This window comes from Geotrypetes seraphini, chromosome 7 (genome assembly GCF_902459505.1).
Source record: "Geotrypetes seraphini chromosome 7, aGeoSer1.1, whole genome shotgun sequence".
NCBI classification, from domain to species: domain Eukaryota; kingdom Metazoa; phylum Chordata; class Amphibia; order Gymnophiona; family Dermophiidae; genus Geotrypetes; species Geotrypetes seraphini.
The window spans coordinates 73,786,600-74,808,743 of record NC_047090.1 but is presented as its reverse complement, the minus strand read 5'-3'; the positions used below and the strand labels follow the sequence as shown (position 1 = coordinate 74,808,743).

Here is a 1,022,144-nt window from a genome sequence, read left to right as displayed (position 1 = left end):
ATTTCCTGAAAACCTGACTGGTAAAGGGGTACTCCAGGACTGAGTTGAGAAACATTGATGTAGATAACATGAGGAAGGATCTAGCAAAGCTAGATGATGGTCTGAAATTTGACAGCTAAAATTTAATGTTATGAAATGCAAGATCATGCATTTGGGCTGCAAACACCCGAGGGAACGGTACAGTTTAGGGGGTGAAGAACTTTTGTGCACGGAGCTTGGGTGTGATAGTATGTGATGGTCTAAAGGTAGACAAACAAGTTGAAAAGGTGACGGCAAAAGCTAGAAGGATGTTTGGATGCATAGGGAGAGGTATAGCCAGTAGGAAAAAGGAGGTATTGATGCCCCTGTATAAGACTCTGGTGAGACTTCATTTAGAATATTGTGTACAATTCTGAAGACCGCATCTTCAAAAAGATATAAACAGGATGGAATCGGTCCAGAGGAAGGCTATTAAAATGGTCAATGGTCTTCAACATAAGGTGTAAGGGGATAGACTTAAAGATCTCAATATGTATTCTTTGGAGGAAAGGTGTGAGAGGGGAGACATTGAAATACCTATGTGGCATAAATAGGTATGAAACCAGTCTTTCAATTTAAAGGAAGCTCCAGGGTGAGAGAGTGTAACAGCTTGAGCAGGGTTTAGTTTCAGGCCATTGCCCACACAGCCAGATCCAGATACAAGCAGTAAAGAAAAACTCTTCATTGGTCAAAAGAAAGAAAATCATGCACCCTGTTACTTCACAGGGATAGGTATATAAGTAACAATCTCTTTGTTCAAGAATCAAAAGTCCTGGTATTTCTTAGGGCTTCTGACTGCCAAACCCTAAACACAGTCTGCAACAGTCTTTCTTGAGACAGGTAAGAAATGCTGGACCCAGCTAGACCTCAGAATGAAAATCGTACATAATTCAGCAAAAAAAAAGGTTAGCTTACCTCAGCCAAGCAGAGTCTCTCAGGTTTGTAGTCAAATCACATACAGGAATCACCTCTTCCTTCTTCTTCCATGGGCCTTCTCTAGCTAGTTCTGGTCTGACCTCTTAAACATCCTAGTTCCTGCTCCCTGACTCCTCCTTCCCGTGTCACTTCCCCCTGAGGAGCTACATATTTTAAGGTAGCTCTGACATTGTGAGGGAGTATTTAGCAGGGGGAATGGTAGTGTCCTACTGACTCCCTCACAGAGGGCATGGGATGAAGTGAAGAGGTGATAGGCTTAGGTGTAATCTAAAGAAATACATTTTTACAGAAAGAGTGATAGATGCATGGAATATTCTCCTGGAAGAGGTGGTGGAGACAAAGATTGTGTCTGAATTCAAGAATGTGTGGGACAGGCACATGGGATCTCTTATGGAGGGAAGATAGTGGATACTGCAGATGGGTTGGCTGATTGGGCCATCATGTTTCTAACTCATTCTCACTTTGCGACTCACTGAGGGAATGGTATATAAAGTCATACCATATAACCTCCCTATTTATCTATGATCGGGTAGAGTCACTATCACCCCAATCACCGCTGAGAGAAAGTTGCATGGAGAAACCCTATGATAAAATCTACTGGGTATAGGCTCTTCCCAGCAGGACAAAGCAAATCATTTGCATGTTGAGTCAAGTTGGAACAGATCTCACCCCGAGAGAAACAGGAGCTATTAGACAATACCCAGAGCCAAAAAAGACAAATAAGGGAGAGTTCCTGGCAACAGGAAGTCCTAAGAGCTACTCTTGATGAGATGCATGCTGGCACCTGCTTAACCCCCAGTAAGCTCAAACCCAAATTGACCGGCAACCAGTGGGTCAACAGGGACCAAGATACTGGGAGAGCTGAATTGACAGGTGACCAGCGAGTCTGTGGAGACCAAGGAACCAGGAGACCCGAGTGATCAAAGTGAACAGAAGAGATCCAAGTGACCAGAAGTAACCAGTGATGACCAGAAGAGACCCAAGTGACCAGTAGTGACCAGATGAGAGATCAGAGACACCTGAGTGACCAGTTGGCAGTCTCTGCCAACATTAACAAAGTGACCTCTCAACACTATCCCTAACACTCATCCTAACTTATATGCCCCTCTATCCACCATCCTTCCCCTACCAAACCCATGGTACTTTTAGGGGCATTTTCAAAACACTATTTCTAAAAAAAATGGCATAAATCGGCACTTGAATGCCCTAATCGTCAGGGCATTCAAGTGCCAATTTTGGAAAGCATCTTTCTGGACATTAAACAAGGCATCCCAGCTGCTGTGTGTCCAAAACTAAAGGGGGCATATTGAAGGCATGTTTTGGACAGGCTATAGGTGGGCTTAGACTTGGATGTCTTGAGGTAATAAGAACATAAGCAGTGCCTCCGCCGGGTCAGACCATAGGTCCATCCTGCCCAGCAGTCCGCTCCCGCGGCGGCCCAAACAGGTCACGACCTGTCCAAATCACCAGAAGGGGCCCCCATGCCACCTTGGTTTCCTATTGAGTCCTATCTTACCATCAAAGTCCTAGCCCTCCGGTCTTGCACATGCACGACCTGGTCGGGTTTCTATACTTATTTTCTGGTTAGCTTTCTCAGTATCCCACGATCCCTTTATCCCTCAGGAATCCGTCCAGTCTCTGTTTGAATCCTTGTATCGTACTCTGCCCAATCACGTCCTCCGGTAGCGCATTCCAAGTGTCCACGACCCTTTGGGTGAAAAAAAAACTTCCTTGCATTCGTTTTGAACCTATCTCCCTTCAGTTTCTCTGAATGCCCCCTCGTACCTGTTGTCCCCTTCAGCCTGAAGAATCTGTCCCTATCCACCCTCTCTATGCCCCTCATGATCTTGAAGGTCTCTATCATATCACCCCTGAGCCTCCTTTTTTCCAGAGAGAAGAGCCCCAGCCTATCCAACCTCTCGGCATATGGGCAGTGTTCCAGCCCTCTTACCAGTTTCGTTGCTCTCCTTTGGACTCTCTCGAGTACCGCCATGTCCTTCTTGAGGTACGGCGACCAATATTGAACGCAATATTCCAGATGCGGACGCACCATCGCTCGATACAGTGGCAAGATGACTTCCCTCGTCCTGGTTGTTATGCCCCTTTTTATGATGCCCAGCATCCTGTTTGCTTTTTTTGAGGCCGCTGCGCACTGTGCAGATGGCTTCAGTGATGCATCCACCAGCACTCCCAAGTCTCTCTCAAGACTGCTTTCTCCCAACAATGCCCCCCCCAATTTGTAGTTGAACAACGGGTTTTTTTTCCCTATATGCATGACCTTGCATTTTTCCACGTTAAAGCGCATTTGCCATTTGTTCGCCCAGTCTTCCAGCTTGTCTAGGTCCCTTTGCAGGTCCTCACACTCCTCCCTGGAGCTAACTCTGCCGCACAGTTTGGTATCGTCTGCAAATTTTATAACCTCGCACTTTGCCTCCTTTTCCAGGTCATTGATAAATATGTTGAAGAGTAACGGCCCCAGCACCGATCCCTGCGGCACACCGCTCGTGACTCCCCGCCAGTCAGAATATTGGCCCTTTACTCCGACCCTCTGCAGTCTACCCGACAACCAGTGCTCTATCCATCGGTGCACATCCCCTCCCACCCCGTGGTTCCACAGCTTCCTAAGCAGCCTTTCATGTGGCACCTTGTCGAAAGCCTTTTGAAAATCGAGGTAAATGATGTCGATGGGTTCCCCATTGTCCACCCGACTGCTTATTCCCTCAAAGAAGTACAGAAGGTTCGTTAAGCATGACCTTCCCTTACAGAATCCGTGCTGGCTTGTTCTCAGTAGGCCATTTCTCTCAATGTGCTCGCAAATGCCGTCCTTTATCATAGCTTCCACTATCTTCCCTATAATTGAAGTCAGGCTTACCGGCCTGTAGTTCCCGGGGTCACCCCTCGATCCCTTTTTGAAGATAGGTGTGACATTCGCCAATTTCCAGTCCTCTGGTACCTCTCCAGTTTTCAAGGATAGGTTACAAACATGCTGGATTGTGCCCGCTATTTCTTGTCTTAGCTCCTTCAGAACCCTCGGGTGGATCCCGTCCGGACCCGGTGATTTGCCGCATTTTAACCTGTCTATCTGTTTGAGGACATCCTCCTTACTTACCTCTATGTGCTCCAATTTCTCAGCCTGTTCCCCACTCATGAGCTCCTCCTTTCCCAAGACCCTCTGGACTGAACTTAAGACATTGAGCTAGACCTGTTTTAAAAGCATCTTTTTTTTTTTTTTTTTAAGTTCAATAAATTTTTATTGAGTATTTTGAAAAATACAAGGAGCAATTCAAATACATAAGAATAAGATAACATTTTGTATATATATAATCTATAAATATAAAATTAATTATAAAGGACCATAGTATTAAGAAAAGCTCAGAGTAATGGAGTTGTTTGTGAAGACTGTATGAGAAAAAGATGAAAGAAGATAGAGTAAAAATAAAAAGAGAAAGGAAAGAAAGAGGAAAGGTGGAGAAAAGGAAGGGAAGACAAGACAGGAGTGTCTACAAAGCAGAGCGTACATATGAATCTAAAAATGACCAGGGTGATTTCTTGCTTTTTAAATTCATGGAGATTCGGAGTGTGATTTTACTCTCATATGCATATGATTCAAGTCTATGATACATACATAGTGAGTTCCACCAAAACGTATAATCTAATAACGAAAATGATTTCCAATTTTTCAGAATGTGCATGAGAGCAGTCATAATCATGGTATCAATGAGTTTAGAAGGACATTTTGATTGCGCGAAGCAGGGATGTTGAGATCGAAGGATTATAATGTCCATATAAATTTCTTCTGAGCAGTTAGTGATAGATTGTATGGTATTCCAAATTTGGGTCCAAAAAGAGCGGACTAAAGTACAATGAAAAAACATATGATCAAGAGTTCCCTCCTCTTTCAAGCAGTTCCAGCAAATAGAGTCAAGTTTTAAGTTGGCTTTCCACATGCGAAATGGGGTCCATATTGCATTCCACATAATAAAGAACATTGATTGTGAAACTCTAGAAGATAGAAGTGGGCGGTTTGTTGAAGACCAAAAGAGTTCCCAATCAATGTCAGATAGCGGAATGGTGAGTATATTATCCCAGTGTTTCATAGATTGATATGAAAAAGTGAATAAATGATCTCTCAGAATATTATAGAAAAAAGATATAGCTTTTCCTTTTGATAGAGACCATAAAGACCAATGGTAGATAGTGTTTTTGGAAGACACTTGAAATGGTATAACTTTGGCTCATTTTTCACGAAATGGATAGAAACATTATATCACTGTCCCACCGCTCGTATTCTAATTAACAATTCTCTATCCAATAAATTTCCCCTTCACAGAGGCACTAGACAGGGATGTCCTCTCTCACCACTACTGTTCAATTTAGTGTTGGAGCCTCTTCTCTCTGCTATTCGACAAAATCCCTTAATTAACGGTATTCCCTCCTCTGATCGAAACTTTAAATTAGCAGCCTATGCTGATGATGTCTTAATTTTTCTTAGGAACCCTCAATCTTCTCTTCCTCATCTTATACATATCATCAAACAATACTCCCGACTTTCCGGATATTCTGTCAATTGGGAGAAATCAGAAATCTTTCCTCTGAATAATAACATTCTTCAATCAGATTTGGCTAACTTTCCATTCACATGGTCTACTGAAGCTGTGAAATACTTGGGGATTTTAATACACAAGGATCCGGTCCTCGCTCAAGATCTTAATATATCTAAAATCAAAAATTTAATTCTTAACACTACATCTCGGTGGTCTCCACTTTATTTGTCTTGGTGGGGTAGAACAGCATCCATCAAAATGACCCTAGCACCTCAAATTAATTACATTCTCTCTATGCTTCCTCTTTTATGCCAGAAATCATTTTTCCATTGGCTAAATAGGAAGCTATCTGAATTTATATGGAACAAGAAAAAACCTCGAATTGCTCTAGCCAAGCTGAAGGCCTCTAAAATGAACGGTGGTCTTAACTTCCCGGATTTCTATCATTATTATATTGCTTCATTAGCTAAATATGGAGCCTACTGGGTTAATGACTCCTTTTCTCAAGACCCTCCTACTTGGTTTGAAATGGAGTGTTTTCTATGCAAACCTCTACACATCTCCTGCTTACTAACGATATCAATACCTAGAAATTTGAGAAAGTATTCTCTGTTGAATTCAACGCAGCATGCTCTCCATCATTTAGATAATATAGCTGAGATCTCAATTAGTGTAAGCCCACTCATGTCTCTTTGGAATAATCCCAAAATCCAAAATCATGGCAAATCCCTTTCATGGAAACGGTGGCAGCGAGCAGGTATATGGTTTGCTCATCAATTGTCTACTCTCACTACGTCAATTCCTTTTGATATACTCTGCTCCACATACCTGTTGCCTTCCTCTGCCTATTCACAGTGGATCTCACTTATTGTTTTAAAAGCATCTAAGTGCCAAAAGGGTACCCAAACTAATCTAATCTAGTATTTGTGAGTTGCGCAAACCTATACAAGCTCTAGGCGACTTGAGGAAAGGAAGGGGAAAAGGAAGGGGTCACGGTAGAAGGAAGGAGAGGAGGGACAGGAAACTTAAAACTTAGGTGAGTTAAATAGGGTCAGGAGAAATGTTGGACATAGGGTAGAGGACAGGGAGAGATGATTCATGGAGAGGCAGAAATGTTGTTCATGATTATGGAGGGGAGGAAGGAAAAGATGCTGCATAGAAATGAGTAGAGAGGTTTGATCCAGAGTACAAGGCAGGGAGAGAGAGAGAGCGATGGCATACAGTGGGAATGAAACAGAAATGTTGGATATGGCAGTGGAAGGGACGGTACAGAGATGGAAGATGGACAGTGAGCAAGGAGAAAGAAGAAAATGTCAAATGGGCAGGAGACTCTGGCGAGTTAACAGAAGACAAACAGCAACCAGAGTCTGGGACCAACATGATTTGAATAATAAAATGATCAGACAACAAAATGTAGAAAAATAATTTTATTTTCTATTTTGTGATTACAATATGTCAGATTTGAAATGTGTATCCTGCCAGAGCTGGTGTTACACAGCGAGTGAGCTAGGAGCTAACAGAGAGAGAGAGAAAGTCTTTTTGTGTTTATTTTGTTTACATTACAGCGCCGGCATGGAGCTGTAGAAGGCAAAGATGGCTGGGGTGGGAGAAGACGCTATAAAATAAACCTGCCAGGATGTTTTGAAAAAAAAACAAAAAACAATGCCCTGTTAGGCGGGAAAAGTGAATCGAATTGAAAATCAATTCAAGAGGCCAAATCAAAATGTTTGCCCTGAATCGGGCAGAAACCTTTAAAACTAGCTTTTTAAGAACCACCTCCTCCCCCCCCAAAAAAAAAATAAATTTCTCATAGGCTGTATCCTACCCCCTCAATGAACTGCCTGGGATGGAGGGAGAGAGAGAAGGGGGCAGATGATGGAAGTGGGGAGAACTTGTGCCTTCAGCATCAAGCACATGATGGAAAGCAGCAGCAGCGGTGAGGAGGTGAGGAGCTAGAGGCTATCTTTCTCTCATTCATCTCCTTGCCATCCCTGTGCCTTAGTCTTTCCCACAATTTCCAGCATATCCCCTCCCTCCATTCTTGTAGCCCAGCATCTCCTCTCCATCTCTGATGGCCTGACATTTCCCTATCATTTTTCCTTCACTATCTTCCTATCCCATCTCTCCTCCCTCCCCCCATAATCAATCATCTCACCACCTCTCTCTTCCCTCCCCCTCAGGGTCCAAGACTGCTTCCGCTCTCTTTCCAGCTGTTCTCTCCCCCTGTCACCCTATGATCCAGCCCCCCTCCCACCCTTGTCCAACATTTCCCCTTCTTTCCCTCCTTCTCATTCCCTGCTCCAACATACCGCATTTCTTGTTCTTCCTGACTGCCCTTCCATCTAGCATCTTCACCTCCCCAGGCCTGCCTTCAACTCATTTACTGCTCTGTGCTCTCTCTCCCTCTCTCCTGCCGCTGCCGAAGCCTGTAAACAAATTTAACACAAGCCGCGGGGCTCAAACAGTGAGTGTGCTGCTGACTGCTTTCCTCCTCCTTTCTCTCCCTGACATAACTTCCCATTTCGTTTATGGAGGAGGAGAGAATCCGGCAGCATCACGCGCACTGTTAGAGCTCCGTGGCATGTGTTAAATTTGTTTACAGACTTCGGCAGCGGCGGGAGAGAGAGAGAGCAGTTGCAGGCCCTGTTTCTGTCACTGGGGGGGCCTGGTGTTGCCGATCGAGGGGAGGGGGGTCTGGTGTTGCCGATTGAGGGGGGGCCCGGTGTTGCCAATCGATGCTGGGTGGGGGCCCGTCACCGTTTAAATAAAATTTTTTTCAGTGTTCTCCTTCAGCGGGCCCCCCTGACCATTTTGGGCCCTAGGCATGTGCCTACTGGGCCTATTCATTAATCCGGCCCGGGATGGGGCGAGAACCGAATTCGCAGGGACAGGGACAAAATTTTTTCCCTGTGCCATTCTCTAGAACAGAGGTGCCCAACACGTCGATCGCAATCGACTGGTAGCTCAGGAAGGCAACGTGAGTCGATCGCAGAGCCCATCCCGGGCTCCGTGATAGACTCGTGTTGCCATCCCGATCTACCGGGCCTATCAGCCTTCCTCTCCCCGACGTCAAAGACGCCGATGCCGGGTATTAGGCTGTTTTTGTCATTTCGGGGGGAGGGGGGTGGCAGCGGCAGCAGCAGCCTGAAAAAGAAATCATCCCGGCCAGGGTCGGTGTCATGCTCCGGAGCTTCTACAGCCTTCCTATCTCCCTCTCCCTTCTTCCGGCCACACCCCCTGCTCCGCGGCTCTCTTCGGCAACTCAGCGATCGACACAAGCTTCTGACGTCGGGGCCTACCCTCTGCGAGTTCCGCTTGTTTCAACTTCTTTTTTCCACAAAGGCGGGACTCGTAGAGGGAAGGCCTCGATGTCGGCAACTTGTCTTGATCACCGCTGCTGACGAGTTGCTGAAGAGAGCCACGGAGCAGGGGGGTGTTGCCAGGTGCAGGTAGAAGGGAGAGGGCCAGATGCAGGACTCGTGGGTGAGGGAGGAGAAGAGAGAGAGAAAGAGAGAGGGGAGGGAAACAAAAGGAAATATTTCATACTGGGCTGGGCCGGCGTGGAGGGAGGGTGGAAAGATTCTGGCTACCGGGTGCAGTAACAAAGGAAAAGGGGGGAAAGCTGAAAATGGAGATAGTGACACAAAGAAGAGAAAGGGTAAGCAGGACCTACTGAATAAGGATAGAGATACAGAGGGGACATGAAGAGGAGGTGAAATAGAGACATAGAAGTAATGCTGAAAAAGGGGGGGGGAGATAAAGACATTGAAAGGGCAAATGGTGAACATGGGCTAAAGACAAGGACAGAGACAAATGAAGATTCTGAAAAAGTGGTGAGATAGGGATATAGGTGAGATGGACACAAAGAAGGGTGATGCTGGAAAATAGGTGGAATGGTAATTCTGACAGACACAGAAGGGAAATGCTGGATCAAGGAGAGATGGGGGCTCAGGCTGGATGGAATGAGGAGAAATGCCTTGTTGGCCCGGAACTTCCTCTCCTACGTCAGAATTGACGTCAGGGAGCGGAATGCTGGTCAGCGCGACGCTTCTGCAGGGAAAGCTTGGGACGGCGGTGGCTTGGGGGCTGTTCCCCGATGGCGGTGGCAGCAAATCGAGTGGCTTGGGGGAGGGCACGGAGAAAGAAAGAAAGGGGGCAGACAGGGAGACAGAAAGAAGGGGGAACAGGGAGACAGAAAGAAAAAGTTGGGGGAGAGAATGAGGTCTGGAGGACAGGAAACATACAGGAGGCTGAAAGAAAGGAAAAAAGATTGGATGCACAGTCAGAAGAAGAAAGTGCAACCAGAGACTCATGAAATCACCAAACAGCAAAGGTAGGAAAAATGATTTTATTTTCAATTTAGTGATCAAAATGTGTCTGTTTTGAGAATTTATATCTGCTGTCTATATTTTGCACTATGGCTCCCTTTTACTAAACCGCAATATCGTTTTTTAGCGCAGGGAGCCTATGAGCATTGAGAGCAGCGCGAGGCATTCAGCGTAACTCCCTGTGCTAAAACCTACTATTGTGGTTTAGTAAAAAGGGAGGGGGTGTATTTGTCTATTTTTGTATTTTGTTACTGAGGTGACATTGCATAGTCATCTGCCGTGACCTGTTTGAAAAAACCCGGAATATGAATAATTAACATTTTCTCTGCCTTTCAGTGTGCTTTGTGTTTTTTTTTAAATTTTATTGTTGGTAGATCATTTTGACTTAGTCATTATAAAAGTAGCTCGCAAGCCCATAAAGTGTGGGCACCCCTGCTCTAGAAGATAGCAATGTTGCTTTAGGGTCCCAGGCATACGAGTGGCTTTAAAAGGCTGTCACTGCCCATTGTGCTCTGCTGAAAGTCCCATTCCTCACTATTGACAGCTGACTACCACTGTTTCAGTGATGCTGCAATGCCTTTCTGGCTTCCAGTGCAGACATAGCAGTAGCTTTGGAGGACTGGCAATAGCCACAGCACTCTTGACTTCATAGTCATTAATTAGCGGTATAAAAGCTTTAAATAAACAATAAACTCTCAAGGGGATTCCCTCGGGATGATACTCAGGGACACTACATTTTTAAGAGTATAGGCTGCTCATAGTACTACTGTATAGACGACTACTACTATCACTCGTATTTATTTCCATAGCGCTAACAGCTACACTCACTCCCCCTCCCCCCAACAAAACACTATTATTAATGCACTACCACTGATCAAGAATGCACTTTTCCTTATCATTTGCAAACACCAGAATTTGATTATAATCAGATGGCTTTGATCTATGCCTACAATAAAACATCAAGGTGTTTATGGCGATGCTTAATCTTCAAACCACAACAAAAGAAGTATGGGAGTGGGGGGACGGGCAGCCACCTTCCAATCCGTTACAGTGAGGAAAAGGAAACAAGCAAGGTTTGGGGTCGTGACCAAAGGTTCCAGGTCAGTAACCTGGCATGATTCTGCACAAAACTTACCACTTCTTTCTGATTTCCTTCTGTTCTCTGCTGGTTTATGCTTGAATAAACCAGTGTGTAGGAAATATTAAATAAATACACAGGGTATAAATGTAACAAAATAATTTACACCTGTAAGAAATATATCCTGCACAGTTCTTTTTATGAGACAAGTAGTGTTTTTCAGTGGGATTAATGCAGGCATTCCAGCAAATCTGTTCATAAAAGCGCATAGGAAAGCAGGAGTGAACAACCACATTAGCAGAACAGCCGACTGGGCAATCCCAACATAGCACGCGTCATCCGTAAAAGAGCGATAAACTGCATGCAAACATCACCCCCACCCGCTCTCTACACCCCACCCCAACGTGCACACAGACGACTGCTCTGACGCCCGAAAGGCGAAACAGCCTCAGTCGTTGCCTAGCAATAAGGTGGGACTGGCTGACGGGGAAGAGCACGCTCTAGCCGGCTGGGAGGGTTCAAAGGACAGAGCACGCGTGCGAGGTCAACGGTGGGAGGGCTCACGTGGGCGCACACATGCTGGTTTGGCACGCTGCAGGCCACGTGAGGGTAAGCTGCTCCCAGGCTCGGGGGAACGCTGCGGGCGCGTGACTGACGGATGTCTGCTTTGCCGGGCATTAGGTAATCACGCCGCAGCTGCAAGAGCAATACAGACAGCCTACACCGTCCCCTTGTGGGCTGTTAGGGTTTATCGCCCTTCTTAAATCGATGGTAAAACTTTGCAGTGTTTTCTTTTTCATATTCTTAGGTTTACTGTATAAATACAAGATTAGTATTATTTTGGTTTCCGTACCCTTCATTTGTAAGTACTTTTTTAAAATTAACTGTGGCATCTTAATCAGAGTTTGGTTACTTCATTCATCTCAAAATGTTTTGCTTGTCTTGCAAAACACTTGCATACCAAGTTACTTGCAATCCAAGGTTTTACTGTATGTGTGTGTGTGTGTGTGTGTGTGTGTGTGTGTATGTATATATATATACATACACACACACAGTAAGTTACATGCAATCCAAGGTTTTACTGTATGTGTGTGTGTGTGTGTGTATGTATATATATATGTACATATATATACAGTGGTGCCTCACACAACGAACTTAATTGGTTCCAGGAGCAAGTTTGTTATGCGAAACGTTCGTTATGTGAAACGCGTTTTCCCATAAGAATACATGTAAAAAAAAAAAATTCGTTCTGCAGCATAAAATATGCTAAGATGACATAAAAAAAGATAAATTTTTGGTTATTATTTTTATTTAGATACATCTAAAAACATAATTGTTTTTTAAAACAACACACATTTTTTAAATTTAAAGACAGACTAAGTAGAGTCTAATTTTACAGTGAGAGAGGGCAGAGTCTCAGCGGCAAAAACTGGGACTTAACTGTTCATTTTTTTTTTTTTTTCTACCGTGTTTCCCCGATGATAAGGCAGGGCCATCAAATAAGACAGCCCCCCCTTTTTAGAAAAAAATGTAAAATAAGGCACCCCCCCGCAAATAAGCCACTCACCGATACCTGCGCTTACCCGAATCGGGTGGTACGGTGGGTGACTCCGTGTGGTCCCTGGCACCCCCGACACGATCGGGGCAAGAGGGAGCTCAAGCCCTCTTGCCCCCCCGACTCCCCGACACGATCGGGGCAAGAGGGAGCCCAAGCCCTCTTGCCCCCCGACTCCCCGACACGATCGGGGCAAGAGGGAGCCCAAGCCCTCTTGCCCCCCCCGACTCCCCGACACGATCGGGGCAAGAGGGAGCCCAAGCCCTCTTGCCCCCCGACTCCCTGACACGATCGGGGCAAGAGGGAGCCCAAGCCCTCTTCCCCCCCCGACTCCCCGACACGATCGGGGCAAGAGGGAGCCCAAGCCCTCTTGCCCCCCCGACTCCCCGACACGATCGGGGCAAGAGGGAGCCCAAGCCCTCTTGCCCCCCCCGACTCCCCGACATGATCGGGGCAAGAGGGAGCCCAAGCCCTCTTGCCCCCCCCCGACTCCCCGACACGATCGGGGCAAGAGGGAGCCCAAGCCCTCTTGCCCCCCGACTCCCTGACACGATCGGGGCAAGAGGGAGCCCAAGCCCTCTTGCCCCCCCGACTCCCCGACACGATCGGGGCAAGAGGGAGCCCAAGCCCTCTTGCCCCCCCGACTCCCCGACACGATCGGGGCAAGAGGGAGCCCAAGCCCTCTTGCCCCCCCCGACTCCCCGATACGATCGGGGCAAGAGGGAGCCCAAGCCCTCTTAACCCCCCCCCCGACTCCCCGACACGATCGGGGCAAGAGGGAGCCCAAGCCCTCTTGCCCCGCCGATTCCCCAACTCCCCGACACGATCGGGCCAGGAGGGAGCCCAAGTCCTCCTGGCCACGGCGACCCCCTAACCCCACCCTGCACTACATTACGGGCAGGAGGGATCCCAGGCCCTCCTGCCCTCGACGCAAACCCCCCCTCCCCCCAACGACCGCCCCCCCAAGAACCTCCGACCGCCCCCCCAGCCGACCCGCGACCCCCCTGGCCGACCCCCACGACACCCCCAACCCCCTTCCCCGTACCTTTCTGTAGTTGGCCGGACAGACGGGAGCCAAACCCGCCTGTCCGGCAGGCAGCCAACGACGGAATGAGGCCGGATTGGCCCATCCGTCCCAAAGCTCCGCCTACTGGTGGGGCCTAAGGCGCCTGGGCCAATCAGAATAGGCCCGGGAGCCTTAGGTCCCTCCTGGGGGCAGGGCCTGAGGCACATGGTCGGGTTGGGCCCATGTGCCTCAGGCCCCGCCCCCAGGAGGGACCTAAGGCTCCCGGGCCTATTCTGATTGGCCCAGGCGCCTTAGGCCCCATCAGTAGGCGGAGCTTTGGGACGGATGGGCCAATCCGGCCTCATTCCGTCGTTGGCTGCCTGCCGGACAGGCGGGTTTGGCTCCTGTCTGTCCGGCCAACTACAGAAAGGTACGGGGAAGGGGGTTGGGGGTGTCGTGGGGGTCGGCCAGGGGGGTCGCGGGTCGGCTGGGGGGCGGTCGGAGGTTCTTGGGGGGGGGCGGTCGTTGGGGGGAGGGGGGGTTTGCGTCGAGGGCAGGAGGGCCTGGGATCCCTCCTGCCCGTAATGTAGTGCAGGGTGGGGTTAGGGGGTCGCCGTGGCCAGGAGGACTTGGGCTCCCTCCTGGCCCGATCGTGTCGGGGAGTCGGGGGGGCAAGAGGGCTTGGGCTCCCTCTTGCCCCGATCGTGTCGGGGAGTCGGGGGGGCAAGAGGGCTTGAGCTCCCTCTTGCCCCGATCGTGTCGGGGAGTCGGGGGGGCAAGAGGGCTTGGGCTCCCTCTTGCCCCGATCGTGTCGGGGAGTCGGGGGGGCAAGAGGGCTTGAGCTCCCTCTTGCCCCGATCGTGTCGGGGAGTCGGGGGGGCAAGAGGGCTTGGGCTCCCTCTTGCCCCGATCGTGTCGGGGAGTCGGGGGGGCAAGAGGGCTTGAGCTCCCTCTTGCCCCGATCGTGTCGGGGAGTCGGGGGGGCAAGAGGGAGCCAGGCGGAGAGAGGGCAGTTAAGCGCAGTGCCTGCGCGGAAGGATGCAGCTCGGGCGACTTCGTTGTGTGAAACGAAGTTCGTTGTACGAATCAAGACATAAAGTTCGTTGTGCGCAGCGTTCGCTGTGCGAGGCGTCCGTTATGCGAGGCACCACTGTATATACATACACACACACACACACACACACATACAGTAAAACCTTGGATTGCAAGTACTGTAACTTGGTATGCAAGTGTTTTGCAAGACAAGCAAAACATTTTGAGATGAATGAAGTAACCAAACTCTGATTAAGATGCCACAGTTAATTTTAAAAAAGTACTTACAAATGAAGGGTACGGAAACCAAAATAATACTAATAATACATACACACACATACATACTGTATGTGTGTGTATGTATGTATGTATGCATATGTATATATATATATGTATATATATATATACACATACACATACATATATACATGTGTGTGTGTGTGTATGTATGTATGTATATATATGTATATGTGTATATATATATATATACATGTATATATGTATGTATATGTGTATATATATATATATATATATATATACATATATATATATACATATGCATACATACATACACATACAGTAAAACCTTGGATTGCAAATAACTTGATATGCAAGTGTTTTGCAAGACAAGCAAAACATTTTAGTAAATTTTAACTTGATATACAAGCTACACACACATCACAACATCAGAACTGAGCTGATGGTTATTCTCTCTCTGACACTTCAAGAGTGTAGTGACTGTTGCAATACAAACATAGGTGAGAATTTGCGGGAGCCGGTCAAGCCGCTGAACGCTGAGCAAGAACATCAAAGCGCATTCCCGCTCATTGCTGTTTAGCGGCAGAAGAAACCAACTGCGACCGGCCGGTTAGCAGCGAGAAAGGAGCAGGAAAGCTTGCTCCTGCCCGCTGCATCTCTGGACCACCAGGCCAGAGGAAGTAGGAGGATGGGGCAGGGTGCAGAGGGAGGGAGGGGGTGGCAGAGTCTGACAGAGAGGGGAGGGAAGGGTGCTGGGTGCAGAGTCTTACAAGGGGGGGGGGAGGCTGGATGCAGAGCCTGGCAGGGAGAGGCTGGGTGCAGGGGGTAGGGAGTTGGGAAGGCAGGGAGGACAGATGCTCAGGGGATTGGGAAAGACAGATGCTGCAGTACTGGGATAGGGTTGGGAAGGACAAATGAACAGACGGTGGGGGGGCGGGGAGGGTTAGGAAAGGAGGAAAAGAGAGATGCTGCACAGGTGGAGTAGTGGAAGAAAGAAATGCTGCTGGTGGGGGAGGGAAAAGGAACGGAGAATTGTTGGACATAGGTGTGTGGCGTGAGAGGCAAAGAGAGATGATGTATATGGGGAAAGGAAGAAAGAGGAAGAATTGTTGGACATGATAGTGGTGGAGAAGAGGAAGGGAGAAATGTTACATTGGGAGGGATGAGAGATAACCCAAAGAAGGGAGAGATGTCAGACCACTGGAATGAGAAGGAGAGAGAGAGATGCCAGACCACGGAAGCAGTGGCGTACCAAGGGAGGGGCGGGAGGGGCGGTCCGCCCCGGCTGCCAGCCCTGAGGGGGTGCTCCCGGCCTTGCCATTCAGTCCCCCCCCACCCCTGAAGGACCGCTCGCCCCACTGACCTTCCTGCACCACCTGTGAAGCAGCCCGCAGCAGGATCGCGACGTCAGCGATCCCTGAGCTGCTTGGGCGCTGCTTCCTGCGCCGCGGTCCCGCCCCTCCTCTGACGTCAGAAGAGGGGCGGATCGCGGCGCAGGAAGCAGCGCCTAAGCAGCGCAGGGATCGCTGACGTCGCGATCCTGCTGCAGCTGCTTCATAGGTGGTGCAGGAAGGTCAGTGGGGCGAGCGGTCCTTCGGGGGTGGTGGGGGGGGACTGAATAGCAAGGCCGGGAGCATAGGTAGTGCTGCTTCATTGGTGGTGCGGGGAGGCCAGGGGGGCGAGCGGTCCTTCGGGGTGGGGCGGGCGGGCAGGCAGGCAGGCTTTCAAGGGGGAGGGGGGTGACAGGCAGGCAGGCAGGCCTTCAAGGGGGACAGGCCTTCAAGGGGGAGGGACAGGCAGTCCTTAAAGGGGGGAGGCAGACCTTCAAGGGGGGGGGACAGGCCTTCGGGGGTGTGTGCAGATCTTCAAGGGGGAGGGACAGGCCTTCAAGGGGGGGGCAGGCAGACCTTCAAGGGGGGCAGGCAGGCCTTCAAGGGGTGGACAGGTCTACAAGGGGGTGGGACAGGCCTACAAGGGGGTGGGACAGGCCTTCAAGGGGGGGACCGGCCTTCGGGGGGGGTGCAGGCTTTTGGGGGGGCTGCAGGACTTCGGGGGGGGTGCAGGCCTTCAAGGGGAGGGACAGGCCTTCAAGGGGGGGACAGGCCTTCAAGGGGGGACAGGCAGGCAGGCCTTCAAGGGGGGGACAGGCCTACAAGGGTGGGACAGGCCTACAATGGGGTGGGACAGGCCTTCGGGGGGGGGTGCAGACCTTCAAGGGGGTGCAGACCTTCAAGGGGGGGGACAGGCCTTTGGGGGGTGCAGGCCTTCGGGGGGTGCAGGCCTTTGGGGGGGTGCAGACCTTCAAGGGGGTGCAGGCCTTCAAGGGGGGGGGGACAGGCCTTCAAGGGGGGGACAGGACAAACTTTTGTTTGTATATATTACTACTTTTACTTTGTGGTCCTGTATTTGCATAGGGCTTATCTGCATTTGTGACCAAGGCCAGGTGTTCTGGTAGGAATGAATGTTGAGAAACATGTATGTTTGCGTAGTTTAATTTTGTGGTTAACCATTATATATTGTTAATAAGATTATATAAGAAGTTGCCTCCGCTGGGTCAGACCAGAGGTCCATCGCGCCCAGCAGTCCGCTCCCCCGGCAGCCCATCAGGTCCATGACCTGTAAGGTGATCCTTGTCTAAATTATTTAATCCCCCTTGTCCTTCTATCTATACCCTATCATAACCTATCTCTACCTCTATCTATATCCCTCAATCTTTCAGGAATTTATCTAATCCTTCTTTGAAACCTGGTAGTGTACTCTGTCCTATCACATTCTCCGGAAGCGCATTCCAGATGTCCACCATCCTCTGAGTGAAAAAAAATTTCCTATCATTGGTTCTAAACCTGTCCCCTTTCAATTTCTCTGAGTGTCCCCTTGTTCTAGTGGTTCCCAGTAGGCTAAAGAATCTGTCCCTTTCTACCTTCTCTATGCCCTTCATGATCTTGAAGGTCTCTATCATGTCTCCTCTGAGTCTCTGCTTTTCCAGGGAGAAGAGCCCCAGCCTTTCTAACTTGTCTCCGTATGAAAGGTTTTCCATACCTTTTATCATTTTTGTCGCTCTTCTTTGAACCCTTTCAGTATTGCCATGTCCTTCTTGAGGTACGGTGACCAACATTGGACATTTATCATGTTCTAATTCCACTTGGTCCCGTATTGATTACATTCTTGTTTCGCAATTGCTGTTCTTTCGAGTTCTTTCTTCTACTATTGGACTGCAAGCACTTTTGGATCATGCTTCGGTGCTTGTAGATGTTGGGTTAGGGTCTTGTCGAGGGAGTGGATGGTGTTTTCCTGCATATCTTTATGAGGATCCACATTTTCAACAATATCTTTGAGGAGATGTCATTGCTTATGACGCTTCGTGGAACCGTATTGCTGCTTTTTCAACTCCAGATGCGGTCGCACCATTGCGCGATATAGCGGCATGATGACTTCCTTCGTCCTTGTTGTAATACCCTTCTTAATAATACCCAACATTCAGTTTGCTTTCTTTGAGGCTGCTGCACATTGTGCCGTTGATTTCATTGTTGTGTCCACCAGCACACCCAAGTCTTTTTCAAGGGTACTCTCCCCTAGCACTGTTCCCCCCATTTTGTAGCTGAACATCGGGTTCTTTTTCCCTGTATGCATGACCTTGCATTTCTTTATATTGAAGTTCATTTGCCATTTTTTTGCCCACTCTTCCAGTTTGTTTAGGTCCCTTTGTAGGTCTTCACAATCTTCCGCGGTTCTAACCCTGCTACAGAGTTTGGTGTCATCCGCAAATTTTATAACTTCACACTTCGTCCCCGTTTCCAGGTCATTTATAAATACATTGAACAGCAGCGGTCCGAGCACCGACCCCTGCGGAACACCACTCGTGACCCTCCTCCAGTCCAAGTAGTGGCCCTTCACACCAACCCTTTGCTTTCTGCCTGCCAACCAGTGTTTAATCCATCTTCATACGTCCCCTTCCACCCCGTGGTTCCACAGCTTCCTAAGTAGCCGCTCATGAGGTACCTTGTCAAAGTCTTTTTGGAAGTCGAGATAAATGATGTCTATGGGTTCCCCTTTGTCCATCTGGTTGTTTATCCCTTCAAAGAAGTGCAGTAAGTTCTTTTGGCATGATTTTCCCTTGCAGAAGCCATGCTGGCTCACTTTCAGTTGTCCATTTTTTTTCTATGTGCTCACAGATGCTGTCTTTTATCAGTGCTTCTACAATCTTGCCTGGAACTGAAGTCAAGCTTACCGGCCTGTAGTTCCCCGGGTCGCCCCTCGATCACTTTTTGAAGATAGGTGTGGTATTTGCTATTTTCCAGTCCTCCGGGATCTCCCCGGTTTTCAAGGATAGGTTACAAATTTGTATGTATATATTAAAATGAATGTGAAAAAATGGTATTACAATTAGTACTATTTTGGGGACGGGGTCTGGGGCGGAGCTTGTTCGCCCCCTCCAACAAAAATGCATTCCGTTGCCTATGAATACATCATCACAACTGAGCCGATGGTTCTCTCTCTGACGCTGTGGGAGTGTAGTGACTGTTCTAAACAAGCGAGGTCTTGCAATGCAAGTTTCTTACAGTATTTTGTATTAAAGTTTTGGAGTTGTGGAACAAATCATCTGAGTTTCCATTATTTCTTATAGGGAAATTTGCTTTGATATATGAGTGTTTTGGATTACAAGCATGTTTTCAGAACTAATTATAGTAGACCCCCGCAAATTTGCGGCTCGCAGACTCAGTCATTCGTGGTATTTTCTGACTGCCTCTTTCGGACAGAAAATACCGCAAATGACTGACCAAGGAAAAGCAACTTTCCCCCTTCTTTGCCTGCTCAAGAAAAGAATGGCTAACCCTCTCCCGCTCTTCCATTTTGACCCCTTTTGTTGCAGCTGCTGTCTGGTGTCCTGCTTACAGGCTGCCTTTTCAACAACAAAACGAGATGGAGGATTTGTGCAGCCGGGGGGGATTCTACCACGGTGCTGAGTGTTCTTTCCAGTTTATGGTGAGCATGAGAAAGGAAGGGAAAGACAGTGCTGGGAACCGAGGGACCCATGAGGCAGGTGGATAGAGACTCTGACTGAGATGGGTGTGAAGAACTCACCGTTGCCCCTGCAGCCCTCTCCCACCTCCGATCTGTTCCTAAACCGCATTTGCGGTTTTTTGAAATTCACGGTTGCTCCTGGAATGGAAACCCCGTGAATTTCGTAAACCAAGGTTATACAGTATATATATATATATATATATATATATATATACATACAGTAAAACCTTGGTTTATATACAGGTATATAAATTGAGAAAGCCACTTTTTTAAAGTTTCTTTTAAGGACGGTGTTGATCTAAATTATCCCAGCCTAGAATCTTAATTGATGTTATTTAGCCAAGGCCCTCTTTTAATAAGCCGGTAGAGGTTTCTATGGTAGCTTTGGGCGTTAAATGCTCCGACGCTGCTCCAACGCTCATAAACTTCAGAAATAGTTATTTCATTTAATTATGCTACTGAATTAAAGGCTCTTGTAGAAACCCATTTACAAATAAGCAAAGAGACTTTTTTAATTTGGAAATATTAATTGGGAAGAATACATACTTTGTAAACGGGTTTCTACCAGAGCCTCTAATGTAAATATAAAATATAAATACTCAGCTGATGAGAACCCCCCAAGCTGTCAGCTGAGGACTTCCTTTGTAGTTGGCCAGGGGTCTCTTTTGCCAAGTTTGGCAGGTAGCAGTAGTGTCCCTGAATCACAGATGCTGGCACCTCAGTGGCTCATGGATGTTGCCAGCGACTGCTGTGCTTGGTGGAGGGGAGTTCTGGTCGTCTCTAGAGGAGGTCCTCTGCTGGCGGTGCTTGAGGATCCCCACCAGTCACACAAGGGTCAGAAAGTACTTCAACACTATAGAAATAAAACCAGAAATGCATTTCCTTTTCTTTTGAACACAAAACAAAGACATCTGCCATATACATTTCCCAAAGCTAACATATTTTAGTCAATAAATTCCGTTTTTTACCTTTGTTGTCTGGAGACTTATTTTTCCATAAAGTTGGTGCAGACTTCATTCCCTCCCCCAACTTTTTCTTTCTTTCACCCTGCCCCTTTCTTTTCTCTCTCCCTGCCTCCATTTCTTTCTTTCTCCTTGCCCTCCTCCAAGACACCGCCATTGGGGAACAGGCTGCCACTGCCAGGGAACAGACTGCCACTGCTGCTGCAATCGGGGAACAGGCTGCGGCCAAGTTCTGAGCTCTCCCTGCTTCCCTTCCCCGTAAAGAGGATACTGAAACGCCGGGCCGACCAACCTTCCCATCACAGCACAGAAACCATTATAGCCTCCTTACTTGACCACTTGCAAACACTCTTCAGTCAGGGCACCAGTGCCCTGATCTTGCAATTTGACCTGAGCAGCGCGTTTGATCTGGTCGACCACACCATTCTCCTGGAATGCCTGGCCCACAATGGCATCTCCGACCAGGTCCTCAACTGGTTCCAAGGTTTCCTACAAAACAGATCCTACAAGGTATGCAAAAATGATTCTCTCTCTTACAGCCGGGATAATCCCTGCGGCGTTCCGCAGGGCTCCCCCCTGTCCCCCACCCTGTTCAATATCTACCTCGCCTCCCTCAGTAACCACCTACTCAAACTCAAGCTCAAATTTTTCATCACAATAGTCATCCCTCTAACCAGTCTAGCCCAGGAACTTCTTGCCTACATCACAAGCATACTCATTCAGATAGAACTCTGGATGCTTTCCTTCAGACTAAAACTAAACCCGGACAAAACAAAATTCTTCCTGGCCACCCCCAAAGATAAAATCAAAGATACCACAATCCAAGTGAAAGGATTGGTTTTCCCACTCGAACAAACACTAAAAATACTGGGAGTCACGCTAGACAAACACCTATCCCTAGAAAATCACACCGATCTCACTGTCAAGAAAAGTCTCTCGGTGCTATGGAAACTTCGCACCATAAAAAATACTTTGATGACACCGCTTTTCGCCTACTAGTACAATCCTCTATTCTTAGCTTTCTGGATTATTGCAATATCATTTACCTGAGCTCCACAAAGAAAAGCACCAGAAGACTAAAATTGATTCAAAACACAGCCGTCCGTCTTATTTTCGGCCTGAACAAACGGGAACACATCACTCCTTTCTACCACCAATTACATTGGCTACCATTCGAATCCAGAGTCCTTTTCAAGTTCGCCTGCTTCTGTTACAAAACAGTATTTGGATTATCACCAAAATACCTCTCTCCCCACTTCGCTATGATTTGCACCAATAAGAAATCCCGCAGAATTCAGCTGTTCGCCTTCCCCTCCATAAAACTATGTCAGCTCAAAAGATTCCTCGACAAAACCTTCGCCTTCCAGGCTGCTAAGCTGAACCCTTGGTTAGCCCAATTGATTCTCGAGGCCTCAACCTACCTCGACTTTAGAAAACTCCTCAAAACATACCTTTTCCGCGAACAGGACCCTTAACCCTCACTCCCCTGCAATAAGCCAACTCCCGCTCTCCCCCCTCACTCTCCTCCCCCACTGTGCTTCTCTCTCCCTCCCTCTTCCCGGCCAATCCAACCTGTCGCTGCCTGTAACTCGGATAAATTTCTGCTAAAATGTACCAACATTTCCTTCCTCGTTGCTTGTAACTCCAACAAAATGTTGTAAATCCGTGTGCAGATCGGATCCTAATTAATTGATGTGAACCGCCTAGAACTCACTGGGTATGGCGGTATACAAGAACATAATAATAATAATAATCTCCACCCCAGACCCCACCTCCATAATAGTACTAATTGTAACACCATTTTTTTCCATCCATTTTTCATATATAAACACATACAATATAATCATATTAATAACACATAATGGTTAACCACAAAATTAAAATACAGAAAGCACTGTATGCTTTTCAACATTCATTTCTACCAGAAAACAGATAACCCCATGCAAATGCAGGACCAAAAACTAAAAGTACTAATATTCAAACAAACCCTAAGATGCAAGACTCTTCAAGCAGTACAACCCCCAGAGAAAACCAAACAAATGCATTTCTTCCTGAACAGACAGCAGATGCAAAATCACTAAATAAAAGCATTTCCTCTACCGTTGTTGTCTCTCTCCCTCCATGTGTCTTGCTTTCTGGCCTGCCCCCCGGTGTTAGCTTCAGGCTGGTCCATGGTGCGATCAATGCAGGGTCTTCGGGCTGGCTCCCTGAGTGCTGCATTGCACAAAGCTGTGGGAAGCAGCTCCTCACGCGCATCCCACACCTCATCTGGAAGCCTTCCCTCTGAGTTTGCGACGTCAGAGAGAAGGCTTCTGGGTCAGGCGCAGGCCGTGGGTAGAAGCCTTTTCCCATGGCTTTGTGCACTGCAGCACTCAGGGAGCCAGCCCAAAGATGCCGCATTGATTGCACCGAAGACTGGCGGCTACTGAACAATCTCTTGGGCCTGATGGAGGTGTTGGCCCTGTGGACCAGCAGAAAATTTCTGCAGACTGGCGGTTGAAGCTGAGCCGCGAGCCGCACTCAAGTGGATAAAGAGCCACATGCGTTTCGCGAGCCGTGGTTTGACGACCACTGATGTAGAGTAAACGGCAATCTCTTATGCATTAAGATGGCAACACCCCTTTGCCTCCCACTGAAGGTAGAAGAGTAGATTTCCCCCACCCAACCCCTCAGTAGCTTGGCATGCTCGATTTGAGAAAGGTGGGTCTCTTACAAATATGCTATATCAGTACCCAGCTTCCTGAGATGAGTCAATATCCGTGAACGCTTAATGGGAGACTTGACTCCATCCACATTAAGCGTAGTCACTTTCAAATCAGCCATAACCATAGACTATCTGGATGCCCAGCTAAACTCCGCTGCAGATTGAGTATGTGCTACCAACCACAATGCCCTCAGTACCTCATCCCACTCCTACACACACCCTCCCCACACACCCCACAAACAAACACAGGCATACCCCCCCCACACACCAGACATACCATAGCCATCCAGAACACCCTTTTCAGAAACAACTATTTCTCATAACCAATCCGCAGATGCTATAATAACTGTCTATTTAGAATTAACTACCTTAGTTTCTTATTTAAAAAAAAAAAAAATTTACTTTGAGTTTGGAGCATTGGTTTCTTATTTTAAAGCATGCACACTATATATTTATGGCCCCAGTAAACCAGTTTAACTCTGAAAATACTCTGCACGCATCTGCTTCCCTGGCTGCAAACGATCCCTAGCATCTGAAATAAGAGAAATGTTGTCTATTCCAAGTAAGAGAACTCTGTCCCCTTCTTCTATCTTGCCTTTGCTTCCCTCGAAGGTGGATTACTTTTTGCGATCACCTCTCCCCTGGCTCCCCTTTTCCTATTTACTAATAAGGAAGAATCAAAGAGAGAGAGAGAGAAAAAATAAAAAGTCAAGCAGCCCCTGTTTTTTGGAAAGCTTGGTTGGTCTTCTTTTCCCTACCTGCCCTGCCGCAGCACACAGCCGACCGGAAGTCTTCCCGATGTCAGCGCTGATGTCGGAGGGAGGGAGGCTTTGCTTAAGCCGCTCCCTCCGACGTCAGCGCTGACATCGTGGAAGACTTCCGGTCGGCTGTGTGCTGTGGCAGGGCAGGTAGGGAAAAGAAGACGAGCCTCGCGGCTCGAATGCATTGGAACCCCTAGGAGGCGTCCCCACAGGATCCCCGTGACCCTAGGGGGTGTCCCCATGGGATCCTTCGTGACCTGAAGGGGGAACCTGCGGGATCCCCACGGGTCCCGCGGGATTCCCGTCGTCCCCGTTCCCGTGCAGCTTTCTAGTCCCCACCCGTCCCCATTAGGATTCTCTCCGTCCCCACCCAACCCCACAAGGAATTACCTCCATCCCCGCCCATCCCCATAAAAAGCAGCAATTACTTCTGACAGGATCATCAATTCCACAGTTTCTTTTGTGTTTGCGCTGCTGTTTTCCTTGTGGAATCTCTTTGGTGGAACCCTTTTTTTGTTTTCTGTTCAGGTAATTAACTTATAAACCCCCTCTTTTACTAAGGCTGATGTGTCCATTATATTATATGGACGAATCCTGCTTCCAAAGCCTTCCATCCCCGTGGGAGTCCCGTTGGCTACAGGGGTGTCCCCGTGGGAGTCCCGTGGGCCAGAGGGGGGTCCCCGTGGGTGTCCCGTGGGTTAGGGGGGATTCCTGCGGGACCCCCACGATCCCTGTTCCCGTGCCGACCTCTATTACACAGGCTGTTAGGCATAAGTAACATAACATAGTAACATAGCCCCTGTGAGGCAGCAGGCAAGTAATTGTAAAAGGAGAATGGATCCCGAGTTCCAAAGAGTTTCTGCAGGCTGTCCAACAGGTACCACAGAGGGACTGGTCTGTCAGCTGCAGATCTCAGTCTGCTTTTCCTCCACGCATGCAGAGCTGAACTTTAGTGAAGGGGGCTCTTAAGTCGACAAAAATTTGTGAAAAGAACCAAAAAATTACATATACAGATCAGATCAGAAAGACTCCTCCTGGCTCATCTTCAGAAGGAAAAACCGAAGTGGGCAGCACAGCTCTTTAGTGAAGGAAGAAGGATTTAAAAGCTGAAGTGGCTCACAAGCATGGGGTCATTACCCATCCATCCAGAATGACACACATCATGTACTAGAAGAAAAGCTATTATTTCTCTGTCCCTACTGGGCTCACAATCTGTTACGCATCATTTATAGAATCGTGCCTAGCGGCATCTAAAGTAAACTGGTGTTGGTAGGTATCTGAAACTTAAACACGCCCTATTTATTCCAGGGTGTTTTTTAACCTAAATACTGGCGCCTACCTCCAAAACATGCTCATAATCCACCCATGATCCGCTCTTAATACCTGAAAGTGATAAGAACATAAGGATAGCCTTATTGGGTCAGACCAATGGTCCATCTAGCCCGGTAGTCCATCCTCATGGTGGCCAATCCAGGGCAAAACCCCAAATAGAAGCAACATTCAATGCTACCAATCCAGGGCAAGCAATGGCTTCCCCCATGTCTGTTTCAACAGCAGTTTATGGACTTTTCAGAAAATTGTTCAAACCTTTCTTAAAACCAGCTACGTTAACCACTCTTATTGCAACCTCTGGCAATGCGTTCCAGAGCTTTATTCTCCTCAGTGAAAAAATATTTCCTCCTATTGGTTTTAAAGGTATTTCCCTATAACTTCATCAAGTGTCCCCCAGTCTTTGTAATTTTTGACGGAGTTAAAAAAATTTCAATCCATTTATACCCGTTCTACACCCCTCATATTTTGTACCAATTGTACACCATTCAAAGCTGTTAGCTACAGACCTACCATCTTAGGATGGTAGATTTGGGCTTTGTTCTACAACTGGCTGCTAGTAGGATTCTGAATTATAGTTAATCTTCCAGAAGTTGCTGCTGGCAGCTATCAGAGCTATGGCATCAATAACAGAAACATAGAAAGATGACGGCAGAAAAGGGCTATAGCCCATCAAGTCTGCCCACTCTACTGACCCACCCTGATAAGTCTAGATGCATAGAAACATAGAAAGATGACGGCAGAAAAGGGCTATAGCCCATCAAGTCTACCCACTCTACTGACCCACCCTGATAAGTCTAGATGCATAGAAAGATGACGGCAGAAAAGGGCTTCAATCATATCTCCGCTCCAATGGCTTCAATCATATCTCCCCTCATCCAACTCTTTTCCAAGGTGAAGAGCCCTAACCTTTTTAGTCTTTTCTCTTACGAGAGAAACTCCATCGCTTTTATCATATTGGTCACTCTTCTTTGAACCTTTTCTAGTTCTGCCATATCTTTCTTGAGATAAGGTGACATGAACTGAGCACAATACTCCAGGTGAGGTCATACCATGGAGCCCCTACCATCTAATTAATTTTAAGTCAGTTATGAGCAATTAATCTAATTGCTTGTTATTGGCAGAGATTAAGCTTTCAAAATAATTAAGATAGGCACTTAGATCGGCTAGGCATACCAAGCTAGACGCCTAACTTTAGGTGTCGTTTATAGAATCCACCAGTAAGTGCCTGACTTCCCTGAAGTGCAGCTGCAAAGGGGGTGTAGCCCCCCAGTATTTAGATGTAATGTTCTAGAATAATGTCATTTCCACACCTAAATTAGGCTCCAGCGTTACACCAGATTTTAGAAAGCACAAAATTTAGATCCCCAAAGTTAGGATCAAGAATGTGCTGCATAGAGAAAAGGACCTTGGGGTGATTGTGTCTGAGGATCTAAAGGCATCTAAACAGTGTGATAAGGCGGTGGCTGTAGCCAGAAGGATGCTAGGCTGCACAGAAAGAGGAATAACTAGCAGAATAAGGGAGGTGTTGATGCCCCTATATAGGTCATTGGTGAGGTCACACTTGGAGTATTGTGTTCAGTTTTGGATGCCTTATCTGGTGAAGGATATAAAAAGACTAGAAGCGGTCCAGAGGAAGGTGATGAAAATGGTAAGGGGTTTAGACCAAAAGAAGTATGAGAAGAGACTGGAAGATCTAAATATGTTTACTCTGGAGGAGAGGGACAGGGGAGATGTGATACAGACATTTAAAAACTTGAAAGGTATCAATATAGAACCAAATCTTTTCCAAAGAAGAGAAAATGGTAAAACTAGAGGGCATAATTTGAGGTTGCAGGGAGGAAGACTCAGGAGCAATGTTAGGAAATTATTTTTCATGGAGAGGGTGGTAGATGCCTGCAATGCCTTCCCGAGGGAAGTGGTGAAGAGGAAAACGGTGATGGAATTTAAAAAAGCATGGAATAAATATAGAGGATCCCTAATTAGAAAACGAAGAATGTAAATTAAAGAGCTAAGGCCAGTACTGGATAGACTTGCACAGTCTGTGTCCCATATGTGGTGATTTGGTGTAAGATGGGCTGGGGAGGGTATTAATGGGAACTCCACTAACTTGGAACATGAGGATGTTACTGGTCAGACTTTATGGTAGATATCCTGAAAACAGGATGGTTGGATAGACTGGAGTGAGCTTGGATGGCAACTTCAACATATAGAATCTAGGACCATAGGCAGCGAAATGCTTTTTTGTTTGGGAGGGGGGACCCGCTGTGCTGCGCGTCTCTTTTTTTTTTTTAAAAAAAACACTGTTATTTTTTTCTCTGTTGGTATTCATCCGGCAGGACTTGGGCTTAGGCCCTGCCGCCGGCCCTCGTTCAGCTGCGGCTGTATTTTTCTTCTATGTCCTGGCCTCTACGAGACCTCCTTCCAAGCGTGCCTCCAAACATAGGGAATTCTCATCTTCGAGGTTGCCCTCAATGGAGCACACTGCTGCACCTTCAAGACTAGATCCATTGGTCTCGGTGCCTGTCGTTGAGTACATGCTGAAAGCCATATTAATCACACAGATTACCTCGGTCGAGGCCCAGCTTGCTTCTGCCTCGTCCCTGCTTACTGCGAGCCAGCCTAAGCATTCTATCGAGGCATCCCGAGACAAACCTCGTCGGTCTCAACCATTGTCCTCCAGTGATTCCTTGCCTCGTCCTTCCAGGTCCGAGTCTCCAGCTACTCATCCTGATCGAGAGGTGGTGGACAAGCCTCGTTCGAGGCCTCACTCCAAGCACTCCTAGTCCTCTAGGTACTTTGCTTCAAAGAAGAATAAAGCGTCTCGGAAGAGTACAGAGTCTCCTATGCCCCTTCCAAGCCCAGGCATAGGTCATGAACCCCGAAGCCTTCCACACCTCATGCTTCTCCACATTTTCCGCTTTGTCAAACTAAGCTGTGCCGGATGATTTGGGGGTCACAGCGCAGTCCAGCCCTTCCTGAAGAAGGGGGTGTTCACCCCCGAAATGGAGTCCCGTCGGACGAACTTGTCATCTGCTGGCTGTCTTTTCCACGGAGAAGCTAAATACTTCCAGTTGGTTTTTGCTTTGTTGGATTTGGACGTTTAATATTTATACATTGGCCCCCTGGATAAGGGGTAGAGACACTTTTATTGAATTTTAGAGTGTGTTTTTTGATTTATTATATATTTTTTTCACACTCAGCACTTTTGCGTGCACTTTCATTACTTAATTCACACGGAGAGAGCCCGGGGATGTTTCATAGTTAACACCCTTCTGGGTGTAAGCCAGTGACAGCCATTACTTCTGGGAGTTTCCAGTGGGAGGCTGTGTGACTGAGGGCTCTCCCAATCACCGAAAATCTATTATTTGATTGTGCTTAGAGCAGATTTACTATTCTTGGACTTGTCTCTCCCCCTTATCCAGTTCTATTTCTTGGGGTTTGGGAGCTCTTGTTTTTCCTGTGATTTTTCATCTCCCATTCACTTTCGGGTTTTGCTATTTTTCTCCACATCGAGTCACATCCAGGGCCCAGACTCCTCTCTCGAGACCATCTCCGAGGGATCCTCCTTTGCCTCTCTATACAAGGCATGAGTCGAGGCTCTCAATTCCTTGTACTTCTGGGACTTCTCTATTGAGGCTTCTGAAATGTAAGCACTCTCTGACTCCGCCTATATCACACAGCGGAGCTTCTTCTGTCACTCTTACTTTGGATACAGACATGCCTCCTCAATGCTCCAGAGAGGCTTCTCCATCTTACTCAGCGGCGCCTAGGTCTCTCTCCACTTCGCCTCCTGAGGAGTCTTTGGCTTCAAAATCAACATTTTTTTCAAGATTCATCTTTGATATGAGTAAGGCTCTTCAGATTGATCTTCGCCTATTTTGCAATTGCCCAAAAGAATATGCGACGATTACAACTGGTGCAAAATGCAGCGATTAAACTGATTTTCGGACTGAAGAAGTCCGATTACTACCGACTACTGCATTGTAGGGATGGAACACAACAAACACACACACAGGATGCGAGTCGGGAATGAGGCGCTGTCAGTGGCTAGCTCCTAGATCCTTTTATTATGCTTCTAGGCTAATGACATCATAGTAACTCCCCTAAGTACATCTCTAATGATTGGTTGAGACAAAGGTACATGCTTTTACATCATGTCACCCTAAACTCTGCACATAGGCATATCCTGATTAGCACTTAGACAAAACTTGATTCTCTGCACTATGCAATGCCTGTCTGATGTCCTTTACAACTAAGGACTAATCAAATTAAGATAAGGGTTAATTTGTGCCAGGTAAGGGGCAGAGAGGGAAGGAGTCTGCATTCTTTCACAGGGTCTTAGGAAATCAGTGTGCCGATCTTGCCCTGTTTTAGAATGGCATCCCTTCACTGCGTTGGCTGCTGATGGAGGCGTGTGTGAAGTTTAAGTTCGATTGTTTTTGCTTTAAGGCACTATTCAGTCTAATTGACCTTTTCTCTTTCTCAGCCAACAGACATAAGAGAAGCTCACACTTGAACTTTGTTTCCCCTCCAGTTAGAGGATGTAAACTTAAAAGACATTAACACCTTTTCTCACATCAGGCAGCATTATGGGGTAAAGATCTAGATCAATTGCTTACGCCTACTACATATGGGGAATTTAGGAAATGCCTAGAAACATATCTGTTCCTGAAATATTTAGGCAGGTGACCTGTACAATTCTTACTCCAAAATAACTGTTAATCAATACCTGTTAATCACTAGCTCTTAACTCTGTTTATTCCACTCAAGTTGTACCATCTTTTAATCATTGTAAACCGCATAGAACTTCACGGTCCTGCGGTATATAAACTGTTATTATTAAACTGTTATTATTAGTATTAAACAATTGTCTTGGTGCAGGAAGAATGCTCAATTTCTTGGTTGGGGAATCTCTATTTCCTTATGTAGCTTAAGGGATCATCTAATATTTTGGACTAATCATTTTCAGTGCAGAACTGAGAGATTTACCTGGTTTGCATCAATTTGCCTTCTTCAGCCCTGAAAACTTTGGCAATCGGCTCTATTTCATTTCCCCATTTGATCTTCCTGATGCTTGGTCAGATCAGCTGTTGGCTGCATTAGGGCTGGTCATTGACTTTCTAGGGCTGTCAAGGTGTTGCAGGCCAAAAAATAAATTTCTGGCCAAGGTTAAGCATTTTTGCATGGATATCTATCTTACCTCATTCTAGTAGTGAAACTTGTCCTCTGAAGAGCTGGGATGTATGCGCTAACTATGGGTGAATCTGGTCAGGGCAATGCTGTTTACTTGTCTCTCAGCTTGGCTATGTATCATGACTCAATATTGCACAGTTACCAGAGTTGGCCAAGTACCTCACTTGCATTACCCAGCTGTTTGAGCAGAGTAGCATTCTGGTTGCATCCCCACAGTCAAAGGATTGAGATTTAACTCTAAACCTTTTCTCCATAAGCCGGTTCTTGTGGTAATCAGCTCTGTGGCATACCTGCATCGGTCTTCCATTTAGCATAGTTACTGAGGCTAGCTGTCTGATCCTTGCTTACATGTATGAGTCTCCTGACCTTTCTTACTGCAACACCCAACTGTATTGCATCCAAGCGCCAGCCAGACGTTCAGCAAGCTATATAGCATATCTGCAACCACTGTCTGTCTGCAGGGCTCTAGCTGTTGGTTACATCACCCAGCCAGCAGCCTGCCATCCTCGGTTGCAGAGCATGGCTCTCTTGCTTGACTGCATCGGCTGCCTGGGAGATATTTTGGTTCAGCTCCTTGAATGACAAGCAGCAGCAGCTGCCTGGGAAACATTTCAACTCAGCTTCTTGACTCTCAAGCAGCAGTGGCCTCCTGGAAGACATATTGACTCAGCTTCTTGAGTGATGAGTTGTGGTGGCCGCCTGGGAGGTGTAATGGCTCAGCTTGGGTAACAAGCAGCACTAGCTGCCTGTATGACACAGGGAATTTGGCCTCTTGATTTTTGCAAATGCCTGCAATTGGCTGGTGCTTCACCTATGGTCAACTTGTCACAGCTACAGTGAGCAATGGTATGTCATACCTGATGCAGCTTTCTATAAGAGGTGTGAAACGTGCACTGATGACAAACTGGTCTCTTTCCTGACAAAAGTGTGTCGGGGGCTGAGTCTGTGTCAGGATATAGACTGGGCCTGTGAATGGTATACCAAGATGGCTAAGATGCTACAGAAGAGAATGCAACACTGCTTTGTGGATAATGTGAAGAGGAGGATGCATGCTCTGGAGCAAATCTTCAGCGCTCCAACAGTAAATGGGAAAATACAGCTTACCTTGGATACTTAAACTAGAATGACAAAATTGAACTTAGCTCTCAGGCACAGCTGAAACATAGAGCAGGTTCCAGGAATGCCAAGGTTGTCCAGAACTACTGCTTGATTATTATACTTGTTATAATTCAAAATGAAATAAATATCCAGAACAGGTGTGGGCATCTACCAAAAAAAAAAAAAGAATTTTCACCTCAACTGCACAGCTTCCTCAGCTATGGGAATATGCTACACGGGCTGGTCCTTGATTCACTGGCAATCTATTTGAGTAATGCACTGTTATTAGTAGCTCTATTTTGCAGCATAACTCATGTAGCTTTATTTTTGTGCCTCTCATCTACATTAGCCCTGGATGGAAAGCAGTTTCTTTGGTCTCCATTTCTTGGCAAGATGCGTAGTGGAGTTGCAAACACTGTCTTGCAGGAATCCTTACTGGGGGCATTTCCATCAAAACAACCCCGTCCTTCCTTTCATTTCAATCAGCCAATTTCTCTTCCTTCTATTCGTAGGGAGGATTATCTGGTTGAGTCTCATTCATTTCAGTGTTTGGATATCCATTAGATTCTGATGAATTTCTTGGAGAACACCAGTGAGTTAAGGATTTCTGTTTATCTCTTTGTGTAGGTTGCTTGTCCCAGGATTGGCGACTAGACTACTATTTCTAGGTGGCTAATTGACACCTTTTCTTTGGTGTACGTCTTAGTTAGTAGAAGCACACTGTAGGCATGCTCCATGAAGTCTTGGGCTACTTCCTTTACCGAGTTGCCATTTCTATCTGTTGCTGATTTTGTGCCACTCAGACCCCGATGCTCAAAAAGCTTTCTATTGCAGTAAGATTCATTAAAGCACTCTTACTGGAATGGAAAGCTGCTCTGCCGATGCACAAAAGGATTCTCCATGGCTGCTACTGATCATCGAAGCAGCCAACGAGAATCCTATGCTAATAAGTTATTTCAAGGAGTTCATTAGTATTCTAATAAGCACTCTGTGTAATGCACAGCAAGGAACACTCTGTTTTACTGTGCAAATCTTTACAGCAGGGTCTATCATAGCCTTACTTTCCTGTTGGTGCCTGAGCACTGATTGGCTCAAGCACTGACAGGAACATAAGGCTAGAGCAGACCCCGCTGCAAATGTTTCATCCTCCCGCCGAGCTCCACCATTAAAAAAAAAAAAAAGAACAGTCCATGGATAGTCCCCGCTCTCTTCCCCCCTGATGATCGCCGGGGGTCTAGTGGTCTGGGGCCAGGACACCTGTTCGACAACCCCCTGACCCCCCCCCCCCCCGTACCTTTAGATTGAAGATAGACAGCCCTGATAACACCCCCCTTGTACATTAAAATTGAAGCTAGGCAGGAGGAATACCCACTCTCTCCTGTCAGCAGGCCCGCCTCTTCAAAATAGCAGGACTTCTTTCTGGTGTATCCTGGGAGGGGCCGCAGCTTCGCGGATTCCCCTGCCAGCTCAGCTAATTGGGTATTCCCTTGCCACAATCAGCTGAATTGGCAGGCAGGGAGAGCAGGGGTTGCCTTTTTTAGGCAGTTCGGGCAGGCAGGAGGAAGAGCTGTGCTAGCGATTGCTCTTCTGTACGAGCACTAGGTATAGTTCATCCCCCCTTTTACTGGTGATGTTCTGTACAAATATCAAGAACCAAGGACATCGGGGACAAAATTGAAATGATCCTGGAAGGGGCGGAGACAGAAGAGACCGCTGTAGTGATCCACATCGGGACGAACGATGTCAGCAGGAGAGACTACAAAAGAAGCACGCTGTTAGAACAATTCAAGATTCTGGGAAGGAAGCTGAAGATGAGAACCCAGAAGATAGTGTTCTCTGAGATCCTACCAGTACCGAGGGCAGATGTGAAAAGGCAGGAGGAACTACAATCAATAAATACGTGGATGAGGAGATGGTGTGAGGAAGAAGGATTCCACTTCGTGAGGAACTGGATGGCGTTCTGGGGCAAGAGCAAGCTATACAGGAAAGATGGACTGCACCTGAGCGCAGCAGGAACTAGACTCCTAGCAAACAATGTCAAGAGAGGAATAGAACAGGCTTTAAACTAAGAAGAAGGGGAAAGCCGACAGTTGACAAAGGGTCGACGATTCGGAAGACGGTATCCTGTGAAGATACCGAGGGGAAAAATGGCTGGGAAGGAACAAGGGACAAACTACAGGAGTCGACTAACCCAGAAGAAGTGGTTACAATGTCTGCAGCAAAAGAGAAGAAAATATGGACCGAAGCACAGGGAAAGGAAAGGAGGACAGCAAAATACCAGGATCTAAAGTGCATATATGCTAATGCAAGGAGCCTAAGAAACAAAATGGGGGAACTAGAAGCCTTGGCCAACGCAGAAGACATCGACATCATTGGAATCTCTGAAACATGGTGGAATGAGGAAAGCAAATGGGATACAGCACTACCGGGATACAAGCTCTATCGCCAGGACAGAACAGGACAAAAAGGAGGTGGAATAGCCCTATACATAAAAGAAGGCATACAATCCACACAAATGGACACAGCAGAGACGGCCAGCAAGCCAGAATCTCTATGGGTTAAAATACCGGGAAGGAAAGGGCCTGAAATAAAGATGGGCCTGTTTTATCGCCCACCGGGGCAAACCAGAGATATCGATGAGGAAATGGAAGCCGAGATGAAGCGTGAATGCAAAAGCGGCAACACGGTTATTATGGGAGACTTCAACTACCCTGGGATAGACTGGAGGCTTGGAAGCTCGAAATGCGCTAGGGAAACAAAATTCCTGGAAGCTACACAGGATTGTTTCATGGAACAGCTTGTTAGAGAACCGACGAGAGGAAATGCCACTCTGGATCTAATCCTAAATGGGTTAAGGGGACCTGCAAAGGAAGTAGAAGTAGTGGGACCATTGGGAAACAGCGATCATAATATGATCAAGTTCAAGGTTGAGGTAGGAGTGTCAAAAGGCAAGAGATCCATTGCGACAACGTTTAACTTCAGGAAAGGAAACTACGAAGCAATGAGGGAATTGGTAAGGAAGAAACTTAGGAACACTTCCAAAACATGGCTAACGGTAAATCATGCCTGGTCCTTCTTCAGGGACATGGTGAGCGAGGCGCAAAATCTGTATATCCCCAGATTCAGGAAGGGGTGTAAAAAGAATCGAACAAAAGACCCGGCGTGGATAACCAAAACAGTGAAGGAAGCGATAGGCAATAAGAAAAAATCATTCAAGAAATGGAAAAAGGACAAAACTGAGGGGAGCTGGAAAGAGCACAAGAAGCATCAAAAAGAATGTCACCGTGAGGTTCGGAAAGCCAAAAGAGAGTATGAAGAGAGGCTAGCCAGGGAAGCAAGAAATTTCAAACCATTCTTCAGATATGTTAAAGGGAAGCAGCCGGCTAGAGAGGAAGTGGGACCGCTGGACGACGGAGACAGGAAGGGAGTGGTGAAGGAGGAGAAGGTAGTGGCAGAAAGACTTAACATGTTCTTCTCGTCTGTATTTACAAACGAAAACACGTCCAACATACCGGAACCTGAGCAATTCTTCAACGGAAGTCAGGCAGAAAAATTAACATCCATAGAAGTGAGCCTTGAGGACGTTCGTAGGCAGATAGAAAAACTAAAAACTGACAAATCCCCGGGTCCGGATGGCATACATCCAAGGGTTCTGAAGAAATTAAAGGAGGAGATAGCGGAACTACTGCAGCAAATTTGCAACTTATCCCTGAAAACAGGCGAGATCCCGGAAGATTGGAAGATAGCCAACGTTACGCCCATCTTTAAAAAGGGATCAAGAGGTGACCCGGGAAACTACAGGCCGGTGAGCCTGACTTCGGTTCCAGGGAAAATGGCAGAAGCACTGATAAAAGAAAACATCGATCAACATTTTGAAAAAAATGAACTTCTGATAACCAGCCAGCATGGTTTCTGCAAGGGAAGATCGTGCCTAACGAATTTATTGCACTTCTTCGAAGGGATCAACAAACGGATGGACATAGGAGACCCCCATAGACATCATATATCTAGATTTCCAAAAAGCCTTTGACAAGGTGCCCCATGAACGTCTACTCCGGAAACTGAAGAACCATGGGGTGGAAGGAGACGTACATAGATGGATCAGAAACTGGTTGGAGGGTAGAAAACAAAGGGTAGGAGTGAAGGGTCACTACTCCGACTGGAGGAGGGTCACGAGTGGTGTCCCGCAGGGCTCGGTGCTCGGGCCGCTGCTATTTAATATCTTCATAAATGATCTAGAAACAGGAACGAAGTGCGAGATAATAAAATTTGCGGACGACACCAAACTATTTAATGGAGCTCGGACTACAGAGGACTGCGAAAAGTTGCAAAGGGACTTGAACAAATTAGAAGAATGGGCGGCGAAATGGCAGATGAAGTTCAACATTGAAAAATGTAAAGTATTACATGTGGGGAGCAGAAACTCGAGGTACAACTATACAATGGGAGGGATGTTATTGAATAAGAGTACCCAGGAAAGGGACTTGGGGGTAATGGTGGACATGACAATGAAGCCGTCGGTACAGTGTGCAGCGGCTGCTAAGAGAGCGAATAGAATGCTTGGTATAATCAAAAAGGGTATTACAGCCAGAACGAAAGAAGTTATCCTGCCGTTGTATCGGGCGATGGTGCGCCCGCATTTGGAGTACTGCGTCCAATATTGGTCGCCGTATCTTAAGAAGGATATGGCATTAGTCGAGAGGGTTCAAAGGAGAGCAACACGTCTGATAATAGGTATGGAAAACCTGTCATATTCTGAGAGATTGGAGAAGCTGGGTCTCTTTTCCCTGGAGAAGAGGAGACTTAGAGGGGATATGATAGAGACTTATAAGATCATGAAGGGCATAGAGAGAGTAGAGAGGGACAGATTCTTCGAACTTTCGAAAAATAAGAGAACAAGAGGGCATTCGGAAAAGTTGAAAGGGGACAGATTCAAAACAAATGCTAGGAAGTTCTTCTTTACCCAACGTGTGGTGGACACCTGGAATGCGCTTCCAGAGGACGTTATAAGGCAGAGTACGGTACTGGGGTTCAAGAAAGGATTGGACAAATTTCTACTGGAAATGGGGATAGAGGGGTATAGATAGAAGATTACTGCACAGGTCCTGGACCTGTTGGGCCGCCGCGTGAGCGGACTGCTGGGCAAGATGGACCTCGGGTCTGACCCAGCAGAGGCATTTCTTATGTTCTTATGTTCTTATGTTCTAATTTGCATCTATTGTGCTGATAATCACCAGTAACAAAAAAGAAACAATCGCTCCCACAATGGCATTTTTTATCGTAGTGTCAGTTTGTGCATCCAGGCCTCTGTCTTGATTTTCTGCTCTCACTTCTCTGAAGCATCCCCATTTAGGATGTTATTGGCCAGGAGAGATGCAACCTATGGGGCAGTAGTCCTTGGCTACAGGGATTGTTATGTCTCACCACCACTAGTGGACTGCTTTGATATGTCCTGCAATCTCTGAATTGATCTGTATGATATAATGGAAAGAAAAATTAGCTACCTAATAATTTTATGTAGCCTCAACAGATAATCCAGAGCCCTTGGGTTCCATGGCTGCATGCTGTTGTATATATGCTGTTCTCCTGTCTGAGTTTTTAGATCTATTTGCTTGCAGATCCTGTTTTCAAGGAAATGAAAAACTGTAACAAGAGAACAGATGGTTTGTCCTATTCATTTGCCACAGTTTCCGTTGGCTCTTCCTTTTTGTTTTAGAAGTAGATTTCTGCATTGTTCCATTGTGTCTTTACTGCTTTGGGTTTTTTTTTGTTTTTTAAAAAAATCTTTATTAATTTTTCAAAACTAATACAAAGTGCCAGGAATTATACAGACATTAATAACCAAAACAAGCACTTATATTCAATCAATAACAATGCAGAAGAAAAATATCCCTCCCCTCCCATCCAATACATTTAATCAAAGAATAAACCAACAAGATATCCCCCCACCCTGTCCTGGATGTGTATGGAAATAAACAAAAATTAAAAACAAAAGAAACTTATAATGAAGTTACAAAGGATGTCAACGAGCCCCAAACCAGATTGAATAAATTGCTATGCCCCATACTTTACTGCTTTGTTATCGAAAATATTGGAAGTGAGACTGCTGTGCAGTAAGTATCCTGTATGGCAGATCTCTGATATTCTTTTAATCTCCACCTGCTGGTAGATGGACATAACCTACATATCTCTGGATTGATCTCTTGAGACTAAAGGAAAGAAAATTATCAGATAAAAGCTAAATTTTCCTTTGCCCCTGTTCATACTATGGATGTTCTGGTTTGTAAAATGGCTGTTCATGATGGATACCTCCAGCACATGGACATCCATCTCAAATATTTTTGAACAAAAAATCTTACTGTGTTTGGGACATTCTAACGTGGATGCCCCTTAGCAGTCCTATGGAAAATGCCCCTCTACGTCTTGATTATCCTCTTGAGTCTACTTTATACCATTTTATTCTTTTTTTTTTTAAATTCTTTATTGATTTTTAATCAAAAACAGTGTCATACAAATGAAAGAACAAAAGATATTCCACATATTCCACTATTATCAATACAGGTAACATAAATATCATTCAATAATTTCATTTTCCTGCATATAATAATATCATAATATATCCTAATATACAATACAAATAAAGAACAAAGTTACCCAAATATCACTATCAATATTTATTTCCCTCCCTTCAACCCCCCACCCCCCTGGATGTGTAAAGATAAATAAACCAAAGAAAAGAAGAGATATGATGAAAAATACATTATTATGTTTTTACAAATTTAGTCAATGGGCTCCAAATTTTATTAAATACCTCACTAAAACCCCTACATTCTGCATTAATTTGTTCGTATCTGTATGTAGTACACACATTCATCCACCAAAATGTATAATTAATTCTCTCATGGTTTTTCCAATTACTTGTAATCAATTGAATGGCTATACCTGTTAGGATCATAAATAGATGACACTTATATTTATCTAGAGTGGGTCTCACATGTAGCCTCATATGACATTGGAACATTTGATTCTAGTACTAAATTTATTTGTCCCCAAATTGACTTCCAATATATTAATATAAATGGACAAAAATACAACAGATGATCCAAAGTCCCTATACCAGTATGACAATGCCAGCATCTATTAGACTTAGAACTATCTAGTTTATTTAATCGAACTGGGGTCCAGAAAATCCTATGTAACAAAAATAACCGTGTTTGTCTCATAGATGCTGACGCTGTACATTTGAATCTCCAAGTCCAAATTCATGGCCAACGAGACACAGAAATATAGTGTTTTATCTTGATGCTCCAGATTTTATTCTTATGTTATGACTCCCTTGTTCCAGAGTAGAATGGACCATAATGTGCGTTATCTGTGACTCATGGATCCAATTGGGACAGTAGAAATTCTCGGTTGTTCAACCACCTTAAAAGATGTATTCTAAAAGGAGGCCAACCTCAAATTTGCTGATGCCATTTTTGATTTTGTCACCAGTGGGTAAAAGTGACTGGTGACTTCGCCTACCCTGTTTGGATTTACAGATGGATAAAATGCTAGGTAGCATTTGGAATGAAGGAGGTATATATAAGAGAAGTGAGGAAGGGGGGTGTCCCTAAAACTTTTAAATCACAGGCTTAGTTGGAAGAAAAGAGACCAAATAAAACAAAATGTTCATTAAAAAATATACATAAATAGCCATTCTGGGACATATGAATGGTCTATCTAACCTGTCTCCTATTTCCAACAGTGGCCAATCCAGGTCAGTATCTAGCAGAAACCCAAATAGTAGAAACATTCCATGCTACTGATCCAGGGCAAATGGAAAAGTCACTATATCACAATTGCATTAGTATTGCTGTATTACTCATATAATATTCAGTAGAACTCTGCTCAGAGACATGAAGGCAATTTGTTCCGCCTCACCACCCAATCATTGCAGTGTTCAAGAAATGTATGTATATAGTCTTGCTTTCTTGTATATTGCTAGCTATAACAGCTATCTAAGCTTTCCATCCAAGTAATAAACTTTTAAAAAGTGATTTGAAAAACTTAACTTTAGCGTGTGGCTGGTTCCGACGTGCCACGTTTCGACCATGCATCAGGGAACCGGCAGTGGAAATAATTACAATGGAGGTGAAAGCTCTGAAAAGAAACGACATAAATTAAAACCTATAACCTTTAATCCTGTCATATCTAAAAATATATAAATATATGTCTTTCAAATCTTAATAACATATGAATGAAACATCCAAAGGAAGGTGCTCACCATGAAAAAACCTGCGTATTGCGCTGAAATTTACTGTACTTTAAAGTGCTGTATCTCTAAAAGTATAAGCAGACGCCAGCACACCAGATGGGAGATTTAAAGATTGGTACACGTCGGCAAAACCCCGACATAACTGCGTAAAAATTACGTGAAACCTCTGACCCTCTCGACCTAATACGTCAAATGATGACGTCAAAGTAAATAAAATAAAATGAAAAATAAAAAGTGAAATAGTAAACATGAAAAATTGATATTGCTACATTGAAGCCACGAACCCAGCATTCAATGTGCAGTTGTTAAAGAAAATACAGTACAAAAACAGAAATCTACAAGAAAGCCCTCCACTCCAACTCGCTATTTAATCCATGAGGGGCTAGGGTGCCTAGAGTGTAAATCCACCTCTGCTCCGATGTATGTAGCCTAGCTTGCAAATCCCCTCCTCTGGGTAAGATAGGAGCGTCAAGAACGGAGAAACGCAGTGAGGATATGGGGTGAGCGGCAGAGAGCCAGTGATTGGTAAGGGGAGCTTCTAATACCTCCTTACCTAATCTATTAATGTGTTCCCCTATTCTGATCTTTATATTTCTGATAGTATGGCCCACATATAACAGCTGGCATGGGCACTCAACCACATACACCACCCCCTTAGTTTGACAATTGGTGGATCTTACAACACGCTTTTTAACCCATTCAGGGACATGAATCTCTGTTAACCTCACACTATATTGACATATAGTGCAAGAGGAGCATGGGGAATGCCCTCCCTAGGGAATGGACCCTAAAGCATTAGAATGATATTGAGCTTTGGTGAGGTGTTGTTTTAAATTCCACCCTCGAGAATATGCAAATTTAGGAGAGTTTTCAAAAATTGTGTGATATTGCAAAATATTCCAATGTTGATTGATAATTTTTTTGATTTTAAAGGCATGGTGAGAATAAGGGAGGACACACACTAGGTCTGTGTCATCTTGTTTCTGGCTAGATGTCAACAAATTCGCTCTATTCGACCAAAGTGCTCTTTTATAAGCTTTTTTAATGATGGAAGAGGGATATCCCCTTTCTTTAAATCTAACTGTCATCTCTTCAGCTTTTGCCACAAAATCATCTTTTGAGGAACACAGACGTCGTAGGCGTAAAAATTGCCCCGTAGGAATGTTATTGCGGAGATGTTTAGGATGGTAACTTTCATATCTCAATAAATTATTACGGTCTGTGGATTTCCTGTAAATGGTGGTATGCAGCTTTCCCTCACTCAAAAAAATGTTAATGTCTAAAAAAGTTACAGAATGGGTGTTACACTGGGCTGAAAATTGCAAATTACAATCTTCTTGATTGAGCCAAGTCAAAAAAATTTCCAATTCTTGCTTTGTACCTAACCAGATGGCGAATATATCATCTATATATCGTTTCCATAAAAGCAATTTGGAAAAATGCACTGAGGGATATAGATGTTGCTCTTCAGCATTTTCAGATTGGGATCAAGTGGAAGCTACTCATAAGCGTATCATACGAGCAGAATTACATGCAGCTACTCTGGCAGAGTACTGCAGAGTTAAACGCATACCTGGAGGTTTACGTATGAGAACTGAACCTCGTCTATTTTTGGATAATAGTCTTTTTCTACAGAAGTGGAATGCAATTCTTAATAAATGCTCTTACAACCTTATGCTTCTTATCATTGAGACTACTAAAGTGGAGATAGACCAGTACAAGATTGATTTGCAAACGTACACAGATTATCTGAAAACTACGGTTCAAACTGATGTTTATGATACACAGTTACAGGATTTAACTAAAAAATTGGAAGATTTTAGAGCTGAATTAAAAGGCTCTAAAATTAAAAAACTGAGACGAGATGAATTGGATTATCAAAGGGGTTTTGTGTATAGTTGGATGGAAAAATCACGCTGCAGACCTAGTATGCGTCCAACATATGCCCAAACTTCAAGTGATACGTCAGAAGATGACTCTCATCAAGCATCTAAGAATGTATCTCTAACTACCAACACTACTGGGGCAGTACAAAAGAAACCTTTTTTGTCCACGACCACAAGAGGAACCAATCAGAGGTCGACCAGACAAAAGAACCCAGACAATAACAGTTATTCTAACGTCTTTAATTTGTCCAGCAAAGTATTTACGAATATTGAATTAGATCTTTTAAACAAAGATCTGGCGTTTGTTCCAGTTGCCAAATATAATCCTTTAGATACACGCATAGGATTATTTAAGTTTATTCGTAAACTACAGTTGAAACATTTTTTCAGTTCTCAATCGGAATCATCAGTCCCTCAAGAGGAAGACATAAGGAACCAATTAACATCTAGAAGACTTAGGTCCAAATGGTGTCCCCCGGGTCCTGTAGATCCTCATATAAAAGCATTTGAACAGCTGGTTGAGAGAGATATTACCAGATTGGAAGAACAACACTCTTTCATTAAAGATAACTTAACCAGAGCACAAAGAGTTGCTCTCAGATCTTTAACAACAGATTCCAGCATTGTAATCCGTCCAGCAGACAAAGGCGGTGGAGTGGTGATCTTAGATGCAGTCTCTTATGAACAAGAAGCCTGGAGACAGTTATCAGACAGTACATATTATCAACCTATTAATAAAGATCCAACTGAAGAATTACAAGCAGGTATATCCAGTGGCGTACCTAGGGGGGGGCGGGGGGGGGCGGGCCGCCCCGGGTACCAGCCCTAAGGGGGTGTTCCCGGCCTTGCCGTTCAGTCCCCCGCCACCCCCGAAGGACCGCTCGCCCCCCTGGCCTCCCCGCACCACCTATGAACAGCCGCAGCAGGATCGCGAAGTCAGCGTCAGCATCCCTGCGCTGCTTCCTACGACGCGATCCCGCCCCTCCTCTGACGTCAGAGGAGGGGCGGGACCGTGGCGCAGGAAGCAGCAGGGATCGCTGACGCTGACTTCGCGATCCTGCTGCGGCTGTTCATAGGTGGTGCGGGGAGGCCAGGGGGGCGAGCGGTCCTTCGGGGGTGGCGGGGGACTGAACGGCAAGGCCGGGAACACCCCCTTAGGGCTGGTACCCGACGCTGACTTCGCGATCCTGCTGCGGCTGTTCATAGGTGGTGCGGGGAGGCCAGGGGGGCGAGCGGTCCTTCGGGGTGGGTCGGGGCATCAGGCCTTCAGGGTGCGGCGGGCGGGCAGGCAAGCAGGCTTTCAAGGGGGAGGGGGTGACAGGCAGGCAGGCAGGCCTTCAAGGGGGGACAGGCCTTCGGGGGGGGGGGGTGCAGACATTCAAGGGGTGCAGGCCTTCAAGGGGGGCAGGCAGGCCTTCAGGGGGGGGCAGACCTTCTGGGGGGGGGGGAGGCCTTTGGGGGGGTGCAGACCTTCAAGGGGTGCAGGCCTTCAAGGGGGGCAGGCAGGCCTTCAGGGGGGTGCAGACCTTCGGGGGGGGTGTAGGCCTTTGGGGGGGTGCAGACCTTCAAGGGGGTGCAGGCCTTCAAGGGGGGAAAGGCAGGCAGGCCTTCAAGGGGGGACAGGCCTACAAGGGGGGGGGGGACAGGCCTACAAGGGGGGGGACAGGCCTACAAGGGGGGGGGCAGGCCTTCAGGGGGGGGGGGCAGGCCTTCAAGGGGGGGTGCAGGCCTTCAAGGGGGGTGCAGGCCTTCAAGGGGGGAAAGGCAGGCAGGCCTTCAAGGGGGGGACAGGCCTACAAGGGGGGGGACAGGCCTACAAGGGGGGGACAGGCCTTCAAGGGGGGGTGCAGGCCTTCAAGGGGGGGTGCAGGCCTTCAAGGGGGGGGCAGGCCTTCAAGGGGGAGACAGGCCTTCAAGGGGGGGAAAGGCAGGCAGGCAGGCCTTAAAGGGGGGACAGGCCTACAAGGGGGTGGGACAGGCCTTCAAGGGGGGGACAGGCCTTCGGGGGGGTGCAGACCTTCAAGGGAGTGCAGGCCTTCGGGGGGGGGTGCAGTCCTTCAGGGGTGGGGTTTAGGCCTTCAGAGGGGGACAGACCTTCGGGTGGGAGGTAAAGTCCTTCGGGGGGTGCAGGTCTTCAGGGGTGGGGTGTAGCCCTTCGGAGGGGGGACAGACCTTCGGGGGAGGGGGGTCCTGGTGTAAAAGTACACAGAGGGAGAGAGGGAAGGGGGGGTTCAAAGATACATGCATATGCCAGACTTTGGGGGTTAGAAATAATGGGTCTAAAAACAGAGGAGTGGGAGAGAGATGGTGCATAATGGGATTTAGGGAGGGAAGGAACAGAAAGGGAGAGAACTTGGAAACAGGGGATGGTGTGGAGGGGGGATAGAGATACTGGATAGGAGGATAGTTGGGAACAGAAAGGGAGAGATGGTGGATCCTGGGGTGGTGGGGAGTTGAGAAAAGGTGAATCTGTGGATGGAGACAAAAAAAAGGAAAGATGCCAGATCTCCGGGAGAGGGAAGGGAAACGGAAGGGGAGAACAGAGATGGCAGACGGATGGTTAGCACGGAGAAAGGAGACCCTGGCAAGCAAGACAACAAGAGCCTGGGACCAACAAGATTTGAATATTGATCAGAGAACAAAAGGTAGAAAAAATAATTTTATTTTCTGTTTTGTGATTACAATATGTTAGATTTGAAAAGTGTACATGAGACAGCTTGAAATGGGAACTTTTCTATTTTTGTGAATGGCAAGGCTGAGTTCAGTTAAAATATATGCTTTATAAGAAAATATAATAATGTGTTTTATAAAGTTTATAAGCATTGCTGGCATACTCGGTGAGGTGTTCCTAGTGTTGGTGGTGGTGGTAGCATGTCAGTGTGTTGAGAGGAAGAGGTAGTCTGGGAAATTCTGCTGAGCAAACTCTGGGCCCATTTCCACCCCCAGTTAGTCCACTCCACTCAACTGGTTCACACACTGAGTGGGTCTTTGGGTGTTATTTCTGGGTAGTTGTTTTAGAATCTCTTCCAGTGGTTTGTCAGTATCTCCTTCTGGTCCAAGGAAGGAAACTTTGTCAACCTTAGCATTGACCTTCAGAATATGTTTGTAACAGCGCTGCTTGTGTGGCATTAGGCTATGTAGTGATCGAAAGAAAAAAACAGACCTTTGCACATTTTTGCACTATATGGTGGGTGTATGAGGAGATTCATTTCCTGCACAGTTAAGTCCATTTTTTCTACTGAATAATAGTATAGGTACAATGAAAGTAAATAGCAAAAATGTTTGAGTAGATAATTAAGGAAATCTTTTTCATATTGCTTGCTTATGGACTGGGAAAAAAGACTGTTCAAGCAAATGTCTCCAGAACTGCTTTAATGGAAAAATGTGATTTTTTTTTTTTTAAGTACTTTGTGAAATTTATTGTTGTTGTGAAATTTATTGTTATACTTTGTTTAAACTTAAAAAGCGGTGTCATTAACAGTGAATCTAATCGAAAAATCGATTCAACAGGGTGAATCGGATCGAATGAAATATTTTTCTCTGAATCGGGCAGCACTATTGGCTACCATGAGAATGGGCTACTGGGCATGATGGACCATTGGTGTGACCCAGTTAGGCTATTCTTATGTTATGTTCTCATCTGTAGGGGCCTTTGTTTTCACTTCTTATTTTAATGTATTTTTTTCCTGGGAACTTATCAGTGTTTTTTTATAATGGGAACAAAAATGGAAGAGAATTAATGTGTGTGGAATGGGGGGGGGTAACTAATTTCTTCAGCTAAATAATTCAATCCACTTCAAACAGACATAGGAGAACTCACGCACCATTCACACACCCTCCAACCAAAAACGTCAAAAGAAAAAAACTGTTCGACAACCTCCTAGCCATTCGAGCTGCAACACTTGACCCCCAACTCTACAACCTATTGACCTCGACCACAAACTACAAAACCTTAAAAAAAGAAATAAAAACCCTTCTATTAAAAAAACACATAAAACCAAACTAACATAATCAGAACTGTCCCAAGCATCACCTGCAACTACTCCATATGTACTTCTGATGTCATGACAATTCAGACATAATTTATGTTATGTTATGTTTGGAATAATGGTTACATAAATGAGGTTCAATAAAAGAAAATTTTCTGTGGGAGCATTTGTTGGAACTTCTGTTATCCTGATTTCTTCTATCTGTGGGCTTTCTTTAGCTAACCTACTTATCTGGGGCTTTCCACTTCTGCAGCTGCCCTTTTCACGGTCCACTTTGCGCTTGCACTCTCTGGGGAGGGGGGGTTGGGTCTGGGCTTGGTGGGGTAGGTGTGTCTGGTAGTTTTGTCTGGGTGGTGGCTGGGTGTTTCTTGGGTGCTTGTTGTGCGGATTGGTGTGTCTGGTGAGCGGTCTGGGTGTTGTTGCTTGTGGGGGTTTTTTTCATTATAAAATATGGCTGAGGGTCTAGTCCGGCTTATTATTCTTGTGGGTTCTGGGGTGGGATTTGTTTGCTTGCCCCAAGTTTTGGCCTTTTGTTGTGTATTGCTATGCCTCTCATTGGCAATTTTCTCTTGGGAGAGGCTTGTTCATGCTTGTTGTTGCTGTTACTCTCATTCTGTGTTCTTTTTGATAATGTATAAGTTTCTGTACAGACCATGGTTGCTTGTCTGGACCTTTTGCCATTCTCAATAAAAATACTTTGGAAAAAAAAAAAAAAAAAAAAAAAAAATTTTCACTACCTGTTTCTATTCTGACCATTTATTCCATTTCATGGTTATTGCAAAAAAAAAAAAAAAAAAAATTTTACATGAGGGGGGGGGGGGTGTCAAAAAATGATGGGCCCCGGGTGCCACATACCCTAGGTACGCCACTGGGTATATCTCATGTATTGCTACAAGCTTTTGAATCCGGTATTATCACTGAAGGTGAATATAAATTTTTGAAATGTCAAAATCCTATCACCCCAGTAATATACTTCGTACCAAAGATTCACAAATCATTGGATGCTCCCCAGGGTCGACCCATAGTAGCAGGAATTGGGTCTATTCTTGAACCCCTTTCGGAATTTGTGGACCTAAAATTGAAGAATGAAGTTCCTTTATGTCCCTCTTATGTAAAAGAAACAGGGTCTATGATCAGTCTTCTGAATACCTACCAAGACATTCCAGAAAATGTCACACTATTGACTCTCGACATTACTGCTCTTTACACCAATATCCCACAGGAAGCAGCCATCATGATTATACAGCACCATTTACATAAAATGGCACTATCGACTAAACGCATTGACTTTCTGGTGACCATAGCTCGCATTGCTTTAAGCAAGAACTATTTTGAATTTGACCATCAGTTCTTTCTACAAATTCGAGGCACAGCCATGGGAGCCAAGATGGCCCCCACGGTAGCATGCCTTTATGTTGCCTTTTTTGAAGAGCAACATCTATATCCCTCAGTGCATTTTTCCAAATTGCTTTTATGGAAACGATATATAGATGATATATTCGCCATCTGGTTAGGTACAAAGCAAGAATTGGAAATTTTTTTGACTTGGCTCAATCAAGAAGATTGTAATTTGCAATTTTCAGCCCAGTGTAACACCCATTCTGTAACTTTTTTAGACATTAACATTTTTTTGAGTGAGGGAAAGCTGCATACCACCATTTACAGGAAATCCACAGACCGTAATAATTTATTGAGATATGAAAGTTACCATCCTAAACATCTCCGCAATAACATTCCTACGGGGCAATTTTTACGCCTACGACGTCTGTGTTCCTCAAAAGATGATTTTGTGGCAAAAGCTGAAGAGATGACAGTTAGATTTAAAGAAAGGGGATATCCCTCTTCCATCATTAAAAAAGCTTATAAAAGAGCACTTTGGTCGAATAGAGCGAATTTGTTGACATCTAGCCAGAAACAAGATGACACAGACCTAGTGTGTGTCCTCCCTTATTCTCACCATGCCTTTAAAATCAAAAAAATTATCAATCAACATTGAAATATTTTGCAATATCACACAATTTTTGAAAACTCTCCTAAATTTGCATATTCTCGAGGGTGGAATTTAAAACAACACCTCACCAAAGCTCAATATCATTCTAATGCTTTAGGGTCCATTCCCTAGGGAGGGCATTCCCCATGCTCCTCTTGCACTATATATCAATATAGTGTGAGGTTAACAGAGATTCATGTCCCTGAATGGGTTAAAAAACGTGTTGTAAGATCCACCAATTGTCAAACTAAGGGGGTGGTGTATGTGGTTGAGTGCCCATGCCAGCTGTTATATGTGGGCCATACTATCAGAAGTATAAAGATCAGAATAGGGGAACACATTAATAGATTAGGTAAGGAGGTATTAGAAGCTCCCCTTACCAATCACTGGCTCTCTGCCGCTCACCCCGTATCCTCACTGCGTTTCTCCGTTCATGATGCTCCTATCTTACCCAGAGGAGGGGATTTGCAAGCTAGGCTACATACATCGGAGCAGAGGTGGATTTACACTCTAGGCACCCTAGCCCCTCATGGATTAAATAGCGAGTTGGAGTGGAGGGCTTTCTTGTAGATTTCTGTTTTTGTACTGTATTTTCTTTAACAACTGCACATTGAATGCTGGGTTCGTGGCTTCAATGTAGCAATATCAATTTTTCATGTTTACTATTTCACTTTTTATTTTTCATTTTATTTTATTTACTTTGACGTCATCATTTGACGTATTAGGTCGAGAGGGTCAGAGGTTTCACGTAATTTTTACGCAGTTACGTCGGGGTTTTGCCGACGTGTACCAATCTTTAAATCTCCCATCTGGTGTGCTGGCGTCTGCTTATACTTTTAGAGATACAGCACTTTAAAGTACAGTAAATTTCAGCGCAATACGCGGGTTTTTTCATGGTGAGCACCTTCCTTTGGATGTTTCATTCATATGTTATTAAGATTTGAAAGACATATATTTATATATTTTTAGATATGACAGGATTAAAGGTTATAGGTTTTAATTTATGTCGTTTCTTTTCAGAGCTTTTACCTCCATTGTAATTATTTCCACTGCCGGTTCCCTGATGCAGGGTCGAAACGTGGCACATCGGAACCAGCCACACGCTAAAGTTAAGTTTTTCAAATCACTTTTTCAAACGTTTATTACTTGGATGGAAAGCTTAGCATAGCTGTTATAGCTAGCAATATACAAGAAAGCAAGACTATATACATACATTTCTTGAACACTGCAATGATTGGGTGGTGAGGCGGAACAAATTGCCTTCATGTCTCTGAGCAGAGTTCTACTGAATGTTATATGAGTAATACAGCAATACTAATACAATTGTGATATAGTGACTTTTCCATTTGTACAAGACTTCTTTAGTCACTATCCTTTAAGTATTTTTTGCTTAAAGTGTTTGCCCCCTCTATATATATTTTGACTGATCCAGGGCAAGCAGTGGCTTTAATGTCTGTCTCAATAGCAGGTGCGGACCTTTTCTTCTTAAACCCAGCTGTGCTACCTGCTGTAACCACATCCTCTGGCAACGAGTAAGATTGAATCGATTTTTTACCCTTTCAAAATTTCAGAGTGTCCCCTAGTTTTTGTACACCACTTCATTCTACAACATATCCATACTACCCCCTTCTCTGCCCTGTTTTGCACAGTATCTTAACATTTTACAAGTTGAAATTGGTTTTTTTCTTGACACTGTGCCCAACAACATTACTGATCTGTGCTGATAAATTATTTTATATGCTTTTATCTCTGACTGCATGTGCATTATGTAACTAAAAGTGTTTTATCAAACACAGCAGTCCCTCCTACTCACTGCCAATTTAAATTAAATGCTACATATTAAATAGGAAACTAAATGTAGCATAAATAGAAGAAAATGTTTTTACCAGGTTGTTTAAAAAATACAGTAAATATAGAATGTTATATTTAAACTCCATGGCTAATTTGTAGATTCTCAGGCAGAGGTATTGATACCTTCACAACACTCTGCATGGAGATGGATGAGGGCAATGCTGAGGATGGGGGATGTTCTCTCTAATGATGCAGCCATGAGGAAATCCCTGTTTTATGATACAGCCAGCCAAAAAAAAAACAGAGAAACACCTCTATGAAATATCACACTCAATCAATAAACAAACATCAGACTCAACACAGCCTGTGTTTCCGTGCCATCCTCAGGAGTCACTGTTGATATATTATGTTTGAAGAATGACACTTCATATAATGGTACACAAAAAAGTCCAAACACTGCAATATCAATCCACAGTCACTTAAATACAGAAATGAGTCAAGAGATTGTTATGTCCAAATGAATCAAGCTCCCAGGAAGCATAATGCTCATTGTGAATTTATCAACAGTTTGACTGTTGAGGAAGGCACTAAGGTGTTGTGTCTGATGTTTTAGTGCAATAAAGTCCCAGTTGAAGCATCTCTTTCATCTCTACTTTTGTTGATGATGACACAGCCTCCAGCAGTCCCCTTTAGGCCGCACAAAAGCAGCTGCACAAGAATTGAGTTCTACTGCCAGTTTTCTGATGCCCTCTGTGTATACTGTACCCATTGAACTGCCTGCTCATTTTCAATAGGAACCACCATGTAGATGTTTGTGTGCATTTGCACTTGCTTTAAACCAGAAATGTACATCTGAAGCCTCAAGCATATTTCCCCTTCCTTCCAGACCTAATTCTACCTTCTGCATTTTTTACCTGCAATAAAGTGGGAAAATATTCACTCTGCATTTCTATGGAAATTACTTTGCATATTGCCCACATATAAACATACTGTAAGTTTCCAAAAAAATGTTTAGCATCTAAGAAAATGCTATCAACCTGCCTTGATACCTCTCAGCCCCATGGAAAAGGTTCTTAAGCATTGTTAACAATAATATATGTATAGAACACTTGAAGAACATAAAAATAGCCATGATATCCTGTTTCCAAAAGTGGCCAATCTAGGTCACAAGTACCTGGCAGAAACCAAAATAGCAATATTTCATGCCAGGACAAGCAGTGGCTTCCCCCATGTCTATTCCAATAGCAGACTAGGTGTGTGTGTTGGGGAGGGGGATTCTATAAATGGTGTCTAGGTTAGGTGCCCATAGGTGCCATAATCACGGACACCTAGCAAACCTAACTAAAATTTGCTTACAGTTTTTTTAAAATTGGCTTAATTGGTGTGATAATTGATCACGCTATTAAAAACATTTTTAAAATGAGTTAATTAGGGTTACATGCAGAATATCACATGGTGCCTAGTGATGCCTAAGTTGAGGTGCCTACCTGAAAAATAGGCATCACTAGACATCTGTATTAGGTGCCAGTAAATTAGGCCAGGAAAACACTGGCTTAATATATCGTCACCTAGCAATGCCTAAGCACGCCTAGGTGCTGTTAAGCATGAATCTATAAGTGGGGCCTAGTGGTTGATTGACAGCTACACCAACCGGTGCCTACAAGTTAGGCCTGGTTAGGTGCTCATTAGTATCAGGCCCGAGGAGCCCATAAATGCCCAACACTGATGTCCCAACATTTTTAAATCGATTCAGCTGTTCTTCTTGACCTTTGGATCCATATCCTGCTACTGTTTTTCAGAATTTTACCTATAAAGGCTGCACATTGGTTAACATCATTAATGAATCAGTTTTTAGATCATGGATTTCTTTCCTTAACTATAGGTCAGATAGTGCTTACCCCACTAATCATATCTATTACATTAGACCCTTTAGTATCTGCAAGTTATCGTCCAATAGCTGACATCCCTATACTGACCAAATTATTGGAATCAATAGTTTCAAAACAGCTTTCAGACTTTTTAAATATTACATGGATTTCATCCATGTTATAGCACTAAGACGTTATTACTCATCTCTCAGATTCAAAAAATATTAAGTAAAAAACATTTTGTGATTCTTTTACAATTTGATTTATTGGCTGCATTTGATGTAGTTGATCACAAAGTTTTAACATTCCTTCTTGCACAAATAGGTGGAGGTAATGTTTTGAAATGGCTTAGGGGTTTTCTGTCTTTAAGATCCTATGTTGTACAAACTAGTGGAAGAAAATCCAGAGCCTGGTTTACTGACTCTGGTATGCTTCAGGGATCTCTGCTGTTCCCCATCCTTTTCAATGTTTACATGACATCATTAAGTGTTCTCTCTTTATGTCCAGGTGCATTTTTTTTTTTTTTTACATATTCAGATATTTTTATACTACAATAAGTTGGTCCAGCTTTAAATAACTTTGCCTCTAGTATTTGTTCTTGTATTACCAGATTGTTAGTGTGGTCAACTTTCACCATGATGCATTTAAACCCTGTGAAGACTAAATTATTGTGGTTCAGGCATGATTGCTTGAAACTTCCTAATAATTTCCACCCCCCTTATGAAGCTGCGTTAGGGTTTTTTAAATCTCCGACTGCGGTAAAAGCTCCGATGCTCATAGAATTCCTATGACCAATGGAGCTTTTACCACTGCAGCAAGCAATAAAAATACCCTAACACGGCTTCATTAAAAAAATGGAAACAGAATTTTTTAGACTCTGGAGAAGCCTTGTCTTTTGAAAACCCATCAAGAATATTGGGTATTACACTAGCTTCTACATTATCTTTTCACCAACAGATAAAATAATCTAGTTAGAAAATGTTCTATGTTTACATCACCTAAAATCTGTATGAGCATTTTTTATCAATATTATTTTGCCAAGATTGTTCAGTTGACTGTATTAGCTTAGTTGGACTATTGTAATTCAATTTATTGTAGTATTAGTAAAGGTAATTTAAGACATCTACAATAGAGGTCTGCACAAGAACGGGGATCGTGGGAATCCCCCCTAACCCACGGGACTCCCACGGGGACCCCCTCTGGCCCACGGGACTCCCACGGGGATGGAAGGCTTTGGATGCAGGGTTCGTCCATATAATATAATGGATACGTCAGCCTTAGTAAAAGTTAATTACCTGAACAGAAAACAAAAAAAGGGTTCCACCAAAGAGATTCCACAAGGAAAATAGCAGCGCAAACACAAAAGAAACTGTGGAATTGATGATCCTGTCAGAAGTAATTGCTGCTTTTTATGGGGACGGGCGGGGATGGAGGTAATTCCTTGCGGGGACGGGTGGGGACAGAGAGGATCCTGATGGGGATGGGTGGGGACGGAGAGGATCCTGGCGGGGACGGAGAGGATCCTGGCGAGGACAGGCGGGGATGGGTGGGATTTCTGTCCCCGTGCAACTCTCTAATCTACAACTGATACAGAATACTGCAGCTCGACTGATTTTTAACAAAATTAAATTTGAACATTATCACGCTCCTCTTGAGATCACTACATTGGCTTCCTATTCAGTCAAAAGTCAAGTTCAAATGTGCCTACTCAGTTGTACCATTGCCTTTAGGTTTGCCACGACAAAGTGGCCGCAGATCTTCAACTGCTTATAAGCTGTCTTTTCCATCGTTTAAAGGTGTTCAGTCAAGTCTTCCATTCTTGCTCTTTTCTATTTACTTTATGGAATAAATCACTCATCAATCTGCAGTCATGGACTATCTTTCAAATTTTTTCAAAAAGACTTGTTTCCTGCTATTTCAGATTAGGTTGGGTTTGGGTTTTTTTTTGTTTGTTTCTGAGTAATAAGTGTTCTAGTGCAATAGGTGTATCATTCTGGACAGTAGGGTATTCATCCCATTTTGTATACAGAATAACAATAGTAAAAAGACCAAATCTAAACATAAATACAATGAATGAGGTAGGGTGAAAATCAGTAAATTGAAAGTTAATAATAGGACTATCATGAAATAGTTTCAAAAATATACTTATTAACAGCAGTGAAATTCAAATAAGATAGATAAAATACACACTATAAAGAAGACATAATACTTATGAAGCATCTAATAAGCACAAATCAGAACATTTAAATAACAGAGATATGACCTTAATATGTTTCTATAATACAGCTTATCCTTTAGCCAAGGGGGTCAAATGCAGATATTAGATGGGTACAAGATGGGTGGTACAGAGTGCTTTGGGATAAATAGATGGGAGGCTAAACTCAAGGCAAATTGTATATAAGTTAAAATATATGGAACTGCTGTACCCCTCCCTCTCCCCCCTCCCCCCCTTTTATCAAAATGCACTGCCAAGCCACTTATTCTAATCCTATGGATGACTTGGCATTTAGTTCACACTGCTTGGCAGTGTGGCTTGATAAAATTGGGGGTGGCGGGGGAGGTTACTTAGTATGTGTGGTAACCTAGTCCTGGTGCAGGAGTTTACACTTCCGCCTCTGAATCTGCGGTTTCAGCATCCGCGGATTCGGTTATTCGCGATTTTAAAACAAAAAACCATTTTAATTTTGGGGGCTATTTTAAGCCCTTAAAGCCCCCCTCCCTTAAGCCTTACCTGGTGGTCTAGCGGGTTTTTGAGGCAGGAACAATCTTCCCATGTTCCTGCCCCATGCAGATCACTCATAGGAAATGGCTGCCTTGAGCTCCCATAGTAGTCTTGAGAGACTACAGGAGCTCAAGGGGCTTAGAGCTTAAAATAGCTGGGGGAAAGCGGGGGTTAGGGGCAGAATCGGCCCAAATATTATTTGCTGTTTTTTAATATTCGCGGGCCGGCTCTGCCCCTAACCCCCGTGGATACGGAGGGAGAAGTGTATAGTCAAATTACCTTATGTATGTATTAAAGGCTTGGGTGAGGAGCCAAGCTTTCACCTGCTTCCTGAAGTAGAGGTAGTCTGGAGATAGATGAAGCCCCTTTGGGAGTAAATTCCAGAGCTTGGGGGCCACTCCTGAGAAGGCTCACTGGCGGATAAGACATCATACAATTTCTTTTGATGAGGGTACAGATAGTGATGCTCCTTGAGAGGACCTCTGAGGTCATGATGATATATAAAGGGCTAGCCTGTTCTTTAAGTATTCTGGCCCATTTTGTCTGAGGTCCTTGAAAACCAAACATAGGGGCAGATTCTCAAAACTAAAATCTGTCTTTAACGTGCTCGATAAACCGGTTCCAGCTGTTTTAGTGTGCATGTATTTTAGTGGCAGATTATTATCGAAACGACTTACCAATGACTTTTCTGAGTTTTCGAGCAGTTTCCGATACTGCAATGCAAATGTAGAACAGCAAGGTCATTAATATTAAAATGATCACTCTGAGCGATTCTCTATAATCACAGAGTGATTCTCTAACCTTATTGTGTCACATTTGCAGCCAAAATTTGCCAACAGGTCTGATCTGTTCTTGCCTTATTTTCTGATCAGTGCCTGAGCACCGATTGGCTCAGGCACTGACAGGAAAGTAAGGTTTGACAGCTCAACCCCCCTTCCCCCCCACAAATTAAAGGAGGGCCTTAAACAACCTAGGCCAATCAGCCTTAGGCCCCTCCCTAATTCATCTGGGGAGGGGCCTAAGGCTATGATTGGCACAGATGCCTAAGGCCTCTCCCATAGGATTGGCCTTAAATAACCTGGGCCAATCAGAGCTTCAGGATCGGGGATGGGAAGGCCTTCCATTTTGAAGAGGCAAACCTGCTGGCTGGAAGAAGCCAGCCATTGTAAGTAAGGTGAGGGGAAGGGGTGGGGGTTGTTTGAGGCACTGGGGGGTTGTGTGGCAGCAGGAGGGAGTGGGCATCTCTTTCACTACCGGGGGTGTCGGGTGTGTTGTTTGGTGGTGGGAGGGAGTAGGTATCTCTCAAGCTGCCGGTGGGGGGAAGGGTGTGTCAGGCTACGGGGAGGGAGGTTGTTGGGAGGTGCGCTGCTTGGCAGCTGGAGAGAGTGGGCATCTCTCCTGCTGCCTGATGGGGTGTCAGGGGGACGTTGCATGGGAGCGAGAGGGACTAGTTCGTGTGTGTGGGGGGGGGGGGGTGTCATTGGGGAGGGCCATCAGCACAGGAGGGCTTTTTCCTTTTTTTAATGGGGCAGATCATGCATATGTAACACATGCACAACATCTGTGTAACAGCAGTTACAGGAGGCTTCTTCCCCTGTCACTGCTGTTAGGGCTCTGCACATGTGTCAATCGCTCACTGAGCGATTGATCTGTCAGGTTTGCATGGAAATGATTTGCACCAAACTTGGTAGTGCATCAATCGCTGGTCCACAATCGGCCAAGAATGCTGAAGTTGGTATTACTGACTTTAGTACATCTAGCCCATAGTCCTTGAGTGTGTCCAGGGAGAGCTAATTTCCATTGGGTTTAGCATCCCCAACAATGCTGAAAAGTTGGCTCTTGTGATCATAGTTATTTCTCTGTCTCTGCAGTAGGCCCCATTTTGCCGATTGCTGCAGGAGTTAAAACTAGAAATCTGATGCTGGGCCATGTCCGAGTACCACCATTGAATTTCTGGATTTGTGGAGTCACTTAACATATAGCCAATTAAATGCAATATTCAGTAATTATTTGGCTATGGGTTACCACATAAAGATAGGGCATTTAGGTGGTTAACCTGATTGGTTAAATGCTGAATAGCAGCACCTGGCCAAGAGGTGACTCTTTGCCGCTGAAATTAGTGAATAGCCCTGAACAGGAGCCATTTCTGGCTAGTTAGATTACTTTGAATATTGACCTACACATGCCAATATTTTCTGCTTCACTACATATTGAAAGGACCAAATCCTGTTGCCTTTGGTTCAGTATTCAGTTTTCTGGTAATCTTTAAATAAGACATATCAATTTATGAATTCTGTATTTACAAAACTATCCCAGTGGATGTCTACTCATAAATTAAAACTAATACTGAAAAGATATTACTTTGGGTTGGTGGGAAGAAGTTCTCATGCCCAACTTCAAACCTGCTTTTAGAAGGTAAGTAACACCATTCCTTTGCAAACCAAGGTTTGCAAACAGTCTAGTTAGGTTTGTGGTTAGATTCAACCTTAGGTGGCTCTCAAGTGAATCATCTGATGAGTTTGGTGTTTGTACATTTACATTTTTTATGTCAGATTCATTCCTTGCTCTCAGATAACTTTACAGAAACTTGTCTATTCTAGATTGGATTTCCTTGATCCCTAGCACCCTCTAGTGATACTGCATACACTTACAATTTAAGTGATGATCATGCAACCTTCTTAAGGGTGGAAAATCTGAATGCTTGAGTTGTTTGCAACTTGTCAAAAGAAGTACAACAGTGGTCTCAAACTCGCGGTCCAGGGGCCACATGCGGCCCGCCAGGTACTATTTTGAGGCCCTCAGTATGTTTATCACAATCACAATGTAAAATAAAAGTTTCTTGATCATATGTCTGTTTAGCTATAAATTCCAATATTAGCCAAAAGGAAAGATTTATAAACTATAGAGTTTTATCTCATGCAGAATTGTCATTTCTTTAATAAGACATTAACTATTTTTTTCCTGAGGCCCTCTAAATACCTATAAATCCAAAATGTGGCCCTTGCAAAGGGTTTGAGTTTGAGACCACTGATATACAATAACCTTTATACGACTAAGTTATGATTGAGTAAAAAGAGGTACAGAGAGATAAAGTGATGTGGTCCATGTTTACAATGGGAGTCCACAATTTCTTTTGATGAGGATATAGAGAGTGATGCTCCTTGAGAGGACCTCAGAGGTCATGATGGTATATAAAGGGCTAGCCTGTTCTTTAAGTATTCTGGCCCATTTTGTCTGAGGTCCTTGAAAATCAAACATAGGGGCAGATTCTCAAAAGTAAAATCTGCCTAACCAGTTCCAGCTGTTTTAGTGTGCATGTATTTTAGTGGCAGATTATTATCGAAACGACTTACCAATGTCTTTTCTGAGTTTTCTAGCACTCTCCGATACTGCAATGCAAATGTAGTACAGCAAGGTCATTAATATTAAAATGATCACTCTGAGCGATTCTCTATAATCACAGAGTGATTCTCTAACCTCATTGTATCACATTTGTGGCAGGTCTGATCTTTAGCAGCAATCCTAACCAGATTTGGTCTTTCGCTGCTGGGCTTGTGGTATGAAATAGTCACTCTGTAGAGTCAAAATGAAGTAACCTAAATATGGTATATATCAGCTCCTAATTGAACTCTGCTCAGAGACATGAAGGCAGATACCACCGCCTCACCACCCAATCATTGCAGTGTTCAATATGAGTTACTACTAGTGCTGGTGGTAATTAATTACATTTTCACAAGCCACACGGGCTATAGAATATACATCTTATATTGATGACTTTAAGATGTACTAAAGTTTATGAGACTTAGCTTTTAAGTTCACTGGTTCCGACATGCCACATTTCGGTACTGCTTCAGGGAACCGACACTAAACTTCAACTTAGTTTCAAACACTGGGTGTAGTCTCAAATACTATGCACGAGTTGACATTTTCACCTCAAGTTTGCTTTCTTTTTAATGCTTTAATGCTCCAGTGAACTTAAAAGCTTAGTCTCATAAACTTTAGTACATCTTAAAGTCATCAATATAAGATGTATATTCTATAGCCCGTGTGGCTTGTGAAAATGTAATTAATTACCACCAGCACTAGTAGTAACTCATATTGAACACTGCAATGATTGGGTGGTGAGGCGGTGGTATCTGCCTTCATGTCTCTGAGCAGAGTTCAATTAGGAGCTGATATATACCATATTTAGGTTACTTCATTTTGACTCTACAGAGTGACTATTTCGTTAAATTTGCATCATACATGTTTGATCACTCAACAGCCTAGAGAGTTGAGTTTATTTTGCCCTTTATTGTTTATTGACTGGGGCTTGTGGTATGAGCAAGATGACTACACACTCTGGGAATAAAGCAGTAACCTTGCATTAGAGGTGTGCACTCTAGTACAAAATTTTCTAATGCAAATACATAGAAAAAAAAAATGTGCTGCTCAGTGCAGTAACCAAGTAGTATGTAAATAAGCTGTGTGGCAAAAATATGCACTAACACAGAGCATGCTGGAAGCATGCATATGGTCTGCACTAGAAGCAGCTGCGTTTTCCTCAGAAATAAATTGTATCGGCACTAGAGTTTTATGTGCTTGGGACAGAATGCTAGTCTGTGTGTAAATATTGTTGGTATTGGAAAAACTGTAGTTGTGCATGGGATTTTGGGATGTAATTCCCTAAACTTGCACCTAGATATATGCACCACTTATGTGCAACATAGTGCTAACTGGTTGTAACACATGACTATGCTCTGGATGCTGTTCTATATGGGCAGGCCACGATTTTGGCATCAATTCTATAATATTCCATCCAAAAAATAGGCTGATGCTAAACCCAAAAGCCCATACACTAGATTCAAATTAAATTGAAATAATGACTAGGGATCTCAAGCGTTCGCGGTTATAAGCTTTTTAGAACTAGCCTTGGCTCATAACTGTTTTGCGAGCTATCATCGGTCCTTACGTCTTTTTATTATTCAATTTAATATGCAAATTTTCTGTTTCATTTACTTTATATACTATTTACGTATTATATCATTCTAATATGATTCAGCTTCTTGCATTCATATTTATCCTTATTTCAACTTTATAATGTAACCCTGATAATACTTAGCTCGGGTATGTGTTTTTTGTACCCGGACCTCTGGACAAAACAACGACGGAAGAACTCCGTTTCACTCTCATTTACAATAGGAGAGCTTCATCAGGACCAGAGTGGTTAATACTTGTTATCACTTTGTTGTCTGGTGATTAAGGTTTTCAAATCATCTTTCCCAGTTTTTGTCTGTGCTCTTAACTGTGTATCCAGGGCACCTTATCCATTTGCTGTTTTTCTCTCCTTCACTTTCTGCCCTACATCCATCTTTGTTTCCTCCTCTGGCTTAGTGGTCCAGAGGTGCAGCGGGAGGAGCGAAGTCTCAGCAGCTGAAGAAACCGGCCGCGAGACTTTGCTCCTCCTGCTGCGCCTCTGGACCACCCGGCCAGAGAAGGAAACAAAGATGGATGTAGGGCAGAAAGTGAAGGAGAGAAAAACAGCAAATGGATAAGGTGCCCTGGATTCACAGTTAAGAGCACAGACAAACTGGGAAAGATGATTTGAAAACCTTAATCACCAGACAACAAAGTGATAACAAGTATTAACCACTCTGGTCCTGATGAAGCTCTCCTATTGTAAATGAGAGCGACACGGAGTTCTTCCGTTGTTGTTTTGTCCAGAGGGCCGGGTACAAAAAACACATACCCGAGCTAAGTATTATCAAGGTTACATTATAAAGTTGAAATAAGGATAAATATGAATTCAAGAAGCTGAATCATATTAGAATGATATAATACGTAAATAGTATATAAAGTAAATGAAACAGAAAATTTGCATATTAAATTGAATAATAAAAAGACGTAAGGACCGATGATAGCTCGCAAAACAGTTATGAGCCAAGCTTATAACCGCGAGTGCTTGAGATCCCTAGTCATTATTTCAATTTAATTTGAATCTAGTGTATGGGCTTTTGGGTTTAGCATCAGCCTATTTTTTGGATGGAATAGTGTGTTTCACAATTTTTCGGAGTGACGTTGAATCAATTCTATAATGACACCTGTGCACCTATATGCTGCCATCAACACACCTAGAGGGTTCCAGTTCATAGAATTGCCTCCTCAATGTGCATATATTATGCGCACATCTTGATAAATTCCCCCCAGATGCTCTTTGGCATCTTGGGATGGGTAGTAAGACTGATGTAGAACAGTGTTTCCCATAGTGTTCACTCTTACTGCAGCAGTCATGAGCACACCAAATTAAATGTCTGAGGTTTAAGTAGGGCAAACCTCCTTCAAAATGCTGAGTAACAATGTTCTAATCACATGCACCTGATGTGATACACCTGTGTATGATTTGTGCCACTTTAAGTGGGAGGATATGTGGGGGGTGTCCTAATTTATTCCTCAGTTAAAATACACATTTTTGTGGATATCTTTTGTTTCATGAACAAATCAAATAACATTTTTGTTGTTAACCTGCAATTGCATCACTTTCTTTTCCAGAGATAAAAAAAAGAAAAGATTTCTTAAGAAAGAACTGAATATTTCATGGGGTGTCCTAATTTTTTCACATGACTGTACATATCATCCAATGTAAACAAATACATTTTCAATTTCTTTCTGAACCGAATATAAGAGTTGATTTGTCTAATTCGCAAATGTAGATTGTTCCAGACAAAAGCTGCCAGTTACAGAAATGTAGATTCATGAAAATTTTTTCGGCAGACATTTTGCACTGATGAAAATTTTAAGTTTAAAACGATACATACTACAAGAAGTAAAGAATGATTTAGCTATGTTCAACACATAAACCATATAAAAACTTTAAGACAAGCCATCTTAAACTTCATTCTTGCTCTGTTTGGCAGCCAATGTTATGATTGTTTTTGAAATGTATTATTTTGTGACTAATACAATGTAACTTGTATATACTGAATAGTATTAAGTGAGATTTACTGTCTCACTTTGATGCACATGGGAAAGATAGATTACCAAATATGAATACCTGTAAAATACCTTATTACCACAATTTTTAAAGTGGAACTGGATGTCTGTTCTGGATAAAGATTCTGTCTGATATATAGAAATTTTATATACAATAATATGGCAGTTCATTTGAAAGTCTAATGCCCAGTGTTGGGTATCTTCTCCTCCCCCCTCCTTCCCCCCCCCACAAATCGACAAGTACAAGTGATTGAGGATGTTTATTGTACAGGATATATTACATAAGCATTGAAATAGTTAAATATATTTCATAACAATGTGTAACAATTTAAGGAAATATATATATAGATACTATATACGTATGTTCTTGAACTATGACATTGAAAGATAAAATATAATTACATATAATACAAAAAAATTCTTACACTTAAGCTGTGATAGTGAAAGCTTATTTCTGTGTTCACAGTTATGCATTGAGGCATGTTCATGTGTAAGCTGCAACCATGCACTGAGTTAAGAATCTAAAGCAGAAAGGTGGAACTGACCTGCCTGGGTTATTTTCTAATCCTATGGGAAAAGGGATTTCAGATACTGCCTTTCTGTGGCACAACCAAAGTGGTTTATATTTATTATAAGCAAATACTTTTTTTGCCCCTAGTGGGCTCGCATTCTAGGTTTTTGTACCTGGAGCAATGGAGGGTTAAGTGACTTGCCCACAGTTACAAGGAGCTGCAGTGGAAATCAAACTCGGTTCCCCAGATTTTCAGCTGGCTGCACTAACTATTTGCCTATCCACTTCTGCCATCTCTCTCCAGGTATTTCATTACTGACATTAACCTACTTCCATCTCAAGAAGTGACAACCCATCTGTTTCACAATACACAAAGGCCCCTATTTACTAATTTGTACTAGATGTTAATGTGGCAATTAATGCACACTAGCAATTAACATGGGTGCCATATTAACAGTTAGCATGACACCGTAGCAGTTAGCCTGTGTAAATTTTGCATTCACCATCTCACATGGAAGGGGGCACAGAATGGGAGTGAATTGTGTAAGATAGCACACCCAGTGTTACCAGAACAGATAATGCCCCTCAAATAACACAGTACATAACTGCATGGCATGGTCCTCCCTTCCCTCGGTGATTACCGTGCCATAGTGGCAAATCCTTCAGAGATTAGTAAACAGTGAACAAAATGGGAGCAGAGAGCCACTGCAGCTTGAAGGGACTGTTAATTCTAAAAATGCAAGACTGAAAAAGCAGGCAGAATTGTTCTGACGCACAGCACACCCAGATGGCAATACGCAAAAGGATTTTCCATAGTGAAACATGTAAAAATGGGGTATAATTATTGCTCTTCGTAAATTTGTCTAAAAGTGTGTAGGGTGATGGCATTCATACTTCTCAATATACCAAAAGATGGTGGTGTGATATGAAAATTTCAAATTTTTATTGCTCCTCCTACAACTTTCAGCATGTATGTTTCTACCTATTTCAAAGTTAGGCTTGGCCCAATCACTAGGCAAACTAGATAGCTGACTAGGGCAATATAATTTAGGATCAGCAGCTGTGCAATCAATATGCTTTTCAGAAGGGTCTAAGGAAAGGTTATTGTAGCTGATTCACCAAGATGAATTTGATTCTCTTCCCTGCCCTCCCCATCACAGCCTCACCAGTACATCCCTCCCGGTTGTATGGGGGGAGGGAGATGCTCTCCCCCAAGATCCCCTCCGCATCCCCACCAGCAGCCTAACCGGTGTTGCTGCAGCAAGATGGCCGCCTCCCTGCAAGAAAAAATAGCCCCCCTTCCTGGTCTGATGAGCAGCAGCAGTGGGATGGCCTTCTCCCTGCCTTCCCCACTCTGATGAGGAGCAGCCCATGTCCCATGATGAACTCTGCAGGAGTGGGCTGAAGATGGATGATGGCTGCAACAGGATGGGATGATTCATCATGGTTGCGATGAATTGTCCCATTCCGTGTTCAGAATCCCCTGTCCTCCAAGCTGTTCAACACCTTCCATTCTCTTCCTTACCATCTCTGCAGCAGCACCAGCATGTCAGTCAGAATGCTAACACCCATTGTACCTAGTGTGAGGCCTTCCATATCTGTGCATGCTCAAAGCTTGATAGGTCCTACCTCCTCCAAACTTCCAGGGGCAGAATCCAGCAGGCCTTAACCATGTGCAACTCAAGGCCCCATATTGGATGCAGTAAGGGTTGGCAGGCTGACTGGCATGCCAGTGTCAGTGGGCAGTTCTAGACACCATAGCGATGGAATAGGGAATGAAAGAAATACTGGGCATCCCACGGATTGGGGATGAGTAGGAAAGAAGAGAGATATTGGACATCATGGAATAGGGAATAGGGAAGTAAGGAGATGCTAGACATCATGGGGTGGGGGAGGGGGGAAGGTGAAAAGCTAGATGTGAGAAAGTGAGCCTTGAGCATCTTTCGGGTGGCTGAAGGTTTGCCTAGGCTAGGGTGTGGTCCTATTTGAAGCAGATGCATAACTACATGAAAACAAAGTACCCACAGCTGATCTCACCTAAATTTCAACAGGAAACCCTGTCCTCTTAAATATTTTGCTTAGTAAAGAAATGTATATGTTTTGATGTGCTCATTGGTTATTATGGACTTTTATGCATATGAAAATAGATCCCTGTTTGGTGTGAGGCCTTTAAACATTTGTTTTGTTTTTGATAGAGTTGGCATTTATTTATTTAAAAAATTTATATTCCGCTCTATCAACATTTCTAGGTAGATTCCAACAAGCATACATAATTTATAACAAATACATTAAAACAGCAATTATCTCATGAACTTAAAAATACTTAATAAAAAAATGATATGACAATTTCCTTTTGAGGAATTCATTCTGCATGAAAACACCTTATATCCTGGTCACTTCTATCAGTCTTTATATGTGAGCCACTTGATTGCAGTATTCTGCACTGTGCTATTTAGGGGAACTGTGACAAGAAGGACTGCAGCTAGTGGCAGGGAGCTATTGCTCTTTTACAGGCACCTACATAAACTGGATGAGAAGGTGCTAGAGCAGGGGTGGGCAACTCCGGTCCTCGAGAGCCAGAATCCAGTCGGGTTTTCAGGATTTCCCCAATGAATATGCATTGAAAGCAGTGCATGCAAATAGATCTCATGCATATTCATTGAGGAAATCTTGAAAACCCGGCTGGATTCCGGCCCTCGAGGACCGGAGTTGCCCACCCCTGTGCTAGAGGATACTGTAAAAGGGAAAAGTTAGTACCAGCACCCAGAGCTCTTGAGTGGGAGTTACCAGTAGAGGGCTCTATGGGCGGGGAACAGCTACTAATAGCAACTGGAATTATGGAGTTCTCGGCCACACAGAAGTAGCTGGTCTGGAAGGGGAAGCTATAAGGGCAAAGAATACCAGTTTTATCTGTACATCCCTTGAGTGTATAGGACTACCAACTTGTCTTCCTTTGTTTGTGGTATATTCTCAAGGAAATACACTTCCCCCTCCTCATTCGCGGTTTCCCTACTCGCAATTTCGCATAATCGTGATTTTTTTTGGGGGGGAGGGAAAACCCCACCCATATTTTTGTCTCCCCCCCAGCATCCTGGCCTTACCTGGTGGTCTAGCTGGTTTTCGGGGCAGGAGCGATCTTCCTACGCTCCTGCCCCATGCAGATAGCCATTAGGAAATGGCTGTGGGGAGTTCCCGTAGTCTCTCGAGAGACTACAGGAACTCCCCACAGCCATTTCTTAATGGCTATCTGCACGGGGCAGGAGCGTAGGAAGATCGCTCCTGCCCCAAAAACCAGCTAGACCACCAGGTAAGGCCGGGATGCCAGGGGAAGACGGAAGGGAGGCGGGGGTGGGTCAGAGCCGGATATTCGCAGGTTTTTGCCATTCAAGGTCCGACTCTGCCCCTATCCCCCACGAATAACGAGGGAGAAGTGTATTGGTGTTTAAAAGAATGTGAAAGTCTGATCTACGTAAATGCAACATAAACATATGAAGGCCAGATGCAGGGAAAAAGAATTAATAACTGACATGGTGATTACAATATACTGCATGTGTCTTAAGTTCCTGAGGAATCACTGGGAAAAACTCTAGCAATTACGCAAGTAAAAATTATGGTTTTTTTTTTGTTTTTCCAGTCAGAAATAAAATGCCAATATCTTAGCAAGTGGTAGGGCATGATTAGTTGGTGCCATGCTAGGCTACCATGTGTCCAAATGGAAAAAAATATCAACCTTTCCCTATCTAAACAATTTTTATTATGTATCTTTCAAGCACAGACGTTTTCACCATGAAGGAAAAGTATTCGGAAGACTTTCATTTACAAACATGCGGCCCCCCCAGTCCTTAAATTCCTGTCACAGTTTCCCAAACTTGCAACCTCCTTCCAAAGCAAGGCTAAGGGCAATGGCTCTCCATCCATCATCACATTATTTACCTATCCTGCATCCTCAGCAGTTATGTCATAAGAAGGTTCTGGCTTTACCAATAGCACATGAGCAAGCACCCTGTTTACCTTCTGCAATACAATCTGTCTCTTGTGAATGAAAGGGCAATTTTTACCCCCCCTACCCCCCACACACACAGACCCCCAACCCTTGCAGGAATGCCAAAAGAGAACTCATGCTACTTCAGAGGAATGTTGTAAGAACAGCAGTTAACGTAGATGGGTTTAAAAAAGGTTTGGACAAGGTCGTGGAGGACAAACCATAGTCTGCTGTTGAGAAAAGACATGGGGGAAGCCACTGCTTGCCTGGGATTAGTAATATAGAATGTTGCTACCATTTGGGTTTCTGACCTGGATTGGCCACCATTGAAAATAGGAAACTGGGCTAGATGGACCACTGGTCTGACCCAGTATGGCTAACATGTTCTGTTGGTACCTTTTAGGTTGCAATACTCTGCATCGCTCTTCTTCTCACTGCTCTGAACAGGGTACATAGCTGGAGGTCAAAAAATGCCTGTTGCCACTCATCTTTATCTCTTTAAAAGCCTGTTATTTATAGTGATCAAGAGTACATGATAACTCTCCGCTGTGCCTAGGCAGAAAAAACTGAAATGGGCCCATTATATACTACTAATGCGCCTCTTAAGACTTTGACCTGATAAGTTCAGTACATTTTCAGCCATGGGAGTCTAGGATTTTAGTTGAAAATGAGCTTGACGTAGGAGACTATCTAAACCACAGGTGTCAAAGTCGGTCCTCGAGGGCCAGAATCCAGTCGGGTTTTCAGGATTTCCCCAATGAATCTGCATGAGATCTATTTGCATGCACTGCTTTCAATGCATATTCATTGGGGAAATCCAGAAAACCCGACTGGATTCCGGCCCTCGAGGAGGGACTTTGACACCCCTGATCTAAACTTAGGAGATATTCTAAAGCACTTAGTAAGTGGCAGAGTCGACTGCTTTATCCATCCAAAAAGAGGGCATGATGTAGGGTGTTAGGGGGAAGTTAACCTGGGCTACTGTTAAGATGGGTTACTTTACCTCTAACTTGTGTTATTTTAGAACAGGGATCTCAAAGTCCCTCCTTGAAGGCTGCAATCCAGTCGGGTTTTCAGGATTTCCCCAATGAACATGCATGAGATCTATGTGCATGCGCTGCTTTCAATGCATATTCATTGGGGAAATCCTGAAAACCCGACAGGATTGCGGCACTCAAGGAGGGACTTTGAGATCCCTGTTTTAGAACATGACTTATTTTCTGCAATCAGACCACAGTAAAATAGCCTGCCTTAATGCTAACGGTGCTTTACACTGCCTAACGTCACATCTGTTAACCACACACATAGTGGTGTTAGGCGCTGTAAAGCACCTACAGAGGCACGATTCCGGCACCTTTAATTTATGCCATTTCTAACGGCGTTTTTCAATTACTGTAAGAACTTTTGGAATCACACTGGTATTCACATCTTCCCCTTAATGCAATAGTGGCCCAAGGATGTCTAAACATTGCTGAATCTTGCTGAAAATTTGCTGTCCTCTCAAGGTCTTCCCAAACCACAGCCTAGAGCGCTAGCATCGCTGTGGACCAAAAAGCATGTTTAAGAAAATTTAATTTGGACTTCCCCTTTGAAAATCTCAGACTAGGTGGAAATGTAAGAACTTTGGGAACCACATAGTGGTTTTCACATTTATTCCTCAAGGTCTGCCAGACTATCCTAATGAATATGTATGAGAGAGATTTGCATACAATAGATGACTAGGGGTGAACATTACTAACATAGGGGCTGATGCAGAAAGCAGTGTGTTAGAGTAGCTAACCACATGTGGCATTCCCACATAAAAACGTGCCTTGGTTTGCATATCAATGAGCATGCAAATTACTGCTGTGTTAAAATGGTTCAAGCACGGACAGAAAGGTGCCTACGGTCTGCACTGATCCCGATCTAGCTCCCTTCCTGCCTGACTTGCTGCATTTGATCTTTCAAGGGCCACCACACATCATTGACGAGACAGGGACTATCCAGCCTTCTCTCCCCCACAACCCCTTCCAACTTCCTGATAAAAACTATGTTTCCCTTATTGGCACCCTTTCCCACCCAACCAAAAAAAAAAAATGTCCCTAGTGTCTAGTGGCACCCATCTCACTCTAGTCCCAATTCCCTTTCCAAGTCCTCCTGGATCCAAATACCTGGGATGCTCTGCATAGGGCAGAGGCTGCCATTTTGGAGATGATGGCCCTAGAGGCAGCAGTGCGTAGGCATCACTCTGTTTCCTTCAAGGTACTTGAATCCAGGGGGGCATGGAAATGGGGTTGGGTTGAGGCGAGTGTCACAAGATACCAGGGACTTTTTTTTTTTATTAAGTTTTGGTTGGACTCTGGGGAAGAGGGATAACACTAGATACCAGGAAACCAGTTTTTATTGGAAGGAAAAAAAGGGGAAGTCATGTCGGGGGATGGGGGGGTGAAGAGACAGAACCAGCTTGGATAATTTCAGCTTAGATATTGTAGACACAGAATGGGACAGGAGTAAGGCTGATGCCGACCATGGGGGCTCTATGCCAGCCTCAGACCTGACGGTAGGCTTTTGGATTTGAGCCCTTGCAGTAGACAGCGCTCAGTCCTGTATGCTGCAGGGCAGTTTAATCAGCTATTTAGCATGCAATTTTTAATATGCTGTGCACTGATGTCTACTGCAGCAACCCAGAAGCCTTTCAGCAAACAGCGGTCATCAACGAGTAGGTAAACTACTTATTACAGTGTGTTATAGCCTGCAATAACTTTCTGCTTCGGTCCTATAGTTCTGAAGCAGCTGCAGAGTAAATACTGTAAAGAATGGAGTCCCATCCTCAACGCTGCCCTTTTACCACTTTCACAAGGGCAATATTCAAAATAGCACAGTTACTTACCGTAACAGGTGTTATCCAGGGACAGCAGGCAGATATTCTTAACACATGGGTGACGTCACCGACGGAGCCCTCGGTACGGACCTTTTTAACTAGAAGTTTCTAGTTGGCCGCACCGCGCGTGCGCGAGTGCCTTCCCGCCCGACGGAGGAGTACGTGGTCCCCAGTTAGGATAAGCCAGCTAAGAAGCCAACCCGGGGAGGTGGGTGGGACGTAAGAATATCTGCCTGCTGTCCCTGGATAACACCTGTTACGGTAAGTAACTGTGCTTTATCCCAGGACAAGCAGGCAGCATATTCTTAACACATGGGTGACCTCCAAGCTAACAAAGAGGGAGGGGGGATGGTTGGCCATCATGAAAATAAATTTTGTAACACAGATTGGCCGAAGTGCCCATCCCGTCTGGAGAAAGCATCCAGACAGTAGTGAGTAGTGAACGTGTGAACTGAGGACCAAGTGGCCGCCTTGCAAATTTCCTCGATGGGCGTGGAACGGAGGAAAGCTACAGAAGCAGCCATAGCTCGGACTCTGTGGGCCGTGACAGCTCCTTCCAGTGAGAGACCGGCCCGAGCGTAGCAGAATGCAATACAGGCAGCAAGCCAATTAGAAAGCGTCCGTTTGGAGACAGGACGACCCAAACGGTTAGGGTCGAAAGACAGAAAGAGCTGGGGGGATGTTCGGTGAGCTCTAGTACGGTCAAGGTAGTAAGCAAGGGCACGCTTACAATCCAGCGTGTGCAACGTCTGTTCCCCAGGATGCGAGTGAGGTTTAGGGAAGAAGACGGGCAACACAATGGACTGGTTGAGGTGAAAAGCTGAGACCACCTTGGGAAGGAATTTAGGGTGGGTACGCAGGACAACCTTGTCATGGTGAAAAACAGTGAACGGCGGATCAGCCACCAGTGCATGCAGTTCACTAACCCTCCTGGCAGAGGTGATGGCAATTAGGAAAAGCACCTTCCAGGTAAGAAGCCTGAGCGAAGTTGTGGCAAGAGGCTCAAACGGAGGTTTCATGAGTGCTGAGAGAACCACATTCAGGTCCCAGACGACAGGAGGCGGCTTGAGAGGCGGCTTGATATTGAAGAGACCTCTCATAAACCTGGAAACCAGAGGATGAGCCGTGAGGGGTTTTCCGAGAATAGGCTCATGGAACGCAGTGATGGCACTGAGGTGGACTCTGATGGAGGTAGACTTGAGTCCAGCATTGGACAGTGAGAGCAGATAATCCAATACTAGTTCCACCGCCAGAGAGGTGGGTTCATGATGGTGCCGTAGACACCAGGAAGAGAACCGGGTCCACTTCTGATGGTAACATTGGAGGGTGGCCGGTTTCCTGGAGGCGTCCAAAATGAGACGGACAGGCTGAGATAGATTCTCCGGAGAGGTCAGCCCGAGAGAAACCAAGCTGTCAGGTGGAGCGAAGACAGATTGGGATGTAGTAGAGACTGATGTTGCTGTGTAAGCAGAGTAGGAAACACAGGAAGAGGAATGGGCTCCCTGGAACTGAGTTGAAGCAGGAGGGAGAACCAGTGTTGACGAGGCCACCGAGGGGCGATGAGAATCATGGTGGCATTGTCCTTGCGGAGTTTGGACAAGGTCCGCAGCATCAGAGGGAGTGGAGGGAAGGCATACAGGAACCGATCCCTCCAATCGAGCAGGAATGCATCCGGAGCCAGACGGTGAGGAGAGAAGAGTCTGGAACAGAATTGGGGCAGCTGATGATTGTGAGGTGCTGCAAAGAGGTCGACCTGCGGAGTGCCCCATCGAGCAAAGATGGAGAGTAGAGTCGGAGGGTCCAACGTCCACTCGTGAGGTTGAAGGATGCGGCTGAGATTGTCGGCCAGAGAGTTCTGTTCGCCCTGGATATAGACCGCTCTGAGAAAGAGATTGCGGTCCGTGGCCCAGGTCCAGATTCGCAGAGCCTCCAAGCAAAGGGGGCGAGATCCGGTGCCGCCCTGCTTGTTTATGTAGTACATGGCGACCTGATTGTCTGTGCACAGGAGGAGGACTTGAGGACAGAGAAGGTGTTGGAAAGCCTTGAGGGCGTAGAACATGGCTCTGAGTTCCAGGAAATTGATGTGATGGCGACGCTCCTGCGGGGTCCAAAGTCCCTGGGTGCGTAGATCTCCGAGGTGAGCTCCCCACGCGTAGGGGGACGCATCTGTGGTGATGATCATGGAGTGGGGGGGCAGATGACAGAGAAGACCCCTGGAAAGATTTGAGGAGTTCAACCACCATTGGAGAGATTGCTGAAGAGATGATGTCACAGAGATGGGATGAGAAAGAAGATCTGTAGTCTGTGACCATTGGTTGGCGAGAGTCCACTGAGGCGTACGAAGGTGGAGTCGTGCCAGAGGAAGGACATGCACCGTTGAGGCCATGTGACCCAGAAGGACCATCATTTGTCGGGCAGGAATGGAGGGATGCAGGAGCACCTGACGGCAGAGATGGAGCAGGTTCCGCTGGCGATCGGAGGGGAGAAAGGCCCTCATGAGCGTGGTGTCCAGAACTGCTCCAATGAATTGAAGTCGCTGGGAGGGAAGCAGATGCGACTTGGGGTAGTTGATCTCGAACCCCAGGAGGTGGAGAAGAGAGATGGTGTGATGGGTAGCTTGTAGCACGAGTTGAGGTGAAGGTGCTTTCACCAACCAATCGTCCAAGTAGGGGAACACCTGGAGGTTGTGAGACCTGAGAAAGGCCGCAACCACTATAAGGCACTTGGTGAAGACCCTGGGGGAGGAAGCGAGGCCGAACGGTAGCACCTTGTACTGATAGTGGTGGTGCAGCACCTGGAACCGCAGGTAGCGGCGAGAGTTCTGATTGATGGAGATGTGAGTGTAGGCCTCTTTGAGGTCCAGGGAACATAGCCAGTCGTTTTGAGAAAGAAGAGGGTAAAGCGTGGCAAGTGAGAGCATCCTGAACTTCTCCCTGACCAGACACTTGTTGAGGTCCCTGAGATCGAGAATGGGACGGAGGTCTCCCGTCTTTTTGGGGACCAGGAAGTAGCGGGAGTAGAATCCCTGACCCCTTTGATCTGGAGGCACTTCTTCGATGGCATTGAGAAGGAGGAGGGATTGAACCTCCCTCAGGAGGAGGGGGGTTTGGGATGAGTGTGAAGCAGACTCTACGGGAAGGTTGTCCGGTGGAAGAGTCTGGAAGTTGAGAGAGTAGCCGTGGCGGATGATGTTGAGGACCCACTGGTCCGACGTGATGACTTCCCAACGGCTGGAGAAAACGGTGAGACGACCTCCGATAGGCTGTGGAAGAGGCAGCGAGGGAGGATGACTGGCTATGCCCTGGAGAGAAGAGTCAAAAGGGCTGTTGTTTAGTAGGCTGAGGAGGCTTGGAGGGTTGAGTGGCCTGAGATCGAGCCTGGGCATGGTGCTGCTGTTGGCGGGGTCGCCGAGACTGTTGGGGAGGCGGATTGAGTGGCCTGGCTGAGAACCTCCGCTGGTAGGATGATTGAGGCCGATAGGGTCGGGTAGGCGGAGCCTTCTTTTTCGGCTTGATCAGGGTGTCCCACCTGGTCTCATGGGCCGAGAGTTTTTGGGTGGTGGAATCCAGGGATTCTCCAAAGAGTTCATCCCCGAGACAGGGGGCGTTGGCCAAACGATCCTGGTGGTTGATGTCCAGGTCGGAGACTCTGAGCCAGGCTAAGCGACGCATGGCTACGGCCATGGCAGAGGCCCGAGAGGTGAGCTCGAAGTAGTCGTATATTGAGCGGACCATATATTTGCGCATCTGGAGAAGACCAGAGATGTGTTGTTGGAACAGCGGGACCTTGCGCTCAGGAAGGTACTTCTGGAGGGCAGACAGTTGTTGGACCAAGTGTTTCAGATAGAAAGAAAAATGGAAGGAATAGTTGTTTGCCCTGTTGGCAAGCATGGCATTCTGGTAAAGCCTCTTGCCAAACTTGTCCATGGTCTTACCCTCTCTGCCAGGAGGGGTAGAGGCATAGACACTGGAGCCCTGAGTCTTTTTTAAGGTGGATTCCACCAGAAGGGACTCATGGGGCAATTGAGATTTGTCGAATCCCGGAATAGGGATGACACGGTAAAGGTTGTCCAGTTTACGGGGGGCTCCCGGTACCGTGAGGGGATTTTCCAAATTTTTGTAGAACGTTTCCCGTAGGATGTCATGCACGGGAAGCTTGAGGAACTCTTTAGGAGGTTGCTCAAAGTCTAAAGCCTCTAGAAAGGCTTGAGACTTCTTTGAGTCAGACTCTAGGGGAAGAGACAGGGCAGCAGACATTTCTCTGAGAAATTTAGAAAACGAGGACTGCTCTGGTTTAGAGGTGGCATCGGGTGCCGATGGTTCCTCATCAGATGAGGAGGGATCCTCCTCGGTACCGAGAGGAGTTTCCTCCCATAAGTCAGGGTCCCTGACCTCTGGTGCATGTCGAGACACCGGGGTGGAGGGTGCTGTATGGTGAGTCTTGGACAAAGACTTTCCCGAGCGCACCGAAACGGTACCAGGAGAGGGGGACCGGCGACTATCTCGGTCCCGAGAAGAATGCCGTACCGCCTGGTGCCGAGGAGGATCCACTGTGGTCTGAGACTGAATCACCGGATCGCCATGAAGTTGTTGGGCCGAAAGGATCGGCATGGAGGTGTTCACCGGTACCGAAGGGGTGGACACCGGGGGCTCGGTGCGGGGCTCGGGCCGGTCCGGAACCGGAAGGAGCGGTGCCAGGATAGTGGGCAGCAGTTGTTCAAGCTGTTTCTTCAACTGCTCCTGGAGTTGAGCCTTTAAGATGGCCGAGATACGGTCATCTAGGGGTGGCATCGGAACCGCTTTCTTTTTCTTCGGTTCCTTAGATGCCGCTCCACGCCCCGGCGATGAGGAGGCCGATGACGAGGCACTCACCGAGATCGGGGCGGAGCGTTTGCGGGACCGGTGCGATGCCGGTAGGGACGGTGTCGCCACCGTAGCTGGAGGGCGCTCGAGGGAAGAGGAAGGCTTCTTAGCCGGCTTACCTGGCGCCAGCGGTGCCGATGCGGGGTCGGTCGGTGTCGAGGTCGACGGTGCCGATTTTTGGGGTACCGCCGTTGAAGGTGAAGAGTCCATTGCTGACTCGGTGCCGAAGAGAAGAGTTTGTTGAATTCTTCGGTTTTTAAGAGTTCTCTTTTGGAGAGTGGCACAGCGGGTGCAGGAGTCCGCCCGATGCTCCGGACCCAGACACTGCAAACACCAATTGTGTGGGTCAGTTATGGAGATCGGGCGTGCACACCGCTGGCACTTCTTAAAACCGACCTGCGGGGGCATGAAGGGGAAGATAGCCTCCGCAAAATCGAATCCCGAGGCCTGGATAATGGCAACAGGTCCCGCCGGGGCAAAACGAAAAAAGATAGAAAAAATCAAAGTTTTTTTTTTTTTGCAAACTAAAAGAAAAAGAAACCCGAAGGTGAATACAAAGAAAATAAGAAAAAATTCGCGAGCGGGAAGGCAAAAAAGTGAGTTCAACGGCCGTTGAAAAACACACGCGTCTTCTTCGCTCCGCGGAAACGAAGAAACTGGGGACCACGCACTCCTCCGTCGGGCGGGAAGGCACTCGCGCACGCGCGGTGCGGCCAACTAGAAACTTCTAGTTAAAAAGGTCCGTACCGAGGGCTCCGTCGGTGACGTCACCCATGTGTTAAGAATATGCTGCCTGCTTGTCCTGGGATAAACTGTTTTACACAGGAAAATATGTTTAACCACATAAAGGTTTTGAAAACCGTCCTCCCTATATTACAAAAAATATGTTGGGTTCAGCTACAAACATGTTGGCTTGTGCATGTATAACCACAGGCAGACCTAACCACAACCATGACATTTCTGTAACCACATTTATAAATTGCTAGCAGCTGATATAAACACAGGCAGGATTTGAATTGAAAGGAGGCACGTTCATACTTTGTCAGCTTAATTGCAGGAAACTAGTATTTACCATTTCTAATGATGTTTCTCAGATCCAGTGATTGTTACCCATAGGACAAAAGATGCATGGATGATGCTGTAGAATATTTTACCCTTGCCAGTGGCCACACATAACTTCCGCAGCACTAACGGGGTGAGTAACAGGGGATTTTGAGATCTCTGTGTCTACAATATCTAAGGCATGGACCTACTACTGAGTGGTTTCTGTGGAAACAGTGCACTGACACTCCATATTAGGTCCTGGCTCATTCTGATGCGATTACATTCTACCTGGTAAGAAAGAAACAAGGGTCTCCATGGAACTACAGGTTCCTTTTTTAAAGGAAACTCTTGATGGGATTTCCCTTTACTTCTACTAATCATTTCTACAGTGCTGCCAGACGTACACAGCGATGTCTATTAGATGTGTACAAGACAATCCCTGCTCAATAGAGCTTAAAATCTAATCAAAACAGAACAAATAGGAGTTAGGAAATTTCTCTTAGACATAGGAGTTGAAAATCTTTAGCAACTGGCAGGCATGGGTATTTTGGTACACTTTTGCATTAATACAGTAATTTTCAAATGGCCTTTTTATGCATGTAAACACATTTATCTGTGCAAAGGTTTTTAAGTATTGCCCCCGGTATGAATGCATAAACCAAAAAGGAACACATGGCAAGAATTATTGGTTATTTCAATTGGGTGATAATTGCAGAATAAGCATCAAAAATGGTTACTTCAAATTGATAAAGAGCTCTCTGAACTTAATAGACACAGTAATTACTTTTATTTTGGCCCTTATTTAAATCCTCAACATAGTAATAGCATGCCACCAAATGTAAAAATACAATACTTTAAAAAAAAAAAAAATCTTATTGCTAAAATATCTGGCATGTTTCACTATTGAGAGACATTAAAATCCAGGTGGCCTAATAATCAGTGGCTTTTATCCGAGTAATGTGTCTTGGTCAGCAGCCCTTATCCAGGTAGCAGCTCATAGATATGCAGCTGAAAATCTCCGCAGACTGTTCCAGTGTTTTCTGGATAGCAGTGAGGAGGTCCAGGGATACAACCTGTGCAGAGCTGGGAGTATCTGAAGACTGACAATATTACCTTGTTACCAGATAAAAGGTGGCAGCTGACATTTAAACCAAACACTGACTGTCTGTCATGAAAGATTCATTCTGCAAGTTTTCTAATATTCAGCCACCAGCGGAGAGTGCTTTGCTCACCGCCAATGGTGTGATTCCTACATATTCAAAGCCAGGACTGGGCTTCATCTTTGGATATCTGGTTATTTTTAAGCCAGTTAACACACAGCCATTTAAGTCCATTTTCAGCACTTAAGTGACCATGGGTTACTGCATAAAAATAGAACAGATGTTTATGCGGTCCCATTTATACACTAGCCATAGCCAGTTAAGTGTTGAATATCAGCATTTAAGCGGCCAAGTGTTGACTCCACCCTCAGAACGCCTCCCAAGATAGCTGGCTTTGTGTTCAGTGTGAGCCAAGATATTCAGCGCAGTGGTGAAGTAAAAGGGGGAGACCACTCGGGGCGCAGGCACCCATCCTCCTCTCCACCCCCTCCCCCATACCTCTGTAACGTTCGTGGCGCAAGCAGCAACCCCCAAGCTACTGTCGCACCAGTATCGACTCTTCCTTTGATGTTACTTTCTGGACCTGCACCTAGGAAGTGACATCAGAAGAAGAGCCGACGCTAGCACGACAGCACCTTGGGGGGGTTGCTGCTCACGCCACTAATGTTACAGAGGTATGGGGGAAGGGAAGCAGCGGGCACGGTGGCAGGATGGGGCAGGGAAGAAGCGTACCGAGGTGGAGGTTGCAGAGAAGAGGGCGGGGCAGGGGGCACCTTTCACTCTCGCTACGCCACTGATTCAGCAGCACAGTGCTCAGCAGCTGGCTAAACTGTTTTGAACACTGGGCTGTAAATTTCTTAAGATATACACATCAACAATTGTTCAGGCTGATCTCAGAGCACGTCAAGAGGGCTTCTTCCCCCTTCCCAGCCCTGGATAATTGCATAAAGCAGTCCTTTTCCTCCTACTGTATCAGTGAGCCAGAGATGAAAACACATTGCAACAGGCACTGAAGAATGAATTGCTGGAAATGATGCAGAGAGGAGAGTATGCACACTGCAATCCTGGCATCCATTCTAGTGGACCAACAGGAAAAAGGTAAGACGTTGCCATAGGAAGTTGATTGTTCTGTAAGCTGGGTACCACATCTGTAAATTTCATGTAAGGCAATACAATACAGTCAGCATGTCATCACTCATATGTTAGATTCTTTGCAGGCTGTCACACCTTTCATTAGGCAAATAACAAAAAGCTATTCTGCATAAGTGGATAATTTGTGTGCTGATCCAATAAAATATATCTCTGCCTGCAAAGAATCCCGTTTTCTCCAGGTCTAATATGGGTCTTTGGAAACTATTTCTCCAAATATACATAAGTAGTGGATGTGGCAAATGTATCTTAATTCATTAGTGGTTATGTTAAAAACAAAGCTTAAGTTCCAGCCACATTCCTACTGAAATACTGGACATTCATAGCAATGTAATAAAACATTATCCTTTTAGATCAAGAATGTAAAGCAATCACAAATGTAAAAAAAAACATCCAAAATGGAATTTAAAAAAATACATGTATGATGTCAGCAATCATTCTCCCAATAAATAAGCTCATGAGAAACATGTTGTTCATGTCTTAGGTTTGTTCTTTGCTTTCAAATACTACAGGGGTCCCAAAACCAAGTGTCTACATCTCACCAGTAACTTTCAGAAAACCAAAAGGTGGGTTTCAAGAAGAGTTTTCACTGGTGATACTCAGAACAGAAAACATTATGCAAAATAATTTAAAGTTAAATCATTAATAGTTGCAGCATTACAGCTGCAAACACCCTCCTCCATAAAACACTGTCTTGTAAGCTTGGTGCTTCTCTTTTTTGCTCTTGCCAGCATGCAGAACGCAAAAGTTTGGAAACCAAACAATAATACTTTTCAATACATTTCTAGTAGCAATAATGCAAATATGTGATCTCTTGCACTACCGTTAACTGCTTAGTGATGCAAAATTGCTTCTTTATGGCAGCATACTTCCTAGAGGTTTTTCTTCAGCTTCAGTGCAGTTGGTATGGCTCCATGTGATGTAGGATGAGGCTGGAGACTCTCCAAGTAGAAACACGTCTACACAATGTTCCACATTGGCAAAATAGAAGTGAAAGAAGCTCCTAGCATCCTTGGTACCTTCACAGGGTATCTCTGACAGAGGTACATTGTTACACATAGATACCTTCAGGGTTAAATCCAGAAGACAGTGCATTCTGAAGGATCCGCAGATTACTAGGCAGTTGTCTGGCCGTACCAGGCCGTTTCAAGGATCCAGACTGAAATGTCTCTAAATAAGAAAGGAGATCAAGATATGTGGGTGGGATATTTTTTTACATATATATAAAACTGTATTGTTACTTTTATTATTTACGATTGATCATGAATCTGAATTCTACTCCCAGTTCAGAGCCTGGTCTGATTTTGTTAATCCAGCTCTGAGCTAGGTCACATCAAGAACCAAGTTCACTGCTCCTGACTGATTTATGGACAGCGAGTCATTCCAAGCAGAGTGTAGCAAAGCTTTGCACAATGAAATAATAAGTAATAAGAGATTAAAGTTATATCAAAGTATGCAAAGTTCACTAAAGTGATTGATTTTTCATTTTGTTTTCTAAAATACATGAAGGAGGTACCACATGAATTAGCATGTACTGTTAGCGGTAACCATTACTGCTTTGGCATAACGACATGCACTAATTCACATGCTAACTGCATAGCCTGTCACATGGTGAGAAATGGGCATGGGATGACCATAGACTGTACATTGCACTTCAGTAAAACAGGTTATAAGAGTGACTTGCTCACTAATCTGGTTACCATATATACTCAAATATAAACCAAAACATTTGGGCCAAAAATGGGGGTCTCGGTTTATATGCGGGTCAGCGCTGACCTGCCCCCACCTGAACCTGTTGTGGGCCTCTGCCGAACCTGCCGTGAGACCTGGTAGTTCAGCGGTGGGCCAGTACAGGAGAGATCCCTTTGGTCTCCTGTCCCGGCTAACTTTAATAACTTTTACCTTTCTCCCCCCTCCCAAATGTACCTTTTAAATCCCTGGTGGTCCAGCAGTGGGCCGGGACACCAGGGATCTCTCCTGCCAACAGGGATCTCTCTTGCCTGGAGGTCAAGCAGTGGACCGGGACAGAAGGCCACCTACTATCCTAGCCAAATCTAAGAATTTTTACCTCCTTCTCGCCTCCCCCACATACCTTTAGAATCCCTGGTGGTCCAGTGGTGAACCGCAGCAGGAGTGACCTTCCTACACTCTTTCCCATGCACAGACACACACACACCTGGACTACTACTGAAAACAGGTGTGACCCAAATTCAAATAAATACATATGTACTGTCCAAAGGAGAAGAATCAAGGTGAGGTTTGTGTGTGGGTGCTATAGCTATGAGGCTAGACAGCTCTGTGTAGAATGGAGGCAAACTGTACCTTTCTCACTCTCGGCCTGCGACACTTCCACTTCGCTCAGTTCTGCTGGCAGCACTGTAACCTTTGTTCCCGTTTGTTGGATGAACTGTTGAAGATTGACCTGACGCAGCTCCTTAGTCAGCTGTTCCAGTTCTTGTTCTCGCTCCTAGAGATCGAACAGGTTTTCCCAACATTACAGAGGAAGCAGGAAAATACTCACTCCCTTATACATATCTAAATTTTAAATTACAGTCCCCCCCCCCACCCGATATAATACAAACCCTGTCTGCCAACGAAGACTGTGGTGCTTGTCAATAAGTGTAGACAAAATAGAATGGGGCTGGTATTCAACTGGGATGCTCATGGTCCTGATGTTCCAGGCCACAGTAGAAACCTCTACCATGGCTTATTAAAACAGGGGGTAAGTTAAGTAGCCAAAGTGGAATACATAAGACACAGTCCTATCTTTACATGGTGTTGCTTAGGCGGTTAAGTGATGAATATCAACCTTAATGTTATAGCCTAGCATTGAATATCTGGGAATAATGCCAGTGGTAGCTAAAAAGCATTCACTGCTGCCGGTTGAATAAGAACATAATAGCCTTACTGGGTCAGACCGATGGTCCATCAAGGCCAGTAGCCCATTCTCACGGTGGCCAATCCCGACCCCTAGTACCTGGCCAAAACCCAAAAGTAGCAACATTCCATGCTACCGATCCAGGGCAAGCAGTGGCTTCCCCCATGTCTTTCTCAATAACAGACTATGGACTTTTCCTCCAGGAAATTGTCCAAACCTTTCTTAAAACCAGCTATGCTATCCGCTCTTACCACAACTTCTGGCAATGTGTTCCAGAGCTTAACTATTCTCTGAGTGAAAAAATATTTCCTCCTATTGGATTTAAAAGTATTTCCCTGTAACTTCATTGAGTATCCCCTAGTCTTTGTATTTTCTAACGCAATGAAAAATCAATCCACTTGTACCCGTTCTACTCCACTCAGGATTTTGTAGACTTTAATCATATCTCCCCCTTAGCAGTCTCTTTTCCAAGCTGAAGAGCCCTAACCGTTTTAGTCTTTCCTCATACCAGAAGAGTTCCATCCACTTTATCATATTGGTCGCTCTTCTTTGAACCTTTTCTAGTGCTGCTATATCTTTCTTGAGATAAGGAGACCAGAACTGAATGCAGTACTCCAGTTGAGGTCGCAGAATGTTTAGCTATGGCACAACAGCATTTTGATTTAAAACTGTCAACTACTAGGATAATTTTTTTACTTTGTATTCCCTTTTTCGCTTGAGATAGGTATGTCACTGTTGTTTGATGACTCTGGCAGCCATCCACAGAAATATCTAATGGCTCAAATTATCCTTAACCATGTATATCATTTATACGTCAACTGGTGTCTTTGGGGCTTAAGAAGAATTTTTAAACTTAAAAATAATTCTTTGTATCATCAAATTCAAGGCTCTTTGATAGAGACTACAGACACAAATAAGCTGTATGCATCAATTTGTGCGCTCAACTTAAGGTGCTTTATACAGAACTAGCTGATCTTCCGGCGTTGCCGGGATATAAATTCCCTTGGATTTTGGTTTACATTCACTTAAGGAACATTCACTTGAGGATCAACATCACACAAATTTTCAGTTTTCACTTTCTGTTTAGGCTTCATCACACCACACCACATCTGCACTTCCTTATATACTGTTAAATGACTGTGTGACATCATTCCCAAAGCTTCACACAATTGGTCAAAGCAGTTCCATCTATATATATAAATTCGGATGTATCTGTGTGTGTGACCCCCCTTCCCACCCCCCACAGTATTTTTTTCTCAGATAGTAAGTGATATGTATACCAAGTTTGGTTGAAATCTCTCCATGCGTTCCAGAGTTATGCTGGAACATACATATATACACACATACACAGATACGTCCGATTTTATATATATATAGATTTAGGGATTAGCGTGCACTAATGTGAAAGTGCTAGCTGGGTAATGCAGGAACATCCATTTTGTGCCCATGACACGCCCCCAGTAAAGAAACGAGTCAATATTCAGCTGTGAGCAGTGAGCGTTTTGCTCATTGCCGACAGCATTATTCCTGGATATTTAAAGCCGGACTTATGAGGGCTTTGAATATCCAGTTAGGAGATTGTGGCATAGTGGTTAGAGCTACAGCCTCAGTACCCTGAGTTGTGGGTTCAAACCCCATATTGCTCCCTGTTACCCTGGGCAAGTCACTTAATTCTCCACTGCCCCAGCACATTAGATAGATTGTGAGCCCACTGGGACAGAAAAGGAAAATGCTTGAAGTACCTGTATGTAAAGCACTTTGAGTGTAGTTGTAAAACCAAAAAGGCAGTATACAAGTTCCAGTCCCCCCCCCCCCCTTTTCCCTTTTACGCTGGCTAATACGTAGCTGCTTAAGTCAATATTTGTCACTTAAGTGGCCTTGGGTTAGCGCATGACAGCGTAGGACAGACATTTATGCAGTCTCATTCATGCACTAATCCTGGCCACTTAAGTGATGACTCTGCCTCTGGAACACCCCCAAGATAGCTGGCATTGTGTGTTCAGCACTAACCATGATATTCAGCGGCACTTAGCTGGTTAAACGGTTAACTGCTGCTGAATATTAACAGCTAGTGCTAAGCAAGCAATTTAACCGGTCAGCTGCAGGCTAAATCACTTTGAATATCGGGCAGTATAATTTTGGAAAGTAGTTAACGCATGCACAAAAGGCGGAATACCGCAAAATGTTTTAAAGTGCTTTGCGATAGTCTGATTTTCCTGTGCTAAGGGTGTTGGGGCTTAACACTCTTTAGTATCATCCAGAACATTTCTGTGGAACATTTTTTACTCTTGTGATGTTTGTGTATTACAAAAAAAAGAGAGTTTAAACTACAAAACTGTAGCAGCGAGTCCCAGCATGACAAATGCGATGCAGCCCTTAGGAACTGAATGGGCTGTGTTACATTTACTGCACGAGATTTGCTATGGCGACTTTTTTTTTTTCTAAATTCTTTATTCATTTTTTCATCTTACAACAATATTAAATCATTTCAAACTTTTACACATCACTTGAATTTCTTTCTATTGTCATCTTAAATACATACATTTATTCCTTCCCCACCCACCCTTCCCTCAAATATTTCAATCAAAACTATCATATAAATATTATATTCTTAATTATTAACCTTTAAATAGAACTTTTATATATATATATATACTGTATATATATACTTTCAATGCAACTTTGTAAAAGGGACACTATGTACTTCACTGGTTTCAATGTTATTTGTTGCAGGTGATAAAAATGAATTAAAAGGCAATGAACATCCATTGTGATCTTTTGTTAAGACTATAAAATAAAACAGAGCATGGCCCAACAAACACTGTACTGCCTTATTCATTGCAAGCTTGTATGGTTAAGAATAGAGTCGATTATTGTAATGCATTATACCTGGGTATCAATAAGATTAAATACAGAGCTTTGCAATTATCAATTAATACTGGGGTTCGTAAGTCAGCACATATAACTCCCATCCTAAAGTAGTTACATTGGCTGCTGGTATTATTCAAAGTTATATATACAGTCATCAATTATCTTATACCTTCATGAGTTGGATCCGTTTTTACTAATAATCATGCTATGATTGGATGAAAAACTCTTATCCCAAGAGGGGGGTAACCTCCCCCTCTTCAGAGTTATATATCTCTGAGCTAAGTTAAAGTATAGCGGGTCCTTCTCGTATGTTGGTTCAATTTACCTGAGTCAGTCTCTTAATTACAGCCAAGTTTCTTTTCTGACTCTTTTTGTTACATTGTCCCTGCTTTATTGGAAACATAGGTATTACAGAGAATACAGTACAAAGTGATGTTGATTATCCACCAAGCAATGTACCATCTCGCTCTGGTATACTTTCAGCAGGTGTTGGAAATGCATCGCCCAGGGAGAAGTTTGAGGTCAAGAAATGGAATGCTGTTATCAATAAAGCAGTCATGTGAAATCACACTCCGCTGAGGCAAGGACTTCAAGGTTTTCTGCTGCGGGTATAAGTCTTTGGAATGCCCTTCCGAGTCAAATACATTTATGTGAGGAGCGGAGTAATTTCAAGAAAATATTGAAAACTCAGCTATTTGTAACAGAATTTATATGAATTATTTGGATGGTAGATAGACTTATTTTAAGTGAAGTAGTGTTTTATGTATGGCAGAATTTTAAAAGGTCTGTTTTTATGTTATGCATGTTTGTATGGCAACCGCCTTGGTTCTAGGCAGTGTATAAATTTTTAAAATAAATAAATAAATCATTTTACAGTAGTGGAATAATTTAAGCATTTATTCAATGTTTCCTAGCCTACTGAAGGTTTGGATTTCAACAAAGGAGAAACTTGTCCATCAATCTTAACACAATTGGCTCAATGATGGGGCTAAATAGGAACATTTCAAACGGGGTACCCAAATTTGGGTACGCTGCTGAGATGTGTGCACATATTGGTTAACGAGCTCTGAACCATCAATAATGGGATGCTAACGACCAATTATTGATGTTAACTGGCGCCCATTAAAAATGTGCACACATCTGGCTATGTGCTATTCTAGAAGGCAGGAACCTAACTGCTGTAGCACATCTCTCTAAAGGGAGCTTGGCTATGGAAGGGTCATGGGTGTGTCAGGAGTGTTTTGAAAACTTACATGCGTATTTATATAAGCGCGCCTAACTTGGGTGCCAGCATTTACACTAGGGTTCAGCAGGTCTGGTGTCTAAAGTTAGTCATGGGAATTGGTGTTACATACTTTTCTATAAAAGGCATATAAAAGTATATTATATGGTACTAGTCTTTAAGCCCGTTACATTAACGGGTGCTAGAATAGATGTGTCTGTCTGTGTTTCTTTATCTCTCTCTCCTTGGCCGCTGTCTGTATCCTTCTGTCTCCCTCTCCCCCCTGAGCAAAGCTGTCTGCCCCCAGCACCCACCTCCCCCCAAATGTCTCTCCATGGCCTTCTTCTGTCTTCCCCCCCAGAGCAAAGCTGTCTGTCCCCAGCACACCTCCCTCCAAAGCAGCCCCCTTTCCCTATCTCTCCATGGCCCCTTCTGTCTCCCCCCAGCACACCCCTCCCCCCAAAGCAGCCCCCTTTCCCTCTCCCGCTGACACTCTCTCTGGCCCCCTTTCTCTGTCTGTCTTTCTGTCCCTCTCCCTACCCCTGTGTCTTTCTTTCTTTCTGTCTCCCTCCCTCCCGCTGTCTGTCATTTTCCCCATTTCCCTGTGCAGCAGCATTTCCATCCCACTTCCCTATGTAGCAGCAACAGCATTTCCCTCCTATCCCCCCCTTTCCTGTGTAGAAGCAGTAGCAGCATTTTCCCCCACTCCCCCTTTCCCTTCTCTTACCTTCTCTTCCCTGCTCCGTTCGGCCCCTCCCCCTTCTTTTACTGCCGTTGTCGATCCGGCCTGCTCCTGACCCTCCCACCGCCGACAAACCTCGGGGCTCCAGCCGCGTAGGCAGCACTTTAAACACGCTGCTTCGCGGCCTTCTACTGGCAATTTCCTCTGCCGCGTCTGTCTCCGATGATGTCATCAGAGACGCGGCAGAGGAAATCGGCAGAGAAGGGCGCGAAGCAGCGTGTTTATAGTGCTGCCTACGCCGCTGGAGCCAGGAGGCGACGGAGAGGGCAGGGGGTGCTAGCGGTCGGCAGCCGCCGCTCCGCAGGTGGAGAGCAGGGAAGGGCGCGCATGCGCTCTTGTCTTGCCTCGCGTGAGGCCAGACCGTAAGCTGCGCATGCGCACTTCCTATGGGTTGCTACAGCTCAAGGAAAACCGGCGCACGCATAGGAAGTGCGCATGCGCGGCTTACCGTTTTATTATATTAGATAATATAATATATACAGCATATTATATCACATATATTATACCGTATAATATATACAGTATAAAATATATGGTATTTTATTATATTATAATATATACGGTATAATATAATAGTGCGCCATAGCAAGATTCCGGGTGTGCTGCAGCAAGGCAAAAGCCTGACACTGCTGGCATAGGTGCCGGATCCTCTCCTCCTCTCTGCTCCCCCCTCCCCCCCCCACAGCAATGGAGGGACAATCATTATGCCAGATGATTTTTGGGTTAAATCAGTGGAAAATGCAGGAATAGAAACACCAACATGGTCAGATCACATTTCAGTATGGGGTGTATTCTTCCTAGGGATGAGTCGGAGGGAGGGGCGGAGAGACAGTGCAGTGCAGTGCATACAAGTCCTATCTCTCGCGGCACACCCGGAATCTCACCATGGCACACTATTGAGCCGCTGCACACATTTTGTGATACACTGCTCTAAGCTATGATGCACTATTGCTGGGGAAAATCTGCACTAAAACTTTAAAATTTTGCATGTTTGAGTAAGAGCTTAGAAGTTTATTATTCAGAGACAGGTGGTTATACAGTATTATTTTGATAAGTATAGAGAAAAATATTCTGCAAGTGGCAGTCAACGACCTTTTTTTTTTTAACCACTGCCAGCTTTCGGTCTGGATTTTTAATGCTGGGCCATGTCCAGGCGTCCAAGTTTTGAATATCCGAGTATGTGTGGATGGCTAGTAAACAACTGGCTAAATGCTGACATAAATTGTCCAAAGATAAGACTGCTATTTATGCAGTTCTATGTGGCTGACTAACTTAAGAAGTTAAGTGCCAACCCTGCCTCTGGACTGCCCAGTACTGATATTCAGTGGCACTAACTAGTTAATTTCTGCTGACTGTGTGTGGATAGCCCACACAGGCAATTTAACTAGGCAATCGCCTCTCCTACCCGGTCAAATTGTTTTGAATACTGGCCCCATTGTATCTTGCAGATTTTTAAAATATTGTATGCAGAATTCTTAATTTTTTTTTGTACAGAATTCACCCAGAAGTAAATCAGGGCTTAAATAAACTTGCCTTTTGCATATGAAGGGGTTGATATTAGGCTGGTGATGGTCAGCAATTTGCTGACTCCCACTGGAAATTCAATGCTGGGTCATATCTGGGCTCTGGAATTGAATTTCCAGGTTTATGGAGCTAGTGAAACTATAACTGGTTCAGTGAAGTATTTCGCATTTAACCATCTATGGGGCACTACATACAGGACTGATGTTTTTGCGGCCACCTTGGTTGGTTAAGTGCTGAGTATTGGCAGACTCTAACCCCCCAAACAGTTGTTTTTGATTTGGGTGCTAACCAAACATTTTCAGTGGTATTAACCAGTTATTTGCTATGGAATATGACCACTTAACCCCTAACAGGTGATTTAACTGGCCAGAAGCCATTTCTAACTGGTTTCTAACCTCTATATGTACCTATCTATCTGTATAGCTGACTATACCTAATGGCTGTCTGCTGTTATTTCTGGCCGTGTGCAAGATGCTTCTTACCTGCAGTCGCTTTGCTGCCTGCCCCAAAGACTTTTCCACAGCTCTTGTGCCATTCTCTAGCCTCAGAGTCTGTTGGCCTTGAACATCAATCTCTCCCTGGAGCTTCTCAATCTTTCCTTTCATCTCTTTCTCATCCAACTTTGGCCCCTCCACTTCCTGCTGCAGTTTCTCACCTTCGATGCCACGTCCTATGCTGTGGAGCTGGGCCAGGCAGTCTTTGAGCTTGTGCTCACAGTCCGTCATCCTCTGCCTCATCTCCTGCAGCTGCTCCTTCAGCTGCTTCTCATTTTCTTGTTCTATCTGCAGCTCATTCTCCCAGAATTCCTCCTCCTCAATTTCTACTTCATTTTTTTTGATCGTCTGCTCTAGCCGAACAAGTTCCTCCTCCAAGCTGGAGTTGTACTTCTGCTCCCAGTACTGGGTTTCAGCTTCGCTGGAGTCCAGCTGTTTCTCCAGAGACTGAAGTTTCTCTGTCTGCAGATGGATCAGTTTTTTAAACTCCTCGGCTGTAGTTTTACAGTTCTTGAGCACTTTTTGTTTGAACTCCGATTCTTTACCTTTACCAAAAATGTCCATTAGTCCTTTGGCACCACCAGTGAACGTCAAAGATTTCCTTTTTGGCTCCCGCCTTTTGATTGCTTTGTCATTCTGAGGTCTTAGCTTAGCTAAGGGAGGCAAGCTTTGCCTATACAAAGTTCTTTCAGGAATTCGAGCCACAATATCTGATGTGGGTCTCTCACTGAGGGATGGCCCAGTGCGCCGTAATATTAGCTGCACATCGCTTGCATATTGTCCCCATTTGTTCAGTGAAATGATGGGGTTTTCATGTGGTGCCAAATGTCTTTCTGTATCCCTCCACTTTTCTATCAAGGTGTACCTTCCAGTGCGACCTAACAGAGAAAAACAGAGTTAGCTGTACTGGAAGTACTCAGTGTAATACAGCAGAGGGTGCTCTTTGTTAACACAATAAACCAGGCAAGTCTAAGAGCATAACAAGTCATTCAAATAGACCAGGTCAATTTTTTCAATATCCACCTCAGGAGCCTTCAGGAAATCAGCCGTGTGTATCGCATTCACAGTGCATTTCTGCATGTCTAATAACATTACCACTCTTAAGATATTTTAGGGATTATTTACTAATGGTTAGTACATGCAATATCAGGGGGTGGGCAACCTCAGTCCTTGAGGGCCACAACCCAGTTGGGTTTTCAGAATTTCCTCAATGAATAGGCTTCCTCTTCAAAGTTATTTCCAACTTTCCCTTACGGTACTTGTCTGCCATCGGTCTCATGTCGGTATTTAGCCTTAGATGGAGTTTTCCATCCGCTTTGGGCTGCTGGACCCGGCGTGCTGGAGGCTGCTACCAGCCTAACACCATCCGCGGGCACTCTTGAACTCTTCTCTCTGAATGAATATGCTTGCGATCTATTTGTGCACAATGGAGGCAGTGCAAGCAAAGAGATCTCCTGCATATTTATTGGGGAAATCCTGAAAATCCAACTGGGTTGTTTGTGGTCCTCGAGGTTCACCCTTGTGCTATATGCTGCAGGTTTCTTAGGCATAAAATGGGCCTTGCAGGAGCCTGTGCATTCTACTGTCTTTAGTGTGTGGCAATTGTAGGAAATAATCCTTTTATATCTGCTTCATTGCTTTTTGAAGCAGATAAAAAATGTACATGCACTTTATTAGGCTTGATTTTATGACAGGACACCTAAAAGAAAAATCCAAAAAAGAAGTCAATGTGTGTGTATTCTGAACGCATAAACACATTATTGTATGAACTCTATGCATACTTTGCAAATCCACTTGTGCTCTGCTCAAACTATAACCCCCCTGGAAATGCTTACGCAAAGATTGTGTGAAAAGTAGGTGCACATTTTCCATGCATTTAATTTTCATGTGCTTATGCAATCGCACAATTTTTTTAAAAGCTCTTTCCCATGAGTAAAACAAGGATTATGGGGTAGAATACTCTTTATAAAATTCCCCCCCCCCTAAACATCAAGAGGTTGAGATTCAGCCAATGGTGCTCAGCATTTTGCTGACTGCTGCTGGCATTAAGCCTGGAAGTTTAATGCTTTGGCATTGACTTTCTTGGTTTGCACAGCCAAGTACAATATTCAGCACTTAACCGGCCAAGGGCTGCCACCACTATTCCCTTTAAGGTGCATGACTGTGCACCTTCTCTTAAGAAGCTGTGGAGCAGTTCTGCCCTCCAGTGCAGCAGGCACACTGAAAACTGAGACCTGCCCCACCTTCCTCCATCCCTTCAAATCTGCAGCAATAGCAGCAAAGCGTAGCCATCACAGGGCTGACTCTGCATACTCATAGCAGCTAATCCCATCCCCTCTGACATGCCCTTCTTGTTCTGGGGCAGAGCCTACAGCTGTAAGTATGCAGACTTGGTCTGCAATGGCTGTGCTTTATTTTGCTGTTGCTGATCTGGAGAGGGAGAAGCAGCAGCAGTGGCATAGTTGAGGGGGGGGCAGACACTAAATGAAAGAATCAGATAGAAGGGGTGTATGCTGGATGGAAGAGAGAGGGGACAGTTGCTGGATGAAAGGATCAGAGAGAAGGGGTACAGACTGGATAGAAGGGAGGAGAGGGAGCAGACAGAAACTGCATGGAAGAGGGGGAAGGGGGCAGACACTGGATGGAAGTGTCAGAGAGAAGGGGTACAGGCTGGCTGGATGAAAGAGAAGAGAGTGAACAAAGGGGGCAGACACTGAACAGAAGGGTCAGAGCCTTGATGGAAGTGGGGAGAAAAGACAGACGCTGGATGAAAAGGGCAGAGAGAAAGAGGAAGACGATGGATATGTGCAAATTTATGTATGTATCTGTAAAAAGTGCTCACAAGGTAATGTAATGGGAATTTTTGCTCACGTCTTTTCAGTCCTTAGAGAGAACAATGTTTGCTGCATAAATATAGGACTGACTTTTATATGGCTCTATTTATGCGGCTATCTTGGCTGGATAAGTGCGGAATATTGGCACTGAACTGACCCCCAAAGCTAGTTTTGAGATAAGTGCTAACCAGACATTTTTCAGCTGTACTAACTGGTTATGTGCCATTGATAACGACTAATTAGCCCCGAACAAGCAATTTAACTAGCTAAGAGCCATTTTTGGCTGGTTAAATTGCTTTGAACATTGACCTGCAAGTGTTCAGTTTAACATTTTCCTCACATTTGTAGAAGCTGAACTTACATGATCAAGGGTGGAGAGAAAATTATGTAATGTTCATATTAAAATATTCCATAACTTCACAGCACAAAACTTCTGCAAAAGCAATATACAATGGCCAGTTCCATCTAATGGTGAAACGATGGTTTAATGAAATCCCATGTGGCTCTCCCCAGTAGCAGTGGCCTGTGAAGGCCTAAATTTGCTAGATCTTGAAAGCTAAGCAGGATCTGGTGGGTGAACCAGAGCAGAAGGCAAAAAGCAGTCTTCCACAGTACAAGCAACCGGTACCATAGTGGGGCTGTGATCCCCAGCCTTTGTCACCTACAAACGGGTAGGAAAAAAATCAACAATGGCACCTAAAAATACTGTTCAGAATCCAGTTCACAATTTATAACAGGTCTGAGATCTCCTGTTTTTTTGGGGACTAGAAAATAACGGGAGTAGAATCCCTGTCCCTGCTGATCTAGAGGAACTTCCTCTATGGCGTTCAGAAGGAGGAGGGATTGAACCTCTTGAAGAAGGAGGAAAGACTGCGGAGTGTTCAAAGCAGACTCTTTTGGCAGACTTTGGGTAGGAAGAGTCTGAAAGTTGAGAGAATAGACGTGGCGGATGATGTTGAGGACCCACTGATCCGAGGTGATGATTTCCCAACGGCTTATGTAAAGAGCAAGGCGTCCTCCTATGGGTTGTGGAAGATGGGCAGATGGTATAATACTGGCTATGTCCTGGAGAACCAAGTCAAAAGGGTTGGGAAGACTTTTGTGGAGGAGGAGGCTTCACCTGTTGTTGTTGTTGTGCTGGTCTAGGGTTTTGCCTCTGTTGTTGTCGCTGACGCCTAGATTATTGAGGGGCCGGTGGCAAAGGACGAGCCACATAGCGGCGTTGGTAGGCCGATTGCTGCCGAAAAGGCCTGGTAAGTGGGGTCTTCTTTTTTGTTTTGAGGAGAGTATCCGACCTAGTCTCATGAGCTGAGAGCTTTTGGGTAGTGGAGTCCATGGATTCTCCAAAGAGCTCATCACCTAGGCAAGGCGCATTAGCCAGTCGATCTTGATGGTTGACATCAAGTTCTGAAACCCTGAGCCATGCCAGACGACGCATGGCTACCAACATGGCCGTGGCTCGAGAGGTCAGCTCAAATGTGTCATAGATTGACCGGACCATGAATTTGCGAAGTTGTAAAAGTGATGAAGAAGTTTGGCGAAAGGCAGATCTTTTGCAGTCAGGGAGGTACTTTTCAAAAGCAGTCAGATTTTGAATGAGATGCTTTAGATAGAATGAGAAATGAAAAGCGTAATTCCCTGATCTATTAGCTAGCATCGCATTCTGATACAACCTTTTGCCAAATTTATCCATGGCCTTACCTTCTCTGCCAGGAGGGACCGAGGCGTACACACTAGCTCCCGTGGATTTCTTTAAAGTGGATTCCACCAAGAGAGACTCATGTGGAAGTTGTGGTTTGTCAAAGCCAGGAATGGGGATGACCTTGTATAAGGAGTCCAGTTTGCGAGGGGCTCCTAGGATGGTTAAAGGCGTCTCCAGATTTTTGTAAAAAGTCTCTCTTAATATATCATGGAGAGGCAATTTCAGAAATTCCCTTGGAGGCTGGTCAAAATCCAGTGCATCAAGAAACGCCTTGGATTTTTTGGACTCAGCCTCCAAGGGAATAGAGAGAGAGTCACACATCTCTTTCAGAAATGAGGTGAAAGAGGTTGCATCAGGCTTAGAGGACGGATCTAAAACAGAAGGATCCTCGTCAGCCAATGAACATTCCCCCTCAGAGAGAAGAGGCTCTTCGGAGTCACCCCACAGATCAGGGTCCCTCACTTGGAAGCTGCGATCCCGGGACTCCGGTGTGGAAGGGTCCAGGTGTCGAGTTTTGCGTGTCGACTTACCCGACCTTAGAGAAGCGGTACCGGGAGATGTTAAGGGCTGTGTCGGTGCCGAAGTTTGCACAGCCTGGTGTAAGGACCTCGGTTCCGGCGCTAAGATCGGCATGGATACCGATGAAGCAGAATATACCGGTACCGACAGAGTGGATGCAGATAAAAGAGGCTGCTCCACTGTCGGTACCGGTGGCTCAGACCGGACCAGGACTGGAAGGTTCGGTTTCAAGAGAGCAGGAAGGAGCTGCTGCAATTGCTCCTTGAGCTGCACCTGCAGGATGGCGGCAATTTGCTCGTCCAGCGAAGACACCGGTACCGCTTTTTTCTTCTGCGGTACCTTCGGTGCCGCTCGACACTCCGAAGAGGAGGAACCTGAGGTCGAGGGGCTCACCTCAATCGGTGCGGAGCGCTTCTGCGGGCTCCTCGAGGTCGGCAGGACTGGGCTCGCTGCTACTGAGACCGGAGGACGCTCCAGCGGGGAAGGCTTCTTAGCCGGCTTACCTGGAGGATGCGACGCCGGCGCGGTGTCGACGAGGTAGGTGCCGACTGAGACGAGGCTGATGTCGGGGCCGGTGCCGCAGAATCCGACATATCGGTACCAAACAATAACCGTTGCTGGATCTGACGGTTTTTTAAGGTTCTCTTTTTTAAAGTGGCACAGCGGGTGCAGGTGGACGCCCGATGGTCAGGACCCAGGCACTGTAAGCACCAGTTATGCGGGTCGGTGAGAGAAATGGGCCGTGCGCACCGCTGGCACTTCTTAAACCCGGGTTGGGGGGGCATGAACGTAAAAACGGCTTCTGCCAAATCGAAGGCTGAGGCCTCGATGGTGGCAGCAGGCTCCGCCGAGGCAAAACCGAAAAAAGAAAGAAAAAAGAAATTCTTTTTTTTTTTTTTTTTAAAATAAGTAAAATAATAAAAGAAAAAAGGAAATACAATTTCCGTAGAGGTTTTCGCGAGCGGGAAGGCGTATGAGGAAAAAAGTTTTCAACAGCCATTGAAAAGTGCGTCTTCTTAGCTCCGCGGAAACTAAAAAACTGGGGACCGCGCACCTCTGTCGGGCGGGAAGGCGCGTGCGCGGTGCGGCCTACTAGAACTTTCCAAGTTCTTAGAGTGCAATCACTCTAAAATTGTCCGTACCGGGGCTCCGTCGGTACCGTCACCCATCAGTCAAGAATATGCTGCCTGCTTGTCCTGGGATAAAAGTTATTATTATTATTAAATATTGCTTGGAAACATTCTTTAAATGAGTTTGGAAATGAAGCACTGCAGTGGCCTGCATTGAATGGCACTTGAGCCCAAAACAACATTGAAATTACTGGACTTCCAAAAAGAGAGTAGTATAATCTGCACAGTGCTGAACAGATGGGCTATTTGGGCCTTTATCCACCGGCCTCTACTATGTTACTAAAGGGGTATGATATGGGTCCTCCATTCTTCCGGTTGGCTCTGGATTTTGGAAAGGCAGCATTCAAAGCCTTTGGGAAAGAGTCAATGTGACATCCAGTAGCTCCGTTCAGGAACCATGACCAGACTAGATATGTTTTCAAAGCCAGGGAGAATATCACATAAAGGAAATCTCTAGTTCTGGTTCTGACTGAGCTGAAAGTAAAATGAAGAGGATATTACTGGGTCAAATAAAAAGAAAGAAAGAGAAAAAAAAAAAGTATGAACTGTGAGAAGCTCTAGTGTTTTCACCTTTCAGAGTATTTATTTGGCTTTTAGACTGTAAGCCGCTCAGGAGGCTATGACCCTTGGTGCAGGATAGAAAATTTTAATAAGCTTGGAGACTTCATTGCATGTTTTGTTCCTTGCTGCAAAGTACAGGGCTCCAGGTGCTTGGACTGGCAATATAACGGGTTCTGCCAGGGGTAACATTACTGCCTGCAGCATTATGTACACTTCAGTTTTTCCTTATAAGACTCAGCAGATGAGACAGACAAAATGTATTAGTGAAGAAAGATATGTTTAACAGATACAGTGTAGGAATGCCAGTCCAAATTCAGACAGTGCAAACCATTGTAAAACTGGCCAAGTCAAGTCTGGCTTTTCCTAAGAGTTTATGTCAGTTAGGATGACTTTTTAAAACATCACATCTTTGAAAAGGAGGCTGATTTCTGTTGCACATAAAAATCTATTTTCAAACAGTACATGTATTTTTACTAATATTTCATAAAACTGAAAGCCCATTTGGTTGCAAAGAATGGTCTATACATACTAGATTTCTGCCATGTGAAGATATGCTTTTGAGAAGATAGATAATTTTTTAATATCAATTATTTTATTGGCCATATTATAAAAACATACTACATTTCAGTGAGTTCTTTAAAGCAACTGATGAGGAAACAGATCATCAGCTTAGGGATCAATTTTTAAAAACCCACTGAGCAGATGAAGTAATTGTGTGATTTTTACCTGGCTAAGTAAGGAAGGCTTATTTAGCTGAGACATGACCTGTGCTAGGTCCATTTCCAATCAAATGTGTTTTCTTCTAAATCTAGAGTGCCTTGGGTTCATTGTTTATGAAGTGTCATCCTTTATATTACGGAAATGAGTAGTTTTAATAAACTCTTGTTTACTTTCATTCTGTCACATCTGCTTTGATCATTCCTATTGGTTTTCATTGGGGTTTTGCGAGACTGTTTTTCTTCTCTCTTTTGGGTTGAATATCCCTCTGCAACCAGTGAGCTAATTCTTCAGATATCTTGCTGCACTTACTGCTCAAAATCAGAATGGCTATTTTTTAGCTTGCCACAAAACAGCATGCGTATACACATGTAAAAAGCACTGTAAGATGACAACACAGCATGCTCCATTTGTCCTTATACATTTTTTTTAAAATTAAAATAATTATATATTTAAAAAACCTTATTTATGTAAGCAATCTAATAAAATAGAAACATAGAAAATGGCGGCAGAAAAGGGCTATAGCCCACGAAGTCTGCCCATTCCAAGTATCCGCCCCCCTGAATTCACTCCCTTAAAAATCCCACGTGAGCATCCCATTTTCTCTTAAAATCCGTCACGCTGCTGGCCTCAATCACCTGCAGTGGGAGTCTGTTCCAATGATCCACCACTCTTTCGGTGAAGAAGTCAGCCTTTATATATTGAGATGGAATTGAGCAGTAATTTTTCTGTTTTACTTTATGGCTTGATATATTACAGTCTTATTTTTGGTTTACTGTTATAAAATTATCCTATGATATATACTGTAGGTACATTTAGGTGAATGCAGCCTGCAAGTTTGTGTCTCCACACCACAGGCAGTGAAATAAAGTAAAATGTGAACTTCCTCTCAGAAGCAGTGATGGAAGAAAATTACTTTAAATACAATTTGGAGCAAGACAAGGCCAAGAGGAAGGATCAGGTTGATGTGAAAGTGTTGCAGCTGAGCTGCCCAGGAACCCTTGCCAGGAGCCGTGCTGGAAATGACAGGATTGAGAAGCAGCATCGGAAAAAGAATTGAGACTTACAATACAAGGAGAAGAAATGGAATAAGAAATTAAATTCCAGGATAAACCAGATAGGAGAGCACAACCCATGTTTCCAGTGTTAAAAGCAGAGCAAAAAATGATTTTGGATCAAGCTGGAAAGTATATAAGAGCTTAAAAGACAACCCCTCCCTTTTATAAAAAACTACGCTAGCATTTTTAAAATTGCTGATCGTGGCGGTAACAGCTTCAATGCTCATCGTATTCCTATGAGCCTCAGAGCTGTTACCGCCATGGCTGGCACTAAAAAACGCTAGTGCAGTTTTGTTAAAAAAAAAAAAAAAAAGGCGGGAGGTGGCTATGATTAACTCTTGCTGAATGAAGGGAATAAATAGCAAGTTAATGAGATAAAAAGGCTTTGAAAATAGCTTTATGAGATCCAGAAGGAAAACGGTCATTACAAGCTAATATATAACAAGCCTGAGCAGATGCATTCTCCTGAGCAAGGCTGCCGAGGGAAGATCTTGCTTGACGAACTTGCTGCACTTCTTCGAGGGAGTAAACAGGCAGATAGACAAGGGTGACCCGGTTGACATTATATATCTGGATTTTCAGTAGGCATTCGACAGGGTTCCGCATGAATGACTACTTCAAAAGATTTCAAGCCATGGAATCGAGGGTAAAATATTCACATGGATTAAAAAATGGCTGGCGGATAGGAAACAGAGAGTGGGGGTAAATGGACAATACTCGGACTGGAAAAGCGTCATGAGTGGAGTACCGCAGGGTTTGGTGCTCGAACCCATGTTCTTCAACATATTTATAAACGACCTGGAAATTGGTATGACAAGTGAAGTGATTAAATTTGCAGACAGTACAAAGTTGTTCAGAGTAGTGAAAACGCGGGAGGATTGCGAAGACCTGCAACGTAACATAAACACGCTCGAGAAATGGGCCGCGACATGGCAAATGAGGTTTAATGTGGATAAGTGTAAGATGATGCATGTCGGTAACAAAAATCTTATACACGAATACAAGATGTCTGGTGCAGTACTTGGAGAAAACCCCCAGGAAAGAGACTTGGGAGTACTGGTTGACAAGTCAATGAAGCTGTCCATACAATGTGCGGCGGTGGCAAAAAGGGCAAACAGAATGCTGGGAATGATTAAGAATGGGATCACGAACAGATCGGAGAGGGTTATCATGCCGCTGTACCGGGCCATGGTACGCCCTCACCTGGAGTACTGCATTCAGCACTGGTTGCCGTATATGAGGAAGGAAACGGTACTACTTGAAAGGGTCCTGAGAAGAGCGACCAAAATGGTTAAGGGGCTGGAGGAGTTGCCATATAGTAAAAGGTTAGAGAAACTGGGCCTCTTCTCCCTTGAGAAGAGGAGACTGAGAGGGGACATGATCGAAACATTCAAGATACTGAAGGGAATAGACTTAGTAGATAAAGACAGATTGTTCACCCTCTCCAAAGTGGAGAAAACAAGAGAGCACTCTCTAAAATTAAAAGGGGATAGATTCCGTACAAAGGTAAGGAAGTTCTTCTTCACCCAGAGAGTGGTAGAAAACTGGAATACTCTTCTGGAGGCTGTTATAGGGGAAAACACCCTCCAGGGATTCAAGACAAAGTTAGATAAATTCCTGCTGAACCAGAACGTAAGCAGGTAAGGCTAGACTCAGGGCACTGGTCTTTGACCTACGGGCCACGAGAGTGGGCACGATGGACCACTTGTCTGATCCAGCAGTGGCAATTTTTATGTTCTTATTTTTGCTTAGGCCAGGGGTAGGCAATTCCGGTCCTCGAGAGCCGGAGCCAGGTCAGGTTTTCAGGATCTCCACAATAAATATGCATGAGATAGATTTGCATCTCAAGGCGGCAGTGCATGCAAATTCATCTCATACATATTCATTGTGGAGATCCTGAAAACCTGACCTGGCTCCGTCTCTCGAGGACCGGAATTGCCTACCCCTGGCTTAGGCGAATATTTCTCAAAATATGCAAACATGGCTCAAAGATTAACCCAGAGTATTTATGTCCAGTAAAGAGCAGATACAAATGTAAATGCAGAAATTCTTTGGGAGAGTTTGGCGCAGGGAGAGTGTGGCGCAGTGGTCAAAGTTACAGCCTCAACACCCTGAGGTTGTGGGTTCAAACCCACGCTGCTCCTTATGACCCTAGGCAAGTCACTTAATCCCCCCGTTGCCCCAGGTACATTAGATAGATTGTGAGCCCACCAGGACAGACAGGGAAAAATGCTCAAGTACCTGAATAAATTCATGTAAACCGTTCTGAGCTCCCCTGAGAGAATGATATAGAAAACTGAATGAATGAATAATTTTCAAAGCAGCAGTACGCACATACTTTTGATTTCAAACATTTGCTAAAGTGTGCAAAAAAACATCTGCTCATACTTCATGGAGTTCTTAAATTATTGCCTAGTGTTAAGATGATGAATAATTGTACAAGGGGGTGCTGAAAAGTTCTCGGCCCAACCAAGAAGAGAATGAGGTGAATATGGTTCAATCAATGATCTGAAACAATGTCAAAACATAGAATTTTGTTTCTGCAAATTGGCATTTAACTAAATAAGATAACATTCTTTTCAGTTACAGTGGCAAAATAATGCTCAGAATTTAGGAAGCTGGTTGGTTGGTTGGGTTCAAAACCTTTCAGCACCTCCTCATACTAAATGCCTCAGGAATGCCTCCAACTTAGCTTCCTTTTTGGCTCAGCTAAATTTGTACGGCTTGCAAAATTTGGACACAAAATTTAGCTGGTCAGAATGGAGGGGAAGAATTTTAGCCACTTAAATCTTTGACAATGCCAAAATGTAACACATAAAAGCAATGATGGGTTTATGAGAGTGGTTTGAAAAGTCTGGTAATATAGCAAGTTAAACAATGTAGTGCTGACCGATTCAGGGGAAAAAAATTTTCGATTCGATTTTCTTGCCCAATCGGGCATTTTTTTCCAAATGTCCTGGTGGGTGTATTTTGTAGCCTTTCCACCCACCCCACCCCTTTTTCCCTCTCTAACCCCACGCCGGTGCTGTGGTGTAAACAAAACAAGCAAAAAAGACTTTTCCTCTCTCTGTTAGGTCCTAGTTCACGCTTTCTGTCTAACACCAGCTCTGACAGGAAGGATACACATTTCAAATCTTGGCACCTCCCGCTCTTTGGTACCCTGTCCCTCTTTATCTTCCTAGCTCCTTTCCTATAACCCTTCATTGTAGCTCCTTTTCAACCTAACCCTGTAAACCGTGCCGAGCTCTACGCTTGTGGAGATGGCGCGGTATACAAACCTAAGGTTTAGTTTAGTTTAGACATATTGTAATCACAAAATAGAAAAATAAAATTATTTTTTTCTACCTTCCACTGTCATATCCACTGTCTACCATCTCTCTCTCTCTCCCTGCCTTGTGCCCTAGGTCAAACCTCTTTATTCCCCTCCTTGCAGCATCTTTCCCTTCCTCCCCTACTTTATGATATGCAACATTTCTTTCTCTCTTTCCATGCACCATCTATCCTCGCCCTCCACCCTATGTCCAACATTTATCCCTCTCTCTTCTCCATACATGTCTACTTCCCCTCCACCATATGCAGGATTTATCCTTCTCATCCCTTTCTACCTTTTCTCTCCCTTGCTCTCCTGCACCCCAATTCTTCCTCTCTCCTCCCATGTGCAGCATTTTCCCTCCCCTACCATCCCCCTGTGCAGTAGTTTTCCTTCCCTCCCTCCTATATCCCTGTGCAGCAGCACCCCACCAACTATCCCACCCTGAGACCTGACACACCTCCAAGGCCTCCTATAGCTGCAATGGTGGTGGCAGTGGAGGTCAGCAATGGCATCGCTCTGAACAGGCTAATCGCAGCCTGCCCCACTAGGGCTTCCCTCTGCCACGACATCAGTGACGTGGCAGAAGGAAAGCTCCAGCAGCGCAGGCCATGAGCAGCCCATTTAGATGCCACTGCTGACCATCTACTGTCACCACTACGGCCTCAGAGGTATGTCAGGTCTCATAAGGGAGGGAGGGGTATTGGTCTCTGAAACGGTAAGTTCAATTTTCTCAGACAATGAATCAATTCATGGAAGTGAATCGGTGAATCGATTCAAATCAGGCAGCACTACCGCGTAGTCTCTATCGAAGGCCATACACTTGTTTTTTCGTAAGCTATTTTCCTACGATGGAGACTAAGGCCACCTTTTATCAAGCTGTGTTAGGGTTGTTTTTTTTAATCGCAGGCTGCTGCAGTAAAAGCTCCAACGTTCACAGAATTCCTATGAGCATTGGAGCTTTTACTGCAGCAACCCACGATAAAAATAACCTTTCAAACCATCCTCATACACTGCTAAAACAAAACAAAAAAAAAGCCTTTCAGTTTCAAAGAACAGATGGAATTTAGATATATGTCAAATGTCCAGAGCAGGGATCTCAAAGTCCCTCCTTGAGGGCCGCATTCCAGTCGGGATTTCAGGATTTCCCCAATGAATATGCATTGAAAGTAATGCATGCACATGGATCTCATGCATATTAATATTGGGGAAATCCTGAAAACCCGACTGGAATGCGGCCCTCAAGGAGGGACTTTGAGACCCCTGGTCTAGAGGGAAGATCTGTGTGATAACATTGTTTATTGGACATATGTGCATTACTGCTTTATCTGGGATTATGTAAAAAATAATAAAATAGAAAATAGGAACATCATTATAAAATAGACAGAACAGTGAAACATCCACACTTTAGAACAGTGGACTCAAACCCTTTGCAGGGCCACATTTTGGATTTGTAGGTACTTAGAGGGCCTCAGAAAAAAATAAAGAAATGACAATTTTGAATGAGGTAAAACTCTTTACAGTTTATAAATTTTTCCTTTTGGCTAAGTCTTAATAATAATATTGCAATTTATAGCTCGAGATATATGATCAAGAAACTGTTGTATTTTACTTTTGTGATTATGATAAACATACCGATGGCCTTAAGTTTGAAACCACTGCTTTAGATCAACTAGGCTAAAAAGACAAGAGGAAGAGGGATGGGGACAGGAAGGGAAGGCAAAAGGAAAAGGGTAGAACAGAGAAGGAAACTGCTTAGATCATTATTATTTCTGAAAATTTTGGGTATCAAGAACATGATATTCAATAAGCTAATTCAAAATAAAAATGTGTTTAGTTTTATTTTATTTTATTTTACATACACAATTCAAGCAGCATAAGCTTGATATATAAATATTGGAGATTATAAGAAAAATTTAAAAAACATGATCAAAACTAGCCCAAGTGGCATTTAAGTAACAACCGGTACCAATCCACAATTAAATGAGGATCAAGAGATTATTTGTTCATTAGAAAATAAGATATTTTTTCAAAAATTATTTAATCACAAAAAAATAAAGAGGGGGAATTTCAAACTAACATGTGGGATATAGTCAGAATATCAGTCAAGATTCCTTCTGTCCGTCAGATACACTTTGAGTCAGAGACACCATTTTGTTACTCAGGAACATGGTCAATTAAGAGGAATCACTAATAATAAAACCCTAAGCGTGCATGTGCACTCCTACCTGCGTGTTCCGGGATCCATAACTCCGTGGCTGGCAGAATGTTAGAGTGCGGCACATGGACATTCGGGACATGTGCGCGTGGATGTTTGGAGCTGACATCGTGGAGAGGAGGCGGCGGCGGTGACCGAGCTAAGGAGCTAGGGGAGGGAATGCCACAACCACTGCCACTCCTTGGTCGCAAGGCCTTCTCCTCTGCCTTCACTCTCCCCCTCTGGGTCAGAGCACCGTTGCAGCTCACAGGAGCCGTGCTCTCTGCCCGCCCTGTGGCGAACCAACACCTCTTACCTCTGAATTGCCGCAGAGGGTGGTGGGGTGGGGGCGGCCAAAGGAAGGTGGGCGGGGCGCAGGTGGGGAATGGTAGGGAGGGGAAGAGAGACAGACAGCGGCCAAGGAGAGAGAGAGAGAGTAAGAGACAGAAAGACAGAGGCCAACAAGAGAGAGAAAAACAGACAGACAGCGGCCAAGGAGAGAGAGAGAGAGAGAGAGAGAGAGAGAGAAAGACAGACAGACAGACAGCGGCCAATGAGAGAGTGAGAGACAGAGACAGAAAGCGGCCAAGGAGAGAGAGAGAGAGAGAGAGAGAGACAGAAAGACACACAGACAGCGGCCAAGGAGAGAGAGAAAGAGAGACAGAAAGTGGCCAAGGAGAGAGAGAGACAGAGACAGAAAGACGGAGAGAGAGAGAGACAGAAAGACACACAGACAGCGGCCAAGGAGAGACAGAGACACAGACAGACAGCGGCCAAGGAGAGAGAGAGAGACAGAGACACAGACAGACAGCGGCCAAGGAGAGAGAGAGAGACAGAGAGACAGACAGCGGCCAAGGAGAGAGAGAGAGACAGAGACACAGACAGAGAGCGGCCAAGGAGAGAGAAAAACAGAGACACAGACAGACAGCGGCCAAGGAGAGAGAGAAAGACAGAGACACAGACAGACAGCGGCCAAGGAGAGAGAAAGACAGACAGACAGAAAGACACACAGACAGCAGCCAAGGAGAGAGAGAGAGACAGAAAGACAGACAGACACATAGACAGCGGCCAAGGAGAGAGAGAGAAAGAGAGAGAGACAGAAAGACAGACAGTGGCCAAGGAGAGCGTGAAAGAAAGAAAGAGATAAAGACAGACAGCGGCCAAGGAGAGAGAGAGAGACAGACAGACAGACATCTATTCTAGCACCCGTTAATGTAACGGGCTTAAAGACTAGTCAGAGAAATAATATAGTTGAGCTTGACAAATTACCAAATATTTACATGGGAATTTCAGGAAAAACAAGCCACCTAGGGCTAAAACTCTGGGCCACAATAAAAATAGCTTTATATAAGAACATAAGACTTGCCATACTGGGAAATACCAAAGGTCCATGAAGTCCAGTTTCCAACAGTGGCAAGCCCAGGTCCCAAGTACCTAACTAGACCCCTTATTCCTTAGATAAGCAGCCTAAAATCTGTTTTTCTACTAAAACAGATTTTGTGCTGCTTATCCAAGGAATAAGCAGTGGATTTCCCCAAACCATCTAAATAATGGTTAAGTTAACTGATTTCATCACATTCTCTGGCAACAAATTCCAGAGCTTAATTATATATTGTGTGAAGAAATTTTTTCTCAGGTTTGCTTTAAATCTACTACTTAGTAGTTTCATCACATGACCCCTAGTGCTAGTATTTTTGGAAAGAGTAAACAAGTGATTCAAATCTACCCTTTCCACTTCACTCAGTATTTTATAGACCTCTATCATATCACCCTTGAGCTGTCTCTTCAAGCTGAAGAGCCCTAACTGCTTTAGTTTTTCCTCATGGTGAAGTCATCCCATACCTTTTATAATTTGTTGCCCTTCTCTGTACCTTTTCTAATTCTGCTACAAGTTTTTTGAGATACAGAGTATCTGCACGCAGTATTCGAGGAGTGATACAAGGGCATAACATTGTCACCTTTGTTTTCCATTCCTTTCCTGATAATTCCTAAAATTCTATTTGCTTTCTTAGCCACTGCTGCTCATTGAGCTGAGGGTTTCAACGTATCCTCAATGATGACACCTAGATTCTATTGCTAGGCAGTGACTCAGCGTGGAATCCTGCATCATGGAGCTATATTTTGGGTTCCTCTTTCCCACTTCCATCGCTTTGCACTTGCTCACATTAAACATCATCTGCCATTTTGATGGCTTCTGTGTTTTTGTCTGTCTTTAGCAGCATCAGGAAACATCTAAACTTTCAAAGAGGAAAAAGGTAAAAGCCCTACAATTAAAATATAATTTCAATATCCAATCCCTATCATAGTCCAGTGCCAAAGAATCTAAAAGAGTGGATGGATTTGCTACTCCTCCTTTTGATGATTTCAAAAATGCTGTTAAATCTAGACTGCTCTGAGAAATAGGAGACAAAATGTCCACTCATTCTGAAATGGTTTTCTTACTGGACACAGAAGGGAATGATTGAACTGGTAATCTTGAGATGTTCCAACAAACATTTTGAACATCTCTTGTGGAGAAATTCTTGTAATCTTGGGAAAATTGATCAAATGCAAATTTCGTCTTACAATATCTTCCAAATCCTCATATTTATTTTCAACTGTGGTGGTCAGCGGTTATTAAACTGCTTTCAGCTGCAGACTAGATTAACTCTGGGCCATGTTTGGGCTCTGGTATTGAATATCTGGGTGTTTGCAGTTACCTGGAAATTAACTGGGCACGGCCAATACTCAAAGTGATTCCTGGTCAATTCACTGAATAAAGTTAGGACAGGCTTTTTGTGTTGAAACTGCGATACATGGTTGGCATGCTAGCTTTTTTCCTACCGCTGTCCCACCTTGGTGTTATTAATTTTCTCATAACTACATGGCTATGAGAAAGTACTTATTATCCCTTTCTTTCTTTCTTTCTTTCTTTTTTTTTTTTAATACCTTTATTCATTTTTAAGCCATACATAAGTGCAACATATTATATAATCATATTACACTATAAAAGCATGGTTTGAAGCTAAGGGGGGACAAGTCCAGGACAAATGTCAGGAAGTTCTGCTTTACACAGCGAGTGGTAGACGCCTGGAATGCTCTCCCAGAGGAGGTTATTAAGGAATCCACTGTGCTAGGATTCAAAGGCAAATTAGATGCACATCTCCTTACAAGAGGCACAGAGGGATATGGGTGACTAAAACTACATCAGGTGTATACCCGACTGGGCCTCTGCGTGTGCGGATCGCCGGACTCGATGGACCATGGATCTGATCCGGAGATGGCAGTTCTTATGTTCTTATGTAATCTATGACACATAAATATATATCACCCTCCCCCCCATACTCGTATTCAAAAATTGCACTCAAATTAAAGAATTAAAAAAATATTTTCCAACCCTCCCTCCCACCCACCCACCCTGGACGTGCATGACCAAAGGGCAAAATCAACAGTCACTCTTTACAAAATTTTGTCGATGGCTCCCAAATCCTCAGAAACTTTTTGTAATGTCCCTGTTGTAAAGCCATAGTACGTTCCATTTTAAAAATGTGACACAGAGACTCCCACCAAAAGGTATAGTTCATTCTATCCCAGTTTTTCCCAATTCCTTAAAATAATTATTATCCCTTTCATTTAAAGAATTCCTATGTACCTAATTTCTTCCCGAATTAAATAACAGCTGTAAATTATTTGATGCACCATCAACTTAAGCAGTTACCCTAAACCCCTGTGCAGACGGCAGGGCACATTTAAAAAAATTTTCATGCTCTGCTCAGCACTGTTTTCTTAAATTAGGTGATGAACACGAGCCAAGTGGTACAGACCAAGCTCAGTGGTAGGAAACAATTCTGTCTGAAACAGGTTGCAATGATGTAATGTTTTCACATTATAATCTAAGCTAGTAAATGATATGTTTAGGGAACAGCTTTTACTAACATGCTTTCAATTTTCATGAGACATACAGTGAGAAAATTACAGTCAATCAAGCGAAATAAAATGCTTTCATAGACTATGCAAACAGACAGCTGTGGTTTCATGTGAGGAGCCATGTTTTGCTGATACCAGAGCTAGAAAGTCCAATTTTAAGCAATTTGGTCATCTTTTTAATGTTCCACAGAAATGTGTGGCCAGGACATAGTATACAAAAAAGGGCTTCGATTATGGGTTTATATCCAACATTCTGGAGTCTGAGGGCCGGATTCTGTATAGGACGCCCGGTCTCAGAAGCCACCTAAGCGGATTTTGAGAATCACATACGGGCATCCTCTATAGAATCGCATCTTTCTTCATGGACAGATGCCTAAGCCTGCCTAACCACCACAATTCTCTAACTGGCGACTACGTCACAGGCGCCGGTTAGAGAATTGTGTTACCGCTGAGTTGATCACGGCAAGAGAATCTCCCTGATGTGATCAGTTTAGTGGCTGTGGCAGGAAAACCATCCCCTCTCGTGACATACCCTTGTAGGAGAGATGCCCAGTTTCTCCTGCTGGAACCCCTGAAGCTGCCCCCTCCCCCCGCCCTCTACCGGAAGACCAGTGGCGTAGTAAGGGTGAGCGGCGCCCGGGGCAGTGGTGTCCCTTCCCTGCACCTTTTTAACTTCTTCGGTGTGAGCAGCATGCCCATATCGGTATCCACTCACCCTTTGACGTCAATTCCTAGGCGCAGGTCCAAGAAGTGATTGATGTCAGAGATAGCGCCGATGCCCACATGGACAACCTCACGCAGGAGAGGTAAAAAAGGTACGGGGAAGGCAAGGAGCACATGGAAAGGAGAGAAGCTGGGGGGGGGGGGATGGGCCAAAAGGAAGATGGGTGCCACGCCCTTAGGAAGACCATGCCCGGGATGGACCGCACCCCTCTTACTATACCACTGTGGAAGACTACTTAGATTACTCCTGAGCATATCACTCTTAACTTCATCCTATGCCCTCTTATTCTGGAGCTTCCTTTCAAATGAAAGATATTTGCCTCATGCACATTTATGCCACATAGATATTTAAACATCTCTATCATATCTCTCCTCTCTCGCCTTTCCTCCAAAGTATACATATTGAGATCTTTAAGTCTGTCCCCATATGCCTTATGACAAAGACCACCGACCGTTTTAGTAACTTTCCTCTGGACTGACTCTTCCTGTTTATATCTTTTTGAAGGTGTGGCCTCCAGAATTGTATACAATATTCTAAATGAGGTCTCACCAGAGTATTATACAGGGGCATCAGAAATCTCTTTTTTCCTACTAGCCATCTCTCTTTCTATGCAGACGACACAAAGCTATGCTAAGCAATCAGATCGCAGGAGGATAGCGAGGAACTCCAGAGCGACTTGTATCAGTTAGAGAAATGGGCGGAGAAATGGCAGATGAAGTTCAATGTGGAGAAATGCAAAGTAATGCATTTAGGCATTAAGAATAAGGAACACGAGTATAGAATGTCAGGTGTAACTCTGGGTAAAAGCGAACAAGAAAAGCACCTGGGTGTATTGATAGATAGGACCCTGAAACCGTCAGCACAATGTGCAGCTGCGGCAAAGAAAGCAAATAGAATGTTGGGCATGATAAAGAAAGGAATCACAAGTAGATCGGAGAGGGTCATAATGCCGCTTTATAGAGCAATGGTCAGACCCCACTTGGAATACTGCGTCCAACTTTGGTCTCCCAACCTAAAGAAGGATATAAAACTGCTGGAGAGGGTGCAGAGACGAGCAACGAAGCTAGTAAGGGGTATGGAGAAACTGGAATATGAGGATCGACTCAAGAGACTGGGATTGTTCTCCCTTGAGAAAAGGAGACTACGAGGGGATATGATCGAGACCTTCAAAATACTGAAAGGAATCGACAAAATAGAGCAGAAAAAATTATTTACATTGTCCAATTTGACACGAACAAGAGGACACAATGAAGCTTAGGGGGGACAAGTTCAGGACAAATATCAGGAAATTCTGCTTCACGCAGAGAGTGGTTGACACCTGGAATGCTCTCCCAGAGGAGGTTACTGCGGAATCGACCGTCCTAGGATTCAAAAGCAAACTAGATGCACATCTTCTTACGAGAGGCATAGAGGGATATGGGTGACTAAATTACGCCAGGCGTACACTGGCAGGGCCTCCACGTGGACCGAAGGTCTGATCCCGGAGATGGCGCTTCTTATGTTCTTAAAAGAGGCCATTAATGGTACAAAAATGCTTTTTTACACTGTGGAAATTAAGAACCATATTTTGATTCTTTATCGTTCAGACTATTGGTGCAGGCATTAGTTTTATCTATTTTAGACTATTGTAACATTATCTATTTAGGAGCACCCAAAAAAATTCTAAAGAAATTAAGGATAATTCAGAATACAGCTGTTCGATTCATTTTTGGTTTTAAAAAGAATGATCATATTAGTCCATATTATCGTTTACTTCATTGGCTGCCTTTGGAGGCTAGAGTATTATTCAAATTTTCTGCTTTAAGCTGATATTGGGATTGTCTCCAGCTTACCTTTTTTCTCATTTCGTGTTGCATAGACCATAAGAGAAACTAGAAACTTATACTTATTTGCTTATCCAAAAATTAATGGGTGTAGATATAAGAACTTCTTAGATAGGACCCTAGCATTTCAAGCTGGTAGGCAACAATCTTGGTTAGGTAAATGTATTCAGCAAGCTATGTTATCCTATTGCTGTTTTCGGAAATTTATTACTTAACGAGAGTTTTATTATTGAAATTCTATTTTACAAATATTTGTATTTTTTACTATATTATTGTATTTCGCTGATTGTCCAGCTCTTTTTAGTGTAAACCGCCTAGAACTTTTGGTTATGGCGGTATAAAAGAATAAAGCTATTATTATTATTATATAACAGCACTGCACTTCCTAATCCTGACACCACAGAGAAGGAGCCAGGAGCACAAAGGGAAAGGCTGACACTGGCGGTAGGTGGTAGCAAGAGGGGAGAACTGGATCACTTGAGAGGAGGCAGGCGGGGAATGTAAAACTGCACTATAGCACCTCTGTCATCATTGCTAAAATCAGGGACACATGGTTGGCAAACAAAGATGAATCGGGAACAGGGGTCTGAAAATGGGGGCAGTCCCCCCAAATTAGGGACATCTGGTAAACTATTACTACCCATTTCTGTAGTGCTGCCAGATGTACGCATTGCTCTGCATTAAACTTGTAAGAGACAATCCTTGTTCAACAGAGCTTACAATCTAATCAAAACGGTTCATAGACAACAGCGCGAAAGACAAAAGCGCGCGCCGACTATTGAGCGCAGCGCGGAGGCGCGCGCCGCACAAAATTACAGTTTTTAGGGGCTCCGACAGGGGGTTTTGTTGGGGAACCCCCCCCAGTTTACTTAATAGACATCGCGCCGGCGTTATGGGGGGTTTGGGGGGTTGTAACCCTCCACATTTTACTGTAAACTGAACTTTTTCCCTAAAAACAGGGAAAAAGTTAAGTTTTCAGTAAAATGTGGGGGGTTACAACCCCCCACAACGCAGCGCGATGTCTATTAAGTAAAGTGGGAGGGTCCCCCCCCCGTCGGAGCCCTAAAAACAGTAATTTAGAGCGGTCCGCGCCTCCGCGCTGCGCTCAATTGTCTGGGCGCGCCTTTGACCTGACACCAATCAAAACAGATATACAGGACAAATAGAGGTTAGGGAATTGCTTACGGTGGGAATAATTAAAACAGATATGGACTTCACAAGAAGTTAAGAGCTAAAAGCAGTCTGAAAAAAGTCAGCTTTTAGACTAGATTTAAAAACAGCCAGAGACGGAGCTTGATGTACAGACTCAGGAGGTCTATTCTAGGCATACAGTGCAACAAAATAGAAGGGACGGAGTCTGAAGTTTGCAGTAGAGGAGAAGGGTACAGATAAAAGACTTGATGAACAGAATTCTCGGGGAGAAGTGTAGGGAGAGATCAGAGATACTGAGGAGCTGCACAGTGAACGCACTTGTAAGTCAAAAAGAGGAGCATGAACTGTATACAGAAATGGATAGAAAGTCAATGAAGTGACTTGAGGAGAAGACTAGTGTGAGTGTAGCAACACTGGTGGAATATAAATTGTGCAGTAGAATTTTGAATGGTTTGAAGGGGAGAGTTATGGTTAAGTGGAAGACCTGTGAGAAGCAGGTTGCAGTAATCTAGGCATGAGGTGATAAGAATGTGGATAAGGGTTTTGGTAGTGCACTCAGAAAGGAAAGCTCGGATTTTGGCTTTAGCTGTCTGTTAGATTTGTACAGGGAAAGAGAGAGGAGTCAAAGATGACCCCAAGGCTGTGAGCTGATGAGACAGAGGATGAGAGTGCTATCCACAGAAACAGAGAATGGAGGAAGAGGAGAGGTGGCTCATTCTTGGCCATGTTCAGTTTTAAATGGCGGTGAGACATCCAGTTGAGACTTGGGCCTGGATTCCTACTGAAATTTCTGGTGTGGAGAGGTAGATTTTGGGATTCATCAGGATAAAGATGATACTGAAAACCATGGGAGGAAATATGGTGTAGATGGAAAAAAGAGGTTCCAAGACAGAGACCTGAGGCACATCAATTGATAGTGGGATAACAGTGAAGGATGATCCACCACCTCATACACTAAAAATGTGATGGGAGAGATAAAGGAAAACCAGGAAAGAACAAAGCCCTGAAATCCAAGTGAGGACAACGTATTAAGAAGTAAGTGGTGATCAATAGTTTGAGAAGGGCTGTTTCAGTTGCATACAGACAGCGGAAGCCTGAATGAAGTGGGCCAAGAATAACTTGAGATGAAAGAAAGTCAAGACAACGGTGGTGAACAGTGCATTCAAGAAGCTTGGATAAGAAAAGGAGGAGGGAGATTGGGCATTAGTCAGAAGGGCAGGTTGGGGCCAGTGAAGGTTTTTTGAGAAGTGATATAACTGCAGCATGTTTGAAGGCATCAGAAACAGTTGCTGTGGAAAGTGAAAGGTTGACGATACGACAGAAGAGATGACAGAAGGAGAGATAGTGCTGAGTAAATGAGTGGGAAAAGAATCAGAGGAACAGGTAGTGAGTTTGGAGGAGGAAAGGACATGTGCAATTTCCTCTTTGGTAATTTCAGAAAAGAAAGAAAAGGTAGCTAGGGTTGAAGGAAGGCTGAAAGAATGGACTGGAGGAAGGAGAGGTGGAGGTGACTTGGTTGAGAGCTTCTTTCCTGACCATCCAACCCCACTGCTAGACTCCCTTGTTCCTCTCTTACATACATACATAAATGCACATATTTACTAACTGCCTTCTCTCCTGCCTCAGTTTTATTTTTGGTGCCTGTGGATGGACTCCATCAGCTGCATCTAATGGCAATGATGGACTCCATTGGCTGTCCACCTCAGTATCTCCCTCCTCTTTGGGAGATCATAGGTAGACTCTGTCAACTGCCCAAATCTCACTCAGGGTCCTCTGAGCGCTCTAATAGCCCTAGTTCTGCCTCTCATGAGGATTTCCTAGGGAATGGGAAGCCAGTGTGGAAGTGGAAGTGTGTGTCTGCGTGTGGGAGGAGGGGAAGTCATTGAATGTCTGAGAACACATGGGGGCTCAGAGGTTCTTGGGTTCAATTTTCCCTTTCATCAGTTGCTATCATGGATTCCACGATGCAGTCAACAGAGGGTCAGTCTTGATTTTAACAAGCCTGATTATACCGGGGTCTTCTGCATGAGCACAGTTTGCACACCCCTAGGTCTGGCACTGATAGCCAGGGACCTCCTACAAAGAAATTGCCAGCAACCAGTCCAAAAAACTTCAATTCAGATTCAAAAGTTTCAAAACAAACAAAGCTCCTGCCAAGAAACTGCTAGGCAGCAGGCCCAAATTAATTTAGATGCAAACTAATTTTAAAGCAAATGTCAGCAGATGAACAGTGCAAAAACAGGTTTAAGCAATATGATTCTTTTCAGACCTATTACTTATCAAACAACAAAAAAATAGGGAGTTTAGTCCACTCCAGGAGGAAGGCAAAAGTTCTCTTGCAATCCACACTGTACTGGACTTGTCCTGATACGCCTTCCCTTGCTTATTAGGCACGTGCCTTACACAACTGGAAGCTATCTTGCTTTCTCAAGAAGTGAACGCTTTCATTCATGCATCTGAGCCTCAGTGTTACTGATCTGATCCAGACTAGTGCTCATAAGAATGACTCTTTACCCCTTTAATAGCTGAAAAGGAGAAAAGCCAGCTGCCCCCACCAGCAGGTTGCAATTTCTCTCCAGTAGTCGATTTGTCCTCTTAGTTCCTGAGAACCAATCAGGCCTTAAGGTTAGAATTAAGGAGCCCTGTTGCTTCAAAATGTTTTCTAAAAGCACAAGAGGAAAAATTGAGCAGGAGAAGAAAAAGGGAAAAGATATTCTGTCTTGAAATTTATTTATATACACATGGTTTTTATATATTTTATATCCAATATATTTTATTGTTCTGTCTAGTTCTGTATGTACCTGGGTACATTATGTACTGAATTATATGACTAGTTCTATTTTTAAAAAGTTTTCCTAATTTGATCCCTTTTAGTGGTTCACATCACCTGAGGAAGGATGCCGAAACTGGAATCCTAGTTGGGATTCCAACTTGGGACACTACTTTTTATCAAGATGTACATTTGATTTCTAGATTTCTTATGGTTCAAAGATTTACATTATTTATTATTAAAGCATCTGTTTGGTTGAACTTTTGACATATCATTTGCCTCCTATTTGGTTGTTCTGCTACTTTTTGAGGCAAATTTCTTCTTTCCCCCCTTTCGTTTGTTTATTGCTCTGTATTGAAGTCAGAAAAGCAAGTACAAAGAAATCCAACAGAACTGCAGTAATGTGTCAAACAGCAAACAAGGAAGAGAACTGCAGAGATGATGTACAAAATGCAAAGTCTTTAATAAATAAAAAAATGGAAAAACAGTTTGCATCCAAATGGTCCACAAAGAGTTATAACCCAGGACCCGACATGATCCGTGTTTCGAAAAAACACTCCTTAATCAGAGGTCTTAAAGGTATTAAAACCACATTCTAGGGATTCATTTGGTATACACATAGATAAAAGTATGCAAATTAGTAGATAAAAACAAAACCGGTAAACTCCTCCGCCCGCTTGAAACCATTCATATACAATGCCACCTATACCATAGTGAGCCATCAGATTTAGCAAAATCTTGTGATCTACCAAATCAAAGGCAGCAGACCAGATCAAACTTCCATCTGTGTGTGCATGCATTTGTGCAGCTGTCTGCCTGTGTCTATTTCCATTTGTTTCTACCTCTCCATCAATGTCACTATTCTACTTAAGTGTTCCCGTCCCTACTAGGGTCTTTATCTGCCTGAGTCTCTTCATCTGTGCATCACCCCCTCTGTTGGCGTCTATCTCAAATTGCACATCTCTCTTCCTGAATCTGCATGTGTCTATGGGTGTGAATGTGTAGCTCTGTTGTGTGTGTGTGTGTGAATGTGTAGCTCTGTTGTGTGTGTGTGTCTGTGTGTGTGTGTGTGAATGTGTAGCTCTGTTATGTCTGTGTGTGTGTGTTGTGTGTCTCTGTGTGTGTTTCTCTGTCTTTCTTCGGCAGAGACTGTGTGATAAAAGACTCCTTTGAAAATCTAGACCAGTGAATTCCACAGGCACAAAAGCATCTCTAGACATTGCATCTGTTATACAGCAGGTGAGACGTATGTACAGTAAAGTACAAGCAGCAATTTCAGAATCAAAATCGTCATGCATCTTTTGTCTCCCTTGTCCCCCCCACCCTCTGCCCCAAATCTAAGAGCAACATAATTTCTGGGCAAGTTTTTATTAAGCTCTTTCCAACTATAGATACTGGAAGAGATGCATTCAAGAGGAGATATCCACTAATGGATGAAGAAGGCATCCAGAAATAGAAGGTTGGCATCTATCCTGCTCTCAGTGGTTGAGAAAAGATCTCTCTTTTTCAGATGTACTTCACATGATAATTATCTCATTCACTACACTACCCATTCATGTCACCCCTCTCCTTAAGTCACTTCACAGGCTCCCTATCTGCCATCACATACAATTCAAGATCTTATTGCTGACCTACAAGTGTGTTCATTCGGCTGCCCCTCAATATCTCTCCTCGCTTCTCTCTCCTTATACACCTCCCAGAGAACTCCGTTCCTCAGATAAGTCACTCTTAGCATTACCCTTCTCCTCCACTACCAATTCCAGACTTCGTTCCTTTCATCTAGCTGCTCCCTATGCCTGGAATAAATTACCCGAGTTTGTCATAGAAACATAGAAAGATGACGGTAGAAAAGGGCTATAGCCCATCAAGTCTGCCCACTCTACTGACCCATCCTCTGAAGTCTATACCTAGTGACCAATTCTTCAGATCGACCCTCGTAGGGATCCCACATAGGCATCCCATTTATTCTTAAAATCCAACACGCTGCTGGCCTGGATCACCTGCACCGGAAGCTTATTCCAACGGTCAACCACTCTTTCTGTGAAGAAATACTTCCTGATGTCGCCATGAAATTTCCCGCCCCTGAGTTTGAGCGGATGCCCTCTTGTGGCCGAGGGTCCTTTGAGAAGGCCCCTTCCCTTGTTTAAAAGCAGACTGAAAACCTACCTTTTTAATATAACTTTCTATTCTTAACCCTACTCCTCTGCCCTCCAACCCTGCCAGCTGATTAACCGCTCCCTTTAACTGTATCCATGACATCCTCTGTCTTGCCTGTTTAGAGTGTAAGCTCTTTCGAGCAGGGACTGTTTTCTTATTCTTTGTGACTCTGTACAGCGCTGCGTGCGTATGGTAGCGCTATAGAAATAATTAATAGTAGTAGTACTACACTGTGATCCAGGATCCATTCACGGAATCTAGAACTGACTGAGACAGGATGTTCTCTGTGACTGTCGAATATGGTCATCTGAGAAATGGCGAAGCTCCACACCCTGACAGTTTCCTCACAGAGGCGTGATCTTGTTATTCCTTTCTTTTATCAGGCAGAACATGGGGCTAGATTCACTAAAGTCCACAAATCGATCCGATTCGTGTCCTATCCGTTTCCAAGTCATTCTGGCTGATCGATTCAGTAAAGCTTGTCCATGCAAATGATCAAATCGTAAACACGCCCCCCCATTCGCGCACATGTCTCTCTGTAACATTGATCGACACCAACCTTGTTGGTTTTGAAGCACATAACGCATGCTCTAGCTCTTTATGACTTCACTGCGTAAAAATGGGGCAGGGTTTAATCACGGTTGTCATTGGCGGGCTCCGAATGTGCCTACCGCAAAGCATTGTCGTAAAAAAATGTGCTCACCTTCTTGTTTCTCTAGCTGTAGCCTCATCTTCCTCGGCATACTTGTGTTCCAAAAGAAGGAGATAGCGTAGCTGACAAGCGCCGTCGATTTCTCTCAGGAAAAGAACTAAGTTGCTAGAAGGCACAACAGTTAACAGCAGTTGAATGCGCTGGGATCACGCGCTGTTATATACAGCCTATGAATCCCAGGAGGCTGTGCGGCTCTTTCTGCCGTGAAGCACGAAGCAACCAAAGGCGACCCCGTGACGTCGCAACAATAAAGCTGGAAGGAAGGGGGGAGGGATAGCTGGCCCTTAAAAGTTATTTTTGATTTTTTTTAAATTTGGCATTGATATATGAAATGTACAATGCACAAGGAGAGCAAGGGGTTAATCTGCTATTTTCTCGCCATGCGCATTACAAATCTGAGATTCACTCCCGCGCTCGCAAGGCGCATTCCCAAAAAAATCAAAAAAATATTTATAACGCTTATGTACATGAAAGTTTACATACATTTAAAGTTTAGATATAATTTGGAGTTTTTGCTGGGTAGATATATATTTTTAATGGGGTTCTTAACATGCAGTTGCTAGTCAGGAATAATCGGCGAGGATGTAAAGTGACTGGTCCCCAGCAGTCGAAACTTTTTGGATCGGAAAGGCCAGTCAGTTTGGACAAAATGATTACATGAATCGATGCCTTAAGAAATTTACATGCCTTTTTACTAATTTGCATGCACAGATCGGATCGGGTGCGGATGGGGTCTGGAGGAAGGTTAGTGAATCAAGCCGTAGTTGGAAAGCGATCGCAAACCGACTGGTACACGATCGGTTTGCTTAGTGAATCTAGCCCATGGTCATCTGTTTGCATCACTGCAATTCTGCTGGCCCTCTAAAAGCCTTTGAAGCTTAAAGAGAGGATTCAAATAGGAAGATATGACCAAATGCCACTGTGGAAAACAGCAGAATGCAAGATGGTCATCTGTACAGGAAATGGTTTATGGTTGGAAGACATGTCCAAGCCTTTCAGAATACTGTAGGACATGCACTCCACTGGCACCCTGAAATGAACTCATCTGTATGTGTCTGGTCATCCTGCTTGTGCTCAGAAAATAAATTCATTTTCCAAAGCCTGTTATTTATCTTGTCAGTGTGACTTTACATTTTAAAAAAGTTCAGTGACACAATGTCTGGCAGAGCATGCAATGTAGTTTCTTTCAAGCATGGAAAAAGGCTGTCAAATTATTACCTTTGAGTCTCTGTCTTGATACTTCTTTCACATGCTGTGTGGACAGAATATGAAAAGTGAAAGGACAGAATACGGCATAGTCCAGCTCCTATAGTTTCTCAGGAACAGAAACTTAAAGGTGGCAGTTATTTTCCAGCAAAATCTGAGGTGCTTTTTACCTGTACACTTTAGATTGAGTTTCAAAGGGAAAGTCCGAGTGCGTCTTCCCTGTCAAAATTCTTGCAAATCTTTGCCATGAGCTTTTGTACCTGCTCAGGGCCATGTTAACTACTGCACCAGGTGAAGTATTGGTTCAGAATGCCAGTGATAAAGGGTGAAAAAATCTCCAACCTCTGACGTCACCTGGTCTAATGGTTAAGCACTCTCTTCCCCTTCCCTCCTCTCTCTCTCTCCCCCTTCGTCAGTCCAGTATCTCTCCCCACTCTCTCCCCCCCTCCATACCCCCTTCCCATGGCTCGGTCATTACTCCTTCTCCTTTCTCCCATGCAGTCCTGTAAACTATGTGCGAGCTGCACAGTACTGTAGGCTAAATGAAGTGTAGTCTTGGCAGCCTTTTTTTATGTACAAATTTGTAATATTGACCTCTGATGCAGGCACCTTGCTGAAACATGGCCCATATTGGGTCCTTTAATAAACTTTAGATGCCAATCCATTCTTGGAGGCCCACTGTGCTTTTCACTCTTGGCTTGCTTTCTTGTGCTTTTGACTCCTTCTATCCTGTTCAACATAAATTTAGGCCTGCCCTTTCATTTGCCTAGCTCCCCCCCCTACTTTTACAAAGCCATGCTAGTGGTTGCCACTGCGATAACTGCCCCGAAGCCCATAGAGATTTAAAGGGCTTCGGGGCTTTTGCCGTATGGTTTTGTAAAAGGGGGGGAGGGGAGGGTAGATAAGCCTTACTTATGAACCTAGTATTGAAAATCAGTTCTAAATTCCCAATTTTCACCCCTCCCCAAACTGTCCTACTTTTTGTTTCTAAATTCAGGAGTTTAGTGAGATTGCACTCAGCCCTAGTAAGAGGAGCATAAATTTTGTTAATACCGGGCTCACATTTTATAAATAAAGGAAACCCAGCTGGACTGTTGATGTGGTATTTCCCCATTCCAACATGCATCTGTGTGGATGGCACACTGCGTACAGCAGAGGTGTCAAAGTCCCTCCTCGAGGGCCGCAATCCAGTCAGCTTTTTAGGATTTCTCCAATGTATATGCATGAGATCTATTTGCATGCACTGCTTTCATTGTATGGAAATAGATCTCATGCATAGTCATTAGGGAAATCCTGAAAATCCAACTGGATTGCGGCCCTCGAGGAGGGATTTTGACACCCTTGGCGTACAGGGTTAGGTGGTTTGTCACTGCCACTGAGCTGTGTTGTAGAAGTTGAGAAGTAAGCCTGTGCTCTTGAAGACCACAGAATGGACAACACAGTTCAAAGCATAAAGCGGCCTGGCAAGTGACAGATGTAATGGTGCAAGTAAGGAAGAGAGAGGAGCACAGTTCAGACCTCTGCATACACATGGGGAGGCCATTTCAGACTGTCATATTTGATGGACTTAACCTCTGCAGCAAAAAAGAGGCACAGCCACACGTCTGCCCTAGTCAAGACTAAATACCTACAGAAATCCTACATAAACATTCGTGTAGACCAGTGAATGGTAATGAAGGGTCTATGATGGTTCCACCCCCTGCTGTCCCCGAGTAACTTTATTCACATTATGTTGAGTATCTTTGTTAGTCCTGAATGTCTTCAAAACAGGCCCTTTTATGACAATAGCTGGAAATTGTCTCTCAGCAGTCAGTTTATCTCCACAGTTTTTACAGTACTTCTATGTGTCTTCATCATCGCGATTTCTATAGCCAACAGCATGTCTAATCATCCTTCTATAGTTGAATTTACCCTCTGTGATAAACTTAAGACACTGTGCCTGAACGTCTGTCACTGCTGTAAGTTTGCACAGGCTGCAACATGTGGCTTGAATATGCTTCTGCTGAAATTCTGGCACTGCACCAATTCTAGGACACTGCTGAACTATATTATTATTTTTACGGTTCTCTGATGTAGAAGAAATCTGATCTATGTTTATTTAATGTCCTGAAATGCACAGACTTACAGATATCTTTCTTTCAAATAAACAGTATATAAAGACAGAGAGATCCTGCAGTAAGAAATTTAATCATATAACTTTTCCGCTTAAATCATGATTTTTTGGCTCAATGTAACATCCTGGGGGGGGGGGGGGGGGAGGGATTCTGCCCTCTAAGAAACTTGCAGGGCTTGGCTGCTGAGGGGATTGCTGGCTCAGCAGTTAAGACAGCTTTTGCTATAATACTGGCTGCCTGATGCTAGATTTCCCATATGGCTATGTGTTAAGAGCCAGTGACAGCAGTGGTAGAATAGGATAATTCTCAATGATACTCAGAGAACAGTACTTATATGAGTCTTGGCTGCGGAGGCTTCATGCTTTCTAAAATTTCTTTGCAAGTATCTGGTAACCCTTCGGGGGATTAGCAATGTTTTTTTTTTTTGGGGGGGGAGGGGGAAGTTTTTTGATAGATAAGAAAGTTTGTTTATGATGTGCTTAAAGGTATTATTACATTTTGGACAACTGTGCATTTATACATTATTAGGATGTGATCCTCTTTTCTTAGTTGTAAGTTTTAATCTCTCTCTCCGTGTTTCTTCTTTAAACATCTTTCTATGCTGGTAGTCTGTTTTTCAAAACAATATTCCTGCCCTGGAGATGCATCAGACTATAAATGGTCTCATTTTTGTCAAGTGGACTTAGAATCTGTTAACAACGTGTTTCTGGCATTAAATGTGGAAAGGGTACCTCATCTCTGGTGACTTCATTAGGCAGCTTTTACCCCAAGCCTCACAGAATTTTAATTTTTCTCAGGATCCTCTTCCCTCTAACTCATACATGCACACACTTCTCCAAAGAACTTGGCTCTCTCAAGAGGGAAGGGACTTCTCTTCAAGACCAGGCATAGATTCCAAACTTTACCACAAATATTCAAAGACTGGACGGGGGTGCTTCCATTAACTTTACTAAAGGTTTGTACAAAACATTTAGAGGGGCATAATAAAAAAAAAAGTCTAAGTCTTTTGGCCTAAGTCGGTAGACGCTGAAGTTGGCAGCAGGGAAATGTCCATTCTAAATAAAACCCCCAAAACATCCAAATTGAGGTTTTTTTTTAAATAACGGCCTACCTGCACGTTCAGCAATCTACTCACCCAGACTGCGTCTATCCTTACACCATATTCCTGACCAAAAAAAATCAACCAAGTCCCAAATGCCCAAACCCATACCTTTTAGGCAAAGGAGGGGCCAGTCCTTTGCCTAAAAGCAGGATTCTGTAACCGGTGTCTGTCAAAAAACAATGCCGGTTACAGAATTCTGCAACTGCCCCCACAATCTCGCGATCTGCCTCCCGAACTGCCGCAAACCTGCAGGAGAGATGCTCAATCTCTCCTGCTGGCACTCCTGACAAAACAGCATTCGCCAGCAGGATAGATGCCCAAGCCCTCCTGCCAACATCCCCCCCTGCGAATACTGGCAGGAGGGATTCCAAGCCCTCCTACCGGCACCCCCCCCCCGAAGATGGTCCACCGACACCCCCCTCACCCCTGACAATACCGGCAGGAGGGATCCCAAGCCCTACTGCCGAAGATGGCCTCTCACCCCCTGCGAACCCCTGAACACAATCCCCACTAAACCCCCACGACCCTGGAACCCCCCTCAATTAACCTTTCAGTTGGCCAGCCGGATGGTTCCCTGATCCGGCTGGCAGGCCCACCATCCTCAGAATGGCAGGTCTGCCCATTCCTGGTGCATTGTGTGATGCACCGGGTAGGGGCCTAGGGCCTGATTGTCCAGGCGCCTAAGACCTGCCCATAGGAGGGGCCTTAGGCAACTGGGCCAACCCATCCTATGTGCCTAAGGCCCCTCCCTGGAGCATCCCACAATGCACAAGGGGAAGGCCCACCATTCTGAGGATAATGAGCCTGCCGGCCGGACCAGGGACCCATCCGGCCAGCCAACTAAAAGGTTAGTGTGTGTGTGTGTGTGTGTGTGTGGGGGGGGCATTCGGGGGTTCGCGGGGTGCCGAGGGGGGGTGTGTGTGCTGTCTTCAGCAGGAGGGCTTGGGATCCCGCCTGCTGGTATTGTCGGGGGTGGGGAGTTGGCAGGAGGGCTTGGGCTCCTTCCTGCAATGATTACGGGTTTATTAGGGCGGGTGCTGGCAGGAGGGCTTGGGCTCCCTCCTGCCGTGATCGTGAGTTCAGGAGGGGGTGCCAGCAGGAGGTGTTTGGGATCCCTCCTGTCAGTTTGGGGTTTTGTCTGGGGGGGTGGGGGGGGGCGATCGCGATTGCAGCAGGAGAAATTAAGCATCTCTTCTGCCGCAATCGTTGCGGTAGGGGTGGGCAGGTTAGGTTGCCGGGGCTGCTGAGCTGATCGCGGCAGCCGTAAATCAGTCCATTCGGAACTTATACCTGTAATGACTTGGTCTACGTCAAAACGTATAAGTTCCGACTGGGCGATCTCCTAGAATTTTGGTTATACTTGCAGTAAGACTAAGTCTAGGTCGGCCCACCTCCCGCCCTTTCCTCTCCTCTAAAAATGCTTCTCTTCACTTTAGGCGTTCAGAGGCATGGTAAAGGCCTAAACTGGTTTTAGGTATGTCTAAAACCAGCTTTGATTATCGGTACTTGGACGATCTGTCTTTTTGATCGTCCAAGTACCGATTTAGGCCATTTTTTGAATGTTTAAAAAAAAATTATTATGAGCCCCTCACTCCTTTGAGGTAATCTTTCTTTCCAGAGGCTGCATAACATTAAGTACACATTGGGGTCCTTTTACTAAGGCGCGCTAGCCGATTTAGTGAGCGCTAAATGCTAACGCGTCCATTATATTCTATGGCTGTGTTAGAATTTAACGCGCGCTAAATCGGCTAGTGTGCCTTAGTAAAAGAGGGGGATTGTTCTGTACAGCTACACATCTCCATCGATGTCTCCGATTCCTTTCATTGTCTGCCACATCTGTAATGCTAGTCAATAGTGTAGTGAGGGAAGCTTGGGCCTAGGACAGACATGCCCGCTATAGCTGCGCCATGCGCCTTCTCCCAGCATCACCGCCCCATGCATCCTTCCCCTCCAGCTCTTCACTGGCTATGAGCAGCATCTCTTACCCGCTGATGGACTTTTCTTTAAGAACATGTCCAAACTTTTTTAATACCCTACTACACTAATGGAATGCGCCAAATTTTCTGGTGCAATTAATTCCAGAGCTTAATTACAAATTGATTGAAGCCGTTTTTCTCCAATTTGTTTTAAATGAAGTACTTAATAGCTTCGCTGTGCGTCCTCTAGTCCTAATACAGTAAAACCTTGGTTTGCAAGCAGAATTCGTTCAGAAAACATGCTTGGAATCCAAAACACCCGTATATCAAAGCAAATTTCCACATAAGAAATAATAGAAACTCCACAACCCAAATACTTCAATACAAAATACTGTATGTACTCGTATTGCAAGACCTTGCTTGTTTAGAACAGTCACTACACTCCTGGAGAGAGAGAGAGAGAGAGAGAGAGAGAGAGAGAGAGAGAGAAAGAGACAGAGAGAAAGAGACAAGAGAGAGAGAGAGACAGAGAGGCAAAGAGAAAGAGACAGAGAGAGACAGAGAGAAAGAGAAGAGAGAGACAGAGAGGCAAAGAGAGAGAGAGAGAGACAGAGAGAAAGAAAAAGAAAAAGAGAGAGAGACAGAGAGAGAGAAAAAGAGACAGACAGAAACCATCGGCTCAGTTGTAGTGATGTGATGTGTATGTACTTAGACCTTGCTTGTATATCAAGTTAAAAATTTAATAAAATGTTTTGCTTGTCTTGTAAAACATTTGCATGCCAAGTTACTTGCAATTCAAGGGTTTTACTGTACTTTTAAAGAAGCTATTCATATCTCCACATTACCCTTCACTTAGGATTTTGTAGACCTCTATCATATCAATATGAGTTTCAGAAGATGCCTGACAAACTCTACTGACTGTTTGATGCAGAGATGACCCTAAGACCTCTGCTTTATTCTTTTTTGATGATATTGCATTCACTTTTTACACCATGGTACTTGCAATTTTATTAACTCTCTTAAGGACAACGGGAATAGAACATCCAGTTTAGAGAAATGGTTTAAGTTGTAGGATGCATTTGAGTAATTGTAGGCTGTCAACTATCTTGAGTGGCAAGCAATCAAATCTGGGATCCCACAGGGCTCTGCTATTTCATCATTCCTTTTTGATATTTTTCTTGCCCCTTTATGCTCAGTTTTTAAGAGTACATTATTGCTTTTTTGCTGATGAATGTATGCTGTCTGTCCACTTTCAGACTGATTTGGGCCATGATTGCTCTGTAGAGTAAGGTAAAATATTGACCACACTAATTCTACAATAAGGAATACAGAAGATTTCTTTTGATTATGTTTGCTGGTTAGTATACAGTAGCATACTAAAGTAACAAATTTGCGACCCAGTCAACCAATTAACATGCTTAATTCCCAGTCTAGTTTATCAAATCGACAGCGGAGACCCGGTGGATATAATATACTTGGACTTCCAGAAGGCATTCGACAAGGTTCCACACGCTAGGCTCCTAAGGAAACTACAAAGCCATGGAATTGAAGGGGATATACTAAGATGGATCGGCAATTGGCTGGAGAACAGATTGCAGAGGGTAGGCATAAATGGGAAGTTCTCAGACTGGGAAAAGGTGACAAGCGGTGTGCCCCAGGGCTCGGTTCTTGGGCCAATCTTATTCAATATATTCATAAATGACCTGGAAGAGGAAACGACGAGTAATATAATCAAGTTCGCAGATGACACAAAACTATGTTGGTCAGTGGGGTCACAAATGGACAGCGAAGAACTCCAAAGAGATTTGAACCGGCTAGAGAAGTGGGCAGAAAAGTGGCAGATGAAGTTTAACGTAGACAAATGTAAAATGATGCACCTGGGCACAAAGAACAGGGAATATGAATATAAAATGTTAGGTGTGACGTTGGGCAAGAGCAAACAAGAAAGAGGCCTGGGGGTACTGATAGACAGGACCCTGAAGCCGTTGGCACAATGTGCATCGGCGGCAAAGGAAAGCCAACAGGATGTTGGGCATGATAAAGAAGGGTATCTCGAGTAGATCGGCGGATGTCATAATGCCGCTTTACAGAGCAATGGTCAGACCACACCTGGAGTACTGTGTCCAACACTGGTCTCCTCACCTAAAGAAGGATATAACCCTGCTGGAGAGGGTGCAGAGGCGAGCCACGAAGCAAGTAAAAGGTATGGGAAATCTGAGCTACAAAGAACGCCTTGGAAAATTAAGCTTGTTCACCCTTGAGAAGAGAAGACTGCGAGGGGATATGATAGAGACTTTCAAAATACTAAAAGGACTCGACAAAATAGAGCAAGAAGCATCGTTATTCACGTTGTCAAATGAGACTCGGACAAGAGGGCACGGGCTGAAATTGAGGGGCAACAGGCCCAGGACGAATGTCAGGAAGTTCTGTTTCACATAGCGAGTGGTGGATGTTTGGAATGCTCTCCCGGAAGAGGTTGTGATGGAAACCTCCATTATGGGATTCAAGTGCAAGTTGGATGCACACCTCCTTGCAAATCACATTGAGGGATACGGCTAAATATGGTCATCATAAGGGAACACCTAGGTCTCCATCAAGGAACACCTAGATTGGCCTCCGCATGTGCGGGTCACCGGACTGGATGGACCAAAGGTCTGATTCAGTGAGGGCATTTCTTATGTTCTTAGTATCTATGGCATGCTGCCACTGCTGAAATCTTTCTATTATTATCCCTATGCAATTGTAATTTCTGTCTCAATGTATGAATTGCCTAAGAATACAATGAAAGCTTTTAATACCAACTAATCTGAAGGCCTATCCAACAAACTTGAGTAACTTTCTTATTGAAATCTTAAATGGGAATTCACTAACATTCTGTGAATTAGGACAGTACAGTACATAGATAACTTAACTGTATGCAATTAAACTAAATATATTACTATACCTTCCAAATCACCAATCTGACGGCATCCCTAGACTACAAAACTTTTAGAAAAGAAATAAAGACCATACTCTTCAAGAAATCCCTGGAAAAGAAATAACTGTGCAAGTGTCAAATATCGCCTCTCACTAAAGCCACCTAACCAAAACATCTATCTTTTTGGTAAGATCTTTTTGTAACACATCCTTGATAATTCTTTTGTAATCCGCCTTGAACCGCAAGATAACGGCAGAATAGAAATCCCTAATGTAATATAATGTAATGTAAAATAAACTTCAATAGACTTTGGTTCTATCCCAACAGCTGCTATGCATTTAAACAAAATTTCAAGGCTGTTTTATTTCCTTAAATATCCATATACTGTGCTATCACAAAGTTTTAAGCCATCCACAATAAACCTAAGCAATACTTCAATATTCAAAGGAACATTAAAACAACATTTTATAAAATATCAATTATTAAAACCCTGCAAAACGACAGCAACATTTTTTTGCAAAAAACTTTGATAAGTCTAAATTAAAGTAGAGACACATTTATTATAGAATGTCTAAGTCCAACTTTGGATGTTTCCTGCAAGGCATTCAAGTCTGAGGCAGAGAAACAGCAATTTTCAAAAACTGGCAACACCGCAAAACATTCACTTTTTTTTATTTTTATTACCTACTTAGACAACTTGGCCACCAGGACATCTACTCTTAGGATGTCCAACCATAGGACTTTCAACTTTATTTGCCATTTTCAACCACAAGACCGTCCAAATTCAAAATGTTCAAATCCAGATCATTTGGACTTGGGAGGGAGCAACCTTGTAATGGACTGGCCACAAAGACATACCAATAGAACAATAGGGCACCTTGGCATTGTTTTGAACTTCACATAACAGGTGCCAGAAGTACATCTCATCATAATCCCCTTATAATGTATATTGAGCCCTCCAAATCTCCACCAAAACCTATTATACCCACCTGTCTACCACTCCAATAGACCTTATGGCTGCAGGTGGCACCTATAAGAACATAAGAACATAAGAAGTTGCCTCCGCTGAGGCAGACCATGGCAGAACAGTAAGATTTTAGTGGGCTCACACTTTCCACCAAAAAGCACAGTTACTTACCGTAACAGGTGTTATCCAGGGACAGCAGGCAGATATTCTTAACGTATGGGTGACGTCACCGACGGAGCACCGGTACGGACCTTTTTAACTAGAAAGTTCTAGTTGGCCGCACCGCGCATGCGCAAGTGCCTTCCCGCCCGACGGAGGAGTGCGTGGTCCCCAGTTAAGATAAGCCAGCTAAGAAGCCAACCCGGGGAGGAGGGTGGGACGTAAGAATATCTGCCTGCTGTCCCTGGATAACACCTGTTATGGTAAGTAACTGTGCTTTATCCCAGGACAAGCAGGCAGCATATTCTTAACGTATGGGTGACCTCCAAGCTAACAGAGAGGGAGGAGGGATGGTTGGCCATTAGGAAAATAAATTTTGTAACACAGATTGGCCGAAGTGTCCATCCCGTCTGGAGAAGGCATCCAGACAGTAGTGAGTAGTGAACGTGTGAACTGAGGACCAAGTGGCAGCCTTGCAGATTTCCTCGATAGGTGTGGAGCGGAGGAAAGCCACAGAAGCAGCCATAGCTCTGACCCTGTGGGCCGTGACAGCACCTTCCAGTGAGAGACCGGCCCGAGCATAACAGAACGCAATGCAGGCAGCAAGCCAGTTGGAAAGCGTCCGTTTAGAGACAGGACGACCTAGACGGTTAGGATCGAAGGTCAGAAAGAGCTGAGGAGACGAGCGGTGAGCCCTGGTACGATCAAGGTAGTATGCAAGGGCACGCTTACAATCCAGCGAGTGTAACGCCTGTTCCCCAGGATGGGAATGGGGCTTAGGGAAGAAAACAGGCAATACAATGGACTGGTTGAGGTGGAAGTCCGAGACCACCCTAGGCAGAAATTTAGGATGGGTACGCAGAACCACCTTGTCATGGTGAAAAACAGTGAAATGTGGGTCGGCAACCAGTGCATGCAGCTCACTAACCCTCCTGGCAGAGGTGATGGCAATGAGGAAAAGCACCTTCCACGTAAGAAATTTGAGTGAAGTTGTGGCAAGAGGCTCAAACGGAGGTTTCATGAGGGCTGATAGAACCACATTCAGGTCCCAGACGACTGGAGGAGGCTTCAGAGGTGGTTTGACATTGAAGAGGCCTCTCATGAACCGGGAAACCAGGGGATGAGCCGTAAGAGGTTTTCAGAGGATAGGCTCATGAAACGCAGTGATGGCACTGAGGTGGACTCTGATTGAGGTCGACTTGAGGCCAGCGTCGGAGAGAGAGAGCAAATAGTCCAGTACAGTTTCCACCGCCAATGAGGTGGGAAGGAGACACCAAGAGGAGAACCGGGTCCACTTCTGATAGTAACATTGGAGGGTGGCCGGTTTCCTGGAAGCATCTAAAATACGACAGACAGGCTGAGACAGATTCTCTAGAGAGGTCAGCCCGAGAGAAACCAAGCTGTCAGGTGGAGCGAGGACAGATTGGGATGTAGTAGAGACTGATGCTGCTGAGTAAGTAGAGTAGGAAACACAGGAAGAGGAATGGGCTCCCTGGAGTTGAGCTGAAGCAGGAGGGAGAACCAGTGTTGGCGAGGCCACCGAGGGGCGATGAGAATCATGGTGGCTCTGTCCCTGCGGAGTTTGAAGAGCGTCCGCAACATCAGAGGCAGTGGAGGAAAGGCATAGAGGAACCGATCCGTCCAGTCGAGCAGGAATGCATCCGGGGCCAGACGATGAGGAGAAAAGAGTCTGGAACAGAACTGGGGCAGCTGATGGTTGTGAGGAGCTGCAAAGAGGTCCACCTGAGGAGTGCCCCAGCGAGCAAAGATGGAGCGGAGTGTGGGAGGATCCAGAGTCCACTCGTGAGGTTGAAGGATGCGGCTGAGATTGTCGGCCAGGGAGTTCTGTTCGCCCTGGATATAGACAGCCTTGAGGAAGAGACTGTGGGTCGTGGCCCAGGTCCAGATGCGGATGGCCTCCTGACAGAGGAGGGGAGATCCGGTGCCGCCTTGTTTGTTTATGTAGTACATGGCGACTTGGTTGTCTGTGCACAGGAGCAGAACCTGAGGGTAGAGAAGGTGCTGGAAGGCCTTGAGAGCATAGAACATGGCCCTGAGTTCCAGGAAATTGATGTGATGTTGACGCTCCTGAGGGGTCCAGAGTCCCTGGGTGCGAAGATCTCCCAGGTGAGCTCCCCATGCATAAGGGGATGCATCTGTGGTTATGATCATGGAGTGAGGGGGTAGATGAAAGAGTAGACCCCTGGAAAGATTGGAGGAGTTCAACCACCATTGAAGAGATTGCTGAAGAGACGATGTCACAGAGATGGGATGAGAAAGAGGATCGGAGGTCTGTGACCATTGGTTGGCAAGAGTCCACTGAGGTGTCCTGAGGTGGAGTCGCGCCAGAGGAAGTACATGGACCGTCGAGGCCATGTGGCCCAGGAGGATCATCATCTGCCGAGCTGGAATGGAGTGATGAAGGAGCACCTGACGGCAGAGGTGGAGCAGAGTTCGATTGCGGTCAGAGGGGAGAAATGCCCTCATTAGAGTGGTGTCGAGAACTGCTCCAATGAACTGAAGTCGCTGTGTGGGAAGCAGATGCGACTTGGGGTAGTTGATCTCGAAACCCAAGAGATGGAGGAACGAGATGGTGTGATGAGTGGCTTGTAGTACAAGCGGAGACGTAGGTGCTTTCACCAGCCAATCGTCCAAGTAGGGGAACACCTGAAGGTCGTGAGACCTGAGGAAGGCCGCCACCACAATAAGGCACTTGGTGAACACTCTGGGCGATGATGCGAGGCCAAAGGGTAGCACTTTGTACTGATAGTGATGGTGCTGTATCTGGAACCGTAGGTAACGACGTGAAGTCGGATGGATTGGGATGTGAGTGTAGGCCTCCTTGAGGTGTAGGGAGCATAGCCAGTCGTGGTGGGAGAGAAGAGGGTAAAGCGTGGCTAGGGAGAGCATTCTGAACTTCTCTTTGACTAGACACTTGTTGAGGTCCCTGAGATCGAGGATGGGACGAAGGTCTCCTGTTTTTTTGGGGACCAGGAAGTAGCGGGAGTAGAATCCCTGACCCCTTTGGTCCGGAGGTACCTCTTCGATGGCATTGAGGAGAAGGAGGGATTGGACCTCCCTCAGGAGGAGGGGGGTTTGGGAGGAGTGAGAAGCAGACTCTACGGGAGGATGGTCTGGTGGAAGAGTCTGGAAGTTGAGAGAGTAGCCGTGGCGAATGATGTTGAGGACCCACTGGTCCGAAGTGATGACCTCCCAACGGCTGAGGAAAAGCTGAAGACGTCCTCCGATAGGTTGAGGGAGAGGCAGCGATGGTGGGAGAATGGCCATGCTCTGGAGAAAAGAGTCAAAAGGGTTGAGACGGCTTAGATGAAGGAGGAGGCTTGGCAGGTTGAGTCTGTGGGCGAGTCTGAGTCTGATGTTGGTGGCGAGGACGGCGAGACTGTTGTTGAGGAGGGTTGAGAGGTCTGGCCGAGAACCTACGCTGGTAAGAAGACTGTTGTCTGTAGGGACGAGCAGGTGGAGTCTTCTTTTTAGGTTTGATCAGAGTGTCCCACCTGGTCTCATGTGCTGAGAGTTTCTGGGTTGTTGAGTCCAGGGACTCTCCAAAGAGTTCATCGCCCAGACAAGGTGCGTTAGCCAAGCGGTCCTGGTGGTTAATGTCTAGGTCAGAGACTCTCAGCCATGCCAAACGGCGCATGGCCACCGCCATGGCAGAGGCGCGAGAGGTCAGCTCGAATGAATCGTAGATGGAGCGAACCATAAATTTCCTGAGTTGGAGGAGGCTGGAAATTTGTTGCTGGAACAGAGGGACCTTACGTTCAGGAAGATATTTCTGTAAGGAACAGAGCTGTTGCACCAGATGCTTCATGTAGAAGGAGAAGTGGAAGGTGTAGTTGTTGGCTCTATTGGCTAGCATGGAATTTTGGAAAAGGCGCTTACCAAATTTATCCATGGTTTTTCCCTCTCTGCCAGGAGGGGTGGAGGCATATACACTGGAACCCTGAGATTTTTTCAAAGTATTTGTGACTGGGGTTGAGGGTGAAGGAAATAAGTTGCAGGAGGGATGAGAGTGGTGAGAAAGGGAGAAATGGACATAAGAGTGGAGGGGAAGAACAAATGGTACATGGGGAGAGAGGGAGATATGGATATAGGGGTGGAGGGAAGGGAGAGATGGTGCATGAGGAGAGGGGGAGATATAGATATATGGATGGAGGGGAGGGACAGATGATGCATGGGAAGAGAGAGAGAAATGGACATGAAACAACTCTGTGAGGAAATACAGTGTCAAAAGTCTCATCAAATTGTTTTTCTTTATTTTCTGTAAGTACTTGAAGTTTTGTTTTTGGGTTAAATGCATATATTCCCCTTATCACATTAAAATCGTACCTCAAACCCCCTTCTCTATCCATTGTGGTTCTTTGTAAATCTTGGGTCAAACATCTATATATATATAAAATCAGAGGTATGTATGTATGTATGTATGTATGTATGTATGTGTGTGTGTATGTGCCGCGATCACGCAAAAACGGCTTGACCGATTTGAACGAAACTTGGTATGCGGATCCCTCACTACCTGGGATGATATGTTCTGGGGGTCTCACGGCCCACCTGCACACGTGGGCGGAGCTACAAACATAAAATCAGATTTCACCCATTCATGTCAATGGAAAAAATGTAAAAAGCTGCCATTCTCACAGTAATTCACAAACGGCTTGACCGATTTGAACGAAACTTGGTATGCAGATCCCTCACTACCTGGGATGATATGTTCTGGGGGTCTCGCGGCCCACCTGCACATGTGGGCAGAGCTACAAACAGAAAATCATATTTCACCCATTCATGTCAATGGAAAAAATATAAAAAGCTGCCATTCTCACTGTAATTCAAAAACGGCTTGACCGATTTGGACGAAACTTGGTATGCAGATCCCTCACTACCTGGGGTGATATGTTCTGGGGGTCTCGCGGCCCATCTGCACACATGGGCGGAGCTACAAACAGAAAATCAGATTTCACCCATTCATGTCAATGGAAAATATGTAAAAAGCTGCCATTCTCACATTAATTCAAAAACGGCTTCACCGATTTGAACGAAACTTGGTATGCTGATCCCTCACTACCTGGGTTGATATGTTCTGGGGGTCTCGCGGCCCACAACTCTATATTGCTTGCTCAAGGGTGGGTTCACACAAGAATTTATATGTTCTTGCTCCAGGAGGTGAAACTAAAATTGTTGTTTATAATCACGTTTTGCGTTAGTTGTATTGTATTCATTTTGTCAAATATTTCACATTATTATTTGAATATTGTACTTTTTATTAAGCTGTAAAAAAATACTTTCATTCACCACTATAAAGTATCTTTATTTGAATCCATTTACAGTGTTATTGCTAAAATTAAATACCCGTGCAACGCCGGGGCATCAGCTAGTGTTAGAATAAAATGGCTCTTTGCTTTGAAAAGGTTGCTGACCCCAGACCTACAGCAAATCATTTGCACTATAACACTACAGCAAATGAAAGCAGTTTGTACTGATTAGCTAAACCCAATGGGTATGGAAGTGTAATGTACTATAACTGTGTATGATGTTGGATAGCATGGAGGTGCTATACTGAAGCTGGCCAAATTGCTTCTCCCTCTTACCTTAGCCATAAGTTGTGAACCCAATCAAGTAAGGAAATAACTCATGTAATTTATCATGTATTTAACACTGAACACTTCATCAAAGGCGTCACAAAACGTGGCCTGCATGCAAGCTTGCAAAAGGGAGACTGTCAGAAATGGCTATTATAACACCAACAAACATACCGATCTATACCCTGAAGTGGCTTAAACATTAACAATAATAATTTGTAACTACGGCAATCTAGTACAGTACAATTTTACCAAGCAATAATGCTGTGGCTTTCTTCAGGGTATCCTGTGAATTCTACAATTTGTCTTTATATATAGTGGGTCCTCAAACTTCATTGGCTGAGGCTTGAGGTGACTGAGGCAGGAGAGTCCACCAGTCACAAATTCTGTGACTGATGGACTTTCCTGCTTCAATCACCTCAAGCTTCAGCCAGATCTCACATCACATCCTGAAGAATGCCCAAGCATGATGGCTGAAATGTCGGTTCTACCTACCCAGACATGGCAAGTCCTGACAACTACAACAATCAAAAGGCTGCTTTCAAATATTGTTTATTAACATTATTCATCAATAAACTTTTTTTTTTTAAGTTTAATATTTTTTATTGATTTTCAAAATATGTAAAAAAACAAACCATAAAAACATATACAACCACACTGACAGCAATTCAGTTAAACTATTGATAGTATAGCATATGTGCTTGTTCTAAAGCAGATATTTTTACCAAAAATACTGAGCAGTATATTCCAAAATAAAACAACAATTGCAAAGAGTATGACCAAATGGAGAAAAATAACTGTTCCTGTACAAAGTGGCTTTGGTTTTTGAAGTCATCTTATTGATTCACTCATCGTTAAATCAGATATTGTTTGTATATTATAAGAGGGCAATTACAAACAGCATTTTACATTAAGGAAAAGACCCCTGAAGAAGGCCTCACAGCCAAAACACGTACGTGTTGGGTCTTAAGTGAATAAAAAGATTGAGCACCACAGGTGTCCCCTTTTGTTTTCCTTGTTCTAAAGCAGACATTTTAAACAAAAATACTGAGCAGTATATTTCAAAATAAAACAACTGTACAGAGTATGACTGGAGTCTCATTTCTCACAGAAACATGACGGCAGATAAAGGCCAAATGGCCCATCTAGTCTTCCCATCCACAGTAAACATACAGAAACATAGAAACATGACGGCAGATAAAGACCAAATGGCCCATCTAGTCTTCCCATCCACAGTAACCATACAGAAACATAGAAACATGATGGCAGATAAAGGCCAAATCAAGCTTCTCAAGCTTACTGTGTTGTCCTTATTCAGCATCAATCTAAAAAGAAGAATAAAACTCACTGTGAAGAAGAATCTTACCAAGCAGTGCCCTGATAGAAAAAGCAGGGTCTAAGGTTACACAGTGCTGTCTCAAAATCAGGAAGTAACTTCAGAGGGGGCAGGATTGAGACCGGCAGAGCCTACAGCAATTTAGAAAGAGGGAAGGCCCCTGCAGTGTCTGGCTTCGTTACAGCCAGCTGATTTAGTGGGACCAGGACAGGACCAAAGGCAGGGCTACTCACAATCCGGATGTGCCACAGATTCCTGACTCCCCCTCCTCCTGGCAAACAGCATGGAGGACCACTGCGGCTGCCAGCGGGAGGAATCGGCTGCCTGCCTCACATGTCAGGCCTGCCCCTGACCCGCAACTCCATTCCCCACAGCCTGGTAGGCTTAAATTTTTATATTTTTAAAAACTACAGTATTAAACTCAAATATAAACCGAGACTCCCATTTTTTTGGCCCCAAAATCTCAGTTTATATTCGAGTATATATGGTACCTTAGTAAAGGAACCCTATTATTTAGAAATAAAATATGATCTCTCTCAAGCTGCATGAAATAGCATATTTTACTGTTCAGCTAAATACAAATATCAAATATGAATAATGGGCTTTAAGCTTTAAAATAACAAATAATAAAAAAGAAGCAATATGAAATCAGTGATCAAGCTTTTATTTCAGCAGGATTTAGCACAGCAGAACAATGGACTATTTATATTCAAATTTAAAGCACTATTTGACCATATACAAATAATATATTTGGGGACAAAGCGAATCAAATGTGAATACAGTATTTGGAACAGCCCTAAAAATATAACTTGGACAATTATTACCCAACAGAACAGCATCAGCACTTTTTGCACAGTGATTCATTGCCACATACCTATAGCCTGCGCTAAGGCTATCACCACCTCTTGGCATGTTGTGACTTCCGTGACCCCACAAACAATTCTCTGGACGCCATCTACCCATACTTTGAGTTCCATGGTGCGCACCAGGAGATCATTCGCACGTCATAAGTTCAGGTCATTAAGATGTCAGTTCATGTTTTCTATTATGAACAATGAGGACTGCAAGATTTTTCAGCTCTCAGCTAGAAAAAAAAAAATGAATAATAATCATAAATTAACACGTTTTTAACATTATTAGCAGGTGTTTGATGTACAGCTCTTTTTTCCTTGCTACAGTATAAAATGATGATTTGTCTTAAACATTTTTCACCATCAATAATTGGGCACTAACAACCAATTATTGATGTAACACCCATTAAAATTGCTCATACATGTGATTCATAGCTATCTTTTGAGCCTCAGGTTTTCTCCCTATGTAAGTCTTGGGTTGGTTTTTTTTTTTGGGGGGGGGGTTTACTTTTAGACAGCTTATTCAGCTACGCAAGTTAAGAATATAAGAACAAAAGAAGTTGCCTCCGCTGAGGCAGACCAGAGGTCCATCTCGCCCAGCGGTCCGCTCCCGCGGTGGCCCATCAGGCCCATTGCCTGAGCAATGGTCCCAGACTATCCCTATAACCTACCGCTACTCCTATCCATACCCCTCAATTCCTTTATCCTCTAGGAACCTATCCAAACCTTCTTTGAAGCCTTGTAACGTGCTCCGGCCTATGTTCAATATCAATTATTTTCACACACTTATTCTTTCCCTTTTTATGACCTGACTGGATTTTTGTAACACCGTTTATTCAGGTATTTCTCAGGGCCTGACCCATAAACCACAGACTATACAAAACTGTGCCTTTTATTTACTCTGTTGTGTGAATAGATTTATTCACGTTTTACCATTGTTGAAAGAACACTACTGGCTTCAAACTGAACCGAGAATTAAAATTTAAGATCCTTTTTCTAGCATTCACGGCTCTGCACTTTGGCTTCACTCCTTAACTATCCCATATACTCCACTCCATTCAATACGCATATTTGGGTTGGTGGTGGAGGAGTCCATCAACAGACACTAACTGTGTTAGCATATGCTAATGATCAGCGTGTGCTAAACGCTAAAGATATGAATTATGTTCCTATGGGTGTCTGTAACATTGCGCGCATGCTAATACAGTAGCATCCATAGATAAATTCTTCCTTTAAGAGTTCACACAAAACTGCGCCTTTTTCTTCACAGCACTATGGAATTCACAAGCATTATCTATTCGTAGTGAGGTAGAGGGGAGATATAATAGAGATGTTCAAATAGATAAATAACTGCAGCATTCGTTGGTGAAACAAGTGCCTTGTTGGATTTGGACATCGGTTCCTTGTCTTCACTTCAATGCCAGAAATGTGACTGTAGGAAGATCGTTGCGTTTTTGGATCGCGGTCCTGGCTTACATCAACAGCTGTGAAGACAAGTGTAACCTTCCTGAAGGTTCTTTTTCCTGTTCCCTGTGCACAGTGGTGAACTATTTTCCTATTTTGAAAGATTACATTTAGAGAAGTAGTGGAGTTTTATTTGCCTATGATACAGATTAAGAACGGCTAAAAAAACTCATTGGGTTGCCGTCTGCATATAAAACTAGTTGAGGCTTTTTTCTCCACTTTACTTAAATGGTTTTTCAAAGGATATTTCCATCACTTGGCTTATAACATTTTTGCAACATTTTTTGCTGCAGTTATTTATCTATTTAGATTGTTATTGCTAGTATTGTTTTAGAGATGTTTAAATACCTACATTCAAGATCTCTATGTGTGCACAGATATTTCAAATATATTGTAGCATCAAAACTCTATTAGCCACCAATATACTTATAATTTTTCACACTATGTTCCTCAGAATGCCACACAGTAAAATCGTGTGGTAGCCGTCCTCATAGGAACTTTGTATCGTGTGATTCCTCTAATTAAATATTCTTTTCATTTATATTCATGATGATTTATAAAGTGCTAGTGCTCATTTGAAAGAACTAACTTAACTATCAAAAAGCAAGTGCCTGAATCCCCACCGACGCGTTTCATTATTTCATTAGGGTCGGGGATGGAGAAAGCGATATCAAGGACTTTAAACCAGATCTCAACAGAGGAACCTTCAGCCATAGTCAACATATCTGGTGTTAGAATTACCCAGGACCAACAATCTATTTTGGAGTTGGGCCTGGGTTTTGTTCCATCTACTTCTTATGATGCCTTTGAAACTCGGTTGGCCATCTACAAGTTTCTACACAAACTGCATATTCAATTATATTTTATGGACAAGAGTCCAGCTGTCGAATCCTCTCTTATTTTCAGGAGATCTGGATGGTGTCCACCGCTACCCCTTCATCCAATCTAAGTACGTTTTTAGATCTGGTGCTCCATGACGTGGAAGAACTTGAAAAGAAATATAGCCCCCCCCCCCCTGATAATCTCTCTAGGGCTCAAAGAAGATCCTTGCGTGAACTAAGGAGAAATCAGGCTGTGATAATATCTCGAGCAGACATTGTAATTCAGTCTTACCAGGCCTATTCAGCAGAGGCTGCCAAACAAGTTGAAGACATTCGTTTCTAAAGCAGGTTGACTGATGATCCGGCCATGGAACTTAAGGTGGAGATATCCCAAATTGTCTCTCGTGCTTTTAAGACTAAATTAGTCACAGCCAAAGAAGCAGCCTTTCTATGCCCCCCGTTTCATAACACCCCGAGAATCCAGTTTTTGCCTAAAATTCATAAATCTTTGGAAAATCCCCCGGACGGCCCATTGTGTCAATGAACAATTCGGTGTTGGAACCCCTTTCAAAATTTTTGGATTTATTCTTACAACAAGAGGTTCTCAACGTCAAATCCCGTGTGAAGGACAGTACGCACATGATTAACATCTTGAGGGTACTATCTGAGGTCCAAGTTGATTGGTTGTTAATGACCTTAAATGTAAAGGCGTTATACACCATGATACCAACTCAAGGTGCTTTGAATATGTTGAAGAATATATTTGAACATCAAACATATTGTAAAAGGATACCTGCTGCGTTTTTGATGGAATTAGCAACGTTAGTTCTCACCAGGAGTTACTTCTGGTGTAATGGTGTGTTTTACCAACAAACACACGGTATCACCATGTGAGCCTCGCTAGCGCCGGCTGTGGCCACTTTATATATGGCAAGATTGGAGGAACAATATTTATATCCCTCCCAATGGTTTCAACATATTTCTGTGTGGAAGCGCTATTTGGATGACGTCTTCTGCATCTGGAAGTCTGATATCAATACTTTCAACACATTCCTCATTTGGCTAAATCAGGTAGACCCTAATATCCAGTTTTCAGCTACTGTCAATCAACAGGAAATATCTTTTTTGGATTTAAAAATTTTTAAATCGCATGGGACATTATTGACAACCATATAAGAACATAAGCATCGCCTCCGCTGAGTCAGACCATAGGTCCATCATGCCCAGCAGTCCGCTCCCGCGGCGGCCCCCCAGGTCGATGACCTGTAAGTGATCTATTACTCTAAAGCATTTGTACTGAATAGTACCCCTCTAATTGTACCCTTCAATCCCCTTTTCCTTCAGGAATTTATCCAGTCCCATTTTGAAACCCAAAATCGTACTCTGCTTTACCACCTCCTCTGGAAGTGCATTCCAGGTATCAACCATCCTTTGAGTGAAGAAGAACTTCCTGGCATTTGTTCTGAATCTGTCTCCCTTGAATTTTTCCGAATGCCCTCTAGTTATTGTTGCCCCCACCAGTCTGAAGAATCTGTCCCTCTCTACCTTCTCTATACCTTTCATGATCTTGTAAGTTTCTATCATATCCCCTCTAAGTGTCCGCTTTTCGAGGGAAAAGAGCCCCAGCTTCTCCAACCTCTCAGCATACGAAAGGTTCTCCATGCCCTTTATCATTTTTGTTGCACTTCTCTGGACCCTCTCCAGTATCGCCATATCCTTCTTAAGGTATGGCGACCAGTATTGAACGCAGTACTCCAGATGCGGTCGCACCATCGCCCTATACAGCGGGAGGATAACCTCCTTGCTTCTGGTAGCGATACCTTTCTGTTCGCCTTATTCGAGGCCGCGGCGCATTGTGCCGCCGGTTTCATTGTTTTATCCACCATAACCCCCAAGTCTCTTTCTAGGTTGCCTTCCCCAATAATACCCCCCCATCGTGTAATTGTACATCGGGTTTCCCTTCCCCCATGTGCATAACTTTACATTTCTCCACATTGAAGCTAATCTGCCATTTAATTGCCCACTCACTAAGTTTGTTCAGGTCCCTTTGGAGTTCTCTACATTCTTCAACTGTACTAACCTTATCGGAGAGTTTTGTGTCGTCCGCAAATTTTATAATTTCGCACTTCGTCCCTGCTTCCAGGTCATTAATAAATATATTGAACAGGAGCGGTCCCAGCACTGACCCCTGCGGGACACCACTCGTGACCTCTTTCCAGTCAGAATAGTGACCTTTCACTCCTACTCTCTGTTTCCTATTTGCCAGCCAGTTTCTGATCCATCTGTGTATGTCCCCTTCCATTCCGTGGTTCCACAGTTTCCTTAGTAGGTGTTCATGAGGCACCTTGTCGAAGGCTTTTTGGAAGTCCAGGTACACTACGTCTATGGGGTCACCTTTGTCCAATTTTTCGCTTATCCCCTCAAAGAAGTGTAGTAGGTTTGTCTGGCATGATCTACCATTACAGAAACTATGCTGGCTTGTTCTCATCGTAAACCAACAGATAGGAACAGGTTGCTCCGCTATCATAGCTTCCATCCCCGTCAACTTAAGGACAGCTTGCCTCACAGCCAATTTCTGCGCCTTCGCAGGATTTGTCACTCTGTTGAGGAATACAAGATCCAAGCCCATAGTTTAAAAAGTCGATTCAAACAGAGGGGATACCCTAAACAAATAGTAAAGCAAGCATACGTTAGAGCTAGGTATGCCCATAGACGGTTACTTCTTCAAGATAAACAACATTCAAAAGAGGAAAAAGCCATTGTATGTGTTAAACAGTTCTCTCCCTTAGCCAATAGCATTAAGAAAATAACCCTTAAAACACTGGCACGTAGCTCAATTGACCTTAGGTTCAGATTGCAACCCCCCCTCCCTCCCGATTTTTGCCTACAAAAGAGCTAGAAATCTGGGGGAACTTTTAAGACCTTATAGAGAACAAACCACTTATATACATAAAGGCCATTATGCTTGCGGACAGTGTCAGTGGTGTGAATTCGCCCTGACAGGGGAAAGTTGGGAACATCCTCAGACAGGTAAAATCTATCTGGCTAAATCTAGAACTGACTGTAAATCAAACCATGTCATATATATGATTATATACCCCTGTCCGAAAATATATATAGGGTGCACCACCAGGTCTATGAATGTCAGACTTAACGAGCACAAGTCCCGGGTCAACACGGGAGCAGAAACGGCTCCTCTGGTCCGCCACTGGTCTCTATTTAAGCACAAGATCACTGACTTAAGGTGGCGGATTATTGATACAGTTCACATTGGGTGGGAGGGAGGTAACGTTGAGCACAATTTAAACATCAAAGAGCTCTGTTGGATGTTTAAACTCAACACTATGAATCCTCATGGATTCAATCTTATGAGTGACTGGATGACTTCTGCAATATGATAACATTTGAGCTGTATTTTTTACTAACTAATTCCTGTTTGTTAGCTCATTGGCCGGTTTGGTCACATGATTGGGGAGTTGGCTTATTAGTTCCACCTAGCATGCCGCGGCCATAATGCAGCCCCGGCGATTAATATAGGGATTTAGCGTTTTGCTAAAATTCTGAACCGTTCTGGTAAGGTTTCTTACTATTTTATTGTTTCTTTGTCTTAATATCCAGGTACTCGGGTTATTAACCTATTTTATTTTGTTATAGCTTTCTCCGTCCCCAACCCTGATGAAATAATGAAACGCGTCGTGGGGATTGAGGCAGACACGTTCTTAAGCTAAGTAACAATTTTGCACTTGCTTTTTGATAGTTAAGTTAGTTCTTTCAATGAGCACTAGCACTTTATAAATCATCATGAATATAAATGAAAAGAATATTTAATTAGAGGAATCACACGATACAAAGTTCCTATGAGGATGGCTACCACACGATTTTACTGTGTGGCATTCTGAGTAACATAGTGTGAAAAATTATAAGTATATTGGTGGCTAATAGAGTTTTAATGCTAAATACCTACATGACATAAATGCACATGAGGTGAGTTTCTTTCAATTGAGAGGATGTTCTGTGATGAGGGGGCATAGGATAGAGGGGAAAGATTCAGAAGTAACTTCAGAAAATACTTTTTCATGGAAAGGATGGTGAATGCTTGGAATAGCCTGCCAGTGGAGACAAAGAGTGTAACTGTATTCAAGACAGCATGGGATAAGTACGATGGATCTCTAAGGGAGAGGAGGGGATAGTAGATGGCCTGGTTGGGCAGACTAGATAGGCCACATGGTCTTTATCTGCCTTCATTTTTCCATGTTTCTATGTTAAGAAATTTAAAAATGGCAGTTAAAACTTGATTTGAACTAGCTTTTTTGCACTTATAAGATGGTCCTGCAGGCTTTGTCCACCACCAGTCCTTGAACCTTTGTTTCTTTCCTTCCTCTTGCCCTGTTATCTATTTTGTTTGTCTGTATGCTGAACTAATACTGTGGTTGAAATTGTCCTAACTGAAAATTGTAGTTCCTTTCACATATTGAACAGGTAGTTTGTATATCACCTTACTCTGCTATTTCAGTTAAAAGCGGTATAGTAAATCAGAATTTTTTTTTTTTTTTTTTTGCTACATTAGGTGTAGCTTAGTAAAAGTACCCCTTGGGGACTTCTGGTGATGTCACTAACCTCAATGGCGGGTTGAGGAGGGACCGCTGACCTCGGCGTTTCCGAACCCCCCTCTATGTGAAGCTTAAGTGATACAGAAAATTTAAAAAAGAAAAAAAGAAAAGCAGTATTTGAAGATTCTTTAGAGAACTGTGAGAAAAAAATGCTGGCAAAAAACAAAACAAAACTGAGGAGAGTTGCCCCCGGGAAGGAGGGCAGGAGATAGGTGGCCTCCGGCGTGGACCGGGAGCTACCCATGAAACACCATGTGAGTCGAGAGAGAGTGTGTCAGAGGAGGAGCGAAGATGATTTAGTGGTTTCGGCCATAAAGGAAGAACTTCAGCAGTAGGCCCTGGAAATAAAGAGCAAAGTTGCTGTGGTGAAAGGGAAAATTAAAGACGCTGTAAAAGAAATAAGGCAAGATTTGGCGAACCTATTGGGGCAAGTGGAGGAAACTGAGTGGCAAGTTGGTGAGCAAGAAATATTGTTGAAAACCATAGGTGGCCAGGTGGTGGGACACCCAAAAACAACTGAAAGACTGTGTAAATTGTATAGAAGATTTAGAGAATAGATCCTGGCAGCAGAATCTGAGAATATGAGGGGTCCCTGACACTGAGATATATAAAGACGCTGCGAAAGTGGCACAGGAATTATTTGCCTTTATGTTAACATCTGAGAGTGCAGAAGAAATTTTCCTAGCCACAGTGAAAATAGACAGGGCCCACAGGATGGCAGGTTCCAGAATGTCTGAAAAACCTCGGGATATAATTGTATGCTTGCATATTTGTCTGGATAAAGAGCAATTGATCCATAAGGCCAGAGAACTCGGTATGGTAACCTGGCAGACTTACCCTACAAAAGAGGAGGGAATTTTGCCCAATTCTTACAGTTTTGAAACAGAAGAATTTACATTATAAATGGCTGTTCCCATTTGGCCTTTTGATCACAATTAATGGTATTCATAAGAAAGTTGTTACTGTGACTGAAGCAGAGGACTATTTAAATAAAGAGGGTTTGATGGAATCAACTAGGCCGGATACTTGCTCAACAGCATTACGAAAATTGGAAAGGTATCATTGGCAGGAGACTACCGCTGGATCCAAGGAAGGCAACAGGAGGTACAGCAATTGGAGCTGGGGCAGGAATCCAAGAGTTCTTTGGCTCCTGTTTGATGGTCAGATTGGTGCAGGACTGAAGACTATGATACAAGGCATTTGACTGAAATTAAGGAGATAAGTTCTTTATTTGAGTAGTTTGGAAGAAGTAATGAATGTGATTGGATATGAATGTGAAGAGGAAGATTGGGATGGGTGAATGTTGAGTGAGGGGGATGAAGCTTGAAGTTTGATAAGATATATTGATCTGGGTGAGAGAATCACACGAAGTCTTGGAGTAAGGGATGGAAGGAGGAAGGGAAAGTGTGGGGGGGGGAAGGGGAGAGTGGATGGGATTGGGGGGAGCTGAGGGGTTGGGGAATCAAGGAGACCTGGGAAAAAAATTGTAAGATCTATAAGAATAGGGAAACTAAGAGAATAAAATAAAATGAAAAGGCCACTGAAGGAATGAATGGAAATAAGATAAGATTGGGAAGTTTAAATGTGAACAGTCTTAATACACCTCGAAAACGCCAATTGTTTTTAAAGGAGATGAAAAGGCTGAATTATGCATTTGTTATGTACAAGAAACACATTTACAAAAAATGGGAGAAAAGATAATTCATTTTAAAGACTATCCGGTGTGAATTTGGGCCTCTAAGAAGGAGAACAAGAAAGCAGGGGGTGGAGATATTATTTGATAAAAAATTGGAAGTCCTTACAAAGGCTGAATAAAAGGATGTTGAAGGGAGATGGATTATATGGGTGGGGGAGTTGAATGGGGAAAAGGTGACATTACCTTGGTGAATTTGTATGCTCCTAATATTAACCAAGGGAAATTCTTTGAAAAAACTCTTGAGCATAATTTTGAAAAATCAAGAAGGATTATTATTGGTGGGAGGGGATTTTAATTTGGTTTTGGATCCTTGTTGGGATTCTACGAGTAATAAAGGTGATAGAACTAAAAAAGATAGGGAACAACTAAAAAAAAATCTTGAAGTATTAAATTTATTAGATGGATGTCGGATATTACATACATTAGGAAAAGATTATACTTATTACTCTTCTCCTCATAAAGTTTATTCCCATATTGGGATAAAGTTTGGATAAAGTGTTGGGGGATAAACTAATAGATGCTAAAATAGAGGAAACCAGCTGGGCAGATCATGCCCCAATATGGGTGGATTTAACATAGGGATACGGTATTGGAAATTAAATGATAATCTATTAAAAGACCCTAAAGGTAGTTCAGAAGATAGAATCAGAAATTTTTTGGATAATAATAGTATCACCTATTACGATTTGGGAATCCCTAAAAACTGTTTTAAGGGGAGAATTAATTTCTATAGCCTCATATAAGAAAAAGACCCGAGAAAGGGGAAAAAAAATTGAGAGAGAAATTGGTGGGGGTGGGGAACAGCTTAGGACCCAAATAAAAGAGATTTGTATGGTCTTGGGAAAATGGAAGACGAAGCTATTCAATTAGACTTAAACATTATGAATCTGGGAACCGGGCAGGGAAATTACTAGTACATCATAATAAGGTATAATATATGCAAGGTAATATTATGAGTATACGATCTAAAAAAGGAGATATTCTGACAAAAGAGAAGGATATTTATGATAGGTTTTTGGAATTTTATAAGGAATTATATACATCAGAATACCAGGGAAAGGAAGCTTCTCTGTAACATTACTTGTCTCAAATAAAATTGAAGAAGTTGCAAGAATCAGAGACCCAAGGATTGGATGAGAATATAACAGAGGATGAGATACGAGGAGTAATACAGCGTATTAAGACAGGTAAATCATCAGGAATGGATGGATTTACGGGATTGTTTTATAAAAAGTTCATATCCTTTGCAACTCCTCTTTTGGCGAGATTGTTTAATAATCTAAAAGATAGGGAACAATTACCATATTTTACGAAACTAGCAGGAATTACAATTCTACCTAAATCAGGGAAAGATAATTCACTCTGTGCCAGTTATAGACCTATCTCCTTATTGGGAATAGATACAAAAATCATGGCTAGAATCCTTGCTGCTAGATTGTCACCATACATGCCAACACTTATTCACCCAGACCAAGTGGGGTTTATTGGTGGGAGGCAGGCGGCTGATGGGATTAGGAAGGTATTAGATCTGGTTTGGAGGGCGGAAAAAGCATTCGACCAAGTTGAATGGAAATTAATTTATGGAAGCAGTGTTGGGATATATGGGTTTTGGGAAAAGGTTTATAGATTGGATATTCACACTATATAATAGTCCATTAGCATGTGTTAAAATAAATGGGCTCTATTCCCCTACATTTGAACTTCAGAGAGGGACAAGGCAGGGGTGCCCGTTGTCCCCCATGATTTTTGCATTAATTGAGCCTTTGGCACAGACAATTAGATAATCCCAACAGATAAAAGGACTGAGGGTGGAGGTGAAGAACAAAAGTTGTCCCTGTTTGCTGATGATATATTGGCTATTGCTGAGGCTTGGGAGTTGTCCTTGACTGCTCTTAAAGATATTATGGGTGAATATGGTCAATTGTCAGGATTTAAAGCTAATCTATCTAAGACGGAAGTGATGAACATATCAGCATCTATGGAGAAGATTAAGGAATTACAGAAATCAGTGCCTTTGAGATGGGTAAAGGGACCTATTCGCTATTTAGGAATAATTATGGGAGCAGACTAGACACTCTTGTTTCAGCAGAATTATATACCATTGTTAACGGATATTCAGAAAGATTTAGAAAGGTGGAATAAGATGTTTATTTCATGGCTAGGATGTATGGAAGTGGTAAAGGTGATGATTCTAGGTTTTTGTATTTATTTCAAGTACTACCGATAGAAATTCCAAAACTGTATTTCCAAAAATGGAATAATATGATAATGAGATTTATTTGGGGAGGAAAGAGTCCAAGGGTTGGAAGATATGCAAAGTTTTAAGTCTAAGGTGGAAGGAGGATTAGGTTTACCTTCTTTAGAGAATTACTATAGAGCTGCTCAATTGAGAGCGCTAGTTGAATGGCATTTGAATCCACTTAAATGATGGGTAAGGGTAGAACAAGAAATGTTAGAAGGGATAGAAGGTATTAGGGCTTTGAAATATTTACCATGGGTGGGGAGGGAAAAAGAACTAATGAATATAAGTAATCCTTTTAGTAGATGTTCTATGGGAATATGGAAAAGAGTGGGGAAAAAACTTCTGGGAAAAGAAAAAAAGCACAGTTACTTACCGTAACAGGTGTTATCCAGGGACAGCAGGCATATATTCTCACATGTGGGTGACGTCATCTACGGAGCCCCGGCGCGGACAGCTTTTCAAGCAAACTTGATTGAAGTTTCAAGTTTGCACACTGCACCACGCATGTGCGTGCCTTCTCGCCCACTAGAGGGCGCATACCACCTCGTGGTCCTCAGTTCCATAACTAGCAAGGAAGCCATCCCCGGGGAGGCGGGCGGGTTGTGAGAATATATGCCTGCTGTCCCTGGATAACACCTGTTACGGTAAGTAACTGTGCTTTATCCCAGGACAAGCAGGCATGATATTCTCACATGTGGGTGACCTCCAAGCCAACCAAAGAAGGGCAGGTGGGAGGATGGCAATTTAGGAAAACAGATTTCGCAAAACTGACTGGCCAAACCGGCCGTCACTCCTGGATAGGGTGTCCAGACAGTAATGAGAGGTGAATGTATGAACCGAAGACCAAGTGGCAGCCTTACATATGTCCTCCATCGGAGTGGATCGGAGGAAGGCTATCGAGGCTGCCATTGCTCGGACCTTGTGCCCCGTGACTCGACCCGGGGGAGGAAGGCCAGCCTGAGCGTAGCAAAAGGAAATGCAAGCGGCCAACCAGTTGGACAGAGTGCGCTTGGAAACTGGGTGCCCTAATCGATTGGGATCGAAGGACAAAAATAATTGAGGAACCTTCCGATGAGACCTGGTGCGTTGAAGGTAAAATGCCAACGCCCTCTTACAGTCGAGCGTGTGAAGCGCCGTCTCGCCAGGGTGGGAGTGGGGCTTCGGGAAGAACACAGGAAGGACAATGGACTGATTGAGGTGGAAGTCAGAAACAACTTTAGGTAAAAACTTAGGGTGGGTGCGGAGAACCACCTTGTCGTGATGAAAGACTGTGAAAGGAGGGTCCGCAACCAAGGCTTGCAGCTCCCCAATCCGCCTGGCGGAGGTGAGGGCGATCAGAAACACCGCCTTCCAAGTCAGAAATTTCAAGAGGGACTTGTTGAGTGGCTCAAAAGGGGGTTTCATCAGTTGAGCCAGGACCACATTCAAATTCCATACGACAGACGGAGGCTTAAGAGGGGGACAAACCCTGAGTAACCCTTTCATGAAGCGTGTCACCAAGGGATGGAGGGACAGAGGGCGTCCATCCAGAGGTTGGTGGAAGGCAGAAATCGCACTGAGATGAACCCGCACCGAAGTGGTTTTCAAGCCCGAGCGTGACAGATGGAATAAATAGTCCAACACCGAGGATATCGGAGCTGATATCGGATCCAGGTGAAGGGACGTACACCAGGTGGAGAACCTGGTCCATTTCTGCGCATAGCAAAGCCTCGTCGAGATCTTGCGGGAGGCTTCCAACACCTCCCTCACCGATTGAGACAGGTCCGGAGGAGTCAGGGCACAAGAAACCAAGCTGTCAGGTGCAATGACTGTAGGTTGGGATGTAACATGGATCCTTGACTCTGAGATAGCAGAGAAGGAGAGACAGGCAGGGGAAGAGGTTCTCTGGCACTGAGCTGGAGCAGCAGGGAGAACCAGTGCTGACGCGGCCACCGAGGCGCTATGAGAATCATCGTGGCCGTGGACGATTTTAGGTGTACTAACGTTCGCATGATCAGAGGGAACGGAGGGAATGCATACAGGAACCTCCCTTCCCAATCGAGGAGGAAGGCATCCGCTTCCAGACGGTCCCGCGAGTACATTCGAGAACAATATAGTGGTAGTTTGTGTGTCTCCGGAGAGGCAAACAGATCCACCTGTGGCGTTCCCCAGCGAGCGAAGACCTCGCGCAGAACTGCTGAGTGTAGGGTCCACTCGTGCGGTTGCAGGAGTCGACTGAGTTTGTCCGCCAGGCAATTCCGTTCTCCTTGGATGTAGACCGCCCTGAGGAAGATGTTCCGGGAGGCCGCCCACTCCCAAAGGCGAAGAGCCTCGGAACAGAGGGGCCAAGACCCCGTTCCCCCCTGCTTGTTCACATAGTACATTGCCACCTGATTGTCCGTACGGACGAGGACCACCTGGTCCTGCAATATGTGAACGAAGGCTCGAAGTGCTAGGAAGATGGCCCGCAGTTCTAGCACGTTGATGTGACACCGACGGTCTTCTGCCGACCACAGGCCCTGCGTGCGGAGACCGTCGAGATGGGCTCCCCACGCGTACTCCGAGGAGTCCGTGGTCAGGACCTTGCGGGAGGGCGGAGTGCGAAACAGTAGCCCCCTGGACAGATTTGAAGAGTCTGTCCACCAAAGTAGCGATTTCCGCAAAGGCGGAGTCACTGAAATGAGGCGAGACACCGGGTCGCACTCCTGACGCCACTGGGACGCGAGGGTCCACTGAGGGATCCTCAGATGTAGCCTCGCAAGCGGCGTGACATGTACCGTCGAGGCCATATGGCCCAGTAGCATCATCATGTGCTTGGCCGACACTCTCGATAGTTGAGAGACCTGGCGGCTCATCCGTACCAAGGCTTCCAGCCGCTGGGTCGGCAGGTAGGAGCGCAGGCGCACCGTGTCCAGCACCGCACCTATGAATTGAAGAGACTGAGACGGTCTCAACTGAGACTTTGGAAAGTTTATCTCGAACCCGAGGGTTTGCAGGAAGGCAATCGACTGTCGGGTCGCTGAGATAACCCCCTCCCTGGTCGGGGCTTTGATGAGCCAATCGTCCAGGTAAGGGAACACATGCAGTCCACGTGACCTCAGGGCTGCCGCAACCACCACCATGCACTTCGTGAATACTCGTGGGGACGCGGCCAGGCCGAAGGGCAGTACCCTGTACTGGAGGTGAAGGTCCCCCACCTGGAATCGTAAGAATCTTCGGCAGGTGGGGTGCACCGGAACGTGGGTGTATGCTTCCTTCAGGTCGAGGGAGCACATCCAGTCCCCTTCCTCCAAGAGAGGATACAAAACCGGGAGAGATAGCATTCGAAACTTCTCCCGGGCCAGGAATTTGTTGAGCTTCCTGAGGTCCAGTATGGGGCGCAGGTCCCCGGTCTTTTTTGGGACCAGAAAGTAGCGGGAGTAAAACCCCGTACCTCGCTGGTCCTTGGGGACCGGCTCGACCGCCCGAAGCTTCAAGAGGGCTTTGGCTTCGGTTATAAGGGCCGGTAACTGCGAACGGTTGCAGGGGACTAAACTTGGGGGACTGTCCGGCGGCGAGGACACAAAGTTGAGCGAGTAGCCCTCGGAGACGATCCGGAGCACCCAAGCGTCTGAGGTAATCCCGGTCCATGCCTCCCGGAAGGACCGAAGACGGCCCCCGATAGGAAGGGGTTCCTGTGAGAGTGCGGAGGGGAACCCGCCCCGTCCGCTCAGCCCGTCAAAAGGAAGGCGCGGGCTTAGAAGGGCCCTGCGCCGGGGTTTGGGTTTGTCCCCCTCTGCCCCGCTGAGACGGACGTCTCGGAGGCGGTCTCGAGAAAGCCGGGGTCGATTTCTGAGGGTATCGGCGCGGCGGAGGCCGGAAAGGTTTCTGCGGCGGGGGCCTAGGTTTGGGGCGGACCAGGGATGCTAGAGAGCGCTCCTGCTCCGACAACCGCTTGGTCGCCGCATCCAATGACTCGTCAAATAACTCGGACCCCACACAAGGCAAGTCTGCAAGACGTTCCTGCAGGTTTGGGTCCATGTCGAGGGTGCGAAGCCAGGCCAAGCGGCGCATGGCCACTGCGAGGGCCGACACCCTCGAAACCAGCTCAAAGGTGTCGTACACTGCATGGAAAAGGTACAACCGCAATTGAGACAGGTTGGACATAAACTTATCGAATCCTGCTCTTTGGGAGTCCGGTAACGAGTTTCGATATTGAGGAAGATCCTTCACCATACCCCGCAAATAGGAGGAAAAGGTGAAGGCGTAATTTAGAACCCTGGTGGCCATCAGGGAATTTGAATAGAGGCGACGGCCAAACTTGTCCAGGGTCCGCCCTTCCCTGCCTGGTGGAACCGTCGCAGAAACCCGTGAGGGCTGTGATTTTTTAAGAGCTGACTCCACCAGAAGGGACTGGTGTGAGAGCTGCGCCTTATCGAACCCTTTAGGAGGAATCGTTCTATACTTCGATTCCATTTTTGAAGGTACAGACGTGACTGTAAGAGGGTTTGACAAGTTCTTCAGCCAGGTCTGCAGAAGGACGCTGTTGAGAGGGAGTCTAGGCACCTCTCTAGGAGGAGTGGGGAGGTCCTGTTCCTCCAAAAATTCTTTGGAATACCGAGAACATACGATCTGGTCAATCCCCAGGGCTTGGGCCATGTCCTGAACGAAGGATGAAAATGAGGACGGCCTAGCCTGGGGAGACGGGGTTCTCGACCGCCCCACCGAGGAGAGAGGGGAGGCCTCATGGGAATAATGAGGATCCCTAACAGATCCCGAATCCCAGGATCCCCTCTCGAGGGCCCTCGAGGGGGAAGGGGAAGTTGTCCTCCTCGCAGAACCCTTGGGTGAGGACCCCGGGGTTCGTGGGACACTTTCCCGTTTCCTCGGCGAGGCGGCCCGGGAAGACTTCCCACGAGGTGAGCGGAGGAGCCTCGGATTGTCGAGGCGCAACTCCGACACCTGCAGCGCCTCGCCCCCGAACGACGAGGAGCGGTCGCGCCGAGGCGAGCCTCGAGGTCGCTTAGACTTCCTCGATCGACGCCCCGTTCGAGGTCGCGTCGAGGGCGAGGCGTGTCTGGAAGACCCGGAGGAAGAGGAGGAAAGACGGCGCACTCTGCGCGACTTTTCTTTGGGCCTTACACTCCGCTCAGGGGGTTCCCCCGAGGTCGAGGTCCGGGGCGGGGCCGAGACCGAGGTGAACGGGGTCACTGTACCCGAGACCGAGGTCGCCGAGGCCGGGGCTCCCGCGGTCGAGGGGGCCGAGGCCGGGGCCTCCGAGACCGAAGGCGCCCCGGCCGAGGTCGAGGCCGTCGGGACCGCAGCACGCTGCAACACTTCCAGGGCTCCCGATAGCTCCGATGAGATCAGAGCTCGGAGGAGATCCTGGAAGGCCGGAATCCCCACGAAGGTGGGGAGTTCCGAGTCCGGGGCACACTCCCTGGAGGGCGACCTCGGTCTCGAGTATTCCCTCGGGGTGTGCGGAGTCGAGGTCCGATGCGGGGCCGGGGTCGACCCACCCGCCTTGGCCTGACTCGAGGATGGCTTCTTTGCTGAAGGGGATGGAACAGAGGACTTACCCGAAGCTTGCTTCACTGACGACGCCTTCGAGGATGAGGGTCGGGGCGAGGCCGAGGCCCCTGAGGACGCCGAGGCCGAGGTCAAGGCCGGGGCCGAAGCCGGGGCCGACGTCGAGGCCTTAGGCGGTGCGTCGACGGCGAACAATTCCGCCATTCTGGCCTTGCGGCGACGTAGGGCCCTGTTTTGGAAGGTAGAGCAGCGATCACACGACTCTGTCGGATGTTCGGGCCCAAGACAGACAATGCACCACCGGTGAGGGTCAGTGATGGAAAGCAACCTCTCGCACCGGCTGCACTTTTTGAATCCCGTAACAGGACGGGACATCCACGAAGAAAAAGAAGAAGGCCGGGAACGTACCGACGTCCCCGGCCACGGCTTCCGGGAGCCCCCGGAGCCAGACGAAAACGAAATACTTTTTTTTTTTTTTGAAAAGAACCGAAAAGAAAAACAGCACCGCGAACTAATTCGATGGAAAAACAAACTAAACGCGGCAGCTAGAAGGCAAAAACACTGGAGCTCAGATCCACAGGGCTTCTTGCTCCGCGGAAAAATTTGAACTGAGGACCACGAGGTGGTATGCGCCCTCTAGTGGGCGAGAAGGCACGCACATGCGTGGTGCAGTGTGCAAACTTGAAACTTCAATCAAGTTTGCTTGAAAAGCTGTCCGCGCCGGGGCTCCGTAGATGACGTCACCCACATGTGAGAATATCATGCCTGCTTGTCCTGGGATAAGTATCTATTTTTCTCCTATATTATATGTGCAAGATTTTATACCAGGTAGGGAGGGGGGAATTTTTAAGAAGTGGGAGGTAAAAGGGATGAGGTGTTCTGGTCAACTTATTGAGGAAAGGGAGGTCAAAGCATTTGCAGAACTTCAGGATCAATATCAACTGGAAGCAAGAGACCTTTTCCCCTATTTATAGGTGAAAAACTATATTATGACATGTAAGGGGATGAGAAAAGAAGTTTTAAAGAAATCTGAATTTGAAAAGGGGTTAAGGAATCCAGTTGCTAAAGGGCGTATTTCTTGGCTTTATAAAATTTTACATGATAAGAATATGAAAACATCTTATATGAAAGCGTGTGAAAAAGATTTGGGGAAGGAATGGTCAATTGATGAGTGGGGGGTGATTGTATCACATCTTTTCCACATAGCAAGAGCAGCCACTTTGGTGGAAAATGCTATTTAAACTTTTAGTACGATGGTATATTACTCCTGTTTCTAATTAGTAAATGTACTAAGGAGAAAAATGATTCTTGTTGAAAAGGATGTGGGGAAAGAGGTACATTCTATCATATGTGGTGGGAATGTCAAAAGGTCCAGAAATATTGGGAGCAAGTATTTCATTATATGAGTAAATTAATCCAAATCCCTCTTGATATGAGTGCTGAAAGGCACTGTTGGGTATTGGAGTAGAAGGTTTATCATCTGCTCAACTTAAACTTATGGAGTTGGCATTTATAGCTGCTCGATTAATATTGGCTCAGCAATGGCATACCCCAAATATACCTACTATAAGAGATATGAGAGATCATTTAGGAATGGTGTGTGAAAAATATAGATTGTCAGCCTTTTTAACAAATCAATGGGCAAAGTTTAAAGATATGTTTAATTGGAAAAAGAAGATTTTTGAAAGATCTAAATTGTATTTTATCCTATCCTTATGAAAAGAGAGTCCAGGACTCCTGGGGGGGGAGGGGAGGCAGAGGGAGGAGTGGCATTGTTTTAATTGTTTCTATGACCATACGTATTATTTTATTATTTATTGAGGCTATGAATCATGTCGAAATGTAATTTATGTCTTGTATTGAGATTATTGCAATTTATATTCTTTTTGTAAAATCATTAAAAAAAGAAGAAGTAAAAGTACCCCTTAATTTGAAAGAGTCAGATCATGCATAATGATAATCAGCTAAAAAAATAAAACAAACATGTATCAGTGCAGAAGTCACAGATATGAATGTGCACATACAAAGCACAATATTGTGGGAAAGATCTTGGGTTAAGAAAGGAAAAGGAATGAAACAGCAGAGAAAAACATGCCATTCAATTTCCTGCTTCAATCCAGCAGGTATGAGACTGTGTCCATCTTCAAAAAGCAATGCTGTACCATTTGAGACACAAGCTTGATCGATCACAGAACAACTGAGATCATTCTCAAATGAAGCTTCTCAGTGCAATTTTGAACAAGGGGAGCTTCAATATTTAGTGAATGCCAACAACTCTCCTTTGTCCTCGAACAGGGATTTATTGTTAATGAAGATCAATCTCCTCTAATACATGGTCATTCATAATATATGTGCGACAGCTGCACTGGTAATTTTTTTATTCTTTTAAAACAGGTTCCTAGTAATATTTATGACCTCCTCCTTTTTAACTAAAACACTTTTCCTTGTAATTTATTTTTTTTCAATTGGTTTTTATACAGCCAAATGAAATAATTTGTGGCAATTTAATTGAATATGTGTGTTTAATATCTGTATAATCTTGAAAATATATCACTAATAGGAGGAAATTTTTTTCACTCAGAGAATAGTTAAGCTCTGGAGCGCGTTGCCAAAGGATGTGGTAAGAGCAGATAGTGTAGCTGGTTTTAAGAAAGGTTTGGACAAGTTCCTGGAGGAAAAGTCCATAGTCTGTTATTGACAAAGACATGGGGAAAGCCACTGCTTGCTCTGGATCGGTAGCATAGAATATTGCTACTCTTTGGGGTTTGGCCAGATACTAGTGACCTGGATTGGCCACCATGAGAACAGGCTACTGGGCTTGATGGACCATTGGTCTGACCCAGTAAGGCTATTCTTATGTTCGAATTTAAAAACCACCTGCAAAATCGATTCAGTGCATTTGATACTAATCACAGAGAGCTAAAAGCCTGCCTCACCTGCTCCCTTGCAACAACCAAAACCTCCATGCCTGGTCTGGAAAGCTCCCTTTCTCTCAGGCCACCCTTTCCCAGGTCTACCTTTAAATATGTCTGTCTTTCCTTAAACACTGGCAGTGTTTCACCTAATGTTTCCACATCTCTCCTCCGATGCACCTATGTAGAAACATGAAGTTACGTCAAAGCAGGGTGGAGTGCGGTGGAGGGAAGATGCAGGAGTTGGTGTGGGTAGCATTAGGTGTAATGCTGCTGGTGCTTGAGAGAGGACAACCACATATTAAGGTAGACCATGGGAGGGAGGGATGAGAGACAGAGAGAGAGAGAGAGAGAGAGAAAGAGAATGGGGGGGGGGGGGGGACTCTGTGTTAGCATGGCTAGCAGCTAGCATGAGGAAGCTCACACACAGATTGTCAATAAAAGTCAAAATATTTTTATATATGAACATACAAGGAGAATAATCAGCCCTGTTTCTCATATACAGTCAGAATTCCAGTAGCCTGCCCTTGCCTCGGCTACACTCTTCAATATGCAATAACTTCCTTTCATACATCAGACTTATTTTGATCAAGTCTGATGTAATATGGTGAAGAGCTAATAATGGAGTGAAAAGACAAGAAAAGTGAAGTTGGCACAGTGATGAAGATTTCGTATGATCTGCTAATTGGACAGTATTGGGATAAATAGGGTAGACTGGGAAGGCTTCATGTGTATTATTATGGTGTGAATGAATTGTATGAAATATGTTATTTAATTGATTTTTAAAAGTACATGGTGCAATAAAAAATGATTTCATAAAATATAAAGATTTATTATAATATGTAATGGTTTAAAGGTATAGCTCTTTTTTGTATTGAATTAATGAATATGCATGAGGGAGATTGCATACCTGCCACTTCCATTATATACAAATCTCTCTCATGCATATTCATTAGGTATATCTTGAAAATCGGACTGGCTGGGCCCCCCAGGACACGGTTGGGAACCACTGATCTAGATAATGAAACAAAAACCCCAAAAACAAACCTGAGAAAAATAAAAATTTAAGCATGTTTACCTCTTCTCATGGCAATTCTCACAGCAGCTCAGCCTGCCAGTGCCTGACTCCACCAAAGGCTCTTTCCGCTCAAGCAGTGGGTTGTATGCTAGGATATAAAGAACAGTGGTTAAGTACACAAGTATATCCTGAAAAGTAAGTGTCAAAGGAATTGGTGCTGGCAACCCTGTTTTTTTCTTAAAATATTTTTATTAAATATATTGCAACAATACAGAATATAGTATCACAGTACAATACATCCCCCTTAAAAACCATAAATAACGGCTGAGTCTCCACTTAAATATTAAATGTTTTTTTCTATTGTTCTTCAATGATTTGGCGGTAAATAAACTGATTTTTATAGGTCATGTGCTATTTTGATAAACTGGGGAAAAGGTCATGGTAAATGTGATTCAAAGTAACAAAATATGGGATTGATATTCAACCAGTGGGGTGAGCATCTTCTAACCACCGCAGACGTTATTCCTGAATATTAAATGCCAAGTCATATTACATTACATTAATATTTATGCATCGCTAATGTGCTCCTGAAGAAGTTCAATGTGATTTATAATTTAGAAGAGACTGGCCATATCCAGGAATTACAGACTTTTCTTAGGGTACATGATATACAGTGGTACCTTGGTTTATGAGCATAATTCGTTCCAGAAGCATGCTCGTAAACCAAAATACTCGTATATCAAAGCGAGTTTCCCCATAGGAAATAATGGAAACTCGCTTTGATACGTTCCCACCCCCCGAGGCCAGCGGCGATGCTCTATCCCCCCCCCCCCCCGAGAACCGGCATTGCTCCCCCCGAAGGCCCCCCCGCGATCCGGCACCCTCCCCCCCGTGATCCGGCACCCCCCTGTCGCGATCCAGCACCCCCCCCCCTGCCGCGACCTGAAGTCCCCCAGACCCACCTAAACCTGCTTCTTACTTTCAGCTCGGCCTCGGCTCCGGCACCGGCATGTCCTATGCGTTGGTGCTGGTGCCCTAAGATCGGCCTCCTCTTCTGTGCTGGGCCTTGAGCATCTGCGCATGCTCAAGGCCTGCGAGTTCATGTTCTCTCCGAGATTTTCAGGGGAAGTACTGTATATTCATATTTACAAGCGCAATTTTGAGTGCCATAGAATTAGGCAATGTGTATATTTCCATACAGTTTAGAACATATTAAAGGGGGAAGGGATTGGAACTTATATACCGCCATTTTGTAGTTTTACAACCACATTCAAAGCAGTTTATATACAGGTACTTCAAGCATTTTCCCTATCTGTCCTGGTAGGCTCACAATCTATCTAATGCACCTGGGTCAGTAGAGGATTAAGTGACTTGCCCAGGGTCACAAGGAGCAGCATGGGGTTTGAACCCACAACCTCAGGGTGCTGAGGCTCTAGCTCTAAACACTACACCACACATTAGCCAAAATTGCATTACGAGGGGGGTGCTAAAAATTTCTCACCTTAGAGAAGGAAAATAAATGCTGTATCGATGCCATTGTCACTCTTGGGGCCCTTTTTATTTCACTAGACAATAAGCTGCTTCAAACTTTGAGGAAAGGTTCCTTCTTTACTGAAGCTGGGTTTAACAAAGCACGGAGCGGTGGACACGGATTTAAATTCCCATTCCCTCTAGGACAAAATGAAATGCTGCAGTGTACAGCAAGCCCTAATGCTCCACATGGCTGAAATGACATTGCTTGTTTACATGACCTCCCTGTCTCCTTGCCAGGGACTGCAGCTACTCAACTTTTCTTTACCAAGAAACTGGGAGAAGAAAATGTTCTTAGAACCTCAAGGTTGAAAAAATATTATCTTGAAACATAACAGAAAATATTAACTGCTTCAACCCTTAAAGTAAATCCTATATTATTCCATAGTGAGCAAAGGGGTCTATTTATTAAAGGTTGCATTTTTCTGTCACATGCAGAGAATGGAATAAACCCCCCCCCCACTCTTTTTATAAAGCAAGCTCAAAGTGAAAGAATTCCCATGCATCTTGAAGAATGATTTACTGCTTATCTGTTAGTATTTTGCCACCTTATTAGAAAAAGTTTCAATTAGTTAAGAAAAGGCAGTTATTTTTTTTTTTTAATATAATTTTTATTGGAAAAGCAGTCAAATACACACAACCGTGGTCTGGCATACGACCACATAACAGGTATAACAACAAAGCACAACAGTAGGAAATACAGATGCTTCATAACAGAGGAGGTGTATTCATAACATCCGTCAGGACGGAACACACAATCGATGGAATGAAAAGGAAAAATCTCGCCAAAGATGAGTCTCAAAAGGCATCCCCGAAAGCACCCTCCTCAAGATAAGAAAGACTGCAAAAACATTTTTGTCATTAGGAGAAACCCCTCACCCTTCAATCACCCACCCATCCAACAGACATAACTATCCAGCACAAACAATCCACACAGTTCACAACAGCCACCTACCTAGCACTCCACAAACATACCACAATCAACCGAGCTCGAGAGTCGCCGGTCATGAAGGACGGAGGAAGCTCCAAACAAGGAGCCGCCCATAACTAAAATGGGATCAAATTTAAGGCTGGGCTCTGGGAGCTGCCGAGTCAGCCGCAACTTGAAATGCTCTCCACAGGGAAACATATACCACCCTTTCACTTCCAGTAGATGCCGCATGGGATTGAAGCTCAAAAGCAGCTAGCTCCCGCATGTGGTGAAGCCATTGAGTGAAGGATGCGGACTCAGGCCCCACCCAATGTAAAAGCAACAGCTTCTTCACCATTAAGAGTGCAGTGTACAAAAACTTCTGATACGGTTTGGTAAAGCCTGCGGTGGATACTTCCCCCACGTCACCCAGCAATAAGAGGCCATAAGACCGGGGTATGGTCCGGCCAAGGAGGCCCTCAAGAAAAGGGAGAACCTGGAGCCATAGAGCCGTATGGGGGCACTCCAAAAACATGTGCATTAGGGTGCCCCTCGCTCTCCGACAATGAGAGCAAATGTCATCATCCCATAGACCCATGGCATGTCCCCGAGCCCTAGAGATGTAAGTCCGATGTAATATCTTAAATTGCATTTCCCTAAGGTCCATTGATCCCGTGAATTGAGTAAGGTTAGTAAAAAATTCCAGAAATTGGGTTTCGTTGAAATCAAGAGCTAAATCTCGAGACCACTGGGCCACAATCCTAGGCAGATAAGAGGGGGGAAGCGCATTTTTGAGTAGCCTATACCAAGTGGATAAGGTATTCGCTGAAAAGGTAAGAGTGCCAAGTAAGAGTCCAATTTCCCCAGTGCCCAGGTCTCTCCCCACTGTCAATTAAGGGAAAAATAGTAATGTCTGGCTTGCAAATAGGCCCAGAAATGTGAAGCCGGGAGATCCCATCGGGCCTGGAGGTTGGAAAACGTGGGGAAAGTCCCCGATGTCTCATCAGAGAGATGTCGCAAGCTGACACAGCCCCGGGAGTCCCACAATTGAAACCCCGTGGTACCCATCCCCGGGAGGAAGTCTACATTACCCACCAGGGGCAAGAAAGGGGAAGCCTGTGGAGCCCACCCTGCTCCTTCCGCCACCACCACCACGCCCGGCGTAGCGGTTTCAGGAGAGGAAATCGGGAATCCACCCCTGGAAAAGACCGGGGGGACAAATGCAATAAAGATACAAAGGAATGAGGAGCGCACCACGCCTGGATCCATCCCGATGGTGAATACCTATAGTGGCCAGAGATACCCTCATGGACAAAGCGCATCAGGGAAGCAACTTTGTACCTGCGAATATCAGGAAGATTTAGGCCTCCTTGCCCAGAGTCTAGGGATAAAGTAGCAAAACTGATGCGAGCCCGTTGTTTGCGCCACAGGAACGAAAGAAGAATAGACCGAAAGATTTGGACATCCTTATTCAGGATCCAAAGCGGAATCATTTGAAGCGGATATAAAAGCTTCGGCAGGAGTACCATTTTGAATAACGCCGCGCGGCCCCATAGGGAGAGGGGTAAATCCTTCCACTTCTCGCATAGAGCAAGGATAGCCTCAATATGATGGAGAACATTGTACTGATAAAGGAGATGAGATTGGGTGCTCAAATAAACGCCAAGGTATCGCATGGGTTTCTGAACCGGCGGAATCGGTAGAGCATCATGCCATCGCTCATGTCTATGAGAAGCCAGAGGCAAGAGTTCCGATTTGGCGCAATTAACCCTAAGTCCCGAGACTTTCCCAAAATCTTGAACAAGAGAAAGAGCCTCCAGTAAGTGTAAGGGAGCGTTTTCCAAATATAACAGAATATCGTCCGCAAATAGATTGATGCGACTCTCCTTGGCTCCAACCTTAATACCGAGAAGAGAAGGATGAGATCGAATTTTAACCGCTAAGGGTTCAATAGCCAGAAGAAAAAGTAGCGGGGACAAAGGGCACCCCTGGCGAGTACCTCGTGCAAGCGGAAAGGAGGAAGTAAGTTGTCCATTAATAAAAAGCTTAGCTTGAGGCAAAAAATAAAGACCACGCACCCAGTCCACAAACGTGCCTTCCAACCCATAGTGTCCCATAACCCAGAAGAGGTAGGACCAAGATATGCTATCAAACGCCTTCTCCATATCAAGGCCCACTATAGCCGCCTGGTTATTTCCCCCTCTGCGAGAATAAATAGCCATCAAAGCTCTCGTGAGATTCATGGAGGCATATCTGCCAGGCATGAAGCCAACCTGATCTTCATGGATAAGGAGATGGAGATAGACGTTCAGGCGTTTAGCAAGTAACGCAGCAAGCAGTTTTGCGTCTTGATTAAGTAGCGATATGGGCCTATAAGAGCCCACCTGGGACGGGTCCTTACCCGGCTTGGGTAACAAAACTACATGTGCCAGATTGTAGCAGTCCACACCTTTTCGGGAGTGCAATGAATTAAAAGCAGCCGCCAGAGGGTCGGATATAACGTCAGACAAAATCTTGTAGTATTCCGGTCCGTAACCATCCGGCCCAGGAGATTTAGTCAATTTAAGGTCTTTAATACCCAATTCCACCTCAAGACGAGTTATGGGAGCATTCAGAGCCTGAACTTGAGTCGGTTGGAGCCGTGGAAGGACGATATCACTGAAAAAGCGGTCTCTATCCGTGTCCGTCGAGGGCCGCTCAGCATACAGATCCTTGTAATACGACACAAATTGATGATCTATGTGTGCTTCAGTCGTATATATGTGACCCTGCGTGTCGGTAATAGCTGTGATGACTTGTCGCTTACGATAGGGGCGGACCAAGCGCGCCATCAGCCTCCCAGCTCTCCCCCCCCACCGATGTAAATTATAACGACGAAAATACAGATCCCTCTCCGCTCGCTTTGAGAGAATCGTATCTATCTGCTATCTAAGTGTACGTAAGCGGATACGATCAGCCTCCTGCAGGGTCCCCTGGTGGCGCCTCCGCATCTGTTGGAACTCGCCCGACAGCAACAGCAATTCCGCTTCCAATTTCTTTTTCTTCCCTGCGGCATACGCGATAACGAAACCCCGTAATACTGCCTTGGAAGCTTCCCAGAACAGCCCAGGATCTATGTCAGGAGCAGAATTGGTATTGTAGTAATCCAGCCATTTTTCCCTAAGGTATCTACGAAAACCAAGATCTTTAAAGAGGTATCCCGGGAAACGCCACGTCCGAGTCGAAGAGTCAGCTGTAATTTGAAGGGATAGCGTCACAGGGGAGTGATCGGAAAGAGGAACGTCCTCTATCTCCACAGCACAAACAATGGGCAGCAGCGCGGGAGAGATCAAGAAGTAGTCAAGACGAGTGTAAAGATTGTGAGGATTGGAGTAAAACGTGTAAGTACGCTCCGTGGGATGGAAGAGGCGCCAAATATCTAATAGTCCTAACTGCGTGGTCAAAAAGTTGACTCCTTTTCCCATGTGGTCCTTAGGGAAGCGTTTAGCTGGCGCACAATCTTGGGAATGATCCGCCGTTATGTTAAAGTCGCCCCCCATGAGGATTTGGTAACCCGGGTATTGTGCCAGCCGCGACATCAACCCCGAGAAGAAACAGTGATTATATATGTTAGGGGCATATACATTACAAAATAAGTATTGCCTTCCCCAGAGCTCTCCCAGCACTATAACATATTGGCCCTCTTTGTCCTGGATAACCTTATGCAATTGAAACGGGAGTTGTTTATGGACCAAAATGGCTACCCCCCTCTGACGAGTGTTGTAAGAAGAGTAGTACACCTCACCCACCCAATCCCTCCTAAGTTTTTCGTGTTCTACATTTGTGAGATGGGTCTCTTGTAGGAAAGCAATATCGATACGTTCCCTGCGGAACCAGGAAAGCACTTTCTTCCGTTTGACTGGGGAGTGGATCCCATCTACATTAAGGGATGAAAATTTTAGATTAATCATTGTCCACCCGGCCTGGAACGACAGAAGCAGAAAAGACAGTCAGATAGTGATAGAGGTAGGAGAGCCCCCCAGCAAGGCCCTCCCCCTGCACAACATCAAAGGGATCATGTATTGGCAAATGAAGGAAATACATAAATATCCGCGCTCTCGAGACTCCACACATACATCCCCAATCATACCCCCCCGAAACACTCCCCCCACCCCCCCACCTCCCAGCCACCCCCCCTCCAAACTGACCCACCTTCCTTCACTCTACCCATCTCAGAACCCCCTTTCCCCCAAAAAACAAAGTGCAGCATGATATCCATATAGTCAGCACAAAAACAACAAAAACAAACAAACACGCTCTTCAAATGTGGCTACAAACAGACAGAACGCCCACCTCAGACTTCACAGCAGGCTGCAGAGGAAGAGAGTCATACCCCCTGCACAGCAAAATAGGCCCGGATCCCACGTAAGGGGCTCAACGGGTACAGGTGGCAGGCAAATGGCCATGGGGTGTGTGAGTCCAGGAGCCACAGTCCAGAGGCCGCCAGCGTCCATCGCTCTGCAGGCTCCGGCCAAAGGATACCATCCCTGCCCCGGCAGCAGGGAGAGAGCCCGCTACCTCCCTGGTGGGCAAAACGATATGTCAATCAGGCCAGCACCAACTGCAGATCCCTCAAGGAGCCGGCAGTCCCTCCAGGTATGAGCGAAGCGCTGCTGGAGTATCCATCATGACCACGCCGGTGTTGGTTTGAATGCGCACCTTAGCAGGATATTGAAGGGTGAATTTAATCCCTCTGGCATGAAGCTGCGTGCAGTAGGGCGCCAAAGCCCTTCGTTTCTCCGAGAGCCTGATGATAAAGTCCTGAAAGAGCAGAAGCTTGGTGCCGTTGCAATCCAGGGAGCGGGCTTGTTTGTATGCCTCCAAGATGCGGGCCTTAATCGCATAGTTGAGAAATCGGGCTATAACAGGACGTGGTCTGGCTCCCTTAGCACGTGGCGCTCCTATGCGGTGTACCCGTTCCACATGCACCGGGCCCAGGGAAGCTGTGAGTCCCAGGGCTTGAGGCAACCACGTGGCCACCAGGTCTCCTAGCTCAGTGTCCCGGACCGACTCTGGCACCCCTATGAGCCGTAAGTTATTTCGACGGCTGCGGTTTTCAGCCTCCTCAGCCCGATCATCCAGCTGCTGGAGTTTAGCTTCCAGGGCCGCCAACCGCCCATCCGCTGTGTCTGCCCGATCTTCCTGTACCGAGATTCGCTCCTCAGCCTGCTGGAGGCGTGCAGCGTGACCTGCAATGCTGTCTTTTACTTCTTCCAGCACAGCATGCAGTTTAGATAGCTTTTCATCCAGCAGTTTAGAAAGATGGCAGACTGAGACTTGCATGTCTGCCTCGTGCTGGGACGCTGCTGCCGAGATCGGGCTGGGAGTCGCCATTTTTTCGGGCTTAACTTATCGCTCTTTACCAGGCCTCGGGGTCCGTATCGGCATGCCTGCCGATCGCAGCTGATCTGCGCGCCGCCGAGGCGCTCACACGGAAGCAGGAGGGAGCCCGGAGTAAACAGGAGAAATTCAGCGCGGTACGTGCCGACTAGCTGCCGGTTGTGCGGCGGTTTCTGGGGGAAGGAGCGGAGCCCGATCTACCCGCGTCCGTTCAGTGCGCTAGCGTCCAAGAAAAGGCAGTTAAAAAGCTTGTTTGTATTTTATCCCTGGTGCACCATTCTTTTATCGACCTGATGAAGAAAGAATAATTCTCATGAAGTTTTTCAGATATAGGGATTTTTTTTTTTTTTTTACAAAGGTGCATGAAAAAGTGGCCTTAGTGCAAGTCTTTCCTATGGGCTAAGACGATTTGTTTCTGCATCCAGAAAATGGCCGCTTTCCAATTCCTGGCATTAGTGGCCTTACGTGGTTACTGAAAAAGAATAAGGTGTGAGCCCTTATGGCCACCTATTTTGTAAGGCGTAAGGGCTTTCATACTAACGAGTTAGTGCATCGGCTATGCCAACATTCTAGCTAAATGGTATAGAAACATAAATTCTCCGGGTCTAGACACGCACACCTTCCAGGAAAAAAAATTGATTTTTTTTTTTTTTTTTTTTAGCATATACAAGTTTTTCGTAGTTTGTGTGCACAGATTGCAAAATTACTGCGAGACACATCAGCATGATCCATGGTAAGCCCTTTCAAGCTATGGTAAGTGACAGCGCTTACTCCAGCTTGGTGAAAGGACCCTATACTAAGTTAGTCCAATAATTAAATATCGCTAGGGCTTCTGATTTAGGGGGAAATTCATCGACAGGGGCTACTGCATTAGCGCACTCTAAACGCTAAAGATGCCCATAGGCATTTAATGCGTGCTAATCATTAGCATACCCTTCCCAGCACCCAGTAGCTCGGGAGATACTATCGAGCTACTAATGACCAGACAAAAACATGGGCGGGGAAAAAAGCTGCCCTTGAGGACCCTGAAAGGAGCTGAGTCCTCCAAGGTCCTGGCTTTATAACGTCATCCAGCACTCTCATACCCAATCCCCTTACAGCCTTTCGGCGTGAACATCCCCTGCTCTCACTTCCTAACCTAACGCTCTCCAGAAACACTCCCCCTCCTCCCAACTTGTCTCAACAGGTGACACACGGGCCTTCCAGCCCCGTGTTACCTACACCCAGTGGCGTACCTAGGGTATGTGGCACCCGGGGCCCATCATTTTTTGACACCCCCCCCCCCCCCCTCATGGAAAAATTTTTTTTTTTTTTTTTTTTTTTTGCAATAACCATGAAATGGAATAAATGGTCAGAATAGAAACAGGCAGTGAAAATTTTCTTTTATTGAACCTCATTTATGTAACCATTATTCCAAACATAACATAACATAAATTATGTCTGAATTGTCATGACATCAGAAGTACATACGGAGTAGTTGCAGGTGATGCTTGGGACAGTTCTGATTATGTTAGTTTGGTTTTATGTGTTTTTTGAATAGAAGGGTTTTTATTTCTTTTTTTAAGGTTTTGTAGTTTGTGGTCGAGGTCAATAGGTTGTAGAGTTGGGGGTCAAGTGTTGCAGCTCGAATGGCTAGGAGGTTGTCGAACAGTTTTTTTCTTTTGACGTTTTTGGTTGGAGGGTGTGTGAATGGTGCGTGAGTTCTCCTATGTCTGTTTGAAGTGGATTGAATTATTTAGCTGAAGAAATTAGTTACCCCCCCCATTCCACACACATTAATTCTCTTCCATTTTTGTTCCCATTATAAAAAAACACTGATAAGTTCCCAGGAAAAAAATACATTAAAATAAGAAGTGAAAACAAAGGCCCCTACAGATGAGAACATAACATAAGAATAGCCTAACTGGGTCACACCAATGGTCCATCATGCCCAGTAGCTCATTCTCATGGTAGCCAATAGTGCTGCCCGATTCAGAGAAAAATATTTCATTCGATTCACCCTGTTGAATCGATTTTTCGATTAGATTCACTGTTAATGACACCGCTTTTTAAGTTTAAACAAAGTATAACAATAAATTTCACAACAACAATAAATTTCACAAAGTACTTAAAAAAAAAAAAATCACATTTTTCCATTAAAGCAGTTCTGGAGACATTTGCTTGAACAGTCTTTTTTCCCAGTCCATAAGCAAGCAATATGAAAAAGATTTCCTTAATTATCTACTCAAACATTTTTGCTATTTACTTTCATTGTACCTAGACTATTATTCAGTAGAAAAAATTTAGTTTGTTCAATCAAGCAGAACATTCACTCATAGAAGTCCAATGTCCACACAGGATTTGATTGAACAAACCATATTTTTTCTACTGAATAATAGTTTAGGTATACTGAATAGCAAAAATGTTAAAGCCACACAGAAAAGCAGTAAAAGTCAATAGGTTCTCCAAGTGGGAACAACCTGATGTCTCAGCACTTGAGGAAAAGACCACGTAATAATGTTTATAAGATAAATCATATAAATGATTATACTGAAGCAGGGTGTCCTCAGCGTGAGAGGTAAGCGAGAGGAGAGAATTCTCCAGTGCTTTACACAATAAGGCTCCTCTGCCTGCAGTGCACACCATCATAGGACACCTCAGGTGTGCTCAAATTAATCAATGTGATAAATTAAACAGTGATAAACAATTGGTCAATCACAAGAGTGCAAGATCAAACAGGTTGTTCCCACTCAGAGAACCTATTGACTTTACTGCTTTTCTGTGTGAGTAGATAATTAAGCAAATTTCTGATAGCCTACAGAACTGATTCTCACCTTCCATCCCCAGCCCCCAAGACTTACCAGACCCCCCCTGCCGATGCATTTACTTACTGCCTGAACTGGATATTAAATCGTGGGGAAGAGAGGAGAAATGCGGGGAAAGAGCCAGCCAAAACTAGTATTTGTTGCTACTGAGTGCACCAATCCAGGGCAAGCAGACGCTTCCCCCATGTCTTAATAACAGACAATGGACTTTTCCTCCAGGAATTTGTCCAAACCTTTCTTAAAACCAGCTACGCTATCTACTTTTAACATAACTTCTGGCCACTTCATTTTTAAGCTTAGATCTTTCCTTCCAAACAGAGACCTTGCTAGATGTCAAATACAGCACAAGGTAACTTCACATGGACTTAACTGTGCAGGAAATGAATCTCCTCATACACCCACCATATAGTGCAAAAATGTGCAAAGGTCTGTTTTTTTCTTTCGATCACTACATAGCCTAATGCCACACAAGCAGCGCTGTTACAAACATATTCTGAAGGTCAATGCTAAGGTTGACAAAGTTTCCTTCCTTGGACCAGAAGGAGATACTGACAAACCACTGGAAGAGATTCTAAAACAACTACCCAGAAATAACACCCAAAGACCCACTCAGTGTGTGAACCAGTTGAGTGGAGTGGACTAACTGGGGGTGGAAATGGGCCCAGAGTTTGCTCAGCAGAATTTCCCAGACTACCTCTTCCTCTCAACACACTGACATGCTACCACCACCACCAACACTAGGAACACCTCACCGAGTATGCCAGCAATGCTTATAAACTTTATAAAACACATTATTATATTTTCTTATAAAGCATATATTTTAACTGAACTCAGCCTTGCCATTCACAAAAATAGAAAAGTTCCCATTTCAAGCTGTCTCATGTACACTTTTCAAATCTAACATATTGTAATCACAAAACAGAAAATAAAATTATTTTTTCTACCTTTTGTTCTCTGATCAATATTCAAATCTTGTTGGTCCCAGGCTCTTGTTGTCTTGCTTGCCAGGGTCTCCTTTCTCCGTGCTAACCATCCGTCTGCCATCTCTGTTCTCCCCTTCCGTTTCCCTTCCCTCTCCCGGAGATCTGGCATCTTTCCTTTTTTTTGTCTCCATCCACAGATTCACCTTTTCTCAACTCCCCACCACCCCAGGATCCACCATCTCTCCCTTTCTGTTCCCAACTATCCTCCTATCCAGTATCTCTATCCCCCCTCCACACCATCCCCTGTTTCCAAGTTCTCTCCCTTTCTGTTCCTTCCCTCCCTAAATCCCATTATGCACCATCTCTCTCCCACTCCTCTGTTTTTAGACCCATTATTTCTAACCCCCAAAGTCTGGCATATGCACGTATCTTTGAACCCCCCCTTCCCTCTCTCCCTCTGTGTACTTTTACACCAGGACCCCCCTCCCCCGAAGGTCTGTCCCCCCTCAGAAGGGCTACACCCCACCCCTGAAGACCTGCACCCCCCGAAGGACTTTACCTCCCACCCGAAGGTCTGTCCCCCTCTGAAGGCCTAAACCCCACCCCTGAAGGCCTGCACCCTCCCCGAAGGATTGTACCCCCCCCCCGAAGGTCTGTCCCCCCCTGAAGGCCTGCACCCATCCCGAAGGCCTGCACCCACCCCGAATGCCTGCACCCACCCCGAAGGCCTGCACCCACCCCGAAGGCCTGCACCCCCGAAGGCCTGTCCCCCCCCTTGAAGGCCTGACCCCCCCTTGAAGGCCTGCCTGCTTGTCCCCCCTTGAAGGCCTATCCCCCCTTAAAGGTCTGCCTGTCCCACCCCCTTGTAGGCCTGTCCCCCCTTAAAGGTCTGCCTGTCCCCCCCCCTTGTAGGCCTGTCCCCCCCTTGAAGGCCTGACCCCCCCTTGAAGGCCTGCCTGCTTGTCCCCCCTTGAAGGCCTGTCCCCCCCCTTGAAGGTTGGCACCCCCCCAAAGGCCTGCACCCCCTTGAAGGCCTGTCCCACCCCCTTGTAGGCCTGTCCCCCCCTTGAAGGCCTGCCTGCTTGTCCCCCCTTGAAGGCCTGTCCCCCCCCTTGAAGGCCTGCACCCCCCCTTGAAGGTTGGCACCCCCCCAAAGGCCTGCACCCCCTTGAAGGCCTGTCCCACCCCCTTGTAGGCCTGTCCCCCCCTTGAAGGCCTGCCTGCCTGTCCCCCCCTTGAAGGCCTGCACCCCCTTGAAGGTCTGCACCCCCCCCGAAGGCCTGCACCCCCCCGAAGGCCTGTCCCCCCACTTGAAGGCCTGCCTGCCTGTCCCCCCCTTGAAGGCCTGCACCCCCCCCCTTGTAGGCCTGCACCCCCTTGAAGGCCTGCACCCCCCCCTTGTAGGCCTGTCCCCCCCTTGAAGGCCTGCCTGCCTGTCCCCCCCTTGAAGGCCTGCACCCCCTTGAAGGTCTGCACCCCCCCCGAAGACCTGCACCCCCCCTTGAAGGCCTGCCTGCCTGCCTGTCACCCCCCTCCCCCTTGAAAGTCTGCCTGCCCGCCCGCCCCACCCTGAAGGCCTGATGCCCCGACCCACCCCGAAGGACCATTCGCCCCCCTGGCCTCCCCGCACTACCTATGAAGCAGCCGCAGCAGGATCGCGACGTCAGCTATCTTTGCGCTGCTTAGGAGCTGCTTCCTGCGCCGCGGTCCCGCCCCCTCCTCTGACGTCAGAGGAGGGACGGGACCGCGGCGCAGGAAGCAGCGCCCAAGCAGCTGAGGGATTGCTGACGTCGCGATCCTGCTGCGGGCTGCTTCATAGGTGTGCTGGAAGGTCAGTGGGGCGAGCGGTCCTTCGGGCGTGGGGGGGGACTGAGCGGCAAGGCCGGGAACACCCCCTCAGGGCTGGTACCCGGGGCGGCCCGCCCCCCCCCGCCTCCCCCCTAGGTACGCCACTGCCTACACCCATCGAGACAAGCTCTCGGGCTACACTTTAAAGAAATGACAACTTTGCATGAGGTAAAACTCGTGGTTTATAAATCTTTCCTTAATTGCTTCTGATAATTTCAGCTATACACAGCTGAAAGCAGTGCAACACGCAAAAAGATGCAGGAAAGCGCTTACGTGAGGTTACAGCAGTGAGGCGGACAACGTTCCAGAACAATGGTAACATTGTACCTGGCGGGCCGTGAGTTTGAGACCACCGAGTCAAACAGTGAAGGCCTCAGCATCAACCGGTATTTCCTTTTGAAGACTTTTGATTGGCAGTAGTTTTTTTAGTGTTTTAGAACAGTACATATGGATGTGGTGAGGAGGAGGTACTCACAATATGTTTAAAAACAGAAGTCGTTGTCAACAGTTTTGCATTAAATAAAGATCAGCTGCAATTTACATTTATAGTGTCTTGAAACCAGTAATGTGAACTCCCTGTATTTAGTGCCATTTTATTTTTTCCAACCCAACAGATGTTGGAAGGAATTATACAAATGGTGTCTCGCTGTCTGGAAAGAAAAATTACTCTCCAAAAATTTAATGAAATGGGATGAAACTTGACATAAGAGGGGGAAGACAGTAAAAAAATATATATATATAAGAGCTCAAAAATGGGCCAGCTTAGAATGGAGGATCCTGCAAAATAAGCCCCCTCCCCCCCAAAAAAAATGGTCCAACTCATACCTATGGGAGAAGGAATGTCAGCTTCAATAGCACAGAAATAGACACATAGAGAAACATAATAGTTATAGAATTTCTCTTTTCAAACTGCTTTTCCATGTACTTTACCTCTAAAACTGATAGTGCCCTGCCAACTGCCACAACCCCCAAATCTACCCCTTGCAATTGCTTCAACACCTCACATACTGCTTCCCCCTCTGAAAACTACCCCTACAACTTTCCCACCACCCTGCAAATTGTTTCTTCTCCCCAAACTATCCCAACTGCCTAACCACCCTGAAAATGGCCCCCAAACTACCCTTTATAACTGTCTCACTGCCCCACAAACTGCTCCTACCCAACAAAAACTACCTTCCACCACTGCGCCAACACAATAAAAACACCCAGAGGGATTAAAAAGAATTCCATGAGCCATGCTCTGCATGCTATCCCTGCTTCTACTTATTAAACCTTCACATATATTCAAAACAACGACAAAAATATTGAGAGAGAGGGAAGGGAGGGGGGGGGGGAATCATTTGAACCTATGTAAATAAGATCTTACTTAAAAAAAAAAGTTCAATTTGTTAGAAACTTTGGCTGCACTTTTGAGAGATCTGTGGCAACCAGCACTGTTCTGCATGTCACAACAGAACACCAGCTGGAAAAACAGTTCATATACCTTAGGCTGAATCAACAATCAAAGCTCTAGTATTTCAGTCACTACTCATCAACAGAGAATGAAGGAGAAAGAGGCATAGGCTGGGAAGAGTGTTCAATCAGACTGTGTGTTGTCATAGTAGAGGTGAATGACCATTATAATACAACATAACATACAATGCTGCTCCTTGTGACCCTGGGCAAATCACTTATCCCCCATTGCCCCAGGTACATTAGAGTGCGAGTCTACCAGGATAGATAAGGAAAAATGCTTGAGTACCTGAATGTAAACCACTTAGGCTATAAGTGGTATAAAAATACTAAAAATAAATAAATACCTTGTGGTTCAATGTGGGGTACAAAAGAATAAAACTGAACAACAGTGAATTACATTTAGATCAATTACAGCAAGCATGTCAAACTCGCGACCCACAGCAAGCATCTTTGCGGCCCAGCCAATGCAATCCAATAAGTCATAACTAGAGTCGCAAAATTTCTCCCGCAATCCATCGGCGCCGAGCAGTCGCCTATCTAAGCCAGTCGAAAACAATAATACAACGTACAAGTATAACCAGTTGCTTATTCTTATTAAGTACTACGATGAGGACGCCTTTGGTACCCGAGACAAGTTCGCACCTCTAGTCATAATGTACCATTTCCCCCCACTAATCTTAGCAGTGAATTAGATGATGATAATACCTACCAAGCCATTAGTCTTGTATTGACTTGCTTGGTGCACCTAACAGGAAATATTTTACCTTCGGAGTACAATAAAAATACAAGTATAGGTTTATTTACGTGCGCTACCCAAAAAACTACCGCCTGCTCAAGAGGAGGCGGTAGCAGCTAGCACATGGGCTAAAATCACTAGCACGCCTTTGTAAAAGGAGCCCTAAGTTTCTATGAAAAATGACATTTTTGCGTTTTTGCGGCCCACGTAAACTTTAAACCTTATTTGGCCTGTGTCAGCCTTTGAGTTTGACATGCTTGAATTGCAGTAACACAGCATAATCTACAAATAATAAATAAATAAGTTTTTAAAAGTTTTCTAAAATGCATATGTCACAGACTGTCTAATCAGCGGCCCAGATTCAGAATCCCAGTGAGCAGCTTGGTACGATAGATAGTTGTTGATTTATAAATCTTGCTCGTGGTTCAAATTTGGGCATGGTTCTCAGATCCATGTGAAAACTAATTAGCTAATGAGCTGTTAACAATCATTGATGCTAATTGGCACTAATTAGGATTTGCATGCATATGTCTGCGCTCTCTTCTATAACACTGCATGCCTCAATTGTCTTACATAAAACTCAGAAGGGGGTGTGGCCATGGGAGGAGCATGGGCTGGTCAGGGGCATCCCAAAATTTAGATGCAATGTAATAGAAGATTGGGAAGGATTATGCACCCAAATTGCGTACTAGGATTTACACCAGGTTTCTACAGGTATAAGTTCTCACACCCAAAGTTGCATGCAGGAATCTGAGCTAAGTGCTATTTTATTAAGGGCTCAGCCTGGAATGCCCTTTATAAGCAGTGTCTCACAATCTTTTTTTCACTGTGACACACTGAGCATGTGCAGACGTCGACTGATGATGTCGCACACATATGCATGACATCATCACATTGACATCCGCACATGCTCAGAAGCCCTTCAGATGTGGTCCTGAGCTCGGGGGCCTTCCGAAACCCGTACAAACTGCTGAGTTTTGGCAATCCGTCCATCGCTGGGGGGGGGGGAAAGAGAGGAGGTGAGGTGCTGGTGCCTGTGCCAGCAGTAACAGGTTTGTATCTCGCCATGGCATACCCAGGAATCTTGCAGTGGCACACAGATTCACTGCTTTATAGAATAGTGCTTATTGCAAATTCATCACACCTCACTTGGTTGCCTTTTACTGAATCTGGCCTATGTCTGTAGAGCATCTTCATGTGCTCAAGAAATTGGAAAATTCTACAGATGAGGACAGTGGAAAAAAAAGATGAGGATTTTCGCTAGCTTTTACAAAACCGCGGTACAGTTTTCTATTGCAGGCCAGCGAGGTAATTGCTTCAATACTCATAGAATTCCTATGAGCGTCGGAGCATTTACCTCACCGGCCTGCATTAGAAACTTCTAATGCGGCTTTATAAAAGGAGCCTAAAGTGAATAAGTGTGCATTGCACCATCAGCACGAGGGTTAAGAAAATACCAAGTGTATGAGAATGTTGCAAAAGAATTGCTTAAGAAATATGAATAAATAGGTTATAGTTCTTTCCATAATGCTTGCAAACTGTAATGTATGCAGTTTGGGAGATTTCAGTTTATTTTCAAAAGATTAAAGAGCATCTCATTCCGTGCGTCTCAGTCCCTAATAATTGCTTTGGCCAATATTCAAAGCTAATCATTTGATTTGATTTTTGATTTATTAACTTTATATATAGAAACATAGAAAACATAGAAAGATGACGGCAGAAAAGGGCCACAGCCCATCAAGTCTGCCCACTCTATTGACCCACCCCATTAAGTCTGAGTGCTAGTGACCTGGTTCCTTAACTCGACCCTCGAAGGGATCCCACGTGGGTGTCCCATTTTTTCTTAAAGTCGAGCACGCTGGTGCAGCCAAGATTTTAAACCGGTTTACAGTATAAAAATACATAATTTATAAAATATCATACAATGCAAATATTCATTAAGCTAGCAGTTCCCAAACCTGATCCTGACCAGTCAGGATATCCAAAATGAATATGCATGGAAGAGATTTGCATGCATTGCCTCCACTGCATGCCAATCTCTCTCATGAATATTCATTGTAGATATCCTGAAAAACTGACTGGCTGGGATGACTCCAGGGCCGAGTTTGGGAGACACTGCATTAAGTTAAGACAATTTTCTTCTAGCATATAGCCCTTAACCAGTGGCATACCAAGGGGGGGGGGGGGGGCGGTTCGCCCCGGGTGCAAGCCATGAAGGGGGTGCTCCCAGCCTTGGAGTCATTGGCATCTGGTTCTCCCCCCCCCCCCGGCATCTCTCTTCCCCCATGGCCTCCCCGCACCATTTACCGTATAAAAGCAGCCTGCAGCAAGACTGCAATGCCAGCGATCTTTGCGCTGCTTCGGTGCTGTTTCCTCCGCTGCGGTCCCACCCCTCCTCTGATGTCAAATAAGGGGCGGGACCATGGTGGAGGAAACAGCACCGAAGCAGCGCAAAGATCGCTGGCATCGCGATCTTGCTGCAGGCTGCTTATATATGGTAAATGGTGCAGGGAGGCCAGAGGGGTGAGCAGTCCTTTGGGGTGGGGGGTGGGGCTAGCAGGCCTTCAGGGTGGGTCGGGCAGGCAGGCCTTCGGGGGGGAGACAGGCCTTCAGGGGTGGGATGCAGACTTTTAAGGGGGGACAGGCCTTCAGGGGAGGGGGGGCCCTGGTGTAGAAGTACACGGAGGGAAGGGGGGGTTCAAAGAGATGTGCATGTGCCAGACTTTGAGGGGAGGAAGAAATAATGGGTCTGAAAATAGAAGAGAGGGAAAGAGATGATGGACCATGGGATTTAGGGAGGGAAGGAACAGAAAGGGAGAGAAAATGGACACAAGGGATGGTGTGGAGGGGGATAGAGATACTGGATAGGAGGGTAGTTGGGAAAAGAAAGGGAGAGATGGTGGACCCTGGGGTGGTGGGGAAGGAGGGAGAGATGCTAGATGAAAGGATAGTTAAGAAAAGGTGGATCTGTGGAGGGAGATGAATAAAAGGAAAGATGCCAGACCTCCTGGGGAGGGAAGGGAAACGGAAGGGGGGGGGGAACAGAGATGGCAGATGGATGGTTAGCATGCAGAAAGACTAGACATATCCACAATCTATACTTGAGATTCTTAATGCAGACCAAGAGGTTGAAATGTGGCTGTGTCAAGTACTACTACAAGAATTTCATTAAAAGACTGCTATTGCATCTTGTAGTCATTCATCTTCACTGTGTTTTTATTTTTGCTTTATTTTGTGGAGTTTGTTCTTCTGTTTTTGCTTACTGCAGGGCATGATCAGATTAGAAAGCTACGTAGGAATGGGGATTGTGGGAATCTCATGGAACCCACAGGATTCATGGAAGAAGTTTCCACTGGATTCCCATGGGGATGTTAGAAGTTACTATGGGAGTTCTGCGAAGATGGAAGAAGTTGCTGTGGGATTCCTGTGGGGGTGATGTCAAAATATATAATGACGCCAGAATGAGGCTTGGAATGCACAGAGAGGTAACTGGAGCACCTGAATGAGGCTTGGAATGTATGGAGAGAGGCAGTTGGAGCACTAGAATGAAGTTTAGAATACCCAGAGATGCCAACAATCAAACCTATTTTTTTGAAATATCTAGGGCCTTTTTAAAGCCTCTGAATGCCGTTGTGTGCCCAGAGCTGAAAGGGGCATTTTTGGAGTGGGATGTGGGCCAATCTAGAATTAGTTGTCTTGCAGGGATAATCAAATGTTTTACTAGACTTCCTGGATGGAACTTATTCATTGTGAGTTAGACGATGTAAGAACAGGTATAAGTGCCAGAAAGGTATCCAAAGTGACCAGGTAACCACTGCAGAGACAAAGTAAAACCCCACACACACTCCCCCAGTGTTCACTGACTCCCTCATCCCCCCCCCCCCCCACACACACACACACAAAGATCGGAATAAAAATGTACATACCTCTCTCCAGAATATCCGCACCTAGTATGGGAAAGCCCAGTTGAGCTAGCCTGGGGGGTGGGCTAGTCAACCATAGAGAGGAGCACCCAGGCCCATAAGCCACTCTAACCACTACATGTGGGTGGAAACATGTACACCCACCAAAACTCAACTATACTGCCATATAGGTGTCACTTGCAGCCATAAGGGCTACTGGGGTTGTAGACAGGTGGGTATAGTGGGTTTTGTGGGACTCAACATTACCTATAAGGGAGTTCTGGTAAGATAATTATGTGGCACCCTTCTTGTGATGTTCACAGCAGTGTTCTGTAAGGTACCCCACTGCTCTGCTGCCATGTCTGGGTGGCCAGTCCATCACAATACTGGCCCCTTCCACATCTCTAGAAGATCTTATTCTGGGCGTTTGTGACTTGGATGAGATTTTGGTCGAGAATGTGGTATAAAGATAGACAACCTAGTGGTCTGAATGAAAAATAGCCTGGATGTCCAGATAGACGATTCTCGGAAAAATAAAATTTTTATATGTATTTTTCGAGAATGGACATTTTCCTGCTGCCGACTTTGGGCATCTAGCACCATACGCCTGAATCAGACTTAGAAGTATCTTTTGATTTTGCCCCTCCACATGTTTATTTAATTTCATTTATTTCTTGCCTCTAAAGAGGTATTCCAGAAATGTTACAATGACTAATTATTATATATCAAAATTAAATCAAACACAGAAGCAAACATTTGCCACAAACAATAGTGAATATAAAAACCAAAGCATAACCAACCACAAAGGTCAACTCAGCCAATTTTTGCCTTTACCAAATAACCAAAAATGCCACAACTGTTCGCCATAGTAAATTATATTTGCACAGCAGGGACAATCCCTAAAAATAAATAAACCTGAATTTCCTGCAGAAGCTAATTTAAGAACTTCCATTAGTCAACTGCTTTTTGCTGCCTATATTTAGAACAATTTCCATCCAGTTTATCCTGTTTTCCAATGTGGCTAAACATGAAAAATAAATCCAAGTGTGTTTCATGCATTAAACACCTGGGAAGACCTTGAATTTAAAATACTGTACTAGGCTGCAGATGGTGTGATGTATCATCCGTACCTACTCCATCTCCCTTCCCCAACTCTCATCCTTCCTTCTGCTTCCCCCCCCCTCTTCTCTTTCACCATTTCTTCTACAACTTCTATCTCCCTCCCTACTAACACTCTATTTCTCTCCCTTGAGTATCTTTCCATTCTCCATAATTCATCTTTATTTTTGTTCCACTCCCCAGGAGAGAGATGAGGAAGAAAAAGTTAAGGGAAAGAGGTGAGGGTATGTGATAGGAGCAGAGGCACAGCAATATGTGAGAGGTGGGGAAGGGTAAGTGCTGAATAAGGAGGAATGACCGAGAAGAGAGAGTTGGACATTTTGAGGGAAGGTCCACAGAACTGAAGCAGCAGGAGAGGACACCTGCTGGATGATTAGATGACAGGCCCTGCAGGAGGAGAGTCAGCAGGCTCGGGACCCACCCTCACTCTCTTCCTGTAGGAGGCTGAAGGAGGACAATTGCTGAAAGGTAAGAATGCCTGAAATTCTCAACTGCAGTGCTTCTAAACCAAGACCTCAGGACACACCCATCCAGTCATGTTCTCAGGATATCCATAATGAATGAGATATACAGTATATGCATGCACTATCTCCTTGGGATGCCTACCTACCTCATGCATATTCATTGTGGATATCCTGAAAACCTAATTGATTGGGTATGCCCTAAGGACTAGGCTGAAGACCACAGCTCTACTGGGTGGTTTTGAACTGGTGGGGATGAATGTTTACCAACTGACCTCAGGTCACCCCAATAGGGGATCAGTTTTGGTTTTGCTATAATGCATACATACACAGCTAAAATTTCATGAACTCTATATGGCAAAACCAGAAGTAGATCATTCTGGAGTGACCTCTCATCCTTGGGATTGGGAGTAGGGGATTCTGGATGATGTTTCTGTGTACGAAAACATGGATGACAGCAATTTCTGTGGCAGGTCCACAGTTATGAAATGCTCTGAATGGTACATTATGGTTGTGTCAAAATCTGAAGTCTTTTTTTTTTTAAAAAAAACAACCTTTGAATACTCATTTGTTTGTTAGAACATTCCTATAGATTTGTCAGACTTTCTATTTTTCCCAGTCACTTATGATTGTATATTTGGAAAGAATTGTATGTTCATGATGCAATGATGTAGTAATAATTGGAATTATATATGTAAATGCTATAATCTGCTTAGGTTATAAGCGGAATACAAATTTTAAAAATCCTATATAATAAAAGGCTAACTCGCGCATGCGCACTCCTATTTGCGTGCTTCCATGATCTGTAGTTCCGTGGCCGCATGAGTGTGCATGCATGAGTCCCCAGCCTTCTTCCCAGCCTACCTTGGCCGTCAGCAGCGGCGGCTCATCTCCTGTGGGGACCTGATGTGTGCTGTGTCCGTCCGTGGCCGCGGCTTGAGGCGTATGCGCCAGTTAGGTGCATCGGGCAATAGGAGCGGCGCTGGCGGGAGAAGGGCTCATGGTCCTGCCGCCGCTGCCGCTCCTGTTCACAGCACGTCACCGACTCCCTCCCTTCCCGCAACAACCGCTACCGCTCCTGTTCAAAGCGGCCTGCTGAGGTTCGCGGCCGGCTGTAACGAACCTCGCAGGCCGCTCTCCACATGGTAGCACGTTCCCTCTGACGCGATCGCGTCAGAGGGAACATGCTACCGAGTTGGAGAGCGGCCTGCGAGGTTCATTACAGCCGGCCACGAACCTCAGCAGGCCGCTTTGAACAGGAGGATCAGCCACCACGAGGATCGTGAGAAGAGCCGCCGAAGAAAAACCTTCAGCCGCAGCAGGCCAGCACGCGGGAAGGGAAGGGGGAAGGGCCGAACGGAGCAGGGCAGTTCACGGTAAGAGAAGGGAATGGGGGTGGGGGAAAATGCTTCTACTGCTTTAGCAGAGATCTGGAGGGGAAGGGAAATATCACTGCTGCTTCTGCAAAGGAAAGTGGTGGGGGAGGGGAGAGAAGGGAATGGGGGGTGGGTGGGGGAAAATGCTGCTACTACTTCACAGGGATCTGGAGGGGAAGGGAAATATCACTGCTGCTTCTGCAAAGGAAAGTGTGTGGGGGGGGAGAGACAGAAAGAAATACAGACAGACAAAGGAGGCTAGGGAGAGAGACAGACAGAAATAAAGACAGACAGGGGACCAGAGAGAGACAGAAAGAAAGACAGACAGACAAAGGGTGCCAGGGAGAGAGAGAGAAAAATTGCATGAGGGAGAGAGACAGAAAGAAAGGAAGAAAGAGACAGGAGCAGGGAGAGAGACATAAATAAAGACAGACAGACAGCCATATATTCTAGCACCCGTTAATGTAACGGGCTTAAACACTAGTAAATAAGCAAAATACTGAGCAAGATAAGCAAGATACTGAGCCCATGGTTTCTTATGCTTCAGTTCAAAATTGTTCCTGTCTATTGTGTTTCCAGAGGAAAATCGCCTTGAAAAGTCATATACTGTATTTGCTGCAGGATTTGAGAAGCTGCTTCAATGTTTCTATCACATAGCGATGCCGACTTCCGAGTCTGCAAGGATGATGAGACACATTAACCTGAAAAAGGGCAGCAAATTCATCACACCCAGCTCCTGCCTTATCCAAGGACTGCTAGTTTTGTCTCTTGTACATCTAGCAGTGCTATAGAAATGATCAGTACAGGCAGTCCCCGAGTTTCAGATGCCCGACTTAAGTAGGACTTGTACTTAAGAACGCGGTTGCGGCTTCATTTGATTTCACTGAGCAGTATTTCCAGTGGCATAGACTCCTATATGTCCCCTGCAGCAGATTCAGGAATGATGCATGGCCACATTAAGAGCACAGTGTGTGGTTGTGCATGCTGTACCTTAGAGGGAACATTTAACCCTTTTGTTAGCTGGGAGTAGAGGTAAGCAGCAAGAATCTTAAAATCTACAAGTTCTGAGTTACATACAAATCTGACTTAAGAACAGCTTTAAAAACGTAGCTCGTACTTTTTTAAAAATATCTTTATTCATTTTAAAGCTAACAGCAAGTGCAACATATTATACAGACATTTTACACTTTAAACAGCACTTAAATTCAATCAAATTATATTTCATAACAAATACATGTCTCTTCCTCCCCTTTTATACCCACAAAAATTGCAATAAATTAAAGGTATTTCCCCACCCTGGATGTGTATAACCAAAGGGCAAAATCAATAATCATTCCTTACAGAATTTTGTCAATGGTTCCCAAACATCCTTAAATTTCCTATAATGTCCCAGTTGTACGGCAATCATACGTTCCAGTTTAAAAGTGTGGCATAAAGATTCCCACCAGAAATGATAATGTAACCGGTCCTAGTTTTTCCAGTTCTTAAAAATAAGTTATATGGCAACTCCTGTCATGATAAAGAGAAGTTTGTTGTTATGGGAAGTTATTGGGCTTTTAGCCATCAATACCGTGCCAAATAGCATCGCATCATATAAACATTCTTAACCCATCAGGGACTGATTGTAGTAGGTTTGTTACAGATGTGAATCTTGTCCTTCTTTTATAAACTAAGGATTTACAGTCTGGTCACTATTTAAAAGCAGTTAAACTGTCACTGGTCAGTGCTGGACATATAATAATAATAATTTTATTCTTATATACCGCCATACCCAGCGAGTTCTAGGCGGTTTACATCAATTAGATTAGGATCCGCATTGACATGCAGATTTACAACAAATTTATCAGATTTACAACAAATTTAGCCAAACTTGGCCGATGAAGAAGGAAGAGGGTAGAAGAAGGGGAAGATAGAAGCTGTCATGAAGGAGGAGATGAGCCGAGCGAGGGGCCCAGAGATTACCAGAAGGGTCGGTTAAGGGTCTTGTTTGCTGAATAAGGGCTATGCTTTAAAAATACTGTCACCAACAGACAGTAGAATTTGTTTATATAATTTGATATATGACCAAACTGTTTCTGCATAATTTGAAGATGGGCTAAGGGCCATGATCCAAATAGCTGTAACTACAAAAAGACCACATAAACAGCAGTCCTAATATTCATTTGCTAAGTGATAAATTATATCAGATTAAAGTTAAGACTGCATATTTATTTGCCCATTTAATACAGATAGGCTAGCATGAAATCTGCATAAAGATATGATAATTTATCTTTATGAGACAAGTCACCCACTGAAAACTGCTCCCGGTATTTTTAATTTATCAACTGAGTCTTTTTCTAGTCAGGGATTTTCACTGCCTATAAATGAATATTTAAACTAATTCTGTCTAAAGCTGCAATCTGCACAGCCATTTATGTTTCCCAGCTCAAGTGCACAGGGTTGTTTCAGCACAATTTATAATTCCTATTAAAAATGCAGATGCTATCCTACAAAGCCTGAGAAGAACTGACTTAGAGAACAAACAATACCATGGAAATTGCCTAATGCCGGAAAATTCTCAGAATGTGCAAGCTACTGACATGCAACACAACACTTTTTAACCGTGAAATTATTTCTGCCTTGTAACTATTTCACCAGATATTCTAATAATCTAAATAGCAACGAGTTCCAAGAGTTTTCCAAACCTCTTTTCTTTCGAAAATAGGAGTCTTATGGAAAAAAAACCTAGAGATTCTGTGCAATGAAGTTTTTCCTATACATCAAAGGATATTTTTTTTTGCACACTAACCCCCCCCCCCCACCCCTTTTACTAAGCTGTGATAGCGGTTATTAGCGCAGGAAGCCGCGTTGAATGCTCCGCGCTGCTTCCGATGCTCACAGTTCTTATGAGCGTCGGTAGCAGCACGGATCCCATGCTAATATCGCGGTTTAGTAAAAAAAAGGGGGAGGGTAAAATAGCCTTGTGGGGATAATTCTTGAGATCACCTAAAGTTAGGCACTGGAAAGATGCACGCTAAGCTAGAATTGAGTGCGCAATTACTGTTTTAGAATACTAGCATAAGTTCGCATTTAGGCGCAATCACCTGTGCCAGCTCAATGGCTGGTGTAAATGCTTGCACCTAAATGTCCAACTGCTAGGCATGCCCCGATCCACCCAAAACCCTCTCAGCTCCATGCCCCCCTTTGCAGTTGTGCCCTATGAATATTGCACAAGCACTTTGTAGAATCCCGACTAGGAGCAATTATACGTGTAATCGCAAATTAGCCCCAATTCTAGCTAATAATTGATAGTCAACACTTATTAGCATCTAATTATCATATTAAATTACAAGCACAATTGACACTAGTCTATAATTTGCCCTCAGAACTTTGCACGCTAAGGAGTAAATTCTATGTATGTCACCTAAAAAATTAGAACTGAAAATATCGGTGCTTAGCGCTATTCTATAAACCACCTCCAGAGTTAGGTGCAGTTTATAAAATCACAAGTAGCGTCTGTCCGTGCGACTATCATTTAGGCGCAGGAATTTTATGCTAATGAAAACCAGGCCTAAATGCCTGAGCCTAAGTTGTGCATGGATAGGGCATATTCTATTAGAGTGCACCTGACTTTTAGGAATCCCCATGACCTGCCCATGCTCCTCCCCTGGTCACACCCCCTTTTGAGATCTGAGCACTAGAATTTATGTGCATTACTTCTAGAATATGCTTAGAAAGTTACATATGTGAATTCTAATTGGTGGCAATAGTTGCTTGTTAATTGGCAATTATCAGCGCTGATTGGTCTGTTAAACAATTAGGTTGCGCATGCAAATCGGCAATGTGCATAGATTTGCATGCACAACTTTGGTTGACGTATATATAATCTGGGGGTAAGTGTAAAATTGTGCATACAAGTTTATAGAATGAGAGGATTTATGCACATTAACATGATCTCTCATCACACTAACATGTATTAGCTAAAATTAGTACGGTAATTTTCATACAGAAATTAGAAAGCATCATATGCAAATGAGATTTTACTAGGCCCTCATGAAGCAAGTGGTATGTTCTCTTTACCTACTATTTCCCATGGGCTCTGTAAAGTCCAAAAATTTAACATCTTCCTATGTCAAGGAACTTATTTAGGATTTCTTTTTTCTGTTCTTTCAAATAAATTCACCCAAAGTGGCGTACAGCAACAATAGACCCAACACAGGCAACAGAAAAAGCAGTAAAAATATTCAAACAATACACATTATTGCATAGTATGTTGCTTACAATGGGGAGTCTATATTATTAAGGGAGCTTTTTTCGATTACGAATATTGTCTAAGAGTAAAATGTTTGATGGCAATGACTGATTTCCGGACAGTGGTACAGAGTTTGCTAATTATGAAATTAGATTTTTTTTAATGTACTGTTCCTAGGTATTGTAAAATCTAAAGTGAAACCCTGTAGATGGTGCGAAATACAGCGGCAAGAATGATCACTGTGGTATCTTGGTAATTTATTTATTTTATTCAATGTTCTATACCGTTCTCTCAAGGGAGTTCAGAATGGTTTACATTAATTTATTCAGGTACTCAAGCATTTTTCCTTGTCTGTCCCAGTGGGCTTACAATCTATCTAATGTACCTGGGGCAATAGGGGGATTAAGTGAATTGCCCAGGGTCACAAGAAGCAGCGTGGGTTTTAACCCACAACCTCAGGATGCCACTGCGTCACACTCTCCCACTAAGTGCATATTTCGCTGGTGCTAAAGCAACTACATTGATTACCAATTAAGTTTAGAATCCTATATAATAAAAGGTTAGTGGCGCGTGCGCTTATAAAAAAGCGTGATTACTGCGGCCGTGGTGTGTGATCCTTGGCTGTGTTCCATTTTAGAACCCGGCCAATGATCACTCTGGCCACTCCCCTCCTCCCGCCCTCACCAACCCGAAGCAAGCTGGACCATACCTCCCGCCCTCGCTCACCGCAACTGTCGCCGCTGCCGCTGATCCTCCTCTTCGGGGCAGCCTGTGATCGTGGCCGGCTTTGGCGGGCCTCACGGGCCGCTTTCCAGCCTCAGTGGCACGTTCCCTCTGACGCATGGGATCGCGTCGGGGGGGGGGGGAGCGTGCTTCCGGGTTGGGGAGCGGCCTGCGAAGTTCGCTGGGGCCGGCCACCACGATCGCGGCCTGCTTTGAAGAGGAGCAGGCCAGAAGACGCCGGGATGGAGGGAGGGTAAGCAGGGGGATTAATTCAGGGGGCTGCTTTGGGGGGGAGGTGTGCTGGGGACAGACAGTTTTACTCTGGGGGGAAGACAGAAGGGGCCATGGAGAGACAGGGAGAAGGAAAGGGAGCTACTTTGGGGGAGGGGTGTGCTGGGGGGAGACAGAAGGGGCCATGGAGAGATAGGGAGAGGGAAAAGGGGCTGCTTTGGGTGGGAGGTGTGTGCTGGGGGCAGACAGCTTTGCTCAGCGGGGGGGAGACAGAGGGACACAGACAGCGGCCAAGGAGAGAGAGATAAAGAAACAGACAGACAGACACTCTATTCTAACACCCGTTAATGTAACGGGCTTAAAGACTATATTCAACTAGTTCTGACAATTGTTTATCAGGTAATCTATGGGGTGGCACCTTGGTATTTGGCGCATGCACTGAGGAGGTATATGCTGCTATGTTCACCGAGATCAGAGGCAGCAATGAGATTGTCAATCGAGTCAGTAGGGGAAACACACTACAAAAGAACTGTGTACAGTAATTGTTTGCCAGGTTGCTTGAGATTGTCTAAGGATTTGAGGTCTTTTAAGAAAGAATTGAAAACGTATTTATTTGTGCACACACTTTGTTGGAGCGAAATGTTTTTATATGAAATCTTTGTAATCAGATAATTGAAAATAGGAGAAAAATGAAGAGATAGTTGATGTGCTGTCCTTATTGTTATGAAGTGTGTATGTAGTAGTTTATGTCTTTCTCCTGTAATCTGCTTAGGCTTTAAGCAGAATAGAAATTTTAAAATAAATAAATAAAATATATAGGTTGTCCAAAGTTGGGCGTGGGGACTAGACTATTGGCATTAATTATTGGCATTAAGTAGAGCTAACGAACTAGTTTGTATTTATACACATCTGCCTATGTGCTATGCTATAACATTTGCACCCCCAAAGTGTCTGGTATGGAACCCAAAAAGGGGGCATGGCCATGGAGTGGCTTGGGCGGGTCAGGATTATTACAAATATTCAGGCACACTGTTATAGAATTCCAGGGATCTGCACCCAACTTGCTACAGTTGTATCTCGTCATGCCCAAAGTTTGGCGTGGAAATCTGTGTTATCTGCTATTCTATAAAGGGCAAACAGCCCAGAGCGCTGGTGAACCAAAATTTAAAGGCAATTGTTAAATTACGCGATAACCAGAACAGAGCTAGTGAAATGCAACATATGTACTCGTACATTGCTTGTTGGATAGTTCGTCCACACACAGCGCAGTCTTTAGTTGTGTAGAAGCCACGAGGTCAGAAACATGTAAGATTGTACCATCGAAGAATAATGTGCAGTTGTGCGCTTTCTTTGGGCAGAGGGAGTGAAACCTGTGGAAATTCACCATCGGATATTAACTCAATATGGACATAACACCATGACACAATGAAAGGTTTATAAATGGACAAACAGGTTTAAAGCAGGAAGAACAGATGTAACTGACGAAGGTCGTTCTGGTCACCCATCAATATCACACACACAAGAGCACAATTGATTTGATTAGAGAAAACCAACAAATAACGGTGTCTCAGTTGGCTGCAAATTTGGATATCAGCTATGGAGCTGCATTTGTCAAAATGCATGATGACTTGGTATACAGGAAAGTCTGCGCATGATGGGTTCCCAAACCGCTTACTGATCTGCACAAGCAACAGCATGTGGAGGCTGCAACCCAATTTACTGAGAAGGTATGAAGAAGATCCGAGTATTCTGGAAAAAAATTGTCACTGGCAATGAGACACTGTGACCTGGAGAGCAAAAGACAAAGCAGCCAAAAAACTTCTTCTCTGCAGGAATGCATCGTTTTGCATGGGGACTATATAGAAAAGTGATACGTTCTGTTGCTCACAGTTACTTCTATTAAAGCCGTGAAATGCATTTTGTCTTTTTTTTTTTTACCCTTGTAGAATACTGCTTGATACAGATTTTTCCTGCACCTCTTTCTGACCACGATTTATGGAATTCCCTCTACAATATCTTAATAGGTAGTATAAGGTATAAGCAGAGGTGAAACATATAAACAGATAAGAATAACAAGATTTAGAAAGAAAAATAAGGGAAAATGTCAGGAAAAATTGCACCTGAAGTCAGAAAATGTGCAGGAAAATGACTTCAGTTAGAGTAGGAGAGGACAAGCACTGTGATATAACATTTATCAAAATTTTACAGCAGCCTGATGAAAAAGACATCTATTACAACTTCATCTAAGGGCTAGTTTTTTTAGACAGGATGCTTGGATTTCAAGCAAGTAAACAACAGTCCTGGTTGGGCAACTGTATTAGTGGAGCCATATTGTTTTACGGCACCTTCTGAAAAAAAATTAAGACAGTACTATTTGATAAATTTATCTCTTAATTTGATGTTCTATTCTCAACATAATAATTTTACTGCATTAACTAAAATTTTTTATTGTCTTTTTAGTTAATTTGCTGTATTCTTAATATTAATATTTTGTATTTCAATGATTGTCCAGTTTTTCTCTTCTGTGTAAACCGCCTAGAATTCTTTTGATTGAGGCGGTATAGAAAAATAAAGTTATGTTATGTTACTTTAGTTTTCTACAGGGGTTAGCCATCTGATATTCAAAAGAGCTTAACTGGGCAGATGAGGCTCCTGCTCAGTTAAACTCTACTGAGTGACCTGGCACCCAATATTCAGTTGCGCTTAACCAGTTAGTGGCACTGAATATTGCTTCTAATTGACCTTGTCCTAAATGGTTTATGTAAACCCCCAAACTCCTATAGGCTAACTTATTGACTTACATGTACAATATCAAAACACTATTACATTCAAAACCAGTCAGTCTACAGAAGAAACAAGTGATGCAAATTCACTCAGAAACCATAATACATTTTCTTGGATCCTCAGACTGCTGTCAGTGTCAGGTCTATGCATCCCAGTTTAATTGTGCATATTTGGTATTTACTGTATTGGGCTTACTCTGGGTTTGAAAGGAATGAGGATCATGGATTTGATATACCGCTTTTCTGTAGGTACATATATTATATGCAGGTACTTTTTTTTTTCTGTCCCTAGTGGGCTCACAATCTAAATTCTGTACCCAGAGCAACAAAGGGTTTTAAACTTAAAAGTGACTTGTCCAGGGTCACAAGGAGCTGCAGTAGGAATCAAACCAGGTTCTCAGCCCCACTGCACTAACCATTAGGCAGGACCTTTGGAAAGTGAAAAGCAGCAGAAGTCCTTACATTGGTTGCCGATACAGGCCTGTTCATTATTTACATTGTGCTCACCGGTTTCCAGAATTTTCCGTGGCATGGCTCAATTATATTTAACATCTTTAGATCTGCTAGGACCCACCGCACTGTTAATTACTTAACTCTATGCTTTCCCTCTGTACTAAAAAGTATAAATGAGTTCACTCTAATTTACTCTCCAGTCATGTAGCTAAGATCTAGAATATCTGGCCGATCACATTGTAAACTACAATGAATCATTTTTTTGGCTGTCAGAGGTATAAGTTACTATATTGTATTGTATTGCATTTGTTAGGGATGCACAAATGAGAGAGAAAGAGATAGATGAAAACTGAAACAATAATTTTCTGCGTGCACAGCTCTTATTTCTACAGAATTGACAAAGAACTGAGACAGTGAAGAGCCGCAGAAGTATATCTAAGAAAAGAACATGGATTAATCAATCTAATGTCTGTATGTACTTCAGAGTTAAACCCAATTCAATAGTTGTGGTATATTTGGGGACCTATGTGAGGATAAAAATGCATTACATGTGTGTTAATGGATATAGTATTTTTGTAAATGTGCTATCTCTGCAGGTTGGCTTAATGAAGTCTATTTTGTCTATTGACAAGCATATGGGATATTTAGGTTATTTCCTGCCTAAATTGAGAAATTCACATTATTGAACTGTTTCAGCTGTCCCATGTCCAGATATTATGCATTTGGAATAAATTAGTATGTAGTAGAGGGCGCCATCTTGGTGGGGGCGCCAGCGCCTCTCTTCCTCTTTGCCCTCCCCAGCGTACATCATGAAATGTTCACCGAAGCGAGCAGCATATTCCACCTCCTGCTCGTGATGGCCTCAGCTCCCTTCTGATGTCACTTCCTGGTCCTGCGACCAGGAAGTGATATCAGAAGGGAGCCAGGGTTGGCGTGAGCAGGAGGTAGAAGATGCTGCTCGCGCTGGTGAACATTTCAAGAGTTATGCTGGGGGATAGCGCAGAGGAGGAGAGATGCCGGCTCCACACAAAGGATCTTTATATATCTAGCTGCAGTTAGAATTGCTGTTCTAGTGATAATTTTGTTTCCTTTGGCTGAGGAACTGTGAGAATGATCAATACTGACCATTTTTTTTAGCTTGTGATTGTGATTGGCAGGCACAAAGACTGTAATTATTCTTTGTCCTTGCTTTTAATTTGGGAAGTAAACAGATACCTTTGAAACCTCAACCTTGGTATGATAATGATGAATCTCTTTTGAAAAACAGACATTTGAACTGTAGTGCCCTCACCAACAGGGCATGCAAATATGTTTCCCCGACGGAATAGAATCGTTTGGTACCTGAGCAGGGTGGATTTGATTTAAATCACGATTTCAATCACTAGGAGAAAGACTTGATTTAATCATTAACATCGATTTACAAAGGAACAATGGGGCTAAGGTCTTTTTCTCAACTCTGTTTATTTTATAACATTTTTGCTGTGAAGAAGAACATTATCTCTGCAGACACACATTCACAGTTTTGAGAAATGCAAAACCAAGCATCTGTGATAATATCTTTTAGATAGAAAGATTGCCTGTGACATTATGAATGGATTAATGGAATCCATTTACCAAAAATTTTAAACACTGCATGAATATGCAGCCTCATGCTACATAATTAAAATCTAATCCTTAATACATAAGAACATAAGTAGTATAACTTAATATCTGAATTTTTGAATAAGAAACCTAAAACTACTCTTAAAGACATTTGGAGCATTGAGATAAAAGCAGCAGATTTCTGCGTCTCAATGGCCACGTATTTGGACTTGGAGGATGAGATGTACAGCGTCAGCATCTATGAGACAGACATGGTTGTTTTTGGTTTTTTTTTGTTAAATAGAAGTTTTTTGACCCCTGTTAGATTACAAAAATTAGACAGTTCCAAGTCTAATAGATGCTGGCACGGTCACCTTGAAGCAGGGACATTAGATCACTTGTTATTCTATTGTCCCTTAATACTTAAATTCTGGAGATCTATATGGGAGTCAAATAAATGCGATATTAGAAACCTTGCTGTCATTATCATATGATCTAGTGTTGGTTGGAACTCTTTTATCATCCAAGAGTCCAATCGATATACATAAGAATAAATTATTCCTTACCATGCCAGGAGTTGCAATGCAACTTAGCACGAAAAATTGGAAGAACTGGGATAGGCTAAATTACAATTTCTGGTGAGAATCTTTATGCCAAGTTTATAAATTTGAACGTACACATGCAACACAATTGGAACACTACAGTAATTTAAAAAATATTTGGGATCATTAACAAAATTTTGTTTGACTTGATCATTAGTATTACCCTTTAGTTTCTCTATGAGTGTTGAACACATCCAGGAAAGGGGGGGAGGGAGGGGGTGGTAATATATACTTATTATTATATTTGAATGTAATGAGTGCTGTTTATTTAAATATTTGTTCATTATCTATTGCACTTTATGTTGGCTTGAAAAGGAATAAAGAATATATATTAAAAAAAAAACCAAACCTTAATACATAAGAATAGCCAAACTGGGTCAGACTAATGGTCTATCTAGACCAGTATCCTGTTTCCAACAGTGGCCAATCCAGGTCACAAGTACCTGACAGAAAGCTTCACTAGTACCAACCAATGACTTGGCTTCGAGCCGGCTTTCTCAGGAAAGAAAGGGAGAAAGGAGGGCTCGTCTGGGAGTTGAACCCAGGACTTCTCACACCCTAAGCGAAAATCATACCCTATACCAATGAGCCACTAAAAGAGCTGAACTGGGATTTGAACCTAGGTTCCTTGGTTTACTGTCCATTGCACTATTAGGTTACTCCTCAGTAAGTTGGTAAGAAATGCATCTATAGTTAAGCACGCCCACTTTCACCTGGTTTCTGGCAAATGTAATGGGGTGCGCCTGAGTGCAGCCGATTTATGTGTAAGTTACACTATTTGGTAAGTTGTGCGTGTAAAGGTCTTCCCTGCCCTTTGAATTTACAAACTAAAACATTTGTGTACATATCTTCTAGAACAGGGGTAGGGAACTCCGGTCCTCGAGAGCCATATGCCAGTCGGATTTTCAGGATTTCCCCAATGAATATGCATTGAAAGCAGTGCATGCAAATAGATCTCATGCATATTCATTGGGGAAATCCTGAAAACCCGAATGGAATATGGCTCTCGAGGACCGGAGTTCCCTACCCCTGTTCTAGAATATGACTTGTATGTACAGCTAATACTTATGTGTGCAAGTGAGACATTTGTGTTTGTGTGATATGTTCTATAAATGGCACACTATATAGAATCAGGGGAATAGTGTCTTTGAGTATTGGCAGCTTCAAGTATTATACTCTTACTAGGGTCACTAAACATATACTGCCCAATATTCAGCCCACAGTGGTATGCAGCATCCGAGCCACACACAGCTGGAGGCTGAACTGATCCCGGATATTCCATGTTGGGGCATATGCGGCTCCTACATTGAATATCCGGGTTTTAGCGGTCATCTGGAAGTTAACTGGACACCAGTCAATATTCAGATCGGTGCCTGGTTAACTTTAACACATAACTCTCCCCCCCTTTTTTTTTTTTTTACTAAACCATAGCAGAGGTTTCTAGTACTGCGGCCCAGAGCGCTAAATGCTCTGACACTGCTCCAAGTCTCATAGAATTCCTCTGAGCGTCGGAGCATTTAGCATTCGGGCTGCGGCTTAGTAAAAGAGGACCAAAGTTAGGACGACCCCTTTTTGCTATCCTAATTTTGCACAGTTGCTCAACCATTTAGCAAACTAAAATTTGCTGATAACCAGCCAAATAGGTGGTGCTCCATCCCTGGCCTGCCCATAACCATTTAGAAACTATCATTCATTTCTTGGATCCTCAGACTGCTGTCAGAGTTTACAACTCCTGCTGTACCAGCCCTTATCTTTGTCGGTCTATTTTTCTTATAACTTAACCCTTTTTACTTGATTTCATTATTTATTTTTTCTTTTTACATAAAAATTAAAACTATATATATAAATATGCATGAGATCTATGTGCATGCACTGCTTTCAATGCATATTTATTGGGGAAATCCTGAAAACCCGACTGGATTGCGGCCCTGAAGGAGGGACTTTGAGATCCCTGGTGTGGAGTGTTTCATGGGGAGATAGATGGAAGAGTTTCAGGGAAGACATATAGATGTTGAAGAGAACAGAGGAAAGAGGTGATCCCTGCGGAACTCCGTAAATCGGTTTCAAGAAGAGGACGTGGTGCCATTTGTGTTAACAGTGTAGGAGCGGTATCGTAAGAATTTTGAGAACCACTCTAAAACTATGGAGTCAATGCCTATTTCGGAGAGTTGATAAATTAGAATATTGTGATGGACAACATCAAAAGCTATTCAGCACCCAAAGGGATTGGTGGATTTCAGATAACTGTTTTTCTGGTTAATTGAGAATGTATTGGAAACCTTCCCTAACACAGTCTCATTTCCCCACCCCCTTCCTTCCTACCCCAAAGCAGAAGTTTGGTTGCGGTCCTGAGCTGCAAAGCCCTCCTCTCTCCCTCAAGCCCTTTATAGCAGAAGCAGGCAGCGTCCTGAGCCACAAACCCCTTTGGTCCCTCCCTCTCTCCCTTCCTTACCCAAGAACAGCCAGACAACAGGAGGTAGTCTCAAAACAGGCTTCTCATGGCCAGCTCCAGTAAGGCCTTTCCTTTAATGCGCCAGAAGTTAGCAGCCTGTTTTGAAGTTGCTTCCTGCTGACCAGATGCACAGGTAAGGAAGGGAGAGAGGGAGGGAGCGAGGGGGGTAAATGGCTCAGGACCGCCGCCTGCTTCTGCCACTAAGGGACTTGAGGGAGGGAGGAGAGCTTTGTAGCTAAGAACCACTGCAGCACTGGTGCTTCGGGGCAGGAGGGAAGGGGGTTCCTCTCTCAGCGGCTTGGTGGCTTGAGGGAGGTGGGGTTCGGGGTTCGGGGCTCAGGACTGCGCCACTTGTAGTTCTTCGGAGCTTGAGGGAGGGAGGGGGATTTGCGGCTCAGGACCACAGTCACTGGTGCTTCAAGGGTCATTTTTCTCCTTATTCCCATAACCAAAAATCAATCAGACACAATATAGAAAAAAATCCAAAATTGGGCAACAACCAACAAACTGAAGCTAAACACAACTAAAACCAAAGTTCTATACTTCTACACGGCACAAACGGCACCTACAAGCATCACCTTTTGATCAGGCAAAATCCTCTCCATAGATGAGTCCTCCAAAATCCTAGGTTGCATACTGGACTCCACTCTAACCATGGAACCCCAAATATCTAGTCTCCGAAAGAAATCCCTCTAAGCCCTGAGACAATTAAGACTAATCAGACCTTACTTTCACCAATACCACTTTGCCTTAATCGTACAACTGATGATCCTACCACAATTGGACTACTGTAACTCCATCTACATGGGAATCAACACTGCTCTAATTCACAAACTGCAACTCATCCAAAACACTGCCATAAGACTTATCTTCAACCTGAGAAAATAGAACTCAGTCACAACCTTCATCAAACAAATGCACTGGCTACCCATTTCATCACAAATAACATTCAAAATATCTCGCATCATTCACCGCATACTTTATGGAAACTCTGCGGCCCCATTCATTCAACTCTTATCAATAGTATGGTCTACTTCCCGCAGAATCCTCAACTGGATGCTACTAAATCTCCCATCCACTAAAGATCTTCACTTTAAACAAGTTTTCCACTCCATGCTTACCTTCCTAGGAGTCAAAACTTGGAATGGCCTTACAGAAAGGACCAGAACTAAACCTTGCCACATCATCTTCCGGAGAAAACTGAAAACTCATCTGTTCGATACTTAATCTCCTTTACCCTCTCTTCTCTCCCTTTCCCTTCCTCCCTAACTCCTCTCTCCACTCTTTTTCTCTCTCTTACCAATCCACCTCCTCTCTCTCCCTCCTCTTACCTCTCTTTACAGTCACCTTGAGCCTATATAGGTATAAGTGACGCACAAATAGATTAGATTCAATTTTTTTTTCACTGGCAATTTTTTTTGCTGGTTGGTTGAGAGTGCCATTTAATCGAGACCTGGTTAACTGAGATTCTACTGCATCAGTTATCTGCAGAACTGACATTCCTTACAGCATCAGTTATCTTCAGAACCCAAGGAAATATTTTGAGAATGCCTTCAAGAAACATTTGATTGGCCTACAGTCTTATAGTTAATGGAGGCATGGTATACTGTCTAAGAGTTGCTTCTCCGTCACTGTGCAACTCAGCAAGAATGTTCTAATGAAAAAAGTTCCAAGAGGCTTCACTTTATTAAAATCTAACTTCAGGAGCTGCTGAAACAATTAAGCCTCCCAGATCACTCATACTGACATGACACCAAATATTGTTAACATTTATTATTTCTAACTTCTATTTTTTCTGATGAGCTTGCAGTATTGTACTAATAAAGCTCATCTTTCTCGCAAAGAAATGTACTACAATCTGTACATAGCTTGTCTTACAATAATACTTATATGACATTTTCAGAGGCTTTGCCAGAGGTCAATCCAGGGCTGAATGTAAGAGAGAACACTGGCATGCAGCTCTGAAACACACCCTTGAGAATCTGATCTTACGCTAGCTTTAACTCGGAGGACGCTATTGTTTGAAATGCTTCTGCAAAGAGCTCCCTGATGTTCAAAGATCAGCGGCGAAGCAAGGACATTCTTGTGCACACTTCAAAGTACACGTGTTTGTGTCTCCAAGACCATGTAGTAGTCTTGTAAGTTATACAATTAAAAAACACCAAACACAACATTGACATTTACAGTATAAAAAAATTCCCCAGCAAGGTGCCAATTCATGCTGTTCTTGTTTTCTGGTGACATTGTCCTTATGACTGCAAATAAGTCTTTAAAGATGGCCCTGGATTTGTATGACAGGCTTCGAGCAGGAATGAAAGGTAAGCTGAATTATCTAGTTACATTGGTTTTTGTAAATAAGATTGTTTAAGGCTGCCTAGAAATGGCAAAATGAAGGATTCAAAAGGTGGGTTAGGGGTGGATTAAGCATGGATAAGGGTAATTTGTCTGAGTGTTAGGATGGATGTTTTATTATCCCCTCTCCCCCACACACACTTTTACAAAACCGCACGGCAAAAGCCCCAAAGCCCTTTAAATCTCTATGGGCTTTGGAGAAGTTACCACAGCAGCAGCTGCTAGCGTGAATTTGTGAAGGGGGAAGGGGGTTATTATTAAGGACTGTTTTTAAATCTGTGATCCACTTTGGAGAGGTGGAATATAAAATTGTAAATTAAATCTAATGACCTAACTTAGGGGGTCCTTTAAGTACGCTGCAGCAAAAGGTGACCTTAGCACCCTCTTGCCCGGGTCTTTTGTATGCTAAGACCACTCTTTTGCCATGGCTGATTTTCCATTTTCCAACTTAATGACCACAAGTTAATGTTGTCATTAGCGAGTGGCTATTAACAAAAATTAGTACGCGAGTCCTTACCGCCACCTATTTTGTGGATGATAGGGGCTCAGACACTAATCCTGCACTAGTGCTGCCCGATTCACAATTCGAATCGGTTCACCGATTCACTTCGGGTAAAACTATTTGAATCGATTTAACTCAACAAAAAATCGGCTTCCCGATTCAGCTGACCCTCCCCCTCGCCCCCTAAAGAAGGAGCGGCAGCACTGGTCTTGCTGGCTGGCCGCTGCCGCACCTGCTTTAGAGGGCGAAGGGTGAGGATCAGTCAGGAAGTGCTGCTATCTGGCCCCCCCCCCCGGCATCTGTTTCCCTCCCCTGGCGTTCGGCTTCCCACTCCTGGCCTCCCCCCCCCCCCCAGGCCTCCACACACCATTTACCGTTGAGGAACAACCTGCAGATAAGGGGGGAGGGACAGGCCTTCAGGGGGGATAGACCTTCAGGGGAGGGGGGCCCTGGTGTAGAAGTACACAAAGGAAGGGAGGGAGGAAAGGGGGGTTTCAAAGAGACATGCATATGCCAGACTTGGGGGGGAAAGAAATGGGTCTAAAAATAGAGGAGAGGGAGAGAGATGACACAAGGGATGGAGGGGGGATAGAGATACTGGATAGAAGGGTAGTTAGGAAGAGAAAGGGAGAGATGGTGGACCATGGGGTGTGGAGAAGGAGGGAGAGATGCTGGATGAAGAGGTAGTTGAGAAAAAGTGAATCTTTGGAAGGAGACGAAAAAAGGAAAGATGCCAGACCTCCGGGAGAGAGAAGGGGAGGACAGAGATGGCAGATGGATGGTTAGCACGGAGAAAGAAGAAAGTAGGAGACCCTGGCAAGCAAATTATCAGAAGACAACCAGAGCCTTGGACCAACAAGATTTGAAAAATAACCAGACAACAAAAGGTAGAAAAACTAATTTTATTTTCTGTTTTGTGATTACAATATGTCAGATTTGAAAAGTGTATCCTGCCAGAGCTGGTGTTAGACCGCAAACGTGGCTAGGATTTAACAGAGAGAGGAAAAGCCCTTTTTGTTTTTTTTATTTTGTTTAGACCACAGCGCCAGTGTGGTTAGGAGAAGCCAAAGGGGGTGAAGAAGCTATAAAATAAACCCACCAGGATGTTTGAAAAAAAAACACCCAATTGGGCAGGAAAATCGAATTGAATCGAAAAACAAATTCAATAGGCTGAATCGAATCAAAAAATTTTTTCCTGAATTGGGCAGCACTATCCTGCACTGATCACTTAGTATACGGTAATATAGCTGCGCTTATCGATTAATGCAGGCATGTCCACTTCCCGCCCTCAGAAATGCTCCCTCAGTGAAAAAAAAATTAATTTTATTTGCTGGTGGTCAGTAGCACATGTCAAAAGTACAGTGGGATGTCGTGTCCCGTGGATGCCATTTTAAGCTGCAGTAAGCTTAGTAAAAGGGCCACTTAATGAGTAACCACTGTAAAAGTGTCCTGGGTGGCTGCTGTATTTGCCGTGTTGACAAAGCAGCATCTGTCTGGCCCAGTTCTGTTGTTCAGTGTTAGAACTGGGTGTGTACAGAAGAAATCCTTAAAGTAAAGGAAATAACTCATAACTCTTCCAGTACATGCAAGGACATTTTACTTGCGCTCACTGTGCAGCACAGTGAGTGCAAAGCAGATGTGCCAACAGAGTGAGCCCTCTGCCCTGATGCAGCCCTTCGCTATTGTCAGCAGTAGACCGGGATACAGCAGAGGCAGCACGCGGTACTGTTCAACTGAGAAGTGAACAACTTTATTTAAGCAAGATAAGTTTTGTTTCTTTGTTATCTTATTAAGTTTGGAGGTTAAGAAGATAAAATCAGAACGAAGTGCAAATTAAGCTGACCTTGATATACAAGTGACCTCAAGGAAATAAGAGACAGCATAATAAAGGATTTAAGGAGGACAGCTATAAATTGGGGACGCTGTGGAGGTTGTGTTCATAGCCCCTGGTGGTGGCGAGTTGTGCTCAATAAATAAGAACATAAGAACATAAGCAGTGCCTCCGCCGGGTCAGACCATAGGTCCATCCTGCCCGGCAGTCCGCTCGCGCGGCGGCCCAAACAGGTCACGCCTGTCTGCATCACCAGAAGGGGCTCACTTGCCACCTTGTTTTCTCATTTAAGTCCTATCTTCCCATCGTAGTCCTAACCCTCCGGTCTTGCACATGCACGACCTATTGGGTTACTATACTTATTACCTGGTTAGCTTTCTATACCTGTGTTACATCCCAGCATCTCTCTCAGTATCCCACGATCCCTTTATCCCTCAGGAATCCGTCCAATCCCTGTTTGAATCCCTGTACCGTACTCTGCCTGATCACTTCTTCCGGTAGCGCATTCCATGTGTCCACGACCCTTTGGGTGAAAAAAAACTTCCTTGCATTTGTTTTGAACCTATCTCCCTTCAGTTTCTCTGAATGCCCCCTCGTACTTGTTGTCCCCTTCAGTCTGAAGAATCTGTCCCTATCCACCCTCTCTATGCCCCTCATGATCTTGAAGGTCTCTATCATATCTCCCCTGAGTCTCCTTTTTTCCAGAGAGAAGAGCCCCAGCCTATCTAATCTCTCGGTGTATGGGCAGTGTTCCAGCCCCTTTACCAGTTTCGTTGCTCTCCTTTGGACTCTCTCAAGTACCGCCATGTCCTTCTTGAGGTGCGGCGACCAATACTGAACGCAGTATTCCAGATGTGGACGCACCATCGCTCGATACAATGGCATGATGACTTCCCGCGTCCTGGTTGTTATGCCCCTCTTTATGATGCCCAGCATCCTGTTGGCTTTTTTCGAGGCTGCTGCGCACTGTGCAGATGGCTTCAGTGATGCATCCACCAGCACACCCAAGTCTCTCTCAAGTCTGCTGTCTCCCAACAATGCCCCCCCAATTTGTAGTTGAACAACGGGTTCTTTTTCCCTATATGCATGACCTTGCATTTTTCCACGTTAAAGCGCATTTGCCATTTGTTTGCCCAGTCTTCCAGCTTGTCCAGGTCCCTTTGCAGGTCCTCACACTCCTCCCTGGACCTAACTCTACCGCACAGTTTGGTATCGTCTGCAAATTTTATAACCTCGCACTTTGCCTCCTTTTCCAGGTCATTGATAAATATGTTGAAGAGTAACGGCCCCAGCACCGATCCCTGTGGCACACCGCTCGTGACTCCCTGCCAGTCAGAATATTGGCCCTTCACTCCGACCCTTTGCAGTCTACCCGACAACCAGTGCTCGATCCATCTGTGCACATCCCCTCCCACCCCGTGGTTCCACAGCTTCCTAAGCAGCCTTTCGTGTGGCACCTTGTCGAAAGCCTTCTGAAAATCGAGGTAAATGATGTCTATAGGTTCCCCATTGTCCACCCGACTGCTTATTCCCTCGAAGAAGTACAGAAGGTTCGTTAAGCATGACCTTCCCTTACAGAATCCATGCTGGCTTGTTCTCAGTAGGCCATTTCTCTCGATGTGCTCGCAAATACTGTCCTTGATCATAGCTTCCACCATCTTCCCTGTAATTGAAGTCAGGCTCACCGGCCTGTAGTTCCCGGGGTCACCCCTCGATCCCTTCTTGAAGATAGGTGTGACATTCGCCAATTTCCAGTCCTCTGGTACCTCTCCAGTTTTCAAGGATAGGTTGCAAACATGCTGGATTGTGCCCGCTATTTCTTGTCTTAGTTCCTTCAGAACCCTTGGGTGGATCCCGTCCGGGCCTGGCGATTTGCCGCATTTTAACCTGTCTATCTGTTTGAGGACATCCTCCTTACTTACCTCTATGTGTTCCAATTTTTCAGCCTGTTCCCCGCTCATGAGTTCCTCTGAGTCCGGTATATTAGATGTGTCTTCTCTCGTGAAAACCGACGAGAAGAATGTGTTCAACCTCTCAGCTACCTGTTTATCCTCCTTAATCACTCCCTTCCTATCCCCATCGTCCAACGGCCCCACCTCCTCTCTCGCTGGTCGCTTCCCCTTTACGTAACTGAAGAATGCCTTGAAGTTTTTCGCCTCCCTGGCCAGCCCCTCTTCATATTTCCCTTTTGCTTTTCTAACCTCTCGGTGGCATTCCTTTTGGCATTTCCTGTGCGCCTGGTGATTTTCCTCCGTTGGGTCCTTTTTCCATCGCCGGAAGGATACTTTTTTGTCATTTATTGCCCTCTTTACTTCTGTTGAGATCCAAACCGGGTCCTTTGACCGCTTGTTCTTACCGCCTTTTCTGAAACTGGGGATGTACTTTCTTTGTGCTTCCTGCAGGGTATCCCTGAATAGGGTCCAGGCGCTTCCTACAGTCTCCATCCTAAGGATGTTTCTGAGCTTCCTCCCCACCATTTCCCTCATAGCAACATAGTTCCCTTTCCTGAAATTGAGCGCAGTCGTTGCGGTCCTCCTTCCTGTGGGTGTCCCCCTTTCTAATGTGAATCTGATCGTGTTGTGGTCACTGTTGCCTAGTGGTCCTCCCACTTCTACCCCTCTTGCAGGCCCCCCTAATCCGTTTAGGATGAGGTCAAGAGTAGCACTCCCTCGCGTCGGTTCCCTGACTAGTTGCTCCATGAAGCAGTCCCTCACAGCTTCTACAAATCCTGTTTCCCTAGTGCAGTTGGAGTGACCCATACTCCAGTCAATCCCCGGGTAGTTGAAGTCCCCCATCACTGTTACACTTCCAGTCCTGCATTCTTGTCTCAGTTCAGCTTCCAAGTCGTGTCCGACTCCTTCCGGTGTACCAGGTGGGCGATAGTATAGCCCTAGTTTTATGACTGCACCCTTGTTTCCCGGCAATTTGACCCATAGCGATTCCAGCCCCTCTGCCTTTTTTGCCATATCCATCCCGACCGAGTAGATAGAGTCCTTTATATATATTGCTATGCCTCCCCCCTTCTTGTGTGTCCTGTCCCTCCTGTAGAGCTTGTACCCCGGCAGTGCCACATCCCATTGATTCTCCTCTGTCCACCATGTTTCTGTAATTCCAATTATATCCAGGTCTTCCCCCTTGGCCACGACCTCTAGTTCACCCATCTTGGCCATGAGGCTTCTTGCATTTGCGTACAAGCACCGCAGGTCCCGTCGTTTTTCCTCCACCTCTGTATTTACCTGGGCCGCCTCCCCTTGAACTTCGGTCAGTTCTCCTGTTCCCTGTGCTTCTGCTTTGCTCTCAGCCTTTACCCTCGTAGCTTTCGGTTTCCCCACATTCCCTCCACCCCACTTCCCCGCTTTTCCTCTGAGTTTTCTAGCCCTATCGGCCTCCTCCTGGGCTATCATCCCTTGAGCCTCCGTCTGATCCCCTTCGCCTTGTGGCACCCCTATATTGCCCTCAGCTTCAGCCCTCGTGCCACCCAGTCCCCTTGTGTCTCCATGCCCCTTAGTCTCCTCCCAGCAATCTCCCTTTACCTGATGTTTCCCTCGCTGTCTGATCATAAGATCCGCCGGTCTCTTTACTTCCTCCTTGCAGTCAGCCCGTTCAGCATCTGTTCTGGATACTGTTGTCCGAAGCGTCAACCTCAGGTCAGCTGTCGGCTTTCCCCCTCTCCTCAGTTTAAAGCCCTCTCGATCTCCTTCCTCACATTGGCTGCCAGTAGCCTAGTTCCTGCTGTGCTCAGGTGCAGGCCGTCCCGCCGGTAGAGCTTACTCTTTCCCCAGAACGACGTCCAGTTCCTCACAAAGTGAAAGCCCTCCTCCTGGCACCATCTCCTCAACCATGCATTCACAGCCTGGAGGTCTGCCTGCCTCTTTGCATCTGCTCTCGGTACAGGCAGGATCTCTGAGAATGCTATCCTCCGGGTACTCCGCTTCAGCTTTCGTCCCAGGACCCTGAACTGGTCAGTCAGTGTGGCCATGCTGAAGTTCCTCCGACTTACATCATTTGTTCCGACGTGGATTATCACCGCAGTCTCCTCTGTCTCTGCTCCGTCCAGGATCCTCTCGATCCTATCAGTGACGTCTCGTGTCTTGGCCCCTGGGAGACAAGTCACCAGCCGGTCCTCCCTTCCTCCAGCTACGTGACTGTCAACCTCTCTCAAGATCGAGTCTCCCACTACAATAGCAGACTTCCCTTTCCTCAGCAACCTCCTCTGTCTCAGGTCCGTGTCCTCGGTGTAGTGCGGTGTCTCTCCCTCGGGGTCCCGGTGAGTAACGGTCTCCTCCTCTTGCGCGGTTCCTCCGCTAGGTCCTTCCCCGGTGTCGCCTTGTGGATCCTGGGTCTCGTCTGCCGACATCCGTCTGTGCAGCTGCTGGTCCTGTTCCTCCACCTTCCTCCTATAGGCCTCCTCGATGAATCTCTCGAGGTCCCTCACCTGGTCCACAATGGGGCCTTCTCCGTCTATGTCCTTGGTTGACCAGCTCGTTTCCTCCTTGTTGCGCAGTTCCTCCAGTCCCTCCAGTTCCTGGACCCTGACCCTCAATCTGCCGACCTCCATCCTCAGGCTTTCCAGTTCCTGACACCGACTGCATATGTACTCCCGCCTTCCCAAGGGGAGGTAGTCGTACATATTACACTCTGTGCAGTATACCGGAAAGTACCTCTGGGATCCTGGGTCCTCCATCGCTCTCTTGAGGTGCTGGTTTGCTCCTGCTGTGGTAAGAGAGAGAGAAAAGAGAAAAGAAAGTAGATTACTTGGTTCTGGTTCCCTCGCAAGGCTCCTTCGCAAAGGCGCTCTCGCTAAGGCGAGCGCCTTTGCCGCTCGCCTTCGCCGCGCGCCGAACGGCTGGGCGCCGTTGGCTCCCTTCTTCTTAAAGGGGAGCCCGGGCGCCGATGCGACCTATGACGCGGTGAGGGGGCGGAGCTATCTCTCGCCGGTCCTCCTGCCTGCTCTGGCTTCCTCTCCTGCCCTCTCCGGCCCTGCAAAGAAAAAAAACAGAAACGGAAGAGTAAAGGCAGAAACCGCCGAGGTCTGCCTCGTGCCCTGGCTTCCCTTCTTCTTAAAGGGGAGCCCGGGCGCCGATGCGACCTATGACGCGGTGAGGGGGCGGAGCTATCTCTCGCCGGTCCTCCTGCCTGCTCTGGCTTCCTCTCCTGCCCTCTCCGGCCCTGCAAAGAAAAAAAACAGAAACGGAAGAGTAAAGGCAGAAACCGCCGAGGTCTGCCTCGTGCCCTGGCTTCCCTTCTTCTTAAAGGGGAGCCCGGGCGCCGATGCGACCTATGACGCGGTGAGGGGGCGGAGCTATCTCTCGCCGGTCCTCCTGCCTGCTCTGGCTTCCTCTCCTGCCCTCTCCGGCCCTGCAAAGAAAAAAAACAGAAACGGAAGAGTAAAGGCAGAAACCGCCGAGGTCTGCCTCGTGCCCTGGCTTCCCTTCTTCTTAAAGGGGAGCCCGGGCGCCGATGCGACCTATGACGCGGTGAGGGGGCGGAGCTATCTCTCGCCGGTCCTCCTGCCTGCTCTGGCTTCCTCTCCTGCCCTCTCCGGCCCTGCAAAGAAAAAAAACAGAAACGGAAGAGTAAAGGCAGAAACCGCATCAGGGCATCAGGGCTCATAGTTTTAAGATTTGAAAGGGAGCAAGGCTACAAGCTTGCAAGGGTTGTGGGTTCAAACCCCGCGCTTCTCCTTGTGACCCTGGGCAAATCAGTCAGTCCTCCATAGGCCCTGGTGCGTTAGATAGATTGTGAGAGGGAAAAATACTCGAGTACCTGATTGTAAAACCGCTTAGACAACCTTGATAGGCGGTATATAAAAAAACCTAATAAACTTGAAACTTGCAGCTCAGAATGGTCACTCCATTGACTCAACTGAGTACATTCAAGAGAAGGTGAACTATAAACTAGGTGGAATAATCCCCAGGCACAATGAATGAAGTTTCAAGTTTATAAAAAATTTGTTGTACACGCAATGTCAAATACTTCAATGACAATTTAAAATTAGGAAACAAACAATAAAACAACTTTATAGAAATAAACATACAGTGTATACGTACAAATAATTACCAGTACAAAAGGAAAGGAGGGTGAACTACAATCGCTAAAGAAAATAGAGATACAGTTATGGAAAAAAACAACTGGAGGGTAATAAAAATAATCTTGAAAACATGGCTAAGCCTAGAGGAGAAGGTAAAGAAGATTGCGACCTTTACGTAAAGTCTGATTAAAATTAGGTATTAGAGCATATGCATTAATGATAGATGAATTATGCTATCTACCGTATTTTCGCGGATATAACGCGCACCCGTGTAAAACGCGCACACGGGTATAGCGCGCAGAAATCACGATGATATGTACAAAAACTTTTGTATACCGCGCTCACGGGTATACCGCGCATGATGCCCGACGCTCCTTTCGCCCGCCCTGACTTTCCGTGCGCTGTCCCGACTCTCCGTTCACCCCCCCTGACTTCCGTGCACTGCCCTGACTTTCCGTGCGCTGTCCCGACTCTCCATTCACCCCCCCTGACTTCCGTGCACTGCCCTGACTTTCCGTGCGCTGTCCCGACTCTCCGTTCACCCCCCCTGACTTTCCGTGCACTGTCCCCCCTTGAAGTCCTGTCCCCCCTTGAAGGTCTGTCCCCATCCTGAAAGGCTGATGCCCCCCCCCCGACGTCCGATACATCCCCCCCCCCGGCAGGACCACTCGCACCCCCACCCCGAAGGACCGCCGACTCCCCAACAATATCGGGCCAGGAGGGAGCCCAAACCCTCCTGGCCACGGCGACCCCCTAACCCCACCCCGCACTACATTACGGGCAGGAGGGATCCCAGGCCCTCCTGCCCTCGACGCAAACCCCCTCCCCCCAACGACCGCCCCCCCCCCAAGAACCTCCGCCCGTCCCCCAGCCGACCCGCGACCCCCCTGGCCGACCCCCACGACACCCCCACCCGCCTTCCCCGTACCTTTGTGTAGTTGGGCCAGAAGGGAGCCCAAACCCTCCTGGCCACGGCGACCCCCTAACCCCACCCCGCACTACATTACGGGCAGGAGGGATCCCAGGCCCTCCTGCCCTCGACGCAAACCCCCCTCCCCCCCCAACGACCGCCCCCCCCAAGAACCTCCGACCGCCCCCCCAGCCGACCCGCGCCCCCCCTGGCCGACCCCCACGACCCCCCACCCCCCTTCCCCGTACCTTTGGTAGTTGGCCGGACAGACGGGAGCCAAACCCGCCTGTCCGGCAGGCAGCCAACGAAGGAATGAGGCCGGATTGGCCCATCCGTCCTAAAGCTCCGCCTACTGGTGGGGCCTAAGGCGCGTGGGCCAATCAGAATAGGCCCTGGAGCCTTAGGTCCCACCTGGGGGCGCGGCCTGAGGCACATGGTCGGGTTGGGCCCATGTGCCTCAGGCCGCGCCCCCAGGTGGGACCTAAGGCTCCAAGGCCTATTCTGATTGGCCCACGCGCCTTAGGCCCCACCAGTAGGCGGAGCTTTAGGACGCATGGGCCAATCCGGCCTCATTCCTTCGTTGGCTGCCTGCCGGACAGGCGGGTTTGGCTCCCGTCTGTCCGGCCAACTACCAAAGGTACGGGGAAGGGGGGTGGGGGGGGTCGTGGGGGTCGGCCAGGGGGGTCGCGGGTCGGCTGGGGGGGCGGTCGGAGGTTCTTGGGGGGGGCGGTCGTTGGGGGGGAGGGGGGTTTGCGTCGAGGGCAGGAGGGCCTGGGATCCCTCCTGCCCGTAATGTAGTGCGGGGTGGGGTTAGGGGGTCGCCGTGGCCAGGAGGGTTTGGGCTCCCTTCTGGCCCGATATTGTCGGGAAGTCGGCGGTCCTTCGGGGTGGGGGTGCGAGTGGTCCTGCCGGGAGGGGGATGTATCGGACGTCGGGGAGTCGGCCGGACAAGAGGGCTTGGGCTCCCTCTTGCTCCGATCGTGGATGCGGGTGCGGGTGGGAGCGCGTGCGAGCAGTCGTTCGGGGTGGGGGTGCGAGCGGTCCTGCTGGGGGGGTGAATCGGGCGTCGGGCGGGGTGGGAACTATGTTTAAAAACTTTTGTATACCGCGCTCACGCATATAACGCGCGAGGGGTATGCGCGGTACGTAAAAACGCGTATAACGCGTGCGTTATATCCGCGAAAATACGGTATGTCTCAAATGCATCCTTATACAAGTAACTTTTTAAAGAGCTTTCCAATTTTTCTAGTGAGGATTCACCACGTAAGTAAATTGGTAAGTTGTTCCAGATCTGGGGTGCTATAACCAAAAAAATAGTAGATCTCCTAGTACCTATTACTTGTAACAAATAGGTGGTCTCTGAAACACCAATCACAGACTGACATAAGTGCAGGTTTGTAAATGCAGCAGGAACACGCACAACTTACGGAAGTCTGTAGTTATATAAGTGGGAGCCCTGTCTATTCTCTGTCCTCATCTTTATGCTCCACGCCACTCACACACATTAACATTTGCATACTGCATTACCCGTCAGATCTAAGCAGTTTAACAAAAGTAAAATACTGCTACATCATTTTTAATCTTTGAAAAATTTCCTAAATAAATAAGTCTTTAATAGTTTCCTAAAATTTTGATATGACATAGATGTAAAGAATAATTGACAAAAATCAGTGTCCCAAGTAGCTGCTTGAAATAACAGGAATCGATTATAATATCTTTTATAGCAGCAACCTTTGGGCGACGAAAAATCAAAAAGGGAAGCTATCAGAGTAGAATGACTATGATGAAAAAAAAATAAAAAATGAATTGATCAACTGAATAGGCTGAAGCCGTACCAGATATTACTTTGTAACACAGGCACCAAATTTAAACTGCACTCTAGCTTCCATAGGGAACCAACGCATGCTCCCTGTAATAAGGCACCCTGCTATTACTTCTGCGGGTTAGTGCACACATCCAAGTCTCCCACCATGTTATTCGCGGTTTCACCATATTCACGATGGTTTTTAATAGAAAACGGCAAATAACATATGAAAAAGTTATTTGCGGTTTTCTGTATTCGCGGGTCTATTAATCCCCTATCACAACGAATACGGAGGGAGAAATGTACATGTGACAGGGTTCTATAAATTTATGTGCGCAAGGGACGCCTACATGCAAACGCCCAGTTGCAGAATTGCCATGTCATTACTGACCTTCCAAAGAACAGTGAAGGCCTTTCTCTTCAACGAAAGGTCCAACCACAAACAGTTCCCTCTGATCTCTCTCCCGCCAACCCAATCCCCCGATCCAATCTTTTGTAATGCCCCTATGAATGTGCTTAAGTTACTGTACTACCCAGTCTTGCCCATTTGTGACTACTGTATAGTATTGTATCGCCAAATGTACTGTCCAATGTAACTTCTGTGAATGTTGGCCTGTAACCCGTTCTGAGCTCCCGGGAGGACGGGACAGAAATCAAATCAAATCAAAAAAATAAAATAATGCACCCTTTCTCTGTAGACTGAAGACACCAGAAAATATCACTTGCAATGTGAGCCAAAACAAGCAAACAAACAAAAAAAAGGCCCTGATAGATGATAGACAGACATCACCTATAGAGCTAATAAAAGATAGGATGCATTGTCTAATGGAAGACGGCAGCGCCAAGCAAACATCAGTGGAGCAGATGGCACATCTGGATATACATGAAGATTGCCAGAAGAGGATGCTGTGTTTATTTCTGTGCTAACAGCTTTGGATGAGAGAGCACCCAACTGCACAGAGCGGAACATGACTCCTTGTTTCAAGGGCTGTGTCCTGCTGTTAGTAACCTGTTACTTGAAAACCAAAAACCAGTAACAACAAAAAAGGGGATATGCAGGTGGAAGCAGATAAAAGAAAAGTGCTAACATTAAAATTTAAAGTGCAGTCTTTGAAACAGGACATGTTTATTTAACAAAAGGGTTTCAAAGAGCTTTTCATATTGCAGCAGGATATAAACACACCAAGGAAAATGACTCATTGCCAAAACTCTTCCTATGATGGATTTTTGAAAAATTTATTGTCTACTTTGCAATGCTCAAATTAATTTGATTAAAAAGGTTTAGAAGTCTGAGGAAAGCGAAATTACAGCACAGCCTATGCGGCAAACAATGAAAAAGAAATGGAAGAAAGTATAGTTTCCTTTTGAATTACAAAACTATTGGTAATGCTAATCATTATAAGGAAATAGGAAACAAAATTCTCTTACTATCAAAAATATTTGTTTCTCTGAAGTAAGACACTTTCGAGTTTAAGGGAGTATAAGCATGGCACAGTGGTTAAAGCTACAACCTCTGCACCCTGAGGTTGTAGATTTAAACTCACACTGTTCCCTGTGACCCTGGGCAAGTCAACCAATCCCCCCATTGCCCCAGGTTATGAGCTCACCAGGACTGAAAGGGAAAAATGCTCGAGTACTAATTTTTCCGTTGTAGCTCCAACTTTATGGAACGCCATGCCACCTCAACTCCGCTTCGAAAACTCCCTCGACAAATTCAAGACTAAACTAAAAACATTCTTATTCCAAGACACATACCATAGCGTCTAAATATTTCTTTTCCAACAGCATAGCAGTATATTACACAAACCGCTTTAAGAAGCGATCCCCACTCCTGGTGTTTTACCCCCCCCTCTTCCCTTTAATTAATTTGTTTTTAATGATGTAATTATTAACTCCCCCCTTTACCCTAAAACTCATGTTTGTATTTGTAATTTGTCTATTACTGTTCACATTTCCCCCTCCTACTCCCCTAAAAAAATTTATTTTAACCTTGGCTGCTGTTCCTCATTCAGCCTACTCCACATACTCTGGGATTACCAAATGTTTGTTTGCTTGTTTTTAAGTGAGGAGGGAGTAAGAAGTGCTAGAAGACAGGCAGGGAACTGGCACCGACAGCTATACCCTAGAAAAGGCACCCAGGCAGCCTAGTCTTCTCGCTCAACCGAGATAGCGTAGCTAAAACAGGAGCCCAGGCATGTTACACTAGCAACTGCTAGCAGGAGTCAAAGATGAGACCAGGCGCAGAGAAGAGACCACCCATCTGACTATGGAGATAGAGAATACTGAAGTCATTGTATATAAGACTGAGCTCAGCTTTGTGCTGGTAGGTGGACTTAACCCATTCGTCTCTGAATTCATCTGCTGCTGATGACAAGAAATCTTCTTTAACTGACAGTGCCTGGGTTCCCACAAGCCCAGTAGCTTACTGCTCAAGCATGGGGGTTCTCTTCCATCTACTGATATCTCTTGCTTGGACAGACTCAGGCAGCAGTGTGATGGAACCAGAAAATGGGCTTCCATCCTTATGTGTGGCAAGCATGTGTGTTTGACTAAGGATATACATACACACATTTGATTGACTAAGGGTGCACACACATAAACAAACGTACAACAATATGCAAGTAGATGGAAAGACAAAGTAACAAGCAGCCAGACAGACCTTTAACAGGCATTATTGGTGGAGGGAAGCATATATCTTAACAACTACTTTTATGTGAATTCAAATACAGTAAAACCTTGGTTTACGAGCATAATTTGTTCCAAAAACATGCTTGTAATCCAAAACACTCGTATATCATAAGAAATAATGGAAATTGCAGTGTCAGAGAGAGAAGAACCATCAGCTCAGTTGTGATGCGTGTATACTGTATGAACTTGTATTGCAAGACATTGCTTGTATATCAAGTAAAATTTAATCAAGTGTTTTGCTTGTCTTGCAAAACACTTGCAAACCAAGTTACTTGCAATCCAAGGTTTTACATATTTTAATTAAATGACAAGTGGGGAAACCATATAGAGCATGATTCATGAAATTTTGTTTCTAACATTTTTGCATATCTCTGTGGGTGAGTTTATATCTATGTTGTCTCTGCATGTACCTGACATGGAGAGGAGGAAAGACAATCTGAATGGAGTAACTGTTAAATGTTCTGTTGGTTTGGACAGAACTCGTAACCATGTGAGTTTGACAGTTAAAATCTGATGCTAAAGAAATGCAAGATCATCTCTCAAGAGAGAGGTACAGTTAGGGGGGTGAAGGAATTCTGTGCATGAAAGAAAAGCTGGTCATAGGGCTGATTCTAATTGATCTTAAGGTGGCCAAATAGGTAGAAAAGGCAAAAAGCCAGAAGGATGCTTGGGTGCATAGGGAGAGGACTGGCTAGCAGGAAAAGGAATTCATTTGCGTGCCAAGTACAATTCTGAAGTCCAAAGAGATAAATTAGATGGAATCAGTCCAGAGGATAGTCTTTGACATAATGCATATGATGACAGATTAAAAAATCTAAACTTGTATACCCTGGAGGAGAGACAGAAAGAGGAGATATGACAGATACTTTTAACTACCTCCAGGGTATAAATACAAGGAAGTCAGAACACTTTCAGTAGGAAGAGGACTCTAGAATAAGAGAGGAAATAAAAGGAGGCAGACTCAGAGGCAATCTGAGTAAATATTTCTACAGTGGACAGCCTTCCAGTGGAGGTGGTAGAGACAAGGAATATCAGAATCCAAGAAAACAGGGGATAAGCAACCAGGATCTCTGAGAGAGAAGAGGAGGGGAACTGGTTTGGATGGGCAAATTGCAAAGGACATATGGTCTTTTTTGTGCTATCATTTTTCAGTGTATAATGCGCTGGTTCATTTTTGGGAGGAATGGAACCCCCAATCCGGTTAACGTAGCTGGAGGAAAAGTCCTTAAGAGCTAGATTCACTAAGCCCACTGATCAAGTCCCGACCACTCAGCGACCCTCTTTACGGCCCGATTTTCCTTGGACCCGATTCACTAATTTCTATCCTGATCATCCTCTGATCCAATCCACGCATGCAAATGAAGGGGAACGGCATGCAACTATAGGCAGGCAGCAATTCACTAAAAAAAATGAGGCATACCGACTGGGCTGGCCGATCCCAAAACAAGCAACTGCTGGGGATCAGTCGCTCACGTCTTTCCGACTGCATCTCCTGCTTTCTGCCCCAACTCTCCTGCTCTCTCCCCCGACTTTCCAGCTCTCTGTCTACCATGATTCTCCTGCTCTTCCCCCAACCCCACCCCCCGATCGCCGCCCTGCTTCTGCCCTGACTCCCCAGCTCTCTGTCTGCCCCGACTTTCCTGCTCTCTCCCCCCGACTTTGCAGCTCTCTGTCTTCCCCGACTCTTCTTGCCTTCTCCACAGTGCGAGCCCGTGGTTTTAACCCGCAGGTTTAAAGTGGGTTAAAACTACGGGGTCACGAAAAAGTAAAAAAACAAACAAGAGGTTTTTTTCCTCTGCTGGACACAGAAGGCCATCGCATGCGAAGACCATCTACAGATGGTCTGTGCATGCGTCGGGATCGCTGGAGCACGATCCGGGCAGTCAGTTGGGGCATGATTCCGAATGCCCTCATTTGCAAGAGGGTGCTTTGTGAATCAGCCCCGCCCCCCCAGGCCATGGATTGGATCGCTCACGGATCAGATCTGATTCATGGCCTTAGTGAATGTAGCCCTAAGTCTGTTATTGAGAAAAACATGGAGGAAGCCACTGCTTGCCCTGGATCGGTAGCATGGAATGTTGTTACTATTTGGGATTTTGCCAGGTACTAGTGACCTAGATTGGTCACTGTTGGAAACAGGATACTAGGATACATTGGTCTGACCCAATATGGCTATTCTTATGTTCTTACGACCCATTTTTAAGAACATAAGAATTGCCATACTGGGACAGACCAAAGGTCCATCACACCCAGTATCCTGTTTCGAACAGTGGCCAACCCAGGTCTCAAGTACCTAGTTAAATCCTAGGTAGTACAACAGATTTTATGCTACTTATCCTAGGAATAAGCAGTGGATTTCCCCAAGCCATCTCAATAATGGACTATTTACTTCTCGTTCCATTAGTCCCCATCCCCCTCCACAACATACAAAAATTATTCCCATATTTTGGAGCATGACACAGGTCTTTCTGTAATCACGACTAGGGCACTGGTCTTTGACCTAAGGGCTGCCGCGGGAGCGGACTGCTGGGCACGATGGACCACTGGTCTGACCTAGCAGCGGCAATTCTTATGTTCTTATGTTGTAGCTTAATGTCATAGAGAAACAATGAGAGCACTTTCCATTTTGAAACTGCCCACAAGACGATGTAGAAGGGCATTTTCAATAACATCTAAATCCAACTAGAATAAGGGACGTTTTGAAAAAAACGTCCAAAAGTCCAGGAGAGAAAAAGTTTGTGGGGTTTTTGAACCTTTAAAAAAAAATCCAAATGAAAAAAACACACAAAAACCAACCACTGGGATGTAGAAGGGCCAGCATTCACTTCGACAAGATTAGCAACCCTCTGACCTCTGACATTCTAACTCATATTTCAGATTTAATTCTCTCTCTCCTCTCATTTCAGAGCCAACATACACAGATGGGCACACCCTTGACATGGTCTTCTTTGCAAATATCCTGAAACAAGATATATTTTTATCTGAGATTCTTTAGCTTCCTAGTTCTATTCCTTTCACTAGTTTCTCAAATACCCAGACAAGTTTTAGAGACTTTACTAAAATAAATCAAGGGTCCATTGTAGATTCTTTTGATCTCAATATAACAAAATTCCAAACTTTATCAAACAGATAGAAATATGGACAAATGCATCTCAAAAACTTTTAGATAACTTGCCCCCATTCAATATTAAAACTCTTCCTATAAAACATTGAAAAAAGAGCCTTGGTTCACACCAGAAATCATTTTATTAAGACGCCAAGTTCATACACTCAAAAGATATTGGCACCGTCATCGTACCCCCAGTTTACTTTGCCATTATTTAGACAAAGCCACTTTTACAAGAAACAGATTCAGGAAAAAAAAAATAATAATAACTTACTATAACAAAAAAAATTGCAGCAGCAATAAACTCTTCAGCCTTGTATGCTATAGTGAAATCACTTACGATGAAAGGAAATAGATAAAACAATGCACACCATCAATAACTCAGGAGGAATTCTAGGGCACTCTCTACCACCTTTCCTAATTAAAAAATATTTTTCTATCTTTGGCCCATTCATTCAATCCATGATTGGCAATAGTTTCTCACCATGCAGACTCACTGGAAATTAGCAAAAATAAGACCCATTCCCAAACTTACTTCTGGAGAAATGATGATTGTAATAACTATTGCCCTAGAGCTAATATTCCCTATCTTGCCAACCTAACAGAAAAGATTATCTTTAAATCAATTAACACCATTTCTTGAGCAAACAAATGTACTCCATCCCAACCAAACAGGATTTAGACCACATTACTCAACAGAGCTATCTCTTTTGGGCTTAGTCACAGCGATCAAAGTATTTGGATCAAAGAAAATTGGTTCTCCTGATTTCACTTGATTTAAAGGCAGCCTTCAACACAATAAATAATAATAATTTTATTTTTTACATACCACCCAACCAAAAATGGTTCTAGGCGGTTTACAACAAATAAGCACAAGTCATACAGTGAAGAGTACAATTTAAAAGGAAAGCACAATTCTAAACAATGTACAATAAATAGGAACTAATCCTACAGTGAAGAATATGATTTTTAAAAAGTACAATTTTAAAGAATGGTTCTGAGCAATTTACAACAAATAAGAACTGAACACACAGTAAAAAAGCAATTTAAAAGGTAATACATTACATAACAGAAGCATAAAATTATTAAATGAGAAAACCAGTTAGGATACAAATTTTTCAAATAGTTGGGTCTTCAATAATTTTCTAAAATCAAGATAATTTTACTGAACCAACCATTCAATTTGGCAGCTTGAAAAGAGAGTTCTCTCAAGAAATCTTTTGTAACAACATAATTTAACTGAAGGAAATGTAAACAAACAGACTCTGCGTGTAACCTTATTTGGGTGATTCAAAGAAAAATGGGAGACAAGGTATTCAGGTGACGAGCCAAAAATTGATTTGTAACAGATACAAGCAAACTTAAACAAAACTCTGGCCTCAATCGGCAGCCAGTGAAGTTTCAAATAATATGGTGTAATATGCTCCAATTTTTTTCAATCCAAAGATCAATCGAACTGCGGTGTTTTGAACCACTCTCAATTTTCTTAAAATTTTCTTAAAAGCCCCCAAATAGATACCATTAGAATAATCAGGAATACTTAAAATGGATGACTGCACTAACAAACGGAATGAAGCTTCATCAAAGTATTTCTTAATAGTGCAAAATTTCCAGAGCACAGCAAAGCATTTCTTCAATAATAGATCAGTATGATGTTCAAAAGTGAGATATTTATCTATAGTCACTCCCAATATTTTTATAGACTGTTCTATAATATAGTCGAGGCCATTCAAGTGTATCGATGTTTCTTTAATCTTATCATTGGGTATTGCAAAAAAAAAAAAAAAAATTAGTTTTTTCTGGACTTAGTTTCAATTTAAAAGCAATCATCCAACATTCAATCTGATTTAGGATGGTCGCTAAAAATTTGTGATCAGAAAGGAAATAAAAACTATACTCTTCAAGAAATCCCTTAATAAAGTTTAATACCATGAATACCAGGATAAAGCTTAATACCATGATAAAGCTTAACCCCCTCTTAACATCCCCTAACTAACCCCAGATCCTACTTTTCCCTCTCTTGGAAACCTTCTCTGATCTAACGTTGTAAACCTCACCCATAACTCTTTTTGTAATCCGCTTTGAACCGAAAGGTAATGGCGGAATAGAAATCTGCAATGTAATGTAATGTAATGGACTGTCAGACAAGTTAGCGGTATAATTATTGTAATGTCATCCGCATAAATGTAAAATTTAAGATTTAAATTATACAAAAGGTTTCCCAGTGAAGCCAAATAGATAGTAAACAAAGTGGGGGATAAAGGCAAACCTTGTGGAACCCCCACATTGATTTTTCCAACAATAAGAAAGACTTTCGTCCTTAAACATCTGGTATGATCTGTTACCCAAAAATCCTCAAAACCAGTTTAAGACCTTTCCCAAGATACCAATGGATTCCAAGCAGTCAATAAGAAAAGTATGATCCACCAGATCAAAAGCACTGCTCAGATCTAACTGCAAAATTAAAGCACTTGTACCTTGACTGAACAACAAATGAAGAGTATCCAGCAGAGAGGCCATGACAGTTTCAGTACTGAAACCTGACCGAAACCCAGACTGGCTATCTTGTAATATATTGAACTTATCCAAGTAAATAGTTAGTTCTGAGTTAACCAGACCCTCCAACAATTTAGTAAACAAAGGGATACTAGCAATAGGTCTGTAGTTGGAAGGTAAGGTAGTAGATTCTTTAGAATTTTTAATAATTGGTGTGATCAGAATCTGACCCAATTCCTCTGGGAAAATCCCATTAGATAATAACAAGTTAGCCCAATTAAACAATTTGGCTTAAAAGTAACAGGAGCAACTTTCATGACATTCGGAGGACAACTGTCAAGCCTACAGTAGGAGTTGACATACTTAGTATAGAACTTACAGAAGGTTTGCCAGTTGAAGGCTGTTGTATTGTTCCAATACATGTCAACTCTAGAGTCCACTAAAACACTGAAGGACTGGAAAATACGAATGATTGTTAACATTGAAAAAATCAGGCAGAACATCAGCAGAAAGGGAAAGTTCTTCCGTGGAACCAGTACCGTATTTTCACGTAGATAACACACACTCGTGTAAAACGCGCACACGGGTATAGCGCGCAAAAAACACAAATTTATGTACAGAAATTTTTATATACCGCGCACACCCGTATACCGCGCATGCTGCCCGACTCTCCTTTCGCCCGCCCTGACTCTCCTCTGGCCACCCCGACTCTCCTTTCCCCCGCCCTGATTCTCCTCTCCCCCTTGAAGTCCTGTCCCCACCCTGAAAGCCTGATGCCCCCCCCGACATCCGATTCACCCCCCCCCCCGCAGGACCGCTCGCACCCCCACCCCGAAGGACCGCTCGCACGCACTCACACCCGCACCCCCACCCTGAAGGACCGCTCGCACCCCCACAGCCTCCCGACCCCCCCCATCATGTACAAGCTCCTACCGGTGTCCTGCTGCTTCCTCTTGGCGGTCCCGACTCCCTGACACGAGACACGATCGGGGCAAGAGGGAGCTCAAGCCCTCTTGCCCCAGCCAACCACGGCACCCCCGACACGATCGGGGCAAGAGGGAGCTCAAGCCCTCTTGCCCCCCTGACTCCCCGACACGATCGGGGCAAGAGGGAACTCAAGCCCTCTTGCCCCAGCCAACCGCGGCACCCCCGACACGATTGGGGCAAGAGGGAGCTCAAGCCCTCTTGTCCCCCCGACTCCCCGACACGATCGGGGCAAGAGGGAGCTCAAGCCCTCTTGCCCCAGCCAACCGTGGCACCCCCAACACGATCGGGGCAAGAGGGAGCTCAAGCCCTCTTGTCCCCCCGACTCCCCGACACGATCGGGGCAAAAGGGAGCCCAAGCCCTCTTGCCCCGCCGACTCCCCAACTCCCCGACAATATCGGGCCAGGAGGGAGCCCAAGTCCTTCTGGCCCTGGCGACCCACCCCCCCCCCGCTAGTTGTTCGGGCCAGGAGGGAGCCCAAACCCTCCTGGCCACGGCGACCCCCTACCACCACCCCGCACTACATTACAGGCAGGAGGGTTCCCAGGCCCTCCTGCCCTCGAAGCAAACCCCCCTCCCCCCCAATGACCGCCCCCCCAAGAACCTCCGACCATCCCCCCAGCCGACCCGCGACCCCCCTGGCCGACCCCCACGACACCCCCACCCCCCTTCCCCGTACCTTTCTGTAGTTGGCCAGACAGACGGGAGCCAAACCCGCCTGTCCGGCAGGCAGCCAACGACGGAATGAGGCCGGATTGGCCCATCTGTCCCAAAGCTCCACCTACTGGTGGGGCCTAAGGCGCCAGGGCCAATCAGAATAGGCCCGGGAGCCTTAGGTCCCTCCTGGGGGCGGGGCCTTGGGCATATGGTCGGGTTGGGCCCATGTGCCTCAGGCCCCGCCCCCAGGTGGGACCTAAGGCTCCCGGGCCTATTCTGATTGGCCCAGGCACCTTAGGCCCCACCAGTAGGCGGAGCTTTGGGACGGATGGGCCAATCCGGCCTCATTCCGTCGTTGGCTGCCTGCCGGATAGGCGAGTTTGACTCCCGTCTGTCCGGCCAACTACAGAAAGGTACAGGGAAGGGGGGTGGGGGTGTTGTGGGGTCGGCCAGGGGGGTCGCGGGTCGGCTGGGGGGCAATCGGAGGTTCTTGGGGGGGCGGTCGTTGGGGGGAGGGGGGTTTGCATCGAGGGTAGGAGAGCCTGGGATCCCTCCTGCCTGTAATGTAGTGCAGGGTGGGGGTAGGGGGTCGCCGTGGCCAGGAGGGTTTGGGCTCCCTCCTGGCCCGAACAACTAGCGGGGGGGGGGGGGGTCGCCAGGGCCTGGAGGACTTGAGCTCCCTCCTGGCCCGATATTGTCGGGGAGTTGGGGAGTCGGTGGGGCAAGAGGGCTTGGGCTCCCTTTTGCCCTGATCGTGTCGGGGAGTCGGGGGGGCAAGAGGGCTTGAGCTCTCTCTTGCCCCGATCGTGTCAGGGGTGCCGCGGTTGGCTGGGGCAAGAGGGCTTGAGCTCCCTCTTGCCCCGATCGTGTCGGGGAGTCGGGGGGCAAGAGGGCTTGAGCTCCCTCTTGCCCCGATCGTGTCGGGGGTGCCGCGGTTGGCTGGGGCAAGAGGGCTTGAGCTCCCTCTTGCCCCGATCGGGTGTCGGGACCGCCAAGAGGAAGCAGCAGGACACCGGTAGGAGCTTCTACATGATGGGGGGGGGGTCGGGAGGCTGTGGGGGTGCGAGCGGTCCTTCAGGGTGGGGGTGCGGGTGGGAGTGCGTGCGAGCGGTCCTTCGGGGTGGGGATGCGGGTGCGGGTGTGTGCGAGCGGTCCTTCGGGGTGGGGGTGCAAGCGGTCCTGCGGGGGGGTGAATCGGACGTCGGGGGGGAACTATGTAAAAAAAAATTTGTATAACGCGCAAGGGTATGCGTGGTATGTAAAAACCACGTATAACGCACGCGTTATATGCGAAAAAATACGGTAAACGCCTCTATATCATAGAGGTCGTTAACCAGATTAAAAAGAGCACTACTATTAGTAGAGGAATTGCCGATTTTTTGAGCATAGAAAGGTGGTACATTTCTCTTTAATCAAATTTTTATATTCTTTTAATTTTGTCTTCCAGGTTAATCTATGTTCCCGATTTTGATCACTGCCTTTCCAATTGTCTGAGTTCCCTTTTTAACAATATGAAGTCTAAATCATACTACCCATCCAGATTTCTGTGTCTCTTTCTTCTCAATTTAATAGGGACCATTTCATTTAAAATATGGGTACTAATATCAGACCAGGAATTCACATCGTCAATATCGCTATCTTGATTTGGAAGTGCATCAAAGCGAGACCAAAATTCAACCGGCTAGCTTGAAATTTCTTAATTCTTTTAACTTTTGATTGGGTGTTTATTTGCCAGTCAAATTCAAAATCCATAGTCGGTGGTCTGACCACAACGAGTCAGACCATTTAGCTTGCTTCCAGCAAATCTTAGGATTGACTGAAACTTGATCATACACTTCTCTTAAATCATGTTGAAACACTAGGAATCTCTGGAGTCACTCTTAAATGGTTCAACTCTTACTTCTCTGACAGACAATATCAAGTCCACTTTCAAAACTCTTCTTCAAAGCCATATTCCCAAGATTCAGGGGTACCACAAGGGCCCATTCTCTCGTCCATGTTATTTAACTTGTTTCTTGCACCACTGTTAACTGTTGCCCAATCTGTAGGATTCATAGTTTACGCCTACGCAGATGACATTCAATTAATCCACCCAATCCAGAATTACAACCATGCTGAAATCCTGACTATTAATCAAAAATTAAATCCTGTGTCTGACTGGCTCTGTCAAAATCTTCTTTCTCTTAATATACCAAAAACCAAATGTATGCTTTTTTCCCCAGGAACAATATGAAACCCTTGATTCCACAATATGTATCTCTTCAATACCAATTGAATTTGTACCAAACATTAAAATTCTAGGAGTGATCCTGGACAACACGCTATCTTTTAAATCAGCTGTGTGGTACAAAAATATTGCTTCAAACTAAAAATGATCAGATCTCTCAAATCACTACTTAATCCAAATTCAATCAATATTCTTATCCATTCTTTAGTAATTTCAACTTTAGATTACTGTAACTCACTTTACCAGGGCATCACTCAAAAAGAGATCAGGAGATTTACAAGTCATTCAGAACACTGCTGTAAAAATTATTTTTAACGCTAAAAAATTCGACCACGTAACACCATTCCTCAGAAAAGCTCACTGGCTACCCATTTCATATAGGATTACTTTTAAAATACTACTTCTTACTTTTAAAGTTCAATCTAATCACATTCCATCCTTTATAGATAGGATGTTAATCCATATGATCCATATAGGACACTGCACTCTTCCCAACAATATCTTTTAGCGGTCCCTTGAGTCCGCCAATTGTTCTATGATACAACACATAAAACAATTTTCTCTGTAACCTCTCCTACACTGTGGAATGCTTTACCTCTGACCTTGAGACAAGAAAAGAATCTCAATAATTTTAAATCTAATCTTAAAACATTTCTTTTCAGAGATGCTTTTGAGATTTATACTTAATTTTTTTTATTCACCACCTCAGACGCCAGGCCTTACATTAAAGATTCCCTTTTTTCCTTTTGGTTTTTACCTCCCCTTTCTTTTATTTTATGCAATGTATCCTCCCCATTTGCCCACATGTATCATGTCTGTGTCTGTATTGTAAGTATGAATCTGTTCCCTTTATTTTATATTTTAAACTTTTTAATACTTTATATAAATTGGAAACCGTTTTGACTATAAAAGCGGTATATCAAGATTCAAATAAACTTGAAACTTCTTAACAAACTGGCCACACAGACATCCCAGCAGAGCAATGGGCATCCTAAGGGGTACTGCAGCAAACTTCACATAAAGGGTTCCAGGTACACGTCTCACCATATTCCCCTTATATTGTTTGGTGAGCCTCCAAAACTCACCCTAAACCTACTGTACCCAACTGTATACCTCTCCAATAGTCCTTATGCCTGCAGGTGTCACTTACTATATAAAGTAGTCCAGTAGAGGCTTGGTGGGCTCACATTTTCTATCCTAAGTGTACTAGTTAGAGTTGTATATTGGCCTGGGTCCTTTTCTCTGGAATCCACTGCACCCACCACCAGGCTACTCCAGTGACCCGCTTGCTGCTCTAATAGGACTGGCCACACCATCTGAAGCTGTCATACAGGCAGTTGTCATCTGATCAGTTTGGCCACCTTTTTGTCACTTTTGTTATTCAAACATCCACATTTTGCCCTGGATGTTTTCTGCAATGTTCCATTATTATGCTGGCAAATACATGTGTATTTTATGGCATCCTTCTATATATTTTACAAAAAGGTTTTTATTTGTCAGGCTTTTATTTAAAATACAGAGGGGGGACTAAGCACGACCTGATCTGGACATCTCAATTCCCCTGGCCTACAACAATCTATGAAAATGGACTTCAAGTCATTTTGAAAAGAGCCTCTCACCCAGGCATTCATATCCTCTGTTTATACATCATCACTAGCCTCCTATCACATCCAGTTTAAAATCTGCTCTCTGGTTTAAAAGGCTTTATATTGAGACTGTCTCCCCTATTTGATCTCTCTCTTCTGATTCCATTTGCAACTCCTCACTTTCTATGTTCCTCTACTGGGAGATGCCTGTTTCGATAGGTCATTTAGAGCCCATCAGAAATAAAGTTTTTTTTATTTTTTGGGCCCTTTCCTCTAGAATTTGCTAACCCCAGGATTATAACTTGAGTCCTCCTTCCCTAAATTTAAAAATGTGCTAAAGACTCATTTATTTAATATGGCATGGAGTCGGAGTTTGAGTCTACTTGTCAGCCCATGCACAGTAATTACTCTTTCTTTCATCTATTCTGTTTTTCTATACTGCGAGTAATCAGGTTTGATAAGCATCCAAAGATCAAATGGCTTTTAATTAGGCCATTAGTCCTATGTAAACTGCCTGACAACTGGCCTATGGTATTGTAACTATATGCATAGCAAATGATTTCCATTTCTTACAACAAAGCAAAAGTTTAAGGAAACCGGTCAATCTGCCCCTGCAGTTTTCAGTTTTGGGCAATGGCAGAACATATTTGGATTAACCCAGCAATTGACATAAAGGATCTAGTTATCAGATAATCGTGACTCAACAAAAAGTTCTTTATAGTGGCTTTCAAAAAGATATTTGGGGAGAATGAAAGTATACCATGACCTTTCTGCTCTGCTTTGAATCTGCCCAAAATAGAGATTTTATCTCCTCCTAAAGACATCCACACAAATATATTTATGCTGATATGGCAAGAGGAAGCCTAGCTGTGACTTCTTTCACTGGTATTTTACAGTCTGTTACTTGGACAACCTGACCTGTCTGATAACTGCTCTCCCCAGTGTGAGCTTCACATATGTTTGAACTGTAGTTAAAGGGACCACTCTTTTGGGTATTATGATGTTATGGGACTAAAACAGTAGGTCTAACTGGAATTTTTATAATTATGCACTCTATTTGGCCTCTATCTAACCCCCCCCCCCCAATGTTTCTAGTTAACATAAACCAGGGGGTCCAACCTGCGGCCTGAGGGCTGCATGCGGCCCCGTGAAGTATTTTGTGCAGCCCCGGTCGGGCAGTGTTTTCTTCTGCTGTCCCTGGGTATTTACCGTCTTGCTGGCTCCCTCCTCTATCTTGCTGCAGCGTTTGCGCGCCCCCCAGAAAATTTTTTTTAGGCCAATGCAGCCCAGGGAAGCCAAAAGGTTGGACACCCCTGACATAAACATTGTGCAAAGTAAGGGCATGTAATGAAAGCCCAAGTATTTTCAAATATGCAGGCTAACCAAAATTGACCTCATTACCTTTAGGGAAGAAATTGTGCTCAAACTGTTTTCTTTTCCTTCCCCGGGAAAGCAATGGAGTCAGGCCATATTACCATCTTTTTTTTTTTTTTTAATTCTTTATTCATTTTCAAATTTACAATAAGTGTAACAATATATCCAAACAAATTAATAATAAATATAACACTTAATAATCATCAATGGTACAAATAATATGCTCTTATCTCCAACCCTTTCTTATCATATAATCAATACCTTATACAATATGTAATAATAAATTTACCCTCCCCTTCCCCCCCTCACAATCGAACTTGTAAATTTAAGGGGAAAAAAAATGTCATCTAATCGGTACAATACTTTGTAAATGGCTCCCACACATCCTGAAATTTCCTGGAAAAACCATGCTGTATTGCAATAAATCTTTCCATTTTATAAACATGACATAAGGAATTCCACCAGAAATTATAATTTAATCTACTCCAATTTTTCCAATTATATGTAATTTGTTGAATGACAACCCCAGTCATTATAAGTAATAATTTGTTATTATTTGTAGAAATCTGACTTTTTGCTCTCATTGCCATACCAAATAGCACAGTATCATATGATAATGCCACTGGGTTATCTAATAAACAATTAATTTGGTCCCAAATTGATTTCCAGAAATTCATAATAAATGGACAATAGAATAATAAATGATCTAAAGTCTCTTCTTCGAGATGACAGTGCCAACATTTATTAGACTTAGAGCTATCCAATTTTTGTAATCGAACAGGGGTCCATAATGCTCTATGTAACAGAAAAAAACAAGTTTGTCTCACAGATGCCGACACTGTACATCTCATCCTCCAAGTCCAAATTCATGGCCATTGAGACGCAGTAATTTGGTGCTTAATCTCAATACTCCAAATGTCTCTCAGACCAGTGTTTAGTTTCTTTTTAATAAATCCAGTCAGCAATTTATACCACTGGGCGACCTGGTGAACCAAGAAGTCCACCTGAAAGCATAAGAACTCCATACTAAAATGATTACTAAGGTTTTTCCATTCAGGGAACCCCGCCTGAATGGCTTGCTTCAGTTGCAACCATCTAAAACATTCTGATTTATTAAGACCATATTTATGTTGCAACTGTGAAAATTCAAAAATTTTACCATTAGAGATAACATCATTTAATAAATGTATTCTTGCTATCATCCAATGCTTCCAGGCGAGCCTTTCTCCGCCAATTTGAATCTTGGAGTTCAGCCATATAGATTGATTTGTAGATTTGTGAATTGGAATTATTGTTAAATTACTTACATAATGCAATGTTTTCCATGTATCAGCTAATATTCTGTTATCTTTACTGTAACTAGGCATTTTGATACTGAGCACATGACAAAGGAGCAAAGGAGACATGAGTTGCCATTCAAGCTACAACCAATCTGGGAGTTTTTCCATGAGCTCTGGGAGGACCCAATACATACCCTGGCGCAAAATATAGGCTTGATGATACCTATAAAAATTGGGAAAATTTACCCCTCCCTCTGAAATTGGCCTTTGTAAAGATACCAAGGCTACTCTGGGAGTTTTACCCAGCCAAATAAATTTTATAGAATACTATTTAATTGTTTATAAAAGGACCCTTGAAAATAAACCGGCAACATACCCATCTGATAACAAACCATAGGCAAGATCATCATTTTAATAGTTTGGACTCTCCCCCACCATGAAAGATGTAAAGGATTCTATTGCTCACACATTTCTGTGACTTACTGTAATAACGATTTTTCATTTATTTTTATTGTTTCTGCCATTGTATTTTTAATCCAAATACCTAAATATTTTATTCCATCTTCCCTCCATAGATAGGGAAATGAATCAAACAAACCTTTTGTACAATGGACATTGAGTGGAAGAATTTCTGTTTTACTCCAATTTATCTTGTAACCTGAAAATTTTCCAAATTTCTCAATCATTTCAAGTAAGCAAGGAATGGTTGTCTCAGGATTTCTCAAATAGAGCAATATATTATCTGCGTAAGCCGAGACCTTATATTCCCGATCTCTACGAGGAATACCCTGAATCTAATCTGCTTGCTGAATAGCTAGTAACAGGGGTTCCAATACAATATCAAAACGCAGAGGAGATAAAGGACAGCCTTGTCTAACCCCCCTCTACAACCTAAAGCCATCTGAGAAATTATTATTAGTATACAATTTAGCAACAGGGGAGCTATACAATTAACCATTTGTATAAATCCTGAACCAATACCAAACAATTCCAACGCTTGATATATGAAGGTCCATTCAACACGATCAAAGACCTTCTCTGCATCAAGTGATACAGAAAAAGCCGGATCATTTAAGGCTTTTGATAAATTCAACATATGCAAGGCAAGCCTAGTGTTATTAGAAGAATGTCTTTGAGCAACGAATCCAGTTTGGTGCATTCCAATAATAAAAGGGAGAGCTTTACCCAAACGTATTGCTAAAGTTTTACTAAAAGTTTTCCATCAACATTAATTAAAGAAATAGGTCTGTAATTTGAAACCAGAGTGGGATCTTTATTTGGCTTCGGCGAGACTATAGTTAATGATTCCGCCATGTACCTGTAATACAACCATTAGTTAGTTGATTCTGATATAAATTTAGTAAATATGGTAATAGAGTAATTTGGAATGATTTATAAAACTCTACAGTAAAAACATCTCCACCTGGAGCGGATCCAACTCTAAGGGACTTCAATGCTGCTTGCAATTCCTTAATTGATATTGGTTTTTCTAAACTTTCTTTTATATGCTCAGGAACTTTCGACCCCTTGATTAAATTTAAAAATTCCAATACATCTTTATCTAAATAAGGCTCAGAAGAATACAGATCTTTATAAAATTGTAAAAATTGTTTTAAAATAGAATCAATTTGTGTACAAGAATTTCCTTTTTCATCTTTTATCACCACTACATTTGTTTTTTGTTTTTTTTTGCTTTTAAATAATTTGCCAGTAATCTTCCCGCCTTATTTAATACAATGCTTGTTGAGAAAATAAATCTTTCCTTATCATTTTAGAAGAAATCTCATTATATTTCCCTTTAGCTTTCAAAAGATCTTGTATAGTAGAATATTCCCATTTATCCTTTAATTTTGATTCCAATATCTTAATTTCTTATATTATCTTCTGTCTTTTCACTCTTTCAGACTGCATTCAGATTCAGAAGGAATGTGAAAAAAAATTTTAGGAGCCAGATTATCGATTTGGCATCATTTAGCACTCCTTTTTAACAAACGTTGCAGATTTTTTTGCCACTAATCCCAGTATTTGGTTGTTGGGTTTTGGGTTTTTTTTTCCATTGGTCAGTTTCTTCCTGCTTTTTTAAACTTCCAGCTCATCGGGATAATGGTTTGGATTCGATGCTGTAATCTTCATTGGCAGCTCCTGTAGGCATTTTCCCCATATTTCATATTCTTTCTCAGCTTACTGCATGAACCCCAAGAACCTGATCAATAGTGATGGTAGAAGGTACTCAGTGTGTCAAATTTATTTTCAGTGCCTAAAGGTGCTCCCCTTTTCACAGGGAGTTCTTCCAAGAAGAACTATATTCAGTGGCGGAGGAGAAATGAACATCTGTGGCCGAGGATGGATATAGATTGTCAGATGTTATAGATCAAATGCATCTTTGAAAAGAAGACTTTAGATTTGATTTAAATCTTTCGAGGTTGGATTCTTCTCGAAGGTGATTATCTACTATAATAAAATGCTAAGCGCGCATGCGCACTCCTACCTGCGTGATCCTTGATCCATAGGTCCGTGGCTGGCAGGAGTATGCATGTGCGCTTAGCTGTGCCAGTGGCCGACAGAGAAATTGAAAAGCACTGGCCTCCCTGCTCTCCACCTCCTCAAGCCATTGAAGCGGTAGTCCTCCATCCAGGAAATACAGCCCTACCGGCCAAAGTTTATTTTTAAGTTAAAAGCTGCAGCGGCGGCTCCTCTCACAAGCTGCACCTGCGTCAGAGAAGGCTTCCGACACAGGCGGGGATGGTGAGAGGAGCCGCTGTGGCACCTTTAAACTTAAAAATAAACTCCGGCAAGGGACTAAGGGAGCTGGCCAGACCGCGGGAAGGGAAGGCGGGGGTAGGGGGAAATGATGCTGCTGATGCATAGGGATGTGGAGGGAAATACCACTGCTGCACAGAGAAGTGGAGGGGGAGAGAAATACTGCTGCTGCACAGGGAAGTGGGGTGGGGGAGGGAAATGCTGCTGCACAGAGAAATGGAGGGGGAGGGAATGCTGCTGCGGTTGCTGCACAGGGAAGTGGGGTGGGGGAAATGCTGCTGCTGCACAGGGAAATGGAGGGGGAGGGAATTCTGCTGTGGCTGCTTTATAGGGAAGTGGGGGGGAGTGAAATGCTGCTGCTGCATAGGGGGCAGGGAGAGAGACCGATAGAAAGAAAGACAGACAGACAGCGGGAGGGAGGGAGAAAGAAAGGAAGAAAGACACAGGGGCAGGGAGCGAGACAGAAAGAGACAGACAGACAAAGGGGGCCAGGGAGAGAGACAGACAGATAGAAAGACAGCGGGAGGGAGGGAGACAGAAAGAAAACAGACAGATATATATATTCTAGCACCCGTTAATGTAACGGGCTTAAACACTAGTATATATTTTATTATATTTGGATGTCCATCAGTTCGCTTTCAAAAGTGGCCATTTCTGTTCCTTCAACTCTGGACATCCAGCTAGAAATGTCCCAGTTGGACTTAGTTTTTTTTTCCAAAATGCCCCTCCACTCTTCTCTTAATCAAGGAGTGTGAGGCTCCAACCCTCAATACTGGAAATCAAAACTCAGTCCTTCTGCACAAACAGTGCATAGCAAGCCCAACATTCAAACTTTCAAAAGTGATCTGGAAGATTACACCTATCATATACATTCCTGTCCCTTACTTCACTCCTCAACCACACACCCTCTCACTCCTGACAGCTGGGTATTAGTCACCCATTGCCCAGCTCTCCTATTTTAACCTTCAGTCCTTTCTACAGTCATGAAACTTGCCAGTGAATCTTTAACAGATGTTATAGATATGTGTACTTCTTGGTCATCCAAGGGGATAACTATTTGTAATTTTTAACTGATTTCCCTTTTTCTCTGATGCTCAGATGGTTAGGAGACGTTACCATCTCCAGGACGCTCAGCATAACAGATTTGAAAAAAACTGGATGTGTTTTTTAACAACAATATACAGTATGCTGCTTTGTGAAATATTGTAAAAGCAAGGCCCCCAGCTTTCCACGACGCCACAGCAAACTCCAGTTCTGAACTCTGAATATTCTAATTCAGTGGTTTCCAACCTGTCCTAGAGGACCCCAAGTCAAGTAAGCTTTCAAGATATCTACAATGAATATGCATGAGATATATTTGCATGTACTACTTCTTCTGCATGCAATTTTATCAGAAGCATATTCTCTGCAAATGTCCTGAAAGCCCAATAGACAGATGTGATTAGACAGACATGTGTTATTCTTGGCAATCTAACTCAGTGTCTCGCAATCTTTCTCGAGCCGGGGCAGATTAAACCTAGTGGCCCCGGCTCGAGGCACTCGGAAGTGTGTGAAGTTGCTGTGATGACATCACGCGTGATGTCATCACATCAACATCTGTGAATGTTCAAAGACCCTTCAAACGGGCTCGGTGCAGGCAGTGGGGGGTACCTTCAAGGAAAAGGGCCAGCTGGAGAGAAGGAGAGGCACTGGCACGGGCTGATTCCCTACAGGACGTGCCTCTCTTTGTGAGAGGCACATCCTGTAGATAGTCAGCTTGTTTGGCGCCTCTCCTCCTCCCCAGTATGCCACGGCATACCTGAAATCTCAGGAGGCACACAGTTTGCGATACACTGATCAAACTGCTGTTGATGCAGTTAGATTTATCTGAAGCATTCGATTTGGTCAATCTTGATCTGCTTCTGGCTTTATTGCATGGGATGAGTGTAGGAGGAATGTATGGAAATAGATGGAAGGCTTTCTTAAGAGAAAATGTCTACGGGTTAGTTGGCAGGGAGCTTTTTCAAAACAGTAGCAGATGACTCATGGTGTCCCCCCAAAGTTCCCCCTCTCCCCTATTCTTTTTATTTTATATTTGAGAGACTGACAAATTCACAGGTCACACTCATGAATTTGTGACACCAGGCTGCCTATCTTCCCAATATGAGCTCGCTTTATTTCCTATAGTATCGCAGTTTTCAGCTTCTTAATAATAAAAGGAAAGATCTGCAAATGTACAATGAATAACATCACTGAACTAGGTTAGTTCTCTGGGGACATGAATTCAGCATCCTCTTCCGTTTATGTTTTATTAAAACTTGATATATCGCTTAGCTTTGACAGATCACAGTGGTTTCATTTTCATAGATGAAGCTTGATACTGGTATATTATTTAGATACTTCATTTGCAAATTCAAGTGCATACTTCACCACGGGTTTCTAACTAGCAACTTTCACAACAATAATACAGTCCCTTTCAACGCTTAATCCAAAGCACAACTTCAAACAGGCAACATACATTCCCCTAATCACAGCCATTCTGACCCTCCACAAAATAAACTACAGCCTAAGGGCTTTTTCTGCCAATTGCTGACTGTAGCTCTGAGCTTGTCTGTCTCTGCATATCACTCACCTTAGCCTCTTGATGTTAATCTATCAAGCGGTTTTTCCTTGGGTCCCTAGTCAGTAACTTTCCCAAGCAACATACAGCCCTGTGGTGCAACTTTAAGCCAGGGTGTATTTCTAAAAACAAAGAGGTTACCTAGCCCAGCTTATCCCCTAGCCCAGACTACTTTCAAAGGTATTTAAAGTACTATAATAATAACACCTTTATTCATATCTCGTCGTACCTTTTCAGTTCAAGACGGTGTACAATAATAGAGGAGTACATTGAGATTATAGTGAAAATTGGTATGCAGAGAGATTACAAGATTAGAGCAGAAGGGTGGCGTGTTGCATAGGTAATGGGATATGATAGGGGAGGTGTAAGAGATGGAGATAGTCGGGCTTTGGCGATTAAATAAATTTGTCAAATAAGTGGGATTTTAGTGCTTTTCTAAATGATTGGTAGTTGAATGCTTGCCAACTTGTGAGCTTTCCAAAACACTGACGGTTCCTTAATAAAATCTGCAACAACATTATAAAACAAGTTTCCACTTCACCAAAGCATTTTTTAAAAATCTTGCCACATCTCTTCTCTGTACGCAGTCTGGGCTTTTTGTTCCATTCACCAACAGAATCATAATAGATTACAGGTGTTTCGTTTCCTTTACCTGTATTCTGAACCCCTGATGCTCCCTTCCTACCTTCCCCAGGCTGCCTCTCTAGTATGATCTCACTTTGTGTCAGTTCAGGGCTTTCAAGGACTGCTTCCCCCTTAATTATCATGAGCTCACTTCTTCTCAGAGATCCAAGTTCTCTTGAGTGCCTTCTAGTACCAAACTCCTTTGAAAGCGGTGGCACACTGCCCCTGTGTGTCACACTGAATATAAAAATCTTTACCAGCAGTGGGATGAGTGCAAAGAAGGGGTTCTTAAACAATTATTTTGGAAAAAGCACATAAGAGACGGGAGATCCAACTCAAAAGACCTTAGAGCGGCTGAAAATGGGCCTCCTCCGTTGTTGTCTCCCCTGCACTATAGGGTCTACTCACATGAAATGTATGCCTCTGCTTAGCAGTTATTTAGGGGTTAATTCTATAAGTAGCTGCCTAGATTTAGGAAACAAGAACATGTGCAAATGTCGGTATTCAAGTCACATACATCCATATGTTGACACATTCACAAGTAAATGACCACATTCCAGATAGGAACTCTATGAGCCTTAAGAGCAGGGCAGAGCATTCAACGTGCTGGCCTGCGCTAAAAATCACTTTTGCGGTGTTGTAAAAGAGGGGAGGGGAATAGACCTAGAGTAAATGCTTGCACTTAGATTGTTAATGAACATACTCGTACTTCAGTATTTATAATAAATATATACCTACCCATGCTATGCCCAATTCCACTATTACATTTTGGCGTGTTTTTACAGATCAGTGCATATCTGGAATGTGGTCATTTTATGTGTGAATGTGTCAACATATGGGTGTACGTGATTTGAATACCGGCGTTTACCGGATGGTAGTCCACGGGACTGGTGGGGTTATTTAGGAGGGTGGCAGGGAAGTTCAAGGGTAGTTTTGGGGACTGGTGGGAGAAACTGACAGGTTAGTTTTGGGGGGTTGGGCATTTGTCAATGGGAATAAAATTTTTTTTGGGGGGGGTGGTAAGTGTTGTAGAGGATAGTTTTGGGGGGTAGGGCAATTGTGTGGATATATTTGAAGGTTGAGGCAGTTTGGGTAGGAAAAGATAAAATGAAAACAAAGTAGATAACTCTAGAAGAAAACCTGGGAAGTATAAAATTGTAGACACACAAATTTGAAAAGATATCTGAATATTTCAGAAACTGCAAAACATTCTAAAGGCTCATAAAAACATAAGAATAGCTTTACTGGTCCATCAAGCTGAGTAGCCCGTTCGCACAGTGGCTAATCTAGGTCACTAGTATCTGGCAAAAACCCAAAGAGTAGCTTTTCTAGCTGTGCTTTCTAAAGGCTCTTAAGATTTGTCTCTTATCAAGATGTCACAAAGCAGGGGTGGGCAACCATGGTCCTTGAAGACCACAAACCAGCTGGGCTTTCAAGCTTTTCACAATGAATATACATGAGACTGATCTGCATGCATTACTTCCATTGTATGTAATTAGAACACATATATATATGGTGTCAGGTCAAAAGCGCGCCGGGACAAAGGTGCGCCCAGACAATTGAGCGCAGCGCGCACCGCTGCGCCGCTCTAAATTACTGTTTTTAGCGCTCCGACGGGGGGGCGTGGGGGGAAACCCCCCACTTTACTTAATAGACATCGCGCCGCGTTGTGGGGGGTTGTAACCCCCCACATTTTACTGAAAACTTCACTTTTTCCCTGTTTTTAGGGAAAAAGTTAAGTTTACAGTAAAATGTGGAGGGTTACAACCCCCCAAACCCCCCATAACGCCGGCGCGATGTCTATTAAGTAAACTGGGGGGGTTCCCCAACAAAACCCCCCGTCGGAGCCCCTAAAAACTGTAATTTAGAGCGGCGCGGCGGAGCGCGCTGCGCTCAATTGTCGGCGCGCGCTTTTGTCTTTCGCGCCGTTGTCTATGAACCATATATATTCATTGTAGAAATCTTGAAAACCTGAAAGGATTGTGGCCCTTGAAGACCATGGCTGCCCAGCCCTGTTGTGAAATTTTACATTATGTGCTGTATCAGTCTACCAAGTTCTACTTATAAGCATAAGATTTGAGGGGCATTTTTGATGCAATGTCTAAATCCAAGTTTAAACATGTTGCGTAACACGCACAAAAAAATCCATTACCAAATATATCCATTTTCAAAACTGAAAAACATCTATTTTGTTTTTTACAAAAATGGATGTGTTGGTGCTCAGTGTGTCTATCTTTGTGAACCATTTTTTTAAAAACACATCCAAAACAAAAAAAAAAAACCACACAGTGCAAGTCATTGGGATGTAGGAGTGTCTAGCATTTATAGTAGACTGGCCACACAGACATCTTGGCACTGCAGTGAACTTTACATAAAAAGTCCCAGGTATATATCTCACCAAAGCCCCTTTATATTTTATGGTGAGCCCCCCCAAAACCCAATGTACCCAACTGTTCACCACACCAATAGCCCTTATACTTTGCAGGTAACAACTATGTAGGATTAGAATGGGGTTTGGAAGGCTCACAAATTCCACCGTAAGTGTAGTGCTTAGAGTGGAGTATGGGCCTAAGTCCCCATTAGAGAATGACACGGTGACAAAATTCATCACCATTCCCGTCCCCGCGGATAACCGCGGGAAATAATCCCATGTCATTTTCTAGTGTCTATTTCAACCTCAGTCCTTCTACACCAGCATTCTTCAGAGCAAAGCTTGTGGGTCAGTGGTTGTGGCCATTCATACTCTGATTCTTATGTGAGCCAAGGATAATGAAGCCATTGTGCTATCACTGATGTGATTAGGCACTGGTGGAATGAGGCATTATGATATCACAATATCTGCTCTGGGTACCAGAGACTGTCATTCTGTAGTGTCTGTTTCAACCTCAGTCCTTCTACACAAGCATTCTTCAAAGCAAAGCTTGTGGGTCAGTGGTTGTGGCCATTCATACTCTTATTCTTCCCTCTCTCTTTAAAGAATGACATGAAGATGGTTATCCGCGGGGACGGGAACGGTGATGAATTTTGTCACCATGTCATTCTCTAGTCCCCATCTCTATGGTTGACTACATCACCCACTAGGCTACTCCAGGAACCAGCTTGCTGCTTTATTAGGTCTGACCATAATATCTGATGCTGTCATACAGGTAGGCATGTACTGTTTCATTCACATCTTTGGGGGTCATTGATCACTGGGGGAGGGGGAAGTCATCTGATCAGTTTGGGCACCTTTTTTGGCACTTATTCATTGTTAGGGTCTAGCCCCAGACATCCAAACCATACCTTGGACATATTCTTAAATGTTCGATTATGGCAGAAAAATGTTCAAATCGTAAGCCCAAACCACGCTTCTAACACACACCCTCGCGATTTAGACAAACTGAGGTTTAACAGCATAGAACAGTGTTCTTCAACCACCGGTCCGTGGACCGGTGCCGGTCCACAGAAATTTCCTGCCGGTCCACAGGGCCAGCACGTGCATCAGGCCCAAGACAGTGTTCTTCAACCGCCGGTCCACAGTGCGATCGATGCGGCGTTATCTTTGAACCAGCTCCTTCTTCCTCACTGATTCAGTGCACAAAGCCACGGGCAGTGGCTCCTATGCGCATCCTGCGCCTGAACCGGAAGCCTTCTCTCTGACGTTGCAATGTCAGAGGGAAGGCTTCCAAATGAGGCACGGGACGCGCAAGGAGCCACTGCCTGCAGCTTTGTGCACTGCATCAGTGAGGAAGAGGGAGCCGGCCTTAAGATAACACCGGGGGCGGCATAAAATGGCCAGGCGGGAGCAGGCCAGAAGATAAGGAATAGCATGGATGGAGGGAGACAACAAAGGTAGGGGGGGAATGATTTTATTTTTGAATTTAGTGATTTTGAGAATTTACATGTGCTGTCGGTGTGCTTTGTGTAGTTTAATTTTGTGGTTAACCATTATGTGTTGTTAATAAGATTATATTGTGTATCTGTGAAAAATGAATGGAAAAAATAATGTTACAATTAGTACTATTATGGGGGCGGGGTCTGGGGTGGAGATTGGGTAGAGATGGGTGGGGTCTGACCCATGACTTAGCCCAGTGTTTTCAACTGCCGGTCCACGGACCAATGCCAGTCCACAGAATAATTCTTTTATTTCTGCCGGTCCATAGATGTAAAAAGGTTGAAAAACACTGGTCTAGAATACAGGTTTTGAAAATAGCGAATTGAAAGGGTTTGCTGAGAAAAAAAAATGTTCATGTGCCCCTTTAGGCTACTTTTTGGACGTTTGTCTTTTTTGAAAATGAGCCTCAATATGTTACAAATTCAGCTAACTGTGCAAAAGCCTTCAGTGTTTGGTAAATGCTCACTTCAGTCATATCTCAGTTCAAGATCCAGATAGACTAAACAGGCAGAGAAGGATAACAAATTATCTTTGAGACCAGTACTTTTCAGAGTGGAAATTTCATTGGAGCACAAAATGACTTCATGTTTTTGATTTAAGAATAAGTACGACACAGTGTAATAATAAACAGTTATTCAATAAGTAAACATAAGTCAGATAAAGAAGAAAATGTATAAATATGCATAAATTGTCCAGAAACTGAAAAACAGATGAATAATTCAGAGGCTAAGTCAATATTTGGGCAGATAACTGCAAAGCTCCAGACCAGACAGGCATACTAATGGTTTTATAAGAGTTATACATGGCTTTTATATAGGTCTATGTTACTTCAAACAAGGTCCTACACAAATGCTCTGATGCTCAATTAGCAAATTATTTGCAAAAGGGAAGTAGCATAGACCTATATAAAACCCATGCATAATCTTTCTGGCTTCCGGGTCAGCTGCGGGCCATGTGCAGGACCCGCAGGCCCGGATTTGAGAAGAGAAGTATGGCAGGGAGGAGGGAACTGGCTAGAGGAGGATGAGGAAGGAGGCAAGTGAGGAGGACAAGGGGCGCATTGGAACAGGAAGGGAAGGCTTCCAAGTCAGCTGCGGGCCACGTGCAAGAACCACGTCCGCGGCTTTGAGAAGTACAGTGGGAAGAAGAGAACTGGCCAGAGGAGGTAACACCCATGGGAGGGAGGCAAGTGAGAAGAAGGACAAGGGGCATGTTAGGACACAGAAGGGAGAAAGAGGGGCGCATTGGGACAGGAAGGGAGGTAGAGGGGCGCATTGGCATATGAAGGGAGAAGCAGGACTCCGGTTCGTATGTACGAGTTTGACTTCCTTAAACCGGGGACTGCCTATATTGAAGGACAACAACCACTAGCAGCAATGCAGTTGGAAGATTACAGCTCAGATTAGAGGGAACAGTCGCACTGGAAAGTAATGTATAATAGGGCACCTAGACAGGAAGTATTCATAGGTCAATATGTTGTTCCTATTTTTTTGGAGATAATGTGTGTCCAATACTCCATAAAAATTAGATCCACACATTTATATCTGCTTGGAGACATGTAATTTTGCAGACTAATGTGCAAGTAAGAACAGATGCATATCAAATATTCTATACTGTATGGCCCTTATTCTATAAAGTCCACCTAAAGTTAGGCACAGATATAGGTGTCAACTTTAATTGAGCAATAGGCTTAATTAATGGTACTCAACGTCCCACAATCAGCTTTAATTAGACAATTGAAAGTTAGGTGCCTAACTCAAAAAACTCAATTCTATAAAAAAATGTAGGGGCCCAGCCCAAAGCCCCTAAACTAAAAGTGGGTATAGTTAGGGATGGATCATGGGAATGTTTTTTGAGTTAGGCACCTCTTTGTGAGTCAGGTGTCATTAGGTTCTGATACTGGTGCCTAACTTTAGGCCTAGAAAACCCTGGCATAAATTGGGGACACCTAAATGTTAGGATGCTGAGCGCCAGCTTAGCCTACTTAGGCTATGCTAAGTGTGATTCTATAATGGGCACCTAAGTTTTATAGAATCTGTGCCTATATCAGTGCCCAACTTTAGGCAGACTTCATAGAATTTATTTATTGAAAAAAATTTTAAACCACTTAAAATCAAAGCGATGTACAAATAACATGCATATTATAAAGACAAACCAAATGTACATCGAACAAAATTAACATATCAATCTTTATCAAGCTGGAGTTCTTACCCATTGCAACGCCAGATTTATTCAGCGTTCAGTCTATACATATTACATAAATACATCAACAAACAGTTGAGTTTTCAATGATTTCCTGAAACACGTACTATCTTTAAACAGTACCCCTGATGCAGGCGTTCCTCAGATGCCGAAACACAGTGCTGTGTCACGTCCACAGCTTCTGCTTGCGTCATTTTCTGAAATAAACAAGTTGGTTTTACATCAGTTTTCTTCGGTGGAGTGCTCATAGTCCGTTCTCACTTCCTTCTGTACTGTTTTATACCCGTGGGTTCTCTGTCCTGTTGGACTTTTTTGGTGTTTACGATCTTTAAACAGTCTCATAACTCCAGGAAGTGAGTTCCAGAGCTGTACTCCCACTACTGAAAACATCAACGCTCTTATTTTCTTGTGATAGATCATTTGAGGGAGACTCACCATGTCCAACCCTGCTTTGCCCTTCTCTGCCCAAGTGTACCAGATTTGCAACCCTAAAAATCTGGTGACCTTATCATAAAATAGACCACTACTTTAGCTGCTAATTCTGAGCCATACCTTGACCCTTCCATTTCCTATAGAAGAGACTTAATCTCTAATGCAAATAGCATTCAACACAAATTAAATCCAATCAAATCTGACTTCTTTTGTTTATCTGAAGACAATACAAGGATATGCAGTTAGCTCAGAAAGATATCCAAATAAACCTCAGCTGCAAGAATAAAAACCATTTTAGTCCGCTTGAGACCCTCTCAGTGCCTATCTATCACAGGATAAATGCAAACAATTACTTCCTTTCTAAAACTGCACTGAACCTTGCCTTGAGCTAAGTTTGCATCTAATGCGACGGTGCCCAGTGCCAGCTAAACATAAAATAATGGTAACAGGACGAACATTACTATAATTAGGCAGAAATTCAAAGCTGACACATTCACCAAAATACCAGATCATTCATATTCTAGTCTGAACAGATTGAATTCTTCTTTGGAGAATAAAGTGCTGACAGAAACTAGCTGTAATGGTAGCAAGGATGTAAATATTTTGGAATACTTTACTGGAAGACTCGCATCACTGAGTTTTTTTTGGCTCAGATTTCAATACAGGGTGAACTTTAAACCCCGAAGAGCTGTTTAGGAGTGCCGTGCACTCTTTCTGTGTTCACAAGCATGGCAGCTGAATAAACTGTTAAGCAGGAGCGAGCTAATAGTTAGAGCAATCAAATGTGGTACAAATTCAGCTTGCCCCACCTTGTCGTCTTGGGCAAGTAAGTCACTATGGGGGCGATTCTATACAGGGAAAATCTTCATTTAGATCAAGGGTGTCCAACCTGCGGCCCCGTGAAGTATTTTGTGTGGCCCTGGTCGAGGGCGATGCAGTGTTTTCCTCTGCTGCCTCTGGGTGTTTACCGTCTTGCCGGCTCCCTCCTCTGTCTTGCTGCAGCGTTTGCGCATTTGTGCAGCCCCAGAAACATTTTTTTTTCAGCCAATGAGGCCCAGGGAAGCCAAAAGGTTGGACACCCCTGATTTAGATGCTCTGAAGCCATGCAGTGATGGCCAGATTCCATTGTAGAATACTAGTGTAACCTGGTATCAGCCCATTTATATTTATATTCCACTCAAAAAAAAAAAAAAAAAAATGGCTCAATGGAATCACACTGGCCTAAGAATATACAAATTCTCACAGCAATATCAAAATTTCCCCCTACATAATCAATAACATTACAAACATGTCAATACAAAATCTTATTCCATATATTTCTCAAATAAAAAGGTTTTCAGCTGCTTTCTAAATTATATACAACTTGTTTATACACATAATTGAAAGGGAAGTGAATTCAACAGCACTGAGCCAGTACAAATTATGAGTCTCTTATATCAAGCTTTTAATCTAAAAGATTTAGCAGAAGGTATCTTTCACCTTCTGATGTTAAACTTCTAGTTGGAACATACCATATCACCCTGTTCTTCATGTGCTTTGGGACCAACCATACAACATTTTGAACGTAAATAGAAGCACCTTAAAATTTATTCTTGCCCCTTACGGGTAACCAATAAGGTTTCATCCAATACAGAGATGCCCTCTCCTGATTTGGTCTACCAAAAATGATCTGTGCCGCTACCTTTTGTAATATTTGTAAGTGTGAAAGCAGATAATTTGGTAATTCGAGAACTCCATCACAGTAATCAAATCTTGTCAATATAAAAACTTGCAAATTGCCCAAGTGCTAGTATTCTATAAATCAGACATGCACGGGTCCTCAAGGGCCACAACCCAGTTGGGTTTTCAGAATTTCGACAATGAATATACATGAAATCTTTTTGCATACAATAGAGGGAGTGTACGTAACTAGATCTCTTGCATATTCACTGGGGACATCCTGAAAACCTGACTGAGTTGCAGTCCTCCAGGCCTGACTTTGAACACCCCTGCTATACATATACGCTTGCTTGAGGGTTTTTAAATGTGAGCACCATTGTTCCCTCTACACCAGTGGTCTCAAACTGGTGTAGATGATTTATTTTTATTTTTTTCTTTCTTCCTTTCCTTATTTATAAGATCTTCCTTACCATAACAATGGACCCGAGACCTTTCAGTGCGGTTCATAATACATGAATGAATCATCACCTCTAATCTCTGCTCGTAATTTTTCATTTGGCAATAATGGGACTGGAAGTTTCATGGCGACACCAGGAAGTACTTCTTCGCCGAAAGAGTGGATGACAATTGGAATGGGCTTCCAGTGGAGGTGATCGAGGCCAGCAGCGTGCCAGATTTTAAGCATAGATGGGATGCTTATGTCGGATCTCTAAGAGGGTAGAGTTAAGGGGATGGGTCATCAGAGTGTGATCTCTCAAAGGGTAACTAGGGGGGAGGGTCAATAGAGTGGGCAGACTTGATGGGCTTTGGCCCTTTTCTGCCATCACTTTTCTATGTTTCTATTTCTGCACAGAACGCTCCAAATAAAATACTGAAATGTAGCTATTTTTTATGAAAACTGATCGCTCAATTCTTATGGAAACTGGCATGCAAAAATGTGTTAACAATACAGAGCTACTTTATGCGTTTTGGCATCACAGCAGGTCAAGATTTATGAATTTAAATAAACTTGCATGCACAGTAGACTATGGATAAAAGATTACTATGAAGCTAGATCCAAAGAAATAATTTTTTTTCACAAACAAAAAATTTGTATTAAAAAAAAAAAAAACCCTCCCCCGAGGGGTTGATAATTCAAAGAGATTTAAACAGTTTGAAATGGCCCCCAACCATTTAAATGGTTTGTCCAGGGTTAACTGCAGATATACAGTGGCACTTTACAGGATAGTGTCACTGAATATAACAAGTTAATGCTTAATCCATAACTAGCTATTGTGTGGACAGTCTGAGGACAGAATCAGCACTTATGTGATTAAGTGCTGAAATTTAGGACTCAACCAAACAAGGTAACCACATAAAAAAAAAAAAAAAAAACACAGTCCTATCTTAACTAGTTAAATGCTGAATACCACACTTAACCAGATACATATTATATGGCCTTGTATGCCAGGATATTCAATGACAGTGCCCGGACATGGTCCAGCATTGAATATCGGGCGATAAAACCAGCAACAGCCAGCAAACCCTGGCCAGGTGAATATCGGGCCCTGAAATTTCAGCATTTTTAGACCTTTCTGGGCAATCTGAAAGTTTTTTTCAAGCGTACATCAGCCTCAACAAAAGCAAACACATCTGTGTAGTTCTGCTATAGACCTTGGGATGAATGTAGTGACTGTGGGACTCATTTTCAAAATAGAAAGAGGTCCAAAAAATGATTCCCTCACGCAAATTTCTGTGGAATAATAGAAAGCCCCGCATGACGCTTACTCAATTGTCTCTCCCTGTTGGGCGTGGGGGACTGGCACTACCGGACCTGCGGAGATACAACATAGCTTGCCTTCTCCGACACCTGGTAGACTGGATAAAGAACACTCAACATTATACTCCTGTCACCCTTGAGCAACTACCCACTTGTAGTATTATCTTCATGCGAAGTGCCCTCATCGGATTTTTCCTATTCAGAGTCATCCTTTGTTGCGATCCATGCGACAATGTTGGCAATTGTTGGCAGTGTTTGTTCAAGAGTATGCATCTGCTTTTTACCTCCACGGTTCTGCTGCCCCTCTGGGGTAACCGAGATCTGGATCCTGATGCCTCTAAATGGTATTTACAGCAATGGAGTGCTCAGGGACTTTGTTATGTGCGTGATGTGATGACGGAGAAGGGAGTGCCTCGTTCTTTTCAGGACTTGCAAGTGGCTGGTTTCCTGGAGGCCACTGACAGGATTTACTATTGTCACGTGTCTCAATACCTACTTTCTTTGGATGCTGCTACTTTGAATGAGGATATGGCGGATATGGTGAGCGAGACCCTGACTCTGTCCCACCTGACCAGGATTAGTTTGTCTTTTCATCAAATCGGTTTGGGGAGTTTTAGTACTCCTTGGAATTCTGAGGTCGTGGCAGCAGTGTGGAACCAGGATTTGTCTCTCTCTGAGCAAGTCACAGGGGCTGGCCTTCACCTGCTTATGAAACATCTACCTCGGCTGAGTTCTGCAGGAACAGCAGTTCAAGTTTCTTCTGCGGTTGTATGTATCTCCCTACCGGGCCTATGTTTCTGGATTTGCTCAATGTCCCAAGTGCCAGTCCACCCCGGCAGGTTTAATTCATATGTTTTGGTCTTCTGACCGACTTCAGACTTTTTGGTCCTTTGTTGCTCTGTATTTACAAACTATATTGAGTAAGCCAGGGGTATCAAAGTCCCTCCTTGAGAGCCGCAATCCAGTCGGGTTTTCAGGATCTCCCTAATGAATATGCATGAGATCTATTAGCATACAATGAAAGCAGTGCATGCAAATAGATCTCATGCATACTCATTGGGGAAATCCTGAAAACCTGACTGGATTGCGGCCCTCGAGGAGGAATTGACACCCCTGGAGTAAGCCGATCCCCCTGCGGGCAGATATTCTGCTTTTTTCCCAAGTTACTACATTGAGTTTGTCTAGAGGGAGTAATTTGCTGTTACACAAAGCATCATTATTGGTCAGAAAATATATCCTTGTACTGTGGTGCCAACCTGAGGTGCCTACGGTCACGATGTGGAGAAATGAACTGTTTACATTATTAAAATTTGAATATTTGGATATACTTAGGGGTGGCCCTGGTCTCTGGTATAAATTCAAGAAAATTTGGGCCCTGGTTTGGGAGGGTCTGTCCCATAGAGCTAGAAGTTCTCCTCTGAACGTTTGACACTGGAGTGCAGGGGTGGGGGGGCGGTGGTGGGGGTTTGGGACAGGTGGGTCTTCGTGAAGGATTAACACGGAGGGCCTTGCGTTGTCTACTGTTGAATTTAGTTTTGTTGTACTGTTTGGTGTGTGAGTTTGTTATATGAAAACTTTCAATAAAAAAGAAATTAAATAATGATTCCCTCATACCACTCAAAGAAGTTAAAGAAACAGTACATACCTTTATTTTATTTATTTATTTATTTGTTCACTAATTTTGCCCGTCCTCCCTAAAAAGCTCAGAACGGGTTACAAAGGTACATTCACAATATGGCCGAGATATGACATACATGACATAATTGACAATATAGACATGACAAAATATAAACATATTTCACTATGCAGCATCCGGGTGACACAGTTGAACTAGGTAGTGGAGGTGCTAGGTTTCTGGGTGCATGTCATTAAGGTGCTGGGTTTGTAAAGAGAAAGGTTTTCACGGCCTTCCTGAAGCTCCATAATCCATGTAGAGTGAATCGAGGCCCTTCCTACTTTGCATGCACGGATCGGATCAGGTGCGGATATGCTCGGGAGGAAGGTTAGTGAACTGGGTTGCAAAGGGACATGATCAGTGGGCTTAGTGAATCTAGCCCTAAGCCACTGGAAGTATTGCTCAGTGAAATCAAATGAAGCCGCAACCGTGTTCTTAAGTATGAGTCGTACTTAAGTTGGGCGTCTATAACTCGGGGACTGCCTGTGTATATATATATATATATATATATATATATATATATATATATATATATATATATATATATATATATATATATATATATCAGTTTATGTATATCACTTTATTTACTGTAAATATCATTGGTGTTTACAGTAAATATCAATGATATTTACAGTAAATAAAGTGATATACATAAACTGTTCTGTGCGGATCTCAAAAGGCGGTGTGGCAAGGGGAGGAGCAAAGGTGGGTCATGGACATTCCTAAAGAATACGCCCGAGTATAACAGCTACCACACAAGCAAGCCAACTGTTACCACAGTGAGTTTTAGTTTGTGTGCGCTAATTTATGTATTATCCCCCAAATTCTATAAATGGTACCCAAAGTTAATCATGCAGTCATGCGTACAGTTATAGAATAGGGTCGGTTGTGCATAACTAATTTGCACAAAATTGGCGATAAATACCAATAGATGGCATCAAAATGCTATAGTCTGGTTGATGACGGGAACATTGGGATCTACGCATATAACTCTGGGTCAAAACTGGCTGCTGCTGTCAGTGTTTAACAACAAAACAGAACTCCTGCCAGAAAGATGACGACATAACAACTAGGGATAGGGAAGGCAAAAACTGCCACATCCAACAGTTTATCCTTTTATACTTAAACAGTTTCTACATGGGCCTAAGAGATGTACTGTACAAACATATGGGGAATGGACCTGCATGGCTACTTTCACCAAGCAAAAAGTGGTACATAGGCTGGATGGGGGAGGGGGAGTTGAAGGGGGAAAGGAAAATTAAAGGGTGGAAGATAAAAGGGCAGGTAGGAGGGCTGGCATCTAAGAGTATTTTTTGCTACAATATGCTATCTACTCTATCGTATTCCTGCAGCTCTCTTCCCAACCATGAAAGTATGATTAGACATAATATAAAGAGTTGAGAAAATGTCTCATTTAAGTTACTGCTTATATTACTACTCAGTGACATGCAGTCAGGGCTTTCAGGGGATTCACCCCACCCCCTAATGGCCCTGACAGCACTGCTCTGAATTTAATTGGTTGAGCAGATAAGAGGCAGATGCTGCTTAGCCAATCAAATTCAGATCAGTATTGTCAGGGTCTTCAGGGAGTTTGGAGAATCCCCAGCCAAGGAGCCCTGCTTTTGGGAGGAGTTTTGTTTACTTTTTGTTTGATGCAGTTTGACTGTTTGAAAAGGCTGCCTACTGCATCAAGCAAAAAAGTGAACAACCCCCCCCCCCCAAAAAAAAAAAAAAATAAAAAACACACAAAAACCAGGACTATAGAGCTGGGGATTCACAGAATCCCCTGAAAGCCCTCACCGCACGCCAATGCTACTACTGTATCCATTTTGAAGAGGCTGACTTCCCCTGACCATAGGTTACTGTTAGATGAAAATTCTAATCATGGAAATGTATCCAAGTACGAGTGTAGCCATCACCCACAATAAAAAGTAAAATGTTTAAGGATAGTTAAACAGTAATGGATCAGGTGATTTGTTTAAATGTTATTGTACTGTCTTTTATAAGTTTTATGCCAAAAAAACATGTAAACCCACATAAAAGAAATATCTTTAAACAAAATAGTTTGAAACTGAGTCATTTTGCTAAAAGGGAACCAGTAGAAAGGAAATGAGGAGGGAGGGATACATTTTGGGAAGGTGGGGCAAGAATAACAGCAAGTGGGCAGCTCCGAGCTCCCCGGTGCGTGCCTGGGTTGTAGCTTTGAGTCTAATACATCAAGACAAATATAAGGGACCCCCCTTGGCACATCTCTTATGCATTATCATAAGGCTCACATTAGTTTTCAATCTTTCATACTATGAGAATATTATAAATGGGCCATTGTTCCTCATGGCATCTCTCCAGTTTTCCGCTGTTTCCATTACCTCCTAAATCATACTGCCTGCATGTCCCCCAAAGCACTGATGATAATTGACTGTCCTTAACGAAGTCGTGGTATGCAAGGAGAGCTTTTCCAGTCTAGATGACATTAAGTCATTCTAATCACTGCTAAGAGAGAAATCTGTTGGACTATCAAAGAATTTCTCAGGCTTCCCAACAGGTAACACAAGTTACCCATTTCAAGATTTTACATTTTCTTACACCAGGGATTCCCAAACCTGTCCTGGGGGAAACCCAGCCATTCAGGTTTTCCACAATGAATATTTATGAGATCAATTTGCACGCACTGCCTCCTTGTTATTCAAATCTATCTCATGTACAAAATATTCATTGTGGATATCCTGAAAACCTGACATGCTGGGAAGGTTTGGGAATCACTGTCTTACACCAATAAATGTACAAAACCTAGTGTCTTCCAGTGCAAAGCTGTCAAGTTACCCAATTCCAGAAGGAACAGATTTTAAACTTCCATCTCCGCTCTTTTAAACTCTTTGGCTCCATATGCTTGGAAATGTATTTGAAAAATTAAATAAAGAATTAAAACAAATAAACCCCAAACAAACTCTTTGCCTCCAATCTCAACTTTTACACTTTTCTCCACGCAAACTGAAAAATCCCTGGTACACATCCAGACTGTCCCTAATTAAAAAACAACTACGCTCTCTCGAAAGGAAATGTCTACATGATAAAACTAACAAATCGTAATAAATTCAAGGAACATGCTAACTACTACAAATTTGAAATAAATAAAAGTAAAAAGGAATATTACTCCAGGCAAATAATAAAAGCTAAAAACACTTCTGCTCTATATACAATCACGAAATCGTTAACATTAACAAAAAAGGAAGCAAATATGCTGGGAGAAATACCTTCTGCTCAGTCTATACTATAGCAACACACCTCATCAATAAAATTCAAAAAATTAGAGAAACTATTTTACAGAGAAATTCTAATACCACTCACAATCCTTTACCTGCTACTGATAGTAATATGTTAAAGAGCCTTCCATTCTCAGAATGCTCAAAATTATCTTTGCCTACCCTTCAAGACATTCATAGATGCCTGGACTCATTAAATACTAAGGGTACCAAGGCTGAAATAATTATCCTTTTCCTCTTGAGACTTTTTTTTGCTACTTTTGATCTAGCCTAGCCTCTAGATCACTGCCTCATGATTGGAAAAAATCCATCATCTAGCCAATAATCAAAGATCATAAAACCAGTGCTCAAGAGGTTTCTAATTACCGGCCTATAACTAATGTTCCTTTCTTATCTAAGCTTACCGAAAAAATGGTCTTTAAGCAAGTTACAGACTTTATTGAAAAGACTAACATGTTACACCCAAACCAAACAGGGTTCCGTCAACACCATTCCACTGAACTCTGGCTCATAGGTCTGACTACAAAAATTCTATATCATCTTGATCACCATCAATTTGTATTACTCATTTCTTTAGATCTGTCCTCGGCCTTTGACACGATTGATCATAAACTTCTCTTGGAACGCCTCCTCCAAGACATTGGTATCACCGATCAAGTATTGGATTGGTTTACATCTTTCTTCTCAGAACGCACCTCAAAAGTAATCTTTAATACTGCACCTTCTGAATCTTTTTAAAAACAAGCACGGCATCCCTCAGGGTTCAATATTATCTCTTTTACTCTTTAATATTTTTATGGCACCCCTCTTGACCTGTAAGTTTTACGATGTTCGCCTAAGCTGATGATGTACAGCTTATTCATCCTATAGATCTGAACAATCCCGGTGAGGTAGCTACAATTAATGAAAAACTTGAGAAAATAAACTCTGGTAGGATTTAAACTTGTTATCCTTAAATGTTGATAAGTCTAAAGTCATGACCTTTCCATTCAAAGAAGGATAATTCATACAGGCCCCTTTGAAATTTGATTCTTCACCTATCAAATCTGTACCTTCATTAAAATTGTTAGGGATCACTTTTAGACAGCAAATTCTCCTATCATCTTCATATTAAGTACAGTTATCCAGCGATGTTTTCATCGGCTAAGAATGATTAGATCGATTTCTAAATTTTTGGATATTGCATCTTTGAACATCCTAATCCATTCCCTTGTTATTTCATGTATAGATTATTGCAATGCCCTCTTTAAAGGAATAACAAAAAAAGAACTTAGGCGACTTCAGATTGCGCAGAATACAGCAGTAAAAATCATTTATAATGCAAAGAAATATGACCACGTTTCCCCCTTCTGCAAAAGGCACATTTGCTACCTATCGAGCACCGAATTAGTTACAAAATTCTCCTATTAACCTTCAAAACCCGATTATATAATCAGCTGAAATTTATTGATAAACTACTTATTCCATATAGCCCATCCAGATCTCTCCGTTCTGCTGCTCACAATCTCCTTAACATTCCATCTTTAAAAAATATTACCACTTTAAGATCCAATAATTTTGCAGGTATAGCACCTTCCCTTTGGAATTCCATTCCCAATTATATAAGGGAAGAAATTTCCGTAAACCCTTTCAAGATTAAGTTGAAGACTTTCCTATTCATAGATGCTTGTGATACATAACTGCCCTCGTTAGGGCAACAATCTCATTGTTGTTTTTCAGGTCTACCTTCTCCTTATTGTTCTTCCCTTTACTGACTGTAGTTCTCCCCTTTTTCCTCTTGTTTTACTTCTGTTTGTCTGGTTTATGTATTTTTGTTTTTACTGACAAATCCCCTGTAATGATATGTTCTGTTTTTAATCACTTGTTTTTGTGCCATTGTATGCTGATAATGAATTTTATTGTACACCGCTCTGAATTTTAGATTAAGCTGTATAACGAATTTTTAATAAACCTTGAATCTGTACATCTGATTCTATCCATGATGGAAATCGGTGCAGCAGGCTCTTTTATACATCAGAATGAGATGGTCAGAAATTTAGGATTGGTTATCATCTCACGCCTGGTCCTGGAAAACTTGGCAGCTTCGCTGGCCCCACATATGCTCGATCATATAGTCATTCGGTTTATGCTGAGTGGCCTACCATCCAAATGACAAATCTAAGGTCAACACTATGCTACATTTTTGTTTTTTTTAAGTTATGTAAGATTGATTATACTGAGAAACTGAAAGTGTGTTATGTTAATTTTTGATCGTTAGAGCTCGTTTGTGTAATTTTATTAGGAATGTTATTCTTTGTAACCTGTATAGATTTTGGATATGTGGGATATAAATGTTTTAAATAAAATAGATAGCTAAACTAAAAATGAAAAAAAGGTTAAATTGGGGTGGGGGCAGGGGAGAAGATCTCTGAAATAGGAGGAAGGGGTCAGCTATTTATGGATGGGATATTGCAAATGTTTACAGAGCCCACAGTGTAACAAGGAGGGTCTCCTGCCTATCCTCACTGCATTTCTGTTGGCTGTGAGCTGATGGTAGCCCCAGGTACATTAGATAGATTGTGAGCCCACCGGGACAGATAGGGAAAATGCTTGAGTACCTGATTGTAAAACCGCTTAGATAACCTTGATAGGCAGTATATAAAATCCTAATAAATGGTGTTTAAGGAAGCTTCAAAACAGAATTTAGTTAAGTGACAGTTGAAATGAAAAGTGAAGATTAGAATTTTTGATGCCTTCTCTTTTCATGCCAATCTGTAGCACTTCCAAATTTTATTTTAAAGAAAGCATGAAAAACTGTCTGCTGTGTTCTAAATAAAAGCTGCAGTTCAGCTTGACTTAAACCAGTTTTTAGTTGAATTGAATTTGGTTAGCCCAGGTGGAAAGTTCAAACTCTCTGTGCCAAGGAAAGCTGAGTCACCATGCTAATAAGATTAGGAAATGTAGTACACAAGATTAATGTTGGATGGTGATTCTAGTTATGTCCCAAAAGTACATAGACACAAAATACAGATATAGTAGAAACACAATTGTAATGGAGAAACACTTCTACGATGGTCGGATATAAGTTGTCTACAGATGGAATGAAGACAAGTGCAGGTTCATGTAGATATCAACGGAGGAAAAAGCCTCAGACAAGGGCCCTCCCACCTCCACAATGGTGGAGTAGCGGTGGTAAGGCGTTCACCTCATTGGCTCAAAAAACCTCAAAAGCTTTTTGGGTGCCTGAGGCGCTTTTGCGTCCGTTTCTAAGTTGTTGTTTTTTTAGTTCAATCATCTTTATTATTTTTGAAATATATAATCCAAGGACAAGGATATCATATGTTGGATACAACAATGGAATTATACATAAAATGGACATCCATGCCCCAGTACATAGCAAAAGAGAATAGTATTACAAAAACAGAACTCAGAACTATAACCAGAAAACCTGGCCAGACGTGAGAACATCGTCGCAAAAATATTGGTTATAATAAGTTCGACTTGTATTTGAATATAACTAAGTATAATGAAGTCTTAACTTTAAATAATGTTATAGTTAAATCATATTGATTATTGATACATCAATAGTACAGTTTTGATCGGAGACGTTACACCCTGAGGTAGCTATAAAGTGAAACGCTGGCCACCGTCGGTGTACCGATCATTTAAAGCTAAGTAGTGATAAGATATTTTTTTAATCTATCATTCAGTATTTCCATTTAAGAATTTTTTAATAGTGCAGAGTTCTTGTTAGTTTAGGAGGTTTTTTGAGCCAATGAGGTGAACGCCTTACCACCGCTACTCCACCATTGTGGAGGTGGGAGGGCCCTTGTCTGAGGCTTTTTCCTCAGTTGATATCTACATTGAACCAGCACTTGTCTTCATTCCATCTGTAGACAACTTATATCCGACCATCGTAGAAGTGTTTCTCCATTCCAAAAGTACATAGAGCCATTCTGTGTACCATCAACGGCACCCATGTAGCTGTGGCTATGTAGAAAGCTGGACAGATGTGTGACCCTCCAGGACAGGAAGGATCTACATATGGCTATATACGTATAGTAATTCATTACAAGAATGTGGAATATACTGTGCAACTCTTCTCTATAGCAAATTATACAATCTTTCTCTATAGTTCTTAATAAATTATCTTCTGTTGAACAATATATTCTTGGTTGTCTTCTACCAGATACAGTCAGGCCAATTTTCATCGGTAGCAGTAATCACTTTATTTACTGTAAATATCATTGGTGTTAAAAAAAAAAAAAAAAAAAAATATATATATATATATACACACACACACACACACACACACACACACACACACACACACACACACACACACACAGTGGAACCTTGGTTTACAAGCATAATTCGTTCCAGAAGCATGCTCATAAATCAAGTTACTCGTATATCAAAGCGAGTTTCCCCTTAGGAATGAATGGAAACTCGCTTTGATTTGTTCCACCAACCCCCCCCCTCTCTAACCGAGGCTACCGGCACTGCTCCATCACCCCCTCCTCCCTGCTCTAATCAACATCGCACCCCCCCCCCCAGGAATGCCCCCTCCTGCGAGAACCGCATCGCACCCCTGTGCTGAAAGCGGCATCCGCCCGCTCTTCCTCTCAAACACGCTCCTTACCCCTTCTGCTGGTTGTGAGAGTGAAAGCAAGCTCCCGCCTCTTGCCTGGGCCGGGCCTTGAGCATCTGCACATGCTCAAGGCCCGGCCCAGGCAAGAGCTTCCTTTCACATTCATATACAATGGAACCTCGGTTTGCGAGTAACCCGGTTTGCGAGTGTTTTTTCAAGACGAGCAAAACACTCAGCAAACTTTGTGTATATATGAAGCCGCAACCGTGTTCTTAAGTATGAATCGTACTTAAGTCGGGCATCTGTAACTTGGGGACTGCCTATATATATATATATATAGGCAGTCCCCAAGTTACAGATGCCCGACTTAAGAACACGGTTGCGGCTTCATTTTATTTCACTGAGCAATACTTCCAGTGGCTTAGGGCTAGATTCACTAAGCCCACGATCATATCCTGACCCGATTCACTAACCTTCCTCCCGAGCATATCCGTGCATGCAAATGAGGGGTAACGGCATGCAAAGTAGGAAAGGCCTCGATGCACTAAACAAATGCAGGTAAACTGACTGGGCTGGCCGATCCAAAAACAAGCGACTGCTGAGGACCAGTCGCTTGTGCAAAAACCCTGCTCTCTGCCCCGACTCTCCTGCTCTTGCCACCCTGACTCCATGATTTTAACCCACGGGTTTAAAGCGGGGCTGCACTATGGCGTGCTCTGTTACATTTCAGAACATGCCGTAGTGCAGCCCCGCTTTAAACTTGCAGGCTTGCAAAAGTAAAAAGTTTCCAGCTCTGTAGTAAAAAAAAAGTTTTCAGCTCTTCCTTGCGTGGAGAGCATGCGCAGACCATCTACAGGCAAAGAAGATGGTCTGCGCATGCGTCATGATCACTCTCCAGCGATCCGTGCAGGGCGTGCTGCCAATCGTCCCCATTTGCACGAGGACGTGTTGTGGATCAGTTGGCCTGCCACGGATCGCCCATGGATTGGAAAGGCTCAGGAAGGTTAGTGAATCTAGGCCAAAGACTCCCACACGTCTCCTGCGGCAGATTCAGGAATAATGCATAGCCACATTAAGAACAGTGTGTGGTTGTGTATGCTGTACCTTGGAGCAGTGTATCACAAACCGTGTGCCTCCCGAGTTTTCAGCTGTGCTGTGGCACACTGGAGAGGAAGAGAGATGCCAGCGCTGGCTGACTGTCTACAGGACGTGTCTCTCGCAGCAAGAGGCACGTCCTGAAGGCAATCAGCTGGTGCTAGCGTCTCTCCTCTCCAGCCCTCTTCCCTAATGGCACCCTCCCCCCCCCCCCCACTGGCGTCTCAGAGTCCGTCCGAAGGGCCTTTGTGCATGCGCAGACATCAATGTGATGATGTCACACACATCACAGTGACGCCCGTGCACTTCCGGGTGCCTCGAGCTGCGGCCACTACCTTTAAATGTGCCGCAGCTCGAGAAAGTTTGTGGGACACAGCCTCAGAGGAAACATTGGTAGGGACAACTGACCCTTTTGACAGCTGGGAACAGAGGTAAGCAGCAAGAATCTTAAAACCTACATGTTCTGAGTTACATACAAATCTGGCTTAAGACCAGCTTTAAAAACGTAACTCTTTCTTACCCTGGGGACTGCCTGTATAGCACATTATATCCACACAGGTATTACTCACATACGTAACTTCCATGTGTTATATGTATAACAATATGTGCCTTGTGAATGTCAACTTTGCAAATATCTTCACCTGTGAACAAAGTAGACATTTGGAACTACCAGCACTGTTCTTAGTCTATAAGGTTTTCTTTCTGATTGGATCCATCAGTCCATAAGAAAGTAATTTTATAAATCACTTTCATGTGTAAAATATAGATCTATAAATGAAAAAGGGTAAATATGCATAGTGCAGGTCAGTGTGCACTTAGGGGCAGAGTCTAAGTGGGGCATAGGCAGAGTCACGATTTAAGTATTATTCACAGATTCTATAAACTTGTGTGCCCTACTTTACACTTAGTGATGAAAGTTGCAAGCCCAAGTTACAGAATAAGGTCAGTTGTGCGCGTCAGTTAATTTAGCAGTGAGCTAATAGTTGGTGTAAATTAGTAAAGTAGGCTACAGCTGGAGCTAACTGGCACAAATTAGCAATCACATGTACAACAACCCTTAGTTCATATGCTATAACGAGCACAAATTTATTGCACACATCTGCTACGGGGTGTGGCCATGTGAAGAGCATGGGTCAGGGTCAAGCCTAGCAGTTAGGCACGTATGTTGTTATGGTATTTCTCAGTGAAGCAAGTAAGAATGCACATTAAAGAGCTACGGCCGGTACTGGACAGACTTGCACGGTCTGTGTCCCATATGTGGTGATTTGGCATCAATGGGGACTCCACTAACTTGGAACATGAGGATGTTACTGGCCAGACTTTATGGGAGATATCCTTCAAACAGGATGGTTGGATAAGCTGGAGTGAGCTTGGACGGCAACTTCAGCATTTGGAACCTAGGACAATACCAGGTGGACTTGACAGTCTATGATCCAGAAATATCAAAGAAGAGTCAAGTTAATCATGTATTTTTAATGGATATAACTAATGGGCAGACAGGATGGACCGTTCAGGTCTTTATCTGCCGTCATTTACTATGTTACTATGTGTACAGTGAAATAGCAGCAACAACTTATCCTCTTCAGGCTTATTTGTATGTATGGATACATTGTTTAATGTGTGGGATTACTTGAGCTTTATCTTTTTGGAACTGTGACATTTCGTTGTTACTGCAATCTGGACCACATGGATACTTTTACTTCTCAAATGCACAATATAAAATTCTTATATTAAATTACCACTGGAGTAAGGAGTCCAAATTGCAGAAACAGAGGATTTCAGAGCCCAATGACTGAAGCCCCTAACATCCTAAGCAAATAAAGTAGAAAGCTTTAACCCAGTAAACATGCGAGCTACGGATGATCAAACCTTTTGCTGCAACTTTTTACAGTAATTTACTACCTAGAAAAGTTCAGACAAATAGAAACCTAGATTACAGTGGCCGATAAAGAGCAGGGGCCTGATTTATTAAGGCTTTTTCGCTATTCTGTGTCAAGGCAAAAAAAAAAACCCTCGTAATTCTGCCTGTTTTTCATTGCTGCTACGACAGCACAGAAACTAATCTTGTCTCCAACTTTGCCATCATTCCACACAGGCAAAGCTCCATTCCCCTTATCTAGAGGTCCTTTTACTGAGCTACATTAGGCACTAACACATAGCAAAAATGTCCTCACGTTGAACACAACGCCAACAAATGGGTTTCTTAAATTGTTTTGAGGGAGCAGGGGAGGAGAGTGGGTGCTACAACCACGCAGGGGTCCTTTTTACTAAAGCTGTGGCAAAAATGGCCTTAGCATGCCCATTACGAAGGCTATTAGGATAGCCACTGTTTATCTCTGGGGGAAAGCAGTGTGGAATCCAGTTACATTTTAGGCTTATAGCCTGAATTTTATCTCCTCTAGAAATGACCAGATATCTTCTTCTTGTAATACGTTTTTTGTAATTCTTTTGTAATCTGCCTTGAACCGCAAGGCAATGGCGGAATAGAAATCTCTAATGTAATTATTGGAAACTGGATTCTGGGCTTGATGGAATTTTGATCTGACACTGTTTGGTAGTTCTTACATCTTTTTGTTACCCAATTTTCCGAGTATTCCTTTCAGATATGGATAAGGAAATTTTCCATCCATCATTCATACAACTTTGTCTGCAGTACATCAAATTTTCACTCAGGTTCACGCTTTTCCCTGTCTCTCTTTGGTTTCTCCCACTATTCACTTCCCATTGACTCTCTCTATCCCTCCTGTTTTGAGGTGCTCAAGTTATGACACTGGAGCGATGCTACTTGATTATCAGAGGGCAGGAGGCCAATGAGAAATGCTTTTTTTTTTTTTTTTTTTAAATGATTGCGCTCCTGCTTCCTTTGATGGTCTACTGGTTGCAAGTATTCAACAGATAATCAACAGACCATAGGAAAATGCATGAGTAATACACTAACCCACTTCCTGTTATACACATATGGCTGAGGTGTCTAAAGTCTTGGAGGACACTTTTCAGAGCTATTTCCATAGGCAAAAAGACTGTGATCCCTTCCACAATTTTTAAATTTAATTTAATCTGAAATTTATATTATTAATGCTGCAACATATCCATTATGTGCATTCTACCAGGTAATTTTATCAAGTACTCTATGGGGCTCATTTTCCCCGCTGCCGAACCTAGGCTCATTCCAATTATTCCGAAAGCATTGGAAAACCTGGCTTTTCTCTAAAACGTAAAGCTATCTATTTAAAATGTAAAGCTAGCTATCCTCTTCATAACCTCTAATTTCTTATTATGTCCTTCCCTCATTTATTGAATTACCTGTAAACCGTGTCGAGCTCTATCTTTATGGAGATGATGCGATATACAAACTTAAAGTTTAGTTTAGTTTTCAAAAAAACAAAAACACATCCCAAAAAATGGCATAAACTGAAACTCCCACTAGACAGCAAGTGCAGTTTAAAGTGGACTATGTTTGTCACATGTCGACACAGCATTGCGTTCTAACAGACTTTGGAACTTTTTGAAGACTTGGAGCCCCTACATACAATGGTGCACCCATTTGGGTTGAGTTTGTAGTGTGTTACTATATGAAAATACCCTCATCGTTGCTCTTTAAATTGCTGATGGCAGGGGAGAGGGGGGATTGTTGGCTGATGTACTTATTGAATCTGCGAGAGCACTGTAAGAAATAAGAGTACAGCTGTATAGCGAGATATCATGCTGGCAATTCTGTAAACAATGTAAAGAAATATTTTCAGTTGATATAATGTTGTTTAACCTTTTAAAATAAAGAGAATAATTTTTTTAAAAAAGCAGAGTAGCAGAAAAAAGATTCTCACTAGTATATACTGTACATAGATAGAGATACTCCTGCCTTATATCAAGCTCAATTGTACAGGCCAATGCGGTAAATACACCTAAGCCAATAGGGATTTGGTATATTTATCGCAGCACCATCGTTCCCACAGCTTTATAAAAGAGTCCCTTAGAACATAAGAACATAAGCAATGCCTCCGCTGGGTCAGACCTGAGGTCCATCGTGCCCAGCAGTCCGCTCATGCAGCGGCCCAACAGGTCCAGGACCTGTGCAGTAATCCTCTTTCTATACCCCTCTATCCCCTTTTTCCAGCAGGAAATTGTCCAATCCTTTCTTGAACCCCAGTACCGTACTCTGCCCTATTACGCCCTCTGGAAGCACATTCCAGGTGTCCACCACACGTTGGGTAAAGAAGAACTTCCTAACATTCGTTTTGAATCTGTCCCCTTTCATCTTTTCCGAATGCCTTCTTGTTCTTTTATTTTCCGAAAGTTTAAAGAATCTGTCCCTCTCTACTCTCTCTATGCCCTTCATGATCTTCTAAGTCTCTATCATATCCCCTCTAAGTCTCTTCTTCTCCAGGGAAAAGAGTCCCAGTTTCTCCAATCTCTCAGCATATGAAAGGTTTTCCATACCTTTTATCAGACGTGTCGCTCTCCTCTGAACCCTCTCGAGTAACGCCATATCCTTCTTAAGGTATGGCGACCAATATTGGACACAGTACTCCAGATGCGGACGCACCATCGCCCAATACAACAGCAGGATAACTTCTTTCGTTCTGGATGTTATACCCTTCTTGATTATACCTAGCATTCTATTCGCTCTCTTAGCGGCCGCTGCGCATTGTGCCGTCGGCTTCATTGTCATGTCCACCATTACCCCCAAGTCCCTTTCTTGGGTACTCTCATTCAATAACATCCCTCCTATCGTATAGTTGTACCTCGGGTTTCTGCTTCCCACATGTAATACTTTACATTTCTCAACACTGAACTTCCATCTGCCATCTCGTCGCCCATTCCCCTAGTTTGTTCAAGTCCCTTTGCAATTCTTTGCAGTCCTCTTTGGGGATTTATCTTTGCAACAGCTTTCAGAAGGACAAATTTTGGGAAGGCACATCAGGTACAATTGTTGCTGCTCATGGGAGATAATGTATAAAGCTTTTTCTGTGTGTGAAGCATATTATACATGCAGAAATGGCTAATAGAAAATCGTGCGGGGGAATTCATGCAAAAAAGCAGTACGATGAAAAGTTGTGCCTAGTTTTATGCCATCTGCATTCCCAGAGCCATCACTTGAGCACAGTTGCAATGTACACACACATCTGCCCTGTCTTTGGAGCAGGTGTAAATTTGTGTGAGGACATTTGTGCACTACTGGGGGTCATTACAGGAGTGCTGCATATGCCTTCCAGCAATATAGAAATGATAAACAGTAGTAATATTACAGAAAGGTGCATAGACACTTATGCCTAGGCATTAAATAGGCACATGTTGAGAATTTTCATGAGTGTCTTTCTATAAAATTACCCCCAGCATAAAAATCTAATAATAAACTACCACCAGAGAGGGGTGTAATCATACACCAAGAAATACTAGTCTTTCCATGCTTAATAAGCATGTCAGCATATTTTCCTGTGCAGAATGGGCCAGATTGCTGATGTAAAAGAAAGATTAGGTTCTTGCCTCAATACTCTTTTTCTCTAGTGCAATGTATCTAGTGTTCCTGAACGCTAGGGCCATACCAAACCAGTCCCCAGAGTCTAAATGGAAGACCTGAAAGCGGCATCATTCCTAGCTGCTACATTCACCCTATAGAACCTGGTAAAGGTATGAAGGGTGGACCATGTAACTGTTCTACAGATTTTCTCAGGCAAAACCATCTGAGTTTCTGCCCATGAGGCAGCAACTCCTCTAGTGGAGTGTGCTTTCAATGTGATTGGTGGCTGCTTTTCACAGCCCACATACATAGAGGAAATGGCTATTTTAATCCATTTGGAAATTGAGGCTTTAGACGCCGGCCTCCCTTTCTTGGCATGACTGGTCAGAACAAAAAGGTGATCCGATACACAAAACTCAATGGTAACTTCCAGCAAATGCAATGTTTTACCTTTGTTCTAAGACCCCGTAGGGTGAAAGTGGGCAAACAGACTTCCTGATTGACTTGGAAGGCCGAGACTACCGTATTTTCATGCATATAACGCGTGCGTTATACACGATTTTACAAACCGAGCATAACCATGCGCGTTATATGCGTGAGCGCGTTTTACAATTTTTTTTTACATTGCTGGTTTCCCTCCCCCCGACGTCTGATTCAGCCCTGAAAGCGGATGCCCCACCCTGAAGGACCGTTGGCCCCCCCACCCTGAAGGACCGCTCGCAGCCCCCCGATGTCCGATTCATCCCCCAGCCCCCCCGCACTGTTTGCGGTGGAGAAGCAGCCTACCATGGGTTTGCGATGCCAGTGAGCCCTGCTGCTTCCTCTGCTGGCGGTCCCGCCCCTTCTCTGAGCCCTGCGCTGCTTCCTCTGCCACGGTCTCGCCCTTTCTCTGAGGTTAGAGAAGGGGCGGGACCGTGGCAGAGGAAGCAGCGCAGGGCTCAGAGAAGGGGCGGGACTGCGGCAGAGGAAGCAGCGCAGGGCTCAGAGAAGGGGCGGGACTGCCGGCAGAGGAAGCAGCAGGGCTCACTGGCATTGCGAACCCACGGTAGGCTGATTCTCCACCGCAAACGGTGCGGGGGGGGGGGCTGGGGGATGAATCGGATGTCTGGGGGGTGCGAGTGGTCCTTCAGGGTGGGGGTGCAAGCAGTCCTTCAGGGTGGGGGGACCAGCGGTCCTTCGGGGTGGGGTATCAGGCTTTCAGGGTGGGGACAGGACTTCAAGGGGAGACAGGACTTCAAGGGGGGCAGAAGGAGATTTTAATTCAATGAGCAGCATGCGTGGTATACGCGTGTGCGCGCTATATATTAATTTATTTACTTAAATTTCTTTTTCCTGCGTGCTATACCCGTGTGCGCGTTTTACACAGGTGCGCGTTATACGTGTGAAAATATGGTACTTTTGGTAAGAAGGATGGAACTATGCATAAGGAGAGCCCTGCTTTTGTAATCTTAAGGAATGGTACCTTGCAGGACAAAGCTTGTAACTCGGAAACTTGTCTCGCCAACATAATCGCCACCAGAAACAACGTCTTGACTATAAGATCCAGAAGTGAAGTCTCCCGTGAGGGATCATATGGAGCTCTACTAAGACCGTGTAATAAGGTGTTAAGATTCCAAGAAGGGAAAGGGAGATGCAACAGCCTCTTTAATGAACCAGGCGACATCTGGGTGAGAGGCCAGAGAGCCTCTTTCCCCTCAAGCTTAGAAATAGGAAAGGCCTACTATCTGCACTTTCAGCAATCCAACCGACAGACCCTTCTGAAGACCCTTTGCAAAAAGTCCAGGGCTATCAAAATCAGAGCTCATAAGGGTTCTACATCATTCATAGCACACCAGTGCTTCTTAGCTCTAAGCAGAGTGGAGATGACCACGTCGGAGTAAACCTTGCTTGTCAGGGCCACCTGCTCAAGAACCTTTCAGTAAGCCCAAAGTATTCCAGATTCTCGATAAGGACAACCTGTACTCAAGCTACTGATAGAAACATAGAAACATAGAAACATAGAAATAGACGGCAGATAAGGGCCACAGCCCATCTAGTCTGCCCACCCTAATGACCCTCCCCTACCTTTCTCTGTGAATAGATCCCACGTGTCTATCCCATTTGGCCTTAAAATCAGGCACGCTGCTGGCCTCAATCACCTGTAGTGGAAGATGTGAGCAGCCACACAGGAGATGGCCCCTGAGCTCAAAAAGGTCTAACTGAGCATGTGTGGGAGAGTGGGAATTAGTGGCCATAACACACCTGAGTGAAATGTACTGCTGTAGGCAGGAGATGTGTTCTGCTGGCAGAGCTCAGCATTCCTGCCGGTAAAGGTAATATTGTGGTAATACTGGGAAAGAATATCAGGATCCTCCAGTCCATTATTGGGAACCTCTAAAAATAGACTTCTGGCTATACCCTGCTCTGTGCCTGTGATGAAGTATTGTTAAACAACTATACTTTAGCACCCATTTTCACTAGTTCCTTAAATTTAGGTTCTAAAAACTGGATTGGGTCAAATTGGGGAAGTAATTTTAAGGGCCTGGTACTCATAAAATAGGCCCTTTGGTAGATAACATACAATCAGAACATCAACATGTGCTCTTAGTAAATTTAAAGCTGTACGCATATATTCAGTGAAAATGCTTATCCATTTACTGCTCAGGAATAAACATATAATTTTACCTTATCGTTTAAAGTGATACGGTTGGCCTACCATTGAATACTGGCACCGATGTGTTTAATCTTTGTTTTAATATCACCAAATCAATAATGCTAATCTTTTCAAAATCCTATCTCCATGCGATTCCTATAATTGCCACAGTAAAATAGCATGATGGGAAAATTTCTCATAAACAAAATGTCACAAAGCAGCCATTTCAAATGAAATTATGGTGAACCCATTAGAAATGATAGGAATGGAAGAAATACTACAGGCCGAGGCTGAAGAAATGTTTCCTGATGTTCATTTGTCACTGAATGAGGGTTAGTCACGAATGGCAAAGCCACAAGTACAAAGACAGATGAAAGCCTTCCCTCACACTGACCCCATCATATGTCACGCTGGTGTTGGAATTGTACTTTCATAAACAAAAGTAAAACTAAGCAGCATAGTAGGAAAATCTGAGGGAAAACTGCAACAGAATCCTCAGTATTGCAAGGCAGAAATAGTTATCTGAAGCTTGGCAGCTACAATAGAGCAGAGCATAAGCAATTTATATCAAAGCTGAATATAAAAATTATGTATTTTAAGAACAAAAGCAATGCCTCTGCTGGATCAGACCTGAGATCCATCGTGCCCAGCAGTCCGCTCATGCGGCAGCCCAAAAGGTCCAGGACCTGTGCAGTAATCCTCTATGCCCCTCTATCCCCTTTTCCAGCAGGAAATTGTCCAGTCCTTTCTTGAACCCCAGTACTGTACTCTGCCTATTATGCTCTCTGGAAGCGCATTCCAGGTGTCCACCACACGTTGGGTAAAGAAGAACTTCCTAGCATTCGTTTTGAATCTGTCCCCTTTCAAATTTTCTGAATGCCCTCTTATTCTTTTATTATTCGAAATTTCGAAGAATCTGTCCCTCTCTACTCTCTCTATGCCCCTCATGTAATGTAATGTAATTTATTTCTTATATACCGCTACATCCGTTAGGTTCTAAGCGGTTTGAAGAAAATATACATTAAGATTATAAATGAGAAGTAAGAAGGTACTTAAAAAATTCCCTTACTGTCCCGATCTTATAAGTCTCTATCATATCCCCTCTAAGTCTCCTTTTCTCCAGGGAAAAGAGACCCAGTTTCTCCAATCTCTCAGCGTATGAAAGGTTTTCCATCCCCTTTATCAGACGCGTCGCTCTCCTCTGAACCCTCTCGAGTAACGCCATGTCCTTCTTAAGGTATGGCGACCAATATTGGACACAGTACTCCGGATGCGGACGCACCATTGCCTGATACAATGGCAGGATAACTTCTTTCGTTCTGGTTGCAATACCCTTCTTGATTATACCTAGCATTCTGTTTGCCTTCTTAGCAGCCGCTGCGCACTGTGCCGTCGGCTTCATTGTCATGTCCACCATTACCCCCAAGTCCCTTTCTTGGGTACTCTCATTCAATAACATCCCTCCCATCGTATAGTTGTACCTCGGGTTTCTGTTTCCCACATGTAATACTTTACATTTCTCAACGTTGAACTTCATCTGATATCTCGTCGCCCATTCCCCTAGTTTGTTCATTTGAGAGAAACAAGGCGACACACCCACCCATCTTTGGAGTTCTATTACAAAACTGTGGTAAAAGTGGCCTGAGTGCATCTTTATGTAGGTTTTTTCCCGTATCCTAAGGCTATTTGTACCATAGCAGTAAAATGGCCAATTTTCTAGTTTTTGTATTAACGACCATGTTCTAATGTCACCATTAAAAAAAAATTACTATGTGAGTTTTTAACCACCACTCATTTTGTAGATGTTAAGAACTCAGATGACAATAGCTTTCTTAGTTTTCAAAGTACTATTGTTCAATACGCCACTATTCATATCTAGAATGATAACCCCTTATTGTACAACTCGACTCCTTCAATCTTCCCAGCAAGACTTATTATTAGTCCCTTCACTAAAAATTGTTGGAACAAGGAGAAATGATATGTTCTCTGTATTAGCTCCCCAACTCTGGAATACCCTGCCGCTTTTTATCAGAAAGGAAAAAGATCTTATTTCTTTTAAAAAATTGTTGAAAACTTTTTTATTTAACGATGCTTTTAACGATTAATTTTCTTTCTTTTTTTCCCTCCTTTTACATTGTCTTTCCCTTCCATATGTTCTTTCCCTCTATTATGAGAAATATTGTAACTTTTTCCCTCCTTTCCTCCCTGTCATGTTTTGTTAAATTTTAGGTAAGGAGAAATCTTCTTTATTTTATTTAATTAATTAATTAATAATTACTTGTGCTGATGTTTTGGTTGTTTTGTAATACTAATATGATATTATGTATTTTATAACCTGTATTTTATTGTACATCGCTTAGAAAGTTTTATATAGGCGATTAATCAAAATAAATCTGAACTTGAACTTGAACAATTCTATGTTAATCAGTTAGCAGGCGGTAATGTAGATGCGCTAACTAATTAGCACAGATGAGCCCATTCTCCAGTCTCAAGCACATACCCTCAACCAACAAATAAAAAAATATTTTTTAATGCACGAGTAGCGTGAACAAATTTGGAACTTACCACAGGACACCCGAGCGCTTCTTGTGGTAAGCCATTTTAAGCTTTGGCAAGCAAGTGTTAGCGTTTACCACAGCTTAGCAAAATGATACCTTTATTTCCTATATAAGTCTTTATATTTTTTTTATTTCGGCACATTTTATTAATTAAAAAAAAAAAAAATCAACCAATACAAATTCAACAGGACAATGCTAGCAAACAGAATAACAGCAGCACAATAGCAATGAGAACAGTAACAGTCTTAAAGCAGAACCTTAAGAACATAAGAACATAAGAACTGCCATCTCCGGATCAGACCTTCGGTCCATCAAGTCCGGCGATCCGCACACGCGGAGGCCCCGCCAGGTGTACACCTGGCGTAATTTATAGTCCACCATATCTTTATATGCCTCTCTTAAGGAGATATGCATCTAGTTTGCTCTTGAAGCCTAGGACGGTCGATTCCGCAATAATCTCCTCTGGGAGGGCATTCCAGGTGTCAACCACTCTCTGAGTGAAGCAGAACTTCCTGACATTAGTCCTGAACCTGTCCCCCCTTAGCTTCATTCCATGTCCTCTAGTCCGTGTCAAATTGGACAGTGTAAATAATCTTCTCTGCTCTATTTTGTCGATTCCTTTCAGTATTTTGAAGGTCTCGATCATATCCCCACGCATTCTCCTTTTCTCAAGGGAGAACAATCCTAGTGTTATAAGTCTATCCTCATATTCCAGTCTCTCCATACCCTTCACCAGTTTTGTTGCTCGTCTCTGCACCCTCTCCAGCAGTTTTATATCCTTCTTTAGGTAGGGAGACCAATGTTGGACGCAGTATTCCAAGTGTGGTCTGACCATTGCCCTATAAAGCGGCATTATAACTTTCTCCGATCTACTCGAGATTCCTTTCTTTATCATGCCCAACATTCTATTTGCCTTCTTTGCCGCTGCCGCGCATTGTGCCGACGGCTTCAGGGTCCTATCTATCAGTACACCCAGGTCCCTTTCTTGTTCACTCTTCCCCAGAGTTGCACCTGACATTGTATACTCGTATAAATAAATAAAGTAATAATAATGTTAAACATCCATAAGACATACAAATCCCCAGTTCCCTATCTGGATATCTGCATCGCTGGCACTTGCCAACAGATCTTTTTAAAAGTGCAGCCTGTATTTACAAAAATCCGCTGACCTGGGTACAAAAAATTAACCCACCAGCTAACAGAACCCCCAATGAAAATAATCAGGACCTTTGCTAAATAACATAATTTTGGCATGTTGGTGCTTAACACACCTTTATGAATAAGGTCTAAATGAACTAACAAAAGCTATATTCTTCTACCAAAGACAAAGGAACTTTCAGAACTCACTCAGGACTTATTGCATCAACAGCAATGTATCGGACACCAAGAAACCATGGACACTCTCTCATCAGCTAGCCTAGTTCACATGTCGGTACCAAGTACGGCTTCCCACATTTGTCCTGGAGACCCCGCAGTCAGGTTCATAAATATCTACAATAAATATGCATGAGAAATTTGCATGCCTTGTCTGTGTATTCTATGCACATTCACTATGAATATTCTGAAAACGGATCTTTTCCAGATAAGCCCCGCCAAAAAGTTAACCCCCGCCACCCAAAAAAAATTATAAAAAAGAGGCGCGATCTGTAGAAAGTAAAGTGGGGGGGGGGTTTCCCCCCTCACGCCCCCCCCCCCCCCCCGTCGGAGCCCTTAAAAAAATGGTCGACAGTTTATCCTATTTTTTGATAACGTTAAGTTTCATATCCTCTTTTTTATAATCTTTTTTGGGTGCTCCAATGGGGGTGTGGGGGGGAACCCCCCCCCCCCACTTTACTTTATACACATCACGCCGCGTTGTAGGGCCGCTGTGCTGAGAACTTCACTGGTTAAGGTTGCATGCGCTGGCAAAAGGTGGCGGGGCTTAACTTTCGGCGCGTCCACTTTTTGCATTAGTGGTGGGACTTGTCTGGAAAAGATCCCTGAAAACTTGTTCGGCTGCGGGATCTCTAGCACACACTGAAAAGCATCAGCACAAGGTCTTTCACATCAACACTGGCATTTAAATGTTAAGTAATACTAAAAAAAATTAGATACCAAAATCTTTCTTTTTTTTTTTTTACCTTGGATCTCTTTTAGTAGAGATAATACTGTCTCGGTGAACTGTGTCACGGAATGAATGCTCTCAAATCCAGCTGAGTGAAAAATTTGCAGCCTCACAAGTCACCTGAAATAGAAGAACATTTGAAACGTTCAAGGATACTGATTGAAGACTTAGGCCTCCTTTTACTCTCTCCACCCCCTAAACTTGCCTACTTTGGTCTTAGGCACCATGTGATAGGTGCCACTGCCTATCTTTTGAAGAATTGCACCTATCTACTGCTTAAGTTTCTTTTTCAATTATGGTATGACATAGTGAAAGAAAGCATGAAACACTTGCATTCAAAGAACTGTGAAAATCACAACAAAGTTTTACTAATATACAGAAAAGTGCGTGATGAAAAGAACCAGAATGTTCAATGATGTATTTAACTAGTATAAGCTTAAATGTGTAAGTTTGAAATCTTTTGGTGATCCTCAGAGCTTTCTTGTATTCATGTTGCGGTCTTTTACATGAAAAAAGTTGGAGATCACTGACTCTTAAGTAATAACCAGCTACTTTATCGGTGGTTGAAGGTTAAGTTAAGTGCCGACACTGGCTCAGACCAATTATCCTTCTAGCTCAGTAGCCTGTCTTCAGAATGGCCAATCCACCCAAATAGTAGCAACATTCCATGCTACCGATTAGAGAATGACACGGTGACAAAATTCATCACCGTTCCCGTCCCCGCGGGAAATAATCCCATGTTATTTTCTAGTGTCTAATTCAACCTCAGTCCTTCTACACCAGCATTCTTCAAAGCAAAGCTTGTAGGTCAGTGGTTGTGGCCATTCATATTCTGATTCTTCCCTCTCTCCTTAAAGAATGACACGAAGATGGTTTCCCAATGTTATCCGCGGGGACGGGAACGGTGATAAATTTTGTCACCGTATCATTCTCTACTATCGATCCAGGACAAGCAGTGGCATCCCCCTTGTTTGTCTCAATAGCAGAGTATGAATTTTTCCTCCAGGAAATTGTCCAAACCTTTCTTAAAACCAGCTATGTTAACCGCTCTTACCACAACCTCTGGCAACACGTTCCAGAGCTTCAACTATTCTCTAAGTGAAACAATATTTCCTTCTATTGGTTTCAAAAGTATTTCCCTGTAACTTCATTGAGTATCCCCTAGTCTTTGCAATTTTTGATGGAGTAAAAAAAAACAAAAACAACCCAACAATCCATTTGTACTCATGATTGAAGCCTACGAAATCCTGAATGGTGTAGAATATCTCCCATCAGCCCTCTCTTTCCAAGCTGAAAAGCCCTAACCTTTTTAGTCTTTCCTCCTACGAGAGAAGTTACATCCCCTTCATCATCGTGGCCACTCTTCTTTGAACCTTTTCTAGTTCCGCTATATCTTTCTTGAGATTAAGGGCTCCTTTTACTAAGGTGCACTAGCGTTTTTAGCGCACACAGGAAATTACCGCACGCTACGCGTCTAGAACTAACGCCCGCTCAATGCTGGCGTTGAGGTCTAGCGCGCGCCATTCCGCACTTTAAAGCCCTAACACAGCTTAGTAAAAGGAGCCCTAAGTGTTGAATATCACACTTAACTAGATGTGTTTTATCTGGCCTGGCGTTGAGTATCTAAGCATAAAGCCAGCAGAAGTCAGCAAAATGCTACAGGTTGAATACTGACCCCATGTAATGGTTAAGCTGGTCACTACAAATATCTAGTATACAGATAACTTGATACATTATGTGGTTTAATTTATTCAAGCATATTCAACAGCACTTCTTGAGACGAAGGTCAGATCACAGCAACAATGGGCAGCAATTAAATCTTACAGCTTAACAACCAGTTTTTTGCCTGAGATTTAAAGAAATTTCCAGAGATCATAATTTGGCATCCACTGAAACACACAGCACTACTCATATTCAAAACCATCTCTGGACTGAAGCAAAAGCCATCTATAAAAAATTATTGGTAAATGGAGGCTAAAATAAAGCAGACTTTAGTGCACACTTGGATATTGATCACGCAAGCTCCTACAGAATATTGTGTCCCTTTATTGGATTTTGATAAGCAAAATTCTAAAGCAGATATTAAAAGTTTGAAAACAAGCTGGCTTTCTTATTTAATGTATCTCTTAAAATATAACCAGAACCACAATCTGCTGTGCTGAAATTCTCCCTTACAGATCTGTACAGCACACCCGGAAAAGCTATGGAAAACCTATTTTCCACCAGGTTGCTCTCTGCAGTGGGATACCGCCTTCTGCTAACACCACAGGAAGAAACCTGCCGCTGGCAGATAGGCCATGTAGAGGTCACAGGACATCTGGCGGCAAAATATTGGAAGACTCCCACAAATGTGTAGGAAATTCTTTTAAACGTTTTCTTTTCCTTTACAGTTTACATATGGCTATAAAAATAAGAAAGTAAAAGCTCACAGGGGAGTCCTTAATCAAACTACTCATGTTAGCTGTTAAATGCAATTACATTTTCAAAATGACTTTAAGGTATGTTGTTTTCCAACCAACTCTAAGTCCACAGTCTTCACATATGGTTAACAACCCATTATCTCCTCCACATTATTCTTGGTCTTTACTACTACCACCGTGTTTCCCCGAAAATAAGCCCTAGTCCCTGGCTTTGCCAGCAGCAGCACATCCCCCCTCCCTCCACCCCCGCTGCACAGCTGAACCTCCGTTGACTCTCTCATCTTTCCATCTCTCCCTCCCATCCGAACCCCGCCAACCACGAGACCTACTACCTCCCTCCACAGAGCAGCGTCGTCAGCACTCTAAACAGGCTTCTTCGCGGCCTTCTCCCACCAGGGCATGCCCTCTGCCGCATCACTGATGATGTCATCAGCAATGCGGCGCATGGAAGGCCCCGGCAGAAGAAGGCTGTGAAGCAGCCTGTTTAGAGTGCTGCCAACGCTGCTCTGTGGAGGGAGGAGGTATGTAGGTCTCGCAGTCGGTGGGGTTCGGATGGGAGGGAGATGGAAGGATGGGATGGTCAGTGGGGTTTGGTTGTGTGGTGGGGGAGGCTGCTAAAGGGTTCTGCTGCAGCTGCACAGATGAGATATAGAAGCTGGGCAAGGGTTCTGCTTCATGAGGGATGGGAGGAAGGGAGGGATAGAAAAATGCTGCAGAGGGAAGGCACAAGGGGATGGGTGAGAGGGGAGGAAAGATGCTGCACATGTGGGGGAGAGAAAGAAAAGAGGAAGAATTGGGGTGGAGGAGAGGAAGGGAGAGATGATCATTGTACATGAAAAAAATAAGACCTAGTGTGTTTTTGGGACCCAAAATTAATATGACACTGTCTTATTTTTGGGGAAACACGGTAGTACTTCTACTACTACTACTACTACTTGATATTTCTATAGTACTACCATATGCACAAAGCGCTGCATATTAACACACAGGAAACAGTCCCTGCTCAATAGAGCTTACAATCTAATTGTGACAAACAGAACAAAAGGATGAATCTATACATATTGCTCAGGAAGGGAATTCGAGAGGGAATGATAAGGCAGATATGGTAGGGAACTATAGATGGAATGACAAACAGATAAGAACATAAGCATAGCCTTACTGGGTCATACTAATGCTCCATCAAGCCCAGTAGTCCATTCTCACTGTGGCCAATCCAGGTCACTAGTACCTGGCCAAAACCCAAGGTGCAGCAATATTCCATGCTACCAATACAGGACAAGCAGTGGCTTCCCCTGTGTCTTTCTCAATAACAGACTATGGAATTTTCCTCCAGGAACTTCTCCAAACCTTTCTTAAAACCAGCTACGCTATCCGCTCTTACCACATTCTCTAGCAACATGTTCCAGAGCTTAACTATTCTCTGAATGAAAAAAAATTTCCTCCTATTGGTTTTAAAAGTATTTCTCTGTAACTTCATCGAGCGTCCCCGTGTCTTTGTAATTTTTAACGGAGTGAAAAATCGATCCACTTCTATCCGTTCTACTCCACTTAGGATTTTGTACACTTCAATCATATCTCCCCTCACCTGTCTCTTTTCCAAGCTGAAGAGCCCTAACCGTTTTAGTCTTTCCTCATCCCCTTTACCATCTCGGTCGCTCTTTGAAACTTATCTAGTGCCACTATATCTTTCTTGAGATAAGGAGACCAGAATTGAACATAATACTCCAGATGAGGTCGCACCATGGAGCGATACAGGAGCATTATGACATTCTTAGTCTTGTTAACCATCCCTTTTTTAATAATTCCCAGCATCCTGTTTGCTTTTTTGGCCACCGCCGCCGCACATTGGGCGGAAGGTTTCATTGTATTGTCTACAATGATACTTAGATCCTTTTCTTGGGTGCTAACCCCCAAGGTGAACCCTAGCATCCGGTAACTGCGATTCATGTTATTCTTCCCAATGTGCATTACTTTGCATTTGTCCACATTAAATTTCATCTGCCACTTGGACACCCAGTCTTCCAATTTCCTAAGGTCCGCTTGCAATTTTTCACAATCCACATGCGTTTTAACAACTTTGAACAGTTTAGTGTCATCTGCAAATTTAATCATCTCACTTGTAGTTCCAATTTCCAGATCATTTATAAATAAGTTAAATAGCACCAGTCCCAGTACAGACTCCTGTGGCACTCCACTGTTTACTCTCTTTCATTGAGAAAAATGACCATTTAACCTTACCCTCTGTTTTCTATCTGACTTGCTTCGGGCCGAGTCGGGGAGGTAGCAGGCACAAGCAGGCACCAGGAGAGAGCTTGGAGGAGACTTAGGAGAGAGCGAGGAGGACACGAGGGAGGAACAGCAGGCGAAGGCAGGCAGAGTGGGGTAGCGGCGAGAGAAAGCTCCGCCCACCCCCCACGAGTCACCAGTAGCGTCGGAGCGCCCGGACTCCCCCTTAAAAGGAGGAGAACCGCGGCGCCAGGGCACTTGCTTCGGGCCGAGTCGGGGAGGTAGCAGGCACAAGCAGGCACCAGGAGAGAGCTTGGAGGAGGCTTAGGAGAGAGCGAGGAGGACACGAGGGAGGAACAGCAGGCGAAGGCAGGCAGAGTGGGGTAGCGGCGAGAGAAAGCTCCGCCCACTCCCCACGAGTCACCAGTAGCGTCGGAGCGCCCGGACTCCCCCTTAAAAGGAGGAGAACCGCGGCGCCAGGGCACTTGCTTCGGGCCGAGTCGGGGAGGTAGCAGGCACAAGCAGGCACCAGGAGAGAGCTTGGAGGAGGCTTAGGAGAGAGCGAGGAGGACACGAGGGAGGAACAGCAGGCGAAGGCAGGCAGAGTGGGGTAGCGGCGAGAGAAAGCTCCGCCCACCCCCCACGAGTCACCAGTAGCGTCGGAGCGCCCGGACTCCCCCTTAAAAGGAGGAGAACCGCGGCGCCAGGGCACTTGCTTCGGGCCGAGTCGGGGAGGTAGCAGGCACAAGCAGGCACCAGGAGAGAGCTTGGAGGAGGCTTAGGAGAGAGCGAGGAGGACACGAGGGAGGAACAGCAGGCGAAGGCAGGCAGAGTGGGGTAGCGGCGAGAGAAAGCTCCGCCCACCCCCCACGAGTCACCAGTAGCGTCGGAGCGCCCGGACTCCCCCTTAAAAGGGGGGGAGCCAACGGCGCGCAGCCGTTCGGCGCGCAGCGAAGGCGAGCAGCAAAGGCGCTCGCCTTAGCGAGAGCGCCTTTGCGAAGGAGCCTTGTGAAGGAGCCAGGCGCCCAGCAGCTACATCTAAACCACAAACTGTAGGTATTTTCTTCTCTTACTCATTCTCTTTCTCTTCTTTTTCAGGTAGCTGCACGCCAGGCACCACTTTTACACCTCACACACACTGAGAGACTAAAGAAAGGAGAAGAAGAAATGGAGGCAGCAGGCACCCAGCGGAGCTTCCCAGTCTACTGCACAGAGTGTCATATGTATGACTACCTCCCCTCCGGGAGGCAGGCGTACATATGCAGTCGGTGTCAGGAACTGGAAAGCCTGAAGAATGAGGTCGGGAGACTGCAGGTCAAGGTCCAGGAGCTGGAGGGGCTCCGTACTTTAGAAGAACCGTGCTGGGCAACTGAGGACCCCACCAGAGACAGCCACATTGGGGAGCAAGTTAGGGATCTCGAGAAATTCATCGAGGAGGCCTGCAGGATGGTGGGGGTACAGGATCACCAGCAAGTCGGACAGGACCCAACTGATGAAAGACAGAATCCACCAGATGGAGGACGGAATCCACCAGACGCCGGGGGAGAAGGACTTTGTGGAATATCCGAGCAGAGAGAGGAGGCCAAGACCCACCAGAACTCTGAGGGAGAAGTAGAGGACCACACCAAAGATACAGACTTAAGACCAAAAAGGAAACTGAAGAAGGGGAAATCTGCAGTCATAGTGGGTGACTCAATCCTGAGAGAAGTTGACAGTCACGTAGCAGGAGGGAGAGAGGACCGGCTAGTGACATGTCTCCCAGGGGCAAGAACGAAGGACATCACCGACAGAATCGAGAGGATCCTGGAAGGAGCGGAGACAGAGGAGACAGCGGTGATAATCCACGTTGGAACAAACGACGTCAGCAGAAGAAATTACAGCAGGACTACACTAACCGAGCAGTTCCAGACCCTGGGAAGGAAGTTGAAGCTGAGGACACGGAAGATAGCTTTCTCAGAGATCCTGCCAGTACCGAGGGCAGATGTAAGGAGGCAGACCGAGCTGCAAGCTATAAACGCATGGCTGAGGAGATGGTGCGAAGAGGAAGGCTTCCACTTTGTAAGGAACTGGTCAACTTTTTGGGGTAAGAACAAGCTCTACAGGAGGGACGGACTGCACCTGAGCACGACAGGAACAAGAATGCTGGCAAATAACGTCAAGAGCACAATAGACAAGGCTTTAAACTGAGGAGAGGGGGAAAGCTGACAGTCGATCTGGTGTCGACGCTTCGGGAAGGAATATCAAGGGAAGACACTGAAAGGGAAAAATGCAAAGTAGGCCTCCAAGGCAAGCGGGAAAATTGCGAAAAAGAACTCAAAGATGACCTACAGGAGTTCAAGGAACAAGTGAAATTAGAGAGCGAAAAGAAGGAAAAACAGCAGGAACTAAAAGGACATGCAGAAATGAGGAAGACAGCTGAGGACAAAGAAATCACACCATGGGAAGGAGACGAACAAAATGGGACACAGGGGCTGGCACCCCAAGAAGGGGACGACAAGAGAATCAACCCACAAGGAAGAACAACAGGGAAAGTAAAAAACCAAAACTTAAATTGCTTGTACGCCAATGCAAGGAGTCTACGGACCAAAATGGGAGAGCTGGAAGTCATGGCCAACAAAGAGGACCTAGACATAATTGGAATCACAGAAACATGGTGGTCTGAGGACAACAAATGGGACGTAGTACTACCAGGTTACAAACTCTATAGGAAAGACAGGACATGTAAGAAGGGAGGAGGAATAGCGCTATACATAAAGGACTCCATTCACTCGACCAGGATGGATACGGCAACAAGGGCAGAAGGTTTGGAATCGCTATGGGTTAAGTTACCAGGAAGAAAGGGAACCGACACAAAATTGGGACTTTATTATCGCCCACCTGGACAGCCAGAAACAAGTGACAATGACCTAGAAGCAGAATTGAGGCAGGAATGCAAAAGCGGAAGGGTGACGGTTATGGGAGACTTCAACCACCCTGGGATAGACTGGAGCATTGGACACTCCAGCAGCGCGAGGGAAACAAAGTTCCTGGAGGCTGTGAGGGATTGCTTCTTGGAGCAGCTGGTCCAGGAACCGACACGAGGAGATACCACACTTGACCTAATCCTCAACGGTCTAGGGGGCCCCGCAAAGGAGGTGGTAGTAGTAGGGCCACTAGGAAACAGTGATCACAACATGATCCAGTACAAACTAGAAATGGGAACATCAAAAGTGAAGAGAACCACAGCGATGGCACTCAACTTCAGAAAAGGGAACTACGAAGCTATGAGGAAAATGGTGAGACATAAACTCAGAAACAGCTCACGGAAGATGGAGACCGTAGAGAAAGCCTGGTCCCTACTCAAGAACACGGTGCAAAAAGCACAAAACATGTACATCCCCAGGTTTAGGAAAGGGCGCAAACAGAACCAAACAAAAAACAAGGTGTGGATAACAAAGGAAGTGAAGAAGGCGATAAGCGACAAGAGATCATCATTCAGAAAATGGAAAAAGGACCAAACAGAGGAAAACCGGAAGGAACACAAAAAACACCAGAAAGAGTGCCACCGAGTGGTTAGGGAAGCAAAAAGAGAATACGAAGAGAAGCTGGCTGGGGAGGCGAAAAACTTCAAACCGTTCTTTAGGTACGTGAAGGGGAGGCAACCGGCAAGGGAGGAAGTGGGACCATTGGATGATGGAACCAGAAAGGGAGTGGTAAGAGAGGAAAAAGAGGTAGCAGACAGGTTAAACAAGTTTTTCTCGTCGGTCTTCACGAGCGAGGACACATCCAATGTACCAGAACCTGAGGAGATTATAAGTGGGGATCTAGATGAAAAGCTGGAGCAAATAGAAGTAAGCCATGAGGACGTCCTACGACAGATAGATAGATTAAAAAGCGACAAATCACCGGGCCCGGATGGAATCCACCCAAGGGTACTAAAAGAACTGAGAAAGGAAATAGCGGAAACACTCCAGCAAATATGTAATCTATCATTGAAAACTGGGGAGATCCCGGAGGACTGGAAAATAGCAAATGTCACGCCTATCTTTAAGAAAGGATCAAGAGGAGACCCGGGAAACTACAGGCCGGTGAGCTTGACTTCGGTTCCGGGTAAGATGATGGAAGCACTTATTAAGGACAGCATCTGCGAGCACATGGAAAAAAATGGGCAGCTGAGGGAGAGCCAACATGGCTTCTGCAAGGGAAGGTCTTGCCTCACAAACTTACTACATTTCTTTGAGGGAATAAACAGCCAGATAGACAAAGGGGAACCCATAGACATAATTTACCTCGACTTCCAAAAAGCTTTCGACAAGGTACCCCACGAACGACTGCTTAGGAAGCTGTGGAACCACGGAGTGGAGGGGGATGTATACCGATGGATTAAACACTGGTTGGTGGGCAGAAAACAGAGGGTTGGAGTGAAGGGCCAATACTCAGACTGGCAACGGGTCACGAGCGGAGTTCCGCAGGGGTCGGTGTTGGGACCGCTCCTGTTCAATATATTTATAGACGATCTGGAGACAGGGACGAAATGTGAGGTTATCAAATTTGCAGATGACACCAAACTCTGCAGCAGGGTTAGAACCACGGAAGACTGTGAAAACCTGCAAAGGGACCTAACGAAGCTGGAAGAGTGGGCCAAAAAGTGGCAGATGCGTTTTAATATAGAGAAATGCAAGGTCATGCATGTTGGGAAAAAGAACCCGATGTTCAGCTATACAATGGGGGGAACATTGCTAGATGTGAGTACCCTTGAAAGAGACCTGGGTGTGCTGGTGGATACAACAATGAAAGCATCAGCACAATGCGCGACAGCCTCAAAGAAAGCAAACAGAATGCTGGGTATCATCAAGAAGGGTATCACGACCAGGACAAAGGAAGTCATCATGCCACTGTACCGTGCAATGGTGCGCCCGCATTTGGAGTACTGTGTCCAGTATTGGTCGCCGTACCTCAAGAAGGACATGGCATTGCTTGAGGGGGTCCAGAGAAGAGCGACGAAAATGGTAAGAGGTATGGAAAACCTTTCATATGCCGACAGGCTAGAACAGCTGGGGCTGTTCTCCCTGGAAAAGAGGAGACTTAGAGGAGACATGATACAAACTTTCAAGATCCTGAAAGGCATAGATAAGGTAGACAGGGACAGATTCTTCAGACTGTGGGGAACAACAAGTACAAGGGGGCACTCGGAGAAACTGAAAGGGGATAGGTTTAGAACCAATGCCAGGAAGTTCTTCTTCACCCAGAGAGTGGTGGACACATGGAACGCACTCCCGGAGGTAGTGGTGGGGCAGAAGACACTACAGGGATTCAAAGAAGGTTTGGATAAATTCTTGAAGGAAAAGGGGATTGAGGGATACAGATAGAAGTAAGGATAGGTTTTTTTTTTTTTTTTTTTTTTTTTTAGGGCAGGGAACACTTGACAGGTCATGGACCTGATGGGCCGCCGCGGGTGCGGACCGCTGGGTGCGATGGACCTCTGGTCTGATCCCGGTGGAGGCAACTTCTTATGTTCTTATGTTCTTATGATAACCAATTCCTAATCCACAACTGAACTTTGCCACCTATTCCATGACTCTTTAATTTTCTAAGGAGCCTCTCGTGAGGAACTTTATCAAAAGCTTTCTGAAAATCTAAATACACTATATCAGCCAGCTCACCTTTATCCACATGTTTATTCACACCTTCAAAGAAGTCAAGCAAATTTGTGAGGTAAGATCTCCCTCAGCTGAACCCATGCTGACTCCGTCTCATTAAATTATGTTTGTCTACATGTTCCGCTGATTTGCCTACTTCTGGGGAGATATACAATATTATTCTGTGATGATTAATATATCTCTACTTATTACTATCACAGCTCTTGTAAATAAATACTAATAAATATAATATTATTTTTATAGTGAAGTGTTCAGACCAATACCCTTGAATTCTGTGATCTCACCGAACTGGGGTACTTTGGGACCATCATAACACTTCTCTTGTCCCTTTGCCAGCCTCCTTTATATATATATATATATTTCTTTCAATGGATCTTATAGTGTATACTTATATAGAACATCAAAGTACACTTATCTTGATGATTACTTCTTAAGGTCTGGCCTCTTTCTCCTTAGTATCCAGCTTCGGTGAGGTTAAAGTGCTTGATTCTTAAAGTGCTTGTGCTAATAGTGCTTAAAATTGAACTAAAGCCCGGCCGGCTGTGCAGTGGCAATTAATGCTGCCCGATTCAGGAAAAAAAATTTCGATTTGATTCGATTCAGCCTATTGAAATCGATTTTTCAATTCGATTTTCCTGCCCAATTGGGTGTTTTTTGTTTTGTTTTTTTTAAACATCCTGGTGGGTTTATTTTATAACCTCTTCACCCTTTTTATAGCCTCTTCATCCCCTTTGCCTTCTCCTAACCACACTGGCACTTTGGTGTAAACAAACAAAAAAGACTTTTCCTCTCTCTGTTAAATCCTCTCTCTATTCTGTTGACAACCACATGTGACTAAATCTTTTCGTAAAGAAATCAAAACTCGTTATTCAAAGAAACTATCCTGTCCGCTTATCCCCCTCCTCCGTAACAACCCCCTCCCTGCATACTCTACCATGTAACCAACCCTAATCTCCTCCCTCCCTACAAGTTTCCTCAACTTTCTCCCCTTCCTTAAATCTACCCTCTTAGCCTCCACTATGTACCTAACCCTATCTCTTATCCTAGCCTCTCTATGTATCTTTCCCTAAAATTTGTAACTTCCTGGAAATGTCTAGCCATCTTCAATTGTAATCTGCTTAGAACTGCAAGGTACAGGCGGAATAGAAGTCTCTAATGTAATGTAATGTAATGTAATGTAACACCAGCTCTGGCAGGATACACGTTTCAAATCTGACATATTGTAATCACAAAACAGAAAATAAAATGATTTTTTTCTACCTTTTGTTGTCTAGTCCTTATTCAAATCTTGTTGGTCCCAGGCTCTGGTTGTCTTCTGATAACTTGCTTTCCAGGATCTCCTTCTTTCTTCGTGCTAACCATCCATCTTCTATCTCTGTCCTCCTCTTCTATTTCCCTTCCCTCCCCCAGAGGTCTGGCATCTTTCCTTTCTTTCATCTCCATCCACAGATCCACCTTTTCTCAACTACCCTTTCATCCAGCATCTCTCCCTCCTTCCCTACCACTCCAGAGTCCACCATCTCTCCCTTTCTTTTCCCAACTACCCTCCTATCCGGTATCTCTACCCCCCCTCCACACCATCCCTTGTGTCCAACTTCTCTCCCTTCCCTCCCTAAATCCCATTGCCCATCATCTCTCTCCCTTTCCTCTATTTTTAGACCCATTATTTCTTCCCCCCCCAAGTCCGGCATATGCACGTCTCTTTGAACACCCCCTTCCCTCCCTCCCTCCGTGTACTTCTACACCAGGGCCCATTCCCCTGAAGGTCTGTCCCCCCCTGAAGTTCTGCCTGCCCCCCCAAAGGCCTGCACCCAAGGCTTTCCTATCCTCCCTGAAGGCCTGCACCCCACCCCTGAAAGCCTGCACCCAAGGCTTGCCTATCCCCCCTGAAGGCCTGCACCCCACCCCTGAAGGCCTGCACCCAAGGCTTGCCTGTCCCCCCTGAAGGACTGCCTGTCCCGTCCCCCCCTGAAGGCCTGCATCCAAGGCCTGCCTGTCCCCACTGAAGGCCTGCTTCCAAGGCCTGCCTGTCCCCCCCGAAGGCCAGCATCCAAGGCCTGCCTGTCCCCACTGAAGGCTTGTACAACCCCCCCCCCCCCCCAGAAGGCCTGCATGTTCCCCCTGGCCTCAATTTATCTCAGTTCATCAGTCTGCATAAGATCGCTAGTGTTAGCGATCTTTGCAAGCTGCCATCGTGTCTTCGAGCTGCCTTCTCTGCCTCAGTCCCGTCCCTCCTCTGACATCAGAGGAGGGGCGGGACCGAGGCAGAGAAGGCAGCTCGAAGACCCGATGGCAAGATTGCTAACACTAGCGATCTTATGCAGGCTGATGAACTGAGGTAAATTGATGCCGGGAGGCCAGGGGGGGAAGCCAGACAGAAGCACCAACGCTCCCACTCGCCCTCTAAAGCAGGAGCGGCAGCAGCTGGCCAGCAAGAGGCAGCGCTGCCGATCCTGCTTTAGGGGGTGAGGGGGAGGGTCAGTGCCGAATCGGGAGGCCAATTTTTTTTGTTTTTGAATTGATTCGAACCGATTCATCTGAAATGAATCGGTGAATCGATTCGAATCGTGAATCAGGCAGCACTAATGGCAATACTTCAGCATGGTCCCTTGGGGATGCTTAGTCAACCTAGTGAGAACATGTGGTACAAACCATGCATAACTCAAACGTATAGCTATTTAAAGCCAGATTACAGAGCCAGTCACAATATATAGGTATAGGAGTGGGAACATAAATAGCATAGAGGTTTTGGGAACAGCATTAGAGTAATGTAGGAGCAGGACATAACTCCATTAACCCCTGGCACCTGCAGCTCCAATTTCCTTCCCCCTAAATACACTGGCTTCTTTCTCCTTGCTCGGCACAGCTCTTTAACCACTGATGACTTGGCTGGAAAGTGTCAAGTGGATTTGTGGAGATGTTTCCCACACAGCTAACCAGTGGCTAATTGTCTGTTCCTAGAAAGCTAATGGTTTTCTTCCCTCTATTTGCTGTTGCACTCTTTCATTGCCCCCCTTGAACCTCCACCCACCTAGACTCATCTCCAGTACTTTTTCTCCTAGGGAAAAAGTTGCTAGCACTCATGCAGAGCCTATTTTACAGAGTGGGGTAACCAGGGCTATTTTTCATCTGGTGTGGTGTATGCAGTCATGCAGAAAGGCATTCCCTAGAAGGCAGGTGCCTCTGAATTTAAGGGTTATAGGTTTGAGGCTGGTGCACCAAGGGGGGGTAGGGGAACAAGCAGGGGGATTTGAGTGAGCAACGTAGATAGGACACTTTGGAAGGCAGGGAAAAATGTGCCAGTTGAAAAAGCCCGGCATATCTCTTACCTTACTCTGCACCCCCTCCCAGCCTACAAATTCATACCTGTTTCAACTTACCCTCACTTCATCTCTATGTCACCTCCATGTGACTCCAGGACAAATTTAATTTATCTGTCAAAGCAGATAAATCTACATACTATCAGCTGTCTATTCCAGTGATGCATGTATTGTTTGTTTCTACTAATCCTTTCACTTCTATCTGACAAAATGGATATCTTACTTCAACAATAAAAGAGCAACCAGACAGATTAAACAGAACTATGAAATATTAACATAACTCAGAGTGCTATTTAGAAAGTACACATATGACAGCAAATTTTTTGAACACTGTAAACTACCTGAGCAAGTCTCAACTGGTCTGTACAATGAGTTTATTTAGTAGAGCTTTAAAAAAGAAGACTTGAATGATTGGTTAGAGAGCCGCAAACAAAGGTTTTAGAAGCTCTAAAGAAAATAATTTGGTTGCTCTCTGATATCATGAAATCTACTAAGTTGGCACAGAGTGAAGAGTCAACAACAGTTCCCTTGTCTGTTCCCCTATGATAAGGAACATTTTACTCACCATTTTTTTTTCTTGGCTCAGTTTCTTCATGCTTCTTTGGTAGTGTGACCATATGGCTCCAGAAAAAAGGGGACGGATTGAGACATCCGGGTTTTACTTCCATTGAAAGCAACCAAGATGTCTCAATCTGTTCTCCTTACTTCCATTGCTTTCAATGGAAGTAAAACCCAGATGTCTCAATCCATCCCCTTTTTTCTGGAGCAATATGGTCACACTATTCTTTGGACCCGAGAGCTGAGGCTAAGGTTTATGTGGCATGAGGTTTCATTCGTGATTACCTGAGATCATTCTCTTATTTTAAATTATTTCATTGTGTCACTGCAACGTTTTTCCCAGGACATAGGGGTATCCAACCTCGGCCCTTGCCAAGTTGGGTTTTCAGGATTTCCACAATGAATATGCATGAAATCTATTTGCATGCAATGGAGGTAATGCATGCAAATAGATCTCACTCCAGTATAGCTGGTATGTATGCACTAATAATCAAAACCACGCAAGTATAATAAGAAAAATATATAAATAAATACTAACACTCAAAATCTTACGGCACAGCAAACATACATTCCAAGAGAGATGCACAGAGCCCCTTAAGAAGCACAATTAAATATTCATGGGGTTATTCAAAATACCTAGGTCCAGTATGTTTATCGGCTTTCCCTTGAAAAAAATTACCTCAAGATAGGAAAAAGCCTCAGAGCCCCTCATCTACCAACCAACAATACAGTTAATGAAAAAGTGGAGACTATCATGGGGTAAAGTTAAATTATTGGCATAAAAAAACCTCCTCGATTGATATTTTACTAGGAAAAAGTCTTGTGCAAACCTTTGGGTACTGAATAAAGCCACCATGAAAAAATTTTTCTTTTAACAAAAAATTTCTTGTAACTGCAATGGGAGTGGAGAGAGAGAGACAGAAAAGGACCTTCAGGAGGGGCAGGAAAACAGACTTGAAGACAGGGCAGATGCTGGACTAGAGGAGGTAGAGAGGAACAATCTGGAACAAAGGTGGTGGTAGGTAGGAGGACTCAAAATGTTATCAGAAGGAAGATAGAGAGAGGGAGAAACCTGAAACAAAGGGGAGGCAGAAGAGAGGGGGGGGGCAGATGTTGGACTTGGGGGTGTATAAATTTTTTAATAAATAAATAGAGGGAAGAGAGAGAAAGAGACTGCAGAGAGGTGGAAAGATTCTGGACCAGGGAGGGAGGGAGGAAGGAAGGAGAGAGAGAGAGGCAGAGAAAGACCTGGAAGAAAAGAGAACAAATGCTGGACATGAAGAAAGACAGAGAGAGTGAGAGGCCTGGACCAAAGGGGAAAGACAAGAGGCAGATGCTGGACTATGGGAGGTGCAGACAGAGGCGGGAAAGACCCTGAGGAAGAACAGAGAGATGGAAGATCAAAACAGAGGACAGAGTGAGAGGGAGACCTGGAACAAAGGTGGTGGTAGGTACTGGGGAGGGTAAGCAGAGGGAAAAGAGATAAAGACCTGGACCCAAAGGGAATGGAGCTGGATTGTGAAAGAAATATTAGATGCACACTCAGAAGGAAGTCCAACCAGAAACTAATTAAATCACCAGACAACAAAGGTAGGAAAAATTATTTTATTTTCAATTTAGTGATCGAAATGTATCAGTTTAAATAATTTATATCTGCCCCATTAAAAAAACAGAAAAAAGCCCTCCCTGGCATTCCGGCATCGGGAACCAACCATCCCCCACTCCCCAACAGAAGTGAAAATGGCAGGTGGGATTCTCACTCCCTCCTGACAACAGAGCCCCCCCACCCAAACCATTCCCTACCCTCCCATCTGAGCCAATCAGAGCCTTAGGCTCCTCCCCGTGCATCACATGGTGCACCGGGGAGGGGAAGGCCCGTCATTTTCAACTGACAGGCCTCAGAGCTGGAGGGACCGTGCTTCCCTCCAGCTCCCAATGTCTACAAAAGATATTGGGGGGGGAGTTCAGGGGAGCATCCGGAGACAGGAGGGAGTGGGCATCCATCCTGCCTTTTTTTTTTCGGAAGGAGGGAGGGTAAGGGATTGTTCGGGGGGGGGCCTCTGTTGGCAGGAGGAAGTGGGCATTCCTCCTGCCAGTTTTCTCTCATGGGGGGGTTGGCATGGTAGGAGGGATTGGGTATCTCTCCTGCCAGTTTTATCTCATGGTTGTGGGGATTCCTGGTGCCCCATTCATTGGAGGTTGTTGGAGCAGGCCGCCATCGGCAGTGGAGGACGTTTTTCTTTTTCTTTGGACAGATATTTTACATGTGTAAATACACGCAAAATATCTGTGCCGCTGAAAAAAAAAAAAAAAGAAAGAAGAAAAAAAACCAGGCAGATCTGTCAGTTTTTCTGATCGCTAAATCCTCTGGGTTTTTTTGCATAGCCAAGCAATGTTAGTGCATCAATCGCTTGCCTACTTTGTATGGGTTTGGAAAATGGGTGATTGAGGGGAAAAACACGCAGTGAGCCGTTTTATGAATCGGGTCGGTAAAAGCAATCATCGCTAAAGCTATCAAAACAGGTTTAGCGATGATCGCTGACTTTAGTGCATCTAACTGTTAATTGGCAAACAAGCCATTAACGAGCAAGCATTAGATGCTAGCAGCCAATTATTGTGCACTCACACTAAAGATGGCACTATTTAAATCTGTTTCATTTATGGTTGGGAATCATATAACACAACTCTCCAATACTAGTTTCCCCTTTTGAGTTGTACGCTATGGGATTTGGGTGCCTGATGTTGCAAGATAGCAAGCAGCCAAATGCATGCGCAAATCCCAATTGGTGCCAATCAATGTTAATAATTGGCTGCTCTCCAATACTTTACCCAACCTCAAAAATATCCAGCATTCCCCTCCGTAGAATTACAAATTGTTAAACATACTCTCATGTATTTCAAATGTAACAAAATGTGGCCTCAGGTACACCTCCTCCACCCTTAGTAGTGTTCAATCTAGGTGGGAATACCGGTGTTTTCATTCCTTATTGGCTCACATTCTTTTTTTGCAATTATTTAAGTAAACTTTTTAAAAAACGTTTTAACTTTTTTATCCACCGTGCTCTTTTTAGAAGTTTCCTTGAGATTATTCTATTTAAAAATGTTCAAATAAGTTGTATACTTAGCTTATCATGCTACTGGGTTACATGATCCTTTGCACTGGCGGAGCCAGTGGGACTACAGGGCGGGTGCTCTGACTGCTGAGCCACAACGGTGGATAAAAAAGTTAAAAAGTTTTTTAAAAAGTTTACTTAAATAATTGCAAAAAAAGAATGTGAGCCAATGAGGAATGAAAACACCGGTATTCCCACCGAGATTGAACACTACTAAGGGTGGAGGAAGTGTACCTGAGATTACATTTGAAATACACTCCCAACTTTGGTACCAGAGTTTACTCCAGGTTTCAGCAGGCAAACGTCTAGTGTCCAAAGTCAGGGCACAGGAATCGGTGCTAAGTAATATATTGTAAAGGGTGAGCACCCTTTATAGAATCTCACTTAGCACAAGTTTTTTCTAGTGACCATTCCGAGTGTCATTTACAGAATACAACCCCTCTATGTCTACACTTGCTGAGGTGCTCACAACGCAGCTGCAAGATCGAATAGAGCAAGGTTGGAAGGGCCTGTGAATGATTTAACATCCCTGTGATAATTATCAGTATTGATCCGAAGGGAAATCTTTCAGCATTGAGGTGCACAGCCATCAATTACATGAGGAGGGTGGCAGGAATGAGATACCTCCCCAAAAAGTGTATAAGGCCTCTAAAACTTAAGTATGAAAGAAAAATCAAGGCTTCTTCTGTAACCACAAGGAACTTGTGCAGTATTAAAGCAATAAAGGACAATTAGGACTTGCCCACACTTAAGAGCTCAAACTGGACATAATCACCCTGTTTTGCCTGACTGACTAGTCACATGACATTCTATGACACACCCTCTTACTTCTCCCACCCCAACCATTTCCCGCAAAACTATGGAAGTGCAGAAACATTTTGAAGAACCCTTGTACACTTGGAAAATGAGGCATTTATAACCTATAAATACATTTCAAAGGCATGTTTTTTTTAAATAAAACTTATAAGTATTTCATAAAACAAAATATACAATAATTTAAGAATAGTAGCAATATATAATACCCCATAGCACAACTGGAACTCACATTCCACTCTCAGTAAGGAGAAAGGCTAATAGTAACAGTATACTAAAATAACCTACTATATTACATTTCCTACAGAAAAATATAGCCTGTTCCTATGCCACTATGCATGAAAAAGTCTTTTATTTTTATGCTTAATGACAGAGACAGATCTGGGAATACAGTACATAATTCATTGGCAGCTCCATCTCTAGAGACTTACACCATAGTTTCCTAGGGAGCAATAAAGATAAAAAGGTTATTTTCTCACCAGTCAACTACAGGATGGAAAATATGGCAGCCACACCAAGGAATTATGTAATAAACCACAAATAGAATGCTTGTGTGACGTACTTGGCATCACAACCTCTAGACGGAAATTAGTTTTCTAAAATGTGCCAGCACTGCAAAATTTGAAACTGTACAAAAAAGTATTTGTAATGAGCCAGTGTCATTAGGAACTCACATGGGACCTTTCAACAACCCCTGTTAGCTGCTGTCAGTTTTAAAAAAGAGGAGGCACTCTCTGGACCTGCCATTTGGACAGGTTGTTGAGAGGGGGTAAATAGCACACATTTGAAAATGCATGCCGTTTTACTCACCTGAGCCAAACATTCACAAAGGAAAACCTCTTTTTAAACCAGCTAAATGTATGCAAACTCTACCAGGAAAAGAAAGTCAACCCTTAACTCAGCTGTTTTACCCAGGCATTTACCCAGGTAAATGGCATTAAATTTGAATTGCCCACTAGATAAATGAAAGCATATAGACGTCAGAGAAAGGGCAGGACCACCGGAAGAGGAAGCAGCGCAGGCACAGGGCTCACAGAAGGGCCGGGACCGCCAAGAGGAAGCAGCAGGACACCGGTAGGAGCGTCTACATGATTGGGGGGGGGGGGGTCGGGAGGCTGTGGGGGTGCGAGCGGTCCTTCAGGGTGGGAGTGCGGGTGGGAGTGCGTGCGAGCGGTCCTTCGGGGTGGGGGTGCGGGTGCGTGCGAGCGGTCCTTCGGGGTGGGGGTGTGAGCGGTCCTGTGGGGAGGGTGAATCGGACGTCGGGGAGGGGGGGAACTATGTAAAAAAAAATTTGTACAACGCGCTCACGCGTATAACGCGCAAGGTTATGCACGGTTTGTAAAATCGTGTATAACGTGCGCGTTATATGCGTGAAAATACGGTAATCTTATTAATACATAATGGTAACCACAAAATTTTTTAAAAACCACAACACTGTACACAGAGAAAATGTTAATTATCATTTATATTCGGGGTTTTTCAAAGAAGTCAAGGCAGATGACTTTAAAATATGCAATGTCACCTCAGTAACAACTTGTGATCACTAAATTGAAAATAAAATCATTTTTCCCCTTCAATCTATCCCTCTGTTCCCTCTCCACCAACATATCCAACATTTCTTCCTCTCATTCTTCTAGTTCCCTTACATTTCTACCTCACTCATTTCTATGCCCAATATTCCTCTTCCTTTCCCCATGTGCACCATCTCTTCCCCTCTCACTCACACACTCAGGCCCAACAATTGTCCTTTTCTATTCCCTCCCTCCTATGTCCCAAGTTAGTGCCCCTTCTTCCCTCCCTTGTGTCCAATTTCATGCCCCTTCCCTTCCTTCTATGTCCCAAGTTCGTGCCCCCTCCCCCTCACTGCCTTCCAGCCTTTGTCCCACCCCTTTCCTCCCTCCCCCAAAACCAACACACGCCAAAGCTTGCCTGCCTCCAGCTGAAGCTGCCACTGCTGATTTCTCCTTGCCACGACACACTACATCCACACACAGCCTGGTCCACCGCCGCCCCCCGACAGCTCCATTCAATTATTCCCCGCCGCAACTCCAGGCAAGGAAGGGCCAGGCATGTGCATGCCGCCAGCCCACAAGCCTTCCCCTCCCCCCCCCCCCCGATGTCAATTCTGATATTGGAGAGAAGTTCTGGGCCAGCCAAGCAGCGATTGGATGAATTTAATCAAAAAGTTTCAAGTTTATTAGTGTTTTTGATTAATCACTTAATCATACTTCAAAACGATGAACTTAAATAAAAAACATTAAAAATTACAATATTAAAAAGTAATACAATATTTAACATAAACATAATAATAAACCAGACTATATACAAACTTCACAAACAAGATAAAAGGGAGAAAGGGATTCGAACTACAAATTATTATAGAGAGAATAGTCAGGGAAAAACACAAGGTAGGGGATATAAGATACATAGTCAAATTCAACATAATTAATAAATCCAAGGTTAAGAATTATTATTCAAAAGCATCTTTGAAAAGGAATGTTTTTAAATTAGTCTTAAATTTATCAATATTGTGTTCTTCTCTCAAATAAATTGGAAGAGAGTTCCAGACTTGAGGGGCCGTAACGGAAAAAATAAATTGTCGTCTAGTGTTGATGATCTTGAGAGAGGTAATTGTCAATAAATGTTGTTCGTTTGACCGTAATATTCTATTTGAGGAGTAAGGAATTAATGATTTAAAAATAAATGCAGGTGTTTTAAAGAGTAATGATTTGAAAGTGAGTAAGCATAATTTGTAAGTTATTCTATGAGAGACCGGAAGCCAATGAGCATTCTTAAGAAGTGGTGTTACATGATCAAATTTTTTTGTTTTTGTTATAAGTTTGATGGAAGTATTTTGTATAATTTGTGCAATTCCTTTAAAAAGGGCGTTACAGTAATCGATTTTAGAAATTACTAAGGAGTGGATAAGAATATTAAGTGATTTAGAGCAGAGATATTGTGAGAGGGAACGAATTTGACGAAGTCTATAGAAAGATGATTTGATGATATACAAATCTAAATAAATACTATAGCCTAGAAATGCTTTTCAACTTTTGCCTCACAATTTGGCGGGCTATTTCTAAAGTTTCTACCTTAACCAAACACAAGTTAAGATACACAGTTATGAAGATATACTTCTAAGTTAGGCTGACTGACAGATATGCTGAACATGTTTCTAAAATGGCCTTAGCTGAATTTCACCAAGGACTTTTCATTTCTCATTTTCCAATCTGTTATTGAGATTTCCCCTCACCAATACCACCACTGCCTCCTTAAAATATGTTAGCAGCACTATTGTTTATTGAAAGCTTCTATACCACTACTAATGATTGGGAAGTCAATCCAGAACGGTTTACATGAGCTTCTGTAGTGGTATTACAATACTTGAGCTTCTGTAAAGGTTGTTATAGATCTGAGTTAGCATTTTCTGGGATGGTTTACTATAGTTAAACCATAATCAATGCACAAGCTTCTGTAAAGATGTTACAATTTCAGAGATAGCATTTTCTGAGATGGTTTACAATACAGTCATAGTTAAACCATAATCAATCTACCTGCTAATATATATTCACATAATATATACACTTATGTACATATATATATATATTAGTATGTGTACTGTGTTCATATTACTCCTATTTCTTTACATACATAGTGTCTATGTCGAACTCTATGTTTATCTTGGACATACTAACTTCCTGAAAATTTAGTTATCTGTGCTAAGTCTCTCATATCCTCTATAAATTCTGAGTTGTATTATTGGCTAAAGTGGTATGTAAAGAGGATGTTCTTTATCCCTTTCTTGAACTTTCCAGTATCCTTTTCTAGTTTTAGTTCCTTTGAAAGAGCATGCCACCATCTTGGAGTCATCACTACGTCAAGAGCAGTCACTTTCCCGGCCAGAAAAATTTCTGCCTTTCCCCTTTAGTCAAATGATTCATGCAAAGGTGTTGCTTTCTGATTCTGAACAGAATTATAGCTCCCTGTCTGCTTAAAAGATGGCAAGTCTCACCAAACTAGTGCACATGGTCCATTTCCATGCACAACCTGGCTAGGGGAAATGACACATGCCTCTATCTTGGCGTTGTATACAGACCTCCAAGACAACAGGACAACATAGACAAAGAATTAATTGAAGACATTGAGACCATCACTCTGCGTGGAGCCATTGTACTGCTGAGGGACTTCAATATGCCTGATGTAGACTGGAACAAACTTTCCGCTACAACCAGCGGCAGCAGAAGGTTACTAAACTCCATATGGGGAGCACGACTCAAACAGATGGTATTGGAGCCCACCAGGGATCAGGCGATCCTGGACCTGATACTCACCAATGGAGATAGTGTCACAGAGGTATCGGTAGGTGATGCGTTGGCCTCCAGTGACCACAACATGGTGTGGTTTCACCTCAGGAAGGGATTCACTAAGTCAAACACATCAACAAAGGTCCTCAACTTTAAGGGCACTAACTTCACGAGCATGGGAGATTTTGTCTATGAGGCGCTGCAAAACCAGGACACGACAGATAGTGTGGAGGTACTGTGGTCAGCTCTGAAATCTACCCTACAGGAAGCAACCAACCTCTATATAAAGACCGTGAGTAAATGGAGGAGAAATGATAAACCCCAGTGGTTCTCTGCAGAGATCTCGGAACTCGTAAAACAGAAGAAAAAAGCATTCGTATCCTACAAACAATCACAACGACTAGAAGCTAAGGAAACCTATCTGGTGAAATATAGGACTGTTAAAGCAGCAGTCAGATATGCCAAACTCCGGATGGAAGAAAATTTGGCTAATAATATTAAAAAAAAAAGGGGATAAATCCTTCTTCAGGTATGTTAGCAACAGAAAAAAGAACACAGACGGAATAGTGCGCCTAAGGAACCCTGACGGTAACTATGTAGAATCGGACTCCAATAAAGCCAAACTACTGAATGAATACTTCTGCTCGGTCTTTACCTGTGAGGCACTAGGTTCCGGTCCACAGCTGCAGACAAGGGAAAGCTCAGAAGACCCGTTCCGGGACTTTGAATTTACCGCCAGCAGCCAGCACTATCAAGGCTCAAGGTGAACAAAGCCATGGGACAGGATAAACTACACCCCAGAGTGCTTAGGGAATTGAAAGATGTCCTGGCGGAGCCGTTAGCTGCGATCTTCAATCTTTCCCTAAGCACGGGAAAAGTCCCACTGGAGTGGAAAACAGCCGACGTCATTCCGCTCCACAAAAAGGGTTGCAGACCCTTTACAGACCGGTCAGTCTCACATCAATAGTGTGTAAACTTATGGAAACATTGATTAAACACAAATTAGATACGATTTTAAACGACGGGGGACTGAGGGATCTCCACCAGCACGGATTTACAAAGGGAAGATTCTGCCAGTCCAATCTAATTTGCTTCTTTGACTGGGTAACGAAAAAGCTAGATAAGGGAGAGTCCCTGGATGTCGTGTATTTGGACCAGTAAGGCTTTTGATAGTGTCCCACACTGTAGGTTATTGAACAAGATGAGTTCATTGGAATTAGGAGAAACATTAACTGCATGGGTTAAAGACTGGCTCAGTGGCAGACTTCAAAGGGTTGTGGTAAATGTTACTCCCTCTGAAACGTTGAATGTGATCAGTGGAGTGCCGCAGGGCTCGGTCTTGGGTCCAATCCTATTTAATATCTTTGGACCTGCCTCAGGGACTTCGAGGCAAAATTGCGTTATTTGTCGATGATGCTAAACTGTGCAACGTAGTGGGCAGAGTAACTGTGCCTGACACTATGACGCAGGACCTACTTTTACTGGAAAAATGGTCTAATATTTAGCAACTAAGTTTTAATGCCAAAAAGTGCAAGATTATGCACCTTGGTAGTGGAAACCCATGCCGAACTTACACCCTAAATGGTGAGACCTTAGCATGAACTGTTGCAGAACGGGACCTGGGAGTAATCATTAGTGAAGATATGAAGACTGCCAATCAAGTGGAGAAAGCTTCATCCAAGGCTAGACAAATGCTGGGATGCATCCAAAGAAGTTTTGTCAGCCGAAAGCCTGAAGTTATAATGCCGCTGTACAGGTCCATGGTGAGACCCCATCTGGAATATTGTGTTCAATTTTGGAGGCCACACTATCGAAAGGATGTGATGAGAATGGAATTGGTTCAGCGAATGGCCACTAGGATGGTCTCAGGACTCAAGGATCTCCCATATGAAGAACGCCTAGGTAAGTTGCAGCTATACACTCTCGAGGAACGCAGAGAGAGGGGTGACATTATAGACGTTCAAATATGTTACTGGCCATATTGAGGTAGAAGAAGACCTCTTTTTCCTCACAGGACCTAAGACTACAAGAGGGCATCCTTTAAAAATCAAGGGTGGGAGATTTCATGGTGACATCAGAAAGTATTTCTTCACCGAAAGGGTGGTTGATCGCTGGAATGATCTACCACTTTAGGTAGATGAGGCCAACAACATGCTCGATTTTAAGAAAAAATGAGACAAACATGTGGGGTCACTTTGAGGGAGTGTTTAGGGGGGAGGGTTATTTGAGTGGGCAGACTTGTTGGGCCGATGGCCCTTTTCTGTCGTCATACTCTATGTTTCTAACCTAATTGGTTAATAAGCCTAATTGGCACCAATAATTGGCTATTAGCATCTCATAATTCGCATTAACTAAAAATTATGTACACAACTTGGAAAGCGCAATTTTATAAAAGGTATGCACTAGTTCTAGCAAGAATCTGAAAAGGGGGCAAAGGCGGATCGCAAGTATTCCTAAAAATTAAGTGCATTGTTATAGATTATGCCCAATGCATGCACAAGTTAAGCACAGGGATTTAGGATAGGTTTTCCTTGGCTTAAATGGGTATGCCTAAAAGTTATGCAACGCACAGGCACTTAGGCCCTGATTCTCCAAAAGTGCGTCCCGATTTTAGGCAGCTGTAGGCGTCCTACAGCTGTCTAATCAGCCAATCGGGATGCACGTTTTTTAAACAAATGCTCCCCAGGCAGGCCGCCTTTATTGAAGGCGAGGCCCGCAAGACACCTAAGCTCGCCTAAGGGCCTTAGGCGAACCTAGGCGGCCCTACGCGTCTCCCTAGTAGAGGAAGAGACGCTTACAATGTAGGCCAACAAAATGCTGGTCTACATTGTAAGTAGACGTGGCCGCTATACTTATTGCGGCAAGGGATCTCTCTGCTGCTATAAGTATAGCGGGCTGCGGCCGCCTGTCCAATTGCTGGCTGGAGGGTGCCCAAACCCTCCTGCCAGAAGATGGCCCCCCCCGACACTACCGACCGCCCCCCCCCCGACACTACCGATCGCTGGCAGGAGGGTGCCCAATCCCTCGCTAACCCCCACGCTAACAGCCTTCAAAACCTCCCCCCAACCAAACTAACCTTTCCTTGTTGGCCAGACGGGACTTGCCCGTCCAGCCGGTAGGCCAGTCTCGTCGAAATGAGGCAGGCCCGCCCCTTCCCGGCCCATTCTTCCGAAGCCTAAGGCCTGATTGGCCCAGGCTCTAGAAGCCTGGACCAATCAGGCCTTAGGCATAGCGGGTCCGCCCATCCCCACTTAATCTAAGGTTTGATTGGCCAGGCTCTAGGCGCCTGGGCCAATCAGGCCTTAGACTTAGTGGGGATGGGCGGACCCGCTATGCCTAAGGCCTGATTGGTCCAGGCTTCTAGAGCCTGGGCCAATCAGGCCTTAGGCTTCGGAAGGATGGGCCGGGAAGGGGCGGGCCCGCCTCATTTTGACGAGACTGGCCTGCCGGCTGGACAGGCAAATCCCGTCTGGCCAACAAGGAAAGGTTAGTTTGGTTGGGGGGAGGTTTGAGGGCTGTTAGCGCGGGGGGGGGGGGTGGAGGGGGTGCGTCTTCCGGCAGGAGGGATTGGGCACCCTCCTGCCAGCGATCGGTAGTGTCGGGGGGGGGGGGCGGTCGGGCCTCGCCTTCAATATAGGCGGCCTGCCTGGGGAGCATTTTTTTAAAAAACGTGCATCCTGATTGGCTGATTAGACAGCTGTAGGACGTCTACAGCTGCCTAAAATCGGGATGCACTTTTGGAGAATCAGGGCCTTAGAGCAATTCTATAAAATGTATGCGAATCTTGCAGAATCACGCTAAATGCCATTCTAGTCAACACCAATTTTTTGGGTTATATATATATATATATATATATATATATATATATATAGAATCAGACCCCTCCTGTGTTAAAACCAAGGCTTATATTCACAATGTACATAGAGGGAGGTGATATGCTCCCTCTTCTTTACACCCTCTTACAATCTAATTCCTGAATTATTTATTCATAATATGTAATTGCTCATATCATTGAGCATATTTGATGCAAGGTACAAAATAAAAAATCCAACAAAAGAATACAATAATAAAAATAAAATCCCATAAAATCTTTCCTTCCCCTCCCCCATACCATATCAGAAAATCTCCCCAATGCATCATCCATCAACATCCAGCAAAATAAGTTTAAAAGCCACTACATTCTCCTCCTATGTAACCATAAACCTGTCCAGAAAAACCAATCAGGTTGACATTCAGTGGAATTTATACAGGTAAGAGCAGATCATTCTATGCTACCTTTTTCATTTGCAAAGAAATTACAACATATAAATCTTTCCAAATTTATACTCTGAAGACACCATCCACATCTCGCTCTTTGGCCTTCAAAAGGCATTCAGCCTTGAGCACCCTTTATATTCAAACAATTTGGGGGGAATTCAAGCATTGAAAAACAACCCCCCTCCCTTTTTCTTTTTTTACTAAGCCACAGTAGGCCTGGAGTCTGTTCCAACGCTGATAGAATTCCTATGGGTGTTGGAGCAGTGTTAGAGCATTTAGCACCCCAGACCGCAGTAGAAACTTCTACTGGGGCTTAGTAAAAGAGGGCCATAGTGTTAAAACAGTAAACTAGACAAGACTGAATCCTAGCATTGTTGCTTTGTCATGCTTATATAAATTGATGTGGTGATCCCAGATGATAGGAATACACTTTGGGGCAAATTCTATAAATGGTGTCCCAATTGTAGGAAGCAGTAGGCATCCTGCCACTGTCTAATCCAGTGGTTCCCAACCCTGTCCTGGAGGAACACCAGGCCAATCGGGTTTTCAGGCTAGCCCTAATGAATATGCATGAAGCAAATTTGCATGCCTATCACTTCCATCATATGCAAATCTCTCTCATGCATATTCATTAGGGCTAGCCTGAAAACCCGATTGGCCTGGTGTTCCTCCAGGACAGGGTTGGGAATCACTGGTCTAATCAATCAATCGGGATGCAAGCAAAAAACAAACAAACCAAAAATCGAGGCAGGCTGCCTAAACTATAAGCATATGTCGCGGGTGCAGGGAGGTGCCTAAGGACGCTTAAGCTTGCCTAAGACTGAGTGTGGTTTCATCTGGGAGTGTCCTTGGGCGAGCTTAAGAAGCCCTAGGCATCTCCCTAGGGCCACAATAGACGCCTAAAATGTAGACCATTAAAATGCTGGCTTACATTTCAAATAGAAGCAGCCATTAAGCTGACCACGGCAAGGAAATCTCCCTGCCATGAACAGCTGAGCAGCTGTGGAATGGAACCCCTGAACCCCACTGCAAGTCAGCGGGCAGGAGGGATGTCCGCTCTCTCTCCTGCCACCACCCCTGAACCCCCACAACACTGTCCATGGCAGGAGGGATGTCCGCTCTCTCTCCTGCCACCACCCCTGAACCCCCACCACACTGTCCATGGCAGGAGGGATGCCCACTCTTTCCTGCCAGAACCACCAAACACCCTCCACCCACGATAGGCAGGAGGAACGCCCACTCCCTCCTGCCAGCAGCTCCCCTCCCCGAACCCATGACACCATCACCCCCAGATCCCTTGCCGCGATCAGCTGATGGGAAGGGATTCAGCGCAATTCTCTAACCAGCACCTGTGACATGGTTGGGTGTCTGTCCCTTAGGGCAGACACGATTCTGTATAGGACGCCAGTGTGCAATTCTCAGCCAGTTCTTAGGCGGCTGCAGAAAGCGGCATACTATACAGAATTTTCCCTTTTAAGTCTCAGAGTTATAATATCATTGGCAAGAGGGCATTAGTTCTTAGAGCACTCTGTATATATGGAAATATGTGTAAAGAAAAACTTATTCTTGAAAAATTGCATTAAACAAAACAGATAAACAGCCTGAACAGCTACCCCCCCCCCCCCACACACACACACACAAAAGATAGTCATCCATAATCCATGTTCCACCCACCTCCCTACTCCAACCCCTCCCCATTCAGCCCAGAGCTCCCTTTAAATATGGTTGATGCATATTTTCCCAGCATCAAATTTTGAGTGCCATTTACTGAAATGTGGCAACTACAGAAAGCAGAGCTGTTTGGACTTGCCCAAATCCTGTGCCAATAGTTCTCAATTTCCTAGGTTCTTGGGAAGGACTTGATATTTAGAGTATCAAATCCAGCCAAGAGTACCTGGCAGACTGCAAAAAACCACAATAATAGTAATAATAATAATAATAACAATAACAGCAATAAGCACCTCATTTCCTGCTGCTGGGCTGAAGTGTTACGATAGCTGCAAAATCACGTGTTTGCTATGGCAAAAGAATTACTGCAGCCAAAAACTCTTCAGCATTATATGCGATAGTGAAATCACTTACTACAAAAAGAAACAGCAACTCTTCCCTGTCCTCCACTAACCTTTCAACGCAGGCTCTAGCAAACTATTTCTCAAATAAAATTACTGCCATAAGTAACACCATAATCACTACGAATTCAGAGTCTTCTACCATATCATAAGATAACTCCCATTCCATCTCTTTCAGCACATTTTCTAACTTTAATATACCATCTTTGCTGGAAATAGAAAAAACCATGTACTCCATCAATAACTCAAGAATCTTAGGACATTCTTTACCCCCCTTCCTAATTAGTAAATACTTCTCCACTTTTGGTCCTTTCATTCAATCCATGATTGGTAAAAGCCTTTCTTCAGATATCATGCCAAGTCACTGGAAATTAGCAAGAATAAGACCCATTCCCAAACTTTCTTCTGGAAATATTGACGATTGTAACAACTACCGCCCTATCGTCAATATCCCTTATCTCGCCAAATTTACAGAAAAGATTATTTTTAATCAACACCATTACTCGAGCAAACAAATGCATTGCATCCCAACCAAACACACTACTCAACGGAGCCCTTTTAGGCTCAGTCACAACAATCAGAAATTATTTGGATCAAAGAAAAATCGGTTCTCCTGATTTCACTTGATTTAAAGGCAGCCTTCGATACAATTGATCATACAATCCTCCTAAATCGCCTCGAGACACTCAGGGCTCCTTTTACGAAGGTGCGCTAGCGTTTTTAGCGCACGCAGGAAATTACCACGAGCTACGCTTCTAGAACTAACGCCAGCTCAATGTAGCGTGCGCTATTCTGTGCGTTAAAGCCCTAATGCGGTTTAGTAAAAGGAGCCCTAAGAGTTTCCAGAGTCGCTCTTAAATAGTTTGTTTCTTACTTTTCCGACAGACAATATCAAGTTCATTTTCACAACTCTTCTTCATAGCCATATTTTCAAGACTCAGGGGTTCCTCAAGGGTCCATTCTCTCGCCCATGTTATTTAACGTGTTTCTTGCACCATTGTTAACCATTGCCCAATCGGTTGGATTCACAGTTTATGCCTATGCGGATGACATCCTACTAATCCACCCAGTCCAGAACCACAATCAAGCTGAAATCATGGATATTAATCAAAAATTGCATCTTGTGTATGACTGTCTCTGCCAAAATCTTCTTTCTCTTACTACATCAAAAGCCAAATATATGTTTCCTTTTTTTTTGCAAGATCAAAATGAAACCCTTGCATCCCCAATATTCATTTTGTAGCAAATATTAAAATTCTAGGAATGATCCTTGATAACATATTATCCTTTAAATCTCAGATCAGCTCAGTGGTACAAAAATGTTTCTTTAAACTAAAAATGATTACGGTAGATCCCTCAGGTTACCCTAATTAAATCAACCCTAATTAAATCAACATTCTTATCCATTCGTTAGCAATCTCAACCTTGGATTATTGCAACTCACTTTACCAAGGCATCACTTAAAGAGATCAGGAGATTATAAATTATTCAAAACACTGCTGTAAAATTCATCTTTAATGCTAAGAAATTCGAACATGTTACCCCTCTCCTCAGAAAAGCTCACTGGTTACCTATTTCACATAGGATTACTTTCAAAATATTACTTCTTGCTTTCAAAGTCCAATCTAATCATATTCCCTCATTCATTGACAGATTGCTGATCCCTTACGATTCGCATAGGACACTGCGTTCTTCCCAACAATATCTTTTAGCAGTCTCCTTGGTTCGTCAGTTATTTTATGACACAACACTAAAACAATCTTTTCGGTAATTGCACCCACACTGTGGTATGCCCTACCACTGACCCTGAGACAAGAAAAGAACCTTAACAACTTTAAATCTAATCTCAAAACATTTCTTTTTAGAGATGCTTTTGAGATTTAGACTTAGCTTTCCTCATTCAAAAACTCAGACATTAGGCCTTATTTTAAAGATCCCCTTTACTCCTTTTGTATCCTGCCTCCCCTTTCTTTTATTTTAAGCAATGTTTCCTCCCCATCTGTCCATACGTATCATGTTATGTCTGTACTGTAATTGTGAATTTGTTCCCTCTATTTTATATTTTTTAAAATAAACTTTTAAATAATTTGTATAAATTGGAAACCGCTTTGTTTATAAAAGCGGTATATCAAGACCTAAATAAACTTGAAACTTAAACTAGACTGTAGCCTGACGGCAACACTTAAAACACTTCTCCAGCTGCCAAGGCAGGGTGGGATTGACCAATTTTATTTGAAAGTGCTAACAAAAGATGGCATAATAACTTTGTTAAAAATAAGTAGTTTTTATAATACACGGTCTCCCTTGAGCAGTGCAGGGGCCACTGGACTCCCTTTCCCATACTCCAGGGGATGCTTAGGTAAAGGTTTTGCCACCGACTTTCCCTATACTGGGTTTTACTTTTTCTCTGTACGATGAAAACAATAGTATCTTTTTCTCCTCCAATGTAAGCTCACTCATGATTAGGTGAACAAACAGGTTGCTCACTGGCTTCCAACCAAGAAAAAGGTGTACAATACCTGATGTTAACTGTATTGGAGATGAACTGGATACAACTGCCTGCGATAATTCTACTCTTTACAACCAAAGAAGGCTAAGAGAAGTAGTACTGTATATCCAATACAGACTATGAGGTTGGGAATGCATCAGTTTTCGAAAATACCGTCTGGTTTATTTCAGTACAAAAAAAGTGATACTTTATATAATCAAAAAAACAACTGGGCCGATTTTCAAAGGGAATCGTGTGTTGGACAGCTGGGTGGCCAATTTATAGCTCTCTTGTCTGTAGAATTTCAAAACCTGTAAATATTGTGTCACGCTGCTTAAGTTGATAAATGGTCCAATACTACCTATATAATTCTTCAGTGGATTAGGGAAATAGCAACACAGTGCAAATTATCTGGTTAGAAACAATATTTAGGGGTTCTTTTTCTAAGCTTCTGTAAGCACTAACATGTGCTCACTACAGGTTAAAATAGCGTTCCGCAATGCATGCTGAGGCATCCCGGAAAAGTTGCAAATGTGTGCATGCTACCCACACACTAAAAAATATTTTTTTAGCTGAAGCGGCATGTCTGAGGACAGAGAGTGGGCATTTCTGTGCTAATATGTTAATGCGTTGGCACTGCTGGGCATTAAGGCGCTGATTCTATAAAAAGCGCCTAAATTTAATTAGTTTTAAAAAATTTAATTGGGCAATAGGCACCTGTCCGATTCTATAAAATATAGGTGTCCATTGTGCTGCATTTAGTGGCACTTAACGCCTAGGTGGGCGTTTCTATGGGTGGAGCACGAGTTAAGCACCGCTAAATGCGATTCTCCAAAAACTTGAGCGACTGAAATGTAGGCCTTTAAAACCCCTGCCTACATTTCAGGTGCCTAAGTCTTTACAGAGGCACCGCTAGCCACGAAGCTGTATATGGCGCCAAGGGTGATCGACATCCAGCCGTCACCTTTTTTTAGGCACTGGCTGATTTAGCTGCTGTTTATAGAACCAGCCCCTAACTGATTAGCGCAGGGTCAGCACATGAGCCCTTACCACCTAAAAAATAGGTGACAGTAAGGGCTTATGCACTGTTAATGGCCATCTGACAGTAGATCGGAAAATGGAAAAATCGGCCATTGTTTGGCTGCAGTAGAAATGGCCTTAGCACGAGGAAAAGATTTGCATAAGAGTGCACTAAAGCCAGATTTTTTGCCACGGCTTTGTTAAAGGGCACTTAGGGCTCCTTTTACGAAGCCGCGTTAGCGGTTTAGCACGCGTAATAGTGCGCGCTAATTTTCCGGCCGCGCTAGCCGCTACCGCCTCCTCTTGAGCAGGCGGTAGTTTTTCAGCTAGCGCGGGGGTTAGCGCGTTATAAAAAGTCGCATTCGATAAAGCCGCTAACGCGGCTTCGTAAAAGGAGCCCTTAGTCACTAACCACCAAATCAATTGGGCATAAATATCAATAATATTAGTGCTAATAAGCCATTGCGCATAGAGCAGACTTATGCTCCTATTCTATAAGCAGCGCACCTATCTTCTCTCATGTGCAAATGCAAAGGGGCATTAAGGTGAGAGGGGCTTGGGTATGCCAGTGGCATTCCAACAATTCTTGCATGCACTTTCTAGAACAGTTGCATAAACCCAAATGAGCTATTTAAGCGCCACTATTTACATCAGCCATGCATATTAACATCTAAAGTTTGGCATCTGACTGCAGACTTACACTAGTATTCTAAAACAGATTTGGGTACAACTCTGCCATTATAAAATACTAGCCTAGCACACAATTTTGGCACATAACATTTAGCGACCTATGTAATATTTACTAGAGAATGACACGGGGACAAATTTTTCCCCATCCCCACAGGAACTAATTTTCCTGTCCCATCCCCATGAGTTCTTTTCCTGTCCCTGCCCCATTCCTGCAAGCTCCATTCATCTGCACAAGCCTCAAACACTTTAAAATCATAAGTGTTCAAAGTTTGTGAGATTAAGGCAGAGCCCCCCTTTTTAAGGTGAAAAATGGTAACTCGAATATAAACCGAGGTTTTATATTCTACCATTCCTCTCTTGTGATGCACTACCACCCTCCCTCCTAAGAACATAAGAATTGCCACCGCTAGGTCAGACCAGTGGTCCATCATGCCCAGCAGTCCACTCACGCGGCGGCCCTCTGATCAACAATCAGTGCCCTGAGACTAGCCCTACCTGAGCACATTCCGGTTCAGCAGGAACTTGTCTAACTTTGTCTTGAATCCCTGGAGGGTGTTTTCCCCTATGATAGACTCCGGAAGAGCGTTCCAGTTTTCTACTACTCTCTGGGTGAAGAAGAACTTCTTTACGTTCGTACGGAATCTATCCCCTTTCAATTTTAGAGAGTGCCCTCTCATTCTCTCTGCCTTGAAGAGGGTGAACAACCCGTCCTTATCTACTAAGTCTATTCCCTTCAGTACCTTGAATGTTTCAATCATGTTCCTTCTCAGTCTCCTCTGTTCGAGGGAGAAAAGGCCCAGTTTCTCTAATCTTTCACTGTACGGCAACTCCTCCAGCCCCTTAACCATCTTAGTCGCTCTTCTCTGGACCCTTTCGAGTAGTACCGTGTCCTTCTGCATATACGGCAACCAGTGCTGTACGCAGTACTCCAGGTGTGGGCGCACCATGGCCCGGTACAGCGGCATGATAACCTTCTCCGATCTGTTCGTGATCCCCTTCTTTATCATTCCTAGCATTCTGTTTGTCCTTTTCGCCGCCGCTGCACATTGTGTGGACAGCTTCATTGACTTGTCGATCATAACTCCCAAGTCTCTTTCCTGGGAGGTCTCCCCAAGTACCACCCCAGACATCCTGTATTTACGTATGAGATTTTTGTTACCTACATGCATCACCGCTACTGCAAGCCTCCCCAAAACCGGCAGACTTTTGCTGCTGAAATCAGGGTATACCTGCACCCCGCCCATGCCCGAACCCCACCGGAATGTCAGCTAGTGCTCCCTCCCTTCTTCCCTCCCAAGCAAAACACCTGTACCTGCAACCCTGCCTGCACCCAACTGGAATGTCAGCTAGTGCTCCTTCCCTACCTCCCAAGCAAGAGCAACACCTACAACACCACCCATGTCCCAACTCCCACCGGAAAATCAGCTAATGCTTCCTCCTTCATTCCCAAGCAAGAGAACACCCATACCCAAACCACCAGAACACCAGCTAGCGCTCCTTCCCTCTCTAGCAAGTGAGACCAACATCCTCTCCAGATCTACCATGATCTCCTGGTGGTCTAACGGCACTTTTGGGCAGAAGTGATTCCCACTTGCTCCGGCACAATCTTCCTCCCCAATAAAAATGGGCACCGGGACTTCCAGCAGCAATCTCGCTAGGGAGGGAAGGAGCGCTAGCTGATGTCCTGGTGGTGCGCAGATGGGGATGCGGGTGGAAGGGAGCAGTAGCTGATGTTCTGGTGGGGGTAGGGGTGCGACCATTACTCTTGCTTGGGAGCACTAGCTGACATTCCGGTGGGGGCCTGGGCGGTAGTGTGGGCATGCGCTGATCACGGCAGCAAAAGTCTGCCTGTTCAGAGTGGTTGCTGCAGTGGTGGAGAGGAAGCCTCAAATATAAACTGGGACCCCCCAATTTTTGGACCATTTTTTGGTCCAAAAATCTCAGTTTATATTTGAGTATATACAATACATACCACATATTTGCTGGGGGAAGGGGAGGATATCCACAAGAGTGAAGCATGTTAAGGATGTTGATGCCACACTTAGGCACTTTCACATATACTATCTCTATGGCCAACGTAAGTGATTGTGCCTAATTGCTAGGCGCATAAATACCAGGTTACGCTCGTATACTATAAAGGAACAAAGATGAGCCATTCTAGCTAATGCAATGCAATATAAACGATGACGGGACTAAATCGCGTGAGACAACGGCGCACCGACAACTGAGTGCAAGGTTGAAGGCGCGCCAAAGAAAAGCACTATTTTAAAGGGCTCCGACAGGGGTGTGGGGGGGGGAACCCCCCCACTTTACTTAAAATACATTGCGCTGGCATTGTGGGGGGTTTGGGGGGATGTAACCCCCCACATTATACTTAAAACTGAACTTTTTCCCTAAAAAACAGGCAAAAAGTTTGGTTTCAAGTATAATGAGGGGGGTTACAATCCCCCAAACCCCCCACAACGCCAGCGTGATGTCTGTTAACTAAAATAGGGGGGTTCCCCACCAACACCCCCCGTCGGAACCCTTTAAAATAGTGCTTTTCTTTGGCGTGCCGTCAACCTTGCGCTCAGTTGTCGGCGCCCCGTTGTCTCGCGCGATTTTGTCTATGAACCATATAAACAGAATAAAGAATCATTCATCATGCACAAAATCACAGACTACAATATATTGCCCATCACTGTACCATAAAATACATACAAAGGCCCGGATTCTCTAAATGGCATCATTATTGGCGGCCGCCAATCTCATGTCAGTCACTTGATGGCGCCATTTGAGAATCACACCCCCCTGGCAAAGGTAGGTGCCGGAAATGTAGGCCAGGGGTATCAAGGCTTACATTTCTGGTGCACAACTTTGATGTGAATCACGCCTAACATCACTTCCGGCATTAGCCACGCCTACAGTGGCATCAGGTGCCAATAGGCACCTCTGGAAGTACAATTCCAGCACTATTTGTTTAGGTACCAGTAGGCACCTTGAAATTTTATTTCAGCAGCATTTGAAACAGCGTTTCCTCTTACTTAGGCGCCTAAGTTTAAGCACCTTTTACAGAATTTCCCCCAAAATCTACTTTAAAAAAGGACTACCAAATGAAATAATATTCTCATAAAGTGGAACCTACATATTATTCTTACAATTAAATATGCTAAGGGGCACTGGAATATAATTATAGAGCAGGCTATAACATCTAAAATGGTGGTGCTGAAAAGGCATTTGGACTATTCTGCAAACTGATATTAGCTGCAACATTCACAGCACTTAAAAATCTTTATTTTGCCTCTAAATAGAAACACCCCAGATGCCTTTTTCTCTTTTCCTTCTCTCCTTCATAGCTGAATTAACACAAGTTTTAAACTTGGGAATGGTTAACGTCAAAGGTCAAGGCCTCAACTTTAGCTACAGGAGCAAGAGTTGAATCCTCTAAGATTCTAACTTGTCTTAACTCAACCATTTTTTCTATATGTTACACCATATGGCCAACATATGTGCGTGTAGCCTCCCACATAACCCTGTGCACTGTAATTCACTTTTCTCTCAAGATTCCAGAATTAGTAACCAGACAGTGTCTTGCTCTCTTTATCCAAAACAGGTTCTTTTATTTAGTTATTTAATTATTGCTGTTTGACTTTTTGCTTTTAATTACAAAAACTTCAAAGTAAGTTATACCGAGCCATCATAAAACAGTATGCTACAGTACACAATAAAAGGAAAAAGACTGGCTGTGAGAATCTCAAAACAGTGAAATTAAACACAGCCGAGACAGGGAAGGAGTCTGAGATTTCTGCTATTTTTAAAGTGTTCTAGAACAGCGGTCTCACACTCAAACCCTTTGCAGGGCCACATTTTGGATTTGTAGGTACTTGGAGAGTCTCAATTAAAAGAAATGACAATTTTGCATGAGGTAAAACTCTTTATAGTTTATAAATCTTTCCTTTTGGCTAAGTCTTAATAATAATAATATTGGAATTTATAGCTAAAGAGACATATGATCAAGAAACTGTTTTATTTTACTTTTGTGATTATGATAAACATACCGAGGGCCTCAAAATAGTACCTGGCAGGGCCACATGTGACCCCCGGGCCACGAGTTTGAGACCACTGTTTTAGAATGACGGCACTTTACAAGATATTTAGGATCCTCAACTTTACATAAAAATGAGGTAAATTTCCTCTTACATTATTGTACCTTTCAGTAAACACTATAACCAGGGGTCTCAAGCTCTGGTTCCCAAGAGCCAGGTTTTTAGAATATCCCTAATGAATACACATTTCAGAGACATATGCATGCCCACTGCCTCTCTGGATGCAAACCCCTCTCTCCTACGTATTCATTATGGATAGGGCTGGATTCAATAAATGGCACCCAAATTTGAACATCGGACAAAATGAGCACCAAGCGCTATTCTAAACATGGCATTCCCGAGTTGGGCGCCGTTTACAGTCTAGCACTTGGCACTGGGATCCACACCCAATTTTGGGCACAAGGTTAGAGGACATGTGATGAAGTTACAGGGAGATACTTTTAAAACCAATAGGAGGAAATATTTTATAATTCAGAGAATAGTTAAGCTCCGGAACGCATTGCCAGAGGAAGTGGTAAGAGCAATTAACATAGCCGATTTAAAAAAAAAAAAAGGTTTGGACAAGTTCCTGGAGGAAAAGTCCATAGTCTGCTATTGATACAGACATGAGAGAACCCACTGCTTGCCCTGGATCGGTAGCATGGAATGTTGCTACTATTTGGGATTTTGTCAGGTACTTGTGACCTAGAGAGGCCACTGTGAGAACGGGCACTGGGCTTGATGGACCATTGGTCTGACCCAGTAAGGCTATTCTTATGTAAATTCTCTTTCCTAAATTAAGTGCATCTCTCCCATATAACACTGGGCACATCTTAAGTGAACACCCTTGACCCACCTGTGCCCTTCTCAAGGCCATGCCCCCTTTTCAGTACACCGACAAATTTACACGCGCAGCTTTCTAAAATAGTGCCTAGCAAGATGCACACAAATTCAAATTTTTCGCACTCAATTATTGGCGCTAATAAGCTCATTAATTAATTAAATTGCGTGCAAATATTGGGAATGCACCCAAGTTTGAGCATGCAAGTTTGGTTTACCAGTTGCACAGACAAGACCAAATAACGTAGGGATAATAGTCGGAGGAGTAGCATGACCTGATAACGAGCAAGCTGTGGTCGTCCGCCACGTTGCCATTATCTGCAAAAAAGAAAGTACTAATTCCTGAAGATTGTATTTGTGAAAGCAAGAGGATGCAGAAACAGATCGAAAAGAGCAGGTATTCTGGTCTTCTTACTTTATGCACCATGTTATAGAATGAGGGGATAAGTGCCCCTGTTTTATAAGGTGTTATGTCATTCATTTTCCCCATATACTCACTAGTTCAGGAAATCTGAGGAACATTTGAGAAACAGCTCTTATTTGCGTGTCCTGCTCCCTGAATTTTCATGAACGTGCCTTCTTTCTCACAGCACTTTTCATATAGTTGACAGCAAATCCCTAAATACATAACAGACCTTTTCTCTTTCTCAACCAACAGACACAAGCAAAGCTCACATCTGAACTTCGTTTCTCCACCGGTTAGAGGTTGTAAATTTAAAAGTCATCATCAATATCTTCTCGCACATCAAGCAGCATTATGGGGTAAAGACCTTGAACAATTGCTTGTGCCTACTACCTATGGAGAATTCAGGAAACGCCAGAAAACACATCTATTCCTGAAATACTTAGGAAACCAACCTATTCAATCTTAGTCCTTAACAACCGAGCGCAAGAACCACCTGTCACTAAATCTGTACTTTGTTTATTCATTCAATCTGTAACTTTGTTTATTCACTCAATCTGTAACATTTCTAATCATTGTAAACCGCATAGAACTTCACGGTCCTGTGGTATATAAACTGTTGTTATTATTATTATTAATTTGCATTTCATAAGAGTATATGGCGCAGTGGTTAGAGCTATAGCCTCAGTTGTGGGTTCAAATCCCATGCTGCTCCTTGTGACCCTGGGCAGTCACTTAATCCCCCATTGCCCCAGGTATGTTAGATAAGAGTGTGAGCCCACTGGGACAGATAGGGAAAAATGCTTGAGTACCTGAATGTAAACCACTTAGGCTATAAGTGGTATATAAATACTAGAATAAATAAAGAAAATCTCATGCTTTATTCTTTTCTAGGGGTTGACTGATCCTTAGTTGCTTCTCCTGCTAGTTACAGCTCAGCCAGCTCTGTTTCTCTAAGAGCCCCTTTTACAAAGCCGTCACAGCAAATGCAACACAGCCTATAGGAATTGGATGGGCTGCGTTGTATTTGGGAATTGCTACCACGACTTTGTAAAAGGGGCCCTATGTATCCCCATTCAGCAGCATTCTTCTCTTTCAGGCTTAGAGCAGAGATTAGGCTTGACGCCGCCCCCCCCCCCCCCCCACACACACAAAAAAAAACACAAAACATTTGGGAGTCCTTTTACAAAGCTGCAGTAAGCACCAACACGTGTTTACCGCAGCAAAAAAAATGGCATACTGCAAGGCATAAGTGTCTTGCAATAATTTTGCCATTTGTGTGCCTGCGCTTAACCCCTGCTTAACAGTAGACAAGACCACTTCAGGGACAGCCCTGAGCTCCAAAGAAAACTATGCAGGCTGACTAACAGGCACCCACTGAGATTGGTCGGTCAGTTCTCAAAGAAGGCAGAGCTGAAAAATGCTCAGAGCACCAGAAACCCTGAGAAAGGGATGAAAAATACACTGAATAAAATATTAAAATGTGGAGAGCAGAAGAAACAGTCCTGTAGGCACGCATGCAGAAGAGAAGAAATGCAAGTGGAGCTAAGAAGCCCAGTGAAATACAGCAGAGACAAAAGGAAAACTCCGGAGTGTATTCCTTCTGCAGATGGCACGCAGCCATGGGAGACACTACCCATCTGTCTAGAAGAGTGTTTCTCAACTCGATCCTGGAGTGCCCCCTTATCAGTCAGGTTTCAGGTCTCACCTATAGCATTAGAAAAGTGTCTCACAGTAATTTTGCCATTTTTTGTGCTCTATCCACACTCTAAAAAATATATATTTTCTGGCACAAGATCATGTAAGGGCTCATGTACTAATCTGATTTAATAGCCATGTACTAATTGCAAAATTAGCACATGGTCATTAATACCAGAAATAGGAATTTTGGCCATTTTACTCCAGCAGTTAAAAAAAATGGCCTTAACAAGTGAAATGACCCACATAAAGATTTGTTAAGTCCACTTTTTAATGCTGTTTGGTTAAAGGGCACTACCATTCTCCCTGCTGGATACTCCCTCACAGTGTCAGAGCCACCTTAAGTTCTCTAGTTCCTCCAAGGGGGAAATGCCATGGGAGGGGTAGAGCCAGGAAATCAGTTGCCAGGAAGTATAAGAGACAGGTCCAGAGTTATATTAAGGAGGTCCATAAAAGGAAGAAGTGATCCCCAACATGTGCCTTGACTATATGCATCCAGATACTCTGCTTGGCTGAGGTAAGCCATGCTTTTTATTGAATTCGTATGAGCCCTGTTCTGAGGTCCGGCTGATGGCCAGACCTTGCAACCCAGAGAGACTTTGCAGACTTTGTGTTTGGTGTGTGGCAGTCACAGGCCACAGATGGTGACTTGGCCGACATCCACAAGCCCACCTCAAGGCTTTTTTTGCCTGTGAATTAAGAGATTGTTTTCCTTTTGGGCCTGACCCAGAATAACAGGACTCTCTGATTTCCGAGTTAATAAAAAGTGCCTAGTTTAACCTTTTACAACCTTGTCTGGCTGCGTCATTGAAAGCCTGCCCTCAACTCTTGCTCGCAGTCCCACAGGGCCCATGAGTAAATGTTGCTACCCACGTGATCAATCATAATGCCAAGTAGGAGATGGACACCCCTTCATTGGTCATGCACTGGTTCTCAAAACACAGGACGGCATTTAAAACTTTACGGAGGAAGTTATTACATTACAATTTACTTATATACCGCAATACTGTGAAGTTCTATGCCGTTTACAAAAGAAATTGAACAACGAGATGGATTAACTTAATTACCTAAGTATTTGATGAACAAATAAGTTTTCAGATGCCTCCTAAAATCTAAGTGTTTGAAGTCATGATTAAAGTATTTAAATCTTTGTCCCAGGATGCTGCCTGATAAGACAAAAGACGATGGGGCTATCGTTAAGTCAGGTTATTTTACTGTTACCCCAGTTATTAGTAACTAGTTCTCACTGCATAAAATACAGGTTGTGGTAAAATAACTGCCCACATTGATAACTTCCTCCCTAACTATGCCCCTATATATCAATCACACTGTGTACCCTTCACAGATAAGGTCCAGCCTATATAGGATTAGATTCAGAAAACGCAATCCAGTTCGGATACTATGCTCCAATTCAGAAATGGCTTAGCTTTATCTGGTTATAGATATCAAGATTTTGATCTGAATGCACTATTGCCGGTAGCCAGATAAGGGCCGGCAGCCACACTAAGCCTGGATATACAGTACAGAATGACACAGTGACAAAATTCATCACCGTTCCCATCCCCACGGATAACCGCGGGAAACCATCTTCATTTCATTCTTTAAGGAGAGAGGGAAGAATCAGAGTATAATTGGGCACAACCACTGACCCACAAGCTTTGCATTGAAGAATGCTGGTGTAGAAGGATTGAGGTTGAAATAGACACTAGAAAATGACATGGGATTATTTCCCGCGGTTATCCGCGGGGACGGGGACGGTGATGAATTTTGTCACTGTGTCATGCTCTAAATTATACAACATGAATATGCAGGTCCAGCCAGTACTGAGTATCCAGTTATAAAAAGTCTGTGGTGGCCAGCACTTAAAACAAATCTGTTGCGGGTGGAATAGCAGGAAGACGGAGAGCAGGTTCGGTATCCATCTGGAAGGCTAACTCCACAAACCAGGTGCGTCAGCAATGCATTACCATTAACTAAAGCATTCACAAACTTATCTACGTTCAAAGCCTCCCCGTTGTTTCACTGGAGTGTAAGCTATTCTTGATAACTTTATACTTTCTAAATCTCAACTACCGGTAAATAATTTTTAAATACAAGCAAATACTATTTCTACCTTGAGAGAGTTAATTAGCTTCAAATTTGTTGTTCTCAACCCTATTTTTCAAATTTTCAACATGCTTAGACAAAGCCACACTACCCTCACCCAAACAGCTATATTAAACTTTGTGCCTCACAGATATTTTTTCTCCACAACACTCACTCTGAATTCTGTAGTCTAACCACAGGCTCTTGGGCAGACAAATTTGTATTCTAAGTTCAAGTATCTTGGTTAAAAATTTATACTCAGCCAATAAACCTTTTGCAATACGTGATACAAACTGCTACAATTTTTCCACAGCAATTTCCTTAGGAAGTTGATTTATCAGACACAATCCCTGAGAGATCAACTGCAAATAAATCCAACTGGTGAAGAACATAAGAACATAAGAAGTTGCCTCCACTGGGTCAGACCAGAGGTCCATCTCGCCCAGCGGTCCGCTCCCGCGGTGGCCCATCAGGTCCGCGACCTGTGAAATGGTTTCTGACCACTTCTATAACCTACCTCAAAAGTTCTATCTGTACCCCTCTATCCCCTTATCCTCCAGGAACCTATCCAAACCTTCCTTGAACCCCTGTACCGAGTTCTGGCCTATCACTTCCTCCGGAAGTGCGTTCCATGTGTCCACCACCCTCTGGGTAAAAAAGAACTTCCTAGCATTTGTTCTAAACCTCTCCCCTTTCAATTTCTCTGAGTGCCCCCTAGTGCTTGTGGCTCCCCACAGTTTGAAGAATCTGTCCTTATTTACTTTCTCTATGCCCTTTAGGATTTTGAAGGTTTCTATCATGTCCCCTCTAAGTCTCCTCTTCTCCAGGGAGAACAGCCCCAGCATTTTTAACCTGTCAGCGTATGAAAAATTTTCCATACCTTTTATCAGTTTAGTCGCCCTCCTCTGCACTCCCTCGAGTACCGCCATGTCCTTCTTGAGGTATGGCGACCAGTATTGAACACAGTACTCCAGGTGCGGGCACACCATTGCGCGATACAGCGGCATGATGACCTCCTTCGTCCTGGTCATGATACCTTTTTTGATGATGCCCAGCATTCTGTTTGCTTTCTTTGAAGCTGTCGCACACTGCGTCGATGGTTTCAGTGATGTGTCGACCATCACCCCCAGGTCCCTTTCAAGGTTACTCAACCCTAGTAGTGTTCCCCCCATTTTGTAGCTGAACATCGGGTTCTTTCCCTACATGCATGACCTTGCATTTCTCTACGTTAAAATTCATTTGCCACTTTTTTGCCCAGTCTTCCAGTCTCGTTAGGTCCCTTTGCAGGTCTTCACAGTCTTCCGTGTTTCTAACCCTGCTGTAGAGTTTGGTGTCATCAGCAAATTAGATAACCTCACATTTTGACCCCGTCTCCAGATCATTAATAAATATATTGAATCCCAAAAGTTTCTTCTGCTAGGATCTTACTGCAAGGTAGGGCACATGGAAACTCTTCTTCTACCTTGCCTGTTAAAGATGATTGCCAAAGTATTCTGCTCAGTGCTCATGCCTCTTAAGACACCCATACATCATTGTTTTGGAGTAGAGAATGACAAGGTGACAAAATTCATCACCATTCCCGTCCCCGCGGATAACCGCGGGAAATAATTTCATGTCATTTTCTAGTGTCTATTTCAACCTCAATCCTTCTACACCAGCATTCTTCAAAGCAAAGCTTGCGGGTCAGTGGTTGTGGCCATTCATACTCCGATTCTTCCCTCTCTCCTTAAAGAATGACATGAAGATGGTTTCCTGCGGTTATCCGCGGGGACAGGAACGGTGATGAATTTTGTCACCGTGTCATTCTCTATTTTGGAGCCTCAAGGAACTCTAAAACAACACAACCTCCAAATCCCTCAAACCTGCAAACATACAATACTACAACATACCGTACTTCAAAGAAAGCAGTTCCTCCACAACCTCAGCCTAGCCCAGGCTCCAGGAGAATGGATTCAGTACACCAAACCTTTGACTCAAACTCCTCTATTTTTCTACTGTCCGACCTAAATTCTGATTCCCACTCCTACTGTGCATAGTAAATGTAAGAGACTAATAGACCACAGAATATGTGCAGGGCTGCCCAAGTCCGGTCCTTGAGATCTACTGGCAGGCCAGGTTTTCAGTATATCCACAATGAATATGCATGAGAGAGATTTGCCTGCACTGCCTTCTTGGGATGCAAATCTCCCTCATGCATGTTCATTGTGGATTTCCTGAAAACCTGGCCTGCCAGTAGATCTCGAGGACCGGACTTGGGCAGCCCTGAAATAGAGTTACGGTATTTGAAGTTTGAACAAAGGACCCAAACAATTTTAAAAAACCAAAAATGCTGTCAAAAGAAAATAAATTAAAACACCGCTTTAAGTTTTTATTTAAACGCTGGAATCAGACAGACCTTTTTTTTAAAAAAAAAAACTTTATTATGACAACTTGAAACAACGCACTACAATGGGCTACAAACACTGCTCAAATGCAGCTGCAACAACAAAGGTAAGCAGAATACATTTGGAGCAAAAAAAGCCCAGCATAAACCAGAAGCACCTGCTTCAAGTTGAACAGTTTTGGAATTTCCACCCTTTGCCCCTCACCCCTATCAACCTCCCCCCTTGAAGCTCTTCGAAGGATGCCTACGTTTCTCTCTGGCAACGGTTTCAAATATTTTTATCAACTCCAACTCTACCCCAAATTGCTTCCAACTCTGACTCTGTGGTACCTGTATTTATAATTTTGTTCCTAACATTTCTGTAAGTCATAGCTTTGTGCTGCCTAAGTGAAACCTTCAGATTGTGTTAGAACACTGTGACTGAGCCGTCTTCTCCTTCCTTGTACCAAATATGGGTCAATAGCACAGCAGCAATCCGATTCACTGCAGTATTTCACTTCATATGGTGAAAGTGGCTACATTCATTGCCTTAGTTTGTTTTTTTGAGCAGCTGTATGTCCCAGAAATCTACCCCTAAAAAAAAATATGAAAATGTCTTCTGTCACTTTCAGAAGCTTTTTTTTGCTCTTCTCTCTTGTACATTAGTTTTGCAGTTTGAATTCTACAGTGGATGTCTAATTTCTTCAGCTGCAATTCTCTCTGCACAGTATAACTGCACCATCGCTGCTTAGGCCTTTTATCTTATCCAGTAGGAACTCATGGTTGGCAGACAAACTTGAAGGTTGGTGAGCCAACAGAATTTGCCAGCTTGCAGATAACAGCGGTGGCTGGCCTGGCACAAACTTACATAAAAATATTTCTTTAATGCTGGTCACCACTCTTTACTGTGCTCCTAGCATTTCATCCATCTCCTCTTTCCTTCCACTTTGATTCTGAATGAGTATATTTCATTTATTTTAGATTAGAGATCGATGATGTATTAGGGAGGAAGTTATCAAGTTGCATTAGGGCATTAATCTGCTTTATTTACCACTTAATGGGACTTAAAAGCTCTATCTGCCATGCTATGCCTACCATGCTATGTTGCCATCCTATGTTTTGTCATACAAAGTTTATCATGTTATGTTTTACCATGTTTTGTTTTGTACTGTATGTAAACTTGTAACCCATTCTGAACTCTCCTGGGAGGACAGACTATAAAACCAAATAAATAAAAAAATGCAATTTGTCTTCTCCTAATGTAGCGATATTTAGGTTACCAAGGGTAACATGGTAATGAGATGCAAAACAAGAAAATGAACTTAAAAGCAACTTGTTACCATGTAAAACTATAAAGTGATCTGCAGTGCACCAGATGCACACCTGAAGTTGTATAGCAATAAAATGATGGTAAAGTAACCCCAGTCAACAGCTGGGGTTATTTTACTATGCTGGGAGCATCAGGAATCAAAGCCACAATCTTATGCTCCCAAGTACAAGCTTAAAGGGGCCATTACGCCGTCCCTACCCCCTATCAATGCGTTCCATCCTCCTACAAGTCAATATCTCTCCACTTACCTGATCACACTCTCCCTCCCTCCAATCAACACCTCCCATTCCTGAAAGAATCCTACTCTGGCATCGGGGCCTAATGGCCCTGTACCTGGTAGTCCGATGGTCCTGCTGGTACCTTCTCCAAAATGCCACATTTTAAAAAATAAAGGCAACATTTAACAACTGAAAAATAATAATAATGTGATACCTTATTCTGGGACTCAGTGGGCTCGATATCCCCCCCCCCCCCAAATGATGGTCCTAAATTTATGAACCCAAGTTAAGTGCCTTAGGGTTCTTTTACTAAGCTGTGATAAGCACTATCACATACTTACTGCAGAAAAAAAATTTATTTAATATAAAAGTTTTTATACGCTGCCCATCTACAAATCTGGGTGGCTTACAAAATGCCTAATTTAGTATCAGACAAACATTATAAAACAATACAGTGAACATATAAAAACTCTCAAAGTTATAAAATCAACAACCACTATCAATGCAAAGCCAAGAAAATGCTTGTAAAAACAAGTGCGCTTTTAACTGTTTTCAAAGTGGTCCCCCTGCAAAATCAAATGTATCTGGGTATTTTCTTTGGACCAACTTTGAAGAAACAATGTCATACAATGTTGATCATATGCCTGAGCTTATCAATAGGATAACTGCATGCTGGTCCCCTCTTAAATTATCCTGGTGGGGACGGATGGATACAATAAAGATGATGATTATGCCTGTCATTATTTATACTCTCACTATGTTGCCAATTTTATTTGAACGGGTATTGTATCATAAGATGGAAAGTTTACTGATGAATTTTTTGTGGAATAATAAACCTCCTCGTATTAGTTTGAAAAAACTGAAATGTACTAAGGATTGGGGAGGTGTTCGTTTCCTGAGTTTTTATGAATATAATTTGGCCTTTATACTTCATCAGAGCTCGAGGTGGATGATACCAGATTCACCAATAGTGCCCGCTTGGATGCAACATGAGGAGACACTGCTTAATCTACCGTTATGGCTGCTTCCTTTATGCCTATTAATGGAGATTTGGGTAAGAATTACCGGTGCTCCTTGCATCTAAGTCAGCCTTTCATGATTTGTTCAATGGTATAAATGGTAGGGAACTCCGGTCCTCGAGAGCCGTATTCCAGTCAGGTTTTCAGGATTTCCCCAATGAATATGTATGAGATCTATTTGCTTGCACTGCTTTCAATGCATATTCATTGGGGAAATCCTGAAAACCCGACTGGAATATGGCTCTCGAGGACCGGAGTTCCCTACCCCTGGAATAAACGACTGAAGTTGAGCACGTGTAAGGCACCTATAGGAACACAAGGAACTTTGCTAGTTTGATCTGAATATACATTTAGATGAGTCTCAATGGAAATCGGTTTGGAGACCAGAAGTGTGGCGCCTTCATGGACAGATATCTGTAGAGATCTGAAGAGCAGCTACTTTGTCTACTCTCCATATTTTTCCAAAGTTCTACAGAGCTGACTTAGTGGCTTGAGAACACACCGCTTTTGCGTCCTCAGTCTTGTGGGCAGGCTTATCTGTCCCTCCCTAGACGTCTGGCACTGCTTTGGTATGTCACCTAATGTACGGACTTCTGCATATATGTAACAGAACAAAAGATTAGGTTCTTACCTGAATAATCTTTTTTCTGTTAATATATACAGGAGTCCATACAGCCCGCTCTGTGCTTTCTGCAATTTGCCTGCTTTCTGCGTCAGACAACTCTGTGGCCTGAAACTGGAGTTCTTCTCCCATCAGTTGGATGAACATGTATGATTAATTTACTAATAAAGTACAGTGGTACCTCGGTTTACGAGTGCACTGGTTTGCGAGTGTTTTGCAAGACGAGCAAAACATTTGCAAAATCGGTGCCTCGGAAACAGAGCATGGCTCGATTTACGAGCGCCCCCCCCCTGCCCCGCAATCCAGCACCCCCCCTCCCAATGCGATCCGGCACCCCCCATGCGATTGGGCACACCCCCGCCACGATTCGGCACACACACCCCCCGTCGCGATTGGGCACCCCCCCCAACACTTCTTACCCTCATCTGGGCACTGGCACCGGCATGTCCTATGCTTGGTGCCGGTGCCCGAAGATCGGCCTCCTCTTCTGCTAGGCCTTGAGCATCTGAGCATGCTCAAGGCCTGCGAGTTCACGTTCAGAGGCCGATCTTCGGGCACCGGCACCAAGCACAGGACATACCGATGCCGGAGCCCAGATGAGGGCAAGAAGCGTCGGGGGGGGGGGGTGCCAGTTCTCATGGGGGGGGGGGAGAACGCATCAAAGCGAGTTTCCATTATTTCCTATGGGGAAACTCGCTTTGATAAAAGAGCATTTTGGATTACGAGCATGCTCCTGGAACAGATTATGCTCGTAATCCAAGGTACCACTTATTGAGTTATTGAGCTTTGCAGTTATATATTAGTGCTAGTTGCACACAGAAGGTTGGTTCATTGATACACCTATGTTATAAGTTCATGCTAATAACTGTTCGAGACCTAAAAGCCCTTTTTAGGGCTGCATAGTTTTAATCTATTTTTTGTTACCCTCCCTTTTGTCCTTTCCCTATATGTTCTCTTTCTTACTTGATACATTGTAGTTCTATCCTTCTCTCCTTTTTTGTTCCTGTTTGTTTTATATTGTTTTTAAATATTTTGAATTATGACTATTGTTTTAAAGGATGTATAGTTACCCCATATATGTTTTTAACATAATGTTCACCGCCTAGAAGGCCGATTGGGCGGTTTATAAAATTTTTGAATAAACTTGAAAATTCTTTTCCATGAGTTACAGAGCAGAACAGAAATGTATGCTATTTCTGAGGAAGTTCCCCATGCCCCTCCGTCTCTTTTCGACTGCTTTGGTACAAACTTAAGAGAAAGCTATACTCCATTGGTGAAGAAGGAGCTAAAAGATGTGATTGACACCCTTCTGCAAGTGGTTCATGAGTACGGATTGATCACCTAATGTATAAATCCTTGTGTACATTAACAGAAACCAGATAATCCAGGTAAGGAACTAATCTCTCTTTACTAGCAGAAAACCCTGTATCAGATTACTCCCACGTACTCTTGGAATCTTTGAAGTTCTACATTTTGAATACGGAGAACCACAAGTGGCCCGCCATATGGTTGAGAAGAAAAATGAGCTGAAGGGCTGAGGTCAGCCAAGTTCAGCTGCTTATATAAAATCTAACCATATGAAAAAAGAGGCTTCCCTTCCTTCACACTGCTTTGCTACCTGACCTTGACCCACTGCGACACACTAATGGGCCTCTAGAGGCAAGACGGGAAATATCTTGCTTCATTTCCCTGCTCAGCAGTTCACTGGAATTGCTCTCAGCTAAAGCAGCACAATTCTGAACAACTGTGCCAAGACCCCTAAGCAGTGGCCTGAACCTTGATGTTTCAAAATATAAGAAGGGAGGTGAAATGGCAAATGCAAAAATCCTGAGGTGTGAGCAGGCAACAGTAACGTAGGGAGAGGGGAGACATGATCGAAACATTTAAGTACCTCACGGGACGTGTCGAAGTGGAAGATGATATTTTCTTTCTCAAGGGACCCTCGGCCACAAGAGGGCACCCGCTCAAACTCAGGGGCAGAAAATTTCATGGCGACACCAGAAAGTATTTCTTCACAGAGAGAGTGGTTGATCATTGGAACAAGCTTCCAGTGCAGGTGATCGAGGCAGACAGTGTGCCAGACTTTAAGAATAAATGGGATACCCATGTGGGATCCCTACGAGGGTCAAGATAAGGAAATTGGGTCATTAGGGCATAGACAGGGGGTGGGTAAGCAGAGTGGGCAGACTTGATGGGCTGTAGCTCTTTTCTGCCGTCATCTTCTATGTTTCTATTTAGAGCGAAGGTAAAAAGTATCTTCCTACTAATTTTGAGAAACATGAGAATGAAGAACAGGGTGTCAGAACTTTCACTCACCTTTGACTGTTTTAAATGCAGAATCTGCCTTTCCCAAGGTGAGCAGCAGATTTTCACCAAGGGAAATAGGGTGACCAGTTGTCCTGCTTTATACATGTTCTGTATAGGAAAGAACAGGCAGCCTAGTTGTCCTGTTTTCCAACCTGGCCACACATGGGATAATGCACAGAGACATTTAGGCAGAATTAGGATTTTAAAAAGGAAAGAGTTAGGGTTCCTTTTACAAAAGGTGTGCTAGCGGTTTTAGCGTGCGCTTATTGCACGCTAAAATGCTGCGCGTGCTAACCTCTGCCAGCTCCTTTTAAGCAGGTGGTAATTTTTCGGCTAGCGCGCGCTAAAAACACTAGTGCACCTATGTAAGAACCCTAAATTGTCATATTATCATCTCCTACTCCTCTCCTCCTTTTCTTGTTCCTTATGCTCTTCTCTCTCCCACCTTCCTCTTCCTGCTCCATCAGATTCCTTTCTACCTTTCCCCTACACGCCAATCTCCATCTACCCTCCCATTTCTATCTCTCCTCTCAGATTGTTTTCCATGTTTCCACCCAACTTCCCAGCCTCTCTCTCATACGCACTCCATTTCCCTTCCCCATTAAATTAATTTCTATCCCTTTACCTTTTGGAAGCAAATGAGTTTGTTACACTGGTATCGCTAGACCTGGTCAGCTACGCTCAGTCTTGTCAACCACCAGCTTCTTCTGGCTACTTTTTCCTCTTTTGGTGTTTGTGACACTTTCTTGTCTTGGTTTTATTTATTCTTTTCTTTTTTTTTTTTTTTCTTTTTATTCATTTATCAACCTTTACAAGTAAAACTACTTGCTCAAGAAATAGAGTCATATCCAACCATAAACAATTTTAAGAAAAAAAAAAATAAAACTAGAAAATACAGTATCAAGGCATCTTCACATTCCTCCCTAAATTCCTTTCCATAATCCACTCCCACATCCCCTACATCTCCTGCTCCCTCTCTATGGTCCTCTTCCATCTCTCCCCCAGCCTGAAATTCATTCTCTCTCCCCTTGCTTTTCCATAGGTTCCTCCCCAACTCTCCACTTACTCATCCTCCAAAGTTCCTCTCCATTCTTTCACGTTTCTCTACATTTCTTGAGACACAGTGTAATGGGCATTATAAACATTTCCTTCCTGTCGACTCGAATGAGGAGCCAATGCAGAAAGGCACACGATAAGAGCCATGTGACAATGGCTAAACGTATAGCTTCTAACACAAATGTAATGCAACGGTTTTGCTCACTGATCCAGTAAGCTAAAAGGGCAAGCACACTAGATGCACAGTTCTAAACTGAGGGTAGCAAGTACTGTGCATGTGTCCGAGCAACATGAAAGTGCTGATACACATGTGCCAAAATGTTATTCTGTGCGTAAAGCACAACATCAAAAAAATATATAATAGGCACAACATTTTTCAGATATTATGTGCACCACACAGACTCTATATATGCTGCCAAGATTTGGATGCACTTCCAAAATGTGTACACACAACTTAATTTGCTAACGAGCTGTTAAACCATCAATAATTGGATGCTAGCAATCACTGATGTTAATTGGCATCAATTAATGCATTTGGCTGCACACTATTCTATAGCACTGAGGGCCAGATTCTATAAAGGGCACCTAAGCGTGCCTACATTGTACTATAGACGGTACTTGTAAAATCACACCTAGCAGCACCTGGACTTAGGTGTCGCTAGGCACCTTTGCAGAAGGCGCCGGTACATTAGGCCAGGTTCTACCTATCGACGCCCAAGTCAACTACATCTATTCTACCCCCATTAGCCACACCTACTTTTCAGGTATGTGTCAGAGGGCGCCTCAACTTAGGTGTCAGACACTGCTCCGAGTTCCACGCAGAACTCTTATTTGTTTGATTTCTTTTTTAAATTTATCAACTAACTTCAATGGTGCCGTTAATTATCACACCATTTAAGCTAGTTAACATAATTTGGGTTGTGCACGGATTTTAGTTAGGTGCTGCTCAGCACCCGCGATCAGGGCTCCTAGTGATGCCTATCATAGGTGCCATTTATAGAATCTGGACCTGAGTGTCTAAATCCCATACAGCACAACTCAAAAGGGGGTGTGGCCATAAGAACATAAGAATTGCCACTGCTGGGTCAGACCAGTAGTCCATCGTATCCAGCAGTCCGCTCACATGGCGGCCCTCTGGTCAAAGACCAGCACCCTAACTGAGACTAGCCCTACCTACGTACGTTCTAGTTCAGCAAGAATTTGTCTAACTTTGTTTTGAATCCCTGGAGGGTGTTCTCTACTATGACAGACTCCGGAAGAGTGTTCCAGTTTTCTACCACTCTCTGGGTGAAGAAATTCCTTACGTTCTTACAGATTCTATCCCCTTTCAACTTTAGAGAGTGCCCTCTCATTCTCCCTACCTTGGAGAGGGTGAACAACCTGCTCTTATCTACTAAGTCTATTCCCTTCAGTACCTTGAATGTTTTGATCATGTCCCCTCTCAATCTCCTCTATTTGAGGGAGAAGAGGCCCCGTTTCTCTAATCTTTCGCTATATGGCAACTCCTCCAGCCCCTTAACCATCTTACTCGCTCTTCTCTGGACCCTTTCGAGTAGTACCGTGTCCTTCTTCACATACGGCAACCAGTGCTGGACGCAGTACTCCAGGTGAGGGCGCACCATAGCCCAGTACAGCGGCATGATAACCTTCTACGATCTGTTCGTGATCCCCTTCTTTATCATTCCTAGCATTCTGTTCGCCCTTTTCACCGCCGCCACACATGTGGACGGCTTCATCGACTTGTCGATCAGAGCTCCCAAGTCTCTTTCCTGGGAGGTCTCTCCAAGTACCGCCCTGGACATCCTGTATTCGTGCATGAGATTTTTGTTACCTATATGCATCACTTTACACTTATCCACGTTGAACCTCATCTCCCATGTTGATGTCCATTCCTCGAGCCTGATTATGCCACATTGCAGATCTTCGCAATCCCCGTGTCTTCACTACTCTGAATAACTTCATATCGTCTACAAATTTAATCACCTAACTCGTCGTACCAATGTCCAGATTGTTTATAAAGATGTTGAAGAGCACGGGTCCAAGCACCGAGCCCTACGGCACAACACTGGTGATGTTCCTCCAGTCCGAGTATTGTCCATTTACCCTCACTCTCTGTTTCCTATGCTCCAGTCAGTTTTTAATCCACGTGAGTATTTCACCCTCAATTCCATGGCTCGCAATTTTCCGAAGTAGTCGTTCATGTGGAACCTTGTGAAACGCCTTCTGAAAATCCAGATATACAATGTTGACCGGGTCGCCCTTGTCTATCTGCCTGTTTACTCCCTCAAAGAAGTGCAGTAAGTTCGTCAAACACGATCTACCTTTGCTAAAACCATGTTGACTGGTCCTCATCAGCCCATGTCCGACAAGGTGATCAATGATGCGGTTCTTTATCAGCGCCTCTCTTATCTTTCCCAGTACTGAGGTCAGACTCACTGGTCTGTAGTTTCCCAGATCTCCCCTCGAACCTTTCTTGAAGATCGGCGTAACATTCGCCACCTTCCAGTCTTCCGAAATCTTTCCCAATTTGATCGACAGATTGGCTATTAGTTGAAGCAGTTCAGCTATGGACCCTTTCAGTTCCTCGATGACCCTCGGATGGATGCCATCTGGTCCCGGGGATTTATTGCTCTTAAGCCTATCAATCTGCCTACACACCTCCTCTAGACTGACCGTCAATCCTGTCAGCTTTCTGTCTTCGTTTCCAGCATATAGCCTGATGGATTTCGGTATGCTGTGTAAATCTTCTTCAGTAAATACAGACTCGAAAAATGTGTTCAGTTTGTCGGTGATTGCTTTGTCCTCCTTTAGCACTCCCTTTATTCCATAGTCATCCAATGGTCCCATCATTTCCTTCGCGGGCCGTTTCCCCTTGATATATCGAAAGAACAGCTTGAAGTTTTTCGCCTCCTTGGCTATTTTTCCCTCGTAGTCTCTTTTGGCCCCTTTTACCACCCTATGGTACCTGCGTTGATGTTGTTTGTGCTTGTTCCAGTTTTCATCCTTTTGACCTTTTCCATTCCTTAAACGAAGATTTCTTGTCTCTGATCGCTTCCTTCACCTCTACAGTGATCCACGCCAGTTCTTTGTCTTTTCCTCTTGGATCTCTTGTTGATATGGGGTATATATAGATTTTGCGCCTCAGTGACTGTGTCCTTAAAAAGGGACCAAGATTCCTCTAGCGTTTTTACAGTGCTTATCCTCTTCTTAATCTTCTTCCCTACCATGAGTCTCATCCCTTCGTAATTCCCTTTTCGGAAGTTCAGTGGCGTGGCTGTCGTTTTGGAACGATGTTTCTCCCTTACGTCCAGATCGAAGCGGATCATATTGCGATCGCTGTTTCCCAGCATCCCTTCTACTTCCACATCTTGTAGGCCTCGCAGGCCATTTAGAATTAAGTCCAGAATTGCATTTCCTCTAGTATTTTTTAGAAACATGGGCGGATTAGAGCATTCCAAAAAGTTGTGTGCAGTGTTATAGAATAATGGGTCTCCATGCCCAAATTGGGCACAGGGATTTATACAAAGCTAAGTGGGCAAAGCTAGGACTTCCTTTTTGACGATCTTATATACCTTCTTAGCTATGTGGGCATCAGTATTCAATCTAGACAGTGCCCACATAACTTCCGGCTCCTCCCTGACTCCATCCATAGACAACACCTGCACTACCTGAGCAGTGCCATGGTGGACAGAGCCCATATTCAAATGTTTAAATTAAAATAAATAAATAAATTCAACAGCTAAATATTGGCAGCCGAGATGCCAGGTATGACTGAACTGGGCAGAAGACTTTCCCGACCAGTTAAATTGCTTTGAATATAAAAGGCCCATAACTCTCAAAGTTAGAAATATAAATGTGAATACGGTCCCTTTGAAAAATGACCTTCAAGCTACCCATTCTTTTCCATAGCTTGTTAACACTGACTGGAACGTATAAACTGTTCTCTATTAGTCCTGCGTATGGCTTAACTGGCTGGACGATGCTAAACACAACCACAGCTAAATTTTATTTTCTTTATTGCTTTCACTGCCATCCTTTGAAGTCTGTGCTATTAAGGATTGAGCTACAGCTGAGAAACATGTGTTATCATACATCCTTTACTAACCACAACAGTGATACACAGCAGAACCTTTTTGTCCTGGACGGTGGAAAGTATTAGAATTTCTTTAGTTATAAACAATTTCTGTGCCTACCACACCAGAAGAGCAAATAGCCCTGAAGGTATAATTGAACAGCATCTAAAATTCTTGGACAAAATTTATGTAAATGATGAAAGGGGCTGGTGATGAGTATTGAATCAATAAGGGTGGTGGCAAAAGTTGAATAGCCATGCGCACAAATGCTCCACTCTAATCTTGATCACTTTCTAACTCCATTTCAACCATCCCGTACTCTCAGATCTTTGCAGAAAAACTTATTAGTTATACCTAATATTAATAGTATCTTTGCAGTCACTCTTTGTGGAATGCTCTCCCTTCCCACCTCAGACTGGAAACAACACTTAGCAGATTTAAGTCTACCCTTTAAACTTTCTTATTCCAAGATGCCTTTGAACGGTAATATTACTAGTTGGTCTTCCCCCCCCCCCCCTCCTTTGTCATCAGAGTGGATGGGGCGACACTGTGCACACAGTGCAGAGAAATTGCCTTTACCTCTATTGTTCTCTACCTCTATCCTATCATTAATTATAGTTTCCTCTCCTCTTTTATCTACTGCCTAGAAAAAGTACCATCTAGATTAAGTAATATTTGTAAACCGCATCAATACATTTTTATAAGCGATATTGCTGAAGGGCTGCCAGGTAAAATTTGCCTCTTTGCAGATGATACCAAAATCTGCAACAGAGTAGACACCCTGGATGGTGTAAATAACATTAAGAAAGAGCAAGCGAAGCTTGAAGAATGGTCTGAAATTTGGCAGCTAAAATCACCATATTTTTCACTCTATAAAGGCACACCAGACCATAAGATGAACCTAGTGTATAGGAGGAAAACACCAAGAAAAACAATTCTGAATCAAATGGTGTACCTTGTCCCCCCTCTTGTGATCTAGTAGTAGGCCAGGACAGGGCAGACCTAGTGGAGGAAGGCAGACAGCCCACCCCTCCCTGTACCTTTTTTATTCCGGCAGTCCAGCATTGTATCGACAGGAGCTTTTCATGCTCCTGCCCCTCCCTCACTGGACAGCTGCCGCTTCCTCTTGCAGCAGAGCAGCGCACAAACCGGCAAGAGCTTTTCACGCTCCTGCCTGGTCCCGCGCCACTCCCTGAATGGCTGCAGTCATAGAAACATAGAACATGACGGCAGAAAAGGGCCACGGCCCATCTAGTCTGGCCACACTAATGGCCCACCCCCTAACTACCTCCATGAAGAGATCCCACATGCCAATCCCATCTTTTCTTGCGACTGTTGTTTTTAAGCCCAAATGATGGATTGTCTTATTTTGATCACACCGTCAGAAGAGAAAGATCATTGGAGGAGGATATTATGTTTGGGAAGATCAAAGGAACCAGACGAAGAGGACGACCTGCAATCAGATGGCTAGATATGTTGAAAACAACCATAAGGATGGCACTGGAGGACCTTACCAGACTATTACAAAACCAATCTCCTTTTAGATCTGTAATTTATCAAGTTGCTAGGCTCGAGCACGAGTTGATAGCATGTCAGCTATCATTTCTTTGGGCCTGGGATCTCCAGTAGAGATTGAGGGGACATCGGTGCTTACCTTTGTGGTAACATCAACTCAAAAATTGAAAAACTAGCTACTGCACCCAGTTTCATGACTGGCTCCTCTTAAATGTGTAGTTTTGTAACAGCTAGCATTTACACATGTAAGTGGCTGCAAACGAGTAGATTACCGTATTTTCACGCATATAACGCGCGCGTTATACGCGTTTTTACCTACCGCGCATACCCCTCGCGCGTTATATGCGTGAGCGCGGTATACCAAAGTTTTAAAACATAGTTCCCACCCCGCCCGACGCCCGATTCACCCCCCCAGCAGGACCGCTCGAACCCCCACCCCGAACGACCGCTCGCACGCGCTCCCATCCGCACCCGCATCCACGATCGGAGCAAGAGGGAGCCCAAGCCCTCTTGCCCGGCCGACTCCCCGACGTCCGATACTTCCCCCCCCCCGGCAGGACCACTCGCACCCCCACCCCGAACGACCGCTCGCACGCGCTCCCACCCACACCCGCATCCACGATCGGAGCAAGAGGGAGCCCAAGCCCTCTTGCCCGGCCGACTCCCCGACGTCCGATACATCCCCCCCCCCCCGGCAGGACCACTTGCACCCCCACCCCGAACGACCGCCGACTTCCCGACAATATCGGGCCAGAAGGGAGCCCAAACCCTCCTGGCCACGGCGACCCCCTAACCCCACCCCGCACTACATTACGGGCAGGAGGGATCCCAGGCCCTCCTGCCCTCGACGCAAACCCCCCTCTCCCCCAAGAACCTCCGACCGCCTCCCAGCCGACCCGCGATCCCCCTGGCGACCCCCACGACCCCCCCACCCCCCTTCCCCGTACCTTTGGTAGTTGGGCCAGAAGGGAGCCCAAACCCTCCTGGCCACGGCGACCCCCTAACCCCACCCCGCACTACATTACGGGCAGGAGGGATCCCAGGCCCTCCTGCCCTCGACGCAAACCCCCCTCCCCCCAAGAACCTCCGACCGCCCCCCAGCCGACCCGCGATCCCCCTGGCGACCCCCACGACCCCCCCACCCCCCTTCCCCGTACCTTTAGTAGTTGGCCGGACAGACGGGAGCCAAACCCGCCTGTCCGGCAGGCAGCCAACGAAGGAATGAGGCCGGATTGGCCCATCCATCCTAAAGCTCCGCCTACTGGTGGGGCCTAAGGCGCGTGGGCCAATCAGAATAGGCCCTGGAGCCTTAGGTCCCACCTGGGGGCGCGGCCTGAGGCACATGGGCCCAACCCGACCATGTGCCTCAGGCCGCGCCCCCAGGTGGGACCTAAGGCTCCAGGGCCTATTCTGATTGGCCCACGCGCCTTAGGCCCCACCAGTAGGCGGAGCTTTAGGATGGATGGGCCAATCCGGCCTCATTCCTTCGTTGGCTGCCTGCCGGACAGGCGGGTTTGGCTCCCGTCTGTCCGGCCAACTACTAAAGGTACGGGGAAGGGGGGTGGGGGGTCGTGGGGGTCGCCAGGGGGATCGCGGGTCGGCTGGGGGGCGGTCGGAGGTTCTTGGGGGGGAGGGGGGTTTGCGTCGAGGGCAGGAGGGCCTGGGATCCCTCCTGCCCGTAATGTAGTGCGGGGTGGGGTTAGGGGGTCGCCGTGGCCAGGAGGGTTTGGGCTCCCTTCTGGCCCAACTACCAAAGGTACGGGGAAGGGGGGTGGGGGGGTCGTGGGGGTCGCCAGGGGAATCGCGGGTCGGCTGGGGGGCGGTCGGAGGTTCTTGGGGGGAGGGGGGTTTGCGTCGAGGGCAGGAGGGCCTGGGATCCCTCCTGCCCGTAATGTAGTGCGGGGTGGGGTTAGGGGGTCGCCGTGGCCAGGAGGATTTGGGCTCCCTCCTGGCCTGATATTGTTGGGGAGTCGGCGGTCCTTCGGGGGGGGGGGGGGAGGGATGTATCGGACGTCGGGGGGGGGCATCAGGCTTTCAGGATGGGGACAGACCTTCAAGGGGGGACAGTGCACGGATGTCAGGGGGGTGAACGGAGAGTCGGGACAGCGCACGGAAAGTCAGGGCGGGCGAAAGGAGCGTCGGGCAGCATGCGCGGTATACCCGTGAGCGCGGTATATCAAAGTTTTTGTGCAAATCATCGTGATTTCTGCGCGCTATATCCGTGTGCGCGTTTTATACGGGTGCGTGTTATTTGCGTGAAAATACGGTAAGTGTTGACATTTACACGTATAATTGACAGAACTTCCATGATAAAGCTCCAAGTGATGCCACCAAAACTTATAGGTTTATGAAATTGATGCTCTCATTGTACCAGCAAATATAGCTCAGCTACTGGGTAAAACACAGACTCTCACGTACCTCACGGATCTTAACCGCACGCCCTTAAAAATCTGCTCACCTCGGTTTTGATAGCTGTGGTTTGTAATTTCAGTTTATCTCTTGATGGACCTGTAAATGAGGATTCCGCGGACCTCATGGATGTCTATTGCACGACCTTAAAAAGAAAGCGACCGTGACATGGGGTCTGCAGGGATCCCTTTTATTTTTAAACTCCTCAGACTCATGGATCCCGCTCACCCATGTATCCTCATCTTATACCCTCCTGTGCGATCCGTGAGGTTCTCAGGAATTAAAACAAAGATCTGTTAAGTGAGCAAGATCTGCGAGGTCTACGGGAGATAAAAAACAAGGATCCCTGGGGACCCCACACCACGACCGCTTTCTTTTTAAAGCCATTCTCTTTTAATTCTGTGGCGTCCGTTTTTTAACTTCTACACTTACTGATTCTTTTTCTCTTTGTGGTTGGGATTAGGAGGGGGTAAAATGCAGACTCTATGGACCCCGCAGAGGTCCTCATTTTAACTCCTACAGTCCACATGAATCCCGCTCACCCACAATATGAGTAGATTTTTAAGGGTGTACAGTTAAGATCCGTGAGGTCTGTGGGGTCCACGTTTTACCTGGTCCCTATAGCACCTATGCCACTTCTGTTGTCCTTTTCTACCTTCCAGTCTTGTTTTCTCCTTCCCTTTTCCTCCTTCCACTACCCAATAGGCTTTCTTTCTCTCCCCCTTTCTCTAGCTTCTCCTCTTCCAGTGGTTTCTGGCAGGCATGCGTCGGCTGTGGCAGCAGCTGCACTCAGGCCTGATGTCAGTCAGGCAAGAAACCAGCATCAGCTACCAAGTTTTAGGTACCTGATCAGCTACCCTGCTGGGATTTTCCATCTGTTATCGCTTTGTCCAGCTTTTGCTTACAGACTCATTCTGGAAATACGTTACAAACTGTTCCGGCCAAGTATCTTAATTTAGAATATGAATGTCTCTCATTAATCTGAATAGTTGATACTGATTGGCTGGTTTAAAAACTTTGGGGTTTTCAGGCTTGGATATAAATGTTTTATTGACTCTTAATTTATACCTGCATGGTCTTTTTTGTAAATCTATGCTTTTATTATGAGAAGATGCTAAGAAAACCAGAGGATTAAGACTGAAATTTTAATGCACCGCTTGGTTTTTAAGGACCAATGATTATACTTTTTCATAAAGTCAAACATATTTAAGACATCAACAAAGTGTCTTATTTACTGCTACGAGGTATATTGCATAAAATCAACCCTGATAATGAGCAATACCAGCATTAGTATATACTAGTTGTTAGTAAATGACACTCTCATTCTTGTTAGCTGCATATCTGCAAGACTGTCAAAATGGCAGCACCGAACACATAGACTAGACAAACCACATAATGCTGATTTACTATAAAGTAGACCGACACAAACATCTCTATTATCAAAAACTTCATTTTCAAAAGCATAACACAATATGCAATAAAATATATTGTAATTAAAGGAACTGAGACTTACAAGAAGCAGGAAAACCAACCAGTGTAGTTTTGAAGAATCCAATTACTATAGCTGCTTTATGTTGATATGACAATTCTAAGGACAGTGGAATTTGTGTTCTCAGTACAGAATCATTTCTCTGATCCCTGTTCACAGAATCAGACCATTGAAAAATTCAATCCAGGGTGATCATCTACTATATGATTCCAAGGAGGGCTTCCGAAAGAGAGTAAAAGCTCCAGATCAAGCCAAAAAATATTGTCAGCAGCATGTTTTCTAAAGGTAGCTTATAATGCATTCGCTAAAACTATCTTTGAATGTGATCTCTGCATCTGGATACGAGAAAAACACACATCCATGGACTTCTAGAGCAGAGTTTCCCAAATCTGTCTTCAGTGAATATGTATGAAGTGCATTTGTTCATACTGGGTCACCAAAACATATCCTGAAACCTAAACACTGGTTGTAGGGTCACCTTGACACAGTGGTCTCAAACTCAAACCCTTTGCAGGGCCACATTTTGGATTTGTAGGTACTTGGGAGGGCCTCAGAAAAAAATAGTTCATGTCTTATTAAAGAAATGACAATTTTGCATGAGGTAAAATTCTTTATAGTTTATAAATCTTTCCTTTTGGCTAAGTCTTAATAATAATATTAAAATTTATAAGCTAAAGCGACATATGATCAAGAAACTGTTTTTTTTTATTTTACTTTTGTGATTATGATAAACATACCGAGGGCCTCAAAATAGTACCTGATGGGCCGCAAGTTTGAGACTACTGCCTTGACAGATTAGGGAAGTTCTGGAGCAAAGAACTAGGTTCAATCACTGAGCAGTAGTGCTGCCCGATTCGAATCGATTCTCCAAGTCACTTTGGGTGAATCGATTCGAATCGGTTTGGTATTGAAGAAAATCGTTGGCCCCCTTGCTACCGCCGCTTTTGCCTGGCCAGGGAGGAGAGGAGAGAGCCTTGCTGCCCCGATCTGCACGCTGAGACCCGTTCGGGCTTTCTCTCTGCCACCGGAGTCCTTGCTTCTGATGTAACTTCCAGTTTTGCAAAACCGGAAGTTACATCAACGCAAGGACTCCGGTGGCAGAGGGAAATCCCGAACGGGTCTCAGCGTGCAGATCGGCGGCAGCAACGCTCTCTCCTTCCCGCCCAAGCTTCATTCCAGTCTGATGGAGGAACAAGAAGGAACAATAAGCAGATCATCAGGGCTTGATGCAAAAAGGAGCCGAGAACAGGCAGGACCAGGGATATTCAAATGTCCACGAGTTACACAGCAGATCAGGACCGCCCCCCCCCCCCAGCTCCCTCCGACCTCCGCAGAGCCTCTAAGACTAGCAGACCGGCACAGAGTGGGTTGACTGCACTTTCTTCGCCCGCACATGGTGGAGTCCACTCAGAGCTGTCTCTAAACAAGATGAAGGGAGGCATGTATTGAACGTGATAAGGGATCTGAGCTTTCAGTTCCAAATGTAAAATCATTTTTACTTTAAAGAGTAATAGCCTTATATGAAGGTATTTTGGGGCTCAGCATTTGTCTTCTGAGTACATACATGCCCTTAATTTGTAATGATAGATTTTACAGTATTTCTCCTCGCTGGCCAGGCAAAAGCAGCGGTAGCGAATGCAATTCACTACCCTACCGCTACTCCGGGCATCTTCTCTCCATTAGGCCGCCCAAGCGGAAACAGGAAGTTTTCACTGAGGGCGGGCTGCAGTGGAGAGAAGACGCAAGGAGTGGATCGCTAAATAACTACCATGACCAGCAACACATTGTAACGTCAAAATAAAGGTAGATGGCGGGAGAGGGGAGATGGACTTGGAGGAGTTGGTGGACTGGAGGAGAGATGGGGAGAAGATGAATTGGAGAAATAAACTTGGTGGAGGAGGGAAGATGGATGGTGGAGAGGGGAGATGGACTTGGGAGAGATCATGAAGAGGGGAGATGGGGGAGGGATAGAAGAAATAATGGATCTAAAAACAGGAGAGGGAGAGAGATGGTGGACATTGGGATTTAGGAAGGGAAGGAACAGAAAGGGAGAGTTGGACACAAGGGACGTTGTGTGGGGGGATAGAGATACTGGATAGGAGGGTAGTTAGAAAGAGAAAGGGGGGGGGGGAAGGAGGGAGAGATGTTGCATGAAAGGGTAGTTGAGAAAAGCAGAGATGGTGGATCTGGGTATGGTGGGGTCCATTGCTGCAGCTCCAGGAATAGAGGCGGAAAAAAGGAAAGATGCCAGACCTCCAGAAATGGAAGATGGATGGCAAGAGACCCTTGCAAGCAAGTTATCAGAAGACGTTTGTTATAGAGCCTGGGACCAACGTGATTTGAAAAATGATCAGACAACAAAAGGTAAAAAAAAAAAAAAAAAATTAATTTTCTGTTTTGTGATTACGTGTAAGATTTGAAATTTGTATTCTGCCAGAGCTGGTATTAGACTGCGAATGTGAGCTAGGATTTAACAGAGAGGAAAAGTCTTTTTTGTTTACACCACAGGACCAGTGTGGGTAGGAGAGGGCAAAGGGGATAAAGAGGCTATAAAATAAACTCACCAGGATGTTTGGGAAAAAAAACCCAAACAATTGGGCAGGAAAATTGAATTGATTTGAATCGAAAAATCGATTCAATAGGCTGAATCAAATCAAAATATTTTTTCCTGAATCAGGCAGCACTACTGAACAGTGCTCAAATTCAAACAGTGCTTGCATACATTCAAACAGTGCATTCAAACAGTGCTTGCATACATTCTGCATTTGTGGGAAACTCCAGCACAGGGTTCCAGTGGTGCATGCACACTGAAGATTTATCGTGTAGACCACAGTTCTTCAACCGCCGGTCCGCGGACCGGTGTCGGTCCGCAGGAAATTTTTGCCGGTCCGCACAGGGCCGGCAAGACTGACTGACTTCAACTTCCTGCCGGTCCGCGCAGGGCCAGCAAGATCAACATCCGAAGTCTGCGTTGGGACGGAGAGATCTTGGGGAGCCTCCGAGAGTGGCTTTCTCCCCTCTCTGCAGCTCTCCTTTACTTCCCAGCGCAGCGATTCAAGAAAGCAGCCTCGGGGCTTTTGCTGAGTCGCGGCTGCCTCTGATGATGCAACTTCCTCTTTCCTCAGAGGCAGCGCGACCCAACAAAGGACCCGAGGCTGCTTTCGTGAATCGCTCCGCTGGGAAGTAAGAAGAGCTGCTGGGAGGGGAGAAAACCACTATCAGAGTCTGGGAAGCTGCTGGGCAGGGGGGAAAAAAGGGACAGCTGCTACTGGAGAGGGAGAAGGAGAGATGCTTCTGGGAGGGGAGGAGGGAAAGGAATCTGGGAAGCTGCTGGGCAGGGAAAAAAAAAGGGACAGCTGCTACTGGAGAGGGAGAAGGAGAGATGCTTCTGGAGGGGAGGAGGGAAAGGAATCTAGGAAGCTGCTGGGCAAGGAAAAAAAGGGACAGCTGCTACTGGAGAGGGAGGAGAAGGAGAGATGCTTCTGGGAAGGGAGGAGGGAAAGGGATCTGGGAAGCTGCTGGGCAAGGAAAAAAAAGGGACAGCTGCTACTGGAGAGGGAGAAGGAGGAGAGATGCTTCTGGGAAGGGAGGAGGGAAAGGGATCTGGGAAGCTGCTGGGCAAGGGAAAAAAAAGGGACAGCTGCTACTGCAGAGGGAGAAGGAGAAGGAGAGATGCTTCTGGGAGGGGAGGAGGGAAAGGAATCTGGGAAGCTGCTGGGCAAGGAAAAAAAGGGGACAGCTGCTACTGGAGAGGGAGAGGGAGAAGGAGAGATGCTTCTGGGAAGGGAGGAGGGAAAGGGATCTGGGAAGCTGCTGGGCAAGGGAAAAAGGGACAGCTGCTACTGCAGAGGGAGAAGGAGAAGGAGAGATGCTTCTGGGAGGGGAGGAGGGAAAGGAATCTGGGAAGCTCCTGAGCAAGGGAAAAAAAGGGACAGCTGCTACTGGAGAGGGAGAAGGAGAGATGCTGCTGGGAGGGGAGGAAGGGAAGAGAGTTACTGCTGGACAGGAGGAGGAGGGAAGGGAGAATGAAAAAAGGAAGGAAACAGCTGGCAGAGAGATTAGAGGAGGGGAAGGGGAGACACAGGCATGAGAAAGTAGAGAGATTGATGATAGGAAGGGGTCAGCAGAAAAATAAGCAGAGAGGGACAACGATGATAGATCTGGTGTAGGAGAGATAAAAATGAAGAGCAGTGAAGTTGGAATGAATCATGTAAAAAGGAGAGAGGGGGCACAAGCTGAATGGAAAGGGGAGAGGGGCATAGAAAGAAGACAGATACCATATGGAAGGGGGAGAGGACAGACAGTGGATGGAAGGGGCAGATGCTGGATTGAAGAGACAGAGAGGGCAGACGCTGGAAGGAAGAGAGTGAAAAGAAGATTGAAAGCAGAAACCAGAGACGACAAAAGGTAGAAAAAAATAATTTTATTTCTATTTTGTGATTAGAATATATCAGATTTGAAATATATATCCTGCTAGAGCTGGTGTTAGACATAACTGGGGACTGCAAAACCCAGGCAGTGCTTCTTTAGCTTCCAGCTGGCTTAGGGCGCTATCTGACCAGGGGGCAGTTGCCCTAGTTGCACTCCCCTAAAACTATTCCTGTCATGTGTGACTGCAGTATTCTGTTAGCATGATATTTCTGTGTAGCATTCTGTAATAATTTGGCTTGTTCAGTTTTCTTGATAGTAGAGGGGATATATGTGAAGAGGAGGGGAGACAGGGGTTTTGTTGATCCTGCTCTGAATTATTTGTATTTATAAAATGACAATTGTAAAGAATATTGTTTCTTTTTATACTTTAATAAAATACATTCAATATAAAATCATAACTGAGGCTTGTGTGGATGGGATCAGATGATTTGTGGGGACCGAGCTCGCGGAGATGGGGCGGAAATGGGGTTTTTAAATTTTAGTCCTAGTAGTTTGCCAGTCCACAAAATAATTCTTTTTTTTCTGCCGGTCCACGGGTGTAAAAAGGTTGAAGAACACTGGTGTAGACTGCTGTGCAATGATAACATGTAACACTATTATAGTAGCAACAGTGGTGACTCAGCACACACTCTCCCTCCTCATGAATCATACCATTTCTCATGTTCCATTTCTGTTTTTAAGGACTAATGATTAATACAGTCCATCTAACATGAGGTTGATATATAGTAATTTGGTAGCTGTGCTGCAAATAAGTTATACCTATAATGTTATGCATATGTTCAGCACTTGTAAATATATAAATGTGGATGCTCACAATCCACACACAACATTCTATGCATAAGTTATGCATATACAGTAGACTCTGAGTTAACCAACACCCATGGGGATTGATAGATGCTGGATAAATATAGTTTCTGGTTGTTTCAGAGCTATTATTAAAAATAGGCCTAACTAATACTATACTTCATACTATGCCATACCATAAACTGTTCCAGACAAACTACCGGACATGTTATAGCAAAGGGTGGGTGTACTCAGGTGGGGTGCCAAATTTACACTTAATTTTCTACCAGAAATGGATTTATTTTCATTTAAAGGATTACAATATTTCTTAGATTTTTTTCTGGTTGCTTGAGAGTTCTGGCTAACAAAAGTCTACTGTACAATTATACCTAAATGTGTATCAGTACTTACACAATTTATACTAACGGAATTTCACCACTTACCACCACATTCTGTATAGGTCACCCTAAGTTGGACCTGCAAATTTGGACATGAATCACAGATTCACGTATAGACGAATTAGCTACTTAGGTGATAGCAATCAATTATTTGTGTTAACCAGCACTTAGCGGGAAGCAATCAGTTGTGGATCTGCTCTCCGCCCTATGCAATAACATGTGAGCCAAATTTCATAGCATGCAACTCCAAAGGGTAAATCAGGGGTAATGCCAGTGACTAGGCACAATGTTATAGAATACCTGCGTGTAACCCATCCTGCGCTCTCTGCGGAGATCGGGATATAAAAATAAATAAATTTGTGCATCTAACTGCCATCAATGGGGCATGAGCGTTTACACCAGCACCTCAACTGATTAAAACTAATTGGATGCTATGCACCTAACTCAGCCGGCACCTACCACTTTCAGGTAGGTGCCTAGTTTAAGGCGCCTACCAGAACGCTGGCATGGTTAGGGGGAGGATCGTGGGCAGACCAATGATACGTTTTGTGTGCAGATGCCCGTTTTGGACTTAGGTGCCGGCATTTAGACCGAGAAAACCCCGAGATAAATAGGGGCTGCCTAAGGTTCAAACACCTACTGGCGTCTAAGTTCACTTTAGGCGTGATTCTATAAATGGCGCCTAACTTAAGATCGATATGCGCTATGCACCACGCTCTGCCTAAGTTTTAGAAGGTGCAGAACACCCTTTATAGATTACTACCATAGCACATATCATTTTGACACCCATCTTGAGCTACTATTTGCAGAATCCAGCCCTTACGTTTCTGGACTGCCTTTGCAGCACCCCGATTTCACAGTCTTATTTTGTTTGCCTAACCGTGGCCCTTTATGAATAAAATGGCCAAAGCCATGCAGAGGACCATTCGCAGTTTTGCAGGAAAATGCATTTATGTTCTCAAAACTACAGCTGCATCCGGCTGGGGCTCATTAAATATTTAGGGTCCTTTTACAAAGGTGTGCCAGCGTTTTTTAGCGCACACACCGGATCAGCGCGCGCTACCCGAAAAACTACCGCCTGCTTTGTAAAAGGAGCCCTTAAAGCTGAAGAACAAACACTGGCATCCACATGCCTCAAACAGTCTATCCTAAGTATTTCTCTTGGACACCACAGCCAACCTGTCACCTTAAGCTGTGTCTGTAAATAATTTCCAAAGTAGCCATTAATTGTTTCGAGTCCCTTTCCTTAATGTTAGAATGAAAGGAACCAGAAGCAAAGAAATGAGAAGACGTGCCCACTATCACACATGAGAAGATTCAGGTTTTGACTCACGAAGAGGGGTTAGAAATCCGCTCTCCTTCTAGCGACAATACTTCACTGATGCAGTACTTACTAAGCCAGCAGAATAACTTAATACCATCATCCTACATGGATGATGGCTGGAATCAGGTCCATAGGGTTTTACCTACAAGCTAGGGTTACACTAATTGTACAAAAAAAGATAGAAAAATGTGTGATCCTTAGCCTCCAGCTTTCCACCCTTCTCAGAATACTACTCATGAGTACATGTAAAACACATGAAGTGAATACCTAGAACTTGAACATCTATATCAGGGGTGTCAAAGTCCCTCCTTGAGGGCCACAATCCAGTCGGGTTTTCAGGATTTCCCCAATGAATATGCATGAGATCTATGTGCATGCAGTGCTTTCAATGCATATTCATTGGGGAAATCCTGAAAACCCGACTGGATTGTGGCCCTCAAGGAGGGACTTTGAGACCCCTGAAAGAGACAGACGCAAACAAGGCATCTCCAGAGTTCCTTCCGGGTGCGCGAGGTCTCTTTCGCAACCAGCGGCTGGACTTGTCCACTGTTGCACGTAGCAAGCAACAAACCAGATCGCTCCCCCTCCCCCTTAAAAAAAAGTTGATCGCTTTTACCTATCGATGGATCAAAAACGTCGTTATCTACCCCATTTGCTGTGGGTTACCCGTTACAAATCCCTCGCCGCATTTAATCGGCAGATCTGAGAAATGTTAGGAGCACTGGATGAGGGGGGGGGGGCAAAGGATAGAGGCACTAAGGTTTCGTCAGCCTTTCGGTATCCCTCTATGGAGCACCTCTACTCGTCCTTCACATTGTTCCAATAGATCCTTCCCGCTGCTCAAAAGGATTTTCCTGAAGCTCAGGAAACAGCAGGACTTATAAAAAAAAAAAAAAAAAAAAGTTTAATGCAAAACAGTTGGCAGCGTCTGGGAAACCAATCAGGGTGCGGGGGGAAAAAAAGAGGACACTTGAGATACTGGCAAGCTACAGATCTCGGATGGACATCTTGCTCAAGGTGTCCCTACCAACCTCCTCCCCCCCCCCCCCTTCCAAGGGCAGCAAACTGGAAGGTACAAAAGCCATCCCCAAACGTTAACCGCTCTTTTTACTCACACTCTTCCGCAAAGTCCGGTCTCTCCTTGCAAAAGTCCAGAGGACGTCTTGCCGCAGTTCACTCGGCCGCTCCGGGAGTCGCCAGAGCCCCCGCAGCCCCGGGGATCAGAAACCAGCACCTTAATCCCTCCTCGGATCGCTTCGGCCAGCCCCCAGCGAAGGGGGGGGGGAGGCAGGACGGAAAAAAAACCCAACCCAGGCACAGCAGAGAAAAGTGGAAAGAGGGGGGGGGGGGTGGAGAAAGAAACGGAAAAAGTTCATCAGGAAAAGCAAGGAGGGGGGGATGAGGGCTGGCTGGGGAAGCTGCTCGATGGGTGGACGCAGCAGCAGAGCTGGTCTGCGGCTCGCCTGGTTTGTTGCTGGAGCCCGAGCCCTGCGCTCCTCCCTCTCCTGATCCCGCCCCCCGCCTGCCTCCTCGGCTCCGCTTCTCTCCCTCCCTCTTCAACGGCAGCGATATATTGTGGCAGATTTGGGAGACACGTGCTGCATTGTGGGAGCTCTTAAAGGAACAAGGCGGGCTCCGTCCGTCTGTCCCGCGTAGCACCGCCTAGGCGGCCATCCAGCTTTAGCCGGGCAAGGAGGGAGGGAGGGGCAGCTCAGCATCAGCAGAAGAGCCGGCCGGAAAGTTCAGCCTTTTGCGAGAACTTCACAATACCATATGCTGAGTCTGGGCATTTTAATGCAAGGGATTGTTATAGTTGTTGATGCTCAGGCGTTTTACAAGTTTCCACTGTCGGCTTTGCAAATACTGCACCAGGCGCTGATATTTGAAAAGGATTGGGAATGCCAGACACAATACAAAGTACACGTCCCCCCATAGTTTGCTCAATATTGGGGCGCTCGGCTCCTATTCCCACACACGGCCGGCGTTAGTGGGGAGCAAACCCCGTGGCTTGGGAGGGCCCCCTGTGAACTGGCATGGCTTTCCCCTTCTATCCGCTCCCTTCCCTGCTTTCCTTTGCGCTGATCCGCCCAGGCGGAAACCGGAAGTTGCGTCATTTGCGGACCGCGACAGAAGAAAGGCAGGGAGGGGACTTTGTAAGCAGAGAAACAGAGAAGTTGGATGTGAGGGTGGAGTGAAGGAAGGGGAAAGATACTTGAAGAGAGGACTGTAGGGAAGCCAAAGGGAGAGATTGTGAACCTGGGGAGGGAAAGATAATGGTAGGCTATTTGGGAAGAGAAAGAGAGAGATGGTGGACATGGGGATGGAAAGAAGGGAGAGAGGGAGAAATGTTAGGTCTGGGGATGGAAGGGAGAGAGAGATGCAACATCTCTCTTTCTCTCCAACCCATTGTTCAGCATTAAGGGGAAAGGGATGAACACAACAATAGAAAAGAGAGGGAGCAAAATGTTGGACCATGGGGAAAGAGGAAGAGTTGAAATCATGGGAAAGGGAAAAAAATAATATGTTGGAGACAGGCATAGTGAGGAAAATGGAGCAAGAGAGGAAAAAAAAATGAACACACTGGAAAGAGAATTAGTAAAAGATAGATAAAAAGCAGAAAGAGAAACTTGGACCAAGATGATGGAAAAACAAAATGTCCAGACAGGTAGAAAAAAGTGTTTTATTTGGAATGTATTAACTGGAATATGTTATCTTTGGGCTATGTGCATCACAAATATTTTTTATTGTAGTCAGTTGCATAGCCATGCAGCTAATTTGTGAGGAGGGGCTGGAATGCAAAATGGGTGGTTGGGCACCAAATTTTCTCCCTGCTTGGATGCAAATATAAATACTTGAGCTGGTGGAGATCCCCAAGTGCTGGCAATTGAAGAGCTCTTCCTCCAGTCTGGCAACCAGAAGTCTCCAAACTTTGCAGCTAGTGGCAGTATCCCCAAGCTGCCAATTTTTTCATGCATACATGATAGCCAAGCAGAAGGGGGGGGGGGAGGGAGAGGCAGTGGCTCTGTAATACTTCTGCCATCTACAGAACTTTTAAAATTTGGGTCACTGGACCTGAGGAGGGGAAGGATGTGGTCATCAGCTGATGAGGCTTGGGGATCTCCACCAGCTACATCAAGAGAGATGTTCATTTTGAGGAGGCCTGAGCTCAAAGTGGGAGGCCCAGCCCCTTCTCATGGTTATATGCCATTGATTGTGTTCAGTACAAAATGAAGTACTTGCAGAGTTAATTTTTTGGGTTTCCAGTTCAGTTTTGGTATTCATGTTTCTAATTTGTGATTCATTGTTCTGTATATGGTGAAGGTCTGTCTGTGTTTTGTGTGTAAAGAAGTCATTTAAAGATGGGTAGGGAAATTGGGAGACAGATAAGTAGAAGAGGGGCCCCTCCTTAATTTCTGCCCTGGGCCCCTTTATGACTAAAACCAGCCTTGCTCCCACAGGACCCACAGAGGTGACTCCTATATTGTAGATCTCAGAGGTACTGGATGGCTTTCTTGGTAAAGTGGTTGATAGCATCATAGACATTGTTTTAGGTATTAAATCTGGCAGTTGAAAAAAAACTACTTCATTAAGATACATTAGCTGATGCCAAGAGACTCCAATATTTATTACATTTTTATATTCCAGTCTATCATGTATGTAAGTCTTATTCATTCCTTCCACATGGGGGTGCTGAAAAGTTCTCAGCCCAACCAACCAATTTCCTAAATTCTGAGTTATTTTGCCACTGTAACTGAAAAGTGTGTTCTTATTTGTTAAGTGCCAATTTGCAGAAATTAAATTTTTTTTTTTTTTTTTTAACATTGTTTCAAATCATTGATTGAATCATATACAGTGGTATAGTAAGGGGGGGCGGTCCACCCCGGGCACTGTTTTTGTGGGGGCACTGACAACCGTCCTCCTCTCTGCCCTCCCACTCTTCCCCCTACCACACACATGTACCTTCACTTCCTCCCTCCCCCCCCCCATCGTACCTCTAGCTCTTTGCCGATGCAAGCAGCAACTCCAACCTGCTGCTCGTGCCAGCGTCGGCTCTCCCTCTGACCTCACTTCTGGGTCCCGTGACATCATAGGGAAAGTTGATGCCAACGGGGACAGCAAGTTGGTGATGCTCGTGCTGGGAAAGTTAAAGAGGTACGGGAGAAGAGAAGGGGCGCATGGCAGGGGGGTGGGAAAGAGGGGAGGGGCAGCACCGCCCCGAGCACCTCTCACCCTCACTATTCTATTGACCATATCCACCTCGTTCTCTTCTTGGTTGGGCTGAGAACTTTTCAACACCCCTGTACTGTAATTTTGGCTTAATATGTTACAAACTGTATGGAACTGTATATACTGCTTAATTCTATGGCACTCAAAATTGTGCTTGCAAATACGTGTCTTTTAGACTATTGGTGCAATCGTTGATCTTACCCGCTCTGGATTACTGTAACATCATTTATTTGGGAGCTTTCCAAAAAATTTCTAGAAGACTGAGAATAATTCAGAATACCGCGGTTTGACTGATATTTGGTCTGAAGGAAAATGACCATATTAGCCCATATTATCGTTTGTTGCACTGTTTAGCGTTGGAAGCAAGAGTTCTATTTAAATTTTCTTGCATTTGCTTTAAGTTGATATCAGGAGAGTCTCCAATTTACTTGTCTCCTCATTTTCAGTTATATAGACCATCAAGGAATACGAGAAGTTCTTATTTATTTGCCTATCCTAAGCCAAATGGTGTCGGATATAAGACCTTTTTTGATAAGACCTTAGCGTTTCAGGCAGGTAAATTACAATCCTGGCTTGGTGAATGTATTCATCAAGCCATATCTTACTGTTCTTTTCAAAAATTAGTTAAGTCTTCTTTGTTTGACAAATTTATTACTTAGGGCTCCTTTTACGAAGCCGCGTTAGCGGTTTAACGCCCGCTAATTTGTTGGCCGCACTAGCCGCTACCGCCTCCTCTTGAGCAGGCGGTAGTTTTTTGGCTAGCGCGGGGGTTAGCGCACGCTAGAAAGGTGCGTACGCTAAAGCCGCTAACGCGGCTTCATAAAAGGAGCCCTTAGCGGGGAATTTTTAAGGTTGAACATTTTAAGATTGCAATTCATTTTAACTTTTTATAGTGATTTTATTTTTATACTATGAATGTATTTCACTGATTGTTCAGTTTTCTTATGGTGTAAACCGCCTAGAACTCTTCGTAATGGCAGTATGAAAGAATAAATTTACTATTATTATTACCCAAGTTGCATGTGCAATTTAATTAAAGGGTCCTTTTACTAAGGCGCGCTAACTGATTTAGCACGCGCTAAGGATCCGTGCATGCTAAATGCTAAGGCATCCATAGAATATAATGGGCGCCTTAGCATTTAGCATACGCTAATCTTTAGTGCGCATTAAATCAGCGTGCTAAATCGGTTAGCACGCCTCAGTAAAAGGACCCTTAAAAAGAGCCAATTAGCTTTGAAGTCCACTTTTTTGAGGTTGCTTTTAACTCCTAACCCCCACTTGCTTATAAAGTACTCATGCCTGAGAAACTTCCCTCCCCCCCCCCCCCACACACACACACTTGTCCTGTTTGCCTGTCTGATTAGAATTTAGACTCTACTGAGCAGAAATGTTTGTTTGTTTTAATGTACAGTGCTGCATATGAGGGTCCTTCGTTCTTCCTCCCATCACCTTTTGTCTATTCCATCCTTCAGGAAGTTGTTCCTGGACATTTACAGAGATTCTAGTTTCTCTGTAATGGTGCCAACCCTATGGAACTCTCTTCCGTTATATTTGCGATCTGAAGAGCTTACGTGCACAATGGAAGATTGTATGTGATGATCTTAAGGTGGCCAAACAGGTTGACAAGGTGACGGCAAAAGCTAGAAGGATTCTAGGTTGCATAGAGAGAGGTATGTCTAGTAGGAAAAAGGAGGTATTGATGCCCCTGTATAAGACTTTGATGAGACCTCATTTAGAATATTCTGCACAATTCTGGAGGCCACACCTTCAAAAAGATATAAAAAGGATGGAGTTGGTCCAGAGGAAGGCTACTAAAATGATATGTGGTCTTCATCATAAGGCGTATGGGGACAGACTTAAAGATCTCAATCTGTATACTTTGGAGAAAAGGCGGGAGAGGAGATATATGATAGAGATGTTTACCGTATTTTTCACTTCATAAGACACACTTTTTTTCCACCAGAATTCGGTGTGTCATATGAAGTGAAGGTAACATTTTTTAAACACCCCCATCCACCCCATTGTACCTTTTTACAATGTCCCGCCTGCTTGCTGCCGCTGCTCCTAATCCCTGCTCACCGCTGCTGCTCCCTGCTGGCTGCCACTGCACTGCAACTCCGGGAAGGGAAGGGCCAGTGTGCAGCAATTGCACATCGCCGGCCCACAAGCCTTCTCCTAACGTCAGAACAGGCCCTTCCCTTCCTTGAGTTGCAGCGTGGCGGCAGCAGACCGGGGCCAGAGGAGGAAGAATCGGCCGAAGGTAGACAGGCTTCAGCATGGCAGGGAGTGAGGCAGGCAGTTTCCAGAGCGGCAGGGAGGACGAAGGACTAAGGCTGGAAGGTACTGAGGGGGGGGGCACGAACTTGGAACATGGGAGGGAGGTTGAAGAACAAAGGCTGGAAGGCAGTGACAGGGGGCATGAACATGGGAAGGAGGGAGTAAAGGGGCAATTATTGGGCCTGAGTGAAGAAAGGAAGGAAGGAGACTCATGAAATCACCAGACAACAAAGGTAGGAAAAATGATTTTGTTTTCAATTTAGTGATCAAAATGTGTCAGTTTTGATCATTTATATCTGCTGTGTGTATTGTGTGTATATGAAAAATGAAAGGAACAGCCTGGCAGGGAAGGGGAGACAGGGTGCAGAACCTGGTATATATTAGTACACAATTTGGTTTAGAATGTTTTTTGGGTTTTTTTTCTGGTTTTCCTACTCTAAATCTAGGGTGCGCCTTATGGTCTGGTGTGTCTTATAGAGTGAAAAATACGGTGTGTGTGTGGGGGGGGGGGGGTGCATAAAACCCTATTATCAAAAGAAATGCCTTTGAAAATTGACCTCTGAAGGACAGAAAAAGATAAATAGCATAAAAGTCAATAGTGGATTCCTTTTATGTTTTTAAGTAATGGAAGAATTGTGCAAAGATTACCAGTGTTCTCCCCCCAAGCCACTGCAATCTTAACGCTTCAGTGGTAGCAAAAATATTATTAGGTGATTAGGTGGTACTGTGCATGACATTTCCAGAGTATGTAAACTCTTCTTCAGATGTTAGCTAACACCTAATAATATTTTTGCTACCAGTGATGCTTTAAGATTGCAGTGGCTTCGGGGGAGGACACTGGTGAGCACCATCCAAGATGGCTACATAGGCTCAAGCTCTGTGATCAGGCTCCAAAAAAAGATTGATCATCCCTTTCCATCTGTTAGTAGACAAAGATCAAGTGAGCTTCACACATTGTAGGAATGGAGGGAGGTTATTGAAGATCTGCAGACAGAGGTTTTAAATTTTCTTTTTAAAAAAAATCTTTATTTTTAAAGTTTCAATATGCCATATAATCACATTATTCACTTGGGATATTAAAAAGCAGGCAATAATTGAGGAAAAATCACAAACTATAAAAAGAAAAAGGCAATTATGATTTGCCCACATTAATTAGGAAAAAAGAATGGAGGGCCAAAAAAAGTGAAGTTCCTAACCAGCCTTAACAGTTCAATCTAAGAATGAGACATCATACTTATACCCTCAATTCAAGATTTCCTCTTATAAACAATGACAAAAGTACTGGGAAATTGAAGAAAATAGTTCACTTAGGCCCTGATTCTATAAAGGGCGTCCAAAATTAGCAAATAGCATTGCTGTTTGTCCACAAAAATAGAAAGTTTTGCATGCAATATATCTGTTTTGATGGGCCCTGTTTAATGTGGTACCTTATTAAATGCATTTTGAGCTTAATAAAGCAAAAATAAAAACCCAGAGAGCTATTTAGCACAGTGTTCTTCAACCACCGGTCCATGGGCCGGCAAATGCATCAGGCCCAAAACTGTGTTCTTTAACTGCTGGTCCGCAGTGCGATCGATGAGTTAATAAGATTATATTGTGTGTATATATGAATGGAAAAAATAGTGTTACAATTAGGACTATGTGGGCAGGGTCTGGGGTGGAGATTGGGTAGAGATGGGCAGGGTCTGGCCCACGACTTAGCCCAGTGTTCTTCAACTGCTGGTCTGCGGACTGATGCTGGTCCACAAAATAATTCTTTTATTTCTGCCGGTCCATAGGTGTAAAAAGGTTGAAGAGCACTGATTTAGCAGATCGCATTAAAGACGTTCAGACTGTGTGCCTAAGTTCCGTCCATAGAACTCAGGTCTATCTGAAGTCCAAAATATGCTGAAAAGTAGACTCCTTTACAATGCCTATAGGACCTAGTTTTACAATTGCTATGCAACTTGCTAGCTCACTGTGTAGCACACTGGTTAACCTACAGCCTTCTACCCTGATGTTGCTGGTTTAAATCCCAGTCACTCTCTCTCTCTGATGGAAGAAAACTAAATAAAAGCATTAAACAGATCCAACTCCCAGTATCACAATTATAATGAAAAACACTATAAGATCACCATTCTAATAATGTCATAATAACAAAATATTCTAACATTAAGGACATTGTTTGGATGTCTAAGTCGCGCCTAAAACCCGATTCTCTAAAGGACGTCTCAAAAATTGGACATCTAAACAGTGCTGAGAATCGCTAAGTGCAATTCTACAAAGGAAGCCTATCTTGGTCGCCCAAACTGCGCCTAACTTTAGGTGCGCTTTGCAGAATCAGGGCCTCACTGTCTCGTCTGGGTGACTCTAGAGAAATGAGAAAAATTAGAACTTTGGAACCCATAAACAACCCACCTATGGAGCAGACATATAAACTAGAGAATGACACGTCCCCGTGAGTTTTGTCGCTGTCCCATTCCTGTAAGCTCTGCCTTAATCGCACAAGCCTCGAACACTTATGATTTTAAAGTGATTGAGGCTTGTACAGATGAGGATGGAGCTTGTAATAATGGGGCAGGGGATGGGACAGAAAAATGAGTTCCCGCGGGGACGGGGAAAAATTTATCCCCATGTCATTCTCTAATACAAACTTAACACTGTATCGCAATCTATTTCCAGGGCAAAGGCCACTACTAGAGTGGTTCTTTGCATAATGACCTCAAGGAAGATTCCCCAAACTCAGTCAAGTTCATATCAGAAGAATCAGCTTCTCATAAATTGCCAGGTCACTCTGGGCCCCTGAGTTCAATATTGAGCTCTTACAGGTGGAGAAAGTAACTCCCATAGCATCTTCAAAACTTCTATCAGATATTTCTGCACTATAGCCATAGGTAATATTAAGGGACTTGGACAATTAAAAAATATCAGTGTAGTCTTCCTTGATTAGTTCTCCAAATATTCCAGTCTCCTAGGCAAAAAGTTCTACTCCTTTAAGTAACATGCTGGTCAAGCATCTAGGGTTAGGAGTATGCCTTTGAAACCAAGGTTAAATCTCCCCAAATTTAGAGGATATCTTCAATAAGGAGTAATTTAGGCCCCCTTTGATCAAGCTGCATTAGGCTTTTTTATCGCTGGCTGCTGCAGTAAAAGCTCTGGCACTCATAGGAATTTTATGAGCCGGCAATAAAGAACCTTAATGCAGCTTGATAAAAGGGGACCTTAGTGCCTGCATGGCATCCCAAAATATCTCAATTGTTATAATTGTTGGCCTCTGCAGTTCCACACATCAACCCTTGATTCCCCAACCCCCCAACTGAGCTTTTTTTTTTTCTCTCCTGCTGCCGCAAATGTTCATGGCCCAACTCTAGAGGTGTATTCAAGGAGAGGATTCCTCTGCTGGGATTCCCTCCAACAACGATAAAGAAGAGAACACCTTCATTGCTCAGGTGCGTCATATAACTCAGGGTGAGTAGGACCTATCTTTGACAAGGGCTTAAAGACACCCCATAGTACCATAACTAGATATCTCCTGCATAGCTGAAACACCAGATGATTCCAAAAATTCTCTCTCCCCACCCCCAGCACCGAGAGACTTCTTCGTTCTGAGGTTAGGAAAATCACCAAGACTATTTCACCACACTGTTAAGGTAAGGAGCTCCCGCACACATGCGACTTCAGGCAGGCAGGCTTCGCTGGCTTCAGTGTTTATTTACTAAAGCGCCGCGAAGGTAAGGTGGAGGGAGGGAGGGAGATTTGGCTGTAGGGAGGGAGGGGGCCGTGCGCAATCAGTGACCGCACGTCTTCCCTCCCTTAACTGCGGGGACAAGGCCATTCACCGCTCCACGGGGCGGTGGATGGCCTTGTCCCTGTGCCTGCATTGAGCACTTCCCCCCCCCTCTCCCCCACCGTTTTGGCGGGTTACCCGTGGCCCGTGTCATTCTCTAGTAGCACTTCTCACTGGAACCCTTTTATATCAGCGTGTATTATTTTTTACTTTTTGGTTATGAAAGAAAAAAAAAAGTTAATAATAATATACGCCGATATAAAAGGGTTCCAGTGAGGAGTGCTACCACACTGTTCACATTATCTAAATGCTCTAGTGTGACGTTCTGAGGACCTTTGGTGTGAGAAAATTGCTATATAAAATTGCTATATGAGATGATATGATACTAAAGAAGTATTACTCTGTGTTTGCTGCTTTTTTGTTATTATTGATTTGACATATTAAGCATGCATTAGATTATTCTCCTTTACAACAATGTTTAAAACAGATAGAAGATTGGATGAAAAAATTCCATATGTGTTTAAGGCCCTCTTTTACTAAGTCACAGTAGATGTTTCTACTGTGGCCTTAAGCACTAAATATTCTGATGCTCGGAGGAATTCTATGAGCTTTGGAGCATTTAGCGCTCCGGGCCATGGTAAAAACCTTTATCACAACTTACCCCCTCTTTTACGAAACTGCGCTAGCAGTTTGTAGTGCAGAGAGCCACGCTGAATGGCCCGCGCTGCTCCCGACGCTCATAGGAACTCTGTGAGCATTGGGAGCAGTGCGGAGCATTCAGCGCGGGGGGGTTTGAGAGGGGAAACTGGCGGCTGTAGCCGCAGCCGATATACTAATCGTGGCAGGGAGATCCCTTGCCTTAGGCGGGCTTCCCTAGGCTCCCGGAGGTGCCTTCAATATAGGCAGCCTGCCTGGGGAGCATTTTTTTTTTTTTTTAGAAAATGTGCCTCCCGATTGGCCTACAGTTGCCTACAATCGAGACGTACTTTATAGAATCGGGACCAAAATGTCTTGAAGTGTAACTATTCCTTTATCAATCCATTCCTTCCACAAAAAAAGGTTGTTTCATTCCTGATATGACATCGAGGCACATGCCATAGTGTTGGGGCTACCACAGAAAAAATTGTCTTGCAGGCTGTGTCATAGAATATGTGGCAGAATGAAGGAATTGAAAGGAGACTGGTGGGAAGATCGTAGTGGGCGTGAGGTTGTGGGGGATCAATAGTCTGTTGATGAAAGCTGGTGGTTTTGATTTGAAGATGAGAAGTAAGATTTTAAAAGAGATGCGGTGGGATATGGGCAACCAGTATGCGCGTTTCAAGAGAAGGGTAACATGGTCGTACTTTTTAGCTTTGTAGATGAGTTTCACTGCAGTGTTTTGTAATATCTGAAGTCATCTGATTTCTTATTTAGCTCCTAACTTGTGGAATAATCTCCCCCAGGAGTTAATGGAAGTACTGTCTGTTGTTCTGTTTAGAAAACATTTGAAAGCTTATTACTTTCGGTTGGCTTTTGGAAATGAAGTGGAATAGATGGTTAGGGAGATAAATGATGAAATCTGTGAAGGCAAAGAATAAGCAAATTGAATAAATATATTGGAATTTTAAGGGTATGTATTTATGAAGTGGACCTTGGCCTTTTACTTATGTAGTATTTTTCCGGGGTTTTATTGTTTTTATTATGTAAACCGCTGAATGAGTTTGGCCTTAAAGGCCCTATAGAAAGTGTAATAAACTATAATGTAAAAAATCTGTAGAATCCAGAAAAAAGTCAGATAGTTTTCAATCCTAGCTTTTCAAGTCCCATGCACATCTAACAGAATCTTAGATATGTACCTGGTTTGCCCTGCCCATAGCAACTTGGCAGCATACTAAGGGCCTGTTTTACAAAGCCGCACTAGCGGCTGCAGAGCGGTAACGGCCCCGAAGCCCATAGAGATTTAAAGGGCTTCGGGGCTGTTGCCGCACGGCTTTGTAAAACAGGCCCATAGTAATTAATAAGAAAACTGTATGGTTCAGTCAGTAGTTTTAACAGGAGAATTAACAACAATGCAAATGAAATACACCCTATACTTCAGGCCTTTTAATGTCCTTACCAAAACACAGCCTCCAAAATGAACACAGTATTCCACCTGGGGCCTCACCAATATCTTGTATGGGGGGCATTAACGCCTTCTTTCTTCTGCTTATGCCTCTTTTTATACAGTCTAGCATCCTTCTGGCTGTAGCAGGGAGATATGACACAAACTTTGAAGTATTTAAAATATATTAATATACAAATATTTTTCAGAAGTGGTAGAGGACATGAACAGAGGGTGCAGGATGGTAAAATTAGGAATAACATTATGATATACTTTTTCATAGAGAGAATGGTGGATCTTTGTTATACCATCATGGTGGAGATGATGGGGGCAGTAGCATAGTAGGGTGGCATCTTGGTGAGGGTGCAGGTACCCTCTCTGCCTTCCCGCCCCCCGCCCCCCACTGCTGCGCATGCATGGCACTTTCCTTCCCCCATACCTCTGTAACGTTCCTGGCATGAGCAGTAACCCCTAAGATGCTGTTGCGCCAGCGTTGACTCACCCAGGAAGTGATGTCAGAGGAAGAGCCGACGCTGGTGTGGGGGAAAGGAAGAGGCACATGCACAACAGGAAGGGGAAGGGAAGGAGTATGTAGAGGTGGGGGGAGGGGTGCCACCACGCCAGGCGTCTCTGACCCTAGCTACGCCACTGGATGGAGGGGTGGGGAAAAGGCAGCAATGGAATTCAGAAATGTGTGGATCCCTATATAAATATAGGATGGAATCAAAGCAAAACTTAAATGGCCTTCTCTCTTTAAGCTAGAGCTGTACCAAATAGCTTATTTTAATATTCGGTAGAATACAGATAATGAAGAATATTATTCATTTGAATACAAATACTGAATACATATGATGGGCACTGAGCTTTAACAATAGCAAATAATAAAAGAAGCAACATGAAATCAGAGATCATGTATTTATTTAGTAAGATTTAGCACGGTAAAGCTTTGGATTCACATTTGAATTTAAATTACTATTCAGCCAAGTACAAATAATATATTCAGGGCCAGACTGAATAGAATACAAATATTCAGTACAGTCTGACTTTAAACAGGACATAAAGGGGTGAAGGTACAACTTAGGCCACTTTGGATACACTGAATGGACCATACAGATCTTGTGGTAAGAACAGATAGCGTAGCTCAGTGGACTCAAACTCGTGGCCCATGGGCCACATGCCTGCCAGGTCCTATTTTGTGGCCACGATCTGTACTAGTGCTGTCTGCTCTTTGCAGTGCTCTTACCTTCAGATAATTGCCGCTGCCTGCAGAGAGGATTGCCTGTGCTGTAGCGATCCTTGCAGGCTGCCGTCATCCTCAACAGCATGTTCCCTCTGCCTTGATCCTGCCCCTGATGTCAGAAGAGGGGCAGGACCACGGCAGAGGGAACGTGCTGCAGAGGCCGATGGAAACCTGCAAGGAACCCGCACTGGTGATCCTCTCTGCAGGCTGTGGTAGTTAGCTGAAACTAAGACCGGGAAGCCAGGGAGGAAGCTGGAGGATACTGCAAAGAAGGGGGGTGTCATGCAGGTCTTTGGGGGGGGAAGATTTATAAACTAGAAAGAGTTTTACTTCATGCTAAATTGTCATTTCTTTAATAAGAGAATTATTTTTTCTGCGGCCCTCCAAGTGCCTACAAATCCAAAATGTGGCCCTGCAAAGGATTTGAGTTTGAGACCACTGGCATAGCTAGTTTAAGAAAGGTTTAGACAATTTCCTGGATGAAAAGTCCATAGTCTATTATTGAGAAAGACATGGGGGAAGCCACTGTTTGCCCAGGATTCGTAGCATGCAATGTTGCTACTATTTGGTTTTTTGTCAGGACTACGTAAGTCTATAAATGTTATAACTAAGACATGGTTGAATTTAGGTGCCAGCAGAATGCCAGGAATTCAAAGGCCTGGTAAGTCTCATCTTTTATAAGGTAATTTTGTCAAGTAATTTTAGCATGTATGTGGCAATGGACACACATAAGATGGTTTTTATAGAATTAGGTGAGGCTAAGAGCACATACATTGATATGAATACACATAAAGTTGACCCTCAATTCATGGACTCCAATTTAATGGATTTTGGAAACAACAGATCAAAAATTTAGCAAAACCTAAATATGTGACAATAGTTATTTCCTCTTTCTTGCATGTGTTTTTGTCTTTGAGGTGAGCATTGGTTTAGCAATACCTGTGCACAATAGACCCCACATGCTTGGTGGTCAACAATGGCTTCAAAACCTAGTGGTAGAGAGAAGAGAAAATGCGTGAATTTAAGAGTGGCACAGAAACATTGGTTGTAGGCAGGCAAAAGAACTCTAGATGATGTAATTCAGAATGAGAAAATGGGAAATTTATTACAACTGCAACAATCTTTCATCATTTCAAAATCTCAAAGTTATAAATGGTTGCAGTTGAAACAGGCCATTCAGAAAGGGTTCCCTGATTGGCGTAAAAAAAAATCAGTATAGCTTGCCAGCCTATGTTACCAGACAGATTTGCAAGGACATCAGGCCGCCAAGTGGTATAAATAAATATCTGAATATTTGAATAAAAAACCAAAAACAAGTTAAAAGATATTTGGAGTATTGAAACAAAGCAGCATATTTCTGCTACACAATGGCCATGGATTTGAACTTGGAGGATGAGATGTACAGCGTCATCATCTATGAGACAAACTTGTTTTTTTTGTTACATAGAATTTTCTGGACCCCAGTTCGTTTGCAAAAGTTGGATAGTTCCAAGTCTAATAGATGCTGGCACTGTCATCTTGAAGTAGGGACACTGGATCTCTTGCTGTTTCATTGTCCCTTGATACTCAACTTTTGGAAGTCTATTTGGAGTAAAAATTAATAGGATATTGGAGGCTTCTATTTCACTGTCGTATGACATTGTTTTATTTGGGATTTTATTGCAACCTAAGAGTCCAGTTGATACAAACAAAACAAACATTATTATTATGATAGGGGTAGCTATGCAGTTAATTACAAGAAATTGGAAGAACTGGGACAGATTGAACTTTAACTTTTGATGGGAAACTTTGGGCCTGTTTTACAAAGCCGCACTAGCGGCTGCCGTGTGGCAACAGCCCCAAAGCCCTTTAAATCTCTATAGGCTTCGGGGCCGTTACCGCGCTGCAGGCGCTAGCACAGCTTTGTAAAACAGGCCCTTTATGTCAATATTATAGATTTGAAAGAATGAATTCTGAACAATTGGGACATAATAAAAAATTTAAGGAAACATGGGGTCCATTAGCGGAATTTGTTAAAACTGATTAATCGAATAAGCCTTTAATTCCTAATTGATTTTTACACACATCCAGGCAGGGGGAGGGGGGATATTTATTTTGTATTATTATCTGTTGGGATATAAGTGATGTTTGGTGTATTAATTGAGTTTATATTCTTTGCACTTTGTACTTGATTTGAAAATTAATAAAGAATTTCAAAAATAAAAAAAAAAAGAAATTGGAGAGGGGGGTTTCAATTACCCAAGTTTGTGCATCAAGAAACAAATTTCCAGATACTAAGGGCTCCTTTTACAAAGGTGCATTAGGGCCTTAATGCGCGGAATAGCACGCGCTAAAAACGCTCACGCACCTTTGTAAAAGGAGTCCTAAGAAATCAAAGCTGAAACTAACTGAACTTTTTCTTAAATATAGTACTGAAGGTGCAAGTGGTGGGAGAGCTGGAAAACATACAAAAGAGATTTGGAAGGGGTGGCATCCAGATGGTTTGTTTGCCAACATTCATGTGGTGTTAATATGCATGGGGTAGAATTAAGTGATGGAAATCTGTGGCCATTTTGGAATCATCACAGATTACATCAGGGGTGTCCAACCTTTTGGCTTTCCTGGGCCGCATTGGGCGATAAAAATTTTTCTGGGCCCGCACAAACGCTGCAGCAAGACAGAGGAGGGAGCTGTCATGACGGTAAACACTGCATCGCCTTCGACTGGGGCCGCTGAAAATACTTCACAGGGCCGCAGGTTGGACACCCCTGGATTACATAATACTGAGGCACATGGAAAGCTAGGCAGTTCTGACAGAGGCAGTTGAGCCTTTCCAAATGCAGCTGCATGTTTTCATTACAAGAGGAATTGCACATAGCACAAGAGTACATTTATATACATGTTAATTATTATTTTTGTATTTATTTTTATTTTCGGACCTCCCCAGGAAGCTAAAGACAATTAATTATGAATGCCCATCCCCCCATTAGTTCACTGAATTGCGGGTCAACTGTATTTTTACTGTTGATGCAGTGTGGGCAGAGTTCAAATGGAGGCGCAAAACACATGTGTTGATGATAAAATACTACTAAATGTAAAAAACTCCACTATTATATTTGAGAGCACTATCCCAATGGAAGAAAAAGCCTCAGGTTTTGTTTTAGGTAGAGCATAAATGCTCAAACCTCCTCCACCCACATCATCGGCAAAAAACTTCGGAGGGGAATGTGCAAACACCACACACTTTATTCGTACAGGACTAAAGTAGCAGTTGCCTCTATATTGTAAGGAACTAAGTGATATTTAAATAATCGCCGACGTTTCACGGTGACAAACCATTTCTTCAGGGCATGTAAACTTTTACTCTCCTATTCGTTTTGAGTAGAGGTCTGCATGGGAACGGAGATTGCGTGAATCCCCCTAACCCACGGGACTCCCACGGGGACCCCCCTCTGGTCCACAGGGACCCCCCGCTTGCCAACGGGACTCCCACGGGGATGGAAGGCTTTAGAAGCAGGGTTCATCCATATAATATAATGGACACGTCAGTCTTAGTAAAAGAGAGGGTTTATAAGTTAATTACCTGAACAGAAAACAAAAAAAGGGTTCCACCAAAGAGATTCCACAAGGAAAACAGCAGCCGCAAATACAAAAGAAATTGTGGAATTGATGATCCTGTCAGAAGTAATTGCTGCTTTATATGGGGACGGGTGGGGATGGAGGTAATTCCTTGCGGGGATGGGTGGGGACGGAGAGATTCCTGGTGGGGACGGGTGGGGACGGAGAGGATCCTGGCAGAGACGGGCGGGAATGGGTGAGATTTCTGTCCCCATGCAACTCTCTAGTTTTCATCAGCATCCTGTCAGTGTGGTAACTATTCATCTATGTTTAAAAGATAGGACGCTGGTGAAAAAGAGCAAGGAACTCAAACGTATAGGAGAGTGAAAGTTTACATGCCCTGAAGAAATGGTTTGTCACTGTGAAACATCGGTGGTTATTTAAATATCACTTAGTTCCTTACAATATAGAGGCAACTGCTACTTTAGTCCTGCACAAATAAAGTGTGTGGTGTTTGCACATTCCCCTCAGAAGTTTTTTGCCGACAATGAGGGTGGAGGAGGTTTGAGCATTTATGCTCTACCTAAAACAAGATCTGAGGCTTTTTCTTCCATTGGGATAGTGCTCTCAAATATAATAGTGGAGTTTTTTTTTTTACATTTAGTAGTATTTATTACCCACTTTCACCAGTTTAAATAGAATTTGATGATAAAATATGTAAATCTAGGCACATACTTGTGTCCTTTACACATGGCACTTATGTCTGCTGTTGTGCTTTCACTGTAGGTGCTATTGTTGCTGGATTTGTACTAGTATTTTATAAAAACACATGGAGGGGCATTTTTTATATAATGTCTAAGTCCAATTTGGGTTAAGAGATGTTTTATTGTCCTCTGGAAACTTCGTACTATTAGGAAATATTTTTATTTTATATCATTTAAAATCCAGGTACAATCTTCAATCCTTTCAATATTGGATTATTGTAATGTTATTTATCTGGGATCGTATAAAATAACCACTAGTTGATTAAAAATTATACAAAATACAGACATTCGTTTGATTTTTAATCTGAAAAAACACGATCATATCAGTATATCAAAAGCTTCACTGGCTACCATTTGAGGCTAAAGTGTTATTTAAATTTGGATGCATTTGTTTTAAAGTTTTATTTGGTTTAGCACCGGCTAACCTTGTTTCTCAATTTATTTTTTTTATTTCTAAGAAAAATATTTGTAGATCTGGTTGGTTTTATTTTCCTTCAGCAAATGCATGTTGTTACAAAAAATTTTTGGATAGGACCTTAGCATTCCAAGCAGGACTAATGAATTCATGTTTGAATCTTCTTGTTTCTCCATTTCTTACTTACTATCAATTTTGAAAAGATCTTAAAACCCACTTAAACAATTGAATATACATTATTGATTTTCACATTATCATGTAGTTATAATGTACTTTTAATCTTTTTACTTATACTTATTTTAGTTTACATTGTGTTTTCCTTATTCATTAGTTTTAATGCTTGTATTAGTTGCTTAGAATTTTATTATGTATGATGTTATTATTATATTGTATGCTGAGTACCTATTGTGTAAACCGCTATGAACTACTGGTTAGGCGGTATATGAAAATAAATTATTATTATTGTTTTGTGAAAAATGTCTAAAAAATCAAGTGATGAATAGACCAGAAAGATATCTATTTTTTTTGTTTTGTTTTGAAAATTGCCATTTCTTAGATGTTTTTCTGCTCAATATGTCTTTCTTTAGGTACCATTTTCAAATTAAAAAATACCATACTAGGAAAGAACAGACAAAAACAGGCCATCTGGATGTCTGAGGGCCAGCATTTTTTATTATACTGACCATTCAGACATCCTAGCAGAGCACTAAGTCAAACCTAGGGGGTTACTGCAGTGCACTTCACATTCAGTAAAAGGTTCCAGGTACAACTTTCGCTGTGACCCCCCTCTAATACTGTATTGTGAGCTCTCCAGGAACAGAAAAAAACCAACTGTACTTCACTGTGCACCATTACAATCGCACTCAAGTCTGCAGATGTCACCTGTATGTAGGTAGAGCAGGTATTTAGTGGGTTTTGGAGGCCTCACATTCCACCTCAAGTGTACCAGTTCAGTGTTCTCCCCAGAAATTTTTTCCAGCCGGGTGGCATGAAAAAGTAGCCAGGTGGGGCGGGCTGGGGAAAATTAACCCCCTCTTTTACTAAGATGTGCTAGCATTTTTAGCGCGTGCAAACCCCTGCGCTAAGCAGGAAAACTAAAGCCAGCTCAATGCTGGCGTTAGCATCTAGTGTGCATGGCTAAAACCATACGCGTCTAGTGCATGCTAAAATCACTATCGCAACTTAGTAAAAGGAGTCCTAAATGTGTATTATTATTTTCCAATGCTCAATATGACTTCCTTTTTTAAGGTTTGATACTTGTGCCAGAATATTTTTACTAAATTTAAGAAGCATCCAATGCTAGAAGGGAATAATTAGATATTTGCCCTCTTTCAAATGGTATAGAGGTTTAAAAAAAGGGAAAGGCATTAATGAAGTCATTCTGTTCAATCTAGCCATTTATTTCTGCATGAATTTAAACAACTATAAACAAAAGATAAATATAGCTTATCCAGTCATACAAGAAATGGCTCTACAGCAGGGGTGCCCACACTTTGTGGGTTTGCGAGCTACTTTTAAAATGACCAAGTCAAAATGATCTACCAACAATAAAATTTAAAAAAACACAAAGCACACTGTACTCAGAGAAAATATTAATTATCATTTATATTCTGGGGGTTTTCAAAGATGTCAAGGCAGATGACTTTATGCAATGTCACCTCAGGAACAACTATACAAAAACAGACAAATATACCCCCTCCCTTTTTTACTAAACCGCAATAGCGTTTTTTAGCGCAGGGAGATGTGCTGAATGCCCCGCGCTACTCTCGATGCTTATAGGCTCCCTGCGCTAAAAAACGTTATTGCGGTTTAGTAAAAGGGGGCCATAGTGCAAAATATAGACAGCAGATATAAATTCTCAAAATGGACACATTTTGATCACTAAATTGAAAATGAAATCATTTTTCCTGCCTTTTTGTCTGGTGATTTCATGAGTCTCTGGTTGCACTTCCTTCTTCTGACTGTAAATCCAATATTTATTTATTTCTGCCCCTCCCCTTTACTTTCTGTCTCTCCCCCCTGCCTGCCGGTCTTTCTCTCTCCCCGGCCCACTCTTTATTTATGCCTTTCTTTCTCTCTCCCTCCCCTCCCCCCGCCTGTCTTTCTTTCTCTCTCCCCCTGCCCCCCAAGCCATCGGTCCAATTTCTCCACTTCCCTGATTCTTTCCCTATCCCCTAAGCCACCACGCCAATTTCTCCCTGCTGCTTCCCCGAGCCAGGCCAGGCACGTACAAGCGCCGGACTCACGAGACTTCACCTCTGATGTCAATTCTAACGTCAGAGAGGAAATCCCAGGCCAGCCAGGCAGCAATTGGCTGGCCCAGAACTTCCTCTCCGACATAAGAATTGGCATCGGAGGTAAAGTCTTGTTAGTCTGGCGCTTGTACGCGCCTGGCCTGGCTTAGGGAGGCAGGAAGAAAAAGATTGCAAAGGCAACACGATAGACTCACATTGCCTTTGCGATCTACTGGTCAATCGCGATCGACCATTTGGGCACCCCTGCTGTTATGGATCCTATCCTAACCTGAGGAAAGGGGTTTAGTCCAAAAAACTGCCTTAATTCCATTTCCTATCTATAAACCTTAATCAATACAGTTACAATACTATTTGATTCTACTTAAAGCAACAAAAAGTTGTCAGCCCAACCAACCAACTTCCTAAATTCTGATCAGTGGCATAGTAAGGGGGGAGGAGAGGGGGGTGATCTGCGCCAGGCATGGTCTTGGTAGGGGCACCGGCACTTGCTCCTTCCCACCCCACCCCACCACCACCCCCGCCATTCATGTGCGCCCCTTCCCTTCTCTTGCCTTGCCTCTCCTTGTACCTCTTTAATTTTCCCTGCGCAAACAGCATTACAAACTTGCTGCCTGCATCAGTGTCGCTTCTCTCTGATGTCACTTCCGGGCCTCACGCCTAAGAAGTGATGTCAGAGGGATAGGTGACACGACAGGGGCAGAAAGTTTGTGGTGATCCTCCCATCTGGAAAAAGGTATGAGGAAGTGTTGCGCATGTGTGCAGCAGGGGGGTCAAGAAGGAACGGGGCGGAGAAGAGGGTAGGAGAGGGGCACCCTCACCCTCGCTACCCCACTGATTCTGAGCGTTATTTTGCCACTTTAGCTGAAAAGAGTGTTATCTTATTTCATTAAATGCCAATTTGCAGAAACTGAAATCCTATATATTGATCTTGTTTCAGATCACTGAATGAACTATACCCATGTCACTCTCTTCTTGGTTGGGCTGAGAACTTTTCAGCACCCCCCTCGTAAGAGGATGCATGGATTAATGTTTTATCTACGTAGTAATGTTTTTATTAGTTCATCAGCCCTTCTGCATGGTGGAGCCAGTCCTATTTTTACCTTATCTGAGGACTTGTAGTTCTGGTGTTCCTACTAAACGCTAGGACATCTATTGCAAAGTCTGAATCTAAATTTTTATATATATGCAGATGATATTTCCATTTTAATTCCTTTAAATAATTTTACTGCTGACATTTTAAAACAAACATGTCATGCCATGACCGTGATAGAGCAATGGACACTCAACTTTAAATTGAAACTTAATACAAAAAAGACCAAACTTTTTCTGGCCAGCCCAAAAGATAAAATAACTAAATCATCACTTCACCTAAATGGTTATGACTACCTGATTTCAAAATCTATAAAAATATTGGGAGTCATACTAGATTGTCAGCTAACCATGATAGAACATACTGATTCAGTGATTAAAAAATGCTTTTTTGCACTGTGGAATTTAAAGACCATAAAACAATACTTTGATCCTTTAGATTACTGGTGCAAGCATTAGTTTTATCTATACTGGATTATTGCAATATTGTCTATTTAGGAGCTCCTAAGAAAGTATTGAGAATAATGCAGAATACGACTGTCTGATTGATATTTGGATTGAAGAAAAATGACCACATTAGTCCTTACTATTGTTTGTTGCATTGGCTGCCTGTAGAGGCGCGAGTACTATTCAAATTTTCTTGTATCTGTTTTAAGTTGATTTGGGGATTGTCCCCAATTTATCTTTTATATCATTTTGTGTTGTACAGCCCAACGAGGAAAACTAGGAGTTTACGTTTATTCGCTTATCCAAAAATTACTGGTTGCAGATACAAGACTTTTTTGGATAAGACTCTCACGTTTCAAGCAGGTAAACAGCAGTCCTGGTTGGGTAAATGCGTTGGTCAAGCTATGTTGACTTATGGTGCATTTCGAAAAGAAATTAAGTCTGCGCTGTTTGACAAATTCATATCCTAAATGTGGGTACTATTGTTAGTAAATCTCTATATTGAGTATATTTAAGAAATATGTTGTATTTTTAAACATTTGTATTTTGCTGATTGTCCAGCCCTCTTCTGTGTAAACCGCCTAGAAATCGTTTGGTTATGTCGGTATAGAAGAATAAAGTTATGTTATATATTATGTTACGAGTCCATTCAGTCAGTGGATTAGGGGATTAGGCTTCCCTGAAAAGCAGGAACCAGTATACTACACATATACCGTATTTTCACGCATATAATGCGCGCGTTATACACGATTTTACAAACCGAGCATAACCATGCGTGTTATATGTGTGAGCGCGTTATACAATTTTTTTTTTCATTGCGATCCGGCATCCCCCCTACGAACCGGCATCCTCCCCCCCACTTGCGTCACCCCCCCTCCCCCGCGATCCTACATCCCCCCCCAGCATCGCAAAGACATCACTTACCCCGATTGGGCACTGGCACCAGCACCAATGCACAGGAAGTGCCAGTGCCCGAAGATCCTCCCTCGCCTGGGCTGGGCTGGGTGGTGCAACGGAGATCCTCTCTCTTCCCTGTGCTGGGCTGGACTGGACTTTGAGCATTTGCGCATGCTCAAAGCCTTCTGGTCTCGCTCTCTGCGAGATTCTATCTCGGAGAGAGCGAGACCAGAAGGCTTTGAGCATGCGCAAATGCTCAAAGCCCAGTCCAGGGAAGAGGGAGGATCTCCGTTGCCCAGCCCAGTCCAGCCCAGCCCAGGCGAGGGAGGATCTTCAGGCACTGGCACGTCCTGTGCATTGGTGCTGGTGCCGGTGCTCAATCGGGGTAAGCGATGTCTTTGCGGTGCTGGGGGGGATGTAGGATTGTGGGGGGGAGGGGGGTGACGCGAGCGGGGGGGGGAGGATGCCGGTTCGCAGGGCCAGAAGAGGGAGTAAACGGGGGTGGCGGGAGAAGGTTTTAGCAGCATGCGCGGTATACGCGTGTGCGTACTATATAGAATTTTTTTACATAAATGCGTTGTTCCCGCGCGCTATATGCGTATGCGTGTTATACACGTATGCGCGTTATATGCGTGAAAATACGGTACTGGCAGCCTGTAAAGAGATTGTTTGTTAAATAAACAAATGCTATCTTTCTTGGAGAGCAATAGGTATGGGTAGACCTGGAAGAAATGCAGGCATAGCAAGAGACAGCTGGAACTACCCACTCAGTCTCTTTTATAGGCATTTGTCACTAGTCAACACAAGAAAAGATGTGGGAATTTGGAGGGGGAGGGGGCATTGCTGAAATATTACAGAGCCTTTCATCTCTACTGGTTCAGTAGCCACTTAAGGCAGCAGCAGATGTGAGATAAGCTGGTGATCTCAGTTCAGATGCAGGGCACATAGCAGAGCATTAGCACCCCAGCTCTTGTCAGATTTCCACATATCTGCTGCACACTATGGGACCGATGCAGAAAGCTAGCGCAGATGGTAGTACACAGTTAGCACGGCTTTTATACACAATTTTCTGGGCACAAGAAAACAGTTTTGTGCAGAAGCTAATCGTGCACAAAATCTTGCGTTAGACACTGGTGCCCAGCTTTTTAAAATCAATGATGATAAGATAGTTGCTAATCCGCCCTAATGCAGAGAATGGCATAGAAGACTTTAAGGCAAGCGCAGTGCAGGAACTTGAAGACCAGGTCTGACTGTAGAAGAGTTAGCTCATTCTTCTGCAGTAGTCTGTGAGGATTCTTTTTAATGGAAGCATAGCAGTTGTTGTTAGGTGCATCCACTCATGCTCGAGTTCTAGCGACTTCATGAATTATGGATCTAAAATGAAATTGGTTTTGTGCTGGTCTGGAAAGGTCCTCCTGCGTCATCCCCACGGTTGTTTTCAATGTGTTCAGCCGTCTGATTGCAGGTCACCCTCTTTGCCTGGTTCCTTCGATCTTCCCAAACATGATGTCCTTCTCCAGTGATCTCTTTCTCTTCTGATGGTGTGACCAAAATAAGACAGTCGTAACTTCATCATTTGGGCTTCGAGTGACATAGCCAGTTTGTTCTCTTCCAGAATCCAGTACCTGCAACTTTTTCGTGGCCTCCATAAAGAGCATGGGTAAAAAAAAAAAAAAAAAGAAAGACAGAACAGGGGAAGCAGTGGTTCTGTGTAGAGAATGACACGGTGTATGCTACCCGTGGCTAGCCACGAGTAGCTGCGGGTAACCCGCCAAAACGTTGGAGGGGGGGAAAGTGCTCATCACAGGTATAAGGACAAGGCCATCCACTGGTGTTATATCTCTGGGGGCGACCTTTTACTTGCGACATCCATGTAAATGTGTTATTAATTATCATTCTCATAAATATGTTTTCTTTGAGCCATCTCAACTGACAACCTTTCTCTTAACTGCATCTCTGGAGAAAGAAAGTGCTTAGTTTAAGAAAGGGTGCTTTAATCTCATTCAACTAGTTATTGCTTGGTTTAAATATAATTACTTTGATTCGCCTATTACCCCTCTTGGATCTGATTGAGGACTTGAGTAGAAATTTATGCTTATATTTGATATTCTTTTATATATCTTTTCAATTGTATTAATTTCATGCTGAATTTCCTTTCTGTACAAGTTTTATGCTTGATTATATTGAAAAATTCAATAAATATTAAATCCACTGCCCTATGGGGTGGATGGAGATGTACTTAGATGGATCAGGAATTGGTTGGCGGGTGGGAAGCAAAGGGTAGGAGTGAAGGGCCACTACTCGGACTGGAGGAAGGTAATGAGTGGTGTCCCGCAGGGGTCGGTGCTCGGACCGCTGCTATTCAATAAATTTATAATTGACATAGAAACAGGGACGAAGTGCGAAATAATAAAATTTTCAGACGACACCAAACTATTTAGTGGTACTCGGACTAAAGAGGACTGCAAAGAATTACAAAGGGACCTGAACAAGCTAGGGGAGTGGGCGACGAGATGGCAGATGAAGTTCAATGTAGAGAAATGTAAAGTATTGCATGTAGGAAGCAAAAACCTGAGGTACAGCTATACGATGGGAGGGCTGTTATTGAGTGAGAGTACCCAAGAAAGGGACTTGGGGGTAATAGTTTACATGACAATGAAGCCGTCGGCACAATGCGCAGCGGCTGCTAAGAAAGCAAACAGAATGCTAGGTATAATCAAGAAGGGTATTACAACCAGAACGAAAGAAGTTATCCTGCCGTTGTATCGGGCGATGGTGCGTCTGCATCTGGAGTACTGCGTCCAATATTGGTCGCCGTATCTTAAGAAGGATATGGCGATGCTCGAGAGGGTTCAGAGGAGAGCGACACGACACGATTGATAAAGGGTATGGAAAGCCTTTCATACACTGAGAGCCTGGAGAAACTGGGGCTCTTTTCCCTGGAGAAGAGGAGAATTAGAGGGGATATGATAGAGACTTACAAGATCATGAAGGACATAGAGAAAGTAGAGAGGGACAGGTTCTTCAAACTTTCAAAAAATACAAGAACGAGAGGGCATTCAGAAAAGTTGAAAGGGGACAGAATCAAAACCAATGCTAGGAAGTTTTTCTTCATCCAATGGGTTGTGGACACCTGGAATGCACTTCCAGAGGGCGTGATAGGACAGAGTACGGTGTTAGGGTTCAAGAAGGGATTGGACAAATTTCTGAAGAAAAAAGGGATAAAGGGGTACAGATAGAAGAGTATTACACAGGTCCTGGACCTGTTGGGCCGCCACGTGAGCGGGCTGCTGGGCACAATGGACCTCTGGTCTGACCCAGCAGAGGCACTTCTTATGTTCTTATGTCATTGTCCCCGCAGTTAAGGGAGGGAACACGCCCGGTCACCGATCGCGTGCAACCCCCTCCCTCCTTCCTACGTACCTGAATCTATCTATCTCCCTCCCTCTCCCTTACCTTGGTGGTGTGTTTTAAGGTTTGAGACTTGTTGAAAGCTACCGGAGTGTTCGTGCAATCAGTCACGTGCGTGTGTGGGCAGAAGCTTCTCCTCTGATGCAACTTCTGGTTCAATAAGCTATTTAAAATGGACCGCGCAAGGGATGCCAAAGGGTAGTGAGGTGGCGAGATGGAAGGGTGGATGCTACGGGGACGGGGCGGTGAAGGGGACGGTGGTCCAGTGACGGGGACAGGTTTTTTTCCCGTGTCATTCTCTAGTTCTGTGCAGTGGACTGAGCAGGAAAGAAATTATATCTGTGTATGTACAAGAATGCTGTTCCACAAAGAATTATACAGGCACTGGAAAGAACTAGTAAATACTCTGAAGATAGAATTCTGAGTGCCTGAGTAAAATTGGCATTACAAAACAATTGTGCAGATAAATTTTTCTGATGCAGATATTTATGTGAAGAATAGCTTTCCAGCACATGTGCAGATGTGAGCTGATATATTTATTTATTTGGATCAGGAATGTGCACAATACTGGCTGCCCTTAGCACTGGCATGAGACAAGAGTTGGAAAAAAATCAAGAAGTACCGGTATATAAATTCTTGAATAATATTTAGTTCATTTGCTGGTACAAAAGTGACCTGCACAACATGGCCATGTTTCAGTTTGCACCTGCTTCAGGGGCATAAGTTGTTTCCTTAATAGGGAGTCTTAATTTAAAACAAATGCTGGGTGAGCCATGTGGGAATGCCCATTTGCTCAATATATTCTTTGAACTGCAGAAAAGAATTAATTAGATTCATTGCTGGATGTTTTAAAAATCTTCACAATTAAATTTGGGACTCCCTATTAAGGGAATATCTTGAGGCCCCTGAAGCAAGCCCAAGCCAAAATATGGCTGTGTTGGGCAGCTCACTTTTGTACCAGCAAATGAACTAAATAGTATTAAAGACTTTTTACTATACTGCTTTGTTTTCTTGATTTTTATAACCCAATCTTGATATTGTGGTCTATCTGCTGTTTTTTTACCGCTCTTTGACGGTTTTGCCTGTAGCACACAACCTTGTACACATATGTCTAGTGTGCTCTCTCTGATTAACACACAAGTTCTGTATGCATCACATGTGTACATACTTACTGCAACAGTGAGCAAAATTGAGCATTATGCTAGCGTTAGAAGCTGTGTGCTCAGCCATCAATCACAGCTCTAACCTCACACCTAGGAAGAGCTTTCTGCATTGGTTCCTGTGTCTCTAATCTCAGATATGAGGACTGAAGGGAAGGGTAGTGATGGGAGAGAATAGCAGGGATGTACTTTCACAAGAGTATATTATTTGGTTGGGCATTTAAAAGGTAAAGGGTCATGGATTTGATATACTGCCTTTCTGTGGTACAAACAAAGCAGTTTTACATATATTATATGTACGTATCTTCTATAGGGCTGATGCTTGAAGCCATGCTCAAAAGCTGCATGCAGATGGGCCCCAAAATGCAACAGAAATGCAGAAGAAAATAGTGCCACAATGCTTGAAGCAAATCATATTTAAATTTTATGTGTGGTTAAATCATGCTATTAAACTGAAAACTTGTGGCTAATGAGGAAGGTAGGGGGAGGAACATAACATAACAATCGGCTTCTGTACCGCAGAAACATAAAGCTCTATGCGGTTTACAAAAGAAAGAGTTATAACAAATGAATAGAGTAATTTAATTACCTATGTATTTGATGAACAAATACCTTTTTTAGATGTTTTCTATGTAAGTGCCGGAAGTCATGATCAGAATGTCTAGATTCTTGCCCCGTGAAGCTGCTTGATAGGCTAAGAGGCGTCGATGACACATGCGCACAAAGGTTTGCTGTATGTGCGGCTCATGCCCAGATAAAAATGGAAGTGCCATGCACACATTGGCGCTAATTTTTCAGTGCCTAAATATTAGCCTCACAGATATTACTAGCATAAGGAATTTTTGCAAGACTCATATTTCAGTGTAGAAGAACAGCCATGCTCACACACATGCACATGTTTAATTCTTCCCCTCTGTTTTTTAAAACTTTCAGGAGCTTCCCTTCACTTGTAAAAGAAGACACAACTGGCAGGTCAATGTGAAAAATTGACAAGAGATTCTCTTCTCAAAATCTACGCTGCCCCTGACCTATCGAAAACTTTTCAGTGTTATAGGCTGTCTTTTCCTTCTATGCATTGCAATACGTCTGTCTCTGCATTGCAAAGGAGTACTCGCTGGCATTATTAACATCCATGTCAATACAAATTGCAGGCATCTGTACCACACAAGTTTGTTTTTTAAAAAAAAATTCTTTATTCATTTTCAACACATTCAATAAGTGAAAACAGAATAAAATTAAACATTTTACACTTTAGACATCATAAGAACATAAGCAGTGCCTCTGCCGGGTCAGACCAGAGGTCCATCCCGCCCAGCAGTCCGCCCCCGCGGCGGCCCAACAGGTCATGACCTGCCTTAATCACCAGAAGGGGCCCCCTTGCCCCCTAGGTTTCTCATCGAAGTCCTATCTTCCCATCAATGTCCTAACCCTCTGGCCTTGCACCTGCATGACCTGGTGAGCTGTCTATACTTATGCAACACCCCAGCACCTCCCTCAGTACCCCACGATCCCCTTTTCCCTCAGGAATCTGTCCAATCCCTGTTTGAATCCCTGTACTGTACTCTGCCGGATCACTTCCTCCGGGAGCGCATTCCATTTGTCCACGACCCTTTGGGTGAAGAAAAACTTCCTTGCATTTGATTTGAACCTATCTCCCTTCAGTTTCTCTGAGTGCCCCCTCGTACCTGTCGTCCCTTTTAGTCTGAAGAACCTGTCCCTGTCCACCCTCTCTATGCCCCTAAGTATTTTGAAGGTCTCTATCATATCCCCCCTGAGCCTCCTCTTTTCCTGAGAGAAGAGCCCCAGTTTATCCAGCCTCTCAGCATATGGGCAGTTTTCCAGCCCTCTTACCAGTTTCGTTGCCCTCCTTTGGACTCTCTCAAGAACAGCTATGTCCTTCTTGAGGTGCGGCGACCAATATTGAACGCAGTATTCCAGATGTGGGCGCACCATCGCTCGATACAGCGGCATGATGACTTCCCGCGTCCTGGTTGATATGCCCCTCTTGATGATGCCCAGCATCCTGTTGGCTTTCTTCGAGGCTGCTGCACACTGTGCGGATGGTTTCATGGATGGATCCACTAGCACACCCAAGTCTCTCTCAAGTCCAGTGTCTTCCAGCAATCTCCCCCCCCATTTTATACTCGAACAACGGGTTCTTTTTCCCTATGTGCATGACCTTGCATTTATCTACGTTAAAGCGCATTTGCCATTTGTTTGCCCAGTCCTCCAGCTTATCGAGGTCCCTTTGCAGTTCCTCACACTCCTCCCTGGTCCTAACTCTGGCGCAGAGCTTGGTATCGTCTGCAAATTTTATAACCTCACACTTTGCCTCCGTTTCCAGGTCATTGATAAATATGTTGAAGAGTAGCGGCCCCAGCACCGATCCCTGCGGCACACCGCTCGTGACTCCCCGCCAGTCAGAATATTGGCCCTTTACTCCGACCCTCTGTAGTCTACCTGACAGCCAGTGCTTGATCCATCTGTATGCATCCCCGCCCACCCCGTGGTTCCAGAGCTTCCTAAGCAGCCTTTCATGTGGCACCTTGTCAAAGGCCTTTTGAAAATCGAGGTAAATGATGTCTATGGGTTCCCCTTTGTCCACCTGACTGCTTATTCCCTCAAAGAAGTACAGAAGGTTTGTCAGGCACGACCTTCCCTTACAGAATCCGTGCTGGCTTGTCCGCAGTAGGCCATTTTTCTCGATGTGCTCGCAAATGCTGTCCTTGATCATTGCTTCCACCATCTTCCCTATAACTGAAGTCAAGCTCACCGGCCTGAAGTTCCCGGGGTCACCTCTCGATCCCTTCTTAAAGATAGGTGTGACATTCGCCAGTTTCCAGTCCTCTGGTACCTCTCCAGTTTTCAAGGATAGGTTGCAAACATGCTGGATTGCGCCCGCTATTTCCTGACTTAGTTCCTTTAGAACCCTTGGGTGGATCCCGTCCGGTCCCGGTGATTTGCCGCTTTTCAGTCTGTCAATCTGCTTGAGGACATCCTCCCGACTTACCTCTATATGCCCCAATGTTTTGGCCTGCTCCCCACTCATGAGCTCCTCTGAGTCCGGTATATTGGACGTGTCCTCGCTCGTGAAGACCGACGAGAAGAACGTGTTCAACCTCTCAGCTACCTCTTTATTCTCCTTAATCACTCCCTTCCTATCCCCATCGTCCAATGGCCCCACCTCCTCTCTCACTGGTTGCTTCCCCTTTACGTAACTGAAGAATGCCTTGAAGTTTTTCGCCTCCCTGGCCAGCCCCTCCTCGTATTTCCCTTTTGCTTTTCTAATCTCTCGGTGGCATTCCTTTTGGCATTTCCTGTGCTCCTGGTGATTTTCCTCCGTTGGATCCCTTTTCCATTTCCGGAAGGACACTTTCTTGTCACTGATTACCTTCTTTACTTCATGTGTCATCCAAACCGGGTCTTTTGACCGCTTGTTCTTGCGGCCTTTCCTGAAACTGGGGATGTACAGTTTTTGCGCTTCCTGCAGTGTGTCCCTGAGAAGGGTCCAGGCGCTCCCTACAGTCTCCATCCTAAAGCCGTTCCTGAGCTTCCTTCCCACCATTTTCCTCATAGCAACATAGTTCCCTTTCCTGAAGTTGAGCGCAGTCGTTGCGGTCCTCCCCACTATGGGTGACCCCCTTTCTAATGTGAATCTGATCACGTTGTGATCACTGTTGCCTAGTGTTCCTCCCACTTCTACCCCTCTTGCAGGCCCCCCTAATCCGTTAAGGATGAGGTCAAGAGTAGCATCCCCTCGCGTCGGTTCCTTGACTAGTTGCTCCATGAAGCAGTCCCTCACAGCTTCTACGAATCCTGCTTCCCTCGTGGAGTTGGAGTGTCCCGTACTCCAGTCTATCCCCGGGTAGTTGAAGTCCCCCATCACTGTTACACTTCCAGTCCTGCATTCCTGTCTCAGTTCTGCTTCCAAGTCTTGTCCTATTGTTTCTGACGCACCAGGCGGGCGATAATACAGCCCCAGCTTTATGTCTGCACTCTTCTTTCCCGGCAATTTGACCCATAGCGATTCTAGCTCCTCTGCCTTTGTTGCCGTATCGATCCCAATCGAGTAGATATAGTCCTTTATATACAGCGCTATGCCTCCCCCCTTCTTGTGGGTCCTGTCCCTCCTGTAGAGCTTGTACCCTGGCAGCGCCACATCCCATTGATTTTCCTCTGTCCACCAGGTTTCTGTAATTCCTATTATATCCAGGTCCTCCCCCTTGGCCATGACTTCCAGTTCACCCATCTTAGCCATGAGGCTTCTTGCATTTGCGTATAAGCACTGTAGGTCCTGGTGTTTGTCCTCCACCTCTGCCTTTACCTGGGCCGCCTTCCCTTGGGTCTCGGGCCGTTTTCCCGCTCCCGGTGCCTCTGCTGTGCCCTCCGCCTTTACCCTCGCAACTCTCTTCCTCCCCATGTCGCCTCCACCCCACCTCCCCGCTTTTCCTCAGGGAGTACCAGCCCCCTCCTGTGCTATCGTCCCCTGGGCCTTGGTTTGTTCCCCCTTGCCTTGTGGCTCCCCTTTGCCCTATGGCTCCGCCTTATTGCCTTCTGTTTGCACTCTGGTGCCATCTTGTCCTCCTGAATCCCCTGTTTTCCCCTTCCCCTTAGACTTCTCCCAGCAAGTTGCTGTTACCTGGTGTTTCCCTCGCTGTCTGATCGCGAGTTCCATCGGACCCCCGTCCTCCTCCCTGCAGTCAGCCCGTTCAGCATCTTTTCTTGATACTGCTGTCCGAAGCGTCATCAGGTCAGCTGTCGGCTTTCCCCCTCTCTGTAGTTTAAAGCCCTCTCGATCTCCTTCTTTACGTTGGCTGCTAGTATTCTTGTTCCCGCCGTGCTCAGGTGCAGGCCATCCCGCCTGTAGAGCTTGCTCTTTCCCCAGAAGGACGACCAGTTCCTCACAAAGTGGAAGCCCTCCTCCTTGCACCACCTCCTCAGCCACGCATTCACCTCCTGGAGCTCGGCCTGCCTCCTTGCATCTGCCCTCGGGACCGGCAGGATCTCCGAGAATGCTATCCTCTGTGACCTCCGTTTCAGCTTCCTTCCCAGGACCCTGAACTGGTCTGTTAGCGCAGGCATGCTGAAATTCCTCCGGCTCACATCACTTAAGTTTTACAAGATTCATACACATTAATACCCTCCCCCCACCCAATCTAATCTTTATCATTAAAATAACAATAAAATTTTCCATAGCTTCAGAAATATACATAAAAATATTTTAAACAGAAATTACACATATATAACCATTCAGACTTATTTATCAAACCACAAAAATTTACCACCCTTCCCCCCTATTTCCATCCATAAAATTAAATCAATAAAAACCTTGTATACTTCTCATCCCCCCCTCCCTGGATGTGCATTTTATCTAACAACAAAAACATAACTATAGTGATTCTAAAAAGGACGTCAATGGGCCCCAAATTAATTTAAAATTTTTATTATTCCCTAACAGAACAGCGTTCATTTTCTCATATTTATAGATTAGACATAAACTTGCTCAAACATCAATAAAAAGTAGCCTAGAGAGACGGAGCTAGTCAATTACACGTCAATTCACCAGCGCTCTCAAGCCACCCTGTACCACACAAGTTAATACCCATGCTCAAGACCTCAGCACACAATAATGTGCACGCACACCCAGCATTCACCACATGCTTGCATTCATTGTACCATTGGGCCTCTGTTCCTAGTGGACTCACAATCTAAGATTTTGTATCTTAGATAATGGAGGGTTTAGTGATTTGCCCAGTCACAAGAAGCCACTGAACCCAGTTCCCCCCACTCTCGGTCCACTGTGGTGACCATTAGGCTACTCTTGCAATGTTAACACTTGTTTATTAATTGTACCCACATGTACTTATGAATTAATATGTGTTCAATTGATTTGGGCAAGTCAAAATCTTCTAGTTCACATAACTCCCCCCCCTAATTCTATAAAAAGCACTGAAAATTGTGTGCGCAAATTTGGGCACACACCTACTTTGTGTACACAGTTTATTGAATAATAAACTAATTAGTGTTTTAACAAGCAATTGTTAGTGCTAATTAGGATAAATTACAAGCTGCGTGTGTAAATTTAGGCACAGGATCCACACTAAGGGCTAGATTCAGTATGCAAACCGATCAGTTTGCGACCCCTTTGCGACCTGATTCACTAACCTCTGTCCTGATCATCCTCCGATCCGCGTATGCAAATGAAGGGGAATGGCATTCAAATGTAGGCAGGCAGCGATTCACAAAAAAAAAAAAAAAAAACTGCAACACCGACTGAGCTGGCCGATCAACAAACAAGCAACTGCTGGGGACTAGTCATTCATTTCGTTTCCGACTGCATCTCCAGCTCTCTCTGCCCTCAACTCTCCAGCTCTTTGCCCTGAGTGCTGCCCTGCTTTTGCCCTGGCCTTCTCCCGCAGTGTGAGCCTGTGGTTTTAACCCGCAGGTTTAAAGCGGGCTCACTGGGCTCGCTAAAAAGTTAAAAGTAAAGTTAAAAAAAAAGGTTGCTGCTCTTCAATGCATGCGCAGACCATGTACAGATGGTCTGCGCATGCGTGGAGATCACTATAGAGCGATCCGGGCGGTTAGTTGGGGGCATAATTCCAATTGCCCTCATTTTCATGAGGGCGATTCGTGAATCAGCCCCCCGGACTTGATCAGATCGCTCACAGATCGGATCCGATCCGTGCCCTTAGTGAATCTGGGCCTAAATTTTTTGCTTGAGTCAAAAAAAAAAAAAAGATGCAGAAATGGCCAGGTCATGGACAGGTCAGAGACGTTCCTATAATTTACCTGTATAGTTATAGAATAAGGGCATCGGCATAGGCATTTGCACCACGGTTTTGATGATGCAAATGGCTGCGCCTAAAGTTAAACACAAATCCTGGGCGTAAGGAGTATTCTATAAACCACACCTCATTTTAGCAGTTTATAGAATAATGCTTTTTCAGCACTGATTTTTTAAACACCACATATAGAGTTTACCCCAAAATGTACACATTAAAAACAAGTACATGAAACAAACCAACCCCCCCATGCAAATTGTGAAAAATTAGAAAAATCCAAAAAATGTTCTATATTATTTTTTTGTGTTACTGAAATCTTGTCACTGACTAATAACTCCAAACTAATTACGTAGATGGCAATGTATGGAAATTTGTTCCAAAAATTCACCTTTGAATGTTAGTTTTTAGGTATAAACTTTATCATACGTTGCTTTAAACAAGTTTATGCTAAAGGGGGAAAAAGACTTCAAGAACATGCGGCTGCCTATTTTTAGAACTAGTCTTAGGTCAGCCACTTGCGAGCTATCATGCATCAAAAATTGCCCTTGTTTAAATAAATCAATTTTTGAGTATATCGGTTATAAATAATCTCAATAAATATGATAAGTAACTGAATAAACTTGTACTTAACTTAAGTCCAAGCTCAGTGATTTGTTCAAGGGCTGTGTTAATATGCTCAATGGAGCGTCCCTGTTTCACTCGGCTAAGAGCTTCCCCAGGAGAAATTTTGTGCCCTGTTTGTCGCAGCCACTGAACCGGATTGATACTCCTCAGTCGGTGTGGTGTGTCTAATTAGACAGCTATATTATTTTTTGCCCATAAACATCCCTAGAGAGCAGAGAAAGTGAAGGAGATTAGCAACCTTGGGTGGATCTCTTCATAAAGGTACTTAATAAATCTCAATAAATAAATAAGTAAATAAACAGCTAACTCCTTAATAACAACTGCAAGGATATGCCAAATGAAAAACAAAGTTTAGGTTATATGTTTCTCACAAAGAAAATAACATTTCAGCCATTATGCAGTGGCCCAACATGATGGCTGAAACATCAGATCTACGTACCCAGCGAGACCTGGACCAACATAGAAACATGTCACCATATATGAAAAAGGACACGGTACTACTCAAAGGAGTCCAGAGAAGAGCGACTAAAATGGTTAAGGGGTTGGAGGAGTTGTCGTAGAGTGAGAGATTGGAGAAACTGGGCCTCTTCTCCCTTGAAAAGAGGAGACAGAGGGGATATGATCGAAACATTCAAAATACTGAAGTGAATAGGCTTAGCAGATAAAGACAGATTGTTCACCCTCTCCAAGGTAGAGAGAATGAGAGGGTACTCTCTAAAGTTAAAAGGGGATAGATTCCGTACAAACGTAAGGAAGTTCTTCTTCACCCAGAGAGTGGTAGAAAACTGGAATGCTCTTCCGGAGGCTGTTATAGGGGAAAACACCTTCCAGGGATTCAAGACAAAGTTAGACGAGTTCCTGCTGAACTGGAATGTATGCAGGTAGGGTTGGTCTCAGTTAGGGCACTGGTCTTTGACCAGAGGGCTGCCGCGTGAGCAGACTGCTGGGCATGATGGATCACTGGTCTGACCCAGCAGCAATTCTTATGTTCTTATGTTATGTTCTTATGTCCAGGTCTCGCTGTGTCTGGGTACGTAGAACTGACGTTTAAGCCGTCATGCTGTGGCTTTCTTCAGGGTGTGCCACAGCACGATGGCTGAAATGTTGGTTCTACCTACCCAGGCGTGGCAAGACAACGACGCCAGCCACGGAAACCCAAGAGAACAAAAAACAATTGTGATAGTTTTCTTTCCTGCTGTGACTTTTTCCTCTGTAACTGTGTAACTTCCTTCTTTACTTGTGTTGTAACTATTTCCCCATGTTGCTGCATGGGCTCTTATCCTGTAAATTGCCATGAACCTGTACTGGAAATTGCGATTAAGAAATCCTGATTAGATTAGATAAATTCAGGCAAAAATAAAATAGACTCAAGTTTTTAATGACCACAAAGTTTTTAAAAAGACTGAGGGGTTGTAGCATTTGCTGATTGTTACTGTCTTGTGTACAACAGCTACAAATGCTTCAACCTGGGTGGAAGACTTTTAGCACAGCTAAAACTTAGGAAGGGGGGGTTAAAAACCCACCAGAGCTGTAACATGTTAACTCAAATAAAACAGAAATAAACATTACAGAGAGAGTTTAGGATGCTGAGGATGGATTTGTTTAATGAAGATTGGAAAATGCTGAGTCATGTCGTCATTTCTCTCTCTCTCTCTCTCTCTTTCAGTAATTTAAATCTAAGCTAGTCCCATGCTTTCCTGTTTGATGTGAAGAAGCAGTACGTTCCATAAGTGGTTACGTTATCCTTTTGCTCTAATGCTATTCATCCTTTCCTGTACTTCTACCCTACATATTGAACTCATTGTACTTTGAAAGGAACAAGGGGATGGGGTGGGGGATGGAGGCAAAAGTGTGGTTGAATGTGGGAGGAGAGGGAGGAACTTATCATTCTTCATGCCGGGTAATTCTCTGAAACCAGTGGCAAACACTGTCAAAAAGCAACAATGGTAACATCTTCTGAGACCTATGACTACTTTCATTGTTTTAGTTTAAACCTACCGACATAGAGAGATCAGAAATTTTTATGCTGAAAAAAAAATTGTGGTGCATTTCCCTCAAAGGGCCCCATAGACTGTCTAAATTTACTATAACCTTTTATTGTCCCTGATTATATACTTCAGCATTGGAATAAATTGGTGGATTCTCTCTTCTAATGAGTCCTTTGGAAAAGAAGTAATTTACCAAGTCACATGGCCTCTCTCTTCAGTTTATTTCTTAGAATCTGAAATCTACATTTGGAGGCTGATGTGCTAACCTCTGATAACGTTCATCTGTCTAATAACATAGCAGCCCTTTTTTTGTGACATTTGGCAATAAATGAAATGAGCTTCAGCCTCATATCTATACAGTATGTTGCTAAATTGTTTGAGAAAAGGAAAAATCTGTACAGATCACCTTATGTTAGGCAGCAGGATGTTGCATGCTATGTGCCAATCCTATAGAAACATGATGGCAAACATGATGGCAAATAAAGACCAAATGGCCCATCCAGTTTGCCCGTCTGCAGTAACCATTATCTCTTCTTCTCTCTTAGAGATCCTACATGCCCATTCCATGGTTTCTTGAATTTTTGTTTTGTTTTTTTGCTACTTCAGCTTGTCTGCGGTGTTCTTTGCTCACATGTTTAAAGACAAAAGACTGTTATCAGTCCAATTTTTTATATGTGAGTTTGCAAACTATTGGACCCCTGAGGAAGGCATGTTCGCCAAAACACGGAACGTGTAGGGTCCAGTTGGATTTTTATCACTGTATTTTTTATAATTGTACTTTTTAAATTGAATTTTAATGGTTTTATATGTCAGTGTTTAATAAATTATCTCCAGAACATCTGTATCCACAGTTTTTGCTTTCATCGGTGTATTGTTTTCACTGTGGATCATTGGGTCTCCCCATTTTTCTTTGTTGTTCTTGAATTCAGACACAGTCTTTGTCTCCACCACTTCTTCCAAGAGACTATTCCATGCATCTACCACCCTTTCTGTAAAAAAGCATTTCCTTAGATTACTCCTGAGCCTATCACCTCTTAACTTCATTCTATGCCCTCTCATTTTAGAGCTTCCTTTCAAATGAAATAGACTTGACTTGCACATTTATGCCACGTAAATATTTAAATGTCTCTATTATATCTCCCCTCTCCCACCTTTCTTCCAAAGTATACAGATTGAGATCGTTAAGTCTGTCCCCGTATACTTTATGTTGAAGACCATTGACCATTTTAATAGCCTTCCTCTGGACCGATGCTATCCTTTTTATATCATTTTGAAGGTGTGGCCTCCAGAATTGTACACAATATTCTAAATGAGGTCTCACCATAGTCTTATACAGGGGCATCAATACCTCCTTTTTCCTACTGGCTATACCTCTTCCTATGCACCCTAGCATCATTCTAGCTTTTGCCGTCACCTTTTCAACCTGTTTGGCCACCTTAACATCATCACATACAGTCACACCCAAGTCCCGCTCCTGTATCATGCACATAAGTTCTTCACCCCCTAAACTGTACTGTTCCTTGTGCAACTGTTATCATAGAATCCTAGCCTAAGTCCACACAGTAATTGTACACCTTAATTTAGGTGCACATACTCTAGCTCAAAAACTGGTGCAAATGCTAGCCGCTAAATGTTAATATCACACAACCTTCATATGTAAGCCCATGCTTCTCCCAGGTCCACACCCCTTTGCAGTTGTGCATAGTAGATTTTGTATGCCCAATTTATAGCGTATCGGCTAAGGGCAGTTACATGCGTAACTGCTAATTTATGTTTATCAATAACCAATAATTGGTGGTTAACACTAAGTAGCAGCTAATTATTACAAAAGTCTTTGACTAAAGATTTGCACAGGGGCCCATAAGAATAAATAGGTTCTGTAGCTGATAAAATGTGCTAATCTTTAATAAAATACCCCATAAATTATGTGCACAACTGACACTGTTCTGCCTTCTTTGCATGGGACAGTTTGTGCTGTCCATTTTTATTAAGCTATGTGTAGGAACTAGATCCCTGTATTTCTGCAGTTGTCTGTGATTACTCCTTATGAACATGTTTTGTCCACATTGGTTTTTTATTTTTTGAATTAAATTTTCTATACCATTCTCCAAGGGGAGCTCAGAAGAGTATACATTAATTTATTTTTTGGAGCTTGTAGTTATTGCCTGCCTTGGGGCATGCTGGGAGGAACAGAATTCCCCCTATCTCCCATTATTCTCTTAAGGGAAATTGAAAGAGATGGAAGCTGTACTGAGATCTTAGATCCAAACTGCTGCTTGTTTTGTCCTCTCAGGGTAGGAATTCATAGTATTTTTTTTACCTGTATGGTTGCTGTGATACTGTCAGTACTGTGTTTCAGTATTTCAAAGAATCAGTCATTGACAATGCTCCCTCTAAGAATTGGACTGGACAGATCAGTCTCATGTCATTGTTTTGAAGTTGTTTTTTTTGGAAGCGCCAGAGCTCCCGCGGCGTGGTAATCTCCAAGGCATGTTATGGAAGAAGGAACAGGAGTCAAACAGTGCAGCCGCAAGGTTTGAATAAGGAGGTAGAATGGTGAGTATTTTTGCATAGATGGTAAAGCTGGCCTCTGCCGTGTACCCCCTTATATCACAGTTCTTATTTTTACTCAAGCAGTATAAGTTTAAGATTTGTATTTTCCCGGGTGAATGATAAGAACATAAGAAGTTGCCTCCGCTGAGGCAGACCAGAGGTCCATCTCGCCCAGCGGTCCGCTCTCGCGGCGGCCCATCAGGCCAACTGCCTGAACAGTGGTCTCTGACTAATTTTACAAATTACCTCTAATCATATCCCTCTAACCTTACTTCTACTCTTATCTGTACCCCTCAATCCCTTTGTCCTCCAGGTACCTGTCCAGACCCTCTTTGAAGCCCTGTAACGTGCTTCTGCTTATCACATCCTCCGGTAGCGCGTTCCATGTATCCACCACCCTCTGGGTGAAAAAGAACTTCCTAGTATTTGTTCTAAACCTGTCCCCTTTCAATTTCTCTGAGTGCCCCCTTGTACTTGTGGTTCCCCATAGTTTGAAAAATCTGTCCCTATCTACTTTTTCTATGCCCTTCAGGATCTTGAAGGTTTCTATCATGTCTCCTCCAGGGAGAACAGCCCTAGATTTTTCAGTCTGTCAGTATATGAGAGGTTATCCATACCCTTTATCAGCTTAGTTGCTCTTCTCTGGACCCCCTCAAGCACTGCCATGTCCTTCTTCAGGTACAGCGACCAGTACTGGACACAATACTCCAGATGCTGGCGCACCATTGCACGATACAGTGGCAGGATGACTTCCTTCGTCCTGGTCGTGATACCCTTCTTAATGATACCCAACATTTTGTTTGCTTTCCTTGAGGCTGTGGCGCACTGCACCGACGCCTTCAGTGTTATATCTACCATCACTCCCAGGTCTCTTTCAAGGTTACTTACCCCTAGCAGTGATCCCCCCATTTTGTAAGTGAACATCGGGGTTTTTTTCCCTACATGCATGACCTTGCATTTCCCTATGTTGAAGCTCATTTGCCACTTTTTGGCCCACTCTTCCAGTGTCGTCAGATCCTTTTGTAGGTCTTCGCAGTCTTCCGTGGTTTTAACCCTGCTGTATAGTTTGGTGTCATCCGCAAATTTAATGACCTCACATTTTGTTCCCGCCTCCAGGTCATTTATAAATATATTGAACAGGAGCGGTCCCAGCACCGACCCCTGTGGAACTCCGCTCGTGACCCATTGCCAGTCTGAGTAATGGCCTTTTACTCCAACCCTCTGTCTGTCCAGTAAAATCATCAAGTTTGCAGATGATACAAAGCTATGCCGGGCAATCAGATCGCAGAAGGACAGCGAGGAACTCCAGAGCGACTTGAATCAATTGGAGAAGTGGGCAGATAAATTTTAATGTGGAAAAATGCAAAGTGATGCATTTAGGCAGAAAAAATAAAGATCACAAATATAGTATGTCAAGTGTAACTCTGGGAAAGACCGAACAGGAAAAGGACCTGGGTGTACTGATAGATAGGACCCTGAAACCGTCAGCGCAATGTGTGGCGGCGGCGGCGAAGAAAGCAAATAGAATGCTAGGCATGATAAAGAAGGGAATTAGAGTAGATCAGAGAAAGTTATAATACCGCTCTACAGAGCCATGGTCAGACCGCACCTGGAATACTGCGTCCAGCATTGGTCGCCATACCTAAAGAAGGATATAAAACTGCTGGAGAGGGTGCAGAGACGAGCAACGAAGCTAGTGAAAGGTATGGAGAACCTGGATTACGAGGAACGACTTAGGAGACTGGGGTTGTTCTCCCTTGAGAAGAGGAGACTGCGAGGGGATCTGATCGAGACTTTCAAAATACTGAAAGGATTCGACAAAATGGAGCAGGGAAAGCAGTTATTTACAATGTCCAATGTGACACGGACAAGAGGACATAGACTGAAGCTGAGGGGGAACAGGTCCAGGACGAATATCAGGAAGTTCTGTTTCACGCAGCAAGTGGTGGACACCTGGAATGCTCTCCCAGAGGAAGTAATTGCAGAATCCACCATTCTAGGATTTAAGGGTAAACTAGATGCACATCTCCCCTGAGAAGTATACAGTGATATGGGAACTAAAACTATGCCAGGGTACACCTGGCGGGGCCTCCATGTGTGCGGATCACCGGACTTGATGGACCCAGGGTCTGATCCGGAGATGGCAATTCTTATGTTCTTATGTTCTAGCACTTATGAAGAAGGATATATTGTATATAAATGTTTGACAAGCAGGGATTTCATAGTTTTGCTACTTTGGCCTAGATCAGGGGTAGGCAATTCCGGTCCTCAAGAGCCGGAGACAAGTCAGGTTTTCAGGATATCCACAATAAATATGCATGAGATAGATTTGCATCTCAAGGAGGCAGTGCATGTAAATTCATCTCATACATATTCATTGTGGATATCCTGAAAACCTGACCTGGCCTAGATTCACTAACCTCTCCGTTGTTAGGCGATCCGTGGCAGAGTGTTGCCGGGCGACCGATTCACAACAGACTCTGCATGCATATGTGATGGGACACACGCCCTACAGCGATCTACATGCATGCGCAGACCATCCTCATTGGCTGTAGATACGATCCATGCATGCGCTTACTCTCCGCACAAGCGATGTCAAAACCAAGGGAAAGGGGTGGCTGCAGTTTTGAGTGGACATTTCAGTGGAACAGAATGTGCTTTAGCCAAGATGGAATAGAACACGCTTTTAACCTGTAGGTTAAAACCACAGGCTTGCAGGGTAGCAGAGAGCAGGAGAGTTGGCAGAGATAGTAAGCGGCTGATCCTCAGCAGTTGCTTCATTTTGGATCGGCAAGCCCAATTGGTGTTCCTTCTTCTGTTTAGTGAATCGCTGCCTTCCTACTTATGCATGCCATTTCCCCTCATTTGCATGTGTGGTTCGGAATGGGCAGAAGGTTAGTGAATCGGTTGGGGTCGGAGAAGGCTCGCAAACTGGTCGGTACATGATCGGTGAGCTTAGTGAATCTAGCCCTTTGTATCATATTATCCTTGGTGATTACTTAGTTGTAAATTTCCCCAGTGAGTGTTGGATTCCTTCTAAGGATTGGCAAGGTGTGTGCAAATTTTTTCTCATGGGAGCTACAAGTTCTAAAAAAAAATTTTGTATAAGCAACAAGTTCTTTTTTTTTTTTAATTTATTAATTTTCCATTCTTACAACAACTGAATCACATATAATATAATTAATTATTACATAACATTTGTATCTACCTTCAATACATCAATTCATAAATGATAAATCCCTTCCCATTTTTCCAAGTTCTAAAAACCAACAGTTTTTCAGATTTGCAAGTATTTATGTAAACGACCATGTAAAATCTGTGAGCAATGCTCCTAGAATATATGAGCGAATGCTCATGTGCTCAGCTTAGAGGAAACATAGGTCACTAACAGATTCTACTGTCTGTGAGAGATGCTAATCACAGACACAGAGTCACTCCATATGTACAGAATCCTTAATCCATCTCAATGCAACTGTAAGTGATTAATTTGCTTTATCTTGTCATCAACTGTATTAAATATAGAATGGGATTAAAGACGGGAGTCAATTCATGATAACAAGCAGCCTCAGCTTTAAGCCTCTGAATAGAATCAGTACATAACACTGAGTTTAGGAAAATACTCAGTACGTAACACTAAGGCCCAAATTCTGTAACCGGTGCCTAATGTTAGGCACCTATTTTGGTGGCGCCCAACTAGATAGGCGCCTATCTAAATTGATCAACAAGCCCAATTAAGCTTTTTAATCAGCAATAATTTAAACTTAGGCGCCTATCAAGAAAGAGCAATTCAGCAATAAGGCGCCTCTAAAAGTTTAGGTGGCCTTCAAAAAAATAGGCACGGCTACATGTTAGGTGCCTTATTGCAGAATTGCTGCTCTTATGCGTGCTTAAGCGCTCGTATAGGTGCCTAATTTTTAGTTGTGCCTGGAGCTGGCCTATTTATTAGGCGCCTCCAAAATAGATGCCTCTCAGGGTGATTCATTAAATAGTACCCAATTTTACTTGAATTGCACTGAACAGTATCTAATTCGGCGCCTAACTTTTGGTCGCTTCTTATAGAATTTGTCCTTAAATCAAGTTCAGAAGAGTCACTGTTCAAGGTTCAAAGTTCAATTTATTTGATATACCACAAGTTTTGAAAAGGAAATCTAAGAGGTTTACAGGCTCAAAAGTTATAAGGGGGAAGAGAAAAATATATAAGACAATATGGTACAGGATGCATAAGGAGAATGAGGAGAAGAAAGTTTACAGCTTAAAACAAGGGTTATTAAGGAGAGGGGAAAATATAAATGGGAAGCTTAGTTAATTGTCTCATGTATGTGGCAAAGATCAGAAAGCTTTAGATAGGATTGCCAGAGAGAAAGAATGATGTCAAGATTGTACGTCAAACATGTCTACTTCTCTGTGCCACAGCCATTGTGAGTAGGGTTTCTCTTCTTATTTTCTTAAACTTTGGGAATGAGCTTTAGTATGCAATACATTTTATCATGTGCTTTGCTTGAGTAATGCATTATTAAACTTCATTTTACATTATTTTCAAAGAAGATTCCTCTTTACACCAAAAAAACTAGAAGGTTTAATATGCTATATACTGTATATATATTTTTAATGTGCTTTGATTGAGGAACACAGAGGCCAAAAGAGGAACTGGACAAGTGTTAAAGGTACATGTTTGATATTTATTCTAGAGAAATTACTGCTTATGAATCAAGAGGATATAAGCTTGGCTTTTGAATTGACATGTGGTTTAATATCTGAGTGTGTATGGTGCAGTGGTTAGAGCTACAGCCTCAGTACCTTGCGGTTGTGGGTTCAAACCTTTCACTGCTCCTTGTGACCCTAACCAAATCATTTAATCCCCTAGAGCCCACCAGAACAGAAGGGAAATATGATAAAGTAGCTGAATCTAAACAATTAAAAGATAAATAAAATATAATAGTGGTGCTTCTGTAAAACTGAGCTGCCTTCTGCTTGCCATTTTACTGTATACAATTTTAATGTAAAAATCAGCACAAAATCACCATTCTAATGATGTCATAATGCTAAAATGTGATGTTATAGAGGCAATTCTATAAAGCAGTGATCTCAAAGTCCCTCCTTGAGGTCCGCAATCCAATCAGGTTTTCAATATCTCCCCAATGAATATGCATTGAAAGCAGTTCATGCACATAGATCTCATGTATATTCATTGGGGAAATCCTGAAAATCTGACTGGATTGCAGCCATCAAGGAGGGACTTGGAGACCCCTGCTATAAAGCATGCCTAACTATATAGAAGTGCTTAACTTCACTGAGCACCTCAGATTGTGATTCTCCATTGTGCGTCTATGCTTAATAAAATCATGCCCAGCGTTGTGCTGCTGGACATCTAAACGACACCTAACGTTTAGATGTCCTTTACAGAATTTGCCCCTAAGTGTAAAATTGGATGTGCATATTTATAAAAATGAGATATTTCTCATATTGTTTTGGTTGGTGCAATGTGAAAAAATTCAATAAATAAGCCTTTTTTACATGGCAAATGGCATGTGCTTAAAGGACTATTAGCAAATGACCCCCAGAGGGCCTAGTGGTCAAGTGGCCATGAAGCCTTTTCTTTCCTAGCTCTTTTCAGGTTCTTAAAGTGTCAAATTGCAGCCATCCTGCTAAGCCCTGTTTCGCATCCTAGGAAGCCTCGGCCCACAGGCATGGTTTGGTTTGGCATGGGGAAGGCAGTACCCTGCTCACAAATGTTGGGTTTCCTAGTGCTAAATAGGTGACATTGAACTCTTCCCACCACCAATATGACTTCCTTACCTTTGTCTCTTCCAAATCAGCAGGCAAACTAAACCTATATGTCACAACAAGAAGAGAAGACCCAGATTTCCACAGGAGAACAAGGACAATCCAAAGTAAACAAAACTGTGGAAAACCAATGTTCTTGATGCTTCTTTTATTCAATAAAATCCTTTAAAATACAATGTCCACATTTGTCAATGGAGGACCCAACATGGGCAGTGTTTCGGCAAAGCACACCTTCCTCAGGGATCCAACATGTTAAATGCACAATCTTTGCAAATGTGGAGTAACATAAATGACTTGGCAAACCAAGCACAAACCCGGCAAAAGGCACGAACCTAAAACGCAGGAGAAACAGTGTAAAAAAGTTGAGAAAAAAAAAAACTACACCTGTATCCCAGCCCCTTGCAAAAAGAAAAAAAGCTCCTTCACCCAGGATGGCTCTTTCTCCCAGTCTCCGACTCGCCCGAAAGAGGCAAATTCAGAAGGAACCAAGAATGATTATCACTTTCGCTTGCCCTGGCACCTTGGAAAATAATGTACCACTAAGAGACCTCATTAGTTTTCAAAATAGTAATACCAGGGCAGAAGAAAATAGGGATTGCTCCTGTCCCCTTCTGGATTTGGCCCTTTGGGGTGATTTGAAGGGAAGGGGAACAGGTGTTTGTTTTTCTTCTTTTGGAAGCTGGTGAGGCTTCAGTGGGAAGGTGGAGATCAGTGACAGCAGGGGACACACTGTAGAACTTTAGGCCCTAGAGTTGGGGCTGGATGGAGAGGACTTCATAGACACTAGCCTGCCATGGATTTCAGGCTCCTAGTTCAGGTGTATCGCAATTATTTGCTAATGCTTTTTTATGCTGATGCTTATTTCATCTGAAAATACCTTCTTCAGAATATTCTGACAGTAATATATGATTTAAAGCTTGTTTGCATTTCTGAAGTGTTTGAATTTGATTTGTTCTGCCTGTATATGTTGATTGGTTTTGTCATCTATCATGGAATGGATCGTCTGATCCAATGCTTTCTTGCCTCCTTAATTGCTGAAATCTGATTTGATTTGGTATATTGATATTTTATGTTGGGGGGATGTTAATGATGTTCTCCAGTAATGTCTATGCTGTATGTGGTAATTGCAGGGAAAGTAAGATTTTATGTATGTGATATGTAAACGCATAGTTATATGCAGTATATAAATTGTGCGCTTTTTGTCACAAATGTCCCTATTAATTAATTGCTTTGCATATATTTGCATTACAGTTCTTTAATGGGAAATTTGAATAAATCTTTGCACATAGCTGACTATACTAAAGTTTACTGATATAAACTCTCTTTTCCTTCCTTTAAGAGTGTAAAATCTGTCTGAAAATTGAGTCGGTTCATTTCATTCAGATTAACTGATTTTTGGAATAATATTTCTTTCTCTATTAGAACAATATACTCTTTTCAATTATTTCGCAAATCTATGAAAACATTATTATTCCAACAATATTTGGACACCAGTCTAGGTTGTCAAAATAATCTTCATGTATTAATAGTTCTTTTTTTTAGATAGGTTATTCTTAAGATTTTATTTTACTTTTCATGATTCCTTTATGTTACAGCTATTTTGTTAACCGAGTCCCGGTATACAAATCCTAGTTTTAGATTAGATTAGATTACTACCAAAAAGCCTACTTAGGTGAATGTGCAAAAACATAAATACCCCCAAATCAGTGGATTTGCATATTTTTTGCTATTTTCTTTTTCTTTTTTTTTAAATATTTTTATTTATTTTGAAAAGTATAAAAACCATCAAAAGGAACACATCCAGAACCACAATCCAGTAAAATACAGATATCAGCAACAAATACTCTTTTAACAGAATGTTACTAAAATAATGGATATATGAGCAAATCGAGAAAAGAAATGAGGCATAAAAAGAGGGAGAAATAAACATTTGTCAATTAAGAAACATGAGTGAGATTTTCCTGTACATAATGATCTAAATAACCCAGGGTGAAAGGCAGTGGGGTATTGATGAGAAGGTGTCTCCTTTAGGAGTGGCAGTTTGCTCATATCTTTTATAAAGGCAAATAGAATTCCACCAGAATGTATAGTTCAAAAATTGAGCAGATTTCCAATTCTTGCTATTTTCTATATACAAATGGCGGCTGAAAAGTTCTAAGCCCAACCAAGAAGAGAATGATGTGGAGCCATGAAACTTACAAGTTATTCCACACTTTTCTTGACACTTTGCTTCATTTCATATCATATCATTGAAACAAAAAAGTGTCAAGAAAAGTATGGAATAACTTGTAAGTTTCATGGCTCCACATCATTCTCTTCTTGGTTGGGCTGAGACCGTTTCAGCGGCCCCTCATATTTGTGATGTCATAATGCCTCATTCCAACAGTGCCTAAGAGCCAACTTCATTGGTGATGTCACAATGGCTTGATTTCCCCATACTTCTGCCCATTTGCTAGATGCATTTGCCGCATTGAAATGAAAAGTGTCAAGAAAAGTGTGGAATAACTAATAAGTTTCATGGCTCCACATCATTCTCTTCTTGGTTGGGCTGAGACCGTTTCAGCGGCCCCTCGTATTTGTGATGTCATAATGCCTCATTCCAACAGTGCCTAAGAGCCAACTTCATTGTTGATGTCACAATGGCTTGGTTTCCCTATATGCTTCTGCAAGAGAGAGAGCACAGCCAAACACATGCACACATAAGGAGGGATTGGAAAGAATGCCATAAGCCATGCACTGCATCCTTTCCCCATTTGTTTTTATAAGTGGTTTAGATTATCCCAGGTGAATCAAATCTGTAGTCTTAGCCTAGACCATAGCAGATGGATATTGGCATCATAAAGCCCCTGAACAATATGATATGTGCAGGAAATTAGTTATGTGCTCAAGATGATCTCTTTTTGGCCTTTTTGATAAGATTGGGAACTTGCACTATTCTGGAGAAAGCGGAGAGGGGAAAGGGAGTTTATGCGCAGCTATCCAACCCCACTATGTGCAGGATTAAGTTATGATACTGGACTAATCCAATAATTCTGACCTCATTCAATATACATGACTTTTTTTGTTAGAATGTTTGCAGTCCTACCCTCTGCTACAAAACTCATGATCAGCAAATAGGTTTATGGTTAACATATTGTTTTAGAAAAATTTAGTGTGACTAATTTTCCTGTGTAGCTACTGGAGAGCAGAAATTAGGAGACATGAGATACTTCTCATTCTGACTCTGAGTAATATTTCAGCCCTCCAGCAAATGAGAACTGACATTTCTCATCAGTAGGTCACGCTCTGTGATTTTTTTTCCTGTAATCCCAACCATTGATTTGCTGTGATTGGAACACTGATTTATGCTTTGTGGCTTGAAGGGGGGTTGTGATTTATATAGAATAATTTGAGCCATTTCTATTACAAGGAGAGGAAGCAGAATAAACAAATGGATTGCAGGAAAAACAAAAAAAAGTTTCTACCTTTTGAGAAATCATTTGATACCAACTGGTGTTCCATTTTCTCTGTCCGAGGTCCAGAACATTGGAACAAGCTACCCCATCACCTTAGATCAGGGGTGTCCAACTTTTTATTTTGACTGCAGTATGTTCGATAATCTGTAATCTTCTGAGTTATTTTTGTGTGATTCCGAGATATAATGAATTACAGTAGTCGACTTGTTGTTTTAGGAGTGTAGAAGAATATTTAGGGCTCCTTTTACTAAGCTGCGTTAGCATTTTTATCGCACGCTAAACCCACGCTATGGAGCTAGAACTAATGCCAGCTCAATGGTGGCGTTAGAGTCTAGCGCATGTGGCAATTTAGCGTGCGCTATTCCGTGCATTAATGCTCTAAGTGCATTATAGCCCTAAGTGATGAGGGCTATAATAGATTAATGATTGATCTTATCATTCTCAGTTTGTAAAAACTTTTTTTTGACTACTGAACTGATCTGTGAGTGAAAAGTCAATTTGTCGTCTACTATGATACCTAGGATTTTCGTGGTATTGTTAATAGTATGCCTTTCAAAAAACTTATTTAAACGACTTATCTGAATTTCCTTGGAAAAATTAGTTGCATCCTTCCTGAATCCATGTTTCAGTACTTTGTCAGGGTTGAGGTAAAATACTAGGTCAGTATAACTGCAACGATAAAAGTATCCAATCAGAATATTGATATTGTTAAGCTGTCAGAAAGTTAAAAAAAAAAAACCCCAATATACTCATCAATCCAAACACAGGACTTAATTTCTTTTACCACTCTTATTCACAGTTGTAGTTCAAAATGGCCGCAGCGTCGCTGCTTAAAGCCTCTTTAAGACAATCAGTTTCTACTGGCATTCTGAAGATCCTGCTAAACTATAATGATATAACTTGTTAAGACTGCAATGAAATAGGTTGATATAGTGTATTGTTGCATATATTAATAGCCTATTGTTTGGAAGTGTTTGAAGGTTCCTGGACATGGCCAAATATTGAATATCCAGACTGAATATAAGCTGAGTATGTGTTAGAGTACATGTTATCAACACAAAGCAAAAGGCAAGAGAGATGTCCTTCCAACTAGAGAATGACACGGTGACAAAATTCATCACCGTTCCCGTCCCCGCGGATAACCGCGGGAAATAATCCCATGTCATTTTTTAGTGTCTATTTCAGCCTCAGTCCTTCTACACCAGCATTCTTCAAAGCAAAGCTTGAGGGTCAGTGGTTGTGGCCATTCATACTCTGATTCTTCCCTCTCTCCTTAAAGAATGACATGAAGATTGTTTACCGGGGACGGGAACGGTGATGAATTTTGTCACCGTGTCATTCTCTATTTCCAACCATCAAATGGCCTCTTTTATAAAGCCATGTGGCAACAGCCCCAAAGCCCTTTAAATCTCTATGGGCTGCGGGGCCATTAGCACGCGCGGCTTTGTAAAAGAGGCCGAAAGTCTTTATTCTTCAGAAGTTCAGTCTCGACAAAGATCCTAGTTTTGGCATCTACATGTGACACTGAATCCAAATATCGGAGGTAAAAAGCTGCTCAGCAAAATGCTGGCGAATTACTGCCGGACTGGCGCCAAAAGCTAGCGCACTCTTTGAAAAGAGTACTTTTTGTACCACATTTCTTCATTACTGTACCACGTTGAGATCAACTTGATACAAACCATGAAGAAATCTTTTTTTCTTCCCATAACCTAATGTGGTTGCCATATTTGTTCACTTAATTTTTCCCCAGTGTTTAAATATAAAAAAAAAATGGTGGGCACAAAATAGAACAATTATTATGTTGCTCTCATTAATGTTTGATTGTGATTGCCCTCAGTTCTGAGACAACCTTTGGACAATAATTTTTAAAGCCATTTCCAAGGATAAAGCAGTGCTTTAGCCAAGCAATGGGATTTTGCAAAAATTCTGCCCTATATGGGAGTAATTCTGAGTTTGAAATGTCTTTATTAAAGGGTATCAACCATTACAAAAAAACAAACAAATCAGAAAGAAAAACACAGAAAAAACAGCAATAACATTGTGACTTAAACCTATTCCTCAGGAAGTCATGTCCCTGTTGTACAATTATCCAGCAAACTCCATTTATGACGTATGTTTACCCGGGAGTCTCTTGTTTTTTTGCTTCCTTTTCATATTTACAACAAAGACAAACAGTGTTCATCATTGTGTCTCTGAGAGAGAAGTGTTCTTCCAATTAACCCTTTCAGGACCATAAGGATCGTAGGCCAATTTTTGTGGTTTTGACAACATTTTTATGGTAAAAAGGGCTTGCAGATGCCAAAAAATTGATTTTTTTTGTGAAATATCATTATTTTTTTTAAAAAAAAATCACACTTCTGGCTTATGGACAGTGTGGCAAGTGAATCTTCTCGTCAATCTGGCAACGACGCTAATGAATGAATGTCGGAACCAGTTTGTTTACATAAAGGCAGTATCATATGGAATCCGTACATATCAAATTTAGAACTGTAGACTATCCCAATCAAAATTTATAGGATTTTAAAGTTATGGGACAAATATGTCCCTTGGTCCTGAAAGGGCTACCAGTGTTGTTTAAAGTACTAGGTCAAAGTATTTAAGTAAAGGTAAATGCATATTTTGATACTTAAGTAAAAAGTATAATGAGAAACAAATTAAAATATTTTTTATTATTTTTTTGTCATAATTCATTCATTATATCAAGCAAAAACACTTGTACAGAAAAGAAATTGCATAGTCTGAATTCACATCAAAAAGAAAAGGAAAAAAAAAAAAAGAAATCAGGAAATATAATAGACTAATCTTTCTCAAATCCACTATTTGGATCCAAGATTACATAGAGTAGAGTACATTAGTAGAGAATGACACGGTGACAAATTTTTCCCCGTCCCCGCAAATTTTGTCGCTGCCTTAACTACGTAAGACTTGAACACCTATGATTTTAAAGGGTTTGAGGCTTGTGCAAATGAGGACCGAGTTTGCAGGAATGGGGCAGGGACAGGAAAAGAACTCTTTGGGATAGGACAGGAAAATGAGTTTCCATGGGGACGGGGAAAAATTTGTCCCTGTGTCATTCTCTATACATTAGGAAATTGCATTAAGCATATATAAAAGCAAAGAATACTTCATCTGACGCCAGAGAACAGAAAGTAAATTCATTCTAAGAGTTCTAACTTCATACTCCTTGAAGGCGCTTCATAGAAAGAAAAACAGGTGAGAAGGTTCAAAGAAAACATATTTTAAAGATTGATATCTCACTATACATTTGCATGGGTATCTCAAATAAAAAGTACCACCAATAAGAGTAACAACCTGGTTTCAAAAGCAAAAACTGACATCTTCGTCTGTGTGTCCTGAGAAACATCTGGGAATATCTGGATTTAAAAACCCCAAAATTATTTTTGTCTGTTTTTAAAGTACATTTTCGAAATCCACATTTTATCTGGCAAAAGTGCCACCGAGGCCACTAATGTTGAAGATTTAGCAGCCTCTAAATCAGAGGTTTCCAATATTGTTGAAATATCTGCACGCTATTCAGAATGAATGGCAATGGACCAACTTATCTAAACAATCACCTAACCAGGAACAACACATTCAGACCAAGGAGAACACAGGCAACCTTCACTCACCTCCCAATCAAAGACATACACCATAAGAAAATGTATGACGGCCTACTAGCCTTCCAAGCAGCTAAACTAGACCAACACATCTCCAACCTGCTGATCACAACATCCAACTACAAAACCTTCAGGAGAGAATTAAAAATCAAGTTATTCAGGAAATTTGTCAAGTCGATTCTTTTGTAATCCGCCTAGAACCAAAAGGAATTGGCAGAATAGAAGACACTAATGTAATGTAAAATGCTTGATCTTAATTAGGCATTTGTTGCTCTTGCGATTCCTTATTTGGTAGGTAATAAACTTGAGAGAAAGGAGGAATTGATTCTTCAGAAACAAGAGTTTCTGAAAAATACCTTTTCAACATCTCTCTAGGTGTAACTGAAAACACCTTAGGGAAATTCAGGAAACATAAATAATTATTACGATTATTATTTTCTAATAGTTATGTCTTTTTCCTCAAGTTAATGTTATCTTTTATCATAGTTTCCTGCATTTGACGTAATTCACTTAAATCATTATCCAACTTATCAAACTGTAAATTTGAAGACCCAATTTCAACTTTTATTACTGTCAGTTCTTCTTCTTTTTTTATTCTTTCCTCCAGACAGTGAATTTAGGGACATAAAGATTTCCCCAGGTTTGCTACTAAATCCCATAATAAATCAAGAGTTACTTCTGGAGGTTTAGAAAAAGAAAAATTTAGGCAGTTGTAAAGTTACCGATTGCTCACTGGACTGAAGTTCCTCCAATTGAGCTCAGATGTTAATAGTGTTCATGCTGCTGTTGGGGGTGGGGGGTGGGGGTATAACCCCCACATTATATAGAAAATTTCCCCTAAAAAATAGGGAAAAAGTTAAGTTTCCTCTATAATGGGGGGTTACATCCCCCCAAAACCACCCCCAACAGCAGCACGAACACTATTAACTAAACTGGGGGGGGGGGTTCCCCCCTCACACACTCCCGTCGGAGCTCTTTAAAATAAACTTTTATGACAGCGCGCTGGAGTCTTGCGCTCAATTGTCTGCTCTCTAATGTCGGCCATACAGCTGCATGATCGGAGAGCATGATGGATCTATATGAGGGTAATTCTGAAAAGATCGGCTAAAGTTGGGTGCCAGGGCGTTGTGCTCCAAGCACAGATTCTATAACAACAATTGTGGATACAATTGCTATTATACAAGGGTGAATTAAAAATTAAATGCGCTTGTTAAATCACATGATAACTGGAAGAGAGCTAACGAAATGCAACATATGTGCTCGTACATTGCCTGCCGAATAGTTCGTCCACACACAGTGCAGTGCTCGGTCTTTAGTCGTGTGGCAGCCACAAGGACAGAAACATGGACATTCCATTGCAAGTTTGCACCATCAAAGAACGTGCAGTAGTGCGCTTTCTTTAGGCAGAGGGCATGAAACCTGTGGAAATTCACCATCGGATATTGACTCAGTATGGACATAGCAACGAAAGGTTTATGGGTGGGTGAAAAGTTTAAAGTGGGAAAAACAGGTGTAACTAACGAAGATCGTTCTGGTTGCCCGTCAACATCATACACACAAGAGCACATTGACAGGGTGGATGCTTTGATTAGAGAAGACCAACGGATCACGGTGTCTCAAATGGCTGCAAATTTGGATATCAGCTATGGATCTGTGTTTGCCATAATGCATGATGACTTGGGATACAGGAAGGTCTGCGCACAATGGGTTCCCAAACAGCTTACTGATCTGCACAAGCAACAGCGTGTGGAGGTTACGACCCAGTTCCTGAGACGGAATGAAGAAGATCTGAGTATTCTGGCACTAGAGAATGGGTAGACTAGATGGGCCATTTGGCCTTCATCTGCATCATGTTTCTATGTTTCGTTATTCAACTAAATTGCACCTGCATCTCGGGCATGAAAATTTGGACGCAATATGTGTGTGTGTGCATAGTTTTCCTACAGAAATTGTCACTATGAAAATATGTGCGTTCTTAAAATCAGGCATTTATAAAATTAATCCCTCAAACTGAAACATAGAGGCAGATAAAGGTTAAATGGCCCAGCCATAGCATCCACTATCTCATCCTTTCCCTAAGAGGTTCCACGTGCCTGTCCCACGTTCTCTTCAATTCAGACACAGTCTTTGTCTCCACCACATATACTGGGAAACTATTTCACAATGATCTTCACCTTTCATATATCAACTGGTAGATAAAACAATGATAATCAAGAAAGGACCATTAATACTATTTATCATTCACTAATTCTATTGTACAGATGCTGTGATCCAGTTTACATGGTTACAATGTGCATGCCCAGAAGAGCTTGCAACTTAAGTGGCTTATGTAAGGTCAAACCAATTAAACAGCATTTGGTGACTGAATCTGGCTCTCCTCATTTTTCCTGATGTTAAAAATACTTTTATATAAAATATGCAAGGAGTTGCCAGAGCTTATCAGCTAGTTTTAGCCTCTGTGTGGATTTAGAAAGACACCATAGAATCTGTTGTGTCCTGCTTGGTCAGGTGATCAGACAAAACAGTGCCTGAGAAGATTAACAGCAAAGCTTGAAGCCCTTCTGTTCTAAATATAAAGGTTGGCTGATAAATACAATAGAGCACTGTCTTTGTACAAATCTTTTCTAGACTGGAATTGCCGCAGTACAGGGTTTTGCTGTCATCCTGCCTACTTGAGTAGATATACCACATGATTAGAATTTGTTTTGATTTAGTGACATGAATTCTTGCTGTGCGTTTACCATGCTAAGATTTTCTCTCATAGTAAGTTTATCCAGAAGTCTTCTTTCATTATTAGAAAATAAAGTAGCAGAGGGGGAGGGAAAGATAAATGTAATCAGCAAACCCTTTTATCGTCTAACTTAAAGATAAGGTTATAGGTCTTCAGAGAATATAAACAATACTGTTTTTACAATAGGTGAGCTTTTCTCAAGCACTAGTGCCTATTGGAGAGGCTTCATCCTTCTGTCTGTTCATCTGTACAAATAGGCACAAAGATACACGCACATACACAGTGTTGTGGTAAGGGGATGGGGGCGGACCCTGGGCATTGTGTTTGCGCGGATGATGGCGCCTCTCCTCCTCACCACCCCTTCACATATCTCTAAATGTTCGCCGGCATGAGCAGTATCTTCCACTTTCTGCTCGTACCAGCAGCGTCTCCCTTCCGACATCACGTCCTGGCCGTGGGACCAGGACGTGATATCAGAAGGGAACCGATGCTGGCATGAGCAGCAGGTGCAAGGTGTTGTTCGCGCTGGTGAACATTTCAAGAGGGCGATGCCGGGCGCCTTTGCCCCGGGCACCAACCTCCCTCACTACGTCACTGCACACACACATGCAAAGACACACTCATTCAGACACATAGACAAAGATGCACATTCATAACATAAAGACTGACACACATATAAGAAACTTACAGCAAGACACATTTACATACAGAACCATATGCAAGCACACACAGTCACATGCATTCTCACACTGACACCTAAACACATAAGATGAATGAACATGTCAATAAAGGTGAACTGGTTAATATTGTGTATATGGATTTTCAAAAGGCATTTGACAAAGTACCTTATGAAAAACTTCTGAGGAACTTAGAAAGTCATGAGATAGGAGGTAATGGCCTATTATGGATTAAGAACTGGTTGAAAGACAGAAAACAGAGAGTAGGTTTAACTGGTCAATATTCTCAATGGAGAAGGGTAAATGGTGGGTTTCCCAAGGGATCTGTGCTGGGACCGCTGCTTTTTAACATATTTATCAGTGATCTTGAGATGGGAATAACTAGTGAGATTATTAAATTTGCTGATAACACAAAATTGTTCAAAGTTGTTAAATCACAAGTGGACTGTGAAAAATTGCAAGAGGACCTTTTGAGACTGGAAAACTGGGCTTCAAAATGGCAGATGATGTTTAATGTGAGTAAGTGCAAAGCGATGCAGGTGGGAAAGAGGAACCCAAACTATAGCTATGTGATGCTGGGTTCTATGTTAGGAGCAGTGGTGTACCAAGGGGGGGAGGGCGGTCCACCCCAGATGCAAGCCCCAAGGGGAGGCACAGCCGGCCACCCTCCCTATTCTGCCGCTGCTGCCTTTCCTTAACCAGCAGCAGCAGCAGCAGTAAACAGAGATGTCTGCGGGTACTCACCGGCATTGCTCAGCTTCTGGCCGGCTCCCCTGCTGAAAGCTGTGGGCGTCCGCTCCTCATGCAATCTGCGGCTGCGTTGGAAGCATTCTCTCTGACGTCGCAGCCGTGGATCGGTGAGGTGTAGATGACTGTGGCTTTCAGCAGGGGAACTGGCCAGACATGCTGGGCAGGGGAGGGTAGAAATGCTGCACAGGGAAGAGGGGGAGGGTAGAAATGCTGCACAGAGAAGGGGGGAGGGTAGAAATGCTGCACAGGGAAGGGGAGGGTCGAAATGCTGCACAGGGAAGGGGGGAAGAAATGCTACAAAGGCAAGGGGGAGACATGCTGTTGCTGTTGCACAGGGAAGGGAGGGAGAAATGCTACTGTTGCTGCACAGGTAAGGGGGAAAGAAATGCTGCACAGGGAAGGGGGGAGAAATGCTGCTGCTGCTGCACAGGGAAGGGGGAGAGAAATGCTGCTGCTGCAGCACCCAATTGGAGAGAGAGAGAGGGAGGGAGGGAGAAGGAAGACAAGGGAGAGGAACCAGAGATGCCAAGTCCATAGGAGGGAGGGAAAGGAAAGGAGATACCAGACCATGGAGGGGAGGAAGAGATGCCATGGCATGAGGGAAGGGAAGGAGATAGAGATACTATACCATGGTGTGGAGTGGGAAGGAAGGAAGGAAAGGAGAAGAGAAAGAGAGAGATGCCAAAGCATAGGGGAGGGGGTGGAGACAGAAAAATGGAGAGGGGGTGAAGCTGAAATTAATCATGTGCAAAGGAGAGAAGGGACCCCAGATATACAGTTTATTGAAGGGACATAGAAAGAGGGAAGATGTCATATGGAAGAGAGAGAGGGTGGACAGTAGATGGAAGGGGCAGAGAGAGGGTGGGCAGTAGATGGAAAGGGTAGAGAGAGAGGGCAGAAGCTGGGTGGAAGGGGCAAAGAGAGGGCAGATCTTGCATGGAAGGGAGAGAGGACAAAAGCTGTTTAGAAAGAAGAGAGCAAAGAGAAGATGATTAAAGCAGAAACGACAAAAGATAGAAAGATTTTTTTTGTTGCTTTACTTAGAATCAAGTAGTATTGTAACTGTATTGATAAGTTTATATACTTAAAAATGTCAATTGTGTTGGGCATCCAGCCACAGGATTCCTGTACTATGCAACATCTGCTTTCATAATTTTCAATTGTTGTTTTTTCTGACTCTTATAACTTTCTATGCACGCCCCACTCCTGGTTGTATGTTCCCTTTGCAATTGCTCAAAAAGACAATTCAAAAAAAAAAAAAGAGAGAAGTTTATAAATAGGAAATGGAAATAAGGCAATTTTTTGGACTAATCCCCTTTCCTCAGGACAGGATACCATAACAGCAGTATACTGTACTGTCCTGAAAAAAGATTTGGCCTCTGAAAGCTAATTGAAAAATGGATTAGTCCAATAAAATGGTATTTTCTTATTTCTCATTATTTGTTTTATTTTTATTTGTTAATTTGTAAAGTGGTGATTGTTATGTATCAGTTTTTTCAAATTTACATTTACTGTCTTTATATTTTGCACAGTATTAGGGGACATGTGTCACTGTTTTTGTGGTGTTGTAGTGCATTGTAGGCAGAGTCTGGTTTCTTGGCGGTTCAGTTTAACTTTTGTCTACATATTTCTATTTTTAGTTTGTGATTATTCCATATTGGGCGAGGGTGTATCACTGTTCTGTGTGTATGAAAAGAACATAGTTTTCAGTTGGCATTGACTACAGGATCAATTGACTGTGCGGGATCTGGCTTGTTTAGTTTTACAATGTATGTGTTGGTGTTCTAGTGCTCACCGCAATGTTTAAGTTGCTGCCTTTTCCTAGGTACACTCTTGTGCGATATGTGGATTGTAACTAAAAATCATATTTTGATATAGATGGGGGGGGGGGTGTCAAATAATGATGGGCCCCGGGTGTCACATATGCTAGGTACACCACTGGTTAGGAGTCACTGCCCAGGAAAAGGATCTAGGTGTCATTGTTCAGGATACATTGAAATCCTCATCTCAATGTGCGGCAACTGCTAAGAAAGCAAATAGAATGTTAGGAATTATCAGGAAAGGAATGTAAAACAAAGATGAAAATGCTATAATGCCCTTGTATCGCTCTATGGTATGGCCGCACCTCGAATACTGTGTGCAGTTCTGGTCACCATATCTCAAAAAAGATATAGTGGAATTAGAAAAGGTACAGAGAAGGGTGACAAAAATGATAAAAGGGATGGGATGACTTCCCTATGAGGAAAGGCTAAAGTGCCTAGGGCTCTTCAGCTTGGAGAAGAGATGGCTCAGGGGTGATATTATTGAGGCCTATAAAATAATGAGTGGCGTGGAAAGGGTAGATGTGAATCGCTTGTTCACTCTTTCCAAAAATACTAGGACTAGGAGACTTGCAATGAAGCTACTAAATAGTAGATTTAAAACAAACCAGAGAAAATATTTCTTCACACAGTGTGTAATTAAACTCTGGCATTCATTGCCAGAGAATGTGCTGAAATCAGCTTAGCGGGGTTTAAAATAAGTTTAGATAATTTTCTAGAAGAGAAGTCTATAAGCCATTATTGAGATGGCTTGGGGAAATCCACTGCTTATTCCTAGGATAAGCAGAATAAAATTTGTTTTACTACTAGAGATCAAGCTAGGTACTTGGGACATGGGTTGGCAACAGTTGGAAACAGGATACTGGGCTTGATGGACCTTCGGTCTCTCCCAGTATGGCAGTTCTTATGTTCTTATTGTATTGCCTATATGTATTATTTGCCTTGTAGAAAGCAAAGCACTAAATGAGCATATATAATATGTTCTTAAAGACACAAACACATTCAGACATGCATACGCAGACACATATATAAAACATACAGAAAGGCATTTATACACACAGACACACATACATGCACATAGAGAAACAGATACACTAACATAGGCATACACACCTCATATAATCCCCTTCTTTACCTCTTATACTGAAACATACTTTACTATTTTTTTTTTGGCACCCAGACCCTGAAAGGACATGCGTGAGTTTGCAAATGGAGGAAGGGGAAACGGGTTGTTTTGTTACTCTATAAGTGTGCACTTTTCAACTTATTTGTTCTAATAAGCATGAGGAGTGCAAGAGGGCTAGATGTAGTTGCTCAGTGCAGTTAATTTATATGTCTCTGCAACCTGGACTTGTAAGGTTCTCAACAGGAAAGCAAATTAGAAGGCAATTTTAGGATAATTGAGTTGCAAGATAACCTTTCAAATATTGGAAAAGCAGGACTGTGAAAACCGCTGTTTGCTGCTCTAGCTATAATTGACTCTTGACTGGCATTATTATAGTCACCAACGTAGACTAAAGAACGGCATAGAGAATCATTTTTTTTAAAAAGTGCTTTTATAAAAGTTAATGGAGGCAGAGGTTTATTAAGGTCACTTTCCCATTGGAGGATCCTGCCACATATAACGTATCATTTCAAAAATCTATTTTGTAAGTGCAAAAGTGTACCACCTAGTGTGCATTGGGGTTAATTTTATATCATGAGATCTATACATTTTTTAATGTACTACTTTTATGTTCAGCTGTTCATTATTAAACAGCTGACGGGCACAAAAAAAACGTTCCATCCAAGGAATACAATAATGAACAATCTACCCTGCAATTAACCTGTATTAAATACAAACATAGCCTTGCCATAATTTATTTATTTATCCCTCTCTCACCACCCCTTTCTTCCCCATAACCACCATACAAAGCCATTCCAGACAACTAACATGCGAACAAAGCCTGGTTCCCCTTTCTTTTCTATCGCAAAAATGTAGTTCATCTCTCCAGTCCCCACTTTTATGTGATGTTTTAAATGAACTGTTCCTGTGTTGGATAATTTTTTAGATTGTAAGCCGCTTAGTTAGTTGTAATTGTATTGCGGTAAACCAAATTTTAAATAAACTTGGATCACTGTTCCCTCTAAGCTAAGCAGGAGTCCTCCATGTACTGTCCTGCCTCTGTGTGTTTGCTGTTTTATTAATCACATTTTTAATAGTGAAGGACTGGAATGCTCCACAGGACTCTGGGGAACCAGCCTGACCCTAGAAATTGAAAACACAATATTAAAAAACCATCACCTACTGGCAGCAATGCTGTTGGAGGACTCCTTCTCAGCTTAGGCAGTGTGTCGCAAACTTTCTGGCCGGTGGCACACTAAATGCAGTACCCCAGTTAGAAGGCACCCAGATGTGCGTGGTCGTCAACACGCTGATGTCATACACATGTGTGATGTCATTGCGTCGTCATCCGCGCATGCGCAGAGGCCCATCTGGCTGTTTTGGTGGAGGGATCCAGGAGGAGGAGAGGCACGGTGAGAGGAGGAGAGCCATCTGCACTGGCTGACTGTCTACAAGATGTGCCTCTCACTGTGAGAGGCACATCCTGAAGGCAGTCAGTCAGCCCGGATGATTCTCCTCATTGCCAGTGTATTGTGGCACACCTGAAATCTCAGGAGGCACACTGGTGTGCCGCTGCACACAGTTTGCAATACACTGGCTTAGAGGGAACAGTGCTGGGGGCACCAAACAATGAGGCCCAGATTCTACAAACGGCGTCATAAGTTAGGTGCCAATAGGCACATAGATCTTGCCTACTGATGCCTAAGTTAATTGCTTTAATTGGCACCATTTAAAACCAATAAAAAACTTGTTAAAATAAAGTAGGCATTGCGAGGCGCATACCAGGGTAGGCACCGGAATCATGCCTACAGCATGGGATCTAGCAGCACCTAAGGTCAAACTAGGCATGGTTAGGGGCAGAGATGACCTCAGGTGCCGCTATGTGCGATTCTCTAAAACTTGAGCCCCAGAAATGTAGGCATTTAAAACCCTGGCCTACGTTACCAGCACATAAGTTTTTTCCTAGGTGCTGGTATCTGCGATTCTGTTAATAGTGCCTAAGTGTGATTGACATGAGGCCAGCACTATTTGTGTAGGTGGCGGCCAATTTAGGTGCCTTTTACTGAATCTGGGCCTGAGTGGCTTTTTAGAAATGATGTATATAGGTAAAGGGATGGGACATGATATACCAATTTTTCTATATGGTTTACATATTTCAAACAGTTACTTATTTTGCACCTGGGGCAATGAAGTGTTCAGAGACTTGCCCAAAGTGAAATTGAGACATTCAGGTCCGATCTCAAGTTCCAATGGTATTTTAGAACAGAATTTGCTGATGTGTAGAGCCTGTGTTAGAAATGGATGTTTGTACACTGGTTATGTGCGGTGGGAGCATCCATTTTAGAACCATAAACTTCTAAAATATTAATGGGTTTTAAAGGTCTGTCTGTTCTAAAATAGCAATGTAGAACATAAGAATAGTCTTACTAGGTTAGACCAATGGTCCATCAAGCCCAGTAGCCTGTTCTCACGGTGGCCAATCTAGGTCACTAGTACCTGGCCAAAGCCCAAGGAGTAGCAATATTCCATGCTACTGATACAGGGCAAGCAGTGGCTTCCCCCTTGTCTTTCTCAATAACAGACTATGGACTTTTCCTCCAGGAATTTGTCCAAACCTTTCTTAAAACCAGCTACGTTATCCACTCTTTTCTCATCCTCTGGCAACGCATTCCAGAGCTTAACTATTCTCTGAGTGATAAAATATTTCCTCTTACTGGTTTTAAAAGTATTTCCTTGTAACGTCATTGAACGTCCCCTAGTCTTTGTAATTTTTGACGGAATGAAAAATCGATCCACTTGTACCCGTTCTATTCCACTCAAGATTTTGTAGACTTCAGTCATATCTCCCCTCGGCCATCTCTTTTCCAAGCTGAACAGCCCTAATCATTTTAGTCTTTCCTCGTACAAGAGGAGTTCCATCCGTTTACCATCTTGGTTGAACTTCTTTGAACCTTTTCTAGACATGTATGTTCTGGAACACATGTACTTGTCAGTCATTTAAGAACATCACATATTTTTCCCCAATGCTAATGTAACCTAAAAACATAGTTATATAGTAAATGATGAACAGTTCATCCAGTTTGCTCAACTGTCATGTTCATTACACTATGTAACATGATTTTTGTTCCTGGGCAGTAAGTGTAATTTCCTAATTACTCATGCCTAAAAAGTATAGAAAACGTCTGTTATTTCCATAAAACATTGCTCTGGTGACCAGGATATTCAAATTTTGCAAATTACCTATTTAAAATGTGAAAACACCGAATTTTCATCTTTTCATTCTTATAAAGGCATAAAAAGCAACATATGAATCACAATTAACATGTATTTATATTGAAGTCATACAAAGATGACCAAAGAAGATTTAGAAGTGAGTACAGTAGTTTTTTGAGATTTGCAATTATATTCTGTCACTTTCACGAATCAGTCCCCAGATATAGTCTCCCATCATGCTCTCATTACATTGTCCTTGGTATCGGCATTTGAAGTCCAGTATATCCTGGTGGAAGCATTCACTTTGGTCCTCCGAATATGCTCCTATGTTCTCCTTGAATATCTCAACATGAGCATCAAGAACATGGACTTTGAGAGACATCTTACATCCCATTTTACTGTAATTCTTCACCAGATTCTCATAAGAACATAAGAATTGCCACTGCTGGGTCAGACCAGTGGTCCATCGTGCCCAGCAGTCCACTCACCCGGCGGCCCTCTGGTCAAAGACCAGTGCCCTAACTGAGACTAGCCCTACCTGCGTACGTTCTGGTTCAGCAGGAACTTGTCTAACTTTGTCTTGAATCCCTGTAGGGTGTTTTCCCCTATGACAGCTTCCGGAAGAGTGTTCCAGTTTTCTACCACTCTCTGGGTGAAGAAGAACTTCCTTCCGTTAGAAACATAGAAAATGACAGCAGAAAAGGGCCAAAGCCCATCAAGTCTGCCCACTCCATTGACCCACCTCTCTGACTTTACCCCCTTAGAGATCCCACATGTAAATCCCATTTACTCTTAAAATCTGGCATGCTGCTGGTCTCAATCACCTGCAGTGGAAGTTTATTCCAACAATCAACCACCCTTTCAGTGAAGAAATATTTTCTGGAGTCTCCATGAAATTTCCCTCCCTTGATTTTCAGCGGATGCCCTCTTGTGGTCGAGGGTCCTTTAAGACAGAAGATATCATCTTCCACTTTGATATGGCCCGTGATATATTTAAATGCCTCAATCATGTCTCCTCTCTCTCTTCATTCCTCAAGTGAGTACAGCTGCAATTTATTTAGCCTTTCTTCATACTGGAGATCCTTGAGCCCCGAGACTATCCTGGTGGCCATTCGTTGAACTGACTCAATTCTCAGCACATCTTTCTGGTAATGTGGTCTCCAGAATTGTACACAATATTCCAGATGAGGTCTCACCATGGATCTGTATAATGGCATTATGACTTCAGGCTTTCTACTGACAAAACCTCTGCGGATGTAATCCATCATTTGTCGTGCCTTGGATGAAGCCTTTTCCACTTGATAGGCAGTTTTCATGTCATCGCTAATGATCACTCCTAAATCACGTTCTGCCGTATAGTGTGTAAGTTCTGCACGGATTTCTGCTACCCAAGTGCATGACTTTACATTTTTTAGCATTGAAACTTAGCTGCCAAGTCGATGACCAGTGCTCCAATAGAAGTAGGTCCCGTGTCATACTGTCTGGCAAAGCGTTTTTACCTACTATGTTACACAGTTTGGCACCATCGGAATCTATCCCCTTTCAATTTTAGAGAGTGCCCTCTCGTTCTCCCTACCTTGGAGAGGGTGAACAACCTGTCCTTATCTACTAAGTCTATTCCCTTCAGTACCTTGAATGTTTCAATCATGTCCCCTCTCAATCTCTTCTGTTCGAGGGAGAAAAGGTCCAGTTTCTCTAATCTTTCACTGTACAGCAACTCCTCCAGCCCCTTAACCCATGCAGTTAATGTTTCGCCTAATCCCATCGAACTCATCTTGTTCAATAACCTGCGGTGTGGGACGCTATCAAATGCTTTGCTGAAGTCCAAGACATTTTGGACTTCAGCAAAGCATTTGATAGCGTCCCACACCGCAGGTTATTGAACAAGATGAGTTCGATGGGATTAGGCGACACATTAACTGCATGGGTTAAGGACTGGCTTAGTTGTAGACTTCAAAGGGTGGTAGTAAATGGCACCCCCTCAGAAACAACAGAGGTGATCAATGGAGTACCGCAGGGCTCAGTCTTGGGCCCGATCCTATTCAACATCTTCGTAAGTGACTTGGCTAAGGGTCTTCGAGGTAAAATTACATTATTCGCCGATGACGCCAAACTATGCAACATAGTGGGCGAAAGCACAACAGACAAAAACACAGTGCCTGACAAAGGCTCAATATCCGACAGTATGACACATGACCTGCTCTTACTGGAGCATTGGTCAAGGACCTGGCAACTAAGTTTCAATGCCAAAAAATGCAAGGTCATGCACCTTGGCAGCAAAAATCCATGCAGGCCTTACACCCTGAATGGTGAGACCCTAGCAAGGACTGTAGCAGAACGAGACTTGGGGGTGATCATTAGTGAAGACATGAAGTCTGACAATCCAGTGGAGAAAGCTTCATCCAAAGCTAGACAAATCATGGGTTGTATCTGTAGGAGCTTCGTCAGCCGTAAACCTGAGGTCATAATGCCTTTGTACAGATCCATGGTGAGACCCCATCTGGAATACTGTGTACAATTCTGGAGGCCACATTACCACAAAGATGTGCGGAGAGTTGAGTCGGTTCAGAGAATGGCCACCCGGATGGTCTCAGGACTCAAGGATCTCCCGTATGGGGAACGGCTGGATAAGTTACATCTATATTCACTCGAGGAATGCAGAGAGAGGGGGGACATGATCGAGACGTTCAAATATGTCACGGGCCGTATCCAGGTGGAGGAAGATATCTTTTTTCTAAAAGGTCCCATGGCAACAAGAGGGCATCCGTTGAAACTCAGGGGTGGGAAATTTCATGGTGACACCAGAAAATATTTATTCACCGAAAGAGTGGTTGATCGCTGGAATAGTCTTCCACTGGAGGTGATTGAGGCCAGCAGCATGTCAGATTTTAAGAAAAAATGGGATTGGCACGTGGGATCTCTTCAAGGAGGGAGTTAGGGGGTGGGACATTGGTATGGGCAGACTAGATGGGCCTTGGCCCTTTTCTGCCGTCAGTTTCTATGTTTATCTGATTGCATTAGATATGAACATTTTTCCCCTGTTCTAAAAGAACTATACTGACTTCCAATATTATGGCGTATTCAGGTTAAAGTACTTAGTATGATTTTTAAAGCTCTAAGTAATGAACTCTTCTCTCACTCACCACTACTCTTAGAATTTATTGTCCACCCAGGGCATCGAGGTCATCAGATAAATAATTGTTAGATGTTCCATCTTTTCACCAAGTCAGTTATGTTTCTTTGTGCTGAATGCTTGATACTAGAAGCAGGATCCTAGCCACCGATTGCACCATACTTTTACCCATAAGATCTAGGGCTTCCTCTTTGTTCCTGCAAATTGCCACTTTGCAAACCTACTGTTAGTAACTTTTCTTTCCAATGTCCAAGTTAGTGGTGGTCATCGCTGAATACATATATTCAGCACCTCCATTTGTGGATATCGCACTGAATAAACAAAGAGTAGGAGTTTTAAATGCCACGGCCAGTGTTAAATAAAATCACTGACTATGGAATTAGAGAATTAACTTTTTTACTACCATTTGTAGCTCACAAAAATGTGTACTAATTTTAGTCAACATTTTCTACTCATGTATTTTTCACAAATTTTTGTATTAGCGTTCTTTGTTATGTCACAATACATTAGAATACCATCTGTTTACTGCATTGTGGGTTAACTTTCCATTAGTGCAGGAAGATTGTGCAGATACTAGAGCGATGACTTTCTGTATTGTTGGTGTTCAGATGTGGAATGCTCTGGTGGGCCAATTGTGACTGTTTCAGTTTAAGAAACAGTTAAAAGCTCAGTTGTTTGTTACTGTATTTTTGTGATGTGTTACTGTATTTTTCTCACCTGACCATAAGACGCACCTTAGATTTAGAGGAGGAAAACAAGAAAAAAAAAAACATTCTGAACCAAATTGTGCACCCAACCCCCCACACTCCTTGCCAGGCTCTGTACCCAACCCCACACTCCTTGCCAGGCTGTGCATCCTGTCCCCCTCCCTGCCAGGCTCTGTATCCAGTCCCACTGCCCTTCCCTGTAACCAGCCTCCCCCCTTCACCACTGGTGGTTTAGTGGTAGACTGGGACAGAAGGGATCCATCCCAGCTGACTAACAATTTTTTCCTCCTCCTCCCCATACCTTTTTTAATTCCCCTCCCTTGGTACTTTTTTTTTTTTTTTCCAAAACTGTTTATTAGAATAGACAAAATACAACCAAACCAGCAGATACAGCAGTTTCAACACACAGCAAACAAATAAATAAAACCTACCAAATGAAACATGATAAAACCATCCGAGTCCAGGCTGGGTTCTTAAACCTGAACTCGGGCAATCCCCACCCAGCAAACTATCCCCCACTCCTTCCCTACCACCATTAGCCCCACAATCCAACCCCTCTCAACCCACTGCCAACAATGGAACCACTGCTTCCCCCATACCTTTTTAAAATTCCCACCCCGCCTCTGTAGTATCTTTTTGAATGCCCTTAAGCCTGGTGGTTCAGCGGTGTATCATCTGGCAGAAGCGTGCTTTCTGCACTCCTGCCTAGGCCCGCGCTTTCTGAATGGCTGCCATCAGTTCTCATGGACTCATGAGAACTGATGACATAAGAACATAAGAACATAAGCAATGCCTCCACTGGGTCAGACCTGAGGTCCATCGTGCCCAGCAGTCCGCTCACGCAGCGGCCCAACAGGTCCAGGACCTGTGCAGTAATCCTCTATTTATACCCCTCTATTCCCTTTTCCAGCAGGAAATTGTCCAATCCTTTCTTGAACCCCAGTACTGTACTCTGCCCTATTACGTCCTCTGGAAGCGCATTCCAGGTGTCCACCACACATTGGGTAAAGAAAAACTTCCTAGCATTCGTTTTGAATCTGTCCCCTTTCAACTTTTCCGAATGCCATTCAGAAAGCAGCGCGGGCCCAGGCAGGAGTGCAGAAAGCATGCTCCTGCCGGCCGATACACCGCTAGATCACCAGGCTTAAGAGGTGTTAAAAAAATGTACTATAGGGCGGGGGGTGTTTTAAAAGGAAGGGTGGTGGTGGTGGTGGGTGTTTTAAAAAGGTTCATTTTCGCTGCATAAGACGCACCGACATTTCCACCCGCTTTCGGGTTGGAAAATAGTGTCTTTTTGGAGTGAAAAATAAGGTAATTGGCATTTGAAGAAAAGAATTTGCTTAGCCATGTTTGCTAATGTATTCTTGCAATTTATCAGTTGACATTTGCAGAGAAAAAATTGTTTAATTATGTAGATTTTATGATGTAGTTTTTTTATCTTATGTATGTTTTTAATTGATGTAAACCATTTAGTTTTTATGTAAACGGTATAAAAAAGTTTTAAATAAATAAACAAACTTCTTTTAACACAAGTTTATAAGTACATAAGGGGATCTTTTACTAAAGGTTAGCACACGTTAATGGCATCAGCATGTGATAAATACCACATGACCTATAGGTATAAAATAGGATATGCAATATTTAGCAGGTGCTAATGGCTATTAGTGCACATTAAGCTTTAGAAAAAGGGCCCCTATGTGTATAAACATTGCCATACTGGGACACATAAAAGGTCCACCAAACTTAGTACAAGTTTATAATCATTTATCCGAAATGTTCAGGACCCGAGACATTTCAGATTTTAAGTTCGAAGATTTTATTGATTTTAATATACAATAAGTAAAAAAAAAAAAAGAAATGTTAATGAGGCAAGATACAGATACATTGTATGTATAATACAGATTAGGGTTTCATACAAAATTGTCTATGTAATACAACAAGATTTTAGAATTTTTTTTTTTGGATTTTGGAGTGTGTCACAAATGGCCATAGTGATTCATATTTGTCACCTGCTGCAGCTCCTTTCTGCCACCTTCCTGCTTTGCTGACATCATTTCTTCTTTCCTTCCTGGCTGAACATGACAGAGAGAAGCTTGCAGGGCCGCAGCAGGCAATCAATATGAATCACTGCAGCTGCCGACAACATCTCAGAGGTACACTAGTGTGAGATAAGATGAAAACAAATTGAATTACTTTCAGTTAGTGACATCTTTAAAGTGACTTTGGGGCTCAGATTTCACTTTTGATGCTAAAAGTAAGCTTTTATTTGTAGAAATTAGTAATGCAACAGTGTTACAAAAAAAAAAAAAAAAAAAATTAAGTTTTTGGAGCTCTTTCATTTTTAGAATTTCAGATAAAGGATCTTGTACCTGTATCTTGCTTCCAGCAGTGACCAATCCGGGTCACAAGTACCTGGCAGGATCTCAAAACATTAAAGAAATTCCGTGCTGCTTATCCTAGAAATAAGCAATGGATTTTCACTTTAATATTGTCTTATTTTGTAAGGACAATAGCATTCTTTTAGCCACCTGGAAAACCTTAAAATTTGTTGATAATTTAACATCTATACCAGTGCGGCAATCCACGTGTCAGTCCTTGTGGTTAAACTCCAAGATTCAAATCGGGAGTCTAAGATTCTCTGGAAGCATTGGATGCAGGCAGGTGTACGTACATTAGATGATGTGTTATCGAATGGGAAAATACTTGATTTTTCACGATTGCAACAATCATTCGGTATTTCAAAATCTCAAGCTCTATAAATGGTTGCAGTTGAAGCAGGCCATTCAGAAGGGGTTCCCTGATTGGCAAAATTTAAAAAATCAGCATAGCTTGCCGGGCCTGTGCTTCCAGACAGATTTGCTAGGGCATCAGGCAGCCAAGTGGTATAAATTAATATCTGAGCATCTGAATAAAAAACCTAAAACTAGTCTAAAAGACATTTGGAGCATTGAGGCAAAGCAGCAAATTTCTGCTATTCAATGGCTATGGATTTGGTCTTGGAGGATGAGATGTACAGCATCAGCATCTATAAGACAGACTTAGTTTTTTCTGTTGTATAGAATTTTCTGGACCTGTGTTCGGTTGCAGAAGTTAGATAGTTCTAAGTCAAATAGATTCTGCCACTGTCATCTTGATATAGGGACACTGGATCATCTATTGTTCTATTGCCCCTTGATACTTAAAATGTGGACATCTATATGGGGTCAAATTATGGGATCATGGAAGTTCCATTATCATTGACGTATGATAGTGTGTTGTTTGGAATCTTATTAATGGCCAAAAGTCCAATCAATGCAAATCAGAATAGGCTGCTTCTCGTCATGACAGGAATTACTATGCAGCTGATTATGAAAAACTGAAAAAATTGGGATAATATAAATTATAGTTTTTGGTGGGAAACTTTATGCCAAATTTATAAATTTGAACATATGAATTCGTTAAAATTGGGACACTATAATAAATTCAAAGCAATTTGGGATCCATTAACAAAATTTTGTATGAAATAAACATACGTATTTCTCTTTGATTTCTGTTATGCACATCCAGGAAGGGTGGGTGGGAGGGTGCAGGAGGGGGGTATTATATATTTATTATATCATTTGATTGTATTGAGTGTTGATTATTGTAATATTTATTTGTTAATCTGTTGCATCTAATGTTGGCTTTTGAAAATAAATAAAGATTTAAATTTAAAAAAAAAATTATCTTCCAGAAGCTTGTTCAATCCTTTTTAAAACTCTGCTACATTTTGGCTCACATTTTGACTTATGTTTTATTATTCTGGCCCCTTAGTCATTTTCTTTCCTTCCCTATCTCCCTCTCATACATCAGACTGTCACTCAGCTATATGAGTTTCTCCTGGTCTCAGAGCTGAAAGAGCTGTCTTTCTCAACCTAAACAAAGGGAAGTATAAATAGAATGGAAAATGAGCAATCTTCTAGGGGAACCTTTCCTTCTGTCTCTCTGCAACTACAGAGAATCATAAAAATGATGGATGGTAAGTAGCTTACAATTTAGAAACACTGGATTTTTTGTCCTATGAGCATAGAATGTATTCACATGAATTGCAGTCTTCCAGTTTGCTACTGAAAGGAGAACAATGAACAATATACCTAAGGGTCAGTACATCTGGAGAAAAAAAAAAATAAAAACAAGTCTGAGTAAACTGATTTAAAAACAAAGAAGGGTGATAACTAGAAAAGGATAGAAAAAAAAAAACTCAGAGAACAATGAATGAAATGAAGAAAAATCAGTTTTTTTGAGGAAGAATAGAATAGAAGTCTTAAAGAGCAATGAAAGAAACTGTGCATGGAAAATACATAGAAAAAAAAAGTTACATTTTATCCAAATTGTGCTTGGAATACAGTTGACCTCTTAGTACTGCATAAATATGCGACCAAGATGATAAAGGGGATAGAACTCCTCTCGTATGAGGAAACAATAAAAAGGCTCTTCAGCTTGGAAAAGAAACGGCTAAGGAAATATATGATTGAAGTCTACAAAATCCTGAGTGGAGTAGAATGGGTACAAGTGGATCGATTTTTCACTCCGTCAAAAATTACAAAACCTAGGGGACACTCGATGAAGTTACAGGGAAATACTTTTAAAACCAATAGGAGGAAATATTTTTTCACTCAGAGAATAATTAAGCTCTGGAAGGCATTGCCAGAGGTTGTGGTAAGAGCGGATAGCATAGCTGGTTTTAAGAAAGGTTTGGACAATTTCCTGGAGGAAGCCACTGCTTGCCCTGGATCAGTAGCATGGAATGTCGCTACTCATTTGTTTTTTGCCAGGTACTGGTGACCTGGATTGGCCACAGTGAGAATGGGTTACTGGGCTTGATGGACCATTAGTCTGACCCAGTAAGGCTATTATGTTCTTATGTCTTGGACTACACAATTGGTAGAGATTAATAACTGGGCGCCTAGGCAGAGATAAGTATACAAAGTATACCTAGTCCAAAGCAGATGAAACTGTATGGGAGGAATTTCAAAAATAATACTGAAAGGTAGGTGCTGATCAGCACTGAGACCCTATTCTAGCAAGGGTGGCTGGCTTTTATAGCATACCAGCATAGTGTATAGGTCAAGACTAACTTTGGGTGCCAGACTTAGGTCTGATAGAAATAGGTGCAAGTCTGGTGTCCAAAGTTAGGTGCAGATAGCACTATTCCATAATTGGGCGCCTAACTTTTGGAAACACCCATGATTCACCCATGCCATTCTTATGGTCATGTTGCAAGCAGAAAGAGTTAGGAGCAAGTTATTACATAGTGTACTGTATAGGGGAGATCTGCGCCAACTTCAGTTGAACACTCAGCACCAATTAAGTGGCCAATTGGTACCAATTTCCTTGTTAAATTGTACACAGATCTTGGATCAGGCGCCCAATGTTTCACAACCTACAAGGGGGGAGGGGGGTGCAGAAAAGTTCTCAGGCCAACCAAGAAGAAAATGACATGGATATGGCTCAATCAATGATCTGAAACGAAGTCAAAACATAGAATTTAGTTTCTGCAAATTGGCACTTAATGAAATAAACCACTCAAAATGAATGGAAAATCCATAACCCCCTCCCCAAAAATATATTAAAAACTGTGAGCTCCAATACCACAATCAGAAAAAGATAGTAGCACTTATCTTGGGTGGAGGAAAAGACCTCAAGAGCTTAGTGAAACAGAACTGCGATGCCAAACAGCATTCATATACTGATCAAATACTTGGAGGCATCATTGGTCAGAAAAACCTCCCCCTTATTCATATTGAAAACTCCCTTTAAACTTATTTTCTAGATATGTATTTTTAAGAAACTTTTTTTTCTTTTTTTTTTTTTTAATCAATAGCAATATTTTGAAAGTCCTTCTTACAGGAACAACCGCCCCAAAACTGATTATGTTACCCAAACAGTAGAGGTTCACTTAGCTGCAAAATGAAGAAAATACTCAGTTCATAAGATGAACCAGATGGAAATAATCCAATGTGCCACACAGATCTAGTAAAGTTGTAAGTTAATGCTCAACAGAACATCTCCATTTCACTTAGAAATCAAAGCTTCGTCAGGAGCAGGGCATCATTGCAGGAAAAAACTGCAGCAAAAATCAGCAAAGCAGGGAGGTATTCAAATCTCTTCCTCTCTTGGTGCCATGCTTAACGAAATAACACTTTTCAGCTACAGTGGCAAAATAACGCTCAGAATTTAGAAAGTTGGTTGGTTGGGCTGAAAACTTTTCAGTACCCCCTCGTATCTAGAATCTATGAGTATGTGTGTATATTCTGGTAAGAATATGTGTGTGTATGTATATATATATATATATATATAATATATATATATATATATATATATATATATATATATATATATACACATGATTTATAAAGAAGCACTCAGTGTTGTGGTCTTAAAATGTTATCACACAGGAAAGAAACCAGTTCAATCAGTAGATGATCTGCACTTGCGCTGGCCCTCTGAGCCTGGCAGAGCTAATTTTTCTTTTTTTTTGACTGGTTTTAACTTTTTTGCGAGTCCGTGGTTTTAACCCGCGGGGAAGGGCAGGAGAGTCAGGGCAGCAGAAGAGATTCAGGGTGAGAGCAGGGTGGCAAGTTGGGGCAGCAGGAGAGATTTGGGGCGAGAGCACAAGATCAGGGCTGAGACATTGCAGGAGATCAGGGCAGAGAGCAGATTGGGGCAGAGAAGCAGGGCGGCAGAAGGCAGGGCAGTTGGAAAGGACCTCAGCGACTAGTCCTCAACAGTCGCTTATTTTGGATCGGCTAGCCCAGTCGGTGTTGCTTTTTTATTTTAGTGAATCTCTTCCTTCCTTCATTTGAATGCCATTCCCACCTCATTTGCATGCGCAGATCGGAGGATGATTGGGGCAGAGGTTAGTGAATCGGGTCAGAGGGAAATCAGGTTGTAAAGGGGTCACTAAGTGGTCAGAAGTTGATCGGTGGGCTTAGTGAATCTAGCCCTTGGTCTTTATCTGCCGAAATGCTTCTATGTTTCTATGATGATTAGCAATTAACATCTAATAATTGATGCTAATTGACACTAATTAGAAGTTATGTGCACAGCTTTCTAAGCACATTCTACTGTATAAAGTTGTTCACCTAAATTGTAGTGTCCAAATCAGCACTGATTAGCTTGTTAAAGAAGTTGTGCATCAACTTGGGTCTCACAATATAGAAATCTGGGCCATAGTGCATATCTGAAAGGAGGATGTACACAAGGGTAGAGATTGGGGGGAGCATGGGTGGGACTCAAACTTACATGCTTAATTTACAGAATTGAAGTTACACGTGTATCTACAGCACTTAGATGCCAACGCACCAGCTCTATGGGTAGCATAAGAGCTCACCCCTGAATGTTAAATACCAGTGTCTAAGCAACAAGATTAACCATCACTGATACTACCATGCCCTAACATATCATACCTAACTCATATTATCATGCACTGTTATGTATTAACTTGCCATGCACTATTACTGCTGACACTTCCACATTTTGACAGGCATTCCATGTTGTACCACAGCTAGCATATATTATCATTCACAGTTATGTATTGTCCTACCAGGCCATGCACCAATATGTTCCTGCCATGCTCTTCTATGTATTGTCTTCCATACCATGCACTGCCATGCTCTATTATGTACTGCCTTATCACATTTTGTACTATCAGGCACTATAATGTACTGTCAAGCTCTATTAACTACCACAATGTCATACCATACTCATAATATCGCCACCCCATGCTGTATGAGGCCTTGTCCTGTCATGTCCTATTAAGTATTGCCTGCTAGTCTGATGGGCAAACATGTACAAATAAGATCAGGTTGGGCAGACCCCAATGTAGTAACTTCAACTCCTATGTCCATCTGGGGGGGGGGGGGGAGCATCTCCTTGCCCCACTTTTACCTGTGACTTCCTTGAATATTTCCAAGGGAGGGACTGCCATGATGGTGCCCCACTCACTTGGAAGTGTTGGATCTGGGGTTGAATCACCTTGAGATCCTCAAATCCCTCTCTCTCTCTGTGTAAAATACCATCTCCAGTGCCAAGCCCTGAAATGAAGTGTTATAAGGAAAGGTGTGCCTTTTTGAGGATGACCTGTGGATACTCCAAGGGAGTAGAAAACATAAGAACAGATATGTGACAATTAGAAGAATGGTCTAATGTTTGGCAGTTAAAACTGAATGTGAAGAAGTACAGAGTGATGCAGTTGGGCGACAGAAATCCAAAAGAGATGTAGGAGATTGGATGTGGGACACTAGTAAGCACAGCTCAGGAAAGATACCTTGGGGGTAATAGTGTCTGAAGATCTCAAGGTGGCAAAAACAATGTGACAAGGCAATGGCTATAGCCAGGAGGATGCTAGGTTGCATAGAGAGAGGTACAACCAGCAGAAGAAAGGAAGTGCTGATGCCCTTGTAGAGGTTGTTGGTGAGGCCCTCTTGGAGTATTGTGTTCAGTTTTGGAGGTAACAGAATGCAGTTGTAAGCGCCGGGTAAATGGGTGGGACTTGAATAAAAACAGCTCTTTATTGTGGAGAACTCAACACAGGCCATGCTTTGGTAGAAGTCTTCATCAGGAGTCCCACAAAAAATCAGCAAACGTTTGGTTATGAGCACTAATAAGAAGAGCTGTATATCAGCAATATCTTGTGAAGACTGATGAATAAATCTCACTTTCACCACAAAGTAAATATCCAGTAGCTTTTTTTACTTTGTGATGAAAGTGTGATTTGTTTATCAGTCCTCACAGGATATTGCTGATATGCAGCTCTTATTATTAGTGTACATAATCAATCTTTTGCTGGACTCCTGATCAGGGCCAGTCTTAGCAACTGTGGGGCCCTGTGCAGACCAGTTCATTGGAGCCCCTCCCCCCCCCACCGGCCTGGCCTTTTACCTGCCTCACCTAGCCTCTCCCCACCTAGCCCTACTCCCAAGAATTTTTAAATTCATTTTTAAATGTTATATTTATGAAATTTCAAATAAAGACAAACCAATCTTGTACAGAAAAACTGATTCAAATAAGCACAGGACTATCATAGGAAACCTAATATCAAGCCTCCTTCCCCCACACCACCACCACCACCAAATCATCTATCTGGTTATTTATTTATTGCTAAAATTTCTAATCTGCTTATAACTAAGGGCACCTTTTACTAAGCTGCGTTAGGGCTTTAACTTGCGGAATAGCACACGCTAAATTGCCGCGCGCACTAGACCTAATGCCAGCAGTGAGCTGGCATTAGTTCTAGCCACGTAGCGCGGGTTTAACGCACGCTAAAATGCTGCGTGCGCTAAAAAATGCTAACGCAGCTTAGTAAAAGGAGCCCTAAGTGGTTAACAGTTAAAACATTCACAATAGTTCATGGACAGTACATTTACAAAATGCATTCAAATTACATTGCAATTACATAGTGATTTAATTCTCTTAAAATAATGCCAAAAGCTCAATCAATTTACATGCTAACCATCCCCACTAAATAAAGTGCAACAATCACAGTTCAGGATTCTTATTAAATATGCCTGGCAGCATAATTTCAGAGAAAAGCCTCCACAAACAGTTGTGTCTTCAACATCTTTCTAAACTGTAAATGGTTAGAACAGGTCCTCAGGATGCCAGGGAGGGAATTCCAAAATTTTTCCCCTGCCACGGACAACATTGCTGCTCTCAATTTGGCATACCGGACAGTTTTCTCTGTCATGGAAGTTAATCTCATACTATCCTCAGACCTTAAATTCCAGATTGAAAATTCAAAGGAACAGAGCCATATAAACTCTGATGTATCACTGATAACATTTCATAACAAACCCTTTATGACACTGGGAGCCAGTTCAGCTGTTTTAGCACAGGGGCATTATGTTCTGTGCGTGAGATTCCCAAAATCAACCTCGCAGTAGAATTCATCAATTGCTGCAATGCCCTATATTTAATCTTAGTCTGTCCCAAGTAAAGCATATTACAATAATCTAGGCGTGTCAAAATCAATGCCTGTGCTACCAAACGAAAGTCATATGGCAGAACCATTGGCTTCAGCTGATAAAGTGTCCATAGCTGTGAATACCCATCCTGGATGACCCTGAGGACCTGTCTTCCCATTGAAAGAGTATAATCTAAACAGACACCTAAGATCACCATCTCATTCTAACCTGCAAATTCATTCCTTGAACCTGGATTTCAGATGGAAGTTTTTCCACATCATCCAAAAGCTAACATATTCCAGTTAATTAATTCAAAATATAACACTTTTTTACTACCTTTGTTGTCTGAACATTTTTTTCCCATCATCTATGTCCCAGTTTCTTTTTTCTGCTTTCTTATCCGTCTTTTGCTAATTCTCTTACCAATGTCTACTGTACATTTTTATTTTCTGCTCTTTTACATTACATTAGAGATTTCTATTCCGCTTGTGCCTTGCGGTTCTAAGCGGATTACAAAATAGTAGTCTGGACATTTCCAGGAGCGTTACAATACTAAGAATCATGTATATAGCAAGTTACAATTGATAGTCTGGACATTTCCAGGAGAATTACAAAGCAAAGAGTAAGTATACTAATTAGTAGTCTGGACTTTTCCAGGAGGGTTATCAATACAATACAAAGAGTCATGTGTATAACAAGTTACATTGATAGTCTGGACATTTCCAGGAGAATTACAAAGCAAAGAGTAAGTATATAATAGGTTACTGTGATGAATAATAATACATTCGGGATACAGTAGTGAGTTATACAATGTTGAAGGTGTTGCTGTGGTGGTGATGGTGGTATTCATGAGAGTATATTCTAGTGCTATAGTGAGGTTAGAATGATGGGAAGTGTTTTTTGAAAAGATGGGTTTTGATTTCTTTTCGGAATACTTTAATGTCTGTTGATTTGATAAGTAGATTGGAGATGGTAGGGTCAATCTTCGCTGCCTGTGTCGCTAAAAGGCTGTTGTATAGTTTCTTGCGTCTGGTACCATTGAGAGGGGGGTAGATGAATAGGCTCTGAGTTCTCCTTATTCTGGGTGAGAGGTTACGGTATAGTCGGTTGTTTAGGTAGCTGGGTGCAATTCCATGGGTTACTTTGTATAGTAGACAGTAGAATTTGAATTGGGTTCTTGCTTTTATCGGTAGCCAGTGTGAGTCTAGGTGTGCATTGGTCATATTTGCCGAGGGAGTAGATGAGTCTGAGGGCTATATTCTGAACGGTCTGTAGTTGTTTTATCATGTAGTTTGGGCATGGTAGGTAGAGGCTGTTGCAGTAGTCAACAACACTTAGTACAAGGGATTGTACTAAGATCTTGTAGTGATCTTTGTTGAAGAATTTTCTTATTTTTCTTAGGTTTCGCATGGTGAAGAATGCTCTTTGGATGATTTTGTGGATTTGAGTCTGCATTGTACAGTTTCTGTCTAGTTGTATTCCCAGAATCTTGAGTGTGCTCTGCATTGGGTACTTGATTGTGTTTAATTCCAGTTCTGTTAAGGATGGTTTTTTTTCCTTCTCTAGTAGTAGGAATTTAGTTTTATCTGAGTTCAGTTTCAACTTATGGTTTGACATCCATTTTTCTACCGTTTCCATTATTAATTTCAGGCGTTCTGTGGATAATGGGTCTTGAATGTCAAAGGGGAGGAGGATAGTTATATCATCCGCGTAGCTGAATGATACTGTGTTTAGGGCGTCTAGGGTTGTGCCAAGGGATGCTATGAAGAGGTTGAATAGTATGGGCGATAGTGGTGATCCTTGTGGTACTCCACATGGGTTTGACCAAGGGTCGGATAGATGATCTTTTGACTTGACTCTGTATGTTCGTGTTTTAAGGAAACCTTGGAACCAGTTGTGGACGTTACCAGAGATTCCTATTGCGTCTAGTATCTGGAGTAATGTGGGATGGTCTACTAGGTCGAATGCAGCAGAAAGATCGAGTTGGATGAGAAGCAGCTTGTTTCCTTTGCTGAGGTGTTGTCGGACTATGTCTAATAGTGAAACCAGTAGAGTTTCTGTGCTATGGTTAATTCTGAATCCAGATTGTGATGGATGCAGTATGTGGTGGTCTTCAAGGTAGTTGGAGAGATGTTGTGTGACCAGACCTTCTGTTAGTTTGATGTATAGTGGGATAGAGGCGATTGGTCTATAGTTTATAGGATTGTCTATAGGGCCTTTAGGATCTTTCAGTATGGGAGTAATTATGATTTCACCTAGTTCCGGTGGGAAATGACCTTCCCTTAGTGTAGTTTTAGCCATAGTGTGAGGTTAGCTTTAAATTTAGTGGAAGCTGTGGCTAGTAAGTATGGGGGGCAGTTGTTCAAGTCACAAGAGGATTTGCTGTATTTTTTGTGAAGCCTGCCCAGATCTGACCATTGTATCGTTGGGAAGTTTGACCAGATCCTATCTGCTGGGATTGCTTCATCTATTGTGGGATTGATTAGTATCTCTTCTATGTTGTTTCGTGAATTGTTGAATGTGGTTCTGATTGTGATGATTTTGTGTTTGAAATAGTCCGCTAATTGGGTAGCTGTTGGAGATTGGTTTCTTTGGGTGGCGAGGAATGGTTTGGTATCAGTGAGATTTCTTACGATATTAAAAAGTCTTCTTGTGTCTGGTTTTTCGATGCTGATGAGTTTGGAGTAGTAGTTTTTTCTTTTTTCCTTCAGTTTGGTTTTGTATTGTGTGATTTGGATTTTCCATTCAGCTTTGGTGTGGTTTTGTTTCTGTTTTTTCCATGTCCTTTCTAATCGTCTGCATTTTCTTTTTAGATGTAAGAGTTCGTCGTCAAACCATTTGTTAGATGGTCTGTCTATTTTACTTTTGTTTTTTATTGGAGCTAGTTCATTTAGTGTAGATTCACTGAGGGTACGCCAACTGTTTATGAAGTCTTTAGGGTTGTTGGGGTCTATTTCGGGGTCAACTGTGTTCCAGAATATGATAGGTTCGATTTTCTGTCTGGTCTTGATTTGTGTTTTCTTTGGGGTGGGTTTGTTGTTGTTTTGCGCCCAGTTGATAGTGAATATATATTTGTAATAGTCTGACCAGAGGGTAGGATGCCAGGAACCATTTGAGATGTGGATATTTTGTGTGTTTTGATTTGGAGATGTGTATGCTGCTATATCAAGTTGATGTCCTTTTTCGTGTGTGGGTTCTGGGTTGAGAATCTGGTAGGATAGGGAGTTGAGATATGAGAGTATATCTGCTACTTGTTTGGAGGATTGATCTTCTAAGTGGAGATTTATGTCTCCAAGGATCAAGTTATGTGTGGAGGAGAGAGAGTTTTGGAAGATGAATTCTTCGAGTTCTTGTTTTGAGGTATTCCATTTGCCTGGTGTAATGTAGCAAAGAAGACAGTTTAGAATTCCTGTGAGTGAGTTGTCAGAAAGTTGGCAAGCTAGCAGATCTAGATGCGGGGTGGAGTGCTTGGTTGCTGGTTCAGTGTTGAGGTTGTTTTTTACTATGATTGCTAGACCTCCTCCTCTTCTGTTTTCTCGACATACTAGCTCTAGTTTGTATCCGTTTGGGCAGAATTCAGTAATACTTGGATCTGAATCAGAGGTGAGCCATGTTTCGGCTAGGAAGAGGCAATCTAGATTGTCTTTGATCAGCCAGTCCTTGATTAATTCGGCCTTTGGGCTGATGGATCTTATGTTCATATATGCGCAGGCTATTGAAGTGAATTTTGTGTGGGAATGGGAGGTAATGGTTGTGCTGATGATGGTTCTTGGTGATTTTTGGTGTTTTGTGTGCTTGTGTTTGGCTTTGGTGGTGGTCTTTTTCCCCAGAAAGTGGGAATGTTAGCTTGGCTGGACAATGGACATGGAGTTAGAGTTCTAGGGGTATGGAGTTTCCTAGTATGTTGAGCAGGTCTATGTGTTGTTGTTAGGATAGGGATGGTGTGTGATTGGTAACCTGCAGTTTTCCATTTTGCTATGAATGTGGCGATTAGTATGAGGGCAAGGATGAGTTTGGGTGTGCGCATTGCCATTTTTTTTTTTTTTTGTGAAATGGATAAGGGTGGTTCAAGAAATATCTTCCTCCGTTAGTGTTTTCTGTCGGTTTGGAGGGCCTTTACGTGTAGTCAGCGTTTTAGTAAGCTGTTTGAGCCGAGTGAATGGGTGGATGTATGGATTGTACTTAGAATTCTGGGTAAATCCTGATTTTGGTTGGGGGTGATCCGGATTGCTTCACTCACCTCTTTGTTGTATATGTGGTCGGTGAAATTCGGCCAGGGGCTTTGGTGCCAGGGCTTTGAGCGTTTCTGGTTGCCCTGCGGCTTCCTGCAGGCGCTTCACGAAGGCGCGCACTACGCGCCGAACGGCTGTGCGCCATTAGCGCTTTTGATTTTTAAAGATGGGTCCCCTGCTGGTCAGGGAGAGGGGCGGAGCAGGGCTCCCACGCTGCCTCTTCTCAGGAACGGGTCCGGGTCGCTTTGACTCCTGCTAGTGGCTGGAGGGGGCCCGGCAATGGCTGTGCGCCGTTAGCGCTTTTCTCTTTTGTTCCATTCCCTCATTACATCTGTCTTTAAAATGTTGATTTTTTTTTCTTTCAAATATTTCCTCCATTTTTTTCTGCCACTGTCCACCCAAATTTCACCCTCTCCCACCCATATCGTTCTTTTTAATTTTCAGCTACCTATCAGTTTTCTATCTCCTCTCAGTCCTTAGCTCTCCCCTTTCCCATCTTACTTATTTCCCAGCCTCCTATTTCCTTACATCTACTCCTCATTACCACATTTCTGCTGCTGTACTCACTATTCTCCTCTCACTCATCTTCTTGCCACGGTTTCTAGAATTCCCTCTCCCTTTCTCCACTCTTGTAGCCCACCCCACTCTCATTGCTTGATATCTCCCTGTCCCTTTCCTTGTACCTCCTAGCATCTTCCTATCTCATTTCTGTTCTCTCCTGTCCCCATGGGTCTATATCTCCTCCTCTTTATCCCCAGCCACCATAGACCAACTTTACTCTCTCTTTTCTGTTCTTCTTCTTTTTCTTCCCCCTTTTGATGCTTAACAATGGAATGGAAAGAGGAAAGAGATACTGCATCTCTTCCTCCTTTCCACTCCCAGACTTTTCTCCCTTTTTCGTCCCTTCCTTTCTTCCTCATTCCCTCCCCAGGTCCGAAGGTCTGATCCGGAGATGGCGCTTCTTATGTTCTTATGTTCCAGACTGCTTTCTCATCCAGCTTCTTCCATTCCATTCCCACCACTTCCAGATCCACCATCTCTCCTTTTCTCTTCCGAGCTGCCCTCCCAAGCCATAACTCTCCCTCCCCCAACTCTACCATCTCTCCAGATCTACTCTCCCTTTTTCTTCCCAACTGCCCTCCAGTCCCATGTCTCCTCCTTCTTCCTTCCTTCCCCACCTCCCTCGGGTCTACTATCTCTCCCTTTCTCTTCATGTTAAAAGTTACATGTTGAATTTCTGCAACTCTTTTTTTTTTAACTCAAAAAGATGGAGTTTTAACTGTTGTATTGCAAATTGTTGGTTTTAACAGAATTCATTAAAATCTTATTTTTTTCCCCCGAGACTTTAGTTACCTTTTTCCAGAGAAGGTCATTATATATCTATCTATCTATCTTTACTAACTGCATTAATGCTATTTAATATATTGTATTGATAAATAAGTTCATTGACTATAAAGACGTGTTAAATAATGCATGTTAACAAGCAAGACTGTACATTAAACTGCAATGAAGCCATGTAACTTAGGTTAGTAAATTCAACCATATATTGAGTAACATTTCAACTAAGAACCACAAAACTGGATGTTGACTTACAACTAACTAATGAGTTCCAGATGTAATGAAAACTAAAGTCATACAGTCTCACAGAGGCTGATAATGGTTGATGATATCATATACTGTAAATCACTTACTGTAATTTCCCTAGCAGATGTTCTCAGAAACTAGGTCGCAACTGTTACTATGTGGCAATGAAAGTATAATACATACCTCTATTTCTCCTGTATACTATTCTTAAGAGCATAATATGTGCCATGCTGGGTCAGACCACATTTCCACTGAGCCCTGAGTATCCTGTCGCCAAAAGGAGCCTTACAATGTTTTTTATTCAAAGATTCATTTGAATATTGAATTCCCCTCTCTAGTTTCAAAGGTTCCAGCGACTAAGAAATTTTTTCCCTTTTAGCCCTATTGTTTTTCCCATTTACGTTCTCTTTCCTATAACTTATTGTAGTTCTACCCCCTTTCCTTTTGTTTAATGTATGTGTTTATTAATATGTTTTTCATATTTTGAATGCATTTTTTGTTTTTAAATTTGTCCTTCCCTTTATTCTTATTTTTTTGTAAAACGCCTAGTATTTGAATAGGCACTCAATCAAATTTTAAATAAGCTTGGAAACTTGACTGATCCACATCACAAGTTCCTGGCAGGAGCCCCAAAAGAGTAGATCCTTTCCTTGTTGCCCATGACCAGTGATAATCAGTTGCTTTCCCAGTTCTACAAAACTAACAACAGTGTTTGAATTTTGCCTCCAGGAACTTTTCCAAACAATTTGAAACTTAGTTATGGGAACTGTCTTTGACAAGTGGATCAGAATGAAAATCACCTAAATTGCTTTCAAAACACTGCGATATAACTTGAGGTCTGAACTACTACACAGCACAAAAGAAGCCGCCCAAAATTAGTGGATCAGAAGTTAGATATTTAAAATATGTTGAGCAAAGGCTATTGCCACATTTAAGTATTTACCCACAAAGGTTTGTGCTGAGTTAGTGTTGTGCAACGGTCTTATAGTATTGATAAATACATTCAGATCTGGTCTGTCCTGTTCGCCTGCTGTAATTCAGCCACACAAACACCACCCAGACAGTGGGAACTTTACTGTAACCTTCAGTCAACCTGTTACCCTTGGTAACCATCAACAAATCCACTGCAGTCAGCAGGGAACTGGGGCTACAGCCGAAAGAAGAGCTGATTAGATTCATATACCACAGAGACTTTTTGAGAGAAAAACTCAAAGCTTTCATTTTCACCTACCTTCCAGAAATAAAGTAAGTAAACTGAATACAAACCAGAAAAAAAGGTTAATTCGAGGATTAAATGAAATATGCATCTGGATTTTGTTACTAACTTAAAGAAGCTAGCCCTGAAACAAAAACAAACAACAACAAAAAAAAAAAGACTAGTTTGAAATATACTGATTGTAGATCTTTATTGTTCCATTATTTGTAGACTGGTGGAGTGATTTCAGGGGCATTTTCTGCATGTTTTTACTTGTGGAAAAGGGCTTTTAATAAAATTGCATTGCCAAATATGTTTGTGTTACACATATGCTCAAGGTAAAGATGGTGCACACTTACATAGTACAACACACAGAAGAACGAAGAAGAAAAAAAACTCTGCAGAAACTTACTAGGAATGAAAAAAAAATGGAGACAGCCAAAGAGTGGAGAAATTGCCACAGGAACTGTGTGATGTGATAAACCTTTATTTTGGGTAGACCCTACATGGCTGTGTTTCGACTCAGGGGTCCTCCAGGTAAACCCAACATGGCTGTGTTTTGCCTAATGCCAACCTCAGGGGTCCTCCCCTTTATTTTGGATAGACCTTGCACAGCTGTGTTTCAGCTAAAGCCAACATCAGAGTTTCCCCTTTATTTCTGGTAAACCCTACATGGCTGTATTTTGGCTAATGCCAACATCAGGGGTCCCCCTTTATTTGGGTAAACCCGACATGGCTGTGCTGTGGCTGATAACAGCATTAGGGGGGGTCCTACATTATTTCTGCCTGGCTGTGTTTCTGCTAATGCCTTTGTCAGGGGTTCCCCTTTAGTTCTGGTATTCCTAACACAGTTGTGGGGAATCTACCTGAAAAAGATTCTGAACATTACACAGGCGCCATTTATAGAATATTGGCCTTAGTGCCTGTTGATGAATTATCCCCCAAGTCTCATTGCATAAAAAGGAGCCTTTGCTAAAACAGCACAAGTTACAGGTAAAATCACTTACTAACTCAAGTCCATTATCAACCTCTGTAGCATTCAAAAACTGGACAATTTCTATCCCCCATAGGAACCGTATCTTCTCCTATTCCATTTGCAAAGCATCAATTTGTATACCAATAATTTTCTAATTGTAAGTCACCTTGAATCTGTTCTGGACATAGTGTGACTCGGAAATTCTAGATTACATTAGATTAGAAAATAACACATTTTAACAGTAGCCCATATTGATAACTACAGTCCTTAATGAGAAATCTTATACAAACATCTTTACATTTTCCCTTAGGAAGCAGAAATAGAGAAAAATATCCTCTCATCATATGCTTGTATTTTATGAGTACATTTGAAGCAATAACTTATTATATTACACCTAGAATGGTCCTATATGATAATTGAGAGTTAGATTTTTTTTTTCTTTCTTCTGTAATAGGGATGACAGTATCTCAATAAGATATTGCTTTGACCAGATTATTTCTTAGTCTTTTTTTATTAACAAAATATCACCCATAAAATGGCATTTATACTGTAAGAGAATTTATCACTTAGTGCCATTATCTTTGTTATGGCTCATGCTGCTGGAATAATTCTGGCAAACTAGCTTGTTGGTCTGCTTTGTACTACAGCTGCAAATGAATGTATTACAAGGACAATTTCAAAGCCACCTGATCTATCTCACCATCGCCCAGTTAAGAAGTAGTTCTTCCTGTTCAATTAAACCGCACCCATTCACATTTTTCTACATCCTCTGACTACCTTTCCTCCTCCCTTATGCCATACATGTACTTGGTTTTTGCTTTGTTATTATCCTTCAGAAGCATCTTCCTATTTTTTAAATCACTCATACAGTCATCCCATTTCAGCCCCTAATGTCCCTACTGCTCCTGTCCACCTAATTTTTTTCTTCCAAGACTTTTTCATATTAATCGCCTATTGTAGTGGTCTTCACTAATTTTTAATTGAAGGCACTGTGGAGCCACTTTGTATGTCAATGACATCCATCCATTCCAGCCCACTTTCAAACTTTTCATTGGAGGCATAACATAAGAGCTGCCATACTGGGACAAACCACAAGTCCATCCAGTCCAGTTTCCTGCTTCCAACGGTGGCTAACTCAGGTCACAAGTACCTTGCAAGACCCAAGGAGTAAAACATTTTATGCTGCGTATCCTAGGAATAAGCAGTGGATTCCTTATATCCATCTTAATAATTTATTTATTTTTAGTATTTATACACTGCTTATACCTAAGTGGTTTGCATTCAGGTGCTCAGGTATTTCTCCCTATCTGTCCCAGTGGGCTCTCAATCTGACTAATGTACCTGGGGCAATGGAGTGTTAAGTGACTTGCCCAGGGTCACAAGGAGCTGCAACCTTGGGGTGCTAAGGCTGAGGGCTGCAGCCCTAACCACTGCTCCACTCCATAATGGCTTATGGGTTTCTCTTTTAGGAAGTTATCCAAACCTTTTTTTAAACCCAGCTAAGCTAACTGCTTTCACAACATTCTATGGCAACAAATTTCAGAGTTTAATTATATGTTGAGTGAAGAAATGTTTTCTCCTGTTTTAAATCCACTACTTAGTTGCTTCATTTCTTGCCCCCTGGTCCTAGTATTTTTTGGAAAGAGTAAACAAGTGAATCACATCTACCTGCTCCTCTTCACTCAGTATTTTATAGACCTCTATCATATGGTATTTCCCCTGAGTTGTCTCTTTTCTAGGCTGAAGAGCCCTAGCCACTTTAGCCTTTCCTCATAGGAAAGTTGTCCTACCCCTTTTACCATTGTTATTGCCCTTCTCTGTACCTTTTCTAATTCCACCATATCTTTCTTGAGATGAGGTGACCAGAATTGCAAACAGTATTCAAGGTGTGGTCGCACCATAGAATGATACAAAGGCATTATAACATTTTCATCTTTGTTTTCCATTCCTTTCCTCAGAGATGTGAGTGTTCCCTAATGTATTATTTTCTTCTACTGAGAACTGCCTTGTCCTTCAGTCATGCACCTCTTCCCCCAATCCAGTCTGCCTTTCTTGTCTCAAGCTTTGGTTAAGAAGCAGAAAATAGCAAGAAAAAAAATTGGCCCCTGGGCCTTGCATTGAAGAATACTGACTTATTGTGACAATTTAGGCTCTCCCTAGCATCTTCCTTCTCTCCTTAGGTAACTACCTCTGTCATGTCATCCACTGCCATGATCCTTTATGGTTATTCTCTGAGCAACTAGCACACTACTACCCATAGGCAGCAGAACGCTTTTTTGTTTGGGGGAGCCCACAAGCTCCATCTCAGACTCCACCCCCATAATAATACTAATTGTAATACCGTTTTTCCATTCATTTTTTGTATATACACACAATATAATCTTATTAACAATACATAATGGTTAACCACAAAATTAAACTACACAAAGCACACTGTACATATGCTTCTCAACATTAATTCCTACCAGAACACAGATAACCCCTATGCTACTACAGGACCACAAACTAAAAGTACTAATACATATAAATGAAACCCTAAGAGTCAAGACTCTGCATGCAGTACAACCCCAGAGAAATAGAAACAAATGCATTTCTTCCTTAACAGTGCAAAATATAGACAGCAGATGTAATTTCTCAAAACTGACACAATTCAATCACTAAATTGAAAATAAAATCATTTCCCCTACCTTTGTTGCCTTTTGATTTTGGGTTTCAAACCATCTTTCCCAATCTCTGGCTGCACTTCCTTCTGTCTATGCTCTTAACTGTGTATCCAGGGCCCCCTTATCCATTTGCAGGTTTTCTCTCCTTCACTTTCTGCCATACATCCATCTTTAGCATTAACTTTTAACATTCAACATTCTTCCATTTTTCTGCTTTCTTCTCAAAATCTACTTTTCCATGCCTTCCCTTCCCATCTATCCATGTGTACCATCTCCTCCATCTTTCTTCTCCCCTATTCCCACCTATTCATAAGAAGCATTTCTTCTTATCTCTTCCCTGCCACACCCATTGCTGTGCACCATCTCCTCCCTCTGTCTCCCCTTTCCCTCCATCCCTATGCACCATCTCATCTCTCTCCCATGGTCAGACATCTCTGTCTTCCCCCCCTCATATGGTCTGGCATCTTTCTCCTTTCTTTCCCATAGCCTGGAATCTCTCTCCTTTCCCATGGTCTGGCATCCAGTGGCATACCAAAGGGGGGGGGGGCAGTCTGCCCAGGTGCACGCTCTAAGGGAGTGCACAGCCGGCCGGGTCTGGAACCTCCCGCGCTGCTCTAAATGGCACCTCAGCGTGGCTGCCAAACTTATTCCAGAGCAGTCGGCAGCCAAGCTGAAGTGCAGGAAGGTCCTGCGATGACTGTGTCTACTGCATCTACTCTGCAAGATATCCTTTTTCCTATGGGTCCTAAGGCAACAAGAGGGCATCCGCTCAAACTCAAGGGTGGGAGATTTTATGGTGACATCAGGAAGTACTTCTTCACTGAAAGGGTGGTTGATCATTGGAATGGCCTTCCACGTCAGGTGGTTGAGGCCAGCAACCAACGTGCTCGACTTCAAGAAACGATGGGATAAACATGTGGGCTCACTTAAGGGAATTGCTTAGAGGGAGTATTCTTTTAAGGGGAGGGTTCTTTTGAATGGGCAGACGTGTTGGGCCGACGGCCCTTTTCTGCTGTCATACTCTATGTTTCTATGGAAGAGGTAAGTGATGTTGGAGGGAGGTGGACCAGCAGCTGCAGTCATTGCAGGACCTTGCCACAACTCCCTGCGCCTGCCGGCCCACCCCTCTCCGACGTCACTTACCTCTTCTGAAGCAGAGGCAGCAGAAGTAATCATCGCCATACCTTGCTGATTTGGATGAAGAAAGAAAGGAGCATAGCAGGGTGGTGGAAGGAGAAAAAGGGGGTCAGGGTGGTATGGAAGCATGGTGAAGGGTGAGAAAGGGGGTAAGGGGGTATGGAAAGGTGTGGAGGATGAGAAAGGGAGTCAGGGTGGTATGGAAGCATGGTGAAGGGTGAGAAAGGTGGTCAGGATGGTATGGAAGGGTGTGGAGGGTGAGAAAGGGGGTCAGGATAGTATGGAAGCATGGTGGAGGGAGAGAAAGGGGGCAGATGCTGATGGAATTGGTGTGCAGGGAAAGGGGAAAGAGATATAACGGGGAAGGATACTGCATGGAATTGGGTTGGAGGGAAAGAGGGAAGATGCTGATGGAAGTAGGAGGAAGGGAGAGGAGAGAGTGAAATGCCAGACCATGGGGGTGTGGGAGAGGGAAGGAGAAGAGAGAAATCCCAGACCACTGGAGGAGGGAAGGAAAGAAGATGGATGCCAGACCAATGGGGGTGAAGGGAGAGATGGAAGGGGGAGGCATAAAGTTTCTGGAAGGGGAATAGAAGGAGAGAAGATGCCATATAGAAGGGGCAGAGAGAGGGTAGACAGTGGATGAAAGGAAGAGAGTGACAAGAAGATGAGGAAAAGCAGAAACCAGAGAAGAAAAGGTAGGAAAAAAATTATATTTATTTATTTATTTTTGCTTTAGGGGAGATGCATAACTGTTTCTGTGGTGCTGCATTGTATGCAGAGTCCAGCTTCTTGGTGCTTCAGTTTAATCTTTGTCTACGTATTTCTATTCTATCTCCCCATTTACAAAACTGTAAAGCATTTTTTAGTGTTGGCATCTGAGCTGTTACCACCGTGACTAAAAATCACACTACAGTTTTGTAAAAGGGGGAGGGGTTAGTTTGTGATTACATATTCCAAACCAGGTGAAGGTGTTTTCTGTGTTCTGTGTGTTTGAAAAGACATGGTTTTCTATTTGGATTGACTGTGTAGGATTGATCTGTACTAGTCTGGCTTGTTTAGATTTACAATGGGTGTATTGATGTTGGACTGCTCACTGCAGTATGTAAGATGCTGCCTTTTATTAGGTACCGTATTTTCACGCAAATAACACGCACCCGTATAAAACGCGCACACGTGTATAGCGCGCAGAAATCACGATGATAAGCACAAAATTTTGGTATAACGCGCTCACGATTATACCGCGCATGCTGCCCGACTCTCCGTTCACCCCCCTGACTTCCGTGCACTGCCCCGCCTCTCCGTGCGCTGTCCCGACTCTCCGTTCACCCCCCCTGACTTCCGTGCACTGCCCCGACTTTCCGTGCGCTGTCCCGACTCTCCGTTCACCCCCCCCTGACTTCCGTGCACTGCCCTGAATTTCCGTGCGCTGTCCCGACTCTCCGTTCACCCCCCCTGACTTCCGTGCACTGCCCCGCCTCTCCGTGCGCTGTCCCGACTCTCCGTTCACCCCCCCTGACTTCCGTGCACTGCCCCGCCTCTCCGTGCGCTGTCCCGACTCTCCGTTCACCCCCCCCCTGACTTCCGTGCACTGCCCCGCCTCTCCGTGCGCTGTCCCGACTCTCCGTTCACCCCCCCCTGACTTCCGTGCACTGTCCCCCCTTGAAGGTCTGTCCCCATCCTGAAAGCCTGATGCCCCCCCCGACGTCCGATACATCCCTCCCCCCGAAGGACCGCCGACTCCCCAACAATATCGGGCCAGGAGGGAGCCCAAATCCTCCTGGCCACGGCGACCCCCTAACCCCACCCCGCACTACATTACGGGCAGGAGGGATCCCAGGCCCTCCTGCCCTCGACGCAAACCCCCCTCCCCCCAACGACCGCCCCCCCCCCAAGAACCTCCGACCGCCCCCCCAGCCGACCCGCGACCCCCCCTGGCGACCCCCACGACCCCCCCACCCCCCTTCCCCGTACCTTTGGTAGTTGGGCCAGAAGGGAGCCCAAACCCTCCTGGCCACGGCGACCCCCTAACCCCACCCCGCACTACATTACGGGCAGGAGGGATCCCAGGCCCTCCTGCCCTCGACGCAAACCCCCCTCCCCCCCAACGACCGCTCCCCCCAAGAACCTCCGACCGCTCCCCCAGCCGACCCGCGACCCCCCTGGCGACCCCCACGACCCCCCCACCCCCCTTCCCCGTACCTTTGGTAGTTGGCCGGACAGACGGGAGCCAAACCCGCCTGTCCGGCAGGCAGCCAACGAAGGAATGAGGCCGGATTGGCCCATCCGTCCTAAAGCTCCGCCTACTGGTGGGGCCTAAGGCGCGTGGGCCAATCAGAATAGGCCCTGGAGCCTTAGGTCCCACCTGGGGGCGCGGCCTGAGGCACATGGTCGGGTTGGGCCCATGTGCCTCAGGCCGCGCCCCCAGGTGGGACCTAAGGCTCCAGGGCCTATTCTGATTGGCCCACGCGCCTTAGGCCCCACCAGTAGGCGGAGCTTTAGGACGGATGGGCCAATCCGGCCTCATTCCTTCGTTGGCTGCCTGCCGGACAGGCGGGTTTGGCTCCCGTCTGTCCGGCCAACTTCCAAAGGTACGGGGAAGGGGGGTGGGGGGGTCGTGGGGGTCGGCCAGGGGGGTCGCGGGTCGGCTGGGGGGGCGGTCGGAGGTTCTTGGGGGGGGGGGACGGTCATTGGGGGGGGGGGGGGTTTGCGTCGAGGGCAGGAGGGCCTGGGATCCCTCCTGCCCGTAATGTAGTGCGGGGTGGGGTTAGGGGGTCGCCGTGGCCAGGAGGGTTTGGGCTCCCTTCTGGCCCGATATTGTCTGGAAGTCGGCGGTCCTTCGGGGTGGGGGTGCGAGTGGTCCTGCCGGGGGGGGGGATGTATCGGACGTCGGGGAGTCGGCCGGGCAAGAGGGCTTGGGCTCCCTCTTGCTCCGATCGTGGATGCGGGTGCGGGTGGGAGCGCGTGCGAGTGGTCGTTCGGGGTGGGGGTGCGAGTGGTCCTGCTGGGGGGGGTGAATCGGGCGTCGGGCGGGGTGGGAACTATGTTTGAAAACTTTCGTATACCGCGCTCACGCATATAACGCGCGAGGGGTATGCGCGGTAGGTAAAAACGCGTATAACGCGCGCGTTATATGCGTGAAAATACGGTACATGCTTGTGTGACATGTGGATTGTTACTAAAAATCATGTTTTTCATACAGATGGGGGGGTATCAAAAAATGATGGGCCCCAGGTGTCACATATGCTAGGTACACCACTACTGGCATCTCTCACTCCTTCCCTCCCTCTTCCTGAGGTCTAACATCTCTCTCCTCTCCTTTCTGCTGTCTAGCATCTCTCTCTCCCCTCCTTCCCTTCCATTCTGTGGTCTGGCATTTCTCTTTCTCCTTCCCATTCCAGTGGTCTGACATCTCTCCTTTCGTTGGGTCATCTCTCCTCCCTCCCAGTGTAACAGTTCTCCCTTCCTCCTCTCCCCCACTATCATGTCCAACAATTATTCCTTTTTCTTCCTTTCCCCATATACATCATCTCTCTTTCCTTTTCACGCCACATACCTATGTCCAACAATTCTCGGTTTCTTTTCCCTTCCCCACTGGCAGGATTTCTTTCTCTCCTTTCCCACTATTCCACCTGTGCAGTATCTCTCTTTTTCTCCTTTCTTAGCCCCCCCCCCCCGCCCATGCATTTATCCTTCTCAACCCTCTCCCAGTATGTGCCGTGTCTCTTCTCTACCCATTGAGCATCTGTCCTCTCTGCCTTCCAAACTCCCTACCCCCTGCACCCAGCCCCCTTCCATCCCCCTCTGTCAGGCTCTGCACCCAGCCCCCTTCCCTCAATATCAAGTTTCAAGTTTATTAAAAGATTTTTTAGACCGCTTAATCAAATATCTAAGCGGTTTACAATGTAGTAATAGATTTAAAAATGTACATCATTATAAAAACAGATAAAAACAGGGGGTACTGGAAGAGAATCCAAGTATATATTTTAAAAAAAACCACAGACATACGGACCGTTGCAAACAATAGGGAAGTGGGGAAAAACTACAATTTTTATAGAAAAAGTAAAACATAAAAAGAAAGTACAGTAGGCTAGGGTAAGATAGCAGTTTATTTTATATTTTAAATTTTCAAAATTTTAGGAATTTAAGATTTTTGAAATTTTAAAATATTAAAACATTGAAATATTAAAATATTAAAATATGCCCTTAAAAGGACATATCCCTCTGTCAGGCTCTGCACCCAGCCCCCTTAATCTCCCCCCTGTCAGGCACTGCACTGCACTAAACCCAGCCCCCTCCCCCTCCCTCTTCCCCTCCCTGTCAGACTCTGCACCCAGCCCCCTTCCCTCACCCTGTCAGACTCTGCACCCAGCACCCTTCCCTCCCCCTTCTTAGGCTCTGCACCCAGCCCCCTTCCCTCAATCCCCCCTCTCAGGCTCTGCATCCAGCCCCCTTCCCTCCCCTGTGTCAGGCACTGCACTGAATCCAACCCCTTCCCTGTCAGACTCTAAATCCAGCCCCTTCTCTCCCCCCTCATCAGGCTCTGCACCCAGCCCCTTCCCTCTGTCATACTCTGCACCCAGCCCCCCTTCCCTCCCCCTATCAGACTCTGCACCCAGCCCTCTTCCCTCCCCCCCATCAGGCACCAAGCCCCCTCCCTGTCCTTCTACTTCACTGCTAACCCGATTGGTGGCAGCAGTCACTGGATTCAGTTTCTTCTGCCACTCAGTGGCAACAAGCACGAGTGCGCTTTGGTGCTCCTGCTCAGCACTGAGCGTCTTTTTGACTGGCTCCCGTAAATTCTTGTGATTCATGGGAGCCAATCAAAAAGATGCTCAGCGCCGAGCAGGAGCACCAAAGTGCGCTTGTGCTCATTGCCACTGAGTGGCAGAAGATAACGCATTCTGTGGCTGCCGCTACCACCGGGTTAGCAGCGGGCAGGAGCGCAGAAAGCTTGCTCCTACCCACTGCACCTCTGGACCACCATCTCCCTGCCTTCATCATCTCACCACTCTATGGTCCCCGCCCCTGAGTACAGGGAGTGGGGAAAGAGAGAGATCCATGATGTATCTCTCCCACTCCCTCTACTGCCACAGCCAATATTTCTCCCTTTTTCATATCCTAGATCATGTGCAGCATTTTTCACCACTGCCCACCAGCCTCATGCTCAACATTTCTCCTCCTATCCCCACTCTCCAGCACCATACCACATCTCTCCCTCCATCACTATCAACCATTCCTCTCCCTTGCATCCGCTCCAAGGGATGATGAATGGTCTTGTCCCTATCCCCGTGGCAACCAGTTGATTTTTTTTCCCCATTTCTGCGGGTTACCCATAGCTACCTGTAGCTAACCGCGGGTAACAGTCACCGTGCTATTCTCTAACCTGGATACAACCAAATAACAAGGAAATGTAAAAGTAGTATCTGGTCTATTTTCCACTTTCTTCCCACTAGCTAACATAACCACAGTTACAGTAAAAATTGCTGGAGCTACTCAGACAAATGGTATTCAAGTGATCTTTTATGCTGGCTGTTTCTAATTTAGACAGAGAAATGACTTGAAAATGCTTACCGTAATTTAGGGTTCTGAAATTATCAGTGATGCCTGGTTTCTCTCTCTCCTTGTCAAAGAAAAGGGAATGGTGAAAAGATTGGAGGAGAGATTTCAGGAAGGAATATAGTCCAATCTCACAAATTTAATTTAACAGTTTATATTCTACCTTTTTCCAACAATTGTTACTATAGAGTGGTCAGCAGTTGAATGCCTTTTTCACTAATAGCTCAAAATAAATTACATTCTGGTACAGCAGGCATAGTGGAAACAACACTCAAATAAATCAAACATAAAATCAGAAGTCCTTGGCAAAGATACAGTTTCATAGGACAATGCATTGAATTATAGGACATTTTATAAATGACAGTTTTGAATTTGTTGTAATAATTATGGGAGGATTGGATTGAGAGGTCTGGGAATATATTGCTGAGCAAGGATTTCTGCTCAGGGAAAGTAGCTTTTGCTTGACTATTTTTGTGTCACACATTCCAAGTGAAGAAGGATTACAGATAGGCGGTTGTTTTATACCTTTTATGCAGCTTATTTTATACCTTAGCAACCATGGACCTCTGAGGAAGGAGTGTTTTCCGAAACACAGACCGTGTCAGGTCCTTTGGTTTGTTATAAGGTAGTATTTTTAACTGCCTAAATTAAATATTTGGTATAATAAACATTGCCTGCATCTCGTACATAGTTGCCTGGAGTTTGTTTTTTGTTTTTGATAAGTCAGACCCACCCACTCCCTCGAAAGTGCCTTTACCAAAAGATCCAACAGAAATACTAGAACAGGTGATGGCAGAGCTTCAGACGATTAAGTTGTCAATTCAGGACAACACAGATAAGCTATCTACAGTTCAATCTGAAGTTTTTAATCTTTCTCAACAACTTACAATTTCAAATGCAAGAACAGAGAGATTAGAGCAGCGCATGTCAGCTGTTGAGGATTCTCTGATCCAATGCCAGGCAGATTACAAAGTTATAATATGTTTGTCTAAGGAGCTTGAAGATGTCAACAACAGGAGCAGGAGGAATACTATTCACCTTCTGGGTTTATCAGAAGGTGTGGAAGGCTCGAATCCAATGGGATTTTTGGAGGAGTTTTTGCCTCAGCTGCTCTCTTTAAAGTTTAATTTCCCATTGGAAATAGAGCGTGCTCACTGTATAGCATCTCTGGCCTCTAAGAGCCAAAAGGGTTGTAGACCACTAATCTTCAAGCTTCTTCATTTTAATCAAGCTTTAGAGATTTTAACAGCTGCTAAGCAGATTAAACATTTGAAATGGCAAGATTCAAAAATTCTCTTACTTCTGGATTTTACTAAGCAGACTGCTTCTCTGAGGAAACAATTTCTTTGCTCTGCCCTCAGCTCCAATGAATGGGGGCAAGATATGAGCTTTTATATCCGGGAGTGATGCAGGTCACTTTCAATAATAAAACAACGCATTATGAATCTCCAGACACTCTTCAGACATTCATAACCCAGCAGCAACAATTTTAAGAATTTGATGTAGTATAAGAACATAAGAAGTTGCCTCCTCCAAGTCAGACCAGAGGTCCATCATGCCCAGCGGTCCGCTCTCACGGTGGCCCATCAGGCCCATTGCCTGAGCAGTGGTCCTTGACTATTTCTATAACCTATCTCTACTCCTATCCCTATAACCTAACCTCAACCCTTATCTGTATCCCTCAATTCCTTTGTCCTCTAGGAACCTATCCAAACCTTCTTTGAAGCCCTGTAACGTGTTCCCGCCTATCATAACCTCTGGAAGCGTGTTCCATGTATCCACCACCCTCTGGGTGAAAAAGTACTTCTTAGCGTTTGTTTTAAACATGTCCCCTTTCAATTTCTCCGAGTGCCCCCTTGTACTTGTGGTTCCCCATAATTTGAAAAATCTGTCCCTGTCCACTTTTTCTATGCCCTTCAGGATCTTGAAGGTTTCTATCATGTCTCCTCTAAGTCTCCGCTTCTCTAGGGAGAATAACCCCAGCTTTTTTATATGAGAGGTTTTCCATACCCTTTATCAGTTTAGTTGCTCTTCTCTGGACTCCCTCGAGTACTGCCATGTCTTTCTTGAAAGTGCTGTTTGATTTTATTATATTTTCTTGCACTTTGTATAAGTTATTATATAAAATTAAAAAAATTTATAAATCATAAAGATTTAGGTGGTGTTAAACAGCATTTGGAAAATTTTGAAAACTATTTTAAGAGATGGCTGAGCTCAGGCTGACTACCAGCACTTAACTGTAATAAGTGACGACTCTGCCCCAGACTACCTATGAAGTTACTGACTGTGGCTTTAGCATTGAAGTGTTTATTCAGTAGCACTAACCAGTTAGGTGAAAGGCCATCTAAGAAGCATAAGGAAACCCATATCTGTTCACAAGATGGAAGTGTGGCCCACAACATCTACACCTTCTAGCCTTCCTCCTGCTAAAGACAAAGCATTACTACTACTACTACTATTATTATTATTAATTATTTCTATAGCGTTACCAGATGTACACAGCACTGTAGAGTCATGAAGAAGACAGTCCTTGCTTGAAGGAGCTTACAATCTATACAGACAAAACAGAGAAAAAGATGTCATGGATATAGCTAAGAGCAGCTGATTTGAAGAATGGAGTTCTCTGGGAGGTGTATAAGGAGAGAGTAGAGTGGAAAGATATTAAGGGGCAGCAGAATGAAAAGTAGATTATCAAAACAGACTGTGCCCTTTGCACAAGAAACCTCATCCTTTGAGAAAATGTGGGTTTAGAGAGAAACCCTGGAAAGAAATTGAAATTGCTCAAAAAGTACAGAACCTGCTATAAATGTTGTTTTTCATTTAATTGCCTTGCTAAAGAAACCATCAAATGCCCGGAATGTGACATGTCAATGCTCTGCACCCCGATGGTGTGAAATCTAATTCTCATACGCCTTGGCATCTGAATGGTCATGGTGGGGAGCATGATGAAGGAAATGCACCAGCACTTGAGGTTACTCCAAAATGTGCAAATGTGTGCAGAGGAAGCCACAGCAGGAATTTCTTCATGAAGAAATTCTTAGTTAAAGTGTTTCCCAAAGGGAATAGATGAACAAAGCAAAAAATCTCATGCAAGGTCGGAGTTCTATGACTTGTTTGGTATTCATGAAAGCTACTATTCCTACATTCTCAAAACCTATGCAGGAGTAATAAAGATGATAGGTAGAAGAGTGAGTGGATATGCAATAAAAGCAATGAACAGTCACATTAAGTTGCACTCACTGTTATTGAATGCATGAAATTCTCACATCAGAAGTCACTTGGCACTATTCTCATCTCAAGCCTATAGCTAATTTACTCTCCCAGATGCTGAAATCCTACTTCTACAGGGCAGAGATACATTGGAATCACTCAAAGTTCATTGGCTGCTTATCAGCCCATGTGGTATTCTCTGTGCCCACTGACTTGCTCTGGGGTGGGTGAGAGTAGGTAATGTTTGCCTTATCAGAACACAAAAGTCAAGTTTCAATGCATATGCTATAAGCATCCTAGAAAATGGCCCTAAATCCTTATCCAAACTGTGCCATGATCTACCAGTCCAAAGAAAAACAAAAGAGGAAACCTGTGGTGCTGAATCTTTTTATTCACTCAAGACCCGACATGTATGTGTTTCAGCTGTGAGGCCTGCCTCAGGGTCTTATCCTCAATGCAGAAGTATTAAGTATCTCAGTTGGTGCCAAATTATCGCTGATAGAAACATAGAAACAGGATGGCAGATAAAGGCCAAATGGCCCATCTAGTCTGCCCATCCTGAGTAACAATTATCTCTTTCTCTCTTGAGACATCCCACTGCCCTCTTGAATTCAGACACAGTCTATGTCTCCACCACCTCTTCCAGGAGACTGTTCCACACATCTTCCACCCTTTCTGTAAAAAAGTATTTCCTTAGATTACTCTGGAGCCTATCACCTCTTAACTTCATCCTATGCCCTCTCATTGCAGAGTTTCCTTTCAAATGAAAGAGACTCAACTCAAGCGCATTTACATTACAAATTTGAGATCTTTAAGTCTGTCCCCATATGCCTCATGACGAAGACCATGCACCATTTTAGTAGCCTTCCTCTGGACTGACCATCCTTTTTATATCTTTTTGAAGGTGCAGCCTCCAGAATTGTACACAATATTCTAAATGAAGTCTCACCAAAGTCTTACACAGGGGCATCAATACCTCCTTTTTCTTACTGGCCATACCTCTCCCTATGCAACCTAACATCCTTCTAGCTTTCGCTGTCACCTTTTCAACCTGTTTGGCCACCTTAGGATCATCATATATAATCACACCCAAGTCCCACTCTTCTGTCGTGCACATACCTTCTTCACTTCAGGTCGGCTCTCAAAGAGACTGCGAGGATCTTCAGAAGGATCTGAACCAGCTGGAAACGTGGGCGATAAAGTGGCAGATGAATTTTAACTTAGACAAATGCAAGGTGATGCATTTGGGAAAGAAAAACAAAGAACATGAATATAGAATATTGGTGGTGACTTTAGCCAAATGTGAACAAGAAAAGGATTTGGGGGTACTGATAGACAGAACCCTAAAGCCATCGGCTCAATGCGCCACGGCGGCGAGGAGAGCAAATAGGATGTTGGGCATGATTAAGAAGGGGATCACGAGTAGATCAAAAGACGTTATAATGCCACTTTACAGAGCAATGGTCAGACCACACTTAGAATACTGTGTCCAACATTGGTCTCCATACCTTAAGAAGGATATAACTCTGCTGGAGAGGGTGCAGAGGCGAGCCACGAAACTAGTCAAAGGTATAGAGAATTTGAGCTACAAAGAACGCCTCGGAAAACTGGGACTGTTTACCCTTGAAAAGAGAAGACTGCGAGGGGATATGATAGAGACTTTTAAAATATTAAAAGGATTTGACAAAATAGACCAGGAAACATCATTACTAACATTTTCGGATGTGACACGGACAAGAGGTCATAGCCTGAAACTGAGTGGTAGCAGGTTGAGGACTAATGTCGGGAAGTTCTGTTTCGCACAGCGAGTGGTGGGAGCATGGAATGCTCTCCCGGAGGAGGTTGTGATGGAAACTTCTGTTCTGGGTTTCAAATGCAAGTTGGATGCATACCTTCTTGCTAATCATATTGAGGGATACGGGAAATCCGGGTCTCCATAAAGGAGTACCTAAATGGGCCTCCGCGTGTGCGGATCGCCAGACTAGATGGACCTAGGTCTGATCTGGCGAAGGCGTTTCTTATATTCTTATGTTCTAAACTGTATCGTTCCCTCGGGTTTTTGCAGCCCAAATGCATGACCTTGTATTTCTTAGCATTAAATTTTAGCTGCCAAGTATCAGATCATTCTTCAAGCTTTGCCAGGTCTTTCTTTGTGTTATTCACATGATCTGGCATGTCTACTCTATTGCAGATTTTGGTATCATCCGCAAAGAGGCAAATCTTAACCAAAACCCTTCAGCAATATCATTTATAAAAATGTTAAAAAGTACAGGCCTAAGAACAGAACCTTGAGGCACACCACTGGTAACATTCCTTTCATCAGAGTGATCTCCATTGATCACTACCCTCTGTTGCCTTCCACTCAACCAACAATGAGGAAGACAAGGATTGATACAGAAGATGCTCGGGAGAGGAAAAATTCAAAAATACATCGAAGTAAAATAAATTTTAAAGGGTGGTGAGAGGGGGAAGGGGGAGAACAAGAAGGGAGGGGAAGTCGCTTCTTCAAAGCAGTTCTTGTTAATCATTGAGGATGGCTGGAGAAAGGATCTAACTTGTATTTTGGTAGGCGTCTTGGAATAGAAAGGTTTTAAGTTTGATTCTGAATTTATCAAGGGAGTTTTCAAGTCAGAGGTGTGATGGCATGGCATTCCAGAGGGAACTTCTTGACCCAGCCCACTACTTTGGGACCCATCCCGAGGGCACTCAGTTTATTTATTAGACTATTAGACGTCTGTATGGAATACTGTCAAAGGCTTTGCTAAAATCTAAATACACCACATCTAGCGCACATCCTCTATCCAATTCTCTGGTCATCCAGTCAAAGAAATTGATCAGATTTGTCTGACAAGACCTACCTCTAGTGAATCCATGTTGTCTCCGGTCCTGTAATCCACAGGATTCCAGAAACTTCACCATTCTCTGTTTTAAAAGTGTTTCCATTAATTTGTTTACCATAGAAGTCAGACTTACTGGCCTATAATTCTGTATTTCTTCTTTACTTCCACTTTTGTGGAGAGGGACCACATCCGCCCTTCTCCAGTCCTCTGATACCACTCACAACTCTAGAAACTCATTGAAAAGGTCAGTCAGCGGAGTTACAGAAATTCCTCAAGTTCCTTCAGCACCCTCTGATGTACACCATCCAGCCACATTGCTTTGTCTACCTTTATTTTAGCTAGCTCCTCATGAACACAATAGAGAATGACATGGGGGAAAAATATGTCCCCTTTACAGCCCTGTCTCCGCGACCACTGTCCCTGCCCCACCCCATCCCCGTGACCACTGTCCCTGCCCCGTTCCCATGACTACTATCCCTGCAGCATCCTTACAAGCCTCAGTACTGTAATATTTAGCTTATTCCTTCCTTATAAATCAAAGTTCTGGCTGCTGAATTAGAGAAAGAGATGTTCAGCTGACAGGACTTTGTTTATAAATTTTTATCAACACAACTAATATACTACTTTATCCTAAAGCAAAAAAGAAAAGAAATAGAAATTTTTTTTCTACCTTTGTTATCTGGTTTCTGCTTTACTCACCTTCACATTCAATTCCTTCCATCCACTGTCTGCCTTCTCTCTGCATCTTCCATTTGCTCTGTTACTGTGCCTCTCCCTTCACCCCCCCCCCCCATTGGTCTAGCACCCATCTTCTTCCTTCCGCTTCACCCATAGTCTGGCATCTCTGTCTTCTTCCCTTCCAGCTTCTTCTCCCCACTCTGTTCCCCATAGCCCTTAAGCGTCTTCCCCACACTCTCTATTCCCCATTTTTCTTCAGCATCTTCTCCCCACTCTGTCTTCCCCATTTCCCTTCAGCGTCTTCTCCCCACTCTGTCTTCCCCATTTCCCTTCAGCATCTTCTCCCCGCTCTGTCTTCCCCATTTCCCATCGGTGTCTTCTCCCCACGCTGTCTTCCCCATTTCCCTTCTGCGTCTTCTCCCCACTCTGTCTTCCCCATTTCCCTTCTGCGTCTTCTCCCCACTCTGTCTTTTCCATTTCCCTTCTGCGTCTTCTCCCCACTCTCTCTTCCCTATTTCCCTTCGGCGTCTTCTCCCCACTTTCTCTTCCCCATTTCCCTTTGGTGTCTTCTCCCCATTCTCTTCCCCATTTGGTGTCTTCTCCCCACTCTCTTCCCCATTTCCCTTCGGTGTCTTCTCCCCACTCTCTCTTCCCCATTTCCTTTCAGCATCTGTTCCTTTCCTTTCCACCATCATCCTTCCCTCTCGCCACCCCCCTTCAGCATCTGTTCCTTTCAACCACCCTTCAGCACCCCTCATGCGTTCCAAGTATCTCTCTCCTTTCCCCTTACCTTCGTGGTGCGTTTTAATTTTACAGAGTAACTTGTTGAAGCCGCTGGAGCCTGTCTGAGGTCGCGTGTATCTGTGGGCAGAAGCTTCTTCTCTGACACAACTTCCGGTTGCGTCAGAGGAGAAGCTTCCGCCCACAGACACACGTGACCTCAGGCAGGCTCCAGAAGGCTTCAACAAATTACTCTGTAAACTTAAAATGCGCCTGAAGGTAAGGGGGAGGGAGTGAGATAGATAGATTTGGCCGTTAGGTAGGAAGGAGGGGGCCTGCACGATCAGTGACCGTGCATTTCCCTCCCTTAACTGTGGGGACAAGGCCATTCCCCACTCCACGGGGCAGTGGATGGCCTTGTCCCCATACCAGCAGTGAGCACTTCTTCCCTCCACACCCCATTTTAGGGTGACCCGTGGTTACACACTGGTAACAGCCACCGTGTCATTCTCTAGAACACAACCCTCTGAAAATCGATCAGGGTCTATTATGCCTCCATCCCTATTCACATTTGTCTTCCGCAGTCCCGCTCCCGGTGCTTTAGCCATGAACACAGAACAGAAATATTTGTTAAGCAATTCGGCCTTTTCTTTATCAGCTTCTGCATATTCCTCCCCTTCACCTTTGTGTCTCACAATGCCACTTTTGCATTTCTTCCTATCACTAATATATCTAAAAAATGTCTTGTCTCCCAGTTTTACCATGTCAGCTATTTTTTCTTCCATTTGCATCTTTGCTTTCCTGACTTCACGACCAGCCTCTCTTAACTTTTCCATATATTTTTGCCTGTCTTCCTCTTTCTGCGATCTTTTGTAGTTTATAAAAGCTAACTTCTTATTTCTTACCTTCTCAGCTACTACTTTTAAGAACCAAAGCGGCCTTCTTTTCCTCTTATTTTTACTTACTTGCTTACAAAAAGGTTTGTCGCCCTTACAATCGCTCCTTTCAGTTTTGCCCACTGTATTTCCACTCCTTCTAGATGTTCCCATCCAGAAATTAATTCCTTGACGTAAACCCCCATCCGAACAGTTAGATTTTTTAAAGTCTAGAACCTTTTGCTTGTGAATGAGCCCTCTCCAGTGGCGTACCTAGGGGGGGGGCGGGGGGGGGCGGGCCGCCCCGGGTACCAGCCCTAAGGGGGTGTTCCCGGCCTTGCCGTTCAGTCCCCCGCCACCCCCGAAGGACCGCTCGCCCCCCTGGCCTCCCCGCACCACCTATGAACAGCCGCAGCAGGATCGCGAAGTCAGCGTCAGCATCCCTGCGCTGCTTCCTACGACGCGATCCCGCCCCTCCTCTGACGTCAGAGGAGGGGCGGGACCGTGGCGCAGGAAGCAGCAGGGATCGCTGACGCTGACGCTGACTTCGCGATCCTGCTGCGGCTGTTCATAGGTGGTGCGGGGAGGCCAGGGGGCGGGCGGTCCCTCGGGGGTGGCGGGGGACTGAACGGCAAGGCCGGGAACACCCCCTTAGGGCTGGTACCCGACGCTGACTTCGCGATCCTGCTGCGGCTGTTCATAGGTGGTGCGGGGAGGCCAGGGGGGCGAGCGGTCCTTCGGGGTGGGTCGGGGCATCAGGCCTTCAAGGGGGGGACAGGCCTACAAGGGGGGGGGGACAGGCCTACAAGGGGGGGGACAGGCCTTCAAGGGGGGGTGCAGGCCTTCAAGGGGGGGGGCAGGCCTTCAAGGGGGGAAAGGCAGGCAGGCCTTCAAGGGGGGGGCAGGCCTACAAGGGGGGGGGACAGGCCTACAAGGGGGGGGGACAGGCCTTCAAGGGGGGGTGCAGGCCTTCAAGGGGGGGGGCAGGCCTTCAAGGGGGGTGCAGGCCTTCAAGGGGGGAAAGGCAGGCAGGCCTTCAAGGGGGGGACAGGCCTACAAGGGGGGGGACAGGCCTACAAGGGGGGGGACAGGCCTACAAGGGGGGGACAGGCCTTCAAGGGGGGGTGCAGGCCTTCAAGGGGGAGACAGGCCTTCAAGGGGGGGGGAAAGGCAGGCAGGCAGGCCTTAAAGGGGGGACAGGCCTACAAGGGGGGGGACAGGCCTACAAGGGGGGGGACAGGCCTTCAAGGGGGGGTGCAGGCCTTCAAGGGGGGGTGCAGGCCTTCAAGGGGGGTGCAGGCCTTCAAGGGGGGTGCAGGCCTTCAAGGGGGAGACAGGCCTTCAAGGGGGGGAAAGGCAGGCAGGCCTTAAAGGGGGGACAGGCCTACAAGGGGGTGGGACAGGCCTTCAAGGGGGGGACAGGCCTTCGGGGGGGTGCAGACCTTCAAGGGAGTGCAGGCCTTCGGGGGGGGGGGGTGCAGTGCTGCAGGGGTGGGGTTTAGGCCTTCAGAGGGGGACAGACCTTCGGGTGGGAGGTAAAGTCCTTCGGGGGGTGCAGGTCTTCAGGGGTGGGGTGTAGCCCTTCGGAGGGGGGACAGACCTTCGGGGGAGGGGGGTCCTGGTGTAAAAGTACACAGAGGGAGAGAGGGAAGGGGGGGTTCAAAGATACATGCATATGCCAGACTTTGGGGGTTAGAAATAATGGGTCTAAAAACAGAGGAGTGGGAGAGAGATGGTGCATAATGGGATTTAGGGAGGGAAGGAACAGAAAGGGAGAGAACTTGGAAACAGGGGATGGTGTGGAGGGGGGATAGAGATACTGGATAGGAGGATAGTTGGGAACAGAAAGGGAGAGATGGTGGATCCTGGGGTGGTGGGGAGTTGAGAAAAGGTGAATCTGTGGATGGAGACAAAAAAAAGGAAAGATGCCAGATCTCCGGGAGAGGGAAGGGAAACGGAAGGGGAGAACAGAGATGGCAGACGGATGGTTAGCACGGAGAAAGGAGACCCTGGCAAGCAAGACAACAAGAGCCTGGGACCAACAAGATTTGAATATTGATCAGAGAACAAAAGGTAGAAAAAATAATTTTATTTTCTGTTTTGTGATTACAATATGTTAGATTTGAAAAGTGTACATGAGACAGCTTGAAATGGGAACTTTTCTATTTTTGTGAATGGCAAGGCTGAGTTCAGTTAAAATATATGCTTTATAAGAAAATATAATAATGTGTTTTATAAAGTTTATAAGCATTGCTGGCATACTCGGTGAGGTGTTCCTAGTGTTGGTGGTGGTGGTAGCATGTCAGTGTGTTGAGAGGAAGAGGTAGTCTGGGAAATTCTGCTGAGCAAACTCTGGGCCCATTTCCACCCCCAGTTAGTCCACTCCACTCAACTGGTTCACACACTGAGTGGGTCTTTGGGTGTTATTTCTGGGTAGTTGTTTTAGAATCTCTTCCAGTGGTTTGTCAGTATCTCCTTCTGGTCCAAGGAAGGAAACTTTGTCAACCTTAGCATTGACCTTCAGAATATGTTTGTAACAGCGCTGCTTGTGTGGCATTAGGCTATGTAGTGATCGAAAGAAAAAAACAGACCTTTGCACATTTTTGCACTATATGGTGGGTGTATGAGGAGATTCATTTCCTGCACAGTTAAGTCCATTTTTTCTACTGAATAATAGTATAGGTACAATGAAAGTAAATAGCAAAAATGTTTGAGTAGATAATTAAGGAAATCTTTTTCATATTGCTTGCTTATGGACTGGGAAAAAAGACTGTTCAAGCAAATGTCTCCAGAACTGCTTTAATGGAAAAATGTGATTTTTTTTTTTTTAAGTACTTTGTGAAATTTATTGTTGTTGTGAAATTTATTGTTATACTTTGTTTAAACTTAAAAAGCGGTGTCATTAACAGTGAATCTAATCGAAAAATCGATTCAACAGGGTGAATCGGATCGAATGAAATATTTTTCTCTGAATCGGGCAGCACTATTGGCTACCATGAGAATGGGCTACTGGGCATGATGGACCATTGGTGTGACCCAGTTAGGCTATTCTTATGTTATGTTCTCATCTGTAGGGGCCTTTGTTTTCACTTCTTATTTTAATGTATTTTTTTCCTGGGAACTTATCAGTGTTTTTTTATAATGGGAACAAAAATGGAAGAGAATTAATGTGTGTGGAATGGGGGGGGGTAACTAATTTCTTCAGCTAAATAATTCAATCCACTTCAAACAGACATAGGAGAACTCACGCACCATTCACACACCCTCCAACCAAAAACGTCAAAAGAAAAAAACTGTTCGACAACCTCCTAGCCATTCGAGCTGCAACACTTGACCCCCAACTCTACAACCTATTGACCTCGACCACAAACTACAAAACCTTAAAAAAAGAAATAAAAACCCTTCTATTAAAAAAACACATAAAACCAAACTAACATAATCAGAACTGTCCCAAGCATCACCTGCAACTACTCCATATGTACTTCTGATGTCATGACAATTCAGACATAATTTATGTTATGTTATGTTTGGAATAATGGTTACATAAATGAGGTTCAATAAAAGAAAATTTTCTGTGGGAGCATTTGTTGGAACTTCTGTTATCCTGATTTCTTCTATCTGTGGGCTTTCTTTAGCTAACCTACTTATCTGGGGCTTTCCACTTCTGCAGCTGCCCTTTTCACGGTCCACTTTGCGCTTGCACTCTCTGGGGAGGGGGGGTTGGGTCTGGGCTTGGTGGGGTAGGTGTGTCTGGTAGTTTTGTCTGGGTGGTGGCTGGGTGTTTCTTGGGTGCTTGTTGTGCGGATTGGTGTGTCTGGTGAGCGGTCTGGGTGTTGTTGCTTGTGGGGGTTTTTTTCATTATAAAATATGGCTGAGGGTCTAGTCCGGCTTATTATTCTTGTGGGTTCTGGGGTGGGATTTGTTTGCTTGCCCCAAGTTTTGGCCTTTTGTTGTGTATTGCTATGCCTCTCATTGGCAATTTTCTCTTGGGAGAGGCTTGTTCATGCTTGTTGTTGCTGTTACTCTCATTCTGTGTTCTTTTTGATAATGTATAAGTTTCTGTACAGACCATGGTTGCTTGTCTGGACCTTTTGCCATTCTCAATAAAAATACTTTGGAAAAAAAAAAAAAAAAAAAAAAGAAAAATTTCACTGCCTGTTTCTATTCTGACCATTTATTCCATTTCATGGTTATTGCAAAAAAAAAAAAAAAAAAAATTTTACATGAGGGGGGGGGGGGGGGTGTCAAAAAATGATGGGCCCCGGGTGCCACATACCCTAGGTACGCCACTGGCCCTCTCTATACCCATCTTAATATTAAATTGTACCTTGCAGTGATCACTGGATGCCAGATGATCACCCACTGTAACATCAAAAACACTTCCCCTGTTTATAAGCACTAAGTCCAGTATGACCCCCATCCCATGTGGGTTCCATTACCGACTGCTTGAACAGTTCTCCTTGTAGAGAATCCAGAATCTCCCTACTTCTAGAAGACCCTGCAATAGGGATACCCCAATCAACATCCGGCATGTTGCATGTTAAAATCACCTATTAGTAAGACTTCCCCTTTTTTAGATATATTCTGAAGGTCTACTATTAAATCTCTATCTACTTCTTCCATCTGTGAAGGAGGCCTGTATATGACACCAATGTAAATATATTCACCATTCCCTCTTTCCAAATTGATCCACAGTGCCTCTTCTTTGCCCTGCAGATCCTACAATTGTGCTTCTTGAAGTGTTTTGTGAAAAGTGTTCAGTGCCTGATGTTTCCTGCAAGCTCAAGCTGCTAGGAGAACAATATTGGGACCATCATGTCACTTTTCTTTTGTCAGTCCCTGTGATGTACACTCTTTATAAGTTCAATCTATTTTCTATTTTCAAACGTTACGAAATAGCAGCTACTAATGCTGTAACAATATAACTAAACTAAGTAACACGTACCTTTCCTTGTCATTAAGTCTCAAACCATTGCGGCCCGGCAGGAAAATGGCTTTTTTTTCTCTTCTTCTTTTTTCTTTCTTTGCTGTGACTTAGTGCTCCGTGAATTCAGATAAAATTAAGAGGAGCAACTTAATTATATCTGTATTCACGGAGCACTAAGGGTTCCTTTTACAAAGCCGCGCTAGCGGTTTAACGTGCGTAATAGCGTGCGCTAAACCGCCAGCCGTGCTAGCCGCTACCACCTCCTCTTGAGCAGGCGGTAGTTTTTCGGCCAGCTAGGGGGTTAGCGCGTGATGAAAAGTCGCGCCCGCTAACGCGGCTTCGTAAAAGGAGCCCTAAGTTTAGTCATATTGTTACAACATTAGTAGCTGCTATTTCGTAACGTAGGAATGTCTTCATCTTTGTTGCATTTGAATTCCTCAGCATATAGTTTTTTTGTTTGCAGAGTAGGATGACATTCTCTGCCTGGAAAAGCTTGCTAGCTGTGTGAGATTTTGTCCAAAGGTACCAATGAAGTCAAGTTTCTGATCTGCCATCAACTGTCTGATGGAACGAAAGTACAATCTGAATGAGGTGCACCACATTTCTTCTGAGTGTTGCCCATCTTGAGAAGCAGTTGACACAAAGAGCTTCCAAGTTGCTTCCAGAAGTGATGATAGTAGTGAGGGAAGTTATTTCTGAATGAACCTCTTGAGTCAGATTCAGGGTCTACAAGCTTAAAAAATTTTCTAAAGCTAAAGGTATGTAATTAGATTTTAAAAAGAAATCTGGTCATGCCAACCATGTAGCCTGCATTACCTGTTGTATCAATATTATCAAGTCACACAAAATGTAGGGCCACTACGTATATTGCAATAATCCACTGGTATTCACACAATAATGCTGCATTCACAATGCTAATAAACATACATTAAAGGATTCTCAGAACATGGTTCTTTAAGAACCACGATGTTTTTTTTTAAAGGTTAAGCGATTGAGCTTTATATTCTGGTCTGGCAGTATCCCCGACCCTGATGAAGGAATGAAACACGTCAATTGAAAAGAAGTTCTTGTTTGATATTTAGAAAGAAGACCCTGTTGTAAGGTTGTTAGATTAACCAACTGTCTAGGAGCATTACCTGTTAAGATCTTAAGAACTGTAACTCTTAGCTTGAATTTTAGTCTAGCTTCTAAGGATAACTAATGAAGTTTGCTGTAACAAGGTTGTAAATGCTCAAATTTCCGCAAACCAAATATCAGCTTTACAGTTGAATTTTGAAGTAATTGTAATAGGTTAATAAGAGATTTAGAACAAATAGCCAATGCCAGATTGCAATAATCTATTCTGGAGAAAGCCAAGAGTTTAGCAGATTTGGATAATTTCTTTAAAAAAGTCATAAGCTATTATTAAAACGTATTTGAGAAAATCCACTGCTTATTTCTAGGATAAGCAGCATAATATCTGTTTTACTTTTTTGGGATCTTATCAGGTACTTATGACCTGGATTGGCCACTGTTGGAAACAGGATACAGGGCCTGATGGACCTTCAGTCTGTCCTAGTACCATCTCCTTTCTATATAATTAATTTTAAGCACATTGGTTTATTATCCAGTTTTAATTGTTTTTATTTTGTTATAGTTTGTAATTTATTTATTTTTAAGCCACAAGATCTTATATTTTTGTTTTATATGTATTTGTATTGTAATTATATATTTCTGTATTGATTACTGTGTTCTTTGTTTGTAGAGAAAATTATTCCTGAGGCAGGAAATTATTTACTAAAACACAGCTGTATCATCTGTAGTATTATATCTCTTGAGTTTAATAAAAATATATTTTATTAATATCTTGATTCCCAGCCATAATTGACCCATGGTTTGCACTGGCTTATTTCTCTCTATTCCCTTCCTTTGTTTTGCTCATAAATCATAGTTTACATAAGAAAAATAACCCTTTTGAAATTGTATGTAGTTATAGAACTGTAACAAGCAGATGCACCAAAAGACTATGCTAATTTTTTGTGACCTGTTTGTAGGTATTCCAGCCAATAGTTGAGCTAGAATTGTTGTTTGTGCTAGCCAGTGTAAATTGTCTATTGTGAGCACATTGACATGGTTTATAAAGTACAATGTGGACATGGTATTTCTGCATAATTGAATCAGCATTATGATTGGTGCCATCTTGAAGCCAGTCATCATAGTGAAGCATTATCGTTTTTTCTCCTGAAGCAGTGGCAGTGTCTGCGAAACAAGAACTTTGTTGAGATTTCCTTTCCCTAGCACAAATGAGTTACAAATATTTTGGGGTGCATTTTTCTGATTGAGAAGTGCGCAGCTCATGCAGGATTTATCTACTATAAAATAAGTGTTTGGGGAAGTGTTTTGGAATGGATATTAACCAACTACTTGCTTATTTTGCTGTTTTTTTGGAATGAGCCTAGTTTTTGAACTATTCTGTTTTTGGGTCTGGATTTTTAAAAAACAGGTTTTTCTCAGATGATTTTCTTTGTTCTGGTTTTCCTGACCAGATTGAGGCGCCAATGATAATAAATGGGACTTTATTGAGTATCAGACATACTTTAAGCTCACTGATTCCCTCCCACTCCCCAAAAATATAAATGAAAGAGTACATACCTGTTTCTAGAATAGCAGCACTTGGTATGGAAAAGCCTAAAGGAGCATCACACAGGTGTCATAAGTAACCTGGTGAATGGGGTAGTGAAACCTAGAAAGGAGGACCCAGGCCCATAAGCCACTCTAACTACTATATTTATGATGGAAAATGTGAACCCACCAAAACCCTACTATTCAGCTATATAGGTGCCATCTGCAGCCATAAAGGCTACTGGAGTGGTAGACAGGTGGGTATAGTAGGTTATAGGGGAGCACTGGAGGACTCATCATAAATTATAAAGGGGTTATGGTGAGATATACACTGTCATCCTTTATGTGAGTGCTTGCATGTGAAGTGAGGTGCCAAAGGTTTGTCTTGATCCCCAACAGGCATACCAAAATATGCCTTGTACGAGACATCGCACATCTTAGCAGATGCTACTAGAGTACTTTTTCCCTTTTGTCTTGATAAATTGGCTGCATGCATAGCAAAATGCATCTGCTAGATGTTTGCAGCCCTGTCACACCTCACTAAAAGGGCCTCTAAGTTTACTCAGCTTGGAATCAATCTGGAATATTCTACAAAAAAGACAAATTTCAAAATATCAATGACCTGGTCACAAAAGCAAAGTTTGAGGGGAATGATAATCATTTTCTATACTTTTGTGGCATAGACAATTAAGATAAAAAATGTTTTTTATATAGTGAAATCGGTATTATTTCTCAAAAGTGTATGTTGCTCTTTCAATTCTCATTATCAAACCCTATGTTCCCTTGGTTGTGTTCTCAAGTCCTCTTCATTCACCTAACATACAGTAAGAGACACGGACACTCCTTTAAGTAAACTATAAAGGAAGCACAAACTTTAAAAACTCTTTTATCTACTGGATGTTGCCAGCTATCAACATCCCTCATCTGTGCACAGTAATGTATATCATTGCAAAAATGTATAAAACTTTACAAGACATTCCTAGCAGACATACAGAATTTGGCTAAGAGGTCTATGTTAGAATATTCCTCTACTTCTTTTGGATATTTTTTGGAACCAGCAATTGTGAGACATATCCCATATGATTCATATGGTGATGGGAGTTTGAGATCTTAAGAAAAAACTTCTTCTTTTTTTTGTTCCAGGACTCATTTTTTTCTTCAAATAAATAGAACAGCGATGGGATCAGCATTGGCATGCTTACAAGTGGAATTATATGTGGCACAATTTTCTTTTTTTAAATTTCAAGCTTTTACACATACATTCAAATAAGGAAATAGGAAATAATCAAAACTAAGGAAATAGGAAATAATCAAAACTCAATTACAAAGAAAACTATCACATTTTCTATTTAACCCTTTACTTGAACGAGAGCAACAGTGCCAAGTAACAGCCAGTTGGAGATGCAGATCTCCCATAAGAGCCCTATTGCTTCCGAGCAACAATGCCAAATAAAAGGTTAAAGAAACAATATAATGTATGTGGTATAATTTGAAGAATGTTTGCATGGTTTGTGGGGTTTTTTTTGTAAAATCAAATTATAGCTGAGGTTTCAAAATATATTTTAAAACTGGGATTCAGCTCATGAAGAACTGATGGAATTTATGGATTGATGAAATTCATTAAATTCCAATTAAAAATTCAAGATGACATGTCATCAAGCCAGTATCAAATTATTGCAAATGAAGATTATTAAATAAGAAGGACAGTTGATTACTACATTATTATGCTCCATTGATTTTGAAAATAATCTTTTGCAATTTCACTTTCATCATGCATAATTTTTTTCAATTAAGATATATTTGTACCACTTTGAGTTTAAAATGCAAGCGCTGGAGTTGACCATAAGGTTTTCTCAACATAGACATCCCATTCAGGTGATGAAATAGGCATATCCAAAGGTAAGACTAATCTATTCACTATGAAAACATGACCACATCACCGAGGCATACCTCGACTCACACTGGCTCCCAATTCAAGCAAGAATACAATTTAAATTCTACTGTCTATTATTTAAATCCATAAATGGTGACAGCCCAGCCTAATCCAAACTACCACAACCAAACACAGGAGAACCCAGACACCATTCACATACCCTCCAATCAGAGACATCAAACGGAAAAAACTGTACAATGGCCTTCTAGCCACACAGACAGCAGAACTAGACCACCAACTCTCCAATCTACTAATCGCGACCCCAGACTACAAAACTTTCAGAAAAGAAATAAAAACCCTGCTATTCAAGAAATCCATGAAGACAAGACTAACTAACACTTCAATCCTCTGAAGTAACCTGCTCTACTCTGTAACACCTCTGGACATGTCCAGAAATCCTCTTCTGTAATCCGCCTTGAACCGCAAGGTAATGGCGGAATAAAAATCACTAATGTATGTAAGATACATAACTAGGAGTTATTACTATACAACAGGGGTAGGGAACTCCGGTCCTCAAGAGCCGTATTCCAGTTGGGTTTTCAGGATTTCCCCAATGAATATGCATTGAAAGCAGTGCATGCAAATAGATCTCATGCATATTCATTGGGGAAATCCTGAAAACCTGACTGGAATATGGCTCTCGAGGACCAGAGTTCCCTACCCCTGCTATACAATATAGTGATACTGCTTGGAAAAGATATATTAAGTGGTTTACAATCAGGTACTCAAGCATTTTTCCCTATCTGTCCTGGTGGGCTCACAGTCTATCTAATTTACCTAGGGCAATGGAGGATTAGGTGATTTGCCCAGGGTCACAAGGAGCAGTGTGGGATTTGAGCTCATAAACTCAGGGTGCTGAGGCTGTAGCACTAACTACTTCACCACACTCTCCTCCTTGAAGGTTCATGAGAAGAGGAGGATGTGTGTCTTGCTCTATTTGACAAGAGTGGATCAGGTAGTGGCTGCAATAGGAAGGCATTGGCAATGTTATATTCAGTGTTTGCTGAATTTCCACTGAGAGCATTTATGAGAAACAAGGATCTTAAAGAATATGTCACAAGGTTAGCCTCATTGTGTTGACTACCATAACTTGAAGGACTACCTATGGGCCATTATGCATGTGGTAACTATTATTTCTGTGCAAAGACAGTTGATGGGCATAGCTGGCAACATCCATAGTAATCCCTCCCCCCAAAAAAAGGCAGACAACCCCATGGCACGCATACAGCAGAGAGAAAGTGGCACCCCTAAAAACAAATGGCAGGAGTGATGCTGATGTCCTCCTACCACCCAAGAGATGCCCCCTCCTGGTTCTCAGCCGGACCCATCCCCCTCCCCGTAACTTTAAAAATGTTGGGAGCAGGAGGGGTGCCCAGTCCCTTCTGCTCCTTAGGCCTCCCGTGATCTTCGGGAGCAGGAGGAAGCGCAAGCCACAAAGTACTCCTACTCCAGCTGCTCTGCCCGCTGCAACGCAATACCGGCCTTAGGCTACGCCAAGGTACATCATGTGGGGCATTGGGAGGGGCCTAAGGCCATTATTGGCTGAGCTGCCTTGGGCTCCTCCCATGGGAGGGGCCTTGGGCACCTCAACCAATCAGGGACTTCCTTAGGGAGGAGTCTAAGGAAGTCCCTGACTGGCCCTGAGAATTAATGCTGGTGAACATTTACAGAAATATGCTGGGGGATGGAGTGATTTCGGAGATGGCAGTGATAGACTCATGTACACGTCATCGATTCTTAAATTCCTGGCAGCATACTTGGGAATCTCTTCATTTCACACTACTGTGCCATGGCACAGTTTACGATATACTGATATAGAATTTTAATGAAATTTGACATTGGTGCCCCTAAATGTAAGCAAGCACATTTACACCAGGTCTACGGCTTACATAAATGCACATGCCTAAATGCATCATTTACATGTAGAATTTACAGTATTCTGTAAGTAGTGTGCAAAATGTCAGTCCTACTAATGACATGCCCCTCCCGTTTGATCACATTCCCCCACCCCCCCTTTTTACAAAACCGTAGCACAGTTTTTAGCGCCAGCCATGGTGGTAACATCTCTGACTCACATGAATTCCTATGAACGTTGAAGCTGTTACCTCTGCGGTGGCGCTAAAATCTGCATTACAGTTTTGTAAAAGGGAAGGTTAATAATTACACACTAGGGAAGTGGTCTCCAACGTGCAGACCCAAGGCCGCATGTACCTTTGAAATCCTCCATTGTGGTCCTGAAAACAATTGGCTAGAATACTCTTCAAATCCTGTACATGGGTTTCAATCTTGCCCTTTGATATAGAACTGCAAACAATCTCTTAAGTGTGTTACTGAGGGGTGTCATTTATGGAATTTGCTATTGTTCACAATCCAAAATAAAGTGAGCTTTTGAAATATATCCTTGAAGTGTTGTAGAATCAATATTAGTATTAATTTTTAATGTTTAATACCCAGTCTGAACATGCAAATCAAGGTGGTTTACAAAATTAGGAGGCATCTAAGGATGTATTCACAATGTAGTTTCTTAGTTTGTACAGTGGTGCCTCACACAACGAACTTAATTGGTTCCAGGAGCAAGTTTGTTATGCGAAAAGTTCGTTATGTGAAACGCGTTTTCCCATAACAATACATGTTAAAAAAAATAATTCGTTCTGTAGCATAAAATATGCTAAGATGACATAAAAAAAGATAAATTTTTTGTTATTATTTTTATTTAGATACATCTAAAAACATAATTGTTTTTTAAAACAACACACATTTTTTAAATTTAAAGACAGACTAAGTAGAGTCTAATTTTACAGTGAGAGAGGGCAGAGTCTCAGCGGCAAAAACTGGGACTTAACTGTTCATTTTTTTTTTCTAGCATCGGGGAAGCGGCGAGAGTAGCTCCGTCCCCCCCAACGCATCAGCAGTAGGCGCCGGGCCCCTGCGAGCCGACGGTCCGCCACTGCACAGGGAGCCAGGCGGAGAGAGGGCAGTTAAGCGCAGTGCCTGCACGGAAGGATGCAGCTCGGGCGACTTCGTTGTGTGAAACGAAGTTCGTTGTAGGAAGCAAGACATGAAGTTCGTTGTGCGCAGCGTTCGCTGTGCGAGGCGTTCGTTATGCGAGGCACCACTGTATTTACCTAATACTTGTATCCTTGATTGTTCTTAATATTTGTAGTTCACTGATTGATCACTCTTCTTTTTTGTGAACCGCCCAGAACTGTGTGGTATGGCGGGATACAAGAATAAAGTTATGATTATTATTATTGGAGGCATTTGATTAGATTACATTTGTCATATTCTCGAGTCAGGGCATATAGAGATGCATTTACATTATATTTGAGGCACTTGGTTGGAGTACTTTTGGCATATATTTGAGTCAAGGGTTAAGGGCGACAGCGGTATATTCACAGCTGGTGGGACCTTGGAGTGTTGGAAAGGTACCCGTTGTGAACAATAACCCGCCATTAGCATGCCACTAGAGCCTGTCCTTTAAGGTCTCGAGGCGGGTTTGTGCTGGTTCGAGAACAATATGTTTTTTAACGCTTTCCAGAAAGGTAGTAGGTTATCTACAGCTCGAATGTCTGGGGGGGAGCTGGTTCCACTTTTGTCACACTATGAGAAAAAGATCATTTCCTGGTAGTTTCAAGTTGGAACTAACTTAAAGTTAGGTGCATTTCATTAAGGGGCTGATGCTATGAAGGGCACCTAAAGTGAGACACCTCTTAGGCACCTAACTTAATTGGCAAAATGCCCTTAACAGCCGCAATAATTGTTTAAAAAAAGAAATAATTGGGAGCTAGCAGCCTATCCCATTTTGTATAAGATAGACGCCTATCGCAATGTGCTTAGCAGCACCTAATGCTTAAGTGGGCATTTCTGTGGGTGGAGTGCGAGTTAGTCGCTGCTAAACGTGATTCTCCAAAAAGTTAGGTGAATGACATGTAGGCCTTTAAAGCTCTGGCCTACATTTCAGGCGCCAAAGCTAGCCTCGATTCTGTAAACGGTGCCTATGTGTGATTGATGCACGGATGGCGCTACGTTTTTAGGTGCCAGCTATAGAAATTAGGTACTTTTATTTATAAAATAGGGGTATAGAACTGTCATGCACATAGTTACTAATTAGTGCCAATTAAAACTTGTTAAGGTCAATTATTGATAGTTATCATTGATTAAGCGCCAGCTGATCCAATTATCTTACACATGTACATGAGCCTGTTTTAATAACTGCATACCCAATTGTGCTCCTATTTTGGGGTGCTATTTTAGCAGTGGTGTAGTTAGGGGGGAGCAGTCTTGGTGGGGGCACTAGCACCTGTCCTCCTCTCCCCCCCCACCACCGCACATGTGCCCCTTCCGTCCCCTCGTACCTCTTTAACATTCGCAGCACGAGCAGCAACCCCAACCTGATGCTCACTCCAACGTCAGCTCTTCCTCTGACATCACTTCCTGGACCCCTGCCTAGGAAGTGACATCAGAGGAAGAGCCAACACTGACGCAAGCAGCAGGTTGGGATTGCTGCTCGCGATTGAAATGTTAAAGAGGTTCAGGGGAAGGGGCGTGTGCATGGCAGGAGGGGGTGGAGAAGGAGCAGTTGGGGTGGGAATGGAAAAGAGGGTAGGGGAGGGGTACCATTGCCCCGGGTGCTTCTCAGCCTCATTACACCACTGCATTTTAGCATGTAATTATAAAATAATGGTTAGGTGTTACCAGTGGTGTAACAAGGGTAGGAGGTGCCCAGGACAGTGGCACCCCCTCTTCTCCACCCTCGAACTGCTTGTATGTGCCTTCCCTTCACTTCCCCTGGACCTCTTTATCTTTGCCAGTGGAAACAGCATGTCCAAACAGCTGTCCATGCTGGACTCAGCTCTCCCTCTGATGACACTTCCTGGTCCTGCGACCAGGAAGTGACTTCAGTGGGAGAGCCGAGGTCAGCATGAGCAGCAGGTCAGATATATATGCTGCTAGTGTTAGTGAAGAGTTAGAGGTACGGTGGGGAAGGGAAGGCATGTATGCGGTGGGGGAGGGGTGTGGAAGGAGGGGGCAGAGAGGAGAAATCAAGCACCCGGGATGGCCTGTCCTCCCACCCCTTACCGTGCCGCAGAGTGTTCCAACCATTTAAGTGTATAAGTATACACTTACCCAGGTTAATGGCAGTAGTCTATCAATTTAAGTATGCAAAAGGCACTTATTTTTAAGTGACCTGTTATAGAATGAGTGCTTATCCTATTTTTCACACGACAGACATTTTTTACAAAGTCTTTTTGCATTTTAGTAGATGAGTGCATAATAAGTATTGAAGACATAGACAAATTATTTGATAATGTATATAAGATGACCATGAATGCTAGTTTACAAGAAATGCAGTAGCATTCTACATACGAGGGGCCGCTGTAAAGTTCTCAGCCCAACCAACAAAGTTAGGGCAGTCTCCATCGAGCTTCTATATACTTAGTCCAGTGATTTTCCACTTTTTTATTTTTATTTTGTTCTGTCGGGGCTGAGAACTTTTCAGCGGCCCCTCGTCGATTTTTCATAACAAAAGCCAAAGGAGTTAAGACGCAGCTTTGGAGCTGTGTGACATGTGTAAGTACAAAACTCCACACAGGTGACTTTATGAATTCTTTCTTAGAATGTGCCAAGTGAAAGCGTTTATGGACACAGAAGGTTAGCTCTGGAAGAGATGGCAATGATGTAGGTGAATTGGTCACATAGGATGCTGCTAATAGGGGATATTGAATCTCTAGAGGAACAAAAGATGCATGCAGCGATTCTAATTAAAACATTGCTCCTAAAATTTTAAATAATGGAAAAAGATACCACCTTTGAGAAATCTGAAGCAGCTGATGTGTGAAATGGCTTCCTTGGAGCAGCAAACATTTACAGCATGTAAACAACCTGAGGGGGTAAAATGTAAGCAGTGCTGGTACTCCAAAATATAGAAATACCCTGAAGAATAGACATTTCATAGGTTGTCCCTCTTTGTAGAAAATAATAGTTTGGATGTGAGGTAAATGTTGAAGGGATGGTCTAAAGTAGATTGAGCTCTTTGGGGAGAAAGGGATAGAAAATGAATTAATTAAATAAACAAATCAATAAATAAATATGTTAAAACACAAGAAAAAGGTGAGAATATGTGAAACTCTTCAGCAGTACAGTGGTGCTAAAAATGTGTAAATGTAAATCTGGTAATTCCATATGTATTTTTATTTGTTCAACTGTCAGTTTTTTGTATTTTGAATAACAATTGGTAAAACATTTGACAAAAATGTTACATAAAAGCATTTTCTTCAGTCTAGGAAAATGACTTCCATAATAAGGGCCTTCTTAGGAGGTGGTAATGCAGCGCATAATAGTTCCTCTGAAAAATCACAGCTTCAAGAACTCATTGAACGTTTCCATAACTACATTCAAAACGTGAAGCTGATGAGAAGTCAGTTGAGGGAGGTAAGTTAGAGAATCAAGTCTTTACACTATAATAAATAGGCTTACACTATGTATCATTTTTATGTTAATCCATTTCCATGTAACTCACAGATATTTATACTTGATTTACATTTAGGGGATGAATTTATAAGCCTTTTTGGGGAGTAAACCAGTGATTTTGTGCACAGAAATTGGTATTTACAAAACTGTCAGGGGCTTGAAGTATTTTAACAATACATTGCATGCACTTGTATGTGATATACAATGGAGTAAATTCTATATATGTCTCCAGTGGCTTAGTAGAGGGGTGTGGGGGCAAACCATCCTAGGTGCCATCTCCTCCTCGTACCTCTTTGGCTGGTGCGAGCAGCATCCCAACCTGCTGCTTGCGCCGGCCTTGGCTCTCCCTCTGAAATCACTTCCACTTCGCACTTCCTGTTGTGTGGCTTTAGAGTAAGCAGGCCACTCCTTATAAGGTGTCACATGTTTGTCAGTGCTGCCATTTTCAAAGCTGTGAACAGTGGTGTCAAATAAGAAGTGCTAGAGCATGCAGCTAGGCCACTGACCCTGTCAATGTTCTGCACATGGCCCCAAATGTCACTTTTTATGACTACAGTAGATAAGAACATAAGATTTGCTGGGTCAGACCAGAGGTTCATCGCGCCCAGCAGTCCACTCCCGCGGCGGCCCATCAGGTCCATGACCTGTAAGTGATCCTTTATATCCTACAATCCCTTTTATCCTTCCTTATCTATATCCTTCTGACTGTACCCTTCTTTATCCTATATCTTCCCTATCTATATCCGTCAATAACTTTTTCTTTCAAGAATTTATCCAATTTCTCTTTGAAACCCTGTAAAGTACTCTTTCCTATCACACCCTCTGGAAGCGCATTCCAGGTATCCACTTCCCTCTGAGTGAAGAAGTACTTCCTAGCATTGGTTCTAAACCTGTCCCCTTTTAGTTTCTCAGAGTGCCCTCTTGTCCTTGTAGTTCCCCATAGGCTGAAGAATCTGTCCCTATCCACATTCTCAATGCCCTTCATGATCTTATATGTCTCTATCATGTCTCCTCTGAGTCTCCACTTCTCCAGGGAGAAGAGCCCCAGTTTCTCTAGTCTGTCTGCATATGAAAGGTTTTCCATACCCTTTATCATATGTGTAGCTCTTCTCTGGACCCTCTTAAGTATCACCATATCCTTCTTCAGGTACGGCGACCAGTACTGGACACAGTAGAAGGTAGTGGCCAGTGCGGATGCAGAATACAGCTACCTGACCGACTAAACATATGCACTTTCGTATCCCATCCCTCCAACACACGTAGCACATAAGCAGGAATCAAATCTAACAGCATAGTGCCATATTGTAGATGCAAAACTGCCTTCTCATATGCCTGACTCTGTTGATTGTCCCAGCCAGTGGAGTAACCATGCCCTAGTATTAACAGGGGCCAGGAATCTACCAGTCCTCCTATGAGTTCCATAAGGGAACCAGGCTAACTGCTGTTCACCATAGCCATAGCACCTGAGATAGGGCTGGGTATTTGGCAGCAGAGTCAGATGTGTGCCCACTGCCACAGAACAATAGAAAATGTGTAACAAAACCACTACAATGCCTCCAAAGTGACACTATCTGGGCCCTGTGCATGAAGAGGCTGCTCTATTTCAGAGGTTGTCTGCCTACCCTGCCCCTTATTCTCTCCCTGTGGAGTACAGGATCCTATAATGTACAATTCTGGTTGTTGCATCTGAAAAAAAGATATAGCAGAATTAGAAAAGGTACAGAGAAGTGTGACAAAAATGATAAAAGGAATGAGATGACTTCCTATGAGGAAAGGCTAAAGTGGCTAGGGCTTTTTAGCCTGGAGAAGAGATGGTTCAGGGGAGATGTGATAGAGGTCTATAAAATACTGAGTGGAGTGGAACAATTAGATATGAATCGTTTGTGTACTCTTTCCAAAAATATTAGGACTAGGGGTATGTGAAGAAGCTACTAAGTAATAGATTTAAAGCAAACTGAAGAAATATTTATTTACTCAACGTGTAATTAAACTCTGGAATGAGATTTTGATGCCCTTTATCACTGGCACCCTGGACCAGGGCCTCACCTGGTCCATAGGTTGAGCCAGCCCTGCCCTCACCCTTGAGGTATTGGCCATGTGTGAAGAAATAAGAGATTTATGCACGGCGACCAGACCTCCCACTCTGCTGCTCACCAAAGCACCACCAGGAAGACCCAAATCTGCTGGTTTATTACTAAGGTCAGCTGAACACAAATTCTGAATATTACGTACTATTACCATAAGTCACTGCCATTAGTTGATAAACTAGTTGCATTTTAAAGTTTAATGCCAATATTAGTCAAATTGTTTAATGTTAATATTAGTTGAATGTAAAAATCTGACTATTGCAAACTATTAACATTTGTTGAATATAGAGGTTTACTACTAAGGTCAGCCGAACACAAATTCTGAATATTACGTACTATTACCATAAGACACAGCTCCACCCCCCCCTACCCGAGCCAGCAGGGGATCCTGCTTAAAAGACTACAGCTCCGACCAAAATAAGAGCACAGTGGAATCCCAACCAATAAGAACTCCAAGGCACTACCTTGCATACCAACCAACCCCTATAGCTCTAGCACTCCCCCCATATACAATCAAAAATGAAATCCAGCACAACAAAACTCCTGCTCGCCATCCTACTACTCTTCCCGCTCCTAACAAAATGGAACACATCTGGATACCACATCTCCCCCATCCCAATTCTGACAGAATCCAACTGACACAATCAACCTTCAAGAAAACCCCATCCACCCAGAAATGTGATAGACTATTCAACGATCACCTACAAAAGCATCCCCCCAGTTGGGGGAAAAGGCCATTTCCCAAGCCAAAAACAACAACCCATAACACCCATCCACAACCAAGAAGCCTCCTCCATCAAAAATGCACCCACAATCCCAATACAACTTACACATCAATAGCCTGTGCATATATGAACATAAGATCGATAAACCCAAAGGCAGATCTCATTAAGGACTGGATAATCAAAGAACAACTAGGCTACCTATTCTTAGCTGAATCAGACCCTTGCATAACATAATTCTGCCCTAAGGGATACAAAGTAGAGCTTATCTGCAGAGAAAAAAAAAGCGAGGGGGAGGATTGGCAATTCTAGCCAAAAACAATCTCAACATAAAGGTCCTAGACAAACACACGACACCCGATCTAGATCTACTAGCCTGCCAACTATCTGGCGATACACTCAAAGACACCATAACCTGTATTCTCTGCTATATAGCACCAGGAAAATGGAGCACTACAAAACATATGCTTGAAGACTTCATCTTTCAGAATTCACTAACATCAACTTACAACCTACTACTAGGAGACATTAACCTCCACCTCGAAGACCATACTTCCAATCAAACAGAAAGCCTACTTGTCTACCTCAAAATGCTATCCTACCAAATATTCAACCCCCAACCCACTCACGAAAAAGGCCATCAACTAGATATTGCTGCATTCATGACCCAACAACCTCAAACACCTGAAATCCACATCTCAAACGGATCCTGGATTCCCTCCCTCTGGTCAGACCATTATAAATACACCTTCAACATCAACTGGGCTCAATGCAATTATAAACACAAATCCACCATCAAAACCCGTCCAAAAATCGAACCAACCACTTTCTGGGACAAAGCAGATCTCGCAATTGACTCCATAGACCCCAAAGAATTCATACCACGATGGCAAACATTAAGCAAAACAATCCTAAATGAGCTAGCTCCAATAAAATCAAAACACAAAATCTGCAGACAATCAGACAAATGGTTTGACGCTGAACTGCTCCAACTCAAAAGGCACTGCAGACAAATGGAAAGAAACTGGAAAAAAAAAGAACCAAGAACAATCCAAAATAGCATGGAGAAGTCTAATCAAACAATACAAGACCAAACTCAAAGAAAAAAGAAAAGATTACTAATCCAAGCTGGTAGGCATGGAGTCCATAGACTCAAAAAAACTTTTCAATCTAGTAAAAAACCTCACCAACACCAAACCTTACCTAGCAGCACAAGGAAAGCACCCTCCAACAGCCACTCAACTCGCAGACCACTTCAAAAACAAGATTACAACAATCAGGTCTATCTTCAATAACACACACGCCCTCCTCGACGAGATAACAACAAATCCCCCAATAGGAGAAACCATTGTAGCAGACAGAACCTGGACCGAATTCCCTGCGGTAAACTGGACAGACATGAATCGACTCTACAAAAAATACAGTCATGCCTCATGCGACCTGAACTATTGTCCCACGTATCTAATAACCAATGCCACCCCCAAATTTAGGGCCAGCCTCATGTAATGGATCCAAATTACACTCACTGAAGGTCAATTCCCGCAGCACCTAGGAAAAATCATAATCACTCCAATTGTGAAGGACCACAAAGGCCTTATAGATAACCCCGCTAACTATAGACCCATCGCCTCAATACCAATATATGTCAAACTTATAGAAGGACTAGTTGCACAATTCCTCACAAACTACCTGGAAGACCAAAATCTTCTCCACCCCTCTCAATCGGGATTCAGATCCAACCACTTTACTAGTAACCCTACTAGACACAGCCCGACAGTACCTCAGCAAAGGCAGAAGGATGCTGATAATTCAACTCGATCTATCTGCAGCATTCGATCTGGTCGACCACACCATCCTACTACAGACACTAGAAGCCATAGGGATCTCAGGCAGGGTATACAATTGGTTCGAAGGATTCCTTAAATACAGATCTTATAGAGTAAAGTCAAACAATCTTAAATCAGAACCATGGTCCAACCCCTGTGGAGTTCCTCAATGATCACCACTCTCACCTACTCTCTTCAACCTCTTCATATCCTCCCTTGGGTCTACCCTAGACAATCTGAATGTAACTTCATTTAGCTATGCTGATGACATCACCATACTCCTACCCTTTGATGCTCCTGACCCAACTTCTACAGAAAAATTGGAAAAAAAACCTTCAAGCAGTGGAAAAATGGATGGCAGATCACAAATTGAAGCTGAACATTGACAAAACAAAATTTCTACTGCTTGAAAAGGATAAGAATCCCTCCATCACAGAACTAGAAATAAACGCCTCCAAATACCCTATACAACCTACCTTAAAACTCCTAGGAGTAACAATAGACAGATGCTGCACAATGCAGGCCCAAATCAACAAGACCACCCAGAAAGCATTTCTAACCATGCGCAATTTAAGAAAAATCAGAAAATTCTTCGACAAAGTGCAATATAGGCTATTAGCCCAATCCCTAGTACTAAGTCTATTGGACTACTGCAACATACTCTATCTGCCTTGCCCTGCCACAATGATAAAACAACTACAGACAATTCAAAACACTGCACTCAGATCAATCTACTCACTGAGAAAATTTGACCACGTCACCGCAGCCTACCTGGACTCACACTGGTTACCAATACAAGCACGAATTCAATTCAAACTATACTGTCTATTATTCAAAGCAATAAATGGCACAGCCCCCAATTACCTAAACAACCGCCTGTACCAAAACGCCACCACTAGGCAAAGAAGAACTAAGACCCCTTTTACCTACCCCCACTCAAAGGCACCCAGCGCAAGAAGATATTTGACAGTTTGCTGGCGATGCATGCAGCGAAACTGGACCACACTATCTCCAACCTGCTGATAACAACAAACAACTACAAATATTTTCGCAAAGAAATCAAAACCCACCTATTCAAAAAATTTATACAGATGGCTTAACCCCAACCGGACCCCCAATCAACGCAACTCCCCCCTCCTCCCCCCTTCACCAGTTCCCTTCTCTTTAGCCACAAGCATGTCAACTGCTTCCCTAACGGTATATATACTGGATCTGCACTATTTCCTATTTGTACAGCATCTTGTAGCTCTTGAAATATATAGCTCCATTCTTGTAACTTCTTCTGGAAATGACCAGAATTATCTCTGTAATTATCCTGGAAATGTCCAGTTGTCTCTTTTGTAATCCGCCCAGAACTGCAAGGTTGAGGCGGAATAGAAATCAGTAATGTAATGTAATGTAACATCACTCAGGCTACTAAGAAAGGTAAGCACAGAGATTGGATGCCAAGGGTGCTCCTACATCCCGATAGGGTCAAAGCTGAAACCATTCGATTTCCATATTTAGACCCTGCGGCATTAGTGTCTGCCATTCAAATATGAACCTCTGCTCTCTCATTAGCAGGCACTGGGATACTAATCATTCCAAGCTCCAATCTGCACCAGGACAGTGTATTCCAAATTTGTCTCTAAATGACCTAGCTCCTGTTAAGAGAAACAATTTGGTTTGTTATTGAAATTTGGCACTCTGTGATAAAATGTGATATATATAGTATCTGAACAGGCTGGACATGGACACTAGTTCAACATCACAATGCTGGCATTTCCACATCTGAAACTTGAATGAGCCTTTAAAACTAAGTGCCTCTGTCTTGTTATGTCTTTAATTTTATTTTTAAACCTTATGATGCAATTTACTTGTACAGCATGGAACACAATAATGTTAATCTCCATGTAATGATTTATAGTTGCAAAATCTTCAAAACAAAAGGTTAAAGGTTGGTTACTTTGAAAATTTGATTTTCTTTTTATAAAACTTATGTTTGAATTATTTGTGATAATCTTCCGAAAACATATGTCAAATTAGAATGGAAGAAAAGTTCTCCAAAATGAAAATCAAGCTGATACCTAGGTGGATGTTATACTATTATTAATTAGGCTTGGTTTAGGTAACTGGTTAAATAGTATGCTTTGGAAAATATCAAAATTGTGACACAAGTTAATGCAATAGAAAAATTATTTGAATTTCATGCATAGGTTTAAGAGGGTGACTAGTGGTGGAAGCAATCTCGCTCAGCTGATGACGTAGCTTCAAGTGCTTTTTTCAGTCTGAAATGTCAGAACACTATAATAACAAGCTGTTGGAGAAGTGTAGGCAATGTGTTAACTCAACAAAAGTTAGAAGAGTTAATCTGTACCAAAATACAGGCCACAAATCAAGAGAATTTGTCACAGGTTGCACTTTCAAAACATCTATTTAGATGTTCCGATATCCTTCCAAAATAGAATTTAAAAAGTAGCAACACTCATACTGTGTGACACTGACAGTGAGAACAGTCTTAAAATTCTATATTTACATTTTGGGTGGGTTGTGAGAAATGAGAACAACCCTGAGTACTTCAGCACTTATGAAGTGAATATGTGCATATGTTGCACACTATGGAGATAATTCTATAAATGTGTACCTATAATTAGCTGCTCAAAAAATGCCTGGTAGGAGCGTTTCTATAAAGGAACTTAGGTGCCTGCTTTCCAGTATAGAATATTAGCATACCAGTAAAAATAAGCAATTATAATTTAGTAACAAGCATTTACACCAGCTATAGAGCTGGTGTTAAAGTGTTTGCACCTAAATGCCAGAGATATGTGCATAATTTATAGAGTCCGTTAAGTTACATTTAGAAGTGTGTGTCCTGCCCAGAGTCCACTCGCTTGTATCTCTATCTAAAAAGAGTTACCATATTTTTTGCGCCAAAAGAAGCACCTGACCATAAGACGCACCCACCTCTAGAGGAGGAAAAATCAAGAAAAAAAAATTCTGAACCAAATGATGTGCCCTGTTCCCTGTCCCCCCTCTGGTAGTCTAGTAGTAGGCTGAGACAAGGTACAGGGCACATCTAGTGGTGGGCACATCTAATGGTAGGCATGTCTAGTGGCAGCAAGCCAGCCAGCCAGCTCCCAAACCCCCAACCAGTGCCAAGTCAGCCAGCCAGCCCCAAGGCAGCCAGCCAACTCACCCCCAAGCCAGCCATCCCCCAGTCAACCTGGCCAGCCAGCCAGTCCCAGGCCAGCCAGCCCACCCCAAGCCAGCTAGCCAGTCCCAAGTCAGCCAGCTAGCCCTCAGTCAACCCGGCCAGCCAGCCAGTCAGTCCCAAGCCAGCTATCCAGCCCATTTTTAAAATCAGGCCCTAATTGTTATTCTATGAATGGCACCCAACTCGGAGTGCGTTTATAGAATAGCACTTAGTACTCATTTTATTCTGCACCCAAATGTAGGCGCCATTTGCTGAATTTACCCTATTTTTCGCTCCATAAGACGCGCTTTTTCCATCCCCAAAAAGGGGGTGGAAATAAGGGTGCATCTTAAGGAGCAAATGTTAAAAAAAAAAAACCTCAAACAAGATCCGTACCTCCTTTTGGTGTCCCGGCGGTCCAGCGCGCTTTCTGCCCTCCTGCCTGGTTTCTGCTGCTCTCTTCAGCAGTGTCAGTGGCACAGCGGTGCAGGAGGCAGGTGCGCGCTTTTTGTGTGCCTGCTTGGTCCCTCCCTGCGCTCTGAATGGCTGCCTGTAAGTTCTTGTTCCATGGTTCACAATGGAAATGGCATTAAGCATCTCTAGACATGCCTAGGCGCTTCTCGTAGGTTTGAATCAGATGCCTTAAATGTAGGCCTGTAAAATGCCGACCTAGGTTCAGGGTGTCTGTAAAAGACAATAGATGCAATTCTGGATGCAGTGCCTACCAGTGATTGACATGCGGTAGCAGTGGTGTAGAAAAGGGGGCGAGGGAGGCGGCCTGCCCCAGGCGCCATGTTGGTGGGGATGCTGGCACCACTAAGAACATAAGAATAGCCGCTGCTGGGTCAGACCTGTGGTCCATCGAGCCAAGCAGTCTGCTTACGCGATGGCTCCCGGGTCAAAGACCAGTGCCCTTACAGAGACCAACCCTACCTGTGTTTGTTCTGGTTCAGCAGGAACTTGTCCAACCTTGTCTTGAATCCCTGGAGGATGTTTTCCATTATAACAGACTCCTCTGTCTCTTCGCGCTCCTCCCCTCGCCACGCGTGCGCCCCCCTTCCCTTCCCCTGTACCTCTAGTTGTTCACTGTCATGAGCAACAGCTTCAACGTGTTCCTCGTGACCGCATCGGCTCTCTCGCTGACATCACTTTTGTGTGCTATGCACAGGACGTGACAACATAGGGAGAACCAAAGGGGTTGCAAAGAACATGTTGAAGTTGTTACTCACGGCAGTGAACAACTAGAGGTACGGGGGAAGCGAAGGGTGCACACCCGCAGCAGGGGGGATGGGGGAAGGAGCCAGGTCTGGAGATGAGGGTGGGGAGGCTCTTACCCTCGCTATGCCACTGCGTAGTAGACACCCAAGTTACAGGTGCCATTTCCAGATTTAGACCCTTAGTGCTGAGATATGCTCCCAAGACGCACCCCATATTTAGAGGAGGAAAACAAGAAAAAAAAACCCATTCTGAACCAAACTGTATAATAATATATACTTGGCACCTTTAAATTCCATCCCAGCCCTTCAGCACCTTTAAATTCCATCCCAGTCCCCCCCCCCCCATCAATCATCACTTTTACATACCCCCCCAGCACCTTTAAATTCCATCCCAGCCCCTCAGCACCTTCAAATTCTGTCCCAGCATCCCGGCGGTACCTTTAAATGTGTGGTGGTTGGACGGCTGCCTGCTGTTTGTCGGGGCCCACGGCGCACAAGCGCGCTAATGCCTGGGCCCGTGACACTTCCTAATTGTGCTGGTCACTGGTGCTTACTGCACGGCTGCCTACTGATTACCGGTATGTCGAGGCCAGCAGTGCACAAGCACGCTGCTGCGTGGGCACGCGCTACTTCTGAATGGTTGCCTCAGTTCTCGGGGGGGGGGGGGGGGATGCTGCATAAGGAGAGGGGAGGAGAAGGAGCAGAGGCGCCGGTGAGGAGGAGAGGCTCAGGTGATGACTGACTGACTATAGCACATGCCTCTCGCTGCGAGAGGCATGTCCTGTAAGCAGTCAGCTGGCACCAGTGCCTCTCCTCCTTGCCGGCATCTCAGGGCACACCTGGACCCTGCCAGGGCACAATAGTTTGCGATACACTGATCTTAAGTCAGATAACATTTGGATGACTTTAAGCACAAGCCAGTTGCATTCCATGGAGGAAGCTGATCAAGATGTCATTTCCTACTTCAGGGGAGGGCAATCTTTTTGACTCATGAGCCACAATGGGTTCTTGAATTTGACAGAGGGGCTGGACCATCTTCTATTCCTCCCTCCCTCCCATCCCTTGTGCAGCAGAACCCTTTAGCACACGCACCTGCCGCACAGCTGAACCCCCACTGACCCTCCATCCTTCTCTCCCATCCGAACCTCGCCGACCGCGAGCCCTGCATATCTCCCTCCAGAGCAGCGTCGGGCCAGCAGCACTCTAAACAGGCTGCTTTGCGGCCTTCTCTCATCAGGGCCTTCCGTGTGCCACATTACTGATGACATCATCAGTGATGCGGCAGAGGGAATTCCCCCGATGAGAGTTTTTTAAAAATTTATGATTTTCAGATATATAAACAAGCATAATTTGTACAAAAAGGACACAGCCAGATATATACAAATTAAAAATTAATATATAAAAATAGGCAAAATTTCAATTGAATGTGACTAGAGACCTCAAATTTACAAGGATTCCAAGAGCATGAGAGAGATTAAAGCATAAAGTAATTATTCGTGAAAACAAAATAAAGTTGAAAGACTAACTTAAATCTGTATTAATACTAATAGAACCCCCAATCAAGAAGGAGAGCAGATGTCCTCTGTCAATTGTTTGAAGGCCAAAAAAGATAGCGAAAGATCAAAGAATGTATTTAGCAGAATTATAAGTCATTGCACATTTACAAGGAAATTTAAGAAACAAAGACTTCCTCCTCCCCAACTGCATTTTGAGTTTCCTTTGATGCATCAAAGTATGAATTCTAGAATTCAAAAATAATTTATGATGATGTCAAAAGAAAAGCTTAAAATCCTATCCCTGTTCTAGAGTAATCAAAGTAGCCAGTGTCATGGATTCGTATCAGAAGACTCAAAAAATGCAGTTACTGTAGTTCCATTATATCCATTTGCAAGCCATTTAGTTTGAGACAAATAATAAGCCCTAAGAACTTCGGAGCGATATCCTTTAAACATCTCACGAGGAGAGCCAGCAGGCAAAAGGAAAATTCAATATCTGCAGGTTTAACTGACAGGACACATTACCCAAAGCTTCTACCTTAAACCTCAAGGAAGTAAAATCTTTAATAATGGTAGACAGAAAGACCTGCAGAGATTCTATTGATTGCTCTGACTCGTTCAACCGAGTCTTAACCAAAACAGTTTCTTGAGTCATTTGCCATCGAAAACTCTCAAGCTGTCCTATTTTAGAAGCCAACGAACTAACTTGCAGTAGCAAAGATTTAATCAAATCAGTCACTGATTCCCAAATCCATTCCAGTGTTATGATAGAGGGCCTCACAGATAGAGAGGCTGGAAAAGAAATCAGCATGTTTAAAGACTAAGGGGCCCATAATCAAAAAATATAGATGTTCAAAAAGCATCCTAAATCAGCACGTGTCGATAATCGAAACCATGTTTCTATACGTCTAGCGAAGTATTCCAGCCTCTGTATATTCAGAGCACGAGATGGACATGGTGGAGGCATGTTATGAGTGGAGTTTGGGCAGTCTCAAGGGTGGGTTAGACATGGATGTCTTGCTAAGATAATGAAATATTTTGCAAGGCATCCTGAACACTTATACGTTTGGGTCTAGACCTCTTCTAGAAGGGTCTAAGTGCCACAAAGGTGCCCAAATTGACCAGACGACCACTGCATGCATCAAGGTAAGACACCGCCACAGTGCTTACGGACTCCCTCACACCCACAAAGATCAGAATACAAACCGTACAAACCTGTCTCCAGAACATCAGCACCTGGTATGGGGAAACCTAGAAGAGCTGCACAGAGGTGTCTTAGGTAGCCTGGTGGGTGGGCTAGTGAGCCACAGAGAGGAGTAGCAAGCCCCATAAGTCACTCTAACCACTACATTCATGGTGGAAAATGTAAGCCCACCAACCCCCCACCCACCTTTCTCTACTGCTATATAGCTGCCACTTCCAGTTATAAAGGTTATTCGGATTGTAGACAGGTGGGTATAGTGGGTTTTGGGGGGGTTCACCATAACCTATACGGGAGTTCTGGTGGGATGTTTATCTGGTACCCTTTATGAAGTTCAAAGCAGTGCCCTGTAAGGTGCCCCACTGATCTGTTGCCATGTCTGGGTGGCCAGTCCATTACAGGGCTTGCCCCTCCCACGTCCAAATAGTCTCGTTCTGGGCATTTGGGACTTTGATGAAATTTTGGTCAAAAATGTGGTATAAAGATAAAGGTCCTGGCAGTCCGGGTGTCTCAACTGCCTGGACGCCCAGACAGAGGATAAAAAATATATATATAATTCTAGACGTATGTATGGTGGTTTGCCTTTTAAAAAATAGGCTTTTTCTTACTGCCGATTTTGGATGTCTAGCACCATATGTCCAAATCGGACTTAGACATATGTTTTGAAAATGCTCCTCCATGCATCTTCCACGTCAGAGATGCCAATGGATTTACTCCCTGCTGCAATGGGACCAACTATTTCAGCATACTCCACCGCATTGATAGCCCCTTTTGGCTCAGTAGCTCAACACTCCATTGGCGAGCCTTCCTCCCATGACAATTTCGGTTTTGTACTTTTCTTTGAAATATAGGCACACACCAGCCCTATGGTTGGCATAAGTGCTTGCACCTAAGAGCAAATGCTCATATCTACTGTGGTATGGATGGCGGAGAGAAGGTGAAAAACCCATAGAAAAGCTTAGAAATATTCCCCCATTGGGAGGAGGGAGAAAATGATTGTTTAATGTATAAATTGTGTATTTAATAGTGCGTTTTATGAAATATTTATGTTCAAGTAATTGTATTGCACTGTCAAAGTTTAAAAATCAATAAAGATTTAAAAAAAAAAAAAAAAAAAGAAAGAAATATTCCCCCCTAGTTTTAAAACTTGCTGCCAGGTTGTTCTAATGCTGTGGGGGAGGGAAGAAAGCGTGAGCAGGCAAAGCAGCACAGCTGGGCTTCATTCTCTGGCCTCAGGCAGGCGGAAGAGTAAATCAGGGAAGGGTAAGGTTGCTCGGCAGGTTCCCGTGCTGATGTCAGTCTGATTAATACAGCTACCCTGCAGCTGGGAAAGGGGTGGAGTTCAGTCAATTCCTATGAATTGACTGAAGATATAATGCAAACCTTCCTGAGAGGGAGAAGCACTAGCAACCTGAACACTGAGTTAGCGCCAGCAACCCAGGTAGTTCTTGCCCAACCCTGGGAGGTCTGGGTTTATTCCCTTTAAGCAGTCCTGGGAAAATAGGACAGGATTTGATATTCTGCTTTTCTGTGGTTACAATCAAAGTTTACATATCATATTCAGGTACTTATTTTGTGCCTGGTGAAATGGAGAATCACTTTTGACTTGCCTAGAGTCAAAAGGAGCTATTCTGAGAACTGAACCCAGTTGCTCTGGTTTTTAGGTTGTTGCAGTAAGCATTGGGCTACTCCTCCCCTCCAAGGATGGTTTAAAAGTGGGGAAAAAGATAGTGTAAAGGCAGGGGTCCTCAAACTTTTTATACAGGGGGCCAGTCCCTAAGACTGTTGGGGGGGCTAGTCTATAATTTGAAAGAAAACATGAACGGATTCCCATGCACACTGCACATATCTTATTTGTAGTGCAAAAAAACCCATGCAAGAACAATACAGTATTTAAAATGAAGAACAATGTTAGCCAACATAAATATACCAGAATGAGGTTTGGAATTCACAAAAAGAGCCGAAACAGCATACTGAAGTTCGGAACATTCTGTGAAGTACTACCAAGCCCCTGAAATAAAGTAGCCCAGCAGCTCACTAATGCCAAAAGTTTCCCGCCAGCCATGCTGAACTTCCAAGAAACCCTCCCAGCGGCAGCAGGGCTGTGCACACCAGCCCACGTGCTCAGCGGATGGGTTACGCGGCATGGAAGCATGACATCAGCGCCATGTCAGGCCATCCAGCTCACGTGAGGGGGTTACTGGCGTCACACAGTGAGGAGTGGTGAGAACTGCAGTGAGAAAGCCACAATTGAGCAGGTCAGCAATGGTTAGGAACATGAGCAGTAAACTCTCAAGCGGGGACCATGTAAATGACCTTGGAGGGCTGTATCTGGCCCATGGACCATAGTTTGAGGACCCCTGGTCTAAGGCTATCTGCCTTTACAAGGCCTAGAGCAGCTGCCTCAAGCGCTCCAAGTTTGAGTTCAATTCCCACCGCAGCTCTTTGTGACTCTGGACAAGTCACTTAACACTTCATTGTCCCAGATACAAAATAAATACCTGTCTAAAATATATTAACTACTTTGGGCTAGATTCACAAAGCAAACCGATCGTGTACTGATCGGTTTGCGAGCCCTTTGCGACCTGATTTCCCTCCGACTCAATTCACTAACCTGTGTAGCGATCCCATCCTGATCGTGCATGCAAATGAGGGGAATCGGCATCAAAGCAGGAAGGACGCAATTCACTATCCTTTTCTCCTGACACACCGACTGGCAGGCTGATCAATAACAAGCGACTGGTGATGACCAGTTGCTTGTGTAAAAAGCTCCACTCAGAGTACTGCCTGCCCCGCGTCTTCTATCCAAGGGGGAGGAGCCCAAGGCACCTGAGCCAATCAGGGCCTTAGGCTCCTCCCTGTGCATCACATGATGCAATGGGGTGGGACCTAAGGCTGGCATTGCATCAGGCAGGGCGGAGGAGAAGGAACAGGAGGACTTTGCGGTTCCTCCTGTTCCCACCGCTGGAGGCCTACAGAGCAGGAGGGACTGAGCACCCCTCCTGCTCCCAACTTTTAGGTATGAGGGGTGTCGGGCCAGTTGGGGTGTGTGCCGTGCAGGTCAGAGGGTGTATGTGTGTGTAGGGCTAGGCGCACATGAGTGGGAGGGGTGTTCGGCATGGGGGAGAAGCTTTTTTTATTCTTTTTTTTTTGTTGTTATAGGCCTGATATTTTGCGGCTTATTAAAAAAAATGAAAAAAAAAAAAAGCTGGCAGAGCCCTGACAGCAATGACAGGAGATTGCTTCTCCTGTCACTACTGTCAGGGCTCTCCCTGACTCAATCCGATCTGTGCAGTTGGTTGAGGGCGTGCCTTCGATCACCTCCATTTGCATGAAGATGGTTGGTGAATCGGTCGGCCTGCCTCTATTCGCACACGAATCGGACACAAATTGAAAGGTTAGTGAATCTAGCCCTTTGATTGTGTAAACCACACAGAAAAAGCAGCATACAAGTCCCATCCCCTTTACCAGGGGTCTCCAAAGTCCCTCCTCGAGGGCTGAATCCTGTCAGGTTTTCAGGATTTCCCCAATGAATATGCATGAGATCTATGTGCATGTACTGCTTTCAATCCATATTTATTGGGGAAATCCCAAAAACCTGACTGGATTCGGCCCTCGAGAAGGAACTTTGGAGACCCCTACCCTTTACCTTAGGAAAAAAAAAAGTGAGTGTCCAGAAACAGCGATGGCCACTGAGGAAGTAGCTACTCATGAGAGAAAATAACTGTTGCCTAGAGTAGAGGTCTACATGGGAACGGGATCCCCCCGAGGTCAATGGGACTCCCACAGGGACCCCTCCAAGGCCAAAGGGACTTCCACGGGGATGGATCCAGGTTCCCATTCCTAGACCTACCTAATGTCGATCTAGTTAAAATTTTCAAGTTGAGACTGGTCTGGGTCCGGCCACACGGCGGGAACAGCCATACTGAGCATTAGCTTAGCACGTAGGCGCTCATTGTGCCTACGTGCTGAGCTCACTGCGTTGCTGTTGATTGGTCAGGCGGTGTCACATTCAAGGCTAGAGCAGGAAGTCAGCCTGTATTTGGTGAGCCGTCCGAGTACCCCAAAGGCCCCGATACCAGCAACTGAGAGGAGAAGCAGACCAGACTCAGAAGCGGCAGCTTGACCAAGAAAAATGCTTCACTTTGAATGGACTGTTGTTTCATCAGATAAATCCCTTTCAATTTGCCCTGATGTCTTGTTTTACTCTCTGCTCTGGTTCACGCTCCTCTTTCCTTTGCTACCGGCACTTCTCTATTTTGGTCGTATTCGTCGCTTCAGTTGTTTTGATTTGTCCCAGTGTCTAGTTTTGTTTTGTTTTTGTTCTGGCATCATCATCTATTCTGTCTTATTCACTGCTGTATCTGGTTTCATTGCCTTTCCTTCTGTTCAGCATATATTTCAAACTGTGGCTTTACCTTGGTTTCTCATTACATTTTAGTCTGGCTTATATACAATTGAACATGCTTTTATCTTCTCAGTTGGCTTTTCTATGCTTCATCATTATTTTCTCCGGCTTATTTAATTTTACATTATTATTTTAGCTGAATACATACATTTATTGGTTTTACACCTGATGATAGCTTTTATATGGGATTTTGCTTTGTTTTTTTATTTATTTTATTGTTTAAGTTGTGTTTTAGATTTTTGTTTGACTTGTTCCCCTTGATCCATATATTATGCCTTTTTGTCTCTATGCTATCATTGCCAGATTCTCTCAATTATCATGTGGCCAGATTTTAGAAATGCTTTTGGCTTTTCTATGTTTAATTGAGTTTGGTCCTCATTTTGGGTTTGCTACACTCTTTATGCATACATTTGGTATTTTATTCATTGTGATTTTCTTATTTATACTATGTAATATGTGTCATTTATATTGCTTCATGCAGTTCCATCTGTGCATGTTATTTATATTGTACATTTTTGATCATTTTATTTGTTTTACATATGTTCTTATTCATGCATTTTTTGGTCTATGGCTATGATTTTATCCTCTTTGGATTATTTCTTCTATTGTCATTTTTAATATGTTATGTTTTTCTCTTCTTCACTTTCTGCCCTACATCTATCTGTCTTTGACATTAACTTTTAACATTCAACTTTCTTCCTTTTTTTTGCTTTCTTCTCAAAATCTATCTATTTTTCCATGTCTTCCCTTCCCATGTATACCATCTCTTCCCTCTTTCTTCAACCCTATTCTATCCATAAACAGCATTTCTTCCATCTCTCTTCTCCTCCCTCTCTCTCCTCTTCCACTCCATTGTGATGCACCTCTCTCTCTCTCTCCCCCCTTCCCCTCCATCCCTGTGCACCCTCTCTTCTCTTTCTCTCTCCTTCCCCTCCATCCCTGTGCACCATCTTCTCCCTCTCTCTCCCCTTCCCATGGTCTGACATCTCTGTCTTCCCCCTTACCCCTCCTATGGTTAGGCTTCTTTCTCCTATCCTTCCCTTCCCATGGTCTGGTATCTCTCTCTCCCTCCGTTCATCACCCTTCTCGGAACAAGTCCACTAACAGGACACACATAGCCTTATGTTTCCTGCACAGATTAATATTGGATTATAAACTGATGCTCTCATTGTTCTTCACAGTACATTGGTACAGCTGTCCTTGTATCCTTTCACATTATCCTCCCCCCCCCCCCCCCCAATAACTAATGTTCCTTTAAGGAGGCTGGTGCAGGTTTTTGTACCAAGTGCAGTCTAGTATGGTATGTTTGTGTGTGTGTTTGGGGGGGGGGGGTTAACTGTGTTATATAGGCAGTCTCTGAGTTACAGGGACGGGTGGGGACGGAGGGGATTTTGACAGGGACGGGTGGGATTTCTGTCCCTGCACAACTCTCTAGCCTAGAGTCCAGGAGAAGAAACAGACAGGCTGATGTTCAGAGCTAGAACAGTAACCAGCATTTGCAACATTGTAGAGTTACTTGTAACATTGCAGTTTCTATTGGAATATAATAGATATAAACATAGTAACTTTTGCAGATTGCTACTATTGAAGGATCTCTGGTGGTGCTTTGATTGTTCCTCTTCATAGTAGGCTTATTTACTCATGACTTCTATGTTGGAGCATTGAGCACACCATAATATTATGGGGGCATAATTTTTTACATATATTTTTATAGTTTGGTTTTTGATATGGAGTTTTAAAAACATACTGCATTTGTTTTTGAAGTGGTGTGTTTATGAATGCAGTATTTTAATAGAATATTTCCCATTATTTAGAAGGAGCTAGAGAATGACACCTTTTGTAAAGACTTTAGCTTTTTCTGAAATACTGCCTGCATATGGAAAAGGAGAGCAAAGAATGAAAAACACAGAGGACTTTAATAGATGGCTCAGAGCCTGGTGTCATCAAGAAGGCTTCAGGTACATAGGAGGATGGGGAAATACATGGAAGGACAAGAAGCTATATTGCACTGATGGGCTACATATTACTACAGCAGGAAAAAGAAACCTTGCAGAGAAATTTAGACAATATTTTTCCAGGCATTTAAACTAGAAGGTGGGGGTGGTGTATGTACGAAGGACAATTATAGAGACCACCCCCGGCAAAAGAAAAGATGTGATAGTAGTAAAGGCTGCAACATAAGCAATATCAGCAACTCATTTCTTAGTATTGCAACGGAAAGTGAAACGACACAAAAATCCATACGAAAAAGGAGATTATTGCTGAAAAATAGCTGGAAAGCGATGACCACAAATGCTCGCAGTCTAAGCAACAAAGTTCATGATCTGCAAGCCCTGATATTAGAGGCAGATCTAGATATTGTTGCTATCACAGAGACATGGTTCAGTGAATCACATGGATGGGATGCAAACATACTGGGATATAATCTTTTTAGGAAGGACAGAGATGGTCATAAAGGTGGAGGAGTAGCTCTCTATGTAAAGATCAATATCCAAGCGACCGAAATGCAAGGGACCTGGGGAGAGGAAGAAGCGATATGGATTGCTCTGAAAAGAGAAGATGGAACTTCTATCTACGTGGGTGTAGTCTACAGACCTCCGACTCAATCGCAGCAAATTGATAAGGATCTGATTGTGGATATCCAAAAGTTTGGAAGGAAAGAGGAGGTTCTGCTGTTGGGAGATTTCAACCTGCCGGATGCGGACTGGAATGTTCCGTCTGCGGAATCGGAAAGAAGTAGGGAGATTGTGGATGCCTTTCAAGAGGCTCTGCTCAGACAAATGGTGACGGAACCCACAAGGGAAAAAGCGATATTGGATCTGGTCCTCACAAATGGAGAGAGTATCTCTAATGTTCGAGTGGGTGCTCACCTGGGTAGTAGCGATCATCAAACGGTTTGGTTTGATATAACGGCTAAAGTGGAGAGCGGCCGTACGATACTTAAAGTCCTAGATTTCAAACGTACGGACTTTAATGCAATGGGAAAGTACCTGAAGAAAGAGCTGTTAGGATGGGAGGACATAAGAGAAGTGGAAAGACAGTGGTCTAAGCTGAAAGGAGTGATAAAAATGGCTAAGGACCTTTATGTGAAGAAAATCAATAAAAACAAAAGAAAAAGGAAGCCGATATGGTTCTCCAACCTAGTGGCTGAGAAAATAAAGGCGAAAGAGTTGGCGTTCATGAAATATAAAAAAAAACCCAAGAAGAGGAGAGCAGAAAAGACTACAGGGTGAAACTGAAAGAAGCCAAGAGAGAGATACGTTTGGCGAAGGCACAGGCGGAAGAACAAATGGCTAAAAATGTAAAAAAGGGAGATAAAAATTTTTTCAGATATATTAGTGAAAGGAGGAAGATAAAAAATGGAATTGCTAGGCTAAAAGATGCTGGGAACAAATATGTGGAGAGTGATGAGGAGAAAGCAAATGTGCTAAACAAATACTTCTGTTCTGTGTTCACAGAAGAAAATCCTGGAGAAGGACCGAGATTGTCCGGCAAAGTTACACGAGAAAATGGAGTAGATTCTGCGCCGTTCACGGAGGAGGGTGTTTATGAGCAACTTGAAAAACTGAAGGTGGACAAAGCGATGGGACCAGACGGGATCCATCCCAGGATACTAAGGGAACTCAGAGAGGTTCTGGCGAGTCCTATTAAAGACTTGTTCAACAAATCTCTGGAGACGGGAGTGATTCCTGGGGATTGGAGGAGAGCGGATGTGGTCCCTATTCATAAAAGTGGTCACAGGGATGAAGCAGGAAACTACAGGCCGGTGAGCCTCACTTCAGTTGTTGGAAAAATAATGGAAGTGTTGCTGAAAGAAAGGATAGTGTATTTCCTTGAATCTAATGGGTTACAGGATCCGAGGCAACATGGCTTTACAAAAGGTAAATCGTGCCAAACGAACCTGATTGAATTTTTTGATTGGGTGACCAGAGAGCTGGATCGAGGACATATGCTAGATGTAATTTATTTGGATTTCAGCAAAGCCTTTGATACAGTTCCTCATAGGAGGCTGTTGAACAAACTTGAAGGGCTGAAGTTAGGACCCAAAGTGGTGAACTGGGTCAGAAACTGGCTGTCGGACAGACGCCAGAGGGTGGTGGTTAATGGAAGTCGCTCGAAGGAAGGAAAGGTGACTAGTGGAGTCCCTCAGGGTTCGGTGCTGGGGCCAATCCTGTTCAATATGTATGTAAGTGACATTGCTGAAGGGTTAAAAGGAAAAGTGTGCCTTTTTGCAGATGATACCAAGATTTGTAACAGAGTAGACACCGAAGAGGGAGTGGAAAATATGAAAAAGGATCTGCAAAAGTTAGAGGAATGGTCTAATGCCTGGCAACTAAAATTCAATACAAAGAAATGCAGAGTAATGCATTTGGGGATTAATAATAGGAAGGAACCGTATATGCTGGGAGGAGAGAAGCTGATATGCACGGATGGGGAGAGGGACCTTGGGGTGATAGTGTCCGAAGATCTAAAGGCGAAAAAACAGTGTGACAAGGCAGTGGCTGCTGCCAGAAGGATTCTGGGCTGTATAAAGAGAGGCGTAGTCAGTAGAAGAAAGAAGGTGTTGATGCCCCTGTACAGGTCATTGGTGAGGCCCCACTTGGAGTATTGTGTTCAGTTTTGGAGACCGTATCTGGCGAAAGACGTAAGAAGACTTGAGGCGGTCCAGAGGAGGGCGACGAAAATGATAGGAGGCTTGCACCAGAAGACATATGAGGAGAGACTGGAAGCCCTGAATATGTATACCCTAGAGGAAGGGAGAGACAGGGGAGATATGATTCAGACGTTCAAATACTTAAAGGGTATTAACGTAGAACAAAATCTTTTCCAGAGAAAGGAAAATGGTAAAACCAGAGGACATAATTTGAGGTTGAGGGGTGGTAGATTCAGGGGCAATGTTAGGAAATTCTACTTTACGGAGAGGGTGGTGGATGCCTGGAATGCGTTCCCGAGAGAGGTGGTGGAGAGTAAAACTGTGACTGAGTTCAAAGAAGCGTGGGATGAACACAGAAGATTTAGAATCAGAAAATAATATTAAAGATTGAACTAGGCCAGTTACTGGGCAGACTTGTACGGTCTGTGTCTGTGCATGGCCGTTTGGAGGAGGATGGGCAGGGGAGGGCTTCAATGGCTGGGAGGGTGTAGATGGGCTGGAGTAAGTCTTAACAGAGATTTCGGCAGTTGGAACCCAAGCACAGTACCGGGTAAAGCTTTGGATTCTCGCCCAGAAATAGCTAAGAAGAAAAAATAAAAATAAAAATAATAATTTAAATTGAATCAGATTGGGCAGACTGGATGAACCATTCGGGTCTTTATCTGCCGTCATCTACTATGTTACTATGTTACAAATTTTTCCCTGTCCCCATGGGAACTCATTGTCCAGTCCCAGAAAGTTATTTTCCTGTTGCTGCCCCATTCCTGCATGCTCTGTTCTCATCTGCACAAGCCACAAACACTTTAAAATCATAAGTGCCTAAGGCTTGTGCAGTTAAGGCAGAGCTTACAGGAATAGGGGCAGGTAAAGGAACAGAGATAATACTCGCAGGGGTGGGGAAATTGAGTTCCTCTGGGGACGGTGAAAAATTTGTCCCCGTGTCATTCTCTATTCAGAACCTAATGCCAGCGCTAGGCATTTTCCTGACCTTAGGCAAGTGAAATCGGGTGATCTTTGGCTTGTCCTGTGTGCCTGCAGCCGGTACCAGGATCAGCACTGCTCCCTGCCCTCCTCTCCTTGCAAGGATTCTCCGCCTCCTGTAATCCCCTGACATCAGCTCACTTCCCCCAGCCCTGCTACCGCCTGGGCATGTGCACAAGAGCTTTTCTAACCGCTCAGCTCTTGTGAGCAGAGTCAGGCAGGTTCTGAAAAAAATAACTTCCCAATGTTTAATACTAATAGTGTGCATTTGATTTTCATGCTATTAGTACTGAACATTAAGATGATATTTTTAGCTTTGTTCCCATGGTATTCTCCTGCAATGTACAGAACAGCGCAGGAGTTCTGAGCATCGGCCTCACAGTCTATGAACATTGCCTGCTATTACACAGGGGAAAAGAGTCCTGGGAAAACAATCCTAAGCAACCAGAATAACAGTGTCTATAAGCTTTATAATTTAAATAACTTTGATACCTGGTGAAGCTACTGACTCTAGATTTCCCTAAACAGAGGGGGAAGGGAGAAGCATGTATTAATGTGATATTTGGGAATAATTGTGCAGCTTCTGAAGATACGGAAGAAATAAGAAGCTGAATTTGGATGTACAAATATACTAGAGGTTGTGGGCTCAAGCCCCATACTGCTCCTTGTGACCAGTGTCACCCAATCCCCCCATTGACCCAGGTACATCAAATAGATTGTGAGCCCACAAGGACAGGCAGGAAAAAAATGCTTGAGTAACTGAATAAATTCATGTAAATCATTCTGAGCTCCTCAGGGAGAACAGTAAGTTTCAAATTTAAGTTTATTTAGATTTGATAATCGCTTATCTATAATTTGCTAAGCGAGTTACAATAAAATATAAAATAAACATACAATTCAACTTACTGCTTAAAATGGGTTAGACGGACAAACATAAAGACAAACTTGAATACATAAGGAAAAAAAGGAGAAAGTTACAAAGTTAATGTTTTTTTAAAAAAAGAAAAGAAAGAGCCATGAATGGAAGGAACATGAGGAAAGATAAAAAATGTTATTATTAAAAAATATATATATATATATATATATTTTAAAAATTTTAATATAAATGGTGTATATGTCATTTAAAGATTAAAAGCGTCTCTAAAAAGAAAGGTTTTTAGGTTGTTTTTAAATCGATTAAGGTCCTTTTCTTCTCTTATATGTTGTGGCAGAGTATTCCAGGTCTGAGGGGCCATCACCGAATATATGTAATGATGTCTAGTACCAATAACTTTTAAAGAAGGAACCGCCAACAGCCTTTTGAGCTGTGGAACGGACTAAGCGTGACGTATTATATGGAATAAGCATTCGGTTTATAAATTGTGGTTCGTTAGTGGACAGTGTTTTAAATACTAGAAGCAGGATTTTATAGGTTATACGGTGATTAATGGGGAGCCAATGTGAATCAATCAAGAAGGGAGTTACGTGATCATATTTTTTTCCGTTGTGGATGATTTTAACAGCGGTGTTTTGAATTATCTGTAAACATTTCTTTTCCTTTTGAATGATATTTAATAATAATGAATTGCAATAATCGAGCTTAGCAATGACAAGTGAATGTATTAAAATAATTAACGATTTAGGTTCCAGAAACTTGGACATAGAACGAATCAAACGTAAGCGATAAAAGCAGCATTTGATAACATTACTAATGTGTTCGTGATACGATAGTTTGTCATCGATAATAATCCCAAGTATCGTTAACGATGATACTAAGTCTAGATCAGTGGTCTCAAACCCAAACCCTTTTCGGGGCCACATTTTGGATTTGTAGGTACTGAGAGGGCCTCAGAAAAAATAGTTCATGTCTTATTAAAGAAATGACAATTTTCATGAGGTAAAACTCTTTATAGTTTATAAATCTTTCCTTTTGGCTAAGTCTTAATAATAATATTGTCATTTATAGCTAAAGAAACATATGATCAAGAAACTTTTATTTTACTTTTGTGATTATGATAAACATACTGAGGGCCTCAAAATAGTACCTGGCGGGCCTCATGTGGCCCCCGGGCCGCGGGTTTGAGACCACTAGTCTAGATGTATGTTATTGATGGTAAATGGAGCGCCCAGATTTAACCCCTGTTTCCATGGAAAAAGTAGAGCTTTTGTTTTTTTTATATTTAAAGCTAATCTATTTAGGGTAAGCCAATTTTTAATTTTTTCTAATTTTTGGTTGATCTGATGTATTTCATCTACATTTTCTGGATTGAGGGGATGAGTCAGCTGAATATTGTCTGCATAAGCATAAGTAGTAAAACCTATAGATTGACATAGACTTAATAAGGGTGAAAGAAAAATATTAAACAGTAATGGAGACAGAATGGACCCTTGAGGAATGCCATAGTTAAGGGTGAAAGGGTTTGAGATTGTATTATTGAAATGCACCGTAGATGAACGATTAGACAGAAAAGAAGTAAACCACTCTAAAGTTAGATCGCAGACGCCTATGGATTTTAACCTATCTAGGAGCAGAGTGTGATTGATAGTGCGGATAGATCGAGAGAAAAAAGAATAACGGAGTTGTGATGGTCTAAATGATAAATTATATTGGAGGTGAGACCAATCAATGAATATTCTGTGTTATGATTTTTTCTAAATCCTGTTTGGTTAGGAAGTAAAACATTGGTAGATTTAACAAAGTCAGATAGTTGGTCGAATATTACGCTTTCTGTTATTTTCGCAAAGAATTAAATAAATGCATAAAGAGATTTTTGCGTGTGAGAAAATGAATACTTATTTTTCTTTTTGCTGTTAGGAAGAGAAGATCCTGTTGTGGATGGAATATAACGGATCTGTTGTGCTTTCCAACTGATATTGAAAACGTTGGTTTCTTTGGTGAATTTGCAAAAAAAAAAAATTTTTTCAAACCTTAAACCTTACCTGTAGACTGCTTTGCAGTCAGCAACCAGCAAAGAGCAGTGCAATTAGCCAACTGGAACACTCAGTATTTTATAAAGAGAAGTAGGTGTCTACTTTCTCCTTTAGAACATGCGCCATTGTAGAAGTGCCCCAAACCTGTACAGTCAAACCTTGGTTTACGAGTACCGCGGTTTACGAGTGTTTTGCAAGACGAGCAAAACATTTTGTAAAACCTGCGACTCATAAACCGAGCTTGACTCGCTATACGAGCGTGTCCCTTAGTAAGGGTGTCCAACCTGCTGCCCCGTGCGTCCCGCTCGAGGGCAGTGCGTTTGTTCCTTCTGCCGCCCCTGGATGATTGCCTTCTTGCCTGCTCCCTCCTCCTTGCTGTGGTGTTCACTCGGGGCAGTGGGCGGCAGCTCCTGCATGCCTCCTGCGGCTGGCCTGGAGATGTTCTCTCTGACGTTGAGACGTCAGAGAGAGGGCTTCCGGGTCGACCGTGGGGGGGGGGGGGAGGCATACAGGAGCCGCCACCAGTGACCCCAAGCTAACACCACAGCAAGGAGGAGGGAGCCGGCAAGAAGGCAATCATCCAGGGGTGGCAGAAGGAACAAACGCACTGCCCTCGAGCGGGCTGCATGGGCAGCAGGTTGGACACCCTTACTAAGGGACACGCGGCTTTAAATGAGCACTGTAGCAAGAAGAAGGGCACCCATGGCACAAAATGAATGAAAAAAGAAGGTTGGTTGGTTCAGCTGTAGAAAAAGCCCCAGAGCCCCAGTTCTGTCATGTATATGTTGGTCGCTGGCAACCGTAGCAACAAATTGTCTGAGTCTCCATTATATCCTATGGGGAACTTTGCTTTGATAAACAAGCATTTTGGATTACGAGCATGCTCCTGGAACGGATTATGCTCGTAAACCAAGGTACCACTGTATTACTATCTGGTTAAAGGTAGGACAGAAAAATGACTCTCCTAAGTTTATCTAGTTACCTAATCACGCAGTGGTTAAAATACTTCTGCTGTTGGATAGCATGGTTTCAGTCCAGATAGAGTTGTTGGTTCTACAATCTGGATATCAACACTGAGTATCAGTATTCTGGGGAGGAAGAGAGAGAGAGAGCTTCGGGCGGCCAGCACCCACCGTGGCCGACATCCGCCTCAGGCCGCTGACAGCTGCCGCGGCCGACATCCACCTCGGGGGGAGGGAGAGAGAGAAAGCTTCGCGCGCATGCGCACTCCTATCTGCGGTGGCTTACAGCTCACAGAAAACGGACACACGCGATGGTAGTGCGCATGCGCAGCCTAGCGTTTATTATATTAGATAGTGACCAGAATTGAAGGTAAAACTCAAGGTAAGGGCATATCATGGAGTGCTGCAGAGGCATTACACTGTAATTTACCATCTCTTTCCTAATAATTCCTTGCATCTTGTTTGCTTTTTTGTGGCTGTTGCCGCACATTTGATAGAAGGTTTCAGCATATTATCTATGAAGACACCTACCATTAGATCTTTTTCTTTGGGGTTGACCCCTAAAGTAGACCCTAGCATCTGGTAACCAGGCCTGAGGGGGGGGGGGGGGGGGGGTGCAGCCGCTACATTGCTCCAGGGCCTATGAAGCTCAAGGGGGCTCAATGAAGCCCAAGAAATATCATGAAAATCATAATGTGTCGTTGCCTCGAGAAGGAGACATCCTTACAAATTAAGACAAAGAACGATATGAGAACTTCTTGTACAAGATCGCAAAGTGTTAAGTGAGCGCGAAGCAATAGAAGGCTGTGAACATAGTAACATAGTAGATGATGGCAGATAAAGACCCGAATGGTCCATCCAGTCTGCCCAACCTTATTCAATTTCAATTTTATTCTTCTTAGCTATTTCTGGGCAAGAATCCAAAGCTCTACCCGGTACTGTGCTTGGGTTCCTACTGCCGAAATGTCCGTTAAAACCTACTCCAGCCCATCTACACCCTCCTGGCCATTGAAGCCCTCCCCAGCCCATCCTGCACCAAATGGCCATATACAGACACAGACCAAATGGCCACCAAATGGCAATGATAAAATACTTTTGAGTGACATAATACGGTGCATTCAAGATTCAAGGAACAAAAACTTGTGAAAGTGGCTATCAACGGGTGTTCTCACGTGTTCATTCCTAGCTTCAAACTTATTGCTCGGATTACGCCTCCTTACTTTCCCGCCGAATCCCGGGAGGAAGAAGAAAATGGGACACGAGCCACGCTGATTCATCATGCACTGCAAAGAAGACTTTACAGGACAGTGAAAGAGAAAATAATTCCACAGGTAAAGTTTGCTGTAAATGCTGTAATTGTAGCATAAAGGACGCACTGACGTTGTATACCTTTATACATACTTATCTAAATGTATCAATGTAATCTACGATTGTTAGAAATAAATAATAATGTACACACATACATGTGTGTAGAATTTTGTATAAGGTCCCACACACCTTCTTTGTACCAGGGCCCAGATTTTCTCTCGGCGGCCCTGCTGGTAACTATGATTTGGATTGTTCTTCCCAATGACATGAAGCCTCTGTATGATATGGAACTGGAGCTCTCATATTCCTGGTTCTCAGTCCACTGCTCTAACCACTAGGCACAAACCACTGGGCTGCTCCTCCTCTCTGTCATATATTTATTTATTTAAAAATTTTATTACTCACATAAATCCAACAATCCCGAGTGTGTTACTGTGTCAACATACATTATTAAACAGTATCACAGACAACAATAACAAATGAAGTCAAAACATGTCGTAAACTATATCATAAAAAGAAATGTCTCCCTAGTTCCGTCAATTGCCAGAAACAAAACTAGCAAAACATAATCTGTCTCATAAAACTCTTCCTGACTCAACCATTTATCTAAAACATTTCTGGAAAAGCAAAGTTTTAACCATTTTCCTAAATATCTGGCATAACTATAAGCCTCGTTTTATTTGATAAAACAAGATATCACCCAATAAACAGGAAAATAAGGTAAATAAATAACCCCCTCTTTTACAAACCATGCAGCAAAACCCCAAAGTCCTTTAAAACCCTATAGGCTGTGGGGCAGTTACCGAAGCAGCTGCCACTAGTGAGGCTTTGTAAAATGGGGAGTAAGATAGACAAAGTTCTTCATTTGGGTTTGTACTGTACTAGGGCTATTTCTCCCCGAGTTATAATTTTATTTTTTCCTTTTATAAACCTTTCAGAAATCTGACACAATTTTTCTTGTAGGTTTTTTGTAATCATCAATATTTGTTCTCCTTTTATGACAGATTTTAAACCTTCCTAGATACATCTGTGGACAACGCAAATGTCCACACTACTAAACAGTCTAGAAATACCAAATGCAGGAGTAGGAAACATAGATTATACTAATAGAGTAATAGACACAGCTGGGCTTCCATGAACCATTTTCAGGGCCATTTCATATAGAATGGTAATTTTGGTGTCAGATTCTGTCCATCAAAATATATTTCCTTGAGTGATTGCTCGGAACAATAGGTCTGACATTGCCTTTCATGAAAATCCCCAGGGCTCGAAATAGATGTTTGTTTGATAGGCACTCATCTCTAGTTATTGGGAAAACTGATTTGCAAGTAATAATTCCATTATGGACAGCATCGGGCAGACACAACACTATCCAAATCATTTGGATTGTCAATCATAGGGCATTCCCCATGGATGGTGGTATAGCATCTGAAACTAGTGTATGCTGATTTTGTTGAAAACAACTGGAATGAAAAGATGAGTTTAATCTTTAAGCTTACATTCTGAAGACCATATTCCCTGTCTGTTTGCTCTTTTTATACTGTCTTGATGAAGAACTGTGAGCTATTCATATTTCAGTCTCTTTGGTATCAGGCCATGAAAGATTATTATACAGTATAGTAAGAACTTAATTTGAAAGAAATCAATCAAGGCTTTTCATGATGAACAACTTTATTTGCAACCTCAGTACTTTTACCCCTCTATCCTTAATTTGTGAATGATCATTTGGGTTAATACTACATTAATTGTTGTTCATATTCGATCCAGAGGAAAGCTACTAAAATGGTGCATGGTCTTTATCGTAAGGTGTATGAGGACAGACTTAAAGATCTCAATATGTATACTTTGGAGGAAAGGTGGGAGGGGGAGATGTGATAGAAACGTTTAAATACCTATGTGGCATAAATGTGCACAAGTCAAGTCTCTTTCATTTGAAAGGAAGCTCTGGAATGAGAAGACATAGGATGAAGTTAAGAGGTAAAAGGCTCCGGAGTAAACTTTTTTTTACAAAAAGGGTGGTAGATGCATGGAACGGTCTCCCAGAAGAGGTGGTGGAGACAGAAATGGTGTCTGAATTCAAGAAAGTGAGGGATAGTCACTTAGGATCTCTTAGAGCAGGGGTGTCAAAGTCCCTCCTCAAGGGTCGCAATCCAGTGGGGTTTTTAGGAATTCCCCAATGAATATGCATGAAATCTATTAGCATACAATGAAAGCAGTGCACGCAAATAGATCTCGTGCATATTCATTGGGAGAAATCCTGAAAACCCGACTGGATTGCGGCCCTTGAGGAGGGACTTTGACACCTCTGTCTTAGAGAGAGGAAGGTTACCATCAGGTTTTTTTCTATTTATTGTTGTATTAAAGATTATGGCAGCTATTTTGTTGCTGGTGCCAGTAGAGACAGGAACAAATGGGGTTCACTCCTACCCCTATCACCCATAGGACTACTAGGGATAGACAAGTAGGTTTGGGGGACTTGCTGGGATGTGTGGAGAGGAACAACTCAGGTTGGAGGGAGGAGGTGTGTTGGTGAGGAGCTTGACTGGTTGTGTGAGGGAGTCCATTCCAATTCAAATACTCCAGAAACTGAAGAACCATGGGGTGGACGGAGATGTGCATAGATGGATCAGAAACTGGTTAGAGGGTAGGAAACAGAGGGTAGGGGTAAAGGGCCACTACTCAGACTGGAGAAAGGTCACGAGTGGTGTTCCGCAGGGCTCGGTGCTTGGGCCGCTGCTTTTAATATATTCATAAATGATCTAGAAACAGGAACGGTGTGAGATAATAAAATTTGCAGATGACACCAAACTATTTAATGGAGCTCGGACAAAGGAGGACTGCGAAGAATTGCAAAGGGACTTGGACAAACTAAGGGAATGGGCAGACAGATGGCAGATGAAGTTCAATGTTGAGAAGTGTAAAGTATTGCATGTGGGAAGCAGAAACCCGAGGTACAATTATACGATGGGAGGGATGCTATTGATTGAGAGTATCCAAGAAAGGGACTTGGGGGTAATGGTGGACATGACAATGAAGCCGACGGCACAGTGCGCAGCGGCCGCTAAGAGAGCGAATAGAATGCTAGGTATAATCAAGAAAGGTATTACAACCAGAACAAAAGAAGTTATCCTGCCACTGTACCGGGCAATGGTGCGTCCGCATCTTGAGTACTGCATCCAGTATTGGTCACCGTACCTTAAGAAGAACATGGCATTACTCGAGAGGGTTCAGAGGAGAGCAACGCGTCTGATAAAGGGGATGGAAAACCTTTCATACGCTGAGAGATTGGAGAAACTGGGTCTCTTTTCCCTGGAGAAGAAGAGACTTAGAGGGGATATGATAGAGACTTACAAGATCATGAAGGGCATAGAGAGAGTAGAGAGGGACAGATTCCTCAAACTTTCAGAAAATAAAAGAACAAGAGGGCATTCGGAAAAGTTGAAAGGGGACAGATTCAAAACAAATGCTAGGAAGTTCTTCTTTACCCATCGTGTGGTGGACACCTGGAATGCACTTCCAGAGGACGTTATAGGGCAGAGTACGGTACTGGGGTTTAAGAAAGGATTGGACAATTTCCTGCTGGAAAAGGGGATAGAAGGGTATAAATAGAGGATCACTGCACAGGTCCTGGACCTGTTGGGCCGCCGCGTGAGCAGACAGCTGGGCGCGATGGACCTCAGGTCTGACCCAGCGGAGGCATTGCTTATGTTCTTATGTTCATACATTACCAGGTTATTTGCCTTTTCAAAAAGCTCTAAAAAAAAGTATTTTTTAATGTAACAAATATTTTAATGTGCGATGTAATGGTTTTATATTAGAATCTCTGTACATGTATCCCCTCTTTTACAAAGGTGCGCTAAGCTTTTTAACGCACGCTAAATATTAGCATGCGCTAAACACGTGCTAAATGCTAATGCGTGCATGTTATCCTATGGACGTGTTAGCGGTTAGCACATGTGTTGATTCTGCGCACGTTAAATCCACACTAAAACGCTTAGCGGGCCTTTGTAAAAGAAGGCTTTAATTTCTTATTGTAACCCACTTAGATTCTTTGGGTGAATCTAAGCCAATATTTCTTGCCTAATTCCTGGAGGTGAGCAAATGCACACTCAGATTCAGATATTTAATGTTGGTGCCCAAACAGCGCTCAGTATTGAATATTTGGGACTACTTTAGGCAGCCACGATCAGAGCTTATAAAACACTAGCCACCACCAGCTGAATATCAACAGGAAAATGTCTTGTTTTGTTAAATTCATTGTATCTTTTATTACTCCATTTTCAGCCCTCCAAATAGCTCTACTTATCTTATGATACAGTAACAGCTTTGTTTCATTTCTAGCTTGGTCCCCGCAGTGCAAAGCCATATGCAGTTTATGTTTTTCAAGTACTTCTGTGTGATCCTGTTCTGCCACATAGCACGCAGAGACCCTTTTCAATTCTGTTGTCAGCTGTTCCAGTTTTTCCTGCTTTCCTTTCTGATTTGAGATGATCTGGCAATTTCTAGTCCCTCATTACATGTTCTGTTGCATGCAAACAATTCTTTGTCTTTTCAAACTCTTCCTAAGCCAGAGATGGGCAACTTTTATACACAGAGGGCTGCGCGAATGCCACTATTACCCCAGGGGGCCATAATATTTATGTAATGTTGGAAACAGAAATAAAGCTCCATAGACCTGTAATAATTAAGTAAGTAAAAATATAATTAAAAATGATGGAAAGAAACAGCTAGAGTGCTAGAGTGGCTGTTCTGAAATAAAATATTTAAAATCACCAAAATTCTGGTTACTGACATTTTCTACATATACTTCCCATAGCCTCAGGGTGCCACATAAAATTCAATGGTAGGCAACAGGTTGCTTAGCCCTGTCCTAACCAAGACTCCCTTTTAAAGCCTGTTTTAAACCCTCTCCTCCCCCACCCACGTCTCTTCATAATATATTTTTGTCTGCTTCATGTTTCAAGTTTATTTCAAATTTGATAAACTGCTTATCAGATATCTAAGTGGTGTACATAATAAGCTTATTGTATTTTTCGGACCATAAGACATATCGGACCATAAAGCACACCCACCTGTATAGGAGGAAAAACCAAGAAAAAAAAATTTGGTTCAGAATTTTTTTCTTTTTGGTATTTTCTCCTTTACACGTAGGTGTGTCTGGTGCTGGGAAGCCCGCCGCCCGTAGCCACCCAAAGCCCTCCCGGTACCTGCAGCTAATCACAGAGTGGTGCGGGACCAGGCAGGAAGTACAAAGGTCACATTCCTGCATTGTGCGTCGTTCTTCTAAGACAAAGGCAGCTGTCCAGGAGACCACACTGGACCACCGCCACTAAAAAAGGTACCGGTGTGTGTGTGTGTGCAGTGTATTCGGTCCATAAGAGGCATCCCCTTTTTTCACTCCCTTTTTGGGGGTGGAAAAAGTGCGTCTTATGGCCCAAAAAATACAGTATATTAATATAAGTTTATAAATGCTAACTTGCAAACAAAACAAATTTTTCACACAAGCGAAAAAAGGGAAGAAATGCAAAATCCAATAGGACAGAGATACAAAAAAAAGGAATGAACAGTTAGGGGAGGGGGGGATGAAGGAACCAGGTGAAGAGAGTGACCTGCAATCAGATGGCTGGACAGGTTGAAAACAACCATGGGGCTGACGCTGGAGGACCTTACCAGACTAGCCAATTTCTTTTGTAGATCTGCAATTCATCAAGTTGCTAGGACTTGAGCATGATGGCACCTAACAACACCACCACCCCACGTGCTACTTGCACATTTGGAACATAGACAACATAACTTACCAATCACTAAACCTTTTAGACCTTAATCAGACCTACGAGTAGGTCGCAAACTTATCCTTTATTTTTTTCTTTGATTATTTCTGCCTTTATATCTCCTTTTTTTAATGTGTTCCCATCATATGTGTTCTTCCCTAAATGTTTCTTCTCTTCCTTTAAAGATTGCAGTTCATCCCCCTTGCCTTCTATACCAGTTATGTATTAGAACGTATATAATTTGTATTCAATTGTATAAAAACATTTTGTTTTGTCCTCCTTTTTTTAAAAAAAAAATGTTATACGCATTGAAGTATATGATATTGCATAGATAACAAACCTTAATAAAACCTGAAACTTGATTAGAACTTCTTAATACACAGATTGAATTTATGTACAATGTGTTGACCACCAACCTATGGCTGCTTGCACAGTGAGGAATCCTCCCTGTAATGTTTCAGGGCAGAGTACAGAAGTGGTTTGTCATTGCCTTCTCCTGCACAGTGTGGCTCCATTATGTTGCTGCTGCTCAACATAGGGCCCTGCAGAACCTGGTATTCCTCAATGGTCCCCCATCCAGCTACTAGCCAGGCCTGATCCTGCTTAGCTTCAAAGAGCAAGATTAGGACTACCCAGGGCAGCCAGGCGGTAGATTTATACACATTACTGTGTGCTAAATTAATGTAAATTGTCACCTCATTTTAGATGTCACAGAGGGGCGCAATTAGCACCAATTAAGGGTGCACCTTTACCGATATGGAATATTAACACACATCTGCATTGGTCGTCCAAATGTTTAGCATGATAGGTCAATGGTTGATATAAGTGGGTGTGCCTAAATGCGGCATGCAACGTGCACAACTGATAATAATCTACAAGTTGTGAGTGCTTCTTGGCAACATGCCTTGCTCTACCCACGTGTATGCCCCCTGACATTTGCATAATAAGCAATTTAAGTGCACTGCAAGTGACCAGGAATTATTGGTGCCAATCACATGTGTAAGCAGTTCTGTTTCATAAACTAAGCATTAATACAGGATCCCATATCCTAGACCTCCAGCTCCCAACAAGGGGACACTCGGAGAAATTAAAAGGGGACAGGTTTAGAACCAATGCTAGGAAATTCTTTTTCACTCAGAGGGCGGTGGACACCTGGAATGCGCTTCCAGAGGATGTGATAGGACAGAGTACAATACGGGGTTTCAAAGAAGGATTGGACAAATTCCTGAAAGATACGAGGATTGAGGGATACAGATAGAGGTAGAGATAGGTTATGAAAGGGGAGTGAAAGGTTTAGACAAGAATCACTTTATAGGTCATGGACCTGATGGACCGCCGCGGGAGCGGACTGTTGGGCGCGATGGACCTTTTGGTCTGACCCAGCGGAGGCAACTTCTTATGTTCTTATGGTCTGAAAACTACAGATTTATACAATCATTTTGTTAGATCTGTGTGGCCTTGCTGAGTAGTAGTTGGCGTGAGAGTATTGTTTCCAAATGAGTTGTACCTTGCTGGCAGGGACCTGGTATCCCAAGTACCATAGTCACATATTTTACTGTTCAGACTGGACTCTATAGGAATTACTGGAAGGCTATTATCTTGTTTTCTTTTTGGGGGGGGTTATAAAATCTAGTGGAATTTCAGACTTATGGAATCCACATTGTGGGGTCCTTCAGGGTTCCCCACTTTCACCAGTTTTATTTAATGTTGTTTTCATTATTTTCAGAGTTAAGATTATTGGGTCTGTAATATTACACCTGTGCAGATGGTATCCAAATTATTTTTCTAATATAAAATTTAATAAATGAAACTTTTCAATTTATGACTACTATTTTTGATGTTCGTGATCATATGAAACCAAAGTTGTCCATGGACGGCAAGATTACCAGACAGAAACTGACCTATTTTGGACATATGATGAGGACGAATTCACTAGAAAAGGAGGTACTACTTGGAATGGTCATTGAAGAGACCAAAGGTCTGTTGGCTGAATACAATCAAGAATGAGATGGGAATGAACATCAAGCAATTGAAAGAAGCTGTGGAAACAGGGAAGCATGGCAATGACTGACCTACAAAAAATTTTCATGGCAAGCCCAAAGAATAAAATTACTAGAACATCATTACACCTAAATGGTCACGATTACCCAATATCAAAAACATAAAAATATTAGGAGTCATATTAGACACCAACTTGACCATGATTGAACACACAAACCTGGTGACAAAGAAGTGCTTTTTTGCACTATGGAAATTAAAGACCATTAAAAATATTTTGACCCTTTATCTTTTAGACTACTGGTCCAGTCATTGGTTTTATCCATCATATTGGACTACTGCAACATCTTTTACTTGGATATACAAAAAAAAAAAAAAAAAAAAAACTGAGAAAATTAAGAATAGTGCAGAACACGGCTATCCACTTAATATTCAGATTGAAGAAAAGCGAGCATATTAGTCCCTACTACAAACTTCTGCACTGGTTGCCAATGGAGGCACGAATAATGTTCAAGTTCTCTTGCATTTGTTTTAAACTGGTTTGGGGAATGGCCCCTACCTATTTCTTACCACATTTCAACCTACACATCCCCACTAGGACAACCAGAAATTGTAATCTTTTTGCCTATCCAAGGATCACTGATTGCAAATACAAATCCTCTCTGGACAGAACTTTCAAGTTTCAAGCTAGTAAACAGCAGACCTGGCTAGGCAATTACATCAACAGAGCCAGGGTGACTTACGGCACTTTTCGGAAAGAAATTAAGACAGCACTGTTCGACAGATTTATCTCCTAATCAGATACCATTTTAAAACTAATAACACCACACTGATAACTTTGAGAAATATGTGTATTTTTACTATTTGTATTATGTAATTTGCTGATTGTCCAGCTCTCTTCAGTGTAAACCGCCTAGAAGTCGTAAGATTGTGGCGGCATAGAAAAAATAAAGTTATTATTATTATTATTATCCAAGGGTCAGACATGACTAATGATTTTTGATGAAATATCCTTATGGATCCTCGATCATATACTGAAGCTTAATACAGAAAAAAACTTCTTTACTTGGGGTTGGAGGGAAGAAGTTCACCACCAATTCCAAATTGACCTTAAAAGGAAAAATTATCTCTGCAGTCTATAGTTTGCAATTTAGGTATATGGTTAATTCCACTATAGATGGTCATTCACAAGTGAACCACTTATACTGGGTTTTACTAAACAGCGTTAGAGGGTTTTAGCGCAGGTCAGCAAAGTAAATGCAACGAAGCTCAGAGGAATTCTATGAGCATCAGAGTATTTACCTCATTGGCCCGTGCTAAAAAAAAACCCCAGCGCCATTTAGTAAAAGGAGCCCTTAATTACCTCAGTGTTTGTTCAATTATATTTTTATGTCAGACTATTTACTTCTTTCAATTGATAATTTACAGAAATTAGTACAAAAATTCATCCATACCAGATTGGATTACTGTAACTTTTTCTATTTTGGTATATTAAAGTCATCTTTATTATGACTAGAGCTATCATAAAATACACTAGTGAAAATATTTGACAAGGCAAAATGTAATAGAATTTCTCCTTTGTTGTATAGACTACATTGGATGCCAGTTGCTGGTAGAATAAATTTTAAAGTTTGTATTTGGCTTTAAATTCTATATGAAAATTGTTCCTATACATTAAAGAGGGAATTGAGTCTACAAGAGAGAACACGCCAGAAACGAACAATAAGATAGAGTCTACTCTCTATGGGCTAAAATACCAGGAACAAATGGACGGATACGAAAATCGGCATCTACTACCGACCCCCAGGGCAGTCCGAAGAGACTGATGAAGAAATGACGGACGAGATTAAACATGAATGCAAGGGAGGCAACGCAGTTATCATGGGTGACTTCAATTATCCGGGGATAGATGGGAACCTAGGCAACTCCAGCTGCAGTAGAGAGACCAAGTTCCTGGATGCTGTAGGTGATTGCTTCCTGGAACAATTTGTCATGGAAAATACAAGAGGAAATGCAATTCTTGACTTAATTCTAAATGGACTACGAGGACTGGCACAAGGTATAGAAGTAGAAGGGACGCTGGGAAACAGTGATCATAACATGATCCACTTCAACCTAGACACAGGAACAGAAAAATTGATCCAGAACGATGGCCACGGCACTGAACTTCCAAAAAGGGAACTACGAAGGGATGAGAGTCATGGTGAGGAACAAGATTAGGAAGAGGATTAGCACTGTAAATACGCCAGAGCAAGCATGGTCCCTTTTTAAGATCACAGTCACATAGGCACAAAATTTATATATACCGCGTATCAACAAGGGTTCCAAGAGGAAGAAGAACAAGGCATGGCTCACTGAAGCAGCGACGGAAGCGATCAGAGACAAGAAGATTTCATTTAAGGAATGGAAAAGGACAAAAACAGAAGAAAACTGGGAAAAGCACAAACAACATCAAAGCAAGTGCCATAAGGCGGTAAGAGGGGCCAAAAGAGACTATGAGGAAAAAATAGCCAAGGAAGTCAAAAACTTTAAGCCGTTCTTTCGATATATTAAGGGGAAATGATCAGCGAAGGAAGTGGTGGGGCCATTAAATGACCAGGGAATAAAGGGAGTACTAAAGAAGGACAAAGCCATCGCTGACAAACTGAACACATTTTTTGCATCTGTATTTAACGAAGAGGATATAGCCAATATACCGGAAGCCGACAGGCTATACACAGGAAATGAAGATGGGAAACTGACAGGGATGACGGTCAGTCTAGAAGAAGTATGCAGACAGATTGATAGGCTTAAAAACGATAAATCTCCGAGACCGAATGGCATCCACCTGAGGGTAATCAAGGAACTGAAAAGGGTTATAGCTGAACTGCTCCAACTAATAGCCAATCTGTCAATCAAATCAGGAAAGTGGTGAATGTTACACCAATCTTCAAGAAAGGTTCGAAGGGAGATCCGGGAAACTACAAACCAGTGAGATGGTAGAGTCACTGATAAAGGACCACATCATCGATCACCTTGACGGACACAAACTGATGAGGACCAGCCAGCATGGCTTCAGCAAAGGAAGATCTTGCTTGACAAACTTACTGCACTTCCTCAAAGGAGTAAATGGGCAGATAGACAAGGGTGACCCTGTCGACATCGTATAGCTAGATTTTCAGAAGGCATTCGACAAGGTTCCACATGAATGACTACTTAAAAAAATTGTGAGCCATGGAATCGAGGGTGATATACTCACGTGCATTAAAAACTGGTTGACTGATAGGAAACAGAGAGTGGGGGTGAAAGGACAATACTCAGACTGGAAAAGCGTCATGAGGGGAGTGCCACAAGGTTCGGTGCTCAGGCCTGTGCACTTCAACATATTTATAAATGACCTAGAAATTGGCAAGACAAGTGAAGTGATTAAATTTGCAGATGATACAAAGTTATTCAGCATAGTGAGGACACAGAAGGATTGCGAAGACTTACAAAGAGACATAAATATACTCGAGGAATGGGCCGCAAAATGGCAAATGAGGTTCAACATGGATAAGTGCAAGGTGATGCATATCGGTAACAAAAATCATATGCACGAATACAGGATGTCCGGAGCTATACTTGGAAAGAGCCCCCAGGAAAGAGACTTGGGAGTACTTGTAGACGAGTCAATGAAACCATCCACGCAATGCGCAGTGGTTGCAAAAAGGGCAAACAGAATGCTAGGAATGATAAACAAGGAGATCACAAACAGATCTGAAAAGGTTATCATGCCATTATACCAGGCCATGGTACGCCCCCACCTGGAATACTGCATTCAACACTGGTTGCCATACATTGAAAAGGACATAGTACTACTTGAAAGGGTCCAGAGAAGAGTGACAAAAATGGTAAAGGGACTGGGGGAGTTGCCGTACAATGAGAGGCTAGAGAAACTGGGATTCTTCTCCCTTGAGAAGAGAAGACTGAGAGGGGACATAATCGAAACATTCAAGATATTGAAGGGAATTGACTTAGTAGAGAAAGAGAGACTGTTAACCCTCTCTAAGTTGAAGAAAACGAGAGGGCACTCACTAAAGTTAGAAGAGAAAATGTAAGGAAGTTCTTCTTCACCAAGAGAGTGGTAGAAATCTGGAACGCTCTTCTGGAGGCTGTTATAGGGGAAAGCACCCTTCAGGGATACAAGACAAGGTTGGATAAGTTCCATTGGAACAGAACATACGCAAATAAGGTTAGACTCAAATAGGACACTGGTCTTTCACCTAAGAGTCGCCATGGGAGCGGACTGCTGGGTACGATGGACTACTGGTCTGACCCAGCAGTGGCAATTCTTATATTCTTATGTTCTTTTTTTATTTGTATCAAACTTAATAAAAATGTGCCCTTGCTTGATTTCAATTTCATTTAAATAAGTTAGAGTTGCCACCTATGTGGAAGATGACAGAGGGTAGTGTGCAATGGAGATTGCTCTAAGGAAATGGATGTTACCAGTGGTGTGCTTCAAGGTTCTGTTCTTGGGCCTGTTTTTGGTTTTTTTTACATTTTTATAAACGATATTGCAGAAGGGCTGTCAGGTAAGATTTGCCGCTTTGCTGATGAAACCAAAATCTGCAAAAGAGTAGACACCCCGGATGGTGTGAAGGACATGAAGAAAGACCTAGCAAAGCTTGAAGAATGGTCTGAAATTTGGCAGCTAAAATGTAATGCTAAGAAATGCAAGGTCATGCATTTGGTCTGCAAAAACCCAAGGAAGTGATACAGTTTATGGGGTGAAGAACTTATGTGCATGACAGATGAGCGGGACTTGGGTAAGATTGTATGAGATAATCTTAAGGTGGCCAAACAGGTTGAAAAGGTGATAGTGATAGCTAGAAGGAAAAAGGAGATATTGATGCCCCTATATAAGATTCTGGTGAGACTTCATTTAGAATATTGTGTACAATTCTGGAGGCCGCACCTTCAAAAAGATATAAAAAAAAGATGGAGTCGGTCCAGAGGAAGGCTACTAAAATGGTGTGTGGTCTTTGTCATAAGGCGTATGGGGACAGACAAAGATCTCAATCTGTATACTTTGGAGGAAAGGCTGGAGAGGAGAAATATGATAGAGATGTTTAAATACCTACGTGGCACATGAGTAAATGTGCATGAGTCGAATTTCATTTGAAAGGAAACTGCAATAAGATGGCATAGGATGAAGTTAAGAGATTATAGGATCAGGAGTAATCTAAGGAAATACTTTTTTCAGAAAGGGTGGTAGATGCATGGCATAGTCTCCCAGAAGAGGTGATGGAGACTGAATTCATGAAGACATGGGATAGGCACGTGGAATCTCATAAATAGAGGAAGAGATAATAGTTACTGTGGATGGGCAGATTGGATGGGCCATTTGGCCTTTATCTGCCATCATGTTTGTATGTTTATCTCTGTCGCCATCTATCAGATATGAGTTGAATTATCTCAAATTTAAAGAAAAATAGAAGGTCTGGTTATTTGATAAATAGCTGGAATTTACTGCATTTAATGAAAGGTTTGGCTGATTTTTATTGATATTTTTAATTTTTCAGAATGTAATGTTCAGGGCAGGGCTCGGTTCTTGGACCCGTGCTCTTCAATATCTTTATCTTTATCAATGATCTGGACATAGGTACAATGAGCGAGGTGATTAAATTTGCAGATGATACGAAGTTATTCAAAGTAGTGAAGACGCAGGGGGATTGCGAAGATCTGCAACGTGACATAATCAGGCTCGAGGAATGGGCATCGACATGGCAGATGAAATTCAACATGGATAAGTGTAAAGTGATGCATGTCGGTAACAAAAATCTCATTCACGAATACAAGATGTCTGGGGTAGTACTTGGAGAGACCTCCCAGGAAAGAGACTTAGGAGTTCTGATCGACAAGTCAATGAAGCCGTCCGCGCAATGTGCAGCGGCTGCGAAAAGGGTGAACAGAATGCTAGGAATGCTAAAGAAGGGGATCACAAACAGATCGGAGAAGGTTATCATGCCGTTGTACCGGGCCATGGTGCGCCCTCACCTGGAGTACTGCGCCCAGCACTGGTCACCGTACAGGAAGAAGGACACGGTACTACTCGAAAGGGTCCAGAGAAGAGCGACTAAGATGGTTAGGGGGCTGGAGGAGTTACCATACAGCGAAAGATTAGGGCCTCTTCTCCCTCGAGCAGAGGAGATTGAGAGGGGACATGATCGAAACATTCAAAATGCTGAAGGGAATAGACTTAGTAGATAAGGACAGGTTATTCAACCTCTCCAAGGTTGAAAGGGGATAGATTCCATACGAACGTAAGGAAGTTCTTCACCCAGAGAGTGGTAGAAAACTGGAACGCTCTTCCGGAGTCTGTCATAGGGGAAAACACACTCCAGGGATTCAAGACAAAGCTGAACCGGAACATACGCAGGTAGGGCTAGTCTCAGTTAGGGCACTGGTCTTTGACCAGAGGGCCACCGCGTGAGCGGACTGTTGGGCATGATGGACCACTGGTCTGACCCAGTAGCGGCAATTCTTATATTCTTATGTTCTTAATCTTTTGTAAACTGGTCTTGAGCTCTGGGAATAGATGGTATATACGAGATACCCTGTTTCCTCCACCCTTTCCCAATTGTTTTGTCCTTCTTGACATCTCCTCGTGCCTTTGCACAAGATGTTGAAGGGTGGTAAATTTATATGTATATTCAGAACAATTAAAATGGGCAGGAGAGGCTCCAGCCTGCTTAAATCATAGTGAGCAACCCAACTGCCGATATTCATGGGCACCAAACCAGTAATGCCACTGAACATCAATTTTGCCATGTCAAAAGTGATGAGGTCAGAGATGGTACAAAGGGAGTCACTGGGGAGGAGATGGCAGTTATATGGGTACTGGATATATTCAATGTGATGACCCACATAGCTAAACTGACCAAATTAGAACAGTTTTTAGGAATCAAAAATTTTAGAAAAGCAAAGTTTCTGAAATTTTCCCTTTGCCATGTGCACCTGACTTGAGAATTATGTTCAATCCTAGGCTAACTTCTCATTTGAGCTTGAGGAGGATGGCTTGGGAGGGAATTATTGCTTTTCTTGCTTGGGTTAGAAGTAGAGATCTGTATGGGAACAGGGTATCCTGTGGTTACTGCGGAATCACACGGGGATCCCTACCAGGTTCATGGGACTCCCACAGAGATCCCTTCCAGGTCCATGGGAATCCCACCTGGATGGATGCAAGTTTTTCAGGATCACCACAGAAGTACGAGAATGCCATGCCAGCTTACCTATCCTGTCCTTGTGCCAGAGCTGCCATCTCCTTATTGATCAAGAGGCAGGACTGGGAGGATGAACTCGCCAATCACTAGGCACGTGAGTGTAAGCTCCCATTCCCACCCCCTGACACAGTTATTTCTCTCTTTATATGGGTACAGGTGGGGATGGAGAAGATTACTTGTGGGGTAGAGGAGATTCCAGTAGAGATGGGAAAAGTTGGGTTAGATTCCAGGAGGGATGGACAGGGATGGGTGAAATTTCTGTCCCTGTGCAACTCTCTAGTTAGAAGCCACCTCAAGATTGCAAATATTTAAGTGCTAGAGCTTGGCTTCTTTATGAGCTCCTGCTGTGCATGCAGGTTTGTAAAATCCACCTGTCAGTGGAGGCACATACCACACAATTGCTTCTACTACATGTAACCAGCATCACTTACATATGCAAAACCCTGGACTGATGTTTCTCCTTTTTGTGTACATTTTGTCTAAAATTGCTTCTGCTGTACTTGCTTCCAATATATTTTCCAAAGTGCCATACATATTTTACAAAAGGCTTTTTTTTTATTTATCGAGATTTATATCCGATCCTCCCCAAACAGCTCAAAACGGGCAACAGTTTACATTCACAGTGTTACAGTATAGATTTTACATGCAGTGTGTTTCAATATACAGTATCTTCTTGTAGGATTGCTTATTGATGCTGGTGAAGGGTTGAGGAAGTGTTTTTTTGACCAAGATGCCATGTATTAGAAAATGAAATAAAGAAATAAGTAAATCCAATACTTGAGTCCACTGATGTGTAAAAAGAGTGCCATTGTCCTTCCCTTAGCAAGTATATCCCTATATGATATCCCTATATGACAGATTTTTCAGATTACGGGGAACCACAAGTACAAGGGGGCACTCGGAAAAATTAAAAGGAGACAGGTTTAAAACAAATGCCAGAAAGTTCTTTTTCACCCAGAGGGTGGTGGACACATGGAACGCGCTTCCGGAGGCTGTGATAGGCCAGAGCACGTTACAAGGCTTCAAAGAAGGTTTGGATAGGTTCCTAGAGGATAAAGGAATTGAAGGGTACAGATAAGAGTAGCGGTAGGTTATAGGGATAGTCTGGGACCATTGCTCAGGCAATGGGCCTGATGGGCCGCCGCGGGAGCGGACCGCTGGGCGAGATGGACCTCTGGTCTGCCTCAGCGGAGGCAACTTCTTATGTTCTTATGATGCCTTAAGGGGCGTGAAGGACCTGCCTTGAGCTAACCCTGACCTTATTTTTATGTTTCTATAAATTTGATATATCGCCAAATCTTTCAATGGTTCTCAGTGGATTACATCAGTAAAATTTTTAAAAAAATATAAAAGGAACGCCATAAAATCTAGGATAGCACACAGAAAATTTGATAATGCTTTTTTTTTTTTTCATTGCATCTTTACTGCCAAGCACTTGACCGCTCTGAGCTTTTTTCTTTTTTTTTTTTTAAAGCCTCTTCACACTTTATCTGCTCTCTCAAGAGTTTTGACTGTACTGCAGATATCATCGGTTAAAAGGCAAACTTTTCCTTCTGACTGCTTTGGAAAATCATTCACAGAATCGGCCCCAGGAGAAATCAGAGTGAATTCCTTTTACCACTATCCTTTGTTTTCTTTTAATCAACCAGGTCCTAACCAAGTCCACCACCCTGACGCCCACCACCAGACTGCTCAATTTATAACCCCTTCTATGGAATAATATCAAAAGATGTACCAACATTTAGGTAAATATTTATTTCCTTACTTACTGGCATTTATTAACTGCCTTTAACGTGGAAAAATGCAAGGTCATGCATATAGGGAAAAAGAACCCGTTGTTCAACTACAAATTGGGGGGGCATTGTTGGGAGACAGCAGACTTGAGAGAGACTTGGGTGTGCTGGTGGATGCATCACTGAAGCCATCTGCACAGTGCGCAGCAGCCTCGAAAAAAGCCAACAGGATGCTGGGCATCATAAAGAGGGGCATAACAACCAGGACGCGGGAAGTCATCATGCCATTGTATCGAGCGATGGTGCGTCCACATCTGGAATACTGCGTTCAGTATTGGTCGCCACACCTCAAGAAGGACATGGCGGTACTTGAGAGAGTCCAAAGGAGAGCAACGAAACTGGTAAAAGGGCTGGAACACTGCCCATACGCCGAGAGGTTGGATAGGCTGGGGCTCTTCTCTCTGGAAAAAAGGAGGCTCAGGGGAGATATGATAGAGACCTTCAAGATCATGAGGGGCATAGAGAGGGTGGATAGGGACAGATTCTTCAGACTGAAGGGGACAACAAGTACGAGGGGGCATTCGGAGAAACTGAAGGGAGATAGGTACAAAACAAATGCAAGGAAGTTTTTTTTCACCCAAAGGGTCGTGGACACTTGGAATGCGCTACCGGAGGAAGTGATCAGGCAGAGTACGGTACAGGGATTCAAACAGGGATTGGACGGATTCCTGAGGGATAAAGGGATCGTGGGATACTGAGGGAGGAGCTGGGATGTAACACAAGTATAGAAAGCTAACCAGGTAATAAGTATAGAAACCCAACAGGTCGTGCATGTGCAAGACCGGAGGGTTAGGACTACGATGGGAAGATAGGACTTCAATGAGAAACCAAGGTGGCAAGGGAGCCCCTTCTGGTGATTCAGACAGGTCGTGACCTGTTTGGGCCGCCGCGGGAGCGGACTGCCGGGCAGGATGGACCTATGGTCTGACCCGGCGGAGGCACTGCTTATGTTCTTATGAAGAGATTTACCCAAAGCAGTGTACATGCCTCATGTGACCTAAAACGCCAAGCTTGACATAAAATTTAAAACAGCATAACAATAGTAAAAAAAACACAACCCCCCCAAATGCAAGAATAATGCATATTATAAGGTCGACTTGGAAACAGGCAAATTAAATCCTAGCAATAGGACTAACAAGCTATTTTATTTTGTTGTTGCTTATTAGGTGGTCAGTATTCAAAAGGGTTTAATTGGGCAGGAGAGACTCCTGACCAGTTTAATCCTACTAAACTGGCACCCGATATTTAACTGCACTTAACCAGTTACTGCTGCTGAAACACCTCAATTCCAGTCACACTTTTTCATTTCACAGCACTATTTTATTTTCTTATTCTTTTGCCTTTGATATCAGTGGGAGGCATTCAGTATAACTACTTTTCTTGAAACAGATTTTATATTACTTGTTTCGTTATTTTTTCTTTTTTTTATTTGGATCTTCAGATGGCTGACAGGGTATATATGACTCCTGTTCTTCCAGCCTTTATCCTCATTGATCCATTTATCTTATTTTCTTATCATCTGCTAACATTTACTTTTTCTTTGACCATTAATTAGTTTACTTATTGAAGTAACTTATCTTTAAAGCAGTGCTTCATCCCTCCTGATGAGGTGATTTCCTTAGAGATTCACTGTTACCAGCATGAGGCAGCCACTGTCTCATTTCCACAGGACATTGGCCATCAGCCTTGAGAAGGTCACAGCAGAGGGCAAAGATGCTCATGACAGGAGCTCCTCTGAGCAGAACTGCAAAACTACATCCATCAAAATGATGTCCTGCTCAGGACAGAAACACATAGGGCTAGATTCACGAACCTGCCCAATCGGGACTGATCCGTGTCTGATCCGGGCAGGTCCGATATATTCTGCAAACTACAATATACAGAAGGGGCAATCGGAGGAATGCCCCCATCTGCCTACCTAGATCGCTCTATAGTGATCCCAGCGCATGCACAGACCATCTGTAGATATTCTGCGTATGTGCTAGACCTCCAGGCCCAGCAGAGAGCCCATGGTTTTAACCCACTTAAGCCCGCGAGTTAAAACCAAGGGCTTGCACTGCGGGGAAGGGTGGGAGAGTCGGGGCAGGCAGGCATTTGGGGAAGGCAGGAGATCAGAGCAGCAGGTGAGTCGGGGCTGCAGAAGATCAGAGAAGTGGGAGAGTCAGAGCTGCAGGAGGCGTTTGGGGCAGCAGGAGATCAGGGCTGACAGGGCAGAGAGCAGGGCGGCAGAAGGCAGGGAAGTCGGAAAGAGCTTGAGCAACTGGTCCTCAGCAGTCGCTTCAGTTGATTGGCCAGCCCAGTCGGTTCTAAAAATTTGGTTGGTGAATCGGGCCCATTTCTCCTAATTTGCATGCATTGATTCAAAGCGGATTGCAGGAGAGGTTAGTGAATAGTGCAGGAGGGAAATCTGGTCGCAAAGGGGTCGCAAACCGATCGGTACACGATTGGTTTGTTTTGTGAATCTAGCCCTTACTCTCCACCAGGACATTCATCGTCTGTGAGTTGCCATGGTGGAGGAGGTAAGTGGAGTTTGGCAAGAGATACCTTATCAGTTGTGAGCTCCAGACCCCGAATTGGATCCTGATTAGAGAATGACATGATGACAGACTTCATCACCATCCCCGTCCTCGCAGATAATCACAGGAAATCATCCTGTGTCATTCTTTAGTGTCCATCTTAACCTCAGTCTTTCTACACCAGCATTCTTTAATGCAAGGCTTGAGGGTCAGTGATTGTGCCCATTCATACTCTGATTCTTCCCTCTCTCCTTAAAGAATGACATGGGATGGTTTCCCATGGTTATCTGCAGGGACGGGAACTGTGATGAATTCATGTCATTCTCTAATCCTGATCTTCTTGTTCCTCTAACTCATTAGATGCCAACCAACACCAAGCATGCCATCGCCCACCCCCTCTACATCTGTATACTCTGCCCAGAGTCTGCACCAAATAGTGCAACTCATCAATACCTAGTGTTTCCTGATTTCCTTGGGGATGCCAGGCATGATTCTGGCGTAAGGCAATCTGGACCAGGTTCTTCTATTGAGTTCTCTGAATCACAAATATCTTTGTATCACAGCACTCAGCTGAAACCAGTTCCCCCAAAACATGGTAGCAGCAGGAGAAAATGGATGAAAGAAATGTTAAGAGGGTCACAGGATAGGATGGTTATTTTTTTTGTTTTAATCTTTATTAAATTTTCAAGGTTAATACAAAGTGCATAAAATTATACATATATTAATAATCAGAATCAGCACTTACAATCCATCAGTAACAATACAAAATGAATTACCCCCCTCCCTTCTAGTACATTCAATCAATGAATAAAACAAAGGAGATAACCCCCTTCCCCTCCCACCCTTCCCTGGATGTGTGTATAAATCTAAAGGTAAATTAAAGGTAAAAGACAACTATACCGAAGTAACAAAAGTCCCCAAACTAATCTGAATAAATTATTATGCCCCAACATGTCAGCGTTCATTTTCTCATACTTATAACAGAAACATAAATTCGCCCATCAAATGGTAAAACTAAGCCGATCCCAATTTTTCCAATTGTGGGTGACCATTTGCATGGCAATCCCGGTCATGATAATGAAAAGCTGGCAATGGGGGTTTAATATGCAATAGTATCCCACAGATGACTACATCATAGGTTAATGGAATCGATGATTACAGTATGTTATTGATATGTCCCCATATCGACTTCCAAAAATTGAGTATCAAAGGACAATAGAACAACAGATGATCCAGTGTTCCTATTTCAAGATGACAGTGCCAGCATCTATTAGATTTAGAACTATCTAACTTCTACAAACAAACTGGGGTTCAAAAAGACCTGTATAACGAAAAAAAACAGGTTTGTCTCATAGATGCTGACGCTGTACATCTCACCCTCCAAGACCAAATCCATAGCCATTGAATAGCAGAAATCTGCTGCTTTATCTCAATGCTCCGAATGTCTTTTAGACTAGTTTTTGGTTTCTTATTCCAATATTCAGATATTAATTTATACCACTTGGCTGCCTGATGCCCTAGCATATCTGTCTGGAAGCAAAGGCCCGGCATGCTATACAGATTTTTAAAATTTCGCCAATCAGGGGAACCCTTTCTGACTGGCCTGCTTCAACTGCAACCATTTATATGCTTGAGACTTTGTAATACCGAATGATTGTTGCAAGTTGTGAAAAATTAAACATTTTCCCATTTGATAACACATCATCTAAAGTACGTATGCCTGCCTGCAGCCAATTTTTCCAGAGGATTTTAGATTTGCCAATTTGGATCTTAGAGTTCAACCATAAGGATTGACACATGGATTGTTGTACTGATATAGAAGTTAAATTATCAATAAATTTTAAGGTTTTCCAGGTGGCCAAAAGAATACTATTGTCCTCGTAGATTTGGGGCAACTTGATATTCAAAATATTGCTTAACTGTAAGGGGGGCATAAGTTGCCATTCTAAAATCAGCCAGTCCAGAAGATGCTCCAAGACTTCAGGAAGGATCCAATGCATACCCTGCCACATAATAAAAGCTTGATGGTATTTACAGAAATTTGGAAAATTTATCCCACCTGTCACAATTGGTTTTTGCAAAGATACTAAAACTATTCTAACAGTTTTACCCAGCCAAATAAATTTAATAAGAATTCCATTCAATTTCTTATAAAAGGACCTCTGAAAATAAGCTGGCAACATACTCATTTGGTAGCAAACTATAGGCAAAATCATCATCTCAACAGTTTAGACTCTCCCCCACCAAGAGAGATATAATGGGTTCCAATGCTCACACATTTCTTTGACTTTCAGCAATACAGATTTTTTATTTACTGCCATTGTCTTCCAAAGTCCTTTGAATCATGATACCCAAATATTTTATACCCTCTTCCTTCCAAATGAATGGGAATGGATAAAATAGTCCTTTTGCACAATGCACATTTAATGGAAGAACTTAAGAATTGCCGCTGCTGGGTCTGACCATTAGGTCCATCGTGCCCAGCAATCCGCTCACGCGGCAGACCTCTGGTCAAAGACCAGTGCCATAACTGAGACTAGCCTTACCTTGTACATTCTGGTTCAGCAGGAACTTGTCTAAGTTTGTCTTGAATCCCTGGAGGATGTTTTCCCCTATAACAGCCTCCAGAAGAGCATTCCAGTTTTCCACCACTCTCTGGGTGAAGAACTTACTTACATTTGTACGGAATCTATTCCCTTTTAGCTTTAGAGAGTGCTTTCTCATTCTCTCTACCTTGGAGAGGGTGAACAACCTGTCTCTTATCTACTAAGTCTATTCCCTTCATTATCTTAAATGTTTCAATGATGTCTCCTCTCAATCTCCTCTTTTCAAGGGAGAAGAGGCCCAGTTTCTCTAATCTCTCACTGTACAGCAACTCCTACAGCCCCTTAACCATTTTAGTCGCTCTTCTCTGGACCCTTTCGAGCAGTGCCATGTCCTTCTTCATGTACAGCGATCAGTGCTGGACGCATTATTCCAGTTGGGGGCGTACCATGGCCCAGTACTGCGACATGATAACCTTCTCCAATCTGCTCGTGATCCCCTTCTTAATCATTTCTAGCATTCTGTTCGCCCTTTTCGCAGCCGCTGCACATTGCGCATTCGGCTTCATCGACTTGTCAACCAGTACTCCCAAGTCTCTTTCCTGGGGGGTTTCTCCGAGTATAGCTCCGGACATTCTGTATTCGTGTATAAGATTTTTGATACGACATGGATCACCGTACACTTATCCACATTAAACCTCATTTTCCATGTGGCGACCCATTTCTCAAGCGTGTTTAGGTTCAAACAATTTTTATTGATGCAAAAAACATCAAATGCAACATAAGAGCACTCCATGGTGCATAATACAATAACAATGCATCAAATAAAATAAGAAGCATATATACCCCCACCTCCCCACCCCTAGCCCCCTCTCCCCAATGGTATTCTCTATTTACCTCATTATAACACATCAATACACTCTAGGACACCCATCTTAAGACCGCACTATGGCCCTTAGGATGCAAGGTTTGTAAGTAAGGATCCCATATATGCATAAACAACATCTTTCTCTTCTCAGGTCTTCCAGCATCTCTCGCCTCCCAGATGGCCAACTGATGTAACTGTTTTCGCCAATGCCAAAACTTCAGGGGGTCAGGGACCATCCAAAATTGAAGAATACATTTCTTGGCCAATAAACTCATCTTCCTACACAGCACCCGATGAACCCTAGGTAAATGACTGAAAGCCTCTGACAAATCCAAAACAAAATGGGTCGGAAAACTACGTAAAGATCTCCCAATTATTTTTGACATATAGGATATTATTCTTTTCCAAAAAATTTTGAATAATGGGACAAGACCAAATGCATGTCCCAAAGTATGACTCCCAATCCCACATTTATGACAATAGTGTAGGGAGACCTCCACTATAATATAACTGTGTATGCGTATAATAAGCACGTAATGTCACCCTATAATATGTTTCTCTTAACCATGCACACGGGGTCACCCCAGGTGTCGCCCTCAGAGTTCGAGCTATATCCCAATGCCCCAAATTAAGTTGTAGTTCTCTTTCCCATTTACTTCTAATGTACCTGTAGTCCTTTGCAGATAGTAACTTTTGCAGTCTAGCATGTACACATGACACCGAAAGAGACACCCCGCCCTCCCGAGTAAACAACTCGTAATTTAGCCCCCATATACAAGCTCAATTGTGCTTTGTCAAGGGATCTCACATAGTGCTCCACTTGAAAACATGCAAACTGTGCACCCCAGGTATCTCCCACCTTAGCTAACAATTCTGCACGAGTCAACAGCTCCCCTTCATCTCCCAATATATGTTCTAAACATAAAACTCCTCTTGCTCCCCATAATCGATACTATCTAGATTCCCTTCCTGGAGGAAATGCCAGATTACCTTGCAAAGGCAAAAAATCAGTAACCAAATCCCAAGGCATTGGATCACCTCCCAAGGCATGCACAAGCCAATGCCAAGCCGCTTGTAAGGTAGTAAATAATAAACTTGAACAAAAGGAAGAGGGCAATGCCCTACGAGAACTATGAAGTAATGCAAATACATTGAAAGGAGTAAAAAAACTCCTGTTCCATATGAAGTGGGGTGAAAGTGTTGGTCATATTTATCTAATCTTCCAAATGGCGAAGCAGACATGCATAATTATAGATACGCAAATCCGGTAATCCTAACCCCCCCCCCTCTCTATTCCAATTCCCCAAAAATTGTGTCAACTGTAATTTAGGTTTCTTAGCCATCCAACAAAAAGGAGAAATTTTTTTATAAAAATATGTAAATCTTTCTTTAGTAAGCAAAATGGCAAAGTCTGCAACACGTACAACCATTTGGGAAAGATAAACAACTTAACCAAGCAGATGCATCCCATCAAGGAAAGGGGTAAAGCTTTCCAGGTGTCCAGCAAGAGGTCCATCTTTTGTTGAAGTTTATCCACATTAAGGCGATATAATTAAGAAGTCAACATAGTCATCACAGTCCCCAAATACACAAACTGCCCTTGCGCCCAAGTCAAAGGAAACTCCGTCCCCCATAAGGCCTGAACTTCCACAGAGGATGCCAACGCCTCCGATTTATCCAAATTTAATCGGAAACCAGAATAATCACCATATTCTTTAATTAATTCCAATAATGCCTTTAAGGAAGACAAAGGATTCGTAAGGTGTACTAAAATATCATCTGCAAAGGCCGATAACTTAAAAGTAGTATTTCCAATGTCAATCCCTTTTATAGATGGCATTGCATATATGTCCCTAATAAGAGGGTATAAAGTAAGCACAAACAATAATGGCGATAAGGGACATCCCTGTCTCATCCCCCTATAAATCAGGAACTTTTCTGTTTCAAAATCCTTCAATACCAATTTTGCATGTTTATGTCACATTGCAGGTCTTCGCAATCTTGCGTCTTCAATACTCTAAATAATTTCGTATCATCCACTCCACTCGTGACGCTTTTCCAGTCTGAGTATTGTCCATTCACCCCCACTCTCTGTTTCCTATCCGCCAACCAGTTTGAAATCCACATGAGTATTTCACCCTCTATATCCTGGCTCGCAATTTTTAGAAGCAGTCGTTCATGCGGGACCTTGTCGAATGCCTTCTAAAAATCCAGATATACAATGTTGACCGGCTTGCCCTTGTCTATCTGCCTGTTTACTCCCTCGAAGAAGTGCAGGAAGTTCGTCAAGCAAGATCTTCCTTTGCTGAAGCCATGCTGGCTGGTCCTCATCAGTTTGTGTCCATCAAGGTGATCAATGATGCCGTGCTTTATCAGCGCCCCACCATCTTTCCCAGTACCAAGGTCAGACTCACTGGTCTGTAGTTTCCCGGATCTCCCCTCGAACTTTTCTTGAAGATCATCGCCACTTTCTAGTCTTCCGGAATCCTTCCCGATTTGATTGACAGATTGGCTATTAGTTGGAGCAGTTCAGCTACAGCCCCTTTCAATTCCTTGATTACTCTCGGATGGATGCCATCTGGTCCCGGGGATTTATCATTTTTAAGCCTATCAATCTGTCTGCATACCTCTTCTAGACTGACCATCAACCCTGTCAGTTTCCCGTCCTCATTTCCTGTGTATAGCCTGTTGGCTTCCAGTATATTGGCTATATCCTCTTTGGTAAATACAGACGCAAAAAATGTGTTCAGTTTGTCGGTGATGGCTTTGTCCTCCTTTAGCACTCCATTTATTCCATGGTCATCCAATGGCCCCACCACTTCCTTTGCGGGTTGTTTTCCCTTAATATATCGAAAGAATGGCTTGAAGTTTTTGACCTCCTTGGCTATTTTTTCCTCATAGTCTCTTTTGGCCCTTCGTACTGCTTTATGGCACCTGCTTTGATGCTGTTTGTGCTTTTTTCCAGTTTTTGTCCGTTTTTGACCTTTCCCATTCATTAAACGAAGTCTTCTTGTCTCTGATCGCTTCCTTCATAGCTACAGTGAGCCAAACAGGTTCCTTGTTGTTTTTCATTTTGGATCCCTTGGTGATACGCGGTATAAATAGATTTTATGCCTCGGTGACCTCGCCTCTGATTATTTTTGTTACTTTATCTACTTGTTCACTGTATAAAACACAGAGGATGTGGGAGTTTTTACTGGGTAAATGCATTGTCAGTTGAAAATATCACACAACTGACAGTTACACAGAATATCACTTTAATTGACATTTGCACAGAAGAAATGTGTTTGGATGAGTTCATTCCTCGCAGCCATTGCATACAGGTGTCTTGTTAGGGTTAGGTTTAGGTCTTTCTTGGTTTTCAGGGATTGAAGCCTTTGGTTCAGGCACCCACTGGTTGATGATGAGGTTATGGAGCATGTGGAAAGTCACAAATATGTCATACACTTTAGCTGAAATATAGAGAAGTTTTCCTCCCTGATCTGTCCAAGTGAGATTTCAGCTTGCTAAATGTTCACTGAGTGACAGTCCTGATCATCCTGTGTACCTCGTTACAGCTCTCTTCAGCTGGCTCTACAGGGTCATCAACCATTGCCTGAGAGGATATCCTCTGTCACCTGCATAGAATAGGCTGGCAACCATATGGCATCTTTTCTTATTTGCTATCATAGGGATTGGTACATTACAGCCTTGATGAATCATTAGTTTTGGAGGATTGCTTGCGGCACATGGAGGAAGCCTTTTATTATTTCTACTGCACTACCAGACGCACGCAGTGCTGTACAATAAACACGCAAGAGATAGTCCCTGCTTGAAAGCGCGTACAATCTAATTATGACAGGTAGGGAATTACAAGGGAATGATGAAGTGGATAGGGTAAGAGACTATAGAGGGAATGACAGATATGGGTATTTTAAAAGTGGGTTGGAGTTAGGACTTAAGAGCAGCTGCAAAAAAGTGGGCTTTCAGCATGGATTTGAATACCATCAGAGAAAGAGCCTGACCTACCGAGTCAGGTAGTTTGTTTTAGGCATATAGAAACATAGAAAATGACAGCAGAAAAGGGCCATAGCCCATCAAGTCTGCCCACTCTAATGACCTACCCCCCTCGACTTTACCCCCCTAGAGATCCCACATGCGTGTCCCATTTACTTTTAAAATCTGGCACGCTGCTGGCCTCAACCACCCTTTCGGTGAAGAAATACTTCCTGGTGTCACCATGAAATTTCCCTCTCCTGATTTTTAGCGGATGCCCTCTTGTGGCCGAGGGTCCTTTAAGAAAGAAGATATCATCTTCCACCTCGGCCCGTGATATATTTAAGTCACAATCATGTCTCCTCTCTCTCTACTTTCCTCGAGTGAGTACAGCTGCAATTTATTCAGCCTTTCCTCATATGGGAGATCCCTGAGCCCGGAGACCATCCTGGTGGCCATTCGTTGAACTGACTCAACTCTCAGCACATCTTTTTGGTAATTTGGCCTCCAGAATTGTACACAATATTTCAGATGAGGTCTCACCATGGATCTGTACAACGGCATGATGACTTCGGGTTTCCGGCTGACAAAGCTTCTACGAATACAACCCATCATTTGTCTAGCCTTTGATGAAGCCTTCTCCACTTGATTGGCAGAGTCAGGAGTTGGCAATAGAGGAGAAGGGTGCAGACAAGAAAGACTTACCTAATGAACAGAGTTCCTGGGGCGGAGTATAAGGAGAGATAAGAGAGGAGGGATACTGAGTTGCTGCAGAGTGAATATGTACGCAGTGAAGTGCTGAATATTGTAACCCTGGCCTACATTTCCAGGCCTTGAAAACCCTGGCCTACATTTCCAGGTCTTGAAAACCCTGGCCTACATTTCCAGTGCCTTTCTTTGCCGAGCGTGCGATTCTCTAAATGGCACCGTCATGTGATTGACATGAAATTGGCCGCTTTTTAAGGTGGCTGCTGACAACGGCGCCGGTTATAGAATCTGGGCCTGACTGATTATTTTCAGCAGCACTAACTGGTTAAATGCCACTGAATAACAAATGATTTAACTGGAACATTCTATGGCTGGTTCAATCACTTTGAATATCAGCCCCAATATTTTTTCCCTAGTAATAAACTAGTATACATAGGACCAATAAAATAGTGATCAGGTTGTAAATGTTACTGAAAAATGTACTTTTTATTGTAAGTTATAAGCAGGCTAGAAATTTGAAAAATAAATAGTAATATGCCAGAAGCAGTTTTGTAGACCAGTGTTTTTCAACCTTTTTACACCTATGAACCGGCAAAAATAAAAGAATGATTCTGTGGACCGGCATCGGTCCGAGGACCGGCAGTTGAAGAACACTGGGCTAAGTCGTGGGCCAGACCCCGCCCATCTCTACCCAATCTTCACCTCAGACCCCGCCCCCATAATAGTACTAATTGCACCTTGCACGTCCCGTACCTCATTTGGAACCTTCCCTCTGACATTGCAACGTCAGAGAGAAGGCTTCCGGTTCAGGCGCAGGATGCCCATAGGAGCACCTGCCCATGGCTTTGTGCACTTAAGCAGTTAGGAAGAGGGAGCTGGCTCGAAGATAACGCCGCATCAATCGCACCGTGGACCGGCGGTTGAAGAACACTGTTTTGGGCCTGATGCACATGCTATCCCTGTGGACCGGCAGGAAATTTCTGTGGACCGGCACTGGTCCGTGGACCGGTGATTGACGAACACTGTTCTAGACCCTCATGAGAATTCCTTTATGGCAGAGTCTCTTCAACTGTGTGCCTCGAGGAATTTCTGGGTGCGCCATGAGAGATTCCAGAATTTTATTTTATTTTAAAAAATTCCATTCATAAATATACACTAGAATAGGGGACATGTGCGTCACATACGCAAGTCTGTCAATGTTATGAACATCTAAAGGCTCCTTTTACTAAGCTGCGCTAGCGTTTTTAGCGCGCGCTAGATGCTAACACCTCCATTGAGCTGGTGTTAGTTTTCCCACGTAGCGCGGGGGTTAGCGCACGCTAATCTGCAGCGCGCGCTAAAAACACTACTGCAGTTTAGTAAAAGAAGCCCTAAGTGTGTAAGGATACAACCGCCCAGACAAGCATCATTCTTTGACATGATTGGTCCTTGCAAACTAATGGCAAGTGATTTTAGTTTTATTTTTTATGCAGTAGTTATCCTAACTTGAGCAACAAAGCAATCATGGCTTTACCGTTTGGGTCTTTTTATCTTTGCGAACTTGGATTTTCAGCTCTGACAGAAATGAAATTAAAAAAGGAGAACAACTGCAGATCGTGGATGATGAAATGCGTGTTCCCTTCTCGACTATCGAGCTGCATTTTGAGTTAATTTGCACTCAAAAACAACCACATCTATCGCATTGATTAGCAATTCTATTCTATCCACTATAGTTTCATCGTTGTTACAATTACCCATGCATAGCTTAAAGAACTTTAAATAAATCACTCTCAAATTTAATTTTTTGTTGGCTTTGCAATTTTATAATTTCAATGATGTGCTGTGAAAACCACTTGCTACATTTAGGGCTCCTTTTACTAAGGTGCGCTAGCATTTTTAGCGCACGCTAACCCCCGCGCAACGTGGAAAATACTAACGCCAGCTCTATGGAGGCGTTAACGTGTAGCGCACGCTAAAACTGCTCGCACAGCTTAGTAAAAAGAGCCCTTAGTGTGCCGTAGCTAAAAAAGTTTAAGAGACACTGCTTTATGGGAACATATCAGAAAGAAACTGTAGTGCCTCAAGACAGTCCCTTGACAATATAATAATAATAATAACTTTATTCTTATATACCGCCACAATCTTATGACTTCTAGGCGGTTTACAATGAAGAGAAACTGTACAGACAGCGAATTACAGAGTATAGCATTGAACATCTAGTGATAGTAACAGGAGAGTTATGATGTCAAATACGATATGTATAATGATCCCGGAAGACAGCTTCAATGTGATGGTGAATAAAGTCTTTCTATGTACACAGGCATCCTGTGGGATGTCATTAAACATCATAGGGTAAGACACAAGCTTGTTCTTCTCTTCTCAGCCCCTATGATTTATTGAAATAACCAGCTGAGCAAAATCTCCAGGGCCATTTGCTTGCTCAGATCATGTGGATGCATATTAAACATTCAATTTATTTCCTGATACAAATCTCTTCTATTGTTGCTTGTGCTCAGGCTGATTCAACATATAATACAAGTATTTAATCATGGTAAAAGGTCTAGTGAAAAAGACTTTAATCTGCTCTCTTTTTTTTTACATGTATTCTATGCACACCATTTTAACACTCTTAATTTTGTTTTCACCTCCATTGACACAGAAAGAATTGGTTGATGGCTTTCCCCGATGGCAAGGCATTTCTTAAACAATAAAGCTTAATGACTATCAACACATTAATGTGCTTTCCTCAACTGGAAAGGTGCTATGATGACTTCTCACTCCTAAGGAGAACAAAACTGCGACCTTCCATTCCGATGAGCCTGCTGTTCGGGTACAATAGAGGGGAGAGGCCAAATTGTTCTTTTCAGTAATGGCTGGCAGGAAAATTCCAAGATGAGAGAGAATGAAAAGAGCAAGTATTTACTTACCACAGCAGTACTAACTGAATTGCTTTAAAAAAAAAAAAAAATCGGCATTCCTGCTTTTGAGGAACTGCCGAAAAGTTCTCAGCCCAACCATGAAGTGAATGATGTGGTGCCGTGAAACTTACACGTTGCTCCACACTTTCTATGACACTTTTCTTTTCATTTCATGTCATTGAAATGAAAAGCATCAAGAAAAGTGTGGAATAACATGTAAGTTTCATGGCTCCACATCATTCTCTTCTTGGTTAGGCTAAGAACTTTTCAGTGGCCCTTCATATTTTAGACTTTTCTTTTTTTTTTCCATAAATTTTTTATTTTTCAAAATAAATATGCAAAGTCTACAAATAATTATTATAAATATGTAAATATACATATATGCAAATATACAAAAGATAACGTAAACATGAAACAGACTAGTTGTACATATCACAGTTAATAAGCGGGAAGATAGTATTAATTATAAGTCAATGCAACCTGTGTCTCATGTCAACCAAATCCAGCAGGGCCAGTACATATACGTGTAAAGCATAGACGAGAGTTCTCAATGAGCATCATAATGAGCATCCCAAGCGACTTAATTAACTGACAAGAAGTGACTTTGTATATTTTATAAATATTACATTGATATTACATTGAGGTAATTTATGTCAACGGTCCAAGTCACAATAAAGTTGAACAGGTCTCCATACTTTGAGAAAAGAATTAGTAGAATGATGTTTTTCAGCTATTACACTTTCAAATTTGTTGGGTATGCATACCGTGTTGCACCATACAATGTATTCTACCTTACAAAAGTGCTTCCAACAGTGCAAGATGTTTTTAATAGCCAAGAATAATAAGATGTTAAGTAAATGAGCATTGGGTTCGGGCATAGAATATGTGAGACCATGTTGTCCAAAAATAATAATTTTAAGATGTAAGGGTTCATTAATATTTAGAATGGTGGATATGGTGCTCCAGACTTTATCCAAATACAATTTAATATGTGAGCATTGGTATAACATATTCGGCAGTGTACCTTCGAATTTTCTACAGGACCAGCATAGATTGGAGCTTTCTTTGGAAAATTTAGCATCCAGTGGGATTGATGTAGTAGAAAGTATATTGATTGAAGGACTGGAGCCGATCTAATAGATTTGAATACTCTGGTACACACGTTCTGCCAAAGCTCATCATCAGCGGAAATGTCTAAATCCGGATGCCATGCACTCATCATCATTTCTTTTTCTTTAATCAATTTTCACAATTACAATTTCACAAAAGAAATAAAGAAAACTAGTCTTATAGCCCGTTACATTAACGGGTGCTAGAATATATGTCTGTCTGTCTGTCTTTCTTTCTGTCTCTCTCTTTCCTTGTCTGTCCACCACCACCCCTTGCCTGCTCCCCCTGTCCATCAGTAGCCCTTCTCCCTTCCTTTTACCTCCCCTGTGTCCACCACCACCCTTCACTGTTCCCCCTGTCCAGCAGCAGCCCTTCTCCCTTCATTTTACCTCCCCCCTGTCCAGCAGCACCTCTTTCATGCTCTCCCTGTCTACCAGCACCCCTTACCTGCTCCCCCTGTCCAACATCCGACTTCCGTTCCATTAGCGTCTGTCCTCCTGTCCTGTCAGCACCCACATGATGCCTTTCACCACAGCTTAACTGCCTGCACATGCCGACAGCTGCCACACGTGCATCAATCCAACAGCCTCCTCAAGACACCCTAGTACTGGCCCGCTCCCGGCATCGCTGCCACTGCCGCCATCCATGCTGGGTGGGAAGGTGGGCTCCATGAGAGGCCCACAGGGCCGAAGCTGGTCAGCGTGGCAGGGGCTCGGGAGGAGGAGTCCTGGTGTCTTCTTGCGTGCATGCACACTCTTGCCGGCCACGGACCTATAGATCAGGGATCATGGAACATGCAGGTAAGAGTGCGCGTATGCGCTTAGGGTTTTATTATAGTAGATTATTTATAATAAACTCACCAGCAAAGAAATCCTTTCTAGCCCACATTATGAGAAGAATTGCCCAAAATTTACAGAATATCTCAAGAAACCAATGGTCAAAATTGACCAACAAAATCTGGATAGTTTCAATCTTGACTCATTATTAATCAATAGAAGTTACACATTATGTTGTTCCTGTAAACTTAGAAATTGCTTTAACTGAATAGGATCCCAAAATATAAATTCCTTATCATGTAATTTAATTATGCATTTGCAAGGAAACTTCAAGAAAAACATTGCTTCAAGAGCACTACTCTAGATTTTAGCATAAGAAATTCCTTCCTTCTCAATTGGGTAGCTCTAGCAACATCTGGGAATATTAGAACCACATCACCACAAAACTTAGCCGCTTTATTCTTAAAGTAAGTTTTCATGATCAGTATTTTATCAAACTCATTCATACAGGTCATCAAGAGGGTGGACCTGGTCTGTATCACATCCTGACTGTCTTCTAAAAACCCAATATTTTAGATTTTTCTGAAAGCTATGTTGCTCTATTGTTCTTGTACTGTATATGTTGGGCCCACTATTCAGACTGCAGGAGGCAACCCGCCAAAGTCCTACAGTCAGTCGTGAGCCTTGATATTCAATGCCAGACCATTTCCGGTGACTGGCATTTGAATGTCCGGGGGGTTTTGGACCAGCTACACCTTAAGTGGTTACGTCAATAATCAGTAGTGATTGGTTAAATTATAATGAGCAAACATAGGACTGCTATTTTAGGTGGTCCAATGTAAACTTAGCTGGTCATCTCCTGAGGCAGGAGCCCAACATCCCGAGAGTATACTCCCTCCTGATGACGCGTGGAGCGAAACTCGAGTAGAGGGATTGTGTTTTGGCACCTTCGAGTATGAACTGTTAATTTTGCGACATTATATTGTATTTTGGCACCTTTTGAGCAGAGGAAAGCAGGTGGAAGTGAGCTGCCTCATCTCCAGAAAAGTATAACGTTTTATCTGCTAAACATATGGGGCTAGATTCACAAAGCAAACCGATCGTGTACTGATCGGTGTGCAACCCCTTAGCGACCCCAGCCCGATTCACTTACCTGCCTTCCGACCGTCCTCCGATCCACGCATGCAAATGAGGGCAATGGCATGCAAAGTAGGCAGGGACGCGATTCACTAAACAAAACCCTGCAACACCGACTGGGCTGGCCGATCAAAAAAAGTGACTTCTGAGGACCAGTCGCTGAAGCCCTTTGCGACTGCCCTGCCTTCTGCAGCCCTGCTCTCTGCCCTGTCAGCCCCGATCTCCTGCTGCCCCGAATGCCTCCTGCAGCCCCGAACGTGCCTGCCTTCCAGCCCCAAACCCGAACACCCTGCCTGCCTGCCCCAACTCTCCCACCCTTCCCCACATTGCAAGCCCATGGTTTTAACCTGCGGGCTTAAGTGGGTTAAATCATGGGCTCCCAGAAGTTCCTCAATCGCCTATTTAAAAAAATCTATGCCAGCCCTGAGGTCTAGCACTTTTCAGGTTCCCTGGCTGCGCTCATTGTAAAAAAAATAGAAGAAGAAAACAACCCAACTCCGACGGCCCGGAGGTCCCGCGTATGCTCATGCCATCTACAGATGGTCTGCGCATGTGCGGGGATCGCTTTAGCGTGATCCGTGCCTGCAGATGGGGGCGTTCCTCCGATCACCCTCATCTGCATGTTGGAGTTTGCTGAATTCATCGGATCTACCCAGATTGAGCCTGATCGGGCAGGTTAGTGAATCCTGGCCTTAGTATAGACATAGGCATATCTGGAACTGTACTGTGGCTGCCTCTGCTTTTGATTTCATTAGAGCACTGAGGTATGCGGACCTGAGCACAGCACACAAATACACATTCATTTCTATTCATACAGAATATTGATTTATAACAACATTATAATTATATAAAGGTTGTGAGTTTTTTAAGAAAAATTTATAAAGCCTGTGTGAAGGGGAACAACGCAGTGCTGACTATTCCCAATTATCATGTGACATAACCAATTAACTTTTATCTGCTAATCACAAATATTCATAGTCTTGCACTTAATATTCATGGTAAACCAGTTAAATGCTATTTAACTAGTCAGAAGTTCTTCTTGCTGGTTAAAAAGCTTTGAATATATATGGGGGGGGGGGGGGAATTATTTCTAGCAGTGTCTCGCAAACTTTTCCAAGCCATGGCACGCTAAACTCAGGGCCACTGCTGGATGGTCTCTGTGCATGCGCAGATATTAATGCGATAACATCACATGCATGTGTGACATCATCCCGTCAATGTCTGTGCATGGGTGGAGGCCCTCCAGACGGTGCCCTGAGCTTGTTAACCCTGAAATTACTATGCTGGTGGGGAGAGGCGTCAGTGAGGAGGAGAGGCGCTGCAAATGCAAGCAGTGTCTCACTTCCGGTTCACCACACAATTGTTTCCCACGTACACACCTTTATAGGACCCCCAGGGACCCCTGAAGAAGACTTTTTATCGAAACGCGGACCGTGTTGGGTCCTGTATCCCTAGCGGACTAGGTCCTTTAAGGCTCTTATGTGGATGATTTACTTTTATGTGGATGAAATTATTTTATGTGGATGATTTCAGCGTACCTTTGGAACTTTGATACTTTCAAATAAAGTCCATTTAGGAACATCGTCACTCCACAGAGTTTTTTTGGTTGACTCTTCTATAGGACATGATTTATAATATATTTGAAAAAGTCTGTCGGTGCTTCTAAGTTGAGGGAGACTTTGATAAAATTACCGTATTTTCACGCATATAACACGCGCGTTATACGTGTTTTTACAAACCGTGCATAACCTTGCGCGGTATACACGTGAGCGCGCTATATAAAATTTTTTTTTACATAGTTCCCACCCCCCCGGAAATGGTCGGTTGGGCCCATGTGCCTCAGGCCCCGCCCCCAGGAGGGACCTAAGGCTCCCGGGCCTATTCTGATTGGCCCAGGCACCTTAGGCCCCACCAGTAGGCGGAGCTTTGGGATGGATGGGCCAATCCGGCCTCATTCCGTCGTTGGCTGCCTGCCGGACAGGCGGGTTTGGCTCCTGTCTGTCTGGCCAACTACACAAAGGTACGAGGAAGGGGGTGGGGGTGTCGTGGGGGGGAGGGGGGTTTGCGTCGAGGGCAGGAGGGCCTGGGATCCCTCCTGCCGTAATGTAGTCCGGGGTGGGGGTAGGGGGGTCGCCGTGGCCAGGAGGGTTTGGGCTCCCTCCTGGCCCGATATTGTCGGGGAGTTGGGAAGTCGGCGGGGCAAGAGGGCTTGGGCTCCCTTTTGCCCCGATCGTGTCGGGGGGGGGGGTAAGAGGGCTTGAGCTCCCTCTTGCCCCGATCGTGTCAGGGGTGCCGCGGTTGGCTGGGGCAAGAGGGCTTGAGCTCCCTCTTGCCCCGATCGTGTCAGGGAGTCGGGGAGTCGGTGGGGCAAGAGGGATTGACGTTAGAGAAAGGGCGAACCGCTGGAAGAGGAAGCAGCGCAGGGCTCACGGAAGGGCCGGGACCGCCAAGAGAAAGCAGCAGGACACCGGTAGGAGCTTCTACATGATGGGGGGGGGTCGGGAGGCTGTGGGTGTGCGAGCAGTCCTTCAGGGTGGGGGTGCGGGTGCGGGTGGGAGTGCATGCGAGCGGTCCTTCGGGTGGGGGTGTGAGTGGTCCTGCGGGACGTCGGGGGGGCATCAGGCTTTCAGGGTGGGGACAGGACTTCAAGGGGGAAAGGAGAGTTGGGGCGGGCGAAAGGAGAGTCGGGGTGGCCAGAGGAGAGTCTGGGCGGGCGAAAGGAGAGTCGAGCGCCACGGGTATATATAAATTTCTGTACATAAATTTGTGTTTTCCGCGCGCTATACCCGTGTGCGCGTTTTACACGGGTGCGCGTTTTCTACATGAAAATACGGTAATAGTGAAGTAACAATATCCTAAAGAATAGTTAAGAGAAGTCTCCCAAAAATGTTTTTTTTAAGTTAAAGGAAAAAAGTAGTATTATTAAGGGTTTTTTGCTGATGACTGTACTGAGGAGCGAAACAGTAACTGAAATACGCTAAAGCTAGATACTGTGTGCATTGCTCCTAGCTCTGAGGCTGTTTTTCCCTGTGAATGAGAAGGTTAAATGGGAAATAATAACTATTGAATGATCCTTCAACTGAAAGTGGGATTTAGCGTTGTTGAATATTGTATTTTTGGACCACTTGGTCAGACATTTTTTGGTTTGTGTATATATAAATACATACATAAATATTTTTAGTATATCAATCTATCTTTATATAGATAGAGACAGATAACTTTTTACGTTAATACATGCCTGCATTTCATTATTACAACCCACCTGTTGGGTTTTTTTTTTTATAATTGGTATCTCTGAGCCTTCTTTATATCTTTTGATGTTGTAGTCATATTTGACATATACAACTGCGATATCTGCTTACATAACTGATGAGGATCAGCAGAGGGAACCCCTAATGCACTAAGGGCTAGATTCACTAAGCAAACCGATCATGTACCGCTCGGTTTGCGCTCACTTTCCTACTACGGCTCGATTCACTAACCTTCCTCCAGACCCCATCCGCACCCGATCCGATCTGATCTGCGCATTCAAATGAGTACAAAGGCATGTACATTTCTTAAGGCATTGATTCATGAAACCATTTTGTCCAAACCGACTGGCCTTTCCGTTCCAAAAAGTTTTGACTGCTGAGGACCCAGTTGCTTTACATCCTCGCTGACTATTCCTGCCTAGCAACTGCCACGTGCATGTTAAGAACCCCATAAAAAATATATATCTACCCCACAAAAAATCCAAAATATATCTAAACTTTAAATATATGTAAACTTTCATATACATAAGTGTTAGAAATATTTTTTTGATTTTTTTGGAATGCGCATAGCGAGTGCGGGAGTGAATCTCGGATTTGTAATGTGCATGGCGAGAAAATCACAGATTAACCCCATTCTCTCCTTGCGCATTGTACATTTCATATATCAATGCCAAATTTAAAAAAAAAAATCAAAAATAACTTTTAAGGGCCAGCTATCCCTCCCCACTTTCTTCCCGCTCGATTGTCGCATGCATCTGATGTCACGGGGTCGCCTTTGGTTGCTTCGGGCTTCACGGCAGAAAGAGCTGCACAGCCTCCTGGGATTCATGATCCCATCACATTCAACTGCTCTTAACTGTTGTGCCTTCTAGCAACTTAACAGTTCTTTTTCTGAGAGAAATGTTAAGCTGTTTGGAAGCGCGCAATAAACTCTGAGATCGATCCGTAAAAAAAGATCAAAGATCAGTTAGGGCGTTGGTCTTTGACCAGAGGGCCGCCACGTGAGCAGACTGCTGGACACGATGGACCCCTGTTCTGATCCAGCAGCAGCAATTCTTATGTTCTTATGTTCTTACTCGAAGAATTCCACTGCTCACTCACAACAATGCTTTGCAGTAGGCGCATTCGGAGCCCGCCAATGACGTCCGCTATTAAACCCCACCCCATTTCTACGCAGTGAAGTCCTAAAGAGCTAGCGCATGCGTTATGTGCTTGTGCATTGATCGATGTTACAGTGAGACGTGGGGGCGTGTTTATGATTTGATCATTTGCATGGACAAGCTTTACTGAATCGATCAGCCAGAATGACTCGGAAACGGATAGGACACAAATAGGATCCATTTGTGGACTTTAGTGAATCTAGCCCTAAATTCATAATGGAGGCAGTGATTAAACTGGGAAGAGTTTGGGGTCTCCACTTTGTGAGATGTTGCAGAATAATAGGTTTCTTAAATACTGAAACTGTAAAAGGGATTTATTCAGGGCTGTCAAAAAATATTTGGTGTGCCCAGAATAAATTCAGAGTGCACAGGAGGCAAAGGCACTTCTGGCAATCCATTAACATCTTCCTGATCCGATCCAGTTCAATTGGAATGAATTACCCACCCACCTGGGGTATATTTAATTGTCTGCCAAGAGCCTCCACCTTGGGTATATTTATTCTTGCTAAGTGAAACAATGAGATTCCTTTGTTCTCTGAGAGAAAAATCTCATTTTTCTTTCCTTCCAAAAAAGATCAAGAAAGACAGCCAGTTCCACTTTCCTGTTGTTTACTCCATCATATCCCATTCAAATGCTTTTGAAGAGAGGGTAGTCAATCTCTGCCAGAGATCATGGCACTTGCCTTTGTGGAGTGGCTTGCCATCTTTTCCTGCTACATCATCATGCTCAAAACCAGGGTAGATTAATCCTTTGTCGGGTCCTGCACAAACAAGTGTGTTAGGCTTCCTAATGTAATACAAATAAATTTTAAAGACCCATAAAAGAGTTCCCCATGGTGCTGACTGCAAAGAAAAGCCTTTTATTTTGTTGCCAACAAATAAACTGGGAGTATAAAAATCAGTTTTATATCTCAAATCCCAGATCACAAATAATATACTCAACAAACTTCCAATCTGGGTATATATAACAGCAAATTAATTCCAAAATCCAATTACAAAAATCACATTTAAAATTTTGTGTGTGCCCAGGAAAGTAATTTGTGCCCATATAGTCTCATAAGAAGGCAATCTTTTTCTATTATTGCATACCAATAATTCAATCCTTATAAGAAAATAAACCAAAAAAATACTTTTGCTTATCTTGAGGTGTGCTCATCACTGAAGTCCATAGCATCTGTAATTTCATACTCAGTGTTAGGATAATATGAATAGACTCTTTCCAATACATCTTAGTAAAAACTAAATCAAATAATTTTTAGTCCCTGATATGGATCCATGTTTCACAAGGCCTCCAGCTCCATCAGGGAACTTGTAAAAACATTGACCATTGCCTAGTGGTTAGTGCAGTGGACTTCAATCCTGGGGAGCTGATTAGTTCCCACTGCAGCTCTGTGACCCTGGGCAAATCACTTAACACTCTATTGCCCTGGGTACAAAATCAGATTGTGAGCCCACTAGGGAGAGAGAAAGTATCTTTGTATAATATACTGTATATAGCACTGCATATTTAATTTTCTATACTGTTCTCCCATTGAAGCTCAGAACAGTTTACATTAATTTATTCAGGTACTCAAGCATTTTTCCCTGTCTGTCCCCAATGGGATAACAATCTATCTAATGTATGATTTACTTATTATTTTGTGTTCGATCTGACAATCTTTCTGTACAAAATGTTTTGATTTTGTTAAATTTTTAAAATGATAAATAAAGAATAATAAAAAAAAACAATCTATCTAATGTACCTGGAGCAATAGGGGGATTAAGTGCTCACAAGGAGCACATGGGGTCACAAGGAGCAGCATGGGTTTGAAGAACCTACAACCTCAGGGTGTTGAGGTTATAGCTTTAACCCCTGTGCCACACTAGTAGTGCTACAGAAATGATTAGTAGAAAGTTGTCTGCAACATAGAGGCAGGTCCTAACTATTCTCAAGTCCCATCTCTGCATGGCTGATGATTTTGCAATCCTCCTGATGAAGCTGGAAGACTGGTAAAATGTGGCTCCCCCCACTTAGTATCTTCTTATACAATCTGGATATAATTTTTTCAGGACGTTTACTAAATTGCAGTATGTTTTTGCACTTATTGGGGGTAATTCTACATAGGGCGCTAAAAATTAGGTGCCTAAAGTCCATATGCTAATATTTGGGTTCCCAAGTTCCATTTATAAAATGGAGCCTAAGCTGAGTGCCATCATTTAGGGAGGAATTCATCAATGGGAACTTGTAGCATTTAGTGTGTGCTAATCATTAGCATGTGCTAATGTGGTAGCACCCATTGATAAATTCCCCTCTTAGACATCTAACTTTAAGCACCAACACTTATACCACGTAAAAGGCAGTTTTAAGTGTGAGTGCCAAAGTTTTGGACACTTAAGTACCATTGTGCCCTCTAAGGACTGACTTGACGTGTGCAAAAATTTTCTGTTACCTTACCTTCTGTGTACTTCTTATAGATACATACTTAGATATATGAACACATACACACACACATATGTATACACACATCATCACTTACATGGAGGTTGGAAAGAATTTCATAAGCCATACTAACGATAGTAACAAGGTAGATGTCGGCAGATAAAGACTCGAATGGTTCATCAAGTCTGCCCAGCCTTACCCTCTCTTTAAATTACTGATTTAATTTAAATTATTCTTTTTCCTAGCTATTTCTGGGCCAGAAACCCAAAGCTCTGCCCGGTACTGTGCTTATGTTCCATCTACTGAAGTCTCTGTCAAAGCTCCTCCAGCCCATCTAAACCGTCCCAGCCGCCGAAGCCTTCCACAGCCCATGCTCAACCAAATGGCCATATATGGGCACAGACCATGCAAGTCTGTTCAGTACTGGCCTTAGTTCTTCAATATATACCATTTTGCATGTAGTTTGCTACCAAATGAGTATGTTGCCAGTTTATTTCCAAGTTGAATGGGATTCTTACAAAATTTATTTGGCTGGGTAAATCTGTTAGAATTGCCTTAGTATCTCTGCAAAAACCACAATCAGTGGGTGGGGTAAATTATCCAAATTTCTATAGATACCATTAAGCTTTCATTATGCGGCAGGGTATGTTTTGATCCTTCCTGAAGTCTTGGAGCATCTTTCGGATTGGCTGATTTTAGAATGGCAACTTATGTCCCCATTACAGCCGTCATATGAATGAAGCAGTGAAGTAAAGTTACGCTATTTATATGATTACAAGGTGTTTTGCCCGTATCACACTACTCTTATTTCCTTAGCATTTTGCGCAGTTTACATCACCCTCTGGGTCCCTTGAGAAAGAATTTCGAAACATGGTCCATGTCGGGACCTGCTGACACAGTTGAAAGCTAAGTGGGAACTTCTTTCTCTCTTTTGCCATTGACAAGTAGTTGAACATTTAAACAGTATGTTCATTTCAAGCTCTTTTTCAAAATAAGTCATACACAATGATGGGGCGGTGGATTTGGCTATAGGAGCTAATGCTCTTGGTCAAATTTCACAATTCTGAGTGTATGTGAACACTTTACTTACTTTATAAGCTAGTTATATATTTTGCTTATTTGTATACTGAAAAGTCTTATCCTGTTATACGGTATTACTTTGACTTCTTTGCCCTTTAAGCTACAACACACACCCTCTACTATATTCAGTGTGGCCCATTACGGTTAAGCCATATTTTGAGTATCAAATTACCCTTTATTTACAAAGACAATAGTATTCTTTTTGCCACCAGAAAAACCTTAAAATTTATTGATAATTTAACATCTATAACAGTACAACAATCCACGTGTCAATCGTTATGGTTGAACTCCAAGATTCAAATTGGCGAGTCTAAGATCCTCTGGAAGCATTGGCTGCAGGCAGGTATACATACTTTGGCTGATGTGTTATCAAGTGGGAAAATGCTTGATTTTTTACAACTGCAACAATCATTCGGTATATCAAAGTCTCAAGTATATAAGTGGTTGCAGTTGAAGCAGGCCATTCAGAAAGGGTTCCCAGAATGGCAAAATTTAAAAACTCAGTATAGCTTGCCAGGCCTATGTTTCCAGAGTGATTTGCTAGGGCATCAGGCGACCAAGTGGTATCTATAATAATAAAATGCTAAGCGCGCATGCGCACTAAAAAAAAACGTGTTCCCTGAGATGTCCCGAAAATACGACTGCGCATGCGCGCCTACAACGTCACCACAGCCTGCTCTCCGTCTCCACCTCGCGCCGCTGCAGGCCCCACACTCGCAACTCACACATCCGCTGCAGCCTAGCAACTCCGACCACAACCTTCCACCCTCAACCGCCTATGCCAGCTCAGGCTGGCGCGTTGAGGAGTCGGAATGCAGACCCGGAAGAGCGAAGGAAGCCTCACACTGAGCAACTTCTGCCACGGTCCCGGGTTCCTCTAAGCCTACCCTTCTCGCGGTCTGGCCGGTTACCTTAGTCCTTTGCCGCCGCCGCCACCCCCTTCCCTTCCCTACCCGCGGTCGACAAAACTCTTGCCTCCAGCAGCCGACGCAGCACTGTAAACACGCTGCTTCGCGGACTCTACTGCCTTCATTTGCTCTTCCGTTTCTCTGATGACGTCATCAGGGACATAGAAGAGCAAATCGGGGCAGTAGAGGCCGCGAAACAACGTGTTTACAGTGCTGCAGCGGCTGCTGGAGGCAAGAGGTTTGTCGACCGCGGGAAAGGAAGGGGGTGGCGGCGGTGGCAAGGGACTAGGGGAGCTGGCCAGACCGCGAGAAGAGAAAATCGCGTGGGCCACGAAGAGACAAGGAGGAACTGGGAAGAAGGAAGAGGGAAAGGGGCCTGCTTTGGGGTAAGGGTGTGCTTGGAGGCACACAGCTTTGCTTGGGGGGGAGACAGAAGGGGGCCACGGAGAGACAGGGAGGAACTGGAGCTGGAGAGGGAAAGGGGCCTGCTTTGGGGAAGGGCTGTGCTTGGAGGCAGACAGCTTTGCTTTGGGGGGGAGACAGAAGGGGGGGCCACGGAGACACAGTCAGGGAGGAAGTGGAGGGCCAGAGGGAAAGGGGTCTGCTTTGGGGGAGGGGTGTGCTGGGAGGTAGATAGCTTTGCTTGGGGGGGAAAAAAAATGGGGGGCCACGGAGAGACAGTCAGGGAGGAATTGGAGGGGTAGAGGGAAAGGGGTCTGCTTTGGGGGGGAGGGGTGTGCTGGGAGGCAGACAGCTTTGCTTGGGAGGGGAGACAGAAGGGGGACCACGGAGACACTGTCAGGGAGGAATTGGCAGGGTAGAGGGAAAGGGAGCTGCTTCGAGGGGGCAGATCATTTTGCTTAGGGGGGAAGACAGAAGGGGGGCTATGGAGAGACAGGGAGGAACTGGAGGGGGAGAGGGAAAGGGGGCTGCTTTCTAGCACCCGTTAATGTAACGGGCTTAAATACTAGTAAATTAATATTTGACTATATGAATAAAAAACCAAAACAAGCTTGAGAGACATTTGGAGCATTGAGATTAAGCAGCAGATTCTGCTACTCAATGGCCACTGATTTGGACTTGGAGGATGAGATGTACAGCATCAGCATCTATAAGACAAACATGGTTTTATTTGTTACATAGAAGTTTTTGGACCCCTGTTAGTTTACAAAAGTTGGACTGTTCCAAGTCTAATAGATGCTGACACTGTATCATTTATTATTCCACTGTTCTTTGATACTCAACTTTTGGAGATCTATATGAGGGCAAATCAACTTGATACTGGAATCCTCAATTCCATTAACCTATGAGATGGTAATATGTGGAACATCATTACAGATCAAACCTTCATTAGATAGGCATAGGAGTAGGCTCTTTATGATTGTGACTGGGATAGCCATGCAAATGGTCACTAAAAACTGGAAAAATTGCGACAGACTCCATTTTACCTTTTGGTGGGAATTTTTATGTTTATACTATAAATATGAGAAAATTAATTCGGAAACATCAAGTCATAATAAGCAGTTTAAATTAACATGGGGTCCATTGACAAATTTTGTTCATTCTGATTAGCTGAATTATACCTTTATTTTCCCTTTTAGATTGCATATTCAGGATGGATGGCTGGGAGGGAGGGAGGGTTATATACTTAATAAATGTTGTCTGGGATTTTAATTTCATGTATAATTTAAAGCATTTCTTTTTGTTCTCAAACTAGGGTGGGAGGGAGGGGATAATTATTTTGTATTCATTTCTGATTGATTGTAAGTGCTATTTCTGATGATAATTGTATGTATAATTTGAAAGCACTGTTCTAGTTTTGAAAATCAATAAAGTTTAATAAATAAAAACTATATACACCATTATTTTCTAATTGTTCATCTGTAGTTTATAACTACTCTGAATTTTACTCAGATTTAGCAGAGCTTAAAAGGAAACACTGCTCCCCCTGTACGAGCACCACTCTAACAAAAAGGGGGGGGGAACAGTAGGGGCTCTTTTGAACCCTTTCCCTATCTACCAGCTGCCTCCCCCAATACTTCGGTTACTGTTGCACACGTTATGCACTCCAGTAAATTATGTACCATGTTAAACAGAATAGTATTTACGGTATTCTGGAAATATATGCAAATACTATAACACTTGGCTCAGTCAGCCCTTGCTTCCCAGCCCATCTTCCTGTTGGCCACGTGAACAGTACTGTAATAGAAATTGACGTTGCTGACAATAATAAAATAATTTACCTATCGATATTTTTGGTACGTTGCCAATTGGCCACCAGACTTCAGCTCATTAGTTTGCTAATGAGTTACCAAATATGGGCCCCCTTTTACCAAAAGTGATTATCGTGGCGGGCCACAGTAATCACTCTGACGCCCTTAGGGATTCAGTAGGCATCAGAGTGTTTACCATGTGGCAGCCATTGCCGTGCCTTTTTTTTTTTTTTTTTAAGTTCAAAAAGTTTTATTGATTTTGTATAATAAAATGGTACAATACCAACAATGTGAATGTTCCCTAAAGGGGAAACAAATAATATAACAAGCATTAACACTGGTGAAGTGCATCGAACAATAAAGTGATAAACTTATGCCGGTACATGCATACTCATAGGGTAGGGGATAACAAAAGATGAAAGGTAAAGGATATGAGAGTTGTCATAATACACATGCCAGCCGTGCCTTTTTAAAAAGGGGGACGCTTAGAGCAAGCGCTAGGCACAGTTCCTCCTCTTTTTACTGGTGACGCTCCGCACAAATAGCATGCATATAATTTGCATGCTATTGTGCTGAGCATCGGCACTAATAATAATTTTTTAAAAATTGTTCCCACCATGGTATTTTTTACCTTGATGTCGGAGCTTTGTGCATCCTGCCCTAAAAACAGATTTTATGCTGCTTATCCCAGGAATAAGCAGTGGATTTTCCCAAGTCCATCTTAATAATGGCTTATGGACTTTTCTGTTAGGAACCCTGCTATGCTGACCACTTTTACCATATTCTCTAGTGAGTTCCATAATTTAATTGCACATTGTGTAAAGAAGTATTTTCTCTGAATTGTTTTAAATGTAGTACATACTAGTTTCATTGCATGCCCCCTAATCCTTTTACTTTTGGAAGGAGTAAATACGCAATTCAGCCCCAAGTCTATAAATGATGCCTAAAATGTAGGCACTGAGGAACATGGTACATAGCGCATGTCAATCCTAAGTTAGTTGACGGTTATAGAATCGTGCCTAGTGGCACCTAAAGTGGACTTAGGTGCCAGTTAGGTGCCAGTTAGACCCATCCTATTTAGGTCAGGTTTTTCTTGGTGTAAATGCCGGCACCTAACTTAGGCGCCTACCACAGTCTAAGTCCAAAACAGGCACCTACATGAAATATTTGCCCACAATCCACCACTAACCACACCTACTTTCTGGTAAGTCCCTTGGACTAGGCGTATAGATAAAAGTGGCAGACACCTAATGATCTAGGTGCCCACCATCCAATTAACTTTAATTTAAGCCAATTATGAGATGCTAATTGCTTGTTACCAACACCGATTAAGCTTTTTAAATAATTAAGTTAGACACCTAGATTGGCTAGGCATGCTGATCTAGGGGCTAAATTCACGAACGTGCTCGATTGGGCCCAATTCAGGCCCAATCCGGGCAGGTCCGATGAATTCCCGAAGCTCCAATATACAGATGGGGGCGATCGGAGAGCCCGTGGTTTTAACCCGCTTAGGGCCCACGGGTTAAAACCACGGGCCTGATCTGCAGGGAAGGGTGGGAGAGGCGGGGCAGGCAGGCAGCTCCAGGGATGCAGGCGATCAGAGCAGCGGATGAGTTTGGGCAGCAGGAGAGTTAGGGGCTGACAGCGCAGAGAGCAGGGTGGCAAAGAGCAGGGCAGTCAGAAAGGGCTTGAGGGATTGGTCCTCAGCAGTCGCTTATTTGTGATTGGCCATCCCAGTGTTGCAGGGTTTTGGTTTGTGAATCGCGTCCCTGCCCACTTTGCATGCCGTTGCCCTCATTTGCATGCGTGGATCGGAGGATGGTTGGCAGAGAGGTAAGTGAATTGGTTTGCTTTGTGAATCTAGCCCTAGGTGTCTAACTTATCACCCCCCCTCCCTCATGTTTACAAAGCTGTGCTAGTGGCTGCCACGTGGCAAAAGACACAATGCCCTTTAAATATCTATGGACTTTGGGGTAGTTACCACAGCAGAAGCCACTAGCACAGCTTTCTAAATGAGGAGGTAACTTAGACACAGCGGCATAGTAAGGGTGAGCGGTGCCTGGGGCAATGGCGCCCCTCCCCTGTCCGCTCCCCTGCCACACACGCGCCCCCTTCCCTTTCCCTATTTAACATCTCTGGCATGAGCAGCATGCCTACGTCAGTGTCGGCTTGCCCTTTGACATCACTTCCTAGGCTCAGCTCCTGGAAGTGACGTCAGAAAGAGCGCTGGTGCCGACGTAGGCAGCAACCTCGCACCTGGAAATAAAAAGGTATGGGGGAAGGCAAGGGGAACACCCGCGAAACAAGGAGAGGAGCGTGGGGGGGGGGAAGTGTGGAGAAGAGGAGGGGTAACACACCCTTAGGAAGATGGTGCCCAGGGTGAACCAAGGATTCAAAGACCAAGGGACAAGAAACAGAACTAAAACAGTTGCTGCTTTGTTTTAGTGGGAGGTTTTAAGGAATCTTCAATTCTGGCACCTCTTCAGATTCTATTGCTTTTTATCAGAAGGAGGTATTTACAAGTTTTTAAATAAACGAAAAAATAAATACATTTCAGGAACATTATTTGTATTTATTTATTTATACCCCGCCTTTCCCCTGGTTGGTCACAATAGAATATATACACAAACAGAATCACATACAGTACAACAAATCGAACATGAATAATAAAAAAAAAATTATGATTTTCCAGTGCAGCAAAGGCATTTTGTAGGGCCATAATTTATGGAACTGGGTGTTTCTGAATTATATGAATTTCTGAGTCTCGCTCTAATCAGTTTGAATAATTTCCTTTTCTCATGTAGACTGAGCCTTTACCTCAGATTCGTTGCTTAGAAGATGAGATTATTGACATTCAAAAAAAGTACACTCAGGAGTTAAATGCCCTTCGGGATCAACTTGACTTATGCTGCAGAAACCAAGTGAGAGCTGAAGTCAACAGACAGAAGAATTCTCAACTAGCAATAAACTTTCAAAACAGGTATATTTCCTGTAGAATTTTACATATACGTATTAAACACACTGTAGTGCGGAACTGAATTGGACAATCCTGCAGGCCTATAATTCCATAAATCTTGGTATCATGTCCTCTGTACTTCCTTGTATTTCTTCATAACATAGTCTTTTGAACTCATGGCTATGCGGTCTAGAAATTTGTTATTATGTTATGTTATCTCAGACCTGCAAACTAGCCAAACTATCATGAATAATTTGTAACTACCATGTCTACACATTCTCATCTTTAGGCTTCTGTCCACTCAGAAGACAGTCTGGATCCAGTTTCAGTTGTACCTTTGTGTGACCTGTTGCTTTTCCTGTACCTGCACCTGCTGGTCAGGAAATCATGTTTCACTTAGCGGCGTAGCCTCCCCCCCCCCCCCCCCCCCCCCCACATCCCCCGTGTATCTCTTCCCTGTCGCGTGCCCTGCATACCTCTTCAAAATCTTTGGTAGCAACAAGCAGTATCTCCTAGCTGCTGCTTGCGCCAGCCTCAGCGCTCCCTCTGACATCACTTCCTTGCAATGAGGAAGTGACATCAGAAAGAGAGCTTTGGTCAGTGCCAGCAGCAACTAGGAGTTGTTGCTAGCTGCCACCAAAGATTTTGAAGAGGTGGGTGGAGAGGAGGAGGAGTTGTGCTAGCACCCCCACCAAGACAGTGCCCAGGACAGTCTACCCCCCTCCACTCCCCCTTTCTACGCCACTGTCCTCATTAGGCATTTCTGGTAAATAGTGAATTGAGGTTATCTAAAATGCCATTGGATCTGGTAGACTTTAAGTCATCATTTATTTTGAAGTTAGTATTAAAGTAAAATTAGTGCTACATAATGTGTCTTCAAGTATAACCCTTGTTCTAAATTGGTGAAGCTGTTTCCTCATATTTTACAGTGGTTAGATAAGATTGTGAAGTCTGTCCTTGATGCCCATCAATTTACACACATACCCTTATTACCTTTCAATTCCCTGAGTGGAGTTTGGGGGTGAGGGGGAACTATCCCCTATTCTCATGACCGTGGGTAATAAAGTATTATAGGAGTCCATCATAATTTTTTCATCTAGGGCCCACTCGGACCCAGATGCTCTAAATTCACTGTGCCTTTAACGATTGACGTTACACCAGATCTTACTGTTTAGCATCTTTTCCGTGCTTCCTAGCAGCCTCCGACTCTGCTATGTAAATGTAGTAAAATAAGATCATTAATAGTAAAACTAGCACTCCCAGTGATGCTCTGATATTGCCTGTTGATGCACAAAATGAAGCGCCAACTTTTAACGTTCCAAAATTACCACCTGGTTCGGGGGGTGCCGGTAATGTTTGAAATGAGGCTCAGGCGGGTGTGTTGAAGGCGCGTCTGAGCAGCGTGCATCAAAGCTTAGGTTGTTCATTGCAAGCGAGGTAGAAGTTTATCATATTTGGAAGGGGGCTGCCGATTGCATGGGTGGAGCAGTTGTCCTGCTGAAGCAGTGTAAAAAATAATGTTTTTACATTTCGCCCCTCCCTTTATGATGTACGCCTATGATTGATGCTCCACATGTGCACATTCATGCCTCTTTCTGTGGACTATTCTGCGCATGTTTCAGTCACTTTCTCCAACGACTAATGGGATGCGATTTCCAGAGCTTAATTACATGTCATGTGAAGAAATATTTTCTCCGGTTTGTTTTAAAGCTACTACTTAGCAGCTTCATCACATGCCCCCTAGTCCTAGTATTTTTGGAAAGACTGAACAAGCGATTCACATCTACCCTTTCTACTCCAAGAAACTCCCCTGCATACAGGGCACCAGAAACAGAAGCGATAGTGATGTCCCTAGGACTGAGGCCCAGATGCTCTAAAATTGCCATTAAAATCCAGTGGGTCACTGTGGTGACAGTAAATTGTCCAATTTGAAAACGATGATCAAAATGGTGCCGGCTGCATGTCAATCACTTTTAAAGAATTGTGGCTAATAACGCCTACCAGAAAACTTAGGAGTCTACAATGTAGGCCAGGGTTTTACTGGCCTACTTTGCATAGAAACATGATGGCAGATAAAGGTCAAATGGCCCATCCACTCTGCCCATCCGCAGTAACCATTATCTCTTCCTCTCTCTAAGAGATCCCACCTGACTATCCCAGGCTTTCTTGAAATCAGACACAGTCTCTGTCTCCACCACCTCTACTGGGAGATTGTTCCACGCATCTACCACCCTTTCTGTATAAAAACTATTTTCTTAGATTACTCCTGAGCCTAAGAAGATGCCTAAGTTCTTTTGAGAATCGCATCTTATGGTGCGTAAGGTCATCTCTGCCCCAAACCATGCCTACTTTGACCTTAGGCACCGTTAGATACCTCCTTAGATGTGATTATGATGCCTACCTTTGTAGGCGTCTAACTTCGCCTACTTTTTTTTTTTAATGACTTTTTAATTACCATGTCAATTAAATACAATTAAAGCGATTAAGTTTGGCAGCAGTAGGCACCTACTACTGCCTAACTTACAGTGCTGTTTATAGAATTTAGCCCTGTAAGTATTAGGTACCAAGAAATATCCTTGGGGAGTCAGAGAACCCAGTGAAAGTCAAGAAGGAACTCATAGTCCAAAAGAAGAGCAGGAAGCCCCCAAAGTACTCTGATGTACTTGCATATTATGAAAGGAATAAAAGCAGAGATGGTCAAGGGCATAAGGATGTCACACTGGAGCCACACTTAGGTTAATAATTTTATTGATGCCCTGATGTTTTGGCAATGGGTCTTTAATTCTCTATGAGAATAAGCTCAATGTGTTTACACAAACACTAAGGGCTCCTTTTACAAAGGTGCGTTAGGGTCTTAACGCACGGAATAGCGCATGTTAGCCGCTACCGCCTCCTCTTGAGCAGGCGGTAGTTTTTTTTGGGTAGCACGTGCTATAGCGCACGCTAATTCAGTGTGTGTGCTAAAAACGCTAGCGCACCTTTGTAAAAGGAGCCCTAAGATCCTCACACAGTACATTGGTCCAACAAAAAGTCTGCTGCACCTTTCAGAACAATATTGAACAGAAAGATTTTATTTTTATACTTTATTTTCATTTCATTTCGCAATCAACAATCACACGTAATAACACTGTAATAACAGGAATAAGGAAAAAAAATACTATTCAGAAATTACACATAGGAAACAAAATTTATGACCACAAAATTATTACGATCCAAGTTCACAAACATAATAAAATTAAGGAAATATTTCTAAAAATAACAGAACACATTTCTGTCGCTGAACACCTATCGGCCAACCTCAGTGGGAGGGTTACACGAATCCTCAACTCTTCCCTTGACACAAGAAACTCAGGAGCAGATGTTCAAAAGCATATCGCTTGCGTAAGGCTGTTTGCAGCCAGTCTAGCTTGTTAGTTCGGCCTCCGGTGCTCAAAAGTGTTCTTGGCAACTGTTACCTAACACGGTAGCAGTCACCGAGAATCCTATGCAAATGCATTGCAAGGAGCTCATTAGTATTAAAATGAGCACTCTAATACACAGCAGGGAACACCTACCTTTTACCTTGAAGCTTTTCCGACAGGTTGGAGCTGTTAGTAGCTTCTGCAGGAGCATTTTTCTTTCATTTAGGGGCTGCTTTTGTGCGTGTTTTATGTGTCCCATGCCTTACAACTGTGCCCTGCCCATAGAAGCGGAACACACATGTACACAAAAACACATCCAAATCACTCTAAAACTTGCCCAGAATCAAACCCGCAACTTCAGAGTGCTGATGCAGCAGCTCTAATCACAGTGCAGGCTATGCTTACAGAGTTCTATTAAAAAGCAGCAAACAAATTTAGAAGAAAAAAAAAAATCTTCCAACTGCAGCTGAAGCCCCTTTTTCTGTGGCTAGCTCAGATATCTTTTTTTTTCCCTTGTTGTTACTTACCAGAAGTCTGTGAGCTAGTGTTGCCCGATTCAGGGAAAAGTTTTTTGATTTGATTTGGCCTATTGAATCAATTTTTCAATTTGATTTGCTTTTCCCACCCAATTGAGCGGTTTTTTGTTTTGTTTTTTTAAAATGTCCTGGTAGGTTTATTTTGTAGCCTCTTTACTCACCCCCATTCCCTTTGCCCTCTCCAACCCCAAGCTGGCTCTGTGGTGTAAACAAAACAAACAAAAAATACTTTTCTTCTCTCTGTTAGGTCCTAGCTCACGCTTGCTGTCTTAACACCAGTTCTGACATATTGTAATCACAAAATAGAAGATAAAATTATTTTTTCTGCCTTTTGTTGTCCGGTCATTTAATTATTCAAATCATGTTGGTCCCAGGCTTTGGTTTCTGTTTGGTTTCTGTTTGTCTTCTGTTAACTCACTTGCCAGGGTCTCTTGCCCATTTGACATTTTCTTCTTTCTCTGTGCTCACCATCCATCTTCCATCTCTGTACTTTCCCTTCCACTATATTCCATAACACGCTATTTTGTAATATGATCTGTTTTACTATAGTTGGCTAAATTATGGTGCCGCATTCTTTTATGAAAGTACCCTGGCATCACTGTATGTTTATAAATCTGTTATATTATTGAAGAAATCTCATTTATTTTCTGAAGGTATTTGCTTGCTATTTGACTAAACTCAGACCTTTTGAAATGTAAGATTTAAAAAAAAAATTATTTTTTTTAATTTTCTTTATTCATTTTCAAAATTACATTAAGTGTTAAATATATTCATTCACATTAACAATAAATATATCACTTACAAACAATCATTTATACATGTCATAAATTCTTATCTCTTCCCCTTTCCCATCCCTCCCCCCCATATATTCCATTATCATATAAAACATGTAATAATAAAATTCCCCCCTCCCTATACTTTAAGTTGATAAAATATAAGGGAAACAATTTCAAATTAATCTTTACAATACTTTGTTAATGGTTTCCATACATCCTGAAACTTCTTAAAATATCCTCATTTATGGCTAGGAAGGATGCTTCAGAATAGCACCCTTAAAACCCTTGACAAAGAAACGGGTCCCGTCAGGGCAGGCTAGTGACTGCACACTAAAGCTAATACTTACTGTTATAATGTCTTATTAAAAGTTGATTATATAGTAAATCAATAAATAAGATTTAGGTAAAACACTAGGGAGGAGGTGGAGATAAGAGTCAATGATTAAGACTCTATCCCACTATATTTGACACTCTAAAGTGGGATGATTTGTATTTGTGGATGGTTCCAGTTGATCCTACTTTACCATCTTCCTTATCCTGTTAGCAAGTTACTTAATCCCCCATTGCCCCAGATAGAGTGTGAGCCTGCTAAGACAGAGAGGGGGAATGCTTGAGTACCTGAAAGTAAACCACTTAGACTATGGGCTCTTTTTACAAAGGCACGCTAGCGGTTTTAGCGCACGCATAGTGCGCGCTAGCTGCTACCGCCTCCTCTTGAGCAGGCGGTAGTTTTTTGAGTCTAATCCAGTGCGTGTGCTAAAAACGCTAGCACACCTTTGTAAAAGGAGTCCATTAAGCGGTATATAAATACTACAAATAAACAAATAAATATAGTATAATAGGACAAAGATGGCGAACAGTATGACAGAGTGTGGAAGAGCATTGTATGAGAAAATATGGCATGGTCAGACACAGGACTAAGCGCATGGTGTTTGAGACTCGAGATAGTGGAGGGTTGGGGCACTTTATCAGAAGGTTCAGAGAATTTGGATTGATGCACTCTCAGAGAGGGTCAGGGGAAGAGGTGAGTTCTTATTGCCGTCCACATCTGGAATACTGCGTTCAGTATTGGTCGCCACACCTCAAGAAGGACATGGCGGTACTTGAGAGAGTCCAAAGGAGAGCAACGAAACTGGTAAAAGGGCTGGAACACTGCCCATACGCCGAGAGGTTGGATAGGCTGAGGCTCTTCTCTCTGGAAAAAAGGAGGCTCAGGGGAGATATGATAGAGACCTTCAAGATCATGAGGGGCATAGAGAGGGTGGATAGGGACAGATTCTTCAGACTGAAGGGGACAACAAGTACGAGGGGGCATTCGTAGAAACTGAAGGGAGATAGGTTCAAAACAAATGCAAGGAAGTTTTTTTTCACCCAAAGGGTCGTGGACACTTGGAATGCACTACCGGAGGAAGTGATCAGGCAGAGTACGGTACAGGGATTCAAACAGGGATTGGACAGATTCCTGAGGGATAAAGGGATCGTGGGATACTGAGAGAGGTGCTGGGATGTAACACAGGTATAGAAAGCTAACCAGGTAATAAGTATAGAAACCCAACAGGTCGTGCATGTGCAAAACCGGAGGGTTAGGACTACGATGGGAAGATAGGACTTCAATGAGAAACCAAGGTGGCAAGGGAGCCCCTTCTGGTGATTCAGACAGGTCGTGACCTGTTTGGGCCGCCGCGGGAGCGGACTGCCGGGCAGGATGGACCTATGGTCTGACCCGGCGGAGGCACTGCTTATGTTCTTATGTTCCTGAAGTTCAGTAGACCTTCTATTGATCTTATGAGGGTAGGTAGTCTAGACCAGTGGTCACCAACCCTGTCCTGGAGGACCACCAGGCCAATCGGGTTTTCAAGCTAGCCCTAATGAATATGCATGAGAGAGATTTGCATATAATGGAAGTGACAGGCATGCAAATCTGCTCCATGCATATTCATTAGAGTTGTCCTGAAAACCCGATTGGCCTGGTGGTCCTAAAGGACAGGGTTGAGAACCACTGGTTTAGATCATTTATCTTATCTGTGGCATGTTTGCTCTGTCTCCAAAAATATTATTCTCTAACTCTCATGTAGTTGCACTAGTGCCGAAAGGAATGAGAACATTTTTGAAAAAAGCTTTCTTGCTGGGTACAAAAAAAGGTCATTTTATTAAGATGGATAGATGCAGAGCCCCCTTCCATGGAGCAGTGGAGAGCAACAATATTCAGCTTCTCCACGTGTAGAGACAGATGATTACAGACATAGGACTCACCTGGTGGGAAAGGATTGCAATCTACATGGGCCCATATTTGGAATTTATTGACACCTACTGCACGTAGCCATTTATTTCATTTGGAACCCATGTGCTAATTTCTTTATTTGCTCCATACTTCTAACAGCTTAATCATCTTGTTTCCTTTGGGAAAGGGAAGGGGTAGATTCATTACAGGGGTGGAGGAGAGCAGGGGAAATATAAGTTTTCCTCAGTATTGCTGATACTGTATTCCAAGTGTTTGTCTGGATTTTTCATGTGATCTTGTCGAATTATTGTGAGATTTTGGTTCAATAAACATAAAGGAAAAAAATATTGTCATAAATTTTGATACTAACGTAACAGTTCGATAAGAGTAGGAAAACGCTTTCATGAAATCAGTTTGTTAAAATGTCGTGAACTCTGATCAATGGGATATATTCAGTGCTTCTGTTAGTTAGAATTTTGGTCATTATTTCTTTTGTCTGTAGAATAATGGAGCTTAGCAAAGAACTTCTCGTGAAAGATGAAGACTTAAGGAACTTACAGCTTCTTGTTGCACAAAAGGAAGCAGATCTTTGGGAGGCAAGATTTGCTACTACAACACCATCTTCTGTTCAACTGCAGCTAACCAGAAAAGAATTGGAAGTGTTACACAAGTGCCTCTTAATGGTACAACAAAAGTAAGACATACATTTCACTGTGACAGTTGTGGGGAGGGAAATTTTCAGTTGATTTTTAATGCTGTCCTGCTGTATGGGTCAATTTATTCATTATAGTAATATACTCCCTCCTATACTAACGCGTAGCACGGGTTTTAGCGCCAGCAGCGGCTGTAACTGCTCTGGTGCTCATAGGAATTCTATGAGCGTCGGAGCAGTTACCGCCACTGCCGGCGTGAGAACCTGCGCTACGTGTTAGAAAAGGAGGGGGATAGTAAATAACGGCAGATAAAGACCCGAATGGTCCATCCAGTCTGCCCAACCGTACCCCCTCTTTAAATTACTGATTTAATTTAAATTGTCCTTTTTCCTAGCTATTTCTGGGCCAGAAACCCAAAGCTCTGCCCGGTACTGTGCTTAGGTTCCATCTACTGAAGTCTCCGTCAAAGCTCACGCCAGCCCATCTAAACCATCCCAGCCGTTGAAGCTCTCCCCGGCCCATCCTCAACCAAATGGCCATATACGGGTACAGACCGTGCAGGTCTGCCCAGTGCTGGCCTCATTGACCATCCATCAAATAAAATTTGATATGGCAAAACTGAACAGCTTGACAGCATGCTGGATCGAGTCAACCAAATTCTTTTTGGTCTCTAGAAGGGTACTTATAGGAAGTATTTGGGATTTTCTACATTATAGTCATCAGAAAAGAATATATTTATAAAATACTTAAGCTGTACATGAGGAAGAACCACCAGAGAATTTCCATTGACACCCCACATGTCAGCTATAAACAATCCCTACACATGTCTTTTAAAACACAGGCACAGAAACACTTCTTATTTGTCTTCAGCAATCCTCAAATCCAAATATATTTACTCTTCCTTGAAGATGGTATGACTCAGTGGCATAGCCTGGGACCCCACTTTCACTTCAGGCACTTCCTCCCCAACCCCCCCACCCCCCAAAAAAAAAATAATTATGGCACCATATGCTGCTATGGCTGGCAGGGGTCCCTTAGTCCTGCCAGTAGAAGTGGTAATCCACCAGCACAGCCTGGCAGTCAGTGCCACTTTTCTTTAGGCCAGAACCTCTGTGCCACCTCCTCCCCCACTTCCCATGCTTGTTTTTTTAAAAAAATATATAACTGAGCAAGCATGGTGGTGGTGGGGGCAGCGCTACTGACTGCCAGGCTGCAAGAGGAGAACCACTTCACAATTAATTTTCACAAGGTAGTGTTGTGGTGTGGTGGGATGTAATTACAAACGAGAAAAGATCCTGCAGCAATAATATACAAGATGCTAAGTTCTTAATAAAAAAAACAAAACTTTAATCGCATTCCTTAAAACATTGAACAGTTTGTATCCAGGTGTGGTCCAATTGTGTGGAAAACCGGGACCCAACACGGTCTGTGTTTCAAAAACACACTCCTTTCTCAGGGGTCCTGGTGTGAGAATGTAAGCAGATATATGTGCTTATGTGAAGGAAATGTGATAGGGACAGCAATGATGTGAATGGTGACAGCATTAATTTATAATTGTGATAGCATTAATGTGTAATGTGAGACCAAAATTGTAGAGTGATAAAGATGCTACCTGTGGCTAATGTGAATGAATGCGAGAATGGATGAATGAGGTGAACAAAATGATTGATCAATGTGGATAAGTATGGAAAAATCCATGCAACCATACCTGGATACAAACTGTTCAATGTTTTAAGGATTGCGATTAAAGTTTTGCTTTTTATTAAGAACTTGGCATCTTGTACATTATTGCTGCCGTATCCTTTTTCGTTGGTTGCTTGACATTTTTTTTACTGTAGTTCTATTGGATTTTTTGCTTGTGTTTGTCTGTGGGAAGTAGTTACATTTTACATCAACTTCATTCAGGACACGACGCACTAAATTTCATAAGAATCGGCCGAGTTCTGTGGAAGAATCCGACAAAAAAAAACCCCATTTTGATGTGTTTTTTTTTTCAGTTCACGCTGCATAAGCACGGTACATAGACTAAACCGTGCAAGGCAATTGCATGCAGGACATCAGCGTGCTGGATTGAAACACTATTTTAAAGCGCTTCGAAGGGGATGTGGTGGGGAACAACCCCACTTTTCTTAGAACTGTTGGTGCTCCCGTTGTGGGGGAACCCCTCATTATAGAGGAAACATCCCTTTTCCCTCTTTTTTAGGGAAAAATTACAGTTTCACACACACACACATACACCCTCGGAGCACTTTAAAATAGTGTTTTAATCTAGCGCGCTGACGTCCTGCGTGCGATTGTCTGCCCGGCATTGTCCGCACGCAATTGTCTCACACGGTTTTAACTCGTCACCATAAGCACAATATGACATTGCTAGTTTATACTTTAGAGGTTCCCTCTCATAGAAACATAGAAACATAGAAATAGACGGCAGATAAGGGCCCACGGCCCATCTAGTCTGCCCACCTTAATGTCCCTCCCCTACCTTTGCCCTGTGAAGAGATCCCATGTGCCGATCCCATTTGGCCTTAAAATCAGGCACGCTGCTGGCCTCAATCACCTGTAGTGGAAGACTATTCCAGCGATCAACCACTCTTTCAGTGAAAAAGAATTTCCTGGTGTCACCTCGTAGTTTCCCGCCCCTGATTTTCAACGGATGCCCTCTTGTTGTCGTGGGACCCTTGAAAAAGAAGATATCTTCCTTCGCCTCGATGCGGCCCGTAAGATACTTGAACGTCTCGATCATGTCCCCCCTCTCTCTGCGCTCCTCGAGCGAGTATAGCTGTAATTTGTCAAGCCGTTTTTTGTATGGTAGATCCTTGAGTCCCGAGACCATCCGGGTGGCCATTCTTTGCACCGACTCCAGTCTCAGCACATCCTTGCGATAATGCGGCCTCCAGAATTGCACACAGTATTCCAGGTGGGGATTCACCATGGATCTATACAATGGCATAATGACTTCCGCCTTACGACTAACGAAACCCCTTCGTATGCAGCCCATGATTTGTCTTGCCTTGGACGAAGCCTGCTCCACTTGATTGGCAGACTTCATGTCCTCACTGACGATTACCCCCAAGTCTCATTCTGCTACCGTTTTTGCTAGGATCTCGCCATTAAGGGTACTTGTTTCTTCTGGCATTAACTTTGAAAATACTTTCTATGCACTATTTTAAGAAATTGTAGTCCTGGTCTTCTGAATGTTGTTATTCCTTTGTAATTTTCAATAAAAATGATTGAACACAAAAATAATAAACCTATTTAATAAAACAAGTAGGCATCAAGTTAACATAGATGCCTTAACTCAGCATCCTCTTACAAAATTACTTTCCAAAAGGTTTCTACCACTTTGTAAACAGTAAAAAAAATAAAGCTTTAAATATCATCTTTGTTTAATCTATCAGAGAACACTAAGGGGGGAATTTATCAATAGACACTAAGGGCCAGATTCTCAAAACTTTAACGCAATCACATTTTAGCAGTGGATTATCAAAATGGCTTATCTCGGCATTTAGCGAGCTTTCTAGCAGTCCCTGACACTGCCATGTAAATGGGCTCTTCAGTATTGAAATGAGCACTCCGGTGAATTTTTAAAAATCGCCGAGTCATTCTCCAAGAGGACGTCAGCTTATGGCAACAAAAATTAGCGACTGGTCCAGGGGTGCCGGTACAGTGACAGCACTGTTTAAAACCCCGGCAGTAGGAGAGATGCCTACTCTTTCCTACCGCCAAGCGACCCCCCCCCCCCAGCAGCGGGAGAGATGCTCATTCTCTCCTGCCGCAAACAACACCCCCCTACAGTGGAAGAGATGCCCACTCTCTCCTGTCATCAAGCTACCTCCCCAAGCAGCGTGAGAGATGCCCATTCTCTCCTACTGCTATGCAACACCCCCTTCCCCCATGCCTTCAATGACCGGCACCCTCTCCCCCTTACCTTGATTGAGATGGCTGACCGGAGGGATGCCTACTTCCTCCAGCCAGCTGGCTCGTCTCTTTAATATGGACCTTCACCTCCCCAGTGCATCCTCAGGTGCACCAAGGAGGGGCCTGAGGCTCTGGTGGACCCAGGTTGTTTAAGGCCCCTCCCATAGGAGGGACCTTAAACAGCATGGGCCAATTAGAGCCTCAAGCCCCTCCCTGGATGCCCCAGGGAGGGGGAAGGCCCATTTTGAAGAGGCTCTGATTGGTCCGGATGCCTAAGACCCCACCCATAGGAGGGCTTTAAACAACCTGTTCCGTTCAGAGCCTCAGGTTCCTTTCCGGTGCATCCCAGGATGCACCAGGGAGGGGAAGGCCCATTTTGAAGAGGTGGGCCAGCTGGCCTGAGGGAGTAGACATCCCTTCAGTCTGCCATATAAATAAAGGTAAGGGGGAGATGGTACCAGTTGTCAGAGGCCCAGGGTGGGGTGGGGTGTTGCATGGCAGTGGGAGAGAATAGGCACCACTCTCTCTGTTGAGGAGGGGGGTCGCTTGGTGGCACAAGAGAGTGGACATCTCTCATGTTGCGGGGGGGGCTGTTTGCGGTGGGAGAGAATGGGCCTCTCTCCCATTGCTGGGGGGTTTCACTTGGTGGCAGGAGAAAGTGAGCATCTCTCTCACTGCCGGGGGATGGGGGGGCAGGGGTATTGCTTGACAGCAGGAGAAAGTGGACATCTCTTCCGCTGCTGTTGTGTGTTTTGTTTTTGTGTTTATTCTGTGCATATGCCCATCGCTATCACCAGCGATGGACACATGCAAAATTAATTAGTCTTCGCTACTCTCTACTAATCTCATTTGCATGAGCATTTTTTTGGAGAATGACTCACTTTTTTAAATCGCTACAAGAACGATTGTGTTGGCAGCCCATCATTTTTTAACACTTTTTTTTTTTGAGAATCTAGGCCTAAGCGATTAGGGAGGAATTCATGAAAGGGTGTCAAGTGTGTTAGCACGTGCAATTAGTGGGCACTAAAAACTAAAGATATCCATAGGAATATAATGGGCATCTTTAGCAGTTAGCCCGCACTAATGTGTTAGCACAAATAAACACGCTTAACGCCTTTTCATGAATTCCCCCTCAGTGTATGCTAACCATGTCGGTGCAGATTAATGGTTAGCATGCACTAAATGCTAAGATACCCATTATATTCCTGTCTGGTTACATCACTTTAAATATTAGGTGGACTGTTCTTTATAGAAACCACTTAGCTCATATATATATATGTGCTGCGGAATTTCCATATATATTCAGCACTACTAAATATCCATATAATGGTGCTAGATAGATGCAGTTTTTAGATGCTGTCCTTGTCACCAAGGCTGAATATTGGCTCACATCTTTTTAACAAGATAGTGACTTTAAATACTATCCTAAACTCTGAAATAGAGATTTGCGCGGGGACAGAAATCCCACCCATTCCCGCCCGTCCCTGCCAGGATCCTCTCCGTCCCCACCCATCCCCGCAAGGAATCACCTCCATCCCTGCCCGTCCCCATAAAAAGCAGCAATTACTTCTGACAGGATCATCAATTCCACAGTTTCTTTTGTGTTTCCACTGCTGTTTTCCTTGTGGAATCTCTTTGGTGGAACCCTTTTTTTATTTTCTGTTCAGGTAATTAACTTAAAACCCCCTCTTTTACTAAGGCTGACGTGTCCATTATATTATATGGATGAACCCTGCTTCCAAAGCCTTCCATCCCCGTGGGAGTCCTGTTGGCTAGAGGGGGGTCCCCGTTGGAGTCCCGTGGGCCAGAGGGGATTCCCACAGGATCCCCATGGGACCCGCAGTATTCCCGCGATCCCCGTTCCTGTGCAGACCTCTACTCTGAAAGTCCCAAAATCTCACTCAACTACACTGCAAGTTAAAAGGTATTTAGTGGCATGTAGTAGGCAGTCATTGGATATAGAGTTTAAAGGGTTGCAGCATTCACTTCAATTGGAAGAAGCCACTGTAATTTGTGGATATCAGGAGCAACATCACAGTACATGACTTTCAGCACTCAATAATTTGCAACTCAGCAACAATACCACAATCATACTGAAAGAATGAAGATTTTTTTTTTTTTAATTTGGAAATGTGACTCTGGTAGTTACATCAAGCTATAGGTTAATAATATCATCAAAAAATATATAATCATCCCAAACAATTTGAATATTCACACACTAAATTAACCCTCTCCCCCCCTCCCCCCTCATTTTACAAAGCTACACAGCAACTGCCCTGAAGCCCTTTAAATCTCTATGGGTTTCAGGGAAGTTACCACACCAGCCCACACTAAACAGCTTCAAACAAAGGAACATAGAAACTGCTTTAACACTATCAGAGACACTTAAGGAGTTTTTTTAGGACCTGTGATGGTAGGGCAGTAGTTCCCCCCCGAATGATTGAACTGAAGACTCCTGTTAGCTACTGAAACCTTTTTTCTACCTTATTTTTAGTGAGCGAATATTCAGCTTATTTGGGATGATTATATTTTTTATGGCATTTTTCTCATCCCAGTTCTCATTTTTTTCTGTGTCTTGATGACCATAGGTTAATAATAATGTAAATATTTCACCTCAGTTTTTACATACACTTCTCCCTCGGTATTCGCGGAGGATAGAGGCAGAGCTAGATCGTGAATTGAGAAAAACCACAAATAACTTCTCGTTCAGCTCTGACCCACCCCCGCCTCCCTCCTGCCTTCCCCTCAGCATCCTGGCCTTACCTGGTGGTCTAGCAGGTTTTCAGGGCAGGAGCGATTTTCCTACGCTCCTGCCACGTGCAGATTGTGAGTTCCCGTAGTCTCTTGAGACTACGACAGGAACTCACGGCAGCCATTTCCTATTGACGATCTACACGGGGAAGGAACGTAGAAAGATCACTCCTGCTCCGAAAGCTCGCTAGACTACCAGGTAAGGCCGGGATGCCGGGAGGAAGGCTGGAAGGAAGCGGGAACGTCCTAAACTATGGGGGGTTTTCCCCACCCCTAAAAAAAATTGTGAATATGTGAAACCGCGAGTGTCAAAACCGCGAATAGGGAGGGGGAAGTGTAGTTTGTCTCTATTTTTGCCACACTGCCCTGTCATTGTACTTCAGCTCTTTTCTGGAGGGGTTGCTTATTTTGTTCCTTTCTGACTCTGCTAGGGCAAGCATAGTTAATGGATTATCTCCCCTCTTTTACGAGTTTTAGTGCCGGCAGCGGTGGTAACTGCTCTGACGCTCATAGGAATTCTATGAACATCTGAACAGTTACCGCTGCTGCTGGCGCTAAAACCCACGCTATGAGTTCATAAAAGAGGGGGATAGTGATGTGAGCATGTGAACACTGAAGAGTATCATCAGCCTATTTCACATTTAAAGAGCAATATGTTCCCAAAATAGGTATCAAGAAGAATTTTCTCTTCGACTGCAGCTTCAAGACCAAGTAACTAATCTAAGAAAACAACTGGAATATCAAAAAGGCAGTCACCTACAGGTGGGAATGTTGTTTTTTACAAAAGTTGCACCAAAATTCATTTCAAACATCTTTAGCCTTTCTTGCCCATACTGTTACCTCAGTTAAACGTGGTCAGTCTTGGCCATCAAAATAGAAATCTTTGTAGGCTGTGATACATTGTATTGGACCAACCTAAAAAAAAGTATAGAGTTCAAAACAGAGGAACCTCAGTTTGCGAGTAACGTAGTTTGCGAGTGTTTAGCAAGACGAGCAAAACACTCCCGCAAACCTTAATTCACAAAACGAGCATGTCCCCATAAACGAGCACCTCTCCCCGCTCTAACCGGCATCGCACCCCCGTGCTATAAGTGGCATCTGCCCGCCCGCCCTCCCAAACAATCTCATTACCCCATCTGCTGCTTGCTGGTGCAAGTTAAAGATAGATCCCATCTGCTCATGCTCAAGGCCTTCTGGCTCTCATTCTCTCCGAGATCTCGTGGGGAGTGGGGGGGAGGGGGAGGAGGTAGAATGTATCAAGCGAGTTTCCCTTACTTCCTATGGAGAAACTCGCTTTAATATACGAGTAATTTGGTTTACAAGCATGCTTCTGGAATGAATTATGCTCGTAAACCAAGGTTCCACTGTATTTAAGAAAAGGCTCCTAAGTTAGGTAACTAAGGGGCTCATTTTTATAAAAGAAAAATGTCGAAAAAGTGGCATAAAGGGGCAGACTGACATTTTCCAATTCACTATTTTCAAAACCCATTTTGTAGATGGATTTTTATTACAGTTGTCTGCATTGTGTCTAAATCTGAATGGGGGTGGGGTGTTCTAGGAGTGGTTTGGGCGGGAGTGGGGCGGGCAAATGATTTGGACATTTTTCTGCAGTAATTGAACATTATAGAAAATTTCCAGGGCACAATTTGAATTTTTATTTATTTATTTGGTTTTATATCCCATCCTCCCCAAAGAGCTCAGAACGGGCTACAGTTTGCAATCATAGCTACTCTGTTAATATTGTTCAAAGCCATTTGGGTCCAGCTGCTAACCACACATTGAAGACATCTTGCATGCCTTTGTAGAGAAGACCTAGAGAATTTTTGAGGGCGTTGTGTGAGTTGTAAATGGTGTACTGTCATATGACATGACAATGAAGCCGACGGCACAGTGCGCAGTGACAAACAGAATGCTAGGCATAATCAAGAAGGGTATTACAACTAGAATGAAAGAAGTTATCCTGCCATTGTATCGGGCGATGGTGTGTCTGCATCTGGAGTACTGCGTCCAATATTGGTCGCCGTACCTTAAGAAGAACATGGCGTTACTCGAGAGGGTTCAGAGGAGAGCAACGCGTCTGATAAAGGGGATGGAAAACCTTTCATACGCTGAGAGATTGCAGAAACTGGGTCTCTTTTCCCTGGAGAAGAGGAGACTTAGAGGGGATATGATAGAGACTTACAAAATCATGAAAGGCATAGAGAGAGTAGAGAGGGACAGATTCTTCAAACTTTCAAATAATAAAAGAACAAGAGGGCATTCAGAAAAGCTGAAAAGGGACAGATTCAAAACGAATGCTAGGAAGTTCTTCTTTACCCAACGTGTGGTGGACACCTGGAATGCGCTTCCAGAGGACGTAAAGGGCAGAGTACGGTATTGGGGTTCAAGAAAGGATTGGACAATTTCCTGCTGGAAAAGGGAATAGAGGGGTATAGATAGAGGATTACTGCACAGGTCCTGGACCTGTTGGGCCGCCGCATGAGCAGACTGCTGGGCACGATGGACCTCAGGTCTGACCCAGCAGAGGCATTGCTTATGTTCTTATGATGATAATTTAATATAGCTTCATCTCTGAGTTTATTATCTTCAGTTAGAAATGAGAGAAATGGTCATGTCACTTTCTTTTTCTATTAATGATATCATCAGACACTTGAGAGAGGCATTTCAGCTGGTGGATGCCCAAGGAGACACTCTCTAAGTCTACATCAAACTGCCTTATCTTGCTGATAATAGCAGGTGATGAATAGGCAGGGCAGGATTAACCAATAGGCCAAGTAGGCACATGCCTAGGGCCCGAAATGGTCAGGGGGGCCCGATGAAGGAGGGCATCAACATTGTTTTTTCCAAACGGAGATGGGCCCCTCCAGCATCGATCGCCAATGCGGGCCCCACCCCGATCGGCAATGCGGCCCCCCCCCCCCCATCGATGGAAAGTAAGACAAGCAAGCAACGCGGGTAAGTAAGGCAACGGGAATTGTAATTGTGCAAGCGGTGCTGCTTGCCCAAAGCTTCCCTCTGACGCAGCTTTCTGTTTCTGCCTGGGTGCATGGTAGGATGGGGTGGGGCGGAGCAGGGGGTCCAGTGGACTTGGGTGCCTAGGGGCCCTCAAATTAATCCTGCCCTGTGAATAGGGGCTCTTCAGTGCTGCTGTTCACACAGATCTCCTAAGACCATCTTTACCAACTCAGTGAGAGATAGACTTCTAATCTCATAGGCAGCGAAACACTTTTTGTTTGGGGGGGCCCAAAATCTCTACCCATGCTCCACCCAAGCCCCACCCCTGACTTCACCCAAGCTCCACCCCTGACCCCCCACTCCCATAATAATGATAGTATTAATTGTAATACCATTTGTTTCCATTCATTTTTTCATATATACACACAATATAATCTTATTAACAATACCTAATGGTTAAACTACACAAAGCATACTGTATGCTTCTCAACATACATTCCTACCAGAACACCTGGCCTCGGTCACACATGCAGAACACAGATAATAACCCCTATGCAAATATAGGACAACAAACTAAAAGTACTAATATACACAAACGAAACCCTAAGTTGCCAGACTCTACATGCATTATAACACCTGAGAAATAGAAAGAAATTAATTTCTTCCTGAACAGTGCAAAATATAGACAGCAGATATAAATTCTCAAAACTGACACATTTCAGTCAGTAAATTGAAAATAAAATCATATTCCCTTTCCCTACCTTTGATGTCTGGTGATCCAATCATCTTTTCCCAATCTCTGGTTGCACTTCTTTCTGTCTGTGTTCTTGTGTTTCCATGGCCTTCTTATCCATTTGCTGTTTTTCTCTCCTTCTTCACTTTCTACCCTACATTCTTCTTTGGTGTTAACTTTTAACATTCAACTTTCTTACATTTTTCTGCTTTCTTCTCAAAATCTACTTTTCTGTGTCTTCTCTTTGCATCTATCTATGTGTACCATCTTCTCTCTCTTTCTTTTCCCCTATTCCCATCTATCCCATAAGAAGCATTTTTTCTCTCTTTCTTCCCTGCCACACTCATTACTGTACACCATCTCCTCCCTCTCTCTTTCTCTTCCCCTTCATCCTTGTGCACCATCTTCTCTCTCTCTCTCTCTCTCTCTCCAGTGATCTGACATCACTCTTCCACCTTATAACCTCATATGGTCTGGCATCCCTCTCCTTCCCTCCCTCTTCCCATGGTCTAACATCTCACTCCTCTCCTTCCCGCAGTCTGGTATCTCTTTCTTCTCTCCTTCCTTTATCTGGTCTGGCACTCTCTTTTCCCTTCCAGTGGTCTGACAACTCTGTCCTTCCATCACCCTTCTCCAGAATCTGACATCTATCACTTCTTTGAGTCATCCCTCCCAGTGTAATATTTTTATTTCCCTCCACTCCACTACTATCGTGTCTAACAATTCTCCCTCTTCTTCCTTTCCCCATGAATACCATCTCTCTCCCTCCCACTCCATGCACCTATGTACAACAATTTTCTTTTTCTCTTCCCTCCCCCACTGGCAGCACCCCTCTTTCCCTCACTTCTCAGCACGCCATCCATGCATCATTTGTAACATAGTAACATAGTAGATGACAGCAGATAAAGACCCAAATGGTCCATCCAGTCTGCCCAACCTGATTCAATTTAAATCTTTTAAATTTTTTCTTCTTAGCTATTTCTGGGCAAGAATCCAAAGCTCTATCCGGTATGGTACTTGGGTTCCAACTGCCGAATCTCCGTTAAAACCTACTTTAGCTCATCTAAAATCTAAACCCTCCTAGCCATTGAAACCCTCTCCAGCCCATCCTCCCCCCAAACAGCCATATATAGACACAGACTGTGCAAGTCTGCCTAGTATTGGCCTTAGTTCAATATTTAATATTATTTTCTGATTCTAGATCCTCTGTGTTCATCCCACGCTTCTTTGAACTCAGTCACCGTTTTCCTCTCCACCACCTCTCTCGGGAGCGCATTCCAGGCATCCACCACCCTCTCCGTAAAGTAGAACTTCCTAACATTGCTCTTGAATCTACCACCCATCAACCTCAAATTATGTCCTCTGGTTTTACCATTTTCCTTTCTCTGGAAAAGATTTTGTTCTACGTTAATACCCTTCAATTATTTGAATATCTGAATCATATCTCCCCTGTCCCTCCTTTCCTCTAGGGTATATATATTCAGGGCTTCCAGTCTCTCCTCATACGTCTTCTGGCACAAGCCTCCTATCATTTCGTCGCCCTCCTCTGGACCGCTTCAAGTCTTCTTACATCCTTCACCAGATACAGTCTCCAAAACTGAACACAATACTCCAAGTAGGGCCTTACCAATGACCTGTAGCATCAATGATAAATTAGAACTAATAAAAAACTGGCTAAACAATAATAAACTAGCTCTGAATACTCAAAAATCAAAAACTATGCTATTTACTTGGAAAGGAAACATAACTTCAAAAATACCATTCATACTGGATAACACTCCTCTAGAATCTGTACTTCAACTGAAAATTCTTGGGGTAATAATAGATGTAGATCTATCATTCCACAGCCATATTAGCCAAATAGTTAAATCATGTTTTTACAGACTTCGGCTTCTTCGTTCAATTTCTACCTTTTTAGACCCTAAATCAATTAACATTTTGGTTCATTCTTTAATCATCTCAAAATTAGACTATTATAATTCCCTCTTAATTAACATAACCCAGAAAGAAAAAAAACGGCTTCAAATGATCCAAAACACAGCAATTAAATTAATTTACAAAGCAAAAAAATATGATCACGTGACCCCATTATTTATCAAATCTTCCCATTTCTCACTGAATCACTTTCAAAATTTTATTTCTGGTTTATAAAACACTAATTTCCAACGAACCTTTATTTATATCAAAAATGATTATTCCATATAACTCTGCACGTACTCTAAGATCATCCTCATCGAATTTACTTTCAATCCCCTCACTGAAAATTATCGGCACCAGACGGAATGATATTTTATCCGTTATGGCCCCTACATTGTGGAACTCCCTTCCAAATTTTATTAAAAGCGAAAAAGATCTCGTCTCTTTTAAGAAAATTTTAAAAACATATCTATTTCAAGACGCATTTGATATATGATACGATATACTCAAATTTGATTCACGATACAATTTACTCAAAATTCTAACATTTTAAAATAATTAACAAAATTTTACCTTACCCCTTTATTTCCTACTGTTTTCTCCCTTCTATGTAAGTTCTAACAAACAACAAAATTGTAACTTTCCCCTTTCTCCCCACTCATTCATGTCTGTCAAAAATTGTCTGTCTAATGTCTGACTTATTTAAATTTTATGTAATACCAACATCTGATGGTTTTTAAATTGTACATCGCTTAGATATTGTAATAAGCGATTCATCAAATGTGATTAAACTTGAAACTTGAAACTTCTTCCTTCTACTGGCTACGCCTCTCTTTATACAGCCCAGCATCCTTCTGGCAGCAGCCACTGCCTTGTCACACTGTTTTTTCGCCTTTAGATCTTCGGACACTATCACCCCAAGGTCCCTCTCCCCATCCGTGCATATCAGCTTCTTACCTCCCAGCATATATGGTTCCTTCCGATTATTAATCCCCAAATGCATTACTCTGCATTTCTTTGCATTGAATTTTAGTTACCTGGCATTAGACCATTCCTCTAACTTTTGCAGATCCTTTTTCATATTTTCCACTCCCTCTTCGGTGTCTACTCTGTTACAAATCTTGGTATCATCTGCAAAAAGGCACACTTTTCCTTCTAACCTTTCAGCAATGTCACTTACATACATATTGAACAGGATTGGCCCCAGCACCGAACCCTGAGGGACTCCACTAGTCACCTTTCCTTCCTTTGAGCGACTTCCATTAACCACCACCCTCTGGCGTCTGTCCGACAGCCAGTTTCTGACCCAGTTTACCACTTTGGGTCCTAACTTCAGCCCTTCAAGTTTGTTCAACAGCCTCCTATGAGGAACTGTATCAAAGGCTTTGCTGAAATCCAAGTAAATTACATCTAGCATATGTCCTCGATCCAGCTCTCTGGTCACCCAATCAAAAAATTCAATCAGGTTCGTTTAGCACGATTTACCTTTTGTAAAGCCATGTTGCCTCGGATCCTGTAACCCATTAGATTCAAAGAAGTACACTATTCTTTCTTTCAGCAACACTTCCATTATTTTTCCAACAACCGTAGTGGGGCTCACCGGCCTGTAGTTTCCTGCTTCATCCCTGTGACCACTTTTGTGAATAGGGACCACATCCGCTCTCCTCCAATCCCCAGGAACCACTCCTGTCTCCAGAGATTTGTTGAACAAGTCTTTAATAGGACTCGCCAGAACCTCTCTGAGCTCCCTTAGTATCCTGGGATGGATCCCGTATGGTCCTATCGCTTTGTCAACCTTCAGTTTTTCAAGTTGCTCATAAACACTCTCCTCCGTGAACGACGCAGAATCTACTCCATTTTCTCATGTAACTTTGCCAGACAATCTCAGTCCTTCTCCAGGATTTTCTTCTGTGAACACAGAACAAAAGTATTTGTTTAGCACATTTGCTTTTTTCTCATCACTCTCCACATATCGGTTCCCAGCATCTTTTAGTTTAGCAATTCCATTTTTCATCTTCCTCCTTTCACTAATATATCTGAAAAAATTTTTGTCTCCCTTTTTTACATTTATAGCCATTTGTTCTTCCGCCTGTGCTTTCGCCAGACATATCTCTCTCTTGGCTTCTTTCAGTTTCACCCAGTAGTCCTTTCTGCACTCCTCTTCTATGTTTTTTTAATATTTCACGAATGCCAACTCTTTCGCCTTTATTTTCTCCGCTACTAGTTTGGAGAACCATATCGGCTTCCTTTTTCTCTTTTTTTAATTTATTTTCTTCACATAAAGGTCCGTAGCCATTTTTATCGCTCCTTTCAGCTTAGACCACTGTCTTTCCACTTCTCTTACGTCCTCCCATCCTAACAGCTCTTTCTTCAGGTACTCTCCCATTGCATTAAAGTCCGTACGTTTGAAATCTAGGCCGCTCTCCACTTTAGCCGTTATATCAAACCAAACCGTTTGATGATCGCTACTTCCCAGGTGAGCACCCCCTCAAACATTAGAGATACTCTCTCCATTTGTGAGGACCAAATCCAATATCGCTTTTTTCCTCTTGGGTTCCGTCACCATTTGTCTGAGCAGAGCCTCTTGAAAGGCATCCATAATCTCCCTACTTCTTTCTGATTCTGCAGACGGAACATTCCAGTCCACATTCGGCAGGTTGAAATCTCCTAACAGTAGCACCTCCTCTTTCCTTCCAAACTTTTGGATATCCACAATCAGATCCTTATCAATTTGCTGCGATTGAATCGGAGATCTGTAGACTACACCCACGTAGATAGAAGTTCCATCTTCTCTTTTCAGAGTGATCCATATCACTTCTTCCTCTCCCCAGGTCCCTTTCATTTCGGTCGCTTAGATATTGATCTTTACATAGAGAGCTACTCCTCCACCTTTTTGACCATCTCTGTCCTTCCTAAAAAGATTATATCCCGGTTTGTTTGCATCTCATTCATGTGATTCACTGAACCATGTCTCTGTGATAGCGACAATATCTAGATCTGCCTCTAACATCAGGGCTTGCAGATCATGAACTTTGTTGCTTAGACTGCGAGCATTTGTGGTCATCGCTTTCCAGCTATTTTTCAGCGGTAATCTCCTTTTTCGTATAGATTTTTGTTTCGTTTCACTTTCCGTTGCAATGCTAAGAAATGAGTTGCTGATATTGTTTATGTTGCAATCTTTACTACTATCACATCTTTTCTTTTTTTTTTCCGGGATGGTCTCTATAATTGTACTTCATACATACACCACCCCCACCTTCTAGTTTAAATGCCTAGAAACATATTGTCTAAATTTCTCTGCAAGGTTTCTTTTTCCTGCTGTAGTAATATGTAGCCCATCAGTGCAATATAGTACTTTCCAACCTCCTCCCAGCCTGTGCAACATCTGTTCTTCCCTGTCTCCTCCCAGCCCATGCAGCATCTGTGCTTCCCAGCCCCCTCCCAGCCTGAGCAACATCTATTCCTCCCTGCCTTCCCACCTGCCCTCCCATACCATATCTCTCCCTTTCCAACTATCCTATCCTCCTATTCTATACATCTCCCTCTACACCATCCCCAGGTCCACCATCTCTGCCTTTCTTTTGCCATCTTCCCTTCAAGTATCTCATTCCCCTTTCCTTCACAGCACCCCACGTCCAACTACTCTCTTTTTCTATCCTTCCAGAAGAGGAACCGAAGCATCAGCAAGTTTTGGGGAGGCCATAGCCCCTGTGGCCCTCCCCCCCATTCTGACGCCTATGTCTAATTTTAATCTTCATAGTGCTTTGGGTCTTTCCTAGAATCTGGTTTTAGGAAAAAGTGTTTACTAGATCTGGGTGTAACTTTGGTACCTAGGGATAAGCTTGCTGGTCTTATGGCCAGGGGTCCGAGACAAAGTATTTTTATTTGCTTTGTTGTCAGTGCAGCTGTTTTTCCTTAGTCATAGCAGAAGTCAACAAATATTTACCCAGGCTTTGGGAAGTCTTCTGCATTTTCTGAGAAACAGAACCAAAAGCATTTTTGGTGGTTCTGATCATCTTCTTTAAAGGAAGTTGTTTCTCTTTTGATTCCAAGTTCTCCCAAGTTGGGGTTTCATCAGTTTTGATATCTAGTTGCTTTAAAGGCAGTTGCTTTCTAACAGACATTTGGATGGTGGTCAGGGAGCTTCAATAATTAATATTCCTCCTGTCACCGGGCCCTGTCAAACCCCCAGCACCCCTGACCCCCCCCCCCCCCCCCCCCCCGACACTGCAAATGTTTGACACTCCAGATTTATTTATTTGTATATTCTAAGTTCTTTCTGAATTTGATTCATAACCAATATTTATAGCTGGAGACTTCAATTTTCCCCTAGATACTAATATAACAACTTGGTTAAATAATTTTGGGCCCCTTTTCCAAAGCTGTGGTAGTGATTCCCACATAGCAAATATAATTCAGCCCATTTAGCTCCTAGGGGCTGTGTCGCCTTTGCCACACCAGGACTTGCTATTGCAGCTTTGTCTTAACTACCATCTGAATCATTGTGTTGATCTAGGAGTTGTACTTTTATATCCTTATAAAATAATATAGACACTCCATGTTTCCTTCCCAGAGAGGAGCATCTTTCAAATTATCAAACCTCCACCCTCAGGCTGTAAAATTTGATAGGTATATGAGTTTCTTGGGAAAAAAATGAAGGGTTTATTTTTTTTTTTTTTTTTAATGAATTAGAACTTTTTCCTTTTAACTGGATGTCTCAGACCTTTTATGTTCCATAAAACAAAATATTTTTAAAAATTAACATTAACACTGACATTGATATATTAAGATTGCTGAATCCAATGTACATTAGACTAATTTGCCTCTGAAATAAAACAGTTACAAAGAGCATAAAGAACTGTATAAGCTCAACCTACAGACAGAGAGTAGTGACAGAGGACCAGGGACTCTCTACCTTACCCCTCCCCCTTGAAAGTCTGTGGCCCCCCACGAGCATACTTCCTGCTATCTTGTCCTGTAGATCCCTTCCATGCGGCACCATCCTCATATAAAAGTGTGACCTCTAGTGGTAACATCACAACATTACCATTATAGGTTTTGGCAGCCAGCCCCAATGATCCTGGTAAGACTGGGCTTGCCATAGGAGGGGTTGGGGTGGGAGGCCTGCCTGGGGACAGCCTTCCTAATGGCCCTTTCTTTGGTCCTTTGGCTCCTGCCTTTTTTCTGCAGCCCTTTCATAAGTGTTGCCTTCTGTTGAGCCTTCTCTCATTTTCTTCTCCTCCTAATTGCTCTTAAAGCACTTACTTCTGTATTGCCTCTATGGTTTCTTTTTGAGTAAGTAAATAAAGAAATAATTTATTTATTTATTCAGATCTATTTGATGCTATTGTTGTCCATGTTGTAACCCGCAAGCTCAGGGCAATGTGTCCAAGACTGCGGGGACAAGAATTTTCCCTTGTGAGCCGCGGAAGGCTCCACAAGGAAGGGAAAAAGCAAACTAGTTTAGAATAAGGATTTTGCCCACAAGTCAGGTAAGTCTTTCATGAAAACCAGGACTGGATTTATTAAAGTTGCCAAACAGTGAAACCAAAAACACAACTAATTTGTCAGGACTTTTCACCAAGCAATCCAGTCTTTTCAAACACAAAAGAAAAACTCAATTTCAATATCATATCCATACAGTCTTTCAATCCACATGTAAAAGTGTCCTGTATTTATTAATGATCTTTAGTTTGAAGTTTTTTCCAAAAATAAAAATAAAAAAAAATGACAAGAAAAAAATAGTCTCTTCCCTTTTGAAAGTGTCTTTAGATCACCGTCAGTGACACAGCACTGCTCTTCCTCAGCAATATAAATTATGCTGACCAAGTGGTGTGCTCCACGTGTTGTAATACTGCTACAAAATAGAGCCCTCTATCCCACCTCAAAACGTGGGGCTAAATCCCCCACCACACTGGCTGGAAAAAGTGTAACACCAAAAGATTAACAAATGTCAGTTTTACAGTCTCACACTTCTGTGCTTCTCTACTTCAGCTTCAGCAGGGCAAAAACACAGTTTCCAAAAGAAAAATAAACCAAAACAGTTCACTGTCCAAAGCAAAAGAAATTGCAATACTTTTTAGGCAGATTTTGTACTTGCCTTGGAGAGACACACTTCCATGAGTTGATAATCTGATTGAACCTCTGGGCCTGGTTCTGATTCCAACTCCATAGCTTGTGAAACTTCAGAGAGGTCAGGAGTCATCTCAGTCCCAGCTTCAACAATCTCCATGCATTCTGGGGTTTGTTGGTCCTGCAGAGCTCTTAGTCCTTAGCTAGGCTGCCAGTACTTTTCTTGTGACTGTTCTCCACCTCTCCAATTCTCCCTCTGCCTTTCCAACTGCTCAGACTTGAGATTAAGGAACTTGCAACCCCGCCCAACCTTCCCAGGTGCAAAGCATTTCCGGTCACAAGACTTGGGAAGGTGAGGGGGAGGGGAAGTCTATAGCTCAACCCCCAAGCTCCCTCTGCTGGCCTTAGTGAAAATAGCAGGGAAACTGTTCTTTAGCTTGAGCAGAATGGGCACTAACTGCTCCAGGCATAGGCCTTATACTAGGGCCAGTCCTAGCAGGCCTACCTCACATACCACAATGTTATTTGTGATATTACGTTTTCAGGCATTCATGTATTGATGTTATCAAATTTGTGTTTAAGAAGTTTATGTGCATTCTTTTAGATTGACTCCTTCACCCCGAGGCAGGCTTCCTGTTGGAGGTCGAAACACAGATATGTCGGGTCATACAAGTAAAGGACGTTGAGTTCATGTATTCATACATGTATTTATTTTATATCTGTGTTTATTATCAATAAAGCTTATTGTTTCCAAGGCTCACGTGTACAGTCCTATTCCCCACTTGGTTCTTGTTCCAGTTTGTTTGATGTGTGGTTGTTTGACCATGTTTTTGTGCTTTACAAGAGTTTCTGGTTGCACAGATTCACAATGTCCTTCTTGTAAACTAGTACTATAAAACTTGCTGACTGACCTTACCTGCGCCTGGGCCAATCAGGCCTTAGACTTAGTGGGATGGGCGGACCCGCTATGCCTAAGGCCTGATTGGTCCAGGCTTCTAGAGCCTGGGCCAATCAGGCCTTAGGCTTCGGCGGGATGGGCCAGGAAGGGGCGGGCCCGCCTCATTTCGACGAGGCGGGCCTGCCGGCTGGACGGGCAAGACCCATCTGGCCAAAAGAAAAGGTTAGTTTGGTGGGGTGAAGGTTTGGGGGCTGTTAGCGCGGGAGGGGAGGGTGCATAGGGGGTGCGTCTTCGGGCAGGAGGGATTGGGCACCCTCCTGCTAGCGATCGATATTGTCGGGGGGGGCATCTTCTGGCAGGAGGGTTTGGGCACCCTCCTGCCAGCGATCGGTAGTGTCGGGGTGGGCATCTTCTGGCAGGAGGGTTTGGGCACCCCCCTGCCAGCAATCGGACAGTCGGCCGCGGCCCGCTATACTTATAGCGGCAGAGAGATCCCTTGCCGCAATAAATATAGCGGCTGCGTCTACTTACAATGTAGACCAGCATTTTGTTGGCCTACATTGTAAACGTCTCTTCCTCTACTAGGGAGACGTGTAGGGCCGCCTAGGTTCACCTAAGGCCCTTAGGCGAGCTTAGGCGTCTTGCGGGCCTCCCTAGGCTCCCGGAGGCGCCTTCAATATAGGCGGCCTGCCTGGGGAGCATTTTTTAAAAAAATGTGCATCCCAATTGGCTGATTAGACAGCTGTAGGACGCCTACAGCTGCCTAAAATTGGGAAAATTCTGCACTGCTGAAGGCAAATGTTAATCTAAAATATGTGGAAACCAAAATACATGGTAAGATTGTGGAACTCCCTCGTTGGGCAAATACAGAAATGTAGTGATAGGGGCACATTTAGAAAACTACTTAAAACACATAAGAGATAATAAGCACTAATAAATAAACCAATACATTAATTTTACAAGAATTTAGAGAATCATTTAAAAATCATATTTTTAAGATCGCTCATCAAAAGTCATTTTCAATAACACTACATCAAATAACTACTCACCATTACTATTTATCATTTTTCTGTCACCCCTACTTACCCTTAGTCAATCAATCAGATTTACCTCCTTCGCTTATGCCAATGATACACCTCTTACACCCATTAAATACGGATGATCCCAATGACATAAATAATATAAACACCAAATTGAAGCAAATCAATCAGTCAATGGCTTAAAGACAACATGTTAGCATTAAACATATCACAATCTTCAGCAATGTTTTTTCCATGGAAAGATAATTTAACATTTTCATCACAAATATTTTTAGATAAAACTCCACTACAAATAGTAACAACTACAAAAATACTGGGAGTAATCCTAGACCAAAGACTTTCATATCACGATCAGATCAGATCAGTGGTAAAGAACTGCTTCTATAAGTTGAGACTAATTAGATCCATAGCAAAAGTGTTAAAACCAGAAGCCCTTAACATCTTAATCCACTCTTTAATTATTTTTAGGCTAGATTATTGTAACACTTTGTATCAGGGCATTACACAAAAAGAATTGAGAAGATTACAAATGATATAAAATACAGCAATAAAAATTATCACCAATTCAAAAAAAAAAATATGATCATGTGACACCACTTCTGTCAAAAGCACACTGGCTACCAATTTCTTATAGAATCACTTATTATTGACCTTTAAAATCTGACTATCAAATACACCATTATTTCATGACCATCTTCAGACCCATAGCAAACATTCCCCTTTTCACAAAGTTACAAGAAGGATTGGTCAACCTTCAACTAGTAAACTACCTGGACAAATTTAACATCCTTAGTGAACACCAATCAGGATTCAGGAAAGGATACAACACAGAAACTGTCTTAGCCTCCCTACTAAACCACCTTTATGATCTCTTTAGCAAAGGCAAAAGCGCACTAATTCTACAATTAGACCTCAGCAGCGCGTTCGACCTGGTAGACCATGAAATCATGCTACTGTGCCTTGAAATAATGGGAATTTCTGGAAAGGCAAAGAAATGGTTCCAAGAATTTCTATCAAACAGATCCTACCGAGTAATCAGCAATGGAAATTATTCCAAACCATGGAAAAACCCATCAGGCGTGCCTCAAGGTTCCCCCCTATCGCCCACACTTTTCAACATCTATATCGCCTCCTTAGGCCACCTCCTACAAAAACTAAACTTAATACACTATATTTACGCAGACGACATATCCATCCTAATCCCCTTAAATGACATCACAAAAGAAATTGTAGACAATCTCTCAAACGTAATGACCGAAATCGATAAATGGACCACCAATTTCAAACTAAAATTAAACGCAGAAAAAACAAAAGTCTTTCTGGCTAGTCCTAATGACAAAATTACGAGAACATCGATAAAAATAAACAATCACGAATACCCAATTTCTAATAACATAAAAATACTTGGTATCACCCTAGACACACACCTAACTATGACTGACCACACAAACTCACTAGTGAAAAAATGTTTTTACACGCTATGGAAACTAAGGACCATAAAAAAATACTTTGACCCAACATCATTCAGGTTGCTGGTACAGGCACTGATCTTATCCATTCTTGACTACTGCAACATCATCTGCTTGGGCATCCCACAAAAAACAATAAAAAAACTGAGATTAATACAAAACACCGCCGTTCGACTAATCTTCGGACTAAGAAAAAACGACCACATCAGCCCCTACTATAAAAAGCTGCACTGGCTTCCAATAGAAGCGCGAATACTATTCAAATTTGCTTGCACCTGTTTCAAGCAAGTCTGGGGACTAGCACCTTCATACCTACAAACTCACTTCATCCTACACAACCCCACACGAGCGACCAGAAACAAAAACATATTTGCATACCCAAAGATTACGGGCTGCAGATACAAATCATTCCTGGATAGAACCTTTAAGTTCCAAGCGAACAGACAGCAAGTTTGGCTGAAAAACTACATAAACGAACCCAACCTGTCTTACAGTGCATTCCGCAAATCGATCAAAACCGCCCTATTCGAAAAATTCACGGACTAAAATCGTCCCCTCCCGCACTAGGACTCCCCTCCCTTTAAACGCCTTTCTTTCTTTCTCAAGATGCCCCTCATGTACTCAGATATTCGCTATCCATAGTACTCCAATTCAAATGGAAGTTCTAAAGAAATACTCAGTTACTCATTACCTATTGAACCCCAATCTGTAACTTTCCCCTCTTCACTATTGTATTATATTTAGACTCATTGTACGATACTGTATTAGACTTATGTATGGTGTTGTCTTTAGACTTATTGTATTGTATTATATTTAGACTCGTTGTATTATATTGTACTGTGTTGTATACACTCATTGTATTGTATTGTATTGTATTGTATTGTATTGTTTTGTCTTGTATTGTATGTTGACTTATTGTATTGTATTGTGACCTTGTTATTCGCTGAATGTCCAGCCTTCTTACAGTGTGAACCGCCTAGAAGTCACCTGACTATGGCGGTATAGAAAAATAAAGTTATTATTATTATTATTATTATTATATACCTTATACCCAAGTTAGGACACTCAGATCAACAGATCTTCCATTTTTTCAGTTATAGCTCCTCAACTCTGGAACAACTTACCATATTATCTACATGGGGAAACCTCATTAGAAAAATTTAAAGGCTTTATAAAAAGTTTCCTTTATAAGGATGCATTTGAGGCATAGACAAGACAACCCATTTATGTGTAAAACCTTATAGCTTATATTGTAATCAACTAATTCTAATCAGTCCTTACTTATAGGACTCAATCTTCCTCTTCTTCTTTTCATTTCTCTTTTTCGTTCATTTATTTATTTATTTTTTAATTCAATCTTCCTTTTTCACTCTTTGCCCCCTCTATTGTGTTACCCGTATATGTCCTCTTTCTACTTTAATGATTGTAGTTCACCCCCTTTACTATTGTGTCTGTACTGAATTTTGTATGTATATATTATTTGGTAATAAATTGCTGTAAAGTCTTTCCCCTATTTTAATTTGTAATACGCTTTGAAATATTTGACATTGTGTACACATCAAATTTTAAGAAAACTTGAAAAGGAATTCAGACCTTTGCTTGTGAATCACAGCAAGGCACCCCAGCCACAAGTTCTTATGGTTCAGGCAGGGGCATAGCTCCCATTGAGGGAGTCCAGCAAAATACCCAGGGCTGCCCAAAGGTTGGGGGCCTCCTGCAGATGAACCTTCCCTTCTGCACTCTGAGCTCCAGCACCTCCCTTTCCTCAGCTACGGGCCCATCCACCGGGACCTCCGCAGCTACAGCATCAGAGACAGTGCTAAAGGCTGCCTTTCTGGTGAGCAGGACCTATCCTCTACCACATCCTGCTGCACTGCTGTACCTTCTTGTGGCCGGGACATGGCAGAAGAAATGTCTCACCAGCCAGAGGTAGCCTTTAATGCTGTCTCTGATGCTTTAACTATGAAGGACCCAGTGAGTAGGTAAGTAGCTGATCACGAGGAAGGGGAGGAGTAGGGTTTCCAGACGTCCAAATTTACCCGGACATGTACTCTTTAGAGAACATGTCTGGGCGTCCTGACAGCTTTTCAAAACCCAGCACTTTGTCCGGGTTTTGAAGTTTCCAGCTCAGGACTGCATCAGGAGGGCATCTATGCATGCACAGATGCAACACGGTGATGTCACATGCATGTGTGTGATGTCATTGCATCACACCTGTGCATGCACCGATGCCCTCCCATCGAGGCTTGGAGCATGAGAACAGTTGAGGGGGCAAGGCTGGGGTGGAACGGGAGAGGCTTGATGGACCTGGGGGCAGGGCCACAGGTCCAGATTTTACAGTAGAAAATCTAGTAACCCTAAGGAGGAGGTGCCAGACTCAGGGGGCGGGGGAACTGGATGGGGCCCATCTCAGTCCTCCTGCCCAGAGCCCACTAAATCCCAGCTATGTCACTGGTTCAGGAACATCCTAAGGCTGAAGGATAACATTGTCTGTCATCTCTGCAGAGTTCTGAGGATCTCTATCTTTTTCAACAGCATCTTAATTGGAGACTTTACATCAGAGCTCAGACTTTGAGTCTCCTTGTTGTTTTTTTCTACAGAACTGTAAGTTAATTTAATCAAAGAGCTGATTTATCCGGCTGTCCTCACTGCAGGAGGGAAGAAAAAAAAAAAAGGCATATTTATCCCATCATACCCCATCAGTGATTGAGGTTAGAGAAAGGAGAGTGAACATTGCTGGCATCAGAAGTGAGCTATGTGATAATTTTTGAACCTATGATTGGAAAGTGTTTCAATACTTTTGCTGTTTGCCTCCTCCACATTTGAACTTACCTATTTATTATAAAATTGACTTGATTCATTAAGTACAAGGGGGTGCTGAAAAGTTCTCAGCCCAACCAACCAATTTCTTAAATTCTGAGCCCTATTTTGATACTGTAGCTGAGAAGTGTTATCTTATTTCATTAAGTGCCAACCGTTGGGGTGGTTTGTTGTTTGTGCTTTTTTTCTGTATACTGTATACTGAAAATGCTACATCACCTGCTCTGTTTGTTTGGACTTTCTCATTTAATAAACTGTTTTGGGAGGGAAAAAAAAGTGCCAATTTGCAGAAACAAAATTCTATGTTTCAACATTGTTTTAGATTTAGATCATTGATTGAACCATATCCACATCATTCTGTTCTTGGTTAGGCTGAGAACTTTTCAACACCCGCTCTTAAAAATCTATTGATTTGGGGCAACCACAAATGTAGTCAGCTGAGTTATTAATGGAGGTTATTTTATTTATTTTAAAAACTTCTATACTGTTTTCAACCGAAACAGTTTACAAAAATGTTACATACATAAAATTTTACAACAAATGAACACAGATTATCAAATCCTTTGGAAAATCAGCGAACAGGGAAAATCACCACTTAAAGAAATGTGCTTACAAAAAAGTGTGTTTTAAGTAGTTTTCTAAATGTGCCCCTAACACTACATTTCTGTATTTGCCCAACGAGGGAGTTCCACAATCTTACCATGTATTTTGGTTTCCACATATTTTAGATTAACATTTGCCTTCAGCAGCGCAGAATTTTCAGAGTGCAATGATCTTTTCAGTTGATAACTAATTATCTTGTTCGTAAAGAATTCAGGGATCGTACCGTATAAGAATTGATGACAAATCATCACTGCTTTATACTGAATTCTAAATGTAACTGGCAGCCAGTGTAACTGTTGAAGTTAAGGTGTAATATATTCATATCTCAACGTTCCCATTATCAATCTGGCTGCTGCATTTTTTACCACTTGTAATGCCCTGCACCTGGTTTTGGTTATTCCAAGGTACAAGACATTGCAGTAGTCAAGCCTCGACAGGACCATCGCCTGCACAACAGCACAAAAGTCAAAAGATGACAGCATTGGTTTCACTTGATACAATAAATATATCTGTGCGAAGCATGCTTGTACTGTCTTAGTCACTTGACAGTTCATTGTAAGGCCTGAGTCAAGTCTTACTCCTAGAAATGTCATTGACTCTCTCACTTGCAGTACTTCATCACCTTTAATTCCTTTGGCCATCTATCCCGGTCAGATCTCCCCACAAACATTATCTCCGTCTTATCCACATTCCATCTCAAACCCTGCTTTCCCATCCATGCAACAATCTTGCTGGGAAAAAAAGGATAATATCATCCACATATATTCGATATTCAACCTCCAAAGATTGAAACAATTGACCAACTGTGGCCATATAGATGTTAAATAGTAACATAAGAGCGCCGATCCTTGAGGAACTCCACTCCTCACCGAGTCACCAAGTATCTTTAATCTCAACAGTAACTTCTGAAGATCCACTGAATCAAATGCACCTGATATATCTAATGATATTAAGCAAAAGGTGACATGCTGATTCAACCCACAAATTATCAAATTATGCTGATCCAACCGCAAAATTATGAAAATATTTTTTGCTGCTTCTTTATGGAGGGGTGGTTGATGCCTGGAATGCACTCCTGAGGGAGGTGGTGGAGAGGAAAACGGTGCCAGAGTTCTAAAAAGCATGGGATGAACACAGAGGATCTCTAATCAAAAAATAATGGTATATATTGAAGAACTAAGGCCAGTAATGGGCAGAATTGCCCTGTCTGTGTCCCTTATATAGCCATTCAGTTGAGGATGGGCTGGGGAGGGCTGGGATGGTTTAGATAGGCTTGAGTGAGCTTTGACAGAGACTCCAATAGATGGAACATAAGCACAGTACCTGGCAGAGCTCTGGGGTTCTTGCCCAGAAATATCTAAGAAAAATAATAATTTAAACTAAACCATTAATTTATTGAGCATGTACGGTTGGGCAGCTGGATGGACCATTCAGGTCTTTATCTGCTGTCATTTACTATGTTACTATATTTTTCACTATGATAATTACATTACATTAGTATTTATGGATTGCTAATATGCCCCAGAAGAAATTCAATTCAGTTTAGGAAAGGCTCCTGCCTGGTTAAACCCCACCGAGCAAGCTGGCACCTGATATTCAGCAGCACTTAAATGACTAGTACTGCTGGATGTAGCCACTAACTGACCATTTCCATTGACTGGTTAGGTTAGGGGCAGGCTGAGGGTGAAGCTCCTACTTTACCAGCCAGTTGTGATTTTCAGTCCTTTAACTGGCTAACTAACCTAACTTTCTCCCCCTCCCCCTTTTTTTTTCAAAACTGCCAAAGCAGATTTTAGCACAGGCCGGCGTACTGAATGCTCTGCCCTGCTCCCGACACTCATAGAGTTCTTATGAGTGTCGGGATCCAGTGGGTGTAAAAGCTGTATATCATCCGCATAAGCAAATACAGTAAAGCCAATAGATTGGCAGAGTCATAAGAGGTGCAAGAAATATATTGAACAGAAGAGGAGAGAGAATAGAATACCTGTGAAATACCATACGAAACTGAAAAACTAGCAGAAGTTGTATCATTAAAGGATACAATTGAAGAACGATTGTCAAGCTAAGATCTAAACCAGAGCAAGACCTGGTCTGTAATGCCAATAGATTGGAGTCTATCTATTAAGAGATTGTGGTCAATTGTATCGAAAGCTGATGAAAGATCAACTGAAATCAAAAGAACAGATGTATGATGATCCAGGTAGTAGAGTATAGAAGTTGTCATGCCAATCAGTGAATGTTCAGTTGAGTGATATTGCCGAAAGCCTGTTTGATTTGGGTGTAAAATATTTGTTTGTTCTACAAATTTCGATACTTAGTTAAATACTATCTTCTCCGTTAGTTTTGCTAGGTATGGGATATTTGAAATTGGCCTATAATTTGTTTTCTCATCAGCACTAATTTTTTGGTCTTTAATAATAGGACAATTGTTTTCTTCCAAGCCATAGGCATAAAGCTTTGCTGTAGGCTTTCATTAATTAAAACAAGTATTACAGGGTCAAAAATAGCAAAATACCGCTTAAGAATATAAGGGGGAATTGATTCGGATTGCGTACCCTTTGTATTAATAGTCTTAATAAGAGATTCAAGTTCTTCGAGATTAGGTAGATGAAATTGTGCACATTTCGTGGATAGTGATAATGTTGGCTCCATTAACTCTTGAGCAAGAGTTGGCTGTTTATTCATAGTTAAATTTTCCCTAATATTTTTTACTTTCTCTATAAAGTAAGTTGCAAGTTCTTGCGCTGTAGGAAGAGAATTAGAAGACTGAACTTGTTTTTTAAATGTAGGAGTCACCGACTTTAAGATAATGTAGAGCATAGAGACATTTTTGGTTTTCAGAATAATATTTCATTTTAGCTTGCTTTATTTTTTCTTTATAAATGTTGGAGTGTTCTTTGAATTCTTCAAAATTGGGCCGAATCTTATCTTTTCTCCAACTACGTTTTAGTGACCGAAGTTGTTTTTTAACTAGAACAAGTTCAGCAGTAAACCAAGGATTAGACTGTTTTTGTGCAGAAATAAATTTTGTTTGCATTGGTGCTAATTTGTCTATTAAAAGCTTAGTAGAATCATTCCATTGAGATAAAAAATCATCTAAAGAATTTGGTTTTAAGTCCAAGAGATTTAACTTAAAATTTGCAGGTAGAATGACAAGAAGAACAACAAAGATAACCTGAGCTGCTCAATGACTTTATTACATCAATCAAGACTCAACACGTACGTGTTTCGGCCACCATGGCCTGCCTCAGGAGTCTGAATCTTGAGCTTATGATATAAACTAATATCAGACTGGTGCCCAGTTAACTTTAGTGCATATATCCCCCCCCCCTTTTTTAATATAAATCTTTATTGATTTTTAAACTTTGACAATGCAATAAAATTATTTGAAAATAAATATTTCATAAAACACATTGTTAAACATAAAATTTATACTTAGAACAATCATTTTCTCCTCCCTCTTACCAAATTACTACAATAAGACAAATTATGTAATTATAATATTATAATTAAGTATTTTAATAAACAAAATAGCTTTCCCTCCCCCCTCCCTCCCCTGGATGTGTAAGGAATTCTATCAACCTAAAAAATAAATAAATAAATACATTACAATTATTATGATGTTACAAATATAGTCAATGGACTCCACACTCTATTAAATGTATTGCTAAATCCCAAACACTTTTTTTTTTTTTTTTTACAAAACTGCAAAAGAGGTTTTTAGCACAGGCCAGCGTGCTGAATGCTTGCGCTGCTCCTGACACTCATAAGAACTCTGAGTGTCGGGAGCAGGGCAGAGCATTCAGCATGCCGGCCTGTGCTAAAATCTGCTTTGGCAGTTTTGAAAAAAAAAAAAAAAAAAAGTGTTTGGGGTTTAGCAATACATTTAATAGAGTGTGGAGTTCATTGACTATATTAATAACATGACTATACCATGACCATGATAGTCATGTTGTTAAAGCTACTTTTTTCAGACTTCGCCAAATTCGCTCAATTTCTAAATTTTTATGTCTGAAATCATTGAATATTCTAATTCATTCAATGGTTATTTCAAAACTTGACTATTACAATGCCTTATTTAAGGGAATGGCGCAAAAGGAAATTAGGCGTCTACAGATCATCAAGAATGCCTCCATTAAGCTTATTATGAAAGCAAATAAGTTTGATCATGTAACCCCCTTACTTAATAAAGCACATTGGCTTCCAGTGGCACATCGTATTCTATATAAATTATGTTTGCTTACTTTCAAATCTGTAATATTCAAAACCCCAGCTTTTATTTATAAGTCATCTAGATTATTGAGATCAAATAAGAACATAAGAACATAAGAACATAAGAAGTTGCCTCCGCTGAGGCAGACCATAGGTCCATCCTGCTCAGCGGTCCGCTCCCGCGGCGGCCCATCAGGCCCATTGACTGAGCAATGGTCTATACCTATCTATACCCCCCAATCCCTTTTTCTTCTAGGAATCTATCCAAACCTTCTTTGAAACCATTTAGTGTTTTCTTGTCTACAACAGCCTCTGGAAGCGCGTTCCATGTATCTACCACCCTCTGAGTGAAAAAGTACTTCCTAGCGTTTGTTCTAAACCTGTCCCCTTTCAATTTCCCCCAATGCCCCCTTGTGCTTGTGGTGCCCCTTAATTTGAAAAATCTGTCCCTGTCTACTTTTTCTATGCCCTTCAGGATCTTGAAGGTTTCTATCATGTCTCCTCTAAGTCTTCGCTTCTCCAGGGAGAAAAGTCCCAACTGCTTCAATCTGTCGGTATATGGGAGATTTTCCATTCCCCTTATCAGTTTGGTTGCTCTTCTTTGTACTCCCTCAAGTACCGCCATGTCTTTCTTGAGGTACGGCGACCAGTACTGGACACAGTACTGCAGATGCGGCCGTACCATTGCACGATACAGCGGCATGATAACTTCCTTCGTCCTGGTTGTAATACCCTTCTTAATGATACCCAGCATTCTGTTTGCTTTCCTAGAGGCTGTGGCGCATTGCGCCGATGCCTTCAGTGTTGCGTCTACCATCACTCCCAGGTCTCTCTCCAGGTTACTAACCCCTAGTGGTGTTCCCCCCATTTTGTATGTGAACATCGGGTTCTTTTTCCCCACGTGCATGACCTTGCATTTCCCCACGTTGAAGCTCATCTGCCATTTTTCGGCCCACTTTTCCAGCTGCGTTAGATCCTTTTGGAGATCCTCGCAGTCTTCCTTGGTTTGAGCCCTGCTGTATAGTTTGGTGTCATCTGCAAATTTAATGACTTCACACTTAGTTCCCGCCTCTAGGTCATTTATGTAGATATTGAACAAGAGCGGTCCCAGCACCGACCCCTGCGGAACTCCGCTCGTGACCCCTTTCCAGTCTGAGTAGTGGCCCTTTACGCCAACCCTCTGCTTCCTGTTTGACAGCCAGTTTTTGATCCATCGGTGGACCTCCCCTTGTACCCCGTGGTTCCATATCTTTTTAAGCAGTCTCTCGTGTGGCACCTTGTCGAAGGCTTTTTGGAAGTCAAGGTAAATGATGTCTATAGATTCCCCTTTATCCACCTGGCTGTTCACTCCCTCAAAGAAGTACAATAAGTTTGTGAGGCATGACCTACCCTTACAGAAGCCATGTTGACTTGGTTTTAGCTGCCCATTTTTTTCGATGTGCTCACAGATGCTGTCTTTAATCAGTGCCTCCATCATCTTTCCCGGGACTGAGGTCAGGCTCACCGGCCTGTAGTTTCCCGGGTCCCCCCTTGCGCCCTTTTTGAAGATGGGCATGACATTTGCTATTTTCCAATCCTCCGGGATCTCTCCGGTTTTTAAGGATAGGTTGCATATCTGTCGAAGTGGCTCCGCTATTACGTCTTTTAGTTCCTTGAGTACCCTTGGGTGAATGCCATCCGGACCCGGCGATTTGTCGCTCTTTAGTCTGTCAATCTGCTTGAGTACATCCTCTTGGCTTACCTCTAAATCGACCAGCTTATCTTCTTGGTCTCCTATTACGATCTCCTCGGGTTCTGGAATGTTGGTTATATTCTCCATCGTGAAGACTGACGTGAAGAACTCATTTAACCTGTCAGCTATCTTTCTCTTCTTTTACAACTCCCTTTCGGTCTCCATCATCCAATGGTCCCACTTCTTCTCTCGCCGGTTGCTTCCCCTTCACGTATCTGAAGAACGACTTGAAGTTTGTTGCTTCCTTTGCCAGTCTCTCTTCGTATTCTCTTTTTGCTTTTCTAACCACTCGGTGACACTCTTTCTGGTGTTCTTTGTGCCCTTTTTGGTTCTCCTCTGTTTGGTCTTTTTTCCATTTTCTGAACGATGCTTTCTTGTCGCTTATCGCCTTCTTCACTGCACTTGTTATCCACACTGGGTTTTTTGTTCTATTTTTTTTGCACCCTTTTCTGAACTTGGGGATGCATATGCTTTGTGCTTCGTGCACAGTCTCCTTGAGTAAGGTCCAGGCTTTTTCTACGGATTCCGTCTTCCCTATGTTGCCTTTGAGCTTCTTTCCCACCATTTTTCTCATGGCATCATAATTTCCTTTTTTGAAGTTGAGTGCCGTCGTTGTGGTTCTTTTCCCCTTTGATGATCCAATTTCAAGCTTGCACTGGATCATGTTGTGATCGCTGTTACCTAGTGGGGGTAATACCGCCACCTCCTTTGCTGGCCCCCCTAGTCCGTTAAAGATTAGGTCAAGAGTGGCATCGCCCCGTGTTGGTTCCGTGACCAGCTGCTCCATGAAACAGTCCCTCGTGACTTCTATGAATTTTGTCTCTCTTGCGCAGTTTGAGTGCCCAATACTCCAGTCTATCCCAGGATGGTTGAAGTCCCCCATCACCACCACATTTCCGCTTCTGCATACCTGTTTCAGTTCAGCCTCCATCTCCTGGTCGATTTCTTCCGGTTGTCCAGGTGGGCGGTAGTACAGACCCAGTTTAATGTCTGCTCCTGCTCCTCCCTGTAGCTTAACCCATAGTGATTCCAGGCCATCCGCCCGTACTGTTGTTTCCGTCCTGGCTGATGGTATGGAGTCTTTTATGTACAGCGCTATTCCTCCACCCTTTTTATGTGTCCTGTCTCTCCTGTATAGTTTGTACCCTGGTATGGCCACATCCCATTGATTGTCCTCGGTCCACCACGTTTCTGTGACTCCAATTATGTCTAGGTCCTTATTGCTGGCTGTGATTTCCAGTTCTCCCATTTTGGCCCTCAGGCTCCTAGCATTTGTGTATAGGCAGTTTAAGACCCAGTTTTTTGTCCTCTCTCTTTGTTTCCCTTGTGCTTTGGTATTCCTGCAGTTTCCCTCATGGTTTGCCAGCCCCTGAGCTTCGTCCTCCTCCTGTTGTGTGTGTGTGACGTCCTCTGCCTGTTTCCCCTGCGCCTCCTGCTCTCCTAATTCCCACTCAGTCCTGGGCTCTTTTTCACAATGACTTTGCCCTTCTGTTTCCTGTTGTTCTGTATTGGTCCCGCTTACCTGGTCCATTTGTGCCCTCGATCCCTGCAATGCGTCTTTAGGTCCTTTTTCAACCCATACACCCTCAGACCCGAGTCCTCTTTTACAATGTCCCAGTTCAGTATCTTTGTCAGGTACTGATGTCCGATGTGTCGAGGTCAGGTCGACTATCGGCTTTCCCCTTCTTCTCAGTTTAAAGCCAAGTCTATGACGTTCTGGACGTTGCGTGCCAGCATCCTCGTCCCAGCTGTGCTAAGGTGCAGTCCATCTCTTCTGTAGAGCTTGTTCTTCCCCAAGAAGGTAGTCCAGTTCCTAACAAAGTGGAAGCCCTCCTCCTCGCACCATCTCCTCAGCCAAAAGTTAATTGATTGTAGTTCGCTCTGTCTCTTTGTGTCCGCTCTCGGTACTGGCAAGATCTCTGAGAAGGCTATCTTCCTTGTCCTTAGTCTCAGTTTCCTCCCCAGGGTCCTGAACTGGTCAGTTAGTGTAGTCCTGTTGAAGTTTCTCCTGCTGATATCGTTGGTTCCGATGTGGATCACTACTGCTGTCTCCTCAGTCTCGGCTCCCTCCAGGATCCTCTCGATATTGTTGATGATGTCTTTTGTTCTTGCCCCCGGGAGACATGTTACCAGTCTGTCCTCTCTCCCTCCGGCTATGTGACTGTCTACTCCTCTCAGGATTGAGTCCCCGACCACAATAGCCGATCTCCCCTTCTTCAACTGTCTCTCTGGTCTCAGATCTGTGTCATATGTGTAGTCCGTTTGTCCGTCCTCTGGGCTCTGCTGTGTCTCCGCCCCTGGTCTCAGGTCTGTGTCATCTGCGCAGTTCGCTAGTCCTTTCTCCTGGCTCTCTGATGGATCTCCTCCTCCTCTGCCTGCCCAGGTCCTCCGCAAGGTCCTAGTTCCATGGTGTCTGGTGATTTCTGTCGTCCAACTGTCGGTTCCCTCCTGGTGTGTTGGTCATTCCCTCTCTTAAAATTATCAACACAAGACGGCAATCTATCTTTACTGTTACGGTTCCTCAGACATGGAATTCACTTCCAATTTACTTAAGAGAGGAAGAGAATTTGGAAAAATTTAAGAGCAAACTCAAGAGTTTTCTTTTTAAAGATGCATTCAATATCTAAATGAATTGCCTATTGCTCTTCTGTTTACTTTTAAACCTTTTATCAGTTTTGTCTTTCCCGTCCATACTGTTCAACCCTTAATTGTTTTTTTATATTAATTAGTTTGTATTTCTTTTCCTGTCTTTCCTATTGTTTCATTGTGTTTGAATAAGTTGTTTTTATCATGTTTAGTTGAACTACATTTGTTTCCCTTGATTGTGATTTTTATTGATTTGTACATCGCTTAGAATTTGGAATAGGCGATTAATCAAATGTGATAATAAACTTGAAACTTGGAAAGTTAGTATCTCCTGTTTTAGTGTAGTGCATTCAATTTCTATGCCATGTGAGAAACGCTACTACAGCTTTGTAAAAGGAGCCCTTTATTTGATACTACCCATATTCCCAGGTTGGAGACTGGGCAGAGTGGAAACATGGCTAGCTAGCACTTACTTACATACCCACCAATTCATACCAGCACATACATACACAAAGTCTCTCCTTCCTCTTTTTTTGTGTGGGAGCCTTCGAGGAAGCAATTTTATAACGGCCCCTGGCTTCATATGTTGCCTTTATAAAGCAGATGCAGCAAACTATCTAGGTACTGTCATAAAACTACCCCTCCCCTCTCCCAATAAAAAAAAGGAGAAAAGGAAGATAGATGTGTCCCTAAAATCCTTCTTTATTACTGTTTTGTGTTTTCTTAAAACTGTTTCAAAACGACTCAAATGTTTTAGTTTCCAAACCCATTCATCCACGAACTGTGAAAAATACAGAATGCTCATGAAATGTGTCTCCCCTCCCTTGATAACCGCTTATTGCTGTTTTTCTGAGTTATCTATGGAAGTTCTGTTGCTGTATTTAATCATCTGCCTATGCTCGGAAAGATTTTATATTTTCTTCCTGTTTTCATCCACAGTAGCTCTGGAATATGTCAGGGAAAGATACACTAGCTACTGTGCATGAACCTATGAGATCAGATTAGAAAACCCTTACTGTGAAGAGCACCATCTATCTTATCAGTCGTACACTAGAGGAATTCTGCTCTGTATTTGTCTTCTTTTAAACTCTGCTTACTTCTGGTAAAAGTAATGTGACTGAGCTTACAGAGAGCCTATCTGTAACCTTTCAAATACTTATTACTGGAGTACTCTGATTACATTGAATGTGTGACAGGCAGGCTTCCTGCATGTCTTCATAGTCCAATTGTAATCAGTACATAGTACTGCCTCCACCACATTCAACCAGTTTTCCATTTAAGGGCTGGTAATGATCATATGGACCAATCCAATATATATTTTACAGAATATATATCCCCTCTATTACAAGACCTATCTCAAATAGCCCAAATATCTAGTGTTGTGAATAACTAGAAACATAGAAATATGACAGCAGATAAAGGCCAAATGGTCCATCTAGTCTGCCCTTCCACACCATCCACTATCTCCTCTTCTCCCTAAGGGATCCCACATGCCTGTCCCCAAAGGCAGCAGAACATTTTTTTTTGTTGGGGGGGGGGGCAAAAGCTCCACCCCAGACTCTTCCCAAGCTCCACCCTAGAACCCACCCAAGCTCTTCCCCAGATTCCACCCCCCATAATAGTACTAATTATAACGCCATTGTTTCCATTCATTTTTCATATATAAACACACAATATAATCTTATTAACAATGCTTAATAGTTAACCACAAAATTAAACTACACTGTATGCTTCTCAACATTCATTCCTACCAGAACACCTGGCCTTGGTCACACATGCATCTTTTCCCAGTCTCTGGTTGCACTTCCTTCTATCTGTGCTCTGTGTTGCCAGGGACTTTTTATTCATTTGCTGTTTTTCTCTCCTTCACTTTCTGCCCTACATCCATCTTTAATAATATTGAACAGGGTAAGTTGTGTGGAACAAAAAAGATGAGAAACAGTATACGAGTGGTATACCAATGGATCCAATTATACAGCGTTTCTCCTACCACTCAAAACTGAACCCCGTAGTGAGAGCATTGAAGTCTTTTTGCTTGAAGTGCTGACAATTTGAAAACCTGACCACAGTGCGGTTTCCGCTGGTGATTTGATTCACCAGTGAAGTGCTATAGAATTCCTCGAATCAGGTCTCCTGAAGCAGATAACAAAGTGGGGCCGCGTTGGGACCCCCTACCAACTAAGATAAGTGACATCATTCTTTCTAGTGGTCAGTTTAAAATAGCTGTGAAAAATTGAATAACATTTGAACAATATAAAACAAGTTTTTGAAGCGTTTGTACAATATTAAGCACGTTTTTTGTACAGCTATTTATTGACAAAGCAAAAATTATGCAATGATTAGACAATAAGCTCTTAAAACCAAGAAAACCCCTTGATAGAGTTTTCACACCTCTGAGCATATGGAAGCATTGTCATTTTTTGACTGTTATCTACATCATGTTTTGAGTAATAGGAGAAACTGGCTACATCCATCTTTGGCATTAACTTTTAACATTGAATTTTCTTCCATTTTTCTGCTTTCTTCTCAAAATCTTATGTCATGAGAGTTAAGATTAGAGGCAAATTTAAAGTCCTTCAAAATTATGTTAAATACAGTTTTTTAATGAAACATTCGGGCAAAATTTAAATTAATTTAATATTACTCATACTCTAAATGTTCTAGATCAGGGGTCCCCAAAATCCCTCCTTGAGGGCCGAATCCAGTTGGGTTTTCAGGATTTCCCCAATGAATATGCATGAGATCTATGTGCATGCACTGCTTTCAATGCATATTCATTGGGGAAATCCTGAAAACCCGACTGGATTCAGCCCTCAATGAGGGACTTTGGGGACCCCCGTTCTAGATCAGTCAGCAGTCCTGCAAAATTTTAAAAGCTCAATATATATTTTAAAAAATTATTTTATTTAGGAGTAAATGCTTTTGTATTATTGTTTAGGAATGAATGCTTTTTGGTGTGTTTACTGTTTGTATGGTTAGATTTATCCTGCTTAACAATGGATGGGGTTTTTTTTTTAGGAGTGAATGTCTCTTAGTATGTTTGCTGTTTGTATGGGTCAGGTCTATCCTATTTAATAATGGAGTTCTTTTATATATATACTACTTTTTAAGCCCATTACAGTAACGGGTGCTAGAATATGTCTGTCTGTCTGTCTTTCTTTCTTTCTGTCTCTCTCCCTGCCCCTGTCTCTTTCTTCCTTTCTTTCTGTCTCTCTCCCTCCCGCTGTCTGTATGTCTTTCTTTCTGTCTGTCTCTCTTTCTTTCTGTCAGTCTCTCTCCCTGCCCGCTGTCTGTCTGTCTTTCTTTCTGTCAGTCTCTCTCCCTGCCTGCTGTCTTTCTGTCTTTCTTTCTGTCAGTCTCTCTCCCTGCCCACTGTCTGTTTTCTTTCTTTCTGTCTGTCTCTCTCCCTGGCCCCCCTATCTGTCTGTCTGTCTTTCTTTATGTCCGTCTCTCTCCCTGGCCCCCCTGTCTGTCTTTCTTTCTTTCTGTCTCTCTCCCTGGCCCCCCTATCTGTCTGTCTGTCTTTCTTTATGTCTGTCTCTCTCCCTGGCCCCCCCTGTCTGTCTGTCTTTCTTTCTTTCTTTCTTTCTGTCTCTCTCCCTGGCCCACTTTGTCTGTCTGTCTTTCTGTCTGTCTCTCTCTCTGGCCCCCTGTCTGTCTTTCTTTCTTTTTGTCTGTCTCTCTCCCTGGCCCTCTTTGTCTGTCTCTCTCCCTGGCCCCCTGTCTGTCTTTTGTTCTCATGAGCTGAGACGCTTCAGTTCCAGCCCCCTTCTCCCACCTACCCTTAAATCATTCCTTTTGCCTCCTCCCCAGCCTGAACAACCGCCATCCACAGTCCGGATGCTGTGCGTCGGTATACCTGCTTCTGCTATTTTTAAGCTCGCCTTGCTCCTGTTAAATGGAGTGAGGGCGTGAAGGGGGAGTCACCACCATGGTCGCCGCCTCCATGTATCTGTGCTTAAGGTGCCTCCGCATGCGTTTCTGTGATTACTTCTCAGCAATAGCAAACACAGTGAGTTTTATCTAGTATTCAAAACATTCACTTTGCCTCAGTGCTCTTTGGCACCAGCTAAACATACAGTTAGCAGATTGAAAAATCCAGGTAAGTAATTACTTCTTAGCCAGAAATAATGTCCACCAAAACACCAAACATACATTGAAAGGAAGAAAACACCAGCTGTCTCACAGCTACTCACTGCCTCAGTTAATCTCCATGAGCTTTGCTTGGTTCTCTGAGGTAGGGCAGGCTTCCTGGATTTCCATTTCCATCAAATCCTCTGGAGCAGGAAAGTTGGCAGTGGGGCAACTTTCCTCTACTTCCTGCATGAGCCAGTCTAGGACCTCAGAGTTTGCCTCCTCTCCCCCAAGGCTCCTGCTTTGCTTTATTCTGCTGGAGTGTTTCTGCCATGTCACTCTCCACTCCCCCAACTGCTTGCTACAGCCTGCCTTTAACCAGACCAAAGCTATTCCCCTTCAGCCTGTAGAGGGGGATGGGCTTTGGTTTCACAGCAGGCTGACTAAGCTCCAGCTTCCCCTGTCTGTTTTGCCTTAATCTCATAGGCACAGCTACCTTGGCTTTAACTGCTCTAGCTGACGTACTGCCCGGGTGCAAATGCTATATTTCTGCCTGCTCATGAACAGCCTGATCCAGATTACTATTGTTTTTGCAATAAGGACAAGGTCAGTCTCAACCGGCTCAGCAGAGCTGATCTGGTCAACTCTTCTGCACAGGATCTTCTTGGCAGTTCTAGGTGCAAATCCAACACGGGTGCTTGGTTTGTCACAATGCTACCATGTTGCTAACCACTATTATGTATATCTCCTTGTATGTTAACTTGTAATCTTGTTGCTAACCTTTTATTATGTATGTAAACTTGTAACTCGTTCTGGGCTCTTTTGGGAGAAAGGGCTAGAAAATTGAATAAATAACCTTCCCTTTTACCGCGACGGTAACCGTTCCAAATTCTAGGAACATCAGAGGAATTCTAGGAGCATTGGAGCCTTTACCACTATAGCCGGTGCTAAAAACTGCGCTACGGTTTTGTAAAAAGGGGAGGGGTGTTAAATAAATTAAATTTCTAAAAGAAAATACTGACTTTTATCTCTTAAAGTGTTTATCTGCCTGAGAATTGAAACCATGAACTGGGGAGACTAATTTGGTTTATAGATTTAAGCCTTTATTTTTAGCTTCTTTGTTTTTGCAAGAGGTATCCAACAATTTAAAACTTTCCCATCCTTCTAGAAAAAGGATTATAGGAGTCAAGATCTTCAGTCAATCTTTGGTCTTTAAATTCTCTCAACTCTGGAATGATCTCCCATTTTTTTTTAAGGAGTTCCAGTTCGTTTCAATTTTTCCGTAAATCTTTAAAAACTACTCTATTTGCCAAACATTTTGAAAATTAATTATTTTGAAATTTTATTATCTTCTATTTATAATTAGTAAATTATTCCCTGTTTATTTAATTGCTGTAAACTGAGTTGAGCCTTCTCAGAATGATGACTCGGTATACAAAGTTCAGCTTTAGTTTAATTTAATATATATCTCCACCCTCCCATTTCACAATCCGCCCCCCCCCCCCCCACCCCAGTAGAAAGATGTGCACAGGGGATTCATAAAATGTGGGCAAAAGATTATATATCAAAAATAAATTGGGACTATCATTTTGGGAATTAATCCAGATTTCATATGCCCTTCAAAAGGTGTTATAATTTTGTAGATGATTTTTCCAAAGGGCAGTTAATTTAGGGCCTGTTTTACAAAGCCGCACGGCAACAGCCCCGATGCCCTTTAAATCTCTCTGGGCTTCGGGGCCATTACCGCATTGCAGCCACCAGCGTGGCTTTGTAAAACAGGCCCTTAGACATCTGTTGTATATATTGAACTTTAACCAATAATACTAAATTTTCAAGGCTAATACGAAGTGCATAAAATTATATATACATTCATAATCAGAATCAGCACTTACAATCCATCAGTAACAATACAAAATGAATTACCCCCTCCCTTACAGTACATTCAATCAAGGAATAAAATAAAACAAAGGAGATAACCCCGCCCCCCCCTTCCCTGGATGTGTGTATAAATCTAAAGGAAATTAAAGGTAAAAGACAACTATACCGAAGTAACAAAAGTTGTTAATGGACCCCAAACTAATCTGAATAAATTATTATGCCCCAACATGTCAGCATTCATTTTCTTACACTTATAACACAAACATAAATTTGCCCACCAAAAGGTAAAACTAAGCCGATCCCAATGTTTCCAATTGAGGGTAACCATTTGCATGGCAATCCCAGTCACGATAATGAAAAGCCGGCATTTATACCAGTCCAATGGGGGTTTAATATGCAATAGTGTCCCACAGATGATTACAGTATGTTATTGATATGTCCCCATATCAACTTCCAAAAATTGAGTATCAAAGGACAATAGAACAACAGATGATCCAGTGTTCCTATTTCAAGATGACAGTGCCAGCATCTATTAGATTTAGAACTATCTAACTTCTACAAACAAACTGGGGTTCAAAAAGATCTGTGTAATGAAAAAAAACAGGTTTGTCTCATAGATGCTGACGCTGTACATCTCATCCTCCAACACCAAATCCGTAACCATTAAGTAGAAGAAATCTGCTGCTTTATCTCAATGCTCCAAATGTCTTTTAGACTAGTTTTTGGTTTCTTATTCAAATATTCAGATATTAATTTATACCACTTGGCTGCCTGATGCCCTAGCAAATCTGTCTGGAAGCATAGAACCGGTATGCTATACAGATTTTTTAAATTTCACCAATTAGGGAATCCTTTCTTAATGGCCTGCTTCAACAGCAATCACTTATATACTTGAGACTTCGTAATACCAAATGATTGTTGCAGTCGTGAAAGCTCAAACATTTTTCCATTTAATAACACATCATCTAAAGTACGTATACCTGACCGCAGCCAGTGCTTCCAGAGGATCTTAGACTCGCCAATTTGAATCTTGGAGTTCAACCATAAGGATTGACACGTGGACTGTTGTACCAGTATAGATGTTAAATTATTGATAAATTGTAAGGTTTTCCATGTGGCCGAAAGAATACTATTGTCCTTATAAATACAAGTTTATTTAAAATTTTCAATCCTGCAGTGATTACAGGGGCTTATGGGCATGGGTCCTCCACTCTATGGGTCCCTAACCCACCCCCAAGATGGCTTTAGCTGTCTCTGGGCTGGACGACTAGGCTTTCCTATGCCAGGTGGCCAGGTGATGATGGTCTGGAGGCTGAAATTTAAAGTTGTGAATAAAATTTTTATGGGGGTGGGGGGGGGGGTTGGTGATCACTGGGGTAGGTGTGGGGGTCCATGTTATGTGTTTGCAGTGCTTATCTGGTGACTTTAGGTGGATTTTTGTGACTTAGACCATGTTTTACATGGTCTAAGTCACAACGTCCAAGTTCCATCGATCCTGGGCTGTATAACTTTTGGTTATACATGCTGTACGACTAAGTCTAAGCCAGGCCACATCCCGCCCAACTCCCGCCCTCGACACACCTCCCGAAATGCCCCATTTAGCTTTGGACATTGAGCAGCACTATGAAGACCTAGGTCGTTTAGAAATACATACAAAACCCATTTTTATTTTAGGCGCTTGGACGTTTTTGAGAAATGTTTGTTCAAGTGCCGACTTAGGCCGGTTTTTGGATGTTTTTCTCTTTTGATTATGAGCCCCTATCTGTTTAAGAAATACTTGATTATCTAGTAGAATGTTGTGCAATTTCTCTAAAAAATATTTCACTACTTAATAGGCTATACCTCCGATTGTAATTAATTTTTTTGTATCATATATATTACCTGTGTTATCGATAACTCTTTGGTATTAGTAACTGATTGTACGTAATTCACCAGATTGTGCTTCAGTTGTAATGCGCATAAAACTGAAAAGTATTGCGGAATATAAGAATGACTGTAAAGTAAAGCACTTACATATCCTTAAAATGCAAAAAAAAAAGAAAAAGTATTCTACACATTAGTACTATAAAGTTGTGGTAGAGGTGTAAAACAAATGCATATCTATCTTATTCATCTCAAAAAGTTTGACACGAAGTTTGCTTTAAAAAGACAATGCAGTTTGTTCAAAAAACAGTGCGCCTATTGTATGTTAGAAGGAAAATAGATAACTCTTCACAGAAATTCAGTTGAGATGCATGTCAAGCTACAGCAAACATTTTTTTAAAATACTTTTTTAAACCTTGTGTGAATTTGGTTTCAATAGCACGAGTCTGTTTCTCACTCTGCAGTAAACTGAGTTGGTCTTTGTCAAGGAGAATGGGAGACTAATTGATAAAAGGGAAGGATATGAGAAGGACATGATTCCTTTTCTGCCAGGGTGGGGTCTCTGTCAGTAATTAGTGCTGAAGTCCAGCCTTAGCCTGTCTTTTCCCATGATGTGACTCTAATCACCAATCACCACTGATTCACAATGATTAATACTTAAGTGGCCTTGAATAGATGTGATCTAGATAATGATGGCCCCAGAATTTGTATTAAGAACTGTGTGTATTCTGACACTGGTGGCTGTTCACAATGTCCTTCCAGCATGCCACAAAGAAAGAAAGAAAGAACATCAAAATCATTATTCTTTTATAAATTGGATATCCACCTAATATAAAATTTCTTCATTGTAAACTGAAGTTCTATCAGAAATGCACCACTGACCGTCTCTTAAAGGGCCCTTGTGTCTGTGCCAAGTCATTCTCTTTAGTCTAGTACATTTGAGGTTATTCCCACTGTCATCTCTATTCCAGAAAGGGGTTTCCTATATTTTGGCACTAAGGAGAAAATTCTATAAATGGTGCTCAAAATTTGGCATTCAATGACATTCTCTCGTAGTACCAGGATTCATGCTTAACTTTGGGCACGAGGAGTTACACCAGCTAAAACCAGATGTAACCCCCGATGCACGTGTTGGGCACGGATCTCCTGAGTTCTGTAACACTGCACATATTTTAAGAGAATGCCCCTGCCTACTCATGCTCCTCCCATGGCTCGCTCATGCCCCTCACAAAGCTATACCCCCTTTGCAGATCTTTGCAGAACACTAAAGTGCTATTTTTTCAATAATTTTAACAACCACAGAGAACACAAAAGAAAAAAGGAGAAAATGTATTACAACATATGCATCAACCAGACACGTGTTTTTATGTGGAGCTGATGTGTCTGTCCTGTTTTGACACTTGACCTTGCATCTGTTATAATACTTTTTCAGGGCATGGAAGTAGCACTTAATGTTCTTTTCTGCCTCTGTCTACTTATATTTCACCCTCTTGCTCTATTTCTTTGTTTGCGCTCCATCATCAAGCTCCTTGTAATGCATTTGAATAGAATTCTCTGTGGCTGCTACCGTAATTGGTATAAGCCTCCAAGAACCCTTTTGTGCATCAGAGGCTGAGCTGCCTTGGAAGTAAGACTTACTTCCACAGCAAGCTTTTGAGCATCGGGGCCTCTTCACTAATGTGACCCTTCATTTTTTCATCAAAATGGGACATCTATTCATATTCAGCCTCGCCCTAATCCCAACCTAGTCCCACCCCCAATCCCACCCTAGCCCTGCCCCCAATTTCTTCCATTCATTTTTCATGTACACATAATCTTATTAATTCATAATGGTAAACATAAAATTTTAAAAAAAACAAAGTACACTGTACGCAGAGAAAATGTTAATTATTTACGAGTTTTGTGTGTTTTTTAAAAAAATGTCAAGGCAGATGACTTTAAAATATGCAATGTCACCTCAGTAACTATAGAAAAATAGACAAATATAGTGAAAAATATAGACAGCAGATATAAATTCTTAAAACTGATACATTTTGATCACTAAATTGAAAATAAAATCATTTTTCCTACCTTTGGTGTTTGATGATTTCATGAGTCTCTGGTTGCAATTCCTTCTTACTGTGCATCCAATTTTTCTTTCTTTCTCATCCAACATTTCTTTCAAAATCCAGCCCCATCCCCTTTGGGTCCAGGTCTCTCTCTCTTTTTTCCCTGTTACCCTCCCCAGATCCAGTGTCAGTTCTCCTTTGTTCCAGGTCTCCCTCTCTCTCCCTCCTCTGTTATGATCTTCCATCTCTCTGTTCTTCCTCAGGTTCTCTCCTACTCTGTCTGCACCTCACATAGTCCAGCATCTGCTTCCTGCTTTCCCCTTTGGTCCAGGCCTTTCTTTCTCTAGTCCCCCCCCCCCCCCTTCTCTGCCTCTCTCTCCGAGTGGTTAGGAAAGCAAAAAGAGAATATGAGGAGAGATTGGCGGGGGAAGCAAGTAACTTCAAACCATTCTTCAGGTATGTGAAAGGAAAACAACCAGCCAGGGAGGAAGTGGGGCCATTAGACGATGGAGACAGGAAGGGAGTGGTAAAGGAGGAAAAAGAGATAGCTGACAGGTTAAACAAGTTCTTCTCATCAGTCTTCACGTGAGAGGACACATCCAATATCCCAGAACCCGAGGAGATCATAAACGGAGACCATGATGAAAAGCTGGTCCAACTAGAGGTAAGCAAAGAGGATGTCCTCAGACAGATAGACAGACTGAAGAGCGACAAATCACCAGGTCCGGACGGCATCCACCCAACGGTACTAAAAGAACTGAGAAATGAAATAGCGGAAACACTTCGCCAAATATGTAACCTATCCTTAAAAACTGGGGAGATCCCAGAGGACTGGAAAATAGCAAATGTCACGCCCATCTTTAAGAAGGGATCAAGGGGTGACCCGGGAAACTACAGGCCAGTGAGCTTGATCTCGGTTCCGGGAAAGATGATGGAAGCACTGGTTAAGGACACAATCTGCGAACACATAGAAAACAATGGTCAACTGAAGGCGAGCCAGCACGGCTTCTGCAAGGGAAGGTCGTGCCTCGCGAACTTGCTGTACTTCTTTAAGGGAATAAACAGCCAGATGGATAAAGGGGAATCCATAGACATCATGTACCTTGACTTCCAAAAAGCCTTCGACAAGGTACCTCATGAACGACTGCTTAAGAAGCTGTGGAGCCACAGGGTGCAGGGGGATGTCCACCGATGGATCAAACACTGGCTGGCAGGCAGGAAACAGAGAGTTGGAGTAAAGGGCCATTACTCAGACTGGCAATGAGTCACGAGCGGAGTTCCACAGGGGTCAGTGCTGGGACCGCTCCTATTCAATATATTTATTAACAACCTGGAGACGGGGATGAAATGTGAGGTTATTAAATTTGCTGATGACACCAAACTCTGCAGCAGAGTTAGAACCACGGAAGACTGTGAAGACCTGCAAAGGGACCTAACGAGACTGGAAGAGTGGGCAAAAAAGTGACAAATTAGTTTTAACATAGAGAAATGCAAGGTCATGCATGTAGGAAAAAAGAATCCGATGTTCAGCTACAAAATGGGGGGGGATCATTGCTAGGAGTGAGCAACCTTGAAAGAGACCTGGGGGTGATGGTGGACACAACACTGAAAGCATCAGCACAGTGTGCGACAGCCTCAAAGAAAGCGAACAGAATGCTGGGTATTATTAAAAAGAGTATCACAACTAGGACGAAGGAAGTCATCATGCCGCTGTATCGTGCAATGCTGCGCCCACATCTGGAGTACTGTGTCCAGTACTGGTCGCCATATCTCAAGAAGGACATGGCAGTACTTGAAGGGGTCCAGAGAAGAGCGACTAAACTGATAAAAGGTATGGAAAACTTTTCATTCGCTGACAGGTTGAAAATGCTGGGGCTGTTCTCCCTGGAAAAGCGGAGACTTAGAGGAGACATGATAGAAACCTTCAAAATCCTGAAGGGCATAGAGAAGGTAGACAGGGACAGATTCTTCAGACTGTGGGGAACTACAAGTACAAGGGGTCACTCGGAGAAACTGAGAGGGGACAGGTTTAGAACAAATGCTAGGAAGTTCTCTTGTACCCAGAGGATGGTTGACACATGGAACGCGCTTCCGGAGGTTGTGATAGGCCAGAGCACATTACAGGGGTTCAAGGAAGGTTTAGATAGGTTCCTAAAGGATAAGGGGATTGAGGGGTACAGATAGAAGTAGAGGTAGGTTATAGAAATGGTCAGGAACCACTTCACAGGTCATAGACCTGATGGGCCGCCGCGGGAGCGGACCACTGGGCACGATGGACCTCTGGTCTGACCCAGTGGAGACAACTTCTTATGTTCTTATGTTCTTCCCTCCCTCCTTCCTATGTCTCCCTCACTGCCTTCCAGCCTTTGTCCCACCCCTCCCCCGAAGCCTGCCTGCCTCCCTTCCTCCCTGCCGCACCGAAGCCAGCCTGCCTGTCTGCCTGCCTCCCTCCGAAGCCTGGCCTACCACCGATTCTTCTGAACCTCCCACCCGGTCCACTGCCGCAGCCCACTGCTGCTTCTCACCCGCCACCGCAGCAACAACCGCAAGAAAGGAAGGTTCAGGCGCTGGTCCTCTAGCCTTCTCCCTGAAGTCAATTCTGACATTGGTGAGGAAATTCCAGGCCACCCAGGCAGCAATTGGCTAGCCCAGAACTTCCTCTCTGATGTCAGAATTGATGTCGGGGAGAAGGCTTGAGGGCCGGTGCCTGGTCCTTGCTTTCCTGTAGTTGCGGCGGCGGGGAAGCAGAGAGAGAGCCCATTCTCTGCGATCGCCTGTCCTGTTGTCCCCACACACAGATTCGGGACGCCGTCTCTGATAATGGGATATTTCGGCATCCTGAAGCTGTGTGTGGGGACAACGGTACAGGGGATCTGAAAACGGGACGTATGGTCACATTACTCTTCACTCTAGTACAGTTGAGGCTTTTCTGCTCATTTCTTAAGAGCCCTGAAACTCTTGTTACTGTTTCCCTGCCGCCCTTTAGTTCTCTTGCTGTCTCCTTCATCTCTAATCACTATACCTCTTAATCCTTTCCCCCTTTATCTTCCTTTGCCTGCTGCTACTTTTTTCTGTGCTTTGATTATATAGTCATCCAGTTTTTCACTCTTGCTCTTTTCGTTTCTGTTACGGCTGTCCTTTATTTTCACCTCTGACTTCTCCAATACTACCACACTAGATTCACATCATGACATTTCAGTCGAAAGGAACTAAAGACTATAAGAGTTACAATTTATTGGGATGGGAGTTATGACAACCTATATTGGATAACATCTTTAAATTTAAAACTGACTTGGCAACAATCTGCTAAATGCTGTCACTCAACCTTTGGCATTCTGTTTCTTGTCTCTGTGCCTTCTGTTTTTATTTTGTTGCTCCTTTAAAATAAAAAAAACAACAACTTTATTTTTTATTACAGGCAATATAGCAGTATTCCACAAAGGTAACAGAACAGCTCCATATCTATACAAAGTTACTTTTGCTAATACAAACGTTGGTATCTAAAACATGTGAAATAAGGGTGCCCAAAAGAGCATGAAACAAATTTTCAACTTTCTTTTGTTAATGGCATTAACACTCACCATAGACTTTTTAATGACCATCTAACCCACCCATCTTTCCCATACAACCATGTAAGCAATCCCACTTGATGCAAATAAAGATTTAGCACACAAAATAAACCCAATTATTCCACAGTGAAAAGGGAGTCCCAAGAACATAAGAATTGCTGCTGCTGGGTCAGACCAGTAGTCCATCCTGCCCAGCAGGCCACTCACATGGCGGCCCTCAGGTCAAAGACCAGTGCTCTAAATGAGTCCAGCTTCACCTGTGTACATTCCAGTTTAGCAGGAACTTGTCCAACTTTGTCTTGAAACCCTGGAGGGTGTTTTCCCCTATAACAGACTCAAGAAGAGCGTTCCAGTTTTCCACCACTCTCTGGGTGAAGAAGAATTTCCTTATGTTTGTACAAAATCTATCCCCTTTCAACTTTAGAGAGTGACCTCTCGTTATCTCTACCTTGGAGAGGGTGAACAATCTGTCTTTTTCTACTAAGTCTATTTCCTTCAGTATTTTGAATGTTTCGGTCAAGTCCCCTTTCAGTCTCCTCTTTTCAAGGGAGAAGAGGCCCAGTTTCTCCAATCTCTCACTGTACACAAAAGATTCGTTCTTCCCTATTGGGCTGCTCAACTGCATTGCCCCTTATAATCCTACCTACATCTTCTCACTGATTCCAGCTACATGAGCCCTTTTAATCAGGTCAGAATCCATGCACATACCTTCTCTAAACACTTTCAACATACGCGTACATTCTTGATTCCACTGCCTTCTCTGAGCAGCTAGAAACACATAAACTGTTCAGCTGTTCAGACGTCCTTTAACTCATTCACTTCCACCTCATTTCAAACTCTGGTTCCTTACATACTTAAGCACCATTCTTATCTCCTTCTTAAAGCACTTCCTATCTCTCTCTTCAAATTACATGCTCTAATCTTTCATGAAACCTAGCAGCATCAGTCATTAACGAGCCTAGCAGGCAAAAATCCAACAGATATTTATTACCCCTCCTCCATCTTCCTTTACAAATACAGCACAATAGAAATATAGCCAGTTCTAAACAATTCCCTGACTCCTGAAATGTTCAACCTACACAGTTGTGGGTTTTTTTTGTTTGTTTTTTAGGATGCATCTATTGTCTAACTTCTGATCTACAGATTAATTTTCCCAAATAGACAGGCACAGTTCCTAGAATCCCTCCCCGCTATTTCAATGATGGATCAAGTCATTTACTAAAGCAAGGTTAAAGAAACAGAAGAGGAATGATAAATTCCTCTACTTACCAGTTCAGTGGCCACTCCCAGATTAGACAGAGGTCCTGCACTTTAACCCAGGACTCGATTAATCATTTGAGCTGGTCCAAGTCCCGAGGTTTACCGATCCCAAGGAGAGGGACCAGCCGGCTTGGCAGACAGGTCGGTTCTCAGACCAGACACAAGTGACTAATCGAGTAGCCAGCGGTCAAAAGACCTTCAAGTCCCTGTTCGGATGCACCAAATGAAAGGTCACTTTGGTCAGACCCCTGAGCCCCCAAGCTGGTAGCTTCAGAAGTCCCGAAACCAGGAAGTTACAGAGATATTTATTCATTTTTCTGGCTATACAACTGAATTCTAGAAAAAACTTTTCACGTGTTACTTTTCTTAACAATCATTGGTCCTAAGCTCACACTAGCAGGTCACTAACAGGTCACTTATCTAAGCCCTGCAGTCTTTCTGTTACATATCCAGGTGGGCGGAATACAATATTGTGTATGCTGAGATAACCATAAGAAGCTAAAATGCCCAAGCTAAAACACCCAGTTCAGGCAGGCTAGAACATGAGATAAGTTAGGTTTGCAGCTAAACATAATTCAGCATTTTATTAAAGAGAAAATTTAATTTAAAACTCAGGAAAACCAGTCCCAGACTCCTTCAAAAGTAGTACCTTGCCAAAGCAAAATATAAAAATAGACCCACAAAAACACACCACATAGATGTTGGGCAATCCTGCCCCAACCTTCAGGGTTTTCACAACTCCAGAAAGGACATTGCTAGTGCTGCCTAACTGCAGCTAAACTTCTGCTTGCAGTGGCAATCTTGAATTTAAAAAAACCCAACTTTCAAGCCACAAAATAGATTACTGACAACTTTCTTTCCTCAGCAAGCATAGTCCTCAGCAAGCATAGTCCATTCACTTTCTCAGCTACTAAAACATTTCTGCAGCTGAATAATTGTCCCAGCAGCAAAACATCCAAACCCCAAAAATCAAGAAAAAGAGAACTTTTCAAAACAAACACACAGTCCATTCAGCTTACTTCCATTTCTTCAGGAAGCACAAACTCTGGCAAAGCACTCCAGTCCATATCCTCTGGTTCCTGGTTTATCTGGGCTGCTTCCTCTGTCTCTGGGTTCAGTATTTCCATGTCTGCTGGCTCTTGAAGAGGTGGAGGCTCTTTCAACATGAGAGCTTCCTTAGACTGCCCCTCCTCTGAGACAGACAGCTCTCTAAATGCTCAAGAGCTGCTGTGCCAAGCCCAGCCCTACGCGGGGGAAGGGCTTTCTGCAGCTGAGGCTGCCTTCTAACCTGTTGATCAGCAGTTTCAAAGATGGAGGATTTAAAGGGACCAAACCGTTTTTCCCAGGGCTATGTACCAAGTCTTGTCTGAACTCAGCCTGAGCTTTCTGGTCCTGTTCCTGCCCTGCAGGGACATACTGGTCAGCTTTAACCATTTTCACCGGGTGATTTCTGGGGCTTTTAACTGGCACAAGGCCAGAACGGGAGTCAGGCTTGTTACACTATATTGAGAGTGTTTATCAGTATTCTTCAATGACATTTCCAAGCAGAACTGTAATCCCATTTGTACTTAGTGCATTTGTATATTTTGGTGTTCTTCCTTGTAATTATCTTAATATGTACTTGTATGTGTATATCAGGGCCAGCACAACTTATGGATCAGGTGAGGCCCTGGCCCAGGGCACCAGTGACAAAAGGTGCTAAAATCCCTGTCTGGGATTCAGAATTTTAGTGCCCTTTATCACCAATGTAAAGGGGGGGGGAATTTGAGATAGAGGGGGAGCTACTAGATCAGTGGTGGTGGGGGGTGACTGATGCAAAAGTGGCTCAGGGTGCCACAGTCCCTCAAGCCAGCCCTGGTATATATTTAGCACAATTTTAGAGCAGCCACATTCTATTTAAGAAATATGCTTACATGTAGTAATGTTTTATAAATTTACCTACAAGATTTTACTGAAGAATGTGATAAAACTCTTTTACTGTGAGTTATATTGCATAGATCCTAATATTTGGTAGTTAACCACTGAAAATGAGGTTAGTGAATTTTTTTAAAAGGGATGGTTAACAAAAGTAAGAATGTTATAATGCCCCTGTATCGCTCCATGGTGCAACCTCATCTGGAGTAGTGCGTTTAATTATGGTCTCCTTATCTCAAGAAAGATATAACGGTGCTAGAAAAGGTTCAAAGAAGAATGACCAAGATAATAAAGGGGATGGAATTCCTCTCGTATGAGGAAAGACTAAAATGGTTAGGGCTCTTCAGCTTGGAAAAGAGACAGATGAGGGGAGCTATGATTGAAGTCTACAAAATCCTGAGTAGAGTAGAACAGGTACACGTGGATTGATTTTTCACTCTGTCAAAAATTACAAAGACTAGGGGACACTTGATGAAGTTACAGGGAAATACTTTTAAAACCAATAGGAGGAATTTTTTTTTTCACTCAGAGAATAGTTAAGCTCTGGAACGCGTTGCCAAAGGATGTGGTAAGAGCGGATAGTGTAGCTGTTTTAAGAAAGGTTTGGACAATTTCCTGGAGTAAAAGTCCATAGTCTGTTATTGAGAGACATGGGGGAAGCTACTGCTTGCCCCTGATCGTGGAATATTGCTACTCCTTGGGTTTTGGCCAGGTACTAGTGGCCTGGATTGGCCACCATGAGAACAGGCTACTGGGCTAGATGGACCATTGGTCTGACCCAGTAAGGCTATTCTTATGTTCTTATGAATGCAGCTGGTCTCATATCAGTGGATGACAGTCATGCTGTGGTTCAGAGACTCCTGATTTTTAGGCTATTCTTAGCATGCAATAAATATTTTTGTTCAAAGAATAGACCTTTGTTTTAACTGTTTTTACTTGCCATTGTATAGTGGAAACTATGTGATGTTGTTCCAGACATTCTTAAATAAATGTGGTTTTAAATTTTAAAATACAGTGAAGGCTGTTATCTTTGACAAAGGCCCCCTAAGAGATGAGGTCTTTGAGTTCACTTCAAAACTGCCATCTGTTATCTGAATAAACTCTGAAGACTACTCACTTCCTGGGTTACAAATGTTGGCATTTGGTTCTCTAATCTGCAACAAGGTGCAAAGCTCTTGGCTAAGAGCTCCCTCATTTCTTTTACAGTTTCTGGAGCTAAAGATGCAATTAAAAGATAAGCAAATCATGTTGGGACGAGCACAGGAAGAAAACCTAAGCCTTCAGCAACACACTGAGGAATTGACAGCAGAGGTTACTGCATTAGAGAAACAGGTGAGATTAAGATGGACATAACCAGAGCTTTTTTGAGAGAGTATCAGCACCTTTTCCATTGCTTGGTCATCTAGTCAGTTTGGGTACCTTTATGGCACTTAGGTCCTTCTAAAACAGGTATAAGGACTATTGTTATGGTGTACAGGTGGGTACAGTAAGTTTTGGGTGGATGCGCTTTATTGATGACATCTTCTTTGTTTGGACCAATTCTCCTAATTTTTTGTCTCCTAGTTTTTTGTGAACTGTCTCAACTCTCTTACCAATTGTTTATACTTTACAATGACCAGTTACAGACACTCTATTACATTTTTGGATACAGTATCATTTTGGAGAATGGGAGATTATTTACTAAGGTGCACCACAAAATCACTGAGAGAAACGATTTATTGTCTTTCTCAAGTTGCCATCCCAGACGGCTGAAGGCAGCTATCTCCTTTCGACAATTTTTACGCACTAGACGCATCTGTGCTTCTGATGAAGAATTCAAGAGAAAAGCTCAAATTTTGCAGAAGAGGTTTCTAGCCAGAGGTTACCCAAGAAGTGTCATTCACAAAGCTTACTTGAGGGCTTGGCATGCTAACCGGGACCTGATGCTGACCGGAAGCAGCAAGGAAGTTTCAACTAATCAAATCTGTGTATTATCCCATTCCACTCAATGTTCTGCAGTTGCCGCTAGCATTAAATCCCATTGGCATGTTTTGCAACTTCATCAGGTTTTTCAAGAAAATCCATGCATTGCTTTCACTCGTGGAAAAAATCTTTCTGAGTATTTAGTTTCCTCTGATTTCTAAATGAAACAACATTGCCAGCGTGGCAATGGCCATCACTCTCCTTGTGGCAAGTTTTCAGTATGTGATATCTCCCTCTCAGGTGGTCAATGGGTCCATCCTACCTCGAAGAAAATATACCATCTTGGGTCTCACACTACTTGTGAGTCAAGTTTTGTGGTATATGTAATTTCTTGTCCCTGTGGATTAATATATGTGGGATGCACCACTCGCAGCATTAAGACCAGGTTAATTGAATACCATAGCTGCTTGAAAAAGGACAAACTCACAGCTCCTATAGTGGCCCACAATATGACTTGTTGCCATGATTTTTATCAACTTGAATGATGCATTTTAGAACAGATTTCCCTGTATGAGACTTTTTCTAAACACTTTAGAAACATCTTGATTACTTCAAAATATCAAAACACTTTCCTACTAGAAATAATAACTTTCTTGAATTTTTCTGTTATCTTGAATGCATCTGATCGAATAAAGCAGGATAAGTGCTTTTGACCTTATTACAATTTGAGGTGGTAACAGAGGTTTGTTTTTGTTTTTTTGGGGGGGAGGAGAGCTAGCAATTTTCTCCTTCGCTTTTCAGTTTTCAGGGAGAGAAAGGAGGACATAATATCAGTGGGACAAAAGGGAAGAGGAGAGAAAAGCTTCTCTCTCTCTCAATCTTCCTAGTGCTCTACCCATGATTAGAGTTACCATAAGGCTCCAGAAAAAGGATGATGGATTGAGACATCCAAGTTTTACTTCCATTGCTTTCAATGGTATATTAAATAAGATAGTGAGCCCACTGGAACAGACAGGGAAGAATGCTAGAGTGCCTGAACAAATTCATGTAAACCGTTCTGAGCCCCCCTGGGAAAATGGTATAGAAAACTGAATAAATAAATAAATGTCTTTATCTGTCTGCCATACTTCCATTGCTTTCAATGGGAGTAAAACCCAGATATCTCAATCTGTCCTCTTTTTTCTGAAGCCATATGGTAATCCTACCCATAATGCTTTACCCATCTCATGCCAGTGGCAAAGGAAGCATTAGCAGGTATGAGCGTTGCTCTCTTATGCCTCCTGCTGGAAGGAAGGAGGATGGAAAGAGGTGGAAGAGCGGTGTGTCTGCCCTGATTGTCTTCTCCTTCCAAAGATGACTCTGCTTCTAAGTATTGGTGCCTTTTATTTCATAAAATAACAAAACAAAGTGAAACAAAGCCTATTATATTAGCATATCATTAATTGCTTAAATATTTATAACTCAAACTTCTTATATTTGTCGACAACAAGCTAAGTATGTTAATATTCCTAAATGCAATTTGCAAGATAGCTTTGTTATCTTATTGCTTATAGCTTTCTCATACCCTTTAGAGAAAAATACTGACAGGCACACATGTAATGAAGATTCAGACCAGAATATAGAAATCAGCGCAACAATAGCTCACAATTATTAGACTATTATATAAAGAAAATGACAGCTTTTGACAAAGATTAATTTCTTCATCAAAGAAAAATTCAATCCTTTAAAAGGAAATAGGGTGAAGAGCTAATTTCAATTACTTTTTATGAGATGGTGCCTCAAGGAAAAAATGCTAAAGAAATTGCTTCTTGATAAGTAGTCTCATCATTTTTTTTTTCCTTCTGATCACAGGAGGTAGTAGTGCTTAAGGGTCATTTTATAGCTGCACACCAAGAGTGTATGTATAATTTTCTCTGGGCTCCCATGGCTGGATTTTTAAAGTAAAAGAAGGCATACATTTCCATGTTGAAAATTATTTGCACACGCATTTATACCCACCTGTGGCAGCCACAAATTCAGGGATAAATTTTCATGCAGAGGCTTGAATTTTCAGACATAATGTGCTAGTATTATATGTATATGTAGGATACGTAGGATTATATATATACATAGGATGATTGATTATGATATAAATGTGTCTGTATTGAAAACCATCCCAGAAAATGCATGACCATCTTCGTTACCTCTTCACACTGTTCTTTAGATAGTTGCAGATGGAAAAGGGGATGCCTGGGACCTTGTATTGCTATTGATTTTTTATATTGAAGCAGCTAAATCCCTAAACAGAACTCTATAATCATTCTTAAGTTTTTCAGATTCTTTTCTTTCAGATCATGCTTTAGAAATCCATATTGTCATAAACCTTAGAGCTGTTGTGAGCCTTCTGTTAAACAATACGGGTCCTATTTCCAACAGAGCCTGATTCCTTGTTCTAATGGTAGTTATAATTAATGTGTTAGTGTCAATAGTAAGAAAAATTGATAAGTGAGGCACAAAGGGCATTACTATTTAATGCAAATACATAAAAACTATCATCAGAACATTTAAACATATTTCAGTGGTTTGTGTATTTATGCATAATTTCCTAGAAATTCCAGGTAGGCAAATAACATATTATACAAAATTTAAAGCTAGTTGTTTTTCCACATGAAATTATACTATTTTTTCACTTGTGCATTTTAAAATTATGACATCTCCAAAATTGACACACCCTAATCAGATACTATTATCCCAAGGTCCCCCCACCCCTGCCCGGTCTGTACATATGCACATCTTGCTCCCGGCATATTCAGCTCCTTTATAAACACTTCCATTATAGCCCTTGTTTTGTCAGCTACCTCTTTCAGGTACTGTCTGACATTGTTTAAATCAGGATTTTTAAAATCCAGTACAGTGGAACGCCGATTATCTGAACTCCAATTATCTGGATGTCCAGTTATCTGTGATGACGTTGGTTTAAATTTGAAAGTATTAGTAGTGTATATTGTACTATACTATAGTTTGCATCGTAGAGACAGGTTATTAAAGAAAAATACAGCACAACAATACAAAGATTATGTAGAAAATTTGACAAAAAACTCTGTGCTATGTATTACAATATACAGTAAGTACCTGTACTGCAGTGGTGTAGCTACGCATATGTGGCACCAGGGGCCCATCATTTTTGACACCCCCCCATCTATATGAAAAATATGATTTTTAGTAACAATCCACATATCGCACAACAAGAGTGTACCTAGGAAAAGGCAGCATCTTAAACACTGCAGTGAGCACTAGAACACCAACACATACGTTGTAAAATTAAACAAGCCAGATCCCACACAGTCAATTGATCCTGTAGTCAATGGCAACTGAAAACTATGTCCTTTCTATACACACAGAACAGAGATACACCCTTGCCCAATATGGAATAATCACAAACTAAAAATAGAAATATGTAGACAAAAGTTAAACTGAACCGCCAAGAAACCAGACTCTACATACAATGCAACACCACAACACCACAAAAACAGTAACACATGTCCTCTAATACTGTGCAAAATATAAAAACAGTAGATGTAAATTTGAAAAAACTGATACATAACAAATTAACAAAAAACAAATAAACAAATTAACAAATAAAAATAAAAATAAAAATAAAACAAATAATGAGAAATAAGAAAATACCATTTTATTGGACTAATCCCCGTAAGCTCGGTCCCCATCACCGTAAACCACCTGATTCCTTCCATACAAGTCTTGATTTGTTTTATATTGAACTTTTATATTAAAATATAAAAAGAAACAATATTCTGTAAAATTGTCAATTTATAAATCAGCGTCTTCTCCCCACTCTCTCTTTCCCATTTCCCTTCTGCGTTCTCAGCCTACTCTCTCTCCACTTTCCTTCAGTGCACGCACATAAAAACAAGCAAGTAATTTTATATCATTTTCATTCTATTCATTCATAGAAATTAAAATCTAAATAATGCCAGTCACATAACAAAACATGATTTTACAAAAATAATTCCCTGCACAGTCAAGCCTGCAAGGATTACTAGATGTCTTTCAGCAGCTCCCCTCCCTCCCTCCCCCTTACCGTTGTAGCCAAGTCAAAATGATCTACCAACAATAAAATTTTAAAAACACAAAGCACACTGTACGCAGAGAAAATGTTAATTATCATTTATATTCTGAGGGTTTTCAAAGAGGTCAAGGCAGATGACTTTATGCAATGTCACCTCAGTAAAAGCTATACAAAAATAGACAAATATACCCCCTCCCTTTTTACTAAACCGCGATAGTGGTTTTTAGCACAGGGAGCTGCGCTGAATGCCCCACGCTGCTCTCGACGCTCATAGGCTCCCTGCACTAAAAACCACTATTGTGGTTTAGTAAAAGGGGGCCATAGTGCAAAATATAGACAGCATATATAAATTCTCAAAACGGACACATTTTGATCACTAAATTGAAAATAAAATAATTTTTTCTAATCTTTGCAATAATCTATCAATGGCCTCCACACATCCTGAAATTTGCTATAATTTCCTTTTGGACAGCAAATGTCCTTTCCGTTTTATATATGTGGCACACAGAGTTCTACCAGAAACAGTAATTGAGTCTATTCCAGTTTTACGTGTTCTGTTAAATGGCAACCCCTGTTAAAATGAGCAATAATTTATTATTATTAGAGGAAATTTGTTTCTTTGCCCTCATTTCCATGCCAAATAATACTATGTCATATGATAATGCCACATCTAATATAATAAAAGCCTAAGCCGCGCATGAGCACTCTGACCTGCATGCTCCCATTTTCCGTGTGTTGTAGGTCCCCGCAGATAGGAGTGCGCATGCGTGCTTCCACGCATCTCTCTCTCCCAAGGCGGATGTCAGCTTCAGGCGGTGCGGAGGCTGTCTGCCGCCGTGGCTGTCGGCGGCTGCAGGCCACCGCGGCTGTCGGCATCTGCAGGCCGCGGCGGCTTGAGGTGGTTGTCGGCGGAGGGCAGACGCGAGGTAAGGGTGCTGCTGGATAGGGGAAGAGATGAGGGGATAGAAAAAGGAAGGGAGGCCTACTATTGGACGGGGGAACAGGAAAGAGGTGCTAGGGGAGAAGAAAAAGGAAGGGAGGCCTACTGCTGGACGGGGGAGCAGGAAAGAGATACTAGGGGGGAAGAAAAAGGAAGGGAGGCCTACTGCTGGATGGGGGAGCAGGAAAGAAGTGCTGATTTGCAGGGGAAGAGACAGGAGAGGAGAAAAAGGAAGGGAGGCCTACTGCTGGACAGGGGGACAGGAAAGAGGTACTGCTGGACAGGGGAGAGATTAAAAAAAGGGAGAAGGGCTGCTGCTGGATAAGGGGAGCAGTGAAGGGGTGGTGGTGGACACAGGGAAGGTAAAAGGAAGGGAGAAAGGGTGGACAGCCGAGGAAAAAGAAAGACAGAAATACAGGAGAAGAAGGAGAGCGAGAGAGAGAAAGAAATAAAGACAGACACACACACATATATTCTAGTACCCGTTAATGTAACGGGCTATAAGACTAGTGATTTTCTAAAAGGCAATTAATTTAGTTCCAAATTGATTTCCAAAATTCTAATATATATGGACAATAGAATAACAAGTGATCTAAAGTCCCTGCTTCAAGATGGCAATGCCAGCATCTATCAGATTTAGAGCTATCTAATTTTTTTAAACGAACAGGGGTCCAGAAAGCTCTGTGTAGTAAGAAAAACCACGTTTGCTTCATAGACGCTGACATTGTACATCTCATCCTCCAAGACCAAATACGTGGCCATTAAGATGCCATAATTTCATGCTTAATCTCAATGCTCCAAATGTCTCTAAGACCAGTCCTTGGTTTTTTATTCAAAAATCAAGATATTAATTTGTATCACTGTGCGGCCTGGTGTCCCAGAAAGTCCGCTTGGAAGCATAGGAATTCTAAACTATATTGATTATTAAGATTTTTCCATTCAGGGAACCCTGCCTGAATGGCCTGCTTCAGTTGCAGCCATTTATAACTTTGTAATTTATTCAAGACAAATTTTTGTTGCAACTGAAAGGACATTACATCTTCAAGAATACGTATTCCTGCTATTATCCATTGCTTCCAGACAATCTTAAATCTTAGCACCACACGAACCAGACCACCAGATTCCTGTAGAGGAGGAATTTTCTTTTCCTTGGTTTTTCCTCCTCTACAGGGGGGGTGCGTCTTATAGACCAAAAAATATGGTATGTGGTTGCAGTTGAAGCAGGCCATTCAGAAGGGGTTTCCTGATTGGCGAAATTTAAAAAATCAGTATAGCTTGCTGGGCCTTTGCTTCCAGACAGATTTGCTAGGGCATCAGGGAGCCAAGTGGTATAAATTAATATCTGAATATTTGAATAAGAAAACTAAAACTAGCCTAAAAGACATTTGGAGCATTGAGATAAAGCAGCAAATTTCTGTTACTCAATGGTGACGGATTTGAACTTGGAGGATGAGATGTACAGTGTCAGCATCTCTGAGACAAACATGTTTTTTTTCTGTTACATAGAGTTATTTGGACCCCAGTTCGTTTGCAGAAGTTAGATAGTTCTAAATCTAATAGATGCTGGCACTGTCATCTTGAAATAGGGACACTGGATCATTTGTTGTTCTATTGTCCTTTGATACTAAATTTTTGGAAATCGATATGGGGACATATTAATAACATATTAGAATCATCAATTCCATTAACCTATGATGTCATCTGTGGGACATTATTGCATACTAAACCCCGATTGGACTGATATAAAAGCCGGCTTTTCATCATTATGACTGGGATTGCCATGCAAACGTTTACTCAGAATTGGAAAAGTTGGGATCGCCTTAATTTTTTCCTTTTGGTGGGCAAATATATGTTTGTGTTATAAGTATGGGAAAATGAACTCCGAGAAGTTGGGGCATAATAATTTACTCAGATTAGTTTGAGTTCCATTAACAGCTTTTGTTACTTCGGTACAATTGTCTCTTACCTTTAATTTCTTGATGACTTACACACACATGCAGGGAAGAGTGTGTGTGTGGGGGGGTTATCTCTTTTGTTTTATTCCTTGATTGGATGTACTGGAAGGGAGGGGGTAATTCATTTTGTATTGTTATTGATAGATTGTAAGTGCTGATTCTGATTATTAATGTATGTATTATTTTATATATTTTGTATTAGCCTTGAAAATTTAATAAAGATTTATAAAAAAACAAACAAACTATGATACTGATTGTGCATATACAGTGGTGCCTCACACAACGAACTTAATTCGTTCCAGGAGCAAGTTTGTTATGCGAAAAGTTCGTTATGTGAAACGCGTTTTCCCAAAACAATACATGTTAAAAAAAATAATTCGTTCTGTAGCATAAAATATGCTAAGATGACATAAAAAAAAGATAAATTTATCTTGTTAGAGCTGTTAGCATGATATAGAGGGGATATATGTGAAGGGGAGGGGAGACAGGGGTTTTGTTGATCCTTGCTGTGTATTATAATCACCCCCCACATACTCCCCAGTACCTTTTTTAATTCCTCCCATCTTTCCCAGCCAGTGGCGTACAGGCCAGAAGCGCAGAGATCAGGAGCAATTCCTCTGCACGCCTGTGTGGGCCCATGCCGATCTCCGAATGGCTGCAGTTAGTTCTTGTGAGTCCCGCGAGAGCTGGCTGCAGTTAGTTCTTGTGAGTCCCGCGAGAGCTGACTGCAGCCATTCAGAGATCAGCGCAGGCCCAGGCAGTAGCACAGAAGGCTTGCTCTTGATCTCTGTCTGCGCTTCTGGCTGGGAAATTTGCTAGACCACCAGTTCGAGTGAGCGGGTGAGATTAAAGTTGCAGCAGTGGTGGCTTTTTAAAAAAAATATGTGGCGGCGGGGGGAGGTTTAAAAATATGCAGCAGCGGCGGCAGGGGGGTTTAAAATATGCAGCAGCGGCGGCAGGGGGGTTTAAAATATGCAGCAGCGGCGGCAGGGGGGTTTAAAATATGTAGCGCCACTGCACAGGGAGCCAGGCGGAGAGAGGGCAGTTAAGCGATGCAGCTCGGGCGACTTCGTTGTGTGAAACGAAGTTCGTTGTGGGAAGCAAGACCTGAAATTCGTTGTGCGCAGCGTTCGCTGTGCGAGGCGTCCGTTATGCGAGGCACCACTGTAATGCAGACGAAATGGGTCTCAATTGGAAATCACTTCCCAGTATTATCTCTGGTTAGTTGTAAGGAACAGTCATCTCCTGGGTTCAAGTCATCCAAAGAACTTGTCACACTGTTGGTGGGAGGAAATGCATCTAGAAGTCATAAGTTGGAGTTATTGCTAATTGGTAAATCTAAAACCCCTCGTGCTTTCAAAAATGTACATAAGCTACCACTGTTATACAGAAGCCATAGGAAAGCCTGGATGAATTGTGAAATTTTCCTCAACTGGTACGACAACTGCTTCATACTGGAAGTGAGATTTCAGCTTCATACAGGAAAAGAAAGAAACGTCATTTTATTGTTGGACAATGTACCATCACATCCTACGGCTGAAAGCTTAGAGCGAGAGGAAGGTGGATTCAAAATGCTTTTTCTTCCTCCAAAAGTGACATCTGTAAAGTAGCCAATGGATCAAGGAGTTATTGTTTCCTTGAAATGACTTTATAGGAAACAATTGTAACAGAAACTTCTATTGGCTGATAATGATGATGAATGTGGCATGATCTAATTCATAAAACAATTGAATATAAAAGATTGTTCATACATGGTTGATGGTGCTTGGAAATCCAGTTAAAAATCAAAACCTAAAAAATGCTTGGAACATTATTCTAAACAAATCAGAAAGACATGGAGAAGGAGAAGATGATGAGGTCCTTAAAAACATCACAGAGGATATTCTTCAGGTTCCTGGCTGCTCTGATTGCGATGTAAAGAATGTCAGCGAATGGATATGCAGTGACGCTAATGATCCAGGGTATCAGATCATAAAATGATGATGAAATTGCGGAATCAGTACAAGGCAAGGAGCAGAAGAAATTAGAAACTGATGATGACCAGCAGGTTACTGCTGATGTGGGACCTTAAAAACATAAGAATTGCCGCTGCAAGGTCAGATTAGTGGTCCATCGTGCCCAGCAGTCTGCTCACGCGGCGGCCCTTAGGTCAAAGACCAGTGCCCTAACTGAGACTAGCCTTACCCGTGTATGTTCTGGTTCAGCAGGAACTTGTCCAACTTTGTCTTGAATCCCTGGAGGATGTTTTCCCCTATGACAGACTCCGGAAGAGCGTTCCAGTTTTCTACCACTCTCTGGGTGAAGAAGAACTTCCTTACGTTTGTACGGAATCTATCCCCTTTTAACTTTAGAGAGTGCCCTCTCGTTCTCTCTACCTTGGAGAGGGTGAACCACTTGTCTTTATCTACTAAGTCTATTCCCTTCATTATCTTGAATGTTTCGATCATGTCCCCTCTCAGTCTCCTCTTTTCAAGGGAGAAGAGGCCCAGTTTATCTAATCTCTCACTGTACGACAATTCCTCCAGCCCCTTAACCATTTTAGTTGCTCTTCTCTGGACCCTTTCGAGAAGTACTATGTCGTTCTTCATGTACGGCGACCAGTGCTGGACGCAGTATTCCAGGTGGAGGCATACCATGGCTTGATACAGCGGCATGATAACCTTCTCCGATCTGTTCATGATCTCCTTCTTAAACATTCCTAGCATTCTGTTCCCCCTTTTCACCGCCGCCGCGCCTTTGAATGTTTAAATACACAATGACTTACTTGGCTAGAAAAGCAGGAAGAGAGCAGTGTGACCCAGCTCTTTTGTCTGAAATGTCTGTGTGATCTTGCAGCACAAAAATGAAAAGCAGCACTAAAGCAATTAAAAATTATTTCCTTTCTTACAAATATAGTACTGTAGTTTGGTATTTTTCTTCCTTGTTGAAAATAAAAAATAATGTTCAACATGCAAAGCTCACAATGTGTGCTCTGTTCAAAAAGGTATATCCAATCATCCGGATTTCCCTTTATCTGGATTACCCTCTGCCGAGGTTAGTCCGGCTAATCAGCGTTCCTCTGTACTCAGAGGTATAGTAAGAGGGGTCTGCCCTGGGCAAGGTCATCCTCGGGACACCAGCGCCGCTTCCCCATATCTTTTAACTTTGGCACTGGTGCAACTTCGTCACTGCCTGCGTTGGTTTCGACGCTTTCTCTCATGTCACTTCTGGGAGGAAGTGACGTCAGAGAGAGCTCTGAATCCGACACGGCCAGCAACTTTGTTGCTGCTCGTGCTGAAGTTAAAAAGGTACGGGGAAGGGGCGCACATGGCAGGGGGGGCAGGAAGAGGATGGAAGAGAGGTACCACCACCCTGGGTGTCAGTAACTCTCGCTACGCCACTCACTGTACTTTGAGTTTGGTGTATCTAAATATCAATTTAGCTTTTATATCAGACCATATCACATGATGATCATAGCTTCCTATTGACCCTGATCCAGAGTCGATACACTTCCTCTGCTTGTGGGCACAAAGTCCAGTGTTGCCTCTTACCTCAAAGGTTCCAGCACCATTTCCCTGAATAAAGCTCCTTAATAGACATCCATGATCTCTTTACAGGGCGAAATTGGCAGACTAAAGAGTAGGGGTAAGAGAAAAGGGCAGCAAGAGATTGGCAAAGGAGTGAGGACAGGGGACATAAGATGACCAGGAAGTGGCTGAGAAATAGAAAGCTGGACAATGAAAATAGGAAGGTAGAGGGCTGGGAAAGACATTTGAATTAAAAGAAATAGAATGGGGAGGGATATGGTAAATGGCAAGACAATAAAAGATATGGAGAAATGGGAAGGAGGGAAAGATAGAGAGATAGACATAGGAGAACTTAGGCCCAAATTCTGTAACTGGTGCCTAACTTTAGGCACCTATTTCGGAGGCGCCCATCTAGATAGGCGCCTATCTAAATCGAGTAAAGCTCAATTAAGCTTTTTAATCAGCAATAATTGAAACTTAGCCGCCTATCAAGAAAGAGCAATTCTGCAACAAGGCACTTCTAAAAATTTAGGCAGCCTTAATAAAAAATAGGCGCTATGCACGTTGGGTGTGGCTACATGTTAGGCACCTTGTTGCAGAATTGCTGCTCTTAAGCATGTTTAAGCACTCAGCTAGGTGCCTAACTTTTAGTTGTGCCTAGAGCTGGCCTATTTCATGGGCGCCTCCAAAATAGGTTCCGCTCGGCGTGATTCATTAAACAGCACCCAATGCTGAACATTGCCTAATTAGACGCCTAACTTTTGGGCGCTTCTTATAGAATTTGCTCTTTAATGTAGGATGGATGTTTGATTTGAAGCAGTAAAACAAAAATTGTGGAACAAGAGGCTCCAGAAGACAAAACATTTTGCTATTTTGTTTGATTTGAAAGCAGATGATTGGAGTAAGAGTCAACACTGGGGACTGGGGACAGAAAATCAGAAAGGACATTGAGGTGTATGAGATATCTGGTGAGAGACTAACACAGATTTGTTCTTATGGGCCCTACATAGATAATACTGTATATGCTAATGCTAATTTATTTATTACATTTCTTTGAGTTAAGGTCTTTTTATTAACCCCCTCTTTTACGAACGCATAGCGTGGGTTTTAGCTGCGGCAGCGGCGGTAATTGCTCAGACGTTCATAGGAATTCTATGAGCGTCAGAGCAGTTACCGCTGCTGCCGGCGCTAAAACCCATACTATGCGTTCGTAAGAGAGGGGGTAAATTTTATGACAGAGACAGAAAAAATGAACAGGCATTGTATGGAACAGCATGAACAATGCAACAAGAACTATCAACATTGCATGGTATCTCATAAATAGAAAGATGTACAAAAATTGAATAGTATGTGTAATAAGCATAAAAGCATAATAGTGTGTGTAATAAGTGTGTAATAGTGTGTAATAAGCATAAAAGTAAGATTGTGGAGTAGCAAAATGAAAAAATGAAGTAATAGTTAAGTAAAATGAAGATCAGCTATGGTTGAGTATTAAGATGATCCTTAAGTGTGGACCATTTTTTAGTGAAAGTGAGATTTTTTTTTTTTTTTTTCTTGCTTACCAGATACGAGGGGGTGCTGAAAAGTTCTCAGCCAACCAAGAAGACAATGACATTGATACGGTTCAATCAATGATCTGAAACAATGTCGAAACATAGGGCTCTTTTTACAGAGGTGCACTAGGGCCTTAACGTGCGGAATAGCGTGCGCTAGCCACTACCACCTCCTTTTGAGCAGGCAGTAGATTTCTGGCTAGCATGCGCTATAGCGCGTGCTAATTCGGTGCATGCGCTAAAACTGCTAGCGCACCTTCGTTAAAGGAATTTTGTTTCTGCACATTGGCACTTAATGAAATAAGATAACACTCTTTTCAGCTAAGTGGCAAAATAATGCCCAGAATTTAGGAAGTTGGTTGGATTGGGCTGAGAACTTTTCAGCACCCCCATGTATGTATCATGGGGCTCATAATCGAAAGAGATAAACATCCAAAAAACGGCCTAAGTCGGCACTTGGACAAACATTTCTCAAAAACGTCCAAATGCCAATAATAAAGACGGGTTTTGGACGTATTTCTAAACAACCTAGGCCTTCATAGTGCCGCTCAACGTCCAAAGTTAAATGGGGCATTTCTAGAGGCGTGTCGAGGTCCAGGGGATTCTGGAGGTGGTTTTGGGGGCTCACCGTCACTTATAAGGGAGATGTAGTGAGGAGAATCCATGGCACCCTTTTTGTGAAGTTCACAGCAGTGCCCTGTAAGGTACCCCACTATTTAGGTGGCATGTCTGGGTATGCAGTGCATCACTTTACAGACCCCTCCCATGTCCAACAGGGCTTGTTCTAGGCGTTTTGGACTTGGACGGAAAGTTGGACGGAAATGTGGTATAAAGATGGACGATTTAGTGGCTTGGACGATCAGATCGGCAGGACATATAATTAGATGATTTTAGAAAATAAAAAAAAGTTGGGCGTATCTTTTGAAAATGTGTCTTAGGCTCTTTTTAACTTTGGACGACTTGCAAGATGGACATAAACAGACTTAGACATCCCTTTCGATTATGCCCCTCCACATTTATATGTAAGACAAAGTAAATTCCACCATTTGGAATAGTTTAGTGAATTCAAATTTTCCAAGAACTTTAACTCCCAGTGATAGAAAACTGTCTAATAAGGAACAATCTTGTTCTAAAAGTATATTTATTTATTTATTCATTCATTCATTGATTTAGCCCGTCCTCTCACAGGAGCCCAGAACGGGTTACAAGATTACATTCACAGTATAAGTAAGACAAACTTTGGTGGGAAAATCAAACTTGGTGTACATAGAGGTATAAATTTCAGCTTTTATAGTATAGTCATAATATACAGATTTGGAGATATAGACAGTGGACATAGGTTTTTTAAAAAAATTGCAGTATTTTCTGAGAAAACATAGCCTATGGTAGTTTAAATTACATCATTTTCCATATGGATATAGCCTAACATAAGGTAAAATAGCTTTGTAGGTTTGTGCGTCATTGAAGTATGGTGGGTTTTTGGTCCGGTGGTCCAATGTAATGTAATGTAAATTAACCCCCCTCCCCTTTTTTTAAAAAAAATCAAGCTGCACTAGAGGTTTTTAGTGTGGACTGGCAAGGTTAGTGCTCTAACGCTCATAGCAATTCTATGAGCATCAAAATATTTACCACACCGGCTCCTGCTAAAAACCTCTAGCGCAGCTTGATAAAAGGGGCCCTATATGCTTAACGCAAAGGAAATTTTGAATTTTAAATATGTTGCAAGTAGTATGACAGATTTGAAGCCAGTTTTTTTAACAATATTTTTATTACATTTTTATCACACTTTCTTATAATGATCCGGATTAATTTGTTCCTTATATATCCCTAGGCCTCAGCCCCACCACTCCACAGTTCGTATAAATTGCAGTGTGAAGAATTATGTGGACCTTCATCATCGGCCATGGATGAATTTATTTTTCATTTTTTCATTAATTTAATCCCCTTTCTTAAGTTAAATTCTAATCGCATTAAAGACTTATCTTAACAGCTGGTATGACCCGGGAAGAAGTGACCTGACATGTTTCGCACTAGCGTGCTTTTTCAAGGGTCCCCCATGGCCGATATTGTCATCCGACTTACAACCGCTTAGCAAGCATGAATTTCTTATATATATTTCTGATGTGTGATCAGTAGCTCCTTTTGCATACCAAATATGTTTTTGTGTGGTTTTCCACATAATCCCTGGACTCTATATATGGCACCCACATTTGGATGCCAAAGATGTGCACTCAAATTAATTGGCTAACAAGCCAATTAACTGTAATAATTGGACATTAACAACCAACTATTGATGTTCACACCAATTGGGATTTGCAGGTGTATCTTGATATGCACTCTACTATAATACTGTCCAAATCATAGGTCCCCCTTTTATCAAGCGTTTTAGCGTGGTAAATGCTCCAACGCTCATAGGAATTGAATGAGCATCAGAGCATTTCCTGCAGCAGCAGCGCTACCGTGGTTTGACAAAGGGGGACCTTAGTATGCAGCCCAAACTGGAACAAGGCCATGGAAGGGACATGGGCATGGCCATGAGAGGAGCATGGGATGGGTTAGAGGCGTTCTGAAAATTTGTGAGCTGTATTATAAAATATTGGGAATGTATGCCCACATTGGGTGCCAGGAATTACACCTGGTTTCATCAGGCTTAATTTCTGGCACCCAGATTTGGGCACAGAGTCAGCACTACATGCTCAGTTTGGAGTGTCCTTTATAGAATAGCGTTGGACACTGATTTTTCATGCCCTAATTTGGGAGCCATTTACTGAATCCAGTCCATTGTGTCAATAAACTTGCTCATAAATCCTAATATTTTAGATATGATCTAAGTCCCTCAGATTTGCTGTCTCTCAACACTTGCATAATGGCAGAGAGACTCTTTTACGAAGATTCCTTTTATGAAGCCATGTTAGGCTTTTTTTATCATTAGAATTTCTACGAGCATTGAAGCTAATACCGCCACGGGCCGGCGATAAAAAAGCCTAATGCGTCTTTGTAAACAGGGGAGGGGGGAAGTATCTTTCACTGATTGGATTTTTGCAGTTTGATTCCTTGGAATTAATGCTGTTTCACTATGTTTGGCTTGGTATATAGGTTTGGAGTATGATTGTTGCAAGGTTCTGTGCCTTTTTCCAATGTGCCTGGTAGTAAAGGGACTGTGTTAGTCACTGAAGAGAATCCAGAATTTGTATATGCAAATTTTTCTTCATTTGTGAAGGCAGAAGTGTGCATTTCTGCTGGTGAAGATGTTTTATAGATCAATAAAAAGAAAATGTGTTCAAAATGATAGATGGGTTGTGTCCAGTATCTCAGTTCAATATTAATATAAATAGTCTGTTTCACGTAAGATACCTATATGAAATAATAAAACTGTAGATGGAACAGTGGGTTCTTTTCCTATTTAAGATAAGGTAGGATAAAGGAATATTTTGGCATTTTTCTCCTCAGAGTTGTCAACCTTTAAAGAAACCATCTGTCCACCCTGCAGTCATCACCCTCCTCTCCTGCTTCTTTATTTCAGCCTCCCCAAATAAGTAAGTCACCAGCCACCTATGATGCTGCCCTCCATTCTCAGTAAGCACAGATATTTTCACAAGATCTTCTTTCATGTTAACAAGCTATCATAGAAGTGAAAGCCCTATAATCCTCATAATCATATACTTCTGGGCATGTGTGTCTCATTCATCTGTATATACATGGATATTCACAGACATCCCCTGCTCCCCTCCCAAATATTGGCATGCTGCTTCATGTATGCATCTTGCATGAATATGGTAATAACTTACTCAGTCCACTTCATCATGGAGCTTAGCCTCTATACCTAAACAACCGTCTAAACAGGAACCTCTCAACCAGAAAGAGGAGAACCCAATCCCCTTTCTCCTACCCCCCTTTTAAAGGAACTAAACGCAAAAAGATGTATGACAACTTACTAGCAACACATGCAGCTAAATTGGACCCCACCATCACCAACCTACTGACAGCTTCAACTGACCTCAAGGCTTTCCGCAAAGAAATCAAGACCCTACTATTCAAGAAATTCACCCAAATGTCCTAACCCCTTCCTTTTCCCCTCTCGCCCCCTCTTAGCATCCTCACTTCAAAATTGTTTTAGACCTTACGCCTTTAATTGTATTCCTCTTCCTGGAAAAGTCCAGCTATCTTTTTGATGTACTAGGTCCAACGTCTTTAATTGTATTTCTCTTCCTGGAAATGTCCAGTTATTTTTTTGATGTAATCCGCTTAGAACTGCAAGGTACAGGCAGAATATAAGCCTTTAATGTAATGTAATTTCTGCAACTGTCTGCTATGCTCAACTGCTGCATGTTGTCTCTCTTATTCCTCTCATTTATTTCTTATGCTGTTTCATGCCTTCCTCTCTTTTTTTCCTTTGGATACAGTCAGTACCATGTCTATGTTTGTGTTTATTTAAAATCTTAAATAATAAAATGCTAGCCCGCGCATGCGCACTCGCGACAAGCGTGTTCCCTGATCCCTTTTCTTTCGGGATGTAGCGCCTATTACCTCACAACAGGCTCTCTGCTCTCCACCTAGCGCTGCTTTCAAAGGGCCCGGTAAAGGTCGGAGAAGGCGGCGAGCTCTGACACCAACAGCAGCGCCACTGCACACCCGCCGCCACCAGCTGTCGCCTCGCGTGCTCTGGTCGGCATTCGCCCCGCCCCCGCGAAGGGAGCCACCTCTCCATGAAGCGAGCCGGGCACCTGGTAGCGGGGACGGCCGGCCTTACCTCCTCAAGGGGGGGATAGAGGTAGCGCCGCCTCTCACTCACCCACCGTTTCCCTTGAGCAAGGGTCTCCTGAAGCTCTTCGTTCCGCGAGGGAATTCCTGGCGCCACGAGCAACGGCCGTGTCCAGCGCGAGGAGAGGTGCGAGCGCAGCCCCGCCCACCCATGCGCGCTTACAAAGTTCCCTCTATCTTAGACCCCCGAAGTTTACGAAATCCAGAAAAAATGGCACTACCGGCAAAAGTTTATTTTTAAGTTTAAAGGTGCAGCAACGGCTCCTCTCACGAGCTGCACCTGCATCGGAGAAGGCTTCCGACGCAGGCGATGATCGTGAGAGGAGCTGCCGCGGCACCTTTAAACTTAAAAATAAACTTTTGCCGGTAGTGCCATTTTTCCTGCTTTGCCCACTCTTTAAGTGAATTCTCTTCACCGTTCAGACTCCAGAAGTGCTCCTCCGAGGCTATAAGCCATCTATCGGGGTTCCACGGAGAGACAAAAGGAGCAAGCCCAGTTAAACGTTTGCCAAATTAAGCAGAAGGTGAGTTTTTCATAATTGTGCGACTCTAGACTGCCAAGGATTGACGACCATATGGAAGCATGACATGTGGGAAGGATGCTGTTCGACGCGAGAGGGGGGGGAGGACCTGTTCGTGCCCCTATGATTGGTTAGTTCTGCGATGTTAAGTGCTTTGCAGTATTTGGCGTGAATTATGCATCAAGAAGGGGAAGGAAACTAAAGAAGGACGAAAGGGGGGAAAGCAGTAAAAGAACAGGAGGTCCCTCAGAGGCCAAAGAGATAAGAAAGAAACATGACACTCAAAAATGAAAAAATTTGCATGATTATAAAGAATGCAAATAAGTCTTAAAATGGCCCATTTCTGTAAAACTTTATTGTTCAGAGGTAAGGCTGCTGCACAGAGAGGGAGAGGGAAATACTGCTGCTGTTGCTGCACAGGGAAGTGGGGAGGGGGAGGGAATGCTGCTGCACCGGGAAGTGGAGGGGAGGGAAATGCTGTTGCTGCTGCACAGGAAAGTGGTGTGGGGGGAGGGAAATGCTGCTGCACAGGGAAATGGAGGGGGAGGGAATGCTACATAGGGGGCAGGGAGAGAGACAGATACAAAGAAAGGGAGAAAGACACAGGGGCAGGAAAAGGGACAGAAAGACAGACAGAGAAAGGGGCCCAAGGAGAGAGAAATACAGCAGGAGTTAGACAGAAAGAAAGACAGACAGACAGACATATATTCTAGCACCCGTTAATGTAACGGGCTTAAAGACTAGTTTAATATATTGCTTAAACCTGAGGTAGATCAAAGCGGTGTGCAATAAATATTTTTGCATTTGCTTGGCTCACTCTAACCTTTTCTCTTACTCCACAGAGACATAGCAAAGGAAATAATAACCATTAAGAAATGGCTTCCTCATCTCAGTTCAGGACTTTCAATAGTAAGGGAATGCATGGAATGTAAAAATGTTATTTACTTTCATCTCTCCCATCACACAAAGGTTCACTGCTCCTATCAAAACTACTTGCAAAAGTTTCATAGCACTCATGTCTTGCTGTAACTTGCCCTCTCAGCACCTCATTTATTTCTCTCTTAACAGAGATTTCCATTAAGGAGAAGAAAGAGTAAGAGTAGAATGATAAGTACCAAAGGAGAATGGCAGTTGAGGAGGAAGAAAAGCCAAGAGGAAGGAAAACTAGAAAAAAAAGTCTTGGCTGGCCCACCAGCTTCCATAGGCAGATCCTCCTCACCCTATTTTTGGATGCTATATAGGATTACTGGATGTCCAGGAAAACACAGATATGTCCTCTTTCGAGGACTATCCGGGTACCCGGATGTTTTTTTTTAATAAAAATGGGAGAGTCTGTGTGGGTTTAGCCGACTCTCCCAAGTCCCCCACCTACTTCCTCCCTGGGATCAGCAGCTGTAATTTAATCTTTGGTTAGCTGACTGCAGCAACAACGTAAACCTTCTACCACCAGTCTGCCTTGGAAGCTGTCTCTTTGCAAGTCCTGCCTACATGGGAACAGGAAGTTGCTGCAGGGAGAAGACTTCTGGGGTAGTCGACGGCAGTAGGCTTACTTCATTGCTGCTGATGGCTGCCTGAAGATTAAATTACACCGGCCAGGCCCAGGGAGGAAGTAGGTGGGGGGATTGGGAGCTAGAGAGGTCGGGAGGGGAGGGGAAGAGAGGGGGCTAAAGAAACAGCATGAAGGGAGGAAAGGAGGGAGGGAGGGAGGGGTCTGGAGAAACAATATGAAGGGAGAGAGGGAGGGGGTCTGGCTGGAGAAGCATTATGGAAAGGAGAGAGTGCTGGAGAAAAGAGCATAGAGTAAGGTAGAGCTGGATGGAAGGGGAGAGACAGAAACAGCAGGAAAGGAGATTGGAAGGAGAGAGAGGGGCACTGACAAGGAGGTTGGGGGTTGGAAGGAGAGAGAGAGGAGCATTAAAAGGGTACAGAAAATGGGAAGGAGAACCAAGGAAATGGGTAGCATGTGGGCGGGGTTGTGGGTGGTATGGGTGGGGTCATATGTCCTCTTTTTTGTCTTTACAAATATGGCAATCATAGTGCTATATATAGAATCAGACCTTGATGTTTACAAACAGGCTGATAAAATTACCTTGCATACTAATTAATACAGTTTTGCTTTTAATAATGTAATAGAGTCATGAATTTTCTGTGCCAGATATATTTATAAAACCTCTACTTCTGTAGGTTTGACCTGTCTGTTGCTATGCTGTGATATCATAGTAAATGTGATGTCACAGATCATATGACCAGGGGAATAGGAGTAAGGGCAGAAATTTCAGCAAAAATTTAACAAGCTATGGGGCTTCCATCATGAAGGAAATATTTTGCTGGACTAACTTTGATTCCACAAACCTTCAGGTTAGAATATGTTATTTGCTACTATATATATATGTTGGCTTTGTACATAAGAACATAAGAATGGTCCATATAGCCCAGTATCCTGTCTTCATGGTGGCCAATCCAGATCACTAGTACCTGGCAAAAACCCAAATAGAAGCATTATTCCATGCTACTAATCCAGGGCAAAAAGAGGCTTCCCACATTTCTGTCTCAATAAAAGACTATGGACTTTTCCTCCAGAAAATTGTTCAAACCTTTCTTAAAACCAGCAATGTTAACCACTCTTACTACAACCTCAGACAATGTCCTAGAGCTTAACTATTCTGTGAGTGAAAAATATTTCTGCCTACTGGTTTTAAAAGTATTTCCTTGTAAAACAAGAAAATATATAAAACATTCTATGCATAAATACAATGTGTCAATGATACACGTATTTAAGGGTAAAGGGGAACAAAAGAGAAAGGAGAAATAAACAGATCATAAATTCAATAAAACTCATTGAACTAAAAAAAAATATATATATATTTCCTTGTAACTTCATTTAGTACCGTATTTTCACGCATATAACGCGCGCGTTATACGCGTTTTTACCTACCGCGCATACCCCTCGCGCGTTATATGCGTGAGCGCGGTATACAAAAGTTTTAAAACATAGTTCCCACCCCGCCCGACGCCCGATTCACCCCCCCCCAGCAGGACCGCTCGCACCCCCACCCCGAACGACCGCTCGCACGCGCTCCCACCCGCACCCGCATCCACGATCGGAGCAAGAGGGAGCCCAAGCCCTCTTGCCCGGCCGACTCCCCGACGTCCGATACATCCCCCCCCCCCGGCAGGACCACTCGCACCCCCACCCCGAAGGACCGCCGACTTCCCGACAATATCGGGCCAGAAGGGAGCCCAAACCCTCCTGGCCACGGCGACCCCCTAACCCCACCCCGCACTACATTACGGGCAGGAGGGATCCCAGGCCCTCCTGCCCTCGACGCAAACCCCCCTCCCTCGAACGACCGCCCCCCCCCCCACGAACCTCCGACCGCCCCCCCAGCCGACCCGCGACCCCCCTGGCGACCCCCACGACCCCCCACCCCCCTTCCCCGTACCTTTGGTAGTTGGGCCAGAAGGGAGCCCAAACCCTCCTGGCCACGGCGACCCCCTAACCCCACCCCGCACTACATTACGGGCAGGAGGGATCCCAGGCCCTCCTGCCCTCGACGCAAACCCCCCTCCCCCCCAACGACCGCCCCCCCCCAAGAACCTCCGACCACCCCCCAGCCGACCCGCGATTCCCCTGGCGACCCCCACGACCCCCCCACCCCCCTTCCCCGTACCTTTGGTAGTTGGCCGGACAGACGGGAGCCAAACCCGCCTGTCCGGCAGGCAGCCAACGAAGGAATGAGGCCGGATTGGCCCATCCATCCTAAAGCTCCGCCTACTGGTGGGGCCTAAGGCGCGTGGGCCAATCAGAATAGGCCCTGGAGCCTTAGGTCCCACCTGGGGGCGCGGCCTGAGGCACATGGGCCCAACCCGACCATGTGCCTCAGGCCGCGCCCCCAGGTGGGACCTAAGGCTCCAGGGCCTATTCTGATTGGCCCACGCGCCTTAGGCCCCACCAGTAGGCGGAGCTTTAGGATGGATGGGCCAATCCGGCCTAATTCCTTCGTTGGCTGCCTGCCGGACAGGCGGGTTTGGCTCCCGTCTGTCCGGCCAACTACCAAAGGTACGGGGAAGGGGGGTGGGGGGGTCGTGGGGGTCGCCAGGGGGGTCGCCAGGGGGGTCGCGGGTCGGCTGGGGGGGCGGTCGGAGGTTCTTGGGGGGGGCGGTCGTTGGGGGGGAGGGGGGTTTGCGTCGAGGGCAGGAGGGCCTGGGATCCCTCCTGCCCGTGATGTAGTGCGGGGTGGGGTTAGGGGATCGCCGTGGCCAGGAGGGTTTGGGCTCCCTTCTGGCCCAACTACCAAAGGTACGGGGAAGGGGGGTGGGGGGGTCGTGGGGGTCGCGGGTCGGCTGGGGGGCGGTCGGAGGTTCTTGGGGGGGGGCGGTCGTTGGGGGGAGGGGGGTTTGCGTCGAGGGCAGGAGGGCCTGGGATCCCTCCTGCCCGTAATGTAGTGCGGGGTGGGGTTAGGGGGTCGCCGTGGCCAGGAGGATTTGGGCTCCCTCCTGGCCCGATATTGTTGGGGAGTCGGCGGTCCTTCGGGGGGGAGGGATGTATCGGACGTCGGGGGGGGGCATCAGGCTTTCAGGATGGGGACAGACCTTCAAGGGGGGACAGTGCACGGAAGTCAGGGGGGGGTGAACGGAGAGTCGGGACAGCGCACGGAAAGTGAGGGCGGGCGAAAGGAGCGTCGGGCAGCATGCGCGGTATACCCGTGAGCGCGGTATACCAAAGTTTTTGTACATATCATCGTGATTTCTGCACGCTATACCCGTGTGCGCGTTTTATACGGGTGCGCGTTATTTGCGTGAAAATACGGTATTCCCTAGTCTATAATTTTTGACACAGTATTCTACGCCACTCAGGATTTTGAAGACTTCAATTCTATTTCCTCTCAGCCATCTCTTTTCCAAGCTGAAGAGACCCTAACCTTTTTAGTCTTTCCTCATGTGAGATGAGTTCCATCCCCTTTATCATCTTGGTCGCTCTTCTTTGAACCTTTTCTAGTTCTGCTTTGCCTTTCTTGCGATACGGCGACCAGAATTGAGCTCAGTACTCAAGGTGAGGTCACATCATTCAGCGATATTGAGGCATTATGGCATTCTTAGTCTTGTTAACCATCCCTTTTTTTAATAATTCCTAGCATCTTGTTTACTTTTTTAGCCGCCACCACACATTGGATACAAATTGTATTGTTTACAATGACACCCAGATCTTTTTCTTGGGCGCTAACCCAAGGTTGGCCCTAGCATCAGATTTTTGTAAAGTGACCCAAAACAGCATAGAAGATAAATTCGGTGGGTCAAAGAAATTATGAGGATAGAGCTTAAATGCTACCCTAGAACCTAAAATATGGACACAATTGAGCAAGCCTCTGTAGGTCTCATTATTAGCATCTGCTATGGAGTCTTTATTTTTGTAATTCATAGACCAATTTAGATTGTCAAAAATCACACAGTTTGCATCCCCAGCAAGTTAGAAGGGTTGGTTCTGTGAAGTAATATGAAGTATATCCCTCCTCGTACATACTATATTATTGTGCAGATTTAATAGTTTATTCGCAATCAGTCTGGGTGCAAATCAAGAGGGAAAAAAATGTCAAAATAGTACACATAGGGGGCCTTTTACAAAACTGCAGTAGATGTTAGTACATGCTTGCCACACATTAAAAACAGTTACCATGGTACAAGCACTGGCATCCTATGGTCAATTTGCATGCTAAACAATATTTTACTAAAATAAACTAAAACTTAGCTTTATATACCGGGTCTTTAGCCAGAAAGGAGCTTGACTCGGTTAATAGTAACTAAACAAAATACTGAAAAAAAGTAACAGTCAGAAAATATTAATATGACTGATTTCCGAAGTGTTTGGTAAATAGAATAGTTTTTAAAAATTTACAAAAAAGTTGAAAAGGACCAGGACCCCTTAAAATAAGAGGAAGTTCGTTCCATAGTTGAGAAAATTTGAAAACCAAGGATTGACTGAAATTCTTGACTCCTTTGATTCCTTTCACTGAAGGAAGGGAGAGTTTGAATTGTTGGGTGCCTCTTGCATAGGAGAATCTATAAGCATTCCATAATAAAGGGACAAGAGGGATGAAGAAACCATATAAAATTTTAAAAGTAGTACATGCACATTTAGGGCTCCTTTTACGAAGCTGAGTTAGGGCATTAACACGCTAAATAGCGCGTGCTACATCGCCCCGCGCGCTAGATGCTAACGCCAGCATTGAGCCAGCTTTAGTTCTAGCCACTTAGCGTGCGGTAATATCTTGCGTGCGCTAAAAACGCTAGCGCACCTTAGTAAAAGGAGCCCTTAAAGTGAATCCTGAGATGGATCGGAAGCCAATGAAGATTTAGAAGCAAAGGAGACACATGGTCAAATTTACTTTTTCCCAAAATTAATTTTGTAGCGGTGTTTTGTATCAGGTGAAGTCTTTGAAGGCAGGTCTTTGTTATGCCGAGATAGATAGCATTATAATAATCTAGCCAGGATAATATGATAGATTGGACAAGGACATTTTCTTGGAAGGGGGCGTTTTGGGGGTGAAGAGCAGGCATGACAGTGCTAATCAGCAGGTGAGGCATTGCTGTGCGCTAATTGATTAACACAAGCCTAGCATGGACTGCCAGAAGAACTAGCAAATCGATTCTGGAAGCGATCAAGCCGGCTATAATAATAAACAGTTTATATACCGCAGGACCGTGAAGTTCTATGTGGTTTACAATAATTTAAAATGCTACAAATTGAGTAGAACTGGCAGGTTAAAATTAGTGAATAGCGGCTCTAGAGATCAGTTATTGTGGGAAAGATTGTACAAATCAACTGCCTAAGTTCTTCAGGAACAGATATGGCACTAAAAAGCCCAAATGATAAAGTCTTATTTTGGTCACACCTTCAGAAGAGAGAGGTCACCGGAGGAGGAAATCATGTTTGCGAAGATCGAAGGAACCAGGTGAAAAGGGCAACCTGCAATCAGATAGCGGGACACATTGAAAACAATCATGGGGATGACGCTGGAGGACCTTTTTGTTCTAGCACAAAGTATTTCTTTTTAGATCTGCAATTCATCAAGTCACTAGGACTTGAGCACGAGTCAAAGGCCCCTAACAACAACAACAGCATGGGGGGGAGGGGCTTACCCCCTACAAAATAGGTGGCAGTCGGGTCTCACGTAGTAAAATTATTTAATGGCTTTGCTGTTTTGTTTTGTTTTTTTCCAAGTTATTTATTCATTTTACATCATATAAGTGAACAGAAATATATCATTAAATATCTATTATATACCACTTGAAAATCTTACTAACATCAACATAAATACATAAAAATTATAGCCCTTCCCATCCACCCTTCCTTAATTATTCCAAATAAACACATCATAGTAATATTGTGCATTCAATATTCAGCAAAACTCCACAAACAACCCCCCTCCCCCCTTATGTGTACCTATATTATATAAGGAAAATGATGTCTACTCATTACAATCATTTTCTAATGGCCCCCAGATCTTTATAAATTTGCTCTAAGGAGTATCTCAAAGTCATGCATCTTCCTCAACCTCCGGCAGAGTCACTTAAGCTTCCTCTTCACAAGCTTTTGTCTCAGACATTTACCAGATGCCTGGAGACTCCTTATGCAATTCCAGCTGTTCCAGGCAAATTGGACTCCAGATATAAAACTCTCTATTGCAAAGAATTTGAGAATTCACAATTATCTCACCAATCCCTACTTGTGGAGTCATCCTTGAAGAGGTCCCATCCTTCCAAGGTTTATGCCACCATTCCTCCTGGAAGGGAAGGGAAAACTATGTCTAAAGTCCTTAATTACAATTTTCATTTTATAACTTATTTTGAGATCCTCATTGCTCTTTTGCCTAAATTTATCAGTTATTTAGATACTCATAAGCAGTTTGAATTTCAAGAAGTTATAGCTTCTCTATCACAACTCAGATTACATCTACTTCAGTCTTCTTACGATGTTTGCTCTTTTTTTAAAGGCATTGCTGTTAATTCAGAAAATGGGAAAATCAGCCATTTTCCAGCCATGGCAAAAGTGGCCTGAGCACGTGCGCTAAGGCCACTTTTGCCATGGCTTTAGTAAAAGGATCACAGCAAGTATTTTGACTCGAACAGTAAATGTGTTTAAACCATAAAACTGATGATATGATGAGCCAATTTGTTTTTTTTGAAACGAAGGTGCGCTAGCGTTGCTAAGGTGCATTAGCGTTTTTAGCGCACGCAGGATATTACCGCGCGCTACGCGACTAGAACTGACGCCAGCTCAATGCTGGCATTAAGGTCTAGCGCACACAGCAATGTAGCGCGCACTATTCCGCGCGTTAAAGCCCTAGCGCACCTTAGTAAAAGGAGCCCTGCGGACCAGAGGGTAGGTTTTTATGCTGATGAAAGAAAGAAAGGGAACTTGATGAAATTCCTCTGTGTGACTCCCAGTAAAACTCTGAGGCTTTTCCTACCCTTGAACTCTATTTCTATCCAATGGCAATAATAAAACTAATATTCTGTTAAAAAAGTGAAGATTTCAGTAGGCGATTTCTCCTATTTTGGAGTTGGTGCTTAGAGTGATTTTTTTTTTCCTAGGGCCCACTTTTTGATGGTTTAGTAAAAGGGCCTCATAGTTTCCTGCAAACTTAGGGCTCCTTTTACTTAAGCACGTTAGCGGTTTAACATGCGTAATAGCAAGCGCTAAACCACCAGCCGCGCTAGCCGCTACTGCCTCCTGTTGAGCAGGCGGTAGTTTTTCGGCTAGCGCGGGGGTTAGCGCGTGATGAAAAGTCGCACGCGTTAAACCCGCTAACACGCCTTCGTAAAAGGAACCCTTAGTTCCAAAAGGGAAAGTATGAACACGCTTTCCCTTAGAAAAACTGTCTGTGGGAAAATATCCAGAGATTTGTTCTTGCTTTCTACATGGCCATTTTTGCCCTTCAGAGAAACTAGGCCATTATTGCTTCCTCCAACATATCCCTTCTTTCTACTGCTACTATTTATTATTTCTATAGCACTACTAGTTGCATGTAGCGCTGTACATTAAACACATAAGAGACGGCCCCTGCTCAAAAGAGCTTACAATCTAATTATGACAGACACACAGGACACAGGATGAAGAGTGAATCAATATATTTTGCTCATGAAGGGAAAACCCTTCACCCAGCCCCCTTCCCTCCCTGCCCTGCATTCAGTCACATTCCCTACCAGGCTCTGAACACTGTCCTCCCTCCCTGCCAGGCTCTATACCCTGTCCCACCTTCCTTCCCTGTACCCTCTTCCCACTAAAAAGAGCCAATCTCATCAGTGATGTCACAATAGCTTGATTGTCCTGTACTCCCCTCTGTCCTCCAACCCAGCCAGCAGATTAACCATTCCCCTTAACTGAAACTACCAAGTGGTAGGCGATCCCGTCTCCTGCCCCAGCCGACACTAACAATTACCACCCTCCCTCCTTCCCTTCCTCGTATACCTTTTCCCTGGTGGTTCAGCATGTATCCCACGCTGAACCCCTCCTGCAGATTGTGAAGCTAGTAGTCAGCAGTGCACCTGGGCTGGCAAGCAGTAGCGAGCTTTTCATGCTCCCGGCGAGCCCTGCACCGCTCCTTGATAGGCTGCCGCGAGAGCCACAAATCCCTTGAGAACTGGCGGCATCCTATTAAGGAGCGGTGCAGGGCCGGCCGAGAGCACGAAAAGCTCACTCCTGCATGCTGGCTCGGATGAGCCACTGGCTACTAGCTTCGCAGTTGGCAGGAGGGATACACCGCTGGACCACCAGGAGAAAGGTACGTGAGGGAGGGAAGGAGGAAGGTGGTAATTATTAGTGTCGGCTGTGGCAGGAGACGGGAGGGATCCCTCCTGTTTCGGCCTAAGGCAGGCCTGCAGGAAGTCCGGGAGGGTTTCGGGTGGTCACTGGGGGATGACCCGAATATAGGACGAGACCCCCATTTTTGGGTCATTTTTTTTGACCCAAAAATCTCATCCTATATTCGAGTATATACGGTAATTGAACTGTTGATCTCGATGCGTAAAGGGGGATGGGCAATATTCAGACAGCCAAGTCACCCAATTACCGTATTTTCACGCAAATAACGCGCACCCGTATAAAACGCGCACACGGGTATAGCGCGCAGAAATCACGATGATATGTACAAAAACTTTGGTATACCGCGCTCACGGGTATACCGCGCATGCTGCCCGACGCTCCTTTCGCCCGCCCTGACTTTCCGTGCGCTGTCCCGACTCTCCGTTCACCCCCCCCTGACTTCCGTGCACTGTCCCCCCTTGAAGGTCAGTCCCCATCCTGAAAGCCTGATGCCCCCCCCCGACGTCCGATACATCCCTCCCCCCCGAAGGACCGCCGACTCCCCAACAATATCGGGCCAGGAGGGAGCCCAAATCCTCCTGGCCACGGCGACCCCCTAACTCCACCCCGCACTACATTACGGGCAGGAGGGATCCCAGGCCCTCCTGCCCTCGACGCAAACCCCCCCCCCCCCAACGACCGCCCCCCCCAAGAACCTCCGACCGCCCCCCAGCCGACCCGCGACCCCCACGACCCCCCAACCCCCCTTCCCCGTACCTTTGGTAGTTGGGCCAGAAGGGAGCCCAAACCCTCCTGGCCACGGCGATCCCCTAACCCCACCCCGCACTACATTACGGGCAGGAGGGATCCCAGGCCCTCCTGCCCTCGACGCAAACCCCCCTCCCCCCAACGACCGCCCCCCCCAAGAACCTCCGACCGCCCCCCCAGCCGCCCCGCGACCCCCCTGGCGACCCCCACGACCCCCCCACCCCCCTTCCCCGTACCTTTGGTAGTCGGCCGGACAGACGGGAGCCAAACCCGCCTGTCCGGCAGGCAGCCAACGAAGGAATGAGACCGGATTGGCCCATCCATCCTAAAGCTCCGCCTACTGGTGGGGCCTAAGGCGCGTGGGCCAATCAGAATAGGCCCTGGAGCCTTAGGTCCCACCTGGGGGCGCGGCCTGAGGCACATGGTCGGGTTGGGCCCATGTGCCTCAGGCCGCGCCCCCTGGTGGGACCTAAGGCTCCAGGGCCTATTCTGATTGGCCCACGCGCCTTAGGCCCCACCAGTAGGCGGAGCTTTAGGATGGATGGGCCAATCCGGCCTCATTCCTTCGTTGGCTGCCTGCCGGACAGGCGGGTTTGGCTCCCGTCTGTCCGGCCAACTACCAAAGGTACGGGGAAGGGGGGTGGGGGGGTCGTGGGGGTCGCCAGGGGGATCGCGGGTCGGCTGGGGGGCGGTCCGAGGTTCTTGGGGGGGGCGGTCGTTGGGGGGGAGGGGGGTTTGCGTCGAGGGCAGGAGGGCCTGGGATCCCTCCTGCCCATAATGTAGTGCGGGGTGGGGTTAGGGGGTCGCCGTGGCCAGGAGGGTTTGGGCTCCCTTCTGGCCCAACTACCAAAGGTACGGGGAAGGGGGGTGGGGGGTCGTGGGGGTCACCAGGGGGGTCGCGGGTCGGCTGGGGGGGCGGTCGGAGGTTCTTGGGGGGGGCGGTCGTTCGAGGGAGGGGGGTTTGCGTCGAGGGCAAGAGGGCCTGGGATCCCTCCTGCCCGTAATGTAGTGCGGGGTGGGGTTAGGGGGTCGCCGTGGCCAGGAGGGTTTGGGCTCCCTTCTGGCCCGATATTGTCGGGAAGTCGGCGGTCCTTCGGGGTGGGGGTGCGAGTGGTCCTGCCGGGGGGGGGGGGATGTATCGGACGTCGGGGAGTCGGCCGGGCAAGAGGGCTTGGGCTCCCTCTTGCTCCGATCGTGGATGCGGGTGCGGGTGGGAGCGCGTGCGAGCGGTCGTTCGGGGTGGGGGTGTGAGCGGTCCTGCTGGGGGGGGTGAATCGGGCGTCGGGCGGGGTGGGAACTATGTTTTAAAACTTTTGTATACCGCGCTCACGCATATAACGCGCGAGGGGTATGCGCGGTAGGTAAAAACGCGTATAACGCGCGCGTTATATGCGTGAAAATACGGTAAATGGCTTTTTACTTTTTTTTTGTTAAAATTTATATTCTGCTTAATTTATTCAAGAATAATCTCAGCAGAACACATTCTAATAACAAACTCATATTAATGTCGTATGACACTGAAAATAGTAAAAGAATTTTTAAAAATGAAAAAACACATGACATTTGAAATTTGCTCTCCCAAATACAGTATTGAGGCAGTAGCGGCTGAAAAACATGGAAGACTTTATCGCTTCTATAAACTGTGCGAACCAGTAGATGCTTTGGTTTCCAGGTAGGCTGTGAACTGATACTGTTACAATATTTTATTATCTAGGGAAATATGTTCACGCTCACAGACAAGTTACTGTTGTCTGTTAAGTAGCTTGCAATTTACTTTACTTTGCAATATATTTTGAACTAAAATCATATCTAAAGTCATGTTAAAAAAGTCATTTGTAAATAATACTTTTAGCAACTAAAGTAAGTACTCCCCATTAGCTCTGATTTCTTTGTCTTGGATATTAACCCCCTCTTTTACTAAGGCACGCTAGCCGATTTAGCGCACGCTAAATATTAGTACATTATATTCTATGGACATTATATTCTATGAATAATATTCCACTAGGGAAATAAATGTAATATTCTATGAGGATAACTAGAATCCACTTCAATACTCACAGCTCTAATAATAATCAAACTATTAACAACTTATAAATATAAAGTGCTCAGACCCAAACCCATATTATGTCTGTGATAACTACAAACTATGGCTGTAGTGGGACCATCATTGTGCTTTATTGTCCCAAACCACTCATATTAAATATAGTAAAAGATGGAATATTCACTTATCTGTAGTGTAGAGTGGTTGATCGATGTTCTAACCAAACAACCATAGGAAATATAAAGTGCCAATAAAAAGTGCAGATAAAGATCCTTAGCCAAATGACCCCCCAACTTGAGTTTCAGTAACCCTTCCTCAGGAGGGGACACCTTACTTGGCTGTGATCAACCCGGACAGCATAAAGATCAAGACTGAAACACATTAGCATTTAGATCAAGACTGGACACGTTAGCCTTTAGCACGCACTAAATCAGTTAGCGTGCCTTAGTAAAAGAGAGTAAATATCCTTGAAATACCGCCTTTCCTTTATCTGGCTCCAACATTTTGGAATGCTCATCCACTTGAAGTCCAAGAGAGCTTATGTAATAAATTCAGAAGGGGGATGAAGACATGGCTTTTTAATCAAGTTTTTAATTGTCCTTAACGGAATGCCAGTTTCCCTCATGTGCCTCTGCTATAAGTAGACCTGATTTTAAATTGTGCTATAAATCCCCACCATTTTGTGGCCTGCCACGTAGTTATGTAGAATAGTTACACTTGTTTTGTAAGCTGCTTTGGTTTTGAAGAACAGTATATAAAATTCTATTGAATGGAAAAAAAATGAAATAGACAGCCTGAACCTTTGATTGATCGAGTACTTCAAATTCACTATGTAAAAGTGGCAGACTGCACTCCATCTACTCCCACATCATACCGAGCCACTGGAATCGACTGCCCCAACAGATCAAATCCCTTGAAGGACCCCTCAACTTTAGGAAAGTAATAAAAACATGCTTCTTCACCTAACTCCCCTGCCCATAACCAAAGAATTACAAAGAAATGTACATTGGTACTAGATCCTGGTATGTGTCACGTTAGAATAAAAACTTATGTAAAAAAAAATCTTGCATTGTAACTCTGGCAAATTTGACCTGTAAACTGTATATTGGTATTAGTTTGGATCCCACTCACTATTCACTCACTCATCATCCAAAGATGTCAAACGAAAAAAACTTTATGATAACCTAATAGCCTCCAAAGCAGCTAAACAGGACAGACAAATCACCACTCTGTTATCTTCGACTACAGACTACAAAGCCTTCAGGAGAGACATTAAAACCATACTCTTCAAAAAACACATAAAACCTATCCAGCACAACCAATCCCAACCCAATATCCAACACTCTATTTACCCTTAGATCTCTCTAATACTCTTTTATCTACCAAACGTTATCTAAAACCCATAATTTCACCCTATTCTTATCTCCTAAAGACCTCCACTTCCCTTTGGTAACTCTTTACCCAATATATATTACCTTAAAAATTATATGTCATCACTTATTCTATTTCTTCAAATTTTGAATGTAATTTTGTTTTAGTTTGGATGTAATCCGCCTTGAACTGCAAGGTAATGGCGGAATAGAAATCACTAATGTAATGTAATGTAATTAGTTCCCTAGTATGCATTAAGTTAGGATAAAAACTTGTATCGTAACAATTGTACTAAATCTATGGCAAATCATAACCTGTTAACTCTACCTGCACATTATATATAGTTCTTTGGGGAAAACGGGATAGAAAATGAATTAATTAAATAAATACATATAATTTCTTCAGTAACAGAACTTAGGCTCTTCAATAGCTGGATGCTAATGTTTGCATCTGTGCCATTTCTAACACATAGTAACATAACATGGTAACATCATCTCTGTCTTCCTTCTAGTGGCCCAATCTTAACTGACAGCAAAAGAGCACAGTTGGAAGTGTGAAAGGCTCCTAGATTTTCTAATTCATTCTTCCTGCTACTCTCCTGACCATGAGGGTTAGCAGCTCAGATAAAAGCTTGACACATCTGATGTTCCTTGCCAGAGAAATGTTTTCTGCAGATTTGCTACCTTATTGGAAAGTATCTGAAATGTTGTCTAAATGCAACGACAGAGTTTGGGTGTTTCCCTCGTTCAACCTTGACTATCTCTACAGTGCAGCAACAGATCAGCAAATATATTGGCAGGCCCCGCAGAAGGAAAATCTGGTGGAGATGGTTTGTGCCTATAACTGATATGGGAGAGTCATTGCAGTTTGGCCTGGACATTTTCTTGCCGCCTCAGATTCTTGTCTGGTTATAGTCTTGCCCATAGGCAGCGGAACGCTTTTTTGTTTGGGGGTGCCTGCAAGCTCCGCCCCAGACCCCGCCCCCATAATAGTACAAATTATAATACCATCTTTTCCATTCATTTTTCATATATACACACACAATATAATCTTATTAACAATACATAATGGTTAACCACAAAATTAAACTATGCAAAGCACACTGTATGTTTCTCAACATTCATTCCTACCAGAACACCTGGCCTTGGTCACACATGCAGAACACAGATAACCCCTACACAAATACAGGACCTCAAATTAAAAGTACTAATATATATAAATAAAACCCTAATATGCAAGACACTGCATACAGTACAACTCCCAGAGAAACAGAAACAAATGTATTTATTCTTGAACAGTGCTAAATATAGACAGCAGATGTAATTTCTCAAATCTGACACAATTCAATCACTAAATTGAAATAAAATCATTTTCCCCTACCTTTGTTGCCTGGTGATTTTGATTTTCAAATCATATTTCCCAGTCTCTGGCTGCACTTCTTTCTTTCTGTGCTCTTAACTGTATATCCAGGGCCACCTTATCCATTTGCTGTTTTCCTCTCCTTCACTTTCTGCCATACATCCATCTTTAGCATTAACTTTTAACATTCAACTTTCTTCCATTTTTCTGCATTCTTCTCAAAATCTACTTTTCCATGCCTTCCCATCTATCCATATGTACCATCTCCTCCCACTTTCTTCTCCTGCTTCTGCTCGGCGCTCAGCAGCTTCTTTGACTGGCTCCCACGAATTCTCATGATGCGTGAGAATTTGCGAAAGCCAGTCAAAGAAGCTGCTGAGCGCTGGGCAGGAGAGATTTGCATACCAAGAAGGCAGCGCAGGCAAATCTCTCTCATGCATATTCATTGTGGATATTCCGAAAACCTGGCCTGCCAATAGATTTCGAGGACCGGACTTGGGCAGCCCTGATCTAGATGTTACTAAAGCTCCTCAAGACAAGTGTAAGGCACTTTTTGGTGATGAGACAGGAAACAAGAGATCTGGTCACTTTCATTCAGTTGCGATCAGTGGCATAGTAAGAGGGGGCGAGCGGACCACCCTGGGGCACCGACCTGGTAGGGGTGCCGACACCTCTCCTCCTCTCCACTCCTTCCCACTTCTCCCCCGCTGTGTGTGCGCCTTCAACTCCCCGCCGCCATACCTCTAGCTCTTTGCCGGCGAGCAGCAGCTCCAATCTGCTGCTTTGCACAGGCCTCGGCGCGCCCTTCTTATGATACTTCTGGGTCCCGCAGCTAGGAAGTGACATCAGAGGGAGAGCAGATGCTGGCGCGGGCAGCAGGTTAGAGAATTTGTATGAGCTTTTGGCACCAGCTGTGTAGGTGTATGAGAGTCTATCTTTCAGTGTTAGGCTGTGGGTGGGACTGGCTTGGAACTGTCTTTTTGAAGATGCATTTTATGATCGTATAACGATGTTTAGATGTTTTATGATATTTTTTTCCTTTGATTGTTATTGTGTATTGTTATTGTGTATTGTGTATTGTTATTGTGATTGTGTATTGTTATTAGGTAGTCCGAGAACCCATCTCGACGGGCGAACCTAAAGTGGAGCTGGGAGGCCCGCGTGGTAGCCTGTCGGAGATGCGGGGCCGGCTGGGGAGTTAGGAGGCAGGATATTGGCTGGCGGATCTTTCCCGTCGTCGGGAAGACCTGCCATTGGAGGGCTGCAGCCAAGGAGGGCGTCGGGAGGAGGGGGATTTAAAAAGCTGGGGCTTGGGAGGACTCAGGGCGTACCTGGTCCTCCGAGGTGGCTTTTCCGCCCACCCGCCCTATGAGTCCCGGATAGGAGGGCAGAGTAGTGATGACTCGGCAGTATCCCGAGCTACTGGCTGTTGGGCTTATTGGGGAATGAGTGGTGGGCCGACTGGGAGCCGTTCCTGATGGGTCAGGTGACCCTAGAGAATGGGGTATGTGGGGGACATGCCACCCCTCAGATCCTTGCTTCCATGGCGGGGTCGGGGGCCATAACTTTGTTTAAGGTAGCTCGGGAATTTTATGTTATCATGTTAATATGCTATTTATATGGTTATATATTTATTAATGTGTAATTTCCAATAAACAGGGCTGCGGCCAATTTTCACCATAAGGAGAGTTTGTGTGTTTTTGTTAGAAGGAAAAAGGTGGTGGGGTATGAGTTAAAGGGTGTATGTAGGGAGCGGGCCTATCCAGGTTTCACTGTTATGCATTTTGTTGTTTGTCATTTACTGATTTTGTATGTTTGCATTGTTCCCCATCTAGATTTGTAGATAGGCGGGCTACAAATAATATTAAATAAATAAATGCATGCTGCTCACACTGGGGAAATAAAAAGATACGGGGGAAAGGGAGCATGCGTGGCAGGGCGGGGTGGAAAAAACGGGCGACGGGGCAGCACCACCCCAGGCATTTCCCACCTTCGCTATGCAACTGGTTGAGATGTCAACATATATGTCATATTCAGTTATCCAGAACTAGATATAGTGCTCCCCTGAGATTCGCAGGGGTTCCTTTCTAGGAACCCCTGCGAATCTCAAAAAACCACAAATACGGTTTTTCATGGGGGAGCCTGAAGAGGGCAGCAGGAGAGGGCAGTAGGAGAGCAGCCGGAGCGCCGTGAGTGCAGGAAATCACTCGCGGTACGCTTTGATCGCCTCTTCCTGCACAAAGTCAGGCTTTATCCAATCAGGAGCTGCGTGTCAAAGCAGCTCCTGATTGGATAAGGCCGACTTCATGTAGGAAGAGGCGGTCGGAGCGTACTGCGAGCGATTTCCTGCACTCGTGGCGCTCCAGCTGCTCTCTCTTGCCTCTCCCACTGCCCTCTTGTCGGTGGTTCGTGGTCGGAAATACAGCAAATGACCAGGACAGTGAACAACCGGGGGAACACTGTATATCTTTTCTCATCTTAAACAAGAGTTTTCCTTGACTCTAAGAAAATATCATCTGTTCCAGTAGGCTAATAAGACCAAGGATTACAAGAGGCTTGGAAGCATGTCTACTAAAGTGCATTAAGCCCTAATGTGCACTTAGCAAGTGTGAAAATACTTACTGTGGACCATAAGCTAGAAGTCCAAGTAATTCCATTTTTATGAACTCCATATATCCTACTTCTAAAAGAAAATAAAAGGATGTACAATGATAATTGAAAGTATTCAGTATATGACAATAGGCTGCGACCATTTTTCTTGCACCCCTCCAGGAAAATTGTCCTTTCACATTCCATTTGTGTAGAAACCTCTTCTAAGCAGCTATATATGCCGCTTGTAATCCATCACCTCTGCATGATCCCGAGCCATTCTAATAAATATCATCACTATAACACACATCACATCAGGGAGCATTATGTTGCCTTTGGACGCTCAGCCATTATTTTTCTGCGTTTCCAGTTGCAATCACTTGCCTTGCATGGTAGTGAGCTGCTACCTTGCATTAGGCTGCCATTCTATATAATTTGCAATATGCTCTGACTATGAAAAAAAAAGAGGGAAAAGAGAGAGAAAATAATTATAGGAACTGCCACACATACTTATCCATTGTTACTACATGTTCGGATCTCTCTTAAGCATATCAGTCTATCACCTCTGTTACATCATCTTCCTCAGTTGTTAGAGCTACAGCTTCAGCACCCTGAGGTTGTGGGTTCAAACCCTGTGCTGTTCTTTGTGACCCTGGACAAGTCGCTTAATCCTCTACTGCCCCAGGTACATTAGATACATAGACTTTGAGCCCACCGGGACAGTTAGGGAAAATGCTTGAAGTACCTGTATGTAAACCGCTTTCAATGTGGTTGTATAACTACAAAAAGGCAGTTTACAAGTCCCAGTCCCAGTCTCTTTCCTTCCCCCACTATCAGTTACTTTATGTTGCTAAAATACAAATTTTCACTATCAACAGTTGCTACAACAGACTAAGGGGTCCTTTTACTAAACTGCAGTAAGCACTAGTGGGCGTTTACCGCATGTTAAAAGGGCTTGCATGATGTGCACTGTATGACTAGTCAGTTTCTGTGCCTGACATGTTCCCATTTAAAAGCCCCAGGAAAGTCAGAATGAAGGCCAGAAATATTATTCCCAAGCCCAGAAAAGTACAGCAGCCTAGGTTCCCCAAGTACACTGAGGAGAACCTTTCAGAAAATGAGTGCTTCTCTGACAGCTCAGAGATAGAAGAAATGGAGACTCAACCTAGCTTTAGGTATGTCTCCAAACCTATTAACATAAGGTTCAGGCAAAATGCCTGTTAGAAAACCTTGCACTTTCCCGGACATCCACGGGGGGAGCCCAAGAGAGCCTCAGAGCAGTGCAGGCACACAGAGAGCAGGGCATGGCTCACATACTGAAAAGCCAGCAGTGTTTGTTCCACAGTTAGAGAGGAGAAGGAGAAGTGATGGTTCCAATTGCGACTATGTATTACCTGACTCTCTAAAAAGACCACCTAACCTGTAATTCTACCCCAGCAAAATCAAACTACCTCACTATAGTATGACCTCTCACTTGACTTACATGCACCCGATTCCAAACTACTCAAGATCTTGTCTTCCCACTACCTGCACCTTCTCCAAGAGTGCCTTAAAATTGTACTCTGCGCTGAATGTATTTGCCATATGCAATGAATGTATTGTATCTCTAGCTGCTATTGCCTTATCGTTCGCCTTGCTACTGTACTCATCCCCCTTAACTTGTACTCAGTCCTACATGCAGCACCTAGGAATTATCTCACTGTCGCCATCCTTCCTTTCTATCGGTTGTTCTGCATATCTGCTATGTGTGAATTTGTAACTTTGTTGCTATCCTTCCATTACGTATGTAAAATTGTAACCCACTCTGGGCTCTTCTGGTAGGGTGGGCTAGAAAATCGGCTAAATAAATAAATAAAAATTTAAGAAGCAGTTGAAAACTCAGCTATTTGTTACTGCATTTTTGTGATTTATTAGTCGGCTTTTGAAGAAAAAAAATCTGTTTAACCATGCTTGCTATTTTACTCTTGTGATTTATTAGTTAAGTGAAGAGACAAAATTGTTTTATTATGTAGATTTTATGATGTGGCTTGTTTTTTATCTTATGTATGTTTTAATTGATGTAAACCGTTTAGTTTTTTGGAAATGGTATAAAAAGGCTTTTAATAAATAAATAAAGTGACCATAGGAGCACTTGCCATCTCCTATTTAGGAGGTGCTAAGGGCTCCTGCATTATGGACGTGCGAACCAGTTAGCGCAGTGGTGATGTTGGTGTGCTAGCTGATTAGTGCATCCACACCCATTCTCTTCCCCAACATACCCCCTCCCCTCCCTCCCCCCCAAAAAATACTGTGGTCTCAATTCTATAAGGTCACCTAAAAAAATCAGCACTGACTAGTGTGGCACTAAGCGTGATTCTATAGAATTTTAAATTTAGGCGCACTCTATAGAATCACGCTTAGTGCCACCTAAGTGGAGTTAGATGTCGCTAGACATCCAAATTTAGGCACACCCTATGTATGCCAGGGTTTTCTTGGCCTAAATGTGTGCGCCTAAGTTAGGCGCACAACAGCATCTAAACCAGGAGTAGGGAACTCCGGTCCTCGAGAGCCGTATTCCAGTCGGGTTTTCAGGATTTCCCCAATGAATATGCATGGGATCTATTTGCGTGCACTGCTTTCAATGCATATTCATTGGGGAAATCCTGAAAACTCAACTGGAATACAGCTCTTGAGGACCGGAGTTCCCTACCCCTGGTCTAAACCAATAAACAAGTGCCAAACTCGAAAACACACCCACGATCTGCCCCCTTACCACTCCCACTTTTAGGTAGGCACTTTGGACTAGGCACATTTTTCAAGTTAGGCACTTAACTTACTAATGGCAATTATGAGGTGTTGTGCCAAGTATCGGCACCAGTTAAGCCAGGGGTGTCCAACCTGTGGCCCAAGGGCTGCATGCGGCCCCACGAAGTATTATGTGCGGCCCCGGTCAAGGGCGATGCAGTGTTTTCCTCTGCTGCCCCAAGGTGTTTACCGTCTTGCCAGCTCCCTCCTCTGTCTTGCTGCAGCGTTTGCATGTTTGTGCAGCCCCAGAAACATTTTTTTCAGCCAGTGCAGCCCAGGGAAGCCAAAAGGTTGGACACCCCTGAGTTAAGCCTATTAACCAGTTAACACCCCCCTTTTTTTATATATAAAACTATAGCATGGTTTTTAGTGCTAGCCTCGGCGGTAACAGCTCCAGCGCTCATAGAATTCCTATGAGCATCGGAGCTGTTACTGCCGCGGCTGGCACTAAAAACCGTGCTACAGTTTTGTAAAAGGGGGGAGGGGGTGTAAGTTAGACACAGCTTCTAAAATTCGGAGATGTGTACATTGCTTGTGCAGATGGCAGAAATATTGCAGAACACTCTAGCATGTTCTGTATGCAGCCATTTTTGTTGCGTTAGGTGCATGTTAGCATCTAACACCCCCCTCTTTTACTAAGGCGCACTAGCCGTTTTAGCGTACACTAAATATTAGCATGCGCTAAATGCTAATGCATCCATTATATTCTATGGATGCATTAGCTTTTAGCGCATGCTAATATTTAGCACGCACTAAAATGGCTAGCATGCGCTAGTGGTTTAACACGCGTAATAGTGCATGCTAAACCATTGGCTGCGCTAGCCGCTACCGCCTCCTTTTGAGCAGACGGTAGTTTTATGGCCAGTGCGGGGGTTAGCGCGTGATTAAATGTCGCTTGCTGAAGCCACTAACGCGGCTTCATAAATCTAATCTAATCTAATCTAAACCTTAAGTTTATATACCGCATCATCTCCATGAGTATGGAGCTTGACACGGTTTACAAGAACTTAAAATAGTAGGTAGAGAAGAAGAAAAAGGATTACATGAACTTATGTGAAGAAGGGAGGAGAAAAGGGGGGGAGGATAGAGTTACAATTTGATGAAAAGCCAGGTTTTCAGTTGTTTGCGGAATAATTGAAGGGAGTCCAGGTTCCGCAACGGGATGGTGAGGTCGTTCCAAAGACCTGTGATTTTGGAGAGAAGGGATTTTCCCAGTTTGCCTGCATAGTGGATGCCGCGTAGAGAGGGGAAGGCTAGTTTATACCTTTGGGCAGTTCTGGAGGAGTCGGGACTGGAGGAGTTGAAGGATAGCGGGATAAGAGGAGGGAGGATGCCGTGAATGATCTTAAAAGCCAGGCAGGAACATTTGAAATGGATTCTGGAGATTATTGGGAGCCAGTGAAGTTTGGCAAGGAGTGGGGAGGCATGGTCAGATTTGCGTTTTGAGAAGATCAGTTTGGCTGCAGTATTCTGGATTAGTTGGAGTCTTAGAAGACTTTTTTTTGATAAAAAAGGGGGTAAATCATTGTAAATAAAATGAACATATGATTAAATGAGTGACAAGAGAACGAATCTGCATTCAATAAGCTATACAGGAGACCAAATGGATTTTTTAAAAATAATAATCTGCCTCAAAATGGCTTCAAACAATAAGATACAAAAAGATAATCACATAATCAATAATAAAAAACCAAATATAAATAAAATTTCAGAAACATTGTGCTGTATTAAGAACATAAAAACATAAGAAGTGCCTCTGCTGGGTCAGACCAGAGGTCCATCGTGCCCAGCAGTCCGCTCACGCGGGGGCCCACCAGGTCCAGGACCTGTATAGTAATCCTCTATCTATATACCCTTCTATCCTCTTTTCCTTCAGAAAATCATCTAATCCCTTCTTGAACCCCAATACCACACTCTGTCCTATCACACCCTCTGGAAGCGCATTCCAGGTGTCCACCCCCCTTTGGGTGAAGAAGAACTTCCTAGCATTAGTTCTGAATCTGTCCCCTCTTAATTTTTCCGAATGGCCTCTCGTTCTTGTAGTTTTCGAAAGTTTGAAGAATCTGTCCCTCTCCACTTTCTCTATGCCCTTCATGAATCAGCTTAAAAAAGAAACAGATCAACCATTTTCTATAAAAGCAACAGAAATAATTTTTCATAAGGTCCTCGAAATACACTGTAATCTACCTCACTTTTGAGACCATTAAGATGAAGTGTATTTAAATCATTTAGCAACCTCTCGGGTTTGTTTTAACCGCTTTTCATACAAAAAAAATGCAGTTTATTAATGTTATGCTTTTTCTCTCCCCAATGGGCAACTAAGGACGCTGTTGATACTTGTCTATTTCTATTACTTCAATGCTCAATAATTCGGGTCTTAATCATCCTTTTTGTTTTGCCAACATACGAGAGCTGGCAAAGACACTGTAGGATCCTTTTACTAAGGCACACTAGCCAATTTAGTGCACGCTAAATGCTAATGCGTCCATTATGTTCTATGGATGTGTGTTAGCATTTAGTGTGCCTTAGTAAAAGTGGGAGTGTATGATATAAATGACATCCTCAGAATTACAATTGAATGAGTGTCACAGAATATAATATTTTTGAGTAATGTGGTGTATGAATACATTAATCTCTAAACTTAGAGGACATACACTGCTTCTGTCACATTCTTTGTGTCCTAAATGTGTAATTGCCAATGATGAAGTGTTGGTATCTGGTAATCTTGAGAGAATCAACTTCTTGAGATTTTTATCTCTCGAATACGCAACAATTAATATTTTGTTCTTGAAGCATTCGTGACCTACCATTTAATGGATCATATGATTTTTTGAATTTCTGTAGATAGATAAGAATATCTCATAGTGCATATAATATCGGGTTGTGTCTTTGTCCAGGTTTGTAACAAATCATCTCTATCTTTCTAATATGCATTGTCAAATCCTTCTTGTATCTTAGGAATGGGGTCGCCTCTTTGTTCAAATTTCTTCATAATCTTGTGAATATTAACTTCAAAGTCACTAATATCTGTACATATACGTTTTAATCTCAAAAATTTAGAATAAGGTAAGTTAGTTTCAATGATGGATTGTGACACTTGGTATAATGAAGATATGCGTTACGATCAGTTGGTTTCCGATATAAGGTAGTAGGAAAACGATATTCTTCTTTGCATATAATGAATGATGGAAGTTAATCTTGAAGGAGAGATGAGGATCCCTAGTATTAAGCCATTGGAAATAAAGATTTAAATCTGTCTGATTTCCTTGCCACAATAAAAAAATGTCAATCTATATGACACTTATAAAGACATATATGATCTTGAAAAGGGTGTTCTTGTAAATACAGTGCTCCCCCGAGATTCACGGGGGTTCCGTTCCAGGAACTCCCGCAAATCTCGAAAAACCGTGAATGCGGTTTTCATGGGGGAGCCTGAAGAAGACAGCAGGAGAGAAGCCGGAGCGCCGCGAGTGCAGGAAATCACTCGCGGTTCGCTCCAACTGCCTCTTCCTGCATGAAGTCGGGCCTTATCCAATCAGGAGCTGTGTGTCAAAGCTCTCTCCTGCCTCTCCCGCTGCCCTCTCCTTGTCGGCGGTTCGTGGTCCGAAAATACCGCGAATGAACAGGACCGCCAACTGCGAACAACCGGGGGAACACTATATACCTTCTTGAAATTGGCCATAGAGGTTTGCAATATTTGGAGCCATGGCTGCACCCATAGCTGTGCCAGTAATTTGCTGGTAAAATTGATCTTGAAATTCAAAATAGTTTTATGTAAATGCTATGGTTGTTAAAGCAAGTATTCATCTATTAGGAATTCTCTGGTCAAACTCATTTCATCTAAGACAGTGGTCTCAAACTCGCAGCCTGCAAGGAACTATTTTGAGGCCCTCGGTATGTTTAGCATAATCACAAAAGTAAAATAAAACAGTTTCTTGATCATATGTCTCTTTAGCTATAAATGACAATATTATTATTAAGACTTAGCCAAAAGGAAAGATTTATAAACTATAAAGAGTTGCAAAATTGTCATTTCTTTAATAAGACATTAACCATTTTTTTTTCTGAGGCCCTCCAAGTACCTACAAATCCAAAATGTGGCCCTACAAAGGGTTTGAGTTTGAGACCACTGAACTAAGATATTATCTATGATAGCAAGGGCATTAATTTGAAGAATGTTGGTGTAAAGTACATCTATGTCTAGGGAAACCAAAATGATGTCTGTCAAATCGCCATCAAATGAACTTAAAATATTGATCATGTGTGCTGAGTCTCTTATGTAAGATTAAAACTGCCAATGCTCCAGAGCCAAGCAAAGTAATTCTTTGACACTCATCACTCTGACAAAACTCAGCCCTTCACCAAACTCTGTTGCATGGTTAGGTTCTGTTGCTGGATAACAGAGGGAAATGCTGCAAATTATGTTTTTACAGCAGGGAAAGGTTGAGGCAGTTGCCATGTGTTCAGAAGTGCTGATGCCAACATGCTCTTAAGAGAAGGCTCACAGCTGCTGATTTGGTGAAGAATGATCACCACATGTACAGGAATGGTTACAGCCGTGAATAACCATCTTTGCAACAACTTCAGGCAAAAAAGAGGTGGCTCATCTGGCTTCTTGGCCTCTATTCCTTCATGGCCCAGCCATAGAGTCTTCTTTCCGCCTCTATGATTAGAAAACCCAGCAGGTGACTGGGAAACAGAAAGGCTTAGAGGGTGGAGGATCCAGACACCACGTTAATTGTTATTCTTGGGCCATATGGCGTCATTGGCAGCTCTAAGGGAAGCTATTTTAAAGATGAAGAATTTAATCCTTTGCATTTACACCACCCTTACTCATTCCAGAAAAACACACAGAGACACCAAGAATGGGAAATGACTGTCCAAAGTGAAAGGCTGAAATCTCATAATTGAGAGCAGCAGAGAAGCCATTGATTTCTTCCCAAGGATTCTCCATAAATTTATTTTCAATACCTGCTAAGAAAAAGACTCCTTTAATATACAGTAAACCAGTTAATAGAATTAACACCCAAGCTCATCCATGATTTCAGTTAAAGAGAGAAGAGGATTTGTAAAAAGAGTCATTAAGAAATTGCATAATAAGGAAAGGGGGGGGGGGAAAAGTAAATACGGATTGTGTCTGTATTCAAAAGTCATGGATAGGGGCTTTATTTTACTGCTGGCCACAGAGTTTAAATATATTCTACATTTTTACGCACCTCTGTCCAGGTAGCAGAGTGGAGGAGCCATGGCTAGAGCAGTGGGCTGAGAACAAGGGAAACTTGGCTCAAATCCTACTATTGCTCTGTGTAACCTTGGGCAAGTCACTTAGGGCTCCTTTTACTAAGGTGTGCTAGCGTTTTTAGCGCGCGCTAAAGATTAGCGCACACTAACCACGCACTAAACGAAAAATACTAATGCAAGCTCTATGGAGGCATTAGCGTTTAGCGTGTTCAGTATAGTAGCGCACGTGGTAAAATCGCTAGCGCACCTTAGTAAAAGGAGCCTTTAATCTTTCATTTTCTTATATGCAGACTTAGATTGTAAGCCCCTCAGGGACAAGGAAATACCTTCTGTACCCAAATGTTCATTTGCCTTGAGTTTCAACTGAAAAAGGAATAAGCCACAAAATTTTAAAATAACAAAAAAGTGTCAAATATACAAGGGGTATTCAATAATTTATCTACCTACCTGAGTATGAAAGAAAGTAGCAAGCGTGTTGAAACAAGTCTGTGTATGTTGTGACATATTTGGCCGTGTAGAGTCAGTTGTATGGTTCCAGCAAGTTTTCAATAAAGATCTCAGTTTTACACATCTCTATCACCTCTACACCTGCTTTTTTTTCATATCTCAAAGTTACTCATGCATAGTTGTGGCTCACTGCGAGTCTAGTATTCCAAGAGACAGGATATCAGGAGAGACCTCATGCAAATCAAGTAAGAAACGGCTAGACTTGGAGCACCATTCAATGATAATGGGCTCCTTTTACGAAGCCGCGTTAGTGGCTTTATCGCACGCAACTTTTTAGTGCGTGCTAACCCCCACGCTACCCGGAAAACTACCGCCTACTCAAGAGGAGGCGGTAGTGGCTAGCACAGCCGGCATATTAGCGCACACTATTACACGCGTTAAACTACTAACGTGGCTTTGTAAAAGGAGCCCAAAATTTCTCACAAAAGAAGGGAAAAAGCCAAAGGAGATCTATGAATGCATAACTGCAGTTTATGGTGAGTCTGCCCCATCATCCTGCAAAGTAAAATTTTGGAGTAGAGAGTCCATTGAAGATTACCCTCACATTGGACAGTCTGTGGAAGCAATTTCCACAGAAATGTGAAAGAAAGTCGAGGATTTAATTTTTGTCAGACAGATGAATTATGGTTTCCCAATAGCTGAAGAAATGGGCATCTCGGCAGGTACAGTTTGGAAAATAATTCATGAAAAGTTGGACATGTCCAAGGTTAGTACAAGATGGGTTCCAAGAAGGCTGTTTATTTATTTATTTTTTTTAATCTAATAGTCTCTTTCACTTCATCTTTTAACCACGCCGGCTCTCGTTTCCTCTTTTTTTCCACCTTTGTTAATACGTGGAATATATCTGGTCTGGGCTTCCATGATGGTATTTTTAAATAACATCCATGCCTGGTTTACAGTCCTAATCTTTGCAACTGATCCTTTTAGCTTTCTTTTTTGTAAGTCAAGGTTTTAAAAAAAAAATTTATTCATAAAATAATACGTTACACAATCATCAGTAAATTTGTAGCAAAATACAACTATTCAATAATATAAATAATAGAAAAAAAAAATTATTTGGATCCTCCAGGTTGCCTGAGTAATGCTTGTTCAAGAGAGGCTAATGGTTTTGGTCATGCTTTTTGGGAGCTCCCACTCAGAGTGGCAGAAAGGCAGTCTAGCATTGGTACTACAATTTTGTTCTCTCTAACAGGTAAACCTATTTGGAGAATCCCTGCAACATAGGGACCAACTTTCTGAGGCTGGCAACAGTACTCATAGAAGGTCCCTCTTCACCTCAGTAAACCCCCCACCCCCCACTCCAAGTTTATTTTCCAAGTTTTTATTTAAAATTTGATAAAATGCTTACTCCACCTCCATGCTAGTCATGGTTGGCTCAAATTCAAGGGCCATGAACAATACTATTCAGGCAGCTTCCTAACTTCCTTAGGAAGAGGAAATTCCTGGCCAGACAATCGCTGCCTGGCTGGCCCGGAACTTCCTCTCCGACGTAGAATTGACGTTGGGTGGCGAGAGTTGGTCGGCCCCGCGCTCCTCTTTACGGGGAAGGGAAGCAGGGAGAGCTCAGAACTCGGCGGCAGCCTGTTCCCTGATGGCGGCAGTGGCAGCATGTTCTCCTTATGGCGGTGGCTTGGGAGAGGGCAGGGAGAAAAAGAAAGGGGGAGACAGGGAGACAGACAGAAAGGGGGCATGGAGAGAGAAAGAAAGGAGGCATGGAGAAAGAAAGAAATGGGGCACGGAGAGAGAGAGAAAGACTGACATACAGAAAGAAAAGGGGCATGGAGAGAAAGAAAGAAGGGGGCAGTGTGAAAGAAAGAAAAAGTTGGGGGAGGGAATGAGGTCTGGAGGAGAGGAAGCATACAGGAGGCTGAAAGAAGGGAAGAAATATTGGATGCACAGTCATGAAATCACCAGACAACAAAGGTAGGAAAAATGATTTTATTTTCAATTTAGTGATCAAAATGTGTCCGTTTTGAGAATTTATATCTGCTGTCTATATTTTGCACTATGGCCCCCTTGTACTAAATCGCAATAGCGTTTTTTAGTGCAGGGAGCCTATGAGCATCGAGAGCAGCACAGGGCATTCAGCGCAGCTCCCTGTGCTAAAAACCGTTATCGCGGTTTAGTAAAAAGGGAGGGGGTATATTTGTCTATTTTTGTATAGTTGTTACTGAGGTGACATTGCATAGAGTTATCTGCCTTGACCTCTTTGAAAACCCGCGGAATATAAATTATAATTAACATTTTCTCTGTGCTTTGTGTTTTTAAAATTTTATTGTTGGTAGATCATTTTGACTTGGCCACGAAGGTAAGAGGGAGGGAGGGGAGCTGCTGAAAGACATCTAGTAATCCTTGCAGGCTTGACTGTGCAGGGAATTATTTTTGTAAAATCATGTTTTGTTATGTGACTGGCATTATTTAGACTTTAATATCTATGAATGAATAGAATGAAAATGATATAAAATTGCTTGCTTGTTTTTATGTGCGTGCACTGAAGGGAAGTGGAGAGAGAGTGGGCTGAGGACATTGAAGGGGAGTGTGGAGAAGACGCTGATTTATAAATAGACAATTGTGCAGAATATTGTTTCTTTTTATACTGTAATATAATAAGTTCAGTATAAAACTATTCTAGGCTTGTTTGGATGGGATCAGGTGGTTCACAGGGTTGGGGATGGGGCGGGGGCGGGGATGGAGACAAATTTTTTTTCCCCATGTCATTCTCTATGCTCTGCCATGAATCAATTTCGACTACGTGCGGGCGAGTGGGGTGTCAGTCAGGTTGACGTAGCCGTCATAGCGCAAGCGGGCATGAGGTATGGCTCTCAAAAAAAATCTTAATCGTTATATTGCTGATTTTGGTTCTTTTGACTAATGAGTTTGCTTACCACTGACCTAGTAGACTAATAAGTGGAGATGACCTTTTTTTTTTAAGGAAGAAGTGCCTAGCCTGGTTTTATGATACTGTATGCAGATTCTGATACAGTTATAGGGCCAGAAGGAATGGAGAAGTTTTGTGAAGACATTGGTATGGTGCCTGGAAATTGGAAGCTGAAAGCATGGGATATTTTTACAAAGAAAGAAAGGTTGAAGGGAATGACCCTATTGCAATGTGACTGCATAAAGAAGCTACAAAGTAAATTTGACAATTTGTGCTTGCAGCTGATTGATATTTCATCTTTTAAGAACACTTACTGTTCTGCTCCCATTTCATGTGGGCATTTTCTCAGTTCTTGTGTAAAATAAGTGTTTGTGCTGAGATGTATAACTAAAGTATGCTCTGTAGACTCGAATCCCCAGTAGGCTTTGCTTCTCCCAGAGAGCTTGAGCCCGCCCTTCTTATGCTTCTATGAGAGAACAGAATCTGTTTTGTAAGATCACATGGCTACATGAAAACTTGGGTCTAGTATAGGATGAAGTTAAGAGGTGATAGGCTCCAGAGTAATCTAAGGAAATACTTTTTTTACTGAAAGGGTGGTAGATGCATGGAACAGTCTCCCAGAAGAGGTGATGGAGACAGAGACACTGTCAGAATTCAAAAGGGCCTGGGATAGGAATGTGGGATCTCTCGGAGAGAGAAAGGAGATAATGGTTACTGCGGATGGGCAGACTAGATGACCTTTATCTGCTTATGGCCTTTATATGTTTTTATGTCCTTTCACCAGGTTTTCTGCCTTTATTTCTGCTATATATTTAAAAAAGGGAACACATCAATTTAATAATTAGCCCTGCTGCAATTAAACCTTTCTAAATTTTCAGGACTTCAAATATACATAAATAGCTGTCTAAATTCTACCAAAGTGCTTGATGCATATTATTAGTGAAAGAAATGGTCTGGGAGGAAAGGAATTTAGGAATCATCATCGCACATCTATTGTTCCCCACCACCAACCTTATTCCAAAAAAATGTTAAAATACAGTCGCTTATCTGAAAGGTCAGTTGGTGATGTGATAAATGTCCATACATCAAAAGTTTCTTATGTTCCCAAATCCATTACTCCACACAAACAGTGGATAGAACGCTCTAATTTCAAGCTGGTAAAATGAATGTTTCACTTGGCCAAAAGCTTTTTCCTATCAATCCCTCAAAAAATCAGTAAACATCTTTTCGATAAATTTGTTACCTCATAAGTATCCTTTGTATTTCCCTTGCTGCTTGAACTTCACTGGTTGTCAGTTGTCTCTTTATTGTGAACTGTTTAGAACTGTTTATTATTGTTATTAATAATTCTGATTACCTAAGCGGATCTTCCAGAATTGGTGGACGGGATAAGATGAACTGGAACTGGGGGGGGGGGAGGGAGGACAGGAGGAAGATGGGAGAGGTGCTGGATGGGAGGGCATTTAGCATGTGGAGAAATCGGGGGGGAGGGCAGAGAAAAGGGCCCTCCTTAATTTCTGTCCTGGCTCCAGCATGACTGTGGAAAACATATAGGTGGCACATAGAATACTTAAGAATATAAGAACTGCCATACTGGGACAGACCGAAAGTCCATCAAGCCCAGTATCTTGTTTCGAACAGTAGCCAACCCAGGTCATAGGTATCCGGCAAGATCCTAAGGAGTAAAACATCTTAATAATGGCCTATAGACTTCTCTTTTAGGAAATTATCCAAACCTTTTTTTTAAACCCTGCTATGGTAACTGATTTCACCACATACTCCGGCAATGAATTCCAGAGTTTAATTACATGGTTTGTTTAATATCTTCTTCTTCATTGTATGCCCCCCTTGTCCTAGTATTTTTGGAAAGAGTAAACAAGCGATCCATATCTAGCCTTTCCACTCCACTCATTATTTTATAGACTAGTGCTGCCCGATTCACGATTCGAATCAATTCACCGATTCACTTTGAATGAATCGATTTGAATCGATTCGTTGAAGAAAAAAAATTGGCCTCCCGATTCAGTGACAAATCCTCCTCCTGCCTTCATGAGCGGCAGCGCTGCCTTTTACTGGTAGTCCACTTCCGCTCCTGCTTTAGAAGACCTGAAGGCAGGAGGAGGGTTGGCCACCGAATCGGGAGGCCGAGGGGGGAGGGCCTGGAGCTGATAGTGGATCTCCGGTTTTACCTTAGCCTCTGATCCAAGTTGAAGTCACAGACAGGTGTAGTGCTGCATTGCGGGCACAGATTCACCTTAGTGTAACAGGACAGAGGGGAGCCAGGAACTAGCTCCGGAGAATCAGAACCTGGGATCCCCTCAGGAGACCAGTAATGGATTTTCCCTGAACTGGGCAACACAGAAACTCTTTTCCATGGCTCTCCTAGAGCGCTACTCCTTCCATCTTGCAGCCTGGCTCCCTTCCTCTGCTACTGCACTTGCTCGGTCACTTCGTCATTTTGCACCCTGAGCTACCCGCAGCAACCTCAGCATTCTATTATTAAAAAGACTCAGCAAACTTCCCCTTCTGCCGCGGAGAGGGAGGCGGGGCAAAGCGACAGGAAGAATCCTTCTGAGGGTGACTTGTTGGTCTGTTGCTTACGATTGAACCTCGAGTGATAGGTAGAGGGAGGACTCAGCTGGCTCGGGATAGGCGGAGAAGTGGCAGCAGGGATTAAGGATGATCTTTGTTGGGGGGGGCGGTTTGGGTTTCTGTTTGGTTTTTGGTCTAGCGGTGTTTTGCCCTGTTTTGGGGTTTGTTTGTTTTTCCAGTAATCTATTGTTTTTGGACCAGTGTTTCTAGCTGTTTCAATAGGAAATAATTTCTTAGTCTGCTCCTTATTCTTTTTTTTTTTTTTTTTTAAGTATTTAAAGTGGCTTAAACCAGACCTTTATTTTTGAGGGGCCTTGAGCCCACAGTAGGTGGACACAAAATTGGGCTCTGGCTTTTTCCCTCCTACCCTCCCTCCCCCCAGTAACCTCAACAGGTGAAGAGATTCTCCTCCTGGGGCTAACAGCCAGAGCCTCCCCAAAGCTAGCAGTTGGCATCACTTTCCGTGGGCTGTCACCATAACTCTCTCCCCCTACCACACACACCTTGTATGGTCAGTTTTTGTGCATGCGTGAAAGTCGAGCATGCTTGGGAGGGGGTGGTGCATGATGGTCCTTGAAAAATACATACCAATGCCACCAACCAAAGTAGCACTTCTGCTGGCAGGGCTTTAGCACCAGTGCCACAAGTTAGGGGGGGGGATGCAATAGCACTGTTTTCTATACTGCATAAGAATCTAGGCAGCACACACATCAGGTTCACTATTCCCTCTCACCAGAGCATTGTAAACATTTTAGTGAGCAGTACAACATCAATATACCTATTGCAGGGGTGTTAAATTCAAGTCCGCAGGGTAATTAAATTTGGCCCGCGAGAAAATACCCTGTTCCCTCCCTCCATCTCATTGTTCACCATCTCTCTCATGGCTTCCCGGTCTCACCTTCAAAGCAGCCTGCAGAAGATTGCTGGTCGGCTGTAGCGATCCTAGAAGGCTGCACGTTCCCTCTGCCACGATCTCATACGTCAGAGAAGTTGGATACAAGGGATGGTATAGAGGGGGGGATAGAGATACTGGATAAGAGGGTTGTTGGGAAGAAAAAGGGAGAGATGGTGGACTCTGGGGTGGTGGGGAAGGAGGGAGAGATTCTGGATGAAGGCTAGTTGAGAAAAGGAGAGAGTGGATCTGGGGATGGTGGGGTCCATCGCTACAGCTGCAGGGATGGAGATGAAAAACTAAAAGATGCCAGATCTCTGGGGAAGGGGAGGTCAGAGATGGAAGATGGATGGTTGGCACGGAGAAAGAAGGAAACGACAAATGAGCAGGAGACCCTGGCAAGCGAGTTATCAGAAGACAACCAGAGCCTGGGACCAACATGATTTGAATTAGAGAATGACACGGTGGCGGTTTACCCGCAGCTACCGCTTTTAGCCGCGGGTAACCCGCCAAAAACGGGGAATGAAAATTAGCAGCCTCTGCGGGGACGGGGACAAGGCCATCACCGCCCCGTGAAGCGGTGAATGGTCTTGTCACCGCAGTGAGGCATAAAGGATCGTGCGGTCCCCGAAGCCCCCACCCGCCCACCGGCTCGATCGTTTAACCAGTTTCCTCTCTCCACCTCACCTTAGTTGGCCGGCTTTCTTTTTTGGCAATCGGAACGCTTTCAAAAGAGCCGAGCATGCGTGGCTGCTCAGTATTCAATCTTCTGCTCTGACCCAACCGGAAACAGGAAGTTGCAGCAGAGCAGAAGATTGAACTTTGAACAGCCGCGCATGCGCGGCTCTTTGAAAGCGTGCCGGTCGCCGAAAAAGAAAGCCGGCAAACTAAGGAGAGCTGGAGAGAGGAAGCTGGTTAAACGATCGAGCCGGCGTGCGGGTGGAGGCTGCGGGGACCGCGTGTTCCGGCTCACACAAGGAAGGAGGAGGTGAAAAGGAAAAGTTTCTCTTCCTTGGAAATGTGGAAGGCAGAGTGGGGAGAAGACGCTGGAAGGGAAGAAGAAGACAGATGCCAGACTATGGGGGAGCGGAGGGAAGAAGATGGGTGCTAGACCAATTGTGGGAGGGGGTGAAGGGAGAGGCACAGTAACAGCAAATGGAAGACGCAGAGAGAAGACACACAGTGGATGGAAGGAATTGAATGAGAAGATGTGGAAAGCAGAAACCAGACAACAAAGGTAGAAAAAAAATTATATTTATTTATTTATTTTTTGCTTTAGGATAAACTAGTATATTAGTTGTGTTGATCAAAATTTATAAACAAAGTCCTGCCAGCTGAACATCTCTTTCTCTAGTTCAGCAGCAGGAACTTTGATTTATAAGAAAGGAATAAGCTAAATATTGCAGTACTAAGGCTTATATGGATGCTGCGGGGACGGTGACGGGGCGGTGAATGGGATGGCGGTGAAAGGGATGGCGGTGATGGTGACGGGGCAGTGAAGGGAACGGCGGTGATGGGGCGGTGCAGAGGATGGTGGGCCGGGGACGGTGCAGTGACGGGGACAGATTTTTTTCCCCGTGTCATTCTCTAATTTGAATAATGACGAGACAACAAAAGGTAGAAAAAAATAATTTTATTTTCTGCTTTGTGATTATAATATGTCAGATTTGAAATGTGTATCCTGCCAGAGCTGGTGTTAGACCATGAACATGAGCTAGGATTTAACAGAGAGAGGAAAAGTCTTTTTGTTTATTTTGTTTAAACCACAGCGCCAGTTTGGGTAGGAGATGGCAAAGGGAGGTGAAAAGGCTTTAAAAGGGTGAAGAGGCTATAAAATAAACCCACCAGGATGTTTGAAAAAAACACCCAATTGGGCAGGAAAATCGAATTGAATTGAAAAATTGATTCAATAGGCTGAATCGAATCAAAAAATTTTTTTCCTGAATCGGGCAGCACTATTATAGACCTCTATTATATCACCCCTGAGCCATCTCTTCTCAAAGCTGAAGAGCCCCAGGCACTTTAGCCTCTCCTTATAGGTAAGTCGTCCCAAACCTTTTATAATTTTCATTGCCCTTCTCTGTACCTTTTCTAATTCTGCTATATCTTTTTTGAGATATGGCGACCAGAACTCCACACAGTATTCAAGTTACGGCCGTACCACAGAACGATACAGGCATTACAGTTCTCCCTCCGTATTCGCTGTGATAGGGGATTAACAGAACTGCAAATACAGAAAAACCACAAATAACTTTTTTATATGTTATTCACTGTTTTCTATTAAAAACCATCATGAATATGGTGAAACCGCAAACAACATGGTGGGAGACCTGGCCTGTTCCTGAAGGAGAGGCAAAACACAGTGAAGAAAGTGCTGGGAATCAGCGATTTTCTCTGTAAATGCTTGGAATCAGCGATTTCTCTAGGCAAGCTGATGTAATTTGGGGGGAGGAGCCAGCATGCTAAAAACCGTGAATAATCGAAACCACGATTGCTGAAACCCCGAATACGGAGGAAGAAGTGTATAACATTGTCATCTTTGTCTTCTATTCCTTTCCTGATTATTCCTAACATTCTATTTACTTTCTTAGCACTATTCGTAATCAGGCAGGAGAGGATCCTATTTGGTTAAACACTTAGCACTAAGTGCATCAAGACATAATATTCAATGGCTGGCTCTGCCCCAGGATGGCACCCTTGTCATGGCTCACCCTTTCTTCTTCAGGGTGCAGCTGCTTCATAGTCTGTCACCTGAAGCAATAAAACATTCTGTTCTGTGGTGTTGTCCAGGTCAGAATGCAGAGAGCACGGTGCACTTAATTATATTGCATGCTAGCATTCATCGGACTGAGAAAATACAAAGAAGATGGGTGTAAGAAAACATTCTTTTTCTTGGGTAACTATGGGCAACCTAAGCCAAATCATTGTACAAAAAAAAAAAATCCACTCTCAAGTCGTTAAAGCATGTGCCACTAACTTTTTATTAATAATTTAAACAATGCTGGGCCTGTCATCTACTCAGCCCTGCCCTGCTTCCTCATTAATCAGTGCCAGGTCAAACAAAATGCAAGGGAAAAACACAAGATGCTTGTTTTCAGCCTCTCCAGGCATGGCAGAGACTTGTTAGACTAGGTGGCTTTTATTAGTGGAAAAAAATTATCCTGTCAGTTGTGGGCTTTTCTCCCTTACGGGGCCTGCACTTAGGGGGCATTCTACAATTAGGTGTCTCTGTCAAGGTGCCTTGAGGTCAAGTGGTGGGAGCTTCTGCTATAATGGCTTTGGGCACTCAAGTTCTGTTATATAATATTAGTGTAATTGGCGCACCTAACATTTACTGTATGTGCCTGCAGTTATGCCAGTCATAGACCTGGCATAACTGGGGGGAAAGAGTGGCGCAGTGGTTAAAGCTACAGTTTCAACACTCTGAGGTTGTAGGTTCAAACCCACACTTCTCCCTGTGACCCTGGCCAAGTCACCCAATTCCCTCTTGCTGCAGGTTCCGTTACTGTAGATAATATCCAAGGTACATGTTTAATTAAATTGAAAATTTCCAATCTAATGTGGCATTACTTCAGCAGATCCTGCTGCAAATTTTATTACTATAGAAGTCATTCACAGCTATGATCCTAATTGACATATTGCCTCTTTAACACATTAGGCCAGCTTTTTTGCAGGCCTAACTTACACACAGAAGTTATTCAGAAATGAGGCTGAGTTTCCCCTCTCCAGATAACTACTGGGCCTAGCCTTAGCAAGCTTCCAGCCCCTCATCCTAAATGTATATAGAAACATAGAAACTGAGCAAAATGAAGGCAGATAAGACCATATGGGCTATCTAGTCTGCATATCTATGCCATCTAGTATCCCTTCCTCTCCCTTAGAGATCCAATGTACTTATCCCAAGCTATCTTGAATTCAGATACATTTTTTGTCTCCACCACCTCTACCAAGAGGCTATTCTACGCATTCACCACTCTTTCCATGAAAAAGTATTTTCTGAGGTTACTTCATAGTCTATCCCCTTTTACCTTTATCCTATGCCCCCACATTTTACAAGGAAAAAAAGGGTGCATCAAGGAAGACAAACAGATTGCAGATAGGCTAAATTCATTCTTTGCCTCGGTCTTTACCAATGAGGACACTGCAACAATGCCCGAAACAGGAAGGATATTCGAGGGAGAAATAGAGCAATGCCTCACCACAGTGAATGTGGATTTGGACCAAATATACTACCAAATTGACAAGCTAAAAAGTGACAAATCTCCTGGGCCAAATGGAATTCAACCGAGAGTGCTAAAGGAGCTTAAGATCGAAATTGGAGAACTATTGCAAACCCTAGCTAACATGTCAATTAGAACCGGGAAAATACCAGACGATTGGAAGATAGCGAATGTCATCCCAATCTTCAAAAAAGGATCGAGGGGAGAACCGGGCAACTATAGATCTGTGAGGCTTACGTCGGTTCCTGGAAAGATGGTTGAAGCACTAATCAACATAGTACAGCACCTGGAAAATAATGACCTGATGAGAGCCAGTCAACACGGATTCAGGAAGGGGAAATCATGTTTGACGAATTTACTTCAATTTTTTGAGAAGGTGAACAAACAAATCGATAGCAGAGACCCGGTGGATATAATATACTTGGACTTCCAGAAAGTGTTTGACAAGGTTCAGCACGCAAGGCTTCTGAGGAAACTACAAAGCCATGGAATAGAAGGGGACATACTAAGATGATAGTCAAATGGCTGGAGAACAGATTGTACAGGGTCAGTGTAAATGGGAAGTTCTCGGACTGGGAGATGGTGACAAGCGGTGTGCCCCAGGGCTCGGTTCTTGGGCCCATCTTATTCAATATCTTCATAAATGACCTGGAAGAGGGAACAACAAGCAATATTATCAAGTTTGCAGATGACACAAAACTAGGGCGGGCAGTTGGGACACAAAAGAAAGGGAAGAACTGCAGAAGGATTTAAACCAGCTGGAAAAATGGGCGGAAATGTGGTAGATGAAGTTTAATATAGAAAAATGTAAAGTGATGCATCTGGGCAGGAAAAACAAGGAGCATGAATATAAAATGTTAGGTATAACTTTGGGCAAGAGAGAACAAGAAAGAGACCTGGGGTACTGATAGACAGGACCCTGAAGCCATCGGCTCAATGCGCAGCAGCGGCAAAGAAAGCAAACAGGATGTTGGGCATGATAAAGAAGGGGATCACAAGCAGATCGGTGGACGTCATAATGCCGCTTTACAGAGCGATGGTCAGACCACACTTGGAATACTGTATCCAACACTGGTCTCCATATCTAAAGAAGGATATAACCCTCCTGGAGAGGGTACAGAGGAGGGCCACGAAACTAGTAAAGGGCATGGAGAATCTGAGCTACAAGGAACGACTCGGAAAACTTGGTTTGTTCACCCTCGAAAAGAGAAGACTGCGAGGGGATATGATAGAGACTTTTTAAAATACTAAAAGGATTCAACAAAATAGAGCAAGAAACATCGTTATTCACATTGTCAAATGTGACACGGACAAGAGGTCATGGACTGAAACTGAGGGGCATCAGGCCCAGGACAAATGTCAGGAAGTTCTGTTTCACACAGCGTATGGTGGATGCTTGGAATGCTCTCCCGGAGGAGGTTGTGACGGAGACCACCATTCTGGGATTCAAAGGTAAATTGGATGCACACCTTCTTGCAAATCACATTGAGGGATACGGGTTAACAAGGTCTTCATCAGGGAACACCTAGCTTAGCCTCCGCGTATGCGGGTCGCCGGTCTAGATGGACCTAAGGTCTGATCCGGTGAAGGCATTTCTTATGTTCTTATGTTCTTAATCATGTGCACGCATGTGCAGAGGGCCTCCAGACATGGCTCTGAGCTCAGGGACTTTCAAAAGCCAAAAAAACTGCTGGGTTTTGGAAATCCCTCCAGGCACCCGGACAGTCCTCTTAAAAGAGGACATGTCCGGGTTTTCCCAGATGTCTGATAACCCTACATAAAGCAAGTGTAAGTGTTTATGCATATATGTGTCAGTCCTACTCATGCTCTGCCCAGACTCTACCTATGTGCTCGTCCACCTGTATAATATACGCTGTGTAAGATATATGTACACATTTGCAAAACTGCACATAGATACACTTTTGTCATTTATTCATGTATGGCCACACAAACATGGCATTTGTATACAGTACTCCCCCGATATTCGCGGGGTTACGTTCCAGGAACCCCTACAAATCGCAAATACGGTTTTTCATGGGGGAGACTTAATTGTATGTTAAGTATTGTATTACTCCCTTAATACTGTAATTTTATTATTATGTTCATCGCTTTGAAATATGATTAAGCGATTAATCAAAAACATTATTAAACTTGAAACTTGAGAGGGCAGCAGGAGAGAGCAGCCGGAGTGCCGGCAAGTGCAGGAAATCACTCGCTGTAAGCTCCGACCACCTCTTCCTGCACTAAGTCAGGCCTTACCAATCAGGAGCTGTGTGTCAAAGCAGCTCCTGATTGGATAAGGCCCGACTTATTGCAGGAAGAGGCGGTCGGAGCATACAGCGAGTGATTTCCTGCACTCGCCGACACTCCGGCTGCTCTCTCCTGCCTCTCCCGCTGCCCTCTCCTTGTAGGCGGTTTGCAGTCAGAAAATACCCCAAATGACCGGGTCTGCGAACCGCCGACCGCAAACGACCGGGGAAACACTGTATCACAAACCATATAGATCCTTATGGTTAACAATTTAAAAAGCTGGACATTGGGCAGCAAATTATAAAAAGAAAATGTGATTGTCAATTATGAAAAATTATCATACAAGTAAGTTTTTAACTGTCTTCTAAAATTCATATACGATGTAGAAGTAAAGAATAGTCGGCGCAGAACAGAATCCCAGATAGATGCTTGATATGAAAGCAATCTATTATGAAATCTTTTCTAACGACATCCTCTAACCGATAGAAAATCAAACATTGTTGATATACATAGGGAATGTCAAAAAAAGAAAAATTGAAATAGTCCACTAGGTACCCTAGAGCCATACTATGCATCACCTTATAGCATAAACATCCAAACTTAAACAACACTTTTGCCTCAATAAGAAGGCAATGTAGCTCTTTGTAATATAAAGTTAAACGATCTGCCTTCTTAAATCTAAAAATTAGACGTACGGCAGTGTTTTGTATCAATTGCAGTCGATAATAATGTGAATATGCCATTATTTTAACCATGTGCATGCCCATAAATGTTGGCTCCCTCTTTATAGAATTACTAGTCTTTAAGCCCTTTACATTAATGGGTGCTAGAATAGATGTGTGTGTCTGTCTTTCTTTCTGTCTCTCTCTTTTTCCTTGGCCGCTTTCTGTCTGTCTTTCTTTCTGCTCTGTCTCTCTCTTTCCTCGGCTGTCCACCACCACCCCTTGCCTGCTCCCCCTGTCCAGCAGTAGCCCTTCTCCCTTAGTTTTACCTCTCCCCTGTCCAGCAGCACCTTCACTGCTCCCCCTGTCCAGCAGCAGCCCTTCTCCCTTCCTTATACCTCCCCCTGTCCAGCAGCACCTCTTCCCTGCTCCCCCTTGTCCAGCAGTAGGCCTTCTCCCTTCCATTTACCTCCTCCCCTGTCCAGCAGCACCCCTTCCCTGCTACCCCTGTCTAGCAGCACCCCTTCTCCCTTCGTTTAACCTCCCCCTGTCCAGCAGCACCTCTTCCCTGCTCCCCCTGTCCAGCAGTAGGCCTTCTCCCTTTGTTTAACCTCCCCCTGTCCAGCAGCACCTCTTCCCTGCTCCCCCTGTCCAGCAGTAGGCCTTCTCCATTCCTTTTACCTCCCCCCTGTCCAGCAGCACTTCTTATCTGATCCCCCTGTCCAGCAGTAGGCCTTCTCCTTTCCCTGCTCCTCCTGTCCAGCATCTGCTAGCCCGGGCAGCTTCGGGGCTTTTGCTAGGCCGGCCCACCTTGCATTATCGAAGTGGGCTGGCCTATCAAATGCCCAGCAGCTGCTGCGTTTGCTGATCTGGGGATAAGAAGAGGTGTTCTGGCAGCAGCAGCACAGGAGTCAAACCGCCACCACCGCTCAAATCACTGCACGCGCTGCAAGCCACTTCACGCGCCTGAAATCGAATTCGGCATGGAGGTACACATCATGCTGTCAGGGAACACAGAGTTGTAAGTGCATATGTGCGCTTAGGGTTTTATTATAGAGGATTCCCTTGGTGCCACCGCTGAATGCATAAAACATTTGTATATCAGAATGTATGAAATCTGTATGTAGTCTAGGTTAACTCTGTTCAGGTCTGCATGTAAGACTTCTTTGCCTTAATTGATGAACTCCAATACCCTAACTCAGAAAAAAATGGTATGTTCCTCTTTACCCCTTCTAGGCATTTATAAATATTTCAGTTCAGTGGACGGCAGACTTGATGGGCCATTCGACCTTTATCTACTGTCATGTTTCTATCTCAGAAAGATTCCATGCATTTCTTTTCCTAGAGTGATGAAAGCCACCTAGAGTAAGGGTTTTTGAGGGATCATGAAGGTGTTGAGGAATCAGGATGGTATTGAGGGAGTCTGAATCTACCATAATCCTTAAAAGAGAACTAGGCTTCTGAGCTTTGGTTTACATGAGATGACAAGTTTCAAGTTTATTAACATTTGATATACCGCTCAGTGGCGTACCTAGTATATGTGACACCCGGGGCCCATCATTTTTTGACACCCCCCCATCTATATGAAAAATATGATTTTTTAGTAACAATCCACATATCGCACAACAAGAGTGTACCTAGGAAAAGGCAGCATCCTAAACACTGCAGTGAGCACTAGAACACCAACACATACATTGTAAAACTAAACAAGCCAGATCCCGCAGAGTTAATGCCAACTGAAAACTATGTTCTTTTCATACATAGAACAGAGATACACCCTCGCCCAATATGGAATAATCACAAACTAAAAATAGAAATATGTAGACAAAAGTTAAACTGAACCTCCAAGAAACCAGACTCTGCATACAATGCAATACCACAACACCACAAAAACAGTAACACATGTCCCCTAATACTGTGCAAAATATAAAGACAGTAGATGTAAATTTGAAAAAACTGATACATAACAATCACCACTTTACAAATTAACAAATAAAAATAAAACAAATAATGAGAAATAAGAAAATACCATTTTATTGGACTAATCCCCGTAAGCTCGGTCCCCATCACCGCAAACCACCTGATTCCATCCACACAAGCCTTAAATTGTTTATATTGAACTTATTATATTAAAGTATAAAAAGAAACAATATTCTGTACAATTGTCAATTTATAAATCAGTGTCTTCTCCCCACTCTCTCTTCCCCATTTCCCTTCAGCGTCCTTAGCCCACTCTGACTCACTTTCCTTCAGCGCACGCACATAAAAACAAGCAAGTAATTTTATATCATTTTCATTCTATTCATTCATAGAAATTAAAGTCTAAATAATGCCAGTCACATGACAAAACATGATTTTACAAAAATAATTCCCTGCACAGTCAAGTCTGCAAGGATTACTAGATGTCTTTCAGCAGCTCCCCTCCCTCCCTCCCACTTAACTTTGTAGCCAAGTCAAAATATCTACCAACAATAAAATTTTAAAAACACAAAGCACACTGTAAACAGAGAAAATGTTAATTATAATTTATATTCCGCGGGTTTTCAAAGAGGTCAAGGCAGATGACTTTATGCAATGTCACCTCAGTAACAACTATACAAAAATAGACAAATATACCCCCTCCCTTTTTACTAAACTGCGATAGTGGTTTTTAGCACAGGGAGCTGTGTTGAATGCCTCACACTGCTCTCGATGCTCATAGGCTCTCTGCGCTAAAAACCACTGTTGTGGTTTAGTAAAAGGGGGCCATAGTGCAAAATCTAGACAGCATATATAAATTCTCAAAACAGACACATTTTGATCACTAAATTGAAAATAAAATAATTTTTCCTACCTTTGTTTTGTAATTTCATCAGTCTCTAATTGCACTTTATTCTTCTGACTGAGCATCCAATATTTCTTCCTTTCTTTCAGCCTCCTGTATGCTTCCTCTCCTCCAGACCTCATTCCCTTCCAAGGCAACGATTGGCTGGCCCAGAACATCCTCTCCGACGTCAGAATTGACGTCAGGTGGCGAGAGTTGGTCGGCCCCGCAGGGAAGAAAAGCAGGGAGAACTCGGTGCCGGCTTATTCCCGATGGCGGCAGTGGCAGTCTATTCCCCAGCGGCAGCCTATTCCCCAGAAGGTAGCCAGCTGTGCACCCTTTTGAGGCGTGCACCCAGGGTGGACCGCCCCCTCCCCCTCCCCCCGCACCCTCCTTGGTACGCCACTGATACTGCTTATAAAAGCAATCTAAGCGTTTTACATAAATATAACATTAAAATTGTGTAGTAAAAGATAATCACAAAAGACAAGACAAACTGATACATATAAAGGGGGGGGATAGAGAAATACAATATTTAAAAGAAGAGAGAGACATCAAAAGGAGGCACAAATGGGAGGGAATTAAAATCCTGTCAGATGGCTAAGTTATTTAGCAATTGAAGGCGTCCTTAAACAGGAATGTTTTAAAGCTTGATTTAAATTTTATGAGGTTGGAATATTCCCGTAGAGAAGAGGGCAAATTGTTCCAGAAAGTGGGTGCAGTAACAGAAAAATTGCTATCCTGGTTGCATCATGTATAATATGTCAAATAGATGGAATCTCCAATAAACTTTGGTTGCTTGAGCCCAAGGATCGGGCAGGGGTGTATTGGATGAGAAATCTATGGATGAGTCCTGGTAGCTGTGTCATTTGGGTTTTAAAAGTTAGGAGTATAATTTTTTTTTTAAATTTATGTATAGGTTTTCAAATTACAAATCAAGACTAAACTTGTACAGAAAGCCATTTAAAACATGAAAGATAATAAGTAAATACATCAAAAAGAAAATATTTTGCTTAAATCAGCTCAAGTCCTCAATAAGATCCAAAATATAAGTTGAGCAGAAAAAAAGAATAACATATCTAGAAAACTAATGCATGTTTAACTGAGATACAGGGATCAATTATTACATTCAACCAGACTAAGGTTGTTATTCCAAGAAGGAGTGGAATTTTATAAGTGATTCTATAGGGAATGTGGAGCCAGTGTTATATGATCAAATTTAGTAGCTTTGAATAATAGTTTGACGGTGGTGTTCTGAATTAATTGTAATCGCCGGAGTTCTTTTTGGGTGATACCTTGATAAAGGGCATTACAATAATCCAATTGAGATATAACCAGGCAATGTATAAAGATGTTGAGAGATAATATTTCAAGAAGTTTAGAGATTGAACAGATCATGCAAAGCCTGTAAAACATTTTCGTACTAATGTTCTGATTTGCTGCTGATAATATAATTCCGAATCTAATGTCATGCCCAGAAGCTTGATAGTAGTAACTGACTGAATAGTTTCAGAGTTCAGACAAATGGGTTAAACTATAGCTTCTGACTTGGTACAAGGGAGTAACATCACCTTCAATTTGGCGGTGTTGAGAGAGCATATTTTAATTTAACTGATTGGTTATTTGCATCAATTTCTTATTTATCTCACGAATATCCATTAGATTTTGTGGATTAAGGGGATGACAGTACACAGCCCCAGAGTTTCAGCATGGCATACAGGCTGAGCACAGATGCAGTCTTTTCTGTGTTAGACAAGTATTTTACCTGTGGCTTTGAAAACTCAATTAAGAACTCATGATTAAAGACTATCTCCTCTCAGATATCGGATGAGAAGAGATGCCAAAACAGCAAAATACAAATAGTGGCAATACATAAGAATATAGAAAATGACAGCAGATAAAAACCAGTGGCCCATCTATCCTGCCCAGTAAGGTTGGGAGTACTAATATGTGCATATCTACCCACCCACCCCTACCCCTGGTTTTATATAGGGTTGTAATAGCTATTCCTTCGAAAATTTTCAAGCCTTTATAGACAGAGAGGCTCATTTTCAAAGCACTTAGACACACAAAGTACCATAGAAAGCTATGTTACTTTGTGCTTTGAAAATGAGCCCCAAAGTAATTTCACTGCTGTTTTGAGCTGAAGCCCTTGGAGGGCAATTCTATAACACATCAGAATTCAGTTTAAATTACTGGTGATAGCGCATCAATGCCTATACTAGCAATCTTGTCAATAATTGTCTGACCATACTCACTGATAAGGAGATCTCTCTGCTCTAAAGATTCATGATAGCTTGTAATACCATCAGTTCGAGAGGTACAACTTGAATTTACTTCTAAAAGAAACTTTTCTGTGGCAGGTCCTACTGTTTGGATTATATTATCAGCAGGAATATGCTGACAAAAGAGTCTGAGGCAGTTTAAGCGGCTTTTGAGGCAGTAATTGTTTACACTGACCGATGATGTAGAGATCTTAAGCTTTGGACTCTCCTGTTGTTATCTATTCTGATTTGGTCTTATATGTGTTTAAATTGTGTATGTCTACCTGTGCACTACCTTGGCATAAGGCAGTTTATAAATTTTAATAAATGAAAACTGTACCTATATTTAGAAGACCTCAGCACTTAATTATCCTATTTCCTGAATGAAGACTATTAACATAAATCAGTCCGTGTATGCAAGATGTTATCTCACAAATCTGCCTAACTCCATTCAAAAGTCCTTAGTTCAAAGTTTTGTAGTTTTCATAGGTCCTCAGAGGGCCACCACGCACTCAAATGTGTTTCATAGTGCGGGGCTTTATGCACCCTTTCGTCACCGGACCTGTATTTTAAATGGTATTTTAAGTTGTGTATAACATACTTCTTAGTATCGTGACTAAAGTATAAGTATACTAAAAGTACTTAGCTTTTTGATTGACGCTAGTCGGGAGGGTAGAAACATAAATGTCCAACATGTTTCGCCCGTATGTCTCACAGGGCTTTATCAAGGCTCCCTCTCCCGTTCAATGACCACTTTCACCAACCACTGCGTCACCGACGAAATCGGAAGACCAAAAAGCTAATGAGAACGCCGTGAGGAGCACAAACTGAGTCAAAAAAGAAAATGAGAACGCCGTGAGGAACACAAACCGAGTCAAAAAAGAGGGAAAGTGCACAAAAAAGTTTATAGAAAGAACACCAGAAAATAAATACTAATCGTAGAGCTTACCAAAACAACATAGTGCCACAGCCTTGCAGTAAATAAAAATCTAAAGGAAAGCATAGTCACAGTAATGAGCTCAAACTAAGCTCTACGATTTATATTTGTTTCTTTATTGTCTGGTGCTCCTTCTAGACTTTTATCTTTCATGGTTTTATCCTTTCCCCTTTGTTTCATGCACTTTCCCCTCCTTTTTTGGCTTAGTTTGAGCTCATTACTGTGACTATGCTTTCCTTTAGATTTTTATTTACTGCAAGGCTGTGGCACTATGTTGTTTTGGTAAGCTCTACGATTAGTATTTATTTTCTGGTGTTCTTTCTATAAACTTTTTTGTGCACTTTCCCTCTTTTTTGACTCGGTTTGTGTTTCTCACGGCGTTCTCATTTTCTTTTTTGACTCGGTTTGTGCTCCTCACGGCGTTCTCATTAGCTTTTTGGTCTTCCGATTTTTTCTTTTGGCATATATTTTTAATTTTAATTTTATTTTTTACTTCATGCTTCATTTAGATACAAACGGCATTTCAAGCGGTTCACATTATTGTTCATATACCCAAAGATCTTCAAGGTATTGTAGTTGTCTTTATATATTACAGGGGTTTAGCCTTTTAGTTGCTTTTTAACCATACCTCCAAAATATTATAGTTGTCCTTTTGCTGTCCCTATTGATATTATATTTGCCTAGCTTTTAAATTCTTCATCAATTTCGTTTGGTTGACAGTATATACTGATTGCTTTAATCATTATTATTTTTTTATATAAGTCTTTTGAGAGTTTTTTATACAAATTTCTTTATCATTACCATTGCGATTTATATATGTGATATTAGTTGTATTTATTAAATAATATGTATCTTTGTATCCATAGATTTTATATTCATATATTTTAATTTTTTATTGTAGTAATTTTTTCTATATGCTTTGCTGTTTTTTATTAATATTTTTATTAATATTTATGCTTGTTCTTGTTTTTAATATTTACCATATTTCTATGTAAGTTTATATGTTCTATTAATGTTTTTATATATGACTTGTAGACTCCTGACGCAGGCCTTAGGGCCGAAACATGTACATGTCGGGTCGAGTGACTTTGGATGAATAAAGATCAATCAGATGAGTTGAAAGACACTTTTATTTGTGCACCTTTCTGATTGGACAATTCCACCCATTTTTGCCACTTTGTATTTTGTGGATTTGTTTCCCCTGTTATCTGTGTAACCAGGTATATAAACATTGGAGGGGTCTGTGCCAACCGGAGTTATATGCTTCCTTCGCAGTGCTTTCTTGGATGTACTGGGAATGGCCTAAGACTCCGATTGGCCACATCCCTAAGGCCACTTCCATGGCCTTAAGTGAGCTTAAGCGTCCTTAGGCGCCTCCTTGCACCTATAACAGATGCCTAAAGTGTAGGCGGCCTGCCTCAGGTTATTTTTTTAGAAAACGTGCATCCCGATTGGCCGGTTAAGCAGCAGTAGGATGCTTCCCACTGCCTACAATCGGCCCTTTATGTGGACACATACACACCTATATCAGTCTTGGGGCACTGATCTTTGATCAGAGGGCCGCCGCGTGAGCGGACTGTTGGGCAAGATGGACCACTGGTCTGACCCAGCAGCGGCAATTCTTATGTTCTTATGTTCTATTCAAGCCATTTATATGCATATTCAGTGCATAAATTATCCCAGGACAAGCAGGCAGCATATTCTTTACGCATGGGTGACGTCACCGACGGAGCCCACGGTACGGACCTTTTTACTAGAAAGTTCTAGTTGGCCGCACCGCGCGTGCGCGAGTGCCTTCCCGCCCGACGGAGGAGAGCGTGGTCCCCAGTTTCTTCGTTTCCGCGGAGCGAAGAAGACGTGCGTTTTTCAACTCCGATTGAAATCCTCTTTTTGCCTTCCCGCTCGCGTTCTTTTTTCGTTTTATTTACCTTCGGGTTCTTTTTTCTTTCATTTCCAAAAAAAAAAAAAAAAAAATATTTTCTTTTTGTTTCGTTTTTTGTCCTTGCCCCGGCGGGGCCTGTTGTCACGATCCAGGCCTCGGGGTTTGATTTTGCGGAGGCCGTGTTTCCATTCATGCCCCCGCAGCCCGGTTTTAAGAAGTGCCAGCGGTGTGCACGCCCGATCTCCCTCACTGACCCACACAATTGGTGTTTACAGTGCTTGGGACCGGAGCATCGGGCGGACTCGTGCACCCGCTGTGCCACTCTTAAAAAACGCACTTTGAAGAATCGCCAAATCCAGCAAAGTCTGCTGTTCGGCACCGGCCCAACTATGGACTCGACTTCTTTAACTGCGGCACCATCGAAGTCGGCACCGACCACCTCGACACCGCCTGACATTACATCGGCGCCACCGGCGCCAGGTAAGCCGGCTAAGAAGCCTTCCACCCTTGAGCGCCCTCCCACCTCGGTGGCGACACCGGCTCTTTCGGCTCCACGCCGAACTAAAAAGCGCTCCGCTCCGATATCGGTGAGTGCCTCGTCATCGGCCTCCTCATCGCCGGAGCGTAGAGCGGCACCCATGGAACCAAAGCAGAAAAAAGTGGTTCCGGTGCCACCCCTGGATGACCGCATTGCGGCCATCCTCCAGGATAAGTTGCAGGAACAACTCCAACAGCAACTTAAACAGCTCTTGCCCTCTATCCTGGCACCGCTGCTTTCGGTACCAGACCGGCCCGAGCCCCACACCGTCCAACCAGTATCCACGCCATCGGTACCTATGGACCCCTCCATGCCCATTCTCTCGGCACCGCATATCCATGCCCATGCCGAGGCCGTCGCTCTGACGACATCCGATCCTCCTCGGGACCGAGCGGAACACCGGTCTTCCCGCGAACCTGACCGGCACCGTTCTTCCCGGGACCGAGACAGACACTGGTCTTCATCCCCCGGTACCGTCTCGGTACGCTCAGGCAAGTCTCGGTCTAAAGCTCATCATACCGAGCCTTCCACTCCAGTCTCTCGGCACGCACACACCGATGTCAGAGACCCGGACCTCTGGGAAGAATCTCCCCTCGGTACCGAGGAGGATGCATCGTCGTCGGACGAAGAGCCCTCGGCCCCCGATACCACATCTAAACCTGAGCAATCTTCTTTTTCAAAATTCCTCAGGGAGTTATCGGGGGCCTTATCTTTGCCTCTAGAATCTGACTCCAAGAAGTCACAAGCTTTCCTGGAGGCATTAGATTTCGATCAACCTCCTAAGGAGTTCCTGAAGTTACCCGTGCATGACATCCTACGGGAAACTTTTTATAAAAATTGGGAAAATCCATTAACTGTCCCTGGGGCACCCCGTAAACTGGATAGCCTTTACAGGGTTATTCCAATCCCGGGATTTGATAAACCCCAGCTGCCCCATGAATCTCTCCTGGTTGAGTCCACTTTAAAAAAGACTCAAGGCTCCAGTGTATATGCCTCTACCCCTCCTGGCAGGGAGGGCAAAACTATGGACAAGTTTGGCAAGCGGCTCTACCAGAATGCCATGCTTGCCAACAGGGCAAACAATTACTCTTTCCACTTCTCATTCTACCTGAAACATCTGGTAATGCAACTCTCCGCCATGCAAAAGTACATGCCGGAGCACAAGGTTCCACTATTCCAGCAGCACATCTCCAGCCTGCTTCAACTAAGAAAATTTATGGTGCGCTCCATCTATGACTCCTTTGAGCTCACCTCTCGTGCATCTGCCATCGCTGTGGCCATGCGCCGCCTGGCCTGGCTCAGGGTCTCTGATCTGGATATCAACCATCAGGACCGACTAGCCAACGCCCCATGTATGGGAGACGAATTGTTCGGAGAGTCTCTGGATACCACCACACAAAAACTCTCCGCCCATGAGACCAGATGGGATACTCTCATTAAACCAAAGAAGAAGGCCCCTCCTGCTCGGCCTTACAAACCACAGTCTTCATACCAGCGCAGGTTCTCCGCTAGGCCGCTTAACCCACCTTCACAGCAACCTAGGCGGGCTCGCCAACACAACCAGGCTCGTGCACAGTCTAATCAACCTGCCAAGCCTCTTCCTCCTGCCAAACCTTCTCAGCCCTTTTGACTCCTCTCTCCAGGGCTTAGCCAGTCTTCCACCCTCATTGCCTCTCCCTCAACCAATCGGAGACAGGCTCCACATTTTTCTCAGCCGTTGGGAGGTCATCACATCAGACCAGTGGGTCCTCAACATCATCCGCCACGGCTACTCTCTCAACTTCCAGACTCTTCCACCAGACAATCCTCCTGTAGAGTCTGCTTCTCTTTCAACTCAAACCCCCCTCCTCCTGAGGGAGGTCCAATCCCTCCTTCTCCTCAATGCCATCGAAGAAGTACCTCTGGAACAAAGGGGCCGGGGATTCTACTCCCGTTACTTTCTGGTTCCAAAAAAGACAGGAGACCTACGTCCCATTCTCGATCTCAGGGACCTCAACAAATGTCTTGTCAAGGAGAAGTTCAGAATGCTCTCCCTTGCCACGCTTTACCCTCATCTCTCTCAGAACGACTGGCTATGTTCCCTGGACCTCAAAGAGGCCTACACTCACATACCAATCAATCCAGCTTCACGTCGCTACCTAAGATTCCAGGTGCACCATCGCCATTATCAGTACAAAGTGCTACCTTTTGGCCTCGCTTCATCACCCAGGGTGTTCACCAAATGCCTCATTGTGGCGGCGGCCTTCCTCAGGTCTCACAACCTCCAGGTGTTTCCCTACTTGGACGATTGGTTGGTGAAAGCACCTACGTCTCCACTTGTGCTACAAGCCACTCATCATACCATCTCTCTCCTCCACCTCCTGGGGTTCGAGATCAACTACCCCAAGTCGCATCTGCTTCCCACACAGCGCCTTCAGTTCATTGGAGCAGTTCTCGACACCACACTAATGAGGGCGTTTCTCCCCTCCGACCGTCAGCGGAACCTGCTCCGCCTGTGTCGTCAGGTGCTCCTTCATCACTCCATTTCTGCCAGACAGATGATGGTCCTCCTGGGCCACATGGCCTCGACGGTGCATGTGCTTCCCCTGGCACGACTCCACCTCAGGACACCTCAATGGACTCTGGCCAACCAATGGTCGCAGACCTCGAATCTTCTTTCTCATCCCATCTCTGTGACATCGTCTCTTCAGCAATCTCTACAATGGTGGTTGAACTCCTCAAATCTTTCCAGGGGCCTTCTTTTTCATCTGCCCCCGCATTCCATGACCATCACCACGGATGCCTCCCCTTATGCATGGGGAGCTCACCTGGGAGACCTACGCACCCAAGGTCTTTGGACCCCGCAGGAGCGTCTTCATCACATCAATTTCCTGGAACTACGAGCCATGTTCTATGCTCTCAAGGCCTTCCAGCACCTTCTTTGCCCTCAGGTTCTGCTCCTGTGCACGGACAACCAAGTTGCCATGTACTACATCAACAAACAGGGCGGCACCGGATCTCGCCTCCTTTGTCAGGAGGCTCTTCGCATTTGGACCTGGGCCACGGCCCGCAGTCTCTTCCTCAAGGCTGTCTACATCCAGGGCGAACAGAACTCCCTGGCCGACAATCTCAGCCGCATCCTTCAACCTCACGAGTGGACTTTGGATCCTCCCACGCTCCACTCCATCTTTGCTCGCTGGGGCACTCCGCAGGTGGACCTATTCGCAGCTCCTCACAACCATCAGCTGCCCCAGTTCTGCTCCAGACTCTTCTCTCCTCATCGTCTGGCCCGGATGCATTCCTTCTCGACTGGACGGATCGGTTCCTCTATGCCTTTCCTCCTCTACCTCTGATGTTGCGGACTTTATCCAAACTCCGCAGGGACGGAGCCACCATGATCCTCATAGCTCCCCGGTGGCCTCGTCAACACTGGTTCTCCCTCCTGCTTCAGCTCAGCTCCAGGGACCCCATTCCTCTACCTGTGTTTCCTACTCTACTTACACAGCAACATCAGTCTATACTACATCCCAATCTGTCTTCGCTCCACCTGACAGCTTGGTTTCTCTCGGGCTGACCTCTTCAGGAAATCTGTCTCAGCCTGTCCGTCTCGTTTTGGACGCCTCCAGGAAACCGGCCACCCTCCAATGTTACCATCAGAAGTGGACCAGGTTCTCCTCTTGGTGCCTCCGTCATCATCACAATCCCACCTCTTTAGCGGTGGAAACTGTTCTGGACTACTTGCTCTCCCTGTCCAACGCAGGCCTCAAGTCTACCTCTATCAGAGTCCATCTCAGTGCCATCACGGCATTTCATGAGCCTGTCTTAGGAAAACCTCTCACGGCTCACCCTCTGGTTTCCCGATTCATGAGGGGCCTCTTCAACATCAAACCACCTCTGAAGCCTCCTCCGGTCGTCTGGGACCTGAATGTGGTTTTATCTGCCCTCATGAAACCTCCCTTTGAGCCACTTGCCACAACTTCGCTCAAATTTCTGACATGGAAGGTTCTTTTCCTCATTGCCATCACCTCTGCCAGGAGGGTTAGTGAGCTTCATGCACTGGTTGCCGATCCACCGTTCACTATTTTTCACCATGACAAGGTGGTTCTGCGCACCCATCCAAAGTTCCTTCCAAAGGTGGTCTCAGCTTTTCACCTCAACCAGTCCATTGTGTTGCCTGTTTTCTTCCCGAAACCTCATTCACATCCCGGAGAACAGGCATTGCACAGCCTTGACTGCAAGCGTGCCCTGGCTTACTATCTTGATCGTACAAGGGCTCACCGCTTGTCCCCTCAGCTCTTCCTGACCTTCGACCCGAATCGTTTGGGTCGACCGGTCTCTAAACGGACGCTATCCAACTGGCTTGCAGCTTGCATCGCGTTCTGTTACGCTCGGGCCGGTCTGTCACTAGACGGTGCTGTCACGGCCCACAGGGTAAGAGCTATGGCCGCTTCTGTTGCTTTCCTCCGTTCCACACCCATTGAGGAAATCTGCAAGGCGGCCACCTGGTCCTCAGTTCACACATTCACTACTCACTACTGTCTGGATGCTTTCTCCAGACGGGATGGGCACTTCGGCCAATCTGTACTTCAGAATTTATTTTCCTAATGGCCAACCATCCCTCCTCCCTCTTTGTTAGCTTGGAGGTCACCCATGCGTAAAGAATATGCTGCCTGCTTGTCCTGGGATAAAGCACAGTTACTTACCGTAACAGGTGTTATCCAGGGACAGCAGGCAGATATTCTTACATCCCACCCTCCTCCCCGGGTTGGCTTCTTAGCTGGCTTATACTAACTGGGGACCACGCTCTCCTCCGTCGGGCGGGAAGGCACTCGCGCACGCGCGGTGCGGCCAACTAGAACTTTCTAGTAAAAAGGTCCGTACCGTGGGCTCCGTCGGTGACGTCACCCATGCGTAAGAATATCTGCCTGCTGTCCCTGGATAACACCTGTTACGGTAAGTAACTGTGCTTTTTAGCTTCTCATGTATAGAATTGCCTCCTTAATGTTTGGTTTCCATCCTCTTCATTTAGGGATCTTTTGTATATTCCATACTTTTTTAAATTCTATCAGTGTCTTTGTTTCCGCTACTTCCTCTGCTAGGGTGTTTCAAGCATCCACCACCCTTTCCATGAAAAACTATTTATGCTGTTCCTATGACACATGTCCATGCATTTCCAAACAGCTAACTAAACCAGCCCAACATCCAAAAGAAGACTCACTTTTCTTAATTTTCAACTGTTTATTGCAAAACAGGTAGTTGAAATATGAGTTCTGCCCAGGCAGTATGAGTCTGTGACACTGAATGCTGATCAGTCGGTTATAAAATTCAGTAAAAGAAGGATGCTATGTGTTGACAAAAGAAGATGCTTCTCCAGAGGGATGAAAGGGATAGAGCTCTTGAGCACAAGATGGAAAATTTAGCTCTGGAGGAAGAGGCACAGAGAATATCCTTAAAGCTTGAGGGGCGAAGGTGTCATTGCTGAGGATATGTTAAACCCTCAGCTCAATGTGCCTCATCGTCTAAGAAAGTAAATAGAATGTTAGGAATTATCAGGAAAGGAATGGCAATCGCATGAAGATGGTGATTGAAGAGAAGATTGTGGTGTTTGAAGAGGACCACTCTGTTTTATCTAAAGGAAAGTCTGGACCCCTGAGGAAGATGTTCTAATCGAAACACAGACCATAATGGGTCCCCATTTTTTGGAAACAAGGTGGCTTTTTCTTTTAAAACAACGTTTGACCAAATAAAGTGCCTGCATCAAGTATGTTGTTCTGTAGTTTCTTTTTGGTTTTCTAGCAGTTCAGTATTCACTGCAGACTTGTTGGACCTTTGGTGTTTTTTTTCTTGTTTTCCTAGAACATAAGAATAGCATTACTGGGTCAGACCAATAGTCCATCAAGCCCAGTAGCCCATTCTCACGGTGGCCAATCCATGTCATTAGTACATGGCCAAAACCCAAAGAGTAGCAACATTCCTGTTCCAGTTTAGTGCTAGTCAAGGAAAATAAAGTGGTGATCTATTCTGAAAAAGTAGCCCAATAAGATTAAAGCCTGAGCTTTCAGAAGAAAGTTTATAGACTCTAACTTATAGAATACTTGCATCTGAAGAAATATTAGATGTGCCCCCCGACAAAAAAAGTTTGGGCAAGCCTGGTCTACAAGGTGCCACCTGCCTCTTGTCAATTTTGTTACATCAGACTAACATGGCTATCCCTTTTAAAGTGTTTATAGAATACTGTAAGCTATTAGAACTGTTTGTGGTATGGCGGTATATAAAAATAAAGTTATTATTATTATATATATCTCCAACATATAGATACCAATCCTGATACCAAGTCTGTGGCTAATATAAGTGCTCATGCCTAAATTCTAGGCACATATCTAACCTGTTAGGCTTGTATTCTATGATGGAAAATAGACACCTACAGTATGATCTTCTATAAAATAGGTTCCAGTCAGGTGTCTCTTCTAATCGATGCTCACTGGTTGCCCATTTAACATAGAATTAGTTATAAAATTCTATTGTTAACCTTCACTACTCGTTTAAACAACCGACCAGAGTTTATTGATAGACTCCTTATTCCTTATCATCCCGCTAAATCTCCTCGCTCTACGTCACAAAACCTCTTAGTCGTCCCGTCCTTGAAACTGATCAACACGCTGAGATCTAATAACTTTGCCATCATCGCACCTTCTTTATGGATTCACTGTCCAACCATTTACATGCGGAATCCTCGAAAAAGCAATTTAAAGCAAAACTCAAAACATACTTATTTGAGGATGCTTTCGGATAAAACTGTCCTTTTTAGGGCTAAGCCAACAATAGTCCCTCTCCCAACCTATTGTTTTAATCCTTAAGTGTGCTTTATTTTAAATATTGTAATTCAACCCTACTTTCCTAACTGTGTGTAGTCTGTAAATGTGTCTCATATTTAAAGTCTACTAACCTAATACTGTATTGTATTATATTTTAATACCCACCTGTGTTGTTTCTTTTTAAGATATCTTTTTGTTAATGCTGTACACCGCTTTGAAATTTGAGTTAGCGGTATAAAAAATGTTTAAATAAACTTGAAATTTGTGTCCTGTTATAGAATCACTAGGGTTACCAGATTTTCAGGAATGAAAATCCAGACCCATTGCCCCACCCCTAGACTCACCCCATTCCGCCCTCAGCTCTGCTCCCAGTCCAGCCCCATTCCCTCAACCTGGTCGCTTGTCAGGAGGGGTGTGATGCAATGACGTGTGATGAAAAGCTTCTCTCAATCGCGTTGGGCAGGTCTGGCGGCAGGTCTAGGGTGTCCGGATTTTACAATCATAAAATCTGGTAACCCTAGGCAAACAGGAAACCAGGAATTTGTTGACGGCAAGAACTGGAGTCAGATAAGGAATGTAGGCCATTAATTGGAGTTAGCAGGCAGATCAGAAGGCTGTAACTGGGACTGGAAGGGAACTAGTGTTATCAATTCAGTGCCATCTTGCATTTTGAAAACTATCCTGACGTTGATAAGCAGTTATAACCAAATGCAGATTTCTGTACGAAAGAAGGATACTGCGGAGCATTTTTGATATGATGTCTAAATCCACATTAAAAGTAACAGGAGATTCAATTAAATAAATCAGAATGTATACCAAACAAATTGAATATAAGTTTCAGTAGCTGGACCTTGTTCACACCACATTTAACAGAAGACCTTCAAGCTACACACTCTCAATAACATCACACATGAAAAATAATATAGACATAAAACAACGGAGAAAAATGAACCTCAATTGTGAGAGGCCAGGACTACACAAGTGCCTGAACCAACTCACATCATCACGGGTTCATAAAAAAACTCCGTGTACATTTAAATAATTTTCATTCATACGTTTTATCAAAAACTCTTTTTTCTTTTTCAAACTTTTTCGTGTGAGCTTAGTCAGTAGTATTACTAATCTATCTTTAAGTGTGAACCGGAACCAAGCTAACCAAAAATTCTTTCTTATGAGGGCAACAGCTCAACTTCACAGGTGTAAGCAATTGTAGAAGCCTGAAAATACTGCCAATAATAAGAGCAAAAAACATTCACTCATCTGAAAAAAAGATGGTTCTAACGATTCTTCAGGTCGTGTCCCAACAGAAAAGTCCTTCTGTTTCTCCTACAAGGCTACTTCAGGGGAGTATTGCATTATCCAGAATTTTCACCTCTACCAATATAGTCCATAACCATTTTGGAGAGGAGCCAGCTTTATATGGACTATATTGGTAGAGGTGAAAATTCTGGATAATGCAATACTCCCCTGAAGTAGCCTTGTAGGAGAAACAGAAGGACTTTTCTGTTGGGACACGACCTGAAGAATCGTTAGAACCATCTTTTTTTCAGATGAGTGAATGTTTTTTGCTCTTATTATTGGCAGTATTTTCAGGCTTCTACAATTGCTTACACCTGTGAAGTTGAGCTGTTGCCCTCATAAGAAAGAATTTTTGGTTAGCTTGGTTCCGGTTCACACTTAAAGATAGATTAGTAATACTACTGACTAAGCTCACATGAAAAAGTTTGAAAAAGAAAAAAGAGTTTTTGATAAAACGTATGAATGAAAATTATTTAAATGTACACGGAGTTTTTTTATGAACCCGTGATGATGTGAGTTGGTTCAGGCACTTGTGTAGTCCTGGCCTCTCACAATTGAGGTTCATTTTTCTCCGTTGTTTTATGTCTATATTATTTTTCATGTGTGATGTTATTGAGAGTGTGTAGCTTGAAGGTCTTCTGTTAAATGTGGTGTGAACAAGGTCCAGCTACTGAAACTTATATTCAATTTGTTTGGTATACATTCTAAATCCACATTAAGACATTTTTGGAAGTGTGTCCAAAAATTAGGTAGAGAAAATGGCCATTTTCAAAACAGCAAAAAGTCTATTTTTTTTTTTCTTTAATGACCATTTTTAGTTGTGTTCACCCTTCGTGCATCTATGTTTTCTGTCCATTTTTGAAGAAAAAAACAGTCCAAAAGAAAATTACACAAAACAAGTCATTGGAGTGTAGGAAGGGGCAGCAGTTTTAGTAGACTGGCCACACAAACATCCCAACAGAGGAGTGGGCAGCCTAGGGTGCACTACAATGAACTTTGCATAAAAAGGTCGAGGTACACATTTCACTATAACCCCCTTCTAGTGTATGGTGAGGCCTCCAAAACACACCCAAAACTTACTGGACTCAACTATATACCACATCAGGAGCCCTTATGCCTGCAGATGTCATCTGTATGTAGGTTCAGTGGGATTTGGGTGGATTTTGGAAGGCTCACATACGGCACCATAAGTGTAGTCCCCATCTCTATAGTTGACTACACTGCCAACTAGGTTACTCCAGGAACCTGCTTGCTGCTCTACTTGAAATGGCCACAACATCTGAAGTTATCATACTGACAGTTTCATTCACATCTTTAGGTTTGGATGAGGTCACTAACCACTGAGGGGGTGAGTGGAGGGGGGGAGTCATGTTTACATCCCTCCAGTGGTCATCTGGTCAGTTAGGGCACGTTTTTGCCACTTATTCATTATTAAAAGAGACCTAGCTCTAAATGTCCAAACTGGCTCCGTAAATGACCCATTGCCAAAGTTTATCTGAGGCATTAGGTACCACACATTTGTGTCCAACATATTAGGACCCCTGATGAAGGCTGATTATTTGCTGAAACACGGTCTATGTAGGGTCCGAGTCTCACCTTTGCGAGCATGTACCACGACTTGTACCTAATTTACCTTGAGGTTGCTCTTACCTTGATTTTAATGAGATTGTTTTGAATAAATTATTTCTCCTGGACATTCCGAGATCTGTGTTCCATTAATTTACCACAGAGGTTATGTTGCCTTAGTCTGACCGCTGTAGCAACATAAGTAAATGAATGGAAAATCTTTTAAAAATGAGGATAATGCAGTTTCTGTAATAGATAATGAGATGATTTCATCTGACCAGTTCCAGACACTTCTGTCTCAAGTGAGTGATTCTTTATATCTGGAAAGACATAATAAAGCTTATGCATATTGTAATTTAGTTGATTGTGTAAGGCATGATTCACATCAGATGCTGATCTAAAAATCCACAGAGTGGGTTTTTTTAATGTGAGCTGTATTTTATAACACAGACTCGAAACAATGTATGATTTTCTGAAGTCAATAAATAGCATTCAGCTGGAAAATTTTCAAGTCCCAATTTTGAGGGAACCAAGCCCTAAAAAAAGGGCAAAGGTAGGAATATTTAGATGCGATAAGGGTCAGAGTGAGTTGTCTTGGCAGCTGTGTTCTGAGTAAACCATCAGTTTCTGTACAGGCCTGGAAAGAACTAGAATATGACTAACTCAGCTGATTAGCATCTTGATTATATATGCCCTGTAGCTGAAGGTCAGCCATTATACTTTCAGTACTCACTCATGTAAATTACATCTCATTGTTAAACAGTAATCAAGCTATTCATACTTAGCTTTGAATAAAAAAGCTTACAGGTCACAGGTTTATAAAAATGTTGTTCATTGCCCTTCTTTTTGTATCCATAACTTTATCCTCAATCCTTATTTTTTTATTTTACATGACAGCAGTTATATTTTCCTGAAAAATATATCAAGGCAAATAGGAGCAATTCTATAAATAGGCACTTCCAATTAGGAAGTGATTTGTCTATGCAACAAAGGTGAGGAATAGATTTGAAAAGACTAATAGCCTTTTTGAGTCTAAAGGCCCAGATCCCATTTAAGCAAAGAAATATTCTCTCTTTTTGCATATTAAAATACCTTCATAATAGTGTTATTGCTTTCCTCCCGTTTACTATTGCAAGTTTTTTCCTACATATACATTCTAAATTTTGGAAACTTCATTTTGCTTCCAATAATTCCTCAGTGAACCATCCTACTGTCTTTTTAATAGAACTGGATTTCCTCTTATCATTTCAGCTATCAATTGGGGACCTAGCTGAATAACTCCCCTTGCTAATCATCTCATCTACAGTATACCAAAAAAACGTTTGGGTCAGTCTTTGGACAATAGTATTTTTTCTTAGTTGGCAACTGGATTTATTAGGATTCTCCTTTCATTTTAATAGTAAAATCTAATAAGCAGTAGTCAGACCATGATATTGTTTGCCGCCCACCTGAAGAAAAAGCACAGTTACTTACCGTAACAGGTGTTACCCAGGGACAGCAGGCAGATATTCTCATGTATGGGTGACGTCACCGACGGAGCCCCGGTACAGACCACTTTAAAAGTGCATCACCACTTTAAGAGTTTAGAAAGTTCGCGATAGCCTGAACCGTGCATGCGCGAGTGCCTTCCCGCCCGATGCAGGGCGTGCGATCCTTCAGTTAAGATAAGCCACCTAAGAATCCAACCCGGGGAGGTGGGTGGGTTGTGAGAATATCTGCCTGCTGTCCCTGGATAACACCTGTTACGGTAAGTAACTGTGCTTTATCCCAGTACAAGCAGGCAGCATATTCTCACGTATGAGTGACCTCCAAGCTAACAGAGATGGAATGGTGGGAGTGTTGGCCTAAGAAAATTAATTTTGAAATACAGATTGGCCGAAGTGCCCATCCCGTCTGGAGAAAAAATCCAGACAGTAGTGAGAAGTGAAGGTATGAACTGAGTACCAGGTGGCAGCTGTATAGATTTCTCAATAGTGTAGATCTAAGGAAAGCAACAAAAGCTACCATAGCTCTAACTTTGTGGGCTGTGACATGACTTTACAGTGCCAATCCAGTCTTAGTATAGCAGAACGAGATGCAGGTAGGAAGCCAGTTTGAAATCGTTCGCTTGAATACAGGGTGCCCTAACTTTTTTGGATCAAAAGAAATGAAAAGTTGAGGGGAAGTTCGCTGTGGCTTTGTCCGGTCAATGTAGTAAGCCAAAGCCTGCTTACAGTCAAAAGTTTACAAAGGAGTGTTTCCAGCATGAGAATGAGGATTAGGAAAAACACAGGCAGAACAATTGACTGATTAAGATGAAATTCAGTGACAACTTTTGGAAGAAACTTTGGATGTAATCGCAGAACCACCTTGTCATGATGAAAAACTGTGACGGGTATATCTGCTACTAATGCTTGTAACTCACCGACCCTCCTGAGAGAGGTGAGAGCAATACGGAAGACCACTTTTCAGGCATGAAACTTAAGACGAGCTGTGGCCATTGGTTCAAATGGTGGCTTCAACAAACTGGAAAGAAGTATAAAAATGTCCTAGACGACATGTGGAGACCATAGAGGTGGTTTCACAGAGAAAAAAAAGTACTTTCATAAACCTGGAAACCAAGTGGAAAGGACTAAAGTAGGGCCCAAATGACAGGAGAAGGCATAAGGTGTGGTTACACATTAAAAAAAGCTCTGTCATGAATTTGGAAACCAGAGGATAAGCAGTAAGAGGTTGACCCTTGACTGACAGAGGAAAAGCTGCAATAGCACTTAAAAGAAGTCTGAGAGATAGAGACTCGAGACTCGATTCAAACAAAAGAAGAAAATAATCCAAAATCAATTCCACTGTCAATGAAGGTGGAACATGAAGATAAAGAAGACACCAGGAAGAAAGCCTAGGCCACCTTGATGGCAATATTGTTGAGTGGTTGGGTTCCTGGAGACATCCAGAAGTTAACAAACAGGCTGAGAAAGTGAGATGGATGCAGCCTGAGATAAACCAAACTGTCAGGGGAAAGCATTGCAGATTGGTATGAATCAGTGATTTCTGAGTCTGAGGGAACAGAGTAGGAAATATTAGAAGAGGTATAGACTCCCTGCAGCTGAGTTGAAGGAGAAGGGAGAACCAATGTTGCCTGGGCCACCATGGAGTAAAGAGAATTATGGTGGCTGCTTCTCTCTTGAGGTTGAATAAAGTTCTCAACATGAGAGGAAATGGAGGGAATGCATATAGAAGCAGGTCCATCCAATCCAGGAGAAAAGCTTCTGCTGCCAGACAGAGAGGGGAGTAAAGTATGAAGTAAAACTGGGGCAACTGGTGATTGTGAGGAGTCGCAAACAAGTCCACTTGTGGGGTGCCCCATTGAGCAAAGATGGACTGGAGAGTTGTAGAGTTGAGTCCATTCGTGGGTTGAAGAATTCTGCTGAGGTTGTGTGTTAGAGAATTCTTCTCCCCATGAATTTAGACAGCTTTCAAGAACAGATTGCGAGCTGTCATCCAAGTCTAGATGCTCTGGGCCTCCTGACACAACAGGATAGAGCCCATGCCTCCTTTCTTGTTTATGTAGTACATTGCTACTTGATTGTCCGTGCAAAGGAGGAGGACTTGAGGGCAGAGTAGATGATGAAAAGCCTTGAGGGCATAAAACATTGCTCTGAATTCCTGCCCTATGGAGATGAGAAACCAGAAAGCTGAGATGATAAGCTCTCAGCGATGTATGAGGAACTGAAGACGGCCTCTGAAGGGTCGAGGTCTAGACTTTGATGTTGACTATGCCCTGAATGGAGGAAAAGATTGAGGAGCAAATCTTCAGTGAGAAGAAGAGTACGGTGAAGGCAGATTTTTGAGCTTGACCAGAGTGTCCCACCTGGTCTCGTGGACAGACAACTACTGAGTAAGCATGTCCATGGAAGCACCAAAGAGGTCATCCCCCAAACAAGGTGTAATTGCTAGCCTGTCCTGGTCAGATACTTGGTCAGACCAGATCTGGTTGGAACAGAAAAGAGATGCTGAAAAAACAGACACCATATGCAAGCGGAGAGAAGTGGCACGTGGCAATGTGTAACGTGGCAACTGGTTTGTGCCAAGTAAAATGGTTACTGGACCAGTTACTCAGGATAGGATTCTGGTAAGCTGATTGGCCAACCGGTCCATCGCCGTGGCCACTCTGACCAGAAATACAGAGGCCTACACACTATCCTGTAGAGTTGACTCCACCAGTAGGGATTCATTGAAACATTCTCAGTATTTCTAAAGGCATATAAAAAGTCTCACGTATGATATCATGGAAGGGAATCCAAAGAGCCTTGGGTAGTTGACTATAGGTCAAGGTATCTAAAATTCTTTAGACTTTGCAGAGTCAACTTTCAAGAGAATGGCACATGGTGCAGACAGTCCCCTAAGGAATCTTGAAAAAGATAATTCTTCAGACACTACTAAAGTGTAAAAGAAAAGCAGAGAGATTGGGGGCTTGCTCAAAAAAATTCCCCAGAGATTCAAATCCCAAACTATACAGAATCGATGTCAGGGATTCAGTGTCGAAGGTTGGAGACAGTTTAATTTCTGCAGGGCCTTCTCAGACCAGACCGACACCGATGCCGGCAACATTAAAGATGACTGGCATCACTTTATATGTCTGAACCATTGGAGATTCCTGTGCAAGTGATACCAGAGTCGAGAACCCAAACCTGACTGGCACCAGAGGAGTCGGTGTCGACAAAGGCGTCGGCACAAACAACTGAAAATACAGTTGGACACGTACTCGAAGTACTGAATGAAATCTGCATAAGAGAAAAACACCGGTACCGCTGGCTGCGTCGCCAGTACCATCAGTGCAGCTCCAGAGATGAAAATGCCAGTATCAAGGTACACATCAAGAGCGAAGTGGAAAAAGTTACTGCAGGAAAGAAAAAACACCGGTACCATTGACTTGTTAACTGGTACCATCAGTGCGTTCCACGCTCTGAAGATGAGTATGCCGGTATCGAGGCACTTATCGATATCGCAGCGGAGCCAGAGATGGGGCTGATCGAGGTCAGCAGAACTTGACTCACTGCTACAATGACTGAGGTCAGCAGGATTGAACTCGCCACTACAGTGACCTGAAGTCCAAAGGAGAAACTTGTGAGACAACTTACCTAGGTAGGAGCGGGCCCGAGCAGCAATGTCAATCTCAGTGTGGGCTGGATTAGCGGTGCCGAAAGTGCGCTGGGCACCGGATTACAGACGTCGGTGGGTGCCGGATTCCTGACAGCGCTGAAGGGAAACTGCTTCTGAAGAACCCGCATAAGAATACACTGGCGAGGAAAAGAGCAGGGGAAGTAGAAAGTGACAAGGCTGAGGTCCGACACTGCGAGAACCGTTGGAGGATGTCGATGAAGACAATTACCCCAGCAAAGCAACCGCCCAAATGGAAAATTATCAGGAGTGTCCTGAATGGAAAACAGCCATAAGGTGGAGAAATAACAGTATGGCGGCCCATAAGGCCCCACCAAGGCTAAACCGACAACAGCAAAAGAAAAAAATTTGGCTTACTATATATTGTTTATTGTTGTTGTTGTTGGGGTTTTTGTTTTTTTTTTACTAAAATTGAAATAAAAGAAAAAACTGACTGAAAGGTCAGAAACCGCAAGAGTGGGGAGGTAGTGAAAAAATTTTCAACAGCCGTTGAAAATGCAACTTCTTAGCTCCGCAGAAACGAAGAAACTGAGGGACTGCACGCCCTGCATCAGGCAGGAAGGCACTTGTGCATGCGCGGTTCGGGCTATCGTGAACTTTCTAAACTCTTAAAGTGGCAATGCACTTTTAAAGTGGTCCGTACCGGGGTTTCGTTGGTGATGTCACCCATATGTGAGAATATGCTGCCTGCTTGTCCTGGGATAACGAGATATTCAGAGAATTACGGGTGAGAAAGCAATAAAATCTAACTGATGTGCTTTGATATGACTAGTTTCAGATTTAGGAAATAGAAAAAAAAACCAAGGCACTCCCACAGAAAAAGAAAACAGGGCACTGGTCTTTGACCTAAGGGCTGCCGCGTGAGCGGACTGATGGGCACGATGGACCACTGGTCTGACTCAGCAGTGGCAAATCTTATGTTCTTATTGTAACCCCTCCCTCTTTGAATTCTCACTTACTTCACTTTCTGTAATCAGGTCACCTTACAAATCAAAGTGAGAATTTTTCTAAAAAGAGGGAAAAGTTAGCATAAAATATATTTCACCCTAAATAAAAGATACCTGGTGAAAAATAAGTGATTTTAAAAGTTTTTGTTAGTTTATGTATACAAATCTAATAAAACATATATATCTTTACAGCTTTAGAATAAGTTTCCGAAGAAAACCTTTTCAAAGAATTTAGTTCTTTGTAATAAATTTTTCCTCACAGGGTCCAGGTGTTCTTCCTTTTTTTTTCTGCAGGGCCGTTGGGTACCAGCGCTTCTTCTTTCCAGAAGATTCAGCTTCAATGAATGGTGTACCTTCTCCCTAACTAAAAAACTCAAAGGAAGCAAAACCCTATTTGATGAAAAAAAAAATAAACACTAGCTACCCAAATAAATCAAAGGATAATTGAAATTTCCCTAAAAAACTAATTCCACCCATTTTTTAAAACCAAGGTTTAACTAAAAAATCAATATAATTCTTTCACAATATCCAATTACCAATATCCAATAAATATCTAATATCCAATATCTTTAAAACCTAATTTTCCAGAGACAAACGCCTGTCTCTGAAGTTCAGCATCCAGTCTTCCCACGATCAGGCCTTCTTCCTTCAAATACATTGTGTCTCAAAGGGATACCCTACCCCAACCCCTGATTAGTTCACTTGTCTCCTAGGTGCACTAGGCTGCAGTGTTTCAGGATCAGGAAGGTGTTGTAATGACTATGTTCCAAGGGGGGCAAACAGTTAATGCAGACTACTATAACTTGCTGTGCCAATTAAAGGAAGCATTGAAAGAAAAAAAAGAGAGGGAAGTTGTTGAAAGGAGTTCTCAATGCACCTGCTCACAAGGCTGACAAAATGATGGATGTTTTGATGCAGTTGGGGTTTCAGTGCATAGATTACCCACCCTATCCACCAGATCTTGCTCCATCTGACTATTTTCTTTTTGCAAACCGTATAAAGAGTTTGAAAGGGTGACAATTTTTGAGTGATTCGGAGGTGATTGCAGCAGCGGAGCAGTATTTCAGTGACCAAATATCAGAATAGTTTTTGGAAGGGTTATAGAAACTTCAGACATGATGGGCCAAGTGTGTTGACCTTACGGGTGAATATGTGGAATAACCTGTAAGTCTCATGGCTCTATATCATTCCCTTCTTGGTTGGGCTGAGAAATTTTCAACACCCCCTCATGTCCTAAGGGAGCCTTTAGTTACGGGAGGAATGAGAAAGGATCCCAAGAGAGATCCAGAAGAGCAGCAGTTCCATTCTTTATAGGCATCACCATCTGATCACTGGCCTCTCTCCAAAAGCGATTTCTGCTTAAAGTAATGCTGTTCCGAAAATATCCCCATGACCTATGGTCCTCATTACAATGTAATCAACGCATTAGTTTTTTCAGCAGAACTAAAAATACACCACCTCGTTAGGTATTTTAGCAGTTCTTGGCCTCCATCTGTCTGCCCAATTTCCTAGTTATATATTGATGTTTGTGTAATCATGCAGTGTGTGCTTCAGGTCTGACCATGCATACTGAACATCCATTACAGGCCACTCTGTAGTATGTGCCAATGGCTCTCAGGCTCTCAGAATTATTAGGCAATGACTAGTTGGTTATTCACAGCTGACAAAGCTCCTCATCAAGTCACCTCATCCCCCTGACATTTTCCAGGCCAATTTAAGAAATGCTTTTGTGCAGATAAAATTTAATGTGAGCTTCAAGTACTACCACAAAACTGCATACACTACAAAAGGAGTCTTACCAAGTAAAGATGAGAGGGGTCTGATAGAAATGAGAAACTCAATATATAATTAAGAAAATGATTTTTCAGTTTTCTTTTTAACGGCTTTGTTTTCCAAATGATGAGCATTTAAACGTTGGAAGACGACAGACAACTGACTGTGTTTACTAAAAGGCTTTTCCCATTTTGCATTATATTTAAGTTTTAGGGGAAAGATTTTATTTCTTGCAACTGCTTGGCATTCCCTCTCACTCTCAGCCCTCTCTCCTCATCCTCTCCCCCCCCTTCCCAATACTTTTACTAACTGTATCCTAACAGGATTTTTTGTTCCCCTTCCACAGCCAGAACAGGGAGACGAAGAGTAGGCCTGCCCAGCCCCATTCTCTTTTTCTATAAAAGGAAGTGATGGGACATCAAGAAGCCTTCTCCTAACCATAGTTAGAGGGGAACTAGGAATGTCATGTCTCCATTCCAATAAGCCTGCTGTGAAGTACTGGGGCTACACAGATACCCCTTTTGACCTTTCAGGAGACTATCAGGAAAGGGTAACAAGGAAAGCCAGTATAAGCTATCCTTGTATCTCTCTTGCTACCTCACTTTCCATTCTATTACACGGCTAGTTAGTGGTTGCCATGCCATCTGCTGTCAGGAATGACCACTAGATGGCAGAACTGCTAACGACATCATCCCAGTCTTGAAGCAGCCCCTCTCTTCTATAACTGAAAAATACTTTTGCAATAGAACACACGTTCACTAATAAAGCTTGTAATGCTAACTTGAGGCACATCTGCAAGTCATCTACCTAGTACTTACTAATTACAATCATTGGTATAGTGCTACAACGTATATGAAGTGCTTTATAGTCTAGACAAGACACAAAACAAAAAGAAGTAGCAGGCTCTGAATTTAGATGGAAAAGCGTGATATAGAAGATGTAAATGGCTACAGTTGTGATTAATTGAGGAACAGCTTTTCATTGAGTACAGCTGCTTCCTGTGAAATATCATCTTATACATAAGGCTTTGTGGGGTCCTTTTACTACTAATAATAATTATTTTATTTCTTATATACCGCTATACCCTAAGTTCGAAGCGGTTTACAGTGAGGGTCGTGTCAGGAGAGAGTACAGTGTTAACAATAGGATACAGGATAATACAAATGAGTAGGTACTGGGGTGTTTACAATGGTACAAGATGTTAACAAGAGAGCAGTTACAGGATGTTTATGATATGATACAGGATACTACAAAGAGAGCAGGTACAGGGGTGTTACAATAAGGTACAAGATAGAAACAAGGGAACAGTTGTCGGATGTACAGGACCCGATACAATACAATACAATAAGATATGATACAATATGAGCAATTACAAGAGATCAATGCTGTTTACAGTTAGATATCTACAGTGTGCGTGAGAGAGGTACAGCTTAAGGGAAAGGGGGGGGACTTTCGGAGAGGATTATAACTGGTGGGGGGGGAGAGATTGGGTGGAGTTGAAGAGACGGGTCTTCAGAGATTTTCTGAAGTCAGCGTATGATGTGGCTTCGAGTATTGGTTTTGCTAGCCCTGTATTCAATTGGGCTGCCTGGAAAGAAAGCATTCTGTTTAGGTACTTCTTGTAGTGACATGATTTCAGGAGTGGGTAAGTAAAGAGGTTTGTTCTGCGGGAGGTCTTTTTTGGGCAGGAGGTGAGGAATTGGGATGCTAGGTAAGATGGTAGCATCCCGAATATCGCTTTAAAGCTGATGCAGGCAAACTTGAAAAGTATTCTGGATTCAACTGGTAACCAGTGGAGTGTTTGGAGATATGGAGAGATGTGTTCCCATTTCTTGAGTCCAAAGATGAGACGGACGGCGGTGTTTTGGATTAATCTTAGTTTGTGGAGGGACTTTTTGTATGCTCTCCAAAATATAATGTTGCAGTAGTCCAGGGTTCTCAGGATGGAGGCTTGTACTAATAGATGGAAGGATGATTCGTCGAAAAATTTTTTGATGGTGCGAAGTTTCCAGAGGGTAGAGATACATTTTTTGAACATTAGGTCAGTGTGTTTATCTAGTGTTAGGTGTCTGTCAAGGGTAACCCCTAGTATTTTAATAGATTGATCAATTTCGTAGTCTTTACCATTCACGTGAATCTTTTATCTGCTCGTTGGGAGAGGCTAGGAAAAATTTGGTTTTTTCTGTGTTCAGTTTGAGTTTGTAGGCCTTCATCCAGAGTTCTATATGATTTAGGATATTGGATAGGTGAATGATGAAATTCGGTGAAATATCGGATAATGGAAGCAAGACGGTGATATCGTCAGCGTAAATGTGGAAGGTGAGGTTTAAGCTCTGTAATAGGTTTCCCAGTGAGATGAGGTAGATATTGAAGAGGGTCGGTGAGAGCGGGGAGCCTTGGGGGAGTCCACAGTTGTTGTTCCAGCTGAAGGAGAGGTTATCATCTTTGAGTACTTGATAGGACCTGAGTTCGAGAAATCCCCGGAACCAGGTAAGAGTTTTTCCTGAGATGCCTATTGCCTCCAAGCAGTTCAGCATGATGGAGTGGTCAACTAGGTCAAAGGTGCTGCTTAGATCCAGTTGGAGGATCAAAACATTGGAGCCTTGACTGAGAAGAGAGTGTAGGAAGTTTAGCAGAGAGGCCATTATAGTTTCGGTGCTGAAGCCGGGTCTGAAATCGGATTGGTTGGTATGTAGTAAGTTGAATTTGTCTAAGTGGTTGTTTAGGTTAGCATTTACCAGGCCTTCCATTAATTTGGAAGCCAGAGGGATGTTTGCGATGGGTCTGTAGTTTGATATGTTGTTGGTTGCTTCTTTTTTGTTCTTTTTTATAGGGGTAATAATAATTTGGCCTAGGTCTTCTGGGAATTTCCCAACTGATAATTGTAGGTTGATCCAGGTTAGAAGGTTGGTTTTGAAGTTAATGGGGGCAGATTTCATCACGTTAGGGGGGCAGGGGTCTAATTTGCAGTAAGATTTTGTATATTTATTGTAATATTTGTTGAACGTTAGCCAGTCAGTTTCCTTGAAGTTGATCCAGCTCATGTCGGCTTTAGAGGAGTGGTCAGGGTCCTGGAGGATGGTGTAGTTCCAGTGGGCGTCTTGTGTGTTTGGGAGGGCAAGCCTTGATTTAGATATTTTTGAGTTGAAGTAATCGGATAGGTCGTGTGCAGTGATCGTGGAATCTTCTACTGGGTTTGTGTAGGGGTGGGTGTCGAATAGGTCGTTGACTAGTTTGAATAGTTTACTACTGTTTAAGGAGGTGTTGCCTATAATGTTGGCGTAGAAGGTTTTTTTCTTTTTGGAGATAGTGTTTTTGTAGTTAGCTAGTTTTTGACGCCAAGCGTCTCTGGATTCTGGTGTACCTAACTTTGTCCACTTCCTTTCTAGTCTTCTTAATTCTCTCTTTATTCCAAGGAGCTCTGAGTCGAACCAGCTCGATAGGTTTCTAGGTCTGAGCCTTCTTTTCTTCAGTGGGGCCATTTCGTTCAGGATTTGGGTGCTGGTGGAGATCCAGGAGTTCATGAAGAGGTTGGGATCTTTGTCATGGTTGTGGATAATGTCATAGTGAGACCAGAATTCTATAGGGTTGAGCTTGCCTCTGCTTGTTTTAAATAAAGTGGGTTTGTGTTTAGCTTTCTTCGTGTTTGATGTCTGTTGCCATTCCAACTCGAAGATGCATATTTTGTGGTCAGACCAAAGTGAGTCTGACCAGGTTTCTGATATCATTCGGATCGTGGGATTTGATGAATGTGAATTGGTCAGTGATACAATGTCCAATTGGTGGCCTTTTGTGTGGGTTGATATTGGGGGGAGTGAGGGAAGCTAAGGGAGGTTAGAAAGGACCAGCATTCGGTGGGTTCAGGTAGATCTGAATTCTCTAAATGTAGGTTGAGGTCGCCGCATAAGAGGTTGTAAGGGCCAGAAAGTGAATTGGTTAACAGGAATTCCTGAAATTCTTCTTTGGCTGCTGACCATTTTTTGGGTGGAATGTATGTCAGGATGATAGTAAGGGAGTCAACTAGCCGTTCTGATTGTAGCTTTAGTGAGAGGATTTCCAAGGTGGGGGAGGATTTAGAGCTGAGCATGGAGCCGTTTAAGTTGTCTTTGAGGATTACGGCCAGACCCCCTCCCCTGCCTCTTTCTCTTGCTAAGGAGAGAATTTTGAAGTTGGGGGGAGGCATTCTTGGATGGTGATGTCTTCATCTGAGAGTAGCCAAGTCTCTGTTAGTAAGACGAAGTCAGGGTTAGTGTCAGTGAGCCAGTCGTGGATTAATTGGGATTTGTTCCTCATAGATCTTATGTTTAGGTAAGAACCTCTGAGGCTGGCATAGATTATGGGGGTGGAGGGGGTGGGATGGGAGGGAGCTATGTTTTTTAGTGCTCTGGTTTTTTTGGTGTAGGGTCTGGAAGGTCTGTGGAAAGTGGTTAGGATTGGGATCTCCTGGATATCGAGGGAAGCCTTGGTAAGGGTAGGGGGGGATTGGGCTTGAAGGTACGCATAGAGAAGGGGGTGGGGGGAGGGAGAAGGAAGGGTGGGGAGGTTGCCTTGCTTCTTGAGCTAAGTAAGTATAAGATAATAAGAAGTAACCACATGTTGTGATGAGGGGATAACATGTTAATGCACTGATTTAGCAAGTAGCGTATGAGTGGTAGTACAGAAGTGAAGGTACTGTGTTAGAAATGTATTTGCTGTCGAGACAGGTAAACAGCGAGGTTTAACAAGTTAAGACTGGGCGATTGAATACAAGGTACAGTAATAGATTAAGGGTGTGAGAAGCTGTGATATGAAGCTGTTACCTGATTTGGAGGTCAACAGGAGATCAGGAGTTCAGGTATCTGGTCTTTGGGACGCAGGCGCTACACACAGGCGCTCCACGAAGGCGCTCACTAAGGCGCAGGTGCCTTTGTCGTGCGCCTTCGTCGGCGCGCCGAACGGCAGTGCGCCGTTGGCGCTGGGCCTGTTAGGAGAGTCCTCTGGCTGGATCGGGGGGGGGGGCGGAGCAGGGCTCCCACGCTGGTCCCGATCTGGCTGGCGTCTGTGTGCTGGCGCTGGGCCTGTTAGGAGAGTCCTCCAACTGGATCGGGGGGGGGCGGAGCAGGGCTCCCACGCTGGTCCCGATCTGGCTGGCGTCTGTGTGCTGGCGCTGGGCCTGTAAGGTGCACTAGCTGTTTTAGCATGCGCTATAATGGCTAGTGCACCTTAGTAAAAGGACCCCTAACTCTAGCCTTTAAAGTGTTACAATCCAGACAACCTGATTATTTGGGGAAATTATTAGTTTCATATAGGCCAACTTTACTTTCAGTTCAATTAACTCGATTGGCTTCAACTCGCAATTCTGCTTTTTTTGCATCTGTTTTTAACCTATGGAATTCTCTTCCAATTGAGATTCGTTCTGAACTTTCTTGTCTAAAATTTAGGTCATTTGTGAAGACATATCTTTTTTGCTTAGCTTTTCCTTTAAATTATTGAGGGTGGAGTCTTTTCTGAGGAAAATATTAGACCTTTTTTTAAAAATTTAATTTTCTTTTGGTATTTTGCTTTTATTTATTTATTTATTTATTTCAATTTTTATCCCATTCTCCCAGAAGCTCAGAATGGGTTACAAGTAGACATTCACATTTATCCCATAGGAGGGGCCTTAGGAGTCCAGGCCAATCAGAGCCTTAGCTCCCTTCCCGGTGCGTCCGAGGAGGGGCCAGACCATGCGCTTAGAAGCACCTAGGGCCATATTCTATAAACAGTGTCCCAATTGTAGGTGGTGGTAGGCGTCCTACCACTGTCTAACCAGCCAATCAGGATGCACGTTTTCTTATATAAACAACCCAAGGCAGGCTGCCTACACTGTAGGTGTCTGTCATGGTTGAGGGAGACACTTAGGGACACTAAAGCTCACCCTAGGCTGGGCTTGGGTGTGGGTTTTCCCAGAAGTGGCCTTAGGTGAGCTTAAGCAGCTCTAGGCATCTCCCTAGGGCTGTGATAGGTGCCTGAAAAGTAAGCCATTGAAATGCTGGCCTAAATTTCAGGCACCTAAGTTTTAATATAGGCGCTGCTACAGCTGCCCCAAATGTATGACTGGGAAGGGCACATTGTTGCATCATTTTTTTGAATGCCCCACCCTGTCTTGTTTTTGGAATGAGGTGTTTCAAGCACTGGGGACGGTGGTGGATCGCCCCTGTGAATGGTCTTATAGAATACTCTTGTTGGGTCTTACCTCCGAATTGGAACAGCAGGGCTACTGAGAGGATGAATGTTGCTTCCTTATAGTACTATAACTCAAATGGTAGCGTAACTTCACCACCATTAGAATACCCTTATGTATTCAACACTTTAGTCAAGTTTCAGGGATCCTCAGCGGCACCACTTGGAGCTCAATAACATTTCATTGCGCCAAGCTTTATGTGTCTACTCGTCATTGGGTCCCGTTATTATATTAATTATCAAGTGCTATTCTTCACTCTTGCATTATATCAAACCATTTTTTGAAGTTTATACATTTTTAAATCAGTATTTAAAAGCTATTACTTAGCTTTTTCGTGTGGTCTCTGGCAAGGGGAATGTCATACTGACATGTTTCGCTATGGATAGCTTTATCAAGGAATACCCCCCCAGTATTAAACCGCCAGCGCATACGACCACTCAGTCCTGAGTGGTCGTATGCGCTGGCGGTTTAATACTGGGGTTATCACAACTCATACCTGGAGTAAATCGTAAAAGAGTTGTCACTGGTTAACCCAAAACGGGTAACTTGTGATACATCCCCAGGCCCTTACCATCCTTCAAAGTGATTGTGCATAAATGTGCAAAACGTTATCTGTGAGTAAACAATAATTTTTTTATATATATCTCACTGCTGCTAAGGGTAACGCTTATCAGCGTCGCATTCAAAAATCACCGCACAAGCGGTGTAAAGGCAACATTGCTGGCTGGACAAAAATGAATGAAAAACTCAGTACTTATCGCCAGGCTTGAGAAATTCAAAACCCAAGACTGCTCCGCAGCAGCAGTGAGATATATATAAAAAATTATTGTTTACTCACAGATATCATTTTGCACATTTATGCACAATCACTTTGAAGGACGATAAGGGCCTGGGGATGTATCATAAGTTACCCCTTTTGGGTTATCCAGTGACAACTCTGTATTAGGGGTTTTACGATTTACCCCAGATGCGAGTTGTGATAACTGAGGGCCCTCTGTTTTACACTAAAAGTATTGAATAGTTTGGATTTTCATTATTTTGTATACCTGCTGCTACTGGTTCCACCTACAGAGGGAGAGATTTTTTGGTCTCTCTTATAAATACCCCTAGCACACAGCGCACTCTGAATAACAGGAAATGAGAGAGATCCAGAGAGAGGATCATGGGGGTTTCAGGGGAGAGGATGATTGGAAGTTGAGAGTTAAAATAGAATAATGGAGGTAAAGAAACCAGATTTCAGGGGAAAGGAGTATGTGAGAAAGGGTAAGTAAAATGAATGGCTAAGATGGAATGAATGTCAGTGTGGAGATGATGGAAAGTCATGAGACAACTAGAAAAGCTATTGTGATCAATTTTATATGTCACGTTTCCTCTCACAAAGTGATTATTATGCTGTATGGATACTAAAACATTTTCTACCATATGGCAGTCAGCAGAGATTGTCTTAAATTATAACTGGGATTCACGGCTTTGTGATTTCATTATCTTTCACTGTTGCTAAGATTCAAGTGTTCTTTCCTTTTAGAGTTCAAGGACATTGAGAAAAGTTATACAAGTCTGATTTGTCTGTAATAACTAGACAAATTCATTACCTAGGGAAATGATATGATCCTGTTACACCTGTGATGGAATGAAAAGTAAAATTGTTCAGTAGAAGGTCTGCTATAATCTCTAAGAAAATGCCATTAGATTTCTTTAGGGAGAATTGCTAAAAAGGCTCTGAAGAGAGTACCGTATTTTCGCGGATATAACGCGCGTGTTATACGCGTTTTTACGTACCGCGCATACCCTTCGCGCGTTATATGCCTGAGCACGGTATACAAAATTTTTTTTACATATTTCACACCCCGCCCGACGCCCGATTCATCATCCGGAAGGACGCTCGCACCCCCACCGCTCGCACCCCCACCCCGAAGGACCGCCGACTCCCCGACAATATCGGGCCAGGAGGGAGCCCAAACCCTCCTGGCCACGGCGACCCCCTACCCCCACCTCGCACTACATTACGGGCAGGAGGGATCCTAGGCCCTCCTGCCCTCGACGCAAACCCCCCTCCCCCCAACGACCGCCCCCCCCAAGAACCTCCGACCGCCCCCCCAGCCGACCCGCGATCCCCCTAGCGACCCCCACGACCCCCCCACCCCCCTTCCCCGTACCTTTGGTAGTTGGCCGGACAGACGGGAGCCAAACCCGCCTGTCCGGCAGGCAGCCAACGAAGGAATGAGGCCGGATTGGCCCATCCATCCTAAAGCTCCGCCTACTGGTGGGGCCTAAGGCGCGTGGGCCAATCAGAATAGGCCCTGGAGCCTTAGGTCCCACCTGGGGGCGCAGCCTGAGGCACATGGGCCCAACCCGACCATGTGCCTCAGGCCACGCCCCCAGGTGGGACCTAAGGCTCCAGGGCCTATTCTGATTGGCCCACGCGCCTTAGGCCCCACCAGTAGGCGGAGCTTTAGGATGGATGGGCCAATCCGGCCTCATTCCTTCGTTGGCTGCCTGCCGGACAGGTGGGTTTGGCTCCCGTCTGTCCGGCCAACTACCAAAGGTACGGGGAAGGGGGGTGGGGGGGTCGCCAGGGGGATCGCGGGTCGGCTGGGGGGGCGGTCGGAGGTTCTTGGGGGGGGCGGTCGTTGGGGGGGAGGGGGGTTTGCGTCGAGGGCAGGAGGGCCTGGGATCCCTCCTGCCCGTAATGTAGTGCGGGGTGGGGTTAGGGGGTCGCCGTGGCCAGGAGAATTTGGGCTCCCTCCTGGCCCGATATTGTCGGGGAGTCGGCGGTCCTTCGGGGTGGGTGTGCGAGTGGTCCTGCCGAGGGGGGAGAAGAATCGGACGTCGAGGGGGGGCATCAGGCTTTCAGGATGGGGACAGACCTTCAAGGGGGGACAGGACTTCAAGGGGGACAGGCAGACCTTCAAGGGGGACAGGCAGACCTTCAAGGGGGACAGGCAGACCTTCAAGGGGGGACAGGACTTCAAGGGGGACAGGCAGACCGAAGGGAGTGAAAAAGCTATAAAATAAACCCACTAGCGTGTCAATGTGTTGAGAGGAAGAGGTGGTCTGGGAAATTCTGCTGAGAAAACTCCGGGTCCATTTCCACCCCCCAGTTACCCTAGTCCACTCCACTCAACTGGTTCACATACTGAGTTGATCTTTGGGTGTTGTTCCTGGGATCTCTTTCAGTGGTTTGTCAGTATCTCCTTGTGGTCCAAGGAAGGAAACTTTGTTAACCTTAGCATTGACCTTCAGAATATATTTGTAACAGCGCTGCTTGTGTGGCATTACCGTAGGCTATGTAGTGATGGAAAGAAAAAAACAGACCTTTGCACATTTTTGCACTAGGTACGGTATATGGTATAGGTACCGTATATAGGTATAGGTATTCCTGCACAGCTAAGTCCTTGTGAAGTTACGGTACCTTGTTCTTTCTGTATTTGACATCTAGCAAGGTCTCTGTTTGGAAGGAATGATTTAAGTTATAGTAAAAGCAGATAGCGTTGCTGGTTTTAAAAAGGTTTGGACAAATTCCTGGAGGAAAAGTCCATAGTCTGTTATTAAGACATGGGGGAAGCGTCTGCTTGCCCTGGATCGGTAGCATGGAATGTTGTTATTCTTTGGGTTTTGACCAGGTATTTAGTAACCTGGATTGGCTACCATGAGAATGGGCTACAGGGCATGATGGACCATTGGACTGACCCAGTTAGGCTATTCTTATGTTCTCATCTGTAGGGGCCTTTGTTTTCACTTCTTATTTTAATGTATTTTTTTCTGGAAACTTATCAGTGTTTTTTATAATGGGAACAAAAATGGAAGAGAATTACCGTAATGTGTGTGGAATGGGGGGGGGGGGGTTGTTTAACTACCATAATTTCTTCAGCTAAATACCGGTAATTCAATCCACCTCAACCAGACATAGGAGAACTCACGCACCATTCACACACCCTCCAACCAAACACGTGAAAAGAAAAAAACTGTTCATTCTTATAAACAACCTTATAACTTTTAATCTAGAGTTAGTGAGTATGAATTCAGGAACAAGAACAGAAACATGTTAATTCTTATAAACTATAACATTAACCGGTAGATCAAACGAAGTATGGAGGACAAAATAATCTAAATACAGTTACCGTAATTACGGTAAAGTTGTAAATAAACAAAGTTTACAGGTTTATTCAGTCATCATCATCACAGTCATCTGAATCCTTGAATCCATCAAAATCCGAATTGTCATCATCGTCATTAAATAAACTGAGCACGGCCTGCAGACGATCCTCGTTTATTTCCGAAGTGATATCGTCATCATCGTCATCATCATCATCGCTGATATCCGTGTTGTTGCCTCCTTCCGCTGCACTGGTAGTAGCCGTAGTTTCATTGGTTTCATAAACAATGCCCGCTTTTCTAAATCCGTTTCGAATGGTATCTGGTGTTATTTTGTCCCATGCTGAAGCCACCCACTTGCAGACTTCTGTGAAAGTTGCCCGCTTCTGCCGCCCCGCGGGTGTGTACTCGTGCGTGCCGCTCTGCATCCACTCCTCCCACTCCTTTCTAATAAAAGTCTTGAATGGATGATTCACTGCGATGTCAAGTGGTTGCAGCTTACACGTCAGGCCTCCAGGTATCACAGCGATGTGGGCACGAGTAGAATTAATGTAGGCCTGAACATTTTTTTCTTTGTGGGCAGCCATGGCATCAAAAATTAACAAGGATTTTTTTGCAAAGAATCCACCCGGTCTTGCCCTAAAGCATTTATCTACCCACAATCTCATTACGTCGCAGTCCATCCATCCCTTCTTGTTGCAGTGCACAACCACACTGGTGGGCAGCTTTTCACGGGGCATAGTGACCCTTTTGAAAATGAGCATGGGCTTTAACTTAACCCCGCTAGCTGAGCAACCAAGAACGACTGTAAAACACGTTCTTTCATGCCCAGTTGTGGTGATGGCAACAGATTTAGTACCTGTGGGGGCTATGGTTCTTGTTGCTGGAATGTCGAATGCCATTGGAATTTCATCCATGTTGATGACGTCCTTTGCAGTGATGCCAAGTTCAGATATTTCTTTGGCGACAAAGTCACGGAAATCAATCAATTTTTGCTGCCAGTCATCTGGAAGTCGCTGGCCAACAGTTGTTCTCATTCTAACTGATAGTCCGTTCCTTTTCATAAAGTTTGAGATCCATGTGAAGCCAGCTTTGAAGTCGGGTATTCCTCTTCCATTGGCAAGTAGTTTTGCCTTCATCTGAATCGCAACAGTAGAGATTGATTGATTTTGCTCCCTTCTCGCCAGAATCCACTGCTTCAAGTCATCCTCCAGCTGAGGCCATTTTGGTTTGGCCCCACGACGTGCCCGTTTGCGCGGATTGCATTTCTCCAGTTCCTTCTTATCTTTTCTCCATTCACGCACCGATGTTTCTCCAACATCGAACTCTCTCGCTGCGGCCCGGTTGCCTATTTCCTCAGCTTTCGCAATGACTTTAAGCTTAAAGTCCGCTGTATATGACTTTCGTCTCATTCCTGCCATTATGGCGGTACATTTACCGGTAAATTTAATTGATAAACTCTACTACAGGGTAGATAAATGCAGAATACCAATCTGAAGTGATCAAATTAAAATGTGGGCTCTACATGCAACATTAATCTTTTATAGGCTTACCCAAAGGCTGAGATGCTGTTGTATAGTCAAAATAGTATTCACTGGGCAAATTACAAGGCCAGATAGAGGGGGCCACAGCCACGTGGTGAAAAGCACACCACCAGAAAAACAGCCTTGGTGAAAACTAAGCGGCAAGCATGCTCAGACCATTGCACATGCTTACAGAGCTGGGAGCAGGGCAGGGCGGGCGAAAGGAGAGTCGGGACAGCGCACGGAGAGGCGGGGCAGTGCACGGAAAGTCAGGGCGGGTGAACGGAGAGTCGGGACAGCGCACGGAGAGGCGGGGCAGTGCACGGAAAGTCATGGCAGGTGAACGGAGAGTCGGGACAGCGCTCGGAGAGGCGGGGCAGTGCACGGAAAGTCAGGGCAGGTGAACGGAGAGTCGGGACAGCGCACGGAGAGGCGGGGCAGTGCACGGAAAGTCAGGGCAGGTGAACGGAGAGTCAGGACAGCGCACGGAGAGGCGGGGCAGTGCACCGAAAGTCAGGGCGGGTGAACGGTGAGTCGGGGCAACCAGAGGAGAGTCGGGGAGGGCGAAAGGAGAGTCGGGGTGGCCAGAGGAGAGTCGGGCAGCATGTGCGGTATACCCATGAGCGCTGTATACAAAAGTTTCCGTACATACAAGTGTGGTTTCTGCGCGCTATACCCGTGTGCGCGTTTTACACGGGTGCGCGTTATATCCGCGAAAATACGGTAGTGATATTCTTTCTGAGAAAAGGAGACCAGACCAAATGGGAGGCAGTGTGGGGAGTCAGAATGAACCCATAAGCCTATATTCTGTGCAGGACTAGTTAACCTAGGACAGGGAGGCAATTCCAGTCCTCAAGAGCCGGAGCCAGGTCATGTTTTCAGGATATCCACAATGAATATATATGAGATGGATTTGCATGCACTGCCTCCTTGAGATGCAAATCTATCTCATGCATATTTATTGTGGATATCCTGAAAACCTGACCTGGCTCCGGCTCTCGAGGACCGGAATTGCCTACCTCTGATCTAGGGTTACCAGACATGTCCTCCTTTTCGAGGAAATGTCCGGGAGTCGGGACGGCTTTTCAAAATCTGACACTTTGTCTGGGTTTTGAAAAGATTCCAGTTAGCAGTGACGTTGGGACGGCATCTGCGTATGCTTGGATGCGATGCGTCACATCAGCACATGGGCAGATGCCCTCCCGACAACTGAACGGGTTTAGGGGGTGGGGCTGGGGAGGAATGAGGAGTGACTCTGGCAGATTGGGGTGGGGCTGGGCGGGCCTGGGGCGGGGCCATGGGGTCCATATTTTCATTCCTGAAAATCTGGTAACCCTGAGTTAACCAGACATAGTTCTATGCAACAATTCTAGCTGAAGCTTTAGGAACCTGAGATACTCTTTTTCTAAATATTTAAAAGGAAACATTATAAGTGAGATGAGGACTAAATTTAAGTCCCAAGACACAAGGGGCAAAGGTTTTAAATGAAGCTTTCATAAAATGGGCGACCAACTGTAATTGCAAAATTGAAAGCCTGTTCATTGGAGAATGGTATATCAACAGTACCCTTAGATGAAATCTTATGGAAGAGGTTTACATAAGAACATAAGAATTGCCATACTGAGTCAGACCAAAGGTCCATCTAGTCCAGTAGCCTGTTTTCAAAACTGGCCAAGCCCAGATCACAACAATCTGGCAGAATTCCAAGAAGCAGCAAAATTCCATGCTACTTACCCCAGGGATGATCAAGGGTTTTCACCAGGTCTGCGTTAGTAATAATAATAACTTTATTTTTATATACTACAGTATCTCAAAAAATTCAAAGCAGTTTACAGCAAAAGAGATACTGCATACAAACAGCGATATTACAAGAGGCATTCAGAAATACATCAGCAAGGGTATAATCAAGAAGGGTATTACAACCAGAACGAAAGAAGTTATCCTCCCGTTGTATCGGGCGATGGTGCGCCCGCATCTGGAGTACTGTATTCAATATTGGTCGCCGTACCTATAGAAGGATATGGCGATGATCGAGAGGGTTCAGAAGAGAGCGACGCGTCTGATAAAAGGTATGGAAATCCTGTCATACACTGAAAGATTGGAGAAACTGGGGCTCTTTTTTCCCTGGAGAAGCGGAGACTTAGTGGGGACATGATAGACTTACAAAATCATGAAGGGCATAGAGAAAGTGGAGAGGGACAGATTCTTCAAGCTTTCGAAAACTACAAGAACGAGAGGGCATTTGGAAAAATTAAGAGGGGACAGATTCAGAACCAATGCTAGGAAGTTCTTCTTCACCCAACGGGTGGTGGACACCCGGAATGCGCTTCCAGATGGCGTGATAGGACAAGGTACGGTAATGGAGTTCAAGAAGGGATTGGACAATTTCCTGAAGGAAAAGGGGATAGAAGGGTATAGATAGAGGGTAACAGGTCCTGGACCTGATGGGCCGCCACGTGAGCAGACTGCTAGGCATGATGGACCCCTGGTCTGACCCAGCAGAGGCACTGCTTATGTTCTTAAAATTATCAAAAAGATAAGTTTTAACTGATCTTCTAAAAGTTTGATAAGAGAAAGCATTTAAAATAAGTTTGCGCAGGCATTTATTCCATTTGCCGGCTTGAAATGATAGGGTCCTATCTAGGAACCTCTTGTAGATACAACCTTTCAGGGTTTGGAAGGAAAACAAATGAGCTCTACGTGTATGGCTGGTAGTGCCAGAGAGATCAAAATGGCATAGGAGATAGTTTAATGCAGAGCTAGTTAAGTTTTTAAAGCATAGATAGGCAAACTTAAAAATAATTCTGGCTTCCATAGGTAACCAATGCAATTTTTTATAAAAGGTACTTAAGTGATCCAATTTTTTCAGGCCAAAATTGAAACGAACTGCCGCATTCTGAATAATACTTAGGGGGTCCTTTTACTAAGGCGCGGTAGCCATTTTAGCACGTGCTAAATGCTAACATGTGCTACATGTCCATTATATTCTATGGACACATTGGCGTGTGCTAGCATTTAGCACGCGCTAAAACGGCTATCGCGCCTTAGTAAAAGGACAACTTAGTTTCTTGATAGTTTTCTTAAAAGATCCCAAGTATATGATATTACAGTAACCTAAGATTAGAATCAGAGACTGGACTAGTAATCTAAAAGATGAGAAATCAAAATAGTTTTTGATAGTGCTCCATGAACTTATCTAAATCTTATCTAAATCTGACCATGTCTCTCCACTCCTGTCCAATCTTCACTGGCTCCCAGTGATTTCCAGAATCCATTTCAAATGCTCCTGCCTTGCTTTTAAGATCATTCACGGCATCCTTCCTCCCCTAATCCCACTATCCTTTAACTCCTCGAGTCCTGACTCCACCAGACCCGCCCAAAGATATAAACTATCCTTCCCCTCTCTACGCGGTATTCTCTATGCAGGTAAACTGGGAAAATCTCTTCTCTTCAAAATCACAGGTCTCTGGAACGACCTTACTATCCCGTTGCGGAACCTGGGCTCTCTCCAACTATTCCTCAAGCAACTGAAAACGTGGCTCTTCTCTAACATGTAATTCTATTTTCCCCCTTATTCTTCCATTCTATATATAAGCTCATGTAAACCTTTTCCTTTCTCTTCTTATATTTTAAGTTCTTGTAAACCGTGCCGAGCTCCACTTCCATGGAGAGGATGCGGTATATAAACTTAAGGTTTAGTTTAGTTTATTTAAACCCTGCTATACTAACTGTTTTTACTGCATCCTCTGGCAACAAGCTCCAGGGGGGAGGGTATGGCAGAGTAGTCAAAGCCACAACCTTATCACCCTGAGGTTGTGGGCTCAAACCCATACTGTTCCTCATGCCCCTGGGCAAGTCACCTAATCCTCCTATTGCCCCAGGTACATTAAATAGAGTGTGAGCCCACCATGACAGATAGGAAAAAAATGCTTAAGTACCTGAATAAATTCATGTAAACCATTCTAAGCTCCCCTGGGAAAACAGAATAAAACACTGAATAAATAAATAAAACTATACAATGAGAGAAAATATATTCTCTCCTATTTATATTACTATGTATCTTCATGGTATGTCCCTTTGTCTTTCTATTTTTTGAAAGAATCAACAATCATTTTCTTGTTTACTCATTCCACTTCTTTCAAGATTTTGTAGATTTCTGCCATAGCTCTCTTTCAAAAAATGTTTAGAGGAACTTGAGTAAAAAATGCACTAACATTTCCAATAACCTCCAGTTATATAATTGTGCTGGGAGCAAAAAACTCACTGTTGCCTGACCCCTAATGGCAGACACTCGTTAGCTGAACTTATTTTGAAACCCTAATATAGGGGGAAAGGCCTCAAGCCATGGGGCTAGATTTGCACCAGAGGTATGAAGGTGAGCTTAGGTTGCTCATTGTTTCTCCACCTGCAATGCTTCTTCACTGGCCAGAAAACCTCCCTGTTTCCAGCTTAAATTTACACCGGGTTTTTAAATACTTCTAGTACAAAACTCACAGAATGTCAAAATGATAATAATAATAATAGAAGAGCAAGCAAGGCTTATCTTATTTTTTTAGTCAGACGAGACTCCTTAGAGAGCGCTTGCTCCTCCGTGTCTTCTTTTTCAGCCATATCTTCTATAATCTGAAAAACCCTGTAATGCAAGTTCGTTAGATAGTCAGTACTTCACGGCATACAAAGAGACATACACAAGATAATACTAATTTAATCGTTACATAAATTGCATAGCATAGCAGTAATATACAAAACACAAATGAATTAGAACAACTTCACCATGATCATAGCAACACCGCCCCTCACAGCTGGGAAATCCCCTTTTTCAGGCAGCTGATGGACCGGGTCAATCAGAGGACTATTCCTTTATGACACACCGATGGATTCTTTTTATGCTATTACTTGACAAATTATCATGCTTCACTCTGTGCTTCTGCAGCAAACAGCAGGCCTGGACATTCATTAAGGCAAAATAAGATTCCAGCCTACTCTCTAAACCAAGATAAGATTCCAGCCTCCACTAACCTCCCCCCTCCTAATGAAGTATCCTGAGATTCACTGTTCATTGTTCATACTGTTCCTCACGTACACCAAATTCCACAAGCCAGCTTCTGGAAAATAGCTGCACATTCTATCCTTGAATCTCAGGAGACTGCAACAGAGTGATAGCAGGTGTAACACTTACAGCAGGGGTGTCCAATGTCGGTCCTCGAGGGCCGCAATCCAGTCGGGTTTTCAGGATTTCCCCAATGAATATGCATGAGATCTATGTGCATGCACTGCTTTAATGCATATACATTAGGGAAATCATGAAAACCTGACTGGATTGCAGCCCTCGAGGACCGACATTGGACACCCCTGACTTACAGGAATGGTAGATGAGATTGGTCTCTGGCTTCTTTGTCCCATTCAAGTAGCCTATCTTCTTGATAAACAATCCAGTCTGGCTGGATGCTTAATGTATGTGTATTCTGTACAGGAGCATTTAGGATCTATCTGCATCAACATTCCAGAGTCAGATTGTATAATGTCCCATAAGCCTCTGCTGCCTAAAATGCTGGCTGCTAGCAATGCTAAGCTGTTTTTTATTATTTGAAATGAAGGCAAGCTTGCGGTACCCTTCTATATGGCATACACTTCTGCAACTGTTTTGTAAACAGCCAGATTGCCCTTCGCAGAGGCCTCTCCTACCTCTAACATTATATCAGCACGTCCCCTTATCCTACACAATCTCCAAGCTATGAAGATAAACAGTTCCCATTAAGAGTTCATACCTCTGTCTTAGGTTGTACAGTCATCTGGGTGGGGAAACCCAATATAATACATCTTACCCGTCTTTGAGCGAATGAACAGTGCATAAGGGATGCAGGAAGCTTTCTCAGGAGGTTCAGACTTAAAGGTACCCAGATGCCATAAGTAGGGATATAAGGGTATGGGAAGAGATCATATATTATGTCTGACCCTGGTATGCAATAGGCCATGTCAAATCAATCTAATTAGAACCAAATTAGCAAGTGTCAGAGAGGATACTGGAAATTTTTGTATAACTGTCTTAAAAGGTAGGGGGAACTTTGTGGGATATGCATTGTAAAGAGATGTATATGTGTTTCATTTTAAAGCAAAGGAAAATCTAACAATACATACAATAAATAGGATAACGATAGGGTGGATTAAAACATTAAAAACATGATTTACAGTCAGCGAATACCCAAAGAAAAGTTCCCAAACTGAGACATGAATGTCTCGTAGCAAATTTTAAACAGTTTGTGCAATCAGTCCATTTTCAAAAGTGATGGTATGATTCACTTCTTTAAAGGTTTTCTTAAGTTGTTCAATGTAGGCATGGGGTTCTGTACAATTCAGCAGCTTGTGAAATGTCTCGTTTCCCATGCCAAGAGGGAATGGATGCACTGCATATGAAAGAATGACTTCACCAGGTATTGTTTAGTTACAGCAAAGCATTCTTAGGAAGGTTCAACGAACAGGAAACATTTTGTGGAAAGAACAGGTGAAAACAAAAGTGTCCAGCTCTAAGGTGATACAGCATGTGTGAGGAAGTAGAGAAGTCTTTGCAGTCAGAGTGCAGGAAGATGAATTAGTCCAGTAGGAGCTGACAGTCTCTTTAAACTGGTGAGGTGCATACATGGGATGAAATGATGTCTGCTCAGAAGCTGTCAGTCTCTTTTAAACTGTACATACAGGGCACGATGGACCACTGGTCTGACCCAGCAGCGACAATTCTTATGTTCAATTCATATGATACACCAGCTTGAAAGGAATCCAGGTGTCATCCAGTGGCTGAACCCCAGTGAGGTGATAGAAAAGGAGAGAGAGACCATGTTGGCCATACTGAATGTGGCAACATGTGACAATATTAATGCATTTACTTGGTATAGGTACGGCAAGAGAGAGAGACAATAATCAGGTACTTAATGTTCTTAATAGGACATTCCAAAAAGATATGTTTTTGTGTGCCACACACAACTATTATTGCACTTCAGAGAGACCCTAATTATGTACTGAGTGTATTGAACAAAAAATTATGTCATAAATGTGTACTGAATTGATCATATCTAGTGAGCACCATGGAATAAACACTGTATAAAAACGTTTCTTAATAATATAACCCCTAACTAAGCTACACCTAGGCTATGAAAACTATAGTTAGTAAAAAGTGGGAAAAGAGTTCTAGAAATGGCTAATGTTATATATCCTGGGGTACCTCATACACTAAAACAAACAAAACAGAGACCACATGGCACAGAAAACACAAAGTTCTAGTAGGCTTGAAACTTTTCTTCCAACTGTCAGGTCTGAACTTAAATCTGCAAATAAACACAGTTATACAAAAAAAAAAAAAAAGCCCACAAACAAACCCAAAAATGCACACATGAGCAAAGTATATGTACAAATAATGCATAGCATAACCATTCCATATTCAGAAAAGTCATAAAGCTAATGTCTCCTTGGAGCGTCTCTATCTCTGCAGTGATAAAGAGAATCCTTGGAATACATAAAAAATATCTCTGTGCCAAAACTGGTCTGGGATGGCTATGTGTGTATTCTAACTGCTAAGAAAAAAGAATAAGCATTTTAAATCAACATTATCATCAGGGTCACTTAGAGCAAAATTTGTCCATGTTCCATTCAGGCCAACCTGGACCATATGTCTGGGTCCCACTGCACTCTGAGGAGTGGGCACTGCTGTGCAGAGGTCAGGTGCAGGCTGGATGTGTCTTCTTTTGTCTGCAAGGTTGTATTCTGGCATGCAGAGGCAAGGGGCAGATTCCAAAAATCATTAGACATGTCTAGGACAGAGAAAAATGCACATTTGGGGTTAAATGTCAGATTAATTTCAGAGTAAGAGGCTGGCACTGGTGCTACAGACTTTGAAACCTTATTTAGGGCCCGAGAGTCTATAGTGAGCCTACTGGAGCTCCCTGGTTTAGCAAATGACCAGGCTGGAGAGCCACATGCTGAAGAGATAGGTCCACTCAGACCTCTCTCTTCCATCTTAGGCACCACCAGTTCTGTTAACAAAAGTTCAGCGTGTCTTTTCCCACAATCTAGCTTCTCTTGTGCCCAAACTGAAACATCTGCAGCCTCTGAGTGAGTTACCACTAAGGTCATGCTGCTTCGCTAGCATGCTACACTGCATGGCTAACTGCGCAGGAATAACCTCATGAACTGGAATTCCTATGTCCTGTCACAATGCAAGACCAGCCACATCCATTATTTCTGTCTCTGCATTCTCACTCGTGCTAGCAGTAGTTACTACAATGTCCTTCCTTTGTTCCTTTTCTACGGGGATAGACACACACTTTGAAGCGGTGTCATTTATACCCTGAATCTCATACATTTCCAAATTTTTTCTGATCTCCAGTAGGAGGCGCTCTATCTGTAAAACTGATTCTGGCCCCTGCATCAATCAAAGTTAATTTATCCTGACCCTCTATGGTAGTATTAACATTGGGGTGCTGCAAGTGTCCAATATCAAAAGTGCCAACTGCCTCAAGCTGAATTCTGAGTCTGACTTCTTTCCCCTATCCTGCGTCTCTAGAAGTGAGTCCACAGGTAAGTGAAAGGAGTCCATCAGGGCTGTTAGACTTGAGCCACCTTGGTATTTGGACACAGAGAGTCAGGACATCTTTATGCTGTAGTGCTATTTTTCTGGGCTGTCAGATCACTCTTTGTCCAATTCTAACTGCATTGTTCCTTTTATATTTCCCTAGACCCCAATGAATCAGTATATCAGTAGCCCATTTGCACCATTAATTTATGTTAAAAGGCATAGGGCCCACTTTCTCCACTATTCTTTCAGTGTCACTGTCTGTCATATGTCCCTGCAGCACTACTGTTACTGGTGCTGTGTCACTTATAGGGGTTACTGTATCCTCCTTGTCACTGCAAGGTAGTGAATTTTCCTCACCTTTATTTGTCTGTTCTTCGTCTGCAGCTTGTTTAACTTTTTCTGGCCTGCTACAAAAACTCTGTGCTGTTTTACTATAAATTGACTATATGGATTATCTAGTGAAGTGGCTAAGGTGCCGAAGGCAAAATCTGTGAGGAGATAGCATTAACCTGTCCCTGCAAGGCACATTTTGACTTTAAATATTTTAGTTCTGCTTTAGCCTCTTCTAATTGCTTATTTACAACTAAAAAGGAATTTGTAGCTTGAACAATTTGGGTTCATAGCATGGACATATTAATCTCAACTGGCTAATGTAGTTGGAAAAATCTCACATCAGCCTCTCCCTGTTCACCACAACTGGGAGTGAACCTCCTGCACTGTCCTTGCTTTAATTCTAAGATCTATACCAGAAAAAAAGTAATCTGTCCCTTTGCCCAAATCAAATTTTTTCTTTTACATTAACATACATATACACAATGGCACGTGCATTAATGCTGTAACTTTATAACTCTTGCTAAGCACATATATGCAGGCCTCGTACAAAAACAGATTATACTATCATTAGATACTATAATTCCTTGTATAATTTTACAGGTAGTAAATGAATATCATTTAATAAAATGAAGCATGCTTATTTAAAGAATTTATATTTACAGTTGGCTGGCCACACCTTCCATAAAATATACCTTCACCATACAGTACAACCCCTAAGCTACAATTTTAGTCTCCGTGCCCCTGGGATCACAATTCCTAACACAAATATGCAACACCCATCCCCGTCGAGATATGCCCTCTCGCTCTTTCCCATTAGTAATTTTCAGTTTTTGTAAAAGGTTGCATACCTCGGGAGGATTACCTGCCCCAATAGCAGATTGCCATGACTCACAGAGTCCATCTTTTTGTCTCCATGACCACATGACTACCCCACTTTGGGTACCAAATTCTGTAATGCCAAGTTTGTTAGGTAGTTAGCACTTCACGGCATACAAAGAGACATACACAAGGTAATGCTTATTATACTAATTTAATTGTTACATAAATTGCATAGTAGTAATATTCAAAACACAAATGAATTAGAACAACTTCACCATGATCTTAGCAACACTACCCCTCACAGCCGGGAATCCCCCTTTTCATAGTAACATAGTAGATGACGGCATATAAAGACCCGAATGGTCCATCTAGTCTGCCCAACCTGATTCAATTTAAATTTTTTCTTCTTAGCTATTTCTGGGCAAGAATCCAAAGCTCTACCCGATACTAACTATCCCTTTACGGCGCTTGTTCCTTTTATGCTATTTTCACATTACTGGCTACGTGACAAACTATCATGCTTCACTCTGTGCTTCTGTAGCAAACAGCAGGCTTGGACATTCATTAAGCCAAGATAATATTCCAGCCTACATTCTCTAAACCAAGATAAGATTCCAACCTCCACTAGCCTCCATCCCCCCCCCCCCCCCCCACCTCCAATGAAGTATCCTGAGATTCACTGTTCATTGTTCATGCTGTTCCTCATGTACACCAAATTCCACAAGCCAGCTTCTGGAAAATGGCTGCACAAACCCTAACCTCTTAAACTTTTATTTATATGAGATTAGTGCCATTCCATTTTGGTTACCTTTCTTCATACCTTTTCTATTTCAACTATGGGGATCATTTTCAGAAAAGAAAAATATCCAGAAAGTGGCATAAAGGGGCAGATGGCCATTTTTCTCACCAAGCCTTCCAAATTGCTTTTTTTGAAACCCATTTTGTAGATGGATTTCTATGCTATTTATCTGCAGTGCATCTAAATCTCAGGTAGGTGTGTTAGAGGTGTGGTTTGGGTGGGACTAGGGCAGGCTTGTGATTTGGATGTTTTTCGGCATTTTTGGAACATTATATAATATGCCCAGGGCACAATTTGTACATTTGAAGCTAGACCTGTTTTAATCACAAATAAGTGCCTCAATGGTGCCCAAACTGACAAGATGACCATTGAAAGGATGCAGGTATGAACCCCCACACTCCCCCAGTGCTCACTGACCCCCTTCCACCCCCAAAAATGTTAATTACTGTACATAACTGTATGACAGCTTCATATGTTATAGCCTGTCTTATTAGAGTAGAAAGCAAGTTTCTGGAGTAGCCTGGTGGGTGGTGTATTAAACTAAAGAACTCGGGCCCTTATCCCACTCTAACTACTAAATGTGAATCTTCCAAAACCTACCTAAATCCCACTGTACCTACATATAGGTGACACCTGCAAGCATAAGGGCTGTATTTGTGTACAGTTGGGTCCCATAGATTTTGGGTAGGTTTTGAAGGGCTCACCATACATTTTAAGGAGGTTATGATGAGATATGTACTTGGAACTTTGTATATGAAGTTCACTGCAGTGTCTCCTAGGGTGTTCTGACCCCAGCAGCCTTACCCTGGTTATGTCAGTATCCGTTTTTATTGCTCCTTTCAGCTTAGACCACTGTTTTTCCACTTCTTTTATGTCCTCCAATTCTAACAGCTCTTCCTTCAGGTGCTAAGTTGTAGTAATCTAGGCAAAGGGTGATAAGGGTATGTAAAAGGGCTTTGGTAGTGTGGTCAGAGGAATGTTTGGATTTTGGTGATATTATAGACAGATTCTGGCAGTCTTTTGGATTTGTGTAGAGAAAGAGAGAGAGATGTCAAAGATGACCCCAAGGTTGCAGGCTAATGAATGGAGATAATGTATGCAGATCTATCTCATGCATATTTATTGTAGATATCCTGAAAACCAGACTGGCTGGGTGTTTCCTGAGGCCTGGGTTAAGAACCCCTGAACTAAAAAGCATATTTTCCATGGTTCCCAATGGGAAATAAGGATAAAGGATACCCCAATACAGGTTTTACTTTCATGTGTATTACTCTCCTATCATTTGATTTGTTTAAAGACCTTTGCTCACTAGCTTATTTATTTGATATGGATATAGTTTCTTTAGTAGGAAAAATATATTTAAAGACTGAATTTTAGGGCAATGCATTATTCTGGAAAACAGGAGAAATGCTTATCCATTGCAATCTGAGCCAATGATTGTTATGGTATATGACCTTTGATATTTATAGCTGATGAGATATTTTGCTGTAATAGTATTATAACAAGAGTTGGCAGTGTACACAAATTTATTCAAAAAGAAGCCAATTATGTCTTTTTTATTTTTTCTCTTTATTGGGGCAGTTTTGTACTGACAAAGAATCTTCCTCTCGTTGTACAGCTTGTTTCTGAAGAAACAGACAATAGAATAGTCATTGAAAAGCTGGAGCTGGCGAATATGAAAAGTCACCGACATATTCAAGCCTTGGAGGCTAGACTAGAGGTCAGTGTCTGTCATTTTGCTAGTAATTACTCTGCCACAAAGGCCACTTGAAGCAGCTACTGATGGAGATTTTGAGCCAATTTTCGCATACATTAAAAAATATGTTCTGTTTTCACTCAGAACAACGAAGCATGTTACACGCAAACAATGCAGCCATTCAGGGGCCTGGGAAGTAGATTTCCTCTCAACTTTCTGGGACTTCATGTCCTTTGGTCAGCATAGGAAATGTTAAATGGGAATGATTGTTATGACTCATACATCACAGTGGAAACCACAAAAAGGATCTCTACCTTTAATAAAATCCCAATAGCTTTATTACTGTAATACAATACACCCATTGTTGAAGGATTTTAAAAATGCTTACAGGCAAATGAAGAAAATCAAAACTATTGTATAGCTGAAGAAATGTCTGAATTCATTTCTTTGTGTACAATAAAAACCATTTTATAGAAAAATCTTTCACATATGTACCTATAGGGAAAATTATTTGTGCTTATTCTTTAGGAATGCATCTATGATAATGTTTAACAAAATTACAAAAAATGAGGAGTGGAGGAAATAATTATACCAATCCAAAACACACACTCTCCACTTAAACAAGATAAGATATTCCAGCTGAGCTGATACCAAAGATGAAAGAAAAAGCCTCAGGTTATAGGTAAGCATAAATACCGTATTTGCCGGCGTATAAGACGACTGGGCGTATAAGACGACCCCCCAACTTTTACAGTTAAAATATAGAGTTTGTTATATACTCGCCATATAAGACTACCCCTTCTTCCGCACACCTTCTGCACAACAAATAAAACTTAAAAGAACATCAGAATTTATTTCAACAATTTTAATTAATTCACTAAAGCTGAATAGAACAATAAACCCATGGGAGCTGCCATGCTATTTGTTTTCTAAACTGTTAACCAAACTGAAACTGTCAATGATAGAAGGAAGATAACACATTGAGGGAGAGAGCAAGTGCCGGGCAAGTCCCTAGCAAGTTTGCTGGCATGACAGTTTCCCTTTAAAAGCCTTCAAAAGCCTCCTGTTCGCCCCCGCAACTTCCTTAAGGGCTAGACTCCACACACGGCCGCATGTGCGAGAGACGTAGTAAAGAGAAAAGGGGTGGGGCCAGAGCGCTGCTGCTTCCCGCTGCGCAGGATGAAGGAGCTGGCACCCTTGTCACACTGATGTCCCGCCATGGCCCCGCTGATGTCCCGGCAGGTTTACTAGTACAGTAAGCACCGTAAGGAGGTAAGGAAGGAGATGTTAGGGCATGTAAAGTAAGGGCATGTAAACAGTACCCGGCGTATAATCGACCCCCGACTTTGGGGAGGATTTTAAGGTACTGAAAAGTCGTCTTATACGCCGGCAAATACGGTAATCAGCATTACCAACCTTTACATCATTGGCAGTTTGTGCATGAGGGTAGAGTTAATGCTAGCATAGAGGGAGTTACAGTAGTCTAGTTGTCTCATGCTATAGAAGGGGTTTTTTTCTCCATAGGTTGGAGATTTGGAGTTCATGAGATAAATAATCATCATAAATAATCACCTTTACCAACCTTTATATCATCAGCATAAAAAACTCATCTTCTTGGCAAGAACCGGGCAAAGACAAAAAATGAAAAGGTAGAAAAACTCACAAAACCCACATCAAACATATAAAGCTGAACTTTAGTCCTTGTAAATTAAAGCTGACGTTTTGTGGTAAACAACCGCTTCTTCAGGGCAGCAGGACTTTCATCATTGCTGAATAGATTGTTCCGTGGCTCTCCTGTGGCAACAAGCCATGGAACAATCTATTCAGCAATGATGGAAGTCCTGCTGCCCTGAAGAAGCGGTTGTTTACTGTGAAACATCGGCTTTAGTTTACAAGGACTAAAGTTCAGCTTTATATGTTTGACATGGTTTTTGTGAGTTTTGTTACCTTTTCATTTTTTGTCTTTGCCTGGTGTTTACCAAGAAGACAGAAGGTTTTTATTCTGAAGATTTAAAGATTGGTAAAGTTGATTATTTATGCTTACCTAAAACCTGAGGCTTTTTCTTTCTTCTTTGTGGTATCAGCTCAGCTGGAATGTCTTATCTGTTTGGATGAAAAGATCCTTTTTCCATTTTTGTTTTGACATAAGCAGGATAGGAGACAGGGCTCTCTTGAACATTAAAGGGGTGTCCTTGAACTGATGAATACATTTTGAGATTCCCTCACCTTGATTGTACAGAGAGATGAGGAGTAAAACTTCCACCTGTTTTTTTACCTTAAGAAATGAGACAGGTTTCTGAGCCTTATTTCTTAGAGACCACAAGGTTCCTTTTACAAAGCCGTGGTAGCGGTTTAACGTTCGGAAGAGCGCACGCTAAACTGCCAGCCGTGCTAGACATTACCGCCTCCTCTTGAGCAGGTGGTAGTTTTTTGGCTAGCGCGGGGATTAGCGCATAATGAAAAGTCCCGTGCAATAAAGCCGCTAACGCGGCTTCGTAAAAGGAGCCCACAGTCTCCTACAGGTGGCCCTCGGTGGCTCCAGCTTAAACCCCGTTATGCCTGAGAGTGACCAGAGTGGATCGAGCGATCAGTGGGCAAATGGGCTGCATCACAATTATCATTGGCAAAAAAAACACTCCATCCTTTTCACTGGCAATGTGAATTCCCTGAATACCCTTCTTGAACTTGTTTGTAAATACAGTATGTTGATGCATTCTTGAGACCTTTGGTGGCGAATATTGAATTTTTTTTGTGTGTGTGTGTGTGTGTAATCATCTTTATTGAGAGGGAGAGTGTGGCGCAGTGGTTAAAGCTACAGCCTCAGCACCCTGAGGTTGTGGGTTCAAACCCATGCTGCTCCTTGTGACCATGGGCAAGTCACTTAATTCCTCCATTGCCCCAGGTACATTAGGTAGATTGTGAGCCCACCGGGACAGACAGGGGAAAATGCTTGAGTACCTGAATAAATTCATGTAAACCGTTCTGAGCTCCCTTGGGAGAACGGTATAGAAAATTGAATAAATAATAACAACAGAGAACAGGACCAACAATACAATAGCATTGCTCTGCCGCCTCTGCCATCGAGTTTATATTTGGTACTTTATCATTTTATTGGGGGGGCTTCTTCAGGAATATTGAATCTTATATACAAGATACCACTCATTTATTTTATTTATTAATTCCCAATTTGCTGTAACGCTTCAACTCTCGAGTAGAGCAAAGTGGTTTATAAGCTAAAACATAATCGAAGGAAAAACTCCATTGAATCTTTTATCTTCCAAAACTATGGAGTTTAAATCAGGGATTATGGTTACCCTGGATGTATGCTCTTTGTACACTTGTATTCTGCAACAAGAAGCAATTGATACAGTGCAAGAAGTGCTAGAAGCTAGAAGTCATCCTCATCTAGTTTCTACAGATGTTTTGGTGGAACTCGCCTCTCTAGCCACACAATGGAATTATTTCATTTTTTATAATACATTTTTTCAGTAAATAGGATGTAGTGATGGGAGCCTCACTTGCACGCTACAGCAGAGTAGATGGAGAACCAGAAACTACAGATGGTGGTCACAGAAACAAATTTATTGCCAGTATTGATTATGATATAAATGTATACGTATAAGTAGGATGATTGAATATGACACAAATATGCTGGTATTAAAAACTCTGTATTGTAATACCTCTACAGAAGCTCATGTAGGGTCACCAGAAGTCCAGATTTCCCAGGACATGTCCGGGGGTCCAGATGGCTTTTCAAAACCCAGCACTTTGTTCAGATTTTGAAAAGCTTCCTGTAAAAATCGGGTCGAGAGGGGGCTTCCGCACAGGTGGTTGCAACGCAGTGATGTCATTGCGTTGCATCCATGCATAGGCGGATGCCGTCTGGGGACAGGGCTGGGGGCGGAACGGGGTGGGCTTATGGGCGTGGCCACAGGTCTGGATTTGCCTTTGGGAAAATCTGGTAACTCTAAGCTCATGTATTGTAACACCTTTACAGAAGCTCATGTAAACCGCTCTGAATTGACTCCCCAGTCTTTAGTAGCAGTAAAAAACTCTCAATAAGCATAAACATATGACTCAACATGAGTCATGTTTAAGCCAACAGGCCTGCCTTAGGTGTCCAACACTGAAATATCATGGTGCCACTTTCTCCTTCAGAAATAGTCCTTTTGTATTGCCAGCACTGAATATTTGTGTCTAGCTAGCTAAGTTACCCAACATGGCCTGTTAGCAGCTAGCCACTAGCTACAAATATTCATCGAAGATAACTAGCTATCTCCTGCTAAATATTAGCTGTTAGCCAGATAAATGCTATTTAACTGGCTAGGAGCCATTTATGGCAGGTTAAATAGTACAGAATAATGGGGAACAGAGGTTAATATTCAAAGCTTGTAATAATCCTATATAATAAAACTCTAAGCGCCGCATGCGCACTTAGAGTTTCGTGTTCCCTGCCGCTGTGGTGTGTGATCCGTGGCCGGATTCTATTTTAGAACGCAGCATCAGGGAACACTCTGGAGCTTCCCCCCCTCGCTCACTGTGAAAGAAACCGCTGTCGCCACCGCCATTCCTTCTGCTCCCCTCTTTGGAGTGTCCAGTGCAGGCCAACGGGGTTCCTGGGCAGCTGAATGCAGTCTCCAGGCAGCCGCAGCCTCATCAAATGCTGGTCTTCCTCCCAGCTCAGGTCCAGAGCCTTTCCAGTGTCGTCGTCGTCGTCTTCGCCCCCCCCCCCCCCCACCCTGGCGCATCCGATCCCCCGTTGAGCCTCCCATCTGACCCTCCGTGGTCTGGCTGCCCCCTTCCTTCCCTTCCCTTCTCAAGGTCCCGACAAACCTCTTGACTAGCAGCGGCCGCAGCACTCTAAACAGGCTGCTTCGGGGCCTTCTACTGCTCTGATTTGCTCTGCCGGTGATGCGGCAGAGGGAATCGCGGGCAGTAGAAGGCCACGAAGCAGCCTGTTTAGAGTGCTGTGGCCGCTGCTCGAGCCGGGAGGTTTCTGTTCGCCTCATGGTGGGAGGTTCGGATGGAAGGGTAAGTGAGGTCGGCTGCACTTCGGTGGTAGTGGCGGGGGGGGGGAGATGGAAACATGCGGCTTTCAAGAGTTCTACTGCACAGGGGAATGGGAGGGAGGGTTAGAAAAATGATAGGTTCTACTGTACAGGGGGGTTGGGAGGGAGGCAGGCAGGCTGGCTGGCTTTGGGGGTGGGGGGCACTGAGGGCACTAAGGACATAGGAAGGTGGCACTGGGGGCACTAAGGACATAGGAGGCACTGAGGGCACTAAGGGTATAGAAAGGAGGCACTGAGGGCACTAAGGACATAGGATAGGACACTAAGGACCTAGGAAGATGGCACTGGGGGCACTAAGGACATAGGAAGGGACACTAAGGACATAGGAAGGAGGCACTGAGGACATAGCATGGGACACTAAGGACAGGAAGGAGGCACTGGAGGCACTAAAGACATAGGAAGGTGGCACTGGGGGCACTAAGGACATAGAAAGGTGGCACTGGGGGCACTAAGGACATAGGAAGGAGGCACTGAGGTCACTAAGGACATAGGATGGGACACTAAGGACATAGGAAGGTGGCACTGGGGGCACTAAAGACATAGGAAGGAGGCACTGAGAGCACTAAAGACAAGATGGGACACTAAGGACATAGGAAAGGGGTCACAGAGAGTCAGGCAGACATGGCATAACAAAGAAATACAGGCAGACAGGGGGCCAGGGAGAGACACAGACAGAAAGAATGACAGACAGCGTACACGGAGAGAGAGAGAAAAAAAAAAAAAAAGATAGACAGACATCTACTCTAGCACCCGTTAATGTAACGGGCTTAAACACTAGTAATAATAATAATAATTTATTTCTTATATACCACCAAAGCCAATAGTAGTTCGAGGCAGTTTACAACAAAGAAGGGCTGGACAATCAGCGAATGGTACAATCAGAGGGTATGGTACAATCAGAGCAAAAATAGGAACAATCAGCGAATGGTACAATCAGAGAAAATGGTAAATCAGAGCAAAAGATAGGTACAACAAAGAGGGGCTAGACAGTCTGTGTACGGTTAGAACCAAGAAGAAAATAATGTAAAGGGTACAGTTCGAGAATAAAGGGTAGAGGGGAATAACGGGGGGTACGATCGGCAGAAGGAGAAACAATTTAAATGAGTAAGCAGGACAAGGTGAGATAAAAGGGGGCGAAGGAAGGGCATAGAGGTCTTAGGGTGTAAATCGGGTGAATAGGTTAGTTTTTAGTAGTTTCCTGAAGTTTAGGTAGGATGAAGCGTGAGGGGTAATGTTGGCTAACCAATTGTTAAGCTGACCTGTTTGGAAAGCAAGAATTCTATTCATATATCTTTTGTACCGGCAGGCCTTTAGGGTTGGATGGCTAAACAGATGGGTTCTGCGCATGAGTTTGGATGGACGGTCTAGAATAAATGGGGTACCAAGTATAGAGGGGCTAACCCAAGGATTTGAAACAAAAACAGGCGAACTTGAATTGCACTCATGCTTCCAAGGGTAGCCAATGGAGTTTTTGATAGTAGGGAGTTAAGTATTCCCATTTTTTTAGGCCAAAGATCAGTCGGATTGACGAGTTCTGGATTATTTGTAATCTTTGAGTGGTTTTTTTGAAGGATCCCAGGTAGATGATATTGCAGTAATCGAGTAGACTTAAGATGGAGGCTTGCACAAGTAGGCAGAATGAGGAAGTATCAAAGTACTTTCTAATGGATCTTAGCTTCCATAGGATGGAGAAGCCTTTTTTGACCAGAAGGTCAGTGTGTGTTTCGAGGGTAAGGTTGCGGTCGAGGGTTACTCCTAGAATTTTTAAGGATTTTGTTATGGGGAAGGCCTGGCCATTTAGGGAGACAGAAGAGTCTTTGATCTTGTCGTTTGGACTCGCCAGGAAGAATTTGTTTTTTTCTGAATTGAGTTTCAATTTGAAATTGGTCATCCAGAGTTCGATATGTGTTAAGATTGATGCTAAATGATTATTTATCTCGGGGGTTATGTTGGTTAGGGGAAAGACTAAGGTGATGTCATCGGCATAGATGTAGAATTTGATCTTCAGGCTTTGTAGTAGGTTTCCTAGCGTAACCAGGTAGATATTGAATAGCGTGGGGGACAGGGGGGAGCCCTGTGGGACTCCACAGGAGATGACCCAGCTGGTGGAATGAGAATTGTCACTGTAGACTTGGTAGGAGCGTTGACCTAGGAAACCTTGGAACCATTTTAACACATTGCCAGAGAGATCGATAGCTTCCAGGCAGTCCAGAAGAATGGCAAGATCGACCATTGATATTCAGTGGCACTTAACTGGTTAATGTCACTGAATAACAACACTAACCACTAAAGCAATAGCCGGCTAATTTGTGGGTAAACTGGGTGAAGTCTGCACTTAACCACCTGAGTTAACCGGACATTAGATTGTGAGCCCACCGAGATAGACATAGAAAAATGTTTGAGTAACTGAATAAATTTATGTAAACCATTTTGAGCTCCCCTTGGAGAATGGCATAGAAAATTGAATAAATAAATCATATCGGCTGCCTAAAACTCAGTCCTATCTTTATCCCATTTCATTTAGGCAGTTAAGTGCTGAATATCACACTTAACAGGATAAGGGATAACCAGTTGTACAAACCCAGATATTCAAAGCTGGTGCCCAGACATTGAAAATCTGTGCGTAACACTGGCAGCGGCCAAAAAAACACTGACTGCCATCGGCTGAATAGCATGTGCTGTGGACAGCCAGAAGAACTAACAAATTGATTCTGGAAGAGATCAAACCGGCTATGTCACTTGAAGCCCAAATTATAAAGTTACGACTGTCTTATTTTGGTCACACTATCAGAGGAGAAAGATCATTGGAGAAGTACATTATGTTTGGGAAGATCGAAAGAACCAGGCGAAGAGGGCGACCTGCAATTAGATGACTGGATGTTGAAAACATAGTATAAATAACTCAGGTAGAGTGAGAGGCCAGTGGAATATAAAACCACAAACTCACAAAGGCGGTGCAGTGAAGAGACAAAGCTAAACATGAGTCAGGAATGGACCGCTCAGGAGGAAAAAGCCTCAGAAAAGACCCTCCCACTGCCACAGCAGTGGCTTAATGTGTTCTGGCGGGGAACCTCAATGGCAAAAAAAACCTCCCGTGGGTCTCTCAACTGTATGTCAAAAGTGTTCAAAGTGATATGAGTAACATTAAACCCAAACTTATCTGTGTGGAGCTCGGTTGGAACACCAAAGGTGGCCAGCGTTCCACATAAAGCTGCCTCAGGGTGTGCCTCCGATTGTGAACTAAAAAGTGAAATAAATTAAAGTTAAAAACTTCACATAAGCAATCTTACTATGTTTGAAAATTACAAATGCAGGTGAACATACCTTTCACAACAGGACACGAGCAAGCTTGTCTCTCAGCACCTAAAGATGGCGTCAAATACACAGCGCTAGCAGGAATTTAAACTGTCAGACAAAAAGATGTAAAACCGGAAGTGACCTCAGGTGCCGCCATAGCAACGGGAGTGCCACAGAGGACACCCAGAGAGACACGCCAAAAAACAAAAATCAAAAAACAGTGACACTGAAAGGAACAAAAAAGCAGATGACTGAAAAAATAACTGAAGAAAATATCTGAAGAGAATATATATGGTGGCATCTCAAAAACATTGATTCTAATCCAGTTTCTGAGTCAAGCCTTCAGGTTCCTCATTATTCAGAGAGTAAATCTGAAACAATTCCTGTTGTAAGAGGCAGCGTGATCTATTAGGAACATCACTGGGGATGTGAATTACCAGGCAACGCAAGTCCATGAATTGGTGATCAAATTCCAGGCAATGGATGACAAGTCTGTTATGACCAAGACAACGTTTGTGCTCTGTCACCCAGACTCTGAAGGTATGTGTCGTCTGGCCTATGTAAATCCTGGGACACGGGCAGATGAACATGTATACTACAAACGAAGTAGTACATGAGGTGACATGTCATGTAACATACGCTTTACCAGTACTTTAATTTTTTCACTTTTTAGCTCACGATTGGAGGGCACACCCTGAGGCAGCTTTATGTGAAACTCTGGCCACCGTTGGTGTTTCGACCGAGCTTCACACAGATAAGTTTGGGTTTAATGTTATTCATATCACTTTGAACACTTTTGACATATAGTTGTATTGCATTGCACAGAGTCTTGAGAGACCCACAGGAGGTTTTTTGCCAATGAGGTTCCCCGTCTGAACACCTTAAGTCCCTGCTGTGGCGGTGGGAGGGAGGGCCTTTGCTGAGGCTTCTTCTTCCTGAGCGGTCTATTCCTGACTCGTGTTTAGCTTTGTCTCTTCGTTGCATTATCTTTGTGAGTTTATTGTTTTATATGGATAGACAAGGGTTGACTCAGTTGACCCGTTTAATAACTTTGAGTTTATGCCCAACAGTGTCTACGGTGAGCTGTCAAAGCTCAAGGTTAACAAAGCAATGGGGCCTGACAACCTACACCCCAGGGTGCTTAGGGAGTTGCGTGAGGTCTTGGCGGAGCCACTGTCTGCGCTCTTCAACCTCTCCCTTAGTACAGGCAGTGTCCTGTTGGACTGGAGGACGGCTAATGTCATTCCACTCCATAAGAAAGGCTCAAAGATGGAGGCTGCAAACTACAGACCAGTGATATTGGGTAGCGAAAAACAAAAAGGAGACTGCAGAACAGATATGCACAATGCAGGCACTTTATTCAGTCAATAACAAATGTTGCATAGTAACAATCCACTTTTGCCTTAGAGAAACGGGGACCCAACACGGGCCGTGTTTCGATTAAGAAATTTTCTTTTTACTTACCTGATACCTATCCATCAAGAAAGATGATAGCCATTGCAGGGCACCCTACTTATTCCTACTACCTCATACCTATCTCTCAGTAGCTGATGGCCCATCAAATCAAAAGCTGATGAGAAATCCAACAGAATTAATAGCACCCCTTTTTTTTCTGATCCATGTATCAAGTATCATAATGCTGAATCTGATATTGCAACTAATACCAGTTCTCTGATATGACATTTTTTTCTAAAGTCTGATTAATGAAGACCCAATCTCTCATTATCCTTCAGGAAGTCTGCCAGTCGAAAATTCACTATCCTTTCTAAACCCTTAGGCCTGATATGGTTGGTTTGCTACTAACTTCTAATTTTTTTTATATAGTGATTTATCTGCTGATGGACAGTTAAATCTAGGTCTTATTATAGAATTCTTTATCACCTCCAGCACCTGTTCTCCCCTTAATGAAACATTTACAATATCTCCTAAGGGCATCGACAAATCTGGCTCAAACTACTTTATTATATTACCGTGACATGGATCAAATTTGCCTGCTGTTGGTCTAATTTTTTTCATAGGAGAATGAAACTTAAGTCCTGTGGCCTGATTAAATGATTACAGTCTGGGTTCTCCATTCCATTCCTGAATAGGCTGGATACTATTCAGCCTTCAAACTCTCCCCAATACATTACTTTTTCAACATAACAAAAACCCCTCTATCATAGGAGCCAACTCTAGGGGTGCCAGTGCTGAGCACCCCCGATATTGAGCAAATTCCTTCATTGTTTCGTGGAGAGGCTAATTGTATTGTGTTTAGCACTTATGTTTTCTATAAAAGGGGTTTCAATAGGGCATAGTCTGTGTATTAAAAAATAGACTGGCACTTTTGTTTGTGAGACCAAAAAATGAGGACAAGCCAGCAGTGGACTGAAACCTTTCTCTGTTTTTTCCTAGCAACTTCACTCTGAGCTCAGTGTATGCTCACAGCATATGCAAATGACGTAACTTACTGTGTGTAAAGGGATCACTAGCTGTAATCAAATTATCCCCCTCTTTTACTAAGGCACACTAGTGCGTGTGAAAAGTTAACGCGTTCATAGAATATAATGGACCCCTATAAGTATGAAAGGAATATAACCACTAAAATGTAATTAATCAGAGTTGTTTAAAGAAATCACACATGGTGCAAGTGTGACAGAGGTGTTTTTGATGGTCAGACAAATGTCGCACCTGATACCTAGGTGGGAAAAAGAGGTAATGTAATATTAGGGTGGCCCTGGAAGGGCTGGCTAAGGGCTAGATTCACTAAGCCCACCAATTAACTTCTGACCACTTAGTGACCCCTTTGCGACCCGATTTCCCTCCGACCGATTCACTAACCTCTGTCCCGATCATTCTCCGATCCGCGCATGCAAATGAGGGGGAACGGCAATCAAATGCAGTCAGGCAGCGATTCACTAAAAAAAAAAATGAGGGACACCGACTGGGCTGACCGATCAAAAATAAGCAACTGCTGAGGACTAGTCACTCAGGTCCTTGCCGCCCTGCTTCTCTGCCCTAATCTGGTCTCAGCCCCGATCTCCTGCTCTCGCCACGAAACTCTCCAGCTCTTGCCCTGAATCTCCTGCCCTTCCCCGCAGTGCAAGCCCGTGATTTTAACATGCGGGTTTAAAGCGGGTTAAAACCATGGGCTTGCAAAGAAAAAAAGAGTAGGTTTCCTGCTCTGCTGGGCATGGAGGGCCAGCGGATGTACAGACCATCTACAGATGGTCTGCGCATGCATCAGGATCGCTGTAAAGCAAACCGGGCGGTTGGTTGGGGGCGTGATTCCAATTGCCCTCATTTGCATGAGGGCGATTCGTGAATCAGCCCTCCCAGACACGGATCTGATCATTCATGGATCGGATCGGATCCGTGCCTTTAGTGAATCTAGCCCAAAGTTCTCTAATGAAATGTGGGAGTTGAAAATCAGGAAAGGGAGTATGGATTGGAGTAGAAAGGATAAAAGGTTTCTTGAAAGGCTGTGGCTGCAAAGTTTAGCCCCCAGTGAGCTGGGATTCTATTCTCCAACTTTCCATACATAATAAAATACACATTTTAAAAGAAGACGTACAGCAGGTAGAGGAAAATATAGTCATGCTATTATATCATGACATATTCAACAGGACTACAGCTAAGCAAATAGTCAAGAAACATCATTCTTCACTATAGTACATAGCTTTCCAGTAATAACTCAAGAAAGAGTTATTGGTTTACAAAAATGGGACCATATCACTCCTTTTTATTTGAAACACCATTGGTTGCCAATAGAGTCGAGAATTCTGTTCAAATTTTCTTGTATTTGTTATAAATCAGTTTTGGTTTGTTACCAGGTTATCATGTGTCTCATTTTTCTTTGAGTCACGTCAAAAAGACCACACGTAGAGGGCACTTGTTTTCATATCCTTCCATAAAATCCTGTCGTTATAGGAAGTTCCTTGAGAGAATCCTCTCATTTCAAGCCGCTAAATTGAATGTATGGCTTGGAAAAATTATGTTAGAGGTCTCTTCCTATTTTGATTTTAGAAAATTGTTAAAGACTCAACTCTTTGATAGGCTGGTATCTTAATGCATTCTGCTTCATTTTTTTCAATCAAGTTCCTTATATTCAACTTGATGTATTTTATTGGTTCTATGTATTACTTCTTTCCCCGCCAAGCTGGCATTTTCTGCATTATATTGTAAATGCTTTCTGTCTTTATCTGTTTTTAAGTCCATTATTCTAATTTGTATTTTAGCTATATCCTATGTATTAGCTCACCTTGTTGTGAACCGCCTAGAACTTTTTCAGTATAGCGGTATATAAGAATAAAATTATTATTTTCAATCAAAAAAAGCTTGAACAAACAGGTTTTAAGCAGCTTCCTAAATTGCAGATTTCCACAAAAACGTAACATTCCGGATAAAGCATTCCATATCGATGGTCCAGCTATAGAGAAACAGGAACTCTTTGTTCGTACATAATGAGTAGTATTTTCTCTTTTTGTGTCTAACAACCTGTGATTCTCAGATCTCAGCTTCTGCGGTGAAACATACAACATCAAGCATTTTTTTCAAATAGTCTGGTAGACAGTCATAAACACCCTGATGTATAAGTTTCAGAATGGACAACCAATGCAATCTCTTCAAAATAGGAGAGATATGCTCATAACAAACCACTCCCATAAGCAATCGGGCAGCAGAATTTTGTATCATTTGCAATGCTTTGATATGCACCAATGCTATTTAATTATTTGTTTATTTAAAACATTTATATCAAAGTCCCTCCTTGAGGGCCGCAATCCAGTCGGGTTTTCAGGATTTCCCCAATGAATATGCATGAGATCTATATGCATGCACTGCTTTCAATGCATATTCATTGGGGAAATCCTGAAAACCCGACTGGATTGCGGCCCTCAAGGAGGGACTTTGAGATACCTGATTTATATCCCACATATCACAAAAAAATATACGCGGGTTACAATACACACACAAATGCATTAATTGACACAAAATCCAACACATCAACATTCTCAAAAAATAAGCAAACAACATTATAATAACAATCGACATACCAAACATTGTCAATACAATACAACAAGTACAACCTCCTCCCTTCATAAATTACCAATTGCTAATGAGAATAATGGAGAGAGGAGTGTGGAAAAATATATTTTGTGCTTACTGCTAGGACATAATGTTGTGTCTCTGAATAAAGAGATTCATGCACACCTATGTGCCCCCTACTGTACCACATTCTAAGACTAACAACACAGCTTCACCAGCCAAGGCTTTCTGAAGGTAGGGGGCAATTGGCATGGGTTTACCCTCTGACATATATTTTTTTTCCATCATATAAGACAGGCTTTCCTATTTGTTGTTTTTGTTTAATAAAAAAGTAATAATTGTGAGTCTTATACATCCCTCTATTTGACATTTGTAACACTGGTTTATATAAATGGTTTATATAAAAGGTTTGGACAAATTCCTGGGGGAAAAGTCCATAGCCTGCTGTTGAGACAGACATGGGGGAAGCCTCTGCTTGCCCTGGATTGGTGGCATGGAATGCTGCTACTATTTGGGCTTTTGCTGGATACTTGTGACTTGGATTGGCCTCTGTGATGATGGGATGCTGTGCTAGATAGACCATTGGTTTGGTCCAGTTTGACTATTCTTATGTGTGCCACTTACTTAGTTTTTCATTGATGCTATCATTCTTTTAAGTTAGTACAACAATGCAGCTAATGTAAGTCTTTACTGAGTTTAAAGAAAAGATAATGAGGCCCTACACCCTGCACATCTATAGCTAACCAAGCATAATGGCATGTGTCACAACTTAAATGCACTGCTCGTTCAGGGAGCATAAACATATTTGCAGCATAATAGCCTTAACAGCAAAGGTTAAAGAACCTCCCAAAATTCAGCCTGGGTGGGGTTCACCAGCAACAGACAACACTATTACACAGACATTCCAAGCCTTTCTTCTACTCAAATACTTTTGGATTCTATTGTTATGTTACCTGGGATACACTATCAGTATGTCTATTATTAACGTTTGAATGATGCAGATTCTAAACATACATGCCAAAGAAATTGCAGCAACACATTCCTGATTCCTTCACTAGAAACCAAAATTGCAACTTACGTGATCTTCTTCGTATTTTCACAGTTCATTTGCATTTATTTACAATAGGTCCAAGTAAATTAGATGATAGGTTATACTAGGACAATATTGCACCCTGCACGGAGAATTCAGCAAGTTTCTATAGGAAAATTCCAGTGTCTAGTTGTACATTAAAGAGTGAACACTTTCAGATCATAATAATAACTAGTGTTTAAGCCTGTTACATTAACAGGTGCTAGTAGAGCCTCCTTCCCTCACATGTGCCCTATTTTCAGCCCCAGCTGCAAACCCATTTTTACGCCCCTCCCTCCCACCATGGTCCAACAGCACCTCTTCCCTGCGCCCCCGGTCAGCAGCACCTTTTCCCTGCTCCCCCGGTCAGCAGCACCTCTTCCCTGCTTCCCTGGTCAGCAGCACCTCTTTCCTGCTCCCCCGGTTCCTCTTCCCTGCTTCCCCAGTCAGCAGTACCTCTTCCCTGCTCCCCCAGTCCCTCTTCCCTGCTTCCCCGGTCCCTCTTCCATGCTCCCCCGGTCAGCAGCACATCTTCCCTGCTCCCCCGGTCCCTCTTCCCTGCTCCACCGGTCAGCAGCACCTCTTCCATGCTCCCCTGGTCAGCAGCACCTCTTCCATGCTCAGCAGCACATCTTCCCTGCTCCCCCGGTCAGCAGCAACTCTTCACAAATCTCTCGCCTGTAGCAGCGGCCGCAGCACTCTACACACGCTGCTTCACAGCCTTCAACTGCCCTGATTTGATTTGTCGCATCTCTGATGATGTCATCAGGGACGCGGTGGAGCAATCAGGGCAGTTGAAGGCCACGAAGCAGCGTGTGTAGAGTGCTGCGGCCGCTGCTGGAGGCGAGAGATTTTTGGGGACCGCATGAAGGGGAGGCGGCAAGGGAGTAAGGGTAGCGGTCAGACTGCGTGAAGGGGTTCGTGTGTGCCGGGGGGGGGGATGGGGGCGACGATGACGATCTGGCTTACACGGAAACCGACTCCTCCTGGGGTCTGCGGGAAGGGAAGGGTGGGGTGGCAAAGGACTTGGGTCCCGGGCGGCGGGGTCAGTTTTTCGGTTCGTCCCGGGGGGGGGAGGCGGTCTTTGTACCCCAGTCCCGGCTTGTGGAGGCGATCGTCGGCTGGCTGGGAGCAGGCTTGTGGAGGCGATCGTCAGCGTGTAAAGAAACTTCCGTATTGTGAGGTGGCTGTGACGTGAAACCCGCGCATGCGCACTCGTGTTTTCGCGACGGACCAGGGAATACGTTTTTTTAGTGCGCATGCACGGCCTATCATTTTATTATATTAGATAATAATAACAGTTTATATACCGCAGGACCGTGAAGTTCTATGCGGTTTACAATGATTAAAAGGTATTACAGATTGAGTGGAATAAACAAAGTTCAGAGTTAGTGAATAACAATTCTAAAGATCATTTGTTGAGGACTAAGATTGTATAAGTCAGTTACCTAAGTACTTCAGGAACAGATGTGTTTTTAGGCGTTTCCTGAATTCCCTATAAGTAGTAGGCACGAGCAGTTGTTCCAGGTCTTTACCCCATAATGCTGCTTGATGTGAGAAAAGATGTTGGTGATGACTTTTAAATTTACAACCTCTAACCGGTGGAGAAACAAAGTTCGGATGTGAACTTCTCCTATGTCTGTTGGTTGTGAAAGAGAAAAGGTCTATTATATATTTAGGGGCTAAGCCGTAAAGTATCTTGAAGCAAAAACAACCAAACTTGAACTTCACACGTGCCTCCATCGGCAGCCAGTGTAGAAGTCGATAGGAAGGTGTTACGTGATCAAACTTCTTCAGTCCACAGAGTAGCCTAACCGCTGCATTTTGTACCAGTTACAATCATAATCAGTGTATGTGCTGTGTAATACTGGTAGAGAAATATTTGCCTCTGATTAATATTGTTTTCTTTGTATCTACCCTCTTTGGTATGCTATAAAAAGAGAACAAAAATCAAGTTAAAAAATAAAAAGCATGTACAATTTAAAAAAACAAAAACCCATTATAAGAACAGGCAAACATTAAAGTCCATTTCTTAGGGCTTCTTTTACTAAGCCGCGTTAGGGCTTTAACGCGCGGAATAGCGCAAGCTAAATTGCCGCCCGCGTTAGACCTTAACGCCAGCATTGAGCCGGCATTAGTTCTAGCCGCGTAGCGTGGGTTTAGCGTGCGCTAAAAACGCTAATGCGGCTTAGTAAAAGGAGCCCTTAGTAACCAGCATTTCTTCTAGCTTTCAGGAGACCAAATTTGGAATCTGATGTTAACAATAATTAGCATGATAACACAGGGGCCCCTTTTCCAAGCAATGGTAAGCACTAAAAACGGCACCAGTGGGCCATTCTCAGGAGCCAAATGCTGTAGACGTGGCATGCACCACTCGCATTTTACATTTCATTTTTAGCACAGGGTGGAGAGTAGGCGTGCCTTGCACTAATGGGTTTGCGCATGCTGACTGATTAGCGCAGGAGCCCTTATTGCCTACAAAATAGATAGTAGGACTCATGCGCTAATGGTCACATGCTAATTTTGAAATTAGCCATCAAAAACAACAAATAGCACTATAAACTTAAAACCACTTTATAAACTGTCTGAAGGAGCTCAGAACCATAAGATGGTATAATGAACACTATCAGGGTAAAACCCTGATTTGTGTTTCAAATGTCTATCATTGCTCCCTTTTGGAGTTGTTTATAAAGTTGTTTCATATTGTGTAAAAAAAAATTAAATAGAAGTGCAAAAGTGTTTCACTAATTCACAACAGCTTTCTTATATTTTAAACTTTGAACTTAGTCTTTTTGAAAAAAACTCAAGATAAGTAAAAGTTATCTTTCTGAAGCAGAATCTTATCTTGCTAAAGCCGGGTCTGACGCGTTTCGCCAAGACGGCTTCCTCAGAGAACCCACTTCAACAAGTTGACAATCAAAAAGAGAACTGCATTCTTCAAAGCTCTCCTGACTTCTCTAATATCCGGTTCATATGGTTCTGAGCTCCTTCAGCAGTTTATAAAGTGGTTTTAAGTTTATAATGCTTCTATTTGTTGTTTTTGATGAATGTTTCACCATTTTGGGACACTAGTTTGTAAATTTCTCACCCAATAGTGACTTAAAGGGGATCCAGCAAATTTTGAAATTAGTGCATGGCCATTAATAAGGAAAGCCAAACATTAGCAATATTAGCCAATATTAGGGCTCCTTTTATCAAGGTGCGATAGAGGTTTAACGCGTGGAATACCGCGCGTTAAAACCGCCTGCCGCGCTAGCCGCTAACGGCTTCATTGACGAGGCATTAGTTTTTTTCGCTTGCCGCAGGGGTTAGCGCATGATGAAATGTTTGACACGCTAACCCTCATAGCGCACCTCGATAAAAGGAGCCCTTAGAGCAGGGGTCTCCAAAGTCCCTCCTTCAGGGCCGAATCCAGTCAGGTTGTCGGGATTTCCCCAATGAATATGCATGAGATCTATGTGCATGTACTGCTTTCAATGCATATTCATTGGGGAAATCCCAAAAACCTGACTGGATTCGGCCCTCGAGGAGGGACTTTGGAGACCCCTGCCTTAGAGGCTACTTCTTATTCTGATTTTAGAAAATCGTTAAAGACGTCTGTTTGACATGTTTACATCTTAGTTGTGTTACTGTTTAACTCTTCCTCGCTTTTCAACTGATGTATTCCAATTTTAATTGATTGTTTTAATATGTATTTTACCTATATTGACTGTATGTATTTTTTTTTTCCTCTGTTGTGAACCACTTCGAACCTTTTTGGTATAGCGGTATACAAAAATAAATTATTATTATTAAACTGTGGCCATTTCAGAGCTGCATTAAAAAGTGGCCTCAGTACTTGGGTAACCCACACACTAAAAAACGGCATAGGCCACTTTTTAGCACAGTTTAGTAAAAGGTATCCACAGTATTTATTTAGGCTTAAGCATGGGCTTAAGATACTACACTGTCAACTTTTTCTAACCAATGTAGGCCCATTAATACCTCTTCCTCCCTCCCCCCCCACACACACACACACTCCTAGCTGTCCTCAAATCACTGTTCTCCCTAACTTGTGCTTAAGTTGCTGTATTGTCATTTGTACTGAACAATGTAATCCGCTGTGAATGTTAGTGTGTAACCTGTTCTGAGCTACCGGGAGGACGGGATAGAAATCGAATTAAAAAAATAAAATGTTAACATATAATTATGTGGAGGCATATTTTAGAAAGGCCATCCATCTTAGAATAAGGATTTTCAGGTCAGTGTGTCACATATGGACATTCATCTCTCATGTACTTCAGAACAAGATCAGAGAAATGGATGTCAATGTGCTGACTATGTCCAGCATGAACATCCATTTTACAAACTGAAACATCTAAACTACTCGTATGAACAGGGCAAAACAAGGGGCTCTACTCAGATCATTACAAAGCTAGTTTCAGAACCTCAAAGGTACCACTCCAGCAGCTCAAAAAATCATTGCCACCTAAGCCTTATGTACCCAATCTTCATCAGTTCACCAATTATAAAGTTATCTATTTTTATTTTACACTTCTCCCTCTGTATTCGCGGTTTCAGCAATTGCGGTTTCAATTATTTACAGTTTTTAGCTTGCTGGCTCTTCCCCCCAAATTAAGTCAGCTTGCATAGAGAAAATCGCCAATTCCCAGCACTTTCTTCATCATGTTTTGCCTCTTCTTCAGGAACAGGCCAGGTCTCCCACCATGTTAGTCGCGGTTTCACCATGTTCACGATGGTTTTTAATAGAAAACAGCGAATAGCATATGAAAAAGTTATTCACGGTTTTTCTGTATTCACGGGTCTGTTCATCCCCTATCACAGCAGATACAGAGGGAGAAGTGTAATTATCTTAGTTCAAATATACAACACTGGCATTGCTCACAGTTACAATAGCTCTGTGGCTGGCATCTAAATGTTAGGTACACCAATGTCAGGTTATGCTTAGAGTTACCCAGACGTGTCATCTTTCTAGAGGGCATGTCTGGGCATCCGGACGGCTTTTCAAAACCCAGCAATTTGAAAAGTAGATCGTGTCAGGCAGAGCATCTGCGCATATGCGGATGCAATGCGGTGACATCACACGTACACGCACGTGACATCATCGCATCACGTCCGTACATGCGCGGATGCCCGACCGACTGATGAGAACAGGCTGATGGGGCGGGGCTAGGGGTGAAGCTGGGGCGTGGTGTGGGCATAATAGGGCAGGGATGGGCGGGCTTGGGGGGGCGGGTCTAAGGGTCCAGATTTTACATAAGTAAAACCTGGTAACCCTAGTTATGCTAGTATTCTACAAAGAAATCTCAGCACTCAGATAACATTATAAAATAGGGCCTCCCCCACAGCAATAGGGAACCTAAATTGAGATGCCTAGTTATAGCATTGCCTCCTAATGCTCAGTGTTCAGTACACGTAGGGTTACCAGGTGTCCAGAATTCCCAGGACATGTCCTCCTCTTGAGGACATATCCGAGGGTCTGGATGGCTTTTCAAAACCTGGCATTTTGTCCAGGTTTGAAAAGCCCCCTCAATTTGCGTCGGGCAGGCAGCATGGGCGGGGCTAGGGCGGGGTGTGAGGCGGGATTAGGGCATTACAGGGCAGGGATGGGCGGAACTGTGCGTGCCTGGGGCGGGTCTAGGGGTCCGAATTTTCCGATTGGAAAATCTGGCAACCCTAAGTACACAGATTATACTAACTCCAAGACACAAGAACAGTACACACTTTTCTTATGGTAGGAGAAATTGTACTTTCTGTGTCGTGTGCAGATACATATGTTTAAGATAGTCTTCTGTAATTAGAAAGAGTTTTGTAGAGACATCTGGCTATATTTAGACAGTTCAATGAAATGACAGTAAATCAGTGTTTTGCAATGTATAAAAAGTAGCATAATGAAGAACTTCAAACAGTATATCAAACATATTTGGCAAGACTTCAGAGTAATGGAAATTCATACCATCATGACAGGTTAAAGTGATATTTAGTGGACCTTTCTACTACATTATTTCACGCGCACACACACTCACACGCATTCAATTTCATCCACTTCCTGCACTTAGATGAAGGTTCCAGAATGTTTACTTCATCTGTAATGAGGAATGCTTAAATTGTTTTTCACACTCCAAGCAAACAATGCCAGAATTTCCCTGTATTACATAGTACTCATAATGCTATGTTGTTTCTATTTTTAGGATTGATTTTCTCCTTTCTTTAGTGTAATTGGATGTGTCTATGTCATGGGGGGGCAACTCCAGTCCTCGAGGGCCGGAATCCAGTCAGGTTTTCAGGATTTCCCCAATGAATATGCAGGAGATCTATTTGCATGCACTGCTGTCAATGCATATTCACTAGGGAAATCCTGAAAACCCAACTGGATTCCGGCCCTCAAGGATCGGAGTTGCCCACCACTGGTCTATGTCTATGGGGATGGGGAAGAGGCATAAACAATTAACCTATCTGTAGCAGAGATAATAGCAAACAATACTAACGCTCATTTTTGAAATATCAAATTTCTTCTTTTCCAACCCTAAATCACTATCACATGTTTGCTGAATCTTCCACAATCAGCAGGAGACACCCAATTTTACGCATCATTTCTGGCTAAATCAGGGCTAGAGGGAGGAAGCCTTCTAGGAGGGCGCATTGAGCTGGGGACTGGAGGTTCCACAAACTTTCTTTTGATATTCTAATTACCTGCTGTTCCGCTCTGGAGAGCTTCTTACCCAAGTGCCTAATTGTCAGTAGGCACTGGAGACGGACACCTACCTAACATCAGGTCCCAACCCAAGCCCAGGAGTTAAGAGTGTGATCATTCCTGTAGTACGTGGCAACAGGTGTGCAGCCACAGGGTATGGCCAGAGGGATGTGCCCTGAGGGGCAGGTCATGCCCCTTGAGAGCCCCTCCAGAGCCACAGAGAGCCACGGGACTACAATAATTCGAGATAAGTTTATTAATATATAAGATTTACCTTATTTAGATGTTATGGGGAAACGCAAGGGTAAACCCCAGGTGTCAACCCCAGTAACATCGGGTCCTATGGACAAACACGTGACTTTGCTTGAGATATCAAAACCTATGGATAGATTTGACTCTATATCTGGAGCATCATTGAGTTCCCTAGATCGTACCTCGCCCCTCCCTCTTAAACTTCCGGGGGGGGGGGGGCCTGGAACCGGAAGTAGGCCTACAGGCATCTTCACTAGAAGATCAGGGCCCCCAACTGGTCTCAGGGATTGTATTTTCTAAGATGCCACAGATATTTCCTGAATCTGAAGGCCAGTTGGAAGGCTCAGATGGGACTTCTCAAGGAGATACTAGGGGTGACAAATGCAGAAACTATTTTCGAATTATTATTACATTCCTCAAAGGAAAAAGATTCCCACAGAAGAGGGTCTGGATCAGGGCACGGAAGAGGGCAGAAGGGAGTGGGCATCCCTCTTGCTATTTTGCTGCAACGGGGGAGAGGGAGGGGGGTTGGCATGGCAGGAGGGAGTGGGCATTCTTCCTGCCATTTTTGTTGTTACAGAGGTTAATTTGACTAAATTTCTGGAAGATTCGCAAGACCAGATCCAGACCTGTGCCACTCTATTAGTCACATGTTTAAACGAATCTGATAAGATTCTTATTATGAAACTTTATTTCAGAAATAGAGAGAGTAAATTCTGTGGGGATAGGGTTTTAGTTTTTCCCATTGTTGTCAAATCTACACAGCTTAAGAGGAAGGCCTTTTTGGCTTTCCATCCTAAGGCTTTGCAGATAGGAGCAAATTTTTTCTTGAAATTCCCTTGTAAATGTCTTCTGCATATTCAAGAGAAAGACTATCAGCATGTTTTACAAAGCCGCGCAGCAACAGCCCGAAGCCCTTTAAATCTCTATGGGCTTCAGGACTGTTACCATGCAGCAGCCGCTAGCGCAGCTTTGTAAAACAAACCCTATGTTTTTTGGGACCCATTGCAGTTAGAAACATTTCTTAAAGGAAAAAAAATGTAATTTGATTTCTTTCATTTTTAGGTTTTTTGGGAGTAAAAATGTAAAACAGCGCCCAAGTAAAATTTTGTTGGGGAGGTGTTTCCTCTCACATTGATTACATAATATTTTCCTAATTGTTTGAAGGTCTTTCTTCCATCATTTTGAGGGCTGGATGGATTTGTCTTAGTTTGTTTTAAACTATATTTTCTTTTATATTATGTATTTTTGCTTAATGGTTCCATATCTTTACTGTGTGATGTAACATTGTAAAAAGTATTTCAATAATTAAAAAAAAAAAAAAATCAGAGCTAGATTCTCAAACGTTCACATTAAAAACCGATGGGCCACTGTCACAGCCATTATTGTTGCAATTTATAAAAAGAGAGTCATTCTCCAAACAATGCTCATGCAAATGAGGTTAACGGAGAGTAGCAAAGGTTAGCTAAATTTTCATGTGCCCATCACTGGTGATAGCAATGGGCACATGTGCAGAATAAATGGGAAAAAAAAAATCCCTCAAAACAAATTGAGCCACCAAAGTCAAGCAACTCCCCCACACACACCTGATACCCCTCCCCAGCAGTGGGAGAGATGCCCACTCTCTCCTGCTGCCAAGCAACACACCCCCCAACATCCAACCACAAGCACCCTCCCGTGCCTCCGATGACCCTCCATCCCCTCCCCCTTACCTTACTTACAGTGGCCTACTGGAGGGATGCCTACTTCTTCCGGCCAGCAGGCCCACCTCTTCAGAATTGCAGGCCTGCCCTCCCCAACGCATCCTGGGATGCATTGGGAGGGGCCTGAGGCTCTGATTGGCACAGGTTGTTTAAAGCCCCTCATGGGATACAGAAGGAATAGCCTGAGCCAATCAGGACCTTAGGCCCCTCCCCGTGCATCACTTTAGGAGGGGACTGAGGCTCTGATTGGCACAGGTTGTTTAAGGCCCCTCTTATGGGATACAGAAGGAGTAGCCTGAGCCAATCAGGACCTTAGGCCCCTCCTTGTGATGCACTGGGGAGAGAAAGGCCTGCCATTTTGATCTGGCAGGCCTATGAGCAGGACTCTTCCCCCCATTCTAACTTCTCTAAAAAGGTACGGGGGGCTTGTAGGGTAGGGGTGGAGGTGGGGTTTCAGGGGACCTCTGGTGGTAGGAGGGGGTGGGCATCCTTCCTGCCATTTTTGTCTTGTGGGGGGGGGGGGGCGAATGGCAGAAGGGAATAGCCATCCCTCCTGCAGATTTTCACTAAGGGGGGGAGAGGATTCCCAGTGCTGCTTTTGTCAGGGGTCAATGGGGAGAGCTGTCATTGGCAGGGGGTGGGGCTTTTTTTTTAATGGAGTTGATATTGTGCATGTGTAACATGCACAGCATCTATGCCCATTTAAAAAAAGAGAGAAAAAAGAAGTTACCTGTGCCAAACAGCTCAGTGGCAGGAGACTTTCCTCTGCCTTTCAGCTGTTTGGGCTTCCCCTGCTGGCTCTGCGCATGTGTGAGAGTCGCTCTCACAGTAATCCATTGGATTGAAGAGTCAAGAATTACGGCGAACATTCACGTGAATCATTTGCATGCAAACTTTTTAGTGCATCAATAGCTCTTTCTGAATCGGCAAAAGAATCAGATTGGTGCAGACCCACACGGTGCATCTAGGCCTTTCTCTGTAACTATTAATCCTACGTCCCCCTCACCTGCAGCCCATTGGTCAGACATTCCTAAAGCTTAGCCAATAGGCTACAGGAAAAACTGGGACTAAAGATTGTCTCATAACCCAACAACCCCATCATAATCACACAGTCCACTTTCCTGAGCGAAGGTCAGTCTTCAAGGTGCTGACACTTAATAAAACTAAGGGTTCCTTTTACTATGCTGCGCTAGTGGTTTTAGCGCACGCAGAATTGCCGCACGGGCTAGATGCTAATGCCACCATAGAGCTGGCGTTAGTTCTAGCAGCGTAGCGCGGGGTTAGCGCACGCTGATTTTCTGCGCACGCTACAAACGCTACCGCAGCTTAATAAAAGGAGCCCTAAATCGCACTAGTTTAATATGCTTTTATTTCAGTTTCATTTTGTTTTACAAAACTATCTTCATCTTATCCAACCACATTATTTTATCACAGACCTCCCCCCCTCCCCCACCCCCCCGCCAGCAGTCTCTGATCATCTCTCAGAAGCTATGCCATACTTTCTTCTTGCTCCTGCACTGGTTTCTATGAATGTGGCCTCACTTCTTCCTAGTTGCTCATAAGGCAAATAGATTTTAGCTACTGAGCCAGATTCTCAAAACTTTAACATCATCACTAAACTGTTTTCCGATGGTTTAGCCTGCATGCATTTTAGAGGCGGATTATCAAAACGGCTTATCACGGTCTTTAGCGAGCTTTCTAGCAATCTCTGACACTGCCATGCAAATGGGCTCTTCAGCATTGAAATGAGCACTCCAGTGGATTCTTAAAAATCGCCGAGCCATTTTGTAATAGCGGCAGCGGCTTTTGGCAACAATAATCAGCGACTAGTCCGGGGTGCGTTACAGAGCCAGGCTGTATTAGATTTAAATCACTAGTCAGAAAGACTAAGCTGCAGAGAAGGCAGGACCAATACATCATCCTTCAGTCCTGCTTTTGCCTGCAGCCTATTGGCTGGTTAAGCTGGCTTAAATCATGCAGATTTTCTGCAGAAAGATTTTTGCTGTGAAGAAGAAACAGGTTACTTCTACAGACACAAATTCACAAATTTTTGAGAAATGCAAAAAAACAAGCATCTGTGATAATATCTTCTAAACAGAAAAATTGTCTGTGACATTATGAATGGATTAATGGGATTCATTTATCAAAAAATTTAAACATTGCATGAATATAAAGCCTCATGCTGCATAATTAAAAACTAATCCTTATTTTATAATTAATTATTTTTGCGCTATAATTTTATCTTAAATAGAGAACAATCTAATTTAAATAAAAGAAATCCAATTTTTTAAAGCACTGATTTTTATCCACCCTGTTAAGAACCAATAGAACAACAAGTAAGAAGGAAATAAGAAATACCTCCTGCTCAGAAAGCTATAGGGTTCATGGGACAGGGCTAAGGAACTGAGAAGGGGATTGCTCTGTGTGTGCCAGGGAGGGGATGAGAGGTGAAGTGGCGGCTTGATTGGGATATTGGAAATGTGTTAGAAACATAGAAGCATGATGGCAGATAAAGGCCAAATGGCTCATCTATTCTGCCCATCCACAGTAACCTTATCTCTTTCTGTCCGAGAGATCCCACGTGCCTATCCCAGGCCCTTTTGAATTCAGACACAGTCTCTGTCTCCACCACCTCTTCTGGGAGATTGTTCCATGCATCTACCACCCTTTCTGCAAAAAAGTATTTCCTTAGATTACTCCTGAACCTATCACTCTTAACTTCATCCTATGCCCTCTCATTCCAGGGCTTCCTTCAAATGAAAGAGACTCGACTCATGCGTATTTACGCCACGTAGATATTTAAATGTCTCTTATAATATCTCCCCTCTCCTGCCTTTCCTCTAAAGTATACAGATGTAGCTTCTGGGAGAACTATATTCCCATAACATTTATACACATGAAAAACAAACATATGAACAAAATGATAGAAAAAATAAAAACCAAAATCAAAAGTTAAAATAAGATGAATATTATTTTCCATTCATATTCCTAACTTATAAGCACCTATTTTCCATGTCAGTAATAGTCTTCAAAGAGAAGTATAAGAGGATGTAGTTAAGAAAAGAAGGGAACATAGAAAACAACAACTCAGGGAAGTATCTGACTATTCTGCCCTCTGTGGCCACATTGTAGGTTGAACACCACAATGACTTGACCGTTCAGTCTGCTAATGTCTCACCTTTAACAGAAAAGAGCTCGGCATTCAGAGAATTGTTGAGCTCAATGACATTTTCAAAGCTAAAATTGCTGCTTTGTCTCATATCTCAGAATGCCTTCTGTGAGGTGTTTAGCTGCTTTAGTAAAGTCAATTACGGCAGGTACATTTGTCCTCAAGTAACCTTTTCTCTGGAAATACATTTGCTTTTGTAAAAGGAGATTTATTTTTGAAAGAACTCGTGTGTGTCTTTTGCCACCTGCTTCTCCTCACTGTCACTCGAGAGTGTAACCCCACTATAGCCTAGACTAGGGCTCAACAGCACTCTCAGTGGTTACATCAAAATATAGCACCAGCGTGTGACCCGAAATGGAGTCACCCTGCAGAACTGAACTGTTTTAGACAGGAACCAAAATCAAAGGCCTCACAATTAAAGTTCATAGGCAAATAATGCAACTTTACTCATTCTTTCATGAAGGTAAGTAGTTCATTCTTACAGCTGCAAAATTGTCAGAATTCCCAAACAGCAGTCAAACAAAAATGCCAAAAGGAATGAGCAAATAAACAGCACAAAATAAAGTTCTTGGCTTGCTCTCAGCATTAACTTAGTCCCAGCTGCACCTGAGGATTCAGCTCTCCACAGAGCTAGTACTGACTGCTCCCAAGCAGGCAGTTTCAAAAAGCACAAATACAGTTCATGGCACTTGTTCCATAGCTCTAGTGCCCAAAGTTCCAATAAAGTCTCTGGCCAGTTCAGAGCACTGCCAGGAAAGGAGAGTGTCACAGGTTTTGCAAAGTAAGGCCTCTAGACAGGCTTTCAAAATTCCCTCCCAGGGTGTTAGCAAAACCTCTCCCAACAATTCACACTCCTAGCTTACAAAAAAACAAAAATAGTCCCAAACAGTCAAGTGCAAAATCCAACTCACTGTTTGCAGGTGGAGGCCCAGTCCACCTGCATGGCCTCAGGAAAGTCAGGAGCACATTCAGCAAGACTTTCTTCACACTCCATGGGTTGTTCCTCCTCAGCTTGTCCAGCTTCCAATAGCTCCATGGGAATTGGTCTATTGCTCCTGCTTGGCCCAGGGGACTCCCTAGGGAGAAAAGGTTTAAACCTTCTCCCTAGCTGGCCTGCTTGTCTGCTCTCAACTGCAGGCTTAAATACTCTGGGGCAACGCCCTACTCTAGTTGAGTCAGCAATGTTCCAGGGACCTCTTGGGCTCCCCCGGTGGTGACTAGGGTATAGCTCACCTAATTCTCCCTCAGACAATTCAGGCTCCCTCTGGTGGTCAAAGGAGATAATGTCAGTCTCAGGGACTACCTGTGCCTTCCTGATTCCTCCCCGGGATTTCATTTTTACTTTTCCCCCTGCCCTAACTGGGACCTTGGCAGGGAGAATACCTGGCTGGTCACAAGAGGCAATTCTATAATTGACTGCCCCCCTTGGGAGTGCTTATTCTATAATGGAATCTGGGCACCCAGATTCCATTTAGAACAGAGGTTTTCAATACGTGGTACACATTTCCAAGGGGTGCATAAACCACTGGTGGGGGATACATTGTGCCTTTTAGGTCTACTCGACCGCCTTTCTCCTCACGGAGCCACTGTTGCCATCACCATCCCTGCAATTATTTTGCCTCCTGTGTTGAGCTCCCACATTCGCTGCATCTCCCGCACTTCTCTCTCTCTCTCTTGCTTCAGTGGGTTAGCAGCAATGATTCCTATAGCTGCCTGCTGCTAACCTGGAAGCCTCTGTCAGAACTTCCTGTTTATGCCCGGATGGGATGCAGCAGAGGAGAGGCTTACAGCTGTAGTAGCAGGCAGCTGTAGGGATCGCTGTTTACCTGTTAAAGCAAGAGAGAGCATGATATTTGTGAAGGCGGGAGGGGAATAAAACAAAGAAAGATGTTACAGAAGATATGAGAGTGATGAGAGAGGGAGAAATGGGCATGGGGCGGAGGCGAAAAAGAGATGGTGCATGGGGAGAGAGGAAGAAATGCTGGACAAAGGGATAGAGGGGAGGAAGGGAGGGCGAGATGGTGCATGGAGAGAGAAAAATTCTGGTCATAGGGGTGGAGGGGAGGGAGAGATGGTGCATGGGAGAGAGGGAGAAATGTAGGACATGGCATGGAGAAATGGAGAATGCTGCATGAGGGAGGAAGAAAAATGTTGTACCTAAGGAACAAAGGAGGGGGAGGGAGAGATGGACATTGAGGTGTATGAGAGGGAAAAAGAGAAACACAGCAGGTAAAGAGAGGAGAAAGAGGGATATGTCGGATCCTGGAACAGAAGGGAGTGATGGATTGATAGATGCTGGACAATAGGAATGAGGGATGGGAGAGGAAAAGAGAAGGGACAGGGAGCTGTCAAGTTACGAGGGTAGAAAGGGAAGGAAAAGAGAACAGATGCTGGGCTAGAAGGGTGAAAGGAGGAAGACACTGGGAATGATGGAACCCTATTGGAGAGGACAGGAGGGGGAGGAGAGGGCTGGCAAGGAAAAGAATAAGAGGTAGTGATTACAGAGCATAGAATGTAGTAATGGGGGAGTAAATTAAAGCTGAAAGGGAATGGAGGGTTGAGAAAGGAGTGAGATGGGGAATGGGAGAGCTAATGTGTGAAAGAATATGGAAACATGATAGGTAGCTGAAAAGTAAAGAGGAGAAGGGTGAGAAAGAGGCACAAAAGAGCTAAAAGAAATGATAATTATGTGAGAGGCAGGTGTAGTGAGGGAATAGATAGGAGAGAGGACAAAAGACAAATGGACAGCAGCCACTTGAAGAAAAATTATAGCGAACTGGACTATATTTCAGCATTTCAATATTTAATTTATTGTGTAATTCATTTTTTTTTTTTTTTTTGCACAATCACATATTGTGAGAGGCCCACTGATGGTTTGGCTCACTGGTAGAGCTGCTTTCTCTTCCCCCAGAGGTTGTGACATTTAGGGCTGGATTCCATAAATGGTGCTCAAAATTCAGCACCCAAAAGAATCAGCACTGAACGATATTCTATAATGGGTGTTCCATACCATTTATAGAATAGTGCAAAGAATCAGGATCAACCCTCAACTTTGGGCATGAGGAGTTACACCAACTGAATGTCAGGTATAAATTCCGACTCACATATGGGGCGTGGATCTATTCTTTAACCCTGCGCGCATTTTAAAAGACTACCCTTGACCCACCTATGCCCTTCCGATGGCCATATACTCTTTTCAAATTCATGTGGAAATTCTCAAGCCCAGATTATCTAAATCAGGGGTGCCCAAAAGGTTGATCGTGATCGACGGCAGATCGCAAAGGCAACGCTAGTCGATCGCATTGCCGTTGCGTTCTACTTGCTTCCTGACTCAAAAGCACTGAGCCAACCAACTTCCCCCACCCAACGTCAATTCTGACTAGCCCGGAACTTCCTCTCCGACTTCAGAAATGACGGGGAGAGGAAATCTGGTTGGCCCGACACTTCTGTGTGGGGAAGCAGGGAGAGCTTGGGGCAGCGGTGGTTTGGAGACCTGTTCCCTGATGGCAGCGGCAGTGGCTTGGGAGCAGGAAGGGAGACAGAAAGAAAGGGGGAGCAGGGAGACAGAAAGAAAGAAAGGAAAAAGAAAGAAAGAAAGGGGGGGACAGGAAGACAGAAAGAAATGTGGCAATGATAGGTACCCAAACTCAGTTTTAAAAAAAACACCATTAAAACGATGTTTTTAACTGGTGGGTGCCTAAAAAATTGGCACTGAAATCGCACCTTTGTAGGTGCTGTAGGCCGTCTAACGCCACTGTGGGCATGGCTAATACAAGAAGTTTTCAGATTATTTTGAGGTTGACCACATATCAACTTATTCATACATAAGCTCCTCGAAAGACAAATTGAACTATCTTTTTTGAGACCTCAGTGTTGTTGCTACGTGTAGTGAACTATACTACACGTAGCAACACCACTGAGGTCTCAAAAAAGGTAGTTCAATTTGGCTTTTGAGGTACTTATGTATGAATAAGTTAATGCCAGAAGTGGCATTAAGCAGCCTAAAGTGCCTATGGTGGCACGATTCACATCATAGATAGGATTTTGATAATAACCTATAAGTTAATTTACACTAGGCAGCTGATAACATTGAGCAAATTGGTTTTCTCTCATATGCCAACACAGAATTTACGGTCAAGTTCAGCTCTGTTGCTCCGGGTTCCAGCAGTTCAAAATACATGATTGGAAGCAATACATAGAGGAGCATTTTGTGCTTTTTCCCCTATATTGTGGAATACTTTATCAGGGGACTTGCACGGAGAGCAATCTTTATTTCGCTCCAGGAAACAGCTAAAGGCTTATTTTTTCAGTCAGGCTTTCGGAGTCTCTTTACTGGAAGGTCAGCATATGGAGGATAGTGAGTGATGTGGAGCATAGGTCTTACTTCTGTTTTAATTTTAATGTTTGGAGATTGTGGGGTGGGTTATTTTGGGGGTCTGTCCTATTATTGAATGGGGTTCTTTTCTTTTTAACTTTAAATCTTTATTAAGTTTCAATTTTTTATGACAATAATAATCATATGAAATCAACAGTATCCAACTAATGCCAATAAAAAGGAAATATAATAACAAGGTAAATTAGATAAGTTTCAACTGTTTGTTAGTCCACAACAATATAGAGGAGGAGTTCCAAAAAGATCAAAGACTATTTTATTCCCTCATTTATTAAGGAAAATAATGGCAGCCTGAAACGGACCTAAACTAAACTTCTTGAGCATTCATTCCTGAATATTGACAGGGGTGCTTGCAGACCTCACCTCATTTTCTAGAATAAATCTCGTCAACTGTGTAAAATAAAAAAAAGTGTATCTGGCACCCTTGAAATTAATCAAACATTTGCAAGGGAACCTTAATACAAAAGTAGCTCCCAGTTTCAGAACCTGGGGTCTCAAAAGCAAAAATTGTTTCCTTCTTTTTTCAGTTAATTTAGATACATCAGGATACATTCTTTTCTCTTTTTTTTGATTCAGAAACAAAACATCTTTGTATTTAAAAAAAACAGCTTCAATAACCAATCTCTATCTGAATCTAAAGTTAGTTGGACAAATAATGTAGCTAATGTAATCTGTTCTGAATTAGAGAATAACACGGTGGCGGTTTACCCGCGGCCACCGCGTTTAGCCGCAGGTAACCCACCGAAACGGGGAATGAAAACTAGCAGTCGCTGCGGGGACAGGGACAAGGCCATTCACCACCCCATGGAGCGGTGAATGGTCTTGTCCCCGCAGTGAGGCATGAAGGATCGCGCAGTCCCCGCAGCCCACACCCGCCTGCCCAATCAATCCTAGTGTTTAGCCAGCTCTCTCCCTTCTCCTCACCTTAGTTTGTAGGTTTTCTTTTTCGGCGACCCACACGCTATCAAAGAGCCGCGCACCCGCTGCTGCTCAGTTTCGATCTTCTGCTCTGATCAACCGGAAACAGGAAGTTGCAGCAGAGCAGAAGATTGAACACTGAGCAGCCGCGAGGCTCTTTGGGAAAGCGTGCAGGTCGCCGAAAAAGAAAGCCTGCAAACTAAGGTGAGGAGAAGGGAGAGAGCTGGCTAAACACTAGGATCGATTGGGCAGGCGGGAACCATGCGATCGCACGTGTTCCCGGCTCAAACTGGAAGGAGGGAGTGAAAGGGAAAAGGATTCTGGGCCAAGGGGATGAAGATGGAAAGAAAAACCCACAGCAGGAAAGAAAGGGAAGGACAGGCAGGTGAGCCAGATGCTAGAAGCAGGGGGGGGGGAAGAAAGAGGGAAAAAAGCTAGATGGGGTTGAAAAGAAGAGACACACTGGTATGGAAGAGGAAGATAGGGGAAATCTGGACACAGGAAGGTAACAGAGAGAGGGGAAATTATGTGCATGGGGTATAGGGACAGAGACATAAAGGGGACATGCCATGGGGACGGTATATGGACACGGGAGGGGGGCAATGGCAGATACATAGGGGAGATATTAGAAATGGGGAAAATAGGAGCACAGAAGCGAGATGGTTTGTGGGGATGGGACAGGGACCGAGCTCGCAGGCTGCAGTGGCTTGCACAAATTACATTGTAACGTGCCATGAAAATAAGAGGGAGGAAGGTAGATAGATAGGCCACGCGAGAGGAGCTGAAGGATGGTAGAAAGGAACAGATGGTAAAGGGGGGAGGGAAGGGTGGTGGTGGAAAGGAATAGGACAGACATTGAAGGAGGGTGGAGAGGAACAGACCCTGAAGGGAAATGTGGAAGACAGAGTGGGAAGAAGACAGATGCCAGACTTTGGGGGAGCGGAGGGAAGAAGATGGGTGCTAGACCAATTGGGGGGGGTGAAGGGAGAGGCACAGTAACAGCAAATGGAAGACGCAGAGAGAAGACACACAGTGGATGGAAGGAATTGAATGAGAAGATGTGGAAAGCAGAAACCAGACAACAAAGGTAGAAAAAAAAAATTATATTTATTTATTTATTTTTTGCTTTAGTATAAAGTAGTATATTAGTTGTGTTGATAAAAATTTATAAACAAAGCCCTGCCAGCTGAACATTTCTTTCTCTAGTTCAGCAGAGGAACTTTGATTTATAAGAAAGGAATAAGCTAAATATTACAGTACTAAGGCTTATATGGATGCGGCGGTGAATGGGATGGCAGTGGCGGTGACGGGGCGGTGAAAGGGATGGCGGTGACGGTGATGGGGCGGTGAAGGGAACGGCGGTGACGGGGCGGTGCAGAGGATGGTGGGCTGGGGACGGGGCGGTGACGGGGACAGATTTTTTTCCCCGTGTCATTCTCTATTCTGAATCTGATTTTTCTATTAAGTTTGTCAAGTCCAATAGATCTAATTCCGGTCCTGGTGATCTTCCAGAGTTTTCTTCTTTCCCAAGGAAATATAATAAATTTTGGAAATAGGTGGAAAAGAGTTCTGTGGGATTTTCAGAATCTCTGAAAGATATCGTTTAAACATATCTATTAGTGAAGTAGTTATTAATTGAGGAAAATTAATCAACCTTAAATTTTGTCTCCGTGTAATATTTTCAAAATTTCCATCTTGAAATTAATATTACCATTTTCTTTCATTAGGAGCTGATTTTGTGCTCCAAGAATATCCAATTTTTTTCTCATGTTCAGTTGATTTTTTTCCTCTAATTTGTCCACCTTTTGTTGCAAAGTTAATGTCTCAGTTAATATAGCAGAACAATGAGTGGAAAACGTTTGAAATTGAGTCCCCAGGTAAAGCTGTAATGTGGCAATTGCTTCCCATATAGAATTTAAGTCAATTACTGTAGGCTTTTCCAAGAGTGCCACAGTAAAAGTAAAATTTCAGGTCATTTAAATTCACAGTACCTGGTTGAACATTAGTCAGTGCCGGTACTTGCTAGTTCCTCTGCCAGGCTGTTTGCCTCGCGACATCGGTTGTAAAAAGGAAGCAGTTGACAGTCTCCTAATCACAAGTTCTTCTTCTTCTTGATCTTCTTCGCAGCTTTTGGAGGTTGCTGCTATGCTCCCCTCACTCCCCACATCCTGCTGCACTCATCGGGGGAGTGGCTGCTCTGGAGTATTATGCTCCTCCGGCGAGAGACTGGTCTCCTTGAAAGAGGTGCTGGGGCTCTCCGATATGCCCCATCTCGCGCCGAGGACTTTCCATCTGGATCTCCTCCAGGCCCACGCTCAACGAACGCATCCATCAGGCTGAATAGTTGTAGCAGCCTGGGTTCAGAAGGGTAAACCCGGGTCTTAGACTTGCGCTTCACCATAGGTAAGGAAAAAGGCTCAAGCGTGTTCCGCCGAACATAGAAAAAGCAAAAACCTCCCAAACCCCAAGAAGTAAAACTAGATAAGGGGGAGAGACAAGAACAAGAATGGTAAATCTACTCTCAAAACAATCTGCTAATAAATTTTGTGTGCTCGGGAGAGCCCTCAGTCACACAGCCACCCACTGGAAACTCCCAGAAGTAATGGCTGTCACTGGCTTACACCCAGAAGAGTGTTAACTGTGAAACATCCCTGGGCTCTCTCCGTGCTAATTTAAGTGATCAAAGTGCACCCAACAGTGCTGAGTGTGAAAAAATATATATATAAATCAAAAAAACACACTCTACCATTCACTACAATTGTCTCTACCCCTTATCCAGGGGGCCAAAGTATAAAGTTCAAGCGTCCATATCCAAAAGAGCAAAAAACCAACCGGAAGTACTTAGCTTCTCCGTGGAAAAAGACAGCCAGCAGATGTCAAGTTCGTCCGATGGGACTCCGTTTCGGGGGTGAACACCCCCTTCTTCAGGAACGGCTGGACTGCGCTGTGACCCCCAAATCATTGAAATTATTTTTGTTTACATCAATAGCATGTACTAAGCTTCAGTGAATTAATTTCAGTTGATTTATATTCATTTATTTTCACAATAGTTTTACAGCAGTTTACAATATAATAAAACAGTCTAAAACAATATAACAAAAAATTGGGTGCCCTCTTGATAATTTGACAACCCAAATCAAAAAACTTATTATAGCAACACATATAAAAGGAAGCAGATATGACATAACAAACCACAAAAATGCTTTTTAGCGCCAGCTGGCACAATGAATGCTCCAAACTGCTCTGGCACTCATAGAATTCCTATGAGTATCGGAGCTTTTATCACAGCGACCCGCGATTAAAAAAAAAATCAAAACCCTTACAAGGCTTGATAAAAGGGGGCCTAAACAAAGCAAAACATTGTCCAGTTCATACCCCTGATTTCAGCCCTTATGCTTGTTGTCAGCTGAACGCTTTCATTCAAAGTCAACATCTGATCCAAGAACATGATCATGGTAAATGCTTTTTTTAAAGCAACATCGTATTCTGTGCTTTTGTCATCTTTTTCAAATTAGATTGTGAACTAACTTCCCTTTCCCTTATAGTGTATGCCCTAGCCTACACAAAACGAGAATTAGGAAAAAGACAGATGAAGCCATGTCTCAGAAACCCTGCTGAGCAAGACAGCATTTACCCTTTCTGGTTAGGGGAGCACATGCCGTTCTGGTTACTGGAAGGATTAGCAATGACTTTCTTCACTGCACTGCAAAGTAATTATGCCCGCATGTGAATGCTAACATTATTGCTTTTCTCATTAAACAGATCACATCTCAAGGTTTCTGATTTGCATGTACTCCAGGGGACAAAACGTAAGGTCACTATTAGTTTTTTATGTTGCTGCAAAAAAAAAAGTATCATGAAAAGTAATTCCAATTTGTGTCGATGTTAGGAGGAATTTAGGATTCAACTAGGGTCTGTGACATGCTCCATAAAATGATAGATTTTAGATACAAAGAACCCAATGGAGGAGTACAATAATAACAGCAAATAGAGTCTCCCCTCACCCAAAGGAGGGGGGGCAGAGACAGTTCTGACATGAATTGCACGTAAATTTTTGTGTGAATGGGAAAGTCCTCAATCCCACAGCCCCCAATGGGGAAACACCAACCCTAATGCTCAGCTGATACAATCATACAACCAACAGGGTGCTAGCGTGTGAAACATCCTAGGACGATCCTAAATTTTTATAAATTTTCAAGTGCACTAAACACATGTACTAAATAGCGAAACAATAATAATAATAATATACTGTAATATAAATATAAATAACGTGTCAGGCAGTTTCTTCCCCCTGACCCAAGGGTGCACAGCGGCCAGAGCTCATCCAAGCCAAACAAAAATTCAAAAAAGCTGGACAGGCAAGAAAATTGCAAAAAGGGCGAAGTTCAGAACAACTGCATGCTCATATTGTCCGACAGGGCTCCATTTCAAAGGTTCAAAAAAACCCTTCCTCAGGAACTGGCACTGCTGTCTCTGCTCGCTCACAAAAAGAATGTCACAGCAAATTGTAGTAAGGCAAGATTGAAAAATGGTGTGAGCGAGAGGTGAGGGGAGGTGCAAGGGGAGATTCTCTTTATTTGCCATAAAAATGATATGCACCCAAACAGTCTAGAAGGGCCTTTTTATATTTATCATTCATGATATTCTCTGGCATCTGAAAGCATAGTCTAGACTAGAGGTTAGACAAATGCAAAAGCTGGAAACTCAAATCCACAGCCATTTCTTTTTTTTTTTTTTTTTTTTTAATCTTTATTGATTTTCAAACTTTGATAGTGCAATACAATTGACTGAACATATAAAACTGCATAAAATGCACTATTAACTACACAGATAGTACATTAAACATTCATTTTCTCCCATTCATATCTCAATTATTAGTACAACAATGCTTATAATGTAATTACAATATTATAATTAAGTAATTTAACTCCTCAAAATACATTCCCCTACTCCCACCCACCCACCCTCCCTGGATGGATGTAAATCTAATGAAAAAGAAAGATACATGACCCTTACTGTAATGCAACAAATGCATTCAGTGGACGCCACACTTTATTAAATGACTTACTAGTCCCTAAACGTTCCACAATCATTCTTTCATATTTATATGTGGTACACACATTTACCCGCCAAAAAGTATAATTGATCCAGTCATGGTTCTTCCAATTATGTGTGACCATTTGAACAGCTATTCCCGTCATGATCAGGAAAAGTCGACTTTTGTATTTATCTAAAGTAGGCTTAACATGTAGCAACGTACCACAAATTATGGCTTCATAGGTTAAGAGAACAGATAACTCAAGAATGAGATTTATTTGTCCCCAAATTGATTTCCAGAAACTAAGTATCAATGGACAAAAATATAACAGATGATCCAGAGTCCCTATATCACTATGACAATGCCAGCATCTATTAGACTTAGAACTGTCTAATTTTTGTAAACAAACTGGGGTCCAAAAAATCCTATGCAATAAAAATAACCATGTTTGTCTCATAGATGCTGACTCTGTCCATTTCAACCTCCAAGTCCAAATTTGTGGCCAATGAGACACAGAAATATACTGTTTTATCTCGATGCTCCAAATATCTCTAAGATAATTTTTTGACTTCTTATTTAAGAATTCAGAAATCAATTTGTACCACTGGGCAGCCTGATGCCCTACTAGATCTGTCTGGTAGCAAAGGATCTGCAAGCTGTAATAAGTTTTTCCACTCAGGGAACCCACTCTGAATAGCCTGCTTCAACTGCAACCACCTATACTGTTGAGACTTTAAAATGCCAAATGATTGTTGCAGCCATGAAAAATCAAGCAGTTTCTCATTAGATATAACACAGCCATTTCCATTATTTGTGGCTTAAACCTGAGTACTTTACCCTCCTACCCAATTTTAGATTGTAAATGTGGGCTTGATTCGCTCAAGTTTGAGACAGAAAAAAACTCTCCTGTAGAAAATTACTTGGCAGCGTCCAAGTGGCAGATGAAATTTAATGTGGACAGATGCAAAGTGATGCACATTAGGAAGAATAACCCGAATCACAGTTACCAGATACTAGGGTCCACCTTGGTGGTTAGCGCCCAAGAAAAGAATCTGGGTGTGGCGGCGACCCAATGTGTGGCGGCAACCAAAAAAGCAAACAGGATACTAGGAATGATTAAAAAAGGGATGATTTACAAGACTAAGAATATTATAATGCCCTTGTATCACTCCATGATGCGACCTCATCTGGAGTATTGCGTTCAATTCTGGTCTCCTTATCTCAAGAAAGATATAATGGTGCTAGGAAAGGTTCAAAGAAGAGCGACCAAGATGATAAAGGGGATGGGACTCCTCTCGTATGAGGAAAGACTAAAAAGGTTAGGGCACTTTGGAAAAGAGACAGCTGAGGGGAGATATGATTGAAGTCTACAAAATCCTGAGTGGAGTAGAACGGGTACAAGTGGATCAATTTTTCACTCCATCAAAAATTACAAAGACTAGGGGACACTCGATGAAATTACAGGGAAATACTTTTAAAACCAATAGGAGGAAATTTTTTTCACTCAAAGAATAGTTAAGCTCTGGAATGCATTGCCAGAGGTTGTGGTGAGAGCGGATAGTATAGCTGGTTTTAAGAAAGGTTTGGGCAAATTCCTGGAGGAAATGTCCATAGTCTGTTATTGAGAAAGACATGGGGGAAGCCACTGCTTGCCCTTGATCGGTAGCATCGAATATAGCTACTTCTTGGGTTTTGGCCAGGTACTAGTGACCTGGATTGGCCACCGTGAGAATATGCTACTGGGCTTGATGGACCATTGGTCTGACCCAGTAAGGCTATTCTTATGTTCTTATAATCACAATGGGGAGAATTCTATAAATCGTGCCCAAAGAGATGCTGGCAGTGACGTACTAAGAGGGACAGAGGGGGCAGAGCATCCAATAGTGTGGATTTGTACCATGTTTTTTTTGTCACATTAGTCCACTGAAGCAAGTCAGAGTCAGTTGTTTCTAAAGTCATTTTAATCTCTTCTAGGTAGGCAATTGCTTCAATTTAAGCCAGGAAAAGTGCCACTGATTGTTTTACCACTGTTTTTGTGTAGCGGAGATTGTTAATGGAGGAGGAATGATACGCTTTCTGGCACTGGACTGGGGCTGTTACTGCTTTCATTTCACCTAAATCAGGCTTTCCAAGCAGAAAGTACAGAATTACGCCTTGGTATTCATGTACCAAAGCAGAGTTCCTCTATCGTGAATGGCAAACTATGGGGCTCATATTACAAAGCCACGGTAATCACTCCAACCCCCATAGGGATTTAATGGGTGTTGGAGCATTTGCTGAGCGGCAGCCATTATCTTGACTTTGTAAAGGGGGGAGGTATATGTCTTAGAGGGGTGCTTCAGTCTTCTTCTTGTGTAAACAGCTACATTTAATTCAGACTGATTTGGCCTCCTCTAGAAAGGGTCAGGCACTTATCCGACTCCTTGCTATTATTAAAATGGCACCCATACAAAATTTTTTTAGTTTATTAGTCTTTTTAAAGTTAGAATTTGCCCTAGTGTTGTGTGTTTTTAAACTGTATTTTAGTTAATAGACAGTTTTAACATTATTGTACACCGCCTAGAACAGGGATCTCAAAGTCCCTCCTTGAGGGCCGCAATCCAATCGGGTTTTCAGGATTTCCCCAATGAATATGCATGAGATCTATGTGCATGCACTGCTTTCAGTGCATATTCATTGGAGAAATCCTGAAAACCCGACTGGATTGCGGCCCTGGCCTAGAAGGTTTGATTAGGCGGTATAAGAAATTTTAAATAAATTTGAAACTTATCAGACAGTTTAAGCCCTATACTTCAACCTCCACAAGAAAACTCTTGTTTCTCTGTATTTTCAACTGTTTATTTCCAAGGTAAAGTCAGGCAATTTACTTAACAGTGCATAGCTGAAACAAAAACCTTATGCCTCAGAAGATGCATACACAGCACCCACAGATCTGGCTTTTATGCCCACCACCAAGCAATAAGGGACCGATATTCCAGTAGCATAGCCAGACCTCAACATTTGGGTGGATCTGGGGGTGGACTGGGTGTCCATGACCTACGTATTTCTTCTCTGTCCTCCACTCCCCCTCCCCCCCAAAGTAGTAAAAATGAATACCTTGACTGGCAGAGATTCGTGATCTCCTTCAGCTGAAGAGGCCTCTCTGGAGTTACAACAAGCAGTCTCATCCCTGTGGCAGTCAGCAGTGCTGTTACAGCTGCTGACACTAGCATTGCCCCTCCCCCATGCATGCTCAGTTCAACTAGAAGTGCCAATTCAACTGAGCAAGCGCAAGAGGGGGTGGCTCTCCAGTATGACATAGTTAGGGTTACCAGATTTTCCAAACGGAAAATCCAGACCATGACCCCACCCCCAGGCCTGCCCCGGTCCAGTTGGCCACACCCCCTCAGCCTGCTTGAGCAATGAGCGATGTCAGACGGCATCCACACATGTGCTGATGTGACGCGATGACATCACGCGTATGCACGAATTCCGTCCCGATATTGCTCATTGCCAGAAGCTTTTCAAAACCCGGACAATGTGCCAGGTTTTGAAAAGCCGTCCGGATCCCCAGCCATGTCCTCAAAAGGAAGACATGTCCGGGGAAATCCAGATATTTAGTAACCATAGACCAGGGGTCTCAAAGTACCTCCATGAGGGCCGCAATCCAGTCGGGTTTCCAGGATTTCCCCAATGAATATGCATGAGATCTATGTGCATGCACTGCTTTCAATGCATATTCATTGTGGAAATCCTGAAAACCCGACTGGATTGCCGCCCTCAAGGAGGGACATTGTGCTATTCAGGGCCTCTGGGACATATTACAAGTCTGACCCTTGATGATGTCAGGTCAGGAAGACTGCATGTCTCCTACTGTGTGAGCGTAGTTTAGATGTTTTAGGACTAGACAGTTGTCTCCAAGAGCTGGATCTTCAAAAGAATTCACACCTCCTTTGCAATCTGGAGACATCAGATCAAACAAACCAAATTATAACAGAAAGATGCTGGAAAAGAGAATTCAGGTAAATAAACAACAGACTCAGGCCCCAATGCTCTAAACTTACTGTGCCTTTAACGTTCATCGCTAAACCAGTTCCAACCGGTGTAGCATACAAGCATTTTGGTGTCCAATGCACAAAATGGCTCTGCGTGGTCTTTTCCGTACCCTGTAGCAGCCTCCAAGAATAATATGGAAATATAGTACAACAAGCTCATTAATATTAAACTGAGCACTGCGTGCAATGCCCAGACATTGCAGGGTGATTCACAAAATCTTTAATGCTCCAAAATTTAGTGTTAAAAGTGTATACCGGCAGGTCTAGAGCTGCCAATTGCATGAGAGGTGGAAGTTAAAAAAAAAAAAAAAGTATGGAATACATGCATCATACTTTTATAGGGTTGGGGACACACACAAAAAAAGCATATATATCTTGCTGTATGCATCTCTCTGTCCCTCCTTATATTACCCCCAGGTGCCAGCTTCCCTTGCTACACCACTGCATGGGATTGGTGAAAAGAGGATATGGTCTCCAGAAAAATGGACGTCGGCCTTTCACCATGGGTTGGTTCTGCATCCCCAGTCCTATATGTCATATCTGTCTGTCCAAGTTAGATTGTAAGTAGAGAATGACGGACAAATTTGTCCCCATAGGACCTCAATTTCCCCATCCCTATGAGTTTTGTTGCTGTCCCTCTCCCTGCCCCATTCCTAAAAGCTTTGCCTTAACGGCACAAGCCTCAAACACTTATGATTTTAAAGTATTTGAGGCTTGCACAGATGAGGACGGAGCTTGCAGGAATGGGGCAGGGGCAGGAAAAGAACTTGCAGGGACGGGAAAATGAGTTCCCACGGGGACGGGAAAAAATTTGTCCCCGTGTCGTTTTCTAATTGTAAGCTCTTCCGAGCAGGGACTGTTTATAAATGTCAAAATGCGCAACACTGTGTACGCCTTTCAGCACTATATATGTGATAAGTAGTAGTAGGTCCTTACCTTGCCAGTATTTTCTAGTTCTCCTCCAAGATCTTTCTTGCTCATGCTTGGTGGACTTGCAACCTGCCTTCTCTGATGAGGTGCGCCTCATTTTGAAACATGAGTATTCCCTGAAAAACTATGCTGCCTTATGGCCTCCATCTTCCAAGTGCATGTGACAGGACCCGATAATGGGTGCTGTATATATTGTAGGACCAGGCTCACATGTATTCTTAGGCATTGCCAGGAAAGGCTGTTTATGTGCTGTGCAGATATCAACATTTACCACTTCTCCTGGAGACTGTTCGGATGACACTGTACAGACAGCATTGTATATTTTGTGCACTGCACATCTATTGCTGCCACCGGATCCCGGGTACACACTTTTCCCTGCAGGCGCTTCCACAGCTAAGTGCCTCATGGCCACTGATTACTGTAATTGTGGGACAGGAATGCATGTGTTTGCCTATAGGAACCCGGTTTCTGCAAGTTTGGCATTCTTTCAGACCTTTCAGGATTGTAGGTGTACCATGACGGTATGGTGTGAGATTCGAGTTTACCTTCTATATGTTTGTTCCACTGTTCAGGCATCTTTGGCGGCGGGTAGAGAGATGCCAGTTTTACTAGACACATACATGTACAGTACAGGTGTTGTGAAATATGTCACATGTTCTGTACTTTTTCACTACCATGACCTCTGCAAAGCAGTGGTGTATAGCTACATGGAGTGAATTAGCTTTGTTGTACAAACTTCAGGTAATGTTCTGAATTAGGCCTAACAAATGTGACCCTTAAAAGTGGCATAAACACATTTTTTGACATTATAGACTAGTCAAATTTTTGTTATATTATAATAACTCTAGATATTATATAAAAAATAATATAAAAAAGGCTCTTTCTCTCTTGATAGATAGATAGATAGATAGACATACACACACACATTTTCTCAGCCCAACCAACAAAGTTGGGACAGTCTCCATCAAGGGTATACACTTAGGAGAAGATTCTCAAAACTTACTGAGCCTTTAACAATGGTCGCTAAACCAGCTCCTAACACCCCCGGCAGGAGGGATGCCCACTCCTTCCCATCCCTGCCACTGCCACACACCCCCTTACAACACCCCAACATCCCACCGACACCCCCAGCAGAAGGGATGCCCACTATCTCCAGCTGTTACCCCCCCCCAACAAACACCTGACACCCCCAGCAGGAGGAATGCCTACTCCTTCCTGCCATCGGGGTCCCCCGTCTCCCATCAACTCCCCATCCCCACAACAACCCCCATTCCCGTACCTTTAGCTTAAGCCAGCCAAAGCGTACTCCCGCCAGCCGGCAGGCCCGCCTCTTCAAAGTGGAGGGCTTTCCCCTCCCCTGCGCATCTCAGGATGCACTGGGAAAGGGCCTAAGCCCAGATCGTTTATGAATATGTTGAAGAGCACAGGTCCAAGTACCGAGCTCTGCGGCACCCCACTGATGACATTCTTCCAGTCTGAGTATTGTCTATTTACCCCCACTCTCTGTTTCCTATCTGCTAGCCAGTTTTTAATCCACCTGAGTATTTCACCCTCTATTCCATGGCTAAATTTTTCAAAGTAGTCGTTCGTGCGGAACCTTGTCAAACGCCTTCTGAAAATCCAGAAATACAATGTCGACCGGGTCTCCCTTGTCTATCTGCATGTTTACCCCCTCGAAGAAGTGCAGCAAGTTCGTCATGCAAGATCGTACTTTGCTGAAGCCGTGCTGACTGGTCCTCATCAGTTTGTGCCCGTCAAGGTGATCAATGATGCGGTCTTTTATCAGCGCCTCTATCATCTTTCCCGGTACCAAAGTCAGACTCACCGGTCTGTAGTTTCCCAGATCTCCTCTCGAACCTTTTTTGAAGATTGGCGTAACATTCGCCACCTTCCAGTCTTCCAGAATCCTTCCCGATCTAATCAACAGATTGGCTATTAGTTGAAGCAGTTCAGCTATAGTCCCTTTCAGTTCCTTAATGACCCTCGGATGGATGCCATTTGGTCCTGGGGATTTGTCACTCTTAAGCCTATCAATCTGCTTGCATACTTCTTCTAGACTAATTGTCAACCTTGTCAGTTTCCCGTCTTCACCTGTCAGGTTCTGGTATGTCCTCTTTGGTAAATACAGACGCAAAAAATGTGTTCAGTTTATCGGCGATGGCTTTGTCCTCCTTTAGCACTCCTTTATTCCACAAATAGTGTGCATAAAATTTGCATGCTCTTATGCTGAGAATTGCCCGTAAAATAAAAATTGCTCCCACTATGGCCACTACATCAACTCGCCAGATTTTACCAGTCAGTTTTGAGAATCTTCCTCTTAGTCCAGCGATTTTCCACTTTTTTAATTTCTTATTTTTACAATGGAAGAAGAAAAAAATAGAAAATCACTGGACTAATGTATAGCCCTCACTGGAGAACATAAGATAGTAACATAGTAACATAGTAACATAGTAACATAGTAGATGACGGCAGATAAAGACCCGAATGGTCCATCCAGTCTGCCCAACCTGATTCAATTTAAATTTTTTTATTTTTTTTTTTTTCTTCTTAGCTATTTCTGGGCAAGAATCCAAAGCTTTACCCGGTACTATGCTTGGGTTCCAACTGCCGAAATCTCTGTTAAGACTTACTCCAGCCCATCTACACCCTCCCAGCCATTGAAGCCCTCCCCTGCCCATCCTCTACCAAACGGCCATACACAGACACAGACCGTGCAAGTCTGCCCAGTAACTGGCCTTAGTTCAATATTTAATATTATTTTCTGATTCTAAATCTTCTGTGTTCATCCCACGCTTCTTTGAACTCAGTCACAGTTTTACTCTCCACCACCTCTCTCGGGAGCGCATTCCAGGCATCCACCACCCTCTCCGTAAAATAGAATTTCCTAACATTGCCCCTGAATCTACCACCCCTCAACCTCAAATTATGTCCTCTGGTTTTACCATTTTCCTTTCTCTGGAAAAGATTTTGTTCTACGTTAATACCCTTTAAGTATTTGAACGTCTGAATCATATCTCCCCGTCTCTCCTTTCCTCTAGGGTATACATATTCAGGGCTTCCAGTCTCTCCTCATACGTCTTCTGGCGCAAGCCTCCTATCATTTTCGTCGCCCTCCTCTGGACCGCCTCAAGTCTTCTTACGTCTTTCGCCAGATACGGTCTCCAAAACTGAACACAATACTCCAAGTAGGGCCTCACCAATGACCTGTACAGGGGCATCAACACCTTCTTCCTTCTACTGACTACGCCTCTCTTTATACAGCCCAGAATCCTTCTGGCAGCAGCCACTGCCTTGTCAGAATAGCCTTACTGGGTCAGACCAATGGTTCATCAAGCCCAGTAGCCTGTTCTCACGGTGGCCAATCCAGGTCACTAGTAGCTGGCCAAAACCCATGCTACCAATACAGCAATATTCCATGCTGCCAATACAGGGCAAGCAGTGGCTTCCCCCGTGTCTTTCTCAATAACAGACTATGGACTTTTTCCTCCAGGAGACTGCCCCAACTTTGTTGGTTAGGCTGAGAACTTTTCAGCGGCTCCTCATATGTATGTAAGTATTGAAACACTCTCTTCAGTAACACATTATTCTTTCTGGGTATGCAAAGTGAGTATATTTAGCACTGCTGAACAGATCTCCTTCCTAAGAAAAGTACAGTGCATTGTCTGTATTCATGCCTATGTTCCTGTATTATCCTAATGATCTTTTTTTCAGTGTAAGAATAAGTGATTCAGCAGTGATGGGCAATTTTACTGAATGGAATGATACTAGTTTCTATCATAAGTAGTAAATTACCCTAAGTCTAGTTCCCTATCAATGTATTCATTAGAGTTAGAATAATCTCAAACCTCCACAAAAGTTCAGACATATTTTTGGAAGAACGCCTCTGCCCTCTGCTGGCTGAGAGATATATTTTCAGAGATGATACTACATTGCCTACATATGTAAATGAATAAATATGGTGAGAAGACATGGAGAATTCATCTGACATTTTAGGCCCCAATGCTCAAAAGTTTGCTGTGCAAGATTGGTTGTAACCAGTCACTTGCAAGTTAGCTCAGCCTCCAATGCATAAAAGGGCTCTTGGGGTAGAGTTACCAGACGTCCAGATTTCCCAGAAGAGACCTCCTTTTCGAGGACATGTCCAGCCAGCCGGAAAGCTTTTCAAAACCCGGAACTTTTCTGGATTTTGAAAAGTTTCTAGCAAAGAGCGATGTCATCACTTCACACCGGCGCATGCGCAGATGCCGTCCCAACAAGCAAACAGGCCAAGGGGGCAGGGCGGGTGGGGCAGAATGGGGTGTAACTCGGGTGTAATGGGGTGTGGCTGGGTGGAATGCTATGGGCCTGTGGGCAAGGCCATGGGTCTGGATTTTTGTTCCTGAATGTATCTTGGGGACTTTTACCAATCACTATAGCAGCCACCAAGAATCCTATACAAATGCATACAATGAGCTCATTAGTACTAAAATGAGCACTTCAAAGAATGAGCACAGCAAAGAATACCCACCTCTTACCATGCAAATTTTTCAAGCTGGTCTGAAGCTGTTGGTGACTTCCCTGGTAAGAGCGATTTGCTTTCATTTCAGCAATTGTGTGTCTCGTGTGTGTGTTATGTGCGTATGTGTCTTGTGCCTAACAGCCCTCAGAGAACAAAAAGATCTCCTGTACCATTAGTGCTAACATTCCAAATGATCAGAGGAGCAAAAATAATACAAATTACGCCTCTATGAACTTAATGAAGGAGCTTGCTCAATATTGGAGTGTTCTGCACCCATTGGCATCCCAGAGCACACTTCTATGCGATAGGCCCTTTTCTTTTCATGATGTGACAAAAACTGTTGCATTCATGTAAACCAGGGGTTCTCAACCTAGCCTTGGGACATGCCCTGCCAGTCAGATTTGCATTGAAAGGAAGTAGTGCATACAAATTTATCTCATGTATATTCATTGTGTGTTTAAAAAAAAGGTGTTAATGTCCAGGTGGCAAGGCAAACCGTGAAGTGGAAGAACTGCCAGTCACACTATAAAGATTAGTACATTGTGTATATCTGTCTATATATGTTGAGACATTGATGTGGCTATGATGGTCCCACGGTAACTCTTGCCTACCATGTGGCATTTTTTTTTATGGGTCTGAGTACATGATATTTTTTTTTAAATCATTTTTTCAAAATATTATTTTGAATGAGAGTGGACTTATATTTGAATGAGGAGTGGAATCATGCACTTTTTTTAATGGAAAGTTTCTACACACAAGCAGTGATTTTCTAGTGAACTCCTAGTATGAATGATAATGTAGATTCATTGTGGATATCTTGAAAACCTGACTGGCTAGTGTGTCCCAAGGACTAGGTTGAGAACTACTGATCTAACCTAGAAAATGACACAGTGACTGTTACCCATGGCTAACCGCGGGTAGCAGCGGTAACCCACAGGAATGAGGAAGAAAAAACACTGGTTGCCGTGGGTATGGGAACAAGCCCATTCACCACCCCATGGAGCGATGAATGGCCTTGTCCCCACAGTAAAGTATTTGCCGTGTCAGAGCTGCCTTGCCTTCAGGAAGCTTCGAAGAGGCTCGTAGGCCCACCCTGGGAGCCACAAAAGGGCCAACATAGGCAGAGCTGGTGTTAGGAGAGGGCAGACAGGGCAGATGCCCTGGACCCACAGCTGCAGGGGGCCCCTTGATCTGAGGATCTCTTCCCCTCATTGAACCATCTCTCTCCCCCTCACCGTCGCGGGTGCTTTTCAGAGTTTTCTCTTTCTGAGGTGTCCGGACGCAGCAACTGTTCTCATATGTCCCGCGCGACTGCCCCAAAGCTTCTCCTCTGACGCGAACCACCCAGGCAGAAACAGGAAGGTGCATCAGAGGAGACGTTTTAGAGCAGTCATGCGAGACTTGTGGGAAAGGTTGCTGTGTCCAGACACCTCAGAAAGAGAAAACTCTGAAAAGTGCCCGCGAAGGTGAAGGGAAGGGAGGGAGATGGCCCAACAAGGGGAAGAGGTTGAGTGGCACTAAAGGGAAGTGGAGAGAGAGGGGAGGGGAGAGTGGAAGGGAAAGTGAGGAAGGGAAAGAAAAGGGAGCAGACGCTGAACGGACGTGGAGAGAGAGGGAGGAACTGATGCTGGATGGAAGTGGGGAGGGGAGAGAGGGGAATAGATGCTGAGGGGAAGTGGGGAGGGGAGAGAGAGAGGGGGAGCAGATGCTGTAAGGGGAGAGTGAGAGGAGGAACAGACACTGAAGGGAAGTGGGAAGGAGAGAAAGGTGAACAGACGCTGGATGGGAGGGGAGAGGAGAGAGAGGGGAGCAGACTTTGGAAGGAAGTGGAGAGGAGAGAGAGAGAGCACATATTGGATGAAAGGAGGGGATAAAGAAAAAAGGACACATGCTGGATTGGGGGAAGAGGATAGAGTTAGTGAAATACTGGAAAGGGTGAGGGAAAGAGGTGGCAAGCTGTAGATAGACACGATGAAAGGGAAATTGAGGACTGGAAAGTAAGAAAGTAAACAAGAGGTGGAAAGCAAATTGAGAAGGAAGAACAGAAAAGAAAAGGAAGGGAAAGGGAGAGAGAGAGATATATATACCAGAGCATTGGGGGAGGGGAAGACACCAGATCTGAAGGGAGAACAAGAGGAGAGAGATGGAGATGTGGTTGGGTTAATACAGTGCGTGACTTCTTTAATTTTTCATGAACATATAGGGTGTCCGGATTTTACAATTGTAACCCTATTATGGAGCCTTCCATAACCCACCAAAATCCCATTGTACCTACATAAAGTGACACCTGAAAGCATAAGGATTATTGGTGTGGTGTACAGTTTGGTCCAGTAGGTCTTGGGTGGGTTTTGGAGGGCTCACCATATGAGTACACTACAAGGAGTCTAAGGTAAGATGTATGCCAGGGCTTTTTCATGTGAAATTCACTGCAGTGGCCCTTAGGGTATCCCACTGGGATGTCTGTATGGCACCTCTTATATCCCAATGCATTTTTCTTTTGAACATGTGTTTTTTTAAAAATGGTTCAAAAAAGATAGAAGCACATCTGAAAAATGGTCATTTTCAAAAACAAACCAAGATAAATGTTTTCCAGTTTTGAAAATGAACATGTTTGGTACTAGATTTTTGTGTGTGCTACGCAAAACTTCTAAATTGGAATTTAGACATATCGAAAATGGTCCTCTCTATGGAATTATATGTAGAAGATGATATGGAAAATGCAGAAGCACTAAATAAAATTTGGTTAATATTCACTAAAGAAGGAGGGATGACTGAAAGTTGGCAGAAGAACAAACTGTAGTGGTATAGATATTGCTCTATTTAGAGAAAAGGTTCGAATGCATAGCATTGGAAAAATTGGAAGCGGACAAGATATGGGTTATATGGGATAAATCCTAGGGAATTCAGAAAGATTGTGAAGATTCTATTCAGTGGCGTAGTAATGGGGGTGCGGCAGTCTGCCCCTGGTGCAGTCTTCCTAAGGACACAACACCCCCTCCTCCTATCCTAAACTCTCCCCCCGCTTGTAACGCAAACGCGCCCTTTGCCTTCCCTCGTACCTTACTTCCCTGGTGTGAGGTTGCTGCCTGCGTCTGCATCAGTGCGTTTTCTGACGTCACTTCTGGGACCCACGTCAAAGGGCGAGCCAAGGTGAACATGCTGCTCATGCCAGAGAAGTTAAAAAGGTACGGGGAAAGGGACAGGGGCGTGCGTGTAGCAGGAGGGGCAGGGAAGAGAATGGGGGAGGGGCGCCACTCATCCTTACTACGCCACTGATTCTACTGCCAGTTCTATAGGACTGAAAAAGGGCAGTTGTTATCCCTTGTCATAAAAGGCTCATAAATACAAGCTAGCTAATTTAGCTGTTGTGGGAAAGTTAAGAGGAAAATTATGCATCTTGAATCCAGTGTACTACTACAGGGTCCTTGGTTTTTGGAGGACCTTGGTTTTTGAGGGGTGTTTACCATCAGAAGATCATGTTAAACAAATCTGATCATTTTTGGGGATTAAATGACTGTATAATTAAATCTATTTATTTATTTAAAAATTTATATACCGCATAAATCAAGGTGAGCATTTGATGTAGTGTGTTTAAATCTTCCCAAAGCATATAACACTTACACATAAGAGGTTCATACATAAATTGAGATGAGGGATGGGCTGGGGCAGGCTTGGGTTAGAAACTAGTTGTGATAACGGATTAGTGATATGACTGCAGTTGATTGCACTGATCTATATATTTAAAAGTGCATTTTTTAAACCTTGATGCATGCTAAAATACTCATGGTATAATTTTTCCTTTTTTATTTTTATCAGGAAATGCAAGACATCCTTTTGACAAAAATAAAAGAACTAGAGACTTTTCAAGAGACAAGTATTTCTCTACATAATGAGATTGAGTCACTGAAAGCAATGTTAGATGAAGAAGAAAAACAGTAAGACAAAATATTTATAAGTCAGTTTGAATGGGATATAAAAATGATTCTCAACCTGTGCATGACCAAAGAGGGTCATGCAGTATAATAAGCAGTACCTACACAACAGGCTGATTGTATTTTAAGCTATTTACTACTACTACTACTACTACTACTAATTATTATTATTATTATTTCTATAGCGCTACCAGATGCACACAGCGCTGTACAGAGTCACAGAGAGTAAGAAAACAGTCCCTGCTCAAAAGAGCTTACAATCTAAACAGACAAACAAGATGTCATGGATACAGTTAAGGGGAACGGTTAATCAGATGGCTAGGTTGGAGCGCTGAGGGGAGTTCAGGACAATCAAACCATTGTGACATCACTGATGAGATTGGCTCTTATTGGTGGAAGAGCCATTATGACATCAGAAGCTCAGCTCTGCTTCCCAAAGACAAATAGGATGTCATGGATGCAATTAAGCAGAACAGTTAATCAGCTAGCTGGGTTGGAGGACAGAAGAGTAGGGTTAAGGATTGAAGGCTGTATCAAAAAGAGGTTTTCAGTCTGCTTCTAAACAAGGGAAGGGAAGAAATATTAACATAATTATGCAATCAAACTGAAAATAGTTTCCATTTTCAACACTGGAAAGGAAATTTGCAAAAGCATTTACCCACTTTAATATTGATTAATATAACCTCACTGCCAGGAGGAGTATCCCCACAACTTCTATATGATCTTAGGCTAAGCACATTAGCAATTGTATCAATAGAGACTGCACACGTTTCAAATAGTGGAGAAAAAAAGACCTCAGATATCTTGCTCCAACAAGTCCCAACTTCATGAGACTGAATATAATTTATTTATATATATATATATATATATATATATATATATATATATATAAGCTTCTCCAGTCATTGGTCATAAAAATTCCACTTTAAGTATATCACTCTATTGCAGTCTTCAAAAAAAATGCAAAAATGTGTCTAAGCACAGTTTTCATAGACACAATCCCATATCATTCACAACTCACAACCATAACAGTTGAAAAAAAAAGCAAAGTCCAGTTGTATTCTTTATCTCGCCCAAAAGCGGCTCTTTTACCTTAAGTTTTATCAAGGGCTGCAACATTAATTCTCCATCAGCAGACTTCGCCAAACATAAAATCCTTCACCCTCACTAAGGGATTGCACCAAATAGCTTAAAACACAGAAGAAACTTGTGCAGTCTCTATTGATATAATTGTAAATGTGCTTAGCCTGTTTTCTGGTTATAATCTATGGGGCTCATAATTGAAACAGAAAAACACCTAAAGACCAGCCTAAATCGGCACTTGGACGATCAGTAACACAAGTCATCCAAGCGCCAATAATTGAACCGGGTTTTAGATGTATTTAAAAACGACCTGCTGAACGACCAGAGCTAAAAGGGGCGTTTCAGGAGGAGTGTCGAGGGCGGGATTTGGACGAGACATGGGCCATCCTAGTCTTAATCGTACTGCATGTATAACCAAAAGTTTTACAACACTGCCAAGATGGAACTTGGACGTTGTGACTTAGGCCATCTAAAACCAGGTCTAAGTCCACAGAACGTATTCAAAGTGACCAAATAAGGACTGCAGACACAAAGTACAGATACCCACACACTCCCCCAAAAAATCATTATAACAATTTTACATATCTGCCTCAAAAACATCAGCACCTGGCAGCCTGGCATAGGAAAGCCTAGTACAGCTGCACAGAGGCAGGGCAGGATTAACCTATAGGCCAAGTAGGCACGTGCCTAGGGCCCGAAATGGTCAGGGGGGCCTGATGAAGGAGGGCATCAACATTGTTTTTTCCAAACGGCGATGGACCCCTCCAGCATCGATCGGCAATGTGGGCCACCCCCAATTGGCAATACAGCCCCTCCCATCAACGGAAAGTAAGACAAGCAAGCAACACGGGTAAGAAAGGCAATGGGAATTGTAATTGTGCAAGTGGTGCTGCTTGCCCAAAGCTTCCCTCTGACGCAGCTTCCTGTTTCCGCCTGGGCGCATGGTGGGGTGGGGGGGGGGCAGGGGGCCCAATGTACTTCTGTGCCTTGGGGCCCTCGACAAATTAATCCTGCCCTGCACAGAGGTGGCTTAAGTGGTCTTGGGGGTGGGTTAGTGAACCATGAAGAGGAGGACCCAGGCCCATAAGCCACTCTAATCACTGCATTCATGGTGAAAAATGTGCACCCCCCAAAAAAAATCCCAAAACCATTTTGTACTGCCATATAAGTGGTTCCTGCAGCCATAAGGGCTATTGGGGTGCTAGATAGTTGGGTATAGTAGATTCTGGGGGTGTTTTGGGGGGCTCATCATGACCTATAAGGGAGCTGTAGTGAGATGTTTATGTGGGACCCTATTTGTGAAGTTCACAGCAGTGCCCTATAAGGTACCCCACTACTCTGGTGCCATGTCTGAGTGTCCAGTCCATCATTTTTCTGGCCCCTCCTGCGCCCAAAAGGTCTTTTTCTAGGCGTTTGTGACTTGGACGAATTTTTGGATGAAAATGGGGTATAAAGATGGACGACTTAGCAGTCTGGATGATCAGACGGCTGGACGTATAGTTGGACGATTTTGGGGGGGAAAAAATGCTGGATGTATTTTTCAGAAATGGACCTTTTCCTATGTCTGACTTTGGGGCGACTTGCGACTTAGGCTCAAAATGGACTTAGATCTTTCTTTTGATTATGCCCCTCCACCTATTTTTTAGGCTTTGCTAGTAAGATTATATAGTTTATTCCTCTTTATAACTGTAGAGCAACCTATAGTACTGCCATTTCTGCACAGATCCTTCCATATGTATTCCCTCCAATAAAATATGTTCTATATAAGATAAGATAGGTTATGTAAACAGATCAAAAATATTACAGCGTTATTTTTGTAGGACATCAGAAGTAACACTAGTTGGACCAGAATAGCTGTATGCTATACCACAGTGTCTTATCAGTAGTCCCAGATTTTTTTTTTTTAATTTTTTTAATTTCTATTAGATAGTAGTGAAAGTGCATAACCATTCTTAAAACTACATCATATCTTCAATAAATATCCTTAAATGGTTTTGTCTTCAAAATAATTATTATTTTAGTAATCAGCAAACTTAGCTTTGTGGTCACGTCGGGGAGGGAATGAACAAGCCGACACAATCATGTTTCGCCAGCAGGGCCGTTTAAAGGCTCGCTTCCCCCTAAAAACAAAGAAATTTTTAAACGCAGCTAAGGCAAAAAAGACTTCATAAAAAACAGATTGCATGAACTAAAAAAATAAATAAATTGTTCAGTCCAACGATCTCTGTATAGAGGAACTCACCCTTTTTCCTTTCTAATGCTTATTAAGGCTCAAAGTTTTGAAAATGGCCGCAGCGTTCTTAAAACAACTGAGCACCGCCAGGGTCATGTGACTTAAAGAGCAAATCAGAGGATCAGACCAACGTCATTCACTCTACTTCCTTGTTTAAACCACCCATGCTCTTCGTCCTTGTGAATGACCATGTGCAAAGTACAGACATAGCTAGAATATGGTTTACATGTGTAGATGTTCACATAGCAATGCAAATGACTAGAATACTGGCATTTGCATGTGTACTATATTTGCTACCTAACTGTAGGCAGTTCCTTATAGAATTATCTCCTCTGTGTACACTTTGGGGGCCTGATTCTGTATAGGACGCCGGTATTGGTGACTATCTATGAAGTGGCCACTGATCACATGTCAATCACACATCAGCGTCCTATTCAGAATCATGTCTACGTGCTTTCTCTGACAGACACCTTAAATATAGCCCAGCATTTTGCAGGCCTACATTTAAGGCATATGTCTTGCATCTACGGAGACACGTACTGACGCTTAAGCCCACCCAAGGCCACTTCTGGGTGAAACAGCGCCCATGACCTGCCTTGGGTGTACTTAAATGTGGGTACGCGTCTCTGTAGATGCGCAACAGAGGCCTACAATGTAGGCGTCCTGCCTCATACACTTTTTTAAAAAAAAACAGTGTGTCCCAATTGGCTACCAGACAGTGGTAGGATGCCTACCGCCTCCTGCAATTGGGACACGTCTTTTGAGAATCAGGCCCTTTATGCATGCAATCATATTTTTTTTATAAAATATGTATGACATCACAACCCTGCCCCACTCAAATTTTATTTTATTTATTTATTTAATGCTGAATATAAACTCCACTCTTTTAGCTGAGAGCACTATCCCTACGGAAGAAAAAGCCTCACCTCAGGTTTTATTTTAGGTAGAGCTTGAATGCTCAAACCTCCTCCACCCACATTGTTGGCTAAAAAACTTCCACAGGGGGTGTGCAAGTGCCACAAACTATATTAGTGCAGGACTATATTAGTTCAGTCTTACACTAATATAACTAAAGGCTATGGTAGCCACAGGCCTGAAAGCTTAGCAGACCTAAAATAGGTAATGGGCAGGAAAAGAACTCACGGGGACGGGATGGGAAAATTAGTTCCCCTGGGGACGGCTAGACCACCAGACTCAGAAGTTATATTACCCGCTATCCGAATACGTCATGTCTGTCATATCTTTTTGACCTATACTATGTATGTACTCCTGTAACCCGTTCTGGGCTCTTCTGGGTGGATGGGCTACAGAAATGAATGAATGAGTGAGTTCAATAAATAGCCCTGTATGCCATTAACTGTCGTAGCCCTAATACACATTGCTCAATACACTTCTCCCTCTGTATTTGCGGTTTCTGCACTTGTGATTTCAATTATTCACGGGTTTTTAGCTTGCTGGCTCCTCCCCCAAATTACATCATCCATGGCCAATTTATAGAATTGCCACCGACACCTACTTTTTTTTTTTGTGCGTATAAGTTCAAACTCGGACACTATTGCATGGGTTCCAGAGGCTTTCTCGTATGTTATTCGTGGTTTTATCATATTCTCGAGGGTTTTTAACAGAAAACCGCGAATAACATGAGAAAGTTATTCGCGGTTTTTCCATATTCACGGGTCAGTTCATCCCCAATCACTACGGAGGGAGAAGTGTAGTTCATGTCGGTCAATTTAAGCATGTAAACATTCTGCCAGGTTATGCTTCTGCTGTCTGTTCAGAACCAATGCTAGGAAGTTCTTCTTCACCCAGAGGGTGGTAGACACCTGGAATGCGCTTCCAGAGGGCGAGATAGGACAGAGTATGGTTTTGGGGTTCAAGAAGGGATTGGATGATTTCTTGAAGGAAAAGGGGATAGAAGGGTATAGATAGAGGATTACTATACTGGTCCTGGACCTGATGGGCCGCTGCGTGAGCGGACTGCTGGGCATGATGGACCTCTGGTCTGACCCAGCAGAGGCATTACTTATGTTCTTAATGATATAGTCTGTGTCTTTTCCATGCTCTATTTGGGCCTATTTTAGTTCCCATCATTTGCTCCAGGACTAGCTGCACAGTGCAGCCAGGTTCTCTATCTACACCAGTGGTCTCAAACTCGCAGCCCGGGGGCCACATGCGGCCCGCCAGGTACTATTTTGAGGCCCTCAGTATGTTTATCGTAATCACAAAAATAAAAGAAAACAGTTTCTTGATCATATGTCTCTTTAGCTATAAATGACAATATTAGTATTAAGACTTAGCCTAAAGGAAAGATTTATAAGCTATAAAGAGTTTTACTTCATGCAAAATTGTCATTTCTTTAATAAGACATTAACTATTTTTTCTGCGGCCCTCCAAATACCTACAAATCCAAAATGTGGCCCTGCAAAAGGTTTGTGTTTGAGACCACTGATCTACACTTAGCTATCTAGCACTGAAAATCATCAGTAGTTAGTTAAAACGTCTTTAAAAACTCGCCAAGCCAGCTTTCACTCTTCCTTCCATCATAGATCTCAAAATTTTTTTTTCACACTGCAGGGGGATTTCTTCCTGTAACATCTTTCCCTCCCATAATTCAGAATGTATTTTTGGCTTAGATATGAAAGTTATAATTAAGTAAAATTAGTTATAATTAAGTTATAATTAAGTAAAAATTAAAAATATCATCTTGATATGAAATAGTGAAACAAAGGGCTCCTTTTAACAAGCCGCGCTAGCGGGGTTAATGCGCGCGACTTCATCTCACGTTAACCCCTGTGCTGGCCAAAAACTACCACCTGCTCAAGAGGAGGCTAGCGTGCCCGGCAGTTTAGCGCATGCTATTACGCACATTAAACCGCTAGCGTGGTTTGATAAAAGGAGCCCAAAGTGTCAATACATTAACCATGTAATAACATCTCCAAAAATGGAAAACATTATAGTTATATAGTTAATATAGTTATAATTAAGTAAAAATTAAAAATATCATCTTGATATAAAATAGTGAAACAAAGTGTCAACACATTAACCATTTAATAACATCTCCAAAAATGGAAAACGTGAATTAGACATAATTGGACTGATATATTAAAAGATTGTTGAAGTTGGTAATGATGCCAACCACATAAGTTTTTATGGGCTTCTTTTACGAAGCCGCATTAGTGGTTTAACGTGTGTAATAGCACGCGCTAATTTGCTGGCCGCGCTATCCGCTTTCGCCTCCTCTTGAGCAGGCGATAGTATTTTGGCTAGCGCAGGGGTTAGCGCACGCTAAAAATGCGCATGCTCTAAAAACCCTAGTGCGGCTTCGTAAAAGGAGCCCTATATTTCCAGCAGTTATATACATAACTTTTATGCATACTGTAGAATGCACAATTGGGATTATATGGATATGAGTTTTGCATATATGGGAAGGGGAATTACAGGCAGGCAATGAATGTTGCTGACCCTTATCTGTTTAGTGGAAAGCGTCAAGCCCTAAATGAAAAACAGTCCCGTCGCCTTGCCCTGAACCACAGCTCTTTTAGAGTACTGGCCCTTCATTTATCCCTCCACTGTCATCCCTCCTTCCCTTGGATTTTTGCTTCTCTTGACATGCAAGCCTCTTATTAAGAGTCTCCTTTCAGTTGTGCCTTCACTCCAGTATCCCTATTCCACCTTAGAGCCATTACCTAGGTAGTGGGCTTCCAATATCTCATTATTAAACTCATTTTGTTCTGTGAATCTTACTCCTTCTAGACAAAATTTGTACCAGTTACCACTGCAGAAAAAAACACCTGAACAATCAAAAACAACTCTGCATGATTCTACATCAACAACCGTAAAACGCCCCAGATTCTCCAAATCAGCAGATATACTATGGAGCCAAGAAAAGAAAAATGCTGGTATGTATGGCCTGCTTACTGTTAGGGGCCAATGTTCAGCTGTGGTATGTACAATTTAAAATAGCCAAATAAGTTATCCAGTTAACTTTAGCCAGTTATTGAAATACGTAACCAGTGCTGATAAATGTTAGCTGGAAAAGATAACTGATTAATTTGTCTTAACCTTTGGATGGCTTTATTTCCTATAATAATTAACACAGTAGATGATAGTAAAGAAAGACCTGAATAGTATTCAGTATCAGTTCATGATTAAACCAATTATGAATATGATATAAAATACATATAATTGAGCCTGATATTTCTTTGCTGTTTTTGAAACACAGACTAGAATTCCATCTGACACTGTCCTTATGTCTCAACTACTGGAATTGCTATCAAGAGGGAAAGGGATCCTTTATAATGTCTTTCTGTGGTTATAATCAAAGTGATTTACATATTATGTACAGGTATTTATTTTGTACATGGGGCAATGAAGAGTGAAGTGACTCGCCCAGAGTCACAAGCAGATGCAGTGGTAACCAAACCCAGTCTCAGACCACTGCACTAACCATTAGGCTACCCTATTCCAGTCTAGAGCTACCAGAGGTCTGGGAAAACCCAGACATGTCATCTTTTTAGAGGACTATCCAGGCTCCCGGACAAACTTTCCAATACCTGGCATTTGTCAAGGTTTTGGAAAGCCCCGATGAGCTCCAGCTGCATCTGGAATGCCTCTGAGCATGCTCGGATGATGTTGCACACATCTGCACATGCTCCAGGCCCTCCAGATGTGGCTGGAACTCATCTGGAAGAAGAGAGGAAGCTTTGTGGGGGTGGGGCTTGGGGCAGAACGGGGCAGGCTGGAGGCGAAACTGGGCAGGGCTGGGGCAGAATGGGGTGGGGCTGGAGGTGGAATGGGGTGGTGTCATGTGTCCAGGGTTTCCCGGAGAAAAATATGGTAACCCTAGTCCATCCTGATCTGTGTTGCCATATATAAAGACAACATTAACAGCCTCCTTTACAAAGCCGCGCTAGTGGGTGCCGCGCAGCAACAGCCCCGAAGCCCTTTAGTATAAATCATGTTTTATTGGCACATCAGCAGTACATACACAATACAGCACGACAGTACAACAAGGTCGCGAACACCAAACGTACCATCAAACACATTTTCACCCCAACCAAAGAATCCCCCCAATCCCCACCCACTCCAAAGCCCAAACCCCCACCCCAACCCAAACCCACACCATGAGACCCAATCCATACCCAAAACCCCAGCAAGAAAGGATTATGCTGAGCAAGCTGTTTGCTTATGCCGCTCAGCACATATCAAACAAAACAAGAGAACCAAATCCCATCCTCCCACCCACAATGTGTAATCCCACCCTACCCACCGAACTCCACATACTTCCAACCACTCATACCCACCATGCCCCGAAGCCCTTTAAATCTCTGGGCTTCGGGGCCGTTAGCCCAGCACAGCCACTAGCGCGGCTTTGTAAAAGAGGCCATAAAAGAAGAGAAAAAACCTCTCAAATATACAAAAATGTTACCCAGAAAAGGAGAGAAATTTAATATGTTGTTGGTGTTATACATTTACAAAAAGAAGGAAAAAAGGACCTCAAACACCCAACCCTCACTCTCCAATGAGAGTCTTACTGGGGTATGATTTTTATCATCGGTCCAAAAAACCTTGTTAATTTTTAATTTTATTATTTCTAACTAGTTTATCTATTTAATTTATTAATTGCAAAAAAATCAAGTGAATTTATCACCAAAGTTTAAAACTGTATCCACACATTCATGGAAATCCAAAAAAGGCACTTAGCTTATGATGGTATGGGACAAAAAAGCTCAAGGGGATGCTTGTTGGAATCAGCTGTGTAAGTCCTTTTATAAGGACAGCGGCTCAATCATTTCACAAATTCACTACTTCATCAGGGACACATTGTAAAAATCAAGAAATATGTAGATTTCCAGATGCTATTTGCAGACTTTGATAATTTAGCATTTTCATATGGAGCAGGATCCTACATGCTTCATTCTTTTCACTTCGTTTAAGGAATGGAAAAGGACAAAAACTGGAAAAAGCACAAACAACATCAAAGGAAGTGCTATAAGGCGGTGAGAGGGGTCAAAAGAGACTATGAGGAAAAATAGCCAAGGAGGCAAAAAGGGAAGTAGGAGCCCAGGGGAGTAGGAGGAAGAAGTGGTCTCATCATACTCCTTGACTGCAACATCCAGACACTCTGCTTGGCTGAGTCTTCTGCCTTCTTGCCTGCTTAATTCACCGCATCAGCAAATTTAAACCCCCTACTGCTTAAGCACGCTCCTTTGTGCGCAACTTAGGGTGCTCTTCCTATTCTTGCTTTACCAACCAATTTCAGACTACTTTTCTAGTTCTTCACAAAAATCCTCTCACGCGGGGCCTAAGGCAACTGGGCCAATTCCAGTTGGCCCAGGTGCCTAAGGCCCCTCCTATGGGCAGGGGGGGTGTCAGAGGTGTCGAGGTTAGGGGGGCCATTCAGGGGTTCGGGCGAGATGATTGGGGGTTGTGGGGGGTGTGCCTCGGCAGGAGGGGTTGGGCTCCCTCCTGCCGGTTTTGTTGGGGGGGTAGCAGGAGCTCGCGCCTTGGCAGGAGGGGTTGGGCTCCCTCCTGCCGGTATTTTTGGGAGGGTTGGGGTGCTGGCAGGAGAGATTGGGCATTTCTCCTGCCGCGGTTCGCAACAGTTCGGGGGGGGATCGTGGCAGGAGAGATTAGGCATCTCTCCTGCCGTGATCATTGCGGTGAGATGTGAGCAGGTTGTTGGGGCTGCTGAGCTGATTGTGGCAGCCGCGATCAGCTCAGTGGCCCCTATTCAAAAATTATACCTGTTTTGACTTGGTCTAAGTCAAAACGTATAAGTTCCGACTGGGCAATCTCATTAAAGTTTTGATTATACTTGCTGTATGACTAAGTCTAGGTTGGCTCACCTCCCACCCACGTCCCGCCCTTTCCCCTCCTCTAAAAACGCCTCTTTTCGCTCTAGGCATTTAAAGGCAGGGTAAAGGCCTAAGCTGGTTTTAGATATGTCTAAAACCAGCTTTGAATATTGGTACTTTGATTATGAGCCCCATAGTGTTTAAAAAAATAAAGGTGCAAAAACCTTTTGAAGATCCATTGTAAAATGGTAGTGAAAAGTCACTTGGACACAAAGTCAGAGGCGTGAAGAAAGTACAAGAGATTTATTACAGAATGCATGCTGGACCCCTGAGCTCCAAGCTGGCTCAGAAGTGCCGAAACCAGGAAGTTACAGAGATATTTATTCATTTTTCTGGCTATACAACTGAATTCTAGAAAAAGCTTTTCACGTGTTACTTTTCTTAACACTCATTGGTTCTAAGCTCACACTAGCAGGTCACTTATCTAACTCTTACAGTTAAATGTACAGAAGGGCAGGGTACATCATGGCTCAAACTCTTATCTATTTAGCTTACAATGTGGTAAGGTAGGGATATACATTTTAGGCAGATGAGGTCAATAGATTGTACACTGTTTTCAGCTATGCAGGCCAGAGCAATATTTTAAACAACAGTTAACCATTTCATGACCCTACAGTAGGACTCAACATGGTTTGTATTTCGGTAATATCAGCCTTCTTCAGAAATCCATGTATCTTGAGCACACATCAGCTACATATAAAACAACAGTACAACCAATGTAAAGCGAGATTTGCAGATAGTCCACAATGCTCATTGAATGCAGAAAAACTGAGAAGCTACAATATGAGACAGATTTTAGATAGGACTTGCAAATCGGAACTGAAACGTCCAGGGTGGTTTGTATTCAAATCCAAGCTAAAAGCCCACTTTTTTGAAGCTGCTTTCAATTTGTAACTCCCCCTCACTGTCATTGTATCATGCCTTCTACCAGAAACTCCCAACTCTAAGATGTCCTGTTTGTCTGTCCAAATTAGATTGTAAGCTCTTCTGAGCAGAGACCGTCTGTTGAATGTTAAATGTACAGCACTGCTTATGCCTTTCAGCACTACAGAAATAATAAATAGTAGTAGTAGTTTCAAGATAAGGATTTTTTTTAAGAACAAGACCTGCCGATGTAGATCGTTTTTAAAATACATGGTGAAATGGACATTTATGCACCCACTTACATATAGCACGAGCATTCATGTTAGAACAAACATCTAAAATATGAATGGTGCATTAATATTTAACCCTCCACCCCCTTTTATCAAACTGCATTATAGGTTTTTAGCGCTGGCCAGCAAGGTAAATAGCAACATAAATGCTTATGTGAGTCAATTTAGAAACAAACACTGGCATTTAGAGGTGTGTATTTCATAAATGTCTAAATCCTAGTTTTACAAAGACAGAATATACAAGTCAAAAACTCTAAAATGAACATATGACATAAGCATGTGGTCTGAGTGTGTCTCAGGTGGGACTACAAAATAAATGTGTATTCCCCATTTCAGAAGGGGAATGTACTTTCATATCCATAAATATCAACATCCGAATTTACATGAGGAGTGTGTGGCGCAGTGGTTGAAGCTACAGCCTCAGCACCCTGGGGTTGTGGGTTCAAACCCCACGCTGCTCCTTGTGATCCTGGGCAAGTCACTTAATCCTCCATAGCCCCAGGTACATTAGATAGGTTGTGAGCCCACCGGGACAGACAGGGAAAATGCTTGAGTACCTGATTTTAAAAACCGCTTAGATAACCTTGATAGGCGGTATATAAAATCCTAATAAAACTTAAACTTAAACTTAAACATCTGCTACCTGGGAGTCTAGGTTTCAGAAATTGTGCAGCATTACACTGTAAAGATTAGGGGAGGTCACCCCTTTACTCTCCCAGTGGCTGATAGCCTCCCCTGAAAGTGAAACTGGGAAGGGATTATACTTCCCCCTCCGTATTCGCGAATTCTTTATCTACGGATTTGCTTATTCGTGGTTTTATTTTATTTTATTTTTTTTTTTAATTCTTTATTTATATTTTGAATATATTATCAAGAATAAACTTCTTGTACAGAATATGATTAAGTCAACATAACATAAAACAAATGAAGTAACATTTATATAACGAAATTACTATTTCGTGGTTTTAAATCAAAAAATACATTTTAATTTTTCATGCTATTTTAAGCCCTGTAAGACCCCCCCCCCCCTAAGCCTTACCTGGTGGTCTAGCGGGTTTTCGGGGCAGATCGCTCACAGGAAATGGCTGCCTTGATCTCCTGTAGTCTCTCAAGCCATTTCCTGTGAGCGATCTGCACAGGGCAGGAGCGTGGGAAGATCGCTCCTGCCCCGAAAACCCACTAGACCACCAGGTAAGGCTTAAGGGGAGGCTTTCAGGGCTTAAAATAGCCGGGGGGTTAGGGGCAGAACCAGCCCGAATATTATTTGCGGTTTTTTAATATTCACGGGCCGGCTCTGCCCCTAACCCCAGCGAATACGGAGAGGGAAGTGTACAGGCTCTGTGACAACTTTGGGGAAAAATAAATGTTATGAATATCTAAAACTAGACTACTGCTTCTAAAATGAGCACCTATGTTGCAGATCAAAGATCCTCAAAGCTTTCAAGAGAGAGGGAGCACATATAATATTTTAAATCACTGAAACTGCTGGTTTGGGATTTCTATTGTATTTTTCTGTGTGGGTTGAGGGGAGGAGTCCTCCTTGGATTATGCTGAGTTTATTTATTTTATTCTTATTGATTTATATCCCGCACTATTCTCATAATAGATTCTAGGCGGATAACAGCAGTTTAAAAAAATATTGTGTCGAAACCAAGGTAGTGTAGCCTATTGCTGTCCTGGCTGCTACATTTAGCAAAAATATTATTAACCCAGGACAAGCAGGCAGCATATTCTTGACTGATGGGTGACGGTACCGACGGAGCCCCGGTACGGACACTTTTAGAGTGATTGCACTCTAAGAACTTGGAAAGTTCTAGAGGCCGCACCGCACATGCGCGAGTGCCTTCCCGCCCGACACAGGCGCGCGGTCCCCAGTTTCTTAGTTTCCGTGGAGCTAAGAAGATGCGTTTTTCAACGGCTGTTGAAATTTTTTCTACTTGCCTTCCCGCTCGCGTAAACCTTTTTGGCTCTATTGCCTTTTTCTTTTGTTTCATTTTGGTTAAAAAAAAAAAAAAAATCTTTCATTTTTTTCTTCATTTTTCGTTTTTCCCCGGCGGGGCCTTCTGCCACCATCGAAGCCTCGGCCTTCGATTTGGCTGAAGCCGTTTTTACTTTCATGCCCCCTCAGCCAGGGTTTAAAAAGTGCCAGCGGTGTGCTCGGCCTATATCTCTCACGGACCCACACAACTGGTGCCTACAGTGTTTGGGTCCTGAGCATCAGGTTTCCACCTGCACCCGCTGTGCCACACTTAAAAAACGGACATTGAAAAATCGCCAAATACAACAGCGATTACTGTTCGGTGCCGAGATGTCCGACCCCGTTCCATCGGCACCAACTTCGGCACCTACTCAGTCGGCACCTTCCTCTTCGACGCCGCACGACACCGCACCGGCGTCCCAGCACTCAGGTAAGCCGGCTAAGAAGCCTTCCCCGCTAGAGCGTCCTCCGGTCTCGAGTGCAGCGAGCCCAATCCTGCCGACCGTGAGGCGCCAGCGGAAGCGCTCCGCCCCTATCGAGGTGAGTCCCTCGACATCGGGCTCCTCATCTCCGGGGTGTAGAGCGGCACCACAGGTACCGCAGAAGAAAAAGGCGGTACCGGTGCCCTCCCTTGATGATCGCATTGCGGCCATCTTGCAGGTACAGCTGAAGGAGCAGCTCCAACAACTCCTTCCAGCTATCCTGACACCGAACCTTCCGGTGCCGGTCTCGTCTGAGCCGCCGGTGCCGAGAGTGGAACGACCTATTTTATCTACTTCCTCTCTTTCGGTACCGCTACACTCGACCTCATCGGTGTCAATGCCAATCCTTGCACTGGAGCCGACAACTCAACACCAGTCGGTACAGACCTCGGCTCCGATGCAACAGGTAACATCTCCCGGTACCGCTTCGATGAGGTCGGGTAAGTCGGTACGCAAGTCCCGACACCTGGAACCATCCACCCCTGAGTCTCGGGACCGTAGCTCCCATATTCGAGACCCTGATCTGTGGGGTGATTCCGAAGAGCCTTTTCTTTCAGAAGGTGAGTGTTCTTCGGGGGAGGATGAACCTGACATTCCTGATCCTTCCTCCAAACATGATTCCACGTCTTTTTCGTCATTTCTAAAAGACATGTGTGAATCTATGTCCATTCCTTTGGAGGCTGAGTCTAAAAAGTCTAAGGCCTTTTTGGATGCTCTTGATTTTGACCAGCCTCCAAAGGAATTTCTGAAACTCCCTCTTCACGACATCTTGAGGGAGACTTTTTACAAAAAATTTAGAGACTCCTCTCACTGTCCCGGGAGCTCCCCGTAAATTGGATTCCCTGTATAAAGTTATCCCCATTCCAGGATTCGATAAACCCCAGCTCCCACATGAGTCTCTCCTGGTGGAATCCACACTGAAAAAGTCCTCAGGAGCTAGTGTGTATGCTTCTGTCCCTCCTGGTAGAGAAGGTAAAGCCATGGACAAATTTGGTAAGCGTCTCTATCAGAATGCGATGTTAGCGAATCGATCTGGCAATTATGCTTTTCATTTTTCTTTTTATTTAAAGCATCTCCTTACCACCATGGCTTCCTTTGAGCAGTACCTGCCTGAGAGGAAACGTTCGGCCTTTCGCCAATTCTCTTCTTCTCTTTTTCAGCTCAGAAAATTTATGGTAAGATCTATATATGACACCTTTGAGCTTACCTCTAGAGCAACGGCTATGTCTGTGGCCATGCGCCGTTTAGCCTGGTTGAGGGTATCTGAACTTGATGTTAACCATCAAGACAGGTTAGCAAATGCACCATGCTTAGGGGATGAGCTGTTTGGGGAATCCATGGACTCAACTACCCAAAAGCTCTCCGCTCATGAAACACGCTGGTATACCCTTCTTAAAACCAAAAAGAAGCCTCCACCAGCACGTCCTTTTAGACAGCAATCCACTTACCAACGCCGTTATGTGGCTCGTCCCTTACAGTCTGCCCCTCAACAACCTAGGAGACCGTCAACAGCAGAGGCAAACACCTAGACAGCAGCAGCAGCAACCTGTCAAGCAGCCTCCTCAACAAAAACCGACTCAGCCCTTTTGACTTGATTCTCCAGGGCATAGCCAGCATCCAACCTTCACCACTCCTGCCTCAACCCATTGGAGGGCGTCTATCTCTTTTTCTCAGCCGGTGGGAAGTCATCACTTCGGACCAATGGGTCCTCAACATCATCCACCACGGCTACTCTCTCAACTTTCAAACCCTCCCAGGCGTAAGTCTTCCAAAAGAGTCTGCTTTGCACACTCCCCAGTCTTTCCTCCTCCTTCAGGAAGTTCAATCCCTCCTCCTTCTGAACGCCATAGAGGAAGTTCCTCCGGAGCAAAAAGGGAAGGGTTTCTACTCCCGTTATTTCCTAGTCCCCAAAAAAACAGGAGATCTCAGACCTATCCTAGATCTTCGCGATCTCAACAAATGCTTGGTCAAAGAGAAGTTCAGAATGCTCTCTTTAGCCACTCTTTACCCTCTCCTCAATCAAGACGACTGGCTATGTTCCCTCAATCTCAAAGAAGCATACACTCACATACCAATCAATATGGCCTCCAGACAATACCTACGATTCATGATCAATCATTGTCATTACCAATACAAGGTGCTACCCTTCGGCCTAGCCTCCTCTCCAAGAGGGTTCACCAAATGTCTGATTGTGGTGGCTGCTTTTCTGCGTTCTCACCACCTTCAGGTGTTTCCCTAACTGGACGATTGGTTGATAAAGGCCAATTCATCTCAAACAGTTCTTCAGGCCACCAACCAGACCATCCTATTTCTACGTTTGCTGGGGTTCGAGATCAATCTACCCAAATCTCATCTCATCCCCACGCAGAGACTTCAATTCATTGGAGCAGTCTTGGACACAGTCCTCATGAGAGCGTTTCTGCCATCCAATCGTCTTCACACGCTTCAAACTCTGTGTCAGCAGGTGTTGCCACAACGTTCCATTTCTGCCAAACAAATGATGATACTCTTGGGTCACATGGCCTCCACAGTTCATGTCACACCACTTGCCCGTCTGCATCTACGCACTCCTCAATGGACCCTGGCTACCCAATGGTCCCAAGCGATGGATCCTTGCTCACGTCACATATCTGTAACATCATCTCTTCGTCAGTCTCTGCAATGGTGGTTGACATCCTCAAATCTATCCAGAGGTCTTCTGTTCCATCTACCTCCTCATCAACTTGTCATCACCACCGACGCTTCCCCTTATGCCTGGGGAGCTCATTTGAACGAGTTCCAAACTCAAGGTCTTTGGACGGCCCAGGAAATGAAGCATCATATCAATTTCCTCGAACTCAGAGCGATGTTTTATGCCCTCAAGGCCTTCCAGCATCTTCTCTTCCCTCAAGTCCTCCTGCTATGCACAGACAATCAAGTTGCAATGTACTACATCAACAAGCAGGGAGGGACGGGCTCTCGCAGCTTGTGCCAGGAAGCCCAGAAGATTGGACGTGGGCCACGGATCACCATCTATTCCTGAAAGCTATCTACATTCAGGGAGAACAGAATTCCTTGGCGGACAAGCTCAGCAGAGTTCTCCAGCCTCACGAGTGGACACTTGATCCTGTCACTCTGCAGTCCATCTTCGCTCAGTGGGGCACTCCTCAGATAGACCTCTTTGCAGCTCCTCACAATCACCAGCTGCCCCTATTCTGCTCCAGACTCTACTCTCCTCACCGTCTGGCAGCAGATGCATTTCTCCTCGACTGGTCCAATCTGTTTCTGTATGCTTTCCCTCCTCTGCCTCTCATGTTGAGAACCTTGTTCAAGCTCCAGAGGGAACGAGCCACCATGATTCTGATTGCTCCGAGGTGGCCCAGGCAACATTGGTTCTCCCTTCTACTTCAACTCAGTTCCAGGGAACCTTTTCTTCTTCCACTGTTTCCTTCTCTGCTTATACAGCATCAGGAGACCCTTCTACATCCCAACCTCCAGTCTCTGCACCTGACAGCTTGGTATCTCTCGGGCTGACTTCTCATGATACGCTTTTGTCTCAGCCTGTTCGTTTAATTCTAGATGCCTCCAGGAAACCGGCCACTCTGCAATGTTACCATCAAAAGTGGACACGGTTTTCTTCCTGGTGTCTGCTCCATCATCATGATCCCACTTCCCTTGCAGTGGAGACCTTGTTGGATTATCTTCTTTCTTTGTCTGACTCTGGTCTCAAGTCTTCTTCAGTCAGAGTCCACCTAAGTGCTATTGCGGCGTTTCATGAGCCAGTCCATGGAAAACTCCTCTCAGCTCATCCCTTAGTGTCCAGGTTCATGCGGGGTCTTTTTAATGTGAAACCACCTCTTAAAGCCCCTCCTGTTATCTGGGATCTCAATGTGGTTCTGTCCGCCTTAATGAAGCCTCCATTTGAACCTTTGGCTACCGCTTCTTTTAAGTTTCTTACTTGGAAGGTACTTTTCCTTATTGCTCTCACCTCTGCCAGGAGGGTCAGTGAGCTACATGCATTAGTTGCGGACCCACCTTTTACAGTCTTCCATCATGACAAGGTGGTTCTGCGTACACATCCAATGTTTCTCCCTAAGGTTGTCTCTGAATTCCATCTCAACCAATCCATTGTTCTGCCTGTCTTCTTTCCGAAACCTCACTCGCATGCTGGAGAACAGGCTCTTCATACTTTGGAATGTAAGCGGGCTTTAGCTTACTATTTAGACCGTACTAAGCCCCACAGATCAGCGCCCCAACTCTTTCTGTCCTTTGATCCGAATAAATTGGGACGTCCTGTTTCTAAACGTACGTTGTCTAATTGGCTGGCAGCGTGCATTTCTTTCTGTTATGCTCAGACCGGACTGGCACTGGAAGGTTCGGTCACGGCCCATAGGGTCCGAGCTATGGCAGCATCTGTAGCTTTCCTCCGTTCCACTCCTATTGAGGAAATCTGCAAAGCTGCTACTTGGTCCTCAGTTCATACTTTTACATCTCATTATTGTCTGGATGCATTCTCCAGACGAGATGGACACTTCGGCCAATCTGTTTTGCAAAATTTGTTTTCCTAATGGCCAACCTTCCCTCCATCCCTCTTTTTGTTAGCTTGGAGGTCACCCATCAGTCAAGAATATGCTGCCTGCTTGTCCTGGGATAAAGCACAGTTACTTACCGTAACAGGTGTTATCCAGGGACAGCAGGCAGATATTCTTGCGTCCCACCCACCTCCCCGGGTTGGCTTCTTAGCTGGCTTATCATAACTGGGGACCGCGCGCCTGTGTCGGGCGGGAAGGCACTCGCGCATGCGCGGTGCGGCCTCTAGAACTTTCCAAGTTCTTAGAGTGCAATCACTCTAAAAGTGTCCGTACCGGGGCTCCGTCGGTGCCGTCACCCATCAGTCAAGAATATCTGCCTGCTGTCCCTGGATAACACCTGTTATGGTAAGTAACTGTGCTTTCTACATGCCAGATTCAGCTATGATTAGGAAATATATTGAGGGTGGAAGGCAGAACGATGAGCTTTATGGGCCTTAGTTTGGGGACCTTTCTTGAAGATTACCTGTAATGCCTTGTACCTATGTTTTTCATACCTGTTTATGATATAACACTCTTTGTCTCATTCAACAGCAGCTGTTGGATACAATGAGCTCCCACAAAGGCCTGCTTCTGTGCCTATCTTTCATAAAAGGGACAAGCTTAAAGTAAGGCCAGGTCAAACTCATGTCTACGTCAATACTTTATTCAAACATTCTAAGAATGAAATCAAAGAAAAAAAGCATAGGAGAAGGGAGCTGTCAAAGGATAACCGCTATGATACAGTGATCTCCAGGTACCTTACTCTGGGCTTAGCCATCTCAAAATGATTTTCTTATATCTGACTTATACTCTGCACTGCTCCCAAAGCTCATAGAGTTCCTATGAGCGTCAGGAGCAGCGCGGAGCACTCATAGCGGCTCCCTGCGCTAATAACCGCTGTTGCGGTTTAGTTCATTATAAGGCATTTCTGTCATTATTCTTTTGAGGTAGGTGATAAATTTTAAAACAATTTAACTGTCTGAACTGGCTGTCTGAAAATTGCCCTCACTCAAGGCGTTAAAAGTACCTGTGGTATTCTATAATGCACTTATTTTTAGTTAGATCAGGTGACAAAGTGGATAGACTGTACTTTCAAATCACCCATATATTATTTTCCAGATAAATTTGACTTACACCAAAAGCAGATACTAAGAGCAACTTTTACCAATGGCAGTTTTCACTTTCTCTTTGAAAATTAGGTAAAGGTTCTCTATATACAAAATACTCACAGACTTTAAGCACATATGAGATTCCATAAAACCAATGCAACTTAATATAAGGCATGTAAGCACCAAGATATATACAGTAATACGATTCTAATATAAGGCAGAGAAAGAATGTGTAAAGACAATAACAACCCCTCGTCGTAATCTGCTATTTGAAATGAACAAGTTCAAAACAATAATATTTAAAAGCAGCTCAGGGTTAATTCAAAGAATGCTTATTAATAATTGTGAATCACCTTAATTGATAATAACACAAAGAAAATATACTTCAACTTAAAAAACTGTCTGTTATGGCTCAAATACATGATTTATTTTTTTTTTAAAAGGCATGCACCATAGTGAAAACATGTAAACACCGAAACATATTACTCCCTTAAAAACTAGGCCTGATAAAATGAAACATCCCAGAAAAGCTATCTTTATTTGTGGTGTGCTATAAACAAAGTGCAACCAACAGATTAGAAAATATCATGCAAGGAGAAAGGAAGGACTTTTAGGAACTGCAAAAAAAATGTAAAAATAACTTTATGTGACTTACCGCCCCCCCCCCCCCCCTTTTTTACAAAACGGCGATAGCGGTTTTTAGCGCAGGCCAGTGCACTGAATGCTCTGCGCTGCTCCCAACGCTCATAGGAACTCTATATGAGTGTTGAGAGCAGTGCAGAGTATTCAGCGTGCCAGCCTGCGCTAAAAACCACTTTCGTGGTTTTGCAAAAGAGGAGGGGTTACCCTTATTGCTATACACTAAAGGGGAAATTCTACAAATGGCGCCTAAACCTAGGTGCTAGTAGGCACCCTACTGACACCTAAGTTAATTGAGAAACACCATTTAAAACAGTAAAAAATGCTAAAAATAAAGCACCTTCTGGGTGCTATAGGCCTCTAAACATCAAAGTAGGCCAATGCCGGAAGTGGTGTTAGGCAGCCTAAAGCGCCATTGTAGGAGTGATTTTCGCAAAGATAGTGCCGGAAATGTAGGCTTGGCTTTAAAACCCTGGCCCACATTTCTGGCACCTATCTTTGCCGGGGGATGCCAAAAATAGTGCACACGGCTTGTTGGTTCATCTGATTGTAGCAGGGGAAACTCCGATTAGCTGAGCCGGCAGGAATTCCCAAAGCCACAGTTGTTATAATCGTATGTTATAGAATATGTCCAATCTGCACACAACTTAGGTGCAGGCATTTAGGCCTGGTTTTAGCTAGTGTTAGCTGACCTAAACACCCTGTTTCCCTGAAAATAAGACCTACTCCTGAAAATAAGCCCTAGCATGATTTTTAAAGATGCTCCTAATATAAGCTCTATCCCCAAAATAAGCCCTAGTTAAGATCGACCCCTGAAGCCCCCCTCCCAAATGTACCCAATACTCCCTGACTCCATCCCTGATACTAGTGCTGCCTGATTTATTAAAAAAAACTTGGACTCGTTGATTCAGCAACCCCCACGCCTGCTGCTTAAGGAGGCCTCGGAGCAGAGGTATGTCGGTCTCACAGTGGGAGGGTCAGTGGGGTTCTGCTGCACAAGGGGATGGATGAGAGGTGAGGAAAGATGCTGCACATGGGGTGGGGGGAGAGGAAAGAAGAAGAATTAGGGTGGAGGAGAGGAAGGGAAAAATAATTGATGTACATGAAAAAAAATAAGACAAAAATACCTATAGCTAGAATTGAATGCTCGTTATTATATACTTCTATCAATCGCATTCAGGTATACAACAGCATACAAAAAAGACACAGCCTATTAATTTATTATAGGTTAACTAGTGGAGAATAGACCTCAGCTGATCTGACGTGACACTGGGGTCTTTTCTCCACTAGTTAACCTATAACTAATTAATAGGCTGTGTCTTTTTTGTATGCTGTTGTATACCTGAATGCGACTGATAGAAGTACATGAGAAAAATAAGACATCCCCGAAAGTGCATTTTTTGGACCCAAAATTAATATAAGACACTATCTTATTTTTGGGAAACATGGTAGGTGCACCTAAAAGTTATGTGGCACACAGGCACTTAGCGCCATTCTATAAAAGATATGCGCACCTTGTAGAATCAGGTAAATGCCATTCTAGTCGGTGCCAATTTTGTAGGTACCATAAAGAATCAGGCCTTCAATGTTTTCTAAACACTACTTTACATATTGGCATATAGGTGCATATATGTGCACCCTTGCACCTGTATGCTAGCCTTCTAAGCATTTACACAAGCAATGGGTGCTTAAATGTTAGTGTCTAGTTTATAGGATTACCCGTTAAGGGTGAATACAGTTTAGCAAATAGGTCTCTAAGAGATGATAATAAATAGGACTAATAGCAGAAAAATATCTTTTTACTATCCTGTACCTTTGTGATCATTTTTCTTTTTCAGTGCTATTGGAAATATGAAAATAACTGAAGTTGATCCAAATGGTCTTTGTGTGAGGGTTTCGAATACTTCTGAGAGGGAAGATGACATTGGAGATTATATTCTCCAGCAGAATGTTGGTGGCCATCCAGTGACCAAATATAGATTTCCACCTAAGATCAGAGTAAAAGCACAGACCACGGTCACAGTGAGTTAAAAATATTCACGATATTTCAGTATTACTGTAGCATGCGCTGGTATTGTGTAGGAGAAATTTCTAGCAATTATCTTTTCTACTCATTACTAAACTAAACTAAACCTTAAATTTATATACCGCATCCTCTCCATGCAAGTGGAGCTCGGCACGGTTTACAAGAACTTAAAATATAAGAAGAGAAAGGTTTACATGAGCTTATATATAGAATGGAAGAGTAAGGGGGAAAATAGAATTACATGTTAGAGAAGAGCCAAGTTTTCTGTTGCTTGCGGAATAGTTGGAGAGAGCCCAGGTTCCGCAATGGGATAGTAAGGTCGTTCAAGAGCCCTGTGATTTTGAAGAGAAGAGATTTTCCCAGTTTACTTGCATAGAGAATACCGTGTAGAGAGGGGAAGGATAGTTTATATCTTTGGGCGGGTCTGGTGGAGTCATTAGCACCATTCCTTCTGTTTTACATTTGACTCTTGTGAATTATTTCTTCTTTTCATTTAGAAAGTGTGCCTAAGCATTTCATCTGAATAATACTGTGGAAAACACAGTATGATCCAAATCCTACTGATGTTTTGCACCTATTTATGGTTGCTTACTATGTACGAGATGAACCAGATGTATGATGAATGTAAGTTATCATTCATTCTTCAAGCTGATGCCAAGTTCATTCTGCAGGTTTGATTGTATGATTAGTATATCAGCTCTCAGGGACCAGTTTGTGTTTAGTCTATTTTGAGCTGCTCACTACATCTGTGCAGGATGCAGGATTGTAATTGTATAATTGGAGGCTCAGTTGATGGGCTTGTGTTTTTATTGTAGTAGTAACCTTATAGCAGGACCCCTTTTATAAAGATAATATGCACCTATGGGAATTTATAAAACTGTCTCTTGCGGAACGATAGACTTATGTTATGAGGTGGTTTTGATACAAGGATCCGAGTATCCTGAATAGACAGTGTGGAGTTAGAAGTCTGGATAGACTTGAATCTAACAGAGCTTTCACAGGTGATAAATTCCATGGCATCTAATAAGGCTCCCGGGCCGGATGGGCTTACTGTGGAGTTCTATAAAGAATTTCAGGATGTGCTTAACCCTTACTATCTACGTTTTCTTCTTTCCGTCATTGAATCGGGTCAAATACATGGATCATTTACTGAAGCCCATATCATAGTCCTCCCAAAACCAGAAAAAAATCCTCGCTCTATTTCAAATTACAGGCCTTTATCTCTCATAAACGTAGACGCAAAGATTTATGCTAAACTTCTTTCAAATAGGCTGCAAGGTGTTATAGCCAAACTAATCAGTTCGGATCAAAGTGGTTTTATTAATGGGAGGCTCGCCACGGACAACTCAAGAACTTTTTCACACATCATTGCACAATCTCAGGACCGCCGCCAAGACCTTATTGCGGTGGGGCTAGATGCAGAGAAGGCCTTTGATCGTGTCGAATGGGGTTTCTTATTTAAAGTGTTGGATTGGTATGGATTCTCTGCAGATTTCATCAAGAAGATCAGAATACTCTACTCATTCCCATCTACAAGAACATATATAAATGGAACGTTGTCATCCACATTCCACCCTTCCCGTGGCACTCGTCAAGGATGCCCGTTATCCCCTTTGCTGTTTGATCTGGTATTGGAACCCCTACTAATTTCGATCCGTGACAATAAATCCATTGTAGGGTTCAAGCTAAGAGACACTCAGACTAAAATCTCGGCGTATGCTGACGACATACTCCTCTACATTTCTCCTGCTTCGTTCCCACATCTATTAACTTCGATCCGGCAATACTCAGACATCTCCGGATATAAATTGAATATGAGCAAGACACTGGTCATGCCTCTCAACTGCCCAGAAGTTAAGCCTGAGGTGGAAAAGTTTGGAGTTCAATGGTCTGCCACAAAAATGAAATACCTAGGTGTCTTTTTTGGACCCTCATTAGAAGAAACTACTCAACTCAATATTGAATACTTACTAATGATTGCTCGACACACAACATCAGTCTGGTCTCCGCTAAAACTATCATGGTGGGGCAGATTAGAGTCGGTGCGCATGATGATTGTTCCAAAAATCAATTACGTATTGAACATGCTGCCGTTCTTTTTGCCTCGCTCCTTCTACAACACCTTGGACTCTATTCTCACACAATTTATATGGAATAAGAAGCAGCCTCGTATTGCTCTCAAAAAATTGAAATTGACAAAGGAAGAAGGTGGGGTGAATTTCCCTGATTTTTATAAATACCACAGTGCCTTTATTATCCGACAATGGACTCATGGCCACATTGATAACAGTCATATGGTTAAGCCAAGATGGATTGACATGGAAAATTCCTTGTATGGCGTGTTCCGAATGAAATTCCTGCCTGGCCACACTCTGTCTCGTCGGGATAAAGATGATTACATTCTTCTGTCATATAAATCTGCCCTTCAGGTCCTTGAATCCACCATGTCCCACAGATGGGAACAATCTGCTCTCCTGCCGATTTGGAACAATCAGAGGTTTTTGATCCAATCTGAATCTTTTCTTTGGCCCCTGTGGCGGCAGAGGGGCATTGAGACAGTTGGGGATTTGACAAATTCCAAGGGATGGATGTCCTTTCAAGAGCTGTCAGATACTTGGGGTCTCCCTAAAACACAGCTCTATGCTTGGATACAGCTCAATCATTGCTTACGCGCTGCTATTCCGGATCTGATGTCTCTGGCAGGGAAACCGAGCCTAAGTTCTTATTTAGAAAAACCTACAATATTCACCAGCAAAGCCTCATTTTGGTATAAGATGATCAAATCGACACCAGTTAATGAACCTCTGTCCTCCGAAATAAAGTGGCAGCATGTGTTGAACTTACCCTCGGACGCCATTGATTGGTGCTCCGTCTGGTTAACCATACATAAATCCATTAGATCTGCTTCAGTACCACAGTCCATTTTCTTTTTGATGCACCGTGCTGTTTGGACTCCCTCCTTATCCCACAAAATAGACCCCTCATCTTCATCTAATTGTTGGTCATGTGATAGTGTTAATGGATCCTTGGAACATTTGTTGTTCAATTGTAAACACCTGGCTATTTATTGGAACAAGGTATGGGATACTATTTGTACTATTTTAGATATCTCTGAACCATTAACAATCAGAATTCTGATTTTAATGTCTCATGGTCTGTCCTTGCCTATAGATAAACACAAAGGACACCTTCTGACTATTATGTTGTCTCTTGCGATTCAAAATGTATTGTTTTGCTGGAAAAATCTAGATAAGGTCGAATACCACGCTTGGTGGAATACTATATGTCTCCATGGTAAATATGAACAAGTGTTAGCGGAAAAAAGGAATGCTCTTGGCAAATATAAATCTGTTTGGTCTCCCATACAACATTACTGTTCGACTGTTTAAATTTGTACTAACTCTCTTTTTATTACGTACATATATTTCTGGAGAAATGATGATATGCTTATATGTCATACTATTAAACTAACATGTATTATTCCTACAAATTTTGCATAACTGCATACTAGAAGCATAACTTTAACGATTATGTTTTATGTGCTTGGACCATGTACTTTGCAATTATTTTTTCTGTTTGTTTTATTCCTTTGTATTGTGTTTTCCAAAAATTAATAAAACACTTTGAACTTAAAAAAAAAAGAAGTCTGGATAGAAAGTGACGGGCATCTGCGGCATGGATTTTAAATATGAGCAGAAGAATTGTATAAGTGATACGATGAGAAATGGGGAGCCAGTGTGCAGCCTTTAGAAGGGAGATGGAGTGATCGAACTAGCCTGTGATTAATGTGATGGCTGTGTTTAGAAGTTTTGAAGCCTTGGTATATAGAATTACAGTAGTTGAGATTATTTTTTACCAGAGAATACACAAAGACATTAAAAGGTGGGGGTTGAAGAAGAGTACGTAGAGAGTGGATGAGTCATAATTTATAAATGGTACACTGATATACTGTACTGATGATATCTGGGGTATAAAGGATAGTGAGGAGTCCAAAATGACTCCTAGGCCTAGATGCACTAAAATCGTCCTTAAAATTTTGTGGGTCGCTGTAGGGCTGACAAATTGTCTGATTTCAAAACAGCAATCGATGTTCAAATGGCTTCCCATGCAAATAAGCTTTGTGAAGGTCTGCTGTAATCCCACCCCATCAGTTGTTGAACAAGCGACTATGACACATGTGCAGAGCCAGCAGGGGAAGTCCAAACAGCTGAGCGACGGGGGAAGCCCTGAAGTAGCCTCCTGCTGCTCAGCTGTTTGGGGCGGGAAGACTTTTATTTATTTATTTATTTTTTTATGGGCATAGATATGCAAGTGTATCTGTCCCTATTAAAAAAAGAGTCATGCTCCCCCCCCCTGATGGTGCCCCCCCAAAAAGAGAGGCAGGAGGGATACCCACTCCTTTCTGCCTCAGAAACCCAGACCCACCCCCCTGAAAAGATCATCAGCAGGAGGGATGCCCACTCCCTCCCGCCTCGGCCACCCGGACACTCAGACACACACCCACACTCAACTCTCCCCCAGATATCCGGATCCCACCACCACCATAACAAAGATCTTCAGCAGAAGAGATGCCCACTCCTTCCTGCTTCAGTTATGTAACTAGTAGAGTGGACGAGTAGCTTCCCCATGTGCCTGAGAATCTGGGGAACTTGGTTTCATTTCAAAAAATACCCTTATAAAATGTCATTTCAATTTTCTTAGTCCAAGTTATCCAGAGGTGTAAATCTACTATGAATAGCTCCTGAACTTAAATCCTTTTTAGTTACTATCAAAGGGGCTGAACCTCAGATCCCCATGTGTTGTATGTGTTTTACAGTCACACTAGAAAGGGAATTAACCTCACTGGCTCATGCTCCCCTCCTGCCCTGTTGTTAATCAAAAATACTTATAGTTCTTAAACCTATAGTTCTTAAAACAGGGATTTAACTTTTAGATCCCGGGCAGGGTTTGTTGAACTTGGTTTCATTCCCATCGCAGCTCTTAACCCTTCATTGCCCCAGGTACAAAATAAGTATTTGTTTATAATTTGAAGACCACTTTGTTACCACAGAAAGACAATATATCAAATCCCATCCCATGGTGTTTACATATGTAAATACCAATTTTACATTGCAACTATTTACATTTGTAGATGTCATGCATTGCAAAGATTCCATGGGGGCCATGGTTTGGGCAGTCCTACATATTCTGGGTGTGGTATGAGCAGATAAATATATACTGTATATATATATATATATATATATTATTTTTTTTCCAAAGTTTTGCAAAGGAATACACATATATTTTAAAGAATTTCCAAACTGGTGTTTGTGCTTAACACTCTTATATGTAAAATGTCCTTAAAAGGATTTTTAAAACTCCCTTTAGGCACTTGTTTCATTAATTGGCTGCTATTCTCTATGAAATTTTGTGAGAATATAGCTATTCTACATATATGTGCCAGTGTTTAAAGATAAAGGTAGCAAATTCATCACCTGTGCATATAAGTGTATGGAAGGTAATTTTCAGCATATATAACCCCTCCCCCCATGCATTAAACTATGCTGGATAACCAGAGCATGTGTACTTTTATGTGACCCAGGTATAGATGTGTTCTGGGATAGGATTTGAGCAGAGTATAGGCAGAAAAAGGATCACACATGTACTTTATAAATATACATGATCAGTACTTTACACATTAACAGCTGCTTCCAAGCAATTTTTGCAAGATCTGTGCAGGTATTTTATAAGACACATAAGGGGAACTTCTATAATGACGATAAAAGTTAGGTGCCAAATCTGTTCTAGAATACTAGTTTAAGTCCGCAATTATTCCAAACTGTAGCCATGACCATTTACGCCATATCTATGGCACCTAAAAGCAGCTGTTGGATGTGTAAATGCAACTGTTCTATAAAGTACGTGCAGGAATGGTCAGAACAACCGTGACACGCCCATGCCCCTCCCACGTTAATGTCCCCTTTGTAGTTGCGCAATATAGAATGTAGGAATTCAGGGCTTGATTCTAAAAACTGTGTCCCGATTATAAATGGCGTTAGCGTCCTACTGCCATCTTATGGACCAATCAGGATGCATGATTTTTTTTTTTTTTTAATTGATGGGGTGAAGGATGCCTACAATGTAGGAATTGTTTGCACGTGTATGGAGACATCTAGGCTTGCCTATGAACACCTAAAGCCGGTATAGGCGTGCTTTACACTGGAAGTGGCCGTAGGCAGTCATAGGTCATAGGTGCTTCTCATAGGCACAAGTCACATGCCTTAAATGTAGGCCTGTAAAATGCTGACCTATATTTAAGGCATCTATATAGAAGAAAATAGACACAATTTTGGACACGGCGCCTACTGGTAATTAACATGTGGTAGGCACCCGTTTGCAGGCACCTACCTCAGCAGGCGCCATTTCCAGAATCAGGCCCTAAGTATACAGAATAGGGGTATAAATCAGTTACATGCACAATTGCTAATTAGTGCCAGTAATGATCGTTAGCACTTCTCTCTTAATTAAGGGATGATTTAGCACCAATTAGCTAATTATGTTATGGTGCGTAACTGACAAGAACAAAAAAACTTGTGGAGAAGGCGATGTTCAAGATGCAGGCTTTATTAAAATCACAATAAAATAATCCACATAAAAATATCTAGGACCCAAAACATTAGGAGCTGGTATGTAACTGACCCTATTCTGTAACTGGGCACACAATTGCACCCCTAAATTTAGGTAATGTTTATAGAATATAGGAGACAGATTCTTTTTTGGGCGCTAACCCCCAAGGTGGACCCTAGCATCTGGTAACTGTGATTCAGGTTATTCTTCCCAATGTGCATCACTTTGCATTTGTCCACATTAAATTTCATCTGCCATTTGAACGCCCGGTCTTCCAATTTCCTAAGGTCCGCCCAGTGGCGTACCAAGGGACAGAGGGGGTGCGCAGACTGCTCTGGGTGCATGCCCTAGAGGGGTGCACAGCCAGCACGGTCCAGAACCTCCTGGGATCTGCACCTCAGCGCAGCTGCCAGCCCACCCCCACGGCCAAGATAAAGACTAAGAAGCCAGAGGGAGCGGTGAAAGTGCACTTTAAGGAATGCCCTCCCGATCTGGCTCTATCCCACCCCCCTTTGTGACGCTACCGGACAGTGTTCTCAGCCATTGGTCACCAGTGGGGCTAACGTAAAGTGACCGGCTTGGCCGACCTTGCATAGGCGCTGCAGCCCCATGTTCTCGGCCAGGTGAGTCCCATGCAGGGGAAGGATTGGAATGCTGCTTCCATTGAAAGAGGGCGGAGGTTGTAGCATTGATCTTAGACTGATCGTCTTCTCCCCCCCCTTAGCTAGTAACGGGTTAAAATAGGTCCTTTACCAAAGTGGTGAAGGTGTTTGGCAGGAGCCAGGCGCTAAGAGACCTGGCTTTGCGTTCCTGGTGTGCATGGTAAAAATCAGAGTAATTGATGTTTCACCACTATCCCTTTACAAGCACAGTACAGAGAGACATTCCATGAGGATATACCGGGAATTACAAGGCAGGATGCGTGGAAACAAGTCCCAAAACAGCAAGAACCATCCCCCACTCCCGAATCCAGCCCCCACACCTCACGAGTCAGCTAATGCCCAGATTGCCAACAACCTCTGTCATAAACTCGGAACCTCATAATCTACCCCAATCGCGGTTCCTCCCCCGCCTCCTCCCTTCCCATCAAGAACAACCGTACAAAGATTAATTCAAGCTGCCCTTAGATCCATCCCTCCCTGGCGATTGAAGCTTCATAAACCTAAGCATGAAGAGTTAAAGACCTGGTGATGGTCTCCGAGAATCTACTTTAACGTGTAAGGGATTTCTACAACCCAGCCCCTTCACTCCAGTTCCCCTGATTCTTCCTCCTCCCCCCCCCCTCCTGGCCCGGACTTCTTTGCTCCAGTCCAGTGGCATAACAAGGGCGGGAAGGGGGGGTGTCAAAAAATGATGGGCCACAGGTATCACTTGGCGTCACCACACCATATGCCCCCTCTTTCCTGCTGCTTAGGCACCCCACCACTTGGGTGCCCCCTACATACCTCTTGAAATGTTTGCCAGAATGAGCACCACCTACTACTCATGCCGGCATCGGCTCCCTTCTGACATCATGATCTGGTTCCACAACCAAGAAGTGACATCAGAAGGGAGCCGACATCGGCGCAAGCTGTAAGTGGAAGATGTTGCTCACTCCGGCGAACATTTAAAGAGGTATGTAGGAGGCAGAGAAAAGAAGAGGTGCTGGTTCACTCTGTGAAGATGGTGCCCAGGGTGGTCCAGATACAGAGATTTCAAGTAGGCATGGCAGGGGCATAGTAGGTGTGTTTAGGCATGCCTAACAAATAGACATGGATCTCCAATTTTAGAAGTCTTATTCTGAATTCCCCCAACACTCACCCCAACATCAGGGGAAATCACCCACTCCCCTAGCAGCCCCACCACCCAGCTCTTACTGCAGCTTTTTCTGGTGGACTAGCAAGGAGAATAATTGCTTCTATTTCATCAAATGCCCAGCTTCAAAATGGCACCTCTGGCCTCTAGCAATAGTCTTGTGGTATTACTAGGACTCAAGCTGCCAAATAAGGGCACAGGATTGGGGTGGAGAGGTCTATAATAATGTTGGACAGGGAGGTATAGGGAGTTGGAGGCTGTTATGATGCCAGCGGTGATGCGTCTGTCATGGTGTCAAAGGGATATCCTGGAAACCCTCACTGAGAACTCAAGACACTTTTTAATTCTTTTTATACATGGCTGCTCCTGGACGTGCTGAGAAATACACAGTTCAGCAGACCCTATTGTAAAATATAGGGGGAACTGAGCAGATCCTGTCCTGGACATCTCAGTTCTCTTCTCCATAGTCTACCTAAAGCGGGATTTCTAGGCGACTTATATCTTTATAAATGGGTACCTCCTTGCTCTCTAAATCTAGGTGACGTATTATAAAATTGTCCTAATAGTGAAGCTGCTCTTTTTGTGCACATTTTCTTAAAATGCTTACTTCCAATGCACATGTTAGAAAATATATATATTTTGCAAAAGGCTCTGGGGTTAATAATCAAAAAAAAAAACATCTAAAAAGTGTCCTAAATGGCTGCTTGGATAATCAAAAAGCCTGATCGTCCAAGTACCCATAACCAAAGCTGGTTTTTAGACGTATCTAAAAACAGCTTAGGCCTTTTCCCTGCCACTAAACACACAGAGAGAAAAGAGGTGTGTTTAGAGGAGGGGAAAGGGCGGGCAGTGGGTGGGAGGTGGGCCGACCTACACCTAGGCATACAACAGGTATAACCAAAACATTAACAGGTTGCCTAGTCGGCACTTAGACCTTTTTGACTTAGACAAAGTCAAACCAGGTCTAAGTGCCGATGGCTCCTCATTCGCCTAAAAGCCCTTCTGTTGGATGTTTGGGGCTTAGGCGTTTTTTTGGTTCATTATGGCCAAAAAGTGTAGACTTCGTGGGGGTGTTCTTTTAGACGTAGTGGTGATCTGGGCGTTTAGTAGAGGCAGGCCATAATCAAAACAAGAACGTTTGTTTTGGTTATGGACACTTTCCCTGCTTCTGCTTTGAACGTTTAAGGACTTAGGCCAAAAAGGGACTTAGACGTTTTTTTTTATTATGCCCCTCCACGTGTTCAGTGAGCTTTTTGTAAAATAGGCTGGAAACTGTGAACATCCCATCTTCAGTGTTCCATAGCTAATCAACAAGCCCTATGCAAAATTGGACTTTAAAGTGTGACCACCAGCTGAGGTCATCACCTAGTTAAATCCAAAGACAAATAACATAGCCATTAAAAATTCTTACACCCATGGATACGAGAGCTGATCTGTGTGTTGACTGAAAATCATCTAAAACAACAATGTTTTGATATACCTCAAGGTGATATTGAAAGAATATAAGCATATTAATTTTTTTTTCTTGTGTTGTTGCAGGTGTGGGCTGCCATAGCAAATATGTTCCATAATCCTCCAACAGAATTTGTCTGGAAGGAGCAGAATATGTTTGGAACCGGAACAGAATACACAACTATTCTATGTAAACCGAATGGGCATGTCAGTATTCTGCATCCTGATATTTGCTAAGTTTTGATAGAACCTTTTATTAGCTAAATAATGAATTAATAATATTTTTCAGAATACTGGCAGTAATGTAGTCTGATACGAGAGGCATTCAATAATTTATCTACCTCTCTAGGAAAAAATACAGTTTACAAAAACTTATTGTTTTATTTTTCAATATAGTCCCCTGATAGCTCCATAGACTTCATCCACTTCAAAGGCAGATGAACGCTTTTTTGTTGGGGGGGGGCCCGCAAGCTCCGCCCCAGATCCCGCCCCATCTCTGCCCCAGACCCCACCCCCATAATAGTACTACTGTAATTGTAATACCATTTTTTCCATTCATTTTTCATATATACACACAATATTATCTTATTAACAATACATAATGGTTAACCACAAAATTAAACTATGCAAAGCACATTGTATGTTTCTCAACATTCATTCCTACCAGAACACCTGGGCTTGGTCACACATGCAGAACACAGATAACCCCTATGCAAATACAGGCCCACAAACTAAAAGTGCTAATGTATACAAACAAAACGCTAAGATGCAAGACTGCATGCAGTACAACCCCCAGAGAAATAGAAACAAATGCATTTCTTCCTGAACAGTGCAAAATATAGACAACAGATGTAATTTCTCAAAACATTTGTTGCCTGGTGATTTTGCTTTTCAAACCATCTTTCTCAGTCTCTGGCTGCACTTCCTTCTTTCTGTGCTCTTAACTGTGTTTCCAGGGCCACCTTATCCTTTTGCTGTTTTTCTCTCCTTCACTTTCTGCCATACATCCGTCTTAAGCATTAACTTTTAACATTCAACTTTCATCCTTTTTTCCTACTTTCTTTTCAAAATCTACTTTTCATCCTTTTTTTCTACTTTCTTTTCAAAATCTACTTTTCATCCTTTTTTTCTACTTTCTTTTCAAAATCTACTTTTCCATTCCTTCCCTTCCCATCTATCCATGTGTACCATCTTCTTCCTCTTTCTTCTCCCCTACTCCCATCTATCCATAAAAAGCATTTCTTCTTATCTCTTCCCTGTTGCACCCATTGCTGTGCACATCTCCTCCCTCTGTCTCCCCTTTCTCTCCATCCCTATGCACCATCTTATCCCTCTCCCATGGTCAGACATCTCTGTCTTCCTCCTTTCCCCTCTTATGGTCTGGCATCTTTCTCCTCTCCTTCCCACAGCCTGGAATCTCTCTCCTCTCCCATGGTCTGGCATCTCTCTCTCTCTTTCCCTTCCTCTTCCCAAGGTCTAACAGCTCTCTCCTCTCCTTTCTGCAGTCTGGCATCTCTCTTTCTCCTTCCCATTCCAGTAGTCTGACATCTCTCCCTTCTTTGAGTCATCTCTCCTCCCTCCCAGTGTGACATTTCTTCCTCCCTCCTCTCCACCATTATTATGTCCAATATTTCTCCCTCTTTCTTCCTTTCCCCATATACATAATCTCTCTTTCCCTTTCCCTCTCATGCCACACACCTATGTACAATTCTCTGTTCCTGTCCCCCTCCCCCACCGGCAGCATTTATTTCTCTCCTTTCTCACTACTATACCTGTGTAGTATCTTTCTTCCCCCCCCAGCCCATGCATTTGTCCTTCCCAATCTTCTCTCAGTATGTGCAGTATCTGTCTTTTCCAACCCCTTGAGCATCTGTCCTCCCTGCCATTGTAATGAAAAAGCAGCACACCCGCCAAGTTTTCCTCATCTTTTCTCCTAGATCGACTCCCATCATTGTGTTGGTAAAACTCACCCCGGTTGTGGTTGTCTTGTGTGGCATGAACTCCAGAAGCAAAAGTTCTTTATCATCCCAGAAGACAGCTGCTATGATTTTGCTTACAGATTTTTCTATCTTGACCTTTTTGGGGAGGGGGTAATTTGTGTTTCCACTGCATTGACTCCATTTTGGACTCAGGATCGCTGTGATAAGACCCAAGTCTCATCTCCAGTCAGTAAATGATGAAAAAAATTCACTTGGGGCTCCTTTTACTAAGGTGCGCTAGCATTTTTAGCGCATCATGAAATTATCACACGCGGCAATGTAGTGCGCGCTATTCCACACATTAAAGCCCTAGTGCACCTTAGTAAAAGGAGCCCTTGGTCTTCACAGAGCATCTCCAAGTTCTCCTATCAGTACTGGTGCCTCATGGCTTTCTGACATGGTGTCAGCATTCTTGGAACCCATCTTGCACACGCCCAACTTTTCATGAATTATTTTCCAAACTGTATCTGCTGAGATGTCCATTTCTTCAGCTATTCAGGAAACCGTAATTCATCTGTCTGACAAAATTAATTCCTCAGCTTTCTTGCACATTTCTATGGAAGTTGCTTCCACAGGCCGTCCAGTGTGAGAGTCATCTTCAATGGACTCTCTACCCCACATAAACTACTTGCGCCAAAATTTTATTTTGTAGGATGATGGAGCAGACTCGCCATATACTGCATTCATGGATCTTCTTTGGCTTTTTTCCTTCTTTTGTGAGACATTTTATCATTGAACATTGCTCCAAATCTAGCAGTTTCTTACTTGATTCGCATGAGGACTCTGCTGACATCCTGCTCTTGGAATGTTAGACTCACATTGAGCCGCCACTGTGTATGAGTAACCTTGAGACATGTCGCAACATGCACATACTTGTCTCAAGGTTACTCATGCACAGTAACGGCTCAGTGTGAGTCTAACATTCCAACATGCACATATTTGTTTCAACATGCTTGCTACTTTCTTTCATACTCAGGTAAATAAATTATTGAACGCCCCCTTTATTTAAAATCCTTGGGATCATGTATATTTCAGTTTTTGGAATTTTTTGGGAATGGTATTGTTAAACTCAGTCACAAAAAATTGCACCCTCCAAAATACAGGACAAGAGAATCACCTTTCCTTACAAAAAGGGAGAAAAGACCTCAGTGTCTAATAGGGGCTCTTTAAGCTTCCCATATAGACAGGCTAGTTTTAAACAGAATTTAATCCTAGCAGACACATCCTTGGTCAGAAAAACTCCCAATTAGTGCGTGAACTTCTATTCTAATTTTCTTATAGTTTTATGTATTTTCTTATAGTTTTATATATTTTTTTACTTTTCTTCAAACAGCAATTGTCAAAAATAGAAGTCACTTATCTGAGTACTTTGATATTCAGGTGTGGTCCTGGAGTAAAGAAAGCAGGAAAAACTGCTCTATGGAAAAAAGCTATCAATCAAACATTCTTCCAAAATATCCAACAGGGGCCCCTGTTTCGCAACAAAATGCTTCGTCAGGGATTTGCTGTAAAACATAAAAGACACATTGTAGAAAGTTTTCAAAAAACTTGAGAAAACAAGCAAAAAAAGGATAGCTATACCCACAGCGATCACACACCCGCTTCCACTCCTGTCATAAAAATGGCCCCTCAGAGTTCTTACTAAATAGGCACCTCACAGCGTCACCACGTCAAAATGTGATGATGTCATATTTATGCAAATCATGCAAAAAACGTGGTGACATCATATTACTGCAAATCTTATTGTTCTCATTGCAGACTATCAAAACCAGGCTTTCCAATCCACCCCACTATTCAAACCCATAGGGGTAAAAGTTTGCAAAGAAAATATCCAGCGTTGTTCCCTTTTCTTTTTTTTTTTAAGTATCATGTTTATTAAGACAAGAAACACATGGACAACCATTGCCCTCTGCATTATAAAGTAATATAAAAAACAGATCAAAAACAGAGTCAAAGACATTATCAAAAGCAGTATCAAAAAGCAGTAAACAGTAACAATAAACAATAAACAATACAGGCGTCAAAGTAGAAGAGAAGTACGCAATGCAGTGAGATACAAGCTGCGCAGCTTAGCCACTGCATAGCCATGCAAGTAGCATACAAAAGAAGCACGAGCAGAGGAGTATGTATAGAAATGGCTCTTAACCCCCCGCGGGTAAGAGATAACTAGCAACAGAAGGTATCAGCATGCCGTCCTGCATCCCTCGTCTTTATTTTCTAATGAAAGAGAAATACAACCTTAATATCCCCCATGCATTTAATCACATCCGCACCACAGACACACCTCATACAGAACATGCAAACCCACACACACACTTCAAACATTCCGGCTGACCCACACTTATACTGTTGCATTCCAATGTGCAAACGGTTACTATAGCCCTAAATAAGCATGTAAGTACGCAAACTGGCAAGGCGCAGCTTTTTGATAGAGGGAAAAGTACATGAATGTGAAAGTGGGGTACCAGAGAGACAGAACTATGCACAGTCACAGAATAGGTCCAATGCCCACATTGGGCGTGCCATCTAAGTCAAGGAGTTCTTCCATAAGGAGCAGTAAATTTTCCAATGAGGCTGGGGTCGGGACTCATAGGTGTCCAACTCAAATCTCGCTTGAAGTCTCATGCGCTCCAACCACATACCATAAGTCGGTGTTTCTTCAGTAGTCCAATATTTTAAAATGAGTTGTTTTCCCACAAGGATCGCGTGGAGGAGGTACTTTTGAGCAGAGAAATCCAGACCTTGCTGAGTGAAGTCCGTGACATCGCCCATTAGCAGGGCGGGAGGGTTCCAGGGCACAGTACAGTTCAGGACCCTCGCCAGGAACAATTGCACTGAAGCCCAGAAGTTCAGTGCAGAGCAAGTAAAGAAAGAGTGGACATAGTCGCCTCTGTGGGTTGTACATTTAGAGCAGGTGTCATCACGCCAAAGACCCATGTGAGAGCCTCTAACTTTAGTGATATAAGATCGATGCAGTATTTTAAATTGGGTTTCCTGTAGACCTGCAGCTTTCACATGGGAGTAAAGTGTTTGAAATAAGAGCCCCAAATCATCCTCGGAGACTCGCATACCAAGCTCTGAGGACCATTCCCCCACCAGAACTCTGAGGCATCCCTCTCCTGAATGATCCCTACCAGCCTTATACCATGTGGAAATTCTGTTGGATTCAGTGGGGGTGGTAAGGAAGATCAAATCCAGAGGGCCACATTTCCAACCATCCCCGTGGGTTCGCATTAAAGAGTGAAAATAGTGATGAATTTGTAAATAAGTGTACATATGTATTGGATGTAGGTGCCATGCCGATCGTATTTGGGCAAAGGAAGGGAATTCCCCCCCTCCTAGGGCCAAAACATCACCCACAGTCGTGGTTCGGGCAGTGTGATCCCTCAGTCCCGCCAAGCCCCCCACTCCGGAAGCGAAGCTAGGGTTCCGTAGAAGAGAGAGAAATGGAGATACTGTATGTGTTTTGTGTTGCAGTCGTCGCCACCAACACCACGCCCTTCGGAAAGGAAGGAGAAAGGGAAAGACAGTGGCGGGTGGCAGCACGGTCTCCCCTCCCACTCCATGAATAAAGGATGAAAAGGACCGCGGTAAGCAGCAATCTTCCAGTAAAGACTTGGGTGAATAGCGCCGAGAGGATACCAGTTGCTCATGAATCCATCTAAGAAGCGCAGCAACATTGTAGATGCGCAGGGAAGGCAGGCCCAAGCCCCCCCGATTACGACTTTGGGATAATTTTATCGCGTTGATGCGAGGCCTTCTCCCCCTCCACACAAAGGAGCTGATGATGGACTGATAGGCGCGCTCGTCCACACGGGAGATCCAGACAGGTATAGTTTGCAAAGGGTAGAGTAATTTCGGGAACATCACCATTTTTACCAAGGCCACACGTCCCAGAAGCGATAGTGGCAACGATTGCCACTTAAGACAGAGGGTTTTTATCCGTCCGATAGTGGCTGAAATATTAGCGTCGTACATTTTATTCGGGTCTTTGAATAGCATGATACCAAGATATTTCAACTTTCCCGGGGCAATGCTCACTCCAAGACCCCCACAACAGGGGTCCGTTTGTGAACCCCCCAGCAAGAGGGCCTCCGTTTTGTCAAAATTGATTTTTAGACCCGAGAATGCGCCGTACTCGCGAATGAGCGACATCAGAGTAGGCATTGTACGGTCTGCGTGGTTTACATACAACAGCATGTCATCGGCGAACATGCTGATACGAAATTCGTTCGAGCCCACCCGTATACCCTCCAACCCCACATCCTGACGGATGCGAGCAGCCAAAGGTTCAAGTGAAAGTAGAAAAAGGAGGGGCGATAGGGGGCATCCTTGACGTGTGCCTCGACCCAAAGAGAAGGTATTAGAAAGACTGCCGTTCACCAAGAGTTGGGACGTGGGGCAATGGTACAAAGCCAGCAACCAGTCAAGAAAGTCCCCTCGTATCCCGAATCGATTCAGCGTACGAAATAAGTGAGGCCACGAGACCATGTCGAACGCTTTATCCACGTCTAGGCTAGTAATGAGCGCCCGGTCGGAGACTGCGCGGGGGTGTTGTAACACCGCCAGGACACGGAGGAGATTCATGGAGGCGTGCCTGCCCGGTACAAAACCGACCTGATCCTCGTGGATAAGCATGGGTAGAAATTTATTGAGGCGTGTCGCCAAGATGCTAGCCAAAAGTTTGACATCCTGATTGAGAAGAGAAATGGGACGGTAGGAGCCTAGATTGTCAAGGGGCCGCCCGGGCTTAGGGAGGATAATGACGTGCGCTTTATTATGCGAGTTCCCTGGAGGGGTATCGCTGCGGAGACCCATAAAGTATTGTTGTAAGGAGGCCAATGCCGGAGGATCTAACAACTTATAAAATTCTGGGCCGAAGCCATCTGGGCCTGGTGTTTTAGCCAACTGAAGCTTTTTGATGGCAGTCTGCAGTTCTTCTCCCAGAATAGGGCCGTTAAGAGCAAGACTTTGAGAGTTCGTCAAGGTGGGAAGATTGAGGCCTTGAAAAAACCGCTCACTTGCAGTCTCATCATAAGGCTGCTCCGCGTACAGGTCGGTATAGAATTGTACGAACTGTCGTGTGATAGACGAGTGAGTAATATGTGCTACGCCACACTTATCTTTGATAGAAGTAATGGTATGACGGGTGTTGTGCGGGCGCACCAAATTTGCCAATAGCCTCCCCGTTTTATCCCCCCATCTGTTGAGTTTGTATTTGTAACAGTATATGTTGCGAGAGGCCCTTTGATCTAAGAGTAGGTTAAGTTTTTTCTTAGCGTCATGCATGGCTTGCCTAGAAGCGTCATCTAGACGCGAAATATGTAGAGATCGATAGCTGGCAAGGTCCCGCGATAAAGCTAAAAGGTCCTCGTCCCGCTTCTTGTTTCGCGACACAGTGTATGCCAATATATGGCCTCACATAACCGCTTTAGCCGCCTCCCAATAGACAACGGGGCCTACCTCTGTTACTGAATTAGTGTTATGAAACTCCTCCCATTTCTTGTGGAAAAACTCGCGAAATTCCGCGTCTTTGTAAAGGAATGGGGACATCCGCCAAATACGACTCTCAATCTGTGAACCAAATTGTAAGTCCAGGCTTAAGAGAGCATGATCGGATACCAAAGGTGGGGAGAGGCTCGCCGCCGAAAGGTGCGGGAAGAGAGAGGCTGAGATGAGAAAGTAGTCAATGCGCGAGTGGGACAGATGAGGGTGAGAATAGAAAGAGAAATCAAGTTCAGAAGGGTGCAAAGTGCGCCAAGAATCCAAAAAATCCAGCTCTTTAATAAGAAAGTGTACCCCTCTAGCGAAGTGTCCCTTCGGCACCGGCCTAGCTGGTCTACGATCCCACTGGGGATGTGCAACAAAATTGAAGTCACCTCCCATTATGAGCGGTTGAGGCATGAGAGGTGCTAAGTGACCCACCACAGATGAAAAGAAGGCCTGAGAATAAGTATTAGGTGCATAGATATTACATAGGAGTAAGGGTTTGCCCCATAGCTCGCCCACGAGGACAAGAAATCTCCCATTGGGGTCATCAATTTGGTTATGCAGGTGGAAGGGTAAGTTCTTACTTATGAGAATTGCCACCCCGCATTTTCGAGAGGTAAATGGTGCAGAGTGTACCTGTCCCACCCATCCCCTACGCAGTTTCCCATGTTCCCCAGAGCTCAGATGGGTCTCCTGCAAGAATGCTATGTCTGTGTGTTCACGCTTAAGGTATGCTAATATTTTGGTACGCTTAATGGGCGAATGTATCCCATCTACATTTAAGGATTTAACATGCAATTGTACCATTGAACCGACAGATACATATGAAGCATATACATAATAACCAAAAAAGGAGCGGTGGAGGCCGTCCCAGCCTGTGCCTCCACTCACTCAAGAGATATCTAAGCAACCTGCACATACCGTAACTATGAGTCAGCATAAAGATATTCATACAAGCAACCAAACATCCTTCAGGCATACCCCTCATACTTACCCGAGCCAGACACCTATCTACATCCCAGGCAGTCATCTTACAGATATCCACCATCAAAAGCAAGCAAACTAACCCATACAAACAACCAGTCAATCCGCAGGCACCCAAACACTCATTCTCCCTCCCCTCCCAGCCCACCCAATAGACATCACAGCAAGGAAAATCCTCACTAATCCCCAACTTTTAAGGCAAAAACCAACAGGTAGCCCCGGGTCGCGGCAATGCATGATATGGGCTATTCCATCACGTCCAAGGCCCTTGCATAGAGAAGACGGACCAGACCCAGACGTTAACAACAATAAAATAAGAGTAAAAAGAAATATAAATATAAAGGACAGATGGGAGCAAGATATCAGACGCTCAGTTCCCCTAAAAAGAAAGAAAAATCTTGCAGGAGGAAATACATGCCATTCAGAAGAAAGTAACTGAGGCTGATAAATTCCATAAGGCAAATATGGTGCACAGGTACCATTGGGTAGGGACAGCAGAAACATGCGCACCACAGTGCGAGCAAGACTGGAAAACATGGAGCCCAGTGTGACAGGCTGCTTCGCCCGAGCATTAGGCGAAGAGCCGAGCGTTACACAGAAGTGGTCCCCAATAGGACACAGACGCCCAGGCTCCGCTGCATGGTCACCCCATGCCGGGAACATGCAGGAACTGGCAGCCTCAGCGTATCGCTGTCCAGCACAGGACTTTCAAAAGAGTCGCCCCTGGCACACCATTGCAAAGTGAAGGGTCTTCATAACAACATCAACATCAGCAGCTCCCCACCAGATTGCTTGTCCAACATGTAGCAAGAAAACAAGGCACATGGCACATGGAGGCAGTCCGGGGATCAGGAAAAGAAGGAGTCCCCCACAGATCAAGAGACCCCCCGGTCCCCGCGTGCAGTCGCAGGAAGGGATTTGATGAAGCCCTCCAACGCCTCCGGAGTATCATAGAAAGTGGTGGTGTTGTTGTAAGATACTCGGGCCCTAGCTGGGTACAAGAGGGCAAAGCGGATGTTGCGCTTGAAAAGCTCGCTGCAGTAAGGCGCCATGGCCCGGCGTCTAGACGAGACCTGAGGGGAGAAATCTTGGAAGAAAAGAATCTTGTGCCCCTCAAATTGCAAGTTCATATTTTTGTCACGACGGTAGGCAGCAAGCACCTTCTCCTTCACAGCATAGTTGTGGAACCTTGCAATGACCGGTCGGGGCCTGGTGTCATCCTCTCGCCGTGCTCCCAGTCTATGGGCGCGCTCAATAAAGAACGGCGCTGGTTTGTCAGGCAGACCAACAGCCTTAGGCAGCCATTCCTCCAGCCATCCTCTCAGATCCACATCGCGGATAGAGTTAGGGACCCCCACAAATCGGAGATTATTACGTCGGTTTCTGTTCTCCTGATCTTCGAGGCGGTCCAGTAAAGTTTTATTTGTAGATTCCAGTGTTCGCAGCCTCTCCTCATGGTTAGCCACAGTGTCCTCCTGCTGAGCAATGCGGTTCTCAGCCCTCTGCAGCCGCCCAGCCTGGGAGTCAAGGCCTTCCTTAATGCCTTCCATGAAGGTGTGGATGGTGGCCAGCTTGTCCTCCATGACTAGCGTGAGGGACCGGGTCAGCTCCTGAATCGCCGCTGCCTCCAGGGTGAAAACCGGCGCCTCGTGGCCGTCCGCCATTTTGGCGTCCGTTCCCCTCAGTTTGTCCCGCGCGGTTCGTGCGGGTTTAGCGGCCATCAACACTTCCCGCTGCAAGGAAAAAGGTGGAAAATAACTCAGCCACTCGAGGGGGACCGATGCCGCTTGTAAAACGGGACCGGCGGTCAATGAAAATCAGTGAATTGTAGCGAGGTATGTGCACGCGGCCCGGAGCTACACAGAGGCACGTCCGTTCACTCTCCCGGCATCACGTGCCCCCCCCCCCCCCCGTTGTTCCCTTTTCAATAAAATTTGTTTAAAATCACCACCCCGTGCAGACGGTGACACTCTCTCCAAAACCCAGCAGCGCAAATCTTCAAAAACATGTTTACAGTCCATACAGTGCTGTACCATAGGAGCCTCAAGCCTTTCTCGTGCAAGGCACGAGCGATGTTCAATGAGGCGTGTTTTCAAAGCCCTTGAAGTCTGACCCACGTACAATTGCTGACACGGGCACTTGATGATATAGATAACTCCACTAGTGGCACAATCAGAAAAGTGATGTAGATAATACACTTTACGGTCTGCTGGATTCACAAAGGATGAGCACACCTCCATAATATCACAGACAGAGCAATGTCCACATTTATCATGTCCAATGTTCATACTCCCATTCATGCATTCATTCACAGGTACAATTGCCACACTACTCGTGGGACATAGCTCCTCTTGGATGGACTTGTTTCGTGAGTAAGAAAACATCATAGTACAGTCACGAAAACAGGGGTGCACTGACAAGCACTCCCAATATTTCTTCAAACTGCGACCATAAGCACTCCCCTGCTGAGAATAGGGTAGTACACAGGTAATCTTAGAGTCCATATCTTTAGATTTAGAGTATTCTAACAGACGTTCCCTTGGATTATATAGTGCCCTAGTGTAGGCATTCTTCACACATTTTTCAGAGTACCCTCTGTCATGTAGTTTTTGTTTTAACACCACTGACTGACGCTTGAATTCATCCTTAGTAGAACAAATTCGTCTATACCTCAAAAATTGAGAATGAGGTAAACTTTCTTTTAAATGTGTGGGATGGGAACTCGAATAGTGTAGAAAAGTATTTCTGTCTGTGGCTTTATAATAGACAGTAGTAAAAAAGTTAGAATCTCTAATTTCTAGTAGGACATCCAGGAATGCAATTTGCTTCAAATCAAAAGAGCATGTAAATTTGATAGTCTGTGTATATCGGTTCAACTCATCCACAGCATCCATAAGATCTTCAACTGTTCCCTCCCACAGCATAAAGATATCATCAATATACCGACACCATAACTTGGTATGGAGGAGCCAGTTAGATGAATACACAAATTCAGTTTCAAAGTGGGACATGAAAAGATTAGCTAGCGCGGGAGCACATGACGCCCCCATTGCAGTCCCACTGCACTGCTGATAAAAAGCATTCTGAAATACAAAAAAATTTTGTTTTAATGAAATGGATAAGAGCTGAATGATAAATGCCGAGGGGACAAAATGTGGACGAGGACGAGATTCCAAAGCAAGATTTAATACTGCCAACGCTTCATCTTGTGGAATATTAGTGTACAGAGATTGTACATCAAGCGTCACTAAAATAGTGGATACAGTCGGATGATACTGCTGCAAAATCTTTAAGAAGTGTGTGGTATCCTGAATAAAAGATTTTGAAAAGGGGACAAGCGGATTCAAAAAAACTCAGACCATAAGACCATAAAATTGCCACCAAACTTTATTTATTTCAAAATACGGCAAACATTAAACAATTCAAGCATTCAAACATGAACTTGTTCACCAAAGAGCCTTCTTCAATCAGTCATATGCCTGCACTGGTTGACATGTCCCTGCCTCAAATTTTCATGTAGGACCGATATAAAATAAAATATATAATAAAATAAAATATAGGAGTGCACGTCCCAACAATTTTCATAGTCTTTTATTTTCCATGTTCATGGAAAAAGTGTACATGACTGAGGAAAGAAAGGGGCTCCTTTTATAAAGCCACTACATTCGTGTTGTAGAAGAGGCCGAAAGAGTGCTCATTACTGGGGGAAAAGTTGCAAACATTACATACTTCAAGCACTTCAAACTAGAGAATGACACGGTGACAAAATTCATCACCGTTCCCATCCCCACGGATAACCGCGGGAAACCATCTTCATGTCATTCTTTAAGAAAAGAGGGAAGAATAAGAGTATGAATGGCCACAACCACTGACCCGCAAGCTTTGCTTTGAATAATGCTGGTGTAGAAGGACAGAGGATGAAATAGACACTAGAAAATGACATGGGTTTATTTCCCGCGGTTATCCGCAGGGACGGGAACGGTGATGAAATTTGTCACCGTGTCATTCTCTACTTAAAACACAAATTTGTTCCAAACATACCCCCTCCTTTACAAAGCCGTGCTAGTGTTTTTAGCGCCGGCCGTGGTGGTAACAGCTCGGACACTCATAGGAATTCTATGAGCGTCAGAGCTGTTATCGCGGCAGCCGATGCTAAAAACTAGCGTGGCTTTTTAAAGGAAGGGGATAGTCTTTCATCACTCATAAGGCCTCTTCTATCAAACTGCTCTAGCAGTTTGTAGCGCAGTGAGCCCCACCGAATGGCCCACGCTGCTCCTGACACTCAGATTTCCTATGAGCGTCGGGAGCAGCGTGGCTCTCTGTGCTAAAAGCTGCTAGCGCAGTTTGATAGAAGTGGCCCATAGTTTTTCTTAGCCAAAAACATTTAAGATGCATAATCTGTCTATATTCGGCTATCTGATAATGGTGCAGGAATAGTGGTAGTCTTTTTAAAACTTCTTCCCATGTCATCTGTCTAATTAAAGTTTTCTGTTTCAGTAGTCTCTCTTTGACCAAGTAGACTGCCATAATTTCATGCTCACTGATAAGCACAAGTTGTTCCATGCCGGCAATTAATTAGCCACACATTTTCACCATATCATCTATAGAGATTTTTTCTCCTGTGTTCACAAGGTCTTTATCATCACTATCATCAAGCTTTTCTTTATTTAACACCATTTCAGCAATCTTACCATCACTGAAGGAATACACAGCAAGTGCATCTTTGTCAAGTTTTCAAGTTTCAAGTTTTATTATAATTTGATGAATCGCTTATTAGAAATTTACTAAGCGAATTACAATAAAATAAAAATAAACATAAATTTAGACGTGGAGGGGCATAATAAAAAAAAAGGTCTAAGTCTCCTTTTGGCCTAAGGCCTTAAACGTTGAAAGCAGAAGCAGGGAAAATGTCCATAACCAAAAAAACGTCCTTTTTTTGATAATGGCCTGCCTCTACATTCAGCTGTTTAAATGCCCAGACTACCACTACGTCTACACTTATCCCCCACGACGTCTACACTTATACCCCATAATGAACCAAAAAAATGCCTAAGCCCCAAACATCCAACACAAGGGCTTTTAGGCGAAGGAGGAGCCAGTCCTTCGCCTAAAAGCTGGATTCTGTAACCGGTGTCTGTCAAAAACAACACCAGTTACAGAATCCCCCCATCTTAAAATGATCCGGGCTGGAGGGAACCCAAGCCCTCCTGGCCTGCGGCACCCCAAACCCCCGACTATGTTCAGGGCAAGAGGGAGTCCAAGCCCTCTTGCCCCAGCGGCACCCCGAACCCTCGACAGCATCGGGGCAAGAGGGAGCCCAAGCCCTCTTGCCCCGCCGACTCCCCGACAGCATCAGGGCAACATGAAGCCCAAGCCCTCTTGCCCCGCGGCACCCCGACTGCCCGACTACGTTCAGGGCAAGAGGGAGCCCAAGCCCTCTTGCCCTGGCGATCGTCAGCAGCCCTGCATTATGTTTGGGCCAGGAGGGAGCCCAAGCCCTCCTGGCCTCTTGCCCCCCCACCCCCTACAATATCGGGCAGGAGGGAGCCCAACCCTCCTGCCCAGGCGGACCCCCTACTTCCCACTACAATACGGGCAGGAGGGATCCCAGGCCCTCCTGCCCTTGACACAACCCCCCCAACGAACCCCCCACTCACCTGCAACCCCCCCGCCCGACCCCCCCCCCAATCCAACCCCCCATACCTGGTAAATGTTGGCCGGACGGACAGGTGCCAAGCCCGTCCGGCAGGCCAGCCGGCTGCAGAATGGGGCCGGATTGGCCCAGGCGTCTGAAACCCCGCCCACAGGTGGGGCCTAAGGCACCTGGGCCAATCAGAATAGGCCCGGGAGTTTTAGGCCCCTCCTGTGGGTGGAGCCTTAGGCACATGGGCCGGGTTGGGTTCCCTATACAGGTTCATTGTCATTGAACACTGTTGATGGCCAAAGCTTATGAGAACAGTATTTATACTTGGCCTTCATGGAACGTAAAATTCCTTGGTCACATTGGCTGGGAGGTAAATGGCAGAAATCTTATTTTTCACAAGATATTCTTGAGGTGAATGTGCAGAGCAGTTGTATAGAACCAGTAAAACTTCACAGTTCAGCTTCTCTAATGAACTCTTGCTGCTGGCACAAAGGGGACAATTTTACAAATGGCAATTTAAGTTAGGTGGCAGTACCACCACCTAACTTAAGTGACCCGTATCTATAAAATTCACTTAACATCCAATTTAAAAAAAAAATGTAGCCACCTTCCTGTGTTAGGCACTAGGAGACACCTCTGTAGACATGATTCATGTGAACGGTAGGTGCTGGAGATGTAAGCAACCAAAACCCTGGCCTACATTTCCGGTGCCTACCTTTCATGCAAGTCATGATTCTGCAAATGGCACTGCTACATGATTGATACGTGATTGGTGGCGCTTTTGTAGATGGCCACAATAGAGATGCCATTTGCAGAATCTGGCCCAAAGTGGTTATGGAACCAATCACTAAATATTTCTCTGGTTACCCATGCTTTCTTGTTAGCATAATAGTCTACAGATAGATTACATATATCCTTAAAACATTGTGGATGTTGGCTTTTTCCAATCACTGCCAACTTTAATTTGTGTGTGCCCGCAGCATTGATACATTCAAGAACAGTTGCCCTGTCCTTTGTGTCCTTAAAACCATATGGTGGCTGTTAATCAACTGTTGGCTATGTTTTTACTGTGGAATTGTTGGGGTTTTTTTGTTGCTGTTAGTTTTTTTTCTAGGAACTCAACAGTAGAGAGCTGTTTCATCAGCATTGTAAGTTTGTTCAGTACCAAGGTTTCCATTAGATATCCTCTTAGCAAATTTATCAATGTAAGCTGCCTCATAATCAACAGAAGCTTTTCCACCACAGATTGAGATATTTAACACCATGGCGCTTCTTAATATTCTGCAGCTAACATGCTGAATATTCACACTCACCATTAATGTTCAGTTCCTGATGGTATTTTTTGGCTTGCTTCATTACCATCAAACCAGCCAATGGCATGCTTCTGTACCTTCTTTGCCAAACCCACTCAATGAGCACACGATCTAAATCTTCATTTTTTGCCCTATGCAATATTTTTCTAGTTTTCATTAATTTTTGGTCATTACTCACTGTTAAACTTAAACATCATATCTTTCTGTTTCTTTAAGTCATATATATAGTTGTTTCCATACCATATTCTTCAGTCAGCCGTTGTACAGACACACCTTGATCAATCTTCTTCAATACCTCAACTTTCTGTGCTATTGACAGAGATAAAGGCTTCAAGTTTCAAGTTCAAGTTTATTATTTATTTGTTTAATCGCCTTTTCAATATTCAAGGCGATTTACACATTAATAAAGTTACAAAATAGAACAATTTTAAAATAATTAAAAACTCACAAGACTAGACGATAACTGAACAAACTGGAAACAAAAGGAAGGTAGGGGAAGACGTTACAATGTAATTGAGTAAAGTGGGGAACCAAATAAGGAAAACACAGAAAGGATGGGATAAAAATAGTTGAATATGTGAAGAAAAAAGAAATAGGAACAAATGTAGTTGGATGATATTAAAAAGATAACTATAAATCAGATAACAAATGCATCGTTAAATAAAAAAGTTTTAAGTTTGATTTTAAATTTGTCTAGATTAAGTTCTTCACGTAAGTAGATGGGAAGAGAATTCCAAGTTTGGGGAGCTGTTACTGAGAAAATGTACTGACGGCGCGTATTTATTATTTTTAACGATGGAATCATTAATAAGTGCTGTTGGTCTGATCTTAGGGTTCTATTGGAGGAATAAGGAATTAATAGTTTATGAATGAAGGCCGGAGTTTTAAACAGAAGAGATTTAAATGTGAGCAGACAAAGTTTGTAAGTTATTCTGTGAGCTACTGGAAGCCAGTGAGCTTCCTTAAGAAGAGGAGTTATATGGTCGAATTTTTTAGCTTTTGTGATAAGTCTGATGGCTGTATTCTGAATAATCTGAAGACGTCTGATTTCTTTTTGTGCTATACCATTAAATAAAGCGTTGCAATAATCTAATTTTGAAATTACAAGAGAATGGATGAGAATTTTCAAAGAGTCGTTATTAAATAGCTGGGAGATAGAGCGTATTTGTCTCAGTCTAAAAAAAGAAGACTTAATAACACTGCTGATATGATCGTGAAAAGTAAGTTTATGGTCCAGAATTACACCAAGAATTTTGGTTTTTTGTACTACTTGTAAAGGGAGTCCATTGATAGAGATTGGCGAAATAAGAGTAGGGTTGTCTTTCCAAGGAAAAAGCAGTATATTGGATTTATTGATGTTCAACGCTAAACGATTACTGATTAACCAGTAGTGAATTTGTTGCTTCCTTTTCTGCTTCTTGCTGCCATCCTGAGTGTAGTCTGTATTTCTCTTTGAGATTTTGCAGCCCTCTGACCTTTTCTGCTTCTCACCTTCAGTGGAATCATTCTGCATCTTTTCTTTATATTTTCTAGCCCTCTGTCCTGAATTGTGTAGAGGTCCAGAGAAAAGCATGCACCTGTGTTGATTTTGGTATGTGTCATGTCGAGAAATTCACTACTTCCAGTTTGCAACAAAATTTCGGTTTACGGAATTTCAGATAGAGGATCTTGTACCTGTAATAGACATATATTATTATTTCTATATAAGGAAGAATTGACCATCTGATTGTCAAAAGTTTATTTATGCACAAATATATTTAAAAATTTTGTGCATCTAATTGATGAAAGTTTACATCCTACAAGAACTACCAAGTGGGAGAACAGTTGGTGTGTGCTAGTTTGAATGGTTAGCCTAAATCAGGCTTTTTGAGCTGCAGAGGAAGTCTTTATTACTCTTATCCCTCCTTATTTTATGAGTTCCACATACTAGTACCCCTAGTGTTCTTTTATTGGAAGTGGTTTATCTTTACTTATTATAAAGTTTGTTACCCTTCCCAAGTAAGAATTTTGACAACTTATTGATATGATTATCCACCACAGCATCAGAAATAGTCTCCCCATTTTTAAATACCAGGTCCATTTTTGCCTCCTCCCCCATCAGTTCTATTACCAGTTGTTGGAACAGTTCTTTCTTTAGAGAATCTAGGATCTCCCACTTCTACCAACAGCACAGCATGACCCAATCAACATTCAGCAAATTGAAATAATCTACATACTGTATATAATCTTACAATAGATAGTATAATTAAATTCTATGAGGGCAATTCAGTCTCAGCATTCCACTGCCATGCATTTAGCACCAGCTCTATAATGGCATCTTGATGTGAAGATGCTGTTATAGAATACTAGCCAAAAGTTGGCATTGGCTCACCCATGTTTAGGTACACCCTCTCACACCATATCAATGGCAGGCATAAGTTGGTGCATCTAGTTGTTCCCAATGACATATCTAGTCCAGTGGTTCCCAACCCTGACCTGGAGGACCACCAGCCAGTCAGGTTTTCAAGATAGCCCCAGTGAATATTGTGACGGGTAAGACCTGGACTGGATTAGACATAGTCCTGACCTGGGTCATCCAAGCCTCAGCCGAGCAGTTGAATGAGGCATGGAGGGTAAAGGGGTGTCTGTATCAAAATAAAAAAGGTCCAGCAAAGGTGTTTAGTGTGAATTATTATGTCTTTATTTTCTGGCTTATACTTTGGTGAAAGAAAAACAAAACGCAAGGTTTCTTCCAGCATGACAGGACTCTCCCTGTCACAATATGCATGGAGTAGATTTGCATGCCTATCACCTCCATTATATGCAAATCTCTCTTATGCATATTCATTAAGGCTATCCCATGACAGAGGTGGGAACCAATGATCTAGTCAAGGGGTGCCCACACTTTTTGGGCTTGTGAGCCACTTTTAAAATGACCAAGTCAAAATGATCTACCAACAATAAAATTTTTTTAAAAACACAAAGCACACTGTACGCAGAGAAAATGTTAATTATCATTTATATTCTTGGTTTTTTTCAAAGAGTTCAAGGCAGATGATTTTATGCAATGTCACCTCAGGAACAACTATACAAAAATAGACAAATATACCCCCTCCCTTTTTACTAAACCACGATAGCGTTTTTTAGCGCAGGGAGTTGCGCTGAATACCCCGCGATGCTCTTGACACTCATAGGCTCCCTGCGCTAAAAAACGCTATTGCAATTTAGTAAAAAGAGGGCGATAGTGCAAAATATAGACAGCAGATATAAATTCTCAAAACAGATACATTTTGATCACTAAATTGAAAATAAAATCATTTTCCTACCTTTATTGTCTAGTGATTTCATGAGTCTCTGGTTGCACTTTCTTCTTCTGACTGTGCATCCAATATTTCTTCCCTTCTTTCAGCCTCCTGTATGCTTCCTCTCCTCCAGACCTCATTCCCTCCCCCAATTTCTTCCTCTCTCCCTGCCACCTCCCCTTTCTTTCTCCTTGCCCCCTTCTTTCTTTCTATGTGTCTTTCTTTCTGTCTCCCTGCCCCCTTTCTTTCTGTCTGTCTCCATGCCTCCCTTTCTTTCTTTCCGTCTCCCTGCCCCCTTTCTTTCTGTCTGTCTTTCTCTCCCCATGCCCCTTTCTTTCTGTCTCCTCTTTTTTTGTTTCCCTGTCCCCCCTTTCTTTCTTTGTTTCACTTCTTTTTTTCTGTCTCCCTGCCCCATTTCTTTCTGTCTGTCTCCATGCCCCCCTTTCTTTCTTTCTGTTTCCCTTCTTTCTGTCGCCCCTTTCTTTCTGTTTCCCTGTCCCCCCTTTCTTTCTTTGTTTCCCTTCTTTCTTTCTGTCTCCCCGCCCCCCTTCTTTCTTTCTTTCTTTCTTTCTGTCTCTCTGCCTGCCCCCTTTCTTTTTTTCTCCCTGCCCTCCCCTAAGCCACCGCCACCACCATCGGGGAAAAGGCCCCCAAGACTACCGCCGAGTTGTGAGCTGTCCCTGCTTCCCAACGCAGTAAACAGAAGCGCCAGGCCAACCAACCTTCCATCTAATGTCAATTCTGACATCGGAGAGGAAGTTCTGGGACAGCCAGGAAACGATTGGCTGGCCCAGAACTTCCTCTCTGATGTCAGAATTGACGTCGGTGTAGTGAGAGGGAGGGGGGGGAAGCTGGTCTGCCCGGCACTTCTGTTTACGCGTCGGGAAAGCAAATGTTGTCTAAGAAGAAGCAGGTAGAATGCGAAGGTAATGCGACTATCATGGAGCCCGGGATGAGCTCTGCGATAGACTCGTGTTGCCTTTGCGATCTACTGGTCGATTGCGATCGACCTTTTGGGCACCCCTGATCTAGTCTATAGTATTCTACAAACTTCATTCTTCACTGGGAGATATATCCATGACCTGCCCATGTTCGATCTTTGCAGTTAGGTGCTATGGTACTGAAGCAGTACTTAAGCACTACCTTACAGAATAGCACCTAGTGCACATAGGCACTTAAATGACACTCTAGAGCAGTGTTTTTCAACCGCTGTTCCGCGGCACACTAGTGTGCCGCGAGATGTTGCCTGGTGTGCCGTACGGTCAGGGCCGCCATCAGGGCAGTACCACCAGTCTAGGGAGAGGGGCGGTCCGCCCCACGTGGACAGGAGAGAGCTGGACGGGGGACCCGCGGAGTTCAATACATCTTGAGCCGTGAGGCTCGTCTTCTGTTCCTGCCTGCCCTGCAGCTAACATATAGCCGATCGCAAGCGTTCCCCGATGTCAGCGCTGACGTCGGAGGGAGGGCTTAAGCAAAGCCTGCCCTCCGACGTCAGCGCTGACGTCTGAGAATACTTCCGTTCGGCTATTTGTGTGCGGCAGGGCAGACAGGAAGCAGAAGACAAGCCTCGCGGCTTGAGCTTCGTTTTGCTGAGAAAGTTGCAAAGATGGGCTGGTAGGCAAACACGGAACACAAAAGGGGGGAGGGAGTGCGTTTTGGACACAAGGCATGAACTTGGGAGAGAGGAAGGGAGGGAAAGAGATGCTGAGGGGGGGGAGGGAATGGGTTTTTGGACACAGAAGAAATGGACTTGGGAGAGAGGAAGGGAGGGAAAGAGATGCTGAGGTGGGGGAGGGAATGCGTTTTTGGACACAGAAGAAATGGACTTGGGAGAGAGGAAGGGAGGGAAAGAGATGCTGAGGTGGGGGAGGGAATGCGTTTTTGGACACAGAAGAAATGGACTTGGGAGAGAGGAAGGGAGGGAAAGAGATGCTGAGGTGGGGGAGGGAATGCGTTTTTGGACACAGAAGAAATGGACTTGGGAGAGAGGAAGGGAGGGAAAGAGATGCTGAGGTGGGGGAGGGAATGAGTGTTTGGACACAGAAGGCATGGACTTTGGAGAGAGGAAGGGAGGGAAAGAGATGGTTGTGTACACGGGGAATAGAAGAAAGGAGAATTTTTGGTCATAGGGAGGGAGTGAGGTACAGATAGTGGCATACCAGGGTGGGGGGGGCGGTCTGCCCCACCCCGGGTTTACGTCCCAAGCTGGCCACCCTCCAGTATTGTCCCTAGGCCGGCAAACTGCGGCTCTTTATCCACTTGAGTGCCACCGCTGCCAACGGTGTTGTTGGTGGTGGCAGCATTATAAAATACTTTCTTTGTGTTTATTTGATTCCTATTCAAGAGAATTACTTTATATATAGGCACAGAGTTAAATTTTTTAACATTTTCTAATGGTGGTGTGCCTCGTGATTTTTTTCATGAAACAAGTGTGCCTTTGCCCAAAAAAGGTTGAAAAACACTGCTCTAGAGTACCTTTGTTGAGCATATGTGGCATCTACCTCTAGAAGAAAATTATTCAGGTGCAATTAGCAAACAGTTGACTAGATGCACTCACCAATGTGCTGTCAATGACAATGATATGTTTTCTCCCTAGGCTGTTGCTTGGTACACTCCTAAGCACTGGAGTACGTCTGCTGTCTGGAATCAATATGACAGTGTCGATAAACTTACAAATGAAACTAAAGAATTAAGCTTGCACGAACTAAGTATACAAACAGATGAAGAACCCAGAAGCTTCATTGCAAAGTCTGAGTCTGAACTATCTACTGAAGAAGGAGAAGAGGTGTGTATGGTTCCAATGAAGGAAAGAAAGGATACAGGAAAATGAAGGCCTAAACTGAAGTTTCCCCTTCCTCTTTTTCAAACTAGCACACATGCTCAGCACAATGTTCTGCAGCCACAAAAGGTGGAAGATTGCACTGAACAAACTGAAAACAGCTCAGACATATGTGGCCAGGGGCTTGGCTGGGGGCGTGGCCATGTATCCTCTTTTTTTGTCTTCACGAATATGGTAACCCTATCTTACCACAATTTCCGGCCACGTGCGCCAGAGCTTAATTACTGAGAATATAAACTGAAAGTAGTGGGAAATTTTAAAAAAGCACAGCTGTTTCTTTGGAAAAGAAACCATTAAGGGAAACCTTTAACAGGTTCTGATGTGTAATGTGTGTAAATCCTTTCTTGAGCATCGTGCCCTGCTCTGTCACAATGCTACACAGAAAAATCATGCTAACAGGAAGCCTGTCACCTCCCAAAAACATATGTCAGGAATAGTGCTTGAGTAATGCAACTAGGGCAACTGCCCCCTGGCCAGAGAGAGCCTTAAGCCTGCTGGAAGCTGAAGAAGGCACAGCCTATTAGTGGGTTTTGTGATCCCCAGCTACAAGTATATCTAATATCAACTCTGTCAAGATACACATTTCAAATCTGAAACATTCTAATCACAAAATAGAAAATAATTGTTTTTCTACATTTTGTTGTCTGGTCATTTTATTTTTCAAATCATGTTGATCTCAGGTTCTGGTTTCTGTTTCATTCTGCCTTAACACACTCACCAGGGTCTCCTGCCCATTTGACATTTCTTCTTTCTCCAAGCTCATCATCCATCTTCCATCTCTGTGTAAGTATTTTTCTACATGTTCAACAACTCTTCTCTGGCCAGGATTCTCAAAAATCCACGTTATAAAGCGAGAGTCTGCTAATGCTAATGCGAATCTAAAAAACTGAGACATTCTTTAAAAAATCGTGCATATGAATGAGGTCAGCGGACAGGAAGATTTGCTAAATTTGCACGTGCCCATTGCTGGTGATAGCGATGTGCATATGCGCAGAAAAAATGCTGTAACCCCCCCCACACACACACACACACACACACAATAACAGTGGGAGAGATGCTCACACTCCTGCTGCCCTAAAATACCAGCCGCGGCTGCGACCCCCCCCCCCCCCCCCCCAGAGCAGGAGAGATGCCCACTCTTTCCTGCTGTACTAAAATCCCCACTACAACCACCCTGCCGTGACCCAACTGCACCCCCCCTCCCCAGCAGCAGAAAAGATGCTTACTCTCTCCTGCTGCACTAAAATCCCCATCGGGACCACCCTATCACAACCCGACTGTCCCCCACCCCCAGCAGTAGGAGAGATGCCCACTTCAGTTTCAATTTATGCTGTTCTCCAGTTTATTTTTCTCTCTCTCCTCATTCATTCTTGCTCTATATTCTTCAAGTTCCCTCTTTTTACACACTAAATCTCCGACACAACCACCCCGCTGCCCTGTCCCCCACAGTGGGAGAGATGCCCACTCTCCCCTGCTTTCAAGTGACCCCTCTCCCTGCCCCCTCCTCCTTACCTCAAAATAAATGAGCCTGAGGGACATGGACACAGTGGCATACCTAGGGTATGTGGCACCCGGGGCCCATCATTTTTCGACACCTTCCCCATGTAAAAAAATATTTTTTGTAATAACCATGAAAAATAAATGGTCATAATAGAAACAGGCACTGAAAATTTTCTTTTATTGAACCTCATATATGTAACCATTAATCCAAACATAACATAAATTATGTCTGAATTGTCATGACATCAGAAGTACATATGGAGTAGTTGCAGGTGATGCTTGGGACAGTTCTGATTGTGTTAGTTCAGTTTTATGTGTTTTTTGAATAGAAGGGTTTTTATTTCTTTTTTGAAGGTTTTGTAGTTTGTGGTCGAGGTCAATAGGTTGTAGAGTTGGGGGTCGAGTGTTAGGAGGTTGTCGAACAGTTTTTTTTCTTTTGACGATTTTGGTTGGAGGATGTTGAGCATGGGAAATTGGACGCCGCACACTTATGAAGCTCAAGGTGTGAAAAATAACAAAAAACATGCAAATGACACCAGCGCAAGGTTATAATAATTATAATTATGATTTATTGAGTTATTGTTTATATTTTTCCATTATGAGACTCAAAAGAATAAAGCATAATTGCTTGCATTAACAGTTGCGCTAGTGGGAGATCGTTATAGTTGCCAAAATGCTGGCCTTCTGATAACGAGCTCAGTTCAATATCTCAAGACACTCTATTATATACTTTTTGCTCAGTATGACATCATCAGTTTGACAGCCAATAAAAATCAACAAAGGAGGTGTTTAAAGTTAGACAAAGAAAAAAGTTTCAGAAATCCTATTTGTTTGTTTACATTCATTTCTGAATATACATTTACATTTTATAACATTTCCGATATTCCTTTATCATTCTTAAAACTTATTTCAGACAGTTTGTCTATGTATCAAACAAGCTGCTGAAAATTGGTCGGCCTTAGAGGAAAGGAGGGGCTGTCTCCCCCTCTCCCTAAGCTGACAGTTTCAAATTTCATTGATCTGCACACAGAAGCCTTCCTATGTTAGAGACTGTTAATTATTTCCAGATGTTGTTTTAGGATTTCTTTAGGTTGCAAATATATATAATATGTTTTTTCAAAACCCATTCTTTTGTTCAATACAGTCACACAATCACTCCAGGGGCCCCCTTTCATTCATTCATAACTTGATTCATTCATATTTAATAAATGTTATATCTCAGTTTAGGATACGTCTTCCTAGCTAGCCTAAGGCACATCTGGTATCAATTAACACCACGATGCTAGGAGCGGGAAAAACTTTGCACAAAGAAAAAGCAGAGAAAACAAAGCAGACAGAAGGTCACTGACACAAAATGGATTCCAAAGCACAGAAAATATAGCAAAACAGAGACCAAAATGGAGTCCATGTATCTCTTGATTTCCTTCATGATCTAGCCTAATAGCAAAGTACATAAAAAGAATATTATTATACTTTCCCTTATATTAATCTGTAGTGTGTTTTTCTGGCCTTAGCCACATTTATATTCAGATTTTTATTCACTCGTTTTTCGTACGCTTCTATTGGGCGTGGCCTTAACTGACACATATGCTTGTATCTAACTAGAGTTACCCAGAATCATACGAAAAACCAGGCCCTTTTGTAGAAAAACTTCACAAAATACTGCACTATCATGTCCGATGTCCATTCCATTACCGTCCCATAAACATCACCCCCTACTGGCCACGAGCCACTACTCCTCAGTATGTGAATGGTGCGTGAGTTCTCCTATGTCTGGTTGAAGTGGATTTAATTATTTAGCTGAAGAAATTAGTAAACCACCCCCCCATTCCACACACATTAATTCTCTTCCATTTTTGTTCCCATTCTAAAAAAACATTGATAAGTTCCCAGAAAAAAAATACATTAAAATAAGAAGTGAAAATAAAGGCCCCTACAGATGAGAACATAACATAAGAATAGCCTAACTGGGTCAGACCAATGGTCCATCATGCCCAGTAGCCCATTCTCATGGTAGCCAATCCAGGTCACTAGTACCTGGTCAAAACCCAAAGAATACCAACATTCCATACTACCGATCCAGGGCAAGCAGACACTTCCCCCATGCCTTAATAACAGACTATGGACTTTTCCTCCAGGAATTTGTCCAAATCTTTCTTAAAACCAGCTACACTATCTGCTTTTACCATAACTTCTGGCCACTTAATTTTTAAGCTTAGATCACACGGACTTAGCTGTGCAGGAAATGTGAATCTCCTCATACACCCACCATATAGTGCAAAAATGTACAAAGGTCTGGTTTTTTCTTTCGATCACTACATAGCCTAATGCCACACAAGCAGCGCTGTTACAAACATATTCTGAAGGTCAATGCTAAGGTTAACAAAGTTTCCTTCTTTGGACCACAAAGAGATACTGACAAACCACTGGAAGAGATCCCAAAACAACTACCCAGGCACAACACCCAAAGACCCACTCAGTGTGTGAACCAGTTGAGTGGAGTGGACTAACTGGGGGGGTGGAAATGGGCCCGGAGTTTGCTCAGCAGAATTTCCCAGACCACCTCTTCCTCTGAACACATTGACATGCTGCCGCCACCACCACCACTATTAGGAACACCTCACCGGGTAGGCCAGCAATGCTTATAAACTTTATAAAACACATTATTATATTTTCTTATAAAGCACATATTTTAACTGAACTCTCTGACATCCTCAGCCTTGCCATTCACAAAAATAGAAGGAAGAAAAGTTCCCGTTTCCTGCTGTCTCATGTCCCCGGCCTATACAATATTTTTCTTCTGCAGACCCTTCAAAGTCTGACCAAATCCTCGTTTCACTTGCATTATAAAGTACTGAGGATGCCATCTTTCTCCAATCCCAGGTCCTAAGTCTAAGACAGTAGCACAAACTAGTGCTGCCCGATTCAAGAAAAAAATTTTTTTTCGATTCGATTCAGCCTATTGAATTGTTTTTTCAATTCAACTTTCCTGCCCAATTGGGTGTTTGTTTGTTTTTTTCAAACATCCTGGTGGGTTTATTTTATAGCTTTTTCACTCCCCTTTGGCTTCTCCTAACCACACTGGCGCAGTGGTGTAAATAAAATAAAGAAACAAAAAGGACTTTTCCTCTCTGTTAAATCCTAGCTCACATTTGCGGTCTAACACCAGCTCTGGCAGGATACACATTTCAAATCTGACATATTGTAATCACAAAACAGAAAATAAAATTAGTTTTTCTACCTTTTGGTGTCTGGTTATTTTTCAAATCTTGTTGGTCCAAGGCTCTGGTTGTCTTCTGATAACTTGCTTGCCAGGGTCTCCTTCTTCCTTCATGCTAACCATCCATCTGCCATCTCTGTCCTCCCCGTTTCCCTTCCCTCCCCAGGAGGTCTGACATCTATCCTTTTTTCGTCTCCCTCCACAGATCCATCTTTTCTTAACTACCCTTTCATCCAGCTTCTCTCCCTCCTTCCCCACCACCCCAGGGTCCACCATCTCTCCCTTTCTTTTCCCAACTACCCTCCTATCCAGTATCTCTATCCCCCCTCCACACCATCCCTTGTGTCCAACTTCTCTCCCTTTCTGTTCCTTCCCTCTCTAAAAACCATGGTCCATCATCTTTCTCCCTCTTCTCTATTTTCAGACCCATTATTTCTTCCCACCCAAAGTCCGGCATATGCGCGTATCTTTGAACCCCCCCCATTCCCTCCGTGCATTTCTACACCAGGGCCCCCCTCCCTGAAAGCCTGTCCCCCCCCTTAAAGGTCTGCATCCCACCCTTGAAGGCCTGCACTCCCCCCCGAAGGCCTGCACCCCCCGAAGGCCTGCACCCCCCCTTGAATGCCTGCCTGCCTGCCTGTCCCCCCCTTTTGAAGGCCTGTCCCTCCCTTGAAAGCCTGCCTGCCTGTCTCCCCCCCCTTGAAGGCCTGTTCTTCCCTTGAAAGCCTGCCTGCCTGCCTGTCCCCCTCCCTTGAAGGCCTGTCCCCCCTTTGAAGGCCTGCCTGCCTGTCTCCCCTTTGAAGGCCTGCCTGCCCCCCCTTGAAGGCCTGCCTGCCTGTCTGTCACCCCCCCTCCCTCTTGAAGGCCTGCCTGCCCCACCCCGAAGGACCTCTCGCCCCCCTTGCCTCCCTGCACCACCTATGAAGCAGCCCGCAGCGGGATCGCGATGTCAGCGATCCCTGCGCTGCTTCGGAGCTGCTTCCTCTGCCGCGGTCCCGCCCCTCCTCTGATGTCAGAGAAGGGGCGGGACCGCGGCGCAGGAAGCAGCGTCGAAGCAGCTCAGGGATCGCTGACATCGTGATCCCGCTGTGGGCTGCTTCATAGGTGGTGCAGGGAGGCCAGGGAGGCGAGCGGTCCTTCGGGGGTGGGGGGGACTGAACGGCAAGGCCGGGAGCACCCCCTCAGGGCTTGCACCCAGGGCGGACCTCCCCCCCCCCCCCGCCTCCCCCCTTAGTACGCTACTGCATGGACACCCTCCTCCTGGCTGCTGTGTCGTCTAAAATGAGCCTTCCCCTCCCCGATGCATCTTGGGATGCAACGGGAAGGGGCCTGAGGCTCTGATTGGCCCAAGTTATTTAAGGCCCCTACTATTGGAGGAGCTTTATACAACCTGGACCAATCAGAGCCTCAGGCCCCTCCCTGGATGCACCGGGAAGGGTCCTAAGGCTCTGACTGGCCCGGACACCTAAGGACACTCCTATGGGGTATCCGGGACATTCAGAGCCTTAGGACCCTTCCTGATGCATCCAGGGAGGGGCCTGAGGCTCTGATTGGTTCAGGTTGTTTAAGGTCCCTCCTATGGGAGGGGCCTTAAACAACTTGGGACAATTAGAGTTTCAGGCCCCTCCCCGGTGCATCTCAAGATGCACCGGGAAGAGAAAGGCCCATTTTAGATGACGCAGTAGCTGGGAGGAGGGTGTCCACATCCCTCTTGGTCATCTATGTTGAGGGAAGGGGGAGGGGGATGGTGGAGACAGGGAGGGGGTGGCAGAAATAGGGGAGGGAGTCACAAAAGCAGGGGAGACCGGGCATCTTTCTCACGTGGGGCGGTTAGGTTGCGGCGAGGTGGTCACATGGGGGATTTTAGTGCAGCAGGAGAGAGTGGGCATCTCTCCTGGGCTGTTGGGATGGTTGCAGCAGGGATTTTAGTGCAGCAGGAGAGAGTGGGCATCTCTACTGCTGCAAGGGGGGTGTTGCTGCCATTCTGGGGGGGGGGGTTATGTTCACCACCACTGCAGGGAAGGGGTGTTGTGATGCAGCAGAGAGAATGGGCATCTCTTCTGCTGTATCACAACACAGGGCTTTATAGCAGTCTCCGACACTGACCGGCACCCCTGGACTAGTCACTTTTTTTTTGTCGCCATAAGCTGTCACCACTTTTTGAAAATGACTCAACATTAAGAATCCACCGGAGGGCTCATTACAATGTTGAAGAGCCCATTTTCATGTCAGTGTCGGAGACTGCTAGAAACCTCACTAAAGGCGGAGATAATCCCTTTTGATAATCTGCCGTTAAACTGCGTACAGGCTAAACCACCAGAAAACAGTTTAGCGACGGTATTAAACTTTTGAGAATCTTACTTTAAGTCTGTTCCTAGCCCTAAGGGAAGACAGGGAGAGCAGATCAGAGGGAATACTGCAGGGAAGAACAGGTTTCCTGCTACACTCCCTATCATTCCTTTTATAAACACACTGAAAGCACTCAGGCTAAACACCTAGTCAGACAATCTGACACAGCAAGGGTTAAAGAAAAGGGAGGGACAGAAAGACAGCTTGTTCAGAGCATAGCCAGTGGTTGCCCAGAGAGACAGGGCAAGGCAGGAACCTAAGCAAGATAAATTAAACTCAGCTGTAAACAGAGGCAGGCAATCAAGAGGTTTTATAATTAATGAAAGTTAACCTTTTTTCTTTCATCTTTTCAGCTACTGCATTTGAGAACCAAAGTGGCCTTCTTTTCCTTTTTTTTCTTTAGGTACTTTCCTATGACAGATATAGGGTAGTATTTGGGCTGTGGGGACAGTTTTGGCTTAGGGCAGTTATAAGGGGTATATGTTTTCAGGGATAGGTCAGTTTGGGAATTTAGAAGGGTAAAGAATTCAGTCTTTCAAACTACCTTGCCCTGTTGGAACCTAGGATAATATCAGGTGGACTTAGTCTATGGTCCAGAAATATCAAGGAAGAGACAAGTTAAGTTAATTATGTATTTTTAATGAGAATAACTAATGGGAAGACTGGATGAACCATTCAGGTCTTTATCTGCCATCATTTACTATGTATGTTACTATGTTCTCTAATTTCTACAAAGCTTTTCTGGTACAGAAGCTGCAACTCCTTTTATTTAATTTATTTATTTATTTAATTCATTTTCTAAATGCATTGGGCAATATTTTGGGAGGGGGAGGCTCATTTCTTGAATGTATGTAAACTTGATTATTTTATGCCATGTATTTTGTTACCTGCCTAGTTAATATGTGGAATATAAATTTTAGTATAAATAAATAAACTCCTGGTCCAGTTTGGACCATTTTCAAACTGTGTGTCTTTTTTATTCGGGGGATGTGGGGGGGGAAGGGTTTCCTAAATGTCAAGTTTTATCCCATTCCATTTATTTTTCTCTGCTAGAGAAGCCAGAACTCCTCCTATGGAAAAGCATTGGGTCATTTCTAGGGGCTTATACCCAGAGTCTGGAATCCCCAGACCAATTTGAATCATTTTCAAACGTGCAGTGTATTTTTACTGGCGTTTTCCTCAAGCTGACTTTTAATTATTTGGAGAATAATTTTTTGCCCACAGACAGTCTCAGCCCTTTTTGCATAATTATTTCCAACTTCAATTGGGTTGGAAAGAATAACAATGCACTCTCAATTTGATTGTTTGGTTTCCTGTCTCAGCCAATATAATTGTTAATTCTTTATTTCCACTTTTGTTGTTATACTTCGCTGATTCTACATTTTGGATCCATATTGAGGACTTGAGTTTAAAGTTAAGATAATTTTGTTGGGTTATTAGATTATAATTTCACTTGTAAATGTATTTCTTGTTTAACTTTATCTTTCTGTACAAGTGGATACTTGATATATTACTGAAAAATTATAAATAAATTATTTTTTTTTTTTAAAGAAAAGAATAATAATAATAAAGAAAGTATATAAATAGATGTACAGCTCTGTCCACATCTAGTGGTACCAGAGAAATGAAAAATAGTAGTTGTAATAATAGTAAATGTTATAGTCAGTATTGCACTGTTAGTGACAACATATTTCATCCTAGGTTTTTGATTGGTCTATTTCTGCACAATGGAGCAAAAGTCAAATAGTAGCTGAGTATCCCACCAAAGCAATTCAGAGTAGTATGGAAATAAAAGAAGAAAAGCCGGCAGTAGAAGTCTGCAGATCTATGAAGATGAAGTCAAAACCAAGCAGCCCAATAACAGAAGAGACCACTGTGGTTCCTATGGAGGAACATCTCCCAGTTTTATTTCAAAGGTGTGCTAATTACAAGCAAAGAGCCCCTTTCTTAAAGCATTTCACACCCCTGTGTTTTCTGTATCACTCAAGGACATTCACTTTTACTTTTCTTCTTGCTGAGCTGCTCTATTGTTGCTTGTAGGTAATGTTTAACTGCACCTGGGATGCAGTGGGAGTGGCCATTGGAGGCGCCATAGGTAGCTGGCCAATTGGAGTATTAGGCCACTCCCACAACATCCCAGGTGCTCTGAGAAAGAGGCCTAAGACTGTGGTTGACATCTGAGCCAAACAGAGCCTTAGACTCCTCCCTGGTGCATCCCAGAATGAACCAGGAAGTGGAAGGCTCACCATTTTGGAGTGGTGGGCCTACCGGCCAGAGGGTGTATGCATCCTCCAGTTGAACTTTCACCTTAAAAAGGTATGAGGAATGTGGGAGGGCTCAGGGGTGCCGGGGAGGGGTCTACCAGTTAGGGGGGTGCTAGGGGGCCTACAAGTAGGGGCATCTATTTGAAATGTAGGACAGCATTTTGCTAGCCTACATTTCAGGCATCTATCATGGCCCTAGGGAGATGCCTAGGGCCCCTTATGCTCACCCAAGGCCACTTCCAGACAAAACCAAGCCCACACCCAGTCTTGGGTGAGTTTAAGTGTCCTGACACGTCTCCTTGCACCTGCAGCCTGCCTTGGGTTTTGTTTTGTTTTTTTTAGAAAACATGCTTCTCGATTTTCTGGTTAGACAGTGGTAGTTGTCCTACCACTGCCTACAATCGGGACACTGTTTATAGAATTTGCCCCATACAAGTTATATAAGAATGAGCACAGATTTAAAAGTGAGTAGTTTTGCGAGATTTGTAATTATATTATGTCACTTTCACGAATCAACCCCCAGATATAGTCTCCCATCTTGTTCTTTGTAGTAGCATTCAAAGTCCAGTATATCTTGGTAGACGCACTTATCTTGCTCTTCTGAGTAGACTCCCATGTTCTCCTTGAAGGTCTCAAGATGAGCATCAAGGACATGGACTTTGAGAGACATCCTAAAGCCCTTTTTACTGTCATTCTTCACCAAATTCTCAAGCAACTCCATGTAGCTTTTGGCCCTTTGATTGCTCAGGAATCCCTGAACCACTGTGACAAAGCTGTTCCAAGCCACTTTCTCCTTCCTAGTTAGGGAAGATGTTTTGAAGGATTTTGAAGTCTGCTGACTGTTTCATTAGGCCCATTTTATAGTGTCGTTCTGGCATCAGCACCTTCCGGGGGTCCACTAATGGTTCCCATTTGATGTTGCTTCTCCCCAAAGAGAACTCTGTTTGCTGTGACCAGTACCACCTTTGGCAGTGTGCCTTTGTGTCCCTGCTGTCCCAAAGGCAAAGATAACAGAGAAACTTGGTAAAACTGTCTTGGAGACCCCAAGGTGCTTAGTAAGGTTTCGATGCTGTTATAAAAAGAGATTAGGGTCTTATCTTTGCTAAAATCTTTTCTAGTAGATAGGCGAGTCATTCTGGACAGTAGGGTATCCTCCACATGCACACGAGCTGTGCAGAAGGAATCCATTCCAGGTTTTCAACTCCTCCTCCTTCTCTACTGCCCCCTTCAATTTGTATCAAAGCAGATGACAGCCCTATATAGGAACACATAAGAATGAGGGGTATGGAGAGGCTCCCCAAACTACAAATCTGTTCTGCTCTGAAAGTAATACTTGGGAGAGTCATATGAAGGGAGTCCTTTTGGGGGACCAACGAGGCAGAAGTGCATTCTGTAGAGGATGCATGTGAGCCTTCAACGAAGGGACCACCTCTATAGTGGTTGCCATTGAGCCTAGTTCTTGGAGGTAGTGCCACACAGACGGAGCTGGCTTGGCCATCATGTTCATTATCCGAGTATAATGCATCTGTCTGTGTGCCTCTGGAAGACAAACCCAGCCATTTGACATATTGAATAGTACTCGCAGATATTCCAGGGATTGGGATGGAACCAGTTAGCTCTTTTGAAAATTCACTATCTAGCCCAGGCTCAACAAGACCTGGACCACTTGAGCCACTACTTGTTCCCCTTCTGATAATGATAGAGCTCTGATCAGCCAGTCATCTTGATATGGAGGCACCTGCAATCCTGCCCTGTGGAAATGCGCTGCCACCACAACCATCACCTTGGTGAATGTGCCGGGTGTTGTTATAAGAACATAAGAATAGCCTTACTGGGTCAGACCAATGGTCCATCAAGCCCAGAAGACCATTCTCATGGTGGCCAATCTAGGTCACTAGTACCTGGCTAAAACCCAAGGAGTAGCAACATTCCATGCTACCAATCCAGGGCAAGAAGTGGCTTCCCCCATGTCTTTCTCAATAACGGACTATAGACTTTTCCTCCAGGAAATTGTCCAAACCTTTCTTAAAACCAGCTACGCTATGTGCTCTTACCACAACCTCTGGCAATGTGTTCCAGAGCTTAACTATTATCTGAGTGAAAAATATTTCTTCCTATTGGTTTTAAAAGTATTTCCCTGTAACTTCATCGAGTGTCCCCTAGTCTTTGTAATTTATGACGAAGTGAAAAATCAATCCACTTGTATCCATTCTACTCCACTCAGGATTTTGAAGACTGCAAATATATCTCCCCTCAACCGTCTCTTTTCCAAGTTGAAGAGCTCTAACCATTTTAGTCTTTCCTCAGAGGAGTTCCATCCCCTTTACCATCTTGGCTACTCTTCTTTGAGTCATCTGCACATTTAATCGCCTCTCTTGTTGTTCCAATTTTCAGATCATTTATAAATAAGTAAAATAGCACTGGACCCAGTACAAACCCCTGCGGCACTCCACTGTTTACTCTCCTCCATTGAGAAAGGTGACCATTTAATACTACCCTCTGTTTTCTATCCAATAACCAATTCTTAATCCACAACTGAACTTTGCCACCTATCCCATGACACTTTAATTTTCTTAGGAGCCTCTCGTGAGGAACTTTATCAAAAGCTTTCTGAAAATCTAGATACACTATATCAGTGGTCTCAAACTCGTGGCCCGGGAGCCACATGCGGCCCACCAGGCACTATTTTGCAGCCCTTGGTCTGTACTAGTGCTGCCCGCTCTTTGCAGCGTCCTCTGGCTTCCCCCCTTGCCTCCCACTCTTACCTTCAGATAATTACTACAGCAGAAAGGATTGCCGGTGCTGTAGCAATCCTTGCAAGCTGCTGTTGTCCTCAGCAGCACATTCCCTCTGCTGTGATTCTGCCCCTGACGTCAGAGGAGGGGCAGGACCACGGCAGAGGGAACGTGCTGCCGATAGCAGCCTTCAAGGATCGCTACAGCACTGGCAAACCTCTCTGCAGCTGTGGTAATTAGCCAAAACTAAGACTGGGAGGCCAGGGGGGAAGCTGGAGGATGCTGCAAAGAAGGGGGGAACATGCAGGCTTTTGAAGGGGGAGGGGAAGATTTATAAACTATAAAGAGTTTTATCTCATGCAAAGTTGTCATTTCTTTAATAAGACATTAACTATTTTTTCTGTGGCCCTCCAAGAACCTACAAATCCAAAATGTGGCCCTGCAAAGGGTTTGAGTTTGAGACCACTACACTATATCGGAACCAACGACATCAGCAGGAGAAACTTCAACAGGACTACACTAACTGACCAGTTCAGGACCCTGGGGAGGAAACTGAGACTAAGGACAAGGAAGATAGCCTTCTCAGAGATCTTGCCAGTACCGAGAGCGGACACAAAGAGACAGAGCGAACTACAATCAATTAACTTTTGGCTGAGGAGATGGTGCGAGGAGGAGGGCTTCCACTTTGTTAGGAACTGGACTACCTTCTTGGGGAAAAACAAGCTCTACAGAAGAGATGGACTGCACCTTAGCACAGCTGGGACGAGGATGCTGGCATGCAACGTCCAGAACGTCATAGACTTGGCTTTAAACTGAGAAGAAGGGGAAAGCCGATAGTCGACCAGACCTCGACACATCGGACATCAGTACCTGACAAAGATACTGAACTGGGACATTGTAAAAGAGGACTCGGGTCTGAGGGTGTATGGGTTGAAAAAGGACCTAAAGACGCATTGCAGGGATCAAGGGCACAAATGGACCAGGTAAGCGGCACCAACACAGAACAACAGAAAACAGAGGGACAAAGTCATTATGAAAAAGAGCCCAGGACTGAGTGGGAATTTTGCCCAGCACTGATGTGAGGCTTACTGGTCTGTAATTTCCCATATCTCCCCTGGAGTACTCTTTAAAAATCGGCGTAACATTAGCCACCCTCCAATCTTCAGGTACTACAGACGATTTTAGCGACAGGTTACAGATCACTAACAGCAGGTCAGCAATTTCATGTTTGAGTTCTTTTAGTACCCTGGGATGTATACAATCCGGTCCTGGCGATTTATCACTTTTTAACTTGTCGATTTGGCTTAGTATATCTTTCAAATTCACCAAGATTTCTTTCAGTTCCTCTGCATTATCACCCTTGAAAACCATTTCCAGTTCAGGTAGATCTCTTACATCTTCTTCTGTAAAAACCAAAGCAAAGAATTCATTCAGTCTTTCCGCTATGGCCTTATCCTTCCTGAGCACCCCTTTTGTTCTTCGATCATCCAACGGTCTCACAGATTCCTTCACAGGTTGTCTGCTTCTGATGTACCTAAAAAAATTGCTATGAGTTTTTGCCTCTTTTGCAAGTTTCTCTTCATATTCTTTCTTAGCTGTCTTATCAGTGCTTTGTATCTAACTTGCCACTGCTTGTGTTTCTTCTTATTTTCTTCATTTGGATCCTTTTTCCATTCTTTAAAGGATGTTTCTTTGGCTCTAATAGCTTCTTTCACTTCATGTTTTAACCACAACATCTCTCGTTTCCTCTTCTTTCCACCATTGCTGATACATGGAATACATCTGGTCTGGGCTTCCACGATGGTATTTTTAAATAACATCCACACCTGGTTTACAGTCCTAACCTTTACAACTGATTCTTTTAGCTTCTTTTTAACCATTTTCCTAATTTTATCATAGTCACCCTTTCGAAAATTAAAAACGCCCCTACAGTAGATTTCTTTTGCGACGTTACTTCCGGTATCAGCTCAAATTTGATAACATTAAGATCACTGTTTCCCAATGGACCCAACACAGTTAACTCCTGTACTATGTCTTGCATTCCACTAAGGACCAAATCCAAAATAGCACCCTCTCTTGTCAGTTCCCGGACCAGTTGCTCCAAGAAGTCATTTATGACATCTAGGAATTTTACCACCCTAGCACCCGATGTAACATTTAACTAGTCAATGTTGGGGTAATTGAAATCACTCATTATTATAGTGTTGCCCATTTCTCCAGCTTTCCTAATCTCTGAAAACTAAGGATACCTATCGTGCCCCAACCACTTTGCAACCCCGACCCGATTCACTAACCTTCCTACCGCACCCGATCCGATCCGTGCAAATGAGGGGGGAACGACATGCAAATGTAGGCAGGCAGCGATTCACTAAAGAAAAAGAGGAACACCGACTGGGCTGGCCGATCCCAAAACAAGCGACTGCTGAGGACCAGTCACACACATCCCTGCCAACTCTCCTGCTCCATGCTGCCCTGAAATCCCAGCCAACTTCCACCAGCCCTGCTCCATTTAGCGTTCTGCTTCCTCCCTGCTCTTTGTCATGATTCTGCTAACAGCTCTGCTCCCTGCTCAAAAACTCTGCTCCCTACCTGCTCTCTTCCGCGATTCTCCTGCCAAAAAAAGCTCTCTGCTCCCTCCTGCTCTCTGCCAGGATTCTCCAGCCGAAAAACCTCTCTGCTCCTGCTTGCCACCCTTTCCTGCAGCGTGAGCCCGTGGTTTTAACCCACTTTAAATCCGCTGGTTAAAACCACAGGCTTGCACGGCAGGGAAGGGCAGCAGAGAGCAGAAGAGTCAGGGCGAGTAAACCCCCCCCAAAAAAAAAACGGACAGCAAATGCATACGCAGACCATCTACAGGCAAAATAGATGGTCTTCGCATGCGTCGGGATCGCTCTCCAGCGATCCGTGTCGTCGGAGAGGGGCATGCCTCCGATTGCCCCCATTTGCATGAAGATGGTTGGTGAATCGGTTGGCCTGCCTCAGATCACCCACGGATCGGGTAAGATCGGTGGGCTTAGTGAATCTAGGCCTAAGTCAACTACTCGTTTAACAAAAGGAGTAGGTCTCTCACTTGACAGCCATATCAAAATCTATCATCTTCAATGGTTCCTCCTGTAATAAGCTTTACTGATTCTTATTTTTTGCTGATAACCTTTCTGGCATTGGTAGCATGGAATGTTGCTACTCTTTGGGTTTGGCCATGTACTAGTGACCTGGATTGGCCACTGTCAGAACGGACTACTGAGCTTGATGGACTATTGTTCTGACCCAGTAAGGTTATTCTTATGTTATCTTTCAGATCAAAGAAATGTCATCACCCTGCCCATAAAACACCGATGATATTTTTACCCTTGTATCAAGTTCAGTGTTGTAATAAGAGATTATTGATGTTTTGAACGTAAAAGGTCTCTGATTCAGAAAATGTTACAAAATAAATTTCATTTGATTATAAATCTATTCTTTGTTTTACTTGTATAAATTAATTTTGCCTTTTTGTTTATAGAGAGGAAAAATCTCCAATGCTCTTGCCTCCTACTTCTAGTCCATGGACCCAAAGTCCAACATCTCCCACACACCCAGATTATTCTATAAGTAGAGCATTACCTATGGGTAATGATGGTAGCAGTTTTTGTCGACAGGCGAGAACACAGATCACATGTGATCCTGAACCAGGTGAGTGAAAGGAAGTTTTTACTATTTTTTGCTATCTGATAAATACTTTTCATTGCTTATTTCATAGAGTTTCAAACTACAGTTGAATGTTTTCTCTAAACTTTGTTCACCAGAAAGATTTGCCATATTGATTTTATAATGCTCTGTTTTCTATTGACAGATAATCTCTATGCAGGAGGTCGAACAGGCAAAGGCTTGGGTATTCACAAAAAATGCAACAAAGGATTAGTTCAATCAGCAAAGGTAAGCAAACCATTACTCTATAGCCAAGTATTGTTTTTATTATGTAGAACTATCACTCATTAGTGATTAAATAGGCGGAGGGGGGGCAAGGGTAGCATAGCACCCACATATTTTTCCTTCTCTCCAACAGCTTCTCATGAGGTGAACTTCCTTATCTCACCCCTCCCCCCAAGGCAGCAACACTCCAATCAGCAGTTCATTATATGGTCCCTGTTAAGTAGAGAGTTTTGGGGGGTCAATAAAAGAAACCGGACCCTATTACTCAGACATTTTCATCTAATTAGATTGTCTGATGGGTTACTGAGATCCCTTTTCTCTCTTAAAAAAATCATTGACTTAGATCAGGAGACCGTATATCTGGGGTTATTGCCTTTAACATCTGCAAATGCTAGAAGCCAGCCAGCTCCTGCCACTCCAAATCTCCTGTTTCAGAGAGGGCTGGAGCTGGCAAGCCTTCAGCATGTGCAGAAATTCAAGGTCCCGTGCCTACCACCCTGATACTTTTGGTATTATGCTGGTTAGAGCATCATTACCTGGAGGGAGGAGGGAGGGAGGTAAGGTAATTAACACATTACATGGAAGATGAAAGGAAGGAGAAAGATGCTGGAGACCATGAGGTAGGGGAGTGGAGAAGGAAAGAAATGCTGGAGACCATGAGGGGGGAGGGGAAGGGGTAAATATTGGACACTATGGAGAAGTTGAGAAATAGGGAATAAAAGAAATTCTAGACACCATAGGGAGTTGGGGTTTGGGTTTGAAAAGGAAGGGAAAGAGAAATATACTGGATACCATAGGGAGAAAAGGTTTTGATATAAAGTAAGGGAGAGAATTGCTAGACTTCAAAGGAGGAAAGGTGATTTAAGAAGAAGGGAAAGAAAAATGCTGGACACCATGGAGAGGAGGTTCTGGGGTAGGAAAGAAAAAAGATGTTGGACACTGTTTGGGGGAGAGACTCTGGGATAATAGGGAAGGGAAGATGCTGGTATTGAGGGAAGAACTGAAAGCTGAGGTTGGGGGCAAAGCTTGGACTGAGTTTGGGGTAGAACATGGGCCTTCCCAAAACAAAAAGGCATTCCACTACCCCTGTTGTCAATAGGGTAGGACAAGTGCCACAGTTACCCTGGATACCAGGCTGCAGAGAGCCTACGAGTCCATAAGGGAATGGAATACTGAAAGAAGCCCTTGCTATGCCCCATCATGTTCAATGACTGCCTTGCTATTAAGACAAGCATGTCAAGAATGCGTTTATTTTAAGTAAATCTTATTTACTCGAAATTTTATTATAAATAAGGATGAAATTAATTTTTTCAATCTACAGCTAGCAAATAAATACCATCATCTCATCTTTTCCAAACATAGGGCTAGATTCACTAAGAAAACCGATCGTGTACCAATTGATTTGCGACCCGATTTCCCTCCGACCTGATTCACTAACCTGTGTCCCGATCATCCTCCGATCCGCATATGCAAATGAGGGGGAATGTCATTCAAATGATGGCAGGCAGCAATTCACTAACAAAAATCCTGCAACACCAACTGGGCTGGCCGATCACAAACAAGCATTTGCTGAGGACAAGTCGCTTAGGTCCTTTCTGACTGCCCTGCCTTCTGCCCTGTTTTTCTGCTCTCTGCCCTGAACTCCTGCTCTCAGCCCCGATCTCCTGTCTGCCCCCGAACTCCTGCAGTCCTGACTCTCCCACCTTTCCCCGCAGTGTAAGCCCGTGGTTTTAACCCATGGGCTTAAAGCAGGTTAAAACCAGACTTGGAAAGAAAAAAAAGCAAAAAAAACAATTTCCTGCTCTGCCGAGCACAGAGAGCCAGCACATGCGCAGACCATCTACAGATGGTCTGCGCATGCTCAAGGATCGCTGTTCAGTGATCTGATTCAGTCTGTTGGGGGCATGATTCCAATCGCCCTCATTTGTATAAGGGCGATTCATGAATCAGCCCCGCAGACACAGATCGGATCGGATCGGATCCATGCCCTTAGTGAATCTAGCCCATACAATCTTGTCTCTCCTTAGCCTTTTATAAAATTTTTGCATCTGATTAAATAGACCAGTGATATGCACTCCCAGTCCTCAAGGGGTTCAGGATACCCCTAATGAATTTGTTGAAATAGACTTGCGTGCATACTGCCTTCATTGTGTGCAAGTCTCTCTCATGCATATTCATTAGGGACATCATAGAAACCTGGCCCATTGGCAAGCCTCAGGCAGTGAGGGTGAATACCACACAGGTGGGCTTGTGCCTTTGAAAGCTCATGCCTCAAGAAATCTATTGGCTAATAAGGTGCAGCCAGCCTCTGTAATTTTCCTGCTAGAAATAAAAGTAGTGGATCATTCTGTTTATCAATTCTGCTCACTTGCAGTAAATATCACAGCTATTATTTATTTATCACCATTTTACTCTTGCCGTTGCACTGTTTAGCTTCTATATCAGTGTCTCTCAAACTGTGTGCCAGGGCACAGTGGTGTATCCTGAAGAGATTCTGGGTGTGCCATGAGAGATTCCAGAATTTTACTTTAGTTTTAAAAATCCTTTTCATAAATATACACTAGAATAGATGACATGTATGTCACATACACAAGAGTCTGTCAGTGTCATGACCGTCTGTGTGCATAAGGATACAACTGCCTAGACAAGCATCATTCCTTGATGCGATTGGTCCTTGAAAACTAAAGGCAAGTAATTTTATTTTTATTTTTTATGCAGTAGCTATCCTAATTTGAGCAACAAAGCAATTAAGGCTTTATTATGATCATTTGTGAACTTGGATTTTAAGCTCTGACAGAAATTAAATAGATAAGAGGACAACTGCAGATGGTGGATGATGAAATGCATTTTTGTTTGTTCTCAATCGAGCCACATTTTGAGTTAATTTGCACTCAAAAACAAGCACATCCATTGCATTGATTAGCAATTCTATTCTATCTTCTTTAGTTTCACTGTTGTTACAATTACCCATATATAGTTTAAAGAACTTTAAATAAATAAGTCTCAAATTTAATTTTTTGTTGGTTTTGCTCCGTTTAGTGTGCTGGAGCTAAAAAAGTTTTGAGAGACACTGTTATATATCATACTTTCTTTCTAATACCAATTGTGCTCCAACTGTCTCCACTAGGAAGCTCTGTGTTTTATCTACTATACAGTGCTCCCCCAAGATTCGCGAAAGTTCCATTCCAGGACCCCCCCCCCCCCACGAATCTCAAAAAAATGCAAATACGGTTTTTCATGGGGGAGCCTGAAGAGGGCAGTGGGAAAGGGCAGCAGGAGAGCAGCTGGAGCACCGCAAGTGCAGGAAATCACTCGCGGTACGCTCCGACCACCTCTTCCTGCACGAAGTCGGGCCTTATCCAATCAGGAGCTACATGTGGCAACTTTCTAGCAGATTTCTAAATAAAATAGAATCGACACTGGCAATCGAGCGAGCTTTATCATATTCCTTGAAAAAGCCTTCTGGCGCGAAATGGATGTGGCTTCCATCGGGCTTAAAAGAGATAAGTGCTTGTTAAAATTGATTTATAAAGCCAGACTGTTGAATATCACCATCATAGTTATCTGGTTGCCAGCTCTCTTTCAGTTATTTGAAACATAAGAGAAATATTAAATCATATAATTATTTGAAACATAAGAGAAATATTAATGAAACATAAGAAAAATATTAAGGATAATTTAACTGTTTGTTTTTATTTTTTCACTTTCTTTTTTAGTTTATGATATTTTATTTTTAAATCTCATTCATTGTTTTGCCACTTGGTTTTTGTTTCCTACTTTATTATTTAAATTTCATTTAAATTTCCCAAGAATTCTATAGTTTCAACGGTTCTCCCTTCTGCTTCTATTTCCTATCTCCCCTCTTTTTCAACCTTTCAAAGTCCTTTAGACCATTGTAGTCTTATTAGAATGTTTATTTTCTTATTTTTTTCTCATCTATCTCTATTTTATTTTTTCATTACTTTACTAATTGTCATTTTTCTAGGTACTTTAGTTAGATTGTGAGCCTTCAGGACAGTAAGGGAATATCTAAGTACCTATTTTACTTATAATTTTAATGCACCCTATTGTCTATTTTTTTCTGTAAACCGCTTAGAATCCTAACAGAGTTTAGCGGTACATAAGAAATAAATTACATTACATTACATTAACCATATAAAAAATAGGATATACAACGGAGGTATGGACCAATGATGATACCTTAACCCCTAAATAGTTTCAACTTATTGATTGAATCTTTGGGTATATTGAGGTCTTTCCCTCTGTTTAAGTATAGATTTTGCACTTTATACAACTGTGAGTGTTCTATATTCAGTGTTTATCTAAGGTTACAGATCACTAAGAGCACATCAGCAATTTCATGTTTGAGTTCTTTCAGTACCATGTGATGTATACCATCTGGTCAAGGTGATTTATCACTCTTTAACATGTCAATTTGGCTTAGTGCATCTTCCATGTTCACTGAGATTTCTTTTAGTTCCTCCACCTCATCACCCTTGATAACCATTTCTGGTTCATATAGATTTCTATGTCTTCTTCTGTAAAGATCGAAGGAAATAATTAATTCAGTCTTTCCACTATGGGCTTATTCTCCCTGTGTGCCCCTTTTGCTTCTTGATCATCCAATGGTTCCATGGATTTCCTCACAGGTTTTCTGCTTCTGATGTACCTGAAAAATTGTTACTATGAGTTTTTGCTTCTTTAGCAAGTTTCTTATATTCCTGTTTAGGTTTATTTATCAATGCTTTGCATCTAACTTGCTAGTACGTATATATCATCTTATTTTCTTCATTTGGATCCTTTTCTAACCTTTAAAGGATGTTTATTTGGCTCTAATAGCCTTTTTTTTTTTTTTACTTCACCTTAGCCATGCCAACTCTCATATCCTGTTTTTACCACCTTTGTTAATATGTGGAATACATCTGGTCTGGGCTTCCACAATTATATTTTTAAATAACATCCACACCTGCTTTACAGTCCTAACCACTGCCAATGATCCTTTTAGCTTCTTTTTAACCACTGTTCTCATTTTATTATAGGCGCCCTTTCAAAAATTAAGTGCTGCTACAGTAGATTTCTTTAGTGTTGTCACTCCAGATATCAGCTCAAATTTGATCACATTATGATCAGCTCAGAGGACCCAACACAGTTACCTCCCTTCTTGTCTAGTCCTGGACCAGTTGCTCCAAGAAGCAGTCATTTAGGACACCTAGAAATTTTACCTCCCTAGCACTCCCTGATGTAGCATTTATCCAGCCAATGTTGGAGTAATTTTAGAGACATGCCAACGATCAGTGCAAAGAGGAAATTTGAGTCAGTTTTGAGACAGCAAGAGCACAAGTGGATGCTTGAATTGGATACGGTACAACCAAAAGGTTTGAATTTGAGAGTTGAGTAGTTGGCATTCTTTTAAATAACTGGATTTTCTGATATTTTGTGGGATATTTTGACATTGATGGAGATTGCTAATGATTAAGAAAAGAGGTGTGGCATGAAGACTGGTAACTTGTGGTTACTATAAAGAGAGGCGGAGCTTGGAATCAATCAGACAGATTTATAACTCTGAGTGCTGAGGGCTTCTACACCATGATGGATAGTTGTACTGGATTGTGAAGCGATGAAGCAAATAATAAAGTGGTATATGAACCCCTGATACAGCTTTCAGTGAAACGGGATTCCCTGTCAGATGATTGCAGTGTTTCCAGATGTAGTAGCCAAGATCATGAATGAGTATGAAATGGCAATTTCCCAGGGACACAGCTGAGTATTTGCTTACTGAATTGCTTTCTGAATTGCTCAGTGGATGCTGGCAGTGGTTGAACACCTTGAGTCTTTTTCTTAAAGCCAGCCAAAATTAAACAAACTGTATGATGATAATTTTTTTATAGAAGTGGAGTTTTTTCTGACCCATGAGGCTTAACTGAGGTCTTTGTCTCCACTTCTTTTATTTTTGCTTTTCTATACATTTTTTTGCATAGTTGGTTATGAGATTACTGGTTTATAGAGAAGAAAGCTCTGGGTCTAGCATCTAGATATAGCTGAGTGTGTATATTATAGACTTTGAATTTTGAAGACACATTCTCTAATGTTTTTAGAATAAGTAACCGAAGTTACTCATTATTATATTTTTGCCCAATTTGCCATCTCTCTTAATCTCTGAAAACATTTCTTCATCTGTCTGCTCATTCTGTCCCAGGGGACAGTGGTATAACCCTACCTGTATATTTCTTCCCTTCACACATGGAATTTCTATCCATATGGATTCCACACTGCTATCTATATCATGCAGAATGCTTATTTTGTTCCATTCAGTTCCTTCTTTAACATATAGGGTAACCCTCCCCTCTCCAATTTGATCTACTCTGTCCTTTGTGATATAATTTTTCCCAGGTAACATAGAGTCCCATTGATTGTCTTCCTTCCACCAGGTCTCTGATATGCCAATTAAATCTACCTCATCATTCAGTGTTATTTATTTGTATACCACTTATAGCCTAAGTGGTTTATATTCAGGTACTCAAGAATTTTTCCCTATCTGTGTTGGTGGGCTCCCACTATCTAATGTACCTGGGACAAGAGGGGATTAGATGACTTTCCCTGGGTCACAAGGAGCAGCATGGGATTTGAACCATACAGCGAAAGATTAGAGAAACTGGGCCTCTTCTCCCTCGAACAGAGGAAATTGAGAGGGGACATGATCGAAATATTCAAGGTACTGAGGGGATAGACTTAGTAGATAAGGACAGGTTGTTCATCCTCTCCAAGGTAGGGAAAACGAGAGGGCACTCTTTAAAGTTGAAAGGGGATAGATTCCGTACAAGCGTAAGGAAGTTCTTCTTTACCCAGAGAGTGGTGGAAAACTGGAACGCTCTACTGGAGGCTGTCATAGGGGAAAATACCCTCCAGGGATTCAAGACAAAGTTAGACAATTTCCTACTGAACAAGGACGTACGCTGGTAGGGCTAGTCTCAGTTAGGGCGCTGGTCTTTGACCAAAAGGGCCGCCGTGTGAGCAGACTGCTGGGCATGATGGACCACTGGCCTGACCCTGCAGTGGCATCTCTTATGTTCTTAACTTCAGAGGGCTGAGGCTATAGCTCTAACCACTGCACCACACACTCTCTATATATTCTAACTCTCCTATTTAATTTTTTTATGCTACTAGCATTTGTATACAGACACTTCAAACTATTTTTTCCTTGTATCTTCAGGCTACGTAGAAGATGACAAGGATAATGTGAGTTCTTTATTCTTCCTTCCTCTTAAGTACTCCTGGTTTCTTTCACCATTATTGAAACCTCTGTATCAGGATTCTCTAAATATCCTGTTTCAATAGTGTCCTTCAAGGATACTGCACACTGAACCATCCGCTCCTGGACGACTGTCAGCTTCCCCCCTCCCACATATTAGAACACCTTTTAAACTATCTCCTTTTTAAACATTAGCGCCAGCAGCTTGGTTCTGTCCCTGTTAAGGTGGATTCTATCTTTTTGGAATAGGCTCCCTTTTTTCCAGAAGTTTGCCCAGTCCCTAATAAATCTAAAATCCCTTTGTATCTCTGCCTGCCTCATGGGTTCTGCGCTTAGAACAGGGAGCATTTCTGAAAAGGCTATCCTGGAGGATCTGGATTTCAGCTTTCTACTTAAGAGCCTAATTTGGCTTCCAGAACCTCCCTCTCACATATTCCTATGTCATTGGTACTACATGTACCAAGATAGCCGGCTTCTCCCCAGCATTATCTGAAATCCTAAGTGACGCATGAAGTCTGTCACCTTCGCACCAGGCCGACAAGTGACCAGGCAATCCTCACACTCATCAGTCACTCAGCTATCCACATGCCTAATGATTTAATCACCAACTACAACAGCTGTCCTAACCCTTCCCTCCTAGGCAGAAGCCACAGGAAACACATCCTCAGTGTGAGAGGATATTGCATCCCATGATGGGCAGGTCCTGGCTACAGGATTATTTCCTACTTCACCAGGATGCTGCTCTCCTTTTAGATCTCCCTCCTCCAGTGCAGTACAGGGGCTGCCAGACCGGAGGTGGGACTTCTATACAATATCCCTGTAGGTCTCCTCTATGTACCTCTGTCTCCCTCAGCTCCTCTAATTCTGCAGCTCTAACCTCAAGGGAATGGACTCAGTCTCTGAGAGCTAGGAGCTCTTTGCAATGAGCACACACATATAACTTCTCATCAAGTGAGAAATAATCATACATGTGACAGAGCAAAAGACTGTATAGCACCCCTCTTGCTGCTGGACTACTGTCTGCATCTTATTTTTGAGCTGATTAATTAAACCCTATTAAGGTTCTAGGACTATTAGATTATTATAGACAACCTTAGGAGTATATTAGAAACATTTAAATCTACTGTATAATCTTGTATGTCCAATTCACTCCATTGTGAATGTTTACTTGTAAACCGTTCTGAGCTACTGGGAGGACGGGATAAAAATATAAATAAATAAATAAATAAAATAAAACAGAAACATGACGGCAGATAAAGGCCAAATGGCTCATCTAGTCTGCCCATCCACAGTAACCAGTGTCTCTTTCTCTCTCCGAGAGATCCCACGTGCCTATCCCAGACCATCTTGAATTCAGATACAGTCTCTGTTTCCACCACCTCTTCCGGGAGACTGTTCCATAGAAACATAGAAAATGACGGCAGAAAAGGGCTATACCCCATCAAGTCTGCCCATTCCAATTATCCGCCCCCCAGCGTTCACTCTCCTAGAGATCCCACATGAATATCCCATTTCTTCTTAAAATCCGTCACGCTGCTGGCCTCAATCACCTGCAATGGGAGTCCATTCCAATGATCCACCACTCTCTCGGTGAAGAAGTACTTTCTGGAGTCGCTACGAAATTTCCTTCCCCTGATTTTCAGCGGATGCCCTCTGGTGGTTGAGGGTCCCATGAGACAGAAGAGATCATCTTCCGACTCGATACGTCCCGTGATGTACTTATACGTTTCAATCATGTCTCCCCGTTCTCTTCTTTCCTCAAGTGAGTACAGCCGCAACTTTTTTAGTCTTTCTTCATACGTGAGATCATTGAGCCCCAAGACCATCCTTGTCGCCATTCGTTGAACCGACTCGATCCTCAGTATGTCCTTACGGTAGTGCGATCTCCAGAACTGAACACAGTACTCCAAGTGAGGCCTCACCATGGATCTGTATAACGGCATCATTACTTCAGGTCTCCTGCTGACAAAACCTCTGCGGATGCAGCCCATCATCTGTCTTGCCCTGGAGGAAGCCTTCTCCACTTGATTGGCAGCCTTCATATCCTCACTAATAATCACCCCTAGATCGCGTTCTGCAGTGGTCTTAACCAATGTTTCTCCATTCAGTACATAAGTTCTACGCGGATTACTCTTGCCCAGGTGGATTATCTTGCATTTTTTAGCATTGAAGCCTAGCTGCCAAGTAGTTGACCATCTTTCCAGCAGCAGTAGATCATGTGTCATATTGTCAGGTAGTACGCTTTTGCCTACTATGTTGCACAGTTTGGCGTTGTCAGCGAACAGTGCAACCCTTCCTTTAAGTCCTTGCGTCATATCTCTTATGAATAAATTGAATAGAATCGGGCCCAGGACTGAGCCCTGCGGCACCCCACTGATCACGTCCGACGCCTTGGATGGGGTACTGTTCACCACCACCCTTTGAAGTCTACCGCTCAGCCAATCCCCAACCCATGTAGTTAGAGTGTCTCCCAACCCCATTGTTTTCAACTTGTTCAATAGCCTTCTGTGTGGGACTCTATCAAATGCTTTACTGAAATCCAAATATACCACATCCAGTGATTCTCCGGCATCCAGTTGTCTAGTAACCCAGTCAAAAAAGCTAATCAGATTAGATTGGCATGATCTACCCTGGGTGAACCCGTGTTGGTGGGGGTCACGCAGGTTATCCTCGTTTAGGATTGTGTCAAGATTTCGTTTAATCAGAGTTTCCATGAGTTTACATACTACAGATGTGAGACTCACTGGTCTGTAGTTTGCCGTCTCTGTCCTGCAGCCCTTTTTGTGGAGTGGGACTACGTTAGCTGTTTTCCAGTCCAAGGGGACTCTTCCTGTGCATAGGGAGAGATTGAAAAGCACAGATAATGGTTCCGCCAGGACTTCGCTCAATTCCCTTAACACCCTGGGGTGTAGGTTGTCCGGTCCCATGGCCTTGTTTACTTGGAGTCTTGATAGTTCATTGTAGACGCTACTGGGCGTAAACTCGAAATCCTGAAACGGGTCTTTCTGGTTATCTCCCGTCTGAAGTTGTGGACCAGCTCCTGGTGCTTCACAGGTGAAGACTGAACAGAAATATTCGTTTAGTAGGTTTGCCTTGGCAGAATCTGATTCCGCAAAGTTACCGTCCGATTGCTTCAGCCGTTCTATCCCAACTTTGTTTCTTTTCCTGTCACTAATATAGCTAAAGAAAGATTTATCCCCTTTCTTAATATTCCGTGCTAGCTCTTCTTCCATTCGGAGTTTGGCCTCTCTGACTTCTTTTTTGACAGATTTAGCTCTGTCTAGATAGTCCTTTTTCGCCCCCTGGTACCCTAAATGTTTGTAGGTGATGAATGCTTCCTTTTTCTTCTTAACTAGGTCCGAAATTTCTTTAGTGAACCATTGGGGTCTTTTGGTTCTCCTGCTTTTACTTACTGTTCTTATGTATCGGTTTGTTGCTTCATGTAGGATAGACTTCAGAGACGACCACATATCCTCTAAATTGTCAGATTTTGTTTGTTTATATAGCTCCTGATGGACGAAATCTCCCATGCGGTTGAAGTCCGTGCCTCTAAAGTTGAAAACCCTTGTTGCTGTGGTTGACTTAGAGAAACCTTTCCTGAGGTTGAGCCATACCATATTATGGTCGCTGGAGGCCAGTGTATCACCCACCGAGACGTCTGAGACGCTATCCCCGTTGGTGAGTACCAGGTCCAGTATCGCCTGGTCCCTGGTGGGTTCCAGTACCATTTGCTTGAGACGTGCACCCTTTATGGAGGTTAATATTCTTTTACTGCTACCTGTAGTTACGATGAGTGTGTTCCAATCTGCATCGGGCATGTTGAAGTCTCCCAGCACTACTGTGTCTCCGCGTAGTGTGATGTTCTCTATGTCCTCGATTAATTCCATGTCTTTGTTTTCCTGTTGCCTGGGAGTTCTGTATATCACTCCAAGGTACAGGCATTTTTCATTCCCTCTGGCCAGGTTCACCCAGAGTGATTCCCCGGTGTATCCTACATCTGTGATTCTGGTAGTTTTGATGCTTTCCCTGGTGTATAGCGCCACACCTCCTCCCGATTTACCTTCCCTGTCACAACAAAGTAGGTTGTAGCCCAGTATGACCATATCCCACCCATGCGAGTCTGTGAACCAGGTTTCGGATATGGCTATTACATCAAGATCCAAAAAAGAAGGCAAAAGATGTCAGTAAGGACTCTATGAGTGTGTCTATCAGCTAATCACTACTAACAGACCAAACCACACAAATACCAAATGTCAATTGAGGAGTAGGGACGCTCTCAGTGTGAGGTTATTAGCGACGGGAGAACAAACTCCAGCGCTTCCACTACAAAGACGGAGGTGAATCACCCCGCCTGCACACCATCATCGGGCGTCCCTAGTGTGCAAAATCAACTGTGCAGAATTAATAACAATAAATAAGTCACAAACAGTGAACTAGTGAGAGAGTGAATCAAACTGAAAACCCACTCATAGAGTCCTCCCCAGCCTAATCCCCAAGATACAAAATGAAACCACAGCCAACTTAGCTTTTAAAGCGAGCAAATGAAGTCAATGAGAATTGCAGGAGACCAGAATAGTCATTGGATCAACCGGTTTCGGGTGAAACCCTTCATCAGGATCTTAAGGCTGGAGCAGAACCGGCTGGGAGGGAAGCAGGAGAGCCCGCAGAGGCAACTGACCGGGCTTAAAAGCAGATCCAAAATGACATCAGACACTTTCAACCAATCAGAAACAAAAAAGAAAAAAAAACAAGAAAAAACAAGGAGGAGTCACCAAAAGATCAAACAATAGTATTCCACTCCACACATTCATTGAGGCCCCCCGGAATGACCGTGCCAAGCTTAAAAATCCAATGTTGTTCTCTCAATTGAAGTTGTGTCATTCTGTCTCCTCTGTAGGTATCAGGAATTTGTTCCAGCACCATCCATGTTAAGTGTTGGAACTCATGGCCCAATTGTAAACAATGGGAGACCATAGGAGCCGACTCGACAGCCTGGTGAAGTCTACTCTTGTGTTCCATCAACCTGGTTTTGATCATTCTGCATGTGCGACCTACGTAGGATAACCCACAGGGGCAATTGATGACATACACAACCCACCATGATTCACAAGTGGTGTGACTCCTTAACTGAAATTCCCTGTGGGTATGAGGATCATGCCAACAAGACACAGTGATAGTATTTGCACACATGGAACAACGCCCACAAGGTAGATGAGAGCCAGGACTGCTCTTAGTGACACGAGTAGACAACAAATTTTTTAGATTCCTGGGGCGCGAGAATGCAATGAGGGGCGGTACCCATCGCTACCCCGTGCGTCTGTAAATAAAATTCTCCTTGAGCTTCAAAAAAATTCCGTTGCAGAACAAAAGAGGATAAAGTCTGCAAAAAAGAAGCAGGGATTCTGTTGTCAATAGGCAAAGCAGACAAATTCTTTAAGATCCTGATAAAGGGTTTCACCCGAAACCGGTTGATCCAATGACTATTCTGGTCTCCTGCAATTCTCATTGACTTCATTTGGCTCGCTTTAAAAGCTAAGTTGGCTGTGGTTTCATTTTGTATCTTGGGGATTAGGCTGGGGAGGACTCTATGAGTGGGTTTTCAGTTTGATTCACTCTCTCACTAGTTCACTGTTTGTGACTTATTTATTGTTATTAATTCTGCACAGTTGATTTTGCACACTAGGGACGCCCGATGATGGTGTGCAGGCGGGGTGATTCACCTCCGTCTTTGTAGTGGAAGCGCTGGAGTTTGTTCTCCCGTCGCTAATAACCTCACACTGAGAGCGTCCCTACTCCTCAATTGACATTTGGTATTTGTGTGGTTTGGTCTGTTAGTAGTGATTAGCTGATAGACACACTCATAGAGTCCTTACTGACATCTTTTGCCTTCTTGCCTTCTTGTTATCTTGTATCTTTTTAAGCACTTGTTATCTTGTATCTTTTTAAGCATCTTGTTATCTTGTATCTTTTTAAGCACTTTTTGGCAAACGTATAGGAGTTTATAGTATTATTACATCAAGATCGGCATTTGTTATTTCAATCTCCAATTCTAGAATTTTATTGCCCAAGCTGTGTGCATTAACATACATAGCCCTCCATGTCTGCGGATAGTTTCCCTTATGAGTTAGTGTGGCTCCTAAATTATTAATACTAACTCTCCCTGAATTATCGTGGATATCATTGGTACTTACCTTAGGCTCTTTAGTGCGACTTGCTTCCTCAGTATGGTTTCTTACTACTCTGGGATATAAGTATGTACCCTCCCCCGACTTACCTAGTTTAAAGCCCTATGGAGTAGGCGGGCCAGACGATGTCCAAACACGCTCCTACCTCTTCTGGTCAGGTGAAGTCCGTCTGGTCCTTGTAGTCCTGGAGCGTCTCGCCGTGGTCTAGGAATTCAAAGTTCATTTCTGCACACCATTCGCGTAGCCATTCGTTAGTCCGTTGGATGCGCTCTTCTCTAGCTCTGCCTTTGTTTCTTACCGGAAGAATTGATGAAAAGACCATCTGTGCCCCTGTTTGCTTTAACTTCTTTCCCAGTGCTCCAAAGTCTCTGGGGATGTTCTCTGTGGTACTCCTAGCAGTGTCGTTTGTGCCTACATGGATGAGAAACATGGGAAAATAATCATTTGGTTTTAGAAGTTTGTCAAGGCTGGTAGTAATATCCTGGATCCTTGCTCCAGGGAGACAGCAGACCTCTCTCGACTGCAAATTAGGCCTGCAAATTGGTCCCTCGGTGCCCCTTAGCATGGAGTCTCCAATGACTACCACTCTACGTTCCTTCCGGGGGGGCCGGTCTGTGAGCCCTGAATTCGAGGCTGGGAGCTGGGCGTCCTCCTGAGCTCCCTCTGCTGTTTCCTCGGTGGTTCCTTCTTGTAAGATCTGGAATCTGTTTCTGAGAGTGAGTTGCGGTATTGATGTAGAACTACCCTGTTGGAGAGAAAAAGAAGAAGAAAAAAGTGAGAATGAGGTGTGTTTTCTTCGCTTGCCTGTAGAGGAGGTTACCAGTTGCCAGGGGCCGGCATCTCCAATCATCTCCTGTACTCCAATCGTTGTATTTAGGGCTGTAGGTATGGGTGTGTCGAGGATGGACCCGTCGTGGGTTCTCTCTGTGATGTGTGACAGTTCCACGCATCTATTTTATTTATTTATTCAATTATTTAGCCCATCCTCCCAAAGGAGCTCAGAACGGGTTACAAAGTACATCCACAATATAATCGATATAGAGCAGAAATGACATAATTTACATAAATTACAATATAGACATGACAATAAAACATATACACTAAGTAGCATCTGGTGAGATTAGGTGCCATAGGTGCATTGACTCTGAATGGCATTTCTGGGTGCATGTCCTTAAGGTGCTGGGTTTGCAAAGAGGAAGGTTTTTACGGCCTTCCTAAAGCTCCAAAGTCCATCTAGTGTTCTAACAGATGGGGGGATGGTGTGCCAAAGTCTAGGTATGAAATGTGAGTAGGAGCGTTGGCAGGCTGTTTCAGTTTTGAGGGAGCGGCCTGGAGGTGTATGGTCAGTCATTTTTCTTCTTGGGACCTCAGTGGTTGCTTTGGAAAGTAGATTTGTAGTTTAGTTTTCATGTAGTATGAAATCGTTTCATGGAAGGTTTTGAAAGCAAAGACCAAGGCCTTGAAAGCACAGCATTTTTGAATGGGCAGCCACTGCATGGAAGCTAATGTAGGGGTAATGTGGTCGCGGATGCCTAGGTTTTTCAGAAGGCAGATTTCAGCATTTTGTACCTTTTGGAGGTGGGAAGAGAGTTTTGGTAGGCAGGTGGAAGAGAGTGGTGGTAGGAGGTGGGAAGAGAGTTTAGGTAGTGTGTTGCAATAGTCTACGCAGGTTAGTACGAAAGTGTAGAGTAGTTGGGCAAATTCGGGTTGCACGTATGGTTTTTAGCTGGCGGAGGTAGTAGAAGAAGGATGATACTAGTTTGGATACTCCTAGGCTGCGGACATTATCCTTGGGTATAAGGGTGTTTGTGCCCCAGGAAAAGGACAGACGGGGGTATACGCAAAGATCTTTGTGGATCCAGAGAAGTTCTATCTTGGATTCATTTAACTGTAACCGGTCATCCAGGTCTTTATTTCAGATAAACAAGACTGGAAATTAGATTTGTGTGTCTCAGTGTCGGCCTAGGGGGATGTAGAGTGGATTCTGATTCGGTGTTTTTCCGCTATGACCAGTACTAGTTTGACATAGAGGTTGATGAGGAGAGGTGATTGTAAGGCTCCCTGAGGCATTCCATAATGGAGTGGTTTAAGTTCAGATAAGAATTTTCCTAGTAGAATTCTTTGCTATCTGTCATTCAGGAATGAAGAGAGCTACCGAAGTGCATTGTCACGAATTCCGATAGACTTTAGCCTGGACAAGAGGAAAGAGTGATTGATGGCGTTGAAGGCAGCACTGAGGTCTAATAGTACCAGCAATGCATCATTTCCATCATCTAGGATTTTCCAGCAGTCATCTAAGATGTCCAAAATCACTGTTTCTGTGCTGTGGTGTTTCCTGAAGCCTGATTGGAAGTGGGAGAGGGTGACATTTGTCTCCATGAAGTCTTGCAGTTGCGCGAGTACTGTCTTTTCCAATATTTTTGAGATGAATGGGAGGTTTGAGACAGGTCTGAAGCTGCTTGGGTTGTCTGGGTCCATGGTTGGTTTTTTCAGGAGTGGTTTTACCAAGGCAGATTTCCAGCTCTGTGGAACTACACCTGTTGTAAGGGACTCGTTTATTAGGGGTAGGATGGATTCCAGGAATACCTCATTTGTATCCAGGAGTGTAGTAGAGGGACATTGGTCCAGGATTGAGGTTGCGGGGTGTACACAGTTGATTATGGTTTTGAGGTTGTTGTGAGAGATCAGTTTGATACTGTTCAAGGTTTCCATCTTGAGTAAATTGTCATCTTGGGTGGTCTCTGGGACTTTTGGGAGTGCTTTGGCCTATCACCTCTTAACTTCATCCTATGCTCTCTCATTGCAGAGTTTCCTTTCAAATGAAAGAGACTTGACTCATGCACATTTATATTATGTAGGTATTTAAACGACTCTATCATATCTCTCCTCTCCCACCTTTCCTCCAAAGTATACAGATTGAGATCTTTAAGTCTGTCCCCATACACCTTATCACGAAGACCTCACACCATTTTAGTAGCCTTCCTCTGGACCGACTCCATCCTTTTTATACCTTTTTGAAGGTGCGGCCTCCAGAATTGTACACAATATTGTAAATGAGGTCTCATCAGAGTCTTATACAGAGGCATCAATACCTCCTTTTTTCCTACTGGCCATACCTTTTCCTATGCAACCTAGCATCTTTCTAGCTTCGCTGTCACCTTTTCAACCTGTTTGGCCACCTTAAGATTATCACATACAATCACACCCAAGTCCCACTCTTCTGTCATGCACATAAGTTCTTCACCCCCTAAACTGTAATGTTCCCTCTGGTTTTTGCAGCCCAAATGCATGACCTTGCATTTCTTGGCATTAAATTTTAGCTAACAAAAAAAGAAATTGCAGTGACAGATAAACAACTTAATATAATATATTAGATTAGATTGTTATTAAATTTTAGCTGCCAAATTTCAGACCATTCTTCAAGCTTCACCAGGTCTTTCTTCATGTTATTCTCACCATCTGGTATGCCTACTTTATTGCAGATTTTGGTATCATCCGCAAAGAGGCAAATCTTACCCGACAACCCTTCCTCAATATCATTTATAAAAATGTTATAAAGAACAGGCCCAAGAACAGAACCTTGAGGCACACCACTGGTAACATTCCTTTCCTCAGAGTGATCTCCATTGATCATTACCCTCTGTCGCCTTCCACTCAACCAGTTCCTGACCCAGTCCGTCACTTTGGGACCCATCCTGAGGACACTCAGTTTATTTATTAGACGTCTGTGTGGAATACTGTCAAAGGCTTTGCTAAAATCTAAATATACCACATCTAGCGCATATCCTCTATCCAGTTCTCTGCTTTAGTGTTTGATTCTGAGCAAGTATAGATATATAATAAGAATATGTAATAAACAGTTCTCCTTTTGTCCTAATTAGAATGATTAACTATAAATTAAGATTATAAATAAAGAAATGAGTTAGGAGTGGATGTGAATGAAAACTAATAGACCCTGTTATGCCTGCCAGAGACTATCTCTAGCAGAAAGTTCAAGTTTAAACCTGTAAACTATAAAAGGCTTTTATACTATGAAATCTAGCTAAGTAAAGTTTGCTATTTTAAAATCTAAACTGTCTATGTAAATGAACCTAGATCTAAACTGTCTAAATAAAGGAACATACAATTTAACTTTTCTCTCCAAAATTATCAAAGCTCTGAGCAAAATACTGTGACCGGGCGTGGTCGAACTGAACATACCCATGGACAAAACTCAGGTCACACCAACCTTGGCCGAGTGAAGGCAAGATATTTAGGTAGTTTAAAGTAACTGCAGAAAAGGTTCGAAAATAGTCAAAAACTTCTATGAACAACCAAAACAAGTTTTTATTCAATCTAACACATAAGCATGTGTCTAAAAACACAAACCATCAGGGTTTAGAACCTTCAAACTCAGGCAATAAACATCTTTCTATAATAGCTCAGTTGAACTTAGCAATGCTTGTCCAGTTTCCACAAAAATACTGGCTTATGCCTCTGAGTCTTTCTTTACAACCTAAATAAATTGCTGGAAAAAGTAACAGTTTTGCCTAGTCCTTATTCAAAATGGCTTGCCATCAGGCTTGCTTCCAGCCTGACTGGCTTACTCCACCACCAAAAGGAAAATAAAATATTCATTGTAAAGCCCTGGTTTGTATAGCTTTGTAAGATATGGTTTAAACACAAAAACATTGGTTTTAAACAGCCATTCTTTGCAGCAGGTACTAATACATTTCCTTCTGATCCTGGTCTGGAGAAATTGCAAAATTTCCATTTCACAGTAGCTCAAATTGTCTTCCATCTCAATAGCACTCCCATCAGTAAACAAAATGTCCCCAGAAACCTCCCACTCATGGGCTCCTACCTGGTCCTGATGGGACCATGGAACCTGTGGTTTCCTTGCCTTTGGCTTTGACTTCCTCCCTTCTTTCAGTTACTCTCCAAGTGTGTGGTTGCTTGCTGTTGTGAGCTCCACCCTTTTCTCTACCTGATCTTGAGTAATTAAGCTTGAGTGCAGGTGAGTTCCAATTCTAGCTGCTTCTGCATACTGGGGCTTGCTAGGCTGGTTTAAACCTGTTCTAGGCTTTGTAGTGACTGAAGCTACTCCAATCCGGGTTTTGGGTTTTATTTGTCCCTGCACTGCTGCAATCTGTAGTCCTGCTACCTTTTTCTTAACTTGCCTTCTGAGAAAAGATAAACAGGCTTGAGGAGTTTCTGACTCCTTTTGTGAACTGTTTAGCAAAGGAATTTTCTTTACTTGCAGTGTTCCAGGTGGGACATTAGGTCTGTTATATATTGGCACCCAGGGCAACTCCCTGAGCTTGACATCAGTTCCCTGGCACTGCGAGTGTTCCTTTGCCTTCACTGGGGCTTCCCTGTGACAATACTTACCCAGAGAATTGTCCTCTTATCCTCTTCTCTCAGAAAGAATGCTACCTTGGACTTTTCCTCTCTATATATGGGTTTGATTTTTAGGGGAGTGATGCAGGCCCTTTGAAGCTAATACAGTAATCAGATTACCCTGTGACCTTTACAACTGCTCTACTTTCCTCACAGAACTTTAACACCTAATTCAGGTCAGAAGCAATGGTGAAGTCAGCAGGGTGCGAAGAGGTGGGAACAGTCCACCCCGGGCACAGTCTTCCTAATGGCACCTCCTCCTCTCCTTGCCACGCACGTATGGCCCTTGCCTTCCCCCATATCTTTTTTTTTTTTTACTTCCCTGGTGTGAGGTTGCTGTCCGCGTAGGCATCAGCGCGCTCTCTAATGCCTAGGAAGTGATATCAAAGGGCGAGCCAACGCCAATACGGGCATGCTGCTCAGGCTGGAGAAGTTAAAAAGGGAAGGGGGCATGTGGGGGGGGGAGGGGAGGCGCGCCACAGCCCCACATGCCACTCACCCTTACTACATCACTGGTTAGAAATACTGCTTTCTGCTCCTTTTGGCAAAGACAGAAGGAAGTCATGGCCAACAAAGAGGACCTAGACATAATTGGAATCACAGAAACATGGTGGTCTGAGGACAACAAATGGGACGTACTACTACCAGGTTATAAACTCTATAGGAAAGACAGGACATGTAAGAAGGGAGGAGGAATAGCGCTATACATAAAGGACTCCATTCACTCGACCAGGATGGAAACGGCAACAAGGGCAGAAGGTTTGGAATCGCTATGGGTTAAGTTACCAGGAAGAAAGGGAGCCGACACAAAATTGGGACTTTATTATCGCCCACCTGGACAGCCAGAAACAAGTGACAATGACCTAGAAGCAGAATTGAGGCAGGAATGCAAAAGCGGAAGGGTGACGGTTATGGGAGACTTCAACCACCCTGGGATAGACTGGAGCATTGGACACTCCAGCAGCGCGAGGGAAACAAAGTTCCTGAAGGCTGTGAGGGATTGCTTCTTGGAGCAGCTGGTCCAGGAACCGACACGAGGAGATACCACTCTTGACCTAATCCTCAACGGTCTAGGGGGACCTGCAAAGGAGGTGGTAGTAGTAGGGCCACTAGGAAACAGTGATCACAACATGATCCAGTACAAACTAGAAATGGGAACATCAAAAGTGAAGAGAACCACAGCGACGGCACTCAACTTCAGAAAAGGGAACTACGAAGCTATGAGGAAAATGGTGAGACATAAACTCAGAAACAGCTCACGGAAGATGGAGACCATAGAGAAAGCCTGGTCCCTACTCAAGAACACGGTGCAAAAAGCACAAAACATGTATATCCCCAGGTTTAGGAAAGGGCGCAAATAGAATCAAACAAAAAACAAGGTGTGGATAACAAAGGAAGTAAAGAAGGCGATAAGCGACAAGAAATCATCATTCAGAAAATGGAAAAAGGACCAAACTGAGGAAAACCGGAAGGAACACAAAAAACACCAGAAAGAGTGCCACCGAGTGGTTAGGGAAGCAAAAAGAGAATACGAAGAGAAGCTGGCTGGGGAGGCGAGAAACTTCAAACCGTTCTTTAGGTACGTGAAGGGGAGGCAACCGGCAAGGGAGGAAGTGGGACCGTTGGATGATGGAAACAGAAAGGGAATGGTAAGAGAGGAAAAAGAGGTAGCAGACAGGTTAAACAAGTTTTTCTCGTCGGTCTTCACGAGCGAGGACACATCCAATGTACCAGAACCTGAGGAGATTATAAGTGGGGATCTAGATGAAAAGCTGGAGCGAATAGAAGTAAGCCATGAGGACGTCCTACGACATATAGATAGATTAAAAAGCGACAAATCACCGGGCCTGGATGGAATCCACCCAAGGGTACTAAAAGAACTGAGAAAGGAAATAGCGGAAACACTCCGGCAAATATGTAATCTATCATTGAAAACTGGGGAGATCCTGGAGGACTGGAAAATAGCAAATGTCACGCCTATCTTTAAGAAAGGATCAAGAGGAGACCCGGGAAACTACAGGCCGGTGAGCTTGACTTCGGTTCCGGGTAAGATGATGGAAGCACTTATTAAGGACATAATCTGCGAGCACATGGAAAAAAATGGGCAGCTGAGGGAGAGCCAACATGGCTTCTGCAAGGGAAGGTCTTGCCTCACAAACTTACTACATTTCTTTGAGGGAATAAACAGCCAGATAGACAAAGGGGAACCCGTAGACATAATTTACCTCGACTTCCAAAAAGCTTTCGACAAGGTCCCCCACGAACGGCTGCTTAAGAAGCTGTGGAACCACGGAGTGGAAGGGGATGTATATCGATGGATTAAACACTGATTGGCGGGCAGAAAACAGAGGGTTTTCCTTCGTTGGCTGCCTGCCGGACAGGCGGGTTTGGCTCCCGTCTGTCCGGCCAACTACCAAAGGTACGGGGAAGGGGGGTGGGGGGGTCGTGGGGGTCGCCAGGGGGGTCGCGGGTCGGCTGGGGGGGGCGGTCGGAGGTTCTTGGGGGGGGGGCGGTCGTTGGGGGGGGAGGGGGGTTTGCGTCGAGGGCAGGAGGGCCTGGGATCCCTCCTGCCCATAATGTAGTGCGGGGTGGGGTTAGGGGGTCGCCGTGGCCAGGAGGGTTTGGGCTCCCTTCTGGCCCGATATTGTCGGGAAGTCGGCGGTCCTTCGGGGTGGGGGTGCGAGTGGTCCTGCCGGGGGGGGGGATGTATCGGACGTCGGGGAGTCGGCCGGGCAAGAGGGCTTGGGCTCCCTCTTGCTCCGATCGCGGGTGCGGGTGGGAGCGCGTGCGAGCGGTCGTTCGGGGTGGGGGTGCGAGCGGTCCTGCTGGGGGGGTGAATCGGGCGTCGGGCGGTAAATAGCGGTTCCTAGAAGGGGGGTACATTGGCCCGCGGGGACAAACCTGTTCACCGTTTCCGCGGTCGGTGAATGGCCTTGTCCCCGTCACCGCAGCGACTGCTAGTTTTCTTCCCCGTTTTCGGCGGTGACCCGCGGCTTAAATGCGGTGGCCGCGGGTAAACCGTCACCGTGTCATTCTCTAGGGCAAATACTCAGACTGGCAACGGGTCACAAGCGGAGTTCCGCAGGGGTCGGTGTTGGGACCGCTCCTGTTCAATATATTTATAAACGATCTGGAGACAGGGACGAAATATGAGGTTATCAAATTTGCAGATGACACCAAACTCTGCAGCAGGGTTAGAACCACGGAAGACTGTGAAAACCTGCAAAGGGACCTAACGAAGCTGGAAGAGTGGGCCAAAAAATGGCAGATGCGTTTTAATATAGAGAAATGCAAGGTCATGCATGTTGGGAAAAAGAACCCGATGTTCAGCTATACAATAGGGGGAACATTGCTAGATGTAAGTACCCTTGAAAGAGACCTGGGTGTGCTGGTGGATACAACAATGAAAGCATCATCACAATGCGCGACAGCCTCAAAGAAAGCAAACAGAATGCTGGGTATCATCAAGAAGGGTATCACGACCAGGACAAAGGAAGTCATCATGCCACTGTACCGTGCAATGGTGCGCCCGCATCTGGAGTACTGTGTCCAGTATTGGTCGCCGTACCTCAAGAAGGACATAGCATTGCTTGAGGGGGTCCAGAGAAGAGCGACGAAAATGGTAAGAGGTATGGAAAACCTTTCGTATGCCGACAGGCTAAAACAGCTGGGGCTGTTCTCCCTGGAAAAGAGGAGACTTAGAGGAGACATGATACAAACTTTCAAGATCCTGAAAGGCATAGATAAGGTAGACAGGGACAGATTCTTCAGACTGTGGGGAACAACAAGTATAAGGGGGCACTCGGAGAAACTGAAAGGGGATAGGTTTAGAACCAATGCCAGGAAGTTCTTCTTCACCCAAAGAGTGGTGGACACATGGAACGCACTCCCGGAGGTTGTGGTGGGGCAGAAGACACTACAGGGATTCAAAGAAGGTTTGGATAAATTCCTGAAGGAAAAGGGGATTGAGGGATACGGATAGAAGTAAGGATAGGTTTTTTAGGGCAGGGAACACTTGACAGGTCATGGACCTGATGGGCCGCCGCGGGTGCGGACCGCTGGGCGCGATGGACCTCTGGTCTGATCCCAGTGGAGGCAACTTCTTATGTTCTTATGTTTGTTTTAAGCAGAAAGATTCAATTCTAGAGGGCTCAGGTCTCACTCATAACTGCAGTTTTCTTGGTCTCTGTTCTTCTACTTATGTGCCTCTGCGCAGGCAGCTGTTTGTGCGTTGTGTTTCCGATTCTGTTGTACTTTTTTTTTTGTTTTTGTTCCTGTGGATTGCATTGCCCATAAAAATGACTTAAACAAAAACAGAAAGATTGAGCTCTGCTCCTAACTTTAATGATTTTTGACTTTTACAGTCAAAATCTGTCCCCTTATCCTGTCTGAAAGAGAAATCTCCTTTCCATGTCACTAAAATAGGTGAACAAAATATCAACAAAAAACAAAAAGGAACAAAAAAAGACTTTTAATACCTTTTAAACCAAGATGGTGCTCAGAATCCAAGAATGGAATGGAAATTCTCAAAACGGGGGACAAGCCCCTATAGAGTCTTTCACTGAATCTATCATTGCACCAACTTTTGTGGTAGAAAGGTGATTATAAATACTTCATAGTGAATGTAGTGATATGCAATACAAAAGTTAAATGTCCATAAATTAAATGTCCAAACAACTTGAAACTCCAAAAATAGTGAAACCAAAAACTTAATTTAAATGTCCATGTAGCGATGATCCAGCAAGGTTCTGACGCGTTTTGCCCGATGGCTTCCTCAGAGAACCCGCTGTGCTGCGTGTGAACTTCAATTATAAATCCTTCCTGACAAAAGAAAAGAGGAAAAAGTTTACAAAGTTCAAAGTGAAAAAGTATAAAAGACAAAACTCTCTACGCTGTCGGCAGGGTACCTAATTCAAAGAAACATCTCATTTCCTGTGACGTCAGTGCTCAGCTGTACACCCGGTACTTAAGATGTGCCGAGCTGTCTATCATCAATGTAGAAACGCCCACCATTCAACTTCTCGGTTTAACCCTGTAGGGGTCACTGTCTTCCAATGGAAAATCCAACTTTGTTCTTTTTTCCACAACCAGGCTTGTGTATTACCTCCTCTCCTTAAATTTGCCATTTCCAATACTACAAACTGAAGATCCTTAAGTTGGTGAGAAACTGTATGCCAATGCTGGATTAACGGAGCCCCCATGTCACCCCTCCGGATTTTACTCAGATGTTCTGTGATGCGTACTCTGATGCTCCTGGTGGTGTGTCCAATATATAACAGCCTACAAGGTCAAATAATCATATAAACAACCCCCTGAGTGTCACAATCCGTGTGATGTTGTAAGATGTGATACTTAGATAAATGAGGGTGATTAATTTGAGATGTTTCCAGGGCATAAGGACATATGGTGCATCGACCGCATTTGAAGTGACCCTTGAGATGCTCAGGGATAGGTGACCATTGTTCCATGTTGACTACACAGCTGCTTACCCAAAATTCTGGGATAGTTTTGTATTTAACATGCCTTAACTTTGGTTGTTAACATGCGCTACGTCCAAAAACCTACTGCAGCTTAGTAAAGATATCCATTAATGTTATCTTCAAAAAGATTTGCGCTTCCCTTTGCAATATTGCTTCCAAACATTGAACAGACCCAGCCACCCAGCCTGGTATCCTATTCAAGGCTTAATTTCTGAGGGAACAGCCTGGAATGCAGTTCCACCAGTTCTTTTCAAACTGCAAAGCAGCAGTGTTGTTCTATTGCAACCCATCCTTTTCAGGCATCCTGTAGGGGAGGAGGTATGACTGGAACTAGTGGCATAGTAAAGGGGGGGGTGGAGGGGCGGACCATCCCAGGCACTGTTTTGGTGGGGACGCCGGCACCTCTCCTCCTCTCTGCCCCCCCCTGCTACTTCCCACACCTCCCCTACCGCCTTCACTCCCCCCATACCTCTAGTCAGCGCGAGAAGTGGCTTAAAGCTGTTGCTCACGCCAACGTCAGCGCTCCCCTCTGATGTTACTTCCGGGTTCTGCGACTAGGAAGGGACGTTGGAGGGAGAGCCAACATTGGCGTAGGCAACAAGCTCGCACTGAGGAAACTAGTGTGTGGCACAGTGGTTGAGGAGTGTGTGGCGCAGTGGTTGGATCTACAGCCTCAGCACCCTGGGGTTGTGGGTTCAAACCCCACGCTGCTCCTTGTGGTCCTGGGCAAGTCACTTAATCCTCCATAGCCCCAGGTACGTTAGATAGATTGTGAGCCCACCAGGACAGATAGGGAAAATGCTTGAGTACCTGATTGTAAAACCGCTTAGATAACCTTGATAGGCGGTATATAAAATCCTAATAAAACTTGAAACTTGAAAACTTGAAGCAGGTATGGGGGAGGGAAGGGGCACACAGGTGGCAGGGGAGCAGAGAAGAAGATGAGGGGGTGCCACCGCCCCAGGCACCTCCCACCCTCGCTAAGCCAGTGCCTGGAGCAGTTCAAAGAAGAGTCACTTTGCTCCCTAATCCAACCCCTCTTTTCTTACCCCCATCCCCACCTCACTCCACCCCCTTTCCCCTCACTCCAGAATTCCACTTCCTTTTTCTCTGCTAATTAAGCCCTGATCTTGCTAGTTGTTGTTTACCATATCCTACATTGCATCTAGTATTCAATATATAGGGTAGATAAGACACGATCACTCCTGTAGTCTTTGGAGGAAGCGTTCTGGCAAGAGCACAGCGAGTTGGGGAGTTGGGGCTCTGATATTACCTACTTGCAATTACTTTTCCTGCTTTTCTCCTGGAGGCACTGGAAGGACACCACTTAACATTGGGTCCTGAGCCCGGGAGATAAGACGCGATCACTCCTGTGGCATGTGGCCACAGGCGCACTGCCGCAGGGTGTGGACGGAGGGGCGTGCCCTGAGGGGCAGATCATGCCCCTCGAGAGCCCCTTTAGAGCCACAAAGAGACAAGAACAGCATTGAGTATTGCCGCTTAATGATAAGTCTGATAAAATATTCCCAACCCTTCTATTCTTACCCCCATCCCCACCACACTCCACCCCCTTTCCCCTCACTTCAGAATTCCACTTCCTTTTTCTCTAATTAAGCCCTGATCTTGCTGGTTGCTGTTTACCATATCCTACATTGTATCTAGTATTCAATATACAGGGTAACTTACAAAATTGATTTTTCCAGGCAATATTCCAATTTTCCATGTTTATTAAAAATTTGTTATACCGCCTTATCAAAAATTTCAAGGTGGTTATACAATAAAATCAAGGAGGGGACAAATTATAACAAAGAAACATCATCAGTTAAAACAATGGACAAATAAGACAAAAGGACATACTGAAATGAGTGGAAAAGGGAGAACTACAATATGAATATAGAAAAAAGAGAAACACAGGAAAATACAAAAGGGTAGGGTAACACGTAGCAGTCCAACTTAATTGGGCTGAAATTAAGTTTATAAAATCCTTAGAAGGACAGTCAAACTTAGAATGCGTCCTTAAAAATGAATGTTTTAAGGAAGGATTTGAATTTCTCCATAGATGTTGTCTCTCTTAAGAAGTTAGACATTGAGTTCCAAAGGGAGGGAGCAACAACCGAAAAAATGGAATTTCTCCTTGTATTGATGGGACAGCTGATAGATTTTGATCTGAGGATTGGAAGGTGCATGGTGAAAAATATGGGATCTGAAGTTTGTTGATAAATTCTGGCTGTCCTGTGTTTCTTGTTTTAAATGTCAGCAGTAATGTTTTATAAGTGATACGGTGATCAATAGGGAGCCATATTCAGCCTATAGTGAGCTGTATCTTTTTTTTCTAAAACACTGATTGCTACGGGCTGAATTAGACTTAAATATTCAATGTTAAGTCATATTTGACTACCAGCACTAAAAATCTGGGTCATTAGTAGCCACTGGAAGGTATCCAGGTATCGCCAATAAATTCAGTGCAGGTACCCAAATAACTAATTGGGCAATCAGGCTTCTAAAAAACCTCCGTGCCTATGACCCTGTCTTCCAGGCTTTAGCGTCGGCTCACTGTCTGCCCATAGCCAAACGTTGTGTCTTCAAGGGCCTGATGCTAGCGTTTAAATCGTTGCATGACATGGCACCGGGCTACGTGATGGCTATGCTTCCTCCAAAGGTGCCGAACTGGTCCCTCCGCTCCCAGGATGAAATATACCTCAAAACGCCCCCTGGTTGTGCCCTGCAATTGCAAACCGCCAAACGACGTTCCTACTCCCACTTCATATCGAGCCACTGGAATCAACTGCCACCACAGATCAGATCCCTTGAAGGACTCCTCAACTTTAGGAAAGCAATACAAACATACCTCTTCACCTAAACCCCCACCCCCCTCCGGCCCTTGACCGATGGATTACAATGAAATTGGTACCAGAACCCAGTATGTGTCACATAAGGAAAACTTGTATTATAAAATCTTGTAATTTATGCAAATCCAACCTGTAAACTGACTGTGTGCAAATTAGGATAAAATTTGTACTGGAAAACTTGCACTGTAAGAATAGCTAGGGTAAATTGTACCCAGTAAACTGTATATTATGTATATTAGTATTAGACTCCTAGTATGTGTCTAGTTAGGATAAAAATTTGTACTGAAATTATGGCAAATCCAGTGTAAATCGTACCCTATTAACTGTATACTATGTATGTTTAACCTGTAACCCATTCTGACCTCTTTGGGGACAAAGGGATAGAAAATGAATTAAATAAATAAGTAGTTAGGACTACTCTTTATGTGGTCCTACTTGCCTGGTTAGTTATAAATATGTAACCCCCTGTTACCCAGATACTGGCAGAAGGGCACACAAAGTATTTTATTTGTTTTTAGGACCAGAGGTGGACCAACTGATAAAGCCGGAATCCCAGAATAAGCAAAGTACCAGACCATCCACTCTCTCCTTTCACTCCAAAATGAAGGAAGTCCATACCAGTACTCCAAGACTCTAACGTTTACTTCTCTTTAGAAAATTAAGCAAAGGCACTTTCGCTTGAACAGCTGAACAGTTACTTCCAGGACAAAATCCAACTATGTACAATCCTTCAATTTCTGTACTCTCCAGATTATAAATTCTAATTTGCAGACTCCAATTTCAGCGATCAGATGGTAGGCTCTGACTAACAGAAGCTAAACCTCTTAATTAGATCTTTCAGTGGCCAGTTGGAGAGATGTTCCAAAAGACAAATCTCCCACCCAAAGCCAGATTCTAAATACCCTCTGGAGTGAGGTCATAGAACAAAGACCACCCTCCAGGAATCCCAAAAACTTGCTGGGCTTCTTAATGGTTTTACTTAGGCTTCTGGAAACTGCTGGAACCCGGGTTCTGAGCTCCTGGTCATTTGCAGAGGTGCCTGCCTGTCTGAAAGAAGTCTTTAGTTCTCATGGAGACCCGGGCATGAGCTTGATTCAAACTCCCTGGTAGAAAATGACATGGAGAAAAATTTGTCCCCTTCCCCGTGACCACTGTCCCCGCTCCATCCCCATGACCACTGTCCCCACCCCGTCCCCGTGACTACTGTCCCTGCAGCATCCATACAAGCCTAAGTCCCCAAGCTTAAAAGCACTATATGAGCTGCCTCTATGGCTTTCCCAGCCCCAGCCAATCCACAAAGCAGAGGCCTGATACTAGGTACCAAATCCAGATCCTCTACACAGCACTTGCCACCAAATCACCAAGTCAACCTACCAAAATATGTATGTATTATGCATTTTCCTTTAACATCCTCCTCGTCCATCATGACTGTGTTGTCCTCTGAAGATTCTGTCAAGCTGAAGAATTTGCATCTGCTTCAATGGAGCAGAAAGAGGAGCTTGATGAGCGGGTGGATATACATCCAGAGGCCGTTCTTCATGACGGACATCTCCCGGTGATCCAGGAGCTGTAGCGCCATGGCCAGCCCTGGGCTGGCTCCACAGTGAACTGCGCTCACTGCCCTGCTTCTGCTCCCAGAGTGGCCAAACTAGTCGCCCATCAAGCCCAGCACAGAAGCCAAACCCCGAACCTCTCGACTCTCTCTCTATCCCTGCCGGAGCATTGAAGTCGCGTGCGGCTGCTGGAAAGTCCTCCTCTGATGCAACTGGAAACAGGAAGTTGCACCAGAGGAGGACTTTCTGGCAGCTGCACGTGAATTCAAGGGTGGCTTGTTAAGATTTAAATTAAAGTAGGCAAGGGGAAGGGAAGGAGGGAGCGAGGGAGATGCCTGGACCGCGATTCAGAGGAAGGAGGCTGCTAGACCACGTGATCCTCAGTTAACTGTGGGGCAAGGCTATTCACTGCTCCACGGGGTGGTGAATGGCCTTCTTTGCATTTAAAGAGATCACTGGAAGGCTAGATAGACTTCACTTATCTTTTGAAAAACGTTCTGGGGGGTCTCTTTTTTCACTTTTTTCACCATAGTCAGTTTGTTTTTGATTTATACATCCATCTTTAGCATTAACTTTTAATATTCAACTTCCATTTTTCTGCTTTCTTCTCAAAATCTATTTTTCCATGCCTTCCCTTCCCATCTATCCATGTGTACCATCTCCTCCATCTTTCTTCTCCCCTATTCCCATCTATCCATAAGGAGCATTTCTTCTTATCTCTTCCCTGTCGCACCCATTGCTGTGCACCATCTCCTCCCTCTGTCTCCCCTTCCCCTCCATCCCTATGCACCATCTCATCCCTCTCCCATGGTCAGACATCTGTCTTCCCCCTTCCCCTCTCATATGGTCTGGCATCTTTCTCCTCTCCTTTCCATAGCCTGGAATTTCTCTCTTCTCCCATGGTCTGGCATCTCTTTCTCCTTCCCTCCTTTCTGCGGTCTGGTATCTCTCTCTCCCCTCCTTCCCTTCCAATCTGTGGTCTGGCATCTCTCTCTCTCCTTCCCATTCTAGTGGTCTGACATCTTTCCTCCCTCCCAGTGTTACATTTCTCCCCCCCTCCTCTCCACCACTATCATGTCCAACATTTCTTCTTCTTTCTTCTTTTCCCCATATACATCATCTCGCTTTCCTTCTCACGCCACACACCTATGTCCAACAATTCTCTGTTCCTTTTCCCTCCCCACTGGCAGCATTTCTTTCTCTCTCTTCTCACTACTCCACCTGTGCAGCATCTCAATTTTCCTCCTTTCCTAACCCCCCAGCCTGTGCATTTGTCCTTCCCAACCCTCTCCCAGTATGTGCAGTATCTGTCTTTCCCAACCCCCTGAGCATCTAACCTTTCTGCAATCAGCCACCACCACCCCCTCCAGACTCTGCACCCAGCCCCCCCTTCACCAGACTCTGCACCCAGCCACCACCACCCCGTCAGACTCTACACCCAGCCCCCTTCCCTCCCTGTCAGACTGCACACTCCCTCCCTCTCTCTCTCTGCACCCTGCCCCGTCCTCCTACCTCCTCTGGCCTGGTGGTCCAGAGGTGCAGCGGACAGGAATGAGCTTTCATGCTCCTGTCCCGCAGCTAACTGGCCGGTCGCACCTGGTTTTTTTTGCCGCTGACCAGCAATGAGCGGTAGCATGCTTTGACGCTCATGCTCAGCATTCAGTGGCTTCTTTGACTGGCTCCGCAAATTCTCACTAATAATATAAATTACAAAAACTAAGTTACAGGGAGATACTTTTAAAACCAATAGGATGAAATATTTTTTCACTCAGAGAATAGTTAAGCTCTGGAATGCATTGCCAGAGAATGTGGTAAGAGCGGTTATCGTAGCTGGTTTTAAAAAAGGTTTGGGCAAGACTTTGGAGGAAAAGTCCTAAGTCTGCTATTGAGACAGACATGGGGAAAGCCATTGCTTGCCCTGGATCAGTAGCATGGAATATTGCTACTATTTGGGTTTTGGCCAGGTACTAGTGGCCTGGATTGACCACCGTGAAGATGGAATACTGGGCTAGATAGACTATTGGTCTGACCCAGTAAGGCTATTCTTATGTTCATATGATGGGAAATATAGGCAGTAATGGCCTATCAGGTCTACCAGTAGCAACGTGTTTATTTTGGGTAGATGCGTGTAAAAATTTGCATATGGAACCCAACATCTACTTCCCTTTCCCCCATGTCTTTTATCCAACCTACAAGGATGTACCACTGCCTTTTAGGATTGTAATTGCCTGTCTGTGCAGGTTAAGCCAGTTGTCTTAATCTCAGATTAATATTTTCTATACATTTTTTATTACCAATAGGTTACTCTCACTTTCAAGTTTTTTATACATACGAAGGGGTGCTGAAAAGTTCTCAGTCCAACAACCAACTTCCTAAATTCTGAGGGCTTATAATCAAAAAAGAAAGACGTCCACAAATCAGCCTAAAGCGGCACTTGGACGATTTACCGCTCAAGTCGTCCAAGAAGCGATAATCAAAAGCCGACCAAAACTACGTTCAATGGCATAATACATCCAACATAAGTCATACTAAATGGAGGCGTTCCTTGGGTGGGTTTATGGCAGAAACGTACAAATAGGATAACCCAAATCAAATCAGTTTGCTCTGTGCATTCTAAGTGCTATATACACTTAGGCCTACTTGGAACTTGTCTAAGCTGTTCTCGATTATGTGCTACTAGCAAAAGCTGAACTTCTGTCTGTACAGGTAATGGAAAAGAGTTTGGCAGTGTTTGTGTCCTCCTCCCTCTGGCCATCTATACTTGACCCTCCCTACTTCTTTTGTACACCCGTTTGTCTCCCCACATTTCACAGACCCCCCTGCAACAGCCCCTTTCTTATCCCACCTATCAGCATCTCCAGCTCTTTATCTTCCTTCCATTTCATCTTACTCATTCACTTTGGGCTTTGTATCCTGTGACAAGAGCTGCACAATAGTAAGTGATCAGTTTTCCACCTGTATTTGCCTCTGGGGAGGAGGAGGAGGGAGTCAGGTGAGTGGCTGCCTGGGGAGTGTGGAGATTCTAATTTGCTCTGCTTTGTTTAGTAGGTGGTAGTGCCCTGCACCTCTGGACAATGGCAGACTTCAGTGCTCTGATTGTAGCAAAATCATGCTGCAAGAAGTGGAGAGAGAGGATAAAAGGCTGCACCTGAGACCCCACAGCAAGAAAATATTCAGGCCTCGCTACTCCTTTCTAAGTCTGACCGATCAGCAGTGTCTGGAATGATACCGTTTTGATAAGGCCACCATCCAGGATCTCTGCGTGCAACTCCTATAGGCCCGCACTTGTAGGAATAATCCCATACCTGTTCACCTTAAAGTGACAGCAGCCCTTACATTTTTGGCAATTGGGAGCTTCCAGTCAGTCCTGGCTGCGAACACTGGTCTGACTCAGCCTGCCATATCAAACTGCCTAAATCAATTCCTCCATGCCTTCCTGACCCACACCCAAGACTACATCTCCCTCCCCATCACCCCCTAGGCCCTACAGGGCAGCATGGGGGAGTACTATAATGTGGCACAATTCCCCTCTGTGACCAGGTTGGTGGACCGAACCCACGTTGCCCTCAGACCCCCTCGGGCAGATGAGGCCAGTTATAGAAATTGCAAGGCCTACCAATCGATGAATATGAGGTGGTGTGCAAAGCGCAGGGGGAGAACCTGGATGTGTGCGCCCATGATACCTACATCCAGCAGCATTCCGGCATCTAAAGGAGAGCCACCCAAGGGGAATTCAATGGGGGTTGGCTGCTAGGTGAGCACAGCAACCCTATCCCCCCTCCCCACACTCTCTTCCTACAAACTTTCACCAATCTGCCACTCCAGCAAGTCACCTGCAAATCACTGCTACTCACCATCACCCCTTTCTCTTTTTCTCTCTCCCCATAGGTGACAGGGTATCCCCAGCGAGTGTGGCTCATGATACCAATTGTCCACCCGAGGAATATAACCTGAGACACCAAGCTACCAGGTGCATCATAGAGCAGACCTTTGGGCAGCTCAAGAACAGGTTTCTATGCCTTGATCGTTCAGGGGGCCAGTTGCTCTACAAACCTGAGAAGGTGGCTCAGATTTTCATGGCGTGCTATATGCTACACAATCTGGCTTTCTGGAAAAGCCAGCCACTGCCAGATCCCCAATAGCAATACTATCAGCAGCCGCCAGATGGAGAGGATGAGGAGCCTCCCCCCCCCCCCTTCATGCCACAGAGCTAACCTGGGTGCCTTCCAGGAAGGGGTGAGCACCAGGAACTGGCTCATCCAAAGTCACTTCCTATGAACTGGACACCTTATCCAAGCCAGATGATAATATGGAACTTCAGTGCCACTTAACTGAAGCTTGAAAACTCCAGTAACTATATATAGGTTCAGTGAAACCCCAACTGAAATCTGAAAACTGCTGTCACAATATGGAGCTTCAGTGAACTGCACTGACAATAGGCAACTTCAGTCCACATAAACTGAAGTCTGAAAACAGCACTGACAATAGGCAGCTTCAGTAAAACAAAACACCTTTATTTACAAATAGCATGTGTTGTACACCACCCCCACATACACACCCCTTAACAACACCACCCCCTACCCCCCCAACCACACAAGACCCTTACCTACTTCCCCCTCCCCTTCCATGACCCCCTTGGTCGTCCACAGCCCGAGAGCCCTCCCACTCCCTCTCTAGATTGAGCAAAAGCATCTGGAGCAATCGTGTCCGAATCTGTGCCAGAGTCGCTGCTGATATCAGTTTCCTGATACCCCTGCTGCTGAAATGCTGGCCCTTTGACTGGAGTGGAGGAAGGCAGGCATGGGACAGGGCCCAATATCTTGGAGTGGTGGTATTTTTCAGTGGCTTTGTGTCCTCTTGCCACTGAGCCAGTGCTGGAGGGTAATACAGGCTCCTGATGAGGGGGCTGGCCTGTGGTGGGACGACAGTTCATGGCTGTGAGCTGACACTGAACGCCTTCCAACTGTGACCTAATGCCAATGCCAGCTGTGCCCTAATGCCTTCAGTTGTGCCCTAATGCTGTCTGAGGATGTCATTGGTCTGACGTTTGTCCTCCAATGCCTGCCTCATTATCTCAGTCTGCTCCTGCTGTGCCTGGACCCATCTCTGCAGCTGGAGCTTCTGCTGCCAATATTCTTGCAGGCTGACATTGTGGGTCAGTAGCCTTTGAGCCAGCCTAAGTAGATGCTGATGCTGGCGACTGGATGCCCTCCAATGGACAGGCTGTGCTCCCACACTGTCCTCCATATTCCCAGCCACATCGGCAAACTCATGAGGTGGGGCAAGAAGGAGCTGGTCTCCATCCCCATTGCCTGGCTCCTGTGCTTGGGTATCCTTGGGCTCCTGAGGCTCTTGCTGGCTGTGAGGTGGAGCTGTCACCACGCCTGCTTCCTCCGGCTGCTCCTGCAGTGCTGTGACCACAACGCCACTTCACCCTGCACGATCCTCTGACATCTATATAGAAGAAAAGCAGATATATCAGCCACAGCATTCCTCTGTTATCCTACTCCTTCCAGGTGCTCTTCCCGTGTCTAGGTGAGATGAGATGCCAGTATCATGCATCCCAAAGGTATGTGACTACATACCCAGCTGCCAGAGCCAAATATGCAGGGGAAGTACGTTGATGGGATTTTGAAGGGGATGGAGGGAATGTATGTCCAGAAACCTGGCCTATGGACACCTGCTGATCATATCAAATGTTCCAAACTGTAAGTATAAGGGTATGAAATCATATTCCTTGCATCAACATGCTGTGGGACCAACACATGAAGCAGTACCAAACAGGTGTTATTTAAGGGGTAGAACAGCAGGAGTACTCACAGCCCATTTCAGGAGGAGGCGAAGGATGAAATATAGGACATAGGATGAATATAGGACATAGCTGTTTGAATGGGATGTATATACCTGAAGGTTGTGCAGCTGCTGCAGCTGAGGTGTCCTGAGCGCCCACACCATAGGTTGATGTCAGTGACACTAAGGTGAGCACCAGCTGTTCCATGGGACTGAGGTCTGATATTTCAGCATCTGGAGCCTGGTTTGCCAGCCTTGGCTCTAACCTCCCTTTTTAAGGCCCTCCATTTTTTTCTTGCAGTCCTCCACATCGCGGTTGTGGTAGTGGATTGCATTTAGGTGGGTAGCTATTCCTACCCAGACCTTGCTCTTGGAGTATGCCGCAAGCCTTTCGCCTTGGGGCGAGAAGAGCTGCTGGTGGTGTGTGCGCACCTCCTGCACCAGCATTTCTGTCTCCACTTGGGTAAAATTGGGCTTTCGGGACAGAGGTTTCACTGGTTTTGAAGCCATGGTGTCAAAGTGCCTAACATTTGAGAATATGAATTTGGACGTTTTTATAGGCATAAAAACACATCCAGAAAGTCCGCCATTGGAAAACTTTCAGATGGACCACCAAGTAGTCGGTTATGGACAAATCACAGGGACATCCAGCAGATGTTCTGCCATCTATACCCTCCTATTCACCTCCCCCCCTCCAGACTGCCGCTGCCTGCCAGCCTCCCACCTTCCCTTCCTCCAGCGCTGATTCAAACCCCCATCTACCCGCCACCGCTATACCTTCTTCTTGCCGACCAGAAGCCTTCTTCCCAACGTCAATTCTGATGTCGCTGATTGGCTGGCCCGGATCTTCCTCTTCGACTTCAGAATTGATGTCGGGAAGAAGGCTTCTGGGCGACAAGAAGAAGGTGCAGCAGCGGTGGGCGGACGGGGGTTTGAATAGGCGCTAGAGGGAGGGGAAGTGATCACCTGTCCCATTGTCCCCGCGTACAGCTTCGGGACACTGTCCCTGAAAACGGGACATTTCGGCATCCTGAAGCGGTGGGTCAGGACAATGGGAAGGCTGGTCCAATAACGGGACGGTCCCATTGAAAACGGGCCGTATGGTTACCTTAGTCATGGGGGAAGACGCTTGGCCAGGATTGGTGGACCCTTTTGGGTTTTTGCCAGGTACTTGTCACTTCCATTGGCTTCTGTGAAGACAGGACACTGGGCTACATGGACCATTGATCTGATGCACTATTGTTATGCTCCATAATGGATAGACATCTCACTTGCCTCTTGTACTGTGTAGATCCCTCAACCCCCCACCCCCCACCCCCTCCCTGTAATATTGCACATGCCTCCTACTAAGAACCGCCTTCTTCTTTTTCAGGACCTGGCTCATGTATGCAGATGCTACAGACACTCACTACAGAGGAACAACAGGACCTCATTCCTGGGGAGCACACATTTTGCCTCTCCCCTTCCTCCATCCTTGCCTATTTGGGGGCGGGGGAGGGCTCCTTATTTCAGGATATCACTCCTTCCTCCATCCCTTTCAAATGTCTGCAACACTCCATGCTTGCCTCACCTTCCTCCTCCTTTCCCCATCCCTTCCTCTCTGTCTTGCTGTCTCTGAGTCTCTCATGGGACCCTCCTGCACCCCTTTCTAACATTTTCTTGGTCATGGGAACGTGTATATGTGTTGGCTTGTCGTTGCCTCTCCAGTGCCAATGCAGGGTTCCCCTCCCTGGGCTTGTGCACACCAAAAGAGAGCGGGGAGGGGGGCTGCTACTCTCAGCAGACACTGGTCTGCTTCCTGCTCCCTAACATTGCTGTGCTGCTGGTGGCAGACAAACAATATGTGTGCTTTCCGTGCCCTCTTCCTTATCGTCTCTCCACTCCCCCCCCCCCCCCAATTTGTCCCTTTCCTCCCCTTCAGCTGCACATTTCTAACTCTTAAGGGATCTATCTGCTTGCATATGATAGGCAGCATTTCACAGCAGTCACCTGCTCTGGTTGATTTAAGTCATCATTCATAAGATGTTCCTTATGCCTAGGGTTAGCATATGGTTCTAGAAATATGAGGAGCAATTCAGACATCCAGGTTTTACTTCCATTGCAAGTCATGAAAGTCACAATTCCACATGTCTACATCTCTCCCCTTTTTCTGGAGCTGTGGCTAACACAACCTCTGTCTCATATCCTGCATGTCACATGGACCTATTCACAACCAGATTTTACTTACAGAGTGGTCATGATCCCTGTCTCACTTTGTGTAACCTGCCTGCCTGCCCTTTTGTCAGGTGCAAGTCAGTGAAATGACATAAAGGGATCAAACATGACTCCCAGTTTAGAGGTAGAATATTGATATTTATTTAGGTCTTTTTCCTTGTCAAGTCTCAAATACAAATGCATACATCTTTGCAGAAGTACAAATGAATGGTAGAAAATCTGTTCACAAAAAACTAATAGAACAATAGCCATACAAATATATTGATTCTGAAAAAAAGTTATACTCTCACATTAGTGATTTCTATTCCGCCATTACCTTGCGGTTCAAGGCGGATTACACAAGAGTTGTCAGAAGGTTACAAGAGTTGTAACACTACATGAGAATTGTCGTAAGCTTTACATAAAAATTACATAAGAATTGTCGAGAACTTAAGGAGTAACATGTTGGGTAATTAGAAACATTTTAGATTAGATATGGGTGGAATGTGTGGTAGGTGGAGTTAGGGAAGGAACTGGTCGTGTTAAATAGGTTTTATGTGTTTTTTGAAGAGTTGGATTTTAGTTTCTTTTTTGAAGGTTTTGTAGTTTGTGGTTGTAGATAGCAGATTGGTGATTTGTCTGTCTAGTTTAGCTGCTTTGGTGGCCATTAGGTTGTCATAAAGTTTTCCTCTTTTGACATTTTTTTGTTGGTGGATGTGTAAATAGCGAGTGGGTTCTCCTGTGCCTGGTTGAGGTGGATTGGATTAGTCGATTGTTCCAGTAGGTTGGGCTTTCTCCATTAATAGCTTTGTATAATAGACAGTAGAATTTGAAGTGTATTCTTGCTTGTATTGGGAGCCAATGTGAGTCGTGGTATGCTTCTGTGATGTGATCATATTTTTTCAATGAGTAGATGAGTCTTAGGGCTGTATTTTGTATTGTTTGTAATTGCTTTATCATGGTTGCTGGGCAGGGGAGGTATAGTATGTTGCAGTAGTCTATTAGTCCAAGGATAAGAGATTGTACCAAGAGTTGAAATTGTTTCCTGTCGAAGAATTTTCAGATTTGTCTTAGGTTTCTCATAGTCCCGAATGATGTTTTTATTACTTTGTTGATTTGTGGTTGCATGGTACAGCCTCTGTCGATCAGAACTCCAAGACGTTTTAGTGTGGGTTGAATGGGGTATGATATCGAGTTTATTATTAGGTTTGTTAACGTTGTAGTTTTGCTATTTTCTAGGAGGATGAATTTTGTTTTGTCAGAGTTAAGTTTTAGTTTGCGATTTATCATCCATGTTGCTACTGTTCCGAGAGTTCTGTGTATTGTGCCTGTCAAGGTGGTTTCTGGGTGGTCGAAGGGGAGGAGAATGGTGATATCATCTGCATAGCTGTATGAGGTTATGTCATGTTTGTCTAGGTAGGAGCTGAGGGAGGCTATGTATATATTAAATAATGTGGGGGAGAGAGGTGATCCCTGAGGAACTCCGCAGGGGTTGGACCATGGTTCTGATTTTTCTTTATTTGTTTTAACCCTGTAGGTTCTGGATTGTAAGAAGCCTTTAAACCATGCAAGTACCTTGCCTGAGATTCTTATGGAGTCTAGTGTTTGTAGGAGGATGTCACGGTCTACCAGGTCGAAGGCTGCAGAGAGGTCTAGTTGTATGAGCAGGATTTTCTTGCCTGTACAGAGATGCTGTCTAGCTGTGTCCATTAGTGTTCCTAGTAGGGCCTCAGTGCTGTAGTTGGTTCTGAAGCCTGACTGTGTGGGGTAGAGTAAGTTGTGGTTTTCTAGGTATGAGGTTAATGTTTTGGGTACGAGGCCTTCCATCAGTTTGACGTACAGTGGGATTGAGGCTATGGGTCTGTAGTTGGATGGTTGGTCCGTTGTTCCTTTGGGGTCTTTTAGTATCAGAGTTATGATGATTTCGCTGAGGTCTTGTGGGAAATGTCCATCTAAGAGTAGAGATTTTATTCATTGTAGGAGCAGGGAGTGGAATAGTGTACTTGAGGCTTTCAATAGGTATGGGGCTACATGGCTGTATTTATTATATAGTTTGTTGAAGTCTGACCATTGTATGGGTGCGAAGTGGGACCAGGTTCTGTCTGCTGCAACTGATTCTTTTTCTGTAGTGGGAAATGAGGTCTCTTCTGTGTGAGTGGGAATTCCGTCGAACGTGGCTCTGATGTTTGCGATCTTGCTTTTGAAGTATGTGGCTAAGAGGGTGGCTGAGGGAGGTGGAGAGTTGGTGTTGGTTAGGTAAGGTGTGGTGTCTATGAGATTTTTTAGTAGCTGGAATAGCTTTTTTGTGTCTTGGGGTCCTTCTCCTATTTGCTTTAAGTAGTATTTTTTTCTTTTTTCTTTCAGTTTTTGCTTATATTTTTGGTTCATTATTTTCCATGCTGTTTTTGTAGATTCTTGGCTGCTTTTTCTCCACTTTCTTTCTAGTTGTCTGCATTGCCTTTTGAGTTGGAGTAGTTCGTTGTCGAACCACTTGTCTGATTTTCTGTGGATTTTGGTTTTGGGTTTTTCTGGGGCTAGTTTGTCCAAGGTTGCAATACTTAGATGGTTCCATTGTGAGTTGAAGTCTTTGGGTGTGTATTATTGGATTATGGTGTCTGCTTTTGTCCAGAATATGGTGCAATCGATATGTTTGTGTGAGTTGTAAGTTATTTTTTGATTAATTGGAATGCTTTTGTTATTGGTCCAATTGATTTTGAAGGAGTATGTGTAGTGATCAGACCATATGGAACGGTTCCATTTTCCATTTGATGTTTGGATCTCTGGTTGTGTGGGTTGTTGGGACATGTAGGCTGCAATGTCGAGTTGGTGTCCTTTTTCGTGTGTGGTTTGAGGATCTAGGATTGTATATGTTAAGGCCTCGAGGTATGATAGTAAGGTTTCTATATGTTTGCAGGATTGGTTCTCGAGGTGAAGGTTGAGGTCTCCTAGGATTAAGTTGTAGGTTGTCGTTAGTGAGTTTCAATATATGAATTCTTCAAATATTGGTTTTGCTGTGTTCCAGTTATTTGGGGTTATGTAGCAGAGTATGCATGTTAGAGTTCCTTTGAGTGATGTGCTTGAAAGTTGACAGGCTAGTAAATCCATGTATGGGTTGGTTGTTTTGTCTTATATTTTTAGGTTTATGGTGTTTCTGGCTGTGATGGCAATTCCTTCTCCTCTTTTATTTTCTCTGCAGACTATTGTTAACTTGTGGCTCTTTGGGCAAACTTCAGTTATTCTGTGGTCCGAGACAGAGGTAAGCCAGATTTCTGTGAGGAAAAGGCAGTCTAGGTTGTCTTCTTCCATCCAGTTTTTTATGCATTCTGTTTTGGGGCCTATGGCTCTGATGGTCACATATGCACATTTGAGAGTGGTGTAGTCTGTTGGTGTGTTGTGAGTTGTTTTCGGGTATATGAGTGTTCTTTGGTGGGGTTGTTTTTTGGTTTTGTATGGGTTTGTCGGTTTTCTTCTTGTTGATTGTGGGGCAGGTTGGTGTGTGTGAGTCTGATGGTTTGAGTTTCTGTCTATTATGAGATGCCAGGTTGGTTGGATAATTCCCTTGGAATTTGCTATAGTTGGTATTGGAGAGATGTTGTTTGCAGTTGCTTTCCAGTTAATTTTGAGCAGTGTTATTAGTAGGATTGCTTGCGGATATTTTGGTGGTGTGGTTCTCACGGTGGTGTTAAGTGTGGTGACCCTTGTATTGGTGGGTAGAGGTGGAGTGCCCTCCTGCACCCGAGTCCCATCTCAGTCTGTCGATAGAAGAGGGTTTCAGAGTTTGGAGAAGGCTTGGTGATTAGCAGCGGTGGGGAGTGGCAGAGTACATTCCCACTCTCGAGTCCCTTCTCGGTCCATCAATGGAATAGGGTTGCAGGGTCAGGAGAAGGCAGGATGTGTTCAAACTTGAATTGCTGGGCCTTCCAACTGGCTCAGTGACTGATAGTGGTGGGGGGAGGGGCAGAGTGCTCTCCCACGCCTGAGTCCCGTTTTGGTCAGCCGATGGGAGGAGGTGGCTGGGTCAGAAGAGGTAGGAAGGATCAGAATTGAGTTTCTGAGCCTTCCACCTGAAATTAAATGAAGTAATTAAATTGAAATTAAATGAAGTAATTAAATTGAGTTTAAATGAAATAGAAATTAAGTGAAATTAAATGAATTAAATTGAAATTAAATAAAGTAAATTGGATATAGTAGATTAGATAGAGTAAATTAAATAACGTAAATTAAAGTAAGAAATACGAGATGTAGTCTTCTCCCTCTCTTCCGCGATGGTTCTTCAATGAAGATCATTGCTCCTTATCGAGGTGCCTGGGAGTACGGTCGCTCCTCCAGCCTCAGTTCAGGTCTCTCTGCTCCACTACTGCGTCCTGGAGAGCAATGCTGTTGTGGGCGATAGCGGAGTTCGGGTGGAGAGCGACACTGCTGTAGGCCTCTCGTGGTGGTTTCTGCAGCGTCCTGGCCTTGGCTCTCTGCCGCGCCCTAGCCTTGATTCTCTGCCACAGCGTGCGGCTCTCTGCCACGGCGCCCGAATGTTCTCTGCCACGGCGCGTGGACCAGGTGGGCAGAAAGTTGGATAGATGTCGGGTAGGCAGGTTGGGTAGGCAGATGTTGGGCAGGCAGATGTCGGGTGGAGAGCGACACTACTGCAGGCCTCTCGCAGTGGTTTCCACGGTGTCCTGGCCTTGGCTCTCTGCCGCTCCTCGGTTTTGGTTCTTTGCCGCGGTGTGTGGTTCTCCGCCGCGGTGCTTGAATGCTCTCTGCCACGGCGTGTGGACCAGGTGGGTAGAAAGTCAGGTAGATGTCGGGTAGGCAGGTAAGCACGACGGAAAAGAAACAATTAAAGGCAATCGCTTAAATTAAATTAAAAAAAAAAATGAGTAGCTTGACCTGTTCATGCTTCTGTCCTCGATGCCATCTTGCTAACTTGTGTTTATAAAATGCTACAGGCCTGGCCAATTTCACCAACATGCATTCCTAACACTGTCCCAACCGTGCAATGAAAGTTAGCAATTCTGACCCTCACATAGTTGAGTTTTTTTAAGGACAGCATTTTTCAGTGAGGGCTGGCCTACTGGTAGTGCTGCTGCCTCTGTTTCCAGAGGTTTTGGCCTCAAATCTCAAGGGTGCTTCCAGTGAGCCTGGCCTAGTTATGTGATCCTCTATTGGCCCATAGGTATTAGAAGATATTTCAACCAATTTAAAGGTGTGACCTCATCAAAGCAGTATAGAATTCACATTCCCACTTTCTCAACGTGTCAGTCTTTATGGGCTCCTCAACACATTCCATTCAATGGTTGGGTCTTATAATTTAAAGGAGAATCCTGGCTCTCTGATACTTCACTTCACTGATATGGGGAGGGTACCCTTTATTGAGGTCAACATTGCCCACCATATGCATATCTCCCTACCCTAGTCACAGGATTGGAACACACATTTTATGAAACTATTGCATACCTTAACCATCATCTTGTAATTTGATTCTCTACATCACATCTCAACACTAGCAATCACTGGCAGAGAATGTGGTGACAGCATTTTACACAACAGCCAGTAACATCAAGTAGGTTGAGAACGTCCCAGTACATATATTCATATGTCCCCATGAGATGCAGTTGGTAAAGTCCCCAGAATATGGTAAGGAGAGGCCTCGTGATGTCCTTTCAGTCATTGGGTTTCTGCCAGCTACTTGTTAGCTGCCCTGGACACTGTTGGTAACATGATCGAGGCCCAGGGCCTCCATCAGGGCAGTATTACCAGTCCTGCATTCAGGGGCCTGGAGCTGACAGGGAGCCCGGGCTCCCCCAGGGTCCTAGGCCACAGTCTAGGGAGGGGGCGGTCCGCCCCAGATGCACAGGAGAGAGCTGGATGGGGCATCCTCGGAGTTCAATACATCTCGAGCCGCGAGGCTCGTCTTCTGTTCCTATCTGCCCTGCCGCTCACATTTAGCCGATTGGAAGTGTTCCCCGATGTCAGCGCTGACGTCGGAGGGAGGGCTTAAGCAAAGCCTGCCCTCCGATGTCAGCGCTGACGTCGGAGAATACTTCCGGTCGGCTATTTGTGCGCGGAAGGACAGGCAGGAAACAGGAAACAAGCCTCTCAGCTCGAGCTCCGTTTTGCTGAGAAAGTTGCAAAGATGGGCTGGGAGGCAAACGTGGTACACAAAAGGGGGAGGGAGTGCGTTTTGGACACAAGGCATGAACTTGGGAGAGAGCTAGGGAGGGAAAGAGATGCTGAGGTGGGGGAGGGAATGGGTTTTTGGACACAGAAGGCATGGACTTGGGAGAGAGGAAGGGAGGGAAAGAGATGCTGAGTTGGGGGAGGGAATAGGTTTTTGGACACAGAAGGCATGGACTTGGGAGAGAGGAAGGGAGGGAAAGAGATGCTGAGGTGGGGTGGGAATGGGTTTTTGGACACAGAAGGCATGGACTTGGGAGAGAGGAAGGGAGGGAAAGAGATGCTGAGGTGGGGGAGGGAATGGGTTTTTGGACACAGAAGGCATGGACTTGGGAGAGAGGAAGGGAGGGAAAGAGATGCTGAGGTGGGGGAGGGAATGGGTTTTTGGACACAAGGCATGAACTTGGGAGAGGAAGGGAGGGAAAGAAATACTGAGGTGGGGGATGGAATGGATTTTTGGACACAGAAGGCATGGACTTGGGAGAGAGGAAGGGAGGGAAAGAGATGCTGAGGTGGGGGGAGGGAATGGGTTTTTGGACACAGAAGGCATGGACTTGGGAGAGAGGAAGGGAGGGAAAGAGATGCTGAGGTGGGGGAGGGAATGGGTTTTTGGACACAGAAGGCATGGACTTGGGAGAGAGAAAGGGAGGGAAAGAGATGCTGAGGTGGGGGAGAGAATGGGTTTTTGGACACAGAAGGCATGGACTTGGGAGAGAGGAAGGGAGGGAAAGAGATGCTGAGGTGGGGGAGGGAATGGGTTTTTGGACACAGAAGGCATGGACTTGGGAGAGAGGAAGGGAGGGAAAGAGATGCTGAGGTGGGGGAGGGAATGGGTTTTTGGACACAAGGCATGAACTTGGGAGAGGAAGGGAGGGAAAGAAATACTGAGGTGGGGGATGGAATGGGTTTTTGGACACAGAAGGCATGGACTTGGGAGAGAGGAAGGGAGGGAAAGAGATGCTGAGGTGGGGGAGGGAATGGGTTTTTGGACACAGAAGGCATGTACTTGGGAGAGAGGAAGGGAGGGAAAGAGATGCTGAGGTGGGGGAGGGAATGGGTTTTTGGACACAGAAGGCATGGACTTGGGAGAGAGGAAGGGAGGGAAAGAGATGCTGAGGTGGGGGAGGGAATGTGTTTTTGGACACAGAAGGCATGGACTTGGGAGAGAGGAAGGGAAGGAAAGAGATGGTTGTGTACACGGGGAATAGAAGAAAGGAGAATTTTTGGTCATAGGGAGGGAGTGAGGTACAGATAGTGGCATACCAAGGTGGGGGAGGGGCGGTCCGCCCCGCGCCAGGTTTACATCCCAAGAGGGTGCACAGCTGGCCACCCTCCAGTGTTCTCCCTAGGCCGGCAAACTGCGGCTCTTTAGCCACTTGAGTGCCACCGCCGCCATCGGGAACAGGCCGGCGCCAAGTTCTCCCTGCTTTTCCCTGTGGGGCCAACCAACTCTCGCCACTCGCGTCAATTCTGACGTCAGAGAATACGTTCTGGGCCAGCCAATCGCTGCCTGGCTGGCTTAGAACGTCCTCTCCGACGTTAGAATTGACATCGGGTGGCGAGAGTTGGTCGGCCCCGCGGGGAAGAGAAGCAGGGCGAACTCGGCGCCAGCCTGTTCCCGATGGCGGCAGTGGCAACCTATTCCCCAGTGGCGGTGGCAGCATTTTCCCAATGGTGGTGGCATAGGGGAGGGCAGGGAGAAAGAAAGAAAGGAGGGGACAGGAAGCCAGAAAGAAAGAAAGGGGGCAGGGTGAAACAAAGAAAAATGGGGCACGGAGAGAGAGAGAAAGACAGACATACAGAACGAAAGAGGGTGTGGAGAGAGAAAGAAAGAAGGGGGCAGGGTGAGAGAGAGAAAAAAACAGACATACAGAAAGAAAGGGGGTATGGAGAGAGAGAAAAAGAAAGAAGGGGCAGGGTGAAACAAAGAAAAAGTTTGGGGAGGGAGTGAGGTCTGGAGGAGAGGAAGCATACAGGAGGCTGAAAGAAGGGAATAAATATTGGATGCACAGTCAGAAGAATAAAGTGCAACCAGAGACTGATGAGATTACCAAAGGTAGGAAAAATGATTTTATTTTCAATTTAGTGATCAAAATGTGTCTGCTTTGAGAATTTATATATGCTGTCTATATTTTGCACTATGGCCCCCTTTTACTAAATCGCAATAGCGTTTTTTAGCGCAGGGAGCCTATGAGCGTTGAGAGCAGCGTGGGGCATTCAGCGCAGCTCCCTGCGCTAAAAATCGCTATCGCGTTTTAGTAAAAAGGGAGAGGGAATATTTGTCTATTTTTGTATAGTTGTTACTGAGGTGACATTGCATAAAGTCATCTGCCTTGACCTCTTTGAAAACCCGCAGAATATAAATGATAATTAACATTTTCTCTGCGTACAGCGTGCTTTGTGTTTTTAAAATTTTATTGTTGGTAGATCATTTTGACTTGGCCACAAAGGTAAGGGGGAGGGAGGGAGGGGAGTTGCTGAAAGACATCTAGTAATCCTTGCAGGCTTGACTGCAGGGAATTATTTTTGTAAAATCATGTTTTGTTATGTGACTGGCATTATTTAGACTTTAATTTCTATGAATGAATAGAATGAAAATGATATAAATTACTTGCTTGTTTTTATGTGCATGCGCTGAAGGAAAGTGGAGAGAGAGTGGGCTGAGGACGCTGAAGGGAAATGGGGAAGAGAGAGTGGGGAGAAGACGCTGATGTATAAATTGACAATTGTACAGAATATTGTTTCTTTTTTATATTCATCCATAGCTGCATGTTAATGATGTGCTCATATGCACTTATTTATCATCATAACATATACATCATCATTAACATGCAGCTGTGGATGTGTAAGGACAGGCTGAGGAGGATGGATGGGAAGGAAGGAAGGTGCACATATCAACATATCGTACATTTTTAACATGCATGATGCAGCTATAGGCAAGCTGAGGAGGATGGGATCATACAGATGTGTATGTTCAGATATGCGCTCAGATGTGTAGTTTTTTCTGATATATTTATTAAGCTTACAGTATTTATAAAAACACATTTAATACTTGTTACAAAAAATATTGTGCAATTGTAATCTACTTCTGGCCTACAAAGGTCAAAAGAAATCCTTAACTGAGATTTTACATTCAAAAGTGAATTATAGCTACTAGCACTATTATTTATTAGTTATTTATTATGCAGATGTTTGTTAGTTTGTTATTAGTTCAGTATTAGACATATGTTAGTTTAGAATAGATAGGTATAGATTAGTTTAGTTTAGATTAGGTTAGGGCCCTGCTGAAAGAGTCTTCCTTGACGTGGTTGCAGGCTTACAAATCTTTTGGTCAAAGAGTGCGGTGACAGAGAAAAGTATGTGTGTATTCGGCCCATGGAAGAAGGGGGATTGGGGGGGGGGGAAGGGGTGCGTGGGGGGCCCAATAGGATTGCTCAGTAAGGGGCCCAGAAATTTCTGATGGCGGCCCTGTCAAGGCCTCAATGGCCCATTAGCAGGTTGACTTTCACTTTTGCCCCTTTACCACCTACACAGGCTCCTTAAAAAGGGCAAGCTGCTGCTGCTGCAGAAGGCTCACTATCTCCAGCAGAATCTGCATGGTTTCCCTCCTCCCCTCCTGCTGCTCACTCTGCATTTGCCCCACTATAAGCCCACCTGCTCACCATAAGCCTCATGGGGGGGGATCTATTGGGGCTACTTCCTGCACAGCAGGGTGTTAGGACTGGGCAGCTGCCTCCATCCCCTTCAAGTGAGGCATGTCTGCATAAAGATCAGAGACTTCCCATGATCCCTGCTCCACCACCACATGCTCCTTGCCGACCTTCACTGCCACCTCTTCTGCCGCTACCTCTTGTCACAACCCTAGCATAAAGGCTAAGTTTGTTCCAGATAAGGCTCCTCATAACCCAAGCCTTACCCTGAAAAGGGCTAACCAGTGTGGCAGGTTAAACTCAGAAAGACAGATAGGGTCTGAGTTCCAATTGAACCACCATGTCACAAAACCCTGGGGAGGGGAAGATGAGTGGGAGAACAGCCTGGAGCAGCAGGAGGTGCCTTACAAAAAAGGACAGCCTAAGAGGCAGGCTCAGAGCTCCGGTAATGCACAACTGCTGGGTCCAATTAAGGCCCAAAGGAAAACTCAGCAGAAGCAGCAGGTTTCCCTTCCCCCTCACAGGTTAGGGCGTGGCCAGCTCAGTGCTTTAGAAGCTGAGCTGAGAAAGACCAAATCAGTCTACCCTGGGTCAGCCCAGGAAGGAGGCTCGAGGGACTTGGCTCCTGAATTCCAAAAGAACCAGGACATTGAAATGCTGGATGCAACCACTGTCCCTGAGGCAAACCAGACAGCCAACCCGGATGCCATAGAGCTTATGGATACTTCCATGGAACCTGAAGAAATCCACATGGATGAGAGTTAAGTGGAATTTCCTTACTGTTTGTGGGTTTTGAATTTTGGGTTTTCTTTTGGGCTGTCTGGAAGCACAAGGCGAGTGCAGGCAGCGTGAGCAGTGCTAGGCTCACGGCTGGATTTGGCGTCTTATTTTTGGGACATTGAAAAAAGTGTGTTTTGTGCTTTTTTACTTTTGCCTTTTTCTGTTTGGATGGGACTTTGTTGCTGACTGTGTGAAAGGGGTAGTAGCGGGGAGAATCCACACAAGATCCTCGGGTGGGATTGTGGGGCCAATTTTTGGCAAGTTAAAGTATAGTGGATTCAGCTACTCCTCTCCCCCACCAGCTTGTTAAGTTGGCTGGGGAAGGCCTGTTAAAAACCAGGCCTAAGCAATACGTTCTACAAGTATTTAGGAATCACAGTGAATGACCAGTGTAAAGGCTGGGTAATTCCTGTAACCTTAGTGTGCCCTCTTGACTGTGGGACTGATAGGGCAGTGCTACAATAATACCATTTGGACACTTACCTGCAAGCAAGGTGTGGGCTATGTTTTTGCAAGCCCGAATTTTCTGTTCATGTTTTGAGCTAAAAGCCTGAACTGTGGCAGTTGCTACGTAGGAAATAAAGTTGGACTCAAGTTTATTGAAAAACTTTATTGTCCCTGACGTTTTTCTTTATTTTACTTATAAGTACCAGTAGAACCTTCAACATCTTTTGAAGGCACGTCAAGATCGGTCGTTGCTGAGCCCTGGTCGGGGGCCATTTGCAAAACCCGGCACCGGCAGGCTCACACTCTGCAATATCATCCTCTCTCAAACTGAGCTCAGATGCTGCCTCCCCCGCCACCCCCTGTGTAGCATCTTCCACCGCCTCCTCTACTGCCTCTTGGTCCAGCTCCTGGAGCACCTCCTGGGCCAGCTCCTCAGCAGCATGCTGTGCGTGCCCTGTGTGCAGTAAGAATATCAAGTTAGGATGACCACATCATGCATGGGTTGCATACTAGAAAGCTGGCAAGGAACAGAACATTCACAAGTAAGTGAGCTTTGAGAGGTGGCAGCAACGACATGACATGACATAGGATAGACCCCTGACAGGTGCAGCTATGAACCACGGATAATACTTTGAATCTGATAGTGACATGCAGGTTTCTGGTATGTCTTACAAGGCAGCTGCCTAACCTGTGTAACTGACTATGGTGTGTGCAATGAGTGCAGTATGTGGGGGTTTGAGAAGTTATGAGGTAAAAGGCCAGGGACATAATTAGTGGCCTCTCTTACTCTGTACTCTTTTATCAATTCCCCTTTTATTACTTGAGGGTGTGGTGTAGGCATTTGGGATGAGGTGCTGCAGCAGGGTTAAGTAAGCAATGTTGGTAAATTAAATTTTTTGTTTTGTAACGTTTGCCAAGCTGCAGCAATTACCCATATATGAGTGTGAGAGAATATCTCTGTTATAAGCAAAGGGTAGTATGCATAATATGCCTTCTTCCTTCCCCCTGCCATAATTCTTCCCACATCACATATAAGACATGATAGACCTGGCCAGTTGTAAAAATGTTGTGTGTGTGTGTGTGGCGGGGGGGGAGGGGCTGGGAGGCTGGCATTTACGCCAGGCTCTGAGGCGGTTTCTGGTGCACCGGATGAGGGCTGGATTGTCCCTATTCACCTTCCGATACCTGCGCCTCAGGGACTCGAGGTCACGGTACACCCCAAAACGCCTGCATTCAAACATATGCAGGGTTATGAGGGCACTGAGCACATCATATCTGTCATGCATAGTCTGATGAAGTAGGGACATATCAATAGATAAAACATCTGCCTGCCAATATATTATCTTTCTATATATATCTATGATCTCTCTCTTTCTCTTTATATCAGTGATATATTTTATTTAACACACAATAGCCAAGAGGCTCCTTGCAAGAAGGAGGGGGGAGCCAATAGGTGACAGCTTTTGAGCCAGCCTAGTGATGGGTACTGGGTGATTCTCACCTAAGCAGGGTGTCACGGATCCTTGACCAGGCCCTCATGGCGACGCTATGTGGTGGCCAAACACCCTAGCCTCATATCAGAGGCACAGCTCTACTAGGGACTCCGTCTTCCCTAGGGAGTAATTTGGCTCCCTTCTCTACACCATCATACCCACTCACTCATACAGGCTCTCACAGACTCATTCTGGTGGTCACACACTTTTCCTATTACACCCTTCCTCGCTGCACAGTCTTTCACTCTCACAGTCTCTCCTGTCTGTCACCCTTACAGTCTCTCACTTTCTCTCACACTACCACTCACAGAATCACTCTCCAATCACTCAATGCCATTCAGAAATTGATCTAATTAACTCTCCTCCAACTAACTCCTAAAACCCTCCTAGCTCCTCGTACCACGACTACTACACCCGCAAGGTTGCATTTCCATGTGTAGGTTTATATATGGGCATATAGGACGTTGTTGAAGACTGTGTGATAACGTGTGACATCACTAGGACATGTACCAGGACAAATGGATGGCCAAGCATATATGACTAGGGGGTCGTATAATCGTACAAAGGAAAATACTTTGGACGTCTTCGCAAACGTGTTCCGATATTTGGTCGCATGTCTATTCCGCTTCTGTTTATTTTTTAAATTGTTTATTGGTTTTATAAGAACTTAATACAGAAAGTGTAACAAATTATCCATCAATAACATTCCTTAAAAGCACTTATGTACTATACATGAAATACAAATAAACAATCCCCTACCCCCCCACCCCTCTGGATTTGTATGTAAAATATGAAATCTTTAATTTGGCAGGTTCACTATACTATTAAAGCTGAAGAATCTAATGAACCCCAGATTCCTATGAATTTTTGTGACTCATTTTTTCTGCTAACATTTTCTCATATCGGTAATACATGCAGAGTCTCCCACCATAACAACATATTTAACCGATCCCATTGCTTCCAATTCCTTGTAATCATTTGCAAAGCCACATCTGTCATAATAATAAGTTTATCTATTCCACTTCTGGACGTTTGTATGCGGGACATATATCGAACGTATAATCGAACCAGTTGGACATATTTTGATTATCGCTACTTTTTTAAAGACGTCCAGCCGCGACGACATACACATGTATCCATACGTTCTATTAATTATGCCCCTCTGAGCATTATTTTGCCACTATAGCTGAAAAGAGTGTTTTCTATTTTTCTAAGTGCCAATTTGCAGAAACAAAATTCTGTGTTTTGACAAAAAGATCGTGTTTTCCCAAATTTCTGACTTTGTGGAAAGTACTAATGTACTTAACCCTAACCAAACTGGCTTTCGAAAACACCACTCCACTGAATTATCACTTATCGGACTGGTTACTAACATCATATATCATTTGGACCACACAGACCCGATACTACCAAGAGTGTGAACTCTTCCCCCCCTGCAATCCGCTAAGAAGATCGACTGTCGGCTCCGGGCGGCTTTCCCGCAGAGGAGAGAATCCTGCATTCACCGTGGGCCTCATCTGGGGCAGCCTCCTTGGAGCGGCTGGGGCACGGGCAGTGTGTCTGGGAGGGAATGCATGGATGGGAGAACATCTCAGGGGAGGAGACATAGGCATCCTGGGACTGTCGGCCAAGTCTCTTCCCTGAAGAAGCCCTTTCTGGAAACGTCAATCGCTCCTCCTACACTTACTTGCTCCACTTCATCACTTCATCATGCTTCTATTCCTTTCTCTCCTCTCTTCTACCTTCCAAAGTATTTAGATCAATGCTGTCTTGTTAAAATGTTTATTTTATTTTTATTTTTCCTCTAACTCTACTTTTCACTTCTCTATTACCCTCCAGGTACTTTAGTTAGATTGTGAGCCTTCGGGACAGTAAGGGAATTTTTCAAGTACCTTTCTTATTTCTAATCTTAATGTATATTTTCTGTAAACCGCTTAGAACCTAACGGATGTAGCGGTATATAAGAAATAAATTACATTACATTACATAACTCAGTAGTTCTAATTTCACTGGACTTGCCCTCAGCCTTCGACACTATATATCATAAACTGCTTATCAACCATTTACAAGAAATAGGTATAACAGAACAAGTGTTGGATTGGTTTATTTCATATTTCAAAGATCGCTCATCTACAGTTTCAGTCAATGGATCTTCTTCAGACAGGTTTCCTAATAATTTTGATATTCCCCAAGGGTCTATCTTATCTCCCCTACTCTTTAGTATCTTTCTAGCTCCTCTGATCACTCTTGGATAATCGATTGGCTTTACTGTCTTCACTTATGCTGATGATATACAGCTAACCCATCCAATCGATTTGAATGAACCCAATGACATATCAGTTATCAACCAAAAGTTGGAAAAAATAAGTAGGTGGCTTAATTCCAACATGCTTTCACTTAATATAAAAAAAACTAAATCTATGGTCTTCCCTCTCAAAAAGGGTCAAGCACTGCTTTCACCTATAGAATTTAGATCCACACCCATCCAATCTGTAAGCACTATTAACTTCTGGGAATTATCCTAAATGATACACTTTCATCTCATGATCAAATTAGTTCAGTGGTACAAAAATGCTTGTTCCGTTTATGAATGATATGTTCTCACTAAGTTTCTAGATCAAGCATCTCTCAACGTCCTTATCCACTCACTAGTCATCTCCTGTCTGGACTATGTCAACGCTCTTTATAACAGAATTACAAAAATAGAAGTCAGACGCCTTCAGTTAATTCAGAATACAGCCAAAAAAATAATCTATAATGCAAAAAAATTCGATCACGTAACACCTTTACTGATTAAATCCCATTGGCTCCCAATCTCATATTGTATCACTTATAAAATAATATTATTGGCTTTTAAAACTAGACAAACCGGGCAACCAGAATTCATTAATAGATTCCTTATACCCCACTCCACCCATCGTACACTCCGTTCATCTTACCAGAACTTATTTATAATCCCATCATTAAGGGTTATTAATACTATGAGAAATTGTATTTTCTCTGTCACCGCACCCACATTATGGAACTCAGCACCAGCTTATACTCGAGAAATTAATTCATTAGACAAATTTAAATCAAGCTTAAAACCTCATAATTGAAAGAGAAAAACATCCAAAAACCAGCATAAGTCGGCACTTGAACGAACATTTCCCAAATATGTCCAAGTGCCAATACTAAAAATGGGTTTTGGACGTATTTCTAAACGACCTAGACCTTCATAGTGCCGAAAAATGACCAAAGCTAAACGGGGCATTTCGGGAGGAGTGTCGAGGGCGGGATATGGGCCGGCTTAAACTTAGTCATACAGCATGTATAACCGAAAGTTATACAGGCTGGAATCGAAGGAACTTGAACGTTGTGACTTAGACATGGTCTGAGTCACAAAAACCCACCTAAAGTCATCTGATAAGCACTGCAAACACATAAAACAGACCCCCACACACTACTCCAGTGATAACCGACCCCTCCCCCCACCCCCATAAAAATATTAATCACACCTTTAAAACTCAGTCTCCAGACCATCATCACTTGGCTGCCTGGCATAGGAAAGCCTAGTCGTCCAGCACAGAGGCGGCTTAAGTCATTTTGGGGATGGGTTAGGGACCCATAGAGAGGAGGACCCATGCCCATAAGCCCCTGTAATCACTGCATTGATACTTAAACATGTGCACTTCCCTATACACTCCCAAAACCCTTTTTTACTGGCATATAAGTGGCTCCTGTAGCCATAAGGGCTATTGGGGTGGTAGATAAGTGGGTCTAGGGGATTCTGGAGGTGGTTTGGGGGGGCTCACCGTCACCTATAAGGGAGCTGTAGAGAGCAGAAGCCATGGCACCTTTTTGTGAAGTTCACAGCAGTGCCCTGTAAGATACCCCACTATTTAGGTGGCATGTCTGGGTGTTCAGTCCATCACTTTGCAGACCCCTCCCACGTCCAACAGGGCTTGTTCTAGGAGTTTTGGACTTGGACGAAAAGTTGGACGGAAATGTGGTATAAAGATGGACGCTTTAGCGACTTGGACGATCAGATTGGCAGGACATATAATTAGATGATTTTTGAAACAAAAAAATTTTGGACGTATTTTTCGAAAATGTGTCTTAGGCTGTGTTTTTACTTTGAATGACTTGCGAGTTGGATGCAAACGGACTTAGACGTCCCTTTCGATTATGCCCCTCCACGCTCTTTGAAGATGCTTTTGCAACGCAACAGTCCTTTTAAGTATGTTCTCTTTTAACCAAATAGTAGAATTTTCTTCTGAACAGCCTTTCTGCTCAGAAAAATCTGCTGTGTCCACCCTACCTTTTGTTTTATCCTTTCAAAAATATTGTAGTTCTTCCCCCCTCCTTTTTGTACCAGTAGAGTTGTATGTTTTAATGCTTAGTTGTTGTTGTCATTGCTGTTTTTGTTCTGGGGTTTTTTTTAATGATGTCATTTTAATATTTGATGACTTTTTATTATTCTGTCTTAATTGTCTTTACCCCACTCAAATGTTTTATGAATGTTAGCCGCTTTAAAACTTTGAAAACGCGGGGTAACAAAATTTAAATAAACAAACTTAAACAATCCAAATGCATTTTAACAACTTTGAACAGTTTAGTGTCATCTGCAAATTTAATCACCTCACTCGTCATTACAATTTCTCATCCATATTCATTAAGGCTATCTCAAAACCTAACTGGCTGGTGGACTTCCAGGATAGGGTTAGGAACCACTACCCTAGGCAAACTTCACTGTGATGTTCCCCTCTCCCCCACCCCCACTGCTTGCTGTGCAACCTTCAAGGTGAGCAACCCGAAACAATAAACCCTCAACCACTTCTTGCTCTTTCCCATTATTTTTGTGAAAATTAGTATGAAAAAGTCTGTATTTGTAACAAATGGTACATGAGGAGGTGCTGAAAGGTTCTTAGTCCAACCAAAAGAGGATGGATGTGGTTCAATCAATGATCTGAAACAATGTCAAAAGCACAGAATTTCATTTATACAAATTGGCATTTAACAAAATAAGATAACACTCTTTTCAGCTACAGTGGCAAAATAATTCAGAATTTAGGAAGTTGGTTGGTTGGACTGAGAAATTTTCAGCACCTATTTATACTGTCCTGACCTGAAGAAGATTTTGGCCTCCTAAAGTTAGTCATAAATGTATTAAGCTAGTACAATAAAAACAATATCACCTTATTTTCAATTTCTTATATTATTTTTATTTATTAACCTTTAGAATGGACTAACACAGCCGCCATACTATTTTATTCTAAATTAAAAATGAAATTTTTACCATCTTTGTTGTCTGGTCATTTAATTTTTCTAATTGTGTTGATCTCAGTCTCTGGCTTCTGTTTTTCTCTGTCTTCTCTTAACTCTTGCCAGGATTTCCTATCCATTTGTCATTTTTCTCTCTACTCCCATTTCCTTCACTTCATCCACCATATCCTTCTCCAAAATTGATCTTTTCCTTTCAGATTTCTTCCACTTATTTTTCTGCTTTGTAGTTAAGATTTCATTCATTCATACTATCTAGTTTTCAATTTCCATCTTTTTACTATGTTTACAGATTTCCATCTCTGTACCCCACCCCAGCTCTCCCTTTCTCCTTCCACGTATTCCCCAGTCCCTAACTTCCCAGTCCCTTCCAGCCAGTCATCACTTCCATCCAGCATCTCTTCGTCTCCTTTCATTCAGCCATTCCCCCAATCTCTCTCCTCATTCCATCCAGCCATACTCCCTTTCTCTCACCGCTTCCCATTCCATCAAGTGTCTCCTCTTCCCATTCCATCAAACCATCTCTCTTCTCTTTCTTCCCCTCTTCCATCCAGCATCTCCCCTTTCTCTCCCCCTTCCATCTAGCCTCACCCTTTTCTCCTCCACCATTTCCATCTAACATCTCTTATCCATCAACATCTGTCTACCATCAGCATCTTCTGTTTGCTCCAGGACCAGGAACAGAAAAGCAGGAAAGGATCACAGCCTTTGGCCTTTATGTCGATTGACTGCTGCTCTGCCAGGACCTCCCCCTCATAAACTTATTATGAATGTTTATTGTATACCACCTAGAATATAAGATAGAGCAGTATATACATTGTGTAATAAAAATAAATAAAAAGTTTGCCTTAACTGAGCAGAGGCATTCCCAGGGAGGGAAGGGGTTTGCATGTATGCATATCATTTGAAAATGCTTGTGAATGCCTTTAATACACCAAGAATATTTATGTGTAGTAAAGAGCAAATGTAAACGTAAGCATATAAATTCCCATGAGTAATTTTCAAAACAAATATGTGCATATGTTCCCTCACAGAGAAAAGTGTGTATGTACTATTGATACATGCTCTCAGTTACTAAATTACCCCATGGCTACTGTATATTAATTAGAATGCATTACTATACATAAGTGAATGTTATTTACCACTGGACCAATTTTATGCAATGGCTCCTATTTACTAATAGTGCACACTAGTAAACCTAGCCTTATATGTGTCTAACTCTTGAAATGTGTCATTTTATCTGGAATATCACTGCTTGTCTATTAGATAGAGGATTAAATTCAAGAGAGTAGGCCTGCCTGTATCCTTCAATGTACCCTTTCCCCAAGGCTTCTTCGCTTTCCTTACGATCTTATAATGATAAACTACTTTTAATTCGCCCCATCTTCTCAAGCTCAACCAGTATCAACACTTGATTCATCTTTTTATATACTTGCACCCCTTTTATAGAATTCTGTCCCCGAGTATCTCTGATTTGAGACCTCACTGTCAAAGTTCAAGTCAGCTCTCAAGGTTAATGTCTTTTTTCAGCAGGCATTTGAGGAACATAAGAATAGCCTTACTGGGTCAGACCAACAGTCCATCAAGCCCAGTAGCCTATTCTCATGGTGGCCATCCAGGTCACTAGAACCTGGCCAAAACCCAAGGAGTAGCAACATTCCATGCTACCGATCCAGGGCAAGAAGTAGCTTCCCCCATGTCTTTCTCAATAACAGACTGACTTTTCCTCCACAAAATTGTCCAAACCCTTCTTAAAACCAGCTACGCTATCCACTCTTACCACAACCTCTGGCAATGCGTTCTAGAGCTTAACTATTCTCTGAGTGAAAAAAATGTTTCCTCCTATTGGTTTTAAAAGTATTTCCCTGTAACTTCATTGAGTGTCCCCTAGTGTTTGTAATTTTTGACAGAGTGATAAATATATCCACTTGTACCCGTTCTACTGTATGGTGGAATAAATTAAGTTGAGGCTTATTGGGGGGGGGGGTCCCTTTCTTCTATTTTTCTTTTCTCTATATATTGCCTCCTTTCTCTTTCTTTCTTTACTTTCTCTTTCTTATATTACAATTATTGTGTACCATTTTGACACCACTTCTGAACTGCAGAATAACAAGATCAGTAATAAACAAAAACATGTCAGAAATGATTTTGTGTTAATCTTATTATTATATTTGTATAACAGGGTATAAAAGGAACCCTGAAAATCTATATTCCAGGATCCTTTCTTCCAATATATGAGCAGCATAAAAGAGCTTTAGAATTATTACACTCAGTGCAGAACCTCTCCTTCCAGCCCCCGATGCCACATCCTCCACCTTATTCATCATGGTGATGTTGGACCCATTATCCAGGTCAGACTTTTAAAATTATTATAATTAATGGAAATGGAATTAATGGAAAAAGATATAATGGGATACTTATAAATTAACTAAAGTTTATATTCTTAACTCCCCCTCCTTTTACAAAATCGTAGCACGGTTTATAGCACCAGCTGCAGCGGTAACAGCTCTGACGCTCATAGAATTCCCATAAGTGTTGGAGCTGTTACCGCCATGTCCGGCGCTAAAAACCGTGCTCTGTTTTTGTAAAACAGGGGGCTTAAATCCTTTAAAAATGTTGGTTTTTAAACTAAATATTAGTGTATGCAGTAGCAGAGTCCATAGGAATAAAATGGGTCCTGTGACAGATATTATTACATTACATTAGAGATTTCTATTCCGCCATTACCTTGCAGTTCAAGGTGGATTACAAAAGATTTAAGGTTGGTCTGTAACAAGAAGGGAACAGTGGTCTGTTACAAGAAGAGATCGGTGGTCATGACTAGTGAAGAGGGCGGGTATTCTCAGGGAGTTAAAAAGAAGATAGGAGGAATGAGGTAATCGTGATGTTAAGACTTAATCAGGGATTTCTTGAAGAGTATGGTCTTTATTTCTTTTCTGAATAACCTGTAGTCCATGGTTGTTATCAGCAGATTAGAGATTTGGTTATCCAGTTTTGCTGCTTGGGTGGCTAGGAGGCCGTCGTAAAGTTTTTTTCATTTAACTTCTTTGTTCTTTGATTGGCGGATGTGTGAATGGGGTATGAGATTTTCTATGTCTGGTAGAGGTATTATGGATGAGTTGGTTGTTCAGGTAGGTTGGGCTGTCCCCATTTATGGTTTTAAATAGTGTGCAGTAAAATTTAAATAGTATTCTTTCCTGGATTGGAAGCTAGCGTGAGCTCATGAAAGTTTCAGTAATGTGGTCGTGTTTTTTTAGGGAGTAGACGAGTCTTAGTGCTGTATTTTGGACTGTTTGCAGTTGTTTGATCATTGTTGCAGGGCAGGGGAGATACAGGATGTTGCAATAATCCAGTATACCTAGGATAAGGGATTGAACTATGAGTTAGAATTGTGCTCTTTTGAAGAATTTGCGTATTTGTCTTAGGTTCCTCATTACAGCGAAAGATTTCTGAATTGTTTTGTTTATTTGTGATTGCATGGTGCAACATCTGTCTATTGTCACTCCTAGTAGTTTCAGGGTGTTTTGAATGGGGTAATTGATCAAGTTGATTTCTATTTTGGTAATAGTTGGGGTTTTGTTATTTTCGAGGAGGATGAATTTTGTTTTGTCTGGGTTGAGTTTCAGTTTGTGGTCTTCCATCCAGTTCGCTACTGTTTCCAGAGTTCGGTGTAGAGTGTCTATTATGGTGGTCTTTGGTTGATCAAAAGGTATGAGGATAGTGAAGTCATCTGCATAACTGTAGGAGGTTATGCCCAGTTTTTCCATGTACGTTCTGAGGGAGGCAGTATATAGGTTGAATAGAGTAGGAGATAGAGGGGATTCTTGTACTCCACAGGGGTTGGACCAAGGTTCAGATTTTTCTTTATCTGATTTAACTCTGTATGTTCTGGATTTTAGGAAACCCTCAAAACATGAGAATACATTGTCTGAGATACCTATTGAATCTAAAATTTGCAGTAGTATGTTATGGTCTACCAGGTCAAATGCTGCAGTTAGATCCAGTTGTATGAGAAGCATTTCTTTTCCAGTGCTGAGGTGTTGTCTAACTGTGTCCATAAGGGAACCTAGTAATGTCTCTGTGCTGAAGTTGGTTCTGAAGCCAGATTGTGTGGGGTGCAGTATGTTATGATTTTCTAGGTAGGTAGTGAGGAGTTTAGCTACTAGTCCTTCTATTAGTTTGACATATAGAGGGATTGAGGCATTGGGTCTATAGTTGAAAGGTTGATCAGTTGGCCTTGATGGTCTTTAAGGATCGGGGTGATGATGATTTCACTGAGGTTAGTTGGGAAGTAAAGGCCTTTACAGTTTTAAAAAAACCAACACTATAGACTAATTTCAAAGAAGTTACATCTTAAAATGATGCATTTTGGAAAGCTGAGTTTAGTATTTATTCTCATCAAATTCAAGGAAGCTTTTTCATCAATGATACATTGGTGGGGGGGGGGGTGTTCTTAGATTTTATCACATAATATATCCTTGGTCTTGGGCCACTAACAAGTCAGGTTTTCAGGAAATATTTAATAAATATGCATGAGAAAGATCTGCATACAATGAAGTCTCTGCAAATCTATTTCACACATTCATTAGGGATACCCTGAAAACCTGACCTGTTGGCAGCCTTTGAGAACTGGAATTTACAATAACAATGTAGAATATTTTGGAAAATGCACAGAAACACAGCAAAAATTCCATTGCTTTATATCAAGTCACCCACAATAATCTACAATTTTATAACAGGGTGCTTATATGAGAAGTCAAAAAAAGTGCCTATTGTAAACCTATTTTCTAAAAACTGGTGTCATGATTGTTGCAGTTGTCCAGATCTTGCCACATCTGTTTTATTAGCTCATGTTCATTATTAGCTTGACAAGAATATTGGAGTATACAAACATCTTACATACTGTAGAGTGACATCAGCACTTTGATGCTGTCATCAGTTTTTCTGTCTGAATATCAGCAGCTGGCAAGAGTTGGCAATCATGAATGCAGTCTTACTGGGTAGCACATGCTAAATCTGGTATTGCGCTATATAAGATGAGGCCTGTAGGCCAGGAGCTGTTTCCGGAGATGCGCAGAGTTCTTGTTTAGATATGAATAAAATATTATTACCTTCATGCTTTCTGGGAGAATAATTCTTAGATTTTTGCATTATTTCCAATGTTTGACTGAGTTGAAGAAGTTTGACTATGAATGGTCTTGTCCAGTTGCTGTGACGGTATATGATGAGTCTATTCAATTTCAAACAGCTGATCAAAATTCAAGTCCAGTAAAGTTGGTATAAAGGTAGTTAAAAATTCAATCAGATCCTGACCCTTGGGGAAGCCAAGTATGCAAATGTTTTGCTTTTGAGCTCGATTATTGGCCTGTTCCAGATCCTTCTCTAATTGAGTCATGTGGCTGATGTGGTGTTTTGATACTTTTGTCAGTGGATTTTTGCTTGATCTCCAAATTATCAACTCAATTCTGAAATTGTGTTAGATCCAATTTCATGGCTGCAACATTGCCTTTGATTTCCTCAATATCTTCTTTGGTATCCATTAGAAGATTTTTAAGAGATATAATTTTGTCCAAGTTTGCTTATGAATGATTGTCATATGATTTAGTGCTGGATTGCTTAGTGGGTGACACAGGGTCTGTTTTTCTAGCATTAAATTCTCTTTCCAGATGCCATTGCAGGTAATTTGACACAAAAATGTTTCTCTTTGGTGTTGATTCTAGTTGATGTTATCAATCAATTTAAACAACCTTGCAGGAGTTCACAGTTAAGCTGCCATTCTTTTCAGGCTTGCTAGTACCCCCAAAGTGATGTTCCCCCCCCAACACTTATACTCCTCTATCAGCTGATTTCAAATGACCAATCCTTGCAGAGTCCCATTGAATAAACTAATGCCATCCACTCTATGTCTAAGTATAAGCCATTTGGAATTACTGTGTTTAGACAAAAAAATCCAACTTTGTTGCTAAAATTTAATCTTTTTTCATAGTGACTGCCCTCCCACCCTTCTGGAATCTGATCTATAATTCTCCATTTTAAATCTATGAAGAGGGAAAACATTAGGAAAAATGTTTTCATTTCAATGTTAATATAGACTAATAAAATACACACATCAGACAAATATGCATACAGCATGTGAAAGATGTCAATGATGCTCTTCAACAATATTGGAATCACTGTGGGTTAATCCCTAGAAAGGGTGAAATATTTATGCAAAAAGTAACACTTCATGTAACAACTTTCATGTGGTGTATATTATAGAATGTCTATGTCAGTCTATTTGGGGTGTAATAATAATACTGCTGCTTCTACTATCCATTCAGTTGTGTTCAACTCTTGAATACTCTGTAGGCCAATCGTCGCCATGCTTCCCTGTTTCCACGGCTTCTTTCAAGTGCTTGATGTTCATTCCCGTGTCATTCTTGATGGTATCTAGCCAATGGACCCTGCGTCCTTTTACTACTGACCACTCCGAGTAGCACCTCCTTTTCTAGTAATAAGAATAGACCTATAAAATTAACAGAACATAAATTCTGTTTAACAATGGGTAATAAACAACAGGCTCCTTTGGTGTATCACTGGAGAGAAAAAAAAATTGATCATGGATTTAAAGTGGAAAATCACTATGAAAAATGATTCAATTTTAGAGAACAAAGTTGGGGTTTTCTCTAAATGTAGTAATTCCATATTGTTTTTTAAACATGCATAAACATACTCAATGCTGTTGTATAAAGTCCTACGATTTCCAATGGCAGTCTCACAAGATTGTCGTTGGAGGTCACAGCAGCCTTCTTGGGATTGAAGCCAACACAGATAGGCCAGCTTGCCTGCACCAGCTCTAGTCCTAAAATGACTGCTATGACCTCCAGCAGCAATCTTGTGAGACTTCTGGAAATCACAACAGTCTTTTTTTTTTTTTGTTACAGAGACAGCAGGAGCATGAGTGTGAGGGGATCTCTCCTGTCCCAGCTCACCATTAGATTACCATGACTGTACTGTAGGCCTGAGAGGGCCCTACTGGTGGGTCAGAAATGGGGAGTTTCAGGAGGAGAGGTGGTGGAAGTGGAGAAGAAGCTTTTCTGGTTGTAGGGAGGGTCGAGCAGCAGAAGAGGAAGTACACCAGGGAAGGGAGGGAACGGGAGGAATACAGGATACCACTAGGGGCAGGGAAAAGAAAGGAAAACTGGAATATAAATCCTTGGCTTATATATGAGTTAACATTTTCCCCCTCTTTTATCTCAGTATATATTTGGATGGGTTTATTTTTGAGTATATATGGTAGTCCATGAATTAATGTGCACTGTTAGTGCATAAGTGTGGTAACTGTTACTATGCTGACATCACAATGTGCACTAATTAATATAATAACTGCATGTGGTGTTGTAGAGCAGGAACTGGGCGGGTTATGGGAAAACAGATATGATCTGCATATTGTACAGTACTTAACCACACATTGTCACTTGTGCAACTTATACAGGTGCCCTTATCGGGTCCTAAATAAGACTTTTCTGTGCAGCAACTGTGTGGGACCATGCTAGGAATGCCTCCTACCAATGGTGTAGTAAGGGGGTGAGGAGAAGAGTGCCCCAGGCGCCAGCATCTCTCCCTCCCTCCAATGCAGGGGTTCTCTTAAATGCATTCTCCCCCATCTCCCCATAACTGTTGTAGTTGTTACCGGCAGCAAGCAAGGTCTCCACCCAGCTCAGCTCAATGGTCGCTGGCGTCTCAATGGTCTCAAGCTCTTGATCCACTCTCACAGAAAATTAGTCATGTCATCGCTTCATCAATCTCTTCAGTGGTGGATGAATTCCTCAAATCTTTCCAAAGGACTGCTGTTTCAAATCTCTCCACCTCAGAAAGTTCTGACCACAGGCTCATCCAACTATGCTTGGGGAGCTCACCTGGATGGTCTTCACACACAAGGACACCGGTCTGCTCAAGCACAGAAGCTCCATATCAACCTTTTGGAACTCAGAGAAAGTGGTAAGAGTGGATAGCGTAGCTGGTTTTAAGAAAGGTTTGGACAAGTTCCTGGAGAAAAAGTTCATAGTCTGTTATTGAGAAAGACACGGGGGAAGCCACTGCTTGCCCTGTATCAGTAGCATGGAATATTGGTACACCTTGGGTTTTGGCCAGGTACTACTGACCTGGATTGGCCACCATGAGAACGGGCTACTGTGCTTGATGGACCTCTGGTCTGACCCAGTAAGGCTATTTTTATGTTCAGAGTGATTAGCAATGCTCTGAAGACTTTTCAAAACAGTATATCCAATTAAGTCTTCCTAGTACACACAGACAATCAAGTTGTGTTGTATTACATAAACAAGCAAGGAGGTACAGGTTCTCTAACTGTCTATCAAAGGGCCAAGAAGATTTGGAAATGGGTAATTGCTCAAAACATATTTGTAAAAGCTGTCTATGTTCAAGGAGTGCAAAATACTCTTGTCGACAAACTCAGCAGATTTTTTCAGCCACACAAGTGGACGCTGAACTCCGCAATCTTACATCAGATATTCTCTTTGGGGGACTCCTCAGGTAGACCTATTTGCATCCACCACTCCTCAATCACAAATTGTCTCAATTCTGTTCCAGACAATACTCTCATCATCTAGAGGCAGATGCCTTTCTCCCAGATTGGAAAGCCAAATTCCTTTATGTGTTTCCACCAATTCCTCTCATTCTCAAGACGCTAGTCAAACTCAAGCAAGAATAGCCCCTCGGTGGCCCAGACAACCATGGTTCTCCTTTCCAATTCAGCTCAATGTCAAGGATCCAATACCCTGCAGATCTTTCCATCTTTTCTCACGCAGAATCAAGGGTCTCTTTTACATCCCAATGTACAGTCGTTGAACCTGACAGCTTGGTACCACTCAGGATGACCTCAGAAGACACTGATCTTTCTGATCCTGTCAGAATCATTTTAAATGCATCCAGAAAATCTACACAACAGTGCTACCAACAGAAGAGTACATGGTTTTCAACGTGGTGTACTCTTCATCATCAAGATGCTTCATCCTCCTCCATATCTTCAGTGTTGGATTACCTTCCCAATTTATCCAATTCAGGTCTTAAAACCACTTCAGTCAGAGTTCACCTTAGTGCTATCAGTGCTTTTCATGTGCCAGTCAACAATAAATCTCTTGGCTGTTTATCCTCTTGTTTCCAGGTTTATGAAAGGACTTTTCAATATCAAACCACCTCCAGTGGTTTGGGATCTTAATGTTGTTTCTCACCAGACTAATGAAGCCTCCATTTGAGCCAATGTCTTCTACTCATTTTAAATATCTCACTTGGAAAGTAATATTTTTAATCTCTATCACTTCTGTACGTCGAGTGAGTGAGCTTCAAGAGTTTGTGTCAGACACACCTTTTATAGTTTTCCACCATGATAAAGTAGCTCTCCGCACCCATCCTAAACTTTTGCCAAAAGTAGTCACAGAATCTCATCTGAATCAATTGATTGTGCTTCCAATTTTCTTTCCAAAGCCTCATTCTCACCTTGGAGAAACAGCTCTTCATCCTTTAGACCAGTGTTCTTCAACCTTTTTACACCTATGGACCGGCAGAAATAAAATAATTATTTCGTGGACCGGCAAACTACTAAGACTGAAATTTTTTTTTAAAAACCATCGCCGCCCCATCCCCGCGAGCTCGGTCCCACAAACCATCTGATCCCATCCGCACAAGCCTCAAATAGTTATGATTTTATATTGAACATATTTTATTAAAGTATAAAAAGAAACAATATTCTATACAATTGTCATTTTATAAATACAAATAATACAGAGCAAAGATCAACAAAACCCCTGTCTCCCCTTCCCTTCACATATATCCCCTCTACTATCAAGAAAACTGAATAAGCCAAATTATTACAGAATGCTACACAAATATGTAACAGAATACCACAGTCACACATGACAGGAATGGTGTTAGGGGAGTGGAACTAGGGCAACTGCCCCCTGGTCAGAGAGAGCCCTAAGCCAGCTGGAAGCTAAAGAAGCACTGTCTGGGCTTTGCACTCCCCAGTTATGTCTAGCAAGATACATATTTCAAATCTGATATATTTGAATCGCAAGATAGAAATAAAATTATTTTTTTCTACCTTTTGTCGTCTCTGGTTTCTGCTTTCATTGCCTTTTCACTCTCTTCCAGCCAGTGTCTGCCCTAAGAACATAAGAATTGCCACTGCTGGGTCAGACCAGAGGTCCATCATGACCAGCAGTCCACTCACGCATACCATGGCCCAGTACAGTGGCATGATAACCTTCTCTGTCTCTTCAGTCCAGCATCTGCCCCTTCCATTCACTGTCTGTCTTTCCCTGCCATCTCTCCTCCTGCCCCCCCCTCCCCCCAAAAAAAAAATTTGGTCTGGCATCCATCATCTTCCTTCTGTTCCCCTCATGGTCTGGCATCTCTGTCCTTCCCTCCCCCCTGTGGTTTTTAGCATCTCTCTCCTCTCATTTCCTTCACTCAGATCTGATATCATTTTCTGCTCTCTCTTCCCTTTTCTTCTCTGGTCTTCCTTCTCTATTTTCTGCCTCCATCTAAATTAAATTCTTTCTTACTATTTAGTCCCGTTTCCCTCTTTTCACTGTGTCTACTCACAGCTTGTCACCCCTTTCCCTCACCCCTCCATTATCTTACTATTTTCTTCCCCCTTTATTTATCTCCTCCTTCCATCCAGTATGTGTTCTTTCCCCACTTCCATTCAGCATCTGCTCTCCCCTCTCAACTGACATCCATCTGCCTTCTGCTCTCTCTCCCTTCTTCCCACTTCCATCATCTGTCCCCTTCTCTCTCTCATCTCCTCCATTTCATCATCTGCCCCTTTTCTCTCTATCCCCCCCAACTTCCATCATCTGCCCCCCTTCCCCTCACCTTTGCAGGTCACTTTCTTTCCCCTGAGGGTGGCTCATGTCAGAGGGAAAGCTTTGGCTGAGCAGAACCACTTGCAAGGAACAGTGGAACTTACTTAATTGATGTCGATGCTGGGGCCCGTTGCCGTTTGAAGGAAAAAAAAAGGGACCTACAACGGCGAGAGGAAGGGAAACCTCCAGGACAGCTGCTTTTTGCCTTCCTTCAGCGGCCCAAGAGTCCAGACCACCAGCGGCAGCTCTGTGTACTTTTAACTTCGGCACAGAGCTGCCCCTAAGCAGTAGTTTAGCGCGGTTTCATGAGGCAGCCTTGGGGCCTTTGCTAGGCCGGCCCGCTTCGATGATGCGATGTGGGCCGGCCTAGCAAAGGCCCCGAGGCTGCCTCATGAAACCGCGCTAAACTACTGCTTAGGGGCAGCTCTGTGCCGAAGTTAAAAGCAAACAGAGCTGGTGGTCTGGAGGTGAGGAGACAAGGCAAGAGGCAAACGCGGTGGAAGGCAGGAGTCCCGGCACAGCGACTGCAACAGGAAGTTGCAAGTCAGCTGACGCCAGCCTTTTGTTGCTGCGGGGACCGAATGACTGTAAATGAGCCTTGACTTATTACTTACAACGAACTAAGTCACACAGATCATCTCCTCAACTGTTCATCTTTGTTCCTAACAGGTTGGGCTAGCCTGTAACCAAGAGAACTATTTCCACCTGGTTAATGACCTTCTGCTGTGCTCTGGCTGGATTGCAACTCGGGGGTCGTATAACAGCACATAAGGTCCGAGCTTTGGCAGTTTCAGTTGCATTCTTATGTTCTACTCTCACTACTGTCTGGAATCCTATTTCAGACAGGATGGTCACTTCAGTCAAGCAGTATTACAAAATTTATTCTCTTAATGACCAACTCTCCCTCCATCCCATTGCAGTAAGCTAGGGAGTCCCACATGTGAGAATATTCTGCCTGCTTGTCCTAGGATAAAGCAGTTACTTACCTTAACAGGTGCTATCCGGGGACAGCAGGCAGATATTCTCACATCCCACCCACCTCCCTGCTTGGCTTCTTAGCTTGCTTACAGAACTGAGGTACCACAAGCCTACTTTGGACGGGAAGGCACTCGCGCATGTGCAGTTCTGAAGTTTCTTAAAACTTAAAGTGACAGTACGCTTTTCATACTTTCCATACTGGGCTCCGTGGATAACATCACCCACATGTGAGAATATCTGCCTGCTGTCCCCAAATAACACCTGTGTTTTATCCCAGGACAAGCAGGCAGCTATTCTTGACTGATGGGTGACGGCACCGACGGAGCCCCGGTACGGACACTTTTAGAGTGATTGCACTCTAAGAACTTGGAAAGTTCTGGATACCGCACCGCGCATGCGCGAGTGCCTTCCCGCCCGACCCCGGCGCGCGGTCCCTCAGTTTTCTAGTTTCCGCGGAGCTAAGAAGACGCGTTCACTTCAACGGCCGTTGAAGAGATTTTTTCACGCCTTCCCGCTCGCGTAAACCCCTTTTAGAATAAAGTTTTCTTTATTTCTTTATTTCTTTTCTTATTCTCTTTAAAAAAAAAAAAAAAAAAAGAATTTTTTCTCCTCTTTTTCGATTCGGCCCGGCGGGGCCTGTTGCCACGATCGAAGCCTCGGCTTTCGATTTGGCAGAGGCTGTTTTCCCGTTCATGCCCCCTCAGCCCGGTTTTAAAAAGTGCCAGCGGTGCGCTAGACCAATTTCGCTGACAGACCCCCATAACTGGTGTCTGCAGTGTCTTGGTCCTGACCATCGAGCATCTACTTGCTCCCGCTGTGCAACTTTAAAAAAGAGGACCCTCAAAAACCGCCAAATCCAGCAGCGGATCCTTTTCGGTGCCGAGATGTCCGACTCCGCAACTCCGGCACCGACATCTGTTCCATCCCAGTCGGCTCCGACTTCGTCGACGCCGCGTGATTCGACGCCGGTATCGCATCCCACAGGTAAGCCGGCTAAGAAGCCTTCCCCGTTGGAGCGTCCTCCGGTCTCTACAGCAGTGAGCCCAATCCTGCCGACCTCGAGGCGCCCACGGAAGCGCTCCGCTTCGATCGAAGTTAGTCCCTCGACATCGGGCTCTTCTTCGGAGTGTCGAGCGGCACCCAAGGCACCGCAGAAGAAAAAAGCGGTGCCGGTGCCATCCTTGGACGAGCGCATCGCCGCCGTTCTGCAGGTGCAGCTTAAGGATCAACTTCAAAAGCTGTTTCCTGCTCTCTTGACCCCGAACCTTCCAGTTCCAGTTCGGTCGGAGCCTCCGGTACCGATAGAGGAACGCCCTCTCTTATCGGCATCCACTTTATCGGTGCCGGCCCTTACCACATCGTCATCGATGCCGGTTCTGGCTCCTGAACCTAGGTCTCAGCACCAGGCGGTACAGACCTCGGTACCGATACATCAGGTTGCATCGCCTGGTACCGTTTCTATGAGATCGGGCAAATCTACACATAAAACCCGGCACGTAGAGCCCTCCACACCTGAGTCTCGACACCATGGCTCTCAGGTTAGAGACCCTGATTTGTGGGGAGATTCAGAAGAGCCCTTCCTATCTGAAGGAGAATGCTCTTCCGATGAGGAGGAACACCTGGTGACAGACCCCTCTTCTAAACAGGATTCCACCTCTTTTACCTCCTTTTTGAAGGAGATGTGTGAATCCCTGTCAATTCCCTTGGAGGCTGAATCCAAGAAGTCCAAAGCATTCCTTGATGCTCTGGATTTTGACCAGCCTCCAAGGGAATTCCTTAAACTTCCTCTCCATGATATTTTACGAGAGACGTTTTATAAAAACCTTGAAACTCCCCTGACTGTACCAGGAGCTCCTCGTAAGCTGGACTCTCTTTACAGGGTAATCCCCATTCCTGGGTTTGAAAAGCCCCAGCTCCCACATGAATCTCTTTTGGTAGAGTCTACATTAAAGAAATCAGCGGGGGCTAATGTGTATGCTTCAGTCCCTCCTGGCAGAGAAGGGAAATCTATGGACAAATTTGGCAAACGGCTTTATCAAAATGCCATGTTGGCCAATAGATCAGGAAACTATGCTTTTCATTTTTCTTTTTATTTAAAGCATTTGGTCCAGCAGTTGTCTTCATTTGAAAAATTCCTTCCTGATCGTAAAAAACCTTCTTTTCATTCCTGTGCTTCCTCTCTCCTTCAGTTGAGGAAATTTCTAGTCAGATCAATTTATGACACCTTCGAATTGACTTCTAGAGCCACGGCTATGTCAGTGGCTATGCGCAGGTTGGCATGGCTCAGGGTCTCAGAGCTAGAGGTGAACCACCAAGACCGTCTAGCAAATGCTCCTTGTCTGGGGGATGAGCTGTTTGGAGAATCCATGGATTCAACAACACAAAAACTGTCTGCTCATGAAACCAGATGGGATACTCTTTTAAAGAACAAAAAGAAGACTCCCCCTGCTAGACCGTTTCGCCAACAATCGGCATACCAACGCCGATATGCTGCTCGGCCTTTACCTCAGCATTCCCAACAACCTAGGCGTCAGCGACAACAACAACAACGTCAACCACCTAGGCAAAATCAGCAACAACAGGTGAAACCTCCTCCACCTCAAAAGTCTACTCAACCCTTTTGACGTGTTTCTCCAGAACATAGCCATTATGCCACCATCAGTTCAACTTCCCCTACCCATTGGAGGCCGTCTCACTTATTATCTCAGCCGTTGGGAGAACATAACATCCGATCAATGGGTTCTCAACATCATCCGCCACGGCTACTCTCTCAACTTTCAAACACTTCCATCTCAAAGTCTGCCAAGAGAGTCTGCTTTGAACACTCCTCAGGCTTCTCTCCTTATTCAAGAGGTTCAATCTCTTCTTCTTCTAAACGCTATCGAAGAGGTTCCTCTGGACCAGAAGGGGCAGGGGTTTTACTCCCGTTATTTTCTGGTTCCAAAGAAGACAGGAGATCTCAGACCCATCTTAGATCTTCGAGATCTCAACAAATGTTTGGTCAAGGAAAAATTCAAGATGCTTTCTCTGGCCACTCTTTACCCTCTTCTCAATCAAGACGACTGGCTATGTTCCCTCGACCTCAAAGAGGCATACACTCATATTCCAATCCATCTAGCCTCCAGGCAATACCTCCGCTTCATGATCAACAACTGTCATTATCAGTACAAAGTTCTCCCCTTCGGTCTTGCCTCATCTCCACGAGTATTCACCAAGTGTCTAATTGTGGTAGCTGCTTACCTACGCTCCCATCACCTTCAGGTGTTTCCTTACCTGGACGATTGGTTGATAAAGGCCAATTCATCTCAAACAGTTCTCCTGGCCACCAATCAAACCATCTTGTTCTTACAGCTTCTGGGGTTCGAGATCAATTTTCCCAAATCTCATCTCCTCCCCACTCAACGACTTCAATTCATTGGAGCGGTGCTGGACACAGTCCTCATGAGAGCATTCCTACCGTCCAACCGCCTTCAAACTCTCCAATCTCTGTGTCAGCAGGTGCTTCCACAACGTTCCATCTCTGCCAAACAAATGATGATACTCTTGGGTCACATGGCATCCACAGTCCATGTCACCCCCCTCGCACGTCTTCACCTGCGCATTCCTCAGTGGACCCTTGCTACCCAGTGGTCACAAGCGACGGATCCTTGCTCACGGCACATATCTGTGACATCATCTCTTCGTCAGTCTCTACAATGGTGGTTGATATCCTCAAATCTCTCCAGAGGTCTTCTATTCCATCTACCTCCTCATCAACTGATCATCACCACAGATGCCTCCCCTTATGCCTGGGGAGCTCATTTGAACGAATTCCAAACTCAAGGTCTTTGGACAGTGCAGGAAATGAGACATCACATCAATTTCCTAGAACTCAGAGCGATGTTTTATGCCCTCAAGGCTTTCCAACATCTTCTCTATCCTCAGGTCCTTCTGTTGTGCACAGACAATCAAGTGGCCATGTACTACATCAACAAACAGGGTGGGACAGGCTCTCGCCTCTTGTGCCAGGAAGCCCAGAAGATTTGGACTTGGGCCACAGATCACCATCTCTTTCTGAAAGCGATTTACATTCAGGGAGAGCAGAATTACTTAGCGGACAAGCTGAGCAGAATTCTCCAGCCTCACGAGTGGACACTCGATCCCTTAACTCTACAGTCCATCTTTGCTCAGTGGGGCACTCCTCAGATCGACCTTTTCGCAGCTCCTCAAAATTACCAGCTGCCTCTCTTCTGCTCCAGACTATACACTCCTCACCGTCTGGCAGCGGATGCATTTCTCCTCGATTGGTCCAATCTGTTCCTGTACGCCTTTCCTCCTCTGCCTCTCATGTTACGAACATTGTTCAAGCTCAAGAGGGAAGGAGCCACCATGATTCTGATTGCCCCACGGTGGCCCAGGCAGCATTGGTTCTCCCTTCTACTTCAACTCAGTTCCAGGGAACCTTTTCTGCTTCCACTGTTTCCTTCTCTGCTTACGCAACAACAGGAGACCCTTCTACATCCCAACCTCCAGTCTCTGCACCTGACAGCTTGGTATCTCTCGGGCTGACTTCACAGGATTCTCTTCTGTCTCAGCCCGTTCGTTCTATTCTGGATGCTTCCAGGAAACCAGCCACTCTGCAATGTTACCATCAGAAGTGGACACGGTTTTCTTCCTGGTGTCTTCTTCATCATCATGATCCCACGTCCCTTGCAGTAGAGACCCTATTGGACTATCTGCTTTCTCTGTCTAACTCTGGTCTCAAAACTACCTCCATCAGAGTCCATCTCAGTGCTATTGCTGCATTTCATGAGCCCATCCATGGAAAACTCCTTTCAGCTCATCCCCTGGTCTCTAGATTCATGCGAGGTCTTTTTAATGTAAAACCACCTCTTAAAGCACCTCCTGTGGTCTGGGATCTTAATGTGGTTCTCTCTGCTTTGATGAAGCCTCCTTTTGAACCCTTAGCTACTGCCGCTTTCAAGTTTCTCACTTGGAAGGTACTTTTCCTCATTGCTATCACCTCTGCCAGGAGGGTCAGTGAGCTCCATGCACTGGTTTCTGACCCACCTTTTACAGTCTTTCATCACGATAAGGTGGTTCTGCGTACACATCCAAAGTTTCTCCCAAAGGTTGTCTCTGAATTCCATCTCAACCAATCTATTGTACTGCCTGTTTTCTTTCCGAGACCTCACACTCACTCTGGTGAACAGGCTCTTCATACTTTGGACTGTAAGAGGGCTTTAGCTTACTATTTAGACCGTACTAAACCCCACAGATCTTCGCCCCAACTTTTCTTATCTTTTGATCCTAATAAGTTGGGACGCCCTGTTTCTAAACGTACGCTGTCTAATTGGCTCGCAGCGTGCATTTCATTCTGCTATTCTCAATCCGGACTGGCACTGGAAGGTTCTGTCACGGCCCATAGAGTTAGAGCTATGGCAGCATCTGTAGCTTTCCTCCGTTCCACGCCTATTGAGGAAATCTGCAAGGCTGCTACTTGGTCCTCAGTTCACACTTTTACATCACATTATTGTCTGGATACATTCTCCAGACGGGATGGTCACTTCGGCCAATCTGTTTTGCAAAATTTGTTTTCCTAATGGCCAACCTTCCCACCATCCCTCTTTTTTGTTAGCTTGGAGGTCACCCATCAGTCAAGAATAGCTGCCTGCTTGTCCTGGGATAAAGCACAGTTACTTACCGTAACAGGTGTTATCCAGGGACAGCAGGCAGATATTCTTGCGTCCCACCCACCTCCCCGGGTTGGCTTCTTAGCTGGCTTATACTAACTGAGGGACCGCGCGCCGGGGTCGGGCGGGAAGGCACTCGCGCATGCGCGGTGCGGTATCCAGAACTTTCCAAGTTCTTAGAGTGCAATCACTCTAAAAGTGTCCGTACCGGGGCTCCGTCGGTGCCGTCACCCATCAGTCAAGAATATCTGCCTGCTGTCCCTGGATAACACCTGTTACGGTAAGTAACTGTGCTATATGCACACTATGTTCTATTCTGTGAGGTAGTACATAAATGCATTATAGTGTAACTGCATGGGGCATATCTGTGAATGGAATATAGCACACATTAACTCCTAAATTCTGCATACGGTGCCTAAAGTTGTGTGCATACATTAGAGTACATAGCTGATGTATGCACACAACTTGATTTATTGGCCTAATCGGTGCCAATAGTTGGCAATTAACACCTCAGAATTTATGCTAATTGGGACTAATTAAAACTTACATGCTCTGAAGATCAGCAGTTCCAAAGAGTGCGGGAATCATTTTGGAGTACATTAACAACTGTGGCCAGGAGCCAAATATTGAACTGTTGACAAAGAAATTGAACATTTTATTTTTATCAGTGTGTGTTTAGCTTTTGTTTGCCGGGATGGGAAGAGGGTGGGGGTATTGGTTTTCTATACAGAGAAAATGTGTGTTCATGTTATGTTAAGGAATCCACAGCAAAAATAGATGTTCTGCAGTGTAACATTTGTTGACAGATTTGTCATTACAATTGCTGGAACCAAAATAAAAATTAGTTAAATATAAAAGTTGCACAAATAGCTCAAATCAAAATTCGATAAAAAGTATGTGCCAGTAGCAGTGCATGGATTTGAAAAGGGGACATGGCCAGGGACAGATCGGAGGCATTCCTAAAAACTATGGGGCTCATAATCAAAAATAAAACATGTCTAAAAACCTGCCCAAGTCGACACTTGGACGATCTAAAAGACAGTTCGTTCAAGTGCTGATAATCAAACCGACTTTCTGGATGTATCCAGGGACTTTTTAGGCCTCTGAATGCCATTGGGCGCCCAGAGCTAAAAGGGGTGTATCTGGAGAAGTGGTTAGGGTGGTATTTGGGCAGGATGTGTTCCAACCTAGACTCAGGGCTCCTTTTACTAAAGTGCACTAGTGTTTTTAACGCACACAGCAGGTTAGCGCGCGCTAACCCCACACTACGCGGCTGGAACTAACCCCAGCTCAATGCTGGCGTTAGCGTCTGGCATGCGCAGCATTGTAGCAGGCACTATTCCACACGTTAATGCCCTAACTCAGCTTAGTAAAAGGAGCCCTTAGTCATCTTGCAGGGATTATCAAATGTTTCATGAGACTTCCTGGACAAAACTTATACGTTGTGAGTTAGATAATGTAAAAGCAGGTATAAGTGGCAAAAAGGTATCCAAAGTGACCAGATAACTACTGCAAAGACAACATAAAGACCCCCACACACTCCCCCAGTGATCACCGACCTCCTCATTCTGCCACAAATATCAGAATAAAAATGTACATACCTGTCTCTGGAACATCAGCACCTGGTATAGGAAAACCTAGTAGAGCTGCCTACAGGTGTCTTAAGTAGCCTGGGGTTGGGCTAGTGAACCATAGAGAGGACCCAGGCCCATAAGCCGCTCTAACCACTCATACATGGTGGAAAATGTGAGCCCACCAAAAAACCCTACTGTACTGCCATAAAGGTGGCACCTGCAGCCATAAGGACTATTGTGGTTGTAGAAAAGCGGGTTTAATGGGTTTTGGTGAGATGTTTATGTGGCACCCTTTTTGTGAAGTTCACAGCAGTGCCTTCTAAGGTGTCCCACTGCTCTGTTGCCATGTCTGGGCGTTTGGAACTGGGACGAATTTTTGGTTGAAAATATGGTATAAGGATAGACGTACTGACAGTCTGGATGATCAACCGCCTGGATGTCCAGATAGACGATTTTTTTAAAAAAAGTATTCTAGATGTATTTTTCGAGAATGAACATTTTTCCACTGCTGACTTTGGGCGTCTAACACCATATGTCCAAATTGGACTTGATGTTTCTTTTGATTATGCCCCTCTACGTGCATTGTTATAGAATACACCTGATCTGCGCACAGCTTAGGTGCAGGCATTTAAGCCTGGATTTAGCTGGCCTAAGTTATGCATCGCACACAGGCACTATAAATGATTCTATAAAAGGTACGCACACCTTGTGGAATCACAATAAGTCCCATTCTAGTCAGAACTAATTCTTATAAATGCCATATATAGAATATGGCCTTAAATGTATCTTATTGGGTGCTTAATTTATAGGGTACTCTAAGGGCTCCTTTTACTAAGGTGCGCTAGCAGTTTTAGCGCACAATGCCACGCACGCTAAACGCTAACGCCTCCATAAAGCTTGCGTTAGTATTTTTCGTTTAGCGCGCACTAAAACTGCTAGCGCACCTTAGTAAAAGGAGCTCTAAGCTATGTGTGTGACATCTTGCATTTAAGTATGCCCATGTCCACTTGCCTCTGACCTGGTATAAGTGAGTGTTTGCCAATATAGGGTTACCATATGGTTCCAGAAAAAGGAAGATGGATTGAGATATCTGGGTTTTACTTCCACTGCTTTCAATGGAAGTAAACCCCGTATATTTCAATCCATTCTCTTTTTTTCTGAAGCCATATGGTAACCTTATGCCAATATTCTATAATAGTATTTCTGTGCACAGATGTCATTATAGAATACATGCTCCCCCCCCTGCAGCATTCAGGTGCCAAATAGGGGGCACCCAATTATAAAATTGCCCTCTAAGTGCAAAATTTTATTCCACTTAAATAAACAGGCCACTATGTTTATTTACAGTTTCTCTGGAGCAGAACATATATATGCAGTAATTTTTCCACTTTGCAGCTGTGTTCTGGTCACATCCACTTGTGCAGCCAGTCAGTGGCGTACCTAGGGTATGTGGCACCCGGGGCCCATCATTTTTTGACACCCCCCCCCCCCCCCCCCCATGTAAAAATTTTTTTTTTTTTTTTTTGCAATAACCATGAAATGGAATAAATGGTCAGAATAGAAACAGGCAGTGAAAATTTTCTTTTTTTTTTTTTTTTTTTTTTTTCCAAAGTATTTTTATTGAGAATGGCAAAAGGTCCAGACAAGCAACCATGGTCTGTACAGAAACTTATACATTATCAAAAAGAACACAGAATGAGAGTAACAGCAACAACAAGCATGAACAAGCCTCTCCCAAGAGAAAATTGCCAATGAGAGGCATAGCAATACACAACAAAAGGCCAAAACTTGGGGCAAGCAAACAAATCCCACCCCAGAACCCACAAGAATAATAAGCCGGACTAGACCCTCAGCCATATTTTATAATGAAAAAAACCCCCACAAGCAACAACACCCAGACCGCTCACCAGACACACCAATCCGCACAACAAGCACCCAAGAAACACCCAGCCACCACCCAGACAAAACTACCAGACACACCTACCCCACCAAGCCCAGACCCAATCCCCCCTCCCCAGAGAGTGCAAGCGCAAAGTGGACCGTGAAAAGGGCAGCTGCAGAAGTGGAAAGCCCCAGATAAGTAGGTTAGCTAAAGAAAGCCCACAGATAGAAGAAATCAGGATAACAGAAGTTCCAACAAATGCTCCCACAGAAAATTTTCTTTTATTGAACCTCATTTATGTAACCATTATTCCAAACATAACATAACATAAATTATGTCTGAATTGTCATGACATCAGAAGTACATATGGAATAGTTGCAGGTGATGCTTGGGACAGTTCTGATTATGTTAGTTTGGTTTTATGTGTTTTTTTAATAGAAGGGTTTTTATTTCTTTTTTAAGGTTTTGTAGTTTGTGGTCGAGGTCAATAGGTTGTAGAGTTGGGGGTCAAGTGTTGCAGCTCGAATGGCTAGGAGGTTGTCGAACAGTTTTTTTCTTTTGACGTTTTTGGTTGGAGGGTGTGTGAATGGTGCGTGAGTTCTCCTATGTCTGTTTGAAGTGGATTGAATTATTTAGCTGAAGAAATTAGTTACCCCCCCCCCCCCCCATTCCACACACATTAATTCTCTTCCATTTTTGTTCCCATTATAAAAAAACACTGATAAGTTCCCAGGAAAAAAATACATTAAAATAAGAAGTGAAAACAAAGGCCCCTACAGATGAGAACATAACATAAGAATAGCCTAACTGGGTCACACCAATGGTCCATCATGCCCAGTAGCCCATTCTCATGGTAGCCAATAGTGCTGCCCGATTCAGAGAAAAATATTTCATTCGATCCGATTCACCCTGTTGAATCGATTTTTCGATTAGATTCACTGTTAATGACACCGCTTTTTAAGTTTAAACAAAGTATAACAATAAATTTCACAACAACAATAAATTTCACAAAGTACTTAAAAAAAAAAAAATCACATTTTTCCATTAAAGCAGTTCTGGAGACATTTGCTTGAACAGTCTTTTTTCCCAGTCCATAAGCAAGCAATATGAAAAAGATTTCCTTAATTATCTACTCAAACATTTTTGCTATTTACTTTCATTGTACCTATACTATTATTCAGTAGAAAAAATGGACTTAACTGTGCAGGAAATGAATCTCCTCATACACCCACCATATAGTGCAAAAATGTGCAAAGGTCTGTTTTTTTCTTTCGATCACTACATAGCCTAATGCCACACAAGCAGCGCTGTTACAAACATATTCTGAAGGTCAATGCTAAGGTTGACAAAGTTTCCTTCCTTGGACCAGAAGGAGATACTGACAAACCACTGGAAGAGATTCTAAAACAACTACCCAGAAATAACACCCAAAGACCCACTCAGTGTGTGAACCAGTTGAGTGGAGTGGACTAACTGGGGGTGGAAATGGGCCCAGAGTTTGCTCAGCAGAATTTCCCAGACTACCTCTTCCTCTCAACACACTGACATGCTACCACCACCACCAACACTAGGAACACCTCACCGAGTATGCCAGCAATGCTTATAAACTTTATAAAACACATTATTATATTTTCTTATAAAGCATATATTTTAACTGAACTCAGCCTTGCCATTCACAAAAATAGAAAAGTTCCCATTTCAAGCTGTCTCATGTACACTTTTCAAATCTAACATATTGTAATCACAAAACAGAAAATAAAATTATTTTTTCTACCTTTTGTTCTCTGATCAATATTCAAATCTTGTTGGTCCCAGGCTCTTGTTGTCTTGCTTGCCAGGGTCTCCTTTCTCCGTGCTAACCATCCGTCTGCCATCTCTGTTCTCCCCTTCCGTTTCCCTTCCCTCTCCCGGAGATCTGGCATCTTTCCTTTTTTTTGTCTCCATCCACAGATTCACCTTTTCTCAACTCCCCACCACCCTAGGATCCACCATCTCTCCCTTTCTGTTCCCAACTATCCTCCTATCCAGTATCTCTATCCCCCCTCCACACCATCCCCTGTTTCCAAGTTCTCTCCCTTTCTGTTCCTTCCCTCCCTAAATCCCATTATGCACCATCTCTCTCCCACTCCTCTGTTTTTAGACCCATTATTTCTAACCCCCAAAGTCTGGCATATGCATGTATCTTTGAACCCCCCCTTCCCTCTCTCCCTCTGTGTACTTTTACACCAGGACCCCCCTCCCCCGAAGGTCTGTCCCCCCTCCGAAGGGCTACACCCCACCCCTGAAGACCTGCACCCCCCGAAGGCCTGTCCCCCCCCTTGAAGGCCTGTCCCACCCCCTTGTAGGCCTGTCCCCCCTTTAAGGCCTGCCTGCCTGCCTTTCCCCCCCTTGAAGGCCTGTCTCCCCCTTGAAGGCCTGCACCCCCCTTGAAGGCCTGCACCCCCCCTTGAAGGCCTGCACCCCCCCTTGAAGGCCTGTCCCCCCCTTGTAGGCCTGTCCCCCCCCTTGTAGGCCTGTCCCCCCCTTGAAGGCCTGCCTGCCTTTCCCCCCTTGAAGGCCTGCACCCCCTTGAAGGTCTGCACCCCCCCAAAGGCCTACACCCCCTCCCCGAAGGTCTGCACCCCCCTGAAGGCCTGCCTGCCCCCCTTGAAGGCCTGCACCCCTTGAATGTCTGCACCCCCCCCCCGAAGGCCTGTCCCCCCTTGAAGGCCTGCCTGCCTGCCTGTCACCCCCTCCCCCTTGAAAGCCTGCTTGCCTGCCCGCCCGCCCCACCCTGAAGGCCTGATGCCCCGACCCACCCCGAAGGACCGCTCGCCCCCCTGGCCTCCCCGCACCACCTATGAACAGCCGCAGCAGGATCGCGAAGTCAGCGTCGGGTACCAGCCCTAAGGGGGTGTTCCCGGCCTTGCCGTTCAGTCCCCCGCCACCCCCGAAGGACCGCTCGCCCCCCTGGCCTCCCCGCACCACCTATGAACAGCCGCAGCAGGATTGCGAAGTCAGCGTCAGCGATCCCTGCTGCTTCCTGCGCCACGGTCCCCGCCCCTCCTCTGACGTCAGAGGAGGGGCGGGATCGCGTCGTAGGAAGCAGCGCAGGGATGCTGACGCTGACTTCGCGATCCTGCTGCGGCTGTTCATAGGTGGTGCGGGGAGGCCAGGGGGGCGAGCGGTCCTTCGGGGGTGGCGGGGGACTGAACGGCAAGGCCGGGAACACCCCCTTAGGGCTGGTACCCGGGGCGGCCCGCCCCCCCCCGCCCCCCCCTAGGTACGCCACTGCAGCCAGTTCTAAAATTTCCTTCTGGATGTCAGATCATTATCAGCTAATCAGCTTTTATTATCTGTTTCTGTTCAATGCTACAGATCCAAACTGCTTACTATGTTATTTTCTTTTGCAGACATATTCAAGAGGCATTATAGAATTTGGTCGTCGTTCATCATGTGGGTCTTCTCTTCAGAAGTATTTTGCTAATTCCTCTAACGATATCAAGCTTCCAAACCAGACTTTGCTCACCCCCTGCAACTTTTCTAATCCCTGATATCAGTTTCAGAATTTAACCTGTTTCTTCTTCTACAATGAACGATGTGTACTCTAATACACCAGCATTGGCTTGTGCACAAAAACACAGTCAGTTGAAAGGTGCCCTCTAAATTAAATGAGGAGTAAAAGGAGAATGAAAAAAATAAGTTATGTTTTTATACTTTCAAACTCAACAGAATGTTGGAAAGAAATTATGAATAAGGGGGTTGAGAATGTTTGGCCATATATTTTGTCTATCCAGCTGTTGGGAGCAAAATAACTCTTCAAATCATAGCAAAACGGGACCAAATTTGGCAGGGGGGGGGAACAGCAAAAAGGTTTACAAGTTCTGCATTGGGCCAAAAAAGGCTTACAAGTTCTGTAATGGACCAGACTGAAGATGAAATCCTCACAAAAAAAATGGACCAATGGCACACAAATTGACGCAAGTAGTTCCAGCAGCTACAGCATGAAAATTTTGATACACTGAAATTTAGGGCTCCTTTTACTAAGGTGCGCTAGCGGCTTTAGCGCCTGCTAGCCAAAAAATTACCATCTGCTTAAAAGGAGGCGGTAGTGGCTAGAACGCGGCAATTTAACGCACGCTATTCTGCGCGTTAAGGCCCTAACGACCTTTATAAAAAGGAACCCATAGTGAGTAGAAAATTATTCCTTTCAAACTTTACTTCCTTTTCCAGTCAGAGACACAAAGGTCAGCAGACACATACACCCCACATATCTCATAAACAGATATAGATAGATATGGCTAAATTTTCTTTTAACTTTATCTTCATTTTAAATTTGTATCAGGACAATAATATTCTTGAACAGAAATCTTCCAATTTACAGGCAATACAAATACTAGGGGGGGGAAAAAAAGAAAGTAATAACACCCCAAATAGAGTGCATAATATAGGACTTAGGGCTCCTTTTACTAAGGTGGGCTAGCGTTTTTAGCGCACGCACTAGATTAGCGTGTGCTAGCCAAAACTTTACAGCCTGCTTAAAAGGAGGCGGTAGCGGCTAGCACACGCTAAAACCGCTAGCGCCGCACCTTTGTAAAAGGAGCCCTTGATCTGTAAGCAAAAAAGAAATGGAACTGGGGACAGAGCCAGGGTTGGAAGTGAACTTACTCTTGAACACACAATACATGAACTGTGATCATTGCACTATACTTAGTGAAGATTGACAACATATAATTTCCTACAGTTTTTTTTTCACTTTATCTTTAGTGTTTTAAGCTATTGCATGGTTGCACTGTAATTGAAAGTATTTTGTAATTGTACTGTCTTTGAACTATTGTGAATGTTTCATTTGTTAACTGCTTAGACATAGGCGGTCTAGAAATTTTAGAAATAAATAAATACCTCATTTGTGGATAAAAAGGAAGTGTTGTGTACATATATTTAGAAATGTTCTATATTTAATAAAGCAACGTTTTAAAGAGAATATCATAGAAACATGACAGCAGACATTCTGCCCATCTGCCACATGCCTGTCTCACACTTTCTTGAATTCAGACACAGTGTTTGTCTCCACCACTTCTACTGGGAGACTGTTCCACGCGTCTACCACCTTTTCTGTAAAAAAGTATTTCCTTAGATTACTCCTGAGCCTATCAACTCTTAATCTCATTCTATGTCTTCTCACTCTGGAGTCTCCTTTCATTTGAATAAGACCTGCCTCGTGTATTTATTTCATACAGGTATTTAAACATCTCTGTCATATCTCTCCTTTCCTGCCTTTCCTCCTAAGTATACATTTTGAGATCTTTAAGTCTGTCTCCATACGCCATATGACGTAGATCACCAGCCATTTTAGTTGCCTTTCTATGGACCAACTCCATACTGTTTATATCTTGTTGAAAGTGTGTGGCTTGTACCAGCTGTCTGCTCCCTTTTCCCCCACTTTTGTTACTGATGGTAATATTCATACTAAATATACACCAGGAATTATTTACATACATATATACATACAACATATTAAACAGAACAATATGTGCAGTATTCAGGAAAACATATGCTGGTACTTTAGCACTAGGTTCCCAGTGAGGCCTAGCACCCCAGTCCAGCATTCTCCTGTTTGCCATGTGTGGTGTTCGTCAACATATTTTGTAGTTAATGGCAGTCTTAAAATGTTTTTGCATATCAGATTTTTGGTAAGAACATAAGAAGCGCCATCTCAGGATCAGACCTTCGGTCCATCAAGTCCGGTGATCCGCACACGCGGAGGCCTTGCGAGGTATACACCTGGCTTACCCTATAGCCAACCATATCTCTATATGCCTCTCTCAAGGAGATATGCATCTAGTTTGCCCTTGAAGCCTAGGACTGTCGATTCTGCAATAATCTCCCCTGGGAGAGTATTCCAGATGTCAACCACTCTCTGTGTGAAGCAGAACTTCCTGATATTAGTCCTGAACTTGCCCCCCCTTAGCTTCATTTTATGTCCTCTTGTCCGTGTCAAATTGGACAATGTAAATAATCTTCTCTGCTCTATTTTGTCGATTCCTTTCAGTATTTTGAAGGTTTCGATCATATCCCCACGCAGTCTCCTTTTCTCAAGGGAGAACAATCCCAGTGTTTTAAGTCGTTCCTCATATTCCAGTTTCTCCATACCCTTCACTAGTTTAGTTGCTCGCCTCTGCACCCTCTCCAGCAGTTTTATATCCTTCTTTAGGTAGGGAGACCAATGTTGGACGCAGTATTCCAAGTGTGGTCTGACCATTGCCCTATAAAGCGGCATTATAACTTTCTCCGATCTACTCGAGATTCCTTTCTTTATCATGCCCAACATTCTATTTGCCTTATTTGCCGCTGCCGCGCATTGTGCCGACGGCTTCAGGGTCCTATCTATCAGTACACCCAGATCCCTTTCTTGTTCACTTTTTCCCAGAGTTGCACCTGACATTCTGTACTCGTATTCCTTATTTTTACTGCCTAAATGCATTACCTTGCATTTCTCCACATTGAACTTCATCTGCCATTTCTCCGCCCAGTTTTCTAACCGACACAAATCGCTCTGGAGTTCCTCACTGTCCTCCTGCGATCTGATTGCCCGGCAGAGTTTTGTGTCGTCTGCAAACTTGATGATCTCACTGGATGTTCTGTAGATTGCCAAATGGTAGATTGTCAAATGGCAAACCATTGTAGTTGTCTTCCTCTGGACCAACTTCATCCTGTTTATATCTTTTTGTAGGTGCGGTCTCCAGAACTGTACACAATATTCTAAATGAGGTCTCACTGGAGTCTTATACAGAGGCATCAATGCCTCCTTTATCCTACTGGCCTTTCCTCTCCCTATGCACCCTAGCATCCTTCTAGCTTTCGGCCGTCACCTTTTCAACCATTGCACCTATTGTAACAGCCAATAGTGCAGCTACACTTACCATCTTCTTTTGATGTGGTGATAATGCAGCTGTGTAATTGGCAATTGTGACAATTAGCAAGGGATAATGACCCTCAAGCTCTTTGTCACAGCAAGCTGTTCCTCCACTCTGCCCCAGTCATTTCCACTCCTGCATTAAGCGGGGACTATGGGGTTTTTTTTCTTTTTACTGCACTGTCTTGTAAACATCATGCTAGCTGCTTAATGCAGCTTACTATAAGAGCCCCTAAGTAACAAAATCTAAAATTCAGCCCAACAAAGATATTCATAGAGGAAAGGGCTGTACTAAGGGCTCTGCAATTGGTGTGGCCACATAGGGCTCAAGAGGGCTAGGGGCACAAAAATCGCTGCCAATTCATTGTCTCCTCACCATGGCTGTGGTGCGGCACAGTGAGCAGGGGTTGTGTTGCCCAGGATGCAATTCCAGCATGGTACACTGGGTAATTTTACAACTACTTTCACTAGTGTAAAGTACTTTTTACAATGCAGGGATTGCTGAGTTTTCAAAGTCAAGGGATATACAAACCACTCGGATAATTATCACAGGAGAAATATCCACATACAAACTAAATTTTGCAGATGCGTTTTCATAAGAACAAAAAAAAAAAAAAAAAAATGAACATGGTTTTGAAAATGTATGCAAAAGAGTGTAAACTTCTCTCCAAAACTTCTCCTTAAACTTTCCCTGGGCTACTGGGCATGATGGACCATTGGTCTTACCCAGTGGGGCTATTCTTATGTTTTCCTCAACTATGCAAATCAGATAGAGCAGCATATGTTGAACTTTGCATGCTAGAATTACATTTTTTTGTATGGAAGCATCAGGAAATTGATACACAACCCAATGGTACTAAGTGCCATTATTAAAGGGGCTGGTGCTTGATTAACTCCTGTATAGACACTCCCTTCCCCCAATCAAACCAACCCATCCCCTGGAAGAACATTTTCAGAATCCAGTCATGATAAGCCACTCTTCTAAAGTCGCCAGTGTTTTCTCCCTTCTTTCTGGATGAAGTTACTTTGACCCTACTGAGCCCCAGAAGGGAAAGGGGGTGGGATTTGATATTCCACTTTTTTGTGCTTGCAATTAAAGAGGTTTACATAGTACCTGAGGCAATGGAGGGTTAAGAGACTAAACACTTCCAGAAGATGTTTCATCCCTCCTAAGCCCACCCCAACCTACCTTAGAAATTCCTGATGGTATAAGGGTATGAGAGTGTAGTGAGCCCAAATTGCTCCCACCCCATCTAACTAGGATTTCAAAATGGTGCCTTTCAATCCCTAGTGGTAGTCTCACAGTATCACTAGAGATCAAGCTGCCATATATGAACAAAAGTCAGAAGACTTCTCCCTTTCTCCAGACCAGACCCCAATCAAGACAACTTCTCCTCCCACGCCCATTTATTTACCCATTTTCTTATTCTTTATTTCCACTTTATATCTTTTATTTTAACATTCAAAACAAAGATTGCCATACCAGTGCCAGTGTACTGTTTTTCTTCTATGCAACCTCCAAACATCTCAGAACAAATCTCCTCTTCCTTCCTAGATGAAGAAATCTTCAGCTGGCAGGGCTTTGGGAAGCCCACCAATTTATATTTTGCATTTGGGTAGGAGGCATGGCGGAAAGAAAATTTAGTGCCCGTCATTTTATTGGACTAATACATTTCTCAATTAGCTTTCAGAGGTTAAAACCTCTTTCTTCAGGTCAGTAAACTATACTGCTTTTATAGTATCCCTGTCCTGACCTTTATGGTCTCTGAATTAGTAAAAAATGTACTAAAATTAGTCCCATAAACAGGATCACCTTATTTCCATTTTCTAGTAATAAAAGATTATCAACACAGTTACAATAATACTTTATCCAAAAGCAATAAAATAAATAAAACAAATAGAAATTTTCTTCTACCTTTGTTGTCTGATTTCTGCTTTTCTCATCATTCTCTTCCTTCCATCCACTGTCTGCCCTCTCTCTGCCTCTTCCATGTGGTATCTGCTCTCTATGCCCCTTCCAGAATTGTCTGCCTCTCCTTTCCATCTCCCCCCCCCCCATTGGTCTGGCATCCATCTCGTACTTCTCTCAGCTCACCCCATGGTGTAGCATCTGTCTTCTTCCCTTCTATCTCTAACTCCCTCCCAGCAGATTTTAGCATATCTCTCTCTCCCTTCTTCCTGTTCATCCTTCTCAATTTCTGCCTCTGTCTAAATTCTTTCTTACTATTCAGTCCTCAATTTCCCTCTTTCATTGTGTCTACCTACAGCTTGCCACCTTTCCCTCACTCCTTCCAGTATTTAACTCTATCCTCTTCCTCCAATCCAGCTAGTGCCCTTTTTTCTCTCCTCCTCACTTCCTTCCAGTGTCTGCTCCCCTCTTTCATCCCCCTTCCATTCAATGTCTGTCCCCCCCTGTCTCCACACTTCCATTTAGCATCTGTCCCCCCTCTACCCCACACTTCCATTCAGCGTCTGTCCCCTTCTATCTACCCCTTCCATCTACTGTCCACTCTTTCTTTACCCCTTCCATCCAGTATCTGTCCTCTCTGCCCTTTCCATCCAGTGTCTGCACTCTCTCTCTCTTCCATATGGCATCTTACATAGAAACATAGAGTATGACGGCAGAAAAGGGCTGTCGGCCCAACAAGTCTGCCCACTCAAAGAACCCTCCCCCTAAGCATTTCCCCGGAGCGAACCCACATGTTTATCCCATCGTCCCTTGAAGTCGAGCACATTACTGGCCTCAACTACCTGATGTGGAAGACCATTCCAGCGATCAACCACCCTTTCGGTGAAGAAGTATTTTCTGATGTCACCATGAAGTCTCCCACCCTTGAGTTTGAGCGGATGCCCTCTTGTTGCCATGGGACCCATAGGGAAAAAGATATCTTCTTCCACCTCATTAAGGCCTGTAAGATATTTGAATGTCTCTATCATGTCTCTCCTCTCTCTACGTTCTTCGAGAGAATATAACTGCAGCCTTAGATGTTCTTTATATGGGAGATCCTTGAGTCCTGAGACCATCCTACTGGCCATTCGCTGAACCGATTCCATTCTCTTCACATCCTTTTGATAATGTGGCCTCCAAAACTGAACACAGTACTCCAGATGATGTCTCACCATGGACCTGTACAACTGCATTATAACTTCAGGCTTTCGGCTGACAAAACTTCTTTGGATGCAACTCATTATTTGTCTAGTCTTGGCTGAAGCTCTCTCCACTTGATTGGCAGTTTTCCTATCTTCACTAATGATTACACCCAGGTCCCGTTCTGCGACAGTTCTTGTTAAGTTTTCACCATTCAGAGTGTATGTTCTACAGGGGTTACCGCTACCATGGTGCATAACCTTACACTTTTTGGCATTAAAACTCAATTGCCAAGTATTAGGCCATTGTTCCAGTAAAAGTAGGTCCAGCCTCATAGTGTCGGGCACGGTTGCGCTGCCCACAACGTTGCATAGCTTAGCATCATCGAAGTCCCTGAGGCAGGTCTCGTACAAAGATATTAAATATATCGGACCCAAAACCGAGCCCTGTGGCATTCCACTGATCACTTCTGACCCTCTAAAGTCTACCACTGAGCCAGTCTTTAACCCATGCCATCAATGTTTCTCCTAGTCCCATCGTATTCATCTTGTTTAATAACCTACGGTGTGGGACACTATCAAAAGCCTTACTGAAGTCCAAATACACGATATCCAGGGACTCTCCCCCATCTAGATGTTTCGTTACCCAGTCAAAGAAGTTTATCAGATTGGATTGACAAGACCTTCCCTTCGTAAATCCATGCTGGTGGGGATCCCTCAGTCTCTCGTCATCCAGAATTGTATCCAATCTGTTTTTAATCAACGTTTCCATAAGTTTACACACTATTGATGTGAGACTCACTGGTCTGTAATTTTCAGCCTCTGACCTGCATCCCTTTTTGTGGAGTGGAATGACGTTAGCAGTTTTCCAGTCCAAGGGGACTTTTCCCTTGGTTAGGGAAAGATTGAAAAGCGTGGCTAACGGCTCTGCCAGGACATCTCTCAATTCCTGAAGTACTCTGGGGTGTAGATTATCCGGTCCCATGGCTTTGTTCACTTTTAGCCTTGATAGCCCATGGTAGATGCTGCTCGCGGTAAATTCAAAATCCCAGAATGGGTCCTCCGAGCACCCCCTTGTCTGTAGCTGCGGTCCAAATCCCGGCGCCTCACAGGTAAAAACTGAGCAGAAGTAGCTATTGAGTAGTTCAGCTTTATCTGAGTCCGAGTCTACAAAGTTACCGTCAGGTTTCCTTAGGCGCATAATCCCGTCTGTGTTCTTTTTTCTGTCGCTAACATACCTGAAAAATGATTTATCCCCTTTTTTAACATGCCTAGCTATATTTTCTTCCAACCGGAGTTTGGCATCCCTGACTGCTGTTTTAACAGTTCTAGATTTCACCAGATAGGTTTCTTTAGCTTCCGGTCATTGTGATTGTTTGTAGGATACAAATGCTCTTTTCTTTTGCTTTACTAGTTCCGAGATCTCTGCGGAGAACCACTGGGGTCTATTATTTCTTCGTCGTTTACTCACAGTTTTTATGTAGAGGTTGGTTGCTTCCTGCAGGGTAGATTTCAGAGCTGACCATAGTAACTCCACACTGTCTGTCGTGTCCTGGTTTTGCAGCGCCTCATAGACAAAATCTCCCATGCTCTGGAAGTTAGCTCCCTTAAAGTTAAGGGCCTTTGTCGATGTATTTGACCTAGTGAATCCCTTCCTGAGGTGAAACCACACCATGTTGTGGTCACTGGAGGCCAAAGCATCTCCTACAAAAACCTGTGACACTGTCTCCATTGGTGAGTAACAGGTCCAGAATTGCCCGATCCCTGGTGGGCTCCAATACCATCTGTTTGATGGCTAGTAGCTTCCTGCTGCTGCTGGCCGTAGCGGAAAGTTTGTTTAAGTCTACATCAGGCTTCCATCCACTGTCTGCCCTCTCTCTGCCTCTCCCATATGGCATCTGCTCTCTTTCTATGCCTCTTCCAGAAACTGTCTGCCTCTCCCTACCTTCTTTCCCTCCCCTGCCCATTGGTGTGACATCCATCTACTTCTCTCCACTCCAATGGTGTGGAATCGCTCTCCTCTCCTTCCCTCTCCCCCATGGTCTGGCATTTCATTCTCTCCCCTTTCCCTTCCCCCCAACATCCATCAGCATCTGCCCCCTTTCTCTCCCTCTACCATTCTTCTATTATCCTTTCGCTCTCCCTCCAAACTAACCAATGCCATGAAGCAAGGCCCTACGATGACTTCAGCTGCTGGCTCTGGACTGGCAGATGTGGGGAGTTGCTGCAAGGTTGCTGCAAGGTTAAGTATGTAACTTACACGTGTAACTTATACATGTAAGTCTCTTATACATGTAACTTATACATGTAACTTATACATGGGTCTCTTTTCCCTGGAGAAGAGGAGACTTAGAGGGGATATGATAAAGACTTATAAGATCATGAAGGGCATAGAGAGAGTAGAGAGGGACAGATTCTTCAAACTTTCAAATAATAAAAGAACAAGAGGGCACTCAGAAAAGTTGATAGGAGACAGATTCAAAACAAATACTAGGAAGTTCTTTTTTACCCAACGTGTGGTGGACACCTGGAATGCGCTTCCAGAGGACGTGATTGGGCAGAGTACGGTACTGGGGTTCAAGAAAGGATTAGACAAATTCCTACTGGAAAAGAAGATAGAGGGGTATAGATAGATTACTGCACAGGTCCTGGACCTGCTGGGCCACCGCGTGAGCGGACTACTGGGCACGATGGACCTAGGGTCTGACCCAGCAGAGGCATTTCTTATGTTCTTATGTAAGTTACACGTGTAAGTTAAGTGTGTAGCTTACAAGTGTAACTTAATTGTAAGTTACACATGTAAGTTAAGTGTGTAACTTACCCGTGTAAGTTACACACTTAACTTACATGTGTAACTTACCCGTGTAAGTTACACACTTAACTTACACATGTAAGTTACACACTTAACTTAAACATATAACTTACACATGTAAGTTACACACTTAACTTACATGTGTAAGTTACACGTGTAAGTTACACACTTAACTTACATGTGTAGGTTACACGTGTAAGTTACACACTTAACTTACACGTGTAAGTTACACACTTAACTTACATGTGTAACTTACACATGTAACTTACATGTGTATGTTACACATGTAACATACACATGTAACTTACATGTGTAAGTTACACACTTAACTTACATGTGTAGGTTACACGTGTAAGTTACACACTTAACTTACATGTGTAAGTTACGCATGTAACTTACATGTATAACTTACACGTGTAACTTACACATGTAAGTTAAGTGTGTAACTTACACGTGTAACTTACATGTATAAGTTACACATGTAAGTTAAGTGTGTAAATTACACATGTAACTTACACATGTGAGTTAATTGTGTAACTTACACGTGTAACCTACACATTTAAGTTAAGTGTGTAACTTACACGTGTAACCTACACATGCAAATTAAGTGTGTAACTTACACATGTAAGTTAAGTGTGTAACTTACACGTGTACATTACATGTGTAACGTGCACATGTAAGTTACACATGTAAGTTACACATGTAAGTTAAGTGTGTAACTTACCCGTGTAAGTTACACACTTAACTTACACGTATAACTTACACATGTAAGTTACTTGTGTAACTTACACAATTAACTTACATGTTGTCACAAGCCCGAGCCCAGGGCCGGCCTTGTGCCAGGGAAGAATGATAAAAAACCTCCCCTGAAACTAGTTAGGGCTAACCATGTTGTCCCTATTAGGCAAGAAGAAGAACAGGAAGCACAGGCTGTGTTCAGACCTATTGCAGACCTATTGAGGAAGCACGCTGGGGAGAATATTGGAAGCGTGGGCCGGTTATTGCGAGCCTTGAGGGCCAGCCACGCTACAATGTGTAACTTACATGTGTAAGTTACATGTGTAAGTTACACACTTAACTTACATGTGTAACTTACATGTGTAAGTTACACACTTAACTTACATGTGTAGGTTACACGTGTAAGTTACACACTTAACTTACATGTGTAGGTTACACGTGTAAGTTACACACTTAACTTACATGTGTAACTTACATGTGTAAGTTACACACTTAACTTACATGTGTAAGTTACACGTGTAAGTTACACACTTAACTTACATGTGTAACTAACACATGTAAGTTACACATGTAAATTACACACTTAACTTACATGTGTAAGAACTTACATGTGTAAGTTACATGTGTTAGTTACACACTTAACTTACATGGGCAACTTACACGTGGTAACTTACATGGGTAAGTTACACGTGTAAGTTACACATGTAAGTTACACGTGTAACTTACACATGTAAGTTAAGTGTGTAACTTACACGTGTAACCTACACATGTAAGTTAAGTGTGTAACTTACACATGTAACTTACTCGTGTAAGTTACACGTGCAACTTACACATGTAAGTTAAGTGTGTAACTTACACATGTAAGTTAAGTGTGTAACTTACACATGTAAGTTAAGTGTGTAACTTACACATGTAAGTTAAGTGTGTAACTTACACGTGTAATTTACATGTGTATGTTACAGGTGTAACTTACACGTGTAAGTTACATGTTTAAGTTAAGTGTGTAACTTACACGTGTAACATACACCTGTAACATACACATGTAAGTTAAGTGTGTAACTTACACGTGTAAGTTAAGTGTGTAACTTACACGTGTAAGTTAAGTGTGTAACTTACACGTGTAAGTTAAGTGTGTAACTTACACATGTAACTTACACATGAGTTAAGTGTGTAACTTACACGTGTAACCTACACATTTAAGTTAAGTGTGTAACTTACACGTGTAACCTACACATGTAAATTAAGTGTGTAACTTACACGTGTAACTTACACATGTGTAACGTGCACATGGAAGTTACACGTGTAAGTTACACATGTAAGTTAAGTTTGTAACTTACACGTGTAAGTTACACATGTAAGTTAAGTATGTAACTTACTTGTGTAACTTACACATGTAAGTTAAGTGTGTAACTTACACGTGTAAGTTACACATGTAAGTTATATGTGTACGTAACCCGTGTAAGTTACATGTGTAAGTTACACATGTAAGTTAAGTGTGTAACTTACACATGTAAGTTAAGTGTGTAAGTTACACATGTAAGTTACATGTGTACGTTACACATGTAGGTTACACATGTAAGTTAAGTGTGTAACTTACACTTAATTTACACTTGTAACTTACTGTGTTTGCCGGCCCATCCCCCTCTGACGTCACTTACTTCTTCCCTAATCAGAACCGGTGGATGCAGTCATCGTGGGACCTTAAAGCAACTCTCCACGTCTGCCGATCCACCCCCCCCTTTGACGTCACATTCTGGATGTGTTGCCATCAATGCGGGGGGCCCGGCGTTCTCAATCTCCTGGCGCTGCCGATCTTTCCCGAGGGGGACCCACCCGCATTGCAGAAAGAAACCCCCCCCCAACAAACCTAAGTCCTTTTTGTTTCTTCAGCGGGCCCCCCCCTGACAACTTCGGTCCCTAGGCATATGCCTACTGGGCCTATCCATTAATCCAGCCCTGGTGGCATGCTGAGAACTGATCTTCAGATCTATGTTGATGTGTGCAGTGCTGTACAAAATATTTGTTCATTGTTGCTATTTTTATTGAACTTTTATGTTCTAAAATCCTTTTATTCATTGGTCTTACAGCTTTACCCATATACCTTAGAATCCCGATCAGCCAGTACTCAAGTAACTGGCACTCTCACCCAACTGGCAAGAAAAATTACTGGAAAAAAGTCCCTCAAAGCAGCAGCGGCAGCAGGCCTCCCTCCTTCCAGCCCTGAAGCAGCAACAGTGGCAGTAGTCCTGAGCCGTGAACTTCCCTCCCTCCCTCCCTCCCTCCAGCTGAGGGGAAATATGATTGAAGTCTATAAAATGCTGAGTGGTGTAGAACGGGTACAAGTAGATCATTTTTTTTTTTATTCAATCAAAAATGACAAAGACTAAAGGACACTCAATGAAGTTACAGGGATAGGGTTACAAGATGTCCAGGAAACCCAGACATGTCCTCTTTTTAGAGGACGGTCCAGGTGTCCGGATTTTGGAAAGCCCTGAGATCTGGCCACATCTGAAGGGCCGGAGCTGTTGGGGAAGAAGAGAGGAGGATTTGTAGGGGTGGGACTGGGGCGGAACTGAGTGGGGATGGAGGCAGATGTGGCAGGGAAATGTTTTAAAACCAATAGGAGGAAATACTTTTTTCACTCAGAGAATAGTTATGCTCTGGAACACATTGCCAGAGGATATGGTAAGAACAGTTAACATAGCTGGTTTCAAAAAATGTTTGATCAAGTTCCAGGAGGATAAGTCCATAGTCTGCTATTGAGGCAGACATGGGGGAAGCTACTGCTTGCCCTGGATTGGTAGCACGGAATGTTGCTACTATTTGTTTTTTTGCCAGGTACTTGTGATCTGGATTGGCCACCATGAAGATAGGATACTGACCCAGTAAGGCTATTCTTATGTGCGGAGAGAGAGAGTAAGAAAGGGGATAAAAAGAGTCGGGCAAGAAATTGGGGGAATGTGAGAGAACGTGTGAGGACTGGCTGCAGGTGGGTGGGGAGGGTGGTGTGAATGAGATACAGGGGGATTGAAGAGCATGATGTGGGCTGGCTGCAGGCGTTGAGGGAGAAGAGACCAGCAAGTTGTTTTGGCACTCTAGATTTTATTTTGGCCACATGAATCTTCCTGTCTACATTACATGCCGTGCTCCTTGACATCAGATTCCACTTATCAACATACACACACACACACACACACACAGATTTTAAGTCAACTCCATTTTTTTTTTCTAACTAGCTCCTAACTGTAGTATTTTCCTCTTTCTCAATTAAAAATGTGATATTATCTTCTAACTAAAATCAAATTATTTAGTCTCAAATGAGAGCGTACAGAAAAAGTTTTAATTCAACACTAGTATCAGCTCTGACTTACCACACAGCTATTAAAAAAACCTCAACTCATGATATTAAGCACAGGTGCTGTCTTAGGGATTGTGAGGCTGAAATAGCATATGCCGTGCCCTCGCATGCAACCGCTGACGATCAGGCAGCACACGCCACCACAAAGCGACATCACTGCCTTTATAGCGTGTGCAAACAACGAATCAGCTCCTGGGATCATGGTGACGTTTACAGAGCGCGACAGTAGTATTTATAGAACGTATTTAAAGAGCCCAGGGGAGGTTGTGTACGCTGTAGACGGATTGTTTTAGCTGTATTCTAATAGGACGGGTGGTTGTTATGCTGCGATAAACAAGCATCTCCGGCTTGTTTTTAGCCAGTGATAAGTAAGTGTTTGATTTAAAGTTAATTGAGACTTGTCGCTGCCTTGAATGCTTAAAACATCCGTGTAATGTGTGCAACCTTCTCACCCCACCCAATATCTGCTTATTGTTGGGTGTGGGTAGGGGTTCTTCAAAAGACCTGATCAAGTGGGACACGGGACATTCCCAAATGTGGCTTCGTTTATCCCTTCTGTTAACATCCGTTTAGTTGTGGTGTGTTTATTTTGATATTTAATTTACAAAGATAACTCCTTTGACAATACTAATTATTATATGGGGTTTTTTTTTCTTTAAAGTCTATTTATTTACTGTCGTTTTGTCTTTTAAATGTTTACCGCAGTTATGATCTGTCTTTTTTTATTATCTAATTATGGCCAAAAGATGTACATTTCACTAAAATTTCTTCCTCTAGTCCATACTTGGTATATTAGCCATGATCATATTCTGTGCAGTAGATTCGTTAATCGTACATAATCAAAAACCAGCAAGGCTATTACAAAGATATTAGGGGCCCTTTCAGTATGCTTGCTGTATTAATACAGCTAAACATGGAGTACTGTGGTATGTGTTTAGGCATCCTGCAGTAATTCTGAAATATTTATTTTGGGGGATGGGTATATTTCATGTGTAGAATGGATATTCCTGCACTAACCAGTTAGAGCATCTATGAGGATCATTTCATAAATAATGCACACTATTTTTTTTTTTTCAAGTATTTCTTTATAATCCTTAAATATAATTTCTCTGCTTTGCAATGACCGAATACCAACATCCAGGAAGCCTCATTATTCCATCCAAGACACTGTTTTTGTTCAGTTGCCGGCAGAAGAAAGCTCTTCTAGAGATGCAAAACGATTTCCACACATAGGTTGTTTCAACTTTGGAAAAAGGTTGAAGTCTGGTGGACTCATGCCTGGACTGTAGGGAGTATGCGGTAACACCTTCCAGTCGTATTCGCGTAGTTTTTCAATGACGACATTCCTTATATGTGGGCGAGCATTGTTGTGAAGAATGAGTGGCCCAGTCAAGAGCAACTGAAGTCGGGTTTAGTTCATTTTTCACAAAAAAAAATCATGATAATACACTGCTGTGACACTTCTTCCATATGGAACTTTTTCTGTGATGATGATGCCTTCATGATCATAAGCAAAAATAATTTGTTTGACTTTTGATTGAGCTTGTTGAAATATTTTGGTCGTAGAGAAGATGGGAGCTCTCCACTTGTCATTGAAAAACTACATGAATACGCCTGGGAGGTGTTACCTCATGTTCCCTACAGTCCAGACATGAGTCCACCAGACTTCAACCTTTTTCCAAAGTTGAAACAACCTATGCGTGGACATCATTTTGCAACTCTGGAAGAGCTTTCTTCTGCCGGTACCTGAACCATTCGGCAACTGAACAAAAATGGTGTCTTGGATGGAATAATGAAGCTTCCTGGATGTTGGAACCCGGTCATTGCAAAGCAGGGAGACTATATTGAAGGATTGTAAAGAAATACTTGAAAAAAAAAAAAACATGTAAATTTTAAAAAAATAGTGTGCATTATTTATGAAATGACCCTCATACATTACTGTACACTGGCTGCTTAGTTCAACCCTTTGGCCCATAGAGGAGCATAATCGAAAGAAACGTCTAAGTCCATTTTGGGCCTAAGTCGCTAGTCGCCCAAAGTTGGCAGTGTCTAAAGTCCATTCTCGAAAAATACGTCCAAAACCGCTAAGTCTTCTATAACCCATTCTCGTTAAAAATTTGTCCAAGTCAAAAACACCTAGAAAAGGACCTTTTGGATGTGTGAAGGGCAAGCAAAGTAATGAACTGGACATCTAGACATGGCAACAGAGTAGTGGGGCACCTTAGAGGGCACTGCTGCGAACTTCACAAAAAGGGTGCCACATAAACATCTCACCATAACTCCCTTATAGGACATGGTGAGCCCCCCAAAACCTACTAGACCCACCTGTGTACCCACCCCAATAGTCCTTACGGCTACTGGTGGCATCAATATGGCAGTACAGTAGGGTTTGGGGGGTGCACATGTTCCATCATAAATGCAGTGGTTAGAGGGGCTTATGGGCCTGGGTCCTTCTCTTATGATTCACTAGACCACCACCCACATTACTTAAGTCACCTCTGTGCTGCTCTACTAGGCTTTGCTATGCCAGGTGATGTTCTGGAGGCAGGTATGTATGTTTTTATTCCGATTTTTATGGTGGGGGGGGGGTCATTGATCAGTGGGGCAGTGTGTGTGGGGGTCTGTACTTTGAGTCTGCAGTGCTTATCTGGTCATTTTGGATATCTTTTTGGCACTTAGATCTGGTTTTACATGGCCTAAGTTACAATGTACAAGTTCCATCCAGGCAGCCTTATTAAACTTTTGGTAATACTTGAAGTACAACTAAATTTAAATCAGCCCACGTCCCACCCTCACCACTCCTCCTAAAATGCCCCTTTTAGCTCTGGTCGTACAGCAGCACTGAAAATGGACCAAGCTATCTGAACAACTGCCTAATCTGGAAAAACACATCCAGACCTGCACCTAGAGAGGCAAGAAAAGATAGAGAGGACAGCAATTGTCGTGGGGGACTCCATCATCAGACAAGTCGACAGCCATATAGCAGGAGGAAGGCAGGATCGGCTGGTGATCTGCCTACCGGGAGCCAAGGTAGAAGACATAGTGAGCCGCATCGATAGGATCATCAACAATATGGAAGAGGAAGATATGGCGGTGGTGATCCATGTGGGAACTAACAACATGAGCAACAGGAATTACAGCAGGGAAGTACTGAAGGACCAGTTCTGGATGCTAGGAAAGAAGCTGAAGACCAGAACGCAGAGTGTAGCGTTCTCAGAGATCCTGCCGGTACCCAGGGCCGATGAGAAGAGGCAGATGGAGCTGCAAGCAGTCAACGCGTGGATGCGACATTGGTGTGAGGAAGAAGGATTTCACTTCGTGTGCAAGTGGACAACGTTCTGGGGGACCAAGCTATTCAGGAAGGATGGACTCCACCTCAGCGGAGACGGAACGAGGCTTCTTGCAAGCAACATCAGGAGAGAGATTGGGAACGTGTTAGGAAGAAGGGGAAAGCTGACAGTCGACCAAAAGTTGATGGTATACCCAGAGGATACTGTGCAAGAAGTTAGCAGGGAAGACTCAGCGGATCATGGACAGGACAGAAATCCAGATGGATCAAATGGGACGCAAGAGGGAAGAAAGTGCAAGAAATTAACTTGACGAAAACTCAAATGTATATACACAAAATCAAGGAGTCTAAGGAACAAGATGGGTGAATTAGAAACTACGGCACAAAAAGAGAACCTTGACATCATTGGCATCACGGAAACATGGTGGAATGAGGAAAACGTCTGGGACACTGTGCTACCGGGATACAAGCTATACCGCAGAGACAGAGTGGGTCAAAAAGGTGGGGGCATTGCCCTGTACGTCAAAGAGGGAATAGAGTCTGCCGGAGAGAACACGCCGGAAACAAAGAATAAGTTAGAATCTCTATGGGTCAAAATTCCGGGAACAAATGGAACAGAAATGAAAATCGGCATCTACTACCGACCCCCAGGACAGTCCGAAGAAATAATGACTGAGATTAAACTCAACTGCAAGGGAGGAAATGCAGTTATCATGGGTGACTTCAATTACCCGGGGATAGACTGGAACTTAGGTACCTCCGGCTGCAGTACAGAAACCAAGTTCCTGGATGCAGTGGGCGATTGCTTCCTGGAACAACTTGTCAAGGAAAACACGAGAGGAAATGCAATTCTGGACTTACTTCTAAATGGACTATGAGGACCGGCGCAAGATGTAGATGTAGAAATAGAAGGGATGCTGGGAACCAGTGATCATAATATGATCTGCTTCAACCTAGACACGGGGGTGAAACAACGATCCAGAACGACGGCCACAGCGCTGAACTTCCGAAAAGGGAATTACGAAGGGATGAGACTCATGGTGGGGAAGATCAAGAAAAGGCTAGGTGCTGTAAAAATGCTAGAGCAAGCATGGTCCCTTTTCAAGGACACAGTCACCGAGGCGCAAAATCAATATATACTGCGTATCAACAAGGGATCCAAGAGGGAAAAGAACAAGGAACCAGCGTGGCTCACTGTAGCAGTGAAAGAAGTGATCAGAGACAAGAAGATTTCTTTTAAAGTATGGAAAATGTCAAAAATGGACGAAAACTGGAAAAAGCACAAGCAACATCGATGCAGGTGCCATAAGGCGGTAAGAGGGGCCAAAAGGGACTATGAGGAAAAAATTGCCAAGAAGGTGAAAAATTTCAATATATTAAGGGGAAACGACCTACGAAGGAAGCGGTAGGGCCGTTGGATGACCATGGAATAAAAGGAGTGCTAAAGGAGGACAAATCCATAGCCGACAAACTGAACACGTTTTTTGCATCTGTATTTACAGAAGAGGATATATGCAAAATACCGGAGGCTGACAGGCTATACCTAGGAAATGAAGAAGGGAAATTGACTGGGTTGACGGTCAGTCTAGAAGAGGTATGCAGGCAGAGAGGCTCAAGAGCGATAAATCCCCGGGACCGGATGGCATCCATCTGAAGGTAAGCAAGGAACTGAAAGGGGTTATAGCTGAACTGCTCCAACTAATAGCCAATCTGTCGATCAAATCGGGCAGGATTCCAGAAGACTGGAAAGTGGCAAAAGTTACGCCGATCTTCAAGAAAGGTTCGAGGGGAGATCCAGGAAACTACAGGCCGGTGAGTCTTACTTCGGTACCGGGAAAGATGGTAGAGGCGCTAATAAAGGATCGCATCGTTGACCACCTTGACGTACACAATCTGATGAGAACTAGCTAGCACGGCTTCAGCAAAGGAAGATCTTGCTCGACGATCTTGCTGCACTTTTTCGAGGGAGTTAACAGGCAGATAGACAAAGGTGACCCGGTTGACATTGTATATCTGGATTTTCAGAAGACGTTTGACAAGGTCCCGCATGAACGACTACTTCAAAAAATTGCGAGCCATGGGATTGAGGGTGAAATACACACATGGATCAAAAACTGGTTGGCAGATAGAAAGCAAAGAGTGGGGGTAAATGGACAATACTCGGACTGGAAAAGCATCACCAGTGGAGTGCCACAGGGTTTGGTGCTTGGGCCTGATTTATAAATGACCTGGAAATTGGAACGACGAGCGAGGTGATTAAATTTGCAGATGATACGAAGTTATTCAGAGTAATAAAGATGCAGGAGGATTGTGAAGATCTGCAACAGGACATAAACGTGCTCGAGAAATGGGCTGCGACATGGCAAATGAAGTTTAACGTGGACAAGTGTAAGGTGATGCATGTTGGTAACAAAAATCTTGTACACGAATACAGGATGTCTGGTGCAATACTCGGAGAGACACCCCAGGAAAGAGACTTGGGAGTACTGGTCAATGAAGCCGTCCGCGCAATGCACAGCAGCTGCAAAAAGGGCAAACAGAATGCTTGGAATGATTAAGAAGGGGATCACGAACAGATCAGAGGTTTTCATGCCGTTGTACCGGGCCATAGTACGCCTTCACCTGGAATACTGCGTCCAGCACTGGTCGCTGTACTTGAAGAAGGACACAGTATTAATCGAAAGGATCCAGAGAAGAGCAACTAAAATGGTTAAGGGGCTGGAGGAGTTGTCATACAGTGAGAGATTAGAGAAACTGGGTCTCTTCTCCCTTGAAAAGAGGGGACATGATTGAAACCTTCAAGATAATGAAGGGAAAAGACTTAGTAGATAAAGACAGGTTGTTCACCCTCTCCAAGGTAGGGAGAACGAGAGGGCACTCTCTAAAGTTAAAAGGGGATAGATTCCGTACAAACGTAAGGAAGTTCTTCTTCACCCAGAGAGTGGTGGAAAACTGGAACGCTCTTCTGGAGGCTGTCGTAGGGGAAAACACCCTCCAGAGATTCAAGACAAAGTTAGACAAGTTCCTGCGGCACTAGAACATACGCAGGTAGGACTGGTCTCGGTAAGGGCACTGGTCTTTGACCTGGGGGCCACCGCGGGAGCGGACTGCTGGGCACAATGGACTACTGGTCTAACCCAGCAGCGACAATTCTTATGTTCTTATCTCAAGCACACTTTCCTACCCCCCAATCAAAGGCATGCAAAGTAAAAAAAAAATATGACAGTCTACTAGCCACCAGAGCAGCAAAAATAGACCACCACCTCACAAATCTGCTGACCACGACGCCCAACTACAAAACATTCAGATAAAAACTGAAAACCATACTATTTAAGAAATTTGTCAAATGATCTAACCAAACCGTATCAACCATTCCCAGATCCCGACGCATACTATAGCTATAAACCTTGTAATCTCCCTGGGAATGCCCAGGCTAGTTTCTTGTTGTAAATCGCCTAGAATTGAAAGGTATTGACAGGATAGAAGGCATCAATTTAATGTAATGTAAAAGGCCTAAGTTGTTTTTAGATATGTCTAAAAACCCAGTTTCATTATCGGCCCTTGGACACCTTGTCTTACTGAAAGGCCAAGTGCCAATTTAGGCTGGTTTTTAGATGTATTTCCGTTTCGATTATGAGCCCCATATTCTATAAATGGTGCCATAAATTAGGTGCCTATCTTAAGCAGCAAAGCTGTTTAAAACCCTCCTTAAAATAGTTTAAAACAAAAAATGTAGGCGCCTACAAACCCAGCACCTAGATCACTTTTATGGCAGTGTTTGAGGACATCGAAGGTCGAAGTAGGCATGACTTAATGCCGGAAACTTCCTTAGGTGCCGCTGTAGATGCGCTTCATGTTAAACATGTCGGAAACACTGGCATACATTTTTGGCGCCTATGTTTAAGGTAATCATGATTCCACAAGCGGCGCCGTTATGTGATTGACAGCTGTCTTTTAGTAGTCTGCCAATACTGGTGCCATTTGTATAATCTAGCCCTTAACTGCCTAAAAAAGGGTGACAGTAAGTGCCAATAGAGCACAACTGTTTTATATAAGTTACCATGTGAGTAATATTAGCACATAGCCAGTTTTTATGGTTTTTGTATTAATGGCCATTTTAGGCTGTAGTAAAATTGGTTTTGTGCATGGTAAAGACCCATTTAAGGCCACTTTTTTGTCACAACTTAGTAAAAGAACCCATTAAGAGCTCTGTGATCTTTTGACCTTGTCCCCCCCCTTTGAAATTTTAGTAATTAAGTTCCAAAATGATTGCTCTAATGCCACCCCTCTGGGAAAAAATTGATCATCATGTTTTTAATTACATTTTTTCATATATATATCTGTTTCTATGCCCACATATATGTATACACAATGAAGCCAATATCTACAAGCTATTCAAGTGGATAAATCTCTTAAAACTTATCTTTTTAAAAAAAATTTTAATACATAAAAATAAAAAACAAATTCTCCCATTTTTAAAAAAAAAAAAAATTTTTTTAATTTTCGTTTCAAGTATTTTAATACCTCCTTGATGTTCTATCCTTAAATGTATTTCTCTTTTTACGATATGTAACTTTAACCTCCCTTTCCTCCCAATTGTTGTTGGTCCTGTCTAAAATCTAATGTTTATTTATTGTATGTTATTATTACTTTAATGAATTGTATGTTTTTATTATCTTATCAAATTGTATTTTAATGTACATCGCTTTGTATAATGATATAGCGATCCATCAAATATTTAATAAACCTTGAAACCTTGAAACCTTGATAAATGGATTTCTTTGAAAATTGACCACGCTTGAGGTAGGTTTGTGTAGTTGTTAGGATTAGTATTTTTCTGCTTTTTTCCATCTCTCCCAGAAGCTGCTGGCCAGGTGACAGTCTAGTTTGCCTAATTTTTAAGCTAACCCTGAAAATGAGGCCTTTAGCAGCCTATGATTCTGTGGCAACTGCTACTGTTTTACTGCAGAATTATCAGGGCTGCCAGGTTTTCCAGCTCAAGGAGAGAGACTTTTTAACCCAACAGCTTAGCGAGAGGTGGTGGTGCTGGGCATTCCTGCCCCCCTCCACCTAGGCTGCCAGGTTTTCCAGCTCTAGGAGGAAGACTTTTTAACCGCTAGGAGTGGTGGTGCCAGGCATTCTGCCCCCCAACCCCCCTCCCTGTGGTAGGGGCTCTCTCACATGCATCTCTCCCTGTACCTCTTGTAGTTGTCACTGACAGCGAGTAGGGTCCACTACCCATTGCTTGTGATGCCAAATGGAGGGCTGAATCTGGCATGAGTAGTGGGGGAGGAAGACCCTGCTCGCTGGCTTTGACAACTACAAGAGCTATGGGAGGGAGAATGTTTTTAAGAGACCAGCATCCCCTCCGCACTGGGTGGGGGAGATGTTGGTGCCTGGAGCACTCCCCCTCCCCTCCCTCTTACTACACCACTGCTTTAACAAGTGCTGGTTTTGAACTTGGCCTTGATTACAATTAGTATCATGTGTCCCATACTGCACAGATTAGGGATCATAAATCCAGGATTTGTTTTAACTACTCCTTCCAAGAACTGGGTAACATGGTATGTTTGAAATTGTGGAGAAAATAAAAAAGTAAACCTTCCTGCTTTCTCCAGTAAGTGGTGTTGCAGACTGACTGGTTTCTTAGCTGTAATGCTCAATTTCTGCTTTCCCAAACCAAAGGTTTGAGGGTACAGCAGCTTGGGAAAAACAACATTCTAAGGCAACAATAGTTGCAGTTGACAACTCTCTGGATTTTCTTTGGACAATATAGATTTTAGGATTTTTGTTTAAAATAAGTCCTTTAGCTGGAATTGTGGATACTCACCATCCTGGTTTCTAGATTTATTCTGCTCTCCTTGGTTTGGGTCCTTGTTTTTCCAACCTCAGTGGGTGTGTACAGGACTTACATCCTGCTCTGCTGACTGTCAGCTTATTCCCAATTGGATTGATTTGAGGGGCCAAGGAATGCCATTTTAAGGGGCAAGTGAGTTGGTCTCTAGATTATGGAAGTCTCATGTATGGATCGTACCCACACATGTATGCCCCACATTTAGGCCCCATACTATATGGCCCCAGAAAAGAAAACGGATTGAGATACCTGGGTTTTACTTCCATTGAAAGCAATGGAAATAAAACCCAGACGTCTCAATCTGTCCTCCTTTTTCTGGAGCCATATGGTAACCCTATCCACATTGGGCCTGGAGAATAAAGCAGGGCTGTGGAGTCGGTAGATAAATGTTCCGACTCCGACTCCTCAGTTTTTTGTACTTCTGACTCCGGTAAACAAACGACCCCGCGCGTGAAACAAGATCTTCATCCGTGTAAAAAGATGTTGTGCATATGGTGGGAGAGCTTGGTTGGATGAATTTTTCGAGTCTACACCAGGTGATTTCTACCAACGAGGTATTGAAAACCTTGTTGAACGTTGGAAATAAGTTGTAAACAACAACAAGGGAGAATACTTTTATAAGTATTGGTGCTCCGAATTGTGCGTTGCATGCCATATAGTGAAGCACTTGTTCATTTTGCGGTTACGTGAGGCACTGCATGCATTGGTCTTTATTCTTACAGTAGAGAAGTCATTAATTATAACTTTTTGTGAATTGGGACATTTAAACTTGCTTTTTTTAAATTCCAATCTAAATTTAGTCGGATTCGGAGTCGGTGCATTGTTTGGCAACTCCGACCCCGACTCCAGGTACCCGAAATTTCCTCCGACTCCACAGGACTGGAATAAAGTATACTAGACCAGTGGTTCCCAACCCTGTCCTGGAGGACCACCAGCCAGTCAGGTTTTCAAGATATCCCTAATGAATATGCATGGGGCAGATTTGCATGCCTGTCACTTCCATTTTATGCAAATCTCTCTCATGCATATTCATTAAGGCTATCCCAAAAACCCAACTAACTGGTGGTCCTCCAGGACAGGGTTGGGAACAACTGTACTAGGCCACTAGAGATCATAGGTTCCCTTGGCTTCCCCCCCCTTAGGGCAGGGGTAGGCAATTCCAGTCCTCAAGAGCCACAGGCAGGTCAGGTTTTCAGGATAGCCACAATGAATATGTATGAGATGGATTGAGCGGACTGCTGGGCACAATGGGGCCACTGGTCTGACCCAGCAGCGGCAATTCTTATGTTCATGCACTGCCTCTTTGAGATGCAAATCTATTTTGTGCATGTTTATTGTGGATATCCTGAAAACCTGATCTGTCTGAGGCTCTCGAGGACCGGAATTTCCTACCCCTGCCTTAGGGGAAGAGAACATCTGAGATCCTTAATTCACTGGTATCCTATTTCAGAGCCAAAAAAAGTTGGGGGAGCACTATATAGGGATTGGGAGGTCTTTGGGGGAGTTGCTGATTTGAGCCAGTGGATGTTCTCTTCATATGGTGGCAGCAAGATTTAACTGGGTCAGACTAAAGGGCCATTATCCTAAAAGTGGCCAATCCAGGTCACAAATCTGACAGAATCCCAGAAAATAGCAAGATTCCATACTTTCCCACAGGTCTACCTTAAATTTTTAAAAACTCAAATAGTGTTATAGAAAAATCAGAAGTCGGTGCATATTTTGTTTCTTACTCGCAGTGCAATACAACACAGATCCTTGTACAGAATGCAATCTCAGTTTTCAACAATACCCCTTTTCCTCTGAATTTCCATGTTGACATAGGAACATACACCATTGGTCGGTTGGCCAGTCAGTCATAAAATATAACAGACAATAACATAGCATAAAATTATTCATCCTGTATCTATATTTCCCCAATAGATAATGTACTTTGTCTATTTAAAAAAAAAAACAAAAAAAAAAAACTTCCACAAATAATGCTGTATTTAAAAAGTTTCTTAAAGTGCTATATGTTATTCACCACCCTTACTTGTCCAGCTAAATTGTTCCATAGTCACCCCAGTAACTGAGATGGCTCTTAATCTAAGGACAAAATTAACCATACCATTAATTTTTCCAAAACTCATACATTTGTTGTCATTCATGGACAAATATCCATTTAATGCTACTTTAAGAATACTTAAATCCTCAGCCCTGAACATTTTCTCATTCTACAGAGCTATTAATGGAGATCTCAGGGAAAGGGATCACGTGGTTTAGCAGTATCTTTGATTCTCGAATTCTATCCAATATAAAGGTGGTATGTCAATCTAAGAATATTTGGGCTCTTTCTCACTTAACCACCGAAGGTAGATTATTTTTGGTAAATGAATTGGAGCATATTTTGGAGTATACTGGTTTAGATTATAATTACTTGCATAATGTCTCTATACTTCTTCTTTATTATCTACATATACTATATGGAGGCAACTGGTCTCTCCAACCTCTCTAAGTTTATAGGACCTCTACTGTTAGGTAATAAAAAAAGTGTTGAAGCTTTATAAAATCTTGAGAGAGGATGATAGAGAGAAAAATGTCCCCTTGATATATGGTCAGTAGATCTAAATGTAAACCCCAGGGAGTTGGACTGGAAATCATTTTGAGCACATTCAGCAAGACCCACTATGTCGGCATCTATTTATCATTTTTATAAACGATATTGCTAAAGGGTTGTCGGGTAAGATTTGCCTCTTTGCGGATGAAACAAAAATCTGCAATAGAGTAGACACACTGGATGGTGTGAATAACATGAAGAAAGACCTGGCGAAGCTTGAAAAATGGTCTGAAATTTGGCAATTAAAATTTAATGCTAAGAAATGCAAGGTCATACATTTGGGCTGGAAAAACCCGAGGGAAGGGTACAGATTAGTGAGTGAAGACCTTATGTGCACGACGGAAGAGTGGGACTTGGGTGTGATTGTATGTGATGATCTTAAGGTGGCCAAACAGGTTGACAAGATGACAGCAAAAGCTAGAAGGATGCTAGGTTGCATAGGGAGAGGTATGTCTGGTAGGAAAAAGGAGGTATTGATTGCCCCTATATAAGACTTTGGTGAGACCTCATTTAAAATATTGTGCACAATTCTGGAGGCTACACCTTCAAAAATATATAAAAAAGATGGAGTCGGTCCAACTACTAAAATGATATGTGGTCTTCATCATAAGGTGTATGGGGACAGACTTAAAAATCTCAATCTGTATACTTTGGAGGAAAGGTGGGAGAGGAGAGATATGATAAAACGTTTACCATATCTTTTGCTTCATAAGACACACTTTTTTTCCATCCAAAATTGGGTGGGAATTCGGTGCATCTTATGAAGTGAAGGTAACTTTTTTTTTTTTTTAAACACCCCCACCCACCCCGTTGTACCTTTTTACAATGTCTCACTCGTTGGGGGTACAAGGGCAGACTGCTGCCCGCCCCGCCACTGCTCCCCACTCACCTGCTTGCTGCCGCTGCTCCTAATCCCTGCTCACCGCCGTTGTTCCCTGCTGGCCACCACTGTGCTGCAACTCCGGGAAGGGAAGGGCTAGCGTGCAGCAATTGCACTTCGCTGGCCCACAAGCCTTCTCCTGACGTCTGCTCAAATAGGAGGAAATATTTTCACTCAAAGAGTAGTTAAGTTTTGGATCTCATTACCAGAGGATGTGATAACAGTGGTTAGATTGGGACATGTATAGAATGAGATGGGGAACAGTAGCTTCAGTAAATCATGGTAAAATAGGAAAAAATGATTTTTTTTTTTTTTAAATTGCAGATGTCGGAGAAAAGCTTTTTACTGCCCCATGGGAATGGTTATAAAACAAAACAAATGCTTACCGTTCCCCAAGCTTTCTTTTCTCCCTCTAGCTGCCAGCATATACTTTCTGGAGCTAGCCAATCTCACACAGGCCTGCTTCTGGCCTTTCCTCTGTTCTTTATGATGCTTCTTCTGTTTTTGCATCACAAGGAGGGACCCAGCAGAAGAAAGCCAACGAGCAGACCTATGTGGTGGTTGGCTCCAGAAGGTATACCTAGCGGCAGGGAGATAGGGCAATGTGCTTGGATGTAGGAAGCAGGTGCTGGTCACTTGGGTGGGATGGGGCTGGAGGCATCGGACTTGAGGGAGGCGGCTGGAGATGAGAGATATGCTGGTCCCGTAGGAAGGGGGGAGGAAAGGGAAACATAGAAACATGATGGCAGATAAAAGCCAAATGGCCCATCCAGTGCCTATTAACAACCACTATCTCCTCTTCTCCTAAGAGATCCCACATGCCTGTCCTATGCTTTTTTGAATTCAGACAATCTTTGTCTCCACCACCTCTACCTGGAGACTATTCCACACAATCCAATGGCAGAGAGGAGCTGGAACTGGAGGGAAGAGCACAGGAGAGGGGGGATGGTGCTGGACCCAAGGAGGGGGAGTTGAAACTGAAGGGAAGTGAGAGAGCTGCAGGAGGGGGGCTGGAGTTGGACAGAAGGGAAGGAAGTGCTGGACTCAAGGGATAAGAGGTCTGGAACAGAAGCAAAGGGAGAGGGGTATAGGAGCTGGAGGGAAGGGGGGAGGGGTACAGCAGCTGAAGGAAAGAGAAGTATGCTATAGCTGTGGGGGGAGGAGCTGGAGGGAAGATAGGGAGGTACTGGAGGGTGGCTGATGGGGAGATGCTGTTCTAAGCGGATGAAGAAAATGGGAGTGAGATGCTGAACACATAGAGGGGGAAAAGGAAGAAAGAGGGAGGCACATGAGGTAAGGTATACAGAAACAGGGAAAATAATGAGCATAGAGAGGAGAATAGGGGCAGGGACACAAGGGAGATGCTGCATGGGGATGGTACATGGACTTAGAGAGGAAATGCCAACATGGGAGGGGGGTGTATGGACAGTAAGGGAAAGTGCTAGATTTGGGGGATAATAGGAACAGAAAGGAGATGCTGAACTTGGGGGCATGGAGGAACAGAGGGTGTGGTGTTAGAGACATAGAGTAGTGATGATAAAACATAGGGAAATGGAAACAGGGGAGATACTGGACAAAGAAGTATAGGTAAGGTGACTATACTTCCCATTTTGAATGGGACCGTCCCGTTTTTAGATCTCCTGTCCCGTTGTCCCCACGCACAGCTTAAACACCAAAATGTCCCATTTTCAGGGACAGCGTCCCGAAACTGTGCACGGGAACAATGGGACAGGCGATCGCTTCCTGTCTCTCCCTGCCGCGCAAAAGAAAAAGCCTCCCTCCAGGCCTGATTTAAACCCCCGCCGTTCCGCCACCGCTGCTGCTGTCCTTGCCTCCCTGCTGCTGCTAATCGCCGCCCAGAAGCCTTCTTCCCGATCTCAATTCTGAAGTCGGAGAGGACGTTCTGGGCCAGCAAGGCAGTAATTGGCTGGCCCGGAACGTCCTCTCCAACATCAGAATTGATGTTGGGAAGAAGGCTTCTGGGCAGCGATTAGCAGCAGCAGGGAGGTAAGGACAGCAGCATCAGCGACGGACCAGGGGGTTTTAAATCGGGTCTGGAGGGAGGCTTTATTCTTTTTTTGTGCGGCAGGGAGGGAGGTAGGCCGGCCGGCAGGCTGGCTGGCTTTGGGGGTGGGAGGTGGAACAAAAAGTCTGGAAGGCAGTGAGGGGTCATAGGAAGGAGGTACTGAGGGCACTAAGGACATGGGAAGGGGGCACTGGAGGCATTAAGGACATGGGAAGGGGCACTAAGGACATAGGAAGGAGGGAGGGAGGGAATAGAAAGGGACCATTGTTGGGCCTAAGTGCAGAAAGAAAGAACTGAAAGAAAGGATACACAGTCGGAAGGAAACGCAACCAGAGACTCATGAAATCACCAGACAGCAAAGGTAGGAAAAATGATTTTCTTTTCAATTTAGTGTCAAAATGTGTCAGTTTTGATCATTTATATCTGCTGTCTATCTTTTGCACTATATTTGTCTATTTTTCTATAGTTACTGAGGTGACATTTCATATTTTAAAGTCATCTGCCTTGACATCTTTGAACCCCTCCCCCAAATATAAATTACGATTAACATTTTCTCTGCGTATAGTGTGCTTTGTAGTTTTAAAAAAATTTAATGGTTACCATTATGAATTGAGATATGTGTACATAAAAAATGAATGGAAGAAATTGGGGGAGGGATGGGGCGGGGCTAGGGCAGGATTGGGGGCGGGACTGACAATTAATAGATATACCCTTTTGATGAAAAAAATAAATTGTCATATTAAGTATAGGGGACACAAAGAAAAATGGTGAGCACAGAGATATGCCAAATGAGCAGGAGATCCTGGTGAGGTGAGTTAAGAGAAGACATAGAGAAACAGAAACCAGAGCCTGCAATAGAGAATGACATGGGGACAAATTTTTTCCTGTCCCTGCAGGAACTCAAATTTCCCCATCCCCACACGTTTTGTCACTTTCCTGCCCCTGCCCCATTCCTGTAAGCTCAGCCTTAACTGTACAAGCTTGGAACACTTGATTTTAAAGTGTTTGTGGCTTGTGCAGATGAGGACAGAGCTTACAGAAATGGGGCAGGGACAAGAAAAGGATGGGAAAAATTGTCCCCTGTGCCATTCTCTAGCCTGTAACTAACAATACTTCAAAAATAAAATGACCAGACAACAAAAGGTAGAACAAATAGTTGCATTTTTAGAATATATCAGAATTGAAAAGTTTATCTTGCCAGTGCTTGTGTTAGATATGGGCAGAAATTTGGGAGAGGACCCTAAAGCCCACTACCAGACTTTCACTTGCAACTTCCAGCGCACTTAAGACTTTCTCTAGCTAGGGGGGCAGATGGCCTAGTTGTACTCCACTAATACCATCCCTGGCATGTGTAATTATTTTATTTTGCACAGTATAAGAAATGGATCTATTTCTTTGGTGTTGTACTTCATGGAAAGTACCTCGAACTTTCATGGCTTTGGCGGTATATAAAAATAAATTATTATTATTAATTTGGAAAGGTGACAGAGGCCTGAAGGCAGGGAAGACCATGCTCCCTTCTTATCGAGATTTCATCCTTTTTTTATTCTCTAGCCTGGGTGAAGAATAGTAGAAATTTGGTATTTTCTTATTATAAAGACATTTGCAGTCCAATTAATTTTCGTAGCCTCTGATGGTCTTCATTTACATTATTATCCGATTTGAAAATTTTGAAATGGTTTTAATTTCAGATCATCTGTCTGCCAGTTTAGTAACTATCCCTGATGTCCCCGTATCCTTTCTTTGCAAAGGGGAGAAATGGTATCAAGTGTATTTTCTTTTGACACAGAATAGTTGTTTTCGGTGAAACAAGTATACGGTACAGTACTACTAGGACTCAGCCGGGATAAGGCGGCGACGGAATCGATGAATATCCGCGTCCATTCCAACGCTGAGCCATCGACTAGATTGGCTCGATTGCCTCTCTCCACCGCCATTTTTAGATTAAGAAGGCGGTAACGTCTGGAGCTGGGGGGAGGATTCGCCTGTGGAAAGGTATCGCACTGGTGCGGGATTACACAGTGGCACTGGTACGTGGGTCGGTTTTGAAATTTCAGAGTGTTATGGCATACGAGTAGCAACGATTTCGGGGATACTTTTCTTATATACAGTATATGAGTAAGGAGGGCAGTCTAGTACGCTTCCTTCATGAACTTCGACGGGAGACCGTCGCGTGAGTATTGCTGGCGGGACGGGCGGCTTCAAGTGCGGAGGTTGCTGACGTCACAAGGGGCGCGGGTTTTCTGCAGATCGGGTCTGTCACCAGCCTGCCCCGCCCCCAGCAAATGCGGCGTACAGCCAAGGAGCCAGGCTGTTGCCTACACTAAAATCCTCAACCGTTTGACACAACGCAGATAGTAAATTGGTAGCAAATATCTCGGAATGAACGAACCTAGCGTGCAACTAATCGTGGGAAGATGCTAGATAACTAGATATATTTATCTATACACACAAGTTTTTGTTGTATTACCCATTTTTCTACTTTTTTTTTTTTTTTCCATTTTTCTACTTTTAATAGGTAAGCTGTCGTGATTTTTTTTAAATTTTTTATCGTAAGATGGAGGCTTGTTTGTGGCATGGTTTTAGGTATATGATCTCTAGGATGAATGGATAGGATTACACAATAATACACCACCACAAGTAACAGGCAGGGCTTGTGGTGCCTGCTGAGAGCATTTTTGCTTTTGTACTTGTATGTATCTTGGGGCAGCCCTGCAGTATGAATTGTGCAGATGTTAATGGCCCCATACAGGAAGGTAGCTTTTTGTCTGTTCACTTTTTTTTTTTTTTATTTTATCCTGGCTTTCTTCACCCCCCCCCCCCCAAAAAAAAAAAAAAAAAAAAAGTATGTTACCTTTTTTGTTTTACCTATAGCTACTGACTGGCAGTGATGTGCAGGTCATACCTTCAGGGACCAATGACTATTTTATTGCTTTTAGAGACAAAATGGGGAAAGAGCCCTAGTAAATCTTGAAGGGGATCCCCCTCCCTTTCTTTCCTCCACTCAAACTTTTATGTGGACAAACATTGGGTGGAGGAGAAACAAGAGGTTTCAGCTGCTGGCTCATATCTAGGTGAAAATTTGTCAAGGCCTGGCTTTGGTATATTACACTCCTTTGAACTGGGCTTGCAGAGTGAAAAGGAAGGTGACATTTTGACTTGCCTAACTTCCTTTCATTGAGTCCTGCTAGACAAGAAAAAGATCTGTGGCTGGCGATACTTTGTGAAGCATTACATTCTCCTAGGACAAGTAGGATGAGAGTCAGCCACATAACGGGGTGATATCCTTGGACAGCTCGTTGGTAAGCTGTCCAATAGCTCAGTCTTTTTTTGTGTGGGGGAAGGGTGCTAGGGCCCCTCTGGGCATGCCTAGGCGGCACTACCCATTCCTCTCCCATATTCCCTCAGTCTGTAGTCTCCGTCTGTTCCCATCGGTCGGTTTTCTATATAGCTCTCCACCTTCACGTGCCACCTGAAAATGCCTGAATTCATGAAAAATGCCCCGGCTCAGGAAAAGGATGAGCACGCTGGATCTTCACAAACTATGCATCTGCTGCCTAGGTTCGACACATGAGGACCAGCCCTGCTTGCATTGTGCCTGCATGTCTCTGTGTGCACTCAAGCTAAGAAGGTGGGCCCTAAGAGATTTCCTCAAGAGGAGTTAAGCCCAAGGAGTGTCCAGCATGTAGCAAGCTGACCCAGGAGTTATCGGCATCAACTGGAAGAGCAATCCCAATAAGGAATCCCTAGGACACAAAAAAACACCCTCGGCAGCCCCCAGGAGCCTGATTCCCCTCCCGTAGCAACGACTTGCCTAGCAGAATCCACGCCATCTGAGGAACTCCAATCAGACGACCAGCGGCCTCCTATGAGAAACCCCACTGCAGCTCTTTCGGGTCTGGCCCTCCCACATACCAGCAAGAAGGGGCGACACCGGGCCTAGCACTTGCCCCCATGTGTCTCCCAGAAGCAGCGCCATTTGCCCTCCACATAGGATCTCTGCTCTGGAACACTCTGCTGCAGCAGCCAATCGGTGGCCACCCAAGGGTTTCCTACAGACTTCAACGCTGATGGTGATGAAGACACTTGCCTGGACACACCTCTCTGAGCCTGGCCTCGCCAGCCTCAAAGAAACACTGTGACAGCAGCCAGAAGAAGAAACTCCACCAGGAGCATAGGACCATCACTCAGCTCCTAGCCGGACCCCAACAGACTGCCTCAACCCAACAAGGAGTGGACCAGCCTCCTGGCACAGTTCCTCGCCCAGCAAGGAACCCACGCTCCAAGTCCAAAGCACATAGGGCAGTTCCTTAATGCATAAAGACCTCGATATGGACACAGGTGATGACTCCAATGCCAGTTTCCTCATCATCTATAACTCGGACCTTTCTACCACCACACCCTACCTCTCCAGCGAAGGGTAATACTGAACCTCCTCCCACACCAAAAGCAGAGGACCTGGCCTACCCCAAATTCCTCTAAAACTTTGTGATGCTACTTGACGTTCACACGGGGAACACCGGAACCCAACAGTGATCAATAGGGGCTCCTGCAATGTCTGAACAACCCCAAACGCTCCATAGCAGTCCCATTTCAAAAGACATTTCATCTGGACTGCAGAGACAATATGGCGGACCCCCTTCACAGGGCTACCAACATCCAAGAGGCTGGAACTTGAGCATCAGGTACACACAATGTCTTGGTTTGACAATCCTCAGCTCCCACACAAGTGTGTAGTGGTCACCTCAGTGCTCAAGAGATACAAAACAGCCCACCAGGGAAGGACCAGAAAACCCTGGACTCCATAGGGAAGAGGACATTCCAGAGTGTCATGCTCAGTGCATACATCGCAGCCCACCAATTCCAGATACTACTATACCAGGAGGCCATAGTGAACAAAGTGAAACAAGACCGCCTCATTGCCACCAAGCCACTCCAAGAATCTCTCACCCCTCCTCCACAACCTGAAAGAATGCAGTAGGCATCTCTTCAGATTCGCATTCGACACCTTTGAGACTTCTAGTCACACTGTAGGGATATCATCTCAGCCCTGCGCATCACCAGGCTTCGTGCCTCAGCACTCCATGAGGACCTCTTTGAACCCCTGGTGGATGCCCCCTGCTCAGGAGAGAACCTCTTCGGGGACAAGGTTAAAGAAACGGTCGATGATATCAAAAACAACTGCACCACCCTCCAAACCTTGGCCACCTACAGCCTAGAATGGGCTGCATACCCCGAGGGCACCAGAGGAACCAACCTCACAAATTCAGCTCTACCTCCAGACAATACTCCACAGCACCATGCTGGCAGTAGACTTTTGCCTCACAGCAAAAAGTAGAACCTGTATCTCCCAGAAGGCCAACAAGGGGTTCTACTCAGATACTTTCTTATACCCAAGAAAGATAAGGGCAAACATTCAATTATCCCAGGACAAGCAGGCAGCCTATTCTTAACATATGGGTGACGTTATCCACGGAGCCCGGATGCGGACAGCTTTGCAAGCAGACTTGCTTGTAGAACTTAAGAAAGTTTGCGACTGCCACACCGCGTATACGCTTGTGCCTTCCTGCCCAGTACAGGGCGCGCGATGCCTCAGTTTTCTGTGGAGCTGAGAAGTCTTGTTTTCGACGTTCTGTGCTAGACTCAGTTCTAAACTTCATGCCTTCTCTCATCGCGGCTCGTATTTTGTTATTTTTCAGGGTTGCTGTGTTTTTTGCGCGTTTTCATTTCTTAAAAAAAAAAAACCAAACATTTATTTTGTCACGGCGGAGCCTGCTTTGTGGCCTCCACCGGCGGGTTTCGATTTTGCTGAGGCAATCTTTCCTTCTATGTCCAGGTCAGTCACAGGCTTCAAGAAGTGTAGCCGTTGCCAGTGCGCGATCTCCCTCGCTGACCCACATTGGTGGTGTATTCAGTGTTTGGGACCTGAATATCGTCCGGAGTCGTGTACTCGCTGTGGTACCCTTCAACCTCGAGCCTGCAAGCATCGTCGAGTTCAGGTGGAGAAACTTTGGCGTTATGGATCCCCTTATCCCGGTCTCGACCTCAAAACCAGTCAAGCTTCTCACAGGGGTTCTGCCTCGATCTTGGCCTTAAACTCGTCAAGTTGTGCAAATTTCACAATGCAGAGCCCACATAGGCTCTGTGCCCCTCAGGAGCAAGGATTTCTACCTAACTTTATTAATGTGCTATTTTGGGCATATTTCCTTAATAAAGGTCCTTTAAATTATTCAGCCCTGATTGGTGCCGGGGTCGTCTCAGCCCAGCCCTAAATGCAGGTCCTCAGATGAGCCATGTGAAAGCCCACGATTGGCTCGGTTGACCAAGATTGTCTATACTTGTATATGCTTTTACTTTCCCTTCAGTTACTTCTGTGGGGGTGATGAAGCCGCAGCCTTAGGGCTGCAGGACCCGGATCTGGGGGATGCTCAGGTTCTTGGAAAAGATCCCACTTTACAAAGACATGTATTAACTTCTCTGCACTATTAGGAATGATTTTGAAGTCCCTGCAGAACTTAAAATTAGACACTGACCTCAACTGCACAGTGCTCCCCACAGTCCTCCTGTTTTCCAAACCATCCAGACATCGCCCAGATGCTTACGGATCACTGAGATGTAGAAGAAAAGCCTCTGCGGATGACCAAGGCTCTGGCTAAGCTATATCTGAATGCTGCTACTTTTTCATCAGCGCTTTGCTCCGCCAAAGATAAATTCGCTAGTGGCACAGGTTACCAAGTGAACATCTCTCCTAGCGAGGACATCATGGTGGTAAAGGACACCCAAGACTGCAGAATAGAATTGTGCTCAAGCATCCTTTTGAATTGTGATGCCATATTCTTTTCTTATTCTGATTGAGATACTATAAAAATATAACTTAAAAAAAAGCTTCAACCTAGGAAAGCTTGAAATTTTTGCAATATTCACAATCAATTTGATTTATGCTGCAAGCATGCTTGTATTTTTTTTGTCCTGCTTTGGGTGGGGCACCAAGCGAACAAAAAAACACATTGACTTTTTAAATTAGTGATGGTAGTGGTGAACAAAATGTTTGTCTCTTTTTAGTTTTACATTATATTTATAGTGAGCATTGAACATACAGTACTTATAAAGAAGCCTAATAAAGTTGTCCAAGACTTGAACAGTGGGGCCAAAAGAATTGCATGGAATCTCTCTCCCAACATAACTGGGCTAGAGACTCCGTTCTGTGAATTCAAATAACAGACATGAGAAAAAGCCATGTAATAATCAAATAAGTTTATTAATGCTTTTCATGCCTGGGAAGAGCCGAAGCATGCCATCAAAATTTCAGTGCTCTCCAAAGGGAGAAATCAATGACAAACTAAAGTTTTTAAACCCAGCAGGTGACAGTGTTTCACTTTGTATGTTCTAATCTATAAGGAATAGATTCTGTAAAAACCCCAAGTTTCCTGCTCCTCTGAGAACTTTATCTTTAAATCTTATGGATGTATTTGAACAATGGTACATAAATTTGCCTATGTCTTCAAGAGTCACAAAGTCAAACTTCTGAACTTCCTTAGCATAGCTAGAGTGCAGATCCAGCAATTTAAACAATCTTTAATTACAATGCCTCAGATTTTTTCACTAGAGCTCATTTTAATTCCCTAAACTTTAATATATTCACTTAATTTTGATTCATTCACAACCTCAGTTTTCATATCATCTGTGACACCTATCACGCCTGTAAATTTCAGGAAATCTTCAAATACTGTTTTGTGTGTTTCTAATTTTAATTTCTTTTTTTGCAAGGTCTGCCAAATATGACGGAATATAAACTTGTAGTGGTTGGAGCTGGTGGTGTAGGCAAGAGTGCCTTGACAATACAGCTAATACAGAATCATTTTGTGGATGAATATGATCCTACAATAGAGGTAAAGATCTTTTTTGATGTGCATAAATAACATAAATATGACTTACTGTTACAATTGTGATTGTCACACATGATAACTTTTGTAATTGACTATGGTTTAAAATAGTTGTTCTTAACCAGTGTGTCAGGACATACTGGTGTCCCCAAGAGTTGTGAGGTGTCACCAAAAATTTGCCATATTGTAAACAGTAAGTCTGTGCTTTCCTTAAACATTCTGAGCCTGCAAGTTGGAGAGGCAAAAGATCCTGAAATCCCCTAACTGGTCCTTCTGCTTCCCCACTGTACCCAGTGATAACTGCTGCTGGTACCGTTGGTACCCTCAACTGGAAATGTTGGTACCCTCAACTGGAAATGTTGGTGTCTGTCCATTTTTGTTTGCTACATAGTTTGAGTAGCCTATTTGTGAAAGCTTAGTATGTTTCTGGCAGAGCTGTGGAGTCAGTAGATAAATCCTTCAACTCCTACTCCAACTTCTCAGTTTCTGGTATCCACAACTCCGACTTTGAACTTCACATTAGTAGAAATACAACTGTGCAGTGGGCTTTATTCTTACATCAGAGAAGTATTTAATGCATTGTTGGCGGGAAACAAGTAAACATGTTTATCCCAGGACAAACAGGCAGCATATTCTTGACTGATGGGTGACGGCACCGACGGAGCCCCGGTACGGACAATTTTAGAGTGATTGCACTCTAAGAACTTGGAAAGTTCTAGCAGGCCGCACCGCGCACGCGCGAGTGCCTTCCCGCCCGACAGAGGCGCGCGGTCCCCAGTTTCTTAGTTTCCGCGGAGCTAAGAAGACGCACTTTCAACGGCTGTTGAAAATTTTTTCTCTAACGCCTTCCTGCTCGCATAAACTTTTCGGTATTTTATTCCCTTCTTTACTTATTTTCTTTACAAAAAAAAAAAAAGAGAAGAATTTTCTTTTCTTTTTTTCTCATTTTTTCGGGTTCGCCCCGGCGGGGCCTGCTGCCACCATCGAGGCCTCGGCCTTCGATTTGGCAGAAGCCATTTTTACGTTCATGTCCCCCCAACCCGGTTTTAAGAAGTGCCAGCGGTGCGCGAGGCCCATTTCTCTCACCGACCCGCACAACTGGTGCTTACAGTGCCTCGGTCCTAACCATCAGGCGTCCATCTGCACCCGCTGTGCCACTCTGAAAAAGAGAACTCTTAAAAACCGCCAAATTCAACAGCGGTTATTGTTTGGTACAGAGATGTCAGATTCGGCGGCACCGACTCCGAATTCGGCCCCGATGCAGTCGGCACCTACTTCATCGACACCGCGCAATACCGCGCCGGCGTCGCATTCCTCAGGTAAGCCGGCTAAGAAGTCTTCCCCGCTGGAGCGCCCTCCGGTTTCAGTGGCAGCGAGCCCAATCCTGCCGACCTCGAGGCGCCCACGGAAGCGCTCCGCTCCGATTGAGGTTAGCCCTTCGACCTCGGGTTCCTCTTCGGAGTGTAGAGCGGCACCAAAGGTACCGCAGAAGAAAAAAGCGGTACCGGTGCCTTCGCTGGACGAGCGAATTGCCGCCGTCCTGCAAGTTCAGCTTAAAGAGCAATTGCAGCAGCTCCTGCCTGCTCTTCTGACACCGAGCCTTCCAGTCCCGGTCCGGTCTGAGCTACCGGTACCGGCAGTGGAGCAGCCTCTTTTATTGGCATCCACTTTGTCGGTACCGGTACAAACAGTTTCCTCGGTATCCATGCCAGTTTTAGCGCCGGAACCGAGGTCTTTACACCAGGCGGTGCAAACTTCGGCACCGGCACGCCCGATAACAACTCCCGGTACCGTTTCACAGAGGTCTGGTAAGTCGACTCACAAAACTCGACACCTAGAACCCTCCACACCGGAGTCTCGGGACTGTAGTTTTCAGGTGAGGGACCCTGATCTATGGAGTGATTCAGAGGAGCCGCTTCTCTCTGAGGGAGAGTGTTCGTCAGGGGACGAGGACCCTTCTGTTTTAGATCCGTCCTCTAAGCCTGATGCATCTTCTTTTACCTCTATTCTCAAAGAAATGTGCGACTCTCTCTCTATTCCCTTGGAGGCTGAGTCCAAAAAATCCAAGGCATTTCTCGATGCACTGGACTTTGACCAGCCTCCAAGGGAATTCTTGAAATTGCCTCTCCATGATATTTTGCGAGAGACTTTCTATAAAAATCTAGAGACACCTTTGACCATTCCAGGAGCTCCTCGCAAACTAGACTCCTTGTATAAGGTCATACCTATTCCTGGCTTTGACAAACCGCAACTCCCCCATGAGTCTTTACTAGTAGAATCTACTTTAAAGAAATCCACGGGGGCTAGTGTATACGCCTCTGTCCCTCCTGGCAGAGAAGGTAAGGCCATGGATAAGTTTGGCAAGCGGTTATACCAGAATGCGATGCTAGCTAATAGATCTGGGAACTACGCTTTTCATTTTTCGTTCTACCTAAAGCATCTCATTCAGAATTTGTCATCTTTTGAAAAATACCTCCCTGACCGTAAAAGATCTGCTTTTCGCCAAACTTCTTCATCGCTCTTACAACTCCGTAAGTTCATGGTCAGATCGATCTATGACACCTTTGAGCTGACCTCTCGGGCCACGGCTATGTCGGTGGCCATGCGTCGCCTGGCCTGGCTCAGAGTTTCAGAACTTGATGTCAATCATCAGGATCGACTGGCTAATGCACCTTGCCTAGGGGATGAGCTTTTGGAGAATCCATGGACTCCACTACACAAAAGCTCTCAGCTCATGAGACCAGGTGGGATACTCTTCTCAAAACCAAAAAGAAGACCCCACCTACCAGGCCTTTTCGCCAGCAGTCGGCCTGCCAGCGTAGATTTGTGGCTCGTCCTTTACCACAGGCCCCACAACAACCCAGGCATCAGAGGCAACAACAGAGACAAGCTGCTAGACCAGCACAGCAGCAACAACAAGTGAAGCCTCCCCCTTCACAAAAATCCACTCAACCCTTTTGACTTGGTTCTCCAGGACATAGCCAGTCTCCATCCTGCTGCCCACCTTCCGCAGCCCATAGGAGGACGCCTTACTCTTTTCATAAGCCGTTGGGAAACCATCACCTCGGATCAGTGGGTCCTCAACATCATCCGCCACGGCTACTCTCTCAACTTTCAGACACTTCCTGCCCAAAGTCTGCCAAGAGAGTCTGCTTCGAACACTCCTCAGCTTTCACTCCTTCTTCAAGAGGTTCAATCCCTCCTCCTGAATGCCATAGAGGAAGTTCCTCTAGATCAAAAGGGGCAGGGATTCTACTCCCGTTATTTCCTAGTTCCCAAAAAAACAGGAGATCTCAGACCCATCCTAGATCTTCGCGATCTCAACAAATGCTTAGTCAAACAGAAATTCAGAATGCTCTCTTTAGCCACTCTTTACCCTCTTCTCAATCAAGGCGACTGGCTATGTTCCCTCGATCTCAAAGAAGCATACACTCACATACCGATCAATCTGGCCTCCAGACAGTACCTACGCTTCATGATCAATCGTTGTCATTACCAATACAAGGTACTACCCTTCGGTCTTGCCTCCTCTCCAAGAGTGTTCACCAAATGTCTGATTGTGGTGGCTGCTTTTCTGCGTTCCCACCACCTTCAGGTGTTTCCTTACCTGGACGATTGGTTGATAAAGGCCAATTCATCTCAAACAGTACTTCAGGCCACCAACCAGACCATCCTATTTCTTCGTTTGCTGGGGTTCGAGATCAATCTACCCAAATCTCATCTCATCCCCACGCAGAGACTTCAATTCATTGTAGCAGTCTTGGACACAGTCCTCATGAGAGCGTTCCTGCCGTCCAACCGTCTTCAAACGCTTCAATCTCTATGTCAGCAGGTGCTTCCACAAAGTTCCATCTCTGCCAAGCAAATGATGATACTCTTGGGTCACATGGCCTCCACAGTTCATGTCACACCACTTGCACGTCTTCACCTGCGCACTCCTCAATGGACCCTAGCTATCCAGTGGTCCCAAGCGATGGATCCTTGCTCACGTCACATATCTGTAACATCATCTCTTCGTCAGTCTCTACAATGGTGGTTGATATCCTCAAATCTCTCCAGAGGTCTTCTGTTCCATCTACCTCCTCATCAACTTGTCATCACCACCGACACCTCCCCTTATGCCTGGGGGGCTCATTTGAACGAGTTCCAAACTCAAGGACTTTGGACAGCTCAGGAAATGAAGCATCACATCAATTTCCTGGAACTCAGAGCAATGTTTTATGCCCTCAAGGCCTTCCAACATCTTCTCTTTCCTCAAGTCCTCCTGCTGTGCACAGACAATCAAGTTGCGATGTACTACATCAACAAGCAGGGTGGGACAGGTTCTCGCCTCTTGTGCCAAGAAGCCCAGAAGATTTGGGCTTGGGCCACAGATCACCATCTATTCCTGAAAGCTATCTACATCCAGGGAGAAAGAATTCCTTGGCGGACAAGCTCAGCAGAATTCTCCAGCCTCACGAGTGGACACTCGATCCTTTAACTCTGCAGTCCATCTTCGCTCAGTGGGGCACTCCTCAGATAGACCTCTTTGCAGCTCCTCACAATCACCAGCTGCCCCTATTCTGCTCCAGACTCTACTCTCCTCACCGTCTGGCAGCGGATGCATTTCTCCTCGATTGGTCCAATCTGTTCCTGTACGCTTTCCCTCCTCTACCTCTCATGTTAAGGACCTTGTTCAAGCTCAAGAGGGAACGAGCCACCATGATTCTGATTGCTCCACGGTGGCCCAGGCAACATTGGTTCTCCCTTCTACTTCAACTTAGTTCCAGAGAGCCTTTTCTTCTTCCATTGTTTCCTTCGCTGCTTACGCAACATCAGGAGACCCTTCTGCATCCCAACCTTCAGTCTCTGCACCTGACAGCTTGGTTTCTCTCGGGCTGACTTCTCATGATACTCTTTTGTCTCAGCCCGTTCGTTCCATTCTGGATGCCTCCAGGAAACCGGCCACTCTGCAATGTTACCATCAGAAGTGGACACGGTTTTCTTCCTGGTGTCTTCTTCATCATCATGATCCCACTTCCCTTGCAGTGGAGACCTTGTTGGATTATCTTCTTTCTTTGTCTGACTCTGGCCTCGTCTACTTCAATCAGAGTCCACCTCAGTGCTATTGCTGCTTTTCATGAGCCAGTCCATGGAAAACTCCTCTCAGCTCATCCCTTGGTGTCCAGGTTCATGCGGGGTCTTTTTAATGTGAAACCACCTCTTAAAGCCCCTCCTGTTATCTGGGATCTCAATGTAGTTCTTTCCGCCTTAATGAAGCCTCCATTTGAACCTTTGGCTACCGCTTCTTTCAAGTTTCTCACTTGGAAGGTACTTTTCCTTATTGCTCTTACCTCTGCCAGAAGGGTCAGTGAGCTACATGCACTAGTTGCGGATCCACCTTTTACAGTCTTCCATCATGACAAGGTGGTTCTGCGTACACATCCAAAGTTTCTCCCTAAGGTTGTCTCTGAATTCCATCTCAACCAATCCATTGTTCTGCCTGTCTTCTTTCCGAAACCTCACTCGCATTCTGGAGAACAGGCTCTGCATACTTTGGACTGTAAGCGGGCTCTAGCTTACTATTTAGACCGTACTAAGCCCCACAGATCATCTCCCCAACTCTTTCTGTCCTTTGATTCGAATAAATTAGGACGTCCTGTTACTAAACGTACATTGTCAAATTGGCTTGCAGCGTGCATTTCATTTTGTTATGCTCAGTCCGGACTGTCACTGGAAGGTTCTGTCACGGCCCAAAAAGTTCGAGCTATGGCAGCATCTGTGGCTTTCCTCCGTTCCACGCCTATTGAGGAAATCTGCAAGGCTGCTACATGGTCCTCAGTTCACACTTTTACATCTCACTATTGTCTGGATGCATTCTCCAGACGGGATGGACACTTCGGCCAATCTGTTTTGCAAAATTTGTTTTCCTAATGGCCAACCTTCCCTCCATCCCTCTTTTTGTTAGCTTGGAGGTCACCCTGCTTGTCCTGGGATAAAGCACAGTTATTCAGCAAATTAAAAAATTACACATTATCGTTAAGCGGTGAAGAGATACCTGACGATTTGTGGAATTAGGGTCAGAAAGGAGATCAAAATTGTAAATAAAATGGCGGTAAATTCAGTTGTCTTTCCTTAAATTTCTTCAGTATAAAAGAGTAAGTTTGTTTTTTTTTTAAGTTTTTTATTTAAAGTTTAAATTAACATTGAATGTTGTAATTGTTTATAACAAAATAATTAAAAAATGTGTTCAAATTATAATAAAGAATTCAAGGAGAGGAAGTGACGTCATCGTGGCTGATGGCAGCCTAGAGAGATAGCTCCGCGGACCCCCGTGCTGATTTTGGCTATCTTCGCGCAATTTCGCGAGCCTGCACTGCATATTACCTACAATTCGATTGTGTAACTGCTTTGCTGTGTCTCGATGACGACTCGAAAAAAACAAACCGACATAAAAGCATTTTCTTCACCGATCCCGAATGGACCTCCTAAGCCTAGCTCAAAAATGGCGCCCGATCCGACCGCGGCTGCGGAGGGCTCACATGTCGATGCAACGTTGCCAACTTTACAGCTGGAGATGCGTGGCTGGTTTCAGGAATTAAAATCTGAGATCTCTGCAGTTCGAGCTGATATCCACGCTGTTGTTGCTGAGCTAAAACGTGAGGTGGGTGAAATCGGGAATCGAGTGGGAGAGACGGAGACTGCAGTGGAGGCACATGGCTCTGAATTAACACACTTGAGAGGCAGGATTGCAGCGTTAGAGGAAAAGGCTGATGCGAGCACCCTAAAGATGGAAGATCTGGAGAATCGCTCCAGACGGTGCAACCTTCGCTTTCGGGGTGTGCCTGACACTGTTTCTGACTCTCGCTGCATGGAGGTGATTGATCATATATGCATTCAGGCACTGGAATCCGCTGGTTTACCTGTGGAGGTGGGGAAACCATTGCTGGATAGGGCTCACCGCATCCCTGGCCCTCGTGATGTGAACCGTCCTCGTGATGTTGTGGCCTGTTTCCATCGTTATATGGATAAAGAACATGTGCTTAGGGCGGTGCGGCGCTCTGGGGGAACTGTTAAATGGGAAGAAGCGGACATTGATGTCTATCCTGATATAGCTCCAGCAACCCTGGCCCGCCGTCGCACATATAGAGACTGTACCCGTATACTGCAGGAGCACAGTGTTCGATATAGATGGATTTATCCTATCGGATTGGCTTTTACACATGCAAGCAAGACTTACACTGCAATAACTGTGGCGGATGTTCAGGCTCGATTGGTGGAAGCTGGTTTGATGGCAGCTTCAGAAATGGCTCCACTTCCTCAGAGGTCACCTGTGCCCAAATCAGGAAGAGGGTTGGGATGGCAGAGAGTGGCTAGATCGGCTGCAGCTCGTCGCCCTTTGGAGGCGGCCACACCCTCACCCACTTGAACATTTGTTTTTGTGCAATGTGCTTTAGAAATTTTGTGCTGTGTCTGTTTTTTCTTCTCTTTGCTGCGCGGCTTCTGTCGCGAAGATTGTTTATAGGGCTTTTTCTGGGGGTCCCTTTGTGAACTGTTTCTCTACACTTCCTGTACCGTGGTTTCCAGGTGCTTTGGTGGCTGGACCATGTGGGGTATTGTTGGGGGGTTGGGGGGAAGGGGGGATGTTGGAGCTGGGGAAAGTAGGGACCGAGTGCTTTCTTGTATGATTGTATGGAAGTGTGTTTGTATAATGTTTTTCTTAAGGTTACGATTGCAGGGGTTGGTTGATTTGGCTGCTTTGGAACAAATGGTTGATTTGGCAATGAAGTGCTTTTTCCTTTCTGGTACAAATGGATAAACTCACTTTGCTATCTTATAATGTACATGGTCTGAATTCTCCACAAAAACGACGCTTGTTATTTAAAGAAATGAGCCGCCTGAATAGTGCGGTTGGATTTATTCAGGAGACCCATTTTCAATCTCACTATGAGAAATTGCTTACACACCATAGCTACCCACACGTTTTCCTTTCTTCTAATAAGGTCCGGAAAAAGACCCAGGGGGTGGGCATCTTAATTCATAAACGTGTCCAGGTGGTACTGAGAGAGGTGGTGCGGGATGTTGAGGGCCGCTACATATTGGTCAAGGCTGAGTTGGATGGCACCTTGTATAGTTTGCTGAATGTCTATGCCCCAAACGCTGGTCAGGGGGCCTTCTTTACATTGCTAGAACGTGTGCTGTTAGATCATGTAGAAGGTACACTCCTTGTGGGTGGAGATTTTAACCTTACTTGCTATCCTCAGGAGGATAATTCAAATTCTTCCATCCGCTACGCTAGAAGCGACAGAAGAGCTTTGCTGCGCTTCCTGCGTAGGCAAGATTTGATAGATGTGTGGCGCTATTTACATCCAGGCACGCGAGATTACACATTTTATTCATCGAAACATAATTCATATACTAGAATTGATATGTGGATGCTGCCTCGTATTGCTCTGCCTCGAGCCCTGGCCTCCAGTATTGAGCCCCGGGTGTGGTCAGATCATGCTCCTTTGACTCTGGAGTTACAGGTTGGACAGGTTAGAGGCGGCCGTCGCTTGTGGAGTATGAATGACTCTTTGTTGAAAGATCCCAATACCTTGACTCTTTTAGAGACTGATGTCAAGGAATTTTTTGTATTCAACGACATAGCTGGCATTAATGTTGCAATTCTTTGGGAAAGTTTTAAAGCTACCCTTCGGGGTTGTTGTATCTCGAGGGGGTCGTACAGAAATCAATGTCGAGTGGCCCGCAGATTAGAACTAGTGTCCCGCCTTCGACGCCTAGAGAATGCCCACAAGAGAGCCCCGTCGGTGGCTGGGGGGGTAGCGCTGACGGAGTGCCGGAGAGATTTACAAGAACTTGATTTAGAGGGCATGGCTTGGGCCCTGCAGAGGCGGAAACAACGGTTTTTTGAATGGGGTGGTAGGGCAGGTCGCTTGTTAGCTGCACAGATCAAGCAAACTCAAGCACAACATTCCATAACTCGGATTCGTAATGATTCGGGTCAGCTTTGTGCAGATGATGGGGACATCCATCAGGCTTTTTTATCCTTCTATCAGACTCTGTACACTCCGGAAATTGAAGCCACGGAGGGGGAGATAGATGCTTTTCTATCTAACGTCACCTTGCCTTGTTTGGCGGAAGTTGATGCGGAATGGCTCTCTTCCCCTATTCAACCCGCTGAGGTGGTAGCGGCTATACGTCATTTGGCTGCTTCCAAGGCACCGGGTGTTGATGGCTTTTCCCCCCTGTTTTATAAGAAAATGGAGGCCCATATAGTCAATCCTCTGACCAGATTGTTTAATTCTTTTTTGGAGGGGGATTGTCTGCCGTATTCGTTTCGTCAGGCAGCGGTCTCCCTTCTTCTTAAACCTGGGAAAGATCCCCTCCTTTGTGGGTCTTACCGCCCTATCTCATTGTTAGGAGTTGATTATAAGCTGTTTACCCGTATTTTGGCAGTCCGGTTGCAACGTTTTCTGCCTTACCTAGTTCATGGAGATCAATGTGGCTTTATTTCAGGGAGGCAACCTGGTGATAATATCCGAAGAGTGTTAGATCTTATTGGAGTGGCCCATCAAGATTCTGTTCCGGCAGTCCTGTTATCAGTTGACGCTGAAAAAGCCTTTGATAGGGTTTATTGGCCGTTTATGTTAGCGGCCCTGAAGAAGATGGGCATTTCGGGTGCTTTTCTACACTGGGTGACTTTATTATATGCTGCCCCGGAGGCTTGTTTAAGAGTTAATGGAAGATATACTGCTAATTTTATGATTCGTAGAGGAACTAGGCAAGGGTGCCCTTTGTCACCACTGATTTTCGCGCTGGTCATGGAACCTTTAGCAGCCACTATACGTGCGAATGCTGATATTCAGGGAATTGTGGTGGGTGGTGAAGAGCATAAGATTTTATTATATGCTGATGATATTTTGTTTACCTTGACCCACCCACATCGTTCTTTGACGGAGGTGCTTCGTGTTTTGACTATGTTTGGTGTGGTGGCTGGCTTTAAAATTAACATCGAAAAATCTGAATTGCTTAACGTTTCCCTTCCGGACTTGTTGGTAACGGACTTACGTGCCATGTTCTCGTTTCGATGGGCGGCTAAATCCATTAAATACCTTGGTGTGCGTATATCTCGAAGACTTACTGACCTTTTTGAATTGAATTACCCTCCGTTGCTAAGAACTGTATTTGCTGATCTGGATCGATGGGAGGGATTGAGATTGTCTTGGATGGGTAGGATTAGTGCTTTGCGTATGAATGTGCTGCCTCGTTTTTTGTATCTGTTCTCCTGCCTACCTCTCTCAATTCCTAAACGGTTCTTGCTTAGGCTACAACGGCGGGCCTTTGCTTATATCTGGACACGTAAACCCCCTAGGGTGCGGAGGGAACGTATGTACTGGGACAGGTTACATGGGGGAATGGGTGTCCCTGATTTTTCTACATATTACTATGCATCCCAACTGCAAGGACTGTTTCATTGGGCATACCCCTCCCAGCGCTGGGTCTCTCTAGAACAGGCCTTACAACCTACTTACCCTTTGGCAGCAGTGCCCTGGCTGTCTTTTGATATCCTTCGAGATCTGCAGATGGGGACATCTTATGGGATGGAATGTACTTTGCATGCGTGGAGCCGGGTTCGACGAGCTTGGTTCCCACGTCAGCGCTATTTTTATGCTACTCCCATTAGATTTGCCCCTGATTTTCTGCCTGCTAAAGATACTGGGATTTTTCGGCGTTGGGAAATGCAGGGTCTTAGGGTCCTAGGTCAGCTGGTAATGGGTGGACAACTGGTACCCTTTGCTGCCTTGCAATCTATATATGACCTCCCCTCGACTGATTTTTTCGCCTATGTCCAACTTCGAGATTTTATGGTGAAGAGGGTGATCCCGGAGTGGGAAGGGGCAGACTCTGCTTTTTTACAAGTATTTAGGATGGGATCTGGGGTGGGCCTTATTTCACGTCTCTATAGGGCTCTTTTATACACTAGACCACAGGCCCACACATATGAACATCGTTGGGAACTCTTGCTGGGGAGGGCCTTGGATTATCGACAATGGGACTGTCTTTATGGTACACTGCTGAGAGTCTCCTTGGCATCTCCCTTAGTGGAGCAGGGATATAAGATGCTATTCCAGTGGTACCTTACGCCAGAAAAGGTGCACCGTTTCTATCACTGTGGGGACGGGCACTGTTGGCGCAACTGTGGATGTCTGGGCTCCTTTGGGCATGTGTGGTGGGATTGTATTAAGATTGTACCTTATTGGAAGATGGTTCAACGACTGCTGATTGATGTGTTACGCTTACCCATCCTATTGCGTATGGAAATATTTTTACTTAACTATCCTTTGGGGAGTTTGGATGTGGATCAGAATCATTTTGTGGCCCTGGTTGCTACGGCAGCCAGACTTTTAGTGGCTACATATTGGAAGCGTGACTCTTTGCCTTCTCGTACTGAACTGTTACATAAGATTGACCAAATTTACTTGATGTCCAAATTGACTGCTTTAAATAATGATTCCTGTGGAACGTTTCATCGACAGTGGTCTCGTTATAGCTCCTGGCGAGGTTTACTTTGAAATTTTTCTTATTTTCTTTTTCATCTTCCTTTGTTTTAAGCTTATGTTGTATCACTCGGTGGGGGGGGTGGGGGGGTTCTGTTGTTTCATATGGGCAATGTACTTTTGCTGTTGGCATGCTGCCTGTGTACTGTTTTCATTTTGTTTAATAAAATCTTAAACTTCAAAAAAAAAAAAAAAATTATAATAAAGAATTCAATATAAGAAAAGAAACTGAAAGTTTTATTAAAAAATAAGCAATGGTTCAGAAGTTACAGCTATTTTACGCAAAACGTAATTTCCCGTGCAACATTTTTAAAAATTTGCCCGCTTTTTGGCGTAGATTGGTGAAAAATGCCAGCAAACAATGTGTTAATTATGACTGTTGTTTGTAACTTGCTAGTATTTTTTTTGGAATGCGCTACCGGAGGAAGTGATCAGGCAGAGTACGGTACAGGGATTCAAACAGGGATTGGACGGATTCCTGAGGGATAAAGGGATCGTGGGATACTGAGAGAGGTGCTGGGATGTAACACAAGTATAGAAAGCTAACCAGGTAATAAGTATAGAAAGCCAACTAGGTCGTGCGTGTGCAAGACCGGAGGGTTAGGACTTTGATGGGAAGATAGGACTTTAATGAGAAACCAAGGTGGCAAGGGGCCCCTTCTGGTGATTCAGACAGTTCGTGACCTGTTTGGGCCGCCGCGGGAGCGGACTGCTGGGCAGGATGGACCTATGGTCTGACCCGGCGGAGGCACTGCTTATGTTCTTATGTTAAATTTATCAGGAGTCTGAGTCGGTAATTTTTATCGACTCCTACTCCAGGTACCCAAAATTGTCTCAGACTCCTCAACTCTGACTCTACAGCCCTGGTTTCTGGGAAAGAAACGGGAGGGGCTGGGAGCTTGGGGGAGACCAGATCCAATGGTGAACTTAACAGACTTTCTGGAATCATCTCTTGAAATAGTTACCCAGAGATTGACTCTAACTGTACTATTTGCTCTGGAGCTGGATCACAATAATGTTCTATGCTTATATTTCTGTAATATTAATCAACAGTTTATGGGATCAAATATTCAGATTTTTCCTGATTTTATCTAAAGATATGCAAAAGAAGCGCCAGTCATTCTTGGCCTATAGACCAAGAGTGAATGCTTTGGAGGCCAGTTTTGTATTGAAGTTTCTTTGTATTGTATTGCTTGAGGATTTAACTTTTTACCTTTTTTTGAACCAAAACAGCTATTGGATTTTCTTGTAGCTAAAGAGGAGATTAAGGTGACTGTATGACTCTCCAGTAGGGAGGGAATGCCGTGATCAGGCTGAGACAATGATGTGGGGAAGCCTCCAGGGAAAGTATTTTGCGGGGTTTTTTTTTCCTTATTGATTATTTCTTGTTGATTATGTATCTTGGATCTTATTTCTGACAAATTGTGGACTGTCTTAAGATGTATTTTTTCCTGATATCTTGATTTCTTTTTGTTATATTAATTACTGAGATTTCATCATCATGGATATATTGAAGTGACTGTAAATTTGAAATGTTAGAAAAAAAACAAACAAATTGTGAGCATGGAAAAAACTCTGCAAGCAAAAATAAAGCAAGGTAAAAAATATCAACAGTTACTGTTGATTAAGGCAAAGAAAATGAAAGTGAATGTAAAACGGATGGTGCTGTCCTTACCGTGAAGTCACTGAAGTGAAACTTGGAGCATTCTGGAGTCAGTGAAGAAAACAAGCTGCCCTGATGATCTTTAAATATAGAATGACACAACCAATCAGTAGGCTACTGACGTGGCAACAGATATTCTTTATGGCCTGGTCAGGATCTGTGCCTACATAGGAGCCTTGGTAAGGGTGGCTTTTACTTGGCTTTAGTTGCGGGATTGTTTTGACCAATACCATCTCCAAGTTGCATCTCAACAAGTTTTCTTGTTAGTCACTTGTTGTTTGGGAGGGGGAGGAAGCTAATGAAGGATTTGGTTGAAATCAGGCCTCGGAATCTTCAGGGTGCATCTGGTAAAAGCGACAAGTCCTAGTTTTTCCTCAAAGGATTGGGGATGTGTCTGTTCTAGCCAGCAGAGTTCTTCCTCTTCGGGTTTCAGAAAGGGCATCTCTCGGGGCAGGAATAACCAGGGGCAGCAGTGTCTTCTCTGCTTCCTCTGTTGCCAAAGGGGTCTTGGTGGTTGCTCCACCTGTTCACAGCAAATTGGCCCTTGTAACCTCTGGTCAGTGGGTTCTGGAAGTGGTATGCTTAGGCTATGCTCTAGCCTTTGTGACACCCATTTCAGATGCCACTATGGTTTCTTCATGGAGTTTGAGGTGACCAGACGCATTGCAGCTGCTCATTCAGTTGAGGAGCAGTCAAGCTTGTTCTGGCTTCAGAGCAGGGCATGGGTTGCTATTCCATCTATTTTGTGGTGCCAAAGAAGGGAGGTTCATTTTGGATTTCAAGAGTTAATATAACTCTTTCTGTGTATTGTGCTTTTTTAATTTAAATTTTAAATTTACAATCGTAATACAAAACATAATCTCTATGGATGGAATCGAAAAGAAAAAAGGGGTATTGTGCTTCTACATTGAGACCTTTTGTTTGATAGCCTCAGTACAAAGGTGAGTTGAAAAGTTGTCAGCCCATCCAACTTCCTAAATTCTGAGCATTATTTTATCACTGTAGTTGAAGAATGTTTTATTTTACATAGTGATAATTTGCAGAATCGTAATACTATGTTTTGACATTGTTTCAGATCATTGATTGAACCATGTCAACAAAGTGTGGAATTTTCAAGTATAGAACTCCAAGCCATCATAAAGTTCCTATTCCTGTAGAAGAAAACGCTAAAGGATATCCTTGAATGTATGATCAAACATTGAATAACAAATACCCATCATTACTGTACAGTGAAGTGGTGTACAAACTTTCAATGTGGAGATTTTGAGACCGAAGATGCAGCACAGTCTGGGAGGTCTCAAACAGTGTCAACTCCTGAAATTGTTGACCACGTCCATGACCTGATTTTGGCAAATTGGTGAATATCGGCTAAAATAATTGCTGAGACACTACAGATATCCAGGGAACATGGGTGTTTAATCCAAGGGCAGCTGGGTATGCAGAAGCTGTCAGCCAAGTGGGTGCCCAAATGTTTGAATGCTAATGAAAAATCCACAGTGTTTTATATAGGATGTGTAGGTATCCCTGAGCAAAGTTGTTCATATGAATTGTTTAGCTCTTTAAACAAATGTTCTGATGTGCAATGTATTTTTAAATCGTTTGCATATTGAATGTTGGACCAATGTGTGAGCAATTTTTGTGCATTGTATTTTCACATCCAACATTTCAAAAAACAAAACAAACGCCACCACCTTGCAGTTCAGGACTCTTGCTTCAAGAGGTAGATTGTTGTAAAGAATTATCTTTCAAACTTTTTGCCATGGCACAATGGTGTGCCCTAAAGAGATTTTGGGTATGCCACTGGAGATTCCAGAATTTTACTTTATTTTTTAAAATTCCCTTCATAAATATACAGTGCACTAGAATAGATGACATGTACATCGCTTACACAAGAGTCTGTCAATGTTATGAGTGTCTGTGTGTGTAAGGAAACAGCCACCCTGACAAGCATCATTCTTTAACTTGATTGGTCCTTGAAAACTAACGGCAAGTAATTTTATTTTTTATGCAGTAGTTATCCTAATCTGAGCAACAAAGCAATCAAAGCTTTACCATTTGGATCATCTTATCTTTGTGATCTTCAATTTTCAGCTCTGACAAAATTAAATTTAGAAAAAAAAAAGAAAGATACAGATGGTGGATAATGAAATGCGTGTTTGCTTGGCAACTATCGAGCTGAGTTTTGAGTTAATATGCACTCAATAACAAACACATCCATTGCATTGATTAGCAATTCTATTCTATTTACTTTAGTTTCTTCATTGTTACAATTACCCATACACAGCTTAAAGAACTAATAAATATTGTATTTTTCACTCCATAAGATGTACTTTTTCCCCAAAAAAAGTGGGTGGAAGAAAAGGTGCATCCTATGGAATGAATACCCCAACTCCCCTTACCTTATTTAGATCGTCACCCGCCCCTCGCCTGCCGCCGAAAGTACAGGAAGGGAAAGGCCAGGCAGGTGCAACAATTCCACGCCTCCGGCCCGGAAACCTTACCCCTGAAGTCACGTCGACGAGAAGGTTTGGCCAGCCATTGTCTGGCCCGGACCTTCTCTCAGACATCAGAATTGACGTCAGGGGTAAGGCTTCTGGGCCGGGGACTGCAATCACTGCACCTGCCTGGCCCTTTCCAGCAATTTCTTCCGTTCTGGTGCCACACTGCTGAGCCAGGAGTCCCTTCCCCTCCCCCCTCCCCCGCTGCTGCTTCGTCGACGTGTCCTCACAGCGGCAGCAACAGGAGGCAATTTAATTGGGCGGGCAGGCTTGGGGGGGGGCGAAAGAGGACAGAGGCTGGGAGGCAGTGAGGGGAACATAGGAGGAATGGACAATTGTTGGGCCTGAGGAAGGAAAGAAAAAAGAAATCAGACAATGGGGGGAAGGAAGAGGACAAAGCCTGGAAGGCATTGAGGGGGACACAGAAGGAGGGAGGGAGGAAGGGACAATTGTTGGGCCGAAGGAAAGAAAGAAACAGACAATAAAGGTAGGAAAAATGAGTTTATTTTCAATTTAGTGATCAAAATGTGTCAGTTTTGAGAATTTATATCTGCTGTCTATATTTTGCACTATATTTCTATAGTTGTTACTGAGGTGACATTGCATATTTACAAAAGTCATCTGCCTTGACATCTGTGCCCTGTCCCTGCCTGTCTTATGCCTTGCCCCGGCCTACCACTAGAGGGGGACAGGGTACAGAGCCTGGTAAGGAGTGTGGGGTTGGGTGCAGAGCCTGGCAGGAAGAATTTGGTTCAGAATGTTGGGGGTTTTTTTTTTCTTTCTTTCTTATTTTCCTCCTCTAAATCTAGGGTGCGTCTTATTGTCAGGTGTGTCTTTTGGAGCGAGAAATACAGTAACTCAAATTAAATGTTTTGTTAGTTTTGCAATTTTATAATTTCAATTATAGGATGACGCAAAAACTATTTTTTCCGTTTAATGTGCCAGAGCTAAAAAAAAAAAAAGTTTGGGAGAGACTGAGCTAAAGTAAGATGTTTCGGTTTCTGAGGCCTTAGTTTGCTAAAACATGGGATAGACCATTAAATAGGACAACTGTATGAATACAGAATACTATATGAATATAGTAGATCTGAACTTTTTAGATGGACTTATGTCAGACTGGCTTTTGACTGAGTTTCTTTCATAGTGGCCTTTAACTTTTTGGCATTTCCTGTTTGTGGCAAGACTTGACAATGATGCAGTTTCTCTGGACTAGATTCACTAAGGCACGGATCGGATTCGATCCATGGTCCGGGGGGCTGATTCACAAATCGCCCTAATGCAAATGAGGGTGATCGGAATCACACCCCCAACCGAGCGCCCGGATCGCTTGATAGCGATCCCGACGCATACGCAGACCATCTGTAGATGGTCTGTGGCATGCGCTTGCCCTCCATGCCCGGCAGAGCAGGAAATTTCTTTTTTTCTTTTTGCTGTTTTTTTTCTTCCCAAGCCTGTGGTTTTAACCTGCTTTAAGCCCACTGGTTAAAACCATGGGTTTGTACTGCAGGGAAGGGCAGGAGAGTCGGTACAGCAGGAGAGATGCAGGGCAGCGAGTCGGGGCGAGAGCATTAGATTGGGGCTCAGAGCAGAGAAGCAGGTCAGGGCGGCAGAAGGCAGGGCAGTCAGAAAGGACCTGAGCGACTGGTCCTCAGAAGTCACTTATTTTTGGATCGGTCAGCCCAGTCTGTGTCCCTCCCTTTTTTAATTTTTTTTTATTTTTTAGTGAATCGCTGTCCGCCTACATTTGAATGCCATTCCCCCCTTATTTGCATGCGCGGATCGGAGGATGATTGGGACAGAGGTTAGTGAATCGGGTCGGAGGGAAATGGGTCGCAGAGGGGTTGCAAAGTGGTCAGAAGTTGATCGGTGGGCTTAGTGAATCTAGCCCTTAGTTGTTTGTGTCAAGACTTGACAATGATGCTATCTCTTTGTTTGCCAGTTGGATAAAGTACTAATTAATGTCTGTGCTGATTTGTCTGGCAAAGCATAGTAGTTTGATGCTAGATGTAATTTAAATTGTTGTACAAGCACAGGCATAGAAAAACTGTTGAATCTTGTGTATTAACCAAAAAATATTTTCTCCCTTCTCAGGATTCCTACAGAAAGCAAGTAGTAATTGATGGAGAGACCTGTCTTTTGGACATTCTCGACACAGCAGGTCAAGAAGAGTACAGTGCAATGAGGGACCAATACATGAGGACAGGGGAGGGCTTCCTATGCGTGTTTGCCATAAATAATACTAAATCATTTGAAGATATTCACCATTATAGGTGGGCTTTAAAAGAACTGTTGAATTAATGATGTTATTGGCTATAGTTGTTGGTTTGTTTTTTGTTTTATTTTTTTAAGTTTTCTTGCTATCCAAATAGTGAATGATTTGGGATAAATCAAAGTTTAGTAGCAATTTATACACTACTTAACAAATTATTTGGGAAGCTGACATCTATATATAGTCAGACATAACAGTGCAATTAGGAAAGTTTTTAGCTTTTTGGGTTAGTCCATATCAAGTGGACCAATTCTAGAAATTAACCCCACTTAACTATCTTCACTGTTTGACTAAACTTTGTGTATATTATGTTAGCGGTTTCAAGCTACACACAGTCTGAAAAACTTTAGAATAAGATTCCTTCTATTTGCAGAATTATGTCACTAAAACATAAACAATGGGGCTCATTTTCAAAGCACTTAAACATACGAAGTTGCATAGTATCCAATGAAACTTTGTGTGTCTAAATGCTTTGAAAGTATGCCTCAGTGTGTACAATTATGCTTTGCTATGTACTAAAGCAAAAATAGCAGTCTTGTTTTCATTGAACACAATTTATCAGCCTGAAATTCACCCATTTAGGTACAATTTTGCGCTGAATTAGAATATTTCATAAGAACATAAGCAATGCCTCCGCTGGGTCAGACCCAAGGTCCATCGTGCCCAGCAGTCCGCTCATGTGGCGGCCCAACAGGTCCAGGACCTGTGCAGTAATCCTCTATCTATACCCCTCTATCCATTTTCCAGCAGGAAATTGTCCAATCCTTTCTTAAACCCGTACTCTGCCCTATTACGTCCTCTGGAAGTGCATTCCAGGTGTCCACCACACGTTGGGTAAAGAAGAACTTCCTAGCATTCGTTTTGAATCTGTCCCCTTTCAACTTTTCCGAATGCCCTTTTGTTCTTTTATTCTTTGAAAAGTTTGAAGAATCTGTTCCTCTCTACTCTCTCTATGCCCTTCATGATCTTGTAAGTCTCTATCATATTCCCTCTAAGTCTCATCTTCTCCAGGGAAAAGAGACCCAGTTTCTCCAATTTCTCAGCGTATGAAAGGTTTTCCATCCCTTTTACCAGATGTGTCGCTCTCCTCTGAACCCTCTCGAGTAACACCATATCCTTCTTAAGGTACGGCACCAATATTGGACGCAGTACTCAAGATGCGGATGCACCATCGCCCGATACAACGGCAGGATAACTTCTTTCGTTCTGGTTGTAATACCCTTCTTGATTATACCTAGCATTCTATTCGCTCTCTTAGCGGCCGCTGTGCACTGTGCCATCAGCTTCATTGTCATGTCCACCATTACCCCCAAGTCCCTTTCTTGGGTACTCACATTTAATAACATCCCTCCCATCGTATAGCTGTACTTCGGGTTTCTGCTTCCCACATGTAATACTTTACATTTATCAATGTTGAACTTCATCTGTCATCTCACTGCCCATTCCCCTAGTTGGTTCAAGTCCGAGCTCCACTAAATAATTTGGTGTCGTCCGCAAATTTTATTATCTTGCACTTCGTCCCTGTTTCTAGATCATTTATGAATATATTAAATAGCAGCGGCCCAAGCACCAAGCCCTCTGGAACACCACTCGTGACCCTCCTCCATTCTGAGTAGTGGCCCTTCATTCCTACCCTCTGTTTCCTACCCGCCAACCAGTTTATGTACGTCTCCTTCCACCGCATGGTTCTTCAGTTTCCGGAGTAGATGCTCATGAGGCACCTTGTCTAAGGCTTTTTGGAAATCTAGGTATATGATGTCTATGGGGTCTCCTCTGTCCATCCGTTTGTTAATTCCTTCAAAAAAGTGCAATAAGTTAGTTAGGCACGATCTCCCCTTGCTGAAACCATGTAGGCTGGTTATCGGAAGTTCGTTTCTTTCAAAATGTTCATCGTTGGTTTTTTTTATCAGTGCTTCCCCATTTTCCCCGGAACCGAGGTCAGACTCACCGGTCTGTAGTTTCCCGGGTCACCTCTTGATCCCTTTTTAAAGATGGGCGTAATGTTGGCTATCTTCCAATCCTCCGGGATCACGCCTGTTTTCAGGGATAGGTTGCAAATTTGCTGCAGTAGTTCCGCTATCTCCTCCTTTAATTCCTTCAGAACCCTTGGATGGATTCCATCCGGACCCAGGGATTTGTCAGTTTTTAGTTTTTCTATCTGCCTGCGCACATCTTCAAGGCTCACTTCCATGGATGTTAATTTTTCTGCTTGATTTCCATTGAAGAATTGCTTAGGTTCCGGTATCTTACATAGTAACATAGTAGATGAAGGCAGATAAAGACCCGAATGGTCCATCCAGTCTGCCCAACCTGATTCAATTTAAATTTTTTTTTTTTTTTCTTCTTAGCTATTTCTGGGCGAGAATCCAAAGCTTTACCCGGTACTGTGCTTGGGATCCAACTGCCGAAATCTCTGTTAAGACTTACTCCAGCCCATCTACACCCTCCCAGCCATTGAAGCCCTCCCCTGCCCATCCTCCTCCAAACGGCCATACATAGACGTTGTGACTTCAATTGTAAATACAGACGAAAAGAACATATATTAAGTCATTCCGAGACTTCTTTCTCCTCCTTCACCACTCCCTTCCTGTGTCCGTTGTATAGCGGTCACACCTCCTCCCTAGCCGGCTGCTTCCCTTTAACATATCTAAAGAACGGTTTGAAATTTTGTGCTTTCCCGGCTAGCCTCTCTTCATACTCTCTTTTGGCTTTCCGAACCACACGGTGACGTTCTTTTTGATACTTCCTGTGCTCTTTCCAGTTCCCCTCAGTTTTGTCCTTTTTCCATTTCCTGAATAAATTTTTCTTATTGCCTATCGCTTCCTTCACTATTTTAGTTATCCACGCCGGGTCTTTTGTTTGACTCTTTTTGCACCCCTTTCTGAATCTGGGGATATACAGATTTTGCGCCTCGCTCACCATGTCCTTGAAAAAATACTAGGCATGTTCTACCGATTGCCATTTTTTTGGAAGTATTCCTAAGTTTCTTCCATACCATTTCCCTCATTGCTTCGTAGTTTCCTTTCCTGAAGTTAAAAGTTGTCACTATGGTTCTCTTTCCTTTCGGTATTCCAACCTCAACCTTGAACTTGATCATATTATGATCGCTGTTTTCCACTACTTCCACTTCCTTTGCAGGTCCCCTTAACCCATTTAGGATTAGATCCAGAGTGGTATTTCCTCTTGTCGGTTCTCTAAGAAGCTGCTCCATGAAGCAAACTTGTGTAGCCTCTAGGAATTCTGTCTCCCTAGCTCATCTTGAGCTTCCAAGACTCCAGTCTATCCTGGGGTAGTTGAAGTCTCCCATAATAACCGTGTTACCGCTTTTGCATTCTCGCTTCATCTCGGCTTCCATTTCTTCATTGATATCTCCGATTTGTCCGGGTGGACGATAGTATAGACCCATCTTTATTTCAGGCCCTTTTCTTCCCGATATTTTAACCCATATCGATTCCAGCTTGTTGGTTGTCTCCGGTGTGTCTATTCTTGTCGATTGTATGCTTTCTTTTATGTATAGGGCTATTCCACCTCTTTTCTGTCCTGACCTATCCTGGCAATAGAGCTTGTACCCCGGCAGTGCTGTATCCCATTTGCTTTCCTCATTCCACCATGTTTCAGAGATTCCAATGATGTCTATGTCCTCTGCATTGGCCATATCTTCTAATTCCCCCATTTTGTTTCTTAGGCTCCTTGCATTAGTATATATGCAATTTAGATCCTGGTATTTTGTTGTCTTCATTTCCTTTCCCTGTGCTGTGGTCTTTAGTGTCTTCTCTTTTGCTACAATCTTTCTAACCTCTTCTGGGTTAGTCGACTCCTGTAATTTGTCCCTTGTTTCCTCCCAGCCTTGTTTCCCCTTAGTATCTTCACGGAATACCTTCTTCAAAATTGTTGACGCTTGGTCGACTGTCTGCTTTCCTCTTCCTCTTAGTTTAAAGCCTATTCTATTCCTCTCTTGACGTTGTTGGCTAGAAGTCTAGATCCCGCCGCGCTCAGGTGCAGTCCATCTCTCCTGTAGAGCTTGCTCTTGCCCCAGAATGTTGTCCTGTTCCTCACGAAGTGGAATCCTTCTTCCTCACACCATTTCCTCATCCACGCATTTATTGATTGTAGTTCCTCCTGCCTTTTCACATCTGCCCTCAGTATCGGTAGGATCTCTGAGAACGCTATCTTCTGGGTCCTCATCTTCAGCTTCCTTCCCAGAATCTTGAATTTTATCAGTGTGCTTCTTCAGTAGTCTCGCCTGCTGACATCATTCGTCTCAATGTGTATCATTACTGTGGTCTCTTCCGTCTCTGTCCTTCCAGGATCTTTCCAATTTTGTCCATGATGTCCTTGGTTCTCGCTCCTGGGAGGCAGGTCACCAGTCGATCCTCTCTCCCTCCTGCTATGTGGCTGTCCATATGCCTCAGGATCGAGTCTCCCACTAGGATCGCTGACTTTCCCTTCTTCAATTTTCGCTTTGGTCTCAGGCCAATGTCCTCGGTGTGCTTTGCTCTTTCTTCTTCTGGGCATCGACTAGCCAATTTCTCCCTCTCGTATGGTATTCCTCTGTGGGTGTCTTCTTTGAGGTCAACTGCTTGTTGTTCTCCCTTCCATGTTGGTGTTGGTGTAACTTCATCTTCCATCTGAAGTTCGTTCTCTTCTACCCTCCTCCTGAATGCTTCCTCAATGAATTTCTCGAGTTCCCTGACTTCCTCCTCGATGTGTCTCTCACTCATAAAGTTCTCAGCTGTCCTGATTGGGTCCTCTGTGGTGTAAAGTCCTTCTAGCTCCTGTATCTTGTCCTCTAGTCGCTTGACTTCCTTCTTCAAGCTTTTCAGCTCCTGACACCGACCGCATACATATGACTGTCTCCCCGAGGGGAGGTAGTCATACATATGACAGTCTGTGCAGAACACTGGAAAGCTCATCTTCTGGTTTCCCTCTACTTCCAGCGTCGTTCCTACTTTAAGATAACAGTTAAGATTACGTGTTCCTTCTGCGCCTGCTTCTTGTGTGTGCTGCCTTCGCTCTACCTTACCTTACTTTTGTTTGTGTGTTTGTCCCTTCTGTGCCTGCTTCCTTCAGCGCCTGCTTCCTACCTTGCTGCTTTCTTTTTGTGTGTGCTACCTTCGCTCTACCTTCTTCTTGTGTGTGCTACCTTTGCTCTACCTTACCTTACTGTTGCTTGTGTGTGTTCGTTCCTTCTGTGTCAGCTTCTTCCTTACCTTCTGTGTTTCTGTGCTTGCCGCTTCCTTACCTTACCTTCAGTCCTTCCCTGGTGCTCTCGGGTGCAGTGACTTGCCCCTTCTTCTTGAGGCCCTTCGCAAAGGTGCTCTCGTTAAGGCGAGCTCCTTTGCCGCGCCGAAAGGCTAGGCGCCGTTGGCTCCTCCCCTTTTAAGGGGGAGTTCGGCGCCTGCTCTGAACGGTGGGGGTGGGTGGAGTGAACTCTCGCCTCTGCTCCAAGCTGCTGTTCTTATCTGGCTTGTTCTGTGTGATCCTTTCTGCCTCGCCTTCTCTTAGTGCTCCTTGCCGATGCTTCTCCTCCCTTCCTGTTCATTTTTGAGGCTCTCACTTCAGCATTGTTCTTCAATTTGAATCAAAGTAGGCTGAAAAATTTGCTTGTTTGGACTAAGCTCCCTTAATAAGAAATGCTTATTTTCCACTATAAATTGTAATCTGTGCTGAACTGTTTTTCAATCAGGAGGCCTAACTATATTTGATGAAATAATATGCACAGAAAAAAAAGAAATAATTATGCAAAGAATTTCTTAAATGAACTTTAAGTAATTCCCTAAATCTCAAATAATAAATCACAGACCTAACTTCCCCCCCCCTTTTTTTTTTTATGAAGCCGCGTTAGGGTTTTTGATCACTGGTCACAGTAGTAAAATCTCCGATGCTCATAGAATTCCTATGAGCATTGGAGCTTTTACTGCCGCGGCCAGTGATCAAAAACCCCCTAACGTGGCTTCATGGAAGAAACAGGCACACCACATTCTGAAGCTCAGATGTTTGCTGGCTATTGGCCCTGACACAGTGGACTAGCAACGGTGTCCATGAAACGCTGGCCGCGCCGGCTTAGCCATTAAATAGGCTAAATAAAGAACTTGACGTGGAAGTCTTTAAAAAAGAAAAAGAAAAAGCAGATTGAGATAAGTGATTTAGCTGCCTATTAAATAAGGATACACTGTGAATAGGACTGAATTTTAATATCTTAGCTTCACCTTTAAGAGTTTTGAATTTTAGTCACTACACTTAAGGTCTATTTATTAAAAAGTTTCAAAAATTCAATTGGGGTATGGGCCTATGACTGGAGCATGGAGCTATAGAAATACGCTGACAGTTGAGTCTGTGATAGGACTACGCGTATGCTCCGAATCTGAGGCCCTCCTCTAAGTTTCCTACACAGTGGATATATCATGTCCAGAAAAAGGAGGCCAGATTGAGACATCCAGGTTTTATTTCTACTGAAAGCAATGGAAGTAAGGCGAACAGATAGACATCTGGGCTTTACTTCTATTGAAAGCAATGGAAGTAAAACCCGGATGTCTCAATCCGTCCTCCTTTTTCTGGAGCCATATGGTAACCCTACCTAAGGCCCCTCTTATGGGAGAAGTCTTAAGTGCCTGGGCCAATCAGGGCATAGGCCCTTCCCCTGTGTATCCCAGGATGCACTGGGAAGGGGAATGCCTGCCATTCTGTGGAGGCGGGCCTGCTGGCTGGAGGGAGTAAGCATCCCTCTGGCCGGCCTGCAAGAAATAGGTACCGGAGGGGGGGGAATCTAGGCGGGCTTAGGGGTGTTGGGGTGGGGGCATGTTTTCAGGGAGGGTTCACATTTGGGGGATGTGAGTTGGCATCCTTCTGGTGATTTTAGGGGGTGCAAGCAGGAGGAATTGGGTACTCCTCCTGCTGCGTACATTCGGGGGTGGGGGGCTTAGGGGATTCCAGCAGGAGGGAGTGGGCATCCCACCTGCCGGTCAACTGCAGCTGGGGTTTTTCCTGCCGCGGTTGCTGAGCTGATCGCAGCAGGGAGATTCCCTTTCTTCAATCAACTCAACAGCAACGCGATTCTCTAACTGGCACCTGTGACATGGACGCTGGTTAGAGAATTGGGGTGGTTAGGTGTCTGTCTGTGAGGACAGGCGAGATTCTCAGCTGCCACCTAGGCGGCTGCTGAGACCAGCATCCTTGACCAGCTTCCTATACAGAATTTCCCCCTTAATTAAAATGTCAGGACAACCCAAATAAAGCAATTTTACAATAATCCAATTATGATAGTATGTTGCCTGAACTAAAATTGAAGATGCTCTTGCAGAAAATATTTTTAATAACGATAAGTTTTGACATTTTTGAAAAATATTTTCCAGCATAGATAGTTACCGGAAATTTAAGCCTGGAAAAACCCTGGCCATGGTTCTGTATACAGCGTCGTCATGTGAGTGATACTTGATCAGCGGCCGCCGATAGCGACGCTGTATACAGAATCCAGCTGTTTGTTTACAATAGAAAAAAAAAAAGATTACTGTGCGGCATGCTGAGGTATCCTGCAGTAATTTGGGGATGTGCACACATTAAACTCGTGTGCTAAAAAAAAAAACCAAAAACCACGAGCTCTGGGGGAGGGTTTAGGGTCTGATAGCAGGCGTGTTCTGAGTTAATTAAGTTGGCTGACAGGCATTGCTGCACACTAATTAATTAGTGTAGCTTTAGTACTTAGATCCCAACTGCTTGCAAAGAAAAGGTAGCAGTAGGGGTTTGTGTGCTAATGGCCACACACTAATGGGAAAATTAGATTGTGTCCATTTAATAAGAAAAATAGTGGCTTTAGGATGAGTGATGGAAGCAAATGATTTTTCATATTTAGACAATCGTTTGGTAGCTGCCTTGATAGTCATCAAACAATTCATTGCCTCGACAAGGAATGTTGGCCAGACGATCTTGGAGATTAGGGTCCATGTCAAGTTTCAAGTTTATTGAAATTTTGATATGAACGCAGTATCAAATATATTCAATGCGTATAACAATAATAAATTGAGGGGACAAATAAAACCATTTGAAACAATGAACATACAATCATATCCCTCCCTTCCTTATGTATCACTAATTAATTATGGATATGATTGTATGGATTCGGCTCATCTTAAATATCTCACTTGGAAAGTAATTGCTCTCATGTCTGCTTGCAGGGTCAGCGAGCTACAAGCTTTAGTTGCAGACCCACCTTTCACAGTATTCCATCATGACAAGATGGTCCTCCGTACTCATCCGAAATTCTTACCTAAAGTGGTTTCAGAATTTCATCTCAATCAATCCATTGTACTTCCAGTGTTTTTTTTCAAAGCCTCATTCTCATCCTGGAGAAACAGCTCTTCATACTCTGGACTGTAAGTGGCACCTACCTTTCATGTGAATCACGGGTATAGAGGCACTTTATGATGCCTAACACCACACTGGCATTAACCACTCCTACAATGGCATGAGGTGGTGTAAAGTGCCTCCATAGCTGCCTACACTTTTTTTTAAAAGCTTTTTCTTTTCTTTTTTTATGGTGCTTTGCACTGAAGTTAGGTGCCGTTTATATAATATGGACCTAAATAGAAAGTTGAACCAGCTTCAGTTCAAGATGAGCCTCAGTTGCTGCACCATTCTGTTGTGTTGGAGGCAGTCTTAGAGTAAAACTACCAAATCCTTCTTTTCAATATCCTCCAGGTAAAGACACTAAGGGCCTGTTTTATAAAGCTGCGCTAGCGGCTGCTGCACGATAATGGCCCCGAAGCCCATAGAGATTTAAAGGGCTTCGGGGCTGTTGCCGCACGGCAGCCGCTAGTGCGGCTTTGGAAAACAGGCTATATGAGTTTGGAAACCGTAAGAAGGAAAGTTTATTCGTGGGCTATATTAGCTCAACGCACAACAGCTTACCAGTTAACAGATTCTCTGTTTTCAACATTTCCATTTATACAAATCATTGGCTCATTTTATCTACAGGATCTCTCTGAGCATCTCAATAATATAGAAGAATGTACTTTAAATTCAATCAAAAATACATATGTAAGATACTATATCTAGACTTGCCTCAGTTTCTATAGCAGCTAGACAAATTGCTTGGTTGTGTTCTTCTAGTTGGAGAATGACACAGAGGCATAATTTGTTTCCATCCCCATGATTAACCGTAGGAAACCATCCCTGTGTCATTCTTTAAGGAGAGAGGGAAGAATCAGAGTATGAATGGGCACAGCTACTGATCCTCAAGCCTCACCCTGAAGAATGCTGGTGTAGGACCGAGGTTGAGAGACACTTAAGAATGACATGGGACTAAACACATGTAGATGGAAAGCAGTATATACTAATCCTTAAAGAACATAAGAATAGCTTTACTGGGTGAGACCAAATGGTCCATCTAGCCCAGTAGCCTGTCCTCATGGTGGCCAATCCAGGTCACTAATACCTGACAAAAACCCAAAGAGTAGCAACACTGCATGCTACCAATGGTAGCTGATATGGTAAAATGGGGAGGGGGAGACAATGTTTAGGTACTGTATATTAGTGATAGGATGAAGTGCAAAAGTGGCATTGTGATACTCAAAAGGTGAAGGGGAGAAATATGTAGAAGCTGATAAAGATAAGGCTGAATTGATTAAATATTTCTGTTCTGAAGTTCTGCTCCCGGCTCTTCGGCTGTGAAGATGTACATAGAGTTCAGTGACCATTTTTGTAACTCCTTTTAGCTTGGACCCCAGTCTTTCTTTCCTTCCTTCGTTCCTCCTTTCTTTCCTTCCGTTCTGCCTTTCTTTCCTCCTTTTTTTCCCTCATTCCTTTCTTTCCTTCCTTACCAAATGTAGGAAAAATAACAGTTTCACACAATAAATAATTTTAAAGAAAAACATTCCTAACATGGACCCCATTTTTTCCACTTTCCTTATGTCCTCCATCCCATCAGTTCTTCAGAACCACTTTCATTCTACTGAAACCAGTATGCTTGAAATCCAGGACTGCATATTCATTAGGGATATCTTGAAAACCCAACTGGCTGGAGGTCCTCCAGGACAGGTTTAAGAACCTAAAGAGATGACACATTGTTTTGTCAGAGGAAATATTGAACATCTGTGCCTGCATGGTGTACTTAAAAGGCAAATCACAAGAAACTACTTGATTTCTGTCTCTATCTGCTGGTCAATGGGCAAAACATTCACAGGTTCTGGCCTGGTCTGGTAGAACTAAAGAAAAATAAAATTTGTAAATAATATACATATGTATATATATTTCAGTGATTTAATATGAAAAAATGTTGTAAATAAAGATTTAACCATATTTTCCCCTTCTGTTTCTTATATAAGAGAACAGATAAAGAGAGTTAAAGATTCTGAAGATGTTCCTATGGTCTTAGTAGGAAACAAATGTGATTTGCCATCCAGAACAGTAGATACAAAACAAGCCCAAGACTTAGCAAGAAGTTATGGAATTCCTTTTATTGAAACATCAGCCAAGACTAGACAAGTAAGTAAGAGTAAAAAGAAACCAAGTAACAAGTTGGAGGATAGAGGAAGATGGCATTGACCACATCACTTTAAAACAATAATTTATTCTTGTAAATGTTAAATCATCATAATTGATTAGAAGAGATGTTTGCAAAGCCAAGTAAGGGGGGGTGATTTTTGCTTGGGATTTTTGGGGTTTTTTTTAAACTGACTTTCTAAATCTGTTACTTAGGGCTCCTTTTACAAAAGTGCGCTAGCGTTTTTAGCGCACGTATGAGATTAGCACGTGCTAGCCAAAAATTACCACCTGCTTATAGGAGGCGGTAGCAGCTAGCACACAGGGCATTTTAGCACGCGCTAAAACCACTAGCGCACCTTTGTAAAAGGAGCCCTTAATCCTTCCTATTTAGCTCTAGTTAGACATTTAAAAACACCTTTTAGGAGTCTTCAGATTGCATGCTGTATGTATGGACAATGATACAGAAGTACAAAGTACTGAAGACAACTATTTAAACAGCATAGAAAGCTTGTGCTAAATGCAAACGTGTCCATAGAATATAAAGGGCACATTAGCATTTAGCGTGCGCTAAAACGGCTAGCGCACCTTAGTAAAAGGACCCCATAATTTATTGATGACTGCTTCCTTATTACAAAGTAAGACTATGTAGCACTTTATCGATTATAAGTAATATGTGCAGCAATCCTTTATACTGTTATACTATCACTCGTGTTCTTCAAAAACAGTACTTCACAGCATGTTTATTTATAGCTTTTTACTTATTCATTGGTCTTCAGAAGTGCCAATTGATTTGAGTGGCCAAAGACTATGTGGCGCTACCCTCCTCATCAGACCGTTGTTTTATATAAGGTGCATTAGTGCTTCAATACTTCAGTACTTGAGTAAGTAAATAAATAATCTTTCAACTTATCTTTTTTTCATTTTCTGAGTTTTCCCTTTGTCAGTAATTATCGGGAAGGGACCTGTCATTCCGATATGTTTTGCCCGAAGCCTGTATCAAGAAAAAGTCCCCCCCCCTTCTACTTTAGCTCCATACCATCCCAATCATTGGCATTTTAAGAGCACGGGTCCAAGCACTGAACCCTGCAGCACTCCACTGGTGATGCTTTTCCAGTCCAAGTATTGTCCATTTACCCCCACTCTCTGTTTCCTATCCGCCAGCCAGTTTTTAATCCACGTGAGTGCTTCCATGGCTTGCAATTTTTCGAAGTAGTCGTTCATACGGAACTTTGTCGAATGCCTTCTGAAAATCCAGATATAAAATGTCGACCGGGTCACCCTTGTCTATCCACCTGTCTACTCCCTTGAAGAAGTGCAGCAAGTTCGTCAAGCAAGATCTTCCTTTGCTGAAGCCATGCTGACTGGTCCTCATCAGATCGTGTCCATCAAGGTGCTCAATGATGCGGTCCTTTATCAACGCCTCTACCATCTTTCCCGGTACCGAGGTCAGCCTCACCGATCTGTAGTTTTCCGGATTACCCCTCAAACCTTTCTTGAAGATCGGCGTAACATTCGCCACCTTCCAGTCTTCCGGAATCCTTCTCGATTTGATCGACAGATTGGCTATTAGTTGAAGCAGTTCAGCTATAGCCCTTTTCAGTTCCTTGATTACCTTCAGATGGATGCCATCCGGTCCCGGGGGTTTATCATTTTTAAGCCTATCAATCTGCCTGCATACCTTTTCTAGACTGATTATCAACCTGTCAGTTTCCCATCTTTGTTTCCCACGTATAGCCTGTTGGCTTCCGGTATGTTGTGTATATCCTCTTCGGTAAACACAGACGCAAAAAATGTGTTCAGTTTGTCGGCGATGGCTTTGTCCTCCTTTAGTGCTCCCTTTATTCCATGGTCACCGCTTTCTTCGCAGGTCGTTTCCCCTTAATATATCGAAAAAACGGCTTGAAGTTTTTTGCCTCCTTGGCTATTTTTTCCTAGTAGTCTCTTTTGGTCCCTCTTACCGCCTTATGGCACCTGCTTTGATGCTGTTTGTGCTTTTTCCAGTTTTCGTCTGTTTTTGACCTTTTCCATTCCTTAAAAGAAGTCTTCTCGTCTCTGATCGCTTCCTTCACTGCTACAGCGAGCCACGCCAGTTTCTTGTTCTGTTTCTCCTTGGATCCCTTGTTGATATGCTGTATATACAGATTTTGTGCCTCGGTGACTGTGTCCTTAAAAAGGGACCATGCTTGCTCTAGTGTCTTTACAGTGCTTATCCTCTTCTTAATCTTCTTTCCCACCATGAGTCTCATTCCTTTGTAATTCCCTTTTCGGAAGTTCAGTGCTGTGGCCATCGTTCTAGATCAGTGGTCTCAAACCCTAAGCGGGGCCACATTTTGAATTTGTAGGTACTTGGAGGGCCGCAGAAAAAATAGTTAATGTCTTATTAAAGAAATGACAATTTTGCATGAGGTTAAACTCTTTATAGTTTATAAAACTTTTCTTTAACAGTTAAAAGGAAAGTTATATAAACTATAAAGAGTTTTACCTCATGCAAAATTGTCATTTCTGTAATAAGACATTAAATATTTTTTCTGCGGCCCTCCAAGTGCTCTATGTTTTCTACAGCCCTCACATTTAAAGTTTAATATCTTTTCTTTCTCAAAACTGGCATATTTCAATCACTAAATTGAAAATAAAATCATTTTCCTACCTTTGTTTGGTAATTTCATCAGTCTCTGACTATGCATCCAATATTTCTTCTCTTCTTTCAGCCTCCTGTATGCTTCCTCTCCTCCAGACCTCATTCCCTCCCCCAACTTTTTCTTTCTTTCTCTATGTTTGTCTTTCTTTGACTCCGTGTCCCATTTTTTGCTTTGTTTCTGGCTCCCTTCTTTCTTTCTTTCTTCCTTCCTTCCTGCCCTCCCCCATGCCACCGCCGCCGGGGTATAGGCTGCTGCCGCTGCCGCCATCGGGAACATGCCGAGATCTCCCTCTTTCTCTTCTCCACGGGGCCGACCAACTCTCGCCGCCCGACGTCAATTCTAACGTCAGAAAGGACGTTCCGGGCAGCTAGGCAGCGATTGGCTAGCCAGAACGTCCTCTCGACGTCAGAATTGATGTCGGGCGGCGAGAGTTGGTCGGCCCCGAAGAGAAGCAGGGAGATCAAATAACACGGTGCCGGCTTGAGAAGGGAAGGGAAGCAGGTTGGGCACCACTGCTCTAGACGAGCTGCACTCTAGGGAGAACAGTGGACCGCCCCCCTTCCCCCCTTGGTACGCCACTGGAGCAGCAGCGTGTCTGGCCGGCTCTTCCGTGGATAGCGCAAGGAGACGCCAACCCGTGGCTTTGAATGGAACGAGCCGGCCAGACACACTGCTGCTTCAAAAGGAAGATAATGATCCAGTCCAGACCGCGGGCCGCAAATAAAATCTGGAGAGCCACATGTGGCTTGCGGGCCGCGTGTTTGAGACCGCTGTTCTAGATCGATGTTTTGCCCCTGTGTCCAGGTTTAAATGGATCATATTGTGATCACTGGTTCCCAGCGTCCCTTCTACTTCTACATCTTGCGCCGATCCTCGTAATCCATTTAGAATTAAGTTCAAAATTGCATTTCCTCTCGTATTTTTCTTGACAAGTTGTTCCAGGAAACAATCGCCTACAGCATCTAGGAACTTGGTCTCCCTACCGCAGCCGGAGGTGCCTAGGTTCCAGTCTATCCCATGATAATTGAAGTCACCCATGATAACTGCGTTGCCTTCCTTGCAGTTGTGTTTAATCTCGTCCGTCATTTGTCCATCAATTTCTTCAGACTGCCCTGGGGGTCAGTAGTAGATGCCGATCTTCATTTCCATTCCATTTGTTCCCGGAATTTTGACCCATAGAGACTAACTTATTCTTCGTGTTCTCTCCGGTAGACTCAATTCCCTCTTTGACGTATAGGGCAATGCCCCCACCTTTTTGACCCAGTCTATATCTGCGGTATAGCTTGTATTCCAGTAGCAGTGTCCCAGACGTTTTTCTCGTTCCACCATATTTCTGTGATGCCGATGATGTCAAGGTTATCTTTTTGTGCCATAGCTTCTATTTCACCCAACTTATTCTTTAGGTTCCTTGCGTTCATGTACATACACTTGAGTTTGCGGCCTGTTACTTTCTTACATTTCTTTCCCTCTTGTGTCCCTTTCGATCCGTCAGGATTTCTGTCTTGCCTATGATCTGGTGAGTCTTCCCTGCTATCTTTCTGCACGGTATCCTTTGGGTATACCAGTTATCCCAGGACAAGCAGGCAGCTATTCTCACATGTGGGTGACGTCATCCACGGAGCCCAGATGCGGACAGCCTCGCAAGCAAGACGCCTGAAGAAACTCGGAAGTTTCGAGTCTGCTGCACTGCACATGCGTGAGTGCCTTCCCGCCCAGCATAGAGCGTGTCTCCTTAGTTCTCAGTTTTCCGCAGAGCCGAGAAGTCCGTCTTTGACGCTCTGCGCTGAACTTTGTTCGCTTCGTGCCTTCTCTCAATGCAGCTCGTGTTTTATTTCTTTATTACCGTGTTGCTGGGTTTCTTTTCTTTTGTTGTTTAAAAAAAATAAAGTAAAGTAGAATTTTTCATCGAGTGACGGCAGGACCTGTTGCGCACCCTGCGGGCTTCGACTTTGCGGCGGCTATTTTTCCTTCTATATCTCAGCCGGTCATGGGCTTTAAGAAATGTAACTAGTGTCAGCGTGCGATCTCTCTCACTGACCCACACTGCTGGTGCCTTCAGTGTTTGGGGCCTGACCACTGCCTGGAGTTGTGCGTTCGCTGTGCTACCTTTCAACCTTAAACTTCGTCGAGTGCAAGTGGAGAAGATTTTCGGTATGGAAACCCCCACTCCGGCCTCGACCTAGACCTCCGACTCGGTCAAGCCTGCCACGGGGTATCCTTCTGCTTCCACGACTTCGACCTCGACTCTCATCAGACCTTCCTCATTTGGCACGTCCTTGACCTTGAGTAAATCTGCCAAGTCTTCTCCTGAGCTTCCCTCAGGTCAGATACCACAGCAGACACTTCCAGCGGTAGTTCTTAAACTGCCCAAGAAGCATGACTCCAGGCCAAAGCATCCTTCCTCTTCGCCCTCAGAGCCTTTAGCCTCAGCAAGTGGTCCAGTTTCAGACTTGAATCCACAATTGCAGGCTACCATCCAGAATATTTTGGAAAGGGAGTTTGTTCAGTTACTGACCAAATATAGTCCTGCTTCGACTCTGCTTCCTGCAGTTCAGGCTGGATGCTCAGCAGTCTCACAAGTGGTTGAGTCCTTGCCTGTGCCTTGAGCTGAATCTACACACTCTATGCAAGGAGTCGAGTCTTTGCGAGTGTCTCATCTGGAATCTTCACACTCGATACAAGGAGCTGAGTCTTTGGGAGTGCTTCGAGATACCTCGATCTAAACCATTGAGTCTATGGGGTCTCATTTTTGATCAACAGCTTCCAGCCTTTTATCCTCAGATTAGGCATTTCTGAGGATAAAGGCGAAGTCTTTATCCCCGTTCTGAGGCATAGGGCGAAGTCTCCTCGACCTTGAACACGACCTGCTTCCAGACAGCACTCTCATCACCGGTCGAGGCACTCATCAAGGCACAGGTCCTCTTCAAGAAAGAAGCCTTCCTTATCCAGGCGTTCCAGCACTTCGAAGCCTATAACTCCTCAATCGAGGACACCAATAGCAGAACCTGAGGGTTCCGCTAATCCCAGTGACTCGTCCAAGTCTGCTTATTCACTAGGATATCAAACTCCAGAGAGGCTTCACCTTTGTTTTCCACTCGACGTGCCTCAAGGTCATCGAGTCCCTCTCGAGGCCATCCTCTTGTGGATCAATTGTCCTTTTCCTCCTTCCTCCATTAAATGGCTGAGGATCTAGATCTTAAATTGGACTCTGGTTCTAAGTACTCTTAAGGAGTATTTAGAGGAAATGGGTTTGCTCGACCTCCTGCGGAGTTTCTCAAACTCCCTCTTAACAAGCTTCTTTCTCAGACTTTCAAATGAAACCTGGAGACTCCTTATTACATTCCTGCTGTTCCAGGCAAGTTGGAATCGAGGTATAGAACTGTACATTGCAAAGGTTTTGATAACTCTCAACTATCTCATCAGTCTCTTCTTGTGGAATCTTCCTTGAAGAGGAGTCATCCTTCAAGGGTCTATGCTACCATACCTCCTGGCAGAGAGGGCAGGACCATGGACAAGTTTGGCCACCGTCTTTATCAAAATTTGATGATGGCCTCCAGAGTTTTGAATTTTTATTTCATCTTTACTACTTATTTCAAATATTTTATTGAAATACGCCCTGGTTTTACTAAGGACCTTGCTCAGCACAGGCTTTTAGAGTTCCAGGAAGTCATTGCTACACTAGCACAACTCAGGTTGCACCTTCTTCAGTCATCTTATGATGCCTTTGAGCTTTCCTGGAGGGTCATAAGAACATAAACAATGCCTCTCCTGGGTCGGACCAGAGGTCCATCACGCCCAGCAGCCCGCTCACATAGCGGCCCATCAGGTCCAGGACCTGTATAGTAATCCTCTATCTATACACTTCTATCCCCTTTTTCTTCAGGAAATCATCCAATCCCTATCATACTCTGTCCTATCACACCCTCTGGAAGCGCATTCCAGGTGTCCACCACCCTTTGGATGAAGAAGAACTTCCCAGCATTGGTTCTGAAACTGTCCCCTCTTAATTTTTCCAAATTCCCTCTCATTCTTGTAGTTTTCAAAAGTTTGAAGACTCTGTCCCTCTCCACTTTCTCTATGCCCTTCAAGATCTTGTAAGTCTCTATCATGTCCCTTCTAAGCCTCTGCTTTTCCAGGGAAAAGAGCCCCAGTTTCTCTAATCTTTCAGCATATGAAAGGTTTTCAATACCTTTTATCAATCGTGTCGCTCTTTTCTGGACCCTCTCGAGTATCGCCATATCCTTCTTAAGGTATGGCGACCAATACTGGTCACTGCTTTCTCAGTATCAATGCGATGCCATGCCTGGCTTTGCACTATTGATATGGACCCCAACATTCAGGATAGTCTGGCCAATATTCCTTGGCAATGACCTCTTTGATGAATCTATAGAGGCCGCCACCAAGAAGTTGCCTGAGCATGAGAAATCTTTTGCTTCCATAGTCAGACCAAAGCCTAAGCCAGCTCCTTCCAAGCCTTCTTGACCTCTTCCATCCTAACAGAGGCGTTATCCTCCGAGAGCAGCTCCTTACACTCGAGCACTTCCCAAGAAACAACAGCAGCAGCAGAAGCAACAGAAACCTCAACCTTCTGCTGCATCCAAGGCTTCTCAGCCTTTTTAACTGTCTCGAAGCATAACCTCCATCGTTCTGCCTCTGTCCTCTCCTCTTCCCATAGGAGGTCGTCTCTATCATTTTTACCATCGATGGGAGACCATTACATCAGACCTCTGGGTGCTGTCCATCATCAGGGAAGGATACTAGCTTCATTTCACTCAGATTCCACCGGAACTTCTTCCAAGAGAGTATCCTTCCCAGACCGCCCTTCTTCAGGAAGCTCAAGCTCTGCTTCATCTCCGTGCCATCAAGGAAGTTCCCTTGGAACAGCAGAGCAGGGTTTTTTTTATTCCCGTTACTTCCTAGTTCTGAAAAAGATGGGCAATCTGTGGCCTATTTTGGATCTCAGGTCTCTCAACAAATTTTTGGTCAAAGAAAAATTTTGCATGTTGTCCCTGGCATCTCTATATCCCCTTCTAGATCAGAACTATTGGTTGTGTTCTCTAGATCTCAAGGAGGCAGCGGCGGCAAAAAGGGCGAATAGGATGCTAGGAATGATTTAAGAAGGGGATCACGAACAGATCAGAGAAGGTTATCATGCCACTGTACCGGGCCATGGTATGCCCTCACCTGGAATACCGTGTCCAGCACTGGTCGCCGTACATGTAGAAGGACATGGTACTACTCGAAAGGGTTAAGGGGCTGGAGGAGTTGCCGTACAGTGAGAGATTAGAGAAACTGGGCCTCTTCTCCCTTGAAAAGAGGAGACTGAGAGGGGACATGATCGAAACATTCAAGATACTGAAGGGAATAGACTAAGTATATAAAGACAGGTTGTTCACCCTCTCCAAGGTAGGGAGAATGAGAGGGCATTCTCTAAAGTTAAAAGGGGATAGATTACGTACAAACATAAGGAAGTTCTTCTTTACCCAGAGAGTGGTGAAAAACTGGAACGCTCTTACTGAGGCTGTCATAGGGGAAAACATCCTCCAGGGATTCAAAACAAAGTAAAACAAGTTCCTACTGAACCGGAACGTACGCAGGTAGGGCTGGTCTCAGTTAAGGCACGAGAGTCTGACCCAGCAGTAGCAATTCTTAAATTCTTATGCAGGCTTGCACTCACATTCCCATTCATCCAGCCTCCCGTCAGTACCTCAGATTTCGGCTGGGAAATCTACATTTCCAGTACAGAGTGCTACCTTTCGGCCTGGCATCATCTCCAAAAGTGTTCACCAAGTTCTTAGTGGTGGTTGCAGCAGCTCTGCGGAACCATGGTCTTCAGGTGTTCCTGAACCTGGATGACTGGCTCATCAAAGATTCAACATCTCAGGGGGTTATTGTAGTGACCCAATGGACTACCTGGTTTCTCCAAAGTTTGGGCTTCGAAATCAACTTTCCTAAATCCCACCTCCAGCCCTCTCAGAACCTACAGTTTATCAGAGCTGTTCTGGACACTATACAACTCAGAGCATTCTTTCCTCAGCAACGTCTGGACGCTCCCCTTCAGCTTTGCCACAAGGTGTCTTCCCTTCCTTTACTCTCAGCGAGACACATGATGGTACAACTTGGTCACATGGCTTCTACAGTTCATGTGATTCCTTTTGCCAGACTTTACCTCAGAATTCCTCGGTGGACCCTGGCATCTCAGTGGGTGCAGGCTTCTGACCCATTGTCCCAACACATCACAGTGACTCCTTCTTTGAGGCAGTCTCTCCACTGGTGGATGCTCTCTTCCAATCTTTTCAGAGGCTTGCTGTTCCAAACACCCCCTCATCAGAAGGTTCTCATGACAGATTCCTCAACCTACACTTGGGGGCACATCTCGACAGTCTCCATACTCAAGGCCTTTGGTCCAGCACGGATCGTCAATGTCACATCAATCTGTTGGAACTTTGAGCGATCTTCAATGCTCTCAAAGCTTTTCAACATCTTCTTCACGACAAAGGGCTAGATTTACTAACATGCCCGAATCAGAACAATCTATTTCAGATTCAGGCAGGTCCGACGAATTCACTAACCTAAAATATGCAGATGGGGCGATCGGAGGAACGCTCTCATCTGTCTACACGGATCGCGCAAGCGTAGACCTGTCATTGCCACGACTTTTTCTTTTTTATAATCTTTAAACTTTTGCGAGCCCGTGGGTTTAACCCGCTTCGGGTTAAAACCACGGACTTGCAAAGGCAGTCGGGGCAGGCATGTTTGGGGCCCCACTCTCCTGCTCCTATGCGATGGCAGCCTCTTCCCTCCTTCCCTTCAGTGTGAGCCCACGGGTTTAAAACTGGTGCTGCACTGCGGCGTGCAGCTCCGCTTTAAAACTGCAGGGAAGGGCAGCAGAGAGCAAGAGAGTTGGGGCGAGCAGGCTGGAGAGATCTGAGCAGGCAGGCGTGTTCAGGGCAGGGCAATCGCAAAGGGCTTCAGAGAAGTCGCTTTTTATGAGCCCAGTCGGATCGAAAAAAGTTTAGTGAATCGCATCCCTGCCTACTTTGCATGCAGTTCCCCTCATTTGCATGCGTGCACCGGAAGCGGATTGCTACACAGGTTAGTGAAAACTGCAGGAGGGAAATCTGGTCGCTAAGGGCTCGCAAACCAATCGGTACACAATCGGTTTGTTTAATGAATCTAGCCCAAAGTCGTTCTCATTCAAACGGACAATCAAGTCGCTATGTACTATGTCAACAAGCAGGGAGGCACAGGTTCTCTCCCTCTTTGCCAGGAAACTCTGCAGTTTTGGACTTGGGCTGTGTCTCACAACATCTTCCTGAAAGCTGTCTACATTCAAGGGAATAACAATTGTCTGGCAAACAAATTGAGTCGCCTTCTACAACCTCATGAATGGACTCTCAATTCGTTGCCTCTTCAACACTTCTTATCTCTGTGGGGGGCTCCTCAGATAGACCTCTTCGCGTCTCCCCACAACAAATTGCCTCAGTCCTGCTCAAGGATATACTTTCCTTGCCGCATGGAGGCGGATGCTTTTCTTCTGGAATGGGCAAACAAATTTCTGTATGCATTCCCTCTGATTCTCAAGACTCTTGTCAAGCTCAAGAACGATCATGCCACCATGATTCTAATAGCTCCTCGGTGTCCCAGGCAACCCTGGTTCTCCCTTCTTCTTCAACTCAGCAGCATGGAGCCATACCTTCTACCAGTTTTTCCATCTCTGCTTACACAGAGTCAAGGATCTCTACTTCATCCCAACCTGCAGTCTCTACACTTGACAGCTTGGTACCTCTCAACATAACTCCTCTTCAGTTTTCCCAACCTGTTCAGGACATTTTAGAGGCTTCCAGAAAACCTGCCACTAGATAATGCTACCACCAAAAATGGACTATATTTTCTACGTGGTGCATCTCTCGAACAAGGTGCCTCAAGCTACCTCCTTGTCTTCTGTCTTGGATTATCTTCTGCACTTATCTACCTCTGGCCTCAAGTCTACATCCATTCGAGTCCATCTTAGTGCAATTGCTGCTTTCCATCAGCCTATTGAAGGGAAACACCTTTCTGCTCATCCTGTGGTTTCCAGATTTATGAAAGGTCTTTTCAGTGTCAAACCTCCTCTCAAACTGCCTCCAGTGGTTTGGGATCTCAATGTTGTTCTTGCCCAATTGATTAAGTCTCCTTTTGAACCAATGGCTAAGGCTCATCTCAAATACCTCACTTGGAAAGTGGTGTTTCTCATTGCTCTCACATCTGCTCGAAGAGTCATTGAGCTGCAAGCTTTAGTTGCTGATCCACCTTTCACAGTTTTTCATCATGACAAGGTGGTCCTCTGTACTCATCCTAAATTCTTACCTAAAGTGGTTTCAGAATTTCATCTCAATCAATCCATTGTACTTCCAGTGTTTTTTTCCAAGGCCTCATTCTCATCCTGGAGAATCAACTCTTCATACCCCGGACTGTAAACGTGCTTTGGCCTTCTACTTAGAACGCATCAAATCACACAGATCTGCTCCTCAACTTTTTGTCTCCTTCAATTCAAACAAGTTGGGGCATCCGATTTCTAAGTGTACCATCTCCAACTGGATGGCTGCTTGTATCTCTTTCTGCTATGCTCAGGCTGGACCACATCTACACAGTCGAATCACAGCCCACAAAGTCAAAGCCATGGCGGCTTCAGTAGCTTTCCTCAGATCCACTCCTATTGAGGAAATTTGCAAAGCTGCCACCTGGTCCTCGGTTCATACTTTCACCTCTCATTATTGACTGGATGTTTTTTCCAGACGGGATGCCTATTTTGGCCAGGCGGTATTACAAAATTTATTCTCCTGATTGCCAACACTCCCACCATCCCATTCTGGTTAGCTTGGAGGTCACCCACATGTGAGAATGGGCTGCCTGCTTGTTCTGGGATAAAGCACAGTTACTTACCGTAACAGGTGTTATCCAGGGACAGCAGGCAGCTATTCTCACAACCCACCCACCTTCCCTGGTTGTCTTCTCTGCTAACTATCTGAACTGAGGAGATGCGCCCTGTGCTGGGCGGGAAGGCTTGGTACGGCAGACTCGAAACTTCTGAGTTTCTTCAAGCAAGTCTGCTTGCGAGGCTGTCCGCATCCGGGCTCCGTGGATGACATCACCCACATTTGAGAATAGCTGCCTTCTGTCCCTGGATAACACCTGTTACAGTAAGTAACTGTGCTTTCCCGAATCATTGACTCGGCTTTCTCCTTCTTCCTAAAAACTTCTCAATTTCTCTCTTGATGTTGCTTGCAAGTAGCCTCGTCCCGTCTCCTCTGAGGTGGAGTCCTTCCTTCCTGAATAGCTTGCTCTTCCCCCAGAACATCATCCAGTTGCGCACAAAATGGAATCCTTCTTCCTCACACCAGTGCTGCATCCACGTGTTGACTGCTTGCAGCTCCGTCTGCCTCTTCTCGTCGTCCCTGGGTACCGGCAACTCATTGTAGACTTAATTTTAAGTGTTTTATGTAAGCTTTTTTGTGGTAGAATGTCTGTTTAACATTACCAGGATGGTCTTTAGTGATCTAGTAAATACATTAGAAATTTATATTTAAAGTATCAAATGCAATAGAAATTTATATTAAAAAATCAGATGCAATTATTTCATAGATAATAATTCTATTTGATTTTTATACCTGTCAAAGTTACTTGAAAACATTTCTTCAAAATCTGTTCAATCACTTCTTTTTAATTCCTAAAAATCAATTGTTGGTGATTTTTGATTGCTTCTGATCTGCTTTGGAGTACAGTGGTACCTCGGTTTACGAGTGCACCGGTTTGCGTGTATTTTGCAAGACAAGCAAAACATTTGCAAAATCGGTGCTTCGGAAACCGAGCATGGCTCGATTTACAAGCGCCCCCCCCCCCCCCCCCCGCGATCCAGCACCCTCCCCTCGCGATCCGGCAACCCCCCCCCAACGCGATTGGGCACCCCCCTGCCGCAATTGGGCACCCCCCCCCCAACGCGATTTGGCACTCCCCAACCGCTTCTTACCCTCATCTGGGCACCGGCATGTCCAGTGCTTGGTGCCGGTGCCCGAAGATCGGCCTCCTCTTCTGCTGGGCCTTGAGCATCTGAGCATGCTCAAGGCCTGCGAGTTCACATTCAGAACCATGCAGCATCACTCCCTTCCTCCTCTCCATTATCATGTGCAACATTTCTTTCTCTCCATACATCATTTCTCCCTGCTCTCCTCTTCTCCATGCATGTCTTTTCCCCTCTACCATATGCAGGATTTCTCCCTCTCATCTCATCCCTTTGTACCTCTTTGTTGCATCTCTTCCACCCCCATGTCCAACAATTCTTCCTTTCTCCTCCCTCCCATCCCCTTGTGCATCAGCTTTCAAACCATCCTAGCCCCTTGTGCAGCACTTTCCGATTGACACCCCCCACCGTGAGACCTAAACATTTGGGCCTCATAAAGCAGCAGCAGTGGTGAACAGGCTGCTCGCAGCCTGTGTCATCAATGACACAGCAGAGGGAAAGTCCCAGTGGGTCAGGCCAGGAGTAGCCTGTTTACTGCTGCTGCTGCTTTAGGAGGTCCAGATGTGTCGGGTGACTCGGGACTCTCTAAATCGATGAGTCTGATTTTTTTTTTTTTTTTTTAATTAAATTTTAATTTTAAAGAAAGTGAATCGATTCACTGAAATGAATCTGTGAATCGGGCAGCACTAGTTCTCAGCCCACTACTCTAATCATTAGACCACTTTCTTTCACAGTTTGAGTAGCGGTATCTGGATTCAGAGAACTGAACTGTCTTCCACAAGTAATTTATAAAATTGATGTAAAGAAAATATTTTAGAACTTCATTGCACAGTTGTGCCTCCTAAAACTGAATAAATACTGAAATGGATTGAAGTTCCTCCTTCCCACTCTGTAAAATGAGCACCGGTACACCTTGGTACATCACTTTTTGGAGTGTTCACATGTAGGGCCCCTGTGGATTTTTGTGCTTCAAGAGCTGGAGAAAGTTATAGGTTTATCTATAGACTGGTCTTATAAGACGTTGTTGTTGGGTGTCACAGGTCCCCTGGTGGAAGCGGGTGTTAGCGATTCTGGAAGGCGCTTTCTTTTAGTAGCCTTAGGAATCACAAAGAAACTAATTCTTCGCCACTGGATTGGTACTACGCGGCCAACGGTGCAACAGTGGCAGGCTAATATGTCTCTGATGGCTGGGTGGGAGCGGCAGCACCGCCGGGGGGCTGTGAGCTGGAAATCTAAGACCTATTTGGATTATTGGAGTTCCTTTTAGGGCTGGTTAGAGATCATGGGTGCACAGGGAGGGTGGGGGGAGGGGCTGGAGGGGGGGTTTTATTTAAAAAAAATTGGATCTGCATATGTTGTGGATGTATTGACGTTTGTTTATTTTTACCTGCACCCTTGATTGTTGTATATGATGCTTTTCTTGTATGGTCACAATTTGTATTTTCTCGTATGCATTGATCCTTTAATAAACATATTTTCAAAAAAAAAAAGAAAAATAGATAAAAATGCCAAAAAGTTCTTAGGTAATTCTCTATTATTTCTTTACAGGGAGTTGATGATGCCTTTTACACATTAGTTCGAGAAATTCGAAAACATAAAGAAAAGATGAGCAAAGATGGTAAAAAGAAAAAAAAGAAATCGAAGGCAAAGTGTATAATTATGTGAATAGTTTTCTCCTATCTGCAATATATGTATTAGTAAAAGTTCTACTTTTGTACATTATACTAAATTATTAGCATTTGTGACCTGGATTGGCCACTGTTGGAAACATGAAACTGGGCTAGATGGGCCATTGGTCTGTCCCAGTATGGCCCATCTTATGCTCTTAAGAGTTCTATAAAGTAGAAAGAGCATTTTTATTTGAATGCTACTACAGACAGCGGAAATGTATTGGTTTTAAGTAATATTCCCTACAAACAGTGAGGCTGCTCAGAGCATCACATAGCTGTGCTGCAAAGATAAGTGGCGGCTTAGCATATTGGGTTCGGGTTTATCGCTGCAGTGATGGCAGCAGCCTCAGTTGGCACAGGAGCACCACATACATAGCATCTCCTCTTAAAGGGACCATTGCTTTTAAGTGCCAGTATTCCTTGACTGTTGGATTTGTGAACTAGTAATGCCTGTGAAAACAAATGTAATTGCCCAGGAGTTCTCTTGGGTTTTTTGGTACATCTGTGACTCTTAATTTGACAGTTGTTTTTTTGATTTATATGAACTTCTGGAGATGTGTGTGAAATCACCTCTTTTCTGTTTTAATTGGTCTGACAAAAGGATTGGTAAAGATTTCAGATCAAATGTCTGGCCTGACTTCAATACCCTGGGACCACAAATATTTATAACCTTCACATAAATTCTGTTTGCATGTATGTAGGCTATTAAATATTTGATGAATGTAAACAAGTAACATTCACAACTTTCACTGTACTTTTTTATTTTTACTCCTTAAATCTTGCATTTTTACCCACAGAAAACTGACAAAGATCACGTGACATGGGAGGCACATTAAGATGGCATGTTTTTCTGTTCCATCGTGAGAAAATTATTACAGCACTAGAGACAACTAGTTAAATTAAATGCTTAATTTCCCCCAACACAGCTACACTCCATTGACCAGTTAAGGCTTTCCAGGGAACAAAAGTGTGGGTATGCCATTTAAGACAACCCTTGATATCTGTAATGATATTCTAACACTGTATCATAATTGAAGAAGTCAGTAGGAGCTTGTCTAAAGAAGGATGTTCTAGTGTGCACAACATATGCCCCCCAGCTGTCAGATTTGGTGGATCATCTGACTTATACACATGTTAATGCATCATGACCGTCCAGTTCTAAATTCTGTTTAGCTAAGAAAAACATTTGATTTGTCATCCTAATAAATATTGTGTAAGCTTACTAAATTAGATGATGATGGTCTTATGTTTATTTGCTGCCACCTATTTTGCACTTTGAAGCAGAATCAAAACAAAGCATTTTGGGCTTTTTTATTTTTTTTAACCTCTTAATTATTTGTTTGAACTCATTTGTTAAGTCTGAGGAAATAAAGGCAAGTTTTTAAATATATTTCAAGAACATTGTAAATGTAGATTATCAATTCATTCAGTCAGTGCATTGCAGCAATCCTCAAATTATAAGTAAACCTGATTCATACCCTCACACTATGACTCGCCCCTTTTTGCCTCTTCTGTTTTCAAACAGGCAGCCCATGGAAGAAGAGATAGATATGCAGTATAGATAGATATGCAGTATAGATCCTGAGCAGTGCTCTTCTGGCTTTACTCAGCAACATCTATATACTTTTTTTTTTTTAACTTTATTTTTATTGAATTTAACATACTTTACAAGTATAACTACTTGGTTTAGAAATACAGAATCATGTTTCAAAAGAAAAACATCATTGAACATTACAATATTTAAAATAAATATATATATGAAACTTAACTCTTCCTTAGACCTCAAATTAGGAGGAGGAAAAGAAAACAAAGATATTATAGGGAGTAATATTACAATAATATAACAAAAAGGTAAAGGCTTAAACGCTACAACCCAGCAATTCCTTTAAGCTACACTCCCTCCACTAGATAAACCTTTGAGATCTAAAAAGGAACGTAGATGATCTGGTGTAAAATACACATATTTCAGACCTTTAAACTTAATAACACATTTGCATGGATAAGCTAGCAAAAAAGTAGCACCTAGCTTCCTTGTTTCTTCTCTCATGCCCAAAAATATTTTCCGTCTTTCCTGGGTTATTCTAGTTACATCATGATATAACCATAAACGTTGACCACAAAAAAGTGATCCAGACTTTTTAAAGAACAACCTCATAACTCCATTAAGATCTTGTTCAAAGATAAAGTTAACAATTAAAGTTCCTCTCTCTTTAACTTCCGTAGATGATTCCTCTAATATTGCCGTAAGGTTTTGCAAATCTTTATCAGTGACCAAATTCTCACCTTTAGGTATATCTGAATTTCTTTTTGAAGTAGGTAAAAAGTATACTTTATTTAGAGGCGGAATCTGATCTTGCGGATAATTCAAACATTCTACCAGAAATTTTTTAAAAATCTCAATGGGTGATATTGCCAAAATCCTTGGGCAATTTAAAATTCTCAGGTTCAATCTTCTGTTAAAGTTCTCAATCATTTCTATTTTACGGGCAGTGGAATTTTGTTCTTTAACAATGGTGGTAATTGAATTTTTCAATGAAGCTGACTCAGTTTGTATTTTGTCCATGCACTCTTGCTTTACTTTCAGCAAACTTTCAGAAAAATTATCCATTTTCTTAACCATTACCTCAACATCTGAGGCAGTCTTCTCCACCTTCACATCCAGTCTCTTGATAGCCTCCAAAAGTATTTCCAGTGTCACTGCTGGGGTGCTTGTTGGTGCTCCTTCTCCTTCAGCGGCCCTTCCTCCCAGCGTTCCAGCTAGGGCAGTAGCTCCTCCCATTGCCTGCTCCGGGGTCTCCAACTCCTCTCCCTCGGGGCCAAGCTCAACACTCTGCGCCTCTGCTGGACATGGGGGCGCAGAGAGATGCGGTGGAGACAAAGATGTCATCAGATCCAGAGACCCGAGTGCTCCCTCACTCAGGTCCGACGCGGAACTCTCCCGCCGCGGGGATATCTGGGCGTCGGCTGGTCTCAGCGGCTGCAAAAACCGCTGAATTGTCTGCTGGGCAGGAGACGATGTGAGCAGCGGCAAGTGCCCCGCTCTCACACTCCCCTTCCTCTTCGTATGAGGCATTCCGTTAAAGTAAGTATCTATTTCCAGTTATTGAGATAAAGAAAAAACGCTAAGCCTGCCGAGCACAGCTACATAGCGTCCGCCATCTTGTATTCCTCCATCTATATACTTTATGAACTCATACTAGCTATAATTTTGTAATCTTTGAGAGTTAGAAGAACTTGTCTTAGCTAAAATCATAAAAATTTAGTTTCACTTTACAGTCGGAATTTATTTAAGACATGATTGCAACTCTCAAACTTTAATGGTAACTGTAACAGATGTATTGGTCACTAGAATACTGGATCATAGGGCTCCTTTTACGAAGCTGCAGTAGCAGTTTAATGCGCGTAATAGCGTGCGCTAAACCGCCGGCTGCACTAGCCTCCTCTTGAGCAGGCGGTAGTTTTTCGGTTAGCGTGTGATTAAAAGTCACGCGTGTTAAAGCCGCTACTGCGGCTTCATAAAAGGAGCCCATAGTCTTTTGTGTGGTAAAACAAAACCAGTGCCCTTTAATATTTTAATGTAGTATTGTACTAGGAGGTGCATTATTTCTGATATTAACTGTATTCATGTAATAGAATAAGTCTCCAAAGTCCACTGTCATATATTTATAGCTAGCATACTATGGGCCTGTTTTGTAAGGTTTTCCAATTGATTTTGGCAATTGAGTTGTAACTATGAAATGTCTTCACTGCTCATTGACTATGTAACTGTTTGTGGTATAGCAGTATACAAAAATAAAGTTATTATTATTATTATATTGCAGGTAAGTTGATGCAGTCAGCTAGTCCTATTCAGTTAATAGTAACTATCCCACATTACCGTAAATGTAAACTATAGCTACCACCCACTTTCCTCACCATCCTTTTAAGAAATTGATGTTGACAATAGTGCACACTGTTAAGCCACAATGGGTCCTTTTACTAAACTGCGTTAAGCACTTTCGTGCACACTTACCACACATTAAGGTTAATTACTGGAACTTCTAGATTTGAACACATCACTCCTGTTCTTTAAGAATTGCATTGGTTGCCAATTGAATATCATTATAAATTGTTGCTACTTGGTTTTAAAACATTGGCTGGCAGGAAATCTCCAGTTTTGTTTGACTCCCTTTGTATTTATTGACCAATAAAGAAACATAGAAACACAGAAACATGATGGCAGATAAAGGCCAAATGGCCCATCAAGACTGTCCATCCGCAATAACCATTATCTCTTTCTCTCTCCGAGAGATCCCACATGCCTACCCCAGGCCCTTTTGAATTCAGACACAGTCTCTGTCTCCACCACCTCTTCTGAGAAACTGTTCCATGCATCTACCACCTTTTCTGTAAAAAAGTATTTCCTTAGATTACTCTAGAGCCTATCACCACTTAACTTCATCCTATGCCCTCTCATTGCAAAGTTTCCTTTCAAATTAAAGAGACTTGACTCATGCGCATTTATATTACATAGGTATTTAAATGTCTCTATCATATCTCCCCTCTCCTGCCTTTCCTCCAAAGTATACAGATTGAGATCTTTAAGTCTGTCCCCATACACCTTACGATGAAAACCATGTACCATTTTAGTAGCCTTCCTCTGGACCGACTCCATCCTTTTTATATATTTTTGAAGGTGCAGCCTCCAGAATTGTACACAATATTCTAAGCTTTTCTGCTCTGCTTTTAAAATCGCATCCCATGGATTGTCACCTTGGTTTTCTATTTTCCCTTGAGACAGTTCTTGGTAGGATTTTTATTTGTTGTCTTTAAGATGCCACAGCTGCAATCTACAGCTTCCTGGTGCATAAAAAGACATGTTATGTGTTATGTTATCGAGTGGTTTGACACTTACCGGATATACTCAAATATAAACCGATCTGAATATAAACAGAGGTAACCTTTTATTCCCTCCCAAAAAGAGGAAAAAAGGTTGACTCTAATATAAACCGTGTGTGTGTTAATATTCAAGTGCAGTGCCCTGCCAGGCTCTGCACCCAGCCCCCCTCCCTCCCTGCTAGTCTCTGCACCGTTTGCTTTCCCTCCCTTCTCTGCATTCAGCCCCCTCCTTTACTCCCTCACCTGCCATGCCACTCTGCACCAAGTCCCCTCCCTCCCCTGCCATGCCAGGCTCTGTATCCATCCCCCTCCTTCCTGCATTGTCAGGTTCTGTACCCTGTCCCGTCCCCCCCTCCCTTCCGATGCCTGTCCTGTCTCCTGCCCCAGCCAACTTAAAATTTTTTTATCTTCCTTGCACCCTCCCCCACTCCACACACATATCTTTTAAATCCCTGGTGGTCCTGCAGTGGCTAGGACAGGAGGGATCCCTTCCATCTCCTGCTCTGGCCAACCTTAAACAACTTTTATCTCCTTCCTGCCCCCTCCGCGTATCTGTTAAGTCCCTGGTGGTCCAGTGGTGAACCATGGCAGGAGCGACCTTCCTTCACTCCTGAATGTGCAGAACCACTAGCTGACTGCTAAGAGTTCTCACCCAATATTCAAGAAGCATGGGTGGTGCAGCAATATGGTGTAAAACAATACTCGTAGCTTTGGCGTGTGCCTCAAGCTTGAGCATAACATCCCCAGCTGTGTCACTTATCAAAGAATATAAAAATCTTGCTAGAAAAACACCATCATAAGTCTTCTAATCACTTGACATGTATAACCAACTCAGTATATAAAACCCCTCAGCTAGCAGTATCGGCTCACTACTACATCATTGGTTCACATATTCTAGTTTTTTTGTCTTGCATCAATTCAAACTTTGAAACTAAAATCTGAAATTCAAAGTATATTAAAAACTTATCTATAGCTGTGCAGGAAAGCCATGTGCCGAAATAGCTATGTTTCCTAAAAAGTAGAAAAAAATGTTACTCAACAAATAAAAACCCAGCAACATCAGAAATTCAATTAAAATATTTTCAAACCCATGGTTACTGTCTGAAACTGTGCTCTCTCCTCTAAACCAGTGATTCCCAACCCTGTCCTGGAGGAACACCAGGCCAATCGGGTTTTCAGGCTAGCCCTAATGAATATGCATGAGAGATATTTGCATATGATGGAAGTGATAGGCATGCAAATTTGCTTCATGCATATTCATTAGGGCTAGCCTGAAAACCCAATTGGCCTTGTGTTCCTCCAGGACAGGGTTGGGAACCACTGTTCTAAACAACCAAAACTGGCAGCTGCATTCAGACTAATTTTAACCAAGAGGAAATCGCATGATAGTTCTAACCAAACAGGACCCACTGGTGTTCATTAAAAAATGACTGGGGAACAAATTTGTTCCCATCCCCACAGGATCTAACTCCATCCCCATCCTGTCCCTGCCACTGCCCTATCCCTGCAAGCTCTGTCCTCATTTGCACAAGTCTCAAACACTTATGATTTTAAAGTGTTTGAGGTTTGTGCAGATGAAGATAGAGCTCACAGGGATGGGGCAGGGACAGAATTCAATGAGACGGTGATGGAGATAGATCACACAGAGACAAATTTGTTCCCGTGTCATTCTCTAGTCAGATCACTGTCATCCATTCAATCTCCCCATTCAAACTCACAGGATGTACAGAATTTAAATAATAAATCCACCACTGTTCTTTATAATTTAACAAAAAAAACTCCCTGTTGTAGTCTCGTGAGACCACGGGAACTCAGCACAGAATCAAAATGGGAATGAGGAAATACTGCAGTGAGAATATCTTCTGATGTGTTGTCTTTATATTGTAGCATTAGCTCACACGCACATGTACTGCATAGATATGCTTTGTGTGTTATTTGATCTGGGTATCCACGTTCAAGGAACAGAGACCTCAGATCTATCTATCTCTATCGATCTCTCTATCTCTTTCACCCTCTCTCTCCCTCCCTCTCTTTCTTTCTTCCTTCCTCTCTCTCTCCCCCTCCCTACCTCTTGCTCCCCCTCTCTCTCTCCTTTCTTCCTCTCCTTACTTCGCTGTTCCTGTTAATTTCGCTATCATTCTGCTACATGCATTTTATGTTTAAATGATTTTTATTATTCCAGCAGTAAGAAGCAAATACAAACAGTAGTACCATTCAGGAAATAACATTTTCAACAATATAATCAGTTCCCCTCCCATCCCCCCTCTCCCCTCCCCTCCCCAAGAATCCATGGCCGGTCCAACAGCTGAGAGTGGGAATAAAATCTTAAAGATTCAAAAGTCTACTGCGAGCACGTGATGTGAGGTCCTGCCAGAAGTGCTCCCACACCTGACAAAATTTGCGACCCGGGCCAAGAGTCAAGTCTCCCACCATGCGTCTCTCCAGTGTTGCGTGCACTATCCTTAGGGATCTCCATTGTGCATATGATGGGGGATCACGGGAGAGCCAGTTGGTGAGGATGGCTTTTTTTTCCCATCAAAAGGGCTCTGGAGATAAATGCTGACATTCCCCTGGGTTTGGGCGAGGCTATATTATAAAATCCAAATAACGCCCTCGGTTGCAGAAGCCATCGCCTTCCCCAAAGCGAAGTGGTATATAGGCCAAGATATCTCCAAAACTGTTGGATTGCGGGGCAGGCCCAAAACATGTGACTCAAAGATGCATGAGCCTGATTGCATTTCGGGCAAGAATGCGATGCAGTAATCCCCATCCGGGCTGCACGTTCCGGTGGAATGCAAAGTCTAAGAACAATTTTCAATTGCATTTCCCAGTGAGTAATATTGGGTGACACCTTCTGAATGTTCTTCAGGACCCGTTGTAACTGTTGAGCAGTCAACTGGCAATGCAAGTCCTCAGCCCACGCTGTCGCTAATATATCCAGATTCGTACTTGGTTGGCAATCCCGGATCCCCACAATATGAAATTGTAGAGGAATCCTCTGTAGGGCTGAAAGGCTGAAGAGTTCCGAAAGCGCCTCCCTGCAGACTTCAGTAAGGGCAGCCACTGGGAGGGACTGAACATAGTGACGGATCTGGTAATAGGCGAAGAGATCATTAGCCTGTAGGTCAAAAGTTTGTTGCAGCTCGGCAAATGTGACCAGGCTCCCCTCCTCCGAAAACAGGTGAAAAAGATATTGTAGACCTTGTGCTTACCTCCTAAGAAAGGTGGCATTTTGCATGCCCGGCTGGAAAGCTCCATTGCCCTGTATAGGCAAATATAAAGACACCCTAGAAGACAATTTGGCTGTTTTATAGACCCATCTCCATGTCCTTCTGGCCGGCGTAAAAATGGGGTAGTGAGACACCAAAGGACGCATCCTTGGATCCGCCACGTGTAGAAAATAGCTCACATGGAACGGAGCCAGCAAAGATAACTCCAGTGGTATAGCAGAAAAATCAGATGTTCCTCTAAACCAATCATTAATATATCTCATCTGACAAGCCATAGCATACCAACGTACATTTAATAAACCATAGCCCCCCCCTATCCCTGGGCAGACACATCCGTAGCAAGGGCATACGTGGTCGCTTACCACCCCATAGAAAACACTGTAGCTCTTTCGTTAAACGAATGTTATGGGCATGGGACAGCAGCAGAGGTAAAACCTGAAAGCGATATAACCATTTGGGAAAGAGCACCATATTAAAAAGGGCTACCCGGCCCGCCACCGATAAGGGAAAAGTGGACCAATTCTGTAGATGTTGTGAGGTGTCTTGAAGCAATGGGGTGATATTGCTGGTGGTCTCGGGGGATCTGTACCCCCAAATAGTGATTTGAAGTCTGAGCCCACGTAAATGGGAAGTGACCGCTCCAGGTCTGTTGTAGTGTCAGGGGGCTAGCTAGGGCCATAGATTTCTGGTAGTTCAACGTAAATCCCGAATAAAATTTGAATTCGTCAAGCGCTTTCAATAAATATCGAACAGAGTGAGCGGGGTCAGTTAGCAAAAATAATAGGTCATCTGCAAAGGCCAACACTTTGAGTGAATGAGTCCCGAAGTACACACCCACTATGTCGGGGTCCTGAGACACAGTGCGAAGAAAGGGTTCGAGGTACAATAGAAATAAGAGGGGTGACAGGGGACAGCCCTGTCGAGTTACATGCATTTTAGAAGATTAATGAAAACTTACTGTCTAATATCCAAGAAATCCTTTGTTATATAGGATTTGGCAATTCATGATTGATCCAGCTTAATGAGAATTAAGTCAAGAGAATTGGCTCTATGATACAAAGGTCTAGTTAGCTTAAGCCTACACAATCCAGTCATAAGCCCATCAAAGGAGATTCCAGCAGATATAAGCTCTGACCACTTTCTTAGGAGGACATAATTGTCCAAGATCATGACCTAAATGACCTTCCACCATGGTTTTGTCCCAAGATCTCATCTAGAATAGACAGTCCTTTGAGCTTAATATATGGGATACATCTGGTCTAGACTTTAAGATAGTATTTTTAACAATGCATGTCTAACTTTAAATTTTGTAATTTAGCTATATATTTTATTAATATTAAAGCAGTAAATTTCATTAGTGTCTTCACTCTAGTTATAAACTCGGATTTGATCATATTATGATGGCTTGTGGTTTATTTCATTTGACAATATTGCTTTTCAGTTTAGCAAAGGAGTTCCATAAAATACAGGACAGAGAATTAGGGAAAAGAGAGAGGGAAGAAGGGAATAGATAGGAGAATGAGGAAGGAGATATAAGCATTACAGTTGCCGCTTAACCTGTGTCACAAACCCCCTTGCAGTTCAGGGCTGGCGTGTGACAAACACACAGATTCGGGCGCGTCCCCTTCAACTAGGGGTACCTTCAGGATTTTTAGGCGGCCCCAGACAACGGTCTAGGCCCCTCAAGATATAGGGTAAGTACAAGGTTTCATTATATCACCAAGCAAACGAGTTCTTTAGGAAAACATAAGTGGTTTATTCTGACCTCCAGGTCAAAAGATATGCAACAGCAAAACAATATCACTTTGCAGGTCATTGAACAAAAATAGTAAATTGGCAAAAATCAAACTTACAGTACATTTTCAAGCAGACAAGAACTCAGTAGGCAAAAATCGTCACAGCACACTCTGTTAGCAGTACAGCTTTTCTCTCAGCTCCTACGTGCAGGCACAAATCACACAGCTGAGATGGTTAATCTAATTAGCTCCCTGCAACGGGAGTCACAGTAACTTTCCTACAGTTCCAACAGCACTTTAAACAGTTCAGCCTGCCTCTTGTTCACAAACTTGTCTTTGAATGCATAACTTGATTCAGACTTCAGGCAAGTATTATTCTCCAACTTCCTATGCTTATACAGCTCAATATATATATCCCCTTCTTCAGGTTTAACTTGGGCAGCAGAGAGAGAAAAAAAAACGATATGCAAAAAGAAAACACAAAGCACAAACAGTTTCCCTGTTGCTGCATTCTTTCATTCAGAATTCCATACCTTCTAACTGGCCTTCTACCCTAGGGACAGCTATTTCTATCTCCATGCCTTCTACCTGGTCTGGCACTGGATAGTTTGAAGGGGTTAAGCCTTCCTCCAAATCCTGCATGGGATAATCCAGCACGTTCTCCTCTGCTGCCCTGTTCCACAGCTCCTCTCCTGCCTTGGGCTGTGGGAGTGACTCGCCCTCGTCACTCGCTCCTCCTCCTCCTGTTTGTCTCTGCCTGCTTTTAAACAGACCAGAGCCAATCCCCTTCAGCCTGTAGCGGGGGATGGGTTTTGGCTCTACAGCAGTTTTCCTCTGCCTGGGTTTTTCAACTGCAGCTACTTTCCTTGTGGCTTCTTTAGCTGTTCTACAGCCCGGAAGCTGCTGTTGCCAACCTGCCTGCCTCTGTTCCAGCTCACTATCACTTTGATTATAGGGGCAAGGGAGGTCAGCCTCAAGTTGAGCGCCAGAATCAATCTGGTCCATTCTTCTGCACTTAATCCTATCAGGGACTGGGCTAGTGCTGGTGCTGGGTTTGTCACATTCCCCCACCCTTAAAGGATGACCCTCACTTGTACCCGGAGGAGTCCCTATATTCTCAGGCATACGTGACAGAATATCTACATTGGTGTTAAGTTTACCTGGCCGATGCACCACCTTAAATTTGAACACCTGAAGGGCTAAATACCATCGTGTAAGTCTAGCGTTATTGTTCCGCATGGTATTTAACCATTTCAAGGCTGCGTGGTCAGTCACTAGCGTAAACTCCCTGTCCTGTAAATAATGTTCAAGAGTCTGAACAGCCCATTTTACCGCTAGGCATTCCTGTTCCACCGTTGCATAATTTTGTTCATTAGGATGGAGCTTCCGACTCAAGTACAGAATGGGATGTTCTAACCCTTGGCTTTCTTGACTTAGGACTGCTCCTAAGCCTGTGCCTGAGGCATCAGTTTGTAAAATCAATGGTAGGTCAAAATCAATAGCTTTGAGCACGGGCCTTTCACACAAACTAGCCCTTAATCTTTGAAAAGCCTGCCTACTCATATTGTCCCAACCCAGTGTCTCTGGTTTCCCTTTCTTCAACATGTCAGTCAAGGGTCCTGCCTGGGACGAAAAGTGAGGGATAAACCTCCTGTAGTATCCTACCAGTCCTAAGAAAGCCCTGAGTTGTTTTTTGTTGTTAGGAGCCGGGTATCCCCGAATGCATTGCACCTTATCCACTATAGGCTTTATCTGCCCCTTTCCCACAATATATCCCAAGTACTTTACCTCTTGTTGACCAATGAAACATTTTTTTGGATTTATTGTGAGACCGGCCCCCCTCAGAGCTTCCAGGACAGCTTTTAGGTGTTGCACATGCTGTTCCCATGTACCTGAATGGATCACTATGTCGTCGATGTAAGCGTCCGCGTACCCATGGTGATCCCGTAGCACCTCGCGGACTAGGCGCTGGCAAGTAGCCGCCGCCCCATGTAAGCCAAATGGCATGCGCCTAAATTGAAATAGGCCCCGTGGCGTGCTGAACGCTGTTTTAGGTTTAGCCGATTCGGTCAGTGGTATTTGCCAGTAGCCTTTTGTAAGGTCAATGGTAGTTAAAAACTGGGCTGATCCTAATCTATCCAGTAATTCATCCACCCTTGGCATTGGGAATGCATCAAACTGCGACACCTCGTTTACCTGGCGAAAGTCAATACAAAAACGTGGTGTCCCATCAGCTTTAGGCACAATAACAATGGGGCTACACCATGGGCTTTGCGAGGTCTCTATAACCCCTAAAGTTAGCATCTCTTGTACCAACTCCTCTACCAGAGCTTTCTTTTCCTCTGACAGCCTATAGGGGCGTACCCGTACCACCTTCCCTGGTACTGTTATAATATCATGGGATACTACCCCCGTTTTCCCTGGCACAGAAGAGAACACATCCCCAAACTGTCGGACTACTTCCTTCACCTGATGGACCTGTACTTGTGTGAGGGCAGTTCCCACATTCACTTCCCCCTCAGCCTTGAAGTCCGTAACCTGAGGTCCTAGGTCATCTTCCTGCCCTTGTTGTGCTACCAAAGCCAACACCTCCCGATCTTTCCATGGTTTCAATAGGTTGACATGATAGGTCTGCAGTCTCCCCTTATCATCCTTGACCCGATAGTCCACCTCCCCTATCCTTTCCACAATGGTGGCTGGGCCCTTCCATTGTGCCAAGAATTTGTGAGTGTCTGTGGGTATTAATATAAGGACTCGATCACCTATCTGTAATTCCCGTTCCTTTGCCCTTCTGTCATAATAAGTTTTTTGCTGTCTTTGACTCCACTCCAAATTCCCTCTTCCGAGTTCCAGGGACCTCCGTAACCTATCCTTAAGCTGAGCTAAATATGTTATTACGTTACTCCCCGAGTCCTCGGGAAACACCCACTTCTCTTTCAACATATCCAGCACCCCCCTAGGTGGTTTCCCAAACAATAGTTCGTACGGACTAAGTCCCAGAGAATCCTGCACCTTCTCTCGCGCTGCAAAGAGTGCAAAAGGAATAAACATATCCCAGTTCTTAGAATCTCCTTCTATGCCCTTTTTCAGCATTTGCTTAATTGTCTGATTAAAACGTTCCACCATACCATTAGCTTGAGGGTGGTAGGCAGACGTTTTAATATGACGGATGCCAAATCCCTCATAAAACAACCTCATTTCACTAGATAAAAAATTGCTACCCTGGTCTGTAAGAATCTCCCGGGGAAACCCTACCATACAAAACAACCCTAACAGTTCTTTCATAATACTGGTAGATGTGGCCTTCTTTAATGGAAAAGCCCAAGGGAACCGTGTGGCTACGTCCATTACTACCAACATGAAATTATATCCCCTAGGTGTTTTCTCCAATGGTCCCACAATATCCATGGCCAACCGCCGTAATGGTTCCTCTACCACCGGTACAGGAATGAGGGGTGCTCTGGCCGGTTTCGCCAAAGACAGTTTTTGGCACGTGGAACAGGACTGACAAAAATTTATCACAGCCTGCCTTAATCCCGGCCAAAAAAACCGTCTTTCTATCTGTTTAATAGTGGCTTCTGTGCCTTTATGACCCGATAACGGGTGATCATGGGCTAACCTAAGTATCAGTCTTCTAAACCCTTGGGGAATCAATAATTGTTGTACCATTTCCCCTTCTAGGTCACCCGGGCCTTCTTTATACAGCAAGCCCTGTTTCTCGATCCAGCGTTTACCCTCTATACACCCCTTTCCTACTCTCTGCCATTCTTCTCCCAGGGTTGGATCGGTTTTCTGCTCCTCCCGAAATGTAGGAAAAGCATCCATAACATCCTTGGGGAGCCACGGGACTTCCCTGGTTTCCCCTGCCCGCTTCATGGCTCTACTTCTCCCTTGCTGTTGTCTTTTGTTCTGGGCCCGTGTCCTACGCCCCTGCCTTTGTTCATATTCCTGAAAGGCTTCTCCTGCAAAAGGAAATATCCTGCCTAATGTCCCTTCAGGTTCATGGTTAGAGGATCCCTGTGCTCTTGTGTTAACTAGACACTGTTTTTCCTGTAATGCTACCGGGAACCCTTTCCAATCCTTCCCCAGTATAACATCATACGGTGCCTCTGGCACTAACGCAAAGGAAGTTTGATACACTCTATCTTTATACCTAACTGTGGTAGGTCTCAATGGGTATTGTTTACTATCCCCATGGATACACTTGATTCTTACTCTCCCTACAAAATCATGCCCCTTTTCCCTAGGGAATACTGTGTTCCAGCACCGGTGGGCTAACATTGACTGGTCCGCCCCTGTATCAAGTAAGGCCTCCATGTCTTTGCCCCCTATTGATACCACCACCAGATATCTCCCCCCTGGTGTAATCTTACCCTTTTCCAGGTCACAGGTTACCGTAAAACCTTTTCTTTCAACACACTCCCCCTGTCGGTGACCTTTTCCCCCACACCTGAAGCAAACGATGGGAGCAGGGTTAAAGGGTTTCTGTACTCGCTTCTGAGGGTTCCTGGGTGGTATGTTATTAATAGTAGGAGCCTGAAGTGCCGTGTCCCTCTGGAACTGTGTCTGGGGTCTATAACTTGGGCCTGATTTCTCGGGAAGTCCCTGGGCGTCCAGATAAGCTTCTGCCACAGATAATGTCTGTGTCAGATCCTGGCATCCTTGTTTCTGGATCCACCCCTTTATGTTCTGGGGCAGAGCTTCTAGGAATTGTTCCCTGACTAACTCAGCGAACATCGCTCGTGGGTCTGCCAAGAAAGGCTGTAACCACCTCTCTGCAGCTTTCGTTAGGCGTTGTAACAGCGCCTTAGGTCTTTCTCTAACCTTTAACTGGAGAGCACGAAAGGTTTGCCTGTAATATTCTCTTGTATATCCCAGAAAGTCTAGGATATGTGCTTTCACAGCTGGGTAACTACTGGCCTGATCCGCAGCAATGGTCTGAAAAGCCGCAAGGGTCTCGCCAGCCAAACATGGCAGAAGGCGAACCGCCCACTGCTCTGGAGGCCAACCTGCTGCAGCAGCAACCCTCTCAAAAGAGTTTAAAAATTCATCTGGGGCATCCTGTGGTGTTATTTTGTTCAAATTCAATAAACCTAGAGAGTTTTGCCCTACCACAGGTAGATTACCCCCAGTCCCCAATACCGGTATATGCATCTGTCCACCAGTCGTAGGCTTCAATAGCTGCGCCATTAATTGAGACTGCTGCTCCATGGCTCGCATAAAGTCACTGTGATGACGTTCACTAGCCTCCTGGCTTGCTTGCCATAGTCCGTGGCTAGTCTCCAGGACCTTCTTTAAGTCCTCATTCTGCCTCTGACGTTCTCCCGCAACCACTGCTAACGCCGCCGGCTCCATGCTGACTCTGTAAAAAAAAATGAAAAACACACACTCCAAGTGCGATACCACACAGTTCTTTCTCCCCGAAACTATCTTCACCAGCCCCTCTGTTGTATATGCTTACCAGAGGTACTGATGCATCATCGCCTGCGTGCTCATTACAGGGTGCACCACCCTTCTTCAGAGACCTATTGGTCCCCCTTTTGTTCCTCGCCAGCTCAGGACGATGGCCTTGACCCCCGGTCTGCTATCCACCCTTCCTGCAGCCGCCAAACTCCGGACGCTGGAACCGATATCCTTGGAATGTTCAAGCCGCTTTCATTCACCAGCATTTATAATCCTGGTTCCGATGAACCAAACAATAGTAGAGAGTAAAAACCAAAAAAAAAAAATTTTCCACCTTTGCACTCCCCAATCTTCACCTGAAGAGGTAACAGACCGCACTCCTGATACCAAACTGTCACAAACCCCCTTGCAGTTCAGGGCTGGCGTGTGACAAACACACAGATTCGGGCGCGTCCCCTTCAACTAGGGGTACCTTCAGGATTTTTAGGCGGCCCCAGACAACGGTCTAGGCCCCTCAAGATATAGGGTAAGTACAAGGTTTCATTATATCACCAAGCAAACGAGTTCTTTAGGAAAACATAAGTGGTTTATTCTGACCTCCAGGTCAAAAGATATGCAACAGCAAAACAATATCACTTTGCAGGTCATTGAACAAAAATAGTAAATTGGCAAAAATCAAACTTACAGTACATTTTCAAGCAGACAAGAACTCAGTAGGCAAAAATCGTCACAGCACACTCTGTTAGCAGTACAGCTTTTCTCTCAGCTCCTACGTGCAGGCACAAATCACACAGCTGAGATGGTTAATCTAATTAGCTCCCTGCAACGGGAGTCACAGTAACTTTCCTACAGTTCCAACAGCACTTTAAACAGTTCAGCCTGCCTCTTGTTCACAAACTTGTCTTTGAATGCATAACTTGATTCAGACTTCAGGCAAGTATTATTCTCCAACTTCCTATGCTTATACAGCTCAATATATATATCCCCTTCTTCAGGTTTAACTTGGGCAGCAGAGAGAGAAAAAAAAACGATATGCAAAAAGAAAACACAAAGCACAAACAGTTTCCCTGTTGCTGCATTCTTTCATTCAGAATTCCATACCTTCTAACTGGCCTTCTACCCTAGGGACAGCTATTTCTATCTCCATGCCTTCTACCTGGTCTGGCACTGGATAGTTTGAAGGGGTTAAGCCTTCCTCCAAATCCTGCATGGGATAATCCAGCACGTTCTCCTCTGCTGCCCTGTTCCACAGCTCCTCTCCTGCCTTGGGCTGTGGGAGTGACTCGCCCTCGTCACTCGCTCCTCCTCCTCCTGTTTGTCTCTGCCTGCTTTTAAACAGACCAGAGCCAATCCCCTTCAGCCTGTAGCGGGGGATGGGTTTTGGCTCTACAGCAGTTTTCCTCTGCCTGGGTTTTTCAACTGCAGCTACTTTCCTTGTGGCTTCTTTAGCTGTTCTACAGCCCGGAAGCTGCTGTTGCCAACCTGCCTGCCTCTGTTCCAGCTCACTATCACTTTGATTATAGGGGCAAGGGAGGTCAGCCTCAAGTTGAGCGCCAGAATCAATCTGGTCCATTCTTCTGCACTTAATCCTATCAGGGACTGGGCTAGTGCTGGTGCTGGGTTTGTCACACCTGGCGCAAGCTCTTCAAATGCTTTATTATAAAGATAAGTTTTGAGGGGAGCTTTAAACTTGGAAAAGGAGAGCTCGGTATGAAGGGAGGTTGGGAACATGTTAGAAATTGGTAGGGGTAGCGTAGTATAAAGAAGCAGTCTAAATCCAACTTCATGAGAAACAGGTACAGAGAAATGGCTGTCAGATAGTGAGTGCAAGGCTCTAGCTGGGGAATGTGGATAAAGAAAGAAGTAGGAATGCTAGAGTGAAGTACCTTGTGAGTTAATGTGTGTATCTAAAATTGGATTCTAAATTAGATTTGGAACCAATGGAGTTTAATCAGAAGAGGGGTTATGCAGATATTTCTTAGCTCAGGACAGGATTCTAAGTGCTGTATTTTGCACTGTTTGTACTTAATCAAATAAGGAGTAGTCTGGTACATAAGAACATAAGCAGTGCCTCCGCCGGGTCAGACCATAGGTCCATCCTGCCCAGCAGTCCGCTCCCGCGGCGGCCCAAACAGGTCACGACCTGTCCAAATCACCAGAAGGGGCCCCCATGCCACCTTGGTTTCCTATTGAGTCCTATCTTCCCATCAAAGTCCTAGCCCTCCGGTCTTGCACATGCACGACCTGGTCGGGTTTCTATACTTATTTTCTGGTTAGCTTTCTCAGTATCCCACGATCCCTTTATCCCTCAGGAATCCGTCCAGTCTCTGTTTGAATCCTTGTACCGTACTCTGCCCAATCACGTCCTCCGGTAGCGCATTCCAAGTGTCCACGACCCTTTGGGTGAAAAAAAAACTTCCTTGCATTCGTTTTGAACCTATCTCCCTTCAGTTTCTCTGAATGCCCCCTCGTACCTGTTGTCCCCTTCAGCCTGAAGAATCTGTCCCTATCCACCCTCTCTATGCCCCTCATGATCTTGAAGGTCTCTATCATATCACCCCTGAGCCTCCTTTTTTCCAGAGAGAAGAGCCCCAGCCTATCCAACCTCTCGGCATATGGGCAGTGTTCCAGCCCTCTTACCAGTTTCGTTGCTCTCCTTTGGACTCTCTCGAGTACCGCCATGTCCTTCTTGAGGTACGGCGACCAATATTGAACGCAATATTCCAGATGCGGACGCACCATCGCTCGATACAGTGGCAAGATGACTTCCCTCGTCCTGGTTGTTATGCCCCTTTTTATGATGCCCAGCATCCTGTTGGCTTTTTTTGAGGCCGCTGCGCACTGTGCAGATGGCTTCAGTGATGCATCCACCAGCACTCCCAAGTCTCTCTCAAGACTGCTTTCTCCCAACAATGCCCCCCCCAATTTGTAGTTGAACAACGGGTTTTTTTCCCCTATATGCATGACCTTGCATTTTTCCACGTTAAAGCGCATTTGCCATTTGTTCGCCCAGTCTTCCAGCTTGTCTAGGTCCCTTTGCAGGTCCTCACACTCCTCCCTGGAGCTAACTCTGCCGCACAGTTTGGTATCGTCTGCAAATTTTATAACCTCGCACTTTGCCTCCTTTTCCAGGTCATTGATAAATATGTTGAAGAGTAACGGCCCCAGCACCGATCCCTGCGGCACACCGCTCGTGACTCCCCGCCAGTCAGAATATTGGCCCTTCACTCCGACCCTCTGCAGTCTACCCGACAACCAGTGCTCTATCCATCGGTGCACATCCCCTCCCACCCCGTGGTTCCACAGCTTCCTAAGCAGCCTTTCATGTGGCACCTTGTCGAAAGCCTTTTGAAAATCGAGGTAAATGATGTCGATGGGTTCCCCATTGTCCACCCGACTGCTTATTCCCTCAAAGAAGTACAGAAGGTTCGTTAAGCATGACCTTCCCTTACAGAATCCGTGCTGGCTTGTTCTCAGTAGGCCATTTCTCTCAATGTGCTCGCAAATGCCGTCCTTTATCATAGCTTCCACCATCTTCCCTATAATTGAAGTCAGGCTCACCGGCCTGTAGTTCCCGGGGTCACCCCTCGATCCCTTTTTGAAGATAGGTGTGACATTCGCCAATTTCCAGTCCTCTGGTACCTCTCCAGTTTTTCAAGGATAGGTCTAAATCATATTGCTATAGCCAAAGCTTGAAACAACTATGGCATAAGTCATCTGGAATGAGTCAAGATAATAGCAGATTGCATTAAATTGACACAGCAATTAAACATGTCTTATCCAGTTTTGAGATTTGAATTTCAAAGGAAAGTTCTTGATCAAGATGAATTCCTAAATACTTAGTGGGTCACCAGAGTGATTGGAAGTGTTAACGGAGGGACAAAATGGTCACTATTGCTAGGTAGACTATAAACACTGCTACCTGTTGAACCAAGTCCTGGCTTACATTAAGTCTAATCTAAAATAGCTTCTGTTTGTTTCTGAACCAGGGAAACGTTAGGAAGGTAAAGTTTCAAGGTGAAATAAATAACATTTGTCCAGTCAATACTGGTGTAGTTGAAAACACTTTAGTATAGTGTTACACAATTTGGCAGTTTATCTAATTCCTGTTAACTTTTAATAATCTGGCCAGGCAGACGGTAGTATAGCTCCACCACTGTTCTCTTTACTTTGACATGTTGGATTTCTATCCAAAAGGATTCTATAGTTTAGAATTTTTATTCTTTTTGGCTCAATTCCCTCTTTAATATATGGTAAATGAAACTGGAGAACTGGCATTACCACTATGATCTAATTTATATCCTTATATCGGTGTTACACTGGTTGTCCTCTTTCCACCAGGTCTGTGAAAGGCCTGTGATAACATTTATATGTCCTTTGAAATTATTCCATCTATCTCCCTTTGAAACTCTATTTACATATGCCGATGACATCCTTGTCCTTCTCGAGATGGATTCGAACCTCACTAACCTCACCGAAAATATAACAGCTTGCATAACGAAACTTCAATCCTGGTCCCTCTCTACAAATGAAGCTGAATGAATCTAAAACAAAACTACTCTGGCTTGGCCCAAAATTAGATCAGTTACCCACGCTCATTCCACTACCTTCTGGTCCCACACTGCAGATCAAATTCTCAAGCAAAGTTTTGGGCATCATTATTGACTCTACACTTTCCTTTAATGATCATCTCAACTCTCTGGTAAAAAAAATGTGGTATACAAACTTAAGGTTTAGTTTAGTTTAGATAACTCTATATGGAGATGATGCGGTAAAAAAACAAGGTTTAGTTTAGATAAGCTCTCTCTTCATTTAGCGCTATATACTCTAACTCTGTTTTTTAGGCTTCTAGCATGTGTATACTGTATACAGACCTTTTTTAAAATATGTTTTGTTTGTAGCTTCAGCCTGTTCAGGTTTATTTACAATCTTTATTCTTATTGCTCTTCTTTTAAAGGCAGCTGGTATACTTCTGCCTTTATTAAAACCTATCGAGATGCCTTAAGACTTCCCTATTAGTATCTTTCAAAGATACTTCAATTCATACACTCCTAACAAGTGTCTGCTTTTCCCCAGGTTCTAGTTTAAAAGGCATTCTACCTCCTTTTTAAATTAGTGCCAGTAGCCTTGTTCCACCCTGGTTAAGGTGGAACCCATCTTTTGGGAATAGACTTAACCCCCCCCCTTCCCTAGAATGTTCCCCACTTGTATCGTGTGCAATACTGAGGATTTATAGGCTAATCAGGCTTTTGTATTCAGAGAATATTTTTCTGTTCTGACATCATGTAAAATGCATTTTGAGAAGAGGACTAGAGCCTTCTCTTGAAGGGCTGAGGATGTGGAATCAGCTACCAAAGGACTGAGTCAGATGAAGTAAAGTTTTAAAATCAACTGAAAGGTCATCTCTTCTGTGCAGCTTTTAATGGAGGAGGGGGGTTGCAGAATTATACAGGGGTGTGGTGATTCATTGCAGGAATTTGGAGCTGAAACACATATTGTGAAAATTTGTTTGTTGTGCATGGAGTGGAAAGGAAGAGAAGCCTAATGTGGTTTAGTGCAGTGGCCTGAGAGCCAGGGCAGCTGGGTTTGATTCTTGCTGCAGCTCCATGTGATTGGACAAGTCACTTAACCCTCCATTGCCCCAGATACAAAATAAGTACCTGTATATAATATGTAAATCTCTTTGATTGTAATTACAGAAATTTTGTGATCTAATGTAAGGAAGAGGAATATTTATTGGTTTGGAACTGATCAATTTATGTAATGCCTATTAGAAAGCAACAATGCATGTGATCCACCAAAGAATCCAGTGTGGAACAAAATAGTTAACAGTCTGAAGATAATATCAGATTTTTTTTCAAGGTGCTCCCAGTAACAGTGCTAGATGTGTTTTGCAAAGAAGGCTGCTTCAGGGACATTTAACATTGTAACAATAAAACAAAGTATGTGTGCAAATTCAATCACTTATAAAAATACAATCAGAATTTAATTTAAAAAAATATCTGAATAAAACAGACTATATCAAAACATACCAAAGTCTTTTAAAAGAATGGCTTTCCTAGCTGGGATCAGAAACAGATTCCACAAGGAATGAAAGCCAGCTGATGCAAAGGAACAGCTTATTTCAAATATGCAATACTGTCCAAAAATAAAAAACAAGGGCATGTCCAACCTTTTTGAAGATTAAAAAAAATTACTAAATTATAGCCAAGAGCAAAGAAAGCATACTCGGTCTCCTAAATCTCTGTCAAATGACAAACAGGCCAGCATGTGCATATAATCAGGCTTAAATTGTAAAAGCCTGATGTCATGAATAATAATAATCATCACTAATAAGTTAAAACAAAACAAAAATATACCACATCCTCTGGCTGTACTAGTAGGCCACTCATGCTGAAAACCACACTCCTAAAGTCTATAATTTTTCAAAATGAAATAGCTAAAAATCATTCTGAGATGTTTAAAAATCCATAACTACCTAAAACACCATTAAAAATTAAAAATATTAAAAATATTTTTTTTAAAAAGGCTAGAATTTCCTATAAAATAGCTTTATTAACTTTCAAAATATTAACAGTCAAAGCCCCCAACATTCTTGGAAAGGTAACTTAACCCATACATCCCTACTAGAAGCTTAAGATCAGAGGATAAAAATCTGCTCTTGGTCCCGTCGCTAAGAATTATAAATACAAGACAAGAAACTCTTTAAAATATAGAACGCATTACCAGCCTATATTAAAGAAGAAAAATCACTTAATAAATTCAAGATACTGAGGGCTCCTTTTACTAAGTTGCGATAGCGTTTTTAGCGCGCGCAGAATTGCTGCGTGTGCTAAACCCGCGCTATGCGGCTAGAACTAATGCCAGCTCAATGCTGGTGTTAGCGTCTACTGCATGCGGCAATTTAGCGTGTGCAAAAACCGCTAGCGCAGCTTAGTAAAAGGAGCCCTGTGTCTGAATTCAAGAGGGCCTGGGATAGACACGTGGGATCTCTCGGAAAGAGAAAAAAATAATGATTACTGCATATGGGCAGACTAGATGGGCCATTTGGCCTTTATCTCTGGTCATGTTTTCTATGTTAAAGGAATGTTAAAATGCTGGTTATATAAGGATGCCTTTGAGACCTGATATAAGCATGACAATTTCTTGGGGTTTTTTTTCTTTTCTTTTTAGAAAACAAAAAATCTTATATCCTACCATTGTTAAGACCTATGAGATTTCTTTATGCATCTTTCTATCAATGTCTTACCCTCCCCTTGTTTTGACCTTTAATGTTCTATTTCCTATACTTATAGTTCTTCCCACATCCCTTATGTGCAAGTTTGTAATGTCTTTGTCTCCATTGTATTTTAAATAATTTGGACCCCTGCTTTTAACAATTTGGACCCCTGCTTTTAACTGTAAATCGCTTTGAAACTATGATATTGCTATTGAATCAATATTTTAATAAAACTTGAAACACAACTCGAAAGAATGTGTTCCATTAACATCAGTGTGTCACAGTGATGTCACTGGTTCGTTCCCACCACAGAAGGGATCTTGGAATATAAAAATATCCTAAAAAAATGTTGAACATATTAAAAATAAAAGAAGGTGTGAAGTTTACAAGAACATAGATTTTTAAAACAATTAAAAATCCGGATGTAACAAAGCAAATAAGCCATCCTGATACTTTAAAAAAGCACACTATAACATCTTCAAAACATCTCAGATAAATGTTAACCAAAGCAGCAATCAATACTAGGAATCCAATCACAAATAAACGAATACATAAATAAAAAAAATTTATCAATTAAAAGTGTAGCTGGACATCTGAGAGAATCTTGTACAACATAAAAACAAAGTACAATATAATCCATTTCCTGATTGAGTCCATGTGGATTGACTGTATTAAACCTATAAATCAGTCTCTGTTCTTTTTGTAACTGTAGTTTATCCAAATCTCCACCCCTCCAGGTGGGACTTGGCATACTTGGAACAAAAAAGATTCTTCAAAAACTTGTGATCTGTCAATGGAAATTTTGCACTAATGGTTTATCGATAGCAGATCTATTAATAGAATTTTTATGTTCCATGGTTCTTTTAATCAGTGGTCGAATAGTTTTCCCAATATAGATCATATTACAGGGGCAGATGGCCACGTAGACAACACCTGCACTTTGGCAATTAGTAAACTTGTGTAACTCAAACACCTCTCCCGTACTTTGGTGTATGAATACATTGATTTTTATATTGACTTTGCATACGGAATAGGTGCCACACTTATGATGTCCAGTGAATCTGCAAATTAACTTTGTGTCATCCATTAGAAATGCTGCATGTTCTAATAAGTCTTTCAGGGTCTTTCCTTTTTTATAGGCTATCAAAATTTCTTTATCTTGAAAATGCTTGTTTGTACAACATAAACAGCAAACAAGGAACAATAATAGTTATTAATACAGTTTAAAAATGGCGTTTAGAATCCAAAAGTAGAGTAAAATAACTCAGCATAGGGAAAAACCCTTTTATAAACTTTCATAGAATCAGTCATTGCACCATCTTGTTAGAATAAATGATTTTTAAATAACTTCATAGATTCATAAGTAATTCTTAAATCTCCATAATGTGAAAATAAAGTCCAAAGTCCAAAGTTTTGTGAAAAGCTAATATAAGTAAACAGATTTAGTTTCAATGTCTCTGCAGCGGTGACCCAGCAGGTGACCCAGCGGGGTTCTGACGCGTTTCGCCGTCCTAGCTTCCTCAGAGAACCCGCTAATGCTGTGTGTGACCTTAAAAAATAAATCCTTCTTTAATAAGAAACAACAAGAAAGATACATAGTAACATTTTACAAAGAGAACTTTTAACAAAGAAAACTTTTAACCAAACACTCACAGACTTGTCAGTTGGGTACCTAATTCAAAAGGGAAAAGAAACTTCCTCGTGTTCTATGACATGAATGCTCTGCTGAGCACCCTGTACTTATGAACTGTGAGGCTGTCTATCTTCTGTGAAGAAACGCCCACCATTCTACTTCACGGTTTAACCCAGCAGGGGTGACTGTCTTCCAATGGTAAATCCATCTCTGCTCTCTTTTCCACAACCAAGCTTGGACATTTCCTCCTCTCTTTAGCTGAGCCACTTCTAGTACTATGAACTGAAGATCAGAAAGCTGATGTGAAGCAGTGTGCCAATGCTGCACTAATGGAGCCTTTAAATCGTTCCTCCTAATTTTGCTCAAATGTTCCGTAATCCGAACTTTGATACTTCTAGTGGTGTGGCCAATGTAAAGTAAATTACATGGGCATATAATCATATACACCACTTTCTGTGTATTGCAGTTTGTATGTTGTTGGAGGATATGCTTTTTAGGCAAAATAGGGTGATTGATGCATGTTGTAACTAACACATGGGAGCAAATAGTGCAGTGTCCACACATAAAATGGCCTTTAAGGTGTTGGGGAGTGCTAGTGTGGTGACTAATATATTGGGAAGTGGTGAGATGGTCACGTAGATTTCTGCCTCTAGAAAAAGCAAACATAGGGGGTTGGGCGAGACTTTTATGAACCTGGAGGATGTGCCAATGAGATTTGATGATTTTTTTGATCCTAAACGCTTTGTATGAGTGAGGAAGTGTGCACACCATGCGGGCTTCTGCAGGAGATTGAGTTTGCTGAAGGAGGTAAGTTCTGTGTGCATATAGAGCTCTTTTATAGGCTTTCTTGATGGTACCATAAGGGTACCCCCTATCAGAAAAACGTTGCCACATGTCCATAGAGCGCGTCTTATACTCATCTTTATTGCTGCATAAGCGTCTAAGTCTCAAAAACTGCCCTACAGGTAAGTTGTCTCTTAAATGGCGTGGGTGGTAACTGGCATAGTGCAACAAATTATTTGTACAACATGCCAGTGCTTCCATAAAAGTCTGATGATATCTGCAGACAGATGCATGAAGGGTAAAGTACACACAATTTTCTCATTAAGTTCCCTTAACTTTGGTACCAATAATTCTCTTATTTGTGGTTGCAGCTTTCTTGTAACCAGTTCTATCGCCTGTATAGGGTATCCTTTCTCCTGAAAATGTTTTGACAAATCTGTAGCTTGTTTTCTTAAAAAAAAAAAAGAGTCTTTGGAACATAATCTACTTCTTAAAAATTGGCAATAGGGTAGATTTACCTTCAAGGGACAATTGTGACGGCTCATAAAATCTAAAAACTTATTGACATCAGTGGGTTTTCTGTACAAGTTGCTATGGGAAGATCCCTTTTAAAAAATAATTTTAATAGCCAAAACGAGGATACATGCTCTATGAAAACAGATCTAGAATTTAAAATTTTGGTCAAATCCATTAAGACATGAATAAAAAGCTTCAAGTTCTGTTTGAGTACTTCTCCAAATCAAAAAGAGGTTGTCTATACAGTGGAACCTTAGTTTACGAGCATAATTTGTTCCAGAAGCATGCTCGTAAACGAATTTACTCATATCAAAGTGAGTTTCCCCATAGAAAGTAAGGGAAACTCGCTTGATTCGTTCTACCTCCCATCCCCCCCCCTCCGGCCACCAGCGCTGCTCCACCCCACCCCCAACACATCCCCAAAAGATCCCCCCACCCTGAGGCCACTGGTGTGCTTCCACATCTCCCCCCCCCCCGCGAACCGCCATGGCCCCCCCCTGTCCGTGAACTGGCATCACCTCCCCTTGCGAACTGGCATTCCCCGCCCGCCCAAACTGAAAGCTTACCCACCCCAATGTGGCACCGACACGCAGCACCAACCCACAGGAGGTGCTGGTGCCCGAAGATTGTGCCTCTCCTCCAACTGGGCCTTGAGCATCTGCGCATACTCAAGGCCTTCTGGCTCCCGCCTCTCTCAGAGATTCTCTCATGTCATCAAGTCTTCTGCTGATGGTATCATCAGAGTGTGGAATTTTTTAAATTTTGTTAACTTCTGGTTTTCCAAACATCATTTCTGCTATTCTAATTGCAGCGGGAATTAAGACTTCATATCAGTACTTGCCTTTGTCATGCTTTCCCATTTTCTCTTAAAGATATTGACTGATTTGTTCTTTACTTCAGGATGTTTAGTAGAGAAGTGTCTCTTCAGCAAAGAAGGCTTCATTGAATGATTAGATAATGTTTCACCACATATCACACACAGAGGTAATGAAGGAATGCTCTGGTTTGAGGCAAATCCATATGATAAATACATTTCATCATATTTTCTCACTTTTGGTGGCAGTGACACATTTAAGTGCTCATGATCACAGCTTTTTGTTCTGGATGAAGATGGCTCATCTGACCTTTCAAGTTGCACATTGCTCTGATAGCCTTCTCCGGCAGCAGAGGAATTTTCTTTTAGCACAAAATGATCCATTGAAACTCCTTATTAAGCATACTGGGCTCACTCCCTTTCCCTTCATGACTTACCTCCATGGCTGGAAATGGAAACACATATCTGCCATCCATACCCCTTACCGGCTCTATGCACTATGAATACTCTTACTTGTTTGAAGGAATACACCCTACTGAATGCAACGCAACATGCTATTCGTAGCTTAGATGATATTGATGACGTATCTGTACAGATGTCGCAATATGTCTCTCTGGAACAACCCCAAACTTAAACATAATGGTAAAACCTTTTCCTGGAAAATCTGGCAAAAAGCTGGCTTATGGTTTGTTGATCAATTATATCACAATTCGATGTTACCCTTCTCGACTTTGTGCTCTTATTTCCCTCAAATTGATAGTTGTCATTCTCAATGGCTTACGTTCTCCTCCGCTATCAAGTCTCTTACTCTACCTTCTGTTTTACCTACATCTCAGGTTTCCTTCTATCAATGGAGCAACACTGTGATCCTCCGCGGGAGAGCAGTCTCTACCTTCTATAAAATCCTGCGTGATTATAATTATGCATTATCTCATCAAGACATGCATCGTTGGTCCACTATGTTGACTATTTCCACCACGACCATTGACCGGAAATCCTTCTGGACTAAGACTAATCGTCCTCTCCTCTCGACTAGAGTTTCACAATCTTTGTACTTCCTTATGTGGCAAGCTGTTTGGACTCCTCACCGCATGTGGAAGGCTCGACTTAAACCAGACGCTACCTGCTGGCATTGCTCTGCTGCTGATGGAACTCTTGATCACATGCTGTTTCATTGCTCAGCTGTCCATCCGTTTTGGTCTCGTGTCTTGGACACTATGAAAAGTATCATATCCTGCTCCCACGACCTCAACTTCTACATGATCACACTTCGCTCTCAACATCCTTATTTTACCAGCTCAGACTGCCCTCCCAAACTGATCGATACTCTATTTGCTACAGCTCTATTATACATCCTTAAAAATTGGAAATCAGCCTCCCTTTTGGACTACTCCTTCTGGTGGAATTCAGTTTGTCTCTGCAACAGACATGAACGTTATGCAACTGAAAAACTTCGCATGAATAAACTCGGGACTGTCTGTTACAACTTCCACCCATAATTCACCTTGGCATTTTTTGGACCTCTTTGTGCAATCTCACTTTCATGCTTGATCACTTCAGTCTTTTCGGTATATTTTAATGTCAGCCTAGTACTTCCCTCTTCTTTCCTCTCTCTTCTTTCTCCTCTCTTCTCTCTCTTATTCTGTTCTCCCGTAGGATGATGCCTTCACTGGTCGTTGATTGAATATCAAGTTTATTCTTCTCTGGTTCTGCAAGATGTTATGTTATGTGTGACATATGTGGGGGGGTTTCTTATTTGTATTTTTATTTGCAAAATCTCAATAAAAAATTTGAACTGAGAAACTCCTTATTTAAAAAAAAAAAATTGGGGATGCTAATTAAACGTTTCATACAACATTAGATACATAAAAAGTACTTGTACTGAATTAGTTACTATGGGCAAGTTCTTTCACACACATCCCCTCCCCCTTCCAGTGGTCTGACATCTCCCCCTCCCTTCTTCCTTTCTGGTCCCCCTCCCAGTCCAATATTTCTCCCTCTTTTCCCTCCACCAATCCAACACTTGCATGCTTCCTTTACTCCGGACCTCATTCCCTTCCCCAACCAACATCCAGGGTGCATCTCTCCCACTTTCTCTCATTCCCCGGATCATGTGTAGCATTTTTCACCACTGCCCACCAGCCCCATACCCATTCCTATCAACCCTCTCCAGCACCATGCCACATCTCTTCCTCCATAACTATGTCTAATATTCCCCCTACCTTGCATCCGCTTCAATCTGTCCCTCTGTTCCCTCTCAACCACCATATCCAACTCAATAAACAATCTGTGGAATTTTTTGTCAGCAGATCCATAGTAATATAGTAGATGACGGCAGATAAAGACCCTAATGGTCCATCCAGTCTGCCCAACCTGATTCAATTAAAAAAAATTTTTTTTTCCTTCTTAACTATTTCTGGGCAAGAATCCAAAGCTCCACCCAGTACTGTGCTTGGGTTCCAACTTCTGAAGTCTCTTCCAAAGCTCACTCCAGCCCATCTACACCCTCCCAGCCATTGAAGCCCTCCTCAGCCCATTCTCAACCAAAAGGCCATATACAGACACAGACTGTGCAAGTCTGCCCAGTACTGGCCTTAGTTCTTCAATACTTACTATTATTTTCTGATTTTAGATCCTTTGTGCTCATCTCACACTTTTTTGAACTCTGTCACCGTTTTCTTCTCCACCACCTCTCTTGGAAGCGCATTCCAGAACTTCCTTACATTGCTCTTGAGTCTACCACCCCTCAACCTCAAATTATGTCCTGGTTTTACCATTTTCCTTTCTCTGGAAAAGATTTTGTTCTACGTTAATACCTTCCAAGTATTTGAATGTCTGAATCATAGTTCCCCTGTCTCTCCTTTCCTCTAGGGTATTCAGGGCTTCCAGTCTCTCCTCATGCGTTTTTTGGCGCAAATCTCCTATCATTTTCATCATCCTCCTCTGGACTGCTTCAAGTCATCTTATGTCTTTCACCAGATATGGTCTCAAAAACTGAACACAGTACTTCACAAGTGGGGCCTCACCAACGACCTGTACAGGGGCATCAACACCTTCTTTCTTCTACTGGCTATGCCTCTCTTTATACAGCCCAGAATCCTTCTGGCAGCAGATCTTTGGACACTATCACCCCAAGGTCTCTCTCCCCATCCGTGCATATCAGCCTCTCCTCTCCCAGCATATACAGTTCCTTACGATTATTAATCCCCAAATGCATTACTCTGCATTTCTTTGCATTGAATTTTAGTTGCCAGATATTAGACCATTCCTCTAACTTTTGCAGATCCTTTTTCATGTTTTCCTCTCCCTCCTCGGTGTCTACTCTGTTACAAATCTTGGTATCATCCGCAAAAAGGCGAACTTTTCCTTCTAACACTTCAACAATGTCACTCACAAACATATTGAACAGGATCAGCCCCAAGGAACCCTGAGAAACTCCACTACTCACCTTTCCTTCCTCTGAGCGACTTCCATTAACCACCACCCTCTGGTGTCTGTCCTACAGCCAGTTTCTAATCCAATTTACCACTTTGGGTCCTAACTTCAGCCCTTCAAGTTTGTTCAAAAGCCTCCTATGAGGAACCATATCAAAGGCTTTGCTGAAATCTAAGTAAATTACATCTAGCAGGAACATGGGATCCCCAGCAGCAGCTGCCTCTCTGGAAGGGTGGGAATTGGTGGCCAAGCTACATACCCCCAGCAAGTGGTAAGTGGTAAGGGGTTGAGAAACACTGTCCTAGATGATATGTTGTAGATGAAATTCAGACCCTTTCCGAGTATATCCTTTTGTGTAGTGGTGGTGGATTGTACAGCTGGTTGTAATATGCCCTCCCTTCGTTGGCTCTCCCTCTTCTTCACCCTCGGTCATGGCCCCATTGAGGAAAGTAAGGTGGGTCCCTCTGTCCTTGTATGCTATAATTCCTTTTCCATAATTGGCTCACCTGAAAAATCTGTAGGCGAGTGTCTGCTTTAGGTGGTGGTATGATGTACATGGAGACTGAAGGATCAAAGACCTTATCTGAGGCACTCCATAGCATTTCTTTTTCCTCATAACAGCTGGGCTGAATATGTCATGTTCAAGAGTTTCTTGTACTCTGGGAGGATCATTCACTTTTGGAATTGGTTTATATCTGCCTGTAGAAATATACCCTCTTGTGCCATTGGTATATAGTCCCTTGTTTATAATCTTGCTCATCTCTCTTGAACTGTTCTAATTTAGTATTCTTTAAATCTTTTGTGAATAGGTCAACATATTTCTTAGGGTTCATACAATTCAAAACATGTCCTTATTCAAAAACTAATTCTTTATCAAGTTCCCCCTTAAGTTAATTTGTGCAGTTTTCTCAAGTAACACCATCAAATCAAGTGAGCATTTATTTAAAATGGATTACTCTCAAACTTCTAGGTATGCGTTTATATCTACAATAATACAAAAGTGTGGAAGAGTGTAGATCCATTCTTATTGACCTCTGAAAGCAGCAACCCAGTTCTTGGCTGTGGAGTAACTGATGTATTGTTTGGTTGAAATAAATATATATATAGACAGGCTACAAACCCGCCCCCTAATTCTTCCATATAGTCCTCCATTCTTAATTCTATCTCACAGGAGATCAGAGAAAGAAATCTCACGCAAGTGTGGTTAAAAATAATCAAAGCTTTGAGGAGAATTTGACTGCTTACTGAAATTAGTAAGGCTTACAGTCAAAAGTCTCATCATATTACCAGTGATTGGTCATTTTATTGGGAATAATGACAGGAATTAATTCATTATTAAACATATGTAGTTGGTACATCTTCCAATCACAATCATTTACAAATTGAAGTCACATGGTTTCTTAATTTTACTTTGCTAGTAATTTCCTTAGCAACAGTGACTTTGTCACCTCTGTCAGCAATAGAAATAAGTAAACAATATGCTTACTATGGTCACACTGACCCTTGCAGACATGTTCTATTCTATTGCAAATATCTTGTTTATAGAAACAACCACATGAATGAAACTCATAAATATTTGCCATAACTATGTAAATGGAAAAAAATATGTCCTTATAAACAGATGTGTTAGTGTGACTTTTAGCAAAAAACCAAAAACAACTGCAGACTATGTACAAGATGCAGGCACTGTTTATTTCAAACTTTAATGGTATATACAACCTTATTACCAAACAGGGGACCCGACACGGTCCGTGTTTCGAACAACACGCCTTCTTCAGGGGTCCTAATGAACATAAACATTGAATGTAAATAAAACTTAAACTGTGTGTTACTGAGTGAAACTGGTGATCATGTGCTTGATGCAAAATTTTAAATATTAATGGTGAATAGTGAACATATAAAGTGTTGGCAAAAAAGAGATAATGTACTAAAACAAAGAAAGTAAAAAAAGTAAAAAAGGATATATATACACACACATCACTTTTTGTATATATATCCTTTTTTTTACTTTTTTTACTTTCTTTGTTTTAGTACATTATCTCTTTTCACTTTCATCAACCACTTCACATCCCTTATATATATTTTAAAAAATCTTTTCACACTTTTAATTGCACATGTGCCACCACTTTATATGTTCACTATTCACCATTAATATTTAAAATTTTGCATCAAGCACATGATCACCAGTTTCACTCAGTAACACACAGTTTAAGTTTTATTTACATTCAATGTTTATGTTCATTAGGACCCCTGAAGAAGGCGTGTTGTTCGAAACACGGACCGTGTCGGGTCCCCTGTTTGGTAATAAGGTTGTATATACCATTAAAGTTTGAAATAAACAGTGCCTGCATCTTGTACATAGTCTGCAGTTGTTTTTGATTTTTTGCTTGCTGCTTGGTTTGCTGCAGTCCTTGGGGTTTTTTTTTTTGTGCTAGTGTGACTTTTAGCTCATTTTCAGGGACCAACTGCCACGGCTCCAACATCTTGTTCCAGACATTAAACCAAAATATTTTGTTCTATAAAGGAAAAATATGTACTCTGCTAGCTGTGCTGTTTATACTTTGCTGTGTGTGAAGGATTTCTATTATTCAGATATAATATTAGTGTCTTTAAAAGGTTTAACTAAAATTGTATCTAATACATATTAGTTATGCCCCCCTTATATTCTGCATAGTACAATTATCCTCATCAGAGATTTCACATGAGTTTTAGTTGTTACTTTTTCTTAAATTTGTGGATAAAATGCCCAAAGATAGCAGTAGAGTCTTATAAGGGGAGGGGGGATTACACTTTTACATTTTTCCTTTTCAATGCTGTGTTTAATCTTCTTTCCAGGGTTTCCCAAACCTGTTCTACAAACCCCACAGCAAGTATGTTTAAAAGATATCCATAAAGAATATTCAGGTAGAGATCTTCTCACCTCTATTTGCTGCCATTGTATATGGTTTTATCAAATGCATATTCATTGTAGTTATCTTGAAAACCCATCTGGTTTTGGTGTCTCCAGAACAGGCTTGGAAATTGCTTTTTTTTTTTTTTTTTTTTTAAAGCATGGGGAGATCCATGTAGAAGAGAGAGCAAGTTATAGTAATAGTTATCTAACCTTGATTTAGTAACTACACTCTCTGGGGAACAACCGGGACACCTCACCTAGTTTCAAAATACAGTACTTTGCAATTGTTTAAACATTTAGTATGATCTTTGAAACCAAATTATTTATAAGGAAATTATTAATAAGGAAAAAAAATGTACTAATATTTTCAAAGCATCCTTCTTCACAAAGTCTGACTGATAGATTTATTTTGCTAAAATGGACCTTAATGGTCACTTCCTGAACACATCATTTTGAAAATGGGGATTTTCCAGTTTTAACAATATCTTGCAGTGACACCTGTAAATAATAATAATAATACTTTTTTAATAGTAGTGCATTTGGGGGGAAGTTGTCCAGGAAAAAACAGGACCCAGGACATTTTTCCAAATACCATGTAGATATTAATTGTTTAATTGATAAAAGGGGTAACGTCATTGATGTAAAGGATTTTCCACTACAGCTCTCCTATTTGTTTGGTTTTTGTACATATGGAAAGTCTGAGTTCAATCATCTACAAGTATTAGAATTTTTTTTAGAGGCTTTTACATAACAAACCTTAACGTCTACTCAGATTGGTTCATTAAAAGTGAAATAGCCTCAATTTTTCATGCCTTCAAAATTTCACAGGATAATGCACATGAGTATACATGTGGGACAGACAGTTTCTAGATGAGCCCAAATATCTTACTTTTTTGGAGCATGAGAAAATGCCTATTTCTCCAAATATTCTAAAGTTCAGGAATTCTGGAAGATAAAGTCCTAACAAGTATGATTTATTTTTTTTAATTAAGAATTAAAAAAAAAATTGACTGCCTAAAATCTAACTACTGTTAAAGTGAGTCAGACATTTTAGGGGTAATTTTCTGTAGGCTGCCTAAAGTGAGGTGCTGGAATGCTGCGTGATAAATGCAAATTCTGTAACAGCAATGATGTACCTGACTTTAGGTGCAAGCACTTGTGCTAGCTGGCGTAAATGCACCTAACTGTAGGCAGTTAGGCTCATAACTGCTAGTATTCTATAACTCAAATGTTTGCAAGTCCTGGGCATGCCCCACCCTGGTCCTTGCTCCCATTGCAGTTGTACGCTATAGATCTTGGGTTTACATTGTATAGAAAACTTGACTGTGGCAGTTGTGCATATACAGTGGTACCTTGGATTACGAGCATAATCCGTTCCAGGAGCATGCTCGTAATCCAAAATGCTCGTTTATCAAAGTGAGTTTCCCCATAGGAAATAATGGAAACGACGTGAACTCTCAGGCCTTGAGCATGCGCACATGCTCAAGGCCCAGCACAGGAGACAGATCTTTGGGCACCGGCACATGCTGGTGCCGGTGTGGAGGCTACATCAAAGTAAGAAGAGGGTTCGGGTGGGTTGGGAGGACCTCAGGTCGCGGCGGGGGGTGCCCGATTGGGGGGGGGGGTGCCGGATCGCAGGGGGGAGGGTGCCGGTTCACGGGGGAGCAAGTTCTTTTTCACCCAGAGGGTGGTGGACACATGGAGCGTGCTTACGGAGGCTGTGATAGGCCGGAGCATGTTACAGGGCTTCAAAGAAGGCTTGGATAGATTCGTAGAGGACAAAGGGATTGAGGGGTACAGATAGGAGTAGAGGTAGGTTTTAGGAATAGTCAGGGACCACTGCCGCGGGAGAGGACCGCTGGGCGAGATGGACCTCTGGTCTGCCTCAGCGGAGGCAACTTCTTATGTTCTTATGAAGCACCAAGTTTGCAAATGTTTTGCTCGTCTTGAAAACACTCGCAAACCGGTGCACTCGTAAACCGAGGTACCACTGTAATTGTTAATTAGTACCAATTATCAATTATAGCCAATAACTGGTGGTTTATTCTAACTAGCTTCTACTCCTATTGTTACATGTACAATTGGCCTTATTCTATAACATTGGTGTACAACTTTGCTCACTAAGCTCTAAACTGGGTGTGCAAGTTTATAGAATGAGATTTGTCTACAATAAAGCTACATAGTACATTAAACTTAGATTACAGTTAATTCTACTATTTGTTAAATATTTTGTTTACTTTCAAGTGCCAACATCGTAACTAAAACTATTTCTTAATGTAACATGTTTACCTGGAATGTATTTTATCTATTTTTGTAAAGTGTAAATTGAAAAAAAAATGCACATTTCATACATTGTGCTTTTTATTTTTGTTTTTGAAAGATATGAAGTTTGATCAAAGTTCTGCTACATTATTTGGTTTTGCTGACCTAGGAATGTTGGTCATCATACCAGATGTTATATAGACCACTGTCAGTTAACTTTTTAATGTTTTATAGGAGTATCCCAGCAGCGGCAATTCTTATGTTCTTATGTTGTGTGGTAATTTTTGAAATTTGTCCCTTGTCCTGAATTGTACTGCTCCTATTTATTGTACTATAATAAAAGTTATTGTGAAGCTCTGTATTTATTTTCTTTTATTATCAAATGTCCTTGTAGATTTAGGTATACTGGCATTTGCACATGGTGTATGGTATTACTATAAAGATCCATATCAGTAGGGGAGGGCTAAGGCACTTCTTTTTTTTTTTTCTTTTCATCTGTTGTGTATGCATGGACTTGTCACCCAAGCTTTACCTGGTTAAGAAATGAACAATGCAACATAATCAGTTTTATTGCCTAATGGAAAATGGATTACAATTTTTGGGTATCAAGTACCATATATATTTGAATATAAACCCATCCGAGTATAAATTGAGATACCATTTTCCCCTAAAAAGGAATATAAAAATTAACTCGGATATAAAACAGGGTTTATATTCTACCATTCTTCCCCTATATCCTTTCTGGCGACAGGCATTCCTGCCCACCGCACCATACTGGCAGTTTCGCCGCCCCATCCTCCCTCTTCCCCCCACTCCAGAGAATGGACCCAGTGACTGGACTTCCCAGCCTGCCTACTGTGCTTCCCTGGTGGTCTAGTGGGGTGTTGGGGCAAGAATGATTTTCACTCACTCCTGCGCATACTCCCTTGGTGCTGAAAACAGCTGCCAAGACTTCAAGTGGCAATCTCGTGAGGCTACTACTGGAAGTCTCAGCAGCCAAAGAGAGCATAGGCAGGAGCGAGTGAGAATTGCTGCTGCCCAAACACCTCGCTAGACCATCAGGGAAGCATGGTAGGCCTGGGGGTACTGCTACTGGGTCTGGGAGGGGGGTGGGTCATGCCTCTTCAGGGTTGGGGTAGAAGGAGGAGGAAGGGATGCGCTGATGGTGGAGGAACTGCCAGTTTCGGGTGAGGAGGCTGACAGCTACTGGGAGAGAGGTTAGGTAGACTCAAATATAAACAGAGACCTCCAGCTTTGGGCCATTTATTTTGGCCCAAAAATCTTGGTTTATATTCAGGTATATACGGTAGTTCCTAGTATAACCAAGAACTTTATTAAATCTGTTTCCTTGTTCTAGACCAGGGATGTCAAAGTCCCTCCTCGAGGGCTGCAATCCAGTCAGGTTTTCAGGATTTCACCAATGAATATGCATGAGATCTATTAGCATACAATGAAAGCAGTGCATGCAAATAGATCTCATGCATATTAATTGGGGAAATCCTGAAAACCCGACTGGATTGCGGCCCTCGAGGAGGGACTTTGACACCTCTGTTCTAGACCAATGAAGAATAATGAGTTGTGACTCCTTACCAGTAGATGGAGGTAGAGATACTGAACTATTCTAGTGACATCACCAATGTAAGGGCCAATGCAACTTAGAATTCTCCAGTATTTCTCTACCTCTAGCAGATAGTAGGTCTGGTTTGGTGGGGTGGTGCTACTGACAGCCAAGAAACTGCCAGTACGATGTGTGGGGTGTGGGGTGGCGGGTTGCTGAGGAAGGACACCACTGGAAGGAAGGGTGGGTAGGAAAGCTTGTCGCAAGAGGGGATGTAGAGGAGGAATGGAAGGAGGCGGGTGTGGGGGGGGTCTTTTACACTGGCTCACAGCACCAGCCAAGCTTAGTGGCTGGTGCTGTGCTAGCTGTAAAGGACTGATGGCTCCCTAAGTTAACATTAATGCTATGGAGGTCCAAGTTTAACTGGGATAGCATTGGGGGACCTCCTGGAGAAGAATCATGGCCTTTCTGATCCTTTCCCAAATTGGCTATACAACCTGAGGAAGTTCTGAATCTGGCAGGAACAGTGGCCATTTTGTCACCATCCGCTATGCCTACTACTACTAATTTATTCTTATATACTGCCACACCGCATAGTTCTAGGCGGTTCACATCAAAGAAGAACTGTACAATCAGTGAAAAAATACAATTGACATGAAAATACATTAAAATCAAATTAAAATATACATATTAAAATATCAATTTGCAAATTTACCAATCAAGATTAAAACATCAATTTGAAAATTTATCAATTTACCAGTTTTCAACAGCTTCCTAAAAGACACATAAGAATAAACCTGAGAAATAACGGTACATAACCATTAATTCATTTTGCCTGCCTGAAATGCAAATAGTTTGTCAAGAAATCTCTTATATTGACAATTTTATGGTTGGATAACCAAACAGATAATTTCCTCGAGTGATCCTGTTTGATTTATATCGTTCAAAATGTGAAGACAGGTAAGTAGGAGCCAGACCAAATAAGGCCTTAAAACAAATGCAACCAAACTCAAACAGTATTCTTGCCTCAAAAGGCAACCAGTGTTGGTAAAATGGAGTAACATGGTCGTGTTTTTTCAGGCCAAAAATCAAATGAACTGCTGTATTCTGAATAAGTTTTAATCTTTTAAGGAGTTTTTTAATGAGTGGAAGATTGTACTAATAACCTAAAAGATACTGTCAAAATATTTTTTTTTTAATCGTTCGAACTTCCACAAAATTGAAAAACATTTTTTAGTCAATAAATTCATATGATCATCCAAAGTTAGCTGGCGATCCAAAATAACTTCTAAGATTTTAATGGAGGTGGATATTAAAGTTTGATCATTCAGGTGAAGTACCTTTTCATTGATGATATTGGTAGGACTAGCCAGAAAAAATGGTTTTTTCAGGGTTAAGTTTAAGTTTGGCCCTGATTGTCCATTGCGCAATGTGAACCAGTATAGATGAAATTTGATTTTTTTATTTCTACTGAAAAAGATGTAAGCGGAAGCACTATAGTAATATCTGCATAGATGAACTTTCAAACTATGAAATTTAGTATTCCTAACGGGGTTTAAATAAGTGTTAAACAAAGTGGAGGATAATGGAGAACCTCATGGTACCCCACATGAATTGCTCCATAAAGATGAATAATTTTCCTCACTAAACACTTGATAACATCTACAGTCAAACCTTGGTTTGTGAGTAATGCAGTTTGTTAATGTTTTGCAAGACGAGCAAAACATTCTCGCAAATCGTGACTCACAAACCGAGCGTTGACTCGATTTGCGAGCATCGCTCCCCCTTCCCCCCGCTTGCGAACCGTTATCCCCCGCCCACCCAAACAGAACCCTTACCCCATCTGGCACTGGCACACAGCCCACAAGACGTGCCAGTGCCGGTGAACAAAGATCCTGCCTCATGCCTTGAGCATCTGCGCATGCTCAAGGCCTTCTGACTCGCTCTCTCCCTCCAAGAATCTCAGAGAGAGCGAGAGCCAGAAGGCCTTGAGCATGCGCAGATACTCAAGGCCCAGGCAAGAGGCAGGATCCTCGTTCACCGGCACATCCTGTGGGCTGCGTGCCGGTGCCAGATGGGGTAAGGCTTCTGTTTGGGCAGGCGGGGGATGCCAGTTTGCGCAGGGGGGGGGCGTTCATGGGCCAGGGGGGAATGGTAAACGAATCAAGCGAGTTTCCCTTACTTCCTATGGGGAAACTCGGTTTATGAGCATGCTTCTGGAACGAATTATGCTCATAAAAAACCCTCAAACCAGTTCCAAACTTTACCCGAGATTCCAATTGAGTTAAAACAGTCCAATAAAATCTTGTGATCAACCAGATTAAAAGCACTGCTTAGATCCAACTGAAGAATCGATGCACTCGAGCCTACACTAAATAGTCCATGAAGATAATCAATCAGAGAAGCTAATACTGTCTCTGTACTAAATCCTGAACGAAACCCTGATTGACATTCATGAAGAATACCAAATTTTTCTATATACTTCATCAAATCAGCATTAACCACCCTTTCCATTAGTTTGGTAAACAACGGAAACTGTTTGGGAATCTGTTTGGGATATGTTATGTTCCTAATGTATCACTAACATATCATCTCTCCCTTTTGTTTTATTTATTAGTTCCATCCCTTCCCTCTTTTTATATTTTTATTTTCTGAAGTACATACTTTTTCTGATTTATGTTGCCTAACTCTTGGTACAATCCCTAATCCTAGGTCTAATAGACTACTGCAACATACTATATCTCCCCTGCACAGCAACCAAGATAAAACAACTACAAACAATACAAAACACAGCCCTAAGACTGGTCTACTCACTGAAGAAATTTGACCACATCACAGAGGCATACCACGACTTACATTGGCTCCCAATACAAGCGAGAATACACTTCAAATTTTACTGCCTACTATTTAAAGCAATAAACGGAGACAGCCCAGCCTATTGGAACAATCGACTAATTCAATCCACCTCAAGCAGACATAGAAGAACCCACGCACTATTCACACACCCTCTAACCAAAAATGTCAAAAGAAAAAACTATGACAACCTCCTAGCCACTCGAGCTGCAACACTCGACCTCCAAGTCTACAACCTATTGACCTCGACCACAGACTACAAAACCTTAAAAAAAGAAATAAAAACCCTTCTATTCAAAAAATACATAAAACTGAACTAACGCAAACAGAAATGTCCCAAGCATCACCTGCAACTACTCCATATGTACTTCTAATACCATGACAATTCAAATGTAATCTTTAGCAACTCAAAGAAATGTACAAATTACTCCCTAAATACTTCTAATGTCCTGACAAACCACTTGTAAATCCGCAAAGTAATGGTGGAATAGAAATCCCTAATGTAATGTAATGTAATTGATGGTTATTATATTGTTGATTTCTGAGCTATACTACTGTTTTCCAGTTTCTTGTTATTGCTCCTATCTACTTGCAGTTATAATTCTCATTGTATTATCAATCATATTCTATTCATGCATAACTCAGAATGTTCCATTCATGTTTTTCTTTCTGTATTGCTATATGCAAAAATTTTAATAAACCTTGACAAAAAAAAAAAAAGATGTATGCAGTGCTGTACACAATATATGTAGATACTTTCTAGCCGGTTCACAAGGAGCTGCCGTGGAAGTTGAACCCAGTTCCCTAGGATCAAAGTCTACTGCACTAACTATTAGGCAACTCCTAGGTAACTGAGGGCATCCAGGCAGCAGTTGGGAATTTGTGTGGCCTAGCCCCTGTTATCTGGGTATAGCAATTGCAAGCCTCTTCCACAGAATATTATGCTGGAAGTCAACAGAGGCCTTTCTGCCCCTTCTGGCTTGGTTCCCATGTCTGTATCCTTGGCTGTAGTGGTGGTAGCCTGTCAAAATCCTTGATTGTAGCCTGGGTATGTAAGGCTTAGCCTGTACAGCCATTTTGTCTTCATATGAAGCCTGACCAAGGACACTGTATTTATTTCAACTCTGAATCAGCTGAATCTAGCCTGTTTCCAGCTTGTAAGAACCAAGAAAACTTGAACAAAGGGCATTGTTTATATTGTCAGTTTGGAGACTTTATGCATACTTCAGTTATTTAAAGTCCACATAGAGAATACCTATCTGATTGGTTGTTGGCTGCATTGTAGCTGATCAGTGTAACAGAACCACAAACTGCTTTCTTTTATCATTTTTAAGCATTCTGCTTTGCATAACAAATTGCATTGTACTTTGGCATCCAGCCATTTATATATTCCTATAAGAATTTGCTCAGGACATTAAATGGTATATAAACTCTGAGCTGCCTTCTGCCCCTCTCCTATCTCCAGCATCTGTGCTCTCTGATTACTATCAAGTCAATGGGGGCTGGTAGGAAAATATATTTCAGCCACCATCATGGGACAAGACCATTCTTGGCTACAGCGCCTGCTACTAATAGGTCACATGGTATGGTTATGTGACCTTCCAGAGATCAGGGAGTAGCTTGTTTTTGTTGATAAAATGTAAGTTAAACTATTTGATAAATGAATTATTTGGTATTCTGGGTTTTTGGTTTATCCTAAACCATAATCATAACCTGTCTTTACTGTCCATAATAGAGGACAGATTCAAATATGTTCATGTGTGCATGCATGTGTACACACACAAATGCAGAGGAGTTGGATAGAATTCCATGAACCAGGTGTTGCATGCTTTCTCCATTTTCTTTTTATTTCAAAAAGATGAAGAGTTGAATATTTTTTGGGGGAAATGAGTGATTTCAGAAGTGAAACACAACTCCCCCTCCCCATACCACTGATAATGTAACAATCAGACTTTGGCTTTTCCCATCTTAGTGCAGATTTTTAAAACCATCTCCATAAAGCCAGCATGTTTTCAGTAACACTATCTCATGACCATGCCTACTGCCCACAGGGAGTTTTACATCACTTTGGTATTATTCTATAGCTTCCAATTATAGCTGTTTGAAGAGTTTGTAGCATTATAGAAGCATTATTCTGTAAGAACACATTATCTAGTCAGATATCTTGTGCATGGCTTAGATATTACAGGTGTGTATAGCAGCTCATCTACTATTCAAGTAAATCAAGAGTCTAGTAGTGGTGAATAGAAAGCAGATATACTTGTGCATATAATCATAAAGTTAAAAACAAATTCACAGGTTGGTAGAAAAAAAAATACAGACAAAAGCTAACAAGGAAAAAGAAATCCAAAGGGTCTGCAGTGGATATAGGGTAGCAAAGAACAAAAAGGAAACTGCAGAACAGATGTACATGATGCATGCACTTTATTCAGTTAGTAACAAATGTTGCATAGTAACAATCCACTTTTGCCTTAGAGAAATGGGGACCCAACACAGGCTGTGTTTCGATTATGAAATCTTCTTTAGGGGTCCTATTGGTGAATAAAAGAGTATTATGTGATGAATTAAATGTAATTAATTATGTGTGAAATAAGTGAGGCCATAGGACCTGGTAATGATGTGAGTGATGTATCAGGTGCAATGTGATATATAAATATCTGATCATCAGAAAAAAATAAAACATTTTTTTAATAGTCAGTGAAATACATATTACAGGTGCTTTCTATAATACAATATTGATTCCAAATACAGTACCAACCTAATTTGTTGATTTAGTGATTAGAATAACATGTACAGTAAAATTTACAGAATCAGTTAATGTCCACATTTCTATTTTAGATATATTTTAATTCGGTATAAACCAACATCACATTGTGTAAATACACACATCACTGTACTGTAATTATTTATTCTCATCCTCCTCATAGTATCGCTGCTTCATAGCTCTATACTTTCTAAGATAGTATAAAGCCTCAAGTTCTTTTATAACAAATTCACCTCGTGCTATTAGTTCCTTGAGCTTTTCAGGATCTTTAACATCCCTGTTTTTCATAAAAGCCTTCTTCAGTCTGTCTCTGAAATAGTGTGCACCTTTTGGATATTCTCTACCAAGATACAGAAGCTGTAAACCAAACAAACAAAAAAATATTATTAATCTTAAACAGGATACTTATTGGCATATTCAACAGAAACCTACTCGCAGAAAGTTAAATTGTTCATAAGGCCATGGAAAACCAAAATTATTTTAATATAAATTAATGCTCTAAAACACCCCCCGTGTTCTGTTGAAATTGGCCAATTTCAACAGAACACTGGGGTGTTTTAGAGCATTAATTTATAGTATACTGGATACAGCACTGCATGACTGCTATAACCTGCCCGCCATGTTATTTACCAGATAAGTAATGAACAAACTGTCTAATTTTCAATATTGTTTATACGCTTATGGAGGGCAGTAGGAGGGACGCTTTAGTGCAATGATGGTCTCTCATTACAACCAGCGCTAGTACTTTGATGGTACTTAAGCACTTTTTGGTTGGTGACTGAGCACTTTATAAGCACTTTAAGGCACTTTCTCAAGCACTTTATAGGGTTAATTGTAGTTTTTGTTTATATGTTTTTATGAGCCTTTTAGTGAAACTAACTTGTGGAGTTATTTTTATGATTATATATACTCCTTAGTTTTTTTTAGTATTATACAAGGTTAGTAAGGCCTGAGGGGTCCATTTCTATTGATTTTAAGTAAAATTGAGGGTTTTTGAGGCAGATCGAGGCTTTAGAAAAAAAAGATTGTTTACAATCCAAGATGGCCACTGCCAGCAAAATCACACCAAAAACAGCCTGTGGGGACGCCCCTGAAGTACAAAAATTGCAGGGTCAGGGGTTTTAGAGGTGGGGGACCTTGGCTCTGGCTGCAGAAACATTCAGATTTCACTTTTGGAGACCTCCCCATTTCCCCCACAGGCTATAAGCCTTACTTACTGTGTCTTGTGCTTGTCTGCTTCATCTTTGGAGTACAACTGGGACAAATGGAGAAAAACGCCACTTCACAGGTTCAGGGTATGAACTTGGTCTTTGGGCTAGCAATTGGACCAATGTCGGACTGAGCCTCAACCCCCAGAAAACTTCATGCCATGAAGGGGGAGAGGACCACACAGCCAGCCCACTGTTAAGCCTGGCCAAGCTGGAACGTAGCCAAAGAGCCTGCTTTTAAGCTCTTTGATAAATCAGGGATACGAGCAAGAAACAGCTCCTGAGCTCCAAAAAACAGAAAAGCAGGTTGGCTAGCTAGGTGTCCCCGAGGGCTGATCCTGCAAGCAGCAGACTTTTACAGTACAAGTCTGCCTCTTCTCCCAGGTAGAGGTCCCAACAAGCGGGAACCTGTGTGCACTGAGCCTCCAACCAAACATTAAGAAAAAGTACCTGAAAATATTAAAACTGCACAGCAGAACCACTTCTGAGCTTGCAGAAAAAAACAGAGGGCAGGAGCAGCTTCCTGGGAAGGAGGCAGAGTTCAAACATGATTGACGGCATTCTGCAAGCAACTGGATTCAGATGCCTAACCCTAGTTCAGGACCACTAGACACACTGATCTAGAAAATAAACTTACATTTTTGTAAAGCTGTACCACTTCTCCTCTCAGAGGATGAGCCATTTCCATGCAGCACTGAAAATATCCCCCTTTATTGCATCCACATGGTTGTTTAAAACCTAAAAAACATTATAAAGGCACAATTCTAATTTTGAACCAAATGCAGTACAGTAGTTTGATAATTATAACTGAAACTTTACAAATTATTATGGAAAGTAAATTTTTCAGCTATATCAGTGAATCTCAAACTGTGTGCCTTCTAAGATTTCAGGTGTGCCCCGGTACACTGGGAAGGAGGAGAGGCGCCAGCGCCAGCTGACTGCCTACAGATGCACGTCCTGTAGGCAATCAGTGGGTGCCAGCACCTATCCTCTCTGGTCCTTCTGGCACCCCCTACTAGCGTCTCAGGGCCTGCCTGGAGGGCCTTCACACACATGCAGACACTGACATGATGAAATCACGCATACGCGTGAAGTCATCATGGCAATATCCACACACTTCCATGCGCCTCAAGCCACGGTTACTACCTTTAGTGTGCCGCAGCTCGAGAAAGTTTGCGGGACACTGAGCTATATCCTACAATAATGTAACTGTGCCTTTTTTTTTAGAAGTGTGCAAATCAGAGTATATTAGTTTTAAAATGTTTATGATTTGAGGTATCAGAAGGACCATAGCGAGACACAGGTATTTCCCACAGTGCTGAGCTGGGTTGACTCTGACAGCCAATAACAGACAAATATTTGTGTGATATAGATTTATAAGTAGAGAGACCAAGTCACACGTCTCTCTTCCGCCCTTCCCTTAATCAGGGGTGTCCAATGTCGGTCCTCGAGGGCCGCAATCCAGTCGGGTTTTCAGGATTTCCCCAATGAATATGCATAAGATCTATGTGCATGCACTGCTTTCAATGCATATTCATTGGGGAAATCCTGAAAACCCGACTGGATTGCGGCCCTCGAGGACCGACATTGGACACCCCTGCTTTATGTGAACAGGTACAATCACCCTCAATCTCAAACTCCTTCCCCTATCTTACCTTCTTACTCATGCCTGAGGTCGGCCGCCCCTCCGATACAACTTCTCTCGGGCATTTTTCACCCTGCTGCAGGAAATACGTCAGAAGGGGCGGGACGCTGCAGTCGCGGCAGACCTCAATTACTAGTAGTGGCAAGGTTACTCGCGGTGAGTCTGTGGGTTTGAGAAAGAGGGAGAAATAGCAAAGAAAGACGTAGTGCGTGAGCTATTGTGTGTTTGCTTCCGGTTTGCCTCTCACCGTCGATACCTCGCGCTGGCTTCGACCTTTTTGAGTCCCCGTATTGGGGTTGTTGGGAGCTGCCTGGAGGAAAGGAGCAGAACCCATCTGTGGACATTTTAGAGAGCTCCTATTCTGCCCTGTCCCCATAAGCCTTGCCTGTGTCTGATGAAGGACGTCGGGAGCCTGCATTGCACTCAGGGATGGAGTTGGACTTCCTCGTGCACTGTTAACATTCTCCCACTTACTGCCTTGAAATATGTAAATGCAAGACCTTTCTATGTCCTGCAGCTTTATTTTACTGTTGCAGTTTTGGAAAAATGATTTTATCCGAGGACAAGCAGGCAGCATATTCTTACATGGATTGGATGATGGAACCTGACAGTCAGTCAAAATATTGTACTGGAAAAACGTGCTGGTGCCTTCCTGGCCGATGTCAGTCCTTGGAACTATCGGTTTTCTGCGGCATTGAGAAACTGTTCAGAATCTAAGTGCGTCAAACTATTGTATTTTTAGTGCTGTCCTGATTTGTTTTTTCTTTAGTCTCATTATTTTGTATTTATTCTTTTTAATTTTCATTCGGTTTAATTTATTTTTATTTATGACAGGACCGGGTCTCTTTTTCAGGCTCTCTGCAGCCTGGTTTCAGGCCAGGAGTGTTAACTTGTTTTCGGTACACCATCTGCTGGACTTCCCTGGACAATTGAGTCCTTTGACCTAGCGTTGGCGGGTTTTCCTTCAGTGTGAAAGGCTCCTAGCAGCTTCAAGCGATGCACTCAATGCAACAGGACCATCTCGGGTACAGACTAGAGGTCTGAATGGGGATTGCAGGAGTCCCGCGGGGATCCCCCAGGTCTACGGGACTCCCATGGGGATCCCCCCTTCCCCCTGGCTCACGGGACTCCCACGGGGATGAAACCGGGGTTCCGGAAGCCTGGAAAGAGAATTAGTAGATAGACAAAAACAGGAACTGGGACCAAGATGATTGGAAACCAAAATGTCCCACCAGCTACAGCATGGGAGATGTTCATTTTGGCTAAGCTCAAAGTGGGAGGTCCAGCCCAATTGTGTTTAGTACAAAATGAAGTACTTGCTGAGTTTGTTTTGGGGTTTCCACTTCAGTTTTGGCATATTTTTCGTATGCAACCATTGTCCTGAAAAGTGCCTCTCAAGTCTGCTTTAAATGATTTTGATGCTGTATTGTTTGATTTTTTTTCTCATAGCTGCATTAAAAATCATTTGTGGATCTTGGAAAGACTTCTCACAAGTTATCTGTGCCAGATGGTGGAACCAGATTTGTTTGCTCTATAGATACGAGCTTTATATTGCCCAAAATCCAACTCTTATTTCTTTTAACAAAAAATGGTTGATCCTACAGTCACATGACCTAATGTCTATTCTAATTCTTTCCGGTGATGTATGCATCTCTTATTTCTGTTCACTGTTATATTGTATTTTATTGTTGGTTTAAATAAACTAAGACTTAAAAAAAATTGAAACTGTCAGAAGTAATTGCTGTTTTTTATGAGGAAAGGTAACTTTTAGGGGGGGGACGGGTGGGGACAGAGGTGATTCCTTGGGGGAACGGATGGGGGGACAGAGGAAATTCCTTGTGGGGTTGGCGGGGACAGAGGAAATTCCTCACGGGGATACTGGTGGGGATGGGCGCAGTTTCTGTTCCTGTGCAACTCTCTAGTACAGACCCACATAAATGGTGTGTCCAGTACATCAGTTTTTCCTTCGATGTGAAAGGCTCTTAGCAGCTTCAAGCAATGCATTCAATTAGTGTGTCCAGTATCTGTCTTGACCATTGAGATACATCTTTTTTTCTCTCCCCTTCCTCTCCCTCTTACCTATCCACCTCCTCTCTCTCCCTCCCCTCTTACCTCTCTTTACAGTTGCCTTGAGCCTGTATAGATTTGAGCGACGCACAAATAGAAGATTAGATTAGATCTTGCAAACTGAGCTCAAAATTGCAAAAGAGGTAAAAGCCAGTAAGTTGCAATTCAAGAAGTTTTTCAGGTCAACTTTGCATGCATCGACTATGCCTGGACTCCGATGCCAATATTCATCCTCAAATAAATCCATCATCGACACCAGCACAGACAGCTTCATCTTCAGTGCTACCATCATCAGGGAAGCTTTATAAGTAAAGCTAAGAAGCATAAACATGTTTACTCATCTAAACAAGCATTGGCATCTTCTTAAGCATATTCACCATTGACGCATTCTAAGCAACACTGATGCCAGATCACCATCACTGCAGTTGGTGTCCCCTCTGAGGCATGCCTCAACACCGAGGTCTCCCAACGCCTTGACACCCGATGCAGACTGCGTCCAATGTACCCTTGTCAATATTGGTACTAGTGCCATCTCTGCATGATCAGCTTAGAGAGCTGTTGCAGAATGTAGTGAACTAGCTACAATGTTGTGATTGCACACTGCAAATACCTGCATCAACACATCCATCCTCAGTCCAGTCTGAGCACTGCCCTCAAACTTCATAGAGGCATTGATCTTGGACACTACAATGTTGAGCGCCTAAGTTGAGGAGGCATCCATCTTTTTCTAGAGAGAACAGTTAATCATCTCTACACTCTTCTCAACATTCCTCTCAACGCTGTCCTTGATGCTCTACATTTGGGGTGTCAAAGTCCCTCCTGGAGGGCTGCAATCTAGTCGGGTTTTCAGGATTTCCTCAATGAATATGCATGAGATCTATTTGCATGCACTAATTTCATTGTATGCTAATAGATCTCATGCATATTCATTGGGGAAATCCTGAAAACCCAACTGGATTGAGCCCTCGAGGAGGGACTTTGACATCCCTGCTCTACGTCTTCAAGGGCCAACATTATGGATTATGGCTCAGACTTGTCCTGATATTCTAGTGACTACCCTGATTTGTCTGCAGATGAGTCCTACAGGATTCCTTCTGATCCATCTCCTTCACATCCCCTTAGCTGTCTCTTCTCCAACCTGAAGAGACCTAACCTCTTAATAGAGAGTGACACGGTGACAGAATTCATTACTGTTCCCATCCCTGCGGATAACCGCGGGAAACCATCCCATGTCATTCTTTGGTGTCTATCTCAATCTCAGTCCTTCTATACTAGCATTCTTCAATGCAAGGCTTGAGACTCAGTGATTATGCTCATTCATACTCTGATTCTTCCCTCTCTCCTTAAAGAATGACATGGGAATGGTTTCCCGTGGGTACGGGAACGATGATGAATTCTGTCACTATGTCATTCTCTACCTCTTAAGCTTCTTCTCATATGAGAGGAGTTCAGTCCCTTGCCCTTCATGGAACCTTTTCTAATTCCTCTTTCTTTTTATGAGATACAGCAACCAGATGTACACTATACTCAAGGTCACACCACAGAGCGATAAAGGCATTAGAATTTTCTTTCTTAATTTCTATTACTTTTCTAATAATTTCTAGTATTATGTTTGTTTTTCTGGACATCACCACACACAGCAGATTTCAATGTATTATGTAGATTTCATGTATGATCATGTTTCCCCTTTGTTGATAAAGCTTCACTGGCTCCCAGTTCGTTTTACGATCCAGTTCAAATGCGCATGCATAATCTTCAAGCTTCTCTATGGAATATTTGATCCTTTTGTCCCCTTATGTTGGAATACCCTTAGACTTTGCCATTTGAGAAACACACAAAGAGCTTAAGTTAGCTTTCCCTTCCTTTAAGGGAATTAAATCTGCTGGGAAGCTCGGTCGCTCTTTTGTTTTCAAGTTTGTAGAGATCTGGAATGAACTTCCTGACTCCATTAGGCTTTTAGGCCAGCTGCAATTATTTTGTAAATTTCTGAAAACTTTTTTGTTCTCGCAATTTTTAAATGGTTTAACTACAGTCTCAACAAAATGATAATATTATAGTTATTTTTTTCTATGCTTTTCTTATGTACTTTAGTTTTTAATTAGTTCTTCCTTCTATGTTTTCTGCTATGTACTCTAATCTTAATTATATGTGAACTGAATTGAGCTCCACTGGGAGTAGAGAATGACACGGTGACAAAATCCATCACCGTTCCCGTCCCTGCGGATAACCGCGGGAAATAATCCCATGTCATTTTCGAGTGTCTATTTCAACCTCAGTCCTTCTACACCAGCATTCTTCAAAGCAAAGCTTGTGGGTCAGTGGTTGTGGCCATTCATACTCTGATTCTTCCCTCTCTCCTTAAAGAATGACATGAAGATGATTTCCCGCGGTTATCCGCGGGGACGGGAATGGTGATGAATTTTGTCACCGTGTCATTCTCTAACTGGGAGATGACCCGGTTTATAAACCAAAGATTAGATTAGATTATGCATAAAGACACCTACATCTTTATCTTGGGTGTGGAACTTAGCATCAAATAATTATGATTTTAATTATTTTTCCCAATGTACAGTACATCACTTTGGATATGCCCATATTAACTTTATCTACCATTTGGATGCCTAGTTTTGTAAGGTCTTACAATTTCTCACAGTCATCTTCTTTTTTAAAAACATGTTTATTTGTTTTAACTACAAACATACAAAATCAGCAACCAGAACATGATCAGTGGTCAAGCACTAAAGACAAGCCATAAAAGGTAAACAAAATTTAGCATATACATTTTCAGGAACATTGCACTGTGGAGGTAACAAAAAAATAAAAAAAAAATCCAATTAGTAACAGAAGTCAAAGTGATATAAGGCATTATATATCACAGCAGTGCCTCTAAATGTTAAGTATGTAATCTGAATTTTTTTATAAATCCATCTATCCCTCATTCAATCCTCATGCTTACACTTCTCAAGGTTCTCCAAACACTTTCAACATTCATTCACAACCAAGCAGATCTCTTAAGTAGAAATGTTGGAAAATATCACCTTTGGCATTGAAAAGCCTATATGACAAACTTGTGGCTGGGCAGGGGGGGAATGATGAATCCCACATAAAAGGAAAAAGGAAGACCTCCCCATTCACTAAAGTGAAGTTCCTAGACATACTCGTGGGAAACACTGTTGGAAGCATTCCCAAAGTTGTTTATAGATCAGCCAGTACTTGTACTGATGAATATTGTGGTGAGCAAGCAGGTTTTGGTTCAGTTAGATGGATGTGATTTAGACATACTTGAGGGGTCCCTATATACCATGTTTCCCCGAAAATAAGACCTACCCCGAAAACAAGCCCTAGCAGGATTTTCAGGGTAGGTCTTAATATAAGCCCTACCTCAAAAATAAGCCCTAGTCCCGGGGTTCGCCGACAGTTTCCCTCCCTCCCATCCCTTGTGCAGCAGAACCCTTCATCGAGCACTGTTCCCCACCCCGAGCACCCACCACGCAGCCGAACACCCATCCTTCCCTCCCATCCGAGCCCTGCCAACCGCGAGCGAGTCCTACATATGGTACCTCCCTAAGCAATGTCAAGCCGGCAGCACTCTATATAGGTTGCTTCAGCCTTGTCCGCCCGTGAATTCACTCTTCCACGTTACTGATGACATCATCAGTAATGCGGCAGAGTGAATTCACAGTCGGACAAGGCCGAAGAAGCCTGTTTAGAGTGCTGCTGGCCCAACGCTGCTTAGGGAGGTATGTAGGGCTTGCTCATGGTTGGTGGGGTTTGGATGGGAGGGAGGGAAGGATGGTTCGGCTGCCCGATGGGGGCTTGTGGGGAGGGGGTGCTCGCTTAAAGGTTCTGCTGCACAAGGGAGGGAAGGGAAGCTAAGCTGGGCAAGGGTCCTGCTGCACGAGGGATGGGAGGGAAGGAAGGATAGAAGCTGGGCAAAGGTCCTGCTGCACAAGGGATGGGAGGGAGGGAAGGATAGAAGCTGGATAAGGGTCCTGCTGCACGAAGGATAAGAGGAAAAATGCACATGTGGAGGAGAGAAAGAAATGAGGAAGAACTGGGGTGAAGGAGAGGAAGGGAGAGATGATCATGTATATACCCTGAAAATAAGACCTAGTGTGTTTTTTGGGCCTAAAATTAATATGACATTGCCTTATTTTCGTGGAAACAGAGTAGGTCAACAGGGCTTCTATTATTTTATGTTTAATAATGCATTATTTAAGTAAACCACATGAAAAAACTATACAGTAGGTGCCGGTATATTAGGCCATGGTATTCTTGGCCTAAAATACTGGCGCCTAACTCATTCCATGCCTAAACTCCACTCCTAATCACATTCACATTTTAGGTAGGCAAGTTAGTGTAGGTTCCTACATGGTGCCTATCAAGTTAGGCACCTACCTGAAAATTACATTTTTTAAATTGGTTAATGGGTGCTGATAATTAAAAGCACCATTAAAATTTTTAAAAAGTTAGGCACCCGCAGTAACTCAGTAGGCATCATTTATAGAATCAGAGCCCTTAGAACAGGGGTGCCCAATAGGTCGATCGCGATCGACCGGTAGATCGCCAGGGCAAAGTGAGTCAATCAGACTCACTTTGCCTTGGCGATCTACCGGGCCGATCAGCCTTCCTCTCCCCGACGTCAATTCTGCCGTCGGAGAGGAAGTTCGGGCCAGCCAATCGCTGCCTGGCTGGGCGGAACTTCCTCTCCGAAGGCAGAATTGACGTTGGGGAGAGCACGCAGGGAAGCAGAGAGAGCTTGGTGAGGTGGCGGCTTGGGGGCCTGTTCCTCGATGGTGGTAGCAGTGGCTTGGTGGAGGGTAAGGAGAAAGAAGGGAAACAGAAAAAAAGAAAGGGGGCAGGGAGAGAGGAAGAAAAAGTTGGGGGAGGGAATGAGGTCTGGAGGAGAGGAAGCATAAAGGCTGAAAGAAGGGAAGAAAGATTGGATGCACAATCAGAAGAAGAAAGTGCAACCAAAGACTCATGAAATCACCAAACAAGGTAGAAAAAATGATTTTATTTTCAATTTAGTGATAAAAATGTGTCTGAATTTATATCTGCTGTCTATATTTTGCACTATGGCCCCCCTTTTACTAAACCACAATAGCGGTTTTTAGTGCAAGGAGCCTATGAGCATCGAGGGCAGCGCTGGGCATTCAGCGCAGCTCCCTAAGCTAAAAACTGCTATTGTGGTTTAGTAAAAAGGGAGGGGGTATATTTGTATGGTTGTTACTGAGGTGACAGTGCATACAGTCATCTGCCTTGACCTCTTTGAAAAAACCCAGAATAGGAATGATAACATTTTCTCAGCGTACAGTGTGCTTTGTGTTTTTTTTAAATTTTATTGTTGGTAGATAATTTTGACTTGGTCATTTTAAAAGTAGCTCGCAAGCCCAAAAAGTGTGGGCACCCCTGCCTTAGCGTATATATCGGAGTCCCATAATTTAATTGTCTTAACCCTGTGTAATATAGTACTTCCCTGAAATTTGCGGGGGTTCCATTTCAGGAACCCCAGCGAATTCTGAAAAACCGCAAATGCGTTTTTTTGTCTGTCAAAAGACAGGGGAGGCAGAAGAGGGCAGCTGGAGAGGCAAGAGAGGGCAGCTGGAGCACCGGCAGGTGAAGAAAATCACTCGCGGTCTGTTCCGACTGCCTCCTCCTGTAGTTACGTCAGGCTACACCAATTAGGAGCTGCTTTGACACGCAGCTTCTGATTGGTGTAGCCCGACTTTACTACAGGAAGAGGTGGTCGGAGCTGACTGCGAATTCACGGGGAAACACTGTATTTTACACTGCATCTCCTGAAGTCTGGCATGCTTAGTAAGGTCACATGCAGGTTCAGTGGAGTCATTTATTGTCCCAACTCATTAGTCCAAACTGTAGCTAATTGCTTCAAATAGCTATCTCCTAAATGATCCCTATACAGTTTGTATCAAATTGACAACTTGTTAAAAAGATATTTTTGGAAGTGCCCACCACTCTTATTAAAGATACTACTGTATATTATCACCTCTCCTGATGTCTGGAGCACAATGTATTATAATAAAGTTTAATCTGTAAATAGGATAGAAAATGAGAGCCTGGGATGTCCAATTTGTGTTGTATTTGATCAAAGGATGGGAAGATGCCCCCACCCAAGCAGAAGAAATCATCCAATGAGGAGCATCCCCTCGCTTTCCAGAGTTGAAACAACAATCTAACCATACTTGGCTCAATGCGAGGATTATTATTATTATTTTTTTTTGCTATTATAAAAAAGGAGAATATTGTGTGAAATGTATTGTTCTGAGTATGCCACCATGTACATGCTATGTGAATTGCTTGTTTACTCTTTCCAAAAATACTAGGACTAGGAGGCATGCGATGATCTACTAAGTACTAGATTTAAAACAGACCAGAGAAAATATTTCTTAACACATGTAATTAACCTCTAGAATTCGTTGCCAGAGAATGTGAAATCAATTACTTATGTGAGACTGCAACATCACTTTTAAGCAATACAATGGGAGATTTAAAGGTAGAGTTGCTCATCTAAGCAAAAATATACAATAATAATAATAATACTAATAACAACTTTATTCTTGTATACCACACATCCATAAAAGTTCCGGGCGGTTCACAAAAAAGAAGAACTGTACAATCAGTGAAATATACATAAGTTCAGGAAAAAACATGATAAAAATATACAGTTAAAAACAAAGTTATATAACGAACTTATCAAACAAGTGTGTTTTAAAAAACTTTCTAAAAACATTATAAGAATACATTTGAAAGATCAGGGGGCTTAACCAAGAGTTCATTTTTCCTAATTGAAAGGCAAATGTCTTATTTAAAAATCTCTTGTAATGACAAGCCTGAACAGAAAGGTACATAAACATAAAATTATTACGAGTATTTTTTAATGATCTATAAAAATTGAATTGAGAGGATAGGTATCCGAGAGCCAGACCAAAAAGAGCTTTAAAACAAAGACAGCCTAATTTTGAAAGAATGCATGCTTTGAAAGGTAGAGTTGCCCATCTATGCAAACATATTGTGGAACCTATTATAGTACTTAATCTGCTCTTGAAATAAGCTCAAAACAGAATATAAACTAATAGAAAGTTGGAAAAGGCCATGGAAGCACTTCTCTTGGAGGACGAATCTTTTTCATGCAACATGTTTTCAACATTTGTCAAAATATAATAAAAATATATAGAATGATTTTCAGCTTTTATACAGACAAATTAAAATGGCCAGCTTAAATTCATAAGCTAAACATTTAGAAGGAAACTGAATTGTGTCATTTGTGTAGCTAACTAGAAATCCAGTAATGTTTATACTAGGACATATTTTTTTAAATACAACTTTTCATTTTATAGCGACAGTCAACAGGAATTGTACAATTTAGTTAGAAATCAACAATCAGAGAACAATAATATTCTTTCAAATTAAACTAATTGAGGAAAATTTTCCAATCATACTTTTAAATGATTAGTCCACAAACTTAGGAGGAGCTACAAAAAGGACAGAACTAAAATAATACACTGGTAAAAAAATTAAAGGATATAAAGATGGAGCCTAAAGTAATTCTGGAAAAATTACTTAGAGCAAATGAAGTCAATTCTCATGGTGTAGTTGTTATCATTTGTCCTTTACCAGAAATAAATTTAGATAACTGTTGAGGTAAAAAAAAAACCCACAACAACATCTCAGAATAAGTAACTATACATTTGTATGGATATTTCAGAATAAATGTAGCTCCCAATTGCATTACCTGAGGTCTCAATAACAAAAATTGTTTTCTTCTTTTCTGGGTTGACCTTGATACATCTGGATAAATTCTTATTTTATATTTCATAAAGAGTTTCCTCATACTTTTTTAAAAAACAATTTAAGCAACCATACTCTGGTAATAAATTTAAAGGATATAAAGATGGAGCCTAAAGTAATTGTACCAAAAGAGTAGCTGGAGCTAATCCTCAGTATCTATTCTCTCTAGGAAATTTGTTAAGTCCAAACTATCTGCTGGTTAGGACTCTGTTTCTTTTCTTCTCAGACAAATAATAAACTTTAGAGAGAGGTGGATATGAGGCCTCTGGAACCTTCAAAATTTCAGTTAAATATCTTCTTAACATATTTTGAGCATTGACTGAGAATGCTATCTTCTGACTGCATTCTCCAACTTCTGTTTTAAATGTAAATGCCCACTGTCTTCCAGCCATGTCAAAGCTTGAGCCTCCAGTGTATTCAATCTGGTCTCATAATATAGAGATCTATTTTCCAAAGGTGAAACTCTATTTTTAATATCTAAATTTTCTGAGAATCAAAGTACAGATTTTACAAATATAGAGTGTAAATTAGATTTAGAGCTGCTTCTGTGTGTTTATGTCTATGGGCTAGATTCACTAAAGTCAGCAAATCATCACTAAACCTGTTTTCACAGGTTTAGCGATGATCGCTGCTAAACTAAACTAAACTAAACTAAACCTTAGGTTTGTATACCGCGCCATCTCCACAAGCGTAGAGCTCGGCACGGTTTACAGGGTTAAGTTGAAAAGGAGCTACAATGAAGGGTTATAGGAAAGGAGCTAGGAAGATAAAGAGGGACAGGGTACCAAAGAGTGTTAGATGTTAGAGGTGTTAGATTTTTGAAAAGAGCCAAGTTTTCAGGTGTTTGCGGAAGGATTTTGAAGGAGCTTGAAATTCTGAGCGGGGATGTGAGGTTGTTCTAGAGTTCTGTGGTTCTAAAGGGGAGGGATGTTCCTAGTTTTCCTACGCGGGATATACCTTTTGCAGAGGGGAATGATAGTTTCAGTTTTTCGGAGGATCTAGTGGAATTAGGGTTAGAGGAGTTCCAGAAGAGTGGGATAACGGGAGGGAGGATGCCATGTAGGATCTTGAAAGCTAAACAGGCACATTTAAAGAGGACTCTGGAGTGAACTGGGAGCCAGTGAAGTTTGGACAGGAGTGGGGAGACATGGTCGAACTTGCCTTTAGCGAAAATAAGCTTGGCCGCGGCGTTCTGGATTAGCTGAAGTCAATGGAGTTTTTTTTTAGTTAGGCTTAAATAGATGGAGTTGCAATAATCCAGTCTAGAGAGGATGGTGGATTGAACAAGGACGACGAAGTGAGAATGATGAAAGTACGATCTCACTTTCCTCAGCATATGAAGACTGAAGAAGCATTTTTTTACCAAGAAGTTGAGGTGGTCATTGAAGGAGAGAGAGGAGTCTATGATGATACCAAGGACTTTGCTTGAAAACTCAAGCTGAAGAGTGGAGCCGGAAGATAATGGGATGGAGGTGGGTAAATGACCTAATATTGGGCCGAGCCAAAGTAGTTTTGTTTTGGACTCGTTCAATTTCATTTGTACAGAATGTGCCCAGGATTGAAGGTTCATTATACATGCGGCTATGTTCTCAGCAAGGTTAGTGAGGTTCGAGTCGGTCTCAAGAAGGATGAGGATATCATCAGCATAGGTGTAGAGAGTTTCCACCCAAGTCATTAAACGGTCCACTGCTTGTTGTCCGATCTGATCCAACCCATGCAAATTAGTAAAACCCCTATCTCTCTTCTTAATTTGGATTACAAAATTATGGCTAAATTACTTGCACTAAGACTCACCACAGTGATCCCATCTCTCGTACATGGAGATCAAACTGGATTCATCAAATATAGATACATTGGGGATAATCTTCGTTTATTTCATCATATCAATGCTCACGCCAAATCAATGTCGGATCCAGTGATTGGTCTAGCCATTGATGCCGAGAAGGCCTTTGACCGAGTGGAGTGGCCTTTCTTATTCCGAGTTCTGAAATGGTACAACTTTGGTTCTTTCTTTACAGACTGGATAGAAACATTATACAGACAACCCACGGCTCGTATCTTGATTAACAACTCTCTCTCTAATAGATTTTCCCTCCATAGAGGTACCCGTCAAGGCTGTCCTCTTTCACCATTATTATTTGATTTAGCATTGGAACCTCTATTGACAGCTATCAGACAATGTTCCTTAATTAAAGGTATTCCGTCGTCCAATCGAGAGATTAAACTAGCAGCTTACGCTGACGATATTCTTCTCTTTCTAAAAAATCCTCTTATCTCTTTACCTCATTTTATCCACATCGTATCTCAATACTCTCAAATATCTGGATATTCTGTTAATTGGGAGAAATCAGAGATTTTTCCGCTAAATGATCACATTTCCTCCTCAGATCTAGCTCATTTTCCTTTTCCATGGTCACAGGGAGCTGTAAAATATTTAGGGATTTTAATACATAAAGACCCATTACTTGCTCAGGATCTCAATATATCTAAAATCAAAAACTTAGTTTCAAGTACTACATCTCGTTGGTCCCCGCTTTATTTGTCCTGGTGGGGTAGAATAGCCTCTATTAAAATGACCTTAGCCCCACAAATTAATTATACTCTATCTATGCTTCCCCTTCTCTGCCATAAATCATTCTTTCATTGGCTTAATATGAAAATTACTGAATTTATTTGGAACAAGAAAAAACCTCGTATTGCTCTCGCCAAGCTGAAGGCCTCTAAGATTAATGGTGGCTTAAATTTACCTGATTTTTATTATTACTACATCGCCTCCTTAGCCAAATACGGAGCTCACTGGATTGTTGACTCATATCCACAGGATAAACCAGCATGGTTTGAAATGGAATGCTTTTTATGTGCACCACTACACATCTCTTGCTTCCTTACAGTGTCGATACCTAGACACTTGAGAAAATATTCTTTGTTGAGTGCAACGCAACATGCTTTTCAACTATTAGATGCAGCGGCTGAGATCTCTGTTGCTGAAGGCCCACTTATGTCCCTTTGGAATAATTCTAAAATTCAAAATAAGGGTAGATCCCTTTCATGGAAGAGGTGGCAACGGGCAGGGGTGTGGTTTGTTCATCAATTGATCTCCTCCACTTCATTTATCCCATTTGATACTTTTTGTTCTGTAAACTCACTCCCATCCTCTATATATCCCCAATGGCTTATGCTTACTGAAATACTAGCTAATGTACAAATGCGCCCTGACTTTATGACCTCTCAACAAACTATTCGTCACTGGTCTACTTTGGCTTTACTGAAAGGTAGGGCGATATCTCTTTTTTATAGCATCTTAAGAGATCACACCTTCACCTTTACACCTCAATCCATGAACCATTGGGGCTCTATCCTAAAGACCACGCTTTCTGAAATAGATTGGGAACTCTTCTGGTCATCTACAAATCGCCCTCTATTATCCTCAAGAGTTTCGCAATCAATGTTCTTTGTTATGTGGAATGCAGTATGGACTCCATTTCGAATGTGGAAAGCGAAACTGAAACAAGACCCTACCTGTTGGAACTGTTTGAAAGAGCCTGGAACTCTTGATCACATGCTTCTTCACTGCACTATGGTTCATTCCTTTTGGACTCGTATCTGGGACACCATAAAATCTATTACCAAATGTTCAGAAGCTATTTCCTTCGTTCTCAACACCCTTGTTTCGCACTATCAAACTGTCCTCCTAAACTTATTGACACCATGATTGTGACAGCTCTTATGCACATTTTGAAAAATTGGAAGTCACCCACACTACTAGACTACACCTTTTGGTGGAACTCCTTAAGCATGTACCACAAATTCGAATCATATGCATATGAAAAGAACACGATATCTCGTTTATCTACAAATTTGGTGCGAAATAAATCACCTTGGTCATTCTTAGATTCATATGTTCATTCTGCCTTGTAGACACTTCTGCCTCTCTCTCTTTCTCTCTCTCTTTCTTTATCTCTCTTTTTTCTTTTTTCTTTCAATTCATCTTCTCTGCTTTTCTATCCTTTCTATTTCTTTTCTTAGCAGTTTCAAATACTCTGAATTCTTCTTACTAATCTACTATATGCAAATAACAGCAATTATGGTTTCTTTTGTTTCTAAATCACTATTTCTTATTCAATTTTTATGTATTTGAACTGCTTTCTGTATATTACTTATAATATTCAATAAAATTAATGAACTAAAAAAAAAGTAAAACCCCTTGCAAAATAGCCAAGCGATTGATTCACTAACATTTGCTTTACTATTCTGAATCGGGTTTTACTATCCTAAAACTCGACTGCTGCTGTTGTTACCTACAGGTCTGCCTGTTTTTTAAATTCATTTTTTTCCATGGCACATATATTTTGCGTGTGTTACATATGCAAAATATCTGCCCCATTAAAAAAAAAAATGAATAAAAGACAGATAGACAATGTCAAAAAACTGCCCCCCTGACAAATGCACCCCCACCATGACCCACAAATGGCAGGAGGGATGCCCACTCCATCCTGCCACCCTATGCTCCCCCCACTGCGCTGCTGAAAAATATGCCCTCTGGATGGGTCCCAAAGTGACGACTGGGTCAAGAACTGGTGGAGTGGAAGACGACAGAGGGTAGTGATCAATGGAGATCGCTCTGAGGAAAGGGATGTTACCAGTGGGATGCTTCAAGGTTCTGTTCTTGGGCCTGTTTTTTTAAACATTTTTATAAACGATGTTGAAGGGTTGTCAAGTAAGATTTGCCTCTTTGCGGTTGATACCAAAATCTGCAATAGAGTAGACACCTCGGATGTTGTGATTAACATGAAGAAAGACCTGGTGAAGCTTGAAGAATAGTCTGAAATTTGGCAGCTAAAATTTAATGCTAAGAAACGCAAATTCATGCATTTGGGCTGCAAAAACCTGAGGGAACGGTACAGTTTAGGGGGTGAAGAACTTATGTGCATGACAGAAAAGCGGGACTTGGGTGTGATTGTATAGGATGATCTTAAGGTGGCCAAACAGGTTGAAAAGGTAACGGCAAAAGCTAGAAGAATGCTAGGTTGCAGGTTGCATAGGGAGAGGTATGGCCAGTAGGAAAAAGGAGGCATTGATGCCCCTGTATAAGACTTTGGTGAGACCTCATTTAGAATATTGTTTACAATTCTGGAGGCTGCACCTTCAAAAAGATATAAAAAGGATGGAATCGGTCCAGAGGAAGGCTACTAAAATGGTGTGTGGTCTTCTTCATAAGGCGTATGGGGACAGAATCAATATGTATACTTTGGAGGAAAGGCGGGAGAGGGGAGATATGATAGAGATGTTTAAATACCTATGTAATGTAAATGCATATGAGCTGAGTCTCTTTCATTTGAGAGGAAACTCTGCAAATGAGAGGGCATATGATGAAGTTAAGAGGTGATAGGCTCTGGAATAATCTAATAATTTTATTACAGAAAGGGTGGTAGATGCATGGAACAGTCTTCCAGAAGAGGTGGTGGAGACAGAGACTGTGTCTGAATTCAAAAAGGTCCTGAGATAGGCACATGGGATCTCTCGGTGAAAGAGATAATGGTTACTGCGGATAGGCAGACTAGATGGGCCATTTGGCCTTTATCTGCCACCATGTTTCTACGTTTCATAGTTCAAGTTCCCAAGCCTGTAGTTTTGGTTTCTTCTCTGTGGTTCCAAAGCCGTCAGTGGATATCTGTCTGGTTCCCAAGCCAATGATTGGGCAGTTTAACCTAGGTTCCCAAGCTTAAGGTGGGTATCTTCTATAGGTTCCAAGCTGAAGTTCTGACTGCTTTTATTATTCATTCATTGCATTGAATTTATGCAGAACATTTGCCATAATAGTTTCTGGAAACTGATATTGTTGACCTGATGATGTAACTGATGGAGAAGAGAGTACAGAAATAAGGTGTCATTTTGATACCCAGGAAATGTTTTGTCTTTCAGGCCAGTAAAACAAACTAGCAGGGCCTTGTAGGTACATAAACTTTATTAAGACATAATTTTCTTCAACTGATAATGAGGACAGGTTTAAGAACCACCGATTTTAGGCCATAGCATAATGGTAGCATTATCATGTTTAGTACAAAACTATCAACTGATCTTGGGGGTGCTTATAGTCATTGGTTTTGAGTGACCCCAGCATTGCCCTAAAAAATTGTACAGAATATATTTTGGGATCAAGCACATACACATTCATGAGAATATAGACTCCAAAATATACAGGCAAACCTCTTAAAAATATGCATGCTCTTGCTGGAGCTTTACTTACAGATGTGTAATCTACACATTTTTATAAAAGGCATTTCCACATATAGAACAAACAAGTTTTTTTTTTTTCACGTTTCAAGTTTATTAAAATTTTGATTTGAACGCAATATCAAATAATTCAATGCGTTTAACAATAGTAATTTTGGGGGGACAAATAACAACCATTTAAACAATAAAAACATACAATCTTATCTATAGTTATTTAAAGATACATAAGGAATAGAAGGATAAATTACATTTGTTTAAAATAAAATAAAATAACCAAAAGAAAAAAACATTTAGGGAAAAACAACATCAGGAGGGATATTAAAAGGTTTTACAGAAACTTGATCTAAAAGTAACTGTTTTTTGTTTTTTTTTTTATATAAAACTTGATCTAAAATGATAGTAGAAAATCGAAGAGATTATCTAATCTAGGTTTCATATGCATCTTTATAAAGATAGCTTTTTAGTTTGCTTTTAAATTTTTCTAAGGAAGTTTCAGCGCGCAAAAAAATTGGAAGTTTGTTCCAAAGCTGGGGTCCCAAGATAGAGAAAGTTGTGGTTCTTCTAGTGCCAATTAC

General features: G+C 43.5%; 4 protein-coding genes and 1 long non-coding RNA gene across 23 annotated transcripts; 2 read left to right on the top strand and 3 right to left on the bottom strand.

Annotated features, from left to right (window-relative positions):
* Positions 1-74,280: 74,280 nt before the first annotated feature.
* Positions 74,281-326,243, bottom strand: RASSF8 (Ras association domain family member 8). Of its 5 annotated transcripts, XM_033951668.1 has the most exons (9): positions 325,273-326,243; positions 256,831-256,934; positions 232,229-232,409; positions 229,619-229,806; positions 152,283-152,370; positions 131,996-132,205; positions 86,527-87,416; positions 79,130-79,274; positions 74,281-77,977 (listed from the first exon to the last, which is right to left on the bottom strand). In XM_033951668.1, exons 6-9 carry the CDS (start codon positions 132,096-132,098, stop codon positions 77,859-77,861), a joined length of 1,257 nt encoding a protein of 418 aa, XP_033807559.1. In that variant the 5' UTR covers positions 132,099-132,205; positions 152,283-152,370; positions 229,619-229,806; positions 232,229-232,409; positions 256,831-256,934; positions 325,273-326,243; the 3' UTR covers positions 74,281-77,858. The 5 variants fall into 5 exon arrangements, with proteins under 5 accessions (XP_033807559.1, XP_033807557.1, XP_033807560.1 ...); XM_033951666.1 differs by lacking the exons at positions 229,619-229,806; positions 232,229-232,409 and adding an exon at positions 256,058-256,201; XM_033951669.1 differs by lacking the exon at positions 229,619-229,806.
* An 81,311-nt stretch (positions 326,244-407,554) lies between these two features.
* Positions 407,555-883,346, top strand: LMNTD1 (lamin tail domain containing 1). Of its 8 annotated transcripts, none has more exons than XR_004540206.1 (18): positions 407,555-407,648; positions 441,997-442,149; positions 516,304-516,479; positions 523,892-524,083; positions 531,380-531,473; positions 575,561-575,686; positions 683,430-683,531; positions 733,413-733,531; positions 740,598-740,743; positions 752,418-752,619; positions 755,452-755,635; positions 765,579-765,698; positions 786,779-786,967; positions 795,792-796,006; positions 802,592-802,761; positions 802,922-803,004; positions 830,662-830,937; positions 859,665-859,745. XR_004540206.1 is itself a non-coding variant. In XM_033953391.1 (18 exons), exons 2-17 carry the CDS (start codon positions 442,006-442,008, stop codon positions 859,812-859,814), a joined length of 2,409 nt encoding a protein of 802 aa, XP_033809282.1. In that variant the 5' UTR covers positions 407,555-407,648; positions 441,997-442,005; the 3' UTR covers positions 859,815-859,833; positions 881,846-881,976. The 8 variants fall into 8 exon arrangements, 7 of the variants coding, with proteins under 7 accessions (XP_033809282.1, XP_033809280.1, XP_033809284.1 ...); XM_033953391.1 differs by lacking the exon at positions 830,662-830,937 and adding an exon at positions 881,846-881,976 and having other exon boundaries at positions 752,421-752,619; positions 859,665-859,833; XM_033953389.1 differs by lacking the exon at positions 830,662-830,937 and adding an exon at positions 881,846-881,976 and having other exon boundaries at positions 859,665-859,833.
* Positions 851,117-895,453, bottom strand: LOC117364309. Its single transcript, XR_004540207.1, has 3 exons — positions 895,357-895,453; positions 875,545-875,628; positions 851,117-851,181 (listed from the first exon to the last, which is right to left on the bottom strand). It is a non-coding gene; the product is annotated as an uncharacterized LOC117364309 (long non-coding RNA).
* A 123-nt stretch (positions 895,454-895,576) lies between these two features.
* On the top strand, positions 895,577-989,267 carry KRAS (KRAS proto-oncogene, GTPase). 8 transcript variants are annotated; one of them, XM_033951463.1, is made up of 6 exons: positions 895,577-895,711; positions 917,753-917,874; positions 935,661-935,839; positions 946,158-946,317; positions 960,505-960,574; positions 987,675-989,267. In XM_033951463.1, exons 2-6 carry the CDS (start codon positions 917,764-917,766, stop codon positions 987,737-987,739), a joined length of 585 nt encoding a protein of 194 aa, XP_033807354.1. In that variant the 5' UTR covers positions 895,577-895,711; positions 917,753-917,763; the 3' UTR covers positions 987,740-989,267. The 8 variants fall into 8 exon arrangements, with proteins under 8 accessions (XP_033807354.1, XP_033807355.1, XP_033807357.1 ...); XM_033951464.1 differs by lacking the exon at positions 895,577-895,711 and adding an exon at positions 911,906-912,015; XM_033951466.1 differs by lacking the exon at positions 895,577-895,711 and adding an exon at positions 911,962-911,980.
* Positions 989,268-1,002,502: 13,235 nt separating this feature from the next.
* On the bottom strand, positions 1,002,503-1,005,608 carry ETFRF1 (electron transfer flavoprotein regulatory factor 1). Its single transcript, XM_033950860.1, has 3 exons — positions 1,005,467-1,005,608; positions 1,004,449-1,004,549; positions 1,002,503-1,002,960 (listed from the first exon to the last, which is right to left on the bottom strand). The coding sequence occupies exons 2-3, from the start codon at positions 1,004,497-1,004,499 to the stop codon at positions 1,002,742-1,002,744; spliced, it is 270 nt and encodes an 89-aa protein (XP_033806751.1). The 5' UTR covers positions 1,004,500-1,004,549; positions 1,005,467-1,005,608; the 3' UTR covers positions 1,002,503-1,002,741.
* Positions 1,005,609-1,022,144: the final 16,536 nt, after the last annotated feature.

Bases quoted from the DNA above. Each gene is read 5' to 3' on its own strand.
- RASSF8 (XM_033951666.1), bottom strand. From the start codon at position 132,098: ATGGAACTCAAAGTATGGGTAGATGGCGTCCAGAGAATTGTTTGTGGG. The intron at 79,275-86,526 runs GTAAGAAGCATC...TTCGATCTCTAG, and splicing joins AGGCAGCAAAGCGACTGCAG to GAGCGAGAACAAGAACTGGA. The intron at 77,978-79,129 runs GTACAGTTTGCC...TTTCTTATTTAG, and splicing joins GCAGGCCGAGAGTGAGAAAG to AGACATTTCAGTCTGGATCC.
- LMNTD1 (XM_033953389.1), top strand. From the start codon at position 442,006: ATGACTTCCATAATAAGGGCCTTCTTAGGAGGTGGTAATGCAGCGCAT. The intron at 516,480-523,891 runs GTATATTTCCTG...TTTTGTCTGTAG, and splicing joins GCAATAAACTTTCAAAACAG to AATAATGGAGCTTAGCAAAG. The intron at 752,620-755,451 runs GTACCTTACTCT...TTTCTTTTTCAG, and splicing joins TATGATACAGTGATCTCCAG to TGCTATTGGAAATATGAAAA.
- KRAS (XM_033951463.1), top strand. From the start codon at position 917,764: ATGACGGAATATAAACTTGTAGTGGTTGGAGCTGGTGGTGTAGGCAAG. The intron at 935,840-946,157 runs GTGGGCTTTAAA...TTCTTATATAAG, and splicing joins GAAGATATTCACCATTATAG to AGAACAGATAAAGAGAGTTA. The intron at 960,575-987,674 runs GTAAAAAGAAAA...CCTACATCTCAG, and splicing joins AGAAAAGATGAGCAAAGATG to GTTTCCTTCTATCAATGGAG.
- ETFRF1 (XM_033950860.1), bottom strand. From the start codon at position 1,004,499: ATGGAAATGGCTCATCCTCTGAGAGGAGAAGTGGTACAGCTTTACAAA. The intron at 1,002,961-1,004,448 runs GTAAGTTTATTT...TTTGGTTTACAG, and splicing joins TGGTACAGCTTTACAAAAAT to CTTCTGTATCTTGGTAGAGA.